General features: G+C 45.6%; 1 protein-coding gene across 1 annotated transcript; it reads left to right on the top strand.

The window, feature by feature from the left end:
- Positions 1–156,117: 156,117 nt before the first annotated feature.
- On the top strand, positions 156,118–835,242 carry LOC147747989 (guanylyl cyclase C-like). The gene is made up of 27 exons (XM_086957579.1): positions 156,118–156,461; positions 198,574–198,686; positions 207,166–207,233; positions 210,587–210,802; positions 297,332–297,453; positions 306,195–306,291; positions 361,518–361,635; positions 367,697–367,832; positions 443,153–443,238; positions 458,178–458,289; positions 471,529–471,610; positions 550,966–551,071; positions 559,281–559,343; positions 584,742–584,813; positions 632,011–632,115; positions 634,282–634,368; positions 654,426–654,558; positions 673,639–673,776; positions 688,516–688,604; positions 691,758–691,849; positions 703,542–703,688; positions 723,158–723,350; positions 779,050–779,224; positions 781,487–781,585; positions 801,891–801,985; positions 805,754–805,830; positions 834,714–835,242. Exons 1-27 carry the CDS (start codon positions 156,260–156,262, stop codon positions 834,886–834,888), a joined length of 3,198 nt encoding a protein of 1,065 aa, XP_086813705.1. The 5' UTR covers positions 156,118–156,259; the 3' UTR covers positions 834,889–835,242.
- Positions 835,243–960,897: the final 125,655 nt, after the last annotated feature.

Genomic DNA, 960,897 nt, shown 5'->3' with positions numbered 1-960,897 from the left:
ATTGGCAAATGCTTGCAATTACAAAAATACTAAAAGTAAAAATACATTTTATAGAACATTGAGCATCACATATAATTTTATTAAAACATTGTTGATGCTCCCTAGCAAGCTGGTGCACTTGGGCAGTGTAGTAGCGCGCACTAGTGTACGCACGTCACGTAAGCCACGTGACGTGCCGCGCAGGGCTACGCGGCTGCGTAGTGGGTTGGCGCGGAAGACCGTTAGGTCAGTTGAGGCGCGGCGCTCTTCAGAGGTAGACGTGTTTAAATAAAGACTGTTAACCCTACCTGATTGCAGTGTCATCATTGCTGGGTACAACACGACATTACAATGGCGACGAGGGTGGGATCCACTATCCCAACCCCGCAGTGAACCGACGACAACCAAGCAACCACCCTGGAGAGCGCGGCAGGGCCGAACAACTACAACCTCCTCCAGAGCCCAGAACAGGGGAACGAGGAAGACACGTGGAGCAGCTAGCCACGAGGTATCGTCCATCAATCAAGGAACGAGCTGGATACCTTGGTAAAGATCGAGGGGGCTGACACAGGTGGTCCCCAGAACCACGCGAACAAAGCAGAACGTGATAGTGCCCCGGGAAGCCCCAAAGGACAAACAAGCCATCAGCCCACGATCAAGAGTGAAAGAATGAGCATCCAAACTGGATACGCGATGGCGCCGGTGCAATTCCTGCCCAGGCCAGGAGAGCCGCTAATGAAGTGGGACGACTGGAGGGAGTACATCGACAACTTCATTGGCGTGCTAGAGGACGAGAGCGAAGAGAAGTTCAAACCATCAAGGAAAAAACGTATCCTGCTGTTGAACCTAGGCCCGGAAGGATTGAGAGTGTACAAAAGTCTGGTGCCGAAGCAAAGGGACGACACGGATGACGATGTATACGCCCAGGCAATCGAGGACCTGAATGAACATTTCAAACCGGCGGTGTGTGTATCGGTGGACAGGTTCAACTTTCAGCAAAGAAAACAGCGGCCAGGAGAGACGGTAGAGGAGTACGTGGCGGCGCTGAAACGGCTGGCAGCCGCATGCAAGTACAACAACTGGGAGGAGGAATTCATAAAGGACCAAGTGATAATGCACACCACGTGCGTTTCCGTGCAGGACAAGTGGGCCAGCGGAGAAACCACCCTGAAGGATGTAATGGTCATTGTCAAAAGAGCGGAGCTGGCGAGGAGATGTGCGGATGCAACTAAGAAGGAGACGGCAACCAGCACTATGGTGAACAAGATTGACGAAGACGCGACCCGTAAGGACCAATCGACTAAAAAGTCCGCGGAAAGGAATGGCGCCAAATGGAACAGCAATGGCGGGCCTTCAGGAAGGCACTTGGGCGCCAACCGGAAACCATGCTACAGGTGCGGTAACTGGACGCACGAGGCGCATGATAGGAAATGTCCGGCGTTCCGGGCCAAGTGCATGTACTGTGGTATAGTTGGACACTTCGAGAAGGTGTGCAGAAAGAAAGCCTCCAAGAACACGGTGAGACTCGTCGGCCAGGATAGTGACACGCAGGAAGACACACCGGAAGAGGAAGTAACCATGGTACTGGGCATATACGATCAGGTACTGGGAGCGGATGTACAAGTCATAAGTGTGGATGGAAAAAGGTCTATGAAGCCGGTGCTGGAGATGGCTATAGGAGGAGTCACGATCAGTGTAATAGCGGACACCGGTTCGCCGTATACCATCGTCCAGAGGGCTGTGTGGGAGGAGAAGTGTGCACCACGACTAGGCCCGGAACTGGAGAAGCTGGATATCCGCCCGGTCACGTACAACGGGGACCGCATACCCATGGTGGGGTTCCGACCACTGAAGTTCGAATTCCGAGGCCGATCGGCCCACTGCAAGCTCTACATAGCGGAAAAGGGACCATAGGTGCTGGGATGGCTGGACCAGGGTGACCTGGGCATCAAGTTGGATCCAGGGGGAGTGGAACAGATCTTATTAACGGAACATGAAGAGTGGCCTGACCAAGACAGGTGGAGGAAGACATTCCCCAAAGTGTTCGTAGGCACAGTGGGGAAGCTGGAGAAGTTCGCACATAGGATCATCTTGAAGGACAGGGCAGTACCGGTGGCCCACCGAGTCAGAAGCATCCCCATAGCAGTACGTGAGGCTGTGCGAGAGGAGCTCCAAGAGCTGGAGAGGAAGGGGATCATTCAACCCATCACATGTGCGGAATGGCTATCGCCATTGGTGGTGGTCAAGAAGCCCAACGGGAAGGTCCGGCTGTGCGTGGACCTCAGGGAGCTGTACAAGAATATAGTTGTGGAAAGATTCCCCCTGCCAAGGATAGAAGAGATGATGGCCAACACCCGAGGCATCAAATGGTATTCCACCATCGACCTGACTTCCGCCTACCACCAAATAGCCCTGCATCCAGAAAGCCGCCGGCTCACGTCCTTTATCACCCCGTTCGGGTGTTACCAGTTTCTCCGCATGCCATTTGGACTGGCGTCTGCAGAGGCAGTGTTCCAAAAACTGATGCACCAGCTATTCCATAAGAGCACCGACGGCCAGTACTTTCAAGACGACATCTTGATAATGGGCCGAGACAAGCTGGATCATGATGCAAAACTAAGGAACGTGCTGCGGATTTTGGAAGGAAAGGGTCTCACCGCGGAATGGTCAAAGTGCTGCATCGGAATGTCGTCAGTGACATATCTGGGACATGAAATAGGCGTGGATGGAGTGACCCCCAAGACGGAAAATGTCAAGGCGATCCGTGAACCACCTCCTCCAATCAGCAAGGAGGAAATAAGATCATTTCTCGGCATGGCCGAGTACTATGGAAAATTCGTGCAACATTTCGCCTCCAGAACCCATCACATGAGGCAACTCACGAAGGAAAACACTGAGTTCCGGTGGTCAGCAGAGACACAAAGTGAGTTCGATGACATCAAGAAAGCGATCACAGAAGCCATTCCCCTTCAAGGGTATGACCCCCAAGGCAGAACGGTCCTAACTACGGATGCCAGTGACAAGGGCTTGGGAGCAGTCCTGATGCAGGACAGAGGGCAAGGACAGATGGAAACTATAAGCTTTGCCTCGCGCACGCTGTCGGACACAGAGAAACGATACAGCGTAATAGAGAAAGAGATGCTGGCAGTAGTGTGGGCCACCGCAAGGTTCCGGCAATTTCTGTGGGGCATACGGTTCCTATTGAGAACAGACCATAAACCTCTGCTCAAGGTGCTGACGTCAATTGGGCACGCTGAAGCCACACCAAGAATATAAAAAATGTCATTGAAACTACTGGAGTTCCGGTACGACGTGGAACATGTACCCAGGAATAGGAATCGTGTAGCAGACTACCTAAGCAAAGCTGCTGCGATGGAATCCAGTGATGGAGATATGGCAGGATCAGAGGAATGGGTGGCACTCACAGAGGACCAAGAAAACTCTATCAGCCTCACAGAATGGAGAAAGGCATACGACGAGGACGCGGTGCTACGGGAAGTGAAGCAGTTTGTGACACAAGGCTGGCCTGAGAAGAGAGCGCTGGGGAAGGAACTCAGACCCTACTATGAAGTTAGAGAGGAACTATCGATAGGAGACAAAGGAACATTTGTGCACAGGGGGGAGAGAGTGATACCACCCGCCGACCTCATAGACCGGTTACTGGACACACTCCACGAGGGACACCTTGGGATCTGCAAATTGAGGCTGAGGACCAGGCAAAATTACTGGTGTCCGGGAATGGACTTGAAAGCAGAAAGACACGTCAGGAACTGCACCAGGTGTCAAGGAGCAGATAAAACCTTGAAACTTCTCCGACCTGAGATGGGGAAGTTTGAAATACCAAAGAACCTTTGGGAAGAACTGAGCGTGGACATACTGGGCCCGGTTCTGGACATACAAGGAGTGCAAAAGTACGTGTGTGTCATGGTGGACAGGTATTCGAAATGGCCTGAGATTATGATAAGAGAGACCATGGACACAGACGCAATTATCAAGTTCCTAGCAGACACATTTGTGAGAGAAGGCATCCCCAAGGTGGTACTTAGCGACAATGGGCCCCAGTTTAAATCTGAGAAGTGGAACAGATTCATGGAAAGGAATGGCATAGGTGCCAGGCACACGGCTATTTACCACCCAGCCGGCAACGGTTTGGTGGAACGCTTTAACAGAGTGGTGATGGGGTCAATCCAAGCTGCCATAGCCGATGACAAAGACTGGGAGGCGGAGATTTGGCACATGATCTGGGCGTACAGGATAACACCTACCAGTACAGGATACAGCCCGTTCCAAATACTCCGAGGCAGAGAACCCTTCACACAGGACAATCGAGTGTGGAAAGAAAAGACAATCACCAGTGAATGGTCGCCCGCGGTGGTGCGAGCCAATCTTGAGAAAGCCCAAGCAACTTACACTGAACACTATAATCACAGACGGAATGTACGAGACACTGGATTAGAGAAAGGAGAGTGGGTGCGAGTGAGGTTGGCTAATGTGCAGAGGAAGGGAGCGAGTAAATACAGCAAGCCTATGCAAGTGAGAGAAGTAAGAGGAAGAGCGGCCCTACTGAGTGATGGCAACGTCTGGTCACAAGACCGCATGGCAAGATGTAACAAGGTTTTGAACTGGAATCAGAGAACCACGGACTGGGAGGATGAAGGAACAGAGTTGGCAGAGCAGGTGGCTCCGGAAGGAGTGCTCGAGGAGGAAGGAGTAGACGCACAGGATCTAGAGACAAGAGAGCACGAGTTGGAGTGGATGGCCCGAGGAAGTAGGAGAGAAGGAGAAGCAGGCGAGGCCGCGCTGGAGTCAGAAGGATGTAACGAATGTGAGAACACCAGCACCCCGGTAAGACTGACCTGAAGTGGCCGGGTGGTGGTTAAACCAACAAGATACAAAGACTATGAGTTGAGCAGTGGACAATGAGGGACTATCTCCATGTTGGGTAAAAGGGGGAGATATGTAGTAGCGCGCACTAGTGTACGCACGTCACGTAAGCCACGTGACGTGCCGCGCCCGCGCAGGGCTACGCGGCTGCGTAGTGGGTTGGCGCGGAAGACCGTTAGGTCAGTTGAGGCGCGGCGCTCTTCAGAGGTAGACGTGTTTAAATAAAGACTGTTAACCCTACCTGATTGCAGTGTCATTATTGCTGGGTACAACACGACATTACAGGCAGGTGTACAAACTCTTTTTAGTTCTAATGCACATAACAGGAAAATAAGATTCTTAGGTGCTCAATGAAAATGTACTTTGTGTCACCAGATTACAGTAACATATAAAGCTTGATTTTTTTATGTAAAAAAGGTAAAGAAAAAAGCACTAGTAAAGTTGTAGCCCTCCAGTCCTGGTGCTGAAGTGTGCTTTTTAGGTCACTTCTGAGACAGTGCATGCACTGTCATTTGTGAAACACTTTATTTACATACAAGGGGCTTGCAGCCCCCCAGTTTCTTAGCACTGGTTGGCTTCATTTTCAGTCTTATTTGCTGTGCCCTGTTTGGTCAGAGCATGTGGGCTTCACTTTCTCTTCATGTTTTCCCCCATCGGTGAAGCGCAGACCAAGTACTGTTTCCTTTGTTTGGGAGTGTTCTTCACCTGCTTCTGCTTTCAGTCTCAGTCTATTTTTTCTTAAACCTGCAATACTCTGTAAGAGTGTATGTGTTTTTAGGTTGCATTGCTCCAGGTTTTAGTTCAGGCTGTTGCTTTCACTGGTTCGTTTGCTGTGTTCGGTCCCTTTCATTTTTCATCCTCTCCTCTTCTACTCTTTGGTGCAGCATAACACACTAGTAGGCCACAGGTTATGAGTGTCACATTTAACAATGATTTAAAACTACATTAATGGCTTCACGCCATTGATATTAAGTAATCACTTGTTTAGTCTGTAACAAAGTGCTTTTTGGTACTTGTTTCATGATTTATAGGATGTCTTGGACATGATTAAAATGTTTTATGAAAAAAACGGAGTATTTTAAATTGGTTTATGTTTGCACAATTACGTGTTGGATAGGAAATTTGAGAGTATATATAACATTATACTACATAGTTGTTTGCCCGCTGCTATTGTAGTTCATCCCGTAGCCAGTGTACATTGTAACACAGATTACCAAATCATTCCATACTATAAATTGACAGGCCACTTCATATCATGTTATAAAATGATAGACTATACTGCCCCATACATTGACAGACCATATCATACCATAGCATACTATACAATTACTGGCCATACCATACAATGATAGGCTATACCATACCATGCCAGCCCATACAATGACAGACCATACCATTCCATATAACGACAGGCCATATCACACCATACCATACCCTACCATACTATACCATACCATATCATACCATACAATGGCAGGCCATACCATACAATGGCAAGTTAAAACATACCATACTACACAACAACAGGCCGTCCCATACCATACTATAGAATGATAGGCCATACCATACCATGCCATACCATTCCATTATAAACCAAACCATATTTAGGAAAAACAGGCTTTTAGTTCTGCAGCATGTAAGGCTTGCTAAATTAATAGGTCCACAATTACCCCCTTGTATCGAAACAGGCTTTTTGCAGGGTTCCCCCACTTTTTACCCCATTTGGACTATTAGTTGCAGATTTTTCGACTTTGAGAGTGCATTGATGCCTGCTGTCCATAACTCAGTGCCAATGTTCTGACCAATTGCAAAAGTTATATTTAGTTGGTTACACCCAATTGGGTGATTTACTTATAAATCCCTACTATATGGTACCCAGGATACCAAGGGCATGTGAGGCAGAGTTTTCATTTAGGGCTCCAGCACTGTTTGTGCCACCCTGCCTATGAAAGAAAAAAATGGACCCCAGCCTGCCACTGCAGACTGAAAGGGCAGTGTGTGACACTGCCAGTTCCACGTTGCCATTACAGCTAATGGCAAAGCCACCACTTCCCTTAAGGATATATGTAAGTCTCCCCTAAGGAAGGCCTATGGAGACCTATGGCAGGGAGCTATATATTATTAAGTGAGATATATGACTTTTTATATGTCTTAGCAACAACAATTCTAAATTGTCATTTTGCCGTGGAAGGGTTAGGTGCCCCCTAGGCTGACACAGGGTTACCGGCTGGTACCCAAGTCCAGCTAACTTCTACATGTGGTCACCTAACCAAGCAAGTAAGGTATCGAATTAATTGTGACATTAAACCTGGCCTGCTGCCCAGGCCAGATTTAAAGTCACTATTAAAGTTAAGCAACTTTTTGGAAAGATGCCACTCCACACTCCAGTTAGTCCAGTGACCTCACAAAGGCACTGACACATAGACAGGTTTCTGACCACCTTGGGCGACATGTGAATGACTCCCAGGCCTGGGAACAAAGGCAGTTGCTGGGGAGAGAGGTATCACATTCTCCTCCAGGATGGCCACTCAAGGTGTTAGCCCAAAAGTCAGGCTTCAAAGGGGGAGCCGCCTTTGAAGGGATGCTGTGACAATTTCCCTGAGCAGGATGCCTTTTGTTCATGCAGAACACTTAGGAGACAGAGCAAAGAAAGGGGAAACCAGTGTCTAACTGGTTTTCTGGGGGCATGTAGCCCTGTGGTAGCCACACCTCTAGGGTGGGCTATCTGGCTTCCGATGATCGAGGAGGGTCGATTCCTCTTGAAGGGTGCAAGAATGGGTATACTCGGATAGCCAGGTGCCACACATCACAGAAACTTTGGGCCAGATGTAGGTGTCCATTTACCGACCGGTAACGGCCGACTTCGGCCGTTACCGACCGGTAAATGGTCATTTGAGATGTAGGGGCCCTTTTTTACCGATTCGGTAAATTTACCGAATCGGTAAAATACCGAATCAGTATTTTTACCGATTCGGTAATTTTGAAATGTAGGTGGGACTCTTCTGAGTCCCACAGGCCTTACCGAATCGGTATTTTACCACCCAATCCAATTGGGTGATAAAATACCGATTCCAGGTGTGCATGCACATGTGTGCATGCACACCTATGGCATGTGACAGACTGACATGCCCTTAGGGCATGTCTGTGTGCCACATGTCACACATGCCTTAAATCGGGGTGCCAGAGGGTGTCAAAGTGACACCCCCTGCACCCTTGCAAAAATCGGTATTTACCGAATCGGTAAATACCGATTCTTACAGAATCAGTAATTCAATTACCGATTCTTTCTACATCTCCCCCCCTCAATTTTACTGATTCATAAATACAGAATCGGTAAAATTCGGTATTTATGAATCGGTAAAATTAACTTATCTACATCTGGCCCCTAGTCACTTGAGAGGAGGGAACCCAGTAGCCCATTGGCTAGTGACTGTGTGGTCCCCTCAGGGCACTTTCCTGGAATAAGTAATGCACCTCTGGCCCCATGCCCCTCAGCTCACTATGGGGAAGAAGAAGGTACTGAAAAAGGACTGTTGCCTTTAGTTTGCACAAAGAGAGGCTGAACCGTCAAGAGGACTGCACCTGCTGAACCTTTGGGCTAGTGAGTTTGGGACTGTGGCGATTGACCGAGGGAAAAGTTGATTTCCCACCTTCTCCAACTGCAGTGACTCAGCGGATCAGTCCGCTAATCCCCTGGAACCAGCTCCAAGGACACAAGAGCTGAAAGTGCCAAAATCAACACAGTGGTAGCCACTGCAGTTGCCATGCCACTGCCAGTCGCCAGACATACTGACAGGCAAATCTGAGGCAAGCAAAAGTTCCACCTGTGTCTGCCAGATGGAGTGCTATCTGTGACAAAATGGTTCACATCCAAGGGATATTAGCCCCCACCAAGGATATTCGCGGTGACCGCTGTGTCTCAGGACCGAGTGACAAGTCACTGTTGGCCTTCTACTGTCGCAAAGAGGATGCCATGGGACCCAAGTGCCATGGCCAAAGTCACCTCAATCCACCTGTAGACCGAAGTATCAGCAGAACTTCACCCCTTCGACCAACACCAGCCAGAGCATCCTTTGCCGTCATCCTGCAGCATCGCAAAAACTCAATTGAAGTCTATTGCGGTCATGCTGTAAAGTTGAGAACTTGCTTCAAAAATGCTATGGTGGCCATGTAACTGTCCAAAGTATCCATACTAGACTCCTAGATGTCTGCCCTATTGAAATTGGTCACCTATCTTGGGTTGGAGTCGCCAAACTAACTGCTTAAAACTTTTCAAAAGTTTGCAAAGATTTGTTGACCAATGCTTGTTTGATGCTGCATTTAAAAGTATTTATTGCTTCAAAAATCTGTATCTCTGAAACCCTCTGGTCAATCAAGAATCCTAAAAGTTCATAACATTACGATCTATTTTTATAAACTATTGCTGGGTCTCTTTCTTGTTGTGTGGCATTTTAATTCCATTGTTTGGTGCTGTTAAATGCTTCACACTAAGTTCCTTTGTCACGCCTTACTGCTCACAGCCACAGCTACCCAGGGTGGAGCTAAGGTTAAGTAAATAATACAGACTGGACCCAAGATGGTATCCGTGAGTGTACTCCACGATAAGGCCCCACAGCCATATCATGTAGTACACCCAGACCCTCACTCCCCTCACTGGGAACCGAGCCCCACATTATAACTCTTGATTCTCTCAGGGTAGCTAAGCAGAGCAGTCCAAGCCCTACTTAGGAAAGATGGTGCGGGCTAGTAATCACCATTCACTGGCATGTACTAACACTCAGTAAATGACTGTCCAGTCCATGCTTTTTCTTTAGAAAAGTAAATTTCTTACACACACACACTACTTAATACTACGCAGTAACTTATAAATATACATAAGGCTGGTGGAAATACCTTTGATGACATGACATTATATTTGACCCCTAAAGGGTCATGACCCCATAAATCATAGTCATTCTTTCCCATACGATATAGCACATGACCATATAGGACGGTGTCACTTTAAAACAAGCTGGCCGCTTGACATTATCCACGTTACTGCGTTTACAGATCAAGTACCACATCGGGAAGCCTACCCCCAGCCGCCTCTGCGGGCTCCTTCTCTGCCGGTGTGAGAGCCATCAGCTTGGTTCTCCAATGCCTGCTACATGCGCCCAGGCTGTTTCCTGTGTGGTGGCCGCCTGATCATCGCATACGCGGTTAGTGGGGTGATCCCACCACTATTAGGGGAGCATAACAGAACTCCGCCTGCTTCTTGGCTTATTAGGGGCTAGGAGATGGGCTCCCAGGACCCTCGTCTCCACCTTGTTGGAGCGTAATGGCATTTCCCCTCCTTGTCTTTCGTCCGGGGCCCAGAAAGGGGCCTGAGCACCTTTCCTCTGTATGAAGAGGGAGGTGGCTAGATGGCACTCTCAATTTCTCTCTTGGTGGAGGCTCGGAGATAGGCACTCAGTGCATGACCGGCCCGGAAGTTCGGATACTGAGGCTTCAGGAGTTCTGGGGAGAGGCCCTGATGCTCGCCCCCTCCCAAGCTCATAAATTATAAATGCAGCTTGCCCGGAACCCAGAGCACTGGCCCACCCTAGGTGTTTCTGAAGAACGTCTAGCAGAGCTCCAAATGCTCTGCTTTCTTGGTTGGTGGTCAAGGGTTAAATCCTTTTCCCTGCAATATTTCATGCCGTGTTGGGCCGCCCGTTACGCACAATCTTGGGCTCATTGTGCGCCTGGTGGTGAGCCTGAGCCATTTGGAGCCTCGTCCATAGGCATCCTGGCCTCTAAGGTGGCACACTTTGCCGGAAGCCGATATCACTGGCTCTCTGTGCCAGCTTTTTCTTTTTTCTTGCCTTCTGGTGCTCTTCTTCTCTAGTTTGGATGCATAAGTCTAGTTCTTTCCCCAACTGGTCCTTAGAGGATCTAAAGGGATCTAAAGGGACCAGATTCTCTGGTCCTGGAGAGAGACCCACTGGTTCTGGGGTCAACTGTAAACAGTAGTCTTTAGTCCATTAGGGCATCAGGGAGCTTGTCCTTCCCGTTGTCCATGGTGCGTCTGCCATCCAGTTCCAGTGTCCAACACCAACAACAACTTCTCTCCCTGGCGAAGAGTTGTTAGATGGGTGTGGAATGTTCTAGAAGCCAGGCACCACTGGCCAGTCCCAGAGTGCCACATCACCTCTCAACCCTTGTCCCAACCTCCCTGCACAGCCTGCTGGGAGAATTCAAGATGGCGCCACCAAGTTGTCTCTGCTCACTTCTGCTCTGGAGGCCTCAGCTCGGCTTCTAGCTGACATCAGTGCTAGGTCCTTTCCCACTATAACATCACAGAGGTGCCCCCGGTGTCAGCTTCAGAGGTCTGGGCTTCTTTCTTGGTTCATTGGGCCAGGGCTGTCCCAAATCTGGTGCAGTGTGACAGCTAATTAACAGATACAGATTTTCTTCCCCACTTCTTCCCTTTCAAGAACTGAGTGAAGCACCGTTAATGGCTACTTTTGTGTGGGGAGGCCCTTGCTCCCTCTGTTGAGGAGAAATATAATTAACTTGGTCCAACAGGGTGACAAAAAGCCTGGGCTCTGATCCTGAGCTGCGCCAGATAAATATGAAAATTCTGGATAACCCATAATATGTACACATATCTGCTTGGGACATTCATAATCAATTTTAGTGCACGTTTACCCCAGTTTGATATTTTACTGGAATTTGTAGGCCGAAGAAAAGCAAAACTGCACTCTAAAGCAGTTCCTTTGTGTATGATAAAGTGTTACTGCAGACAAAACAATAAACCATACTGACTTTACCTACCTATGAGTGCCTCTCTATGTCAGGCTACAGGACTGTGAAGAAAGTGCAACCGTCACACATGTGTGTGTGCACAGGTGTTCACTTGTGACTCACCAAGAGCTTCTTATCCTTGCAGCTGTGGCCTTATTTTAAAAGGTGAATACTGATGGTGAACAAGAGCAATCCGTTTGTCATGTGATTACCATAGGTGAGACAGCTGTGGGGGTCACCCACACTAAAAAGTCCAAAACTAGGTGACCCAAAAGCAAAGATTCCGAGTGGATCAAATAGTCAAAATCCATTTTGTTACACCATACCATATTATTATACAACAATAGTCCATACCATACCATACCATACCATACCATACCATACCATACCATCAAATACAATGACAAACCATCCCATACTGTACCATACCATAATATATAATGACAGGCCATGCCATATCATACAATGACAGGCTATACCTCACCAAACAATGACAGGCCATACCATGATATACAATTACAGGCCATACCATACTATACAATGACATGCTATACCACGCTATACAATGACAGGCTAAACCATACTGTACCATACCATAATATATAATGACAGACCATACCATATCATACTATGACAGGCTATGCCATACCATACAATGACATATCATACCATGCCATGCAATGACAGACCATACCATATTTTACCATACCATAATATATAATGACAGACCATACAATAACAGGCAATACCATACAATGACAGTCCATTCCATGCTATAGAATGATTGGTCATACAATACTATACTAAAAAAGTGCTATGTTTTTGGTTTCTGTCATTCAGTGCTGTTGTACAACATGGCAAAACAAATAGGCGAGATCTATTGGCTTTATCAATTTGACAGCGCTTCTTAATAGTTGGCTGTGCACATGATCAGTCAAATCCCTTAGCTCCAAGAGCAAGAGAGCCAGTGGCTCAAGTGGGTTGGCTCATCACCCATGTTCTATGCAGTGGTGGGTGGAAGCAAAATATGAACAAAAGTTAAACAACCCAGTGGATAAAGAGTCCTGAGCAAATGTCTTTTTATCTATGTACATTTGCATGTATTTTTCTTGTTTATTAGATGGGGCTGGTAAGGCATTAAAACCTGTCTGTAGGCCAAGAATAAAAAGCCCAGTGAGTTGCTAAAAATGGGCAAGTTTTACGGAAAATGTGGGTCTAGGGGAGGATTTACGACAGCAAGCAAGATGGCCGCATAGCCTCCCGGCTCCGCCAACCCCCGATCTTCGCTCGAAGATCCTGTCGTATATCCTGATTTCTCACCCCATATCCGGGTGCATGAACTATTCTGCGGACTGATGGTGCAATCCCGAGAATTTTCCGACATGGTGGACAGGAGTTATGTCGAGGTTTAATTTGAGGCCTAGCCCAGTCTGGAAGCCGGGGTCTCCAGTGTTGGTCTAGCCGGGTCCGAGTTGAACAACAGCGGACTGAAGAGAGCGGCAGGGTCCGGTCCGTGGAACTTCCGACATCTTTCTGATTGCTTTGCTGCCGATCTGCTGCCTGGAACTGTATCGGAGGTGAGGTGACGAGTGACGCCCGAGGTGGTGTGTGTGGGGGTCCGAGATCCAGGGGCCTGGCGTACGTAGCGCCGGTGCCGTCGGATCGGAGACTTGGTGCGCACTAACGCTCATTGATGATCGGTCCCTCACGGCTCATTCCTGCTCCGCCTAATCTTACCCCGGGGAAGGCGCCTCTCCGTGGGGGTCAATATGCTTGATGCTATACGAAGCCCGGCGGAGCGGGGTCAGTGCGGCCCGTCATTGCGGTCAGTGATGGCGGCCCTTGAGGCACTTCAGGCGACTATGCAGACCCAGGCCTGGAATCTGATGTCGCTGAGAGAAGGGGTCCCAGTAAACAACCACAAAATTAAATACAATTAACAAAAATCAATTGACAACAGTTTGCTAACATTGTTTTTATTTTCAATGTAGCTCAGCCATAATATTCAGGCAATTGAAGTAACACTTATAATTTACTATAAAGTGCCCTGAAAAAGGGGGAAGGGATTAGTGCAGTGAGTGTAGGAAGGGTAAGTGACATAAAAAAACACAGAGCCAGAGGCTACAAACAGTCAAAGGAATTAAAACTAGTTCAAATTGGTGATGACCATAGGTTCCAAATTGTTATTTATAGTATAACATGCTTCATGTAAGTATTAGATATCGTTGTTCATGGGATGAAGCTGAGAAACACACAAAACAGTCGACGTTTCGACCCCTATTGTGACCGCAGGAAGAAGTTGATGCCTTGCAATGGGGTCTTCATCAGGACGAAAAGAAGGGGGCACAACCTATTTTATACAAAGGATATTTCATTAGGAACTGATCCAGAATTTAAAAATTAACCAAATAAGCACATCCACAGATAAAGCAACATGACATACCGTAGATGCTTGTTGTTGTTGGTAGAGAGCGATTTACTCCCACAAGGCAGAAACATGCAAGGACTAGATGTAAGGCATAAGTCTGGTCTCAAAACCACTGAAGAGCGTTGAACGGAACGCAGAACGTAGTTCTAGATAGGAACAGAGTGGCATGTACAACCGAATGTGATCTGATGTTACAAAGCGCGGCATGGCCAGGACAGGTTGGTAAGCTGAGGGTAAAGCCTTCTCAAAGCCAGACATACCTGGCTGGTCGAGTCGGTGTCTAGTTCTAAGCTGAGGGTAAAGCCTTCTCAAAGCCAGGCATACCTGGTTGGTCGAGTCGGTGTCTAGTTGTCCTGGCCATGCCGCGCTTTGTAACATCAGATCACATTCGGTTGTACATCCCACTCTGGGTTGTTTTGATACTACCGGCACTTATATAATCTCTTGACTTTATAATGAAGTCCCTTGTAGACCTGAATATCTCTGCTATTGGCACTTACAATGTTTTTATCAATCCAGTTTCCCTATCCATTCTATTACCTCTGCGTACCATTACATTTATGTCAACATTTTGTTCCTATCTAGAACTACGTTCTGCGTTCCGTTCAACGCTCTTCAGTGGTTTTGAGACCAGACTTATGCCTTACATCTAGTCCTTGCATGTTTCTGCCTTGTGGGAGTAAATCGCTCTCTACCAACAACAACAAGCATCTACGGTATGTCTTGTTGCTTTATCTGTGGATGTGCTTATTTGGTTAATTTTTAAATTCTGGATCAGTTCCTAATGAAATTTCCTTTGTATAAAATAGGTTGTGCCCCCTTCTTTTCGTCCTGATAAAGACCCCATTGCAAGGCATCAACTTCTTCCTGCGGTCACAATAGGGGTCGAAACGTCGACTGTTTTGTGTGTTTCTCAGCTTCATCCCATGAACAACGATATCTAATACTTACATGAAGCATGTTATACTATAAATAACAATTTGGAACCTATGGTCATCACCAATTTGAACTAGTTTTAATTCCTTTGACTGTTTGTAGCCTCTGGCTCTGTGTTTTTTTATGTCACTTACCCTTCCTACACTCACTGCACTAATCCCTTCCCCCTTTTTCAGGGCACTTTATAGTAAATTATAAGTGTTACTTCAATTGCCTGAATATTATGGCTGAGCTACATTGAAAATAAAAACAATGTTAGCAAACTGTTGTCAATTGATTTTGGTTAATTGTATTTAATTTTGTGGTTGTTTACTGGGACCCCTTCTCTCAGCAACATATGTACCCAGGTCCCAGTGACTTATTTGGGTGAACCCCCCTTTACCTAACTGGAATCTGATGTCGGCGGCGGACAGAATTAGAGGATTGGGACCGGACTCTGATTTGCTGCCCGAGACCCGGTGGCCAGTTACTTCCCCTGTTGCTACCCCATCGATGCAATTTGACCGGGTGCTCGTAGCTTTCCATGCTCCTGCGGAAGTGGAACGGTTTGAACATGTGGAGATCGGCGATACACCTACAACGTTGGACTCTTTGGAACTGCAATTGGCGGAACTTTTCGCTGCTTTTCCCGATTTGGAGACGCTCGCTCGTAATCCGTGTGGGACTGTGTCGACCCCCCTTCCTAACGGGTCCGTCAAGATGGCGGATGGGATAGTGCCTGGTCTTAGAGTCGCGAAGGGGCATCGTTGGACTCGAGCGTCTATTTTGGAACTTGCCATCCTTACTTCGACTTATAGACTATGGTTCGACAACTTCTGTTTGACCTTTGACAATCTTGCGGTGGGGCTCTCACTATCGGAGGGGATCAGCGAAATTGCTCGACGGGGCCAAGTTTGAGACTGTTGTTTGAGGTTTCACAATTTTGATTTTTTTGGTAACGGGAATGCTTTATTTGGTTAGCGGAGTCCGGGGCGGGATTTCTAGTTTCCTCTGCTGTACTGTTTCATTGTGGTCTGCTTGATTGTATTATCATGGCGGGGGATTCTTCGTTGAGACGGGGGGAGAGTCCGGGAGTGCGTTGGACGTAGCCCTCCTCCATTACTCCCTTTTTTGGGTAGGGGTTTAGTCCCTTCTTTCTTTCTCTTTTCTTTCTTTCCCTTTGTTCTTCTATATTTCGGGTTCATTTACGGGGCGTCAGGCACGCTGCTAGGGGGGTAGGCCGTAGTCATCTGCAGGGGTGCAGGGTGGGGGATTGGAGGGGGGGGGATTTTGTTTTTATTATTTGTTTCTATGGCCCTTTTTTTTTTCTTCTTCTCTTTCTTCGCCTTTTCTTTTGTTTCCTCTTTTTTCGGGTCAGCGTAGTGGGTCTATTCTTTTGTCAACTGTTGTCTTTTTATCTGTGCCTCTACTTTCACAGTACTTCAGTACCATCGGGCGGGCGCTCCACTGGCGCGAACATTAATTGTATGCTTGTTTATCCTGATTCGTATTCCTCAGCGCCATGGGTTTGAATAATATCGAATTAACTGTGAACCTCCTACTGTTTTGCTCGCCCTTTATGCACCTTTGTGATATTGTACGGCACCTGATCCTTCTATCTTTATATTATAAAATGGAACCTTTATTATCCTGTTATTCGTATAGTATGCCATGCTGCCAGTTTTAATTGTAGTCATACTGTGTTCGCCTCCTAGGGGGCCATGTCTGGTTCTAATTGCTTGGTTGAAATGATATTGATTAGCGGCCAGCCCTGGTGGTTGTAGGCCCATACTTGTAACTGGTTGAAGTATCAATAAAGGTTTTCCCAAAAAAAAAAAAAATGTGGGTCTACATGTGTGCTTGTTCCATTGGCTCTTCTTAACAGTTCAAGAGCTGCAAATCCAGACGTGTAATTGCCTTCGCTGCATGCACAGTCAGGCGTCACAACCATGGGAGCTCCTTCTGCTATAATCTCCCATATTGCATCTCCCACTCACATCCTTGAGGATGCTTTTTTAGTACTTGTGATTCTATGGCAGTCCAAGCAGGCTTCGGATTATGCTTCTCTTTCTTAACTGGAATAATAACAGCAGCCAATAAAACTTTAACTAGCATAACCTGGAAGGACTGCCCCTCCATAGTATGCACCAATCACATATCACCCACAGGTATAAATGTCTCTAACACAATACTGCTTCCTCTTTCTTTGCTGCTGCAGCAGCGAGTTAAGTGCATTACATGTATTCATATTGTTTATTGTAATTGCGATTATAATGATTTCAAGTATATATGCCTGTTAGACGAACACAATTGCACCACATTGTTTAAATTGGTGACAGTGTTGCAAGTATTGCGGGTGGCTCGAGTGGAGCAAGAGTAGGACAGACACGCTCTGCGCACTCGGTGAGTTGTCTGCTTTCTGTGGCCACGTTGATAGCGCATGCGTGAACAGCTGATTGGGCTTTTCATTCCCGATCAGCTGAACACGCATATGCCAGTAAGGCCAGCTCCATCCCCGGTCCCTGGTAAATGCCCGATGGGTTCGAAAGAGCTCTGTAGAGCCATGCCCTAGGGGTAAAGAAGGGATGGCTCCCTCCACGAATACATGAATAAGTAGCAAATAGCTAGTTTTGGTCAGCATTATAAACTTTGATAGACTTTGTAGAGGGCTTGGTGCCAGGTTTACTTGGTACTCAGGTTAGTTAGGGATTTAGGCTTTCACCCCTGGGTTTCTCCCCCTACCGAAACTCCTCCACACATCCAATAGCACAATGGCTTACTACGCTGTGGAGGTTGACCAGTGGGCAGAGTATGATGATTACACAGAGTTCGAGGAGGTGCCCTAGGAGCACCAGATGGAGCAGCAATTGGTGGAAGCCCTGGATACCCACGTCCCAGTGTCTGTGAACAGGTTGCTGATCAAGGCTGCTTTACAACCATTTATGAAGCCCCATAAAAACTATGGAAAACGCAAATTTAAGACATCCCTGGGTGAGTCATCACTACCCTCCTCAGTGAAGGTCCTTTCACAGGTGGGCCCAGTGTCATTAGAGACCATGGTTATGTTGGCTCCCTCCCTTCTGGAAACTCATCCCTTTTAACTCCAGGGGAGGCAGAGGAGTCTTCTTCTGCTGCTCCGGACACCTCTGATTCTTAGCAGGACACAGAAGAGCCTAAAAAGGTGACAAAAAGGAAGCGTAAAACGCATAATGTGAGCAGTGTCTCAACTAATAAAAACCTGCTATTTGACCCAAGAAATAATGTACACCAGAGGTCTACTGAATGGATGCCTTGTGTGGAAGTAGCACACTGTGTTCTGGAGAATCTAGTACAAAAGGATTTGAGCACGACATGCGTGCTACGTTGAGGTCAGAATGCCCCAGGCCATCATTACTGGGGAAGGGGGCGGAGACCCCTGAGTTGGATCCGAACATGGCCACGTTCAGGAAAACGTTTTCTAAAGACCCAATAAAGGAGCTTGACAGGGCATGGAGGGGGTGCCACGATAAGCTACTGGATATATCTGGCCCTCTCATGAAAATCCTCGATTCGGCCATGCAGGCCAAGGACTCCAACACCCCTTTAGCTGCATCAGAGATACTGGAATGGGCACAGAGGGCGCTCTGTTTCTTAGGTAATTCAAATTGCGCATTTTCAACTGAGAGAAGACGATCATTTATAATGAGGATCGATCCGCAACTTGCGGACATGGCCACGACCGAGGCTGGAACCCTGGCAAACGGGTTATTGTTCAGTGCCAAATTTGTAAAGGGGAAGTATGTGGCGACATTCTCTGCACCTGATAAGGCCCAAAGTAATATCAAGAAAGTCTTCCACACTGGCCTTTTTACCAAGGCAGGGCACTTCAGGGGTGGTGCTACGGGCCGTGGATTCAATCAGACCTCCAGAGGCTTTGACCAGAGAGGATGTGGGGGAGCCCAGGGGTCCAATCTCTAACCCACCAGAAACCGCGGTGGTAGAGGCAGATACAATAAAGGAGGCTATTGAGGACAGAGCAACAATGGAGACACCTCCTATTCAGGTAAACCTGATTCAGTGTGGGGATGTCAAGGTGGGAGGTCGGATTGCCTGGTTTATACACAAATGGGAGAGCCTGACATGCGACCCTTGGGTACTTCAGACTGTGCAGGGTTTTCAGATAAAATTTTATGCGACTCCACAATAGACACACAAACCTCACCCACTACATTTTTCCCATGTAGAAAGGTCTTTCATAGACAGCAAAGTGGCATTTCTGGTGCACATAGGGGCAATTGTAGAGACAGAGCCTCACAGACACAGTTTTATCAGCACTGTGTTCCTAGTTCCAAAAAAGGATCAGGGCTTCAGGTTGGTGCTAAACCTCAGGGAGATCAATTCTTGGGTAGAGTATCGCCACTTCAAGATGGAAGGCATACATTTACTTTGAGATCTACTCTTAGAAAAAGATTGGATGGTGCATCTCGATTTAAAAGACGCGTATCTAGCAGTTCCTATTTTCCCTCCACCTCGGAGGTTCCCACAATTCCAATGGAGAACTAAATGGTATGAATTCTGCGCCATGCCGCTCAAACTTTCGTCCGTTCCTTGGTGTTTCACCAAGCTCCTCAAACCAGTGGTTCATTTCTTGAGGGAAAGAGGGGTGACAACATCCATATCATGGCACAGAGTTTGAGTACAGTGCTTCGTCATCTAGCATGGACGACTCAACTCCTCCATGAGATGGGGTTCGTCATCAACTCAGAAAAATCCATACTGACTCTGGCACAATCAATGGAGTTTTTGGGGTTCCAAGTGAACTCGATAGTAGCACAGTTGCTACTCCCACTGAAGAAAAGAATACCGATCAAGAAAGAATTTAGGAGAGCACTTGCCCCTCAGACTATATCATTGAGGACATTAGCCAGGTTAGTAGGTCTTTTAGCTTCATCAAATCAAGCTATCTCCCCGGGTCCCCTTCATTAAAGGGCACTCCAGAGATTGAAAATTCTGCATTTACGCAAAGGTCTGGGTTACACAGAGCAGATTCTGTTAACCGCGGAAGCCAGGACAGAGATTTCTTGGTGGTTGGAACACATAGACGCATGGAATAGCAAAGCCAATTCGCCATATTCGTGTCAGTCCCGGAAGTAGTGATAGAATCGGATGGCAGCAAATGGGGCTGGAGAGCCCATTGCAGCTCCTTGGAGACGGGGTCAGATGGTCCGCGGAGGAATTGAAACTCCATATAAATTGTCTGGAACTGTTGGCGGGCTCATTTGCAGTCCGGACACTTTCCCCACAGAAGGCGAGTTGTTATATACTCCTGCGGATGGACAATGTGTCGGCAGTGAGATAGATCAACCATCTGGGTGGCACGAGATCCCATCTTCCAGTGGAAATGGCCAAGGATTTCTGGCACTACTGTCTCCTGCACCACATTTTGGTGACGGCGGAGTACATTCCATGCAGCTCCAATGTGGTGGCAGAGTGGAACTCACGTTTCCTTTGAGATTCCAGTGATTGGAAGCTGCATCCCAGAATATTCCAACAACTGACCGACAGGTGGGGTCCATGTTCGATAGACCTGTTTGCCTCCAGTCTTAATATGCAACTGCCTCAGTTTTACAGTTTGCGGGCGGATCCTCTAGTGATCCACTCAGACGCTATTCTTCAATCATGGACGACGGGTATGCTGTATGCGTTTCCTCAGTTCGTCGTGATCCAGAGAGTATTGGCGTAGATCCACAGGCAAAATGCGGAGGTGATGTTGATATCCCCCTGTTAAAGAGCACAAGCGTGGTTCCCAGCAGCACCGGCCTTGTTGTGTGCTCCTCAAATACGTCTGCTATCGTTCCCATCTGTTAGTAATTCAGGAGCAGTTGACCCTCATGGCATGGAAACTTATAGGAGACGTTGGCAAATGCCGGGAGTTTCAGAGGACGCAATGTTTTTCCTGTCTCAATCTTGGACTCCAGCAAGGCTACGCGATACGAGTAAGCTTGGCGTAAGTGGGTTGGTTGGTGTGCTGAACGACAGGGGGATCCCGTGGGATCCGGAATCCATATGATAGTTAATTTCTTGTCGGAGATGGCGAGTAAAGGTTTGCCTATCGGACACTTAACAATTTCCGCTCAGCAATTTCGACAGGTCATCCTAATGTGGATGGAAAACCGGTGGGAGAACATCAACATGTTTGTAAAGTGGTCAGAGGCATAAGATTGATGAACCCTCCAAGAACACATTACTCACAATTGTGGGATGTTGATATAGTTCTACATTTTCTCAGGAATTGGCTGGCAAATGAGGGTCTGTCGCGTAAACAGTTATCTGCTAAACTGACACTTTTGTTATAATTGATTTCACGTTCGGGGGTATCATTTACTATCTCGAAAAGAACTAAAAAAAATTCTAAATATTTTTCTTATCCTGTGTTTCCACATCATAGCAAACTGTGTGTTGTACAATGTTTAAAATGTTACGAACATTTTACTAGAGAATTTAGAAATGACGTTGCAGGACAGTTATTGATAGTCAGGTGGATCACTTGGATGTTAGGTCTGGCAGGTATTGATACTTTGGCTTTTGAAACCCAGTCTGTGAGAGGAGCTATGGCTTCTAAAGCCTTTTCTACAGTTTCCTGATTAGAGGACATTATGACTGCGGCAGATTGGTCTTCTGATTCTACTTTTAAGATGTTTTATCATAAGCCAATTGTGGATGTGGCATCCACGGTGGTGGATCAACTTTTAAACTAGCGTAATCCAAAGCCTCCGTGGACTACCATACAGTAAAAAAAATTCTAGCTGCCGGGTCAAGAATTTTAAATTCTATTAAGGTCACGGAGGCGAGTATTATCCCACCCTAGAAACGTTATTATAAAATATGAGATTTGGATTTTGGATTGTTCATATTGAAGACTGTGATTTCATGCAAAGTTATGTATAGTGAGGTTGGTTTCTTGCCGCCCGTAATCATGTTGGAAATACATTCAGTGAGTGGTGTGTTATGGCTTATATTCTCTTTTCAGGCTTGAGGAGTCAAGATGGAATCCTAATTGGATCAAGTGATGATGTTCCTTTGGTTAAAGTTAAGTTCTGGTTCAGGTCGATGAAGAAATCGGCGAGGTTCAAGGTTCAAGGGTCAAGTTTAAGGACTGTGTTTGGAGGTTTTCTCAAAGAAAGAGGAAGCAGTATTGTTAGAGACATTTATACCTGTGGGTGATATGTGATTGGTGCATACTACGGAGGGGCAGTCCTTTACGGGTTATGCTAGTTAAAGTTTTATTGGCTGCTGTTATTATGCCATGTAAAGAAAGAGAGTCATAATCCTCACCTCCGTGTCCTTAATCGAAATGAAAATTCTTGCTGCATCAGGTAGAATTTTTTTTTTATTCTATGGTCTTGATGCCCTGCAAACAGTGGACAAGGTCACAGTCATGCCACTGAGAATACATCACTTGTTCATTTATTCTATCCTTCAAAATCTTTGACAACACTGCCACCAAGTGGTAAAAAGGAATACTGTATAATTTAGGAGCCTACAAAACGTTTCATCAAAATGAGGTTCTTCCACCTCAGCTCATGGATATTTCAGAGTGACCTGTGAAATGGGAGCAGTTTAAAAGTGGCGGTCCCAAAAGCGTTTTTCCATGTTAAACCCCATAGGAAATTTTGGGAAGCGAGGCAGAAAAATACAAGTTAATCAAAAATACACTAAATTTGGCAGAACATTTGAACTTCAATCAGAAAAACGTGCTTTTTGTGATATGGTGTAAATCTGTTCCACCATTTTCGAAAAATTCACTTCTAAAGAGAGGCTTGCAATGAGCTTGAAAGGGTTATCCTATGTTTTTTTCTGGAAATTTCTAGGATTTTTAAATCGTAAAGTATGATCGCATTACCATACCTAACGATAATGTCATTTTAAAATGTAGCATTTGTTTCTTTTCAGTAAATATATATATATACATACAGCTAAAGTGAGCTGACCCATTGCCCAGTGGTGTATGCTGCAGTGGAAGGAAACAACACGGGAATTAGAGTTAAATAGTTCAGTCAAAGAGGGTGACTGAAAACCTCCTCATTAATGAGCTTTTGGAAAAACAAAAGCTCTTGTCTTGGCTAATGACAGACCTAAATGAGTAAAACCAATAGGTCTCGCCAATGTGAGAGCTATTGGATTTGCCAATATCTTTTAGCCATGTTGTACAGTCGAACAGCTGCTGTGCAGTATAGCTGAAAGAAACAAGCATTTACAATGCAATAGGTTTCGCAATGACATTATGTTGAGCTATCTATTGACATTGTAAATGGCAATGTCTTTAAAAAAATTTAAAGGCATTGTTATTTACAATACCAAAAGCAAAACCTATTGCATTGCATAGTGCGGTGTCCGTTAAGACGGCACCACGCTTATTAAAGTAAAAAAAAATGTGTGTGTTGGGGAGCAGAGCCCTGAGGTGACTCACTGGAGAGCGCCTTGAGTGCTGCGCCCAGCTCGGCAATGCCAATGCTGCCCTGCCAGGGGCTCCCCGCACTTTATCCGGGACATAAATAAAAGGCATTTAGAATACCAATAGTTTAAAATTGCATAAATGCGAGAAAAATCGCGTGGCACACTATCCTAAGCACACCTTTTTAGCTTACATGTTATTACGCCATGCCCTTAATTACATTAGCCATGGCCCTTTGAGAGACCCCCCAGTTAGTTATATCATCCCACTTAAACCCATTTTTCCATTTCAACGATCCTGAAACATAAAAGAATTATTGACAAGCAAGAAGAAAACTGAGACAGTCAAGCATAAAGGAATGCAGAATGTGCGAACTGTGTACATTGCAATGATGCAATCATTGGGAATCAATTCATACATCCCACTAAAGGGACGGACAGACAGACAGGCAGCCAGACACACACACACACACACCCACACCCACACACCCAATGTCCCCGTCAGAAGATTATGCCAAACTTTAAGGAACGAGGGTGCAAGTGAGTGTGAATTAGAGCACAGCCCTTCTTAATAGGGACCAGACCTGTGCCCGCCTCCTCCTGTCCCCCTCAACGCCCACCGGGTCTCCAGAGGGTCTGTTCTGCGACTTCTGTGTTCACTCACGTCCACTCAGAAACACTAGCTGGAGCCTGGTAAGGGTCAAAGGTCCTCACACTCAGCCTCCTTCCCCACAGATTTTTTTTTAAATTAAAAAAAGCCTCGTTTTATTTCAGAAAGTAACAAGAAATAATAAAATTTAAGCACGCTTGGGCAAAAGGCAGGGGGAAAAAATTGAATAGTAGACAGGAAATAAACAAATGTCCGGCAGCCACACTAGCACCATAGCACGTGCACTCACACCTACCGCACCCGTAGTGTGGGCGGCCACGAACAACCCAGCCGGTAGGGGAAAGGGGAAAGGGGAAAGGGGAAAGGGAACCTGTGAAAAGGCGAGAGGGAGAGAAACCAGGGATATCGAGGAGAGAGGGAAAGGGGGGAGAGAAGAAATAGGAGGAGAAGCGAGAGGGTTGTATGATGTTACAACGCAATATTTTAGATCGCGGTACATCACAACGCAGGTTTTACAATGCAAGTCGTTACCACAACTTGCGCTGTAGGGTGCTGGACTTAGGAATAGTTTAATTTACTATTCCAACACCAGCCTACGTACAGTAGGGAAGGTGTTGGAATAGTAAATCTATTATTCCTTAGTCTAGAGCGCCCTCCAGCGTAAGCCGTAGTAACGACTTGCGTTGTAAAAGACGCGTGGTAATGGCAGCGCTGTGTTTTGACCGCGTTGTCATGGATGTTTCCCAGCGAGGGAATGAGAAGGGGCACAAGGATGAGGGCAATCCGTAGGCAGGGCCGGCCTGGGAACCGAAACTGGCCCTGGCAAAGGGCTCGGCTGGCCCCTCTCCCCTCCCCAGCTGGGGGGGGGGGGGTTTGGGGATGCGACTGTGCTCTTTGCCAGGGCCGGTTTTCGGACGATTTTGTTATAGGGCCATTTTTACAGCTATGCTGCAAAAAACGGCCCTATAACAAAAACGGCCACCTGGGGCCCTAAACCGGCCCCCACCCATGCGGCCGACCGGGGGATTGCCCGGTGCCTGCAACGGCCAGTCCGGGCCTGTCCGTAGGAGAGGAAGGAGGGGAAGAGGAAACAGGAGAGAAATTAAGGAGGAGAGGAGGTCCAGGAAGAAGAGAAAGGGGAGGCAGGAAGTAGAGGAGGAGAAAGAAAATTAGGATTGATGGATAAGGGCCAGGGAGGGACATATTGAGAACCACAGGAGAGAGATGGGTAAAGGGAGAGTAAGTGAGAAGAAGGGGGTCGTAGGAATGAGAAAGGAACAAGCTGGAGAAGAATAAAGGGAGAAACGAGAAACGAAGAGAGGAAACGAGGTTTTAGAGACGGAGGAGGGCGCAAGAAAAGAGAAGATCTTGAGGGGGAGACATGTTTATAAGAAGAGTGTGGAGGGAGAGAGAGAGGGAAGGAGGAGCTGGAGAAGAGAGGGAAAACAAGACGAGATGCACAAAGTGTGGGATACACAACGAGAGGAGACCAAGAAAATTGGGTGGGAGAAAGAGGACAAACCAGATGATGGAGGGAGATAGCAGTGTAGAGGCAGAGGCAGGATGAGAGCAAGGTATGATTGAGTTAGAAGAGAAAGACAGTGCAGAGAGGGGAGAAATAGATGAATGAGGCAAGAGGACACGAGAGAGAAGAACAGAAGAACGTTTGAGAGAGGAGAATGTACGAGTGGAGAACCAAGAGGCAGGAGTCAGGCTATGGTCAGAGGGGTGGAATGACGCTGCAAGGGCAGCCCAGGGGGCGTGCCTCGGAGCGTGGACGGAGGAGGCCAGTGTCACAGTGAGCGGAGAAAGCTGTGGCATGTCTCCTTCTACACATTGACTCTTTTGAGGAAGCCTTACCACAGCCGGCAAATATGTGGTACCCTCGGCTCTCCAGCATGAGATAGATAAGGTTCGTTACAGGAGCCCTTGCGATAAGAAAAAAAAACAGATGAATCGCTCTCAAAGGAAAGTCATATGCAAACTCCCTCAAAACTACTGGAAAAACTACAGCAGAAGACACAAAAAGAAAAAATACAACGTTGAAATAGAAATCACTACAAAATAAAGGAACTATTTAAAAGGGAACACTCACAAATACATGGAAAAAAAAAAAAAAAAAACACGGGGAAATACTCAAAACTAAAATAAATACGTGGATGAAAACACTAAAACAATGTAAAGGTTTGAAACAATGAAAACCCATCAACCTATTGGAAACTGAAAAACAGAGAAGTGTTCTCGATACATAGACAGTCGCTTGTTTATATTTGCATCGCGCTTTCACTTTAAGTGAAACCGCAATGCAAAAATAAACACGCGGCTGAATGAAAACAGATGGCCCCCTAAAGATAAGAAATTGCTTTGCAACAGCCGCAAAGCAGGCGACCCTGTCCGGATGGGCCAGACGAAAAGGAGAGAGGGTGGCAACAAAAACGCGTCATTTCCAATGGGAAGCCACCGCTTAGCATAAACGGTGACGGCAGTCAGTGAAAATGAGGGGGGGGGGGCTTCGAGCTCCCTTCTGAAATCTCCCCTAAATCTCCTCTCTAACTATATTGCTTGCCGAGTGTTGAGCGCATGCGCTGCAAAGCTAGATGAGACCTAAAAATAAAGTGATAAGTGATATAACACAGCTAGTGCTGGGTGAGTCATAGTTCTTTGTTATAGCTCTATAATGCAGCACAGTGCCATTTTTAAATGACTTTCAGCTCTGCAACAGGGCTGAAAATTATGGGAAAAGCGCTATGACAGCAGGATTGGCGAGGGTAAAGAAGCATGAAAAGGTGGATAGTAGGGGGTGAAGCCCTTCGTGTCTTTATAGATGTCAGTAGCGTGCATCCTCACAGTGCCAAATGCCTGTTACGTTATGTGAACTGCAAACATAATCATTCCGGCAGAAAACACAAAAAAACGTTTGTTCCATTTATCTGTCACATTCCAATTAGAGGTGGCTGGTGGAACCTGAAAAGCTTGCACACATTGGCAGAGTTTCTGGGTGGCAGGCAACATGTCTGCAGTTGGGCCTCTTGATCTGGGATGCTTGCATCAGCCCGTTGAGTTTCCATGGGTGGGTGCACACAGCCCCTTTTCTGCCCAGCAACGTGAGTCTTGGAAGTTTTCTCCTATTAACAAAGTTTTTGTGGGTGGTTGAGCCCCTATGCAGCAGAGCCCCTTACATTTGGAAAGTTTTTACCCTTTGGCGGAGTTTCCAGAGGCAGTGCCCCAGTCCCTCTGAAGTCAGATCTCTTGGAAGTTTGGACCCACCATTGGAAGAGTTTCTGGAGCAGACCCCAACCCCTCCACAGCCAGGCAACTGAATTTGAGAAAATGTACACGTTGGTGGAGCTTCTGGGGGCAGGTGAGACCTTTCACATTAGGGGCCTTGAATCTACGAAACTTGCATCAATTAATAGAGATTCGAGGTGAGGCAAGCCCCTCTGAAGCTGGGACCCTTGAGTCTGAGAATCTTACACAAATTGGCAAGGTTTCAGGAGACAGGTGAGCCCTCCATGGCTTTGCTCCTTAAGGCCCTTAAGCTTGTACCTGTTGGAAGAGTTTCTGGCGGCGGGAGAACCTCTCTGCAGCCAAACCCCTTCAATCCAGGAGCTTGCACCGGTCTGAAGAGTTACCGTTTGCTGAGTGAGCCACTCTGCAACCCGCCCCCATGAGTCTGGGAAGCTTCCTCCTGTTGGCAGAGATTCCTGGGGCAGGTGGAGACTCACGCAGCAGGGTCCTTTAAGTTTGGAAAGCTTTCTCCCATCTGAAGAGTTTCTGGGGTGGGCCTCTTGTGCCCAAGAAGCTTGCAACATAGGAGGAGATTTCAGGGGGGGGGGGGGGGTGAGACCCTCGGCAGCCAGGCCCCTTGAGTCCTGGAAGGCTGCATCCCTCTGCAAAATTTCAAAGATGAACGCCCAACACCCCTCTGCAGTCAGCTCCCTTGGTTTTGTAAAGCTCACACCTATTGGCGGAATTTCTGTGGTTGGGCGACTCTTGCCGCCGGCCAGCAGCTGAGCCCATTGAGGCCAGGAAGCTTGCACCCATCTGCGGAGTTCCCGGGAGTTGGCGCCCACAACCCCTCTGCAGCTGAGCCCCTTGAGTCCAGTCAGCAGAGTTTCTAGGGGCAGACTAGCACCACCGCAGCCAGGCCCCTTGAGTCCAGTAAGCTTCCAGCCAAGGGCTGGGTTTCTGGGGGCAGTTGACCCCAGCCATTCTGCACCTGGGACCCTCGATTCTGGGGTCCTTGCAACTATCCACAGATTTTCTGTGGCCAGATGAGAACTTCCGCCAGCATTCCCCTTGAGACCTGGAAGTTTGCACCCATCAGCAAAGTTTCAAGGACAGGCGAGCCCCTCAAAGTTGGACCTCTTGAGTCCAAGAAACTTACCCCCATCGGCTGAGTTTCTGTAGTCAGCACCCTCAGCCCTTCTGCAGCTGGAGCCCTTGAGCCCAAGAAGCTGGTGACCATTGGTGGAGTCTCTGGGTGAGTTTAAGCTCCTCCACAGTTGGGACCCTTGAATCTGGGATGCTTTTCCCCATCGGCTAGGTTTCTGAAGGTGGGCAATCCTCTCACTAACTCGGACCCTTGAGTTGGCAATCTGGCACTCCTTGGAGGAGTCACCAGGGGTTAGTGTCCTCAGAGCCTCCGCTGCTGGGCCCTTTGAGTCCAGGACTCTTGCACCCATTAGTGGAGTGTCTGGTGGTGGGCACCCCCAGACCCTCTGCAACTTGGCTCCTTGAATTCTGGAAGTTTGCACCCAGTGGATTTACCAAAGGTGCACAAGCCCTTCTACGGCTAGGTCCTTGAATCCTGGAAGCTTGCAACTAACACCAATGTTTCCGGTGCGGTTAAGCCCCTCCACAGTCAAACCCTTGTGTCAGGGAAGCCTATACTCTCATCAGCTGAGTTTCTAGCATCCCTAGCTTCCCCACAGCTGGCTTTCTTGAGCCCAGAGGCTTGTATCTATCAGTGGAATGTCCACAGAGTTCATGAACCTCTACAGCAGGACCTCTTGAGTCCTGGCTTGTCGCACCCCTCTGTGGAGCTTTAGGGAGCAGGCAAACCCTTCCATAGCCAGGTATCTTGAATCTGGGATGGTTACACCCATTGGTAACGTATTTGGGGTGGGCGAACCGCTCTACAACCAAGTCCCTTGAATCCTCTTTGGAGAAGTTTTGTACATATCCGTTAAAAGGCACCAAAGTTATTAAGAAAAAAAAAATGCCTTTCCTATGGAACGTCTGAACGAACTATAACTATACTTGCACTATCACCGCCAGTGTAATATATACTTATACCATGAAAGAGAAAATAAATGTGGCCCAACAGCATTTTCACTTAGAGCAACTGTACTAATACAAACAGTCACATCAAAGCAAATACCTCAATCAACTAAAACTATTTTGCCAAATTTAAATTTATGAAGTAACTGGCAGATGCATCAAACAAAATAGCTCCCGGTAAAATAGTGATTTGGTAAAACAGGCCGTTACCGATCGCAAAACCTGAAAATCCAATGCATCAACCCCAATTCCTAAAAAAATAAAGAATCGAAAAATAACCCCTGCGGTAAATTACCGAATCACAAATTAGCCAATCAGTAATACCCAGAAAGAAATGAGCCCCTGGAAATACCGATTCGCTTTTAAAAAATCGCAACAAAATGCATCAAAAGTCGCAAATACCGAAAATGCCCAAAATCGCTATTTTGCATTAGCAAAATAAGGGGAATCTCAAACTGGAGGTAAAGTTGTTGGAAGGAAAAAAAATACAGGTGCAGACAATCAGAAACCCTTCAAATATGCCTCTGGAGACCCTGTATGAGTACCAAAATGGCTGCCCCCTACGTGCTTGCTAGGAGGAGGAGAATCAACACTCTTGCACAGTGCAGGAGGATGATCCAGGACAGTGTATTCAGGGTGCGCATCACATTGCTGGGCCAGACAAAGGAACTGATCTACGACAAGTGCATACTGAACCGGGCTATGATCATGCGCCTCATTGCTGACCTTGAACCACTACTGCAGCACCAGACCGGTAGGACCAACGCCATCCCAGCCCATGTCCAGGTCCTATGCAGCCTGCACCTGCTGGCGTCTGGAAGCTTCCAGGGGGTCATAGCAGAAGCTGGAGGCGTGTCGCAAAGCGCACTCTCACACTTCTTCCACAAATTCCTAGATGCCATGCCGACATTGATACATCACCACATCACCTTCCCCACAACCCCACAGCAGTTGAGCCGCACCAAACAGGAGTTCTACCAGGTGGCACAATTTCCCCATGTGATAGGATGCGTTGACTGCACGTATGTCCCCATCTGTCCCCCCTCAGCCAACCAATCCATCTTCCGCAACCGGAAGTCATATAATTCCATCAACGTGCAGGTCGTGTGCAATGCCAAGCACATCATAACGGACATTGTAGCCCAATTTCCAGGAAGCACACACAACACATACATATTCTGACACAGTGGCATCCACAGGCATCTGATCAATAGTGAATTTGGAGAGGGACACTTACTAGGTACATACTAATGCCTCATCATTAACTCCATCCTCACATATGTAATTGTATTCCTGCTGCTAACCCTTTGCCCCCCACCCTGCAGGTGACAGCGCCTACGCCTTGCAGGAATATCTCCTCTCTCCCTACCTCAACCCAGCAACACCTCAGGAGCAGCGCTACAACACAGCACACATCAGCACCAGGAATGTGGTAGAGCGAACCTTTGGCATCCTCAAGAGTTGCTTCAGGATACTACACAAGACAGGAGGTGCCTTGCAGTATGACCCAGTGATCTGCTGCCGGATAATAGCGGTCTGTGCCATGCTGCACAACATTGCCACAAGAAGGGGGATACCAATAGAGGTGGACGGAGAGGACGACTTACGTGCACAGCAAACCCCCCCCCCCCACAACACCAACAGGCACATGTGCCTAGCACAGCTGAAATCCAAAGGAGGTGGACATACATCACACAACATCACTTCTGAGACAGGTATGAGTGAGCCTTCACAACATGATCTTGTTTGCAAATGTTTAATGCATATGAGTACTTGTCAGGTGCATATAAATGAGACGCCAACATGATGCAGATTCAAAATAATAGGATGGGAAACATGTCAGTTGTCATCACAGGAGTATCTTGTAGTAGTAGAGGTGGCCCATGGTTACGTCACCATGGCCAGGGAGCCAATGGAATATGGCTATTTGCGCTTCCCACGTACCCCCAGCCTCCTGTCGCGTGACTCCTCCACATCACTGCGATGTGTGTCAGTGGCTGTGGAGCTGTGCGCACTGCGCCTCCTCTCGCTGGCCTCAGGCACAGAGACGCTGCTGGCGCTTGAAGCAGCCTCATTCCCCTCCTCCACTCCCAAACTGCTGGCACTAAAAGTCCCAGACTGCAGATGTTCCACTGCTGTGGTCACTCTTTCTAAGGACTTTTCCACATCTCCACAGTAATGGCCCAAGTTGACCTGCAGGGACACAGATCTGCGTGATAGTACAGCTGTGCTGTTGCACAGCTTAGTAATGGCCAAATGGAGGAATTGGAACGGAGCATGTTCTGCCAATGCCTCCTGCGCTCGCTCTGTTTCCCTGCTATGACAGCACGTGTGAGATCCTGCAGGCACAGTTTCATCTCTCTGTTACCCTCAGCAACGGCTGTGGTCATCTCACGCACAGCGTCAGTCATGGTGCCAATTTTGTTTGCCAATTTTGATATATTATTGTTTATGGCACCCATGTGTCTCTCCTGCAGGCGCTGGACCCGCAGCATCCGTGTCTCAACCACACCGTAGCCATGTGTTGGATCCTCAGATATCTCAGCATCTCTACCCAGGGGCCTGCCCCGCTGTCGGACTCAGACACGTGCTGGTGTTGGAGCTGGCAGAGTGACGACTGACTGCCATGGAACATTTGTGGCTGCTGGCCTCTGCTCCGTCTCCATCACCTGCAGGGAGGAAACATTTGCCCTGCGGCTTGGTGTTGTTGTCCGCGGTGGTGGTGGTGTTGGTGTTGTTGTCCGCGGTGGTGGTGGTGGGGGGGTTGTACGCGGTGATGGTGGTGGGGTTGTCCGCGGTGGTGGTGATGGTGGTGGTGGTGATGGTGTTGCTGGTGTCATGGGTTGAGGTCCCTGCGGAGTCTCAACATCGGTCACTACTGGGGTTTCAGAGATGATGAGGCGTCCGCTGTCATCTGAATCCAGGGGTGATGCATCTGTGTGTGAAACAGTGCATTGTTATTATTTTGTCAGGATGTATGTGTGTTGCATACTTTCATCTACAAAAAGGACATATTTGGACTGACAATTGGCCCTGTGCTTCTGGTCTCATTTCATTAACATCAGAGATCAGACATGCACACTTTCATGATATGACTACAACTCCCATGATGCAACACTCTGGTGAGGGTATATGCTTTCAGTACGGCTACATGTGCACTGTGTTAGGCCTTGGGGAATGGACGGGGGTAGACAACATGCTGCGTATCTGCACTGGCATGCATCTTACCTTGCCCTCCTTCTGCAGCGCCGGAAGTGTCCAATTGGGTGACCCCCACAACAGCTTCAGGCTCAATGGTTGCCTCAACGAGGTCCTCGAAGGCTGTGTTTGGTGTGACGTTGAATGTTCCCCCTCCTGTGCCAGCTGCATCCTTCACCCTTTATGCAATCGTCTCCTTTGCTCTTTTCCTGAGGTCATACCACCTCTTCTTCAGATCGTCTATGCTGCGGTGCGTGACTCCTACAGCATTTACCCTCTCCTTGATGCACAGCCAGATTTTGCGCTTCTCTGCCTCAGGCACCTTTAAGGACCAAACAGCCTGTCATGTTTGCTGCTCACCCCCTCGATGAGTAGTTAAAGTTCTTTTTCAGAAAACATTCGCTTCCTCTTCCTGGGCGTGTCCTTGTCCTGGGGTGCATCCTTCTGCATCCTGGATGGCTGTGCAATAGCTGGTTTGTGCTGTCACTGTCTCACTCCTCAGCTCCTGTGCTCTGCCTCCTCCTCCGAGCTCCTCAGGGCACTGAATGAAGCATGGGCTGTGTTACTTCCTGCTTGTGATGTCATCAACCTGCTTCTGATGTGACTTTTTTTTTTTGCGAATTCGCTAATACCGAAATGCTAATTCGGTATTTGCTATTCTTTGATTTGGAGTCTCGCAATCGTGGTTTCCGATTTATTTTGCGATGTTTTGCGATTCGGTGTTTACTACCGAATCTGTTGATGCATCGCGGTATGCGAGTCCTTATTTGCAATTCCTTATTTTTCGCAAATAAGGACTTGTTTTACCGAATTTTGATGCATATGCCCACAAGTTACCATTATCGTTGCCCTACAGCAATGACCCTACATATACATAGACCTGACACTAAAACCTAACCCCTATACTACCCCGTAACCGTTTTAAAATACATTTACTTACATTAAACAAGTAACCTTAATCTAAAAACAATGGCAACACTAATCCTAAAGTAAATTACATGAATTAAAATTATATATATAGATAAACTACAGTGAAAAGGTCAGACTCCAGATTATTACCACAGTACAAAACTGATGTGAGAAAAATACTTTTTACTACACAAATTACAAGTAACAACTACTTTACACATGGAAACTACTCTCCTTCTAGTCACGTGGTCTCTTCAAAGTATTTCCACCATACTGCACAAATGAAACCCCTTGCATCTGCTTTTGGTTACTGTAACTGTAATTGTATTTATATAGCGCTTACTACCCCTGACGAGGCGTCAACGCACTTTTCGGCGAGTAACTCGCTATTTCAGAACCCAAAAGGATTAGTGCTGGATTAGTATAGGGAAATATATGTTAATTTGAGCGGAGGACAATGTGGTTCAATATATTTTGTTAAAGCTAATGCACAAGAAAAAAATAAAAGTGGCAAAAGCAATATATTCAGAACATTATACTGTCTCTTACCATTGCTGAAGCTCTATAAAACATGAAGCTACAACATTTGAGGCATGAAAGATATACTTTCAACACTGTTAAGTTGGGCTCTTCATCATGGGTACTCTCACAGTTCCTACCTGACAGACCTATCTTGTTACAGCTGTATTCAAAGCAGATGGTGACTTTATATCCCAATAAATCATTGTGTGCACTGGGAACACATTGTGCTGTTAATCAGTTCCACCTCCCGTATTAATATGGAAAGATAGAGTGACTTACTGGTGGAAAGCAGCCCTTATCACAAGTCGATATGGGGGTATGAATACTGAGAGAAAAACAACCCTAGTGACGCTTCTAGATTGGACACCAGAAAAGAGCTCTTTTTTTTTACCTCTGCCTCGTCCTGTGTCAAGGTGCCTACTTCCAGGGCTAGACTGTGGACCAAAAAATAGGCCAGCCAAAAATGCTCTAATCACTCTCGCCCCTTTCGTCTCCTCGCACAACTTCTCTCTTTCCATCCATCTATTCTTTCTCTCTCTTCTCCCAATCTGATACATCTCTCTACCTTTCCCCTCCCTTCTTCTGTTTCTCTCTTGAAGCTCCCCAGATTCTGCTGCAGGGGCGTAGGAGACACTACATTTCAGGGGGGGACGGGGACAACCTTGTGGACTTTCCAGTGACCCTGTACAAATTGCCCATTGTGTGGGACCGTACGCCCGTTAAACGTATACAATCGTATAGTAATGAAGAGAAATATTGAGAAAGGCAGACATCTAGTCACAGTTTGTAAGTATGCCATATTGTTATTTACATGCACAATAAATACCAAATGGGAAAAAAATATGTATATGAATCTTGCATCTTCATGTACTAAGAAAACAAAGGTGGGACGAAAAAAGGAAGAATAAACTGAATACTCTTACCAACATTCCTACATCTCAAAATGCAATTGGACTAATTAGAAATTGTTTTTCTTGCTGCAGGAATCTGTAATAAAATTATGAACTTAATTTTGAAAAGCCAAATAATTTATTGCGCCTTTCAGTGCGAAGGACAAATTCTTTCGCTATTGTCTGTAGGTCAACTGAGTCCATCATCTCTTTATGTATGTGGCATATGGCAATATGATTCAGTCTTTTCTGAGACATAGTTGATCTTAACCAAGTTTTCAATCGGCGGAGACCGCTGAAAATTCTCTCAGCCTCACAAGAAGATACTGGTATGACTAAAAGACTCTGTAATACCTTTTCAACCTGTGAAAAGAAAGATCTCTCTCTTGGAAGCATTTGTTGGAGAATATCTGCCAGTTCTGGGACTGAGGAGTATTTGAACATACTTGATAACATAGTCAATTGAGCAGAAAGCAGCAATGGGTCAGTTTCTTTGTACTGAGCAAGGGAGTCAATGCCATTGCCAGTTAAAAGCACTTGTTCAAGTTTTTCATATGTTTGGATGCCTTCCTGGTCAAAAAGCTGAGTGAAATGAAGAGAAACAGTATCTAAAAGTTCAAAATACTGAGGGTGACAATAGTCCCTAACGGTCGCAGGATGAAAGGTTTCTGCTGCTCCATCATATATCCGTTTAGGGATTTGGCACAGTCGTGGCACTTCAATGGCATTAAGATGGTACTTAGCAGTCATGTGGTTATTGGCATTGAGCAGACTGTCAAATGACTTGTCACTACAGAGCTGTAGTACTGCACTTTTTGCTACATTAACAGCAGCTAGTAGCCCTGATATAGTTTGCTGGCGTCCTTGCAAGGCAATATTCAAACATTCCAGAAGCTGCAGTACTTGGGGAGCAATCTGAAGATCAGGGACAATTGTTCCTCTCTGAAACTGTGTGTGCATACCGCGAGCACGAGCAGACATATCACCACTGGACTTTGATGTTGATAATTGTTTTAGGGTTTCCAGAACAGGTTCATAATTATCCATTACTTTCTTTTACAGCTTTTACACAGACCGTCCAGGATGTTGGACACAGAGGCTTTATTTTTAACACATTTGCAGGGCCTTCTACACTGCTGGATGATGTCTGAAAATATTATACGACATGTCATAGATTGCACAAACAGATTACCAAGTTCTTGGACTTAAAGTAGTGCATCTTCTGTAGTGTTGTTCCTATATTCCCAATAGGCTCTGTGCATTGGAATAATATATTCTATAGATATGACGTAAGAATTAGGTCAGTAGGTCTCTATCGAATATACTAAACTTAATTGTGAGTGCCAGCTAGCTCAAAGGTCACTAGAAAGTTTCTCGAATTCACAAGAAGGGATTCGTTTCTGGCAACCGCATAAACATGACAACTTTGTTTCCCTAGGACTGGAATAACTATCTTCAGAGTCGTGGAAACAATAGATAAGAATTTTACTCAGTCAATCGTGCATGCTTCGTTTCTACAGAGTTGCAGAGAAATAGAGAGACGGGGCTTTAAATAAAAGGTTTATTGAACAGTCTTCTTTCTCATGCAAGAGAGGTGAACTGCTACAATCGTTAGACAGAATGCAAAGTATAATGCGTACAGTGAGAACAGTATTAGAAAATAATACTGTAATAGCATTGTATGGTTTCTAAGCCATATAAAAATACATACATAAATAACATAGACTAAAATACTCAACTGGGGCTTCTAAAATACGCCTTCTCCAATGTACCTAACCTAAGTCTAGCACGACGGAAGAAGTAAGTATGGTCTTTAGCATAGGTTTAGTTTTTGCCTAGAATCTACCAAAGATTTCTCTAGGTTCTAATCAGCTCCATACCTTAGAATGAAGGAGGTCTGGTATCTCTGTCTCGAGACTCGATTTCCCAACACCCCGCATGAGGAGTCAGAAACACTGGAGCTGGATTTCTCAGCAGAGGAGGTCAACTTCATGATCAGTGCGTCAGCTGGAGAGTCGGCTTCCTTCGGCACTTGCTGTAGCGAGCTGCGTCGGGCAAGTAGGTTGTCGAACTGCTCCAAACCACTGTGCTTTGCTAAAGCAAGTGAAGGTATATTTATACCTTGAAGGTGTTTAGGAATGCCATGTTTGACGTAAAGTCGGGCATATGAACTTCATGAATGAACCCCTAAGGAATAGATGTTCATTGTAAATCTAACAGTTCTTGGAGAAATCAATATTCAAGCAAGGGGAAGTTCCTAACGGCTTAAGCTGGTTTTCCAAAAAATCGTTATGACGTTTGGTGAATGGATGGAAGTAGCCATGCCTGTATTTGGGTTCCATGGGCTATGCCTAAATAAGGGCTTGATTTCTATGCCTATATAAGGGCAACATGAATTGTACCTATATTAGGGTATGAATCGGGAAAATCTATTCAGAATCTAAAATGCCGTACAACACCCACTCCACTTTCTTATGTATGACATTATTAAGTTCTAAACATGTTAAACATATCTAAATATGATGTGTTAAAACCCACCCAAAACAAATAAAAATGCAATGGTACTGGTTGTACACAAAAGCGCATTGGTGCTGTACGCATTCAAAGCAATGTTTCATTCTAAGCATAAAGTTGACATTTGTAAATGCTGTCTGAATGAATCACGAAAATACATTAATGAAATGGCTTGTAAATACAGAAGAAAAATGTGCTGAAACCGTTTCATGTCATATTACATATACCCGTTGGTATGAGGACAAGGTCAAATATTGTCTCTGGAAGTTTTCAAAGAATTCTAGTTCTCGATGAATAGTTCTAATTTAAGCAGATTACTTTGTGCCAAAAAATGAAAAATAAAAATTTGGAAAAATTAATAATCATAGAAAAAAGAGTTCCAAAGTTAGAACTTTGTTTCGAAAAAATGAAGGTCGTATTCAGTGTCTCTCAGAACACTGTGTGCCAAATCAAAAGTCAGTGTTATTGTTTGGAGAAAATATCAAATCTTCGAAGTCTGTAAAGAATTCGTCTACCATTGTAGGTGAAAGTTGGATTACCTTGTTAAGAAGATCAACCGCACATAGATGTGAAGCATAGCCGCCAGCATTGGTCGCATTAGCAATGTTCATAGTGGATGATACCTGTGTGCCTGTTTCCTCTCGTACCTCACCGTCAGCAATTTGCGTCTGTGAGATTTCAAAGAATGCCGTCATCAGAATTGGTAGCCGCTGGGGACAACACAGTGCATGGGCCGTTACTGGTTCAAGCAAAGTATCAACATCCATTGGCATGACTGGTGGGAGTGTGAGACATGTGTTTAACATGCATTCTTCTCCGCATAGCAAGCAGCGTAGAACAGGTAAGATGTAATCTTGCCAAATTGGTCTGAATGATAGAAACCATGTGGTATTTAATTCTCTTAAACGAGGTAGTCCCAAAATCTGGACGATGCACTCACGACACTTCATCGCCAGTAGAGTTGTCTCCATGGTGAACTGGGTGTCGCTTGTGGATTGACTTGCCATATCGCAGCAGTAGAAGCAAAAATAGTATCCCTGTAGCGAGTCCCAAAATGAGAGGCAATCTGCCAAACACAGTGCACGAAGCTTGGAAATATTCCTATGACTGCTTCAAAAGGTGCTAACAGTCCCGAAAACACTGTTTTAAATACATCTACAATACCACTCGTATCAGACTAAGCATGGGCGGAAAATCCGTTCCGCTCGCGGATTTTGCGGATTTTCGGTAAATTCGCAATCCGCGAGCTCTCGCGAATTTACAGAAAATCTGCAAATTCGCACGCAGCGGATTTTTTTGCTTGGTGATACAATATTGCGGCGTGCGGCGTTCCCTTACCATCATTCAGTGTTTGCCGAGTTGTTTTTCTCGATATTTTGCGAGTGCTGCGCCATTTTGGATCTTGCTGCGGGATCCCGCGATAGTTTGTCGATGCATCGCGAGAGTTCGCAATTGCGAACATGTAGATGCGGCGGGCAGCAACAATCTCGCACTCACGAAATTACAAAATTTGCAATTCTGCACAAGAAATCCACCAGGAAGCAGCATAAACCTTCTGAAAATGATGATTTTTATCAGAATAACTCCTCAGGTTGACATTTGCCTGCACTTTTTTGGATTCGAGGCCTTTTTGAGTTTCTTTGGATCACTTTTGGATTAGAAATCAACTTTCACAAGTAAGTTTGTTTGGGGCATTACAGTTGCTGTTCTGCAGAAAAATGAGTTTTGCAAAACTGAAAGCACTCAGCAGGTACAAAAGTTCACTCATCATTAGTAACCATTCCCTGTAGTGCTTCCTGAGGGGCCCCTCCAGAGTTCAGTTGCCTACGTACAGTTGCTGTTCTGCAGAAAAACGAGTTTTGCAAAACTGAGAGCACTCAGCAGGTGCAAAAGTTCAAACTCATCATTAGTAACCATTCCCTGTAGTGCTTCCTGAGGGGCCCCTCCAGAGTTCAGTTGCCTACTTGCAACTATTCTATGAACCTGCTCTGACCCTCACAGCAGGCTCATAGAATAGCTACAAGTAGGCCACAAAGGCACTGCAACAGAAAGCAAATTACAGATAAGGAAGCAGGTGCCAGACAGGAAGTTTAAATTCAGTGACACATTAATCAACCCCAAATTAATTCATGTCATTTGAAGCAGGGCAGGTGTGCTTGCTTTTCGCCCCCATAATCTACAGTGATGAATCAGAGGGTGGCAGTGATGTACCAGAGGATGGCATGGGTGAATCAGAGGGTGGCAGTGGTGAAACAGAGGGTGCTGTGAACCTGTGATGATGAACCAGACGTAGAAACCACAAAGTCGCGACCGTTGCGAGCCGACAAGTAAGTTCGCAATTGCAAACTGGTACAAAACCCTCGCGAACTGGCAGAAACCCTTGCGAACACACAAAACAAAAAATCAGCAAATTTGCGAGAGTTCGCGGATTTTGCGGATTGCGAGTTCGCAAATACGCAAATTTGCGAACGCCAGATTCGCATAATTCGCCCATGCTTATATCAGACATGTCAAAGATAGGACTTAAAATTTCTGAGAAATGTATAGGGCAATTTGTAGTTAAGAGGGCATGTATCTCTGCAGAAGTCCTTGCGACTTGCAGATCATAGGTTTCTTTGGCCGAGGTCAGTGGCACAGTTTTCTGTAAAAGAATGGCTTTCATTCTGCTTAAAGTATCAATTTGTATAGAAGAGATGTTCAGTGAAGGCCATAACGGTGACTCCCGGTCTGTCTTGGTTTTTGTAAACAATACTTGCATACAGCAAGGGACCCTGGCTGACATAGTCACTAGATAGGGTAAACCTGGCAACATGCCACAGCAGCTGTGATTGTTCAACATAATGTAACTTCCATTTGAAAATTGTCCAAAAAGTGGATCAATCACCGCAGCCGGAGAACCTTGCAGGTGGCAGGATAAGTTGTTAGAGGAAACATCGCAGGCCCCGTGTAAATTAATACCCTGACAAAGGAGAGAACTGCTTAGTGCGTTTTCACAATTTTTACCACTAAGAAACACCTCTCTTCCCTCACTCCAACATCTGTGTGTGTACGGTAATTCCCAGGATGTCTTGATGTATTATTTACACAACCTTTCCTATGTGTCTGCTGGTATATGTTTTAGGCAATATTGAAAATGGAAAATTGTAACAGGCAGAGTGATCATTCCATGTATAATCCATTCTGTGGCTGGTTTTTCAACTACAGTTAAAGGCAATCTTTCCAGTTTTTCAATGCTTAGCACTGTATAGTCCGCTCCCCTCTGTGCCAGTTTGATCTGTTTATCACTGAGATTGAATTCTGAAAACAGTGACATAGTATTGATTAAACGCCAAGGCACATAGCCTAAACAAAGGTTTTGTAACGTCCAGCCTAATAGCATGATAGAATGTAATTGCGACTGACCATGTTGCAACATGACCAAGTCCTGTTCCATGATGTCTATGGCAGAGGATACTACGCTGTCCAAAGAATATATCCTGGACGACAGAGTAGTTAACACATTGTCAACTACAGAGAGAGTTTTCTCTAAATGAATACGATCAATTTCTCGTATTCTTTCTGCAGTCTCTGCTTGCCCAATCTTCCATGTTTCATTATAAGCAGCATAGATATCGGCGTATATAAAACGTTTATGACGCAGTTTTCTTGGCCCTAGCAAGAATTCCCTAAGATCAGCGCCATCTTTAAGTAAATATAAGTGTTGTACTACATCCTTGAGTGTAGACCTATGTAACCATTCAAGGCATTTCCCTACACTGTATGTTGTTACTATTCCTGGATGCTGTCTCTGAACATATGTTGGATCTGGCCTAGTGAATGTGAACCCCCGTGTTTTATTCAGGAATCTATCTGGACAGTTGTTTGTGTCTGTGAGCCAGATTAACCCTGTTTTCTAATCTGGATCTGTTCTGTTGTGATGCAAAATAGTATGTACGTCGACCTCCCCCTCTGAAGTGTTATCACTAAAAGGTGTAGGTTTGGAAGGATTGTTTAGGTCTTTTATCTTGGCTAATCCAAGACAAAATGTCTGTTGGACAGTGTCAATCAAAAACATAATTTGCTCAGGGATGATGCAGGGTCAGACAGTTTTTGTCTCAATGTTGTCTTTCCAAAAGTCGAAACCTAGTGAAGACAGCTGAGCATAAAAGGCTGCAGAATAAATTTGCTTGTTATTTGTCAACATACTTTTCATTCCTGTCTTATTAACATTTTTAAAGTAAAATGATTCAGCATTGGATACATTGAAACCTGAAAAGTATGGAAATTTTCCCAAAAATGTTTTTGAGCTACCCTTTGGTGGCGTAGGACAATGTTCCCTTTGGTTAGACATTAATACATTTCTAGGGTTTGCAGATTTGTTCAAGAAATGATGACCATAGTGATTATAACAATACATTTGTTCATAATCTGATGAACCTTCTAAGTATTCATGATTTGTAAATACAGCAGACATTTCTAAGTCTGACATCATATTATTAACAGTCTCGAAGTCCCAATCATCAGAAAAGGTACTAGATGAAACAAAGTCATTCAAGGAAATCTTGGACTGGTGTGGAATCTTCAACAGCGCCGCAGGGCCAAAAATGTCATAGTCAGGTCTGTCGCAAGCTATACCACCATGTATAGGAACCGCTGTGATGTTCACTGATGACAAGTCTCTTTGTTCACAATGAGATAATTTGTGTGGCCTGAGTAGTAAGTTGATGTTCTTACTTGCTGTGTCCTTTTTAACATATCTTCCATTTATCAGCATTCCCAAAGTTATTACCAGAGTCAACCAAAGTAGAAGAAAAAGCACACCCAACACAATCCAAAGTTCAATCCATGGTGAAACCAGATAAGTCTTTTCCAGGTGATAAAAAAAGGTCTGTTGCTTGTTCTTTCAAAGTTCTTTTTACTGGCGTCATCTCAGGTTCGCTGGGATCCTCAGAAAACGTATCAAAGTTAATGAAATAACCAGAGGCAGTTCTGTCAATTGTTGGGATTGCATCAGGATTCGTTGAAATCGCAGGAACCACTTGATCACTTGATACATTTGTGTAGTCTGATGCTACTTCGTTGCAGACAGGTGTTTCTTGATGAACTGTTATTTGGGTTTCAAGAGGTACAAGTTCCATAGCTTTGTTGAATAGTCCTTCTTTTAGCACTGCAGATTCTTCAAAGGCGATGAGTCTCTCAGTTTGAACCTCTTGGATAGTAGCCAGAGCTGGGCGTCTGCTACATTGGCGAATCCACTTGGCCTACTGCTTATGATCGGCTACATGATGTGGTTTGACCAGGTCGATGGACACAAACCTGTTCTCCTTTTTACCAGCAAGGGACGGCAGTAATACTGTTCTTGATCCGTGGATTGCTAGGACAGGTACCAGTTTTCTGTAAGAAGGCCCAAATTCCTTCTTGTCCGCAATCTTTTCTCTGACTAGATCCCCAAGCTTAGGAATCCAGACAGCCCTTGCTGGGACAGTCGGTTTATCTTCAGTGGTGGTTGGCTTCAGGAACATGTTACTTTGTTTCGTTCTTATTTTATTTAAGTCCTGTAAAACAGCCAAACGGCCTTTGATATCAAAGTATCAAAGGGTTTCTGGTCTACCACTGAAGTCTGACAATTGAGATCCGATACTAACATTCTGGTCCCAAAAAGGACTTCATATGGAGTGATACTCGCTAGAGAACTTCTGCTGATTGTTAAGACTGAGTTTGACACTTATTAGATGTTTGACCCACCCGTCACCCGAGCCTAATACACTAGCTGTTATAGATTGCTTTATGTCCCGTTTTTTTCTCTCCACTACCGAATTTCCCTCAGGATGGAATGGACTAGAGTACCGCAATGCAACACCCAATTTGGCCATGGCCTCTTTGTCAGCTCGAGAGCTAAACGCAGGACCCTGGTCAGAATGTAGCGTGCCGACTGCGTATGTGCCGATAAAGACTCGCAAATTTTTTATAACAGTTCGAGCGTCAGCTGAGCGCTGAGGCCACATCCAAATGAATCTTGAACACCAATCCACTGCAACCATGATATATTTACAGTTACCATCCCTCTGTAAGGGACCGCAGTGATCCAGGTAAACGCAAGCTAATAGTTTATCTGAAATTAACAGGGGCGTCTCCACAGGACGTTTCACTGAAGAGACTATCATCTTTTGGCAGATTTCACATTCTAAAACATAGTTTCTGGTTTGTTTCCTCATGCGCGGCCACCAGTATCTCTGTTTTAATAATGACACTGTGACGGAAACACCTGCATGAGCAGAGGCGAGCCCTTCATGTGCTGCTAAGATTAGTCCTAATCTATGTTCCATGTTTGGAATTACCCTATCCCCCACTACAGGGATTCGAACATTGTTCGCATCAGTTATATACGTGTATTTGAGTGGAAAGCCTTTCGGTAATGTTATACCACTGTCTTTGCTTAAAGCATTGACAGTTAGCATCATTTTGCTGTCTATTTTCATTTTTGAATGAGCGATTGCAGCTACGGAAGCTGTTTGCACAGCTGCCTTTGCGGCTTCATCAGCCAAAGAATTCCCTGCAAAGTGAACACCATCACGTTGTTGACTCAGCGTATGTATCACGCAAGTGTTTTGTAGTCCTTGTCGTAACTGAACTACTTGTTCCCAAAGCAATTTATGCTTGATTGTGCCACCTTTTGCATCTATGTAACCGTTTTGAATCCAGTTCTGCAAGTATTCATTGTAAGATTGAACAAAATAATACAAATCGCACACTATGAGTGTGGGGAATTCGTGGTCCGTATTCTCAAGCGCCATCTTGAATCCTAGTAGTTCAGCTCGCTGAGCTGTACAATCTCCTAGAGATTGTGTTTTAGTGACCATTGGTCGGAATTTGCCATCGTGCCAACGACCTTTAACGATCGCACACGCTGCACTATAGGCATGTTTACCCTCGTAGCGTGTTGAGCTGATCCGTCAGTATAAATTATACATTCATACTGCTCTAGAGGCAGAATTTCAGTAAGCAGAGGACATTCTTGTTGGTATAATAGAAATTCTTGAGTTTTCAAATAAGGATCAAAAACGTATTCAACGTCTATTACAGCAAGAGAATTAACCCATTGTATCCATCTCAGCTTTGGCATTTGGAATGCTTGCTTTTGTCACTGCCTCTAAGGCAGGTACAGGTGTAATGACCTTAATGCGTTTACCCTGTGCGAGAGCTCTCTCATTTGCTACTGCAGTTTGAACCACTGTCAGAATTTTTTCTGTTGAAGTGAATTTCATTTCTGCTTGTGTGTACAAATGTGATTTGTAAGCTATTGGTATTTTTTCACCTTCGTTATAAGTTAAATACGTGAATCCGCATTGTCCTGGAATGATTCGGATCACTAAGTTGCTTATGTTTACGCATGTTTGCAAATGTTTTGCTGCTAACATGTCTGTTTGCAATGAATGCAAAATTTCTGTGTGCTTTTGTGTCCAATGAACTGTTTTGAAATCAGGTTTGATTAATTCGTAGAGAGGTTTAACCCTTTCTGCGTAATTTAGAATGTATGTTCTTCCGAAACTCAGGAAACTAGAATCGACTACCACCAGTATCTCTGTTTTAATAATGACACTGTGGCAGAAACACAAGTTTTTCAGCGTTTTTGGAGGTTGGAGCAGCGCATATTTCTCTAGAAAGTTGACTGCCAGGCTTTTGCCTTCACTTGAAAGTTCATATCCGAGAAAGAGGACGTTTAAATGGGAGTTCTAGATTTTTTTTAAATTGAATTTGTACCCTTCAGAGGCGAATTCCAATATAATTGTATTCACCCCATTCAAGTGCCTATCCAAGTCATCGTCTGTCAGATAGATGTCATCCACATATGATAATGCTTCATCATCATAAGTTTGTAGTAACTCTGCTACTCTCACTGAGAATAACCCAGGAATATTCTTGAATCCCTGTGGGAAACGACAGAAGTGAATCTGTGTCCCCATAATTGAGAAAGCGGTCAAGTATCTACTTTCTGGTGCAATGTTTTGACAGAAAAACAGTTAGAAATATCTAATGTGGTTTTATACTTTTACGCACAATGTTATTCATTAATGCTGTACTGTGTGCATTTTGTACTGCAAAAGTTTTGCAACAAGAGTTTAGATGCCTGTAATCCAATACTATATGTATTGTCTGGTTTGGGGACAGGAAACAAAGGATTGTTCATTGACGAGGTGCATGTTTCAATCACCCCTTGGTATACAAGTTGATCTAATCAGACCCTCCAGGATTTCGCGATTTCGCTGTTTGCCGCGAAATCTGCACTTTTGTAAAAATGCTGTGATTTTTACAAAAGTGCCCGCGAAATCAGCACTTTTGTAGAAATCACAGCATTTTTAGAAAAGCTAATCCATGCCGCTATATCCTGGGGGGTCTGCTTATTGGGTCTTTCCTGGGCCATGTGTTCCAGCAATAAACCCAGGCCTTTACAACGGTGCAGCAAAGAGATTGTCTGGTCTCACTTCCCTCTGCACACAGCCATCAGACAACAAGCAGAGGAGTAAAAACCAGGAAGGCAGACAAGCGCCATTGTTAGAGGTACTTACTTCAACAGTGTTAATGGAAACCTGTAAAACAAGCATGTCGTGTCCTGTTGTAGGATGCCTCGGAAACACCACGGAGATGAAGCTTATCCACAACTCCCCTACACCGGTTCACTCTACACCAAGGAATATATATACACTGGTGAACAGAGATGATGCCAATGCAGGGAAAGCAGGGAAACAAAACAAGGAAAGGCGGGGAGACACAGGAATCAGTAATCCAGGATGCGTAGAGAACTGGAAAACCCACTCTATGGTCTTCAGGATCTTCTCCTGTAAGTAAGAGGACTGATTAATAGAAACGTCGAAGTGACTATTCTTATGTGTATCTCATTAAACATCAATATGGGCTACCTGGACACTGTGAGTAATGCATCTACCTAGACGTGACTGGATTCTGTTATCTTCACAGAAGAAGTCGATAGTAAGATGCAGTAGAAAGAACACTCCTGTAGATAAGGAATAGATATTAGGTCTAAGTGCCTTCCCTAAATGTGACTGTATAGAATGAATAATGCATACAAATGTAACAATTACGTGGTGTGCCTTAAGAAGAATGTCTCCCTGTTTCTCCACTACAAGTCCGCTGGTCCTCTACTAATGATTCCCTAAAACACAATGGAGACGTTTTAGTTTCTCTATAGAACTTCCCGTGTTATTAGAAGCCCCCTTAAGGAATCAGGAGTACCTGTTTTGTGTCTATGACCAACATTCAAAAAGATGTCCTGGAGCGCTGAAACACTATATGCGTCACTCCTGACAATAACATAAATCACCCCTGCCGGTATAACTAACACGGATACCAACTCCGTTTACCGATGATCCAAAATAAACAGACTTTCCAGCGCAACCTGCCCTGGACGTAATCTTCTCCACAGATACTGCAAATCAAAAGCACCCCTATCACTTAGCTCTGAACTCGAAGGATGCAATCGGGAAGACGTCTTGAGCACAGCAAACGATCCCCGACGCGGTCCGGACGCCAACAACCCCGGAAGCAATGCACAAATCCCGCAACGAACGCAAAGCGTCGTAACAAAAACAAGGAAGGACTAAATAGTCTGCTCACGCATGCGCTAGTCCTTGCGCATGCGCTCATCTGTGATTAGCGGAGCTTTTGCCAACCATGTCTTTGCCAACCACGTCAGTACGGGTTCGGCAGGCATAACAGTACGCCCCTCCCAAAACACCCCCAACAGGTTTGGGTTTATTAGGATGGCGTCGATGAAACAAACGTATCAGTCTAGGGGCATGAACCTGACTTGCAGGCTCCCAACTGCGTTCTTCAATTCCATATCCTTTCCAATGTATTAGATATTGTAATCTACCCCTACTTCTCCGGGAGTCGACAATACTCTCCACTTCATATTCATCTTCAGAATCCACAACAACAGGTGGTGTACCCACTGGCAAACGTGTACCAGGTGTGACAGGCTTAAGGAGCGAGACATGGAATACGGGATGAATTCTCATGGACACAGGGAGATCAAGCTTCATGGCTACTGGATTAATGATTTTAGAGATTGCGAAAGGGCCAATGAATTTGGGTTGAAATTTACAAGCCCCTTTCAAGGCAATGTTTCTAGAAGACAGCCACACCTTATCACCCTCTGAATATACAGGTTCTGGTGTTCTATGTGCATCCGCCCCCTTCTTGTATTGAGTCTTGGCTTTATCTAAATTTTCCATAACAGCATTGTGTACCATTTGCAAATGTTGTACTAAGGCAGATACTGAGGGATGTTTGCATGTGATAGAAAGAGGGATAGGTAATACTCGAGGATGGAACCCATGTGAACCATAAAAAGGAGTGAACAAAGTGGAGAAGTGATGACTGTTGTTATATGCCAATTCCGCTAACCAGATGACTTCATCCCACTCTTTTGTAGACTGAAGACATTGACATCTAATCAGCTGTTCTAAACTCTGGTTCACTCTCTCCGTTTGTCCATCTGTTTGGGGGTGATGGCTGGATGACAAACGTACTTCCACTTGTAATAGCCCACATAATTGTCTCCAAAATCTTGAGACAAATTGGGTGCCCCTATCCGTGATCAAAACAAAAGGTATGCCATGCAACCGAACCACCTGCCTTAAAAATATTTGAGCTAGTTTCAATGAAGTAGGCAAACCAGTTAAGGGAATGAAATGGGCAGTTTTAGTGAAATGATCTACTACAACTAATACTGTAGTGTTCCCTGTACTTGTGCGAGGTAATTCGACTATAAAATCCATAGATACTGTATGCCATGGACCTGGAGGGGTCGGGATGGGATTTAACAATCCTACTGGTTTGATGTGAGAGGATTTACCTTGAGCACAGACATGACAGGTCTTCACAAAATCTTGGATATCTTGTGACATACTGGGCCACCAACAATAACGTTTCACCATTTCCACTGTTCTCTTGCATCCTGGATGACCCGCCAATCCCTGTGTATGACACCATTGTAAAATATTGTGTCTCAATGGCACAGTTGGTATATATAGACCACCCATCACATATCCTAAACCATATTTCCAAATGGTTTCTTGACTCTTCAGATACTCCAGAGCTAGGGGGGTTTGCTGTGCCTCCTGTATCTCCTTCAGAAACCTCTCTTCCGTGCTTACTACACCTATGATTTTCTTGGTATCTAGGATAGAAGGTGGATCCTCTCCTGAAGGTAACGGATCGAACCCTAACCTTGACAGGGCATCTGCTTTCCCATTCTTTCGCCCAGCTCGAAAGTGAATTTCAAAATCATACCCATTGAAAAACTGGGTCCATCGTAGTTGTCTCATAGAAAGGGCTTTGGTTGTCTTACGGTATTGGAGATTTCTATGGTCAGTGATGATAGTCACCGTGTATTTAGTTCCTAGGAGATAGGATCTCCATTCCTCTAGTACCTTCTTTATTGCCAGCAATTCTCTCTCCCCTATCGCATAATTCACTTCAGGTGGTGTTAGTTTGTGTGAATAGAACGCTACGGGATGTAATTCCCCTGTTTCAGGATGGACTCTTGACAACACCCCTCCCACAGCGACTTGTGAAGCATCCACCTCCACTACAAAGGGACTACACTGATCAGGATGTCTCAAAACAGGAGCGCTAGTGAAGGCTTTCTTTAGTTCCTTAAACGCAGTATCAGCTTCAACCGTCCAAACGAAAGGGATTCCCTTTTTTAGGAGCCTGGTAATGGGTGTCACTATGTCTGAAAAGCGGTTAATGAAGCGTCTATAGAAATTGGCAAAGCCAATGAACTGTTGCACTTCCTTAACCGAAGTAGGGGCGGTCCATTGCACTACGGCTCGCACCTTATGAGGATCCATTTCCAATCCCTGAGCAGAGATGATATATCCCAGAAAGGCCACCCGTGACCTATGGAAAAAACATTTATCCATCTTACAGAACAGGTTATTGTCCCTCAATCTTTGTAAAACGGATTGAACATGGTGAATATGTTCTTGTAATGTACCAGAATAAATCAGTAAATCATCAATGTAGGCTATAACGTATTGATCCAAAATGTCTCGCAAAATGTCATTAATGAAAAACTGGAATGCAGAGGGGGCATTGCAAAGGCCAAACGGCATGACTAAATATTCGAATAAACCGAATTTTGTGCAAAACGCCGTTTTCCATTCATCTCCATCCCTTACTCTTATGAGGTGGTAGGCCCCTCGTAGATCCAATTTCGTAAAGAATTTAGCCGTCTTCACCTGATCCAACAACGAGGCAATGAGAGGAAGCGGATAGCGATTGTTAATGGTGACTGAATTGAGGGAACGATAGTCAATACAACACCGCAGACCCCCTTCTCTCTTCGGTATGAAAAAAAGAGCTGACGATGCAGGGGATCGGGATACCCTTATGAAACCTAGTTCCAACATCTTATCGAGATATTCCCGCAAATATACATTCTCCTTCTCGGTTAAGGCGTACACTCTGCTAGTGGGAATACGTGCTCCTGCTTGCAAATCAATCCTGCAGTCTTATACCCGATGGGGGGGTAAACTAGTAGCCTCCTTGGCATCGAATATGGACAAAAAAGGAAGGTAAACCTCCGGTAAAGAAGTGTCTGGTTCGTCAACTGGTAATTCTGTACTGGAGATAGCGTTACAACTCTTAGTAGTCTCATCTGATTCATACGCTCGGGAGTGGTCTTCATCTCCTACCCCCGTTTCAGTGTGTAACTCAGAATGTTTGATATGTTCTTTACATAACTCGGAATCAAACTCAATAATACCCTTTTGCCAGTTTAACGCAGGGTTATGAGCTCTTAACCATGGTAAACCCAAAACTACAGGAAATTGTGGTGACAAAATCAAATCAAAGGACATGCTTTCTGTATGTACCCCAACTAATGTCACTAGGATGGGTTCAGAAGATTGCGTTATGGGCCCTGATTTGAGAGTGCTACCGTCAATGGTACACACCTCTTCTATGCTATCCTTTTGTGTTATAGGAATGTTATGTTGCTGAGCCCATCCTAGATCCATAAAATTACCGGAGGCTCCGGAGTCAATCATAATGGGTATTTGTTTTTGAGAATGTTGCCACTGCAATAAAGAAGGCACAAAGAAGTGACTCTGCATACGATTGTTTGAGGAGACTATAGATCCGGAATGACCCGATGCCTCAGTCTCTTTCGGCCTCGGGTCTTCTAGTTTTCCGACCTCCTACCTTGTTTTGGTTTAATAGGGCATTCACGGAGAAAGTGGCCTGCCTTACCACAGTATAGACATAATTTATGATCTCTTCTCCTTTGTCTTTCTGCTTCACTAATTGGACCCTTCACGCTCCCTATTTGCATTGGTTCTACTCCTTCTAATGCCTGTACCCCACTAGATTCAGGTTCTGTCTTTGTTTCTCTATAGAATGTCTTGCTATATTCATACTTCGTTTTATCCTTTCTACGTTCCCCTAATCTGGTGTCTAATTTCACCACTAAATCTATCAATTCCGGGCAAGTATCTGGGGGATCTACCACGTGTGCCAAAGCATCTTTTAACTCATCACGTAGCCCTTTATAAAATAAAGCACTACGTTTGTCCTGTGGCCAGCCAGCTTCTACTACTAGACGATTGAAAGTTGCTATATAAGCTGACAATTCTCTGTTCCCCTGTTTCAAGTGAAGCAACTCTGTATCCGCCGCATGGGTGAAAGTATGTTTGTCAAACAATTTTCGTAGGTCGCCCTTGAATCTGTCATAATCCAACAATAAAGGATCATCTCGTTCTATTAAGGGGATTGCCCAATTGGAAGCTGAGCCCCCCAAATATGAGATCATGAAAGCTACTTTGGATTGGTCAGTAGGGAAACAAGTAGGTTTACACATAAAGTGTAATTGACATTGACTGATGAAAGCTGCACAGCGTGCAGGATCGCCAGAAAAACGTTCTGGGGGAGCAAGAGGTAATGGGGGAGCGGGAGTAACCACTTGTATAACTTGTGCCTGTGTGCCAGAGGCTGCTCCGGCTCCGTCCCTGTCCATTCTATCCAGTCTAGTTGCCAATGCCTGGGTTTCTAACTGGAGGTTTCCCATCATGTTGGCTAAATCAGTGAGCGTCACTTCCATGGTGTTTGGGCGGCAATGTAGTTACAGGCTTTGCGTTCTGTCGTGTCCTGTTGTAGGATGCCTCGGAAACACCACGGAGATGAAGCTTATCCACAACTCCCCTACACCGGTTCACTCTACACCAAGGAATATATATACACTGGTGAACAGAGATGATGCCAATGCAGGGAAAGCAGGGAAACAAAACAAGGAAAGGCGGGGAGACACAGGAATCAGTAATCCAGGATGCGTAGAGAACTGGAAAACCCACTCTATGGTCTTCAGGATCTTCTCCTGTAAGTAAGAGGACTGATTAATAGAAACGTCGAAGTGACTATTCTTATGTGTATCTCATTAAACATCAATATGGGCTACCTGGACACTGTGAGTAATGCATCTACCTAGACGTGACTGGATTCTGTTATCTTCACAGAAGAAGTCGATAGTAAGATGCAGTAGAAAGAACACTCCTGTAGATAAGGAATAGATATTAGGTCTAAGTGCCTTCCCTAAATGTGACTGTATAGAATGAATAATGCATACAAATGTAACAATTACGTGGTGTGCCTTAAGAAGAATGTCTCCCTGTTTCTCCACTACAAGTCCGCTGGTCCTCTACTAATGATTCCCTAAAACACAATGGAGACGTTTTAGTTTCTCTATAGAACTTCCCGTGTTATTAGAAGCCCCCTTAAGGAATCAGGAGTACCTGTTTTGTGTCTATGACCAACATTCAAAAAGATGTCCTGGAGCGCTGAAACACTATATGCGTCACTCCTGACAATAACATAAATCACCCCTGCCGGTATAACTAACACGGATACCAACTCCGTTTACCGATGATCCAAAATAAACAGACTTTCCAGCGCAACCTGCCCTGGACGTAATCTTCTCCACAGATTTCCTCAAATCAAAAGCACCCCTATCACTTAGCTCTGAACTCGAAGGATGCAATCGGGAAGACGTCTTGAGCACAGCAAACGATCCCCGACGCGGTCCGGACGCCAACAACCCCGGAAGCAATGCACAAATCCCGCAACGAACGCAAAGCGTCGTAACAAAAACAAGGAAGGACTAAATAGTCTGCTCACGCATGCGCTAGTCCTTGCGCATGCGCTCATCTGTGATTAGCGGAGCTTTTGCCAACCATGTCTTTGCCAACCACGTCAGTACGGGTTCGGCAGGCATGACAGTACGCCCCTCCCAAAACACCCCCAACAGGTTTGGGTTTATTAGGATGTCGTCGATGAAACAAACGTATCAGTCTAGGGGCATGAACCTGACTTGCAGGCTCCCAACTGCGTTCTTCAATTCCATATCCTTTCCAATGTATTAGATATTGTAATCTACCCCTACTTCTCCGGGAGTCGACAATACTCTCCACTTCATATTCATCTTCAGAATCCACAACAACAGGTGGTGTACCCACTGGCAAACGTGTACCAGGTGTGACAGGCTTAAGGAGCGAGACATGGAATACGGGATGAATTCTCATGGACACAGGGAGATCAAGCTTCATGGCTACTGGATTAATGATTTTAGAGATTGCGAAAGGGCCAATGAATTTGGGTTGAAATTTACAAGCCCCTTTCAAGGCAATGTTTCTAGAAGACAGCCACACCTTATCACCCTCTGAATATACAGGTTCTGGTGTTCTATGTGCATCCGCCCCCTTCTTGTATTGAGTCTTGGCTTTATCTAAATTTTCCATAACAGCATTGTGTACCATTTGCAAATGTTGTACTAAGGCAGATACTGAGGGATGTTTGCATGTGATAGAAAGAGGGATAGGTAATACTCGAGGATGGAACCCATGTGAACCATAAAAAGGAGTGAACAAAGTGGAGAAGTGATGACTGTTGTTATATGCCAATTCCGCTAACCAGATGACTTCATCCCACTCTTTTGTAGACTGAAGACATTGACATCTAATCAGCTGTTCTAAACTCTGGTTCACTCTCTCCGTTTGTCCAGCTGTTTGGGGGTGATGGCTGGATGACAAACGTACTTCCACTTGTAATAGCCCACATAATTGTCTCCAAAATCTTGAGACAAATTGGGTGCCCCTATCCGTGATCAAAACAAAAGGTATGCCATGCAACCGAACCACCTGCCTTAAAAATATTTGAGCTAGTTTCAATGAAGTAGGCAAACCAGTTAAGGGAATGAAATGGGCAGTTTTAGTGAAATGATCTACTACAACTAATACTGTAGTGTTCCCTGTACTTGTGCGAGGTAATTCGACTATAAAATCCATAGATACTCTATGCCATGGACCTGGAGGGGTCGGGATGGGATTTAACAATCCTACTGGTTTGATGTGAGAGGATTTACCTTGAGCACAGACATGACAGGTCTTCACAAAATCTTGGATATCTTGTGACATACTGGGCCACCAACAATAACGTTTCACCATTTCCACTGTTCTCTTGCATCCTGGATGACCCGCCAATCCCTGTGTATGACACCATTGTAAAATATTGTGTCTCAATGGCACAGTTGGTATATATAGACCACCCATCACATATCCTAAACCATATTTCCAAATGGTTTCTTGACTCTTCAGATACTCCAGAGCTAGGGGGGTTTGCTGTGCCTCCTGTATCTCCTTCAGAAACCTCTCTTCCGTGCTTACTACACCTATGATTTTCTTGGTATCTAGGATAGAAGGTGGATCCTCTCCTGAAGGTAACGGATCGAACCCTAACCTTGACAGGGCATCTGCTTTCCCATTCTATCGCCCAGCTCGAAAGTGAATTTCAAAATCATACCCATTGAAAAACTGGGTCCATCGTAGTTGTCTCATAGAAAGGGCTTTGGTTGTCTTACGGTATTGGAGATTTCTATGGTCAGTGATGATAGTCACCGTGTATTTAGTTCCTAGGAGATAGGATCTCCATTCCTCTAGTACCTTCTTTATTGCCAGCAATTCTCTCTCCCCTATCGCATAATTCACTTCAGGTGGTGTTAGTTTGTGTGAATAGAACGCTACGGGATGTAATTCCCCTGTTTCAGGATGGACTCTTGACAACACCCCTCCCACAGCGACTTGTGAAGCATCCACCTCCACTACAAAGGGACTACACTGATCAGGATGTCTCAAAACAGGAGCGCTAGTGAAGGCTTTCTTTAGTTCCTTAAACGCAGTATCAGCTTCAACCGTCCAAACGAAAGGGATTCCCTTTTTTAGGAGCCTGGTAATGGGTGTCACTATGTCTGAAAAGCGGTTAATGAAGCGTCTATAGAAATTGGCAAAGCCAATGAACTGTTGCACTTCCTTAACCGAAGTAGGGGCGGTCCATTGCACTACGGCTCGCACCTTATGAGGATCCATTTCCAATCCCTGAGCAGAGATGATATATCCCAGAAAGGCCACCCGTGACCTATGGAAAAAACATTTATCCATCTTACAGAACAGGTTATTGTCCCTCAATCTTTGTAAAACGGATTGAACATGGTGAATATGTTCTTGTAATGTACCAGAATAAATCAGTAAATCATCAATGTAGGCTATAACGTATTGATCCAAAATGTCTCGCAAAATGTCATTAATGAAAAACTGGAATGCAGAGGGGGCATTGCAAAGGCCAAACGGCATGACTAAATATTCGAATAAACCGAATTTTGTGCAAAACGCCGTTTTCCATTCATCTCCATCCCTTACTCTTATGAGGTGGTAGGCCCCTCGTAGATCCAATTTCGTAAAGAATTTAGCCGTCTTCACCTGATCCAACAACGAGGCAATGAGAGGAAGCGGATAGCGATTGTTAATGGTGACTGAATTGAGGGAACGATAGTCAATACAACACCGCAGACCCCCTTCTCTCTTCGGTATGAAAAAAAGAGCTGACGATGCAGGGGATCGGGATACCCTTATGAAACCTAGTTCCAACATCTTATCGAGATATTCCCGCAAATATACATTCTCCTTCTCGGTTAAGGCGTACACTCTGCTAGTGGGAATACGTGCTCCTGCTTGCAAATCAATCCTGCAGTCTTATACCCGATGGGGGGGTAAACTAGTAGCCTCCTTGGCATCGAATATGGACAAAAAAGGAAGGTAAACCTCCGGTAAAGAAGTGTCTGGTTCGTCAACTGGTAATTCTGTACTGGAGATAGCGTTACAACTCTTAGTAGTCTCATCTGATTCATACGCTCGGGAGTGGTCTTCATCTCCTACCCCCGTTTCAGTGTGTAACTCAGAATGTTTGATATGTTCTTTACATAACTCGGAATCAAACTCAATAATACCCTTTTGCCAGTTTAACGCAGGGTTATGAGCTCTTAACCATGGTAAACCCAAAACTACAGGAAATTGTGGTGACAAAATCAAATCAAAGGACATGCTTTCTGTATGTACCCCAACTAATGTCACTAGGATGGGTTCAGAAGATTGCGTTATGGGCCCTGATTTGAGAGTGCTACCGTCAATGGTACACACCTCTTCTATGCTATCCTTTTGTGTTATAGGAATGTTATGTTGCTGAGCCCATCCTAGATCCATAAAATTACCAGAGGCTCCGGAGTCAATCATAATGGGTATTTGTTTTTGAGAATGTTGCCACTGCAATAAAGAAGGCACAAAGAAGTGACTCTGCATACGATTGTTTGAGGAGACTATAGATCCGGAATGACCCGATGCCTCAGTCTCTTTCGGCCTCGGGTCTTCTAGTTTTCCGACCTCCTACCTTGTTTTGGTTTAATAGGGCATTCACGGAGAAAGTGGCCTGCCTTACCACAGTATAGACATAATTTATGATCTCTTCTCCTTTGTCTTTCTGCTTCACTAATTGGACCCTTCACGCTCCCTATTTGCATTGGTTCTACTCCTTCTAATGCCTGTACCCCACTAGATTCAGGTTCTGTCTTTCTTTCTCTATAGAATGTCTTGCTATATTCATACTTCGTTTTATCCTTTCTACGTTCCCCTAATCTGGTGTCTAATTTCACCACTAAATCTATCAATTCCGGGCAAGTATCTGGGGGATCTACCACGTGTGCCAAAGCATCTTTTAACTCATCACGTAGCCCTTTATAAAATAAAGCACTACGTTTGTCCTGTGGCCAGCCAGCTTCTACTACTAGACGATTGAAAGTTGCTATATAAGCTGACAATTCTCTGTTCCCCTGTTTCAAGTGAAGCAACTCTGTATCCGCCGCATGGGTGAAAGTATGTTTGTCAAACAATTTTCGTAGGTCGCCCTTGAATCTGTCATAATCCAACAATAAAGGATCATCTCGTTCTATTAAGGGGATTGCCCAATTGGAAGCTGAGCCCCCCAAATATGAGATCATGAAAGCTACTTTGGATTGGTCAGTAGGGAAACAAGTAGGTTTACACATAAAGTGTAATTGACATTGACTGATGAAAGCTGCACAGCGTGCAGGATCGCCAGAAAAACGTTCTGGGGGAGCAAGAGGTAATGGGGGAGCGGGAGTAACCACTTGTATAACTTGTGCCTGTGTGCCAGAGGCTGCTCCGGCTCCGTCCCTGTCCATTCTATCCAGTCTAGTTGCCAATGCCTGGGTTTCTAACTGGAGGTTTCCCATCATGTTGGCTAAATCAGTGAGCGTCACTTCCATGGTGTTTGGGCGGCAATGTAGTTACAGGCTTTGCGTTCTGTCGTGTCCTGTTGTAGGATGCCTCGGAAACACCACGGAGATGAAGCTTATCCACAACTCCCCTACACCGGTTCACTCTACACCAAGGAATATATATACACTGGTGAACAGAGATGATGCCAATGCAGGGAAAGCAGGGAAACAAAACAAGGAAAGGCGGGGAGACACAGGAATCAGTAATCCAGGATGCGTAGAGAACTGGAAAACGCACTCTATGGTCTTCAGGATCTTCTCCTGTAAGTAAGAGGACTGATTAATAGAAACGTCGAAGTGACTATTCTTATGTGTATCTCATTAAACATCAATATGGGCTACCTGGACACTGTGAGTAATGCATCTACCTAGGCGTGACTGGATTCTGTTATCTTCACAGAAGAAGTCGATAGTAAGATGCAGTAGAAAGAACACTCCTGTAGATAAGGAATAGATATTAGGTCTAAGTGCCTTCCCTAAATGTGACTGTATAGAATGAATAATGCATACAAATGTAACAATTACGTGGTGTGCCTTAAGAAGAATGTCTCCCTGTTTCTCCACTACAAGTCCGCTGGTCCTCTACTAATGATTCCCTAAAACACAATGGAGACGTTTTAGTTTCTCTATAGAACTTCCCGTGTTATTAGAAGCCCCCTTAAGGAATCAGGAGTACCTGTTTTGTGTCTATGACCAACATTCAAAAAGATGTCCTGGAGCGCTGAAACACTATATGCGTCACTCCTGACAATAACATAAATCACCCCTGCCGGTATAACTAACACGGATACCAACTCCGTTTACCGATGATCCAAAATAAACAGACTTTCCAGCGCAACCTGCCCTGGACGTAATCTTCTCCACAGATACTGCAAATCAAAAGCACCCCTATCACTTAGCTCTGAACTCGAAGGATGCAATCGGGAAGACGTCTTGAGCACAGCAAACGATCCCCGACGCGGTCCGGACGCCAACAACCCCGGAAGCAATGCACAAATCCCGCAACGAACGCAAAGCGTCATAACAAAAACAAGGAAGGACTAAATAGTCTGCTCACGCATGCGCTAGTCCTTGCGCATGCGCTCATCTGTGATTAGCGGAGCTTTTGCCAACCATGTCTTTGCCAACCACGTCAGTACGGGTTCGGCAGGCATGACAAAGCGTCTCTTTTGTACAGCACGTCACAGCTCACTGCCCCGGGGGCCTGTGTGAGCTTGGAGCCATTTCCAAACTCGGGTTGTAAAATTATCAGGCCTGGGCCAAAGCCAGCGCGAACCATTTTTATAGGACTTCAAGAAAATTGAATCCTAAAATCTTGATTAATAGTGGCATTGCACAGCAGGGAACAGGAGGATAAAACAGGCCACAACTCCACACATTGAGAATGCTTCTCTTTAGAAGTTTGTTTGCTATTTTCCCACTTCTTTTTAATAGGAGTAGGATTGTTTTTAGTAAAGACCTTTTCAGGACTTTCTGACAGTTGGGGTTTAACTGGTTTCCCACACAAGCTGTCTCTGCCTAATTCTTCATAGGATTTTTCAATTATTCTGGCCAGTTCTTGTGGTTGCTCAGTTACATCAAATTCCCTTAACTTTTGGCGGATCACCACGGATGCTGCTTCACCTTTAATATTAGCTAATATTATTGTTGAGACCTGTTAGAAATCTTTCAGTAATTTCATACCTAGATTTAAAGCAGGCTCTGCCCGTATTCATTTTGAATTTGTTTCAGGACGTCTGGTATTACCGCCATAGACGGAACACCGTGTGTTTTAGTGTCAATAGCAGCAAAGTCTGAACCACAAGTGTCGCAGTCCTCCAGATGTGTTGCGATCCCCATTGGTAAACAGATTGTTAAAATTCTGTGTTTCTCACGTGGGGTAGTATTTGGAAATACTGCCTCGATTTGAGTAATTTTTTGAGATATCCAGAATGGAACTTGTAACCGTTTTGCGGGTAATTTACCAACGACCAAATGTAGAGTCTGTTGTGTAATTTTATTTGTGTTCCCCTGGTGGGGTGGGGGGATGCTGTGGAATCATTATTGCAGGTTGGACTGTAAGAATCCACATGACATATTGAACCAATTGTCTTTAGATTTTGACCAGCTCTTTGAGTTGAGCTCGTAGTTCCACATCTGTCATTTCATTACTTTCAGGATGCGGAGTATAGCTGGCTAAAACCGACCATGTTGCTCCTGGTCTACCTAGTGGACCAAGCCTGGTAATGTGATTTATATGTTTTAGGGTGCCTTTAAACCAGAGCGCATGCTCCTGGTATGTGAGTGGAATTTCAATACCCTCGAAAGAAATGTATTCCGTTGGTGGTTCATCTTCTTTGTAGAAGTGAAACATGTGTTCTTGGATCTGCTTCAGGGAAGACTATCCATTAATAGAATACCTCTGTCTGGTGATATTCATGTGCCTCTATCACAAAAACTGCCCTACCACCTCTTGACGTTAGGCCATTTTTCATTTCTCCATTTTTCATTTTTCATTTTCCATTTTTCCATTTTCCATTTTCCATTTTTCACTTTTTTTTATTGATGGCTCTCCTTAAATTTGAAGCAATGATTATAGCATCATTGTCGATTTCTTGTAAACCTGTTATGTTAAAAGCTACCGGATCTGCTGCAGCTCCACCGTTCTCGGTTTCGATATCCGTCATTTTGTTGATGAAAGTTTGCAGAGCAAGTTTCAAGGAAACAAATATAAGTGGCACAATATTTTGGAACACTGTATCCTTCAACGTTGAACAAACCAAAAAGCTAATACATAGGGTTTTCGTCCTACTCAGCTATGGCGGATATTATCCCTTTACCCACTCCAGACGTCTATTGGAGTATTACGGAAAAAGGAGTCCCTGAGAAAAGCCCGACTGAGTTTCTTTAGCATCTAGCCTTAAATTAGTGCCTTACCAAACGTTGGGCGCCATGTAGTGTAGTTCCTATATTCCCAATAGGCTCTGTGCATTGGAATAATATATTCTATAGATATGACGTAGGACTTAGGTCAGTAGGTCTCTTTCGAATATACTAAACTTAACTTTGAGTGCCAGGTAGCTCAGAGGTCACTAGAAACTTTCTCAAATTCACAAGAAGAGATTAGTTTCTGACACTCGCATAAACATGACAACTTTGTTTCCCTATGACTGGAATAATTATCTTCAGAGTCATGGAAACAATAGATAAGTATTTAACTCAGTCAATCGTGCATGCTTCGTTTCTACAGAGTTGCAGAGAAATAGCGAGACGGGCGTTTTCAATAAAAGGTTTATTGAACAGTCTTCTTTCTCATGCAAGAGAGGTGAACTGCTACAATAATTAGACAGAATGCAAAGTATAAACAGCGAGAATAGTATTATAAAATAATACTGTAATAGCATTGTATGGTTTCTAAGCCAGATAAAAATACATACTTAAATAAAATAAACTAAAATACTCAACTGGTGCTTCTAAAATACGCCTACCCCAATGTACCTAACCTAAGTCTAGTACGACGGAAGAAGTAAGTATGGTCTTTAGCATAGATTTAGTTTTTGCCAAGAATCTACCAAATGTTTCTCTAGGTTCTAATCAGCTCCATACCGTAGAATGAAGGAGGTCTGGTATCTCTGTCTCGGGACTCGATTTCCCAACACCCCGCAAAGGAAGTTAGAAACACTGGAGCTGGATTTCTCAGCAGAGGAGGGCAGCTTCCTGATCAGTGCATCAGCTGGAGAATCAGCTTCCTTCAGCACTTGCTGTTGTGAGCTGGGTCGGGCAAGTAGGTTGTCGAACTGCTCCGAACCACCGTGCTTTGCTATAGCAAGTGAAGGTATATTTATACCTTGAAGGTGTTTAGGAATGCCATGTTTGACGTAAAGTCGGGCATATGAACGTCAAGAATGAACCCCTAAGGATTAGATGTTCATTGTAATACTAACTGAGTTCTTGGAGAAATCAATATTCAAGCATGGGGAAGTCCCTAACGGCTTAAGCTGGGTTTCCAAGAAATCGTTGTGACGTTTGGTGAATGGATGGAAGTAGACATGCCTGTATTTGGGTTGCATGGGCTATGCCTAAATAAGGGCTTGATTTCTATGCCTATATAAGGATATAAGGGCAACGTGAATTGTACCTATATAAGGGCATGAATCGGGAAAATCCATTCGGAATCTAAAACGCCATACAACACTTCCATTATGGAACATTTATGTGCTGCAGCCTGCATCACCATATTTGTACAATGTGCTCCACAATGGACATAAAGAGCAAGTGGTTGTTCTTTGCGTATGAATGCTTGTGCACCATGGTATTTCCCTGCCATATTTGCTGCACCATCATATGTTTGTGCTCTCAACTTTGACAGAGAAAGACCATGACGGCATAAAACATCTTTGACAATCCTAGCAATCGCAGTACCAGTGGTATTATCAGCCTGAAACAGTCCAATAAAATTCTCATGAGAATACAGATCTTGGTCAATGTAACAAATACAAAAGCTTTTTTGTTCTTGACCAGATATACCCTGTGTGCCATCAACAATTACTGCATATGGATTGTCACCAATAATTTTTTTACGGATTTGATCAAAAATTGCATGGGACAATAACTGAAGAACTTCATTTTGTATGACTGGGCTGAGAAATTCTGCTTGATTTGCTGTAATCCACTGTTTCAAAGAAGGTACATCCTCTGCTTGTGCACTAAGAAATTGATGGAAATTCCCATCACTGTCATCATGACCTCGGAGTGCAAGTCCTTGTTTTGCCGGAAGAGCTATGGTATGAATGATTTTGATAAAACAGAGTCATGCTTCTTTCTGTTGTTGTTGGACTTGCTGTGATAACTGGTGATTGATTGATTGACCTCAGGGCCGGACTGGGACCCAAAACCGGCCCTGGCAAAGTGCTTGGCCGGCCCCCGGTAGGTTGGGGGTGCGGTCGAGCTGATTACCAGGATTGGTTTCTGCCGATTTCGTTACAGGGGCAGATATTGCAGCTATGCTGCAAAAAACGGCCCTGTAACCATGGCGGTCCACCGGGGAAATGCCCGGTGCCCGCTATGACCAGTCCAGCCCTGATTGACCTCCTCTATACTGTACTACTTGATTCACTGCATATGAATAACTGCTCTGGTGCTTTTTGAACCTTTCTATTGCCTTCTTCCAGTTGGTGTAACCAGTGCTGCAAAATGCCTCCTTTGTGTTCTTAGAAAGCTCAGTTAATCTCAGTGACATAGCCTTTGAACAGTGAAAGCATAGTACTCCTGCCACTCTACCGCTGTAATGCAGCCAGGGGAAATCCTGGAACCATCTTCCTTGAAAATACAGAATGCCCTTTTTCTTTATTTGTGATTGTGTTACAAAGATTTGAATTGGCAATGTGCTCTTGTGCGATTGGTTTGGTACCACTGTGCTTACAAGTGTTTCCTCTGTATCCTGAAGACTAGTTGTTGTTGCATAAGAACTGTTGCTTGATTCGTCTGAGGCAGTGACAACTCCACAAAATGTTCCTGGGACCGGGGTGCAATCACTTGATATTTTTAAATCTGTGGCCCCAACTCCATATTGAATTGCAGTCTGCAGTTCAGATATATCATCACCATGAATTGTGTTAATTTCTGAGTTGTCTGAATATAGGTTCACTTCACTTTGCTGTTTCTTTGCAAAGAATTTCCGAATGTCCATTCTAAGAAAAAAGGAACAAATAAGTTTGTAGCAGTTGCAATTTGGGAACATACAGAATATTAAACTGCAGTTTAAAAGTTGCAAACTGTCTTTTGTGTGCACTCTCTAATGTAATCAGCACAGGGAGTGTTAGGGGCACAACCTGCCTCCAGTATAAGGATCCTCTTCCAATGTAGTGCAACAGTGAGGGGAAATGATGCATGTGCAAAGTCTTCCCAGAAGGTCTATCCAGTTGTTTTATAACACTTTTAGGTTTCCACAGCAAGAACAGCATTCTAGTAAGCATCTTGCCTGACTAGAGTGTTTCAGCAATACATAAAACACTGCAGTATATATTTTATGGTGGCAAAGGAACCTACCTGAAAAATCTCTTTCAGCAGAAAATGACAGGCCATGTGACCAAGCAGGGTTTCAAAAGCGAAGTATTGTTGAACTTGTAGCAAAATAAATCTGTTTGGGAAAATAATAATGCATTGTAAGGCTTTTGATTTTGGTCTTAGTAATATAAGTACTGTACTACAGAATTGTTCAGAACATAGCATTGAAAGAGAAAATGCACAAATGATGTGATGGTGACAAAGGGACTGCATTATCACAATTTGAGAAAAAGTATCCAAACAGATTGGCCAAGAAATCATTTTTTTTTTTACGCTAGACAAGGCTATGGTACACTTACTCATTAGCAGTAGTAGTGGCAGCCGCAGCCTTCTTTTGCAATTTTCTTGATCCACTCACTGGCTGTAAGTTGCTGGTCGGACTAACTACTGGATTCAGATGGCTGATGGTGCTGCGTTTCTTTCTGCTCTGGGACTCTGGAGACTTACCACCAGGTAATGGTTCAGGTGAGCCGAAGCTCAGTCTGTGGACTTGGAAGAGGAGATGGCTACTCAAATGCGGTACTAGGATGGTCCTGCTCAGTTGCTAAATGGTGACATAAGTACATAGAAATGAAACTGATGGACTTGAGACAAAATCTTCATTAGCAGTACCCTGAGCCAACTACCATCAGGTGTAAAACTCCACATAGTTTTAAGAGCAATAGAGAATTGAGGAAAACAGAACTAGGAGAGAGTGTGAGTGTGTGTGAGATGCATGAAGGCTCAAACATGGTGCAGGGAGCCTCTTGCCTTTTTATTTTTGGCGAGTAGCCCGCTACTCCGGAAACCCATAAAGAATTTGTGTTGAATTAGTATAGTGAAATAGGAAAGTAATTTGAGTGGTAGATAGGTTAGTCAGTCATTTGGATTCAGAAGGATAGCGGAGGCATAGAAGAGGGAAAAAGGTTTGCATTTATATAGCGCTTGTTACCCCCATGGGGTGTTGAAGTGCTTTTTTGGCGAGAAGTATGCTACTCCGGAACCCATAAGTATTAGTGGTGAATTAGTATAGGGAAAGTAACTTGAGTGGTGGATATCTTTGAGAGAGCATTAGGAAGGGGCGATCGTCCAGTGATGACATTTTTATAAAACCTGGGAGAGGGCTATGGCCTAGAAATAGAATGGGGTATAGTCATGACTGTTCTAAAGTATGTGAAAGCAAAGAATACCACCCTGTGAGCAGCAAGATAACAGAAAACTATTGTTTTAGGATGATCCTCAAGTTCTTTCCTAGAATTGAGTTGAGGGCCAATGGAAAAGAGAAAGGGCATTATTTACTGTGGGGAAGAAAGAAGAACAATCTGTATATAAAAGTCTCTCTGCCTACCCAATTCATCACAAAGCTGAATAGTAGGATACTGGGAACAACTCTGTATGCAAAATTGAGGATCAGGTTTCTTATGTGTATTACGGGTAGAGAGGTCAAAATAAAACCCTTGGATAATGTTAAAGACAGTGGTGATGGGACCAGTGAATAGTAGGTATATTGTGTCACATGTTTGTCTGTCAGTGCAGATTATCCTGGGAGGAAACTGGATTACTGGGAAGGTGTTTTTTTTATTGAGGTACTCGTTGATTATACTATGCTTCCTTTGACCATGTATCCCATTTAGGGTCTCCATCTGCACAGCCCGAAATTGTTCGCTCTGAGAACATTGTAGTTGATATATACTAAAACTGTTTCCTTAAGTTCCTCAGCTGACTGACAAGGGGTCTCTGTCATCGTAGTACAAATGACTCTTGGGCAGATCTTGACATTTCTTAGTTTATAACGCTGCAATTAATCGCAATAAACATTTAAACAAATACCCACATTTCTTTCTGGCATTCATTTTGCTAGCAAAACAATTTCTTTCTGGGTGTAATATTTTACTATTGTGAATTCTGGCTCAATAACTGCTTCAACCCAAGAGGCCTGGTGCTGCTCTGGAAACTCCTGTATTATGCCCATCTTCAAAGTAATAAAAAAAAAGAATGAACATGCAACAAACAGAAAACCTACCTTATAAATGTTGAAGCAATGTGCAGGACAACTGTGCATTTCTCATGCTTTTGATCGCCATCATAGAAAATATCCCGGACAGCAGTGGAATCAGGGGTGACACATGACCCGGCCCTTGTGGGTATGCCCAAGTGGATCATTGCCTCACTACAAAAAAACTCTCTAATACTCGACCTCAGAACCTTACGTCCATCTGCTTGCGTGGAGTAAGGGGTGAGTCATTCGAACTTTGTTTTCTGAACATTTACCTATGGAAGATCAGAGCTACCGAGAAAGAAAGTTCGAATGTCCAATGAAATACAAAGTCTGTCCTGGCCTGCCTATTTTTAGGAGAGAGTGCTATAAATAATTTTCAGAGGTTACTAGAAGTTTATAGAGAGGCTGACCCCACTAAATTCTATAAAGTCAGTTTTTGTCCAGGGGGTGAATACATGCTGGTGATACCCCCCTCCAACCTCCAAATGAGCGTTTGTTAACAGAAATTGACTCAAATCTTCCTGTGTCAGGGGAACCATGTCTGGAGAACTGACTGAAAGGGATTCGGTCCTTCTTGTCGTATGCGCCTCTACGCGAACCCTTTGCTAATTCGCATGCACTGCAGTAAGTAACACACCCACGGTTTACCTGCATCACACCCCATCTGCGAACATTTTACTGGCTCCTGATTCAGAAGAGATGACAGTTCAAGCTGCTGACCTATTCCTACTAGGCTCTGCTCAACGAAGGACCACCATACATCAACAAATGCCAAACCTTCCATCAACCATCCAAACCCCTCTGATCAGCCTCCCTCTCCATCGCAGATACCCCATGTATCTGTCCAGCCTACAGCAGGGGACGCTCCTTCTCGCACCTGGCAGTCAAAGCCTGGAACAACATATCCTCTGCACCTCAGGACAGCACCATCACTCCAAAAATTCAGACTAGACCTAAAGACCTGGATGTTTGAGTAACCACCTCAATGCAGCTACAAAAAGCCCGAGTGCCTCGAGACCCTCACAGGTGATTAGCCTCGCTCTACAAATACTTGATTGATTGATTGATTGATTTACTAGTGTGCGCGAGTGTGGTTTCGACTGACCCCACCACCCTTTATTTATCCCTTTCAGACTGCGCCCGGCCCTCAGGGTGAATGGGGATACATTGTATAGTAGAGGCCAGGTGGTACTCTACAACCCTTTTAGCTTTTATTTAACCAAACTCAACTTTAGGATGCTTACACTGCGCATACATAATCCTGCTGTCTCTGTCTTGGTATGGGCTTGGAGCGTAGGCTATACCTCTGTCCCACTTTTTAACTTTCACCAGCTGGGTGGTTGGCAGTAGCAGATGACCTAGTTTGGATGCCAAGACATGGAGGGGTTGTTGCAGGCACGGGTCCTCCATCCATGGCTGTGGCCCTAGAACGACCAGGGCTACCCTGGGCACTCTGCTCGGAGGGGCTTGGCTCTGCCATTTCTTCCCACAGCGTGTGACCCACCTCATCAGGGTTATTACTCTGCCCCCCTACAGGGGAAGCCGTCCGCTTAAACCAGTAGATGCTCTTGCCCACCCTGGCTTGGCTACGCTGGACAGTGACCATAGTCCCTTGAATGTTCATTTTGACAGATCTCTTTCTCAAGAAATGATACGAAGGGTCGAGGCAAAAGAAATGCACCTATTAACATACGTGGCTTTGTTAGTATTGTGATGGTGCTTTGAAAACCAGGAAGTACAACCCTATTTACTCCCTATTGAGCAAACAGCCTAAAATACAATGAAACAATTTTTGGGAATCAGCACCCATCAAGAGAAGTGTTTCTCAACATACAAGTCCTTTCACATAAACTCAATTCAACGAAAAAGTGGTAAAATAAACAGGTCCCGGCTCCTCTGTTGATCGAGATGTATTCTTTATTGTTTGATCCAAATGTTAAAATCCAAAAACACAATTCATTTTCTTTAAGCCAACGCATTTCGTCTCTTAATCGAGACTTCTTCAGGGCTCAGAAAAGCAGAGTTAAATCAGTTTGGGAAAATTGTTCACAATTTAAGGACATCAATTAATATTTTTTTCAGGTCTGTAATCTTCGATTATATTAGTATAAAGCTGTAATATTCCGCTGTAGTTGTTTTAAGCGTAAAGGGCATGGTGGCCAGCACAAAAGAACAACATCCGCGGTCAAGTGGTTACCGTTTGTCTGTGATCACCAGTGGTGACAGTGGTTCCTCACTTGTGATTGTGCAAGAGTGGCATCCTCACACTTTCTCATCCACCCACGTGTCTATAGCAGGGAACCACACTTTGTCTCTCAGTGTCTCTTTGGTTTTCACCACCCATAATGGCCTTGATGAGCTGGATCAACAACCCTGGCCCAGAGACATTGGGGCCCCACAGTCTGTCGGCCCTTGAGTAACAGGCCTTCTTCCTGGTGCTCAACTCATCTCTGACTCTCCAGAGCTGACCCATTGTTGTTTGCTCAGAGGACGTCAATGATTTTGCTCTGTCAAGGAAGTTAGGCCATTGTTTTCTGAGGAGCACAGCCTTAGCTTTGGACAGGCTTGAGTCATTCAAAGTCATATCTTTGATTTCCTCAATCAATAGGGCCTGGGGACATGCCTTATGCATGACCATACTCACCAATTCTTCATACCACTCATCTTTCTCAGTCTTTTTTCAGACTCAGCTGTGCTTGCTCATGGCACGATCGATTGTCGCCGGGTTGTTCATTCTGAGGCAATACTTCACATTGAAGGAGCACGACAACAGCTCAATTTGGGGAGGCACATGTCAAGACGTACCTGCAAACAGCAGAACGAGTGGCTTGTGCTCTGTGATGACTCTGAACTGTTGTCCACATAAATGCAGATCAAAATGGCGGCATGGACCTCACATTCAATTTGGACATACCTAGTTTCAGTGTCTGAGAGCACTCTGCTTACCTAAGCAATGGGTACCTACAACATTTCTGTTTTCTCCTGTAGTAGGATCGCCCCTAGTTCTATGGTGCTTGCATTGACCACCAACTCTGTCCAGTGTCTAGGGTTGAAGTACTCCATGGTGGCGTCTGCCAGTAGTAATTCCTTTACCTGGTGAAATGCCAAGTCTGCACATGTGGCCCACTCCCAGGGAATATCAATCCTTGTTAGGTCCCTCAGCGGTTCAGGCAGAGTGACTAGGTTCAAGATGAATTGGCCACAGTATATCACCATACCTAGAAAGATCATCACCTCTGTGACATTCTGAGGGATCCACGCATTTCAAATTGTTTACACTTTCCTTGGGTCCACCCGCATACCCTCTCTTGCGAACTTGTACCCAAAGAATTCTATTGAGTTCTCATAAAACGAGCACTTCTACTGGTGAAATGTCAACCCACATCTACCAGCCGCTTGAAGGTGGCCCTGAGCTTCACATGGAGTTCTTCCAGCGTATTGCAGAAGATCAGGATATGATCATTGGTGTTTATTACCCCCCTCAGGCCAGAGAGGGTCTTATCAATGCAGAAGAGGATATGCTGAAGTTGAGCCTCTGATACCTCCAGAGGCCTATGTGGGTTAAACATGTGGTTATGTAGCAGCTGGCCAGCTCTAGCTCTAGCTGGTGGTTTCTGGCATTAAGGTCAAGCTTAGAGAACCATTGGGTGCCGTTCAGGTCTGCCAAAATGTCATCCACTGCTGGGATAATGTGTCACTCCTGTCAAATGGCTTTGTGTGAGAGCAGTATGTCTACCCAGAGTCGAATGGCTTCTGGCTAGTTGGGCTTCTTTGCAATTACCAGAGGGGAGACCCAGAGTGTGGGTCTAGTGAACTTTTCGATGAATCCCTTGCTGTTCCAAGTTCCACAGCTACTTGTCCACCAGCGGCCGCAGGTGGAAGGGGACCCTCCTGTGATGAAGTGCTGAAGGCCTTACAGCACTATCGATATGCAGCAGAACCTGCATGCCTTTCAGTCATTCAAGCCCTTTGAATAGCTGGGGAAATTCCTGCATGATGGTGGTGATCACATGCAACTAGTGGACCTGCCTCGGAAGGTACTAGTATCGCCTTCGATGACATGGAACTGGGCACGCATCGACTTTCCCTCACTCACCTCCATGAACTCCACCGCTCCTTTCAAGGGCAGTGGTTCTGTACCACCGTAAGTGTAGATTCTTGCTTTGGTGGTGGCCAGCTCGGGGTATGCTGTGATTTTGTCAAATTGCGAGGAGTCCATGGTTTTTGACAGATGTGCCAGTGTTTATCAATGCCTTCACCAGGGTAGTTTAGTCTGCCCTGTTCCCATGATGCACTGGGCCAGGGACAGACTGATTTGCATATAGCCAGGTTCTGAGCTGGGATGGGGCAGTGAGATAAATAACGGTGATGGATCAAGCCCTGATCTTTGGACTGGGTAAGAGTGGTCTGTTTAACTCAGACACTCTGTTCATCACCACCCCCTTTTTGTAAATCGTTTTTGGCCACTATAGGTGTGGCAGGGTATACTCAGACATGAGTCCCTTTCTCACTGCTCCATCAGGATTCAAGCAAGCCGGGCCGAAGAAGGCTGAAATGCCAGAAACCGGTCCCCGGTAGCTTGTCTCCTTTCTGGTGAAGAATTGGCTTGGTAGTTTAGTCTGCCCTGTTCCCATGATGCACTGGGCCAGGGACAGACTGATTTGCATATAGCCAGGTTCTGAGCTGGGATGGGGCAGTGAGATAAATAACGGTGATGGATCAAGCCCTGATCTTTGGACTGGGTAAGAGTGGTCTGTTTAACTCAGACACTCTGTTCATCACCACCCCCTTTTTGTAAATCGTTTTTGGCCACTATAGGTGTGGCAGGGTATACTCAGACATGAGTCCCTTTCTCACTGCTCCATCAGGATTCAAGCAAGCCGGGCCGAAGAAGGCTGAAATGCCAGAAACCGGTCCCCGGTAGCTTGTCTCCTTTCTGGTGAAGAATTGGCTTGGTAGTTTAGTCTGCCCTGTTCCCATGATGCACTGGGCCAGGGACAGACTGATTTGCATATAGCCAGGTTCTGAGCTGGGATGGGGCAGTGAGATAAATAACGGTGATGGATCAAGCCCTGATCTTTGGACTGGGTAAGAGTGGTCTGTTTAACTCAGACACTCTGTTCATCACCACCCCCTTTTTGTAAATCGTTTTTGGCCACTATAGGTGTGGCAGGGTATACTCAGACATGAGTCCCTTTCTCACTGCTCCATCAGGATTCAAGCAAGCCGGGCCGAAGAAGGCTGAAATGCCAGAAACCGGTCCCCGGTAGCTTGTCTCCTTTCTGGTGAAGAATTGGCTTGGTAGTTTAGTCTGCCCTGTTCCCATGATGCACTGGGCCAGGGACAGACTGATTTGCATATAGCCAGGTTCTGAGCTGGGATGGGGCAGTGAGATAAATAACGGTGATGGATCAAGCCCTGATCTTTGGACTGGGTAAGAGTGGTCTGTTTAACTCAGACACTCTGTTCATCACCACCCCCTTTTTGTAAATCATCCAAACTCCACAGTGCACAGGGGTGATGGCCATTTTCAGCTGCCCGTTTTTCCTGGGAACGAGATCATGCACATTTTGCTGTTGTCATCAGTATTCTCAGGATATGCATCTGTCATACTACCCTCCGAGAGGCCCTCCGTCACCCCCTCCTTGATCGACAGCTGCTGCTGCTCTGCATTGGTACTCCGTTCTTTTACCTATGCCATTGGCTATGGCACACCTTGACAGCATGGTTATTCTGCCCGCATCTGGAGCACTGATGACCTCCAGCATAGCAGACTTTCAAGTTCGGTGTGCAAGGCTGCAGTTGCCACACCTGTCTTCTGGCACTCTTAATGCATTTGGGGCGAGCTTGTTGTCTCTGAATGGCATTGACTTGTTCCTCCTTGACCTTCATAACATGAGCTGCCCCTGCTGGAGTCGCACCTCTCACAAGTGCTACCTCTATGTCGTTGGCCCGGCTGTTCGCTAGCTCATGTGATCTTGCCAAACCCAAGATATAATCCAGGGAGATCCCTGATGGCGGAGGATAAGATGCCTCATGACTGCCAATGTGCAGCCTTGTATCAGCTGGGCTTGTATTTCTTCAGGCTCGTTGATGTTGACTAACATGCTCATAAGTCATGAATAGAACACATCCCCTGACTCATCATCTGTTTGATGAGCCTACCGCTATTTAAACCGCTTGTAGTCTGGGTTGTGCTGTGGGTGAAAATGCCTGTCTAGTGCCACTTCTGCACAATCAAATTCAGTGTCACCATCCATGTTGGGCAGAGTCTCAAATAAGTCATACAGTTCTGCCTCACCAAAATGAAGCAACAGTGACCTCTTCATTGCCCCATCTGTTTCTTGGTGGCATGAAAGCAATATGTAATAATTCAACCTATGAGCACCATCTCATTGCCACCAAGGCCGGGTCCATCAATTCACTGAAGGGCGACACCGCTGTGACTGACGAATAGGCGCAGGGTGTGAGTGGCAGTATAGCCTTGTTGTATTTCTGGTCTGTCATTGTTACGGCAGTCCTTTAACAGCAGGCAAGCACTTTCTCTCGGGCCGCGGGATGGGGTGAGTGCCTTTCACCCTACCTCACACCCATTCCCAGAATGGACGTGTCTGGCTGCACTTGGCTCCCATGAGGCAGTCCTGCTCCCCACTTCCTTCTCATGCCGGTCTGGATGTTGGGACTCCAAGGGTGTGGTGTACCTACCAAATGGTAGATGGCACTCTCATGCACTCTCCCCTTTTTTATTAATTCTTTTCTTTGTTTTGCTCCTAGCCTAATCACCTGGTCCCAACCACATTGGCTGTAGGAGTGAAGCAGTATCATTTGCCCGTCAAGTGCAGGGGATTACACTCACTGTATAACCTGTGCTCACAATTTGGAGGCTTGGCACTGAGCAGTCAGGCTTACTACAGAGGAAATGTGTAAAGCAAAGGCACAGCAGCCACTCACGATAAATGCAATGAGAATCACAAAAGAGACTTCACAGAGGATGTATGTAAAAATGTTTATATTTAACACACATATTCAGTCATTATAACATGACCATTATATACCTTTGGGCATAAAACACATTCGGAAATATTACTAGCAGTACAAAGCCCACTCATATTGTTATGATATCAATATTATGCACACTGTGGACATTGCAGATTTACCCCTCCCCAATTGAGACAATGGGCACACTTATGCGGTGCACCATATCAAAATTAGGCACATACACAAAAATAGAACACTTTTTAACAGTACCACGAGCCCAAGCCAATTGAGAAAACCCAATGTAAAAAGGTATTGTGCTTTTGGCAATAAACAATGTATAATGCATTACTACCAACCGGTGTCATGAATCACAGTTGGTTCACACTCAATCACTCCCACCCACATCCGCTCACTCAGCACCACTATGCAGTGCAACAGGTATCAACCTGTATGTAAGGCACACTCTTACACACACATAGGTTCTCAGCACACTAACTCAGTCACTAGTACCCAGTAGATCAATGGTTCACCCTCAGCTGACTCCAGGGCCCAAACTTCCCTGCACCCTTTAGTTCACTCCAATTGTCCTATAGCCCCAGACGGAAGATAACCAATCCTGACTCCCGGACACTGGGCCACACATGGTGAAGTCACAGTTAGTCTGGGTCCTCGGGAAGCAGGTGAGAATATGTAACAGTTTTAATTAGGAGGTAGACGTAATCAAGGAAAGGTTAGCAGCTACTCAGGAAATTCACCCACAGGTCTCAAAACACTAAGGAGTCACACATTCTCTTAACCCACTTCCGACCTGTCTCAGAAGCTTCTCTTCAGCCCAGTCAATCGCTCTTGCTACTACCTGGTGCCAAGACATCTTCGGGAGGGGCAAGTGTAGAGAGGGCAGTTGGTCTGCCACAATTAGGGTCAACAAGGGAACAACCGATGAATGTGGAGCAACACAATAGAGCCTCTCGATAGGATATGGCGCCCCACTCGGTACATGATGATCCCGGTCATGCCCAGGCTATCTGGGCGCAGCCCCTGGTGAGCATTGTTATGAGTCGCACCAGGCACTTCAGATTTCAAACATGATGAGTTTAAAATTACACGTCTCCTGGGAAAGGAGGCACAAGGACCGGTGCAGGTTGAAATGGAGTGCACCAGGGAATTCGGGTCAGACACAGAAAAGAAATGCAATTCTGTATCTCCCAGGAAAGGATGCACCCTGTCTGGAATTAAGATGAGGCACTACTTCAGGTACACCTCCACTTCCGAGGGTCGTACCCTGTGAATCGGACACCAAACGCAATTAGCATGCAGTTGGTGTGTTGCACAAGAGAGATGTAGCATGATCGACAAAATGGGTCATGATGGGTCCCGCAACCGGGAATCTGCTCACCACGAACTAGACGCTTATGAGTCTCGGAGTCCCCACAGTACAGAAACCACACATCATAGATGCAGGCAAGATTTCTGGGCTCCATACTAGACTATCTGGGCCCCAGACACAAGTCTTAGTTCCACGCTTACACCACGCTACCAATTGAAATCAGTAGCTGAGGTGGGCATCTGGGAGGGCATCACTCTCCAAATGTCACAGGTAGATGGTGAAGGTCCCTTGTGGGAGATTTTTTGATGTGCCTGAGATCTCTGTGAGAACAGGAGGCCCGCAGTCGGGCCCTTGAAGAGCACACTTCAGAGCGCCACACTTCAGAAGGTCCTCGGGCCAGGCCAGCCTCTATTCAGACAGTTATACTCCATGTGCACAACAGAGTCCTCTGACAATGTGCACCACACAGTCCGGGCTCTCTGCTCCCATGTCCCCACAAGCATATCTCACCCTTTGCTGAAGGATGGCACCTGTAGTTATACTATCATGTGACTTTCAATTTCAGGGTGGTTTAGGGGTTTTTCCTTTGAACCACAGATGTCTCCCCTAAATTGTAAAATGGCCTGTCTGCCATGGGGCCGTGGAATGCAGACCCTAATCTTTAGTGGGGCCATGATCCGGTCCCTAGAGGCTAAATGTTGCAAACTCTATTTTCAATCTATCCATTTGGCCCTCAAATGGCAGAGGTAAGCTGTTCCCTGGGGATGCCCATAGTTTATGGCGGTTAATTGGAGAATGCACATATGTGCTCCCCCCGACCCCTGGTTTCATTGGAGCCAGACACCACGGTCCCGGTACTCCTGGCGCATAGAAATGCCCATACTGTATAAGTGGCATTTCTAAGCAAGTTATGTTATAACCCTCTTTACCAATGGAGCGGGTTTGGCACTGTGAACCCATTGATATGTAACATCATGAGGCTGCTCCACTGTAATACACTAATGCAGTCTGAAGTAATGTCAACCACTTCCTCATGTTACTCTATGGGAAGGGCAGGTCTCATAGATAGTGAAAACGTACATAGGTATTCTTCATTACCTAGGTGCACATATACTATTACCAGTAATGGCAGGAGGGACACATAGTCCCTGCCCCAGTGGTTCAAGTGTGCCTGCCAGAGTCAGCCTAGTAGACTGGACATGGATTTAACTAATATGTGTTTCTGTGCGTACGCACAAGCTTGCATTGGTAGGTGGCACATGCAATCATGGGCACCATAAGTGCGGATGCGTACTCACAGCGGCCTACAGTGGCATGCTGCCCATGAGTTTACTCAGGATAGACACCAGTGTGCAACCACCAGTTTCTTTGGCAGATCAGCCTTTGTTTCAGAACCTGGAATCAGCACCTGTTACCAACACAATAAGAATGGGGGTGTGGAGGGGGCGTGGCTAGCAGCCAACCATGGCGGCTGCTTGAGAGACTAGCTCCGTAGTCTAGGCGGCCTCTCCGTAAATCCGACAAAGTATCCGACTGTTTTGGGATCTCCAAAGGAGAGATCCGACGCGTAGGACCGGGCGGAACGGAAGGCGGCAACTCCTGTGGAAATCCGACGCCGGGTGCCAGAGCTCGGACTGCGCTCCCTTGAGGCCTGCGGCGGGGCTGAGAGCCGGGACATTTCCTTCTGGACCGGCCCGGCAGGAAGTGGCGCTGTCCCGGGGGAAGTTTGCCGGAAGTGCCCGTCCGGGGTCCGAGGAGCCAGCGGATCCCCTTGAAATCCGGTAGGACTATTCCGATGTCTCTGGGCGGTGGAGCGGAGCGCATGCAGGGAGCGGAGGTGTCGCACAGGTCATGGGAGCCGGACTGCGGGCATATAGGACCCTAAAGGGAAGCGCGATCTGAAGGCACCCGCCATCTTGGGGCTGACGCGAACCCCGAGGAACAACGGGGCCAAAGAGAGGGGGCGAGCAACACCTTCATCGTGAAAGTGCAGCAGACCTGGGACTGGATCGCCATCCTGCTGAGTGCCCCGGGAGTGCAGCCTACAGGAACGAGGGCCTCGGCGGTAGCAAGCTCCGATCGCCGTCCACACAGCTGAGTACTGCAAGGCACACTCTATGCACGCCGTAATTGCAGGCCACATCAGAAGCTTGGCGCTGCGGATTGCCGATGCGCGGAGGCCCCCACTGCTGATGTCACTGCACTGTCATTGACTGTGCCCTGCCACACAGCCGGTGCTTAAATAAGGCGCATAGTGCTTCACACGAAGCAGATACCATCGCAGAACCAGGAGCTCCGGAAGGTTATGCGAACTTTTTGGCGCAATAACCCCCTTCAGCAAGTGAAACTGCATGGGCGGTCCGCTCCCCCCCTAAAATGACACTCGCTGGGGACTGCCCTGGGTCACTTTAAATGATCCGCCAGCCCAGGAAGTTCACTTTAGCAGATACGGCCGACTCCGCTGCAACCCCATGGACGGATACCTGATGCGGTCGCTGTGGATGCTGAGTGACCTCCCTTAAAGAAAATGCACAAAGGACCTTCTAGCCGGATTGGATAGGTGCAGTACACCACGGTGACGATTGGTGTGACCTGGGCTGGACGCACAGAACGGACTTGGCCACTAGCCTGTGATCGCGGTGATATGTTGGGCACTCCTCACCCTCCAGACCGGCAGGATTGGCACTGGTTTGGCACTGCGGACCACGTTGGTACGAGACCGAACAGCGAGCGAAGAAGACCACAGCAGCCAGCGGAATGGCGGGCAGGGGCCCCAAGAAGGGTGCGACACAGACCCACATGGATAAATTCACGTATGAAAAGGATGCCTCCTCCCTGGCCGGAAGCAAGACGACAACTGGAAAATCCACAGACGGAAGCGGGGGGAAAAAGGCGACGCTTGACGATGTTATGCAGGCGCTGTCGCAAATGCAGGCAACATTAGGCACGATCTCTACCAAAATCACTTTGATCAGGGCGGACTTTCACAAAATGTCAGAAAAGGTCAGCTCCATGGAAGTGGTCACTAAATCTCTGGTGGAAGATGTGTCGGAGCTACAAACAGCTATGGAGCGGTTATCGACACTGAAGGAAAGGTTGGATGATCAGGAAGGGCGCTCGAGGCGGAATAACATCCGCATCATTGGAATACCAGAATCCGAAGGCACCAGAGCGACAGACCTGTATGTTGAAGACCTAATTAAACGAGAGCTCCAACCCAAAGGCCTGTCCACCTTCTTCTCTGTGGAACGAGCTTATCGTGTCCCGGGGGGTCGGCCTAAACCAGGGGGGGCCCCATGGCCTATCATAGCACGCCTATTCAACTTTCGAGACAGAGACGCAATCCTGCAGGCTGCGCGAGTATCCCCCCCTGTCAAGGTCCTGAATTCTACGCTGTCCTTCTTCCCGGACTACACGGCGGAGGTCGCGCGCAGAAGGAGGACGTTCACAGATGTGAAGAAAGAACTTAGGAGGAGGGAAATTCCATACTCGATGCTCTTCCCGGCCAGGCTGCGAATTGTGGCTGACAATAAAACCTGGTTCTTCGATACCCCGGAGATCGCCCAGGACTGGATGGAGGGCTGGCAACCGGCTGATTGACCCCGCAGATCGCACAGGACAAATGGGTCACAGGATACTGACCGACACCAACACTCTCAAGCATCGGGAGGAATGACGGAGAATGGGTCGCCGCCAAGAGGAGATGGACAGGCGGAGGACACGAGGAACAATGAACACCCGGTGTCTGTACAGTGATGTCATCCTATTAGACTGCCTGAAGAACCGCCAATGGACACTGGGCGGATGTCCTCCGAGGAGGGGGAGAGGGGCTGCCGACTCCGGGGTGTCCTCTACCCCAGCGAGCAAGTATATTGTGTGGGGAATGGGTTAAGCACTCTGCTAAGTTGGGAGGGCGGGCAGTTCAGGGTCCGTGTAGCAGGGGGGCAGGGAGGGGGGGTGTTGGGGGGGGGATGTTTTCAGTTTTTTTCACTGTTTGGCTCAGATAGGTGGGAGGTGGGGTGAAGCATCAGATAAACAAGCAGATACGCACCCATCACAGCGACAACGGCTCATGCTGATCACAGGTCCTTCGATACCCGAGGGCAATGACACAAAGAGACATGGCACAGAATTCACAGGTTGATGCTAGGGACAGAGGACCTAGAGCAGGGTCAGTACCACCACTGCTTCTGATGTCTTGGAATGTTAGAGGTCTGGGGGACAAGATTAAGCGGGGACTGGTTTTGCAAAGCATTCGGAGATTGGGCCCTGCTTTGGTCCTACTTCAAGAAACACACCTAGTGGGCACGGCTAGTCAGGCATTAGATAGGCGGGGCTACCATATGATAGCACATTCAGCCTTCACCTCGGGTTCGCGCGGAACGGGCATTCTAATGCGAAGGTCATCCAACTTCATACTACACACCACTAAAACAGACAATCAGGGCCGCTTCGCGGCAGTGCATGGACACTGGGAGGGTAGGCCGGTAAATATGGTGTCAGTGTACATCCCTCCAGCACTCCATACAATTGCCTTTCCAGAGCTAGGGAAATTCCTGCTTGAACTACCGGAGGGCGACCTTCTTATAGGAGGGGACTTTAATGCAGTGGTACACAACACACATGACAGGCTCCCGACGCGACAACGCCCACAGGCCCCTCCAAGCTACACGACTTTCTAGAGGCACAAGGGTTGGTGGATGTTTGGCGGCAGCTGCACCCGGGAGAACAGCAGTACACATACTACTCCGCGGTACACAATAGTCTGTCCCGTATTGACTATTTCTTCACCTTGGGGGGAGGCCTTCTTACCATAGACGACGTCCAAATTAAACCCAGAGGCATTTCTGACCATTCCCCGATTGTGCTGACGTTGTCCTGTTCGGAAAGGGCCCGTAAGAGGGTGTACCCGATCTTCCCGGGCTACTTGCTGATACCACACATCAGACGGGAATTAAAGAAAACGACCCAACACTTTTTGCCGAGAATGTAACCTCAGTAACATCACCAGTGATTGTGTGGGAAGCTTATAAAACAGTTTTGAGAGGGCAGGCCATTGCAACCATAACGGGGCACAAGCGGACGCAAAAAGAGGAACTAATAGAGCTAGAAACACAACTAAACAGGGCAATTCTGGCCCATATGGCCAACCCAACGGTAGACACACTACACTCACTGCAGCTTTCTCAGCGGCTCCACAATGACCACCTGAGACGTGGAGTGATCGGAAATATGGAGGAAACGGTGCATAGAGTGTACAACATAGGGGACAAAGCGAGCAAGCTCCTGGCATGGCTGGATAAAAAGAGGACAGGAGGCAGACACATTTTACAACTGCGGGGCTCCGATGGAGAACTGCACACACGTCCGTCCGAAATTGTAGAAGCCTTAGCAGATCACTACCATAGGGTTTACACGCCAGATGTCGAAATAACACCAGAGATGGCAACGGTGGCACTTCATACGGTGCCAACCCAAACCCTAACACGAGAGGACGCGGAAGAGCTAGACACCGACTTAATGCCGGAAGAGATACAATCGGCAATCGGTGCACTCCACTCGGGGAAGGCTCTGGGGCCCAATGGGATCCCCATTGAATGGTATAAGATAATGTCAGAGATGTTAAGTAAGCCACTGCTGGCAATGTATAACGATAGTCTAGAAAGAGGGATTCTGCCCCTCGACCAGAGAATGGCGACAATTGTGGCAATTCCGAAACCTGACAAACCACTTGTAGAATGTACATCATACCGCCCAATATCGCTCCTTAACGTAGAGGCAAAAATTTTAGCAAAGCTGTTAGCTAACAGACTGATGCCCCACCTCACTCATCTAATCCACCCGGATCAGTCCGGGTTCATGCCACACAGGAGCACGGCATTGAATCTTAGAAGGATACACGGAGTGTTAGCTCGAGCCCCTTTGTTAACTGAACCAGCAGCCATCCTATCATTAGACGCCAGGATGGCATTTGATATGGTGGAATGGCAATTAAGCATGGGCGGAAAATCCGTTACGCTCGCGGATTTTGCGGATTTTCGGGAAATCCGCAATCCGCGAGATTTGCGGATTTCCCGCAAAATCCGCAAATTCGCACGCAGCGGATTTTTTTGGCGGCGCGCGGCGTTGGTGATACAATTTTTGCGGCGCGCGGCGTTTATCATCGTTTGCCGAGTTGTTTTTTTCGATAGTTTGCGAGTGCTGCGCCATTTTGGATCTTGCTGTGTGATCCCGCGGGAATTGGCGAGCGCGATTACGTCATCGCGGCTTGCCAGCGATAGTTTGTCAACGCGAGTACGGCGAGATCACGTCTCGCGGTACTTCGCAATTGCGAGATTTGAGATGCGGCGAGCGAAAATATAAATTTGCAATTCTGCACAAGAAATCCACCAGCAAGCAGCATAAACCTTCTAGAAATGATGATTTTTATCTGAATAACTCCTTAGTTTGACATTTGCCTGCACTTTTTTAGCGAGGAGTCCATTTTGGGGAGGGGGGCAAGGGGGTGGGAGGAAGGAAGTGCCCCACAGTCTTCAACTTCCTGTTCCTGTTCAGCAGGCTCCTCCCAGTGCTTTGTCCATCTCCTGGTCACTTTTCATTTGGGTCTGGAGCTGGAAGGATTACTTTTTGTGGATGCTGCTGGATATTTGGATTTGAGGCCTTTTTGACTTTCTTTGGATCACTGTTGGATTAGAAATTTTACAAGTAAGTTTGTTTGGGGCAATACAGTTGCTGCAATTAAAATTTTGGAATTTTCGATTTTTGGGCTGTTTTGGGGCCTTTTGCCCAGGGGTACTCAGTGGTGGGTGGACTGAGTCTTTCTGTGGGGTGTCTTGAATTTAAACATCATGGAGGGGCTGGATGGCTTGGGATTGTGCTAATTTTTCAGTGATTTTCGTTTTTTTGGGCTGTACTTGTGGCCTTTTCACCAGGGGTAGTGAGTGTTGCATGGGCCTAGTCTTTCTGTGGGGTGTCTTGAATTTAAACATCATGGAGGGCATGGATGGAATGGGATTGTGCTGATTTTTCTGTGTTTTTCGATTTTTGACCTGTTGTTGGGGACTTGACCAGGGGTAGTGAGTGGTGCATGGGCCTAGTCTTTCTGTGGGCTGTCTTGAACTTTAACATCATGGAGGGCATGGATGGAATGGGATTGTGCTGATTTTGCAGTGTTTTTCGATTTTTGGGGGTGTTCATGGGGAGGGACATGCCATGTGGCTGGTGGCCATTTTGAGTGCAGCTACAGGCACTGGCCATGTGCTGGCAGGCAAGTGGCCATTTTGAATGCAGGCTTTGTTGTTAGGCCTCCAACCATTTTGCCTACTTTTCAACCTTTATTTATGCCCAGGGGTAGTGAGTCTTGCATGGGCCTAGTCTTTCTGTGGGTTGTCTTGAATTTAAACATCATGGAGGCCATGGATGGAATGGGATTGTGCTGATTTTGCAGTGTTTTTCGATTTTTGGGGGTGTTCATGGGGAAGGACATGCCATGTGGCTGGTGGCCATTTTGAGTGCAGCTACAGGCACTGGCCATGTGCTGGCAGGCAAGTGGCCATTTTGAATGCAGGCTTTGTTGTTAGGCCTCCAACCATTTTGCCTACTTTTCAACCTTTATTTATGCCCAGGGGTAGTGAGTCTTGCATGGGCCTAGTCTTTCTGTGGGTTGTCTTGAATTTAAACATCATGGAGGCCATGGATGGAATGGGATTGTGCTGATTTTGCAGTGTTTTTCGATTTTTGGGGGTGTTCATGGGGAGGGACATGCCATGTGGCTGGTGGCCATTTTGAGTGCAGCTACAGGCACTGGCCATGTGCTGGCAGGCAAGTGGCCATTTTGAATGCAGGCTTTGTTGTTAGGCCTCCAACCATTTTGCCTACTTTTCAACCTTTATTTATGCCCAGGGGTAGTGAGTCTTGCATGGGCCTAGTCTTTCTGTGGGTTGTCTTGAATTTAAACATCATGGAGGCCATGGATGGAATGGGATTGTGCTGATTTTTCTGTGTTTTTCGATTTTTGACCTGTTGTTGGGGCCTTGACCAGGGGTAGTGAGTGGTGCATGGGCCTAGTCTTTCTGTGGAGTGTCTTGAATTTAAACATCATATAGGGCATGGATGGAATGGGATTGTGCTGATTTTGCAGTGTTTTTCGATTTTTGGGGGTGTTCATGGGGACAGGCCATGTGGGTGGGGGCCATTTTGAGTGCTGGTACAGGCAGGCCCTGGCCATGTGCTAGGAGGCAAGTGGCCATTTTGAATGCAGGCTTTGTTGTTAGGCCTCCAACCATTTTGCCTACTTTTCAACCTTTATTTATGCCCAGGGGTAGTGAGTCTTGCATGGGCCTAGTCTTTCTGTGGGTTGTCTTGAATTTAAACATCATGGAGGGCATGGATGGAATGGGATTGTGCAGATTTTTCAGTGTTTTTCGATTTTTGGGGGTGTTCATGGGGAGGGACATGCCATGTGGCTGGTGGCCATTTTGAGTGCAGCTACAGGCACTGGCCATGTGCTGGCACTGGCAGGCAAGTGGCCATTTTGAATGCAGGCTTTGTTGTTAGGCCTCCAACCATTTTGCCTACTTTTCAACCTTTATTTATGCCCAGGGGTAGTGAGTCTTGCATGGGCCTAGTCTTTCTGTGGGTTATCTTGAATTTAAACATCATGGAGGCCATGGATGGAATGGGATTGTGCAGATTTTTCAGTGATTTTCGTTTTTTGGGCCTGTACTTGTGGCCTTTTCACCAGGGGTATTTGAGTCTAGCATGGGCCTAGTCTTTCTGTGGGCTGTCTTCAACTTAAACATCATGGAGGGCATGGATTGAATGGGATTGTGCTGATTTTTCTGTGTTTTTCGATTTTTGACCTGTTGTTGGGGCCTTGACCAGGGGTAGTGAGTGGTGCATGGGCCTAGTCTTTCTGTGGGGTGTCTTGAATTTAAACATCATGGAGGGCATGGATGGAATGGGATTGTGCTGATTTTGCAGTGTTTTTCGATTTTTGGGGGTGTTCGTGGGGACAGGCCATGTGGGTGGGGGCCATTTTGAGTGCTGGTACAGGCAGGCCCTGGCCATGTGCTAGGAGGCAAGTGGCCATTTTGAATGCAGGCTTTGTTGTTAGGCCTCCAACCATTTTGCCTACTTTTCAACCTTTATTTATGCCCAGGGGTACTAGTGAGTCTTGCATGGGCCTAGTCTTTCTGTGGGTTGTCTTGAATTTAAACATTATGGAGGGCATGGATGGATTGGGATTGTGCTGATTTTGCAGTGTTTTTCGATTTTTTTTGTGCTCTATAACTGAACTGATGTTCCTCTGTCTTCCATTTTTTTTAGGTGCACAAGACTCAAGAGAACCACCAGTGCCAGGAAGAAGTCCTGCAGCGGTGTGTGTGTACAGCATAACGTCACGCAACGTCACGTCTGGCCTCAGACAACTCTACAATTCGTGCAACTGCGGCCTGCTGTCTGACCTGCTCTGAAGAAGATGGCCCCGCCCCCAAAGAAAGTTCTCCGTAGCTCCTCTAGCAAGAAAGTTGCTAGTAAGGAGCAGAAGAAGCAAGTTACCAAGGAGGCTGGTGTGCCACCCGCCACGTTTTTTGGGAGCAAAAAAAAAAGTACGCCTGCAGCAGCAGGTTCTGCTGGGGACCAAGCTGGGAGCAGCACCCCTGCTCCATTGGGTTCAGTGCCTCCACCACCACGCCAACTTAAGTCAAAGCCCTTGAGTGCTTCAGAGGCAGTCAGTGTACTTCTCCAATCACCATCGACCAGTGATGTTGGCTCATCGCAAGAAAGTAGCAGCAATGTCCCTGAATCAACACAGGTTGTTGTAACTCATCTGACAAGTGTTGAACAACCACAGCCGCAACAACAACACCATGTGCAAGTACACGCCCAAGTACATGTGGAAGGAGAGGCAGCAAAAGGAGATGCGCAAGCAAAGGTGCATGGAGGTTCACAAGTGCCCACAATAGTTGTTCCTCCCGAAGTAGGGGCACATCAGGAAATCGACAATGAAGCCGAGGTATCATTGGAAGCCACTCCTCCTGATGATCATTCATTGTCTTCCACATCCCTAGCAAGGAAAAGATCAAGGGGGGTGTCTACATCTTCTTCAAGCCCACCTCGTTCTGATGCAAGTGATCCGTCTTGGGAACCACAACTGCGGTCTGACAGTGAGGCACACCATGATCTGACACCGGTACCTAAGCGTAAAAGGAAGGTCGTCCAAAAACTCAAACCTATGGAGTGTGATGAGGCTCAACAAGAAGTGACAGATACTGCTGGTGATGAAGCCTCTCACGATGACGACGAGCCAGTCATCACAAAGGTCACTGCAGCCCCACCGGGCATGCAGCAAAGAGACATTTTGACCCTATCCCGAGAAGCTGCTGAGCGTGATGATGATGTCGGCGAGGAGGCAATGGAAATGGAATCATTAGATTTGGAGTTAAGTAGTACACCAAAACCTACCGCTTCCATATTTCTTCGCAAGAAGGTACCCACCTCGTCCTCGACCTTAATTCGTGGTGGTGAAAGTGCAAAACGTACTGAAGTTCGGCAATCCACATCCTCCACTTCATCTGGCATTAGCAGCAGGACCACCACCACCAGTATCGCCGCCTCCTCCGGCCCCCGAAGACATTTCAAGTCTCCAGTTTGGGACTTCTTTAGTGTTTGCCCAAAAAAGGAAAACGTAGCCATTTGTAGCCTTTGTAAGCTTCGAGTTAGTCGTGGTAAGCTTGGTTCTAACTATGGTACCGGAGGCCAGAGAGGTCATCTTGAGAGAAGGCACGCTGTCCAATGGTTTCCGCACCTAGAGGCGGTCAAGAAAGCCGGAATTGCACGTAATGAAAACGTTGATTTTTCATCTGCTGATGACGAGGAGGTAGAAGAAGACGATTCAAACACTTCACTTACACCCAGTTCCCATGTCAGCAGCACACCCCATGGGAGCCACACTAAGAGTGTTGGAGAGAGTGAGACATCAATGCGGAAAAGTTCATCAGCGAGCGTAACTGGGTCGAAGAGATCATCATCATCCCGTAAATCATTGGTCCAGGGCAACATTAAAAAGATGTTGTTTACAGAAGCGCAATATGAACGCAACCACCCAATGACCCGTCTGTATAACACTAAGCTGGCTAAAATGCTAGCTCTGGACCTTCTCCCTTTTTCTTTTGTAGAAGGGGTTGGTTTTCTAGAATTAGTGACAGCGCTCTGCCCTAAATGGAAGGTTCCTAGCCGGTACTATTTTGCCCGAGTTGCGGTTCCAGCACTACATGAAGATGTTCTGAAGGTGATTGGGGCAGCTTTGCAGAAGAGTGCTGTTCACACTATACATCTGACAACAGACATGTGGACCAGTGGCGCAGGCGCTGATTACATGTGCATCACTGCACACTGGGTCTCTTTTTCAGGGGCTAAAGCAAAGCTAAACTCAGGTGTTGACACTAACATTGTTTTTAAAGGTGCTCGGAAACATGCAACACTAGCCATGTTTGGTTTGGAGAAACGTCACACAGCAGAAAACATTTTGGATGTCTTTAACACAAAGGTCCTTAACTGTCTGTCCCCACTAAAACGCAAGGTTGGTTATGTTTCCACGGACAATGGCGCCAATATAGTTAAGGCCATGAGGGACGGTTACTATTTCAGAGTGCCGTGTTTGGCGCACTGTATAAACCTGGTTGTCCAAAAATTCTTGGGTAATAAAGGCAGTGCAGCGTACGGTGTATTGGACACCTGCCGAAAAATGTGCAAGCATTTCAGCCATTCTTTTAAGGCCCGGAAGCAGCTGAGGAGCCTGCTATATCAACATCAAATGCCAGTGAAAGCACTCATCCAGGAGGTGGTAACACGTTGGAACTCAACCTTCTACATGCTTGAGCGTCTGTATGAGCAGTATACGGAACTCGATCAATATTTCCTTAAAGAGGGTGCAGAGGAGCTGAGGATGGGTGGGCCGCAATGGAACATAGTTGAAAGCCTGACACGCATGCTTCGTCCTTTTGAGTTCTTCACGCGTGCAGTCAGCAAGGAGGACTCTAATTTGGGAAAAGCTATCCCATTGTTGTACATGCTGGAGGACCAACTGAAGGAGGTGTGTTCTGTGTTTAGAAAAGATAAAAACCAAGACTCTTTGCTTCTGGCCGAGCAATTATTAGAGCTCCTACAAGGTGATGAACGTCTTAAAAAGATCCACTCAGAACAGCATTACATTTGTGCTACTATTCTGGATCCACGCTACAAAAAGGCGCTGGCAGGCCAAGCATTCTTTCCTTTTGATGATGAACATGTTCTAAAGTACAAACGTTGGCTAGCCTTGTCAGCCAAGAAGTTTGAAACAGAACGGCTGGAAATTGAAGGAAATGCAAGTACATCAGCAGGCCATCCCCAGTCAAAACAATCCACTTCTGCACCTGTGGCTGTGGCACAAGTGACCTCTCAGCCGTTAAAGACACCGGCAACCGGATCATCTGCACGAAAGACAACAGAAACATTGGAGGCTGAAGAGGATTGGCTAGCTCTGCGTGGGTTTGGTTCTCAAAAGGTCAGAGGCACAGCAAGAGCTAAGCAAAGTGGAGGAACCTTGGATGAGGACCTTGAGTCGATGGTGAAGGACTATCTGAATGACTCAACAGAGGTCTATGTTAATTCTGACCCATTGGCGTATTGGCATGGGAAAAAAGAATTGTGGACACAGCTCACCAACCTGGCTTTAAACTACTTGTCTTGCCCACTCGCAAGCGTGTCTTCTGAACGGGTTTTCAGTGCGGCTGGTGGGATTGTAACTCCCAAACGGAGCCGCCTCTCGCCCAAAAATGTGGAGAGGTTAACAATGATCAAGATGAATCAGCACCTCATACCACCAGATTTCAGAGTACGAGAGAGCGTGCCGGATGAAGAGGAGGTGGCCAGCAACATAGATGAGGGAATTTCTACTCTGTCAGGTGACACTGAGCTCTCCCTGCCTGAATTCGCAGAGTATGATGACGAAGCCTTATTCTTATTCCTGGACCGTGATACCGACTTCGAGCCCTGAAAATGAGACAACGAATCAATAACTTTCTTTTTCATCCTTATTCACTTTTATTCCTGTGTGTCTGTCTTTGTTTGTTGTGCACAGTTAATATAATTCAAACTTTAATCAGATAATCACAAAAACAAGCCCATCAGCAGAACTGTCTTCACTTGTTTGCTAATTTATTTGAAGGTGCCGCAGTCTGCATTCCTCAGGTTCACAAGTTCAGAAGAACATGCTCCTCTATCCTCCTCCTCCAGACTCCTATTTCCATCAAAGCAGAGGGCTGGTTTACGCCCAATGAAGAAAGACTCAGCACTTGTGGGGGTGTTGTTCTACCTCTTTGCAGGTGAGTTGACGGGTCTGGGGCCATTGCTGGGAAGCACTAAAAGTGGTTTGGACCAAATCCGAGGCGGAAGATTTTTTGTGTTTTTGATGACTTGCTTGCCTTTGAGGTGCTCTTAGGGGGGGTTCCGTCTGTTTGTGGGTGAGTTTCGTGGTCTGGGAGCATTGCTGGGACACTCTAATCTTGATTGCATTTGCTTTTCAGGAAATCCGTCGTGCCAACCCCGACTTATGGCCTAGCTACGCAGCGCGTTTGGACCGAAGGCCCAGAAATATTGCAAGTATGAGATTTTGCTTTTGGCCTGTTTGGGGGTGTTATGCTTCTTGGCGGGTGGGTTGACGGGTCTTGGGGCATTCCTGGGAAGGTCTAATACCGGGTAGAAGTGGTTGGGACAAAATCCAGGCCGATTTTTTTTTGTGGCTATTTCTGACATTTTGCTCTATGTAGCGTTTTCGGGGGTCCTGTTTGGGGGGCTTCCTGGTGTTTGTGGGTGAGTTTCGTGGTCTGGGAGCACTGCTGGGACACTCTAATCTTGATTGCATTTGCTTTTCAGGAAATCCGTCGTGGCAACCCCGACTTATGGCCTAGCTATGCAGTGCGTTTGGACCGAAGGCCCAGAAATATTGCAAGTATGAGATTTTGCTTTTGGCCTGTTTGGGGGTGTTATGCTTCTTGGCGGGTGGGTTGACGGGTCTTGGGGCATTCCTGGGAAGGTCTAATACCGGGTAGAAGTGGTTGGGACAAAATCCAGGCCGATATTTTTTTTTGCTATTTCTGACATTTTGCTCTATGTAGCGTTTTCGGGGGCCTGTTTGGGGGGCTTCCTGGTGTTTGTGGGTGAGTTTCGTGGTCTGGGAGCACTGCTGGGACACTCTAATCTTGATTGCATTTGCTTTTCAGGAAATCCGTCGTGCCAACCCCGACTTATGGCCTAGCTACGCAGTGCGTTTGGACCGAAGGCCCAGAAATATTGCAAGTATGAGATTTTGCTTTTGGCCTGTTTGGGGGTGTTATGCTTCTTGGCGGGTGGGTTGACGGGTCTTGGGGCATTCCTGGGAAGGTCTAATACCGGGTAGAAGTGGTTGGGACAAAATCCAGGCCGATTTTTTTTTTGGCTATTTCTGACATTTTGCTCTATGTAGCGTTTTCGGGGGCCTGTTTGGGGGGCTTCCTGGTGTTTGTGGGTGAGTTTCGTGGTCTGGGAGCACTGCTGGCTATATATACTTTACTTTGCAAGAGGTTTGAAGCAAATCCATGGTGGCAGAGGGGACTTAGGGCCTAGCTGCAGAGCGCGCGCGGAGTGATTTGGGAAATTTGTGAAAAATTGACTAAGTCCCCATTTTTGTACTTTTGCTCTTTGGCTGTTTGGGGGTCTTCTACTCGTTTTCTCCTGGGTTGACGGCTCTGGGGCCATTGCTGGGAAGCTCTAATACCGGATAAAAGTGTTTTGGACCAAATCCCAGGCGGAATTTTTTTTGTGTTTTTGATGACTTGCTTGCCTTTGAGGTGCTCATAGGGAAGGTTCCGTCTGTTTGTGGGTGAGTTTCGTGGTCTGGGAGCATTGCTGGGACACTCTAATCTTGATTGCATTTGCTTTTCAGGAAATCCGTCGTGCCAACCCCGACTTATGGCCTAGCTACGCAGCGCGTTTGGACCGAAGGCCCAGAAATATTGCAAGTATGAGATTTTGCTTTTGGCCTGTTTGGGGGTGTTATGCTTCTTGGCGGGTGGGTTGACGGGTCTTGGGGCATTCCTGGGAAGGTCTAATACCGGGTAGAAGTGGTTGGGACAAAATCCAGGCCGATTTTTTTTTTGGCTATTTCTGACATTTTGCTCTATGTAGCGTTTTCGGGGGCCTGTTTGGGGGGCTTCCTGGTGTTTGTGGGTGAGTTTCGTGGTCTGGGAGCACTGCTGGCTATATATACTTTACTTTGCAAGAGGTTTGAAGCAAATCCATGGTGGCAGAGGGGACTTAGGGCCTAGCTGCAGAGCGCGCGCGGAGTGATTTGGGAAATTTGTGAAAAATTGACTAAGTCCCCATTTTTGTACTTTTGCTCTTTGGCTGTTTGGGGGTCTTCTACTCGTTTTCTCCTGGGTTGACGGCTCTGGGGCCATTGCTGGGAAGCTCTAATACCGGATAAAAGTGTTTTGGACCAAATCCCAGGCGGAATTTTTTTTGTGTTTTTGATGACTTGCTTGCCTTTGAGGTGCTCTTAGGGGGGGTTCCGTCTGTTTGTGGGTGAGTTTCGTGGTCTGGGAGCATTGCTGGGACACTCTAATCTTGATTGCATTTGCTTTTCAGGAAATCCGTCGTGCCAACCCCGACTTATGGCCTAGCTACGCAGCGCGTTTGGACCGAAGGCCCAGAAATATTGCAAGTATGAGATTTTGCTTTTGGCCTGTTTGGGGGTGTTATGCTTCTTGGCGGGTGGGTTGACGGGTCTTGGGGCATTCCTGGGAAGGTCTCATACCGGCTAGAAGTGGTTGGGACAAAATCCAGGCCGATTTTTTTTGGGGCTATTTCTGACATTTTGCTCTATGTAGCGTTTTCGGGGGCCTGTTTGGGGGGCTTCCTGGTGTTTGTGGGTGAGTTTCGTGGTCTGGGAGCACTGCTGGGACACTCTAATCTTGATTGCATTTGCTTTTCAGGAAATCCGTCGTGCCAACCCCGACTTATGGCCTAGCTACGCAGCGCGTTTGGACCGAAGGCCCAGAAATATTGCAAGTATGAGATTTTGCTTTTGGCCTGTTTGGGGGTGTTACGCTTCTCGGCGGGTGGGTTGCCGGGTCTTGGGGCATTCCTGGGAAGGTCTAATACCGGGTAGAAGTGGTTGGGACAAAATCCGCGCGGAAAAGCCTTTAGTTTTGGCACTTTTTGTAACTTAGGGTTCGTTAGGGTTAGCCCTAGCAGCAGGATTGCATGTGTTTCGGGGTGTTCTAGATTTTTCCAACTGAGTTCTGGGGTCTTAGAGCACTCGTGAGAATGTGTAATTTTGGTTGCAAGTCATTTGAAGAAAATCCATGGTGGGAAAGGGGGGATTTGGCATAGTTAAAGAAAGCCTTTGCCACTATTCTTAACTTAGGGTTCGTTAGGGTTAGCAGTATTTCTATTGCATGTGTTTGAGTGGGGGGGATTTCGAGTCTTGGAGCGATGCTGGCTATGGCTACTTTTGCTTGGTTGCTTGCAAGTGGTTTGAATGCAATCCACGGTGGGTAATGGGTAATTAGGAAGGGGGTACTTCGGCCTACTTTTACTTTCAAAGTAAGTTTTGTCACCAGTTTTCTGCTAGGCCTCGTTTTTTGAGATTTGATTGGGGGTCTTCTACATTTTTGCGACTGGCTTTAGTAAGGGTCTGGGTGGGAGCACTGCTAGGAAGATCTAATTTTGTTCTAAAACACAGTTTACAGTACACCTAGCTTGAGGGGCAAGATCCGCTACATTAATTTGCCCATACTTATTTATCCTTCAAAAGGTGACTCAGAGTACGCACTTTCAAAAATATTGTACTGTCTACTAGGAAAATCAAATTGTGACTTTTTGCACTCCACAGCCTACATACCTTATATTTATTTATCAGTGGTGTTGTAATATTATATCACTTCCTGTTTTTCGTTGAATAATTACAGGCCGGGTTTCAGTCTCTGCAATGGGGAAAAAAGGATGGAGTCAGGCTTCACAGTAGCGAGCCACAATTCAGCATCAGGCAGGCAGTGGACAGGGTGTCTTCTGGTGACCAACATCGATGGACGAAGCGTCGGCTGCAATGGAGGAGTGCCGCTAATAGGAGGATTTTTTTTCTGCAGGCAACTTACTTACCACTTCCAACAGGACCACTACAACCACATAGATACAGTATCCCTTGCCTTTTTCTCTGACTGTGACTGCATTTCTTGGCTCTCTCTCGGCTTCTACATTGATCCCTTAACACATCACTTAGTCCACTCCACTATCACATCTGCACCACACATAGTCATTTGTAAGTGCTCCTACGTAATTCGCAAGTCGCAGCACGCCCCAGGCCGTAGAGGACTGGGATGGCCCCAATGATGAAGCATGTCACCAAGGGGCAACCCTGGTGAGTGAGGGGACACCTAGAAAAAAAGCAATTTCTCCTTTTCTATCTACTATACCTTCCAGACCAACCCCACTGAGTGTTGTTGTGAATGGATTTATAGTGACCAGCAAGGCTCTCGGGTATCTGGCTACAGAGACCTTATGTTGAATATCGTTATCAATAATTTACACATAGGCCCTTTACTGTTGCATTCTTTCTTCCACAGTTGTCGAATGTACTACTTACTTTTCACTGACATGCATGCAGTAGTGCATGCACTTTCAAAGATTGATGGATAGGTTTGTACCCAAAGAATTGTTTATGTTCAATTGTTTGTCTATGCTGTGCTTTTTTTTACAGGGTGTCTTCTGGTGACCAACATCGATGGACGAAGCGTCGGCTGCAATGGAGGAGTGCCGCTAATAGGAGGATTTTTTTTCTGCAGGCAACTTACTTACCACTTCCAACAGGACCACTACAACCACATAGATACAGTATCCCTTGCCTTTTTCTCTGACTGTGACTGCATTTCTTGGCTCTCTCTAGGCTTCTAAATTGATCCCTTAACACATCACTTAGTCCACTCCACTATCACATCTGCACCACACATAGTCATTTGTAAGTGCTCCTACGTAATTCGCAAGTCGCAGCACGCCCCAGGCCGTAGAGGACTGGGATGGCCCCAATGATGAAGCATGTCACCAAGGGGCAACCCTGGTGAGTGAGGGGACACCTAGAAAAAAAGCAATTTCTCCTTTTCTATCTACTATACCTTCCAGACCAACCCCACTGAGTGTTGTTGTGAATGGATTTATAGTGACCAGCAAGGCTCTCGGGTATCTGGCTACAGAGACCTTATGTTGAATATCGTTATCAATAATTTACACATAGGCCCTTTACTGTTGCATTCTTTCTTCCACAGTTGTCGAATGTACTACTTACTTTTCACTGACATGCATGCAGTAGTGCATGCACTTTCAAAGATTGATGGATAGGTTTGTACCCAAAGAATTGTTTATGTTCAATTGTTTGTCTATGCTGTGCTTTTTTTTACAGGGTGTCTTCTGGTGACCAACATCGATGGACGAAGCGTCGGCTGCAATGGAGGAGTGCCGCTAATAGGAGGATTTTTTTTCTGCAGGCAACTTACTTACCACTTCCAACAGGACCACTACAACCACATAGATACAGTATCCCTTGCCTTTTTCTCTGACTGTGACTGCATTTCTTGGCTCTCTCTAGGCTTCTAAATTGATCCCTTAACACATCACTTAGTCCACTCCACTATCACATCTGCACCACACATAGTCATTTGTAAGTGCTCCTACGTAATTCGCAAGTCGCAGCACGCCCCAGGCCGTAGAGGACTGGGATGGCCCCAATGATGAAGCATGTCACCAAGGGGCAACCCTGGTGAGTGAGGGGACACCTAGAAAAAAAGCAATTTCTCCTTTTCTATCTACTATACCTTCTGTCAGGTTACGCAGCCCCTAAGCGCCTACCGTACTATGAAACTACATTTCCCATGAGTAGGCGGGAGACTTGCAGGAAGTTTATCTGGGGAACAGACGCGCTTCCTGTTGCGCGTTATTCTGGTTTCTGTTCTGCACCGGCATGAGAGCGGACGCTCTGCATGCTTTTCTATCGTGTCTCCTGTGGACTATCACCTTCCCCCTCCCCCCCCCCCCCCCCCCCCCCCTGAGGCTCAGTGGGGAGCGCTTCCGTGTTCTGTCCTTGGCGGTAGACGGACTTCACGCGTCTTCAGGTAAAGCCGCTCTAAACTCTTCGGCCGCCCGTGCGGTCAGCTGATTACTGCCTGAACGGATTGTTAAGGGAGGTTCTGTGACTGTTTTCTAACAGAATTCTACCTTTGATGAATTCCTGTTTGGTTGAATTGTGTGTGGCGGAGCACAGTGGCGGTCTATACCACGTGTTAGCGTTCACATCGGGGATCGTTTTTGTACTATTAAAACGGAGCGCGGTAGTAAGGACAACTACGCGTCTCCGTTGTATAACTGTGTATTTCAAAGGACCTCCATAACTGGGCATGTAGTGAGGTAACTACAGGCTACCCCAGTTCTCTTTGTGTAGTGCACCGTGGGGTGTGTTGTTGGCAGAATTCAGTGGTGGTCGCAACTACGTTTTTCTGTTTGACCTTCACCAAAGATTCTCTACTGGGTCATTACTTAGAGAGCGCAGTGTTGTAGTTCTTGCTTCCTACACACTACCGTTTCCCTCTTCCTTTTTGTTGGACCATACATCTTTGCTTTGACTATTTGGAACCCCCTTTGTACATTGAGTCCTCTACCAAGTTTGTGGTATGTTGTGAGTAGTGGGTTTGATGTCTTAGTATAACGCGAGTGTGTTTGGTGCGACAGGAGTGTGTTCGTTAACTATATGTTTAGGTGTTTCTTAGGCCTTCCTCACAGATTGTGGCAGAAGGGCTATAGTATTTCCTATCCAAGGTCATGTTTTCTTGGTGCTCAGGTACTTGTCTACTTCCTTGGTTATTTAGTGAGACTATATGAGAGTACCCTTGTATGTTAGGACAGCACTTCACTGATGCCTGTCTTGTCTTCTGTTACAGGTATCCTTTCCCTGCTGACCCTACCTTTACCCATCCCACATTTTTTATTTTAGTTTGTTATTTTTCTCCCCCGCCTAATGGCTCGAACACCCTGTGTTTACACTTCTGGGTGTTGGTGACATTTGGAGGTGGAACCATATTTGCATCGACTGGATCACGGGGAGTAAACCTGACACCTTCCAGACCAACCCCATTGAGTGTTGTTGTGAATGGATTTATAGTGACCAGCAAGGCTCTCGGGTATCTGGCTACAGAGACCTTATGTTGAATATCGTTATCAATAATTCCACACAGGCCCTGTACTGTCGCATTCTTTCTTTCCACAGTTGTCGAATGTACTACTTACTTTTCACTGACATGCATGCAGTAGTGCATGCACTTTCAAAGATTGATGGATAGGTTTGTACCCAAAGATTTGTTTATGTTCACAATAGTTTGTCTATGCTGTGCTATTTTTTCTTGTCTCCCAAAACCTTTCCCAAAAACCCCCGTACCCATCCATTTTTCAAACCCTAACCCTCTTCCCCCGGGCTGTGTGGTTTTGATTGATGTGTGACTAAATTATTATTACAGCAATAAATCCACACACTTGCTGGGGAGGATAAGGTGATAGCAACAGGCTGGTGAAGAAATCCGAGGATATATTCTTACTCTGCTTCACAAAGAACCATTGCTAATGTGAAAGAACTTCAACCGAATTAGTAGTTATACTTTACCATTTGTTAGGCTACAATGTGGCACTGCTCTACTGTACTTCTGTCACCTGCTATATTCTCAGTTGTACCGTTGAATTGCTCAGGCGGACAAACCAGATTTCATTTTCTTTTTTTTCATAGGCATGCAACTGCCACTGTGTCACACCACTAGTACCACCGCTATGAGGAAATTTTATCCGACCAAGATTGCCAACCTTATTCGGTGTTTCCCGTGGAGCCAGCCCTGGGTCTAGCCCTACTTTCAAACACAAATTACAGGTAAGATAAGCGTTTGGTGGTTTGGGGGTATAATGGAGTATTAGTACGAGAGACGAGAGACTGAAGGTAGTACTACTAAAGTCCTAGGACTCTTGGATTCACTTCACTTAGTCTGTGAGAGGCACTTAGTGTTGAAAACATTTGGGCATTTACACTTAAAGGAAGAAAATGGAACTAAACTTTCAGGAAAACAGTCAACGTTAAACCCCCACCCACCAGGCAAGCAGTAAAAAACAGGTATGCTCAGATAAAGTTTGAAAAAGTATATTTATATCCCTAACAAAATAATCTCCCGCAAGACCCTCCCTAACCCCAACGATTGTCCTTCAAAAGTCCCCAAAAACCCAACTCCCAATTCCCACCCCCCAAAAGTCTCTAAAAAAGGGGCAAGGGACACTATGGGTGGATGCTGTTAACTTTTTGGGCCAGGGCATCATGCTCCTCGCGGAGCAAGGCGAGCTCCTGCTGAAGGCGGGACACCATCAGGGTAGTGCGGCGCAGGTGTGCCTTCACTGCCTTGCAGGTGCAATGCCTGTGAGAGGCAGCTGTTGGCCTTGCTGCTCGGCGGTGGCGTTTGCCTTTGGCAGCCCGGCTCAGTCTGGGTGGACCACTGTGCTGGGTGGCAGCCCGTGGGGCCACGGAGGCCGATGCAGATGACGTTGTTGTTGTTGTCGACTGCACACTTTCCTCGTCCTCCAGGGCCACCAGCCGCCAATATTCCGCAACAGTGGCCTCGATCCTCCGTTGCCGGGCCGCTCTAGCCAGCTCCTTCCTCCTTGTTCGTTTGGAAGGAGAACCTATATGAAGAAAGAAAGACATAGTCTGTAACCAATGCTCTTTAAGATTAACTCAATCATTCAGCAGAAATTTGTGTTGCAGTACAACTAGCAACTTGCAAGCGCATTACATAACTATTGAGGCCAGTATCTATCTAACCTCACACTTCTTCATCCTTGCTCTAACATTAGTGGGAGTTTAAGGAACAAATTCTACGAGCACTGTGGACTTCCATTGGAGTCGACTATGAAAGTACACCAGTCTTATTCTTCTTCTTATCTCTTGTTTTGGAAAATTGGTACGTTATTTTCTGCAAGCCGGCATAATGCCAGCGCAGTAAACTTGCACCCGAGAAAAAGAGACGCACGCCATGAGGAGTGACCTAGACTTGCGTTGCCGTTGCGTTACTGTACCCGTCCAGTACATGCAGGTGGTGAAGCTCTTACTTTTCTAGTACGGGTGGCACTGAGAATACTCTGTTACAACTCAAGGGCTACTGCTTAATTAATTTAACTTTCACCCTACAGTGGAAATGAGTACTAGAAATGGAAAATTGAAGAAGATAAATAATCTGATTATCTATCACTTCACATGGGATGTTTTTGCTTATATATGGGATGACTTTAGGTGCTTTGCTTTTTATTGAGTGACCAGTGATACATCCACACATGAATGACTGAGTACTACTAAACTTATTAAGAGAGGTAGGGAGTGGCCACCATAATAACCGGATCTATGCAGTGCTTGCAATACAAACTACTGCTACTATTTATGGTAGTATTTGGACAAAATTAAAAGTTCTTTTCCTTGCCTTTCCTACACTGGAACGGACGTGCGGGTGCAGTGTTACATGCTCTTCAAAGTTACACTTAGTTCATCCACTGACCGTCTACTCTCTCTAGATCATGGGTACTCACAAACTTTCTCTCAGGGGCTACATTTACAGTGTAGTTTGGGGCCGAGGGCCGCACTGGTGGGGGCGGAGTCAGAGGGGGTGGGGCTAAAGCAAAACGATAACTTGTGACCATGAGGTTGCACACAGGTCCCTGCAGCAGATGCCCTCATCCACTGAGCCACCAGACCCAGCATTTACATACATCTCTCTCCCTCCTGCTCTCCCTCCTGCCCTCCCTCCATCTCTCTCTCCCTCCTGCCCTCCCTCTCCCTCCCCCTCTGTCATCTCACTGTGTGTGTGTCTATCTGTGTCAGCCTTCAGCCCGAGTTGAGACCGCTTCCTCAACGCGCACACACAGACAACAACACCAAAGTACTTAACAGGTCTTTAAAAGACCATGAACATATTATTGAGGCTTTGTTTGTTGTAGCGCCCCTGCTTCTCCACCCTGACAATCACTGCTTGCCCGGCCCCACAGAGCAGAGGCTTTGTTCTATTTCACCTCTTTGTGGCCTTGCATCTCCACTCTGCTCTGTGGGGGCCGGGGGAGCAGTGATTGTCAGAGTGGAGATGCAGGGGCGCTAACAGGTGAAATACAAAAAAGCCTCTGCTCTGTGGGGGCCGGGGGAGCAGTGATTGTCTGCAAGGTCTGCGCACCGCCAAGGAAGGCTTGCCGGGCCACCACCGGCCCGCGGGCCATACTAGGAGTACCCCTGCTCTAGATACACATATGCTATCTAAGAGTCAGATAGTAGCATGATCCAGGTATATGGACACATACAGTTTCTGTGTCACCCACCCAGGCTGTTGACCTTCCACCCATCATTGCTTCATCATTCACCCAGCCATGCATCTCATATTCTTGCCTTCCCAGCTAGTCTTCAATCTCAATAAGTAAGGAATATATAAGAGCTTACCTCTGGCCGCCACCACCACCGTCTCAACTCTCACAGCCGCCGCCTCCTCCCCTGAAGAATCGCCCTCCGCCTCCGTGTCGAGCACCACCACCTCCACACTGGCCCCGCCACCAGATGTTCCACCTACAAAGTACATTTAAGAATGTTAGAATAAAGCACTCACTAGTCTTTGGTCTAGGAATGAAGACATGTGAAAACAATGTAATTTGTGACTGTCTACGTTAAAGTTAAAAAAAATGTCCCTTTTTCCAGGGAAGGTTGTCTTGCTGCACTTTTTGGCACAACTGATGAAGGCTGTTTTTTTAACACGCACCATTTTTCTCCACACAGACAGAAGATGGACTTCTAACAACAAGATCAAGTTGAAACCAGGTGAGAGCTCGGCTCGACCACAAGAAATGTCTTCAATTAATCGTCAGCACTAACCACTTTTCCATTATCAGTTAAACGTTTAGTTTTATTATGACTTCATTTTAATAAATGTGTTTACTTTTAATAAAGCTTTTAAACTTAAATACAATCTGTGTTTTTTGGTCCAGACTAGAGTGACTGAGCGAAAGGTTTTGCAATTTTTGCAAGCATGAGTCCAGATAGAACACTTCAAAAGACATTATGGACAATCCCAGAGGCCTGCACTAAGTTGATAGAGCTATTGCTGACTAGAATCATGGGAGTTTTGCCAACCGTGCAATCTTAGTTAGCTACACAGACAGACTAATAAGAATAATCTAGTAATACCACAGGGAGTCATAGTAGAGGCAGGATAAGAATTTAGATACAGTCTACAAGAAGAGCAAAGACAATTTTGAAAAAAGTCAAATGAGGAACGCTAGGAAAAATAGGTACTAGTCTAAAATGAAAACTTACTGGGGCCAGCAGAGGAGCCCTCGCCTGCCCGATCCTGGCCCTGTTGAACAGCATCCGCCGCCTGCTGCTCCTGTGTCCTCCTCTCGCCCCTGGGGGGAGCTGACGTACAACATGAAAGAAAGAACAGAAAACATGGATGATTGTTGCTTGTCAATGTCAACCAAATCAAACATTTCAAAAGAACAATAACAAAATATTTCCGCGAAATTATATTGATTATGGTTACTTTTCATTTATTTGCGGACCTGTGACTTCGAAAGTCACGTAACTCACTAAACAAAGTACTGAAACGTTCACCTAGGACTGGCAGGCAGCAGTCCGCAGGCAAGACGCAAAGTGACAGACAAACTCCATTGTGATTTCAGTCAGATCAGTGACAACACTAACAGTTGCCTGCTACATTACCAGTCATTTAAATAGTCAAACTATCAATCCACCGCCACTATTTTTCTTATTGTCAGGGGTACAAAGGAAGGGGCAGATTTAAGCCCTTGCGGCTCTTTTGCGCCGTTCTTGCGTGACTTTTGTGACGCAGCAGCTAAACAAAAAAGGGCGCCATGGTGCGGCGTATAATATTATAACAACGTGACGCATTTGGGAGATGCATCCCGTTATAAAGCCCTGCGCCATCAGGGGGCGTTCCGGCGCAAGGGAGGGCATTCCTGCGCTGGAACACATCCTAATAGTGGCTGAGGGAAATCTACAAAATATCAATCCGTCATCTTTAGGACAATGATGCGTCACACAAACCCTGCACCTGCTTGAAGCAGACGTACGGCTTGACCCCGCATTGGGGAGATAGGGTACCCCAGAGCATTGATGGAGCTGCGCCATTGTTGCGACGCAACTCCAGCAGTAAAGCTTCGGTGACGTTTTGGGCCCATGGTGCGCCGCATTGCAAATACGGCGCACCATGTTTGGTGGTGGTAGCGGGCCGCACAATTAATGGCACATCCCTGCTACTTTGCAGGGATGCGACGGTAATTGCAATTCTGCCCCTTAGGGGCATACTTACTTACGCGTTCTGGCGCATCTCCAGAGATGCGCCAGATCAAATGCGTCACGCAAAACTACCCTTGCGACACGGCAGATGTGCCTCATTTACAAAGCGGCGCGCCCTGGCGCAAGGGTAGGCACTTGCGTGACGCATCTCGTCACGTAAGAGCGGCGCATCGCTGGAGTCACGTCGCCAACGCAATGCAACTCCAGTAATGCTCAGGGCCACCCAATACTTAACATGCTGTGTCAGTCCTTTCGCCTGCTTCGAGCAGACATAAGGAATTGAATTGACGTAGCAGCGTCGCAGAAGTGCCTGCGTTAAATCTTGTACATTTCACGCAGGCAATTTTGCGAGGCGCACAGCCGCTGGACCGCCCACCCTGCGTACTAGGAACGCACCCATTGTGGTGCAGGCCCATGGCTTTATAACGTGACGCATCTCCCTAGATGCGTCATGCTGTAAATGACTCGCAGGGATGCGGCACGTTTACGCCGCTGTTGCGTCACGCAAGGCAACGTAAACGTGGCGCAAGGGGCTTGTAAATGTAATCTGCCCCCTAGTGTCTAGCATTACGCAGTTCTGTAAAGTACACTCATACATAATAGTTACTCAGGCCAATGAGACCACGAAATAGAAAACAAATAAGCATAGTAGCAACGCCACTGAGAAGGAGAGCAGTGCACCTGAAATGCACAGAAGATTTTGAAATATAATTTAACTACAATGTAATCGTCATCAGCGGCATTATTGGCTTGCTCCATGTAAAAAACAAATATTTGCAATACAACAACACAGAGCAGGAGAAAACATCATAGTAGTGAGTGATTAAATGGCTACTACTACTCACCAAGCCCGGGGATCTCCAAGCCGAGCTGGTCCAGCAGGTCGCGCTCGCGGTCCAGGAGGTCCGTCCAGCGATGGGTGACCTGGCTGTAGGTGCGCTGGACCCCGTAGAGGTGGGATATGGCCCAGCACACCTTCTCCCACCGCTTCCGGCGCTCCCGCATGTTGTAGCCGCCGGCCGCGATCCTGCCGCCTCCCGCGATGGTCCTGGGCAGGCGGCGCTGGACGAAGTAGACCAGCGCGCCCACTTCCTCCAGGCTGAATATCTCCCGTCGCGTCACCTGCTCCCCCCTCAATCTCCCGCATGCTGTCCTGCCACTGGGTCCAGCACTACTCCCCGCCGCCGCTGCGGCCCTCAAGTGCCTGGGCAGCTTCACGGCGCCTGGCTTGACCATGGTCTGGGCAGGTAAGGTAGGAAGAAGTAGAAAATTAAGAAAGAATAGGATAGGGAAGAAGAAAAGAAAAGAGTTTAAAAAAGTAGTTTAAAAGTAAAGAAAAATAGCAGAAAAGACAAAAATATACAGCTAGGAAAAGAGAGGGATAGATAAGAAGCAAAATCGTAAAAAAAAAACTGAAAACAAGCAAAGGATGGCAAAGATACCAAGAGGATTAAACACCATGCCCAGACACAGGAAATGAATGAAAAACAAGATGGCCGGCGCCCATTCACGAGCGCGAAAGTAAGTTCGCGCGAGATTTTCCTCGCGATCTCGTGCGAACCTCTAGATTTCCCGCGCGATCTCGTGCGAACCTCTACTCGCAATGCGCTTACTGCGCGAGATTATACATAGCGGGCGGAAACGGAAATACGTCACGCAAACAAAATGGCCGCGCCCGTACTCGACCTTGGGGTAAATTCGCGTGTTGCGCTGCAAGCGGCTCGCGAATACTTCAAAAAAACTCGCGAAACAACAAGCCGCAAAAAAATAAAATGCTCATTCGCACGAATTGGCGGCTTCCGCGGTCGGTTTCGCACGACGCCGCGCCCCGCGAATAGCGCGAAAAAAACTGAAAAACGATTTCAGCAAAAGCAAAAGCAATGAGCAGGTGCAAAAGATCAACCTCATGATTTGTAACGATTCTTTGTAGTGCTTCCTGAGGGGGCCCTCCAGAATTCGGTTGCCTGCTTGCAACTATTGTGTGACCCTGCTCTGACCTTAACTGTATGCCACAAAGGTCCTGATTTACAGCTAAAGGAGCAGACAAGCAGGTGCCAGGCTGGAACTTTAAATTCTTTCAGTGACACATTAATTAGCCCCTAATTCATTATTGTCAGTTGGGGCAGGGCAGGTGTTGTTAATAAACTAACCCCAAATTAATTCATGTCAGTTCAAGCAGGGCAGGTGGGCTTGCTTTTCCCCCCATCTTCTACAGTGATGATGAACCAGAGGGTGGCATTGATGTAACAGAGGGTGGCATGGGTCAAAGAGAGGGTGCCAGTGGTAAAACAGAGGGTGCTGGGAGGCTGTGATGATGAACCAGACGTAGAAACAACATAGTCGCGACCGTTGCGAGCCGACAAGTAAGTTCGCAATTGCGAACTAGTACCAAATCCTCGCGAACTGGCAGAAACAATTGCGAACACACAAAAAAAAAAATCCGCAAATTCGCGGATATTCGCGGATTTTGCGGATTGCGAGTTCGCAAATCCGCAAAATTTGCGAACGCGAGATCCGCAAAATTCGCCCATGCCTAATGGCAATATCTCTTTGCGGTTCTAGCGCACATGGGTTTCGGCCCCAAGTTTATTTCATGGATACGACTCCTATACGCTAGTCCGGTGGCCCATGTGGCAGCGAACGGGCATATCTCCCGTGAGATACCACTGGCTAGAGGGACAAGACAGGGGTGCCCACTCTCCCCTTTGCTATTCGCCTTGGTCCTGGAGCCACTGGCCGCCATGATACGGGCTTCCTCGCTCTTAAAGGGGATATGTTGGGGAAATAATTGGGAAGACAGAGTCTCCCTTTATGCTGACGACATGCTCATTTATTTGTCGGATCCCGAAAGGAGTGTACCGATACTCCTAACGCTATGTGATGAACATGGCCGAACATCCGGATACACCATTAACTGGTCGAAGTCCATCATCTACGACTTGAAAGATGCCTTACCGACTTTCCCCGCGGATTGCCCACTAAAGGTAGCGGACTCCTCCTTTAAATACCTGGGGATCTTTATCACCCGTGATGACCGGGCCTTCTACGAATTGAATCTAGTACCACTCTTAGATCGCCTGAAGGCTGATGTGAGACATTGGAAAGCACTCCCACTGACTATGCTAGGAAGGGCGGGTCTGTTCAAAATGATGGCGCTGCCGCGATTCCTCTATGTACTAGAAAACTCACCGGCTCTGGTGTCGCCTGACTACTTCCGGAAGGTGACGGCTGAAATAACTGGGTTGCTGTGGGGCAATCGTCCAGCTCGCATAGCAAACGTTAAGCTCATTCGGGGCTGGTACGATGGCGGGATAGCCCTGCCCGATGTGCAAATGTACTACTGGGCGGCACAACTTAAATTTATAAACCAGTGGCTCCATGCCCCACAGGACGACCCGGCTTATCTGGCGGATAGGGCGCAGCTGGGTACTCACAGTTTACTCGCCCCTCTATACCATAGAGGTGCTGCGGCAAAACTGATAGGTCCAACCAGGCACACAGTCGCGCTGTGGCATAGAGCACAAACTAGACTCAAGTGGGGGGGTGTTATTACCAAACTTACACCTCTATGGGACGCCAAGGCCCTGGGACAACTAAGGCATAGCAAAGGTTTCACAAGGTGGGATGATATAGGAATCTCCACTGTGGGAGACCTATGGACAAAGGAAGGGGTGATACCGTTTGAGCGCCTTCAACAGCAATACCACCTGGGCCCTAAGGAAACCTACTTCATTATGCTAGGGGACTTCAATGTCCACAGTGAAATAGCGACATGTCTTGAGGCACAGACACTCCTGACTGATCTGGCCACACTTGGCTTTAACCTAGTGAATCAGGGACCTACACACATAGCCGGTCACACACTTGATCTTGTACTATGCAATTCTACACATATAAAATGTCTCCCTCCCCACTATGTGGATTGGACTGACCACGCCATTATCGAATTTTATACTCGCTCCTACTTTAAGACAAAAGGCATTCGGCGGACTATGGCAGATGTCAGAAGACCCTGGAACAAACTAACTTCTGAGGGTTTTATGGGGAAATACCTAGAACCCATTTGGGCTGAATGTGGGGACAATGTTACCTCTGTTCTAACCAAATTCAATGAAGCAATAACTACTACAATTGATTGTGTTATTCCTTTGAGGACATATAAAACACGGCCTGCCCCTAAACAAGAAGTCTGGTTTACTGGCGATCTTAGACAGCTAAAACTCACTACGAGGAAGTTGGAGAAACGTTGGAGACTTACCCGGAAAGCAGAGGACAAAGAAAATCACAGGACCTCCCTAAAAAGTTACCACAAAGCTATTCGGGCTGCGCGGAAACCCCATATCGTAGCCCAATTATCAGCAGCTGGTAATAACTCCAAAGTTCTCCACCAAATTCTTCAAACATTCACTAAGCCTTCGGCCTGTGAAACAGATGGGATTGAGTCCCAGGAACTTTGTAATAATATTTCACAGTTCTTTGTCAGTAAAATTGAAGGCATCTATGCTAAGATCCTAGCCTCTAAAACCACTGTTAATAACACGGGCTCCAGCGATAGCATGCCTCAGCCTCTCCCTAGCTCTGCACATAATAAGATCAGTAAACTTGCGGAATTTCCACTGGTATCGATGGAGGAGATAACCATCTTAATCACTCAGACAAAGAGTGGGTGCCCTTCAGATATCATCCCAGCACGGGTCATGGCACTGGCACTTTTGAGTGATGAGCTGGGGGCTGGAATCCAGCAGGTCGTCAATCTTTCTCTGAGCACAGGGGTAGTTCCCCGAGACTGGAAGCATGCTTTGGTAAGACCTCTACGGAAAAACAGCTCCATTCTGTGGACAGATCTGACAAACCTGAGACCCATTTCCCTCCTCCCTTTTTTAGGGAAGCTTACTGAGAAGTCTGTAAACCGGCACTCATCTAAATACATCGAGAGTGCGGGGGGGCTCGATCCATCCCAATCGGGGTTCAGACCCAGGCACAGTACAGAGACCGCCTTGCTGTCCGTCGCTGACGATTTACGGATGCTACAGGATAAGGGTTTTTCCGTTATCCTGGTGCTCCTAGATTTGTCAGCGGCGTTTGACACTGTGTCACATGACATCATGACCTCCAGACTAATTGACATCGGTCTGGAAGGCAAGGCGTTGGCCTGGTTATGGAGTTTTTTCACCAACCGCACTCAGAGAGTCATACTGGGTCCTTATCGGTCAGAGGAGGTTGAGATCTCAAAGGGGGTGCCACAGGGCTCTTGCTTGAGCCCAACGCTCTTTAACATCTATGTGGCACCCCTAGCTAACATCATGAGATCTCATGGGTTCATCCCTGTATCATATGCAGATGATACCCCACTCCTCTTCCCATTCAAAATCATGACTCCTGAGGTGCGTAACTCCTTTGCACTGGAAATGAAAGAGGTGGCACATTGGATGGCAGCTAATTTCCTTCAGAGTAACGTCTCTAAGACCGAGGTTATGCTCTTTGGGGAAGCCAAACGATTATGGACTCCTGACTGGTGGCCTCATGATCTAGGCCCAGTCCCTGTACCCAGAGTGGTAGTGAAAGATCTAGGAGTAAAGTTGGATCAGGAGCTTGCCCTTAAACATCATGCCAATCAGGTTGTAAGCTCCTGTTTCCATGTCATTGGTCTTCTCCGACGGGTATTCCCCCTGTTACCTGATATCACAAGGAAAACACTGATTCAGTCGCTCGTGCTGAGCAGACTGGATTATTGCAATGGTTTGCTGCTGGCCGCTAATGAGGGGGTCATGGCCAGACTACAAGTTGTGCAAAATACAGCTGCTCGACTTGTTTTTAATGCTCCGGCCCGTACTCCCTCAATGCCACTATTAAATAAACTCCATTGGCTCACTGTAAAACAGAGGGTGCTGTTTAAAACTTGCTGCACCATCCATAAATGCCTTAATGGTAAAGGTCCTGACTACCTGACCAAAAAGTTCATTCCCTATACCCCCGTAAGGGCCTTGATATCTGGAGATCAACAACTGTTATGTGTCCCCAGGTTTTGGAAATCTAGACAAGGGGGAAGGGCTCTGTCAGTGGCTGGTACAAAACTCTGGAATGATCTCCCCTATGACATCAGAGTTTGTAGGGAACACTTTCCTTTTAGGAAAAAATTAAAAACCTTCTTGTTCAATTACTAACTCTGATAGAGCAACTGCTGTACATCAGACAGGGCTAGTGCTTTACAGATGATGCCAAAGGCGCGGAGATACTCCTTAGGGAGTCGAGTTCCTAGCGCGGTATAAATCTGTAAATAAATAAATAAATATGTACAGATAAGACATGCGCTAATGGCGGCCATAGAGGTGGGCACGGAGGTGCCAGAATCCTCTCCGCTGGAAGACCGCCTCCTAACTGACTACATGGAAGCTAGTGCCACTTCCCTGACTTACCGGAAGTTGATAAACAACTTACCGGACCCACTGTGTAAATTGCGAGAAAAATGGGAGGGCGAACTGGGGACAATGGATGACACAGATTGGAACGCAACGCTGGCGTCCCCCAAGGAAGTGGGGATTTCCTCACGATTCAGACTGGTGCAGTTTAAAATATTACACCGAGTTTACTTTACAAGGACCGCGCTACATAAAATGCATAGAGCGGACCACCCATATTGTCTCAGGAACTGCGGAGAGAAGGGTACACTGTTACACACACTTTGGGATTGCCCGGTTATTGCTGACTACTGGCGGCAGGTGTTGCGTACCATTTCCCAAACTCTGGAAGTCTCCCTCACACCCGATCCGCGCGAATGTCTGTTGAACATGTGGGGTCTGAATGATTTGACACGCCAGGGGCAACAATGGGCTACTGTGGGGATGATGGTGGCTAAACGGGATATAGCACAGAAGTGGGGGGCTATGGAAACACCGACTCTGGCTCAGTGGTGCAGGAATATGGAAATGCTTCTAGTGATTGAAAGAGCAGTGTATAAAATGAGAGATAATCCTCGCAAATGGAATAAGGTGTGGATGCCATGGAATAGTTACCGGGGGGATATATGTGAGCCCCTACCGGAGGACGACATTGATAGCTCAGAGGATGAAGAAGACATAGACTAAAGACAGCACGGCGTGGCTGATCAGACATACTGTGGTTAATGTGGGCTTGTTCTTTGAATCAACTCCCTCACCTGTAGGACTCTGGGACTTTTTAGACTTGGGTTGTGAGTATGAGCTATTCTGCCACTGTATTGGATAGGATAAGGGTGTGAGACAAAAAAAAGGTTGCTTGATACACCTATAAAGAGCCACAAGTTTTGTTCAAGGTTAAAAAAGGAAAAAATATATATATAAAAGAAAGACGCACACATTTTTTCAAGCATGTGAAATAGCCTTCCTGCAACAATGTTACTGAATGGTTATTGACCGGGACTGCCGGGTGGGAAAAATTGTTTACTTATTTTGATAAAGTATTGCATTAAATAGCAGCCGGCCTCAGGGTTGTAGGCAAAATCTGTGTATGTGTTGCAAACCCCAATAAACGTCTTTACCAAAAAAAAAAAAAAAAAAAAAAGAATGGGGGTGTGTACTTTTGTGCATATTTACGAAGTGAGTACACATTTCCATTTCCATTTTCATAAGGCTTTATTCGATAAAATCATACCATAAAAGCATCACATTTTATAAAACACATTTACATAGGGACAAGTTTTAATAGGCTATTTGCTCCAAAAGTTTTAAGCTTTAAAACAAGAAGGATAAGATCACAATTCAAAATTAAAATTTGACTATACTCTTTAAAAATGCAAATTAAACATTTTGTATTAGCCTTTTAGCTCTAATGGACCATGTCCACGATAAAAACTTAGAAACACCACAAACGTACAGTAGCCGTGTGTCTGACATTAAAATACGAAGTGCCTCATTTTGGTGCCTAGTGCCCATAGCCCGACATATAGGTTTAAGCCACCTTTGTCTTGGCTGCGCATATGCCGGGCAGACAAACAGGATATGGGCTACAGATTCTATTCTAGTTTAGCTGATGGGGCAAAAAGGTGTTGTTTGGGACGGGGGGTTCCAGTGAGCAGTTAGAGCGCACACTGGAAGTGCCCCTACCCTAAACCTAAAGTATAAGGCCCTATCATAAGATTTCCAAACAATGTAGAGGTATAGTTCCCGAGATGGCGCATCCTTATGCCTTAGGAACTCTTCCGTCAGTCTGCCAAGGTTTAGGTCAGTGCAAATTCTGGAAGTGGCCCATTTCCAGTAGAGGGTCTTAAGAGTTGCTTTCGGGGGAGAAGACCGGCTATCCCATGCTTCATTAAGGCCTAGCTTGCCAAGTAAAGATTTTACATCCTAAAGCCATTTTATTTTATGCCATCCCGCCATTGACATGACTTCTGCTAACCCCTTCGCATACTTAGCAAGTTCTCGTACTCGCCACAGCCTGGCCCATAAGAGCAGCGGCCAGAGTTTTGCCAGATCATTGATAGAATGGCATCCTAAATCAAGCAGCAAGGGTATCATTGGAATGCTCTGCAGGAGTGACATAATGTCCCTTAAGAACTTATTTTCAGACCTTGTCAGGTGGTCTATATTAGAGGTACCCCAAAGCTCTGCCCCATACAGGGCAGAGCTAACACCCTTCGCCTTATAGATGTCAATAACAGGGGCGATCGGTCTGGTCGAAGAGGAGTGCTGTTCTTTAAGGAGCGCCCCCGTAACCCTCTTATGATTTAGCAATATTTTGCAGAGATGTGGGGTCCACTGCATGGTGTCCGAAATGCGAATACCTAGGTAATCGAATACAGTGACCCTCTCCAGGGATACATGGTTTAGTACCGGGGGTCGCCCAAGTTTTTTCGGGGGGTTCAGCACCAAATACTTAGTCTTGTCTGTATTTATTACTAGGCAGCGATGGGTACAAAAAGCCTGAAAATGATCTAGGAGGCTTTGGAGGCCCACCGGGGTCTTAGATATTAAAAGCATGTCATCGGCGAATAAGAGGGTGGGGATTCGCTGCCCCACCAGGGATGGAGCATCTGATTGTTTTTCTAGCAAGTGCTCAACCACCCCATTCACATAAAGTGAAAAAAGGGTGGGAGCAAGTACACATCCCTGGCGGACCCCTCTCTCCACCGGGATCCTGTTGGTTTTCTGACCCTCGGTGCCCCACCTCACTTGTGCGAAGTTTCCTTCGTGAAGCCTCACTAGAATAGACAAGATGTTGGCAGGAATCCCCGTATCAGACAGCACACCCCAAAGGCGCCCTCTAGGCACAAAGTCAAAGGCAGTCTTTAAATCAATGAAGGCAAGATAAAGACTGCCTTTGCCTATGACGACCACTTTCCAGTAGATTAGCAATCATCTAAAGGCCTGCTCTATTGCCCCTGTGCCAGCCCTGAAACCTGCTTGATAGTTGGAGAGAATCTCATTGGCTTTTGCCCATTGTAAGATTTTCTCAAGTACCACCTTTCCCACAATCTTCTGGGTGGAATCTAATAAACTTATAGGGCGATAATTAGAGGGGTCGTCCCTCTGGCCCTTTTTAAAAATAGGGACGACCTCAGCCCCCTTCCACGATTCAAGAATAGCGGCACCTTTATCAATAGCATTAAGTAGAGTGTGAATAAGCTTCCCCCATTTCACCAGATTGGAACGAAGCAAATCCCCGGGGATGCCGTCCGGGCCTGCTGCCTTTTGGGGCACAATACAACTAATCGCATATTCAACCTCCTTGACTGTAACAGGAATAGAATGTTTTCTTCTGAAGATGTTTGGGGACTACATGGAGCGTAATCAATAGAAGCTCCTGGCTGACAAGAATACAATTTGGAGAAGTGGTCAAACCACGCCTGGCCAGTAATATTACAGGTAATAAGGTCACTATCAGGCCTGTTCCTTGCTCTTATGGTGCTCTAGAAGCAGCCTGCATCCCGCCCAGCACTGGCCTCTTTTAGTGTTTGCCAGTACAGGTCCCCCCACTCCTTTTTGGCATTTTACAGCCAAATTATACTCTTTCCTGGCATGCTGGATCAGGGGTTGCGACTTCACCTTGACGGCCTTAATTAAGGCAAACTTCTTTTGTCTGCATTTGGGTGTAAACCATCCCTGCTTGGCATTAGGCCTCAGGTGCCCTTTTACCCCGCCCCTCGTGTTTGTACCAGGAATAGATTTCCTATCGCCTTTGTGGTATCCTGAAATATTGACGTAGCTCTGGAAGGGTCCGAACATTCTAGAAGGGACACCTCTAACTTAATTTGCGAGGCTGCCAATAGTGCTTATATAGCTTGAACTTTCTCTTCAACAAGGGCAAATTTGCACCACTTAAGGCGCCTTCCACAGTTAGATGGAAGAATTTTTGAGGTGGACTTTACCTTACTTGGAAGTACTCGGCCATTTTGGCGTGGCCACAAGTGCTTTAAACTTAAAGACAGCAAGTTGTGGTCACTGTCTACAGTTGGTATTATTGCCATATCCTGGACAAATTGCCAAAGCGTTGTGTCAAGGAGGATATAATCAATCCTTGACGTATGGTTGGCCTTATTGTACCTGTGAGCTCCTAAGGGGTCTGAAGCAGTTCTACCATTTGTTGCTCTAAGACCGAACTCCAAAGTCAGAGCATTCAACTGGATCGCCCTTGGTGTTCATCTTTTTATTGGTTGGATCACTAACCTTGGTATACCTCTCCTTGAATCATCCTCAGTAAGATCTAGGATGTCCTCTGTCGCAAGAGGCTCAAACGTACAATTAAAGTCCCCCGCGACCAGTACCTGCGTACCATCGCAACAATCTCTAAGAGCTTTTTCTAGCAGTGCTACTGTGGGGGATAGGGAACTGCCTTTAGTGCCTCTGGCATATATATTAAATATATCAAGAGATCTCCCCCTGGCTGGGCCTCTTAATGAGATCCTAAGAATGTCTGGCGAGTTGCATTGCTTTTGTATAATTCTACAGCCCAGGGAAATGCTCACCCAAATAAGGAGCCCACCCGAAGCCGACCCCTCCCCGATGGTGGCAGGAATGCAGGTAGGAAATATGTAGTGTAACCAACCTTATGATTAGGTTCCAGGCTCCAGGTCTCCAGGAAGATATACATTGTATAGGACTCCACCAGGGTGTTCCAGTTTGGGAGATCTATCTTCGTGGCAATACCAGCTATATTCCAGCTAATAATCCTCCTCGTCGGCCTATCAGCCACCTCTAAATCCCGTGAGCAGTTAGGTCGTTCATTATGTAGTATCAGTTGTTCTCCTACAGGCTCAGTTGCCATGGGTAGTGGCGAGAGAACATGCAGTGGAAAGACATTGCCCTGTTTAACAGGTAGAGCTGCTAAGGGCATGGAAGTGCCTAATGGGGCAAAAAATATGTCCTTGCCGTTAAATGGGCCAAGTCTAGTCATGGGGTTATGATCTAGTTCCCCCACATTCATGCCACCACAATTAATTTCCTCAGTATGGGGTGCTAATTCAAGCCTATCACCCGGGTATATTATTTCTGATGGAATTAGGTTGGGGGGGGTGGGAGAGATCCTGAAGAATGTAGTTGGAGACCTGCACCCATAAGGCCTTCTGTTGTCATCTAGGACATGCAAGGAATACAAAAGCGAATAATCGCTGTGTCAATACCCAAAATTGGTTCCGTGATAGTCAGTACCTCTGCAAAAAGCAGGGTTTGGATAGAGATGGGAGTCGCTAATTAGCCCTCCCCAAAATTGTTTTTTATTGCCCTGTTCCTGATGCCAACTTAGTGGCTGTGAATAGAAGTATCCCAAGTCATGTGTGCTTATTCCACTATCACTATGCACGGTCTGCTGGTTGCAAATGAGCCTTGCCACTTGCGTGTCCCTAAAATTAACTAGGATGCCATCGCCTGGTATGTCCTTCCCACCCAGCTAACTTGTCTAACGAGGAGAATCTGACCATCAAGTTCCCTCAGGAGAGGCCTATTGTTGTTTAGCCAAAATGTCGTTCTATTTTTAAGTTCGGTATATGATTCCGTTTTACCCGGCATTAGTTGTATCTTATGTCTTTCTGCTGCTCAGGTAGAATGCATGTGATGTGGAATGTTGGATGAATGGAATGTTAGAGGTTTGTGAATGTTAGTTGGGTGAAGGCTGAGCAGCAGGACAGCTGCTCCTGATGGGGTTTTATCTGTTTTTATCTTATTAACATCATAACTTAAATAAAGTAACTTACTTAATCTACATGGAAGTACCGGCCTCTTTCTGAATACATCATTTGGCGATGTTTTGATGAAGAATCCACGTGTGCAACTTCAAGGTAACTGGTTACCTAACAGACTCCCACCAAAGCAACTACACAAGGCATGCAGGCTCGAGACAAATTAATACGAGGAGGATTAATTTCCGTACTATAAACTAGATCAGGCTTTGAAGGTAGGTCTTTACTCTGCCCCTCTACGTTGCTGTGGATATATTTCCCTTTCAGGTTCTGTGTGGTGCACTATCACAAGCCCTCTTATCCCCTTTGGTTGAAGATTGGACTGTTGGTTTACTAGCCTTATTTGAGATAGCAGCTGACACTGCGGCTTTACTCGTTATTGCAGCTTTCACTGGGAGATTAGTTCTACTCGGGGTCCCTAGGTCGCCTTGTTGGTTTGAAAATGTATATTTACCCATTTGTAAGGAACCTACCAATGGAGTTTAGCTTGATTAGAGCCTTTACAGAAAAAAAGTTATCGAGGGTCCCTTGTTCAAATCGATCTAGTCTTGTTGTTAAATCTTTTAGCCTTTCAATCACTGACAAGATAAGGACTTCATAATTTGCTCAATATGCGCAATGAGAGGGATTTCTTTCACAGCATTGGGAGGACACGCTACATTTGAGCTAGTATTGGTTGGCAGGGTGGTATTACCACTAGTTAGTCCGCTGCTTACTGGGACATTAAGGGATTTTTCCAAAAGAGTCTCTATTCTTTCCCAGAAGCATGCATCGGCTGATAAACCTGTGGCCTTAATTTTAGCAGGTACAGCAGGTACAGCATTATTTGCATTACTGTGAATGTTCTTGCCCTTTGTTGTACTGTGTTTAGCAAACACTTTCTTTTGTTTGTTCCCCTCTGCTAGCCCCTTACATCTTTTTACAGTTGGGCATTCCTTAGTGGCATATTTGGACTTGCGCCTAGCCAGCTGCCCTCTGGTTGTTACAATTGGGCTATCACTGTTTATACTTAACTGCAAGCCAGAAGCCGAGTTGGTGTTTTCTGGCGTTTTGCAGCACCCATTGTCGTTAGAAACCACTACCTGGGATGGAGAATCAGCAATGGCCTTGTTTAGAAAGATGGGAGGGGTCAGCGATAGTCTAACAGCAAAAGGGGGAGTCTCAGGAGATATATTACCCACCATTGGGCCCGGATCCTGGGATGTTGAGATATGGCCACCCCCTGGGAGATGTATGATAGGGTGAAGATACCTTCAAGGGATTTAGTTTATCTACCATTGAATGTTTAATTAATTTTGTGATAGGTAGAAAAGCTTGAGCAATTGATGTAGCAAGGGCTGTGTTGATTAATGTATTTTCCTTTCTGCGTCATTGTTTTTCATCTTGTACCCAACATTTTAACTTGATTTGACAAAAGATTAAATACTTTTCTTAAATATCCCCCGTCTTTCAATCCCCTTTTGCTCTCTTCTTTTTCTGATCACTCATAAGTGACAGTTTTGAATATATGTAAATCTCTGTTGTTGCATAACCAGCACCAGTGGGCTCAAATCACTAAGCCCACACGATTTCATTCCTTAAGTGATTCTAAAATTCTTGTTTTACTAAAATCCCTTGAAGGTATCTTCACCCTATCATACTTTTGCCCAAGCCCTCAAGGGTATACTTGGTTGCCCACTTTCAATTCTCACCCCCTGGGGGAGCAGCAAAGGACGGTGCCAATATCGAGTCCTGTGAATTAATGGAGAACGTCGATATATTGGCAAAGGGTAAGGGGGGAACAGTGCCCGCAGGGAGCGAGTGGCGGCGCTCTGTGCTTTCTATGGCATTAGCCACCACCCCAATGGTTTTCTGCAGCATATGGTCTATTGCTGTCAAGCTAGGAAGCTGGGGTTTCACAGCCTCTTTTTGCTTTGGAGCAGGGGCAGGAGCAGGCATCGTGGAATTACGCCTCACCATTCTTTACCACTATAGGTACCAGGGTAGAAAGTGGAGGCACAGATGCTATGCGATCAACAAATGCTTATATATGCCACATAAATTGAGCCACTGTGAAAAGCATTAGAGAATAACAATCACTGCGCAACACGCAAAAAATATTTTTAAAACTTTTTTACAGCTGGTGATAAGCATGCAAAGGCCCAAATCAAGAATGACAAATACCCAGAGAACGAATGCACAAAGCCAAGGGGGGTGGCCCAGCCCGGCCTCGCCCGGTCACTAACGGTCAAAAACGGTCCCGCCCTTGTCCCGGGTTTCTCCCGGCGCATTCCGCTAGCGTCCTCTCAATAGAGACAGCTATCATTTATCCACATAGAGTTTGGAATATTGATTATTTATATATTTTGTTTCAGATTGAAGATTCAAAACGAACACTTTTGTTCTGGGTGACAATTTAAAGGGCATTTACAGGCTTGTACAACGATATTACCAGGAGTGATTTATCCATCCATTTGTCTATATCAATCATATATAGAAAACACTTTTTGATCAGTGCATAGTGTTGGATCAGTATTGGTCTTTGTCAAACTTGATGTGAGTAGGTTGTCTTTTTGGAATCACGTAGCATGGGTTGTAGCACCAAATGAGTCATGTAAACTTTGTATGTAAATGTAAAACTATGTGTAATATATATGTAAATGTAATTTGTACTTGTAAAGTGCACTTATACCCCAACTGGGGTGTCCTGGCGCTGAAACGCATATCGCTGTGGAACCCTTCCTGGCTTTTCCCTGTGAAATGTCCACTCCTGGGCACCCCCAAGGTGAAGCCAGGCATCCCAGTACTGTTGGGGCTGTTGTGGAGATTAAGCAAGCTATTGCCCAGAGTTTCAGAGTGGGACCCATGATTAGAATAGGCACCGAGGCGAGAATTATCAGGTCCGAGGAAATTGAACCCAAGACCCGCCGAGGCGGGAATTGAGCCCTGGTCCCGGGCCAGACCTCTGCATCAGGGTCTGCCACTCTAACCATTGAGCCACACTTCTTCACCATTGAGCCACACTTGTTCACCATTGAGACACATTTCTTCACCATTGAGCCACACTTCTTCTCAATATATATATATTATATATATTTTTAAATTTTCAACCCTGATAAAGTCCTTACGGACGAAACGTGTTAGCTGGGCTGATTGACTTAAAACGTTAAAGAGAAATAAAAGAAGAATTTACAACATGAATACATGGCTACGTTGTAACATGATATTTCAATCTGATTTTAATTGAATTGATATTGATAGGAGGAGACAACATACATATTGTTTCTTGAATATCTTAAAGTTAAGATTGATATATTTTGGATACAAGCCCTTCTGTTTCAATTTGTTCATCAACAGATGTACATCAGGAAATAATTGTCATGAAAAATTATGTAGAAGATTTGAAAATGTAAAACAAATATTTGTTGGCATTTCAAAGTGTACATACAATTATATCAATTGAATGACATTTATTGAAAGTAATATCTCTAAAAAATATTCTACCTAAAACATTCAACAATTTTCACCTGGCCCTGATGACATTGCCAAAAGCTACCCAAAATGGGAAAAGGATAGATGATGGATGGAAGAAACAAGCATCCTGGGACTGGTTTTGGGGTATCTCCCCATATCAGCCAGGCGAGATTGAATCTAGTGCCGTAGCGAGCACAGGACATACCCTTCCCACTTAGGTCTTTAAATGCAAAAAGAACAGATGGACGGAATGCTGAACAAATCATTCACCCCCAATCACAGATCTATGTTAAATATATAATTTTTTTGCATGCCATGCCATTCCAGTCTAGACCCAGCCATATGAAAATCAGTCTTGACCCTGTTCCCCATGGGAACAGTCCAGTCGAACTGTCAGGCCAGGTCCTCCAGGGACCAGATACAAGCCTCCTGGGAAAGATTTCGGGGTATCACCCCTTTATCAGCCAAGCGAGCTTGAATCTGGCGTCATAGCGAGCATGGGACCCACGTCTAGGCATACCCTTCCCACTTAGGGCAACAAATGCAAAAAGAACAGATGATGGACAGATTGCTGATCAAATCAAACATTCACCTCAGTCACAGATCTGGGTTAAATCTGTCGTTTTTTTTATCAGCTTGTTATGGTCTCTATTTGCATAACCAAGACTGTTATTAAATGCCAAGCAAGATTATTTTAGTCAACCATATATAAAAGACATAGAGAACTGATCATGTACTGAATTACTTCAGTGTGCTCTCAAATAATAAATATTAATCTTAATATTAAAAATAATAACACATTTTATAAAGTGGGTAGCTACCTCAATGAGGTGTCCCAGTGCTACGTACAGGTGTCCACAGCTCCAGATGTAGTAATTAAGCTCCCCTAGCTCCCACCGTTAAAAAAACAAGTTTTGAGTTGTTTCCTAAAAACACACTCTGACTGAATTTGATGAATCTTCAGAGGCAGAGAGTTCCATAGTTTCCGTGCCAGATAGCCAAAGGAACGCCCACCTCACTGTCTTCTTGTAATGTTAGGAACAGCCACCAGCCTTTGCTCAGCTGATCTTAGATTTCTAGTTTGTATGTATGGTCTGATCAGAGATTGAAGGTAATGTGGTCCTTTTTTTGAAAATGCCTTGTGACAATAGCACAAGGCTTTAAAAGAGGACCTATGCCTAACCGGCAACCAGTGCACCTTCTTAAGTGCATCCCCCATCGACGCCTCCTAGGAAGGTTCAAAAGAAGATGAGCAGCAGCGTTCTGCACTGGAGTCTCTTGATCCGACCCTGTGTGGTCCACAGGCACAGCACACTACACTAATCAAGCTTTGACACAATCAGAGCCTGGATAAGAATCTTTCTTAGCATCTTAAAAATTCCAAAGCATTTACCCACCACTGCAGCGATTTGGCTGTCAAAAGACAGCTTATTGTCCAGCTAAATGCCCAGGTTCTTCACCTTAGCTTTAGGTTCAGGTAGCGGGTCCAGCGCCACAGGCCACCAAGCCATAGACCAGACGTTGGATAGCATGGCCAGAATCAGCGCTTCATTCTTTCCTTCACTGAGCTTAAGGCAGTTCCAGTCCATCCATCAAATTCTGCAAGGCAAAGACACATGGATGAGTCCATGTTGAAAGGGTTGTTTGACAGCGAGAGGATAAGTTGCCTGTCATCCCCATATGAGATGGTGGTAGCCATAGCATTCTTTGACCTCCGGAAGCGGTTGCATGTACATATTAAACAATGCAGGGCTCAAAGACATGCCATGCAGCACTTCTTGGATCACTGGAAACACTTTTGACTGGAACAACTTTTGCGCTACCTTAAATGTGCGCCCATGCAAAAAGGAGGTGACCCAGCTCAATGCTTTATGCCGCTGTCCACGTCCCCCCTTGGCTCAGGGTGGGGAGTCTCTGGTGGCTCGCTAGCTCCTACCCTGGGCGGGTGCACAGGCAGCGTCCAGGGGAGGGCACACGCTTGGGGGGGCGGCCAGGGTATTTAGGCCACTGCCGCCCCCAGATCGGCCTCTTTTTCTCCTGCTGTTGCTGACCTGCCTGACGCGCTGCCTGAACTAGGTGAGTCCATTGAAGCCCCCCTCGTGCCCTCTCCCCACCTTCTGGGGGTTGCAGCTGGGCTTAGCGTGGGCCACTGAGGCGGGTGGCAGGCAGGTCGCATACTACACTGAATATCCCCCCATCGCTCCCCGCCTGCCGCGCTGTGGTGCCGTCCTGCCGTTATTGTTCCGGTAAGTGCCACACTCTTGTCCCCCCCGCCCCGCCCCAGGGTTAAGCCCAGGTTGCACAGGGGCCTGTGGTCCGAGTACCACGGGGGGGAAGAGGTGGCCAGATTGCATAGTTTAGCGTGCGGGCAAGCGTGGCCTTGCGAGGGGGCAGGAGCGCAGTCGGGCGGTGGGATGGGGAAGGAGGGCTGCACAGGGGATCGGTCGGATGAAACCCCCTTTGGCTGAGCATTCAGCTCTTCGGTGCGGCAAACTTTAACTTCCTCTTGAGCCACACCTCTGCCCCCCGCCCCGGTTGTTCTAAGGCAGCATGCGGAGGCGGGGGCGCTAGGCCTCTGTTACGGAAGGCATTGGGGTTCCCTACCTGGTGGGGGAGCCCCGCAACAGTTGGGGCGCTTGGAGGTGGGTGGGCGCCCGTCCTCCTTTTCGTGCATCTGGGCTCCCTCTTTCAGGGGAGCCCCGCAACGACCGCAAGACCTGGAGGCAGGGTGGGCTCCCGTCCTCCGTTTCATGCATTGGGGCTCCCTCTCTTGGAGCCCCCGGTCCCCTCCCACACCAAAACGATTGCGGCACGAGGAGGCGGGAAAGGCTCCCGTCCTCTATGATAAAGCCATCGGGGCTCCCTCGCTTCATGGGAGCCCCGCAACGTTCAGGCCGCGTGGAGGCGGGGTGGGCTCCAGTCCTCCTTTTCGTGCGTCTGGGCTCCCTCTTTCAGGGGAGCCCCGCAACGATTGTGGCACCTGGAGGCGGGGTGGGCTCCCGTCCTCTGCTTCGCGCATCGGGGCTCCTGCTTTCAGGGGAGCCCCACGTCCCCCAACGATCGCGGCACGAGGAGGTGGGGTAGGCTCCCGTCCTCCATGACAAAGCCATTGTGGCTCCTTCGCTTCAGGGGAGCCCCTCAACGTTCAGGGCGCATGGAGGCGGGGTGGGCTCCCGTCCTCCATTAAGAATATCATTGGGGCTCCCTCTCGTTGAGGGGCGGCTTGCCAGGGGAACCCCTTGAACCGTCGGGGCACGCTGAGGCGGGGTGGGCTCCCGTCCTCCATGTTAGAGGCATCGGGGCTCCCTCTTGTCGGGGGAGCCCCGCAAACTGTCGGGGCGCGTGGAGGCGGGCTGGGCTCCCGTCCTCCATGTTAGAGACACCGGGGCTCCCTTTCGTCAGGGAGCCCCCGAAAACGGTCACGACACGTGGAGGCGGGGTGGGCTCCTGTCCTCCATTATGAGGGCATCGGGGCTTCCTCTCTTCTGGAGCCCCTCATTGCTCAGGTCATGCGGGGGCTGGGTGGGCTCCCATCCTCCATAATTTTAACCAGGGGGGTTGTGACTAGAGCCTGTACAGTGCACTGTGGGTGATTAGCTCCCCTCCTTTCTGTTAAACCGCCTCAGCCATGTTTTCAAAAGACGATACCGCGGTCGGGGCTGCGGCGCGCGGCCCTGCCGCAAGTGAGGCTGCCACAGATCTTTTTGTCTCGGGGATTGGATATATGTCTCCACGGACTGCAGCTAGCGACAACGGAGTAGGGTGCTGGATAAATATGTGAATTCGGGCGACCCAAATTTATCTTACCATAAGTAATTAAGGGACGATACATATTTTACAAATATAATAACGAGCAGCTGCTGTTAATACAATGTGCATTATTACTGAAGCTTAGTAATGTGTTTCTTACTCCTTGACTTAAGAGTTAATTAAAGGGTCCTTACTGCCGCCCCCCCTCCCCAGATCGACCTTCCTCGGGGCTAGTGGGCTGAGGGTAGCATAGTAGTAATGCTGTGTTTAAGGTGTTACACAAAAAGCCGTTCTTTAGTCTAATATTGAAGGAAGTGTAAGTCCAATAAAGTGTAAGTTAATGGCGCACAAGCACAGCGGCAGCCCACCTCAACAAGGGGAGGCAAGAGTCCGTTCACGCATATCATGGTAGGCACCGGTAGGTACCACTGTTGCCAGCTTCCCTGTAACAACACTAAGGATATGCTACAGTCACGAAAAACAGTTGGGGCCGCGGGTGTGCTAGTCGGGTCGAGCAGAATGGGGCGAGGGCTCTGCAGTTCAGCCAGGGCCAGCCTGGCCTGGGGTTGTTCACGCACTCATATACCTTTTCACCCGTAGGGACCCGCATAGGGCAAAAGCCACCACTCGAATGGACGGCCTCTGGACTCCTTTTTCGTTGTTCTCCCAAGTAACCTGCGTGGACGAATCACAGCAGGGCACGCCGCAGTATGGGCTTTAGGAGGAATTCATGGCCATAGCTAAGGCAAAGGGATTAGAGTGGGCGCAAGGATTCATTGAGGCGCGTAGACAAGAGGACTCGGGTGTGGCCCCTCGACCGGGGAGTAATGGAGGTCCACGCGGAATCGCAAGCCGACAGGCAAGGACATTTCAGCTGAGTCACCTCCTGCAAAAAAGAAGCAGGCCACTGCCTCGCGTACCCCCAAGCCAGTGGACGCACCAGTTGTGGTGCAGGACTCGGCCACAGGCCTGACTGACTTGGCTCAAATGGGTAAGGCGATGGACCAAATGTTGGGTCTTATGGCAGTCTTTCAAGAACGTTTGGATGCTATATCGGCACCACCACAGGTGCTGCAAGCTGCCCCCCCAGTGGCGGCATCGGTGCTGCAGGTGTGGGCAGGTCAGGTCACGGCCACAGACGTAGCAGGGAGTAGTCAGGGGGTTGAAGCTGGGGCAGCCACCGCGGCGGCAGCAGCTGGGAATATTGTAGCCTCCATGCCAGCCGCAGCATCCATGGTCGAGCAAAGTAGTCTGCCCCCCCAAACAATCAACATGGTGGTTCCCAGTGGCAATGCTCAAATCACGAGTGTAGGTAGCGGAGCACAGCAACCCTGCCCGCTCGGTACCACCCCTGGGTTAGGTGAAGGGCTTAATGGGGGCACCGGGGTGCCCCGCGAATGTTAGTTACACAGGCACCAATGGCGTCGGGCCGTTGTTCATTGGCATGGCAAGTACCGCTGGCAGCGAAGGAAGGGATATAGAGGCGCGAATATATAGATATCCTGACCCTGTTGATGCATGGGTCGGCAGGCGCAGATACAAGGAAGATGGGGGAAAGGAGTATGAGAAAAGGTTCGATACCAGCATTGGCCAGACAAAACAGAGAATTGGACGGCAGTGTTCAACATGTTAGTGGCAGTAGTGGTGCAAAAGTTCCCCGAGCAGAGCGAAGCCTTGATGCAATATGTGAGCACCATCCAGGAAGAAGCAAAGTTGTCTGGAGGGATGGGTTGGTTTTACTATGGTCACAATTTCCACAAAAGAATGGCCATATGCCCGGAGCTGGGGTGGGACCAGAAAGAGATACAGCTCTGGGTGCAACACATGTGCAGGTTTACTCAGGAAAAGAAAGAGTTGCCATACAGGGCACAGAGTGAGATGGAGAGCAGGAAAGGGGAGCAATTTAACAAGCGACCTTTCAAGCAGCCCTTTCGTGGGGGCCGAGGGAGAGGAAAGAGGGCTGGGCCTAAGCGATTCAATTCAGGTACATGCAGGCTTTTCAATGGGGCGGTTTGTACCTGGGGTAGAGCATTCGAATTCACGCATAACTGCAAGTGCGGCACCCAGCATTTAGCAGTCTCCTCTACATCCAGCCAAGGTGCGCCCCCTGCCGTCCAGGCTAGCAGATCAGACACCCCGCGCCAGGGAAGGCAGTGACACGAGCCTGACCACGACGTTGACGGACACGATGCCCTCCTTCCCAACAGCTATCTGTGAGCGGCCTTCTGAACATAGCAAGGGCCCCTCCCTCATTATCCTGCAGAACTTTCTTCCACTACTTAAGGTATCCCATGGACAGAGACAGGTTGCTCCTAGCAGAAGGGTTCCTCAGTGGATTCAGGATACCATACAAAGGTCCGCTGGGTTGCAGGAACGCTTTGAACCGAAAATCTGCTAGGGAACTGCCGGGGGTTGTCAGTGAGAAAATCAGAAAGGAGGTGGCACTGGGGAGGGTGGCGGGCCCATTCCCTACACCCCCACTTGAGCATTTCTTGGTGTCACCATTCGGAGTTGTGCCAAAGAAGCAACCAGGTGCTTTTTGCCTCATCCATCATCTGTCCGACCCCAAGGGTAAATCTGTGAACCATTGGCTGGAGGAAGGGGCGTGCTCGGTATCGTATTGTTCACTGGACATGGCCATTGATATCGTAAGAAGGGTAGGGAAGGGGGTGTGGCTGGCCAAGGCGGATATAGAATCAGCCTTTTGCCTCCAGCCGGTTCATCCCTCCAGCCAGAACCTGCTAGGTTTTAAATGGGGGGGTGAGTTCTTCTTTGACCGCTGTATGCCGGTGGGGATGCAGTCTCCTGTGCCTACTTCGAGGCGTTCAGTTAATTTCTACAATGGGCACTTTCTACTATCCATGGCATAACACAGGTGATGCATTACCTAGACGATTTTCTGTTCTTTGGACAGGCAGGATCACAGGAGTGTGCAGAGGGTTTGCGGGCTTTTGAGGCTATGGGGCACCTCGGGGTTCCCCTTGCTCCAGGTAAGACCGAGGGTCCAGCGTAGGTTCTGACCTTTTTTAAGCGTTGAGCTGGACACCGTCAAGGGTGAATCTAGGCTCCCTGCTGACAAGGTTCTGGATCTGCAGCGGGACATTCAGGTGCTGTAGGGCAAGGATAAAGCGACCTTGGGGACGATCCAGAGCCTTTTGGGCAAGTTGAACTTTGCAGCTAGAGTTATACCAGCAGGCAGGGTATTTTCACGCAGGTTAGCAAAAGCCACGGCGAACGTAGGTAAGAAGCATTATTTGGTACGACTTGGTCCCGGTTTGAAGGCCGACCTTGAAATGTGGGCGGACTTCTTGGTTGAGTTTAATGGGACTGTAATTTGGAGGGCCCCTTAGACGGGTAGTCAGGAACTCTGCCTTTTTTCTGATGCATCAGGTAGGGAAGGTTTTGGTGTTATCTCAGGAGAGGAGTGGTGTGCGATGAGGTGGCCGAATGCTTGGCGGAAAAGGAAGATAACCTCTAACATTACAGTGCTGGAGGTCTTCCCCATATGGCCTGAAGCATTGGGTAACAGAAAGGTGGTTTTCTGGTCAGACAATATGGCCGTGGTTCAAGCAATAAATGGGCTAACAGCCACATGTCCCCTGGTTTTGAGTTTACTGAGAGAATTGGTCAGGGTGGGTTTACGCAGCAACATTGAGTTTAGGGCGCGTCATATTGAAAGTGTGAAGAGTGTGGCAGCTGACGCACTCTCTCGCTTTCAGTGGCTCCGATTCTGAGAGGCCTGCACGCGAGCGAGGGTGGAGATGACACCATTCCCGGCCTCCCTATGGCGACTGCTACGGTGGGGGAGTGACTGAAGATGATGGGTGAGCGATCACTGGTCCCTGCAACAAGAAAGAAATATGAGTCACAATTGCGAACATTCAGGACAGTCATAGAGTCTGTGAAAGCAGAGGCGACGTCACTAGAAGAGCAGGTAGAGGTATTTGTGGTTTGGGCTAAGGACGCCGGCAAAAGTCATTCATGGGTGTCCAGCCACCTGGCTGCGCTGAAACACAACACCAGGCTCAATGGGGGACACAACCCCACTGGCTCATTCAAGGTCAGGGCAGCACTGAAGGGGAGGGCGAGGGATGAGGTTAGGATCCTGGAAGTCAGGGCGCTGATAGATTTCCCATCCTTGCAGGGCATGATAGAGGCGGTGCCACAGGTAACTAACTCCCCCTTGGAGGCCAGGCTTTTTACAACAGCATTCTGCCTGGGGTTTTTCGGGGCTCTCAGGGTGAGTGAGCTAGTTGCAAAATCCAAGACAGACACGGGGGGGCGGCTTTGACCATACAGGAGGTTAGTGCGTCTGACCTCTTGGTACTTCGCATTCAGAGATCAAAGACAGACCAGGTAGGGCGGGGCGCAACAATAATATTGCAACGTTTGGGGGACCCCAGATACTGCCCTGTCACCACGGTGAAGGAATACCTAAGAATAAGGCCGATGACCTGGGCCCTTCCTTATTCATGCAGATGGGGCGTCATTGACTAGGTTCCAGCTGGACCGCATCATGGCTGCCGCCTTGTCCCAGGCCGGTCTCGTAAGTGCAGGTAGAAAATTTTCAAGCCACTCCTTCAGAATCAGCGCAGCCACGGCTGCATTCAAGGCGGGTATGGGGCCCAAAGGTGTCAAGGGCGTGGGACGTTGGCAATCCAAGTGTTTTCAGCGCTACATCCGGCCCTAAATGTGCAAAGTTAATGAAGTTGAAATACGTTTTTTTATGAGTATTGTGTGTAATCATTGTATGCAGTGTTTTCAGACGAATTAAACAAGTGTGACAAGTTGGCGTTCCCACCCCCCTCTTATTTCATCAGATTGTCGGGTATGGATGCTGGGACACTCATATGTTGCCAGGTTGGCACAGTGGGCAACACACAAGAATTGGATCCAGGGGTTTGCACGGACGCAGTTTGTTTAGATGGGCGTCCCTGGGATGAGATGGAGCAGCGCGAGAAACACTCTAGAGCAAAGCCTGGCATTAGGGGAACCCCGCCCAATGTTTTTATTATCCATTTGGGTGGTAATGACTTGGTCTACAAGGGCAGGAGGGCCCTCATACAGACCATGCAAACTGATATTGGGGCTATCAGCAACAGACTGGCCTCATGCGAGATATGGTGGTCAGAGATTGTTCAACGTAGGGAGTGGCGGGGAGCCAGATCCATAGCTGCAGTTGAGCATTCACGAAAGGTATAAGGAATAAGGTAGCAACATCACAAAAATTATGTGATGATATTTCTCATTATTTTCAGGATAAAATTAAAAAGAATTGTTAACACTCTTCATCCTAATAATGAAGGCCTTGATGACTTAGAACTACCGGGGGAAGAAGATCCTCTTCAGCAAGCAGCCCTGGATGATTTCCCGGCTCTTACTGCTGATGTTTTTAACAGTTTGACGCACAGTGTCACATCGGGATCTCCCCTTGATCCCCTCCCCCCAAAAGTCTGGAAGACTTTTGGCAAAGAAACCCACCCGTGGCTGAGGCAGATTTGTAATCAATCACTGTTGGAGGGAACTGTCCCGGACTGCTGGAAACAGGCGGTGGTGACCCCGCTGATTAAGAAACCTACCCTCGATCCATCAGTCCCGGCCAGTTTCAGACCAATTTCTCTTTTGCCCTATCCGGTCAAAATCCTGGAGAAGGCAGTCAGTGGGACACTGTCGTGTTTTCTGGAAGAAAATCTATTACTTGACAAAGACCAATTTGGGTTTCGGCCGGGCCATGGGACTGAGAGGGCGCTTGTCACCATGATGGATAACCTGCGAATGCGTGGCAACAACAGGAATGTCACGGTTTTAGTGCTTCTCGATATGTCGGCAGCATTCGACACGGTAAACCATTCTATCCTAGTGGAGAGACTTAGGAGACTGGGGGTGAAGGGGCGAGCACTGCAATGGACAGCAGGTTGTGTCCTTAGCACCATTTTCCTCTAGTAAATCGCCGGTAATATATGGAGTGCCCCAGGGCTCTGCGATCAGCCCCATTTTGTTTAATATATATCTGCAGCCCTTGCTTCTTATTATTAAATCTTTTGGAGTTAGCCTAGTTAACTATGCTGATGATACTCAGTTGGCGTTCTCCTTATAAGGTGAACACGCAATCTCCCTGGATACCTTCCAGCAGTGCATGCAATGCACAGCTGGCTGGCTCAGGAGAAATTCCCTTCAGTTTAATAGCAGAAAGACCGAGGTGCTGTATTGCTCCTCCGCAAGGATACCTAAACCTCTACCTTGTGTAAAAATTGATACTTGTATAGCGCACTACTCACCCGCAAGGGTCTCAAGGCGCTTGTACGAATACCGCTGTGGAACCCATCCTGGCTTTCCCTGTGAGGCGTCCACTCCTGGGCACCCCCAAGGTGGAGGCCAGGCATCCTTAGTGTTGTGGGGGCCGTTGTGGAGATTAAGCAAGCTTTTGCCCAGAGTTGCAGAGTGGGACTCCATGATTGGAATAGGCACCAAGGCAAGAATTATCAGGTCCGTGGAATTTTGAGCCCAAGACCCGCCGAGGCGGGGAATTGAACCCTGGTCCCGGGCTAGATCTCTGCATCAGGGTCTGCCACTCTAATCACTGAGCCACACTTCTCCACTCTGTGAACTCAAACTCACTCCTGAGGAGGGACCTATAGTGCCGGGGCAAGAAGGTACGCAACCTGGGGGTTTGGATCGATGATAACCTCCATATGGAGTCTCATACAAATAAGACTGCTAATGTATGCTTTTCCTTGATACGGCAGCTGCGAAAAATACTACTTCTACTAGCAATGGACTCTCGCCCGGAGGTGGTAAGAAGCACAGTATTAAGCAGGCTGGATTATTGGAACTCTCTGTACTCGGGTGCCCCACGTTACATCATCCAGGGCTTGCAGAGAGTACAGTCTGCAGCGGCGAAAGTGGCACTCAATAGGTCACGCAGTTCATCTTCCACCTTCGCTCTTAGAGAGCTACATTGGCTGCCTATTAAGGAAAGAATACATTTTAAGTGCTTATGTCTGATTTTCAGAGCAGTGACCAAACTGGGACCTATCCCCATGCAGGACAAATTAAGGTGGTATCAACCCAAGCGGAATCTTCGCTCCTCGAGTGCCGGCCCTTTTGTCGGTCTCCAGGAATAAACGGGCCAGGGCTGGAGGGAGGGCATTCAATGTGGTGGGCGCCCGCATCTGGAATGCACTCCCCCTGAACCTAAGACAAGCAGACACCCTGACTGAATTCCATAAGAGCCTGAAAACTTGGGTCTTTCCAAAATCTTAGCCTTCCGCTGTGAGAAGTTGGCCCGATATGCAGCGTTCGCTATTCTAGCGACCGCTATGTATCGTTCCAAACGACCCTTATGGTGATTGGTTGTAAGTCAACCTATAGACCAGCTATCCTAGTAGCGTGGATACGAGCAGTCTAAGGCTAAAGACTCGAGAGGGCGTGTTAAGCCAGCTGTTTACCACACATGTACCCCTTGAACACCCAGTGAAAGGACACCACACAAGTGTTATGAAAATAAACAGGATATTTATTAAGATTCACAACAGCCCTGTACTCTTTATGAGGACAGGGTACTAAGCACAAACCAAATCTCTTAGGAAAATACTTCAAGTGCACAGTTAAAACAAGTGTCCGAGGACACGGAAAGTTCAGAAGTCTCGGGCGGACCCGATAAGGCAAGTCGGAAGCGAGGGACTCAGGACCCTAGAGTAAAGAGGCTATGCAGGCACCAAAATGCCGAGTTACCTAGCCACGAGGGCTGCGGCTGCACAAGTCTTACAGGCGTCGGGGTCTTCGCTGACGAGCCAGGAGCCGGAAGAAAAGGAGTTGCTGGCCGGCGACCAGTGATGAATAGTTCGTAGAGATCCAAGCCTGGATCAGAGATCGTTGATACCTGAAAGCAGAGGGGACCAAGTTCGTACTACTAGCCAGTAGTCAGAGGGTACCAGGAGGGCACCGGTTGGCCGTCACCTCGACTAGGTGAGTGGGCGACGCTAGGCTCTGCAGTCTCACGGACCAGGAGGCGTTGTCGGCGACCCGGTGGGAGGTGCGAGCTGTCCCACGAAGGATGATGCTGTCGGCGTCGCTGGGCCCAGGATTGGGGCAACAAGCCTTGGCAGATTTCAGGGCCACGTGGAGGGCCTAAAATGGCGTCTTGAGGGGACCAGGAGGGTCCGGGGTGCTTCTCTCAAAGATGGAAGCAAAGGCCAGTCTGGAGCAACCAGACCAGCAGCGTTGGTTGTCGGATGTCGTCACAGGAGTGTTGAGCAGCGAGCAGAAGGGCCCCACGCAGATCGTGGAGATGCTGGGAGACTGCACTTCGGTGCTGGAGCGGCTCAGGGTCGGGGCTTCTCGGACCCCCGAGCACTCACCAGGGAATTACTTCGATGGTCGTGCTGGTTAAGAAAGCGTGCAGGTTTTGATGATGGCCGGTCCCTCGAGGTCTCGTCGCACCCACAGATCACAGCTGAGCGTGGGTAGAGGTCAGAGGGGCCAGGGAAGCCGGTTCTCGTCGAGCTGGGCCGTCGGATTCCTTGAGGAAGGACTTGCAGCAAACCGCAGAGTTCTTAGATGGTGCCCGCGGATGCAGGGTGACTACTCCTTAGTCACAAGGGAGAAATCTTGAGAAGAGTCTCGAATGTCCTTTCGTAGAAAGTAGTTCTTGATTCAAAGATGATCTAATTTGGAAGGGTCCCCGCTCCGGCCTTTATTCTAACGAAAGGGGTGGGTACATGACTAGGTCCTGCCCTAAGGGTGGGACCAGGAAGGGGGGTAGTTACACCCCTCTCCCCTGCCGGACTTTCCCCAGGCCAGGGCTGGCGCCCCTGGAACTGGTTCTGACCGGCAGATGCGTAGTGAGCACCGGGGTGCCACTCCGCAGTCACCTTCTCGCAAAAGCCCTACCTACCCAGAATACACAAACCCTGTCTGGGACGGTGCGAACACCGCCCTTGACAGGAAACCCTTTGTCCAAGCGCTCCTCGCTGGAAGGACTCCCAGCAGCAGGAGGTCAGACTCGTGTCTGTGGTGGCAGCGTCCATTTTGTGGAGCTGAGGCTTTAGTTAACTTTAACCGGGGTTCACAGTTACGTACATGTCGTGTCCCTCTAGAAGGGCGGAATGCTAACCTCGTCGCCAGAATTGGTGAGGGGGTAGCATCTCGATTCGTATGACACCTTACTCGACATGTCTTGATAACGCGACACCGAAGTTACCGATGTGGTACGCGTTATCATGGAACAGCCATTGGGTCTTTGATCCGCAAGCTGCAACCGGGCTCGGCTCGGGCCAGAACCTAGTTCACACGAGCCCACGCACTCTGCCTTCAGGATTGTCAAGGCCTGCCATAGGAGTGACTGATAGGAACTCGGGTGTCCATTGTATGGTTAGATATAGAGCTACTATACCTATAGCAAAGGGTGATTACACGACTTCGCCCCAGCTGTCATGCAGCCAGTTGTGTCAAATTTAGGAGGCCAGCCAGGGGTGGCATAATACATGCTGCAGCCCCTGGCGGCCCTGGGTGCACCTATGCCCTGAGTTACAGGGTCTGATAAGGTGGCCCAGTACCAATTGGTAAATGCACCTAGGGTACATATCGTAATTTAGAAAGAGAACAGCCAGGCTGTGGGTCTGATTAGCAGGCCCACAGCCAGAGAAAGTCGTAAACCAGTGAAACAAAAGCAAAAAATCTGGGTGATCATAGGATTGCAGACCCTACTCTCCTACATGACCCCCCCCCCAAACGTCGGGACAATAAGCTAACCTTGACCAGGTGAGTCTTCTTGTTCTAAGTGGAAATATCTGGAGAGCCCATCGGCATTGCCATGATCAGTACCAGGTCTATGTTCCACTGTAAAGTCCATCCCCTGTAGGGAAATGGACCACCTAAGCAGTTTGGGGTTTTCACCCTTCATCTGATTTAGCCACAAGAGGGGCTTATGGTCGGTCTGAATCTTGAAGTGAGTGCCAAACAAGTATGGCCTCAGCTTCTTCAGGGCCCAAACCACAGCAAAGGCCTCCCTCTCAATGGCTGACCAATTCTTCTCTCTAGGGGTCAGCCTTCTGCTTATAAAAGCAATGGGCTGGTCTTGACCATCAAAATTCAGTTGAGAAAGAACAGCTCCCACACCCAACTCAGAAGCGTCTGTTTGGACAATGAATGGCTTGGAGTAGTCTGGACTCTTAAGGATAGGCGCCGTGCACATGGCCTGCTTTAGGTCATCGAATGCTTTTTGACAGCTCGCTGTCCACTGAACCTTTTTTGGCATTTTCTTACTTGTCAGTTCATTTAATGGTGTCACAATGGAACCATAGTTCCTGACAAACTTTCGGTAGTATCCAGTCAGGCCCAAGAAAGCTCGAACCTGAGTCTGGGTGGTTGGAGGAGCCCAGTCCCTGATTGACTGTATTTTGCTCTCCAGTGGCTGAACCTGGCCTCCACCTACAAGGTGGCCCAGGTATACAACCTGTGTCTGCCCTATCTGGCACTTGGTGGCCTTGATAGTGAGGCCTGCTGCTTGCAGAGCCTCTAACGCTTTCCGCAGGTGGACCAGGTGATCCTCCCAGGTGGAGCTAAAGACAGCAATATCATCTAGATACGCCGCACAGAAGTCATCCAGCCCAGTAAGGACTTGATTCACCAAACTTTGGAAGGTGGCAGGTGCATTTTTCAGACCAAAGGGCATCACCACAAACTGATAATGCCCACCAGGGGTAGAAAATGCGGTCTTAGGCTTGGCGTCCTCAGCTAACCTGATTTGCCAATACCCAGCTGTCAGGTCAAACGTACTTAGGTAGTTGGCCGAAGCCAATCTATCGATAAGCTCGTCTGCCCTCGGTATTGGGTGGGCGTCAGTCTTAGTGACTGCATTGAGACTCCTGTAGTCTACGCAGAACCTCATCTCTTTCTTACCGCCCGGGGTGTGAGGTTTCGGCACTAGAACTACGGGACTAGCCCAAGGGCTATCCGAGGGTTCAATGACTCCCAGCTCCAACATTTTCTGCACTTCACTCTTGATGCAGTCTCTAACGTGATCAGGCTGCCGGTAGATTTTACTCTTGACGGGCAAGCTGTCACCAGTGTCAACCTCATGGGTGCACCAATCGGTCTGACTGGGTGTTAGAGAGAACATATGTCTGAAAGACTGAAGAACTTGTTTACCGTCTTTCTGTTGATGTTCGGAGAGGCTGCCACAAAAGACAACACCATCTACCGATCCATCGTCAGGATTCTGAGGTAGCAGGTCGGGGAGAGGGTCACTCTCCTCCTCCTGTCCCTCATCTAGGGCCATGAGCAAACTCATGTCCTTCCTGTCGACATATGCCTTGAGCCTGTTGACATGAAGCACCCTGTGGGGGCTCCGGGGAGTTCCCAGATCGACCAGGTAGGTGACCTCTCCCTTTTTCTCCAGGATGGTGTAGGGCCCGGACCATTTGTCCTTGAGTGCTGCTGGGGCCACTGGCTCCAACACCCACACCTTCTGTCCGGGCTGGTAAACAGTCAAGACAGCCTTTTGGTCATGCCAAGCTTTTTGGAGTTCTTGGCTGGCCTTAAGGTTTTCGGATGCCTTCTCCATGTATTCAGCCATCCGCGAGCGGAGGCCAAGCACATAGTCCACTATGTTGGTTGCCGGCTTTTTGAGAGGTCTCTCCCATCCTTCCTTCACCAAACACAGGGGTCCTCTCACAGGATGCCCGTACAAAAGTTCAAAAGGGCTGTAGCCAACCCCCTTCTGTGGGACTTCTCTGTAAGCGAATAAAAGGCAGGGGATCAGGACGTCCCATCTACGCCGAAGCTTTTCAGGTAGTCCATGAATCATCCCTTTTAGGGTCCTGTTGAATCTCTCAACAAGCCCATTGCATTGTGGATGATAGGGTGTAGTGAACTTGTAGTTGACACCACATTCCTTCCACATAGCAGTTAAGTAGCTCGACATAAAGTTTGCACCTCTGTCGGAGACGACCTCCTTAGGGAAGCCCACTCTGGAGAACACTCCAACTAGGGCTCTTGCCACAACAGGTGCTGTAGTGGTCCTAAGGGGAATAGCTTCAGGATACCTGGTGGCATGATCCACTACCACCAGTATAAACTTGTGCCCTGACGCTGTTGGTGGTTCCATGGGACCGAAGATGTCAATCCCCACCCGTTCAAAGGGCACCCCCACCACAGGCATTGGTATAAGGGGGGCCTTTGTCGTGCCACCTGACTTACCACTGGCTTGGCAAGTGACACAGGAGCGGCAAAACTCCTTGGTATCTTCGTTCATATGAGGCCAGTGAAAGTGTGAGACAAGCCTGTCCCACGTCTTCGTCTGGCCTAAGTGACCTGCTAAGGGAATCTCGTGGGCCAAGGTAAGTAGGAAACCTCGCTGAGACAAGGGTACAACCAGCCTCCTGGTCATGCCAGGCTTGGGATCTCTTGACTCAGTGTACAGGAGTCCATTTTCCCAGTATACCTTGTGGGTACCTGTGGCGTTCCCAGCAGCCTCAGCAGCAGCCTGCTGTCTGAGGGGTTCAAGAGAAGGGCAGTCTAACTGGTCCTTCCCCAGGTCTTCCCTTGAGGGTCCCCCTGAACCCAAGAATTCAACTTGATCAAGTTCGAACTCTCTCGGCTCAGTTTCCCTCAACTCCTGTAGGTCAGCCTCCTCTGAGACTTGATCCACGACCTGGGGCAAGGGGGAAGGCGCAGCCTTAACCCTACCGCTCTTTTTCTTGGGAGGTGTCTGGTCCGTTATTCCAGGATCCAGCACCTGTTCAGTGGGGCATTTCCTGACCTGTGACCTGGTCACAGCGAACACATGTGCTGGCAAACCTAACATTTCCATGTGAGTCCGGTGCTCCACTTCTGACCATTGTGATGACTCCAAATCATTGCCCAACAAACAATCCACTGGGAGGTCTGAACTAACTACAACCTTCTTTTGGCCAGTTACCCCTCCCCAGGAGAAAGCTACAATCGCCATACTGTGATTGGTAGTGACATTGCTTGCATTGGTCACCAGGAATTCTGTACCTGGCATGATCTGTCCAGGGTCCACAAAGTTAGGTGTCACCATGGTGACACTGGCACAAGTGTCCCTATAGGCCTGAGCCATTTTTCCATTTATGAAAGGTGTCTGTCTGTATTTGCCCAAAGTATTGGGACTTACGTCAGGGGACATATCCACATCCCCTGTACTGACAAGGACAGCCTGAGTGAGTGTACCAACTAAGTTGTCACGCCCCTCAGAACCCAGGGTTAACCCTACTAAACCCTTGGGAGGTGCACTACCACTGCTGGCTGTACTAGGGGGCACAGGTGCCTTAGGGGCTGCAGTGGCAGGAGTCTGCCCTCCTCCTTTCTTGGTGCACTCACTAAACCAGTGAGATTTACTTTTGCAGTACTGGCACCATCTTTTGGATTGGCCTTCTTTCTTCTTTTGGGGAGCCTGACCCCCACCCTCTTTGGGTTGTTGGGGACCTGTCGAAGACTTCTGGTCATTTTGTTCCCCCTTAGAATCTTTACCCTTCTGGTCTGCTTTCTTCTGACCACCTTGATTCTGGCCCTGGTTCTGTTTAACTCTTGTACGAACCCACCTGTCTGCCTTCTTTCCCAATTCTTGGGGAGAGGTCAGATCCGAGTCGACAAGATGCTGATGCAACAACTGGTTCTGACAATTGTTTAAAATTTGTTCTCTCATCATCAAATTATACAATCCTTGGTAATCAGTAACCTTACTGCCCAGCAACCAGCCCTCAAAAGCCTTAGTGGCACAATCGACAAAGTCAGACCAATCTTGAGACTGCGTTTTCTGGGTATCCCTGAACAGCACCCTGTACTGCTCAGTGGTTAGGCCAAACCCTTCAACCAGTGTATTCCTCAAGACGTGGTAATTATTAGCATCCTCTACCCTTGTGGTGAGGAGCTTGTCTCTTCCTTTACCTTCAAAGGAGAGCCACAAGATAGCTGCCCACTGACTCTGGGGAACTCCTTGCACAGTGCAGGCCCTCTCCAAAGCAGTAATCCATTTGTGGATGTCGTCCCCTTGTTTAAAGGGGGGCACTATCTTACCAAGGTGTTTTGTATCAAAACTCCTTTCCCTATTACTAGGTACAATGCTGCCACCAGTGGGGACTACCCCACTTAACTGTTGCTCTCTAGCAAAGGCAAGCCTTTCTTTGGCCAGGGCAAGTTCTTCCCTTTCAATCCTTAGATTAGCTGCCCTTTCTTTAGCTTCGTACACTCTCCGCTGAGGGGACGTCATCCCTCTTTGAGAAGAGTTGTGAGAGCCATTGGTTTGAAGGGATCTGCCAGAGTCTCTTGACAGAGATCTGGCTCGTCCATTCCCAATGTTAAGCTGACCTGATAGTGGCCCCAGGGGTCCCCCAGTACCACTGTCATGTTTGCTTAAGTTGGACCTGCTTAGTCTACCGACTTCTACCTGTCCCTTATCTGCCTCATCCCCAGAGGGATCCTCATTCTCATCATCCTCTACATCTTCAGTCTCAGTTGAGAGGTGGATGAGGTCAGGATCGTCTCTGGTTCCCTCAAGGGGAGGCATGTCTCCTTCTGGATTAGAAGAGCTAAGAAGGGTCTCAGCTTTTCTGGCATCATAAGTCTCCAAGAGACCAATCAGAAAGGAAGTTGTGGGGTTAGACCCCTGCTTGATCTTCCTGGAGTGACACACCTGTCTTAACTCCTTGAAGCTCAGCACAGTATATCTTGAAGGGATGACCTGTGGAGGGTCAGCTGACACAAGGGGAGACTCAGAGTTTCCTCCTTTGTCCGACATATTGTTTCTAGTGTGGTGTAAGTGATGCACCTACCTACACTATGTGTTTACCTACTGATCCCTTGCTAAGAGTTGCAGCCAAGGTGTGCTAGGCCTTGAGGAGCTGCAACAGCTGGTTCAGTAGAACTCAGAGTATTCTAAGCTTAGTTATATGTACTAACAGTGCTTATGTGATCTTTCAACAAGATATTCTTAGGATACGTGTGGTAAAACAACAGCAAGCTCAAATCCCAACCGCTGCTCACCAATGTGAGAAGTTGGCCCGATATGCAGCGTTCGCTATTCTAGCGACCGCTATGTATCGTTCCAAACGACCCTTATGGTGATTGGTTGTAAGTCAACCTATAGACCAGCTATCCTAGTAGCGTGGATACGAGCAGTCTAAGGCTAAAGACTCGAGAGGGCGTGTTAAGCCAGCTGTTTACCACACATGTACCCCTTGAACACCCAGTGAAAGGACACCACACAAGTGTTATGAAAATAAACAGGATATTTATTAAGATTCACAACAGCCCTGTACTCTTTATGAGGACAGGGTACTAAGCACAAACCAAATCTCTTAGGAAAATACTTCAAGTGCACAGTTAAAACAAGTGTCCGAGGACACGGAAAGTTCAGAGGTCCCGTGCGGACCCGATAAGGCAAGTCGGAAGCGAGGGACTCAGGACCCTAGAGTAAAGAGGCTATGCAGGCACCGAAATGCCGAGTTACCTAGCCACGAGGGCTGCGGCTGCACAAGTCTTACAGGCGTCGGGGTCTTCGCTGACGAGCCAGGAGCCGGAAGAAAAGGAGTTGCTGGCCGGCGACCAGTGATGAATAGTTCGTAGAGATCCAAGCCTGGATCAGAGATCGTTGATACCTGAAAGCAGAGGGGACCAAGTTCGTACTACTAGCCAGTAGTCAGAGGGTACCAGGAGGGCACCGGTTGGCCGTCACCTCGACTAGGTGAGTGGGCGACGCTAGGCTCTGCAGTCTCATGGACCAGGAGGCGTTGTCGGCGACCCGGCTGGAGGTGCGAGCTGTCCCACGAAGGATGATGCTGTCGGCGTTGCTGGGCCCAGGATTGGGGCAACAAGCCTTGGCAGATTTCAGGGCCACGTGGAGGGCCTAAAATGGCGTCTTGAGGGGACCAGGAGGGTCCGGGGTGCTTCTCTCAAAGATGGAAGCAAAGGCCAGTCTGGAGCAACCAGACCAGCAGCGTTGGTTGTCGGATGTCGTCACAGGAGGGCACAAGCCAGCGGCTAGTGACCGGACAACGTGTTGAGCAGCGAGCAGAAGGGCCCCACGCAGATCGTGGAGATGCTGGGAGACTGCACTTCGGTGCTGGAGCGGCTCAGAGTCGGGGCTTCTCGGACCCCCGAGCACTCACCAGGGAATTACTTCGATGGTCGTGCTGGTTAAGAAAGCGTGCAGGTTTTGATGATGGCCGGTCCCTCGAGGTCTCGTCGCACCCACAGATCACAGCTGAGCTGATGACGTGGGTAGAGGTCAGAGGGGCCAGGGAAGCCGGTTCTCGTCGAGCTGGGCCGTCGGATTCCTTGAGGAAGGACTTGCAGCAAACCGCAGAGTTCTTAGATGGTGCCCGCGGATGCAGGGTGACTACTCCTTAGTCACAAGGGAGAAATCTTGAGAAGAGTCTCGAATGTCCTTTCGTAGAAAGTAGTTCTTGATTCAAAGATGATCTAATTTGGAAGGGTCCCCGCTCCGGCCTTTATTCTAACGAAAGGGGTGGGTACATGACTAGGTCCTGCCCTAAGGGTGGGACCAGGAAGGGGGGTAGTTACACCCCTCTCCCCTGCCGGACTTTCCCCAGGCCAGGGCTGGCGCCCCTGGAACTGGTTCTGACCGGCAGATGCGTAGTGAGCACCGGGGTGCCACTCCGCAGTCACCTTCTCGCAAAAGCCCTACCTACCCAGAATACACAAACCCTGTCTGGGACGGTGCGAACACCGCCCTTGACAGGAAACCCTTTGTCCAAGCGCTCCTCGCTGGAAGGACTCCCAGCAGCAGGAGGTCAGACTCGTGTCTGTGGTGGCAGCGTCCATTTTGTGGAGCTGAGGCTTTAGTTAACTTTAACCGGGGTTCACAGTTACGTACATGTCGTGTCCCTCTAGAAGGGCGGAATGCTAACCTCGTCGCCAGAATTGGTGAGGGGGTAGCATCTCGATTCGTATGACACCTTACTCGACATGTCTTGATAACGCGACACCGAAGTTACCGATGTGGTACGCATTATCATGGAACAGCCATTGGGTCTTTGATCCGCAAGCTGCAACCGGGCTCGGCTCGGGCCAGAACCTAGTTCACACGAGCCCACGCACTCTGCCTTCAGGATTGTCAAGGCCTGCCATAGGAGTGACTGATAGGAACTCGGTGTCCATTGTATGGTTAGATATAGAGCTACTATACCTATAGCAAAGGGTGATTACACGACTTCGCCCCAGCTGTCATGCAGCCAGTTGTGTCAAATTTAGGAGGCCAGCCAGGGGTGGCATAATACATGCTGCAGCCCCTGGCGGCCCTGGGTGCACCTATGCCCTGAGTTACAGGGTCTGATAAGGTGGCCCAGTACCAATTGGTAAATGCACCTAGGGTACATATCGTAATTTAGAAAGAGAACAGCCAGGCTGTGGGTCTGATTAGCAGGCCCACAGCCAGAGAAAGTCGTAAACCAGTGAAACAAAAGCAAAAAATCTGGGTGATCATAGGATTGCAGACCCTACTCTCCTACATCCGCCTTCAATATACTCGGCCTGACCTCTTTTCCATCAAGGTTCCCTTTTCAGTCAAAAGCGCCAGGATACCTGTAGGGGGACAGTCAGCGCTATAAAAGTACTAAATTCATTCATTCATTATGACAACTGATGAATGCTTGCTTAACATGCACCATTTTTCTCATTACAGAAAGAAGATTCCATTGCCCTTCTGCCAGACGATTCACCAAATACTAGTAAGTCATCACCAGCAGTACTTTAAGTACTTGAAGAAGGTGGGGGCTCCCGCACAGTTATTCCAATATTTTCATGTGTCTGTTAACTATTATTAAATTTGAGTCATAGTAATTTCATTCATGGGAATGTTGTTTAAACTTTAACGTCATCTTCATCCATCACCATTGCTCGCTCCGAATGCTACGCTATTAAATATAAAGAAATAATGTTTTCATTTCTTAATTGAAAATAAAACTTTAAAACTAACAAGCATTGTGTGGTTTTTGTTCACGAGTGAGTGAGCGTAAGGGTTTGAACTACTGCACTTGGCAGTCATGTTTCAGTGACTCAGATAGGCCGGGACTCGGTGGTAGTCTTCTTCTATTCTTCTGGGTCGTAAAATCATTGGTCAGACACACTAGATAGTCGGTCAGGGGATTGGGGGTTCAACTTCTGTTCGGACTGAGCTATGTCGAAAGTCGAACTGCACCTATCATCAACAATGTCCTATTTCTCTTGTCCATACTTCTTTGTGTGCAGAATAGTCCCTGAAACACTAGCAGTATGGGATGTGCTCCTCTCAAATCAAAAAAGCAACTGCTACCTTTTACTTGGTCTAAACAATGACATTTTGTTGTTGGAGATTGTCAAAGCACTTACATTAAGAAGACTGGAATAGAAAGCAAGGGCAACCCAGAGGACTGCACTCAGTGCCTAGAGCTATTGCTGTATCAGAGTTTTGTTTCACAACTTTTGCCGACTGGGCAAGCTTAGCTACTTACACAGATCGACTCATAATCGTAAATAGTAGTAACACAGAGAGTGATGGTAGAGGCAGGATAAGAATGTAGAAAGTAGTCAACATTAGAAGAAGATCAAAGACTATTTTGTAAAACATAGAATTATTAGGAAACAGTTTGTAAGGAATAGGAGCTGTAAAAGTTAGGAAAGTATAAGTATTAATATAACAATAGAACAACTTACTGGGGCCAGCAGAAGAGCCTGCATGGGACTGATCATGTCCACCTTCTTCCACCGGAGTCTCAGACGCCGCCGGCGCCATGCCCCTGGGAGATTCTGGTGAACATAAAATAAAGAAACACAATCTGGATGATTGTTTTTTAGGAAATATTTGATTTCTTTGAACACAATCTAAAATTATGTCGGGGAAACAAATTAACAACAATTGCATCTGATCTGGTCAACTAGGAGGATAGTAGTACAGTATTGCAGGATTCGCAGACCGTCTAATAGGAAAGTTATGTAATTCACTAACTACACCAACAACAAAAAGGTACTACTATGGCTGCCATCACTCAGCAGCACGAGACGTCCCGTGACAGACACAGTCCGTTATCATGATTGCAGACCACTAACAAATGTCCTATAACAAGTAATAAATAATATACTCAACGTATCAATCCACCACTGTCTCTTCAAAGTGGCAGCAGCAGGAGTACAAAGAAGGACTAGACTTGAGTCTACTGTCTCTACCATTACGCAGTGATGCTCTCAAATGAGTAAAAAGTTGCAAACAAGTAAGTATAGTAGCAACGCCAATAACCAGGCGAGCACCTGCAATGACAGAAGCTATTTAAAGATTAATTTACCTGCAATGTAATCGAATTAGCAGCATTCGTACTCTTCAGGAAAAAAATAGATTAGCAAAATAACAGAGAAAAAGAAAAAAAATGTAGTTATTAAATTGCTACTTGCCAGGGATCTCCAATCCTAGCAGGTCGAGCATGTCATGCTCCCGGTCCAGGATGTCAGTCCACCGGTGCGTTGCTTGCTTGTAGGTGCGCCGGACCTCAGACTCCTTCCACATGCCCCGGCACACCTTCTCCCACAGCTGGCGACGCACCCGGAGGCCGTAACGGGAAGCAATCCGCCCACCTGCTGCCATGGTCTTAGGGAGGTGGACTTGGACAAAAGCCATCAAGGCGGCCACCTCCACTGCAGAGAAGATCTCCCTGGCCTGGACTTGCTCCCCCCTCAAACGCCCGCAAGGGAGCCGAGTATGGGCTGATGGGCCCTTCTCCTTGCCCTTTTCAGCTCCCTTTGCCATGGTCCTGGGCACAAGAAAAAGGAAAGAAGAATAGGTGTGAAAAAAAATAAGAGAGAGAGCGAAAGAAATAAAGTAACAAAAAGTTTAAAAAAACACAAAATATAGATGTAGGAAATTGTAGAGATAGATAATAAGCAAAGAAAAGCAAAAAAAAGTTCAGAAAAACATAGGATTACAAAGATGTAAGATGGATAGAAAGGTCGCATGCCCAAAAACCATAGCAATGAATGAAAAACAAGATGGCCGCGCCCATAGAGGACCGCGTGGGTAAGTTTGCGCGATATTTTCCTCGTAAGCAAGCAAAAACACAGGCAAACTCGTAATAGCGGGCCGCACACAACGCGAGATTGGCAATAGTGCCCGGAACGGAAATACGCAATGCGCACAAGATGGCCACGCCCATGTACAACCGCATGGGTAACTTCGCGGTCGGTGCGCTGCAAGCGGCTTGCGAAGATGCAAAAAACCCTGCGAACAGGCAAAAAAAAAACAATCCGCTAATTTGCACGAATTCGCGGATTGCGAGTTCGATTTAGCGCAAATTCGCACCCCGCGAATCTCGCAAAATTGCAGAAAAACGAATTTTGCAAAACTGAAAGCACTTAGCAGGTGCAAAAGTTCAAGCTAATTTGTAACCATTCCCTGTAGTGCTTCCTGAGGGGCCCCTCCAAAGTTCAGTTGCCTACTTGCAACTATTCACTGACCCTGCTCTGACCCTCAAAGCAGGGTCAGAGGATAGTCACAAGTATGGCACAATGCTCCTGTAAAAAAAATTAAACTGCAACAGGAAGCACTTACAGCTAAGGAAGCAGGTCCCACATTTGAAGCTCAAATTCAGTGACACATTAACCAGCCCCAAATTAATTCATCTCTGTTGAGGCTGGGCAGGTGTGCTTTCCCCCCATAATCTACAGTGGTGAACCAGAGGGTGCTGTGATGAACCAGAGGGTTGCAGTGCTTAGCCAGAGGGTGGCAGTGATGAACCAGAGGGTGGCAGGGATGAACCAGAGGGTGGCAGGGATGAACCAGAGGGTGGCAGTGGTGAACCCGAGGGTGCTGTGATGAACCAGAGGATGGCAGTGATGAACCAGAGGGTGGCAGTGATGATCCTGAGGGTGTCAGTGGCGAACCAGAGGGTGGCAGTAATGAAGCAGAGGGTGGCAGTGATGAACCAGAGGGTGGCAGTGATGATCCAGAGGGTGGCAGTGGCAAACCAGAGGGTGGCAGTGATGAACCAGAAGGTGGCAGTGATGATCCAGAGGGTGGCAGTGGTGAACCAGAGTGTGGAAGTGATGAACCAGAGGGTGGCAGTGATGAACCAGAGGGTGGCAGTGGTAAACCAGAGGGTGATGAACCAGAGGATAGCAGTGATGAACCAGAGGGTGGCAGTCTTGAACCAGAGGGTGGCAGTGGTGAACCAGATGGTGCTGTGATGAACCAGAGGGTGGCAGTGGTGAACCAGAGGGTGGCAGTGATGAACCAGAGGCTGGCACTGGCAGTGGCAAACCAGAGGGCGGCATTGATGAACCAGAGGGTGGCAGTGGTGAACCAGAGGGTGGCAGTGGTGAACCAGAGGGTGCCAGTGATGAACCAGAGGGTGGCACTGGTGAACCAGAGGGTGCTGTGGTGAACCAGAGAGGGGACAGTGATGATCCAGAGGGTGGCAGTGGCAAACCAGAGGGTGGCAGTGATGAACCAGAAGGTGGCAGTGATGATCCAGAGGGTGGCAGTGGTGAACCAGAGTGTGGAAGTGATGAACCAGAGGGTGGCAGTGATGAACCAGAGGGTGGCAGTGGTAAACCAGAGGGTGATGAACCAGAGGATAGCAGTGATGAACCAGAGGGTGGCAGTCTTGAACCAGAGGGTGGCAGTGGTGAACCAGATGGTGCTGTGATGAACCAGAGGGTGGCAGTGGTGAACCAGAGGGTGGCAGTGATGAACCAGAGGCTGGCAGTGATGAACCAGAGGGTGGCAGTGGTGAACCAGAGGGTGGCAGTGATGAACCAGAGGGTGGCACTGGTAAACCAGAGAGTGCTGTGATGAACCAGAGGGTGGCAGTGGTGAACCAGAGGGTGGCAGTGATGAACCAGAGGCTGGCAGTGATGAACCAGAGGGTGGCAGTGGTGAACCAGAGGGTGGCAGTGATGAACCAGAGGGTGGCACTGGCAGTGGCAAACCAGAGGGCGGCATTGATGAACCAGAGGGTGGCAGTGGTGAACCAGATGGTGCTGTGATGAACCAGAGGGTGGCAGTGGTGAACCAGAGGGTGGCAGTGATGAACCAGAGGCTGGCAGTGATGAACCAGAGGGTGGCAGTGGTGAACCAGAGGGTGGCAGTGATGAACCAGAGGGTGGCACTGGTGAACCAGAGAGTGCTGTGATGAACCAAAGGGGGACAGTGATGATCCAGAGGGTGGCAGTGGCAAACTAGAGGGCGGCAGTGATGAACCAGAGGGTGGCAGTGATGATCCAGAGGGTGGCAGTGGCAAACCAGAGGGTGGCAGTAATGAACCAGAGGGTGGCAGGGATGAACCAGAGGGTGGTAGTGGTGAACCAGAGGGTGATGAACCAGAGGATATCAGTGATAAACCAGAGGGTGGCAGTCTTGAACCAGAGGGTGGCAGTGGTGAACTAGAGGGTGCTGTGATGAACCAGAGGGTGGCCGTGGTGAACCAGAGAGTGGTAGTGGTGAACCAGAGGGTGACAGTGGTGAACCAGAGAGTGACAGTGGTGAACCAGAAAGTGGCAGTGGTGAACCAGAGGGTGGCAGTTATGAACTGGAGGGTGGCCGCGATGAACCACAGGGTCGCAAACAGGCCGGACACGTAGAAACAACATGGTCGCGATCGTTGCAACCACACAAGTAAGTTTGCGTTCCCCAACTTGTAAAAAACCCTCGCGAACTGGCAAAACCCCTTGCGAACACGCAAAAAACAAATTCGCAAATTCGCACGAATTTGCGGATTTTGCGAATTGCGAGTTCGCTTTCGCGCAAATTCGCGTAACGCAAATTCGCAAATTTCACCCATACTTACCTGGGAGACAGCGAGATGGTTCCTAAGATCCAGGTGCCCCCGAATACCACCAAGTATGGGCAGTGGGTCACCATCAACGGCCAGAGAGGGAAGATCTGAGGGACACAGGTGCCAGCATGACTATGGTAAGGAGACAGCTGGTGTCCCCAGAGCAGGTGATTGCAAAGGTACTCCACCCAGCTGTGATGGCTGATGGCAGAATAGGTCACTATCCTGTGGCTGATGTTCCCTTTGAGTGGGGAGGGGTCGTAGGTCTCCTACGAGTTGCGATGAGCCCTGCCGTGCCAGTCGTTTGTCTGTTGGAGAATGACCTGGAGCACAATGCCTGGAAAGAGATGGAATTCTGGACCCACTCAGAAATGCTGGGTACACCTGATTGGACCTGTGCAAGCACACGGTCCACGACTGCCCGGAGGGGGAGTTTGCAAGGGCTGGAGCCTGGAACAATGGCACAGCCAGCTGCCAAAAAGGGGAAGACCTGCCTCGGCGTCCACACCCCGTGAGATGGATGGGGCACCTGAGGTGGTGGTCCCGGAGTCCACGGAGGGGGCTGTTGTCTCCCTGGAGGGCTTACCTATCCCTGCAGAATGGCATGTGGAGGGAGGACATACTAGGGAAGAGTTTTGTCAGGGGCAGAAGGTGTGCCCTACCCTTGAAGGACTGAGGCAACAGGCCGAAGCCAGGCAGCAGGTAACGTTGCAGGGAACTTTCATATCTACAGGGAGGATGGCCTTCTCTACAGCGAACCCAAGGCTCCGGTGCATGGTTCGTCACGGGCCTTGGTAGTTCCCCAACGTTACTGAGCCTTTCTCTTGGAGTTGGCTCATGAAATTCCTTTGGCGGGACACCTGGGACAGGACAAGACCTTTGCCCGGCTTGTCCCCCATTTCTATTGGCCTCAGATGAGGATTGCGTCCAACACTTTTTGTAGGACGTGTGTGTCCTGTCAAGCTAGTGGGAAAACAGGGGTTAAGCTGATGGCTCCCCTGGAACACCTACCCGTCATTAGCACCCCCTTTGAAAGGGTGGGCATCGACATTGTTGGGCCGTTAGATCCACCTACTTCAGCCGGTCACAGGTTTATCCTGGTTCTGGTGGATCATGCCACCCGGTACCCAGCAGCTATTCCTTTGAGGACCGTTACTGCACCTGCAGTGGCTCGGGCTTTGCTGGGGATTTTTACCCGAGTGGGTTTCCCCAAGGAAGTTGTGTCTGACAGAGGGGCCAACTTCATGTCAGCATATATGCGGGCTATGTGGAAGGAATGTGGAGTTACCTACCGGTTCTCCACCCCTTACCACCCCAGACCAATGGTCTGGTGGAAAGGTTTAACAAAACCTTGAAGGGCATGATCAGGAGTCTGCCTGAGAGCCTGCGGAGGAAATGGGACATCCTCCTACCCTGTTGGTTGTTCTCATACAGGGAAGTGCCACAGAAAGGAGTGGGCTTCAGCCCCTTTGAACTTCTGTATGGACACCCTGTCAGGGGACCTCTCAGCCTGGTGAAAAATGGATGGGAAAAGACTCCCAGGAGGCTTCCCCAGTATGTGGTGAGTTACATGCTGGCTTTCCGTAGCCAAATGGCTAAGTTGTGGAAGCAAGCTTCTGACAACCTGAAAGCCAGCCAGGCAGTCATGAAAGAGTGGTATGACCACAATGCTCGCCCGGTGGAGCTGGAGCCTGGACAGAAGGTGTGGGTCATGGAGCCTGGAGAGCTTAGTGCCCTCCAGGACCGCTGGACAGGCCCCTTTGAGGTTGTTGAAAAGAAGGGCAAGGTCAATTATCTAGTGGATCTTAAGACCCCCAGGCAGCCCCATCGGGTGCTCCATGTCAACCGCCTCAAGCCCCACCATGAGAGGCCCGGAGTCATCCTGATGATGGTGACTGATAGAGCAGAGGAAGAGGAAAGTGAGCCTCTCCCTGATCTTTTTGAGTCCCAAGAGAAGGATGGGTTGTTGGAGGGGGTAATCCTCTCACCATCCCTGACTCCCGAACAGCGGAGAGACTGCTGTCAAGTCCTGGAGCAGTATTCCTCGCTGTTCTCACTTATCCCGGGAAGAACCCACCTGTGTACCCATGATGTGGACACAGGGGACAGCCCACCTGTGAAGTCCAAGTCCTACCTGTTGTCAGATAAGGTGAAGGCCAGCATCCACAGTGAAGTCACTAAGATGCTGGAGCTGGGAGTAATTGAACCTTCAAGCAGCCCCTGGTCCAGTCCGGTGGTTCTGGTACCAAAAGCTGCCCCGCCGGGCACCACTCCAGAACTAAGGTTCTGTGTGGATTACAGGGGACTGAATTCTGTGACAAAGACTGATGCTCATCCCATCCCAAGGGCGGATGAGCTCATTGACCAGTTGAGAGCTGCCCAATACCTAAGTACCTTTGACCTCACATCAGGGTACGGGCAGATCTCCCTTACAGATGGAGCAAAGGAAAGGTCAGCCTTCTCCACTCCTGAGGGCCACTACCAGTTCTGTGTGATGCCCTTTGGGCTCAAGAACGCCCCTGCCACTTTTCAGCGGTTGGTGAATACAGTCCTCTCCGGTATGGAGGCCTTCTCTGCTGCCTAGCTTGATGACATCACTGTCTTCAGCAGCAGCTGGGAAGACCATTTGTGTCACCTTCAGGGTGTCCTACAAGCCCTAAAGCAGGCTGGCTTGATGATCAAGGCCAGCAAATGCCAGATCGGGCAGGGGTCGGTAGAGTCCCTAGGCCACTTGGTGGGCCGGGGTAAGGTGCAGCCCCTCCAGGCTAAGATTGAAACTATCATGGCCTGGGAACCTCCCAAGACTCAAACGGAGATCTGAGCTTTTCTGGGCCTCACAGGATACTACAGTCGCTTTGTCAAGGGATATGGCACAATTGTGGCCCCCTTGACTGAGCTTACATCCAAGAAACATCCTCGACAGGTAGTCTGGACTGAGGAGTGTCAACAAGCTTTTGACACTCTAAAAAACAAACTATGTGCGCGGCTCCTGTCCTAAGGGCCCCGGACTTCTCTAAGGAGTTTATTGTCCAAACTGATGCATCGGAGCATGGCATTGGGGCAGTGCTATCACAACTCAATGAGGAAGGTCTGGACCAACCTGTAGTTTTCCTATCTAGGAGACTGCTTCCCCGGGAACAGAGGTGGAGTGCGATTGAGCGGGAAGCTTTTGCGGAGGTATGGGCTTTGAAGAAGTTGCGACCATACCTGTTTGGCTCGCACTTCCTTGTTCAAACTGACCACAGGCCCCTTTGTTGGCTGATGCAAATGAGGGGCGAGAATCCCAAGTTGTTGAGATGGTCCATCTCCCTACAGGGAATGGACTTCAGGGTGGAACATCGGCCTGGATTGGACCACGCCAACGCAGACGGTCTCTCAAGGTACTTCCGCCTTAGTGATGAGAACTCCCAAGGGGTTGGGTAGCTCTCACCACTTTCAGCTGGGGGGGATGCGTGTAAGACCTGTCAGCCCTTTGGGTGGTCCCTCCTAATTTTTATCCCCTTTTTGCCGTCTCATTTATTTTGTCCACTACATTTTTTATTGTGTTGGCTTTAAAACTCTGGGCGCACCATCATTACTAATTAATGGTGAGGCGCAGGTGCTCCTCTAAAATGGAAGATTGGGGCTCTGTCCTAAAATGGTGGCCTGTCAGAAATTACCTCAGAGCCCTGGGCCATAAAGGGACATGAGAGGTTCTGGAACCTTCTGGTCCACTCTAGTCACTTGGGCCCAGGCTATATATAGAGGGAGTGCAGGGCGGCCATTTTAGAAGAAGAGAGTGGTCACCTAGGACTGGCTGGGGTACAGGCTGCTCAGTGTGTAGATTGGCCACTGCAAGGTTTGACCGCCTCTTGGGGCTGCTGCCTTTTTACAGTTGATGCTGCCACAACCTGCTGATCTGACCCCGCCCGTAACCAGCTCCTGGACCTACTGTTCCTCCGTACCTCCACAGGAGTGGAGGTTTCAGATTGACCCCAGGGTTCTTCCAGGTCAGATACCGAGGAAGACAGAAGATCCCTGAAAGGTGGTGAGTGCTGTCGCCTACAGCTGGAGGTGAAGCCTGAGTGAAGTAACCCCCCCCCAATAAGCCCTGCTGTTGCGGCCTGGAGCGTTAGTCTGACAGAACTGCTCTCAAATATCCCCCGTGAGCCCAGGGCCCTCCTAGCTGTAGGAGCGCATTAACTGATACCGCCGACAGCTGTGATTTTCCCCCTTTGGTGATGCCAGGCACACGTTAACTCACCGCTGCAGCCCGGGGATTACTCTTGTGTGCGAGGCAATAGGAGTTGGGTGCCGGCCTCCACTCCTGAAGCGAGTGCTGCTGGTGCAATCTGGTCAGCGCGGCGGACCGGGCTGAGAGGGGAAGCCAGGCCGTGTTGTGAGGAAGCTGACTGAGGATCGGGAGAGACGCTGGGCAGGGTCTTCTAGCGACCGAGGCCTCAGCCCAACGCGTCACTCTCCCGTGTCAGTGCTCCGCCTCCGGCTTCTGCCGATCGACGCCGTTAGTCCGTCCCCGGCATTGAGAGCCTGTTGGGGATTCCGAGTAAGGCGAGGTTGTGGCGGTGCCCTCCCCCCTTTTCTCCCTTTGTGCGGGCAGCGGCCTCCTTCCATCGGCAACAAACCTCAGGTGAGAAGTGGAGGGAAACACACCTGCTGGGACCGATGTGAGGAGAGTTCGGAAGCGACCTCAGTTTGCGGGCTAACAAGAGTGTTCTTCCCCACACGTCTGGAAGGCCTGACGAGGTGGAACCAGACTTGACGATCAGAAGCATAGAAAGCTACCAACAACTCTGGGAGGGAATTGAATGGGAGAGCCAGCCAACTAGGGGTGAAAAATAATAATTAAGATCTTTCCATTCCAATGGTGACTCTGCCAGGGCCTAAACCTGTGGTTAGACTGATCCTATTACTTCAGGTATCTGGATAATGTTCATTGTTGACTATTCATTTTCCTGCTGGATTGTAGTGCTAGCATTGGCCATTTAGTGTGCGCTCTCCAGCCCTTGTTAGGAACTGCAAATTCTACTGGCTCTCTCCCGGAGTGAATTTGTCTGAACTGCCTTCCCAGAATGGTACAAGAAAACGCTTTACTGAGATAATTCCAACCTCTGTTACTGTATGTTATTATGTCGAGCAAGAGGGTAATAAGTTGTGCCATTTCCTGGAACCTGCACGTATGCTAAGTGAATAGTTGGCCAAAAAGACTTGATGGTAAACATATGTAATTTACTACCGTGGGACTATTTATGAATTTATTTATTTATGTAATGGAAGATGCAAATAACCACCTAATGTTTAACCAATACCATTAGTCCCTCGCTTGGTTATAGTGTTCTACATACAGCACATTGACCTAATTACTGAATATTGCTTGATAATGCTCTGAACTAAGTGAAACAGATTTGTCTTTTCCTTATTTAAAGTTTATGCTGGGATTTTGCCTTGCTAATAACCTGATTGATGAAATGTGTAAACAATTTCAAATATAAGGATTACATGAAGATAAAGCTTTACTATTTTTCTAAAGACGGTGTGGTGTCATTTTTGGAGTGGAGGTATGCTGAGTTACTGAATTGAGTGTGACGCAAGTACAACACAGAAGCCTTGGAGTTAAGCCTTTTCCCCTTGTGCCAAGCTACCCTAGGTGGACCGGAGACACCGGGTCCAATATATTTACAAGAACAAACCTTGGAAATTTGATTAACCCAAGGTAACCAATATAAATTCTTCATCCGATTGATAAAACTCAGTAAATCTAAATTTGGAAGAGACATACAGTTTGATGTTTTGAAAATCTTTTTTTTTCTGAAGGCTATTGGTCTTCAGTGAAGATTGGTATATTTAGGTACGCATCCTACCAATAAAGAACCAGAAGATAGGTTGGACACAAACTTAGTACCTTTCTAACTTTATATTTGAGGTGTGTGAAAGTACTCAATGCTGTGTAGTATTAAAGTTAATAAACAGCACAATAATAAGCACACAAAATGAATATATTTAATAAATCAATGACAAACAGAAATGCTATCTTTTCATGTTTGTAGTGAAGTATGTTTCATGTCACAGAGCTTAGAACTAACTGTTGTGTCTATAGATACATAAGTAGGGGACCTGAATAACTATTCTGCATAAATCTGATGTTATTTACTTCATATGTTTTAGAAAAACCCTTTTCCTAAAAAAGAGATTAATTATATGTTTTTCACCATTCAGAAAATAACTGTCCTGAAGAAGGTGTTTTACCGAAACGCTGCGTCGACAACTACTGTTATGCTCAATCAAGAAAATGTATTTTTAACCGAAAGTTTTTATTGGTATTGTTTTTTATGAAATTGTACATGATAATGTGTTGTATTGAATAAACGATGATGTTTTAGCGACAATTTTTGTTTTTAAGTTTTCTCTTTATGCTTTTTTGGATATCAAGTTGTATATACTGTGGCACTAGTTTTCCCGTTCTAGCTCTGATTTATGTGACATTAATTTGTTCAAATTTTTTAGAATTGAGTTCTGTGATAGGGAAGTTTTTGTTTTATGAATCTATATCCATGCATTCCTAATTTCAGAATGGAATACTAAAGCAGATGGTGAGCTGAATGTACCTTGCTGTTAGACCACCCAAGGCTGCTGTATTGCCGGAAGAGTGTCCTCTGATCCTACGCGATGGGTGGGCCATAGTGCTGCTACCAGGTGATGTTGGGTAAATGCAACTATGAATACACTCACACTCACCCACGTTACCATTAAAAGATCCAGGAGTGTGTTGTGCTAGGGGAAAAAATCATTGATTTAAGCCATTGACCCCTCTCATTGTTGTGTCCTGGTTGACAGATTCTGGCAACTGGGGGCCCATGGAAGATTCTGGAACATTAGACAAAAAACTACCTTTGGTGACTGATGATGGGTTCAGCAAGCAGTGACAAAGAGGCAATGGCAGGTTAGCATTCTGTGGGTCCCACGAGAATTGCTAGACTGCACACCAATGTTGTGATTTATACCTTGTGTAGCCTCACATTCGTTAATTGGAGGCCTTGGGGTTGGTGTTTGTCGTGGTTGTAATGTCAAAGGGGTGTGTTGTGAGCCCAGTGTAGATGAGAGACATGTTCAGTCACCCACAGCATCATCTTTGACAGAGGCACTGTATTTTTATGTGAAGGAATAATATTGGGGTGTATTCACGAATAATAGTGTGCAAAGCAAGATGTGAAGTGACATTTAATTGGTCATGTGGAAATAGACTTAGCAGACTCTCTCTGAATGGCCAGTCCAACTGGCCCTGCACGCAGAGCAGGAGCAATGGATTTATGTGCATATGTATGGGTGTCTGACGTGTGCACTCTGTGGACATAGTGCATTGGATGTGATGCATTGCTATGTGTGGCACTGCATGCATCTTCCCCGACCTGAAGATGGTTGTTTCCGGAACAGGCAAGCCAAGCTGCTCGTGAGGAGGTGTGGTGGGAAATGTTCTGGTCCACGGGAGAGAGATGAAGAGGTAATCCAAGTCTTCTGCTGAGTCATACAGCCGCCACCTATATCTTGGCAAAGGGTGTCTTTCCCATGGCTCCTCTCTTGCTGCCATTTTGCCTTGATGTTCCACACAGTGCGTAACTGCGTACCTCCACCAAGGGGCGCAACTAGGCCCGAACTTCGGGGGGCAGGGGGGCTAAGACTCTGCCAGGGCAGGCACTAGCACTGGTCGCGCACGGTGCAACAGTCTTTTTTGGCGCCCCTCCCCTATTTCCTCCTTCTCCATGAATTCCCTCACTACCACTCGCCAACAATGAACCTCATCTCGCTATTGCCCCTCTTTGACAAACATTTCATTTTTTTTTATAGGTCTACTCGTAGTTTACCCACACTCAGTTCTGTGATCTGCATGGTACATGTTCTTTGTAGCAGGCACATTAACCCTCTGCGCTATGTGGGTGACAGGACTGCTCATGTGAGTGCACAGTGAGTGATGCGACAGTGAGAGGAGTGATTGCAGGGTGAGTGAGGTGAACATATGAATTTGGGTGCAGATGTAAGTGCAGATTGGGACAAATGAATGCATGGTTAGTGATGGGCTTGTTTGAGTGAGATTGAAGAGTGAGCAGTGAGGGGGACAGGTGAGTGAAGTGTCACATGAGTGCAGGGTGAGTAGTGTGCTCGTGTGACTGCAGGGTGAAGTACAGGGTGAACAGTGCAAGTGTATTGTGAGTGCAGAGTGATCACTGTGAGTGCAGAGGGAGCGGTGTGCTCATGTGACTGCAGGGTAAGTGGAGAGAGAACGGTGTGAGTTCATGCTGAGTAGCATAAGTGCTGTGTGGTCATTGTGAGTGCAGGGTGAATGGGGTGAGTGCATGGTGATCAGTGTGAGTACATTGTGATCGCTGTGAGTGCAGGATGAGTGTGAAAGTGAAGGGCAAGAATGAGGAGTGAGTTGTCTGAATGCAGGGTGCATTCCCTGACACTTGAAGTAACTCAGCATGTTATTGAGGGCTGGAGTAGGGTTTCGGATATAAGTTAAACTATTGCTATTATGGCATTATTCAGAGACAGGGCTGGACTAGCCGTAGCGGGCAAGGGCCTATTTTTAGTGGGCCGGAAGGGTGGCGCTTGTTTTGGACTGGTTGGGGCTGTTTTTGGTACAGGGATCCAGTTTTGCAGCAGTTCTGCAATATCGGTCCCTTGTACCAAAAGCAGGTGCAGTGTTTTCCACGTACACCCCTTTTTCACCCCAGGCCGCACCCCTCCTCCCCTGCTGCTGGTCTGACTCAATTACCAAGGCCGGTTTGTGTTCCAGTCTGGCCTTGTTCAGGGATTGAGGGTGGAGCAAATAAATATTGTGCTCATCCTGCAACAAACTTCCAGTCTTGTAATTAGGGTTGACAGCTCGTTATATTGATGTCCCAGACATTACAAAAATTAGCAGTCACCTAAAGCCTATTTTCAGCACTTATCTGTGCATACTTGGAACAGCAAATATAAATAGAACACATTTTTAATTGTGTTCTAGGGTTGCCTGAATGATCCACGACTGATAATTAAGGGGAACAATGACAGAAAAGTCATATTACAAGTGAATACATATGATTTTATTTATAACCCTATTTGGTGTCAAGACAAGGCCTTTGCAGGCTCTTCAAACAACAGATGGCTGGCAGTTTTATTTTAGCAACCCTACTTTCTATTTCTTTTCATGAAATGCATTCTCACACTACAGCAGTAAACGTAAAATCCAAATGTAAGGAATAGGCAGAATGGGGTCCCAAGGGGTACTGGAACCAGAAAAAAATCTAAGCCTCAGTAATCAGTTTACAAAGGTGTAGGAAAGTAGGATCTGCTTCTATGGTTACCCCCACTTTTTGCTCGATGTAATGCTGTTTATGACAAGCCTGACTGGGAGGGAAACAGCGTTTACAATGCTGTCAACGCCACGCAGGTAGATAACAATGAAGTCATTACAACGACTGCGTTGCTACTACGCGTGCCTTTACATCGCAAGACGTTTCAACAACTTGCACTAGGTGGCGTGCAACACCAGCAAATGTGTTGGATTTTAAATCCAACACCTTCCCTGCTGTTGCGCCACCTAGCGCAAGTTGTTGAAAGGACTTGCAATGTAATGCCACGTGTGGTAACAACGCGGTCATAATAACAACCCTGTTGTTACCTACTGCGTGGTAAAAGTACGGGTTGTAAAGTGCTACATTCGACTGGGATCCTGCTAATCAGGACCCCAGTCTCTGTGCTTTCTCCCCTAAATTGGTTTTGTAAGTCCTTAGGTACATCTCAGATTGGACACTGGTGCAACCTTATCAGTCCCTAGAATATGGTACTAAGGTACCCAGGGCATAGGTAGACCAGGGGTCCCCCAGGGGCTGCACATTTATTATGCCACCCCTGGGAAACCCCTCACTTTATAACTACAGGCCTGCCATTGCAGCCGGTGTAAGCTGGTGTTAGCACCACTTACAAAAGATATAGGTTTACCTATATCTAAGGTCACTGCCCTTAAAACCTATAAGTCACCCCTACAGCAGGCTTTACAATCCTGAAAGCAGGGTGCTCGGTTCTAAGTGTGAGGGTGATTCGGCATGAGCATGACACACCCTACAGCCCATGGAGTCCATTCTCCTGGGTTGTAAGTGAGACAGCCATAGGACATATAGAGGGGCACCACGTGATTACGCAATGACCATCTAAAAACTGGCTATAACGAACCCTGTCGTGTTTGGTATCATACCTCCAGACTGTAAATGGTGTGGGACGTATGAATCCATGCACCGTAAAGCTACTTTGGGAGGCCTTCGGAGCTCCTGGTACCAGTCTACTAGACCCGGACATCAAGCTAGGGCTGCTGCTGGTCAGAGACACGTTTTTGCCCTCCTGCTACTGAGCCAAGCTCGAGCAGGGGAAGGCAGAACAATAGGCATCCTGTCACAGGGAGGTGTGATCACCTCCCAGGCAGGGTTTAGTGTATTGGGGGAGGGCGGGGGAGCTTGCCAGCGCCACATAGTCTGCGTGCAGGGCACACTTGGTTACCTCCATGCACAGTCCAGACCAAACCAGTTCAGGTAGCCGTTGGCTCCTGCTCTGGTGCGAAACTGGACAAAGCACAGGGGAGTATCCTTCCCCTTGTCCAGCTCCTCCTTAGGGAGGAACCCCTGAATCATCCCAACCCTTTCCTACGGTACTTAAGGGCTTACCTGAGGTTGGGTCCCTAGATTTATTGTGGGACATGATTAATTTCAGACACCACTTCTTCTTCGACCATCTTGGCTCTCTGGACTTCACTCTGGGCATCAAGGCTGCAACCAGGAAGACTCCTGCTGCTCCTGATCTCCTCGCCCTGTTCTTCTGCTGCAACATCTGTGCCTGTGCACCATAGAGGAACCTTCCAAGGCCTGTGGGCATTCAAGACACCTGAAGGACTCTCCCTTGAAGTGAAGGAGTCACTTCCCTGCATCTGCAGGCACTGCAACTAAGCTGACCGGTCTGCTGATCCTGGGCTCCCACGGACCCTGAAAGGCGCAGCAACACAGGTGATGGTTCTTCACATCCCTTCGAGGCCTGCCCTGTCCGCTCACCAAGTTTGAGGTTTTGAGGCCAGTATCCCTCATCAGAACCACAGGAACCGAACCCCTGTGTACCTCGTTGACTTGCAGTTTCAAAGGCTTGTTGGCTTCCTTCCACCAAGATCTTCAGGCTCCAAGCAGCCTGAACCTCAAGCATCTCCAGTGACCAAGATATTTGTCTTCACCACAACACTTGTATTGTGGGCCTGCCTTTTTGGTGAGCTGCTCGAGGTCCTCTCACAACTCCAATGCCTCTGGCCTGTTGGTCCTCTTGAGGGTTTTATTCAAATTCTTAGGGCTCCCCTGATTGCTCTGGACCTGCCCTGACTCCCCTAGTCATGGTGAGTCACCTGGACCTTGCTGGTCCCGACTTTGTACCTTCTGCACTTTCCACATTGTTTGCAGTTGCGATGCCTTGTTGGTGCTCCCGACGGACACCGACCCCATAACTTTCGATATCCGAAGTGGGACAGCTTATGAATGGCTCCTGGTCTTCCACTGCATCGCCTGGTTCTCACAGCTGCAGCTCCAAGGTCACTATCAACTCTCCTGCAGAGCCCGACATTGGCTGGCATTCGTCTTCTGTGCATCCTGGTCACTTCCAAGTGGCATAGACTCTGTTCCCTCTGCTTTCAGGTACTTCTCGACTTGAATCCACCTTTGGGTTCCACTGGACACTTTCACCTTCTCCAGCAGTGGCATCTTCCTGAAGTCCTCCCTTGGGTTCAACTGTGGTTTCTGACACCACTTCACACCTATGCAACTGGCACCACTAGGGCAGGTATCCTGCTTCTTACAGTATCCACGAATGTGGTGGTTCTCCAGCCTTCTATCTTCCATTGGGTCTCTTCAGGGTCCACTGGGAAGGATCCTTCTTCTTTAAAATTGCAACAGCGACTTACCCATTGATTTGTATTAATCCTACAGTTGTTTTTCCACTCTGCACACATTCTCCGTGGGGCACCTGGTTACTTACCTTGGGTGGTTCCTTGGGTCCCGACAATTCTACGTCTTCTGGGTATAGTCGTGACTTGAGTCGTGTTTCGCATGTACTTTGCAGGGGCCCCCTCAAGTCTTGTGACACCATTGGTAGTTCAGCATAGTGATCAGTTATATATTTGACTACAATGCCTGTCTTTCTCAAGTGAAACTCCTCTTGAGGGGGGTGGTCTGCGTCATGCTGAAACTGCCAAGGCTCTCGCTCTAATGACACAGCAGGGGGGCGAGGGGGGCTGAGCATCCGCTGAGGGGTGGATACATACTGCTTCAGATTGTGCTCGAGGCCAGCCCTGGTGCGAGTAATTGTGATCAGGCGTGACTTGCTCACTATTAGCCTACACCTGGATTTATACCAGGCGGAGACCTGTCGAAAGGCCTACGTGTGTTTGGTGGAGATACACTTTAATAATGATGGATTCCTTGTAGAACCCTTCGCGTGGCAAGTCGAGATATACGTCTAATATTAGTTTCAAGGGCCTGGTGGAGGTGCACCTATTACTATTCGGAGGGATCCAAATTCCTTACACTCTTTTGAATGGTGTGCATTCCAAAGTCTAGGCATACAAATGCAAACTTGTTTTTTATGTCCATATTTTACGGCATTCTGTCAGGGTTACAATAGGACTCAATGTTACTTTTTTTTTACAAGACTGCTTGTATTTTACAAATCATTATTTTCACCTGAACTAAAACTATTTCGATCTTTTGCATTGAACCAAAACTCCAATTCCTGGCTTGCACTGCTTTGCTAAATGGAAGCCGCGGGCTGGTTGCAAGTGGTACCTGTCACCTGGTAACAGCATCAGTGACCACCTTACCTAATTGGTTAATTTCCGTTTTGTAATGAATGTTGACTTTTTCCGGAGCATATTGACGGAACAATTTACAAAAACAAACACCAGCTATCTGTGTTGCCCGTTACAAGCACCTCATAAAAACGCCTAGTTTACACGGCCCAACCACTTTGGGAGGGGCGGGCTGAGGTCCGCTGGAACCGCTTGGATCATATTTCAGGCCTTCTTCCCCAACCCAATGGATGACTTCATTGTCTGGACATTGAAATACAGGGTCTGATTCACAAAATCATTTGCACATCTAAAATTACGTTACATGCGTAAATGGCTGGATCTGTGACTGCCTGGCATTCTAAAAAACAAAAAAAACCAAAAAAAACTGCAGTTACTCTTGCATAATATTACCCTATATTTCCAGAATATTACTGGGAGTAAATCCCACACATGAAATGGAGAGTGAACAGCTCAAGGCATCGCTTCACCTGAACATTTGTGAACCCACACAAGCATATATGTTTGTGACCATGAACAAATTCTTCTAACTTTTTCCATCCTGAAAATGGTCAGAGATTTTCACCAGTCGTGAGGTAGATTAATCAATTTCACTCACCCCGAACCAGATCTTGAAAGTACTGGAATATTTCCTAAGAGCCACTTCAGAGACTAAGTTGGTTAAGCAAATTTAAGTGAAAACTGGCATTAAAATGCATGATTGGACCCCATTTTATATTGTTTTTCGGGGAAAGAACCTTCCCTCCTCCCCGAACTCCTCTGCAGGAAGGGGGGCTTGCTAACTTCACTTGTTTCAGGTCAGGTATTGCACCAGACTTTGTGCAGTGCCCAGGCAGGCAGAAGAGACTTCACTTGAACTTACCTATTTACTATCAGGCACATGCATCAAAGGAAAAACCCGGTCACAAACGGGCAGATTCTCAGAATCTGCCCCTTTGCGACCGGTATTTTTGCATTTGGGATGCATCATCCCGAACGCAAAAATTGCAATTTAAGGAATCTCTAAATTGCGATTCCTTAAATTGCGATTGCATTTAAGGAATACCAAATTGAGATTCCTTAAATGCAATGCATTAAAGTATAAAAAAAATGCGATTTCGCTAATAGGAGTAGCAAATTACCATGAAGTTGAACTACATGGTAATTTGCAAAAACTTTGAAAAATGCACTTTTGTGCATTTTTCAAAGTTTCATGTTGCGCACACATGCTCTTAGGGCATGTGTGTGTGCAACATATGTGCATAGATCAATTTCAGGGGGTGCAACAGGGTGTCATTTTGAAATTGCATGAGCAATTTGTGAGTACCTACTGGTACTCGCAAATTGCTCATGCAATCTCCAATTCATTCCTATGGGCCTGGAGGCTTTTTGAGAGGCCTTTGATTTCAATAAGACTTGCAGAAGACATGTTTGCATACTTTACAACGGAAATAATTGAGAAAGTTCATCTAAAAATGAGTCTAGTGGCCTAAGCCTGCCACACATGGAGTAGGTTAACTTGAGGTTAGCTTGAGTTTAACTGCCTTTATCCCCATTAGACTGACACTGTTGATTCGTTAACAAGCTAGTAATGATCTTATAAACAGTGGATGGCACAGACGACCATTTGTCTATAGGTTTGTTTTGTCTCAGTATGATAAACTGTATTTCCATATTATTATTTTTTTAAATAGATCACCGTCGACAGGAAGATGTGACTTGGGAATGTGCTGTGGCGGTGGTTACAGACCCCAGATTTGCTTGTAGGCTACACACCTAAGGTGTGCAGCCAACAGTACCCACAGCAACGTCTGAAAGTTCTCCTGGTTGTAGAGTCTGATTTGTGAAGGAAATATCTCGGCTGCTGGATCTACCTCACCGTTATAGCTCAAATACGCCAAATTTTATTTTTAATGAAGGCACCAGCAATTTCTGAACACCTGCTGGCAATTGATCTAGTTTTAACTTGTAAATGAAAGTGAATTGGAAATTTTGCGTTTTGGGGACGGGTGAATGTGAAGATGAGGCAATGGGTAGCGAGTGGTGGATGCATGGATGGGTTAATGCATGGGTGGATGAATGTTTGGATGAATGGATTAAGTGTATATATGACTGAGTAAATGAATATAAGGAGACATGTCTGCCGAGGCAGGAGATGTTACATTGAGTAAGATAACGTGAAAGTAGTCTCCAGATTAGCAAACTCCCACCCCGCCTTCTAAGGTCACAACCGCTGCTTCTGTAAACAATGTAATCAGGCAGAGTATAGTGTCAAAGCGGAATCTCATATTATGGCCCTAATCAGGAACAAACACAGGCTGTGCACCATAGCGACCTTTGGCCATTGGTAATGACTTAGGAACAGCAGAGGTGTGGGGGAAATGTGTTTCATTCACGCATAAGACCCCTTCACTTGTTGGGTCCTCCATGTCACTCCATCTCCATTGTCCTCTCCTGTTGGACTATTCCATCCTGCAGGAAAGGTGAAGAGGCTCTGAAATCGGAAGAGATGGGCCCTGGAGGACCACTCGCCGCCATCTGCCTCCCCCTCCTTCTCCTGGTGCCCACTGGGGAGAGCAAGTGCATGGGCAACTCAGTGACACTCAATGTGGTCCTCCTGGACGACAACGCGTCCGAGTGGACTTTGGCGAAGGTGAAGCCGGCCATCGAGCTGGGAGTTGAGAAGGTGAACGAATGGCTCAAGGAAAAAGGTACTGTGACCAACTTGTATTGGGGGAGTTGAGACGACAATAAATATACAGTGATTATCTAGCACTGAATTAGGAAAGGGAAAGGTCTGGCATGGTTTACTTATAATTAGGGCTCTCAGTTTTCCATTTTTACTCATTATTTTGCAGAGAAATAAAGACAAAAATTCACCTGCTTCTCTGTATTTTTGGATGAACGTGGAAAAAACGAAAGACAAGTCTTCTTTTCAGTTTTTTTCCATGCTGTTAAACATTACTGCTAGGCCAACGTCTGTGCCTACTTACAGAATGGAGAGTTAAAATAAAGACAGGGCTTCCTAATGAAGTTTTAAACAGTTGTAAACGAACATGTGTTTGTTCTAAAATGCTAATGTGTTAATATGACCATTTTGTATACGGGTAATCCATATTATATGTCTTTGTATAGCTCTAAAACCAACCCACCAGATGTCATAGTTAGAGTGTGCCTTTATCAGTTAAATACAAGGGGACATACAGCGCCATTATATTACAGAATGCAAAATAAATATGGAAAAAAAAGGAAAAGTAAAAAAAAATGGACATCATAAAACTGGAATCCTATTTATAACCGAACCCTGACCAACCTGAACTGGAGTAGAAGAGGAGAGGGCATCTTTGGGTCATGACCAAGCTGAACTGGGGAAGCTATAGTAAGAAGCATTTGCAATGCAATCGGTCTCGCCTTTGGGATCTTATATGAATTTAGATATGCAGCACAATAGCCTGGGTGCTGAAACATCGACTGTTCTTTAACATAGAGGGAAAGTAAGCACCAAACTGCGTGACACGCCAGGTATGGGAACACATGGAGAGAAATATTGCCTTTCAGCAGGAAATGGTAAAGTCCAAAGCTCTGTTTTTAATATAAAACCAGGGCCTTCGGTGGTCATATCGCTGGAAATACAAGATTTGAAAAAAATATTATTGTCCACGGGTGCTCGTGGAAGACAATTTCTATGGACTGGAATCTAGAGAATGCTAAAGTGATTCTGGTATTTATCGACCTCTGCTAGTCGCTTTCTATCAAGAAAGTTAAATAGAGGCAGTTGAACAGAAACAAGTCCCTAAGTGGAAGCAGACAAGTCCTAGAGCTGATCTCCAGAGCCCACAAAGAACATACACATATAAGTGTATGTTAAAGTATATAGTAAAGTATATACACTAAAGTATATACAAGAGGTCTGGAATGCTCGACCTAAAAAGGAGGTGTGGACCTGCATTAACAGTACATAACCATCATGTATTTGCACAAAGGGTAGCTGTGTTCTGAATAAAGGTACCATGGCCAGTCTGTACTGGGGCAAAGGCAGTCATGGATCAGTGATACCATCAACAGGACAAATTTGTATTGGGACAATGGACAATCGATATTATTTACAAACTCCTTTCTCTCCCTTTTGAAAAAGTTGTGAAGTTAGTCTAGCACAGTTCTGATGTAACATCCCCTCTATGGTGGGAATGGGCACACATCACCCCCGGAGGAGTGTAGAGAAGCCGCTTTCTCCACGGGGGGGAATGTATTTTCTGCACTAAGAGGGGAAAAAACGCAAAATGCGTGCCTCTGTACAGGGGATCCCATGGTCATCGCTGCTGTGGAAAACTCCACGGAGCAGGAATACGATTGTGCTGGGAATGTCACATGACATTCCTAGAAGTACGCCTGAAAAGCTGTGCCTAGCACAGCTTTCCAGATGTACTTCTGGGAATGTCTGTGAAGTCAAAAACATTCGGATATTATGTACGATTGGAACAGTACTGAAGTCTCTGCCCTTCATTTTCTGACGTTCTTTCTGAATCGGGTCCATACACTACCACAATAAAGCTTGGAAAAATCCAACTGCAAAAATAAAGACCATACAAAAGTACCTCATACAACTATCAACATATTAGAAATTACTACATTCAGCCAGGCTTACCTCCATCATGTTGGGTGATTTGCTTAAATCATAATTCATATTTGAACACAAGTGAACGATGGTGGATTGAGATATGTTTGCAGGTAAATATTATTGATATGTTCTTTGATACCCCATTTACAAGTTTGAGATTCCGGTCCTAGCTTTATCAGTTCTGGTAGGGAAGCAGAAATATTTAATATTGGGTTCCCAACTGCAGTTTACTTTCATCTATTGAATTTCGTTTTGCAAAATTTCAGCTGCAACAGCATTGAACCACATTACTGAATACGAACAACAATTACAATCGAGGTCGCCAGACAACAAATAACTGAACATACAGGCGGAATTCAATATGCATATTTTCGCACCCTGTCGTAGACAGGGCACAAGTCCTAAAAAAAGAAATGGGGGACTAACCAGGTTAGGCAGTATGCAAGTGAAATTATGACACGTGCCATCACAGAGCATGATGTCACGAAGCGTGACATTGCACGTAACATCACAGCAAATTACCTCACTGGAAGTGACATCACAAGAAGTGACATCAGATATTAAGACCTCACACATATGTTATCAGGTATATCATGAGTACATTTAAGCACATTATGAGATTTAACAAATGAGATTTGGCGTTGGGTTTGTGCCAAAAAAGTGGCACAATCTCGACTCAGACTCTGGGCATCAACTAATAATTTTTTTTTTCAAACTCTGCCACAAATAATTTAGCAACAAGGAGCGGCATGTCAGTAGATCTGTTATGCTTAATTGGCTGCAAAGTCAACATTTTAAAATATTTGATGGGGTTAAGGCATCTGCTGTGAAGGTGCCCAGTAAATCTCAGGGAATAGTAATAATGGCAAGATAACTCTGGTGGTTAATGCACTTGAAGGAGAGATCTGTGTTTTGTAAACTCCCAGATTTGAATCAAAGTAGTAGAGAAGGTAACAGGCACGGTGCTTCCATTGGGGCGTGGGGGCCTAGCCCCCCCCCCGCCCACAGCTCCCTCGGCTTCTTTGAACTTAAGTAAACTGATTCAGTTTACTTAAGTTCAAAGACGCAGAGGGAGAACTGACAATCATGTCAGTAGGCATGACGTTGGACCGCCCACCCCTTCAGAGTCTGAAGGGGTGGGCGGTCTGGTGTCACGTTGACTGACATGATTGTCAAACAGTGGGGGCAACAGGCAGCAGCACAACACAAGTGCGCATGAGTGGGGACGGAGGGCGAATTTTCACATCGTGCCCATTCATGCGCACTTGTTTTTTGAGTTGTTTGAGCACGCCCATTAGGAGCCCTTTGGGCTCCTAATGGGCGTGCTGCGGGCAAAGAATAGCCATGCCCTGGCGCTGTTAAACACACAATATGATGGACGGAATGTTGAACGATGGCAAAACATTCACCCCAGTCACAGATCTGGGTTAAATCTGTTTGTTATTATGCTCACCAAGCCACCCCAGTTCAGACATGGCCATATGCAAATCAGTCTTGACACTGTGCCTCATGGGAACAGTCCAGACCGAACTTCCAAGTCATGTCTTCCCTGGACAGGAATCAAGCATCCTAGGACCGGTTTCTAGCTATCAGCCGTCTTCAACCAGGATAGCTTGACTCCAGTGGCCTAGTGAGCACGGGACCCACGTCTGGGCATACCCTTCCCACATAGGGTGAACAGCACAACACAAAATATGATGGACGGAATGTTGCACAATGGCAAAACATTCACCCCCAGTCACAGATCTGGGTTTAATCCATCGTTATTTTGCTCACCAAGCCACCCCAGTTCAGACATGGCCATATGCAAATCAGTCTTTACCCTGTGCTTCATGGGAACAGTACAGACCGAACTGCCAAGTCATGTCTTCCCTGGACCGGAATCAAGCATCCTAGGACCGGTTTCTGGCTATCAGCCGTCTTCAGCCAGGATAGCTTGACTCCAGTGGCCTAGTGAGCATGGGACCCACGTCTGGGCATACCCTTCCCGCATAGGGTGAACAGCTAAACACACAATATGATGGACGGAATGTTGCACAATGGCAAAACATTCACCCCCAGTCACAGATCTGGGTTTAATCCATCGTTATTTTGCTCACCAAGCCACCCCAGTTCAGACATAGCATATGCAAATCAGTCTTGACCCTGTGCTTCATGGGAACAGTCCAGACCGAACTGCCAAGTCATGGCTTCCCTGGACCGGAATCAAGCATCCTAGGACCGGTTTCTGGCTATCAGCCGTCTTCAGCCAGGATAGCTTGACTCCAGTGGCCTAGTGAGCACGGGACCCACGTCTGGGCATACCCTTCCCACATAGGCAGCGCCAGGATTGGCTGAGAGGGGCTGTAGTGGCGCCAACGGACCCCGGGGCGTGGACCTGCTCAGGACCTCAGGTAGGATTTTTAAAATGTATTTTAATAACCCCCCTCCCCCCTGTGTGACGCGAGCCTCGACTGGAATTATCCATGTGAAACCCATACAATTTCAGGAGGAATAGTGCTCACTACCGGAAGACGAATTTGTGAATGCAATTCACATAAAAGGCAGGAGTAAGATACTAGTCTCAGAAAAAGCTTTGATAATCAGACTAGGACAGTCCATTACCTGTCTTTCTGAGCAGGAAAAAATGTGCTGTGAAAACCTTTGGATGCATAAGCTGTATAACTCACATAGGAAAGATAACATATTTTAATAAATGATCACTGAAGCAAGGTCAGTATTTATTTTGAAAAGTGAAACACAATTGGAAAAAATAGCGTTTAGTTTGATGTTTTTTATACGAATTTTGCAGGGGAAAGAAAAACGAGGGCTAGAGATGGACTGGTTTTTGAAATGATGAAATTAAATTTAAATAGATGTAAGTGATTTGGGAGGCGTTCTCCGGTACTCCAGAATGCAGAAGATGTGCACTTTATATTGCGTTGTTTTTTTCTGTGCAATTTTCCAAAGCTCTACAATTTGATCTGTCTTAGGAAACGGTGTTTTCAATTTAAGATGCTGGAAGGCTTTTGTGCTGCTTGTCAATTACGCCTCACATAGAATAAATTATATGTTTGTCAAAAAAAGAGGAAAAAAACCCATCCTCCGGCTGGCAGAAGGTTTCTTTGTGCCTGGAGAGTCTACCTATTCCTCTCAAAAGTGCGTTCACACAATACGCAGCTTCTTGTTGAAACGCCCATTGTAAGATACAATTAGGCATTACAGGACAAGCCCCCGATCGCCGCAAAGCCTAGTGCATCTTTGTTCAACTTTTTCCACCACAAAATGTTTTTTTTTTAAGCATCGTGCCACAGCGCAGTATTGAGTGCAAGTGAAGCTCATGGTCTTTTAGCGTCTTTTTTTATGTTTTCAAGCATACAGACCGCAGATTCGTTTTTTGGTAACCCATGCTTGGGAGCGATGTGCCTGTGTGAGTCCAGGGTGAGTGATGGCTGTGTGAGTGCAGGTTGAGCAGTGTGCCTGTGTGAGTCCAGGGTGAGTGATGTGTCTGTGTGAGTCCAGGGTGAGTGATGTGCCTGTTTGAGTCCAGGGTGAGCAATGTGCCTGTGTGAGTCCAGGGTGAGTGATGTCTGTGACAGTGCAGGGTCGGTGATGTCTGTGTGAGTCCAGGGTGAGCAATGTGCCTGTGTGAGTCCTGGGTGAGTGATGTCTGTGTGACTGCAGGTTGAGCAGTGTGATGTGTGAGTTCAGGGTGAGTGATGTGGATGGGTGAATGCTGGCTTAGTGATATGTCAGAGAAGGGTGAGTAATGGGTCTATGAGTGCAGGGTGTCTGTGCCTATGTCAATGCAGGGATATTGATGTATCTGTGCAAGTGCAAAGAGACTTGTCTGGCTACTTCCAGAGATGTGTTCGCCAAGCCACCTATTTTCTTTCTCAAATTTGCTTGAGAATGCAACATTTGTCAACTCTTTTTTTCAAAAATTTCTTGTTCTCTCGCCACAGTGCAGTATTTACGCCCACCACTTTCAAATGTCACCAGCCGCCCCTGGAAGGTAAATGTGTCTCCTGCAAAGCACATAATCTAACACGCAGATGACAGATTTTTATGTTATGTAGATAGTAAAGTGGGTTACTGCGTTTAACACAGAGATCCTTTTGTTACCTGCAGGTCATACATTGCAATCCTTCTAAAATACCACAGTGAGGTATGAAGGACATGTGACTCCTCCACCTTGTAACCCTCACCTTCTCATGTAACTCAGCTTGTACATTAATTTACACATGTACATGATTTATTGTCAATGTGTAATGTGTATCCTATATAAATAGCTCTGATACCCTGCATTTGTTTGCTTAACGCTATAAAAGAAATAAAATAGTGCTATTGAAATTGTAATTTGTGTAAATACTGAGACAGACCAACACACCCAACATTCTTATAGTGCATGCATCTCTTATCCACGGGGACTGAACAAAAGCAAAAGTTTGCCTCTCTTAATGTACCTGTGAAGAAATAACAAGCGGTGTGCCTTTGTTTCCCCTCCGTGACATTTACATTTAAGTGTGAGGTTCCAGGCAGCCTCAAGTCAGGATATTCAAACAAAAGGAGGCCTGATGACCCCTTAACTTCGGCACAGCTGGAGCTGAAAATATCCCCCTCCCTGCCTGCAAGTTGCTGCTGGGAATTGAAAGCAAAGTGCAGGCGCTGCTGAACGTGTCCCGGTGTCCGAAAATTACAGCGGGACACGTTCAGCATATTCCTGTGGGGCCCAACTTCTTGGCAGGAGGAACGGCGTCCACCTTCGGAAAAGAGTGGATGGACGCGGTGTACCTGCATGAATCCCCGACTTGTGCCCTGGTCCTAGCAGATACATTACTAACTTCCTTAGTTGTTACTGTGTCAGTAATAAAATTGCTTCCACGGGGTGATGATGTATAGACTGCATTTTTCACTGTTGCACCATTAGTACTTATCTAGTCAAATGAATATGCAATTGGAAGATTATTGCATTTTTATAAAGTTAGTATTTTTATATTCTCAAAATATCCAAAATCCACAAAGTATAGGCATGCCAAGATGTTCTTTCAGAGGTAGGTGCTAAAGTACTCCTCCGTGTGAGTGAACCCAGTCTGTCAATGGAACGGGCGGTGTGAGAAGTTGGCCTGATATATGATGCTCACTAGTTCTAGTGATCACCTTGTATCATGCCAAGCAACCCTTATGATAATTGGTTGTAAGTCAACCTTATAGACCAGTTAATCCTAGTGGTAACGTGGACAAAGCAGTCTTAGGCTAAACTCTGAAAGGCATGTGAAGCCAGCTGTATTACCATACACAACCCCCTTGAATATCACATGAAAGGACACCACACAGATATATATTGAAAATATATATATTTATTAACTACAAATATCCCCTGAACTCTTTATGAGCACAGAAGCACAGCGTTAAACAAAACACAGTTTAAAATACTCAAAAGTTGCACAATATGGATGAGCCCTAGGGGCCAACTAAACCATATACTAAGAAAGTGGTATAAGAGATACCAATCGAAAAGGAAACAGGCCTAGGGCCTTGGGAACGCTGGAGCTGATCGGGACTAGCAGTGACTAAGTCGGGAAAGGCCCGCGGGACTCGGGTGCAGTGTTTAAAGTGCACGCACTCACCAATGCAATGTCTATGGTGCGTAAAAGTTATAGAGTTAGTTAGTTAGGAACCTTCCGAGTGACCTAGAAAGCTGAAACTTGAGACACAGGCCCTAGAGGTGTGTACCAGTGTGGGGACACCGGCGTTGCTGAGTTACCTCACCCACAGGACGCGGGTGCATAGGGTTGAAGTAGTGTCGGGTTTCGTCACGCTGGTCGATGGTGCTTGGAGCTGAAGATGCTGCAGGCGGCTCGATGTGAAGAGTTCCGGTGGATCCAAGGGTGGATCTGAAGATGTGAAGACCTGAAAGCAGAGGGGACAATGTTCAAAGTCACTAGCCAGTGACTACCGTGGAACCAGATTGGAACCAGGCAATGTCGGGTGCAAACAGGCATTGAGGTGTAGCTTCTCTCTGCAGCCATGTAGACACCAGGGGTCGAGGACGTCCAGGAGTCGATCATGAGCTGTCCCACGCAGGCTTCTCGCTGTTGGCGGTGTCGGCAACTTGATTGGAGCAAACAGGCCTTGGCTAATGCAAGCCACGCAGGAATTGAAAAAGGCTTCTCACTCGGACCAGCAAGGTCAGAGCGGGTGCTCCTTTCTACAGGAGCGAGGACAAGTCTGGAGCAACCAGACCCGCAGTGCAGTTTGTCTGTTTCGTCGCCAAGATGGCCGCTGACCACGTGGCTAGTGGCCGGGATGGCGCGTCGAGTGGCACAATGCAAAAGGGCCCCACGCAGATCGTGGAGATGCTGGGGGGCTGATCTTCGGTGCAAAGGCTGCTCGGTGGTGGGGGTTCTCAGTCCCCAAAGCACGTCGAGGGTGCCTCTGATGCTGCGCAGTCAGCTTTTCGGGTGTCTTCCAAGAGGCCCGGTCCCACGTCTCTCGATACCTCCACAGGTCCCTTCTTTGCAGGGACTGTGGATCGGGCTGTGAGAAGTCTGGGAGTCTGGGTCTTGTCAGGCTCCGGGCTCGGACTCCGGCGGGAGGTGGCGGCAAAGCAGACGTCGAGTTGCTGGTTGGTACCTGTGTTCACAGGGTGGCCACTCCTAGGCCACAAGGGAGATGCTCTTCAGTCTTCTGGGCAGCAGAATGTCGAAGTCCAGTCGTCTTCTTAGTTTCAAGTTGATTCAGGATGATCTGAGGTGCTATGGCACTGCTGCCACTCTTATTCCCAATCTGATGGGTGGATCACCTACTAGGTCCCTCCTCTGGGTGGGACCAGGAAGGGGGGCGGTTACACCCCCTTTCCTTTGTCCAGCTCCTCGCCAGGCCTGGGTCTGGAAAGTCCCAGGACCGGTTTGGACTGGCTTATGCACGGGGACACCTTGTGTGCCCCGGGCATGTCTCAATGTATTCAGCCCTGTCCTACCCAATACACAAAATCCTGTCTGGGGTGGTGCTCGCACCTCCCAAGGCAGGAAACCCTTTGTCCAAGCCTCCCTCGCTGGAAGGACTCCCAGCAGCAGGAGGTCAGACTTGTGTCTGTGGTGGCAGCATCCATTTTGTGATGCTGAGGCTCTGGTTAACTTTAACCGGGGTTAAGGCTACGCACATGTCGTGTCCCTCTAGAAGGGTGGAATGCTATCCCCGTCGACAGAACTGTCGAGGGGATAGTATTCCAAATCGTATAACACCTTACTCGACATGTTTTGATAAAGCCAAACCAAAGTTAGCGAATAACCGCGAGGATTAAAATGCACTTAAGAGTATATGGTATGGCAATATCCCGGAACAGCTAAGGGAGTTGTTCCCGACAGCTGCAGACAGGCTTAGCTCATGCTAGAGCACCATCTCATATATTTCCACGCACTCTGCCTCCAGGATTGATGAGGCCTTCCATAGGAGTGGCTGATAGGAACACATGTGTCCAGTTTAAGATAGGTATAGGCATACTACACCTAAGCAAGAGGTGATTACACCAACTTGCCCCAGCTGAGCGATCAGCCAGTTGTGTCAAATATGGAGGCCAGGCCAGGGGTGGCACAATACATGCTGCAGCCCCTGGTAGGCCTTGGAAACACCTATGCCCTGGGTACCTAGGGTACACTGTTACAGAGGCCAATAAGGTGAACCAGTTCCAATTCGTAATGCACCTAAAGTGCATTGGTAGTAATTTAGAGAGAGAACAGCAGGCTGTGGGTCTGATTAGCAGGCCCACAGCCACATTAAGTCATAAACCAGTGAAGCAAAAAGCAAAAATTTGGGGTGACCATAGGATAGCAGACCCTACTCCCCTAACCCCCCCCCCCCCCAAATGCAGGGACATTAGACTAACCTTGACCAGTTGTGTCTTCATGTTCTAAGTGGAAGTACCTGGAGAGACCATCTGCATTGCCATGGTCAGTCCCTAGGCGGTGCTCCACTGTAAAGTCCATCCTCTGTAGGGAAATGGACCACCTGAGTAGTTTGGGGTTTTCACCCTTCATCTGATTAAGCCATAAGAGGGGCTTATGGTCGGTCTGAATCTTGAAGTGAGTGCCAAACAAGTAAGGTCTCAACTTCTTCAGGGTCCACACCACAGCAAAGGCCTCCCTCTCAATGGCTGACCAACGTTTCTCTCTGGGGGTCAGGCTTCTGCTAATAAAAGCAATGGGCTGGTCCTGGCCATCTACATTAAGCTGTGAAAGCACTGCTCCCACTCCCAACTCAGAAGCATCTGTTTGGACAATGAACTCTCTTGAGTAGTCAGGACTCTTCAGGATCGGTGCAGAGCACATGGCCTTCTTCAGGTCATCAAATGCCTTTTAACAGTTTACTGTCCACTGAACCTTTTTGGGCATCTTCTTGGATGTCAGATCATTAAGAGGGCTCACAATGAACCCATAGTTCTTAACAAACTTCCTGTAGTACCCAGTCAGGCCCAAGAAAGCTCTGACCTGAGTCTGGGTAGTTGGAGGGGACCCGTCCTTGATGGTCTGGATCTTACTCTCCAGTGGTTGAACTTGGCCTCCACCTACAAGGTGGCCCAGGTAAATAACCTTACTCTGCCCTATCTGGCACTGTGTTGCCTTGATAGTGAGGCCTGCCTTCTGCAGAGCCTCAAGCACTTCCTTCAGGTGGACCAGGTGATCCTCCCAGGTGGAGCTGAAGACAGCAATATCATCCAGATATGCTGCGCAAAAGTCATCCAACCCAGTAAGGACTTGATTCACCAACCTTTGGAAGGTGGCAGGTGCATTTTTCAAACCAAAGGGCATCACCACAAATTGATAATGCCCACTGGGGGTAGAAAATGCAGTTTTGGCTTTAGACTCCTCAGCTAACCTGATTTGCCAGTAGCCAGCTGTCAAGTCAAATGTGCTCAAATATTTGGCAGAAGCCAACTTGTCAATGAGCTCATCTGCGCTTGGAATAGGGTGTGCATCTGTCCTGGTGACAGCATTGAGTCCTCTGTAATTCACACAGAAACTCATCTCTCTCTTGCCATCTTTGGTGTGAGGTTTGGGGACCAGAACCACTGGGCTAGCCCAGGGGCTCTCTGAAGGCTCAATGACACCTAATTCCAGCATCTTGTGCACCTCAGTCTTTATACAGTCCCTGACGTGGTCAGGTTGCCTGTAAATCTTGCTCTTTACAGGAAGACTGTCACCAGTGTCCACCACATGGGTACACCAGTTAGTCTGACTGGGTGTCAAGGAGAACAAATGCCTGTATGCCTGCAAAACTTGTCTACAGTCATGTTGCTGATGTTCAGTGAGGCTGCCATCTAAGGCCACACCATCAACTGAGCCATCCTCAGGGTTCTGAGTGAGCAGGTCTGGGAGAGGGTCACTCTCTTCCTCCTGTCCCTCATCTGTAGCCATGAGCAAGCCCATGTCTTCCCTGTTGACATATGCCTTTAGTCTGTTGACATGGAGCACCCTGTGGGGGCTCCTGGGAGTTCCTAGGTCCACCAAGTAGGTAACCTCTCCCTTTTTCTCCAGAATTGTATGGGGTCCAGACCATTTGTCTTGGAGTGCTGCTGGGGCCACTGGCTCCAACACCCATACCTTCTGTCCTGGCTGATACTCAACCAAGACAGCCTTTTGGTCATGCCAAGCTTTCTGTAATTCTTGGCTAGCCTCAAGGTTTTTGGACGCCTTTTCCATATACTCAGCCATCCTGGAGCGGAGACCAAGTACATGGTCCCCTATGTCCTGTTTAGGCTTTTTGAGAGGTAACTCCCATCCTTCCTTCACTAGACATAGGGGTCCTCTTACAGGGTGCCCAAACAACAATTCAAAGGGGCTGAAGCCAGCCCCCTTTTGAGGGACCTCTCTGTAAGCAAACAAAAGGCAGGGTAGAAGGATGTCCCATCTCCGCCTGAGCTTTTCTGGTAATCCTTTGATCATACCCTTTAGGGTCTTGTTAAATCTTTCAACAAGCCCATTACACTGTGGATGGTAAGGAGTGGTGAACTTGTAGTTGACACCACATTCCTTCCACATAGCTGTCAAATATCCTGACATGAAGTTGGCATCTCTGTCAGATATTACCTCCTTAGGAAACCCCACTCTGGAGAAAACTCCAAGTAAGGCCCTGGCCACAACAGGAGCTGTTGTGGTCCTAAGTGGAATTGCCTCTGGGTACCTGGTGGCATGGTCCACCACCACCAGTATGAATCTGTGCCCAGATGCTGTAGGGGGATCCATTGGACCTACAATATCAATCCCCACTCTTTCAAAGGGAACCCCCACCACAGGTAGTGGTATCAGGGGGGCCTTTGTGGTGCTACCTGCTTTACCACTGGCTTGGCCTGTTACACAGGAGCGACAAAACTCCTTGGTGTCTTCAGACATGTGAGGCCAGTGAAAGTGAGGGACAAGCCTGTCCCAAGTCTTATTCTGGCCTAGGTGTCCTGCTAAAGGAATTTCATGGGCCAAGGTAAGTAGGAAGCCCCTAAAATGCAGAGGTATAACCAACCTACTGGTTGCACCAGGCTTGGGGTCTCTACCCTCTGAATAAAGGAGTCCATCGTCCCAATATACTTTATGGGCACCTTGAGCATTCCCAGCAGCCTCAGCAGCAACCTGCTGTCTGAGGGGTTCAAGAGAAGGACAGGTTAACTGAGCCTGCCCCAAGTCTGCCCTAGAAGGTCCCCCTGTCCCCATAAACTCAACCTGATCAGGTTCAAGTTCTTCAGAGACAGTTCCTTCAGGGGTCTCAAGACCAGCTTCCTGTGAAGGCTGATCCTCACTTGTAGGCAATTGGGAAGGCACAGCCTTTACCCTCCTGTTCTTCTTCTTGGAAGGTGCTTGGTCCATTGTCCAGGATCCAAGACCTGAGGTTCAGAGAGGCACTTTTTGGCCTGTGACCTGGTCACAGCAAGGACATGTGATCATAGCCCTAACATCTCTGCATAAGTCCTGTACTCAACTTCTGACCATAGAGAGCTCTCCAGGTCATTGCCCAACAAACATTCAACTGGGAGATCAGCACTAACCACAACTCTTTTTAGGCCAGTTACCCCTCCCCAGGAAAAGTTAACAATTGCCACTCTATGGGTAGTGGTGACATTGCCGGCATTGGTCACCGGGTAATTATCACCTGGCATGTATTGTCCAGGGTCCACAAAGTTAGGTGTCACCATAGTGACACTGGCACATGTGTCCCTGTATGCTTGAGCCACTTTGTCATTAATCAAAGGCGTCTGTCTGTATTTGCCCAGATTACTGGGACTGATGGTAGGGGCCAAATCTATGTCCCCCTCACAAATCAGAACAGCCTGTGTAAGGGTTCTGACTAGGTCAGAATCTCCTTCAGTTCCCAAGGTGATACCCACTACCCCCTTGGTTTGTGGACCAGCACTGCTAGCTGTACTAGTGGGAGCAGGTGCCTTAGGGGCTGCAGTGCTGGGGGCTCCACCCTTTTTACACTCACTTGTCCAGTGAGAGGTGTTTTTACAAGTACTACACCAGGGTTTTCTTTGACCTTCTTTCTTCTTCTTCTTAGAAGTTTGGGACCCACCCTCTGTATTAGTTTGGGGCCCAGTTGAAGACTTCTGGTCTTTAGTTTTCTGCTCCCCTCCCTTCTGGTCTGTTTTCTTCTGGTCACCACCCTGGTTCTGGTTCTGGTTCTGGTTCTTTTGCTTAACTCTGGTTCTAACCCATTTATCTGCCCTCTTTCCCAATTCTTGGGGTGAGGTCAAATCTGAGTCAACCAAATGTTGATGCAACTGCTGGTTCTGACAATTATTTAAAATTTGTTCTCTCATCAGCAAATTGTACAATCCTTCATAGTCTGTAACCTTGCTCCCCAGCAACCATCCCTCCAGAGCCTTAGTGGCACACTCAACAAATTCAGACCAGTCCTGAGTCTGTGTCTTCTGGGTGTCTCTGAACATTAACCTGTATTGTTCAGTGGTTAAGCCTAACCCATCAATCAGAGCACTCTTCAGGACCAGGTAGTTTCTAGAATCCCCATCACTAACTGTGAGGAGTCTGCCTCGGCCTCTACCTTCAACGGAGAGCAACAAGATTGCTGCCCACTGCTTCTGAGGGATCTGCTGTACTTTGCAGGCTCTCTCAAGTGCAGACATCCATTTGGTGGATATCATCCCCAGCTTTGTAGGGGGGCACAATCTTACTCAGGTTTCTGTTATCAAAAGACCTGTCTTTATCCTTGTGGATAATGCTGCCACCAGTGGGTTCTATTACACCACTCTCTCTAGGCTGTCTTGCTCTAGCAAGTTTCTCTTGGGTCAGGGCAACTTCTAATTCTTGTCTCTGGATCCTAAGTTCAGCCTCTCTCATTTTGGCCTCATGTTCCCTTCTCTGAGGGCTAGTCATCTCCCTTCTGGAGTGACCATGAGAACCTCTAGAAGCCTGGGAGGTATTGGAGTCACCTGAGTGATTCCTTCTCCTCCTATGCTCCTGGTAAAGTCTACCTGGGTGCCTGGGCAAAGTCATCCTTGCTCCAGTCCCAAATACACTTAAGTTAGCCTGGTTTAGCCTGCTGACTAGCACCTGACTATTTCTGCCATCATCAGAATCACTGCTCCCCCTGTCTCCTCTTCTTCTTCCTCCTCCTCATCTACCTGAGGAGCTCCAGTGACTTGGTCACCCTCATCTACTTGGACTATGGGGACATTGCATTGTCATCTTCAGTGGGAGAGCCTCCTTCAGCATTCCCTGTGGGGTCTGATTTAGAGGTCTTTAGAGTCTCAGACTGGTCTTAGAGCTCTCTAAGATGGTCTGTAGTAGGGGATGGCCCTGTCTTCAGACCTCTTAAGGCACAAAGCAGCCTTAGTTCCTTGAAGGAAAATATAGCAAATTTGGATGGTGCCCTTGGAGGGTCACTCTCAACAGGAGTAAGTCCACTGGACCCCTCTGCTCCAGACATTGTCCTAGTGTGGGTGGATATGTTGCAATCTACCTACACTGGTGTTTACCTACTAAACCTATCTAGTAGTTGTAGTCAGGGTGTGCCATTCCCTATCCTCTACAACAACTAAGTTCAGTAGAACTTAAGTATACTAGTCTTCTTTTATATGTACCTAGCAGGTACCTGTATGATCTTTCAAATGATAATCTCAAAGATTGTAATGGTAAAACAACAGCAAGCTCAGATCCCAATCCGCTGCTCACCAATGTGAGAAGTTGGCCTGATATATGATGCTCACTAGTTCTAGTGATCACCTTGTATCATGCCAAGCAACCCTTATGATGATTGGTTGTAAGTCAACCTTATAGACCAGTTATCCTAGTGGTAACGTGGACAAAGCAGTCTTAGGCTAAACTCTGAAAGGCATGTGAAGCCAGCTGTATTGCCATACACAACCCCCTTGAATACCACATGAAAGGACACCACACAGATATATATTGAAAATATATATATTTATTAACTACAAATATCCCCTGAACTCTTTATGAGCACAGAAGCACAAGCGTTAAACAAAACACAGTTTAAAATACACAAAAGTTGCACAATATGGATGAGCCCTAGGGGCCACCTAAACCATATACTAAGAAAGTGGTATAAGAGATACCAATCGAAAAGGAAACAGGCCTAGGGCCTTGGGAATCGCTGGAGCTGATCGGGGCTAGCAGTGACTAAGTCGGGAAAGGCCCGCGGGACTCGGGTGCAGTGTTTAAAGTGCACACACTCACCAATGCAATGTCTATGGTGCGTAAAAGTTGTAGAGTTAGTTAGTTAGGAACCTTCCGAGTGACTTAGAAAGCTGAAACTTGAGACCCAGGCCCTAGAGGTGTGTACCAGTGTGGGGACACCAGCGTTGCTGAGTTACCTCACCCACAGGACGCGGGTGCATAGGGTCGAAGTAGTGTCGGGTTTCGTCACGCTGGTCGATGGTGCTTGGAGCTGAAGATGCTGCAGGCGGCTCGATGTGAAGAGTTCCGGTGGATCCAAGGGTGGATCTGAAGATGTGAAGACCTGAAAGCAGAGGGGACAATGTTCAAAGTCACTAGCCAGTGACTACCGTGGAACCAGATTGGAACCAGGCGATGTCGGGTGCAAACAGGCGTTGAGGTGTAGCTTCTCTCTGCAGCCACATAGACACCAGGGGTCGAGGACATCCAGGAGTCAATCATGAGCTGTCTCACGCAGGCTTCTCGCTGTTGGTGGTGTCGGCAACTTGATTGGAGCAAACAGGCCTTGGCTAATGCAAGCCACGCAGGAATTGAAAAAGGCTTATCACTCGGACCAGCAAGGTCAGAGCGGGTTCTCCTTTCTACAGGAGGGTGGGCAAGTCTGGAGCAACCAGACCCGCAGTGCAGTTTGTCGGTTTCGTCGCCAAGATGGCCGCTGACCACGTGGCTAGTGGCCGGGATGGTGCGTCGAGTGGCACAATGCAAAAGGGCCCCACGCAGATCGTGGAGATGCTGGGGGGCTGATCTTCGGTGCAAGGGCTGGTTGGTGGTGGGGGTTCTCAGTTCCCAAAGCACAACATCAAGGGTGCCTCTGATGCTGCGCAGTCAGCTTTTCGGGTGTCTTCCAAGAGGTCCAGTCCCACGTCTCTCGGTGCCTCCACGGGTCCCTTCTTTGCAGGGACTGTGGATCGGGCTGTGAGAAGTCTGGGAGTCTGAGTCTTGTCAGGCTCTGGGCTCGGGCTCCGGCGGGAGGCGGTGGCAAAGCAGACATTGAGTTGCTGGTTGGTACCTGTGTTCACAGGGTGGCCACTCCTAGGCCACAAGGGAGATGCTCTTCAGTATTCTGTGCAGCAGAATGTCGAAGTCCAGTCGTCTTCTTAGTTTCAAGTTGATGCAGGATGATCTGAGGTGCAATGGCACTGCTCCCACTCTTATTCCCAATCTGAGGGGTGGATCACCTACTAGTTCCCTCCTCTGGGTGGGGCCAGGAAGGGGGGCGGTTACACTCCCTTTCCTTTGTCCAGCTCCTTGCCAGGCCTGGGTCTGGAAAGTCCCAGGACCGGTTTGGACTGGCTTATGCACGGGGACACCTTGTGTGCCCCGGGCATGGCTCAATCTATTCAGCCCTGTCCTACCCAATACACAAAATCCTGTCTGGGGTGGTGCTCGCACCTCCCAAGGCAGGAAACCCTTTGTCCAAGCCTCCCTCGCTGGAAGGACTCCCAGCAGCAGGAGGTCAGACTTGTGTCTGTGGTGGCAGCATCCATTTTGTGATGCTGAGGCTCTGGTTAACTTTAACCGGGGTTAAGGCTACGCACATTGCGTGTCCCTCTAGAAGGGTGGAATGCTATCCCCGTCGACAGAACTGTCGATGGGATAGTATTCCAAATCGTATGACACCTTACTCGACATGTTTTGATAAAGCCAAACCAAAGTTAGCAAATAACCGCAAGGATTATAATGCACTTAAGAGTATATGGTATGGAAATATCCCGGAACAGCTAAGGGAGTTGTTCCCGACAGCTGCAGACAGGCTTAGCTCATGCTAGAGCACCATCTCACATATTTCCACGCACTCTGCCTCCAGGATTGATGAGGCCTTCAATAGGAGTGGCTGATAGGAACACATGTGTCCAGTTTAGGTTAGGTATAGGCATACTACACCTAAGCAAGAGGTGATTACACCAACTTGCCCCAGCTGAGCGATCAGCCAGTTGTGTCAAATATGGAGGCCAGGCCAGGGGTGGCACAATACATGCTGCAGCCCCTGGTAGGCCTTGGAAACACCTATGCCCTGGGTACCTAGGGTACACTGTTACAGGGGCCAATAAGGTGAACCAGTTCCAATTCGTAATGCACCTAAAGTGCATTGGCAGTAATTTAGAGAGAGAACAGCAGGCTGTGGGTCTGATTATCAGGCCCACAGCCACATTAAGTCATAAACCAGTGAAGCAAAAAGCAAAAATTTGGGGTGACCATAGGATAGCAGACCCTACTCTCCTACAGGCGGCTCCTCTGTTGGAGCAGAGAAGCGTCGCCCCACTTAAAATCTCCACAAAGCCCCAGAGATGAAAAATCAAATGGTAGTTCATTAACATTTTATTTTTCATCCCCCACTCGGAGACGTGCGTTTGGACCGGGGTGGGGCCCCTGTTGATTGACAGTAGCAGGGAGGAGCGTGGGCTGTCTAATGTTCTGTTTAAAGTGTGCATGTCTTTTTGGCCAGCCTACTTGCCACAGCCAGCCACACATATGCACTTTAAACCAGTAAACATCACTTACAACGACTGCGTGACAAGGCAGTCAATTACCCCGCATGTTTTACTCCATGAAAACTTTTACATCGCAGGGCTTTACACCGCAGACCATTACAACTCATTCCCCATTACAACGCCCCAATGGTGTAAGAATACTAAATTGCATTATAATGGATAATGCGTTGTAATGAAATGAGTTGAAAAGCCCTGCATTTTAAAAGTTTTGCAGAGTAAAAAATGCGGGGTAATGGCACGTGTTGTAAACGTTTGCTGAGTAAAGAGACATATTCCTTCAAACCAGCTGTCTTTTGACAGCTGGGTTGAGAGTAATTGCAGGCCTCCAGAGCGCTGTGGAGCGCCGAGTGAGGCTGCTCCCTCCAATCAATCAATCAATCAATCAATCAAGAACATTTGTATAGCGCGCTACTCACCCGGAAGGGTCTCAAGGCGCTGGGGGAGAGGGGTCCGCTACTGCTCGAAAAGCCAGGTCTTGAGTAGCTTCCTGAAGGATAGGTGGTTCTGGGTTAGCCGAAGGTGGATGGGGAGCGAGTTCCATGTATTGGCTGCCAGGTGTGAGAAGGATCTTCCTCCGGCGGTGGCTCTGTGGATGCGTGGAACGGCGGCAAGGGCGAGGTTGGTCGACCGTAGCTGGCGGGTGGGTGTGTAGAAGGTCAGGCGGTTGTTTTTTAGGTACTTGGTGCCTTGGTCGTGGAGAGCCTTGTGTGCGTGGGTGAGTAGTCTGAACGTGATCCTCTTGCTGACGGGGAGCCTGTGCAGGTCTCTCAGGTGGCCGGAGATGTGGCTGTGTCAGGGGATCTCCAGGATGCGTCGTGCGGAGGCGTTCTGGATGCGCTGGAGTCTATTCTGAAGTTTGGCTGGGGTTCCGGCATAGATGGTGTTTCCATAGTCCAGTCAGCTAGTGACTAGTGCCTGGGTGACCGTCTTCCTGGTTTCGATGGGGATCCAAAATCTTTTGGAGCATGCGCAGGGTGTTGAAGCACGATGATGAGACGGCGTTGACTTGTCTGGTCATCGAGAGGGAGGAGTCCAGGATGAAGCCCAGGCTGCGTGCGTGGTCCGTTGGCTTGGGAGTGGTGCCCAGGGCAGGGGGCCACCAGGAGTCGTCCCAGGCGGAGGGCGATGACCCCAGGATGAGGACTTCCGTCTTGTCTGAATTCAGTTTCAGGCAGCTGTTCTTCATCCACTCGGCGACGTCTTTCATCCCTTCGTGTAGGCTGGTTCTGGCGGTGGCTGGGTCGTTGGTGAGGGAGAGGATCAGCTGGATGTCGTCGGCGTAGGAGACGATGTTGAGGTTGTGTTGGCGTGCGATGGCTGCAAGGGGGCTCATGTAGACGTTGAAGAGGGTGGGGCTGAGTGATGATCCCTGTGGTACGCCGCAGATGACTTCTGTGGCCTCGGATCTTCCGGCGAGGAACGAGATGATCCACTCCAGTGCCTTCTCTTGGATTCCGACGTTGCTGAGGTGTTGTACTAGCGTGCGGTGGCAGACAGTGTCGAACGCTGCGGAGAGGTCCAGGAGGATGAGGGCCGCTGTTTCCCCGTTGTCGAGCAGGGATCTGATGTCGTCGGTGGCTGCGATGAGGGCGGTCTCGGTGCTGTGGTTGGCTCGGAAGCTGGACTGCGAGTGCTCGAGGGATCCGTTCGTCTCGAGGAAGGTGGCAAGCTGTCTGTTGACGGTCTTCTCTGTGACTTTGGCAGGAAAAGGAAGGAGCGAGATGGGGCGGAAGTTCTTGAGGTCGGTGGGGTCCGCTGTTGGTTTTTTCAGGAGGGCGCTGAGTTTGGCGTGCTTCCAGCTTTCTGGGTAGGTGGCGGTGTTGAAGGAGGCGTTGATGATGTCCCGAAGATGGGGTGCGATGATGGAGTCGGCCTTATTGAAGACGTGGTGGGGGCAGGGGTCAGTTGGCGATCCGGAGTGTATGGTGTTCATCGTGCGGGTGGTGTCTTCGGTGCTGACCGGGGTCCAGGCGTAGAGGGTGGTGGTGGAGGGCGTTGGTTCGGTGGTTGGGTGCGTGGTTGGTGCGCCGAAGCTGTTGTGTATTACGGCGATCTTGCGGTGGAAGTACGAGGCGAGTGAGTCGCAGAGGTCTTGCGAGGGAGTGATGTCATTGTTTCCGGCGCTGGGGTTGGAGAGCTCTTTGACGATGCTGAAGAGTTCCTTGCTGTTGTGGGCGTTGTTGTCCAGCCGTTCTTTGAATGCTGTCTTCTTGGTGGTGCGGATCAGCTGGTGTTGTTTGCGGGTGGCGTGCTTGAGGGCAGTCATGTTGTCTGTGGTCTGGTCGTTGCGTCAGGCCTTCTCGAGGGTGCGGCAGTTCTTCTTGGAGTTCTTAAGTTCGTCGGTGAACCAAGAGGATTTCTTGCTGCCGTATCCGTTGGGAGGGGTCTTCAGTGGTGCGAGGTCGTCTGCACAGTTGGTGATCCACTGTGTGAGTTTGTTGGCTGCTATGTTGGGGTCTGTTGTGCTGGCGGGAGGGTTCTGGCTGAGGGAGGTGGTGAGCTGGTCGACGGTTATCTTGTTCCAGTTCCTGCGAGGAACCTGTTGCGGGTGGGGGTGGGTTGTGGTTCTTCTGAAGCTGAAGTGGACGCAGCTGTGGTCAGTCCAATGAAGTCCGGTAGAATGGCTGAAGGAGATGTACTTGCTGGAGGAGAAGACTGGGTCAAGCGTGTGGCCGGCGTAGTGGGTGGGGGTGTTCACCAGTTGCTTGAGTCCGAGGTTGGCGAGTGGCCTGACTCCAGGACACCCCCCACGCTGCACGGCTCACCTGCTGTAGCGCGTCCCTGCACTTGTAACCCTCGCTGCTGCACGTCATCGCCCCACTGCTGCCCACGGGATTTCCGCTGTGCCCTTGCTGCCTTGTGTGTCCTTGTCTCTTTTGTTTGCTTTTTGTCACTCCTTCTCCAGTGTACTAGATCCCCGGTTTGAGTGCCCCCACCCGCTCCCTGCCACCCTGATTCCCGCCGTTCCCGCCGCCGCCGATCCCTCGCAGCCCCACCCCCTTCTCCTCGCCAACCCCATTGGCCGCCCCGCTCCCGCCTGCCAGCTGCTCCTCCCTCCCACTTGGCCTCATATCGAGCCCGCGCGGCGTAGGCGAGTGTGACCTGACTCCAGGACACCCCCCACGCTGCACGGCTCACCTGCTGTAACGCGTCCCTGCACTTGTAACCCTCGCTGCTGCTCGTCATCTCCCCACAATCAGGGTGCTGTTCACACGTTGCATGTGAACAGCGCCAGGATTTGGCAAGAGAATTCCAGCATCCAGTTCCAATTTCTGGAAAGACGTCAGGAGCGAAGACGTTGCGTTTGGTATCCCCTCCCTGTAGATGCCAGCCCTCACTGGTCAATGGGCTTTGCCACAGTGAGAAAATCCTGTTGTCTAGATGCTTCAGTGAGAGAGTGGGCGGAGGGTGGGAGTACCTCACCTCAGTGCTTAATTTGAGCCAATGGGGGGCACCATTCCTTATTTTTGGGAATCAGCACTTATTTTTCTGCATTAGATTTACCAAGAACAAAAGAGGGAAATACACAAATGGGAAAGATGGAGAAAGATGAAAAAACTGCCTAAGGGAGACAGCAGGGACCTGCAAGAGTGAGCTGAAGGGGCAGAGAGTGTCTGTTGGTGGATTAAAGAAATCTGAGGTGGTTTTAGGTTTATGCAACCGTGGTATTCAGCGCGATCACATTTAATCGCGCCAGCCGCATGTTTCAACACATGTTTCAACGCATGTGTTAGGACCCAGCACTCTTTCCAATGTCATATCTACTATCATCAATTATTACCGCACTATTGTGATATATCCCTTGATGATACATCATCATAAAATAGTTCAGTGGATAAACAAGCCTGCTTCAGAACACAGTATAAAAGTTGTGGTCTACATTTTAAACCCAATAAGAGAGTTCATTGGGTTTATGTTTCTGTCGCCGTGATTTCGGTATAATTTACTGGTAGGAGGTTCAAATCCTGTCATAGTAGCTCAGTTGGTTATATGCCGGCTGCAATGTGCAGTATGTAATTTTGAAAACAAAACAGGTGATGGACCGAATGTGGATCAATGTCACACATTCATCCCAGTCCAAAGATCTGGGCCCAAATCCATCGTTTTTTTTCCACTCCACACCACCCTGGGTTAGACAATGGCGATATGCAAATCAGCTCTGACCCTGTGCCCCATGGGAACAGTCCAGTCCGAACTACAAAAGCCATGTCCTTCCCAGAACAGAATCAAGCATCCGAGGACCGGACCGGTTTCGAGGTAACACCTCTCATCAGCCCGGCTAGCTTGACTCCAGTGGTGTGGAGTGCCTGGGACCCACGTCTGAGCATCCCCAGCGCACTTATGGCGGTATTGCAAACAAAACAGGTGATGGACCGAATGTGGATCAATGTCACACATTCATCCCAGTCCAAAGATCTGGGCCCAAATCCATCGTTTTTTTGCACTCCACACCACCCTGGGTTAGACAATGGCGATATGCAAATCAGCTCTGACCCTGTGCCCCATGGGAACAGTCCAGTCCGAACTACAAAAGCCATGTCCTTCCCAGAACAGAATCAAGCATCCGAGGACCGGACCGGTTTCGAGGTAACACCTCTCATCAGCCCGGCTAGCTTGACTCCAGTGGTGTGGAGTGCCTGGGACCCACGTCTGAGCATCCCCAGCGCACTTATGGCGGTATTGCAAACAAAACAGGTGATGGACCGAATGTGGATCAATGTCACACATTCATCCCAGTCCAAAGATCTGGGCCCAAATCCATCGTTTTTTTGCACTCCACACCACCCTGGGTTAGACAATGGCGATATGCAAATCAGCTCTAACCCTGTGCCCCATGGGATCAGTCCAGTTCGAACTACAAAAGCCATGTCCTTCCCAGAACAGAATCAAGCATCCGAGGACCGGACCGGTTTCGAGGTAAACCCTCTCATCAGCCCGGCTAGCTTGACTCCAGTGGTGTGGAGTGCCTGGGACCCACGTCTGAGCATCCCCAGCGCACTTATGGCGGTATTGCAAACAAAACAGGTGATGGACCGAATGTGGATCAATGTCACACATTCATCCCAGTCCAAAGATCTGGGCCCAAATCCATCGTTTTTTTTGCACTCCACACCACCCTGGGTTAGACAATGGCGATATGCAAATCAGCTCTGACCCTGTGCCCCATGGGAACAGTCCAGTCCGAACTACAAAAGCCATGTCCTTCCCAGAACAGAATCAAGCATCCGAGGACCGGACCGGTTTCGAGGTAACACCTCTCATCAGCCCGGCTAGCTTGACTCCAGTGGTGTGGAGTGCCTGGGACCCACGTCTGAGCATCCCCAGCGCACTTATGGCGGTATTGCAAACAAAACAGGTGATGGACCGAATGTGGATCAATGTCACACATTCATCCCAGTCCAAAGATCTGGGCCCAAATCCATCGTTTTTTTGCACTCCACACCACCCTGGGTTAGACAATGGCGATATGCAAATCAGCTCTGACCCTGTGCCCCATGGGAACAGTCCAGTCCGAACTACAAAAGCCATGTCCTTCCCAGAACAGAATCAAGCATCCGAGGACCGGACCGGTTTCGAGGTAACACCTCTCATCAGCCCGGCTAGCTTGACTCCAGTGGTGTGGAGTGCCTGGGACCCACGTCTGAGCATCCCCAGCGCACTTATGGCGGTATTGCAAACAAAACAGGTGATGGACCGAATGTGGATCAATGTCACACATTCATCCCAGTCCAAAGATCTGGGCCCAAATCCATCGTTTTTTTGCACTCCACACCACCCTGTGTTAGACAATGGCGATATGCAAATCAGCTCTGACCCTGTGCCCCATGGGAACAGTCCAGTCCGAACTACAAAAGCCATGTCCTTCCCAGAACAGAATCAAGCATCCGAGGACCGGACCGGTTTCGAGGTAACACCTCTCATCAGCCCGGCTAGCTTGACTCCAGTGGTGTGGAGTGCCTGGGACCCACGTCTGAGCATCCCCAGCGCACTAATGGCGGTATTGCAAACAAAACAGGTGATGGACCGAATGTGGATCAATGTCACACATTCATCCCAGTCCAAAGATCTGGGCCCAAATCCATCGTTTTTTTGCACTCCACACCACCCTGGGTTAGACAATGGCGATATGCAAATCAGCTCTGACCCTGTGCCCCTTGGGAACAGTCCAGTCCGAACTACAAAAGCCATGTCCTTCCCAGAACAGAATCAAGCATCCGAGGACCGGACCGGTTTCGAGGTAACACCTCTCATCAGCCCGGCTAGCTTGACTCCAGTGGTGTGGAGTGCCTGGGACCCACGTCTGAGCATCCCCAGCGCACTTATGGCGGTATTGCAAACAAAACAGGTGATGGACCGAATGTGGATCAATGTCACACATTCATCCCAGTCCAAAGATCTGGGCCCAAATCCATCGTTTTTTTGCACTCCACACCACCCTGGGTTAGACAATGGCGATATGCAAATCAGCTCTGACCCTGTGCCCCATGGGAACAGTCCAGTCCGAACTACAAAAGCCATGTCCTTCCCAGAACAGAATCAAGCATCCGAGGACCGGACCGGTTTCGAGGTAACACCTCTCATCAGCCCGGCTAGCTTGACTCCAGTGGTGTGGAGTGCCTGGGACCCACGTCTGAGCATCCCCAGCGCACTTATGGCGGTATTGCAAACAAAACAGGTGATGGACCGAATGTGGATCAATGTCACACATTCATCCCAGTCCAAAGATCTGGGCCCAAATCCATCGTTTTTTTGCACTCCACACCACCCTGGGTTAGACAATGGCGATATGCAAATCAGCTCTGACCCTGTGCCCCATGGGAACAGTCCAGTCCGAACTACAAAAGCCATGTCCTTCCCAGAACAGAATCAAGCATCCGAGGACCGGACCGGTTTCGAGGTAACACCTCTCATCAGCCCGGCTAGCTTGACTCTAGTGATGTGGAGTGCCTGGGACCCACGTCTGAGCATCCCCAGCGCACTTATGGCGGTATTGCAAACAAAACAGGTGATGGACCGAATGTGGATCAATGTCACACATTCATCCCAGTCCAAAGATCTGGGCCCAAATCCATCGTTTTTTTGCACTCCACACCACCCTGGGTTAGACAATGGCGATATGCAAATCAGCTCTAACCCTGTGCCCCATGGGAACAGTCCAGTCCGAACTACAAAAGCCATGTCCTTCCCAGAACAGAATCAAGCATCCGAGGACCGGACCGGTTTCGAGGTAACACCTCTCATCAGCCCGGCTAGCTTGACTCCAGTGGTGTGGAGTGCCTGGGACCCACGTCTGAGCATCCCCAGCGCACTTATGGCGGTATTGCAAACAAAACAGGTGATGGACCGAATGTGGATCAATGTCACACATTCATCCCAGTCCAAAGATCTGGGCCCAAATCCATCGTTTTTTTTGCACTCCACACCACCCTGGGTTAGACAATGGCGATATGCAAATCAGCTCTGACCCTGTGCCCCATGGGAACAGTCCAGTCCGAACTACAAAAGCCATGTCCTTCCCAGAACAGAATCAAGCATCCGAGGACCGGACCGGTTTCGAGGTAACACCTCTCATCAGCCCGGCTAGCTTGACTCCAGTGGTGTGGAGTGCCTGGGACCCACGTCTGAGCATCCCCAGCGCACTTATGGTGGTATTGCAAACAAAACAGGTGATGGACCGAATGTGGATCAATGTCACACATTCATCCCAGTCCAAAGATCTGGGCCCAAATCCATCGTTTTTTTGCACTCCACACCACCCTGGGTTAGACAATGGCGATATGCAAATCAGCTCTGACCCTGTGCCCCATGGGAACAGTCCAGTCCGAACTACAAAAGCCATGTCCTTCCCAGAACAGAATCAAGCATCCGAGGACCGGACCGGTTTCGAGGTAACACCTCTCATCAGCCCGGCTAGCTTGACTCCAGTGGTGTGGAGTGCCTGGGACCCACGTCTGAGCATCCCCAGCGCACTTATGGCGGTATTGCAAACAAAACAGGTGATGGACCGAATGTGGATCAATGTCACACATTCATCCCAGTCCAAAGATCTGGGCCCAAATCCATCGTTTTTTTGCACTCCACACCACCCTGGGTTAGACAATGACGATATGCAAATCAGCTCTGACCCTGTGCCCCATGGGAACAGTCCAGTCCGAACTACAAAAGCCATGTCCTTCCCAGAACAGAATCAAGCATCCGAGGACCGGACCGGTTTCGAGGTAACACCTCTCATCAGCCCGGCTAGCTTGACTCCAGTGGTGTGGAGTGCCTGGGACCCACGTCTGAGCATCCCCAGCGCACTAATGGCGGTATTGCAAACAAAACAGGTGATGGACCGAATGTGGATCAATGTCACACATTCATCCCAGTCCAAAGATCTGGGCCCAAGTCCATCGTTTTTTTGCACTCCACACCACCCTGGGTTAGACAATGGCGATATGCAAATCAGCTCTGACCCTGTGCCCCTTGGGAACAGTCCAGTCCGAACTACAAAAGCCATGTCCTTCCCAGAACAGAATCAAGCATCCGAGGACCGGACCGGTTTCGAGGTAACACCTCTCATCAGCCCGGCTAGCTTGACTCCAGTGGTGTGGAGTGCCTGGGACCCACGTCTGAGCATCCCCAGCGCACTTATGGCGGTATTGCAAACAAAACAGGTGATGGACCGAATGTGGATCAATGTCACACATTCATCCCAGTCCAAAGATCTGGGCCCAAATCCATCGTTTTTTTGCACTCCACACCACCCTGGGTTAGACAATGGCGATATGCAAATCAGCTCTGACCCTGTGCCCCATGGGAACAGTCCAGTCCGAACTACAAAAGCCATGTCCTTCCCAGAACAGAATCAAGCATCCGAGGACCGGACCGGTTTCGAGGTAAACCCTCTCATCAGCCCGGCTAGCTTGACTCCAGTGGTGTGGAGTGCCTGGGACCCACGTCTGAGCATCCCCAGCGCACTTATGGCGGTATTGCAAACAAAACAGGTGATGGACCGAATGTGGATCAATGTCACACATTCATCCCAGTCCAAAGATCTGGGCCCAAATCCATCGTTTTTTTTGCACTCCACACCACCCTGGGTTAGACAATGGCGATATGCAAATCAGCTCTGACCCTGTGCCCCATGGGAACAGTCCAGTCCGAACTACAAAAGCCATGTCCTTCCCAGAACAGAATCAAGCATCCGAGGACCGGACCGGTTTCGAGGTAACACCTCTCATCAGCCCGGCTAGCTTGACTCCAGTGGTGTGGAGTGCCTGGGACCCACGTCTGAGCATCCCCAGCGCACTTATGGCGGTATTGCAAACAAAACAGGTGATGGACCGAATGTGGATCAATGTCACACATTCATCCCAGTCCAAAGATCTGGGCCCAAATCCATCGTTTTTTTGCACTCCACACCACCCTGGGTTAGACAATGGCGATATGCAAATCAGCTCTGACCCTGTGCCCCATGGGAACAGTCCAGTCCGAACTACAAAAGCCATGTCCTTCCCAGAACAGAATCAAGCATCCGAGGACCGGACCGGTTTCGAGGTAACACCTCTCATCAGCCCGGCTAGCTTGACTCCAGTGGTGTGGAGTGCCTGGGACCCACGTCTGAGCATCCCCAGCGCACTTATGGCGGTATTGCAAACAAAACAGGTGATGGACCGAATGTGGATCAATGTCACACATTCATCCCAGTCCAAAGATCTGGGCCCAAATCCATCGTTTTTTTGCACTCCACACCACCCTGTGTTAGACAATGGCGATATGCAAATCAGCTCTGACCCTGTGCCCCATGGGAACAGTCCAGTCCGAACTACAAAAGCCATGTCCTTCCCAGAACAGAATCAAGCATCCGAGGACCGGACCGGTTTCGAGGTAACACCTCTCATCAGCCCGGCTAGCTTGACTCCAGTGGTGTGGAGTGCCTGGGACCCACGTCTGAGCATCCCCAGCGCACTAATGGCGGTATTGCAAACAAAACAGGTGATGGACCGAATGTGGATCAATGTCACACATTCATCCCAGTCCAAAGATCTGGGCCCAAATCCATCGTTTTTTTGCACTCCACACCACCCTGGGTTAGACAATGGCGATATGCAAATCAGCTCTGACCCTGTGCCCCATGGGAACAGTCCAGTCCGAACTACAAAAGCCATGTCCTTCCCAGAACAGAATCAAGCATCCGAGGACCGGACCGGTTTCGAGGTAACACCTCTCATCAGCCCGGCTAGCTTGACTCCAGTGGTGTGGAGTGCCTGGGACCCACGTCTGAGCATCCCCAGCGCACTAATGGCGGTATTGCAAACAAAACAGGTGATGGACCGAATGTGGATCAATGTCACACATTCATCCCAGTCCAAAGATCTGGGCCCAAATCCATCGTTTTTTTGCACTCCACACCACCCTGGGTTAGACAATGGCGATATGCAAATCAGCTCTGACCCTGTGCCCCTTGGGAACAGTCCAGTCCGAACTACAAAAGCCATGTCCTTCCCAGAACAGAATCAAGCATCCGAGGACCGGACCGGTTTCGAGGTAACACCTCTCATCAGCCCGGCTAGCTTGACTCCAGTGGTGTGGAGTGCCTGGGACCCACGTCTGAGCATCCCCAGCGCACTTATGGCGGTATTGCAAACAAAACAGGTGATGGACCGAATGTGGATCAATGTCACACATTCATCCCAGTCCAAAGATCTGGGCCCAAATCCATCGTTTTTTTGCACTCCACACCACCCTGGGTTAGACAATGGCGATATGCAAATCAGCTCTGACCCTGTGCCCCATGGGAACAGTCCAGTCCGAACTACAAAAGCCATGTCCTTCCCAGAACAGAATCAAGCATCCGAGGACCGGACCGGTTTCGAGGTAACACCTCTCATCAGCCCGGCTAGCTTGACTCCAGTGGTGTGGAGTGCCTGGGACCCACGTCTGAGCATCCCCAGCGCACTTATGGCGGTATTGCAAACAAAACAGGTGATGGACCGAATGTGGATCAATGTCACACATTCATCCCAGTCCAAAGATCTGGGCCCAAATCCATCGTTTTTTTGCACTCCACACCACCCTGGGTTAGACAATGGCGATATGCAAATCAGCTCTGACCCTGTGCCCCATGGGAACAGTCCAGTCCGAACTACAAAAGCCATGTCCTTCCCAGAACAGAATCAAGCATCCGAGGACCGGACCGGTTTCGAGGTAACACCTCTCATCAGCCCGGCTAGCTTGACTCCAGTGATGTGGAGTGCCTGGGACCCACGTCTGAGCATCCCCAGCGCACTTATGGCGGTATTGCAAACAAAACAGGTGATGGACCGAATGTGGATCAATGTCACACATTCATCCCAGTCCAAAGATCTGGGCCCAAATCCATCGTTTTTTTGCACTCCACACCACCCTGGGTTAGACAATGGCGATATGCAAATCAGCTCTAACCCTGTGCCCCATGGGAACAGTCCAGTCCGAACTACAAAAGCCATGTCCTTCCCAGAACAGAATCAAGCATCCGAGGACCGGACCGGTTTCGAGGTAACACCTCTCATCAGCCCGGCTAGCTTGACTCCAGTGGTGTGGAGTGCCTGGGACCCACGTCTGAGCATCCCCATCGCACTTATGGCGGTATTGCAAACAAAACAGGTGATGGACCGAATGTGGATCAATGTCACACATTCATCCCAGTCCAAAGATCTGGGCCCAAATCCATCGTTTTTTTTGCACTCCACACCACCCTGGGTTAGACAATGGCGATATGCAAATCAGCTCTGACCCTGTGCCCCATGGGAACAGTCCAGTCCGAACTACAAAAGCCATGTCCTTCCCAGAACAGAATCAAGCATCCGAGGACCGGACCGGTTTCGAGGTAACACCTCTCATCAGCCCGGCTAGCTTGACTCCAGTGGTGTGGAGTGCCTGGGACCCACGTCTGAGCATCCCCAGCGCACTTATGGCGGTATTGCAAACAAAACAGGTGATGGACCGAATGTGGATCAATGTCACACATTCATCCCAGTCCAAAGATCTGGGCCCAAATCCATCGTTTTTTTGCACTCCACACCACCCTGGGTTAGACAATGGCGATATGCAAATCAGCTCTGACCCTGTGCCCCATGGGAACAGTCCAGTCCGAACTACAAAAGCCATGTCCTTCCCAGAACAGAATCAAGCATCCGAGGACCGGACCGGTTTCGAGGTAACACCTCTCATCAGCCCGGCTAGCTTGACTCCAGTGGTGTGGAGTGCCTGGGACCCACGTCTGAGCATCCCCAGCGCACTTATGGCGGTATTGCAAACAAAACAGGTGATGGACCGAATGTGGATCAATGTCACACATTCATCCCAGTCCAAAGATCTGGGCCCAAATCCATCGTTTTTTTGCACTCCACACCACCCTGGGTTAGACAATGGCGATATGCAAATCAGCTCTGACCCTGTGCCCCATGGGAACAGTCCAGTCCGAACTACAAAAGCCATGTCCTTCCCAGAACAGAATCAAGCATCCGAGGACCGGACCGGTTTCGAGGTAACACCTCTCATCAGCCCGGCTAGCTTGACTCCAGTGGTGTGGAGTGCCTGGGACCCACGTCTGAGCATCCCCAGCGCACTAATGGCGGTATTGCAAACAAAACAGGTGATGGACCGAATGTGGATCAATGTCACACATTCATCCCAGTCCAAAGATCTGGGCCCAAATCCATCGTTTTTTTGCACTCCACACCACCCTGGGTTAGACAATGGCGATATGCAAATCAGCTCTGACCCTGTGCCCCTTGGGAACAGTCCAGTCCGAACTACAAAAGCCATGTCCTTCCCAGAACAGAATCAAGCATCCGAGGACCGGACCGGTTTCGAGGTAACACCTCTCATCAGCCCGGCTAGCTTGACTCCAGTGGTGTGGAGTGCCTGGGACCCACGTCTGAGCATCCCCAGCGCACTTATGGCGGTATTGCAAACAAAACAGGTGATGGACCGAATGTGGATCAATGTCACACATTCATCCCAGTCCAAAGATCTGGGCCCAAATCCATCGTTTTTTTGCACTCCACACCACCCTGGGTTAGTCAATGGCGATATGCAAATCAGCTCTGACCCTGTGCCCCATGGGAACAGTCCAGTCCGAACTACAAAAGCCATGTCCTTCCCAGAACAGAATCAAGCATCCGAGGACCGGACCGGTTTCGAGGTAACACCTCTCATCAGCCCGGCTAGCTTGACTCCAGTGGTGTGGAGTGCCTGGGACCCACGTCTGAGCATCCCCAGCGCACTTATGGCGGTATTGCAAACAAAACAGGTGATGGACCGAATGTGGATCAATGTCACACATTCATCCCAGTCCAAAGATCTGGGCCCAAATCCATCGTTTTTTTGCACTCCACACCACCCTGGGTTAGACAATGGCGATATGCAAATCAGCTCTGACCCTGTGCCCCATGGGAACAGTCCAGTCCGAACTACAAAAGCCATGTCCTTCCCAGAACAGAATCAAGCATCCGAGGACCGGACCGGTTTCGAGGTAACACCTCTCATCAGCCCGGCTAGCTTGACTCCAGTGGTGTGGAGTGCCTGGGACCCACGTCTGAGCATCCCCAGCGCACTTATGGCGGTATTGCAAACAAAACAGGTGATGGACCGAATGTGGATCAATGTCACACATTCATCCCAGTCCAAAGATCTGGGCCCAAATCCATCGTTTTTTTGCACTCCACACCACCCTGGGTTAGACAATGGCGATATGCAAATCAGCTCTGACCCTGTGCCCCATGGGAACAGTCCAGTCCGAACTACAAAAGCCATGTCCTTCCCAGAACAGAATCAAGCATCCGAGGACCGGACCGGTTTCGAGGTAACACCTCTCATCAGCCCGGCTAGCTTGACTCCAGTGGTGTGGAGTGCCTGGGACCCACGTCTGAGCATCCCCAGCGCACTTATGGCGGTATTGCAAACAAAACAGGTGATGGACCGAATGTGGATCAATGTCACACATTCATCCCAGTCCAAAGATCTGGGCCCAAATCCATCGTTTTTTTGCACTCCACACCACCCTGGGTTAGACAATGGCGATATGCAAATCAGCTCTGACCCTGTGCCCCATGGGAACAGTCCAGTCCGAACTACAAAAGCCATGTCCTTCCCAGAACAGAATCAAGCATCCGAGGACCGGACCGGTTTCGAGGTAACACCTCTCATCAGCCCGGCTAGCTTGACTCCAGTGGTGTGGAGTGCCTGGGACCCACGTCTGAGCATCCCCAGCGCACTTATGGCGGTATTGCAAACAAAACAGGTGATGGACCGAATGTGGATCAATGTCACACATTCATCCCAGTCCAAAGATCTGGGCCCAAATCCATCGTTTTTTTGCACTCCACACCACCCTGGGTTAGACAATGGCGATATGCAAATCAGCTCTGACCCTGTGCCCCATGGGAACAGTCCAGTCCGAACTACAAAAGCCATGTCCTTCCCAGAACAGAATCAAGCATCCGAGGACCGGACCGGTTTCGAGGTAACACCTCTCATCAGCCCGGCTAGCTTGACTCCAGTGGTGTGGAGTGCCTGGGACCCACGTCTGAGCATCCCCAGCGCACTTATGGCGGTATTGCAAACAAAACAGGTGATGGACCGAATGTGGATCAATGTCACACATTCATCCCTGTCCAAAGATCTGGGCCCAAATCCATCGTTTTTTTTGCACTCCACACCACCCTGGGTTAGACAATGGCGATATGCAAATCAGCTCTGACCCTGTGCCCCATGGGAACAGTCCAGTCCGAACTACAAAAGCCATGTCCTTCCCAGAACAGAATCAAGCATCCGAGGACCGGACCGGTTTCGAGGTAACACCTCTCATCAGCCCGGCTAGCTTGACTCCAGTGGTGTGGAGTGCCTGGGACCCACGTCTGAGCATCCCCAGCGCACTTATGGCGGTATTGCAAACAAAACAGGTGATGGACCGAATGTGGATCAATGTCACACATTCATCCCAGTCCAAAGATCTGGGCCCAAATCCATCGTTTTTTTGCACTCCACACCACCCTGGGTTAGACAATGGCGATATGCAAATCAGCTCTGACCCTGTGCCCCATGGGAACAGTCCAGTCCGAACTACAAAAGCCATGTCCTTCCCAGAACAGAATCAAGCATCCGAGGACCGGACCGGTTTCGAGGTAACACCTCTCATCAGCCCGGCTAGCTTGACTCCAGTGGTGTGGAGTGCCTGGGACCCACGTCTGAGCATCCCCAGCGCACTTATGGCGGTATTGCAAACATAACAGGTGATGGACCGAATGTGGATCAATGTCACACATTCATCCCAGTCCAAAGATCTGGGCCCAAATCCATCGTTTTTTTGCACTCCACACCACCCTGGGTTAGACAATGGCGATATGCAAATCAGCTCTGACCCTGTGCCCCATGGGAACAGTCCAGTCCGAACTACAAAAGCCATGTCCTTCCCAGAACAGAATCAAGCATCCGAGGACCGGACCGGTTTCGAGGTAACACCTCTCATCAGCCCGGCTAGCTTGACTCCAGTGGTGTGGAGTGCCTGGGACCCACGTCTGAGCATCCCTAGCGCACTTATGGCGGTATTGCAAACAAAACAGGTGATGGACCGAATGTGGATCAATGTCACACATTCATCCCAGTCCAAATATCTGGGCCCAAATCCATCGTTTTTTTGCACTCCACACCACCCTGGGTTAGACAATGGCGATATGCAAATCAGCTCTGACCCTGTTTTGAAGGCACATATTTTTTAACATGGTAAGGTTATCTCAAATGTTCATTCTTTTGATGTCAATAAAATGGGTAGCATGACGCTGGGTATGAATTAACACCTATCAATAACTGACAAGCAATCAAATTGTGAAGTGTATTATGTTGATGATCAGTTCTCAATAGCATACCAGCTGCAGGAAAGACAAACTTGATGAGGTCTGCAGTACATTGACAATGTTGGGCCCGTTTGACCTTATCCCAATCTAGGGAGGCGGTGGGCAGGCTCTTACAGGCCCTCAATTCACATATGAGGTGGCTGGCAGTGTTAGCATTTAAATGCTGTTACAATGTCCCCTCAGACACCAGATCTGTTCCCTCACGCATACCCATTAATGTTAAAAGAATGAGAGGACAACATGGGAGAAGGCTTCTCTCTCTCAAAATGTGCTGTATATCAATACAATCCCTTACCCCCAAGGAGGCTACACTGCTTCCCTGAAGTCAGGCTAAGACCCCTTTTCCTCCAATCCCCCCTCTAGCCCCTAGCCTGAAGGGAAAGGGGTTATTCCATATAAATCTACTAAAACCCAAAGCAGCAACAAAGACAGTAACCACAACCCCAGCCCCAAGCCCTCCAGGGAAGAACAGACAAAACACAGGAACCAGCACCACACAACCCCAGGAAAACCCAACATGAAGGCGGAGGTGCAGAGGTCACAAAAATAACTCAGACTAGAAGACAAAAAGCGTCCCAAGAAGCCAGAAAAGCTGCAACACAATGGTGAACCAGAAATCCTCAAACTCCTTCTCAGGGGTCTTACCAATAAGTAGTCCATTCAAAAGCAGCAAAGAAATCAACAGAGAATCTGAAATATGAAAAGACATCTTTATTACAATTAATTGTGAGGCTACGTCGCCCAGTCACACCTAAAGCAACTGAATGAGGCAGCATGCTGAATGGTCTTAGCACAGACCTTTTATACCATTTATTATGCCCTAGGCACACATTTTCTCTTTGAAGTACATTATTGTTGGTCACTCCCAGGACGTGCACACAAAGCACTGTATGATGACAAACCCACTTTCAAGATAAGTCCAGGCCATAAACAATGTCCACATAATGCGTACATTCTCTAGCTGACAAGGCCGGATAAACCCAAAACAGTAAGATCACAGCCCATGTCATAAATAGCTCGTGGAGGCAGAAACAGGAACAGATGGAATAAAGATAGGCACGTTTGTGTAGTAAATCTTTACAATGTCCTGTGCTCTGATCTATAATCTTGATCAGCTAAAGGGCAGGAACTGTCTTGGCAAGGTTAGCCTCAAGCAACAGGGTCAGCTTTCCCCAGGTCATGCAGGAGTCAGCACAAACCCATGTTAAGGTTATGTCCTTAAATACTTGTTCTGCCACAGTGAGGGCCTACTGTAAGGGCAATCCACAAAATGGCTGCTATGCACAAGATGGAACCCGAGGGTTCAGAACAAAACCTTCAAATACACAGTGAATCCATTGGTGTAACATGACGAAAACACTTGCACTTGCTGAACTCACTGTTTACGGTCTGCTGTTACCAAATTCATAACAGAATCATGATATTTAAAACACAGGTTCAGAATTCAAGGAACCACAGACCATCCTTTTGCCCTTACATAGGCAATCACTCAGTCTATATCTGCAACTATGCCCAAAGTCCGTTATAAGCCTCTTTGGAAGGCTTCTATTGTCCATCAAATCCGCTTCCATTGTCTTCTTCCGCGTTGGGCCTCTTGATTCAGGCCTTTTCATGAGAAAAAGTACTGCTTAGTTGGAGTGCCCTCCTGGCAAACACCCACAGCTCACTGGAAAGTCTCAATGTCTCAAAACAATGCACCAGTGTCTCTTCTTTGTGGCAGACACTACAAATGATGTGCTCTTCATTGATCATGGGCACAAAACATCTCGTGCAGATCCAAGCACTACTGAGAAACAACCTCTCAAGATCAGCAGCACTTTCAGACTCCAACACTCATTATTTAGTGTCAGAGGACGCTCAAGCTGCTCTCTCATGGGCACCAGAATGTAGTGCCTTTCCGTCGGAGCAAAGGGAAAAGAGGTGTGTGTGTGGCCAAAACTCGGGCCAAGGGCTCAAGGGACTGTACGCTGTCAGAGGTTTCCAGCACATAACCGGTAGAAAGCTCAAACAAACAGAAGCTCTCATTCTGTGGCAAACAAGGAACCAGCTCCTTTTTTTTCCTGCAACGCCTTCCGATCAAGCAAACGCCTTGCTTGGGAGGTACCATTGACGGCACGCTGATGATCGCTGTCCAGCCTCGCGACTTTCTGGTTGCAGGAATTGTAGAGCCAAGAAGTCTGTCATTCATCTGTAGCGGTCACTGATGGGGAGTGGGCTTAGTCTCGATCACAGGTCTGCAGGGTATCACTCTTCCTTTGACTCTGGAAGATCCCGCAGAACCTAGTGATATAGGAAATGTAACACAATTGTTAGTTTCCTTCAAATCAAGCACAAAAAACAGTTCATGGGTTTTAACAAGGGGACTGCAAGCAGGTGGCCTGCAATCTGCAAGGGAGTGGGAATGGATGTCCTCACACAGTGGCATTGTCTAATGGGGTAAATAAATATTTTCCTCAATGATTAAGCCTAGGTGTTCCTAAATTCCTTATCTAGAACATCTCAAATAGAGAAATGACATAATACAGATTATCAAGGACATGAATAAAAGTCCCTTTAAAAAAATGTGCATCAAGTGCACTATGCAATACAAAGGCTAATGATCAAATGTGCAGACAAAAAGACAAGAACTAGAGAGTCCTGGTATTTGCATGATTAGAACACATTTGATCCCACCAAAAATTAAAGCAGCAGGAACAGAAGAGAACTGAAAAATTAAAATAGGCATTGAAAATTTGTCATGTTCAAAAGGTAAACTTAAGATATCTCCTATTGAGATGGAAAACTTGTCTTACTATAATATTGGGTCAGTTAACCAGTCTATCACTACCCCGACAGTCAGTCTGGAAAAAACATTGAAGTAGGCCTAAGGAAAATTCTTGAAAACCAGTCTGGTCATACAAAAGGGAATTATACATAACATGGGGGGTCCCTGATACATCACTGCAGTCTAGAAGTGTGAACATAAACAATACACCCATGATAATAAATGGGCTGACTTGTGAAAGGAGTATGGAAAAGGGAAATGGAACTAGGACACAACTAAAATCCCCAATAACTAAGCATGATGCGACATCGGTCAGGGGAGAAGCAACAAAAGAAAATCTATAGTAAGAACAAGAGTTTGCTTGGGTGCCTCAGGCATGTGACACAGCACCAAGAGTGCGGGGGATACACAAAAGACTAAAGTTACACAAATTTTAACTCTACCGCTGGCAACTACACCATATACGGTAATCCTAACTATTGTTCCTGTTCTCTCTTCAGGGAGAAAAAAAAGAAACCTGGTTTCCTTTCAAGGGACAAGGCCATATGCTATTTGGGAAACAGAACATGATTAAGTAATGCAATATAGAAATTAGGCCACCTTGAGTCACAGATCTATAATTCCATCCTTAGGTCCAATCAAGGATACATAAATGTAGGACTGCCTGTTCCTTTAAGGGAAGGGGCAGTAAGTGACTAACAGCAGGTGACACACTTTGATCCTGTATATCTTTTTAGTTTTCTTCAATATCATTATAGCCAAATTTAGGCATGCACTGGTAAAAGTGCTGCCTGTCTTCCTCACAGTATGAAAACCATATCTGTGAAATTTATCATTATACCAAATCCATCCAACTGTTGTGCAACGATACGGATCGTCATACGGGTCCCTTCACAACACAGGGGAACTTGTAATAGTAACAACATAAAACAAAACATACACAAAAAAAATGCACATGTCAAGACATCAGATATACTTGCTGTATATCAAGCACAAAAAAGCAGCACAGACAAAACAATAGCATATGTGAATAAGCGGTGACACACAGCACCATGGCATTTGTACTTTATGCACTGTAAACCTACAGCCCAAAACCCAATATTTGGGCCTGTCTAAATTTGTCAGGTCTAAAATCCTTACCCTCCTTTTGACAGTAGAGCACCAGGCAGTGGGAGTCTGCTGTCAAATATAACTTTGCTGTCTCTCTTCTTACATACAGGACCAGCTAAAATATTTCACGATAGGGCCAAATACACAAACGAAAACATGAACATTTCTTTCCAAAGAAATTACGCAAAAACACATCTCCTTTTAACTAACCAAACTCACGTGTCTTGTCAGCCTTAGAACAATCCTTGAATGATCTATAGGCAGAAGCAGAAAAATACACAACACAAAAAAAACACATTTTAACATACACAAAAATAATTTTTCATTATTTAACTGTTACTCTCTTGTCAGTTCACCTCGCAACATCAAGCCACCTTATTTTTACCGTTCTAAAAGAAATGGTTACACCGACACTCCATATTAATTTGCACTGTGAAAAATAATTCCTAATTGGCAAATCGTTTTCACTTAGGCCTGTAGCCTTCAAAACTTTTGGAAAAGGGCTGCATCTTATTTTCTATCTAAGACTTAATGCAACACTTTGTTTTCTGTCAAATAAACTAGCAAGTGGAGACACAAATGTATTAGTTCCGCAGAGCATTTAACACGATGTTTGGGACTTTCAAAGAAACCCCTTTTTATTTTCCCTATTAAATTAAGTTCTTTCATTTTATTGATGTTCTCACGGAAAATCCAGAAACCCCACCTTTAGAGGCTCGTTCAGCAAGGTCATTCTGCATTCCTCGGAGGCAAAGTCCTAATTAAAAGGTCACAAATGTCAACATGACAGCCTTCTCCATTGTTTACAGGGAAACTAAAAGATAACATCTCAGCAGCGCGACTCGAGCCAGACTCTGCAATTCTCTCAGCCCTCAGCTTCTGCCACACTGAAGCTGTCAAAGCCAGAAGGCCTAACTAATTCCTCCTAACCTGTAATAATTCACTCTATTTTGAAAAATAATTTCTCTTTTTTAGGCGCTAAAATTATCTCTATTCCCAGATTATTAAACTACATTTACTGTGAATAATTCACAAAACCTAATGACACACATACCAGTTTTTTAGAGTAAATGATTGTTGCAATCCTATGGTACACACTTCATCAGTCTTAAATGAACAAACTTTTCCGTAGGTCTAGCTGAAGCTAGAACCTTCAACCCTGATATTAAAACAAGCCTTTGTACTGGCACATTAACCCACTGAATCATAAGCAGGCACAACCTGCAAATATATATCAAAACCTAAATGTATACATTTACTGAAGCCTGAGACACTTTAAAAAGTACTCTAAATGAAAGCAAAATGCAGTTTAAACAGTGCTTTCACTCAAAATCGACTTTCATATTTTGGGCATTAAAAAATGAATATCCTACAATTTTCTTGCATAATATGCATTACTAGAATGTCTATTACATAACCCATGAGTCAGGCATTTGAAAATAATAACTTATACTTTATAAAAATGAGCTTGCTTGCGCCTATGCCAAGGGGAAATTATACACATGAATGCTTGTCATTTTAGTGATGCAACATAACTTAAATCAAATGTTAATGCTAGGAGGTCATAGTATGAGTGTTAAGCTTTATAAAAATAAAAAACGATTTTTGTAATTATTTTTCACAATTAATAATTTTTTTCTTCTAATAAAACCAATTATTCCTTTTTGTGATTGTTCTACATATAAGAGCCCGCTGCATCCCTTGCCTATCATTTAGATGCATTAACTCACAAGCCTAAGCGCATATGCCTTACTTAAAACGCGTCACATTCCTGCATCACATTTTTGCGCCACATTTATTTAAAAGGACGGTTATGCAAAATTCCACCCGTGTTTAACTGGAAAAGTGCTGGCTGAATGAACATTCCTATCAAATATACTGCAGCTGAAATGTTTGCCTGTGAACATCTAATACAGTGCATCTAAGGAAAATGCTGTAAATGTATTTATTTTTGCAAAAATAGATAATTTCGTTTTTTTTTTTTGGGGGGGGGGCCTTATTTATATCTATTGAATGTGTTTCCTAATTTTATCCTTTATGCGTTTAACGGCAGTTTTGTATATGGGCACAATTGCTCATTCTACAAACTAAAGAGCAACACATACCCATCTTAGCACATTACATGTTTCATTTCTGTATCTTTACTCAAGTTTCTACTCAACATTAACCAACCAACATTTTACTTAACAGACCGAAAACATCAAGAAAACCAACAAACACACATTGGGCCCACTCCATACACAAACAGAAAGGGGGTCAAACACTCAGGACACACAATACAGCGCACTTTAGCTAAATAGAGCTCATAAGTTGGAGTTCCAACCGGAGGCATCAGACATGAACCCTCCAATCGGGAATCCCTGTTGCAACTTAAACAAAACCTAATACCAAATTTGCTATGATTAGGCATCTGCGCTCACTAACCAAGCTTCAAACTTCAAGGGGCTATCTCTATCAATACACTCGCAAATGCACGAGACCCTCGGTTTTTGAATATTGCAATGTTCAAATAAACTAAGGACCAAATACTAAGAACCCATCAAACTAAGGACAACCAATAACTGAGGACTCAAAGAACCGAAGGACCAAAGAACTAAGGACTAAGGACTGGGAGCGACCCACTTATACTTCAACTAAAGCAGATGGAGAAAAGTCTCTTCATTACCTGCCTACACAAATTGCAATTCGCATATACAAACCCATACAAACCTATCAAAGCTATACCAAACAAATAGTTGTCCAAATTCTAACTGCCAAGTTCTAACTGCACTAACAGTCTCTTTTTTTAAAAAAAAACACTTACGCCAAAAAAAGTTCCTCAGTCAGGAGTGACATCTTTTGGAGAGTTTATGTCAGAAAAATCAAAAATATACTGGGCCGCAGAGACAAAGAAATCCTCAAACTCCTTCTCAGGGGTCTTACCAATAAGTAGTCCATTCAAAAGCAGCAAAGAAATCAACAGAGAATCTGAAATATGAAAAGACATCTTTATTACAATTAATTGTGAGGCTACGTCGCCCAGTCACACCTAAAGCAACTGAATGAGGCAGCCTGCTGAATGGTCTCAGCACAGACCTTTTATACCATTTATTATGCCCTAGGCACACATTTTCTCTTTGAAGTACATTATTGTTGGTCACTCCCAGGACGTGCACACAAAGCACTGTATGATGACAAACCCACTTTCAAGATAAGTCCAGGCCATAAACAATGTCCACATAATGCGTACATTCTCTAGCTGACAAGGCCGGATAAACCCAAAACAGTAAGATCACAGCCCATGTCATAAATAGCTCGTGGAGGCAGAAACAGGAACAGATGGAATAAAGATAGGTACATTTGTGTAGTAAATCTTTACAATGTCCTGTGCTCTGATCTATAATCTTGATCAGCTAAAGGGCAGGAACTAGCTTGGCAAGGTTAGCCTCGAGCAACAGGGTCAGCTTTCGCCAGGTCATGCGGGAGTCAGCACAAGCCCATGTTAAGGTTATGTCCTTAAATACTTGTTCTGCCACAGTGAGGGCCTACTGTAAGGGCAATCCACAAAATGGCTGCTATGCACAAGATGGAACCCGAGGGTTCAGAACAAAACCTTCAAATACACAGTGAATCCATTGGTGTAACATGACGAAAACACTCGCACTTGCTGAACTCACTGTTTATGGTCTGCTGTTACCAAATTCAAAACAGAATCAATATATTTAAAACACAGGTTCAGAATTCAAGGAACCACAACAATCAACAACTGAAACAAACTTCCAGCAGCATGGTGAACAGCTCCAACCAGGGCCTCAAATAGTAAGCAGGAATCCCTATCCAGAAATCCAGAAAAGGGAAACACAGGAGGCTGCCTCCCAGAGGTGGCAGGCAAAACAGAAGGTTTCTTTATTGAGGAGTCTCTTTGTAGGCACACTTTGAAGGAGATATCTTTAACCATTTTACGTTTAAGTAGGCAGAGGTGTACCGTCTCCGGATTGCTTACAATGATGGATGATGTATGATGTGTACAGTATTGCTGATGATTTAATTATTGGGCTGAGTATGGTCGCTCAGAGCAGGGCTGTGATGTACAACAACAGACTGAGGAGCTTGTATTCTTTCTATTCATTCACCTCTCCCATAGGGTAATAATCTCAGGCATCTAGACTGCATATATCATTGCATCCCAGTGGTAGTTTTCGCAACCCCATGAATTGATTCCTCTCTAGCCTGAAGACTGTTATCTGTAATCACTTCTGATGTCGTCTGCATGTTCATTTTCTCAACTCTGTCTTTTTAGGCCAGAATGTCACATTGAATGCAACCTACCATGGATTTGACACCTCGCTCTATGAGTTTAAGGGATGCGGCACTACAACCTGTGAAGGAATAGAGAAGCTGAAGCAGCTGCATGTAAGTGACCCTCTTAACCCAGGTAGCATTTAAATGAAAAGAGAAATCAGTGCCCTGAAGAAGCCGGAGGCATACGAATCAGTGAACAATGACAACGCGTGTCCAGTATGTGTGTGTGTGGGGGTTATTCCAGTACAATCCTATGTACATGCTGTAGCGGGAGCATTTCATTTCTTGTAAGAGTTACCATATTATTATGCTTGGTAGATAGACTAAATTGTTTGTTAATCGTGATAAGTTCACAGTAAGGTTGTTGGCTTGGCGAGTAGGCATTGCCAGTATGTTGTGTGTTGTGTTATGTTAAAGTTACTTGTTAAGTGCTGCGTATCACCCTAGGTAGGTTCGCTCGGCACCATTGCATCTCTACTGGTCCTAAGGTTGAAAAATTAAGATAGATACATGAATCAAGTGAAACTTAAAAAGACATATTTTAAGAGACTTTTTTAATTGGTTGAAATCTGTCATGCACTTAGATGTAGCGGAAGCTGATTCCAGTGCTGGGGGGCCATGTATGAGAATGACCGACCCCGTACCTGGTAGTGCGGATGCGCTGAGGGTGTAAAGGAAGTTTCCCGCTGGATTTGAGATTTTGAGTGGGGGCATACAACTGCAGATTACCCTGCAGATAGAGATACTCACTTCCATGCAGGGATGTGTGTATCAAAGTGCATTACCATAGTCCAGGCTGGTGACTATGAGAGCTCAGACTAGTGATTTCCTTGACTGGAGTGGTAGCCACTGGAAAGCTTTCATGAGAAGGTGTATTGTTCCAACTCAGGAACCTGATATGGCATTCATATTTTCTCTCATGGAAAGATTTTCATCCACCATGATTCCCAAGTTTCTCACTACTGATTTCAGGGTGGGAGCTGGACCCATATGCTGGGGCCACCAGTGCTCCGACCACACTGAGTGGGCCTTTCCAAAGAGCACAATCTCTGTTTTGCCCATATTTAGTTGAAGACAATTGAACTAAATCCAAGAGGTCACATTTTCTATACAGTCACAGATCTTATTTTGGTAGAGCCTTGATTAGGTCCTATTGTGATAACTAGTTGATTGGCATCTGGCACACATGGAGCTCTAGTGCGATACTAAATGGGCCTTCCCTCATTAGCATGGGGACACATTTTACCTCTGCGCCTGCACACCTAATACGGAGTGGTACCAAAGAAGTGTTGCACAGTCAGTGTGTGGCCCTTTCCCCCCAGGGGTGAAACTTGCAAGGGGGTCCCATGGCCCACCAGACATGCCCTTTGTACATGTATAGTCACTCACTGCAACCACCTGGAAGGGGATCGCCGACCCCCTTTCAAAAGCAGGCTAGGTTCGGCCTGCCCTTTGAAAGACGGGTTAGCCGCTTCATTGGATAGTCTACCTTTATATGCTTCCCAAGGGCAGGGGTGAGTTTGCGTCTGGCTTGAGAGTAGCACATCACGGCTCTAGGCATGTGCAAACTGTGCACCTGCACAGGGCCACCAAACCCCAGGGGCCACCACGCCAATACATATCCTTAATATATTAATCCTCTGAGGATGGATACATATTTGCGTGGTGGCCCCTGGCAGGGATTTGGCGGCCTCCGGCTCTGTTCCACTACTAAACACCCTGACCCCCTCCCCTCTTTACTGGCCTGCGCGCTCCGCACCGCCCGGACAACCTCTTCCGGGCCCCCTACCTACGCTCCTTGCCCAGGGCCACCATGAGCCTAGAGCCGGCCCTGAGCACATTGTGCATAAAGGACCACACTGACCACGGGATGTATGTCAGTACAACGCTATCATTTTGATTGCGGTACTTTACAACGAGGTTTTCACAACGCAAGTCGTTACAACGACTTGCGTTGGAGGGCGCTGGATTGTGGCATAATTTAATTTTGTATTCCAACTCCAGCCCACGTAACATTAGGGAAGGTGTTGGAATAGAAAATCAAACTATTCCTTAAGCAAGAGCGCCATCCAGCGCAAGTCGTAGTAATGACTTGCGTGGCTGCGTCGTAAAGGTCGCGCGGTGTAAACACCGCATTGTAAAGGATGTTTCCCCTGACCACGTCAGCCTCTGGTGTACCCATTTAAAGTTACACGTAGCATGCACAAACCAGAGAAGCATGACATATATATGGTCACTGATGTTCCTTGCAAAATATTAAGAAGGGATATCATCACAGTGTACACCCCATGAAGCCCCCTTTCAATGAGATGAAATGTGTAATATAGGCAGCAGTGTAGTGAACATTGGTGCAGCCCCCTGCAGAGTGTCTTGAAGGGCCCTAAAATCTCCCATATCTGACAGATTTTCATAGGCCTAAAGAATGGAGGGGGCACTGCCCCGCACGGGGCTCCATTATAACTCACCAGGGTGCCTTTTGATCCTGTATTCAGAAATACTGTCCACGCTTTGGTATTCAGACATGTTGGAATGTCTGAATAAATGGAAGCGGAAGAGGTTTTATCATTGACTATATATAATATTGTTTATTGTGCTCTTTGAAAAACATGAGTAACATTATGGGATAGTATTTGGGTCGTATAATGTTTTTGATGCCATGTCCGTGAAAATTATTTTGGCACAATGAAACGATAATTAGGGCTACTAAATAAGCGCACATACGCATATTCACAGTGCAAAGGTCAACTTATTAGCACAGTTCAGCGAAATTTGCATGAGAAAAATACTTCATTGCAACACTCATTGCATGTTACCTACTCTTGTCAAAGTCATGAAGCCTCTTCAACGGGATTTTACCTCACTAGATGAATTTATCTCCTTGCTTCCTGGTTTTAGTTAAATTCCTTATTTAAAAAAAATGAAATTCATTAGAAAAACATATCATAAATCGTGTATGCACATGCACAGAGGGTAACATGCTATTGATTACCATTGATGAGTGAGGAGAGTGGCAGCATGATTTGATTCACTCCAAGCCTCTCTTCTAGTGTCACGGCCTCTTCCAACAATCAAAAGGTTATAAATAGCATAGTGTGCATTTGCATATATGCAGTTTCTGGAGTTTTTCAGGATAACTAGCATCGCAGGAATAATACTTGGAGGGTTTGGTGTACCAAAGTTGACATTTGCGAGAGAGTTGCTTTTCAGAGAGGGAAATATGTTGATAACCTGGATTTGCGGACATTATACCATAAGGCAAACAACAAACCATTCTTCTTTTATAAATGTTCTCTTCATAAAATTGTAAGAAAGAAACCGTACTGCTGGAAAAATGCGGCGCTTATACCCAGTATAATCATATAGGCAGTACAATGACATACCCCTCCCCTCCACCATTTAGCCGGATGAAATATATTGCACGAGTGAGCTCCGTCATGTAGACAGGACTATGGTAGGCCCCCGGTAGTCTCTCCAGGGCAGGGCTTAAAGTGGGATGAAAAAACTGGGCGGCTCTCATGGGGGCGTGGCCAATGTAATTAAAGGCGTGGTTTAAAAACAAGCAGGATTATAATCTGTGTTTAGCGTAGTGTGCCGCCTGACTTGCATTTTGCTGTTTCTGTCATTGCATCCAGATATATGATACAACAAGTAACAGCATACCTACCACCAGTCGTTTAAATGGGCCGGTGCTCACCAGTACTGAGTACCGGCACTTCCGAATTTTCTGGCCGTCAGTACCGGCACTTCTCTTTAGCCAGGGAGAGTACCAGTACGCTAATAGATGGCAATGCAATCAATCAATCAATCAGTGACACTTATAAAGCGCGCTACATACCCGTAGGGTCTCAAGGCGCTGGGGGGGGGGGGGGGGGGTGCCGCTACTGCTCGAACAGCCAGGTCTTCAGCTTCTTCCTGAAGGAGAGGTGGTCTTGGGTCAGGCGCAGGTCGGACGGGAGGGAGTTCCAGGTCTTGGCGGCCAGGTAGGAGAAGGACCTTCCTCCTGTAGTCGCTCTTCGGATGCGGGGGACGGCGGCGAGGGCGTGGTTGGCTGATCGGAGGTGGCGTTTGGGAGCGTAGAAGTTGACTCGGCTGTTGAGGTAGCTCGGGCCTTGGTCGTGTAGGGCTTTGTGTGCGTGGGTGAGGAGGCGGAAGGTGATTCTCTTGTTGATGGGGAGCCAGTGAAGGTCTCTCAGGTGTCCGGAGATGTGGCTGGATCGTGGGATGTCGAGGATGAGTCTGGCTGAGGCGTTTTGGATCCGCTGGAGTCTCTTCTGGAGCATGGCGGTGGTCCCGGCGTAGAGGGCGTTGCCGTAGTCCAGTCGGCTGGTGACGAGGGCCTGGGTGACGGTCTTCCTGGTCTCTGTGGGGATCCACCAGAAGATCTTCCGTAGCATGCGTAGGATGTTGAAGCACGCCGAGGAGACGCTGTTGGCTTGCCTGGTCATGGAGAGGGAGGAGTCCAGGATGAAGCCCAGGTTTCGTGCATGGTCTGTCGGTTTGGGTGCGGTGCCCAGGGCGGGAGGCCACCAGGAGTCGTCCCAGGCGGAGGGTGAGGAGCCCAGGATGAGGACCTCCGTCTTGTCCGAGTTCAGTTTCAGGCGGCTGGTCGTCATCCACTCGGCTACCTCTTTCATCCCTTCGTGCAGGTTGGCTCTGGCGGCGGCGGGGTCGTTGGTCAGGGAGAGGATCAGCTGGGTGTCGTCGGCGTAGGAGATGATGCTGAGGTGGTGTTTGCGTACGATGGCCGCGAGGGGGCTCATGTAGACGTTGAAGAGGGTGGGGCTCAGGGATGATCCTTGGGGGACGCCGCAGATGACTTCGGAGGCCTCTGACTTGTACGGTGGTAGGCGGACTCGCTGTGTTCTTCCGTCGAGGAAGGAGATGATCCATTCCAGCGCCTTGTCCTGGATTCCGATGTTGCTGAGGCGCCGTATTAGGGTGCGGTGGCAGACCGTGTCGAATGCCGCGGAGAGGTCTAGGAGGATGAGGGCCGCTGTTTCTCCATTGTCCATCAGGGCTCGGATGTCATCGGTGGCGGCGATGAGGGCGGTCTCGGTGCTGTGTTTGGCTCGGAAGCCGGACTGTGAGGGGTCGAGGGATCCGTTCGTCTCGAGGAAGGCGGCCATCTGCTTGTTGACGGTCTTCTCGATGACTTTGGCTGGAAACGGGAGAAGCGAGATGGGGCGGTAATTCTTGAGGTCGGTGGGGTCCGCTGTTGGTTTCTTGAGTAGAGCGCTGAGTTCGGCGTGTTTCCAGCTTTCAGGGAAGATGGCGGTGTCGAAGGATGTGTTGATGATGTCTCGCAGGTGGGGTGCGATGACCGCGTCGGCCTTGTTGAAGACGTGGTGAGGGCAGGGGTCGGTTGGTGATCCGGAGTGGATGGAGTTCATCGTGCGGATGGTGTCTTCGGTGCTGATCGGGGTCCAGGCGTGGAGGGTGGTGGTGGGGGGGGGGTGGCTGGTCGGTCGTGGTGTGCGTTGGTTGGTTGTTGAAACTGCTGTGTATGTCCGTGATCTTGTTGTGGAAGTATGAGGCGAGGGAGTTGCAGAGGTCTTGCGATGGGGTGATGTCGTTGTTTCCTGCGCTGGGGTGCAGGCTCCGGCTAGGTATCTCTTCTACCACAGGCTTCTCTAGAGCTTGTAAACGCAGTAGCCTTTTGCAGAGTCCCTGCTGGAGATTCCAGCAGCGTCCATTTGAATGCCCTGAGACTGCAGGGGTCTGAGAGGACTTGCACTTGCGTCATGCTGTGATTAACAGTGCAGGGTCTAGACAGACCCTGCACCGTCGATCAGGGACACAACGACCATTCACTTCAGCTGTATAGCCTCCCCCCCCAGCTCCATCAGGTGTGTAAATGATGTCCTTGTGTTCACCATCCGACTGTGTTTGACAGTGGAGGGCCCATTTAGGTCCTATGCTGTTAATCACATTCACACTATTGTGTGCATTTGGGCAAACACAGGTATGGAGGCAGCACAATGACAGTGGCAATTTAGGAAGCCGTGAGAGGCAAGGAGTTTAAAATGGCTTTAATCCCACCTGAGACTTTGTGTGAGTATTTGTTTATGTCTGTGTGCTTGCCAACTTGCGGGTGCCTATTTTTGAATGTGAGAAAAGTGAGAGAAAGAGGAAGAGAATCAGGGCACTCTCAGGAAGTATTTTAAAGGGAATGTGTGGAATACTTTTGTGTACATGTCTGCTTGTGTGTGGTTGTGTGTGTGTGTGTGTGTGTGTGCACGCTTGAGAGTATATAGTATTGTGCCACACAACAACAAATAACAGTATGACATTAAGAAGCAGCAAATATTACAAAACACTGAACTGTTAACATATCCTGTTTGGCTTTCATTTTCTGTAATGAGCTAACCTGTTTTGTTTACATAAATGCATTTCTCATGTGTTTTGATATGTGCACCAACTGGTACATAAGTCATTATGTATCACCATATCTTACCCTCAGCCCTGCCCCTAGCCCCACCCACTTGTCACACCTCTAGCTCATATTAATGAGTACCTGCACTTATGTTTCCCATGTAAAGCACTGACTACAACAAGTCAGGGGTATAGGCTTTGTCAATGGTTGTTAGTTGCATAACATAAATAAGCAGCAACTATGGCTTGTATATAAGATTGAAAACGCTTCCACTGGTGATATCAACCCGACAATGTTGCTGCTCCTGAGTTTACAAAAAGAGAAGCGAAATCCAAAGAGAAAATGGCTCTCTTTAAAGGATTTCCCTTCCCCTACAATGCTCACCTGACAAGGTGTCATGACGTAACCTTCACTAGTGAGAAGTGAGCAGTGTGAGCATGCGCACATGATGTGCCTGCTGTCACTGAAGTCCGGAAAAAAACGGTCGGCCTGTGCCGGGGAACAAAACAGAGGCCGATGGGGACCTGTTTCAAAGCTCCCTTTAAAAAAACTGCTGGTGCTCAGCACCAGTGAGACCCGGGGTACTTAAAGCCCTGGTGTCATCGTTATCCATTCATACACTGAGCAACCATGCAGGGCCGTCTTTAGGGCAGCGCGACCAGTGCGGCTGCACTGGGCGCTGATCTGGAGGAGGATAGCGGCGCTGACCTCAGGGGGGCACTGTGTTTAGCATAACTTACATTTAAAAACACCTGCTGCAGAGTTCTTTGTTCGTCCAGCTTTCAGGCAGTAAAAAAGTAATTCAAGATAACTCTTGTGATTAATGTTCCTGCTAAAGAGAGAGATTTGACTATTGTCAAGTGCCTATATAATAGCTCAGAGGGTTCACATGCCTGCTGCAAAGAACATATCTATATTTTATGTGGATAGCCGAATGGGTTAGTAAAGCCAGCCTTTACCAGCAGTTTAAAATATATGAAATGTATATGAGAAAGGGGCTATGGAGAGATGAGGGACAATTTTGCCAGGTGGTAGTGAGGAAATCCAAAGAGGAGGTAATGGGAGTGTCCAAAAAGATTGTCGCACCGGGCGCCCCAGTTCTAAAGCTGGCCCTGCAACCATGCATCCCTAAGACTGCTTCAGAGAATGTGGATTCAAGTCTCAAAGAATTTTCAGTGCAGAGCAAAGTCAAGAGGTGTTGCAGCAGGGCTGTTCTGTGTAGGGCCATGAGGAGAAATTGATTCCAGATTTTCAACATAACCACTTACAATCTAAAAGAGGTCCTTCGATATGAATTGTAAAGCTTCCTGTTTTCCGTTTTTACTGATTTTTACAGATAAATACAGACAGAAAACAATATATTTCCTGCCTGTATTTATTTTTTAAAAACTGAAAAATACAGAAAATGATGCTACTTGTGAGTGACTCTCCTTGTTGTCCTTCATGAATTCCAGACCAACTGCTAAGCAGATAGACACCATGGGGATTTAAAACAGGATGAGATTCCCTTAAACATAAGTATATGTTAATATATGTATGTATATAATGCTACTTTACCTGTAGGAGTAGTGTTTAGTTATATTTGTCTGCTTGATTTGCTAAAACGCCGCAGGCATCAAAGAATGAGTGCATGATTATCAGTTAAATATATGTGGAAATATACCATTTTACTACTCCATTTATTCTCAAAACATAAAATAAATATGGATAAATACCAATATAATGGGCAAAAAATAAATATAAATACAGACAGAAATGTTAAAATGATAATTACCATGAAACCGAGAGACCAAATTGTAACGTAATGTATCTCATGTGGGTATCCTCAAAATCTAGTATAGCTCAGCCCTCCAGGGTATGCACTGGACACTCCTTGGGCACTAGAAGAGTATTACATTAGGGAGGTATTAAGTTATTGAGCTATGCTGTTTAGAGAATCCAGTGGAACAAAGATAAGATACAGAAAGCCTAGAGTCAGTAGCATGGCATCCAGAGACGTGCCTTCCCCAGCCACAGCCAAAAAATGCTCTTAATGAAACCCCAAATTGTGCTCTAAAAAGAGACTTTCTGTTACCTACCACTTTCTCTCTCCTTCCTGAAGTGTAGCAGAGGACAGTGCACCCTGGCTAGCACCTTAAACTAACAGTTAATCTTGTGAGTGCCTTGTGAGTAGCAAATGCAGCATCTTAGCAAAACTTGTGTTGTTTTCCCCCACAGAGTACAGGTCAGCTGGGTTGTGCAATCCTTGGCCCCACCTGCTCCTATGCAACCTACCAAATGGTCACGTAAGTACTGAGGTGTATTGTAAAGGATATGCTGTGTCCTGTGTGCAGGCAGTGCCGGAACAAACCCTGTGGCGGCCGTTAGGCAGTCGAAACTTTGCCCCTGCAAATTATCTCCTAATACGTTTTTAATCTTACCAACCAACAATATTATTACAGTATTATCTCTATTCTATAGAGACTTTAATGTAACGTTTTCGTTTCTTTCAGTTGATTCATTTTTTTATATCTTTTGGAAACAATTTAAGAAAGCTTGATTGTAATTTCTTTCATGATCAAATCAATATTATTTTGATCAGTTGTCGTGGGGCCCCTAAAAGGAGTGGTGCCCATTGGCCGATGCCTACTTTGCCTATTTGGTAATCCGGCACTGTGTGCAGCTGGCTCGTGCACAGGGCTGCAGACCATGCTCTGCTGCTAGATATCCCCCCATGTACAAGTGGCCATGTACAGCTGATTCAGAGCTTGGTTGCAAGCTGGTCTCTGTTCCCAGAGTGCAATGCACACTCTAGATGACTAATAGTTGGCAAGTGTTTTGAATGTTCCATCATCATGTTCTTTAATATGTGAAAAGGGCAATTTTATACAGCATCAGTGATGCCATTCCAAATGTCAGAATGTGATGTTAGATGTGATTTAATGCAAAAAGAACAATTGATGGACAAAATGCAGAACAATGTCATACATTCACCCCAGTACAGAGATCTGGGCCTAAATCCATCGTTTTTTTTGCTCACCATGCCATTCCAGTTTGACTGGAGTCAAGCTATCCTGGCTGATGAGGGCTGAAAGCCCAAAACTGGTCCTACGATGCGGTACAGTTCGAGCTGGACTGTTATCATTGTGCGCAGGGTCAAGACTGATTTGCATATGGCTGGGTCCAAACTGGAATGGCACGGAGAGCAAAAAAACGATGGATTTAGGCCCATATCTCTGTACTGAGGTGAATGTATGACATTGTTCTGCATTCTGTCCATCAATTGTTCTTTTTGTAGATGTGATTTCATTGACATCACTTGTGATGGCATATGTGATGTAATTTGTGAGATTATTAATATTACCTGTAGAGACACTGGTTGCAGCTCACGGCCTTTATCCGCCTGAAGCCAGTACTCATGCCCACTGTAACCATCTGGAATGGACAGTGGCAATGCTCTAGGATACTCAACATGGGCAGAGACGGCTGGCGACATTTCAAAGTGGTGAGACGTTACAGTTGTGGATGAGTTTTAAGTAGTGAGTCAGCAAATGAAGGCGCCCCACTGACATTAGGGTGGGTTTTGGGGGTGTTCCGCCTGAGAAAAGTTTTAAAAAAGAAGGGCAAATGGCACACTTTAAAGCTAATTTTAATACAAACATTTGTGAAAAGCAAGGTTTATAATGCAATTCTAAATGTGTCGTCTTGAAATATTTAAAACATTAAAGATTGCCCCGTATTGCACTGCATTACATATGTTCAACAGTTCCTACTTGCCTCGACAGGTCTATCTGGGTGAGCTCAGTTTGTTGAGGGTGTTTATGATGTGGCACTATTGAGAACTTTGGAGCTGAGCGCCTATCAGTGCCAGGGCTGGGCCAGGGGTCATGTGCTGAACTCGGCATCTGGGACAATATCACCTGCTGGGCCAGCAGGTCATGCTTTGTGATACTGGGCACAAGTCTTGGCCTTTGGATATGCCATGCACACAACATTGCTGGCAATTTTAGGATTTTTTTTCACGACTGCTTGGGCGATAGATGCCCTTGCAATATTCCCTGCCTCTCTGCCACAAATTCCACAGGAAGTGGAATGTGGTTATTCCAGCAGAAGGTGTGCAAAGGTCATAACCTTCAGTTATGACGTATTCATTGTACCCTTGCTGTCCGAACCAGACAGGCAAAGCTTGCAGCTGTGCCCAGTACACGCTGTGCCAAGTGGGCAATGTGCGTATGCCTAGCACTACTTGCCGTTTTTTTAAAACAACCCCTTTTTAATTTAAGATTTGCAAAGTAAGACTTTTTTGTTAAACTAAGTGTGAAATTGTATCGAGTGTGCACATCAGCTTGTGAATCAAGCTGAACTGAATTACACATACTTGGGGATGATGGAAGGATTCCGTTCAACTTGAAATCCTTTTATTCTTTGGTGTAAATATGTGCCATGAGACATTTACATTGAAATGTTAAAACCTTGAAGTTTAAATGGAGAACCAGCATACAACCTGACATTTGAATGGAAAGCAAATCTGGTTGGTTCAGATTATTTTTTTCCCTGTTGACCATTGTGGAGTTTACAGGCTTCAAAGTGGAATGGTTGGATAATTCCCCTGCCCTTTTAATTTAAGGTAGGAAAATAAATGTACTAAGAAACCAGACCAAAAATCTAGGTAAAAAGCTACTTAGATGTTCGACCATAGGGTCGTAACGTCAATGGCATCGTTTAATGTCCTCGTCAGCTATCCTAAAACAGAACATTAAGATAAAGGATACTTTGAACCTTGAATCTTGGGCATCAGACATGTTATGTTCTCAACTTTTTATGGTATGTATGTGTGTATATTGTGATTATTCCATTTTCACCATTTATCACTTTTTCAACGAGTCTTTTTTTTAAAATTTATTGTATGTTTTGAATATGTTATGGGCAGCTTATTGTGAAAAAAGCATAGAGTCAAAAAATATTATGCTAGATGTAGGATTTGATATATGACGCTGAATATGCCAACTTAGAAAGAGTCCTTTGTGTCATGTCTGGGGTATAATTTGTGTGTTTTTAAATTTGTTTTCACAGCAACTTGGTACCTGAGTTTTCTCATTTGTTGATAAGGGGAAAAGCGTCTATTTAAAAAAAACACCCCTCTCTTTTTTTTCTCTAAAGGGATCATTTCTTGACCCTTTGTCAGTGATGCAGAATGTTCAACATTCTTCACAAATTCTCAAAGAATTGTGCTACCCGACAGAACTCTTTGTAGTTTACAGTTTCAACTTGCAGCCCCATAACCACATACCCACTAGTGATTGACTTACATCCCTATGTAAATTAACATACCTTAAATCACGTCAAGATGGCTGAAAGGCTGTCCTTTTTTATTTTTAACCAGACACAAATAGCATTCTGCCACTGACTTAATGAAGCCTGCTGCTCCACAACCGTTCTTCCTGCCATTACTCAGTTGATTATTTAGCACCTTTTCAGATCTCTTGCCGGTCTCATCAAACCAATCTCCCACAGAAATGGCATCTATCATAAGACTGTAACCCTAGAAAGGGATCTGTATTCTAATTTTGTTGGGTGTGATGTCACTTTGTGTGATCACTTACTTGTTTGTATCAGTTCTAGCAGCAATTCTAACCTATTTTCTGATTATTGTTATTAGACTTGGTGCAAAGATAGGCGTGCCGTTGATCTCGGCGGGAAGCTTTGCGTTGTCCTGCGACTACTATGCCAACCTGACTCGAGTTCTGCCACCCGCCAGAAAGCTGATGTACTTCTTTTATGATCTCTGGCAGTACAATGGCCACCCGGTGAAGCCTTATAAATGGGAGTCCGTCTACATTTATAAGAAGCCCGAAAACACGGAGGACTGCATGTGGTGAGAACCTTAACAATGATGTTATTGGCCAGTGACTTTTGTCTCTTCATTTTGATTTCAGAAGATGATTGGAGTGGCGGGTGGTTGGAAAAATGGTATTCCCTTTTGCTTTGCTCCTATGACCTGCAGCCTTCTTAAAAACTCCCAGTAATCCCACTGGCATTTCTCCTGTGGATCCACTGTTTTTAGGCTTCAGGCCATCGTATGACCTGACCTGCAAACACTGCACCTCCAAACAGCGGCCTATTGTTTCTTCATGTCATGTCGCCTTAGCTTTGGACTCAAGAGCTCTGATCAGAAGCACCCATTGCGGGGCATGGCCTAGTGTCTTGGCTCATGCCAACCTTTTGTCCCTCTTTTTTTCTGAGCTGAGACCCTGCGGTGCTCGTACCTAAGATAGCTGTGTCTCCACAATGCAGCCACTCACCTTTTAGCTGGCACTAAACTCCCCATCTTTTATTATTTAACATGCTGTTTATGAATGTACATTCTAAGATTTTAATTAATCAACAATAAACTTACTTCTACTTCTAACTCCCCACACTCAACCGTTCTGGAAAATCCATTTGTGGGAGCATCAAGCTAGTTAAACCTAAGCAGGTAGTATCCGACCTGAGAGAAGCACTCTACACATCTCATAAACAGACCCATATTGGTTTATACCAACCACAGGCTCACATAACAAATACATTGCCTTGTGTACGAAACATAGTGGATGTGCATAGTGCATTGGTTCACAGAAGTTACATTGGTTTGCATGTACTATGCTGGTTTATAAACAATCCCATTAGTTTTTGGTATCAGGTTAATGCGTAAGTAAATCAAGGGTCCACATATCAGGCACATTGATTTCTGTGATAAGGCATAGGGTTTAAAGCATGAGCTTTAAACTCATCATTTTGGTTTATGTTCCCAGTATACTGGTTTATATCAACAACAAGCTGTTCTGGCCTTTACATGTATTGGTGTATGTAAACTAATACTGATCCTTATGTTTATTACAGTGATGTTTACACAATGTTTTGGTGTGTAGGCACACTATATTTGTTTGCCCTTATGATGAATTAATTCATGCACTGGGCATTTTGGTTTGCAAGCATGTCATTCTGCATACCATACTGTCGTGCATGTGTACCACAGTGGTCCACAAGTGTAACATATGGATATAAATCTATAATGTACTGGATTGCTCTCATAATATATTGTTTGTGCTGTAGCATTTCCGTGGCCCTTTCCGTTTCAGCAGATCTCTTTTTATCACTCTTGCTACCACTTATATTAATTGGTCCTCCGATGGATCTTGTTCTGTGCTGAAAGGGGTTGGATATTTGGAGGAGGGACAGTTACCCAATGAGGGCCAGGAATAGGATAACTGTAATCTCATTTCCAGAGTCATAAAATTTGATAAATCATCATGGATGTTTATTTGATTTTGGTAGCCCAAATCCAACACTTGCCCAATCAAGGAATGATGAGTTAGAACAGCAGAATCAGCGTAATAAAGTATAAAGTTCAAATGGGTGCTATTAAAGGCCACATATATTTATGGAATGCATTCGTAAAGGTTTAATGAATTATACCAAGCCTCTTGGTTTTTTAGGAATTTGATCAACGGGTCACGAGATAATCTTCCTCAGCCGAGGTAGATTCTGAGCACACACAGCGTATATGCTGATAAAGATAGATAGCCAGGCAAGTGCCTTTTGAAGGACCCTCAGGAAAGATCAGCAAAGTTCCAAGTAGCCAATCCAGTTCATCCAGACAGTGGTCTTGCTGAAATGACAAGAGTCACAACAGCATGACAGGAACTCTCCAGCCAAAAGGTTCAATCTGCATCAGAACACCGGTCTGCAACAACGAGTCCAAGACCCAACAGCAGAATTGGAATATGAATCAGAAACAGAAGCCCCCTCGTCCTCTCAAAATGAACAATTATACTTGATTAGTTTCTGCGGTTTATGAGTTTATGTTTTTTGCTTTTGTATTGAATATATATCACCTTATAAATAGTTCATGGTGGTTTGGGAATTTCCTCTGATGAAGGGTGACGCTGGGTAGATCGTTGTGCAGAAGTGTCCAAGAAAATAGTCACCGGAGACTATATACGTTCTCTTTTCAAAACTAGGGACATAGGGGAAACATAAGCACGATCTATTCGATGACTATAACATACACTTTACCACCAAGATTGGAAGGAGAGTTGTGTGGACTGTTTACAATATTTTGTTATTTGCTGGAAAGCAATTGCAAGCAAAGAGTCCACAATGTCCATGTTGTAAGAAAGGGATTGCCAATGATCAGCTAGTGTGCCTAGAAATATAGCTTCAGGGAGAAAGGGAAATGTGTATGGCAGATGATGTTAATCTGAGACCATACATTCAACCAAAATTGATGTGTGAAGAGACAAGAGAAAAGCATGTGAAATAAATCTGCGTGAGGGGATTTGCAAGACCAGCAATCTGAAGAGAGTGTGGATTGAAATTTATGTAAGGATAGTGGAGTAAACAAAAATCGATTGTATATAAAGAAAAGTGTTTGAGTCGTGCTAGCTGATATTGAAGTTTTGCGAAGTTTCAACCATAATTTATCCCAAAGCGTAGTAGGCCATGAGGAGTGGAATTCAGACTCTCATTGGAGTTCAGTGTTGGTTTTAGGTCTATGTTCAATGGGTGCATTGAGGAATTTATAAATGGATGAGGCACTAGATTGGGCACTTAAAATGTGAAGAATGTTACGTTGAGCTAATGAGGAGGATGGTGTAGAGGATATGAGAAGTAGAGAGTCAGTTATGCTTTTGATTAATAAATTAAGTTTGGTTGAGAAAGATTTTGGTAGTTGATAGAGTGACTATGCAACAGAGAAAGTAAGAAAAGAGTTGTTGGAATATAACTGATAGATCTAAGGTAGACCTCTGTCTCGCCAAGTCTTCCAAAAAATGGGTTTGTTATTTTAAGAAATGTATTGTGCCATATAGAAGAATTAAGAGAGCGATATTTTGATGAGAGATGTGAGAGCTTAAAAGAGTGAAATAACGTATAAGAAGTGTTATGTATAGGAGAGGATAGGAACTGCGATTTGTGGGTAAAAGTGAGGGATTCATCAATGGAGAAGGGAGATAAAAAGGAATGTTCTAGATCTTTCCATAACAAAGGAGGATTAGGGGTAGAGTCATGTTATGATTTAGAAAGCTGTTTAAGAAGGAAGTCATTATGGTAAAGTTCAAAATCAAGAAAATTAACTCTGCCTTGTGATTTAGGGCGCTTTAGTTTAGTTGGATGTTCTTCGGAAGAATGCAGACAGGGGGTCCCCTCAGGCACTAGTCCTCCTGGATTTGTCGGCCGCGTTTGACACGGTGGATCATGACATTCTTCTCCACCGTTTCTGACAGGCTGGCATCTAGGGTCCTACCCGTGAGTGGATCAAGTCCTTCCTCTCGGGCAGAGGGCAAACGGTCCATCTAGGCCCCTTCACAGCAACTCAGGTGTCTACGACATGTGGAGTCCTGCAGGGATCCTCCCTCTCACCTTTATTGTTTAACTTGTACCTCCGACCATTGATCCATTCACTGAGAAATTGGTTGACCACAGTGGTCCACAAGTGTAACATATGGATATAAATCTATAATGTACTGGATTGCTCTCATAATATATTGTTTGTGCTGTAGCATTTCCGTGGCCCTTTCCGTTTCAGCAGATCTCTTTTTATCACTCTTGCTACCACTTATATTAATTGGTCCTCCGATGGATCTTGTTCTGTGCTGAAAGGGGTTGGATATTTGGAGGAGGGACAGTTACCCAATGAGGGCCAGGAATAGGATAACTGTAATCTCATTTCCAGAGTCATAAAATTTGATAAATCATCATGGATGTTTATTTGATTTTGGTAGCCCAAATCCAACACTTGCCCAATCAAGGAATGATGAGTTAGAACAGCAGAATCAGCGTAATAAAGTATAAAGTTCAAATGGGTGCTATTAAAGGCCACATATATTTATGGAATGCATTCGTAAAGGTTTAATGAATTATACCAAGCCTCTTGGTTTTTTAGGAATTTGATCAACGGGTCACGAGATAATCTTCCTCAGCCGAGGTAGATTCTGAGCACACACAGCGTATATGCTGATAAAGATAGATAGCCAGGCAAGTGCCTTTTGAAGGACCCTCAGGAAAGATCAGCAAAGTTCCAAGTAGCCAATCCAGTTCATCCAGACAGTGGTCTTGCTGAAATGACAAGAGTCACAACAGCATGACAGGAACTCTCCAGCCAAAAGGTTCAATCTGCATCAGAACACCGGTCTGCAACAACGAGTCCAAGACCCAACAGCAGAATTGGAATATGAATCAGAAACAGAAGCCCCCTCGTCCTCTCAAAATGAACAATTATACTTGATTAGTTTCTGCGGTGACACCCCCTAGCATCCCCAAATTGTCAAAGCAATCAGTTCCATTGGTCAGTTCAAAATAAGATGAGGGCGATGTAGCAGAGAAGAAGATAAAAGAAGAATAGGTGGATTGACTACATAGATTCTTAGGCCATGTAAGCATAGGACACATTGAACAATCGGACATTTTAGAAAGAAAACGTTAGGGTTCAATAGTGCCACTTTCCCAAGCAGCTGTTATAGAATGTTACAAACATTGTTGCAAACACACTATTCAGTCCGAGACATGTCAAAGGAAACAGCTATCGTTTCGTTATGGGCTGTTATTTTTCGAAAAGTTCCCATACGCTTTAGAATATTCAGTCCATGACTTTACTGAAGGCCAGAAAAGCTACTGAAGATACTACTCTAGCTCCCCACTTTTCAGGCTGTCCTACTCATCCCCGGCCCTGATGAAGACCCGCCCCAGATGCAAATAAATCTGCACTACTTTATAGGGTCGAAACGTCGACGTTGGTAATGTCAATGCGTCCATATGGAGTCTCAACAAAAAGAAACAACTTTTGAGTCTGTTGTGACTAACTCAAAAGTGGACACACAAGAGTTTATGTTTTTTGCTTTTGTATTGAATATATATCACCTTTCTTATTATTATTGTACAGCACGGTCATCACCACTCACTACCAATCACTAAACCTTACACGATTTATGTGTATTTTTATGTCATTTTTTGTCATGGACAGCCATTGGATTTATTGATTAATACATTACATGGTATCTACATGGTATCTACAATAAGAGATATCATTGAACCCAAGATTGGAGTTGTGTGTCATTGTGTACTGTACATCCAATGTGCACAAAGAATTTACTTAGAAAACAAAGAAATTGCTTAATTCCCAACAGAACCACTGTTTTTGTTTAGCTTTATGACTCAGGTTCTGAGGGTCACTGGGTTACCCCATTATAACTAATGATAATCATTTTTTTTTTCTGAATCAGGGAAGTAAGATGGGAGGCCTAAAATGCATTATTAATTGCTATCAATCTGATCATAATTAATACATGTAAATATAGGGTACTCATATCATTTTAAAGGCGTCATCATTATACATATAGAAACATTCATATTAGTCCTTATGGTTTATGTGGATTTTCAACTAAAAAACATGTGAAAATGCATGTTAAAGAAGTTTTATGCTGACACATCTCGATATATTCATGTAGCACCCACTTTTCTTTTGTCATTTTCCGTGCACACGTTATAACATGAAATTACATTGTAATTAGTTTACAAATGTAAATCAAAATTAAGTCATAAAAACATTCTTTTAGTCTTATAAATTGCATATTCATTACAGGAACACCCAGTTAGTTAACAGTACATTCCATTAGCATGAGTCTTTTTCTCCTACGTTATTCTAACATACATAAGTGAATGAAAATACCATTGCCTGAGAAATAGTTACATCTATTTTAATGATATATCTCTAAACTATCTTTCCTCCTCCATACTTTTACGATGCAGTGACTAGATTGCATAATTATATCAGGTTTCATAACGTGGAACTTAACACACTTTTTGCCATGGTTTGTGTTAAAGTTGACATAATCATTTAATTTTGTCATTAGTAATTGTATGATAAAGTCTTTGCTCTATCAATTTCCCCTTTAATGGCGAATCAAAACATCACACCTACCTTTTTCTTATCTGATGTCACAATTATAATGCTGATGTTTTCTAAAATTTTAGTCTAGATTGTTCTAGATCCTTTATTTTGTCATAATATCCACATTGCCTTTCCTCTAATTATAACTCTATTTCTGATTTCTTTCTTTTCTCTCCTCTCGCTTGTTTCCTTGCTTTTATGTGTTTGTAAAATGTAATAAAGAGAATTAGAATTAGTATGCAAATAGAAATTATTAGTATTTGTGTTAAAATTTTTCCCACTAAGCTACCTCCTACATTGGAAAAACCTTTTCCCACAGAAGTTACACCTTTCCTAATTGATTCCCAAGCACCATCAGCTTTAGGTCCACTCAGATATTTTTCTAAATATGCAATGTTGGTTATATCCCCTGCACCTGCAAATCTTTACTTTTGTCAGGGATATATGTTCAATATTATTGAACTTTCAGCATCCGCCAGATCCTGCCTTCCTATGCAAGAAGAACGTCTAATGCAAGTCTATTTTCTAACACACTAGACCTGATAGCTAACATTTCAGTGTCTACGGTAAGAAATCCTCCAGCTGTATCAGTTGATAATCTATCAACTATATTGAAAAGCTTTTGAATTTCGTGTGTATTAAGAATCACCCCAACTGATGGAATTATTGCACCAAACATGTCCCCTATTACTTCAGCAGTGTTAGCACCTCGCTTTAAGCGTGTATGTTTAAATTCATTGGTTTCATCTGATAGAATCACATGATAAATTTTCAGAAATGTTATACCCATATAGCGGCATCTATACTAGTGTTTTGGTAACCTATAATAGGCCTCTTTCCCACAGATATAGTAGATTCCAGGAAATACAGGATCTAAACCTCCAAGGTACAAACCCCATCCTCCCACAATTTGGAAGGTTTGGTCACATTCACTAGAACCAACACATTTGTTAATAAATTCAGTTTTCCATCACAATATACAAAGCTTTCCTTTATGTTGACAATCTAGAGCCATTGCATCCTGTGTGTCACCCCTTTTAAGTTCAGTTTCTCTGTGTGCCCATGGTGGTATATTTGAATGACCTTCTGCCTTTTTCTTTATTTCTCCTTGTCTATCCTCAACTAGAATTAATACATTATTTTTTAGCATTATGCAAAAGGCAAGTTAGATTATGTTGATGGGCATAACTAGTGTCTACATTTTCAGTAGGTTGAAAAAATTCACCCATCATTTCAGCTGTCTGTGTATCAGGTACAATATTCATATTTTCCTAAAAGATAATTCAGAAAAAACTAAATCATAGTTTGAATAATAATATTGGAATTATCATTTGCAATAAAATAAACTAGTTATTACACTACAATAGATTCCATAGGTAACAGGGATATGATGGTATATTACCCCCTCTGATACGTAAAAGGGTAGCTGCATAAACACAAAACAATTTCGAGTATCCATGGTATCAACATACTCGTATAGCAGTTTAGTAAAAATATTTAAAGAAAAGACACTAAAAGATTGATCTACATCTAAAGATTTGTCAACTAATGTATTAAATTCAGCATCTTTGTTCTGTTCATCCAATGGTTCAGATACATATGTGAATTCAGTATTTTTCATTTAAATAGGATTAGGAAGGTTTAGCATAATAAGAAATACAACAGTAACAATGGAAACTTCAGCGAGTACGCATGCAATTATATGTGTTTGCGTTTTATTGTTACCAGGTTTGTGTTCTCGTCCTCTCCAGAACTAGACTTCATGACTCTTGTTTAAGTTTGTAGAAGATGTGAATTTTAGCGTATTGCAGCAAATATTTATATTATTGCGCTTTTAAGTGGTTCTTTTTTTCTTTTGTTATTACAGTTCACAGGTTTCACTGCTTTTTTAACCTTTGTCCTTTTTATGGCATTGATCAGTGTAATCTTGTCTCTTATGAATTTTGTAGACCTGAATAGTTTCTCTTTGCTTTGATATCTTCAGTGGATTACAACACCTCCTCAAGGTGGTTCATGTGAGGTTGTGTCTTTGAACCAAAAAGTGTGATATGCTTTCCCCCAGTTGTTGGTTGCTGCCAAATACGCCCATTAAGGGGCAGCATATTTCTTTTTTAAGTTTAAACATACATTTTATTTTGAGAAAAGATGCAACCAAATACAAATAATCAAATACATATCATAAGATAGTTAAAGAACAAGTGAAACTTAAAATATTGAATAGAAAAATAGTTCCATGTAGAGACCTTTGCTATAGTGAAGGAGGGAAAATCATGGGTAAGGGAAACAAACGCATTGCACCGAAATAAATGCAAATAAAGATTAAAAAGAATTATATACTATAAACGATGTCGGACAATAAGGGAAAAAATTGCTGTATATCGAAGTATAATAACAGTTAAAACAGAAGAGAAAATGTTAATATATAACTACAAATATCAATTAAAAATATATAATTATAAATAGTTCATGGTGGTTTGGGAATTTCCTCTGATGAAGGGTGACGCTGGGTAGATCGTTGTGCAGAAGTGTCCAAGAAAATAGTCACCGGAGACTATATACGTTCTCTTTTCAAAACTAGGGACATAGGGGAAACATAAGCACGATCTATTCGATGACTATAACATACACTTTACCACCAAGATTGGAAGGAGAGTTGTGTGGACTGTTTACAATATTTTGTTATTTGCTGGAAAGCAATTGCAAGCAAAGAGTCCACAATGTCCATGTTGTAAGAAAGGGATTGCCAATGATCAGCTAGTGTGCATAGAAATATAGCTTCAGGGAGAAAGGGAAACGTGTATGGCAGATGATGTTAATCTGAGACCATACATTCAACCAAAATTGATGTGTGAAGAGACAAGAGAAAAGCATGTGAAATATATCTGCGTGAGGGGATTTGCAAGACCAGCAATCTGAAGAGAGTGTGGTTTGAAATTTATGTAAGGATAGTGGAGTAAACAAAAATCGATTGTATATAAAGAAAAGTGTTTGAGTCGTGCTAGCTGATCTTGAAGTTTTGCGAAGTTTCAACCATAATTTATCCCAAAGCGTAGTAGGCCATGAGGAGTGGAATTCAGACTCTCATTGGAGTTCAGTGTTGGTTTTAGGTCTATGTTCAATGGGTGCATTGAGGAATTTATAAATGGATGAGGCACTAGATTGGGCACTTAAAATGTGAAGAATGTTACGTTGAGCTAATGAGGAGGATGGTGTAGAGGATATGAGAAGTAGAGAGTCAGTTATGCTTTTGATTAATAAATTAAGTTTGGTTGAGAAAGATTTTGGTAGTTGATAGAGTGACTATGCAACAGAGAAAGTAAGAAAAGAGTTGTTGGAATATAACTGATAGATCTAAGGTAGACCTCTGTCTCGCCAAGTCTTCCAAAAAATGGGTTTGTTATTTTAAGAAATGTATTGTGCCATATAGAAGAATTAAGAGAGCGATATTTTGATGAGAGATGTGAGAGCTTAAAAGAGTGAAATAACGTATAAGAAGTGTTATGTATAGGAGAGGATAGGAACTGCGATTTGTGGGTAAAAGTGAGGGATTCATCAATGGAGAAGGGAGATAAAAAGGAATGTTCTAGATCTTTCCATAACAAAGGAGGATTAGGGGTAGAGTCATGTTATGATTTAGAAAGCTGTTTAAGAAGGAAGTCATTATGGTAAAGTTCAAAATCAAGAAAATTAACTCTGCCTTGTGATTTAGGGCGCTTTAGTTTAGTTGGATGTTCTTCGGAAGAATGCAGACAGGGGGTCCCCTCAGGCACTAGTCCTCCTGGATTTGTCGGCCGCGTTTGACACGGTGGATCATGACATTCTTCTCCACCGTTTCTGACAGGCTGGCATCTAGGGTCCTACCCGTGAGTGGATCAAGTCCTTCCTCTCGGGCAGAGGGCAAACGGTCCATCTAGGCCCCTTCACAGCAACTCAGGTGTCTACGACATGTGGAGTCCCGCAGGGATCCTCCCTCTCACCTTTATTGTTTAACTTGTACCTCCGACCATTGATCCATTCACTGAGAAATTGGTTGACCACAGTGGTCCACAAGTGTAACATGTGGATATAAATCTATAATGTACTGGATTGCTCTCATAATATATTGTTTGTGCTGTAGCATTTCCGTGGCCCTTTCCGTTTCAGCAGATCTCTTTTTATCACTCTTGCTACCACTTATATTAATTGGTCCTCCGATGGATCTTGTTCTGTGCTGAAAGGGGTTGGATATTTGGAGGAGGGACAGTTACCCAATGAGGGCCAGGAATAGGATAACTGTAATCTCATTTCCAGAGTCATAAAATTTGATAAATCATCATGGATGTTTATTTGATTTTGGTAGCCCAAATCCAACACTTGCCCAATCAAGGAATGATGAGTTAGAACAGCAGAATCAGCGTAATAAAGTATAAAGTTCAAATGGGTGCTATTAAAGGCCACATATATTTATGGAATGCATTTGTAAAGGTTTAATGAATTATACCAAGCCTCTTGGTTTTTTAGGAATTTGATCAACGGGTCACGAGATAATCTTCCTCAGCCGAGGTAGATTCTGGGCACACACAGCGTATATGCTGATAAAGATAGATAGCCAGGCAAGTGCCTTTTGAAGGACCCTCAGGAAAGATCAGCAGAGTTCCAAGTAGCCAATCCAGTTCATCCAGACAGTGGTCTTGCTGAAATGACAAGAGTCACAACAGCATGACAGGAACTCTCCAGCCAAAAGGTTCAATCTGCATCAGAACACCGGTCTGCAACAACGAGTCCAAGACCCAACAGCAGAATTGGAATATGAATCAGAAACAGAAGCCCCCTCGTCCTCTCAAAATGAACAATTATACTTGATTAGTTTCTGCGGTGACACCCCCTAGCATCCCCAAATTGTCAAAGCAATCAGTTCCATTGGTCAGTTCAAAATAAGATGAGGGTGATGTAGCAGAGAAGAAGATAAAAGAAGAATAGGTGGATTGACTACATAGATTCTTAGGCCATGTAAGCATAGGACACATTGAACAATCGGACATTTTAGAAAGAAAACGTTAGGGTTCAATAGTGCCACTTTCCCAAGCAGCTGTTATAGAATGTTACAAACATTGTTGCAAACACACTATTCAGTCCGAGACATGTCAAAGGAAACAGCTATCGTTTCGTTATGGGCTGTTATTTTTCGAAAAGTTCCCATACGCTTTAGAATATTCAGTCCATGACTTTACTGAAGGCCAGAAAAGCTACTGAAGATACTACTCTAGCTCCCACTTTTCAGGCTGTCCTACTCATCCCCGGCCCTGATGAAGACCCGCCCCAGATGCAAATAAATCTGCACTACTTTATAGGGTCGAAACGTCGACGTTGGTAATGTCAATGCGTCCATATGGAGTCTCAAAGTAAATCCAGAGAAAACGGAACTCATACTGCCTGGCAACAGTGCGGCCTACTGGGGCCCACAGTTCTGGCCAATAGAGCATTGGTACATCTCCTAGCCCCTCTGGCTCAGTCAAGAGCCTGGGTGTTACCATTGACTCCGACCTCTCTCTTAAATCCCATGAAGGAGCTGTTATTCCGGCCAGTATGTTTCAGCTACGTAAAATTCGGAAAATCTCTCATCTGCTCTCGCATGATGCACTAGTGCAAGTTGTTATCTCCCTTCTTCTCTCCCATCTTGACTTTTCTAATTCCCTCTACATAGGCCTTCCCAAGTCCCAACTCCATCGCCTACAGATTGTGCAACACCAGGCAGCAAGGCTCATTTATAAAACCCCTAAATGGTAATCAGCAAGACCCTTATTGCACAAACTGCACTGGCTGCCAATTGAACAGAGGGCCGCTTTCAAGATTGGCTGTCTAATATACAAGGCCCTTCAGTACAGGTGTCCAGATTTTCTGAAGTCACTCATCGTCACGTACTGCCCGGTCCGCAACCTTCGCTCAGCCCATCTTCACCTTCTGGTCACCCCCGTGGTTAAACTTAAAAAGCTGGGAGGTTGCAGATTCAGTTACTTGACACCCAAATTGTGGAACTCCCTCCCCCTCGCAATTAAGACCTCTGACACCCTGTTGAGTTTCAGAAAGAGTCTGAAAACCTGGCTCTTCTCTAAGTCCAACTAGTCTTTCGGCCGCCACCCTACAATCATCATTTTAGCGCCAGGAAACTGACGGTGTCCGTGCGCTTTATAAGTTTAGCTTAACATTAACATTAACAGTTAAAGACATGCAGGGTTTTTTCTTGTTCCTTAAAAGGACTGATAGAATAGAAGTAATTATTTGGAAGAAGTATGCAGGAAGACTGAGAAGGATAGCCGAGATCATGTAAAATATGATGGGAGCGAGCATCATTTTAATGGTGTCAAGTCTGCCCCACCAGGACAAGTATAAAGGGTGCCGTTTAGAAGTAGAAGTAGATAAAGTAGATAGACGAGTCATATTTATGGGGAGTGTTTGTTTAATAGAGGGAGCAAACAGAAGACCTAGATATTTAATTTGGTGGAGGTTCCATGAAAAATTAGTAGAAATAAAATCTTGTTTAAAACAAAAGATATTCAGAGGTAGAATTTCACATTCATCATGGTTTCATTTGTAACCACTAAGTAAGGAGAAAGCATTAACTTTTACTAAGAAGGCTGGAATGGAGAGCTCTGGTTTAGATAAAAATAAAAGAATGTCATTAGCGTCGACATAAATTTTAACATGTAGCTTATCCTGTTGGAATCCATGTATTTTGGAGTTTTGTTTGATTTTAGCAAGGAACGGTTCTAGAGCTAAAATAAAAAGAAGAGGGAGAGGGGACAGCCTTTACGAACGGCCCTCTGTAACATAAAGGGATCAGAAAAGGAACCATTAGAAAAATGGTAGCTCTGATTGAGGTGTATATTAAAGAAGTATAAGAAATTCATTTGGGACAGAAACCGAACAAGGACAAAGTATGAAAAATAAAAGACCAATCCATACGGTCAAAAGCTTTCTCTTTCTCTATATCTAAAGAGATAGCTGCAAGAGAATGGGGATATTTGTTACCTTTATGTAATACATTAAAAGGTTCAGGTATTATCTGAGATATTTCGCCCTTTAATAAATCCAGATTGTTCTTTATTAAATGATAGACTGTAAAAAAAGGTTCTAATCGGCGAGCAAGGATTTTGTCAAATATTTTATAATCAGAATTGACCAATGATATCGGCCTGTAATTTTTACAAAGATGAATATCCTTTCCTTCTTTAGGGATTAAGCAAATGAGAGCATCATGAAAAGTACCAGAGGAAGCATTAGAAAAGATAAAGTTGGAAAACAATGTGAGGAGATTAAGAAGAAGTGGTTTGGAGAAGTGGGAGTAGAATTCCACAGGGAATCCATCTGGGCTGGGTGCTTTATCCGTGTTTAGAAGTTTTAGGGCCTGAGAAATATCTCTTACGGTGATGTCTTGTTCTACTGAGGAAAAGTCAACATCTGTGGTAAATTGTTTTTGTATGGACGGAAGATAATTTTGTATGTCTATAGAATTAGGAGAAGATTCAGGAGTATAGAGGGAGGTATAATAGTTTTTGAATTCATCTACAATCTCAGTATGCTTAGAGACTGGGATATAGGCAGAATTTAGTACATAATCAATGATAGAGTGGTCCTTTTTAATTTTGTGGTAGGAAGCAAGAAGCTTGCCCGCTTTATTTTGAGTGCCATAATAACGAGCACTACCTCTAAGAAGGTAGGCAGAAGCATTATCTGTAGATAATTTATTGTGTTTACATTTTTCTTTGACTAGATTATCAAGATCAGCTGCGGAATTCATTAATGTATAAAGCGATTCTAGTAATTTATTGGATTTGAGAAGTTCCTTAGCTTTATGGGAATTCTGATGTTTCTTATTGGCAATATAAGAAATAATAAAGTCTCTGGCTGAAGCTTTAAAAGAGTCCCAAATGATAGAAAAGGATGAAACAGATGATATATGATGTTAAAAAAATTCTGTAATGAAATCTTCAAAAGAAGAAGTAAAAGATTGATCAGCTAAGAAGAAAGTGTTAAAGCGCCATCTTTTTTTTAACGTTTATTTATAGTTTTTTCATTAACATAAACAATGGGCAATCAATAAGGCTTCTCGAATTCACAGTACATGGTTGATCAATCAATACATTTGGGCAATGAGTGACGGGTCTGCTGAATACATTTATATTCATGCTGTATGTTTGTCATTTATCGGTTGTCCAATCAAAAAATAACATGTATGTTAATAATGTACAGATATACAAGAGTCATTATGCATTATCAGAGGATTCAGGACCTATCCTGGTGTCACGATGTCCGGCCTTAGCATCCTCGATCAAACATGGTACATAAGCACAGCAGCCAACATTGTTACATTTCTCAATCTCCCCTCTGCCCCTTCGATGCCCCAGTGTCCAGGTGGCCCCCTCCCTCTGTATCGTCTGCATCCTTTTGCAATGTGTAGGATTGTAGTGGACCCCATATATCGGTTGGTCTAGATTTTACTGGTTGTGTTTCAGCCAATAAGCTATACTGGTCTTGACTATATATCATATCTTGCAACCACTCCTTGTATTTCGGGGCCAACAACAGTGCCATATCAATACATTTCCTGTGCGCTCTGGGTATGTGCGCCGTGTGCCCCAATAGAAAAAGCAGGGGGTCCTTAGCCAATTCCGTAGATATCATGCTCACTAGTGCCCCATGTACCTGTTCCCAATAAGCTTCCACCTGTGGGCAAAGCCAGGCTAGATGGAAAAAATCAGCCCCTGGTTGCTTACATCTCTCACAAAGGTCCGAATCTACCAGCTGAAATCGATATTTCCGAGCTGGGGTATAGTAAATGCGATGTAGGAATATATAGTGGATGATCTTGAATCTGCAGGTGGAGGTAATACGTCCTGTCAGTTCACAACGAAACTCCCAGGCCTCATCAGGGGTATCCTCCCCTTTGTCCCTTACCCAGTAACCGTGCGCCTTTCCACCAACTTCTAGTGTGTGTGCCCGAATGCTCCTGTATATATTAGATACCAGGTGCGTGCCGTCTGTGCTGTTAAGTAGTACGACCAAGGGAGGGACTACCTCCGGTTCAGTAGGATACTCAGACACAAGAGTTTTCATCCCTTCTCTGACCCGCACATAGTAAAAAACTTTGAGTGGAGTGGGGTCAGTGTCCCCAAAAAACTGCTCTTTAGTGCAGAACACTCCATTGAGAAACATGTCTCCCCATGTGATCGTCTGCAATTTCCTGCACATTAGCTGGAAGCCAGTTTCATGTAATACCGCCAGTTGTGGGTGATATGTCATAGGCATGCGTGGGTCATACAGCATAGGGAGCTGCAATCTACGCAGTATTCTATGCCATGCGTCTATCGTACAAGAAACTGTCGTAGGTGGCGTTTCCAGGACTCCAGCAGGCCCATGGACAATGCCAGTTAAAGGCAGCGGGTGTGCTATCCAGTCCTCTGCCGCTAGTTGTGGCATATACTTAGTAGGTCGGAGCCAGTGGTATAAAAAATGTGCCTGAGCACTTAGGTAATAGGCCTCAAAATCAGGGACATCAAATCCTCCTTTATCATAAGGCTGTGCTAGAATGCTCCATTTGAGTCTAGGTTGTCGTCCTCGCCACACCAGTCTGATAAGCTGTGATCTCAGTGAAAAACATGCCTGGGAAATAAGGAATGTTATGAAAAAAGTACAGGAAACGCAGGAGCACCACCATTTTGATCAGTGAGATGCGTCCCGCCATTGACAAGGGCAGTGCTATCCATCGCGTAATGGTCTCTTTCAATTTCATAACAGCCGTGCCATAGTTCATGCTCAGTTTTCCTATCTTTCGAGACCTGCACCCCCAGGTACTTTAAATATGTATCGCACCATGCTATCGGGAAGTCTAGCGGGAATTTGGTCACATCAGGCGTCAATGGTAGGAATTGGGATTTACTCCAATTTATATTCACCCCTGATATTCTACCAAACACCAGGAATTCACGTAGTAGCTCGTTAAACTTCGTTTGGGGATCCTTGAGGTAAAGTGTGACATCATCCGCGTACAGCGACACAGATATTTGCCTCTGAAAACAGCGGAAGGCACTATCCCTATGCAGCTGCCGTATCCTGCATGCCAATGGTTCTATTGCAATTGCAAATGGAAGAGGGGACAGTGGGCCTTCCTGTCTGGTGCCCCTCGTAAGCGATATCGCAGGAGACAGGTGTCCATTTATAAGTATCCGCGCAGTGGGCGCAGTGTACAATAGTTTAACCCAAGCCGTAAAAACAGGGGAATCCCATTCTTTGTAACACTGTGAAAAGGTAGCTCCATTCAACGGAGTCGAAAGCCTTCGAGGCATCCAAAAACATGGCAGCCAATGGAAAGTCCGGCGCCACGGTCTGGACAAGGGAGAACAGGGTTCTACGGTTATGACTCATAGCTCTTAATAGGACAAACCCCGATTGATCCAGGAGTACTACTTGAGTCATGAGCAGTGACAACCTGGTGGCTAAGACCTTGGCTAATATCTTAGCGTCACAGTTGATAAGTGACAGTGGGCGGTAGGAGTCACACAGTGAGGGATCCTTATCGGGCTTCAGGAGTGAAGTAATTACCACCTCACGCATGGTTCGAGGCAAGGTGCCTACTTCCAATGATTCCTCAAAGGCTTTCCGCAGTACCGGGGTCATGATATCGATATAGCAGTCATAGAATTCCGCCGGAATACCATCCAGACCCGGCGCTTTCCCATTTTTCAGGGACATAACCGCTACTCTTAGTTTGTCTAATTCCAGAGGGGCACTTTTCTGTGGACATCGCTCAACCAACATAGTGCCACATCACCCAGAAATGAGTTAAAGTCTATATCATTCGTGGCTTGGGAAGTATATAGCGCTTTAAAATGGTCAGTAAAGACCTCTCCAATTTGGGCAGTATCCCTCCGCATATCACCATTACAGTCCGCGATCTCTAGTATAGTGTTGGTCTCTCGGGCATTCCTTATAATGGTCGCCAGCGTCTTTCCAGGCCGTTCACCATTTTCATATTCCGTCAGTTTTAATCTGAATTCAGCTTGTGCTTCCTGACTGTCTCCCTGCTGCATCCTATGTTCTAACCCACTCAGCTCACCTTCCAGTCTAGTGATCGTACGTTGAATGTCTCGCAGTACTCCAAACCCTTTTGCTATACACCAGCCACGCACAGTGACCTTAAAGGCCTCCCATATATTCTCAACACTTTCAACAGAACCCTGATTTCGTGGAAAGAAGTCAGTAATGTCATCCCGCAGTTCTTCTCTAAAGACAGTGTCCAGTAGTGCCGTGGGTTGGAGCTGCCAGTGTGGTCTAGGGCAGTCTAGGCCCGGAAATTTCAAGGTAAGCGCTACAGGGCAGTGGTCAGAGTACGTGCGGGCCAGGTGTTTTGCAGATGTCATGGTGCCCGCCAGGCTATGTGTTAATAGACAATAATCCAAACGCGCCCAGGTCCCTGTATGAGATGTGAAGTGCGTGCCCTCTAGTGTATGGGGCTGTAGGTGTCTAAAACTGCCGACCAATAAACCCTCCGCCATTATGTCCTGCAGTACCTCTCATGCTTTAGGGTGATACTGTGCTATTGCATCCGCCCTATCCACTGCTGGCATCAATGCTACATTAAAATCCCCCCCCCCATCCCCCCAGATGATATGCGTAGATCCTATATCCAATATTTTACCCGACAACAATACAAAGAACTCCGGTGCATCAACATTTGGACCATAACAATTGACTATCAATCAATCAATCAGTGACACTTATAAAGCGCGCTACATACCCGTAGGGTCTCAAGGCGCTGGGGGGGGGGGGGGGGGGGGGGGGGTGCCGCTACTGCTCGAACAGCCAGGTCTTCAGCTTCTTCCTGAAGGAGAGGTGGTCTTGGGTCAGGCGCAGGTCGGTCGGGAGGGAGTTCCAGGTCTTGGCGGCCAGGTAGGAGAAGGACCTTCCTCCTGTAGTCGCTCTTCGGATGCGGGGGACGGCGGCGAGGGCGTGGTTGGCTGATCGGAGGTGGCGTTTGGGAGCGTAGAAGTTGACTCGGCTGTTGAGGTAGCTCGGGCCTTGGTTGTGTAGGGCTTTGTGTGCGTGGGTGAGGAGGCGGAAGGTGATTCTCTTGTTGACGGGGAGCCAGTGAAGGTCTCTCAGATGTCCGGAGATGTGGCTGGTTCGTGGGATGTCGAGGATGAGTCTGGCTGAGGCGTTTTGGATCCGCTGGAGTCTCTTCTGGAGCTTGGCGGTGGTACCGGCGTAGAGGGCGTTGCCGTAGTCCAGTCGGCTGGTGACGAGGGCCTGGGTGACGGTCTTCCTGATCTCTGTGGGGATCCACCAGAAGATCTTCCGTAGCATGCGTAGGATGTTGAAGCACGCCGAGGAGACGTTGTTGACTTGCCTGGTCATGGAGAGGGAGGAGTCCAGGATGAAGCCCAGGTTTCGTGCATGGTCTGTCGGTTTGGGTGCGGTGCCCAGGGCGGGAGGCCACCAGGAGTCGTCCCAGGCGGAGGGTGAGGAGCCCAGGATGAGGACCTCCGTCTTGTCCGAGTTCAGTTTCAGGCGGCTGGTCGTCATCCACTCGGCTATCTCTTTCATCCCTTCGTGCAGGTTGGCTCTGGCGGCGGCGGGGTCGTTGGTCAGGGAGAGGATCAGCTGGGTGTCGTCGGCGTAGGAGATTATGCTGAGGTTGTGTTTGCGTACGATGGCCGCGAGGGGGCTCATGTAGACGTTGAAGAGGGTGGGGCTCAGAGATGATCCTTGGGGGACGCCGCAGATGACTTCGGAGGCCTCTGACTTGTACGGTGGTAGGCGGACTCTCTGTGTTCTTCCGTCGAGGAAGGAGATGATCCATTCCAGCGCCTTGTCCTGGATTCCGATGTTGCTGAGGCGCCGTACTAGGGTGCGGTGGCAGACCGTGTCGAATGCCGCGGAGAGGTCTAGGAGGATGAGGGCCGCTGTTTCTCCATTGTACATCAGGGCTCGGATGTCATCGGTGGCGGCGATGAGGGCGGTCTCGGTGCTGTGTTTGGCTCGGAAGCCGGACTGTGAGGGGTCGAGGGATCCGTTCGTCTCGAGGAAGGCGGCCATCTGCTTGTTGACGGTCTTCTCGATGACTTTGGCTGGAAACGGGAGAAGCGAGATGGGGCGGTAATTCTTGAGGTCGGTGGGGTCCGCTGTTGGTTTCTTGAGTAGAGCGCTGAGTTCGGCGTGTTTCCAGCTCTCAGGGAAGATGGTGGTGTTGAAGGATGTGTTGATGATGTCTCGCAGGTGGGGTGCGATGACAGCGTCGGCCTTGTTGAAGACGTGGTGAGGGCAGGGGTCGGTCGGTGATCCGGAGTGGATGGAGTTCATCGTGCGGATGGTGTCTTCGGTGCTGATCGGGGTCCAGGCGTGGAGGGTGGTGGTGGGGGGTGGTTGTTCGGTCATGGTGTGCGTTGGTTGGTTGTTGAAGCTGCTGTGTATGTCCGTGATCTTGTTGTGGAAGTATGAAGCGAGGGAGTTGCAGAGGTCTTGCGATGGGGTGATGTCGTTGTTGCCTGCGCTGGGGTTGGAAAGCTCTTTCACGATGTTGAAGAGTTCCTTGCAGTTGTGTGCGTTGTTGTCCAACCGGTCCTTGAATGCTGTTTTCTTGGCGGCGCGGATCAGCTGGTGGTGTTTCCGGGTGGCAAGTTTGTAGGAGGTCCTGTTGTCCGGTGTCGGTTCCCTTTTCCAGACTTTCTCGAGGGCTCGGCAGTTCTTCTTGGAGCTCTTGAGTTCGTCGGTGAACCATGGGGCCTTCTTGCTGCCGGGTCTGCTAGGCGGGGTCCTCAGCGGGGCGAGTTCGTCCGCGCAGTTGCTGATCCACTTCGTGAGGTTGTCGGCGGCCTGGCTGGGGTTCGCTGAGCTGGCAGGAGGGTGCTGGCTCAGGGAGGTGGCGAGCTGGTCTGCTGTGATCTTGTTCCAGCTTCTGCGGGCGGCCTGTTGCTGGTGATGGTGGGTCGTCGTTCTCTTGAAGGTGAAGTGGACGCAACTGTGGTCCGTCCATTGAAGCTCTGTGGCGTGGCTGAAGTCGATGTCTGTGCTGGATGAGAAGACGGCGTCGAGTGTGTGTCCGGCGAGGTGGGTGGGGGTGGACACCAGTTGCTTGAGTCCCAGGTTGGCGAGGTTGTCGAGCAGGGTGCTGGTGTTGCGGTCATTGTTGTTCTCCAGATGGAAGTTGAGGTCTCCCAGGAGGATGTAGTCAGCGGAGGGGAGGGCATGCGGGCTGACGAAGTCGGCGATGTCCTCGCTGAATTGCGTGCGTGGTCCAGGGGGTCGGTAGATCAGGGTGCCTCTGAGGGTGGTGTTCGGGTTGGTGTGGATCTGGAAATGCAGGTGTTCGGCGCTGGTCAGGGTGTTGTCGGTGCTGGTCGTGAGACGGATGGTGTTCCTGTGGATGATGGCGATGCCTCCTCCCATCTGGTTGGCGTTTCGGTCCCTCCGGACGATCTTGTAGCCCTCTGGGATAGCGATGGCGATGTCGGGAGCTGAAGAGGCGTTCATCCAGGTCTCCGTGAGGAAGGCAACGTCAGGGGCTGTGGCGTCTAGGAGGTTCCAGAGTTCGATGGCGTGTCTGTGGACGGAGCGGGTGTTGAGCAGGATGCACTTGAGGTGGGTGCTGCTGGTGTTCGACTTGGCGGGTGCTGGTGCGGGGCTGGTCCGGATGCAGGAGAACTTGCAGGCGTGGCAGCTGAAAGGTCCGTGGGTACGTCTTGGAGTGGCTTGATGGCATTCTGGGAGTCGGCCGGTGTTGAGAGCGATGAGGGTGGCGGCTGAGTACGTCAGGCGGGTCGGTCGGGGTCTTCGTGGGCCAGGGGTCCTGGCGCTGGTCGCGATCCGGTCGCGGACGGGCGCAGACGGGCTTACCTTTGGCGCGCCTTCGGCGCACAATCGGCGCGCCCGCTGCGCGTGACCGCTGCGCGTTCGCACGGTCGCCATTTAAGGCGAAGTGCGCGGGTGGGCGGAGCAGCTGGGAGGCGGGAGCGGGGAGGGTTACAGAAGAGAAAAAAAGGGGCGGGGACAAGCGGCGGTGGCGGGAAGGGAGGGCGGAGGGCGGCGAGGTAGGCGGACAACAAGGAAGGAAAGCAGAACACAGGGAAAATGAAATTAAAACAAAACAGGCACAAATAAACGAAAAAACAAGGGCAAAATGAGAGTAAAACAAAGCAGGCACAAATTAACGTCAAAACAAAGGGCAAAAACAACCGCAGCGGCGGCAGCCGGCAAACGAGGCAGCAGCGAGGCAGAGGGCAGGCAAGGGGCACACGCAGCAGCTGGTGGCCGTGCGGCGCGGGGGTGTCCCACAAGTGGGTCACACTCACCTGCGTCGCACGGTCGCCATTTAAGGCCAAGTGCGCGGGTGGGCGGAGCAGCTGGGAGGCGGGAGCGGGGAGGGTTACAGAAGAGAAAAAAAGGGGCGGGGACAAGCGGCGGTGGCGGGAAGGGAGGGCGGAGGGCGGCGAGGTAGGCGGACAACAAGGAAGGAAAGCAGAACACGGGGAAAATGAAATTAAAACAAAACAGGCACAAATAAACGAAAAAACAAGGGCAAAATGAGAGTAAAACAAAGCAGGCACAAATTAACGTCAAAACAAAGGGCAAAAACAACCGCAGCGGCGGCAGCCGGCAACCGGCAAACGAGGCAGCAGCGAGGCAGAGGGCAGGCAAGGGGCACACGCAGCAGCTGGTGGCCGTGCGGCGCGGGGGTGTCCCACAAGTGGGTCACACTCACCTGCGTCGCACGGTCGCCATTTAAGGCCAAGTGCGCGGGTGGGCGGAGCAGCTGGGAGGCGGGAGTGGGGAGGGTTACAGAAGAGAAAAAAAGGGGCAGGGACAAGCGGCGGTGGCGGGAAGGGAGGGCGGAGGGCGGCGAGGTAGGCGGACAACAAGGAAGGAAAGCAGAACACGGGGAAAATGAAATTAAAACAAAACAGGCACAAATAAACGAAAAAACAAGGGCAAAATGAGAGTAAAACAAAGCAGGCACAAATTAACGAAAAAACAAGGGCAAAATGAGAGTAAAACAAAGCAGGCACAAATTAACGTCAAAACAAAGGGCAAAAACAACCGCAGCGGCGGCAGCCGGCAACCGGCAAACGAGGCAGCAGCGAGGCAGAGGGCAGGCAAGGGGCACACGCAGCAGCTGGTGGCCGTGCGGCGCGGGGGTGTCCCACAAGTGACCGTAGCCTCCCCCAGTCTTCCCCAGACTATCACATATCGTCCTGCAGCATCACTTATCTTACCCTGGAGAAGAAACGGGATGTTCCGTTTAATTAGTATTGCAACTCCTCGGGCGTACGAAGAGTAGGAGGCGAAGTATCTGCCCCCTGCCCACCGGCTTGCAAAGGAGGGAGTGGTCTGTGGGGAAATGTGCGTCTCCTGCAATAGCACCAGTTGTGCTCCATGTCTATCCAAGTAGGCCAGTACCTGCCTACATTTTCTTGGATTATTAAGGCCTCTGACATTCCATGATAATATCGTCAATAACTTGTTCTTATTCTCATCAGGCATAGATATTATCAAGTTTGCATACCCATATCAGCATTAGCATCAACCATGTAAATATCCCATCATCCCCACCCTTTTGTGCTGTCTCGTGATGTGCCTTTACTTTGCCAAGACCATAGTGGTCATTGTCCTTCTGTGTTCTCTTGCCAGCAGAATAAATTGAACCAATATTCCTCCCCATCCACCCTCCAACCGCAGACCCACCCCCATCCCACTGAAGTGCCCTCAACTCACCAGATCTGCATACCCACCCCCTCCCATCATTCCCAACAAAAACATTGTCCCCTGCCAAACTTTAGAACAGTAAATTGGGGAACACCCATAGGGGAACATCTTAGAGAGCTCACTCAACCGCCTCCCTCTCCCTCTGGCCTCCAGTCCTGTGCCAACCCTAGACTCGGAGCAGAGAGAGAAGCGGGTCCTGGAATACATTACCACCGGTGCAGCCTCAAACGTCCTTGGGCAGCCGACCACAGTTCATCGCCCAGCACGGTTCGCAACAATCTCTGAGTCCAGTCCATAAGTATCATTGTGGGTTAGTCCTTCAATGTGCAGCCAAGATTTAGTCCTCTTCTTCGATGTCATCCTCCTGCTCCCGGCGACCATCCTCATGATTCCTTCCTCCTCAGCTCGCTTTTTTCAGGCCTCGAAGGAAATCTTCAGCCTGATGTGGATTTGTGAAGAACTTCTGTTTCCCTTGGTGCGTTACACGAAGGCGGGCCGGATATAACAACTCATAGTCAACTTGCGCCGCCCGAAGTTTTTTCTTTACGTCCATAAATTTGCATCTCTCCTCCTGTACTAACGGGGTGAAGTCCGGGAAGATGGGAAAATGAGACTCCATTATAGTTCAGGTCCGGCTTGGACCGTGCCGCACGCAGAGCTACATCGCGGTCGCAATAGTTTAATAAACCGGCGATGATTGGTCGAGGAGGACAGCCAGGTTTGGGCTTGGGTCCAACCGATCGATGTGCACGCTCTAAGATCAGCTGCGTAGAGAATGCTTCTGCCCCAATGGACGCCACCAGCAATTTTTCGATGTAATCTTCCATGCGCCCAGTGTCTGTGGGCTCTGGAACACCCATAATGCGTATGTTGTTCCTGCAACTACGGGCTTCCAAATCCTTGTTCTTTGCTGCAATGACACGGAGCAGTTTATCCATCCTCGCCTGTTGTGCCGCATGACTAGCAGTTAGGTCATCTGAGTCTGATATTCACCTTTCCGCCTCCGCGATACTCTCCTCGTGTTGATCAACTTTGTGGACGATGGCGTCCACCCTTGAGGACATGCGATCCACCTTATCTACGACAGTTGCGAAACCCTGCCGCATCTCCATCAGCAGTTGTTTCATGTCCATGTCCGGAGAGGGATCGCTGGCACCCTGTATTTCCATCTAAGCATGCGCCTCAGCAGCAGAGCCCGGTTTCGGCCCCTTTTTAGCAGCCTCAAACGTGAGTTTGGGCTGCCGAGTATCCAGCTTCCCCATGGCCACGACGTCGAAGTGCTATCACCGTCCAGTGGGTTCCTGCACGGATGTGGCTGTGCAGCGTTATGGCAGTGATAGCGACGCAGGAGCACTTACAATGAGATTTCAGGCTTGGGCCCTCACAGTTGTCGCAATTCACGATACCCTACCCAGCTGCGGCGTGCGCGACCTCAGGTTCAGCAAGTCCCACAGCGCGCTTAAGGAAGCTATTGCACCACGTATTTGAAGGCCAGTGGGGGCAGCAGCTGGGTCTTTTGAACATGAGCCCGGGAGGGCAATAGCGTGCTTCGCTGTCTTAGGAACATCAACGCCAGTCCCACGGCATCAGACACCAGGCAATCTGCGAGGACACATAGCTGGTAGTACAGCCCGCGGGCTCACTAGAACCAAGATGGCGGCGTTAGGAGTAGCGAAATCTAGGGTCAGGGAGCAAGCAGCACTGGCATCAGGGATCGACTCACCCGTTGTCCGTGTCCCAGCAGGTCACGCCACCATTCACTCAGCACTGTCTCCGGTGCCCTCAGCCCGGACGTGCTCCGCAATGTCGATTTCACAGGTAGCTGACCCTCCACTTCGTAGCGGGTCTTATCGGCAGCGTCCCTCCACAGTGCCAATATATCAGGACAGTTCCATACCTTCACGGCAGGCTCGTGCAGTGGGGCATCGGTACCTTGATGTGCAGAGGCTATCATGTCAGTCCCCCCACCTTGCGATCTCCCCTGAGGTTGCGAATGCGCCCTTCCCACAAACCTGCCGCCGGGCGGAGCCGCTGTTTCACTATCGGCGCAATCTGTGTCTCCCTTGTGATCGTTGTCAGGGGTCCGTAGGCATGGCTACAGCCCCCACCTTGCAGCAGTACTCTGGGATGGTGTACTGCACCCTCCGCCGGCGTTATTTCAGAGTCCGCGTCCCGGGGAGCGCCGTAGGTCAGCACCTGCAAGTAGGGCTCCTCACCGCGGCCTGGGCGCCTTGTGGAGACCACGGTCGTTCCTGCCCAGAGTCTCCGCCCTGCCAGTCCGCTCTTCACAGGTCGCAGCTCCGGAGCGACAATTCCTCGGTGTAACCTCAGATTCCATCAGCGGATCAGTACAAAACTCACGTCGAGTTGAGGGGACTGGTCCCTGAGTCTTTCTGTGTGCCCAAATTTGAGCTGCGTGTTGGGAAATTAGGATAAATGCAGGATTTGGTTTCCAGGAGTCCGGAGCCTCACACAAGTGGGGCCATTACGGTCACGCGCCCACTAGCGCCCCCTAAAGCGCCATCTTTTACTAGAATTAGTGACAGGAAGTAGCCCTAGGTTTAATATTACAGGAGCGTGATCAGACATTAAAATGGATCCATTATCTGCATTTGAGATTGATTGTGTTAAAGCCTTTGAGACAAATAAATAATCTATGCGTGATTGTGAGAAATGAGTGGAAGAGAAGAAAGTATATTCACAAAGTTGCGGGTGACAGAGTCTACAGGAGTCAACAAGGGATCTATGAGAAATGAGATTGGTAAAATGTTGGTGCATCGGTGAAGAAACAAAAGTTGTTTTAGATGTACGGTCAATATAAGGGTTAACAATTAAATAACAGTCTCCACCGAAAATAACATAAGGGAGGAAATGTGTGGCCAAAAAGCATCGTCAGGTTTAGTAGGTGCGTAGGTGTTAAACAAAGTGTCAGGTACATCATTAATTTAGAGGTGAATAATTAAACATCGTCCATCAATATCAGCTTCTTGATAAATAAGAGAGAGTTTAAGTTTTTTATGAATAAGAATTACGGTACCATTTCTTATACTAGTGCCTGGGGAAGAAAAAACATGCCCTTCCCATTGTCTCTTTAGCTTAAGAACTTCTGTATCTATTAAATGAGATTCTTGTGGAAACACAATATCTGACTTCACATTAGATAAATGGGAGTTTACCCTTTGTCTTTTGATAGGAGTACCCAAACCTTTAATGTTCCAAGAGATTACACGTAAAGTCATTAATCAACTATATAAGTTAAAACTTTTACAACAATACAGCAAAAAGGAAATTCAGTAAACAATCCGTAATCACAACGAGCAAATAATACAAACCAGTTCTTGAATTGGAGTAGTTTAGAAGAAAAAAGAGTGATGATGAAGTAATGATAAGCGAAGAGAAGAAAAAAAGGGGGAAAAGGAAAAAAGAAAAGAAGATATTAAAGAAAGAAATATAGAAGAAAAATAGAAAACGAAGATCGAAACATACCAGGGACTCAAACATGGGTGGAGGGTATTGTTGCAACAGGGTGAGAAGACGAGCCAACACAAAATCCCGGGGGAGCTCACGAGGAAGGAATACTTCTAGACAACTTTAAACAATGGAGGATAGGAACAAAAGGGAGATGAAACCTGAGTGAAGAAACATGGGGAGAAAAAAGAGAAAAAAATGACTTCATGTGACATGAACATGAAAGATAAGAGTTAAATACATAATAAATGACCGTCCTGACGCTTTCAGAAGCGGTCGCTCCCCCACGCTCCCAGCCTTCAAATGGTATTGTTGGCTACGCTCTTGACTTATCTGCTGCTCTCATATCTGCAGGCGCCCATAGAGCATAGCGCTGTAACGCGATTAGCATTGGGGAATATCAGAAATATTTGTAGCGCTTGAAAGAGAGTTTATCACTGTACTTTGATTCGCGCTTTACCAGCCGTAGCGCTATTTGTGATGCTTGTTTGGAATTTATATTGCCTGTTTTTCTTTTCACTCGATCATTGTCGCGCTTTGAAAATCACATTGTCTGAGTCATTAATTTGGTCTCTGTGCCCCAGCCTATCTCTAGTTTCGTTTTCGCTGCCATTTTAGTTGTTGTTGTGCCTCGGAGCCCGTCCTCTGCAGCCCGCCCGCCTCCCAGCTGACCCTCCCTCGCCCCTCCCCCTCCACTATCCACTTATGACAGATGCTTTTGCGTGCAGCGTTCACGCGAAGCGGTAGCGCCCCTTGCGCGCCAAAGCTGCGCCAAAGGTAAGCCCGTCTACGCCTGGACCGCGCCCAGCGCCAGACCCCCTGGCCCCCGCAACCTGCACTCCTCCCACTTAACGTATGATGCCTCGACCCTCCTAGCCCTTAACCCCGAACGCACACCACAATGCTACAAAGCTGCCCCGGGACGGACCCACGGTCCCTTCGCCTGCCACTCCTGCAAATTTACCAGCATCAAGATCCATACCATATCCACTAACCCCAAACACAGCTCCGACTCTAACCACCTCAAGTGCATCTTGCTGAACACCCGCTCGGTCCACAGACACGCCATTGAACTCTGGGACCTACTCGACACTGCTTCACCCGTGGCCTTCCTTACAGAAACCTGGATGAACGCATCATCAACACCCGACATCGCCATAGCCAACCCGTACACTTACAAGATTACCCGAAAAGACCGCACCAATCAAACAGGAGGAGGCATCGCCATCGTCCATAAGAACACCATCAAAATCACGACCAGCTTCGACGATAACCTTGCTACCGCCGAACACCTCCACTTCCAGATCCACACCGACCCTAGGACCACACTCAGAGGCACCCTCATCTACAGGCCTCCGGGAACCCGTAAACAATTCAGTGAAGACATCACTGACTTCATCAGCCCACATGCCCTCGCCTCCGAGAACTACATTCTACTAGGAGACCTCAACTTCCACCTGGAAAAGAAAAACGACAGCAACACCACCACCCTTCTTGACAACCTGGCCAATCTCGGACTCAAACAACTTGTTGACACCCCCACCCATGTAGCCGGACATACGCTCGACCCAATCTTCACCTCCAGCGAACACATTTCCTTCGATCACACCACAGCTCTCCATTGGACGGACCACAGTTGTGTTCACTTCAGCAACAAAACCACCTCGACCCTCAACCCCCCACAACCTATTCCTCGAAGAAACTGGAACAAAATCACCACCGACCAACTCCTCACATCGCTCAACCAAAACCCACCCACCGTCTCATCGGACCCAAACCAAGCTGCCACCAAACTCAAACAATGGATCACTCACAGCGCTGACGAATTAGCACCCTTGAAAAACCATCACACCAAACAGGACAGCAAAAAGGCCCCCTGGTTCAACAAAGACCTAAAGAAATCCAAGAAGCTATGCCGTACTCTCGAGAAAACATGGAGAAAGAACCCAACCACCGACAACATGACCACCTTCAAGGCAGCCACCCGCAAACACCACCAACTGATTGGATCCACCAAGAAATCAGCATTCAAGAATCGACTCAACAACAACGCCCATAACAGCAAGGAACTATTCAACATCGTCAAAGAATTCACCAACCCCACCGCAGCCTCAAACGACATCACTCCCTCCCAAGACCTCTGCGATTCGTTATCCTCCTACTTCTACAACAAAATTGCCGACATACATAACAGCTTCGAGAACATTTCCAACGAACAATCCTCTCCACCCCCCTCCGAACCTAAACCGCCCTCTAACAACCTCAGCGCCTGGAACCCAATCACCACTGAAGACACCACCCGCCTAATGAACTCCATCCATTCTGGCTCGCCAACCGACCCCTGTCCCCACCACATCTTCAACAAAGCAGACTCCATCATCGCACCCCATCTCCATGATGTCTCAACTGCTCCTTCAACTCTGCTACCTTCCCAGAAAGCTGGAAACACGCCGAAGTCAGCGCCCTCCTGAAGAAACCCACAGCAGACCCCTCTGAACTTAAAAACTACCGCCCCATATCCCTCCTCCCATTCCCTGCCAAAGTCATTGAGAAAGCCGTCAATAGCCAGCTCGCCGCCTTCCTTGAATCCAACAACTCCCTCGATCCCTCACAGTCCCGAGACCGCCCTCATCGCAGCTACAGACGACATCCGAACACTACTGGACAACGGAGAAACATTGGCCCTCATTCTACTCGACCTCTCAGCCGCCTTCGACACAGTCTGTCACAGCACCCTCATACAACACCTCAGCAACATCGGCATACAAGGAAAAGCCTTGGACTGGATCATCTCGTTCCTAGCTGGGAGAACACAGAGAGTCCGACTTCCCCCATTCAAATCAGAGGCCACCGAAGTCATCCGCGGTGTACCACAAGGATCATGACTCAGTCCCACCCTCTTCAACGTTTACATGAGTCCACTCGCATCCATCGCGCGTCAACACAACCTTAAGATCATCTCCTACGCTGATGACACCCAGCTGATCCTTTCCCTCACCAAAGACCCTAACACCGCCAAAACCAATCTTCACGAAGGCATGAAAGAAGTAGCCGAATGGATGAAAAACAGCCGCCTAAAACTTAACTCAGAAAAAACGGAGGTGCTCATCCTAGGATCATCCTCCTCTGCCTGGGACGACTCATGGTGACCCTCGGCTCTGGGCACAGCACCCACACCCACAGACCACGCACGTAACCTTGGCTTCATCCTAGACTCCTCACTCTCGATGACCAGACAAGTCAACGCCGTCTCATCCTCCTGCTTCAACGTACTTCGTATGCTCAAAAAAATCTTCAGTTGGATCCCCTCCGAAACAAGAAAGACTGTCACCCACGCACTGGTCACGAGTCGACTAGACTACGGAAACACCTTGTACGCCGGAATCACAGCCAAATTACAGAAAAAACTCCAACGCATCCAAAACGCATCAGCGAGACTCATTTTGGACATCCCTCACCAAGATCACATTACCGGCCACCTGAAAGACCTCCACTGGCTTCCCGTTAACAAGACAATAACGTTCCGTCTCCTCACCCACGCACGCAAGGCCCTCTACAAACTAGGACCCGAATGCCTCAACACTCGACTGTCCTTCTACACACCCACCCGCCAACTAAGATCCTCCAATCAAGCCCTCGCCGCAGTTCCGCGTATCCAAAGATCCACCATGGGAGGTAGATCCTTCTCCTACTTGGCGGCCAAGACCTGGAACTCACTCCCCACTCACCTCCGCCTTACACAGAACCACATCTCCTTCAGAAAAGAACTTAGAACCTGGCTATTCGATAAATAATAAAGCCCCTTCCCAAGCGCCTTGAGACCCTCTGGGTGAGTAGTGCGCTATATAAATTCTTGAACTTGAACTTGAACTATAAATTTATAACAGAAAAGCGTAATGTAGCTCTCAAGAAGAAGATGATCCTGCAAAATCCATAAAGTCCTCTCTACAACTTTCAAGAAAACGTTAGAATAAAGCTGGGTCTTCATATGTCGATTTTTGTAACTTACTTTGAAGAGGCAAGGATGTATCAAACCGAATCTGGCATTCAAATCTCGTAGCGCTGGTAGCATAGCAAGAAAGCTTTTCCTTTTGTCTGCCGTTGCTTTGGCATAATCTTGTGAGAAAAATAGTTGTGAACCTTGTCAGGAAATGCGACATTTGAATGTAACTGCCTGTAAGACTTTTAACAAGTCTGTATATTCTAAAAAGTAGATAATCACACCTCTTGGTTTAAGTTGAGAAGAAGAGGCAGATGGAGAACAACCCAATCTGTGAGCTCTTTGTATATTCAAAGGGGGAGATTCAGGAATGGCAAGCAAATGTGGGAGAAAAGACTGAAAGAAGGCTAATGGGTTGGATAATTCCGTCCCCTCGGGTAAAGCATGAATACGTAGATTATTGCGTCTGCTGCGAATTTCGAGGTTTTCAACTTGTTTCTGAAGTTGTAAGATTTCAGCTTTCATTGAAGACATTTGACGTGAAGAGACTTGCAGAGATTCGACTTGACTTTCCATAGAAGAAATGTTATTCTGAAGTGAAAACCGGTTATCCTCCAAACTTTGCACACTGGTATTTGTTTCTTCCATGTAAGGTTTAAGAGCTCGCATTTCGTCTAGCAGAAGTTCTATTTAGGGAGGTGGAGGAGAAGTAGCAGGTGTTGGAGGGTCTTTCTTGACACGTTTAATGGAGGGAAGCGATGATAAAGCATTTGTTTTAGGTGGGTGTTTAGGATTGAGTAGAGATGAAGGAGTACCAGAGGTGGATATAGAAGGAGACATGGTGGACGAAGATTCAGCAGGGTGAAGAAGATTGGTTTGTGAGGAGTCTTCCATATCGTCTTGTAAGACAGAAAAGGGGTTAGAATTATACAGTATAGGAACTTTTGAATGTGAAACAGGTAAATTGAAAGAAAAACTGTCTCTTCCCCGTTTGATTCTCCCCATAGAAATGAGAGTAAAAAATGAAAACGAGGTATTGCAGAAAAGAATGTTGAGAATTCACAATGAAGGAAAATGCAGATATTCCAAAAAGACCACAGTATAAAGAGAAGCACATTTGGAAAAAAAAGTATTTTCTTTCACATGTAACAGTTCTTGGTGATCACCAGGTAAGAGGAGTGAGGTGGAATCAAACTTGGAATTGAGTGAACATCAATTTGCTGAGAAAAACCTCTTCCAGGATATTAAACAAAAAGTAATTTCATGAACAGAGGCATTTTCCTGAAGAGAAATTGCAGCATGAAGTAATCAGTAAGAAGGCCATAAAAAAATATAGATCAGTAATAGAGTCCGTTGTACATTGCAAGCCTATTTTAGAAGGCACGCAGGATTACTGTTGCAAAATTGAAAGGTGGCTTGCAATGTAATATGCATTCCTTGCAGAACGGTATACTTGTGAAGAGAAAAAACGCTATTCAATAGAAAAATGCTGGAGATAAAACAAAATGGCAGACACAGCCCATTTACGGAGCAAGCCGCATATCAACGTCGAGTTTTATAAGGAATGCAGGTATGCTGTGACAAATAAAGGGAGTTTGTCCCTACCAACTGTTGGACCCGGCCCTTTTGGCAGGTTCACCCCAAGACTTTTTGCTTTTTCCTAGCCTGTTTCTGTGACCTGGTGTTGGTGATTTTAGGCCTATGCACACTTTTTCACTGTGGTACAGTGTAAAGTGCGTGAGTTCTCTGTATATGTGTGGTGAGTGACCTGCCCTCCCATAGGAATGCATGGGGAATATGTGTGACCATGGTACTTCCTGATGTGTGGGGGAGTGCAGGGTCGAGTTTGGTATGTGCGAACTCATGAGATTGAATGCTGCGCAACAACCAATTACTATAAAATAATACTCGCTGCGTGAGGCCAACTCCTTGAGGTGCGCAAAATGGCGGTCGTGGTTTAGTCAGAAAGCGCGCCACAATTCCGAAGTGGATTCCTAGTGAATGCGGGCTTACTGCGATGTAGCAGTGGTGTCCTCAGAGGCAGCACATATTCCGCTGGCAGAATCTACATTCAAATCTGCCGCGAAGTCACTCGACGGACCGCTATCGGCTTCCTCGCACTCAGTCCGGAGCGTTGTCAACCAGCTGCCATCCTCACCGGCGCTCAAGCCACACCCCCTGGGGCAGCATATTTCTGATTTGGTATCTTGGTTCTTTTTGACCTTCTTACTGACGGTCATCATCATCAGTATCGCTCTGTTCAGATTAGCTTGAGAGTTCGATAACAGTTGGGGGTACTCTGCGTCAGGCAGTATTTGCCTCAGTCTATCAGTTCTTTTAGGCCAATTGTCTCCATTTATCACTCGTGTTTCCGCAGCACGGTTCTCATCAATTTGGTCTCCCCTTCCTCTCCATAGCCCTTGGGGGCATATGTACAAAGAGGTGGCGGAGTGAGGGGTTAGCCGTCTTGGCTTAACGTCTCACTCCGCCACTTCAGAAACGCAAGGCTGCACCCTATTTACAAGAATAGGATGTAGCCTTTTGTTTTCCCCTGCGATGGCACTAAGCTTAGCAGACTAGCGCCAACGCAGAAAGGTGTCTCTACCTGTACATAAACAATCTTTAAATGCCGTTGTGTCACTTCTATGTGTGCTGCTTAATGCAGCAGGCATGGAATTTACAAAATGTCTTTTTTTTTAAAGATTGTTTATGTGCAGGAAAGAACACCTTCCTGAACATAAACAATCCAAGGCGTTTTATTTTTCCATCTGTGCGGCACAAGGCAGCACACATTGAAAAAGCAAAAACAAGGAGAAATAAAGCATTTCTCCTCATTTCGCCAAGTTAAGACCAGGTGTACCCTGGTCTTAATTTTGGTGCTGCCTCCTATTTACACCTCCCTAGTAAATAGGGGGGCAGCGTCAAAATTAAGGTGTTCTGCGGTGGAACGCCCACCGCAACATCCACAGCCCACCCCTTTCATGCAAAGCATAGCATGAAAGGGCACCTTATTTACAAGGCAGCATTAAGCCACGCTAACTGATAAAAAATATCTAAATCAGGGGTCCAGCGTCCTGCATCTGATTCCGGAACTATTAAGTGAACAACTAGGGTTAGTTTTGAATGAGGTATTCAGTCGGGCATTTTTCTAGACAGCTGGAAAATAGCCTCAATCCTTCCTCTCTTAAAAAAATGAATACTGACCCTACTGGATCCCAGCTGTTATCGACCTACCTCCATACTTCCATTTCCAGGCTAGGTGCTGGAGAAAATACTAAATGCACAGCTTACTGTATTTATTACCACCAGGAACCTCCTAGATCCCTCCCAGTTTGCGTTCTGGGAGGGACATGGAAGTGAGACAGCTCTGGGCATGGCTGCAGAGCAGCCAAGGGCAATATTAGATATGGGGGGCAAGGCCGCTTTCATTTTTCTAGAGCTATCTGCGGCCTTGTACACAGTGAACCACAAAATATCAGCCAGAAGGCTATCTGAAATGGGGATCAGAGATAACGCCCTCACGCTATTGTCGTCTTTTCTAGCCAATAGGACCTTTTCAGTAGAATTTGGAGCCTTTTCTTCTGAGCCTTTTAAACTTCCTTGTGGTGTTCCACATGACTCTTCTTTAAGCCCCACACTCTTCAATATACATGGGGCCCTCTGGCTTCAATCATCAGGCAGTTTGGGTTCTCAGTGGTCCCTTATGCGGACGATACCCAGTTGGTGGTGTCAGTCTCAAACAACGTGGATGAGACAGCTGACCATTGCAACTGCTGCATGACACAGGTTAACCTGAGGATGCAGTCCAACTGCCTAAAATTGAACGGCGGAAAGACTGAAGTTCTGCTGCTGGGCTCTGATTCATCTTTTTGGTCACCCAGATGGCGGCCCGCCAGTCTGGGCGACTGCCCAGCCCCAGTGCCTAGGGTCAATAACTTCGGATTCATCTTTGACAATAAACTGACATTCAATAGTCAGATCAACACCCTCTCCTCAACCATTTGGTTCATCCAAATGGTTGATCCAATCATCCCACCCGATGCCCTAAAAACACTGGTTACAGCATTAGCCCTGCCCAGGCTGGATTACGGCAACGCCCTGTACATGGGAATCCAATCTCAGTATCTACAAAGGCTGCAGCGCCTTCAAAATGCGGAAGCTAGATTAGTATTGAATATCCCCAGGATCGAGCCAGTCTCCCATGGTTTAAGAGCCCTCCACTGGCTCCCAGTGGGCAAGAGGATTAAGTTTAAATCCAGATGCCTTGCTTTTAAAGCACTACATGGCACAGGGCCTCACTTTCTGAGGACTTACTTGAAAGGGTACGTGCCGTCTAGAAATCTAAGATCTGCACATGCTAAACTCCTGCAAACACCCAAGTTCAAGAAGGCACGCTGGGGCAGAAGAAGCTTCCTGCTAGGGACAGTCAAGACATAGAACCTACTCCTGATCACTATAAAGAGCAGCCCAACGCTTCTATCTTTTTGAAAGGCGCTGAAAACCTGGCGCTTTTCCAATTAACACGTTTTGTACACTACTCCAGCAACTACCCTGACCCGCCGGTCTTAGCGCCAAGATGCCCCTGGGCATTCGTGCCCTGTACAAATGCACTAATCAAATCAAATCAAATCAAATGCTGCCTTGTAAATAAGGCAAAGCCCCTATTGCCACAGGAACGTCGGAAAAAGTGACGTTACTGTGGCGATTGGAGCTTGTTCATGTGCCCCATGTTGCCTATAAGAGCTGACTCTCTTAGACCTTTGTTAGAATCATTACTTCAAGACCCAGTAGCTGGAGCACCCTCTACTATTAGGCTGACCTGAGTCGGGCATCTCACTGTAACCACTAGTACATCCGCTACAGGTACTGCATCTTCAAGGGGACATGGGCCACAGCGAGTGTGGGCAGCATGCACCCCATTAGAAAGACCACCACATTTAACAGCAGTTTGGGTTACCAGGATCACTTGATATGGCCCACGCCAATGAGGTTCCAAGCACGACTTGCGCACATGCTTCTTCACCAAGACCCAGTCACCAGGGCTGAGGTCATGGCACTACTCCTATTGAGGCGAAATTGCAGGCAGCTTCCCCAACCTGCTGAGACACAGAACATACCACATCAGCCAGTCCTTTGCAGTAATTGGTACCACATTATCAGTAATGTTCACCAACTGATTTGCAGGAACTGCAGGCTGTCTCATAGCCCTCACCATAATAATTTCATGCGGAGACAGTCCTGTTCGTCTGTCTGGGACACTTCTCAAACTCATCAACACCAGAAACAAAGAATCAGGCAATTTTAGAGATGTTGATGCACAAACTTTCACCAGTCTGGACTTTAGTGTTAGGTTAACCTGTTCAACCACTCCAGATGCTTCTGGTTAATAAGCACAATGTAGCTTTTGCTCAATTCATAATGCTGCACACATCTTCAAGACCTCATTATTACAATGAGTCCCTCTATCCAATTCCAAAGAAGTCGGAAACCCAAAACGTGGCCTGGTATGAGTTCTCAATGAAGTAGTGTTGCTACAGTTAAACTGTCACTTCGCCTAGTTGGGTATGCCTCTAGCTAATGAGAAAACAAACACACAATTACCAGAACATATTTTAAACCATTAGAAGGAGGCATCTCAATAAAATTGAGTTGCACCCTGTTAAATGGTCCTCCAGATCTTCCTACATGATCCATAGTAACCAGTGTTTTTTTCCTGCATTTTGTTGTTGAAACACCATACATCTTTGACACAACCTTTATGCAATTGCTCTAAATCGGGGATTATACCATGTTTGGGAAAAAAGACATATCATAGTATCGCACCCCATGATGATACCGAGCCATGGGTGATAGCAAACTATCTGGCAGTACTGGTCTTTCATCTGTGTATACCTAGACCTAATCTTCTTGTCTGAATGTTTACCCTGCTGTGATCCAACCCTGTCTTTCGGTGTCTGGAACGGCCTCTCATAAAACCTTTATTTCTCCCCTGTCTCTACAGTTGAGAACACCAGCTAACATTCTGTTACATCAGTTTTTTCTTTCAGGGGTTCTCCATTAAAAACATATGAATTTAGAGCACAATAGCAGGCAGTCTCATCCACATAGTGGTTGCCGACTGTAACATAATCATTTCCTTATTGATGGACTGGACTCTTGGCCACTGCTATTTTGGCAGGCAGTTATAAGGGGCAGCAGTAGATTTCTCACGCTCTCTCCATTTCAAATGGGTGATGCAGAAGAGGTTGTGAATCCATGCTGCGACCACAACTACCTGAATTCATGTATGACCCCTAAGCCATACTGACTGTCAGTAAAAACTGTAACTCTCAATTGTTTCGTAATTCTGCAAGCTCTTGTCAAGGCTACCAACTTTGCAACCTGTGCAGAAGACACTCCTTGCAACCAAGATGCTTACATCACTCCCACAACAGTACAGATGGCATATGCAGCTCTCAAATTTCCTCCAGCATCTTGCAAACATGATCCATCCACAAACAACACATAATCTGATTCAGGTAATGGAACATCCAGAATGTTCGGTCGAGGTTTTGTACATATTTCAGTCACTTCCAAACAATCATGATCCGCTTCATCAATCACAATTTGCTTTCCAGGCAATGGCATAAAAGTGGCAAGATTCAAACTTGTACATCGCTCCAGAGACACATTCTCAGCACCGAAAATCACCTGCTCATACTTAGTCAATCGAATACTAATGAGATGCTGCGCTGGAATATGAGTAAGCAATATCTCGATAGAGTGTGGCAGATGCACTTTCAACGGATGACCCATCACAATGCTTTCACACTGCTCCAGGCTCACACATGTTGCAGCAATAACATCCAGGCAAAGCAGCAGCTGCAGGAGCTAAGATAGCTGAAAAATAAGCAACAAGTCTGGGCGCAGTACCATGCATTTGAGTTATTACTGACAATGTGCAGCCTGCGTGCACACTGCAAATGAGAGTAAACTTTTGTTAAAGTTTGGAATTCCCAATGCTGGAGCTCAACAAAGACTCTCTCACAAATCGTAAAAAGAGTGCACGCTTTCATCATTCCATGGAACGGGATCTAACACATCTTTATGTATAAACCTTTGAAGGGGGTTGGCTTTCAACAAGAAGTTTATAATCCATTATCCACAACAACCAACCATTCCTAGGAACATGCAAACTTCCTTTTGAGTGCTTGGTGGATCCGTCTGCAAAATTGCAGTGTTCCAGTCCTATGACACTTTTCCGGCTCCTTTTTCAATTTGATGTCCCAAATAAAGGACTTTTCTCCTGAAATATTATAATTTAGCTGGAAATACCTCAGTAATGCGATTGTGTATGCAAGCCTCTTGAGTACCTGGCGCTACTAGTAGTTAATCAATATACTTTACCAACACTGAGTGATTTGGCATCACCAATGACTCCAGATTTTTCTACAAAATCTAATTGAAGATGGAAGGACTTTCAGTATACCCTTGTGGAACTCGGCACCATGCCAAGACACAATTTCCAAACCAGAAAGCAAATAAAAATTGGCTATCCAGATGTAAGGGAATGGGGAATAAGGCTTGACACAAATCAAAGACAGGAAACCATTCAGCTTCGCATGGGATCTGATGAAGTATCACAGCTGGATTTGACACAATCGGGTTACATGGAACAACGATCTGATTAATCCTGAAAAAATCCTGCACGATTCAATGCTTTCCATGTGGTTTCTGAATTCCCATAATTGGTGAATTACATGGACTCCCTGTAATCTCTTTCAAGATTCCTTGTTCAGTCATTCACTCAATTAATGGGGTAATACCTGCAATCATTTCTGGGCTCAGGTTATAAGGAGGAATTCAAGGAAATTCTGCATTTACTTTCACTGTATTGGAGCAACTACTTTGGTTAGTGCAGTATCTTTTCCCGTAAAAACCTATACCTCAGGTGACACAGTGTCTCCTAATTTTAATGGCAAATCATAATTTTTCAATAGTGGAAATAACCCTTCAGCTTTAGATTTTTGTTTAACTAATTTGAATACAACATCCTCATTGTTTGTATGAAACTCAATTCCTTTTGGAGTACAATAGATGGAACAATTTAGTTTACACAACAATTCTCAACCTAGTAGATTTACTGGACTTGAGTAACACCCTACGAACTAAGCGCCTTGAGACCCTCTGGGTGAGTAGTGCGCCATATAAATGCTTTGATTGATTGATTGATTGTGCAAATCTTCAAAAGAACTAATCTGTACTGAAACAGGTTCCGTCACAGAATTTGACATTAATCTGTTGGAAACACCTTCAACTTAGATTCTTTCTCCCGAGATGGGTAGGTTGGGAACCTTTGCTGTTCTTACAGTGGAACGGGTAGCACCAGTGTCAACAAGGAATGAAACAGGAGTTCCATTTGCTTTGCCATCCACATAGGGACCACTCTGGTCTGCCTCTATGGATGCGCCAAGCACGCATTCCTCCTCCTCTCTCAACCACCGTCAGTGGGACAGATCAGAATGGGTGTCAATCAATTAAGTAAGCTTTATTCGAAAACAAATGGGGCATCATAAAAGCTACATAAGATAACCATATCTGAATGAAAAAGACTTCAATAAAAAACAGGTCGCTAAAATAAAGAAGAAAACACATGAATAAAAATAAGCATGGACATCCCCTTATAAACAATAAAGTTTCTACAGTTGTTTTCTGTGTCTTATGTCAGCCAATACATATTGTGACAATACAGCACATGTTTACAGGACCAGAAGCGATTGCATATAAAGAAAAGCTGGGCGACATTGCACAAATCCAAGTTGTTTTAGCAGCGGCTTAATAAAGCATTTTCTCAACTCTGAGGTGTCATCAACCTGAACTGAATATTACAGAGTAACATTTGGATTTGAGTCAATTTGAACATTGATATGGAATCCTTTGTTTACATTATATTTTTGGACCTGATTATTCACGTGAGGCATTGGGAATTGTGGCACATTTAAGTTTACATTTTTCTGTCTTTATTTCTATTGCTTCTGCATCATATCATTCAATTGTGTCTGTACATTCCCACCCTGGGTACCTTCCATTCATCTAATTTAATGGATTAAAACAGCACTCACACTTCCAATGCCCAAACTTGTCACAAATGTGACACAGATTAGCTTTTTTCAACATTTCTATAGGTACACCTCTACCTTTACCTTGAGTTGGCACAATCTGTTGTTGTCCACCTGCTACTCCACACGTTCCCAAATTTGCCTGACCTATTCCTTGTATCACATTTGTGCAATCTACACCAACACCAATGTAACCTCTCTTTGCTGCCTTCATTTGAGCTAACATCAACTTCACCTTTAATCTCTTATGCTTCGAATATTGTTCATCTCCACAACATTTAGCATATTGGAGAATTTCAACTATCGGTTTGCTGTGCCAGCAAATCAAATGCTGTTGTATCATGGCACTTATTTCAGGTCTCAATCCATACATACACCAATGCACAAAATGTTCCATATCCTTTCCTGTCACATTTTGTATTTTGGTGTACTGTTTGAATGCTCATAAAAGTTGTTCATACTATACATGCACTTCAATTCCTGGGTTGTCGTGTCAATCTTTACCCAATCTATCTCTTAGGGAGAAATTCTCGCTTTCAAATATGTAATGGCGTGGTTATATTTCTTCATTACTTCAGTCGATGGTGCACCAGTTCAAGGCGCTCTAGCAGGTTGAATCTCTGGCCAATTGATAGCAATTTTGCATTCAGTCTATGAATCATACGGGACTACACTATCAAACAATGTGTTCAAATCCTTCAACAGAACCTTTGAAACTATAACAAACCTTTAAACTTGTTTGTACCATTCAACCGGTTTCTTTCTCAATTTCGGAAAATCATTTGTAAATTACATTATGCGTGGCCTTGTCCACAGAACCTGAACATAGCCTCCTCCAGGCCCTGTCTCATAGGCAGTATTTTAATCCCTGATTTGTCTTCTTCTTCCTCACACATTGGATACATTGTCACTACCATTTTATTTGCGTCCTTCATTTTAGGCCATCTACATTCCCATTTTTCCAACTCACCCCATCTACTAATAGTGACTAACAATTCCTTAATCTGTAATCATTTCCCTAAGGTTTCGTGTTTTCGAGGTCTTTATCACTGAAATCTAATCACTATGTTTTCTGTGGTGATTTTGAATTTTGTACGTCTACTCCATATTTGTGTGCTACTTCTGTTAATTTATCATGGGTATTTATTGCTCATAAGGCAATATCTTTGCATACAAATAATAATTTATCATCTTGATAGGAATAATTCTAGTTGGACAAGAAGTACCCAAAATCATTTCCTCCAATTTTCCAATAAGTTTAGCTACATCAAGTGATCTTTCACTTGGTTTCCTCTGAACAGTTGTTCCTTGCACATTTGTATCTGTATCAAATATTGATGGAGCTATTTCTCTAATCCAATCATCAAGTTCTTGTGGTGTAGGACCTATCAGTCTTTCTATGATGTCTCTTGGCGACCCTTCACTTGCTCCCTCTAAGCATGGTGTAGTAGGTATTTCAAAATCTTGGGTATCGAATGTAAGGTTTTCCCTGTCATAGCTTAAGCTCCTCTACTAGGAGTTTCTATATTTCTTTCTACTAAATCTGGAAATGGAATCAGTCTCATTTGATCAGTCAATGGATTTATATGAGCCAAATTTGCACTTGATCCTAATTCACTTAATCAATGGGAATTTTCAGAATGTGTAATCATTGTGGATGAATTCAATTGCTCCACGTTTGACCCATGAGGAATAGTATTTATTCCTCACATCCCAGTGGAGATAGTCAATGATTGTCCCTTTTGCCTTCTACTGCCTGATTGATAAAGTGGGACAACAGGTCCTATGGTTACTGGTACTGAGAGAGCATCAGGAGCATCAGGAGCATGAGACTATTGGATTCTGCTCCTCTGGGTGTCTCTGTTCCCGATAAAAAATAATTTTGTGGATTGAGATTCATGGGTATCATGGTGCATCTGGTACAATTCCAGTAAAGAAATCTGGCATGATCTGTGATTGATCCTCATTATATGGTGGGGGACGATTTAACAACAACTCACATGAAAATTCATCATTTATTTCATTCTCACTCTCATCCATTATTGCCAATGTTTGTGAGCTCTCAATATAATTTTTCTTTTCCTTGCATTTCTCTCCTTCACCTTTTCCTACAACCATTACTGGATACATCCATGTTCCTTCCGCTATATCTGTTCTACAAGCTCTCTGTTGTGCATCCCGTCTGGCTTCAACATACCGATTTAAGGTGTTCTTATATCTTCCTTGGTATTTTTGTTTCTCTTTCTGATGGGCAACATGTTCCCATTCTCCGAGAGCTTCAAATTGCATAGGTCTCAAGGGTTGTTTAATATTATACAACTCTCCTCAAATTTTCAATTTTTTTATATTAAATGATCTGCATTGTGGAAAAGCTAAATGTCCATCTTATTCAGCATACTTCATCTAATTGTCTACCCAAGTACATGTATGATATCCTCTCTCTTGTTTCATGTACAAAGCTGATGTACCTTCGGGTGGTATTGGTACCTCTGCCCTCGCGGGTACAGGCACATCTCCCTGTACTAATGTATTTATATTCTTTAAGACTTTCATTTTTTCCAATTAATGTTATCAATTGTCTTTTACAAACTGTTTTGCTCAACAATTTTAGAAAATACTGCCTTGTTTTCGTCTAACAACCAATATCAGCATGGCTCTCTATGACATTGTCAGCCTATAGCAGCATAGCTTCACACCAACCAACCAATTGCAGCGAAACACTATGTTGTCATTCAACTCCTTGCAGCGACGGCCCCTCCTTTACAATTCAGTTAGGATTTTTCCCTACAAACTGTTACCAAACCAAAAGTCAACACAATAGGTTTACAAGGCAACAGTATTCAGAAAAAGCTCTAAAAAACAATAATCTGCGCCTCTAAAAGAAATGTATAGATTTTTACTCACTCAAAGACATCACATATTCCAAGCGAAATCTCAACCAACATGACCTCACTAAATCCTTTCGATTATGCTCTGTGCACTGAGAAAAACCCCAGCGATTATAATTTCCACATTCACAAAACTTCCCTTCTCTGCAATGACGTCTCACATACAGCACATTCAAACCACAGCAGACAAACTTACTCAGCTTATGCAACACTGAGACCACCCTTAGGTGTATATCTGGGGATCTTAGGCCACTTCGGTCCTGATTACAGCCTCAATTTAGCAACAGAAAGAATTTTACTTAAGCATAAACACTAAAACATTGCAAACTAGATTCAAGCAATCTACGCTTTAATCAACAGCAACTCGCAAACCTTATTAATACTCATGCCATTTTTTCATTGTTTTCCTCGTTTTCTTTAAGACTGGCACTTGATCGTCTTTACTGAACCAGGGCTATGGGTGAATCTATAGTGACCTTAATATTCATCCCCCATATATCCTACCTTTGTCAGACAGTAAACCATCTGACATGCTACCAGAATAACTGCTCATAATTGCATGTGTTTGCCTCTATACTGACTTCAATGATATACACAGCAGCTCATGTATATACAGGATCACTCTTGTTTTGTGCGCATAATATATCCGTTTAAATAAACAAAATATTGTTCTGAAACACTAGATGTTCACTTATGTGCAAGATTAACTAGTTTGAGGAATAATCGGCTGGTTTGCTGGCATACCATACTCATTTTTTTTTTTCAAATATATCTTTTATTGAAATCACAGGATAAAAGACAATGTCATTAGTACATCATGGTTTCGATCACATCCTGAGGATGTCTGTCATAGTTGCAGGTGCATCACATTTCGTAATTGGACGATGTTACATGCAGTTCAACAATTGCGTGGAATGACCCTTCCCATCTGCCCAGTACAGTACTCGATTTTGCACAATAAAAAAATAAGTAAAAGTAACGAGTGAACATTGCGAAACAGGGGTGCAAACGTAGAAAAGAGAGAAGAAAGAAAAAAGAAAGGAATTTAGAGGACTGGGGGTCAGGGTATGAGCCTGGTCGTCAACTTTACTTGTATTGGGTGTGTGGCCGCGGGTTGGGGCCCGCACGCGCGCCGCACGGGCTCGGGTGTCTCGGAGCGTTGGTGATGGGTTCTCATCCAGCAACGGGGGGGGGGGTCCGGAGGGAGCCTGCGGCATGAGGTGCGGAGGGTGCATGAGGTGTCAGGCGGGCTCATCCCGCGTCAGTTGTAGCGTGTCTGCGCCAGTGGGTGCCATAGAGCTACCCGGAGGCTGGGTGGATGGGCTGCCGCCAGGAGGGGCAATGGCGCGGTGTGCAGTCGGCGATGCAGTAGGGTCCGCCTGGATGTCTTTGTGTAGGGAGCCCAGCATCGCGTCCCATAGGTCTGCGATCGGGAATTTCCGCAGACCCGCAGTTTCCTCATTGTGTAAAATGGTGCTTTCGGCTTTCGCCCAGTTATCCAGGGAGGCTCGCCAGTGCGTCGTCAGAGGGGGGGTGGACCGTTTCCAGTGTTTCGTAATCAACCGTTTAGCTGTTATGAGGCCCAGGTCCCAGAAACGTGAGGGGACTTTGTTATGTTTGGTTCTCTTGTATACACCCAGTATGCATGCCTCCCACGTGTGTGGTATTTTCAGATCTGTGCAGTTTTCTAGTGTTTGTATCAGTGCCTGCCAGTATGTCTGGAGGTGCGGACAACCCCAGATCATGTGCAGGATATCTGCACCCTCTAGGGTGCATCGTGGGCAACTAGCCGTAGCCCCCGGGAAATAAGAGTTGATCTTGTCCGGGGATAGGTATGCGCGGTGTAGAATGTAGAATTGAATAAGTTTAAATCGTGCATTACGTGGAACGTTCCTCGGGCCCGCTAGCACCATTTCCCACTCCTTCTCCGTCCATTCCCTGCCCCTGTCTGTCACCCACTTATCTCTCAACGACTGTAGGCTTTGGTGTGTGTGCGATAGCAACGCGTATGTCAACCAATGCACCACATGTGTGCCGTTCCCCATAACATGTAGGTGTTGTATTAGTTGTGTGTGGGTGGTTCTTCTGCTATTGATCCCCATTTTCACGTATAAAAGCAAGTCGTCGGCGTACAATGAAGCTATGTGTAGGCTGTCCGCTAGGGGGATACCCCAACGCGTGCCTCTGTTTCGCAATACCTCGGCTAGGGGTTCTATTCCTAGCGAGAACAGCAGGGGGGATAGTGGGCAGCCCTGTCTGGTACCACGTCTAATCCTGATGGGATCAGACATCAGTTTGCCTGTGCGGACACGCACCTCTGGTTGTTTATATAACAACCCAACCAATTCTATGAAGTCGTCACCTAAATCAAACTTGCGCAGCACTGCCAGTAGGTAGGGCCATTCGACCGAGTCCAACGCCTTTTCCAGGTCAAGAACCAGGCAGCCTGAACGTGGCCATTCCGGAACTGCGTAGGTCTGGACACGGAATAGCCTCCTTATGTTCTGGGAGGTGCATCTGGCGGGCACAAAGCCATTCTGGTCAGCGTGTACCAGAGCTGGCACAGAAGCTGCCAGACGTCTGGCTAAGGCCGACGCTAATATCTTATAATCCGTATTGAGCAGTGCCAGTGGCCTGTACGAATCTAGGAGCATGCCATCACGGTCTGGCTTGGGAAGAGACACCAGTGTCGCCTCGTTCATTGACCGAGGCAGCGCTGAGTCATCGAGCGCCGCCGAGTACACCCTGAGGAGTTCTGGGATGAGGATGTCAGAGTAGGTCTTATAATATTCCGCTGGCAGCCCATCCGGGCCAGGGGCTTTACCGTTGGAGAGTGCGAAGATGGCCTCCCGTAACTCATCAGCTGCCAAGGGGGCACCTAGGTCGTCGCGTTGGTCGTCAGTTATGGTGGGCAGTGTTACGTCCTCTAGGTAGGAATCGATGGTCTCCCGTGTGACTAGTAGGCGAGATTGATATAGGTCGTTGTAGTGCGTCACAAATGCTCCGTGTATTTGCGCCTGTGTGTGTACCACCTGGCCATTGGCCAGCCGGATTGCAGTCACTGGCGGCGAGCGCTCCTCGCGCTGTATTAGCCAAGTTAACAACTTGCCGGGCTTATCCCCCCTGTGGTGTGTGCGTGCTGAGTGGGCCGCATAATTAATGTGTTTCAATCGGTCGATCAATCTGTCGTGTTTCGCTCGCGCTTCCAGTAAGGCAGTGCTATCGTCATTGGTCGCAGATTGTTCTAGTCGGTGCAGGGTGGACTCTAGGTGTGTGAGGTCTAATTCCAGTTGGTGCCGGGAGCGGGCCTGTGTGCCCCGACAATATCCCCGGAGGACCACCTTGAACTCGTCCCATTCTACCTGGGGTGACGATGCAGTGCCAGTGTTTTCCTCGAAATATTGCGCTGTTTGAGCAGCTATTGAGTCCCGGAACTGACCGTCCAGTAGGACATCGAGTTGCAACCTCCATGTCGGAATCAGGGGCCGCGGCTGCTCCCAAAGCATGTCCATGACATGGGGATTATGATCAGAGTGTGCGCGGCCCATGTAACAAACGTCAGTTACGTGTGGTAGGAGTTCACTAGACACCATGAACCTGTCCAGTCTAACGTACAGTGCATGTGCACTCGAGTAGTACGAGTAGTGTCGAGTGTTTGGGTTGCGGGTGCGCCATGCATCGTGTATATCCCATTGGGTGGCCCATGTCCGGAGCGAGCACGCAGTGTGTTGAGCTGATGAGTTGGGGGGTGGAGGGTGTAAACGGTCCAGGGCAGTGTCTAATGTGCCATTGTAATCTCCTCCCAGGACCCAGGGGACGCCATGCCAGGGGGCCAGAGTGTCTGAAAGCTTTGCCAGGAAATCTGCCAACCCAGTGTTGGGTGCGTACACCGAGACCAGGACCAGCGGGTTGCCGTCGAGTTTGCCATGGACTGCAACATACCACCCCTCAGTGTCTATATGTGTCCCCAGTGTCGTCCAGGGCACGCCCGGTCGCACCCATAACAGTGTACCCCTGGCATAGGACGAGAAGCCCGTGGCGTGTAGCTGTCCTCGCCACCTGCGTCTTAGTGTAAGCACCTCCGCGCTGCTCAGGTGTGTCTCTTGGAGGAAAGCTATTTGGACGCGGTGGCGCTTCAAGTAAGAGTGAATTTGAAAGCGGCGTGCAGGTGTGTGAATGCCTCGCACGCTCCACGTGCACAATCTAACCGCAGACATTACATTGAAGAGCAAGCTCCCCCTTCCAGGCCCCTCCGACCATCCCCATGCAGGCCACATCCACCACCCGGCAGTCCCCACCCACCGGCTTGCTGAGGCAAATAATAGTTGACCACTGTAATACAAAAGGGGGAAGAGGGGGAAACTCGGCCAACAGAACATGTAGCCATTTAACAACTCGAACTATCAAAATGCCAAAAGGTCGGATGCAAAACGTGTTCCCGTCCATACTCTCTAGGAGAGCAACAAAGTTTTAAACCTTCTTCAGGGGGGTGGAATTGCTATGTGCACAGTGTCTCTCGGCAAAGAGTCTATAGTACTTTCGTGAGTGGGATCGCCTCAGTCCCGGGGGTGATATACCAGTCTGTACCGCCCGGCTAGGCAGGGGACCCCACTAGGTTACATGGCAATCGGCATACATTACGTGTCCGTCGTCTTCCCCGACCAGTGGAGCCATTCACGGACCGTGCAATGGTTAGTCGCCAGGTCTCGTGGTCGGTGCGAGTCACTCCAGCGAGCAAGGGCCGTCGTTAGTGTTACACACAGAGGTCCGCGGCAGCGTGGCTGGTGCCGGCTATACTAGCCAATGTAGTCCGAAGTTTGTGAAGTGACATCCGGTCTATTCCCCGACGTTTGTGAGTCCGACATTCCGTAAATGGCTTCGTCGTCGCTTGGGAGGTCGCGCACACTGCCGCTTGCAGTCTCGCTGCGTGTAGGGGATCCACTGAGCTCCATAACGAGGCGGAGGGCGTCCTGTTTCTCCTTCCTCGAGGCGTCCGCCGGGGGGAAGGTTTGCGGTGTGCCCGTGGCATCAGGCCGTGACTGCTGGCGAGGCTTGCGCCGTCTTCTGTTACCCCCAGGTTGGCGGCGGGGCATGGGTCCTGTACGGGTCTTGGGGACTGTGTCTACACCACTGTCCAACCAGGCCGTCCGTGGGTTCAGTGAAGAAGTGAGTGCGTTCTCCCGCCACCACCCATAGCTTCGCCGGGAACAACAGGGAATACTGCAGCCCCAGCTGTCTCAGGCGCTTTTTCACGTCCAGAAATGAATGGCGGTGACGTTGTACCTGTATCGTGTAGTCTGGGAAGAACATCACGGTCGCGTTGTCGATGCGGATCTCATGGAGTTTGCGTGTTTCTCTCAGAATCGTGTCCCTGTCCCGGTAGTTCAGGATGCGGATCAGCATGGGTCTGGGATTGGACCCCGTCGCCGACGGTTTGGTGGGGACTCTGTGCGCCCGTTCGATCACAAAGTGTGGGGACAACGATCCCTCCGGCAACAGGTCTCTCAGCCACTGTTCCTTGTGCCCCTCAGGGGTACGTCCTTCCCATTTCTCCGGGACCCCCACTAGGCGCACGTTGTTCCGCCGTGCCCTGCCTTCCGCATCCTCCGCCCTGTCCTCCAGAAATTCCACCCTGTTAAGCAGATCCTGTATCTGTTTATGGGACTGGTCCACCTGAGGCTTGAGCGTTTGTAGATCGCCTTCTAGGGTTGTGGTCCGCTCCGACAGTTTCTTATGATCCGCCCTCAAATGAGTTAAGTCCATGCCACGCTGTCTATCTTCGTGGCTAGGGACGTGCGGGTCAGTTGTATGGACTCCTCTAGTCTCTCCATGGCCGCCAACATGGTGTCCAGTTTTGCCGCCGTCTGGTCCGAGTCGGGGCCTTTCTCCGATTTGTCCATTTTGCCCTTTGAATTGGGGCCGCCTGCCCCCGCTCCGGTCCGAGTTCTGGGCCCAGTAGACATCAGTCGTAGTCCGCCACTTCAGCTCGGTCAGACAATGGGAGGAGGCCCGGGCCCGCCTCGCGCGGTCTGTTCCCAACCTGGTTGCGTCTCTTTGGTAGGCCTTGGTGGATTCTCAACTGGCCGGGGGAGGCCGCGGGGGCCTGTCGCTGAATCACTCCCAGCAGCGATCTCGCGCCTGGCCGTGTCCCAAGCAATCCACGAGTGCGCCAGCTGCGTGCAAAGGAGTCACGGGTAGGCCGCAGAGTAAGGCCTACAACACGTGGCGAAACCTCGGCCTGGCGTAGTTCTCGGGCCGGAGCCGGATGTAGCTTGGGCGGCTCCGGCGGGTCGCAGCTCTCGGTGCGGCGTGTGTGCGCCGATCGCCTTCAAAGTCGGCAGGGAGTCGGAGGATGGCGTCCCACCACTGCGCCGTCGTTTTTCGGCCGGTTTCGGATGTGTTTCACCGGATAATTACACCGGGAAGGGGAGCTCGGAGCGGAGCTCTACCCCGAGGCGTCCATTCACGTTGCGTGCTTAGCCACGCCCCCCCTGGCATACCATACTCATTTGCAAGCATAATGTACTGGTAGACATGCATACTTGTAAGGTTTCCATGCATAACAATTTATTTTGTAAGTACAATATTTTGTTGGCAAATAAAATCTAGACATTTCTGAGCTTCATCTACTGATTTATGTCTACAGTATGAACGCACGTTTCGTATGACTGCTGAATACCATTTGTTGTTTTGGCCCGTCATTCTGTTAATGAACAACCAACACCTTGTGTTGCATATGAATCATTCCTGTGTATGATACTTGCACCAGCCAGATTTTGAGGCCCGGAGTCACTAACAGGGGTAAAAACTGTTCTGAGTAAAATGGATGCTCATTTACATTATAGATACGTTTTGGCTTACCCATTTCAAATGTGATGTCCCAGATTTCAAAATTATTTTAAAGGTGTGCACTGTGTTCACGTTGTTTACAGGTACAATTGAAAGTGAGTAGATAGGTAGCACATTCAACATGTTTTATATAGAAACAAATTGCAAGACTCACAACTGTTTCTTCTTAGTTTCTTCAACTTTCTTAATTTTTTGTAGGATCTCTGCACTTCGAATATTCTCAAAACATGTGTAATGCTTAACTCTTGCATGTCTAGTGAACTTTCTGAAGGGGCTAGTGCAACACATATTTTAAATAAATGGCTGTCGATTAATGTTTTGAAAATAAGATATTTACATTTCACAAGTCTTTTTTAAGACTTATGGTGGTAATGACGCCTTTGTGGAACACTCACCATTTGAAAATCTAGATGCAAAAACGGTTAATATGATTTTCCACTTTTGACTCTCCATAGGATTTCTTTTGAATGCATTTAAAACCGGAGGGAACCCACATATACTTCTTATTCTAAGTGCATGTTATTTCAACATTGTATATTGCTAAAATTCATTTTAGAACAATAAATAACACTTTTTTCTAAAATGTTTCTAACCAAATGAATCCCTTTAAAATCAGATTTATCATACATTTGCATTAATTTCTCATGGTTTGATGCAAACCTGAACCATTGTGAAAAATGCTGGTTGAAGAAGACCCTGCCGTACATATGAAGCTGCCATTTGTTTTTTCTTTATGAGACTTAAAGTTGGATTCTAAATGAAATACATGGTATGTGGAGGAAGTGGGAGGTGCTCCATTGGGAGTGGAGGTCTCTTAGGTGTTTTAACAGCCCTTCTTAAAAGAGCAGCACAGTACCAACTCAAGGTAGGGCTGGTTTTAGCACTGTTGGCGCCGCTTGCGACAATCACTTTTGTCCCCCATGACCTCCTCCTCGGATTCCCTCATAACCACCTGACAGAAGTGCCCCTCATCTCTCCATAGCCACTCTCTCACATACATTTAATTTGTTTTAAAGCACTGGTAAAGGCTGACTTTACTAATTAGAATGTATATCTACCCAAACAAATCCTTTTCAGCAACATTAGAAATAGGTCATGAAAGACTGGCGGAATACAGAATAACGGCTCAACCTATTTTATGCAGTTTGCATGCAGCTCATTGATTACAGTTCGTAAAAGTCACTGAACTATATTAGGGTTGTATCTTATGAACTGCGGTGACAAAAGGATCGCTGTGGCAAAAGCAGTAATCCACTCAGCTACCCACATAAAATACAGAGGTGTGATTTGCAAGACAGGAGTTCTTTGCCGCAGGCATATTAACCCTCTGTGCTACTTTGTGGCAAGTGAAAACTGCCACTAGACAAAACTCTGATCTCTTTCTCTAGCAGGAACATTATCACAATAATTATCATGACATTTTAAAGCTGCCTGAAAACTGGTCACTCAAGTAACTCTGCAGCAGATATTTTTAAATCATAAATTATTGCTAAATACAGCGCCCTCCTGAGGCCAGTACCCACCCTCCCCAGGTCAGCGCCCAGTGCGGCCACCCCAGTCACACTGCCCTAAAGCCGGCCATGACCATGGTATTTGTACTTTAATCCCTCAACGAAAAGAACCTGACCTCAGTTCTAAGGACAAGGACGTCATATCCTGGTCTCAAGGTGAAGGGAAAACCTTAATACTCGCAACCAGGCTGCTTCCATGTTGCATGTGACAGCATGTGCTGTCAGCAGAAGCACTTCTGTGACCAACTCAAGGCACCCCAGGCATCAGATTTGTGACATAACTGGAAATCTGGAGATACCTATGAAAAAACTACCAGCTCTGGCAAAATAATACTGCTCACTGGCCAGAGTTCCACAGCAAAGGCATCAATGGAAAGGAGAGACTCTCCCCCTCTCAGTGGTGCATCTCCTGAAGGCTTTCCTGCTCATGGATTTTGAAAGGAGCAGGGTCCTTGAGCAAGATCAACCCGTTTGGCAAGTGAGATTATAAAAGTGAGAGTGGCCTTTTTGGCACAGGGACTGATCTCTGTTGCAGTCAAAATAAACCCTAGTGTTTCCCTGCATCTTCTGGGCTCATCAGAGGTAATCCCAATTGACTGGCCCCAACTACTGGCAAGAAAGCTTTGGGTGTGTTTTTTTTGTGGGGGGGGGGGAGTTTTATATAGCACAAACTTGACCCACAGGTATCAGAGCGCTTTACATGAGCACCAGTTGCATTACAGACGGACACGTTATTTTTTGTTAGGCACAAGTATATTGAGTAATATTTCCTCAAAATCACAAGGTGTTGAGCGTCCCTACCGAGACTCGGATCTGGTTCCCCAGCTTCGAGGTCGACTGATCTAGCAGTTAGGCCACATCCTCTCTCTGTTTTTTTCACACTCAGAGGGCAATTGCCCCCTATGCTAGGTAGATTTTTCACAAATGTAGTTATTTTCTGGAGTCCAGAGGCTTTTAATTTCCATGGGAAAATAACTGGAGGGAGCCCTTCTCAACTCAGTTCCCACACATGAGGAGAATCTTAAGGTAAAGTTTGCCCTAGGATATTAAGCTCCATACGCTAGAGGTGTCTAAGCTTCTGCCATTTCATATCTTCCTCTAGTCCAGTAAGCTCCTTCAACCCATTGGGCACCAATTTGGGTGCATCCAGGGGTAGTCAATGCCCACTGAACACATTACAATGAGTTAGAAATTGACAAAGTGCCCCCCTCTGACAACAAGATCAAGTCTTCTCTCAGAGCAAAACTTATCCCTGTGCTTACCCATCTCTCTGGGAGCCCAGTGAGACAGGGTTAGCACTCTGTCCTAACAGCTCCCCAATCAGACCCCCAAGGGAAGAAAACCCACTGGAGACCCTGGATTTATGAAATGCCTAATGGGTAAAAATTACCCGAAGATTTTTCCACTAATGTGGGACGAATTGGGAAGTTACTCCCCTGAATGGGCGACCAGGCGCAGGTCATGCCAACTGATCATTAGTGAAGAATGAAATGAGGGGAGTGCTTCTCCTGAGTAAAGCCGGTATACTCTATTACAGTAAAGCGTAGTCATTTCTATTGTTCGCGGGAGCAGATTGGAGGAACACTACTCCAGTGCATGCCTCCTACTTAGGAAGCCTGTGGTGGTGTAGTGAAAAAGATTTCTGATAGGGCTTTGTGGTCCAGTTACAATGTCCGCGCTTGTTTCACACTTGTACCAGTGACCTTAACTGGAGGATCAGGCCCCATTGCACAGAGCCTGACTCCACACAGCAGCAAACAGTGTTTTTCCTTCCCAGGAGAGGTAATTGTCCCTCCCAACATGGGAGCGGAAAAATCAATTAGGAGGTAGGTTATTTTAGCAACCTATCTGCCAAAGAAGATGACCCTGATTACAGAATCCCAGCACAGAAATGGAGGGAGTTGTACTGATGGAATGTGGAGACTCCTTCGGTGTCAGTGATGCTAGCAGAGATTGCGAGAGGAACACGATCCCTGTGTACATAACTCATTGGGCAGGGCACCAATGCCAAACTGGCAGGATTGCTCCACAGTGTTCTGCTGTAATCCCATGGCATGATTCATTTTGTGAGGGGCTTGTAAGAATAGGAGCAGACTGGGTGTTACCCACTCTGTCCCCTCTCTGATGTTAACCAAAATTGATTCCTAGTTTGGAGAGAGGGGTTCCCTGGCAACCCTTGTGGCTCTTTTGGCTTCTACATCCTTCTGCCTTTCAGCTCTCTTGTGTGATTAGATGGTAGTCTTCCCCTCACATCCTGCTCCATAGGGAAGCTGAGACCCGCTAGCGATAATGATTATCTGTTTTCAGTAACTGGAGAATTTAGATATACATTTGTTTGTTATCAGAATAACAAGGCAGCAGCATCAATGGGCTATGCAACAGCAAATTCCCACACATATGACAAATGCTACAAGCAATTTAATGTACAACAAAGATAAGTTATTGACATAGTCTCTCTACTTTACATTTTACTATTCAGCACGCTAGCCACACAGAAAATGATTCTCATAAAGATGTACTCAGATTGGGCGAGTAGGGAAGACAAGCTAAGTCAACAATCACACATGTACAACATACACCACCAAAGTTAACTCAAACATGTATTACAAGAATAAAAAAGGCCAGAAATATATCTCTAATCCTTCTGCCTAAAGTGGGAAGATCTTTCAGTCCATCTAAGACAAACCACCACACCGCAAGCAGCTCCATGGACCTTGCTACAGAGACAGAGATTAAGTAGTTCCTGGCTGCACTGGTGGTGGAATACATGTTGCCTCACCATCCGCCTCACACAAGCGTGCTGACGAACACACAGTAGCTTCTTTCCCCACAGTCACAGTCCCTCTTTGAAAGCTTCAGGTCTTACCTCCTCGGTAAGGCTGAACATCTCGGATCCGTAAAGATATGAATGTTTGACCCCTCTAGCCAGTATGTCTCTTTTCTTCGCTGCCAATTAGGTCACAGTTTCTCTCTGATGCATGATCCCCAACTCTGCTGGCAGAGTAATATGAGCAGCTCTCTTCCCGGAATGATTTTGGTAGACAAATTAGATTCTGATCAGTTTCACAGATCACACCTTTGTGCCCTACAGGACCGATGCTTTTAAAAATCTCTCTTTCTCAGGTATTGAACTTTGTGTTTAGATACTGCTGAGATTCCCGGAACCCTGATATATGCCTCTCATGAGTGATTCTAGAGTTGTTCAACTTTCTTTTAAAATGAGAAGATGGCAGCCATTGCGTTGTTTTCAAACTGTTGACTCTGTTGGGAAAGGGTCTTGTCTTAGTGCAACTTTATCTCCATTGCGGCCACTCTCTAGTCCAAGCCTCCAGCCTCCCTTTCAGTCTTGGGGATACAGCTTATGAGAGAATCTAATGTCCCCCCTATAAATGACACTCTGATCTGCAAAGCCCTTGTGTCCTAGATACTTCTCTCTCTCCCGGCCGTTCTCCATCATCTTTTTGAGAAGTTCCTGGAGGGGATGTTTTTTCAGTGAGAAAAAGTTCCTTGGTTTGTTCCTGTGCTTCAATCTCTGGCCCTGTGGCCGCATATTTACCCCCCAAACAGTACAGCCGCAGGCTTTTCTCACTGGGTCCTAAGGTGTCTACTTATCACAATGTGGGGCACAAAAGACAAGGGCCCGCCAGGTGTGCTCTCCTGCATCTCCCTTGGGGCACCAACTCCCTTCACCTTTTATGCCATAGTCCCTGCTGGTTCCTGGAAGACTCTCACGGTGCAGCTCCAACCCAAGTACTCCTCCACACACAAGACCTCACGTATAGAACACAGTGGGCTGCTGTGCTACTCCCTGCCCAGCTTGGGTCATCAGACCCTCCGCAGCAATCACCACTGTTTCCCAAGTGGGGGGAGGCTTTGGATTGTCCAGTGGCGGTTCGTGCATGAGTGCGTAGTGGGCGGAGCACACCCTGTCTCGGAGGACGGAGAAGGAGATTGGACGGGTCTGAGGCTGCAGCAGTGCAGCACAGCCGTGTACAAACACACGCTGCGCATGCGAGGCGGATGTAATCAATACCGCCCAAATCCCGCATGTGCAGTGTGTGTCTGTGAGGCTGGAGTGTGGGCAAGGCGGCGCTACTTACAGCAGCAGTTTTGCCAGGACTTTGGTCGAATATTCGGCTCGACAGACTTACAGCACTTCTTCCTTCGGTCTGTGCTGGGTTCCTGTTTCCCTCCTTCCTTCAACGAGATGCATCAGGGTCAGAGATGACACTTCTGGGAGAAACACCGTGCCCATCATCATCACGGTGACAAAGCTGAAAATGGTGAGTACTTTCTCTGTTAATTAATTAGAACAAAAATGGTTTTATTATGACAGTAAATGTATGAATTATTTTGTCGGATGCAAATCCATGAAAACAGCATTCCGCCCCTCTACTTTAAAAATTCACCGGCCGCCCCTGGGATTATCTAGGGTGGCATTTCGGCTGGGAGTCATTGCTAGCCCCTCTCCTGAGAGAAGCGAATCTCCTGCCTGTTTTACTCCCTCCAGGTCCAGAAAGGGCAGCAAACCTAGAGCTGCTTTGGATTGTCCAGGGTGGCATTCGGCTGGGAGCCATCGCTAGCCCCTCTCCCTAGAGAAGCCAATCTCCTGCCTGTTTTACTCTCTCTAGGTCCAGAAATGGCAGCAAACGTAGAGCTGCACCAGAGCACACAAGACTTGCAGCCTTTCTTGTAGCCCAGCAAGTCTTACCCCTCTGTATAACTGGAGAATTTGCAGGTCCACTACACCATGATCTTGTATCTGGCCCTCTTAGGACCCCAACCTGGCTATCCCATACATTACTTTGGCATAATGAGACCACATATATGGGTGGCTGTACCACGTTGGAGACAAGCATACAAAAACAGCATTTCTGAATTAAAAAATTTAGATTTACAGGATGTCATTTAAAATTTGAAAAGTGATATGGCCAAGATAGCTGGTTGCATAGGACGCAAGATTGTGTCCCTCCAGCATCGCCTTTTCCTAGCTTTACATCGTGCTCATTCCCAGTCGTCAAACGCAGGCTGGGGGTACCGGAGACTGGTGAAGAGTAACGGAGCGCCAGATTTCTGCCCTCTTGATGGCTCTGCCACCCTCGCTGGCCTGATCCACATTCTAGCAAGAGAGGAGCCCAGGCTGGCTGCGGACGTGCAGGGTCAGGACTTCCAGCGGAATCCGGAGTGGCTGAGGGGCGTATGCCTCCCGGGCACTGACGGCAGGAGGATCGCTGGGGACCTGATGTATTGTACCTGCCAGGTGAAAATACTTGAAGCAGGCGACCAGACACAAGGTGGTCGCTCTGGGCGGCAAATCCCTAGCCCCCGCCATTCTGTGTCATGGCAAAACCCGGCAGAGTAAACGGAGGAAAGGAGAGGTCCCACTCTTACGATATTAGAGTCTGGACTTGAGAGGTGGCCAGGTTGAGAAGCGCAGCACCTCGATTAAGGTGAATGGCACATCACAGAGTTGTGGGCACAGACGCTGAGCACAGCGGACCGACAAAGAAAAGAGGAGCGGCCATCCTAGCCTTGAGGCTGGTAGATAGAGATCACTGACCGCCTGGGCCGCTGGAGGTGAGGGGAGCATCGGATGGTTTGCGCACACGCTGCCCTTAGCTTGAGTCCAGCCAAGAAGTTGCTGCCTGACCTGACTCGGTTCTGGAGAGCATTAGCAGTGCAGTAAACCATCGTGGGGCAGTCGAACTACATATCGAATCGGCAAACGTGAATCAGGATGTGAGGCCTAACTGCTTGGCGCTAGACCATCTGGCAGACTCCTTTAGGCCTGAGGCCAACAGGCAGAGCGGGTGCCAGAGGGAGCAGACATGGCGTGGGGTAGACCGGAGAGTGCCCTTTACTAGACTGGCACACATAGGCTATCATACGCCCGGGGCGAAAGGGGGCGCTGCTGACAGCAGCCACAGCCAGAAGAAATAGGCCCTCCCTCGCAGCAGCCGGCCACGCTTGAAGCATTACCATACAGGGACAGGAGAACGGCCCAAAGCGTGCAGGCTGCTCCACATGGAGCGGGTAGGAAAACCAGCCCACAACTGCCCTGATACACGTGAACACTGACCGATTTAAGGCTTTAGCTGCGGCCTTTATACGACTCCAGTAGAGGGCTTTGGAGACCCCATTCCTGGCAGCGCGCCCCAGCGCATTAGGGCCCCACGACTAGGTGATCCCGGACCAGCACTGAAGGAAGCCTCTGGCCAGCAAAGCTGCCCATAATTTGGATCTCAGGCACAGCTGCAGCATCTGGTGAAGTCATAATATAAGAGCGCGCAAAAGTGGGACAGAAGTGTATGTCTCTTCCTGAAGACCCCTAGGATGAACCGCTGGGGTGACGATTGAGACGGCCTTAGGGCGATGCCAGGGTCTTATCACTGGCTAGTCAGTGAAGGAGCATCCACTGGACTGAGTCAGCACTATTGTGGTGGCCAGCGCAAAAAAAGTGATGCTCCTGAAACGGGGGGCCTCCAGCTCAATAAGCAGCCCACCTGTAGACGATAGACCGGCGGAGGCACTGGAGGGGGGCGACGGCCCAGCCACCCAGGCCTTCATGATGGAACTGTGCTCTGCAATCAAGGAAGACATCCAAGACTTAAAGGGCCAACTTTCCGCTGACCTAAAAGAGGTCAGGCGCGACAGATGAGGCGGGAGTGCGAGTGGCCACTCTGGAAGAGCATGAGACTAGCTGGGAGGAGGAACTCCACCAGAGGCAACGGATCTGATACGTCTGCAGGAACACCACCTAGATCTGCAGGCATACGCCAAAGATCTCGAGAATCATTCCTGGAGAAATAATGTACGGATCCGAGGTGTGCCTTGGCAGGTGGAAGGAGACGATCTGAGGTCTTACATCTTGGCCCTCTTTCCACATGTTCTGGGCGAAGAGGACACCAAACACATAAGAATGGACCGGGTCCATAGGGTGGGCCTGCCTAGAGGGGATAAAGCTCCACCGCCAGGTATCCTAGTTTATGTCCATGATTTGTAGCTCAAAGAACAGTTAATACGCAAAGCCCGGGAGTCTCAACCTGTCCAGTTTCGGGGTCATGCCCCTGCACTCTTCCAAAACCTAGCGCGTCTACTTTGGTCAAGAGGCGAGAATTTAGAGTAGTTACCTCCCACCTTTGAGAACAAGGGATTCCGTACTCATGGGGCCATCCCTGCCGCATCATCTTTAAGCACCAACGGAAACTGAGACAGATTTGCTCTCTCACCGAGGCGCTCAAAGTGCTGGGCCTGGAGAGCCCTGCGGCAGTGGAGCAGATGGAGGGACCTAGAGAGCGCGCTGCCCGGAGATCCTCACAATGGCAGTTGGTTGGTAAACCTGCATCCATACTAAAGCCAGACCCTGAGATGATGGCCAAAGAACAAAGGGAGGTGCTCACTTCCCTGTCCCAGCCCCTGGAGTGCCCGATCTCCCCCTGATTTAGATAATCAGTCTGCTTCGGAATGGGTGTCTTGGAGAGATGCTGGGGAGACATGTGAGGACGTTTCCTGACTTCTACTAGCAAAACGTTATCTTGCTGCAGTCCAGGTACTCCATCACACGACTTGTTGCCCGAGTCATGACTCCCTTGGATTTCCTCCACAGACAAACTTTTGTCTACTCTTGTTTTCAGTGGTTGGGTTACTAAAGGGTTTTTATTGTCTTTGAATGTTGTAGTTTTTCTTTTTTGAGGGTTCTGCACCAGTCAAAATTCAGCTGATTTATCCTCACAGGTCCACAGCCGCTCTCAGAGTACTAGACAGTAAGACTAGTGCGCTTCAGGCCATAGCATCCTCACACGTCCACTTTGGGGAAGACGCCTAAGATCGTAAGCCTTAATGTGCGGGGATTAAATAACCCTGTGAAGAGAACTGCCATACTTTCTTTGCTGGAAAATTCAGATGGGGATATTTGTCTTCTTCAGGAGACTCATCTCCTCTCTAGGGACACTGCACGCATGCGCTTCCCACAACAATTCTGGTCCTCAGGCCCGTCCAAGAAAAATGGGGTGGCGATCTTAATCAGAGCACACTTCCCTGGCAAAGTGATAGCTACTTCTGCAGAAATAAAGGGGCGATTGCTGGCGCTTCGGATACAATGAGGTGGTACATGCATCACACTGGCTTCTCTTTATGCACCCAACACTCAACAAGAGTCGGTTATCATCAAAGCTCTAACAGAGGTACTCACATCCCAAGACACAGCGATACTGATAGGAGGGGATTTTAACTTGGTGATGGATGCAGACTTAGATAGAACTGGACAATGGTCGACTCAGGCTGAGGCCTTCTCCTCCCGGGGATTAGACTGGCTGGCGGGCATTAAACAAAAATTAGACAAATATCTGCAAATTAATTATGGGGTCCGCGTCACTATCTGCAGTCTGGGAAGCTCTAAAAATGGTAATAAGCGGCAAATTTATCACAATCTCTGTGGCAGAGAACAAGGCCCGGAAAGAGCAGCAACTAGAACTACAAAAGCAGGTAGCGGAGATGGAGTTCATTCATAAAAGAACAGGGGCAACGAGGGTGTGGAGGGAGCTAGAGAAACATTGACTCATTTTGAAGCACCTGGATCTTCATAGGGCGAAGCATGCACTTCTCCGACTCCGCCATAAATTTTATCTCAGCAGCGACAAATGTGGCAAGCTCCTTGCCCAACGACTGAGGGCTAAAACACAGGCATCGATGATCCAGGCGATAAAAGAGCCGGACCGGGAGGCGATTAGTGCAGACGCGCAAACAGTGGAGGCCTTCATATCCTTTTACCACACTCTCTATACAGGGCAAGATCCGCAGGTACTAGACCCTCTCCTTTACTTAGAGAACTGTGCGATCTCTCCTCTGCCGAAACCTACAGCTGAACAGCTTGGCTCTATCATTCGCATCAAGGAGGTAATCTCAGCAATATCTTGATTAAAACTTGGTAAGCCACCGGTTAAGCGCCAACCCAGAAATTGAAGGCCTGAAATTCGAAGCAGATATTTACAAGGTCAGCCTATACGCTGACGATGTGATTCTCTCTCTCACCAATCCTCAAACCACCCTGCCTGCTCTTTTTGCGGAGTTAAACGAATTTGGAGAGGTATCCAGGTTTTAAGTCAATTTGGCCAGATCGCATATCCTAAACTTATCGATCCCTCACAGACGGCCCCATTCCAATGGACCCAGCAAGACAAATTGTACTTAGGCCTCAACAGTGTTCAAGGATGGAGAGTAGAAGGATGCAAGAGACTTGGATCTCTCTTTGACGCTGAAGGGCTGACTTTGTTCGACCAGCTACAACTTGATTATAGTCTCTTATAGACTGATGAGTTTGCATACTGCCAGGTGTATCATTGGGTTACAGCATCCTCTGACTATAGCATTGTGTCTTGACCTCTCACAACATTTGAGAAATTGCTAGCATGTAAAGAAGACGACCAACAGCTTATCTCCAAACTTTACTCTATGCTCACTCCAAAGCAATCAAGACACCGCACAAAGGCTCAAATTCGTTGGGAAACAGCATTGGGGAGGCCACTAACTCCAAATAATGGGATAACATACACTACTGCATGCACCACACAGCACACAACAATGCAGGGGCAGATAAAAGCAAATATGAACTATGTTGGAGGGGCTGTGGGATGCCAGGAACTTTAGTGGATCTGTTATGGCACTGCCTCAAACTGCAGCGATATTAGACGGAGGTCCTAGATAACATAGACGAGGCTTTTGGCACTTCTATACCCAGACCTCCGGAATATACCATTCTAGTGTTGTTGCATCCCCATACTTTTCCTCTACACTCTCTGAAAGGCAGACAATGCACTTGCCTTATTAGCAGAGAGACAAGTTACTCTAAGTCAGTGGGGAGCAGCCACTGTCCCAGAATTTAATGCATGGCTACATGAACTCTGGCAAATCCTCATTATGGAGCGATTGTCCCTAATAGTAGATCAGAAAGGTAAGGTTTATGCTGAACTATGGGCCCCTTTTCTACATCTCCTTTGCAAAGAACTAAGAGAGCTCATGTGCCCTAAATACCTACAAATTCTTAAACTACTGCCATAGGCACCTCCCAAAGCACCACTATAGCAGCTAACTGAGAACATCTTTCGCAATTCCTTGTGACTATGGGCTGGGAGGTTGAACGGGGAGGACAGACTGGTGCGGAAAGTGGGTGGGGGTGGGAGAGGGTGGGTTTTGGTTTGGGTGTGGTTTTCTTTTATTTGTATTTTTGATTGTAAACTTAAGGATTCATTGCCTACTACACATTTCCATGCCTACTCTACCGCTGCCGGCCCCAGGGTTGTAGACATACAGCTGTGTACCTAGACTAGAAGTACACTCTGCCCGCCTGTGGATGTAGGCAGGAACTGCGTTCTTTTGCTGTGACTCTGAAACCAATAAAAATTATTGGTTCCATTGATGAGACCCAGGGAAACATGGCATCACCACACCATTTAGAAGAGACCTGGGAGAATCTACGCATATGTGACTTGAGCGCATCACACAACTTCTCCTTGTCCTGCACACATCGAACATTGTGGAAACTCATTCATTACTCACATTTACACAGTGGTGAGCAACATAATTTATTGTCAGCTGCAAGATCAGGCACTCACATATACCCTCTGATAAAAACAGTGTCTCACATGTTAACCCAGATCTCTTGACTGGGGGTGTATGTTTTCATTTGTTCTGCATTCCGTCCATCAATTGTGTGTCTTTTGTTTTATTGCCCTAAGTGTGCCAGGTATGCCCAGACGTGGGTCCTGAGTTCACTGTGCCACTGGAATCAAGCTATCCTGGCTGAGGTGGGGTAAAACCCTGAAACCGGTCCTAGGATGCTTGTTTCCGGTCCAGGGAGGACCTAGCTTGGCAGTTCGGGCTGGACTGTTCCCAGGAGGCACAGGGTCAAAACTGATTTGCATATGGCCAGGTCTAAACTGGGGTGGCATGGTGAGCAAAAGAATGATGGATTTAACCCAGATCTCTTGGGTGGGAGTGAATTGTTTGATTTGTTCTGCATTCCGTCCATCAATTGTGTGTCTTTTGCTTTCTCGCCCTAAGTGCGCCAGGTATACCCAGACGTGGGTCCTGGGCTCACTGTGCCACTGGAATCAAGCTATCCTGGCTGAGGAGGGGTGAAACCCCGAAACCGGTCCTAGGATGCTTGTTTCCGGTCCAGGGAGGACCTGGCTTGGCAGTTCGGGCTGGACTGTTTCCAGGAGGCACAGGGTCAAAACTGATTTGCATATGGCCAGGTCTAAACTGGGGTGGCAGGGTGTGCAAAGGAATGATGGATTTAACCCAGATCTCTTGGGTGGGAGTGAATTGTTTGATTTGTTCTGCATTCCGTCCATCAATTGTGTGTCTTTTGCTTTCTTGCCCTAAGTGCGCCAGGTATGCCCAGATCTGGGTCCACGGCTCACTGTGCCACTGGAATCAAGCTATACCTGCTGAAGAGGGGTGAAACCCCCAAAACCGGTCCAAGGATGCTTGTTTCAGGTCCAGGGAGGACCTGGCTTGCAGTTCGGGCTGGACTGTTCCCATGAGGCACAGGGTCAAGACTGATTTGCATATGGCCAGGTTTAAACTGGGGTGGCATGGTGAGCAAAAGAATGATGGATCTAACCCAGATCTCTTAACTGGGGGGTGAGTCTTTTGATGTCTTCTGCATTCTGTCCATCAATTGTGTGTCTTTTGCTTTCTCGTCCTAAGTGTGCCTGGTATGCCCAGTTGTGGGTCCTGGGCTCACTGTGCCACTGGAATCAGGCAATCCTAGCTGAAGAGGGGTGAAATCCCGAAACCGGTCCTAGGATGCTTGTTTCCGGTCCAGGGAGGACCTGGCTTGGCAGTTCGGCTGAACTGTTCCCATGAGGCACAGGGTCAAGACTGATTTGCATATGGCCAGGTCTAAACTGGGGTGGCATGGTGAGCGAAAGAATGATGGATTTCGCCCAGATCTCTTGACTGGGGGTGAATGTTTTGATTTGTTCTGCATTCTGTTTATCAATTGTGTATCTTTCACATGTTTTGGTGGGCTTATCAGAAGGGACTGCAAAGGGCAAAGAAAATAATCATGTGAATCGAGTGTTGATACCTTTTTTTAAATATGGGATTGCAGAATCATAGGATTGCTGTTGTTGGCTGAATATTTCACGGTTTTATGGCACCAAAATTTGACAAAGAAGTTTGTTTTTTAGCCATACTTGTAGGGCATTCTGGGTATAAAAAATTGGGATCTGCAAAAGTCACATCCTCCTGAAATCCCTCTGGTCTCTATTTTTCTGAAGTGCCCATATTTAGTAGTGTTCTCTGACTGTCAGCAGACTGGGCTCAAATATGGCAGCTATCCCTTTCCCTCAGGATAATTGTGAGAATATTGGTTTTGAACTATTGTTTGACATTTTCAGTTTATTCAGATTAAATATAACTAGTGGGATCCATGAAAACTGGTGGGATCCACGATTATCCAGGATCTCTACTTTTCTGAAATGCAACGAGTTTTTTGATTTCTTTGACTGCCATTGAACTACAAGCCCATTCACCCATATGAATTATTAATACATTGTGTTTGCCATTGGCATTTGCAGAGCACCGTGGGTATGAAAATATGGTGAGATCTGCACAAGCCACACCTCTTCAGCATTTCTAAATTTCCAAAAGGCTTGAGATTGTGGGATTTCCAGGATTTCATCTGATCTGAGCCCAAATAATGCAGCTTACTCCCTTGTAAAGACTTTCACAAATTAACACCATTTACAAGACCAGCATCGAACATCGTCCCCACCCTAGTAAACTCTGCACTGTGATTTTTACACCAAAATATAAATCAAGGGGACACTTTGATAAAATCAATAGAGGGACATTGCGCCAAATGGTACATAAATGTCCTTATTTAAGTCACATAAAATCACCTGATATTTATTCATTTACTTCTACAAGAGTTCCAATCCCGGGTGGGGAAGAATCGACCATTACAACCTCGGCAATAATGTTGGTAGCTGAACAGGTGTGGGCAGAGAAGCAGGCATTTTTAAACTGGGGAATTGAAATCTCTTAAGAGGATGAAGAAGCTCACTCTTCAGTTTCTTCTGTCCGGTAGCCGTGGGGCTCACTCCATGGGTATAGGGCTGGGGGTGTCAAGGTTCTCAAAGCCAGAATAAAAGTCTAGTTGGAAATGTTCAGCCCCACCCAGCTACAATTCTCAAAGCCACTCGGCGACATGATCAAGTGTCCTTGAGGTCAACACAAATGGTCAAAGCATTGTGGCCCAGACCACACGTCAATCACAAACCATAGTAACGGAGTGGTTTTGGCTTCTAGGTGCCCTTCTACTTGCTTTACATAGGAACCCGAGGAAGTGATATAAACAAACATTTGGCTTCTATCCGATTAAAGTAGTCTCTTCCATTTTGTGTCTGGAATATATGGGGTCTCCTGGGGAAAATTGAGGACGAGGCTTTCTTAAATTTCATCAAAACTTTCCACGTGTTGATACTGCAATAAACGTGGGCCCAAGATGTCATAGATCTTCCAGCATACTTGTGTTTTAGCATCCATGGGTTAAAATAAAAATAAAGGGGCACTCTGCAGGAGGCCTGGCCTTAAATGTAGCAGCTGATCTTAACTCCAGAATAGAGAAGAGAATTATTGACCACCATAAACTGCAAGCAGTAAAGGTTTGAGATTATACCTTACCAAGTGCTTTCCGTTGCTGATTATAAATGTTTACATTTACCCTTTGCTGGGGAAAAAGAAAAAAAACATTGAAATCTTACTGGATTTTATTACCACCCAATGTACAGCAAATCTTTTTTCCTACATTTTTATGACTGGTGATCTTATAAAGAACCTGCTTCAGGTGATGTCCAGGGGCCAAATAGTGAAACCAATAGACCATATTTGGCATAGTCCAATGTTTCAACCTCATAAACAGAGTAAGGTCGCATGTGGGAGGCAATTCATAAGCAATTTGGAGCATTTGCGCTTGAGAATCTTGATTGGCCGGGTGGTCCTTGATATCCCAGCGCATGTAACTCATCACTCAGCAAACTCATAATCAGTCATAGCTTACACCCTAGTGTCACTCCATTTATTTCACAGGGTGGCTAATTATGAGTTAGAAAGCAGGCTGGAAAGCGACCATCAACCGCAGATGATTCAATTAAATCTAAAAGTCTCCTTGCACTAACAAGCTCCACCGGATATGGGTTATTTCTCAACGACCAACTATAAGAAGCTGAGGTGGCCCATACAGCCCATTGACAAAGTAGAACATTAAGCTAGACTGCAATGGAAAAAAATATAAGATGGTTATATTGTTTGTTTGTTTGTTTCGACTTTATTTCGGCTAACAGCCATAAAAGCAAGAAAAATAAAACATTTTACAAACAATTATCCACAACACTTTTTACAGCAATACCGACATAATCAGGATACGATAAGATGGAGAGAGACAAGTATACAATTTATCCATAACTAGCAGCCCATCCCGACCTTGTCCGGGAGCAATCAGGCTTCCCCGACCCCGCCTGCCCAGACATTGCCCAGCAGCCCAGGGCCCCCGGCCACTCCGTCCCCCGCCTGCCCCGACCCCGCCTGCCCCGACATTGTCCCCCGGATGTCACAAAGGCCCAGTGTTGAGGCGCTGTGCATAAATCTCCATTGCAGATGCTGTAAGTCCCCGTCCCCCGCCTGCCCCGACATTGTCCCCCGGAGCTTTTCCTCAGCCGATGTAAATTGTACCCTTCTGTTTTGTTGTAACTCCCCGTCCCCCGCCTGCCCGATCCCCGCCTGCCCGACATTGTCCCCCGGAACCTTACCTCAGCAGCCGCTCCTCAGTTCACCGCTCCTCCTTCTGTTTTGGTGTAAGTCCCCGTCACCCGCCTGCCCCGATCCCCGCCTGCCCGACATTGTCCCCCGGAACCTTACCTCAGCAGCCGCTCCTCAGTTCACCGCTCCTCCTTCTGTTTTGGTGTAAGTCCCCGTCCCCTGCCTGCCCCGACCCCCGCCTGCCCGACATTGTCCCCCGGAGCCTTACCTCAGCCGCCGCTTCTCAGTTCACCGCTCCTCGCCGCTGGTCACCGCTTCTCCCGCTGGTCCGCTGCTCCTCACCTCCTCCCCCGCGCCATGTCCGCCGCTCGTCACCGCTCCTCCCCCGCGCCATGTCCGCCGCTCCTCCTAGCGCTCCTGACGTCAGCACGCAGGTCGTGGCCGGTGCTACTTCAAGGGGACTACTTTTTTATAATGTAAATTTTTTAAATATAACATATTTTTTAACTTTATATAGCCTATGTCCATCTGCACACCCTGAGTATTACAACGATGTATCAGGTGTGTGGATTGGCGCTGTGGTTCCCGAGTTTACCCGCCTCAAAGCCTCAAAGTTATTCCTTTATAATAGTAGTATAGATTACAGTTTTACAATTATTTACAATTATTTACAATTACCGCCCTAAACCAACAATCTCATTACATAAATAGGACAGAATAATAATTTTAAAAGCCAGAGTATAAAACGTTTAAATACATTACTTAAAAGTATACAATATACAAAAATGTGCAAAATGGAGGAAACTAGAATCTGGTTAGATGCACTATAGCTTAAGACCAAGCTTCTTCCTAATCAGGTAGGGCCCGATTCACAGAATGAATTTAAGACTCAATCCTAAACTTACTACTATTTTGGTATTCACAGAATGCACTTACTACTTTTGGTATTCACAGAAGTTAGGATTTTGTCTTAAATTTGTCTTAAGACAGACTTAAGACAGACTTAAGACAAAATCCTAACTTCTGTGAATACCAAAAGTAGTAAGTTATTTCTGTGAATGCCAAAAGTAGTAAGTGCATTCTGTGAATACCAAAATAGTAGTAAGTTTAGGATTGATTCTTAAGTTCATTCTGTGAATCGGGCCCGTAGACATTAAATAGGAACCTACTTGTGCAAAACACTACCAGTTGTGAAGTGTTGGACTTAATTATACGTTCAGCTTCTTTGTAGGACCTTTGTAGGACCTGTGTGGTTATATAAAAAAACTGCATGGGACCCAGCAAAATATGAAGTAGACCTATCCTGGTGTAAAATCCTCTTTGCCGCCAAGCAAAATTATGCTCGAGAATTTTGGAGGTTGGTGAATCAATCAGTTGTTCTGAGGATGTCTCCTTCACCCTCAATTATCTCAGAAGCCTCCTGGTCAACTTATTTAGAGGAAATGTATGGGGCTGCTGACTCAAAATAGGGTCCTTCAAAAGCTGCTTCTTCAAAGATGCTGGGCAAACTATGGCCCTGATTCTGCTGGACCTGAGTGCCGCCTTTGACACTGTGGCTCATTACACCTTGCTGCAGTGTCTGAACAAGGGCGGCGTCTCACGCCTGGCCCTAAAATGGCTGCAATCCTTTCTGACAGAACATAGCTTTCAGGTCAGACAAGGTATGCACGACTCCAAGGACATCAAATTGGACCAGGGCGTGCCACAGGGCTCGGCCCTGAGTCCTACCCTGTTTAACCTATACGAAACCCCTTTGGCGGAGATAGCGGAAGGTTTTGGAATCAGGGTCGTCTCATATGCCTACGACACCCAGCTGGTGATCTCACTATCACAGGCACTGGACTTGGCTGCTTGTAATTTCAGGGCCTGCATGCAGGAGCTTGCCTCCTGGATGGCTAAGAACTGCCTGAAACTGAATGGTAACAAAACCGAGGTGCTTGTGGTAGGGTGTGCTCTGACGGTCTGGACGTCTGCTTGGTGGCCTCAGAGCCTGGGTCCCACACCCACACCTTGCACCCAGGTGAAGAACCTGGGTGTATGGTTGGATTCCAATCCCTTGCATGAAATTCATACTAGATGTGTAGTGGAGAAGTATTTTGGAACTCCTTAAAAGCCTGTGGAAAACTATGAATCTCCTCCCTATAGAGGCTAGGAAGACGCTGGTGCATGCCCTCATTACATCGCGTCTAGACTATGGCAATGTAGTCTATCTGTGCGCCACAGCTAAATGCTTTAGCAGACTCCAGGTGTTGCAGAATGCAGCCGCAAGGCTGTTGCTTATGCAACCTAGGAGGGATGCCTCCAAAAGAGCTTTGGATACTTTGCACTAGCTCCCAGTAAGGAAAAGAGTGATGTTTAAGACACTTTGTATATGCCATCACATTATCCAGGGCATGGGCCCGTCTTATTTGAAGAATCTTCTTACCTGTTACATGCCCGCAAGGTCCCTTAGATCGAGATGGACTGGCTTGCTGATGGTACCTAAGGTTAAGAAGGCCAGAATGGGAAGCAGATCCTTTCGGCTTCTGGCGGCTCAGAACTGGAATAAACTCCCTCTGAGCCTCCGGATGGAAACTTCTGAGTTGATGTTTAGGTAGACTCTTAAAACATATCTGTTTTTATGCTAATCACGTTGGTCGTGCTGGACGTGGGTTCCGGGCGTTGCCTCCTCCTCTCACCCTAGCGCGGGGACATGCCATCAGCGTAACCATGCGCTTTATAAATTCTTCTATTATTAGAAATTCCTTTATTAAAGTGGAGGGGAAAGTCTCATTCAAAGCGATCTCATTGGGCGAAGTGCAGAAAATAATCTCAAGGAGCCGCATAGATGGGGCCCGGGCCCTAATAGACTTCCACAGTCAATTTACAAGAAGAATCTGCAATTCTGAACAGAGAAACTGGTCACCTTATTTGAGTATATCCTCCACAATAAAGAAATTCCAAACAGCTGGCTGAGGTCAATATTGGCCCCCATTCATAAAGCTGGTTAATCCTCCTTACCTCCCAATTACAGGTTGATTGCTCTAATATATGGGAAAGCAAAGTATTTTGCAAAACGTCAGTTAACTGAATTAACAGACTGAGCTGACAGGGTTCATTAAGGGACTTAAAAGACCCACAGATGATGGCCGGAATGCAGAGCAAATCGAAAATTAACCCTCAGTTAATAGATCTGGGTTAAACCCATTGTTCTTTTACTCACTATGCCACCCCAGTTTAGACCCAGCCATATGCATCAGTCTTCCCTGAGCCTCATGGGAACAGTCTAGCCCAAAGTGCCAAGCCAGGTTCTCCCTGGACCAGAAACAAGCATCCTGTATTTGGCACAACTTCCAATATTCAGATGCTAGCCTTAATAATCTAACAGAGTAGGTACCGCATCCTTAAAGCTACATCTGTGTTACGTAGACTTTTGCTCAGCATTTGATGTGGGGCAAAGGGAACGTCTTATGGTTAAAGTTGTTGAACTGGGAAATTTCTCCTCTTCTAAGAGCTATTCGATTGCTGTACACAGATACTTGAACAAGATTCAGGTTGGGCTATGGTACAGCAGTTTCCAAAACAACTCCAACAAGTAATTGCCTAAAAAAGGCTGTGTACTATCCCCTTTTATTTAATTTATATCTGGTCGGGCTTTCTCCTGCCTTAAATAGTGTTAATACCCAGTCAACTAAAGTGGCTGGTTTTAATGTTTCACATATGTTGTATGCTGATGATGTTGTGCTGATTAGCTATACAAAGGTTGGGCTTCAGCGTTTAATTAATACAACTGCTCAGTATGCTGTGGATCATGTGTTAAGAGTCAAGTCAAGTCAATATTTGCGTTATTCAGTTAAAATTTAAAACCATCAAAGCGCAATACAAAATTTCATGGAATAAAAAGTACATTACATACAACTGTGGAATGTAAATAACACATTACAGATAAACATATATTGTAATTAATACAAAGACCATATTAATCACATAGCACCGTCACTTGGAGTTTGAATAAATAAATTTAAAAGTTTTGTCACCCATTGAGCATTCCTTATAAAATCCCATAGTTCATTGGTTAAATTATCACACCCATAAATTTCCTCTTCCAAAAGGTCACTATAAAAAACGAAGGTGGGGGTAGGGTACCACAATCTCTAAGCCTTATTTCTTCGTCTAATGGCCCCCGTGATGAAGCTAGCTACCCCAAAGCACACCAACGGGGACCCCAGGCATTGCAAGTACGCCAAAGCCGGCCTAACTTGCTCAAAGTTACGACCCTTTAACAATGGCAATATAAATTCCTTACGTAATAAAACGTAGAAATCGCTGAAAAAAATTATATGTAAAGTATTCTGCTCTGAAAAGTTATCACAGGGGCAGGGGCCCAAACCCCCCTCCTTGGAAAAACCTTTGGGAAAAGATATTAGCCATGGGAGCATGTTATACTTGAACCTTGTTAATACAAACAAATGATATGGCTTGTTTATATAGATCAAGTATGGCTGGATTTATCTTCCTATACTCAGCATTACAAATCTCCTGACTGAAGGTTTGACCAATTCCCCTTCTTCCCTCATTAACATTGCCCTGTTAAGAAACTGGGACGTTATGGCTTTAATGGCCACCTTACTTAGAGCCCTAGGATTTGTAAACAAATCAGGGTTTCCCTGAATGTCCCTTTGGATTTTTACATTTCATAGCCATGGAATATCGAGGGCTCTGTCTAGGGACATGCAATCATTAATTATCAGTTGATTTAGGTTAGGTGACTGCTGTGCCCAAATTCTTAGCCAACCTAATAATGGGGCCACAGCAATCTTATCTAAAATGTAGCCAACGTCAATGTCCTCATGAATATTAAAAGTAGCAGCAGATGCTGGGAACGACAGTAACTTTCATAAAAAAAAGGTTTTCTGCTACTTCAATTTCACTAGCATCTATGTAGCCCCATACCTCACTCCCATATAGCGCCATTGGGACACACTTTGCATTATATATTTTCATAAGGGCTATGAGTGGCTTTGAACCTATCCATTTTGCAAACCCTAACAGTGCCCCTGTCAACCTTAATAGGCTATTTTTTTTGAGGGTACGTTGCATGGCCCATGTCCTTCTGTCATCAAAAAGGATCCCTAAATATGGGAAGGTTGTCACTTTAACGAGCTCTAGTCCTTTGCAGAAAATATTTGCCTTTTTTGCCCGTCCCCCACCTATTGTCATAGAATGTGACTTCTTGAAATTGGTTATTAAATCAAGAGAGTCCATAAAATCAATAAAACAATCTAAAAGAGATTGCAGCCCTCTTGCTGTTCTAGCCACTAGAACCTCATCGTTTGCATACAGTAATGCTGGGATCTTTTTTAAACCTACTCTTGGGATGTCTCTGCAAGATGGTATTAATGCCTCTCCCAGGTTGTTTATGTAAAGCGTAAACAGTAAAGGTGCGAGGATACATCCTTGTCTTACTCCTCGCTTCACTGACCATGCTTCTGTTAAACTCCCATTTCCATTATAACGGACCGCTGCAGTGTTATTTTCATGGATATCAGACAGGAAGGATATTAGTGCAGGTTCCAGCCCTATACCAGAAAGAGAAGCCCATAGCTTTTGCCTATTTACAAGGTCGAAAGCAGTGGATAAATCCATGAAGGCTAAGTGGATGTCCCCCTGCTTTACGACCGTGTACTTTTTTAAGAGCAAATGCAAGTTAGGGCATTGGTCTGCTGTACTTTTCCCCTGTCTGAAGCCATACTGTAGGTCCGAAATGATGGAATTGTATCTGTAAGACGTGCTAAACAACTTTTCCCATTATCTTGGCAGCAGAGTCCAAGAGTGAGATGGGCCCATAACAGGCCGGATCTTCTCTTGAGCCCTTTTTATATATTGGGACAATAACTGCTTTACCCCAAGACGTTGGGAAACCAACCTTAGTGGCAGCATTAAAACAGAAGTTAAAATCTTTGCCCACACACTAGGATCAGCCCTATACAAATCTGCCGGGACCCCATCCGGACCTGGTGATTTCCCCTTAGCTGTGGACACAATTGCCTCCATAACTTCCTCCTCCAGGAAAATGATCTTTAGTACCTGGGTTAAATTCGTATGAGGGGTGGGTGACGAATGAGTACTCTCAGAGTATAGGCCGCTAAAGTGATCCACACACATTTCTGGGGAGATGAGGCAGTCCTTAGTTGTATTATCTGCCTCATCAAAAACTGGGCTATTGATCACTTTCCAAAAGTGAGTACTGCTTTTTAGGATACTAGCTTGGCTCAGTTCATCCCAAGCCATCTCCTTAAGCTTGATTTTCCTCAATTTAGTTGCATTTTTATTAGCCCTCCTAGCCTCAGTAATCCTAATGGTATCCCTTACAGGGTCTTTCAGCACCTCCAAAAGGGCATAATGGGCAGTAATGCACATTTGGTCAAACCAGTTTTTTAATTTCTTAGGCCTTGGTTTGCCCCGTCGAGTCAAGTTGACTGCTATCTGTTTTGTAATGCGGTCGAAGGCGCTTAAAATTTCTCTGGCTCAGAGACCGTGTTAGTACATAGGCTAAAATCATCAGGGTTACCATTATACAAGTTACCAAGGAAATCGGTCGGAGTGATTACCTCCCACCTCAGCCTTCCACCCTGACAATTAGTAACTATATTAGGATTTTAAATAAGGGTCAGAGGTATCTCACACTTAAGGGCCTTCATTTTAATGTCCATCATAAGGGGATTATGGTCACTCAGCCCATTTTGAGTGACTCCAAAAGAGCCAATGCAGTCCATCAAGGGACATGATACTAAAATGTAATCAATAATACTATCATTGCCTTAACCTATGTCGGTTGGGATCGGGATGAGATATCAGATTGTGCTGGTCAAAACAAGTAATGGGCGGCTAAAAGACTCTCTAGGTACGCCCTGCTCCTCGTGTGCTCAAAATGGGTAACCCCTTGCGGGGCGAAATCATACTCAATACTTTGCAAACAATTTAGGTGACAAACGTGCATGTTAAGATCTCCAAGAATTAAAAAATGGTAAGGCGTATCATTATTTGCTTCAAAGTCATCCAAAAATGAAGACAGCGCTTTTAAATGATCTAGTTCATCTGTCCTGGTGAAAGAAATATAAAAATGTACCACTAGTAAGGCTGGAAGATCATTTCCCACCATCTTAACAGCTAGGATGTTTTGGGAATTTGTCACAACCAACTCTAGTCTATACAATAGTTTGAGGCTAAATAATAACAAGAGACCACCCCTTCGATCTCCCCATTGTTGATGTTTCAGCAAACTTACTAAAGGAGAGATAACCATCCAAGTAATAAGGGTCTCTGGCCTCCCAGGTTTCCTGCAATGCAATGATATGACATGTTGACAGAAAAGCCTCCCAATTTGTGTCCCCTCTTTTTGACCGCAACCCAGCGTTATTCCATGAAAGGATCTCTACTTTATTCATGGTTGCGGGCTGCCCTGTTACATTCTTTTCCAAAGTCGTTATACTAACTCGATTTGGTTGAACAGATTGATGTGTGGACTCTATTTCACGGTCAACAATCATGGGCGGTGACCTCCCCTTTGTCATCTGTCTGATAACTGGTTGAAGCATTGTGGACTCAGCCCTATCCTGCATTCAGCCTTTTCGTCTAAATCAGAAAAAACCCTCAAATCTGTTTGAAACCAGAGTTGGTGAGTTAATCCCCCCTTGTAGTCTCACTTGGGGTTTATAAAAGTAGCCCAATGGGAGGACAGCGATACAAGTAGTAATAGAAGAATAATCTTGCGCTTCCAACATCGTTTGGGCAAAGTCACACCTACTAAAATTCACAATGACACAGTCACCCCTTATTTTTTTAGGTGAATTGCCGAGCCATGCCACTCTACGCACCCTCAATATATTATTTTAAAGAAAGGGTCTAAAGCCTTTGTGCCTGGTGAGACAGTCCACCGTTTTATTTTTTAACTGGGAGCATGTTTCAATTTGATCTGATCTCAGTGGGGGGACGCCAGCCATGACTACCACCAGAGGACTTGCAGCCGGTGGTAAATCAATAACATCTTGAGCAGGCTTCAACCTACTACTATGTGCTTGACTATCCTGCCCGCAAGCTTGCCCTGTTTTAGGCACATTTACCATCCAACGCAGGTTGTTCAAAACTTGCAAATGATCTGGCCCTGGGAGATGCGGGTGACATTGCTGGGCTGATTTTTGCTGCAATTGACCGGCTGACGGTGTCTGAGTACCAGGGATCATACTTCCGCCTTGCTCAACTGGTTTTGGGATGGCTTTCCTAGCATTCAAATAGTTACTGGCCGTATTGGTTCCCTGCTTGTCTAGGGTCTCACCTATCTCTAAGTTCCCTATAAAAGTGGTGGGTATGATTCCCCCCCCTGGCATTTGATTGGTTTATACTGTTTCTTTCTTCAATAACTTTGACCAAACTGGCAACCCTGTCCTCCATATCCTCCAACTTAGACCAAAAGGGGGCAAGGGTAGATGATATCAATGATTCCATGCGCACCCAAAAAGCCTGGATGCCCCCTGGGTCGCTTACATCGGGGGTAACAACCTCCTCACAGTCTTCCCCGAGTCAACCTTAATAAAACTAAAACCATGCTTGTATTAAGGGGGAAGATCTTCACCACCAACATTTTACATAGAAGGTACGGCTCTGGAATTTGTATCAGAGTATAAATACTTAAGGGTGAGTTTTTACTCCAGTGGCTCATTTAAGAATCAGAGTGCTGCAATTTTAAGAAGAATAACTCATTAGTGTTGCTTTTTCTTCTTTGCAGAACTCTTTAAAAGGCCTGTTCCTCCAACCACTCCTGCAAGTAGTGGCTGCTAAGCATACTTCTTCTCTGATGTATGGTGTTCAGATATTGGGAGGAAAAGCGGATACAATTATAGACAACGCAATGGCAGAAGCCTATCATCCCCTGTTTAATTTACTCCAGCAGGCTTCACCAGTCCAAATCTGCTTAGATTTTGGCCTTAGGAGGCCGTGCATAAGTAGTCTTGGAGTGTACCTGAAATTCCGCTATAAATCAAAAAATTATCCAAGATCTACGCTTAGCACAATTGTGTAGGAAGCAATACCTGACCCTTGAAATGCTGCAGCACATAAATATTTTACCTTGGCCCTAACCACCTTTAAGGTAGAGGAACTTTGGGCTTCATCCTTCTCAAACTGCATTTAATTGAGTTATAAATGGACCAGGAAAAAAGATTTCATCCTTAAAGGATAGAGATCTGTTGCTTCACTTGCAGCTTGGAGATTTGCAAATTTGTTTTAATTCACCCTCTTGGAGGAGATTGTCTAAAGAGACATCATGTTGTCTTTACATTTATTACACTGAAGGCATTCGTCATATTGTCTGTTGCTGCCCAGCCCTAATGGAAGAGCCTAAAAGCCTGTTGAGACTTTTTTCTTAGAAATAATTTACAAACATGTTGACAAGCATTCATAGCTTGTCTTCAAAAGGAGAATTTGATATTTTGTGCAAAATTGTTGAAATTCATGTCTAATGCTGAGTCCAAACTAGCAAAGTGGGAGCATTAATCGTTATTGTCAGTGGCACATGTAGCGCGCATGAGGCCTATTCATAAAAGAAAAGGGGGAGAATAGGTAAAAAAAAGAAAAAATCATGATATCAATTTGTCTTAAACAGTATGAATATAATAGTATTATTCTGAACAATGAACTTTACCGATATTTATGACTGATCATGATCAATCAGGTTGTTTTTCACTGTTGTCAAAAGAATCATTGCAATATAGAAATTGGGATTTTATTAAAGGTATGTTGCACTATGTTAGACTATTTTGCACAGATTAGTCATTCAGGGTTATAACATTGCCTACAGGTATATTTTAGATGTAATCATATTAAGTTAGTGTAACAAGGTCCATGCTCTGTTATACTTGAATATCAGAGCTTTCCTCACTAACTTCGAATTGGGAAAAGGATTTGAAGTACATTCATAGTTGGTGGTTTGCAGCTGTTAATCATTCTTACAGGGCATTTGACTTTTTTTAAACAATTTCTTATTTTAAGGCCAATAAAGTAAACCCTGAGGGGTTTAATTGATTGAAGACCGATTTTATAATGGTATTTTTGATGATGTTCTATTTGGTGATTATATTGTATTGGGTTATATTGAAAGTTTTAATTAACTTAACAATAACGCTTTACAATTTCTTCAATTCCACATTGACTACCAACACTTGAGGTACTGTCCCTTTCCATTTTCATATGGTAAGACCATACACTTATGTGAGATACTGATTTTATCAGTAGAGTCAACATGCGAAATGTTTTCAAATATGAAAGTATACATTGCCCATGCAGAATTCTCAATGCAAAGATGAACGTTTTTAATTTTGAAATGTGGTGTTGTATACCTGCACAGAGAAATGAATAGTTACTCTGTGAGAATTAATTAGGGCACGTGTTTAATTAATCTGGAGAGGTAAGCACAACGCTCATCCTCCACCAAAAATATCAAGCAGGAGAAGGTTGATTCAGACACACACAGAAATCACAGTATATGCATCCATTGGTAAAGAAATATATTAGAAACCCTTGACCAGATGGCCTCTTTGCAAATTTGTTGGCAAGTCATAGTGTAATGATGCTCTGCTCTTAGTTACAGCAGTGCATTTCCATTGGCTGGGTCTGTCTTGCTGTCCAGGGAGGTCCCAGATAGCAAAAGATGTCAAAGCCATTGATTTTTAGTTTTAGTGAAGAAGATTCCTGCTTTGGAATATTGTTTCAGTAAGACAAACAACAATGCCAATCAGGAAATCATTTGTGCCTTGAATGTATCCACAGCATTGGCAGGTAAGGATGTCTGAATATGGTGGGTGGTCCAATACCAGGGGAGTGAGCCAAGGCCGCCACAAACTTGTCGGGTCATGCTCTACATCTTTGATGATGTGGTTAGTGGTGGCTGATAATACTAAATCAGTATATTTATCGTGGAAATGGTATGCCTGGCATTGGATTTTTTAGGCAGGTGCTGACTCTGCGAGCAGAATTTCTGTCATTACAAGAATAGTGTGACAAACCTCATTACCACAGCCCTTTTTCCACCAGGTGAGACTCCTTCAGTGGAGGACTTATTGGAGATTTACAGTTACCATCCAACTCTAAATCATGATTTGGCTTCATATGCACAATACCGTCGCGTTCCATTTCTCTCTTTTTTTTAATGAAAGTTCACTTTGCATCAAAAAAAATGTGGAATATGAAAGCAAAACTTGGAAGCAGAGAAGTTAGAAAAGGTTGATTTTTAAAGTGATAGATGCGGTCAGGCGTTATTCGTTTTTGTAATGCCAATACCAAAACAATAAAATCTAGAATTAAGTGACTCTCAGAATGCAGGAAATATGTGGGTTGATTCAAACATGTTCAGAAAAACTGTTTAGGTGGGACAAAAAAAGGAAGACTCATTAACATATTGATTCAAGATGTTCATACGTTTACTGTCCCACTAAGGAATATTACTATGCCAGAAGTTGACATTTTTCAACAAAAGAAAAATATGTTTAAAACGATTTGTGTTGCACTGGCGCTTTCAAGCGAGTTCCCTGGCTCTACAAAATGAAGTGCGCTTTATTCAACAACAATTTGAGTCTCTAAGTCCCCTTAAATCAAAACACTTGATTTATTCTATTAAGAACACCCAAATACTGAAGTCGAAGATATTACATCCTCTGTAATAATAAGTCATTTTCCAAATATGAATACTTAGAGCTTGTGAGCTTCCTGATGCTGCTTATAAACATTTGTCATCTCCAGGATTCAATATAGCAGAACACAGTGGAAACATACCGCACACTCTTTCAAATAAAGTTAAAAAGGCGAACCAATTTGCAAGCTGCTAAAGCACACTTCCAATGTGTAACACTTCCAGCTTCCTGAAGCCTCGTGAACCGTCATGGTGTATGCCCTCCAAACCTTTGGAGGCAAACCATAGTATAGTACAAGCGAATCAAAGTGTCATGCCCAGGCTTGATTCTAAAGTCCATTAAAAACAAGGTGTTTCTGCTCAACAACCAGTGTGCTTGGCAAACAGAAGTATGTCCATATAACAAACTACAGACGTTTAAGATGCTTAAAAAATATTATATTGTTTTCTTCTATTGCATCTTTGCAAAACCCAGCTAGCCCAGAGCACGGTCACTAAACGTGTAGTAATTCTCTCCTTTGGCTGCATCCCCTCCAACATCTAGTTCTGACTGTAGGATACATATGGAGTAAGTTAGTCGAGATACAGTATCAACCATAAAGTAAATTGTGGTAGACTTCTTTAAATTATATACTGATCATACCCTGAACGATGTCTACAAGTAACGTTTCCTATCCTGCTTTAGTAACTTCTCTGCTCAGGTAGAGCTCCCACTTTACTTTGCAAGAGTAAGAATGTGTTGTCTGAGAATAAAATAGCCCTCTATAATGTTACCAACTTGTACCCTTAGGACCAGAGTAGGAAGAGAATAGTTAGCTTATATCCTATGGCTGCTAGTCTGATTTCAGGATTCATTACCCAGTGTCTTATTTGCCAGTAGTGTACCCTTTCATCTTCTGGTATGATACTTTCCTGAGGTCTTGAAGGACTAAGTCTCATGAAACATGATTGCAATGATTGTTTGTCCTCCCTTGAGCCACCTGCCTAAGGAATCGGCTATTATTTTTGCCTTAAAGTCTGGATCCAAGTGGATGGGTGTATGCTGGTAGGTAACAGTAGCTAGCCCATGTCGGTGGCAATAGATTCCCATGTTATCAAATTCATACCTTCTGGTGCACTAACAGTGGTGTAACAACACTTGAGGGCGTCCCCTGCAAAGTACATGAAGGGGGCCGCCTCCCTGGCTCAACACCATCCACGTTTGCTGAGAGGGCCCCCTTGAGCTCGCCCCCTCCCCGTACTGCGCGTCCTGCAGGGGCTTATGTTATGCCATAGTGTACTAAAATAAGTGTTCATGGATTGTCTATGTTTCAGAAACTCGTATGTACCGATGAATGCCTGTTCCCTATGTGTCCTAGAAAGGGCACTCAAACAGTATTTGAACTTGAGATGCCAGGGACTATAATTGAAAGTCCAGTAGTCCTTTCCCAGCCTCCGATTAAGGTCTTTGCAGTTCTTCAAGTGGGACTCTAAGGCAAACTCCCATCCAAACTAATGTTGTTATCGATTGCTATGGGACCTCTAAGAAATCTTGTCAACTGCAGTTGCAAGCACAAGGAATAAGAACAACACTCTTGTTCATCATTTTGGTGTCCCTCCTCCCAAACTAAGTAAAGAAAATTGGGGACCAACATCTCAGGTCATTTTGTATTTTTGTTAACGGGGTTGGATAGTTGGCTTCTATCTGGGTTGTTTAGATTCCTACATATTTAACCTGGTTTGTGGACCAGTGGAAATGTAGGGAAGCTTGTACATGAATCTCCTCTTTGCCAAGGGTTTATCTTGTTAGTTGGTAGGTCTTCAAGCTGCAAATTAACACATTAGTGTTGGTAGTGAAATTGTTGGCGAATCTAGCACAAGTAGGACATCATCTGCGAAGAAAGTGTTCTTGTGTTCTTTTCCTCCTAAGTATAAGCCTTGATATCTATGTTTTATTTCCTCATATGACAAATCGGGGGCTCTATGCTGAAAGCAAATACAAAGGGGGGACTGGGACAGCCATGCCTATTACCATACTGGAATGGAATAGTTGTGGAGGGGTGCCCTTTGAGAGTGATATGTGTAGTTGGCGAAGTATTGTTCACCCTCATAATTGTTGCATATTTTTCCTCCCTCCAAAGCCATTTGTAAAAAAAAAGCCAGTCTGCGATGTCAATTGCATTATCAGTGTCCACTATATTGTACAGCAAAACCATTGTGTTACATGTGAACCATTGTACTATTCATGCACAGCGGTAGGGTATGCGTGCAAAGCATAATGTTATGCATATGAACCAGTACATTATGAGGGCATACCAGCATAGTTGGGTCCTGCTCTGAACTACATGAGTCAAACTGGTGGTCAAAACTAATGTTCTGAGTGACGTCCTCCAGACTGGGCAAACCAATACTGAGCCCCTATTGTTGTTAAGTGAGACGTTCACCCATATCCTCTAAGTGTCCTGGGCCAAACCCTGCTCTGGTACCCCGGTGAATCACCAGATTGTGAGACGTCATCATCCTGCCCCCAAAGACCCCGCTTTTTTGACTCACCACCCTACTCTGAGAGCTTGATGGTGCAAGCTTTATCTAGTCGAACAAACGTGAACACCTTTCTGACTACTCCCCTGGAGAGGGAATCTAAGAGAGTGGAGACCCTTGAGAAAAAGTTACATTCTTCCATAAGTTTGGCTCTGGTTGGTTGATGCAAGGTGTTTTTTGGGCCACTATTTACTCGTTCTCTGGGATTCCATAGTTCAGGTTCTCCCAGGTGTTCTGCTCTGGACTGTTTATAAGAGAGCAGGGCCACAGCACGCTTTGTGGGCCTGTTTACTTCGCCATGTCTACTACTTCACCCCTTTCGACCTGTCTGTGGTTTTGGCAAGGGCCCATATGCACAACTACTAACTTCAGCAAGTTCCCCAGCCATTTTGTGACACAGACTGTGGCACCCATTGACAACGCGTTCAGGGACAGCGTGCAAGTCAGTCCACTTCCTTCACAAAAGCCTCGCCTTCCCCCACCTGTCAAACCACATTAGCGTGCCCTTTGTGGAGCACAGCCATTTGTGTGGAAACAGAATCCAGCAATTGTTTACTCAACTGGCAGGCCACAACATCAGGCAAGTGAGTCCTGCAGATTGTCCGGAAGGGTTACACTCCCTTCCTGACCCACTCTGCCACACTTTCTACCATCCTCGGAATAACTGACAAAGGTCTATCCATCCATCTTACAATAGGAAGTGCAAGCCCTTTGGGCCAAAGAGGATATTGAGAGGGTGTCTACACTTGAAGTGAGTCAGTAGCTGTTACTTCTGCTACTTCCTGTTGCCAAAGAAGGCAGAAGCTTTTGTCATTTTTTAGTCTTGCGCTCTCTGGACACTTCCTTCAGAAGGACAAGTTCAAGATGCTCACTCTGGCCCAGGCTTTGTCTTCCCACGACCCTGGAGACTGGATGGTAGCATTGGGCTGTCAGGATGCCTATTTTCACATCCCTGTCCTACAAACTTGCAGGTTCTATCTGCAGTTTATGGTAGGTCAGGAGCATTTTCAGTTCCCTGTGCTCCCTGTTGGTCTCACCGGTGTACCTGGCGGTGGTAGTAATACATCTTCTGAGGTTAGGTGTCCCAGTCTTTCACTACCTCAACAACTGGCTGGTGAAGCCGGTCTCCCCCCGGGCAACTGTCACCCACCTCCAGCCTACGGTGAACCTCCTGATGTCCTTGGGGTTCATTATCAATGTGTCAAAGTCACATCTAACTCCTGAAGTGGAAATCAGAGGGCTCTGGATCTTCGGCGCAGGCCGGGATCCACATTAAACAGTTGGAGCTGTGAGCCGTCAGCTTAGCTTTGAAAGCTTTCCTGCCCTCCATCTAGGCAAGGCTGGTGCAGTTGGTCACAGACTACGCTATGTGTCAGGTTGAGCTGCGTTGAAATGGCTCGACCATCAAGGAATTTTTCAGAGCCACCGTTATCAACACCTAGCTTATCACAAGTTACATTACAACCGGAGGGGGTGCAAGGTTTTCGTGCCCATGTGGAGAACCCTGGCTGGACCTCTTTGCCACCGCCGAGAACATCCACTATCTTGTTTCGTCAACGATGGGACTTAGGGCTCTTGTATGCCTTCAGCCCCAGGTTCTGAAGAAGATGAGGACCGACCAGGCCCAAGTCATCCTAGTAGCACTGGATGGGGCACTGAGAGTATGGTATCGCGCACTCCTGTGCATGAGCATCAGTCTTCTGATCAGGCTGCCCCTCTGGGAGCGCATGTTGTTACAGCAATGGGGCAGGGTACTGCACCCGGCCCTTCGCGATCTCCACCTTCATGCTTGGAGATTGGGCTGTACCAGCTGAACACCTTTGACCTTCCTCCAGAGGTGATCTTGGCAAACAGATGTCCCTCGACAAAAACTGTATGCACCTGTCGTTTACATAAATTTGTGGTTTGGTGTGGTGCACGACAGATAGACTGCCTCTAGGACAGGTTATCTCATTTTTTTATGTTGTTCTGTTCCACGCCCAGCAAGGCTTTGCTTTGGGCAGTTATGGGGTATCTTTCAGCTCTTCTGGCTTTATTATGGTGGCCAAACCAACCCTCATTATTTGAATCACCTATTGTGATGCGTTTTTGAAAAGACTCCAGAATTTGTTTCCTCCTTTTCCCTTTGTTATGCCACAGTGGGATCTTAACCTGATCCTCACATACTTGTTGTGCACTACCTTTGAGCCGCTCCACAACTTATCCTTTGTGACTTCTCACCCTCAAGTCATTGTTCCTTTGTGCCATAACAAAGGCACAGCGGAATTGTCATCTTAAGGATTTTCGGGGCCTTGATCAAGACCTATTTTTGGAGCCCCTGTTCAGAACAACTTTGAATTTTATTATAACTCAAGCCCACATCATACCAAAACGTATTGAATTATATGTTAAACATTTAGCAACTTTCAAAATCAGCTGAAATATACTGTGTATATCCTTCAGATGGCATTAGGCGGAGAGATTCAGAGGTAACGGTAGACAGAGAAGTAGAATATTTAGAGGTCAATTAATGAGAAAGTCCATCTTTTCAGGGGCCCCCTTGGAAGATGGGTGCCTTGGGCAATTGCCCACTTTGACCATGCCTTAAAATGTCTCTGCACAGTGGATGAGTGCGCTCCAAGCTCTTTATGTCAAGCCGGCATATACCACCTTCTTTCCAAACAAACTGGTTTTGCGTACTCTGGCATTATTTCTTCTAAAAGTAGTGACACCGTTCCATGTTGTTCAAACCTTCATCTTGCTTCTAACAAGGAAGAGGGACACCATTGCCTAGACCCTAGGACAGCTCTGTGCTTTTAGATCAATTGTACCAGAGAACACCAAGAGGACAATTCGCTTTTTGTGCGGTTCACAGGAGCGAAAAAGGCCAAATCTGTGCAGAAAATAATCATCTCACGCTGGATTTGGCACTGCATCAAGATCTGCAATGCAATGGCCAAGATGTAGCCCCCAGAATGGTTAAGTGCTCGCTCAAATAAAGTCAAGGCTGATACTACTGCGTCGGCATGCAAAATTCCTGTCTTGGACATATGTCAGATAGCTACACAGTCTTCCCCTCATACTTTCACGAAAAACTACTGCCTGATCAGCCAGGGTCACCAAGAGGGGCATTTCGCCCCCTTGGTTTTTCAGGACTTTATGGTTTGATCCAAATCACAAACCCATCTATAAATTGGTATTTTTTAGGTATCTGTTCATAGATGAGGAATCTGAGGTTAGAAGTCTTATATCAGAAAAACAAGTACCTTACCACTAGTAACGCTCTTTCTGGTAGACATTCTGTCTAACCGCAGATTCCCCCCCCCCCTCGCCCCCCCCCCCTCCACCCTCTCATCCTCCCAGTTCTGTGTACTGGACTCTGCCCTTTTAAAAAGATCCCAAGTTTAGGAATCTGATCACTGGTTGAAGAGAAGTGGATGCTGGGGCTAAGTGTCTCGGGTGTAGACTGCCTCAAAAGCAACTGATGTCAGCGTGTGGGAGTGGCGCCCTAATTGGCTCCACACGTCATTTCTGGTGCAGAACGGCGTCAGTGTGAAGACATATGGCACCACTTGACTGCACGCACAGGCACTGCTAAAACATTTCTGGATCGAGTCGGACACCTGGTGAAATATTCAAAAGGTGGTTAGATAGAGTCTCTACCAGAAAGAGGATACTGAAGGTAAGTAGATTTTTCTTCTTTCATGGCTGGCCACACCCCATTGTATCCCTGCTACAGCCCTGTTGTTTTCTTTAATACAACCCTATGGTTGTGTATATTGTTTGTGTATATTCCAGCCCTTCTCTTGCCCATATTGACGCCTTGCTGTTCCCTATATTGCAGCCGTACTGTTTCTTACATTGTAAACCTGCTATTTCCCATATTGCTGACCTTCTCATGATATGGATCCCTCTTATCTCCTCTATTAGAATCCTTCTGTTTCCTATACTGCCTTCCTGCTGTTGCCTGTACTCTAGCACTGCTGGTGCCTATTTTACAGCCATGTTGTTTCATATACAGCAGCCATGCTATTTTCTTTGTTTTAGCCATGCGCTTTTATGACAACCCTGTTTCATTTACTTGAGCCCTGCTGTTGCCTCTATTTTAGCCATGCTTCCACCATTACTACTGCCCTATTTTCTGCACACCAATACTACTGTTGCCTATTTTTCAGCCCTTCTCCTGCCGATATTGAAGCCTTGCTGTTACCTATATTGCAGCTTTTCTATGTCCTACTTTGCGACCCTGCTGTTTCCTGTATCATGGTTCTTCTGTTTTATATATGGATCTTGCTGGTTCTTATATTGAATTTCCTCTATTTCCTGTATTCTAGTCCTGTCATTGCCAGTATTGCATTCCTGCTGTGTGCCGCATGATGAACCTGCTGCTTCTTGCATTGTAATCCTGCAACTTTCAATAATAGGTTCCTGACGCTTCTTATATGGAGCCCTTTTGTTTCTTATATTCAGTCCTGCGGTTTCCTATAATACTATACTTCTGTTTGCCAAATTACAGCCCTTATGTTTCTTATATTACTATCCTGCTGTTTCTTATATTGCAATGGTCCAAGACCTCTATAGTTAGAAAAACTGAATTAATCAGTAATCAATCATTAATTATACAATTTTAGGAGCATGTACACATTAATCAGCTCTATCCAGTGTATGCATATATTCATAAAAAAACATAAAAAGGCAACAGCATCAACATGAGACCAAGAGCAATATTTTATTCCATTGTCTCTGGGTCAAACAAGCCACATATTTCCTGGCTATAAATCAATACAAAATATATGGGTTGACCCGAACGGAGCGTGCAACATAGCAAAGGGGTGCAGTAAGATGTGTGTAGTGATTAGAGAGAAAGAGGAATTCAAAGAGTAGTGACATAAAATATTGAAATTGGTTATACAAAACAGTAACGGATCCACATTCATCCGTCCTGCACAACCTGACCACTAAATTAATTACACAAACTTTCTCATGAGTTTCTCAAGACAAATGTATGTCATTAATATTTGCACATACATAAACAACAATGGTCCCAAGCAAGGAGACGATCAAAAAATAAATATAGACTCAATCAGTTCTATATTGCTAAAAACATGCCCAGCCGGGCAGAGGTCCTCAAGGTTTATATATAAATAAAAGTTAGAAAGACAAAATAACACCTTCAACAATTCACGTGCGTGGGGCACAAGCCTGTACCCAACCACGACAATACAACGACACAGACAACATACAGAAAGGGCTTGCAAGGCAAGATCAACAAACTCTGTAGGGTTCAAATTTAAACAGAGAAATTCATGTAGGTACCATTACATAGTTTTGTATAGTACATCATTATACAAGTATATGGTACTCAAAGAGTCGACGACGTTTCGGACCCCCTTGCTAAATGATGGGGTCCATCATCAGGACAAAACAATGGTTGCCTTAAGAGTATAAGCCTCTTTAGCCAAGGGACATAATAATTAGGAGCTCAATGTCGAGCTTAAGATGAACAATTTAACCAGGACCGGGAAATTGGATGAGTATCCGTCTGGTTTGGACCAGCGGTGAAATTCAGGGAATTAGTTCTGGGGTCCAAGGGCGGAACAGGGAGGTTGCCTCGTTTCCACTTGTACCTTATGGACCGGATAATACCGGTTGCGCCGAGTCGTGCTGGGGTTCTGGAACCAGGGGGTGGCCGGGTCAGTCGGCAGCACTGACCCGGCCACCCCCTGGTTCCAGGACCCCAGCGCGACTCGGCGCAACCGGTATTATCCGGTCCATAAGGTACAAGTGGAAACGAGGCAACCTCCCTGTTCCGCCCTTGGACCCCAGAACTAATTCCCTGAATTTCACCGCTGGTCCAAACCAGATGGATACTCATCCAATTTCCCGGTCCTGGTTAAATTGTTCATCTTAAGCTCGACATTGAGCTCCTAATTATGATGTCCCTTGGCTAAAGAGGCTTATACTCTTAAGGCAACCATTGTTTTGTCCTGATGATGGACCCCATCATTTAGCAAGGGGGTCCGAAACGTCGTCGACTCTTTGAGTACCATATACTTGTATAATGATGTACTATACAAAACTATGTAATGGTACCTACATGAATTTCTCTGTTTAAATTTGAACCCTACAGAGTTTGTTGATCTTGCCTTGCAAGCCCTTTCTGTATGTTGTCTGTGTCGTTGTATTGTCGTGGTTGGGTACAGGCTTGTGCCCCACGCACGTGAATTGTTGAAGGTGTTATTTTGTCTTTCTAACTTTTATTTATATATAAACCTTGAGGACCTCTGCCCGGCTGGGCATGTTTTTAGCAATATAGAACTGATTGAGTCTATATTTATATTTTGATCGTCTCCTTGCTTGGGACCATTGTTGTTTATGTATGATAAAGCTCCCTGAGGTCCCTCGCTGACACTAATTGGGGTCCCCTTGTTGTGTAAAATAGAGATTAATATTTGCACATCAGTATAGAAAGCAAGGTGGCCCAGGTTTTTTATATACAGAGCATCGACGTTTCGACTCGTCTTAGGTCCTTGCGGTCACTTAAGCCTGGGCCATGCGAGTCTTCATCAGGACAATAGAACCGGGGCAACCAGGGATTATAGATGACCCCTCAAAGGAGTAAAGGTGGTGATAATTCCCACGTAAAACGGATAGTTTCCAATCCTTGAGTTCTCATATAGGTGTGGGCATCAATGTCTTGTTGTTAGAAAGTATTTATCTGTTTTTTAGTCCAAATGTTAAGGAAAATCCTCTTCTTCATTTTATGTGGCCCATCCTAGTGGGTGTTCGTGAATCCAAATTCCAAACACCAAGCAGCGTATTCTTCTGCTTGCGGTTAGTCCACCATAATCCAGGAACAAATTACAGCCCTTATGTTTCTTATATTACTATCCTACTCCTTCTTATATTGCAGCCTCGCCGACCCTTGCTCCCAGTTCTTCTGTTTCATATAGTGCATCATATAGTGCTTCCTGCTGTTTTCCATATTATATCACTGCTTCTCTCCTCTACATCCTGATTCGTGTCCTTGTTGCTCCCTGAACAAAGCACTTGCTTTTTCCAGGTACATTAATTCCCTGGAGGCCGGACCTTCCTACTTTAGCCAGATGTTGACATTCAAGGAGATCCTGCGAACAGAGAAAGATTTCAAAAGAATACTTTCAGACCCAAAGCGTAAAAGCAACGGTAAGGCGCGTGTCTCGATGGACCCCATCTCTGGTAATATTTCACCTACATTTTAAGTTGTGAACAACTTCCATATGATAATGAAGTAATGCGTATCCACAGACATACTTTTACAAAGCTTGTTTTAAGGCTTTTGTCCCAAGGCTTTTATAACAAAAACAAATATGGCCAAGTTAGGTCTTGGGAATCGTTTTAACCTGGTGCAGTAGTGAAAAAAAGCCTCCGATTTTGAGAACGGTTCAGATGTAGAGCTGGTCATATATTCTAATGCCCATTGATTAAGGAGAATAGTTCCTCTGCAGCAGCAAATACATTTTTGACCCATTAGAAAATTGTGTAACAGGTTAACCCAAAGCAGATTGAATTGTGAGAGCCCAGCATTAGCTTCACACAGCAGGTATGTTTGTCTTGAGTTACCAATGTGACTTTCTAGGATTGGGAAAGAAAAGGGTTTGACCACTGGCCACTGATTGTCTAACCTTTTTACGCTGGTTTGTACAGGACGCCAGGCAACCTGTAATGAATAAAAACAACCCCTGACATGTTTCGTATTGCTTTAACCAGACATAAAGAAGTGCCCAGTATAATTCAAGACAATCCCTTTTCAGACTTAGAGTGCTGCATAAATTATGCAAAACAGGAAGCAAGGAACTATGGGTAGTTCCCAGGTTTAGACAGAGAAGAGCTCCTTTATATGGAGCACCCTAAAACACCAGTGACACTCTGAATCTGCTCACCTCAAAGGCCTGTTTTTTTAGCAGAATTTTTAAGCATAGCATTAGCCCCATGCCACCCACGCAGAGCTGGAATTTGTATTTGTATATATTACCCAGTGGCGGATGTCACTGTGCAGATAGCTAGGTCTGTGTTTCCATAGGAAATGCCGTTTTTGGTTTGCTAATAAGTGGTGCCTTTGGATGAATCTTCCCAAAACCTTCCAAAACAGTGCTCTTTTTTATCTAGTGTCTTCATGGAAAGTTTCGTGGTGATCCATCAAGTGTGAGCCAAGAAAAAGGGAGGGTCTCAAGGCCCAAAATCCCCATGAATTTTCCATAGATTTTTATTGAACAGCGATAGTGTAAAAACTGCAAAAATATTTCAGAAATTAGGGTAAAAAATAATAATATATCTGGACAGTTAGGTTTGAGGGCTCCCGCGAGAGTCCCTCGAACCCAGTTTTAAAAAATAAAGCATTTTGATTGGCCTAGGGGGGCTTTTTTTTGTTCTCTTAGGCCAACCTTCTCCCGCAGGAGTAAGGCTCCCACGGGGGCGAGCACTCTGATTGGCTGTCTGCAACATGAGAAAAATTGGCAGGCAGCCATTAAGCCATTACTGAACTTGTGGACTTATTTCCCTGTCCTGAGAGTATTAAAAAAAAAAGATAAAAGGGGCCTTGGTAGGGATGCACTGCCCCCTAGCCCTTGTGGTGGGGGCAACATAAAATGCAAAAAATTATTAAAGATATGATCCCATGGGAATCCCGTGGGATTGCATCATATATAAGAATTTCTTTTTAAAATCAGAGCTGGGGCACACCTTCTGCAACATAAGGGAGGGGGCCCCATCCCCTGGGAACAAAATGTAATAATTAGGGAGGGGAGTACATAGCCAATCATTTGCAAATCATTTCCAATCTTTATTTCGACCATTCGGCCATAAAAGATACACAGTACAGATAAAAATCACATGTGCCTCTGTCATAAACAGATAAAACATTGAATACATATGTTAAAAGGATCCTGTACAGACTTAAAGCATCTTAAAAAAGAGAAGAATTTCTAAGTACAACCCAACATCTTTAAGAAGCGATTACGCGTATACCAGACATTAGTGAAGAATTTTGAAAGTGCGAAAACAGTTGGGCCGGAGACATCAGATTTTAAAATCCTGTACATAGGTGCATATTCCCTGCCACCCATGTTCCTTATCAAAGGGAGGAGCCAGTATTTTCTGGCTGCCTTGTAGGCTGGGCAGAAGAAAACCACGTGCAAGTCGTTTTCCTCCTTATCAGCACAGACAGGACACTGCTTTGTGGAGGAAGCCGATGACCAGGAGCTTGTAAAAGACTGAAAGGGCAATGTGCCGTATCTCCATTGGAGGAACAGCTTTCTAGCAAGTATAGGGTAGATAGGATCCAATGCCTTCTCAAACCTATAAAGATCCTTGCTTTGCAAGAACACAGATGATAAGGACCCGTCTGGCTGGGTAGCTTGGGCCCTTGCCCATTTGTGTTCGTGGTACAAACTAGCCAGGGACCTCTTGGAGATGTTTGAAGCTACAATCGCCGGCTCAGTCCATAAATCAGGGAGCCCTAATTCCATACAGGTAACTTGAATGTTTTTGACCCAGGGAATACTGAGCGCCTTGGGGTGATTCAGTAATTCGACCAGTTCCGCCCTATAGTCTGCGAGATCATTGCTGCTCCATAGCCTACGCCAGAAGGCTATGGGTCTCAAGCTTGTCTCGTCAGCTAGTGGTCGTAACCCTAAATCAAGCCTCAAGGGGAGGAGAGGGGTACTAGGGGGGAGTGCGGCTATCTGTCTTATGAACTTATTTTCTGTTAGTGACAGGCTCCGGCAGGGCGTATGACCCCACAGTTCAGCCCCGTACATAATCGCTCCCCTAGCCTGGGCCTTATATATCTGGATTAATGCCCCCAATGGGAGGTATGACGAGCCGGTCATCATCCGGGAGATGCCCCCAGTAGTTTGTATAAGTTTGAGGTTTGCCCTACTCTGGTGGGGTCCCCAAGTCATGGTTTCGTTGAGGGTCACACCAAGATATTCGAAGGTGGCTACTCGCTCGAGCCGCACGGCTCCCAATTGCGGATTCGGGCGCAGTTTCTGACTCGGGTTCAAAACCATGAATTTGGTTTTTGCAGCATTGATTTCTAGCCCTCTATCAAGGCAGAAAGCCACGAAGGAATCAAGTATCCTTTGTATACCCATAGGGGTTTTAGATAGCAACAGGGTGTCGTCCGCAAACATAATTGCGGGCACCCTGCTGCCATTTAGTTTAGGGGCGTCAGTATAGTCAGTGGCATTGAGATGGGCGATTACCCCGTTGACAAAGAGGCAAAACAGGGTCGGCGCCAACACACAGCCCTGTCTTACCCCTCGGCCAACGGGGAATCTGTCGGTCAGTTCCCCCGACCTCCCACACCTCACGCGGGCGTAATTATTGTGGTGCAGCCTCTGTAAGATCGACAGGATATCCGGGGGGACACCCATCTCTGCCAGGACGCTCCAAAGTTTCCCCTTGGGCACCAAGTCGAAGGCAGCCCGTAAGTCCACAAAAATTGTGTACAAACTGCCGCCCTCGAACTTTGCTGTCCTCCAATAGATTAGATTCAATCTAAAAACCTGGTCCACTGTGGATACCCCCTTCCTAAATCCCGCCTGGTAGGGACTAAGGGCACCCACCTCCTCCATCCAATCCTGAAGCCGGTTCAACAAAACCCTACCGAACAGCTTCTGTGCTACGTCTATCAGACTAATCGGTCTGTAGTTTGCTGGGAGGAGGGGCGAGCCCTTTTTAAAGATGGGGACGACCTCTGCCCCCAGCCAAGTACTAGGGATTTCCATCCCACCGAGAACACTGTTGAAAAGGGCGGCAAGGTAAGGCGCCCAAACAGTGGGCTCCTGTTTAAACAAGTCCCCCGGTAAGCCGTCCAGTCCCGGCGCCTTCCCAGAAGCCAGACCTGAGATGGCAGTAGTGACCTCACCCAGTGTTATTGGCTCCCCTTGGCAGCCCGGCCGGCCCACCTCAATGGCAGCAGGGGATTCTCCCGGCTCAGAGCTGTATAAGGACTGGAAATGAGCCTGCCACACCCCAGGTGCTATGTTAGGCTCTAGTGCCGATTGTAAACTCCCTGACCCCCCATTCACTGTCCTCCAGAACAGGCGTTGATTTTGAATCGCTAGGGCCTTGGTGAGTTCTTCCCACTGGTTTTCCTCCCATTCTGCTTTAGCCTGGGCAACAAGTTTCTTGTAGGCTCGCCTGCTTTGTTTAAGTCGTTCCCCCCCTGTACCCTCCTTAATTACTCCAAGGAGTTCTGTTTTGGCCCGTCTACATGCTAGATTGTACCACAGTGTTTTGCCTTGGCACCTCTCCCTTGGCTTTCGTAAGCTACAAGTGAAATGGGGTGCCGCAGCTTTTATAAGGTCCTCGTGGGCCCTATACAATTTGGTCTGGGAGTCTCGATTGTTTACCTCGATGTCATAGCTCCCCACGATTTCCAAGATGGAAGTAATCTCAGCATAGAGCAAAGGGAGTTTATCCTTACTTGTAACCAGGTGCTCCCACCTGATTCTTCTCCTGCTGTTATCCAGGAGAAGCGCGGGGTTGTTCCCTTCCACGTTAGACACTGGAGCTTGGGGGCCTGGATGAACAAGGTCGAGCTCAAGGGCGTTGTGGTCGCTATCGGTCCTTTCCATCACCCTAAGATCCTGAATTGTCCGCCACTTCACTAGTTGGGCCAAGACATAGTCCAGGCGGGACTCTCTCCCCAGTCTATTGTAGGTAGTTTTACTGGGTATGTCGGATTTCATTCGCCCGTTACAGGCTCTGATTCCGAACCTTAGGGTGAGGGCTGTGATTTGTTGTGCTAGTGGGGTCCAGGCTTTCGGGGGTGGAGCTTCCACCGAGGGTACTGCCCACCTAGCCTCTTCTTCCGATGAAAACCCTTCCAGAAGGCCGGGGAGTGGCTCAAAGTGAGAATTAAAATCCCCACCCACCACATAGTATGAATCATTCGGCAGTTCAGATAAGAAGTTCGAAAGTTCATCAATGGTTGGTGATTCCTTTGCCATTCCCACCGGCCTGGAATAGATGTTAACCAGCACAAGTTTAGCTTTGTTTGGCCATAGTAGTGAAACCACAAGGATATCTTCGGAATTAAACGGCCACCGTGTGGCCACGCAGCCCAAATGAGATGCAACCCACGTCGTGAGCCCCCCTGACGGACGGCCTTTGCCTTCCCACCTTGCTGGGATGGAGAATGATATATAGCCTTGGTGCCCATAGTCCTCTCTGGCCCAGGTTTCCTGGAACATACATACGTCACCAGTCTCGATGTAATTTACCCAGTCCGGCTCAACCACTTTGTTGGCCAATCCCGCAATGTTCCAGCAAATTAGCCTCAAATGTTCAGGGGTGTCGGTTGCCGTGCCATAAGGGTTGGGGGAGATAGTTCCGGGCACCACTTCCGTCGGAAGGCCTGAGGCAAGGACAGCAGTGGGGGCAGATGGCTCAGAGAGTCTAAGCGAACCGTTGTCCACAGGCAAAAGGTCCTTGTCTATTCCCACAGCTGTGTGTACATTATCAGCGGATGGATGGGAAGGTCCACTGATGCCGTTATCCAGAGTCACTGGATCGTTCAATAGACCAGAGGTTATGCCAGTAGCCACGGTGGGTGGTTCAGAAAGTCCGCAGGAGCCGTTATCCCAGGTCACTGGCTTGTGAACAGAGAGTCAATCGACCCCGTCCAAGCCGTTCAAGCAATTGAAACGATTAAAATGAAAATAGGGTGTGTCCGGCAGTTGGAAGTGCGGGCGTTGTGCATAGTCCTTGTGTCTGCGTCTGCGTTCCACCCTTGTCCATTCATCATGTGGTGGAGCCTGGTGCATGCGAATAGGGGGGAAGAAGAAGGATACTGGGAGGGTCTGAATGGTGGAATTCAGTGATCTATTTACTCCTTCACAGATGTGCAGAACAGTGCCCGGGTCTTTAAAAGTTACCAGAATACAGCCCCCTATTATTGTTTTTCTGGTCTTTCCTAACCAAAGGATCCTTCTGACCATAATAATCTCATTGTTAAAATGGGATGGTAGGGGTCGGTTCCAATTTAGCCATTTAATGACCTTTTTCTTAAGGGATTGATAGTCTTCATTTTCCCCTGATCTTAGATGGGGGGCACCTGCTAGGACCACCGTTAGGCTATTGGCTTCTGGCGGGAGATCTGGCCTCCGTGGTCTTGGGGCTGGCCGGACCGGGGAGTGTGGGGGGGCTTTACCGTCTTCTTGGCATCTTTCATTGGTCTCCGCCTGAGAACTATAAGGGGCATGGTCTATTGGTTGTGAAGGTCCATTAGTTTGGTTGTAATACAGTGCCTGGAGTGGAATAGCCATAAGTGGCTGCAAAGGGGGGGCAGATGGCGCACTCTGGGGGGGGGCTTTGTTGGCAATTTTTGGGGCTCCTACTTTGGAAGGGTCCCCTACGGAAGGATGAGTTCCCACTAGTTTAGTTTGCTTACTGACTAAGGTATTCAGGGTAGTAAGAGATGTTTCTAATAAAGTGAGCCTAATCTCAACTTTTTTCAAGCTGTCACTAATGGGCTGCAAGAGGGAGCGGAATAGGAATTCGATACTCCCTATGGATGTGAGTGGGGGGGTTTTATTCGATGTATTAGCCTCTGGATCCTTGTTAGTAACAGCTATGGTGGGGCTTTGAGCCTTAGGAGGTGGAATGGTAGGCACGATCTCATTAACCTTCCCAGGTTGGAGTGGGTTAGTGTGTTTCTTGCCAAAATCAAGATGGGATAGTTTAGTTTTCCCCCGCCCCCCTATTGACTTCCTAGTGCGTTTACTAGGCGGAGGCCTATGCAACTCCACCACAACATTTGGTTTTGGCTTACTCTTCTTAGCTATTTGCATAGGGGGAGTTTGGGTGACCAGGTTAACGGGGGTAACGGGTAACACAGGAGGAGTTGGGTCTGCATACTTTCCAGGCACCCTCCCTGGGGTGCAGGGAATTTCCCGAAGTAAAAGGGGGAAGTCCTCAAAGGTCGGGGGATTTAAACTGTTAGGGGGCGTACCTTCCTCTTGGGAGATAGGGTAGGGGATAGATAATCTCTGTCAAGGGTCTGTTTTTCATGGATTCTATGGAGCACCTACGCTCCGCCCTACGTTTCTCTAGTGAGCTTTCTTTGCCCGCATCTCCCTTAGCAGATTTAAAATAATTGTCCAATGTCCCTGTACTGCTGGCCCTCTCCCTTGATGGAGTTTCACGTGGTGATGGCGAGGGCATTACCTTGATCGTATTGGAGACTGGGATTAAGGGATTGGGCCCGGCCCGGCCTCCTTCGGCCCCGGACGGCCACAGACGGTCCCGCCCTTGTCCCGGGCTTCTCCCGGCGCCCTCCCGCGCAGCGGGGATGTTACCTCCTCTTTGTAGCTTTACAAAGGACACCGAGGGGGCGGGGCCGGCAGGGAGAGGAGCCCAGCTGGAAAAGGGCGCGCGGGGACTCCTGATCCGTGGAGTCCTCCGCTCTACCCTCGCAGCCCTGCCGGTCAACAGGTGATGCCCCTTGAGGTTAGCAGCCGCTGTGAGACCGCAAAGCGGGACCCGCGAAGCGGGTCCGGCGAGGCGTGGCGGCTCACAGCAGGCTGGGTCAGAGGTGCGAAGTGATGAGCGCGGCGTCAGAACAAGGAATCCGCCGAAGGTGAGCTTGGCAGCCTCTTAAGTCTTGCGGTGGTGGGGGCGGGGCCGGCAGGGAGAGGAGCCCAGCTGGAAACGGGCGCGCGGGGACTCCTGGTCCGTGGGATCCTCCGCTCTACCCTCGCAGCCCTGCCGGTCAACAGGTGATGCCCCTTGAGGTTAGCAGCCGCTGTGAGACCACGAAGCGGGACCCGCGAAGCGGGTGCGGCGAGGCGTGGCGGCTCACAGCAGGCTGGGTCAGAGGTGCGAAGTGATGAGCACGGCGTCAAAACAAGGAATCATAGCCAATCAAGTCCCCATCCCTCAGGGCCTGACACTATTTTAAAGGGGAGGTGGACAAGTGGTCCCCTTCCACCTCCCCGAGCCTCACTGAGGACCCAGGCCTAGATAAAATTGAAGGGGAGTAGGGTACACATCCCCCTACCTGAGCATGTAAAGGCCTGGGGTTCCAATCCCCTGGTGCTGACATATACAGGTATAGGTGAGGGGGCACATAGCTTGTGGTTGGCTCTACTAGGGTGTCCAGGCAGAATAAGCTGCAGGCGCTAAAAATCAGCACAGGCAGCACAACGTGTCAACTTCCGCCCGCTCGTGGAACTCCGTAAAATCACACAGAGTTTTTATGTACCTCCATGGAATTCCATGGAGTAAAACTCCACCAGTTCCACCCAACCCTAATATTGATATGCTCACCCCTTCACTAAGCCAGTATTTTTATACCTTAGTGTTGCAAAAAGCCATGCATGACGTGGGGTTGGCTGCCTGCGGGAGTAGGCCAAGCTACCAACACTCTGCTGCGCATGGCCGTTGGCCATGCGTGGCAGAGAGTTGACTTTATGTACGGTAATAAAATTTGACTTTATGTAAAAAAATACCTGAAAATGTCAATGACGCCTTAACTCAGAAAAATACTGAAATTAACCAGTTATAGTTATCTCTAGTAAATATAACTCGTGCCCTAACCATGCCCAGGTAGTTCCCCGACATATTACATCACTCATGACATGGTCCATAACACTATTGATAACATTGCTGCAACATTTGCAATTACATCAATAATGACAAGATGTTTTTTTTTATATATATTTATAATGAGGGGCATTATAAAACAATGTAAGAATTCTTTAACGTAAACATTTATGAAAACGATGCAAAGACTAATAAAGCTTAATCTGCAAAGGAACTTTTGACTCTCTTTGATCATAATCCTAACCTTACATTGTGTCCTTATGCAGGGATCTCTTTTGCTTCACCCATTTTGTTTTAATCCCTAGCATGCTTGTTGTTTCTTGTTTCTACTGCAGTAATCATTTTGTGCGGGAAACCTGAGAACCTGCAGCGGCTTTTGAACATGGCAAAAATTTCCCCAGAAATCGTCATTATCCTCATTGATATATCAAAGTATGTTCTAGATGATTTTCATGTTTCCTTGTTTGAGTTTGTTGAAATTAACGAGTGCCAATTTACTGTTTGGTGTAGTGATAATTAGTTCCAGTTTTGTGGCAAAAATGCAGTACTCAATTCCCAAAAACGTAAGTTTATTTTAAATTTATAAGAAAGGCTTTGCTAACTGAAATCTCACCATGCTTTTCATTAACAGAGAACAATGTTACAGCTGGAAAAGATCCCTCTATATGTATATCAGCCATAGACGCAGATTGTATTGCTAATTAGATGCTGAAACATGACAAAGGGACCCATTATGAGTTGTACAGAGTGGCATTTCCGTTGGAGCAACCATCGCATCCAATTATGAATTTTATTGGGTGCAGCAGAGGATTCTGTAAAACCTGATGTGTTTCCCTGAATGTTTTCTCTCCGTTGAAAGCTGTGGAAAAGTGTAAGCCTGGGCGGAGTTCGCAGAGTTCCGCTACACGGAACTCCGCAAAGTGCAAAAAAAACTTCTGCTGCGCTGTGCAGAACTCCGCAAGCGGCAGAGTGCATTAGATAAATGCCGTTTGTAGCGATTTTCAGTGACAGGTGTTTGTCCGCACTGTGCTGTCATCGCGAATGGCACCGTGCACAGTGCAAGTGGGCGCTGCTTCCTTTCTGCAGCTTGAGTAGATTTATTACTCGAGCGTCAGCTTTCTCAATGCGAACGGATGGTTTCACAACGTGAGCGGTCAGGAGCATACACGACCACTTGCAATCAGATATCCGACCACCCGCGTTTAGAAATCTCACTGGGAGGTTAATTTTCCACGCTTGCGCTCCTCAACTTGATGTTGACAATCGCGAATAAGGACAAATCTAGCCAGGAGGTGAATTTTCCTTGCTCGACAACTTGACGTTGACGATCGCGAGCGATGAAAAAAACTCTCCTCCATAACGCGGAGTGCGGAAAACTCTGCAAACTCCGCGAGTGGAACAGAGTTCACCACCCAGGGTCAGAAAAGTGTAGGTGGAAAAGGGCCCTGAATCAAGAGCGACTTTCAATAATGGACCTGATAATTCAGGGTACAGAGGGTTATTGGTTGGTTAAACTGTTATTCACATTTTGCTGTCACCATTCAAAGAATGCAACATGGGACACTGAGTCAGCCTGCTTCAGTCAATCGCTCTCTTTATTTTTAGTGCCTGCATTTTGTTGGTGCATTTGTGCACATTCTCTAAAAAAAAGTCTACTTCATTCTCAGGGTTGGGCGGATATTATGATGGATACTGCTAGCCATAGATTACTCACCTTCTGAATACCCCTAGGCACCACATTGGATCCGGAGATGTTCCTGAGCAATTCCTTTGTGTTTCCTTAGGTGGCATTCTGCAGCTCCCTGTCGGGTCCATCCTGCCTTCTTGTGACGTTAGGGCCCCTACATAACTGCAACTTCCATGCACTGACCTCAGTTCCTTTCTTTCCATGCCTTATGATGATGATCCAGAGCTCGCTCCCCCAAATTCTGTTAGGCGTGAAAGACATTTATCTTCAGAATTTTCCAGTGTGGAAGAGATATGTCCCCCTTAAAATGATATTTTTTAAACCTTGTAAGGGTTGCTCACAAACCGATGTTGGTGATGGAGCCTCACAGGGTTTCTCTCTAGTCCATGGGCCCCTCAAATGATTCCATGTTATGCCTGAAGTGTGTGAAGACAAATCTGAATGCCATACAGGATCACAAAGTCATGTTAGACGTTGTAGAACACTGACAAAAAGTTAGGAATACCTTTCCCTTCTCAAAGTCGAGTACGCAGATGCATTCCTGATCCTGAGGCCGATCCAGTGACCGATCTTCTTAAAGGTCCAAGTCATCGGGTCAGTCAAAAAAGAAGGACACAAGGGGTCCAACCATAGTTCCCCTTCATCCTGCCACCCCCCCCCCCCAATTGAAGTGGCACAACGCCTCAGGTACCTCCAAGCTGAAAACCTAGTCTCTGCCTTCGAAACTTTGCAGGTCCATCCACGACACTGCAACCATTCAAAGAATTTAGAGATGCTATGTTGCAGCTCTTTTATACTCTACTGGATCTCTCTGGTGTATCTGTAGTTCCTAAAGGTCCAAGGGGGTCTCCAGTTAGGTTACCATGGGTGTATGCATCCCAGGCACTGACTGTGCCCTCGACCTTGCTTTGGGGGTCAGTGCCGACTTCGGGACCTGATTCAGGGCTAATTCAGTTCCAAGACTGATGCCAGAATCCTGTGTGTCGAATCTGGCATCAACAGCGCTGATGTGGGAGGGGGAGCTGATCGTTCTTTCACCCTCTGAAGTTAATCCACTGCAACCTTCACCGAAATCACAACCTTCACACACATTACCCTTCTCTGATTCAGAGACACTTCCGCTCCATTATGACCTGTCTGACTCTGATCATGGCAACAGTCATGTGTATGACGATTTACAATTATGTTCTGTATCTATAAGATGCCAGTGGGTTTGATACCTCACCTAACACTGGCCTACACTCCCCTACTCTAGGCCCAGCCACTGAACAGTCAGCCTTTTTGCGATAGTGATTAGAAGGGCAGCAGAGGTCCTTGACTTGCAGCTTCCAGCCACTGATGTCAAAACCAACACCATTGCAGAGGTACTACAACAAGGACATGAAACACAGTAGCTTCTACTGAAATGTAATGGAAACCTGACTGATATACTGCTGGGCACCTGGGGAAAGCCAGGATCTTGCCCACCTGTGAACCGCCAAATACTGAGGAGACACAGACCTGCTCCAGGAGGATCCTGCCTTTCTAAACCAACACTCACACCAGAAAGCCTTGTATTCCAGGAACCAATGAGCAGGCTGAACCCAAATGCATTTTCCATCCACCCAGCCAGATAGAGTAAAAAAAGAGGAAACTTTTTATCAATAAACCTGTGTGCGGGTCGGTTGCAGCATGTGGCTTCACATTGACGCCATCCTGCTCTGGAAATGACGTGTGGAGCCTACATAGGTGCCACTTCTGTGTGTTGACATCAGTTCCTTTTTACCTGTGCCAGCAAACTGGATCTGGTGCTCTCTCTCATTTCTCAGAGACACTTAAATCAACAATTGAGCCATGGTGTCCCAAATGGAATGGAAATAGCGTCCAAGGAGGCAGCTGGCATTTACTGAACTGAATGCCAGGCTGGTGGGAGAGAAAACTTGCTTCCCAAATGTCTCTACCCATTTGGACTTCCTACTAGGGAAATTAGTTGGAAAAGGATTGGGGTTAGATCTGCTCATGGATGCCTGCACCACTAAACTTGATGAAAATGATTGATTTAAGTGCTTTAAGCTCTTGGTGTCAACCTGCAGTACAACACCTTCTTCCCAGGTAACCTGGTATTGCGGACACCCGCATCTTTCTTGCCTAAAGATGTGACTAAGTACTACACCAGCGAGAACATCACCTTATTGGCATTCTATGCTGCATCTCACCCTTCTAAGGACAGACTCCATTGCTGGGACCCCTAGGGAGGGTTATGCTTTTACATACATTGTACCAAAGAACACCGGTTGACGACCAGCTCTTTGTGGGGTTGTCTGGAGTGACAAAAGGCATGGCAGTGCACAACAAAACCATCTCCTGCTAGATCATACTCTGCATTAAGAACTGCTACAAACTAGCTAAAAAGCAGCCTCTAGAAGGGCGGGGTGCACATTCTACCAGGGCAAAAGCTGCTACCACTGTGTAATACTTGTTCTAGCAATTTGCCAGGCAGCTATGTAGGCGTCCCTCCCTACATTCACAAAGCACTTTCATGTGGACAGTCATGTCCGCTGAGAGGGGCATTATGCCCGCTTGTTACTGCAAGACTTTCTGGTTTGAGTCCACACGAAGACCCACCTCCAAATAGGTACTGCTTTGTTTTCTATTCAAGGGGTGAGTAATCTTCATCTAAAAGTCTCTATCAGAACAAGTGACTTACCTTCGAGAATTCTATTTCTGGTCTAGCCGCTGATTCTACACTGACCCTTCCATCCTCCCCTTTCTGTGGATGGACTATATTCATTAATAGGATGCCAAGTCTAGGAATCTGCACATTGGTCACACCAATTTGCTTTAGGGGCTCCGCATCTGGGACAATCTCGAAAGCAACTGACGTCAGCGAGTTGGAGTCGCCTATGTAGGCTCTGCAGATCACTGACATATTATCAATGCATACAATATTAAAATACAAAAAAATGGAGAAATTTTTTTTGCCTTCCTATGCTTAATAATAAAACCTCCAACATTGTTAAAAATATTGATTTTTATTTATATTGAAAATATTGCCACCTTTAAATAAACATATTAGGCCTGATTTTGATGTCGAGCAGACTTGCATCTGCCCGACACTGTCTCGGTTCAAGGACCGACCAACCTCAGGTGAGCAGTCCTGAATGGCTAATTACAATGCGACCAAACACTGTTCGGTAGCATACTCCCATTTCTCCCATAAACCGGCCGTAACACAAGCTTCCATTGAGAAATCTGAGGTATTGTTCATCCCTGAACCCCATGGCAGGCACCTTAAAGTGCCTGCCACAAGGTGCATGGATCAACAGGGCCCCCAACCGGAGGCTGCACGCACATGGGCCCCCCCCAAACACGCTTTCTGACATGGTTTCCATGCCGGACAGACCAGCATGGAAGCCATGTCGGAACCCATGCATTGTAATCCCAAGGCGGAAAGGCCCTTACGAGCCGGCAACCTAAGCCCGTCGGAAGTCAGCTGGAATGACTGGCAGGTTTATTTTCTGACCACCAGCATTGTAATGCAGCTGTTGGAAAGTACGATTATGATGCAGTCCAGATCAGGGCTGCATCGTAATCGGCCCCAAAAATATAGAAATACAATAATATAGCCAAAATAATTACGTTATCATTAAAAAATACCTCTTTTTAGGTTAAACAATTAATAAAAACCAAACTTAAACAGTATATACATGTTTGAATACAAAATTATGACATCACCAAAATACTTACATTTCACCCCAATAAAAAATATAACTAAACTAATAACAATCTAACAAAAAAATTGCATTAACTAAAAACTTTTATAAAACAATCTAAATATTAATAAATATATAAATAAATAACATATTATTAAAAACTATCAACTACAGTGTACAAAAACCCAAAACTACACATTAGTGAAAACACTCCTAATAATACAACTAAACATTAAAAACACCCCACAAACTCTATAACTAACCCCTAGACCTCCCTCCTACACCACCCTAACCTCAAAAACCTGAACTTACCTTTAAAAAGGACTTACCTGTTCTGTAGATTAAAAATGACACAAACTACAAATAGAAGGTAGCGGTAAAAAAATGGCTGCTAAATGAAACTTTTACTACTCCCACTCCAAAGTAAACAATTTTGAAGAAAGCGTAGGACACTAAAGGGGTGACATTTACTATTTACTATTACCACTCCAATCTAAGCCAATTTGGGTAAGGCGTTGAACACAAAAGAGGTCACATTTATTAATTCCACTTAAAACTATGCCAATTTGGGAAGGTGCTGGACACTAAAGGGGTGACATTTACTATTCACACTCCAATCTAAACCAATTTAGGGAAGGTGCTGGACACTAAAGGGTGAAATTTACTATTTCCACTTCAATCTAAAACATGTTATGCAAGGTGCTACGCACTTAACATTTCGTATACACAATCAATGCTCCATACTCACACATCATTTTTGTTCTATAAAATAAACTAAAATGTACTTTAAAAAACACACACGGTAACCACAACTACAAACCTATATATTCACAATTGAACATTAAACTAAAATAAAATATCACTATTAATTAATGTATATAATAAAATATTTACTACCATTCCTACACTTTGAACCAGAACATTTAAAATAAAGTCATTATCCACAATTAACAATCAAAAAATTAGAAAAGCATATAAAACATTTTAAAATAACATGTTTTTTCATAAACTAATGAAAATGAATACATTTCAGAAAAAATACTCAAATAATAAATATGTTAGAAATCTGATTATTTAAGTTTTGTTATCAAATGTTTTCACTAATAACCCAATAACACATAAATACACAACAAAATACAAATTTCGACATCATATATAATACATATATCATATACTTGCATAATTTACTTGCGCAACATTTAATAAAAAGTTTCAAATAAATGTAAATATAAAAAAAAAGTGTATCAAAAAATATTTTTGCAACAGCATCATTTTCAATATAAAATTACCTTAAAATATTTGCATGTTAACAAAAAAACTTGTAAAATGAAATGTTTTATTTAAAAAATGTTTACATTATCATGCTTAATTAAATTGATTTTTTTAAATTTTTTTATTTTTTGTAATTTAAATATTTATTTTAATATTTACAACAAAATAATTATTTTTCAACTTTGACATAATATATATTTGAATTAATCATACAATATTATTTATACCAACTGTTAATGTAATGTGCATTTAAAAGTGTTACAGTTTTAATTTGCATATCATTTAGATAATACACATTAAAATATCCACATTTTTAAGATCTCCCAATTCTTATTCCATAAAAACCCAATATGCTGCTGCTGTAAAAATATATAAATCCATTGATTTAAGACATTAATACAACTAAAAAGAATAATGTAAACAATTTCATAATTAATGAATTATCTTACTAAAAATAGAAATAAAAAAATTAATAAACATACATAATATAAACACATTAAGAAACCCATACAAAATAACACAAATGATATTACATACAACAATATTTTCCAAATCAATATTTTTTGCAACCATTTTAAAAACAATTCATAAAACGACATTCTTACCTCGATATTCATGTCAAGAATATTTGGTATCCCAATATTCTTGACACAATATTTTTGTATCACAATATTTTTTATTATACATTTTGTCCAAACACCAGTCTCTGTCCATCATTTCCAGAGCAGAACAGCGTCAGCGTGGAGCATTTCCAGAGCAGAACAGTGTCAGCGTGGAGCTGCATGGTGCCATCTGCCCACACGCAGAAGTACTGCTGAAAATGTTCCAGATCCACTCTGTTACCTTTGGAATATTCAAAGGTGAGGAATTTGCAGCTAGATAGAGGGGCCAATTACGATGTCGGGCAGAATACCTCCTCCCGACAGTCAGATTCTCCTTGAGCGTGTCAGAGTCCTTCCGACCGACTCGGTCGGTTTACAATCAGCCCGACCAATTACAATGTTCACGGTCATAAGGTAAACTGCATAGACATTCCGCATCGGTTCCGAATGGCTCTTGGAGGATTCGTGTCCGTCAGACCCGCATCGTACACCCCAATGAACTGTGTTTCCGACTTTGGGATTGCGATGTCGTTTTCTAACAGCTTTTCTGCGTCGGTCTGTCCGACACGAAAGGCTGTCGGAAAGTGACTTTGGGGGCCCCTGACTGGGCCCCCTTCATTCTACGGCCTCCTGTTGGGGGCTGAAGAGATACCTAAGGGGCCCTCTGTAAAACCCTGCACTGTGTGGCAGGCACTGTGGGGTGCCTGTAACAGGGTGCAGGGTTTTCCACAAACACTTCATTTCCCCCATAGGAGCCTGGGTTATGGCCAGTTGTCGGGTGGAACAAAAGTTACCATAGGAAACAAAGGGAATCCGACCGAACAGTGTTTGATCGCATCATAATGGGGCAGGGGGAACTGCCAATCGCAAGTCAGTCAGTTCTGAATCCGAGTCGGTGTTGGGCGGAAAGTTTCCACCCTATATCATAATGAGAACCTTAGGGGCTCATTAGGATGACGGGCGGACTTAGTCCGCCTGCCATCCTATCGGTGATTGGGACTGCCCGCCATAAGGGCGGGGTCCCGTGGGGGTATTAGGATGCCCCCCCCCCACTGTGGCGGGCGCATCCAGCATTTTTAGCATTGTGGCGGGCGGTGCTCTCAGTGCTGCCCACCACAATGCTAAAAATTCACAAATGCATTTGCATGAACAAAGCGGCAGGCACCGCGCTGTGCCTGCCGCTTTGTTCATGCAAATGCAGGGGGGACCACAGGTACCCCCCGTGTGCACCCCCCACCTCTCCTTCACTCTGGGTGCCCACAGGGGGCCCCCAAAGTGAAGACCGCATGCCTTTCCGTGGTGGCGATGGGCATCTGTTGTGGCCCATCATAATATGGCTGGTGGTGTCTGATAGACACCGCCACCATAATAAACCTTTTCCGCCCCGGCCGCAAGGCGACCGGGGCGGAAAAGCGGCAGACGGTCTTTCCAACCGCCGCGGACCCCCCCAGCCATCCTAATGTGGCGGAGGGTCATTTCAGTGCTGATGGCGGGTGGATTGCCCCCGCCAGGCCGGCGGTGGCTACCGCCAGCCTGACGGGGGCAATCCGCTCGCCATCCTAATGGGCCCGTTAGTCTCTACTAGAAAGAGCATTACTGAAGGTAAGTAACTTCTCATCTTGAATTTGGACTGCTTTCTCCCTGAGATGCAGTGTCCCCTTTCTTAATACATGCCATGGCAAGTAACATACTTTTTTCGTATTCTCTGACATTAAGCATCAATACACAGTGGTTGAATTGTGAGAGGGCATTTTAGTTGAGTTACACCTAATTGTGTTCACTGCTCTCCCTAATAGTGCCCGGTAGCATTATAAGGTGCTCAGTAATAACCAGTCCTTGAAAATAACTTTATCACTTTATTGTTGGTTAGCTTTCAGGTGTAAATAGATATGTAACTTAAGCCTTTAGAGTTTTAGAGGCCATTATGCATGTGCTAAGGAGGCAACAATGGAATCATTGAAGCCTCAACCTTTAAAGAAAACAGTTTATATCAGAAAAAAACATCAAGTTACTTCAAGATAACAAAGTTCTTGTGGTTCAAATATTTCTAGGTAACTGCAATCATAATTTATGTAATGGAAGGACATTTAAGGTCAATGTAATTGAAAAGTAGGCCTAAAAAACCTTGTATATTCCCATTTGATATTTGTCATGAATCACAAAATATCGAAGGTCACAATATCTACCTACAAAAATATTTGCAGCAAAAATATCGAAGATAAGAATAGCGACATCCTATCTTAATTATGGCAAGTACAAAAGTATTAAAAAAAAATATCGGTCAAAAATATCATCAGAAATATTGTGTTTTAAGTTAAAACAATAATGTTAAATAAAGTAAATAATACATACAATTAAAATAAACATAGTTAAAAATATTTTAAAATGCTTAAAAATTATAAGTAATATATATAATTTAAAAATACATTAAACATATACATATAATATATAAGGGGTGTAGCCATGGGAGTCAGCTTCTCCCCCAGTGACGCTTGCCTACACATGGCCTGGTGGGAGGAGCTGGTTCTCATGAAGGAACATACGGAATTTATGAATAGGAATGTAAAGGTTTGATGGAGTTTCATCAATGACCTCTTTTTAACGTGGCAGGGCATTCAATTCAATTCAATTCAATTCAAAAGACCTTTATTCGAATTTAATAAAATTCATAAAAGTACATACAATAAAAACAGTCCCATTCTCTATACAAATCTATTTACAATAATCATAATCCTAAAAATTTATTACAGCTCTCATAAATCTAGTTTTTCAGGGGTTTTCCATCATTTTACGTACACGAATTCAGTCTCAAGAAAGTGCTAGTTCGAAAAGTTAATTCATCTGTATCCAAGGAAAGCAACATTAAGTAAGACTCCCCTAAAGAAAGGGGTCTACATTTTTTAAAATATGGAGTAAAAAACCAGTTAATATACTTTAAATAAAATTTACAGAAAAATAGAAAGTGCAAATCATTCTGAGAACTTATCCCATCACACGGGCATGGGCTATAATGTGCTGTGTGACAAAAGCCCAAGGGAAAGCCCAATAAAAATTTCACAGAGCCTGCTCTAAAGCGGAATAACAGTGATCTTTCCCAGTTGGTCATGGGGAAGGTAAGATAGGGTGGGAGCGATTGCCTACTCAGATCATTCCCCATGTATGTCACAACGGTAGGTTTAAGTGATTCCCTTCCATTCTTTCAGAGTTATAAAGTGCATATAGTGCTTGTTCGACCTCATTCTTATCTTTGGGCTCGATTTTGCATGGGTCGGAGAAAAGATCTCCCCTGCCCACGGCACACAATGTCTTTGAAACTCCCGCAAGCCAGGGGATAGCCAAGCCCTTTTCACATTTAAGACAGTCATTTATAATATCCTGTGTTAGGGTAGCAGAGCTATTCCTCCAGATTCTAAGCCAGAATAAAGCTGGCCTTGTCCTGATAAAATCGCATGTATAGGGGATGTTTAATTCCTTGTGACAAATAAACTCTGAGGATGAGATTGGGGCGCCAGGTAATTTTCTGCAAAATCGGTTTTCTTCTTGTTGAATGCTGGGACTTATCCCCAAACCCCAAACCTCTGCCCCATATGTGGCTACTGGTGTGCACTGTAACCTAAAACATTTTTAAATAGCTCTGGTGGCACCTATTTTCTTTGGGCGTGGCAAGCTCAAGACGGAATTGGTGGCTTTCGAGAACTTTCCCGTGGCGTGGGCCAAATGCCCACTCCACGAGCCGTTCGCAGCGAAAACCAACCCCAAATATGGAAATGTATTTACAGAATCTAATTTCTCTGTCCCTACATGTATGGTATTGAGCTTCCGTTTCCCTGGGCCACATGCCATAATAAAAGATTTTTTTAAATTCACACGCAGGTCTAAAGCCTCCATATATTGAACAAAAGTTTTAATAAGTTGGTGGAGAGCATTAGGTGTGCGGCCCATAAGGACCGCATCATCTGCGTATAAAAGAACGGGTAATGGTTGGCCCTGGATTATTGTCACATCTGGAGTCACCTGATTTAAAGATTTGGCTAAACCACCATTGATGTAAATGATAAAAGGCAGGGGTGCTAAAACGCACCCCTGTCTGACCCCCCTTCCTACTTTAATGGGTCCGGAAACTTCCCCGCCCATCCCAATCCTAACTTGTGCCTTAAGGTCAGTATGGAGGTAGGCCAAAAAGTTAACAAGAGCCTCATCTAGACCATAGTCCAAAAGAATGGACCAGAGTTTGGATCTGTTAACTAGATCGAAAGCGGATGAAAGATCCATAAATGCAAGGTAAATAGGGGACAATTGAGCGATGTTATACTTGTCGATGACCAACTTCAAATTCAGACATTGCTCCACCGTGCCCACCTTGCTCCTAAATCCCATCTGACAGTGGTCCAATAATTCACTGTCTTCCGTCCACTCCAACAACCTATTATAAAGGGGTCGCCCCAGGATTTTTAGGGTGTTGTCCAAGAGTGAAATTGGTCGGTAGTCGGCCGGATCTGACCTATCGCCCTTTTTAAAGATTGGGACTATCGTACTAGTGGACCAGGTATTGGGCATAGGCACTAAGGGTAAACTGTTAAAAACGTTAAGAAGGATCGGTGCCCACAAATCCGGACTGAACTTAATAACATCTATAGGGAGTCCATCAGGACCAGGAGCCTTGTTGCCAAAGCTCTGTCTGATGGCTACTTCAACCTCATGGAGACCAATCTGTAAACCCCACAGACGACCGGGGACAAAACTTGTTGTCTCTTTAATTGGTGTGCATATATTTGGGAGAAGTGGGCCTCCCAGACACTGCTGGTTATGCTACAGCTAATCAGAGTTAATTGTTTGCCCATGTCTCGCATTTTCCTGACGGCCATCCAGAAGGGGCCACTGCTCTTCTGGCTTGAACTTCCGACCAGTGACTCCCACTGCTCCGCCAGTAATGCAGCCTTCCGTTCGGCGATTACAAGTTTATAGTGTTTCCTGGCCACCTGAACCTCTACTGTGCATCTGGGTTTAGTGGTTAATGCCCTACGCAGTGCCCTGTTTGCTAGTGAGCAGGTGGGGTCAAACCACCTTGGATCTTTATCTTTCTTTGGCAGCAGAACTGATAAGCAAGTTTTTATAACAAAACATAATTTGCCAAAGTCCGCAATTATCCTAAGGCAATTCCCATTATAAGATTGACAGGAGTTAATCAGGTGGGAATGTTCCTTTTTCACAGTTTCTAATATGGCCCGCTATCAACTCCCCTCCATTTTAATCGCAAGCCATCTCCCGAGGGTGTGATATCTCTTGCACCATTTAAATTAGCATATACAGGGCTTGGCCCTAGATGTAGGGTAACTGTAAGAGGATTATGGTCTCCAAATGATGTTTCTAATACTGTATATTTTGTTATACAATCTAATCAGTGGGGGGACATAAAAATAAAATCAATGGTTGAGAGACAATCTCTGCCTCTAAATGTGGGGGCATAATGAACACTAGACATATTACCTGCTTCCAAGGCATTACTAAGAATGTGCTCAGTTAACAAGTTTTCTAGTTCAGTGCCCCTTCGTTCTGCTTGATCTAATTGAGTTTTTTTCCTTTAACTGATTGTTCTTTATAATTTTAGCATTGACTTTCCCCCCGATGAGAATCCCTCAGGCAGGGCATTCAGATAGAGGCTGAAACATTTATCGAGGAACTCATTAAGAACCATCTCAATTTACAATTTACTGCAACCATCAGTAAGACCACAGTGAGTTTCTTAGACGTTGAGGCATATGTAAATAAGGATAAGCTTGAGAACAAACTCCACAGAAAACCGACAGCGGGCAATGCTATATTGCACGCGAGCAGTGCACACCCAGGACATCTAATTCAAAGTATACCCTACGGTGAATTGTTGCGTTTTTTAAAACTGATCTGCTGCAATGAAAAAGATCTCAAAATTGCACAATCAGAATATTTAACAAGATTTAAAGAGAGAGGTTACAGTAAAAAAATGTTTGGACACTGCCCTCATAAAAAGTAATCTAACTTCTAGGGAGACTCTCCTCACCAAGCAGAAACCTGCAAGGGGAGAGACCACAAATGACTCTGGACACTTTAGATTTATTTTAAAATACAACCAACAGGAAGGAGCAGTAAAAATTATAATTAAAAGAAATTGGACCATAAAAGACCATATAATTGGCAATTCAGTACGCAAAAAAAACCAAATAACATACAGCAGGGGTACATCAATGAAAGATGTTCTAGTTAAGAATGACCCAAGTTGCACACTAACAAAGAGTACATGGCTAAGTCAGAGACTAGGGTTCCACAAGTGCAAAACTTGTAAAGCCTGCCAGCACGGAGTTACCACAACCAGTTACAGGACGCCATTTGGTGGGAAAGAGATAAATATTGACAAAGCGTTGAACTGTAAAACGGATCATGTAGTCGATGTACTGGAGTGCCCTTGCAACCTAAAATATATTGGAAGTACTTGAAATGCTATACATTTTAAATCTTGACACCAAACATCCAAAAGGTCTGAATGCCACAGAGGAGTTGCATGCAAGCTTACTCAGTTAGAAAACAAGAATTATTCAGGGCACTTTCAGGAAACTAGTGAAAACAGCAACTAATTTCTTCCATGAATAAATCCCGGTTCAAAGAGAGCACAAGACACTTTTTGACACAGTATTTGCACATAGGAGCACTTTATTAGAAACAGGGAGGTCCATTACACTCTATTATACTCTACAAAAAGACTGCCAATAATGCAATAAGGTATTTGTACCGAGATTGAGTATAATAAATAGAATTCCCAACTTGTGAGTATTGATCAGCTTCTCCAAGTTGCACACTAAGGTTTCCAAATTTAATACCAGGTAAACCCAATGAAAAATGGTACATGGCAATGTTTCCTTGATTTATGGTTTCAATGGCAATGAAACAGATGTTTTTAAGTGCAATTTTAGGTATTGGTACCGTAACTTCACAAAAAACAATTCAGTATGTGAATGTCTGATTTTAATTATTTATTTATTTATTATTATTTATATATTTAACAAATGGTATTATTTATATATTTATTTCATTATAAATTCATGCATAAGTCGCAACTGAAACTTTTACAAACTTGCAATTGCTCACAATGCATGCCATACAATTGGAAACCACTTGAGTGTTATCATTTCTATGTATATGATTTACCCTGTTGTTACATGCACTGGTCGCTTTAAGTAAATCACGCAGCAAAAAGTTGGAAAAAACAGTTTTTAAATAACTGGTCTAACTAAATGTACGTTATGTGATCAAGTCCCATGTGAGGGAAGAAACACGTCATGGCTACTGCGATCTGTGGGGAGCAGTAATAAAATAGCAAAGGAACAAATTCCTGTGGCCCGTGCTATTTCTTTCACGTAGAGGAGAAGAGGAAATGAGAAGGAGTGAAACTGGATAATATATAATATATATACTTATTTAGGGGGCATGGCTTGGCGCCCGGCAAGATGGCCGCATCCTAACACGGCTCTGCCAGCCGCCGATATAATCCTGCATTAATCCTACTCTCACTGGGCCCTCTGAAGAGCTAAAACAATGGTGCCCCTCATTTAAGCACAGCGCTACAGCCCGGAGCCGGTTGCAGACGAATTGCTGGTTCAGAAGGGGGCTAGGGGCGATCCCGAATGAATAGCGCCTGAGACCAGGGGGGCGGTGACACATCTACTTCGTCTTGGTCCTGCCTTGCTCGACATTCCCAAAATAGCATACTGGATCCGATTGCGGACCCGTAGCGTCCGGCTGGACGACTGATTGCCTGGGAGACCCGCGATTGCGGGGCGAGCTGTACCGAGGGGCGCGGCCTGCTTCGGTGGCCAGGGATCTTTGTGCCCTGCTCTGCCTTGTAAGCGACGCTTTGGAGAGGCTGCACCACGGAGGTACCTGCCCACATGGAGGCATAAGTCACGAGACAGGCAAGAGGCGCGGTGGGTGAGGGGTGAGCGATCTTGATGCAGCGCTGCTGATTGTGGTGTGTCGCGGCGGCCCGACCAGAGACAGAGGTGTAGGCCATGGAGCGTCGCCTGCCACGCTTCCCGCATTGAACCTAATGGGACAGACCACAAGTGCGTACATTACTGCTGGGAACACGGGAGCCTAATAACTGCACAGTGGCGCAACAGACTACACCTGGATATTCAAGATACTACCTTGCGGTGAGGTGCTGAAGTCAATAGCCGTGGGACTCTCCGGAACCTGACTGCACGAGTAAGGCTGCTGTGAGTTCTGTGAGGTGAGACTACTGTGCTGCTGGAATCTGTGCTGCGGACAGCTGCTAGAAGTGGTGCAATGTACAGCTGCAAAAGTTCTTGAATTGCTATTGGGCCAAGACCGTACCCAGATGCGCTAAGTGAACATTGATTTGATAAACTTTCAGGCTGTTTGTCGCTGAGTGCACACTGATACCACTGGTGCTGGTAGCGTGGTCTAGAGTAGGCCCAGTCTGATATCGACGCCCGCAGTTCCTCACATTGCACAGAGATTGTAGCGCTAGTTACGATAAGTTCTGCATAACACTAACTGTCCTGCACAAGGTGATTACGGTGAAGGAGTTGGTCTACTGAACGGCGTAAACACGAAGCGGCACGCTAGGACCTGACTGTTGGTTTTTACCATCATCTGCCACATTCCTGTGCAGAGAGGATCCGCAAAATTGCAGCAAATGTTGAAGCCCTAAGCGGTTGACCCGATGTTAGCACCAAAAGCCACACACATGTAACATCATGGACATGCTGGATAGAAATTAACCACGTCTTAAAGTTGAGCTCTGTAAGACACGCAAGTCTCAACAGACGGCGGCCTCTGGCTCACTTGGCATTGCTGCTGAATCTCCAACACCCCTAGAGAAAACCCTTGCCGTGCTTCAGAATAGTCTTCAGGCAATTAATGACAATATGGCGGCCTTCAATGGACGTATGGATAGCATTTCAGCTAAACTAGACAGACAGGGGGTCCGAATCGGGTAGGCAGAGCAACGCATCTCTAATATGGAAGACGGACTACAACAGGTTGCGACAAAAACATCTGATATGGAGAAGCTTCTGGCGGTCATCCAAGCCAAAAATGAAGACCTCGAAGCTCGCTCCAGGCGCAATAACATATGCATATTAGGTCTTCTAGAATCCACAAACGTGGGGCACCTGAAATGTAGTGAAGAAAACCTTTCCAGGATGTTTATTGTGGAGAGAGCGCATCGATCAGTGGCTGCGCGTCCACCACCGGGTGCCTCATCCAGGCCGATCATCACCCCACCTGCTTAGGGATAGAGACATGGTGCTCCCTATCTCCAGGCAAAAGGGTAATATTAACTATCAGGGCAACACGTTATCTTTCTACCCGTACTTCACAGCAACAGTACAAGCAGCTCGGAAGGAATTCCAACCAGCAAAAAAGATATTAACTGTCTAAAATATACCATATGTGATGCTCTATCCAGCTCGTTGGCGAATTGGCTCCGATGACAAAACTAAGATTTTTACCAATCCCAAGCAGGCCATGGACTTTGCTAAATCTCTTCGTCGGAAAAAAAAGACATCTCCTGATGCATCGGATGCCGAGGGATGATGGACTCTAGCAGTCTACAAGGGGGATCCTCTCCTTTGAAAGAACTGATAGTGACTGTGATGGCAGTACTATACTGCAAGTTTGAACTCAGAGACAATGCAACACTACACTCTCCATATGTGTTAATGACCTGCAGCAACACACTAATAAGGGCTGTGGCTCTAATATCCTTTTCAGAGTATTGTTGTTGTTGGTAAACGTAAATATTCTGTATATATAGGGGTGTGCTGAGATGAGCGCGGTCTAAAGTATTAGTTATGCAGCTGCAAGCTCAGGGAGTATACTCTCGCTAATCGGCAGCCACCTCCCTTGTCCACTAGGGAGTTGGACGTGCCGCGATGTCCCCTCACATGGGTGTGCCCCACTTTGCTCTATTTGTAGTTCTTTATTTGTTGGGTTGTTTTGTAAGTTATGGGTATGGCTTTGGCAGATTGAGGTTACTAAAGTGGGTGGGGTGGGGGTTTTCATTTGGCTCTTAGGGGAATTGTTAAATGTGGTTGTGTTAATACATGGAAAGGAGACTACTTTTCCTATGTAACGGTCCATGACTGTCAGTTGACCAATTATATGCTAGTGAAACTGTACGCAAAGGTTAATGAGTGAAGGTTACAGGTGTCTGACATGGAATGTTCACGGCTTTAATTCTCCCAGAAAAATCCGCCAGGTCTTAGCATATTTAGATCGCCAAGCCATTCAAGTTGCCTTTCTACAAGAGTCACATTTGACTAAGGATTCCGAAACTCGCATTACACTTAAGTGGGCTGGGTTTAAAGTAGCATCATCAAGTTCCTCTTACGCCAGGGGTTCTCATTTTGATCAAAAGAGGTATCCCATTTACACTAATCAACACCTATATAGATGATGGGGGATGCTGCGCCATGGTTCAGGGTAAGCTCTGTAACTCCTTGCTTAAGTTCATAAAGATATACGGGCCCATAGCAGATGAACCCAAAGTCTTTTTGCGAATGTGTGGGGTGTTGAGATATTGGCCGGAAACAGCAATTGTGTAGAGGGGTGATCTCAATACACATCTTGATCCAAATCTAGATAAATCAAATCCGCAGGGTATTCGTACACGTAAAGTAGCTCAGTGTGTTAATAATGTGAAGTTGGAATTTGGGCTGGTCGATGTCTGGAGACTCCGCAATAGGGCAGTGAGAGAAGGCGCACAAGCCACGCCTGTGCATAACAGCTGGTCTAGATTAGACTACTGTCTTATAAATGAGGGGGCATCTGAATGGGTTACGGATATCACCACACTTCCATGTACCCTTTCAGACCACAATCCGGTACGAATGGTTTTCAGTATTCCAAATACAGTGCACCAACCTTTCACGTTGTGTTTTAGGTCAGAGGCTTTGCTTGATCCCATTTATGCCGACATTATTCAAAAAGCTATAGTACAATATTTCGAGATAAATGTTGGCACAGTAGACAGTGCCGCCACCCTATGGGAAGCCTTAAAGGTGACAATTAGAGGGTTTGCATTAGTACCAAAGCTGGAATATTACGAGATATCAGAGGTCAACTCGCTAAGATACAAACCACGCTATCAGACCTGGAGAGGGACTATACAGTTAAATCGAGCCAAGTGACACTCTGTAGTATTTATTACCTGATTCTTGAATATGACATGCTAGCAGAGTCCAAGATCCGCTATCTATCACATAGATATGTGGCCAGAGCATATGGGGAGGACGGAAGACCGAGCTGAAATCTAGCTGCAAAACTCAAAGCTCGCTCCAAATGTCACCACATAGACAAAATAACTGACTCTCGGTTGGTAGAACACTACTCACCTCTTGAATTAGTGGAACAATTTCGTTACTACTATGCCGAAATGTACAAATCACAAACGACTGCGCCTGATTTAGACGTAGAAGAATATCTGGCCGACATTGCCTGCGCGTGGCTGGCGGATGGTCACTGTGACTATCTGAGCCAACCAAGAGATGACACAGAGATATAAGTGGCAATCCGTGATCTACCTAATAAAAAAGCGCCAGGCCCGGACGGCCACACGGCCGAATTTTATAAAGAATTCTCTGACTTAATCACACCACATATATTAGAAATGTACGCTGAGGCGCATGACTCAGGCATTCTACTGTCGTCCCTTTGCCAAGCGCTGGTAATTACCCTTCTAAAAAAGGATAAACCACCTGATAAATATGAATTATTTAGGCCCTTTTCACTGATCTATTCAGACGCCAAAATACTCGCAAAAATTCGAGCTACTAAACTCCAACCCCTGCTGTCCTCCCGGGTCCTTCCGGACCAATCTGGATTCATTCCAGAGAGGTCAACCTCCCACAATCTTAGAACCATTTTTGCAATGATGCACATGCTTGATCCGAACCTTCACACCGCAGGCGTAATGCTGGACGCGACTAAAGCATTCAACTCTATAGAGTGGGACTACATGTTCAAAATCCTCCAGATGATGGGGTTTCCATCGATTTATTTGGGCTGGGTGCATCTGCTCTATAATAGGCCCTCAGCCCGAGCCATAGTCGGGGGTTTGACATCAGAGCCCTTTCGATTGGGAGAGGTACCAGACAGGGCTGCCCCTTGTCGCCCCTGTTGTTTGCCCTGGGGCAGCCTCTAGCGTGTGTGATCCGACAGAGGCACAGAGAGAGACAGCACTTAATTTTTTATATCGCCCGGTGGGCATATCCTTGTATGCTGATGATATGGTTCTGTTTGTCAGGGAGCCAGATCGCTACCTGACACATGTGCTGCGAGAATATATTAGATTTGGATTGTTCTCTAGCCTAACTTTTAATTGGTACAAGTCAGTGATCAGACCATTGACAGTTATCACCCCCTGGAATTCCCTCTAGTATGGACCTCAGATCCTATTAAATGCCTAGGGATCTGGATCCACCGAGATCCGGTAGTTGTTCTACAAGAAAATTACAGACAAGCATGTGTCACACTTAATCAACAGATTGACAAATGGAGTACTTTACCACTTTATCTGGCCGATCGCATTACCATTATCAAATTGGTATTTTTCTGGGATTTTTGTATCTATTCTCCAATATCCCTAAAAAATTGACGCAACATTTTTTTACCACTATGCATACGGCATTACTCCAGCTAGTCTGGCCAGGCAAACAAGCTTGCGTGAGCTGGGAGACTCTCACACTTGACTATGCCAAAGGGGGATTTAGCGCACCAGACCCATATACTTATTACCTAAGTGCCCAGGCACAATATTCATATTATTGGTTTCATCCACATGCCTATACTCCACACGTAGCAGTGGAAGACGGTGACGCCCATCCGACTCCCCTGCCAGGTATTATCACCTATGCGTGGCGCGATACTCCAAAAAACGAAATCAACACACTGGACACAACGATTGCAGCATGGCAATCCATAGGCAAACTCAGCTCTAAACTTCACATATATGCCCCCGCATTACCTCTGGCACATCATGCTGCTTAATAGGTGACTCAAGAAGACGGCCTGGTGAGAGCATTAAGAGAGGTAGGCTTAGTCACAATGCATGATCTATACCCAGACGGCAAGTTCATCACCTCCAGTGATCTCCCACGCCGCTTTTCCAGTATACTATCCATAGATCACGCAATGCTGTTAAATCACTTTACACAATGTATTCAGATGAGCCACCTACGCTACAATCCTTGCAGTTAGTACTAACCACTCATACAAGGAGAAAACTAGTCACTAAACTATATAGGGCAATCCGTGCCGAAAAAAACATTGAGCCGGATAAGAGTCTTGCCCGTTGGAATGAAAAATTATCTCCCCCACTGTGGCTATCATAGTCGGAACATATTTGCAGTCTCACTAGTAAACTTACACCAAACTGCAATTTACGTATCATTCATTTTAAGTATTTCCATCAGGTATATCACACATCCCTCAGGTTATACAAATACGGTTTGTGTGAGTCCAGCAAATGTAAATGATGTAACCAAGTGACCGCTGATTTTTGGCAACCTGCAAGGGAGTGCAGGCTGTTGGCTAGATTCTGGGAGCAAGTAATACAGTGTATACACGAAATGTCCAGGACAGAGTTGCAGTGTACGCAGTTGGTGTGTTAACTGTGTTATGTTCCGCATGTTAAGGGAACCTTGGGTACATTTATACGCATGCCAAACACCAGGTAGCTGTCACGTGGGAGGGCAATTGTGCACCGAAGGTTACACACTGGATCAAAGACTTGGTATACTGTAAGGAAAGACTGGAACTATACACAGAGGAGCTTCCAACATCCTCAAAACCCAAAGATATATGGGAATCACTACATCAATTTCTTCACCAGCAAGCCCTAGTTGGCCCGTGGACGCAGATGATGAACACACTGCTTGACGTCAAGCTATCCCGGTAGCATTAACTGTAATGCCTGACTTGATATTTGTCATATATGAATCTGTGTATTGATCAACCACATGTTGTTTGTTTTGGATGGTATTTTGTCTGTTTTGAGATGCTATGTAAGGTAGCTATGCTGTCTCTATTTATGTCGGAAATACAATAAAAAGATATATACTTAATATGTTTTAATATTTATTTTAATAACTTATAAATTGTCTATTCTTTTTAGAAATTATAAATACATCTATACACATAAAACAATAATATAAATTAAAATTAAATATATGTAACACATTAAAAAAGTAAAATTATTTTTAATCTTTTTAAAATTAATTATACACTACATTAGCTAAAATAATACATAACATATTATATAGCTGAGGAAATAAAATTACTATTCCAATTCCAGTGACAGTAACGGTAGGTCAAGTATTGAATAGCGTAGGGGTCAAAATTACTATTCCCACTCCAGTGTGTGCAACAGTAGGGAAAGTGTTGGATAGCGTAGAATAAAAATTACTATTCCCACTCCAGTGAGTGCAACAGTAGGGAATGCGTTGGATAGCGGAGGGGTAAAAATTACTATTTCCACTCCAGGGAGTGCAACATTAGGGAAAGTGTTGGATAGCAGAGGGGTAAAAATTACTATTCCCACTCCAGTGTCCGCAACAGTAGGGAAAGTGTTGTATAGCGTAGGGGTTAAAATTACTATTCCCACTCCAGTGAGTGCAACAGTAGGGAAATGGATGGATAGCCGAGGGGCAAAAATTACGATTCCCACTCCAGTGAGTGCAACAGTAGGGAAAGTGTTGGATAGCAGAGGGGTAAAAAAATACTATTCCCACTCCAGTGAGTGCAACAGTAGGGAAAGTGTTGGATAGCGTAGAGGTTAAAATTACAATTCCCACTCCAGTGAGTGCAACAGTAGGGAAAGTGTTGGATAGCGGAGGGGTTAAAATTACTATTCCAACTCCAGTGAGTGTAACAGTGTGGAAAATGTAGGATAGCGTAGGGGTTAAATTAACATACTCATCAATTAAATATTTTTTGGAAAATAAATAACATATTAATAATTACTTAACAAAACAATTATTAATGAATACCTAATAAATTAAATTAATATTTACGTAAATAAGATCAAATTACTTCCCACCCTGTTTCCCTATAAACATATAACGCGCTACACATAATAAATGACAAAAAGAATTTAATAATGAATTAATTACAAAAATTATCAATTAATAATTAATAACTAATATATTAATTAACAATAACAATAAATACAAATTAATAATACATTAATTATAATTAATATAATTTAAAATTAACCAATAAAAATGTATCACCACTTAATAATAAATTAACAATACATTAATAATCAATGACACTAAATAAAAAGATAGTAATTAATTAATTGTTTGAATTACTTCCCACCCTATTCCCCTGTAAACCCACAACCCGCTCTGATACTAAAACACAAAATGTACTTTAAAAAAATGACTGTTTTGTAAACATTTAATACATATATTTAAAAATAATGAAAAAACATTTTTAAAAATTTTAAACATACATATACAATACATACTAAAATACATACAACTAAAAAAATTGATATTATTTACAACAATGTTTTTGCTAACGATATTATTTACTTCGATGTCACTTACTTTGATATTTAAAAAATCGATATTACTTACCTTGCAGTCGATATTCTGGTCAACGATATTCTTGACTTCGATATTCTGTCCATACGATATTAAAACTCGATATTAGTTGAGGTCGATATTAAAAATTCAATATTTTGACTGCACACCATGTGTCATTGCCACATGAGTAATGTCCATTAGGGTTGATTCACTACTACTCCTCCCCCTCAAAGCTAAGATGTTGTGCTCATGTGCGCCACACAGTGACACACGTGTTCAATCAAGGAAGCAAGGAGGGGGAGCTGCGACACGCAAACTGCTATCTGGGAGGCGCTTTGAATACCCTTGAACATCGGAGGCTTGCCGGTGTGTCTAGGGAGGAGCGATTGACTCAAGTTCCTCGATTTCCAAGGCTGTGTAAATGGACGCGCTATTACCGCTCATTCCGGTTTGACTTGCTCCGGCTCCTGTTGGTTTCCTGTTCACCGTCAGTGCCCCGGCTTGCTCAGGAGGGGGCGGGTGCGTGTGTGCGGCAGGGCAGCCTAGGAAAGAGCAGTGTACAAGTTGTCAGAAGGGTTGCCGGAGCTGAGCTGGGCAGGAACATGCCTCCTTGTACACCATTGTTCACCCGTGGATGACACACCTGAGTTGTGCCTGTGTCGCTGAGCTGCAGAGACAGTTGTTACACCACCCTATCACTGTGACATTGAACTAGCAACCAATCGTTGTTTTCTGTTTGGTTGGAGGTGGCTGCAGGACCGGGACTGGGACCAGACCAGGGAGATGAGGTAAGTGGCAATGCTGATAGAATAAGGGGCGATTACGATGTCGGACAGAAAGCCTCCTCCTGACAGTTATAATCTCGACCGTGTCGGCACCCTTCTGACCAACCTGGTTGGTTTACAATTCGCCCGACCGATTACGATGTTCACTTTCGGAAATGGAAACCATGTGGTCATTCCGAACCAGTTCTGACTGGCTCTTGGAGAATTTGTGTGGGTCGGAACCACATCGTAAACCCAAATGGACAGCGTTTCGGACCTTGCCATTACGATGCCCATTTCTAGCTTTCTGAGTTGGCCTGTCCAACATGGAAAGGCTGTCAGTAAGTGACTTTGGGGGCCCTTAGCACGCCCCCATTCATCCTGAGGCCTCTGGTTGGAGTCAGAGGGGGTACCTAAGGGACCCCCCTGTAAAACCCTGCACTGTGTGGCAGGCACCGTGGGGTGCCTGCAACAGTGTGCAGTGTTTTCCACACACTCCCCATTCCCCCATAGGAGCCTGTGCTACAGACAGTTGTCGGGCGGAACACAGGCTCCCATAGGAAACAATGGGAATCCGATCAAACACTGGGGCCTATTAGGATGGCGGACGGACGGTCCGTCCGCCACCCCAGAGGAGGAGGGACCATCCGCAGGGGCTTCGGCGGTCCCTCCGTGTTAATTAGGATGTGCCCGCCACCCTGGCGGTCACATCCTGTATTTTTAACATTGCGGCGTGTGCTGCTTGAAGTAGCACACACCGCAATGTTAAAAAAAACATATTTACCTTTGCGTGCACGAAGCTGCAGGCACCGCATAGTGCCTGCCGCTTGGTGCACGCAAAGGCAGGGGGGGTACCATAGGTACCCCCCATGTGCACCCCCTGCCCCCCTTCACCCCTGGGGGCCCGCAACGGGCTCCCAAAGAAAAGTCTGTATGCCTTTCCACAGCGGAAATGACGCCGTGGAACAGCATAGGACCGCTGACATCCTAATATGGCTGGCGGTGTCTGATAGACACCGCCAGCCATGTTAGAGCTTTTCCGCCGAGGTCGGAAGGCGACCGCGGCAGGAAAGCGGCGGACGCAAAAAAGATCCCCAAGCCATCCTAATCTGGCGGGGTTTTTTTTTCAGTCCGCAGCGGTTGATCCGCATCCTCCGGGCCGGCTGTGGCTTCCGCCGGCCCGGAGGATGCGGATTAACCGTAATCATAATCGGCCCCTCAGTTTGGTTGCATCGCAATCGGTCGGGTCGCTGAATCTGAGACAGTATTGGGCAGAAAGGTTCTGCACAACATCGTAATTGGCCCCTAAGTTGAGTTGTTGCAACTGAGCTGCAAGTGAGTTGGGTAGGCCCATTCTTGCTACCTGTTGCCTGATGCCACACATGCAGCATGTTTGTTGCTGATTTGCTGCTCTGGTTTGCTGCTTGCTGCTGCTATAGCATCACTACTGCTGAACTAATGTTAGCCATCTCCTGGAAAAGCCATTGATTAGTAATGGGAAGGTTATTGATCTATGGGGAAGTTACAGACCATCTGATAGATCTTCCCTATTTGGGGCTGGGACAGGGCACCACGTCAGCACCTCCTCAGTCTACCTCTGATCAGCAGGTCAGCAGGCGGGTTGCAGAACTGCTACTGCCTGGTGTCTTAGGTGATGTAGTACAAGTTAAACCCCAAAGAGAGTAGTGAGCCGCTGGCCCCTTCTGACCCTCCTGTAAAAATATTCCCTGAACATCGACTTGGCTGTTGTTGACACTGACATTGATATTGACAGTGACATTGACATTGATAAACCATTGGCAACTCAAACGATTGCTCACTGCCCATTGATCTGGCTCCCAGTTTCCCAAAAAATGGGAAAGAAAAAAGAGGTTAGCGGGTCAAGAAGTGGAACCCACTTGGATTTCTTAATAGCACGGGCAGTGAGCGTTGTCGTTAAGGAGATAGACCTGACAGAGAAACTATTATCCCTTGGTGTAGGGGAGGCACTCAGCCTTCCAGCTAAGAGAGGGGAACAGACACAGATGGCATCACCAGCAAAGGATTGCGCAGGTTATCCTTCACCACCTCTACCCATGTCTGACGTTGTAGACTATACACTCTCCTTGACCAAGGAAAGGGCACCGCACATGGAGGGGCCACAATCCTTGAGTAAAATGCGACAAAATCACCTAGTGAGACAGTGGTCTGGGCGAAGAGGAAGGCTAAACAAGGCCCAATAACAGGCAACGTAAAAGGCAGAGGACCACTGCTTGTCCATCTACTCGTGCCACCAAACCAACAGGCCCAATCTCCATAGAGGTTGAGAAAGCACTTGCTCCCATTGACAGTGGGGAAAAAGGGGAGGCGATACCAGGATGATACAGTGTCCAGGATCAAGTATGTACTATGATGAGAACCGTCATTGCTCCTCTACTGGATAGGCCTTGGAGGGAGCAGTAAGGGACTTGTCATATAAAATAGAGCCCCTTCTGGCACTCCCAGCTTTTAAGCATTTCTTTGATCAGGTGCTAGCCAATGAGGGGAGCAATGAAAACATCGCCATCAACCCAGTGTATCAGATATCTCAGCTGCCTCAGAACCCAGCGCTACCATCAGGTTCACATGTAAACCCATCCACGTTGGACAGATTGGACCAATCTGTATTCTCCTGTGTAAGCAGGGAAAATTTGGACCAAGACGATGCCAATAAAGGAGGCAGGGGTGGCAGAGGACGGGTCAACACATTCCCATCTTCGTATGTCCCTGCCTAAACGCAATCTACCACCAGATTTCTGCCCTTGTGTGGCAGTCCTGGTTGGACTTGCGACACTTTCCGGCCATAGAGAGGAGAGCCATAGCGAATTGAAGAACAGAGTGTTCCACTGGCTATCCCGGAACACTACATTTTCCATCACTGAGTATGATGACATCCTACTAGTAAGGAGAATTGGTTGGAATCGACATACCCCCAAAACTATGGATATACGATTATAAACTGCAGGCATACAGGCTTGGCATATTGGTTGATTAAAACTGGTTGTAGGCTAGTGAGACAGATGCTGTAATCAGCACTGTTCTACTTGGATTATTTTATAGACTGAATCCCCCAGTCAGCCTAGTAGAGTAAAGTCTGTGAGACAACAACATAATGCTTCAGGCGATTGCACCATATCAACTAGCAACAGATTTACACCATTATCTGGGCTGCACAATAATGACTGACTCTCCCCTAACACTGTGCTGAACACGGCAAGAGGTGCTGCTGTATGCCATGCTATATGCAAACGGTTCAATGGTTTATCATTTACAGGGATGACCCTTAGCAATCACAGTATTCAAACTATGCAAGTTACTTACCAGCACTCACCAGGAATATTAGATCATACTGTGCCCCCTGATTGCTCCCTTAATTCATTTGTATGTTGATTTACACAGGGTCCCCCCCGCCAATGAGGTTTCTATGCCAACAAGATTTTTGTCCTGAAACATAACTGGTTTAGCATCAAAATTAGTCATTCAAGAATGGTGTGATTTTATTGCACAATATGACATCTGTCTCTTTCAAGAGACTTGGTCCCTGCAGCCTTTCTATCACACAGGTTATGTGAATTTATTCAAGGCAGCCACATTCACAGGAGGGCCTTGAAGGGGTCTTACGACATGGATTAAAACCACCATCACAGGCTTGGTGAAGGAGGTTACAGTGAATTCCCCAGACATCACATGCTTTAGCTTAGCCACCCAACCGGATGTGACATATTACATATACAATGTATTCTGTAGACCTATCACAAATAGGACAGGCAGTCCAAATTAATGCCCTTACTTTAAATCAGGGGCTCAGTGCTCGTAATGGAAGGTCAGTCTCTGGTAAATCAGGTAATCACACTTTTAACCAGATGAATCATACGAGCTTAATTGATTACATAATGTTGGACATTAAGCTTTGCTAGTTTTTTGTGGATATGGTAGTAATACAATGATTGAACAGCAACCACAATGTCTGTTGCTTAGTGCACAACATAACTCCTCAGGGGAGCCCTTCAATAGAAGACTGAGGCCCAAATTACAAGAATTTGGCTGAACGGTGGCACAGCGGTTTGCACCGCCGTGCCACAGCTCCGCCAAAGATTGCCCTGCTCACCCTCCAGATTACGTCTTATTCGTAGTCTGGTGAGTGGGCGGGCGTCGTGGCAGTTCCCATTGCGGTGCCCTTTAAAAGACGGCAGTGCCTTTTAAAAAGGCATGGTAATGGGAACACCTAACAAGGTTCCTGCACCGCATTGACATGTTATATCCCCCTGTGTGCATCCACATATGTCTGAAGGGCCCCCTTTGTTTCCTCTCCACCAGGCTTTTCATGGCAGTGGAACGGTCATGAAAATCCTGGCAGAGAAAAAACTCATAGTATGCTTGGTGGGTCAGTGGCAGTCCCGCCAAGCATATTGCAGCAACTGACCAAAACTCCTATGCCAGGAAACAATGGTTCCCTGGCGGAACCAGCGGTCCTAGTGTGGTCAGACTGCTCGAGTCGTAATCGAGCGGTCGGACCACGGGTGCAACGGTGGCTGGATCTGCCACCGCCGCACCACCAGGCATCTAGCAGTCTGAGGACCGCCAGATCCGTAATCTGGCCCTGATAGTTACTACAATCAAAAAACAGGGGGAGGTAGAGGTTAAGGTTAGGTTCACCCTCCTTACTGATTGCAGTTCCACAACATCCGGAATTAGAAACCTAACCATAGGAAGAGCCGGGATTCCACTGAACATGTGTGAAAAACTCTCTTTCCAGAAAGAAAAATATTTTTTTTGAGTCCCCACACCCACCAGGGTTACCCCTAGGTGACATGCTTCATCATTGGGGTCCTCTCAATCTGCTGCGGATTGAGGCGTGCTGCGACTTGTGAACTACGTAGGAGCACTTAGGGGCCCATTACCAAGCAATAGCGATAATTATCGCTATTGCTTGGTTAGAGACAAAAATTTACCGCTGAGCTGCGGCGATTTTTACCGCAAATAAACCTTGGTATTACCAAGGTTTATCGCAAATGCAATAAAAATCGCCGCAATGCATGAATATCGCTGAAAAGTCAGCTATATTCATGCATTACCGAGCTAATGCTCTTGGCCATGTTATCCACCTCCCATTGGATAACATGGCTAAGAACTGCTCAGGGCAGGTGTTAGCTTTTGGAGATATTTGTGCTTAGCGCGAATATCTCCAAAAGTTGGTAATAGGCGATAGCAATGTTAGCGACTGTTTCCAGTCGCTAACATCTTGGCACGCCCACTTTGCATGTCATTAGTGATAAATATCACTGACATGCAAAGTGGGGCCCAAGATGGTCGCTATCTCCTACTAGCTGTCGTTAACTGGTGTTAGCGACAGCTAGGTAATAGGGAGATAATTTTATCTCCACTTTCTTGGCTTTTAAAGCCAAAAAAGCGGAGATAAACCCCCTTGATCATATGCCCCTTTGTTTTTAGAAAATATGTGTAATGCAGTAATGTGGATTGGGAAAAATAACTAGCTAGTGAGGTAATATTTTATTCCTGCTCCTAGTCGGTATGTTTTAAAATCAGGGGTTAATACTAGGTAAAGACCTAACTGTAATGAGTATGGCGTCCCTAGTACTGGGTCGAGATGTTCGAGCTTTCCTCTAAAGCTCTTCTTCAGGACCACAGAAGGGCCAGCCCTGTGCGTACCACTCCTAAAGAATCCTCTGAATAGGAAACAATGGGGTGCACACCTAATGTGTGTTCACCTGATACTTAATACATACGGTTGTACACTGACACGCTGTATTTTTGTTTAGGCAGAAATATGCCTCATGATCTGCAGGGGTAGAGGGGCTTGTAGTCACACTTTCGTCAGAGCACTCCTCTCAGAAAATGACTTGATGGCACCCCTGGAGGCCCCATCTAATAGTTACTAGCAACAGCCAATGCGTCAAGTGGAATGTAATAGAACATTCTCAGGAGACCTACAGGACGGTTGCAGTAGGTATGGAGGGTATGGTTCCACTGATTAGCACAGGGAGTTCTCCTGAGTCATTTGGGGAGGTAACAATGCATGTTGGGAATCTAAGTCTGCTCTGATCATTACGATCAGACAGAGTGATGGACTACTGATCCAGGCCGCCAGGCGGAGCTATAAGCTTGTGTTATTGAAGGCCAAAATAGAATAGGAGCAGGGAATTTGGGAGGTTCTCATAGACACTGCTAAAACAAAAGCCCAATGCTCCTTCTGGAACGTGGTAGTAACAGGAAGCAGGGATGGATGTAGCAAAATAGAATCATACATCGGAAGTTAAAGACTGGGTGGCACACTTCTCCAGGATATACACGCAGAAGGGAGATCGGCAAGACACCACAGGAAGTCAGTTGGGGGGTGGGTAAAACCACCAGTCACCCAGTGTACAAGGTGTAGTTAGTCCCAAGATTGTCCCCACAGGACCCACTACCCATGCACAAGAAGAGGAGTCCACGGACATTTAAGTGGAGGAAATAAATGTATTTTTTTTATTTTTAACTTTATTTACCTTTTTAACACATAATACCAAAAGAACCATGGTTGTTCACTGTGTTGACATTACAATCAAACCAAGTGCTGCGTATCGTAGAGTATCTTTACAAAATCTGGCACTTCCTGCATCATCAAGTAAAAGAATTACAGCTAGGGCAAAAGCATCGAAAATAAAATACATTCTCTATGGCCCCCTTCATCCTTGAGAGCACCCTCCACCAATGTGCAATGAGGAGGCACACCTACCCAAACCCAGAAAACACAGAGAAGGACATGCAGAGCGAAGAAACCAAGCACCACTGGACCTAGAATCGTACAGGGCAGCAGGTGTTGGCGGAGTATACAGCTGTCTATCAGACCTGGTTGGGAAGATGCCCTGCTCCAAATATCTTTGGGATGAGAGGAGATAGGTAGGGTACTGGAATAAACCTCACTGTTAACTGTGGTGTTTTCGTAAATAAGTTAAACTGAAACGAAGTGTAGTTCTCCAGTGTAGTTTAATCGCCTCATCCACCAACAGCCCAAGATCATAACTGACCTACAATACAGTAACATTCTTATTCTAAGAACTGTACAACATTCTTGTTCCATGAAGTGTCCCCGAGAAGGGAAGCAAGAATCTTAAAGGAAAAGGTGCATGTTAAAGAAACACAACATTACACATCTCCCTTCTTTACAACAACTTATGACACATAAATCTGAGTTAAAAGAAAATAAAAAGAATTAACATTGTCTACACGTAATCTTTCATATACATAGGAGCACTACGTAATCTCTGACTCCTCCCACGATTATTAGGTGAAAAGTTGGAACAGGACGGAGAAGGATTAATAGTACCAAGAAGATTAGAGTCAGAATCACAGACAGTATGAGCAATGTCTTTTGACTTAACAACCACAACTCGAATTTGGTTCCAAATCCTCCCATCCTGTGTTTTGATTGCATTACCAAAAACTTTAATGACAGGTCTGACATTAGTGTATTTTGACCAAGGCCTTCTCCCTACAGGTGCCTTTATTTTTACATGGTCACCTACCTTTACGTCATGAAACTTAACACATTTAACCTTGTCAAAGTATGTTTTTCTACAAGTTTGCTTTTCTATCTCTCTCTCTCTCCAAGCACCAACACGATTGTCAACAAACCCCTTTTTCAGATTCATCCATCCTGGACACCACATTGTATTTGGAACTCTACCCTTGAATAGTTCAAATGGAGATTTTCCAGTGGTCAAGTGAGGGGAGCAACGATATGCATCAATTCTTTCCTTTAGTGCCTCTTTCCAATTCAAACCGCTAGCTCTAGCTAACTGAATACATTCCTTTAACGTACGGTTGACCCTCTCAACAGCACCATTAGTTTCCGGATGGTATAAAGATGAACGTTTATGTACTATGCCACATTTGCTAAGGTAAGCATCAAACGTGGTAGAACAAAATTGCGGACCATTATCCGATAGAATGCTATTTGGAAAGCTCTCCCTCATAAATATATTAGATAAAAATTTGATAATAGAACTTGAGGTTATGTCATTGACAGCACATACCTCTATCCAACGTGAATATAAATCAATTAAAACAATCAGATAAGGTGTATCAGATACTCCCGTGAGGGGACCCAAAATGTCTATCGCTAATTCATCCCAAGGATGATTGGGTAGATCTCTACAAACCATTGGCATTTGTCTGACTTTTAGAATTTTGTCACTTGCACAACACTCAACGCAATCTCTGACCATACGTTCTATTTCTAAATCCATACCTGGCCACCAAAATTGAGTACGTATCATCTCCTTGGTTTTTACTATGCCCAAATGACCAGAGTGTGCATGTAATAATAACCTTTTCCTCAAAGAAGAAGGAGGCACAAGCCTTAAACCATGAGTTAACATGCCATCAGAAATGGACAACTCCTGGGAGACCAGAGACCATGGTTTGTCTAGACGTTTATTATCCTTTAATAAGGCTAATACTCTAATCAACTCTTCATCTTTTAACAATTCTTCTTTCCACTCATCTTTTCCTACTACTCCCTCTGTAACCTCACAAACATTGGGAAAGTCATCTTCTTCAATGTACTCCTCATCACAACATATATTATCACCTTTCACCAACCTTGAAAAACAATCTGCAGCCTTGTTTGACACACCAGGTAAGTATTGTACTTCAAAGTCAAACTCCTGTAAAGATATTATCCACCTTCTAATCCTAGAAGAGATAGAATCTAAACCCTTTTTACAAAAAACTTCTTTTAATGGTTTGTGATCAGATTTGACAATAAATTTAGTCCCCCAAACCAAATTCTTGAATTTCTTAAGTGCCCAAAATATAGCTAAAGATTCCTTTTCAATAACGGAATAGTTTAATTCCGGACCACGAAGACATCTGGATGCACAGGCAATTAGGGAATCATGACCATGTTTGTTTTGAACTAGAACTGCTCCTAATCCCTTATCACTTGCATCAGTGAATACATATGTAGGTAAGCCAGGGACAAATGCTTGTAAACATGGAGCCTTCTTTAATTCTTCTTTTATTCCCTCAAATTCTTTTTTACACTCATCCGACCAGTCAAACGTAACACTTTTAGCAGTGAGTCTCATATTTTTTGTCTTATCAGCAAAATGTAGAATGAACTTTCCATAAAATTCTACCATTCCGAGAAAAGATAACAATTCATCCCTACTAACTGGTTCAGCCATGTTATCGATAGAAGCAACTAAGTCTGATTTTGGAAAAACCCCTTCACTCTTAATGCAGTGACCAAGATAATTCACCTCCTCCAAACCAAAATTACATTTCTCCTTTTTGAGAGACAAACCAGAGTCAGACAACCTTCTTAACACATCACACATACGCTCATTGTGTTCTTTCATGTCGGACCCAAATATCAAAAGATCATCTTGATACCATTTTACTCCTTGGAGTCCATCAAGTATATGCGTCATGATTCTCTGAAATACAGAGGCCGCTGATATTAATCCAAAAGGCATTCTTTTGAATTTAAAAGTACCCATGGGTGTTGTAAAAGCAGTTAAATCTTGACAAGAGGTATCTAATTCTACCTGGTGGTAGGCAGATGCCAGATCTAGGGTAGTAAAGTACCTTGCACCCTCCAACGTACCTACAATCTCGTCTATATTTGGTAATGGAAATCTGTCTACCACCACCTCCTTATTTAAAGCTCTTAAGTCAATACATAAACGAATTTCTCCAGTTGGCTTCTTTGCTACTACAATCGGCGCCAACCATTCTGTTGCTTCTACTGGTTCAATTATGTTGTTTGCAATTAACTTTTCAATTTCTTTTTGAACTTTCCCTTGTTCAGCAAGTGGAATTCTTCTTACCTTTGCTACTATAGGAATCGCCTCTTTTTTAAGTTTTATGCAATGTTTGTAGCCTTTTAGACAACCTAACTCATCTTTAAATACAGATGGAAATTTTTCTGCAAACATATCAGACAGATTTTCTACCTCTAGTATTTGTACCTGAGGTGAGGCATTCGGATTAAGTGTGACCCCTAGATCACGTTGGTCTCTCCAGCTAATTAATGCATCCCCAAAATTTGTAACATAAATCTTCCCTGGAATGATTCTGCATCCCAATTCCATAGTGGCCATGAAATATCCCAAAATTTTTATCGGTTTACTGCCATAACCTAATGGTAAAATATCACTTTTGAATAACTTTACATCTTTACCAAAAGTTTTATGCAGTAAATCTTCATCAATCATAGTGATTTGAGAACATGAATCAAACTTGAACTCAATCATAGCATCATCCACTTTAACTAAATGTGTGGGATGCTCTAATGGACCACTACTAATCTGGAAAGTCACCGTTTTCACTTGTGGCTGAGACCATCTCTTAACAGTATTATCTCTTTTGTTACCCTATGTTCTACAACATTTTGAAAAATGACCCCTTCTCCCACAGTCATTGCAAATAGATTTCAAAGCAGGACAATTTGGAGCATTAGCTAAATGACCAGTGTTACCACATCTGAAACAAGAAAATTTGTTAGACATATTAAAATTTGAATTAAATCTATTCGTCCCATTGTCATTTTTTCCACTGTCCCCCTTATCTTCTTTTTTGACCTGACAAACAACTTCCTCAACCTTTGATTCAGTTTTCTTCTCTGGTTCAACCAACTTCTCTTTTTCTCCTTTTAATTCATCCACACATTTCGTCATGTGCTCTACTTGCTTTTCGATTACCAATACTTCTTCCAAAGGTGGTTCATCTTTCAGCCATAGTTCCTTACGAAAACTGTCATGAGCACATTTCAATACGAACTGATCTCTTATTCTTTCCTCCAACGTTTGACCAAACTTACATGAAGAAGCTAATTTTCTTAGAGCAGATACATAGTCTTCAACAGACTCATCCCTTTTTGGACCTCTTAGTCCAAAATGGTATCTTTCCATTATTGTGCTCAACCTTGGGAGGTAATGACGATCTAACTGTTCTATGGCTATTTCATACTCATTTAAGTTCCTCTGTTCCGCTGCTGTGAGTTCTGGTAGATGCTCTAGTACATCCTGACCTTCTCCTCCTAAGCAGTGCAATAATAATGAGTGTTTTCTTTCTGCACTTAAGTTTGTGCCACATACTCTTGCGTAATTTGCAAAAATGTTCTTCAATTTCTGCCATTTTACGTTTGGTTCACCAGGACTTATAAAAAAAAACGCAGGCTGGGTTACATTTTGCATTTTTATCTCTCTTTTTTTATGGAAGAAAAAAAAATAAACTAATATTTTGAATTACAATGCAGACTGTGTTCTTCTTCTATGTAAATTTTTTAATCTTTAAATTGGGTCTCCTTCAAAGATTCCTCTTTAACATGTGATTTTACTTGAATCAAATACCAGTCTTTTAATAGGTATTGTCATGTATCAATAACTTCTTTGCCTCACTTCTGCTTTATTTTCTCCTTTTTTTTTTTACAATAGGAATAAAGACCTAGTAGAACAGGGATATTGTTCTTTTTCGTGGGTTTCTATAAACAATGTTCTTTTCTTAGAATGTAATAGAGAACGTTTAAATAATGCTAGAGAACGTTTAAATAATGCTTTTCTCTGTTTCCTTAAGTAAAGCTTTATTCCTTTCTTTGAATTGTTGAAGAGAACGTTTAGACAATACACGTTCTTTTCCCAACTAAGCCTGTCAGTGAAACGCAGAGGACGCAGTTGAGTCAGAGCGTCCTACGCCACTGAAGCGCACGTATGCGCAATGCGTCACTGACCCGCAGGGAGGCTTTTGCTGAAACGCGCTGTGTATCCGATCGCGCACCTTCACGCGAGCAGCGCGAGCAAGTTTAAACTGTAGGGTTAACGCGAAGCGCGTTATTTTTCCTTTTATTTTTAAAGTCCCCTTATGACTAAATATCCTCCCGCTGTACTCCTCACCGGACCATCCAGTCGATAAACGTCTTCTTGAATCACTTAATCTGCCGCTGGGAAGACAACGCTTCCTTCTCATGTAAATCAGCCGCTGGGGAGGAAAATCGAATCAGGGAAGGCTGTGTGTTGAGGCATCGAGGTAGGATTGTCGCCAATATTAATGTGGTGTTTTCGTAAATAAGTTAAACTGAAACGAAGTGTAGTTCTCCAGTGTAGTTTAATCGCCTCATCCACCAACAGCCCAAGATCATAACTGACCTAGAATACAGTAACATTCTTATTCTAAGAACTGTACAACATTCTTGTTCCATGAAGTGTCCCCGAGAAGGGAAGCAAGAATCTTAAAGGAAAAGGTGCATGTTAAAGAAACACAACATTACATTAACATTACAATATGCCAGGCTGTTCAACCAACTCTGCAAAGTGAGAGCTGTCTTGCGACCCCAGTGGATCACTATTTCTCATTTGGCCAGTAGTAAACATAGGGCTGTGAATTTCCTAACTTTTGTGGGGAAGTTCACTACATATCCCAAAAGTGCCACCTCCAGTGTAGGAATAAGGGACAAAGCAGTCATGTCATTTACAATTTTGTGTACACTTTCCCAGAATGGTAGTATAGCGAGGCAGGTCCAGATGAGGTGTGCAAAATCAGCGTGTAGGGCGCTGCATTTGCTGCAGTTGTGTGGCCAAGTCGGGTTCAGTCTGTGAACTTTGGCCGGACTGATGTGCAGTCTGGGAAGAAACTTAAAAGTAGTTTATGCCTGCTGTTTAGTGAAATTTCTTTCGTGACTATGCAGCATTTTGCCCATTGTTCGTCAGTGATGCGGTGGGCCAGATCTCCCTCCCAGTCCCTGTGAATCTTGTCGCTGTTAACCGGTAGCATCCCGGAGCATGCCTTATAGAGTTTAGATGCAAGGTGTACCTCGCTCATGCTCTCCATGGTTAGTGAAAGAGGAGTGAATGAATCTGGTTCAATGAGAAACCCTGGAAGCGCTGCTCTGAGAGCTAAGCAGAGCCATTCCAACACAAACCTGTCCATGAACGTGGCTTTGTGAAAGCGGTCACCCTCCACAGTGGAAAAAATATGTCAGTCGGGATTCCGGTCTCCTAATTTCGTAACGACAAATTTGGTTAAAGAACGCTGCACCAGTCTCTCACCAGTTATGGGAAGCCAGCGGGGATTGGGAGGGGAAGAGTTGAGGAATACAGCTTCGAGGCATCATTAATTCGTCTTAGTTTGTCCCATGCCCAGCTGGTAGTTGAGACCGTCTGTATATCATTAGGGTCCCTAGGTATACCTTTCCGCAGGACAGTGGATAGCTGCTCAGGGAAAACGAAATCCGCTTCCGGGCGGAGGAAGGGTATCCTGGCATCGGGATGACACCATGCGAAGGCGTAGCTGCATTGAGCCACAAGATAACATAGATGGAGATTCGGCACTCCATAACCTCCCCTCTCATGAGGTAGGGTGAGAACCTGCCAGTGGACAGGCGCCTGTTTGCCCCCCCAGACCAATCATAGAAGGTGCGATTCAATCTTAGAAAAGAAACAATTAGGGAGGGTAATGGGAATATTGTTGAAAAGGTACAAAAGTTTGGGAAGGACGACCATCTTCATAATAGCGACTCTGCCAGCGATAGACAAAGGCAGTCGTAGCCAGCGCTCCACCTGGGCCTCAAGAGTCCCAACTGCCTGTCCATAGTTGAAGCGGAGGATCTGTTCTGTGTCTAAGTGGATGTGAATTCCTGGATATTTGACAGAATCAGAGTACCACTCAAGAGGGAACTCACATTCCCATTGGGTTGTGCTGGAAGTTAAGGGGGAAAAAAACGGACTTGCGCCAGTTGATGCCTAGGCCAGAGTTTTGCCCAAAACGGAGAATTTCTCTAATGAGCGGCTCTAAATTCACCGGGGGATCCCGGACATATAGGATGGTGTCGTCCGCGTAGAGCTAAACTAGAAGGGGGCCAGTGTTGAATTGCAGGCCTCTTCGCAGATGCCTCTCCTGAAAGTGAATCCAGGAGTCCATGGCAAGAATAAATAACAGAGGTGATAAGGGGCACCACTGGCGTGTACCGCGGGATAAGGAGAAATGTCAGGAGAGTGTGCCATTCAGGCGAAGCCTCGCCGCGGGACGGCTGTACAACGGTGCCGTGGTAGCTATGAGTCCCACCTGCATACCCATGCAGGGAATGATTGACATGAAAAAGGGACATTCCAAGGTATCAAAGGCCTTTTCAGTGTCCAAGAGAATTGCAGCGGCGGGGACCTCGGGGCTAATTCTATGAAGAACTGAGAACAGTGTCCTGAGATTCAAGGACGTAGAAAGAAGTTAGATTGAGCCGGTGAAATAATGAACTCCATCAATTGGGGTAAGCGATTGGCGACAATTTTAGTGAGAATTTTGTAATCCAAATTGAGAAGGGATTAGGGTCTATAGGCCCAGCATAATGATGGATCCTTGCCAGGCTTGGGTAGTAGTATGAAAACTGCTTCATAGAGCGTAGGGGGCAGGATCTGCCTTTCGAGGGCTTCCGCATACATTTCGATTAATTGCAGCACTAATTAATCTTTGTAAGCCTTGTAGAATTCCCCAGTGAAGCCATCTAGTCCGGGGGCAGAGGAGCAACAAATGTCATAAATGGCTCCAAGGACATCAGCCTCGGAGAGGGGATCGTCGCGACGCATTGTCCAGGTCCATGAGATTATGCTCTAATCCAACAAGTGTAGTATGAAGAACTTTAAGTACCCCGGAATATTTGGCAATGCAAACTCCCCTGATGTAGGCCTTAAACCCCTCCCACAGTACCGCCCAGGTGTCGACCGAGCCTATATTGATGGTAAAGTAATCCTCAATGGCCTCGTGCACCTCAGCGTTAAATAAGTCGTCATTGAGGGCGCGACTAGGGAAGCTTCATTGTCTCTCAAATCCGTCAGGCCGTGCAACCTGAAGAAGAATCTTAACCGGGGAGTGATCGGAGTACGTCCTCGGAAGTGTCACCAGAGAGTGGTACCAGCAGGAGACACCAGGGAAGAGCAGCCAGTAGTCAATTCTAGTCCAGGTGTTGTGCTGGTCTGCATAGTGCGCAAAGTGAGTGTGAGAAGGATTACAATGGCGCCAAATTTCGAGTAGGGAGAATTGGTCGCAAAGATCAAGCAAAGCATGGTGAGCACGAGGTTTAGTGCCATGGGATTTAGCAGTGATATCCAATTCGGGGTTAAGGATTACCCATCAGCAGTAAAATAGGATTTAACTTTGAAATCTGGGCTTGTAAAGCATGGAAAAAGTCTGGTGAATCGGTATTCGGGGCGTACACGCAGATGAAAGCAACACTATGACCCATTAGTGTCCCCATTACAATTGTGTATCTGCCTTCGCTGTCATCGACCACAGAGTGTAAACTGAAGGGGACCCTATTGTGAATGAGAATGACTGTGCCCCTGGCGTAGTTACTAAAGTTAGCAAAATATCTGTGAGCTCCCAAACCTGAAGAAAAGTGGACTGAGTCGGACTTTGGGAAATGCGTTTCTTGCAGGAATGCAACGCCTACATTATGCCGAAGCAGATAGTGAATATCCTGTAGTTTCATGCGATTATCATTGAGACCCCGGACATTTCAGGACAACAAGGATACGCTGGAGGGGCCCTCAACATTTCCCAGCTGAGTCATCTAGTAGAAGCGGCCTGTATGAGAATTGCAAGCAAAAACCGTTAAATGCAAACTGTGACAGTGAACAAGCTGAAAAGTAAACAACATTTGCTATGTAATGGCAGTCATCCCCCCACCCCACCTCACTGCAAAAAAGGCGAGGCAAAACCCAAACAGACAGTAATATGTAGTGTACCAATCGACATTACAGTGGAAAGAAAAAACCTTGAAGCAGTACATCTGTTGGACAATAAATAAATCCAAGGGATACACCATGAGGGGTGGCAACGCCACGACAGCCGATCAGCTAATTGAAACATATCAAACGTGATGTATAATGTCATTCCCCTATCATTCTGCAAAGACAGAGAGGAGCCATGTAGCAGAGTCAACCAGTTCCTGAACCAGAAAAGAGTTCCATGCTTGCATCAGAGCCAATGTGCGGAGGAGAGGGACTTCCACTGCCCTAAACAGCCGGTTTGTTATTTTGCTTATAAGTGTGGCAAAAGTGCTGCACATCGGAAGGATTCTCAAAAATGCGGGCACGGCCAGCAACGTCAACTCTTAATCTGGCAGGGTATAACATGCCGTATTTCAAACCAAAGTTTTTGAGGGTGATCTTAACTCCATTGTATTTGCGACGGGCCTCCTGCACCATAATGGTAAAGTCTGGGAAGAAAGTAAGCTTTGAGCCCTGCCATGTGTTGTGTCCTCGTTCCCTAGCGAGGTGTAATATAGTGTCACGATCTCAAAAGTTCATGATGCGTGCTATGATAGGGCGTGGAGGACAGCCTGGGTTGGGCCGGGACCCGAGGAACCGATGTGCGCGCTCCACCACAAATCCGGGGTTAAAGGACTCTTTACCAAACAAGTCAGAAAATAGAGTTTCAACAAAGAGGTCAAGGTGGCCTGTGGTGGTAGTCCACTGCACTCCCAGGATGTGCATGTTGTTGCGCCAGCTTCACGCTTCCAGGTCCTCGTTTTTAATTGCCACTTCCTTGAGGATGCACTCCACTCGTTCCAGTCTTTTAATGGACTGTGCAGTGCCATCTTCAATATCCGATACACGTGCCTCAGCAACATCCAGGCATCTGTCATGGACATGGATTTTTGCCCCCAAGGTGGCTAGATTCCTGTCAAGGTTATCAAACCTCCCCTCCAGTGCATTAAAACCCGCTCTCATCTATTGAAGCATGGAGGTTGAAGGTACAGAAGCATAACCAATTACATCTGGACCCGACCCGCCATCCGCCATGTTTGAGCTTTCTTCGGTAACCCTTTCCACTAGCTTCTCAAAGGGAAGGGTCTTCTGCTTGGGATCCCTGCGTCCCATGCCGTAGCCCAGCGATGCAAGCCAGGCCACAGAGGAGTGGGCCGAACAAGGGAAAGGGGAGGAGAGCAGGGCAGGACCTAGAACCGAAAGTGCTGAGAACGAGGGTCCAGCCACACCATTAGGTGGGTATTGGATCTCCTCTTATGGTATCAGGTGTGGAAAGTTGCTGGCGCCCGGAGAGCGGGCTCACCGTTCAGGCCTGCAGGATACTTCTATGGACGGACCGAGGGCAAGGCGCAGTGGTACGAAGCCGCTCCGCCGAGGCGTGTAGGGGACCGTCCCTGGTCTGCGCCGGGTGTAGATGCACGAGCCCTGTAGGCCAATGCGCCAGTCTGCCCGCCCTGAAGCAGCGTATAGGGAGGCACCAGTTGCATTACGCAGGAAAATCAAAACACCCCTCAGGTGCGGACAGGAGCCAGCAGTGTATGAAGTGCGGGGCACTGTAGATGAAATGTGGGCTTTGGCAGCAGCGTGATGGGTGGCATGTGCCGTGCTGGTATAGTGGGTGGACGTGCTGCGTCAGGAATCCTGCGGTTGCAGGAGACCGGATGGAAAGTTTAAGTGGCCGCCAGTCGTGTTGCAAAGGGCCGAACGGCAGCAGGGACACGCCGGGAGCCAACCGGGCGCAGGAGGCAATAGACCGCCCCTTGTCTCTCTCCGGCTCCCACTCCACAGCGATGGAATGGACGTCTCCTGGGCTCACCCGCGGGGCCTTAGGAACGGGGCAGGAGTGAGTGCAGTGCCCTAGGGGCAGCCAAAAGCGGCCACACCCCGCTCAGGCCGAAATGCGCACCAGGAAGGGGAGAGCGAGGCAGCAGCCCAAACCCGCACTCGGTGTACTCACCACCACCTATAGCCCCCGCAGCACTCAGGTGGTAGCCGCTGTACGTTGCTCCTACTCTGCTGTATTACACTCGTGAGTCGATGGCTCAGGCTGCCACCGCCTTGCGCCCCACTCAGTGTTCACCAGTCGGCAGTTTACCACCATGGAGACACCACTTCGTCATCTGATCTCCGCATGCAGAAAGACCTTGGCAACACTGCGTTGTCGATTCAGGGGAGATAACTGCCGTTATTGCGAGGGATGCAGCAGCGTAGTCGATTCGTTGGGGGAGCTTCAATGCGGCACGACCATCTTGGTTCCAGCTTGGCCACGCCTCCCAAATAAATTTGGTAATTAGGGAATAGTCCCCAACAAAGCTCCAGGGATCCCGGGCAATCTATTCCTGAGTGAGACCAAACTCTGGAGTGCCTATTTAGCAGTACTGGACTCAGCAGTTTTGAAGGGGGCATCAATGCCACATACTTGGGCTGGGGCCAAAATAATCCCCATCTTTAAAAAGGGCTCACATTATTTGCCGGTGAATTATCGTCCAATAAGTCTATTAGACAGTTCACAAAAGCTTTTTAGTAAAGTGGTCTCTAGACTACAGGATTGGCTAGCTGACAATGAGATTCTGACACCCCTCCAGGTGGGCTTTAGAGAGTCCACAAGTACAATTGATTAAGCGTCCTGTCTACAAATGTTGTACTGGAAAACAGTTACACTGGGCAGGGGACGACTTTATGTCGTGTTTGTAGACATGCTCTCTTGGTATAAAGATTAACGCTCTGGCAGGTCCTTTGTGAGAAGGGAGTGCCAAGCTACTTGTTAGATACCATAGTCAGGCTGGATTTCAACAACTTTGCGCAGGTGAGATACGGCAGCGCAGGAGAGCTAACCAATCCCCTCCCCTTAACTAGTGGAGTCAGGCAGGGGTGCGTGCTGGCACCCACGCTCTTTACACTCTTCATTAACGGCCTCGTTAAATTCCTGGACCAATATGAACACGACATGCCTAGATTAGCAAACATGAGGGTGCCCGCCCTAATGTTTGCTGATGATACCTTATTGATCTGCAAAACCAAAATGGGACTCGAGAAGCTTCTGGATCAGTTTGATTGTTTTTGCAGGATGAGGGGACAGGAGATAAGAGTGAGCAAAACTAAGGGGCATATTATCAAGGGGGTTTATCTCCGCTTTTTTGGCTTTAAAAGCCAAGAAAGCGGAGATAAAATTATCTCCCTATTACCAAGCTGTCGCTAACACCAGTTAGTGACAGCTAATAGGAGATAGCGACCATCTTGGGCCCCGCTTTGCATGTCAGTGATATTTATCACTAATGACATGCAAAGTGGGCGTGCCAAGATGTTAGCGACTGGAAACAGTCCCTAACATCGCTATCTCCTATTACCAACTTTTGGAGATATTCGCGCTAAGCGCGAATATCTCCAAAAGCTAACACCTGCCCTGAGCAGTTCTTAGCCATGTTATCCAATGGGAGGTGGATAACATGGCTAAGAGCATTAGCTCGGTAATGCATGAATATCGCTGACTTTTCAGCGATATTCATGCATTGCGGCCGTTTTTTATCGCATTTGCGATAAACCTTGCTAATAGCAAGGTTTATCTGCGATAAAAATCGCCGATGTGCGGCGATAATTTTTGTCTCTAAACAAGTTAGAGACAAAAATTATCGCTAGTTGTTGGTAATATGCCCCTAAGTACCTGGGACTACAACACATCTTACCAGAGAAGGGGCTCCATTAGAACGTGTGCGTACATTTGTGTATTTAGGCCTCACTCCTGCAGAACACCTGGGGTGGCAAGCTCACATTACACAGCGACAATTAAAAACAATGCAAGTAGTGGGAGATATTTTAAAGATGTCTTGCAGTTCACAGTATTGCCCTATCCTTCCAGATATTCATATGTATGAGTTGTGGGGGCATCATGGCACGACCTCATTGACACAATCTTGCACATCTATAATGTAAATGCACATTTTTTTATGTATGTTTTATTCCATGTCCTTTTAATGGCTTACACCCGAAATAAAGTTTCTACAGTAAGCAAACCAAATCACAAGCACATAATTAACAACACACATTCTGTAACTACTGTAAATGCTACAGCTTATCTGCACCTTTTTAGATTGCCATTCCCCTGTTGTTCAGACACCAGGATGGCTACAATACCAAGCGGTACAAAAGGGGGTGGTGATGGACGGAGCATCTGAACCAATCAAACACTCACACCCAGTCAACAGATCTGGGTTAAATCCATCACCGTTCTTTAGCCCACTCTGCCACCCCAGTTCAGACATGGCCATATGCAAATCAGTCTGACCCTGTGCCTCTCGGGAACAGTCCAGCCCGAACTGCCAAGCCATGCCTTCCCTGGACCGGCAACAAGCTTCCTAGGACCGGTTTCTGGCATTACAGCCGTCTTCAGCCAGGTTTGCTTGAATCCAGTGGCAAAGTGAGCAAGGGACTCACGTCTGAGCATACCCTGCCAACTTATGGCAAACAAAGCGGTACAAAAGGGGGTGTGATGGACGGAGCATCTAAACCAATCAAACACTCACACCCAGTCAACAGATCTGAGTTTAATCCATCACCGTTCTTTAGCCCACTCTGCCACCCCAGTTCAGACATGGCCATATGCAAATCAGTCTGACCCTGTGCCTCATGGGAACAGTCCAGCCCGAACTGCCAAGCCATGCCTTCCCTGGAACAGAAACAAGCTTCCTAGAACCGGTTTCTGGCATTACAGCCGTCTTCAGCCAGGTTTGCTTGAATCCAGTGGCAAAGTGAACAAGGGACTCACGTCTGAGCATACCCTGCCAACTTATGGCGAACAAAGCGGTACAAAAGGGGGTGGTGATGGACGGAGCATCTAAACCAATTAAACACTCACACCCAGTCAACAGATCTGGGTTTAATCCATCACCGTTCTTTAGCCCACTTTGCCACCCCAGTTCAGACATGCCCATATGCAAATCAGTCCCTGTGCCTCATGGGAACAGTCCAGCCCGAACTGCCAAGCCATGCCTTCCCTGGAACAGAAACAAGCTTCCTAGGACCGGTTTCTGGCATTACAGCCGTCTTCAGCCATCATCACCCCCTTTTGTACAATACCAAGGTCACAAAGTTTTTACCATTAAGCCCCGTGTCACCAAACCTACGTTATCTATAACTGTTTCCAACCACAGACTTATAGTTCACAGTCTCTTTCTTTATACACCCTTTCTTTTACAGTCCCACATCCATTGCAGGATCGCTGACCATCTTACCTTTTAAATGCACCATAGCAGTGCCCTTCATGTGGTATTGTTAACTTAAACGGACATTTTAACACACAATCAACATTTTTCATTATTTAACCAGTACATAGTATAGATTTCCATAGTCTGGAATCCTTGATTAGCCACATGTGAGCAACCAGTATTTGCCAGCTGTTGCTCTGAGCACATGCAAAAAGGGAATATCTTTGATCAATTTAAAATAGTTTTCAGTTGTAGTGAAATACTTTCTGATAGATACTTCTACCTGCATATTCTTTGCCTTTTGAGTATCCCAGGAACCATTCTGGATCTGGAAATTCTTCAAGTTATACCAGCTTCGGGAAACCCCAGCTTCTTATCAGAACACCCATCTACGGAGAGCCTCATGTTGCTGGCTTCTTGTGTCTCAAAGCTGACCCCAGGCTCCTTTACTTCTACACCACCTGACAGGGAATCAAAGAAAATGGAGCAGTTTACCAAAAAAATACTTTTGGCTGGAAATACCTTTGCGCCATGCTGCAAGGGTGTCTCTGTGAGTCTAGCATAGGTTTTGTACTGGAAGGGTGCCCTTCCAGTATAAAATACTATGCACAGATTCACTTTAACCATTTTCCCACTTTGTATGTGTGCTGTAAAGTGCAGCACATGTACAAAGTCGAAAAAGGAAGGAGAAATTAAAGCATTTCTCCTTCCTTGCGCCTACTTCAGAAGGGCACAGTTTTCTGATGCTAAAGTAAATTGGGTTTAGCATTAGAAACCTTGGGTGGTTGCATGGTAATGCCCATGCTCCACCCATGGTACGCCCCCTTGAGTCTAAGTAATGCATGCAGCTCTATGCAGTGCATTGCATTGCTCTCACGTTATTTCCAGGGCTAAACAACATTAGCGCTGGAGGTAATCAGACAAAATATCGAAAAAAAAATATCGGAAAGACAAAATATCGAAGTAAAAATATCGTAGGACAAAAATATAGGTATGCAAAAATATCGGATACAAAAATATCGAAATAGAAGAGTATGCAAAAATATCGACAAAAAAAATATCGAGTGTCAAAATATCGTAAAAAAAAAATATCGTGTAGTAATGGAAATAATCTATAGTATAGGAAAAATCAAAATAATGGTATGGGAAAGTTATAAAAAAGCTGATTTATAATAAATAAAACAATAATTAATAAAATATTTAAAAATACATATTTATGTTTAGGAGCGGGTTATTGGGTTTATAGGGGATAAGGGTGGGAAGTAATTTATTAATAATTAATTAATATATGTTAATAACAAATACTAAATTATACGTATTATTTAATTAATTATAATTAATTAGTTAATTAATTAAGATCATATAGTCTATATTATTAATTAATAATTAATTGATAATTAATAAATATTAATTATGAAATTAGAATTATATATTTTAAACATTATATGTAGATAATTGTTAATTTAGTATTTATACATTTAGTAAAATAAAAATTTAAAATAATTTTATTTCTGTTTTAGGAGCGGGTTATTGGGTTTATAGGGGATAAGGGTGGGAAGTAATTTATTAATAATTAATTAATATATGTTAATAACAAATACTAAATTATAAATATAAATTAATTAATTATAATTAATTAGTTAATTAATTAAGATCATATAGTGTATATTATTAATTAATAATTAATTGATAATTAATAAATATTAATTATGAAATTTGAATTATATATCTTAAACATTATATGTAGATAATTGATAATTTGGTATATATACATTTAGTAAAATAAAAGTTTGCAAAATTTTTTTTTTAGTTTTAGGAGCGGGTTATTGGGTTTATAGGGGATAAGGGTGGGAAGTAATTTATAAATAATTAAATAATATATGTTAATAACAAATACTAAATTATACATATTATTTAATTAATTATAATTAATTAGTTAATTAATTAAGATCATATAGTCTATATTATTAATTAATTATTAATTGATAATTAATAAATATTAATTATTAATTAACAAATATATATTTTAAACTATATATGTAGATATTTGTTTATTTTGTTTTACTACAAGTAGAAAAATACATTATTAATAAATAAATTTTTTAGGTTTAGGAGCGGGTTATTGGGTTTATAGGGGATAAGGGTGGGAAGTAATTTATTAATAATTAAAACAATAATTAATAAATGTACATATTTTTCCATACATTACACCTAATTGGTAATTAATTAATAATAATTAGTTCAGTAATTAATATTATATAGTCTAATTTATTATTTACTCAATTCGTTGAGAAAAATTAATTTGTATTGGTTAATTATTTTTTTATTTGTACTTAATTATCTTTTATTTAAGGGGTATTAGTTGGGTTTTGGGTCAGTTTTCAGTTTGTGGAGAAAGGGGTATTTGTTGGGTTCAGGGTCAGTTTTCAGTTTGTGGAGAAAGGGGTATTTGTTGGGTTTTGTTGGGTTCAGGGTCAGTTTTCAGTTTGTGGAGAAAGGGGTATTTGTTGGGTTCATGGTCAGTTTTCAGTTTGTGGAGAAAGGGGTATTTGTTGGGTTCAGGGTCAGTTTTCAGTTTGTGGAGAAAGGGGTATTTGTTGGGTTCAGGGTCAGTTTTCAGTTTGTTGAGAAAGGGGTATTTGTTGGGTTCAGGGTCAGTTTTCAGTTTGTGGAGAAAGGGGTATTTGTTGGGTTCAGGGTCAGTTTTCAGTTTCTGGAGAAAGGGGTATTTGTTGGGTTCAGGGTCAGTTTTCAGTTTGTGGAGAAAGGGGTATTTGTTGGGTTCAGGGTCAGTTTTCAGTTTGTTGAGAAAGGGGTATTTGTTGGGTTCAGGGTCAGTTTTCAGTTTGTGGAGAAAGGGGTATTTGTTGGGTTCAGGGTCAGTTTTCAGTTTGTGGAGAGAGGGGTATTTGTTGGGTTCAGGGTCAGTTTTCAGTTTGTGGAGAAAGGGGTATTTGTTGGGTTCAGGGTCAGTTTTCAGTTTGTGGAGAAAGGGGTATTTGTTGGGTTCAGGGTCAGTTTTCAGTTTGTGGAGAAAGGGGTATTTGTTGGGTTCAGGGTCAGTTTTCAGTTTGTGGGTACAGGGCTAATTTTAGGGTTCTGGGTCAGTTTTCAGTTTGTGGAGAAAGGGGTATTTGTTGGGTTCAGGGTCAGTTTTTAGTTTTTGGGTAAAGGGCTAATTTTAGGGTTCAGGGTCAGTTTTTAGTTTTTGGGTAAAGGGCTAATTTTAGGGTTCAGGGTCAGTATTAAGTTTTTGGGTAAAGGGCTAATTTTAGGGTTCAGGGTCAGTTTTTAGTTTTTGGGTAAAGGGCTAATTTTAGGGTTCAGGGTTAGTTTTAAGTTTTTGGGTAAAGGGCTAATTTTAGGGTTCAGGGTCAGTTTTTAGTTTTTAGGTTAAGGTCTATTTTTGGGGTTCAGGGTCAGTGTTCTGTTTTTAGGGTAAAGGAGTATTTGTAGAGTTCAGGGTTAATTTATTTATTTTGGTACCTAGTTCTACAGGATAAATATATATGTATTTGTCATTTAATCAATTACAGGATTTGTAACATATATAATATTACATCAAGTTTAATTTACTGTACACTACTGTTGGAATAATCTATTGAAATTAATTAGTGTATAGTACATATTAACATTTGCTGTAGAGTATAGTAGGAATATTAATATTTATGTTATTACTGTGCTACATGTATTGTAATTTAATGTACACTGGATTTTTTATATTCTTCATTACATTATTATAGTCCAACATATACTCATTTCTAATATGCAGATATTTATTTTTTATTACATTGATACCTTTTTAGTAAGATAATAAAATACAATATTCAGCATGATTTTATTAACTTTTATTTATTTACATTTTAACAAATAACATAAATGCATAATAATATCTTTTTATTGACATTTCTTTCGAAATAAACTTTTATAAGCACAATTAATAACAACTATACAGAACCATTATTATTTATCTTCATTTTCATATGACATTAACATTCTTTATTATCTCTTTCACATATTGTTTTGTCAGGAAAAAATTGCTAATAACAATAATATTTTTCTGTAAAGCTTTTCTCACCTTCATTTGTGAAGATAACATTTGTACAATATAAATAAACATTTAACATTTTTACAAAATAAATTTTTTCTTTTTGTGACAATGTACTTACAATTTTTAACATTGTTAACATAAACATCATTTTTTTCATCATATTACATTATTATATTAATGTACATTTTTATCATGATTTCTTTGTAGGAAAAAAAAATATATTTTTTTCTACATAACATAAATTAATACTTATTTTTTAACACATTTAGTTCTGTATAGATATTATATTTTACAAATGGGACTATTTTATTTACTTTTTGGTGCTTTCTTTTGTAACCGGGTTTGGTCGTTTTGGGTTATTTTGAAGAAGGGCTGATCGCGGTTGGGAGACACTTCACGTCGCTGCAGGTAAGCTTCATTTTATATATTATATGTGTATTAATATTATGGTTTGACACTAGTGAGCTTATATTTAGTGCTGTTGACTGTGAGGGAGCTATGTTTCAGATTTAGAAATAACATATTTACGTATGGTATATACACGTCGTGTTAGTTAGTTTACTAATTATTTATAGACTTCATTTAAGTATTTTAGGGTATATCGAACATTAACTCATCAATGTTAATATGTTACTCTGTCATTATTTGTTAAATATTGTGGGTGGGAATGTCTGTTTTCTATGTTTTTTTCCTAGGTGTTCGCAACATCGGAAGTTCCGTTTTTTTTCTAAAGGAAGTGTTAGTTTTTCTAATCCTACAGTGATTTACAAACACTTCTTTACAGTTTTTCGGGTTTTCCGGAGCGATTCTTAATTTTTTTCCACTTTTTCGGGTTTTTATGGTAGTTCGATGGCTAAGGACCGCGTGGAATTCCTAATTGTGGAACAGTTGTATTTTTACATTTTTTTTTGGGTTACTTTTGCTCTACCTGGATTACTTTGGTGGTAATGGACGTTCTTGGATAGACAACTAAATTGGTAAGTGTTTGCATTCTATTTTTTTTTGTGGGTGGGTAATGTCATATTTATTACGGAATTGATTTAAACTTATTATTTTGTTTTAATGTGTGCATATATTAAAATAATATCATTATATATTGCATACATTAAATACTTTAAAAGCTCACGTTACATTTTTTCACATACTTAGGTGCTACATTTGGTGTTTAATAACAGTTTCGGCTTTATTTACAGTAGTGTTTTGGCTATGATGTTTAGGTATTCTATGCCTTTCGTATTAGGGTACAGTTTAACCTGCTCTTCCAGGTACTTGTGCATTTGTTTATTTTGCTTGGATGTTTTAGGGACAATTTCGGTAACAGATTGGTCCATTCGGAATTCTTGATAGCTCTGTTCTTTTTGTAGGCATTTTATGAATTTTTCGAGACTAGGTTTGCTTCTGCCAGTTGATTGGACAAATGCATTGTGCCAACCTTCAACGGCATTGTTAGTTTTTGACTCCCCGTTAAGGGTACTATGGTACACATTCCACCAGGGAATAAGGAATTTTGGATTTCTCCTGTGCCCAGATCTGTGGAGTCTGCCTACCCAGGTGTCCTCGAAGTAATCAAGAAAAGGAGTTAATCTAGCCTCGTTTTGTTTATAAAATGGACTGTCTATGATAATATTGTAATGTTCACCTACATCTGTTGTAGGGACATAGGCAAGTGCTATAAGTTTTTTTATCTGAAAAGCAAATGAAGAATTTGTAGCATATTCGACACTTAGGGTAGTTTTTTGAAGGTGTCGCCATAAACACTGGTTGAAATGATAATAGCACCCTTGAATGGAGGTATGTGGGTGGATCTTTAGAATAGTGGAGAGCATTGCATGCTCAAAATCAAGAATGATTTTGTCCGGAGAGAAATCATTGGTTTTTTGTTTTATGACATTTAATAATTCCATATAAGTAGAATTGTTTTTGTTAGGCAATAGTGCATATAATAAAGGGATATTGCAGTTGTGATAGAGGCCATGTATGGTGTATAATTGGAAGAATGGTTTGGGACAGATGTTAAATGTCCCATCCATCATCCAATATTGGCTTTGCTGCAGTTTCACTAAATTCATACTGGTACCAAAAATGATTAGTCTATTTTCATTGCTTTCGTTGTCATAAATTATAAAGGGTTGTTTATTTAAAGTTATTATTTCGTTAGCACTAAAACTAATATCCTGATATGTTCTAGGACATGGTGTTGAAGAAGTTGTCGCTTTTTTGGTCCGTGCTATTGTTCTTTTTAATGATAGGATGTTTGGCATTTGGGTTGAGGCTGTTTTGGGAATTTTTGGAATGGCTTCTTTCAAAATTACATTAGTTTGCTTTTGGGATCCAGTACTAGCTTCTTTTATACTTTCCATGGCTGTTCTGACTTCTATTTCTGTAATATTAGGTGGATGATTATGTTCCCTAGTATATAGTACTGTAGCTTCTTTTGTTGTTGCTCTGCCGTAGCACTTGTTGGAATAATATTTGCAACATTTCCAATTCACTTTCATGCCATATTGTTTTTCCTGTGTGTACGTGTAACCCATGTAGCATAACAATAATTTTCCTTTTTGGCTGGTCACAAACTCGGCTCCTTCGGTCATTTTGTACTGTGTATATCTATAAAATATATATAATAGTTAATATCAATTTAAATGTGATCAATAATCTATGTTAGTGATAAGTAGGAATGTTTATACTTACGTGTTTTCCAATGTACAGCTAAACTTTGGACTTTCTTGTTTCTTTAGTTGAGGATAAATATTTTTGATGTTGTTGTAGCTGGTCAGAGAAATATGAAAGTAGTATATTATTTATTAATGTTTAGGTAAATTAGCAATTATAAAGCTCATTTTTACTACAAAGATGTGTCTTCATTATTCACATTGTGAAGATACTTACATAATTTTTGTTGTTGGTATTTGGCAGGTCTAATTCTTTCTTCAACTTCTGTAGAATACTTTGTAGTGTTATCTACAAAAAATAAGGAACATATGAGTTACTTTACTCACCATGTTGGTAGATTTTTTGAAACATGTGGTAAATATGTCATTTAATATACTTACTTAGTTATTAGTTTTACTGATGTTTAGAATGTGAAGTTCTGTATGTTGTCTGTATATCTATTCACTGTGTTTGCTCTGTAAATAAAGAATATGTCATAGAAAATTATTAAAACAGTTAGAAATGTTAGAATTGTTTTCACACATTTATAGCATTTGCATAATACTTACTTACTAAAATGTATTTTAGAAATACTACTGGGGTCCTTAGTTAATGAGGAGTGCAGTTTTCAGAAGTCGAATCTACAGAGAAAAAAATATATGTTGAGGAAAACTGTTATTTTGTAAGTTTTTAGATTTTTGACCACAAAATTACACAATGTAACTTAACTTACATAGTTATTCGATTCTGTGTTCCTATGCTTTCTTCACACTTAGTTTGAGAAGAAAATTCAGTTGTTGTAGTATCTAAAAAAATAATAATATGTTATTATTTTGGATGTTAAGTACTATGAATAGCAAAGAGCCACCGGGTATTTAGCATGAAAATCATTAGGAGTACTAAATATGCATGTTCTATTTCATGTACTTACTTATGATAAAGTATTTTAGATATAGTTCTGATGTTTTCAGTTCTGTAGTAAAGCAGATTTCAGTAGTATAATCTATATAGAAAAATAAATATGTGGGCGAAAAATGATTATTTCATTGTGTTTAGATTTATGTGGACATAATGAAACAATGTGCCATTCTTTAAATATATTTTGGCTTCAGTATTCCTATGCTTTGTTCACAGTTATTTAGAGTAAAATAATCTGTCCTCGTGGTCTCTTAAACAAATACTAGCAGATAATTTATTAGCATGTTAACTGCAATGAATAGCAAAGGGGTACTGGGTATTTAGCAGGTAATTAAGTATTACTAGCAAATGAAGCACTTTCTATTTTATGTACTTACTTAATATAAAGGATTATAGATGTAGTACTGTAGCCTTAGTTCTGTATTAGTGCAGTTTTCTGTAGCAGAATCTATAGAAAAATAAAAAGATGGTGTGCAAAAGTCATTATTTCTGGGTTTTTAGATTAATGTGCATAAAACGAAACAATGTCAAATTACTTACATAATTTTCTGATTCTGTATTCCTATCTTTTGTTCACAATTATTTGGAGTACAATTATCAGTAGTGGTAGTATCTAAAAAAAATAATTTTATATCATTATTTAGAATGTTAAGTAGTATGAATAGCAAAGGGCCACTGGGTATTTAGCAGGTAAGTAAATACAAATAGAAAATAATGTAGGATATATTTTATTTACTTACTTAGTAGATGTAATAGTAGGTTTTCACTCTCGTTCTTCTACTTGTTGTGCAGCAATTCTGATAGAGATGAATCTCCTTCTGTGACTTTTGGCAAGTAGTTTGTGCTTACGTTTTCATTGCTTATATAGGGGAGTGTCAGTAGTAATTACTTTACTATTGGTTCATTTAAAAAATTAGGCTTGTGATTGGTTAGTTAGTATATTTGAATTTCTGTTGACATTAATTAGTATTAGAATATAAAATCAAAGAATAATTAGAAAAGTATACACAGTACCATAGAATAATTTTATATGTGTAGGTGATATATTTATAAATGAATTAAAAAAATATTTGATTTTATGGTGTTTGTATAGTAGAAATAAAAGTGTTGTATGTTATTTTTGATGTGAAAACATATAAAGCGTTCCTTAATTATGTAAAGAAAAGGTTAACAAAAGTCGATATATTTTTAAATCCGATATTTATGTTCACGATATTTTTGATTTCGATATTTTTGTAAGTGTCATTACATTTTGCAGATTGCGATATTTTTGTTTTCCGATATAAATGTGGTCGATATCAAAGTAAACGATATTTTTGTATGTCGATATTAAAAAATCGATATTTGTGTAGATATATAGTTAAGTATAGGATCCCGATATTTTTGACATCGATAATTTTGTTCCGATATTTTTGTACTTCGATATTCTAGTTTTCGATATTTTGTCAGACATTCAGCGCTGGAAAGTAAATTGGAAAAAAAAAGGTTTTGAAATGATTTGCTTCTCTTTTGTTATGCAAATACAGCATCAAATCTTAGTAAATCTCTCCCTCAGAGTCATGAGTTTAACTGTGTTTTATTTGTCATTACATACTTTGTTGCTTAGTTGAAACAATGTTACATCAACAATGGATACTGATGATTCTTGAGAGAAACAATGTTGTCACTACCTGAATAAAAGTTGGTCTCTCAGTAATGCACCATGTATTACCATCATATGTGATGTCTATTTATTAGATGTTGTACTCACTCTTACCTCGAAAATAGTTGTTGGTGATCTCTGTGCATCGTGCTCCTCTCTCTGCTGCACATGTCCCGTCCTGCTACACCTGTAGTGATGGTAATTCGTCATCTGAGTCAGATTCGTCCTCAATGGTGATGTAGTGCAAGCCCTTCCTCATTGAGATATTTTGCAGAATGGCACATATGGCTTCTAACAGCACATCTGTACATAAGTGCTCTGGTGCTCTTGTGGAAGCAGTGGAACCTGGACTTTAGTATCCCAAAGGGCTCCCTATGATTGAATGTGTTGTCCTGTGCACCCTGTAGTACTGCCTTTCACTTCTTGTCCTTGGAATCAGGTATGGTGTGAGTATCCAGGGACGCCACGCATATGCACTGTTTCTTTAAGAGCATGAGAAGGAAAACCATTAGGTAACATTAAACAAACCGTTCTGGGCACTGTATTCATTGAGTCTGCAATTGTCTTACCTAGTAGAAAACCATCGCCAAATTCACCCTGTGGCAGTCGGTTTTGTATTTCACTGAGGTGGAACATGAAGGAGTCATGGGTGCTGCCTGGGAATCTGTCCACAAGGTCTCTCGTGATACAGGAGGCATTTACACTACCTGCACATTAAGTGAGTGTGAGATTTTCCTGTTTCGGTATATGAATTCAGTAGCTGAGGGGGGCCTAGGTCCCTGAACCAAAACTAATATCTACGAATGAGTAACACATCAAAAATGTAAGTGCTGAGCAGAGAACTGATATTTAGAAATGGCAAACATATCTTGCACAGTGTCTCATTTACATAATCTTAGGGCAACCCCGTAAGCCTAAACCTACATTAATTAGCCAGGTAGTAAGAATTTGTCATACAACTCCTACAAAATAGACTGAGAATAGAAAATGACCTTCAGTTTTTTATAAAAATTAATTACCAATTAATAAACATTAATTACCAATAAATATCTAATTATCAATACATATAAATAAAATTGATATTTAATTTACTATAATTAAATTATTTCCCACCCTATTCCCCTATAAACCCACAACCCGCTACGGAATTAAATTACGCAAAAATTGAATTACATAACATTCATTACTTTAAAAAAATTAAACATACATAACAAAATGAATACATAATATTAATACATATATTACCATACATACCACTAAAAATAAATCGATATTATGGAAATCGATATTTTAAATTTAATATTATGGAATTCGATATTTCATACCTCAAATTCGATATTCTGACCTATATTTTGGTAATTCGATATTCTGGGCTATCTATATTTTTGATTCGATATTTTGGGCAGTCTATATTTTGGAATCGATATTTAGGGTGTTCACAATTAGTTTTATTGAGTGCCAGTGAGGTTATTTCTGTACTTACCAGACTGGGTTTTTTGTATGTAGTTAATTATTGTTTTACATTTACTCTAGACTAAATGTGCTGTGATATCTTCCTTAGCTGAGATTATTTTACGATGATCCGCGTTAACAATTTTTAGCTGATAATGTTTTTACAATTTTGATTAATGTTAGGTACCTTTGGATTTTACTATGAACACTTAGATTTTCTGTATGAGTGTTTATTATGAAAATTAAATTGTGTATATGTTTTATGGAAAATTGCTTTCTGTAATAAACATGGATTGATTGATTGGTTGAGACCTATCAGTCATTTCCTTACCTTCTCCTGCGTTTTACTTTAACAGTGAGACCTACTTCAAGAATACAACCTCTTCCACATACATGCAGCACGTCCTGGTCTTGACGTTACCACCTAAATCCAATTATAACTCTCTCCTGGTTGGACCAGGGCAGAAAGAAATGGTAATATTTATCATCATGTAAGACTGGCTAAACTATGTGTATAAACGTCGAAAATTCCATAATGCCTATAACACCATGCTTTCCTTATTCCGGGCCCGCTGTAATATGAATATTCACGTGTAATAAGAAAATTATGTCACCTAGGTACTGTGATATTTTATTTCAGTTTAGTGATACATTATCACTGTATTTTCACTATACCTGCTGTCAGGGTCAGCACAGTGTCAAAAACGCCTTCCTCAGCAGAACTCTGCCACTTAAACAAGAAAAACAACTGCATATTGGATGTTTGTTTCATCCGAAGAGATTCCGCTCCTACTGTATTGGTTATCCATAAGTGACTGGAACCAGTTTAATGTATGGTGCCGGGTGTCTAAACGTTCACACAGACTAGTTCCATCCAACCTAGTGCTGCGCATGCATTGGCATGTACCGAAAAAATCCTGAGAAGTGTTCATTTGTACTTTGTTCTCTTTGTCTATTTGATGTCACTCAGAAACCCTCGGTAAAGAACATCCATGTTATTCACTGTTACCCATTTATGATCCTGTATGTTTTGCTTGACTCTCATAGAGAACCATAAGCATGAATGACTGGATTCTAAAATCAGTATTTTACTGCTATGATGTAGGAACTGTGGGTAAAAGAACTGTGTTAGCCACTGCAGCTGCGTCATTAAGGAATTCCAGGCTGCTGTGGCTGGGCTCTCCAAATGCCTGTCAGCACAGCTTATGGATGGGAACAAAGGAAAGGCACAGACAGTGGTGGGTGTGGGTTGTAAAAGGCCATGTATTTTTTTTATGTGAAACAAGGAGAATAGTCTGATATTCAACTTCCACATTACTCCTCTGTCCCTGCGAAGCTCTTGAAAGCAGGGGGAGATAATTTTGGGGGCCATACAAAACATACAATTATAGAAAGGCTTCACTCTCGTTTTCTATTTGATGTCACTCAGAACACCTTGGTGGGAATCTTTTATCTAATTCATTGTTACCCATGGATAATTCTATATGCTGGTCATGTGGGGCAATTTTACCAACCCTTAAGGGGCGAGGTGGTGTCCGTATGCTGCTTTCCCTCTGGCTTGGGTGTGTGAGACTCATGTTTTAATGTGTTTTACTGTGCTGCTATTCGCATTTTAAAATTTACTTTGCTGCTAAACTTGTTTTTAAAAAACCTCAAAACGAATGTTCACTCTCTCCACGCACCACGCATCACGGTGGAATCCCGGTGGGATACTCTAGGCCGCCATTTTGCTGAGGGAGCGCTCTAGTGGTTGTGAGCATTTTGACATAGACCTATGGCCAGCGCCATAAGGAGCGAGGTGGTGTCAGTATGCTGCTTTCCCTCTGGCTTAGGTGTGTGAGACTCATGTTTTAATGTGTTTACTGTGCTGCTATTCACATTTTAAAATTGACTTTGCTGCTAAACTAGTTTTAAAAAAATCTAAAAATGAACGTTCACTCTCTTCCATGCATCATGCAACCTGGGGAATCGTGGTGAGACAATCTAGGTCCCCATTTTGCTGAGTGCGCACTCTAGTTGTTGGGGGCATTTTGACATAAATTATGCATGCTGCGCGGACACGCTGCTGCCGTGCCTGAGGCACGCCTAAGGAAAGCCCATCTGCGCCAGTCCGCATCCCGGAAGCGGCCAGTAGCCAGCCATGCTGCCAGTTTTTCATTGGAGCAAACGAACCATCGCTTGACTTTCAGCCGTTCAGAAATTATGACTATTGGCTCTCACGTGAGTAAGTGTGGGCGACAATGGATGGTTCTGGACAATACTTTCAGCACATGCCAACAGTGTAACTTCTTCTTTAGGAAAGACTTGGGTACCAGCACTCCCACCAATCGCGTTTCTTCTGTTCCAGAGAACTCTCAGCACATACAAGCTGCCCTAATTAATGCCCGCACCACGGGGAAACATGCTCTGAACATCTTTGAGCTTTTGTCAGACAATCGGTTGGACGTATTCATATCAGAGATATGGTTCAACAAATTCTCTGCACCGGCTATTGCCTTGGCCATCCCAGTGGGGTATAAAATAGCAAGGGCAGACCGCAAAACAGGTAGTGGAGGAGGGGTTGCGGTAGTGTTCAGAGAAAACTGGGTTTTTACGCAGACAGAGACCCAAGACATTGACAAGGGGGAAGCCTTAGACTTCTCCCTCACCATATCTCCTTATTGTACGCTGGGAGGCACCCTGATTTATCACCCCCAGTCCCTCCGGTGCCTTTGTGGAGAAGTGTGGCTCAGGGGTTAGAGGCGGCATATCCGGAAGCTGAGATCGGCCCTGGACCAGGATTCAATTCCCCGCCTCGGCGGGTCTTGGGCTAAAAATTCCACGGACTCGATAATTCTCGCTCCGGTGCCTTCTCGACTCACGGGTTCACACTCTGCGACTCTGGGCAATAGCTTGCTTAATCTCCACAACGGCCCCTCGCGGCGGGATGCCTGGCTTTCACCTTGTGGATACACTGCCGGGGTTATCTCACAGGGGAATACCAGGACGGGTTCCCTAAGCAAGCGCCGGGAAACCCACTGCTGGTAGCTGTGCGCTATAAAAGCTCAAATACATTTACATTTACATTTTCTAAAGGCCTTAGTCAAAGCTAATTGTGCCAAGAGCTTTGCACTACGTGAATTTCTTACTTTTAGGGGATTTCAATATACATTTGGATTGTGCTGAGGCCACCGACACGAGGGAAAACCGTGACTCTTTGAATTTTGCTCAATTTACCCAACGGATCAGCTCCGCATCAAATAGGGGGGACATATTCTAGAATCTAGATGCAGGCTGCTCAACTTCCCTCTAGTTGCCCAAGAACGACTTCATGTTACCTGGTCCGACCATTTTTTAATCCAATTTTCAAGGACTATCCAGACACCTTATCCAACCATGAGGTCTCTTAAGGACAGACCTCCCCAACAAATTGAGCCAGGCACCTTTTGCAGAGTCCTGTCAGTCACCCGCCCTCCCGTTGCTATGGACTTGACTGACTCTGTGGGGGGTTTCAATAACTGGATCTCACGGCTGTGGAACACCTTTCCCTACTGCCGGTCAATAAAAGAGTAAGAAACACTCCGTCCAAACCATGGTTCTCTGACAAGCTTAAAGAGCTAAAGCAAGCATGTAAAAATTTGGAGCGCAGCTGGAGACAGGCATACTGCCCCGTGGCCAAAATAACACTAAGGAAATCCTAGAAAGATTATTATGCCGCTATTAAGAAGGCCAAAGGCAATTTTTATGCGGAGCGCATCCCTCAGTCGAAAGAGAACTCAAAATAAATCTTTTCCATTGTCCAGAGTTTCCTGAAGCCTTGCGCGGAACGAATTGCCTTTCCTGCTTCTAACTCTTGGTGTGAGAAGCTGTCCAGCTTCTTTATAGACAAGATCAAATCTATTCTGGACAGCTTTGGGTCAAGTATCCTAGTGCAGGAGGAACACCTCTTCCGGACTGTCCCGACCCCTGACCCAGCCCGCACTCTCCTGACAGTTTTTTCACCTATTCCCCTGTTGGATACACTGACCATTTTCAAATATTTCAAATCAGGTTCCCCAGCTGACGCATGCTTAGCTAGGCAGTTAGCAGCTGCGGCGGAGGTGGTTAACCTTGAAGTGAATAATATAAACAATTTATCGCTTCAGACCGCTATGGTTCCACCGGAGTGGAAACAGGCTAAACTGCTCCCCCTGCTAAAAATGCCCTCTTTAAACCCTGCTATACTAGCCAGTTACCGACCTATCTCACTTCTCCTGGCTGTGGCGAAGGTGTTTGAGAAGGCTGTCCACAACCGCATTTTGGGATGCAGGGCACACTAGGAAATTCATTTTATTAATTAAATTGTTTACTTACCTCCAATTATCCATATTCCGGTTTTTAGTACCCCCTCCCCTGCCCCACCTTTCTGCCCTACGGTGACTCCCTCCACGGGCCGTGGCTGTCCTCCTTACGTGGAAGGAAAAGGATCTGTCTCCGTATCTAGCTAAAAACTGCCTTGCAGCAGTCTTTAACTGGCTCGGAGGGGCTCAGCAAAAATGCAATGAGGACAAGTCTGATGGACTCCTCTACGGGTCCTTCCCGCCGCACTTCAGGGATGACCTTTGGCCAGCAGGTTACCCCATGCCTAATTCAAAGGGGAGCCCAGCGAAGAATCTAGAGGTCTGGTTCAGTGAGGACTTCAGATTCTATCCACGGATTAAATTACTGGTTGGAGTGTGCTTCGGCACACTGAAACTACTTAGGAAATTCCTGCCACTTTTGCCCAGACCAGCAAAGGAAATGGTGACTCGTGCCCTCATCTTGTCGTGCATTGATTATGCCCATGCGTTATATATTGGCCTTCCCGGTAATCAGCTGAAAAAGCTTCAGATCATTCAGAAAGCGGCAGCAAGAGCACTGTTGGGCATTTCTGGTAGGTCCAGTACAACACAACATCTCCAGGATTTGCACTGGCTCCCGGTGGGGCAGCGTGTTCTATTTAAGGCCCTCACCCTTGCCTATGCTGCCTTATACAAATCCGGGCCCCCCTTCCCTGGAGACCTTTTAACTTCTATGTGTCTCAAAGACACTTACGCTCTACATCGCAATGCCTCGTCGTTATCCCACGCTACCGCCTGGCTAGAACAGGGGGCAGCTTCCGCTCATTTAGGGCAGCCAAAGTCTGGAATGCGCTTCCATATGATCTGGGCAATACTCAAAACCTTAGGCTGTTTAAAAAGCAGCTTAAAACTTTGCTTTTTAATTAACATCCAGCCTCATCACATGCTCTTTTGTCTCCTTATAGTGGCTCACGCGCCGGGACACTCCTGAGTATCCGTGCGCGCTATAAATGAGGTATAACATAACATAACATAGTGGTACTTTTATGCATCTAGTGGCATACTTGACTTGTAGAGGCACCTTTGTAGCTCGCTTGGAAACAATTCCATGTATTCATCTTGAAGAGAGGCAAAGAATGCCTATAGTGGGGCCTAGAAACGTGTGTTGCTCAGATTAGCAACATTCCATTGCCTATTTGTGTAACTGATATGGTCTGGCCCCTGAATTGTCGGTAATTTCACAGGTCATTTTGTTCATGAGGTGTATGGCTTGCCTCTGGATTATATTATTAATCATTGCATTTTCAATATAATCACTTATGTGAGGAAAATGTTATGTCTCATCGAGAGACAGTACCTTTAGGCTGGTGGTGTAAATAAATTGCATTTGTGGAAAGAAATACCATCACTAATTATATATTTTTCTTCAATAACCATAAAGGCGGTAGTAGTGCGTTCATGTTGATGAGTGGGCATGTTATAATGATATTAAATTCAACACAAAAGTGTTGATGGTTTTATGGCACCTTTGACAGTGATTTCTATTGACCTGAGGATCATGAACATCTGAAGTAAGAAGAAAAATCCCACCCCCAAAAAAGAAATAAATAGGAAATGCCTGAAATAAGCATTGATTTGTATGTCCTTGTTTCTGTGCGTGGAACCATGAAAGTATTTGGATCATTTCAAAAGTTGATCCGTCCCAAATCAGATAGTAATGGAGTATAGGCCCGGAAATCATATTAGTAACCCCAATTGGTAAGCTGCATACAACACAATGTGTTTCCATTTTATACCTAAAAATCATTTCTCCCAAAAGATATTCCCTGGAGTAAATCAGGAGATACCAACTAGAGGGCAAGGGAAGGGGTGGCAAGGGTGAAAGGAATGGAAAGGAAATGCAAGCCTGCACAACACAAAAGGGTAACATCTATCTATAAGATCTTAATTAAAGAAAGTAATTATGACAGAACTAATCATTGAATGTGTCCAGATATTTAACCCCTCACCTTTAGAGAGAGCTCCCAGCTCACCTTTGCTTGTGATCCTTCCAGAAATATATCTTTGCTTTATTCTGATTGTTTACCTATTTCCTATTCACCCACTACATGTTCAGGGTTTAACTGCACTGGATGAGTAGCTAGTTTCTGGGTATAAAACACCATGCAACGTATTGTGGTGTAATTTTGATAAGTTACGCTCATGTTTGCTGCCTCACAGTTTTCCTTCTCTTGCAGCTCAAGAACCAGTATGTCTCAGGTTACTTGGAGGGTGTCCTGCTATTTGAACATGTCCTTCAGAGTCTTCTAGAAGACAAGATTTTGATTACGCCTGACGCCTTCCTCAATAAATTCCGTAACCTGTCAATCCCAGGTGAGATAAAACGATGACATGGTGGACATTGGTCACATCAAGGTTTATAAGGTTCTTCAGTGCTGACATGTTAAAAAAAGTAAACTTTCTTTATTTGGCAGGGTCATTGACAAAAATTCAAAGCAAAAACATTTAGACTGGCTTTGCAGTTTAAGGGTAGAACTGTGCCCAGCTGTGAATGATTTCAAGCCCCCAAACAGCTCTGCCTGTGCATATCCTGTCGGCCATGTCCCCTCCGCCAACGTGAGCCTCAGTTCACCAGCCCCGCCTACATGTCTCACACTTGGTCAAGGAGCATTCACCCCAGTGTGCCTTTACCTATATGTTCACTGCCTGTCCCCGTCATGCCGAGCACTAAGGAATGACATCGAGCCACACGTTGCCTGTAACTTAAATCCTGAGAGTTCTAGGAGTGTCATACAGATATGTTTGTTTTCAAAGTAACCAGAAGTAATAAATGTCCATAGGCACGTGCGGTTCTAATTGACCCAGGCTGTGTGCATGTGATATGTTGCAAGTTTGTCTCATGTGCTTGTTCTGCAGCACCCACATCTAAGGGTTAACTACCTAAACCTGAAAAGCGTTTTCTAATGTTTCCCTCTAAGATAATTTGAGTAGTAGGTGATACCATAAAAATGGGAAAAGACAGGCTATTCTAACTAACGTACATCACACTAGACACTGCAATATAGTCAGTTAATTTCACTATATGTAACATATTCTTGTATGGGTTTGCTATGAAACACCCCACACAAATTTACAAAGCTGCAAAGATGAGTAGCCGCCAGATTTCAATTAGTTTCGAAGATATGAGTTACCCTAAGATAATTTCCAACGCCCCCTACATCCTGAGTAGTTGACAAGTTCCCTGCAACTAAGGGTGAAAGATGTGAGATTTCTCTGCTACGTATGTATAATGTTTTTTGCTTGCACACACTTATACATAATGTTTCCAGCCCCTTTCCCTCAGGTTTGTTGAACAATGAGGTCCAGGAAACAAGGTGGCTTTGTGGTTCTGTGGTTCGTGATTCTGAACCCGTTCAATAAAGGTCGTCGGATATAGACGATTTTGGTGTCAGCGGACCACAGCTGACGAGTGTGGTATGTACGAGTGTTTTCGTCATAACCGATCAATGAGAGCACTATGTATTCAGGGATTCTGTTCGAACTCTTGGGTTCCATTTTGTGTACGACAGTCATTTTGTGTGGTTGCCCTCACATAGGCCGATGACTACGGCCGAACGAGTCTTTGGGACACGTACACCTTAGCTGACTTCTGAGTGACCTGAACGAACTGACTCCCTTGCCCGAGGCTGACCTCGTTGAGCCAGTTCCTTGTTAGGCAGCTGGTTAGATAGAGATCAAAGAGCAGGACATTGCTGAGTTTATGGTACATGCACACACCCTTCTATCTTGCTTGTCATCTGCTTCTGTTCCTTCCCTTATGGCTTAATTACTGATTTGGGTTGAGGTCTTTATGATGGGTCCGTCCGGCCTGTTCAAGCAGGAATGTTGGATTTTGCTTGGTCATTTCTGGTGGACTGGACAACAGAAAGTGGGATTGTCGTCATGCGATATGTTTGAAATGTCATCCTTTGATTGGTCAGTTTGTATGTAATCGATGCTAGCCAGGAATGTGATTTCTAGCATAAAAGATGATGCTCCGCTCTATGAATTTGTGCAGTCTCTAGCTAACCACCCGTGTTGTGCCGTGTAGTCCTGGTTGCAGCCAATAAATTTGGTCTTTGACGTCATCAAGAAGTGTCCCGTGTCTCTGTTTGCCAAGGCAGGGGAACTCAAAGACATCGGGCGTTTCCCTGGCGCCGCTGGGTTCTAAAACCCTGTTCTTCAGTTGGCGCCCATTGTGGGGCGACTTTAGCAGTACCGGTCCAAGCCTGAAGATCGTGAGGAGCTTCGTGTGAAAATTCTGGAGGAAGGCCTGCCACTTCATCGACCGCTGTATGTCGTCGTGGTCCGAAAGTCTTTGCTGCGAGGTTCCCCGCTTTCCGACCGCTACGAAGGACTGCTGCCCTGACTGTCGCCCTGTCTTGGAGCCATTAGATGATTTGTAGAGCGAGACGATAGACGGGTCTTCTGGTGACGCCATCGACATTTCAGTTATGTATGAGTGGAGCGTCTCCCAGTCCTTAGTTTTGTTTTGGTATCCCTTCGGGATTCTTTGATTCGGTACCTGTAGGCCCCAAAGCCGAGGGACTCGTGTATTCACGAGACTATCGTTTTTGATATTCCCTTGAAGTTTGAAGCTAGACTAGTGAGCGAAGATGCCTGGTCTTAGCAGACTTGGAAAGATATTTTGTTGTGGTTGTACTAGGGATTCCCGATTGGAGGACTCGTGTCCGGTTCCTCCGATTGGAACTCCGACCTATGAGCTCTATGTAAAACATGGAGTGGGCCCTATCGCGTATAATGAAGTATGGATCAAATATACCAGGAAAGATGGTGTCCTACAGTGGCCCCGTTATGGTTGCTTTGAAACAGAGATTTTAGACAATCTCGAAGTTAAACTGTTCAAGAAGAAAGCCCGTCCGGCAATGTTTGACTCTTTCCGCTTATGGCGAAAGGAAGCCAAACAGAAAGAAATTAAGTTAGCGAAGCGAAATAAGAGAGAACGAGGTATGTCAATGGTGCAAGCTGCTATACAGTTTAGGGATAACGAAGAAGAACAAGAAAGCGAACAGATGCTTAGGCAACGTAAATTGGCGGTAGAGAAATGCTATCCAGCTTTGCCGTCTCAACAGGAAGAAGAAAAGAAAGATCTTGAAAAAGATCCTTTAATGTCGCATTTATTGAGTTCGCCACCCCCTTATGTGCAGAGTGCTACAGCACCTCCGCCAGTTGTAGTTGTGCAACCTCCGGTTGTTTTGCCACCTGTGATTCCTCAACAGCCAGCTCCTTTTCCGTTGGCTCCTATTCCTTTGGAGCAGCCTTCTCAAGGGCCGCCAACTTTGTTACCTCCTTCATCTGCTACTCCTACGTCTGTATTGTTTACTCCTCCTGTTACTGTTCCTACTTTGGTTTCTTCTCATTCTGCTTTGTCTCCTGTTCTTTTGTCAACTTCTCCTTCTGTTCGACAGAGAATGACCGATACTGTTGCTGGTCTCTTTTCTCCTCTTTTTGGTTCATTGGGTATGTCTCCTGTTGCAGAGCGTAAGCAATTGCGTAGCCAATTGCCTGGTCCTGATGAACGGACAGTGTTGGATCACTTAGCGCGTAAATGGTTACGTATCCTTTGCACTATGATCTCGAGTGTGTTATGGATGTTTTCCGACAATGGGAAGCACCGAAACAGAGATATGTTTTCGATATGATGTGTTCATTCCTTTGTGAAGAATGGGAAAATGGTGATTTAGGACAAGCTCCGCCTGAGTTGTACCGTATACGGTCTGAGTTTGCGAAAGGGACTCTTGTGGGTCTTTGGGTTAAGAAAGCAGTTGCGACGTTGTTGTCATTTAGGAGTGAATCTCCTTCTCAGCGACTGTTTGAGCCTGATTCCTCAGTTAGGAGAAAGGCGCGACAATATCCGATGCGAGAGGTTCTCCCAGTTTGGAGACCTGGTGATGCAGCTGCTAATCCAGCTATACCGCCACACTTTCAGCGTGTCTGGGTACATGTTCCATGGAAGCGTGCTGAAGTTTTAGCCCTTAAGCAATCTTTGCCTGATCCACGTAAAAATCCTGCAGGTTACTATAAGGAATTATCTCAGACTGCAGATTCATGTATTAGGAATTTAGCCGATATAGACATGTTGTTTGGGAATGTTGTTCCACAGCCTATATGGGGATTGATGCATCATACGGATCATGCACAGGAATTGGGTGATACATGGAATAATCTTAGAGCCGCAGATAATAGACAAGTAGGTGGTGCTAAACCAGAGGAAGTGATTGCTGATCTCCCTGGTAGGATTATTGATTATATGAAGACTTTGATGCCTGCTGTGCGTGTTAATTGGGACAAGTTGTCTGCGTGCAAGCAGAAGAGAGACGAAAATGTGTCTGACTTTTTCACTAGATTCAAAGAGACGTTTATCGACCATAGTGGTCAGGACATGAGTACAGAAGGTGGTCAACGGTTGTTCTTTGACAAGTTTGTGCATAATTTGCTTCCAGAATTGTGTAATAAGTTGAAGGATTCTGAGAGTGCTTGGGCTGTTTCTACGTCAGCGCAGATTCTGGCTACTGCCCAGTACTACGAGAATAGAAACAAGGATGAGATAGAGAAAGCGGATAGGAAGACTAAGGAATTGAAGACTAAAGTTCTTCTACAGCAAGCTTATCCGCCCCGTAATAATCGGCGCGATTATCAGCAACCTCAGCAATATCAGAGAAACTCGCAAAGGTTCGAGTCTTCTCAACAGCGTTTTCCCGTAGGCCCTAATCAATGTGCGTATTGCAAAGAAGAGGGTCATTTCAAGAGTAGTTGTCCGGTTCTGTTACAGCGCACGAATAGTGCTTCTGGTGTGAGAGGTCGAGGTGTTCAGCAAGCTCCTAGAGATAGAGGACGTGGTGTGTTTCCTCAGAATGCACGTCCCTTGCCTCCACAGAATTCTATGAATAGCTTTGATCAGCAGAATGGTGCGTCTGGTAGGACGGCACAGTACTATGCGGATGGTTACTATGTCGAAGGTGAGAATATGGATGGTAATGATTGTTAGGACAGCCATAGACAAAGAGAGGGAGTTCTTTCAGTTCCAGTAGATCAGAGTGGACCTTATGTTGAAGTGATTGCATTAGGTGTGTCAGAGCCTTTTCTGTTGGATACTGGTGCTTCAAAGAGTTCTATTATGCACTCTAACTCCCTGGCGCACCTTTGTCTGGCTTAACGAATGTTTCAGTAGGTTTTTCTGGCGCCCCGGTTACGAATCCCATTTCTAGTCCGTTGTCTATTTCTGTTGGACCTTGTGAATTTGAAGCACCCCTCATTCTAACGACAGGTTGTGGTGAGAACTTGTTGGGATTGGACTTGTTAAAGAGATTGTATGCAACGCTACATTGTTCTCCTTCAGGAGTACATCTTACATTGGGTAAGAGAGTGATCTCTCCGATGTATTTATCTAAAGATCGACTTCCACCTGAATTGTCTTCTCTCCCTGATTCTCTTTGGGCTACTGGTCCGAATGTGGTAAATATTTTACCTAATCTATTTTTCCGTATAATTATCATTACAAGACAGCTCATAAAAATGAGAGGCAGAGTCCGTGGTATCTGAGTCATACGGGTTTAATGGGGATAAACCTCGAGGCTGGAGATCATGTTCCGTCACCACTAGGGTTCGGGAAGGGACAGTCAACGTTTTATTAACATTACACACTATATATAGTAAAGTAACATAATTGAATCCAATACAGTAGGCGTAACAGGTGAAAAAGAGAAGATAAGAACACATGTGCGTAACAAAGAAGGCGTGTAATAGGCGTACACGGAGGCGTGCACTGTACATGTCAGAGAAACGTCATAAGGATCGTCACATGTGGGTGGGTGCATAGAGAAAGTTGCAGAATCAGCAGAAAGTGCGGATGCGCGCGCAACTAGCATGACGTGACATAGATGTGTAACTGGGGAGAACTTTAACACTAGTAAAGGAGACAGAAGTCTGGGATGTCAGAACGACCTGGACCTATAATATATCTAGTGTCTTATGTTTGGAGGATGTATTATCTGGAGTAAAAGGTCTCTCGAGCAGGGGCTAATCTATACTGGATGCTTAGTGCGTGCATATGCGTCTACGTGTCTACGTGCAGGGGCCATGGGGCTACTATGGCAACGGGAACTGTAAATTACTTGCATGGAGACAGGAAGGCTTGCTCTGCAGCCGGGGAGATGTTTACCTAAATCACTAGACAGGAATGTATTTTCGAGGAGGCTGAGCAGATAACTTGAAGGCAAAATACGATTTTGGCAGGCAGGCCAGGTTGAGCCAGGCACCGCTTCGCTTGGCAGGAAGTAAGGCAGAGGTCAGGGATACGTGTCCATGCTGCAGCTTTCAGAGGCAGGAGGCAGAAAGGGCTTTGAGACAGAAATCAGGGCCTAGCTCGGCAGAGCCAGGAAAAACGTAAAAGTGTACCATGTAAAGACGTTGGCATGGTATGGTTAGGAACTGAATTATCGATCCATTCATGGTGGATCTGAAAGAGGACATGTTAACGTTGGACGCAAATGTATTTGCGTCTTCATATTCGGTCATGGAGGGAAATTACATGTACTTGAAGCACGTACATGGAGCCGTTGGGGTACACGATAGGGGACATACTTGACCATAAAAATTTCAATTACCTCACGAATGATGTGGGTCTCTTAGAGATTCCGCCATATGTTGTGACATTAAAAGCGAATGCTAGATTGCCTCGTATTCCGCAATATCGAATTTCCAGTGATGGTGAAAGAGCACTTCTGGCGATCATCTATGATCTGATTGAGAAAGGTGTGATTGAGGAAACAAGAGGTAATGTGTGCAATAGACCTGTTTTGCCTGTTGTGAAACTAACGGATTCTTCACAGCCTCCTATATATAGGTTTGTGAGGTGAATAAGATTGTAGTTCCGCAATTTCCTGTTGTACCTGATATCACCGCTTTACTGACTTTGATTCCGGCTACAGCCATGTGGTTTTTGGTGATTGACTTGAAGAATGCTTTCTTCAGCATCCCAATTGCCGTGGAGAGTAGGGATATCTTTGGCTTCTCTTTAGGAGGCCGAAGTTTCTGGTTTAAGCGCGCTCCCCAAGGCTATTGTGAAAGTCCATCGATCTATAGTCAGGCTTTGAAGACACAACTTGATTTGCTTGTTTTACCTGATGGTGCTGCTCTTATTCAGTACGTTGACGATCTGTTAGTTGCTGCCGACAATTAAGAGATTTGTAGAGAGGCTACTTTGTCGTTGTTACGTCATCTGTCTGATTTCCATCATAAGGTGTCTCTTTCGAAGTTGCAATATTGTCGACAAGAAGTAACCTACTTAGGTCACCTTTTATCGAAGGAGGGAAGGAAATTGACCCCAGAAAGAATTCAAGCGATTGCGAAAATGAGTGTGGCTACGACACAGAGAGAAGTGCATGCTTTCCTGGGTATTACGTCGTACTGTAGACAGTGGATCCCTAATTTTTCGTTGCTTGCGAAGCCTTTGATAGCTCTTACGGTTAAGGATACTCCTAATCCTATTCCTTGGACTGACGAATGTCAGAAGAGCTTTTCAGAATTGCGTGATGCGTTGTGTTCGGCCCCTGTGTTGTGTACTCCCGACTACAGTAAGCCTTTTACATTGTATGTCCACGAGAGAGAGGGATGTGCATTGTCAGTTTTGACTCAAGAGTTTGGCGATAAGCAGCGTCCATGTGCTTATTTTTCGTCGACTTTGGATCTAGTAGCTAGAGCGTTGCCGAGTTGTTTGAGAGCTACAGCAGCAGCGAATGTCTCGATTCGACAGTCTGCCGGCTTAGTGATGGACAATAAACTGATTGTGATGGTTCCACATGCAGTGGATACTTTGTTGAATCATACCATGACACAGCACTTAACTAGTGCTCGATTGTCGGGTTACGAATTGACACTGTTAGCTAGTCATGTGCATATAAAGAGTTGCAACACGTTGAATCCAGCTACGTTGTTGCCGATTTCAGTTGACTCAGATGTTACTGAACAGCATGATTGCTTCCTTAGGACAGAGGAAGAAACGAAAGGGAGGATAGACCTTAGGGATACTCCTCTTCCAGAGTGTGATGGTACCTTATGGGTTGATGGTTCGTGCTTCAAGCTTCCGAATGGTGATACGACTGCGGCATATGCTGTTACGACTTTGCATACGATTGTTGAAGCTGCACGTATCCCACATAATTCAGCGCAAGCAGCGGAGTTGATTGCATTAACAAGAGCGTGTGTGTTGGCGAAAGGAAAGCGAGTGACTGTGTATACCGATAGCCAGTATGCGTTTGGTGTGGCTCATAGTTTTGGACGTTTGTGGAAAGAGCGTGGGTTCCTGACTTCGCATGGAACTAAGATTCAGAATGGTCAGTTGGTGAATGAACTTCTTGAATCTCTTACTTTGCCGTTGCAAGTTGCGATTGTGAAATGCAGTGCGCATAAGAAAGTTACTGATGTTGGTCGTGGTAATGCGTTTTCAGATGAAGTCACGAAAGAAACTGCGAGAGATGTGATGAGTCGAATGTATGTTGCGGGTCCGGCAAGATGGGTTCCGGATCGGAGTATGTGTGAGGATACGATTGAGAGTGTGAAATCCATCCAAGCTGAAGCTACAGAGAAAGAGTTGAATGAATGGAGAGAAAGCAAGGGTAAATTGGATTCGAATGGTTGTTGGATTGAATTGTCAGAGCATCAGAGATGGTTGTTACCCGATGCGTATGTACTTCCAGTGGTTACGATGGCTCATGGAATGGCTCATATCAGCGTGAAACGGATTTGCAAGTTGTTAGCTCAAGTATGGCAGAATGCCGGTATTCCTAAGTGTGCAGAGAATCTGGTTAAGAATTGTATGGTGTGTTTGATGTACAATCCTTGTAAGGGAACTTCAACTCCAGCTGGTCATTTTGCTCCTCCAACGTATCCGTTTGAGGCTTTGCAACTAGACTTCATCCATGTGGAGAGGTGCAACAACCTGAAATATGTATTAGTGGTTGTTTGCTCTTTTTCTAGATGGGTGGAAGCCTACCCTTTGAAAGATAACACTGTCTTGTCCACTGCAAAAGCCCTTATTAAGGAATTTTTCCCTAGGTTTGGTTTGCCAAGAATGATCTGGAGTGACAATGGGAGTGAATTTGTGGGTCAAGTGATGAAGAGAGTATGTGATGGATTAGGTATTAAGCAGAAGTTCCACACTGCAAATCATCCCCAATCAGCTGGCCTAGTCGAGTGCTATAATAGCACTCTTAAGCTGAAATTAGCCAAGATTCAAGCGACCTCTGGTTTACAATGGCCAAATGCCTTGCCATTAGCCCTTCTGTCTACTAGAATGACTGTGTATTCACGAATGGGTCTGAGTCCGTATGAGGTAGTTTTTGGTCGCCTGACAAATATTTGGGGAGTGCCGCGGCCGGCAAAGTTTAGTGAGATAGAACATCCTGTATTGCTTGACTACCTGTACGAATTGATGGCTAAATTGCGTGTTTTGCATCAATAGGTTCATGATACACTGCCACAAGCTTCTGAAGATCCAGGACACGCCATCGAACCTGGTACATGGGTGCTGGTGAAGAATTTCCAGCGGACCAAGAACGAGCAGCCCCGCTGGAACGGCCCGTATTTAGTTCTGTTGTCCACCCGTTCCGCAGTACGAGTGCACTGTAAAAAGAACTGGATCCACGGCGTACATTGTAAGAAAGCCCCTTTGACTCTGCCGTACGACCGGTGGGTCCAGAAAGGACTTCCTGATTCTGAAACTGAGACCGTGCCTCGTTTTCTGCCTTTTAGCGATGCCCGTTTGATTGGAACGAACACTGAGCAGGAAAGTGATGATCTTCTTCAAGAAGCTGTGCCTCCGTTGAATCGTTTGAACACTGTTGAACCTGAGTTATTATTCCGTGAACAGACATTGCCTGGCAAAGAGCGTTATAATTTGCGATCGAGAGTCGATGGACAAATAAAGTGAAATTCTTTCTTTTTCTGATTTTTTTTTTTTTAACTTTTTCTGATTTTTAAGGTTAGCTCTCCTCCGAGGAACTATTTTGATTTTTGTTTTTCGAACCACCATCCAGGTTCAGTTGGCGGGTCGTGGTGTCAAGTCTTTGGAGTGCAAGCCGAAGACGTTAGGTAGACGGTTCTGGTTGGTGTGAGGGAGTTGCCCTGGACTGACAGACGCGTTCCTTAGCACAGAACACCCTACTGCCGCAAGCAGCAATTAGAGAGGATGGAGTTTTTCGAGATGGAGAAACCTGTTGAAAGAATAAGCTTTAAGAGCAAAATATGTAAATTAATGAGCAGAAAACGTTTTTTAATATTGTGTTTGCTTATGTTGTTTAGCTTAATTATGTTTTTAATTGGATATGTGACATTCTCTTTTCAAGTGACGTTCATGCCCACTACACAACCTATGCCTCCTCCTACTGTTTCTTCACATTCTTTTCACCCTCTGCCTGAACATGAAACTGTTAGAAGATTGGAATTTGCTAATAATTCCTTTGTTCAGCTCCTGCATCAACACCAGCTAGTAATGATCACGACAAATTGTTGGGTTTATGGCCTCATGCCCCATACTACCGATAAAGGTATTCCTTACCTGGTTTTGCCTTTTAGCTACAATGGTTCTATTTGGGCATATAGAACGATATTCATTTATGCTCATGGCGTCTATCCCCAACGTTCCGTGAAAGATAGTCCGAAGACTAGTGCTCTGGTCAAGGGTATAGTTGATATTATTAGAGGAATTAGTTCCTATGAGACTATCCCAAGAGATGAGAAACAAGCATACATTGGTTGGAACGTTACTGGATACGGAGTTAGTCTGAGTGTTAACCAGCGAGCGAAGAAATCACCTCCAATTTGGATAGTGCCCCATCAGGGTCATTATTGTCTGCAAGGTAATGGAAAGAATCGGAGAGCACAGTTAGGGAAGAGCGTCTGTGCTGAGACTTATGTATTTGCGTCTCAGACTTCCCCACCGTTCCTAGCAGCTAAGGGTACCTATTTCATCTGTTACGATAAAGCGTACACATGGTTGCCCCCTGACTTTTCGGGCACATGTTTTGTTTCGTTCCTGTTGCCTCCCACATTTACAGCTGTGGCAGATTACCAAAAGACGAGAGTTGCTAGAGGTGTCTTTAGTAAGGAAGATACCGCAGGACAAGAATTGGGAGATTTCTTTAAGGGTTTTCTGCCGTTCTGGGGACCTATGGCTAAGAGCAGGAACATTCGACATTTGACGAGAGTGGTTGAGTCCACCATAGTCGAAACTGCCGGTGCCCTCAGTAACTTGACTGCTGAGCTCCAGTCGGATCGCCTTATGACTCTTCAGAACAGAGTTGCGCTAGATGTCATACTTGCAGATAGAGGTGGGGTGTGTAAATTGATTCAATCGAGCTGCGGCGTTTTCATTCCAGACAACGCTCCGACAGTTTTCCAGGCCATTTCCAGACTACATAAGATCTCCGAGTCTGTACATATAGACGAGGGAGATTGGTCGTTGATGGGATGGTTTTGGGGATTAACAACCTAGGCAATCAGCAGTTTTAAATAGCTACTTGGTAAGGGATAATAAACAAATAACTACAGCTGGCTAAAAGACATCATATTTTATTCATTTAGTTAAAAACAGAAAACATTTCAATCATTTGACACAAAGTTAAAAATCATGCAGTTTTGTATTGCAGGTGAAAACAATTTAAAAAAGTTACAATGAACAATAAATGCATAAACTAAGTAAGATGAGTGGCGAAATTATTTGACTCTACGCGCGTTTCGGCGGCCAGCGCCTTCTTCCTGGAGTAGCCACGTAATATCTACAAATATAAAAACGTATATCAAACTCACATATTGATATATACATAGAAATCACAATCAGACATTTTATCCATTTGTCTTTTAGCAGCCATTTTATAGACAATATTACATTTAAGAATACAAGAGTCTGTTGAACATACAAATTTACATATTCCTCTAATGTTGTCATTTCCTTGTTGTTCTTTTTCGATAAAACAGAATGAGTGATTCAAGGTGCGATAGATGGGGGGGATTGCATATATGTCTATCGCGTTAGTTAAGAAAAAGGGGGAATTTTTAAGTTCATGAGCTTGATTTATAGTCAGAAGTGTTGAATATACCCAAGTGACATATATATATATTTTTTCTCAATTGGTATTTAATAAGAATTGGCGTTACTCGTTTTGATTAAATAAGGGTTATTCCATTTTGCAGTATTTATGCCGGCCATTGTCTTGTTGATAGGTACTTACTCCTAAATACAGTTCTCCTTTCAAGACACGATCAAAATGTAGTATAGTTGTCTGCTTCTTATTGATAATTCTTTATTATCTGGAGTCACCTAAGTTGTCAAAGAATAAACGGAGACAAAAGGTGCTATTCAATATTATTTTCCAATAGACCCGCTCTTTTTAGTGTTTAAGGTATTTCATTCCTAGTATTTTTACCTAGATAGGGTTGACAAAGGATATTAAGCATCCGCCACCGGAGCCCTTATTCTAGTTGCGAGGTTTGTGGATTTCCCAACTTCGCCTTTCACACAGTATCCTGGGATGCTGGTTTTCCCAGGATATATCTAAAAAGGGAAGATAAAGGGATGTTCCTTTTCAGAAGGTGACAGTGAATGGATTATTTCTAAGTATAAGACATCTGGGCTTCCAAATTTATGTTTCGTTTCACTCTTACCTATTCATAATAATACTGTTCTTAAAACCGATATGATCTTTAGTGTTAAAAGAGGTGGTCAGTTGGCAGGATTTTTATTATTTCTGGTAACTTCCTCCTTGCCTACAAGAAAAAGGTGCAATACGACGGTTAATTATCTAATTTTTATCCCGTGAGTCTGAGTATCTAATTATATTAATCAGCCATCTTACCTAAAAACAATGGATTCTTTTCTTTCTGTCGCTTCAGTAAATTTAACTTGGAAATACTGGATGAGGAAAATTAAAAGATCTCCCTGTCTGAAAGACAAATATAAAAACAAAAGGGTAGTATCTAGTGATGGGTCAGTTTAGGAAAGACTTGTCCTGGGCGTTTTGGGCGTTCTGTTCTATTCTATCAACTTACCTGAGGATAGTCAGCAGAGCTCGATACGTCCAGTGGCGGGATGATTCAAAACGGCAGCTTCAAGCGCGGGAAAATAATGAACCTATGTTTGTTTTAGGCTCCGGTATATATATTGGACTTGATTGGTTCTGACTGGCATCACCTGAGCTGTATTTTGTTTAAACGGTGGCGATATCTTTGCGGAGTTCGCGTAGTGTTGACGGAGTTTTCTATTCTCTTCATTGATAGGTTGGATATGTCTGCACGGTTTTCTATGCTGTCGCGCAATTGGTTTGGATGCAACCAATGGCTTCTTTACGTTTAGTGGAATCGTCTGTTTACTTTATTCTATATCTCGTTACTAATTGTAATTGCCGAATGTTGGACACGAATATATTTTTAGTTTGAATGATTTGTACCCTTTGACAGTTATCGTTCGCCAGAATTATATTTTAGAAATAATAGTATTTACCTCATTTTGGAAATTTGTACGCTAGTATTTTTCAAACGCGTACTGTTAAGGTTCTATATAACTGAGGGCATCTTATTATATTTTATAAGAGAACAATGATCTCGTTACTTATTTGACACTGAAGTTACACGACCATGATTCGACTTTCCTGAATGATTATTTACGTTTGTGCTGTCTTATATACAATCTCTTGGTCGGATGAAGACCTTATATTCAATTTTATCTAACTAGTTTATTAAAGGTATTAATTTATTGGGACATTTTAAATGAACTCCACTGGTTGGTGATGCGACGTTTGTTGGAAGAAACAGATATGATAATACCCATATATTTTCTCAGAGCGCTTTAGTTTATAATCTATAAGGGCAGGATTTCAAGGACCTTGTATTTCTATACCGGGAAAACGGGGATTATTTGAGAATTGACAGTTATTATTTCAGCTCATGCCTCTAAAATAGTAATTTACAGGGAAGCTATTTAGAGTTGATGTGACGACCTAAAACTAGTATTGTTTTATCTAGTTGGGGAATATGGTTCCATATAGGAATTATGGCTACAGGGGGGTTATTTAACAGTCACATTTGTGGTCATTACATTGGTCATTACAGAATCCTTAGTTTAGACATCTGGAGATATTGAGCAGTGGTTCGGTAATTATAGGTTGTTTATAAAGTTTTTCAACAGATAGCGTGCTCCCATGGTATTTCATTATTTAAACCTTGGCGAAAAGTGTTAAAAACAAAAATCCAGAAAACTTCTCTTTTCTTTCTGATAGTGGTACCTCCCTTGGAGTCTGCAGTGTGGATTTTCTCTAAGATCCTCCATTTAAAATCCTCAGCACTGTGTCCTTTCTCTAAAAAATGTTTTACCATAGGACATACAGTTTTTTTCGTTCTTATGGCTGAGCGATGCTCATTAAGGCGTGTCTGTATGTTACGTGACGTTTCGCCTATGTATCCTTGCTGGCAAGGACAAAGTATAAAGTAAATCACATTATTTGATTTACAATTATACATTTCTCTGGCTTTGGTTCTGTGTCCATTGTGTTCAAATTCCTCTCCTCTTAGGATACTATGGCATGAATTACAAGAGGAACAAGGAAATGTCCCTTTCAATGGGGTATTTGTTAAAATGGATCTCTGGCTCAAGGTTTCTTCGTTTGTACTGTTGAAGCGGGAATGTACGATAAATTCTTTAATGTTTTTATTTCTTTTGTGGGCAAAAAGAGGTTTAATTAATTTTTGGTCTGCCTGGCAATTGCTGTTTAAAATGTGCCAGTTTGAGTTAATTATTTGTTTTACTTTTTCATTTAGAGTGGAGTGCTTTGTTATGCATACTAACTGATCGTTAGATTTTGGGGGTTTTGTTCTCAGTAAACAATCGCGATCATAGTAGCGTGCTCGTTTATAGGAATCTCTTACCAGACGGTGGGGATATCCTCGAGCAATGAATTTGGTTCTCATTATTGCAGCCTGTTTGTCAAAGTCATTCAGATTGGTACAGTTTCGTCTGACTCTTAAAAACTGGGAAAAAGGAATACTATTTTTTTGAGTTCTGGGGTGGAAGCTTTGATAGTGCAGTAGTGTATTCCTTGCTGTTGGTTTTGTGTGGAGATCTACTTTTAGGGTTCCTGCATCATTAGTAATTTCTATGTCTAAAAATTCTACCATCTCGTTACTAACATGAGAGGTGAACCGCAAATTAGGATTTGCGCCATTAATCCACTGCAAGAATTCTGTCAACGTCTCCCTCCCATCGGTCCAGATAAAAAAGATGTCGTCGATGTATCTGGACCAATGGGAGATGGACTCAAAAAATGGGGCGATCTCATTGTAGATAAATTCTTTTTCGAAGGCTGCCATAAATATATTTGCTATTGACGGGGCCACGGAAGCCCCCATACTCACACCTTTGATTTGGCGGTATATATGGGTGCCAAATTCGAAAACATTTTCCGTTAGTACAATTTCTAAGCAGGCAAGCAAAAAATCTTTTGGACAGGGAATTTGATGTAGGTCAATGAACCAACTGGTGGTTTTCATAGCATCATTTAATGGGATATTGCTGTATAATGATTCAACGTCCATTGTGACTAGCAATTCATTATTGATATTAAACGGGATTCCTTCAATTTTTTGAATCATATTTCCTGTGTCTCGTATGTAGGAAGTTATTTTGGGAATAAAAGGACGCAGGTGATTGTCTACATATTTGGACAGTGGTTCCGTTGGTGTTCCAATCGTCGATACTATGGGTCGGTAAGGGGGATTATTTGAATTTTTGTGGATCTTGGGAAGACCATAGATGCAGGCAGTCTTCCACTGATGATGATTTAAGAAGTCAAATTCTTTTGTGTCAATTAATCCGTCTTCTAAGGCAGATTTGGTTAGGGAACCAATTCTTTTGCACAAAGGCATAATGGAGTAGGATCTTAAGGGGACATAAAAAGTAGGATCATCTAGCATTTTGAGCATATTACTTTCGTATTCTGAGGTATTGACAATCACTATACCTCCTCCTTTATCACAACTTTTAAAGATGAGGTCTTTGTTATTTGAAAGGGATATTAGGGCTTGGTGTTCATCTTTGTCTAAGTTGTAGGTCGGTTTAGGGATGAATCTTAATGCTTGATCTAGTTTTTTCAGGACAACTAATTCGAAGGTTGCTACCTCGGGTCCTAATTGTTCTAAATTGGGGTAAAAGGTTGATGGGAGACATAGGGGTTTTACAAGTTGACTTTCTTCCTCTAGAGTATTGTTTGACCCAAAGAACTTTTTCAAACGAATTTTACGGAAAAACGAAATTACATCACAATATAGTTCGAAAAGGTTAGCTGTGGAGTGAGGGACGTAAGATAATCCTTTAGACAACAAGTTGGCGCTACTTTTATCTAATTCAAATTTTGATAAATTGAAAATTGGGATCACATGCCCTGTTTCCAATATTGTCGACTTCTGGTCTCGCGAATGAATTGTGGCTCTTCTTGCTGCTGGTGGTGTTGAGGTTGGTAGTGCCCTCTTGACTGGCCCTGAAAGTGGACCCTCGGGCGTCCACGACCCCCCCCCCGCGATTCCCTAAAAAAGGCTGTCTACGGGTTCCTCTGCTGGGGGTTTGATTATAGATTAAGTCTGATTCATAATAGCCTTCATTTATTTCATTTTCTGAGTCAGAGGTTTCTGAGAAGGTGTTTACGCGTTGTTTTTGCGGCTGTTGGTCTCTAGTCTCAGTAGTATAGTGATTCTGCTGATAAAAGTCTCCTCTCAGATAAGGATAAGTGTTTTCGATGGTAGCAAACTTTTTATCTTTCAGTAACTTATCGTTCTTTCTTTTTTCTAAGTAGTTAGTAAAAGATTCTAATTCCTTATTACATTCTGCAATTTTCCTCATTGCTTCGTCTATATCACCTATTTTTTTGATTTTATTTTCCAGGTCTTCTACTTCTGATCTTACTTCTGCTGCTAATTCTTTCGCGGTCTCTACAATAAGCATCATCAGGTCCCTTGAACATCTACTGGCAATTCTGCTCCACTTATCTAAAAATGCCTTGTAGTGGACAAAGAGACCTGGGATGTTTCTCACCCTGAGACCCATGGGAATAATACCTAGCCGTAAATATGCCAGCATGAATTCTCCATGCGCTTCAATTCTTTTCAGTTTTTTCTTTAATTCTACTAGCTTTTTGGTGTCATCGTTATGCTGGCTAGGGTTCGTGGTTGAGTTGCCAAAGGGAGATGATGTTCCCACCAGAGTTTCAAACTCCTCATCTGTAAACCCGAAGGTTTTTTGGAGGGCCATATGGGTAAATGGGTGTGAGATTTATGACAGATGATGTCAATATAGGGCGATAGATAAGACTTCAGACTTTGACGGGGATGTCAAAATATAGAAAAGTACAAGGAAATGACAAACGAGGAATCAATATCTGTAATTTTTGATAACCAGTTGATAAACTATATATAGCCCTGCACAGTCAAGCTGTGGGATGAATTGTGTCTATTTAACAAGGACAGAAAACATTTCAATCATTTGACACAAAGTTAAAAATCATGCAGTTTTGTATTGCAGGTGAAAACAATTTAAAATGTCTGATTGTGATTTCTATGTATATATCAATATGTGAGTTTGATATACGTTTTTATATTTGTAGATATTACGTGGCTACTCCAGGAAGAAGGCGCTGGCCGCCGAAACGCGCGTAGAGTCAAATAATTTCGCCACTCATCTTACTTAGTTTATGCATTTATTGTTCATTGTAACTTTTTTAAATTGTTTTCACCTGCAATACAAAACTGCATGATTTTTAACTTTGTGTCAAATGATTGAAATGTTTTCTGTTTTTAACTAAATGAATAAAATATGATGTCTTTTAGCCAGCTGTAGTTATTTGTTTATTATCCCTTACCAAGTAGCTATTTAAAACTGCTGATTGCCTAGGTTGTTACTTCACACATATATTGTTTTCCCTGGCCTAGGAATCATACGATTCACACTCTCAGGGGGTCCTTGTTAAATAGACACAATGGTTTTGGGGATTGTTATCCACGTGGGGATGGAAGATTCTGATGGTCATTGGGATGATCTTAGCTATCCTTTTCCTGTTCTATCTTGCGTACAGTGTGCTCCTGCTATATGTGGCCTTTGTGCTACTTCGTGTGCGAGGAGACCTGTTCAGAGTGAGTTGCTAAGTACTAGGATGATGCTACAGCAACATCTTGATGATCTGATGAATATAGACCTGGATTCAGACTGACATGGGTTTGGGTTTGTTGCCTATGTAAGGGCAAAAGGAGGGTCTGTGGTTCTGTGGTTCCGTGATTCAGAACCCGTTCAATAAAGGTCGTCGGATATAGACGATTTTGGTGTCAGCGGACCGCAACTGACGAGTGTGGTATGTACGAGTGTTTTCATCATAACCGATCAATGAGAACACTATGTATTCAGGGATTCTGTTCGAACTCTTGGGTTCCATTTTGTGTACGACAGCCATTTTGTGTGGTTGCCCTCACATAGGCCGATGACTACGGCCGAACGAGTCTTTGGGACATGTACACCTTAGCTGACTTCTGAGAGGCCTGAACAAACTGACTCCCTTGCCCGAGGCTGACCTCGTTGAGCCAGTTCCTTGTTAGGCAGCTGGTTAGATAGAGATCAAAGAGCAGGACATTGCTGAGTTTATGGTACATGCACACACCATTCTATCTTGCTTGTCATCTACTTCTGTGCCTTCCTTTATGGCTTAATTACTGATTTGGGTTGAGCCCTTTATGATGGGTCCGTCCAGCCTGTTCAAGAAGGAATGTTGGATTTTGCTTGGTCATTTCTGGTGGGCTGGACAACAGAAAGTGGGATTGTCGTCATGCGATATGTTTGAAATGTCATCCTTTGATTGGTCAGTTTGTATGTAATCGATGCTAGCCAGGAATGTGATTTTTAGCATAAAAGACGATGCTCCTCTCTATGAATTGTACAGTCTCTAGCGAACCACCCGTGTTGTGCTTCGTAGACCTCTGTTCCTGGTTGCAGCCAATAAATTTGGTCTTTGACGTCATCAAGAAGTGTCCCGTGTCTCTGTTTGCCAAGGCAGGGGAACCCGAAGACATCAGGCGTTTTCCCTGGCACCGCTGGGTTCTAAAACCCGGTTCTTCAGCTCGTTCAACCCAGGGCCGGACTGGCCGTAGCGAGCATCTCTGTGTTTTCCCGGTAGGTTGGAGTCCTAAAGCCAATAAAAACAAATTCAGCAAAAAGGGGAGGAGGAAGGCAAAAGGTTTTGGGGGTGACCCTGCAGAAAAGGCCAGGTCAAAAAATCAACAACACAGAATAGGTAACATGGGGCCAGATGTACGACCATTCCATTTTGTGAGTCGCAAATTATGAAGTTTTGCGACTCGCAATTTGCGACTCGCAAAATGGGTTGTACAAAAGTGTCTTAGACACTGTTTGCGATGCTCTAATGGGCCTCAAGGGACCTGCCTCATTAATATTCATGCATGTCCCAATTTGCTAGCTGTTGGTAATGGGCTACAAACACTGGGATGGTGTCCTGTTGTGTTTACTTTTTCAATAAAGCAACTTTTTTTTTAATGTAGCCCGTTTTCATTAAAGGAAAACGGGATGCATTCAAAAAAATAAAACAAAACGTTTTCTTTTAATTTTTTAAGGGCAGGCAGAGGCCAACGGGACCACTGCCAGCTCTTAAAAAATGTTTTGCAACCATTCACAAAGGGAAAGGAGTCCCTTGGGGACCCCTTCCCGTTTGAGAGTGGCTTACCACCTACTTGAAGTAGGTGGTAAACTGAGAGGGCCAGATTTATGAGTTCTGGCGTGTGAGAAGTTGGCCTGGTATATAATGCTCACTAGTTCTAGTGATCACTTTGTACCATGCCAAGCAACCCTTATGATGATGGTTGTAATTCAACCTTGTAGACCAGTTATCCTAGTGGTAACGTGGACAAAGCAGTCTTAGGCTAAACTCTGAAAGGCATGTGAAGCCAGCTGTTATACCATACACAACCCCCTTGAATACCAAATGAAAGGGACACCACACAGATATATATCGAAAATATATATTGATTTATTAACTATTAAAATCCCCTGGACTCTTTATGAGCACAGAAGCACAAGCGTTAAATCACAAGACAGTTTAAAATACACAAAAGTTGCACAATATGGATGAGCCCTAGGGGCCACCTAAACCATATACTAAGAAAGTGGTATAAGAGATACCAAGAGGAAAGTGAAGAGGCCTAGGGCCTTGGGAATCGCTGGAGCTATTCGAGACTGGCAATGACTAAGTCGGGAAAGGCCCACGGGACTCGGGTGCAGTGTTCAAAGTGCACGCACTTTCCAATGCAAAGTCTATGGTGCTTAAAAAGTACAAAGTTAGTTTAAGGGCACTTCCGCTGAACCTAGAGGAACAAAACTTAAGACACAGACCCTAGAGGTGTGTACCAGTGTAGGGACACCGGCGTTGCAATGTTACCTCACCCACAGGAAGTGGGTGCACAGGGTCGAAGTGGCGTCGGTTTTGACACGCAGGTTCTTGGCGCTTGAAGCTGAAGTTGCTGCAGGCGATGTGAAGGAGAAGTGTCCGGTGGATCCAAGGGTGGATCTGAAGTGGTGAAGACCTGAAAGCAGAGGGGACAATGTTCAAAGTCACTGACCAGTGACCACCGTGGAACCAGATTGGAACCAGGCAAAGTCGGGTGCAAACAGGTGATGAGGTGTTGCTTCTCTCTGCAGCCACGTTGACACGAAGAGGTCAAGGACGTCCAGGAGTCGATCACGAGCTGTCCCTTGAAGGCTCTAGCTGATGGCGGTGTCGGCAACTCAATTGAAGCAAACAAGCCTTGGCTAATGCAAGCCACGGGGAAAGTGAAAAAGGCTTATTACTCGGACCAGCAAGGTCAAAGCGGGTACTCCTTTCTACAGGAGCGAGGGCAGGTCTGGAGCAACCAGACCCACAGTGTAAATCGTAGGTTTCGTCGCCAAGATGGCCGCTGACCACGTGACAAGCGGCCGGGATGGCGAGTCGAGTGGCACAAAGCAAAAGGGCCCCACGCAGATCGTGGAGATGCTGGAGGGCTGATCTTTGGTGCAAATGCTGCTCGGTTGTGGGGCTTCTCAAACCCCAAAGCACAGAGTCGAGGGTGCCTCGGGTGCTGCGCAGTCAGCGTCTCGGGGGTCTTTCAAGATGGCCGCTCCCACGTCTCTCGGTGCCTCCACGGGTCCCTTCTTTGCAGGGACTGTGGATCGGGCTGTGAGAAGTCTGGGAAACTGGGTATTGTCAGGCTCTGGGCTCGGGCTCCAGCGGGAGGCGGCGGCAAAGCAGACGTCGAGGTGCTGGGTGGTGCCTGTGTTCACAGGGTGGCCCTTCCTAAGCCACAAGGGAGATGCTCTTCAGTCTTCTATTCATCAGAAAGTCGAAGTCCAGTCGTCTTCTTAGTTTAAAGTTGATTTCAGGATGATCTGCTGTGCAATGGCACTGCTCCCTCTCTTATTCCCATCTGAGGGGTGGATCTCCTGCTAGGTCCCTCCCCTATGGGTGGGACCAGGAAGGGGGGTGGTTACACCCCCTCTCCTTTGTCCAGCTCCTCGCCAGGACTGGGGCTGGAAAGCCCCAGAACCGGTTTGGGCTGGCTTATGCACAGGGACACCTTGTGTGCCCCAGGCATGTCTCAATCTATTCAGCCCTGTCCTACCCAATACACAAAACCCTGTCTGGGGTGGTGCTCGCACCTCCCCAGGCAGGAAACCCTTTGTCCAGGCCCTCCTCGCTGGAAGGACTCCCAGCAGCAGGAGGTCAGAAATGTGTCTGTGGTGGCAGCATCCATTTTGTGATGCTGAGGCTCTGTTTAACTTTAACCAGGGTTAAGGCTACACACATGTCGTGTCCCTCTAGAAGGGTGGAATGCTATCCCCGTCGCCAGAACTGGCGAGGGGATAGTATTCCAATTCGTATGACACCTTACTCGACATGTTTTGATAAAGCCAAACCAAAGATAGCATTTAACCGCGAGGATTATAATGCACTTAAGAGTATATGGTATGGCAATATCCCGGAACAGCTTAGGGAGTGGTTCCCGACAGCTGCAGACAGGCTCAGCTCATGCTAGAGCACCATCTCACATATTTCCAAGCACTCTGCCTCCAGGATTGATGAGGCCTTCCATAGGAGTGGCTGATAGGAACATATGTGTCCAGTTTAGGGTTAGGCACAGACATACTGTACCTAAGTAAGAGGTGATTACACCAACTTACCCCAGCTGAGTGATCAGCCAGTTGTGTCAAATATGGAGGCCAGGCCAGGGGTGGCACAATACATGCTGCAGCCCCTGGCAGGCCTTGGCTACACCTATGCCCTGGGTACCTATGGTACACTGTTACAGGAGCCTATAAGGTGAACCAATTCCAATTGTGTTATGCACCTAAGGTACATGGAGTCCATTTTAAGGAGAGAGCAATCAGCCTGGGGCCCTGAATAGCAGGATCCCAGGCCAACTAAGTCAAAAACCAGCTAAACACCAGGCAAAAAGTTTGGGGGTAACCATAGTCAGATATCCACCTTCCTACATAACCCCCCCCCCCAAACGAAAGGAGATAAGGCTATCCTTGACCAGGTAAGCCTATATTGCCTAAGTGGCCATATAAGGAAGTACCAGCTCTGGCTTGGTAACCCCCTGTCTCATGGTCCACTAAGCAATCCCTCACCCTAAGGGTATCGGAGGGTCTCCACCATAGGGAATCTCTACCTGTGGTGTGTCTTTGCAAAGTCAAAGGCTGGTGTTGAGATGGAGTACTGAAGTGAGTTTCCTCTGTAGGGCTCAGCTTCCTCCAATCACTCTCCACCATGTGTGCCTTTCTTTCTCTGACTGAGTTGCACTGTGCTCTCAGGGTCAACCTCAAGCTACCTAAAGCTGGAGGCTGAGTCCCTCTGTTTGGCTTACGGGAGGGACAGTTCAGGTTTGGGCCCTTAGGGTCCCAGGTTTGGCTGTGCCCAACAATATCCATCTGGGGGAGGGCCCTAACTACTTTTAAGGGGGATCCCTCCGGAGTTTTTAAAGTTTGCACCTCACTAGGGCTACTAGTTTCGGTGCCCCTAATCTGTTGATGGGGGTGCTTTATTTGACAGGGGGCCCTTTGGGTCTCGCTGTCCTTCTTGTCCTCTGCAGCCCTGGGCTGAGTAAGGCAAGGTAGAGAGGGGCAGGTTACCTGCTCCAGACTGGGTCCCTCCTGAGAAGGGTCCACTGCCATCAGAGGCTCTGTCAGGCCAGGCCTAACAACCTCTGGGACAGTTCCTTCATCAGGGGTAAGATCAGTTCCCTGAGGAGGCTGATCCTTTCCTAAAGTCTGGTGGGAGGGAGATTTCTCTTCCTCCTCAATGCTCTCTGTTTGGGTGGAGTGATCCATCATTTCAGGCTTCACTACCCAGGTATCAGTTTGAGTTTGGGCTGTGGCCATCACAGCCCCACCAACCTTTTCAGGAGGAGACTCAGTTTTGGTATGGGCTGTTACTAGTACAGCCCTGCTACTCTTTCCAGGAGGGAAGTTATCTAAAGATGGGGCTGAGGTTTGCTCAGCCCTCCCAACCTTTTCAGGAAGGACATCTTGAATTGGGGCTGTAGCCATTACAGCCCCACTAACCTTTCCATGGAGATTTACCATTCTAGAATGGGTTTGCTGTTCAACCTCAGCCCAGGCTGAGATTTCCAAATCATTACCCAGTAGGCAATCTACAGGCAAGTTTGCTGACACTGCCACTCTCTTTGGGCCAGTGACACCTCCCCAGCTAAGATTGACTACTGCCATGGGATGATTGGTTTCTATGCCATCAATGTTTGTCACCTGATATCTGGCATCAGGTAAAAGTTGCCTTGAGGGGACTAGACATTCAGCCACCATGGTGATGCTAGCCCCTGTGTCTCTGAAGGCCTCAACTTTCAAACCATTGATGAGGGGCTCCTGTCTATACTTGCTCAAAGTGTTTGGGCAAGCTGTGAAATTGGCAAACCCCATGCCAGTCTCATAGACAAGAGTATCTGAGTTAGGGGACCTGGATAGGCCAGAGTCCACCTGTCCTCCAAAAGTAAACCCACCCAAATTCTTGGGGGTGCTCCCACCACCTGGGGGACCACTGCTAACAGTGACAGGAGGTGTTGGAGCCTTACCTGGAGGTATATTCTCCTTATTGCCATTCTTGGGACAACAGCTATCTGTTTTGTAATGCCCCACCTGTTTACAGGTATGACAATAAGGCTTTTTCTGGGATGTAGAAGTGTCTTGGGACCCACCCCCATTCTTGGAGTTTTGGGGCCCTGGGGAAGTCTTTTCCTTACTTTTATCCCCACCCTTCTCTTGAGGCTTGGTAGTCTCTTTCTTTTGGTCACCACCCTGGTTCTTAGGCCTGATCCTGGTTCTGACCCATTTGTCTGCCCTCCTACCCAATTCTTGTGGGGAGGTCAGATCAGAGTCAACCAGGTGCTGATGTAGAAGCTGATTTTGACAATTACTTAAGATTTGCTCTCTCATAATTAAATTATACAATCCTGTATAGTCAGTAACCTTACTTCCCAGCAACCAGCCCTCCAGAGCCTTAGTGGCACACTCAACAAATTCAGACCAGTCCTGAGTCTGTGTCTTCTGGGTGTCTCTGAACATTAACCTGTACTGTTCAGTGGTTAAGCCCAACCCATCAATCAGAGCACTCTTAAGGACCATGTAGTTTCTAGAATCCTCATCACTAACTGTGAGGAGTCTGTCTCTGCCTCTACCTTCAAAGGAGAGCCACAAGATTGCTGCCCACTGCTCCTGAGGGATCTGCTGTACCATGCAGGCTCTCTCAAGTGCAGTCATCCATTTGTGGATATCATCCCCAGCTTTGTAGGGGGGCACAATCTTACTCAGGTTTCTTGTATCAAAGGACCTGTCTTTATCCTTCTGGATATTGCTGCCACCAGTGGATCCTAATCCACTCTCTCTAGGCTGTCTTGCTCTAGCAAGTTTCTCTTGGGCCAGGGCAATCTCTAACTCTTGTCTCTGGACTCTCAATTCAGCCTCTCTAATTTGAGATTCTCTCAATTTGGCCTCATGTTCCCTTCTCTGAGGGCTAGTCATCCTCTTTCTGGAGTGACCATGAGAACCTCTAGAAGCATGGGAGTTGTCAGAGTCACCTGAGTGAGTCCTTCTCCTCCTAGGCTTCTGGTTAAGTCCACCTGGGGGTCTGAATGGGTTGTTACCTGATTCATTCCCAAGTAAGCTTAAGTTAGCCTGGTTCAGTCTACTGACCAGCACCTGACTATTTCTGTCATCATCTGACTCACTGCTTTCCACCTCCTCCTCTTCCTCTTCATCTACCTGAGGAGCTCCAGTGGTGGAGGCTTCCTCATCTACCAGGATGATAGGGGCAGGGGTGTCTACAGTGTCATCCTCTGAAGGATGGCCTCCTTCAGCATTCCCTGTGGGGTTTGCTTTAGAGGGCTTTAGAGTCTCAGACTGGTCTAAGAGCTCTCTTAGGTGGTCTGTAGTAGGGGAAGGCCCTGTCTTCAGACCCCTTAAGACACAAAGCTGTCTTAATTCCTTAAAGGAAAAAATAGCAAATTTGGATGGTGCCCTTGGAGGGTCACTCTCAACAGGAGTAAGTCCACTGGACCCCTCTGCTCCAGACATTGCTCTAGTGTGGGTGGATGTGTTGCAATCTACCTACACTGGTGTTTACCTACTAAACCTATCTAGTAGTTGTAGCTAGGGTGTGCTACTCCCTTTGCTCTACAACAACTAAGTTCAGTAGAACTTAAGTATACTAGTCTTGTTTTATATGTACCTAGCAGGTACCTGTGTGATCTTTCAAATGATAATCTCAAAGATTGTAATGGTAAAACAACAGCAAGCTCAGATCCCAATCCGCTGCTCACCAATGTGAGAAGTTGGCCTGGTATATAATGCTCACTAGTTCTAGTGATCACTTTGTACCATGCCAAGCAACCCTTATGATGATGGTTGTAATTCAACCTTGTAGACCAGTTATCCTAGTGGTAACGTGGACAAAGCAGTCTTAGGCTAAACTCTGAAAGGCATGTGAAGCCAGCTGTTATACCATACACAACCCCCTTGAATACCAAATGAAAGGGACACCACACAGATATATATCGAAAATATATATTGATTTATTAACTATTAAAATCCCCTGGACTCTTTATGAGCACAGAAGCACAAGCGTTAAATCACAAGACAGTTTAAAATACACAAAAGTTGCACAATATGGATGAGCCCTAGGGGCCACCTAAACCATATACTAAGAAAGTGGTATAAGAGATACCAAGAGGAAAGTGAAGAGGCCTAGGGCCTTGGGAATCGCTGGAGCTATTCGAGACTGGCAATGACTAAGTCGGGAAAGGCCCACGGGACTCGGGTGCAGTGTTCAAAGTGCACGCACTTTCCAATGCAAAGTCTATGGTGCTTAAAAAGTACAAAGTTAGTTTAAGGGCACTTCCGCTGAACCTAGAGGAACAAAACTTAAGACACAGACCCTAGAGGTGTGTACCAGTGTAGGGACACCGGCGTTGCAATGTTACCTCACCCACAGGAAGTGGGTGCACAGGGTCGAAGTGGCGTCGGTTTTGACACGCAGGTTCTTGGCGCTTGAAGCTGAAGTTGCTGCAGGCGATGTGAAGGAGAAGTGTCCGGTGGATCCAAGGGTGGATCTGAAGTGGTGAAGACCTGAAAGCAGAGGGGACAATGTTCAAAGTCACTGACCAGTGACCACCGTGGAACCAGATTGGAACCAGGCAAAGTCGGGTGCAAACAGGTGATGAGGTGTTGCTTCTCTCTGCAGCCACGTTGACATGAAGAGGTCAAGGACGTCCAGGAGTCGATCACGAGCTGTCCCTCGAAGGCTCTAGCTGATGGCGGTGTCGGCAACTCAATTGAAGCAAACAAGCCTTGGCTAATGCAAGCCACGGGGAAAGTGAAAAAGGCTTATTACTCGGACCAGCAAGGTCAGAGCGGGTACTCCTTTCTACAGGAGCGAGGGCAGGTCTGGAGCAACCAGACCCACAGTGTAAATCGTAGGTTTCGTCGCCAAGATGGCCGCTGACCACGTGACAAGCGGCCGGGATGGCGAGTCAAGTGGCACAAAGCAAAAGGGCCCCACGCAGATCGTGGAAATGCTGGAGGGCTGATCTTTGGTGCAAATGCTGCTCGGTTGTGGGGCTTCTCAAACCCCAAAGCACAGAGTCGAGGGTGCCTCGGGTGCTGCGCAGTCAGCGTCTCGGGGGTCTTTCAAGATGGCCGCTCCCACGTCTCTCGGTGCCTCCACGGGTCCCTTCTTTGCAGGGACTGTGGATCGAGCTGTGAGAAGTCTGGGAAACTGGGTATTGTCAGGCTCTGGGCTCGGGCTCCGGCGGGAGGCGGCGGCAAAGCAGACGTCGAGGTGCTGGGTGGTGCCTGTGTTCACAGGGTGGCCCTTCCTAAGCCACAAGGGAGATGCTCTTCAGTCTTCTATTCATCAGAAAGTCGAAGTCCAGTCGTCTTCTTAGTTTAAAGTTGATTTCAGGATGATCTGCTGTGCAATGGCACTGCTCCCTCTCTTATTCCCATCTGAGGGGTGGATCTCCTGCTAGGTCCCTCCCCTATGGGTGGGACCAGGAAGGGGGGTGGTTACACCCCCTTTCCTTTGTCCAGCTCCTCGCCAGGACTGGGGCTGGAAAGCCCCAGAACCGGTTTGGGCTGGCTTATGCACAGGGACACCTTGTGTGCCCCAGGCATGTCTCAATCTATTCAGCCCTGTCCTACCCAATACACAAAACCCTGTCTAGGGTGGTGCTCGCACCTCCCCAGGCAGGAAACCCTTTGTCCAGGCCCTCCTCGCTGGAAGGACTCCCAGCAGCAGGAGGTCAGAAATGTGTCTGTGGTGGCAGCATCCATTTTGTGATGCTGAGGCTCTGTTTAACTTTAACCAGGGTTAAGGCTACACACATGTCGTGTCCCTCTAGAAGGGTGGAATGCTATCCCCGTCGCCAGAACTGGCGAGGGGATAGTATTCCAATTCGTATGACACCTTACTCGACATGTTTTGATAAAGCCAAACCAAAGATAGCATTTAACCGCGAGGATTATAATGCACTTAAGAGTATATGGTATGGCAATATCCCGGAACAGCTTAGGGAGTGGTTCCCGACAGCTGCAGACAGGCTCAGCTCATGCTAGAGCACCATCTCACATATTTCCAAGCACTCTGCCTCCAGGATTGATGAGGCCTTCCATAGGAGTGGCTGATAGGAACATATGTGTCCAGTTTAGGGTTAGGCACAGACATACTGTACCTAAGTAAGAGGTGATTACACCAACTTACCCCAGCTGAGTGATCAGCCAGTTGTGTCAAATATGGAGGCCAGGCCAGGGGTGGCACAATACATGCTGCAGCCCCTGGCAGGCCTTGGCTACACCTATGCCCTGGGTACCTATGGTACACTGTTACAGGAGCCTATAAGGTGAACCAATTCCAATTGTGTTATGCACCTAAGGTACATGGAGTCCATTTTAAGGAGAGAGCAATCAGCCTGGGGCCCTGAATAGCAGGATCCCAGGCCAACTAAGTCAAAAACCAGCTAAACACCAGGCAAAAAGTTTGGGGGTAACCATAGTCAGATATCCACCTTCCTACATGGCGCATCTCTGCAAATCAGCAGGGATGCGCCAGAACGGATGCGTCACGCAATTCCCTCCTTGCGGCACCACAGATGCGTCGCATTTACAATGCGGCGCACCATGGTGCAAGGAAGGGCAGATGCGTGACGCATCTTGTGGTGTACGGGCGGCGCATTGCTGGAGTAGCGTCGCAAGTGCGACGCAACTCCTGCAATGTACAGAGGTCACCCATACATAACGTGGTGCGTCACTCCTTACGCCTGCTTCAAGCAGGCCTAAGGATTTGACGCAGCAGCCTCGTAAAACTGACTCAGTGAAATCTTGTATATTTCAATGCGTCAGTTTTACGGGGCTTTCCTACGAGGGAACGCCCACCCTGCGACAGAACGCCCACATGAAACCTGACGCAGGTTTCATGTGGCGCAGGGCTTTACAATGTGACGCATCTGCCTAGATGCGTCACGTTGTAAATAGGTCGCAGGGATGCGCCACGTTTCCGCGCCCTTGTGTCACGCAACAGCGGCGTAAACGTGGCGCAAGTCCGTCATAAATCTGCCCCAGAGTGTTTTGCGACGGGTTCCTCTTTGATGGTTGCTGGTTGGTTCAGGTCCTTGTGAGCAGCAGGGGTTTTCGAAAGTTCCTTGGAGCACCCAAGAGTCAGGATGTCTTGCATGAACATGTTGGCTTCTTGTGATAAGCGTGGCTCAAATCCACCCGAGTGACTTACCGCACTCACCTATAATTACCATATAGGAAGTCAGCCGGACAGTGGAGAAGAATAAACAAAAGTCTTTATTAGGCCAAACAACACTCATATGAGAGGGCCCTGTCCGACCTCACTCCTAGGAGTGCGAACGAGAGGACTGACTCTCTGCATCACAGCAATACATTATAATGCAATACAGTAACGAGGGGTACGCCCCTTGTGGAAAATCACCGAGCCTCAGACCAGTGTACAATGCTCTCATACAGCAGGCATCTGCACCTGCAAGGGATACATTATTATCTCTACTCAAGGCCATGGAGCTAGGCTTCGGCGTCTCTGGGCATGAGAACATTACTGATAAAGAGACTTGTTAGTTTCAGCCACAGCAAGCTGAGAAACGAAAACTGCTGTCTTAGTACATTTCTGTATTCCTGCGGGAGGGGCATATGAGCGAGCAGGGCCCGCAGGCACTGAGGGTTCACGCAAAATGGTGGCACACAGGCTAAGCTAAGAAACTAATATGATCACACATACATTTGAATATAGGCAATGAATGAGAATAGAAATTTAGCATAAGTGCATATACGAACTACATTAGTTAGTCATATGATGCTAACTCGCACATCATCATAGGGTAATTAGGGCATCGAAAAGTGAATTCTATCAGACCCTCCTTTTAGCATCATTGGCTAACTATAGCCTCATTTATTTGCAAAAGGTAGTGCCGACATCCATTCTAGGGGCAGGACTTTATATCTTTAGTCTAGAACATCTTCTGCAATAAACATTAACCAACTTGCATCAGCAGGAATTTCAGTAATCATGGAAGTGGTATATTGACCAGGTAACTTCTTTTTAGGACGCATATTTGCAGCACACATTGAACAACATGGAGGGAGGCAATATATGCAAAGGCAGCAAGTCAGAATCACACTCACCACTCCAACCAAACCCATCAATATTTTCCAACCCCAAGAAGAAAAGGCTCCCCAGAGCCACCCTTGTAGAGACCATGTCCCATTATCTTGGTGTAGTTCAGTCGCTAATCTATGCAATTTTTGTACTGCCAAGTTAACAGTCGGGGCGGAGTCAGGGATATAAACACAGCAAGACGTCCCGATGACGCGGCAGGCCCCGCCCCTATCAGCTAGTATGACGTCAAGGACCATCCTGTTCTGGATCGTGAATAATCTCATAGCCTGAATCTCAACAGATATGTTAGTCGTAATGTCAGCCTCAGTTAGAACCACCTTTTCCATCACCCTAGACAGTCGTCTAATAGCTCTACTGTTAAATATCGGGCCCCAGAAAGGTAGCAAACCCTTAGAGAAATCAGTCCATTGCTGATACGAGGTGTCCGTCTGGTCGACGTCATCTACCTGAAGTTCCCTCCTTTTACGCTGCTCTAGCGGCTGTTCCTGAGGACTGGGGAATCGACGATGAGTTTTGTGGTAATCAGAGGGAGCCACATACACAGGGGGAATCATATAGGCTAGATAGCAAACCCCACCCCAACCCTCAGGCAACCATAAGTATCCATTATCGCCACAGATGAAATATATACTTGGTGGGGCAATCAAAGAGGGGCTAAGAGGCAGGCGTATTGAAGCAGTCACATTACAAGAGCTATTACCAACTTTTATGGGACCCCTTCCCTCTATACAGAAAAATGGAGAAGGACCCACCACAGCCAGGGGTATCAGAGACTTGGAGCTGTCGTTACTCTTCGGGGGGTGTCTGTAGGACAAAGTGGCATTCAATTTCAGGAAACTATCCCTTAGTCTGTCAGTATCATTTGGTGTCAGGAATCGACCCAACCTTTTCTCGCATGTCTCTATGAAAGTCTGGTCAAAACGTCCATCAGTATATATTCGTCCAAGGGAAGATGGAGGCAGAGGGCGTACTCGCATTGTCATCGTCCACCCCCTATTCTGCAGTCGGGGAGTCAGAGAATCTGGCTGTTGGAAATACTTAACAAGACCTATAAGAGTGTACCATCCCACACAACTATTTACCGGAGTCAAGGGAAGAGCAAGGAATCTATCTTTCTTATAAGCAGCAGAAGGCAAAAGCCCACAAACCCAGCAATCCGTCATGTTGGTAGTGGCGTGTGCATGATGCAAAGTCTTAATAAACACATTATCCTGATAATTTTTTCGTAACATTCTCTCACCATAATCAACAGTAATCATATTGTGTTCAGGAACAGCAGTAGGTGTGGGTGCAAGTACATGAGCAGGGTAGGCCTTATCCAAGAAAAATAATATTCCAAGAGTCACTAGAAAGGCAATCAGAATGATAATTATAACCACTATCTTTCCCTTTCGGGGAAGGGCCAACCAGGGGGAATCAGGCTCAGGTCTCGGAGGAGCCGCAAAAGGCTGCTCCTCATCGGGAATGGGACGCCCAAAGGGATACATTTAGAATAATCTTTCAAAAATATCAAAAATCAAAAATAAAAATCACACTACTACTAAAAAAATAGTCCCAGACAATCCTCAACCGGCCAGAGGGGTTCTTCAACCCTTAAAAAAGGGATCTTCTCCCTGTGTCCTTCAAAGCCTCACAGGCAGGCTTTTACCGTCCATACCTGATTCCATCGATGTTGTTCAACAATTCAGAAACAAGGGGAGCACGTAATTCGGGCCCCGCACCACTCTATAGTCTCAGAGGACACAATCTTCGGCTAAACACCAGGGCTCTTATAAGTCCATCCCTACCACTAAATCTTCTTATTCAGGAAATCACTGTTAGTTGTTATTTCTTGTTCGGGGCCTCAAATTATAGCGAGTGCTCCCTGGCACTTCAGGATCCGTGAACAAAACAGGTGTATCTGCGGCAAACGCTGGACTTTCTGATGTCTCTTCACTAGTAGCAAGGGGAGTAGTAGAGCTCACTGAATTGTCTATTCCGCTACGCTCTTCTCCAATCAGTGAAGCATCCGAGAAAGGAGCATACCTTGGTATAGACTCGTGCTCTTGATCAGCGATGCCATCCTGGACCCATTTGTCATAGGGTAAAGGAAGCGGGACTCGCTTTACGTGTGAGGCGCGTGTCCACGCTTTCCTGCCGTCGATCCGAAGCGCCGTGCGCGTGGTGAGGAGCACCTGGCGCGGCTCTGACCACCTTGGCTCCAGACAAGACTTCCGCTGGTATCGTCGCACCACAACCCAGTCCCCTGGGTGGATGGCGTGTCCAGGCCCCTCCGGCAACGGCTTCAGAGTGTCTGCTACCTGCTGATGAATAGAACGAAGATCTTTAGTCAAAGCATACAGATAATCTGTCAACAGAGGGTATGGTATTTCAGAAAAACATTTAGGTCTGGGCACTCCCCAGATATTGGCCGGACGGCCGAATACCACCTCATGGGGGGAGACGCCCATCTTTGCATTTACAGTGACTCTCGTTGAAAGCAAAGCTAAGGGAAGTGCGTCTGGCCAACGGAGACCTGTACTCTCGCATATCTTGGCCATTTTTAGCTTGAGCGTGCCGTTAAACCGTTCCACCAGTCCTGCTGCCTGAGGATGCAAGGCTGAGTGGAACTTCTGCGAAATGTGCAAACCTTTGCATATTTGTTTCACTAATTCAGCATTAAAGGACGTACCATTATCACTCCAGATCACCCTAGGTAATCCGAAACGTGAAAAATACTCTTTTATCAACATTTTAGCAGTGGAAATGGCTGTACAATCCTTCGTAGCGTACGCCTCCACCCACCTACTAAAAGCACATACGACTACCAGGACGTACTTCAAGTTATTGACCCTTTCCATTTCAATGTAATCCATCTGGATCACCTCGAAAGGAAAAGAGGGGGGTGCGAAATTTCCAGTTGGGACGGGAGTACCTTTTCCAGGATTGTGTCTCAAACACACCATACACTGGCGAACCAAATTAGTGGCCATCTTAGAGATATTTTTATTACTCCACACCGGGTCTAGCAGTTTACAGATACCTTTGGCGCTCACATGAGCAGGCCCATGTGCCATCGTCACTACTGGAAGAACATACGCATTCGGTAACAACCATCGTCTCTTGTCTGTCGTGTCTGTCCAACATTCATCCGCATCCAGTCGTCCCTGCCCATCCTTCCATGCTCTCAATTCCTCGTCTGTCGCTTTTCCTTGTATGTTCTTGACACTCTGTACAGTGTCTGCAAACATATGAACATCTGGGACCCATCTAGCTGGCCCTGCCACAAACATCCGTGGTAATTTTTCTCTAGCAGTTTCCTTTGCTGTTTCATCAGCAAAAGCATTGCCTCTTCCCACATCATCCACTATTGTCTTGTGTGTGCTACATTTTATCACAGCCAGTCTTTTAGGTAGTGTCAGTGCCGTTAGCAGTCGTAATATCAGTGGACCATGTTGTATTCGTTGGCCATGGGAAGTCAAAAATCCCCGTTCTGCCCAAAGTCGCCCATAATTATGAGCCACGCCAAAGGCGTATTGGCTATCAGTGTAAATGTTCACATCTAGCCCCTCACTCAACTCACATGCTCTCAGTAAGGCAATAATCTCAGCAGCCTGGGCAGAATTGTAAGGTATTCTAGAAGTCTCCACCACCGTCTGTAATGTTGTTATCGCATATGCTGCTGTCGATGTACCGTCTGGTAGTTTAAAACAGGATCCATCGACATACAATTCCCCATCTGGTTCCTCCAAGGGCCTGTCTGTCAGATCCACCCTCCCCTTTGTCTCTTCTTCAGTCCTATACAGACAATCATGTATGTCATCGTCTTTTGTATCTGTGTCTGTAGGGATAGGTAACAAGGTGGCGGGGTTCAGTGTAGCACACCTTTTAATCGTTACATCGGGTGCAAAAAGAGTCATTTCGTAACCCGTCAGACGAGCACTTGTTAAATGCTGCGTCTGTGTTCTGTTCAGTAAAATGTCCACAGCATGCGGTACCATTACTGTGAGGTCTGATCCCAGCACGAGCCCTGCCGATTGTCTTATAGAGACCGCAGCAGCCGCCGTGGCTCTCAGACAGCTCGGCAGCGCTCTTGCCACATTATCGAGCATTGCAGAGAAGTACGCACACGGTCTCTGCTTCCCCCCAAAACACTTAGTTAAGACAGACAACGCGCAACCTTCCGCCTCGTGCACATAAAGAACAAAAGGCTTCTGGTAATCAGGTGTTCCAAGAACTGGCGCAGAACACAAAGACGTTTTTAGTGACTCAAACGCTTCTTGACATGCAGGGGTCCAGGGTAGGGGCTCGCGCACTTCTTTGGTAGTCAGATACAATAGGGGTTTTGTTAGTAACGCATAGTTAGGTATCCACTGACGACAATACGATGTTATGCCTAAGAACGCGCGCACCTCTCGCTGCGTGTTAGGGACCTGCATGTTAGTGATCGCCTTTATGCGCTCTGGCGTCAATCTCCTCCCCACTTTCGAAAGGAGGTGACCGAGATAGGTGACCTCCGTTCGACAGTATTGAAATTTTGGAAGGGACACTTTATGCCCCCTCGCAGCCAAATGGTGGAGTAATTTCACAGTAGCATCCCGACAACCCTGTTCGTCATCCGATGCTATTAGGATATCATCCACATACTGCAACATGACGTTGCCAGGTGGAAGTTCCAGCTCATCCAATTGTGCCTTCAGTGCTTGACTATAGATGCTCGGACTCTCAGTGTACCCCTGAGGAATTCTTTTAAAGCGGAAACTTCGGCCAGCCAATGAGAATCCGAAGAGGTATCTGCTCTCTTCATGTACTGGTATACTGAAGAAAGCATTTTTCAAATCTAGGACAGAGAAATATTTAGCCGAAGGGGGTATCATTGTCAATATTGTTGTAATGTCCGAGACCACCGGGTACTGTGGCTCCACTACCCTATTGACATGTCGCAAATCAATCACAAATCTATAAACATCAGGAGTATTATCAGTAGCTTCGGGTGACCGTCTTTTGAGGATAGGCAAAATAGGGCTGTTGCATATATTCGAATCAGTCTCTTCCACTACACCAGACCGTATTAAATCTTGTATTATTTGCAACAAGGCCTTCTCCCCCTCCCTAGGAATCCTGTACTGTGGAACTCGGGGCAATTTCGCTCCCACCTTCACTCTTATTGTTACTGGAGCAATGTCCATTTTACCTACATCCGTATCATTGACAGCCCACAGGCTGTCGGGTATACCTTGGAATTCAGGAGGTAATGGGTCGTCTTTCGAAAAACACTGGAATGGGCGAGCAACGTTCGGGCCCAGAGTAAGGTACACGCCATCTGGAGAACAATAGATGGTGGCGTGCAACCTTTTCAATAAATCCAGGCCCAACAAATTCTCCCCACAATTGGATGTCAATAGAAACGGTGAATCAACAGTAAAAGGGCCAATCGTCAACGTAAGAGGTTTAGAAATGGGGCTAATCACCGGAGTTCCTGCAAAACCCACGGAGATGTTATTCTTGCCAGACAGAGCCGCCCCTGGGACCCGAGAACGAGCCACTGAACTTTTCATTGCACCCGCATCCACTAGAAATTTCTGTTGGGACCCCATTAAGTCAGCTTCGACATAGGTCCCCTCTGATCAACTTCCATAAGTACCGGTCCCATGCTCTGTCCTACGCTGTCCTAGTTGTGGGAGAACCCTGTCAAATCATCCACTGAGTAATCATCGTTGTAGTATTGACCACCGCCCCTCTGCGACTGTTGTCTATCTGCCCTGTTGTCAAAGTAATTGCCCCCCGGTCTCCCGCCTCCTTCTGATCGCGCAGCCTGTCTCCCAAAATCACCACTACCTCGTCCTCTTCCTCGTCCAGGGCCGGCACCTGACTGGAGCAGTGGGCAATCTCGCCACCAATGCCCTTCCTGCTTACACTTGGCGCACTGATTCGGACCCAGCCTTTCCCTACTCTCACCTCTCCCAAAACCGCCCTGCCGACTCGGCGCTGCACCTCTCCCCCTTCCTCTAGCCACTTGCTGTAACAAAACTCTCGTCTTCAAATCCTTAGCCTTCTTTTCCTGCTTGTCCTTACTCTCATTTTCCCTGTGTTCATAATACTGTGCCATGCTGAGGATACCCGAAGGAGAGGACGTTGTCCATGTACTCTCCGACGCTTGCAATCTAGCGGATATTTCGGGCAATAAGTTCGTAACAAACCTATTAACAAAAAGCCGCAGTCCGCCATCTTGTGACACATCCTGTCCACTGTAGTCCATAAACGTCTCCTCAAACCTCGTAAAGAAATCGGAGACCGCTTCATCCTTTTTCTGCTTACAAGCCGTCAACTTGTCCCAATCTACCTTTTTCGGGGGGATGAGGGAGTGCATATACTTTATTATGCGCCCTGGTAAAGCTAATATTTCAGCCTTCGGCTTCTCTCCTGGCTTACGCTCCTTATCCCAATCCTGCAACTCCTGCCATGTACCTCCCAACTCCTCCGTATGATCTGCACCTTTCACTTGCCGCCACACATCAACCGGGACCAAAAGCCCGAAAAACAATTCAACATCGGCCAACGTCATCACAGTAGAAGACGCCGCTTCCGTAAGCTCTTTGTAATAGGCCGTCGGATTCTTTCTAGAATCCGGTAGCTGGGCCTTCAATGACAACACCTCACTTCTCTTCCATGGCGTATACACCCATTGCTCCTGAAAATGTGCATCAATTCTGTTCCTTGTAACAGCCTTCGTGACCGGGTCTAACAACTCGGGGACCTCGGGGTGAAAAATAGGGTGCACCTCGCACATTGGGTGGAGACCTGGGAAGTGGGGTGTACCAGCAGAGGGTAATTCATTCCTGTATTGCAATAGCGCACGCAAACTACTCATCACTTCTTTCACCCCTGTGTTCGTTCTATATGCTCCAGCCTGTATATCTCGTAAAACCGCCGGAGCCACACCTCCATATCCCTGCTCCCATAGCGGTATCAATACATTGGACATGTGCCACAAAGCGTGCTGCTGCATCAAGGGCTCAAAATCTTTCATGGTGGACCAAATATCTTCGAACGAATAGATATTATTCCTGGCCCACTGACATGCCTGATTAGCCACCATACTCTTTTCATCTAAACCAACCGTAGAACGCGTAAGCAACTTCCGTACCTGCGAGAGTAATCCGCTACCTGCGCCTCGACTCGGCGTTAGCATCTCCTGACTGGGGGTGGTACTAGCTGAAACAGTAGGGAGTGCTAAAGAAAATGGTGAGGGTGCAGGTGAAGTGGTCTGGAGTAGAGAAACGAGGGGTGTCGAGGGCGGGGATAGTTGGGGGGCACTTGCTGAAGGACCCGGAACGGCACTACTAGGGGCCGAAAGTGGCAAGGAGGGGTACAAGGGCTGTGGGGCATAAGGGGGAGGGGGTCGGGCATTCAAAATGTCCTCCATCTCATCTGGGTCGTCCTCTCGCACTACATAACTTTTATTATCTTTCAACCTACAAAGTCTATCTGCGCGCTCCATACGTAGCGCATTCTCATTCCCCACCTGTTCCCTCGCTTTCTGCGCCATAGTCTGGGTGGATTTTTTATAAGCCTCTTTCTCATCTCTCAACTTGCGCTTCCTGGCCTCTTTCTGCCACACTCGCAAAGAATCAAACATACTCTGACGGCTACGCCTAGCAAACAGTTTGTCTTGCAAATAATCCAACTTAGCTTCATCAAAAGAACCCGTCAAAGGCCATTGTAAATCCACATTATCAGCAGTGTACCGATGCCACAAAGTACCAAACAAAATCGGGACCAGTCCATGTTTGACATACATATCAAAACTCGGTGTCCCTTCAGGGGGTGCAGGTTGGCTCTCGGCCAGTCTAGTATCTGAGGGTCGACAACAGCATCCAAAACATCGTAACTTGCTAAAACACGGCATCTTTACTTTGATGTAAAAGTAGCACTTCTCCACAAACTACGTTACCTTGAATCACAAAACTCGAGCTCGTTCACACACACATCTAGACATACATCGGAAAAACCCACACATACACAAATACAATACCTCCAAACACGTGTTACCAAATGGGACAAGGCCCGTCGACCAAGTCCTGGGGAACCTGGACTCTACCGCAGACCGAACAGTACGCTAACTGTTCTGAGGACGGGGAACAGATCCGCCACCCGTGCGGCACTATGGATCACTGCGCGCTTTACCGCGGGAAACCCAGGTCTCACCTCCACTGAACCACCACACTAGGAGTTCAGGGTAAGTACCGGAGTCTACCCACAATGAGCCACGCCTTCACCACAGTACCATTCGGTCGGATCGCTACAAACAATTACCTCTAAATGCGTCCCCAACCCCGTCAAGTCTGTCAGAGCACCAACTCGTACTCTGAGTTCCCCGGAGCACACTAGCCCCAGGAGCACACCGGCTCCTCAAACCATCGGAGACACTCTAGTCTCCCGGAACACTCCCGTTCTTGCAACAATCACAGGTGGACCACTCACCTTTCGTAGGCGGCACCGACCTCTACCGTTCTCCACCTCCGGCTGCCAAGACCAACACGGTCAGCTTCAAGTTCCGCCTTCTGGACCCCGGCGTAAGATCCGAACCGGGACCTCTCCCGATCAGCAGGGTGGGGCAGCGCTGCGAGAACCAAGCTCGGCATCAGATGGGTACCCGGGCCCACCGTGCCGACCAGCGGGTCCCCGGTCTTCTGCTACCCACTTACGGGTGAGAAAGATCCTTATCGCGGGGTCCCTATTCGGGCGCCATCTGATAAGCGTGGCTCAAATCCACCCGAGTGACTTACCGCACTCACCTATAATTACCATATAGGAAGTCAGCCGGACAGTGGAGAAGAATAAACAAAAGTCTTTATTAGGCCAAACAACACTCATATGAGAGGGCCCTGTCCGACCTCACTCCTAGGAGTGCGAACGAGAGGACTGACTCTCTGCATCACAGCAATACATTATAATGCAATACAGTAACGAGGGGTACGCCCCTTGTGGAAAATCACCGAGCCTCAGACCAGTGTACAATGCTCTCATACAGCAGGCATCTGCACCTGCAAGGGATACATTATTATCTCTACTCAAGGCCATGGAGCTAGGCTTCGGCGTCTCTGGGCATGAGAACATTACTGATAAAGAGACTTGTTAGTTTCGGCCACAGCAAGCTGAGAAACGAAAACTGCTGTCTTAGTACATTTCTGTATTCCTGCGGGAGGGGCATATGAGCGAGCAGGGCCCGCAGGCACTGAGGGTTCACGCAAAATGGTGGCACACAGGCTAAGCTAAGAAACTAATATGATCACACATACATTTGAATATAGGCAATGAATGAGAATAGAAATTTAGCATAAGTGCATATACGAACTACATTAGTTAGTCATATGATGCTAACTCGCACATCATCATAGGGTAATTAGGGCATCGAAAAGTGAATTCTATCACTTGTAGGACCCTTTCATGGAGTTTTGAAGAGGTGCACCATTGGATGAAATGTGCCCTCACCTCATCTTCGTCATGGAGCGTTCACATGCTTGCCAGCTCCTTCAGACGGCTGTAAAACAAGTCGACAGGCCTCGCAGGGTTTTGCTGCACTTGCCGTAGAGGAAAACATTCATAATCGAGTTTGGCATAGGGCTCAAAGTACACCATGATGGCATTCTTTCAAGTGGTGTAATTGCGCGGGGGCCCAGCCTTGACAGCAGTTTTTGAGATCTTCTGGATTTCAGCACCACTCAGATGGAGAAGCATAGCATGTTTCCTTTCTGCAGCCATTTCCACTGCCTTAAAGCAATTCTCCGGGTGTTCCATCCAAGTTAACCAGTGGACGGCCTGCTAAGGTGGGGGCCCAGTGATCGTGAAATGCTTCAGGGCAGGAATGGGGGACATTGCGAGGTGATTGAGGCGCAGAGGCAGGTGAAGGAATGTTACCTTGTGACGCAGATTGCTGAAGCAGCGACAGGTGTGGCTCCATGGTACACTCTGGGCATGCACAATCTGCGGGGATGACATTGAGCAATAGTGGTGGGAGCCCCATCATGTGCACCTGTTGAGGTGAAGGGGGGGTGGGGGGTGGGCGGGGTTTGTTTTATGACTGAACGTCGTACTTATGATGGCGGCGTGGAGCCCAGATTGTGCCAGGGAGCCGCAATCGCCGGTTAGTGGAAGCGCAGCGGTAACAATTGGTGCTCAAACTGACGGTACGAGTTAGCATGGGCGTCCGCAGGAGGGGGGACAAGGAGGGGCGCTTGCCCCCCCCATGGAGTGACCCTCCTTGCCCCCCCTGCGGACGCCCACGAAACCGTCACTTCAAGACGGGGTTCTCACTCTCTTTCCGCTCCTTTCTTTTATTTGCTTCCCTGTGAAATGGATCCAAAAACGAAAGACACTTTGGCTGGACATGTCATATTTTTCTAACATTTTAATTCCAAAGTGCAGCATTGGGAATAAAAGGCTAAAAGCATGAAAAATAGATAAATAGCTAAATAAAGTAAGACAGAGTGGTAGCAAACTGGACAAACTGATTTTATTCACACTGAAACATAGTAGCGCCACTTTTACAGAGTTTGCCAGTGAAGTACAGAGTTTGCCAGTGAAGCGCTATTTTTGTTTTCTTGTCTTTGTTTTCCCTGGACTTGGAACTAGTGCACCAATCCTGGAGGTACTGCAATGTGTGGATTGGAAAACAAAATGTGTGCTGCGGCTCCGGGTCCAGGGATGTGGTCTTTTTACCATACTGCTTACGTTTAGTAAGGATGTAAGAAATGGCCATTGAAATGGGCCTTTCAGGGCCGTGTAGTCGTGTCCTTAACTTTTCAGGCAAAAGCACTCACTGATTTCTGAATAGTGAGTGTAAAAGCATTACGGTAACCATGTTGTTCCTGCTTACATTTCCCATGGTTTGCAAAATTTTGCATTCCCTATAAGTGTTTGCTTTTTCCAGGATGTTACTTTTTTTTTTGTAGGCCGCATATTGCTCTTGTCTAGTGCGTAATTTAAATTGATATAGCGGGCAATAATTGGGTTGTAGTTGAAGACAGTGGGAGTTTTTCTCAGTGGGGCAGTACGGTGTTCGGTGGGGGAGAGGATGTGGCACTATGGTCAGAGCTGCCGAATTTGGAACTGGGAACCAGGTTCAGCCTTAATAACCAGTCCACCAGCCACTCTCCTGCGAGAGCACAATCACATGCTAGACCTTAGAAGGCTCCGCAAGACCTTAGAAGTCCTGGGGGCATATTACCAACAATTAGCGATAATTATCGCTATGTTGGCTTAGCGGGAATATTTTTATCGCCGTGCTGCGGCGATTTTTATCGCTTAGGAGCCTTGCTATTATCAAGGTTTATCTCCTAAGCGATAAAAATCGGCCGAAATGCATGAATATCGCTGAAAAGTCAGCGATATTCATGCATTACCAAGCTAATGCTCTTAGCCATGTTATCCACCTCCCATTGGATAACATGGCTAAGAACTGCTCAGGGCAGGTGTTAGCTTCTGGAGATATTCGCGCTTAGCGCGAATATCTCCAAAAGTTGGTAATAGGAGATAGCGATGTTAGTGACTGTTTCCAGTCGCTAACATCTTGGCACGCCCACTTTGCATGTCATTAGTGATAAATATCACTGACATGCAAAGTGGGGCCCAAGATGGTCGCTATCTCCTACTAGCTGTCGCTAACTGGTGTTAGCGACAGCTAAGTAATAGGGAGATAATTTTATCTCCGCTTTCTTGGCTTTTAAAGCCAAAAAAGCAGAGATAAACCCCCTTGATAATATGCCCCCTGGTGTCTTTGCACCAGCAGGTGGACCCAAGCATGACAAGTGTAGGTTAACCTTCAAGGCTTGTCCACCACTATCTATACTGAAGTTCACCACCAGTCTTGCGGGCAGGCCTATAAAGCAGCACACCCTAGAACAACAGTCACTGAGGTCACAGGACCCTTGAGAAGGGCCAGCTCTAGGGCAGTGCAACCAGTGTGACTGCACCAGGTGCTGACTTTAGGTGGAGGCATCATGTTTGCAAATATATTATGGTTTTAAAAACGCTTGCTGCTCCTTTCTGGCCTCTAGCAATTTTCGACAACAATAAAAATGTCATGATGACTCTGGTGATTAATGTTCTTCCTAGAGAGAGATCAGAATTTTGTCTAGTGGAAGTTTTGACTCATGGAAAGGTAGCTCAGAGGGTTAATGTACCGGCTGCAAAGAACATGCGCCATGCAGATCACAAAGTGCACATAATGTAAATAGGTCAGTGGGCTACTGCTTTTGTCAGAGAGATCCTTTAGTTACTTGCAGTTTATAGGTAAAAATTCTAACTTAGAACAGTGAGCTATTAACTGTCATCTAAGAGTTGCATACAAACTGCAAGGGATAAATTAGAGCGTTATGTCCCCCCCCCTCCCCCCAGTCTTTGATTATCCTAATGTACCAAAAAGTGTTCTTTTGGACTGAAATCAATTCTGATTATTAAGGAGAACCCCCACCATGGTATTATGTTTTAAATTCCGGGTATTGTGTTTCTTCAGACCAATCACTATAAAACTATACGGGCTACTAGTATGGTTATCATGTGACTCCTACACCTTGTAGTCCTTAGTCTTATGTAACATTTTCTATACAGTGATTTACACACATATTGATTGTCTCTGTGTAATGTGTGTGATGTAAAGTGCTCTGACACTCTACAATGGTATGAGTGGCGCTGTAAATCAAATTAAATGCATCTGAGAGAGAGTGGTTATGGAAAATGGGGGGTACAGTTAAAGGGTGGTAGTGAGGGAATCCATGGCAGAGGTGGTCATTGGGGGGCACTAACAAACATTAATGCACAGGACACCACCAGTGCTGTGGCTGGCCCTACCCTTGAGGCCAGTCTGCCTCACCCATAGGTACCTCCATTGGCCTTGTTTCAGCAGTAGTAGCTGCAACTCACCAGGGATTGGCAATGCAGGATTTGCCCTCACACCAAACTAAGTTTGCAAACTTACAGTCACCCGGCTTCATTCACAAGCACTTTTAACATGTGCTGCCTGCTGTGGGGCCACTGGGAATAATTATGCAGCAAAGGATGACAACATTATGCCGTAGTGTTGACTAAATTAGGAATAAAAAAAATGCTGCAGCGTAATGCAGTATATTTTCAGATATTTTATTATTTTGACATGTTTACACATCCTAACAGTCTCCTGAAAGATTTTGCCTTATTTGTACCAGTGTAACATATAAAGGCAGCAGTGAGAAGGGTGACCAGTCAACCTTTACAATAAGCCATCCACTCTTCAGCAACACAAGTCACATTTTATATTAACTTTTGATATGTTTGAGCTACAAACAATTTATTAGTTCAAATGGTCAGATCATGCAGCAGATCTTGCATTATGAGGAAAATATGGCAGAGCCATAATTTTAGAGAAAATATTTGCAAAGTAGGATATTTTGCCATTCATGTTTGAACTGCTGTTGTGGAAAAAGGGAGTAGTGCTGATGACAGAAACTCCATGGCTCGCAGACAAATGGCTTGTCCTTCCACTTTTAAGCGTATTTGGTACATTCTGTGATTAGAAGCATATCCCACTTTGTGAATATATTTTAATGTCAATAACTCATTATAACCTTAAATAATCATGTGTATCCATTGGTTGATTAAACTGGGCAGTGAAATGCCAAACAAATACAAAAAATTGGGATGTTTGCGCATTCTGGCCACACCTCTGGCTCCACCCACAGATCCAATCCTTGGGTTATTCCCGCCCTTTGATTCTCCGCCCACTGTTCCCCTACTTTTTTTCCCCCACTTCGACCACTGTGTAAGAGTCAGCATCCCTTGACCTGTGATGTGCCGCCGCTGCGGGCACCGCATGTGCCACACATTTACGGTGCCAGGCTTCCGCATAAGGTAGCTGGCAATTATTGTATCCCTAAACCTGGGCACGTTGTCAGTTTGACATTGACTACACGTAGAGGGACTCTAAGTTTCTTTTCAAAAATATAGCTAACATTTGGACTTATACATTTTATTTTGTATAAATTAATTAATTGTGTGTAAAATTTAGCAATGCCCGGTGAATTCAAGTAAAGGGAGCACCCATTGGTGAATCACTAGCACGCGTGATTCCTGAATTATTTATTACTAACTTTGACGCTGTGCTTTAACTTTGGATAAAAGTTATCATGAATTCTAGCATCAAGAAGCCAATATTGGTAAATATGTGTGCCACAAATAATCCCTAACATACACTGTGCATACAATATATTTAATCTGGTGCTTTAATCATAGGCTGTTTTAAAGTATTCTGATAAAAATCGAATCGTTCTGAAGACAGCCTTGATTGGTGTTGGATCGAGGACCCGGAAGTCTGCACACCTAGCACACAGAGATAAAGCACCTTGTCAGAAAGTTTAGCGTTTTCCCTACAGGTGGTGTTTGTTGGCCTGTGGCACGGTCAGTCACATGTCCTGGATTCCTGGCATTTAATTGAGTCTATCCCAGATCTGCGCCCCAGTGTTTCTTGTGCCCCACCTGGCACGCATCATGTCGGGAGGATGGTGATGATGTTAACATTTTGCCCCCCTCCTTGGAAAAATGTCTGTGGACTCCCATGGTGAAGGCCCAGTCATCCAAGGCCCCTGGGACACAAAGACCCACACCTCTGAATCGGGTGCTCATGCATGGTTGAATGTGTAGAGGAATTCTACTTTTCTTGTAATGAAGTACTTGCCTTTTCATCAAAGAGAAGCCCTGAGCTGGCCTTTGACCTTGTAGTGCTGCCTAGGGGGATATTGATTCTTCTTGATCCTGAGTATACCACACTAACATCTCTAAAATGCCGTGTCTGCTTTTGCACACTACTACTCAGAGTCAAGTGTGGAAATGGTTATACTTGGCTCAGTTAGCAGAGCCATAGTAGCACTGGTCCTGGGAAAGCAGTAGTAAAAGGCTTCAACCCTCATGGTTATGGTCCAGAATCCCATGCCTGCCCCCAGGCCACCTGAGAGGAGTCTGGCAACCAAATAATAGATTTACTGCATTTGAAACATAATTTTCCACATCATTTGCAGTCTTAAAAAAAAATGAATTTTTAGCCAAAATGGATGAAAATAATACTGTTAGAGAATATACTGCATAGTTTGTGTTTTTTCATCTAATTTAGGTACATTTGCTGCAAATTTGATCCTCTATGCTACATGATCTCAGTCATCATGTTAGATTGTAAATCTCTGCAGACTGGTTTGGGAGCTGTCAATATGATGACAAAATACATATTACACAGGGAACCATGTAATATTTTCCAGATTCTATGGTGTGTGTGTGAATGTGAGTGTGTGTGTTTGAGTGTGTGTACATGCATGCGTGTGTGTGCTCTGAGTGGTGTGTGTGTTTGTACATAATTTCTCAGTGTTGGGACATTGTATTGTATTGTAATTGCATTTATATAGCGATTACTACCCCAGGCGAGGTGTCGAAGCGCTTTTTCGGCGAGAAGCACGCTACTCTGGAACCCATAAAGGATTAGTGTTAAATTAGTACAGTGAAATATGAAAGTAATTTGAGTGGTGGTTAGGTTGGTCAGTTATTTGGATTCAGAAGGATAGCGGAGGGATAGACGAGGGAAAAAAGGTTTGTATCTATATAGCTATTGTTACCCCTGATGTGGTGTTAAAGCGCTTTTTTCAGGAAGTAGCACGCTACTCTGGAACCCACAAAGGATTAGTGGTGAATTACTATAGTGAAATATGAAAGTAATTGTGGTGGATATTAGTCAGTTATTTGGATTGAGAAGGATCGCGGAGAGACAAAAGAGTGAAAAAGGTTTGCATTTATAAAGCACTTGTTACTCCTAATGAGATGTCGTAGCACTTTTTTGGCGAGTAGAACGCTACTCAGGAGCCCATAAAGGATTAGTGGTGAAGTAGTATAGTGAAATATGAAGGTAATTTGAGTGGTGTATATTAGTCAATCATTTGGATTGAGAGGGATAGAAGAGGGAAAAAGTTAGCATTTATATAGCTCTTGCTAACCCTGATGGGGTGTTGAAGAGCTTTTTTGGCGAGTAGCACGCTACTCCAGAAACCCATAAAGAATTAGTGGTGAATTAGTATAGTGAAATATGAAAGTAATTTGAGTATGACTCTATCTGGCCTTCTCCCGAAGAGGCGCTTTCCTGCTGTGAAGACCCTGTGTTGCACCGACTGCTCTCTGCCCACAAGAGGCCTATGACTCTCGTTTTGGAACTTTGCCCTAACTTCACTATCTCTAGTGGGTCCCTCCATTTGCACTGGGTCCCCCCTGTTCCAGGTTCAGGGTATAAAGAGACGTTTTCTGGGTGCATCTCCTGCCCCTTCGGTCAATTGTTGCACTCACTTTCCCAGACGTAGGCTTTTTAGCCTCTCACCAAGTTTGTAGCAGCGGCACATGGTTTGTCTCTCCCGCAGCAGTGGTGTCTCACCAGCAGCAGGAGGGAGAGTCCAGGCGGCATGCAGCAGTCCAGAAGCAATGAAGGGCCACGTTCATCCCTCTGGCTGTAGTGGGATTTACTAAGGGGCAGGCAGAAGCCTTCAGGTAGCACTCAGTAGTCCTCTCAGTGGCTGTGCGGCAGCCGGCCATACAGTGTGTTGCTTGAAGGGGCTCCCGGCAGCAGATCCCACTTTGCTCTTGCACTCCGCTGCTTACTTGCCTGACATCGCGGCTCAATATGCTACACCGGTGAGTACTTGGTGCGTTCTTCTTGAGCATGCCGGCCACGCGCCCCCAGATGACAGTTCCTTGGGGCAGCGGACGCCAGGAGCTACATTTGCATGCAGTGCCTTGAGTTAACAACCTCAAATTTTCACGGATCACTCAGTCTTCAGGGCTGGTAACGACATAACAGAACACATGACAATGCTGCAGTCACACAGTCCACTTAAGGAGCACACATGCCACCAGGAGGTGCTTATCACAGCTTCAGTTGAACCTTCCAATAAGCACACCACTTGAGAGGTCTGGCTGCTTCTAAAGGGATGTTCAACAAAGGTTGCCCTGCGTGATCCAACTGTACCATGATTCCATCAGTGTTCCTGTTTAGCGAGTTTCTTTCGGACGGACTCTACGCCAGGCTCAATGACAGCAGTCCTTTTCACAATCTGCTCCTCTTGTAGGGTTAGCACTTCCTTCCCTCGTTCACAGAATGCCTTGACACCCAGGACAGTCAGTAGTTTCTCCTTCAGATTTGACTTCAGACAATCTTCCCTCATATCTGGGGAGTTAGCAGTCAGTGCGACACCAAGCCTTGACTGTGTTGAAGTCCCTGATTTTTCCGTGGATGCGTTTTGAGCTCCCATTTTTATACCAGTTTTGCAGACAGAGGATGTGTTCCAAGTTGCTTCCTTGGAACCGGTTTGGTTCAATTGCCCTTTCATGTATCCTGCCCACCACGGAAGTACAAAGAGGAGAGAGCATGCTCCACCCAGCTACTTACAGCTCCTCCTCACAGACCGGGACATCTTAAGGATTTCGGGCGCTCTGGGCCAAAGTATTTTCAGGGCCCCTGTTCAGAATAGCTTTCAACTTATGATCCAATTTCAGCTTTTTCATACCCTCTTTGGCCAGGTCACTTGCAGTGCACAAGCACAATCGTCCAATATCTAAATGTGTGCACATCTAATATTCAGGAATAGTGGTGTGTGTTTTCATTATTATAACACAGCCGCAGGTCATTACAATTACTGCAAATATCTGTTACACCCTCCCATTTCTGCTATGTAAGGTCCCGTTTTGATCTAAACAAAAAGTTCTTTTATGGATGTTGCATGAAACAAACACAACCAGGCAGATTTACAGCAAAGTAACGCAGCGCGGTGCAGATAGTCATTTTGCTGCGCCATGCTGCATTAGTTTGGAAAGCACAGAGATGCAACATATTTACAAGAATATTATATTGTATTGTATTGTAATTGCATTTATATAGCGCTTACTACCTCTGACGAGGCGTCAAAGCGCTTTTTCAGCGAGTAGCACGCTACTCCGGGACCCATAGAGGATTAGTATTGAATTAGTATAGTGAAACATGGAAAGTACATTTTAAGTGGTGGATAGGGTGGTCAGTTATTTGGATTTGGAATGATAGCGGAAGGATAGAGGAGGACAAAGGTTTGTATTTATGTAGCACTTGTTGACACACGCTATTCAGGAAGCTTTCAAAGGATTAGTGGTGAATTAATATGGTGAAATATGAAGCAATTTCAGTGGTGGATATTAGTCAGTTACTTGGAGTGAGAAGCATAGCGGAGGGATAAAAGGGGAAGAAAGATTTGCATTCATATAGCACTTGTTAACTCTGATGGGTGTTGAAGCGCTTTTCTGGTGAGTAGCACGCCACTCCGGAACCCATAAAGGATTACTATTGAAAATGAGTATAGTAAAAAATATGAAGTAATTTGAGTAGTGCATATGTTATTCAGTTATTTGGGTAGTATATTAGTATAGTTTAATATGGAATTTGAGAAGTGAACATGTTAGTCTGTTAATTTTGATTGAAAAGGATAGTGGAGGGATAAAGGGTAGGGTAGGGTAGGTGGTGGCAGCTCCTACTCTGACCCGCTTTGCTTTGCAGAGGCATTATTTCTTTACCTATGCTTTAAATCTTTTTACACTGGTTTAATCATCGCTGAATTTGCATTTTTGCACTGAGGCGCCCACGCTGAATTTTCCCATTTTAATTTTATTATCCCCTCTTTATGACATCGCATACCTGATTGTTCCATCCCCGGATGCGGAGGTGTGCCTTCCCTGCCCCGTTCCACCGCAGCTTGCTGTGCCGATTGAGTGGAGGGCAGGCGGCCCTCTGAGGTGTAGTCCCGGACCCCGGCTGGACTAGTGGCAGCATTCTAGCTGGGGGTGGAAGGTGCACACATAAATTGCGTATGTCTCTCCGGATGCGCAGCAGACGTGCAGCAGACGCGTGCAGCGGGCTTGCCGCTGGCGGGCCGAAGGTAAGCCAAAGGTTAGCCTGTCTGTGCCCGTCCCCGCCCCAGGCGTACCTAGCACTGGCCATGCTGCCCGTTTTTCTCCCCATCCAGCGGTAGATCTAAAGAGGTACTCCCAGGAGGAGCGATTGACACTTAAAACCACCGACTGCAGAGGCGTCCAGCCTTGGGATGTCTCTGACTGCTCCCATAGAATCTGTCCTCTATGCAACTTCACCCACCCCCTCAAACCCCGGTCGCTCCCACTCCTATATCTAATAACAAACATACTATAACTGCAGCCTTAATAAATGCTCTCTCCATGGTGAAACATGCTGCTGACATTTTTGAGCTGCTGTCCGATGGCAGTCTTGATATCTTGTTCATCACACAGACGTGGTTAAACAACTCCTGCACCCCTGTGGTCGAACTTGCCATCCCGAGAGGCTTTAAAATCATTAGGGCTGACCGCGCAGCTGGGAGAGGAGGGGGGTCCGCTGTTGTATTTAGAGATACCTGGTCTTTCCACAGTGAGGCTTCCAGTAAACTGGGCGATGGGGAGGTTCTTCACTTCTCCTTCGTCCTCTCACCCCATTTCATGCTGGGTGGCATGCTGATTTACCGTCCCCCAGGCCCCTCTGGACCTTTCCTTAGGGCACTGGAAGACGTGATTGTGCCTCAGGTCTTGAGGTTCCCAAAGTTTCTTCTTTTGGGTGACCTCAACATTCATGTAGATATAGGTGAGTCGTTGGGCTTAATTAGTCTGCTGGAATCCCTAAACTTAGCCCAGCTGTCCCAGTGGGTAAGGCTGCCTACGCACTCGGAGCCATCTTTTAGACGTAGTCTGCTCCAATTTTGCCCTAACACTCTGACCCTGAAGATCTCACCTTGTCGGATCATATGTTGATCAAGTTCTCCTGGCCCCTAGGTAAACCATCTTGCGATATTTTGCCTAACATCATCATCATAAGATTAACCTTCCTGCTCTGACCAATGCCCTTCAGCAGGGTCGTCCAGTACTATGTATGTATGTATGTATAGGCATTTATATAGCGCACTACTTACCCGGAGGGTCCCAAGGCGCTTCGACCACTGCGAAACCCTTCCTGGCTTCCCTGAGAGATGGTCCCTTAATGGGTATCTCCAGGGTGAGACCAGGCATCCCCGGCGGTCTGGTGGGGCCGTTAGTGAAGATGAGGCAAGCTAATGCCCAGAGTTGCCGAGTGTGATCGCTGATCAGAGTGGGCACCGAGGCGAGAGAATTATCGAGTCTGCTGACCCTGGTCCAGAAACCTGCCGCGCCGGGATTCGAACCCTGGTCCCGGGCCGTCCTCTGCTCTCGGGTCTGCCGCCTCTAACCAGTGAGCCACACTACTTCACTGGGCTCGGAGCTTTCCGTTGCCGTGCAGCGGTTTAACACCTGGATCAGCTCGGGTGTGGGGGCTTCCGCAAAACAGGGCGTTAGCTCAAATAAGCGCTCTACTCCCTCTAAGCCCTGGTTTTCACATGCCCTGAAAAAACTGAAGCTGGATTGCAAAAAGCTGAAAGATGCTGGAGGCGCACCTACTGTCCTATGGCCAAGGGGGCTCTACGTGCGGCTCAGAGGGAATATTATGCTGCCATCAGGTCGGCTAAGAGCGAGTACTACGCAGGCAGGATTTCTAGGGACAATAATAACAGCAAGGAAATCTTCTCTATTGTTAAGAGTTTTCTTTCCCCTTGTGCTGAACAACCAATGGTTCCATCTTCCAAACAATGGTGTAAGGTTTTGTCCTCCTTTTTTACAGATAAAAAAGCTGGGATTCAGGACAGTCTGCGCACCATCTGTGTGGGTCAGAATAGTCAGGCCACGGTCTGCCTCTCATCTCCTCCCTCTTTTAGTCAAGTTTTAAGTGAACTCTCCCCTCCAACGGAGATATACACTCTAGCTGTCCTGAAATCTATGAAGTCTGGGTCCCCTACCGACCCGTGTCCCACCCGGGTTTTAGGAGGGGTGACGGAGGTGGTTTACTCCAAGGTTGTTGAGATCATTAGTCTCTCGTTTCAGACTGCTGTAGTGCCCGGCTGCTGGAAGCAGGCTAAACTTCTGCCGCTTCTTAAAAAATCAGAATTGAATTCAGCAGTCCTAGCCAACTATCGGCCCATCTCCTTGTTGTCCGTGTTGGCCAAAGTATGTGAGAAAAACGCATTTCGCCAGTTGGATGCTTTTGTTGAAGCCTCCCAAGCTCTCCACCCTGATCAATCTGGGTTCCGCGCTGCGTACAGCACCGAGTTAGCACTGGTTGAAATGTCTGAGGCCATCAAAGAGTGCCTGAACGCCGGCGGCAGAGCGGCTCTGATTATGTTAGACGTCTCTGCCGCTTTCGACACGGTACCCCATCAGTTGCTGCTCACCTGGCTGACATCCATTGGCATCACTGGCTCTGCCTTAGAATGGTTGATTTCATTTTTGGCCGACCGACGAGCAGGTGTGGATGCCTCCCTATTCTTCTTCGGCCAAGCTTATTTCCACCGAGCTGCCACAGGGGTCCACATTAAGCCCACTGCTGTTTAACATCTACCTGACTCCCCTGATCTTCTTGGCCGAAGAACTAGGTGCTAAAATAATTGCCTACACAGACGACACGCAGCTGCTGTTCACCTGGCTGGGTACAGATCTGGACACAACATCAGTCCGGACCTGTCTCTTCTCAGTCTTCAACTGGCTCGCTCTTGCCCAGCTTAAATGCAACAAAGGCACATTTGAAATACTACTCTACAGGCCGTTCCCCTCTAAATTTAGAGAATCTTTATGGCCGCCTGATGTACCACATCCTAGTTCTGTTTGCATACCAGCAAAAAACCTGGGGGTTTGGTTTGGGGAAAACCTAAAATTTGATGAGCGTATTAAAAAACTCACCTGTGGTTGCTATGGTACCCTTAAAGCTCTCCGGAGGTTCTTTCCCCTGCTTCCAAGGCCGGCCAAAGAAACAGTGGCAAGGGATCTTATTCTTTCCCGCCTCGATTATGCTAACGCCCTGTTCATTGGCATTCCGGTTTACCTAACCAACCGCCTTCAGATCATACAGAACGCGGCGGCCAGACTCCTCTTTATCATTTCACGGCACTCCAGCGTCCGACAGCATCTACGCAGCCTGCATTGGCTCCCTGTTGCGCAACGGGTTGTGTTTAAATCTCTTACTGTTGCCCAAAGAACCATCCACGGTCAGGGGCTGATGTACCTGAGGAAACGCTTTTCCTCTACGTTCCCTACGGTCAGCCAACCAACATCTGCTGGCGGTTCCGCGCTTCAAACGCACCCGTCTTGGTGGGCACTCCATTGCCGTGAAAGCGGCTGTCACTTGGAACTCCCTTCCCCCGATGCTTCGTGCCACTCAGAACTTCAATCTCTTCAAAAAATTACTTTAAACACACCTCTTTAAAATGTCACTCTATTCACTCTAGCTTTTCTGCTGCCTTTCCTGCATCATTACGCGCCATGATACTCCAGAGTAATTGAGGGCGCTACAAAACCACCAATAACATAAAAGAGTGAAGGTTTTTTTTTTATTAGGTCTTAGCAGTAGGGGGTGGCTTTTGAATGAGTAAAAAGGAGTTTTGGAGGGGAGGACTCTGAGGGAAGAGTTTAGAAAGGTTTGTTTTAGGGGATCGGTACAGTAAAAGAATTGTCAGATGACGTAAGGAGGGCTAGAGTAGGAGAGAGTCTAGAAAGGGTTATTTTGGCGATCATAGTAGTGGTAGGGGGTTTGGGATAAATGAGAGAGTGGATGTAGAGGATATATTGATAGATGTATAGGATGAGAGATAGGGTAGTGCATTGGAAGGAGTAGTTGAATAAGTTTGGGATGAGTCAGAAGGTTGGGCTAGAATATATAATGAGCAAAGTATAGGCTGAGAAATAGGGTAGTGCATTGGAAATGCTAAATTAGAAGAAAGGGAAACACTCCTGCTATTCACTGCCTGACATCGCCTGCAGTTCTAGCGCCTCGACGCCGGACTAGCGCTCTTTGCCTGCTTGGTATCGTTTTTGGGAATATATCATTGTAACTCACTTTATTGTAATAGCGCTGCATTGCCTGCTATTGTAATAGCGCTGCTATTGTAATAGCGCTGCATTGCCTGCCCTGTGTAAATTCGTTTCACTTTAAGCATATTTTATTTATATTGGGCTGCATTTAATTGGTTCTAGCTGTCCCCTTCTGTGTGTCCGTGCCCCAGTTTCACTTTCCCTCCCTCCATTTGTTGTGCTCGTGGCCCGTGTCTCCTCCCACCCTCCCTGCTGTCCCTCCCACGCACTGGCCGAGTCAGAGCGCTCCTCTCCTGGCTCTCTGTGACCAGCTGGACTTACTCCTCGACGGTCGCTCCCTCTCGCTCCCTGCCTCACCTCCCCGACCACCTGGAAACACTCCTGCTATTCACTGCCTGACATCGCCTGCAGTTCTAGCGCCTCGACGCCGGACTAGCGCTCTTTGCCTGCTTGGTATCGTTTTTGGGAATATATCATTGTAACTCACTTTATTGTAATAGCGCTGCATTGCCTGCCCTGTGTAAATTCGTTTCACTTTAAGCATATTTTATTTATATTGGGCTGCATTTAATTGGTTCTAGCTGTCCCCTTCTGTGTGTCCGTGCCCCAGTTTCACTTTCCCTCCCTCCATTTGTTGTGCTCGTGGCCCGTGTCTCCTCCCACCCTCCCTGCTGCCCCTCCCATGCTCCGCCCCCTCCACTATCCATTTAAGTCAGATGGTCCTTCGCGCAGCGTCCACGCGCTGCGGCCTCGCCGAAGGTGCGCCAAAGGTAAGCCCGTCTACGCCCGTCCGCGCCTGGACCGCGCCCAGTGCCAGACACCCTGCCTCCCGCATTGCCTACGATGCCGCCGCCCTCCTAGCCCTTAACCCCGGTCGCGCCCCCAAATGCGTTCAAGCCGCTCCCGGACACACCCATGGACCTTTCTCCTGCTACTCCTGCAAATTCAGCGGCACCGACAACATCTCCGCTCCAATCACACCACAGACTCTCGACCCCAACCACCTTCAATGCATCCTTCTCAACACCCGATCGGTTCACAGACACGCCATCGACCTATGGAATCTACTAGACACCATCTCTCCAGACATCGCCTTCCTAACAGAAACATGGATGAACGCCTCTTCCGCCCCAGACATCACCATTGCCATCCCAGAAGACTATAAGATCATACGTAAGGACCGTACCGGCCACACAGGAGGAGGAATCGCCATCGTCCATAAAAAATCAATCCGCATCTCAACCAGCTCAGACGCCAACCTCGCCAACTCTGAACACCTTCACTTCCAGATCCACATCGACCCCAATACCACACTTAGAGGCACCCTCCTCTACAGACCACCAGGACCACGCGCTAAATTCAGCGAGGACATCACGGACTTCATCACTCCACATGCGCTCCCCTCCAAAGACTACATCCTTCTGGGAGACCTCAACTTTCACATTGAAAAGAACAACGACCGCAACACCACCACCCTTTTGGACAACCTCGCCAACCTCGGACTTAAACAACTGGTCACCTCCCCCACCCACATCGCAGGTCACACACTCGACCCCATCTTCACCTCCAGCAACCATGTCTCATTCAGCCACACCACGGATCTCCTCTGGACTGACCACAGCTGCGTTCACTTCACCTACAACAAGCCGAAACACTCCAACCACCTCCAACCAACTCTGCAAAGAAACTGGAACAAAATCACCATCGACCAGATCTCCTCATCGCTCCTTCTAAACACCCCAGCCCATTCTTCGAACCCTGACCAAGCCACCGCCAACTTCACCCTATGGTTATCCAACACCGCCGACACCCTAGCACCACTGAAAAAACGCCAAAGCAAACCTCGCAGCAAGAAGGCCTCATGGTTCAACGATGATCTTAAGAAGTCTAAGAAACTCTGCCGCTCCCTTGAGAAGGCCTGGAAAAAAGACCCAACCACTAGCACCAAGAACACCTTCAAAAACGCCACCCGCACACACCACCAACTGATCCGAAAAGCCAAGAAAACAGCATTCAAGGACCGACTAGACAACAACGCCCACAACAGCAAGGAACTTTTCAACATCGTCAAGGAATTCACCAACCCCTCGGCCAACTCCAACGACATCACCCCCTCTCAAGCCCTCTGCGACTCCCTGGCTCTATTCTTCCACAACAAAATCGCAGACATCCACAACAGCTTCGACAACCAACCCGGAGACCAACCCACCCAACCATATGCTGGACACTCTCCCCCCTTGAACACCCTCAACGAATGGATTCCAATCTCCACTGAGGACACCATCCGCCTGATGAACTCCATCCACTCAGGATCCCCCACAGACCCATGTCCTCACCACATCTTCAACAAAGCTGACTCCGTCATAGCACCGCACCTCCGAGACGTCATCAACTGCTCCTTCAACTCCGCCACCTTCCCGGAGAGCTGGAAACACGCTGAACTCACCGCCCTTCTGAAAAAACCCACAGCGGATCCCAACGAACTCAAAAACTACCGCCCCATATCGCTCCTTCCTTTCCCGGCCAAAGTCATCGAGAAAGCTGTCAACAACCAACTCGCCGCTTTCCTCGAAGCCAACAATTCCCTCGACTCCTCACAATCTGGATTCCGAGCAAAACACAGCACGGAGACCGCCCTCATCGCAGCAACAGACGACATTCGAACTCTACTGGACAATGGAGACACAGTCGCCCTCATCCTCCTTGACCTCTCTGCAGCCTTCGACACAGTCTGCCACAGCACCCTTTTACAACGCCTCAGATACATCGGAATACAAGGAAAAGCATTGGAATGGATCACCTCGTTCCTCACCGGAAGAACCCAGAGAGTCCGCCTTCCACCATTCAAGTCCGAGGCCACTGAAGTCATCTGTGGTGTTCCACAAGGATCCTCACTCAGTCCCACCCTTTTCAACGTATACATGAGCCCCCTTGCGGCCATCGCTCACCAACACAATCTCAACATCATCTCATACGCAGATGACACTCAACTGATCCTTTCTCTCACCAATGACCCCAGCACCGCCAAAACCAACCTACACGAAGGAATGAAAGAAGTTGCCGAATGGATGAAACATAGCCGTCTGAAACTGAACTCAGATAAAACAGAAGTCCTCATCTTAGGCTCATCCCCCTCTGCCTGGGACGACTCTTGGTGGCCGGAAGCCCTTGGAAAAGCTCCCATCCCGACAGACCACGCACGGAACCTAGGCGTTATCCTGGACTCTTCACTCTCAATGAACAGACAAGTCAGTGCCGTATCCTCATCCTGCTTCAACATTCTTCGCATGCTCAAAAAAACATTTCGCTGGATCCCCACCGAAACAAGGAAAACAGTCACCCATGCCCTGGTCACGAGCCGACTGGACTACGGAAACACCCTCTACGCAGGCACTACCGCTAAACTCCAGAAGAAACTCCAACGAATCCAAAACGCCTCAGCCAGGATCATACTAGACATCCCGCGTAATGAACACATCTCTGGCCACCTGAAAGACCTCCACTGGCTGCCCATCGATAAGAGGATCACTTTCCGTCTGCTGACCCACGCACACAAATCACTCTACGACATTGGACCAGAATGCCTCAACTCTCGACTGTCCTTCTACACCCCCTCCCGCCAACTACGCTCTTCCAGCCAAGCCCTCGCCACTGTACCCCGCATCAACAAGACCACTATGGGAGGAAGATCCTTCTCATACCTTGCGGCTAAAACATGGAACTCACTCCCCACTTACCTTCGCCTTACCCAGAACCACCTAGCATTCAGAAAGCAACTTAAAACTTGGATATTTGACAAGTAATCCCCCTCCTTTCCCTAAGCGCCTTGAAACCCTCTGGGTATGTAGTGCGCTATACAAATTCTTTGACTTGACTTGACTTGACACAGATCCAAGTACATGGAAGGTACATAGATGCACAATGGAAGTATGTACATGTAGACCAAAAAAGATTTTTTTAAATTTATTATTATTATTATTATTATTTTTTCTCTCAACAACATAATTATTTTACATGTTTATACAAAGTAATACACAAAGATAGGTACATATTTATAGTGAAAACAAATGCTTGGGATATGCTGTAAATTTCTGTTTGCGTATGGTGCTTATGTGGGGAAGAGCCAAATCTTAAGTAGTTTTCAGAAGATAAGGTGGTTGTCTGTCGACCTTATGTTGGGGGGTGACAAATTCCATATTTTGGCTGCTTGAACAGAGAAGGGTGTGCCACCCATGGTTTTTTCTTGTATGGTGGGATTTTGAGGCGAGATGCTGCTTTAGAGCGGAGGTTCCTTTGTTGAATGTGTTTGGTGATTTTATTCCTGATAAAGAGTGGTCCCATTCCATGTATTGTTTTTTGGGTGATACAAAGCAGCTTGAACGTGGATCTTCTGGCAACTGGTAACCAATGCAGGGCTTTCAAGGCAGGGGAGATGTGGTCTTGCGGTTTGATATGCAAGAGTAGTCTGGCAGCCAAGTTCTGAATCTGTTGTTGTCTTTTCATGGTCGTTAAAGGTGATCCGTGGTAGAGGCTATTGGCCTAATCGAGTTTGGACAGAACAAGGGAGATGGTAGCTTGGACCTTGTGTGGAAATCCCAAATGAGAGAAAATTTGTTGCAGCGTTTTTATAGTAGCAAAGCTTGATCTTGCTGGTTTATCCACTTGGGCATTCATCGACAGCTTGGAGTCCATGGTCATTCCGAGGTTTCTTACTTCCTTCGATACTTTAGGCAGTAATCCCAGTTCATCAGGCCATGCAGCAAGCGGGTTGTAATGTTTCCAATCGCCACACGTGAGTAATTCAGTTTTTGAAGCATTCAATTTGAGATGGCTCCAGGTCATCCACTGATCCACGGCTCTGAGGCAGCTGAAAATTGGTGATTTTCCAATGTCTTTGGAGCATTCCAGTTGAAGAAGTATTTGTGTGTCATCTGCATAGTTATATCACGTGAAGTGAAATTTATTGATCAGTACTGGTAATGAATTCATGTAGATGCTGAAAAGCATGGGCGAGATAATAGAACCTTGAGGGACCCCTGCTTTTTTGGCGCACGGTTTGGATGAGTAAGGTGGGGTATGGATGGACATTAGTTCTGATTCGAAGGTAGGACGCAATCCAGTCTAAAGCAGTTCTCTCTATGCTGGCTTTATAGAGTCTTTGTTTAGAGTGTCATCATCAACCATGTCAAAGGCAGCTGAGAGGTCCAAGAGGAGTAGCGCAGCAACCCCGTTGCGGTCAACTGTATTCTTTAGGTCATCCCTGATGGCAAGGAGGGAAGATTTAGTGCCTCTTCCCGGACGGAATCCTGTTTGGAAGTCTGAAAGTGTGTCATTCTCTTCAATGAATTGTGACATCTGGGCGAATGCTGCTCATTCTATCAGTTTGACCAGGAATGGTCCATTTGTAATGGGTCTGTAGTTGTCAGGGTTCCGCGGGTCCAAGTTTGTTTTCTTCAGTAAAGGGCGTATGTATGACTGAGTTCTTCTGGAAATATTCCAGTAGTTAAGGAATTGTTGATGATTCTTCTTCTGGCAGCAGAGGTTGTTAAAAAAATTGTCTTGAAAGTTTGTGGCGGACAGGGGTCAGAAGGGCTGCCGGCAGGCCTGCTTGCTTTGACCAGGTCCATAAATGAATCTTGAGATCTGTGCTTCCCCTGCGCTGGCGCACAAACTGCAGCCATGCACTGGTGCAGGCACCCTTGCACCATGGTGCAAGGATGCCTGCGTCGTGGGGAGATTGTTTTTGTGCAGGAAGGTGTCCCTTCCTGCACAAAAACAATCACAAGAGTCTTTTTTCTCTTTCAATGCGTGCTGTAGAATGCAGCACGCATTGAAAGAGGACAAAACAAGGAGAAATTAAAACATTTCTCCTCATTGCACCTCGTTACGCCACCTCTCGGGTGGCGTAGCATTCACACGCATCTCCAGAGCTACGATTTCTCGTAAATCTGAAGATGTGCTTGTTCCATGGGTGTTGCGTGGGAACACCCACAGCAACACCAATGGAACTCCCCTTCCACACACAGCGCTGCGTGTGAAGGGGCCATATTAACGAGGAGAGGAAAAGTCACACAGGGTGGCTTTTCCTCTCCTTGTAAATATGGAGGAGCCCCCAGCGCCACTAGTACGTCACTAAATGTGATGTAGTGGTGGCGCAGGGGGCTTGTAAATCTGCCCCAACATTTCTCTGCAAAATGTCTGTAAAAAATCTCACGCATTACCCACGTTAAAAATAAATTAAAGTAAAACGGTATCTAAAACAATCTGTTTAAGAATCATTCAAGGTCATCCAGGCAAGACTCTCTGCTGAACAGATATGGCACTATCAGGGGGCACCTGAAAGGCTGGGGCCCTGGGCCAAAGCCTACTTTGCCCCATGCTTTAAAACGTTTCCGCTCACAGAGATGGGGAAGAGAAACAAGAATATGTCCCCTTCAAAGGAATCTTTTCACGACCAACCGATACTGCAGTCTTCACACTGTAGACCCATGCCATCTGCCCAATGGCAGCTACAGTCAGTCATTTACAGTCCAATTTATAAGGGAGGGTCTTGACACTTCTAAGGAAAGCCTTTCCTTGCCATAATAACTGGTGCTACTCCCTTCCATCTAAGAGTTGCCAGAAATATGCATATGGTATGTGGGGAGAGGAAACTCTCATCCAGCTTGTATTCTGGTCCAGACTGAGAGCTTCCAAAATAGATCCTGCAAGCCTGTATCGCTCATTCACTGGAAACTACTAACTACAGAAAAAAAACGCACATATACAATGTTGCATTCCAAATTCTGGGTTCATCATGAGCAGTGGACCTTCTTAGATGAACGAGACAGTAGGTGCACATTCATGTCTCACAGGTAAAAAGGCCTGTCACTATAACCCTTTTACACAGTATGCTGCCACCACAGCACTCCGCGGGTTAAACTGTTGCTCTCTGTCACTATGAGAGGGCACTTGGTGTACTCCTTCCAGTTCAGGAATAGTTATAGAGTCTATCATCAGACCGGGCCTATGTCAATGCAAACTGATGGCATGAGGGGGAACAGCGTTTACAACGCAACTTTTACCACGCACTACCTTTACCAGACAACTTTTGCTGGGGGGGCGCTGTAGGATAGGGAATGGTTTAATTTACTATCCAAAACCTTCCCGACTATCCACGGGGACTGGAGTTGGAATAGTAAATTAAATTATTCACTATCCAGCACCCCCCAACGCAAGTCGTTGTAACGACTTGCGTTGTAAAAGTTGCGTGTTAAAGGCATGCGTTGTAAAAGCATGCGTAGTAACGACATACATCCTGGCATGAGTGTGTAACATGGCCAAAAATGGAGAAAGAAAATAGAATCATGATAATGCAGTTCGGCCATGCAGGGCAGGTGACATGACTGTACATCATGCAGAGAACATTCCTGTCCCAATGGATGTAATCACATAAAACTATTGGCCTTTGCCACTGTCTGTTGTTTTCTCAACAATTTATTCATGAAAGATAAAGAAAACCTAAACAATCTTTTAATCGTTTTTTTTAGCTGCACTTTCAATAAAGAAAGCATCAGGAGAAATACCACTAGTATTAAATAGTGTGCCTCTGAAAAATGCCACCACTGTTTCTGTGCCAGTTAGCAACACATGCATGGATGTTTTGGTATTTCTAAAGTGCCACCCTAGCTGTCTATCAATAGAGCACTGTACAGAGGCAAGCCTTAGTGAGGGGGTAGGGGACAGAGCGAGTAGATAGAGCTCAGTAACGTTGTGAGAAGTCGGCCTATCTGAGATAGTATTCATTGAAGAGATGAATTTTCGCTTTCTTTTTGTTTTGTAGTAGGGTTGCTGCTTTTCTGATGTCAGAGGAGGTGTTATTTCATATCTGAGGGGTATAGGCTGAGAAGGCCTGTTTTCTTCTTCCTTCTGTGTTAGTCTCTAATCTGGCGATTTCGGAGATCCTCGTCTGGCATTAACCTCTAGTTAATGGTATTTTGTTAGGTAGGTAAACAAAAGTCCTATTGTAGAGGGCCTTGTATCCTTATACGTGATGCAGCTGATCTTGACCATGATCTGGGCTTGCAGGGAAAGCCAGTGTAGATCCTTCATTGCACAGGTGATCTGGTCAGATTTCTTCAGCCCTTGATGAGCTGTGCTGCAGTATGAAGGTGCCTTTCAGAAGAGCAAGGGTAGTCTCTGTGATGGCATTGAGCAGGACTTGCCTACTGTAGGCATGAGAGGACTAGGGCTTCAATGGCTCTTCTGAAGTCTTCTCCTGGGAGAAATGTTTTCACTATTTTCAGGAGAGAGAGTTGAAACCAGGCTATTTTAGTTTTCTTGGCAATGTGTTCTTGGAGTGAGAGGTTTGAGTTGAGGGTAAATCTTCGGTATTTGGCTTGTTCTGTCAGTTGGGGTCAGAAGCCCATTAGGTTTAACTCTGAGAGCCATGAATGTATCCGAGAATGTTTGGCATTATTAGCAAACAGGAGTATTTTGGCTTTTATGGGGTTTTGCATCTGGTAGTTTAGAGACATTCAGGATTGGATCATTCAAGGCAGGCTTTGAGTCTCTTTATGTCATTGGTTGAGACCTTTTTTAGATAGTGTTGGGTGTTCAGAAAATAAATTACTTTTATGATTTATGGTACCAGCTGTTTCCATAATATGTGAGAGAAAATAAAATTCATATAAAAGTACTGCTCACATACTCACTGATGTCGCGCTCTTAAGTAGCTACAAAGCTATTATGATTTCTTCTCATTTGCATCCCTTCCTCTACTGAGGGAATTACACTGGCTCCCATTTAAAAAGAGAGCTTTATTCAAGACATGCTGCTTGACATTTAAAGCAATTAAGGGAATAGGTCCTAAGTATTTACAAAATAATCTTTACAGATTGACATCGTGCTGCAATTTAAGATCTAACGGTAAGGCCCTTTTATCAATTCCACGTATCAAACGAACCCGCTTGGGAGGTAAAGCGTTCTCCTATGTGGGCCCTAAATACTGGAATTCCCTGCCAGAAGCCCTGCGTAGGCTTCCATCTTATCTTGCCTTTAGGAAACATCTGAAAGCATTCTTTTACTGATGCCCCTTCTTGTACATTTTTCGTCTTCAGTAATCTGTCTAGCTAGCGCGTAGATGCCCCTGGGTGATTCATGCGCTCTATAAAACACCAATAACATAACATGGAAGATGATTGGGAGTAATCACTGAAGATCAAATAAGCCATAGCAGTTCGGTGAGCCTGGAAGGCTTCATGCAGTAAGCATTTGTTCACAGCTTGTTACTCAAACTGGTGAATGCGCTAAAATTACTTGTCTTACAGAATCAGTCCGCATGCAGTAGATTATCCATATGCGCTCAGTGGCATGATGCCATTGTCCTCCTTTCCCCTCTGTCATATTCAATGCACTAGTATATAAAGTAACATAACATACCAGTTTTCACAATTCTTAAGTAGGTAATGCCCTATAACATCACATGTCAGGATATTAATGTAAAATATGATAGGGCTATGGGGTCTTATTGTGGAATACACTCACAAAAACTGTCTTGGGTCCAATCCGGCTCATTTGTATCACCTTTGCTCAATCCTGGGTAGCTGTGGCTTCAATCAGCAAAGCTTCGCAAAGGAACTTAGTGTAAAGCATTTAACACTACCAAACAACAGAATAAGAAAGTCACACAACAAGAGAGAGAGACAAAACAATTTGTACACATAGAGCATATTTTTATGAATTGTTAGAGTCCTAGATCATCAAAATCCAGCAAGGCTTTCCAGAGATACAGGTTTTTAAAGAATTAAATAACTTTTACTCCAATTTCAAACAAGCATTGGTCAACAAAAAAAATTGTAAACTTTTGAAACGTTTGAAAGAGTTAGTTTGGCAACTCTGACCCAGACTGGATGATAAAAATCCAAAGGGTGGAGGTCTAGGATGCCAGTACGGTTAATTTGAACAGTTACCTGGCCACCAGAGCCTTTTCCAGGCCAGTTTCAGCCTTTAGGAAACAACCACCATAGATGGCATTGGAGTGGTCCTAATGTTGCAATGTAGGAGGAAAAGATGCTCAGAGCTGCTCCTGGTAATCTGCGGTTGCGGGGATGAGTTGCGGTTGAGTCCTCGGTCCACGGGTGAGTTGAGATGACTTTTGCCATGGAACTCTGGGTCCCATGACGTCCTCTTTGGGAGTAGAAGGCCAGCTGCGGCTCACAGCGTTCACAGTGAAAATCCATGGTGGGGGCTAGTTTGCCTCTTGGTTGATGAATCAAGTTTCTGACAGCACTCCCGGGTCAAGCAGACTCAGGTGCAACTTTTGGCTGTCATGGATTGGTCACTTTGAGCGCCCGGCTGCAGGTAATGGCAAAACTTCTGCACTGGCTACCAACTTGCTAGTTTAGGCTTCTTCAGTTCTTGTCCCCCTGGAGCAGATTCCAGAAGACCAGCTGACATCATTGAAGTCACTGCTTCGATCTGGCACCAGGAATCAACTTTACCCTGGGCCAGGAGCCTCAGACACAGTCCAAACTTTATTAGCCCAAAGTGAAGCAGGTGCAGTCCTTCCGATGGTGCAGCCTCTCTCCGTGCAGCTTAAAGGCAGTTCGTCAGTCCTTCTTCAGTCCTCTCTCCAAAGCCAATGTGTACTAGGTGCCAGGAGTGCCCATTTTATCCCAGGAAAGTGCCAAGAGGGGACAACATGGTCACTAGCCAATGGGCGAGTAAATCTCCTCCTATTTGGTGAGAAAGTTCTGGTGATGTGTGGCATTTGGCAATCCCAGAGTGCAATATTCCTGCCCCTCCAAAGATGTTGGGAACTTCTCTCGATTGTGAGGAGCTTGGTACCCACCCCAGAGCTGTGGCTAACTACCTAAGGGTGACACACCCACAGGCAAACTGGTTTGGGGAATGGTTTTCCCTCTCAGTCCTCTCTGACCCGGTCTCCAACTTGTCTACATGAACAAAAAACAGCCTGCTCAGGAGTGTTATCTTCAGCAGCCCTTTGTAGCTTGCCTTTTGGGCTAACACCTCGAGTGGCCTTCTTGGAAGAGGAGGTCACACCTCACTCTGCAGGAACTGCCTTTGTTCCTAAGCTTGGGGTCGTTCACATTGGCAGTAAGCTGTCGTGTTGCTAGAGTCTCTGTGAGGCCAATGAACTAGCTGGGGCACAGAGTGGCAGCTTTCTAAAAGCTGCTGAACTATAATTATGATAGTAACTTCCACCTGGGTATCAGGTCAGCTTCACTGCCACCATTAATTTGATTACAGTAGCTAATCCCATACAGAGGTTAGCCATGCTGGGATACCAGCCAGTAACCTTATATTAGTCAATGGGTCTACTATCTTTCCTCAGCAGAACTTTAAGGGTTTTGCTGCTAAAACATGTATGACCCTGTATGTTTTGCTATATAATATACAGCTCCCTGCAATAGGGCTCGATAGGCCTTCCTTAGGGGAGACTTACATACATTATTAAGGGAGTGTTGGCTTTGCCATTAGGTTAAAGGCAATGTCGAACTGGCAGTGAAAACACTGCCCTTCCAAACTGCAGTGCCAAGCTGGTAGCCATTTTGTCCTTTGTTACACTCAGGGGGCACAAACAGTGCTGCAGTCCTGGGTGGACACTCTGCCATAAATGCCCTTGGTACACTGGTTACCCTATACTAGAAACTTATCAGTAAGCCAGCACTTTACAATTGGGGACATTCCATTCAACATACCTTTTGAAATGGGTCAGAACACTGGCACTGGGCTCTGATTAGCAGGCCTCAGCTCACTCTCTGAGTCCAAAACCAGCAGCTAGTAGTCCAAATGAGGGCAGAAAGTGGGAGGAACCCTGCAAAAAGCCTGTTTTTCTTACATCACCTATAACAATTCTTACACCACCTTCATCAATATTGTTCCATTGCCTCTCTCCATCTCTCCCAGTTTCACTCTCTTCTACTTCACATCATCCTCTTTCCTCTCTATCGTGTTGCATCTTATCTCTCCATCTAACAAATCATTAATCCCTGTCTATCCATAGACAGTATTTCCTTATCTATTTTATATCAATAACTATTTATATCAACTCTGTGTCACCTCTCTTTCTGTTCCTCATCTATCTTTCTTTCTTATGTCTTTCTACATACTTCACTATACCTCTTCTACATCACTCTTCTCATGTTACCTCTCTCGCCATCTCAATGTACCCACCCCATCTCCGTCTCAACCTTCTCTTCTTCACTTCTCTCTATATCCCATTTCTGTTTGTACTTTTAACCCCCTCTCTCTGCCTTCCTGTCTGCCTTACACCTCTCTTTACTTGACATGTCTATCTTTCTTTATTTCTCTCACTTCCTCGTGTCTTTCAGTCTTGCCTTTCTCTACATATCATTTCTCTGCATAGCCCACCTCTCTCTCAACATTTCTTTTTCCCTGTTGCTAGCTCTCTCTTCCTCACTCTATAACCTTACCTATCTCCCTGCTTCTATTTCGCTTCCTATCTCTGTATAATTATTTCTGGCTACCTCACATGTTCCCTTTACCTTATGCCTCGCCGTAACTTACCCTCTACCTTATGTCTCCCTCTACCTCACCTGCTTCATTACATCATGTGTCTTTACTTTCACATTGCCTCTTTTGCAACACTTTTCTTATTAATTTTCTGCTCATCTTCTGTCTCCCATCCTCTCCATTTCCTCTTACTGAGCAGAGTATGTGATCATAGCCTAACCAAAGACATGTACACATTGAAAAAGGATAGGAGGGACAAACAAGTGAAGAAAATAAAAGAGAATATTATCAGGTTTCACCCCAACATTTTGAATGGTCACCAAAGCAGGGAGAATACCAGTGATAGAGGCAGATTTACTTCGATTAGAACTATGCAGCAATTCAAGAAAATGTCAATTTCTTAGTGCATATGGCATATGTCTTATTTCAATATTATACACAAGTCCACTAAACATCCACAAGATCATCCCTCCTTGGTGGGGAGCTTTAACTTTTGGCTGATTTTGTGTGTTGCTGTTTCTGAAGGTTTAATGTATTGTATAACTTAATATTGTGAGGTATTCTGTGGAGTTAAATTTAATTAAAATAGGTAGCAAATTCAAACGTTGTTCTAAACTGGGAACCCCGAAATCTGTCTTGCCTGGGGCCCAATAATCTTTAAAATGGCACTGCTTTAGCCTCCTTGTATTTATACCAGTGCCACTTCTTGGCTTGCTTCCTTCTAAGTCCTTCCGGTCCGTGCCCATTTATGTGAAATAGTACAAGCAGTGGGCAGACCAGACAAACTGAGAGGCAAAGCAGAACCCGAGGCGAGCCCGAACCAATAGTTGTTCTCTGGCTCCAAGAGCCAGAGTATCTGCGTAGCCACAGGCCATTGCTCGTTTTACACATGTAACAGCTCAATCTAAAAAAAATTGATGTAAACAAAGAGCCCAAGAATAAAAAAGGATACCCGTTAGAAATTGGATTTCAGGTTGGCAGAGGTATGCACGCTGTACAAGAAGGAACCAAAATCTAAGTCAGGGTAAGTCAGATATGAACCCTTATAAATAAATAAATAAATAAATGAACCTGTGCTCAGCCACTGGTAGCTTGGCGCAGAGCAGTCAGGCTTGATATAAGAGGTAATGTGCATATGAGTATTTGTGCAACACTTCAAACAGTAAAACAATAGAAACACCACACAAAAAGATATCACACCTGGTTAGAAAAATGGAGCTTAACTTATTGAACAAAACAAGACCAAATTGACAAACATCCAATAAGTATAACCACGTTTTAAATTGTTAAAGAATAAACTGAAATGTAGTGCTTAAAAGTATGAAGCACCAACCCGGGCTATCTGGTCACAATAGACTGGGTAAAATCCAAACGTTCAGGGCTGACCATGATGGATTGTTGGTCGGATATAGTACCTTGGTTCGTGGGTGTGTCAACGTGGAGGACAAAATGCAAGGAGCAAAGGAGGGGATGCCTCGGCATTGATTCTCAGGATGCAGGTGATGCGTTCGCTCCGAGCCACACAAAGTCAGAGATGTGTCAGGAATGGAGGCGATATGCAGCGCTGTCGGCGATCCTCGCAGGAGCAGCGATGTGTCAACTTCGATGGAGATGGGCCGGTTCCAAGAGGCATCACGACTGTGATGCATGGATTTTGCAAATTGCAGCACTTTATACCCACTTCCAAGGGCCAAGGACTGGATTAGCCCTATTTGGCAGGGCAATACTCTCAGATGGCACAGTCCAGGTGCTGTAGGCAAATGGGTTGGAAGTCGTCTTTGATGTCCCTGAGACTTCAAACAGGAGGCAAGCCCTTGGAGTCACTCTGGCTCTGGGTTGGAGAAATGCAGGTTCAGTCCTACTCACTCCCAGGCAGGAGGGCAGCAGGCAGCATTTCAGCACAGCATGGCAGGGGTCCAGCAGAGAAGCCGTCCAGCAGAGTGGCAGTCCTTTCAGCAGCACAGCAGTCCTGCTTCCTGGCAGAGTATCCACAACTCCAGAAGTGTACTGATGGTGTCAGGGTTCCATGCCTTAGACCCAGTTGTGCCTTTGAAGTGGGGGAGACTTCAAAGAGAGGCCTTTGAAGTGGACATAATCCCCCCTTTCTTTCCTGGCTCCAGACTCACTACAGAGGGTATGCAGCCCTTTGTGTGCGGACAGGACACAGCCTATTCAGGTGTAAGCGATACAGTGCTCAGCTCTGCCCCCCCAATCAAGCTGGTCAATGGCTGATTAAGGCCATCAAGTCATAACTAAGTTCCCATTGCTGTGGCTGTCCGGAGGGAATGCCATCTATCTAAAAGTAATAAGGAAAAACTAGGGCCTATGCCCTAGACACAAGGTGCACTACTGTTGTTCACTCAAAGATTGTATACTAATAGTAAACTAGTTTAAACACTGTGCATAAAAAAATCAAAACATAAGCAACATTCCTGTCTGGTGCAGAGTGAGTCATATGTATGCCTCCAATGTGAATTCTAATCCATCCAGGCATGTTTATCATACCCATGCCATGGCATGGGTATGATAAACATGCACGAATGGGATTTACAACGTCTTAGTATTCACATTGGAGGCATACGTATGATTCACTCAGCACCAGGCACGGAGACGTTGGTTTCAGTGATTTCATTTTTGGATAAGGGACATGCTTGGTTATTATACCACCTATTCTTTCATTTTATCACTTTTCAACCTTTTCAGGTTCTTCCTGAATTCTTCTAAATAGGGCTGTCTCTTTTCTCTTAAATATATTCACAAATGTTGAATTCCAACACCTTGAATAATCGCCTCAAAAGATGTAATGGCCGTTATTCAAAAGCTATTCAACTTTCTAAAAGTGGCATTTGTAGAATTACAATTTAAAATCCAACTTCACCATCAGTTGTGATTTTAAATTATGATTCCAGAGACACCAAACTTGGGGGTTCAATCTCTTCTAAATATGAAATTACACTTATTAAATGTAGTAAGTGAATCCTAATGTTATCCTAAGGTAGAGATAGGCCTTGCAGTAGTGAAAAATGAATTTGAGTTATTCACTACCAGGAAATGTAAAACTTAAAAGTACTTGTCCTACTTCTTACACACACTGCACCCTGTCCTTGGGCTGTCCAGTGTCTACCTTAGGAGTGACTTGTGTGTATTAAAAAGGAAGGTTTGAGCCTGGCAAGAGGGTTAACTTGCCAAGTCGACATGGCAGTGGCAGGAGTGAGACATGTTTAAAAGGCTGCTTAAGTGGGTGGCACTATCATTGCTGCAGGCCCACTAGTAGCATTTAATCTACAGGCCCTGGGCACATGTAGTGCACTTTATTAGGGACTTATAAGTAAATTAAATATGGCAATTGTGGATAAGCCAGTGTTACCATGTTGTGAGCAGAGAGCACATGCACTTTAGCACTGGTAAGCAGTGGTAAAGTGCCCAGATTCCTAAAGTCCACAAAAACTAATTCAGCAAAAAGGGGAGGAGGAAGGCAAAGCGTCTGGGGGTAAGCCTGAAGAAAGGGATATTTCTAACAATACTACACATGTAATTTATTTCTCAACATGAGAAAATGATTTTTTTCAATTGATCTATATTTGTGCATCAAATATTATGACACTTCTTACACAAATAAACTTATTGATCTGTCTCATAATCAAAACTGCAGAAATTTGACATGTAACAGTTAGACCTGGCTAAGAGCCTGTATTTAAGTTAAGGTCTAGTGAAACACAGTGATTTGTATTGGAGCAAACAGTTTAGCATAGCGTGGAAGCTGGGATTACAGTGCATGTTTCCTGTGTGCCGGCCGTGGTGATTTAGCCACCAATCCAGTGTCCACATCTCCTTACACCTGGACTCGATTCCCCTGGTGTAGCACATAAATGCTCAATGCATAAAACACACCTGATGCACATAACTAGTTTTACACACACTTTAATATGACCAGCCACTAGCATTCATCCTGCATCCCTTCTCTCACATCCAAACACATTCTCACAAGTGCCCTTCACTTTATAATAGGGCGCAGCCTCATTTTATATCAGTACAGACGCTGCTTCCACCTCTGGGCTTTTCAAAATTCAGTATTGCTTTTTTAGACTTGTTCCACTTCCATTTAACTATTTAGACTGTAACTCCTGATAGCAATGATTTCAAGATGAATAATGAAGGTTGGAAATGGTGTCCGTGATAACATTGTGAGTGAGATGGTCACCTCACCTACACAGCACTAGCAACCACTCTCTGATCAGCCACCTTTCTTTCATATCATACCCTCCCAGGATCCTATAATTTCCTTGCTATCCTCCCCACGCTGAAAAATTCATGTCTTGTCTGTTACATGGTGTCTGCACATGAACAACTGTCAAGTGGCCATGAGTCACGTGTGGCGCATTCAGCCAGATCTGTCTTTGTAGTCAGTCAGTCAGTCAGTCAGTCAAATTAACTGTATTCGATTTGATAAAATCATACAAAGTACATTAAAACAGTATTATTTACAATTAAAAAAGAATTAAACAGTTTCATTTGTAAACAAGTTAATTTGGCAAAATGGGTGCATTAAAATATTTAAAAACACGTTCTGTCTTTGTAGTTTACAGCACTTTGCATATTGGGATTCTTATGTAACTTAAAAATGGGTTATAAGTCCCAGAATGCAAAGTAGTGTTGTCCTAAAGCCAAGACGGACTGAAGAAGGGTCACATGACAGGAATGCAAATTGCCCGACTCACTACATTGACAGAACACTCACTTCCCAGAAAGAAACACCTGAAATGCATCCATCTTCCAGCCACAACGTTTTAGCAGTTCATTCTTTAGTAGTTAATTGCAATACCTCGTTTATATAGCACTTTATACCCCCAATGAAGCCATAAAGTGCTCCCAGCCGCTTCGGATTCTTGGATTCTTTTCAGTATTCAGGATGTGCCTTAAGGTTTGACCGTATACAGGTGTTGGGTGAGTAAGTGGGGGGCTTCGTGACACCTCTTTCTTCCCAACTCCTCCTGTTTCCGGTCTGTTTGCCGTTTCCGGCTCAGCCCTCTCAAGCCTGACTGGATGCTTTCAAGAAAGAGGGTCACTCAGTTATTTTGCTATATAGAGCAATGAAATGTGGGAAATATGCAGACTACGCTGTAGGAGGGACGGAAGCATAATAACACCTAAGAGCACTAGTTGTTGCAGAGAAGATTCTTGCTCTCATTTTCTCTCTGTGCTGGATCCTATGAGAAACCCCTTGCTTTAAAGGGGGTAAAGGAAACTGGCATGGAGGCCGTTCCACGGAGTTGTAACTTTCATACTGCTTGAAATTGTGTGTGCTTACTTCCCACTTTTGCTGCAAAACATAGCATTGTTATTGATTGGTAAGAGTGAGAAAGAATTAAAACTAAATAAAGAAATATGAACGTTTGTTTAAATATTTGTCAGTTTCGCTCCTGAGTTGGCAATTCTTCATACAACTCCATGACCCCCTGCTGATGGCTTTAATGCACATAGGATACAAATAATAACATAGATATGTTACAGTTCTTCGAACCGCTGCACTTAATGCATTTTGTTATTCGCCTAAAAGGATAAAAATTGCCTCTTTTCATGCTTATCATTATCCCTTGTGTCAGTTTCTCAACTTTTGTGAAATTACAGCATTTAGGCTAAGGTAAGTGAAATCAGGTGCCGGGGATTACAGATTTCACTCAAATCAACTTTGTGTTCACTGACTCCATAGCCAGTGTATGTGTTTTTACATAAAACTGCGCCAGAGCTCCCAGTATTTGAATGAGAGGACAAATATATTGGCACATCGGGCTACCTCATCATTGGAAACAATCTATGTAGGTCATACAGCCCCTTAAGATCTACAGTAATAACCTTTTCAATCATACCTGATCATGACACGCAGCAGCAGACCTGTGGAGGTTTCCAGTTTAAGGTAAGGAGGCAGACTGCGACATTCCTGTTAGTGGAACGTACTGCAGACCGCCTTGGCACTTTCAAACAGATTTATTGACACTTTGCAAAGCTGCAGAGACATCAAATGTGATGCAAAGCAGACGAAAGTGTTGATTTGGGATTTACTTTCAAGCACAAAACTTTTTCTGCACGCGAAAGCTGTCTAAAGTTATGCAGAGTAGGGCTTGTATTACTTAGCATGACTTTGCGTCAAGGGAGCCTCCCATGAGCGGTATGTAAGTGTTCCCATCCTACCTACCATGGTATTTAACTCAAATCCCTGTCTATTAACAATTGTAGACAGGGCTTTGAACCAAAAAGGTACTCCTCCTTGAGGGAGGTGCAAAGTGGAAAAAGTTTTAAAGTATGTCTGAACATAGCATGTTGTACTGGAAGGGTACACTAGCAGTCCAAACACATGTACACACACACACATATGTACACCTTTGTATTATTGTTTGAAATGTGTGAGGAGCAGGGGAGCGCTATGAACCAAAACTTGCATCACCTTATTAGATATGCTGCTGTCCTGGTCTCTTACACAATGCAGCTACTTTGATTGATGCGCTCCAGTGTGTGAAATATTAGTAAGTCCCCCCATTATCTTTCTACATATCTGTGCCCTTTGCATCTGTGAGCTGTAGGTGCTCAACAGTACCCTTCCGATCTGCTTTTCTTGCTGGTTAATAACACTTTGGGGCACATATATTGAAGTATTGTGAGATTTGGCACACCAGCCAAGATCGCTGCACTTTGTTGCACTGGAGAGAAAACAGTGTAGAGCCATATTTACTAAATGTGGCCTGCTGCTCTCTTCTGCTGCTCACAAACTGGCAACCCAGAGCCAAGCACACTCCTTTGCAGCATGTGCAAAGCACCATTTGCACCATGAAAGGTGTGTGAGATGTTAAGCACAGTTTTTGTACCGGAAGGGTAGTCTTGGAGTACAAAAGACTGTGCTTAGACAATTTTTTAACATTCCACACATTGGATGTGTGTTGTACAGAGCAGCACACATGCAATGTGTGAAAAGACAAAATAAAGAAAATATAATTGTTTCATGCCTCTCTCAAGGAGGCATTATTTTGTTACACAAAGCCAGGTCTGGCAACCTTTACATCAAAAAACAGTGTTGGTAGTGTTGGAACACGTAACTACTACCCATAGCATGCCACTTTAATGCAATGTAGTTCAAACCAGTAACTAGCGTTTGGGCTACAAATATTGAAACATTCAAGCACAAAACATTTTTAACGTAAATCCCACATCATGACTTTGTGCAGCTTTATGTCACTTGGTGTGACTTTGCTGCAGTGCAAAGTCTTGATAAGTCTGTTTCTTTGTTTTATGACTTTGTTTGGGCCCCTTTAATTAAGGTCAAGCAGCATGAATTGTGATGCATTTTACTTCTGAAGTGTAATTAATTAATTTAAAAAGTTAGCCACTCAGTGCCAGATTTGCAAGCCTTTTGGGCTGGGTTTGTATCACAAAACAGAAGCAAACCTGTGCAAAATGTTTTTGGGTGGATTTACTGTCCGGCACAATACTTGTTTTGTGCTGAAACGTTGCCTGAAAGTAACACTAAGCAGTGCAGAGTAAGCATGGGCGCAAAATCCGTTCCGCTCGCGGATTTTCGGCAAATTCGCAATCCGCGAACTCCCGCGAATTTGCTGAAAATCCGCGAGCGGAACGTATCCGGGGGGCAAAAGTTCAAGCTTCAAGCTTGTAACTATTTTAGAATGGCGCCAGCAAGCTGCCAGCGCCATTCTAAAATAGTTACTAAGTTAGCTTCAACAGGAAGCACTAATAGAAGCAGGTGTTTGAGTTTAACTGAATTCGAGCACCTGCTTTATTTTATCTATTAGTGCTTCCTGGTGAAGCTAACTTAGTAACTATTTTAGAATGGCGCTGGCAGCTTGCCGGCACCATTCTAAAATAAAACAGGAGAGGGGCAGAGGGCAGAAGGGCACAAAGACGAGTGTTGCAGAGGGCAGAAGGGCACAAAAACGAGTGGGGCAGAGGGCAGAATGGCACAAAAACGAGTGGGGCAGAGGGCAGAAGGGCACAAAAACGCGTGGGGCAGAGGGCAGAATGGCACAAAAACGAGTGGGGCAGAGGGCAGAAGGGCACAACAACGAGCGGTCTCGCAAAAAACCCCCTGCGAACACGCAAAGCACCCCGCGAACACGCAGTGTCCCGCAAACACGCAAATTGCCCAGCGAACACGCTAAAAAAAATCCACAAATTCGCGAATTTTGCGGATCGCGAATTCGCAAATCCGCAAATTCGCGAATTCGCAAAATTCGCCCATGCTTACTGCAGAGCACTGTTATGCCCTACTCTGCATCAAGGTTGCGTTCCATGGGTGGGATATGGGCTTTCCCATGTAACCAGCCATGGTTTTTGGCACAAAACCCTAACTACAAAAATACTAGACAGGGTTTTACACCAAAAAATATTGACACTCTGGAACAGGTGATAAAAAAGGAGAAGTGTTTTTATTTCTCTAAACATTTCCCACTTTGCATGTGTGCTGCACTGTGCAGTGCACATCCGAAATGTGACAAGTTCTAAAGTTAGTCTAAGCATTGTATTTTGTACAGGGAGTGTACCTTTCCAGTGCAAAACTTATAGAAGACTCATGCAGACATGTATGCACTATGGTGCAAAGGTGTGTGTGTGTGCGTGTGTGTGGGGCACTTAGCAGAGTGATTGTCCGTCCGCCATCCTAATAGTCAGGTTGTGTCCGTTCCATGGATGCTATTTTCTTGTTGTGGATTTTCATTGCAGGTGGCTCAGTGGGTGGTCTGGTCTTTGAACTTTTTCAGTCGTCCAAGACTACCAGAATTGAATTCCTGGCAGTAGGCAAATGGTTGAGAAGGCATTGAAGAGAGGGCAACACTTCCAACTCCCTTTGTTACCGTTTTCTGAGCTCACAAATAATGGCTCCTTAGCCGAGGTATATCGCTCTCCGTGTTTCCGTTTCTCTGAGCTCCCCCCATGGGTGTCTCTGTGTTTCAAAGCCTAGTGTCCTTGTTTCATAGAACTTGTCATTGTTTCTTGTCTAGTAGACCTTGTTACCAATGGCTACTAGCATCAACGGGAGTGGGTGGACTTCTGTCCAAAAAAATAAAAATAAAAATCACAATAAATGAATACGCGTGCAAATATAAACTTAAAATATATTAAAAGAAACACTTACCTGACAACAGGACCTCCTGCTCCAGACCTTGTCGCGGTGCAGCCTGGCCCCCAGGAAACTTCTTCGATCAATTAGGGTGCTACTCTCACCAGCATGAAGGCAGCACCCTGATTGGAGGGAACAGCCTGTCTCGGCACACCACATCACTATGGAGGCCTACAGTTACTAACAGCTGGATTAGAGGTTTCAAAGTGCGCATGTCTGGCTGGCTGTTGCAAAGCGGCCGGCCAAAAAGAAAGTGCACACTTTGAAAAGTGCACATACAACCCACCCTCCTCCCAGTCCCTGCTGCTGTCATTCACCAGCAACACCGCTCCCGTCCTGACACTCGTTCAGGACGGGAGGATGTCAGCATGAAAAATAAAATGGTACTGATGAATTAGCATTTTATTTTTTATCTGGGGGCATTTAGGTGTAGCGACGCTCCTCCGGTCCAACGGAGGAGCCGCCCCTGCTTGTCACAGTTTCCTGTCTAGAAACTCTGTCTCCCTGCCACACAACACATTCTTCACGCCCCTCTTTCTTCCATACACACTCTTAAACATACAGCTTTATGCTTAAGCATACTACTATTCACAAGAATAACCATGCACACATACACACACATGTAGATACACAGATAGATTTACACACAGTCATTCTAAAAGCCATACACCCCATTCTAGCTGTATTGTATGCTTCTTATACAAATGCAGCTCAAGGTATTCTTTACATACCGCAAGAAGAAACGAGAGGTGGTCTGAGCAGCCAGTGCCATGTGTACACTAGGCGACGATATTCATCTTAATGCATTTGATTTCTAGGAGTCTGGGGACGCCTGATCTTGGACGACGTTGGCGATCGAGACACGAACTTCACCCTCTTGTACACCTCGACAGTCAATAATCAGGTACATCTATGCTCTATGTAGAAGACATGAACTTGCCTTGCTTGTCACTTGGGACACACTCCAGTCAGGTAGATGCATGCTCCTTGGGATGGAAGATACCTGAACATCACCCTCTTGTGCTAATTGTCCGACACCAGTCCAGGACAAGCGTGCATTTGGAAGCAGGTGTGGGGCATGACGTTCTCCTTTGTGTATTTTCACAGACATCACTGAAGCAAAAGCTTGCTTTTTGACTGGCAGGAGATGTGACCTCCGTCCTCTTTTGCCCGTTGACCGACACTTCTCAAGTACGTACATGCTGTGTGGGTGGCAGAAGAAGTGAACTTCACTCTCCTGTGCAACACAGCAGGCTCCAGTCAAGTACTTGTGTGTTCTTTGATCGGTAGAGACATGAACTTCTCTCTTGTGCATCTTAACCAATAGCAGTCAATTTAACGCATTCTGTTTAGGGGGGAGGAGAGATGAATTCACCTTCTTGTGCACACTCGACTGACACCTGTCAAGTACGTGTGTGCTGTCTGGGTGGGAGGAGGTGTGCGCTTCCCCTTCTTGCACACCTCTCTAGGCACTACTGAGATTCATATGTGCTCTGTGATAGAGAGGCGATATTAACGTCCCCCTCTCTTGCACTTCCATTGAAACAAGTCAACTACATGTATGCTTTCTGGATGAGATTAGATATGTGTTTGCATACTTCTACAGACTCTGTAGACATGCTGCTTGGCTGAGAGAATTTGCTGCGCTGCGTTGCTCAAACAATTAATAAAGCTGCCTTTTTGTGTTTTTGTATTTTTCACATTGAGCTCAACAATCTAACTAGCTCACTGAGGGCTCCCCTATTGAACAAACTGAAACTCCTTAGTGGTGCTCTGAGGTTGAGAGTGCACCCAAGGTGCGTCCTGTTGGGATGGGAAAGTCCCCGGCATGATAATGGATGCGCACCCCTGCCTTTAGTACCCTGGTAGTGGTAAAGGTCTATCGCCTTTATTAAGAGTTAAGTAGCATGAGTACGGAGGTGGTGGCACATCCATTTTGTAATAGTGATCAGTAGAGTGAACTGGCCTTTTTACCTGTGCTGATGGAGTGAGGCCTACCAGCCCACTCATGTAAGGTTCTGCTGCTTTGTACCTAACTTTCCCTTAGTCTACGTCATAGTAGTATAAAGCACTGTGCAGTGCATGAGTGGGTGCGTGTGAACTCTGTAATGTATGTGTGTGTGGTACAGTACATGGAAGACTGGAATATCCATATGGAAGGTGGAGGAGTCGTCCCAGACAGATCTGTGATTGCCTGCTTTCCTCAGAGCCGGGTAGGACTCACCCACTGGAGGAAGGGCTAGCCAGGCTCTCTTGTGCACTTCAAAAGTGTTCTTTGATTCTGAAAAGGTCACTGGTCAGTGGTGCCTGGACATATCTCAGGAATGAGATGGGCTAATAAGGGGATTATAAAGAGTAAGGCTCCGGCCTTTGTAACTTTTTGATAGCCATATATCAGTGGGGCTGACATCAAGGTGCGATCCTGTAGTCACTTCCATGGCCTTTGTTGTTGGGCTGTCAGGCTTAGAGTTGCTCCTGCTGTGTTAGATTGCTTCCAGAACAAGAAACAGAAAAGAGGAGTTGGCTCTTCAAAGTGGGCAAGTAACACACACAAACTTAAAAGGCTAAAACACTAAGGCCCTCATTATGATGTCGGTCGGACTGCAACCGGCAAAAAGATTCGCAGCAGTTGGAGGCAGCATGCGAAGGGACTGACCGACGAATTCTAGGGGCTCAGGGAGACCGTCCAACCATCAGTCGGAAAGAAATCTCCTACAATGGGGCGTTGCCTGCTCAGGCACTACCGTAGGGATTATGATTTCCCTTTTGGGCAGTCTTTCAATGGCAGTCCGACTGCCATTAATTAAAAGGCTGTTGGAAGCGGACTTTGGGGGCCCCTAGCAGGGCCCATCGCTCCACTGCCTCCACTTGGGGCCTAGGGGGCAACTGTGGTGACCACCCCCAAACATCTATGCCCGGCATGCCAGGCACCACATGGTGCCTGCCACATGGTGCATGGATGTTTGCAAACATCCATTTTGCTAATGTGGGTTGTGCTGCAGCCCTATTACGACCACAGCACAAGCCGCAATGGAAAAATTGATGTTTCTGACTGCCTCCTGAGAGGTCACATCCAAATTCATCAGATTGTACCGCCGACTACTAGTTGGTCGGTTTCCATTCTGACACGATGCCGGTCGGACGGTAATCAGGGCCTAAATCACATTTGTACCTGGAAGTGGATTATAAAAAGGGGAGCCTGAGTCTCCCTGAAATTGTCAGACTGTAGCTGTACATCAGCATGGAGAAGCTCAGCTCAACTTCTGCCTGTTATGACCAGGATTAGGGACCAAGGCCTTTTAGTCTCCATGCTGGTGAGGGGGCATCACCTGGGAGAATCAAGACTACTTGCCCTGGAATCGGGAGCACCATCATATGACAGCTTGCCGAGACCAGAGGACCCTGTGAGGGGGAGAGTGCCTGTAAAGAGGGAGATCTAGTGTGGATCCTATTGAATGGATCTATAAAGTGAAGTGTGAGATTCCAGTCCACGTCGGGACCCATTATACCGGAGAGACCATTGTCGTATGTGATGTTGATTCAATCAATCAAACAAAGTATTTGTAAAGTGCACTACATACCGGTGAGGGTCTCAAGGCGCTTGGGGGTGGGGAATGCTGCTACTGCTTAAAGAGCCAGGTCTTGAGGAGTCTTCTGAAGGTCAACAGGTCTTGAGTCAGCCGTAGGTGGATGGGGAGGGTGTTCCTGGTCTTGGCGGCAAGGTGGTAGAACGACCTACCCCCAGAGGTTGCTCTTTGGATGCTGGGGACTATGGCGAGGGCGAAGTCGGCGGAGCGGAGCAGGTGGGTGGGAATGTAGAAGCTGAGTCATCTGTTGAGGTACGCTGGTCCAGTGTTGTGGAGTGCCCTGTGTGTGTGGGTGAGGAGCTTGAAGGTTATCCTCTTGTTGACGGGGAGCCAGTGCAGGTCTCTCAGGTGGGGTGTGATGTGGCTGTGGCGAGGGAGGTGGAGGATCAGGCATGCGGAGTCGTTCTGGATGCTTTAAAGCTGTTTCAGGAGTTTGGCGGAGGCTCCTGTGTAGAGGGCGTTTCCGTAGTCCAGCCTGCTGCTGATGAGGGCCTGGGTGACCGTTCTTCTTGTTTCGGTGGGGATCCACTTGTAGATCCTGCGGAGCATGCGGAGGGTGTTGAAGCAGGAGGACGAGACGGCGTTGACCTGCTTAGTCATGGAGAGGGTGGAGTTGAGGATGACCCCTAGGTTGCTTGCGTGGTCTGTGGGTGTTGAAGCTGTTCCCAGTGTGGTCGGCCACCAGGAGTCATCCCAGGCAGAAGGGGTGGATCCGAGGATGAGGACCTCCGTCTTGTCCGAGTTCAGCTTCAGTCGGCTGTTTTTCATCCATTCGGCGGCGGCCTTCATTCCTTCGTGGAGGTTGGTTCTGGTGGTGTGGGTGTCCTTGGTGAGAGAGAGGATCAGCTGGGTGTCATCGACGTAAAATATGATGTTTAGGTCGTGAAGTCGAGCTAAGTGGGTGAGCGTGCCATGTAGATGTTGAACAGCGTTGGGCTGAGGGTACGCCACAGATGATCTTGGTGGCTTCGGAGTGGAACAGTTGGAGGCAGATGCTCTGTGTTCTGCCGGAGAGGAAGGAGATGTTCCAGTACAGGGCCATCTCTTGGATCCCGGCGTCGTGGAGGTGTGTGCGTAGTGTGCAGTGGCAGACCGTGTCGAAGGCGGCTGACAGGTCCGGGAGGATGAGGGCCGTGGTTTCTCCGTTGTCTAGCAGGGCCCTGATGTCATCAGTGGCGGCGATTAGGGCAGTTTTGGTGCTGTGGATGCTGCGGAACCCGGAATGGGACGGGTCCAGGATGCTGTTCTCCTCGAGGTAGCGGGTCAGTTGTTTGTTGACGGTCTTCTCGATGACCTTCACCGGAAACGGGAGCAGGGAGATGGTCCGGAAGTTCTTGAGGTCCTTGGGGTCCGCCTTGGGTTTCTTGAGTAAGGCATTGATCTCGGCGTGCTTCCAGCTCTCCAGGAAGGTTGCTGTCTCGAAGGAGATGTTGATGGCTTTCCGGAGATGGGGTGCGATGGCGGTGCCGGCTTTGTTGAAGATGTGGTGTGGACAAGGGTCCGTCGGAGATCCGGAGTGGATGGTGTTCATGGTCTTGATATTGTCGTCAATATTTGTGGTCGTCCAGGAGAGCAGGCGGTTGGTGCGGATAGTGGTCGTGGGAGCAGAGGTCTCAGTGGTTGTTGGGGCGGTCGTGGTGTTGAAGCTGTCATGGATGTCTGCGATCTTGCGATGGGAGAAGGTGGCCAGCGAGTCGCACAGGTCTTGTGAAGGTGGAATGTCGTTGGTGTTGGAGCTGGGGTTGGAGAGTACCTTCACGATGTTGAAGAGCTCTTTGCTGTTGTTGGTGCAGTCGTTGATCCACTGTCTGAGGTTGCGGGTGGTGGTGTCTGGGTCAGTGGGGTGGGCGGGTGGGCTCTGGGCGAGGGTGGTGGTTATCTGGTCTTCTGTGACTTTGTTCCAGCAGCGGCGAGGCATCTGTTGGGTGCGGTGGTGCGTGGTGGGTTTCAGGAAGGTGAAGTGGATGCAGCAATGGTCGGTCCAGTGGAGTTCGGTGGTGTGGTTGAAAGAGACGTGGGGGTTTGCGGAGAAGATGGGGTCAATCGTGTGGCCGGTGGAGTGGGTGGGTGTTGTGACAAGTTGTGTGTGTCCGAGGTTGGCGAGGTTGCCGATCAGGGTGGTGGAGTTGGTGTTGTTCTTGAGGTGGAAGTTCAGGTCTCTGAGGAGGATGTAGTCTGTGGAGGCGCGGGCGTGTGTGCTGACGAAGACAGCGATGGAGTCGCTGAACTGTGGTTGGAGTCCGGGGGGTCTGTAGACGAGGATTCTTCTGAGGGTGGTGTTGGGGTCATGTTGATCTGGAAGTGCAGGTGTTCGGAGGTGCTGAGGGTGTCATTGGTGTTGGTCGAGACTCTAAGAGTGTTCCTGTGGATGATGGCGATTCCTCCTCCTACTCCGTTGGTGCGGTCCCTTCGGGTGATAATGTAGCCTTCCGGGATGGCTATGGCGATGTGCCGAGGAGGGGTTCAGCCAGGTCTTCGCTAGGAAGGCGACGTCTGGGGTGGTTGAGTCGAGTAGGTCCCAGAGTTCGACGGCGTGTTTGCGGGCGGAGTGGGTGTTGAGAAGGATGCAACTGAGATAGTTGGGTTCTTTCCTGGTTGGAGGGTTGGCAGGCCGGATGCTGGTGAAGCTGCAGTTCTGTCAGGAGAAGGGTCCTTGGGTGCGTTTCGGGGTGGCCAGGCAGCAGGTGCGTGATCGAGTCCACCATAGAGGTGTGGGTACCTGTGAGCTACACACTCATGAGAAAACTTGTTTGGGTACTGTCTCTCCTCTCTGTTCCCACCACCAGCCTGCCTATCTAAACAAAGGGGCACCCCTACAGGAGTGTGATTGCCATTTGCCCACTAAAGGCGGCTTCGCCTTTGAAGCTCACCTTTTGGGCCCACATCCTGAATGGCTCATTTCAAGAGGGAGGTAATACCTCCCTCAGTAGCAGGCTACTATTTTTCCTGAGCCTGAGAGTTGTTCACACTACTCCTCAGGAGGGCAGGAGGCTGTCTAGTGCCCAGCGACCATGTGAGGCCACTGGAAAAACTGGGCTACTGAATGACAACTTTCTAAACGTTGCAGTTCCATAACAGTGACATTAAATTCAACTTGGACATTAAGCTGGGTTTAATGCTACAATTAATTTGATACCTCGTAGCACTGATTTTAGTAGTCACATTCAGGAGTTAGCCGGATTGAGTGATCATCCGATAACTCTGTGTCAGTCAATGGGGATATTAACTTTTCAACAGCAAAAATGACAATTTGGGTGTTTTTCTGTTAAGAGATGTAAAAAGTATATGTCTCACTTAATAATATAGAGCTCCCTGCCTCAGGGCTCCATATGCCTTCCTTAGGAAAGACATGCATATTATTAAGGGCTGTGGGGGCTTTGCCATTGGTTTAAATAGCAAAATCGAACTAGCAGTTTAAAACTGCTCTACCAGGGTGCGATGGCAGTCTGGGAGACATTCTGTACTTTGTCCCTCCCGGGGCACCTAGGGTAGCATAAGCAGTGATACATCCCCTGGGATACACTCGTCTTACCTGCACTGGGTACCGTTGCTACTATGTCCGAGGGACTTTGGAGTAAGTCAACTTATGCCTATTGGGTGTAGCCAATGTGACATCCACTTTGCAAGGGGTCAGAACACTGGCACTGAGGGCTGGCTAGCAGGCCTCAGTGCACTCTGAGTCAAAAAGACAGCAGCATCAGGCCACAACTTTGGGGGTCATCAAGCAAAAAGAGGCTGTTAGATTTGGGGGTCTCTAGTTGGCACAGGTACGTACTAGTGACAAATAAGGACCCTTGCCTCTAGTCAGGGTAAGGGGGGACACTCCTAAAATAACCCTTGCTCACCCCCTTGGTAGCTTGGCACAAGCAGACAGGCTTATCTCAGAGGCAGTGTGTAAAGCATTTGTGACCACATACAGTAACCCAGTGACAACACTACAGATGGGCACCACACAAGGTGTTATATCAAAAATAAGTATACTTTATATAGATTTACCACAAGACTGTAAACGACAAAAATACACAATACTGTTACTTAAAAATGGTAGTTTTAGCTTAGTTCAGTTCAGTTCTTAAGATGCGACACTTTGAGTCAATGTACCTTCCGATGCGTTGCGCTACCACAAGTAATGTTGCAGCGATGGAAATGCAGCAAAGTTCCGATGCAAAGAAATAAAGACGTGAAGATATTCCAGATGCGGCATGCTTCTCCGATGATGCAAGAAGTCTCGGTTCGATGCGTCAACTGCAGAGGCAACACCCTTGTTCAGCGATGCGACTGCAACAGCTTCAGCTGCGACACTCTTCTCTGACGTTAGCGAGAAGCTTCCGCACGATGCGACAACTACAGCAGCGACATCCTTGTTCAGAAATGCGATGGCAGTAGCCCAGACGGTGGAGCGGTTCTCCGGGAATGCAAGACGCTTTCCTCGATGCGGTGCAATGCGACAGCAGTAGCTCCCGTGTTCAGAGATGCGACGGCAGCCATAGCGACTGCGACACGCTTCTTCCTCATTGCGAGACATTTCTCTCAATGCAGTGCAATACGACAGCTACAGTGGCGACACCCTTGTTCAGAAATTGGGACTGCAGCAGCAGCGACGGCGACACGCTTCCTCTTTGTTGCGAGACGCTCCTCTCGATGCGGTGCAATACGACAGCTCTAGCGGCAACACCCTTGTTCAGAGATGCGACGGCAACAAGCTTCTTCCTCGTTGAGTCACGCTTCCAGCTCCTTGCAACACGCAGTCCCTCAGAAGGCCCAAAACAGCAGCAGGCACTTCCAAAGAACTCTGGGGAGCTTGGGGCGAAGTCTGTTTTTCCTGAGACTTCAGCAGGAGACAAGCTCTTTTCCAAGCCCTTGGAGATCCTTCACAAGTTGAAAATAAAGTACACAAAGTTCCTTTCTCCTTCCTTTTGGCAGTCAGGCAACCACTGCAGGCCAATCCCCTAAGCAGCACTTCAGCTTAGGAGTAGTCTCTCCTCCGTTTCTTCAGGTTCCTCTCCTCAGCAGAGGTTTCTTCTTGTAGTCCAAAAGTGATCTAAATTCTTGGGATCCGGGTCCCAATACTTATACCCCAAAATCCTTTGTCCTCTGAGGGCAGAAGGGCCTTTGCCAAGTCCAAATCAGTTCTGGAGCACTTTGTTGACATGATTCCTTCTCTTCTTTCACAGTGCAGGGCAGAGATATCAGACACACCACAGGGGGTGGAGCCAGCACTGTGGGGGGCAGGCACAGTCCTATTCAGGTCCCAGGTGCAACTCCACCCTCCCATCTAGATGCAGATCTCTCAATTCACCACTGGGCAGACTCATTCTGTCTCTGGGAATCCCCCAGCCCTGTCACTCAAACTCCGGACAAGGATACACGACCTAGCAGAGGCAGGCTTGGCTAGTTAGGCAAGAAAATAGCTACTTTCTAAAAGTGGTATTTTCAAACACGGAATGTTAAAACCAACTTTACTGAAATATGTATTTTATCATTCTGAGCTCAGGCATACTAAACTCGAATTTCTACCATGTTCCCTGAGTCAGTTAGGATTATAAAATGTAATAATCTAACTGCCCATTCTGGCCTATGGAGAACTGGTAGCCTTGCAATAGTGAAAAACGAAAATAGCTGTAGTTCACTATTAGGACATGCCACACAGACCAGGACATGTCTTACCTTATACTTACAATGCACCATGCCCTTGGGCCTACCATAGGGGTGTCTGATATGAAGAAAAGGGAAGGTTTAGGGACTGGCAAGTGGGTGCACTTGCCCAGTCAGCATGACAGTACCAGACTGCACACAGGCTCTGCAATGGCAGGCCTTAGGTGGCACAACCAGTGCTGCAAGCCCACTAGCAGCATTTGGTTCACACGCCCTGGGCACACTCAGTGCACTGTACTAGGGTCTAACAAGTAAACCAAACCAGCCAATTATGGAATCACTAATTCATACAGCAATTTACAATAGAGAGAGCATATGCACTTTAGCACTGATCAGCAGTGGTAAAGTGCCCAGAGTCATAAAACCAACAAAAACAGGTCAGACAAAATACAGGAGGAAGGCAAAAAGTTCAAGGATGACCCTGCAAAAAGGGCCAAGTCCAACAGAGGCATTTGCTTACATTCACTCATAACTGCGTAATACAAAATGAACTAATGATAGCACCTGATAGTTACAGCGATTCGAAGCATGATGCTCAAAACAGTGGACATGTTATCAAATAATCCAATTATACCTTATATTTGAAAATGATGGCCTTAATGATCTCACTGATCATTTATTAAGTCGAATACCTCCCATTGAGGTGATTGAAAGTTGCAATGATTCTAACATGAGAGTGGAAAAATGAGGACCTTAAAGTCAAACGAGGCTTTGACCGTTAACATATCAATGCTGGTGGAATTGAACATGCCAAACTCAGAGGTGAGAAGTGCTATGGCAAGAGATCTAAGTGATTCGCCTCATTTGAAAGATTCTATAATCTATAATCCTTTAATACTATTGCAAACTCATCGTATTTGGACCCCTGTTCCTTTGTCCCCTGTGATGGAACTTCCTAGTTGCCTAAATATTATATGGAGTTTGGATCAATGATAATTTAATGATTACAGTGTAACCCATCTGGCCACACAGGAAAGCTCAGAGTCAATAGATGGCATTAAGCATAGATTTATTACAAATTCAAAGCCAGACTGAAATACACAAGTCTCGGAAATATATTATAACAATACAGGATTACTACAGTCAGGCCAAAACGACTAATAAAGTTAAGCCTCAGCAACATGAAATCTACAAGAAATTTGGTGATCGCAATGCAAAATATTAAAAAGAAGATCTGATGATCCGTATACGATTTGCTGTCGTCTTGCCTGGTAGGCACTAGGATAATCTAAATCTCCTGGCCTTAGCCTGCTCTAAATGGTGCTGGATGGGGAAACTCTAATTAAATACATTAAAGGGAAAGGTGTCAGAATAGCAGAACCTATGTAAAAGTTCTCTAAAGGAAGAATATTGTATTACCTAAAGCCTCACAACAGAGATATCGCAAGAGGTCTGTACCTCTCAAAGTCTAAAAGAGATCTGAATAAAGCTGAAGTGTGACCATCAATTATACCCGCAAAGGTACCTTAAGAGAATCCCACTTCACTTTTCATTATTTTCCACCTTTAAACAGTAAAACTTGGCAACTACACTTGAAACTCCTTTCCTTTGGTCCACACATCAGAACACACTTGGATTCCTCCCGTCTCCTCATTCCGCATGGGCAGCAGTCTTCCCTTTGTTTGTTAAAGCTTCTCATCCTTGCCAAAAATACTCCTCCTGAACCTTTACTATGTCTTTCACACAATGTGCCTTCTCTATTAGGAAGATCCCATGACTGCACCTGCAGAGGAGAAAATAACACTGATTCCAAAGCAAACTTTCACGCTAAAAGTAAAACAGTAGAAAATCGAAATGCTTATGGCCTTTGGTCAGTGTGGCAAGCATCTCAATACATGTTTAAATGCATGATTACAGATACATATATGGTTACAGTATAGAAGTAGAGTACTATTCAAATGGATACATTTTCCGGTATAAATAAATGCAGAGCATTATTCAAATGAGTAAGCAAATACATAAGAATTAGCAATATTATTCAATCCACACAAATGCAGACATATATGAGAACTGCAATTCGATGTTAATGTAAAGAACATTTTAATATGCACACACATATATATCAAGATTACACAGTAAATGCATGTTCTAGATCTGTTCAAGTGCATTACATTACATTAATAATGTTACATCACACAAATTCATGAGACCATACATAAACATATATGTGGCCTAATAAAACAAAATGTTGGAGCCAAAATTACGCTGCTCCACTATTGTAGTGAAGGCAGGGCCCTGATTGCGCACATTGGTATGTTAGCATAGGCTTATCAGAAGCTTAAACGCCATTTTGCCTTTTTGCCGCTCTTGCACACGACACTACATGTAGATGTTGTTGTAAGTTTGACTGCGTGAATATCTTCACATGAGAACGGCTTGTTTTCAACATCCCTAGACTTACATTGCGACCTTAGTCTCTACAGTGAGTACTGAAGCCTCCTAGGTTATCAGAACAATATTAGCTGTTATACAGGCTGATTGGCTCACGCTTAGACACAACATGCACGCAGCTGCAGCTAACTGAAATTCTGGCGCCTTTTATATTGCACTGCATGCATGATTTTAGACACTTGGAGAAAATCCGTTTCCAGAGAGAGAGAGCTTTTGCAGATCCCGATGTGATTCACCTCTGCTTATCTTAGAGGTATGGGGTCCCCACTTCAAGCCTAGGAGACCTTCTATATTTTATAAAACATAGTTCCTAGCTAGGGAGTGCGGCATACAAGGTACTATAGGACCTGTTTCCACTATCAATATAATATGATTTTTCCTTTTGTGTTTTATGGATTTGTAACAATGCTGATCCTATTATTTTTAATCATATGGCTGCTTATGTTAGCAATAATACTGCATCTTAGAGCACGCCGTTAAAATAATCATTTTAACTTTATTGTGTCTCTTTTTACCCATGTTGTGGACTGGTAAGAGAATAACAAACGAAAGAGTGTTCTTGATTCCCACCAGTCCTGAGAGTAACCTAAGTCACATGTTATGGGTTGTCTAATCATTGGTTCCTTTGCTATATGACGAAGAGCTAATGTGACACTGATGCTAGTCAGTTAGGGGTTCTAGGTACTGAGGTGAGTTTTTTGGTCCACCACAATTCACTGAGGTCCTGGGTCTCTGTGCTCAGTTCTGTGTATGAGCAGAATCCCTGCAACACTATAGATACCTAATCATCCTTGAAAGACAATGCTACTAGTGGAGATTGATTTTTCTAATCCTTTTTGAATTATTTATCTATATTCCATTAATTCATTTCTCAAGGATATGCATCTTTTTCAAACTATTATCCTTAATGTTTATGACATAAAATATAGTTAAAGCCTTGGCCATTTGATCTTCACCACTGGATCCTGCCCTCAAAAAATCTACTCGCCCATGTGCTATGGCATGTCAGATTGGATCAGACTGAGCTATATTTAGGACCTACTCGCCCATTCTTGAGTTGACAAAGGGATTCTGTTCATTCAGAAAGTGAAGGAGCAATCAAGATGCCTTTAAATCTTGTGTTTATCTTGTTTCATTTGCTCTGTGTTCAGAGACAGAGGTCAAAAGTCAGTTTACAATTACTTTTCCTTCTCTGACTACAGAGTTCCAGGATTTTGTAAAACAAATTGTTTGACCTGCTGTATGAAGTGTGAAATGAAAGGCTGGAGGGTATCAGACTTTCACACATTTAGATGGATAACAAGTCAAATGTACAAACATATCAAAATACATTTCAGTAGTTGTGAAAGCTTATTTTTTGTAGTGTTTTTGTGATGATTGTTTTAATAGGATGAAAAACAAATCAGAAACCTTTACTTGGTGCAAATGATAAATATGTTTTCTGAAACCCAATATTGTTAATACACTATATAGTTATATCAGTAAAACTGCACGGTAGGGCAAAGGTTTTTGACCATTTCTAGGAAATCTTTTGTCTGTAAATGACAGTGTGCTACAACATAATGCTTTGGTGATATCTTTATTAAAAGTGATTGTTTAAACATAAACTGAGAAGCACTTCTGCCCCTGACCTGATGGCAATGATATCAGTAAAATTAAAGGAAAGTCAGGGATCATGTATATCTTAAATGTGGGCTGGATTCTTATTACACATGGAGCAAACACTTAGGCTATTTTAATCAAACAAAAGAGTTTTGTTTTGTACAGCCGAAATACTGAACTCGCATATTTGAAGGTGCACTAATGTGTGAGAATAAAGAAAAAAGGCGACTCTGTAAAATAAATATTTGCCAACAATCACACAATTTCAGACCAGTTTGTGGGTCAAGTACATTACAAGTAGGTTGCATAGGTTATTCACGTTACTCGACCTGCAGGTCAAGTAACATTTTTATGATTTTTAGAGGCATGATTAATGGTCAGCACAGGTAGCAGCTGCTGCTCCCATTGGTCATTCATCCCTGGCCTCTTTCCAGCGTCCACTGATCATGAATAAATATTAAGTTCTGCTGTTGTTCAGGACGTTTTAAAAGCTGTACAGCCATGAGAGTGAGCTCTTAATTCACTGTAATTAACCCAGAAATACCTCTTTTAAGCCACTCTGACACATTCATTATGTTTATGAAGACATACATGTATTCAACTCATAACAGTGAAATATAAAACAATCTTACAATATGAGTTAAAGGGAAGTGTTTTGCATATATTTACAAACAAAACCTTTACGTGAACATATTCCAGGAATAATCTTTCTTTTGAGCTGATTCTTTGAGTTAGTGTTGTCATTAGTGATTTTGTTAATATCTCCTCACCATGTGAAAAATTCACATAACTTTTGACATTGTCTCTATTTTTCTCGTTTGCTTTCCTCGGTTAACATTAACAAATCTGTCCTAAAAGACAGCTGTTCCCCTTATGCTTTTTTTACTCAGATTATAAATGTTTGTTCCAGACATAATTTGAGGAAATGAATACACTCCGAAGAATTAACAGCCTAGTTTAGGGTTTGAGAGACGATATACAGTCTGTCGTCCTGAAGAATACTGCCCTCCAAATTTAGAGATGACTGCAAGACAGCAGTCATCTCTTTAAATTAATAGGAACCACGGCCATTGCAGTTCCTTTCAATGTACTGAAGGTTTGGTGGACATAAATTTCAACAACTGGCAACCAAGCTTTAAAGGTTTTTTTTGTTTTTCAAAATAAACTCCCAAAGTCGGAGGTTTTTGAAAAAAGGAAAAAACTAATGCCCTCCCACCCAAAAATGGGAGGTTTGTTCTCTGGGTGAGGTAGGAAGGAGGAGGGGGTCGTTAAAGCTTTTTTCCTATACCTCACTGCCAGATTTTCCTAGTGCTGACAGACAGGGGTACAAAGTTGTTCACCATGCACTCTAAGCAGGGCGGGCAGTGCAATGTCCTTCCTCTGATAGCATCTACTCCATTTGACTGTTGTAGGAAGCATTCCATTGCCAGAGCCAACAGGGGCTCCTTCAACGCAATACTTTGCTGGGCAGGGTACTTTATCGCATTTGCAACAGAGTACCCTGTCTACCAACCTGTAATTCTGGCCCTAAGTATGATATTTGTCTACAAATAGCTACCTGTCCATCAACATAAATCCACTTGCATTACAAAGGAAAGCTGAAAAAGCTTTTCCTTTTCTTCCAAAATCACGTTGTGTAAGGCATTGGGGTCATGGTTCACATAATGACACCTCCTGTGATAGCATGAATCAAAGGTATCATGCCCATGGTGTGGTTACTTCAGTACTTCGAATCCTTTAAAAGCGCAGAAATATTCAGTACAAGTATGAATGATATAATATTATTTTTGCATTATTTTGCAATTTCTTTTCTTTACAAACAGGTTCACAATCTTAAAAATGCATCTATTTTTTACATGTGTATGCGATGTGTTAATAATCAGATTTTATTGTTGTGTAATATTGTATTTTTTGTGTGTATTTTTTTATTGTACTTAATCATTTGTATCAAACGAATTTGTCTTTTCAAATGTTTGATTGTTTTTATATTTTCTTATTAATCCAAAGATGCAAGTATTTTTTTTAATAGTAAATACAAATCAGAAAGTATATAATGAGTATGATAGCAGAGTCGCCATGATTCACCATAGCAGGAGGTTGAACAAAATAATCCATTGGGTCCCTCGCAATTGCACATTTTTATGACTCTGTAAACAGGCTTTGGGATTTATAAAGTAATGACCACTGTTCGTTCCTGTGATAACTTTAGGATAATTTCTCCTAGTTGTTTGACTTTATCTCGTAAGATGGTGGAGACTTCTTCTTTATCCCTCAGCCAGAGAGGATGTGCACCCTAAATACTGACATCAGAATGTCGATGGGACCCAATATTGAGGACAAAATATTGAAATTAAAATATCAATAGGTAAATAAGTCTAGATTTTCTATACCCAAACTCCACATAGGTATCTTAGTGATATAAATACCTTTAAGGTACGTAGATGTGAAGTTTGGGATAGTAAATCTATACTTCCCTATATGAACGTACCTTTGATATTTTGTCCCTCAGTATTCTTGTGCAATGACCATTTACTTTAGGTAAAACCCGAGTGAGTGAAGGTTGCTTGAGACAGAAGCACTAACTTTTTTGCTTGTTCACTCTCTTCAGTTCACCCCACTACTGCAGTTTGACACAAGCACCAATGAAACAACAGTATTAAACAGCCAGCCGTCTTTTATCTGGAATAACCATCAGCTACCCAGTGACATTCCTAATGGAGGTGAGTGATCCCAATGGTGACTATACCAATTTATTTATTTATTTGTATTTTCGGTTCTTGTATAGCGCTGGAATTCGATCGCCAAGGAGATATCTCTGCGCTTTGTTCTTTCCGAAAGCAGGACTAGACAGTGACGATATTCAATTTTATAAAGCCCCTGAAATAGAATTCAAAAGTTTGCGGAAGTATCTCTAATACTGATTGTGTTCTGTGGACCCGTTGGACCATGAAGAAAAATCTGGATGGGCCTTTATTTCTTCATCAGTAACCATCCAATGAGCCAGTGGAAACTGTCAAGTGAACCCCTGCTTCTTCAGAAGGTGTGCAGAGAAGACCACTGTAGGTCACATTAGGAACAACAAAGTGACCACTGTCTTTTTACTTGTCATTGGCTCATTCAGTAGCTGTTAAAATTTCACCCCTTGTTTCTTTAAATGTTGTTAGATGAAAATAGAATTATTCATTAAGCATGTGATGAGCCTGTTTCTGCAGGCGTGTCATCTGTCTTTAGGTGGATGTGTGACATGATTCTCAGTTTGCTCAGTTGGTCTAAAGCAGGTTTTTCAATGTTGATATATGAGGGATGGCTCTATCCCATATATTAATGACACTGAGTGACAGTGTAAATGGTTCCTATTTATAATATTTGTATGTACATTTGTCCTAAAGAGGATATCCTCAAATTCTGGCATGCCCCTTACCATAACAGTCCAGCTTGGATAGCCCTAGTCTACGGTGGTATGGGGACTCCTTTTAGTTTGCATAAAAAGATAATCCAGGACTGTCTCAATATGTTATTGTGATATGGACCAGGGTTTGTTTGCTTGCTATAGGGAGATCCCTTAATTGCATGATGTTAGCCATCGTATGCTTTCAACAGTTACTCTGAGATATAGCTGTATCTGAAAGTTTAATTCTAGAAGTAAAGTTCAACTCTCTGACCAGCAACTCTGAAAACAATATCACATTTCTTTCATATTTGCATTGATGTGCCACCTCGATGAAATGTGAACTCATTCATTGGTTCTTCAGCATCAACTGTAATATAATGTCCAGTATCAGCTGGTCATTGGGTGTATTCTTAACAACCTATGACACATCCCTTTGGCAGAGTTCTCTAATGTTCATGTAGAAATCAAATATTGAGCATTTGAAGGTTGATATATCTGTTTAAGTCCTATGGCATTAAGAGATATAAAGATGTTTTGGCATTATGCTAAAGGCCTGATTCAGCAGCAGTTTATCACTCAGTAGTGTCCTGTCTACCATCATTAATAACACAAGATGTTAGGTGCAATTTCGTGTGCAGACTTTGAGGGTCGAGCACCCATGAATTCTATCTGTATTGTTAGATATTTTTATGATGTGTATGTTTTGGATGTTTTAATTGTTTTTTATATCTCATTTCGTCTTATCTGTATGTATTGTATGACCTACAGTTGAAACAAGATACTGGTTGAACTACAAACCCTCCATACCTTGGTATACAAGTTATAATCTTACACAATGTTCTAACTAAAGTGAAAAGTGCCAAATTAGGCTTATCCAATGAGTAGTTGGTGAGCTACTGGTAGCTCTCCAGTTACCTGTAACTAGTTCTTCTGTGTGTAGTCCGCCATATTAAATTAGAAGGCTTTATATGGTTAACTTTATATAAGTATATCAAAATTGAGTGTATTCACAATACAAATGTGTGTATTTTCCGAACTCATTAATGATGTTTGGATAAAACTGGTAAATTTCCAAAATATAATAAAATCTGATATTTGAGTGATAAATCATGTGGCATTGATGAGACTTGTAACTAACTTAATTACTTTGGTGTCAGGGGCATTGCAGCCACAGCTATTAGGTATTACTTAAGTAGATGCATTCAAAATTAACAACACCTTTTTTTTACATTACAGCTGGCAACCGTGTCCAGTGCACAGAGATGATCAAATGATGTATTTGTGGCCAGAAATGCAAAATTGTCTGACTTGGGCACTATTAGAATACTTATAATGTTAGTAGCTCAGACTGATTTTCATTGAACATAAGTAGCTCTTGTTACTTAAAAGGTTAGAGACCACTGTGCCAAAGTATACATCGAGCAAAAACTGATCTCTTGTAATGGAGTGCATACACATAAATATCACTGATAAAAAAATGTTGTCTATATATCTTTCCTTATTCCAAGCTCTAGGAATAAAACCACAAAAGTCATATTTTGCTCAGCCCCAACTATGATCAATAGCTTTCTTTCAAACCATTAGGCTCCTATTATCAACTGAAAGAAGATATGACTCCAGCCTTTGATGCGGAGATTGGCACAATCCATTGGTAAATTATGTGTTGCATCAATTTTAATGCCATATGGGGTCAGTTAGAGGTGGGCAGATGTCATGTACGCAAACCTTATGGTTCCCTTACCCCATTTAGAGGTATGGAAACGTTTGACATTCCATCCATAGATCCACAGCCAGCTCTGTCATCAGAAGCCCATAACCTCACTGCCTGTCTGCCACTAGGTCACAATGACAATTGCCACACCCTATATATTGCTGGAAAACCATCAATGATTTACCCTGCCACGTCCACCTCGAAAGGCACAGCATACTCATGCAGAGAAAACACTCAGTGCCACCTGTGCCTAGGGAACAAATCGCCCTGCACACAAGGGTCATTGAGATTGGTTATCTCTGCTGCAAGAATTGGGGGTTTATTTCTAAAAAAGAAAAAATTCCAAACAGTTTTAAAAAAGAAAATAGCTGTGTGCTCTGCATTATCAGTGACAACATCCGCTGTATCGATGGATACAACTTTGACACAGAGATTCCCACCTGGCAGGCTGTCATCTGTCAGGAGTGGAGGTGGAAGCCTTCGCAGGCCTGCAGGCTCGTTGGCCACCCACCAGTCTGTAAATGGCACTATTAGGGTTTTCATTGGTCCAGTATTAGAGTCAACTATTGATTCGAGACTATTACAATTATGAAACGAGACTATTACAATTATGAAATAGTGAAGACGAAGTGAGTCTTTCTCCAAAAATTGTATAAATAGTTATGAATCAAGACCATTTAATTTCACATGTATGGCATGACCTCTGAAAGTTTTTTTAATATACCCAATATAAGTCAGCTTACCCTTTTACGGGGCATCGAACTATTAGCCCTCGATTTTGAGCAAGTAAACTTATGGCATAGAGTCTTTTGAAGCTCTGCTGTACGATTAATTCTTAGCTTTAGAGTGTATATGCCATACAACCCGCTAAATAAGAAAATGCCATAATTTAGGTTAAGAAATCTGCAATTCGCTGAGTTATTGCAACTTATTTGGTGAAAAGAATAGGGGCCTTATTTATTAAGGCCTTGCGTCAGTTTTGCGCCGCCGGTGCGTCACTTTTTGTGATGCACCAGCAGTGTAAAAAAAGCTCCCTGTTGCGCCTTATTTAAAAAGTGACGCATCTAGGTAGATGCGTCACTTTTTAAACCCCTGCGCCACATTATACCTGCGTCAGGTATAATGTATGCAGAGGGGGCGTTCCCCCGCAAAAAGCCTCGTAATAGTGACGCAGTGAAATCTATGAGATTTCACTGCGTCACTTTTAGGACGCTGTTGCGTCAAAATCTTGTGCCTGCCTCACAGCAGGCGTAAGACTGACGCAAGCCCTTTCACATGGTGCTTTCCCCATGTGAAAGGACGCATTGCTGGAGTTGCGTCACTTTTGTGACACACTCCAGCAATGCGTCACTTTTGCGCTTACAGATACGTCAGAAATACTGACGTATCTGTAACTCCTTGCGACATGATGCGTCATACATTAAATATGACGCATCAGGAATGTCGCAAGGAGTGCGCAGTGAAAAGTGACGCATCGCTGTTTTCACGCAGCGATGCGTCACTTTTCATAAATGAGGCCCTAGGATCTTATTAGATCCTTTCACGACTCACCACTATTTCGTGGCACTTTTTTCACACTTTGTTATATCTGGGTCTCTCTCGAATAATTTCATGAATTGCAGAATAATTGTAGAAAGAACCATCAAAGACAAATGAAATGTATTTTTAGACATATATTTAGAGGACATAGTGCATTGTGTACAAAGCTCCTTTAGGTTGTGAACCCTGCGATTTCCTACAGAACCGTTTTTTGCGACCACAAAAAGGCTTTTACTAAGTACCAAAGCCCATTTATGGGTCGGAAAACTTTTCCTGACTTGTAAAAGTGCTTCTCGACCTCTGTTTGCATCACAAGCAAGAGTGGAAATGAAAGAGGCGTTTCCTCTATATTTGTGATGCTGATAGGTATATCTACAAATGGTTAGTAACCGCAATTACAATTACAAACCATTGATGAGTTACCGGGCCCGACTTGGTACAAAAGTGGGTGGTGATGGATGGACCATCTGAACCAATCAAACACTCACCGCCAGTCAACAGATCTGGGTTGAATTCATCGCCATTCTTTAGCCCACTCTGCCACCCCAGTTCAGACATAGCCATATGCAAATCATTCTGACCCTGTGCCTCATGGAGTGGGAGCTGGTTCTCAAAGGGGGAGCTGTCCCTTCCGTGTGGAACAGATTCCCTCTTGAGAAGTTTGTGGACGGAGAGGCAAGATGGCCGCGGACCGATCCACTGAGTGAGAGGCTGCTTTTCCTCTCCCCTCTCTCGGAGTGAACAGAAGAGAAACGCAGATGCAGGCGAGAGTTTTTCAAGCACACAGATGTTGAGTAAGACTGGGAGTAAAGGAGACTCTGCTGTAACCTTCTTACAGCTGGGAAAATCGATATATAATCGAGTCGTTTTGGCAGAGCGGCTACTAAGGTTTATTGCCAGCTATCTCAGGAACGAGGTAGTAACTGAAGACATCAGGGAAGCGCCACTTCCAGTTCCAGTACTTCCAGAGCGCAGGAGCAAGCAGAGTATGCCCTCGCAGGTTACGACGAGAAAGCAAACCACCAGAAGTAAGAACCTGGATACAGATGCCGAGATGGACTCAGCTGCCAAGAAAAGAGAGCTGAGGAAGAAAGAAAAGGAGCGCGAGGCTGAGTTGAAAGCTGAGCAGAGAGCGGAGCGCCGGGCTATTGCAGCAGCTGCCAGTGCAGGTCGTGCGGAGAAAAAAGCACACAGAGCGGAGGCAGCTGAGAAAGTGACGGCGTCAAAGGAATCAACACCCAGAGCAGGAAGAGGTGCTCTGAGGCAGCCTACCTTGGTCGAATCCTTTGGCAGAGAGGCATCCACAGACAGAAACAGGACCCCAACCCCAGCTGATGCAGTGGTTAACAAGACGCCATTGCCATCACCACGAGACACGGCTCCTGGAGAGACAGAGAAGGAGGTGGCAGAGTCAGAACAAGTCGGGTCAGCGCAAGTGCCGAGGGAAGTCGGGTCCAGCGTTGATGATTACAGGGCAGAGGGCGTTACAGAGCCAGACACGGAGGCACTGTTAAGTGGCCCTGGGATCCAGATGGAAACCGAATTCGGTAAGGAACTGCCTGATTCTGTGAAGATAAGAGTGGAAGGGGAAAATGCAGGTCTGGAGGGGGGAGTCCCAGTAAAATCATTCGTGAACACAGTTCCAAATCACAGCAAGAATACAGGTTATTTAAATGGGGCTAAGGAGTCTGAGGGTAACATGACTGAGCATAATAACCAGAATAACAGTGGAGCAGGATCTGGCACTCCAGGAGAAAACGTTTCTATTAACATTCATATTAATGGTGCACCACTGTCAGTCAATTCCGCCACTACCTCAGGGCTCAATCAAATTACAGAAACTACAGCTGCAGCTGATTCAGAAGACACCCCCATCACCCCCAACAGCGTCACTCCTCAAGAAGACGAAGCAGATAAGGTACATGAGCAGAGGAGGCTTGAAGGGAGGGGTAAGGCTCCAGCATTGACAGAAGGGGCAGCAGACACATTACCGAGTTTGCTACCAGGGACCCCAGGAGACAACATCTTCTTCTCTCTGAATGAGGAAACTGTTGAACTAGGCAAGACAACGGAAGTACATAAAAAGAAGGGGGACGTACTCAGCTCTGAAATAACTGATTTAGATGGAAGCATAGAAGAGTCGGAGGTATCTTCCTCAGATCAGGGAACTGAGACGGACACTGAGTCAGAGGCAGGTCATACAGGTCATACAGGGTATACTCAGTCTTCCACTGATGATAGTGTCGAGAAGCAGACAGTTGTAAGAAGGAAGCAACAGAATATTAGGAAAACGCAAAGAAGATGCAGTACCAGACTTACTGAGAGACCGAACAATCTGTTATGGGACTACTCAGCTACCTCAAGGATGTACCAGGAGGAAGGGGGAGCTAAGTCTAGGCATAATAGACCCTCGGGTTCGGGTTCTCAATCCCATGGTCAAGGACAGGGCCCCACTATGGAGATGCTTTACGCCACTCTTAGGCAAATGCAGGAAGAGGTGAGGGCTGAAGCTAAAAGAGCAAAACGGACAAGCAAGAAGATCGAGGGGTCATTGTGTAAAGTAAATAAGTTATATGCGGAGATGGCAGGCAGAATGACAGAAGTGGAAGAGAGAACTGGCCAATTGGAGGATGAAGTCTCACAGTGGAAAGAGTTTAAGACGGCACAGGAGAAATTTAATGAGGATTTACAATGGAAGGCTGAGGATGCGGAAAATAGACAGAGGAGGAACAATATAAGATTTCTAGGGATTCCGGAGGGGGTAGAGGAGCAGAATCCCAGGGCCTACGTAGTCACACTGTTAAAAGAAGCATTTCCAGAGCTCATCACTTGGAATTGGGACATTGAGGTACAACGGGCGCACAGATTTCCACTGACAATTAAGAAGTCCTATGGTGCCAATCAGAGTGAGAGACCAAGAGCTATGTTGGTATACATAGGGAACTTCCTGGCAAGACAAGCCATTATGGATAGTGCAAGACCACAAGATCGCCGGGCCTTCAAAGGGAACACATTCTTCGCTCGCCCGGATTTTTGTCATGCCACAGTGGAGAGGAGGTGGAGGTTGCGACAATTGTTAGATCCATTCCAGAAAGCTGGGTGCGAGGCATACCTCCTGTACCCCGCAAGGCTGAAAGTAATAACAGAGGGCCACACGAGAATGTTTTTCTCAGAGATTAAAGCACAGAGTTTCCTGTCTGAGTTAAAGGAGAAAAGAAGAAGATAAACAATATCCAAAAGCGAAGAGAGGGAAGAGGGGGAAGGGGGAGGAGAGAAGGGGGGGGACAGGGCTGACGACCCTAGATGATATGGATTTACATGGCTTGTACTAGGCCTGAGTAGAATTGTATCGTACTGAATAGGTTTAGAATCCAAGAGGTGAAGGGTTAGATTATTCTGTATTTTTTTTCTTGTATAGACTCAGCAAGACTCAGCAAGAATCGGTTGTATGTGGGACATTGTTTTGGACCAAGCAATGAATTCTTACAGGTGAATAGGTGGAGCGCAGAGGGGGTTCGCTCTGTTCCTCCTTCTCTCTTTCCTTTTTCTTTTTTTTTTTTTTTCTTCTTTTCTTTTCTTTCTCCTTTTCTTTTTACAATCACATTTATTACTATAGGAAGAGAGGGGAGGGGCGGCTCCACTCAAGGGGATCGGGAACCAGTCATACATAGGTCAGGATTGACCTAGTTGCCTGTGGGCAGGGGAGGGGGGAGGGGAGGGGGAAGGGGAGCGCCAATAAGGGGGAGATAGCGATGAAAAAAGAAAAAGAAAAAGTATGTAACTCAGATGATACAATTAGCACAGCAAGCTCAAGTAGCACTGCAAGTTGGTGTAGCACAGGTAGAAGGAGTAGAAGAAGTAAACACATAACAAAAAAACAAAAAAAGTGGGAAGAGCCGAAACAAACAAAAGAGCATATCGACTATAACATTTGTAAAGAAAATACAATGGGATTACGAGGTCGTAAGGAAAGCTTACATAACCCTCCATGAGCGGGAGTATTAAAATTATTACTATGAACGTGTGCGGGCTGAATGACAGATTAAAAAGACAGCGTCTGGCACTGTTGTTAAAGAACACCGGGGCTGATTTTATATGCTTACAAGAGACACACGTAGAAGGGAATAGGGTATTCTTACTGGAACAACTGGGATTTAGGGTACTAGCACATTCAAAACAAGGGGCGAGAATTAGAGGAGTGGCTGTACTAACTAAACATACAGACATTAAAACAAGAAAGAGGTTCGAGGATGAGTGGGGGAGATGTGCCCTGATTGAGTGTTTTATAGGGGAGGAGTGGGTTACCATAGGCTCTGTTTATGGATCAACCGAGGATGACCCAGAGCTGTTCCACTTTTTGGATACTGAGTTGCCTTCTTGGGCGCCACGGGTGATCCTGGCAGGAGACTTTAATATTGACGGGGCCAAGGGGCTAGATATAGAAACAACAGGGCAATATAAGGGAAGAAAGAAAAGAGTCTGCAGGGCAATACAGAGTCTAGTAAGAAATAATGGAGTGTATGATGTATGGGGTGTCAAGAAACAGTCAGATCCTGGATATACATTTTATTCAGCACCTCACCACAAATGCGTTAGGTTAGATTATTTTTTTATAACCCGGGAACTGTTAAACAATGCAACAATTGAGAGATTACCACGCATATTGTCAGATCACAACCCTCTAAAATTAACAATTGATGGCGTAGGTTTTAAGAAGGTAGTGGGATCATGGACGTTCGAAAGGGGTTTGTTGAAAGACGATGATTATGTCACATACATGCACACATGGATTAAACAATTCTGGGATATTAATAGAGGGAGCACCAACGTTGGGAATGCTTGGGATACATTTAAGGCCTGTGTTAGAGGGGAGACGCTTAGCTATTCCATTGCTAAACAGAGGAGGGAAAAAATAGAAAGGGATCGGTTGAATAACGCTTTGATTCTGGCAGAAGCACGTCTTGAGTTAGCTACCATAGAACAGCGGGGACTCACTGAACGACTTCTAGAAGTAACAGCAGCTAGGGCAGCAGCTCTGGAAGAAGTGGCGATTAAGGCCGCTAGATTGTATGACACGCAGAGAGAGAGGAGCTATGAATTCAGTGAAAGAATAGGACGCACGCTAGCTGCACGAACAAGACAAAGAGTAGCTAAAAGTGAAATCAAGGAAATTAAAGACGAAACAGGTCAGATAATCACTGATGATAAGGGAATCGCTGAGGTATTTAGGGCATATTATAGCAGGTTATATAAGGAGGAGTTAGTCCGGGATAGGAGTGAAATAGAGCAGTATCTAGAGAACATCCCGGGTAAAGTACTTAGTGAAGAGGATAGAGAATATCTGGATAATGACATAAGTGATGAGGAGATAAACGATGCAATACTGGGCTTACCAAATGGGAAAGCAGCTGGACCCGATCTGATTCCAGGAGAATTTTATAAAATATTCTTACCCTCAATATTCAAAAGAATTAGCGAGAACTTTCAAAGGAATTCAGCAAGGGCAGGCAATCCCGGGCAGCTGGGCGGGAGCAGACATTGTAATTCTACTAAAAAAAGGGAAGGATCCGACAGAACCTGGATCATATCGACCCATCACATTAATCAATGCAGATACCAAAATATTCTCAAAGATACAGGCAGCTAGACTCGCCAGGGTAATTACTCAACTGGTGAGTGACAACCAACACGGGTTCATACCTCACAGAGATACCACAACACATGTTAGGAAAATGATAACACTGTTTGATATTCAGGAAGGGGATGGGAAACCAATGGCCACTTTGTTACTCGACGCTGAGAAAGCATTCGATAGGGTAGCATGGGAGTATTTATGGGTTGTTTTGAGAAGAGGGGGAGTGGGCGAAACATTTATCAAAGTAATACAATCACTCTACTCAAATCCAACAGCAAGTGTCAGGATAAATACAGGTCGCACGAAACCCTTTAATATTACCAGGGGCACAAGACAGGGGTGCCCCTGTTCACCTTTATTGTTTGCAATGTATATAGACCCTCTAATATACAAATTAGAACAAAATGCAAGAATTGAACCACTACTTTCTAAGAGGGGAGATATAAAGGTTCTTGCATATGCAGACGACATAGCGGTTATAACACCCAACCCAATGGATGCGATAAGGGAAATAGAATCAGAGGCAGAGCTGTTTGGGCGAATAGCGGGTTATGCATTGAACAAAAATAAGACACAAATTATTAAAAACGCACACACAGATTGCACAGATACACGGGTGGTTAATGAAGGTAAATACTTGGGTATTATTATCACAGCAGATTTAGGAAAGTTGGTGGAAATCAATATCACTCCTATTCTCATAAAAACGAAAAAAGACCTGGATAGGATACACAATCTGCATATGACAATTGTTGGGAGGGTTAACTATGTGAAAATGAACCTGCTCCCCAAAGTGCTATACTTGTTTAGAACAATTCCGCTGTTTTTTAATTTGATATGGTTTAAGAACTTAGAGAATATGGTAAATCGCTTCGTATGGGCACAAGGGGAGACAAGGAGGGCACTGAAATATATGTCACTACCTTATGATAAGGGAGGATGGTCTCTACCAGACCTCAGGATGTATTATTGGGCAGCGGCTCTGCAACAAATGACCTGTTTATTGGGAGGGATCGAAGGAGAGGAGGAATTACATACAGGGTCTTTAGAAGTGTATGGCTTAATTTTGGGAGATGAAGCTAATAATGCTTTTCTGAGATATACGGAGCCAAGCTACTTCAAGCGAACTAGGTTTAAGACACTGGAAGCCGCCAATAAGATCTGGAAGGCATTTAAGAAGAGTTTTGGTCTGGGTAGACTCCATGGATATACGAGACTAGTAGGGGACACAACACTACCCTCGGATATTTTCTCGGATGTAATCTTTAAAGAATGGGTTAGACAAGGAATTAGAAACATGGGAGACTTGATGGGGGAATTAGGGGTACGGCAATTTGCAGAGCTCCAACAGGAATTCGGGGTTAGTAATAGGTCTTTTTTCAAGTACTTACAGATAAGAAGTTTTTTAGGTAATAAACGTGGCGGTCAGGCGGGATTTAAGGAGAACTCAATACTACAGATGATGGAAGCAGAGCGGCCATGTACAATTAAACGGCTGTATGCAGCATTAATAGATCATAGAGGGGACGACTTAGGGAAGTATGAGACCAAATGGATGGAGGCACTAGGAATTTCTGAAGGGATATTTACAAAATCACTAACCTTGGGGCATGAGGTACTATGTCTGGCATCACTAAAAGCACAACATTACAAAACTTTGTTTAGACTTTACTATACCCCAGCTAGGATCGCTCAGTGGGGAGGAATACAGGGGGTGAGGTGCCCGCGATGCGATAGTTCAGAGGCAGACATAATCCACATGTTCGCAGGGTGCCCAATCCTCTCATCACTCATAAACAGTATTGAAATGTTCTGTGATAAATCATTGGCTTTCAAAGTGAAATTGACACCTGATGTAATAATGTTAGGCCTCGAGGCACCCAATATAGAACAACATAGTGCAGGTGGTTTCATATTTGTGGCAATGGCCGTACTACGTCTTTGCATAGCGTCTGTATGGAAAGATAAATTGGCTCCCTCCTTCCAGCAGTGGCTGGCTAAGCTATTGTATATGCACAACCTTGAGAGGGCTATTTATGCTAGAAAGGGGAAAAAAGGGAGGGCACTGGGGCTACAGCTGTGGAAGCCGATATCCGATTGGAAAGATAGGATGTTAAATGTATAAGGGGGTGACACAAGGTAGTAGGCCCTGAAGAAGCGAATGTCAAGTTTTTTTCTTCTTTCCCTCCTACTCCTCCTACTCGAGGCACCCAATATAGAACAACATAGTGCAGGTGGTTTCATATTTGTGGCAATGGCCGTACTACGTCTTTGCATAGCGTCTGTATGGAAAGATAAATTGGCTCCCTCCTTCCAGCAGTGGCTGGCTAAGCTATTGTATATGCACAACCTTGAGAGGGCTATTTATGCTAGAAAGGGGAAAAAAGGGAGGGCACTGGGGCTACAGCTGTGGAAGCCGATATCCGATTGGAAAGACAGGATGTTAAATGTATAAGGGGGTGACACAAGGTAGTAGGCCCTGAAGAAGCGAATGTCAAGTTTTTTTCTTCTTTCCCTCCTACTTTAAATACTTAAAGTTTTAGTTGGTAGTCTTAAATTAGGATTTCTTTGCTGATTCTGTTATTTTATATCGTATTTTGTAAGAAATGTTATTACTGCAATATGTATCATCTGTAAATAAGTAATGAGAAATGAAAAATTTGTTACGGCGCGGGGTGGGGGGGGGAAACTGTTGTAAAATGTCAATAAAAATTTAAAAAAAAAAAAAAAAAAAAGAGAAGTTTGTGGACAGTCTCAGTTGAGCAGGCAGCATTCCCCAGAGGACCAGTGCTACTAACCATTGGCATTCTTCTCTTGAAGTCTTCCCAAACAGAAACCTTTTTTTGTTTCTAAACTACCACCTGTACCTTTAAGAGACTAATGGTACTTAAAAAACTCCTTTAAGAATGCTACTGCAGGATTGAGATCTGCTGTCCCTTGCCTGCGTCCTTCCTCCATTGGGAGCCAATCAGAGGGCTGGCATCCTGCGACCTGCCTAATTGACCTTCAATAGGCAGGTGGGTTTGCAAGCCCCTGAATGTAGAATTTGCAATGTGACCTGTTGCTACACAGGCTGTATGCAGATTGCACATTAATGCTCCAACCAGTCTGTGTGCACATACTGGATCCTGGTTTGCAGGTGGGTGTTCGTCCTACATTAAGTCTTAAACGTGGTATTACTACTTAATTATACTACATGATCAACTTTTAATTGCGCATCTGCATAAAGTTGGATATAGCATATCATGTAAACTCCAGTGGAACTAAAACGGGTCTATATTCTTCATATTCTCTGCACTAGGTACTTGGATGCATATTTTTACATGTGAAAGAAGTGGAAACTACTTGTGGAAGAACTTGTGTAGTTAAGAATAGGTATTGTCCACTATAAACAATTTTAAAATACATTCTAGATAAATTATTTAACTGACGTAAAGTTTACGCAGTCTGAAATATACAGGAGGGGAAAATGCCATACATTTCCTCGTGGGACTGAACAAAGATTTCTATTTTTGTCCCCATTTGCATATTATTTGGATGAAAAATAAACATAAAAAAACCTTTAGCATGACGCAGGTTTTTATCATCTGTTTACGAGAAGTGAGATTAGGCCCTGCATCAGGTTCTTCTTTGTGTGTCACAGCATTATGACGTACCTCACGTTCGCCTTATATTCTTTTCAGGTCCTCACATTCTGACAATCGCCATTTTTTCCCTGACTATCACAGTGATGGTTGCCCTCGTTGTTGCTTTGATCCTACTCAGGTACGTTCAACATATTTTCGGTCTATTATTACAGTGTGTTTTGGGAGTAGATACGTAATGTGTGCTTTATTTGCCTGTCGTGTGGTGGTCAGTTAATCTGCGCTTTATCTTGCCATGACGAGATAGTGGCCCACAATCGGGAAATACCTCACAGGCCTGGATTTACCGTTTCTTATTTACGCACATGTTTTCCAGCTGTGAGACCCAGCTACCCAGGTGGAACTCAGCTCTTCTTCGACCACCCCCAGGGCCAGATTTATGAAAAAGTCACACAACGCAACAAGACAACTTGCTGCATTGTGTGACACGGTTAGAGCACGAACGTACCATTTCTACTAAAATATGATGCACCCAGGAGTGCTGCCTAGCGCCAAAGCAGGCCCCCTTGCGCCGTGATGCAATTGTGCCTGCGTTACAGGCAGGATTACTTTTGTGGAGGAAGCCACCTTTCTGCACAAAAATAATAATTTGAGGATTTTTTTTCTTTCTACTTTTTATGTGTGCTGCAGCACACGTTAAAAAAGGAAATAACGAGGAGAAATAAAGATATTTCTCCTCCTCACACCTCTGTTGGTAAAGTGTCACAAGTCTTTGTAAATTTGGAAATGTTGCCAAAATCTATGCTTGGATGCATGGGAACACTTGCTCATGGAATGACTTCCAAACGCAGGTTAACGCAAGGCAGCAATTTGCACTACCTTGGATTACTCTGGGTTTACCAAGCCATACAGAATCACACATGGTGGCTTTACGTGGCTTAGTAAACATCTCTTGCATCGCCTTGCTTGACACAAGGCCAATGCAGGGGCTTTGTAAATCTGACCCTCAGTATGTTAGGGCCGCGTGAAATCAAGGGACTTGGAATTGGGTGGAGTACTTTCTACCAAAAAAGACAGCACTCCACCCAACTGGTGATCACAAAAGAGATTTTGAAGACAAGGGCGAAGCTACCAGTGGTGCCGCAGGTGCAGTGGCACCAGGGCCTGGAGGCTTTTGGGGCCTACCCATCCCATTTTATGCTGCATTTTACTAGCCCTCCAGCAGTAATGGAGTCCATTTGCCTTTCTTGCACCCAGCCCACTGCAGTCTTCCTACTCCACTGTTTGAAGGGGCATCAGTCACTGCTCTGAGTCAGGTGTCTGATAGAATGTCGCTCCAGTGCAAACTGGTTTAAAGCCCCCGGGCTCCGTGGCGATGCTAAAGCAGGAAACCTACCAGAAAGAAGGTCTTTTATCCCAATAGTAGTTAAACAGAGCAAAATGAAGGAGCTTCAAATGTAATCCTGTCACTTCCGCACATAGGTTTCACAGTACATCGAAGGTTCTTTTATTGCACGTCATTCTTGTTGTGTACTCCGTGCACGAGTCAGCGCGAGTACATGCCCGGCGCGAGTATTTCCTCGCATTCTTCTACTTGCACTCGTGCCGACTCGTGCCAGTGTTGTTATTCAAGTACATGTCTCGAGTGATATTGTGGTTTGATTGTGCATCACTCGAGACCATGTACAGTTTGTTATTAACGCCTGCTGTGCCACAACTGTATTGTAAAGTCAGTTACTGCTGAACTCCTGGAGACTGAAGCTGTATGCAGGGAGTGCTTCTTTTGTACGAATAAACTTACTTTTCTCTTCAACTGCTGTGGATAATTACTCTACAATTTGGCGACGAGGGTCTGAGTATTGAACCCCTTCGGAGAAGCATTTCCTGTTTCATTTTATGCAGTTTTACGTATTTTTTCGATTTTCCGTTGGAACTAGTGAAAGTTAATAATTCACTTCACCCACCTGTTTACAAGTCACGTACTGCCATCCGAAGGAGGAATTAAGCGCTGCACAACCATCTGGAAAGAAGAATTCATTTCTTTTCTTTTCTTCACGTTGCAGTGCGATACTGATTTCTTCCTACAAGCCCCGGTTAAAGACGAAGCTATTTCTGCACCTGTGAGACGCAGAGACACCGCTCTTGATTGGTTACTCTGTTTTTAGGTGAAACCGAAGAGGTGACTTCGTTTCTTTTCCCCGGATCTGTTTTTTTTTACAGTTTAAATAAACGGGGAGATTTGGAAAAACCGAGTGGAAATCGGAAAGGCAGATTATGACACAAAATACAGGAAAAGACGGATATTATCTCCTTTGAACACAGGAAACGCCTAGATTCTTCAAAACTTTATTGAAAATCTTATTTTTCTTCGATTATCAAGTACTTTATTTTTTTTCTCTGGCCATTATCTCCAAGTACTTTATTCTAGTTATTTCCTTAAAGTGTAAATTAATTTGCTAATTCTTTTCATTATGTGTGCTCAAGGTTATACTCTTGCTCCTCCTCAAAGTTATTGGTCAGCTGGTAGTTCTCCTTGTATGCCTTGGATCGAATGGAAAGCTTATTTCTTAAACTATATTGAGACATTAGATGCCAATGGTAAAATGAAAGCACCAGAAAAGAAAGGGATTTTTTTACACTGCTTAGGACCTGAAGGATTAAAAGCCTTCAATCAACTTCCCGCTTCACAAGCTAGTGGTGACATAAATGTTTTTGATAAAGCAATTTATGATTTCGATAAATACTGTTCTCCTAAAGTATGCATAGGAATTTCTAGATTTAAGTTTTTCCAGAGAAAACAGTTAAGTGAAGAATCTGTAGATAATTTTGTTTCTTGTCTTAAAACTTTAGCACTTGATTGCAAATTTGGTAATTTACAAGAAGATCTCATCAGAGATCAAGTAGTTATGCATTCCAGTAATGAAACTATACAGGAAAGACTTTGGATAAATGGTGATGAAAACTTAGACTTTGTGGTAGCTAGTGTAAAAAAAGCTGAACTTTCTTGTAGGAGTGCTTTGCAAGTTAAAGGTAAAGAGACTTCTATTAGTAAAGATGTGGTTGCTAAAATTAATCATAAATATGATGGTAAAAATAAGGACTCTTTTAAAAAGAAACAAGTATTTTCTCATAAAGAAAATCTTGAAGATTCAAGAAGTAATCTAAAGTGTTTTAGATGTAACAGCAAGTCACATTTGGCAAATAACAAATCTTGCCCAGGTTTAAAACAGAAATGTTCCAATTGTGGCTTAAAGGGTCACTTTACATCTGCTTGCAGAAAAGGTAAAGTTAATCAAAAGGTAAAGTGTATTGAACTTAGTGAAAACAGTGATGATGAGGATTTCACTAGTGATTCTAATAACTGTTCTTTTGTTTTGAACATAAGAGATTCTGTAATTTTGAATGTGAATGACAACACCATTAAGAAGAAACCATTATGTGATATGGTTATTGGAGGGGTAAAAATCAACATGTACGCTGATTCAGGTTCACCCTACTCTATAGTGTGTGAATCCGTTTGGAAAAAATTATTTGTACCTAGACTAGGCAGTCATTTAGAGGACAGTGATATCAATCCCGAGGGATACTCAGGGGGAAGGATAGATATTTTAGGGTTCAGAACCTTAGTTTTCAGGTTTAAAAACAGAAAATGCATAGCAAAATTATATGTTTCAAAAAAGGGTCCGTCAGTGCTTAGCTGGTTTGACTTTGGCAAACTTGACATAGTTCTGGACCCGAATAGTCCTAATCCAGTGATGTTAATTGATGAGCAGAATGGCATTTCCTCATTAATGTTAAAAAAATTCCCTAATGTTTTTTCTAAAGGTATTGGGAAGTTAACTAACTTTAAACATGAGATTCGCTTAAAGGATAATGCTTGTCCTAAAATACACAAAGCCAGGAATATTCCTTTTGCTGTCAGAGAGGAAGTTAAAAGTGAACTAGATGGTTTGGTGGAAGGTGGCATAATAGATAGAATTGAATCATCTGAATGGGTTTCGCCCATAGTGGTTGCCAGACGGGCAAATGGCAAGGTGAGACTATGCATTGACCTTCGCCATCTTAACAACAATATTGTTGTAGACCAATTCCCTCTTCCTCGTATTTCTGAAATGTTGTCTGTTGTTGGGGGGTCAAATATTTTTTCAACTATCGACCTATCTGCTGCTTACCATCAGATAGAGTTGAATGAAAAGAGTAAAGACCTGACTGCATTTATTACACCTTTTGGGTGTTTCAGATTCAACAGGATGCCTTTTGGTTTGGCGTCTGCGGCAGCAATTTTTCAGAGAGTTATGCAAGACATTTTAAAAGATTGTAAAAATGCAATCTGTTTTCAAGATGACATTTTGGTATTCAATGATGACAAAGACAAACACATTGCTGCTTTAGAGGAAGTTTTGAATGCCCTTAATACACATGGCCTTACCATTAAGCATGAGAAATGTAAATTTGGTGTTCATTCTGTAAATTACTTAGGTCATGAGCTGTGTGCAGATGGTGTCAAACCAAAACCTTCACTTTTAGAAGCTATTAAGTCTGCTCCTCACCCTCAATCTAAAGATGATGTAAGATCCTTTTTAGGCTTAGTTGAATTCTACGCGAGATATGTGCCTGATTTCTCATGCAGAACATATAATATTAGGCAGTTGATCAAGAATAGAGTTGTCTTCGAGTGGACAAGTGAATGTGAGAAGGAATTTTGTGATGGGAAAGGTGCTATTTGTTCTGCTAGTGCACTTTCTTGTTTTGATCCTTCTCTGCAGAATATTCTGACTACTGATGCTAGCGCAAAAGGTTTAGGTGCTGTGTTTACCCAGAAAACCAAGGAGGGTAAAGAAGTAATTATTGCACATGCGTCCAGAGCTCTTACCCCTGCTGAGGAAAAGTACTCCACAATAGAAAGAGAAACATTAGCGTGCATTTGGGCTTTAGAACATTTTAGAGTATTTGTATGGGGAAAGGAATGTACTCTGAGGCGTGATCACAAACCGCTGGTACGTCTTCTCACCACAGAAGGCATGTTGAGAGCTTCAGCCCGCATTGCTCGCATGTCCATGCGTTTACAAGACTTTATTTATAATATACAATACTTACCTGGCAAAGAGAATGTTTCTGCTGATTTTTTATCTAGGATGCCCTTACCTATTCAGGAAGATTTACATAATGAATGGGACGATTTTCAGATCGCCATGATTCATGATGAGGGTCCTATTTCTATTGATCAAACTTTGTGGAGAGAGAAATTTGAAGTTGATGAAAATTTGAAGAGTGTTGCTAGTTACATTACTGGTACTTGGCCCGACAAGAAGTGTTTGAATTCTGAATTGAAAAGTTTCTGGGAAGTGAGGTCTGAACTCTCATGTTGTGAGAACATCATCAAAAGAGGTGAGCGTATTGTTCCACCCGTGGGTGTGAGGAAGGTTATTGTGTTACAGGGTCATGAAGGTCATAGTGGCATGGTTAGGACTAAGCAACAAGTTAAACATTTATTTTGGTGGCCAGGGATGGATATGTTTATTGAACGGTTAGTTAGGAATTGTGTAGTGTGTGCTAATTCAGATAAGTCTCTGGTTACCTTAAAACCCAATATGGGTGCGCATACCATTCCGGACAATCCTTGGGAAACCATTGCCATAGACATCATGGGTCCTATTGGTTATGAATCTAAGTATGTCATTGCAGCCATTGACATTTTTTCTAAATGGCCTATTATCAAAATTGTTCAGAAAATAGATACAGATTCGGTCCTTTGTTTTTTAGATAAAGTTTTTATTGAAGAAGGTCTTCCAGTAAGAATCATTTCAGACAATGGGGTGCAGTTCAATTCAAAGAAGGCGCATGATTATTTTTCAAGGCTTGGCATTGTCCATTCCACCACTTCCTTATATAATCCTAGTGGCAATGGAGTAATAGAAAGGTTCAATAGGGTTTTGAAGAGTGCTATACTGTTGAATGGTAATGATGACAAGAAATGGGAAATTGAGATTTTTAAAAAAGTATGGATGTACAGGACAACCAAGAATTCTATGACTGGATATTCTCCTTTTGAGGTGATGAGGGGAAGAATTCCTAGAACTAAGGTGAATCCTTCGTGGTTAGTCAAGTCTACTTCTACAAGCGTAGATCTGTGTATAGTTAAGGAAAACCTCATTCGCACTCATTGCTCTAACAAAAAGTACTTTGATGAGAAGTGTGGTTCAAAGAAGGATCCGAAAGTGGAAGTGGGTATGTTGGTGAAAGTTAAAAAACCATGGAAGGTAAAGAAGGGTGAAAGTTCATTTATGGGCCCTTTTGAAGTTTTAGAAGTATTAAAAAACTCTGTGAGAATGTCTAACAATAAAGTTTGGAACCTGAGCAGGATTGCTATTCTAAAAGCTGACAAGGATGTTTATTGTAAAGAACCTGTTCCTGAACATCCTGATCTTTCTTTTTTGGATGAGGATTCCAGTGAGGGTGTAGTTCGTGATAACTCAGATGCTTTGCCTTGTTGTTCAAGCACTGGTTATACCAATCAGAATTCTACATATACTGTACCTTCCTGCTCTAGTAATAATACCTCAAGTCAGGACGTGGCTGTTCTAAGCGATGTATCTTTATCCAAAAGAGTGTCTAAGAAACCCAAATGGTTGTCTGATTTTGTTGCTTATATGACAGGAAAAATGTAATTTTTTTTTTTTTTGTTGTTGTTTTTTTTTTTTTTTTTCTCTTTTATAAGGAGGGAAGGTGTGTTGTGTACTCCGTGCAGGAGTCAGCGCGAGTACATGCCCGGCGCGAGTATTTCCTCGCATTCTTCTACTTGCACTCGTGCCGACTCGTGCCAGTATTGTTATTCAAGTACATGTCTCGAGTGATATTGTGGTTTGATTGTGCATCACTCGAGACCATGTACAGTTTGTTATTAACGCCTGCTGTGCCACAACTGTATTGTAAAGTCAGTTACTGCTGAACTCCTGGAGACTGAAGCTGTATGCAGGGAGTGCTTCTTTTGTACGAATAAACTTACTTTTCTCTTCAACTGCTGTGGATAATTACTCTACAATTCTGAAAACCCATCTGAATTTTGCTATTCAATGAGTTGGCAAGCCAAGCCTTGTGGGCAGTGCTGCCACTGCCAGTTTGCCGGTACATTAGTGCCACTGTCTCAATCAAATAATCTTTTATTGCTATAAGTTAATAAAAACCGTCACAATAATGTTACATACGATCATTTGATAAAACGTAGAAGGTCTCACAGTTAACACCTTATTTACTGTTAAAAAATCTTAGTGACAATTTTGAAGCAGTGCAGGAACAAACTACGATGACAGAATTACATGCAGCAGGTTCTGTAGCAGTATTATATAATTATTTGTTCATATTAACAACTATGAATACTACCTGGATATAGTTAAAACTACATAGTGTGAGTCTAACACCTGTAGAGCAATTAGCAACTCAAATGTGATCTGTTAACCTCTGTACAGGATCTGCCACTGTGCAGAACTCAGTGTAGCGCTCTTTCTTTGGTCATTTTTGATCTGTTTGAACTAGAACCTTTTTTTGTGTAAAATCTGCAAATTATGCAGCATATGCTGAATTATGTGGCAAAATCAGCAAATCTGTGTTTATACAGAAAATACCACATTTGCAGAATTGTTTCATTTCAGTGGCATTTCTCTACATGCTGGAAAAACGTGCTCCATGATCAACGGGCCTTTAAATTTGCCAGAGAAGCATAAGAAGGGTGAATGCTCCTCCATTTACTATAGAGAGCAGTGAGATATTTAGAGCCCCTGAGTAACACATTTATGGCCAATTGTACAGCAATCTACAATTGAGGTTTTCTAATTGCATTTCTTACTGAATCGCAATTAGGAAATTCCAATTCTTGATGTAAGAAATCTTAACGTCTTTCAAATAGTGATTTGCAGTGGGTCGCAAATCGACCTCCCTCATGAATATTAATGAGGTAGGTCGCAGTTTGTGACCCAATATGAATGATAAACTACAAAACAGAGTACCTGGGTTCCCACTTTTTGAATTTCAGAAAACCTCTTATTTTCTTCAATTTGAATATTGTTTGAATAGGAAATCTCTTCTATTCTCAGAAACACATACAATACAATAACAATACCTTAAGAATTAATTATATCGTGATATGGTATTAGATAAATAGGCAAATATTTGACATGCTGCTTGTACTGATGAATTATATCAAGTAGCAGGTTCTGTTGAATTGAAAAGTAGGAGCAACTGATGTACATAAATGTGTTAATATTGTCAAATTGATTTCGTCGAAGAGTAATTGTATATGTGTGTATTTAAGGTATTGTTATTGTATTGTATGTGTTTCTGAGAATAGAAGAGATTTCCTATTAAAAAAATATTCAAATTGAAGAAAATAAGAGGTTGAATAATAAAACCTAACCACTAAAAGAATATAGTGTGGTTTTCTGAAATTCAAAAAGTGGGAACCCAGGTACTCTGTTTTGTAATTTGTATTCTAGGCCCTACCTGGTTCCTGTCAGTGGGCCTAACCCCTATGTTGTATAACCAATATGAATGATAGGCATCACAGGGATGGTGCCCTGCTGAGGTCAGCAGACCACCATGTCTGTGATTGCTTTTATATAAAGCAATCTTTTTGAATACGAACCATTTTCCTTAAAGGAAAACAGGATACGTTTACGAAAAGAAAAGTAAACTTTGGCGTTTCAGTTCATTACCATTCTCAAAGGGTAAGGGCTCGATTGGGACTCACTCCCATTTGCAAATGGGTTACCACCTCCTTGAAGGAGTCGGTAAAGTATTAATGTTTGCAACAGGAATTCGCTTGCAGAACTATAAAACAATCCCATTCAAGTTCAGTATTTGGAAGGGATGTCCCAAACAAGCTTCTTCCAAATATTGAATCATAATTTGAGCTTTGAACATATGTAAAAGCATTTTCTTGTTCAGAAACAGCCTGATCGAGCCATTTGCGACCACAAATATACTTTGTACATATGGCCCTTATACCATGTAAAAGAAAGCTGGTGCAGCAAATTAGGGTTCTTTTGCGTTGGAAGTACACGTAAGGTGCGTTCTCTCGATCATACCTAGCAGTATAAGGTAACCACCTTCCTGGTCTGCTAAAGTATTAATGTTTTTAAATTGTGCACTGCCACCTACTTGGAATGAGAAGTAAAAAAGCAATGCTCTCTCAAGTCCTGGTAATGGTAATGGCAGTATGCCTGTCAGGTGATAGGTGTCTCTTGTAGAAATACAACTTCTATGTCATGCTGATTCAGGTATGCTAGCATTTATCTACCTTTACTGGGGTCGCCCAGTCCCCTAACATTCCATGCTATCATTTTCAGAATTTTTCGTTGTATGTGGTGCTCTTTGTTAGATCCTATGTGGGCAATCATAGGAGAGTTTTCATACGCCTAGTACGCAGGCGTGACTGCTTTGGTATTCTCTGTACTGATCTTGGATTATAGCCTGCTGTGACGGTTGAACTCAGACCTACCTTCCCACATAGAGCCCCAACCTCACAGTGAAGTCCCCAATAGGTGCATCATATTTACTAAATAATTACAACAAAGTATTTACAGAGTGTGCTACATAGGCATGTAGTAAGAAGGGCCAGAGTTACAACTTATATTTGCACTGATGTCCCCCAGGCTAAAGCTGCAGGGACTTGTCTGTATGTCAAACAGGGAGCCGATGCACTTAATTTTGGAGACACTGGTCCATCATTCACACATCATACCTTACAGTTTGTAGTTGAAGCAGTTCATAAACCATCTACTTTTATCAGTATCTATGTTACTATGTGGTGTAATCAATATTAGTGCAGTGATAAACTTTAAACTGTTCTAAACTCATGATTCCACATCCCTATGGTTGTTTGCAGTATTTTCCTGCTCCAAAATTAGTGAAGTTTGTCCAGGCTTAGGATGTTTATTTAGGAATGAGTTGGCTTCCCTAGGGTCTGAAATAAATAAGTAAAACAAGTAAAACAGGTCAGTCTTTATTGTTGAATTAATAAAAATCCTTACAATTAGAAAAAGTATAATTTGCGAATATCCGCAATGCAATTTGCATTAAAAATCAAAGCAACGATTGATATCAAAGTTAAAAACAATAAAACTTAAACTCTGCGTCGGACCCCCCCACTGACTACGTAGAAACTGTGGAATGAGCATGGGGGATAATACTTAAAAGTAAGCCTCGGCAATGTTTTAAAGGATCATGCACAGATCTGCAGCTGCTTCCCAGTCTCTATCATAAATTTGAGACCCCTGCAAGTCAGAATTGGCGATGAACCTCCCAGCCAGGTTATAACCGCTTGGCGACATGTTCTTATGTTCAGTTTGATTAGGATATCCCGCAAAAGTTTTCTTCTAACCACCATGAGGGCCGGGCACACACAAAACAAATGGATTAAAGATTCGTTTTGGTAACCACAGAGTCTGCATTGTGGGCAAGCATCATGGGGTTTCCAAGAGGGTCTTAGATCCTTGGACTCGTGAAGGCCCATACGGAAATCAATGAGGATCTTTTTTAGATGTTGACTAAAATGTGTTGCCAAGTATGCCTGGGGTTGTTGACGTGAATAGGAAGAAATGACTGTCCAGGCATGACGTTGATGGGTCAATGTTTGTTTGTCTTCCAATAATGACTTTATTTTGGCATTTGAATTTGCAGTTTTGCAGAATGTAGCCTGATCAATTTTTTTACACCAAGCTTCGAGCAATCCAAGGTCTGAAAGGCAAGTCTGCAGATGGGTGGCCCAGGGCTGGGTGGAGTCAAAATTGATTTCCTGCCAGCAGAGGTGGCTTAATGAGCCTTGTACAGCAGCGCGGAGTTTGTGGCAGAATTTAACAAACCTTGACTTGGACCTAAAAATTTGATTTTGAAGGCCAAATTCTAATCGCACCTGGGCTGGTGAGGCGCATTTCGGTACTTTAAATACAACTTTATAGATTTTAGTTTGTAAGGTGTTTAGTAAACCGGCCTCCCCTCCAAGCCATGTAACGAGACCATACGATAATGTAGGTAAAATCTGAGCGGCCATTACTTTTAAAAGATGAGTATAGTTTGGACCACCCAGTTTTTGAAGGAGTCGCCTGTATCCGAAAATTAGCGTCTGGGATTTGGCTTTTAACACCACAGAATGCTCTTTTCTTGAGTTGTCGTTGGCTAGGTTGACCCCCAAATACCGGTAGTGTGGCTGTACCCCAATGGCTAGGTGGTTAAATGTCCAACTAAATTTAATGGGCTTTCGCTCTATAAGACGTATTACTTTTGTCTTTTCTCTATTTAATTCTAGATGTTCTTCATTCAAATAGAGATATAGGGCATTTATCAGCCCTTGCAGTCCAATTGGGGTTCCGCTTAAAAGCACAATGTCATCGGCAAACTGGATGATCGGCATTGGGGTGTTGCCAAGCTTCGGAGCATGACTTACGATTTGGCTGAGTTTTTTTCCTAGGTCGGCAAGATATAGGTTAAATAAACATGGGGCCAGGACACAGCCCTGTTTCAGTCCGTCCTCCGTTGGAATTTTGGACGTAAGGCTTGAACCATGCCCTTGTTTGACCCTTGCCCAGGTATCTGTGTAAAGGAGCATGACAGCGTGGAGGCCATTTTTTGGCAGCCCCCACTCGTTGAGTTTTTCCCAAAGCCTCCCCCTACTGACTCGGTCAAAAGCCGCTTTAATGTCAATGAAGCATCCATATAACCGTTTGTTGTTTGTTTTGGCTCTTTCCATCAAGAGGGCTAGGGCTGTGAGATTTGTTATAGTCCCTGTCCCTTTTCTGAAGCCTGTCTGGTAGCTTGGAATTAGGTTGTTGGTATTTACCCATTCCTGGATCTCCTCCAAAATGCAAGAGGCATATAATTTAGCTTCCACGTCGATTAAAGATATCAACCGATAATTCAGTGGAGATCTCCTGTCACCCTTCTTGAAAATTGGGTGGATGATGTTACTGTTCCACGATGGTGGGTGCTTCTTACTGGCGAAGACTTGATTAAACAAGGCAGAAAGATGGAGTGCCCAAAACTCAGCGTTATGTTTATAAACTGCGTTGGGGATGCCATTGGGCCCTGGAGCGCCTTCGGATTTAAGATGGCAAATGCACCTTTTAACTCTGTCGCAGGAAAACAATTCCGGCTCAATCCCCGGAGTGTTAAGTCTTTCTATGTCGGAATGAGTTGATAGGTTATCTGTCGGTCCTTTCAAGTAGCTTAATACTGTTGTTGTGATAGAGCGGTACTGATTTTCTGAGACTGAAGGTTCCCTTTTTCGATAGAGGTTTTTTACGTGTAATTCCCAGGTTTGTTTACTAATGCCTGGGTCCTGAGTTATTAAGTCCGCAGTGTTTAGTTTATTTACGATGCCCCAGAAGTCCCTTGAATTTCGCTTTTTGCTGGCTGTTAGCAGTTTTACCCACATCTCTTCCTTATAATCTTTCTTGGCTTTCCACAACATTTTGCGGTAGTTGTTTCTCATGCTCTTAACAAGAAGGTAGTTTGATGCGGAGGCCAGAGTGTTGTTCCTTAGTGCCATCCGTTGTACCTGGGCTATTTTTCTCTTTTCCTGCCTTAGTTTGGTATTAAACCAGGGTTCCCGTGGGACTAGTGGGCCTTGATACGGCGCAGTTGGAACCGAGTGTTTGAGAGACAATTTTTCTAACAGTTTTATCCAGATTGAAACCAAGTCTTCATTTTGATCATTTTCATATTGAGAAAGGAAATTGCTTGCTGTTTCATAGATGGCTTTCATTCCACTGCCCCTCCAACGCAATTTTCGTAAATTAAACTTCTCTGGCTGATCAGAGAGGACTGTCAACTGGGCAGACTCCAACACCCCTATGTTGATCCAAGTAATTTGTGGAAAGTGATCGCTTTCAGATCGTGTTGTGATTTCGTAGTCTGCTACTGAATCAAGCAGGCTGTTACTGATTAAAGTAAAGTCAATGGTTGACGCTGACTTGCCACTCAAATACGTTGGTGGTATTAAAATTGCACCTGTTGTTGCGGGTTTTAAAATTGTTAACCCCAGCGTTGACAGTTGCTTTAAGGTTGATGGATTAAGCTTTCCCCGAGATTTTTGCCTTGGGGTATGTGTAATTAGGTCTTCATGATTTAGATTAGTGTTGAAGTCGCCTGATAGTATCAACAAACTTTGAGAGTTTGATTTCTGAAGTGTTTTTATGAGAGTGATGAGGAGGGCCAGTTTCTCTTTTTTTTTGGTTTTATCAGGATGAATGTAAATATTTATTAATAGCAGTTGGAGTCGAGATTTTATGGAGATCTTGGTTACCTGAACCCAGTTTAATCCCACGTCATGTGATTCCGACTCCCAATTTAATCTCTGCGAGATATATGTGGATAGTCCTCCAATCGGATGACCAAACTTGGACTTTCTCTCAGCAAAGATATGGTGCTCGGTGAAGCCGGGAATGGCGGGGGGTATTAGGTTCCAAGTCTCTTGTAACAAAAGGATGTCGTATTTATGGAAGAAAAGCTGTGTCTCACTATCTTGGTCCATACTGCTGAACCCGTGAATATTCCAACTGCAGATGCCTATTTTAGACATATTAACCCTATCTTTAGGTGTGAATTTGCACCATATGCGTTGAGGTAGTTGTTCATGTTTTTTAGGAATACTTTTGGTTAAGGGTTAACGGGATCCAGGACCAGTCCTGTGTGGGGGACCCGCCGATTTGTGGATGCGTTAGATGTAAGTCGAGTCCACCCACTTCTTGGGCTACTGTGGCCGAACGGGCACCCTTGAGACATGAGATCTGCCTGCAGTTAGATGGCTCCTCTCTGTTTATATTCTGTATACTTTTCGTAAGCGGGAAAGGGTATCTCGGGCGCGTATGTTGCGCGATGGTTATGCCCCAATGTTCGAATGGGCCTTTATTTTCGAAGATCTTTACTGCTATCTCCTTGGAAGCCCAGGTGGTCACAGATACTTCGATATTTGGGTTATCAATTTTTGGACCGAACTCGACTGAGACTAGGTCTTGCGAAGATATTCCTCTCAACTCGGGAACAAGACCAAATAGTCTTAACAAATTTCCTCTGTTTAAGATATAGTGCAGGCCCTTTGACTCATATTCGGGAGTGAAAGTCAGGATGGGTTCTAATTCTGCGATTGGGGTAATTGACGGGCCTTGCGAGCATGGAACTATGTAGTCAGACTGATTTACAGAAACAATTTTTTTTGTTTTTTGAATCGCGTTTCCTGTGAGGCCCTTGTCAGTGATACCCCTTGCAGGAGAAGGGGCAGTTCGTAGCATATGGTTGTCGTTAAATTGAATAACGGGATTTGACCGAATTATACAGTTACGATTTTGCCCGGTTTTTGTTATTATAATCGGAGAGTTAATCCTTTGTAATTTATTGGTTTCAGTTTTGTATTGAATTGTTCCCGCTGGGGCTATTGGATTTTGTTTTATGCACTCTCGGTCGATCCCAGTTCTTATTATTTTTATGGGGGTCAGGTTGTGTTTTGCCTGAGCGAGAGTTTGATCACTGCTTTGATGCGTCATGCGCTGTGTTATGGGTCCGTTGGTACTCGTTGGTGGTGGCTCTAGTGAGTGATTTTTTTTTTGGGTGAATCATCCCCGAGAGTTATTAGATTTCCTTGTACAGGTTTCTGCCTGATTTTTGAGGAGGAGTGATGACTTTTCATCATTGATGTTGTTTCTAGTGCGGGAGTTGGGGCTGATTTTAAGTTTGTACATGCAATCATTGCATCGTGGGACTTGCTCAGCTCTTCAATTGATGTATGATCTGGGCCACCGGGCTGCGTCCCCTGTTTTGGTTTTTTGGTCGAAACTTTTTCCTGTGATGAGTTATGGCCTGCCAATAAATTAGTAGCGATGTTTGAGGAGATGTTTGCTGATCCTAATTCATTTGGCAAGACGGACACAGGTTTTGTGAGGAAGTTGTCAATGGTAATCCTTTGGTTGCTTTTTAATTTAGACCTAGCTTTCCTCGCTTTTTTTCTTTGCTTTTTCGTCTGGTTTTCAAGGGGCGCAAGGTCGAATTTTTCTGTGCCTATGATTGGAGATGCTTTGTGACGAACCATTGAATGGTGTGACAATGCGGGATCCCTGTCCCCTTCTGGGCTCTTGTGTGCTGTAGGGGGGGCGATTAAAATGCTTGATTTCCCCATGTTGTAGTTTTCTCCTGGTGAGTCCAGTAAAGACTTCTGATTATTACCTTTTTTGACTTCCCCCAAAATATCTTTCAAAATTGCAGGGAGCGATGCCAGTTTTTCAATGATGCTCCCGCAGCCACAACTAGACAAAGGACTAATAGAACTTTTGTTAGTTTGGGCCTGTTTTGAAAGGGGAGTAACCATGATTTTTTTGTTTGTCAGAAGAGTAATAATAGCGTCTGTTTTCGAGCTAAGTTGGGCAATATGCTCTGCGATGACGTTTATCAGATCAATCTGAACCTCCATCTTATCTGATTGAAAGTTGAGGGCCTTTATGGCCTGGTCTAAGGTACTAATCAAGGTGTTTCCCCAGAGAGCAGTTGGCACTTGACTACAATAGCTCTTTTTTTGCTCTTCCCATTGTGGGGTTGTGTTAGTTGAAGAGATTGATATGTGTGACAGTGTTGATTTTTTTTGTTGGCTGCTGTTATTTCCGGAGCTGTCGTCAATCAGAATTCTGTGGTTTGAGCTTGAAGCGACAATTTTTTGAGGCGTGGATGCCACTGGGCTCCGGTTTTGTTCCAGTACCATTTGGTCATAGTTTAAATCTAGATTCAGTTCTTGCAAGGACTGATTTGGAACTGGAAGCGATGACGCAGTATCCAAGTTAGGAGGATGGTAGCCAGACGGGGAGACAAGCTGGACTTCCAGTTTCGTGAACCTCTTAATTGAGTGCGCCGTTGGTTTACTAAGTCCAGGAGTAATTTGGGGATTGTTGTGGTCCCCCGTATTCGACTTGTTGTTAAAGACGTTAAAAAGCGCTTCCAGTGAATCCTGACCTGGAGATATTGGTGAGGGCAGGACAAGATTTTGCCCAGTCTTGATTGTTTTGAGTTTTTTTGGTGGGGAACTGGAATTGTGAATCATTGCCTGGACAAGTTCAGTTTTTTTAATAGCTCTGGGCAGTTGCTCAATTAGTGACGCTGATTGATGTTGAATAGAGGATTCTAAGGTTTGAATATGATCCATCAGTGATTTGCCACGGTTTGAGGTTCCTGGGTGACTATGAATTGTCGTCTTGTCTGGTTGGATGGGACTTGGTAAGTTCCTTGATTCCCTTGTTGATGACAACAGAGCTGAGACGGGGTCTTTTAAAAAGAAAAATCTATTAATCTTTGGTTGAGATCCTGGTAAATGGCCTGGGCTGGGTGGAGGCTGAGGGGGACTTACTGACTTCCTAGTCCCTTCACCGTCGCCATCACACCCCCTTTGCCGCAGAGCAACTAAAAGTGGGGTTGCTTGCGCTTGCTTTGGTGCGTCTGACTTCTTCGGCTTTTTGCTACGTGGTGCTTTGTATGAGGAAGCCTGACGTTTGGTACCTGAGCGCATTTTTGTCCTGCTCGGTACTTTAAGGTTACGGCTGGCGTAGAATCGGGGTGAAAGGAGCTGAATGTCTTCTGGTTTGAATGGTTGGAATGGGGGTGGACGGAGAATGGAAGTCCAGAGGAACGATTTTTTACATACGAGCGGAGCACTCAGGGGGTGCCTCCAGCCAGTCTGACCTAGTCAGAGTGGCCTAGGCTGCCCCCCCGGGCTCTTACTTAGCAGCTGCCTCTACCAGCAGCCGCGCTCGTGCTTGTTCCTGGGCCTGTACTTGGGCGGCCTCTCTCCCTCTCTCCCTGAACTTCTCGGAACGGTGGGTGGTGGGGGAGAGGCAGCAAGAATGAAAGGCAAATGAGCTTCAATCAGCAGCAATGACAAATGGCGGCTGGGTTGCACTGCTGTTTGCTCACTTTTCGCCTGCCCCCCCTGCAAGCGTTGGGGACCAAACTCCAGCACCAAACACTGCCCTCCCTGCACCTCGGGCCTCGGGCACACCGCTCCTCACCGGCTTCCGGGCACAGAGCAAGCAGGCAGACAGACAGGCGGATCCGTGCGTGGAGCTGTAAGGATGGGTCAAACAGAAGCTGGCCTTTTACTGCAGCCTCACGACCTCTCCGCCTCTGCCTCTCAGTTCCACAGCCTCCGAAGCAGTTGAGGCAGTGAGGACTAGGAGTCAAAGTTAGAAACCAGCTTGTTACTTGCCGCTTGCCGCCTCGATGCTGCCGCCGACGATGCCTCTGCTTCTAGCACAGCTTTCCATGAACTGTCGATCGCACTAACAGCACGCGATCACCACCTGCTGTCCGTAAAACAGGTAGGAGCTCTGCAAGTCCGTAAAACAGGTAGGAGCTCTGCAAGTCCGTAAAACAGGTAGGAACTCTCTGTCTTTCTAATTGAGAAGTAGAAGGAAGTGTTTTCCTTTGTTTTCTAATCCGGATTGTGCTAATTTGCAAAATTGGCCTGTCGTTCCTGCCACAGGAAATAGTGGTCCCCAAAAGGTGCCTGGCGGTTCTGGCCTCAGGACCGGCCGCACCTGACACCACCGGGCGGCTCCTGCCGCGAGAGAAGCACACTGCGGCTTCGGCCGCAGAGAGAACGGCCCAGCTGCACCCCGCCTTGCCTTGAGATGCTTGACAGCCCCCCGGCCGCGCTCGAGTTTAGCCTGCGGCTCCGGCTGCGAGAGGAGCACCCAGCAGGTCCGGACGATAGGAAACGCCCGCGGCTCCCACCGCCGCACCTCGGAGTGATATGCGGCCCCAGCCGCGCTCAAGGGTGCCCAGCGGCTCCGGCCGCTGAAGAGGACGCCGACGGGACCTTGTCGGGCCGAGCGGTAAAAAGCGGCTCCGACTGTGCCCAGGGCTCGTTGGCGGCTCCGGCCGCGGCGGTACTGCCCAGCGGCTCCGGCCTTGTGAGGGTGTGTTGCAGAGTGCGGCTCTCGCTCTCGCTCGCTCACTCTCGGCGTTCTGCTACTCGTCCTGCTCTAGCAGTAATCGTGTCAAGAAGTATAATAAGTTTTTGCTGTGCATGGAAAAATGTAGGTGGGCCATGTAAAGCATGGTATATCGGATTCTGCGTTCAGGAAGCTTTTTCTTTGGAGTGATGTTCTTTCTGGCTTCTTGGCAGTTTGAGTGAGGTCAGAATAGCATGAGATAGTCATCCCAGCATAATGAATGGCTTTATTCTTCCTGGTTAACTTTATGAATTTATCCCCTTAACAGTAATATAGGAGTTTTTCAATTATCGGACGTGGCAGGGAATCTGGCACAGGTCTGGAAGTCAATGATTAATGTGTCCTTTCAACCACCAGAATTTTTGATAACTGATCTGTGCAAAACATATCACACAGCAGTTTCTCAATATAATCTTCTATGCGCCCCACAGTTGATGTTTCAGTGATACCAGTTATTTGTAGATTGTTCCAATATGGGAAAGCCTCCAACTCTTCCTTTGTCAGTGTAATTTTTGCCATTTCGTTAACCATCTCTTTTTTATAGTCTTGGACTGCTATGTTAATTCAGCTTCAATGTCCAATATTCCCCGTTCCACAATTTTTATGCGAGTGAGTTGGTTGTCCAATCTCTCTCTCATTCATGTCATTCAATTAGCACATCAGATAGTCAATTTTGGCATCAATACTGATAAGGCTAATTTTCATGTCAAGGATGGCGATGTCACTCCAATTGATGTTAAAACTTTGCCTCCTGGAGGCTCCCCTGTGTCACTTTGTGATGTTTCCACTTCCAGCGTGTTTCTGTTGCTTTTGCCGGGATCAAAAGTAAGAGGAAGTGGAGCCCTAATTAACATCAAAAGAAGCATATGGGATGAGAGGGTGTTTCAGACACAGTTTCAGTGTGACTTCCAGTGATATATCCAGTATGATGCAATCATAATGACCTCTCAAGTATTGTAGCATATTATTCTTTTTCTATTAATAAAGCCTGTTTCTGTGTGGAGTCTTTAACTACTAGATGTTCTAATTTATGTAGACTACATTCAAGTTTAGGCAGTTTGCATTCTAGCACTTTCCTTGTTCCCATCAACTTCCTAATACAATGACCTTTGACAACAGTTTTGAAGCCCTTCTTACTACAGCTTTGAAGGCCTCCTACTACTTTCAGGAGACGAGACAGAGGCTTTTCCTTTATATTCAGTAAAGTAGTTCTCTATTGGGGCGTGGCCAAGCAGCATGGCCGACAGGACGTGAGCTCCTTCGGCTCCAGACCGGCCAGCCGCTTTAATCCTGAAATGATCCTAATTGCAGAGATTGGACAGGACCCGTGAGTTTGTCCGGGACCCTGCAGACGGGGCGAACGCCCGGTGGAGGATTCGGACGGCTCCGCGAGCTGGGACCGGCCATCATGGCGCTGGGCCTACGAGACTGCCGGCCGAAATCACGCGAGGCCTATGCCGGCATGAAGAAGGCTCTGTGCTGGCGGCCACCTCAGGCCCGGCGGACTGCGACTGGCGCCTTGCTTCTGCGAGGGAGGCGCCCACTGCCATCGGGGAAATCCCGAGATGGGCTAAACATCTGTCTCGCTTCCGGCCCCACGGGTGGAGATTGAACCGTGTGCAGAGCCGCAGGAAGCCTGGTGATAGCGGCGGAACCCCTTTTGCCTGGAGCGTGCCATTCGCTCCTCGACTATCCCGGTACTCCCGGAGGTGCGGCGAAGTGGTGGCAGCGCCCTGTTGAGTAGGGGGCTGACTAGCGGCCTGGAACCCGGGACCGCACCTACGCATGGCCTGGAATGCGGCCTGCTTTGACGTGGATGAGGTCCGCTGCCTGAGACTTTTCTACATTTGGCGGTCCGGATTGCGCGTCCCGCTGTGCCCGGAGGAGCACCCGCGGACATCTGGGGCCTGCCGTGAGGGGCTGATTCCCTGAATTGCCTCTGGCCCCCACGTGTGGGAGGCGGATCCCGCGGGGTGTCCAGGGGCCAGCGATTGGACATCGGCGGCCCGGTGCAGGTGGTCTTCCGTCAGCTGTCCACGCCACCTGCCTGAGGTGCGGTGAGGGGTGCATGGGAGTGGCGCCACCTCTAGAGGCAACCCGAACTACGGCCTGTGGTTCCGTGGTCCAAATTGGGTTCGATAGTTCCGAAACCTGATCTATGAAGATCGTCGGAAATGGACGATTTTGGTCTCTACATACCGCAAATGGTGAGTATAACGTGTCTGAGTGTTTTCGTATGAATCGATATAGGAGAACACTCTCCATTTGAGGATTTAGTTTGAACCCTCGGGTTCCATTTTGTATGTGGCAGCCATCTTGTATGGTTGCCCTAACATAGGCCCCATGATTGTGGCCGAACGAGTCCTTGACACGTACGCCTTAGTTGACTTCTGGTTGACCTGGCCGAACTGACTCCTCGCCTGGGGCGAATCCCGCTGAGCCAGTTCCTTGTTTAGCAGCTGGCCTGATAAAGATCAAAGAGCAGGACGTGCCTTGACTTTATGGCACACCATTCCCACTCCTCTATCTCCTTTCCATCTGTTTCTGCCTTTCCTTTACGCCTTTACGACATGTTCATCGATCTAGGTTGATGGTTTTATGATGGGTTTGTCCGGCCTGATCGAACCGGAAACTTAGCATATGTGCGATCGTTTTGGTGGGCTGGACAACGGAAAATGGGATTAACTTTGACTGTCGTGATTCGCCACTTTTTGAAATGCTACTTGTCCATTGGGTAGTTTTGTATGCACCAAATGTAAATTGTGATGTTGCCACAGGCGTAATTTTCGGCATAAAAGACCGAGTTTCGTTCATTGAGTTGGTGCAGTCTCTGTCGAACTACCCGTGTGTACTTCGTAGACCTCCGTCCCTGGTTGCAACCAATAAACTTTGGTCTTTGACGCCATCAAGAAGTATCCCGTGTCTCTGTTTGCCAAGACAGGGGAATCCGGCGTCTTTGGGTGTTGCCCTGACACCGCTGGGTTATTGTAGTAGTATCGGTTCCGAGAAAACCCAGTACCTCAATTGGCGCCCATCGTGGGGCGACTTCAGCGGTACCGGTCCAAGCCAGAGGTTCGTGAGGAGCTTCGTGAGAAAATTCCGGAGGTTGGCCAGCCACTTCAGCGACCCCTGTATGTCGACGTGGTTCCGAAGGTCTTTGCTGCGAGGTTTCCCGCGTCCCGACGGCTACGAAGGACTGCTGCCCTGACTGTCGCCCTGTTTTGGAGCCTTAGACGTTTGTAGAGCGAGATGATTGACGGGTCTTCTGGTGACGCCATCGACAACTCAGTTAAGTATAAAGGGAGCGTCTCCTAGTCCTTAGTTTGTTTTGTATCCTTTAGTGGATAGCTGTGATTTGGTACCTGCATGCCCCAAAGCCAAGGGATTCGTGTATTCACGAGCTTATCGATTTTAGATGACCCTTGTTGTTTGAAGCTAGACTAGTGAGCAAGGTGCCTGGTTTTAGCAGTCTTAGGAATTTGTTTAGTTGTGGTATGTTGAGGGATTCCCGGTTAGAGGATTCGTGTCCGGTTCCTCAGATCGGAACTCCTACATACGAGTTGTACGTGAAACATGGTGTAGGTCCTATTGGCTACAATGAGATTTGGGTAAAATATACGAAGGATGACGGTGTCCTACAGTGGCCCCGTTATGGTAGTTTTGCGTCAGAAGTCCTAGATAACCTTGAAGTGAGGTTGTTCAAGAAGAAAGCCCGCCCGGCAATGTTTGACTCTTTCCGCATATGGCGCAAAGAAGCCAAACAGAAAGAAATTAAGTTAGCAAAGAAGAATAGAAAGGGTATGTCAATGGTGCAAGCTGCCGTTGCATACAGAAATGATGAAGAAGAGAAAAATAGCGAGCAGATGTTTAGAGTGAGGAAGTTAGCGGTAGACAGATGCTACCCAGTCTTGCCGGCTAAAGAGCAGAAAGACGATAAGGAGCTTGTGAAAGATCCTTTGATGTCGCATTTGCTAACTTCACCTCCACCGTATGCGCTGAATGCTACAGCACCACCGCCACCAGCTGTGGCTGTGCAGTTGCCGGTTGCTTTGCCTCCTGTGATTCCTCCACAGCCAGCTTCTTCGTTGGCCGTTGTTCCTTTGGCGCAGCCTTCTCAAGGGTTGCCAACTTTGTCTTTACCTGCTACTACTGCCTCTATACCTGTTCCGACTATGGATCCTACCACTATTGCTTCGTCTCCTCTTGTCTTTCCGACTGTTCCTTCTCCTAGACAGCGGGTGACCGCTGCCTTTTCTAATTTCTTATCTCCTTTGTTGGGACAAATGGGTATGTCTCCTGTGAGTGAGCGTAGACAGTCGCGTAGCCAATTGCCTGATACAGATGAGCGAGTGGTTTTGGACCATATGGCACGTAGATGGGTGACGTATAGGTCCCAGTATGACCTAGCAGGTATTATGGATGTTTTCCGACAATGGGAAGCACCAAAGCAGCGTTATGTTTTTGAGCTTATGTGTGCGTTCCTCCATGAACAATGGATGGACGAGTTGGATAGAGTTCCTGTAGAATTGTCTCGATTGCGTTCAGAGTTTGCTAAAGGGACGATTGTGAGTCTACACGACATCGAGAAAGCGGTGTCGACGTTACTGTCGCTGCGAAGCGACGTCCCTACTGATCGGCTGTTTGAGCCAGATTCATCAGTTAGGAGACATGCGCGTCAATATCCGATGCAAGAGGTTCCTCCGATATGGAGACCTGCTGATGCCAATGTTGTTCCACCTGTTATTGCGCACTTTCAGCGAGTATGGGTTCATATTCCATGGAAGCGTGATGAAGTTCTGGCGCTTAAGCAGACTTTACCAGATCCACGAAAGACTCCTGCTGGATATTATAAAGAACTTACGCAAACTGTGAGTTTGTGCGTTATGAATTTGGCGGATATAGATATGTTGTTTGGGAATGTTGTTCCACAGTCCATCTGGAATGTTATTCGATATACAGATCATGACAATGAATTAGGAGGTTCGTGGGTGAATCTTGGTGCAGCAAATGATAGACAAGTTGGAGGTGCTAAGCCTGAAGATGTTATTGCTGAACTTCCTGGTAGAATTATCACTTTCATGAAGACTTTAATGCCTGAAGTCCGTGTTAATTGGGACAAGTTGTCAGCTTGTAAGCAGAAGAAAGACGAGTCTGTCTCAGACTTTTTCTCGCGTTTCGAGGAAACTTTTGTTGACCACAGCGGTCAAGATATGGCTACTGAAGGTGGCCAGAGATTATTTGTTGATAAATTCGTGCACAATCTTCTTCCTGAGTTGTGTACTAAGTTGAAGGATTCCGAGAGTGCTTGGCCTGTTTCTACTGCGGCGCAAATTCTTGCTACGGCTCAGTACTACAAGAATAGGTGTAAGGATGAGTTAGAGAGAGCGGATAAGAAGACTAAGGAATTGAAGACTAAGGTTCTTCTACAACAAGCTTATCCACCTCTTGTTAATAATCAGCGTGATTATCAGCAATCACCACAGTATTCGAGGAACTCGCAAAGGAACGAGACTCCTCAACAGCGTATTCAGTATGGGCCTAATCAGTGTGCATATTGTAGAGAAGAAGGCCATTACAAGAATAGTTGTCCGGTTTTATTGCAACGTACTATTAGTGCTCCTGGTGTTAGAGGTAGAGGTGCTCAACAAGCGCCTAGAGGTAGAGGTCGCTGACAAAACGCGCACCCTTTGCCTTCGCAGAATTCAATGAACAGTTTCTATCAACAGCAGAATTCGTCTGGTAGGTCTACACAGTACTACGTAGATGATTACTATGCTGAAGGTGACGAAGAGCAAGGTAATGATTGTTAGGACAGCCATGGACAAAGAGAGGGAGTTGTTTCAGTTCCGGTAGATCAGAGTGGACCTTACGGGGAAGTGATTGCATCAGGTGTGTCAGAGCCTTTTCTGCTAGACACTGGTGCTACGAAGAGTTCTATTATGCATTCCAAACTCCCTGGCGCACCTTTGTCTGGCTTTAATAATGTTTCTATAGGTTTTTCTGGCGCCCCCGTTATGAATCCGATTTCTGTTCCATTGCCTCTTTCTGTTGGTCCTCGTAGGTTTGAAGCCCCCCTTCTTTTGACCACAGGTTGTAATGAGAACTTGTTAGGCCTTGATCTGTTGAAGAGATTATATGCAACTCTGTAATGTTCTCCGTCAGGAGTACATCTTACTTTGGGTGAGAATGTGATTTCCCCGATATATGTTTCGAAAGATTGTCTTCCACCGGAATTGTCTTCGCTGCCAGATTCGTTATGGGCTACGGGTCCAAATGATGTGGGCCTGTTATACATTCTTCCATATGTTGTGACGTTGAAAGTGAATGCTCAGTTACCACGCATTCCGCAATATCGTATTTCAAGTGATGGTGAACAAGCACTTTTGGCGATCATTTATGACCTGATTGATAAGGGTGTTATCGAAGAGACTCAAGGTAATGTGTGTAATAGTCCGGTTCTGCCTGTTTTGAAGCGAACTGATTCTTCGCAGCCTCCTGTATATAGGTTTGTTATCGACCTTCGCGAAGTGAACAAAATTGTTGTTCCACAATTTCCTGTTGTACCCGACATTACTGCATTATTGACATTGATTCCAGCTTCTGCTACCTGGTTTTCGGTGATCGACTTGAAGAATGCTTTCTTCAGCATCCCGATTGCCATAGAGAGTAGAGATATCTTTGGATTCTCTTTAGGAGGACGAAGTTTCCGCTTTAAGCGCGCTCCTCAAGGCTATTGCGAGAGTCCATCTATCTATAGTCAAGCTTTGAAGACGCAACTTGACTTGCTAGCTCTTCCTTCCTTATCCAGTATGTTGACGATTTGTTGGTCGCTGCCGATACTGAAGACATATGTAAGGATGCCACTGTGTCCTTGTTGTCTCATTTGTCTGAATGCCATCATAAAGTTTCTCCCTCGAAATTGCAATTCTGTCACCAAGAAGTTACCTATTTAGGTCACCTCTTATCGAAGGAGGGAAGGAAACTGACCCCAGAAAGAATCCAAACTATTGCGAGAATGAGTGTCCCTACGACACAGAGAGAAGTACGTGCGTTTTGGGGTATTACGTCGTACTGCAGACAGTGGATTCCGAATTTTTCTCTTTTAGCGAAACCTTTGATAGCTCTTACGGTTAAGGATACTCCAAATCCGATTCCTTGGACTGAGGAATGCCAGAAGAGTTTTTCCGAACTACGAAACGCGTTGTGTTCGGCTCCTGTGTTGGGTACTCCCGACTACAGCAAGCCTTTCACATTGTATGTCCATGAGAGAGAGGGATGTGCATTATCGGTTTTGACTCAACAATTTGGCGGGAAGCAACGCCCATGTGCGTACTTTTCTTCAACTTTAGATCCTGTGGCTAGAGCGTTGCCAAGTTGCTTGAGAGCAACTGCAGCAGCGGCTGTTTCGATCCGACAATCTGCTGGTTTAGTTATGGACAATACGTTAGTGGTCATGGTTCCACATGCAGTGGATACCTTGTTGAATCGGACGAAGACACAGCACTTGACTAGTGCTCGATTGTCAGGGTATGAGCTTACGTTGTTAGCGAGCCATGTGCACATGAAGAGGTGCAATACCCTAAATCCGGCTACATTGTTGCCAATTTCGCTTGAGACAGACGATGATAGCGAAGAGCAACATGATTGTTTCTTGAGAACAGAAGAAGAGACGAAAGGGAGGATAGATCTGAGAGATACCCCTCTTCCTGATTGTAATGATGCTTTGTGGGTTGACGGCTCGTGTTTTAAATGACCAAATGGCGATACCACTGCAGCATATGCCGTGACGACTTTACATACATTTGTCGAAGCTGCACGTATCCCGTACAACTCCGCGCAAGCGGCGGAATTAATTGCACTTACGAGAGCATGTGTGTTGGCGAAAGGGAAACGAGTGAATGTGTATACTGATAGTCAGTATGCATTTGGAGTGGCTCATAGCTTTGGACGATTTTGGCGTGAACGTGGATTTTTGACATCGCATGGGACGAAGATCCAGCATGGGCAGCTGGTGAATGAACTTCTTGAATCTCTTACGTTACCTTTGCAAATAGCGATCGTAAAATGCAGTGCCCATAAGAAAATCACGGATGATGTTGGTTGTGGTAATGCGTTTGCGGATGAAGTTGCGAAAGAAACTGCTAGGAATGTGACGAGTCGAATGTATATTGTGGGACCTGCGAGATGGGTTCCAGAGAAGAGCATTTGCGAAGATACTATTGAGAGCGTGAAGATTATCCAGAGTGAGGCTACCGAGAAAGAGTTGGATGAATGGAGAGAGAGTAAGGGTAGGTTGGATTCGAATGGTTGTTGGACTGATTTGTCCGAACATCAAAGATGGTTGCTGCCAAACGCGTATGTACTTCCAGTTGTTACAATGGCGCATGGATTGGCACACATTAGTGTGAAAGGGATTTGCAAGTTGTTGGCTCCGGTTTGGCAGAATGTGGGAATACCTAGATGTGTAGAGAATTTGGTCAAGAATTGTATGGTGTGTTTGATGCATAATCCTGGCAAGGGAACTCCAACACCTGCTGGTCATTTTGCTCCTCCTACGTATCCGTTTGAGGCCTTGCAGCTAGATTTTATCCATATGGAAAGATGCAACAACTTGAAGTATGTGTTAGTGGTTGTTTGCTCTTTTTCTAGATGGGTAGAAGCTTACCCCCTTAAGGACAACACTGCTTTGTCCACTGCCAAAGCTTTGATAAAAGAATTCTTCCCTAGGTTTGGTTTGCCGAGTATCATTTGGAGTGATAATGGAAGTGAGTTTGTGGGTCACGTGATGAAGAGAGTGTGTGATGGTCTCGGAATTAGGCAGAAATTCCACGCTGCAAACCATCCCCAATCAGCTGGTTTAGTCGAGTGCTACAATGGCACTTTGAAGCTTAAATTGGCCAAAATTCAAGAGAGCACTGGTTTACAATGGCCAGATGCTTTGCCTTTAGCACTTTTGTCCACCCGAATGACTGTGCATTCGCCAATGGGTTTGAGTCCGTATGAGGTCGTGTTTGGTCTCCCGGCAAATATTTGGGGCGTACCAAGACCGACGAGGTTTAGTGACCTCGAATATCCTGTTTTGCTTGATTACTTGCGTGAATTGACAACTAAAATGAGTGTTTTACGCCAACAGGTATACAGCTCTCTCCCACAAGCTACAGAAGATCCAGGCCACGCCATAGAACCCGGCTCTTGGATTTTCATCAGGAACTTTCAGAGAACGAAGAACGAACAGCCCCGTTGGACTGGACCCTACCAAGTCCTTCTATTGACGAAATCTGCGGTGCGAGTACGTGGGAAACGTCACTGGATCCACGGCTCCTACACGAAGAAAGCACCCTTACCTTTGCCGTATGATAAGTGGGTTCAAGATGGTCTTGCAGATTCTGAGACCGAGACAGTCCCGAAATTTGTGACGTTCAGTGATGCTCGTTTGATTGGGACTAATTCAGAACAGGAAAGTGACTCTCTTTTGCAAGCATCAATACCTTCTGCAGATCGATTGGACACTACCGAGCCTCATCTTTTGTTTGTTGATCAAGAATTACCTGGAAGAAATAGATACAATTTGAGATCGAGAACAAAGGACAAATAAAGTTAATAAAGTTGATTTTTTTACTGTTTGCAGGTTAACTCTCCACCAAGGATCTACGTATTTTTGTTTTTCGGAACTGCCATCCGGTTCTTGCTGCTAGGGTCGCGGTTGCTACCAATCTTGGGAGTGTAAGCCTGAGACACTAGGTCTTGCGTTCTGTTGGTCCGAGGCAGTCTTCCTGGGTGCAGCAGAGGCACTCTCAAGCAGAATCAACCAACCACCGTGGGCAGCAACTTTAGTTTAGGATGGATGTCTTTGAGTTGGAGAGACCTGTGCAGACACTGACTTTTAGAAAACGCATTTGCAAAATAATGTCGAAGAAATGTTTTTTGATACCATGCATACTTTTACTACTGAGTTTCGTAATTTTCATAATTGGTTATGTAGCATTTGTTTTTAAAATGACGTTTAATCCCACTGTGCAATCTACACCTTCACCTACTGTTTCCTCTCATTCTTTCCACCCTTTGCCTGAATATGAGGTAGTCAGACGTAAGGAATTCGCTAATAATTCCTTCATACAGCTTTTGCACCAGCATCAGTTAGTGATCAATACAACGAACTGCTGGATTTGTGGTTTGATGCCTCATACCACCGATAAAGGAATTCCTTATTTGGTCCTGCCCTTTAGTTTGAATGGTTCGATTCGAGCTTATAGAACCATGTTCATATATGCCCACAGTGTTGACCCCTTACGTTCACCGAGAGATAATCCGAAGAATAGTCCTATAGCTAGAGGTATAGTCGACATGATTAAAGGGACTAATGCAGTAGAGACTATTCCGAAAGATGAGAGGCAACCATATAGTGGTTGGAATGTAACTGGATATGGAGTTAGTCTGAGTATTAACCAGCGAGCGAAAAGTCCCCTACCGATCTGGATAGTGCCCCATAAGGGCTACTATTGTCTGCAGGGCAATGGTAAGAATCCGAAGGCTCAGTTAGGGAAGAGTATTTGCGCTGAGACTTATGTGTTTCCGTCTCAGTCTTCCCCAGCGTTCTTAGCTGCTAAGGGTACGTACTTTGTTTGCTATGACAAAGCGTATACATGGTTGCTCGCCGACTTTTCGGGCACATGTTTTGTTTCCTTTCTGTTACCCCCCACTTTTACAGCTGCGGCAGATTATCACAAGATGAGAATTACTAGAGGTGTCTTTAGTCAAGAAGACACTGCAGAACAAGAATTGGGTGATTTCTTCAAGGGTTTTCTGCCGTTTTGGGGAGCTATGGCTAACAGTAGGAACATTCGTCAGCTTACGAGAGTGGTTGAGTCCACCATAGTTGAGACTGCCGGTGCCCTTGGTAATTTGACTGCTGAGCTCCAGTCGGATAGACTTATGACACTTCAGAATAGAGTTGCCCTAGATGTTATTCTGGCAGATCGAGGGGGAGTTTGTAGATTGATTCAATCGAGCTGCTGCGTTTTTATTCCTGACAATGCTCCGTCAGTCCTCCAGGCCATTTCCAAATTACATAAAATCTCCAATTCTGTCCATCTGGACAAAGGGGATTGGTCTTTGATGGGATGGTTATGGGGATTGATATCCAATTGGGGTTGGAAGATTCTGATGGTCATTGGTGTGGTTTTAGTGATTCTGTTCATGTTATGTCTCTGTGTACAGTGTGCTCCGGCTATTTGTGGCCTTTGTGCTACTTTGTGCGTACGGAAACCTGTTCGAGAGTAATGCATAGTAATAAGATGATGCTACAACAGCATATCGATGACTTGATGAATATAGATTCGGATTCAGATTAAAATGGGTCTGGGTTTATTGCCTATGATAGGGCAAAAGGAGGGTCTGTGGTTCCGTGGTCCAAATTGGGTTCGATAGTTCCGAAACCCGATTTATGAAGATCGTCGGAAATGGACGATTTTGGTCTCTACAGACCGCAAATGGTGAGTATAACGTGTCTGAGTGTTTTCGTATGAATCGATATAGGAGAACACTCTCCATTTGAGGATTTAGTTTGAACCCTCGGGTTCCATTTTGTATGTGGCAGCCATCTTGTATGGTTTCCCTAACATAGGCCCTATGATTGTGGCCGAACGAGTCCTTGACACGTACGCCTTAGTTGACTTCTGGTTGACCTGGCCGAACTGACTCCTCGCCTGGGGCGAATCCCGCTGAGCCAGTTCCTTGTTCAGCAGCTGGCCTGATAAAGATCAAAGAGCAGGACGTGCCTTGACTTTATGGCACACCATTCCCACTCCTCTATCTCCTTTCCATCTGTTTCTGCCTTTCCTTTACGACATGTTCATCGATCTAGGTTGATGGTTTTATGATGGGTTTGTCCGGCCTGATCGAACCGGAAACTTAGCATATGTGCGATCGTTTTGGTGGGCTGGACAACGGAAAATGGGATTAACTTTGACTGTCGTGATTCGCCACTTTTTGAAATGCTACTTGTCCATTGGTTAGTTTTGTATGCACCAAATGTAAATTGTGATGTTGCCAGAGGCGTAATTTTCGGCATAAAAGACCGAGTTTTGTTCATTGAGTTGGTGCAGTCTCTGTCGAACTACCCGTGTGTACTTCGTAGACCAATAAACTTTGGTCTTTGACGCCATCAAGAAGTATCCTGTGTCTCTGTTTGCCAAGACAGGGGAATCCGGGGTCTTTGGGTGTTGCCCTGACACCGCTGAGTTATTGTAGTAGTATAGGTTCCGAGAAAACCCAGTACCTCAGGCCAGACACCCGGGGCAGTCACTACGCAAGGCCGGGGAAGCGGCCTGCATAACAGGAGGTGAGCCGTGTGGTCTGGGCCCGGTGGCGGCACCTGTGGACTTGCTGGAAGCAGAAGTGGTGCCCGCTGCTGAATCCTCCTTTGCCCCGAGGCTCCGGGGACTGTGGCATGAGCCCGGGGACACGGTGAAGGTGTGCCTGAGGATTGGGGTCGGAGATACTAGCCGGGGAGATGGTGGCCCTGCAGAAACTGTTTTCTCCCTTATTCTATGCTCATCGTGACGAAGAGGAGTGAGTGCAGCAAACCGTGCTCGGGCCTGGGCTCTTCTCCCTGGGTTTCTCCTGCCGTGCCTCCTCTGACTTGCCGGTGGGGCAGGTACTTGTAAGGAGAGGACCTGGGACGCTGATCCTTGCAGACCCCAGAGTGACCCCAGCAAGCTAACACAATGGGTAAGGACAGGCTGCCCCGCGCCTCTCAACCCAATACCATAACACAATATACCACCCAACGCCTCCCCTCGCAGCGGATTATGCGTCAGACAGGGCTGGACGGGAGGGTGATGCGGCCGACGAACCCTCTCGGGCGGAGCTCCTGCAGGCGATACAGGGATCCCACACCGCCCTGGAGAAGCAGATAGAGACAGTCTCCATTGATGTAAACCTGCTGCGGGCGGACCTGAGGAAAGTAGCAGACAAAGTTTCCACTGCAGAGGGGGATACTGTCCAGCTACAGGGATAGGTCGCCTCCCTGAAGAAAACGGTCTTGCAGCTCACCCCCGCAACAGGGGAACTGGAGCGCAGAGCAGAGGAGGCGGAGGGGAGAGCTCACTGCAGTTACATTAGGGTCCTGGGTGTTCCAGAACGTTCGGAAGGGAGCAATGCGGAACGATTCTTGGAGACTTGGATACGCACGAAACTCTGCCCCACGGGGCTGTCGGAGGTCTTTGTGGTAGAGCGAGCCCATAGGGCGCTGGTCCCGCCGCCGCAACCGGGCGCTCCCCCGAGAGCCTTAATTGCTAAAACCCTGAACTATCGAGATCGAGACTATCCTGAAAGTGGCCAGAGAAACGGCAAATCTCACCTTTGACAACGCTAAGATCTCTATCTACCCGGACTATACCCACCAGGTGCAGGAGCAGAGGAAATCCTTCCTCGCTGTTTTGCAGAAACTCCGAGACCTTCACATGCAGTACATGTTATTTTACCCTGCCAAGCTCAAGGTTATATTCCAGGAAAAAAGGCACACTTCTTTGTTACCCCGGAGGAGGTATGGGAGTGGCTTGAGATACGCGGTGATGCCCTCCCGCTGGGTGCTCGTGGGGGAACCCGGAGTGCTTGGGGCTCCAGACCACCGAGAAGGAGAGGCAACAGACGCAGGAACCGATCAGTGGATGCCACCCAGGGAGAGAGACAGCGAATCATGGTGGGAGACGACAGCGCCCTCCGCATGGAGTCATCGGAGACGGATGAAACCTCCGTGCTTTCGGGAGTGTCGCCCCAGGACGGGGACTAGGTGCCGGAGACCCTGCAACCAACTACGGACAGTGTTCCTGAGACTGTCAGGGGCTCACTTCCATCCTCCCCGGTCCTGCATTGAGGATGATATCCTTTCATTATTTCTCTGCTCAACTGTTATGGTGGGGGGAGGCCTACAATTTAAGGGCTGGGGATTGCCTCCTTGGGGGGTTCTGGCTAGTTAAATCTTCGCACATAGATAGCGGGGGAGTTAACGAACGGGGAGCTGGGATGCTGGGATCCCAAGTAGGGGTTGGTTGATCACTACTGTACTTCTCTAGGGGATTGGGGCGCATACCCCTGGTCTGTTCAAGACAGCAATATACGCATTGAGGAGATGGCTTGAGTTGAGCGCAAGGCCTGGAGGGGTGGAGACTTAGTGGCTCCCCGGAAGCTTACTCTGTTGGCCCGAGACTCTGCATAATGACTTGGGGCGGCTGGCACATGTCGGGCGCTGGACCTGGGAGAAGGGGGTTCTCTTCTCCACTTGTTGAGTAGTTTGGCCGGTTGGGCCTTTGGGCTGACTGTGCATGTCCTGGCACCAGCATGGGAAGGGCATTTCTGCATGTTTTGTTGTTGTCAGTATATTTCTCATGGATCGTATACCCGCGTCCCTATAGCAGTCAGTGTCTTTCTGGAGTTCTCTACCACTCTCGTTGATGGGACAACTGGTCGTCGCCAAGATGGTGATGCTGCCTAGGATGTTATATGTTATCCACAACTCGCTGTGTCCGCTCTCACCATGAGTCTTCTGCACTCTCAATACGCTTCTCACGTCCCTGCTCTGGGCGGGCCGGTTCAGTAGGGTGGCTCTGCACACTGTTGTCCGCAGCTACGAGGAGGGGGGTCTTGAAGCCCCCCGCTTCGACCTATACTATTATGCGGCCCAATTGCAACATACCGCCTGTTGGTTTACAAACACTGGTAATTGGGAGACGTGCCTCCTCTCTGGTAGGGCAGATTCCCGAACGGCTAGTGTGTGGCAGCAGTTTGTGGAGAGAGTCTTGCGGAGGGCATCCTTTCACAGGAAGCTCCCGATTTGGATACTAGCCCCCTTCATCGATATGGGGCAATGCATGTCCTTTCGTTCCTGGAGGGAGGGAGGCTGCAAGGTTTTGGCTGACCTTTACCCTAATGAGTCTTTTCTTACTTATGAGTAGGCGGGAGAGGCATTTAGTCTTGGACGAGGACAATACCTACATTTTGGGGGCCTTCAGGAGGTGGCGAATGTCACCTGGCCCCAGTACCCAGACGCACCGCCACTGACCCACACCTTAGACATCCTCCTTTCCTGTGGCAAGGGGCGTAGGCTGATTTCGCTCCTTTATAAGGCCGTGAAAAGGGACTCGACCCCCCGGTGCCGCCATCCCGGGCAGCCTGGGAGGCAGATCTCGGCGCTCACTGGACCAGGGACAGTGGACGCGCTTAGGTACCCTCACCCGCAAGGTCTCCTGCAATGCAAGGTTTAAACTGACGCACTTCAATTTCCTACACCTCACATACCTAACCCCAGTATCATTGAAGCGCCTCTCCGAGGATAGGGGAGATAGTTGCCCTAGATCTCACGCTGAGAAAGCGGGCTCCCTGCACTTAGCCTGGGACTGCCCTTTGGTTAGGCAATTCTGGGTGGGGTGGTGGAGTGAATAGTCGCAGCCACGGGCCTTCGGTTAGCGCTCGAGCCCCTGCATTGTCTGCTTGCTCTGGTCCGGAAGCCCCAAAAAAAGAATATCTTGTACATATTCCTCCATTTAATGTTGGTGCTAGCCAGGCGCAGGATGGCAATAACTTGGATGGAGCAAAGGGCCCTGGAGGTATCCATTTGGCTCAGAGATGTAAGGGAGTGGTCATTGGCCGAGGAAACTCACATGCAACTCACTCGGAGGGATGAGAAGCTGCAGGATGATCTGGCGCGTAATGTGTGCATCGGGCCTGGCAGAAGAGGACCTCTCCTCATGCGACACGGCTGAAAGTGGGGGTGGTGGGTTGGATGCGCTTGTTGGGTCTGTGTCTGACGGGGAGCAGGGGCGTGGACCCCAGTGATATTCACCGCCTGTATCACCACCGTGCCTGGCTCCTTCTCCCTGTGCTATTATTGTGTGCTTTTGTATCCCTTCCCCATGAGTCCGTTCCCTTCCTGATGCAGCCTGTAGTCCTAAGTGCCGCTAATGAGGTCGTCGATCTGTGTACTTACACTGAAAGGATGCCAGTTATGTGTTATTGTTTTAATGTATAAACCGGAAAAATAAAGTTTAAAAAAGAAAAAAAAAGTAGTTCTCTGTTGTGGCTCTCAATGATTGCCTAAATTGATCATCTTCTAACATAATATTTTGCAGTTTCCAGGAGGATAGTTATATGCTGTTTGCCCCCATGTCATCACTAATATTAATGGGTTATGATCAGGCAGTGTCTGCCCTAGATAGTCATACTGTAGTAAAGAGGAGAGAAGTAAGCTGGTGCACAGTATACAATAATTTTCATGTAATAGAAACTAAAAGAGTGTTCCCAAGCCTTTGCGTGTAAACTTCTCTTGTTATCAGTGAGATCCAGGTTGATCAGTCATGTATTTAAGTATTTTGCTATCCATTCCTCTGAGGCATCAGGTAGTGGTTGTAGTGGTCTGAGTCTAGTTAAGCACACTATTGTAGTCACTATTTAGTATCAGCTGTATATGTGACCAATCATAGAATATGTCAGAAATTGCCTGGTAAGAATCTGGCTGTCTTGTATTAGGGCTGTATATACTGCTCTGGGCAACTTCTGTCCCATCGTATTAAAACATATCACCCCTCCTAATCAGTGTGAGTTCCAGTGGCAGTAAATGAGGTAACTGGCCTCTACTAAATCAGTGCTCTTCTTGCATATGTTGGATATCAATTGGCAAATGACTGACCCCTTCATCTACATTGCAGCCTTTCAATTTCTGCATTTTTTAAGGTGTATTTCTTTAATGAACACCACATATGTCTACGCCTACGTTTAATATAGGTGTGTATTTTAAACCACTTGGAGGGTGTTCCCACACCTCTAATATCCCACGTGAATACATTGTATTTTATTCATTGCTCTATCGGTTCATTTTAATGTTGTTTAGACTGGTATACCCATCAGGTATTTCATCAATTCACATTTTTGGCTTAGGGTATATAAAACACTCTTAGGTACCAATTCACTCCTTTCTGACAAAATTCAACAGTATTACTTTTATACCGAATGCTAAAATGAATCCTATCTCCCCTGACCCTAAACAGAGAGACAAAGGCCTCTCTCATCCTAACAACCAAACCATTACTAAGCAATTCTCTTACCCACAGATGAGGAAGGAATTGATGGCATGACCTCTTGTGACCAATTTATACCCTTCACCAACCATTCCACAAATCATCTATAGTTGTTGCATTACTAGGTGCTGCACTGGAGTACTTTGTGCACTCATGTTAAAGGATACATTCATCAGTCAATTATAGTATAGTAGTCTCCAGGTGGGAGCTCCAGGTGTAGATGGCAGCTCTATTTTCATTTTGTGCTTGTAGCTTCCCCAGGGGTCTGCCTTTTGCAGGACCTTATATCTATTTCTATAGTTCAACAGTCTGATCACCAGAGAGCGCGGGAGATATTCTGGCAGTGCTCACACAACCTGCACTATGTGTGCTCCTTCCAGCGTGAAGAAGGATGAAATTCCCTGTGGTGCCAATGTCGTTTTGAGACAAATTTGAAGGAATGAAAGCATGTTGTTTCGCTCCACTCATTCAGGTAATCTCACAAAGTTTGGATAATTCATCCTCTATTTGGTTGACTCGGTCGGATAACTTCCACTGGTCTTCTCATAGTAATGCCAGGTCTATGACTACAAAGTCAGCTTTGGCCTCCATTATTTCCCTACGCACTGGGAAAGCTTCCAAGATTTGACCAGCTTACCTTAGAGTGCAGTGCTTGGTTTATTAGTACTCGGCCTCTTAAGTGCCCTCCTCCCTTTCTAACAGGGTTTTATGCATTTGTGGTTTTGTCATTCTGACTGGGTTCTTGATGGTGTGGTTTGGGCCATTTCCCAGTTTTCAGCTGCCATTCCAGGACAGCTCCAGCAGTCCCAATCACCAATAAGTACACGATCTAAGCTCCTTTTCCAAGTAGACTGCCTGAAGGTTTCTTCAGAGGCCTCCTAGTGAGCATCCAACCTCCCCCAGTCATTGTTCCCCTTTTATTTAGGTTTGTATGCAGTAACTGTTTTCAGCAGGCTCCTGTTTTTAGTGCAATAGGCAATCAGTGGAGAAGGTTCAGCCTAACCACAGGGAGGGTGAGGGACCTGGAGCACTCCCATCACAGAACCTATAGAATTAATATCACCTTGCTATTGTATAATGCACCTCTTGGTAAAGTCTCCTACCATATGTAGAGTATTCACCTCAGACCTGGAGTGCGTCCCCTTTTATTTCAGTGATCCTTTCATTGTCTGTCAATGCAGTATGCTTCTGCTTTCAGTAGGGCTGCTCATCAATAGAGTTTACATTGTTCTTGAAGTGCTTCCAGTTGTAATGGGTCCATTGGTTACTTTGGCTGCAGCAACCTTTAACTTAGTCTTAGGTTCTGGCCCATCCAATCAATCCCATATTGCCTTGTTGCATTTCCACTCACCACTTCTTTCTTATTTACTAGCTCTCTCCAGTTTCTTGGGTTAAATGTCCCACTCCCTGCATCCAGGCCCAGGTTTACAAGCATCCTTCCATGATGCTGGAACAGAAAGGAGGGTCATGGTTCACACCTTTTCTAGGCCTGGTGCTTCTGTTTCTGTCTATGCTCCACCTCATGTGGTGCAGTCTGGGCCATCAGTCATACATTAATGGCAACAGGGGACCAAGGAACACAATCCCCACCTATCATATGTTCATGCTGCTCCCTGACTTTTCCATTGACCTTTTTCTGGCCGGCGGGATGGGTATTCACTGGGATCTTCTGGTTTCATGGTCTCGGTCTTCGCTCCGCACACATGTGGATGCTCAGGCTGGTCACTGTTCCCCAGGGCATCCACCAGACGGGTAAATGAGGTGGGACTCCACCATGTGTACTTTTTTGTTTGCTCCCCGACAGAGCCCTCTCACCACAGAGTTGTTTGTCTGAAGTCAGTTAGCTCTACTTAGTAGCAAAGGTAACAACAACCTGTCTACACCGTTCGCCTCACTGCTTGACATGGGATGATGCTACTCACCATGTCCATAGTGGCAGTTGAATGACAGTGTGCAATCTGCCATGTAGTAGAGCTAGCAAAGCTCTCAACTACTATGTGTTTCAGCCACCATCTTGGTAACCTCCCACTCACAGCCCAGGGCAGCAACGTTGTCTTTACCTGACTGGAGCTGCTGGTATTTGCTCACTCCCACAGGCTCCTAGAGGTTAAGTGAGTGATCAAGAGTTGTGCCATGGTGTTTTTAAAAGGCAATGCAGGCCAGTATGCTTGATATCATGTGGCTTCCATGGAACACAATGGTTATGCTTTCCGCCCCATTCTATGCAGACCTGCAGTCTTAGCAAGAAACACCTGGGTTTAACAATGTTTGAGGCATGCACACTCCTTCCTGTAGATATGCTAGTACTCTTACATACACCGATGGTTGAATCACATAGCATTCCTGCAGGAATCTCACCTCACTAAGGCAGAGGCTGTGTGGTTACAAAAGTGCTGGAGCTGTGAGGTATACTCTACTAACTATCCTGCATATGCCCGTAAGTTCCTGGTGTGGGTAAGGGCAGGGGTCCCCTTTGTTGCTGATACTGTAGCTATGGACCCAGAGGGGCCCTACGTCTTTGTAGAGAGTAGGCTAGAGGGTTGTCATATACTGTTTGGAGCCATATATACTCCTAACTCTAAGCAGACAGCTTTCCTGGATACCCTGTATTGGGTTCCAACACACTGGAGTGGACTCCCCTGGTTATAGGGTGGAGATTTCAATAGTGTCCTGAATGTTGATTTGGACCGTTCCTTTCCCATTCTTCCTTGTACAATCGCCACTTCAAATGCCCACACATTGTCTGGCTAAGTCAATGGAATCTATTAGATGTCTGGCGATTGCATAATCCCTTACAAGAGTATATTCATTCAACTTACATGCTCATGACCTCCAAGTTCTTATAGATCGCCTAGTTAGCGTGCAAGATTTAGTTCCCCAGGTTGCTCTCATTGACTACCTCGGCAGACGCCACTCAGATCATAACCCCCATCCCCTGTGTCTATGCTGGGACCACAGTCCTCCTCCTATTCCAGTGTGGCGCTTGTAGGTGGCAGCACTGCAAGATCCTCCCTTTCGAGCTTCCCTCAGCAGTAACATATCAGAATATTTTGACATGAATGTGAACACTGCCACCTGCTGATTGATCACGTGGGATGCCTTGAAAGTGGCGACCAGAGGACATTGCCTGGGTAGCGTCCTGAGTATTCACATCAGCATGATAGGGATGTCTATTAGGTGAAGTGAGCACTGCTAAGATATGAGAAGTAGTCACAATTTCTGCTGAGGGAATACCTTAACCAAGCACACCGTGAGCACACTGCGTTGCTGGAGAGACTTTGCCGCCTCAACAAAGCGGCCCACTTGGCGGCAGCACACTCTGAGGCGAATAACTCAGGAGTGCCACTTTCCTGGGTTGTCCGGCAACAACATCCCATACTGGCCATACACGCAGTCTGGGATTTTGAGACACGCATAGAGGTATATCCATGCTGCATTCAAGTGATATTACACTTTCCTATAAGCATTGGCGTCTTCTGCATCAGCGGAGGGCAGTGGGGGCGACTCGAGGGAGTGCTGCGGGTCGGTGAGGGGCAAAGTGGGGGTAGTAAACTGCGGCATACGGCGTTAAGTAAATAAATAAAACAAATTACATTGCGCGCACTGCATTGCTTTATTTATCGTTTTATTTATTTACTTAACTCTGTTCTGCCGTATGCCGGAGTTTACTACCCCCCACCCTGCCCCCACCCTGCCCTACCCCACCGCCCCACAGCACTCCCTCGAGGACCCGCCACTGGCAGAGGGAGTCCTTCTTAACTAGTGTGTCCTACCACTAGTGTTACCGGAAGAGAAGGAGGAGCTTAAGAGTGACCTCACACTCTTCGATAATAAGAAGGCTATATATGAGCTTGCCACAGGCCGGACGCACGGTCCTGACAAGCTACCACCTGAATTCTAGAAAGCTTACCCTTCCGTTCTTGACCCATGCTTCAAACCTCTATATGACAAGGCCATGTCTGTCTTCCACCCTTGCTTCGCGAAATGCTTCTTATATCAGTATCAAAACCTGGTAGAGATTCTACTGCACTAGAGTCCTATTGACCACTGGTGCTCCTCAATGTAGATTATAAAATACTCGCTAAAATTCTAGCAGATAATCTAGCCCCCTTGGTCCCACATCTGGTCCACCCCGATCAAAATGGGCTTGTGTCATCCAGAAATACTTCCCTCAACCTTCGCAGATTCTTCCACATACTGAAGTATTACCCTGCATCCGGCACCGGGCAGGTTGTCTGGTGCTAGACTTAGAAAAAGCTTTTGACTCCCTGGAGTGGGCATACCTTGTTCGAGGTGCTTCCTTCATGTGGCCTGGGTACCTGATTCATCCACTTAATTAAACGTCTTTATACTCACACTTCTGCTAGGCTAAAAATGGGCGGCCTCATTTCTGACATGGTTCCAGTCCACGGAAGCTCCTGCCAGGGATGTCCACAGTCCCCACTACTCTTTTCTTTAGCAATAGAACCATTAGCTCATGATCTCCATATGCAGGGACAGCATTGGGGTATACCATTAAGTGCTGGACACCACTCAGTGTCACTCCATGTGGACTGACACTCTTTATATTTGCGTGGGTCTAAGGCCTCAAGGTTAACTTGGCTAAATCTTGCCTCTTCCCATTTACCGCTACAGCGACTGATCCTGCTCTTTGAATACATTTTACCCTCTTATCATGGCAGCCCATCACATTCTGCTTCCTGGTCATAAGAGTTTATCACAGCCCTGCTGAACTCTTGGATGGCAATCTTACGCAGTCGGTGATCTCCCTGTGGGCTCAGATGATGTTTTGGCGGTTACTACCTCTCTCAGTGGTGGCCATATAGCTCTCACGAAAATGGTGACATTGCCGCACCGACTGAATTTTTTTCTAATCTTCCCCTTTGTGTCACTAAGCCCCTCTTCTGCTGGCTTGAATGATTAACAAGGGATTTTATTTCGCATGCTACACGTCGTAGGGTTGCTCTCAATAAACTTTATTATTAGACTGACCAGGGAGGCTTCGGTGTACCAAATTTTGGACACTACTATCTAGCCTCTCAGCTACAGTGGGTGGCCAGATGGCTATCAGGCTGCCAGCTGGCTGACAATGTGACCTCCTCTCCCACATGGGAATTAACAAGACTGCTACACCTTTTCCATCCATTTTCCATAACAGTATTGCCCCACTCTCCCTTCATACTGGTCACTTGCCGCTGCTTCCGGAGAAGTCTTTTCCTTACTTGATCGGTAACGCCATTTGTTCCGGCGCTCCCGTTTCTTTGAACATCCCGGGGTGGGTTGGTCCTTCCATGGCAAAGGTGGGCCCTGGGCATGACATGGGACTCCACAGTCTGGGAGATGTCTATCAGGATAGCATTCTCCTCTCACTGGAGATGCTGGGCTGCACCCAGGGAAATTTCTGCTATACAATTCCTTGATTCTGGCTATGGGAGCACACTGGGGTGCAGTAGAGCCGGAACACACAATGCACCTAACGATCCAATATTTGCATGTCATGGTGACGGACCGCTATCTAACTTCACTACGCCACCACTGGGACCGTGAGCTAGACTGCCCTGGCACAGGCAACGCGTGGCAGAACATCCTGGCATACCCTGCCTTGATGTCCCGCAATGCTCGCTTCAATTTAATACAATACTACGTGCTACACAGGGCCTACCTCACACCAGACAAAATCAACCTATACTTCCACCGCACAGATGCTGCATGCCCCACGCTGTCTCTTGCCAGACACTGATTTCTTGACTTGTATATGTTCTAGGCATGCCCCTCGCTCTCCCAATATTGACTGAGTGTCACAACCTACTAGTGAGATGCACAGGGAATCCCTCGTTATAGACATGGGAGGGGTGCCAGCTAGGTATGTTCCAGAGGACCAAAAAGAACAGAGCAACAGCACAGTTCATAGTCCTGGCCCTTCTACTTGCTAAGCGCTTGATCACTTTGTATGCTCTCTGGCTGGGCGCACTCCACGGATGTCTGGGCTCAAACCGAAAGTTCGGCCTCGCATCGGGAAGATATTAGGGGCCTGCATAAATATTCTGTCTCTGCCAGTTGGGACATTCTGCTGAGTGAGCCGCGGACTATCTTGAGGGATAATAATAACCTCCCCCCTTGAAGCATCGCCGCCCAATATCCAAATGCGATTATTAGTTTATCTTGAACGGCGCATTAATCTCTGAGTAAGAACGTCCCCCCTCTAGTCCATGCAAAATACTTTTCCATGCTCCTTTATGATATTGATTTTCCTCGCATAATGTGTGGACTAGTTCCTTAGTTTGGAATACTGAAGAATTTTGTCTTTTTATTACTTTAGTAACTGTGTACTCTTTTTGCTCAATCGCATTAGTATGCACATTCCTGTTAACCGCTGCTCTACACACCTGCACTATTTGACCTGCCAAAAATGGCTGTGCACTGAGCTACTGTCTGATATGTCTACTGGTTGCATACTAAGCTGTATGTGATTTAAAAAAATAAATTAATGCTCAGTAAAAGGATTTGAAAAACAAAGAAACACAAGGTTTTAACATTAGCTTCTTGAAATCTCAATTCAGTCGGCTTTAATAGCATTGGAGTGCCATCACTTAAAATAGTCCCTTCTAAAAGATGATATTTCTATCACTGATATTGTCTACCTAGTTCTATTTATTTAGAAAAGTATAGGACTTTTATTTAAATGGTGGTACAATAGTACGTGAGTTGGGGGCATATTAGCAAGGGCATTGTCGTCGCATCAGCGGCACTTTTTGCCGCATTAGTGGCAATTTTTTTATTACCCAATTACCAAGCTGTTGCTAACAGCAGTTAGCGACAGCTTCCAGGTGATAGCGACCGGTTTGGGGCCGGCTTTACATGTCAGCGATATTTATCCCTAATGACATGCAAAGTGGGCGTACCAAAACTGGTAGCGACTGAAAGCAGTCGCTAACACAGCAATCGCCTATTAGCAAAACCTGTGGTGTGATAAAAAAAAGCGTGCTAACCGCAATTAGCACCAGGATTATACACCTGGTAAAAACCTGACTTAGCCATATTAGTCAATGGGAGGTGGATTCTACAGCTAAATCCCCACCTGCCAATTAGCGAGATTTTCCTTAGCGATAGGATTTTTATAGCTGGAAATCTCACATTATAGATGGGATTCGCTGCTATCGCTGGATTTTTTATCGCTGTGGAGATAAACGTTGGTAATACTGCGTTATCTCCTCAATAATATCCAGCGATAGGAGGCGATTAAAAAAATCGTGCTAAGCGCAGTTTGCAATAACTATCGCAAGTTGTTGCTAATATCCCCCTTGGTGTCTAGGGCAGACAGACCTGGAGAGCACATTTGTTCAGCCTCACAGCCCTAACAGGCATCCCTGAAGGAAGTTAAATTCATCAGTAATGGTGACAACTCTGGCAGCACACGGATCTTTAATGAAATCACCATCAGGGTGCAGCAGATAAAGATTATAAATTGAAAGCTATGTAATCTACAACAAAGGTGAAAAGATGCTCAAAATCGGTGCAAGGAATTTTGATACTCTAGAGTGTAACATTTTGCAACAGCTTCAATTGACAAAGTATGCCATATTTGATGCGTTTAGTGATTAGGCAGTGCCCCTGGTGGTGTAGAAGGAAGCCATCTAGCCGTTGATTGTCATAGAACTAAATGAGTGTTACTGATTTGCAGATTCATCTGCTTGTCATCAGCACAGCAAAAGAAGCAGAGACTAAAAGATACAACAAGGTCTGCCAGTGATTGCATGTATACGTTAAATAATGATGGTTTAAAGCTCAAAGGTGTAAGGCAGACCAAAAACGAAATATGGCAACTTCTTGCTCTCTGCTCTGCAGAAATTACTTCAACCAACTCAGGACACCGAGCCCCACCTATAGCTGAACTGTGTTCCAAAAGGATAGAATACATTTCTTGCCCTCTGTACTGTAGAAAGGATTTGAGCTACCTCAGGGCATTGTCTCCCATCTCCTATTGCATTTAAGTGGAATATGGTGGAAAGAGAGTGTTGCATGTGGCAGAGAGTGCCAAGAAAATCAATACTCCATCTGATATCCCTTGGGATCTTGTTTGCGCTATATAAAACGTTATAAATAAATACATAAATAAATATGTATGAACACATTTTCCCATGGACACAGAATGGGTAAAACCCTTTGATACATATGGCCCTTAGTCCCCAATAATACGTTGTTGGTCATTAATTGTAGCCTCAATGATCTTGACTGGCATAGGAAGAAGAGAGATAGGGCTACAGTTGGTCTGAAATTTGGGCTCAATATTTAACTTTTGTTGCGGTGTGTTAACTATTGATCTTTTTGGGGTTGACAGCACATTCGAACAATAGCAAGATACATTTTGAACTTCTGTAACAATGAGAACAATTCTTTCAGGAATAAGTTGTAAGATATTAGGAGGGCAAGGATCCGGGGAGACCTGAAATATAGGTAAAAAGATTAGAATAAGTAAAATCGTCAACTAAGGTGGTAAATGAAGATAGTTGAAATATACAGAGAGATTCACAGAGCATGATTGAGCCCTGCTGTTCTGGAGGATAATTAGAAATAAATGGCCATAGATTTTCAATTTTGTTTAAAAGAAGTTGAAGTGATCTTCACAAAATTCGATAGAGGCTGGGAGTTAGCATTTGAGACATTTCAAGACCTATTCTAAAAGCTTGCTGATAGTACTGATTCTGTAAGGATGAGGTTTGAGTAAAGAAAAGACTTCCATGTAACTTTCTCTGGGAGCAGGATTGCATGAGGCGACATGTATGTTTTAGCCCTTAAAGGTCAAAAGTGAGTTCAGTAGCTGATAGAGATTTCCTAACACTGTGACTTTCCTGAAAGGGCACAATAGGATCCAAGGCTGATGTAATCAATAGGATCATGGAAGCTGGCTACTTTATAGGGTCCAGTGGTAGAAAGGGAGAAATAGATAAGCGTAAGAAAAGTAGGACATCATTTACAAGCCCATTGCACTGCACGTGCGTCACTTTTTTTTTTAGACACAGCGGTGGCGCAATGAGCTTGCCCATATGTACTAGGCCACGTAGAGTCACCCTGCATGACTTTTCATGACCTTGTAAATATGGGTCCCTTTAATGCATTACCCTGCGCAAAAGGTGCAATCCATGGGTTTTGCTGTAGGTGTTCCAAAGCAACATCCATGGAACCTGACACATTACCAGATTTACAACGTTTTGTAACTTATAACATCTCCTTAAAAATACGAATATCGTATATTTTAAAGGCACAAGTTTTCAGATGATATCTTGGCACATTTTAAAAACTGACCAAATTGTTGGATCTGACATACCAGCTGTTCCACTCCTAACTTTTAAAAAGGCCAGATCTGTACGTGATCACATGGTTTAGAGCCATTTGAACCCCGTAGAGAAGAAGAAAGGAACACTGAAAGATGTCAAGGGTTTCTTCTCGTGTGGGAAGTGTAAAGCCTGCACGGCTAGTAAAAGAACTTTGACATATGATGTGAAAGGCTGTAAAGGGGGTAAGAACATAAACAAATTCATGTCTTGCCACACAGACCATGCTGTTTACTGTTTAATGTGTCCTTGCCAATTGAAATATATTGGCAGCACAATTAATCCTGTAAACCTGAGGGTGCTAGAGCATATGCGGGCCATCGTGAACAGAGATTTCACCTATCCGGTGGCTTGACACTTTGCAATCAAACACGACAGCAACAGGGATCTTTTGAGATATTTTTGTTTGGACTGTGTCCTTGAAAGTCCGAGGGGTGGTAACAAATTACAGACACTCAGAAGACTAGAGTCTCGATATATAATCGATCTAGAGAGAAGGGCACAGGGAGATCTGAACATGGGAGAGGAAATGTCATCACATTTGGGACAATCCTAAAATACCATTATCTGGGAAATAGTGAATGTAAAGGTGCAATAATGAATGGTTGAGAGGATATTCAGCACCATGAGAATATGTTTGTTTTATATAAGGGTTTATTAAAATGTGAATTGAAAATGCACCTGTACATCTAAATCACGTTGGGTACTAGAAATGTCTGGGGCATGTCAAATATTACATGTTCACAATATTATCCCGAGATCTATGCGGCCATTTAGGCTGCAATTGCCGATACACGGCAAGATATCATCTGAAAACTGGTGCCTTTAAAATATACGATATTCGTATTTTTAAGGAGATGTTATACGTTTTATAACATCATTCTCTCAGGAAATCGATGCTCAGGTAATCAGTGCCAGTAAGACCTCATGATTGATGTAACATTAGATAGCGTACTTTCTGTGTTACATTCTTTGCCGATACATGGCGTGATGAATTGTTAGAATAATATGATTGAAACATATATTATGAAAATGTTTTTTAATGAAATGCACATTTAAAGATGGCACGCAAACTTGAATGTTTGTTGATGTCCTTTGTTTGTTTCAATGACCCTAGTGAACATACATAATGGTGCCGCGCAACGCTTTCGAATGTGAACACTGACGAAGGGATTCTTTCCGGAAACGCGTTTGTTCTTGAAATAAACCTTTGCTGAAAGCTGAAAACCCCATGAGTGCTGTATTTCTTCTGACCCGGCTGGGTATTGCAGAGGAATTGGAGCTGATATATATATATATATATATATATATATATATATATATATATATATATATATATATATATATATATATATATATATATATATATATATATATATATATATATATATATATATATATATATATATATATATTACCTACTGGCTATCGCCAGTAGGTATATATAGTTAGGATTTATTCCCTATGGGATTTTTGAAAATTCTATGTCTAATAACTTTGGCGTTTGTGGACGGAATCGGCTGAAATTTTCAGGAAAATGGCACATTTTGTTTCTGAGCAGCCCTTGAAAATTTGGGGGGGTTTCATCAAGGGGGGGCCGAGAAAAAAGGGGGGTCCCAAAACGCGTTTTTCCCATGTTAATTTCCATAGGGCGGTTGGACTCACTTTTAGCTCGAACGGCTGAATGGATTTGCACGAAACTTGGCAAAATTGTAGGGACTGTTAGCCCGATGTGCCTTTGCTAGGTCTCAATATATGTGCTCCAGTAGTTTTTGAGAAATTAACGTTCTAAACAAGATATATATCTGTAACAGCGCTCCAGGCTGCGCACCGGTTCGCTTACTTTTCGCGAAACGGAACTTTGCGTGCAGAAAGCTGATTGGCTCTCCGGTGTCTGTCAACATTCTACACAGTCCGGAGCGGCCGCCATCTTATCTCTCGGTAGGATCGAGAGAGAAGAAGAGGTGAAAAACGAAGGGGGAATTTAATGAAAGGGGGCAAGGTATACTCCTCTTGACCCCCTAGGAATGTTGTTGGGGTTATTAAAGGGTCCCGTGGGGAAAATTAAAAAAAAAATGATTTTTCACGGTAGAAGCGCTTCACGGGCCGCGAACTGGGCCGCAAACTGGTAGCGAAACGGGAATTCGCCATTTTGTGCTTCGTTAATTAAATTACTAGGTATAAGGGGGTGCGGGAGACGTATCCTAATCCCCTATGTTTCCTGAGGGTGGCTGAGGAGGCTCATATATGTTGATACATCTCTTCCAGCGGCTGTGCGTGAGCTTTTTTTTTTTTTGCTGCGTGACAGTCCGGAGCGGCCGCCATCTTATCTCTCGGTAGGATCGAGAGAGAGGAAGAGGTGAAAAACGAAGGGGGAATTTAATGAAAGGGGGCAAGGTATACCCCTCTTGACCCCCTAGGAATGTTGTTGGGGTTAATAAAGGGTCCCGTGGGGAAAATAAAAAATAAAATGATTTTTCACGGTAGAAGCGCTTCACGGGCCGCGAACTGGGCCGCAAACTGGTAGCGAAACGGGAATTCGCCATTTTGTGCTTCGTTAATTAAATTACTAGGTATAAGGGGGTGCGGGAGACGTATCCTAATCCCCTATGTTTCCTGAGGGTGGCTGAGGAGGCTCATATATGTTGATACATCTCTTCCAGCGGCTGCGCCATCTTGCCTTTTTTCCAATGCCACAATTTTGTCGTGCACGGCAGCCATTTTAGATGCCAGGCTGGTCCCAGGCTATCACCTACCCCTGCGGATGTAGTTTATGGCCCCAGCTGTAGAGAATCCAGACATGCCAACCCTCCCGATTCAGGCGTGAGACTACTGATTTTAGTGCTAGTCTCCCGCCTCCCGATTTCTGCAAGCAAAAACCCGGGGGCATATTACGAACAACTAGCGATAATTTTTGTCTCTAACTTGTTTAGAGACAAAAATTATCGCCGCACATCGGCGATTTTTATCGCAGATAAACCTTGCTATTATCGCAGAAAAGTCAGCGATATTCATGTATTATCGAGCAAATGCTCTTAGCCATGTTATCCACCTCCCATTGGATAACATGGCTAAGAACTGCTCAGGGCAGGTGTTAGCTTTTGGAGATATTCGCGCTTAGCGCGAATATCTCCAAAAGTTGGTAATAGGAGATAGCGATGTTAGGGACTGTTTCCAGTCGCTAACATCTTGGCACGCCCACTTTGCATGTCATTAGTGATAAGTATCACTGACATGCAAAGCGGGGCCCAAGATGGTCGCTATCTCCTTTTAGCTGTCACTAACTGGTGTTAGCGACAGCTTGGTAATAGGGAGATAATTTTATCTCCGCTTTCATGGCTTTTAAAGCCAAAAAAGCGGCGATAAACCCCCTTGATAATATGCCCCACGATTCCTCGGGGGTTTCAGCTGACAGGGCTTGGTATTGTGTTACGTGGTAATTTTTCCAGGAAACGTCAGAGGGTCGATGCAGGGGTTCTAGAAGAGGTGATAAACCATTTAAGCCTCATGAACAAGTGCATGGTCTTTTAAAGATTTGTGAAGTACTCGGGGCGGCGGTGTGTGTGTGCTCTCTTTCAGGAGCGGGCGGGGGGGCACTGCCAGCAACTTGCCAGGTCAGGTAGTGTTCAACACGTGCATCACACTTTCTCTGCCTGCTATTGCGCTCCATGCTTCGGAAAGGTAAGAAAAAGAACGTGCATTTGAGTTTGAAATGTCCGATCCTGCAGCAGCACACTTCCAAAGCCCACACATGACAATAACCCGATTCAAGGCCCCATTCACCCGTTTTAAAAAAAAATATATAACACTCCAACAAAGTAAGATCATAAAACTTTATTAACTTTTAAATATAATGAACGGAACAAAAACTGTAAAAACATTTAAACATTTTTCACCCAAAAAAGCAACAATGGTCAGAAGCTGTTTTTTGTGCGAATAGTCCCAAGGCAGCACAACGTGCTGAGTTCTGGACGGCACCCAGGTGATGTCGCCTGGGTGCCGCACTGGTTTTGGGATCTGTTGGACCTAGATTACCCAAGCCTACATATGGTAGCTTGGCACAGTAGTGGTCTACAGCTAACTCCAGGCGTTGGTTAAGTACTTACAAGTCTTACCCACAGTAACACAGTGATGAACCACTAAAATAAGGACACAACACCTTTGTTTGGAAAAATACCGTTACCTTTTATAAAAATAATGTGACTCTTTGAATTCAAATTGCACAAGTTATCACATCAGTTTCATTCAGACATAAACGTTACACTTTTGTTTTGGGAAAATACATGACGCTCTTCTGGCTGTGGAAAAATTACAGTGAAACAGATTCTTTTGGCAATGGATACGGTGATGAATGAATAACACTCTCCTGGAATTGGGAATATTCCAAGGGAATTACTCTATGTAATATCACTCTACATTAACAATCAATATCATCAACATTTTATGACTTGAACCAGCCCAAATCCCTGATTGTTTCCTTGACAAAGGGTTAAGAACTCTCTCCCCTCCTCTGTACCCTCACACAGAGCTAGGAGGGACACTTACAGTCACCTACAGGGCTATCACTGCCTATAGATAGTTCCCCAATGGGCTAGCACTGTCAGCGCTCTACTGGGAGTAGTTTATCTGTAAAATAACCTATAAAATGGGGGGAGGGGGGTTATAGGGTTACTATCCCCCCAGCTATTATGGCACAATTTCGAGTTTGATCAGCCTACACGTCAGGGCACCTTGTTGTACATAAGATCAGGTAGTTTGTTTTAACATAAGCCCTTAAGGCACAACACCTTCCTGTTTCTCCCCCCTCTCTCCTTACTGTTACCGTGGCAGATTCGCCACAGTTCTCTTTTCTTACTTGCCAACCGGCCCCAAAGGGCTTCGCCCAGCTCCCCTGATTGTCTCCTCAACTCGAGCTGGCGCTGGGGCGGTTGATGTCACACAGGAGGCTAATCGGGGGAGTCTCTCCCTTTCTGTTGCTTGGGGCGTTGTTCTTTGGTGCGCTGTGACCGGGACAAGGCGGGGCACTCACGGTGTGGAGCGCTGAGCAGGCTTCCCCGACGATCGTCTCCTCGGTGTCCGGACGTCTCCTGCGCGCTCCGGCTCGTCTGCGCAGCTGCGGGAAGGAAGTGCTCCGGCGGGAAGTCGGCTCGGGTCACCTGACGCGGACGCGTCTCTTCACGGCGGCTGCTCGTAGTTCAGTCACGCCTCCCAGAAGCCTCGCCTCTCCTGATCCGCCTCCTCACAGCCAAGGCTAGGACAGCGCGGGCGCGAGGGATTAGTATTCCCGCCCGGCGCTGCACTTTCGCCGCTTTGCCTGTCCAGTCTCTCCCCTCACCTGGCACCACGGGGATCACTTCTCTGAAGCGGCGACTCGCTCCTCCAGGCCGCCAAAGTTCTCTTGACACGCGCCTTCGTTATGGCGCGACCAATAACACTGGTCACAACGTGGGGCCCACAGCTCCTCCTGCAGACTGTAAGGTGAGCGATGGCAAGGGGGAAATCAACGATGATCCTCAATAGAAGTGTCTTGACAGCTTCCACAGGCGCAGAGTGGGAAGGGTCTCCCTTCACAGTCAGTTAGCTGTTTTTCTCCGCAATTAATGTATGGGGAGGGATTGGTCAGAGGCTAAAGGGGGAACAACCCTCTGAAGAAACTGTCAGCCTCAGAGACAAACTAGCTGCTCTCAGTGTGTCCACCTCCTCGCACCACTGCCTCACTCCTCCACTCTTGGGTCAGCACAAAATGGCTGCTGGTCACTGGCCTTATATAGGGTGGCCTGAGACCTGCAGAATCCTCTAGTGTATTCTAGAAAGTTCCCTAATGTTAACCTATGGACCTGTCCTCCAGTGGTGTCCGTTATGGCAGTTGGTGGGCACCATCTTAGGTCTCTGGAGATCCCTAGATTTTCAAGGGGGCTGACTAGGCCTCACAGGTTATGAGGGAAAAATGGCGTCATCGCCAAGGAGCACCTAGCCTCCTGACAGCATTAAAAAAACTCCTGATGGACATATGTAAAAATAAAAATAGTAATTCTGGGAGGCTAAGGGGGACAAAAATAAATCATGGTGGTTAGAGTCTTCCCAGAAACAGACAGGTCTAACACGCGTCCCCCCCAGCTGAAAGTGGGGAGAACTACCCAACCCCTTGGGAGTCCTCATCACTAAGGCGGAAGTACCTAGATAGACCGTCTGCGTTGGCATGGTCTGCCCCAGGTCTGTGTTCCACCCTAAAGTCCATTCCCTGTAGGGAGATGGACCACCTTAGCAACTTGGGATTCTCCCCCTTCATTTGCATCAGCCAACGAAGGGGGCGATGGTCAGTCTGAACTAGGAAGTGCGAACCAAACAGGTATGGTCGTAACTTCTTCAGAGCCCAAACCACCGCAAAGGCTTCTCTCTCAATTGTACTCCACCTCCTTTCCCTGGGGAGTAGTCTCCTGGACAGGAAGACCACGGGTTGATCCAAGCCCTCATCATTTAGCTGCGATAACACTGCCCCAATGCCATGTTCTGACGCATCTGTTTGGACAATGAATTCTCTAGCAAAATCAGGGGCCTTGAGAATGGGAGCGGAACACAATGCTTGTTTCAAGGTCAGGAAGGCTCGCTGGCAAGCCTCCGTCCAGACTACCCGTCGGGGTTGCTTCTTGGAAGTAAGCTCAGTGAGAGGGGCCACGATAGTGCCATACCCCTTCACGAAGCGACGGTAATATCCAGTGAGGCCCAGGAAGGCTCGGACCTCTGTTTGAGTCTTGGGGGGCTCCCAGGCGATGATAGCCTCAATCTTTGCCTGGAGGGGCTGCACCGTCCCTCTGCCCACCAAGTGACCTAGGTACACCACCGACCCCTGGCCGATCTGACACTTGCTGGCCTTGATTGTCAATCCAGCCTGTTGCAGGGCATGCAGAACAGCTTGCAGATGCTGCAAATGGTCCTCCCAGCTGCTACTGAAGACAGCAATGTCGTCCAGGTATGCAGCAGAAAAAGCTTCCATTCCAGAAAGGACCCTGTTCACCAGCCGCTGAAAAGTGGCAGGGGCATTCTTGAGCCCAAAGGGCATCACGCGAAATTGGTAGTGTCCCTCAGGTGTAGAGAAGGCTGACCTTTCCTTCGCCTCCTCTGTAAGGGAAATCTGCCAGTACCCTGAAGTTAGGTCAAAGGTACTTAAGTATTGAGCAGCTCCCAGCCGGTCAATCAGCTCATCCGCCCGTGGGATAGGATGGGCATCAGTTTTGGTTACTGAGTTCAAGCCTCGGTAGTCCACACAGAATCTCAATTCCGGTGTGGTGCCTGGTGGGGCAGCCTTTGGTACCAATACCACCGGGCTAGACCAAGGGCTTCCCGAAGGTTCAATCACTCCCAGCTCCAGCATCTTGGCGACTTCACTCTTGATGCTAGCCTTCACCTTGTCCGACAGCCGGTAGATCTTAGACTTCACAGGTGGGCTGTCTCCTGTGTCCACGTCATGGGTACACAGGTGGGTCCTACCCGGGACAAGGGAGAACAGAGAAGAAAATTGCTCCAGGATCTGGCGGCAATCACTCTGCTGTTCAGGAGTTAGGGATGGCGAGAGAATTACTCCCTCCACCGACCCATCCTTTTCTTGGGACGAGAGAAGATCAGGGAGAGGTTCGCTTTCTTCTTCCTCTGCTCCATCGGTTACCATCATCAAGACAACCGCGGGCCTCTCATGATGTGGCTTGAGGCGATTGGCATGCAGCACCCTGTGGGGCTGCCTCGGGGCCTTAAGGTCCACCAAGTAGGTGGACTTCCCCTTCTTTTCCAACACCTCAAAGGGGCCTGTCCAACGGTCCTGGAGGGCATTTAGCTCTCCAGGTTCCATCACCCACACCTTCTGTCCAGGCTCCAGTTCCACTGGGTGAGCGTTGTGGTCATACCACTCTTTCATCACTGCTTGGCTGGCCTCCAAGTTGTCTGAAGCTTGCTTCCCCAACTTAGCCATTTGGCTCCGGAAGGCCAGCATGTAGCTCACCACGTCCTGGGGAAGTTTTCTGGGAGTCCGTTCCCATCCATCCTTCACCAGGCTGAGAGGTCCCCGTACAGGGTGCCCGTACAAAAGTTCGAAGGGGCTGAAGCCCACTCCCTTTTGTGGCACTTCCCTGTAAGAAAACAAGAGACAGGGTAGGAGGATGTCCCATTTCCTCCGCAGGCTCTCAGGTAGACTCCTGATCATACCTTTCAAGGTTTTGTTAAACCTTTCCACAAGACCATTGGTTTGTGGGTGATAAGGAGTGGTAAACCGATAGGTAACCCCACACTCCTTCCACATAGCCCGCATGTACGCTGAAAGGAAGTTAGTCCCCCTGTCGGACACAACCTCCTTGGGGAAACCCACTCGGGTAAAGATCCCCATCAGGGCCCTTGCCACCACAGGTGCAGTGATGGTCCTCAGAGGTATGGCCTCTGGGTACCGTGTGGCATGATCCACCAAAACCAGTATGAACCGGTGGCCAGCTGAAGTTGGTGGATCTAATGGCCCAACAATGTCGATGCCCACCCTCTCAAAGGGGGTGCTAACGACAGGTAGTGGTTCCAGGGGAGCTTTAAGCTTCACTCCTGTTTTCCCACTAGCTTGGCAGGACACACACGTCCGACAGTATGTGTCAGACGCCACTTTCATTCGAGGCCAATAGAAGTGGGGGACAAGCCGGGCAAAGGTCTTGTCCTGTCCTAGATGTCCTGCCAATGGTATCTCATGAGCCAATTCCAGTAGAAAGGCTCTAAAGCATTGAGGGACCACCAAGGCTCTGGCTGAACCGTGGCCAGGTGCCTTGGGCTCACTGTAGAGGAGTCCATCCTCCCAGTAAATCCGGTAGCTCCCTTCAATGTTTCCTGCTGCCTGGGCGTTGGCCTGTTGCCGCAGCCCCTCGAGAGTAGGACACTCTTTCTGAGCTGCACAGAATTCTTCCCTGGAAGGACCTCCCTCCACATGCCATTCTGTAGGGATGGGTAGGTTCTCCAAGGAAGCAACATTCTCCCCTGTGGACTCCAGATCCACCTCCGCAGGTGGTCCAGCTGTCTCACGAGGCGGAGATGTCGAGGCAGGGTCCTCCGGCCTCTTGTCCTTCTCCTCTCTGGCAGCCGGCTGGGCCATTGTTCCAGGCTCCAGCGTAAGCAACTTTTCCCTTCGGGCAGTTGCTGACCTTGTGCTGACACAAGTCCAGTCAGGGGGTCCCAGCATCTCAGAGTGAGTCTGGTACTCCACCCTCCTCCAAGCATTGTGCTCCATATCATTCCCTAACAGGCAGTCAACAGGCACGGCAGGGCTTACGGCAACTCGAAGTGGACCTGCAACCCCTCCCCACTCAAAGGGAACCTCAGCCACAGGGTAGTGGCCCAATCTGCCGTCAGCCATTACGGCGGGATGGAGTACATCTGGGATGACCTGCTCTGGAGACACCAGCTGACTCCTTACCATAGTCATGCTGGCTCCTGTGTCTCTCAGAGCCTCCCCTCTACGGCCATTGATGGTGACCCACTGCTCATACTTAACAGTATTGGGGGGCAGCTGGGTCTTGGGAACCATCTCCTTATCTCCCAGGGACACTAAAGTGACACCCGCCCGCTCCCCTCCATTAACCAAAGGCATCTCCTCCCCGAGCACTACACTAGTGATTCCCGGGGCTTTTCCTCCAGTGGGAGGGGGTGGTCTTTTTGGGCATCTCACATCTCCTTTATAGTGTCCCACACCACCACACTCAAAACAATGAACAACCCTTGGCTGCTGGCTTTGGCCAGGGTTAGGGTTGCGAGGGGGGTTACTCTTGGGGATGAATCCTCTGCCCCTTCCTTGCGAAGTGTTTTGTGGCCCTTTTGAGAACTCCCTCTTAGTTTCCCCTCCCTCTTTCTTCTGGGGGGCGCCCTGTCCTGGCTTCTGGGAATTCCCTCCAGTCCCCTTAGTCGACACCCGGGTACTAACCCAGATGTCCGCCTCCTCAGCAAGCTTCCTGGGGCTGGTCAGCTTGCTGTCCACCAGATGCTGTCTTAGCTCGGGAAGACACTTCTCGAGTAGGTGTTCCTTAAGTATGAGGTCATATAGTCCCTCATAGTCCCCTACATCGCTGCCTCTTACCCAACCCTCCAGGGCCTTCCTGGAGTAGTCCAAGAAATCTACCCAGTTTTGCGTGCCCAGCTTGTAGCTGCCCCGAAACTTTTGTCTATATTTCTCAGGGGTCAACCCAAACTTCTTGAGCAGTGCTGATTTCATAGCCGGATAATAGGTCTGTTCACTCGTGTCAAGGGCCAACAAAGTATCCCTGCCAGTGGGGGGCATGTATTTGTATAACCCACCTCCCCAGTGGACTTCCAGAATCCCATGGGCCCTCAGCGAGACCTCGTAGGCGGCTAACCATTTAGCAATGTCGTCGCTGGGTACATAACAAGCCATAATGTCTTTTGGTAGGTACGGTCTAGGTTCTCGGGTGTTGGTTTGGTTATCGCTGCCACCATTCTCTGGTTTGGGGGTACGTAAGTTTAGGGCTTGCAAGTCCATCTCCTTGATGGTCCGCTCATGCTCCAACCTCTTTTCCTCCCTCACCATGTCCATCCTGGCTAGTTCTATTCTCATCCTCCTCTCCTCCCTCCTGTCTTCTAACTCGGCGTCAGTCAGGCCCCTCTCTGACACACTACTGCCCACTCTAGAAGGTGTTCTAGGACCTGTTACTAGGTTCTCCCCTCCCGCCTGGTACAGTGTTGTGGTCTCCAGGACAGTGTCCTTGTCACTCTCTTCAGGATCTACCTCCTCCCCGGAATGAGCCTCTACCCATGCCCGAATACTGGTCAGCAGCTCAACTTTCCTGGCGCCTTTCTTGAAAAACACCCCCTGCTGCTGACACCATTCCTTCAATTGAGGCACAGTATAATTGTCTAGCTCTTCCACATTTATCTCCATTCTTATTTGAAGTATAAAATGCTATACAGGAGAAATCCACAGAGTGACCTGAGGTCAACCTCCACCCACCGCCAGAAGTCAATTTAGAAAAACCAAAAATGCAAATTAGGAGGGCCGCAGGGAGAAAACTCCAGGTGGGGTCTCGTGGTTGGCACTGCGTTACTAATAAGTAAGTGTAAGTACAAATCCGCTATCCCACCGCTGAAACACCAATTATGTTGGACCTAGATTACCCAAGCCTACATATGGTAGCTTGGCACAGTAGTGGTCTACAGCTAACTCCAGGCGTTGGTTAAGTACTTACAAGTCTTACCCACAGTAACACAGTGATGAACCACTAAAATAAGGACACAACACCTTTGTTTGGAAAAATACCGTTACCTTTTATAAAAATAATGTGACTCTTTGAATTCAAATTGCACAAGTTATCACATCAGTTTCATTCAGACATAAACGTTACACTTTTGTTTTGGGAAAATACATGACGCTCTTCTGGCTGTGGAAAAATTACAGTGAAACAGATTCTTTTGGCAATCGATACGGTGATGAATGAATAACACTCTCCTGGAATTGGGAATATTCCAAGGGAATTACTCTATGTAATATCACTCTACATTAACAATCAATATCATCAACATTTTATGACTTGAACCAGCCCAAATCCCTGATTGTTTCCTTGACAAAGGGTTAAGAACTCTCTCCCCTCCTCTGTACCCTCACACAGAGCTAGGAGGGACACTTACAGTCACCTACAGGGCTATCACTGCCTATAGATAGTTCCCCAATGGGCTAGCACTGTCAGCGCTCTACTGGGAGTAGTTTATCTGTAAAATAACCTATAAAATGGGGGGAGGGGGGTTATAGGGTTACTATCCCCCCAGCTATTATGGCACAATTTCGAGTTTGATCAGCCTACACGTCAGGGCACCTTGTTGTACATAAGATCAGGTAGTTTGTTTTAACATAAGCCCTTAAGGCACAACACCTTCCTGTTTCTCCCCCCTCTCTCCTTACTGTTACCGTGGCAGATTCGCCACAGTTCTCTTTTCTTACTTGCCAACCGGCCCCAAAGGGCTTCGCCCAGCTCCCCTGATTGTCTCCTCAACTCGAGCTGGCGCTGGGGCGGTTGATGTCACACAGGAGGCTAATCGGGGGAGTCTCTCCCTTTCTGTTGCTTGGGGCGTTGTTCTTTGGTGCGCTGTGACCGGGACAAGGCGGGGCACTCACGGTGTGGAGCGCTGAGCAGGCTTCCCCGACGATCGTCTCCTCGGTGTCCGGACGTCTCCTGCGCGCTCCGGCTCGTCTGCGCAGCTGCGGGAAGGAAGTGCTCCGGCGGGAAGTCGGCTCGGGTCACCTGACGCGGACGCGTCTCTTCACGGCGGCTGCTCGTAGTTCAGTCACGCCTCCCAGAAGCCTCGCCTCTCCTGATCCGCCTCCTCACAGCCAAGGCTAGGACAGCGCGGGCGCGAGGGATTAGTATTCCCGCCCGGCGCTGCACTTTCGCCGCTTTGCCTGTCCAGTCTCTCCCCTCACCTGGCACCACGGGGATCACTTCTCTGAAGCGGCGACTCGCTCCTCCAGGCCGCCAAAGTTCTCTTGACACGCGCCTTCGTTATGGCGCGACCAATAACACTGGTCACAACGTGGGGCCCACAGCTCCTCCTGCAGACTGTAAGGTGAGCGATGGCAAGGGGGAAATCAACGATGATCCTCAATAGAAGTGTCTTGACAGCTTCCACAGGCGCAGAGTGGGAAGGGTCTCCCTTCACAGTCAGTTAGCTGTTTTTCTCCGCAATTAATGTATGGGGAGGGATTGGTCAGAGGCTAAAGGGGGAACAACCCTCTGAAGAAACTGTCAGCCTCAGAGACAAACTAGCTGCTCTCAGTGTGTCCACCTCCTCGCACCACTGCCTCACTCCTCCACTCTTGGGTCAGCACAAAATGGCTGCTGGTCACTGGCCTTATATAGGGTGGCCTGAGACCTGCAGAATCCTCTAGTGTATTCTAGAAAGTTCCCTAATGTTAACCTATGGACCTGTCCTCCAGTGGTGTCCGTTATGGCAGTTGGTGGGCACCATCTTAGGTCTCTGGAGATCCCTAGATTTTCAAGGGGGCTGACTAGGCCTCACAGGTTATGAGGGAAAAATGGCGTCATCGCCAAGGAGCACCTAGCCTCCTGACAGCATTAAAAAAACTCCTGATGGACATATGTAAAAATAAAAATAGTAATTCTGGGAGGCTAAGGGGGACAAAAATAAATCATGGTGGTTAGAGTCTTCCCAGAAACAGACAGGTCTAACAGGATCCTACAATGCTGCTCCGAAAATTGGCGTGGGGCGTCCCGGGTGGTGCGGGGGGAGGCCTCGTCAGTAGCGGTCTGTTGTGCGAATAGCCCCAAGGCAGCAGAACGCGCTGAGATGTTGATGGCACCCAGGTGATGTCCAGTAAACTGCCGCACTGGTTTTGGTATCCTACAATGCTGCTCCGAAAATTGGCGTGGGGCGGCCCGGGGGGGGGGGGGGGGGGGGGGCGTGGGGGTAGCGGCGTGAACGGGCCTCCCCAGGTGGCGGCCATCCAGCTGAGTTGCGCCCGCTCTTGCGGCTACAGCGTCTCGCTCACCATGTTGTTGAGTTGCTCCCACTCTTGCAGTGCAGCGATAGGCGGCTGCCACATGACTCTTAAAATGGCGGACGGCTCTTCGGTTTTGGGCCTGGTCCACTGAAATGGCCCTGGGACACCTTGGAACTCGGACGCTTGCCTGCTAGGGCTTGGGCTCCATTCTCGAAAAGCGTCCCCTCAGCCGTGAAGATTCTACAAAAGTCTTGGGGGCCCCCGACTCCCGCAGGCTTCCGGTGGGGAGCGGCTGCCATGATTGCTCGCGGAATGACCACGACGGAGCCACGAGATGGTGGTGCTCTCATGCTGACGCCAGCTTCAGTCTGAATGATCCAGAAACAAGGTGGGGCTTTCATCGTTTAGGAAAAAAAAATGTTCTAAACCAATGAAAAGTGTTATTTTTAGGTCATATGACCAAGCCTTCCATCTTTAGGAAACCAAAAGTAAAATGAACCAATGAAAAGTTTTATAAACAAGTCACATGACCTGTTATGTGGCATAGGGCTACAAAAAGCGTAGAAAATCCGTTGGCACGTGAGGCGGCGTCAGTAGCGGACCTATGTGCGAATAGGCCGAAGGCAGCACAACGCGTCGAGATCCGGATGGCACCGAGGTGGTGTCCAGCAAATTGCCGCACTGGTGTGGCCATCCTACAATGCTGCGCCGAAAGACGGCGTGTCCAGCTGAGTTGTGGTCACTCTTGCGGTACAGTGACTCGAACGCGCCGAGATCCGGATGGCACCGAGGTGGTGTCCAGCAAGTTGCCGCACTGGTGTGGCCATCCTACAATGCTGCGCCGAAAGACGGCGTGTCCAGCTGAGTTCCGGTCACCCTTGCGGTACAGTGAGTCGAACGCGCCGAGATCCGGATGGCACCGAGGTTGTGTCCAGCAAGTTGCCGCACTGGTGTGGCCATCCTACAATGCTGCGCCGAAAGTCGGCGTGGGGTGCCCCGTTGGCTTATGAGGTGATGTCAGTAGTGGACCGATGTGTGAATAGGTCGGAACCAGCACAAGGCGCCAAGATCCGAATGGCAAGTCCTGGATGTTGAGTGCCATAGTTGAGAGTTCTGAGCAGTGCTTGTAAGACTGTCTGAAGCTTATTTGCACCTGCTGCAGCTTCACTATTGCCCTGGTGTGGCCAAAGGTCGCACATGACATAGGCGGCCGGCTCCCGAGGTCCGGTGGAACTTTTTTCCTTTTCCTTTCTGCTTCTTTTCCTACAATCCGTTTCATCTGAAGACATGACCAGGTCCCTGAATGTGTGCAGGGGGACGCTATTGATTGAATGAAAATGGCGGCTTGACACAAAGCTGACTCAAGCGTTGCTGTTGATGCTATACAGACAAAAATTGGTTTTCAGTTTGTACATTCTTCAGGATTTTTTTTCCATCCAAGTCTGATTGAGAGTTTGTAGAAAAATGGCTTCAGATTTTCCACATACTACTCTTCAACATTCTTCCTAAATGTAACAATGTGAAACTCACTAGGAGAACGGCTGTTTCTGTTTCCTTTCAAAATGCTGCCAACAATATTTTCTGAATGGAAGACACCATCTTGTAGCATAAAGGGCCGAAAGGGGTTCTGGTCTGGCCGATGGTTGGTGGAGACATTTTGACTATATCTTGGACCTGCCCGGACTCGCCCAAAATGGCGCCGGTATAAATGGGACTCGTAACTCATTGTTGTGTACTAGTTGAACAACCTTGATATCATGAGATATGAATGCAGTTTTGATGCTCATGGCGGGCGGGGACTAGAATTGATTGAATATTTCGACATCCCTATTGATATTAAGTTCTGATGTGTTATTGATTACTGTACTATTGAAAGTTCGAATTAACGTCCCCCATGGTACTTGCACGCAAATGTATATCTAGATAACTTTTTTGTAAGTGGCCCTGTCGTATTTTAATTACAAAATGTACGTCCACCGATTCCGCAACTGTTAGACACCTTAGTTCTTGCAACCTAATGGCCCGCTCGTTACGTTCCTCTACAATGTAAATGTCTCCTCATCATATACGATTCCAGTTTGCTCCGTGGCCGGCCCACGTGGTTATAGGCCCGTATTTGTATACTGACATTTTCACAATAAAGGTTTTTAAAACAAAACATGGTAGTAGTATTTACATTGGTAAAGTTTTTACTTTTAGTCACTGTTTTCGAATCAGTAAAAGGCAAGTGAAATAAAGTAGTCCAATTACATGACGGATAAAAGGTATAATATGTAGGAACGCAGTAAAGATAAATGGTCAAGGGCAGTTGTGTTTTTCACTCCTGCAACATAAAGTGATCGATAAGAATCTGATATTCAGGCGTTTCAGCGACTAAGACAGCAGGCCGAGCCTCTTTTGCTCAACGGCTCCGTCATGGGACGAAGAAACGCCCTTTTTCTCGAAAAAGGAATATATTTTACTTGCAGGACAGTTGTAAATTTTCCGGGAAAGTACATTAGCCTGGAATATTATAACCTATATGTTTAAAAAAAATAATGTTCGAAAACAATAAAAAGCGTAATTTTTAGGTCATATGACCAAGCTTTTCATCATTAAAATAACAAAAGTAAAATGAACCAATGAAAAGTTTTATTAACAAGTCACATGACCTGTTATGCTTACGTTGCGCGCTGCGCGCCGCGCCCCGGATCACTTCCGGGTGCGCTAACGCGGCGTGTCATATAACGCATTACGCGACAACGTACGTCAAGAATATAGTCAAAATGTCTCCACCAACCAGCGTTCGGAACACAACCCCTTTCAGCAGTCCAAAAAGTTCTGTTAAATGACAACAGAGGGGACAGGCAACAAGAACCATCAGTCAAAGAGGGGAGGGCAAGTTCTTCTCTTCCGGGTCATGTTGGGGCGCTACCGGAACTGATCGAATTGGTAGTCTACAGTGTTTCTGGATGTTTCAGACTAAAGCTGGCGTCAGCATGAGAGCACTACCATCTCGTAGCTCCGTCGTGGCCATTCCACGAGCAGACATGGCAGCCGCTCCCCACCAGAAGCCTGCGGGAGTCGGGGGCCCCCAAGACTTTTGTAGAATCTTCACGGCTGAGGGGACGCTTTCGAGAATGGGACCCAAGCCCTATCAGGGAAGCGTCCGAGTTCCAAGGTGTCCCAGGGCCATTTTAGTGGACCAGGCCCAAAACCGAAGAGCCGGCCGCCATTTTGAGAGTACTGTGGCAGCCGCCTATCGCTGCACCGCAAGAGCGGGAGCAACTTAACTACATGGTGAGCGAGACGCTGTAGTAGCAAGAGCGGGCGGTAAACAGCTGAATGGCGGAAGATGCACAGTGTAGCAAAAGCGGGCGGAATGGCAACTAAAACGGTAAAGGGGCGCCCCACTACAGCGTGTCTTCAGGTGAAACGGATTGTGGGACAAAGTCCAGAATAGAAGAGTCATCAAAAGGCAAAAAGTTCCGCCGGACCCCGGGAGCCGGCCGCCTATGTCGGGGGCGATCTCAGGCTACACCAGTGCTATAAGACTTGGGGAGGGGGTCGGAGCCAAGCGTCTTCTCCGAGTCCGTGCCATCACACCGTCCCTCGGGGGCCTCCGTCAAGCGGTTTAGGGAGGTACCATATAACATTGTTTTCAAATGCAGTCAGGTCCACAAACGACCCTCACTTACTTTGAGAATAGTGAAGCTGCAGTAGGTGGAAATAAGCTTCAGACAGTCTTACAAGCACTGCTTTTGTAAACATTTTTTGTTTTTTTGGTATTTTTGCACAGTTTTATATATTTTTTTTGTTTTTGATGGAGGGGAAACAACAAAGCACAGGCATTGAAAAAGGCTCAAACTCAGAACTCTGAACTATGGCACCCAACATCCAGGACTTGCCATCCGGATCTTGGCGCCTTGTGCTGCTTTCGACCTATTCACACATCGGTCCACTACTGACATCATCTTATAAACCAACGTTATGTAAATAGTTATTTAATAAAATGTTTTACCCTGTTTCTTTGCTGGTGTGTTGTCTATATTTTTAATATTTGCATAGGGTTTGTCGTTATTTTGGGCGGGATGGGTGATGGAGCCGAGCTGTCTTGCAGCCCTCATGGTGTGGAGCTCAGTTCATCTCACTATTTTCGTATTTCTCATGAAGGGTTGTTTATAATATTTCTATTTTAGCGAGGTCAAAAAAAGATCCAATTAGTGGCGTACTGATTTTGCTCGATTACTTTTATTTTTTTACACGATTTTTCCCGATCTGCAAAGACTAAACAGAGTATTGCGACTGTGTGCTTGTTTGTAAATAGAGAATGAACCAAAGAGAATCAATTGTAAAACAGTAAATGCTTGGATAATAATCAATCAAATGGAGAGACAAGCAGGCAGGACGGATTACAACGGGGGTAAAGGCCTGCGTTAACTACTCTTCAGTATCTGCAAAGAGAGAGTACTACTAAGAGAAAAGAGGGGAGGGGGGCAGCGTTCAAAGCACAGCAGCGTGCATAAACACGAAAAAGTTTTTATCTATCACGTACTTGACATTTTAAAGCTTTTCATATTTGCTATTAAAAAACCATTGAAATTCACTGAAAAAACCATAGGTTATAGTCGATATATAGTTAGGAATTTGCATTTACAAAACCTTGAAAATTCAATGAAAAAACCATTGGTTTTAGGCCATATATAGTTAGGGATTTGCATTTACAAAACCTTATTTTACTCGCATAAAACCATTGAAATTCCATATATAGTTAGATGCGCTAACTATATATCGCGCACCCGCAATCCACTGCTGATGATGTCACATATTACATCATTCATGACATGGTCAGTGACATCACTGATGACATCACTGATGACATCTCAAATGACATCACTGATGACATCACTGATCACATCTCAAATGACATCACTGATGACATCTCATTTGACATTACTGATCACATCACTGATGACATTATTCATATGATAATTTGATGAACCTCTTCAGACTCTAATAAAACCTTAGATACAATCACTGTAAACAGACTCTCACAGACTGTCACTCATCCATGGAGTTACTCACACACCTAGTCAGTCATGCAAAGAATCAATCACACCTTCATTTCCTCAACTATACAGTTATACAAACTTTACTTATTCAAACATATACTAACACATATTTACTCTCTTATACAATCCCTGATACAAGTTCACAATGATCCATACAGCCACTCACACATTCACTGGCTCTTATGCACAGTTATTTATATATGTCAACTCTCACATGTACTGTGTTTTACATTTGTACTTACTTTGACATGTAGCACTGAGATATCCATTCACTCACCAATGCACTCATGCACACAGTCAACCGCCCATACAGCTGTTTCCACATGCACTTTTGAAACCATACATCTAGTGAATCAACTGCTCACACATCTGTGCACAGAGTCATACACCTCCCAGCCACCCACACACACACTCAGTCTCCCATACAAATACTTGGGCAACCAATCAATAACCCATATAGTTACTCATATAGCTACTTATCAACACATGCAACCGTTTACAGAACAACAGACATAATGATGCACAAATTAAGACAGTTTAGTCACTAACCCATGCACTCAGTGAGACACATTTAATCACTCACTCATACAGTCAGTCATGCACCTACTAAATCCTTCATCCAGACACTTATACATCCACTCATTCTTCAATATGTAAGACATATTTTAACTTTACAGAAACATACAGTCACTGGATGTTGTCATCAGTGATGTCATCAGTGATGTCATTTGAGATGTCATCAGTGATGTCATCAGTGATGTCACTGACCATGTCATGAATGATGTAATATGTGACATCATCAGCAGTGGATTGCGGGTGCGCGATATATAGTTAGCGCATCTAACTATATATGGAATTTCAATGGTTTTATGCGAGTAAAATAAGGTTTTGTAAATGCAAATCCCTAACTATATATGGCCTAAAACCAATGGTTTTTTCATTGAATTTTCAAGGTTTTGTAAATGCAAATTCCTAACTATATATCGACTATAACCTATGGTTTTTTCAGTGAATATATATATATATATATATATATATATATATATATATATATATATATATATATATATATATATATATATATATATATATATATACACATACATACATATGCGGCAGGGTCCTGAACCCAATTGTCCACGGACTCGATAATTCTCGCTTCGGTGCCCACTCTAAGCACGAGTTCACACTATGCAGCTCTGGGCAACAAGCTTGCTTAATCTCCACAACGGCCCCCCGCGGCCGGATGCCTGGCTTTCACCTTGGGGATGCCCAGCACGGGTGATCTCACAGGGAAAAAACCAGGACGGGTTCCCAAGGCAAGCGCCGAGATGAACAAGGGTAAAATCGAGCGCTATATAAGAACACACATAAATAAATAAATAAAAAATAAATATATATATTGGAGCATCTACGCTCCAACGCTGGGCAAGCTGGATTTCCTGACAAGCCCCCGACATTATCTTTCCTGCACTCCGGGGTTTTGCGTTCCAGGGGACTCGAGGGAACATCGCTTTGGAAGTCTTTTGCGGGACACCTGTGCAAGCGACAACGAACAGCCCTGAAACCCTTGCCAAGCATCTAATTCCCCCCGCATCACTCACCTTACAGAAGAACTGTATTCTGGGATCTGCAGTGCCTGCAGCGTCTTCGAGTCCAACAGGTGTGATTGACTGACTATCTGGGAGGCGGAGTCAGATGCAACCCAATCGGTGTGCGGCAGGACATTGTTCATAATCACCTTTCGCCCACACCCCGCTCATTGACTCTAGGCGCTGACGAAGGCTACCATGCCGAAATGCATCAGCCGAACATGAGTTGCAACTTCAATAAAGCGGTTCCTGAAATCCCCTACTTGGACTCTGCATCTTTCGTTGGGAAGGAGTTGTTTGCATTTTATGCGCGAATGCCAGTATCGCGCCACAGAGGCCTCCGCATCCAAGTTGGCCTGGGACTCACTGGCAACTGCTTTGGCACATTTGCTCTTCAGGACACTGAAATCACCAGGCTCACCATCGGAGGCTGGAAGCAATAGTAGCTGAGTTGGAGAATCTACGCTCCAACGCTGGGCAAGCTGGATTTCCTGACGAGCCCCCGACATTATCTTTCCTGCACTCCGGGGTTTTGCGGTCCAGGGGACTCGAGGGAACATCGCTTTGGAAGTCTTTTGCGGGACACCTGTGCAAGCGACAACGAACAGCCCTGAAACCCGTCCCAAGCATCTAATTCCCCCTGCATCACTCACCTTACAGAAGAAGAACTGCATTCTGGGATCTGCAGTGCCTGCAGCGTCCTCGCGTCCAAAAGGTGTGATTGACTGACTATCTGGGAGGCGGAGTCAGATGCAACCCAATCGGTGTGCGGCAGGACATTGTTCATAATCACCTTTCGCCCACACCCCACTCATTGACTCTAGGCGCTGACGATGGCTACCATGCCGAAATGCATCCGCCGAACATGAGTTGCAACTTCAATAAAGCGGTTCCTGAAATCCCCTACTTGGCCTCTGCTTCTTTCGTTGGGAAGGAGTTGTTTGCATTTTATGCGCGAATGCCAGTATCGCGCCACAGAGGCCTCCGCATCCAATTTGGCCTGGGACTCACAGGCAACTGCTTTGGCACATTTGCTCTTCAGGACACTGAAATCACCAGGCTCACCATCGGAGGCTGGAAGCAATAGTAGCGGAGTTGGAGCATCTACGCTCCAACGCTGGGCAAGCTGGATTTCCTGACGAGCCCCCGACATTATCTTTCCTGCACTCCGGGGTTTTGCGGTCCAGGGGACTCGAGGGAACATCGCTTTGGAAGTCTTTTGCGGGACACCTGTGCAAGCGACAACCAACAGCCCTGAAACCCGTGCCAAGCATCTAATTCCCCCCGCATCACTCACCTTACAGAAGAACTGCATTCTGGGATTTGCAGTGCCTGCAGCGTCCTCAAGTCCAACAGGTGTGATTGACTGACTATCTGGGAGGCGGAGTCAGATGCAACCCAATCGGTGTGCGGCAGGACATTGTTCATAATCACCTTTCGCCCACACCCCGCTCATTGGCTCTAGGCGCTGACGAAGGCTACCATGCCGAAATGCATCCGCCGAACATGAGTTGCAACTTCAATAAAGCGGTTCCTGAAATCCCCTACTTGGCCTCTGCTTCTTTCGTTGGGAAGGAGTTGTTTGCATTTTATGCGCGAATGCCAGTATTGCGCCACAGAGGCCTCCGCATCCAAGTTGGCCTGGGACTCACTGGCAACTGCTTTGGCACATTTGCTCTTCAGGACACTGAAATCACCAGGCTCACCATCGGAGGCTGGAAGCAATAGTAGCAGAGTTGGAGCATCTACGCTCCAACGCTGGGCAAGCTGGATTTCCTGACGAGCCCCCGACATTATCTTTCCTGCACTCCGGAGTTTTGCGGTCCAGTGGACTCGAGGGAACATTGGTTTGGAAGTCTTTTGCGGGACACCTGTGCAAGCGACAACGAACACCCCTGAAACCCGTGCCAAGCATCTAATTCCCCCCGCATCACTCACCTTACAGAAGAACTGCATTCTGGGATCTGCAGTGCCTGCAGCGTCCTCGAGTCCAACAGGTGTGATTGACTGACTATCTGGGAGGCGGAGTCAATTGCAACCTATCGGTGTGCGGCAGGACATTGTTCATAATCACCTTTCGCCCACACCCCGCTCATTGACTCTAGGCGCTGACGAAGGCTACCATGCCGAAATGCATCCGCCGAACATGAGTTGCAACTTCAATAAAGCGATTCCTGAAATCCCCTACTTGGCCTCGGCTTCTTTCGTTGGGAAGGAGTTGTTTGTATTTTATGCGCGAATGCCAGTATCGCGCCACAGAGGCCTCCGCATCCAAGTTTGCCTGGGACTCACTGGCAAATGCTTCGGCACATTTGCTCTTCAGGACACTGAAATCACCAGGCTCATCATCGGAGGCTGGAAGCAATAGTAGCGGAGTTGGAGCATCTACGCTCCAACGCTGGGCAAGCTGGATTTCCTGACGAGCCCCCGACATTATCTTTCCTGCACTCCAGGGTTTTGCGGTCCTGGGGACTCGAGGGAACATCGCTTTGGAAGTCTTTTGCGGGACACCTGTGCAAGCGACAACAAACAGCCCTGAAACCCGTGCCAAGCATCTAATTCCCCCCGCATCACTCACCTTACAGAAGAACTGCATTCTGGGATCTGCAGTGCCTGCAGCGTCTTCGAGTCCAACAGGTGTGATTGACTGACTATCTGGGAGGCGGAGTCAGATGCAACCCAATCGGTGTGCGGCAGGACATTGTTCATAATCACCTTTCGCCCACACCCCGCTCATTGACTCTAGGCGCTGACGAAGGCTACCATGCCGAAATGTATCAGCCGAACATGAGTTGCAACTTCAATAAAGCGGTTCCTGAAATCCCCTACTTGGACTCTGCATCTTTCGTTGGGAAGGAGTTGTTTGCATTTTATGCGCGAATGCCAGTATCGCGCCACAGAGGCCTCCGCATCCAAGTTGGCCTGGGACTCACTGGCAACTGCTTTGGCACATTTGCTCTTCAGGACACTGAAATCACCAGGCTCACCATCGGAGGCTGGAAGCAATAGTAGCTGAGTTGGAGAATCTACGCTCCAACGCTGGGCAAGCTGGATTTCCTGACGAGCCCCCGACATTATCTTTCCTGCACTCCGGGGTTTTGCGGTCCAGGGGACTCGAGGGAACATCGCTTTGGAAGTCTTTTGCGGGACACCTGTGCAAGTGACAACGAACAGCCCTGAAACCCGTGCCAAGCATCTAATTCCCCCCGCATCACTCACCTTACAGAAGAACTGCATTCTGGGATCTGCAGTGCCTGCAGCGTCTTCGAGTCCAACAGGTGTGATTGACTGACTATCTGGGAGGCGGAGTCAGATGCAACCCAATCGGTGTGCGGCAGGACATTGTTCATAATCACCTTTCGCCCACACCCCGCTCATTGACTCTAGGCGCTGACGAAGGCTACCATGCCGAAATGCATCAGCCGAACATGAGTTGCAACTTCAATAAAGCGGTTCCTGAAATCCCCTACTTGGACTCTGCATCTTTCGTTGGGAAGGAGTTGTTTGCATTTTATGCGCGAATGCCAGTATCGCGCCACAGAGGCCTCCGCATCCAAGTTGGCCTGGGACTCACTGGCAACTGCTTTGGCACATTTGCTCTTCAGGACACTGAAATCACCAGGCTCACCATCGGAGGCTGGAAGCAATAGTAGCTGAGTTGGAGAATCTACGCTCCAACGCTGGGCAAGCTGGTTTTCCTGACGAGCCCCCGACATTATCTTTCCTGCACTCCGGGGTTTTGCGGTCCAGGGGACTCGAGGGAACATCGCTTTGGAAGTCTTTTGCGGGACACCTGTGCAAGTGACAACGAACAGCCCTGAAACCCGTGCCAAGCATCTAATTCCCCCCGCATCACTCACCTTACAGAATAACTGCATTCTGGGATCTGCAGTGCCTGCAGCGTCCTCGAGTCCAACAGGTGTGATTGACTGACTATCTGGGAGGCGGAGTCAGATGCAACCTATCGGTGTGCGGCAGGACATTGTTCATAATCACCTTTCGCCCACACCCCGCTCATTGACTCTAGGCGCTGACGAAGGCTACCATGCCGAAATGCATCCGCCGAACATGAGTTGCAACTTCAATAAAGCGATTCCTGAAATCCCCTACTTGGCCTCGGCTTCTTTCGTTGGGAAGGAGTTGTTTGCATTTTATGCGCGAATGCCAGTATCGCGCCACAGAGGCCTCCGCATCCAAGTTGGCCTGGGACTCACTGGCAAATGCTTCGGCACATTTGCTCTTCAGGACACTGAAATCACCAGGCTCACCATGGGAGGCTGGAAGCAATAGTAGCGGAGTTGGAGCATCTACGCTCCAACGCTGGGCAAGCTGGATTTCCTGACGAGCCCCCGACATTATCTTTCCTGCGCTCCAGGGTTTTGCGGTCCTGGGGACTCGAGGGAACATCGCTTTGGAAGTCTTTTGCGGGACACCTGTGCAAGCGACAACGAACAGCCCTGAAACCCTTGCCAAGCATCTAATTCCCCCCGCATCACTCACCTTACAGAAGAACTGCATTCTGGGATCTGCAGTGCCTGCAGCGTCTTCGAGTCCAACAGGTGTGATTGACTGACTATCTGGGAGGCGGAGTCAGATGCAACCCAATCGGTGTGCGGCAGGACATTGTTCATAATCACCTTTCGCCCACACCCCGCTCATTGACTCTAGGCGCTGACGAAGGCTACCATGCCGAAATGCATCAGCCGAACATGAGTTGCAACTTCAATAAAGCGGTTCCTGAAATCCCCTACTTGGACTCTGCATCTTTCGTTGGGAAGGAGTTGTTTGCATTTTATGCGCGAATGCCAGTATCGCGCCACAGAGGCCTCCGCATCCAAGTTGGCCTGGGACTCACTGGCAACTGCTTTGGCACATTTGCTCTTCAGGACACTGAAATCACCAGGCTCACCATCGGAGGCTGGAAGCAATAGTAGCTGAGTTGGAGAATCTACGCTCCAACGCTGGGCAAGCTGGATTTCCTGACGAGCCCCCGACATTATCTTTCCTGCACTCCGGGGTTTTGCGGTCCAGGGGACTCGAGGGAACATCGCTTTGGAAGTCTTTTGCGGGACACCTGTGCAAGCGACAACGAACAGCCCTGAAACCCGTCCCAAGCATCTAATTCCCCCTGCATCACTCACCTTACAGAAGAAGAACTGCATTCTGGGATCTGCAGTGCCTGCAGTGTCCTCGCGTCCAAAAGGTGTGATTGACTGACTATCTGGGAGGCGGAGTCAGATGCAACCCAATCGGTGTGCGGCAGGACATTGTTCATAATCACCTTTCGCCCACACCCCACTCATTGACTCTAGGCGCTGACGATGGCTACCATGCCGAAATGCATCCGCCGAACATGAGTTGCAACTTCAATAAAGCGGTTCCTGAAATCCCCTACTTGGCCTCTGCTTCTTTCGTTGGGAAGGAGTTGTTTGCATTTTATGCGCGAATGCCAGTATCGCGCCACAGAGGCCTCCGCATCCAATTTGGCCTGGGACTCACAGGCAACTGCTTTGGCACATTTGCTCTTCAGGACACTGAAATCACCAGGCTCACCATCGGAGGCTGGAAGCAATAGTAGCGGAGTTGGAGCATCTACGCTCCAACGCTGGGCAAGCTGGATTTCCTGACGAGCCCCCGACATTATCTTTCCTGCACTCCGGGGTTTTGCGGTCCAGTGGACTCGAGGGAACATTGGTTTGGAAGTCTTTTGCGGGACACCTGTGCAAGCGACAACGAACACCCCTGAAACCCGTGCCAAGCATCTAATTCCCCCCGCATCACTCACCTTACAGAAGAACTGCATTCTGGGATCTGCAGTGCCTGCAGCGTCCTCGAGTCCAACAGGTGTGATTGACTGACTATCTGGGAGGCGGAGTCAATTGCAACCTATCGGTGTGCGGCAGGACATTGTTCATAATCACCTTTCGCCCACACCCCGCTCATTGACTCTAGGCGCTGACGAAGGCTACCATGCCGAAATGCATCCGCCGAACATGAGTTGCAACTTCAATAAAGCGATTCCTGAAATCCCCTACTTGGCCTCGGCTTCTTTCGTTGGGAAGGAGTTGTTTGTATTTTATGCGCGAATGCCAGTATCGCGCCACAGAGGCCTCCGCATCCAAGTTTGCCTGGGACTCACTGGCAAATGCTTCGGCACATTTGCTCTTCAGGACACTGAAATCACCAGGCTCATCATCGGAGGCTGGAAGCAATAGTAGCGGAGTTGGAGCATCTACGCTCCAACGCTGGGCAAGCTGGATTTCCTGACGAGCCCCCGACATTATCTTTCCTGCACTCCAGGGTTTTGCGGTCCTGGGGACTCGAGGGAACATCGCTTTGGAAGTCTTTTGCGGGACACCTGTGCAAGCGACAACAAACAGCCCTGAAACCCGTGCCAAGCATCTAATTCCCCCCGCATCACTCACCTTACAGAAGAACTGCATTCTGGGATCTGCAGTGCCTGCAGCGTCTTCGAGTCCAACAGGTGTGATTGACTGACTATCTGGGAGGCGGAGTCAGATGCAACCCAATCGGTGTGCGGCAGGACATTGTTCATAATCACCTTTCGCCCACACCCCGCTCATTGACTCTAGGCGCTGACGAAGGCTACCATGCCGAAATGTATCAGCCGAACATGAGTTGCAACTTCAATAAAGCGGTTCCTGAAATCCCCTACTTGGACTCTGCATCTTTCGTTGGGAAGGAGTTGTTTGCATTTTATGCGCGAATGCCAGTATCGCGCCACAGAGGCCTCCGCATCCAAGTTGGCCTGGGACTCACTGGCAACTGCTTTGGCACATTTGCTCTTCAGGACACTGAAATCACCAGGCTCACCATCGGAGGCTGGAAGCAATAGTAGCTGAGTTGGAGAATCTACGCTCCAACGCTGGGCAAGCTGGATTTCCTGACGAGCCCCCGACATTATCTTTCCTGCACTCCGGGGTTTTGCGGTCCAGGGGACTCGAGGGAACATCGCTTTGGAAGTCTTTTGCGGGACACCTGTGCAAGTGACAACGAACAGCCCTGAAACCCGTGCCAAGCATCTAATTCCCCCCGCATCACTCACCTTACAGAAGAACTGCATTCTGGGATCTGCAGTGCCTGCAGCGTCTTCGAGTCCAACAGGTGTGATTGACTGACTATCTGGGAGGCGGAGTCAGATGCAACCCAATCGGTGTGCGGCAGGACATTGTTCATAATCACCTTTCGCCCACACCCCGCTCATTGACTCTAGGCGCTGACGAAGGCTACCATGCCGAAATGCATCAGCCGAACATGAGTTGCAACTTCAATAAAGCGGTTCCTGAAATCCCCTACTTGGACTCTGCATCTTTCGTTGGGAAGGAGTTGTTTGCATTTTATGCGCGAATGCCAGTATCGCGCCACAGAGGCCTCCGCATCCAAGTTGGCCTGGGACTCACTGGCAACTGCTTTGGCACATTTGCTCTTCAGGACACTGAAATCACCAGGCTCACCATCGGAGGCTGGAAGCAATAGTAGCTGAGTTGGAGAATCTACGCTCCAACGCTGGGCAAGCTGGTTTTCCTGACGAGCCCCCGACATTATCTTTCCTGCACTCCGGGGTTTTGCGGTCCAGGGGACTCGAGGGAACATCGCTTTGGAAGTCTTTTGCGGGACACCTGTGCAAGTGACAACGAACAGCCCTGAAACCCGTGCCAAGCATCTAATTCCCCCCGCATCACTCACCTTACAGAATAACTGCATTCTGGGATCTGCAGTGCCTGCAGCGTCCTCGAGTCCAACAGGTGTGATTGACTGACTATCTGGGAGGCGGAGTCAGATGCAACCTATCGGTGTGCGGCAGGACATTGTTCATAATCACCTTTCGCCCACACCCCGCTCATTGACTCTAGGCGCTGACGAAGGCTACCATGCCGAAATGCATCCGCCGAACATGAGTTGCAACTTCAATAAAGCGATTCCTGAAATCCCCTACTTGGCCTCGGCTTCTTTCGTTGGGAAGGAGTTGTTTGCATTTTATGCGCGAATGCCAGTATCGCGCCACAGAGGCCTCCGCATCCAAGTTGGCCTGGGACTCACTGGCAAATGCTTCGGCACATTTGCTCTTCAGGACACTGAAATCACCAGGCTCACCATGGGAGGCTGGAAGCAATAGTAGCGGAGTTGGAGCATCTACGCTCCAACGCTGGGCAAGCTGGATTTCCTGACGAGCCCCCGACATTATCTTTCCTGCGCTCCAGGGTTTTGCGGTCCTGGGGACTCGAGGGAACATCGCTTTGGAAGTCTTTTGCGGGACACCTGTGCAAGCGACAACGAACAGCCCTGAAACCCGTGCCAAGCATCTAATTCCCCCCGCATCACTCACCTTACAGAAGAACTGCATTCTGGGATCTGCAGTGCCTGCAGCGTCTTCGAGTCCAACAGGTGTGATTGACTGACTATCTGGGAGGCGGAGTCAGATGCAACCCAATCGGTGTGCGGCAGGACATTGTTCATAATCACCTTTCGCCCACACCCCGCTCATTGACTCTAGGCGCTGACGAAGGCTACCATTCCGAAATGCATCAGCCGAACATGAGTTGCAACTTCAATAAAGCAGTTCCTGAAATCCCCTACTTGTACTCTGCATCTTTCGTTGGGAAGGAGTTGTTTGCATTTTATGCGCGAATGCCAGTATCGCGCCACAGAGGCCTCCGCATCCAAGTTGGCCTGGGACTCACTGGCAACTGCTTTGGCACATTTGCTCTTCAGGACACTGAAATCACCAGGCTCACCATCGGAGGCTGGAAGCAATAGTAGCTGAGTTGGAGAATCTACGCTCCAACGCTGGGCAAGCTGGATTTCCTGACGAGCCCCCGACATTATCTTTCCTGCACTCCGGGGTTTTGCGGTCCAGGGGACTCGAGGGAACATCGCTTTGGAAGTCTTTTGCGGGACACCTGTGCAAGTGACAATGAACAGCCCTAAAACCCGTGCCAAGCATCTAATTCCCCCGCATCACTCACCTTACAGAATAACTGCATTCTGGGATCTGCAGTGCCTGCAGCGTCCTCGAATCCAACAGGTGTGATTGACTGACTATCTGGGAGGCGGAGTCAGATGCAACCTATCGGTGTGCGGCAGGACATTGTTCATAATCACCTTTCGCCCACACCCCGCTCATTGACTCTAGGCGCTGACGAAGGCTACCATGCCAAAATGCATCCGCCGAACATGAGTTGCAACTTCAATAAAGCGATTCCTGAAATCCCCTACTTGGCCTCGGCTTCTTTCGTTGGGAAGGAGTTGTTTGCATTTTATGCGCGAATGCCAGTATCGCGCCACAGAGGCCTCCGCATCCAAGTTGGCCTGGGACTCACTGGCAAATGCTTCGGCACATTTGCTCTTCAGGACACTGAAATCACCAGGCTCACCATCGGAGGCTGGAAGCAATAGTAGCGGAGTTGGAGCATCTACGCTCCAACGCTGGGCAAGCTGGATTTCCTGACGAGCCCCCGACATTATCTTTCCTGCACTCCGGGGTTTTGCGGTCCTGGGGACTCGAGGGAACATCGCTTTGGAAGTCTTTTGCGGGACACCTGTGCAAGCGACAACGAACAGCCCTGAAACCCGTGCCAAGCATCTAATTCCCCCCGCATCACTCACCTTACAGAAGAACTGCATTCTGGGATCTGCAGTGCCTGCAGCGTCTTCGAGTCCAACAGGTGTGATTGACTGACTATCTGGGAGGCGGAGTCAGATGCAACCCAATCGGTGTGCGGCAGGACATTGTTCATAATCACCTTTCGCCCACACCCCGCTCATTGACTCTAGGCGCTGACGAAGGCTACCATGCCGAAATGCATCAGCCGAACATGAGTTGCAACTTCAATAAAGCGGTTCCTGAAATCCCCTACTTGGACTCTGCATCTTTCGTTGGGAAGGAGTTGTTTGCATTTTATGCGCGAATGCCAGTATCGCGCCACAGAGGCCTCCGCATCCAAGTTGGCCTGGGACTCACTGGCAACTGCTTTGGCACATTTGCTCTTCAGGACACTGAAATCACCAGGCTCACCATCGGAGGCTGGAAGCAATAGTAGCTGAGTTGGAGAATCTACGCTCCAACGCTGGGCAAGCTGGTTTTCCTGACGAGCCCCCGACATTATCTTTCCTGCACTCCGGGGTTTTGCGGTCCAGGGGACTCGAGGGAACATCGCTTTGGAAGTCTTTTGCGGGACACCTGTGCAAGTGACAACGAACAGCCCTGAAACCCGTGCCAAGCATCTAATTCCCCCCGCATCACTCACCTTACAGAATAACTGCATTCTGGGATCTGCAGTGCCTGCAGCGTCCTCGAGTCCAACAGGTGTGATTGACTGACTATCTGGGAGGCGGAGTCAGATGCAACCTATCGGTGTGCGGCAGGACATTGTTCATAATCACCTTTCGCCCACACCCCGCTCATTGACTCTAGGCGCTGACGAAGGCTACCATGCCGAAATGCATCCGCCGAACATGAGTTGCAACTTCAATAAAGCGATTCCTGAAATCCCCTACTTGGCCTCGGCTTCTTTCGTTGGGAAGGAGTTGTTTGCATTTTATGCGCGAATGCCAGTATCGCGCCACAGAGGCCTCCGCATCCAAGTTGGCCTGGGACTCACTGGCAAATGCTTCGGCACATTTGCTCTTCAGGACACTGAAATCACCAGGCTCACCATGGGAGGCTGGAAGCAATAGTAGCGGAGTTGGAGCATCTACGCTCCAACGCTGGGCAAGCTGGATTTCCTGACGAGCCCCCGACATTATCTTTCCTGCGCTCCAGGGTTTTGCGGTCCTGGGGACTCGAGGGAACATCGCTTTGGAAGTCTTTTGCGGGACACCTGTGCAAGCGACAACGAACAGCCCTGAAACCCGTGCCAAGCATCTAATTCCCCCCGCATCACTCACCTTACAGAAGAACTGCATTCTGGGATCTGCAGTGCCTGCAGCGTCTTCGAGTCCAACAGGTGTGATTGACTGACTATCTGGGAGGCGGAGTCAGATGCAACCCAATCGGTGTGCGGCAGGACATTGTTCATAATCACCTTTCGCCCACACCCCGCTCATTGACTCTAGGCGCTGACGAAGGCTACCATGCCGAAATGCATCAGCCGAACATGAGTTGCAACTTCAATAAAGCGGTTCCTGAAATCCCCTACTTGTACTCTGCATCTTTCGTTGGGAAGGAGTTGTTTGCATTTTATGCGCGAATGCCAGTATCGCGCCACAGAGGCCTCCGCATCCAAGTTGGCCTGGGACTCACTGGCAACTGCTTTGGCACATTTGCTCTTCAGGACACTGAAATCACCAGGCTCACCATCGGAGGCTGGAAGCAATAGTAGCTGAGTTGGAGAATCTACGCTCCAACGCTGGGCAAGCTGGATTTCCTGACGAGCCCCCGACATTATCTTTCCTGCACTCCGGGGTTTTGCGGTCCAGGGGACTCGAGGGAACATCGCTTTGGAAGTCTTTTGCGGGACACCTGTGCAAGTGACAATGAACAGCCCTAAAACCCGTGCCAAGCATCTAATTCCCCCGCATCACTCACCTTACAGAATAACTGCATTCTGGGATCTGCAGTGCCTGCAGCGTCCTCGAATCCAACAGGTGTGATTGACTGACTATCTGGGAGGCGGAGTCAGATGCAACCTATCGGTGTGCGGCAGGACATTGTTCATAATCACCTTTCGCCCACACCCCGCTCATTGACTCTAGGCGCTGACGAAGGCTACCATGCCGAAATGCATCCGCCGAACATGAGTTGCAACTTCAATAAAGCGATTCCTGAAATCCCCTACTTGGCCTCGGCTTCTTTCGTTGGGAAGGAGTTGTTTGCATTTTATGCGCGAATGCCAGTATCGCGCCACAGAGGCCTCCGCATCCAAGTTGGCCTGGGACTCACTGGCAAATGCTTCGGCACATTTGCTCTTCAGGACACTGAAATCACCAGGCTCACCATCGGAGGCTGGAAGCAATAGTAGCGGAGTTGGAGCATCTACGCTCCAACGCTGGGCAAGCTGGATTTCCTGACGAGCCCCCGACATTATCTTTCCTGCACTCCGGGGTTTTGCGGTCCTGGGGACTCGAGGGAACATCGCTTTGGAAGTCTTTTGCGGGACACCTGTGCAAGCGACAACGAACAGCCCTGAAACCCGTGCCAAGCATCTAATTCCCCCCGCATCACTCACCTTACAGAAGAACTGCATTCTGGGATCTGCAGTGCCTGCAGCGTCTTCGAGTCCAACAGGTGTGATTGACTGACTATCTGGGAGGCGGAGTCAGATGCAACCCAATCGGTGTGCGGCAGGACATTGTTCATAATCACCTTTCCCCCACACCCCGCTCATTGACTCTAGGCGCTGACGAAGGCTACCATGCCGAAATGCATCAGCCGAACATGAGTTGCAACTTCAATAAAGCGGTTCCTGAAATCCCCTACTTGGACTCTGCATCTTTCGTTGGGAAGGAGTTGTTTGCATTTTATGCGCGAATGCCAGTATCGCGCCACAGAGGCCTCCGCATCCAAGTTGGCCTGGGACTCACTGGCAACTGCTTTGGCACATTTGCTCTTCAGGACACTGAAATCACCAGGCTCACCATCGGAGGCTGGAAGCAATAGTAGCTGAGTTGGAGAATCTACGCTCCAACGCTGGGCAAGCTGGATTTCCTGACGAGCCCCCGACATTATCTTTCCTGCACTCCGGGGTTTTGCGGTCCAGGGGACTCGAGGGAACATCGCTTTGGAAGTCTTTTGCGGGACACCTGTGCAAGTGACAACGAACAGCCCTGAAACCCGTGCCAAGCATCTAATTACCCCCGCATCACTCACCTTACAGAAGAACTGCATTCTGGGATCTGCAGTGCCTGCAGCGTCCTCGAGTCCAACAGGTGTGATTGACTGACTATCTGGGAGGCGGAGTCAGATGCAACTCAATCGGTGTGCGGCAGGACATTGTTCATAATCACCTTTCGCCCACACCCCGCTCATTGACTCTAGGCGCTGACGAAGGCTACCATGCCGAAATGCATCCGCCGAACATGAGTTGCAACTTCAATAAAGCGGTTCCTGAAATCCCCTACTTGGCCTCTGCATCTTTCGTTGGGAAGGAGTTGTTTGTATATATATATATATATATATATATATATATATATATACACATGAATACATGAAGAATGAGAGTGAACTCTTTAAGGGCAAAGCACAATCTCTTCTTTATGGAAAATAGTTAAAGGTAGATTTGATGTTTTATGTATGTTGTTGTATATGCATAGGAACAGTACACTCAACCCCTGCACATAAACACTTAGTTGCACTGATCCAGTGCACCACACGCCATTGCTTTTCGTGATCATCAGCATATCATTGTCGAAAGTCCTAAAGAAACTGGTCAACAGGCAACTGGTCAGTTTTCTCGAAACTAATAACCTACTAGACATCACACAAACAGGTTTTAGGGCCAACAACAGCACGGAAACAACTCTCCTGGCCGTGCTTGACAACATCAGAATGTATGTGGACCAGGGGAAAACAGTTGCCCTAATCCTGTTGGACCTCTCGGCGGCATTCGACACCATCCCACACAATCTGCTCCTGGAGACCTTAGCATCTAGGGGCATTAGGGACAGAGCACTGGGATGGCTGCGGTCTTTCCTATCGGAAAGATCACAATCGGTGCACTTGGGCATGTTCTCATCCCCTCACCGGATCATCAAATACGGGGTCCTGCAGGGGGCCTCGCTAAGCCCTACTCTGTTCAACGTTTTCGTGTCTTCCCTGGCTGGAATTGGCAGAAAGTGGGGTGTTGAAATTTGTTCCTATGCCGATGACACCCAACTCACTGTAATCTTGGACGAGAAGAATAACCCCATGGACAGGCTTCTAAACTGTCTCTCTGATTTGGCTGAATGGATGCACAAGCACTACCTTAAGCTAAATGCAGACAAATCAGAGATACTGCTGATCGGAGGCCACACTCAACTGTGGAATGACACCTGGTGGCCAGAAGCCCTGGGTATCCCTCCTGCCCCGACACCAACAGCAAGGAATCTTGGAATAACTATTGACACCTCCCTCTCCATGAAAACTCATGTAGCCGCTATATGCGGTAAAGGCTTTGCAACTCTGAAAATGCTTAAAAGAGTCTTTCCATGGATTCCAATAGAGTGCAGAAGGATCCTAGTCCAGTCTCTCTTGATGAGTAGGCTGGACTATGGAAACTCCCTGTTCGTAGGCATGGCAGAGTACCTATTCACCAAGCTCCAAATGGTGCAGAACGCAGCGGCCAAGGCTATCTGTATGAAAAGAAAATTCGACTCGGCCACGAGCTGTCTGCGTGATCTACATTGGTTGCCAATGAAGCAAAGAGCAACTTTTAAAACGTTGTGTATCACTCATAGAGCACTGCACAAGACAGGCCCTCTCATCCTTAGAAACAGGATTCAGTTCTACACTCCCACCAGAAACCTCGGCTCACAATTCTCGGCGCAGGCAAGCATCCCCCGGGTAAAGAGAGCCAGGATGGGTGAGCGAGCCTTTTCCCACATCGCTGCAATGAAGTGGAATGAACTGCCTATAGCCCTCCGACTCACAGAATGCCACCTGGCATTTAGGAAACAACTAAAAACCTTCCTTTTCCCCCACTTTGACTAATCCACTCAACTATGCCCACTGCACCCGCACTTTAGCAATCTCAGCGCCGTGATATCCCTTTGGGATGATTGTTAGCGCTCTACAAGAAACCAAAATAAATAAAAATAAAATAAAATATCTGATGCACTAACATTATTTCTATAAACTAAAATGTTTTACATGGGTGTTTCAGGTGGTACCACTGAAACTTTCAAGCAGGTTTAATCTTTAGGTGATCTGGTGAGGTTTAGAGAACTCTAGAAGTATAGGTACATGGTTGCTGTCACTTTGTCTGATAAAATTGGTGTTGATTTCCATAGAGCTTGAAGAGAGTGGAACTGTTGACCTGTACTCCATCTTTTCTGTGACACTAATCATATTTTTTCTTTGGGAGGACAGGAAGTACCGCAAGGACAATGAGCAGCGTCTGAAGAAGTGGACCCACATCCCAAGCGATAAGATCCTTCCACTGGACACTCATGCGACCAGCCCAATCAGCCTGAAGGTAGGCAGTTGCAGAAGTGTAAGTAAGGTGGCCACTGACAAGACAATGCCAAAGAACTTCCAAACAGCATGTGTAAGGCAGTAACCTCAATCAAACATGGGAACCAATGATGTGCGCAACCAGCCATGGAAGTTGAACCCCAGTGAAAATCCAGAGGGGCAAACCTTTCGGGCTGGAGTACACTTTAGCCTGCATGAGTGACATAGTGTTGAGAAGGCAAAAGTGGTCCATTGAGTTGGAATCCTTGGCATCATGGAAGGAGCTAATGGGAGGACGTACAGAGTGAATGGAGATTTCTACATGTAGAATTCAAGAAACCACGTATCCTTGTGTAATACAATGGTGAACGCTCCGCCTCCCACAACCTCCAGGTGTTGCTTGATGGAAAAGAAATCAGACATAAGGTAAGGAGGAGGATCCAGCATCAATAAGATGCAACAGCAGTTGTACTCCTGGCAAAAGACAGAGCTTGGAGATGTCCACATAGCAACATAGAGATCAAGGTCAAATGAGTAGCACTCCCAAAGTCACTAGTCGTGAGCCATTCAAAACGTGGGGCCTATTTGGAAGGAGATCTATGATGTGCAACAGAAGTGAGGGGAAAAAGCTTCCTGACTCAACGGAAAGGGAAATGGAAAGCAGTGTACAGTGATGAGGGACAGATACGGTAGAGGGACTAGACGATACCACCATGTATGAGCCTCAAAACAAAGTTAACAGTTCTCACCCCGACAGGCCACCAACCTCACGCCAATTCCTGACCTGGAAAGGCCATGTGGCAGGAGGGAACCAGGAAGGAGCCCCCAGAAGGAACTTATAACTGGATAGACATTAGGTTCTGGTTGGCAAAGGTATGCACCCTGTCCAAACAGGAACCACAATCCTAGTCAGGGTAAGTCAGATACACACCATCAATTAATCTTTGCTCCCCCTCCAGTAGCTTGGCACAGAACAGTCAGGTTTAACTTAAGAGGCCATGTGTAAAGTATTTGTGCAACACTTCAAACAGTAGCACATTGACAACACTACAAAAAGATTTCACACCAGTTTTGAAAAATAGATTATGATTTTATAAATAAAACAAGACCAAAATGACACAAATCCAATATGTAGGAGTTAAGATATGAATTTTTACAGATTAAATGCAAAATTAGTGCTTAGAAGCCATAAGCACCTAAAGAGTTAATTGGTAGCGCTGGACTGGGACAAAGTCAAGGGTTCAGAGTAACAGTGATGGAACAAAAGTGCTGAACAAAAGTACTGTAATCCTGTTTGCAAACAACTAGATGTGGGGTGCAGGCAAGCGATGTGTCAATGTTGATTCCACAGTCGAGGAGATGCTTTGATTTTCTCCATGAAACAATGGTGATGCGCCGGTTCCAAAGATGAAGCACCGGTTCCGTGATGCATTTGATCTGTGGCCGCTACATCAGGTTACTCCATGCAGTTGAAGGGATGCGTTGATCATCCTTCTGCGGTGGCAGTGATACAGTGGTTTCATTTCAGAGGTTCTGATGGCGATGTGCTAGTTCCAGCACAATGCACCGGTCCTGTTCCCTCAGCAGCACAATGCTTTGAGTCTGCCCTGATATCAGAAAGATCTCATCAGTTTCACTGGAGCAAGCAATTGGGTCCTCATCCAATGAACCCGGCACAGGAGCTGAAGGGAAGACTTTGATGTCCCGGAGTCTTCTAAGAACAGGAGGCTAGTCAGCTAGCCCTTGGAGTCACTCTGGGTCAAGTGATGAAGGTCCAGTCAGAGAGAGCAGCAGGCAGCAGGGCAGCACAGCAAGGCAGCAGTCTTCCAGATCAGCAGTCCAGTAGAGTGGCAGTCCTTAGCGCAGCAGTTCTTAATCCTGGTAAGTTGGTTTTAGATCCTGAAGTGTACTGAGTTGGTAGGGTGAAAGGTCCAGAACGTATACCCAGTTGTGCCTTTAAAGTGGGGGTGACTTCAAAGAGGGGTTTGGAAGTGCACAGAGGCTGTCTCTCCCAGCTCACCAGATTCACTGCAGGGGGGATGCATCCCTTTGTGTTCGGACAAAACACTGTCCATTCGGGTGTACGTGAGGCAGTACTCAGCTCCACCCCCCATCAAGCCAGTTACTGGCCCATTAAATCCCATCAAGTCACACCTAAGCTCCCATTACGTGTGACTGTAAAAAAGGAATGCAGAAGACCCAGCTGTCACCCACCCCAGATGTGTATTGGAGACAGGTGGCAGGCACACAGGGCTAAGAGCAGAAAAATGCTAACTTTCTAAAAGTGCGATTTCATTGAATGTTATATACACATCTGTCTAAACACATATTTAAAAGGAAAAGGCACAAACTGATTCTGTTATTTTGTTGTTGTTCATGTAAATATACCTTTGTACCTATTGTAATATGTTGTGATTTATGTACAATACACTTCACTTCCTTTTCGTCTCACTTTCACACTAGATAACAGTTAGAAAACGAGACAGTATCGGTGAGGCCTGCACAAATAACAGGTCACATTTGTCCTTCACTGGAACCAAGCACCCTAGTGTAGCGCCTGACTCTGAGAGGGTATCGTTGCAGAGCAGTCTAAGGCTTACTCAAGGGAGGTGGTGTGGGCTAGTAATCGCCATTTACAGGTACGCAGAAATAACACTCAATAATTGATTGTCCAGCCTGTACTTTGCTTTATAAAAGCAAGAGTACATTTATCAAACACACACATTACTCAATACTATGCACCAGTTTACAGATATGCAATAGCTGTTGGAATTAGTTTGTGACATTGCATAACATTTCAACCCCTCTGAGGGGTGGGGTCTAGCACCACCACTTCTATGTATGCACATCATTTTGCCCCCTAATGCAGTTAGTTGAACATAACCTGGAGCGAGGGCCCTGTGCACTGGCACCATCCCAGTGGCGACCCCTCCCCGTCATCTCAACCAGCATTTAAAATAGGCACACCTGCCCTTGTGACACATAACCCTGGCTGAGCATCCAATAGCGACCGCGAAGTATACACCTCTACATCTTAGGGGCTAACAGTCTGGGTTCTTCTTCACCTAATGCAGCAGCAAAAATACATGTTTAGGCATCCCTATAAAATGAGGTACTTATTAGACTTGATAACATATAATGCATTGCAATTACAACCTCTAAAAGGCATCACAGATGAAATCACAGGATTAAATATATACAGCCAGACACCCTAGCAGGAATGTCTAGCAACATAACCCCATTTGGCTTATAACATCACCAGACACAGGTACTTCACATAACACATGTGACTTTCAGTCCCTCTAAAAGAAAGAATGTTAGTAAATACATTTCTAGTGCAATTACACCTCTTCGCCTCCAGGGGATGCACTTCTCCAGACATCCCCAAATCAGCTCTTCATCCCTTGGTGCACTTCTCAATATACCCCCAGCTGGAGAACAACATTTCCAGCCCAGGTGGTGATTAAATGCTGGCTGAGCCCTTGAGGGGTTATTCTTTTAGTCCCCAGAGACTTAGGGAGGGACTTTTCTTCTTTTTGCTGGGGGAGGCTGTGTTCTCCTGCAGCTCCCCCTGCACCTCTGCACTCACTTGGTGGTGACCCCGTCCTCCTAGGGCAACCACGAGTGGAAAACGATCTGCTTTTCCTTGCAGGCGGGTAAAGGCCAGCAAGGCTTTATGGGGCGAGTCTCTCCTGCCCGCGCATATCGTAGCAGCGGCTCCCCACTGTGCAGGGAGAGCTGCGCTGTGGGCCTCCGACCCCGTCTTTCCTGCGTTGGAAGGTCTGGTCCCACCCGGACCCCCAGGTCAGTGCTGCAGTTCGGGGAGCCCACCCCTGGCTGCTCTTGCCGTTTTGGGGTGGCAGGGTCCTGCCCCGGCCCTTGGCACCTCCTCCTCTTTTTCAGGAGCCCGGTCCCACCTGAGCTACCCGCAGTGCCCCATCGTTGGAGCGCCGCTCGGGGACCCCCGGTGGCTCCTGCCGGCTCCCTAACTAGCCTGCACCCTCGCGTGCTGCCATGGGAGCCGGCACCTCTCTTCTGGCCTGCCCGCGCCAGACACGTAGACCAGCGCTGGTCCGCTGGGTCTCGGGGGAGTGCAGCGGCACACCTCCCTCCTTCTTCATGCCAGGGCCCAGAGATGGGGTCCCGGACCCCTTCCAGTCGTCCCTGGGGGTGCGACGGTGCTCCCCCACCTCCGCTCCCCTTTGGGGGCCAGGGTGGGCTCCTGCCACCCCCACCTGCCCAACGTCATTGGAAGTGCGCCGGCACTCCCTAACTTCGGCGGGCCCCGGAATTGAGGTCCCGGACCCCTTGAGATTCTTCATGGGGATCGCGACGGCGCTCCTTGGCTTTTTTTCAACCCGGAGGGGGTTGTGCGACGGTGCGCCCTCCTCCACCGTCATTTTCACTGTGAGTGCGACGGCACACCCCGGCTTTGGCGGGGCCTGGAGTTGAGATCCCGGGCTCTCTTCCCATTCCCAGGGGGGCATGATGGCGCTCCCCTGCTTCCAGTTTCGGCGGGGGCCAGGGTGGGCTCCTGGCACCGCGCGGGGGCATTTTTCACAGGGAGCGCAATGGCGTTCCCCGACTTTTCTTCTGCTGAGGGCAGCCCCCAGGACCTGACCCACCTGGGGGCATTTTCTGGACCGGCGTCGGAGCCCCATGTGCTTCATCGTCGGTCGGCCAAAGGTCGCCTACCTTCTGGGGGGCTTATCTCAGCCCCCAGGGGACTGATCTTCCTGATTTTGTCTTGGTCTCCGGGAGGGTGAACTCAGCAGGGAACAGTCTTCACTGTCTCCCTGCGCGAGCCTTTTGCCTGGCTCTCCTCCCGGGCCACTTTTCTCCCTGCGCAGAGGCCCAGGCTTTTGCTTACTGGTCTTGGTCTTCACCTGTGGCGCCAGGCACGGTCCTAGGCCAATCTGGAGGTTCTTCCTTCCAGATGGCCATGGCGCCAGGCTCCAGCACCAGTCTTTCTCAGCAGACCACACCCCAGAGAGAGCGCCTCTTCCTGGGTAAGTTCTTTTAAAGGAATTGAGGAGGGGGCTGGCAGGAAGTCTCTGCCCTATCACACAGCGACACATCACTTCACTGCCCTGGCTCCCTCCTTCCTGCCCAGGCCTCTGGGTTTGTTCAAAATGGCGTCACCCAGGGTTCTCATGCCACATGGTCTCTGAGAGCCCCTTCCCCCTGGCTGTCTTCTCTCCAGAGCAGCCTGGTGCCTGGCACCATGTGTCAGCTACTGATGGATGAACCTGTAGCTTCACCCATCTTCTCTTCTTGGAGTGGAGGCCCTCGCCATTGGAATGCTTGTTGTGCAGGGCTGGGCCTCTGAGGCTACAGCTTGGAGAGGAAGGTCATTAATTCAGTCTGGCAGGGTCAGCTCCCAGACAGGCCCTGATTATGAGCTAACTCAGAGAAATAGGACATTTCTGGATGACCCAAAAGCAGTACAAATATGACTTTGAACTCTGCCGAATACTACTTCTCACATAAGTTACAGTGGATTTTAGTGCGTGTCTGGAATTTGTAGGCCCTAGGAAAGTGAAACTAGCCCATGTGCTCCCCATCCTCATAGGAAAATAATCGAGTGAAAAACAGTAAAGCACACTGACTTTCCCTGGCATGTTTCTTCCCACTGTATAAAGCCTATTCCATGTCACCACCCAAATCTGCATAAGTCTTGCCACACCACTCACTTTGTAGCTACTCTTGGGCTGCGCACGCCGTTACACTGGTGCACAAGCATGTACACCCGCGTATGCATGTAACCAGCCCGGTGCCCCTTGCTCTGGCTGCAGCGCAGTGGCCCACTCGCGCCAGCTGGACACCGGTAAAAATACACGTACAGTCCCCTGCGAAGCCCTACCATGTGTGCACCCGCATGCACACATGTGTCTGCATGTAACCAGCTGGGTGCCCCTTACTCCAGCTGCAGCGCAGCAGCCTAGTCAAGCCCGAGGACACCAGTAAAATCCACATGCAGTCTCTTTCATCATGAATTCACTGTGGGTGAGTCCCAACTTATGAAGCTCCCCCACAATAAAGGCCAACAATTATGTGCTCAAAAAGTGAAAAATCTGTGCTGCTCAGAGTGTCAGAACTACCTTCTAAAAATCACAATGTTTATATTTCCTGTTTCATATTGCTACATGATTTTTTTCATATAAAACACACTACAAAATATCACATTCAGTTTGTGTCTTTTCCTTTTAAATATGTGTTTAGACAGATGTGTATATAACGTTCAATGAAATCCCACTGTAGAAGGGGATAAACACATTTTGAAGAAATAAGTTTGTGGTGGCAGAACCACTGTTCGTTTCATGCAATATTCCTCAGGTTCTGCACGTTACTGGGTATCCCCATTGATGAATACAGACTTTCTAAAAGTGGCATTTTTAAAGTTGTAATAATAAATCTAACTCAGCCATTAAAAAGGATTTATTATTACAAGTCCATAGTCATCAAACTTGACAGATCAACACTCTTCCAATTGGGGATTAGGGGCCAGATGTAGGTAAATCACATTTACCGATTTTGAAATACCGAATATTACCGAATTTTACCGATTCGGTATTTCAAAATCGGTAAATGGGATGTAGGTACCAACATCTGGATTTTTTACCGATTCCTTAGAAATTCGTTATTTACCGATTCGGTAAATACCGAATCGGTATTTGCTATTGAATCCTTTGGGCCTTGAAGCCCATAGGATTCAATTCAAATACCGATTCGGTATTTACCGAATCTGTAAATACCGAATTTGTCAAGGGTGCAGGGGGTGTCACTTTGACACCCTCTAGCACCCCCAAAACGGGCATGTGTGCAATGTGGCACACAGACATGCCCTAAGGGCACGTCTGTCTGCCACATGGCACATGTGTACATGCACACATGTGCATGTACACAGGAATCAGTATTTTACCATGGATTTGTATTCCATGGTAAAATACCGATTCTGAAAGCCATGTGCCAATGGAAAATTGGCTACCCACATTTCAATCTTGCATTTTCGGTAAAATTACCGAATCCGTAAATTTACCGAATCAGTAAAATTACTGATTCGGTAAAATTACCGAAAATGCAACATTGAAGGGCCCCTACATGTCAATGGCCATTTACCGGTCGGTAACGGCCGAATTCGGCCGTTACCGATCGGTAAATGGCTATTTTCGGCCACCTACATCTGGCCCTAGATGTATTAGATGTAACAAGGAATCCCCGGTGTTAACCTATGAGAGGAGTAGGACTCACAGTAATGAAAAACAAATGTGGGCATATTTCACTACCAGGACATGCAAAACTTAAAAGTATTAATCTTGGGCGAAATATGCGGTGTGGCACTCCGCGGAATTCCACAGAGTTAAAAAAAACTCAGTGGTACTCCGTCCCACATACAATTTAAAAAAAGATTAAAAACCCACTTACCTGGTCTCTGGTGGTGTCTGGGGGCCGACCTCCACCTCGCTGTGATGTCTCTCCTCTTTGCCGCAACCTCATCTTTGTCGGTGCTACAAACCCCTACATTTTACGTCTTGCTTGGACTGCGCATGCGCAGTCCACGCAACATGTAAAATGTAGGGTGTTGCGACCGGCAATGATGAGGAGGACGGCGGCAAGGAGGAGAGACACAGCGGCGAGGTGGAGGACGGCCCGCAGACACCATCAGAGAGCAGGTAAGTGGTTTTTAAAATCTTTTTTTGGCAAAGGGGCTGAGGGACGTACTCCGCTCCGCCACTGACTCAGAGTTTTGCATCATCAAATCTGCAGTCCCAGTGAAGCACAGAGTTGGTAAAACTCTGCAAACTCCGCCGGCAGAGCGGAGTACACCGCCCAGGCTTAAAAAGTACATGCCCTACCTTTTAGTTACACACCATCCTGCCCTATTGTCTACCTAGGGCCTAACTTAAAGGTAACTTATAAAAGGGAGGTTTAAGACTTGGCAAGGGGTTCTAAATGCCAAGTCGACATGTCAGTGTAAACTACATTCACAGGCTCTGGGGTATACTACTAAGTAATTCTTCACAGCTATGGTGAATAACTATACGGTAGTAAAACCATCCTCTGAAATGTATCCTTTTTCTGATAGTTGTCTGGGATAAATGAAGTTATTTACAGCTATAAACTGCTTTGTAAATCAGATTATTTGAGATGAGCACTTGACAACACAGGCAGCAGCCATGGATGGAATTATGAGAATGGCAAATTATAATTTTTATTTTGTATTTCTTTAGATTGAAGAGGAAAAAAGAAGAGACTCGGCTCAGAGGCTCCGCCAGGCAAAATATGACAAAAAGGTAACACAATCAAAATTTCCCTGCTTGTAGGCCAATCTTGCAGTTATGGTTATGAAATAAAACTAAAAAGAAACTCAACTTCATAGATCGGAAAAATAACCATAACTAGATTGATAAACTAACCATACCTTGCACCTTCGTCACACACTGCGTATAACCTAATATCACATATTACATAACTTGTCACAAGGTAAATTATATCATTGTTGATGCCATGGATCACATTTACATTACATCATTGGTGACATCACTGATGACATAATTAATAACATCGTCCATGAGACAACTGGTGACATTAGTTTTGATTTTCCTAATCATGTGAATGACAAATGTAGGTGTTTATATTATATGTAATATGAGTAAAACGTATTTTTTTAAAGTATTGCTTCAGTTCGGCTGTGACAGTATACAGTAATGAAAAGATTTGTATTGGTTCAGACAATATCCATAGCAGCTGGGGACCACCATTACCGGCCCAAATTAGTGAGTAGGTGCACAACCTAAGCAGCCCAAGCTGGTAAAGGTGCTGCGGTCGAAGCAGAAATTACAATGATAATAAATCAGGAGGTACTCAAGAAATCTGAAACTGTTACACTTTGACATGTGTAGCTTGATTCTTTAAGTCCACTTTATTCAATGGATTTCTGTAAAAAGCAATACAACCGCAGCAAAGGTATTTCGTTCCAAGAACTTCTTCAGGGTTTCTAAGTAATATGATACAGACAATTTAAATATACAAAAGAACACATAAAATTACAACAGCACGAAATGTATTGTAAGTGAGAAACAAGTTGAGGTAAATTTTAGTCTCACAATAACACAAAAAAAGAAAAGAAGAATAGCCAAACAATTATAAGATAAATGATATTATATTGAAATATAAAAAGACAAAAGTCATAATGTCACAGCAGATCATAAAAAAGAGAACAGACAAAAAGCATTACATATATTAATACATTAATATATTAATACGTTTTGACCAAGAGAAACTACAAGTAAGTTTATAAATGTATCATCGTAAGGATGGAACTTTCCCATATGGTTATGACGCTTTTCGCAATGTGTACATTAGTAATGGTTTTCAAACGGGGCCTTTTATCTTTGCTTGTTGTAAACTTTATGGGATAAACTATGATTATTGCTTTGTTGGTTACTTCTTAGTATTGCCATAAGGCGTTTAAAACAAATGGAATTATGTTGAATATATTTACATGGTTCATTTTGTTGTTTGAAGTTGCATGTTTAAGCTGATGTTTCTGTATATATTTAATATATAGGGATTTTTATTAATCTTTTGCAAATTTGGTGAAACTATTTATGAATATTGCATTTTTGTGAGCTGTATACATGCATACTGATATTTAGAAACTCAGGTAATGTACACATACCATTACCCACCCTTTTTTTACTATCTCAACATGGCAGCAATGTCGACTTGGTTGGGTCATTGCTTGTGCTTGTGCTTGTGCTTTGGTAAATCGTACTAATTACAAATAACGTGTTTGTGCATTAACAATCATGTTTTTGTGGCCATACTGACCTTCATTTGTGTTCGCGACCCACACATTTTCCATATACTATTATTTTGATAGTATATTTTCATAGACTGGTACTAACATTTTAGAAACACAGATACTGCCCATAAATTATTAATCGAGACCTCTTGACCATTCCAGCATGGCATCCTTGCCCATTTGGGTGAGTTGTTGATTGAGTCTTTGTGAACTGTGTTATTTGTAAACAAGGTGCACATGCACGTACATCTGATGGTGTTTTTGGTGGCTCCCACTACCCATGAATTTGGCTCGCAACTTATAATATATTTCTATACGATTTTGTTTAAAGACATTTTTTTACTTCACCAACATGGCAGCTATGATTATTGTGGTATAACTTTACCTTGACCAGGCACATATTTATTTGCGTATTATATTCCTACTCAGTCGGAGTGGGGTTATATATAGGAGGACCTCAAAAGGGCATTGATATCTAAGACTTCACCAATATGGCGACCACGTTTGCTGTGGCCAGATGAACATGAGCAGATCAAGGAATCCACTAGTCTCCAAGTGAGCTTTTTTAATCACACTAACTCTTGCCAGAACACACTGTTTACCATTCTTTGGCTTCGGATTCTCTATGTGACATCTCTATGTGACTATATAACGTACCTAAAAATCAGTGAAGTTATGGCTCATAGAGAGTTTCCCTATAAAATTATGCTGAAACATGGATTTACATATTTTGGAATTGGTAGTACGATTTGGGTAAACAAGTGTGTTCTTTGTATATTGGGGTTGCTAATTTCTCCATTATCTCGCATATGGTGACGAGTGATGAGGGATACTTTGGATATTGAGTTTTGTGCTTGACATCTGTTGAGACACTGCCACTCCATTTCAGTTGATCTGAATTTATTGAATATGCTTATGTGCTTTATATAGAGTAATTATTACATTCTGTCAGATATATGATCACAGTTTTTACTGTTTGTCTCTTAGTTTTTGCCTTTTAACTTCTGATTAGGTGTCCACTTCTGCCATATTACATATAATCAGGTAATTATATCAGCACTTAGATGGAGAAATCTCATTTCGTATGCACACTTGCCCTTTGATGGGCTGGATTTATTGAAGATAACATATATATTAATGTTATGTGTCATAAGGAGAACTACTGCTACATATTACACTGCTTATGACCTAAGGCTTTTGGCAATACACAGTGGGGGTTGGGTTTTAGTAGAGGATAGGGCACAGGGTCGGGTCTTGAGGTCAGGCCATGTGGCCAACACCTGCTGTACACGGCCTAAGGATGTGTACAGGAAGGTTGAATGCTTGCGGAGGATTGGCCACTGCACCAATTTGAAATATGATTTTTTTTTAAATACACTGAAAAAAAGAAAAGTTAAATTGACATTACAGTTAGGTGTTTGAATGAGACAGAAGCAAATAGTAAAAAAAACAGCCACTAAAAATATGCCAATTATACGCCCCAGCATGCACTAATTATGTCCTCACAAATTATATCATTCGTGAACTTTTATATGACATGATTTATGATGCAACTCATTAGATTTAATGAACAATATTGTGCAAATTAGAAATGAGTACCACAGTCCCCATGGTAATGTGAGAGGTAATGAGCAGTGCATGATGGCGGCGCAAGTTATAGTTATTGACTAAACTATGACTGGCATATATTAGTGTTTTTTTCCTGTTAGTTCTTTTATCAGTTCAATATCGAATTGTAATGTCACTTTGGCCTTCGTTTCTCTCAGTGAATATATGTGTAAATTCACTGGAAAAAAAGGCTAAAGTGCAATTATAGTTAGGTACAAATGTCACTTACAGCATAACATTTTAAACTAAAAACATTGAAATTCACCAATTATAGTTAACTGAACTAATTGTAACATTCCCCAAGAAGTACTGTGTACAGTGTTGTTATCAGGGATGCCATTCGATATGTCATTAGTGATGTTATCAATGGTGCTATTGGACATATCATGAGTGATACAATATGTAGGGGTAGAAACAGTGCATGGCAATGACACAAGTTATAGTTAATTGATGAGGCGAGTTATAGTTACTTCAGTTAACTATAACTGGTGAATTTCAATGTTTTTAAAATGTTATGTTGTAACTGACATTTTGCTCAAACAATAACTGTCACCTTAACATCTGTTTTTCAGTGAATTTCTACATTCTTTAATATAAAGTCATCCCAATATATAAAAGGCAAGCCTTTTGGCTTTGTCAAGGAGTGTGCTGATATTTCTAAGAATTCCCAAAAGCTAGAGCTTTATCTCTTCAGCATAGGACTGCATGGGGCCCCTTGTGGTTGGTCTCATGGCTGTATTATGTGGCATGAAGAGTGTAAAAGAAAGATTTTGACACTATAACTTGTGCCCTAAAGTAACTATAGTTTTCGCCCTCGCCATGCACTGCTAAATTCCTCACATATTATATCACTCATGACAACATCTGACATGACATCATTGATGGCAACACAGTGAATGGCAGGTTATAGTTACTTCAGGGCAAGAGTTATAGTTACTTGAAATAACTACGACTGGTGAATGTCCTTGTTTTTGTTTAAAATGATATGTTCAAGTGACATTTTAACCTAACTATAATGTCCCTTTAACATTAGATTTTTTTCAGTGATTGTAGATAGATAGATAAATATTGATTTGCTTATACCTGTAGTACCTACCATTTTAGAACTGTGTGTAAAATTTAGCAGACATTAAGCGTTTGAGTTTGAGTTTAAAAATACTTTTAGAGCGCACGTATACCGGCGGTTTCTTGGCGCTATAGCTAACGGGGACTGAGGTTTAGAAGCAGGGAGGGTAGAGGAAGCGTTTATTCAAAGGACTTTGTGAATAAGTGGGTTTTAAGGCTTTTGCGGAATTGTGGATAGAGGGTGATGGAGCGAAGTTGAAGGGGAAGGGAATTCCAGAGGGTAGGGGCAAGGGTAGCAAATTTGGAACCTCCCCACTTCTTTCTCCGGAAACGTGGGATGGTGAGGAGGGACTGAGAAGACGAACGTAGGTCCCTGGTGGGGACATATGAGACGATCTCGGAGGAGATGAAGGCTGGTGCCAGGCCCGATCGGGCCAGGAAAGTGATGGATGCGAGCTTGAATTGAATTCTAGCTCGCACGGGGAGCCAATGAAGAGATTTCAGGAGTGGGGTAGAGTGGTGAAATTTAGGGAGGTTGAAAGCCAGGCGGGCCGCCTGGTTTTGTATCTGTTGTAGGCGTCGCAGACTGTATGCAGGGATACCGGCATACAGGGCGTTCCCATAATCCAGGCGGGACACCACCATGGCCAGAATGATAAGTTTGAGGGCAGAGAAAGTGAAGAAACGGGACACCTTGCGTATAGTACGCAGTGAAAGGAAAGAAGAAGATACCACAGAGCTAACCTGGGAGTGAAGAGTGAGTTGAGAATTAAGTTTTATGCCTAATGTTTTAACTGAGGAGGAGGGAACAGGAGAAGGGCCAAGAGAGGGGGGCCAAAAGAGAGGGGACCAGGGACTGGATGAACCACCCGTCAACACCAGCTCGGTTTTATCAGGGTTGAGTTTGAGGTGGTTGTGGTTCATCCAGTCTCTGATATGGAGCATGACAGTTTGAAAGTTAAGAACAGCAGAGGGAGAGGAAAGATCGAAGACCAGCTGGAGGTCGTCCGCATAATTAAATACGGCGACCTCCATCTGTTGAAGAGAAAAAATAAGAGGGGCAATATACAGATTGAACAAGAGGGGGGAAAGAGAGGAACCTTGGGGGACCCCGCACTGAACTTTCCGGAAATCCGCTGTGAAGTCACCCAGGCGGACAGCCTGGGTGCGGTCGCTCAGGAAGGAGGATAACCAGACCAGGGCAGTCCCCCCGATCCCCGCCGCCCTGATACGGGAAAGTAAGATGTTGTAATCCACCGTATCAAAGGCGGCTGAGAGGTCGAGGAGCACAAGGGCCTGGTGCTGATTGGTGTCCATACCCTCCCTGAGGGTGTCAAGAACCGACATGACAACGGACTCCGTAGAGTGTGCGGGGCGGAAACCAGCTTGGCGGGGGGCAAGGGCTCCATGTTTCTCCACAAAGGAGCTCAGAGCGCAGGTGACATGGCGCTCAAGCACCTTGGCCAGAAATGGCAGGAGGGAGATGGGACGGAAATTGGCAAGCACATTCAGGTCACTCTTAGGGCCTGATTTAGATCTCGGCAGACGGGTTACTCCGTCACAACGGTGACAGATATACCTTCCACCGAAATATAAATCCCATTATAACCTATGGGATTTATATTTCAGCGGATGGGATATCTGTCACTGTTGTGATGGAGTATTCCATCTGCTGAAATCTGAATCAGGTGTTTAGGGTCACGTTTGCAAAGGGAGTTTAAAAAAACAGATAATTTACTAATACATTTGATACCATCAGTGACGTATCTAAACATTTTGCTGCCGTCACTGCATTTTCCACCCGGCGACTGCATGAAGAGCAGTAGGCACTGGTGAGTCCCACGACAGTTGCCCCGCACAGCCGCAGGTAAGAATGTGGAGGATGGGGGCCGCAGCCCCCAAACTCATTCCGCCAGGGGCAGACCGTATCCCCCCACACCCCTTTGCAATGGCACTGGATCACGTTTCACAAATCAGCACGGAATTTGGCAAAGCTTTAGCACGTTTAGTTTTCTGTTGGCATGTCGAGATTTACATAGCTCAATCAAGGAGAGAACGTTTTTGAATGCTAATAATGTTTAGTGCCTTATAGCAGATCTGCATAACATTTGGCAGACCCTTATCAGGTGTAACTTACTGTTGATATATAGAGTTTCATGCAATCCATCAAGGGGGACAGAGTAAAATAGGGTGGGACAAAAAAACTTTCATTTGGTAGTAACTTTGACACTGGTTAATTAGTTGGCATGATATTTGACAGGCCATGAGCAAGTTAAGCCAGTGCAGGAGTCTCAGCTTTGAGGTAGATTTGACAAAGGGTCAACGTTTGAGGGTCATGCACAGCAAGGGTCAGCAGGTTAGCAAATTATCAGCAGGTGAACACTTTTTGCCTCCCTAGAACAGTGCTCCCTGTTAATGGATTTGCATGAAACTCTAAATACTAAAGGTAAGTTAAAGTGTTTGCCACATTTTGCACCGTTCTGTGATATGGCAATAAAGATATTAGCAAATATAAGAATTGTTCACTCTCCCCGCGCACCATTTAAATTTGACCCTTTGTAGCTCAGCAAGGCTTCCTTCACCTGGGTGAGGTCTGCTTTGACAATACTCTCAGGGTTAGAAAAGGGTAGGTCGGCCTCACATATCTGATCCAAGGAATTCATAAAGCATAATCCAATCTTAAACACCCTTTAAAAGCATCTTACTAAGGTCTAGCTCAGGTTTTAGCCAGACGGACAACCATAGAATGAGCTGTATAATGTCACACAAAAACTTTGCCCCAGCTCTTCATGGATGACAAATGTGGAAGTACTATTGGGGAGTGCAAGAAGGCTTCTCAAAAACATATTCTCAGCCCATTGTAAGCTGCTTATGTGGGCATAACCCACACATTACAACCGTAAAACACTATGGACACACATTTAGTTTTCTAAATCTTGAGCATTGCACCCACAGACTTATGCACTAACCTGGCAGCAAAGTCAGAAACTGAGGCAATGCTCTGGCAAAAACGAGCCTCCTTTCCCTAATCTATGGTGACCAAGTGGTGGAAGAATAATACAGAATGCAAAGATAGGGAAAGGTTCTGACTTTAGGAAGTGATCTACTCTTACATAAATGAGTTCTACATTTAGCTGTTTTGGATCCCATTGTCAGGTGTGAGATTTAATAGAATTGATATGCAAATCAAGTGTGTCCATGTAAATATTAAAACACGTTCAATAAAATTTGGAAGCCTTGAGCTGTTTTAGAAACTGAAACAGTGCAATCCACATATAAAAAGGCTGGTAGAGGCTGACCAGCTAACATAGGTATGTCACGACGCTGCCTTGTAAATAAGGCCACCTTTCACGCCACACTTAGCGTGAAAGGGGCGGGCAATGGGTGTTGTGGTGGGCTTTCCACCGCAACACCCAGTGATTTTGACACTGCTCCCTAATTACAAGGGCAGCATAAATAGGAGGCAGCACCAAAATTGGGACCAGAGAAAAACTGGTCTTAAACAGGTGTAACGAGGAGAAATTCTTGGATTTTGGTCTTAAGACAAAATCCTAACTTAAGGCAAAATCCTAACTTTACTACTACTAAATGCCTTCTGTGAATACCAAAAGTAGTAAGTTTAGGATTTTGTCTCAGATTAGTTCTGTGAATAGGCTCCCTTATATTTAATAAGAGAAGAGACCAATGCAGCAGAGAAGAAAATAAAATCAATCACAATGGAGGCGCCTCTCCCTGTAAACGTAGGCGTAATAGCCAGACTTCATATTACCATCATTCAGAGCAGACATATTATAATCAGTCATAATGGTGTTAAACAACTCACCCTGAGTTATGTTATGTTATTGGGATTTCTAGAGCGCGAACGGTTACTAAAGGGTGTCTGGCGCTAACTGCTTTCCTCTGGGCATTAAGATAGAGACACGGATTATAGGTTAAAAAGCCGGGTTTTCAATGACTTCCTAAAAGTTAACTAATCCGTGGAGTTTCTCGAGTAAAAGGGGTGATTTTTCCAGGCTCTTGCTGCACAAGCTATAAAGCTTCTTCCGCCCCATGAAGATTTTTTGTGGCAGGTACTGATACCAAGTTTTCTCCAGTTGAGCGCATTGTTCTTAAAGGTTGGTACCATTGCAGCCGCTGCTTAAGATATTCTGGGCCAGTGCCCTGCAGAGCCTTGTACACTGTACATAGGGTTTTAAAATGCACCCTTTTCTTCAAAGGCAGCCAGTGGAGTTTTTTATTTCATTAGAAATAGGCATACATTTGGGAGTATTAGAAAGCAATCTAGCAGCAGCATTTTGCAACAGTTGAAGCTTATTCATGGATCGTTCTTGCAAATTTAGGTAGAGCCCATTACAGAAGTCTAACCTAGACATGATAAGTGCAGTGACTACTTGTCCCCCTATTGTCTACCGGCAGGAAGTGTAGAATTTTCTTGATCATTCTCAAGGTATAAAAAATTATTGAGGCCACAGCATTGATATGATCACTAAAATTGATCTTATCATCAATAGTTACTTGCAGGTTCTTTACCTTCCTAATAGGTGTGGGGAGGGTGCCCAATGTATCTGGCCACCAATTTGGGGCCCAGAAATTAGGGTCATTTCCAAATAAAATGACCTCTGTCTTACTTGAGTTAAGTTTTGAACAGTTTTGCGCCATCCACCTCCCTACTGCCTCCATACAGTCATGATCTCTGACCAGGATGCAGAGCGATCTCAATTTGAGTATCGTCTGCGTAGGAGGTAAGGTTAAAACCTTAGGAACCACTTAGGGATGCCAAAGAAGAGACATAAATATTAAAAAGTGTTGGGCTGAGGGAGGACCCCTGTGGGACTCCGCAGGGCAAGGAAAAGGGTCTGGAACAAAATTCATCCAATGCCACAATTTGAGACCTATCCATTAGGAAGGATTTTATCAACTTCCAGGCCATACCCTGGATCCCGAATGTTGACAATCATTCCATCACTAAATCATGATGGACCGTGTCAAAGGCCGCTGACAAATCTAGCATAATCAGAGCGGCCTTACCTACCCTATCCAGAGCTTCTCTAATCTCTTCGGTGGATTTAATAAGAGCGGACTCTGTACTATGGCCCTCTCGAAATCCATATTAAGTTGGATCTAAGCCTTTTGTCTTATCTTAAAAGACGTGAGTTGTCCATTCATAGCTTTTTAACCAATTTAGCTGGTAAAGGAAGGCGGGATATTGGAGAGAAATTATTAGGGTCTTTAGGATCCAGGTTGGGTGTTTTCAGTAGGGGGAGAATTAAGGCGATCTTTCACCGTTTAGGGATATCCCCCACCACAAACATTAAGCTAAGTGCGCGGGCAACCGCATCCGAAGCCCGGTTGATTACAGATACTGGGTATAGATCATAGGGGGAGCCTGACCTAGCTGTTACCAAGAGCCTCTCTGTTTCAACAGTAGAAAGTAGCTCAAATTTATCAAAAACAGCGAGTGGGGTGGCCATGTTGGTACTTCTTTCCAAATATGCCCCATCCCCATCACTCTTGGGAGTAGAAAGGCTGAAAAAAGACCTTTTTTTGAAGAAACAAGGCAATATCCTCACATAGTTCCTGTGTTGATTCAACTGTTTCCGGACAAGGGGAAGCCAAGTCTGACACTATATTAAAAATTTCCTTGGCCGAATTCCGTGCAAAACTAATGCGATTTGGCATTTTAAAAGTGAGTGTCAGGTTCCCTTTGGATAGTCCATGTGGCCACACTTTCAAAAGGGGTGCATCATTTCTAGAATAGACTATATCATGGTGAGTGCTGCACATTGGGTTATCTGAGTGATCAGTTTCCATTGTGCTTAACTATGACAGGGAGGTTGATTGAAGCTTGAGCTGTTGTCAACGAGAATAGGCTTTCACAGCTGTCGATTAGTAATATTCGCAGGTGAGTTAGATGGGCCTATATTGTTAATAGAGTTGAGCCCCTGACTGGCATTTATAACGCCTTTCACAACGCTCTTATCCCCTACAATAATGTATTTCCAGTTGATATACCTATAGTGCAAATACACCACGGTTTGGTTGAATACATGAAAGGTTTTTTGACTAAGCCTCAAAAAATAGGTCTGACTTCAGGTGCTCCTGGGAGCTTATCTGTCACCCCTTGGTGTAATAATAAGGATCACTAGCTAAGAGAAGACGACTAGTGGCAGTCAAGGCCAAAAATGTGGTACAAATAATGCAATTTAGGGCAGAATACAAGAAGGATTTAAAACAGCGTCAAAGAGCTGGGATGACGACAATTGGGATGATCTTATTATTGCAGACAGAACTAAAGATCAGACCACCTTTTGGAGAATACTAGCACATGGGTGTAGAAAAGGCAGGACTAATGCAGATCCTTATCTGGTTCCAGGCACTTGGTGCAGATACTTTTCTGAATTATATTCTAGGTCCCCCGAGCCCTGCACATATCCAACTGAACCCCCTGAGGCCCCATCTCACCAACAGCTAGAACCAATCCTCCCCTTTAGTAAAGAAGAGACGAGGGCAGCCATAGATTCCATCAAATCAGGCAAGGCCCCGTCACCCGACAGAATACACAGGGACCTTTTCAAGCATGACTTAGAAATATTGGTACCATATGTCAACTTACTAAGCAAACAAGTGGTGTCAGGTGCACCTATTCCAGAATCATGGAAGGAGGGCGAAATTGTCCCCATCCACAAGAAGGGCAGCAAGGAAGACCCAGCCAATTATAGACCTATAAGCTTAATTGACATTCTCCAAAAAGTCTACACGAAGCAGATATTGAATAAATTAACCTACTGGATACCAAAGAATTATAGAGGTTTACAGATTTACAGCCTGATTCATCATAGACCCGTTTTGCGAGTCTATAATAGCGATTCATAAGGAATCGCTATTACAGACTCGCAAAACCGGATTCATGTAGGAATCGCAAAAAGATTTGCGATTCCTACACAATCCTTATTTGTGATTAGCAAATTGCTAATCGCAAATAAAGAATAACTCCCCATTCATTCCTATGGGCCAAAAGGCCCAAAGGAATGAATGGGGAGTATTCCTTATTTGCGATTAGAAATTAGCTAATCGCAAATAAGATAGCGATTTAAAGGGTGCCAGGGGTGTCCAAAGGACACCCTGTAGCACCCCTTAAATGCAAATTGAAACAGGTGTTGCGCACACACATGTCCAAAGGACATGTGTGTGTGCAACATGCAACTTAGAAAAATGCCTCGCGGTAAATAGTGGGCCGAAATTGCGAATTCGCAATTTTTTAATGGATGATGAATTGCATTTAAGGAATCTCAAATAGAGATTCCTTAAATGTAATTCCTCGCAAAATTGCGACATCGCTATTACCGATTTTTGCATTTGGGATGATGAATCCCAAATTCAAAAATAGAGCTCGCAAAGGGCCAGATTCTCAGAATCTGGCCCTTTGCGAGCCGATTTCGGCTTGATGAATCAGGCTGATAGAGCTCAGACAGCAGCCCTCTACGGGGTGGAACTATGAAGTGAGGAGAATTTGAACTCACTTGTCACAGGAGAAAACAAAATGATCCGGATGTTAACGTGTCTCCCCCAAAATACACCTTTCATCCCACTATTCCATGATACTGGTATTAAGAGACTGGAACATCTAGCCATATTAAGACCCTATTATACTGGGTAAGAATCTGGGTTACAGAAGAACTAAACCCCTAGAGGCAAGGATTTAATGAGCTACTGGAAATTTACGGTCCAGCTCTCCTTTCCTTGTTGCGCCATGTGCAAAACTGGTTCCATGAGCTGGGCCTGAGTACTTTCTGGACCTTCCCATAGTTCACTGACTGCATACTCTAAGAATGACTTAAAGCTCATCTAATGGGAATTTATAGTGGATAAGGTCCATCTTGATTATAGAATGGGTAGACTCACTACACAGTTTCTAAGCTTTAAAACAATGCCAAGTTTTGAACCTTATCTTGATTAAATCCATCCCCAATTAGGAAAAACCTTTTTCATGAAGTTTCGATTTGAAACTCTTCAAATTAACTCGATCATAGCCAAATGGTCGCCTGGTCAAATAGCAGGAAGATAAACCAAATGCTCTTTATGTGAGTTGGATGCCGAATAAAATATTGCATACATTTTATTTTTCTGCCTGCAAAATGATGCAGGAAATGGGTAAAACCAATGTGTCTGGGTCTGAGGATTAGAACATTTTCAGAGGCCCTAAGTATTTTGAAAACACAGTTCACGATCGATTGTATTTGTTGTCAGCAGATTTTTGCTTGCCATGAGTCATATGCGAAGGAAGAAAGGATTGAAATGTTTTAAAAAATGGAGTAAAATATGTTTTTATCTTCTAGTCGTCCTTTTTATACCGTACAATGATGAACTGCAAAAAATTGTAAATAATTGTGGGTAATTTTATCCAGTTCAATAGGCTAGTGCGTTTTTTATGGTAATTTTAACTGAAGCAAAATCTACTTTGATTGATGTCTTAAGCATTTTTACCTCATGCGCTATGTACTTTATGACTACCTACTGTTGATAGTGCCCCAGTATCCCTGAATCAGTGCACAAGGCTAGACATCACAGTTGTCATAGCGGACCCTCCTAGAGTTAATTTTCAGATTCTTTCTGAGGTTTTTGCCTTACTGGATTCTGTTTACCAGGGTGGTTCTCATATGTACGCTATCATAAACAAATGGAATATGCTCGTAACTATTTTTAAATTATTTGCTGCAAAAATGTATCGTGTATTTGTCTATATGGAATTCCCTTATTGTGGAGATGTCCCAGGATGCTCATTTTCCATCCCAGGGAGGACCTGGACTGTTCCCATGGAGGAGCAGGGTCAAGACTGATTTGCATATAGCTGGGTCCAAACTAGAATAGCATGGTGAGCAATAAAACTATGGATTTAGACTCAGACCTCCGTACTGGGGGTGAATGTTTGACATTGTGCAGCATTCCGTTCATCAATTGTTCTTCTTGCATCTCTCAAGATGACATCAACGTCTTTATAGTGTAGCAGACGGACCACTAGCAGTCTCAGCAGGGCACCATGGAGGTTCCTCCTCGTTGGAACCCGGTGCTCATGTTCTATAGTGAAGAAGGGCGAGCGGGTGGTAGTAGGAACCTTAACTGCAGAACCATGATTCTAAGGTGGCCACTGCATCCTGCCCACTGCATTTTCAGGAAGACCTACCCTCAGAGCAATGTCCAATAGCTCTATTATGAAGTCGGTGAGTGCCAGTGGCTAGAACCTCCTTGATGAGATTTTGAGCTGCTTGCTGTGGGATATTGTTATAGAGGGATGATATATCCATAGTGACTAATAGATTGCATGGGATTGAAAATATGATTCTCCATTTGCCTGATTACATTCCTAATGTCATGTAGGTAGAAGTAGGAGTTATGCACACAAAAACTTATTGAATACATCAATGTATTTCCCATTGTTGTTGATGCACTTTTTCACGCATTGCACTAGCACACTTTCACCAAACACAGAGCGCCTTTATAATGATATTGTGGATTGCACTAGTACTTTAACAAATGTCTGCTATAAAGTAATTATTTGTATTTTTTTAGAGAATCGCAATTTGCCTAGTGTAGTAACGGTAAGTTTCAATTCTATTAAGGACACGGAGGCGAGGATTATGCTTTTTTCTCTTCGCTGTTTATTAACATAACATCGCACAGCAGCCAGAAAAGCATCAAAACTTGAAAAATTTTAGTATTCCCAACACAGGAATATCAGAAAACATTGTAATAACATCGTTTAATAACTACAAATCCCATGAGATGAACATTAGGCAGTCCTTCTTTAGTGTCCATAAATCCCAATATAAGGCGTCCAACCAACAAACTCCTCCTCTTTCTTCGTGGCGAGTCAGGCCAAAGTCTCAAGCATCTCGTTTCGCACCATCATTCCCTGGCGGAAAAAAGAACAGCGTGAGCTAAGCCATACCCGCTAAGCATGAAGGCAAATCAACAAAGCAGAGCATCAAGCCAATCGACATGCAACCCAAGAAACAGTAATCATACTGCAAGTCGGAAAACGGATTACTTACTCCAGTACGGGCGGGATCTCCGCAGGAGGTATGGGTGGGATAATCCTCGCCTCCGTGTCCTTAATAGAATTGAAACTTACTGTTACTACACTAGGCAAATTTCGATTCTATGTCAGGACCGGAGGCTTCAGATTATGCTTGTTTAAAGCTTGTCCACCACCAAACTAGCAATATCCACCACTGGCTTAAAATAGAACCTTTTGAAGGTGGAATCCGAAGACCAGTCCGCAGCGCGCATGAGGTCTTCTAATCGTGCCCCAAGGGCAAAAGCTTTTGAGGCCATGGCCCCTCTTGCTGAGTGAGCTCCGAACTGCCTCGTATCAATACCAGCTTCCTGACACCGGGGCACTGGGCCCATGGCAGTGGAATGCTGTTACTTGAGGTTTTGGGGCACAATGATGTGGGGATTGTGGGGTGGAGAGCGCGGGGTTGATTTGCTTTGAGGTTCTATCGCACCGAGCCACGCCTTACTGGCCCCTAAGGTCACCGCAGTGGAGACTGCGGCCATTACTGCCTTTCTTTGAGAGGTGGTTGGGAGTGTTGGTTTGGATGGGGGTACTTCCAGTTGCGGGGGGGCCTGTCCTGGGGGGGTGGGAGTTGCGAGCAGTTGGGGTTGCTCGGGGGGTAGTTGTTGTTGGAGGGGTTTGGCTTCCTGTTTGGAGAGGGTGGGTGGGTTGGCCCGTGGTCGCGGGATACGTGAGGACATTGTTCTTTGTTGTATGGTCCGGATGTGTGGGAGGGGATGGCTAGCAATGGGGCATTGAAATGTGTGTCCTGGAATGTGAGGGGCATGCAATCCATGATGCGAAGGCATAAAGTTCAGGCGTACCTCAAGCGTAGAGGGGTTCATGTAGCGTTTCTACAAGAAACACATCTCAATAAGCAAGAAGGGGCTGCTCTGCAGAGACGCTGGAGGGGGCAGCTGTTTTACACGACATTTTCAGCCTTTGCAAGGGGGACACTGATCTGGATACGGGCGGGGGTCCCCTTCCAGGTGACAAAAACGTTGGTGGACCCGGAAGGCAGGTATGTGGCGGTGGAAGGGAGGCTGAGAGGCAGGGTGATATCTTTCTGTAATGTGTACGCCCCTAATGTAGATCTGCCCGCATTTTTGTCTACGATCTCGGGCAAACTGGCGGGTTATTTGGCGGGGCCTGTTCTCTTGGGGGGAGATTTTAACTCAGTCGCGGATGTGTTATTAGATAGATCCCATCCCCCACTGCGCGCGTCCCCAGTGCATAGAGTCGCCAAGCGTAGGTTGGAATGGCAGGAGAGCTGGGCCCTTACAGATGCATGGAGGACGTTGCACCCCACTACTAGGGACTACTCTTTTCACTCCCACCTGCATGATTTGCATGTAAGGCTAGACGTGTTTCTTTGTTCGTCATGCGTGCTCCCTGCGGTGGGTGGGGCGGAATACTTGGCCAGGACGATATCGGACCACAACCCCTTGTTGATCTCTCTGAACTGGATGGTAACGGCTAACTGCGTGCCAACATGGCGCCTGCAACCTGACACCCTGGATGATCTGTTGTTCAGGGAGGCTCTGGGAGACCGCATTGAGAGTTACTTTGAGGAGAACAGTGGCTCGGCCTCCACGAGGGCGGTAGAATGGGATGCGTTTAAGGTGGTGGTGCGGGGGCACTGTATTGGACACACGGCTGGGGCTCGCAAGACTTTGATAGACGATTTGGATAAGGCTGAAACACGGCTGAGGGAACTGGAGAAGAATCGCCCGAATCACCCAGAATTGCAGGAGGGGCTTAGTGGGGCGCGGGAGGGGCTGGCTGTAGAGTTGGACCGGCTACGCAGCTTTGACCATAAGGCATACTTGACGAGGGCGCATGCGGAGGGCGACAAGGCGGGGTCTATGCTAGCATGGCTCGCTAACCCAGTCAGGAGGGGCATGCCGATCATGCTGATTCAGGAGATAGGGGAGGAGCCCTGCCATACTCAACCCGGGATCTTGAATAAGTTCCGTACTTATTACGAGGGGCTCTATGAGAGTGGTGAAACAGGAGGGGCGGATGAGCTAGGAGAGTTCTTAGACGGCTTGCAACTGCCAAAGGTGGAGGACTCGGAGGCAGAAGAGATGGGTCGGCCCATCACACTCGGAGAGATAGGGTGTGCAGTAAAGCAAATGGCCAGGAACAAGACCCCGGGACTGGACGGGCTCCCGATCGAATTCTACAGCAAATATCTAGAGCGCCTTGCTCCTCGGCTGCGCGAGGTGTACAATGAGGCGCAAACGAAGGGTCGGCTTCCGAGTTCTATGAGTGAGGCCCTCATGATCCCGCTCTTAAAACCGGGCAGAGAGGGTGCGGCTTTGTCCTCGTACCGTCCGTTGTCCATGTTGACGACGGACTACAAGATCCTGAGTAAAATTCTTGCTAACAGACTGCTGGTGCATATGACGAGCCTTGTTCATAAGGACCAGTGTGGTTTTATTCCGACACGCAACACTACCCACAATATTCGTAGACTGACAAGACTGATGGGTGCGGACTGGCCGATTGCCGATTCCCCATTTGTCCTTTCCATTGACATAGAGAAGGCCTTTGACAGCCTCGAGTGGGGATACCTGTACGAGGTGATGCGACGCTTCGGACTGGGGGACGGATACATAAACTGGACCAAGGTCCTGTACACTGACGCGGTAGCAAGAGTTAGAGTGGGTACTCTGATCTCGAGGCAATACCCGGTCAGGCGTGGCACCAGACAGGGATGTTCCCTATCTCCGCTCTTGTTCGCCTTGGCGATGGAACCCTTCGCTGCGGAGGCTAGGCTAGGCCGCCACTATGCTGGTTTATCATTTAGGGGCAGGCCGCATTTCATTTCTTTGTACGCAGATGACCTGCTGATGTTTCTGGCCAATGCGGGCCCCGAGCTCGAAGGGGCGCGGCGGCTACTAGGGCGGTTTGGCCGGTTGTCGGGCCTGAGGGTCAACTGGCCTAAATCCTGCCTGTTCCCCCTGAGATCAGGAGAACCGTGCCCACTCACCGCGCAAGAACTTAGACGGGAGCCGCGATGTCTGCACTATCTGGGGGTCTATGTTTATCATACCCCGGCTGATTTGTTGGAAGGTAACATCACCCGCTGTATTAACGCCCTACGGGGGTCCATGGACTTTTGGTCGACTCTGCCGTTATCCCTGGCTGGTAGGATCTCCCTGCTCAAAATGGTGGCCCTACCCAGGCTTTTGTATTATTTTAGGACACTCCCGGTGTGGATCCCCAGCTCTATCTTTAAACGCCTGAGGTCCTTGGCCATAGCCTTCTTATGGGGCACGGGAAGGAGGCGCGTAGCGCTCGACACTCTGCTGCGCCCCAAGGATGAAGGAGGAATGGCGGTGCCGGATTTTGAAGGGTACTACCTGGCTGCGCAGCTGCAGATTTTTACCCAGGAGATAGCGAGAGTGTATAGAGGCCCTGAGGACGCCAGAGTAGAAGGCACCCCGCGGCATATTTTGGCATACATCGCACTACACCAGAAGCTCCGGGTGGGAGATCTGACGGTCGAGGAGCAGACGTTCCGGCTTTGCTGGGACCGGGCCCGTAAACGGGCGGGAGTCCGCCTTATGTATGCCCCTGAAATCCCGTTAGGGATGGTCACGGCCCTCCCACATGGGGGAGACTGGTCGCGCTTGCTAGGTTGGGAGGAGGCGGGGATACAAATGTTAGGTGATCTTTATGAAGATGGGGTGTTGCTGCCGTTCCAAGATTTGCAGGAGCGTTTCGACCTGCCGAGGGGCGACTACTTGTTGCATGCAGCGGTCACAGGCGCTATGCAAGCCCACTGGGGGGAAGGGTTGCAGGAGCCGGGCACCTCTATGGCCTGTCAATACGCGATGATGGCAGCGGGGACCTTTAAGGCGGTCACTTGCTTGTACTCTAGAATACAGCGGGAGGCCTTGCAGCCATTGACGGCCCTGAAGGCCAAGTGGGAGCTGGACCTTCAAGTGGAGATACCTGACACGACATGGGGCCAGCTGCTAAGGCGAACACGGAAGAGCTCGAGAAACGCCAGGTTTCAATTAATCCACTTTTATGTGATTCACAGGGCATACCTCACACCTGGGAAGATACAACAGTAATTTGGGGTGGACAACGCTGCTTGCCCCAGATGTAATACTGTAGGGGCGGACCTGGGTCACATGCTGTGGGATTGCCCTTCTCTAGGAGAATACTGGCAGGAAGTTGGGTGGGCCCTTAACAGCGCGACAGACAGGGATGTCCAGTACACTAAAGCGGTTAGCATCCTCCATTGGTTCCCTCACACGCCTAGGAACAAGACTACGAGCAAATTTATAGATTTGGGACTTATTCTGGCCAAGCGAGAGATCACGAGGAACTGGAAGTCGAGAGTGGGGCCCACATATAAAAGGTGGTATGGGGAATGCCTGAGGTGGGCTGCATGTGAAAGTACCCTGAGGTACCAGATGGCCTGGAGGATGAATGACGAGAAGGCTCTGGAGAGGGCTACTGCATGGGAAATTATGGTGCAGGCGCTCCGGGATATGGACGCTGAGGAGCTGGAGGACGGGAGTGAGCTAGATGGGGCAGGCCCTGTCACTACACAGGAGAGCACACCTTAGCGAAAGACGGTTCCTCCTACAACACACCAGACACTTTCACACTGATGCTCGACGCAGCGCGACCACGGGGGAGGGTGGGTAGGAAGCTGGAATTGGCGGGCTGTTGGGGAACCAAAATTGGGGGAGGGGTGAAAATCACAAAAGCAACCCAGCAATATTTGCCGACTGATACTGTCAGACACTGTAAGGTGATACGAGAAGCATTCATGGATACGGCCACCCGCACCAGAAGGAGGGTGGACCTCCCAGAGAAGGACGGACTAGATCATAATAATCTTGTACATGGTGTATTACATTGCTGATTATTTTGTCTGTACAATTATATTGGTGATGCAATAAAAATGATGTTAAAAAAAAAAAAAATCAATACCAGCTTCCTGCATCACCCAACGCACCCACCGGGCTATAGTGGGGGAAGAGATAGCCTTGTGCGGTTTACGCAGCGCAATCAGTAACTGCCGTTCGCCCGGAGGGCGAAGTTCCGTTGTAACATCCTCATAGGTTTTCAAACACTGTACCACACACAACTTAGGGGCATCTGCAAATGCCGGATAGGAAATAGACCTCGTAGCCGATTTCGTGCGTCGGCCCACGGTAAAGGTCACCCCATCCGGGGAGAACGCTCTCGCCGTGACATCCAGGGCACGCACATCAGACACCCTGCGACAAGACACTAAGCACAGGAGCATCGCCAGTTTAGCTGACAGTTCTTTTAAGGAAAGATACTTGTTAGGCTGCCAGGAAAGAAAAAGGTTCAACACCACGTTAACATCCCACAGGACGGAATACCGTGGCTCCGGCGGTAAAGCCAGACGCACTCCTCTAAGGAGTCGACATACCAGGGGATGCTCCCCAACCGCCACTCCATCTATCTGCACATGAGACGCTGATATGGCAGAACGTATCGTATTGATTGTCCGGTATGCTAAGCCGGAGGTAGAGAGTTCTGCAAGAAAATTCAGGATAGGAACGAGGCCTGCGACCATGGGATCCAAACCCCGTCGAAGACACCAACGAACCCACCTGGTCCAAGCCGATCTATACCTCTTGGCAGTGCTGCCTGCCCAGGCCTTGGACAAAAAATGCTGAGCTGAGTTCGAAAGGCCGGGAGCGACCAACGTCGCCTGAAAGCCTCCATGCCATGAGGCGGAGAGAACCCTGGAGGAGATGGTGAGGGACCCCGTCTGGATTGAGGAGAAGACGAGGAAGCCGGGGGAGTAGGATTGGAGAATCCCAGGAAAGTTCCAGAAGAACTGGAAACCACACTTGCGACCTCCACACGGGCGTCACCATCACCACGTCCGCCATCTGACGGCGAATCTGGGCCGCGGCCCGCACTATCATGGAGAAAGGCGGGAAGGCATACGGCCGTTCCTGACTACAGTCTTGGAGGAACGCATCCGTCGCTTCCGCCAAGGGGTCCGGTCTCCAGCTGAAGAACCTCGGTAGCTGGAAGTCCAGACGGGATGCAAACAGGTCTATGGAAAACGGTCCCCAGCATGCCGCCAGCCAGCGGAACACTTGAACATCCAGCTTCCACAGGCTGGAGTCCCGAAGGTACCTCGAGTGCCAATCCGCCACCTGATTGGCCCGACCCGGCAGGTATTCTGCCGTAACCGAGACTTGATGGGCGAGACAATAATCCCAAAAGTCTTTCGCCAGGTCCGCAAGGGCTCTTGATCGCGGACCCCCTAAGTGGTTCACATACCGAACCGCTGAGACATTGTCCATCCGCAGAAGGACGCATGACTTCACCGAGTCCCTCGTCCAGCAACGGACGGCGAACGAACCTGCTAGAAGTTCCAAGCAGTTGATGTGAAGTCGCTGTTCGTCGGACGACCAAGCGCCGCCTGTGGAGAAATCCCCGCAGGGGGCGCCCCAGCCAGACCTGCTGGCGTCCGACTCGATCACCAAGTCCGGAACGGACCCGAAAATCGCGCGGCCGTTCCACGCCTCCATGTGGGCGAGCCACCAAGACATTTCCTCTTTGACCCCCACCGACAGGGGGATCAAGCGGTCGTAGGATAGCCCTCTGCGCAATGGTGCGCTTTCAGTCGCTGAAGAGCCCGATAGTGAAGAGGGCCCGGGAATATCGCCTGAATGGACGATGAGAGAAGGCCTACTACTCTGGCCACCTGCCGGAGGGAGGTGTGCGATTTGGAGATAGTTTGCCGAAGCACATGCTTGATTTTGGCCATCTTTCTGGACGGCAAACTGAGAGTCGATTTCACCGAGTCCACCACAAAGCCCAGGAACATCATTTGCTGGGCGGGGGTGAAAACCGACTTCTCCCTGTTGACAATAAACCCCAGACCTTGTAACAGGGAGACCGTCTGAGACAGATGGGCGGCCAACTTGCTCGGGTCCTGGCCCAACAGCAAGATGTCGTCCAGATAGACGATAAGCCGAATCCCCTGACTCCGCAGGGTTTCGATGGCCGGGTGCAGAATTTTTGTAAAGCACCAAGGGGCCGAGGAAAGACCGAACGGAAGGGCCTTGAACTCGAACACCATATCTTTCCAGCAAAACTGAAGGCAACGACGATGCAGGGGGTAAATCGGAACCACCAGATACGCATCCTTGAGGTCCAGACGGACCATCCAGTCGTTCGGGAGCAAAACGTCCCTCAAAAGATGGATGCCCTCCATCTTGAAATGGTTGTACACCACCCAGCCATTGAACTCCCTGAGGTTGATGACTGGTCGTCTGCCCCCGTCCACCTTTTCCACAAGAAAAATATTGCTCAGGAAACCCCGGGAATGGCGCGTTGTCCGACAAATAGCCCCCTTGCGCAGCAGCGCCGAGACTTCTTCGTCGATCAAGAGCGCGTCCGATTGAGAAAACGTATGGGCCGAGGAGGCTCCGCCTGGCACGGCTGGTCGTAAAACTCTATGCGGAACACCCGCACGGTCTGAAGGAGCCATGCGTCCGTTGTAATAGCCTCCCACGCTTGGGGAAAACACGCCAACCTCCCCCCAATAACAACCTGATCCGCAGGGATAACACTCACCGTGTGAATTGTTGCCGCCGGAGTCGTTCCGGAAGTTTCCGCGTCCTCTGAAACGCTGACCTCTGGTGGGGTAGAAGTTGTTGCAATTCGCGGAGGAGTTGTAGCCTCCTCTGCCGGAGCCATGTCCTTTTCCGGGCTGTTGCTGACCACCACGGCCGGTCGTGAGGCCCCTACCACGACCAGCCCCCCGGGAAAAACGCTGGTGGAAGACCCGCTTGATGGTTGACTGGGCCTTATCCAGGGAGGTGAAGGTGGAAACAAACTTCCCCAGTTCTTTAATGAATGGCTCGCCAAAGAGCCCTCCTTGGGCAACAGCGCCAGCTTCCGACGAAGCCAAATCGCCCAACTTGGGATCCAATTTTATCAGCAGCGACCGACGCTGTTCGGTCGAAAGGGCACAGTTGGCATTCCCCAGGAAGATAACCGCCCGCTGCGCCCAGTTGGACAGTACTTCCGGGCAAATGGCGCTGCCCGACACCTTGGCTTCCTCGGCCATATCGAGAATCTTGGTGAGGGGGCCAATGGTGTCCAAGAGCTTGTCCTGGCAGGAGAGCCAGGAACGGTCGATCCCCTTCCGGGGGTCCTTGACGAACTTCGCCATGAAGGTGGCCATTTTCCCATCGAGTTCCGGCGTCATGGCCACCTTCCCATCCAGAGTCGGGCGAGGACATTCGCCCCTCAAACAGCTGCGCGCCTCCTTCTCCAAGGGCTTGCGGAGGCGGCCCGACACAAACTGCGCCGCCTTGTCACCAGGCGCCCAGGCGGCCGACCGCGGGTGCATGATTTCGTCCGGGTCCAGCATGCCCGAAGTGTCCTTGGGCAACTCCGTCGAATTGGACGCCGGTCGCCATGACCGCACGGAGTCCTCGTCGTCGTCGTCGTCGTCCGTATCCGCGGGGGAAGCCCCCCCCCGGGGAGGCCGGGACAACGTTCGCCGGTGTAGAAGGGGTCTGAGGCGGAGGCGCCTCGGGGGCCGACCCAGACGCTTTAGCCAGGAAAGCGTCGCGTAGGCGCTCGAAAGCGTCCTTGTCCACACCTTGCGAACCACTGGGACCCGCGTCCCCACGTGACTTTTTGGCCGCCGGAGGCTGGCCCGGGTCGTTGGCGGGGGAACCCCCTAGGGCCGGTGCCAACTTGGCACATTCCAAGACAATGCGGGCTGAAAGTCTGTCCTCCATAGGCCCAACGATTTCCTGCACACACCGGTAAATCGACTGGTCCACAGCCACATAGAACTCGTCGTCCTGGAGGTATTGGTGAGACTCCTCCTCCTCGACGTAGTACCCCTCAGCCATGGCGTCCACCACGCAGTAGATAAGAAAGTGGAATCTGAGGGTTCCGATGGCGTACACAGACGGCCACGTGTGGGCCAACCGAAGGTTGGCAAGGGTTGTAGGCCGGTGGAACCGGGCAATTAAAAGGCAGCACCAGCCTTTACAGCACGCCGACCCTCTCTCCAGAGACCGGGCCGCACCGCCTCCCAGCGCGCTCGAGCGGGGAACACCCCGGCGGAAGCTGATGCAGAAAAAGGTGCTGAAAATCGCCCGCAGGCGGCAACGTGGTTACAACCACTAATACAGACCCCACCGGGGCGTTCAAGCACGGGACAGTACAACCCAAGAGGGCGTCAGGGTTAGGCGGCAGCAGGGCACCTGCGATGTCGACTCCCCAGCGCGGCTCCAATCAGTGAGACGAAAGCTGCGCGCAGGCAGGCGAGACGCAACGGCGCCCTCTAGCGGTGAACTCAACACAGCGGAATACACGGGGACATCGCGTAAGGGGCGAAGGCGTCCCCGCGATGGAAGGGGCTCTGGAAGGGAAGAAAACGCCACAGGCCCCCCAAAGCAACAATCAATGCAAATAGAATAGAAGAAAACACAAAAAAAAACTCAACAAACACAAATGTGCAAGAGAGGGAGAATAGCACTTAACTGACTGCGATGCAGCGAAGAAAGAGGAGGAGTTCGTTGGTTGGACGCCTTATATTGGGATTTATGGACACTAAAGAAGGACTGCCTAATGTTCATCTCATGGGATTGTTGTAGTTATTAAACAATGTTATTACAATGTTTTCTGATATTCCTGTGTTGGGAATACTAAAATTTTTCAAGTTTTGATGCTTTTCTGGCTGCTGTGCGATGTTATGTTAATAAACAGCGAAGAGAGAAAAGCATAATCTGAAGCCTCCGGTCCTGACATAGAATCCGACAGAGCCAATGTATAACGTTTCATATGTTAGTTGTGGCTGCACCAAAGCGCCACACGAGTGAGACCATCTTGGTTGTTTTTCAGTGAAGAACTTTTTTTCTAATTTTTTTGTGGTATTGTTTTCCAGAAGTGGTGAACATCTAAGGGGTTTCAATAATTTCTCTTTTGGTTTTCTGTATGAGATGGTTAGGGTACCTAACCCATCTACAGCGGTCGTGAGATTACTTTATTTTATGAAGACCTGTGATAAATTCAGAGGCATGTGGAAAGCACCACTGTAATTCCTCATTTTCACCTAGCCTGGAAAACTCTGAACACCACGCCCAGAATGTCGGCATTTACCGGGTGCAGTATATACTTCAACCACATCTTGCCCACCTGTAATTGTGGCTTTTCACGCCAACCATATGTTCATGTCCTTTACCTCAACCCACACCATAAGCTGTCTGATCACTTTAGCTTCATCTCTCCTGCTGTTCCAAGAATACCCTCATTTTCTGCTCCTTTCATTGTTCATCTCTTCATATTCATTAGCCTTGCTCCCTCCCCGGCCCAATCTGACTTCCATAGCCTCATTTTTGAGGTATGTGGGCCAAATACATACATTTGGGGACAGCTCATCCTCCGCCAGGGTGACTTAGTAAATTACAAAGTAGCCCTGACAGAGGTGCCACCCGCCAAACTATGAAATGTCCGCTGAACCAGCGGACATTTAAAGCATTCACTGGAACCGCCATCACAGCATTTCCTGCCAATACATTACAACTTTGATGGGCGGCTCCATCAAAGTAAAAAAAAAATATTTAAAAAAAATAATCCCAGAGCGAGATATACATTTTGGGAAAAAAATAAAATAAAATGTCCTCTCCACAATGGGAGTTGCCACCCATGGCCAGGTGGGCGTTGAGCACTTTCACTGCCCTTACGGGCATTAAAAAATGGCTAAATATCCACCCATCTAACTTAGGCGATTAGACATACAGCCAAACTACAGACAGAGACTTATGCCATCAAGGAGTTTGACTACGGAGGCGAGGGAGTAGTCTCCGCCTTTGTCAAACTATGTTCCACCTGAATGTGAGTCCTAGCGGGTGGGAAACTCAGTCGCTTTTGCAATGGAGTTCCCTCTGTTAAAATATAAATCAAGCCCTGTATTTATTTCTTCAATGAACAGGAGGCCAAGGCATTCAAAAAAACAGCTGTATTCCTTGGGTTGGCGCTGACTCACACAAGGCCCGTACTTTGTGTTTGTAGCATGTAGTCATACATCTAATCACATGGCAATAGGGTGAATTAGCAGAGGATGCTGTTTTGACCTCAATGACTTTTCCAACTATGGATTTCTTCTAGATTGTTATTTTGAAGGAGCTCAAAAACGATGATGGAGACTTCACAGAGAGACAGACGATTGCCTTGAATAAGGTAAGAGAAAACCTAGCGTTGGAGATATTCCAGTACTGTGATCCCAAGTTCTAGTGCAATATCAGAATTCATACCTATGAATGTTACAAGCAAATGTTTCAGTTTAATGTGAAATACTAGGACCTCCTTGATTACCAGTGCGCACTAAATGCTGATGGGGTGGTAATAGCATTCACTAAACCCATATGAGTTACAAATGTCTGCGTTAATGCATAGTATTTGGATGCTGAAATCAGCAGATCAGTCCCGGTGAAAGTGTGGGTTAAAATGAGGCATTACATCAGGAGATGGGCATGTACTTACCAATAACCCAGTAAATCCTCATTCCGTAGTGGAACGTACAGTAACAACTTGACTTGTAGTGCTGAAATTCAGTAGCCACAATACTTAATTTGTAAGTAAACAAGTGCCATGGCCCAAAGATTTTGCTTAGGTTTTCATTCTACCTCATGCCTCTTTCTACCCCCACACCCAACATCTCCTGTCATGTTGGATCACTCTTTCTGGTTCCTTTTCATCCCTGTTTTTGATGATGATTTTGGATTGCATTTCTTTGGCTTTATAGAAATGATGCAGATCAAAACAAGAATCAACGTACAGTGCAGGTGTCGCAAGACTGAAACCTGTTTAATAGTTCATTGCTGATCAGAGACATAATCCAATGAAGCCATAATGAGTTAAAAAATTAAGTCAAAACCAGGCACCCTGGATATAAAGCAGAAAGCCTCTGATATCTTACATGCCTGGGCAACAGAGTAGCAGGTATCTTTGGCATAATGTGGAATGCTTTCACTTTCAAATTGTGCTTGAGACATTTGCAAAATGTGTAAATGTTGAACTACCCAAAATGTATGCAATTTCACAGTATGCCCTTTTACGTTGTTTTTTCGCTTTCTGAAGACTGCCTCTAGCAGAAAATGTTCCACCGAGAGATATTTTCTGTTCTACCCACTCAACGGCTGGTATCTGCAGTTTCTTTTCTGTGCAAGGTATGCCTTTGCTGGAAACCTTCTTGTAATATACAGGCAACCCATCTTCTTGCCATTCCTGTAATTATGCACACATATCCTTTTATAATCAAAAAGTCACCGTATTTCAGGGATATTTGGCTATTCTTTGTGGCAGATTCAACTCCCAGAAGTGTGCTGTAACTGACCACCTAGAACACAGATGACCATGGACCTAGAACCCAGATGACAATGGAATTATTCTGTTTTCGCTGTGATCAGATTCATCCAGCGACATTCACCCCTTAATGTAAGGCAAAGGAATGAGCACATTCTTATAGCTATGTTTAATACAGGAAGAAAGAGTCATAGAACAATTACTTGTTATTTATGTAGCATTCCCTACTACCGATTTGCTGTTTCATATTGCTGTAAGTTACAAGTGCTGCTATGGCAATGCATGCTGTGGACTATAAACGAAGGGGAAGAGAATGGGCTTAAGTCTAATTTCTGGTCATGAGGGACAATAGGACCTGGGAATGTGTGGCGAGGGGCACACAGGTTGATTAGGAGCAAATGGTATAGGTTCTGTATGGCCATGAAAGGCAGATTGAAACGCATCTTAATGTCTTACTATGGACTTTTCTACAAAGGTTTGAGAATGGCATGATTTAAACATGGCAGTGTAACTTCATTTGTCTACACCTTATTACAGTTTATTAGGGGATATCTCACAAATTAGTGCATCTAGGTGTATATATCCGCATCATTGTTCTAATACCCGCTACTAGGGCATTCTTAACTTGCATAGAATTATAAAATGTGCACATGAACTTACTTGTAACTTTGCAGCTCCTATATAGTTACACTAACTTTCCCCAACTTTACCCCCACCCTGTCCTCCCACCCAGGTGTGTCATAGTAGTCACCTATCTATCTAGCCGATTTAAAGGCATTTCACTCCTAATTTGTGAGTCTCTGGAATAAACTCAGTAGTCTTCTTCAGACCCACAGGAGGTTTGTCTAACAGGGGGTCATTGCTTCCGTTAAGTCTGCTACAGGAGAATCAGTCAACTTCATCATGGATCTCTCCCTCCTGGTCTCTCCCTCCCGGTCTCTCCCTCTCATGGTTTTGGGGTTCTTTAACAAGTCCAGCAACGCTGTCCATGCTCTTGCTGTCTCCAGCGACTTCTCACTTTCCGACAATCTAGCTATTTGCAATCGAACAGAACTTTTGGACTCAGCCCATTTAATGAACTCCTTTTTCCACCTATGCAAGCTAGGGCCATCCCTCGATTTCCAGTGACTCGTGATATCTCTTTTAGCCAAGCTAGCCCAAGGTCTTGGAACCTACTTGTTATTTTGTTCTTAGCAGAATGGGGAAACGAATGTAGAAGGCAGTAATCAGGAGTATTTACTATCACTTTTTCAGTCATTACCGCCATTATCGTGGTTACCTCCTCCTAGAAGTCCCTTATGCTCGGACAGCTCCAGAACATATGTAAGAATTCAGTCCCTATTTTATGGCAGCGCGGGCAAGCTGCTGTTTTTGTATTGAAATATTTATTAATCTTATCTGGCGTAAGGTAGGCCCTGTGCAGCACGTAAAAGTTTACCCATTGAAACCTTGCATTTCTGGTGCTTTTCCATGCTCTTTCCATCAGTGTCCCCAATCCTTGTCTGCTATGGGTTTGTCCAGATCTGCTTCCCACTCTCTAGGTACCTTGGTCAGGGGAGGGAGCGTTGTATATGTGAGTCGCCTATACATACATGTGACCGCCTTAAAGGTGCCCGCCGCAGAGACCATACACTGGCATCCCGTCGAGATCCCTGGCTCAGAGATTCCCTCCCTCCAATGTTTCCTCATGGCTGTCATAAGGGCTGTGTGTAATAGAAAGTCTTCTCCCGGTATATCATAGCATTTCCTGAGATCGTTAAATGGGATCAAAGGGCTCTCTTCCTAGAGGTCTCCCATTGTAGATATTCCCAGGTCTGCCCAAGCTCCTACTCTACGCCAGTCACCTCCGTGAGGAAGTGCTTCACACATAATCAACGGGATTTCCTGTGCATAGGGATGTGTAATCTTGGCTCATCTCAGGCTCTTTTTCCAACATTTAAGTGATGTCTTAAGGTCTGTAGAGAGCTCTTGGTCTCGGCAAGGAAGTCTCAGAATTATGCTCGACAAAAGTCGCAAGCTTGGGGTCTCTCCCCTCTGCTCTTCTGGCCCCCAAAGTTTGTCCACCACCCATTTCGTGAGCCATTGCAACTGTGCTGCTATGTAATAGTTTTCAAAATCAGGAGCTGCTAACCCTCCCTCTGCTCTCAGCCTCATAAGGGTATTGAGTGCTACCATCTACCGGGTACCCAAATGAATGTCGTCACCAACGATTTTGGTTGGTTGAACATTCACGTTGGGATCCAAACCGGCAGTACTGCATATTAATACAGTAGCCTTGGGAGCGTCAACATCTTTAGGAGGGCAACTCTACCCGCCACCGATAGAGGCAGGGTCCCCCAAAAGTCAAAGCCGTTCTTAACTCCAATTAGGGCCCTTCCTACATCCCCTTCCAATAAGTCACCGGGAGAGTGATAGATTTGGGTGTCTTGGTATGTCAAACAGTGGGATTCCCACCGCACTCCCTCCGTTTCTAGTGGGTCAGCCCTATCAGCTCTGACTGGAAAGAGAGAAGACTATGCCCAGTTCACTTTTAGGCCTGCTACTTGCCCCAGATCATGAAGAAGTTCTTTTGCCCCTCTGAGTGCTCCTCCCACATCTGCCAGGAATAACAGCAGGTCATCCACATATAGTGCAATATGATGAATCTGGCCGGCTTCCTCTAACCGCTGAAAATATTGATCCGTACAGGATCTGGCTGCCAGCGGCTCCATGGCCAAGGCAAGCATTACGGGCAACAGAGGGCATCCTTGTTGCATACCTCGCTCTATGCTACAACTCTCAGAGATCAGTCTACCCATCATGACCCAGGCAGTAGAATCTGCATATAACAGAGCCGTCCACTTAATGCAAGACCTAATCCAAATCTCTTCATCACCTCGAACAGGTAAGCGCATTCAAGGCTATCAAAGGGCTTTTCAATATCTACTGCAAAGATGGTCTCATCATCCTCATAGTTGGATCTCGCCTCTAAGATCCAAAGAAACCGCCTAATGTTTAACGTAGTGTTTCTGTTGGGAAAGAAGCCCGCCGGGTCCTGGTGTATTAATGTTGACATATGATCGAGAAGACGGGTCGCCAGTATTTTATAGTTTAGATTAAGCATAGACAATAGCCGGTAGGCTGCCATGTCCCATGCTGGTTTTCCTGGTTTCAATAATGGAATAATTACCACCTCTCTCATTGTACAGGGAAGGTGTCCCTCCTGCACCGCCTGGTTGTACAGTTCTACCAGTTTAGGAGCTAAGTAGTCAGCATAGGACAAGTAGAACTCCACCGGGAGTTCATCTGAACCTGGCATCTTTTTTCTGGCCAAATTCTTTATGGCTCCCCTCACCTCATTCAGCTCTATGTCACCCCCCAGATCCTTTGCTATTTCTTCTGACACAAGACAAACACCTATGCACACTCTAGTTATTAAACAGTAATGTCAGTGTAGACATATGGGACAATAGACACAAAGCTTATCGTAATCAAACAAGTCAAAAATAATTTGTGCTCTTGAAATTTTGTCGTTTTGGAAAGGTGTCTTTAATGTTCAACAGAACCAGCCGACACGTGTTTCGTTGCACAAGGGACAGTCTTCCCGCGACTCCTCAGGGCTCAGAAGAAAAGAAGTGACGTTGCGAGAGTCGCTCTGTCGGTGATACTTCCGACCCGACAGGGCCCAACACTGTTGATAGGTGGTGGTAGGTCGAGATTCTATTACTCTATGCCACTTAAATCTGAGGTGCAAGAGAAAGTAGGTAGATTTGGTAGTGGAGGACACTCCAGTAGCGCTGGATGGGTAATCAAGGATTCTTTATGAGTGTTCGCTAATACTGTCTCCACGGTGAAATGGGCAATGAAGGAACCAGTGGTGATCCTTCTGAAGAACGGCTTGCATGCTCAGACGGGTGCATCCTTCACCGGTTCTTTGTTCTGTGTGCCGAGTAGGGTCTTCTGACACCACTGGGAGTTCTACAGCATTTAAAAAGTCGGCTAAGTCTTCAAGTGTTGGGGACTGCTTGCTCTTACATAAATTCATATAGAATTCAAAGAATCCATTGTTAATGTCCTGCTGGCAGTAAAATGTTTCTTCTTCTCGTCCCTTTAGTTCTAGTATCACCGACCCCCTCGTCGCCGGATTGGCCAGCCAGGCCAGCAGGGCTCCAGATTTGTCCCTTTCACAATGGGCCCTAGTTATATAGTTTTTAGAGTCAAAACAGCAGAGCCGTTCACGTGTTCAGCCACCGCCTCTCTAGCTGCCTGTAGTTCCTCTTGTTTCTCTCTCCTTTCTGACCTTACCCTCTCCAATTCTTGAATTCTCTGCTCTGCTGTTATTGTGTCTTGTAGAAAGGTCCTGCGTGCCCTCACTGACTCATATACACCGCCCCCGAATAACCGACTTAAATGCATCCCACTCTATTAATTTAGATGACGCTGTGTTTGAATTTTCTGCTATATATTGTCTAATAGCAGTACCCACTGTTGTTCTGGAGACCTGATCCTCCAATGCTTCTGGTTTCAATCGCCAAGTCAGGATTTTAGGCCTCTCACAGGACCAAGTTATTCCCAGTAATACTGGGATATGATCTGATATTGTTCTAGAGAGGTATTCGCTCGTTTGTACACTTTCGTGAATGTCTGTAGAGCATAATATAGAATTCAGTCTAATATGGAGTTCGTGTAATGCAGAAAAGAAGGAATAGTCCCTGTCCCCAGGATGCTGCGCCCTCTAGGAGTCCACCAACCCCACTTTAGTTGCCAGTTAAGGTGCGCTTCCACTATTTTGTGTGCAGAAGCACCTGGGAGTGGCAGATGTGATCGGTCCAACCCAATATCAGTGACACAGTTAAAATCCCCTCCTAAAATTACCGGGACCGTCAGTACGGTGGCCAATGTTCTGGAGAGCTGGCCAGGAATCCGGGCTGCTCCCTATTAGGCATATGGAGGCTGCCCAGGGGGCTGTCTCTGCCATCCAGTTCACCAGAGACTAAGATGCACCCGCCATTCCGGTCAATCATTTGGCTCGTACATTGCAAGGACACCCCTGCTCTCACCCAAACCAGGACCCAAGTGCAAAACTGAATAATTAGGATAAAACACCTTTCCTCTCCATCTGCGCTGAAGTGCAGCTCCCTCCTTTGCTATAACGTGAGTTTCTTGGAGTAACGCAATCTGTACTCCCCTCCTTACTAGGTAAGCTTGTATCCTATGTTGTCTTGACAATGTATGCATCCCCCGTAAATTTCAAGAAATACATTTAAGATCTATGGGGGGGTACCATTGTATTAGTTGCAACATCTCGCCTGTGGTATCCCTATCTATGACACGCCTGGCACCAAGAAACAAACCCCCAGGTGGAACACTAAGAAAACCCTTACTCCGGCCTCCCCAGGAGAGGTGCAAACAAATGAGTTCCCATCCAAACTCGGAGTATTCTCCAAAACAATGTCCTCTTCTGGTGGTGGGGCTGTGTAGCTTACTCTCCAGACCTCAGAATTCCACCAAGCCATACCCGCAAAAATATTGCTAGTATGTTATCATCCCCGGAAATCAATGGCAATTTTAAAGATCCGGCCCCTAGGAGTTCTGACCCATCCCCCCATCCTGTTCGATCTCAGGCCCATCAGTAGTATCATTAATCATTCATTTCATCCATTCGATCTGTCCTATTCAAGCTATATCACCTGCTGTTTGAGGTGTGACCTTTGGTAAATCCTCATCCGAGTTTTCGTTAGAACTAGCAGCTAACGATCCATCTGACTTATCCTCATCTTGTCCAGTTTTGCTCGAAACAGGACTGGAGTCCCCTCTGATAAGTTCTGCCACCGCTTGCAGCGCCTTGCGCCACTCAGACCTGGCCTCTCTAGAGGATGGAGCACATGTCATAGTCTCACTGTGAGCTGTTACAGGTGTTCCGGTGAGGTAGCCCCTCCATTCTGGCCTCGATGAGTTTCCAGCCATTCCCATGTTTCCAGCGGTGTGTTAAATACTGCGTCCAGCTTGGCCTGGCACTCGCGATCGAGCCGCAAACAACATTGCGTAGGGAATCTGAAGTTGCCTCAGTTTCTTTTTAACAGCTAAGAATGAGGCCTTTGACGCTGTACGTCTCTCGTGAAGTCTGTAAAAATCATGATTTTACTGTTGTCTATCTGCAGCTCTTGTTTTTGACGAGCCTTAAATAGTACATGCAAAAACCACAGTTGATGGACAGAATGCAGAACAATGTCATACATTCACCCCAGTACAGAGATCTGGGCCTAAATCCATCGTTTTTTGCACTCCACACCACCCCAGTTCAGACATGGCCATATGCAAATCAGTCTGATCCTGTGCCTCATGGGAACAGTCCAGCCCGAACTGCCAAGCCATACCTTCCCTGGACCGGAAACAAGCTTCTGAGGACCGGTTTCTGGCATTCCAGCCGTCTTCAGCCCGGCTTGCTTGCATCCAGTGGTGTGGAGAGCATGGGACTCACGTCTGAGCATACCCATCACACTCAGGGTGACAAATGCAAAAACCACAGTTGATGGACAGAATGCAGAACAATGTCATACATTCACCCAAGTACAGAGATCTGGGCCTAAATCCATCGTTTTTTCGCACACCACACCACTAAGCATGGGCGAATTTTGCGAATCTACGTTTGCGAATTTTGCGAATTTACGAACTCGCGATCCGCAAAATCCGCGAATTCTCACGAATTTGCGGATTTTTTTTTGTGTTCGCAAGGATTTTTGCCAGTTCGCGAGGGTTTTGTACCAGTTCGCAATTGCGAACTTACATGTCGGCTCGCAACGGTCGCGATTATGTTGTTTCTACGTCTAGTTCATCATCACAGGTTCCCAGCACCCTATGTTTCAGCCCTGCCACCCTTTGTTTCACCCATGCCACCCTCTGGTACATCAATGCCACCCTCTGGTTCATCATCACTGTAGATTATGGGGGGAAAAAGCAAGCACCTGCCCTGCTTCAACTGACATGAATTAATTTGGGGTTGATTTATTAATGTGTCACTGTTTTAAAATTCCAGTCTGGCACCTGCTTCCTTATCTGTAATTTGCTTTCTGTTGCAGTGCAATTTTTTTTCCAGGACCTTTGTGGCCTACTTGTAGCTATTCTATGAGCCTGCTGTGAGGGTCAGAGCAGGGTCATACAATTGTTGCAACTAGCAACTGAACTGGGAATTTGCGGATTTTTTTTTTTGTGTTCGCAAGGATTTCTGCCAGTTCGCGAGGGTTTTGTACCAGTTCGCAATTGCGAACTTACATGTCGGCTCGCAGCGGTCGCGATTATGTTGTTTCTACGTCTGGTTCATCATCACAGGTTCCCAGCACCCTCTGTTTCACCCCTGCCACCCTCTGTTATACCCATGCCACCCTCTGGTACATCAATGCCACCCTCTGGTTCATCATCACTGTAGATTATGGGGGGAAAAAGCAAGCACACCTGCTCTGCTTCAACTGACATGAATTAATTTGGGGTTGATTTATTAATGTGTCACTGTTTTAAAATTCCAGTCTGGCACCTGCTTCCTTATCTGTAATTTGCTTTCTGTTGCAGTGCAATTTTTTTCTCCAGGACCTTTGTGGCCTATTTGTAGCTATTCTATGAGCCTGCTGTGAGGGTCAGAGCAGGGTCGTACAATTGTTGCAACTAGCAACTGAACTCTGGAGGGGCCCCAGTCAGGAAGCACTACAGGGAATGGTTACTAATGATGTGTTTGAACTTTTGCACCTGCTGAATGCTTTCACTTTTGCAAAACTCGTTTTTCTGCAGAACAGCATTACAGCAACTGTAATGCCCCAAACAAGCTTACTTGTGAAAGTTGATTTCTAATCCAAAAGTGATCCAAAGAAAGTCAAAAGGCCTCAAATCCAAAAAAGTGCAGGCAAATGTCAACCTGAGGAGTTATTCTGATAAAAATCATCATTTTCAGAAGGTCTATGCTGCTTGCTAGTGGATTTCGTGTGCAGAATTGCAATTTTTGTAATTTCGCGAGTGCGAGATTGTTGCTGCCCGCCGCACCTACATGTTCGCAATTGCGAACTTACACCGCATGCCGCAAAATTGTATCACCAAGAAAAAAAAATCTGCTGCGTGCGAATTTGCGGATTTTCGGTAAATTCACGAGCGTTCTCGGATTACGAATTTACCGAAAATCCGCAAAATCCGCTAGCGTAACGGATTTTCCGCCCATGCTTACACACCAACCCAGTTCAGACATGGCCATATGCAAATCAGTCTGACCCTGTGCCTCATGGGAACAGTCCAGCCCGAACTGCCAAGCCATGCCTTCCCTGGACCGGAAACAAGCTTCCGAGGACCGGTTTCTGGCATTCCAGCCGTCTTCAGCCCGGCTTGCTTGAATCCAGTGGTGTGGAGAGCATGGGACTCACGTCTGAGCATACCCATCCCACTCAGGGTGACAAATGCAAAAACCACAGTTGATGGACAGAATGCAGAACATTGTCATACATTCAGCCCAGTACAGAGATCTGGGCCTAAATCCATCGTTTTTTTGCACTCCACACCACCCCAGTTCAGACATGGCCATATGCAAATCAGTCTGACCCTGTGCCTCATGGGAACAGTCCTGCCCGAACTGCCAAGCCATGCCTTCCCTGGACCGGAAACAAGCTTCCGAGGACCGGTTTCTGGCATTCCAGCCATCTTCAGCCCGGCTTGCTTGAATCCAGTGGTGTGGAGAGCATGGGACTCACGTCTGAGCATACCCATCCCACTCGGCGTGACAAATGCAAAAACCACAGTTGATGGACATAATGCAGAACAATGTCATACATTCAGCCCAGTACAGAGATATGGGCCTAATCCATCGTTTTTTTGCACTCCACACCACCCCAGTTCAGACATGGCCATATGCAAATCAGTCTGACCCTGTGCCTCATGGGAACAGTCCAGCCCGAACTGCCAAGCCATGCCTTCCCTGGACCGGAAACAAGCTTCCGAGGACCGGTTTCTGGCCTTCCAGCCATCTTCAGCCCGGCTTGCTTGAATCCAGTGGTGTGGAGAGCATGGGACTCACGTCTGAGCATACCCATCCCACTCGGGGTGACAAATGCAAAAACTACAGTTGATGGACAGAATGCAGAACAATGTCATACATTCACCCCAGTACAGACATCTGGGCCTAAATCTATCGTTTTTTTGCACTCCACACCACCCCAGTTCAGACATGGCCATATGCAAATCAGTCTGACCCTGTGCCTAATGGGAACAGTCCAGCCCGAACTGCCAAGCCATGCCTTCCCTGGACCGGAAACAAGCTTCTGAGGACCGGTTTCTGGCATTCCAGCCGTCTTCAGCCCGGCTTGCTTGAATCCAGTGGTGTGGAGAGCATGGGACTCACGTCTGAGCATACCCATCCCACACGGGGTGACAAATGCAAAAACCACAGTTGATGGACAGAAGGCAGAACATTGTCATACATTCACCCCAGTACAGAGATCTAGGCCTAAATCCATAGTTTTTTTGCACTCCACACCACCCCAGTTCAGACATGGCCATATGCAAATCAGTCTGACCCTGTGCCTCATGGGAACAGTCCAGCCCGAACTGCCAAGCCATGCCTTCCCTGGACCGGAAACAAGCTTCCAAGGACCGGTTTCTGGCTTTCCAGCCGTCTTCAGCCCGGCTTGCTTGAATCCAGTGGTGTGGAGAGCATGGGACTCACGTCTGAGCATACCCATCCCATTCGGGGTGACAAATGCAAAAAACACAGTTGATGGACAGAATGCAGAACAATGTCATACATTCACCCCAGGTAAGAGATCTGAGCCTAAATCCATCTTTGTTTTGCACTCCACACCACCCCAGTTCAGCTATGGCCATATGCAAATCAGTCTGAGCCTGTGCCTCATGGGAACAGTCCAGCCCGAACTGCCAAGCCATGCCTTCCCTGGACCGGAAACAAGCTTCAGAGGACCGGTTTCTGGCATTCCAGCCGTCTTCAGCCCGGCTTGCTTGAATCCAGTGGTGTGGAGTGCATGGGACTCACGTCTGAGCATACCCATCCCACTCGGGGTGACAAATGCAAAAACCACAGTTGATGGACAGAATGCAGAACAATGTCATACATTCACCACAGGACAGAGATCTGGGCCTAAATCCATCGTTTTTTTGCACTCCACACCACCCAAGTTCTGACATGGCCATATGCAAATCAGTCTGACCCTGTGCCTCTTGGGAACAGTCCAGCCTGAACTGCCAAGCCATGCCTTCCCTGGACCGGAAACAAGCTTCCGAGGACCGGTTTCTGGCATTCCAGCCGTCTTCAGCCCGGCTTGCTTGAATCCAGTGGTGTTGAGTGCATGGGACTCACGTCTGAGCATACCCATCCCACTCGGGGTGACAAATGCAAAAACCACAGTTGATGGACAGAATGCAGAACAATGTCATACATTCACCCCAGTACAGACATCTGGGCCTAAATCCATCGTTTTTTTGCACTCCACACTACCCCAGTTCAGACATGGCCATATGCAAATCAGTCTGACCCTGTGCCTCATGGGAACAGTCCAGCCCGAACTGCCAAGCCATGCCTTCCCTGGACCGGAAACAAGCTTCCGAGGACCGGTTTCTGGCATTCCAGCCGTCTTCAGCCCGGATTCCTTGAATCCAGTGGTGTGGAGAGCATGGGACTCACGTCTGAGCATACCCATCCCACTCGGGGTGACAAATGCAAAAACCACAGTTGATGGACAGAATGCAGAACAATATCCATCCAGCAGAGCTCATGAGGTGATACCTGATGAGTAGTCCTCCTAACAAGGTGCTGCTTACATCTAGGGATGGACTTACTAGCTCGGCGGTTCAGATAGATTGAATTGATCAATTTTCAATAAGAAGGTTGAAAGCTAACTTCTGTATGACATGTTCAACTACATTGTGGCTTTTATTTCTAAACAGGAGACACCATCAATTCGGATGGCAATAACTTAATTTTTCCATCTCAAGATAATATCTAGTCTAATTAGTCAAGCTTAGAAACTAATGCATGTTGGGAACACTGGTTCATTGGTCCTGATGTCATAATGTTTACGTTTTGTGGCCACATTTAACTGCCCTAATACTTTATCTCCCTGGAGGAGCATTTCTTCCTGCAATCACCAAGCCTGTTGAATATTTGAGTGGGGGAGGGTGGGTGGTGAGAGGTACATTAGGGGGAAGGGTCTATTTACTGTGTTACTTTTTTGTATTATATATTTTTTAGTTGTTCTCATGACTTTAATGTTCTCATATTATTTATCGGCCCTAAGGTGGGATGTTCTACTTCAGAGAAAGCAATCACAAAATCATACACGTCTCACAAAAGATACGTAACAACACACCACTTTTCTGACTTGAAGCTTCTCCAGAACCATAGTGGGCCCTTACTCAAGCTCCATATTTACCCCAGTGGGGGCTCTCGCTCCCATGTGTAACAAAACAAGCTAGTGGCCCATGCTCCACAATGTTTCGTGGTTTATAGATGTGATACAAAATTTCTACCATTGAGAATGTTGTTTACAAACCGATACACTAATTTTGGGTGATGCATCAGCCACAGCAAAATATTTAACAAAATGTCATTGAATGTTAAAGGTCTCAACCACCCCATTAAGAGGAAGATCTTTAATTAAATAAAAAAACAGAAGCCGGCCATTAACCTCCTGCAAGAAACCAAAATCGACTCCACTCTAGCCAATTCCTTTAGAACTCACCAATTCTCGGGCATAGCCTGCTCTGCAGTGATAGGCAAAAAAGATGAGGTTCTAACTCTGGTCTCCAAGAATGCCAGGGTAGAACCAGTTTTGAATAACACTGACAAACAGGGGAGGTGGATTAACTCCAAACTATCAAAACACAACATAGAGTTCTATGTGGTTAACACATACACCCCACCAACGATGACCCCTCATTATGGGATGATTTATCCACACAAGTTAAGTTGATACCCGACTTGGCTACACTGATTCTTGTAGGTGACTTCAATCTACCTCTTGACCCCATAATTATTAGAAAATCACTATGTCCGTTCCTCCCTAATAAATCTCCTAAAGCACCTCAGAAATCTATGTAGAAAATTTAACATGTATGGGCATGGAGATTACAGAAACCTACAGAGAGGGACTACATGTTCTGTTCTTTCCCACACAACTCATACTCGTGCATCGACTACCTACTGATATCGGGAAACTCCAAAAGTAAGACTATCAGACGGAGACAGAACCAAGAGTGATCTCAGACCACTCATGTATAACTTCATCTATCACTGACCCAGCGACGTCCTTAAAGCAACCCCTCTGGAGATTTAATGATGAAATCCTTACAACCCCACAAAATAAACAACTTATCAAAGATTCAATAAAGAATTTTCATCTTGAGAACAAAGAAAATGAGACCTCCGATCTTATAAGATGGGCAGCTTTGAAGAAATAGTTCTCAGGAATGATATGAAAGATAAGATCTAAGATGAATAAAGACAATAACGGGTAACTCCTAGTGCTAGAAAAAGAAATCCTAAAACTAGAAAACAACACATCTCCAGCAGAGTACACCTCCTCTTAAAAAAAATAATGATAAAAAATACGATTAGAACAACATTTTTAGTACTATGAGGCCCATTAGGATGGTGGACGGAAACGGGTCCCGTCCGCCATGGTCGCGGCAAAAATACTCCCGACCGCACCGCGGATAATTCGCGGTAGCGATTAGGATATTACTGTCATCACACACCGACCGCGGCGGACGGATCACATCAAAGACCGCCGCAAGCGGAAGGTACCACAGAAACATCGCCTGCCACGGACGTATTGACCGCGGAAACAGGCCCAACAGCCGCCAGACCTGCAGAGGGTCCCCCGGCACGATTAGGATAACCCCGCCATCCCAACGGAACTCACCACCTTCCTCGACCGCCGCAGAAAAAAAGCACCGAAAAACTGAGCTTGACTGCGGAAGGACCAGACGAACATCACCCCTGCCGTCAAACCGATTACAAAATGGCGGACGGAAGTAAATATAAAACACATAAACAGGACACACACACACCTGAAACACCCACCCCCAACAACTACATGCCCCAATGACACCCCCCCCCCAACCACAAACAAGAGCACCCAAGTCACCACAACCACAGAACACCTGACTAGGCAACAACCATTGGGACACAACCACCACACAGAGTATAAAATGAATCCCTCCCATTACCACAATCCTTTGCATCACAGCACAGCTGGAAGAAAGAGGCAGAATAGCACAAACAGCAGACACACACAAACACACATACAACCTGCACACAAACACACCCACCACACAAACCTCCACAACACCATCCCTACATACCACACACTTGCATAAACCACCACACCCCACCAATACCTTGCACATCACACACCATGGCACCCAAGAAAAACCCCAAGTTCACAGAGAGTGAGTTGAAGGTCATGGTGGATGAAATCATCTGTGTCGAACCACATCTGTTCGGTACCCTAGTCTAGCAGACGACCTTGGCAACTAAAACCACCAAGTGGGACAGGATAGTGACCAGAGTCAATGCATCAGGGACCGTGCCACGCACCAAACACGAGATCCAGAGGCGGTAGCACGACCTCTAGGCAAGGGTGAAAGGCATCAGGGCTAAGAACCACCTGCGGGCACAACACACTGGCGGCGGCACTCCCCTGGAACCTATACCATTTTCCGAATGGGAGGAGAAGGTGCTGGGCATACTGCACCCTGAGAGCCTGGAAGGAATAGAAGAGGGACTAGAGGCTGGTAAGTACAAACCAATGACCACTATCACACTGTCATGGTCTGCCTTGCACAACTGCCAAGACACATCTCCCAGGCTCCAATCCATGCATGTGGACCACACAGTCACCCAAATGTGAAGTCCAGGGCTCAAATGCACCCACCATGATCAACTACAAATGTTGCCTCCTACGTTCCCAGGCTTGCATGTTGTCAAAGCAGCTAACACCACAACTCCCAACAGGCCCCCATGTCCACAGGGAGGGAGGTGGGGTGTGGGTGAGAGTCCAGCACTACAACTCTCAACAGGCCCCCATGTCCACAGGGAGGGTGGTGGTGGGGGGGTGGATGGGGGGCCAGCACTACAACTCCCAACAGGCCCCCATGTCCACAGGGAGGGTGGTGGTGGGTGGGTGAGAGTCCAGCACTACAACTTCCAAAAGGCCCCCATGTCCACAGTGAGGGTGGTGGTGGGGGGGCCGGCACTACAACTCCCAACAGGCCCCCATGTCCACAGGGAGGGTGGTGGTGGGGGGTGGGTGGGGGGTCCAGCCCTACAACTCCCAACAGGCCCCCATGTCCACAGGCAGGGTGGTGGTAGGTGGGTGAGAGTCCAGCACTACAACTCTCAACAGGCCCCCATGTCCACAGGGAGGGTGGTTTAGGCCAGCACTACAACTCCCAACAGGCCCCCATGCCACAGGGAGGGTGGTGGGGGGTGAGTGGGGGGGTCCAGCACCACAACTCCCAACAGGCCCCCATGTCCCATCACAGAGCAAGATGGAGTCCGCCCACCAATTGTTGACCAGTGCATCTTCCCCATCAAACTTACAGGTAGTTAGCCATCTTCACAGGGGCACCATCCAATAGCAGGACCGGAACACACAAAAACAAGTATTGTCTCCCCACCTCCACACCACCATAATGCCCAGTACTGTCTACCACAGCAACATGATGACACCAACAACCATGTCCTGATTCCCTAGAAATTTGTAATGTAAAAACAACAAACCTGTCATGTCCACAACATTGATTATTAAATTCTTGTCCCTCAGGTGATCGCAATTTGACAGGCGAAACCAGCAACTGCCAGCACCAGTCGCCCCCCTCACAGCCAGGACTCTCCGGTGAAGATTCCATGGACACCACGGGTGCAGGTGCAAGGCGAGGTCGGGAACAACACCCAGCCCATTCTGGGACCTAGACCCTGGATGCCATTGCCAGAGTGCAAGCCTCCTACGAGCGGTCGCAGGCACAGGCAGATCGGTCACACCAAGACTCGCTACAGACCTGCCAGCTGTTGTGGTCCATGGACACACGAATGGGACAAATTGTTGACCTCATGGGGCAGCAAACAGCTCTCTGGAGGGAGTGGTTATCCTGCGCCACACCACCTCCCCCTCCCCCAAGTGGCCAGCGGGACAGAGCACCAACACCACCTCCCCCTCCTCCACCTACGTGTCTTCCCATGGGCCTCATTATAGCGAATTTCACCTGGAGTAGTTGGATTCCGTAGGGGGCTTAGCAGCCACGGGCGGTTTGAGTACGCAGAGTCGCCTAGGTGGGGGGATGACAGACACATACATCATTACCAGGATTGTTGTGAACAGCATGGCACACATACAACACAGTAGTCATCACAGCACACTCACCTACAAGCCATGCACGTTCTTGACGCAGATTAGCCATCAGTTGGGGGACAATGCTGCTCTGCAGGATGTGGGAGTCATGTGCGGACCCGGGAAATCTGGCACACACATGGGAAATGATGTTGTCAGCCAGGCACACCACTTGCACATTGATAGAATGGTAGTGCTTCCGATTGTGATAGATGGGTTCACGATTGATTCTGGGGTGGAATTAGACCAATATGTGTGCCATCAATGGAACCCACTATGTGTGGAATGTGGCCCAGGGCATAGAAGTCACCTTTCACTGCAGCCAGCGCCACCGGATGTGGGAAATGGATGTAATCATCCTTGTAATGCATCATGGCTTGCAGCACATCCCGCAGTACCATGCTGAACATGGTTTGGGACATCCCCCCGGCATTACCAACTGTGTACTGGAAAGTGGCTGTCGGGAAGAAGTGAAGTGCCGCCATCACCTTTGCTGTGGGTTTAATTGTTCCTGGATATGGCCTGCGTGGCTGCAGATGAGGCTGCAGATGAGGTGCCAATTGGGCTACAAGGTCCACAATGTCGGTCGGTCAAGCCGGAATTTGCGGATAACCTCCTCTTCAACCATGTCCTCCAGCACAGTGTAATGTCTATGCACATTTGGAGCCCTCCTGTGTGGGAGTAGATGGGAGCAGATGTCAATAGACCAACACCGCACAGCTGTGCCACACTATCACATCTTGACCAACACAATACAAATAATACATGTTGCAGACACTGATTGAATGTGTGACGTGACAGAAATATAAGGCACTACAGCTAACTACACACACAGTGTTCACCCACAAACAACATCCTGTGTGCAAACATGTCCAATGGTACGTGCACACATGTTAAACGAACAGCCAACATCACATGACTGAGGGACCATGTGTGGACAAGCATCCCCACAGACACACATGGACGTGCACACACAACACGAACATGGAACACACCCTCCTTGTCTTCATGCACCCATGACCCCACCTACAATGCTGTGCATCCTCACATGACAGGCATGGACATACAACAGGCGACACACAGACGCATACACAGAATGTAGCTCACTCACTTCCTCTAGGGAGCTTTTTAAAATCGCTGATTCGCTATGCTCCCTTCAACTCCCTGATCCCGTAGTCAGCTCTCAAGATCTATGCGACGACATTGCAGACTTTTTTCATAACAAAATTCTCGATATTCACACTTCACTTGAAGTTCAACGTTATTCTCTGGACGAGAATATTCCTCCAGGCTTAAGCTCTCTTGAGTCTCTGGATACAGCCCCTTCTAGCTTCCTTACGGATTTTCCTCCTCTGTCTCTGGAAGGATTGAATCTTCTACTCGACAGGACGAAATCCTCTTCTCCATTGGACCCACTACCTCTTAAAAAGCTGAAAGAGTGTAGGAGCAGTCTTCTTCCCTCATTATTGGAGGTGATGAACAAGGCGATTGTCAAAGTGTCTTTTCCATCGGTATGGAAGAAGGCCATCGTGAAGCCGCTTCTTAAGAAACCTTCACTTGACCCTGGCCTCCTTAAAATTTTTAGGCCCATTTCCCTTCTTCCTGCACCTGCTAAAATACTAGAGGCACATTTGAATCTTCATTTATCTTCCTTTCTGGAGGCCTCTGAGTATCTTGACATTACCCAACATGGATTTCGAAAACATCATAGCACAGAATCTGCTCTCAACTTTGTAGTCGATAACATCAGACGCAAAGTTGACGCTGGTCAAACGACTGTTCTAGTGCTACTAGACCTCACGGCCGCATTCGATACCCTGTCTCCCGCCATCTTAACATCTCGGCTTAGGGAGGCAGGTGTTACTGGGTCAGCCCTGAGTCTCCTCAACTCCTTTCTCCTTGATAGGGAACAGAGAGTGATGCTTGGAAACCACCTCTCCCCAGCTAAGTCTTTGCAATGTGGGGTGCCACAGGGGTCGGCTTTAAGTCCGACCCTGTTCAACATCTACGTGGCCCCCCTTGCTAGGCTTGTAAGATCGCAGGGGATGGAGGTGGTATCATACGCCGATGACACCCAGATTATGGTGTCATTCACTCACTCCTCTGTCACTACATCTGCCTCCAGCTTCAGGTCATGTATGCAACATGTTGCAGACTGGATGGTCATCAATTCCCTGAAGCTGAATGGCGACAAGACAGAGGTGTTGGTCTTTGGGAAGGACCAAGATGTCTGGTCGAGTGAGTGGTGGCCTTCCTCTCTCGGCACCTGCCCCACTCCCTCTCAATCTGCCGGAAACCTCGGTGTGGTGTTTGATACTTCACTCTCGATGTCCCTTCAGGTGAATCGGACTGTTGCAACCTGTTGGGGCGTGATCAGGATACTCAATAGAATTCACAGCTATCTGTCTCTTCAAGCACGTAAGCAGACTGCAGTCGCCCTTGTTGGCTCCAGGTTAGACTATTGTAATTCTCTTTATATGGAGTCCAACAAGGGCCTCATACATCGGCTGCAAATCGTGCAGAATTCTGCTGCATGCTTCGTCTTGGACCTTCCCAAGACATCATCTGCCACGACTGCGAGGAGGGACCTTCATTGGCTGCCTGTCCAGCACAGAATCTATTTTAAAATTTTGTGCCTGACGTTCAGAGCTCTCGAGGATGGACCTAAAGGCGCTATCAGCTCCCTCCTTACCCGCTACCATCCTACAAGGTGCCTTCGCTCTGCGAGACTACTCCAGCTTGCTGTCCCTCGCTTCAGGCTCACCAGATGGGGAGCAGGGCCTTTTCCGTCGCTGCTCCCCAGCTCTGGAACACCGTGCCTAAGGAGATCAAAACTCTACCTTCTCTTGAACTGTTTAAAAAGGTCTTAAAAACTTTGTGCTTTTCAAGAGCCTATTCAGGTTGAACTGCTGAGTCTTTGTTATGAGCTGGTTTTGGAATTAGGCGCCTTGACGCCCATTGGGCTAAGTTTGCGCACGATAAGACTCTTTTCATTTCATTTCATTTCATTTCATGTATACCCCATCATTGCTACTTGCACACACAAACCACACACTCACGACTGCTTCAAAATGTGAGTACATGGCCTTAATGTACTGTGTAGATGTGTACAATTAGAAACGTGTGACCTCAAAACCAAGACGTCACCACATGGTCATGCACATATGACGCAACTTGGGCTCACATCAGTGGCCTTTGTTAACCACTGGCAAGGTCAATAGTATGACCACACATGCCACTAATGGACATAAATGAGACACGTGGACACAGGCCATTGCCATGACATAATGATTCTTGACGTATTCCGGACATGGCCTGACACACATGTACAACTATAAACATTACATGTGTGCGGAGACATGCAGTATGTGTACACACGGCATCTGGGTACACCTTCCGCCAACACAGAAGATGATCCTTGATACTGCAATTGTGGGTAACATTTGCTGCATGGTCAAGGGCCATCACGGTCACACCCCGCCAACCGCATGTGCGCACTACCGCGATGGTGCATCTTTTGAAAATCATCACTCACTGGCATTGCAATGGTGGAGCACGCATTCCGCGGGGGCGGGGCAGGCTAACACATACACTTGAATGTGCAAGTGGAAATGGCAGTTGGTATCCCCCTTTTCAGTCACATAGCAGCACCCGCAGCAGACCTCCGGCTGCGGGCGGTCACCCACTGCCGGGTGCGGGCGGTGGGTGACCGCCCTGTGTATTGCCGTTACCCTGGCATGGATGGCCATGGCCGATCACCCACCGCCGGCTGCAGGCAGTCGCCCACCGCCGGCTGCGGGCGGTGGGTGACCGCCCTGAGTATTGATGTTACCCTGGCATGGATGGCCATGGCCGGTCACCCACCGCCGGCTGCGGGCGGTCGCCCACCGCCGGCTGCGGGCGGTGGGTGACCGCCCTATGTATTGCTGTTACCCTGGCATGGATGGCCATAGCCGGTCACCCACCGCCGGCTGCGGGCGGTGGGTGACCGCCGGCAGCCGGCGGTGGGTGACCGGCCATGGCCATCCATGCCAGGGTAACATCAATACACAGGGCGGTCACCCACCGCCCGCAGCCGGCGGTGGGTGACCGGCCATGGCCATCCATGCCAGGGTAACATCAATACACAGGGCGGTCACCCACCGCCCGCACCCGACGGTGTGTGACCGGCCATGGCCATCAATGCCAGGGTAACATCAATACACAGGGCGGTCACTCACCGCCCGCAGCCGGCGGTGGGCGACCACCCGCACGCGGCGGTGGGTGACCGGCCATGGCCATCCATGCCAGGGTAACAGCAATACACAGGGCAGTCGCCCACCGCCCGCACCCAGCAGTGGGTGACCGGCCATGGCCGTCCATGCCAGGGTAACATCAATACACAGGGTGGTCACCCACCGCCCACAGCCGGCGGTGGGTGACCGTCCATGGCCATCCATGCCAGGGTAACATCAATACACACGGCGGCTACCCACCGCCCACAGCCGGCGGTGGGTGACCGACCATGGCCATCCATACCAGGGTATCATCAATACACAGGGCAGTCATCCACCGCCCACAGCCAGCGGTGAGCGACCGCCCGCACCCGGGGATAGGTGACCGGCCATGGCCATCCATGCCAGGGTAACAGCAATACACAGGGTGGTCACCCACCGCCCGCACCCGGCGATGGGTGACCGGCAATGGCCATCCATGCCAGGGTAACATCAATACACAGGGCGGTCATCCACCGCCCGCAGCCGGCGGTGGGTGACCGCCTGCACCCGGCGGTGGATGACCGACCACAGCCGGCAGTGGGCGACCGCCCGCAGCCAGCGGTGGGTGACCGCCCGCACCCAGCGGTCTGCGGTGGGTGCTGCTATGTGACTGAAAGGGGGATACCAACTGCCATTTCCACTTGCACATTCAAGTGTATGAGTTAGCCTGCCCCGCCCCCGCCGAATGTGTGCTCCGCATTGCAATGCCAGTGAGTGATGATTTTCAAAAGATGCACCACCGCGGTATCGCGCACATGCGGTTGGCGGAACGTGACCGTGATGGTCCTTGCACATGTAGCCAATGGAAACAGGTAACGCGGGACGCGTAAGCGATTTTAAAAATAGCGGAAGCCGTGCACCGCCACAGCAGGGCCAGTCATTGGCTCATTTTGAATGAGGCAGGCCGGGAAAGCCACTGATATGAGCTCAGGGCCCTATAAATGTGTGAATTTCAGCAGCACACATCCAGTGCTTCCAGCCACTGCTGCCTGCACCCATCACCTATACCTGCTGCTGCTGAGCAATCCACCAACTGCTGCCTGCGCCCATCACCTCTACCTGCTGCTGCTGAGCAATCCACCAACTGCTGCATGCACCCATCACCTCTACCTGCTGCTGCTGAGCAATCCACCAACTGCTGCTGCTGTGCCACAGTCCTGGACCTTGCCATGCCGAGAGTTCGAGAGATCCGGTCTCGTCCCTTCACCGCAGCGGAGCTGGAGGTCCTTGTGGACGGTGTGCTCCGCCACTATGAACGGCTCTACAGTGCCCCCGGACAGGTGGTAAGTGCAGTGGGGGACATGTTGGTGTGCATGAGGTGGTCACTGACTCCTGGCTTCTGCAATCTTGGCGGTGTGCTGTGTGACCTTCACATGTGTTGTACTGTGCATGGCTGCTGAAAGATACGTGTTGCTCCTATCTGTGTGAATAGCCAACTGTCCACTGACTTGCCCCCTCTTGTCTCCCGAGAGCAGAGGACGGCCCGGGACCAGGGTTCGATTCCCAGCGCGGCAGGTTTCTGGACCAGGGTCAGCGGACTCGATAATTCTCTCGCCTCGGTGCCCACTCTGATCAGTGATCACACTCGGCAACTCTGGGCATTAGCTTGCCTCATCTTCACTAACGGCCCCACCAGACCGCCGGGGATGCCTGGTCTCACCCTGGAGATACCCATTAAGGGACCATCTCTCAGGGAAGCCAGGAAGGGTTTCGCAGCGGTCGAAGCGCCTTGGGACCCTACGGGTAAGTAGTGCGCTATATAAATGCCTATACATACATACATACATCATGGTAGGTCAAGCTGCACCTTCGCAAGGCCGTGTGGAGGACCATAGCACGTGATGTACGGGCAGTGGGGGGGGTGCAATAGGTGACACACACACTGCCCCAAGCGGTGGGACGACATCTCCAGGCTCAGCAAGAATGTGGCAGAGATGACACTGGGGATGATTCCAAGATCAGGCCGGCTTGCACGATGTACCATCACCCCTCTAATGCTCCCTATCATAGCTGTGACACATCCTGACCTGTCCGCTCCGTTGAGAGGGGAGCACCAGCAAACTAGCGGTAAGCAGACTGAATGGGTTTGTGACTTGTGAGTGCATGCATGTATTGCTGCTCAGACACAGTAGTGACATTCGTGGTGTGTATGTTGTGCTGCAATTGCATGTTGGTGCCATTAGCGGAGTGAGCGTTACCATCCATGTCAGCCAGGTGGACATACCAGTTGCATTGTAGTGCAGGGTCCTAGGACATGCTGTTGAGGTCTGTGGTCCCATGGCATCACATGTGTGGTGGTCAGCATGCACTTGCCCTGTTTGTTTGATGTACATGTTTCACAGGCACCCCCGGTTCTATGACATGAGGATGTCTGGTAGGGGTGGTTCGTGTGCAGGATGGGTGCTACATGTTGGTCAGCAGTCAAGGAAGTTTTGATTTTGTAATTTGCAGTACGTGAGTGTGGCACTTAGGTATACCTCTTTTCACTCTCTTTCAGCTTTGGCCGAGGGCACTGACCCACGAACGACGGAGCTTAGTGGTGGAAATGCATCCGGATCAGAGATCACACACACGCAGAATGAGACTGAAGAGAGCAGCCCCGGAGAGGGGGACAGAGCTGTCCCTGAGGACTCACATGTGGAGACACCATCGTACAGCAGAATACAAAGCCCTTCAGGAGCTCCAATACAACACAGAGATCACAATCAAACCCGCCGATAAAGGCGGTGGTATAGTCATTCAGAATCCCAAAGACTATGAGCAAGTTTGCCAAGATCTCCTGAATGACATGAAAAACTATACCCCCCTTACGAAAGACCCTACGGCAGAGTTGAAAACAAAAATCACTCACCTAGTAAAGGAAGCAGAGGAAAATGGACAAATTTCCAAGAATGAAGCAGATTTCTTGAGTGCCAGTGATAGTGTAATCCCATACTTTTATACCCTGCCGAAAACGCACAAGAACAAATCCCCACCGCCAGGCAGACCCATCAGTTTTGTGACCACTTTCTGAAGCCAATCATCCAGAACACGCCCACCTATCCAAAGGACACCAAGAGCCTTTTACATCTCCTGCAAGAAACAACTTTTGAGGAAGGCACCGTGACACTTGTCACCCTAGATATAGAAAGCTTATATACCAGCATCCCCCAGGACGATACCATCAAAGTCCTGGGGACTGCCCTTGATTCTATTCCATGGAATTACCAAACACAGAAGGGCTTCATTCTAGACTGTGCCACAATGGCTTTAAAAGAGAATTTCTTTGAATACAAAGGCCAACTTTACCTACAAAGCACGGGGTCTTCAATGGGCAGCACCTTCGCCCCTAGTGTGGTGGGGTTGTATGTGTATGATTTCGAAGCTAAGTGCATCCTCCCGCCCAATGGGCCTTTCTTCTCCTCTATTTATATGTGGAGGAGATATATTGACAATGTGCTCCTAATCTGGAAAGGCAGTGAGGCCACTTTAAAAGACTTCTTGAGATGGATCAACACCGCAGATCTTAATCTAAGATTCACCCACACAATGAGCCAGACCAAAGTTGCTTTCTTAGACGTCATAATCACCATCAATGGCACGTCATTGACAACAAAAACTCATTACAAGTCTACCGCAAAGAACAATCTTCTTGAGTTCTCTAGTTTTCATCCACGACCATTAAAAGAAAACCTTCCATATGGCCAATACCTGAGAATCAGATGAAACTCTGCCGCTCCCTCGAAAAGGCCTGGAAAAAAGACCCAACCACTAGCACCAAGGACGCCTTCAAAAACGCCACCCGCACTCACCACCAACTAATCCGAAAGGCCAAGAAAACAGCATTCAAGGATCGACTTGACAACAACGCCCACAACAGCAAGGAACTTTTCAACATCGTCAAGGAATTTTCCAATCCCTCGGCCAACTCCAACGACATCACCTCCTCTCAAGCCCTCTGCGACTCCCTAGCCTCATTCTTCCACAACAAGATTGCAGACATCCACAACAGCTTCGACAACCAACCCGGAAACCAACCCACCCTACCATTTGCTGAACATTCTCCCCCCGTGAACACCCTTAACGACTGGAACCCAATCTCCACTGAGGACACAATCCGCCTGATGAATTCCATCCACTCAGGATCCCCCACAGACCCATGTCCTCACCACATCTTCAACAAAGCAGACTCCGTCATAGCACCGCACCTCCGAGACGTCATCAACAGCTCCCTCAACTCCGCCACCTTCCCGGAAGACTGGAAACACGCTGAACTCACCGCCCTTCTGAAAAAACCCACAGCGGACCCCACCGAACTCAAAAATTACCGCCCCATCTCGCTCCTTCCATTCCCGGCCAAAGTCATCGAGAAAGCTGTCAACAACCAGCTCGCCGCCTTCCTCGAAGCCAACAAATCCCTCGACTCCTCACAATCTGGCTTCCGAGCAAAACACAGCACTGAGACCGCCCTCATCGCAGCAACAGACGACATTCGAACTCTACTGGACAATGGAGACACAGTCGCCCTCATCCTCCTCGACCTCTCTGCAGCATTTGACACAGTCTGCCACAGCACCCTTTTACAACGCCTCAATAACATCGGAATCCAAGGAAAAGCACTTGAATGGATCACCTCGTTCCTCACCGGAAGAACTCAGAAAGTCCGCCTCTCACCATTCAAGTCCGAGGCCACTGAAGTCATCTGTGGCGTACCACAAGGATCCTCACTCAGCCCCACCCTCTTCAACGTATACATGAGCCCCCTCGCGGCCATCGCCCGCCAACACAACCTCAACATCATCTCTTACGCGGATGACACTCAACTAATCCTTTCTCTCACCAATGACCCCAGCACCGCCAAAACTAACCTACACGAAGGAATGAAAGAAGTTGCCGAATGGATGAAACACAGCCGTCTGAAACTGAACTCAGACAAAACAGAAGTCCTCATCTTAGGTACATCCCCCTCTGCATGGGACGACTCCTGGTGGCCGGAAGCCCTCGGAAAAGCACCCATCCCGACAGACCACGCACGGAACTTAGGCGTCATCCTGGATTCTTCACTCTCAATGAATAGACAAGTCAGCGCCGTATCCTCTTCCTGCTTCAACATTCTTCGCATGCTTAGAAAAACATTTAGCTGGATCCCCACCGAAACAAGGAAAACAGTCACCCATGCTCTGGTCACGAGCCGACTGGACTACGGAAACACCCTCTACGCAGGCACTACCGCTAAACTCCAGAAGAAACTCCAACGAATCCAAAACGCCTCAGCCAGGATCATATTAGACATCCCACGCAACGAACACATCTCTGGTCACCTTAAAGACCTCCACTGGCTACCCGTCAATAAGAGGATCACTTTCCGACTGCTAACCCACGCACACAAATCCCTCTACGACATCGGACCTGAATGCCTCAACTCACGACTGTCCTTCTACACCCCCTCCCGCCAACTACGTTCTTCCAGCCAAGCTCTCGCCACTGTACCTCGCATCAACAAGACCACCATGGGAGGCAGATCCTTCTCATACCTGGCTGCTAAAACATGGAACTCACTCCCCGCTTACCTTCGCCTTACCCAGAACCACCTAGCATTCAGAAAGCAACTTAAAACGTGGATATTTGACAAGTAATCCTCCTCCCCTTTCTAAGCGCCTTGGGACCCTCTGGGTATGTAGTGCGCTATACAAATTCTCTGACTTGACTTGACTTGACTAGTGATGTCAAAGACTTCAAAGAACAATCATCTGGTCTTACCCAGAAACTGCAAGCAAGAGGCTATCCTTCTAGTATCTTGAACAAAGGCTACAAACGAGCGCGCAACCAAACACGTGACGCCCTCCTGGAAAAAAATCCTAGGCAACCACAGGAAATTCCACTTACCTGTGTTCCGACCTATAGTAGCCTGTCAAACATCATGAAGAAATCCATCAATAAAAACTGGAATATCATTTCCAGCTCCAAAAAAAACTGGGAAAACCCACTCTTCTCTTTTAAAAAAGGACGAAGCCTGAAAGACGCTTTGGTCCACACCTGACCCAAGGAAACTCTTGTACCAGGAATACGCACCATCACCGACACTTGGGGCTTGCCCACAATTGTGGGGCACTTCCCTTGTTCTGACTGCAGTGTTTGTCATTTGACAACACAATCAAAGCAACTGGTCTTGGAAACAGGTAAAATTTGGACCCAAAGAGTACGTACCAACTGCAACTCCTCCAATGTCATCTACCTGATAGCGTGCCCCTGTGATCTGCGATACATCGGAATGACTAAACGAAAGATAAAACAGAGAATCTGTGAACACAGAAGCAACATAAGATGCCGAAGAATAACAACGAAAATGAGCGACCACTTCCTTCAGACTAACCATACCACCAATGATCTCAGGTGGACTGTAATCGAACAGATCAGTGGGGGTAAGAACATCACTCAAAGACTCTTTGAAAAAGAACAATTATGGGTTTACCGTCTGGGAACCCACAACCATGGCCTAAATGATGACATTCCATGGTCATCAATATTGAGATGATCCACCACTGAGTGACACTGAGTGGACTCGATTGTCCCGCATCTAATTAAATGACCATGATTCTGTGTACACTACGGCATATACCACAATCACCCAGATAGATCGATAGCTCCTTGAAAGTACAAAAATGTGGGAGCCGTTGAGGACCCTTGATCACCCTCTGCCTAAAAGAGAAACCACATTGTACTAAGTTCAAAATAGCAACATGGTATAGTCGGCTGTATTGAAAGAAATCAAAATGCGATCAGTTATCCTACTCATGTGTACCACTGTAATACCTTTTGACTATCTAGTCTATGTTACGTCCTTTATACCATTATTCACACTACCCTCACCATCATTTGGTAGTTTGCTTGTGAACCACTCTGATAGTCAGCCTCTCGGGGAATATCCTCTTATATTTATAAACTTTATTTTGCAATGATTGTCAGGCATTATGCTCATAATCTGACAACCTCGTGTGCATTAACCCCTGCTCTCCAAAACAGTGTGGTTGCCCAGCACTTATTCTCCGAATAACAATTAATTTTCAACTTCACCCTTCGCAATGAATGCCAAGCAATACGCCAAAAATATTACAACCTCCTATACATGAAGATCTACCGCCCTCCAAAGAGGGTGGTTGACCAGCAACTTTTCCGAGTGTTCACGGCAATTTTTGCAAGTGGTCCACGGCATTTTGTTATTGTTTAGGAGTTTCTCCAACAATAAAGATTTGAACTGTAGCAAACACTTAGAACACTTGCGGTCTAGTGTCTTGTGCTAAAACTCCACCTCTTGCGCAGAACGTCCTCTCCGATTGGACGAGGATGCGTCTCCTGACGTAACCACGCCCACCCCGGAACTGAGAGCCGATCGCACTTGCCTTCATATATTTCACCACCGGACCGAAAGACCATCTTCGGAATCCGGTTACTGAGGGCGAGTTGCAGGTTTCCAGAGGGTGCCTGGCGTCGAGGGCGTAAGTCTAGACGCCGCTTCTGCTACCATTACAAGCTAAGTACTGGTCATCTGGCCTAACTGCTATATGTTTTTTTATATCCCTAAGGGTGTGCCGAATTCGCCACGACCCCCCTCTCGAGATCCATGGTGTGATTCCCTCACACTACCCAAGTGAGGAATTTTTAACTGATGTTTTTCACAGGGTCACTAGCCATTTGGTCCATTGATATTATTACTCACAGACGCCACTGAGGCGGTTCGACCAGCATGCAATCAATGCTAAGTGCTATCTATATGTTCTTTTATGCACTTATGTACCCACCCCCGGCTTGAACACCACCCTCCTGATCTGGTCTGGTGTTAAAAGTATTGCTAAAACTACCGATTGGTAACTCCCCTCAACTAAAGCACTTTGTGACTAGAACAAACATATTCTCGAGCTAAGACCAATTACTAATTGTTTGTCCTGTCTCTTTTATGTATGTCTATGTCGCTTCCTTTGCAGGTGCACAATTTTTGAATGGTCTCTCAAATCGAGAGTACCAGAGAAGGATTTTTCCTTTACTTGCACTTTGGACATATTTTCACTTTCACGTCCCTAGGTAGGGTGGGCCTTAGCGCGCCCATACCGCCAGGGTTTAGTCTACTATGTTGGTCCTGATGAATGCCTGGTAAATTTACACCTCTTACGGCAGAAACATGTTGACCCACTTGTAAATCTTTCTGGAAATAGCCAAACAATCTATTTGGCTTGTTTCCCAACACATTGATTTTAATATGTCTAATTGATCAAACATTAAAAATTTCTTTTTGTGATACAACTTAGACATTTTTAAACCCCTTAATCATCACTATCACCTATCGCTCATCATTTCACAATATCCGCTCCGCAGTAAATCTGGCGTCGTAGCACACCGGGGAGGTACTCGGCCTCTCCCGGTGGGGCCCTATGATGAAGCATGTCACCAACCAGGTTGGTGAGTGAGGGCTTTTTATACAAACCTAATTTGTTATGTGTATCCCTATTTGTGTGCTTTAGTTGCCGTTTCTTAGAGTTCTTACACTCTTTTCTTGTTTAAGCCAGTATAATCGGGGACTAAGAGTGTATGTTTACCTTTTCCCTGCCTCTCTTTTTGTTGAACTGAGACACCATCGTCCTCATCTTCAGACAGTGTTGGTGAGTCAGCACTGTTGGTAGACACAGGGAGTGGGCAATCTTCACCTTCAGTCGGTACACAGCACACTGGGCCCACACTGCCACCAACTGCAACAAGTACTGCTCGTGCTCGCCAGAGTAGGGGGAGCAGAGTGGTCTTCGGTGCAGGCACCGCTGCCCCTGCCCCTGTGACACAAACTGCCCTTTGTGCTGAGGCAGTTGATCTGCTGCGACAGCTGTGTGTAGGGCAGACCAACATGATCAATGCATTCCAAGACCACGATAGGAAGTTGGGGCAGGTGGTAGCATTCATGGAGGGGATGCATGGCGATGTTACCGGTCTCCACAGAACAGTTCAGTCATTATCCAACACAGTGTCTGCAGCCATTAAACAGTCGCATGGACAAGGTTCTACTTCAGTTCCCCCATCCACACCACTTGATGTCTCAGGGGAGAGTGACATTTCTGACCAGGCCTCATTTTCTGGGTATTGCACTAGAAGCAGGCACAGGCAGCAAGGCAGGACACGGAGGCCACAGACACCACCCTCTAGGACAGGGAATATTTCACAGAACACGACATCATCTACCCTGGAGTTGACACACAGGATCCTCAAGGGGTGTTAGGGGACAGGGATTCACATGTAACACAGGCATCCCCCTCAAAAGGTACTCCCAAGGCAAGGGCACCTCCCAAGGACAGGGACACTCCCCAAGGACAAGGACACTACAAAGGCCAGGGCAACTCCCAAGGCCAGGGACACTCCCAAGGACAAGGACACTACAAAGGACAGGGCAACTCCCAAGGCCAGGGACACTCCCAAGGACAAGGACACCACAAAGGACAGGGCAGCTCCCAAGGCCAGGGACACTCCCAAGGACAAGGACACTACAAAGGACAGGGCACCTCCCAAGGCCAGGGACACTCCCAAGGACACTACAAAGGACAGGGCAACTCCCAAGGACAGGGACACTCCCAAGGACAAGGACACTACAAAGGACAGGGCAACTCCCAGGGACAGAGCACCGCCCAAGGATAAGGCACATTCCAAAGACAGGACACCTCCCAGGGCCAATGCTTCTCCCATTCACAGGACATCCACCAAGGACAGGCATACATCACCCCTGCGTCCCCTGAAGCTGGTGTTGTTGAAGGAACGTACACCACATGTGTCAGAGGTGGAGTCCCCCCATACCTCTACTCCGATCCACACCCCAATGAAGCAGAGGAAGGAGTACAAGCAGGGTCCAGCACGTCCCCAGAAAGCAGACCACCACCAGCACATGAACCACCTTTAATGGGTGATGTTTCAGATGAGCCCTCACCACTTACCAGTCCAGTCATGTCCAGGGTCCCCTTACATATCCCAAAGAAACGGAGACACACACTTGTGACACCTGACCACCCCAATATCGCTCCAGTACAGCTGTCCCCAGCTCCCAGAGCCACCCTGCCTCCTGGCCCATACAGCCCTGTGGCTCATCATTTCAGTGGTCCTAGTGGGTCGGATGCAGTTCACTCTCATGTGTCAGATAATGGCACTGTGTCTGTTGTTCGCTGTCATGCCTCATGTAGTAGCATTGTGTCAGTTGTGCCCTCTCCTGTTTCAGGTACTGCTACTGTGTGTGTCGGCCACTCTCCTGTCTCAGATGCTGGCATGGTAATTGTTGGTCACTGTACAGGGACATGTCCTGGCAGTGTGTCTGGGTCTATGGCTCATGGGCCAGTCAGTAGATCTGTGGCTGTGTCTCACACTCCTGTATCTGGTGCTGGCAGTGTGTCTGGGTCTATGGCTCATGTGTCAGTCACTAGATCTGTGGCTGTGTCTCACACTCCTGTATCTGGTGCTGGCAGTGTTTCTGGGTCTATGGCGCATGTGTCAGTCACTACATCTGTGGCTGTGTCTCACACTCCTGTTTCTGGTGCTCCCAGTGGGTCTGGGTCTATGGCTCATGTGTCAGTCACTAGAGCTGTGGCTGTGCCTCACACTCCTGTATCTGGTGCTGGCAGTGTGTCTGGGTCTATGGCTCATGTGTCAGTCACTGGTTCTGTGGCTGTTTCTCCCAATCCTGTATCAGATCCTGCCACTGTGTCCAAAGCTACTAGGTCAATCAGTCCACCTGATTCTGTGCTGTGAGGTGCAGTTACCATCACTCACATGTCATTGCACTTGGTGTCTGGATTGTCTATTGTGACCACGCTTGCATCATTAATGTCCATGGGACGGGGCGCATGACACACGTCCTTGTGCTGCCTCAGATGTAAATAAACAAAAGGAATCCACTCCCTTGAGTATAGGGCGTATCCTCCAAAATTGGGGAACACCCTTGTTGTTTTTGGTCCCCTCACACACCAACAGGCCCCTTGGTGTCATGCTTCATCATCGGGGTCATCGTACCCCTCTACGGGGTACGGCGTGCTGCGACCTACGGATACGCGGGAGCACTTCAGAAGACTATGTGTGGTGTGGATGGGTTATTTAAATGTGAGTGTATGGTGGGGTTTAGATCTAAGTGAGTGAAGTTTAAAAAGTACCTGGCTCGTGGGGTGACAAAAAATCTTTAATGGGCCCCCGGGCTGGTGCTATTAAAATAAAGTGTGGGAGGTTAATAACGCAAACAATGTGCATTACCTCCTCTCTGTGTGCGTCGACATGTTTCGGTGTAAAAACACCTTCTTCAGGACGGGGTACACAAATCCCCACCTTACTCACGTTTCTCTACCTTGTATCAGAAATTCTAATAAAAGTGAGAACTATAGTGCAGGTAAAACAATGTACCCAACAAAACGCCGCTTAATGGTCGACCTGTTAAGAGAAGAAGACAAAAAAATGTTTTGTGGTGGTCTACTTTTCAACAACCATAGGTAAAGTGACCAGTGGTTACAGGTGACAGAAGTTGCGGTAAAGGTATCATACTATAGGTGTCAATCGTGCCTATAGTGGGATTAAAAAAGGTGACAAACTGGACTCACTGACATATAACATAAAACACACATTTTTTGTAGATTTGGCGTATAGCGTTATTCAGAACATGACACCCTTAGTGGTCAAAGGATGTTAAGTATAATGTTTAGTGCCCCTGTAAAGAAAAAAGACACTACATGCCCTATACACTGATAACATACTGTTTTGTAGGGGTAGAAATGCCTCATGAGCCAACCAAACGTCCGGGTCCCTTCTGCTATTTAGCACCTGTCAAAAAAATGGAGTTCAGAGTCCCATTTTTACTTATATTAGAGTAGTGGAGATAGTGCTGCTCTCTGCCGTATGTGGTCACGATTTCAGCGAGGAAATTCCTCCCGACCGACCCCTCCGTGGCTCCGGTGATTATGCCACAGAGAGTCTAAGGTACGGGTATTTGTACCTTTTCCCGGGGCTGCGATCATTGTTAGATTGGATAATTACCGTTTCCTGCCTACCCTTGTAAGAGCTTCCTGCCGGTTCTGCTCACGACTCAATGCGTTAGTGTTGCGATGCCGCGCATGCGTGCTGCCCGTGGATCAACACGTTTGTGTTGCGAAGTCGCGCATGCGCTATGCTGGTCCTCACGTGTGCACCCAGTGCTTGGTAGCAATGATCCAGTCGTCGTTTACCATGTGCATACGTACGGTCGGACGCATGCGTATGCTTCTCTTTGGGCACCGTTCAGTGCGTGTTTGATGAGCCTCATATAGATCGTACTCAAGCTAGAGGGGATTTATGACGGAAACCGTTATTAATAATTGTTTACTCGAGCGAGCCATGATGGGTACTCTTGGGTCCTGTAGATGTTCCCTGAACCCAGGTAGGGAGTTAATAAAACCCAACATCGGATTAGTAGGTTATCCTATGATACCCGAAATGGTGTTTAGCGATTGATCAGATAGATAGGGTAGCATCTACCTAGACTGGGTTGTGATAAACTTCGCAGTATATATGTGCAAGCATTCAGCCATTTGCTCAAGGCATTAAAGTACACTCAGAACAATTGGGTAGAGTCCACCTAGACTCGGTTGTGGTGAACATCGCAGTGTATATCCGCAAGCATTTAGCCAGTTGCTCATGACATTAAAGTAGATTCAGTTGGTTTCCAAAAAGAGAAGAAGAAAAAGGGGGTGTTCAGATAGACAATCCCTATGATAATTGTCCCCAGGGGATGTCATCGCTCATGCCTTGGGTACTAGTCCCCAGGCGGAAAACCCACCTTTGCTCTTTTTCAAAGAGTCCTTGTTCTGATGGCAGCTGTTCTACTACTATCCACTTTATGTCGTTGACACAGTGTTGGATTTCCAAGAAATGGGTTGCCATCTTTGTCGTGATCTTTTTACAACGTATGTTGCTCTTGTGCTCACCAATTCGCACCTTCACTGGCCTTGTGGTCATGCCTATGTATTCCAATTTACACGGGCAGGTAATCATGTAAATAACATTTCTGCTATTACAATTAGTCAGTGTCCGTTGCTCCCACTTGGTTCCGTTGGCAAAGAGCAAATGTTTACTTTTCTGTGTGAGGTGGCCGCTTGCACAGTTTCCACATGGGTAATGGCCTCCCAGGCCATGTTGTGAGAGCTGTAGTTGTTGTTGTGGTTTTGGGCGCGTGTGGACCAACATGTCTTTGAGGTTTTTCCCTCGTTTGTGGGCAAACATTGGTTTCTCAATGCTCAGGGTCCCACTATTTAGAATGCGCCAATGTTTTTTCAGCAATTTGGACACTTCGTTGGTGTTGGAGCTGTAAGTAGTCACACATATAGGTCTGGTGGCTACCTGATCTGTTGGGATTTTGTTTTCTAACAAAGCTTCCCTGTTATTATTTCTGGCCCTTTTCATTGCGATATCAATAATCCTCTCTGGATACTGTCTTTTCTGCAATTTCTTTTTCAAGTCTTGTGCTTGGGCCTTGTAAACCTTGATCTGGGTACAGTTTCGCCTTAGTCGCAGAAATTGTCCGTAAGGTAAATTTGTCCGGAGATGACGTGGATGAAAGCTGTCATATCTGAGGAGGCAGTTCCTTGAGGTTGGTTTAAAGTGTGTGGTGGTGTGCAATTTGCCATCCTCAGAGGAAATATTTAGATCAAGGAACACCAGTGTCTTGTTAGAAACTGTGTGAGTGAATTTCAAAAAACGATTCTGCAAGTTCAGCCATTCCATGAACTGTATTACCGTTTGATGGTCACCCTGCCAGATTACGAGCACGTCGTCGATGTATCTCCTCCAGGTGACGATGTGTTGCTTGTATGGGTTGCTGGTGTGTAAAATCTTTGTGCTTTCCAAGTGGTGGACATATAGTCCTGCCAGACTCGGCGCGAATGTACTGCCAATACTGGTGCCGTGGCTCTGGAGGTTTAGGGTCCCATCGAACTCAAAAAAGTTTTTTGTTAGTGCCAGCGGGATGCACTCCATTATGACACTACGTGGGGTCTGGTACTTCCAGTTGGCACTGTACAACACCTCCTCAATTATAGTAATGGTTTCATCATGAGGGAGGCTTGTGTACAGGCTTTCCACATCCAAACTCAGCAATAGTTGGCTGTTTGGGTCAAAATTGAGGTTTTGTAACAGTTGCAGTACAGATTTGGTGTCCTTGAGGTAAGTATTCGTCCCTTGTACCAAGGGGCGCAGAAAAGCATCAGAGAATTTTGAGAGTGGTTCCAGGATGGAGCCTATGCCCGAGACAATGGGTCTACCGGGTGGATTTTCCAGACTCTTGTGTATTTTGGGAATACAGTAGAAGTATGGTATTCTTGGTGTTCTTTGGACTAGGAATTAAGCTTCCTTTTTGGAGAGCCAGTTGTGTGCCAGGGCTTCCTCTACCATGCCTCCGATGGTGATCCTGATGGATTCCGTTGGATCTACGGGTAAGATGGTGTAATTGCGTCGGTCTGACAGCAACCTCATGCACTCTTTTTTATAAGCTTCTGTTGTCTGTACCACCTTTGTCAGCGGGCTTAATGGTTATGTCACGATTGTTAGCCAGTTCGCGGATAGCCTCCTGTTCTCGGCGGCTGGTGTTGTGAAAGACTTGGTGATTCCCTCTGTCCATATCTTTTAGTTCGCCCATTACAGCATTTTCATAAGCCAGAACCTCAACTGGTAGAGTGTTGTCTGGTGGTGTAAAAGTCGATTTGGGTCTCAAGCCTGTGTCGGTTTCGGGGATCCTCTCTTTCCCTTTGAAAAAGACCTCTAGTTTGATTTTACGAATGAACTCCTGTACTTCTGTATGCAATCTGAATAGATCCAGTTTGTTGGTGGGGACAAAACCCAGTCCTTTGTTCAGGACCTCTTTTTGAGAGTCGGTTAGTTCCCAAGGGGTGATGTTTATCACTAAGTCCCCTTCTGGCTGGTTGATGGGTTGTCCAGTAGGGCCCCTGTCATGCTCCTTGTGTTCATACGTGGATCTGGTTGGATCGGGTCTTGCAACATCACTGTGTTTCCTTTTCTGTTTCGGCCGCGGCGCGGTCCAGGGCGTGATGCTAAAAAAGGCTGGTCCTGATAAAACCCGGTGTCAAACTCGTTTCCCCATTGTGGGTACATGGGACCTGGTGGTGGTGGACCATAGTTGTATGGTGGAAAAGGGCCCGGTCCCCCGTATTGGGAATAGTATGGCTGTGGTTGGTACTCTCTCCATCCTCTTTTTAATCTATATCTCCGACCCCTGGTAGATCTAATCAAGTCATTCGGCATATCAGTCATCAATTATGCCGATGACACCCAACTGATTTTCTCACTTGGGGGGACTGAGACAGTTTCGAGGGACACCTTTCACCGCTGCATGTCGGCGACAGCGGATTGGCTACGAGCTAACTCACTCCAATTTAATGGATCAAAAACGGAAGTACTCCACTGCTCCCTAGACCGCCTCCTCCGCGGGCTACCGGACAATTTTTGGCCTACTTCCATCCCGGGTTCGGTGGAAGCTGCAAAATCGGCTCGTAATTTAGGAGTTCAGTTTGAACCCAACTTACAGCTCGATGCCTCTGTAAACAGGACCGCAGCAACTTGCATGGGCTTGTTGCGTGCCCTATGGAAGATCCTACCAATACTTCCCTGGGATGCCAGAGCAGAGGTAGTGCTCCATTCTCAGTAGGTTAGACTACTGCAACGCACTACTTCTGGGAGCCCCTAAGACCCTGATCTTAAAGTTGCAGAGGATCCAAAATATGGCTGCTAAACTGGCTCTGTCTTTGCCACAATCGGCCTCATCATCTGCAGCATTAGCTGATCTGCATTGGTTGCCGGTCCAGCAGAGGATTGCCTTCAAGGCTTTATGCCTTGTATTTAGGGCCTTGCATGGACTAGGACCAATACCAATTCAAAACCTCTTCTCATGGTACCAAGCTGCTAGACCTTTGAGATCCTCTTCGGCGTTTCTGGTGAAAACTCCTAGGATTAATAGAGTGAGGATGGGCGGCCGTGCCTTTAGTTTCACGGCCGCCACACTATGGAACACCTTACCTTTGGCATTGTTTAGACAAGATCTGCCCTCTTTTAAAAGGGACCTTAAGACCCACCTGTTCCCAAGAGCAATGTAAAATACACCTCGCCTGACGGTTAGACATAGTCTCAGCGCCAGGATACCCTTTCGGGTGACAGCTGCGCTTAACAAGCATCAAATACAATACAATACAATTTGTCTTGGGTATTGTTGACCTCATTGTCTTGGTGTTCCGTTGTACCTGGAGTTACTGGTTGTACTTGACCCAGATGATCCTGTGTCGGAACCGTCGCTGTTAATGTCGCTGTTTATGTTCCGTGGGACGTAGTCATCCTTTGTGTATGGGTATGCAGTCTCTGGGGTAAAGCGATCCTTATCTTTGCCCAGTTTTTTAAATTTGCTCTGTTTGAGTGTGGCCTCGAAATCCGACATCTGTTGGTTCAGTTCGTCCGAGTTCGTCGAGTAAACAATTATTAATAACAGTTTCCGTCATAAATCCCCTCTAGCTTGAGTACGATCTATATGAGGGTCATCAAACACGCACTGAACGGTGCCCAAAGAGAAGCATACGCATGCGTCCGACCATACGTATGCTCATGGTAAACGACGACTGGATCATTGCTACCAAGCACTGGGTGCACACTTGAGGACCAGCATAGCGCATGCGCGACTTCGCAACACAAACGCGTTGATCCACAGGCAGCACGCATGCGCGGCATCGCAACACTAACGCATTGAGCCGCGAGCAGAACCGGCATGAAGCCCTTACAAGGGCAGGCAGGAAATGCTAATTATCCAATCTAACAATGATCGCAGCCCCGGGAAAAGGTACAAATACCCATACCTTGGACTCTCTGTGGCATAATCACCGGAGCCACGGAGGGGTCGGTCGGGAGGAATTTCCTTGCTGAAATCGTGAGTACATATGGCAGAGAGCAGCACTATCTCCACTACTCTAATATAAGTAAAAATGGGACTCTGAACTCCATTTTTTTGACAGGTGCTAAATAGCAGAAGGGACCCTGACGTTTGGTTGGCTCATGAGGCATTTCTACCCCTACAAAACAGTAAGTTATCAGTGTATATGGCATGTAGTGTCTTTTTTCTTTACAGGGGCACTAAACATTATACTTAACATCCTTTGAACACTAAGGGTGTCATGTTCTGAATAACGCTATACGCCAAATCTACAAAAAATGTGTGTTTTATGTTATATGCCAGTGAGTCCAGTTTGTCACCTTTTTTTAATCCCACTATAGGCACGATTGACACCTATAGTATGATACCTTAACCGCAACTTCTGTCACCTGTAACCACTGGTCACTTTACCTATGGTTTTTGAAAAGTAGACCACCACAAAAAACATTTTTGTCTTCTTCTCTTGACAGGTCGACCATTAAGCGGCGTTTTGTTAGGTACATTGTTTTACCTGCACTATAGTTCTCACTTTTATTAGAATTTCTGATACAAGGTAGAGAAACGTGAGTAAGGTGGGGATTTGTGTACGCCGTCCTGAAGAAGGTGTTTTTACACCGAAACATGTTGACGCACACAGAGAGGAGGTAATGCACATTGTTTGCGTTATTAACCTCCCACACTTTATTTTAATAGCACCAGCACGGGGGCCCATTAAAGATTTTTTTGTCACCCCACGAGCCTGGTACTTTTTAAACTTCACTCACTTAGATCTAAACCCCAACATACACTCACATTTAAAACCCCCGTCCACACCACACATAGTCTTCTCAAGTGCTCCCGCGTATCCGTAGGTCGCAGTACGCCGTACCCCGTAGAGGGGTACGATGACCCCGATGATGAAGCATGACACCAAGGGGCCTGTTGGTGTGTGAGGGGACCAAAAACAAGGGTGTCCCCCAATTTTGGAGGATACGCCCTATACTCAAGAAGTGGATTCCTTTTGTGTATTTACATTTGTCCAGGGAGAACGAATCCATTTCGATCTATTTCACTCTCTCCCCCCTTTGTTATTGATAAAGCTGCCTCAGATGTACCTGCTCTGTTCTGTGCCATGGCCTGTTGATGCACTTAGCCCCTCTCATGTGCTGCCTCAGATGTACCTGCTCTGTTCTTTGCCATGGACTGTTGATGCTCTGTGCCCCTCTCATGTGCTGGCTCAGATGTACCTGCTCTGTTCTGTGCCATGGACTGTTGATGCACTTAGCCCCTCTCATGTGCTGCCTCAGATGTACCTGCTCTGTTGTGAACACTGCCCTGTTGCTAATAGGATGCTGCATTGTGCCCTCTCATGTGCTGCATCAGATGGACCTGTTCTTTGCCATGGACTGTTGATGCTCTGTGCCCCTCTCATGTGCTGCATCAGATGTACCTGTTCTTTGCCATGGACTGTTGATGCACTTATCCCCTCTCATGTGCTGCCTCAGATGTACCTGCTCTGTTCTGTGCCATGGACTGTTGATGCTCTGTGCCCCTCTCATGTGCTGCCTCAGATGTACCTGCTCTGTTCTGTGCCATGGACTGTTGATGCACTTAGCCGCTCTCATGTGCTGCATCAGATGGACCTGTTCTGTGCCATGGCCTGTTGATGCTCTGTGCCCCTCTCATGTGCTGCCTCAGATGTACCTGCTCTGTTGTGAACACTGCCCTGTTGCTGTTAGGATGCTGCATTGTGCCCTCTCATGTGCTGCATCAGATGGACCTGTTCTCAGCCATGGACTGTTGATGCACTTATCCCCTCTCATGTGCTGCCTCAGATGTACCTGCTCTGTTGTGAACACTGCCCTGTTGCTGTTAGGATGCTGCATTGTGCCCTCTCATGTGCTGCATCAGATGTACCTGCTCTGTTCTGTGCCATGGACTGTTGATGCACTTAGCCCCTCTCATGTGCTGCCTCAGATGTACCTGCTCTGTTGTGAACACTGCCCTGTTGCTATTAGGATGCTGCATTGTGCCCTCTCATGTGCTGCATCAGATGGACCTGTTCTTTGCCATGGACTGTTGATGCTCTGTGCCCCTCTCATGTGCTGCATCAGATGTACCTGTTCTTTGCCATGGACTGTTGATGCTCTGTGCCCCTCTCATGTGCTGCATCAGATGTACCGGTTCTTTGCCATGGACTGTTGATGCACTTATCCCCTCTCATGTGCTGCCTCAGATGTACCTGCTCTGTTCTGTGCCATGGACTGTTGATGTACTTAGCCCCTCTCATGTGCTGCCTCAGATGTACCTGCTCTGTTCTGTACCATGTCCTGTTGATGCTTGTTGCCCCTCTCATGTGCTGCCTTAGATGTACCTGCTCTGTTCTGTACCATGGCATGTTGATGCTCGTTTCCTCTCTCATTTGCTGTATCAGATGTACCTGTTCTGTTCTATCCAGTGCCCATGCTCCAGGCTACTCTGGGAGTCAACCCCTATTATGTGCAATAAAGCAAGTTATTCCTGTGTAGTGGTTTCGCTGTGTCATTCCTGGTTGTCTCCTTGCATTGTTGATATATTGGTGCTATCGTAAATGCTGTGTCCCCAACATGCCCCTCCACCTCCCCACGTCACAGCCCCGGCAGGTACTCCCCTTCCGACAGCGATTGGTGTGTTTGCGTACCTGCGTCGTCGTCGGCGACGGTCCATGACTTGCTGGTGGTGGAGCACAAAGAGGAGCGGAAATGCGTGTAGAGCTGGGTCCATGTCGGCGATCTGCCTGTGGTGGGTATCTCTCTGCAATGTTTTGCCTCTCCGCGGGGGCGAATCCGCCGTGTTCAGGCTGGTGGTTTTTCCGCTGCGATTTGCTGTGTCTTTTCCGCCATCGTGATTACGTGGACGGTCGGAGACGTCATTCCATACGGCGGTGTCTCTGGATTGGTCAGGTCCGCCGCGGGGTCGGGTGTATTTACGCGGCAGTGCTTGTTCTTCCGCAGCGTACGGAAATTTGACAGTGCTTCCCATCCTAATATGGCGGACGGACTGGCCGCGGCTGGCGGACTGAAAAAAGGCATTTTCCGCCTACTCCAGGCCGGCGGTCGTCCTTCCGTCCGCCATCCTAACCGACCCCTATGGTAGGTATTTGGGTTAACAAACAAAAAAGTCTACGTCTATGCATAGCCAACAAAGCTGGTAAATCCCTGGAGTCTTACTTGAAATACAAACTTCAAAAACCCACTATCAGCGTGATCAAGGATGAGGGCAGGTCTGTGCATAGTAATCCAAATAAAATAGCAGACATATTCAAAGGTTTCGATCAAAAACTATATATTGAAAATACCACTTTAAATCATACTAAACGCAAATATTACCTAAATGAGACCACCTCACCACACTATCAGAGCAAGAAAAGAACTTCATAAATGGACCAATCACCAGACAGGAAACTGAAGAAACTATTAAGAAACTTAAAACTCGTAAAGCCCCAGACCCTGATAGATATAATGCTACCTTTTTAAAAACATTCTACACTTCCCCATCCCCTCCTCTCTTTAAACTCTTTAATCACTTCGCAATCACTGGCCAATTCTCAGGCACACCAGCTGAAGCCATCATAACAATTATACAGCTGAAGCCATCATACCCATCTCTCCAAAGAACTATAGACTGATCTCGTTTATAAATTTCAATTGTGTAAAATCTATGCCACGATACTATCTAACCATCTACAAAAACATATTGCTAAACTCATCTACCTCTCTCAGGTGGGTTTTTTAAAACACAGACACTCCAGTGATAACACTAGAATTTTATGCCACGCAATTGAAAAGGCAAAGCTAATAAACCCCCCCATAGTCCTGATCACACTGGGCGCAGAAAAAGCATTCCACAAGGTCGATTGGACATACCTAAAATCTGTATTAGAAAAATTAAACCTAGGAGACACGCTAATCCACATGATTATGGCCCTTTATCACGGACCAAGGGCAAAATTCAGAACTGTTGGAACTATCTACTCCACTTTTACATTTAAGACACGGCACCTGACAAGGCTGCCCTCTCTCCCCCTTCATTATTTCTATTAGCTATAGAACCTTTCCTACACCACCTGAGAAATGGCCAAGAAATGCCAGACAATACTTTGATAGTCTCCGAAAACGCATGCACAGCCATTCCAGCTATAATGAACTCATACAAAGTTTCTTGGAGATCTCAGGATCCATGCATAATGATAACATTGAAGTCAAACTACTTAACAACTTGAGCAACAAAGAAAAATCACGAAATCAGGCTTGCCTTGGCATCTGGGCAGCATTAGATATTTAGGATTAGAGTTTACCCACAATCTCATCACCATGTTAGAAATGAATGAAAATATCCTTCTGAAAAAAATTACCTCACCACCAGACAGTTGGTTGCAGAAATTCCTGTCCTAGTGGGGTAGAGTCAAAACAAAAAAATTATGATTACGCCGTAATTTACACTGTTACTTACCTATCTTATCAGTGTATGATTCCTATGACCTTGTCTGAAGATTTTTTTGAAAAAGATAGATAAAGCTTTTTACAACTTTCTATGGCTAGGAAAGAAACCTAGAATCTCTCTCATGAAACTCAAATTGGTTGGACGTGGAAAAAAGCCTGATAAATAATATCCCACTTCCAGCAATCTTAACAATGCACACCTCCCGACTTCCACACTCTAAGTACATCATTCAGAACACCAGCCAAGCTCTAATATGCATAGACATACGATCACATGTCAGAATATGCAACTCTAACATGGCTTTATTTGGTATTACCCCAAACTAAAAATAGATGATCAACTAACATTACAGCAAGACTGGCCAAAAAAGGGTAATAACATGATCAAAGACATCTACGAGGACAATTCTCCCAAACCCTTCTCTAATTTGCAAAAACAATTTGGTTTAGACAACATAAACTTATACAAGTTCTTGAAACTCAAAGTCCAAATCTCAAAACACCTCATGGGACTGATTAGTGCCTTGATGCCCCCCAGGGTGAGTCAACTGATTAAATCAGGGCACATGGTGTCTTGAATATCTAAATTGCTTCTCCCAAATCCCCATAAAGCACATACTAAGAACGAACGGAAATGGGAAACAGAACCTAACACCAGGATTATCAGCTTTGACTGGAAGTGCATACATATGACTCCCATTGCAAATAAGATCTCTCCAATGCTTTCCAAAGCAAAATATATGATTATTAGTAGAACATACTGGACCCCATCCGAACTGGACAAGCGTAACCTCAGTCAAAAACCTATGTATTGGAACAGCAAAACTCTTGTAGGAGATTTGGCTCACATATTATTCTACTGTCCTATCCTAAAACCCTTCTGGGACAAGATCTTTGCATAAAACACACTTTCCATATCGAACCCACAAGAGAATTTTCATACATACTCTTGGGCTACTTCGATCCTCAACTACGAAATGAAAATGACCAATACCTTTTAGACTTGAAGCTCACACTTGCCTGCAAAATAATTCTTAACAACTGGAAAAACTCTAAAGTGATTTCTTTCAAAATGTGGCAGGAATGGCTTGCCTTTCTTAGAGGCCCTGATAATAGAACACTCCAAGTCACACCTTGGCGTTCATCTCTCAGAACAAAGTGGGGCTCACTTGATGCTTCCTCCTTTAACTTCAAGTCTCCTTGAACAAGCCCTTCTTACACTTCCCTGGGACTTTCACACTATATCCCCCAACCACAGAGCTTTATAAACCACAGACTCAATACTAGAGCCCTTTAATGATTCTAATGGTTCTTACCAGGGCCGGCTTTAGCATCGGTGGCGGCCAGTGCAACAATCTTTGTGAAAAACAAGGTCATGGGGGCGTCAACCGATTCCCTAACTACCACCCTCCAATGGTACTCCACATCTCCCCTTAGCCCTTTCCTCAAATATACATACTTTATAGTGAACTCAGCCCAATGTAGAGTGTCAGAGCGCTTTACATCACTAACATATTATACAGAGACAATAGGTCATACAAGTTTGTAAATCAATGTATAGGAAATCTTACTTAAGACAATGAGGACTACAAGGCATATGAATCACATATCATCCATACTTGTATTATTTATATGTTAAGACTTCTTGGTTTGGAGAAACAGAGGGGATGGTTTAATAAGTTTTCACGCAGCACAGCCCTCAAGGTGCTGTGCTGTGTTGTGTGAAAAGGGGAGTGCACAACAGTACCATATCTACTAAAATATGGTGCTGTTGCTCTCACCTCTAGTGCCGACTTTCATAATGTACTATAGTGCAAAAGTGTGTCTATGTTGTCAAGCATAGGTTTTATACTGGAAGTGTACCCTTCCAGCACTAATTATCTGCTTTGACAAAGTTTAACACTTTACCACTTTTCAAGCGTGCTGCTCTGTACAGCACAAATACAAAGTTGGAAAGGTTTGGAAAAAGTAAGTATTTTCTCCAACCCCAACCTCGAGGATGTGAAATTGTTTATGACACAAAGTTAGTAGATAGAGATTTGAATCAGAATCCATTGATTGGGCCATAGGAATGTCCATGTAAAACCCCATGACATGCCTTCTTGATGCAAAGAAGCATTTAGTACTACTTATGTTACCATAGTGCTACTTTCCAACACAATTCAGGTTTTCCACTGGAAAGTAAACCCCATAACAACAATTTGAATCAGGTTTGCTTCCTCTCTGTAATGAACCCCAGGCACAAAGTGTTAGCAAACCTGTCCATTAAATACATGATTTGAAATGGAACACACTGATTGGGGTGTCATACTCATAAAATTGAATTAGTACCTAAAGGAGCCTTTTTTTATCAATTTTAGACTAGTGAACGATTGAGGGAAAAAGCAATAAGATTCTAAACCTATGCTATGCAATTTGCATGCAGCCCTTTGGTGCTAGTTTGTTGCGCAATGTGCTACAGTGGAAGTCTTGTAACTTATCACTCCAAATAACAAAACACTCTCAGCAAGTCAAGAGCAACTCTTCGACCTTGATATCAGTGCGATGGCACTTGTAGCAGAGGCCTAAAAACAGCACTGACCGTTTGAATTATAAAAGCCTACAATATTCAGGGTTCTGTGGGCCTCTCTGGCCCGTTGGCCCAGTGCCACTGAACCTGCTACAACAATGGAAGCTACACATTGTCACACAATTTACTCAAGTGCTAAAGCTGGGATAGAAGTGCGTAAAAATCAGTGTGGGGATTGATTTGCCGCCTTTCCCAGATTTTGAACTAATAAGGTGGGGAAAAACAGCTTCAGGAAATTTTCCTAAGGTTTGTGTCATAGGGACATTAAAATACTGGTCTGCCAGGTGCTATCCCTAAATGAACCAAAGAATCAAATATAATAATTATTACATCCATGAGCCATGCAGTCTGACATTTAATTCAAGAGTGGAGCTAGGCTCTACGTTGCTCTGCCACAATCAGGTCACTGATAGAAAAGGTTTTCTTTACCTACCGGCCTGCTCCCAATATGCAGCTGTCCCATCCACTAAAAACGCATGGCAGCTCGCCAACCGCTTTTGGAGCGCCCCTGAGATTTGACACCCGGTGCGGTGGCACTGGTCGCACTGCCCTAAAGCCGACACTGGTTCTTACTCAGGCCAGATAGCCACTCTAACACCCCTCTTTCTCCTTAACTTAGTACCGACAGTCTGCCGACAGTCTACTTTCATTTTCACCTGTGTATATGCCTCACAATATGATTTGTTGTTATAACGAATATTGCCACATTAGTAATTATATAGAATATCCCTGTACTATCTGCGTACTAATACAGTTGATGCTAGAACTGGCTTGAAAATGGCAGAATATAATACACCGCTTTATTCCTCCACAAACTGTATCCCCTTGCCTCTCATGATGGTCCAGGCAGGTTGACCGTCTCTCTCTCTCTCTACCTGTCATATGCTTGAGATGCAATGCTGTGTCACTCTGTGTTTAATACGGAGCTAATCAACATGGGTGCTATTTCTTTGCAGTTGAATAACCAGTTGAATAACCAAGTTATTATTGCTTATTTTTTAATTTACCTTGCTTGCTGACCTGTTATTGTTTGCCTAGTTAGTACATTTATGAATGTATCAATTTACACATATTTTCATCTTTATTTTTTAGGTTACATTTTTATCCAGCACAACACAACTAAGTCTAGGGTCAGTGTGCACAATAAGCACAGTTGTCCAAAAGGGATAGGGAGGTAGAACAGATGAGCAGAACAAAATGTATAGATACAAATATTGCATATACATTCGGCTGCAACCCTAATTGTATAGGCCGCTATGTGATACCGTTCCTACAGATATGGGACTGCGTATTGGACCAACACAAACTTCATAGTATAGTGATTTAGTCCATGTATACCATGCGTAAGTTTGGTTATCTCATAGTACCACATCCAACCCCTAAACTGACCAGGGTAACAGATGTTGTTGGCAACCTCAAACATGGCACTCTGATTCCCAAGGAATCCGTGGAAACGGAGCTAACCCTTTCATTTGGTCACTGGTGCATGCCCAAAGTAAACACCAAAAAGATACGACAATGCATTTTCAAACATTGATTGAAATGATTGTATTTTTGCATAAAAAGCATGAGCTGCGATTATTAGAAAGATGAGATATGTTACTGTGATCAACATTGTTAGGATGGTAAACAATATGAACAATTCAACCATGTTAATTGTTGCTAATCTTTGCTTTCTCCTATCTGTATCTAATATTGTACTAAAGACAGCATAGCATGTGCACCATTATGCCAGATCAATTGAGAAAGCCTAACCCCCATACCTTAGTCTTAGGTGTCAGGAAGCCAGTCGCAGTGTACTGGTTATCTTCCTTAGAAGAATGGAGATCGGAGTCCGTAGGGCTGCATGTCAGTCACAGTTTGCAGTGGTTCCATGATTATCCCAGCATGGAAATGACCCTCTCAAAAAGCTTTAGCACACAATTCTTTTATATAATAAGATGCTGCTCTTATCAACCTTGGCAAAGCAGCTCCTTTGGTTTTGTCTAGCTATAATGAAGTGTCTCCTAACAAGCATAGAAAGAAAGGAAAACAGTGGCACTGTGTTCTTCATGTACAACCCTAGAACTAACTGTACAGACCACAGGGCGTCAGTGCTTATCACAGACACGCATACAGCACATTCACACATTAGCAGAAAAGTATGGCATAGAGCACTAAGAGAAAGAGATGTTAACCCAAGGAGTTGAATCTAAAATGGACACTCCACATGTGCCATGCAACAGCTACTCCTGTGAAGGTTTCTTAGATACACTTGTTAGCCACACCCCTTGTAGAGTCTCCACCTTTTGTATCCCACTTAAAGCACTGCATGTGCCTCTTAATAGCCTCTCTTCATGAGGCAAGTCAACCTTGAGTTCAGGCCTGTAAAGTTTTCAAGTTGGTCTGCAATGTTTAGCTGCATTACAGTGCAGTCCCTTCTCTGAACAATTCCCCACTTGTTTACCATAAGGCTACAGAATTTCTGAGATTGATTTCTTGTGCTGTAGATTTTACAGATTGACTACTACAACCTGACCAAGTTCTATGGGACAGTGAAGATGGAGGCCAGGATATTCGGAGTGATTGAATACGGTGACAGGGGCTCCCTTCGGGTAAATATGTGTACTTCCTCACGTGTGTGTGTTTGTGTAATTGCGTGTGTGTGTGTCAGACATTCGCATGAGCAGCTGTACAGTATACAAATGACTCGGCATGGTTGCCTTCCCTGCCTGCAAATTGCAAAACCTGAGGATCTCTTGAGGAGCATGAGATTGTCAGGACATGGGTGCTTCACAGTAAGGACCAGATCTCTCATTCCTGTGTCTGGTACAATCTTGTGAGCTACTGTAGTATGTGTGAGTGAGTGGATGTGATAAATTTTCGCGGTTTAGTAATTTGTTGTACAGAACGTTTCTAATGACTAAACAACTACCACTTAAACAACGAATGCCTAACCCACGAAGGCTAAACCACTACCAAAGCCAAACCACTACATTCGGTACAACGAATTACTAAACCCAGAAAATGTATTATTTTTTATTTTACCAGAATCTACCACTACTTTAAAAAAATTGCATGTTTTAAAAAAAATGTAATTAAATTAAACAAGATGTTTAAATTAAACAATTTTATTTAAATAATCTTTAAATTATCAATCTAATAATCGTTTTTTACAAATACTGACGTACTTACAAAAATACAGCTCTCACAGAAAATATATATATATTTTTTTAAATGGATTGCAGTACCTATTTTTATTTGTAAAAATAATTCACTTAAATGAAACATAGAAAAAACGGCCATCCACCATTTTGAAACCATTTAAACTTTGACAACCATAGTTAACAGTCGCATCGAGGACTGATCTTAATCACATCACCGAAAAACAAACCAACACTGCTATCTACTGGCCATACACGCTAAATTAAAACAAACTAATATGTCTACATCGTAATTAAAATCAGGAAATATACAAATACATTTTTAAAATAATATTATACATTCCTAAATTATTAAATATAGCCAAATATCAACATCCAGTTCCAAAATATTTTATTATAATTGCACTTGCATTTAAGATTAATTATTTACATTTTGACACTTTCCTCTGATTTAGTAAGTCGTGGTCAGGTGGTTGTTGTTCGAGAACAACAGTAGTGGTAATAAGGTCGTGGTTCTGGTAAAGGTCGGGGTTAAGGATTCGTTGTTTAATACACTTGTTAAGGATTCGTTGTTCAGAATGCTTCCCTTGGCAGCTACCTTTTGAATTGATGAAAAATGTTTTGTTATGATTGTTCGTAGGCGTGAGGCATCTCTGAACCTAGCAGAATCAAAAACAGATTGTAGGAAAGTGGTGGTTGTGAGCAGCGGTGAGAAGTTGTGTGTTCTCCTAGGGCAGAGGTTTCCACACTTCAGTCACTGTGAATATTTTCTTCATGGCAAAGGCATGGAGATGGGTCACTCTGACCCATGAAAGTGTAGATAGGCGCTCCACATCCAGCCATGGTGCTAGTGTGGCAGCATGCAGTAACCAGGTTATACCTTAACTTCCAAGCTTCTCTGGGTAGCTGTCCTCTTCCAAAATATCTTTGTATCTCATGCAGCATTTTAGCTGAAGTCTAGTGATATCTTGGCCGTTTTGGTGCACGTTACATGCCAGGCAGCTCACCAATGACACAAGCCCTGTTACACCCCATCATAGCTGCATTGGGGTGCACACTTTTTACTGCACTACTTCTTAGCTCAATCACGCATTGAATATCTTAGATAGGCTGTAAATACAGTCAGGAGGACATAAATCTTTACCTGAGCAAGTAGATGTTGCCATCCATCTGAGGGGCATTGCCACAGCCAAGGATAATAAATCAGGAGCATAGGGCTACACCCGCCTTTACATGCCAGGGTAAGGACCATGCCCCGTTCCGTTCATAAACTTCCTGCAGCATCCTACACCTACTTCTCCAAGATGGGATCCCATGGCAAAATCAATGAACATATTTCTCTCCATGTCACATATAGAATGTTTATGACCTTCCATTTCACTCTTCCTTTGTGTTTTTGCTGCTTCTGGCACCTCTGTTGTGTCAACTCAAATCTGAAAAGGAACTAAGATGACTGCTATCTCCATTACACTGCCTAGTGGCAGGGAATGCACTTTGATCTTAAGACCTTATGATTACTTGATTGATGTGTCTGGAAAAAGAACCTGTGACCCAATAATTGTCAAACCCCAGAAGTTGTATCAAGGGCATATTTAATTATGTTTTCTTTCCTCTCAGGATGTCCTGAATGATAACATTTCGTATCCCGATGGCACCTTCATGGACTGGGAGTTTAAAATATCGGTCCTGTACGACATTGCCAAGGTTTGTACCAGGGAAAATGGATGGTATGGGTCCACATCATTTGCATTGATGGTGGTTTACCACTTATGAGATGTTGCCAAGACACAACAAATGTTAAATGGTTAGAATTATTGTCTATTCGAGCCTTTTAGAGAATTAGACTACATTTGGCTCTTTTTTTCGTATTTAAATGTATGACAGTATCTTATTAATTAATGCTCTGAACAGTAACGTTTTGCCCTTTTCAGGAATTTGCCTGGGGCTTGGCAAATCAACAAAGTCAACGTACACTGCCTGCACAGCAGACTTCCCTGCCCTTTCAAGGTCAGGCCATGCGCCCAAGAGCCAACAACCTGGCCTTCAGGGGAAGCTCTCATTTCAAGACTCCACCCCTCTGGCCACAACCGCCAAGCCTCCTTAGTGCGCCCTTACCAGTGTACAGCCATCCAGTAGGGGGCAGGATCAGCCACTCTTGCAGTGGCGGCAACACATTACATCTGACATATGGTTCCTGCAGAGTGTCCAACAGGACTATGCTGTGCCACTTCTTTGTCACACACTGCACCTGGCACCTGCGTCAGAGCATTTCTCGGAGGACCATCTGCCCGTTTTTAGTGCAGGCTCTTTTGGCCAATGGGGCCCTAGAAATGGCACCGGCTTTGGAGATGGGGACTGGATTCTATTCCCACTACTTTCTTATGCCGCAGAAGGATGGATGCCTCCATCCTATCCCAGATCTTCACCCTCAACGCCTTTCTGTGCAAGAACAACGTCAAAATGCTCAGGATGTCTCTGCCCTGGATCCTGGAGACTGGATGGTGGTGTTAGACATGCAGGATGCTTAATTTGACATCCCTATTCCTGCAGGCCCACTGATGCTACCTGCATTTCAAGGTGTGCCACAAGTACTTTCAGTGTTCCTTATTCCTTTTCAGCCTCATCAGTGCCCTCCTGGTATTCACAAAGGTGACGTAGTGGTCACTGCCCATCTTCGGAGTCCAGGAGTACTAGTCTTCCCTTAGCTAGACACTGGCTGTTGAAGGTGGGCTTGCCCCAGTTAGTAGAGAATCACCTCCAGATGACGGCAAACTTTTGGCATCATTGGGGTTCTAAATCAACCTGCTAAAATCACACCTGACTCCTTTTAAAAGGCTCCCCTTCATTGGAGCCATCCTGGATACAATGTGCTTTCGAGCCTATGATCTTGAAGTTTTAGTCCTTATCATTGGTTTCACTGACGATGGCTCTCAGGCTTCTTGTCCTTCTAGCCACTTGCATCCTGCTTGCTGACCATGGTAGATGGCGCATGCAAATTCTTCAGTGTGACTTGAAGTCTCAGTGGGCCCAGCACCAGGGGAACCTGTCAAATTCCATTCAGGTGTTGGAGGAGACTGCAAAAGAACAGCAGGGGTGGTTGCTGACCAGCAAATGGACCAGCGTTAGGGCCCACTCCTGCTTCCTCACATAGTCCATCCCCCTCTCAGCATTGCCGGTGGTAACAAATGCATTGCTACTGGGTTGGGGAGGTCATCTGAGAGAGGTGGAGATTAGAGGCCTCTGGACTCCAGCAGAGCCCTTCTCCCACATTAGTTGGCTGCAGTTAAGGGAGATTCGTTTGGTGTTGAAGGCTTTCCTGCCCTCCATCAAGGGACAACGGAGCAGATTCTCACGGACAACACCACTACCAAGTGGTACTGCAACAAGTAGGGCGGGGTGGGATCCTTGGTCCTGTGCCAAGAGACTCTACACCTTTGGAGCTTGCTGAATTCCCAGGGGGATTTCCCTCACCGTACACTGCTTGGCAAGATCTTTAAAGGGTAGGGATGACTAACTCAGCCAGCAGCTCCTAGCAGATCATGAATGGTAAATGCACCCGGAGGTGGCACAGGGCATCTTCTGATAATGAGCTGGCTCAATCTATTCACCACTGCCGAGAACATGCAATGTCAGCACTCTTGCTCTCTGAAGTTCCCAAGAAGGCTCTCTATCAGAAATGCATCCCATCGACAGTGGGGCACTGGAAGTCCTGTATGCCTTCCCTCTTCTACCTCTCATACCACAAGTTCTGAAGATCAGGAACAATTTAACCACTTTAGGAGGACCTCCTGTTGTAGCAGCAGGGCAGGGTCCTGCACCCGCGCCTGCAACACCTGCATCTTCTTGTGTGAAGGCTGTACAGAGACAGTTGATCCCCCTTTGATCTTCCTCCAGAGGTCATCAATGTCATTTTTGGAGCCAGGTGTCCATCAACAAAATCTGTTTATGAAGGGTGTGTGCTTTGGTGTGGTACATGCCAGTTGGACTTCTTACTGGCAAAACTGTTGGATGTGTTGTTTATTTGCTTTATTTTGGGCCCAGCAAAGTCTTGCTCTGGACACACTAAAGGTTACCTGTCGGTCCTTTCCGCCTTTTTTCACATTTGCCAGACCAACCGTCCTTGGTTAGATCACTGTTGTGATGCATTTCTTAAAAGGTGTACAGCATATGTTTCCACCTAAGCCCTTTGTGATGCCACAGTGAAACTTAAATCTGGTACTCATATTTCTGCAGCTAGAAGTGGTCATCAGAAGAACACATGTTTCTTACCTTCTGTAATACTCTTTCCGGTAGATACTCTTAAATGCAGATTCCTCATCGCTCTCCCACCTCTTCCATTCTGTGGTTTGCTCTCTTCCATCTAAAAAGATCCCAATTTAGGAATCTGCTCTCTAATTCATTCAATTTGTGAATAGACTCTTCAGCTGAGGACAGGGAAGAGTTCAAGAAAGAAACTGAAGTCAGCGTGCATGGATGGTGCATTATATCAAGCTTTGTTCATCACTTCCGGAGCGGAATGGGGTCAACACGGAGTCAAACGGCATGACGTTCTGGCATGCAGGAGCACTTCTTTTGAGATTTCTGGAGCCAGTCTGGCACCTGGGAAAACTCACAAGGTGAGGACTCTGCAGTTAGATAGAGTATCCACCAGGAAGAGCCTTATTGAAGGTAAGTAACTTGTTCATCCTACATTAATGGGCACAAGTGTGTTGTAAACTGCAGTGAGGAAATGATGATCCCTGAAGGACGCCCCATGTCTTTAAGATTCATGGATGGTGTGCGTTTATTCTGTTTTTTTAGTTCCAAACTATAAAAAGGGAATAAAGGCAGGAAACTCCTGCAATCCTGTACTCTTTATAAAAGTGTACGGTGGTCAAGGATGCTGTTTACAAGACTAGCAGTAGCTAGTTGCTCCTTGTCAGATTAGTTAAATAGCTCCAACTTTATATCCATCTATGTGTTCTCATCCCTCTGACAGGTCTGGTGATTAGTTTTTAAGATTCTATACGTACCTACAGTTGTATCACTTATTTTCTATTTTTTTGCTGTTTGTGAAAAGGTGAAAATACAGTAACTGCTGAAATGTAGTCAGTCAAACTGTATTACGTGGTGAATTAAAACCATTACAATATAACATATAAATCATAGAATGGTCTTTAATATGAGTGTACTAGAACTATGTTACGCGTGGGTTCATCAAAAAGCATGAAATTATAGAAATTATTAGTAGCACTATTAACAAGTTAGCAAACTTTTTTAAAGTTAAATAGATGTCTCCTCAAGAGTCTCTTTTCCTAGATTTTGGGAGACCGGGGGGCATATTTACAAGGAGTTAACACCCCCAGAACGTCCTTTTTCCTATGTTCTGGTGCCACTAAGTCCTTCGCCTTGTTTACAAGGCGGGTTTAAGCCACTTAACATGGCTTAACGCCGCCTTGTAAAAAATGCCTCTTTTCACGCAGCCATTATCGTAAAACGGGTGTGCAATGGGTGTTGCAGTGTGCATTCCGCCGCAACACCCATTGCTTTTTGATGCTGCCCAAATTTACAAGGTATGAGGCAATTTCTCCTTGTCTTTTGCTCTTTCCATGTGTGCTGCATTCTGCAGCACACATAGAAACAGCAAATCACCTGAAGGGACTGCGGTGAGTAGGCGGCTGCCTGACCTCACGCGCGGTCACACGGTGCTAATACTGATTGTAACGCTTGATTCTGAAAGCGCGACTTGAAACTGATTTTAATTTAAAATTTTAGGCGATTGAGGCTTTTAATTCTCCTACACCTACCTGGATTCATGTACTCTGACTGCTAACCGCCTCGGTCCCCGCAGCTCAGCTGTTTGAGAGGAGGGCGTGTTAGCAGCAGACTGACCCCGGGCTGCACTTCTTGGCAAAGGGGGCGGAGCCGCGTCTCCGCTTGGATATCTATTCAGGCTGCTGGGTCAGTGGGCGCTGGAGGAACTGCGGTGAGTATGTGGCTGCCTGACCTCACGCACGGCCACACGGTGCAAATCCGGATTGTAATGCTTGATTCTGAAAGCGCGACTTGAAACTGATTTTAATTTTAAGCAATTGAGGCTTTTAATTCTCTTACACCTACCTGGATTCATGTACTCTGACTGCTAACCTCCTCGGTCCCCGCAGCTCAGCTGTTTGAGAGGAGGGCGTGTTAGCAGCAGACTGACCCCGGGCTGCATTTCCTGGCAAAGGGGGAGGAGCCGCGTCTCCGCTTGGATATTTATTTAGGCTGATGGACCAGTGGACGTGCAGCGGACGCGCTCAGCGGGCGCACCGACGGCGCACCAAAGGTGCGCCAAAGGTAAGCCCGTCTGCGCAAGTCCACGCACGACCGGGCCCAGGGGCCAGACCCCCTGTTCAACGATTAGTGTACTCAGCCAAAGAGCTACACTCACTGGACTCAAAAACTTATTCCATCAGTAGGTCCACCTTCGGTAAGCTAAAGGAAGTAAATATACTACAAAATCGTGGTCATTGGCCCACCCAAAAATGCTCCGGAAATAAAACCAGCTCGGCTACCAAACGTCAGACTGAATTGAAACTGACAAGTCTGAACACACGGTCTTTACAAAAACACCACTTAGAAATCTTCACCCTCCTCCAGGATGAGGATATAGATATATTGGCACTTACGGAAACCTGGTTGGGAGATAGTTCAATACCAGATATCATTGCTTCCCTGCCAAATGATTATGATGCCATGTGGCACAATTGTAGTGACAACATTAGAGGGGGGGTGTGGCAATCTTGTTTAAAAAACAATTGATGGTCACGAAATTAATGGCAGAGACTGTGGACTCAGCAGACATACTCGGGGTAAAAATTACCTTTAATAATTCATGTCTTGCTCTTTTGACGGTATATCGTCCCCCCAAGGCAACCCCTCAGTTTAATGACTTGTTTACAACCATTATCTCTGATATCCGCACACGCTACCAGAGAGTACTAGTAGTGGGGGATTTTAACTTACACTGGGATAAAAAAAACAAATATACCGTAACTCTACAGCTGGAGACTCTTATGACCACATTAGGTTTCCAACAACTTGTAGAGGTGCCCACGCACAATAAAGGTCACACGCTAGATCTTATCTGGACTACCCACCCGGAGGTTACTCTTATAGACATTTTACCTTGTCTTTGGTCAGATCACTTCTTAATGAGTTGCTGCATCCCAATAGAAGGTTACCCGACCCACTCACCCCAAATATACAAAATGGTACGTCAATGGAATAAAATTGACCTAGCAACTCTGACAGACCTCCTCTTCACATATACACCTCCTGCCAACAAACAAGGGAATTTGGATCAAGAGTGTTTAAACTTCACAAAAAACCTATGTTGGGCCATTGATCAGGTAGCACCAGAGCGGAAACATAAGACCAAAGAAGCAGAAAAGGGGCCCCTTGGTTCAATTCCTCCTTGAGAGAACTTAAAAGAAAGCTTTGTTATACTGAAAGACTGTGGCGTAAAACCAATGATCTTGCAGATCGAGATAAATATAAGCCAAATATAAGCCATCGCTCAATTCTGTAAACAGAAAGAAACCTTCAGAATTCAGACAGAGCTCAGTAAAAAAAACAGGTAAAAACAGAGGTTCCAATAGATTGTAATACCTTTCAATCTTTCTTTCTGGAAAAAGTCAGGCTTATTCGTTAAGACATCAATATTACTTCCATTAGCTACCCTTTACTGCTGTGCCTTCAAAACCCCTCTCCAGATCACACCCTCTCCAGTTTCCCACAACTGGACATAGCTTCCCTTAGGCAGCTTATGAACCGAATTAAAACAGGCTCCCCATCGCATCCATGCCCTCCTAGAAACTTCCGAATGGCGCTCCCAGGCCTAGAGGGACACATCATCTCCTTACTCAACAACTCGCTAGATACTGGATATTTGCCATCCAGCTTTAAAGAGGCAGGAGTTAAGCCCCTAATAAAAAAAACTATAGGCAAATATAACTTAAAAAACTATAGGCCAATATCCCAGCTACCTTTTCTGGCCAAAATCCTAGAACAACATGTCCTGAAAACGCTCTCGTCATTCCTGGAGGCTCACCATCTTCTCCAGGGACGCCAAGCAGGGTTTCGAGCCCATCATAGCACCAAGTTGGTGATGCTCTCAGTGCTTGATGAGCTTAGAGTTATGGCTGACGGTAAAAAACCGTGTGTCCTGATATTATTAGATCTATCAGCGGCATTTGATACTGTCAGCCATACTCTCCTACTGGACAGATTGGCCACTTTAGGTATACAAGATCTAGCTCACCAATGGCTTGAATCCTTTCTCTCTCGCAGGATACAAAGGATTCAATTGGGGGATGCAACATCTGACTCGGGCTCACTTCACTGCGGAGTTCCCCAGGGATCTGCATTGTCACCACTCCTTTTCAATGTTTATTTGCAACCCCTAATTACAACTCTGGCAAATATGGGTTGCAAAATTTTTAACTACGCGGATGACACCCAGTTGTTGTTTAGCATTGACAACACGGCATCTGCGCAGATTCAAGTTCAAAACATTCTAAGCTATACCGTGAGTTGGATGACTGCCAACTCACTAAAAATCAACCCGGACAAAACAGAGGTCCTGGTTATCCCTGCAAAAGAATCACCCTGGAGTGATCCGTTCTGGCCCCAGGACCTAGGTCCTACCCCCAAAACAATGTTCAATTGTAAAAAGTGTTGGCATAAAAATTGATCATGAACTTTCAATGGCTAGCCAAGTCTCATCAGTGGTGGGCACTTCTACGGGACTAATTAGACAGCTACGGAAACTGGTCCCCCTTCTTTCTACTTCTACACTCCGTACGATAGTCTCAGCGATTATAATGTCAAGGCTGGACTATGGGAATGCCCTCTACCTGGGTCTGCCCCAGGCTTTGATAAGTAGACTGCAAGTGGTCTTAAATGATGCAGCTAGATTGATCTTCAGGTTGCCGAGACGGACCCATGCCTCACCACTGTTGCATAAATTACATTGGCTCCCCATAAAACAGAGAGTGAAATTCAAGAGCCTCTGTATAGCCCATAAAGCTATACACGGCCTAGCACCTGTCTATATAAAAGAAAGCCTTGAGGTTTATACTCCTGGACGCACATTAAGGTCTTCTGAGGCACAACTGTTGTCATGTCCTCGGTACAAACTGTCCTCTAAAGGTGGTAGATCTTTCTCAGTGCTGCTTCCCCAGCTCTGGAACAAACTACCTGAGCATCTCCGCAAAGAATCCAACTTGCTCCACTTTCGGAAATCGCTCAAAACTCTCTTGTTTAAAGAAGCATTAAGCACAGTTTAACCTCTGATGACCCGTGTGCCTCTAACTCACTCAGCTGCCGCTTTCTCTTCCCTGGGCCCAAGCGCTGAGAGACCTGTCGGTGACTTGGCGCTATATAAATCGAAATTAACATAAACATAAAAAATATTGTTTATGTGCAGAAAAGTGTCCTGTCCTGCAAATAAACAATAAGCGCTAGGCAGCTTCTTTAGCGTCAGCGCTAGGGAAACGCAGGGGTGCACCGTATTCTTGTTAATATGGCGCATGACTGCGTTTTGAAACTGATGGACCGCTGCGTTTCCAATTTTGGCGTATCAGCCTGCTCTGCCAGTTTCTAGTAAATATTCTAGTAAATATGCCCCATGGTTTATTACTAAAAAAGAGAAAGTAGGATAAACTTGGACACTGCTTTTTTCAAGATGAGCTGCTTTTTCAAAGTACAATACTGTTTCCAGAAAACTTTCCCCTCAGAGGACATTGTAAACTTTAGGGTTTTTCCTACAAGCTTCTGTCCTTGTATGTCTGTATAGAGACTTTATTCGGTTATATTTCACACCATAAAAGTGCACATATATACAATTGTAAAACAAAGATGTCCCACGCGTTTGCCACTAAGTTGGTAAGAAGTGGACTAATGGTGCCACGTTTTTTGTTGTTTAGCAATACCAATCACACAGATATAGGTGGAACAGGAAATCAAATTACTGGACATAGGCCAACCATTATGGACATTTATCAAACGGCAAATTATACCAATATAGCACACATAATACTTATATTCAGGTCAAAACTAGAAAAAGAAAGCCGGAAAATTGTTTTTGGAAAAATATATATCATTTGTGTATTTATTCAAATATTCACAGTTATCACAGTTGTAACAAATAGTTAAAAAAATATACGTGAAGTATATTATACATTTCATTAAAAGCATGTAAAAAATCACAAAGATAAACAAAACAATATGGGTTTAAAAATTCGAAAGAACAGGGGTCGACGCGGCGTTTCGGTTAAGGAGAAACAATAAACAACCTTCTTCAGGACCAAGTTCTGTATTTCATAATGGCTTCCAGATATATCCTGGAGTGCCGGGGCCGGTTGTAAAATCCGGACAGTAAATGTGTTATGTATTCGCAATGCTTTTGATGTAGCATGCGCAGTATTGATCTCTTGTATTTGTATTGGGAAGATTCACACTCTGGTAGTAGGAGCCACCGATATTGGTTTTCAAATATGCCAGATTTTAATGACTGGCAACTTAATACTATCACAAGCTTTTCAATTGGCTTGTGTTTTGATTTTGGCGTTCATAACATGGCGGGGGTTCTCCTGCCGCTGGGATTTTGAATTCGGCCTCCCTGCTCCTACTCCGTCAGCGTTTCCTGGGTTCTGTTGAGATCGTCACAGCTTTTCCCTTTTACGCCCCAGAGTTCATCTGGTGTTCTTAGTGCGATCTATGTAAAAGCACAGCACTCTCTTCAGGTCCAAGAGATGGAGTCTCTCCTTCTCCTTAGAAGGCTGAGACGGAGCAGAGAATGCTGGCAGGGTTATTGTTTGACCAAGTGGAATGGCATCACAACATTTGGCAAGAATAATGCTTGCGTTCACAAAGCCACTTTGCCTGGGAAAAAAGGTGGTGTACGTCGGGTTGACACGAAGAGCTTGAAGCTCACACATGTAGCAGGCCGAAGTAATGTCAATGAGGAACACCGTTTTGAGGGTGAGAAGATGCAAGGAGAAGCTGTGAAGCGGCTCAAAGGGAACTCACAAAAGGAACGTAAGGAGCAAATTAACATCCCATTGTGGTATGAGAAGGATGGAAACAGATATTGCAATGTTTTTAAAGAAACGTAACAACTGGAGACTTAAACAAAGAACTTTGATCCGGCAACCACAGAAAAGCCGAAAGAGCCAACAGGTACCCTTGAACAGTGCCCAAAGCAGAGCCTTGCTGGACAAGGGCCAAAACAAAACATTAGATAACTTGGCTTGGGGGGGTCTGCCCAGCGAGTGCTGCACCAAGGTACAAATTTGTCTCATCAACAGATGTATACAGTTTTTGTTAAGGGGCGCCTGGTCACCCACTGGAAGTTTGAAGTTTTCCAGCTGCTGCTCCAGTTGTGAAGGTAGGGTTTAGGGAGGTCTGGGTGCAGGGCGAGACATAATGAGTGCAATAACTACTGCTGTTATGAGCTCCACTGGTATAAGAGGAAAAGTCTTTTTCAAGATCTTGAGGATATAAAAACATAAACCTATAGTGCTATTCACCTGGGTATCAAATGTGAACGTATTGTCAAAAAATGACTCATAGGTTTTTAGCTGTAACAACTGGAGTAGGTAAGGGGCCACATGTCTCTGGTCACCACATCTCTTACCACACCGAATGCTGTGCCACAAGAAATGGGTCTCTGTCTTTTGGAATTCAATTTCAGGCAGTTCTTCTTCATCCAGATACTGATATCCATAATACAGAGTTTAAATTTCTCTGCCAGTGTTAGCATGTTGCCTGATATTGAGCCAATGATAGGGTTGTCATCTGCAAATAACAGGACCTGGAAAACGAATGACCACACCAGTTTTGCTAGTGGGGCCACATCACGATTAAACAGTGTGGGGCTGAGGCAAGAACCCTGCGCCACCCCACAGGGGAGCTGACAAGTTTCTGCCCTGAAGTCGCCACAGCTGAAGGTCTGGGTCCTATTGGTAAGAAAGGAAGCCAATAGAACCGGAGTGTATCCCTCGCCCCTGCCTGACGTAGTCTTTGCAGTAAGCGGAAGGGGGATACCATATCAAATGCTGCTGACAGATCTAGCATAACCAGGATGGCTTTGCCACCCTGGTCCACCTGGCAACGGATATAATCTGCTGCGGCAACCAGGGCCAGTTGGGTACTCTGAGCACTTCAGAAACCGTTCTGTGAAGGGTCTAGAAGGTCCTGGGTGGTGATAAATTCAGCTAATACCTGGTTAATGTACTCTACAATGTTTTTTGGCCAGTGCAGGCAGAAGCGAGATAGGGCACAGGGTTTTAGGTTTTCCGGATCCCCATTCAGCTCCTTTTGTAGGAGAATAACTAATGACTCTTTGTAGAGTTGAAGGAATACTCCTGTAATGATTATCTAGTAGTAGACCTTTTCCAAAAACGTAGCAATCAAATCTGGAACAAGTTGTAAAACTCTGGGGGAGACAGGGGTCCTCCAGTGAGCCTGATGTCAGGTGCATGAGCAGATTAGGTATTTGTATGCATGATGTGGGGGAACAGGTGGACATAGTTGTGAAGGAATCCCGAACAATGGGAGCCTCAGCATCACAAGGAAGAGGAAGCCTATCCTAAGTAAATGGGAATCCATACTTGTTGTCAGGCTTTAATACAAAATTTAAGTGGTGTAAATAGTCATTTTAACATAGGTTTATTAAACTTCATGATAACAAAGGACAGAATTCTTGTTGACTAGGTTTAGATTTGACATCTTCCATTATCTTTTAATTCGACCGAAGTCAGACATTTTTAATAAGGTTACAGCACCCTGTGGCTGCGACGGGAAGTCTCCTCAGGATATGCTGCATTTTATGTTTTTATGTAGGTTTTATGAATATACCCGCAAACGTTATCTTGTTGCCCTCTTAAGGAAACTTAATTTTAACCAAATCAGACCTGCCTTTTTTTACTTACAGCTTTTGTATAGTGATAGTGTTTTACAGGTTAAAGAATTTTTAAAATTAACTCTCAAATTAAGGAACTGCCTAGACCAATGATGTTGTACTTACTGTCTGCACTTTACCATGTATTTGGATCATCTTATTGACAATGGGCTACGTGTAATATAATTTTTGTATGTGACTACGAATTATTGTAATAGTATGAATAATGTTTTTAATTGCATTGTATATATGTAATAAAAAGTAAAAGGAGGCCCCCTTATCTGTCAAATTTGGGACAGGGGAGTTATATTGTAAAACAAAGATGTCCCACGCGTTTGCCACTAAGTTGGTAAGAAGTGGACTAATGGTGCCAGGTTTTTTGTTGTTTAGCAATACCAATCACACAGATATAGGTGGAACAAGAAATCAAATTACTGGACATAGGCCAACCATTATGGACATTTATCGAACGGCAAATTATACCAATATAGCACACATAATACTTAATTTCAGGTCAAAACTAGAAAAAGAAAGCCGGAAAATTGTTTTTGGAAAAATATATATCATTTGTGTATTTATTCAAATATTCACAGTTATCACAGTTGTAACAAATAGTTTAAAAAATATACGTGAAGTATATTATACATTTCATTAAAAGCATGTAAAAAATCACAAAGATAAACAAAACAATATGGGTTTAAAAATTCGAAAGAACAGGGGTCGACGCGGCGTTTCGGTTAAGGAGAAACAATAAACAACCTTCTTCAGGACCAAGTTCTGTATTTCATAATGGCTTCCAGATATATCCTGGAGTGCCGGGGGCCGGTTGTAAAATCCGGACAGAAAATGTGTTATGTATTCGCAATGCTTTTGATGTAGCATGCGCAGTATTGATCTCTTGTATTTGTATTGGGAAGATTCACACTCTGGTAGTAGGAGCCACCGATATTGGTTCTCAAATATGCCAGATTTTAATGACTGGCAACTTAATACTATCACGAGCTTTTCAATTGGCTTGTGTTTCGATTTTGGTGTTCATAACATGGCGGGGGTTCTCCTGCCGCTGGGATTTTGAATTCGGCCTCCCTGCTCCTACTCCGTCAGCGTTTCCTGGGTTCTGTTGAGATCGAAAGTAGAAGAGAAAGAGAACCATCTCCCGCTGGATTGTGCTCTGCATTTAGATCTGCTAAGCATTGGCCAAAAACAGCCTCCAGAAGGACTGCATGCTCATTCTACCTGGACCAAAGCTGCTATCACTACACTGGCATGAGGAGTCCTAGTCCTGAACATTTTCCAGGCTGCTATGTGGGCATCCCTCCATACGTTCACCAGGCAATATTATCTGGACAGTCAGGTTTGTCGAGAGGGGCATTTTGCTCACTCAGTCCTGCAGTATTTTCAGGTTTGATCCATCCACACAGTGTAGGTATTGCTTTAGTGAATATAAATTCAAAAGGTGAGGAATCTGGGGCTGGAAGTCTCTACCAGAAAAAAGTTACATACTTTTGGTAACACTTTATCTAGCTGCAGATTCCTCACTGACCCTCCCCATTCTGTGATTTGCTTTATCTATTAATAATATTGCAAATCTAGGAATCTGCACACTGGCCACACCAGTTTGCTTTTTGGGCTCTGCCCCAACAGTCTTGAATGCAAGTGACGTCAGTGCGTTGGAGGGACCCCAATCTAGGCTCTGCATGTCATTTCCGGAGCAGAACAGTGTCAGTGCGGAGCTGCGCTGCACCACCTGCCAGCACATAGAGGTACTGCAGAAAAGTCTGCAGATCCAGTCTGATGCCTTGTGGCTAGATAGAGTCTTTTACTAAAGGTAACCTGCTCGGTAGCCAACTCATAAGCAGCGAGTTAGCTTTTGCTTACCATAATTGCAAAATTATATTGTTTTAAAAATAAATTCAATAACTTCTTTCCATCTTTTATACTGTGATCTTTTGTACAACTGCTTCACTGTCCTAGTACTTGGGATCCAAGTTTTTTTTACTGCTGATTTTGATCAAGAAACTGCACCTACCCGATATTTTAGACCCAGACCCAGATTTACTATTCTGGTGAGCTGGCGCATGAGCAACGCAAAGCTGTGCATAGTGCTATTACTTCAAGGAAAGACAGTGGTGTTTAAGGTGAGATTTGTCCTCGAGGCACAGTCGCCCGTACAAACGTCAACGTGATGACAACTGGTAAAGGATAGGCTGAGTAAAAGTTGTAATTTAAGCATCTCTGCATCGCTAAGCGTGCTGCATGTTGGGGAGGATAAACATAAAAAGTGCATTACATGCATGTTAACCTACAACAATTCCAGAAAATGTGGCTTTTGTGCAACCTACTCGAAGAATTCTCTGAACTAAAGGATAGAGACAGGAGTCTCGCTCAGGCATTTATGGAGGAATAAAAATGAGCACAATTTAGCCCTGCACTGGATAATTTAAACAGAAAATGGAATTTTCTTTAAAGAAAAAGTCCTCTTCAGACTTCTGAGGTGACCAAGAGACTCACTGACCTGCCACGCAGGCAGAGTCCTCAGGTCTGTTACAGGTGCCTGCATCTGGGGTCAAAAAGTCATCTACATAAGTCTTTGAGCCACCTACAGCAAGGAAGCATCTTCTCGTAGATCAGGAACTGCTGGCAGAAAATGCAAGATTCTTATTGTCTCTGCCTTGATGTCTGTGAGAAGCTCCTCATCATTGGTCAAACACCAGGGGCCCAATTCACAGAACTAACTTAAGACAAAAACCTAAACTAACTACCATTTTGATATTCACAGAAGGCACTTACTCATTTTGGTATTCACAGAAGGCACTTACTCATCAATGAGTAAGTGACTTCTGTGAACACCAAAATGAGTAAGTTACTCAAAATGAGTAAGTTACTCATTTTGGTATACACAGAGGGCACGTCCTCATCAATGAGAAAGTGCCTTCTATGAATACCAAAATGAGTAAGTTACTCAAAATGAGTAAGTTACTCAAAATTAGTTACTCATTTTGGTATTTGCAGAAGGCACTTACTCATCAATGAGTAAGTGACTTCTGTGAATACCAAAATGAGTAAGTGCCTTCTGTGAATACCAAAATGAGTAAGTGCCTTCTGTGAATACCAAAATGGTAGTAAGTTTAGGATTTTGTCTTAAGTTAGTTCTGTGAATCGGGCCCCAGGTGGGTAACACGCGAATGTATGGCTTTACTACGCCAGCAAATACCACGCGGTAGGTTACAACACGGTCGTTAGAACCACTGCGTTGTTACCACGCATGGCTTTACATCGCAAGTCGTTTCTACGACTTGCGCTAGATGGTGCACTGGACTTAGGAATAGTATAAATTACTATTCCTACTCCGGTTAGCGCAACAGCAGGGAATGTGTTGGACTTAAATCCAACACATTCCCTGGTGTTGCACGCCACCTAGCGCAAGTCGTAGAAACGACTTGCGATGTAAAGCCACGCGTGGTAACATCACGGCTGTTGTAACAAACGCGTTGTTACCTACCTGCTTGGTATCAGCAGCGTTGTAAATGCTGTTTCCCGTAACACACATTTGCACAGGGATCACAATCAAGATTTTCACTGTAAGAACTGCACCCCTTCAACTTCAAGGTCGAACCTGCTGAAATTTACAGTTATTAATGCCTGATAAAAGCCTATATGTGCGGATTTTGGTGCACAAAACACAACCAAAATCCGAACGTGGTGCCCCATTATGGAGGGCACAACTTGTCATAGGGAATAATTACAGCACCTTTTACATTCAGACCCTTCAGGTATCGAATTTTAAAATGTGCTGTAACTATTGCATCCCCTGCGAGGCCACTGGTAATGAAGATCCAGTTTAGCTGTGCCATCGTCGACAGCAAATTCTGAAATGGGTACAGGGTTGTTTGTCATTGTTGGTTGTGGAAGATCAGTAAGGTATCGATCATCATCAGCTAAAAATGTAATATGTAGAGCAACATTCGGATTATGATGGCAGGATGGATTAGCGTATGCGACACCAGCCTTATCAGATAAATCTTAGCAGTAGTTACATACATAGGCACATCTTAACATATGTGTGTTTAGCATTATGATGCTCAACCTTTAATTCCTTCCATTCATGTCCCCATAGAGTTACTAAAATCATTGCAAACAGTGATGAAGGCATTTGCAGAATGCTATCATAAGCGGAAAAAAGAATAATTCCCAAAGCCATAGTGATCGCCTCACCGACTCCAGTCTTGCCGATTTCAGTTCATGGACCAAAGGTTTATCCATTAGTAATGCCTGCAGAAGAGCTGGATCATAGCCAAAGCGCGACCAACCAAAATAATCATGATAATGACCAAGGACTAAGTTATTGAGTAGATAATTCTAACATTTGTGATTCATGTGCTGATCAGTCCTGTCTTCATGCTTCTGAATGGGATCATTTCAAAGCATGTGATGATATATCCCCAAAGACAGTGTCTAAGGATTCACCTCCAGACATTATCATTGGGCGTTTCCATTATCAGGCTGAGAGAGCAGAAGATAAATATAATCTGCCAGTAACATCTGTGGAAAAAGCATATTTTCTTTACTATCATAAAGAAAAATCAAGACGATTAATACCTGTTTTATACGAATTGTGAGAATAGGGTTGTGCTAACATGAAGATTCCTACTTCTTCCCTTGTGAATGTATTGAGAATTAAAAAAAAAAAGCAAACCTGTGGAAATGACCCATGCTTCCTGTTGCTACTGCAGAATCTCGGCCGCCTGGACACCCGAGAACGGACAGTACCTAGTGTTGTCCCACCGTTCCCAGGTCTCAGGAAATTCCACATGACGCCCGCAGCTTGGGGCTTTGAGTTTCACTCACCTGAGTTTGCCTTCCCTCGGGGAAACAACCATTAGATGGCAGTCATTACAATGCACTACCTTTACAACGCAGCTGTTACAACACAGCGGCCTTTACATCGCATGCCATTACAGCGCATGCCATTACAACGCATGCCATTAGAAAGAATGCCATTACAACGCATGACATTACAACACATGTCACTACAACGTATACCATTACAACACCTGCTATTACAATGCATTATAAGGTAAGTAATGGGGATTTTTTAGTTTTAGGGTGGGTATGAGTTTTGGGGTACATGGGATAGTATTTTTACCCCTACACTATCCAACACTTACCCTACTGTTGCACTCACTGGAGTGGTAATACTAATTTTTATCTCTACACTATCCTACACTTACCCCACTGTTGCGCCAAAAGTATTTTGCATTGTAACAGTATGCATTGTAATGGTATGCATTGTAATAGTATGCATTGTAATGGTAGTTTCTAAAAATGCTTTGTAATGGCATTCTTTGTAAAATCATGCGTTGTAATGGTAGTTGCGATGTAAAAACTGCGTTGTAAAGGCATGCGTTGTAATTGTTTGCTTTATAACATATATTCTTCCCTCGCGCTTCTGGGCTCCTAGCTGAAGCTGCCTGTTTCCTTCTGCTCTATAATACTAATCGCCTGCCTGAAGGATTTACAGCTGCCTTTTAAATCTGCTCCGCAACAGGTCAGGTTCTGGTTTTCGTTCGTAATTCTTTCCCTGTTCGATCATGTCTGCTTTTTCCTTTATTCTTTTCCATTTTTCCCAATCCTTTCACTTGCCTGTTGTGTGATGTAATTTCCTTTCATGTTCTCCTGCTATATAAAAGTCTCACTCTGGTTGGATGGTGCATCACAAGAAAGCCTTGCTTCCTCGCTCTCTTCACTGTCTGATCCTGACTCCTCACTTCTGAAGAATCCCACTATTATATTCTGGAATCCTGGATTTCTTAAGCAGGGAGTTTTTTTTACACCTTTTGCTTTTTCCTTTTGAGACAATGGCAGCTTCTTGAGGGCACTTGCCTACCACATATTCCAGTGTGTGTTGACATTGTGCTTCCGGAAGCAGTTGGCCGTACATTGGACAGCGAAAGAGCCGGATTACAGGTAAGCATCCAGACCTAAACACTTGCCTGATAAATCAAATGAAGACAGTCAGTGGTATCGGCTGTGGAAGATCAAGAAATACTTTGACTCCCTATACAGGGACTTGTAGGGAGGGAAGGTCGGCGTTGGGACACTATGGGCAAGAGAGTCAGCACATTAGTCTCATCTTCAATCAAAATTGCCAATGCATCTTTAATAGCAACCAGGTATGACACCAAACGTAGCATCACATTGCACAATTTTTACAGAAATTGCCTGATGAGGATAGAAATCAAGGTTTGACAGACCCTAAGGAAGGAGAGTTAGCTTCCAATTCCCTGTTTAAACAATTGATTCACTGGTTGTAGGCTTTAAGCAATTTGATAATCCTGCTGAAGTAAGGCATAATAGTTGCGTAAAAAGTATATCCTTTAGACAGAGGGTGCACGTTAAAATTCTTTGCGAAGCATGTTGTTGACGCAATTCAATCAATTAAATCAGATACAGGTGTCACCAGATCTGTAGATACTCTTTATCATCATTTAAATTACTCTTCTTACAAGCGTATAACACAGCAGAGTGGGTATTACCGGCAAGGGGGTCGTTTTTGAACCTACATGCCACCAGGACAACGCTCAAGTCTTATTATAAACAGTTGCAAAGGCAGCAGATGGAATCAAACCAATCAAGGAAGAACAACTAACCAACCTCAAATCACAACTCCAGTAAAAGCAGGCCTGATTTTCCTTCATCTCCAGCGTCCACAGTTTTAATGGCAGTGGGTGTTGGGAAGTGAACATGTTGGCGATTCTACACTCTCTCGACAAATGGCAGGATTTGATATCAGACACGTGGTAGGAGGACATATTGGCAAAACTAATCTGTGAACCTATCAAGGTAGAGAAGGTGCAAGCCTCAAATACTTCTAAATAGGTATATCTTAAGGAAGGGGTTGTAGAAAAGGTTCCAAAGAGTCAACAAATCAAAGATTGTATTCAACATTCTTATTCATCTTGAATAGCAATAGAGAATAGAGACCAGTTCTAGATTTACAGAATCTCACCCAGTAGTTATTGGTGTAAACCATTCTCACACTATGCATTAATAGGATGTTGCCCTGTGCATAGTGAAAGAATATTAATTGTAGCCAATAGATCTGGAAGATGCATACTTGAGTATCACATAACAGATGCATCAATGAAAGTCTGGAAAGCTCACCTGGGCAATTTATATGCCAGTAGTCTTTGGTGCAAAGAACAACCTCTACCTTATGTAAATTTACAGGATCTAAGATCTGCCAGATTGTTGCACAAGGCATTCCTACCCTTCGAGAGGAACAAACAAGTGATTTTCAATACAGGCAATGTGAGTACAATGTTTTATATTAAAAACCGGAGGCCCAAGATCCGTACCTTTCTCCTAAAAAGCTCAACACTGTGTGGTTCTGCCCTATAAAATAGATTGTAGCCATCTCAGCAGAAGACATTCTAGAGACATATGGATTTTCAAGTTGACGGTTCAATATAGTGCCAGAGAGTATTAGGAGCCAACTTCTTTCATCTGTTCGCGGGTGACCAATACCTAGGAGTGCTGGTGGGTAACAGAAATCAGGCTCAACCAAGTCAGGTTTATCTTTTGCTAAGTCTCTGAAATTAAAGTAAAAAATCTTCAGTGGGACAAGGCAACCGGCTGTGGCTGAGAAGAGCTCCACAGGGTGGGATAGCCTTTGGACAATGACGCCATTGATTTTGGTCGGGAAAGCTCCAAGCAGGAGAAATTTGAATTTCGTGCCAAAGGAAGGTCTCTTGGTGGCTGGACACTGTCAACTCCTTCGCCCAGTAGAAATTTCTACATTCGGATTTAGGCACTGTTTTGTAGCTCAGATTCTTCTAGCAGGGCAAGGCTGTAGCTTGTAGCAGAACAGGGTTCCACATTGCCAGATACCTTCTATGTGAGGTACAGCTGAATCAGATTTGCTGCTGTAGAAAAGCTCAGAGCGGGAGCAACCAGATTCTTTAGCCCAGCAACAACACACTTTTGTTGGATCGGCTTGGCAGGTTGGCCTTATCCTCCAGAGGTATTTTGAGCTAAAAAGTGATTTAGTCCCAGATTTCAGGCGGTGTTAGGAGAAGTACCCTGTAACAAAGACAAGGGTCTCAGACCTCGGAGACAGATTGGGGGGGTCAATTCTCACTCCAGCAGACCAAGCAGCAGGGTCCAGAACCCTCCCCCAGTCTAAACTCTGTATGTATTACAATCCTTTTAATATGTTTATTGTATGTCACTTCGGCACCAGGGTACACCGTAGTACTTCACAGAGAAGGAGAAATACTTTTATGGCTATGCAGACATCCAAATTGCATGCACGGCTGTTCAATATCAAGAGAGTGGACATATAGATTAGCTTCTTTTTAGGATTGTAGTTGGGGTAAAGTTCCTTTGGAGTAGGAGGTGTTCAGGGCAGAAACAGGGGAAGATGTAAACTTTGAGTTCCTTCCTGAATTTTGTAGAGAGAGAGTGCAACTTAGGGTAGGAGCAAGGCTGATTTGCATAAGGCTGGCACCTGTTTGCAGTGGCACATTGAGAGAAAAAAGCGATGGACTAAAATGCATCCAAGTGTAATTTTCAAGAAGCTTAGATTAATTATTTGTCGGTACATCACTTTTTTGCATTTCCTGATTTTTTAAGAGGCTACTATATGTATATAAAATAATTGTACTTTGCAAATTCTTCCAAATGAGGGGTTGTATATTTGAGCATTTGTGTTCATTTTAGGAGGTAGTTTCTTTTCCTATACAAACTGTTCGAGGTTTGGTTCAACCCAATTGTCTCTATAGCACATAACGTACACTAACACAGTAACCTCATTCCCTTTCTTTTCTCACAGGGCATGTCCTACCTCCACTCCAGCAAAACCGAGGTCCATGGTCGTCTCAAGTCAACAAATTGCGTGGTGGACAGCCGCATGGTGGTAAAGATCACAGATTTTGGCTACAATACCATTCTGCCCTGGAGTAGAGGTACAGAAGCATATTGTTGCTTGTTTTACTCCCAACTGCAATGAGCCTCTTCTAGGGCTGGAAATCCGCAGTATTTGCTTGGGTGTTGGTCCAGGGAATTGTAGCCAACATTTGTCTTATTAAGGGGTGTTTAGTTCTAACCTGTTAAAGAATTGAGTTTCTGATTTAGAGCGGGCCCATGGTTCCAGGAGAGTTACTACCCCAGCATATTCCAAACTTTACCAGGTGTGGAAACACACCTGATAAAATCAGAGGTGATTTTGCAAAGATTTTCCTTGTGGTGAAAGCAGGAAAAAAACGTACACGACAACCCATGATGGCTGGTAACTGGAGTGGGGATACTAGTCAGAAACAGTAACTTTGAGCCTGGTATCTCCTCCTGTAGCTACCGTCTATCTTTGAGTCGGGCCAGAGCCGGAAGCCAGACAGAAATACTTATCTCCATCTACTTTTTTATATTTAACAGTTTTTTACAGCATAGTCTTATTTGATATCATTATTGTTTCAGTAGTACAGCAGGTACGTGTTAAAAATAAAAAGTTTCCAAAGTTGTCCTACACAGTCTTCACATTAAGGATAATTCAAGATGCTGAGAGATAATCACCTCATATCTCCCATTCTCTCTCAGGGGATCTCCATGGATAGTCATAGGCACTGAATAGTCCCGCCCACGTGTGGGTATCCCGGAGCACTTTCTATAATATGTCTTCTTAAGTGTAGATGTTCGCCTTTCTTCTTGAAGGCCTGGAGAGTCACTTAAGACATGAATATTGTGCAGCCTATTAGAAAGGCTACAATGGCCAATTTCTTCAGATTGCATTGAACAAAGGGTAGTATATATATATATATATATATACATATAAACCTCCAGCGAAAACCAACTCTCGTGCTGTGTGCCGATCTCATCCATCAGCGGGGTTGGTTCAGGGCAAAATGGGCGCAGGCCCCTTTATAAATGTAACAATTATTCAGGCAAGGCCGCGCTGGGGCAGGAAAGAAAGCCTGCACTCCAGGGGTAGTTTTTTAAACACAGTTTAATGCAAGCTTGCACTAGTGGCGGCTCATTAATAATGGGCAAAAGGGTTGCACCCCCTCCACTTTAATTAAGGGAGCAGCTGATAGTGCTTAAAGCTGCACGTTTAAGCAAAGAGAGCAATACTCTTAAGAAAAGACAGTACTGTTACGCTTTTTGCTTAAGGAGCAGCAGGATAATTTGTTTTGTTTAAGAAAATCATCCTATGCTTCTTAAGCAAAAAGCGTAACATTACTCTCTTTTCTCAAGGGTGTTTCGCTCTTTGCTTAAACCTGCAGCTTACACCAACAAACTGTCTTACCTGCGCATTTCAGGTTCCTTTCTTCACCATCCCTATATCAGGGAGATGTGTTAAGTTCGATTGGGACATAGGGAGGGCAAACAGCCAGCATAATAGAAGCTTCATGGTGATCCAGCGGTAATTTCACTGTAGTGTCTCAATGCAAAACCTCATCTACCTCTATTTTACCGCTGAAAAGGTGTTTGAGCCCTTAACACTGTGTATTACCCTCAGGAGACTTTACTGAACATGAAAAATCCAAATACAAAGAATATGTAAGCCGATTAAGAGAGTTGTGAGTATTTATAAAGGGTTTTATTTTCTAGTCAAAAGTTACGTTTCTCTGACCCTTTATTCATTAGTCAAATATCAGTCAGGTTACAGAATTTTGGAAACAGGAAAAATAGAATTAATACAGAACATATTATAATCTGCATATAAGGCATCACATGTAGAAAAGAAAATGTGGCGCAAAATGTCAGTAAAAACTCTTAAAGAGTTCCTGAGAAAAGAGTGAGTCTTGCATGGCTTATTAATAATTAATAAAGGGCAAAAATCTCCCATAAAGAGAAAGAAATGCATAAGACAAATAAATCCTTTAAAAAACTAGTTAATTAGTCAAAACATAAACTTAGAATTTTAGCATCTAAACCTGTTCTAGTCAGCTGCACTCTCTGCCCTGGTCTGATCAATCTGAGAGAGGCTGCTCCTGAAAATGCCCCTCCTTCACAGACCACAGAGGAATGTGATCTGCCTTGCCAAAAATATGAATTGCAAAGACTTCTCTGAAAAAATATGAACAAGAACCTCCACCTCTCTCTCTGTCTCTCCTCAGACGCAATCTCCTCCCAGGTTGCACCTGCGACATTTCTCATACTTAACCCATATGCTGTCTAGTCTAATCTGCTCCCTCTCAAAAGCTCACACGATTCCTAAAGCTAACACACCTCCAAAGAGGTCATTATTTATACTGTAATTCTTGGCAGACAACACAAAAAAATATTCAGATTCGGAAAACTCGCACTGTGATTGGTTACCATATATGACATGAGGGTCTCACCATTCTGTTCTCATTGGAAATTCCAAACCATACCGGTTTTAACAAAGGAAGCGTTAATGATTAATACAATTATATGTTTTAGCAACATTTACTAGGAAAAATGTTTCAGTCTATTTCCTCCTTCCTGACACATCGCACGCAGGAAGTACACATTCCACAAACACTGATACATTGGCAGGGTAACAAGAATGTACAGTTCATGGTGTCCTTGAACCAGTTCTTCACTCAAGGCACTTGGCAGTATGTAGCTGGTTCTGCGCATGCTCTTTCACTCAATACAATTCACAGCCTTGCTGGATTCACAGGCAGCCATTTTATCTTAGTCTCAAAAAACAAAACAAACACAAAAAATAGTATTAATTTATGAAATAAAACCCTTTTATGTTTTACCTCCCCCATACTAGTACCCTGTATAAATGATTACCTAGCAAAGCTATTAGTTTAAAGCAGCTTTTCTATTCATTTGTGCACAACATGCAAAAATGTGCAATGTACAACATAGCATAAAACATGCACTAGTGTAAATTTTCAAAGCGCACACAGTTAATACATACTCATAGCAACATGCTCTAATGTTTTACATAGCTTTTCATGCAAAAAAGCATTTTGCCCCGTGTAGGTGCATGGTTAATTAATACATATTATAAAAAGATGTGTTATGAACTGAATATACATGGTCTAAATACGCAACAAAGCCAAAGTCTCTTAAGACAAGAATAGGGAATGTAGATTACAAGGAAAAGAGCTGGGAAGAGAGACCACATTCCATGATTATCTTCAAAGCAAAAAAGGCCACTGAAATTATGAGTTTTCTCTACACTGCAAAAATACATGTTAATTCAGCACAAGCATTTCAGACTGACTGGGCCTCATTTCATGTCTTTCACTTTGCTTGCACCAAAAGTGCCCCTTTTAAAAGCATTCGACTAGGCCTCATTTCATATTTCATGTGCCATGTGTTTTCCCTTGCACCAAAATGTGCATGTTAATTTAAATGCAGTCTGTCTGAAGCACAAAAATAAAGCAATGCCTGACTCCAGATAAAATCTGAGCTACATCAATGAGCACAGGGCGTAACAGCTCAACGTAATTCTGATTATGTCAGACGTTTCCATCCAACACAAAAAAAACTCGACTCCCCTTCCTGATACCGTTCTTGAAGCTGATCACAGATAAGATTTGCATTTGTAGATGTGGCGGGTTTCACGGCTGCTCTTGGAGGAAATGTGCAGATAAAGAGTTATTTTGCTTTTTGAGAAAAATAATTATAGATTGATTTTAACTTGACTTAACTTGCAGTGAAACTTTCCATTCTTCAACTTAACCCCCAAAACTGTCATAAATGCATGAGTAACAACAGATTGAAAAACCTCTAGAGGCAGAGGTTGAAAACAGTGTCTGGCTTCTGCTTCCCACACAGGCTCTCACCCATCTCCCAAAATTAAAGATAGAGCATTAACTATTGATGTAAAATAGGTAGGAGAAAAAGCTGTTCATCAAGTGACTGAATTGCACATTGTAAAATCTGAAACACTGTTCTCAAACCTGGATTCTCCACTTTACCAAATTGTGTGACCTCAGGCAATTACTTTACTTTGTCATGCCTCCTTTTTACCTCTCTTGCCTTTACTTCACAATGTTGCTCCTTGTAGAAAAACAACTTACGCCACATTTAAGCTGCACATGACAAATTACCTGCCTGCGGTGGGGAGGAAGGGACATGAATATATTTTTTTAAACTGTCACTTCTAATAAATGCCCCTCAGTGTACTGATGTAATCTAAAATACTAAGGTGAAATGCTTCCCTTTGTTAAAGAAATACACATGCTTGAATTTTAAAGAGACTTTATCATATTGCTCATGATGTTTCTTGCACGATTTACATGCCAAACAGTGCATTGGCTGTGCACAGACTCTCAAGCCAAGCAAGAGCATTGGGTCATCTCAGCCTCTTCTTAATAGTACGGAAAAGTCAGTGATCTCATTTAATCATATTTGCAGCAATACAAAGTAAGTTTTGATCAAAGATGGTAGTGGCACCTGGATAATCTCCTGAAATCTAATACATAGAGAAAATGTGTTGAAAACACAGTGCCTTGTCTCCCTTTCTTTAAAGTTTTTTTAGAGATGGTGAACCACCAACAGTCCTAAGGAGTGTAGGGCTTTGCTGTCACATCATGAAAGTATTGTAAAAATTTCCTTAATGTCTGTTCAGAACGTTTGGATTTTAAACCAATTTGTGTGGAAATTGTGTTAGTAATGTGCCATTTGGATCCATTCAGCAGCATTTTGTAGGTTTTTTTGGGGGGGTGGGTGGATAGAACACTCGCCTCTCTAACTCTTCTAGAGGAACTTAGGTTTGCTTGCTTATCTCTCTCTGCTAAACACGAGGCAGGCATTCACACCCCACCACTTTCAAAGTTCACCAGCCACGACTGATATATACATATAAATTGAAAGTAAATTAACTGGATTTTTTTGACTACTTAAATCTTGTTCAAAAACCCTTTTTAAAGGAAGAAAGATGAAGAAAAGGAGGGCAGTGTAGCCCTATAGTCTGCCATTATGTATATGTGAAAAACAATGTCTGGACTTTAAGGGCCCAGAGACTACCAGTATCGCATCACAGGTGGCAGTTGCTTTAGTTCTTTTTTTCCCACTCCTGGTGACGGGATCTTGGAGTACTGAGCACAAACATTTTGCCCTTTTTTTCCTCAAAAATCTGACTAGGAAATTCTTTACAAGTGTTTCATTCAGTGGATTCAATCTGTTTTAGTGTTTATCTATCTTTTCCTGACAGAATTAATTTTTCATTGGTCAAATTAAATGTCTTCTTTATTTGATAAGAGTCCTGACAGTTGAAGAAAGACGGCCAAGTCAGACCCTCATGATGTCTGCATCATCTGGCTTTCTTAGAGCCATGTTCCTGACAGATGTCCACACTGCAGGAAGTTTTCCAGGCACACCCTGAGGGACATGAAGAAGATTTGCCTCCATGGTACAGAGGAGCGACTCAAGTAGCAGGCGCAATCAGAAGATGGGACATCCAGAGAGCATGGAGAGGGTTAGTCCTCTACCAGGGCTTTTGCACCTTCCTCTGAGGACTCCAGATGTGGGAGATCTAAATAGAGAAGCCTGCATCAAAAATTACATTGTTCCAGGTCGACATCGAGAGCATCGACGTTGAGGTAAGGTGCAATCCCTATACGTTTGCCATCGAGGGATGGGTTGATGTCGAAGAGGGGACGGCATTCAACATCGAAACATAGGAGGTCGACGTCAAAGGAGACAACGTCATCGAGGCGCAGGAGAGGTATGATGTCAAGGAGTTTGTCGACCTTGAGACAGAGGAGAAAATCAACATTGAGAAGTCGGTTGACTTCAAGACTATCCAGACTTGTGGAGATAGTCAGAAAATCAAGACCTAGACACCTACCATCCTCTCCTGACTTAGAATACTCCAGGGGATACTCTCCATTGTCCACCTATTCTGCTTCCAGATTCTCCTACTCCTCTGACTCTGCCTCCTCTTCCACCTGCTGCGCCAGCGCTACTTCCACAACCTCAACCAGTGGAAGCCCCTCTCCCGAGGCCTCTACCTTGTCTTTGATGATCACAATCCAGATCTTGTCATCGTTCCTGACATTGCAGGCATTGCCTCAGGCCCCGGCATTCCTTGTCACAACCATCCTTTCGACGCGCACATCGTCATAATGTGTCCTGGTCTAGAACACGGTCAAGACGTCATTCAACTTACTATTCTTAGTCTTCCTCCTCCCGCGCTGGCAGATATTCACCAACATTGCCTGACTCTCTCTAAACAATAGTCTCTCCAGTGGATGACATAAACACCTTTCAGGAGGTACTTGTAAGAAGAGCATCAAAATTGAACATTCCAATACCGGCTCTCAGTCCATTACATCAGTGATTTTTGAGACGCTTCACCACCGAACAGAATCCATACCACTCCTACCATTGATTCTGGGTCTATCGGAACCAGCCATGGAGCTGTTCTTTAACCGGCTTCAGCCAAATCTGCTCTTTTGATTCTACAAAAGAAATATAGACCTCATGAGTAGGACTGACTGTTTCTCCACTCAAATCCTCTGTTGATTCTGTGGTAATTCTTGCAGAAAATAAACTACATTTAAATACTTCTTCATCTACAGTGCCACCAGACAAAGAGAGTAATATGTTAGATAAAGTGGGGTGCAAGGTTTGTGGTACAGCTGCCACCACCAGGAAAGCAGGAGGTGCTCCGACCCTACTGGGCAGATATGACAGAGCCTTGTGGGACTCTTTAAAAAAAATTGCAGACAATCACCCCATAGTTTGATGAGAGGGCTTTCTCAAGGTGGTAAATGAGGGCATGATGGTCTCCAACCAAGTCTTTAATGCTGCCTCCAACTCGTCATTGGCAGACCATGAGTACTGTCATGGTATGGCCCTAAGAAGGCCCTCTTGACTTCGTCTTACTGCCCATAACAAGAATCCCAACAACACATTCTTAATCTTCCCTTCTCAGGATCCACGATATTTGGCAGTCATAACGTTGATGAGATGTCTTGGATGAAGTCTGAGATGGAGACCCTGAAGGAGGTAGGTCTTGAAAAACCAAAGAAATTTGAAAGACTTATCAACAACGTTTAGAGGGTTCAAACACCTCAATGGTACCAAAGTTACCAAACAATAGCAGCAACAAAGACCTTACCAACAACAGTAACTTTGCCGACCCAGAGGGAGAGCTATCAAGTAGCCTGCTGAAGGGGAAAAACTTACAGCAGGCTCTAAACAATGAATCTCTATTTCCCCCTCTTCCGTTACTCACTCTGGTAGGGGAAAGTATCTCTCATTTTCTGATAGAGTGGCAATCCATCACGAAACACGACTGGGGTTTAAATAGTGTAAGAATGGGTATTGCCTCAGATGTACCGGTCCTCCACCAACTAGCCCACCAAGACCATCCAATAAACTTCTACAGATGTTGTGCTCAGAAGTAAACATCCTTCTTCAGAAGCAAGTGGTGGAGGCTGTTTCCCTCAAAAAACGAGGCATGGGTATTTATTCCCATTATTTTCTGGTGAAGAAGAAAGGCCCCAAAACAAATTCAGACCCATTCTCGATCTAAAACTAACCAGCAAATGGATTAGAAGGGAAAGGTTTTTAATAATGGAACTGCATGAGATCTATCCCCAAACAAACCGGAGAGACTGGCTCTGTTCAATAGACCTCCAGGATGCATACTTTCATGTTCCAATAAACAAGAAGCACTGCAAATTCTTGAGGTTTTTCGCAGGTCACAATAATTTCCTGGATAAAGTGTTTCCATTCAGCCTCAATTAGCCCCCAGAGCTTTCTCAAACTGCCTCGCAGAGGTTGCTGCACATCTCAGAAAACTCAGAATATTCATCTCGCCCTATCTAGACAACTGGCTCATCAAGGTGTCAACCCCACAAGAAGCCCAGCTTTGTTATCAGTTCACAAGCAGTCTTCTCCTCTGACTATGACAGTCTCCGCATTACTTAGGGACCACTATCAATACTGTAAAAGAAAGAGTGTATCCATCAGAGAAAAGACTGTTATCAATCCATCTGAAGTGTCACTCTCTCATGAAAATCTCTCATCCCACAGTGAAAACAATATCATCTATTCTCTGCTTCACGTTTTAGTGTATTTTTCTGACTCCAAAGGCCTATCTCCACATGAGACCTCTGCAAGAATGCCTGAAGGATCAGTAGAATCAATACTTGGGCAATTGGGAGGACCTGATCACACTTAGTCCCTGAAATGTTGGTGCTTTTTAACAAAAACTCCTTCCAGGGATGCCATTTCATCAGGATCCAGGGAACATGGTTTCGAAGAGGGATGACCTATCACATCAATCTCCTCAAGCTACGTGTCGTTCACCTACCATTGAAGGCTTTTATCCGATCCTTCAAGACGCACTACCTGCTTGTTTAGACAGACAACAAGACAACCATGAACTACTTCAACAGGCAAGGCATCAAGATCCAGACAATTGTCTCGTGAAGCCCAGACAATTTGGATTTGGTTGATAGCAAGAGTCCTGCGGATCACTGCAACTCATCTCGCAGGTGTTTAAAATGTTCAAGCAGACTCCCTAAGAAAAGTCCTTCAGGAAAACCACAAATGGGTCCTTCACGACGGACTTGTGTAAAGCATGTTCAGCAAAATGGGCTCTCCCCACACAGATTTATTTTCTACAGAAGAAAATAAAAGTTCCCATCCTGCGCCTCGAGGTACTTCCAACCAGGGACTCTGGGGAATGCCCTATGGATTGACTGGTCTGGCAAATTTATCTAAGCCTTTCCTCCGATCTCCCTGATTCCATAATTTCTCTCAAGCCGTCTTACTCGGGTGGGCCAGAATGATCTTGGTTGCTACGGAGTGGCCCCAACAATGGAGGTTCACAGACCTTCTCCACATGTTGGAGCGTCCACACTTGAAGTTTCTGTGCAGACTGGATCTTCTCACGAAGTTCAGAGGCCAGATGGTTCCTCCGAGCCTCTCCTCTTTGAGTTTGGCAGCATGGCTTTTGAGATAGTGAAAAATTAATATTTGAGCCTTCCACAAGAATGCATGAACATTCTCAAGTAGGCTAAATGACCTTCAACGCATTCAGCATATTCATTTAAATGGAAGAGATTCTGTATATGGTGCTCTGACAAGAAGGTGAATCCAACAACCTGTCAAATAGATGTGATTCTTCCATATTCACTTCATCTGGCCAAATCAGGCTTACAATTCTCTTCCATAAAAGTTCATATGACGTCAATTACTGCCTATAAAAAATGCCCTTCACCAACCTCTTAAAAATTCCAGTTATAAAGGATTTTTTAGAGGGTTTGAAAAAGGTTTTCCCTCCCATACGGCATCCATCTCCTCCCTGGGAGCTGAATGTTCTTTCATACTTCATGAAGGCCCCTTCTGAACCCTTTCATAAAACCTCATAGCAACATCTCTCTTGGAAAGCTGCTTTCCTCACAGTGATCACATCAGCACACAGAGTTAGCGAAATTTAGATGTTACGTTCTTATGAACCATACACAGTTTTTCGTTCTAGTAAGGTGGTTATGAGGAATCATCCAAAATTCCTACCAAAAGGTATTTTGGATTTTCATGTTAATCATAACATTTCTTTGCCTATCTTCTTTCAGCACCCTTCTACACCAGCTGAAAGCACTCTCCATTCTCTATACATTAGGCAAGTCTTAAAGTTTATTCTGGGCAAAGCAAAAGAAATTTGAAAGTCAGCCCAATTATTTGTAAACTGTGTGCTAGTCCATACAGTTTTAGTCATGTCCAAACTGTCCATATCCCGATGGATAGTGTCTTGTATTCTGTTATGCTATAAGAAGAAAGAGAAATATACCAATCGCTGAAATCTGTAAAGCGGCTACATGGAGATCTGTTCACACTATTACCAAACACTACTGTTTGGATTCAGATGCTAGAACAGATCCTCGGGTAGAAGAGGTCCCCCTGAGAAATATATTTGCTTAACCTTGTCAAGTGATCATTTTCTTTGTCTTTTCCACCGCTGTATGGTGTCTTATGACAGATATAACAACACAGTTCTTAATAGAAAAAAAAGTTGATGAATATACGTTGCCAACCGATAGTTTCTTTAATTTATCCACTTCTGTGTCAGAAAAATGAGTTTTTTGTAATAAAACTGGTTGTCCTTCCAATGTAGCTGAACGAGCTGAATGAGACAAACTCTGCTTCCTAAGAGAATGTTTAGACCCTTTACATTCCACCTAACTGTTCTAAGATTCATCACATTTAAAGTTAATACTAAACAGTTGTCTCCATAAACACAGTTTAAAGAAATACCTGAGATAGAGAATAAGACAAAGTGGAGAAAGAGAAAAAAAGAACAGAAATAAGAAGAGAAGAGTGAGAGAATTACCCCCAACATGAAGACATAAAGTAAAAAGGTGACTGCAAAAGAAAATGATCCTTGTCACTAATGAAACCCAGAAAAGCTGAATTAATTAGAACATCCTGCAGGATACAAAGAAAGGGTAACACCTAAATGCAGATGTGCAGACTGTGACTCTGACTAATTGCAATAAGAAGTCATGGCAAAATATATTTAAAAAAATAAACATTAGAAATACGAAAAACAGTGACTCAATAATAAAGGTAATAGAACAGTTACAATGAAATGATGAAAAGTGAGTGGGTCTAGGAACATCAGGAAACTAACAGCATAAGGGAGTTCATATATGATGAAACCCGAACAACAAAACCTGAAGAGGACCATGAGATTTCCAATCTGAAAAACAAATGAAAACACAGGGTGAAAATGTAATATAATCACCTAGGCATAATCAGAGAAAAGAATACAGATGTCTGTATTAAAAATAACAAAACAACAAGAAAAAAACAGTCAATCATGTAATAAGTTTATATTCCAATTCCAGGTCTTCTGATCTATACTGTCGAATGAAATCTCTAGGATGATTGGGATCCTCGATTGTAATAGTCTAACCCTTGTAGGTAACTTTGTAAAGCAGGGATGGACAAGAATATACCTAGCCTTGATCTGCGGACGTAACTCAAGAAATTGTTTCCTTCGACCATCAGTCATATTTGAAACATCCTGTAAGAAGAAAACTATATTTCCTGACCATTGCAGTTCCAATTTTCCAGGCAGCTGAGAAGACATCCATCAATTCAGCAAGTTACAGGATAATGCTACCACTAGGTCTTTTATTAGGCAAAGAAAACTTTGGGACCACACAATGATCTTTTTGAATGCGAAGTGGACCATGACCTTTCATGTGTACAGTCAAGGTAATGGTCTTTTGGAAAATGGGAATCATATTCGAACCTTCTTATCATTCTGGAATACCATGCAGATGAAGACTTTCAATTTTCCAAATCTTCTGTCAACTTATTAAGCTGGTCAATCTCTTTAATCATATTTGACACATTTGGTATGGAGACTTCAGTGTCACTCACCCTTCGTTCGATAGCAAATATTCTCTTAAGAGTAGGCTTCTTTTCCTAAATTCTTTGCAGGGAATATATGGTTTCCACCATGAAAGGTTTTAATGTTCTGATCACTTTTATAAGACCTTGGAATGTAAGTGGAGGAGGAGATTTAGGAGGAAAGTCCTCATTACTTTTTGGCCTTTTAACTGAAGTGGAAGCAGTAGATTTTTTTGAGATTCCACCTAAAGAGTGTGAAGAGGCTAAGCAAATGAATGCTGTTTCGTTCCCACTCTCCATTTTGTCTGAAAGGGGAAATTTTACCATCTTCATTTGAATGAATATCGAGAAGGATGGATTTTGCACAGGTTTCCCTCCCTGTTCAGCCTATACATCCAAAACAAGACAGAGTAGAAGAAGGAACTTGTCGCCATATATGTCAGGATGACAGATTGAAATTATCTAAAAACTGAATCAAATACTAATAGCCTGGATTCAGCATGATGTAATGAAGTAAATAATGTGGCCTAGGAAGAGGCTAGACAAAGCAAATCATAAGTAGTTATCCCAAATGAATTGAAGCAGTTTATTTTCAAGCACAACCCTCACCCAGCTGGGCAGCGTCCTATCGGTATAACTTCTGAGTCATACAAAAGTAGAAACACAGTAAAGTATAGATCCGCTGAGGAAAATTTGCTCAGCTGAACAAAAAATTGAAATGGGATCTTTTTTCCAGCTGGGCTTAATCTGGAGAGAAGAAAGCTTCTTAACCGCTGAGTTGGTTGCTTTATTGTAAGCCGCCTGGGTAAGAGTTAGTTCCCAGAATGGCTCAACCTGCACTGTTTTTATAGCCAGTGTCATATATTCATGTCCTGAGTATTTCCCGAGTCTGATATTACACGCCACAAAACATTGCTTAATGTGACTCCCTGCGCTTTGTTTATTTTATAACAAGTTTTTAAGTAGGCACCCAGACTAGACAGGCTCTACCTCCATAATTCAAACTCTAACACTATTTGGGCTGGAGATTTGTGTTGTGGAATGCAGAACACCACCGGTAAGTACCAATTATTGCATTGTCAATTACTCTGTCTGCTCTCCCCAAGTGCTTCTGCTCCATACGCTACGGAGGGAGCAAGTTTGCATCTATAACTTGCACTAATGGTTGAGGAGACAGACCTTTTAATGTGTCCCTTAAAGAGCATAAGGCAGGTTTTAGGGTGTTGTTTTTTCTTGATATTGAGGGACTGTGCATTGTAAGAAAGCCTCTTGAATCGAATAATATCCCCAAATACTTGTACTCTGGCGCCGATTACAGTGCAGAACCTTCAATATGATACTTCGGTGACGGGCTTCTTCTTGTGCTGACTAGCATTGTTTTTGTTTTTTTAGGATTAACTGTAAATCTATGCTCAGAGGCATACTTTGCTGTGGCGTTTATAAGCCAACCTGCATATGACTTATCAGTAGTACATCATCAGCAAACAACATATGGGAAGCATTAAAGCCTGACTGTTGCCAATTTACTTTGCTGAGAATTGTTGTCAGTTCTGCTTGTTACAGATTAAAGAGAAAATGGGTAAGGAGTAAGGACACAGACTTGTTTCAAGCCATTGCTGGTATATATTTTCCTTGAATTTTCCTTGAATGCTCCTAGCCTGACTCATGTCCAAGTGCTGGTGTATAATGGTTGCATAGCTTTGAGGAGCATTGGAGAAATTCCCCAGTTCAGAAGTGTCCACCAGAGAATATTTCGCTTACCGCATCAAAGGCAGAGCGAAAATTCACAAAGCGAAGGAGCAAGTTCTGAGAGAGGGTTTTTACTTAGTCTATTAATACGTAAAGCATTTGGATATTCATGATTGTTCTGCAGCGTAGTTCCTATATTCCCAATAGGCTCTGCGCAATGGAATAACATAAACGATAGTTTAGACGTAGGACTGAAGTCGACTAGGTCTCTATTGAATATGTTGGACTTAATTGTGAATGCCAGCTAGCTCAGAGGTCACTAGAAACTTTCTCGAATACACAAGAAGGGATTAGTTTCTGACAACCATATAACATGACAACTTTGTTCCCCAAGAACAAGGAATATATCTCCAGAGTCGCGGAAACAATAGATGGCTATTTCACTCAGTCAATCGTGCATGCTTCCTTTCATCAGAAGTGCAGAGAAATAGAGAGACGGGCGTTTTCAATAAAAAGGTTATTTATTGAGCAGTCTTCTTTCTCATGCAAGAGAAGTATTTTGAAGTAAAGTGCGTACAGTAAAAAGAGTATTATGAAATAATACTGTAAAAGCATTTATATGGTTTCTAAGCCATAAGATACATAAAATAGATAAAATACATATAATGATAAATAATGACTAAAAGTACTCAACTGGTGCATCTAAAATACGCCTACCCCGGTGTACCTAACCTAAGTCTAGTACAAGGGAAGAAGTAAGTGAGGTGTAGCTTGAGTTAGTTTCTGCCAAGAATCTATCCAAGAATTCTCTAAGGGTCTAAATAGGTCCGTACCTTGGTTATAGAATGAAGGAGGTCTTGTATCTCTCTCTCAGGACTCGATCTCCCAGTAACCTGCAAGGGTAGCAGGGAAACACTGGAGCTGGATTTCTCAGCAGGAGAAAAGACAGCGTCTCTGTCAGTGCGTCAGCGGGAGGGTCGGTTTCCTTTCGGCACTAGCATACAGCAGGGCGTCGGGCAAGTAGTTAGTCGATCTGCTCCAAAACCACTGTGTGTTTGTTAGGGCAGATATGGGCATATTTATACCTGGCAGGTGCCGAGTTTGACCTAAGAGTGGACATAATAACGTCACTAAGAACTCGAAGTTCTTTACACGCTCCAGGAGTTCTGGGACAAATCAATACTGAAGCAGGGGGATTTCCCGTATTGCTGAAGACTGACTGTCTTCAAGAACTGGTTGTACTCTAGAGCTTAGTGGAAGTAGCCATGCCGTATTTAGACTACATTGGCTGTGCCTAAATATGGTTATGATTCTTTTGCCTATATAAGGATATGATAAGTTACACCTCTATAAGGGCATGAATCAGGAAAATTACACTAGAGCCTTAGATACGTTACAACAGTTCCTGTATTTTTGATAAACCCAGTTTGATTCCCTGGAACTAATGCATTTTCCTCTGCCCATTCTGTTAGGTCTGCCAGCAAACTTTTAGCAAAATATTTTGCTTCCCCATTTAGCAAAGCAATCAACCTGTAATTTGCTGGCAGTGTCCTTTTCCTGCTTTGTAAATCGGGGCTATTATTGACCCCCACCAACAGTCAGCTATGACCTGCAGGAGGAGGACGTGGTTGAAGAGAGGACATGGATGTTTTGCCCAATATTGAGGATTTTCTTTAACCCCTTCCATGCTGATGACAAAACGGTTCCGTCATCAGCTACGGGTGAGCTGTGCTGATGACGGGACCGTTCCGTCATGACTCCGCCCGCGCAAGGCGGAGTCAGCATGGGCGGGGAATTCGCGCTGCACGGAAGCGGTTAAAGATGTCCTGTGGGAGTCTGTTAGGATCAGGGGCTCCATCATGACACCCTATGGAGATTACTGTTGCTACACCAACAAGAGAGATAACTTTCTGCTGTCGTTTGACCTACTATTTGGGTACTTTTTGGCTTCGCTGGCACATTCATGCTGCCCTTAAACATATCTTGCAAATAGGCGACCCATGCTTTTGATATTTTAGAAGATGCAGGGGGAAGCCTAGGTCTTGCGGCACAGTCCACTAGCCTCCAGAATTATCTTGCTTCTTTTCTTCTCGAGGCTACTAACAATTTTGTGTCAGTACTATTCCATGTCCTTCTTGCCCGATTCCCATGTTGCTCTTTTATATAAGTTTCTCAGCTTAGTTAAGGTGGGCCTAAGTGCTTTTGCGCTTGACCTATTTCAAAGTAGCTCAAGTGCACAATTTAATTTCTTGTTTGCTACAGCAGGCTCAGCTAAAGGCCTCCTAGGACAGTCACTTAATTGTAAGTTTGGTCTTTTTGAGACGCAACCTTCATCGGCCAGGAGGAGCACCGAAATCTGTGACCATTGTTCTGACAGGTCTGTAGATTACTTAATTATCCTTTCCCATTGAGTCCTTGCTTTGGATTCGATACGAGTAATAGATCTTGTTGACCAATTTGGCCTTCTATAGTTAAGAGTGGTGACAGTTCCAAGATCATAATGCGCTTGGTAATGGAGCCTGCAGTGTAGGTCTACTGGATCCTTTGGGGTTGGTGTTAGGGACACTGAGGTATAATCTAAAATTGATTGAGTCGTTTGTAATATCGGAGGTGCTTCTAATGACAAAGTAGATGAGTTTTCTAGATTTGCTCCTTTGTTGCCTAGAAGCTGCTGCTGTTTTGCTAGGTGACTGTTCTAGGGGCCAGGGAGATTTTGCTGGGGGCGCCAGTGGTTTCTCTCTTCTTTACGTGGAGTTTTCAAGAGCTCCATTGCTGGTGGTGATTGTGTTAGCACAATATGCACCTCAGTGACAACCAAGCATCCCTTCCTTTCTTCAGGTTGCTTGGCTTGAGTTGGCGTGACTTTGGGACATATTGTGCTGGAACTACAGAGTGATGTCCCTTCTGAGGAATTAGCAGAAAGTACCTGCTTAGGTCCAGTCGCCTTTGTTTCCACTACTAAGTCAGCAGCTAGGCTGTTGTCTACTGCTGAATTCGGCAGTTTTTTTCTTGCTTCCATACTTTTTGTTTCCCATTTCTCCCATTGGACGAGCGTCTTTTTCTTCCTATTTGATGTTTTCCTTAGCCATGGATTGTCTTGGGTAACTGATGGTTGTGGTACGATTGTGGGAGTGGAGTGCAGCGGCAGGGAAGCGTGTACGTCTCTTGCAGCCTTATTGTGTGAGAATAGCACGTCTATTTTTCTGTTTTTTTAAGTTACATTTCTTCAAGGTACTTGACTGGTGGACATTCAGCTGGTGTGCCGGTATAGGAGAAAGTAAAAGACGTCATCATTGTTTTTAGGCGCGCAGGTACGCCTCTACTTGCGCCTCATGTTTATTTGCACCACCCTTATCTTCCTTGCTCTCATGATCTCCTGTCCTGGTGACCTTATTGTCACACCAGGTGCCTTTCTTTGCAGGGGGATTTTTGCTGGTTTTCTGACGTTTATTGGCATTTTCATCTACTGCAGACTGGTATTGCTTTAGCATTTGATTGTGTCATATCTCCAATATATATCCTCCAGCAGCAATTGAAGTTTATTACTCTCCTCCCTTGGGGGTCTCTGCAGGGATGAAAGAGCAAGAGTAGTCTGATTTTCAGGAACCAGTGCAGGGGAGCACACATCAGGGATTCAACCCTTGGAGCAGCACTATGCTCCTCCCACGCTCTTGGCTTTTCCATCGCACACAAGTTATTTTTACTCCCAACTCCGTGTGGACTCAGCTTCCAGCTCCCCGTTCTCAGCTTGACTGACTTTTCGATTATCCCTATAACCAAGGCACAAGTCCTAAAAAAAGAAGTGGGGGGACTAACGTAGTTCGGCAGTATGCAAGTGACATCACAGCACGTAACATCACCCGTGGCATCACAGAAATGGACACCACAGTCTTAAGCCCTCACATATATGTTTAACAGGTCTATCATGAGTACATTTGAGCACATTTTGAGTATACATGCAAACCCTCCTGATTTAGGCAGAAGATTCAAACTTTTGTAAGGTACACATAAAACAATGTTTCCTTTTGTCAGCGTAAAGCTTCCTTTAGCCTAGGATTGAACAAACTAACTCCACCACCAGCCTACCCAACCAGGCATAATATTCGAAATACAGCACTTTTCCATGTAGATGCAATTGTTTTAGCTGCCTGAGCTCTCCGGAGGTGAGACCACTCTCCTATGCGAAGAATTCTTACTCAGCCTTAGCCACTTGCACTCATTTTAGAAGATTGGACCTCATTTTTTATCAACAGACCATGACCCAAAGCAAGAGAGAAAGACAGAAAGGGAAGAACAGAGAGAGATAAAAAAGACAATGATGAAGGCAGAAAACGGGATGAAAAAACAACCTGCAAGCAATTTTAGGGTAGAGAAAGAAAAAGGTTATGGTGATCTTGGCATTCAGCAATAGGACCCTAAGAAAAACTTCAGAGCTCTACATTTATGTTTATATAAATTATACACTGCCCCCCAAAATGTCACCTCCACGTTTAGCAGCAGACATCTATCATGTTCTTATTGTTGGCATAACTATAGCTAAACCCCCTCACAGTTACTGACGCAACCTGACAGCTCAAAAAGTGGAAACAAGGAGAAAACTGAAGGTAAATCTGTTCTGCTCAATTGTTTGCAAAGACTGAACTTTAAAATCTCTCATGGGGTAAAGGCACCTACTGAAGAAATATGTATGTCCCCAGTAATCTAAGTGAATAATAATGGTAAGATAACTCTGGAGGTTAATTCACTTGCTGGAAAGATCTATGTTTTGTCTAGCCTCAGTCTCGACTGAAAGTAGCATGGAAGTTTAATGTGCCTTCTGCAAAGCACATCATGTAACATTTTAATGACAGATGGTATTTTATGTAGATAGGTAAGTGGATTACTCCTTTGACACAGAGATCCTTATGCTGTTTGCAGTTGCACTGTAATCTTTCAAATATAGCACAGTGAGCTATGAAAGATGACATGTGACTTCTACATCGTTTAACCCCCTCACTGTTTTATGTAACACATCATGTACATTGATGTACAAACATATGATTTATTGTATTTGCAATATGTACATGTGATGTAAAGCACTCTGACACCCTGTATTGGGACGAGTAGTGCTAGCCAAGAAGAAATAGTTAAATTATTTCAACGCCTCCTCATCGGAAGAAAGTGCTATATAATTCCTATTTGTTTTGTGTAAATACTGGGAAAGACCAACACATCTGGGATACTCCCAGTGCATGCATATCTCCAAAACAGGGACTGAACAAAGTAATAAGCTGACTCTGAAGTATGTGTGAAGAGCTAACAAGGTGTGCGCCCTTGTTTCCCCTCCACTGCTTTTGCGTCTATTTGTGAGGCTCCTGATTGCTCCCAGCCAGGAGACTCCAACAAAAAAAGAGGCCTGATGACCCCTTAAATTTGCTGCTTGAAAGAAAAGCAGGCTACTTGCAGGTGCTGCTGAATGTGTCCTGCTGTTTGAAAATTACACTGGGACGAGTTCAGCACATTTTTCAGAGGGGCTCAACCTCTTCACAGGGTGGACACAACTTGTGCCCTGCCTATAACCTCCCGTGCCTCACAACCTAGTGTGCTTCTCACTTCAGGCACAATGCATGCAGTGCAAGGGAGTCCTTGAATTACACCTCGTGGGAGGGGTGCAAGGCAACAGGGGGCATCAAGAGCCGGCAGGGTCTGACACGGCCAGGACAAACAGCCATTGCGAATAGCGTCCGGACCGTGGAAGCAGCAAAGCCTTTGACAATTGCAGCAGTGGGCCGAGCAACACAGCTTCCTACATCTGATCCAAGCAATCCGACCAACCAGTGGATCAGAGCACATTGTTTTCTCTGGAAAATTGGTTTGAGCAGGAAATGTTTCACAGTCAGCAGGCATTTTCTGCTCGAACTGCCCCTTTCTTGTAACTCTCATGACTTTTGAATGCAAGATGTGCCATCACATTACATTTTCACACAATTTAAGTTTGCATAATTTCTCCAGGAAGTGCAGCATACCTCGCATTAATTGTCAATATTCTTCCTCTCTCTCTCTATCTCTTTCGTCAGACTTGTGGATGGCTCCCGAGCATCTTCGTCAGGAAGGAGTGTCTCAGAAAGGCGACGTCTACAGCTATGCAATCATCGCTCAAGAGATCATCCAACGGAAGGAAACTTTCTACACTGAATGTTGGCAAGACCCAAAAGGTAACCAAAACCACTATCACACAGTCAGTGTCCAGCTATGTGAACATCAAGTCTATCAGCCCTTAGGATCCCCTGAGTGTGGCTCAAACCGCAAGGACCTTAATAAAAATATGCTCTCCTTATTATTACATGGTGAATCATCATGGACTTGGTTTGGTAACTCCAGCACTAAATTTGCATTTTGGAAATCGTTATATCCCAGGTTATTCATTTTGCTGCTGTGCAGGCACTGAATTACACAAGGTGATGTGGTCAGACGAAAGTCTAACTTTACAACTTCACAAAAGGCATTTACGATTTGAAAAGTTATAACTTTGTCTCAGTTAAACTTAAGTTTTGGTCTTAAGAGTAACTGAGAGCAAAACGTCTGGTCTCAGTTACACTTAAGACCAAAACTTAAGTTTAACTGAGACAAAAAGTCTAACTTTACGACACGTAAATGCCTTTTGTGAATACCAACAGTCTTAAAGTTAGACTTTCGTCGCATTTACCTTTGTGAATTGGGCCCTTAGTTTTTTGCTTTATTGCTGTGTGGGTGTAGCCTATCCTTGCATTATGCATTTGGATATACATTAGAGTGTGATGGTTTAGATAGTTACCACTGATTTATATTCTTCCCTGTGGGTCTGTGTAGTTCATCTAGTGGCTGTATGCATCCATTGTAGTCAGTTCATAATGATAAGCAACTACAGGGTTCAACAAACTCCTATGCTGTTCCTTCACCAGCACTAAAAAGAATGGCATACATGCGCAATTTACTATCTGAAATAAATTGGAAATTCCACCACCCCGCATTTTACCACAATCCGCAGTTTTTGTGCTGATCCTTACCCACACCCTATGTTATTTGGTTTCAGGGATTCCATTTAATCCTTTCTACATTCTGTGCTCAAGATGATAGATTTCTCATAGTCCTTTTGTTGTTGAGTGTGAGGAGGATCAATTGCTAAACAGTTTTCCTGACAGTCCCCACATGTAAGATATGTGCATTTCAGGTTTTTAGCCTTAAAATAAAAAGTATTTTGGGTTCCAAACAAAAATGTTAGTGGGAAAAAGGCGACCAGTGTGCTCTTCTTTTAGTTTAGTGATGTTTGTGATGTGCTGTGTTGTTGTTTGGCAGTGTTACACGGTCCCTGCAAATATAGCAGGACAGTGTATTAAACCAACACGAACTTCAGAATACAGGGACTCAGTCCACAAATACCACCAGTAAATGTTGGTGAGTTTTGGATTTATCACAGTACCACATCCATCCCCTAAAACAACCAGGGTGAAAGATGTTGTCAACTTCGAACATGACACTCTGATTCCCAAGGCCTCTGTGGAACCCTTTAATCTGTCACTCTTGCACACTCAAGGTAAACACGAGAAAGATACAACAATGCATTTTAAAACCTTTATTGAAATGATCATATTCTTGCAAAAAAAGACATGTTACTGTAATTAGAATTGTTAGAATGGGAACCAGGATAAACAAATGAACCATGATAATTGTTGCTAATGTTTGCCAATCTGTAGCTAAACTATATTAAAGACAGCTTAAATGATATTATTCTGTCACATCAATTGGGATAGTCCAAACTCCATACCTTGGTCTTAGGTGTCATGAAGCTGGTCGCAGTGCACAGGTTATCTTCCTTAGTCGGAAGGAGGTTGGAGTCAGCAGGGCTGCATCTCAGTCACAGTCTGCAGCATTTCTGTGAAAATTCCCAGCATGAAAATCCTCCTCACAAAGAGCCGTAGCACAGAAGCTGTTTATATAATAAAACACTGTTTATATAAACTGTAGCAAAGGCACAGGGGGGCTCATTTGGTTTTGTCTAGCTAAAATGAAGTGTCTCCTAATGCGCACAGAAAGAAAAGAAAATAGTGGTATTGCGTTCTTCATGTACAACCCTGGAGTTAACTGTACAGACTACAGCGCATCAGTGCCTATCACAAATTAACATACAATACATTCACGGTATAGCAGAAAAGTTAATTAGTAGAAAAGTGTGGCAAAGGGCACCACAAGACAGAGATGTCAACTTAAGGAGTTGAATTTGTAATGGAGAATAAATGTAAGCCATGTCACACCCTCTCCCTGGTTGTGATGGAGACTTATTAATAAAAGCTAGGCAATATAAATGCCTTTAGAGAGCATAATAGTATGTAATATAAAACCTTAATACTGCAAGCACACTAAAAGCCGTTAAAATATGCCAATAGAAACATTTCTGTAAACGAAAAAAAAAAAATTACAAGCAAAAGACAAAATAAAAAAGTTTCATATGAGCCTATCTGTACTCCATGACGGTAACCCAGAAAGGTCCACCATGTCCAAAAAGTCATTTGGTTCCTGGAAGGAACCTATATCCACAGACGACAGATCCACTTTAGCCTGAATTGCAAGTTCCAAAGAACACACTTTGTCAGTACCAGCCCCATCAGCAAAGGTGTGTAGCCTCAGACAAGGAGCTAGATGCCATAGATCCTGGAGCGGAAGCATTCATCCAATCTGGCACAGGCACCTCACAAGAAGCATTTTGCAGCAACTGTAGCAGCATACCACAGCACTGAAGATCCACCCTCATCAGATACAAACACAGATCCATGTCCATAGTTTGTGCCAATTGCGTAGCAAGCCATATGTCTAGTGCACACTAGAAAGAGCACCACAGGCAACCAACCACAGGCTGTACACTCTGAAACCATGTGGGCCGAAAAGACAAAGACCAGTTGTCATTTGGTTCCAGCAGCAGAGACAATCCAAAGTACTGCACCATGCATTCATGGCACACACAGACGTGTGGTAATTCAATCACAATTTGGACTTGTTGTTAAATATCCATTGCGGAGCAACAAAAATAGAACCAAAAGCAATTAACAGGAATAATACCAACGGAAGCACTTGAAAAGAGTGAATGTATAAAGATGGAATCACTCCAAGTACAGTCTGAAATTCAGAAACAAATCCAGAACCAATCATTTAAAAAAAGTGTACAACACTAGCGGTGTTCGAAGCATTAAAAATGTGATGCACAAGTTCCCCAAAATGTAACGGAAAATTAGTGTGTAACAACGATTGCACTTCAGTGGAAAACCTTGCAACTTTGAGATCAAATGCCTCTTGGGCAGAAGCTAGTACCACATCCTTTTGAGACAATAAGGTTTTGAGTTGGCTTAACCTATCAAAGTTAATATTAGAAATTGGAACTTTTGGCCACAAGACAAGTTCTCCAGTCATGTTTGTGAGAGGACAGAGTACATTCATACAACAACTCACAACCTTGGAAACTGTTACAGTGTAAGACACCTAGCTTCATTCCACAACAACCTTGGTCAGTCTGAATCAAGTAACTTACATTAGAAAGTAACAGGAAAACTGGCTTGATCATGAGAATGGGAACTCCCTTCTAATAACACTGCAAATTGGCCATGGATGCATTGCACACCCCATGCAGTGTTATATCTTTACAAAGTAATGAATGGCTCAAGAAAACTCTGTGTTCGTTCTCTCACCACTATTATGTTTGTAATTGAAAGGAAGAAACCAAATCTCATGCAGAAAGTTACCACCCACCCATCCGTTCGTATCTGCCCACTTGAAAGTGTTTCAGACAAGACAAGAAATGAAAGGTAGAAATTCACGAAGAAAAGAGACCATGCACTAACCATGTATCTGACGGAGTTTCAGCTACAGTGAAGAGCAGTTTCTCTAATTGTTCTATATTAAGCATTGTTTTAGTTGCGTCTTTCTATGCCATGACCTGTTCCATGCATGACAAGTTATATGGCAAGAACAATTTTCTTTCATTCACACATTTCCATGGCACGCAGTTTGATTTTAAAACCTGCAATATTCAATTCAATTGCAAACTTGATTTTAATTGACTGTGTCCATGTAAAAGAGCAGGCATGGTATTTCGTATAATATCAATTGCAGATGACACAATATTATTCAATGAATAAATGTGAGTAGACATTGTCGGCATGCCATTATCGACAACAGCTAATGCTTTTTCTAAATTTTCTTGATCAATTTGTCACAAGCTTTCAGCAGTTTCTTGTTGTGACATCTTCCAGAGTTCATTATATGTAGCATATATGAAATGTTTAGAATGAAGAGACCTAGGACCTAATAACAATTCTTGCAAATCCATGTTATCTGAAAGAAGGGATAACTGTTGCTCAACAGCACACAATATGGATTGTTCTGGCCATTGCTGGCATAACCACCTACACTATATGTAGTTACTACACCCTAGGGTTGTGTCTGGACATATCTGGGGTCTTGTCTGCTAGTTTTAAAACCCTTAGAGGAGTTTACGTGCATTGCAGCCATTAGTGTCAAGAGGCACACTAACAAATCATGTGAACCCTAAAGTGAAGAGTTACATGTACCATTCTGCACCATCTCATTAAGTTGTTGTTTTTTAATATTAATGTGTTGTTGCCACTTATCAAAACGTGGAATTTGAAGAATGCTAGGTGTTTAAATTCTTAGCATTAACTAGTCCAAGACACGTAGTCTGTTGTAATGTTTTGTTTAAAAATATAATATGCCTAGGGATCAAATAAGCCCCAAATAAGGCATCAATGGCCTAGGCCTGCCAGTATCTTGTACCTCAAATTGATATCAAATCAATATTGTTTTCCAATTATCATAACCTTGGATGGTCAATTTGTAAATGAAAGAATTTGAATACATTAATTTTGTCAGCATGTTTTTCTTTGCTTGAAAAGGGGTAACGTTAAAATAAATTGAAACCGGGTCTGGGGGATACGACTGGTAAAATAAAAAAACATTTTAAAAATACTGTTGGGGACACCATATGGGTGGTGTTAGGCAGTGATCCCACTATGTATAGTTAGAAACAACATGTGGTGCACCAGCTCTGTGTAAGTAGTGATGAGCATAATGATGATAGCAAAACATTTCACCATAGTTTGGAGAATTTAAATACAAATAAGTCATTTTCAAACACTATATAGGATTCTAAATCAGATAACATGTTGGATGCTGTCACAACGTCCCATTCATCAGATATTGAGCTGGGGATTATTATATCGTCCATGTCTATTTTTAAAATGTATGGAATTGTAAAATGTCTGAGGGACCAAAAATGTCAAATGGGAATGCATCCCAAACAATACCATTATGGACAGGAAATGCAGTAATGTTCACCAGGGATAAGTCTATTTGACCCTTATGTGAAGAAGAATTTGGGTACAAGTCCTTTAGTTTTGGGGAAGAACATTCTGGGAGATAGTGTCAATTTAGCAGTAGGAAAAATACTGTAACAAATCCAATCCAGATGAAGAGAAAAACCAAAATAAGTAAAATCTAACAGAAGTACCATGGAGGAACTGGAGGAACCAGGCAAGTTTGTTTAAACCAGAAGATTAGTGTGCGTGCACCATGCAAAGTAGACTATGAAGAATCTGAAGAAAAATCATCAATGTTGGCTAAGTAACCAGATGCAGTCTGAAAAAAAACAGCATTTCGTTGGGCAAAGGAGAGCACATTGGTAGCTCCAAAGGTGGTTGATAATATATAACTTCATTGTTAAGAGCCACAGTAGAAACAGGCACACATTCAGGTTCAGCATCAGAAGTCCCAAGCTGGGGAGTAGTTAAATTAGGACTGCTTAGCAGTAGTTCCAAAATTTTCTTGATCTGTGATTCCCTTGACCTATAGGCCGTTGGCTGCCGCTCCAACCTATATTACTTTTTTTTACGATGGTGGGGGGATGTAAGCCCAGCCTGGGGAGTACTTTAATTTTTCTCCCTAAGAATAATTGGGATGAAGCTGATGAAGGTATTACAATCATATAAGCAGGGTGTTTCGTATTACTAAGGCAGTGCCGCTAATAAAATATTCCTAATTACACTTCTTTTCCCATGCCTTTTTTAAGAGAACACTCTCCCTCTTTTGATCCTGCTTACAGTACAAGATAACATCCCTTTGCATGTAGGCCCCATTGCCAAAGTGTTTCTGCGCTTCAAGAATATTTGCATGCACTTTTATTTCTACCCACATCATACATGCCAACATATCTGCCTCAGCAGGGTGATTTGTGATTCTTTAAACCAAATACAGCTTTATTTTAGCTGCCTCCTCCCTAAAATTGCCTCCAATTCAATGCAAGCCAAATAAATTACTCTGATATTTTTTTTATAAATGTTCCTCTTGCTTACTTATAATTGCTGGTATTATACTGTATATGGTGTTTTACTTCCCTGTGCTCATGGAGAGAGCAGGCCTGTCTGGAAATATGCGTGTACTGGAAGAAATTTGTACTTTAGGTACCTATGGTTCTAGTACACATGTCAATACTTAATAACACTTAGGGCGCAATTCTGATTTGGTTTGGAAAGCATTCCTACTGAATCGGTCTTGGAAGGCTTTCCGGTCGACTTGGATCGGGGGAGTCCAACCGAGCGATTTGGATGCATCCGGATACGATTTGGTGGCTGTGTTCTGAACGAGAACACAGGCTCCTATTGAAGAAAGGGGTGGCTGGGGAAAACTTTGCACCATGTGGCAGGCACCCTATTGTGCCTGCCACAATGTGCATGGTTAGAAAGGGGGGACCCATAGGTACCCCCACAGGTCCAATTCGGAAGGCCCCGGGGAAAGGGGGCCTGCTATGGGCCTCCTAAGACAGATTCCGGTGGCAGCAGATTAGTTCCAGAGAAACTGAATCAGAACGGCTGTCCAAATTGGTCAACATACTCACTCAGAAACCGTGTCCATAGAGCTGTACGATTCGGCTTCGAAAGACATGACCTGTCAGAATGCCTTTTGGAACAGATTCGGACAGCCTTACCGGTTTCCAGACATCGTACTCTGTTGTTGGGAAGTGTGTACGATTCGGTCGGAAACAGGGGTTCCGGATCAGATTCAGCAAACACAAATCCGATTCGGAACCCTTCCAAACGACAAGGGAATCGACCCCTTAGTGTGCTTGAGAGACAGGACAACTTTACTTTCCTGATAACTTGCATTAGTATGAAATGCATTTGGAAAAAAAATAAAAGCATTAACAAGTCTAACAAAATTAATCAGGGGTCCTCCGCTTACTTAGGGAGTATGAAACGTGGGGATCCAGTGAAATATGGAGATGATCTCCTTCGATATGCCATCAATCAAGCACTACGTTTCCGGCTTTAGGCATGTCACTTACAAATCATCTACATCATGTGTTTAAGTCTAATTAGTTTAACTGAAGCCAACAAACCCTTCAGCATTAAATGCATTAAAGTGCTTCGTGCATGGCTCCCCAGGCTAGTTTTTACGGCGCACCAGGGAGCCACAGCACACAGATTGGGAACCACTGGCTTAGAGCATGAAGAGGGATCTCTTGCAGGGTAGAGAGAAGAGATTAGAACCTACCCAGATAACCTTGTGGCCTACTGTGCAAGTCTGGCCACATTTTGGAGCTTGATTAGATTCATGAAAACTTGTTGTTTCTGTTTACAACCAGCAAACAGTGGCAAAATCACAGTTTGAGTACCCTGAACAGCAAGCACAGGCACAGGGGCATGGTTGGATGGTACAAATACCCTTACTTCTGCAATTTTCTGCAGAACTAGAACCCCAACTTTAGGGTTCCAGCCAGAAGTCACTGGTTGCACCTTCACTTTGTCAGTGGCAGAATGTTTAGTATTCAAATTTGAGTGCTCATTTCTAAAGTCTTATAATTCCTGTAAGCCAGCGAAATGTTCATTTATGTCAAAGTGCACATGAGCTGCCGCTGTGCCAGTGTTATCAAGATCTGGAACATATATCTGGACCCCAAACAGGACCTCATAGGGGCTACAACCACAAAAATAACTTCTATCTAATCAGATTATTTAAATCTCCCTGGACTCCATACAGGTGAGGGATCCATCTACATCCTGACCCCAACACTCTAGCTGTGAGAGGCTGCTTTAAGTCATGGTTTGTCCGCTCCACTTTCAAATTTCCCTCAGTATGATAGGAAGAGGAATAATGCACAACAACACCCAGGGTGCTCATAGTATCCTGGTAATCTTAGAGGCAAAGGCTGGTCCCTGGTCTGGGTGGAATGCTGCTACTGCATATGAACCAATAAAGATTTGCAAATCTTTAAGAACAGTTTAAACATCAGCCGATCACTGTGGCCACCCCATAGAAACTGAAAACATAAATCAACATTCAATAAAATAAATGAAAAAACACCATTCAATTATCCAAATACACACAATTTAGTGGTTTATTATATACTAGAAGGGGTGTCTGCGATGGGTGGGCAATGATGGAACTTCTAACTTGCTGGAAAATGTTACAGCAAAGGCCATATTGTTTAGTCTGTTTATAAACACCCTGCCACCAGTAGCGCGTCTGAAACTGTAGCCGCCACACCAGCATGGGCAGACACTAGTCTCTTGGGTGCAGTAATTATTAGCTCTAACCTGCGGTCCTGGTTGGGTATCACTTGATCACCCATCCCAGGAATGCAAACAAATCAAATGTTTTGGGCACTCAAAGGACAGGAGTATTTGTTTGGGCAATGTTTTAGGTAGGGACATGCCATTAGCTGAAGCAGTAACCACAGCCTTTATGTTCTCATCTATTCTCGTATGTGAATGAATAATCACAGCCACTAAGACTGTCTTAACTGCCACTTCAGGTTCATCAGCTAGTGAATTCCCTACAATGTGTACACCAACACGTTGATGGCCCAATGTGTGAATAACATGAGCCCATGACAGAGCATTTTTAAGAGCTGCCACTTTTCCCCAAAGCAACGTATGTTTGAGTGTTTTACCTTTAGAATCTCTGAATCCATTCAAGCGCCAATAGTGTAAATTATCATTATAGCACTGGACGCAGTAATAGGAATCCAACACTTTAAGTATCAGGAATTCAGGGTCCGTATTCTGCAGTGCCAGAACCAAAGCTTTCAGTTCAGCCAGATGAGCAGTACAGTCACCCAAAGTTTCTGTACATGGTTTTTGTGCCTGAAAATCACCATCTTTCATTACTTCCTTCACGCAGCGCCTGCTACTGAGTATTTGAGTTTAGTACCAACCACTGGCTAATCTGAACGATCATTATAGATAACAAAGTCATACTGATCATTTGACATGGGGTATTTCTGGTCATACTGGAGAAATTCCTGTGCTCAGGTCAAAGACATAATCTACATCAGTAGCTATCAAGGAGGTGTCCCACTGGATCCATCGTGGATGTAAGGCTTTTGCTTTAGCAATGCTTGCTTTTGTGACAGCCTCTAAGGCTGGAATGGGAGAAACCACAATTATATGTTTCCCCTGAACCAATGAATTCTCCTTAAGGACATCTATTTGCACTGCAGTCAGAATTTTGTTAATGGATGCCAAACGTATTTCTGCATTAGAATATAAATGTGATTTACATGCAATCGGCACTGTCCCGTCTTCATTAAAGGTAACGTATGTATCGCCAGTAGAACCCGTATTGGTGTGGATGACTACATTAGTTTTGTTTACGTAAGTATGCAAGTGTTTGGATGCAGGCATGTGTGTTTGCAATGTTCTTAGAATAGTAGTATGCTCTGATGTCCAATATTTGTCTGAAAAATCGGTGAAAATGTAAGCGTACAACCGTTTAACCCTCTGTGCGTAATCTGGTATGTATATTCTACCAAAGTTGAGAAAGCCTAAAAGTGGTTGTAGCTAGTTTAATTTATTTGGTGGTGGGAGAAGAGCACACTTCTCTAAAAAGGGCAGGGCAAGGTGTCTGCCTTCATTTGATAATTCATATCCTACAAATAGGTAACTAGAAATGCATTTTAGATTTTTTTAAACATTTAATTTGTAGCCATGTTCAGCAGATCCCAAAATTATGTGATCTACTCTCATCAATTGTGTGTTTAAAAAACCATCTGTTAGGTAAATGTCAGCAACGTATGACAACGGGCAGTAAGCAGACCTGGACTGTTCTTATAGCCCTGTGGGTGCCTGCAAAATTTTCTTTGGACCCCTAAAGTCGTAAACGCCATCAAATTTCTGCTTTTAGGTGCTATATTTTGACAGAAAAAAACATTGGAAATATCCAATGTAGTTTTGGATTTCTTGCGCACAGTGTTCATAAAAGCTGTGTTATGTGAATTTTGTATTGCAAAAGTGCATGCGTGACGGTCTGAATGTCTATACTCTAAGACTAAACGGTAACAATGATCAGGTGTGGTTACAAAAAATAGAGGATTATTTATTGGAGGGATGCAAGGCTCAATTTTGTCATGATATTCAAATGGTGAATTTTCCCAATGGGTTGTCTAGTTTTATGCTTAATTGAATATTGTGTTTGCCCTTGCGAGCTGGACCTTGTTGGTATAATATGATAAGCCGAGTCCTTATCCCAGCCTGCTTGATTGTGATATAATGCAGGGGCTTGTGTTGACTGCTAGCGCCATTTTTAATTAATGGAATCCAAAGAAGGTAAGTACTTTAGTGGAGGGATCCTTTTAAAGGTTCAAGTTTGAACAACTTACAGGTGTAAATAGGTGCTTCCTATAAAGATCATTTTCACCACTGACGGCTCCATGTAGAGGCAAAAAGGAGCCTTGGGCATAAGCAAAAAAACCTACTCAGGAGACCTATTAAATAAGTACCTGATGTAAAACGTTGGTGGTGACACGTTATTTGGTTCCTGCAAATATAACAGGACTGTGTATTAGACCAACACGAACTTCAGAATATAGGGACTCAGTCCACAAATACCATCCGAGAGTAATGATGGGTTTTAGCTAGCTCACAGTACCACATCTAACCCCTAATACAACCAGGGTAACAGATGTTGTTGGCAACCTCTAACATGACACTCTGATTCCTAAGGTATCCATGGAAACTGAGCTAACCCCTTCGTTTGTCACTCTTGCGCACCAAAGGTAAGCACAAGAAAGATACAATGCATTTTCAAACATTTATTGATATGATCGTATTCTTTCATAAAAGCGTGATCTGTGATTATCAGAAATAGGAGCCATGTTACTGCAATCAGCATTGTTGGAATGGTAAACAGGATGAACAACTCAGCCATGTTAATTGTCGCTAATCTTTGTCTATTCCTAGCTGTCCCTACACTATACTAAAGAGAGCATAGCAATTGCATTATTCTGTCATATCAATTGGAATAGTACAACCCCCATACCTTGGTCTTAGGTGTCAGGAAGCTATTCGCAGTGCACAGGTGGATGGAGGTTGGAGTCAGCAGGCCTGCATCTCAGTCATGGTTTGCAGCGGTTCCATGATAATTCCCATCATGAAAATGCTCCTCTCAAAGAGCCTTAGCATGGAAGATGTTTATATAATAAAAAACTGTTTTTATCAGCAGCTCATTTGCTTCTGCCCTGCTAAAATGAAGTGTCTCCTAACGAGCACAAAAAGAAAGGAAAATAGTGACATTGTGCTCTTCATGTACAACCCTGGAACTAACTGTACAGACTACAGGGCAGCAATGCCTATCACAAATACACATACAGCACATTCATGCATTAGCGGAAAAGTGAAAAAGTAGAGAAGTGGGGCAAAGGGCACCATGAAAAAAAGATGCTCCCTGGTCAAACATTGCGCTGATGTTTATGACCTTTTTGAAATTGAATCTCCTGATACCTTGTTTTTAACTGAGACTTGGCTCTCTGAAGACTCAGTGGTGATCCCAGGGCTGGCACTCCCGGAGGGTTATGTTATTCATACCCTTAATAGAGACACGAGAAGCGGGGGTATTGCGGCTATTGTCAAAACCGGCTACTCCTGCACCTTCACTAAACAGCCCATTTTGGGCTGTGAATGTGCCTGTTTTAAAATTGCTTTTAACTCCAACTACACCATGTCTGGTTTAGTGGTATATCGTCCACTGGGCCCATCCAAGGCCTTGAGAGATCTTGTTGAAACCGTCTGTACTTTGGCGGTCAATACTTCTAACTTTACAGTCCTAGGAGACCTGAATCTTCATTTTGATAACTACCTAGATGTGGATGTGGGCAACCTGGTGGCGGATTTAGCTGCTTGTCAGCTTGATCAGAGTGTCTCTGGCCCCACACATTCGGCTGGTCATTTGTTGGTCCCTGTTTTTACTAATATTTCGTCCCTCACAGTCCAACCGTTGGTCCCTATGGCCTGGTCGGACCACTTTTTAGTCCCTTTGGCTATCCAGGGCATTGCTCCTGTGCGCAAATTAGTCAACCCTCCCTCTCCTAAACGCCCATAGCATAAATTAAACTGGGATCAATTCCAAGTCCATCTTTCAGCCTCCGTTCTGGTGTTGCCGACGGACCATGATAAGGCTTATTCAGCCTTTTCAGATTGGATCAATCAGCCATTGGATAAGTTGGATAAGTTGATCCCAGCTAAATGGTCCCCGAACCGTATGTCTAAATATAACCCGTGGTACAATGACGAATTAGCGGCGCTGCGAAAAATTTATAAATCATGTGAAAGGACTCGTTATCTAAAGATCGCTATCCGGATGCAGTAAAGATCTAAAATAAAGGAATCCATACTGAACGTGCTGCTTTTTATGCTAAAGAAATTAGTAACAGCACCAATCCCGCGAATAGTATTTTCTCTATTGTCTCAGGACTTTAAAATCAGAAGGGGGCTGTTGGCCCACTGATTACCTTAAATAAGCAGTGCGAGGAGCTTGCCTCGTTCTTCTCAACATTTATAAATGTTTTCCCACGGCCCACACGAGCTGCCCAGAGATAACCAATAATGGCACGATGGTCACCTTAGAGGTTTTCCTCAGATTCAGGAGGACCGTTTACTCGCCCTCTGTGCAAAAATTAAGTCAGGCTCACCGGCCGACCCACTGAAACCTGGCCAATTGAGGAAAATGTAACCCACTATCGCTCCTCTACTTGATCAAGTGATCAACAAATCGCTCCGCTCGGCTGCTGCGCCCACAGCATGGAAACACCCTCATTGGACTCTAAAAAACCTGAGAACTTCAGGCCAATTTCATTGCTCTCTTGGCCTGCTAAGATCACGGAGGCACATAGTAATTCCATCCTTTCAGATCACTTGACCATGAACAATACGCTAGATCCCTCGCAAAATAGCTTTCGTCCCGTAGTCTGCACTTCTGGCGGTGACAGAACAACTTTGGACAGCGTTGGACGCAGGACAGACATCGGCACTGATCCTTCTGGATCTCAGTGCCGCGTTCGATACTGTGTCCCATGCAATCCTGTTGCTCCGTTTGGAAGAGGCTGGTATTGGTGGCCTTGCATTGAAGTGGCTAGCGTAATTTCTTTCTGAGAGGACCTATCAGGTGATCGCGCCCGTTCTCCTCATCTACTTTTCCCATCAAGCACAGCTCTTCAATTTGTACATACAGCCTTTGGCTGCAGCTGCCAAGAGCAGAGGACTGACAGTGGTCTCCTACGCCGACGACACTCAGCTGGTGGTAGCCCTCTCGAGCAACTCTAGGCACGACGCCACTAAGTTTCAAGGTGATCTTGCGGTAGTTGCCGGATGGAAGACAGCTAACTGCCTCCAGCTGAATGCTAGCAAGTCGGAGGTGTTGCTGGTGGGAAGGGATCATGGGTTATGGAATGAGTATTGGTGGTCCATGAATCTAGCCCCCCCCCCTCCTAAACAGGTTGTAAAGAACCTGGGTGTTTGGATGGACTCCTCGCTCAGTTACCAGACTCAAACGAAGAAGGTGGCGGGCACCTGTTTTGGTATATTGCGCAGGCTAAAACCAATTTTAGTTTTCTTTGATGCCCCGACCAGACAGACCATCATTCAAGCCTTGATTACATCTAGGCTTGATTATGCGAACTCCCTGTACCTGGGGGCTAACAAGTTAGATATATACAGGCTACAGAGAGTACAGAACACCGCAGCAAGAGCTCTCTTGGGCCTGCACAGAGTTTGCCATGTGACCTGCACAATCCACCACCTTCACTGGTTGCCTGTGGCTCAACGGATCGAGTTCAAGGCTCTCTATATAACCTTTAAGATCTTGAAGCTCGCTTCCCCTAACATCTTGACCGATCTGCTCTCTTTTTATGTTCCCTCCCGTCAGCTTTGCTCCATGGGCCAAAATCTGCTGGTGGTCCCTCAGGTCAGGAGGACCCGAGCCGGAGGCCGCTCCTTCCGGTACAGAGCGGCTATTCTTTGGAACTCCCTGCCCCCCCCCCCCACCCCCCCTCCCATATTCCAGCAACTTTTTTTAATTTGGGAAAGCTATTAAAACCTTTCTCTTTCCTACTGTGTAGGTTTCTCTGGTTCCTCCCTGCGTTGTGGTTGCCTAATTGCTGTTAGCGCCAGGACGCCTCTTGGCTGGGGCAGCTGTTGCGCTCTATACATATTTTAAATAGAATGTCAACTTAAGGAGTTACATCTAATATGGAGAATACATACAAGCCATACCAAAGCAATGTCTGGGTCTATGATACCGCCAGTGCCCTTCCACCCCAAATTGATGTGAAACTATTGACTGATGTGACCAGAAATTGGTCAGTCAGGAACCCCACATCAACAAATTTAGGGATTTCATAAACTTTTATAAGGGCACGATTTCCTTTAAAGGTGTAGGAATTAAATAACTCTCAGCTATGCTAAGCCAATACCTCCATGTTAACACACCTGAAAGCTAAGCAGCTTTGTCTTGTAGTTTGTCGATTGGAGATGTATGCTTGCGATGCTCAAAATAACTGTCTAAATTGAGAAACTTTGATTGAGATGTATGTTAAAATATGGAACAAAACTAAAAAGTGTTATAATTTTCCAATATGTTAGAGAAACTGTGCAGAGTTCATGATGCCAAGGAGCTGATTCCTTTCCGCCCAGACCTGAAGATAGACTCGGTGCACGCAGAAGAGTTGGAGGTGAGGCACTGGGGCTACCTGATCAAGAGATGTGTTGAAATTTGTAGCTGTGGTAAAGTTTTTAAGAAAGTTTTAGGCCCAAATTACGTGTGGGGTGGGTGGTGTGTGGATTATAACACTCCCAGTGTGTACGGACAACACAGTATGAGGTATTTAGCAGATGCTGTAAATACCTCCTGTTCCCATTTCCTTCTTAGAAATGGGGCATAACATGGAATGTGGTGCTTACTTCATTAAATTCCACATATATTAGTGTTAGCTTGGTACTTTCCTCTAACTACGTTTTTGACACATTTGACCTCGAAAAGTTTACCGCAAAATCTGGAAAACTGATGTGTTCCACTGACGTGAGTTACCTTACACCTCGAAATTTACCAGCCCAATCATAATTAGTGTCTTGGTTCAAGTTAATGAGCTCTGTCTCCAAGAAATGTGGAAGAAACACGCAGTGACAACTGAAGGTACATGAAAAACCTTGTACTCATTGTTAGTTACATAGAAAATGACGCTGCATGTTAAAAGGAAGCGAGATGTGTATCAATCTATGGTGATTTGTGAGCTAAGTGCCAGTAAAACTAGCACCAGGTGCCGTCCTCAGCAGCCAAAACAAACAGTAAGATTTTTATGTGATTATGTTAAGTGAGTGACTCTCGGTTCTGTGATTAATTCATTATTAGACTACATCATATTACAGCGAAAAAAGTTATTTGTTCTACCCATTTGAAAATGTACCATAATAGACTCATGTTTAGCTTAGAAGTAGTCTTACTCAGGCACATTGAGTAATACATGTTTGCGAGCGAGAGCCCTGTTCCTACTGTGTCCGATTGGTCCTATGCCACGGAGCAGCCATTTTGGTTTGACTGTTGAGTTAAAGTAACCCATTTGATCTCCTTTAACAAGGCTGAGTATAGTGGCCTCAAAATTTGTTCAACACACCTCAATCAACAGAACATTTTAAAAAGTGCTAGATGGATCCTGAATGTACCTGGCATTAAATGGACATTCCTGGGGAAGAGCGATGAAATATTATGTTAGCCGGCACTGGCACTGAGGTGCCACATAAAGTGAATAGGTATCAGAGGGTGGATTGTTATTACTCTGCATGACAGCCTGCAGGTATTTATTTTATTAGATGGAATCACACAATTTATCCCTGTAGGCAAGGGTGTTGGTGTTGATTACCCTCCCTGCCAAGCCATGGGTATAGAAGATTTGCACTGTGTGAATCCTTGTCAGACTCATTTAGGAGAGATTTTATGTTGCCTTGCCATCTATATTTGTGTATACTTTTATAATTTTATGACTGCATGTCTGCTGATTACCTTGTGGAAAAGCTTAAGCTCAATACAGAAGGGGGCATATTTGCAATCCCCTTTTGCAACTGGAGCGTCACTTTTTGTGATGCGCCGGTGGCATAGCGGCATTACCCATATTTACAAGGTAGCGCTTAGCCACTAAGCTTGGCTTAATGCTGCCTTGTAAATATGCCCCTTTCCGTCGAAGTCCTTTGCGTCAAAGGGGCGTGCAATGGGTGTTGCAATGGGGGTTTCACTGCAACACCCATTGCTTTTTGACACTGCCCCAGATTTACAAGCGAATACTGGTATTAGGAAGGCGATACAGGGAAAAAATAGGAATTTCCCCTCATTTTGTGCTCTTTCTTGCAGCACACATAGAAAGAGCAACACGCCATTATTGATTGTTTATGTGAAGGAAGGTGTCCCTTCCTGTAAAGGAGCAATCGCCCCTGCAGTGTAGTCCCCCTAGCAACATGGCGGCAGGCACCTTTTTTGCGCCAGTGCCTGGGGGAAAAAAGGGGCCTGTTTATTATGAAAAGTTACGAAAAAGGCAGTAGGCCTAATTTATTTATTAATACCACATATATTATAGCGAATAGACCTTTGGGGTGAATTGATTTTGCACTGTGTTAAAGACTGAAGTCAGGTGTTTTGTTACCTGAAATCTCGCAGAAAGGGTTTTGATGGTGGTTACCCTTCTGACAATCTCGTTTTGTAATAAAAATAATAGTATAATATTGTAATTATATTAAATACATCCATATATAAATATGTATGCATTTAGGTACATAAAGGGTATTTGGGTCAGCCCTCTTCTGCCCTTGGTCTTTCTGAGTGTCATTTACACTTTGCTTCCATCCATGACAGATCACTGCATGGGGTAAAGGTGCAGTCCTCACCAGTCTTTGGTTATCTTGCCCCCTGAATGGAGATGTTTTCTGATCACATGTTCACATCCACCTAAAAATGAGTGCTCTTCAGTGTCCAGGCTGGTTGGTCAGTCCTTTAGTTTAGAATGTTCTATTTTTATAGTTTCCCTTCCCTTTTATTTCTTTGCTTCTCTTCTTTGTATTTTACATTTCATCAAACAGATTCTGCACTCCCCAGGCAGTGGAAACAAGAAATGATTAGGCCCTAATAAAAAGAGCACCTGTGGTATGGCAACCAGCTGATAACAGCTAGCAACTGCAGTGGTTGTGCCTGTAACACCTGCAGCAACAAGCACAAATGAGAAGAAACAGGCTTTGGCTTAATGCCCAATGGGGATATGACAGTAATGTTAGTAGCAGTTCTTACAACTAAGAGCTAAGTAATACACAAGTAAGTGCCCCTCTAGAAATTGATGCTTACAAGTATGTCAAGACAGCAGCGCAAGCAGGCTCTGGTTATACAATTGAGTTACACAGTCATTCAGCAGTGCATTAAATTCCTTTCTTTCACGGAGTCGGGGAGAGATAAACTAGGCCTTTGTAGAGTGCAGTGTCAAGCAAAGCGGCTGACGGGTGAGAACATTTGTTTCCACCCAGGAATGGTTGTTCATACAAACAGATATTCTTGGTCCGCTCTGAGGGCATAGAAGAAGGTGCAGCTAGGCTGGGCCAGAGATAGACAACTTAAGCTGTGATAACCGCACCCATGTTTCCTCTTACATTGTTACAGTCTATCACAGGACCTGTGATCTATTGAGCAAGACAGCTTTGACTAAACGAGATTCAGTGCCACTTGTCAGGAGTGCTCCCTCGGAATACTTTCTTGAGCCTTATTTTTACATGTTGTTTCATAGTCTTACAATGTGTTCATCTATCCCTGTCCCATTATTTATGTTCAATGACCCTTGGTTTTTTGTCCAAAGGTCTACCTACTGATAAGAAGCTGCTGGGAGGAGGACCCAGAGAAGAGACCGGACTTCAAGAAAATTGAGAATACCTTGGCCAAAATCTTCAGGTGAAAGAGACTGAATCTGAAGTAAAACAGCACTGAATTCTGTGAGAGGGGGGTTGAAGTGAGCAGGGTAATTCAGAAATAAGAAACATCCTGAAACACACAGGAGAGAATGTAGAACAACATTTCTCCATACTATATGTATTTTGAGCCATTCCACAACTCATAATCTTCTCAATTAACTTTGCCATACATGTCAATCATAACTATGAAAGGAGCCAAGGAAAGATCCTCAGTTTTTGGTAGATCTGTCACAGATGTACCAAAAATCTGAGGATCTAGCCTTTCTCCTTAATCCTTTCCTCATATTTAAGAACCAGGATGCTGCCTCTGCTGACACAAGTCAGCTGTGTTTCTGTAGAATACAGTTAGACATCTGATTCAGTGACACAGCTCAGTTGATACTAAAAGCTCTTGTGAAGGCAGGTCTTTCTTTGAAAAGTTGCTGTTGTGAAGTGAAAAGGTTTTGGTTGTAATGTTCCATTTAGACAGCTCTCCTTGTGAGAAGACTACTGTGTTGATGTTACCTCCTATAATTCGTTGACTGTTTGTTTGCCTTTGGCCCAGTACAGAGCTTTCCTGACTTTTTGAAAGTTTGCTCTATACAAAAAACACACACATATATACACAATGTCCATTTGTAGCAAGTCTGATGCAGTAGTATGGTTTCCTTTGCCACAGCTCCTTCTGTGCTGAAGCTATTATGGTGTTGTGCTTTCACATGACAACAGCTGTTTCCGAAAGCTACTTCTTCATGCAGATTCCTCATTTTATGAATATCCTCCCGGCATCTGACTAGTTCCAGATTATTTTCCCCAGGCAACACCTCTGCAGGGCCGCCAGGTGGCATCGTGTGGCTTCAGCAGCAACTCTGCCAGTCCAGAATGTGATGTGCTCTCCATGCCACTGGAGTCAAGCTATCCTGGCTATGAGGGCTGAAAGCTCGAAAGCGGTCCTAGGATACTTGTTTCCAGTCCAGGGAGGACCTCGCCTAGCAGTTCGGGCAGGACTGTTCCCATTGGGCGCATAGTCAAGACTGATTTGCATATGGCTGGGTCCAAACTGGAATGGCATGGTGAGCAAAAAAACGATGGATTTAGGCCCAGATCTCTGTACTGGGGTGAATGCATGACATTGCTATGCATTCTGTCCATCATTTGTTCTTTTTGAATTAGTCCAGAATGTGATGACATTTGAGTTTACAAGGTCCCAGGCGGTGCACTCCTGACAGTTCCTGTTTTTCTGGACTTCATCAACTTGGTCCAGAGCTCATCTTCCTACTTCACAGAATAAATCTCTCTGCTTCACGAGCATCTAGGTCAAATGTCTTCTCCCGTGATTTTATGGTTGAAAAGGCGGTTGCAGAAACTGCAAGAAGGACCCACACAACATGTGCTTGTTGTACCTTGGCTCTGAACATGAACCGGGGGACTATGACTCCTGTTTATTGATGCACCTATAAGCCTTCAGAGACAGGGAGCAAAGCTACTTTTGGCACAGGCTCAGACGGATACCCCAAAGCGTTCCCCTTCGCCTTCAGGTAACTCCCTCGATAGGAAATAGTTTCCTAAGGGCTCTTCCTACAAAAAAGAATCGACGTGCCAAAGGAAGAGGTCATTTCCTCTAAGAAACAGTTCCACTTCTGGGACCGTTCAGGGTCTTGATGTAATTTCCCAGTGCCAGGCTCTTCCTTGGAGTCAATTATAACAATGAAAAAAATTAAGCTGGAATTTCTGACTCAATCGACCAACCATGTGCAAGTCTTGGCCTTATGGCAGGCCATACTGGATGTTTTTATGATAACTCTGGAACCTTCTAAGGTGTTTTCCAAAGGTGAGGGCAATTATGCGGATTGGATGATTCTGGCAGCTCAGACACCAACTCCTCTCAACTCTGTGCCTCCATAGGCTCTGCACCTGGCACTGCTCCAGAAACAGCCTATGACTTCCAAGTCATCAATGAGATTGGCGCCGCCTATGGTGTTGATACCAGTACCAACCTCAAAGCCATTATCAATGCTTCCTTTGAAACTCTGATGTTCATGGATACTATCCGAACTGTGAAAGAACAACTTTAGGCCTATTTTGATGACAAATATTTTGCACAACATTTCCACAGGGACAAAAGAGTTTCCCACTTGAGGGAACTATTTGAGTCAGACTTTGAGGCTGTTGTCATGCCTAACAGATTAGGGCCATGCAGAAAACTGGCAACCTTTCTCCCAATGGAGCCTAAGTTACCCTGCACAGGAAGTGCCATTCACGTTTTGTCTGACTACACCACCACTACCTACTACATCACCATTTTAGGTATTTTGAGGCATGGACCTTGTAGTGTGAAGCAATTCGACTGCGGTAGTGGGCCCAGCTGCAAGATATTTTCCCACTTGTGGCGCACCTCACGGAACTCTTTGCCACCAAGTCCAACACGAAGTATTCTCCGCTTTGACCCATATCCTTTTCTCTGAATGTTTCCCTTAGGATACCTTCATGGGCCTATGCTACACATTCCCACCAATAAAGCTTCTGCCAAGAGTCCTACAGAAGGTACAGGGTTATTGAGAGCAGCTGACTGTATGATGGCGATATGGTACACCAAGCTGTTGGAATTCAGCACTCTCATAGCTTGGTCGGCTTTTGCATCAGAATGGTAATGCCTTTAAGTACAATCCTCATGGGGCAACTATTTCACATCTGGAGATTGAACAGTGTAAGCAAGAGTCCTGCTTGCCACCTTAAGTCATCTTGACTGCTACAACACATGCCACAAAATCCATTAATGAGAGTCATGGAAATTGATTTGACTAATGATCAAGTTGGAAATTCTAAACACATTTCAGTATCGTCTTTCCGAAATTCTGCGCTGTGCACTGTCTCTTGCCAAGCAGTCCTCTAAAAAGGTTATTTGGCTGTTCTATTTGCCCTAGTTGTCTTTAAGTGTTTTTCTGACCAGCCTCCCTAGTTTAACCCTTTCCATGTGTCGGATGCCATCCAACGTCAGGTTGGGCGTGTGCGAAGGATGGCCGGGGGCTGTCTGAGCCCCGCCCACTCATTATTTTGCTTGCAACGTGTTAAGTTACCACTAGATGCTCAATTTCCAAAACGTTTGCTTTATTTGTTTATTTGGGTTTCATTTGTGCTGTGATGGTCCCAGGGTGCAGCAACGGGCGGACAATTTACAGTTGATGAAAGGGCAGGAGGAATTGGTCTGGGGCAACCTGTTGAAGGACGTAAGTGAAGGGAGGATGGAAGGGCCGTGCTATGACTGGCCCCAGGAGAACTTAAGGATGTCACTGATTCAGTGGCTTCTAAGAAAGAGCCTGGGGCATTCCATCTGATTCCTGAGGTCATGAGGTGTGTAGCAGGGTGCACTATGTATTTGTGGACACAGCTGTTCAGTTGGTGAATACATTTGGCCTGGGCTGGTTGATGGCAAAATGTGATGTGAAATCAGTGTGTCGGTTGCCGCCAGTTCACCCTGAGGACTATGAGTTGTGCATGCAATTTGGGGGACGTTTTTTTGTGGACAAAGAGTTGCCTATGGAGTGTTCAATTTTATGTTCATTGATTAAGGCGTTCAATTGGTTTTTGCAGAAACTTTTCACACAAATGGCAGGAAGGAAGGTAATGACACACTATTTGGATGACATCTTTTTTTATTTTTTTTATTCTGTTTATTAAAGGAACAAACCTGCCAACAAGTACACTCCATACATTTGCATCTTTGCACAGTTCGTTTGATCTGTTTTCTTTTTCTTGTATTGTTTAACATCTTTTGCATACTAGACAAGAGCAGTTTACTAAGGCAAGGTTAAGTATAATTCAGTGTGTTACTGTAGACAGTCACTCCTGTTACTCCTACACACGGCTAACTAGCCGACAGTCAAAGTCCCCTGTATTGTACCCAGCCTCCCCATATTTTGTCACACTTCTTTGGCAAGCCTCTCCCCTGGAACACCACTTTCTCTGCATTGCTGGATGACGTTTTCATGGTTGGTGTCAAGAAAGTTTGTTGTTGTTTCCGGCTTTGATGCATGATGTGGGTGTTCCCTTGGAGCCCGAAAAGACAGTTGTGCCTGTGCAGGTGCTTACTTTTTTGGGCATTGAGTTGGATTCCCACAGGATGGAGATCAGATTGCCAGAACAGAAAAAGCAGCATTGTCTCGAACTCCTGGATAGGATCTTGGGCAAGGTTAAGGTGCAGGTGAAGAACATACAGATCCTGCTAGGTCATTTGAATTGTGTGTGCAGCACAGTAAGGGCAGACAGGATGTTCTGTAGGAGGTTGGGTTGGGCTCTGGCAGGGATGTCCCTCCCACACAATGTTGGAGTGAAGGAAGATTTGCGGCTATGGCATGTATTTCTGAGTGAATGCAATAGTACTCCCATGGTGAGATTGGGGAAGCAGGTGGAGTGGTCTGTTGAGCTGTTTTCAGAGGCAGCAGATGGCCACGGCTTCAGACTCTTTTGGCAGGGTCTGTGGTGTGAGGAGGAGTGGCGGGAGGCATGGAAGCGGGGGACAGAGCATTGACCTGGAGTTTCTCCCATTGGAGGTTGCAGTCTATCTTTGGGGGTGCCAATTTGCCAACAGAACGGTCATGTTCAGCGTGGAAACATGTCAGTGGTGAGCATTGTCAACCGCCAGTCAGCACAGGACCCGAAGATTTGGCAATTGTAGTTTTTTTTTGTGTTAGAGTGTTTGCGCGCAAATGACACAAAGCACAACATATTGTGGAAGTAAATAATGAAATTGCTGATGCTCTTTCTCGTTTACAGAGGACGAGATCCAGTGGGCATGCAACATGGGCAGATGAGAGGAAAACTGAGATCCCGGCATATTTGTGGTGGTGGGCAAGAACCGTGGTGCAACTAATCCTTGGCTTGTTGTCAGAGTCTACCCACAGGGCCTATGAGCTTACATGGGATGAGTTTGTGCAGACAGGGCAGTGCAAAATAGCAGCACGGATAGAAGGCAAGCCAGGTAGAATGATGTGGTATACTTCATTATGTCTCTGACTTACAAGGGTCTGTCGGCCATCACTATAGCATGTAAGTTGGCAGGAGTGGCATTCTTTGGGAAACTATTGTGGGGGTTTGAGCCGTCAGCGGAGGAAATGGGGATGTGTATCCTGGAGGATTGGTCAAGAAAGAAGGGCAGTGGGGAGAGGGTGCAGCGCCCCATCATGCTGGACATATTGAAGCAGGTGATTGGAATGTTGCCGCATTTTTGTAGGGATGATTGGAAGGCACTCCTGTTTGGCATGATTATGGTTTAGTTGTTTTTTGGGTGCATTTCGAGTAACAGAGGTAGTCGGCTCTAAGGTCCAGGTGGTGATTTGTTGGCAGGATGTCGGGACGCCTCATGGTGCAGTTCAAGTTTGGATACCAAAATCAAAAACTAGACTCGTCTGGTACGGGCAACTCTGCGACAAAGAGAACATGTCCGGATGCCCGGTTTGCCTTTGAGAATGGTGGGTGTTATTGTGCCGGCAAAGGGGAGGAATTGGGGAAGGTTTCCGGCATGCGAATGGTATATGTTTTCCAACATCGGAAGTTTTGGGGGTTTTGTAATTCGATTTTTATGATGTTCGGTCATGATGTATGAGGTATCAATTCCTAGTTCACATCTCAGGATAAGGAGCGATGAAGCTGATACCTCGCTTGTTTCAGTTAAAGTGGAAATAAGATGTATATATTCTCAATGTTGAACAGACAAGGAATTTTACATAATTTGTTCATTAACCACATGACTGCTAAGGCAATTCCCCTCTTGTGCTGGAAATTGTTATAGTTCATAATTCATGACGAGCTCAGCTCGTCATGAGCACACGACCAGTGTACTGCATGACGAGCTGAGCTCGTCATGAGCAGCGAAGGGGTTAAGTGATGGTCATTTGGGTTTATCACTGAAGAATGACACCATTCTCAGTTTTCTAGTGAATTTAAAGAGCTAACAGCACCAGCGGACCTTCAGTGCCGCACCTCGTGCCAGTTCCATTGTTTACAGATGCTGTGCAGCTGACCCCTACGCCAGCCGTTAAGTGGCGTTGCTGTGCTCCAGATCAAAAGGTTAAAATGATAAGTGGGGGTGCGCAGCTCAAAAAGTCCAGAAAACCAGGAATATTTGAAAAAATTAACTTCTTTATTTCATATTATTCGTCTTAAAAGCAGATTTAATTCAAATCATCAGCCAACGTGTTTCGCTCCCACAAAGGGAGCTTCCTCAGGGCAAAGAAGTATCAAATGGCACTGTTCAATTCCAGCTAATATCTATCCAATGTGTAAAAACTCGTAGTCCAGCAATGAACTAGTCGTCGTATTGGAGGCCTAAGTGTTCGTCACATCTGCTCCTGTTTCTGAATATCGAGTCCTATTTCCGACCAAGCATAAATGATCGATCCAATCGAGATCCAACGTACCAATCAGCTGGATTCAGATGTGCGTAAGCTGCTGTTTTTCAACTTAGGACGCTGCTAAATAGGTAGACCCATATCACATGGAAGTTGACAAAAGTGTCTGATCAGTGAAGCAACGGTACGAGCAGCTTAGTCTGGCCAATCTCTGTGCTACTAGTCCAATTCTTCCAGAGGACAAAGGCAAAACAATCAGTAATAAGATTAGGAATCAAGAGGAGCAGAAAAAAAACAATATCTATGTTCAGTTCATCAGACTATTGTCCAATACTTCCAGAGCACAATTGCAAAAGCAATCAGTAATTGGATTAGGAATCATGTGGAGCAGAAAAAAACAAATGTCTGTGTTCAATTCATCAGAGTATAGCTCCCACTCAGCAACTGTGAATCACCATGAGCCCTTGTATTGTATTGTGGCTCTGGCAGTGTGTAGGCCATCAATACAGATTTCCTTAAACTTCTGAAACATGCAGCATGCCGTTCTGCACAGAAGAACGGCATGCTGCACATTTCAGAAGTGACCAGTTATCTTTGCAAAGGGGCTTCCACTTTGCAGCAATACGGATAGACCTGGTTTTAGTAACTTTTTATCCATTCGAACTAGAAACAGATTTTGGGGGATTAAAATCTGCAAATTATACAGCAGATAATGGGTTTTATGGCACATGTGGCAAATCCATACTCATGTAGAAAAGGCCACGACCTCAAAATCGTATAATTTCGATGCCTGACCTTAGTACAAGAATGTACGCGTTCTGCTAAGCATAGGTTTTGTAATGGAATGGGATGCTTCCAGTACAAAAATATCCTTTAAGATGTTTTGGATGACATTCCTGTCTATGAATGTTATTAGCTAGGGATAAGCCTCAAAACCCATGGGTGGTTGCATAGAAACGTCCATGTGCTACCTATGGTAAGCCCCCTTGATGCAAAGTAGCACCATTTAGGGCATAGTGCTACTTTGCGTTACTGTGGGCAACTTTCCTACATAAATCATGATTTGCGTTGGAAAGTAAATCCAACCACAACACTGTGTGCTGGGTTTGTATCACTTTTGTAATGCTAACTCAGCACAAAGAGTCTAAACAGGTACTTGTCAATATTATGAGGACAAATTGTGTTCTTCCTGCAAGCTAAGGTTACCAAATGACCAATGCAGAGCAAATGTTGCAAAATCAGAAGGAAATGAAGATGCCAAGGAGAAGGGGCCATTGAAGCATGAAAGAAAAATGGTTTGTGCCTAACATTGAGCATGCCAAATGTCTGTAGACACGTTCAGTATTGTAACGAAGGTCTAAACTTGCTCCAACAGCTATCATTTAATTATGGTTCTTGAAGAGTACTAAATCATACCATTTACAAACACCTAAAATCTCAGGGGTGACTAAAAATGTAGATGTGCCAAATCATCTAACTGCACAATAGTGTTTTTATCAAAATGGGAGGTCAATTTTCACTCTCTCTGTAGCACCTCATATTTATCTGCAGTGATTTTCACGAAACATGTTTCAATCATGTCTTTGAACTTCATGCTCCACACCCAACATCTCCCATATAGGATACACTAAATCCAAAATCCTTATCAGCCATGCATTCCAAAGGGGTACCTAGAATCACAAGGCAAATCAGAATCTCTCACAGCTTTGGCCAGAGTATTAAGCACTATATAAATAAAAGAGAACGAAACAACCACATCAGTGTTCCTGTTCTATAGCCGTCACAAGTGGTGAGGTGTGGATTCAGGCCACTTAGGGGTAGCAAGGGGGGTGGCACCGGGCCTGACCAAGGCTGCCTGCCCCATTTCCTTTTCAGGATTCTAGAGGAGGTTAGACAAATGGGGCAGAGGAGGCAGCGATTTCCACTTGTGATGTTACCATGTGATTTTAGTCAGGGGCTTGGCAACTTTTACTGCAACCAGTGCACAGGCACCACATCCCAGACATGAGAGAGACCCAAGCTTCTCTGCACTGGCTGCAGTTTATTTAACATCTGAGACACAAAAGGTGATAGAAAAATGCTGGCAATAAGTCTAAACATGGGCAGTCACTCAAGTGGCATTTTAACCCAAACTTCTTTTGCCCATCATGCCACCTCAGTTGGACTAGCCATATGCAAATCAGTCTTAAACTTGCTCCGATAGGAGCAGTCCACTCTGAACTACCAGATACTCCATAAACCAGAACTCAAGGAACCCAAGACCGGTTTCACACGGATTGAGGCTCTTTGGTCTGTTGTAGCTTGGTTCCGGTAGCACAGTGAGAAAGGAGCTAACGTCGGGGCATACCCTGGCCACTTAGTGTATTACATCAAACACATGAAAGGTGATGGGAGGAATGCTTGCAGTAGGTCTAACCAATGGCAATCACTTGGGGCAGCATTTCAAACGACTGTTCTTTTGCCCACCATGGCAACTCGGTTTGGACTCAGTCATATACAAATCAGTCTTGGCCCTACTCCAATAGGAGCATTGTAGCCCGAACTGCCAGGCCAGGTCCTACCTGCACCAAAACACAAGCAACCCAAGAACAATTTTACAATTATTCTTTTGAAGTGTCTCCCTGGGTTTAGCTCTGTGTGGTCTCCCTCTGGGGTGTGTGGGGGTGTGTGGAAGAGTCATTATCACAGAGAGTGAAACCGGTCCCAGGTAGCCACTAGTAAAACCCAGAACAGAGGCTTTAGCAGAGCAGAGATAAAAGTTTAATTCAGTGGGTTTGTGAAGGAGCTTGTCATGAGGTAGGAAAAAAGACAAGGAGACAGTGTGGAAGTTGATGAATATGGCGAAAAGGCAGCAGAAATGAAGAAAAACAAAAGGGTGCAATGAGATATAGGTGGATACAATATGATTGGGAGGAGGAGGACAGCTATGAAGGATAGAGATTAAGGAGGGTACGAATGGAGGGGTGGGGCTGGGATATGTAGTAGTGAGAATAAAGGAAGAGGAGAGACAGGGTAAGAAAATGAACAAGGAAATATGAAAGGCAGTTTGAAAAGAAAGATCTGAGAGCAGAAAAAAAGGGCAAGGATGAGAACGGGATATGGAAAGTAAGAAAAGGTAATCTAGAGGAAAGGAGAAAAGTAGAAAGGACATAAATAATAGAGACATGGGGAGGAAAGATGATTTGGTAGTGTGAGGGAGAAGGCAGATATGTGTGTAGAGTGAAAAGGAAACATATATGGAGAGGAAGAGCTATGGAAGTGAGATAGAAAGCAAGAAATTGAGAGGAAAAGAAAGAGAGGGGAGTGAAACATAGAAATGAGAGAAAAAAGGGAGGGAAAGAAAGGGCAATAAAATAACCAAAAAGGAGATAGGTAGACCAAGGCAAGGAGGTCAGAGCAAAGGAGAGGAATAAGATGAGAGATGTATAGTTAAGGTATAGATGTGACAGAGTAAGAGTGAAATGAGAGAGACCAGGGAGAATAGATAGACTTTGTGGGAGAGAGGAAAGTAAGACGTAGATTGAAGAGAGGAGATGGAATAAAGGAAAAGTGGAGCAGAGCGGAAATAAAGAAAAAAAAGTGGGAGTGTAAGGAAGAGCAAGGAAAAAAAAAACTATTAATAGGGAGGAAGGCGATAAGGACAAGCTAGGAGATCAAGGGGAAGTGGACAGAGGTAAGAAAAGGGTCAAGGAGGAGATAAGAGTGGCATGGAGATCGCAAATAGAGAGGAATTATAGGTAGAATGATTAGGAAACATGATGCAGAGCCACCCATGCCCGGGGTGCAGTAGCCCTCTTCGTCCCAGTAATGGCATCCTTTAATATCAACCCAGAGATGTGTGTGTTTGGGGGTGTCTTTTTTGTACTGGTTTGCATTAGGGCCCATTGCACCCTTACTATGCCACTGATTTCGGTAGCTTGCACACCGCACATGCTTGCATATTAAGCTGTAGTTTATCTTCAGTGTGCACAGCCTTAGTTGCAGTGCATGAAGCACCTTTAATCCCGCACATAGGTAAAAAAATTAGAGGGAACATTGTTCATAAGTGTCTGTTTAGACAGTACATCAGGGACGTAAGTCACAAGATTTAGTTATCACATTTCTGAGTTGAATTTCACACATTAATGAGATAAGAATAGAACTGGGTACCAAATAGGAATTCCATTTGAGTAGATCAGGTTCATACATTGGTCTTGATGAATTGCCTTTGATCAGGGTAGGACATAGAAAGCATGAGACATTTAGACCAGTATGTGAGTTATCCAGGAAGCATTATATTCTTAGGATTGTCTCTAGTTTTTCAGCTTTTAACAATGGCCCCATTAATAAATTATTCTATATGGGGTCTTTTGTCAATTTTAATCACTATATCAAAAACCAAGCTACCTCTCACTTAGATACCCTCCCCACAAACACTTCTGGAGGTCTGGTTATTCTAGACTTGAAAGCAAAATAAAAGATCTCCAGCAAAGAGACCTCTCAAAGGGTCGTTGGGCATTGCAGCGACAGCCCAACAAGGAGCTGCCGATGATAAGGCATGCCACTTCTTGATGGGTGAGGGCTCGGCTTCAAGAAGAAGACGTCTCTGATAACCTCAACAGGTCCAGGCATCTAAAGTGATAAGACTGGAACTTTCACCAGGGAACTGCACTCAAGGGACCTCATTCACAAAGGTAAACGTAAACTTCTTTGTAAGTTTATGATTCTATACTATTACAAAGGTATTTTATTATTAGTATCGTTGTGACAGCAGAGTCTCCGCACACACAAAGAGAGGACTGCCATATCTTTTTAAGTAAAAATTTAAAAAGATACTACTAGTAAAATACCTTTGTGAATAGCAAACAATCGTTAACAAAAAAGTGTATGTTTACCTTTGTGAATCAGGCCCCAAAAGTTTGATACACATTTACATGGAGGGAACCTGCTGGACCGGAATTCCTCTCTGTCTCTCATATTGTTTAACACATGCACAAGTTCACAACCACAACTAGGGGTGTGTAGGTTAGTATATCTGGGAGTGATAGGTTTACCGCTTGTATGCCAAATGCTTCCTCTGAGGTACAATTATCTTGGCTAAACCATGCTGCTGGACTGCTGAGCTGTGCATACATCATTGCTGTGCCTTAGAATATCTTCATCAGTTTGGCCTTTCATAACATTTAATCAACCACATGTTTGCAACTCAGTTATTCATGCATCTTCATAGAGTCTGCCAACAAGGCATCCTCCATTGTGTTTTACATCACCTTTTACAGATGACTGTCAGTGACCTATCAATGAGCGCTGCTTTCCTTTGTGGTTTTTACACCCAGGCCATGGTTTTATATGTCCCTCTCTACACAGTCAGACCAATGAGAGCTACATGGACACCCTGATAAGACGACTGCAGCTCTACTCCAGGAACCTGGAGCACCTGGTGGAGGAGCGGACAGAGCTGTTCAAGGCGGAGAGGGACCGCGCCGACCGCCTGAACTTCATGCTGCTGCCGGGGTATGTGGAAAAGAGCCACCTCGTATTGTCTCACCTATCAATACATGTCAGTGCGCTTTTTGGGTAAAATCACATCAAAAGATTCTATATGAGGCATACATTGAAATAGTGTAGCAAGACACTTGCCACATAAGTTGTAAGGTACGATGCTGCCAGCAAGTGTATTGCTTTTTTATCGGCATAAAGAAATCCAAGAATGCGTCAATATTGTAAGTCTGGGAGTAGGTGGACTTCTGTAGGAGGTTCTGAATTTGTTTAGATCACATGGCTTTTCAGTTACTCAGTTTATCTCAGTACCATGTGGTCTCTCTCAGAACAGAGCTCCTCTGTCAGGCACCTAGGGCTTCTGTAGTCCGAGCACAGACCCTAATCGTATATCACTCTAACACCTACTATTTGTATATCATTAAGTTCCTCTAAGCCACTAAAATACATTATTAAGAACATTCAACTCTCTGGGGTCACCCAGTTCTGTATGAGCAGAAGGTATTTTCAAAGATCTGCTATTGCAGGCACCCTTGGAAATTGCTTACATTTCTCTTTAACTATTGGTATGGTCCCTTACTCGCTGAAAACAAAACAACTTTGATTTTGTATCAGACCCTACTCCTTTAACAAACTGCAGCTCAGTACCTACTTTACTATACCCAACTGGGATTCTGGAGACAATTGTTGTTAACCGACTACAGCCATTTATAGGATGGCATGCATTTCTTGACGAAGTCCTGATGGACCTTTCCTGCCTCATGCATGGAATCCATGATCAGAAAAATCCTGGGGGTTTTACGGTCCTGGTGTCTCACTGTTTGTCGTTCTCCAACGACTAGTGCTCGTGCTGGGCTGGGTCATATTTTTCTATCCAGAAGAACACATGTATTTATCCAGCAATCCTATCAATTAGCCCCTTATTCCATGGCCCGTGTCCTATTTTGTGACAAAAAGCAATTGCCTCTGACACCATGAATTATACACTTGATTTTTCCCAATGTCCTATTTTATTGACATTGTCAGCAATTTAAATATTTTGCGTTTTCTTCAAAAAAGTTTTTCGATATTGCACAATTGGGTGTTAGCACATTTGTTTAGGTCATCTCCTATGATAGAACACATTCAACATATAACAAAAATTAAATAGATTCATTATGACATTTCATTACACAACATTTAAACAATACTCAACATATCACAATAATAAAGAAAACTCTGATCTTAGTGTTGTTGCTCCTAAAGCACACAAAAAGTATTTCAAATTTGTTGCTTTGCCAAGTTAGCTGAAGAAAGATCAGTCCTACTTTATCTCAATAGATTAACTGTCTTTGAGGTATAATTATTATCCACAAAGAAACAATAAATGTAGTCCTGTATGAGGTCGGAGAAGTCTTTTAAGCTTTTTTTGGCCGTGGTGTGAGATGCATCTCTCACTATATGTCCTATTAGTGTGTTAGGTCATAAGGCATCTGGTTCTCCTGGCCTGGATGGTAAGCCTACGCGTTTCGACCTTCTGTAAGATGACTGGAAATAATTTTGCAAAGGTCTTCATCAGGGCTCATAGTTGTGTTTTGTAGGACATCATGCTACACCTGTGGGGTTGTAAGGGGCATGTTTTAGTTGTGGGGTCAGGAGTCTTATATACAATTGTTTGAAAGATGGAATTAAAAGGACCGGGAGGGTCACGTACCCTTATGGTAGAACGATGGTTTCTCTTGTTCTCTTTTCTTTGTGTCTTTACATTACTTCGATCACTGCGCCCAGCGTCGTGGGTTTTTTTTCTTTCTGGGAGTGGCCCACGTTTAGAAGTCTTTACCAGGGTTAATCTGGAATGTGCTGGAGAGTGGAGACGAGGAGGGACAGGGTGATTATTTTTCTTTTAGGGCGCCGTGTTATTTAGAAAATCGGGTCGATATCGCATTGTTGGCAGAATGTTCATATTGGGCTGGTTTGTTGGCCCAGTCATATGGGTCGCTACATAGTTACTCAATCGTTATATATGGTGTGGCAAGTACTGGAGGGTTCCCCCCAAGCGTTGTGCTAGGTAGATTTTACATTACTGTATCGTGGACATGTCGTACCTTGTAGTTTTTTTCTTCCTGCCGCGTGTTGTTATTATCTCCGGCGGTTTTGCGATGGCGTTTCTTTGTTTCGCGGCGTTCCTCCGGTGCCGGGTTCGTCAGTTTCCTGGATGGGACAGAAGTTCCGATCATTGGCTGTTTTTAGACTTGTCTTTACCTATCTGCGTTTTGATTGGTCGCACTTCACTTTGGTGTAGAAGAAGCTTGCCTATAGGTTGTGGAGCGCGTTGCCATGGTGCAAGACGCTCTCCGCTGTCCCAAGGTTGTTATGGCTTTGATTCTTTTTCCTTAGCGATCCCGTGTCCTATCTTGCGCCTCATTCAATTTTTGTTCAATGTACATTTGATCACACATATGACGCACATTTTCTCCTTTGTGATCAAATATTATAATTACGTTTATGAAACTTGGCTCCACTTTAACATTAGTCCTTCTTTTAGAGAATGATGCATAAAGATGAGACCTACTAGTCATTGATGAGTAAATGAGCTTTAAATATTAAGAATGTAAACCCATCGTAAACAGAGATAACGATGGTAGGAGCACCAAAAACCCTGTGAACTATTGTTACCTAGGCCATGACAACTGGGGGCTAGATCTACGAAGCAATTAACCAGTCGCAAACAACATTTTGCCATGTACGGAAGGTAAAATATGACTCAGTAACTTGTTACTAAATCCCATTTTGCTTTTGCCATTCGGTATTAGGAAGGGGTGTGTTTAGGGCATCACTTCCTAATACCGAATAGCACTGGTATGTATGAATGTTTTGCGACCGGGAATGCTGTCCCAAAACATTTGCAGTTACCATCAACTTCAAGTTGGTGGTAACCAATTGGCAAACGGGAAAGGGTCCCCAAGGGACCAAAATTATTTAAGAGCAAGCAGTGGTCCTATGGACCACTGCCTACTCATAAAAAATGGAAATGTAGCTTTTAATTTTTAGTTTTGAAACGCATTCCCGTATTCCTTTAAGGAAAACGGGCTGCATTGCGAAAAAAAAATATTGCTTTATTTAAAAAGCAATTACAGACATGGTGTTCTGCTGACCCTAGCAGGCCACTATCCCTGTGACTGTAGCCATTTACAATGGGTCGCCAATTGCGACCTGCTTAATGAATATTGATGAGGCAGATCCATTTGTGACCCACTGCGAATGGCTAACAGTGTCATACACACTTTGTACACCGCAGTTTGCGATTTCCTAATAGCGAATTGCTAAAATTCACTATTAGGAAATCACAAACACGCTATTTTGTACATCTGGCCCTAGGAGTCTCTACCACTCCATTCATTGCGGTTAAAAACTTGGGTAATCTGGGTAATATCATGGATGCACAACTGACCATAGAACCCCACATTTTCAGTGGAATTAAAGTCAGGTTCTTCATCGTCAGTTAGTAAAAAAGATATTTAGCTTTGTAATCTTTTCCCTTCAAGACCAAGAAACTATTAGTGCTGCCAGGAACTGGCTATCCCAACAGCGCTTTACTGTTTTACTAAGCCATCAAACCTCAGCACCGCAGAACTCATTTACAAACCTTCTTGGCTATCAAAAAGCATACGCAGTGCGAAAAACAGGCTTTGCGACTGCAAAAATGTTTTAACTGCACAAAAACCCTTTCACAAGTCAGGACTATTTTCCCAAACTCTTAAAAGGGTTTTGCAACCAATTCCGAATCACAAATAGAAAAGGGAAGAAGAAAGGGACATGAAAGAGGCATTTCCTCCGATCTGGAATTATAATGGAATGTATCACTATTTTGCTGCCATAAATGCGGTTGCAAACCATTGAGAAATTACCAACAACATAAAGGTGGGACTGATATGCAAAGGGAAGCTGCCACCAGGGGCATCTTCACCTTTGGGAATTTTGTTGAGAAGCCTCGGTGGGAGCAGGCACTGATCCAGGGGACAAATGCCTAGGCCCTACGATGTGTTCCAAAATTAGAATTTTTTTTTAAAGCAGCAGCTTTTCTTTATTATGGATACAAGTTGCTTAAAAAAAAAAGTTTCCTGTTTAGGAGACCAAAAGCGAGTAGGATGATCTCCTTTCCCTTGCAGACCACCATCCCTGCATTTGCTGCCTTTTACGGGGTAGCAACTTGCGATCTTACTAATCAATATTCATTATGCAGGTTGTTTTTTGAACCCCTGTGAATTTGCTCTCTGTAATGCTCACGGCCAGTTCATAGGTACATTCTCATATGCAGAGTGGTGGGTGTGCAACTTGCACATCCTTGGTTTCTGAAAAGGAATACTACAACAGGCCCTAAATGCTTTAATACATCTCAAATGTAATGACTGTATCCCCTCAGTCTTGTAGTCACTTTTGTTCCAGGTCCCAAAAAAGGTTTAAAATTGCATCATATTTTTTTGTAAAGTCCACTCTGCAATGCATGAACTAGATGAGCAAGTTTAATTACCTTGAGTAAGTCTTTCCGGTGGATAATTTAACTGCAGATTTTTCACCTTGGAATATCCCCAGGTGCTAGACTGGGGCCGAATAATTTTCTAGCAGTGGTCCCATGTGTTGAAGGTGGCATCGTGCTCCTCTGCACAAACTACAACTGCCCTGAAAGTGATGGAATGGAGTCGCGTATATGCACCACCCCCGCATGCTGATATCAGTTTCTGATTTCCTTTCCTTGCCCTGCTCTGACATACGGAGCCTGAACAATTGTTGGTAACAGTGCGGTGAGCACAAGCTTGGGACCTTTTTAGATATTAAAAAGAGACCCCTCTGCTGAACAGGGAGGTGGGAGAGCAGCAACTAATCTGCGGTTAGATAGAGTATCCACCAGAAGGAGCGTTAAAAAGGTAAGTAACTTGTACGTCAGATGGATACTTCTAACCACAGGTTCCTCCCCTTGGAATAGCTATCAAAGCATTACTTACAAAGTTGGAGGACCTGTGTAGTGGACTCAAACTAAAAAATCTTGCAGAACTAAGAGGGTGAAGAGTCTTTCCCATTGGACTTGCTTGTCAAAGCAGTAGTGTTTTTTTAATGTATGCAACGACATCCACGTTTCAGCTTGGCAGATATCTAGGACAGACACTCTTGCACCAACACAGTGATAGTGGCCTTGGCTCTGGTGGAAGGGACTCTCAAACATTCCAGGGCATGCTTCTATGCCAGTGCATAGCAGATCGTGATGCAGAGAACTATCCACCTTAACAGGGTCTTTTTCTGCACAACCTTCACTACTGTGGGCCACAGAAAACCCCCAGAAAAGCTGACTGCTAATTTCACATTGGTACGATCATTGTTAAAATTTAAATCCCTTTTTGGGTCCCACCAATGGAGCCTCTCCTTTCTTTCAAAGGGGGGGGGGGGGCAAAGAATGCTGGTAGAGTTATCTATCGGCCAACATGTAAGGTATTCACAATTTTTGTAAGAACGCCTGAGTCCGCAGCACCAGTTCGTCTGGAAAGAAGGTGTTGTAGTGCAGTTGCACCGAAAGTTTCTGCAAATCACTCATGTGACAGACTGATATAAACGCAATGAGGAAGACAGTCTTCAAAGTTAGAAGACCCAATGAGCAGTTTTGAATAGGCTCAAAGGGCATACACATAAGGAATGTTAAGACTAGGTTAAGGTTGCACCGGGGCTTAACAAATGGCTTTGAAGGAAAGTGTCAAACGTTTAATAAACCTCCTTACAGAAGGTTATTTTTACAAGGACAGTTGGTCTGACAAATGTGAATATACCAAAAGGGCTGGCAAGAACCTTTCACAGTGCCCACTGCAAGGCCTCGCTGGGCTAAAGACAACTGGGCTCCAGTCTGGTAATTTCCAAATTAAAGGACTTACATGGAGGGGGCCAGTGTTTTCTATTCTGCCTGCTCAGCTCGAAAACCTAAAGAGAAACACCCTGTCTTGGTTGTTTTAGGTACGATATCCTACCGTATGGACACAGAAAATAGAATACTTTAGAAGTCTATAGACCTGTAGACTCCCAAAATCAAATAGAAACTAGAGCAGGGCAGTGTTAAGTAGACAAGTAGACAAGTAGACAGAATGAATAAAATCAGATAATAACACCAAGTGAGAAAATATATCAGAATATAAACAATAAAATTTATTACCTCCCGAACGGGTTACAATCTAAAGGAATGATTAAAAACCACTATAGGCCACCCAAAGGTGGACAGTTCATAAAAACAATCATGTACAAGCAAGTGAACACAGTCGACGCAGCGTTTCGGTGCTTAAAATAATCTTCACACCTTCCTCAGGACGTTCACAACAATTTGATATCTGTTCAAAATATAGGATGAATATGTCAATTCTTTTCATCCGGCAGACTAATTTATTGTCTTCAGCGGAATTATTCTCGCTCAGGCTTCTGTAAGGATGCACGTATGTTCTAGGTGCACGGAGGGGCCACCGAGGAATAATATCAACACCTGATATTTATTCAGGCTATCACTGATAATTGTACGACTCTTGTGGATTCTGTCTACTTGTCTACTTGTCTACTTAACACTGCCCTGCTCTAGTTTCTATTTGATTTTGGGAGTCTACAGGTCTATAGACTTCTAAAGTATTCTATTTTCTGTGTCCATACGGTAGGATATCGTACCTAAAACAACCAAGACAGGGTGTTTCTCTTTGAGTTCTCAAGTTCCCCCACCTTGTCATATGTAACAGGGGTACCTCCAATTTTTTGTAACTTACAGCTCGAAAACCTACCACTTCTATAGTTCAAGTTCCCTGATGTCTATCCCTCATTTAGATGCCTCTAAAGGCATACCATTTTACTCTCTATTTCTGTAGATTCATTGCTATTGTTTCTGTTGGATACTTTGTATCTGTTAGCACTTAGGGGTCATGGCAGAAGTGACAGCTACACTTCACAAGAAATCTGTATGTAGCATGACAATCAGACGGACCCCCCACAGAATCCAGAAAGATGGTGACCCATGCACTCATCACCAGCAGACTTGACTACAGCAACGCACTGCATGCTGGTGTCACCCAGAAATAGATCAGGAAACTACAGAATGTCCAAAACGCCTCAGGAAGACTGGTCTGTGACAAACCCCGCCGCAGCCACATAACACAACACCTCCGATGACACCACTGGCTCCCTATCAACAATAGAATCACCTTCAAACTCCCCACACATGCATGTAAAGCTCTCCACGACGCAGGATCAGAATATTTGAACCACCGCCTCGCATTCCACATACCGGCCAGACAACCTTGCTCTGCCCAACTTGCCCTGGCTTCTGTCCCACGGATCCACCAGACCTGAATCAGTGGAAGATCCTCCTCCGTCCTCACCGCCAAGACCTGGAACACCCTGCCCCTCCACCTCAGGCAATCCCTGTCATTGACCCAATTCAGGAACCTGGCTCTTCAACTGAACCTCCATATCCAGACGGATCCGCAGCAATCCCCCATCCCCCCACCTCCCCCCAGCGCCTTGAGACCCTCAAGGGAGAGTAGCCACACTATATAAACTCCATATTACAGGAGTGTCCATTTACACTCAAATATACCTTAAAACACCATCAGTTACTGAAGTATCTATGATGTGCTTATGCTTAAACACACTCCAAAAAAGAATAGCAGAAAACGTCTTACTTGATGCTGACAAGTAGGAGTTCTTCTTATTTTCCCGGGACAGAAGTGCAAGCTGGATCTCACTCTTCTGGAGTCTGTCGCCTACTCTCAGAAAAAACAGCCAATATGTTTCTCCCCTGATTCTTCCTTGTCATTGATTCCACACATCAGTAACAATTCTAAAGCTCTGAGTTACCGCCTCCAGTCTTGCAAAAAAGCAAAACTCTCTTAAGAGCAACTATAGATGGCAGTGCATTCCTTGGTAATCTCCAAGCTGAATTTTGGCATTCTGTCCTTGCGGAGGCACTAGAATCTTTTCTGGCCTGACTCAAATCCAACTTTAATTCTGTAGGCAGATGATTACCTCTTCTAAAACAATTCAAACGATTTTCCTCCATTTTGAGACTACTCCATTGGCTATCATTAAATTCTAGGATTACCTTCCTTCTCTGCTGCATTGCCTATGAACCAATTATCTCACTAACCATCTCTACCTCGCTACTCTTCAATCCATCTTCAGTGTCTGAAGAAAACTTCAAAGCAGGAAGGCTTTAAACAGTGAAGAATGCATGTTCAGAAACTCCTCCACTCCTCCACTCAGAATTGCTCTTTCGCATGTGCTGCAACTACTACTTGCAACTTACTTCCACTCAGGATTGGAAGTGAACCCATTAATGACATAAAAAAACCAGCTATTTCGCCGTCTCCTCTTTATGTGCCCTCAATGTAGTATGGACCCTTATGTTTGGTGAGGTCTGGTTCAATAATGTCCTCAAAAGAAGTGACATTGCATAACAACTGTACTTTTTAAAGCAATCCTTATTGAAAAATCACAGCTGCAGCATGTTAATTAGTAATTGAGAACAGCCAGATTGGTTAAATCTCAAGGTTTCACTAGCTGTGCACACCACTTGGGAGAAACAACATGGGGATACGAATTGCTTCACAAGCTTCCTCCAGTCGACATCCTATGTTACCCTTCATGCGGTTCGTGGCTCCCAATACATCCTACATGTTCGTGGTAAGAATGGTTTAGACTGCAGTGCAGTATTTAGTTGGGGTTTTTGTAAATGGGTGAACATGTCATGTCAGAGCGCTTATTGAAGCTGCGGGTAACACTAGTAATCTTCTTGTCCTATTTGCCATTTAATATTAATAATTACCCATTGGTAGAGTTTTAGATCTAATCGTTCGGGACATTTACCATGGTGACACCTGAAACACCCTATTTTGCGTTCTTAGTTTCACCCTATGGCAGAATTTTAGACCTCTGTTTATCTCAACAGTACCTGTTCAAGGTTGTTTTATCTAATTGAATATTTGTCCCAACCTGTGTAATGTTGTTATAACCTGTGGTATATCAGCCCGTATCCTCGATATATCCTGTGTTATTCCCTTCCTGTCTTATAAAAGCCTTTTCTCTAAAGCTCTTTATACCTCAGCCTTTGTAAGGACAGTTGAATGCTGTGTATGCTACATTGCACTCAGTCTCAGTTGCACTTCAACCTAAGAGCAATTCGAACTTATTGAATACTTATCTAAGGGTGGTTACAATATATTATCTGATAGAGACATCTAGCTGCAGATTCCTTACCTTAGAATTATCTCCAGGCAGTACTGCTGCCTGCTGGTAGGTGTCATCATTTGGTCATCCACGCTAGAAGTGACGCATGTGGTACCTATATTGGTGCCCCTCCAGCACGCTGATGTCAGTTCTTTTTTTTCAGTGCCAATCAGTGCAGATCCGGCGAAAGCTACCCCCAGTAATTTTATAAATGACCTTTTTTGACATTTTGTCGAGGTTTTTTAAGATGTTTCTATTGGTGTGTTTGGGATGTCCACTAGGAAAACTAGCTCCAAGCCATGTGGTGTCTGTCACAGACAGATGTCAGTGATGGATCCGAATCTTGTTTGCCTCTAGTGCTTTGAGCACGACCATAATGCGAAGATCTGCGTAAACTGCTGCACCATGCACCCCAAGGCCTTGAAGAAGTGGTCCATCAAGCTCCTTGGTGCTCCATGTGCTACACCACAATGTTCTCTATCCCAGTTGAGAGGAAGGTCCCGGGATCGGTCGCAGAGCTGTCCATCTTCATTGCAGTCGAAGTCATCCTGGCCTTCGGGTAAGTCCCACAAGAAGAAAAAGAGTAAGAAGTCAAAGAGGTCATCAACTTCACCTTGTCTGTCGAAGTCATCTGACGAGACAAGGGAGCGTCATTCAAGGCTTGACTCCGCATTTGCGCCTGGGTGGCGCTGTGCCTCCCCTAGTTTCCAGTAGCCGGAGCAACCCCCCCCCGCCTAACTCCACAAATTTTATGAAGCCAGGCACCTCATATGTAGGCAATGCATCCTGCAGACGCACCTTGGGCCTCGCGGGTTCGTAGGGGCCCCCATTGTTTGCCTGCAGGCAGGTCTGCCCCAGTCTGGCCCCTTGGATTCACGGATGGATCCAGACCAGCTCTAGTCATACCACCTCGACCTTCATGGACGTAGGTACCTATGCCAATGCTCCCGGCAGCACAGTTGCCCTCCAGTTGCACCATCCCCAATCTCATCCGTGACTCCGACACAGAACCAAAGGGACATCACCCGATGCTGACTCTGGAGCCAACTGGAGCGTTGCCCTCCGCCCCAGACCTTGACCTCTTTTCCTACATGCTAGGATGTGGAGAAGATTGGGAGGGGCCACTAGAGCCTGAGAAATATCAGTCCCTATATCCCAACATGGACTGGTGTGAGATACTGACCTGGTCTCTCCACCTAACCGTGGCTATAGAGGAGGGACCTTCTTTTGCTATGGTGCTGAGAAGGGCGGTCAAGGACCTTGACCATAGCCTGCCCTCTAATGTCTTGACAGAGGTGCTTCAGCCGGGAGTGACCCCCTGAGAACTGCTTCTCCTATTTAGTGAAGCACTTACGGACGTCCTGCTTGGGACCTGGCCAAGCCCTGCAGAGGGGTTCCTGTGAACAGTACAATTGCCCGCCACCATTGCCCAACCCCTGGGGACCCCAATTTCCTCATAACAACATAACTTGTACAGTTTGGTAGTCCAAGCATCCACTTCGTGTGTAAACTCTGGCGCATTCCTTATCACCCCACCGGATAGGGAATGCAAGAGGCTGGACACCTTAGGCAAGAAGATGTCTTATTCCACCAGCCTTGCACTGTATTCCGTGAACGCCATGTGTCTTTTGGACCGTTACTCCCATGCACTGTAGGATTTGGTTGCTCAGGTGCTACCCATGGTCCCGGGTGTGACCCCAGCCATACTCTCCCAAGCTATGTCAGACGGGAGAGATGCAGCCAAGTTCTCACTCAGATGTGGGCTGGACAAGACCAATTCACTAGGCAGAGCCGTTTCTTGTCGGTGAACTTACAGTACCAAGCCTTGCTTTCAGGGGATGTCCAAGCCTCGCTTATGGACATGCCCTTTGATGGACACCGTCTATTCAGAGACAAAGCGGACTCAACGCTGTAGCGCTTCAAGGATAGCTAGCTATGCCAGGTCTTCGAGCCTATCCATGCACCCCTCCCCAGTCCGCCCTTCATCCTTTCGTGGACACGGAAGTGTATTCCAGATGAATCTTTTCCTACCCAACCACCACGGCATACTAGTTTCCCAGCCTCTACATGGACAATGGCGCAACACTCCTAGACCCTGTGGTTCAGGCAGACAGAGGTCTGGTCAGCTGCAGCCTCCAAACCTTTTCAGTGTGCCCTCCAGACATCATGGGCAATGAGTGGCAGGAAGAATACACCATCACCTGTACCACTGGAAGTCGATAACATCATACCGATGGGCTCTCCAGATTTTCTGAAGGGGCTCCCCACTGCTCTTCGTAAACACCCCTCCACTCATGCCACCCATTTGTGACAGGCTGTCGAAGGTCTATCTATTCTTACTCCGCCAGGAAGTGGCGGTTCTCTTGGCCAAGGGAGCCATAGTGGGGATGCCTATGCCAGAAGTAGGTTGTGATTTTTCCACTACTTTTTTGTGGGCAATATAAAGGGAGGCCTTTGTCATATCCTAGACCTGCCCACTCTCAATTTCTGCCTCAAAAAGGATTAATTCAAAATGCTCATGCTCGCTCAAGTCGTCTCTGCCCTGGACCCGGGAGACTGGATTGTAGTGTTGCACTTGCAGGACGCATATTTCCCTATCCCTATCCTGTCTGCCCACAGACTTCACCTGCAGTTCACAGTGCACCATGAGCACTTTCATTTCGCCGTGCTCCCTTTCGGCCTTACCAGCACCCCACGGGTGTTCACCAAGGTGATGGCTGTGGTTGCAGCTCATCTGCGGTAATCAGAGGTACCAGTCTTTCCCTATCTCAACAAATGGCTGTTGAATGCAACCTCACCCAGGCAGTCTTCTCTCACCTCCAGACTACAGCAGACCTCCTGCACTCACTGGAGTTCACTATCAACTTGCCGAAGTCATGTTATAGTTGCAGAAGTATTTTAGAATTGTACAATTTCACTGTTGGTCCACAGTGTAGATTGGACTTAACTGATAATTATGGTGGGTAGAGTTCATCGCACAAACAGTATTAAACTAATGTCCTGGAATGTAGGTGGGCTTAATGATACTTATAAATGTAAACAGGTATTGCATTATTTACAGCGCCACCAGATAGATATAGCATTTCTTCAGGAGATGCATTTACCACCTCAAGTGCCCCCCAGCTTTGCAGCCATTTGGGGATCAAATCGATATTTTGCAGACCTTAGTGCATACGGAAGAGGAGAGGCAATTTTAGTTCATAGGCAACAGCCATTTAGGGCAGTAGGGATATACGTTGATCAGGCAGGTAGATACCTGTTGGTGAAAGGGTGGCTAAAGCGGAATACTATATTACTGGATAATGTCTATGCCCCTAATGTGGGTGATCCACATTTTTTCGCTGAACTTCACTCTCACATGGATAGGATAGGAGGGGAACAAGTATGCTTGGGTGGCGACTTAAACATCTTATTAGACACACACCGAGACAGTACAGCCACAACTCCAAATGAGAAACCCAAGGCCAGGCGTGCATTAATCACTTTGAGGGAGGCATATCTGTTAACAGATGCATGGCAACACTTCTATTTAGAGAAAGCAGCATACACGTATTATTCAGCCGCTCACAATATATGTACTCTCCTGGACTATTGGCTTTTTACTCCCAGCGTAGTTATGTGGCTGCATGAGATAACTCACCTACCACATACTTTGTTAGATCATGCAGCAGTGGTTGCTAGCCTGAAGGTCCCTGAGGCTGGAGAGAGGACGAGACAATGGCGATTCCCGGAGATGGCCATCTGAGACCAAGTTTTTGAGGCCGAACTAACCTTGGTGATAGAAGAGTACTTTAAGCTAAATATAGAATCGGTGACAACTAAGGCCATGCTATGGGAAGCATACATACATACGAGGGGTTTGCATTTCCAAAGGCGCACGGATACTTAGGGATTTAAGATGAACACTGGCACAGATAGAGGCCCAGCTTGCGGCGATCAACACCATACAGGCGAAGCCTTGGACCACTGTGGATCTGAGACACCGGGCTGCAATACTAACTAAGTTTCAGGAAGCGGCAGAACAAGAATCCCATATCTTGTGGAAATATGCTGTTGTGAGGCGATACGGGGAGGGCGAACGCCCGGGGCGCATGCTAGACTCATACCGCCTAGCACAGGGCAAACATACATCTCAGGCTTGCTTGGCGATGATGGCGAGCTCATCTCTGACTGCACAGGCATCAAAGAGAGGGTATTAGCATAATATAAAGACCTAAACACCACTAAAGTCTCTCCAGATAGAACGGCCAGCAACTGTTATTTGGATGAAGTTGCACTGGTCTGGCTGGAAGATACACAAAGGGAGTTTTTAGCTGAACCCTTCACAGTGGATGATGTTGTCCAAGCAATAGAGGCCATGGATGGCTCAAAGGCACCCGGCCTTGATGGCTTCACGGGCAGTTTTTATGAGGCATTTAAGAAAACACTAGCCCCATACTTAATTGATGTTTATCAGGAAGCCATAGACTCTGGTGAACATCCACCAACACTGCCTGAAGCAGTTGTCACGCTTCTCCCCAAATCAGGCAAAGACCTGCAGTTCATATAGGTCGCTGTCATTGTTAAATTTTGATGATAAAATCTTGGCCAAAATGTTAGCTACCAGATTAGCTCTGATAGCCGATCAAATGATATCTCTAGCACAGGCAGGTTTTATCCTGCATTGATCAACTGCATTAAATTTGCGTAGACTTTTTGCTACCTATCACAGGATCTCCCCCACACTCCCAGCAGCGGCAGTCCTACTGGACGCGGAAAAGGCTTTCGATTTGCTGAAATGGCTCTTCCTTCGTGCAACACTTATCAGGTTGGGGCTTCCGCCACGTTCATATCGGTGGTGTCCCTTTTAAACACATGACCGGTTGCATGTGTGAGACTGAATGGTTCACTAACTAACTCATTCACATTATCGAGGGGAACCCGTCAAGGTTGCCTGCTCTCACTGCTGTTATTTGTAATAGCCATGGACCCACTTGTTCGCCATCTCCAAGTTAACCACTCCCATAGAGGCATACAGTTTAAGACGGGCCCTCTTTTAATAACACTATTTGCAGACAACATTATTCTCTATGTGAGGCAGCCAGACGAAAACCTAGGGCCCATGCTTCAAGAGATCACACGGTACATCACCCCATCGGGTCTTCATATTAATTGGTCCAAGTCGGAAGTCTTCCCACTGACCCCGGCCCACTGTGAACAAAACATAGAATTTCCTTTGACACTGCTCATCAAAGACAGCGGTGAGGAACATCTGATGTCCAGACTGTACAGAGCTGCCATTGCAATGCTCCCAACTAAGGATTAGAAGACGAGACGGGCATGGGAGCAGGACTTGGGATAACCCCTCACTGACAACCAGTGGTGATATTGTTGCAAACAAACATGTAAAGTCTCCTTTAATAATGAGCATAAAATACTGCATTATAAGTTCTTACATAGGGCTTACTTCACCCCTGCTAAAGTGCACCAAATGGACCACGCATGCCCACACACTTGCCCCAGATGCAAAAGCCCGATGGCAGTCTTTGCACACATGACATGGACATGTAACAAGGTGGCCCAATTTTGGGCAAGGGTGTTCAATGAACTATCTTGCATGATAGACATGAACATTTCTCCTTCACCCCTGCAATCATTACTAGGATTCCTTCAAGACATTCCTAAGTCCTCTTGGCGCTTCAGTTCACTAGCGTTATTGCTGGCAAAACACAAAGTAGCATTGAAATAGGGGAGTAAACGCCCGCCAACATTACAGGGATGGAAGTTCAGTATGTCCTATTGCAATACCAATAGTGAACTTTATGCAAAATTGCAACCCCCACTATCCAGACCACTAGATATATGGTAACCCTTTGGTACACACTTACTGGCACAAACAACAGTGGGCTCACAGAGGGAGCAAACCTCTCAGGAAGATAAACCTCAGGATGATATGTAGCTTTCCCATCATGTGTGAATAATGATTAAGTACGTACCAAAGTGCCTTGTATACTAATAATTGAACCAGGACAGATGATGTTAAAATATGTGTTACCTATCTAGTGCCGTATGGACCTTCTCTGTATTACTGTATATTTATGAAAATGATAAATTAAGCTTTAAAAAACAAACTTGCCGAAGTCACGTCCGACTCCCACTTAGATAATCCCTTTCATCTGAGCTGTTCTGAACACGGTGCAGGTTTGGGCCTATCCTCCCAAATGGTGAGTCCAGGATATTCAGGCTACGATACAGATGTTTCAGCCTCTATCCTGGGTTTTGGTGAGACTGACTCTGAGGCTGCTAGGACTCAGGGCCTCCTACTTGTGACACATGCCCACTGGTATATGCGAACTCTGCAGTAGGACCTGAAGTTCCAGTGGGCACGGCATCAGGGAAATCTTTCTAATGTGGTCCAGATCTCGGAGTGAACTGAAAAAGATATGCAGTGATGGTTAACGAACCGTGACTGAGTTAGTGACAGACCGCTCTCCTTTCCCCCAACAAGATCTGACAGTGGTGACAGATGTGTCACTCCTGGGATGGGGCACCATCTGGGAGAGGTGGAGATCAGAGGCCTCTGGTTTCCGGCAGAATCCGGACTCCACATCAACTGACTGGAGCTCCGGGTGATCTGGCTATCATTGAAAGCCTTTGTACCCTCCATTAAGGGAAGGTCAGAGCAGGTATTCAAGGACAACACCACGCCATGTGGTACTGCAACAAACAGGGCGGGGTGGGGCTGTGGACCCTTTGTCACAGTGCCCTGTGCCTCTGGGTATGGCTGGCACATCAGGCATATCCCAGGTGGTTCAACACCTGGCGGACTGTCTGAACGCCAGGCGGACAAACTCAGCAAAGATGCCTAGCGGATTACGAATGGTGTATCTATCCAGAGGTGGTGCAAAGTTTATTTCAGCAGTGGGGAGAACTTTGTCTAGCTCTGTTTGCCACCACCAAGAACACACAATGTCAGCACTTCTGCGTGCTGGAATCTAAGACGGCTTTCGCTCGTAGATGCTTTTCATCATGAGTGGAGAAAATACCACTTCTGCCCGGAGTTCTCAAGAAGATCAGGAACGACCAGGCCCGTTATACTTTTGGCTCTGGACTGGGCTCAGAGAGTTTGGTATTCCGAGCTGTTAAGCATGGCCATCGGTCCTACGATCAGACTACCTCTTCAGGAGGATCTTCTGAGCGGTGACAGCTGACAGCTTTTGACCTTCCCACCCCACCCCAAAGTCTACACTGTTATTTCGGTAGCCAGGCATCCTTCAACCAAGATGGTATACTCCTGCCGCTGGGGCAAGTTTGTGGCAAGGTGTGCAGAAAAGCATTTTGATCCCCTTTCTGCTACCCTTTTTCAGATACTTCTGTTTATTTTTTCTCTTACCTAGCAGGGCTCTGCTTTGGGTGCCTTAAAGGGCCATCTTTCTGCCATCTCAGCCTTTCTGCGGTTGCCAGATCAGCTATCCTTCTTCAAATTCCCTTTTGTAAACAGTTTTTTGAAAGGTCTCCAACATATGTTTCCACCTTCACCCTTTATCATGGCTGATTGGGACCTCCTTTCGTAGTTACATTTCTGATGTGCGCTCCCTTTTAAATGCTACATAACTGTCCTCTCAGGCTCCTTACCATTAATACTGCCTTCCTACTGGTGATAACATCAGCCAGGAAGGTCAGTGAGCTCCAGGCTTTGCCATCTAACCCTCCATACCTAACCATCTTTCCAGACAAGCTGGTTCTTCACGTCAGAGTTACCTTTATGCTGAAAGTTGTCACTCCCTTTCATTTAGGTCAGGCCATTACCCTGCCTACCTTTAATACTCTGCCAAATTTCTGTAAGGAAGAGGAGTAACTCCATTGACTGGACCCACAAAGAACGTTGTCATTCTACCTTGATAGCAGTAAAGAGTTCCAGGTGGACGGCAAACTCTTCATGGGATATGTCGGAGCCAAGAAGGGGAAGGCTGTGCAGAAATGGACCATCTTCCGATGGATTGTGCTCTGCATTAAAATCTGCTACGCATTGGCCAAATGGCAACCCCCTGAGGGTGTGCGTACTCATTCCACCGGAGCTAAGGCCGCAACAACTACATAGGCATGCAGAGTTCTAGTCCTGGACATCTGCAAGGTAGCAACATGAGCTTGCTGCACACATTCACAAAGCACTGCTGCCGGGACAGTCGAGTCCATTGGAATGTGCACTTTGTCCATTCGGGACTGCAAGACTTTCTAGTGTGAATTCATTCCACAGACCCACCTCCGGGGGGGTATTGCTTAGGTATCTATTCTAAGGTAAGGAATTTGCAGCTAGAAGTCTCTGTCATTTGAACAAGGTTCTTACCTTTGGTAACGCCTTATCAGGTAGGCTCTAGCTAGCCGAAGATTCCTTTCTCAACCACCCATCATCCCTGCACTGTGAACGGATCTCTAAGGACACAGTATTTCCCCTTTTAGGGCCCTGGTGGTCCCAGTGGTCAGTGTTCTTCGTGGCTCCGCGCTCCTAGCATAGAAAGTCGCAAAAAGGAACTTATGTCAGTGTGCTGGGGTGGTGTACATCACTTCTGTCGCGGATGAGGCCACGTGGAATTGAAGTACGCCACCCACCGGTGCTCAGAGGTACCTCTCCCGACAAAATCCCAGATCCATATCTCATACCTGGGGATCATCTAAGGTAAGGAATCTGTGGCCAGATAGAATCTGTGGCTAGATAAGGCGTTACCAAATGTATCTAACTTGTTCATCTGTTACCCCTCATGCTATCAAATAACTGCATAAAGCTGCATTGTATGTTGCACCTAATTCCATCTAACATTATGTATTGCATCTCACCCCTTCTAAGGATAGTTAATATGCATTATATATTGCAACTCACACAACATACTGTACTTTATACTGCCCATCTAAGTGAGCATAAACTGCAGTGTACATTGCACTTCACCACCAATTAAGGATGTTTAAGCTCCTGCTTTCAGTACACTCAGACAATCTAATGGCAGTTAATTTGAAATGTATATTGGCCTTCGCTCCATCTAAGGGCTATTATTTTGATTTGTTATTGAACGTTTCACTGCGTAAGGGTGATTGAAATGCATTGAATATTGCACCTCATGCTATCTAATGGTGGCTGAGCTTCTTTGTGTATTGTACCTCACTCTATCTAAGGACTGCTGAACAGTCTCATATATATATTGACACTTACTCTTTCTAAGGTTTGTTAAGATAGCATCGATTATTGCATATAACACCATCTAAAGGTGGTATTTCCACATTGTATACAGCACTGTATCTTGTCTAAAATAGGAAATGCTTATGGTGCATTGTTCTGCATTCTATCTTAGGTGGGATAAACTACATAGTATATTTATTTATTTATACACCTTATCTCATCTAAGGATGCATCTCAATCAAGCAAATTGTAGTTAAGCTCCTTTGTGTATCACATCTCACTCTATGTGAGCGGTGCTACACTGCATTGTGAAGTACAACTAAACTTACCTAGGGCTGCTAGACTTCTCTGTAGATGACACCTAACTTCGCATCAGGGTTGGATCAAAAAAGTTTAGAATACATTTGACCTTTTTCTAGGGCTTCATAAACTGCATTGTACATGCACTCCACATTATCTCCGTGTGAATAAACTGAATTGTTTATTGCACCCCACATAATATAGTGGAGTTAATCAATTGCATTGTATATTGTGCCCACATTAGCCGGGACTATAAGCTATTTCATTTAGTACACAGTATTTAGGAGATAGTGAACTGTATGCTATATTGCACCTCTCTTTTTCTAGGGGATAATAAATTGCATTAGATTTCACTCCTCAAATTAACTAGGGATTAAAAGGCTGTTAGATATATATATGTGACATATTTAATCTTAATTGTATATTGCTTCTCACCTTATCTAGTGGTGTGTCAGCACCACTATATTTCACACCTCGTCTATCCTGTAGGTTAATATAGCTCATTCTGTATTGTACACGAGTTTACCTATATGTTAAGAGACTGCATTGTAAATTGCACTTCACTTTGTCCAGAGGTTTGTAAACTCCATTGTTCATTCCGCCTTACTATATATGTAGGTTGACAAGTTGCATTGTTTCTTACGCCCCACCTCACCTCACCTAGAGGTAATTAACCTGCATTTTATATTGCCACCTACATTTAAGTATAAGCTGCAATGTATATCGCCCATCATTTCTGCTAGAGGTTAATATTAAATATTGCATATATCTCTTCACCTTATCTGATGTGCGTTTCTGTGTTTACGTTTTGAAGGCCAGTGGTGAAGTCCCTGAAGGAGACAGGGCGAGTTGAACCCGAGCTGTTTGAGGAAGTTACCATTTACTTCAGCGACATTGTGGGCTTCACCACAATCTGCAAGTACAGCATGCCCATGGAGGTGGTGGACATGCTCAACAGCATCTACAAGAACTTTGATTATATTCTTGACCACCATGACGTCTACAAGGTATTGGCACCTTCCACTGCATTGTTCAATGAGAGGGTATTTGCAACATAGGATCTCAGGCATGTAGAGCTCAATGTGTGGGTATTAACCATCTGACCTATTGAAAGTAGAATTGTGTATGTCCAATCAACACCTAAGTAGAATGCATCTATTCCAGTCAACAAATCTGGCCTAGGGTGCAGCTGACAGCATGTACGTTTGGAATGCAAAGGTTTCGGCAATAGCTGTGTTGTTAATATTAAAGACAGGCCATTCATGGAATCAATGACAACTAAAGAAACAGCGAGAAGGGTAGTAGCAGCATCTAGAGGAAGGAGCTGAGAAAGGTTGATGAAATAGCTTCCCTTATGTTTTTTACACAGTACTATTAATAGTTCTCCTTGAGCACGAGTCATGCTTGGGAGGAAGAACTGCTGAAAGGTTCAAATAGAACATCTGCAAGAAAATTGTTTGTACGCTGAACTAAGGGGTATTGTATCAAGCACTGAAGAACATTGTAAAACAAAGTAAGAACACATAAACTTAGCATTGAACACTGATGAAACTGCTACTGTCGCTGCTGCTCCTACTGCTCTACTGGCACTACTACTGAGGACTGCATTTCTACCATATCTTTTCCTGTGAGATCTCAAGCCCCTCCAAGTAATTTGGGGAAATACAGCCAAACAATCAGCAGGATAATTTGCCCCTTAATACATCTCTTCTAACCACATCAGTATGACATAGTCTATACCATGTGCCACTGAATTTAACATAATCTGCTTTGAACACATACTATCATTCTTCTCACGCAAACTTGACATCCAAGCAAGCATGTGTGTACCACAGAAAGATTCAAACCAGCCTCAGACACGTGAATGTGCAGCATCTGTGACACTCATGTCCTTTTTTTTTTATTTAGACATCATTCAGAAGAAAAATAGCACATCATACTGATACCAAAAAATAAGCGATGCCCATATTTACATTTACAACCTATACCCTACGCTCGGCTCCTCCCACCCCCACCACCCCCCGGATCCTAAAGAAACAAAATTCAATAAAATTAAGTAGCATATACTTTGCTTAGCCTTTGAGTTTAGATTTACATTGCCACGGGGCTAAGTACCTTGCTTATCTAATCGGAGCTCAATAAGTCTTCATCTGCCTTGATACATCTAGTTATAGTCTCCCAGATTCCAAAGCCTCTGATCCTTGCTCTATTTCCTCTTCTTTTATATACCGCAGTCTCCCACCTATATATTGATAATAGTTTCCCTAACCATCCGTGTACTGAGGGAGGATCCTGATCAAGCCAGGCACTAGCCAGGCAGAGCCTGAACACCGCCATTGCTATAAATACCAGACTCCGATTCAGTTCATCCATTTACTGATTGCTGATACCCAATAGTATAACCTGGGGTGGTAAGCTCAACCAAATGTCCCAGCATAATATTGAGGCTTTGCCCAATTTCAGCTATCAGTTGGGAAAGCCTTGGGCATGTGGCAAACATATGAACGCTATCAGCGGCTAACATTCCCCACTGCGAGCAGTGAATCCCTGAGGTCCCACCCCATCTATAATTCCGAGCTGGAGTGATATAAATGTTACACCAGGTCTTAAAACATTGCACTTGAATGCTGGCTGAAATAAAAGCTGTCTGGCTCAGCTCAAGGGAATCTTCACACTCTCCCAGCTAGTAACATTTCTTGCCACCTGTTCATATGTTAGAGAAGATCATCCCCCATCTCCTTATTTATTATTTTATATATTGTGGACATTGATGGTCGTGCCCCCAAACCAAATCTAGTAAAGGAATTTTACTGCAACAAGTCACTTTTTTGAACAAAAAATCCCTGAGCTGCAGATATTTAAAAAAGTGGTTGTTACCTATCCCAAATGTTTGCTTTAATTATATAAAATGAGAGGCTTTCCTTGTCTAACATTAAATCCCCCAAGTGCAGTACCCCTTTATCGATCCATATTTTAAAGTAACCGTCCTGGAATATGTCTGGGAGTAACCTATTGTTGACTAGAGGAGAATATCTATGGATTCTGCCAATCTTCCATTTTTCTTTTAACTGCTGTCCAAACCTTAAACGCAACCAGTAAGACCTTAAATTCAACCCTCTTGAAATAGGCAAAATCAATATGACGCATGAGACATTCCTTGGCTTCTACCACATAAATGAGCTCATAGATAGATACTTCTCTTATCTCTCCATAGTCTGTTTTTAACAGGTCGGCCATTTGTTTCAAAGCTGCTGTCTAATAATAAACTAGAAAATTAGGGACTGACCACACCCCCGTCTCTAGGTAAAGTCATATATTTTAAAGCTTTGCGAGGACGCTGTCCAGCCCACAGAAAGCACAAAATCAGTTGGTTTAGATTTAAATACCAAGATTTACTTATTTCAACTGGGACAGCTCTTGAACAATACAGGATTTTTTGAAGGAATAGCATTTTAATTACATTGCTCCTACCAACCAATGTGAGATGTAGATTATTTATTCTATTAGAATCCATCTTCGTTTTCTGCATTAGGGGCTTCAGATTGATATCAACAATTTCTTCCACATTTGCACTAATCTCTACCCCTAAATACCTAGCACTCCGAACTATTCGAGGATCCTCTAGATTGATTTTATCATTCATAACAATTTGAGTGTTATTCTCATTAAGATGGTAACCTGAGAGCTTGCCGAATTGATTAGTCAGATTATTTAACTCCAAGAGGGCATCTCGAGGAGTAGGCCTGATTATAGCTAAGTCATCTGCATAAGGTAAGATTTTGGTTTCCCCTTCTCTGGCACAGATGGCTTGAAACCTTTGGCTCTCCACAATTTTCTTAATTAAGGAATCAATATAAATGGCAAACAGTAAAGCAGAGCAGGGGTACCCTTGTCTCATACCCCGTGTGATCCTAATTATATCAGAGGAGACACCCATCAAAGCTAAACTTTTATTAGCCTTGATAAACCCCATTCCTAAGCCACTTTTTGCCATAGTTGCCCACAAGAAGGGCCAGGAGACCCTATCAAATGCCTTTTCTGCATCTAGCAGTATCAAACCCATAGGGTCTCCTGTCACCTTAGTATAATCAAAAAGGGCAATAGTCTGGCGAATATATTCTATAGTCTCCCTTCCAGGGACAAATCCGTGCTGGTAAGGAGAAATTAACTTCTTGATCACCAATGCCAGTCTATTTGCAAGAATTTTTTGCATATATTTTCGTGTCACTATTAATCAACGTTATAGATCTGTATGACCCAAGTTCATGTACAGGTTTACCTGTTTTCAAAAATACCACGATGTTAGCTGAATTCCAGGTTTCAGGCGGTACCTCAGCAGCTTGGACTCTACAGTAAATCTCAAACATCATAGCCATTAGTTGAGCCCTGATTTTTTAATAAAATTCCCCTGGTATGAAGTCAGTCCCAACTGCTATACCGGATGGCAATGACTCAATCACCACTCTCACTTCCTCGAGTTTGATTGGTGGCTCTAACATATCTTTCTCCCTAGGTAGAGCTGTTCCAGTTTTATATCGTTCAGATATTCCTCAATCTCATTCTTTACCCCCCGAATATCCTCTGTATATAATTTTTGATAACATTTTTGAAATGCTGATAAAATAGCATCTGGGTCGTTAACCGGGCCAGTGTCAAGATCTATCATTTCTGTGATACAGGTTTGGACCTCTTTTTCTCTGGACCGGACTGCAAGCATATGACCCACCCTTTCATTGCTCTCATAGAGCTTACTCCGCCAGACCAAATATCTACCAGCTGATTTCTTAAATTAAATTTCGGTGATTGCGGAGCTAGCAATTAAGATCCTTGTTTGAGCGATCCCTGGGTCACCACCTTCAGAGAGAACCTTTATCAGATAGGCTTCAGCCGTTTCTAGTACCTCATACAATGTATTTAGTTTATTCCTCTCCTTCTTTTGTATCTCCCAACCATATTTAGAAGTATCTCCCCTAAAACCCGCCTTTAGGGTGTCCCAGACAATTTGTATATTAGTACTACCCAAATTTTCATCTATGAACCTAGCGATCCACCTCTTCATAGGTTGTATATAGCCACAATCACTTAACAAAGCCATATTGAATGTCCAGCGAGGTACTTGTGTTTTTTTCCGAATAATAATTTCGAGAACCAGAGGGTTGTGATCTGACATGACTCTGGGATATTTAGTTATTTTACTACCATGTGCCAGATCCTGTGATACAAAAAAATAGTCTAATCTGACATGAGTATTGTGAGGGGCGGAGAAATACGTATATCCCGGATCATTCCTATCTTGTTTTGCCCAGATATCTGATAACCCATGCAAAACTCTTAATTGAAGTAAAGATTTATATACTTTAGGCTTCCGCCCTTGATATATGAAACCGAACAGCACATATTTATATTAAAGTCCCTGCACATGATGAAAGGAAGATGCCACCCCACTAATTCGATATTCAGTTAATCGAACAGTGTTGGGTCATCTAACACTGGTCCGTAGACTGAGCAGAGTGTAAACAAACTATAGTCTACCGAGCATTGTGTAGTTACCAATCTTCCCATAGTACACCGTGAAAAACTAGCCAGGCCCCTCCGGGCGAGTTTTGCCACCCCTTTAGTCTTTACATCCGCATAGTCCAAGACATCAATTGATACCCTTCGAATTCCATGACCTTCCTTCTAGAAGCTTCAATACGTGTCTCTTGAGGGCAAATAATATCCTGAATAATTCTGTGTCTTTTAACAAGTTCATTTAGCCCACATATATTGATAAATATTGAAAGAGGCAATTTTGAGTTTCTCCATTAAATGTTTAATGCAATCCTGACACCCTGTGGTATGTCCCTAACTGATCTAACAAAAAAAAAAGAAAAAAAGAAACCATGCAGCCTTTCCTTTGATTTCTTTTGGATCCCTCCCCTCTCCCCCCCTCCCCCCTCCACCTCGACCTCCACCCTCTCCATAACGCAAAAAAGGTCCACAGACCCTTGCGATGCCTCCTGTGCTCACCAGTTGCTCCCCTACCCCTACTAGAAATATAGAGAATACCAGGAGAACCTCACAAAACGACAAAAAGTGTACTCAAGAGAAAAAGAAACAGAAAACCTCTAGCAGGCTTAATCCTGGGATATAAATGTTCCTTGGCCTGAATCTCAGATGTGAATACTCTGGAATTCCCTTTGTAAATAATCTTAAATCGGGCCAGGTTAATTAAAAACACTTCACAGCCAAGTTGCCGGAAAGGATCAATCAGCTGGCGAAGCCTCCATCTTCTTTCCACTGTTGTATGACAAAAATCTGGTCGTATAAAAAAAGAGTGTCCCTCAGCTGATCTCTTGGCTTCTGGACGGGCTTTCTCGAACATTGCCTGCCGTAAGAGAAAGTTTCCGGAAAAAAGTAGGATAGCTCTAGGTTTTCCATTTGACCTTGTCCTGTTCTTTTTCAGCATCAGTGGAAACCAATGTACCCTCTGCACCTCGGTGTCCCAGTCCCACTGCGCCAACTCAGGAAAGGCACCTTTGAGAAGTCTAAGCAAAAAACCCCGAATGTCATTGCCTTCGGCATTTTCCTCTATGCCAAGAAGTCTTAAGTTGTTCTTGTGCTGCCTGTTTTCGAAGTCCTCTAGCTTCCAGAGTGCATCACCCACTCTGGCGTCATTTGCTTTAATTTTTCTCTCAGCGCCCTCTACTTTGGTCTCTAATCCCACCACACGCTCCTCAAGTGCAGTAGTCCAACCTAAGATTTCGGAACAAAATGTTGTCACTTTACCGATCGCCCGTTAGAGTTTTTCATTCGCTAGCTGTGCCCTCTTATGGTCTTGACAGGCCTCTGCCTGCATCTGTTTAAGAGTAGAGAATATCAATTCTCTACTCTTCTGAGTATTCAGTTTAGAAGGGGAGGTGCTACTATCCTCCCCCGTGGCTTCGGGTTCAGTATCCTCTAGTTCGCTCACATTAGTATGCTCAGATTCGTCCATCAGGGAAAAAAATCTGTCTCCATCAGGAGTTCCTACATTGAGGCTTACAGGGTTTGTAGGCGCGATTTCAGTATCATCATTACGGTCCTCGTTACCCAGCATTGTTTTTGTTAATTACTTCTGAAACGAGAGAGTTTAACACCCCTTTCTCCCGTGATGCTTTAAGGGGTGTTTTAACCTTATCTGAGGGTAAGTATCTCTATGCCTAGACCGCCTACCAAGACCTTGCTGGTCGTCTTGTTTCTTGTTGAGGATTTTGCCTGCATACCGCAATTCCCCCGTCAAGAGAAGATCCCAGGCACCATCTGTTGTTTGGGCCTCGTTGCCGGGTCTACAGGACGCTGATCACCACTAGGCGTCCTACCGTCATTTTCCACCCCAGCCTGGGAGAGCGTGGTAGCAGCATCTCCGCCTTTCAGTTCAGCCGTCTTCCTAGCTGGCAAGACCACCTTCGCTCCTGCCACGGCGCCGTCATTTACGAGTTGTTTTGTCTTCGAGGGGCATCTCGGATTCGCCTAATCCACCTGGTATTCTTCAGGTAGTGAGGAGGATCGACAGAGCCCTTGCACGCCAGAGGTAGGTGCTGCACTTGATTCGTTGTACGCCTATGCGGAAAGCTTCTGCTGTCCGTGTTAGCAGTTCAGCGATCCTTAAGCTGTGCTCATCCGAAGGCATTAGATATCCCATCCAAGTATTTATGGTGAAACCTCCAGTTTCAAATGCTTAGCTTTGTGACTTTCTTCTGTAACCAGGTTGCTGCATAGCCGGGGAGGAACTCTCACAGGGGTCAAGCTGCCGCCATCTTGCCTCTCAACGCTCGAGACACTCATGTCTAAAGTGAATTCACTAGGGCTTGATATTTCTGGACCCTCACATTCATGAAAGCATATTGTTGATAGCGTGTGTAGATACACATGCTTAGTATACTCTTGCCATCTAGTGCTGTGCTCTGACATTTGCAATTTTGTTGTTGAAGAAATCTCGAGTCACGAGATGTGGTGTGACTCCTCCTCTTCGCGTACATTGTGCACGCACACTGATCTCATGTTAGATTGTTTTTTTCCGCCTCTGATTTGGACATGCATCGAGTTGACTCGGAGTTTGTTATGTCGTGAACATGTTTTTGTCTATCCTGTTCAGTTACCTTTTGATCCCACTGCGTCAGATTTGACCTAGCTCCGGTACCTTTCTCTTCCCGATGTGAAAATACGTTCGGCAGCACTAAAGACCATATTTGACATCCCGCTGTGTTGAAACCTCACACCCCTCATTCTCCAGTTTTTCCTCACAATAGAATACTGCAATGGTGATGGAACGGACACCCTTTCAGAATTGCCCATGCTGCCTGTGAGAAGTTGGCCTGGTATATGATGTCCACTATTCTAGTGGGCACCGTGCACCAGTCCAAACGACCATTATTGATGGTAGGTTATAAAGTCAACCTTATAGAAAGCTATCCTAGTGGTAGCTGTGGGGAGCAACCTTCAGGCTAAGACTTGGAGACTAGTTAAGCAAGTTGTTTTACCAATTATAATCTCTTGAATGATCAAATGAAAGGACACCACACAGGGTATATAAAAAAATATATATGTATTTATTCTAAACACAACCCCTCTGCACTCTTTATGAGGTCAGAGGTAAAAGTACAATACAAGGAACTTAATTAGCATACGATAAGTTGCACAGTATACGTTATGCCCTAGGGGCCTCACAAACCATATACTAAAATAGTGGTATAAGAACCATGTGAGAGTTAGAAAGTAGGCCTAGGGCCTGTGGAATCGCTGGAGCTGCCTAGAACCACCAAAGGTTAGGATGTAGGAGGCCCACGGGAGACGGCTTCAGTGTCTAAACACAGCCGCAGGTTACCATTGACTTTCTATGGAGAACAAACAAGTTACAATTTTAAAGATTAACGGCACTTCTAGGTGAACTACGATGGAAACCTTTTAGACTAGGACACTATGAGAGTCAAGACCCATGGGAGCACTGAAGTACTTGTGCTACCTCACCCAGGGAAGCCTGGGTACATAGGTGTCTTTTGATGCCAGGTTTCGTCGTCGATTCCAATGGAGAGCTGCGAAGAAGTGCTGCAGGCGACCAGAGGAAAAGTGTCCGGGTAGATCCAAGGGTGGATCAGAGATGTGAAGAACCTGAAAGCAGAAGGGACAGAGTCTGGGTCACTAACCAGTGACCAGGATGATGTCGGGTGATTTCAGGTGAGAAGATGAAGCTTGTCTCTTCAGCCACGAGGTCCAGGAGGTGTCGACGGAGACCAGGAGCTGGATTCAAGCTATCCCACAAAGGATCTAGTTGACTGCGGTGTCGGTATCCAGATTGGACCCAACAAGCTTTGGCAAACGCAATCCACGCAAGATGTCGAGATTGGCTTTGGTGCAGACCAGCAAGGTCTGAGGAACTTCTCTTTTGGGGAGAAGTTGGAGCAAGCCTGGAGCAACCAGAAAAGCAAAGTAAATCAAGCATTGGTCTTCGTGGGGGCACACTAGCCAACGGACTAGGAACCACGAAGACACGTTGAGCTGAAATGCACAAAGTGGGCCCACGGGACACTCGTGGAGTGTGGGCCTCTGTGCTTTGGTGCAAAAGTGCTCGGGCTGGGGCTTCAAGCACCCCAATGCACAACTTCGGGATACCTCAGGAAGTAGGGGCAGCTTGCAAAATGCAGGATGTCCAGGAGTTCCGGACCCACATCTCTCGTGTCCGCCACAGTTCTCAGATTTGCTGGGAGCGCAGGTCAGCGTCAGAGATGTCTGGAAGTCCATGTCCTGTGTCGCAGATTCTTCGGGATCCCGTGGGAGCCTCGAAAATGCAGACCGGCAAAGATGCAGTTGGTGCCTGTTTGAACAGGATGGTCACTCCTTGACCACAAGGGAGATTTCTTCCGTCTTCCAGTCGATACGGAATGTCGAAGGTCCAGGATATATGTTGCAGAGTTTCATCCAGGGTAATACAAAGTCCTAGGGACTGGGGGGCAGATTTATGTTAACTGGCGCATCCCCAGGGATGCGCCAGTTAATGTGCGCCACAGCGCGCCACAGCTCCGCCACCCATGGTACGCCGCATTTACAATGCGGCGCACCATGGTGCAAGGCAGGGAAGATGCGTGACGCATCTTTCGGCGTACGGGCGGCGCATTGCTGGAGTCATGTCGCTAGTGCGACATGACTCCTGCAATGCACAGGGGCCACCCCTACGTTGCATGGTGCATCACCCTTACGCTTGCTTCAAGCAGGCGTAAGGAATTGACGTAGAAAGTGACTACGTGGAATCTTGTAGATTTCACTGAGTCACTTTCTAGGGGCGTTCCTGCGACTGAACGCCCCCCCCTGCACCGGAACGCCTACATGAAACCTGACGCAGGTTTCATGTGGCGCAGGGCCTTACACCGTGACGCATCTCCATAGATGCGTCAGGTTGTAAATGCCTCGTAGGGATGCGCCACGTTTACGCCGCCTTGTGTGACGCAACAGCGGCGTAAACATGGCGCAAGGGCCTCATAAATCTGCCCCTTGGTTTCTATACTTATAGTAAGTTCAAGGGTTGGACTAACTCTAAGGTCCCTCCTATGGGTGGACCTGGGGAGGGGGTGGTTACACCCCTTCCCCTTTGTCCAGTTTCACGCCAGAGCTGGGGCTGAGCGCCCCAGCAACCGGTTTAAACTGGGAAATGCATAGAGCACCTTGTGTGCCCAAGGCAGTGTCTGGAAAGCATTCACTGAATGCAACCCTCCCTGCCCAAATACACTAAAGCCTGTCTGGGGAGGTGCTAGTGATGGAGCGGTAATTTCTTCTGGTAGTTTCTCAATGCAAAACCCTCATGCTACCTCTAATTTACCGCTCAAAAGGTGTTGGGCCCTTCACACCATGTATTACCTTCAGGAGACTTTAAATAAAGATGAACAGTCAAAAATGCAATTATTCTTTTAAGCCAATAAAGAGAGTTGTTGAGTATTTAAAGGGTTTTATTTTCTAGTCAAAAGTTAATTTTCTCTGACCCTTTATTCATTAGTAAAATATCAATCAGGTTACAGAATTTGGAAAACAGGAAAAATAGCATTAATACAGAACATATTACAGTCTGCATATAAGCATTACATATAGGAATGTGGCGCAAAATGTAATTCAAAATTCTTAAAGAGTTTCTAAGAAAAATATAGTCTTGCAAGGCTAATCAAAAATCAAATAGTTTGCAAAAATCTCCCATTAAGAGAAATAAATGCATAAGTCAAAAAAAAATATTTTCAGACCTAATTAATTAGTCAAAGCATAACTTAAAGTTTAGCATCTAATTCTATTTAATCAGCTGCACTCTCTGTCTGTCTGTGTCTAAAGAGCAAGCAGGGAGTGAGATAGCCCCTCCTTCACCAGACCTCAAAGGAATGTGGCCTGAAGTGCCAAGATATGACGTGGAAGCAAGAAACCTCCCCCTGACTCTCCTCGGACGCACCTCCCCTTCAGCAATCTCCCGGGACGTTCTCGTACCTAACCCATAGGCTGTCTGGCCTAATCTGTTCCTTCTCTTCAAGAGCTCACACACCCCCTAATGAGCCTAGAAGCCAGCTGAGCTGAAAAAGCCATCCCCTCCTCCGGAGAGGTAGTATTTATACACAAAATGTTTCAACTTTCAGGAAAACCTGTACGTTGATTGGTCAATCATGATGGCATGAGTTTGCACTTTCCTGACGCATTAAAAAAAACAGTTTTAACAAAAGAAGCATACATGAATAATACATTTATAAACATTTGCAACATTTACTAGGGAAAATGTGTCTATAGTGTCCTTCCTTCCTGTCAAAGCGCCGTCAGATGGATACTTTTAACTAACACTGGTACATTGGCACAATCACAAGAATGTACAGTTCAAGGTGTTCTTCACTTCTTGTCATGAGGAAAGCTGCCAAGGTCTGCGCATGCTCCCTTCTCATTCAAAGCAAGCCATAGCTTTTGATGGTTTCACAGGCAGCCATTTAATGGTAGGCCCCAAAAATAAAATAAACACAAAGATAATGTTAATTTCATGTAAATCAGCACATTATGTTTCCAAACTCCATACTAATACTCATTATAGATGTTTTCCTAGCCAAGCTACTAGTGTAAAGCAGCTTTTCTATTATTTATGACAAAATGCAAAATAAATGTGCAATGTGCAACAAAGAAAAAGAGGTGTTATTAACTGAAAATATTTATTAAAATATGCAACAAGTCAAAGTCTCTTTAGACAGAAATAGTGAATGTAGATTGCATGGGATGAGCTGGGAAGAGAGAAACATATTCTATTAATCTTCAAAGCTAAAAAGGCCACTTTTCTCTACATTGCAAAAACACATGTTAATTCAGAAAAAGCATGTCAGACTGAATTGGCCTCACTTTCATATTTTTCATGTGCCATGGTTTTAACTTGCACCAAAAGGTGCGTGGCAATTTAAATGCAGTCTGTCTGAAGCACAAAAAATAAAACAATGCCTGACTGCAGATGAAATCTGCTCCATCACTAGCACCTCCCTGGGCAGGAAACCTATGGTCCAGGCCTCTCCTGTCGGAGTTCCGTCCAGCAGCAGGAGATCAGACTTGTGGGGGTATTATTCCAAAGTGTTTGACACCTTACATGACATGTTGTGGTAAAGCCAAACCAAAGTTAGCATTAACCGCGAGGATTATAATGCACTTAAGAGTATATGGTATGGCTACATCATAGAACAGCTATAAGGAGATGGTTCTGAAAGCTGCAGAGGGGCTCAGCTCATGCTAGGGCACCCTCTCACACAAAACCAAGCACTCTGCTTCCAGGATTGTCAAGGCCTTCCATAGGAGTGACGTATAGGTTACAATGTGTCTATATATAAGGTAGATATAGATATACTATATCAAAGTAAGGGGTGATTACACCACCTTACCCAGGCTGTAAGTACAGACCTGTGGTGTCAGTTTGAATGTATTGTGCCAGGGGTGGCACAATACATGCTGCAGCCCCCGGTAGGCCTAAGGTGCACCTTTGCCCTGGGTACCTAAGGTACCATATACAGGGGCTCACAAGGGTGACCCAGTAACCAATCCGGTATGCACCTAAAGTACATGGTATCAATTTAGAGTGAGAACAGCTAGGCTGTGGGCCTGATTAGCAGGGCCACAGCCATACTAAAGTCGAAAAACCAATGAATCACAGCAAAAAGTGGGGGTAACCATAGGAAGCAGACCCTACTGTCCTACACTGCCTCATGACGTATCCCTAGGCAGACCATCACAAGGTCTCCTGACCACAACAATGCCTCTTGTCTGTCGTGACTTGTCTTCCGAACCAAAAAGATACTCCGATATAGAAGGGACTGGCGCTAGGCTACATCAAAGGGCTGCATGCAAACTTCAAAACCACTACCAGAGACCCCTCTTTGTTTTTCTTATTATTTTACTCCTTCACTATTTCAAGTTTGCCAAATATGTTCCCGTTAGTATTAATACATTCTAGCAAAACCAACCACTATGTCACATACCAAAGCCCACGCTGTGTTACCGCAACCAAGCATTCTGAAACACACAATGACATACAATAGGGACGCCATTTGACTCTCACACCTTGTAGCCTGTATTGCCCCGTGCAGCGTTTTCCAAATTTAAGATCCACATTCTTGCATGATTCACAGTCTCTGCACATGTATAAAGAAAATCCAAATGTGAGAGGGTGGGCACAGCGAGGTGAGGGGGCACCGCTGGAAGGTGTCAGCCTGAGACCTCTGAAAGCCAGAGATCCCATTCTTCTTGTATAGAAATGAAGGTTTCAGGGAGACGGATCTTTCCCACAAATATGTCTCCTGAGTTTCTTTCCTTTTGAGTGGGAATTGTAATTGTGTATTGTACAAGCGGGGTGAGTGCATGGGGGTGTGGGCACTAAGAGACTCACATTCACAGAGACACTGGCAGACCCTCCTGTGCACTCTCCTTGACACACACAGACAGACAGGAACTTGAAGAGACGCGCACTGGCAGGCATGCTCACATACAGACATGTAGGCTTTCATGCTGCACATGCAGACCCAAGATAGCTTTCCTTCTCAGCTCCACTGATGTAGGGGCGCACCTGAAAACAAAAGGCAGCCAGAGAGAGCGTCTGCCTGCCTATCAGTCCGCCATCACTGAATGCATAGGCAGCAGCACCGTAAATAGGAGGTGCCAGTTTTTGTCGTTGTACACTTTCTTGACAGGCGAGACTGAGAGAGAAAGACCACTGTATGTTAGTGCCTATATCAGCAACCCTCCCCGAAGCATAGTAAGGTACTTAGTACACACTGCAATAAATATTCACGCCTCTCAAATTTGTTGGAAACAGTTTGCTGCACGTTTATTTCAAACATGAAGTATGCCAACGTGGTGGGTTAACTTACGGGCGATCCAAGGGCAGGCACCAAGGAGTAACCTGAGCTGCCCAACCCCCTGATGAGTCAATCGGCACCGTGGTCAAACCAATCAGGGCTACTATTTATCTGGGGATTTTCCCCCTTAAATACTGTGGACCACCAATGACTTTACTCACGCCTTTTTAGGTGCTGAGCGATGCAAAGGCAAGCTCCCGGTTGTTAAGGATTACAACCGCCAGAAGGACTAGCGGGGCACTGACGTTTCTATCTAGGTTCCTGCCGTAAAGACTCCTGGGGTTTGGCGTAAAGCACCCCTGCTGTGCTCATTGAAAGGGTACCCCTTAGTACCAATCAGCCTCCGGATCGCCCTATGACTCCGCCTGCAACACAAAGTAACATATTAACATGTTCAGTACATTGGTCCTCTATCCCACCGGCACGCTGGGTATTCGGTAGGGAGGGTGATGAATCCTTTGTTCTGTTGTTGCTGCCAGGAGCCCCGTAGGGCATTGCATCAGTGTGCCAGGAGCCCCGCTGGGCATTGAAGTTAACGAGGGGAGCTGCTTCCTAAGAGGACGGGACTGCGAGGGCCAGCAGGCTGTGCGTGTTCCAGCCAGCACACCTGCCGCCTCTTCCCGTGTCTCCGCCCCCTGCCTGACTGCTGAAAACTCCTCGCGGCCCCCGCTCCGCGGGAGCCGCTCGTGGAGGAGCCCTTGGATCCTTTGTTCTGTTGTTGCTGCCAGGAGCCCCGTAGGGCATTGCATCAGTGTGCCAGGAGCCCCGCTGGGCATTGAAGTTAACGAGGGGAGCTGCTTCCTAAGAGGACGGGACTGCGAGGGCCAGCAGGCTGTGCGTGTTCCAGCCAGCACACCTGCCGCCTCTTCCCGTGTCTCCGCCCCCTGCCTGACTGCTGAAAACTCCTCGCGGCCCCCGCTCCGCGGGAGCCGCTCGTGGAGGAGCCCTTGGATCCTTTGTTCTGTTGTTGCTGCCAGGAGCCCCGTAGGGCATTGCATCAGTGTGCCAGGAGCCCCGCTGGGCATTGAAGTTAACGAAGGGAGCTGCTTCCTAAGAGGACGGGACTGCGAGGGCCAGCAGGCTGTGCGTGTTCCAGCCAGCACACCTGCCGCCTCTTCCCGTGTCTCCGCCCCTGCCTGACTGCTGAAAACTCCTCGCGGCCCCCGCTCCGCGGGAGCCGCTCGTGGAGGAGCCCTTGGATCCTTTGTTCTGTTGTTGCTGCCAGGAGCCCCGTAGGGCATTGCATCAGTGTGCCAGGAGCCCCGCTGGGCATTGAAGTTAACGAGGGGAGCTGCTTCCTAAGAGGACGGGACTGCGAGGGCCAGCAGGCTGTGCGTGTTCCAGCCAGCACACCTGCCGCCTCTTCCCGTGTCTCCGCCCCCTGCCTGACTGCTGAAAACTCCTCGCGGCCCCCGCTCCGCGGGAGCCGCTCGTGGAGGAGCCCTTGGATCCTTTGTTCTGTTGTTGCTGCCAGGAGCCCCGTAGGGCATTGCATCAGTGTGCCAGGAGCCCCGCTGGGCATTGAAGTTAACGAGGGGAGCTGCTTCCTAAGAGGACGGGACTGCGAGGGCCAGCAGGCTGTGCGTGTTCCAGCCAGCACACCTGCCGCCTCTTCCCGTGACTCGCCCCCTCTATCCTCAGTCGGCTTAAGACCTGAAGACAATACGCGTCAGCGGGACGCTTGTGCGGGACATCACCCGGGACAAAGCCCGGACTAAGGGAGGACCCTCTTAGGCCCTCATAGGCCAGATTAGGCCGGGCCGGGCATACTCTCCTGTTCATTTGTTTTTCGGTACTGGTTTCTACTTAGCCCTTGTTGTCCAAGACATTCCATTTACCTATCATGCCTTCACCAGCTCTGGACAAATCTATAGTGAAGCTGGGGGGGTCCAAGATTAGAACCCTGGATACATATTTTCCACGCTCTTTGGCGGAGGAAGAGGGAGATTTGGATACTGCCCTTGCAGAACGCAGGGTTGAGCGCCGACGCTCTATTGAAAATCTGAAACGTAGACCCCTGGTAGATACTCTAGACGGTGGCTCATCGCTGATTGTTAGTGAGGAATCTCTTTCACAGGAAGGAGTCCCTCTTTTGTTGAGGGAATGTACTGTTAGTCCCAATCAGGCACCGATGCCTACCCCTTCCCCTAGCCTCTGTTGTACGGCTATTGATCTTATATCCCAACCTACCCTTATTTCTAAATCAAGGAAAGCTAAGCCCAAATTAGTTACAGTGGCCGAGCTGCACGGCCCTCCCCCTAATAAGCGTAGAAGGAAGTCGAGGGCAGGTAAGGGTAAATCCAAACTTTCCCATTCCGATTTTGGAAAACCTACTAAGTCTGTTCCTGTTCCCGGTAAGTCTAATGAAGTTACGGGTACTGCTCCTCTCCTTATAAATAGCCTGCCTACTTTATTGCCCCCAGTTGTCCCCCAGGGGAACCTAGAATTCTTAGTCAGATCTCTGCTGCAGCCTATCAGCGAGAGTATTAAGAGAGTGGAGATCAGACTAACTATTCTTGAGGCTACATTAAGTAGTTTGAATTCGCAGGTCAATACCCTTGGAAGACCCCCTGAGACTATGTCCCCTCCCACCCTCCCACCCTACCCCCCACCTCACAACCTCCTCCAGCTATTTCAGGACCAACTGTGGTGACCTCTGCCACCCCTATTTTGCAACCCCTCATGGCCAAACCAGTTCCTCCATGCCATAGTAAAACTATCATTCCCCCACTACTACCAGCAGGTATTACTCCCCCTGTTATAAATCCCAATGGGGCTGTAAATGGTGACGGTATTCCACCCCCTTTACCAGAGAAACCTGCCCCTAGAGTTCGGAGACCCGACCTTCCCCCCGAAGCTAAAGATCTTATGGTAGTTATGGCCGGGGATCCTCCCCTGGAGATGGGGGAAGGTGAGAATTTTTTCTCACTAAAAAATCAAGTAATTAAATGGTTGAACTGGAATAGACCTCTTCCTGCATATTTTAATAATGAAATTGTGATGGTAAGGAGGGTACCCTGGCTGGGTAAGACCAGGAAGTCAATAGTAGGGGACTGTATTTTGGTGAGCTTTAGAGACCCAAGGACTGTTCATTACATCTGCTCGGGGTCGAATAGATCATCTGAATCCACCATCCGGACCCTGCCTGTATCTTTTTTCTTCCCCCCTGTACAAATGCATCGTGATCAAGCTCAGGACAAATGGACAAGGGTTGATCGGAGGGGTAGATTTTGTGGGTATCCAGCCCAACCTGTTTTTCAACCACCTCTGACACCCTTTCATAATTATAATCGTTTTAATTGTCTGAGTGGCCTTAATGGTGTTGATTGACTGCCCACTGCTGTAGACCCCACTATTTCTTCTGATAAAGAGCCTACGGTAATGCCCGACAGTAGCCCTATTTCTATTCAAGATCTTGCAATGTCCCAAACTGCCCCGATTATCCCCGTGGCTTATCCAGTATTATTGGACCCTCTTCCTGTCAATAATGCTTTAACTACCACGGTACCAGTGCCTATTCAACCCCCCACTTGTTCCCCTGGGCTGAAGTTTGTTACCTGGAATGTTGCAGGGTGGAGCAGGCAATCGGCCTCTCTGGGGTGGAATGAGATCCTCTCGGACTTTAATATTTTATGCTTACAAGAGACCTGGGCAACTGATGATATTGAACTCGATGGGTTTGTGTCTTATAACAACCAGGCAATAAGGACAGGTATGGGTAGGGCTAAAGGGGGGTTAGTGATTTTTACATCAGTCAAACTTCCACTATGTTTGATTTCCTACCTCCCTGTGGGACACCACTCCCAAATTTTAATACTAGAACATCCTAAGGGCCATGTTTTAGTGGTGGTCAACCAATATAACAATCTGTTTAATGCCTCAGATACCTCGGTGGCAGAGGAGCTGGGTCCTATTTTGAGGAACTTACGAAACGATGTCAGTAAACCAATTGACATCATTTGGGCTGGGGATTTTAACCTCCGTACTTGCCCATATTCATTTACTAGAATTTGTGGATTTGATGGAGACAACGGGGAAAACAGAGCGCATTTTGTACATACTCCCCATGGTGACTCCTTTAATTCCCTCGTGCTGAACCTGGATCTTATGATCCACTACCCGGCCCTAGATGCGGATGGTAAGCCTGTTCCAACTTTTGTAGGACCCAGCTCGTCTTCTGCCATTGATCACTTACTGGTTTCTACGCATTTTACTCCTCATTGTACGGTTCCCGTCGTTACTGATCTTGGAGGTAGTGATCACCAAGCAATCACCATGCTTATTTCTGCATGGGGGCCTAGTGCTAAGAATGAATATTTGGTATTAGAAGATGTTACCCCATGTAGACAGAATGGTTTCCGTATAAAGTGGAATCTGGATAACTCCGAAAAATTGCAAGCTAGAATTATTAAAGAGGGGTTCGCTGAAATTTATAGTTGCCTTAATCCCGAGGCCCCTAACGGGTGCATTATAACTAATTTCGTGGCACTCGGTGATGCTGTAAAAAGGTGCCTTATCATTACTAAAGCCCGAATTAGGAACCAAAACGTGGGCTGGTTTGATAGCCTATGTACTCAATCCCTGCGGGAACTCAAGTTGGCCTTAACAAAACTCCCAAGAGATAGGGAGGCCGTCAAATTACTTAGGCTTACCTATAAAAGTAATCTTGTACGTAGGAAGCAGGAACTCAGGGAACTTGCCTGGGATGCCCTGAACCAAGCATCGGTACTACGGGACCGTAGGCTGTTTTGGTCTACGGTTAATAGCCCTTTCCTTGCCAATGAAGAGTTTCCCAAACTGTCAGCGCAGGTTAGCGAAGCCAATTGGGTCTCCCATTTTTCTGGTATTTTTAACCCACCCGGGGGAGACTCTGACGGTCCTACTATCCCGATGTCTGACACTAGGATACCTTTGGATATTACCCTATCAGAGGTGGTTATCTCCCTAAGTCAGAGCAAAGGTGGAAAGGCACCGGGACCCGATGGGGTACCGGTAGATCTGTACAAATCTAACCCCAGTCTTTGGTGCCCACTCCTGACCCAGGTGTTTAATGCATCAGTCCTGGAGAACACCCCTCCTACTTGGAGTGAATCCCTAATTCTACCTATTTACAAGAAGGGAGATAGAGGCGAGGCAAAGAACTATCGCCCTATCTCCCTTCTTGATTCCTCCTTGAAGATTATGAGTAGGGTTCTCCTTATAAGGCTTGAGGAGTGGGTTGAAGAAAATAATATCATGGCTGAATCCCAATTTGGTTTTCGCAAAGGCTTAGGGACTACGGAGCAGTGCCTTAACCTTGACCTCCTTATAGGGAAATATACGAGAGCGAAACAAGGGTCCCTATTTCTCTGTTTTGCCGATCTCTCGAGCGCCTTTGACCTTGTGGACCATGAACTCTTGTGGTGCACTTTACTGGCCATGGGCGCCCCCCCGGCAATCATTCACTTTCTGGCTCGTCTCTATAATAAGCTGTCGGCCCAGATACGTTTTGGTCCGTCGGGTGAATGTACTGAGAAAATCAGGGTTAAGTCAGGCACAAGGCAGGGCTGTGTACTGGCCCCCCTGCTATTTTCCCTCTTTATCAATTCCATTGAATCTGAACTCAAAAAGGTCCAGGCTGATTCCCCTCAAGTCGGTGGACTTCCCGTACCAGTTCTGCTTTATGCCGACGATACGGTGCTTCTCTCGCGTACTCCAAAAGGGCTACAGAAACTTATGAATACTTTTTATGATTTTATTAATGCGAGGAAATTGAAAATAAATAACACCAAGACCTTTATTATGGCCTGTGGTAAACGGATGAAGTCTGTTATGCCGTTCCATTTTAACAATCATAATATTGAGGTAGTGGATAGGTTCTGCTACCTCGGTGTTACCTTTAACAACAAGGGGACATGGTCCCAGGAGATCTCAAATGTTAATGGTAGAATGGCCAAAAGCTCATCTGGCATTTTTCGATTCGCTGCAAAGCTAGGAAGCCGTTGTATACCTGATATGGTAGACATTTACAGGCATAGATGTGCGTCTATTGCTCTGTACGGCTCTGGTATTTGGGGCTATAGTCAGCATAGGACACTGCAATATACCGAGAATGGGTTCCTTAGAAGATTGCTTTGCCTACCTCCCTCGGCACCTACTGTACTGTGCCATAGCGAAGTCTGTTTAAATTATCTGACTGATCTTATGGGATTAAGACCCCTCATGGTATGGAGGTCAATATGGGCTAAAGAAGACACTACTTTTTCTAGGAAGATTATCACCGATTGTTTGAAGTTGGACAAAGTCCTTAAGATTCCCTGGCTAAGCTATGTCTCTTCTACTTATGGCAAGGTATTTAATTTTAACATCATTAAGGATCCCTATTGTGCCGTTACTGTATCGAAAAAGGAACTTAAAGATGTTTTCATCCAAACTAAGTCTGATATGCGTAGGGTAAAGTGTACTACCATGTCTACCTATGTATTTTATCACACCACTAAACCTGAAGGAAAGGGCATGCCTATGTACTTAAAATTCATAACCAAGCAGTCCCATCAGTTTGTTCTGACACGACTCAGACTTGGTATAGTACATAATTTAGTTGCCTTCCCTGAGATGAAACTTCCTAGCCATTCCCCCTGCCCTTGTGATGGTCAGACTAGGCAAAGTACTCGGCACTTCATGCTTATTTGTCCACTCTATATGCATCTTCGCCGTCTCTATCTCAGACCTATGTTTTTAAGATTATCAGTGTATACTATTACCCAAGCCATGGAATTATTATTTGCACTTGACTCTGCAGACACCTGTTTTTTTACTGCTACTTTTTTACTCAAAGCCATTTCTCATAGGAAAAGTCTGGTGTTTTAAATCTTCCGAAATTTTTCATTTCTGAGCTATTGTTTTATTATAATGTTTGTATTGTGTTTTATTGTACGCTTTTGTGATTGTTTTTAATAGTCGAATAAAGCTTGAAATTGATTGGGTGACAGCGTGTCCAGCGGGGGAACTAAGAGGATGGCCAGTGGGTGGGGGCAGGTATAAGTACCTGACCCCCGCCCCTTCTGCTCCGGAAATGACCCGGCAAACGCGCCGGGCGTGGGGGATCCCCATGGGGGTCCCATTAATTGGAGCACAGTGGATGTGCCAGAATGCGGCACTAAGAGGTGGCCGCACTCTTAAAAGTGCACACTCCATGCTCCACAGGCAGTCGCATAGTGCCGATTTCTGCAACCCTCCCGAAGCATAGTAAGGTACTTAGTACACACTGCAATAAATAATCACGCCATACAGATTTGTTGGAAAACAGTTTGCTGCAGGTTTATTATATACATGAAGTATGCTAATGTGGTGGGTTAAGTTACGGGCGATCCAAGGGTAGAAAGTGATGAGTAACCTGAGCTGCCCACCCGCTTGATGAGCTAAACTGCACGTGTCCAGCGGGAGAACCAAGTGGACGGTCAGTAGGTGAGGGCAGGTATAAGTCCTGACTCCCGTCCCTTGCGTGCTCAAAATGACCTGGCGAAGGTGACGGATGTGGGGACTCCCGTGGGGGGTTCTAGTAGGTGGAGCGCAGTGGATGTGCCGGAATGTGCCACAAAAGTGACCACCCCCTTAAAAGGGCACACTGCATGCGCCCCGGATAGCCGCATTAGTTAAACTTCTCTAGGCTGTCATTTGACTAGAGCCAAGAGCGTTTTTGACCAAACTTTTGATTTCCATGTCAATTTATTATCGACCAAAAGGTGTGGGTAGAGGCATTCTCTATCTACATCCAGTTTGGCTGCCTGAAGAGCCATTCATTCGCATGCTTGCCAAGTTGTAATTGTAATTGTATTTATATAGCACTTACTACCCTTGCTTGACAAGGCATCAAAGCGCTTTTTGGCAAGTAGCACACTACTCTGGAACCCAAAAAGGATTAGTGGTGCATTAGCATAGTGAAAAAGTTGTCCTCAGGTTAACCACTAATCTGTTTCTTGCTCACTACTGCAGACGGTTTAACCTAAGTTGTAGCCCTACTGGAGTAAGTTGACCTTTTAGCATATCAGCGGCATGAGGCAGATCTAGAATGTGTTCACTTCTAACTTGGGAGTAAAAATTCTCCTCTTCTTCAATGACAAACTGCAGGCTTTGTGAGTGCAAAACTGGCAGTCACAATGTACCAAATAGACATCGTAGCCTGCAAATGGGTTTGCAAATCTCAGTGAACCCATTGAGGCGCCTAGCAAGTCTCAAGGAAGTTGAGGCATGAAAGGTTTGACCCCTTTCTTTGTGAATCTCAAGGTAGTGTATCAATTGTTTGGGATGCCAGCATGCCAAAGCGAGCGGAGCTTCTTGGAAGGAACACTGCTTTATTGATATACGAGGTAGAACTTCAGTGAATCACACCAAGTGGGCTTTTTGTGCTAAAATGGATGAGTATTTCCGCCGGAGTGCAAAATAGCCTCACTTTGCATTAACCTGAAGAGGGTACATCAAGCCCTCAGTACTTTACGAAGATGTGTAGAAGTTATATTAGGATGTGTAGAATAAGAATACATTAAATATATGCATACAAGAGAAAAGTTGGTATTTTTTGGAAAGGCATTCACACAACTCTAGTTATATGTCCAAAATATGAAAAGGAAGATAAAAAGCCTAAATCCAGTCATAAAAATTAATACTTGCTTGCAAAAGTATTTACAGCCACTACAGATTAGTAATTTAAGCTTAAATGAACTACGCCCGAGTCACAAAAAGAAATAGAAACGCAAATTGCATGCATAAGCGTGAAATGATTATGCAACCATTGCTCAGAGAAGCCTCCTCTTGCTTGATAAACATGACATTCTTATATTCAGGAGTGGGGTCAGGGGTAGATAGTTCTCTTGTTCACTCATAGGTGGGGCCGCGAAAATTATGCTGCAGTGTGGGGCCAAATTATACGATAGGGTTGGCTAAACTTTGCAGCAAGAAAAGCCACATTATGCGGTGTAAGGTGGTACAGTCTGTGAAAGTCTTGATTTGTTGTTTAAGTATTTTTACACACATTAATGTGTGGGTAAAAAATCCACCTCATTAGTGTGAGTATAACTAAGAGGAAGTGAAACGTGACAAAGTTAACCCTTGAGTCTGCCACTGTGTGGCTCCAAACGTGGCACTTTTTAAAAATGTAGTTTGGATATGTTTGAGCCAGAAACAAATAGTTTTTCTTGAAAATCTGCACATATTGTAGCAGATGGGAACTTATGTAGTGTGGTAGATACGTAATTAAGCAGAAAACTCCACGTCCATTATTTCGCATAATTAATTGCTCAGGGAAAATCTCCAAAGCAGATCTGATGAGTGACTGAATGAAATAACTTAGTCCTGCTTGTCTGAAGTATTCCTTTATTGACCATATTTAAATTGGATGTTGCTTGTTGGCAAACTTTAGCAAACGTACTCTTTGTTTTTTTCTTAGAAGAGGAACGAAGCCATAATTTCCCCTCCTCCATTGCAAAGGAGGACTTCCCTAATTCAAGAAGTGTTCCTCTTTTAGGGAACAATGCACTGCATGTATTTCTATTTGTAGAGGTATGATACTTACTTGGTTTGATTCACCAGGAAGTGAAAGGGCTGAAGTGTGCATGTGTATTTTTGATGGCTGCTCTCCCGGCTGTGGTTGTAGAGTGCTACAAATGTAGGACAAGTTTTCTAGCTCCCCATATAGGGGTAGGAAGCGCTATATAAATGTTAAAATTAAATCTCTCAGTCTTTGTAGCGCGTCTTCATATCAGTTTGATGTGTCTAGAAACAAGACAAGGGAGTGCTCAAGTGCTCCATGTGCATACGAGCTCTTTGAAGCACGTGCACAGGTCTCTTGTTTCTGGAAGCACAAGTCTTGGCGCGCTTTCAAAGGCCATCCACGGTGGCTGCCATTCTCTCTCACTCCACTAACACGTTAGATAAAATCATTAATTATTGCATATCAAACCTAGTTGTTGTGTTAAAGATGTAGTTTAATATCCACTTTCCTACTTTCATAACCAAAGTAATTAGATGTTTCGAGAAATGTATACTATAGTGTTTGATGGACAGTGTGAACATTGTTACTGGTGCTCTCACTTTCAAAGCAACATTTGCAACTCTTGCATAAAGAAAAAGAAAGCTTTACAAGCAGCGAGTTATTGTATTCGCAACCTCTTTAAAAAGTGTATGTTGATGTGCATTTTCTGTATCTTGATGCTGCGGGTCTCCATGGGATTGTGACACTTTTCTTCGTTACAAAACTAAGGCCACTTAAAAGTGCCATTAATATGATACATGCATGCAAAAAACTCACACACACGTGGACGTTTAGAACCGTGTTGTCTCCCCTCGGCCACAGAGAAGGTTCGAGATCGTTGCCTCTCTTCCGCCCATGGGAGCAACTAGACTCAAGCTTCGAGTGGGGGCGGGGAACGGGGGCTAACACACGGATTAGTGGAGACAGAGACATCATAAGAGCCAAATGAAAATTACTTGTGGGGGGCTTCCTTTGCTTCTCCGATGTGGTGAGTAAAACACAGAGTCAGTCTTTGAGACTACATGTGACAAATAGCGCATTTTAAAGCGCACAAGGTCAGTAATATCCTCGGCATAACATGATTTTGGGTCCCTCAAGGAATTTTAGCACAGTGAATCACAAATGTCCTATTTTAATTCACATTAGGCCAGTAAACCTGGTGCAATGTGAAACAGCAAATTCTATTTTACATCACAATCTCAGGCAAGGCGCACTCTCCAAATACTCTGGGCTAGTTGTGTCAGCCTAACTAGTCTGAAAAAATCTTTTACAAGATATTTCACCATCCTTCCACCAAAGAAAGGTTTTGAAAATTGGAAGCAAATAATGCAGTTTAAGCACAATCATTTAGTTACTGCTCTGTTCATGCTTCATTTACCTGCACACAATACTTTTATGTTATTTTCTGAATATGATGTTACTATAGTACACAGCCTTGTAGCTGTTTGGGGGAAGCTGTCACATATCCTAGCTCTATGGCACAAAGAATGTTGAATATATGTTATTTGGTACTTTGTGACAACTCCCACAAAATATTTTTGAATTTGAAATGCTTGGGTAGTCATTTAGCAAGAAACACACCCCATGTTTGATAAGATTTGCTCTATTAACATACATGAAGGATAGAAACTGAACACACAAGCTTGATTATAGATGATACCCCTACATCACAGATGGGTGTCAATTGCGATTCTCCTATTAACATGACCAGAGAATCTGGATTTCATTAAAGACACGGAGGCTAACATTATACATTATGCATTAATCCTTTAATGCAACTCACAAACAGCTGCTTACATCATAAAGATAAGAATAAGAATGTGATGACAACATAGCAACAATAAAAGGCATGAGCAAGAGCAGAGCTGCCTCTTTTAAATGTAATGAAGCAAGGAGAAAGTCAGCAAAATTGAGGTTTAACTTGAACCAGAAAGCGATGAAGAAGGTGAAAACCAAGGAAGGAAGAGAAGGCAAATCCATGAAGATCCGTTAGGTCGAATTATCTGAAAATAAAAGTGAAAAATTAAAAGGTTGAAGAACCTTGCAAAGAACAAAGCAAATTGTAAACTTGAACATGAAAAATAACAATATCATATTAAAAGCAAATAGATAACATCATATGAAATCAAGGCAAAAGAATGGATTCTCCGTCCAAGGGAGGGACGGGAGGGATAATGTTAGCCTCTGTGTCTTTTTTTAATGAAATCCAGATTCTCTGGTCATGTTAATAGGAGAATCGCAATTTCATTACAAGACAAGGAGGCTACATTATGCATGTTGGTAGCCTTGATTAACGACGTAGGACATATGTTCAATAGGTTTACAATAATGATGAGCAAAAGTAGAGGCATTGGACGAATCAGCAGCATTAAGGATAGCATCCAACTTACCTACCACCAGACCAGAAGGACTTGCTAGCCATAGCACCTCTGAGAGAATGATCTTGAAATTTGGAAAGGTGAATACCAGCAAAGTTCATAGCCAATTTAACCCATCTGGCAATAGAACAGGATGAGATAGGTTTAAAAGGTTTGACAAAAGAAATGAGAAGTTGATTGGCATCAGGAAGATGAAGGTCTTTCATTCTGGAATCGTATTCTTTCATACAATCAACAACACAACGTGTTTTCCAATAGTCAAAACGAGAATAAAATATAGAGTCAGACATGGTTTTAGTTCTCCTAAGGATTTCAAACTTAACACCAAACATGTCACAGCATCTATTAGAGATCTCTAGAGCTTTCACATCGGAAACTCTATGACAAGAAACTAAGCATTTGGATTACCAAGTATAAGAGATGCTGACCTTGTTTTCCATTTGGCACTCATCGCACTGCACTCAGTATCCCTTGTCTAAGTGAAAGGATCGGAAAATAAACAGAGCTTTAAAAATCGTATGTGTTTATTACATTCCAGACGCTCTACCTAGCCACTGGGCAGCAAATAAGTAGCTGCTGTGGAGCTAAGCATGGGTAAAGGGTTCAACCTTTTATGCCACTACAGCTATTGCGGCCATTTTAGTGAATAAGTGCCATGGCAGCTCAGGGCTGACATTCAAACCTGCAAAGTACCCTTGAACGCAAATGGGAGCAGTTTATTAAATACCAACAACATTCGTGAAAATGATTTGCAACAGTGCTCCAAGAATGAGAATGTATTTACTGATAACAATGTTTGCAGATTACTACTGAATTCTTGTGTGAAGCAAAAGACGTATGAAATAAGACTTCTTGGGGTGGAAGCTTAGTAGCAGTATGATGAAGTAATCCCAGAAAGAACTTTGGATGCATGAGTCTGTCGTCTAATAAGAATGATGGGGCTAAATTAGGAAAATTGTGCAACATTTTGGAGTAATCATAGTTTGAGAAAAAGACTGGACTGCTAACAAACTAGTCCCTGCTTTGTTGCGGCAGGCAGGAAATTAGACACGATCGTTAGACCCTGTAAACCAAATCCCAACCTCATTTGAGTTAACATATTGGCTCATCAGAGCAGTAAGCAATTACTACAGAGACAGAAAATACCTTCGCAAAGTATTATCCATTTTAAGCACTGCCCCTCCTGCTAACATAGCCTTTTGCCCTATAAGCTATTGCAGAAGACAAGACAATCATGGTGGCCTCTGTCCTCAACAAAGTCATTTCTCCCTTCGACATTCCTGCCTGCTGTCTCATCAGCTAAATGTAACTATTATAGCGAGGATCATGAGAGGTCTGCCTTGAGGCCCTATGTAGAAGGTGGGCAGCTCCTGCTTCCAAGGGGTTTTTTCCTGGTCTAGTATCTCCTGCTCTCAAAATACTTGGTCTGATGTTCCTCTTTCAAATCAGGTTTCATAGTCAACAGGGTATTCTAAACAAAGCTTCACCGATACACACAGACTAGAACTTTACCCTCAAAACTGGCATCCCAGCCCTCATTCATTTCCTTTAGGAAGTTACACACCTTCTCTGTCCACAAAGAAACATTTTAAAACTCACTCCCTACAGAGATAAGTAACACCCAAAATCACCTCAGATTCTGGAATGCACAGAGACCTGGCTGTTCCGTAAAGGGTGACACCCCTACTGCAAAGCAGTCCCAAATCCTAACAACCTCACAAAGTTGAGTCAGTCACCTACTTACTTGTGGTAGGTATTTGCATCTCTCATTCCTCTTGGCTCCATTCCAAGCTTAAGTGTATCTAACAATATTGCATACATATATCTTTTCCCAAAAACACATTGAAAATTATGCTTATTAGGCCTGCACAATTTTGTACTGTGAACTACAAAAAATTCTACTTAGGCCCTGATTACAAATGCCTTTGTGGAAAGTGTGATACAAGGGTGGTGTCTCTATGAGAGCTTTGGGGCATTTCCCCCCTATATTTATGCCCCCCATCCCCTAGTTGTGCCCCTCATCCCCTGTATAAAAGCAATAAAGCAAACACTTTGTTTTCCTGCTGCTGCAGTCAGCTTTTCAGCCGTAGGCCAGTTTCTTTACGTTTCTTACTGAATCCTCAGTGAGGGAGGTGGGCAGGGCGGGGCTTCAACATGCCACGCACAGTAAACAACATCCTCAAAGGCAGACATTCACTCACTCAAGTGTGCATGGCAGGCTGGCTGCAGAAGGCAGCCGTTCCAACCCGACATGCGCACATGAGGCCTTTCTCACCTGCTCAATTAGTTTGCCGGGGGACATGCAGCTGCAGCTCCTGTCTCCAAATGAGCGCTAACTTCGCCTGCTCACACCAATCCTGGCACTGCTCTCAGCAAGAGAGCAGTGCCAGGATTGGCTCAAGAGCTGTGTTAGTAAGCCTCTCTGAGTCTCTGGTGCATATCGTGGGAGTGGGAGGGTTCCTGTCAGGCTCACGGAGTTCGTGACCAATCACTGTATGGCTTTATTATGAAGCCATGCAGTGATTGGTCCTCACTCCTGTTGCCGTGCTCAAATTTGCTTGGAAACGCATAATTTGTCCACTCTTTTTTTTTCAAAATCTGCCCAAAACCCCTCTTATGACCGGCTGGCATACACTAAGCTTGCTCATTACAGAACACTCATCCTGAACTTTTACGCCTCTCCACTTTCAAATATCACCAGCCGCACTGATCATTACTATTACATTTGTGTATTCTGCTTCTATTTCCGGGTTACCCTTTATTCTTTAAGATATATTTAATATATATAGGATGTTCTTAAAAGTATTGTGCAAAACCCAACCTGGGCTTGGCATTCAGGCTGTGTTGTATTGCACTGTACCCAGAGTAAAGCTATGGCTGCTTGCTGTCACCTATATAAAGGAACAAAGATGCTTAGATGAGGTCTGCTTTCTATTGAGAGCTTAGTTTTTTAGACACTGGTTACCAGGGACCCTCAGCTTCTCCGTTTAAGTGAGTTAAGTGGCCCCAGTGACAGCATGCATCAGAGAATCCGGCAGGATGGAAAAGAAGAACATGTTTCCTTTAGAACAAAGAAAGCTTGCCTCTAAAACGAGCCGGATGCTAACACTCCCATGGTGCTGAGCCTGCAAACCTGAGTTACACTTTTGGTGCAGTCATGCAGGGCTTTCAAATTAAGATTGGTCACTTGCCCGTGGCATGATCTTAAGCTAAAGGACCTTTGAATGCCTTTCTCTTGAGCTTCAATTGAAACACCGTTCACCACTCCATATCATTTACAGCCCGCCTCGTAGTGGCCCTTCGTTCATAGAAGATCTCACTGACTTCATCAGCGACCAATACACACAAAGTGACAATCAGACCTTCGTGGGTGACTTCAATCTCCACTGGGGCGTACCGCAAGACTCCTCTGCAAACTCTTTGGCCACCTTCCTCTCTACAAACAATCTTATCCAACACTGCATTGAACCAACCCACTCTAAGAGCGCAATCCTGGACCTTGTTATTTCTAAAGCAGGCATGCTTTCTACCACTACCCCAATCCATGTAGCTTGGTCTCACCACCACCTCATCCCATTATCTCTTCAACTTTCACACTCTATAACTCTTGGCCAACCCAAGAGGGCCATCTCCTGGTTCTGTGATGCCAAAAGTATTGATGTCGGTCCCCTCTGTGAATCAGCTTTGCTATCACTTCCAAGGCTAGACCCGAACATAGCTGTTGATGATCTCACCTCCCAATGCCTCACAGTTCTTGCAGCTGAAATTAATAACGTCGCTCCACTCAAAAGCAAAAGGATAAGGCCCACTCCCTCAGCACCTTGGTTCAACAAATCCCTTTATGAGGAAAGGAAGCAGCTAAGATTCCTGGAGAAGCAATGGAGGCAAGTGCCCTCCACAGACAATTTAGCCATGCTTCGCACAGCAAGATCCAAGTACCACAAGCATATCTTCCTTGAGAAAGTGGCTCACTTCAAAACCCTCCTTGAGTCCGCCAAAAATAGACCCAAAAAACTATTCGATCTCATCAAGATTCCGAGCTGCTCTCCCCCATCCTCCGAGGTGGAGGATTCTACTAAGAGAGCAGCGGATTTCGCTATTTTCTTCGATGAAAAAGTGAAATCACTTGTGGATCAGGTCGCTCATCCTACACCTCCAGAGGAGCGCAAATCCTTAGCCATTTGGCAGAGCTTTGACCCCATATCTGAAGATGCCCTTCTCAAGTGCATACACGAAACAAAGCCCTCCAACCATTCTCTTGACCCTATCCCCTGTGCCATTGCCTTTGACTTCTATACCCATTCCCTTTCCTATTGGACCACTCTGATCAACCTCTCACTCTGGCAAGGCTCCCTTCCTGTCTCCTTCAAAACTGGGCAGGTCACCCCTCTGCTTAAAAAGCCCACTGCTGATGCGAAGGACCTCAACAACTTCCGCCCCATCACTAACCTTCCCTTTCTTGCGAAGATCACAGAAAGATGTGTGGCAAAACAACTCTCTCGTCATATCAAGGACAATGATCTTCTTGACAATTGTCAGTCCGGCTTCATCCAAAACTGCAGCACTGAAACAGCCCTACTGCAAGTGGTTGATGACGCGCTGAGGATACTCGATTCGGGGGGGTCCTGTCTTCTAATTCTCCTTGACCTTTCTGCAGCCTTTGACACTGTCAATCACAACACCCTCCTCAATATCCTTCAACAGAGAATGGGCATGGAGGGCACTGTGCTTAAATGGTTTGCATCCTTCCTCTCTGACAGATCCCAAATGATCAAAATAGCGAACAGTCTTTCTTCTCCTGTGGCGGTAGGTCAGGGTGTTCCTCAAGGCTCTATACTTGCACCCACATTGTTCAATCTCTACTTAGAACCACTGGGAAACCTCCTAAGCAAATCCGGGATTCACTATCATCTCTATGCAGACGACACTCAACTCTACCTTAAGGTTGCCTCCACTCATGATCTCTCCATCCTAAGCTCTACTCTGGACTCCATCCAAAACTGGATGTCAACTCATCAACTGATTCTGAATCCCTCCAAAACTGAATTCCTCCTCTTATCCTCCTCACTCTCTCCTCCCCCGGTTCAATCATGGATGGATCAGATGAATCTACTAAACAATAAACCCATCATTGTCGACAGCGCAAAATCCCTTGGTGTTATTCTAGACAAAAAACTCAATCTAACTTCCCACATCAATTCTATTGCAAAATCTGCTTGTTACCAACTGCGCCTTCTTTGGGGAATCCAACGCTTCTTCCCGGAGCAGGACCTTATAACCCTGGTGCAATCGCTGGTCCTCTCCAGACTAGACTACTGCAATTCTCTTCTTACTGGCCTCCCCAAATGTCACCTGTCCCCACTTAAGTCTGTTTTTCATTCAGCAGCTCGCTTCATTTATGGGGCCAAAAGAAGCGATCACATCACACCGATGTTATCCACCCTCCGCTGCCTTCCCTTCGAGGCTAGAGCTATCTACAAGACCGCTTGTATCACCCACAAAGCCTTGCACTCCTCCTCTCCTCGCTACCTGGTGAATAAACTGAAACTCTCTGGAGGCTCTAGACCTTCACGCAATGCGGAGAATCTACTGCTTGAACCTCCCACTTTCAAGAAGGAGAGAACAATGGCCCAATCCTTTTCAGGCAACGCAGTGAGAATCTGGAACTCCTTTCCGCCTCAGCTCCGGACCACCGCTTCCTCCCAGGCTTTCAAAAGGGACCTCAAAGTTCTCCTCCTCCAGAGACACCTCCAAAAGTAATTCACGTCCTCTTGTTATTTGGAGGAAGACTTCCCACTACTAATAAATTCTACTTTCCATGACCATGGAAGTGCCTTCCCAGTGTATTCCTGGGGTTGGAGTGTCTGCCTTTTTGCAGTATTTTCCATGTACTTGTGTTTGGTGCCCTTTTGTAACATGCACACACGACTTTGCCCTTGTAACACACAGTTTGCTACCTCTCACATGTTTTTACCTTTGATACTTGCACAAGTGCCACCTTTGCCTACGTAACGCTTGTTCTTGTGCCTGAGTGTCTAGCACTTATTGCAGTATTATACCTCAAATTATACTTTGTTTTCTCTTGTAACTGCACACTTGTCACTTTTTCCTCTTGTGCACTTTTTACTACCTCATGTATTTTTGGTTGCTCACAATTTTTACTACCTCATGTATTTTGTTTGCTCACAATTTTCACTATTACCTTTACTACCTCATGTATTTTTGGTTGCTCACAATTGTCACTATTACCTTATGTAACGTAATGTATGCTTTTGTAATCTGTTCTTTTGTAATGTTTCTCATTATGTTTCTTTTCTGTTCCTTTTGTGAAGCGCTCTGACACCTTCGGGTAAAGTCCGCGCTATATAAAAATGCATAAACAAATAAATAAATAAAATAAAATGAGACACAGGTTCAAGAGGAGTCAACTGCTCAACTGAGATGTCCTCGGACAGCTGTAAATTGTGCCTTAGAATGTGCATTACATAAATAAATATTAAAAGAATTTGCATGAGACTATACAACTGTTGGACAGATTAACTCCATTATTGGGGGAGACCGCAAACCAGCATCAGCACACAGCACTTTTGCCTGCGTCCCTGGGTGTCGTCGCACATAGCACTTTCTTCACGATCCCTGGAGGGGCTTGAAATTGACGGTGGCGGTCCCGCTGCCCGGGAGACCGCAAACCAGCATCAGCATACAGCAATTTTGCCTGCATCCTGGGTGTCGGCCCACATAGCACTTTCTTCAAGGTCCATGAACGAGCTTGTAATTGATGGCGGCGGCCCTGAAGCGCGGGGAACGCAGGGTGTGCCCGGGCAAAGCCCAGGCCAAGGGCAGGCCCGTCTGAGCCGGTCAGAGGCAGGAATTCAGAGGCTGGGCTGGGCAACCCCCCTGTGATTGTATGCATCAAGGCGGACACAAAGGTAGTCTCCAGCTACTTAATAAGGTACTGATTTGAATTTGTGTTTCGTGAGGGCCCGTCTGTAATCTAGCAACAACTTGCCGACAAAATGAGCAAACGCAAGGCCACAGGTCTATTGGTGGGAGGGGGGTTGTGGGGACCCTGAATGCCTTTCTGACCAGAGCAGAGTCTGTTTTGACCCATCAGATTCAGCTCACAGAAAGAAGACTCTCACTTGATACCTTGGCAGCACAAAAATGGTCATCAATGGGAGGTCTTGTCATGGCTAAATCCCCCAGGGGTGGGCAGCAAACTGTGGATCACTCATGTCCTGCCACCCCTGGTTCCAGTAATAATGCGGAAATAGTTAATCTCCCAGTTTAACCACCAGCGGTTACAGTTGTACAGATTAATTCCACTAATTCGGCCCAAAACATTGCAGGGGACGATGAGCCTGACTTTTTGCCCATACTGGTAGAAGAGACACCGACTCCTCCTACTCCTTCCACGGCACACAATGCAATTACATCTGGCTCGTGTCGTGGTGAGGTCATTACACAATCCAAAAGGGCCACCAGGCAAAGCATGACAATTATACCGAAGTCTCCGGCGGCAGGCAGTGGAGAGCCGCCTGCGAACGAAGGGAGGAGCCACACAAAAACAAAAGGAAAAAGCTACATTTAAGTACCAATCATTTAGGTTTCCTAACACACCCGTCCCAGAATCTAACAAAGGATTGGCTGCAAATCAAATTTCCAGTAGTGGCAAGGACACCAGTTTGGAACTTGGGGATCAATGGAAAAGACTGGATACTTTGATGACTGTACTCCTGGGGCCACTTGTATGTAAATTAGGGTCAATTGAAGAAAAACTGTTGTTACTCGTGAACTCTAGTAGCGTACTAGCTAACCAAGGGGCATGTAGGTGTGCACGTGTCGCTCAGGGAGAACCTGAAGTCCCTAAAGTTCCAGCCCCATTACCTGTAAATATGAATGAGGGGAGGACAAATGGGGATAACCAGCACATAACAGAGAAAGATGTTATGGTAATAGAATCCCATTTGCACACCCCGAAGTAACTAGACCCAATGCAAGTACTGTCTCTAGGGGGCCAAGGGAACTGAGTACAGGGACCCCAGGCAATCCCCTAACACAGCAAGTAGGCACTGCAAGGTTAGAAAGGGGAGACAACATGAACCAACAACTAAAACAACTCAAAAAAATGTCTTTCCTAACCGCACAGAGCAACATAGGCCTCCCAGTTTTAGACCTACCCCCAGCCTCATGCCTGTATACAGTTCTTGTAACTGGTGTCCCAGCACACATAAGCCAAAAAGAGGACCCCACGACACAATTGATTAATAAGGTGGTGCAGTGGATGTGCAGGAACGCGGGGTTTAATATTAGTGATCACAGACATATCATGATGGCGAGGAGGGTGTCCTGGATCGGTAGAACTAGGAAAGCTTTCTCGGGGGACTTCATGATTGTGACCCTTAGATACCCTAATCTTGTGCACAAGATCCTTTCCCAAAGTAAGGGGCTCTATCCAGCTGAGGGGGATTCAAGTATTAAATTGCTCCCGCTGTGTTTCTTCTACAGACTTTTGCCAAATTCGAACCAATGTTATGGATATGTGGTTTAACAAGAGGGGGCAATCGGGTGGGACATTCCAGCACTGACAAATAACTTCTTTGCCCCATTAAGAGACCTAAATGATATTGATTGACTAGGTCCACTTGGGGAAGATGACAGAACGTGTGACACTCCCACAACCATCATGGACCCATGGGGGAGGGGAGAAGAGACCTACCCGGGGATACCCAAAGGCCAAACTTCCTGTGATTTTCAGGTTGTAAATGCCCACGCAGGCAATGGCTCAAACAAGAAAGTCTATAGGACCCATAGTCCCCAGGTAACTGTTAGTGTAGAAAGGCCAAACGGGAGTGATATTAAAATAGTATCCTGGAACATAGCAGGTCGATCCACTAAATTTGAGAATGAACAATGGTTACTTTATATATGGGGATTTCAGATAATTTGTTTACAAGAAACGTGGGAACCAGTAAACAATAATTTTTTCCTAGAGGGATATAAAACCTTCTCTTGTCTGGCGCCAAAGGCATCCTCAGGGAGAGCCAGGGGTGGGTTGGTCATATATGTAGATCTCGCACTACAGGGAAGATGGACAGATTTGGCCTGGGGCTCAGAAATTGTGGAGGGGCTCACATTTTTTAGTAAGGGTTACAGGTTACTTTTTATAAACGTTTACAATGCAGCATCACATGGACAGGATTCTGCTATCCTGCTCGAATTGGACACTAGACTTACCAAGACACAGGTGAGAGAGCTGATGGTGCCCCAACTGGTTTTAGCAGGTGATTTTTTTACTGCCATTTGTGCCCAAACCTGAGAGCAGCTTGTGGGGATTGGTCGTCCTGTATGCTTGAGGACGGTCCACACATGGAACACACAAAGGAGGGAAGGGAACTATGTGACCTACTAAACACGTATGCGCTAACACACACTATGGATCTGACTGATGCTAAACAGGATATAACGGTTTATCCCACATTTAAAGGTAGGGGATGTGCCTCATTCATTGATTATATTTTTGTCTCTGCAGAACTCAGAAACTGTGTGTCTGGGTTCAGTATTGGCTACAGTGTCTTTAGTGATCACTATCCTCCTGCCTTATCCCTTGTTGATGCACATCACCGTCAGGAACCCCTTGGAGCGGGGGGTGGGCTGGCTAGGGCCACGGACCAAGGCAGGAGGTTGCGATGAACACAGGCCAATGGCGAGGCCTTTATAGATCTCTGTCAAAAGAAGGTGAACAGGTAATTTTAAGGTGTTTAGACCTAGAAGTTGAAGGAGCAGAATTAGTTGAGGCTTTTAAGGGCGTTGCCCACATATTTGATAGTTTGCTGAGAGCCCCAACTCATATGGTCAAAACGGCTAACCCGAGATGGTTTGACCCAAATTGCTCTCATGCCCTGAGAGATTTGAAAGATGCCTTAAAGATCTCCCCAAGAGATAGGGACCGGCTGATCCTTTGCCCGAAAAAAATACAGGTTCGCTATCAAGGGACGTAAAGCTCAATTACAACAGCTATGACAGAGGCGATGGCATTAAAGGATTCTACTGCCTTCTGGAGAGTCATAAATAATCCCTGTTTTCAAGATGCTAATAAACCTGGGCTAGTCAATAACATTCTGCCGGAGCAATGGCATGTGCATTTTCAAGGGCTTTATAATGACCATTTAAGCAAGGAGCAGTTGCAGGAGTGTGGCGGGGAGTGGAGAACACCCCCATTAAGATTCTCACTGGGTGAAGTTAAAACAGGATTTGAAGTTTTAACCAGGAATAAGGCCCCTTCCCCAGATAGGATCCCACCCAACCTTTTTATAAGCAAAGTGGATCTTTGGGCGCCTATCCTGACCAGGGTCATAAATGCAGCAGTGGACACAGTAAGGCCAGCCTCCTGGTCCACAGCCACGATTGTCCCCATCTTTAAACAAGCATTGGCATAGCCAATAGTTCTCGCCTTTGGGACCTTATAAGTGTTTAGCCATGCAACAGTTGATGTTGCTGCACCAAGGATATTGTGCTGGATAACTAAACACTTATAAGGTTCCAAAGGCGAGACCTATTGGCAATGCCAATGCTTGTTCTTCCTTATCACATATGAGAGGATTTCTCAAATAAGTGAGTTCAAGGTGTGCGCTGCACAAAACAACCTGATATTTTAAGGTGAAATATGTTAAAGAAATACATTTTTTGATTTAAGAGCCTATCATATTTTTACTGTGATATCTGTTGCATGACTTAGATGCCAACAATTTTCAGAGCTTGGCTCGTGCACGGTTTCTTGAAGCCCAGCAAGACCCTTGGTTCGGCTCTTCCGGCTAATTTGTTTGGTCGCCCCACTAAACCGGTGCTTAAAGGCGTCTCAATTTGACATATACCGTGTTTCAAATGTAATTTATAACAGTGTTGTGGCCACTAGGTGGCGATCTCGGACAATCAACTCACCTTCACCAAAGATTTCAGGAACAACTCTGGTTTGTGCCCGGATAATGTGGTAAATCCAACTATAAGGTATAGTGTTGTGGCTTTTGGGTACGTGGATTACTATAGGGAGTGTATTTTTTCTACCGCTGTCACAATGTTTTTTTAAATTTTTTTAAATTATTTTATTTTTCAGTTTACACAACATAAACAAGAACACCCAACTGGCATCATTTCAGTGTATGTAAACATATCGATGACCTCATTATCGGTACTTAGGACTACAGGCAGCATCAGGGGGGGAAAAGACTCATGGGGAAGGAACACAATAGTAGACAATTAAAACATCGTGAGGAAGGAACTAAGCACAGCACTTCTGCAGGTGGCAAATATCTCTAGGGGCCACCCCCTCGCTCCCTCTCAGACCCAGACCCAACTGGCGTATGCAACCAACTGCCCCCACTGTCAGACGCGTCATGTGAGGAAAGCTCCTATTCTGCTTTCAGCCAGTAAGTCGTCCTGCAGCTTTTCATCCCTCCGAGTTAGTTGCATGTGAGTTTCCTCAGCCAGGGACCACTCCCGTACATCTCTGAGCCAAATGGGCACCTCCGGAGCCCTCTGCCCCATCCAAGTAATCCCCACCCTGCGTCTGGCCAGCACCAACATTATTTGTAGAGTTTATACGAAAGTTTCTTTTTCTTGGGTTTGGGGACTAATGCAAGCAGAAAATGCAGGGGGTCGATCATCACCGAAGGCCTGTAGCTGTGACTATGCGCTCCACTACCCCCACCCAGAAACGCCTGACCGGTGGACAGTCCAAGCCCTCTTTCTCTGGATTAATCTAGGCCACCCGTCTCCTCTATCCCCAGAGATACGCCTCGGGGAACTGGGGTTAAGTAGGTGCGGTGTAAAAAATTAAAGTGTGTCAGTTTAAACCGTGCATTGCACAAGACCTTGAGCGTGAGGGAGCCTATGCGCTTCCACTGCCCCTGTTCCAGTGCAGTGCCAAGATCCGCCTCCCAGGCCACCCGGGACGGTGGCACCGGGGGGGGGGTGGAATCCTGTTTCATGGCATTATACAGGAGAGAAATCAATTTACGCCCCTTGCCACAGGAAAGGAGGATGTCTAAGGTGTGAGTGAGTGATGGAGCATCCGGGTACTGGGGCCAGGTAACCTTCACCACATCTTGGAGTCCCCAGAAATGTAAGTATTGTCCCCTCCCAAGGCCAAGGCCTCCTCTGCTTGCTCATAAGTTAAGAAGGACTCATTGGGGTAAAGGTCAGCCAGAACCTCGTAACCACCCTCCCTCCAGGAGTGAAAGGACTTGTACTTCGCCATGTCGATGAAGGGGGTCAGTATCCATATCGGGAGCTCCCTTTGAAAGGGTGCCCTCGGTAAGACCCTCTCAATAAACTGCTGCCCTATGCCGGCTGTGTGACGCACAACATAAGGAAGAGACGTGTCCGCCCCTCTACCCTGCATTATGGCGACCGCAGCACCTGGATGTCCGCCCTACCAGAAAGGAGGCACGTCTCCCAGTTGTCCGTGTCTGTAAACCAACGGGCTGCATGTTGTAACTGTGTCGCATAGTAATATAAGTCGAAGCGTGGCGCTTCCAGGGCCCCCTCCACGTAGCTGCAGATAACAGTGTGGAGAGCTACCCTACTGCGCCGTCCGCTCACAGCAGGGTCGTGAGCAGCATATTGAGAGTGCGGAAAACTCGTGGTGGGAGCGGACACAGTGAGTTCTGGAGGACATATAAAGTTCTAGGAAGCATTACCATCTTGGCGCCAGCCAGTGTCCCATCAATGAGAGTGGCAAAGAATTCTAAAAAGACACCGACTGCTGTAAGGACGCGAGTATACAATCCACATTCCGGGCTAGCACCTGCGTGTCCGTCAGAGCCACCTGTATTCCAAGATAACAGAACCCCTCTCGTTCCCATCGCATCCCGAGGTCTGGTAAGTCCCCCAAGGGCACCGAGTCCAGCCCCGCCAGTGGGACGATCAAAGACGTACTGCGGTTAAGTAGTAACCAAGACGCCTTTCCAAACCGTTGCAGCAGTATCGGCAGTGCATCCCTGGGAGTAGTCAAATAGAACAAGGTATCGTCTGCATATAGGGAAATGACGTTGCACGTATCCCCCACCGTGATACCCATTGTTCCATATCCATCCGGACTCGGACAGCAAAGTGCTCTATGGCCATGGCGAACAGGAGCGGCAGGAGGGGACACCCCTGGCGTGTACCCCGTCCCAGCCGCCATTACTTGGACCGTGTGCCCCAAGTTTCACCCTGGCACGAGGGGCCATACACAGGATGCGGATCCAAGGACAGAAGTTGGGGCCCAGCACCACAGCGCGGAGGACCTCGAGTAGATACCCCCAATCAACTGTGTCGAGCGCTTTGGCGAGGTCGATAGACACCAACACCATTTGCTCCTTCCGACCAAGCACCTCATGTATAATGTGATTCAACCGCCGCAGGTTCATAGCCGTATTGCGCCCCGGAATGAAACCGCACTGGTCTTCATGGACCAAGTGAGACATATATGGCGCCAAGCGCGAGGCCAGTAACTTGGATAAGATCTTTACGTCCGTGTTGATCATAGCGATTGGACGATACGATGAAGGTTCATGAGCCTCCCCGCCGGTTTCAGGATCATACATATTTACCCCAGCGTCATGCTCGGCGGGAGAGTCCCGCTCTCAAATGCCTCAAGATACACCTGCAATAGGAGTCGGGAAAGTGTACCCTCGAATGTCTGGTAAAAGTCAGGAGGGAATCCGTCGCTTCCCGGGGACTAGGCCTGCGGTAGGCGCTGCAGTGCGGTACCCACCTCACCCAATGTCAGAGCTTCATCTTTGTCCTTTTGCGCTGATTTGGGAATAGACTGCAGGGTCAACTCATGAAGGTAAGGGAGATAAGAGGCCTCAGAAACGGTGGGGTCTGTGGCGTACACCCGCTGGAGTTGAGATTGAAGGATTCGTAGCAGTCCCACTTCAGAGTGGACCACGCCCCCTCAGGCCCCTGCAGGGCCACAATTCTTGACCGGATTTATCACCCTCCCTGTGAAGGCGCTGTCTATATTATGTGAGGGTATACTTATCGAGCCTCTCTAGGATATTGTGGATACGTGTATGAGTGTCCTGTTCCCCTTCTCGCCTCATAGCATCAGGAGTCTCAAAGGTCTGCAGACCCAAGAGGCTGCTCTACGCGTCCTGTAGCTCTTGTTGGAGCTGCCTCCGAACCCGGTAGGTTAGGCCCATGCACGCCCCCCTCACCACCGCCTTTAAGGCGTCCCATTTCGTGGCCAATGTGAGCTCCCTCCCCCCAGTTAAGGATAGTCCACAATGTTACCTTCCGATCTCCCTCATTGACGTGTCAGCGAAGGTATTAGAGGGGGTAGTCTTAAGCCGGCTTACTGATTGGGCTGAGGATCAGCGAGTTATAACTGACGTCCAATTTGGTTTTAGGCCTGGGAAATCTACCACCGACCAATGCCTTAATTTATACCTTCTCTTGGCCAAACACACAGTAGTCAGTCCAGGGACGATGTATCTGGCATTTATGGACTTGACTGCAGCCTTTGACATAGTCAATCGAGGGAAATTATGGGCAATCATGTGTGGGCTTGGTGTGGACCCGGGGCTTATTAACATCTTAAAATCCTTGCATCTAAATATCACTGCTGCGGTTAGATACAGTCAGGAGGGAAAAACAACAGAACCCTTCCCGTGCTCTATAGGGGTCAGACACAGCTGTATACTAGCTCCTTTCTTGTTTACGTTATATATAAACGGTCTCGACCGGGCACTGAGCACTTTACAGGTAGACACCCCTAGGATAGGCACCGGTGGGATCCCCGTTCTGCTTTACGCAGACACAGTACTCCTTGCCTGCACCCCTAAAGCCCTGCAAATTTTAATACATTGTTTGTGTCAATTATGAAGAATCTGGACCTGAGCCCTAATCTGGCAAAATCCTATGCCATGGAAGTGGGCAAAAAACAGGCAACGCCCATTATTACACAAGTGGACCTCACCGCTTGGGATACAGTCCTTTTCATATCTGGGGATTTTATTCTATGGTCGATTAAATTTTAAATATTTATTAGAAGAGAAATGCTGAGTCATGACCACATGTACCGGGTCAGTAATGAACTTTGCACAAAGGCTAGGACGGTGGTCTCCAGAGCAGATCCTGAAACTATATAGCTCGATGTGCTGTGCTAAAGTACTATATGGAAGCGAGGTGTGGGGATTCATTGAGGCCATCCAACTAAAAATTGAAGAGAACAAGTATTTTCGGCATCTGTTAAAAGTCCCCCAGAGCACACCATCCCATACTGTCCATGAAGAATTGGGTGCCCACTACATTACTGATAGGATGGCAGTCAAACCTCTAGTTTGCTAGGTAAAGACCTGGACAAATGATGAGGCAGCTTTAAGCAGGCAGGTTATAGAAGACAATGGTTGTATGATAGAGGCACGCAAGAAACCAACCACGCATGCCTCTACCACGCAACCTGAACCACGAACGCGGCTTTACCACACATTCCTTTACACGCATGCCTTTACCAGGCAATTTCATGGTAAAGGCATGAATGGTAAGGGTGTATGTATCGCTAAGTTTGCCACTACTCTGGCACCTCTTCCCCTGACATAAGCCCTAAATTACAACCCCCTACCTGCTCCCCCTGCCCTCAGCCCTAAATTATAAACCCCCTACCTTCCCCACCTTAAATTAAAAACCCCTTACTTTCCCCTCCACCCTGATCCTTAGAAACGCCCCATTCATTAAATACTCCCCCAAACCTAGCCCTTAAAGCTACCCAAACCCCCTCCTCCTGCCATGAGCCCTAAAAATGTACCCCCTCCTTAAAAGTTACCTGACTCCTTCCCTTTCTCGAGCCCTAAAAGCTTGTCACCAACCCACCCCCCACCCCCCCCGCCCCCCCCACCCCCACCACCACCACCACCCGAAAGCGACACCCAGACCCGGCCCCAGCCCCACTTACCTGTCCGTGTCCTCTTCCCATTCCGATGCTCCTGTTCCTGTTTCGAGTCCCCGTCAATCCCAAACACTAGAGCGCATTTTCTTTAACCACGCACATGGGTGGTTTAGGCAAATGTGGTGTTCGGGCAAGCATGGTACGCTTGCGAGCTTCCGGAACGCATGGCTCTGGCCATGTAATTCTGGTTGTTTCCCCTGCCAACACCTGCAAACTCTGTATCCTAGCCAACTACACCCAAACACCTGTTTCTAGGTCCAAGTGCCCATCCATTAGCGAATCAGGAGGCAAAATATCCCACACCTGCAAACAGCACGAGCTCCGAACTAACAAATACACGTTGTAGGGGTATAATTTTTCAGCAAACACCACAAACCAGATTGCTCCATGAAGCATTATTAAAAGATACTTATAATGCCCAAATTAATGGTCTTCTTCTTATTGATCTGAGTCAACCGACCAGGATTCATGCCTCTTACTTTCATCCCACATACGGTGAGAGATCTTTTAGAAGCGAGGAATGAATGATTACACCAAGGAACTAAGTGGGCTTTTGAACAAAAGCACACAATACTACATAACATTAGATGCAGGCACTTGAAAAAATGCAGCGTTGAAAATAAATATAAGGTGCCTAGATGCACCGAGGGAACGCAAAAGGTAGCCCCCCACCACCGTGCCCCTCCATCCAGCGTACTCACCTTTGGTAATGTGCTCTGAAGGGGGCCAAAACTCTAGGACCTGTTTGATCCGGTATGTTGGATGCTGGTGCGTGGAGGAGAGAAAAAAAGGCTGAACTCTCGCCTCTCTACGTTTTAAAGGCTCTCATCACAGTTGCCCCTCGATGCCATCACAACCCTCCTTTTGTGGCAAAACCAACAAAGGACTCCCCACCTTGGCTCCTGCCCATGAAGTGACTAATGGTGCCCCTCTACTATTTGCAGGGAGTGCCTGGCCAAGAATGGAGTAATCAGGTTCTCCATTGGCGAAGTCCGAGGCTTCTGACCGCAGCTGTCTTCTCTCAGACTGCAAACTCAGCACTTTCAAGGCTTTAATATCCGATACTGTGTAATTTCAACATTTAATCACACAAATACAAGTAAGGTTGGGATACTTCAGACTATGTTTAAAAGTGCTGTCCTAGGCTTGGGGCACAATAGGTTAGGGCTCTCGGTGTTTAAATGATGTGTACCCTCAGAATTACAGGTTGAAGTTGTGTGCACCGAGTGTGGAGCACTGTATATAGCATTGTTTCGTTTTACAGCTTATATTCTCCGATTGCTTACTAACTCAGAAAGCCTTCTCTCACTATAATCTTAAATCTTGCATGAAAAATTGACCTTGACTAACTCCCGCTTGATTCCTCTCCTTTCTTTCTTCAGAGTGACCCTCTACCTACCTTTCATACTCTGTATACCTATGTATTTCTGAGGCTAGCCTCCTTTCAGTCTATTGCCTGGCTGTCTCAATCTTTACTGAAAATTCTGCAATTGGCTGATACTTCATTTAATAGATCACAACCTCTCCTCTTTAAAACCCTATCCCAGTAACCTAACATTACCTAATCTCCGCCAGCCTATCTCACCAACCATTCATCTGAAACTATACAGCCCTCACTAATGACTACACCTAACTGATATTATTATATTACAAAGTAACTAGAGAAAATTCATACAATTTTTTCTTGAGAGGATTCGATTAATCACAATAACCAACAATAACAACTAGATTAGCCACTAACCTTGGGTTCCGGAGTAGTGTGCCATTCGCCATAAAGTGCTTCAGCGCCCCGTCAGGGGTAGTAAGCGATAAATAAATCAAATTACAATTACAGTTGTGTCAACAGAGGACAATACTAACAAGTTCCACCTGCAAATCATTGGGTATTTACATGATGTTTTACACACAGACAAAAACATCAATGAACACACTAACATAGAGCCCACATATGTCCACTTATACATACACAGCAACATGCAGATGTGCATTCACATGCAGATCAACACATATACAACAATGAGCATCCCCAACTTTATTACATGCTTTATATGCATCCAAAGGCAATCCCGGTCTTCACCCCTCCTGCTGTTGCCCCTCTGTGATCATCTGTGCCCTCAACCCCAGCCACTGCCCTACATGCTTCTGCCTTGCTGCACCACACAACACCAAGTAATCCTTCTTCTGCTGTTCATGCATGTTTTCATGCAATTACTCACACCCAAGACTCCCTGCAACCTCACAAACTGCACCCAACAGCCAACTCACACACTCACGGAATCCAGTAACCTCCTACACATGCATGCATGCTCCTCAACATCTTCTCACTAAATAAACACACCACAGAGAGCTGGGACATGCTGCACGGACATACGTTTCCCCATGGAAACCTGGCTGAACCATTCACCAACACCTGTCATCACCTTAACCATCCCCCAGCTACAAGATCACCAGAGAAGACAGACTACCCAAGCTCGGAGGAGTAATCGTCATCATCCACACGAACACTATAAGCTGTATAAACTCCATGGACACTTCATCCACCAATGTGAAACACTTATTGTTAAAGCTCCATGTCACAGCTAAGTTCAATCTAAGGAGAAATCTCATTTACAAACCACCGGGACTGTGCACCAACTTCAGCAACAACATCAGGGACTTCGTAGCACCACTTGCCCTCGACGCTGGCAATTACATCCTACTCAGAGACTTAAATATCCCTCTGGAAGACCACGCTGACCCAAACTCAAAAGCACTCATCAAGGACTTTCGAAGATTAGTCCTCACTCAACGGGTAAAGGGACATACCCACATCACCCTACACCTTTTGGACCCTATTTTCACCACTCTTAACAACATCGATGTTGACAAGCCCACACCACTCCTGGACAGAACATGCCCTAGTCAAGTTCAGCATCCCCATCCTGGTCCAAGACACACACACCTCCAGCAGACCAGCCCACCAACACTGGAACAGCATCACTGACAAGGACTGCAACAATCCTCCCAATATCCTAACCAAACACAGCATCAGTCTCCCCAAAGCAAGAATTTAAACAATTGGATCACCTCCTGTGTTCACTTCCCTGCCCCCCTCAAACACAAAAATACAAGACCTAGACCCAGCCCAGTAGGTACATAGAGGTACTCAAACTGATAAAAAGCCACTTCAAACAACAGAAGTGCAAATGGAGAATGTGCCAGGACAATACAGATGGGAGCAAGTTCAAATCTGCCCTGGGATGCTTCCACAAAATGATCCGGACCTTCAGTCGCACCGCTCTGGTGGATCACATCAATGACAGCACCAACAGAAGCAAAGAAATCTTCCCCACTGTGAATATTTTCACCTTACCAGCGACCTCCTCCAACTTGACCACCCTCTTGCAGAATTTCTGCAACAATCTCTTTAAATTCTTCGACAAAAAAATCACGGCCATGTACAGCAACTTGAATCCACAACTGAATGTGATAGACCTCTCCAAATGCCTCCTGATCGTATCCAAAGAACCAAAGCTACCCACACTGGTTAGAGGCGGCAGACCCGAGAGCAGAGAACGGCCCGGGACCAGGGTTCGATTCCCGGCGCGGCAGGTTTCTGGACCAGGGTCAGCGGACTCGATAATTCTCTCCCCTCGGTGCCCACTCTGATCAGCGATCACACTCGGCAACTCTGGGCATTAGCTTGCCTCATCTTCACTAACGGCCCCACCAGACCGCCGGGGATGCCTGGTCTCACCCTGGAGATACCCATTAAGGGACCATCTCTCAGGGAAGCCAGGAAGGGTTTCGCAGCGGTCGAAGCGCCTTGGGACCCTACGGGTAAGTAGTGCGCTATATAAATGCCTATACATTTACATATACATTACATGAAGTCTATCCACTCAGGGCCCCATGTGAACCCTGCCACCACCATGCCTACTCCAGAGGACTGCAACCCATCTGCAAAATGTTCACACCCATTCTGAATGTCTTCCCCTCTTCTGTGACCTTCCCAGACACTTTGAAACACTGAACTGTCCTCCCACTGCTGAAGAAACCCTCTGCAGACCCTTAAGTGCTTTCTAACTGCTGACCGGCCACCCTGCTATCATTTCCATCCAAGATCTTAGGGGAATTCATCAACAGACACCTCACCGAATACCTCAACAACCACCAACTCCTCTACACTACTCAGTCTGGTTTCAGAAGCAAAGCACAGCACGGAAACTGCCATCATCACCACCACATATGGCATTCGCAAGACTGGGGACAGAAGAGACATGGCAGCCCTCACTCTCCTTGACCTCTCTGCAACATTTGACATTGTCTCCTATCCCATCCTCATCCAGACCCAACATAACATCAGAACCAAAGGACACGCACTCTGATGGATCTGCTCCACCTTTACTAGAAAGAACTAGTCAGTCAACCTGGGAATGTACACATCGGATGTGCTCGACCTAATCTTCTGAGTTCCGCAAAGATTCTCCATGAGTGTGACCCTTTTCAACGCATACATGAACCTTCTAACCAGCATCATCTGCTCTCATGACAGGTCCTCTCCTCTGCCAAAGACACACAACTCATTCTCTCCCTCAAGGACAAGATGCCCGGTACCTAGATCAATATCTGCCTGAATGAAATCGCCCACCGTTTGAAGACCAACTGCCTAAAGCTGAACACCGACAAGACCAAAAGTGTGATCTTCGGGAAGAGCACTTCACTATAGGACTCCACCTGGTGGCCAACATAGCTAGGACCAACACCCACCCCAAACTTGACACCAAGAAACTCGAGATCAACAGCAAACTCAACATGACCACCCAACTCAAAGTCCTCGACACTTCATGCCTTAATACCCTGAAGATGCTGAGGAAGATTTTCAAATGGCTCCCAATCAGCACCCTAAAACCATCATGCACGCCCTGGTCACAAGCAATCTGGACTACGGGAATATCCTTGATGCCAGGATCAACCAAAAACCTACTAGAAAAATATATAAACCATTCAAAACTCCAAAGCTAGATTCACTCTCAACCGTCCACACCGCACTCACATCACACCATACCTGAAGGAACTCCACTGGCTTCGCATACACGAGCAAGCACCATTCAAACTGAAGTTTCTTTGTATTGTGCATTTAAGTTCCACATGAACAATACAGTCTCTCAAAACCCTGTGGTTACATATCAGCTCGTACATGTACGTTGTCTAGCTGTTGCCCTCAATCCTTCCCATGTGTCTGGAGTCCCGGAGATTGTCTCACCACCCCACCAAGAATCAGGTCAACCCCAGTGACAATCATGGAATATTGTGCTGCTCTCTCCAAGATCCCCAGATTTTGAGATATTTTTTAGGGTAGCCTCTAGTTTTATATACTGCCTCCTAAGCTAATGAGCTATAATTCATCCCTCACAGCCATTTCACCTTCGGAGGTTCCTCCTTAGACTTCCAATGACCAGCAATATCCAGTTTTACCACCATGCACCCGATTCGAATAAAATCTTTTGTCCCTTGGACCTGTCCCACCAGGGGAACACTCTAAAAGTTCCAGTTTAGTGTCCCACTCAATTGGAAATGTGATCACTGTTTCTAGCAATCGAAATATCTAGTCCCAATAGGTCTGTATTTTCTGGCATTCCCACACCATATGCATTAGTGTACCCCTGGGATCGCCGCATCTGAAACATTCGGGGCCACACACAAGTCCCATTGTCTACAACCTCGCCAGAGTGAAATATATCCTATGGAAAGACTTGAACTGTATCAAAGGTATGTGTGCAGAATTCCAAGTTTCCAGGTCACCATTTCAGCCTCCGTCCACTTCTCCTCTTCCAGGGGACCCAAGTTGGATTCCCATTGTTCCCTTAGCCTGACCAGCCGGTCTGGGGTGTTGCAGCCCAAGCACCTGTATAAACATGGATTTGGAAAGCCAATTTCTCGCCGTAAGAGGTTTCTCTGTGGTGAGCACCTTGTGCCACATTCCCTGCATGGTATCGGAGAACTCATCCTCAGTAAGAGACTTTTATAGGTCTGCACTAGCCTCCGGGGAAAGCTGTGGCAACATTAGATCTACAGCAATGGGGTTGTGCTGCTCAGATTGGCCCTGTGGGGTCGATCGGTACAGATGCTCGTAGTAATGCGCAAAGGCATCAGCTATTTTCAATGTTACATGAGACCCCGCTCTGGACTGTGTATGGATCTGGGGAACAAACCTGTCAGAGAAGTGGGTTCCAGCCTGTGGAGCTATCTCCCAGTCTTGTCCCCAAATTTGTATCCTCAAATTTGTAATGTCTAGACTGCATGTTCATTACAGCTGCTTTAGCTTCCCCATCAACCACTGCATAAGGGCCTCCTGTGCTTTCTCAAGGCGACGAGGTAGTTTTCCTACCTTCCCCGGGCATAAAGTCTTTTAAACTACTCCAGGTTTCTTTCCAATACCCGGGTTTCCTGCTCTCGTTCTCCCTTCTGCCAGCTAGAAAAGCGATTATCTTCCCCTAGAGAACTGCTTCCATGGCTTCCCACAGTGTCACTGGGGATATGTCAGGGGTAGAATTAGCCAAAAAAAAAAGTCCAGTTCATGTTTTACATAATCGTGGAACTCACTGTCTTTCAACCATCCTGCTGGCAGAGCCCAGATGAAGTCCGACCTACTTTGTGCAGCCCCAGCTCCATCTCAATGGGCAAATGGTCAGACAACACCCTCAGATAAATCCTGCCTCCAGTCACCCTGAGTATATCTGAGGAGGGGAGGAAGAGAGGGCCCAGTGGCAAGTGTGACTTGTGAAAGTAAGAATACTGTGTGTGTTCCCGGGTCATTGGGTTACGGATCCTCTGGACATCGCATAAACACAGGAAATCAACCCAGGATGCCAGAGAATATTGTCTACTCCCACTTGCCCCATCCTGTGTGTCCTAGTGTGGGTGTAAGACATCATTAAAAATCACCCATCACGATTAGCCCCCTGTCCAGGGTTATCCCGAGAACCCTAGTTAGCTTTGTCATAGTGACCAGCCGTAGGGTGGGGGTCACATACAGACAAGCGATCGTCCATGACCTTCTGCCCATGCAGGCTTTGATTAGGCTGTATCACCCCAGCCTATCCTGACAAACTCCGTAACGGAAGGTTCTGTGTTGAAAGATAGCCAACCCCTCTCAGCCCCTGGCGAATCCCGCATAGTACACCTGGTTGAAGCCCCAACGGGCCTAAAAGGAACACCTGTTGCCCAGCAAGTGGGTATCCTGGAGCAGGAGGACAGCCAGAGCCAGTCTATGGGCATACCTTAGGATACATGACTTTGTAACCATGTCCAGCAAACCGTTTACATTCCTGGGGCAGAACCCTACAATAGGTGTCACCCTCTGAAAGAGTCATGGTGGGCGGTGTGTAAGACGCACCTGCATGGCAGGGGCCACATACCAACCACTGTGCTTTTGTGCAACCAGATCGACATAACTGAACCCCAAATAACCCCCACTACCTCTTACCAAATACTTCAAGCCCAGAAGCATCTGTTCCCCGTAGAACAAACATACCCAAGAAAAACAATAACATTACTTAAAACAAAACTAGGGGGGGGCAGTCAGATGTAGCTGGGGTGCACCATCCCCGCAGTGGATTCACCTCGCAGGAGTCATGGACCCCCATTCGACCACCCTAGAATCAAGCAACAAGAAGCAGGCTGTGCGGGATTCCCCTGGGCAGCGTCAGGTCCCCCCTGGCAGTTGCTCCTGGATGGGCAGTATTCAGCAGGACGTCAGGGCTGGTGCTGATCTAGATTAAAGTGCGGCCACCATCATGGGCTTCGAAGTTACTCCCCTCTCACCCACACTTCCAAGGCAAAACATAACATTGTCCCAAATTACAACAACAATCACATTGCTTTCAGAAACCTTTCAGACACCTCAGATTATCCAAACTCCTACTTGCACACATCGCACGCATATGGAAAACAAGATCCTGCAGTCGAGCCTTCTCCTACATCGCTCCTAAAGCATGGAACAACCTGCCGCTACACATATGAGCTTCCTCCTCACTTCTTGAATTCCGCAAGAAGCTGAAGACCTGACTTTTCGAGTAGTCCCACAAGGCCCTAGCCTCGGCTAGAGACTCACCTGCTCAGCACCAGGATACACTTCAGGGTGATAGTGCGATCTCCAAATCTGCAGAACATAACATCTGCAACACAGTATTGCATCCAATACATCAACTTAATTACCACATCGCAAGTTACACAGGTGAATTTAAGAATAGTAATGATATGCTTATTTTGTAATCTGGTGCTAGGCAATCCAGTGGATGCAATATTAATATAGGTCGATATTAGTGGCCCAGATATAGTAAAATACAGCTGTGGCCATCCCTGCACACATAGACCAAACACACAGATTCCCAGGCATGTGGGTACACAAGAACACAGACTAACAGAGGCTCAAACAAACAGTCGCAAACAACATAGATGCAGTCAGAAAGCATACAAGCAGGCTTATGTAGAAGGCTAAGATTACAGACTGGCGGACAAGGGGGCGGCCCAACAGATGACTAGCTTCATGTATGCTTAGGAGGTCATTTAGAGGTGTGCATTAATGGGACAATAGACACAAAATGTACGGCTGTCTTCTCTCATCACTACTCACATCCCTCACCTCATTTAAACTGTAGGGATATTGTCCTTCCTCATTGCATATCCAGTACCGCCACTGCCATCGAAAAACTATTGTACAGTGTCGTCACTGGTGGGGATGGCATGAAAGGGACTTCCCAAATTGACAGCAAGCTTCTCTGCAGAGGAAATCACGTTCAAGGAGGAGAAAGTAGTCGAGTTTTAATGCCCATTCAGTCCGTGGCCACTCACAGGAAACAAATCTGCCGTGTAGTGGAAGACTTCTGTCTCCATTTCCAGCTAATCTTGCCCCCTTCAGAATGATCACCTGTAACTAACTTTACAGTGTAAACAGAATATCCATTACATCAATGGCTTCTTAAGTTGTACATATGCAGCAGTGAAAGTCAGTACCAGCATAGGACTAATATATGCCAATTTCTGAATCCATGTATCCAGGTGAGTTTTCCTTTGTAGGTTTTGCCTGCTGTACAGTGTAGGGTGTCTATTGGTGAAAAGATCCGTTGTGCACTTATAAAGGGCTTGCCATTGTTGGGCTTTACTGTCACTCGTTTGTTTGTTTTTAGGTTTTGCCTGGCGTTCACTGCGCAAGCAGTGTCGCACTGGCGAAATTTTATGTTTTTCAGTAAGGGGCTTTCACCCGCCTCTCTTTTCCATTGGCTAGCTCCATAAATGGAGGCTAGCCATTGGAAGAGAGGTCTGTCAGTAATTCTCGGAGCAGATTCGTGGGCGTTCCGGTGATTTTTTCTCGCTCCGGCCCTTTGTTTACGTCATGCGGTGGTCGGCCATTCTGGGTGTTGTCTTATTTATTTTTTTTTGTCACTATGTTTGCGCCGCCATTTTTTCATGGAGCTGGGGCGGGTGGGTTATATACAAGATGCTTGTTTCGCTCTTGCTCATTACCCCTGCATCCCTCTCCATGATTTTCTCTTCTTCCACAAACACATACATGGGCAGACATGGGGGACTTTGGGGGTCACCTTTGGTCTGTTCTACTGTGATAATTAACCCTTTGCATCCTGGGGGCGGCGGGTCAGCACACTTCAGCCACGAAGGCTCTCTTGCGCTGACTGCAGTTTGTCCAACCACATGTGCACATCGGCCTACTCAGAAGTTACTTCATTCTCTGGGCTGGGGGGCAACACGTTATTTGCAAATGCTTTTTACTGTCTGTTCTTTATTCTTTTTACTTGTAACCATCCTTCTGGCCCTCCCTGAAACCGGAAGTCAGGCATCTTCTGACGGGACGGGGCAGGGCCTGCAATCCGGCAGGAAGTCCCGCCCGCCGCCGGCCCGAGGAAGAGGAAGTGTGGCCTGTTGCGGGGCTCCCGTGTGCTGAGGGAGCCCCGGAAAAAGAAGAGGAGCATGGCGGCTGGTCGTCGGGGCTCCCATGTGCTGGAGGGAGCCCCGGGAACGAAGGCAGCCTGGAACTTCGCCGGCTGCAGAGTCTGCGGCGTGAGCTGTGCTGGCGGGCTCCCATGCGTAGAGGAGAGCCGCGCGATGGCAGGAGAGAAAGCATTGCAGGTGAGCGGGGAGGACGGGAACCTACCCCGCCTCCCCCAGCATGGAGGTGAAGCCCCGGACCCCAGGAGGGGGGCCCGGGTGACGGAGAAGAGACCGGAGTCCTGCTGCTGAGTCCCGGTAAGTGGTCTTGTGCCTTGAGAGGCTGGTTCCCATTGCTCTTGTGAGTATGTGCCCTTGCATCCGTAGCTGCACGCGTGCACCCCACACAAAGGAAGCACGTGGCATGCTGCAGGTTTCATCCATCTCATGCCCTCTGTAGCCTGTCACCTAGCCTCGGACGTGGTTCTACCACCAAGTGGAAGGACAGCTGGGGGAAGGGTGGAAGCAACAGGGGTAAAGCTGTGGCGTCTGTGGATGGAGGGCATGCCACCGATGGGCAGAGTGCCTAGGGTCAGGAGCGCATGTCCGCAGTCCATGTAGGCATGTTCTAAACATGGGCCTGCTGCTGGAGTCTGCGCTTTCATGTGCAGGTGCAGTGTGCATATATGTCTGCTGTCAGGTCATGCCACCGAGGTCAAAAGTGGCATGCCTATATCCCTGGCGCTGAGGGCCTCGTCCAGTCACATAAATTTACAGTAAGTCAACCTTACTTGAAAGCAGGGCTGGGGAGGACAGTCCTCCGGAACATATTGAAAACTAGGCTCCACGCACTGCCAATTCTGGACTTCAGGACCCTTTGGAAACACAGTGTGTCTGGGAACAAGGGATGTCGCCTGTGTCAGTACCGTACAGAATCAGCAGGGCACATTATTTGCTGCTGCCCTGTGTTGCTGGGTCAAAGGCGACTATATCTAAGGTCTCTGTTATTTCAAAACCAGGTGAGAACGCGCAAAGAGGCTCTAAAGCTCACCTGTACCATCACGAAGCCCACGGCCCTCGAACGACTTGGCAAGTTCCAGCAGAAGAAAAAAGTCCATAACTCACAAGGCGAAGCTCACTAAGGACTATGGGAACTTCAAGTGGAGGGGCATCGAACTGTTTACCACATGCTTAGCTACGTATGATGCACCTCTGGCTGGCCTGCATGAAGGACAGATTACCTGAAGGGCCTGCACATGGTCGAGAATTTCCACCAAGCTCCTCACAATACTTTTGGCAAAGCCCCTTCTCACCAAATCAGTCCAACACCTCACAGGGCGTGCGCTGGCGCACACCTGCGTGTGTGTGGCTCTGTGTGTGTGGCTGACTCTGTGTGTGTGTGTGTGTGTGTGTGTGTGTGTGTGTGTGTGGCTCTGTGTGTGTGTGTGGATGCGTGTGTGTGTGTGTGTGGCCGTGTGTGTGTGGCCCTGTGTGTGTGTGGCTGTGTGTGTGTGTGTGGCTCTGTGTGTGTGTGTGGCTCTGTGTGTGTGTGTGTGGCTCTGTGTGTATGTGGGTGTGCCTCTGTATGTGGGTGTGGCTCTGTGTGTGTGTGGCTGTGTGTGTGTTTTTGAAACATAAATAAAATGCGATATTTACAATGTCAATAGCACAAACTCGCGTAAATACGTGAGATCTGCGAGAGATTAAGCTATTGGCATTGTAAATGACAATGCCATTTATTTATCTGTTTTAAAAACCAAAACATAAATACATTTTTTGTCATTTGCAATGACAAAAGCTCAAACTTTTGCAAAGGCGAAACCGTTGCATTGTAAAAACTTGTTTTATTCCTTAGCTTGGGTGGGCTTTCCTTCCTCTTCTTGCATTTGTCTCTCTTTTGGCGCAGGGACACATGATTTGTGTACTTCCACTGCTTGCTATTCAACACTCTATTGGCTGTGTGTTTCCGACCTGCCCCTTGCCTATTGCTTTTGCCTTCATGTACTTCACCCTATTCTTTCTTTCCTAGGTCTATCTCCCCGCCCACTCCGTTACTCCCTTGTTTGTTGCGTCTCTTTCCCTCCCTGGCCCTCACTGTTGCCTCATCCCGCATGCGCCCTCCTTCCCTCTCACCAGTTGCTTCTTCTCCTCACAACTGCTCTCCATGTTGCTCCTCCCCAACCTGGCTGCCTGTGTTGCTCTGCCTGCCTGCGCCCATCCCACCCACCCTTGAAATAAATGCGTTTGCACTTCTTTTTTCCTTTTTTGTGAACCCAACTTGGGGGTGGGGGTGGTGCTTGCATCGTTTTGTACGTGCATGTTCCTACAGAATGGCGCGATTGCGGCTTCATAATGCTTTTATTTTCTTTAGCCATGGCGCACAGCATGGGGGATGCTGTACAGCATGGCTAAAAACCATTGGCAAAGCCATCTAGTTCCAAGGGCGAGGCCTATTAGCTCTGCCAATACCTGTTTCAAATCATTGTGTTTAATGTGATAGGTGTGCGGGCTTTGTATTGTTCACACATTTATTTATCCCTGGAGCATGCCAAGAGATGTGGCAGGCACAGATGTCAGTGAATCATCCTTCTGAGAGATGCTACCGACCCTGTGCTTAGCAATCCTCCTGTTCATCTCTGGCAGTCCTGGCTGCTGCTGGAGAAGATACCAAACAAGGGCAAAGTGGACATGTCCCTCGCTTGCATTGCAGATCCTATTCTTTCCATACAGGAGCAAGGATGTACAGTTTACTAATACTAATACAAATATTTTAATAATACATAAAAAACGTACCTGTCTGCCGGCCGGGTACAGCGTTTTCTCGACTCCTGCTCTCCTGCCTCTGGCAGGAACAGGAAGCAGGCAGCCTCCCTCCCCTCCCCTAAACCAATCACAATGCTGCTATGACAGTGTTGTGATTGGTGGGAATGCCGCCCAGCCAGGGGCTTACGCGAAGACCATGTTCTCCATGAAGGGCAGCCTGCATGGAGAAAGGGCAGAGTGTGCATGACTGGTTTGACGAAACATTTATTGCATCCTCAGGAGTGGGCACACCACTCCTCCCCTGCTCGCAGAGCAGCCCCGCCCACCTGTCCGCAACTAAACATAAAATGGTAATAACGGGAAGTTATACCATTTTATGTTTCTGCTTCTCGCACTGCGAGAAAGCAGTGGGGCGACGCTCCTCCACCCTAATGGAGGAGCCGCCCCTGTTTTCGTTCATGCAACTAACTTGAAGGTGGCAATGTAAATTTAAGCATTGACATATACAGGTCCTTGATGTGGGTGTTGGGGGCAAGAGCCTGTGAACATCAACAAGCCCATGTCACCATTCCTTTATGATGTGTGTAAGATTCAATGCATAAGAGTGGGCATGCAACTGTGGCTTTGTTATGTATGAGGTAGAAGGCTGAAAATGCGAGTGCAGCTCTCGCAATTAGGGTCGGATTAGGACAGAAAATAGGTCTGGGCTCCAAAAAAAAAGTGTCCCACTTCAGGGAATTAAATAGCTAAAAAGGCCCTGTAGTCAACCCTCTCATCCTGCATGGCTGTAGGCTGTAAGCAGTGGGGGAATGGGTGCAGGGTCAAGCCGGAGGCCAGGCCCTGTGGGCAACCAATGGCCGCACATGGCCAAAATCTGTGCTCAGCGGGCTGAGGCTTGGTGAATAATGTCAAAAACTCCAGATATTTACTAAAAAAAAGGGTAAAGTGACATTATTATCATGAATTATAATATGAGTTTACCTTACGTAAAAAAAAAAATTGAAAGTCATAGAAATAAAAACAAAAGTTAAAGTGACGGTATAGTGATAAAATGTTAACTTACATTTGAAAAACCTAAGAAACTCACTGAAAAAAACAAAGGTTAAAGTGCTGTTATAGTTATGTGTTGAGATAGCACAAAAACTAACATTAAGAAAACAAAAAAAGCTAATATTCACCGGGTAAAGTTTACTGAGCTGACTATAACTTCCACCCCTGACATGAACTACTTATGACCTCACATATTACGTCACTCATTACATGTTAAATGACAGCATCTATAACCTTACCTTATTCCTCCTCTTGATCCTCTCCCTACCCTGTCTCCTCCTGACTTTGATTCCTTCTCTTTTTTTCAACTTTGATATTAAAAAAAGATTCAGTCACCGGGATTCCCCGTGGGATATCCATTTAAAAAAGAAATTTAATACAGGACAACTGCATTTTTTTTGTAAATTACTATTCATTTTTTATTACTCTAAATGGGTTTTGTTCAATTAAGTTCTCGGAAATGGGTTTGGAGTACTTTGTTTATCTGTGAATTTGCATACTTAAAACTTCACACTAACCATGACACTGTACATAACTAAGCAAATACGACTGAAAACCCACAGCACACTGTTAAGCTTTTAAGAAGGTGCTGCCTACTGTTTGTTGCTACTTTCCTTTTACTTCCTTTCTGAAGAGGAAAAGCAAAGGTATTTTTACGGAATAGCCATGATTTTTCATGTCCTTATGATAACTTCTGTCTAGAAGGATAGACTCAGTTGGGAGAGATTGTTTCAAAGTAGTGTGTTGCGTTAAACCCTTTGTTCTAGACTGTCTGCTTTGTGTCGTCAGGTGGAGACCATTGGAGATGCCTACATGGTGGCCAGTGGACTACCAAATAGGAACGGCAACCGGCACGCAGTGGATATCTGCCGCATGGCACTGGACATCCTCAGCTTTATGGGAACCTTCCAGCTCCAGCACCTGCCAGGTCTGCCGGTGTGGATACGCATCGGGATTCACTCTGGTAAGAGGGGTGACAACGGGAGTCCTACAATGTTTAACAGATATTTGAATTCGCGCATTTTCAGCTGACATTCAACCGCAATAGGTGGTAGGTACGGTGCCTTGGAAATTTATGTTGAGCTGTTCATTGAATTTGAACTTATAGTCAAAGTCTTTGGGGACTAAGTACAGTCTTTAGAATATGAATTCTTTTGTGAAAAAACATACTATTCTGTTATACTTATAACATTGTTTGTTATGTGTATGCACATTACACTAAGGTACAAGTATACTTACTAAGATGTGTGTGTCACCAAGGCTGAAAATGCCACAGCATTAAAGTGTACAATACTAAGGGTATTTTTGGGGATACATTCTAGCTCCCTCTCCCTTAAACACTGTTTGATGTTTTGTTTTCTTGCTCATTATTTTATTTTATTCTTTTGAGCAAACTTGATGGGTGTTTTTTAACTTATTTCTCAATTTTAACGTTGTTTTTGGTACTTCTGTTCACAAACTACAATTACACGCATATGTTCAGGGGAAGACGTTGCTATTTATGCCAATCTACTAAGAGTGAGCTAAGGATTCCTCAGATAAACCAGTGTTTACTTCTAGGTGCTAGACTGTTTTAGCTAATATAACACAGTTCATGTCTGAACTCTTTCCCATATCTTCACAATCAGACGTCCTACAGTAGTAAACTTTGAACAACAAATATTTATCATGAAGAAAGAAACTAAACAAATAGGGAATAGATGTACACACATGACCATATATGGTAGTAAGTAAAAATGTTAGTTGGCCCTCTATCATTGGTGCAAATCCTAGGTATTGACATGCGCACTCAAGAGCTTGAAATTCTACTCCCCATCTGGTTTGGTCTGATGAGGATTTTGCACTTCATCATACACATTTTTCATTCCATTAGCAGCCAGATGAGAGATAAGAGAAATAGGTTTCACCTTAGCAGGTGCAGGGGTGGCATGATGTGTGAGTAACCTAAACAAATATGTTTTTTTCCTGACTGCTGTTCCCAAGCATTTGGGTCTGCGTGATCTGCTTGCATACTAAATCATGGCTTACCGCTTCTGTTCAATTTTCAAGGTTTAGAAGCTTTCCTCATCATGCCTCGGAGCAAGGCCCTTAACACAGACTCCTAAACTGGTGTGGAATGTCAGCTAACTTTGAACTGACTTCCTACTGACAAATATACTGGTGTTTAAAACTTGGTATCGGTACCCTGAAGCCTTAAACTGTCTTCTTTGGTTGATCAAATAATCCCTTTGAACTCTTGAGCCTCAAAGAGTAGCTTGGGTCAGCAGCAATAGGTGGTAATATGTTTGGAATCCTGATGCAGTATTCACACACTGTGAATAAACACTCCATTTTACAGAATGAGAAAGCTGTTATTTACGGTATGAAAAGGAAGGGGAGTTAAAATAAGACATTCCGAAACATCTAGGATGGCCCCAGCTTTTTCTGGGGCTGAGGGACGATCTTAAGTGAAATGGCCAACTTGGATGAGTAATGGGATGAAACAGGTGACACCCCAAGTAGGGTACGGCTTGTATTAACTAGAACAGGGCGCGCCCTGCTCACTTGATTCAAATAGTTTTTTTCCAGGCACTAATTCCAGGTATATCTCCAGGGTGGTAAAGATACGTATATGGATTCACCTGACTTGTTCAGATACCTACATGTCTCCGAAGGGCAGTTCCCAAGATTTGGTATGTGTAGGGCTTTTTCAATCCACCAGGATGAAAGCAAGGTGAAAGGGAGACCATATCTTATGCTGCAGTCACGATGCTCCCACAGAGAACACCATTCCCAAAGCATTCTGCAGGCATGTCACACAATGTGTGCTCACCGCGTCCCCAAGTGTCCCCAAGCTATGGAGGAGAGGGATCTTCATTGAGTGAGTTGGTAGGCCCCTTCTCCCAACGGTACTGTTAAAAATATATGTGCATCTACTTAAGGATCAGCTACTACCAACCGGATGCTATTGCCTGGTGAGGGTACGGCATGGATGATCCTCAGTAAAAACAGGCTAGGACTCTGGTAATGGATCATAAAAAAAAACACTTCTGGTGAAAAATTGTGTGATAGCAGGCGGCCTACATGGTGCTCTGATCACCATATAAAAATGAGTTCATTTAGTCCTTACTGATCCTTGGTCAGGTCACCTTGCAGGCTCTGTGTACACCTTTATAACTGAAAGTCATTTTGGAGCTTTCTCCTCTTTGGATGTCTTAACAAACTACGATTCTCTTTTTCTCCTCAGGACCTTGTGCTGCTGGCGTAGTCGGGATTAAGATGCCCCGTTACTGTTTATTTGGTGATACTGTAAACACCGCCTCGCGGATGGAATCGACCGGCATGCGTAAGAATATAGCTTTCTCTTTAACAGGCCACTAGGCCTGCACGGTGATGGAGTATCTGACAATGACTGAATTTAAGGCAGAGAAGCATCTGCCGAGAAAGGGAAGGCAGTGTCAACACAGAAAGGAAGGGGTAGAGCGACTACAAACTCAACATCAACATGGATTTGTGGTGTAGCGGCCCCTTTATTTTATTTATTGACATCCATACTTTCAATAAAACCGTCAAATTATTTATGAGAGTAGTTGGTATAGGTCAATGGCTAGGCAAAAGGAAACCCAGATCTGTGACTGGAGGTGAATGTTTGATTGGTTTAGCATTACGTCCATCATCTTCTCTTTTTGCAATCATGTTTCAGATAGCACCCATTGAGTCCCGCCTTAATATTCCTATAAGCCCCATTTGAGCAGCACCATAATGTTTCATAAAGGAGTCTGATATTTCTGTAGTCACCCACTGAGCAGGAGGCACCTGATGGTAAGCATGGGCGAATTTTGCGAATCTCGCGTTCGCGAATTTTGCGGATTTGCGAACTCGCAATCCGCAAAATCCGCGAATTCTCGCGAATTTGCGGATTTTTTTTTGTGTGTTTGCGCGGGTTTCTGCCAGTTCGCGAGGGTTTTGTACACTTTCGCAAATTGCGAACTTACCTGTCGGGTCGCAAGTTTCGCGAACTTGTTGTTTCTACGTGTCCAGCCTGTTTGGAACACTCTTCTTCATCACTGCCACTCTCTGTCACCACTGCCACTCTCTGACTACTCATGCCACCCTCTGGCCCACCCATGCCACCCTCTGTTTCATCACAGCACCCTCTGGTTGTCCAGTCAGTGTACATTATTGTGGCAACGCAAGCACACCTTCCCTGCCTCAAGTGACCTGAATTAATTTGGGGCTGATTAATGTGTCACAGAATATTTTTTTAGCTGGCACCTGCTTCCTTAGTGCTTCCTGATTAGTGATCTTTCGCACTTGCTAAGTGCTTTCATTGTTGCAAAATTAGTTACAACACCTGCCCTGCCGCAACTGACAATAATGAATTAGGGGCTGATTAATGGATTTGAACTTCCAGCCTGGCTCCTGCTTGTCTCCCTTAGCTGTAATTCAGGACCTTTGCGGCATATGTGTAACTATTCTGAGGTTCAGAGCAGGGTCACATAATAGTTGCAACTGGCAACTGAACTCTGGAGGGGCCCCTCAGGAAGCACTACAGGAAATGGCTACTAATGATGAGCCTGAACTTTTGAACCTGGTAAGTAGTTTCAGTTTTGCTAAGATCGTATTTCTGCAATTTTGCACTTATTCGCGGGGCGCGAAGTTGTACTGGGAAGCCGCGAACTCACGCGAACAGTGCGAGCAGTGCGAGCAAAATCCGCTGCTCGCGGATTTGCGGATTTTGCGGGAGATTCGCGAATCTCGCGGATTGCGAATTTACCGAAAATCCGCAAAATCCGCGAGCGAAACGGATTTTCCGCCCATGCTTACCTGATGGTAGCAGAAGCACAGTCCACACCACCCTACTGAAAATGGCATATCCTCAACTGGCCTGTGGTGGATGGAATCAATGGTTTGCAGAAACCTGGAATGGCCTACTTCAGAAGATTGGGAACCTCAGGTGGTGTGAGAAATGTATCCCCTTAAACTGCCTTACATTCCACCAGGTTAAGGAGTAATTCCTACACCTTGGCCTTAGTGTCGACTAAAGTAAATAAATATTGATCCGTTCTTGCTACTAAAGTAGGCAGTGGTATCTGTCTCTTTAAAGGAGCATATGATAAAGGTTTACTTCACTGTATGCATGTGTGAATGCATGTCCATGGTATTTTATAGAGTGAACTTCAGTCCATCCTATAGAAATGCCCTGAAAGAGACATTACCATACGAATGGGGGACCTCAATGCCAAGATTGGAAGCAAGAACACAAAGAAGCCATGGCCTGGCAACATGAATGAGAGTGGTCAAGGGCTTGCGGATCTCTGTACCCTGAACAGTCTGCTGATAGGCAGTAGTGTATTCCCACACAAAAGAATGTGCAAGGCAATGTGGGTGTCCCCAGACCATTCAACAGAGACATCAGATCAGCATGTCTGCATTGCAACGAAGTTCCAGAGGTACCTGCAGGATGCAAGAGTGATAAGAGGAGCAGGGCTGGCATCAGACAATCACCTTGTAGTTGTCAGGCTAAAGCTAAAACTGACGAAATAATGGATGGAACTGGCAAATCAATGCCAGCGATGTTACACCACCTTCCTCAAAGATGCATAAAAATGGGAGTGAATACTCAGTCACCTACAGTAATCAGGTTCAAGTCCTGCAAGAACTAGAGGACAAAAGAGATCCAGTAGAAAGTCAGAGGGAGAATATCAAAGTAACAGTGACATCAACCTGCCAGGAAGTACTGGGTCCCAAGAAACACCAGCATAAAGAATGGATCTCCACCAAAACTCTCCACCAAATCCTAGAGATAAACAAAAAGAAAGCTGCAGTCAACACCAGCTGAACAATAGCATAAAAAGCGAAAGCTCATGGCGAATACACAAAAACAAACAAGGAAGCAAAGAAAAGCTTAAGAGCAGAGAAGAGAAGATTCATCGATGGTCTTGCAACAGAAGCACAGGAAGAAGAAAACCATGGAAAATTGAAAGAACTCTAAGACATAACAAGAAAAGCTCGCTGGCAGATATAGGAAGCCAGAATGACCTGTTAAAGACAAAGCTGGGAAGACAATCATGGGTAACGAAGGCCAACAAAGAACATAGGTGGAGCACTTTGAAGAACTGCTGAACCAGCCTGTGCCACAGTTTTCACCAGACATACAGCTAGCTGACAAGGACTTGTCAATAACCTGCAGCAGACCAACCAAGGAAGAAACACGGCAAGCCATCAAACATCTGAGAAATGGGAAGACAGCAGGAACTGACAATATTCCAGCAGAGGACCTGAAGGCAGAAACTGAAATATATGTAGGCATGTTCTACTCTATGTTTGGAAGGATCTGGCATGATGAAAATGTGCCATCAGACTGGGTAACCCCACAAACTAACGAGGGATAACTCTTCTACCAATCCCAAGCAAAGTATTTAACAGAGTCATCCTGAACAGATTGAAGGAATAAGTTGAAGTTCAGTTGTGAGGCCAGCAAGCTGGATTCCAGAAAACTTGTCACATGACCGGTGGGGACATTGTCGTCTTCTCTAAGTTAGTATTTGCATGCTGCAGACTGCCTGCTGCTTTGTGCACGTTACTACACAAGTTTATTTTGCAAATGTCTCTTTCGCCATTTTCACATGAGAACGTACCACTGTGTTCTCACACTGCAGGTTCCTGAGATTTAGTCTGAACATTGTGAGCAAGGTCGATCAGCAATGGCTCTTCTTATTCTGTTCTGTTCAGGCCGCCCTAGCACCTAGTCAAAACATATGGATGCAGCTGTTGTTTGGGAATACGTACTTTGGAGAGGGACCTTTCCAGGGAAAAGAGCAAGACGGCGCCTATGATGTAGATCTGCAGTCTATAGACTGAGGTATGGGGTCTGCAGATGATGCCCAGAGATCTTCTAATATATAGTCATTCTGCTTCCATAAAAGGGGAGGGAGAATAGACTACACTGTCTTCTCATAATGACAGCTCCTTTCAGGATTTACAGACTACTTGCTATGCTGACCGTATTTGTGTTATGCATTTTCCTGCTTATTGAATGAATTAATGAAATCATTTATATAGCGCAGCTTTCACTCCAAGGAGCATCATAGAGCTGAAAACGGGTGAAATGAGGCATGGAGGAGAGTAGTCTAAAACAGGAAAACGTCAGATAAGAGATAATACCAGGTTATCTGGGGCTGCGAAAATCCAGGTTTTCAACAGTTTCTTGAACATGGGACTGCATAAGTCTCAAATGGGTGGGCATGCAATTCCAAGCTTTTGTTCCAAGGACAGCCATTGAATTTCCCCCTCTGGACGTCAGGTGAAAGCGGGGAAGTGCTAGGAAGTTTTCAGATGAGGATCTCAGAGGACGTTGGGTTACATAAGGTTTAATTCAAGTTCCGAGGTATTTGGGTATAGTTAACCTGACCATTCTAAAGGTGATTACTATGATCTTAAAGAGGATACTTTTGTGTATTGGCAGCCAATAGAGGGTTTGGATTGCCTCTGAGGACCCCCTTGTCAGTTTCAGTACCAGTCGGGCCGCTGCGTTTTGGACTATCTGTTGCTTTGTCAGAGTTATTTTCTTTGCTCCTGCATAAAGACTGTTACAGTAGTCCAGGCGAGACAAGATTAAGGCCACTGCGACTGTCTTAAGAACAGTAGCTGGAAAAGATCAAAACATTTTTTTAGATTTTTTATCATGTGCAAGCAGGTGCCGGCCACCGAGAGCACTTGCTGGATGAAGAACTAAGAGTCAAATCTAATCCCCAGGTTCTTTACAGTATCTACTGTGTTTGGAGGAGGTGATGCGTCAGTTGGCCACCACAGTTTGGGCATGAATATGTTAAATTTCCCAAGCAGCATGATCTGCGTTTTTTGGCGTTGCACTTGAGGTGCTTAGATTTCATCCATTCAAAGACAGTGGAGAGGCTTATTGTGACATGTTTACTGCATGTTTACTGCATATTAAAGCACGTTTTTAAAATAAATATTTTATACTTGTTTGTTTCTCTGTCAGATCTTATTGTAGACAAGTACAAGAGTGTTAGCTAAAGCGTGTGTCTTGCAACCGCTATTCCTGAGAGAGTCGGGAGTGCAGTAGCAGTCGGTGGTGGGAGTCCTGCTGGGTGGTGACGTGCCAAATACAGATAAGTAAACATATAAATAAATAAAACGAATTTCGTTGCGTGCACTGCATTGCATTTGGCGATGCAGTGCGTGCAACAAAATTCATTTTATTTATTTATATATTTACTTACCTGTATTTGGCCGTCTTCCGTAGTTTACTACCCCCCACCCTGCATCTCCCCCGCCCCACATCACAACCCGGCAGCACTCCCACCACCGACCGCTACTGTGGGAGAGCTGTGTTCTGGGGTGTTTAATCACTTGTTTCTCTGTGCGTGAGTAGGAGAGCAAGTGAGACACTATAGCTAGTCTGTCCTGGACTCATGAGTACTAAGGTGGTAGGATGACTCAGTCCCAATACACTAAGGTCCCATAATCCTACGTATAGTTCTGTGTTTGTGCACAATCCCTGCAACAAGATAGATCCTGCACAAATACTGGGGGAAAGTTTCAGACATATTAACAGCAGCAACCAATCCCAGACCAGGGTGTGCACTATCTGCTTGGCATTACAAAACGTTATGCACGTCGCAAGAATTTCAACACATTCCTAGACCCAGCACTGGTCCTAGCCAAGCACGCACTCTCTATGGCCTGGAAATCCCCAGCAGGCCCCTCCACCAAGGTTTGATTGGTGGCCCTCCCTCGGGCCCTGGGGGCCGAACATGAGACACTGGCATCCCAAGCTCCATGGTCTATGTCTAAGGCACAAGCCGTGGATTGGCAACATTATTTAACTACCATAGAATCCAGTCTTAGCAAAACACATGCTAACCCATAGCATACCAGTGGCACCAACACCACAGCCTGTGGATACATCTTGGACACTCCGCACACACTCAGGTTCGTTCTTGAGGGAGGCGCTAAGCTATGTATGCGCGCATGCAGCACTCGGACTCAGCTGGCTCACACCCTAGACCAGGTCCAGTTGCACCTAGTTATTGAGCGGTACCTAAACTGGGTAACCCGCCCCCCCTCCGTCTCCTCCATCATTGAAGTTAATATCGGAGCAAATGTCTCACAGATTGCATTATTAATAAGCTGTACATCTAGAGGTATCACATGTATAGTAATAATAGGACAGGCACACTAGTTATGTTGTAATATGTTTTTTTATATTATGATTTGATACAGCTCTGATACGCAAATATGTTGACAAATCCTGTGATGAATCAATGATGTTTTTATTCGACTGTTGCATCAGGTATGATCATACACCCCCCCCACCAAGTGGGCATAAAAATACAAATTTAAATGTACAAAAACATGTATACAATTGTGACTAATATACTGCTGTAAGTTGGTTTGAAAAAAAAAAATTTAATAAATATTATTATAAAAGATAGCTCCTGCACAGACCACATTGAAACACTGCAAATGAAGATATAAGCCTCGGCAAGACGACAAAAATACAAGCGTGGGCAAGAAAATCTAGTACCGGAATGATGTAATAGCTTCTAAATGGAGAAACATATACAATGATAGATATAGTGATATTATCAAATTATTTATTCAACATATTGTTTGGGATAGAATTTATTTTTTAAATATAAACAATTTTATAAAAAACATTACATATGTGCTGAAATGTTTAAAAAGATTTTGACAGTTGTCACAAGTTTGCAGTGAATACATGGTTGATACATCAATCCAATCTAAATATTATTTAGTTCTTTTTCTTATCAATGAAGTCACATCATTTGATTGGACAACATTATTCTGTGTATAATGCACACTAAAGAGGACTGACTATAATCAAACAATTGGCGGTATATTGATACACTAATGCAGCGCCTTCATCAGAGTTCCATCACAGTATAAACTGTAGATTGATGGTTCCACTAAAACAGAAAACTAGGATGATAATGAAGAAAGGATTTTCACAGGATGGAACCTAATCCTTAAATTATGACTTGCTAGTTCTAATGAATACTAGCTGTGATCGTACAATATTTTATATTTAGAAAAATGCTTTCTATACATAACAATGTTGAATAAATAATTTGATAATATCAGTATATGCATCTCCGCATATGTTTCTCCATTTAGAAGCTATTACATCATTCCGGTACTAGATTTTCTTGCCCACGCTTGTATTTTTTTCGCCTTGAAGAGGCTTTTTTCTTCAATTGAAGTCTTCCTTGTTATTGGCAAGTCTATCTTGTTTACAGGGGTCCTGTTACTTTCAAAACACATTGCAACACTGCACATCATCATTGAGTATTCAATGGAATGGAACTCCCTCCTTTATGCCAACTTCATTGACTATGAGAAGACATTCAACAGCGTGGACAGAGAGGCCCTTTGGAAACTCCTTCATCACGATGGTATGAAGATAGTCCATGGACGACAACTCACAGAAGCCTTCCAAGTGAGGGCCGGAGTCTGCCAGGGTTGTTTTCTCTTACCTTTTCTCTTCCACTGGCTATAGACTGGTTCATGAAAACTTACACAGCAAGGAGAAGAAATGGGATCCAGGGGTACCTTGGACTCAGCTCGATGACCTGGCCCTACTCTCCCCTTTCTATCTCCAGATGCAAGAGAAGAAAAACAATGTGGCAGGAATGTCAGCACAGCTTCGCCTCAACATCCACAGAGGAAAAACCAAGATCTTAAAGGTTAACACAGCTAGCACAACTGCAGTCACTCTTGCAGGCAATCCACTGGCCGTCACCTTTCTGGGTAGTGTCATAGACAAGCAGGCCGGCACAGACGCCAATGTCAAGGAAAGAATCAGCAAAGCACAGACTGCCTTCATTCAGCTAAAGAAGTTCTGGAGTTCGAAGGACCTAACGATGCAAACCAAGATCATGTAACAAACAACAGGAGCGTAACCCATCAACCGTGTTGGGATTGGGGTCAGAAGTAATATAAACAACAGATATCACAACTGATATCATTCAGAGGCAAATATTAAGGATATGCAAGCAACATTATCCACAAGGAAAAACAAGGAGCATCTATGTAGTTATAGTATGTGCTCTTGGCATCATTTATAGGAACAATTTAAGGTAAATTGGTAAGGAAACAAGGTGGATAATATAGTTAAAACAGCACTGTAGTACACAAATGAAAGTAATTGGATTAACCCAAGTGGCACAAGGTGCTCGTGGTTTGTGAGTGAAAACCAAGGTAGCAGCTCTGGTGACAGTGTGAGCAGCGTGAACGGCGCAACGTTACTAGTGTAGAGATATATACAGTGAGTAGTTATCACAGTGTGGTTCTGATAGATTGAGCAGGTCCGATTATATCACAATTCTATTTCATTGTCCATGAACCACTTTGTGAAGAAGCGCCTATGATTGCGCTGGTGTGTCGACAGCGTTTCGATCCATACAACTCAGGATCATCTTCAGGACAAGGATGGGTTGAAGACAGTGCTGCGCAAGAGGGGTAGAAGAGGGTGAGAATGAGGATGGTGGGCAACCGGTAGGGGCGTGATGATGAATCGGAGCAGACCGCGGGGATAGGGGGCGTAAAACTCAGTTGTAGCTGGGGGCAAGTGAGGGAGGGAATGGCTACTCTATGGATTGGAATGGAGCAGAAAAAGGCTCTTGGGCAGCTGCGGTTGGTAGGCGGAAGGTGGGATGGGGGGGTGAGGAGGGGATGTGAATAAGCAATAAGCAAGTCGGTTAGTGTGGGGAGTCGCTGGTACGGCGGTTGGGTGGTGACATACAACCGATTGTTTTGGCAGGCAAGGTGAGGCGGGTTGCAGGGGTATCGTGAGGCGAGGCGGAGGTAGAGTGCGAAAGTCGGGTAGGGCTGTGAGTGGAGCGACTGGGAGGCGTGGAGGAATGAGTCGCCGTGGGAGCAGACGCGTGGAATGGCGGATCGCAAGTTAAAGCAACCAAATTCAAGGGGACTATGGGCAGTGACGGTCCGGGGAGAGAGAGGGACATGTGGAACATAGTGTGTGGCTGGATGGGGCAGGAGAAAGCGCGGGGGTAGTAGGACAAGGTCTTACCGGTGGTAACAATGGTCCGCTGTGGAGTCCAATGGCAGAGGAGGTTCGCTGTGGACCAGCCGGTGAGTATCTCAAAGGCCGATCCTGCTGCGGGAAAGCGGGGAAAGGCCAATGAGACAGGGGGTGACAACCATGGGTCGGGGACAAGCGGAGGAAGCTCCGTGTGAACTTACCCGTTGTGGCAGGCCGGTAGAGGATGATCGCGGTCCGGCACTTGGAGGAAGTCGATCCCGAAGTGATCGATCTCAGGGGAGTAAATCTGTAGGGAGAGGCGTCGTAAGGAACTGGGCATAGATGGTCGAGATTAGGTTACATCAACGGCGGGAGCCAGGAACCTACCTCTCCTCTGCGTGTAATCGGCTGAATGCTCGATTGCGGCTGGCGTTTCCTAGGAGACGCGTATTGGGCGAAGAGCTAAAAGGCTGAAGTCGGTTTGGTCGTGGGTGGGGGAGCCAATCGAGGTCGCGCTGGGATTGGGCAGCGAAGGAGAAGTGGGCGGTGTGGAGGGTAAAGTGGGCGGTGTGGAGGTGGTGGGGCGGCGGAGTGCAGCTATGGTAACAAACGAGGCCACGTTGGACACGGGCAGCCCAGAGGAACCGGGAGGGGATAGCGAGGCATCGCGCAGGTAGACCTCTAATAGAAGGAGGGAGGTCCGGTCTGAGACCAACGAAGGGAGAGCACAATTACATGAACATCCCAATGTTGGTAAGGATTGACAAAGTGAAAATCACAAGCACAGGTAGTTTCAAACATTGGAAGTAATATATAGCAGCGGATAGAGCTCATGTGTAAGCAACCATCTGGTTCGGTAGTCAGGTGTGGAGGAGGTACAATGTCACTGCATGGAAAAACAAATTAATAGACCTGCAGACAATTGACACGCGGTTTTGGACATGTTACATGAGATATGGCAGCATTGGTCATATATACAAATGACAGCAATTAGACCTTAGAGACTGAACATGAGACAGTAAATTGGTAGAACAATTCGAGAGTTTAGGGCAACAGAAAGAGAGAGAGCGAGCATGAACAAACAATTAGACATATGTACAAATGGCAACAATTAATTGTTAGAAACTAGGAGAAAACTAATAGTTGGGTAGAGTAGTTCTAGAACAGGGTAACAGGAGGAGAGAGAGGATAGTAATAGGACATACGAGAAGTCTGAGGAGGTGAAGGGGAAAAGAAGGAAGGAAGGAGACGGGAGGAGGGAGAGAGGCGGGATCCATAGTTAAACTCGGGTCAGGGTTCCTGGGAAAAGCCATGAAGTGGCGTAGAGAGCAGGGCAGAAGTGGACTTAGATGGAGATGGTGTTGATCCATTCATCAATAGTGTTAAGTCCATGGTTGACTGAGTCACAGAATGTCATCCATTTACACTCACATCTGTTGAGAAGGGATCTGATATCACCGCCTCTTGGGGGGAGGGAGATCTGTTCGATCACCTACCACGTGATGTCCATGTCGACATGATTTTTCTCTAAGAAATGTGTGACCAGGGGTGCCGTAAGGACTTTACTGTTGATCCGGCTTTTATGATGGATGATTCTGTTTTTGATGGTTTGGGTAGTCTGCCCGATGTACAACAACGCGCAGGGGCAGCGAATAGCATAAATCACGCTGGTAGACCTGCAGTTGGTGTGACTCTTTAGTGTGTAAGTTCTGTCCTTGTAGGTGAATGTTTTGGTATTGTGCGTAAGTTCACACACAGAGCAATTTTGACACTTGAAATGTTCCACTACCGGAGAAAGACCCCAGGCCGCAGTGATGGTGTGTTTGTCTTTAGTTTTTTCGGGCCAGGTGATAGCATGCACTAGATGGTGGCTATGTTATCTCCGCGTTGGTAGGAGAACAGGGGTTCCTCTTTGAATGGTTCTCATGGTCGCATGATGGACCAATTCCTCCTGATAATCTTAGCCACCTGGTTGCTGTTGGGGCTGAATTTGGATTCAAATGGTATTCTCTTTAATGATTGCTTGGTCTGAGGGGTAAGTAGGTGGTCTCTGTGACAGTACCAAGCTCTTTTACGGGCTCTGGATACTAGTCTATTGGGGTATCCTCTTGCACACAGTTTTTTTGCCAACACTTCAGCTTCTCGAAAGTAGACTTTACGCCATTTACAATTTCTCCGGATTCGAAGAAATTGGCTATATGGCAGGCCATCCCTCAGTGCTCGTGGGTGGTAGCTGGTATACTGAAGGAGGTGTTCCTTTAGGTAGGTTTGCGAATGAGACAGGTTCCCAACTTTCCATCTTCAGCGTGGGTAACCACGTCTAGAAAGTGTAAGTCATTCATTCGACAATCGCACGTGAAGCGTAGGTGTTCCTGGGAGTGGTTGAGCCAATCCATAAAGGACGTGAGAGCGTCTTCTGTCCCATTCCAGATCAGAAGGATCTCATCTATATAGCGCCGCCACAAGTTGATGTTGTTGAAGAAGGGGTGGTTTATGTGCAGGATGAGTCTTTTCTGTAGGTGGTGCACAAAGAGGATGGCGAAATTTGGGGCAAAACATGCGTCCATAGACACTCCTTTAATCTGTAGGTAGAAAGTTTCACGGTAAAGGAAATAGTTGTTTTGTAGAGCAATCTTAAGAGGTCCATGATGAAGTCCGTGGGTATTTTAATGGGCATGGGTCTTTGTAGGAGGAGTGATTTGATAACTAGAAGTCCCTCATCGAAGGGGATATTAGTATAAAGGGACTCGATATCCAACCCAGCCATGAAGTCCATTTCGATGTCATAGGGTTTGTCTTCTATGGTGTTGACGAGGTCCGTCATGTCGCGGATGAATGTGTCCGTGATGGGCACAAATTCCTTTAGTATGGCATCCAGGTATTTGCCAATGGGCTCTAGGATAGAGCCACACCCTGAGACGATGGGGTGTCCGGATGGGTTGGTAAGGTCCTTGTGGATCTTTGGGAGGACATACTGTACGGGCTTGCGGGGGTGTGGGTTGTTGAGATATAGAAATTCTTTATGCGTGATAATGTCTCTTGATTCTGCTTCCTGTGTGATGGTAAGTATTTTCTGTCTGATGTCTTGGAGGGGGTCCTTGTGGAGGGCACGGTAGTGTTCTCCGTTGTTCAGTTGGCGTTTAATTTCCTCATCATATTTGTCTGCTTTCATCACCACAATTCCACCACCCTTGTCCGCAGGCTTTATAATGATGTCTATGTTGTTTTTGAGTCCGAGTAGCGCCTGTTTCTTGGAAAGGGGGATGTTGTAGGGTATATATTGGTAGTGTGATTGTAGTTCAGCGATATCACGAAAAACTAGGCGTTCAAATGCCAAAATTTCAGGAGGCATTGCAGAAGAAGGGGGGTTGAAGGAGGATAGCGGATGGAATCTCAGGATAGGATGGTTGGTTCTTCAGAATCGGGTTCATTAGAGAAAAATTGTCTCAGTCTTATTCTCCTGAAGAACTTCAGTACACTAGATTGTAATTCCAAATGGTTGGTCCGTTCGGTGGGTACAAAGCTCAGACCCCTGGCAAGAATATTAGTTTCATCAGTAGTCAGGGTATGATCCGATAGGTTGAAAATTGGTATTAAATCCGGATGAGTCATGTCCGGAGTGGGTTTCACGGTTGCTGTAGGGTTATGCATATTACCAATTACTGTTGGGGTCCCCATTGGTAGAAGTGATTGCGAGTCTGCCTCTCGCCTGCAAATTGGGGCTGGTATTGGCGGGTTCTGGTTGGCCGTGTCCGCGGCCCGTCCTAAAAAAACCTTGCTGAAGCAATGGTGGTGGTCTGGATGCTGGTCTAGTGGAGCTGGAACCTTCACCCGGATCAGATTCTTCTGCTGATGTATTCGAGGAATCCGAGAAGGTGATCCTTTGATTATTTCTGAATCTGCCCCAGCTCTTTGGTCTAGGTGGGACGTATGACGTGTTGTAAAAGTCCTCGTTGAGATATGGATATGTTTGTTCAACCTTGTAAAATTTAATGTCCTTTTGGATTTCAGTTTGCTTTTTTATTCAACTCAAATGTACCAAAGGTGGTGATTGTGGCATTGACTTTGTCCAGGAGGTTTTTTTGCATCCGGGAAGGTGGAGTCATAAAGAATGAGTTGTTCCAATTCTTCAATTTCTTTGAGTTCCCGTTTGTTGTGCTCGATGGCTGTATCGATGCCCAGCACCATTAGTTTCATCAGTAGTCAGGCTTTTTAACACCAAAACATAATAAAATCAGCTCTTCTGTATGGAGCAAAAACTTGGAGGACGTTAGTGACCAGCACCAACAAAGTACAGACCTTCATAAAGATCTGTCTGAGTAATATCCTCCAGATTTGCTGCCCAAATACCATCAGCACCAACAACCTATGGCAGCAGACTTTCCAACTCCCTGCTCATGAAGAAATCATGAAAAGATGCTCCAGCTAGATAAGTCACACGCTCTGTAAGCCTGCATCAAACACCACAAAGCAAGCCCTGACCTGAAACCCTCAAGGGAAAAGAAAAAGAGGAAGGCCAAGAAATAACTGGTGCAGAGTCCTGGAGGCTGACTGCAAAGAAATGGGTTACACCTGGAGTCATATTGAAAGAAAAGCACAGTACAGCTATGGCTGGAGAATCGTTGTTGATGGCCTATACCCAGGAGGGATAGTAGGCATAAGTAGCGTGAACGTAGCCAAAAGGTAGCAGAGCACTGTACATGTTCAAAGGGAAGCTTAAAGTTAACCATTAATGCAAGAGTTGGGCTGATTTCCTGATGGGCAAGGTGGCTGCAGAATTTCTGTTGATCATTGAGCAAAGGAAAGTCCCAATTAAAATGGAGACCCTGCAACAGATTACTCCTCTGATGTCAGAGGGAGCTAACATGGTGACTTTTCATCTCATGGATGGTTATGTTAATGTTCGATTAGCAGAATGCCATCAGACATTTCTACTGGGTCAACAGTATTGATTCTGGGACTTGTCCTTTTGGACTCTGATCTGCCTCACACATGTTCACAAAGGTGTTAGCACTCACTGTGTCTAATCTTCATCAACCAATTTAGCCCCTGTTGCCCTATTTGGACAATTAGCTGCTGCATGTTCTTCTATGGAGGAGGCCGTGAGTGGTATGAACATCCTACGATCTTCTTTAGCTCAGCACAGCTTTCTCCTCACCCTATCGAAGAGTCAGCTGGTGTCTTCCCAGGACAGACATTTCATTGTGGGTGACTTCCAAACTGACATGGAGATGGTATTCCTTCCTGCACCTCAAGCAGAGAGACTGAGACTAGTCTGACGACTCAGGTTTGCCTGTGGTTACAAGTGGCTGGTCAGAAGGCTGCACGTGCTTTTACCATCCCTTGGGCCCACTAGTGTCCCCCTCTTTTGGAGCTTCACTGATAGCTGGATCCCATTTCCTTGGATGGGGGCAGCATCAGAGAGCATCTCAACTCAGGCGCATTGGACCTGTTCTTTTAGATTGCTGTCATTTTCTGGTCTACCTAAGTGGCCTCCAAGTACTGCTAATGATGGACAGGGTTGTGACTAAAGCTTATATCAACCCGCCAATGGGGGGAGTGCCCTGCAATGATGGTCTTGCGTGAAACTTCATCATTGGTCTTTGACAACTTCCCATATTAGGGTTCTGGATAACATCATGATGGACACACTGAGCAGGTTCCTCACATCATCCCAAAATTAAGCACTATCCAGCCATGTTCAAGGTAATCTATTACAGCTTTGTGAGGCCTTCTGTGAACCTATTTGCATCTCTGTAGAATGTAGATCTTTTTAGATTTTGTAACAGCTTTCCTGCTCTCAAGGCTTCAGACTGGATGATCTGATCACATCTTGGACAAATTGCTTTCTTTATGCCTTTCAACCTTTCCCCAGATTCGTTAATTGCTGTTATGGATTGAGGAGGAAGCAGTGATATCAATTTATTTGTCCTCTCTTGGGCTCTTCAATCATAATTTCCTCTCTTTCAGTCCGTGGCTCTGTATGCTCTCGCCTTGAGATGGGGCGCTTCTGCCTCTTGATTTGGAGATTGAGAAGGTTAGGGTTACAAAGCCGAGGGTTCCTAAAGCACCTTGCTACGACCATAAAGGTTCTTTTCAGCTTTGACATTCAGCTAATTCTCTTTCTTCAGTAGTTATTTCCCTTCTATCCTGCAATTGCTTTGGGAGGAGATTGATAGGACTCTTTTTGTGTCCACTGTTTGGGCTTAATGGGCAACAGTTGAGACATTTCTTGAAGCCTGGGGCAGTCCTGAGGGGGATGAACTTCTTTCTGTTCCCCTTGGTAAGGATGAACTTCTTTCTTCTCATCTACAGTTTCTAATGATTTTTCATTGTGTTCCGGCCATGCAGTACTTCATATGGTAAAATCCAATCAATGAAAAATGGCTATGTAGGAAACCTATGTTTTTTTTCCCCCGGAGTTTTATATAGCGTAAACTTGACCCAAAGGTATCCGGTATCACAGCGCTTTACGTGAGCACCAGTTGCATTACATAAGGACCTATCTGTTTCTGAAATGTGCACAAGATACTACTGTGTATAAGAATAATAGTTCTCAGAGGATCTCCATTGATAATCATAAGCAATGAACAGTCCTACCACATGCAGGTAACCTGGAGCACTTCCGTACAATATATATTCTTCAATGTAGATGTTAGCCTTTCTTCAGTAAGTTCCAGGATAAGAACATAATTTAGTAAAACGTTTTGCAGCCTATAAATTACGCTATATTGGCGAATTGCTTTAATTTGTATTTAAAAAGGGTAATAAATGATTAAAAAACAGGAAAATGATCAGGAGATTTGTAATTTGTCCTTATAAATATCATTCACAAACCTTTTTTAAAGTAAAATGGGGAAGAAGGAAGAAGGCAACGTAAACCTATAGGCTGCAACTCTGCAGATAATAAAAGTGACTCTGTGCCTTTCAGGGCTCACAGCCCACCAATATTCCATCATACACAGTAGTTGGCAGTTACCTCACGATCTTGGAGCACTAAGCTCACCCTTTTTTGGCTTATGTCTTCAAAAGTGTCACTAAGGACATTTTGTCAACACCTTCACATGACGGTTTTCAACATTTCCAGGGTTTGTCTGCCATTTTCTGAAAGAAATTTATTTTTTCTAGTCAAATAAAGTGCCATCTTTATTTGACAAAAGTCCTGCCTGTGGCAGAAAGATGGCCAAATCAAATCCTCATGATGTGGGTTTTATGTGCCTTCCTGACAGTCACATCCCTGATAGATGTCAGCATTGCAAGACCTTTTCCATGTTAACTCTGAGGGACAGAGAGAAGATTTGCCTTAATGGAGCTGAAGAGAGACACAGACAGCTGTAGGCTCAGTTTGACTGTGGGATGTCATGTGAGCGGGGAGAGAGTTAATCCACTACCAGGGCTCTGCATCTTTCTCAGGGGACTCCAGGAGAGGGAGATCCAATAAGAGAAGAAATCCTCAAAATCAATGTAGTTCCAGGTCGATTACATTGATGTGGAGACAGAGTACGGTGCCTAGTTGCTCACCCTTGAGAGCAAGGTTGACATTGAGAAGGAAACGAAATTGAGTGTTAAGACACCAGAGGTCTACGTCAATAGATTCCACAACGTCGAAAAATCTTTCGATTTCAAGACATATAGGGAAATCAACATCGAGAAGCCTGTTGAGGGTGAGGCATACCAGACCTGCAGAATGGTCAGGAGATCGAGATCAAGAAGGTTGCCATCAACTTCTGACTCAGAATATTCCAGGACATACTCCCCATCTCGAAGGTCCCTATTCCATACTTTCCGCAGCCTTCTCCACCACCTCCGCCAGCCCCTTCAGTGCTTGTACCACCTACTTTACCTCCACCTCTTCCTCAGACAGACAGGACCTTTAGGAGCTCCTTCACCGGGAAGGCCTCCAGCTTCCCTTCAGCGATCAAGGTCACCTGAGTCCAGATTTCTCATAGATTGCAACCAAGAGTGACTTCCACATAGCGTTGTCATTGTTTTTGGCACTCCTCATTGAGACGGTCCTCTAGGTGCAAACGAAAATATCATCCTAGGTCCAGATCTAGAACTAGGTTACGATCCGGATGGAGGTCATTTCATTCCACCTCTTCTTCTAACAATGGAATATACTCACCATAACTGACTGATTCTCCCCAGCCAAGGGTCTCACCAGTTGATAAAATCAGGAGGTGCTTGTAGGAGGAGCTACACAATTGAATATTTCATTCTCTGGTCCATCAACGGCTACATCAGTTATATTTGAGATTTTTCACCAATGTGCAGCATCAAGACCCCTTCTACCTTTAATTCCTGTTTACTTAGGACCAGCCATGGAACCTTTTCCTTACGCCAGCTGCAGCCAAAGCAGCTCTGTCTAGGCTTCAGAAAAAATATAAACCTCCGGAGAAGGACCGGTTATTCCTGCGGTCAGATCCTTCTCATGATTCAATTGTTATCTTGGCTGCAAAGAAAATTAATTTTACTACGCTTTCATCCACGGTTCCACCATAGAAAATAAGCAGGAAACAGGATTAAATAGGATGCAAGGTATGTGGCACAGCTGCCGCAACCATGAAAGCAGCGAGTGCATCTGCCCGCTAGGCAGGTATGACAGATCCCTATGGGACTCCCTGCAGCATTTTGTAGAAGTCCTCCCAAGAGACCGCAAGGAGGACTTAATTGAAATCATGAAGAAAGGCATGATGGTCTCTAACCAAGTGATTGGCGCTGCTGTTGATTCATCTTTGCTGGCAACCCATGGCTACTGTCACGTTTTGGCACTCAGATGACATAGCCTCATCTCACGGTGCTCAAGCAAGAATCTCAACAGAGAATACTCAACCTTCCTTCCTCTCTGTTTGGGAGGCATTAAGGTGATGAAATGGCTTGTATGAAGACCGAAATGGAGACCTTGAAGACAGTTGGTCTGGAGAAATGTAAGGTGCCTTGAAAGCAGCCTTACAAGCTTTATGAAAAGTGTTTCTATGCACAGAGGGTTCAGACCCCTCAGTGGTTTAAAGAACACCACCAACAGAAGCAGCAAAGATCTTTCCAGCAGCACCAAAGCTGTCAATCGAAGGGAATAGATGAGCACCAATCGGTCCAAGCAGAAACGCCTTCTACAGGCTCCAAACAATGAGCCTCTTCTTTCCGTCTTATTTTACCCACTCTGGTAGGGGGAAGTATTTCACAATATAAAGCAGCAAGAACGGTTGTGGCCTAAAGTAGCCTGCACACTATTTGTCCAAATACTTAAACAGTGCTCACTCTTCGGGTTAACCATTACAAAACCCGGAGTTAACAAAGTGGACAACTGCAAGGATAGGGAAGCACAGTAACCTGTAGTATTAGCATCTGACTTCAAAGAGTCCTACATATCTAAGACATGTATCTTGCACACATATTAGACATATCTTCTGCACATGAGACAGCATAACAATTCTGTTCTCATAAAAATGAATGCTGTTCACGTCCTTATTCTTTTTATTCATATATCTTCATATTTTTGTACAAAAGACATGATACATCAAAGGCAAAGCCTACGCGTTTCGTTCCAGTCTCACAGGACTGCTTCAGGAGAAAAGTTCAAGCTTCAATAGTCCAGGCCCCCAAACTAAAGAAGCGTCAATCGCTCCAGAGTTCATCTAATTTGAGTGCCTAATGCAATGCGATCCGTGACACTGCTCTGTAAGGGCAGCCACTTTGCATTCCCACAGTACATTCATAGCATATTAGATCCAACTCACTACACCAGTTCAGGAATGACATCAAAACCTGGCTCTTCGGATGACCCGAGCACTCAACAGAGCCGCCCCCCTACCACCCACTCCAGCGTCTTGAGACCCTCGCTGGTGAGTAGCTGCGCTTTACCAACCCTGATTGATTGAATGATAAGCTGCTGGATTCGAGCTACCATTGTGCTGGCTTATTCCCTGGCAGAGATGGCTCTTCCTGAGTATACTGAGGGTAGAACTAGTAGGGTTTCGCTTGCTTTGTGGGTGCACGTAAAGGGTGATCCTTTACCTTAGATTTGTTGTGCAGCTACTTGGACATGTTCTCATAGCTTTGTGTACCATTGCGTCAAGGAATAGTGCTGAAAGATTAGCTTTTGTTATGGAAATGTTGAGTTTCATCCTGTCTTCTGCATGCATGTCACTAATAAATTTGCTGGGTGGTGCAGTATTTCTGGCTTTTCTGCATTATCTATTGGGGCCTAAATGATGGAATGTGGCTTTTGTATTTCTCATGAGAAATGACAAGGGCAGTGGACTTACGGGGAATATCTTGATTACTTACTGGTAATCTTCATTGCTCTTACTCCTATTTGTCCTTGTCAGTCATTATGATCAACCCGCTGTCACTTGACTGTCCTGCTGTTTGGGTGTCTTGGACGTGTCACAAGGAATACTGGGATGCTAGCTAGGTTATAACACCAGTGATGGTATCATACTTCAGTTTTTTCTTTTTGTCCTGAGGTGGGTTCACCCCATGAGTAATAACTGTGACACGTTGGACTAAGACTGATAATATTTCTGATAAGTCATCAAGACATTATCTAATGAAGAACTTATACCTTGCCTCATCCTTTAGATGTTTTCACTTTGTCGTGGTTATCCACCCAGTGCGCTTTTTGGCAATGTAACTTATATATGTGTTTTTGAAGTTGTATCTATTTTGCATTTGCTTTGGACATAGTTTACCCATTTTGTTGATATCCTTTTCTGTTGCGACACTTCATGTGGTGTCACTTCCTGTGATGTTATTTGTGTCAAAGATAACATAACATTACTGGTTAATAATTAATTATACTACTTAAAGCTTGCCAATGCTACCAGTTGTTTTCAAACAAGGTTGGGGGCCGTGGTAGCCTCTGCATCCACTGCACTTCACACGCCATCAGACTCTTGTGCTGCAGCATCAGGGCTTGCTTGAACACTAAGCTCCACTCCTGCATCAGGCATGCCAGGGGCCCTATACTCTGAATACAGGTGCCTCAGGAGTGGTCCATCTTCACCAGAAAATCTTGGAGGGGAGAGGCGTGGGGAGAGAGAATACCAAAAGGCAGATCGCTGTCATCTCCATGCTTGCCCCTACATCATCCCACCATTGTAGCCCTAGCCATCAGAGATTTCACATCAAAGTGGTTCAACTAGTCGCTATACCCCAACCAGTCCATTGATGTCACAGGACCTCCTTGGTCTTATCATGGGGTCTCTCACTGCTTCCCCAGCCTTCCTCGCCTTTGCAGTGCTACTGCAGTAAACTATTTCCCTCATGGCTCCTTCTAGTTTAGCAGTTTTATCACTGTTTTGCCCCGGAGTAGGGAACCAGTGGGAGCCCGGGGCACACTCAGTCCCATCACTTTGTGTGAGTGTGTTGACAAAATTTGGGTAAAAAAAAAGTTAATCGCAGAAGACCAAGATTAAAGTGTCTTATCACTCCAGACACATGGCTCATCTCCTCTGGCTCTTCTGCCCAACCTTGATGTTTTCGCCAATCTTTCTTTGTCTGAGTGCAAAAGGACTATTTGTGTAGCACAGCCTGAGTGGGCAATGGGTAATGGGTGACTGAAAAGACAACAGAACATCAACCTGTTTTAAGTGTGTGCCACTCTTTCTTTCATTCTCAGCTCTACGAATCCATGTCAGCAAGTCAGCCATTGACATATTGCAGAGGACAGAATGCCAGTTTCAGTATGAGTTGAGAGGAGAGACCTACCTGAAGGTAACACAGAGCAGAGACTTCTCTACACATATCATTTCTAATAGGTAGAGCACAAATGAGAGGGGTGAGAATTTCCTGTGGTAGGTACAAAATAAATAGGAGATATGTACTCACAAGCTATGTGCACAAGGAGTGGGAGACTTACCTACCCTCAAGTTGCACCCCACAGACACGGTAGAAACATTCACAGGTAGCACATCTGAGAGAAGGTAGATCTACTGATAGGTAAAAAACATCATAGGCAATATGCCTACATACCGGTGTAAAACCTTAGAGAGGTTCTTTCTTTAAATATTTTTTTTCGGCCAAAGGCCATAAAAGATTACATAATAATACAATTGTTCATAAAATAATCTAAAATGCATCCAGCCATATATTACATGATTTCAGTTAAAAGAGTCAGAAGTTCCCAATAAAATAATTTCGATCAATGTATGGCAGTATAAACTGGTCACCATAACATTCCATTGATACCACCCCAAAAAAGGTTCATTAAAATTCTGGTAATACTTTAAAAGGAATAAGTATCTGGCTATTTATACAATCCAGAGTGGGTTCCGCGGTCATAGATATCTTATCTTTAGCGCGTCACAGGTTTAACCCCACTGTCTTCCTTATTAATCCGACTATAAACAGATATCTAGATAGAGCAAATATAACAAGTGGTAAGGTGCTAGTTATCAATACCCTAAGTGCCTCTTGGGGATTTCTGCATCCCATTGAATTACATAATGGTGGGATCCATTTCCTCCTTGCCCTATCGAATGCCGGACAGAAGAACAGTATATGTGCTATGTTTTCTGTATTATCTATAAACCCTAAAGTGTGTATAGTGCATAAAGTGCAAGAACGGTCTTCCTTGCCCCCCCAGTTTGCAGTATGGCTCTTGATCTGTAATTTTTATATCCTAGCTTTAGGTATAAGGTTCTTGCTAAGTGCACAGTACGTGGTCAAGAAAATCATTGCAATTTGGGGTTGGCTTGATAGAAGGTTTTGTCTATCTACAGGCAAACCAACTAAGAATAAATATACCTCACCACTGGTAGTACACCATAAGGATGGTTGAATCATGACAACTAATACAACTGTCAGAGGAGGTACTGCCTTATAGGTAATACACCAGGGAGAAGGGAGGATGACCTATCATTAACACAGCCAAGCACAGAAAGCCCAACCTACAGGTAATAATAAGCGATAATGCCTACGAGGGATTTCATTTACTGATCTTAATCTGATTTGATTCAACTCGTAATTTAGGTTTTGCACTCCAATTGGTAACTCAGCCTTGAATGAATCTAAACATCAATGAAATTATTCATATCATGAATATTCAACTAGAAACTTTAAGAAACACAGGTATATCTTTTTTTCAAAAATACACAATTTTAATGTGAACAAAAATGTATAGGGTACATTCAGAAACAATAAAACATCATGATGTAGGAAGCATGAAAGAACCTACAAATCATGAGTGTACACATCTATTCCAAATGAATATGTCAAGGGAAAATGATTCTAAAACAATAGATACATTTCTCAGAAGCAATAAATGCTAAGGAAATAGACATAACAGTCGACGTTTCGGTCTGTTGTGGCAGAATCATCCATCAGACCATCTTCAGGACATATAGGTAAATGTTAAAAGGAGTCCCCTGTATGAACATAATGTATAAAATAACTTGAATGGTCTGTTATGACCAACATTTCTTTAAGAAGAAAGAAAAGATAGCCTGTGTAAAATAAAAGGTAATAGCAGTAACTAAGTTCTACCAAAAGTGCACAGTTTAACCTTAACCCAAAGATGTAATAAGACTATTCAAGTAATGTTATACATTATATTTATACAGGGGACTCCTTTTAACATTTACCTATATTTCCTGAAGATGGTCTGACGGATGAGGAATTGTTATGAAATCCCTTGTAGGCATTATCACTTGTTATTAGTTTCTTCGCCCAAGCCTCCAAGGGTATATTGGGTTTCCCACTGGCTTGTTATCAACCTACAGGTGGCACACCTGAGATAAGAGAATGCAACCTACAGATAACATACCTGAGAGAACGGAGAGCGCAAGTAATACACAACAATTAAACACCATACAATAATTCTTTACTGCCATGATTACACATACGAAGACTGTCAGTGTTTAGTTGTTTACAGCTATTTTTTATATATCCTTGAAACGTCCTTTAACCTTTTGGAGAGAAGGGAGACACACCTGAAAAGTAAGTCCTCTACACCTAGCCTACAAAACTAAAGGAAGGCTGGTTCATCAAAGAAAGGTGATATCTACTGCTCATGATATACCTACATAAGGAAAGACCAGCCCATGGACAACACACTTGAAAGAGGGGAAAGCTACCTTCATACTACCTATATATAACACACCACAATAAGCAAAACAGCATCTTGAAGTCAGCACTTTTAGCGAAGAGATACCTAGCTACTGGTCATAGCACACTTGAGGGAGAAGATACCTACCTGCAGGCCAAACACAGGGAAAACCTCCATATGGCAACATACCTAAAGGCAGCACATTTTAGATAAAGAAAACCTACCTCAGGGTACTAAGTTTGAAACATGTGATGCCTACAAGTAGGGAATATACTTTAAGTAGCAATACAACCTACAGCAACACACTAGAGAGAGTAGGCATCTACCTGTAGGGAAGACAACTGAAAGATGGAAGAATGTACCTACAGATAAGAAACCTGGGAGAAGAAAGACTTACCACAAGGCAGCCTACTCAAGTGAGGCGAGGCCTACCTAAAGTTACACTGTTGAAAGAAAAAAAACAATGTGAAGAAATCCCACCGAGACTGAACTGTCTAATTTTCCATAAGCACACACTGAATAGAAGATCCTTACAGACAGAAAACAAGCCTGCGAGAAATAATGATCTATCAACAGCTATCATGCCTGCGTGTGAGCATAGCTAAATACAAATATCACACGTGATACAGGACATAACCATATACGGGCCACACTGCTTGACAGTGGGTTTCTTCCTAAAGGTAGCGCATATAAGAGAGAGGGGAGACCTGTCTACAAGTAACACATTGGAGGGATAAGAGACCTACTTTCAGGATACAAACAGTAGAAGCCCTACAAAAAGGAAATTTGCCTAAGAAATGTGAGGATGATCTATAAATGACAGCCTTGGTAATTTGAACTGCCTACAAGTAGATTTCCTAGAGAAGGTTATCCTATCTGCAGAAACAGCCATCGAAAATTTAGAGAAATATACTAAAGATGATGTCATTCAGGAAAAGGTTATGCACATAACTAAAAGAGAGAGTTGCAGAAGGGAAAGGGAAAACTTAACTACAAGCTCCACTTTATTTAAGCGAGACCTTCCTACAGATAATATGCTAGGGACATAATGACCGGTTAGGAGTACAAATCTTGCTGGATAAGGGCATACCTTAAGATTACAAACATGGGAAAGGCCATCCGTACACACAATGCACAAATAGAAGACATCGACTGAAATATAGCACTTTAATGGTAGAGTACTGTATCCCAATTGGCTACTCAATCAGACATCTCTGTTTTTATTTACTTTCCCTGTTGTGTTATGAGATTAGTGTGCAATTCAAAGCGTCGGGACACTCTTTCGAGTAGCCGCACGCTATATAAAACCCCTGTATAACATAACATAACATAACATAACATCTTAACCGAAGAAAATAATACAGTGGGTTTGTAGTGATTTTTATTAAGTTTTATTACACTGCCAGTGCTTACTGTCTAAAATACTTTGGTTTCAGGGGAAAGGATTGGAGACCACATATTGGCTCACAGGCGAGAAGGACAACGAGTACCATCTGCCGACACCACCCTCTGCGTAAGTAGAGCTATGAAACTGTTTGGGAGAGTGGGAAAAGAGGCACTACTTAATTTGTAAATTAAGTGTCTCCAAGCTGAAATCATCTGCCGGTAATGGCATGCCGGGAATGGCATATACCAAGGCAACTTTGTGTTGGTTCCACCTCATGTCTCTTTCTTCCATCTACATACACTTGCAGCCCATTTATATCATACTTAAAGGTTCTTTTTTGACCTTGCTTTCTCACTTTTTCAGAGTTTTTCTCTCTTTTGGGTCAAGGTTTGATGAGGAAAAGTAAGTGCCAGTTCCCAAAAAAGTGCGGCAGTGGAATGCGCCGGCAACCATTAGCTCAAGATAAGGATTTCAAAGGGGTCCTTAGTAATGCACAGTGTTCAGAAGCAGTGTTTTAGGAGGACCAGAAGAAAGGGACAATTTCCATCTGAATGAATGTTCTTCATGATCACAAGAAGATTGAGTTCCGCAACTGACATCTCCTTATGGAGGATGAGGCCAAGAAGATCAGGGCTGGGGACGGACTGGAGATCACATCAACCATGATAGAGTCAGTTGGGAAATATTTAGCCTTCCCACTTTTACGGATTTATTTGTGTTCTCGGTTTCGATCGTATCGCCTCGATAGAAGTGGTTTCTAGTCTGATGAGAGAAAAGCAGTGTGGTACGCACAATGTTGTATCGTGCAAGGGCCCTGTGACCCATGGCATTTGACCTCGATCTCTTACGTATATCCCTTTATTTTTTCTTTTTTTTTTTTAGAGTTTTATATAGCGCGAACTAGACCCGAACCGAATCAGGTATCAGAGCGCTTTACGTAGCACCAGTTATGTTACATGAGGACACACATTCATTTTTTGTTTGGCACGGGGAGATTAAGTGATTTGCCCAGAATTACAGGATTTTTTTGTTTAGCGTTGTTACCGAGACTCGAACCCAGGCCTTTTATTCCACTGGGCATTTCCACGGTTGCCGTCAGCCCTTGAAGGCTTGTTTAAAGCCAAGAGCTGCTCCTGGTGCCTCTGTTTCTGTCCCCCAGAGCCGGACTGGCCGTAGGGGTGGCGTTTGTGCCCAAATGGCACTAAAGGGGCGCCCTTTTAGGTGGACCACTGCGGGGGTCACGGGCAGCCGCATTTTCCTGGTTGGCTGAAAGAGTGGGGGGCACATTTTGCAGCAGTGGATGCTGGTTTTGTTACTGAGGGGGAGGGGTGCGGTGCTGCAATATCGGCCCCCAGTAACAAAAGCAGCAGTGCTTCATTCTTGCACATCCACCCCACCCCACCCCCTGCTGGGCCAAAATAATTGCCAGGACTGCATTCGGTTCCCAGTCCGGCCCTGCCGTCCCACAGCTCTCGGAGGTTAACTGCAGCTGGAACTGGGAGGCTTCAGGAGAAACAGAAAGAAAGGGACATAGGCAGGAGGTAGGTAGAGAGAAAGCCATCAGAGAGGGAGCAGAGAGTGGATAGATGGAAAGAGAGAAAGAGCACGAGGAAACGAAGGGTGCGGGCTGGTTTGAGCATTTTTGCCAAGGCTAGTTTCGATTCCATAGTTGGGCCGAAGTTTTGTTGTTCTTTATTATTAGCAGTTACAACACCTCACAAATGCTTTTAAGTATATTATTGCATTTATTTTAGTTAGTGGCCAACACACCTCGGCAGGCAAAACCACAGATATCCAAGTACGCAGAATACCCGAAAGGCCGGTAGTGTTTTGGTGGAACAAGCCACATGTGTTCTATGTTATGAGATAAAACAAGCCCAACCCTTTTATTTATTATTTCTTTACGGCATTTTCTGTAGCACTGCACATATCTGCCGAGCAAACAAGAACGCACTAGGAAAAACTCATGTACTAGTCTTAGTGGGTGATGCCCTCGCTGCTGGGATCTGCAATTTGAAGATCATAAGTTCGAATCACAGCAGTTGGAATTAACCCTTTCTTTGTCCCAGTAAATTGTCATTGTGGCAGGTAATTGTGATACCTTATTTATGTGCTAGTAAACAGAAAAGCTGCAGTAACACACACCACATAAGATACGTTATTATATTGTCATACCAACTGTACTATATAGTGCCATACATTAAACCGCAACATACAAAAGGTGATGGAAGGCTGCTTCCAATAAGTCTAACCACTGGCAATAGCTCCGAGTAGCACTCCAGCTTATAGTTCTTATGCTCACCATGCCACCTCAGTTTGGGCCCAGCCATACGCAAATCAGTCTTGACTCTACTCCTCATGGGAACAGTCCAGCCAAAACTTACAGGCCAGGTCCTCCCTAAACTGGAAAACAAGCATTCCAGGACCACTTTCACCCTAGTATAGGCTGATCATCTGTGTACAACTTGGTTACAGTGGCAAAGTGAGCAAGAGACCCACGTCTGGGCCTACCCATGCCACTTAGGACGATACATGAAACACACAAAGGTGATGGGAGTCTGCTTGCAATAAGTCTAACCACTGGTCGTAGCACGTGGTATCACTCCAACCCATTGTTCTTTTGCTCACCATGCCACCTCAGTTTAGATCCAACCATATGCAAATCAGTCTTGACCCTGCTCCTCATAGGAACAGTCCAGCCCGAACTGCCAAGCTAGGTCCTCTTTTAACTCTAACACAAGCAACCAAGGACCTTTGCCCTACTTAAGAGCTCATCAGGTGGGTACAGCTTGGTCTCAGTGACACAGTGAGCTTGGAATTCGTGTCTGGGTGTATTCATGCCACTTAGGGCGGTACATTAAACACACAAAAGGTGATGGGAGGCTGCTTGTAATAAACCTAACCACCCGAGGTAGCACTCCAACCCATTGTTCTTTAACTTACTGTGTCACTGGAACCAAGCTGTACCCGGGTGATGAGCCCAAAACCAGGGTGAAACCAGTCCTGGGTGGCTTGTCTTTTTATATACATCTTTTTGAAAATATTTTTATATTACTTGACACTGTACATATACAAGTTTCAGGACACTTCCTCTGTTTCTTGTTCTTGTGCTGCTTTCTCTATTTATTCTGCTTTCAAATGCATTTTTGTACATTGTTTATCTCTGCCTGCACCTTTTGAATTACTCGTACAACTAAAATAAAATAAAATTTTATGTTGGTTGGATTATGTCGTTATAATGTATATATGTAAATGTAGTAGTGCTTATAGAGCACGTATCACCCCCGAAGGGGTCTCAAGGCGCTGTACACATACCGCTGTGGAACCCTTCCTGGCCTTTCCCTGTGAAGTGCCGACTCCTGGGCACCCCCAAGGTGAAGCCAGGCATCCTAGCGCTGTTGGGGCTGTTACGGAGATTAAGCAAGCTATTGCCCAGAGTTGCAGAGTGGGACCCATGATTAGAATAGGCACCGAGGCGAGAATGATCTGTTCTGGGGAAATTGAGCCCAAGACCCGCCAAGGCGGGAATTGAACCCTGGTCCGGGCCAGACCTCTGCATCAGGGTCTGCCGCTCTAATCATTGAGCAACACTTCTCCACATTAACAACACATTTATACCTTTATAATGCTTGCTGCTGCACACCTATTTTCCTTGTCTTACAACCATTCATCCTCTTTATGCCTCATAACTTTGCGTTGATTTTAAGCTTGGCTTCTTGTTTAAGTTACTTAACCCCCTTCTGAAATACTCCGTGCCACTCCGCTACTCCACTCTGTGCCACTCCATTCTACTTCACGCCACTCTGTGTTACTGTATGCCATTCTCTTCTACAACACCCGACTCTACTCTACTCTGTGCCACTCCACTCTACCCTGTGCAACTCTACTCTAAGCCACTCCACTCTGTGCTGCTCTACTCCATGCCATTCCACAAAATGCCACTCTATGCCACTCCATGCCACTGTACTCTGCCCCACTCTATTCTGCGCCATTCCACTCTACCCTACTCCATGCCACTCGACTCTATACCACTGCGCGCTACTTTTTGCTACTTTAACTACGCCATTCCACTCCTGTACTATATGCCACTCCTCTCTACACACCTCTAAACCACTCTTCGCCTCTCCGCTCCAGACCATGCTGTGCCATTCCACTCTGCTCTACTCTGTGCCACTCCAGTCTACTGCACTTTTCTCAGCTTTACGCCACTCTCCTCTGCTCCACGCCACTCCTTTCTACCCTACACCACTTTACACCAATATACACCAATCTGCTCCACATCACCCTACTGTGCACCATACAATGCCACTTCACATCACTTCACTCTAGCCTACGCTGCTCCACGCCACTCTAATCTACACCACTGTACTCTATGACACTCTGCTGTACACCACTCCACTCTGCCCCACTGGACGCTACGCCGGGTCACTCCACTCTATGCCATACCACTTCACTCCACGCCACTCTAACCTATGCCACTCCACTTTATTCCATGCCACTCCACTCTACGCCACTCCATGCAACACCCCCCCAATCTGTCATATGCCACTCCACTCCCCTTTTTGACACTCAGCTGTGCACCACTCCACTCTACGCTGCGCCACTCCACTCTACTCTGCGAGACTCCACTCTATTCTGCGCCACTCGACGTCACTCCACACCATGCCAATCCACTCAACTCAACTCTACTTTATGCAGCGCTATTCTATGCCACTCTGTTCCACTCCACTCTACCCAACTTCACGCCACTCTACTCTGCGCCACTTCATGCCACTCTACACCACTGCATTCTACTCTGCCTCTCTCCAGTCTACTTTACTGCACTATACACTACTCTATGCCATTCCACTCCACCCTGTGCCACTCTGCTCTACTTTCTTCTACTCCACTCTCCTCTACGCCACTCTACTCTGCACTACACCACTACATTTTAGCCATACTAATCAGCAGCCACGTTGTTGTACAACATGGCTAAATTACATTGGCAAAGCCGATTGCTCTTGCATAGGTGAGACCTATTGGCTTTGCCAATGTTTGCTACCTTGCGATGGATTGAGCTACATAAACTCTGATCATCAATTGAAAATATAGTCCTAGGTAACTATCCTTTCTCCAGTTCAGCCAGTTAAGCAAAGATCTAAAGGAACTCACCTAATATGTCAATATAAATCAGTATTGATTGAAGTAATAAGTATGTACCTCCTATGTACCAGCTGCACCTCTTAAAGGAAATTAAGAACTCTGTTCCACCAGAAATCTTTAGATCTACAGTGTAATCCTTTGTGCTCTCCCATATAGAAAGCAGCAAAGTCATTTTAGCAGGGCTACCCACATCCACAATCACCCCGCTGTTGGCGACGCCACATGCTGCAGCACAGTTTGTGGCAAATGTAAGCAATCCCATAATATATCCAGAAACCTGAAGAAACTGCCACTTGAAGTTTGCATCAATAACAAGATTGACTGCAAATGCACAAAGTGATACACTCGGGTTTCTAGGCTATCTGCAAGAAAAAATACATACCACAGGGTGACTTACACTAACAAGAGGACAAATGAAACAGATGGGAAAGCCCAAAAAGAAGCAGACCCAGACCAAAAAAACTTCTTCTCTTGCTTGGCTCATAGACCATAGAAACAGACACCTGAATCCTTAAGTACAAATCTAAATCTCCTAACATTGCTTAAAAATCTAGAAGCCCACATTGTCAGGCTCTTTCTACTATAGTTCTATCTTCTTTATAGCTAGGCCAAGTTACAATAATTGTCATAGGTAGTCAAACAAATTGTTACTGTTAATAAATATTGTAGATATTGAAATGTGTTTATAAAAATCACTTTGTTACCCCTCTGGCTAGGACCGCATTGCCTAAGTAGCATCAATAAATACCTAGTTAATAATTTTATGGAAGTTTAGAAGCATGACTAGGCGCTAGGTGGCGCACAAGCAATATGGCTGCACGGATGTGAGGCTCTTGCAGCTCGGCACCAACAATCCTGAAATTTATCCTGTTCCTGGACGGCTGAATTAACTTTAAAAGCGAGCACAAGAAGCCTGGCGACCAGAGCACTGGCGGTGAAAATTTGGGACTACTAGTGCGTTGCGGACCGATACTGCGGCAAGACCTCAGGTAACGCCGCTGGGGAGACCTGAGCGACCTGGAGCTCCTGCTGGGCTCGGACTGCTAATTGAGTCCCGGGGTGCCCACGTGGTGGCTGAGTCACGTACTGGCGGTGGCTGAAATCCACGTCGCGGAACTGCACCGGGGGTGAGCGAACTGTGACCCACACGCAGGGTGTGACTAGCCCTACTTTCCTCCGCCCAAGTTAGGGGACAGCGACCTTGACACTAGAAAGCACGGGCGAGTCTGTGTGATTAAGGATTGGGAGGCAAATGGCATTGCCGAGCAGAGAGTGAGACACGCTGGGTGATTGCTGAGCGCACGCAGCGAAGAATAATCACTTGCAGGCAATTGAGGCACCAGAGGGCATCCCCCGACCCCACTAATCTGTCCCCCGAGAGGAGAGCGTGGTGCTGCGTGGACTCATCGCATCGCAGAGGAGATTTTAGAACACGAGGAGCTTGGAGGGAGATTCGCAGTGCGGGTGGACTCCCGGCTGCGCTGTCCTTGACCCGGCTTGCATCCGCCCTCTCAATCGGCCAGAGTGCACTGCTTTGGGCTGCCCGCAATGAGACAGCAGAATAGAGCCCTGTGAATCTGACCACTGATGGAGTGAGGTGACACGGTGTGCCACTGAACTGTAGGAGCGACAGACACTAGAAAATCACGTTTATGTAGCTTGGACGTACTGTGCTGGACCCTTATGGACTCAGTGGTGGGAGAATGCACTGCCTGAAGAGTTTTCCCTGTTGCCAGGTGAGGCCTGCTAGGCGGGGGGACTGAAGCCGGAGAGGTAGCGGATAACGAATATTGACATTTGGAGTGAGTGAGCCTGGTGTGGAGGTGCAGGGGGAGGCAGTGTGATGGATCAGCGATACGGACCGGAACAAATGGAAACTGATCATGCCCACGTTTAGACATCGACCTCCCCCTTCTGCACTCACTCACGCCACACCGACTAATAACCTGAATACAATATGGGCAAGACAGACAACAGATATATCAATAGGAAGAATGGACACTTGTAGCTTCATAACCTTTGGTTATACTTGAAACACCCTCATAAACGCCTTGATTTTGAATGCGGTGTATATCTGTTGTCCGCCCCTTATCAGCGTTATGGCATAGTCATCGGGTGTTCAATAACGTGCTATATGCCAGCCTCATCTTGAAGCAACCTCCGGTCTGGGTAGCAGTGCCAAAAAAATTGAAATTAGAATTAAAAGACTCTCCCAGATGGAGGGTGCAAACAAAAAGAGGAAATGAAAGTGGGGTTTTTCTTTCTAAAAAACAGTAGTTCTCCATACAAAAATCTTTAATATAAATGGAGAGGTAGTGTTGTTAAAAAGGAATTGCGATATTGTGGTCAATCGGGTAACTGGATTACCTTATATCTTTTACAAAACGGTCGACATGTTTCTGCTCCTTTGGCCCAGCCGAGTCTATAGAGCATTCGTCAGGACATACAAAACATATAAGTACTCACACCATTTGTGTAGTTTTCAAAAGTGTCAGAATTCTTAACACTTGTTTGTAATGGATTTCTGGAGAGGGAGACAAATTTACAAACATCCATATTTTGCATGTATACATTATCTCATATAGCACATTCACAATCTTCTAATTCTAGAATGGTGAATACACAAATATCTGTACTCTTATTTTGTTAACAGGAACTGAATACAATGGGAATTCTGGAGGTTGGAGTGGGTCAAAGTTTGAACATTAATAGCAATATGGAGCAGCAAGTCAATATAATGTATGCTTTAAGAAATAGAAAAATGCTGTACAGCGTGTTGACATTATCATGGTCACAATTAGTACTTGACCTCAGTCCTATTGTTAAGCATGACGCAGAAGGAGTTATAAAAAGTGGCACTATCGTGCTTATTTCTGCTTTGGCACCGCCAAACGTTTTGCATAAAAATGCGCAGTTGGTAACGGGTCACGGAAGTAATGGCATTTGTGTGACTCCGGAAGGCTTGTTGTTATTTTAAGCTCCATGTTCGGTTTTGGAGTGTATTCTGGGAAACAGTAGTACAGAGATAGGCATTTTTAGAGCGCTCGGTATTCAATTAGAAAATAAAATCTTTACCTTCGAAAAATGTATGTTCGAAGTCCTCGGGGTGTATGGGTTCCAATTATACCAGAGCTAAATAAAGTATAATGGAATGGTATTGGGAATTAGTTAAAGGTAGGGCAGTGTAATCTTTTAAAAGGAAAAGCGTTCGATAAACGCCAGATTCGGCCGCCATTATTACCCGCGTTTGTGGAGATTTCCATCTGCTAGTGCTGACTCTGCCCCCGGAAGTATGACAAGCCCTGCCTGATCCCATCCTAAATATAGTGTAATAAAGGAAGGACTATAGGCGGGTAGAAGCTATCCAAAGACAGTTCAAGACCGCTATGTGTCCCTCAATCTTAGTGAGAAAAACTTACAGAACATCTCTGATTCTTTAGTATTTAGAAAACAGTGTTTTCTGTATATCGGGACATAGTAGGAAAAGAATGTAAAATTTGGGGATTGTGAACATATTTGAACATATTTGAAAACAATGGTTATTGCACACAGGAATTTTAATACACATGTTTTTGGGGGATCAAAGTCCCGAAGAGAGAGTTATCATATTAGGGGAGCATTGTATATACCTTAGGGGTATATCAATTGTAATAGTTTAGATAATTGTCTAGCACGAAGTGGTTCCCTGTGTTGAAAAAAATTATATTAATGCCATGGAAATGCACAAAATTACTCTGAGGTGCGTGTGTATCACGTGAACTGATGCCATGGTACATTATCATTCAAACCAACAAGGTGTGTCTGGAGGTGGTTTACCCACCTCTGTTCCTTTTCAAAAAGGATTTTTTAAGCATTCCTGGTTTTATCTGTTAGCATCTCAAGCACTGTCCATCTAAGATCTTCACAATCATGGCCTGCTTCTACAAAATGGGAGCAAAGTTTGGTGGTATTTTTCTTCATTCTTATATTGCTCTTATGCTCTCCAATTCGCAACTTGATTTTCCGGCAGGTCATTCCCACATATTGCCGCTGGCACGGACAATTCACCAAATAAACCACGTGAGTGGAATTACAATTTGTGTGTTGTCGCTGTGTCCACAGGAGCGTTTCACTGAGTTGTAGGGTCTTAGTTGTTTTTGTAAGTTTACATACCACACACGTTCCACAAGGATAGTGTGTCCTGTGATTGGTAATAAGTTCAGGTCTCTAATTTGTGGAATGATTTTATTCTTTTTGGGACGGGTATGTACCAACACATCTTTCAGGTTTTTCGTTCGCTTGTTTGCGAACCTAGGTTTAGGCCAGTTGTGTTGTCCCGAGGTAATGATTCTCCAATTCTTTCTAATCAACTTTTGAACCGCATATGTTGCTGGACAATAGGTTGTAACACATGTAACCAGGTCTTTAATGGGTTCTTTTTCAATAGTTTGAACACAGACAACAGGCAGCCCCAGCTGACATTCGAGTCTAAGAAAATAGGCCGATCTCAACAGGAGGATATTGGTGAGACCAGTGAGGAGCTCACACGGAGAGCGGCTCCCCAAATAGGAGAAGACATGAAAACCCTAATGCAGGAAGTACGACGGAGCCTCAACACCGTCATGGAGAAGATGGATGCCATGACCAATCGTATGGACGCCATTGTTCACAAGTTGGAGGGACACAAGGAGTGCATTAAGGAAACCGAAAGGTGGATGTCAGAGGTAGAGGACAGTACCTCTAATATGCAGACCCAGGTGGGGTGGATGGACAAGGTGCTCAAGATCATAGCAGCGAAAAATGAAGATCTTGAAGCACGAAGCCGCAGAAACAACATACATGTGCTTGGCATCCCGGAGACTACCAACACGGGCAAAATGGAAGAATACATTGAAAAGCTGTTAATTGACACGATCGTAGCTGCATCCCTCTCCTCCCAATTCATAGTGGAAAGGGCGCATCGAACCTTCGGACCCAGACCACTGCAGGGTGGCATGCCGCGCCCCATTATTGTGCACCTTCTAAATGACTGGGACCGGGATGAAGCACTCAAGATGGCCGGGAAAAACGGCAACTGGTGTATGACGGAAACAAGTTTACGATATATCCGGACTTTATAAATGCAGTGCAAGAACAATGGCACAAATTCAATGCTGTAAAGCTAAATCTCAGATAGAATACGCTCTTCTGTATCCAGCGAGGCTTAGAGTCACACATCAGGGCAAACAATCCTTCTTTATAAACCTGCAGCAAGTGGAAGACTCCCTAAAGAGACTAAAGTGACAAAACACCTCCTCCACAATAGACACTTCTCCTACTAAAGATTCAATGGGAAACAATTGACTTTTTAAATCGACACGAAGATGCAGGCTCCAACGTACTAGGAATGGGCACACCATGGCCATACCAGGCATACTGAACAAACTACAATGGCAGAACTTGATCACCCGGTTACTTTTTTTTTCTCCAGATCATTGATATCCATGGACTAACTAAATTCCTGAACCGAGCACCCCCGCCCCTGAGAAGCATGAATTATCCATCCTACTGCCACTCAGAGGGTGGGGAAGGACTGTGCTTGCCCCTAGAAGTTATGCCCCCGAGGGCATACCCCCTTTGCTACAAGTTGCAGACTAGTCTGCGTTTGGTTACTGACGTTAATGGGGTGTTGGGAGGAGGGAAGGAAAGTGATTGCTGGCATGTTTGGGATGCTTCAGTGGGTGGAGGGGATCGGTCCTGTTTAATGGGGTTACCTTAATGTATGAGGCAAGATGGGACAGACAAGCAGCAGTAGTACAATTCAGTATTGATCCTACAACGCAGGCCTTGGAACCAAAAATAATAATCTCCTTAATACCCAGATGGCAAACTTAACACATCCCCAAAAGCTCACTGTTCTCACCTGGAATGTTAGGGGCCTAGGTGACCCACGAAAGAGGAGAAGGGTGTTGTCATACTTAGTTAAGCATCAGACACAAGTGGCGATGCTTCAAGAAACTCATCTTAATCCCCTTCATAACAAACATTCGCATCCAACACCCCATTTGTGGTGGGCGGCACAGTGTAAGATCCGCAAGGACGCTATTGCCTTGTTTTAGGCAGGCTGTGCCTAGAATCGGTCACCATAGTGTGCTGTTATGGCCCTAACACCGACGCCCCAGAATTTTTTACCACTTTGTGGGGGACGATCATGGAAATAGGCACCACACATAATATGGGGGGGAGATTTTAATGTGGCTCTAAAGCCAGCAGTGGACAGATCCAACCCTATATCACATCACTACACAAGGGCACAAAGGGTGTTGCCTGACATAGTGATGGAAGGGGAACTGATAGATGCATGGTGACACTTACACCCCCACACAATGAAAGGCACGCACTTCACAGCACAATCAGCTTCCTGGACAAGCCTGGACTATTGCTTCTTATCCCGTGGCCTTGCGTTGGCGATCCAATCAACCACGCAGCTAGCCTGCATGTTCTCCGACCATTCTCCCATAAAGATGGCGATCTCCCCCTGAGGAGGAGACTTTCCACGGCGTAACTGGAGGCTATCACCACTCACACTGTTAGACGCGGTGTTCCGGGAGGAATTAGGACAGGAAATTACAGACTTTATGGAAAGGAACCAAGGTTCGGTTGAGAGTGTCGAAACTGTATGGGAAGCATTCAAAGTTGCAGTTAGGGGAATCTGCATCGCTAAGGTCAGTGGAGTCTTGAAGGACATTCAACACATATTACAGAAGACAGAGAGGGAGCTAAAAGACATAGAGAACAGGCTCTCTAGGGTAGGAGATGGCAAACTGCAGAGTGAACTACGTGACAAACTCTCAGAGTACGCTGATACTGCGGACCGGGGGGTGAAGTTCAGGGGGAAATACTGGGTGGCACAACGCTATGGTGAGGGAGACAGACTGGGTAGGGTGTTGGCGGAGATCATACGCAAATCTCGATTCTCCAATTATGTCCTGTAAGTTGAAGTCCCTGGGGAGGTATTACATAGGGACATGGAGGCTATTCTAAACGTGTTCAAAACCCACTGCTCAGTGTCACCTCAAACAAACGGGATACACTTGATCTGGGCACTTATCTTGCTGATGTCGCACTGGGATGGTTGGGGGATACACAGAGGGAGTTCCTGAGTGCCCCTTTTGAATTGGATGAAATCAGGGAGTCCATCATGCAAACAAGGTCCGGAAAATCCCCCGGCCTTGATGGACTTCCCATTGAGATCTACAAAATGTACATTGACACACTCGCCCCCATTCTTATGGAAGTATATGCAGAATCACTGGAGCAAGGTAATCTTCCTCCCTCCATGAGAGAAGCACTTATTATCTCCCTACTTAAGCCCGGGAAACCGCCCGCCGACTGTTACTCCTATAGACCCTTGTCACTAATTAATTGCGACGTCAAAATCCTTGCTACGGTTATAGCTAACCGACTAAGTCTACTCATGTAGAAGCTAGCTTTCCCAGATCAATCGGGATTTATCTCTGGATGCTCAACTTCCCATAATTTGCAACGCTATTCTCCATACTACATAATATGGATCCCGATCTGCCCATGGCTGTGGTCTTTTTAGACGCCACCAAGGCGTTCGATCGAATGGTGCTACTTATTAGAAGTATTGAGACACATGGAATTCCCTCCAATGTTACACTCGTGGATCCGCCTCCTGTTTACCGTCCCAACTGCTAGAGTCATGATTAATGGTCACCTTTCCCCGGCGTTCCCCTTGAATAGGGGCACTAGGCAGGGGTGCCCGTTCAGCCCCCTTTTATTCGCCCTTGCAATTGAGCCCCTGGCGGCTTTACTCCGGCAACACCATCAAGACAAGACGTTACGCTGCAACCTGTGCAAAACACTCATATCTCTCTACGCCGATTATGTCACCCTACATCAGAGATCCTCAAGAGAACCTAAACCCACTTCTGAGAGAATTCATAGTGTTTGGGAAACTCTCTGGGGTTCATATTAACTGGGGCAAATCAGTGGTTTTCCCTCTCACCTATGCTGCCACAGAGTTTCCCATGGACTTCCCACTGGAGTGGGTTGACTCAGATACGAGATATCTAGGGATCCGTATTACTAGGGTTCGGTAGGAACTAATGCGACTTCATTATGGCAGGGCTCTCGATCGCATCGCTGGCTGCGTTACCAGATGGATCTCGTTACCACTTTCTATGGCGGGTCGCGTCTCCTTCATAGAAATGGTTGTTCTTCCACAGCTTCTCCATCTGTTTCTTGGCATTTTATACCACCCAGGGTGACATTTCTTTAAAGCGCTGCAGATAGAAATTATCAGATTCACGTGGGGGGGGCAAACAACCGAGACTGCAATGGAATGCACTCACGAGGCCTCACAGTGGGGGGGGCTTTGACGTCCCTCATTTCGAATTATATCACACTTGTGCACAGGCACACTATGCTTACTTTTGGTTTCACTCACCAGCATACATGCCGCAGGTGGCGGCAGAACATTGGCTTGCGGACCCAGTCCCTCTGGAGGGGATGATATATTCCACTCCACAGCCCAGGGAAAAACTGCTTACAACACTCACTGGCACGGTAGAGGCCTGGCACCCCATAATCACCTCCCGAGGAGAAACATCACTCTACTCCCCCTAGAATACCACCCTCAATTGCCACTGCTACAAGAGACAAGCTTCCTTCATCTACTAGCAAGAACACACATTGTAACCTGGGGTGACCTTTACTTAAATTGGATATTCAAGTTGCAGGAAAAAATATTCATTGACACTCTGTTAACCTCCAAGTCCTCGGGATCAGCCGGCTGATGTAACAAGGCCACCTCCTGATCTATCCAAACCCAGAAAGCTATTATAGCCTGGGCCCAGGAAGGATCAAGCGAGGGCAGAAGAACAAAATAATAAACAGGGAGGAAAGGATGGGAACAGCAGGGAGGGAGAACTGTAATGACAAGAAAAGAGAAAATGGTGATCGTCTCAATTCTTGATATATACTACACAACAATGCTCATATAATCACATAACCCTATACCTGTAAATTAACTAAAAGAAGGCCCTGTAGATACTTCTCTGTCCCCTCTATATGGTCCGAGAATTGTGTTTGCATCATATATAACACCACCTGTAATACACAAATATATGAGGGCTTAGATTGGAGGGTCTGACTCCCTGACAAGTATGTAGGAGGATTACTATGTACCTACCAAACTACTCTGATGGAGTCAATAAGGGTCTGTGTACTAGTTGAAGTAGCCAACTTCTAAATAATAGAAAAAATGCGAAGATGTATAGAACGGGTTACGTCACCCAAAGTAATATAAAGGCTACAGTACCTGATTAGTAGGCTCAAGTCTGTATATTCATGAACGCTGTGCTCCCTGCATGAGCCGGTGCAAGAAGGCTCTGCCAACAGGGACACCGGATGTGACAGCTTAAGGAACGTAGCGCACCCTGCACGAGCCGGTGCAAGAAGGCTCAGCCAACAGGGGTGCACTTAGAAAGAATACAAACTAAGCGTTCCCCGCATGAGCCGGTGCAAGAAGGCTCTGCCAACGGGGACGCCAAGAAAACAAATAAATGACGACACTTTAGCGCACCCTGCATGAGCCGAGGAAAGAAGGCTCTGCCAACAGGGGCGCGGTCAGATACAATCACAGGAGAAAACTTGTTGAATCACAAGGCGAGATGGAACTGTACACAGTACAAACGAGTGAGGCACCGCCTCAATCGCACAAGCCTTACGAGGAAAATCCGCCTCTGACACAAACCTCTAGGCTGAAAGAAAACCACTGGCAGGACGAAATCCGCAACGAAATCAGGAACTCCAAGACACGAAACACACCTCTCCCGGTCCGGAACCAAAATATCCGACGTCCCACGTTGTCGACTTCTTCCTTTATCCTCCGCCCACGACGCCAAGGATTCTGGGATTTGTAGGTTTTTCGTGATAGTTCTGAAACGGGCGCTCTTTCAGGATGCGATTAAGCGTTTGACAGTACATCCCCCCTCACCGAGAGCGCCCCAAAGGGCCAGGACGCATAGGGTAACGTCAATGAAACTCCGACACCAGTCGCGGAGCATGCACCCCGGACGCCGGCTCCCAAGAATTCTCCTCAGGGCCATACCCCTTCCAAGACACCAAGTAACAGAGGCCCCTACCCCTTCATTTGGAATCCAGGATACCATCCACCTCGTATTCTGGACCTTCCGGAGCAGCAACCGGAGGAGGCGGCTGATGCCTTTGAGACGAAGAGGGTTTCAACAGTGACACATGGAACACCGGATGTGTCCGCAAATGCCTTGGCAAACCGAGTCTCATGGCCACAGATTGACACGCCGCACAATGGGAAAGGGGCCGATGTATTTAGGATTGAAAACACTGTACTTTCGAAATCTGATGTTCCGTGTGGACAACCATACCAGATCCCCCACTTGGTACAGCGGGCCTTTTCTTCTGTGTTTATCCGCAGCTCCCTTGTAAGCCACCTTAGAAGCTTGGAGACTAGCTTGGGCTTTTATCAACGTGTCTTTGATGTGAGATACCCTCTCAGCTGCCTCAGGCACTGTCTGTTCCCCATGAGGATGAAGAAAAGGAATGAAGCATGGATGACGCCCATATGTGCAATAAAAGGGGGAGACCCTAGTGGCACTATGAGTGGAGTTATTATAGGCCACTTCTGCGAGCCACAAATATTGCACCCAATTGTCTTTACCATGATCCACATAGCATCTTAGGAACTGCTTCAGCGTTTGATTGAGACGCTCAGTCTGCCCGTCAGTTTGGGGATGAAAGCTGGTGGATAGGGCTGTCTCAATGTGTAAACATGAACACCATGCCTTCCAGAAACGTGCTGTGAATTGAGAACCCCTGTCCGAGACTATAACAGATGGTAGCCCATGCAACCGGACAACATTTTCCATCAATAAGCATGCCAATTTACCAGCAGAAGGTACTTGAGGACAAGCTATGAAGTGGCCCATCTTGGTCAAATAGTCTATTACCACCAACACCGCAGTGCACCCTTGATCCCTTGGAAGACCCACCACGAAGTCCAACGAAATGCGTTCCCAAGGAACAGAAGGAGTGGGCAACGGTTGTAGAAGCCCAGCCGGGCGTCTATGATCCGTCTTCGATGTTTCACACACCTCACATTGTGAAACCCATCCTTTAATGTCAGTTCTCAAGGAGGGCCACCAACACTTCCTTAGGAGCTGATCGATGGTCTTGTCCACCCCCATGTGACCCACACTAGGCGACTCATGGCACCATCTGTACACTTGTTTACGGAGAGGCAGCGTGGGTACCAATAACCGCGCATTCTTTACTGGATATCCATCCTTTATCAGCCATTCAGGATGCCTGCGTATCCACTCCTTCCAGTATGCAGTCTTAATACCCATACTGATTCCCTGTAGGAATGCGTCTGGTTGGATAACACATATCCTGTTTGCTGGGTCAATGATGGCCTTTTCCTCTAACCTTTCTGATGTTTTCTGCGATGATTGTCTTGTTAATGCATCAGCCTTTCTATTCTCCACCCCGGGACGGAATGTGATAGCAAAATGAAAACCTGAAAAGAACAACATCCACCGGAGTTGTCTCGGTGTGAGGAGCCTAGCTGATGTCATATACTGCAAATTTCTGTGATCAGTATAGACAGTCACCATGTGTTTTGCTCCCATCAAAAAGTGCCTCCATTCGGTAAATGCCGTCTTTATCGCCAACAATTCCTTTTCGGCGATGCAATAATTGGATTCGGCCCCATTCAATTTCTTAGACATATATGCAACAGGATGCATCTGCCCTGTTGAGTCATGTCTTTGCGAGAGAATGGCCCCTATGGCAACATCGGAGGCATCTGCCTCTACGATGTAGGGTTTCTCCGGGTCTGGATGCGCCAATACAGGTGCCGACACAAACGCTGCCTTCAACGTTTGAAAAGCCTCATCAGCTGCCTGCGTCCAGTTGAAGGTCTGATTCTTCCTTAACAGATGCGTAATAGGAGCCACCACCCTTGAAAACTGTTTGATGAAGCGTCTATAAAAGTTGGCGAAGCCAAGAAAACACTGAATGTCCCTGATGTTTTGAGGCACAGGCCACTCCTTGACAGCTCTGATTTTTCGCTCTACCATCTCTTGTCCATGGGGACTGAGCATTACCCCCAGAAATTCGACGGTGGTGACATGAAAGTCGCATTTGCTCAGTTTACAGTAGAGACTATGCTGTTGTAATCGTCTGAGAACCTCTTTGACATGCTGAATATGTAACTCCACCGACTCTGAATATATCAAAATATCATCTATATAGACGACTACGTAACGGTCCAGTATCTCTCGTAGCACATCGTTCAAGAAATACTGGTACGCCGCCGGGGCGTTGCATACTCCAAATGGCATGACCAAATATTCGTAAAGACCGTATCTGGTTTTAAAGGCTGTCTTCCACTCATCCCCCTTCCTCATTCTCACCAGATGATAGGCGCCTTTTAAATCCAACTTGGTGTAAATGATGGCGGTCTTTACTTGTTCCAATAATACATGGATGAGAGGAAGGGGGTAACGGTTCTTTACTGTGACTGCATTCAAAGCTCTAAAGTCAACACATGCCCTCAATTCTCCATTAGCCTTAGGTATGAAGAAAAGAGGGGAGGCAGCAGGTGATTTAGAAGGCCGAATGAACCCCAATCTAAGCAGTTTATCCAGATACTCTCGTAAGTGAACGTTCTCTGGCTCAGTCAGCGCATACAACCGTCCACTAGGTACAACTGCTCCAGGGACTAAATCTATTTGACAATCGAATTGTCGATGAGGAGGGAGTACTTCAGCTTGCATCTCATCAAAGACCCCGGAAAAGGCCTGATAGACCTCTGGCAAACTTACTTCTTTTTCGGCTGCTGTAGTTATATGCACACTGTTAGCCAGAGAGAAGAATGGTCTTGGATTGTATTCAAAGCAATGTTCCTTACAATACAGGGAATTCATAGTTACAACACCTTCTTCCCAATTGATATCAGGGTTGTGCAGCCTCAACCATGGTATTCCTATAATCAAGCCATAATGAGGTGCCTGTATGATACTAAACCTCACCCTTTCTTGGTGACTTCCGAATAACATGTCTGTTTCTTCGGTTTGGTAACTAATGGGGCCTACATCCAGTTTTCGTCCATCAACTGCATATACCTCTTCAGGGACGGACCTAGAAACAATGGGTATACCTAATTTTCTAGCCTCTGTTATGTCCATAAATAACCCTGTGGCCCCTGAATCAACCATGGCCTGTCTCTCGACCCATTCAGACTGCACAAACAACCTGATCTGTATGAACAAATGGTTCCTTCCCACAACATCTGTCAAAAGTGAAGGGATGACCGATCGACTCCAAGGAACCCTTCCATTACCCTCAGAGCCCTCTAGTTTTCCGTCGGTTTATCCACCACTGCAGATGCCCCCTTATTGAAGCTGAATCTAGACATCTTAGGCTTAACAGGGCATTCTCGAACGAAGTGCCCCTTTTTGCCACAATATAGGCATAGCCCATTCTTTCTTCTCTGTTCTTTCTCTGTCAGGGTTAACGCTGCTCTCACTGCCCCTATATCCATTGGTTCGACACCTGTACCAGGAGAGCTATCAGTGGGTTTAGACGAAACATAAGAAGGTATTGTTCGACTCTTTTCTTTCTGATCACCCTTTCTAGCCCTCATCCTATGATCTAAACGCATTGCCAGATTTTTTTAATCCTCACACGTAGCCGGTTGTGGGTCAATTTGGGCTATGACGTCCTTCATTTCTTCACTTAAACCCTGGTGAAACAAAGATGCCTGTTTGGCTTCCGGCCACTTGGTTTCTGTGACTAGCCTCCTGAATGAGTTCAAGTAAGTTAACAGGTCTTGATTACCCTGTTTCAAAAGCAACAACTCTCTATCTGTAGTATATGTGTCTGCTCTTCTGTCGAACACCTTTACAAACTCATCCCTAAAGGCCTCCCAATCATGTATGATGGGGTCGTTTCTTTGAATTAAAGGCACTGCCCATTGTGCAGCATCACCGGCCAAGTACGAGACTAGAAATGCCACCTTGGCCTGGTTGGTGGGGAAAGATCTGGGTTTGCAGGAAAAATGCAAAGTGACTTGGGTTAGGAACACTTGTATGGAACCTGCATCCCCCTTGAATCGCTCGGGGTTAGCTAAAGGGATGATAGCCGGCATCTCCACCACCACTGCATTGGTCGGAGGTGTTCCCGCAGTACCTGCACTAAAAGGGTTTCTCTGTATGTTATCAAGCCTATTACGTAACTCTGCTGTCTCTTGTTTAGAAGAATGGAGTTCCTCCTGTACTAACACCAATGCTGCTAATACATCATCCAATGAGGCCATTATTACCAACAACCCACTGATCGGGAGGACGTGTAAACTTGGGTCGGATATTCTGTTAACCTCCAAGAACTCGGGATCAGCCGGCTGATGTAACAAGGCCACCTCCTGATCTATCCGAACCCAGAAAGCTATTATAGCCTGGGCCCAGGAAGGATCAAGCAAGGGCAGAAGAACAAAATAATAAACAGGGAGGAAAGGATGGGAACAGCAGGGAGGGAGAACTGTAATGACAAGAAAAGAGAAAATGGTGATCGTCTCAATTCTTGATATATACTACACAATAATGCTCATATAATCACATAACCCTATACCTGTAAATTAACTAAAAGAAGGCCCTGTAGATACTGTTCTGTCCCCTCTATATGGTCCGAGAATTGTGTTTGCATCATATATAACACCACCTGTAATACACAAATATATGAGGGCTTAGATTGGAGGGTCTGACTCCCTGACAAGTATGTAGGAGGATTACTATGTACCTACCAAACTACTCTGATGGAGTCAATAAGGGTCTGTGTACTAGTTGAAGTAGCCAACTTCCAAATAATAGAAAAAATGCGAAGATGTATAGAACGGGTTACGTCACCCAAAGTAATATAAAGGCTACAGTACCTGATTAGTAGGCTCAAGTCTGTATATTCATGAACGCGGTGCTCCCTGCATGAGCCGGTGCAAGAAGGCTCTGCCAACAGGGACACCGGATGTGACAGCTTAAGGAACGTAGTGCACCCTGCACGAGCCGGTGCAAGAATGCTCAGCCAACAGGGGTGCACTTAGAAAGAATACAAACTAGGCGTTCCCCGCATGAGCCGGTGCAAGAAGGCTCTGCCAACGGGGACGCCAAGAAAACAAATAAATGACGACACTTTAGCGCACCCTGCATGAGCCGAGGAAAGAAGGCTCTGCCAACAGGGGCGCGGTCAGATACGATCACAGGAGAAAACTTGTTGAATCACAAGGCGAGACGGAACTGTACTAAGTATGGGCGGAAAATCCGTTTCGCTCGCGGATTTTGCGGATTTTCGGTAAATTCGCAATCCGCGAGATTCGTGAATCTCCAGCAAAATCCGCAAATCCGCGAGCAGCGGATTTTATGGCTTGCTCGCACTGTTCGCGTGAGTTCGCGGCTTCCCAGTACAACTTCGCGCCCCGCGAATAAGCGCTAAATTGCAGAAATACGATCTTAGCAAAACTGAAACTACTTACCAGGTTCAAAAGTTCAGGCTCATCATTAGTAGCCATTTCCTGTAGTGCTTCCTGAGGGGCTCCTCCAGAGTTCAGTTGCCTACTTGCAACTATTATGTGACCCTGCTCTGAACCTCAGAATAGTTACACATATGCCACAAAGGTCCTGAATTACAGCTAAGGGAGACAAGCAGGAGCCAGGCTGGAAGTTCAAATCCATTAATCAGCCCCTAATTCATTATTGTCAGTTGGGGCAGGGCAGGTGTTGTAACTAATTTTGCAACAATGAAAGCACTTAGCAAGTGCAAAAGATCACTAATCAGGAAGCACTAAGGAAGCAGGTGCCAGCTAAAAAAATATTCTGTGACACATTAATCAGCCCCAAATTAATTCAGGTCACTTGAGGCAGGGAAGGTGTGCTTTGCTTTGCCACAATAATGTACACTGACTGGACAACCAGAGGGTGCTGTGATGAAACAGAGGGTGGCATGGGTGGGCCAGAGAGTGGCATGAGTAGTCAGAGAGTGGCAGTGGTGACAGAGAGTGGCAGTGATGAAGAAGAGTGTCCCAAACAGGCTGGACACGTAGAAACAACAAGTTCGCAAAACTTGCGACCCGACAGGTAAGTTCGCGTTTGCGAAATTGTACAAAACCCTTGCGAACTGGCAGAAACCCGCGCGAACACAAAAAATTTTTTGCGGATTGCGAGTTCGCAAATCCGCAAAATTCGCGAACGCGAGATTCGCAAAATTCGCCCATGCTTAAACTGTACACAGTACAAAAGAGTGAGGCACCGCCTCAATCGCACAAGCCTTACGAGGAAACTCCGCCTCTGACACAAACCTCTAGGCTGAAAGAAAACCACTGGCAGGACGAAATCCGCAACGTAATCAGGAACTCCAAGACACGAAACACACCTCTCCCGGTCCGGAACCAAAATATCCGACATCCCACGTTGTCGACTTCCTCCTTTTATCCTCCGCCCACGACTCCAAGGATTCTGGGATTTGTAGGTTTTTCGTGATAGTTCTGAAACGGGCGCTCTTTCAGGATGCGATTAAGCGTTTGACACACTCAACCCTCTCCACTAGACTTATTCCTTTACCTGCAGCTTCGGCGGGGAGTAAGACACATCTTTCCAACATTCCCTCAATGAAGCCCCCACACTAGCCCTGCTGAATCTGATCCTACAAGCCACTTCACCGGAGCACGTGGTCTCCAGACTCTACCACACCACATAAACACAGTGGGAAGTGGCCCCATGTTCCTCCTGTGTACACTGGAACAAAGAACTCGGTGAGGAGCTCACAGATGAGCAATGGGAGTACTGCTGCTCGCAAACGGAGCAGGTCTCGGCGAGTAGCAGAATCTGTATAGCGCTCTTTAAATTTCTGCATCGACTAGATTATACCCCTGTGAAAATGCATACGTTTGGACTGCGAGATACGGATCACTGTGGCAGATGTAGATGCCCGAGAACCGATTTCCTACACCTGACCTGGGAATTCCCTGCGGTGAATGCATATTGGGGGCAGGTCTTCGATGTCCTAGCACAGATGACAGCTATTCCCTTACAACCCACTCCACTGATGGCACTCCTTGGGTACATTGCAATGGTGGCAAAGTCCCAACGTCGCTTTCTGTCAATAGAATTGTTGATGGACAAACGCTGCATCACCTGAAGATGGGGTAGGGGCAGAGCGCCGAAGTTCAAGAAGTGGCTCTCTGATCTCACATATTGTCAAGAGAAACACTGCAATTATGCCGAGCAGCTTCCTGTGGCATCTCGGCCCAGGGACATTTTGTGTTCCCTGACAACCTACCTTGCCGCCCTGCCCTCGGCAACCTCAGATGCTGATGGAAAAGAACGTGTAGCTTAGGCCTTTAAGGACCTCTTACGCATACACTGCGCTCTGCCGAATTTTGAAACAATGCCTCAACGGTGCTCTCCTCCTGTGTATTCTTGATTGTATCAGGACTGTGATGGGACTAATGGGACATGCTACGTTCCAGGTTGGGCGTGTCTAGCCCCCCTCTTCTTCACCAGAGACTGTTGGCAACGGGGATGTTCCAAGTAATGGGTTCACTATGTGATGCCTCTGAATGTAATGATTAATGCCTGATGAATACTGCTGATATGTATAAATATGATTGCTCCTCATGTAATATTCACAAGTCTTTGAAATATTTAAAAAAGAAAGTAAAAAAAAAAGTTTAAAAGCATGAGCATTAGTACCCCAGGAAATGATAGAGAGAGAAATTGTTTTGTAGACATAATTCACGACTTTTTATCCAGAATCACTTATTTTCATTTGATATACAAATGATGGATCATTTAGCAATTATATGTAGCATATACCAACAGTTAATTGTCTAAATGCCTCTTTCATTACAATAATAAATATGCATTATCCACCTGTATGGAGGCCTATGTGGAACTACTCACCGATAACCTCATTAAAATTCACTAATATGCTGAGGATGGACAACACTTGAAATTCTCCACCACTCTAAACAACCTACTCCTCTGACACCTTCTGCACCTCATCTCAAACTACATGCTTATCACCTGCCTGAGGCTCAACCTCCACTAAGACAGAATTCGTGTGGTTTGCTAAGAGCAACAAATCAACAACTAACCCAACCCTGGGTGAATGCGATGGACGTGGGCAGATTCATACCCCAAATGTCACCGAATGCCAAGCCATTTGGTTTGAGCCTGAATACCAAACTCACCTTAAAGGAACATAATGACAAAAAAGTAACGATGGACTGGTATCATAGCGTTTTACTAAAGTGAAACCATTCCTGTTAGAAAGTGACATCAAACAGCTGTTGAAACTCTTGTACTTTTGCTTTTAAATGGTGGTTGATAGCTCCCTACTCCACTACCTCCCAAAGTCTGCACTGGTCCCCTCCTAAGGGCATCTGGCATGTCCCAGCACACCTCATCCACAGCCTAAAGACGCATGACCACATCACCTTGTACTAATGAAACCCCACTGATTCGCCTTGTCTGCCCACCACCTTCAAAGCCAGCTGCATCATTTAGAAAGACCTCACAACCACCACCCAGCATATTGGCCAACATGCTTACTATCTGTAGTGGCTATTAGCACACCCGCAGACAGAGCACCATCAGGCTGGGAGCAAAGAAGTGCAAAAATAGAAAGAACAATAACATAGGCCATTGTCATCATATATTCACCAATGATATGGAACAACATCCCACTGCCACTCAGAATTGCCGAACTCAGCTTCAATTTAGCAAAGATTTGAAGGCACAGTGCTTTGATTAATACTATATTATGATGCAGTAATAGTCCACTTCCGCACGTGAAACCCAGCTACTTCTCCAATGTTAACTCTTTCTTTGCCTTTGACTCTTTAAAGCTCTCTGCCACGTTTTGGCTGTACAAATGGCACATAAATACATGCACAGACTTGTATCAGCTTGCTTTGCAGTTAAGTCTGCATTTTCTGAAATTGTTTCAAATCATTATATTGGTTTACAATTAGATTGGAGGAAGTGACCTGTCATTTTTGTTTGTCTTTGGGTGTTTTCATGGATTTTTCAAAACAGATTTCTTGAAAAAATCCAAGTTGCATAGTGCGTAAGGGTAAGTGGGTGCATAGTGCTATTGCTTTTGCCACCATTGTTGTGAATGAGACATAAAAACAGATCTTTGATGGTAACAGAGCAAAACACCAGTGTTTTTGGGGAACTAAAGTATGACACCACAATTTTGGTGTAGGGGGAGAATAGTATTGAGGATTTGTCAGGCATGACAAGGTGATTTTTAGGTCTCGCCTCCGCAGCGCACATGCGCTGCAGAGGAAAGAGACCTTTAGCCATCGGTAGAGCTTTCCAGTAAAAAACGTGCACGTGTTGCATTGCTTCCAATGGCAACGCGTGCACGTCTGGCTATTCACTTGTGGGAGCGAGCAGCTGGGGCCAAATATTATCAATTATCGGGCGCCAGCCCCTCGCTCCCGTGAGGGAATCGCGCCAGCCCCCTCCTCTCTCCCTTCCCCCCTGCTCCCATCGAAGGCGGCGCGCGCTTGTAAGTGTTTAGATTATTAAACGGTATTGTGTATATGCCGTAGCTCCTCAAGCTGTTGATTTATTTTTGGAGGAGCAATTTCAAAGAAAATATAGCAGCACAGTGGCTACTCCAGCCCGAGGGTCCGTTGCCACATGCTCTGAGGTAAATCCCCTCGCTCGGCATCTGAAGGAAAAATGTAATGCTTGTGGAGTCACTGGCAAAAGCAAACACACCTCTCTGCACCTTTTTAATTAAACGTTTTAGGACCAGCCAGTTAGTAATGGGACCCCTTTCCCCTCTACGATGATGGACCCCTTCCGTTCCTTGCAGGGCCACGCTCCACAGGGAATTGTTGTCTTCCCCTAATAATGAAGCAATTATCACAGTTTGCAACCCTTTCCCGGCCGCGGTGAGCGCTTTCCCTCCACCTTCACTCTCCCGCGCTCTCTCTTGAAGCTTCCCTGCAACAACCAGCAGCATTTCCCATAGTCAAGCAGCAACTAACAGCATCCTCGTCTAGCCATGCAAAAAGAAAAACGCCACTAACCTACTAAACATGCTTTATTTAAACACAGAGCACGTCCTTCACTTTTACTTTCCAGGCCGCGGTGAGCGCTTCCCTTCCACCTTCATTCTCCCGCCCTCCGTCTTGAAGCTTCCTGCAACAACCAGCATAATTTCCCACAGTCACGCAGCGAGTGCCTCAGGTGCTCACAACCAATCAAGCAGTTCAACACATATTCGATTGGGCAGTAGTAAAGTGCGGTGATCTTGCATTCATCGGAAGAACTCTTATTACAGGTTGGCTAATGGAGTTCTTCTTTATTTCCCGTAGGTTTTAGAACATCGAAGATTGTGGTGCGAGTTTCGATTGGATGAAGCTACGTTTATTGATTGTTTCATTGGCTGTGGGGGTTTTCTGGGAAGTGGCTTAGAAATTGTACCTGCTGGACGTAGGAGCTTCTGTATGAATAGAGAAGGCAGGCATCTTATTGTGGAAGGAGTGCTTTTTGAGCCTACATCATAATGAGTGGGAGCCCTTGTCTAAAGCAGCTAAAAGGACACCCCAAGCAGTTTGAACAGGAACGATGGTGGTGACTAGGGCCTTCAGAGCTGGTTCTTTTGGTCACCCTGGGTTCCGCCCCGTATTAGCTTCTGTGGCACCTTCTGCCTTCTAATAGTCATCCGACTCCTGCGGCGAAAACACATTTCCTCCCACGGCACTTCCCTGACTAAACCGCACCCTTCTTGTTGTTCTTGCTGTTCTTGCATTTCCACTCATTGCAAAAAGGGGTGCTGGACGACTGCCTACACTCGAGCGTTTCCCTGAGCCAAAACAATAGTCCTAAATTATAATTCTCGTGACATCACTGGACAAAGGGCACAGGGACTGGTGTCACTCCTCTCAGTTTTCCTATTTAAAACGCCATGCCCAGTCACGTAGCATGAGTGGGTATGTTTACATATGTTTTCCTCCAGCGTTTAAACTGTTGGGTCTTAGCACCGAGACCATTTAAACAAAACTTCAGTGGGTTAAAGCACTTACTGCTTACTTCAAGGTTCACAGAATGCCATTGTCATCTACGCTATTGAGCTTTACGGGGACACAGAGTACCAGATTCAATTGAATTGGGTGGATTTTTATCAGGAAGCCTCCCTATTCTTGTTACTTACACCATATAAACTATGGTGAAACATACAAACTATCACAAAATAGTGCGGCCCGCCTACTCTATAACCTCCCTCGCTGGCAGTCAGCGAGGAATGCCCTAAGGGAGCTTCACTGGCTCCCTATAGTGGCAAGAGTACAATTTAAGGCTATGTGTATCCTACACAAAGCCTTTCATCGCACAGGTCCCGCCATTCTGCATCCCTTGGCTACTCCCTACGTCCCGTCCCGTTCCCTCCGTTCCTGCACCCTCCGGCTGGCCACTTCTGCCAGGGTCAGGAAAGCTCGATGGGGAGGCCGCTCTTTTTCCCATACTGCGGCCAAACTCTGGAACACCCTCCCTCTATCCCTTCGAGGCAACAGTAACCACCTGTCCTTCAGGAAAGCCTTGAAAACACACTTGTATGTCAAATTCTGCTGACCTGCCCTGAGCCTGCGTTAAGCAAATTCAGTCACAAGCGCTACGAGGCCTCCAGGTAGTTTAGCGCTATACAAGTGCAATTTTCATTCATTCATTTCATTCATTCATTCATTCATTTTCATTCTTTCATTCATTCAGAACATAGCTCAGTCCTCTTCCTTAACTTTGACTCACTGCTCCCTGACCTGGTTTTAAACAAAGCTCAAGTTTCACTGACAAAGATAACACCAAAAATTCACCGACCAAATAGAATAACCCTAAATCTGAGCATTCTCACTTCCCTTTGGAATGTTAACTAGCCTCCATCTTTTGGTGTCAGATATGAGCGGCCAATTAATACTCAGGTAACCTAGCAAGAATTTCTTTTACAATGAAAAGTGACTGTGTTCTCAGAAATGTTCATATGACTTTAGAGGGGCAACAGTTATCAGATGACACAATGCTAATTGGACAATGTTTACCAGGTCTAAACTTTCACCCACACGCATAGTGCTGCTGCCCGTTTTGTTGTTGTCATCAGTGACCTGGCTATCATTCATGCCATCAAAAGTATGTGACATAGAATTTTAAATTTACACTTCTCCTGGTTATTATACTGTCTCTTTAAATTCCCTTATACTCTTTGTGGACTTTTTGAAGAGATTTAATGTCTGAGCTTCTAAGATATAAGTGGCACAAAGTAAACATGCAGCTATCATTTTGAGGTGTATAGCCATTCCCTGCTTGGTCGACCTGTTTGAGAAGACGAGAGAAAATTGTTGTGTGGCTTGAGTTTGTGGGTCAGAATTGGAAACATCTGCTCTAGCGTGTAAGATTAACATTAAGAAATGTGACCAAATTGTGAAGAAATAACAAGTGATTTACTACCATCCCATGCCAGTGCTGGCATCCCATGTCTGTACTGGCATCCCTCAGCAGCACCAGTTCCCATAATCCTATTGCAGGGTACATTATCTGTCCGGTACTAAAAGAAGTCCTTCCCTTGAGAGCCAAAACAGAACAAAGGCAGTTTAAGGAGCTACAATGATACCAGTTCTCTGCACAACGGTATATCTTTGCAGACTATCTAAATGAGGTCTGAAAGTAAACTTGGGTAAATAATGCTTCGAGACTATGGAGTGTGGGAACTCAAGCGATCAGTGGAAATTGGAATCTTTAATACTCCGACATGGGATAAGGAGAGGCAGTGGGACACTTTGCCCTAAAATGCATTGTATACAGTGGCAGTACCTGCAAAATTTTGCGGTGTATTAGGCAAATCTTTTTAAGCATTTCTTTTTTAAACGTTGTAGGCACGAAAGGGCTTTTATTTTTAAGGTGCTTCGGCATGGAGATGTATACAGGGCCATAATGTTAGCACCTCCAAGGAAGGACCACATGTAACACTTTTCATATAAGTTTTCAACATAATACACATCAGCCACAATACTCTACAACATAGCCAACATAGTCAAAACTTCAAGATAAACACAATAGGTCCCAAAAGCGAGACCTATTGGCTATGCCAATGCTTGTTTTGTTGGGGGCAGCATAACAATTGAAGGTTTGAGAAGGTGGGTACGATCAGAGTAAAAGATAAGGCATGACACGAGAAATGATGAAAAAAGCATGACACAAGACATTTAATGGCAGAATTAGCACATTGTATTAGTAAGAAAGAAACCTAAAATATGCCCAGTGAGTATGTTGCACATTACCCTAGAGTTACAAAAATATATGAAGGATATCTTCCTTAAAAGATTTGTATATCCATATGGTTATGCAATAAACCTACAGAACAGAGCAGGAGATGCTTAATCTCAAATACTGTTCCTTAGATAGAGAAGAAAAAAAGCCCTCATTTAATACAAATGTTTGTTCATTGAGCATTGGTCTATATTACCAAAGTCATGTCACCTTTTCAATGGACAGGCCTGTATTCAGAGTATGCATAAAGAGACTTGGCAGTTGAGTCAGGAGGGATGTGAAGGTACAGCCAGCAACCATTTTTAGAATATTTGAATTGTTTTTCCATTAAAGTTTGGCAGCCTAAGGCAGGGTCCTTGTCTATCAGGCAAAGTACAATATTGCCTCGTCTGGCAGCAGAGAATATGTCATTAGTGATAGAATCGGACCATTTAAGAACTCATCTTAGATGCTGAGGAGGGTTATGAAGCAGCACTGTGCAATGGAAGATAACCCATTGTTTGGTCTCTTTTACAGAGAAAATCAACAGAGACTTCAGACTGAATTTGAAGAGAAGATTGCTGAGTCATTGGAGAAGCGGGAAAAGGAATTCATAAATATTCAAGAGCCTGTCCAGGGATTGAGCTTTAAAGTGGGAACACTGCCATATCTTCAACTGGCCACAACAGAAAATGTTAGTACATACATGTGAGAGTAGCTGGTTAGCAAGCACAGCTGCAATGTAGGCCTCCATTGGAGGTGAAAGTCAATCAAAGGCAGCCATCAATGTACAGAATATGTGGATCTGCTCACTGTAAATTGAGATCAATATATTGTATATGGAGCACCATAATTCCAACAAGAAGATTGATATGAGCATATATTCACATTGTCAAAATATTTACATCCGCATTGTCAAAACCAATACTGCTGTATGATATCGACAAGGCTCTAGTACTCAAATTGCTAGAGTTAGAATAGTATGTTTCTTAGGTTATGATCTATACCAACTGGTTACTGGTTATGTCATTTGAAAGGTTTTATCGATATAAAAGTGTTTCAGTATCAATCTTGTCAATGCCATGGTAGTCAACCTCTGATTCAAATTGTGCTAAAATGTAATATGCTTTAAACCGGTACAAGCAAACACAACTATTGTGGCCATATATTATCTTGGCATTTCACACTTAGGGTCTGATTACGTTCCTGGCGGATGAGATACTCTGTCACAAACTTAAAGAATATCCCATCTGCCGTATTACAAATTCCATAGGATATAATGGAACTTGTAATACGGCAAACAGGATATCAGTCATGTTTGTGATGGAGTATTGCATCTGCCAAAATCATAATCAGGCTCTTAGTATCCTAACAGAATCCAATTAGTCTCCTGCCATTCCTAACCCAAGGAATACGTCCCGAGACCCAAGGGCGTCCTTATCTGGGATGTACAAGCATTACCTCAAAAATATTTCCACCTCAACATCACTTTGCCAACAAGTGCATTTGTTGTAAACACCCCCTTCTCACACTTTACTCAAAAATAGTTGACCACATACACAGCAAATCGGCATCCCAGCAACCATTACACTCAAATTCTCCTACGTTTGTGTTGAACACGCCAGCATTAACGGAGAAAATGAAGCAGTATTTTGCTTAAACTTACTCTAGAAGATAAATACGCTTCTCCACAAATGAGCTCTGCACCGTCAACATACATAAACCTGTCCAGATTGAACTACAGAAACAAGCTACTGAGGGAGCCCTGCAAAAATAGACATGCATCTGTCAAAGCAGTTTAGCACGTGTGCCAACCTCTATTGGCTCATTTCTGAAAGCAGTCTGTCTAATCCACAAACACCACAATATCCTGAGCTATCTGAAAGAATAATGAAAAATGTCCTAGCATTCGTAAAGGAAAAGTTTCAATTCTATTAAGGACACTGAGGCAAGGATTATGCTCAGCTTTCTATCCTTTATTTATCTCTTGCAGACTTCAACATGTAAATAAAAAAAACTACCTTTCCAAGCAGACTTTGGGAAAGGAACCAAAAAGCTTTGAACCAATCTCAATGTCTCTAGTCCATTAGAGCGAGCCATTCCTCTTGACACTTCCTTTTTTGTTCCTGTGACATGAGGCATTCTCTGTAATTTTCTCATTCTCCTTTAGTGATGTCGGAACCTGAAATAAAAAACACTTACTGAGATCGACATCCCAAAACATGAAAAAAACCAATTAACACGCAGGAAAGATATCACAATATATATATTCCTCTACATTATCATTGGAAAAGATAATCAAGCATAGAAACATAGGTAAACCTCCAGCCTCAAACAACTGATACCTTACGATGAAAACATTTCTTAAGAACTGAAGGAATCGTGATTTGATTACATTTAGAGATGGGTGGGCAGTATGCCCAGAAACGATGGTTGGAAATAATCCTCGACTCTGAGTCATTAACAGAATTGAATGCTAGGAATTTTTTCATTCTATGTCAGTTCCGGAGGCGGGGGTTATTCTCCTTCAAAACTTGTCAACCACGAATGACGCCATATGTAAATGTAAATGTACATGTATTTATATAGCGCAAACCACCCACATCGCAGGCATCTAAGCGCTTGCTTAGGGAACCCGTCCTGGTATTCCCCTGTGAGATAACCCCGGTAGGCTATCCACAAGGTGAAAGCCAGGCATCCCGCCGCGAGGGGCCGTTGTGGAGATTAAGCAAGCTATTGCCCAGAGTCGCAGAGTGTGAACCCGTGAGTCGAGTAGGCACCGGAGCGAGAATTATCGAGTCCGTGGAATTATTGAGCCCAAGCCCCGTCGAGGCGGGAATTGAACCCTGGTCCAGGGCCGATCTCAGCTTCCGGGTCTGCCGCCTCTAACCCCTGAGCCACACTTCTCCACTATATCCAAGACCCGCTTAAAGTAAAACCATTTAAACATTGAATCCAAAGACCAATCAGCTGCATTAAGAATATCAACTAAAAGGGCAGCCAAAGTGAGCTCCAAAATGTGACACATCAATGCCAGTTTCTTGGATGATCCATTGAATCCATCTTGCAAATGTTTGAGAAGACACCGCTCTGAAAGGTTTTTGAGAGATATCGACAATTGTCTCTCACCTGGAGGCCGAAACTCCTCTGTCATATTCTCATAGGCTTTCAGACATCTTACCGCACACAACTTAGGTGACCCATCAAACAATGGATAGGAAATCACCCAAGAATTGTCTTTTGTCCTATGGGAAATATGAGACATCACACCTTCCAGGGTGATGTCTCTACCTGCCACATTAAGAGACCATACATTTGAGACTCTGCGGCAGGATATCAAGCATAACAGCATAGCCAACTTACCAGAGATCTGCTATGAAACAGAAGATCATTTAGTGGCCAGAATTGAAAGAGGCATAAGACTTAGTTAACATCCCTTAAAATAGAAAACTTTGGTTCTGGAGGTAAGGAGAGGCAGATGCTCCTCATCAGTTTAGATACTAAAGGATGCTCACCTACCTGATAAACCGGAATCGGGATATGACCTGCCGAATTAGCCAAGCTAAGTAAGTTTACCATCCTATAGGCCAGGTCTTGCGAAGCCAAGGATGCCAGAAAATTGAAGATCTGGACAATGTCCGGACCACAGTTGATCACAACGTTTTTGTACGTACCAACAAACAAACCCATCTCGACCATGCTAACATATATCGTTTGTTGGTACTGTCGGCCCATACTGCAGACAACATCCTTTCAGCTTCTCCTGAAAGTCCAGGGATTCTATCTTTCCCTGTATTCTTCCATGCCATGAATGGTAATCGCCCTTGAAGGACTAATGGGTGAGGATTCCCTACAGAATACTAAGAAAGTTTCAGAAGAACTGGAAACTAGACTTGCGACCTCCAATACAGTGTGATGAGGACTACCCATGCCTATTGACACCTCATCCGAGTTGACAAGCTCATTATCATTGCAAAGCAAGGGGAGAGGGGGAGGCATACTCCCGCTACCCCAACTAGTCCTGTAAGAAGATGTCCTTCGCTAGAGGATCCGACTTCCAACTGAATTAACAATCCATCTGGTGTTCCAGGCGTGATGCAAAAAGATCCACTGTGAATTGTCCCTACTGATTGTCGATCTGCTTGAAAACTTGCAGATCCAGCTGCCACAGGCTTAAAACAGACCACTCTCTCAAGCACCCATCTGCTACTTCGTTCGACACTCCTATGAGATACTCCGTCATGACCAATATGTTGTTGGAGAGGCAAAACATACAGAACTCCTTGGCCAAGTCCACCAGAAGTTTTGATCAGGGACCTCCCAGGTTATTGATATCTCAGACCTCCGACATACTAGCATTGGACGGCAAAGGAACCTGCCATTAATTCCTGTCAATTAATGTGAAGCTGCTGCTCTGCCATGGACCACTTTGCTCCTGTGACGGAGTCCTCATACCATGGCTCCCCATCCGGATTTATTGGCAACTGACTCGATAACAATATCTGAATTGGAACTAGAAATGGCTCTCCCATTCCATATTTCCACGCGGGCTAGCCACCAATGCATCTCTTCCTGGACTTCCTGCTTCAGAGGAATCTGCTCTGAATATTGAAGCCTGTTGCATAGGTGAAATGCCCGAGTCTATGAAGTGCCCTGTAATGTGATGCCAGGAGGATCACTTGTAGGGAAGACGATAGGAGTCCTACTACCCAAGCCACCTGGTGCAGGCACGCTGGTAGATGGAACAGGGTGCTTTTCCACTCTCACGCAATTTTTGCCGTCTTCAGCGAGGCTAGATTGGGAGTTCTGTCTGTGGAATTGATGACGAAACCCAAGTCATGTGTTTGGATGGGGTCAAAAGGGATTTTAGATTGTTTATGACAAATTCCAAGCTTTCCAGCAGATGGATGGTCATCTGCAGTTTATCCTGCAGTCTGACCAGACACTGGTTCATAAGGAGAAGGTCACCCAAATAGATAATCAGTCGAAAGCCCTGGGCCTGGAGGGATTCCTTCGCTGGTTTGAGCACCTCGATGAAGCACCACAGTGCCCACGAAAGGTAGAGTTTGGAACACGAATAGTTGACGGAACTACAGCAATTGCATAAATCTGCAATGGGGTGCGAAGATGAGAATGGTCATATTCATGTCCTTGAGGTCGAGGCGAACCATCCAGTCTTCAGGTTGAAGCTGGTTGCGTAGCAGAAGGATGTCTTCCATCTGGAAATGGTGGTAAAGAAGCCACTTATTGAACTCCCTGAGGTTGATCACAGGGCGCTGACCTCCATCCCGTTTCTCCACCAAGAAGACCTTGGGTGGAGAGAAGATGGAGCAATAGTGCCTTTGTGTTACAACTCGATCACCTCCTGCTTCACCAAGAAGCAGTGGGCATCAGGCATTACTAGCGGATGTGGGCAGCAGCAATGCACTGGGGAACCATAGAACTGGATGTGGAACCCCTGAACTGACTGTAGGACCCATGAGTCCGAGGTCAACCCTCACCAGTTGTGGAGGAAAAAAGCCAACCAAATTCCCACCTTTTGTCAGGAAGAAGGTCAAACACTAACCTGACTGGTTTCCATGGAAGTCTGGGGGTGTGTGAATAAAATTCCCAACAAAAATAGTCACACTTTGCGAGAGAGGGACTCCAGCGAGACACTGATACCTGAAGCTTTGCCCTCTCTGCCAGATCAAGGACCTACTGATGCCCTTTTTAAGGTTGCGATTGTAAATAGCCCAAAGGTGCCAATCGAGGATCAATGTCTGGCATGAGAGCCACCTTGTCACTAGGGAGGGGTGCGGGCATTCTTTATTGGGATCGAAGGACGTTGTCAAGTGGAATCCGGCAGGACATTGGGGTGCAGGAGCACAATCATGACATACACAGTTGTATTCAGCACAACATTGGTCATCTTGCCCAGAACCTTCCACTTCTTCTGCAGTTTCACCTATCTTGTGCATTTCGGAGGGTCATCACATTTTACATTGAAACACTGCGGTTCACAGATGTACTGAGGGCAGCAGTATTCTTCCTCATTGGAAAACGATCTCAAGGTATATCCAGCGGTACACTGCGGAGGGGAGCAATCCTGATGACACTCACACTTGTATTCGGGGCTGCATTTTTCCTTCCCTGAGCCTCTGTTCCAGTGCTCGATTACAGTTTCACCAATCCTCTTACACTGCAGAGGGCTGCACTTAGCACCTTTTCGTGGTCTGAGGCAGCAGCAAGGGTGAGCTCTGGCTTGGCACATGAAGCTTGCAGCGAGCGGCTGTGTGCGATGCAGCCCCCGGCACCTGGCCCCGTGCTGACACAATTGTTCCTGAGCTGAAAGTGGCTGGAGGCACACGGCAAAGCCGGACTGATGCACTTCCAGGGCTGCTGAGCAGGGGCCTCTGCTCCCTTCGAGGCATTTTCTCCGCATTCTTGTCAGGACCTCTGGGAAGCCCCGTCCCTTTCAGACTGGGTGCCGTGACTTCCTGCTGGAGTAAAAGGCTCCTTATCTTCTTTATGGGGCCATCTGTTTCACCCCATAAAGAAGATAAGAAAGCTTTCACTGCAGCAGTAAGTCAGTCTGAAAAGGACGGGGCTTACAGAAAAAGAAGAACGTCACTAGGACCTCTTCTCCAATCGCTGGCCACCGTTTAGGAAGCCAGCCAATGGAGAAGAGGGGCAGGGGTTAACCTCGCTAGTGAAGTTCACTCTAAAACATAAAATCTCGTGAGCTCGACTGCGCATGTGCGCAGTACGTCACATGAGACCTAAAAACTAATGAAGGTGTCACTACAGCAATGGATCCATGCTATCCAGCAATGCAATAGAAATGCTGCTGAAAAACAAAAACAGCTAAAGCAATTGCATAACCAAAGAAACTGGCCCACCAGCTGTAAATACAAGAAAAACAGAGGAAATACACCAACAGCTAATGATCGGGGCAGAAATCCCTGAGACAAGAAAGCAGTGTACTGGCAAACTTAACTATTAGAGAAACCGGTCAGTGGCTACCAACAAGGGAGAGAAATACTAAAAAGCCATCAATAAGATCTAAGGTACCCGAGTCAGGAAAACAGGCGAAAATTTATTATAAACGGGAACCAAGGCGAACTTGGTGCCCCTCATTCTATACATACCTTCTCTGCATCCGGAAATGGTGTCAGATGTATAAACGTCACGTTATAAAAATCCAGGCACCAGACCCTCTGCTCGCCTAGCAGCATCAGGAAAAACTGCGTTTGGACAGACCTCAAGAGGGAAGCCATGCCGTATAAGCAAGATCCAACTAGGACGGGTACACCATTGTAAATTAGAGGGGTACAACATTTACACTGAGTCAACGACACAGCTGAGAATAAAGAATAGAGATACACTCATCGATCATAAATAGGACACCACTGTATCCTACCCTACCCAGAAATAAAGTCCATACTACCTATATGAAACGCATAGGGTAGAAGACACTAAAGCAACACAGGGAGAGGTGCTTTAAAGAGAAAAGCAGCACAAAAACAAAACAGACACCTGCCACTGCAGAAAATGTATCAAATGGTCCTGAAGAAGGTGGATGCCGTTCCTGCGCATTTTCAGTAAAACAGGTGCTGATGTTTTCTGACCATCCATTGTTGGTGACCTACAAAAGTATAACAAACTTGTGCCATTTTCTCTTTTAGTAGGACTTATGCTGGGCAACACAATTTGAGAAGGGCTAATCGAACTTCTGGAATGTTTTTTGATGATGGGGTCATTGTTATACGTAGTTGTGCTTACATATGTATGAAATGCATGTAATATGATAAAGTATTTTTGCATTTGTCATTTATGATTCGTTATAATATTTTTTATCACAGTATCATTCTGAATATCGAGAGATAATTAATTTGTACTCTATGGTAATTATTTGATCTTGCGTGCATTGAAGCGTTCTGTTGTTTCTATAATGTCCGTTGGTACTTTTTTAACATTATTCTCAGTAAATAGGACTGTATTACAGTTGTTACCCATCATGTATTTAACATGTTTCTTTGGCCACTTAGCTTGAATTATTCTTTTGTTCAAACAGTGAAATGTTTATTTACACCAGTGAAATGCTGGACCATTCTGTTTGGGTGTCGATAAAATATTTAAAAGACACTTTTTAGAAAACACATCATTTGATTTGTTAAAAAACACATTCACCCTGTAAAAATTTGAGATTATTAAAATTGTTCTCTGCAGTGTGTAACTAACAATGGGTACTGAATTAAATTAGGATGTTCAGGTCTTCCTTACTTTTAATTAACACAATGTTGATTAAACAATGGACAGTGGTGAAGAGTCGTTTGGGGTTGTCATTACGATAATAAAGTTACATTTCATAGGCCCCTACTCAGGGAGCATTAAACAATTTCCTCTGGGAAGGTAAAACTCTGAGGGCCACGTGGGGACAGGCAAATTCAGGTCCTTGCCAGAGAGGGCTTGGTGCCCCGGATATGATTTGCTATTTCCAAGCTTCTCGTTTGTGCTTTATAGAGGAACTGAGTTGTTAGAGGACCAAGAAGCTTTGGTGGTGTGTGGGCCATGCTGCCCTGGCTTGCACCAAGGTTGGAAAAGGAATCTTTAATTCACTGATGACAAGAGTATCTATGGCACTAAGGGATAAGGTCACTGCATATCGTAGACTCAACTCTTTGCCTTTACTCTGATTGGGTCTAACCCAAACTCTAGCCCAGACATTCTCGACAAGGCTTTTTTCCCAGTGAAAAGAAAAACGTTGCTCAACAATTGGTGGCATGTTTATAAAAGGGGTCATTGAAGCTCTTTGAGCAAGTCAAAGCAGCACTTTCATTTCATTGAGACTGAACGTGGTTACTGTAATATTGTGGGTGCCCTAGGCCCACATCGCTAACAATGAAGCACACACAGGACACGGTAGTGGGGAGGTTAAACTGGCGCAGAGCACGTGCGCTCAGCCCTTTTTATTTAGCAGGGTCATCTGACTGATAATGCCTGTGGTGGGTGGGTGTTCAGTGTGTGACAAACATGCTGAACACTAGAACGTATCTCTGCGATACTACAGTTCCAATTGAAGTGCCGTCTGGCACTAAGACTCCAACTGGTCATCAGGAAAGAAGCAACTAGACCTCTGCCAAACTTGGGAACATGGATTCAGAGCAAGGACTGAGAATCATACCTCATGTGCATTAGTGCATCTAGATCTGGTTGTTTGTGTACATGAGGATTTTTTTTCTGTGGACAGGTAATGCAGATACGTTGATATGTGCGTGCATTGGTGTCTGTGCATTGCTTTGTCAGTAAATGTGTTTGTGTGTATGTGTAATCTTTCTCACTGTTGTATCTGTGAGAACGCACCATGAAAAAACACAAATATGCTGGCTTTACAATGCTGGTTTTAAAATATTCTTGTCACTTAAAACATGCAATTCCATTTGTAAGGTTTCTTTTGCAGTTAACAAATCTCTTAAAAGGTCATCTTCAAAGTGCAAGGAAAATATAATGTGTTAGCATCCCCTAGAAATAGCACCATTTGAATGGACTTAGTAGCACATTATGTGAAGGGAGTGGCACATGTACACACCAACCTAGCCATTTTAACTGTTGCTTATCTTTTTTTGTTGTGTGGGTGACAGTTGTATCTATGACATCAAGGGTGGCCCATACAGTATAGATGTATACAATAAATACAGCATCACAACTGAAAAATGTGGAAATTGGCAGGACCCAACATATTAGAGATACAAACCCCATGAACTCACTTTTAATATGCCCGAAAGCTAATCTAAATAAGCATCCTGGATCAAGATCATGCCCTTTTAAAAGGTTTCCATCTAACTATAGGTCAACAGTCTGCATGTCAACCTAAACAGATTAACTTGCTAAATACACAGTTTCAACAGCAGCAGCACATGTGCCACCAACCCAGCCAGTTAAGTTACTCGTGCATACCTTTTTTTTCATAAACTCTTTTTATTCAAGTTTACTTGGCAATACATGCATAAACAGAAAGGACCCCCACTTTTTTATTGTTTAGCCCCTCCTCCCCCACAACAAGCCAGGGATAGCAGCGGCACATCAAGTCATAATAAGCGAGAATTCAGTCCACAGAGTCCTTCACACCTCTCAGATTCCTCCTCCTGCCCTGAGTAGGTGTTGGAAAATTTGCCATGGCTTCCGATCCCTACTGCAGTACAGAGAAGCCTCTATTGCATTGTGGAAGCTAGATCTACTACACTAGGGAGAGGTTGCCTACTCCATGTCCTCCATCAGGCTTTGCCAGGGGCCCCATATCTTGATGAATTTGCCCAGGCATGCTCTTGCCCTATAGACCTGCCGCTCAGCCATCAAACACCAGTCAATGCTGGACTCCCACCTGGAGACTGTTGATATGCTAGTCACCACCATAGCTGAACAATGCCTCACTGAGCGACCATTGAGGCAATATTACAAAACATTAGTGTGTATCTGTCCAATGTCTTCTCTCCCCATATTCCCATGAGAACCACCGTAGGGTTAAGCTCTAGTAGCTGTTCAAGGGCTTGTGATATATTATTTCGTACTCCCACCAAAATGGACGCAACTCAGGGCAGCCCACAGCATGTGTCTCAAAGTATCCTGTTGTGTGCACCTCCTCAAGCATAGATCTGTTGCAGCCTTGACTAGGGCGAATAATTGTGTCCTCTTGTAGTATTCTCTGTACAGTACTTTAAGCTGGATGAGTCTGAACCCTGCCCTGATTGCCACTTCATGTGGGTATCTACAGGCATCACCACAGTCATCATCTTCGATGACCCCCCTCAGATCTCCCTCCCACTTGTCCTCATTGTGCCCTTCGGAGGAGTTGTTGGCCAGCAGTGTTGTATATATTAGCGAGATAGCATGGCGGTGGAATGAAGCCCCTAGTACTCTATATTCTAGAGGGCTTTCATCAGGCACATCCTCTAGTGTGTTAGTACAGTTTAGCATGATGTGTTTGACTTGCAGATACCACCCACAAGAGCTCATACTGTGCCTGCAGATCTGCAAATGACATTATGCCTGGCTCTGTCCAAATGTCCCCCAATTTGGAGATCCCCAGCAGGTCCCACTTTCTACCCCCTCTATCGTCTGTAGTGGGGCCAAGACCGCTGTCTCCCACACGGACGTTTCTAGCATGATTTTGCCTCCCCAACTGATCTTATTAGTGGTTTTCCTCCATGTCCTGATCACCATCGCCATTGGTATTGAGTCCAGTTCCCCCCTCCTGTACAGCTGTCCCAAGTCCCCCTGTGGGTCTATTGACCATTGGTCCACCATCAGTGTGGGCTTGCATTGCTGTGTGAATGACCAGTCATTTATTACTAGCAATGGGGTCACCCAGTAGTAGAGATGCATGCACGGTAGGTAGTGTAATGCCTCCGTCAAAGCGCATCCATTTAAGTGTTGACAGCTCTATCCATGGGGCACCTCCATTCCACAGGAGGAGCCTGGTGGTGGAATAGGTCAGTGCGAAAAAGCGCCCCGGTACAGGGAAGAGCTAGTTTTGAAATGCGTATAGGAATTTCATGAGATATATAATTTTATACAGGGCAGCACACCCAACCGGGAAATTGGTAGCCTACGCCAGTAGCCCACGACCCACTTATACTTGCCCACATTATTTTCAAAGAAGAGCTGTTGGTCCCTGGTAACGTACATTCACAGGTACCGGAATGCCCTTTCCTCAATAGGTATTGAGGACCTCCATCCCCCCCCCCCCAATAACTCTCCCCTGCGACCGCCATCTCGGCAGGGGGCATTGTGCATACTTTGATTGATTGCTCAATGTAACTTGCTTGTTGTTGGACCTGTGATATGTAGAAGCACAAATATGGTACATATGGAACCACAGGTAATATAAAGCTGAGGTGACTCATCTGACCTTGGACAGCAGACCACTGCTACGACACACAGACCACCAGTCATTGGCCCTCAACAGCAGAGCTGTGCCTCGAGGGATAATCTAACTTGATTGCTATCTCAGTCCTCACACAATAAATCATTCTGCAGGTTATACAAATCTGTGTTAACTCCAGTCATACACTGCAGGTACCTCCCAGGTCTCACAAATACCACAAGTTAAGACTCCACATACCACAATCAACCATGAAGAAGAACTAGATGAGTCACTGACCCACCCCTGAGTAAGCAGCTGTTGGAATTGGCCCTCTCTGCAGGGTCTTCCCCAGACTTTTTGCTTTTGCCCTACTCTTTCTTGCTGAATTCGATTTTGTTGACCTTAGGAGTCTGTGCACTTCACCACTGCTAACCAGTGCTAAAGTGCTTGTGCTCTCTCCTTTAAAATGTGGTATAATTGCCTTACACCTGTTTGGCATCTTGAATTTACTTGTAAATCCCTTCTAGTGTGGTATATCATATGCCCAGGGCATGTACATTAAATGCTACCAGTGGGCCTGCAGCACTGATTGTGCCACCCACTTAAGTAGCCCTCTTGAAGGACTGGGTTATTTAAGACCCAGCGGTGCCAGGGGACAACACCTGAAACCTTCGTGGGTAACCTGCTCCGGCGTACGAATGACAGAGACACGGGACACTTCCTTCGGCGTCAAAGATTCGAGGTTTATTTACTGCAGGGAACACAGAAGTCACAGGAAGTACAACGAGTGTAAGTTCGAGGAGACTGCTTCAAATTGCTACTGTGGATCGCTCCTTTTATACAGATTTCTCCCATAGGGTTACATGGTACACAAAGGTTTACAACTCGGTTCCCATAATTATCCCCAAGAGGGGTCACTTTGGTCACTTTGATACATTCAAGGTCCGGGGCATAAGTACAGAAACATTTGGTGGTTCCCAACTGTAAAAACCCATCTTCCCACCATTAGTACATTCCAATCAACAGTAAAACAGATCGAAGAAGGAACAAGGACAGGTGCAGAGGAAGGCAGAAACAGTGGGGAGATCGGAAAGGGTGTAAAAGGGTGGTATCGGGAAACACGAGCTACAGGCATCAAAGAGACGTGCCTAATGAGATGCACGGCTGAGACAATAGTCCGGCACGGCAAGATGAGCCTCGAGCGGGGCCATCTGCCTTACAGTATCATCCCCCTCGTCATAAAGACAATTTCAAAGAACATGTGTCTTCCGCGGATGTCTTGGGAATCCCAGGGTCGCGAAGCGGACAACGTCCGTTCGCTGGCTACTTGAGGGCAAGAAACAAAATGGATGCCGTATCTAAGATGGAACCCGTGGGTACAGATGAAAAACCCACGTAACAAACGAACGGTTTAGGTTAGCACAGCGAAACTGCGCACACCCACTAAACTCGTCATTTGCGGTTCATAGATACCAGACTCGACCATATTCGTGCGAGTCGAAAACATCACTTACAATTGTCACGGAACCTCAGACGCTCCTTTTGCCCTCATGTAGGCAAGCACTAGTCGGAATCATACTCGATATTCATCAGACCATCTAGATGTTGCTGCAACATAGCTCTGTCCAACCGAGTCCCCTTGGTAACAGGTGGCTGTCTTATACACGTTGTAGCACAGAGGCCACATAAGGCAGGACCACACTGTACACAAAGGCAACACGTGAACAGGAATGCCACAACAACTCCGATAATCATCAGAATCTTCCAACCCCAAGTCGACATCAGGCCCCAAAACCACCCAAGTAGCGTCCAATCCCCTACATCCACGTGTATGGATTCAGAGATCTTATGCAACTTTGAGATGGCTTGATAGACGGTCGGAGCGTTATCTGGAATGAAAATACAGCAGCTCGAATGGATCACCTTACATACCCCACCTCGATCTGCTAAGATCACGTCTAAAACCATACGGTTTTGTAACGTCATAAGCCTATCCGCCTGAAGTTCTGTGGTGATATTACCAAGGGCACTGGCAGTAATATTAGCTGTCGATTCCACCACTCGAGTCAACTGCCTCAGGTTCCTACTATTAACCATAAGCCCCCAAAACGGGAGGAAACCCTTGAAAAAGTCTCCTGCCTCTTGACCAGCAGTGTCCTCTTCGCTAATTACGCCTCTCACAACTCTAGTTTTGTGATAGTCTGCATCTACAGTGAACGTCGGAGGCAACAGGTTTGCGATAAAACATGAGCCCACAAAGTCGGAGGGCAACCATGCATACGCACGATCATGGCAGACAAAGTATGTACCCTTGGCAGCCAGAAACACAGGGGACGAGACCATCGGCAGAATGTAATTCTCGGTGCAAGCACTCTCTCCAAGTCGAGCTTTTGATCTTCGGCCACGACCCATTAGACAAAAATTACCAATGTGGGGTACGACCCATATCGGAGGCGAGCTTTTAAGCTGTTTTTCACTCGTGAGCGCACTATACTCAACCTTACTCAGGACCCTATAGGCTTGTACCTCTTCCTCTGGGATGAGCGACGGCTCATAGATATCTCTATCTAAATCTTCTATCGCTATAGACAAAGGCTTATGATACGAGCCAGGGCCAAAGTAGGGAGAACGTGGCTCTCGACTGGGGTAAGAATCTAGTGCGCTTCGAAACATTGTTTGGAATGCTCGAGCTGAACCCTGGGAACTATACGGTAAGACCAGATATGGAATTCCCTTATCCGTGGTATGTGGCATCAGCCCACACACCCAACAATTAGTAGTATTAACCACTAACTGGTGCTGGTGAAGGAGCTGAATAAAGGAATTATTTCGGAATTCTGCACGTCTAGCCTGCTCGTGTTCGGGTAGGATATGGAAAGAATGAGGGGATGCAGTGGAGGCAAGTTTAGGGTCAGAAGTAGGAGTAGGTATGGCAGAAGGTAAGAAGTACGACATCATGTAATACACCCCACCCGCCAATAGTGCAGAAACAGTCAAAAGCAATACGAACATTTGAAACATAAAACATTTGGTACGAATAAGTTGTTGCAGTTTGAATCTTTGCGCCTGAGCTTCTTCCAAGTCCATCAGCTTTGAAAACGCCATCCCCTATGACCATCCGCAACGTTTCTTGACGCACTTCGTTCTGTGTAGCAGTAGTCAATCCCTAGGAGTTCCCAGGAACCGACGGTCTTTAACCTAGCGTCAAGACCTACTAACCAGAAGGAAGTACACGCGCGGCCCTACGGCCTTTATTCACAATGTATATGCAAAAATGTCTCTCAGCTGTGGAAGGAAAAATACATATGGAACGAAACTCAACATATACAAAAATAATTACAATGATACGGGTGTTCAGACTGATCGTGGAAAACGGGAAATGCAATTGTCAAGGGACAAAACGAAATCTTTTTATTTGTCCTTAGTGCTGGATCGCAAAAAGTATCGAGTTTTCCCAGGACGTGTATGTTCATCAAACAAAGGATCCGATGAGGGAACAGAGTCCTGTTGATCAGTCGAATGTTCCGGTCTTGAGTCTTTTGGTAGCAAATGTTCAACAATGTCTTTCTGCTGCACTGAGGATTCTCCGACAGGTTGTGCGTCACTAAAAGGTACAAAAGCTGGCAATCCTTCGGATTCAGCTGAAGCAATGCCCCTCCTCACCCACGAGTCTGCCGGTAAGGGTATAGGAACTTTCTTCGTATGGGTGGCATGCACCCAATTTTTTCGGCCTTCTAAACGGACGGCAGTTCTCGTGGCAAGGAGGACCTGGTAGGGTCCAGTGAAGCGAGGTTCCAAATTCTTCTTACGGGCAAAGTTGCGCGTTACCACCCAGTCTCCGGGCTGGAGCTGGTGGCCTGGACCCTCCGTCTGCGTCGGCAATGCTTCGTAAACCTGTTGGTGAATTAACCTCAGTTTAGCAGTCAGATCATGAAGATAGTCAATCAACATTGGATACTCAAGACTAGAGAACACACCCGGTCTAGGGACCCCCCAGACATTCGCAGGACGACTGAACACTATTTCATAGGGGCTAAGCCCTACTCGGGAGTGTACGGTTGCCCTAGTTGACAGTAAAGCTAAGGGTAAAGCGTCAGGCCACGAAAGACCAGTCGTAGCCTGAATCTTCGCTAGCTTTAGTTTAAGGGTACCGTTATACCCTTCAACCAAACCAGCTGACTGGGGATGATTGGCGCTGTGGAATTTTTGATTAATTCCAAGGCCCTTACACACACTCTTCATCACACTCCCCACAAACTCACTTCCGTTATCAGACCATACAATCCGAGGCATTCCATACCGAGGAAAGTATTCCTTCAGTAGGATTTTCGCAGTCGACAGGGCAGTATTGTCTTTGAGAGGGTAGGCTTCAATCCATCGGGAGAACGCGCAAACCACAACTAAAACATATTTCAGGTTGTTGCATCGCTCCATATGGATGAAGTCTAATTGAATCACCTCAAAAGGACATGAAGGGGGAGCAAAATGGCCAGGAGGTGTTGAGGTTCCCTTACCAGGATTGTACAACATACATACCATACAATTCTTAACCAACCGTTCAGCACATTTCGTAATACCATCATTTTTTCCACACAGGAGACAACAACTTACAAATACCTTTCACACTAATATGTGCTAACCCATGCGCCATTGTCACAACAGCTAGCACATACGCATCCGGGAACATCCATCTCTTATGCTCCGACAAGTCGACCCAACAGCCATTCGCATCCAACTTTCCCGTACTTTCTTTCCACTTCATCTTTTCAGTCTCGGTGGCCTCATCTTGAATCGCTTTCACACTCTCGATGGTGTCCTCACACATACTAGTCTCTGTAGGCCACCTAACCGAACTCGTCACATACATTCTAGTGCTAAGGTTCCGGGCAGTCTCCTTAGCAATCTCATCCGCAAATGCATTACCACGACCAACATCATCCGTCACCTTACGATGTGCACTACATTTAACAATCGCTACCTGCTTAGGCAACGTAAGTGCATCCAAAAGATCATTCACGAGCTGTCCATGCTGAATCTTCGTACCATGCGACGTCATAAAACCTCTCTCTCTCCACAACCGTCCAAAGCTATGGGCGACGCCAAATGCATATTGGCTGTCGGTAAACACATTCACACGTTTCCCTTTCGCTAACACACACGCTCTAGTGAGAGCAATCAGTTCTGCAGCCTGGGCAGAGTTCTGATTCAATCTTGCAGCTTCCACAACAGTATTCAAAGTTACAACAGCATACGCAGTAGTCACATCACCATTCGGCAATTTAAAACATGAACCATCCACATACAAAGTCCCATCGGGATCTTCCAAAGGGGTGTTTTTAAGGTCCACTCGACCTTTTGTTTCCTCCTCAGTCCTCAAATAGCAGTCATGGGCTGCTATTTCATCTGACTCTGTGCTAATTGGTAACAAAGTCGCCGGGTTCAGAACGTTACATCGTTTTATCTGAATATGACTTGCCAACAACGTCAACTCGTACCCTGACAACCTCGCACTCGTCAAGTGCTGAGTTTTCGTACGATTCAAAAGAGTGTCGACCGCATGCGGAACCATCACCGTAAGCATATTATCCATGACCAATCCTGCTGATTGTCGGATGGACACCGCAGCTGCCGCTGTTGCTCTCAAGCAACTCGGCAATGCTCTAGCTACCGGGTCCAAGGTCGAGGAAAAATATGCACATGGACGTTGCTTACCACCAAAAGGTTGCGTTAAGACACTCAAAGCACAACCTTCCCTCTCGTGAACATATAATGTAAACGGCTTGCTATAGTCAGGAGTTCCTAACACAGGAGCCGAACACAATGAGTCACGCAATTCAGAAAAACTCTTCTGACATTCTTCCGTCCATGGTAAAGGAGTTGAAACCTCCTTGCACGTAAGAGCCACCAATGGTTTCGCTAACAATGAAAAATTCGGAATCCACTGTCTGCAGTATGACGTGATACCTAAAAAGGCACGCACATCTCTTTGGGTTGTTGGCACGGATATGCGCGCAATGGCCGCAATTCTTTCTGGGGTCAACCTTCTTCCCTCCTTTGACAATAAGTGACCTAGGTAGGTTACTTCTTGACAACAATATTGAAGTTTGGAAGGTGACACCTTATGATGTAAGTCACAGAGATGTTGCAACAACGATATAGTGGCAATTTTGCAAATGTCCTGAGTATCTGCAGCCACCAATAAGTCATCGACATATTGGATTAAGGCCGCACCAGCCGGCAATGAAAACGCATCCAGTTGACCCTTCAAGGCTTGACTGTAAATCGATGGACTCTCACAGTAGCCCTGAGGAGCACGTTTAAACCGGAAGCTACGACCACCAAGAGAGAAACCGAAGAGGTCTCTGCTTTCTTCGGCAATCGGAATGCTAAAGAAAGCATTCTTCAAATCGATCACCGAAAACCAAGATGCAGAAGCTGGAATCAGAGTCAGTAGCGCCGTGATGTCAGGCACAACGGGGAACTGAGGAATCACAATTTTATTTACCTCCCGTAAATCAATAACAAAACGATAAACAGGCGGTTTCGAAGGATCAGTACGTTTTAGAATGGGCAGTACAGGGCTGTTGCACACGTTTCCCCGCGTTTCTTCAATAACATCTTTCTCGATCAGATCATAGATGATCGCTAACAGTGCTCGTTCACCATCAAGAGAGATCCGATATTGGGGAATACGTGGCAATCGTACATTAGATTTCAGCTGAACAACATAAGGGGAGATGTCAAGCAGGCCCACATCATTGGGACCTGTGGCCCACAAAGTTGCAGGAAGAGAACTCAATTCCGGTGGAAACTTATCGAGAGACAAGTACATAGGAGAGACAACCCTCTCACCTAACGTAAGCTTTACACCCGCAGGAGAACAATACAAAGTTGCATACAAACGTTTTAGCAAATCCAGGCCCAAAAGATTTTCACCACAACCAGTAGTTAAAATCAACGGAGCTTGAAGCTCACGAGGCCCAATTGTAAGGGGCAAAGGGCGCGAAACTGGATTGCTAAAAGGGGCGCCAGAGAATCCAACGGAAACATTTGTTAAGCCAGACAAAGGTGCGCCAGGGAGTTTCGAATGCATTATGGAACTTTTCGCTGCACCAGTGTCCAACAGAAAAGGCTCAACGACGCCCGATGTAGCAACTGCGACGTAAGGCCCTCTCTGATCAACCGGAACTGATACCACTCCCTCTCCTTGTCTATGGCTGTCCTAGTAATTACTGTCGTCAGTTCCCTGATCGACGTAATAATCATCTACATTGTACTGCGCAGATCGTCCTTGCGATGATCCACGTTGATCAAAACAATTGTTAGAATTTGACGAATTATCTGAACGATCATTTTGAGCGCCGCGGCCCCTACCGCGTGATGTCTGTTGAGAACCACCACGACCTCCTCTAGATGTGTTATCACTATTACGCTCATTTAGAACAGGACAATTGAATTTTAAGTGACCCTCTTGTCTACAATAGGCACACTGATTGTACCCTAACGATGATCTCTGCGAAGAGGAGTCATTTCGCGATTGCGACCTATTAGATTGCGGCTGCGATCGATTACGTTGTTGCGAATCATTCTGATTCGAACGCGGAGGATATGCCTGCTGCAACAACACTTTGGTTTTAAGTTCTTTCGTCTTTTTATCAGCGCGGTCGTTCTCTTCTTTTTCTCTGTTTTCGTAATACTGTGCCGTAGCCAATATTTGAGCAGATGTAGAGACGGCCCACGCACTCTCAGAATTTTTTAATTTATTGCTCAAGTCGGGCAATAAGTTAGAGACAAATTTATCCACAAACAACCGTTGACCACCCTCAGTGCCCATATCCTGACCACTATGGTCAATGAATGCCTCCTCAAATCTCGTAAAGAAATCGGAGACACTCTCGTCTTTCTTCTGTCTGCAAGCTGACAACTTGTCCCAGTTCACCCTCATAGCTGGCATAAGCGTTTTCATTAAGGTAATGATTCTCTGAGGGAGAGCGGTAATGAGCTGTTCAGGCTTAGCCCCACCAGTTTGTAGTGCGTCTGCCGCAACAAGAGCAGCCCAATCTCCACCTAATTCGTTTGCATGATTTTCCTGACGAATCTTAGCCCATACCGGTTGCGGTACAACATTGCCAAACAACATATCGATATCGGCAAGATTCATTATCGTAGCATCTACAAGCTGCGACAATTCCTTGTAATACCCTGCAGGATTTTTGCGAGGGTCAGGCAAAGATTGCTTTACCTGCAACACTTCCGATCGTTTCCATGGGAGATGTATCCATACTCTCTGGAAATGTGGCAGGACGGCAGCAGCATCACCTGGCATCCACACTGGTGGAACTTCACGCATAGGAAACTGACCAGACGAATCCAACTGTCTCTCAACATCCTCAACGAACAATGCTTGGGGTATTGGAGAGGGACGGAGAGATAACAATTGCTCGACAGCACGCCGAACATTAGTATCCACTATCATTCCGCTCGAGAACTGAAGCTGTAGATTAGTCAAAGTAGTTAATACATCTTCCGATGCATCTGCCGATATTTGGTCACGCAAAACTTTACACATTTCTTCGAAGACATATCTTTGTGTCGGTATATTGAATTGACAAAACGTGTCAAGCACAGTACGTGGGGGATTTCTAAAAGGGTGCGTCATCCACCCCATCGCCATATTATACAACGCAGCACGTTCCCTATTACCGGGAAGTTGACTACGTCTTTGAGGACCGTCCGAACCAGCGGACTCAAGAATAGGTCCAAGAGAATTAAAGAAGCTAGCAGCAACAGAAGGAGTACGGCGTCGAGTAGTTGGAGAAATATATGATAGAGTAGAAACAAGAGAAGGAGTAGGAACAGAAGAAGCAGTAGGAGTAAGTAGAACCGGAGCAGTAGCGGGAGCAGGAGTATGTGGAAGCACAAGCGAAAGAGCAGTAGGAACAGCAATAGATAAGGGAGCAGGAACAGCCGGAAGAACAGGTAGAGGAGCAGGTACAGGAGCAGGGACAGGGGGAACCACAGGAGCTGCGGTACCCTGTGCGTACGGAGGTGGTGATTTCATAAGATAGGACATTAAAGGATCCTCAACTAATTCTTCCTTTTTATCCGACTCCGTTGGCAAAGCGGGATAACATTTATCTATAGACATACGCTGAAGCCTATCAAAAACTTCCTTTTCCTTATCCTCCTTATCACGCTGAAACTGCTCTGCTTTCTTTACAATAGTAGCAACACCATCTCTCTGATTACTTTTAGTCTGTCTGATCTCTTTCTGTCGGGCTTCTTTACGCCACAACCGAACGGCATCAAACATGGCCGGCCTTGACTTTTTCTTAAACAATTTTGCCTCGAGGTTATCTAAGATCGTGGTCTCAAAACTACCATGAGGTGGCCAACTAAGGGCACCATCCTTTTTAGTGTAACGAATCCAGTATTCATTAAAAGTAATCGGGCCTAGCCCGTGCTTACTGTACAGCTCATAAGTGGGAGTTCCAACCGGAGGTATCGGACAAGAGTCCTCCAGTCGGGAATCCGTACCACAACGTCTGAAACAACTAAACAAAGTACTACGACCAGGCATCTTGCACACTAGCCGAGTTTCACAAACTTCAAGGGTTACGGGATTTACCAAGTCCCAGCAAAGTGCGAAAAACCCTCCGTTTTTGGCGACTGCAGACGTCAAATAACACAACAAAGAACCAAGTACTAAGAACCACAAGTGCAATGGAACCATGCAACAACTAAGCAACCACAACCAAGGACTCTGGGAGCGACCCACAAATACTTAACTCAAAGATCGATGGCGTCGCCAGGAAGGCCCGTCAATCGTCTCGCTATACCAAGGTCTACGCCAGGCGCCAAAACAGGTCTACAGTCAGGGCAGCAGTCCGTCGCAGCCGTCAGGAGGCGGGAATCTTCGCGAGAAAAGTCGTCGGGCCACTTGTTTCGACAACAGGATCGATGAAGCGGAGTGCACCTTCCCTCGGAGATTTCACACGAAGTTCCTCACGACCGTCGGGCTTGGACCGGTACCACTGATGCAGCCCCACGTGGGGCGCCAACTGAAGGACTGGGTTATTTAAGACCCAGCGGTGCCAGGGGACAACACCTGAAACCTTCGTGGGTAACCTGCTCCGGCGTACGAATGACAGAGACACGGGACACTTCCTTCGGCGTCAAAGATTCGAGGTTTATTTACTGCAGGGAACACAGAAGTCACAGGAAGTACAACGAGTGTAAGTTCGAGGAGACTGCTTCAAATTGCTACTGTGGATCGCTCCTTTTATACAGATTTCTCCCATAGGGTTACATGGTACACAAAGGTTTACAACTCGGTTCCCATAATTATCCCCAAGAGGGGTCACTTTGGTCACTTTGATACATTCAAGGTCCGGGGCATAAGTACAGAAACATTTGGTGGTTCCCAACTGTAAAAACCCATCTTCCCACTATTAGTACATTCCAATCAACAGTAAAACAGATCGAAGAAGGAACAAGGACAGGTGCAGAGGAAGGCAGAAACAGTGGGGAGATCGGAAAGGGTGTAAAAGGGTGGTATCGGGAAACACGAGCTACAGGCATCAAAGAGACGTGCCTAATGAGATGCACGGCTGAGACAATAGTCCGGCACGGCAAGATGAGCCTCGAGCGGGACCATCTGCCTTACAGTATCATCCCCCTCGTCATAAAGACAATTTCAAAGAACATGTGTCTTCCGCGAATGTCTTGGGAATCCCCGGGTCGCGAAGCGGACAACGTCCGTTCGCTGGCTACTTGAGGGCAAGAAACAAAATGGATGCCGTATTTAAGATGGAACCCGTGGGTACAGATGAAAAACCCACGTAACAAACGAACGGTTTAGGTTAGCACAGCGAAACTGCGCACACCCACTAAACTCGTCATTTGCGGTTCATAGATACCAGACTCGACCATATTCGTGCGAGTCGAAAACATCACTTACAATTGTCACGGAACCTCACTCTAAAACATATCCCTGGCCTGCTATTGAAATCTGAATGCTGTGTTACACTGCAATGTCGACTTGGCATTTAAACCTCCTTGCCAAGCCTTGAACTCCCCTTTTATTCCATATAGGCCACCACTAAGATAGGCCCTAGGTAGCCCATTGGACAAGGTGCTGTGTAATTAAAAGGTTGGACATGCACTTTTAAGTTGTACATCTCTTGGTGGTGAAAAACGCCAAAATTAGTTTTTCACTTCTGTGAGGAATGTCCCTCCCGTTAAATAACATTGGGGATTCCTTATTACCTTTAAGAAGCTGTAACTCTTAATTGAGAGGAGGAAGATATGTCATGTTTGGTACTTATGGAATTGTAAGAAGTCATAAGAATTTGTTGAGCGCACATATCACCCAGGGGTCTTAGACTGCTGGCAAAAACAATAAAAGGCGAGGGAGCAGACTGATCGTAATAGAACGGGGGTCAAAAGAGACATGTTTTTAGCCTCCTGTGGAACAGTTTGTGGTCCGTAAGCATGCGAAGCTGTAAAGGGAGTTTATTCCAGAAAGCAGGAGCCAAATAAGAAAATGATCTGCCGCCATTCATTATTTAATGGTAAAGTCGGATTTTTCATTACAACTTTGAAAATGCCACTTTTAGAAAATGGCATTTTCCTTCCCCTAGCCCTTTGTGCCTGCAGCCTGTCTTGGGTCACATGACTGGTTGTAACTGACAATTAGACTATGTGAATTCCTCCAAGACAGTCACACAGCAGAAGGATTAGGTGTCCTGTCTCCTCACAATAGGCCTAACGACCATGTATTGTCACTGTAGCCAGCTTGGAGCCAGGGTAGTGGAGTCAGGAAATTCCAAAATCTTCAAAGAGCCTTTCCAGAACCTCCTCCCAACTTCCAGGAGTAGGGCACCAGGGTATGAAAATAGGAAATTCAGACCCACTGGACTTGTTGCAGGACTCTCACAGGACTGCCTTCTGCTGTGCACTCTGCAAGACTGCTGCTGTACCTGGAAGGACTGCTTTGCTGCCTGGAGCCTGCCTTAAACCCCCAGAGGTCAGCCATGCTGTTGAGTCCTACATCCACACCTGCACCCAAGGCTACCAGAAGTGACTCCAAGGGTTGGTTTGCTGGACTCCTGTTCAGAGCCACAAGGACGTAACAGGCTCCCACCATCTTGAACCCGGACCCAGTCTGAGTGAGTATTGAACCCCCAAGTGGTCTCCATCCACTCCTGGACCCTTGGTTGTGGCATTCAGGTGTCCAGATGGTAAATTTCCAAAACTGAGGACTTGGACAAAATTTGCTCAAACAAGTGCTCTGAGACCCAGGGGAAGACCGGGGCCAAACTGCTCACCTATCTATCTGCTACATTCTTCCCCGATGCAGCAAATCCATTTCAGGAGGTCTTTCCCAAAGGGGTATCCAACCTTATGGAGCTACCTTCATGCTACAGCTGTCTGCCTTGTCCTGCCGGAGATTTTCAACTTCCAGTTCAGCAACTAAGTCCAAAGGTAAAACGACGGCTTCACTCCCCGGCCATCCAACAACGACACTCCCTTCTCGGACACTCCTGCAGCCTTGCCCAGCTGAACTTCTACCTTCTCAGGCATTTTTCTTTGAGTAAGTGTAAAGGTAAGGGCTGACCGGGCCCACTCCACTTCTTGCATCTGAAATGCTCTCCTTCTCGGTCTGCCTTAACTTTTGACTTTGACCTGGTCTATGCATCTTGTTCAATGAGTTATACTGTTAGGGTTGTATGATTTTGACCATGACACACTGGGTCAAACTGTAATGTGGTAAGTTATATTGTGAGGGATTAAATTATTCTTGGATATGCGATGTTTTGTAACAGACTGTTGAGTCAATGCTGTGAGAAATAGTTTTTTTCGGGGGTGGGTGCTGATGTGAATGTTTAGGAGAGTGGTGCTGCCAAGGTGTGTGATGGCCTCCCTGGGACACGGCCTGTCAGATTCTCTCTGATGACAATGTCTGGCAGGCTTTTTTATTGCCAGGATATGGCAGACTCTCTGATGCCAGGATTTCTCAGTCTCTCTCTCTCTAGAGTCAGAGTCTTTCTGATGGCAGACTGACAATTCAGTCACTGAATGGCTTTTCAGAGGGCTGATATGAAATGAAATAACACATCCAACAGAGAAATGGCTGTGGTTGGTGGACTCAAAGCCTTCTCTATGTGTTATTCATTTGTTTTAGTTTCCTAGTTCAAAAACTCTGGGAGACAGCTAAAGCTAAGGCCCAGACCTTAAAAAAACCTCAGATCTCCTGCTTTTCCACGTAGCTGTTACACAAATTCAAGGACACCACATGTTGTATCATTGCCAGAGCTACACCATGCCAGTACTAAGCACTATTGTTAAACAGACAAAAAATTCCAAATTCAGTGCATCATAGAAAAATCCACACTAAAAAGAATGAGTGTTCAGGATTACATTGTCAACAAATTTCCTGCACCTTAGTGCATAAAGCCTTCAGTACTGTCTCCCCAAGCCTCTATCACTACAATTCTCGGTTTAATATTGTAGTCTAACCCTCAAGGAGAGAGAGGGCTAGTAATGAGAACATGAATATACATGAAACTTCACTTGTGCAGTAAGATCATCTGTCATGCCAAGCGGGAACTTCTGTGACCAACCCGTCTCACATCTCCTTGCTCACACTGCCGTATGTTTTCCTTTTCACACTCCTTAAACTCTCTGCATGACGCACTGCCCTTGTTGTGTGGAGTTCTTGGTAATCCTCCATTGTGGACAGCATGAATGTGGCAGCAGAGTTCCCCATTTATGTAACTTGCAAACGACCAAAAGTAGCTAATGAACTTCTAAATTGTACTTCCCATGATGTTTTAACCTGATTGGTCCAGGACTTTAAAGGTCATGTGTCTGACCTTGTGAAGTTACTCACCATGGTTTCTGGAAGCCGAAGTCCACATCCTTACCCTTACTGTGGTAGTGTGGGCTGGTTTCTCTGGTTTTCTGCACAGAACTGGAGTTTGGGACTCTGTGGGGTTTTACCTTTTCCGAGATAGTGGCTCAAGGAGGCAGCATTGATGCCTGCCCAATTGTATATGATGCTAGCTTGAGGACAGATTGCGTTTGGTTCAAGACCGGACGCATACATTTAATAGGCAGAAAGATGGGCCGCTTTTTGCCCGGCAACCATAGGTCTTGCTAGATGACTTACTGGACACCCCAGTGTTCGAGAAGCCATTGCTTTTCCTACCCCTTCCATGTATCTCCTGTGTAGGTATCTAGTGCTTGTTTCTACTGTAAGCATCTGTATGCTTTCTTCTGGGAAGCAAGGGGCTTGGCTGATGGGATCCATCATTGGTGTGTATGTGACATCACAACTCTAACTAATGGTAGTAGAGGACTTAAGCAAGAAAAGTTGACAGTTGATGAGTCATGTGAGGAAACATGTATTCCCAGAATGGGGAGACTTGTATATGCCGCTTCTCACCTAATGGAAATAAAAGAAATACTTATATCACATCCTAAATTCTTGTTTTAGGATTTCAGTTCCTAACCATTCATTATATGAGGATATTAGTTTTAAATGTAAATGGTGTATGATTTGAACAATAGTGACAAGAAGTAAAACTGATATAACAGAGTAGCTTAACAAAACAATCACAGTCTATTCTGCAGTACTGCATAAGCCATCAGTGTGTTGTGACACAGTCCCTGTAACTTCCAAGGAGTGGGCCTCTTACAAGATTAGGACAGGCAATTTAGCTTGGGAGTATGCTCACTGCTTAAAAAGGGGATTGAGGTGCAGTTATTTTTTTTAAGGCTGACATGCAGAGCACCATGGTAGGGCTTCCCAATTCAAAATGTGAACTTAAATGTGGTCACTCATGATAATTGACACTTCAGTGCTGTCATGTGAGCTTATCCAAAATCTGAATGCAACTTCTAACAAGCATTTGCAATATAATAGCTCTCACATTTACACAAGTTTGAGCTATTGGTATTGTAAATGCTAATGCCTTTTATTTATGTTTTAAAACCAAAACATAAATAAAAGGCATTACTTCCTCGATGCACAGCCCCGCCTTCCAATGCACTGCCCGCAGACCCTTCTACCCCCATTGATGCTTTTTAAACTGCATTACAGGGCAGTCACCAGCCACGAAGGTAGCGTGTCATAGCTGGTGGTGCCTGGAGGGAGGGAGAAAACGCAGAACCATACTTTGGTTAATATCCTAACAGTGTGGGATAGCTTAAGAGGTTCATGTGCTTACTGCCAAGGTATCCATGCAGCCTGCAGTTTTCAGGTTGCGATGCTAGCCATTAGCAAGTCACCCTTACTAGACAAAGTAAGTAATGCCTGCTGAGCTGAGGAGGGGTACCAGGAGCTTTACAACACCAATGACTGCTGGGTGCGAGGACGTGGGAGCATCTGTGTGTGAGCAGGAGACAGGCGGGACTTTATATAGGAGAATAAAGGCGAAAGGCTGCTTGGAAGCAACCACGCCGTAACCCAAAATAAATAACTATTAAATGCGAATGGACGCTTCAAAGCGGACCACTCTGTAAATTAAATAAATAAATATGCGCGGCCTCTATGGGTGAAGCAACTGCGCTGTAAATTAAATAAACACATTAATAGTATAAAAGTAGGCCGTGATGTCATGTGTAGAATAGGGGAAGAGCATTAAAGAAAATAGTGCTCACCAACGTATAAAGCAGACCGTGTAACACCACCAGTAAAAGGTCCAGTCGTTATGGGAGGTAGCAAATGCAGACAAGGCGGTACCAAGGAGGGACTAACAAGCCGATTTACGAATCAGAAGCCAGCATTTAAGAAGGGCAATGACACAAGCAAATGACAAATATGGGCAGAGAGTGGGCAGGGCTTCCAGTGCATATTCTAATACAGCATGCCTCGCAGAGAAAGCAGCACATGAGCACTGCCCCTAAGCTCGACCTAAAAAGGCAATGGCTGAAGGAGGGCAAAATATTGTCCATTTTTAGGATGATGTCCTGTGGATTGAGTAAAATGTGAATTACACTTACAACAAGTTGTGTTTGACAGGAGGTGACGTAGAATCCTTTCCATGTATTATTTAGAATGTATGCATTCTTTTTTATGTATAATAAGGGCTCTGGGCTCTAACCCAAGTCTACAAATATGGAGTGGGTACTACACTAGAGGGAAATGTGAATACTGACTACACTGAACTGATTTAGTGTTTCGCACGCCAGAAGCTACACACATTTCATTTCAACAGTGGGAGGAGCACATCTAAGTTCAGTTTAGAAAGTATACATTTGGTCAGGTTCTTTCTTGCCAGAACCTCAAACTCAACTCTTCAAGTTAGGCAAATGATTTTAACAGCAGCAGAGAATGCCCTTGTTCAGTTCAATTGTGCTAACCCTTTATTTGAAGATAGCAGCTACTGAACACATTATGTACCGCAAAAGGAGTAGGCCTTTTTCAGAAAGTGGGAATAAGATACCTGTTACTCTGCTTAGATTATATATTTATTTTTTGTGCTGGAAGGACTATCACTGTCAGATATTTCAAACAACAAACTCTGCGTTGAAAGAATCGAATGAGTGTTGTAGCTCAGTTATCAATAGTGTGCAGGGTTTATGTGTAAAAGGATTGTTAAATTGAACAGCACCAATGTTTCACCTCATACATGCTACTCTAGCGGCAGAACAGATAGACGAGCACCAGAGACCATGCTAGGAGACAGAAGTATCATCTCCTTTTAGCCTGGAATATTCACCAACAAGGCGAATAATCATAGGTAGCTGGTCAAGGTGTTTAATATTGACGAGTTTTCAGAATTAAACTTCACTTTTTTTTTAAAGTTGGTGAGTTTTGAGAAATTTGGAGCCTACAAACTTTTTAAAAACGGGCCATTTCAGCTGCCTTTTTTAATACATTTTATTGGCATTTATTAGCAGCATCAAAAGGCTCAGATACTGAGATAATAGTGAAACAATAGAATTGCAATAGCAGTCATATGGTTCAGCACATACATTATGGAAAATATCATAGAATATATTTGGAAAGGAGGAATAATTTTGACATGGATACAAGGCTTATGTCACTACAATGGGAAAGATTTCCAACTATCTTCCCATATAACATTCAGTCAAGGAGAATATGTCTATCCTCCTTAACCACTCCAACATCCAGTGCTGTGGTGGATTTCTATTATCCAGTATTATGGGTATCTTTCATAGATTCACATGCCTGAATCATTCCCCGTCGTCGGGGTGGGAGTCCCCGGTATATAAAAATAGTAATGTCATAAAGACATATATACACTAATAGGCCGGAGGCCTCACATTAGTAACCTATCTGAGTCCTTTTGTAAAAAAGGACCAAACTTTGGCCAGGAGCCAATCAGCTACTACCACCCTCTAGAACCTTCATGGAAGGAGCCCTAGTCCCTCAGATTTTCTACCGCACGTCGTGCTAAGGGAGTCTCCATTGAGCTCTGCTCAGGTTTCTGGTATTTCTGGATTTTTTCCAATTTTTTCTCTTCATATTTACTCTTGTAAAGGAGGGCTAGAATGTACTATGTCTACCAATCCTAAAAAAGGGCTCTTTAGACCTTGTGCCTCGTGTTGTAAGCTGAGACTGCATGTAGATGACTAACATGAAGACTGCCTCTACTGTCTCTATCCTGACCATTCTGCCAAGGATTGTAAGGTCTGCCGCACTTTCTCTGTCAAGACTCTAAAAGACAGAGAGGGACGCCTGCTTTTGTGGCTTCAGAGACTGGAGGACAAGGATCAAACATTCTCTTCATGTGAGAGCGAGTGTTCCTTCAGGAGCTCACACTCCTCTTCTAAAAGGCCGAGACAGACATCTCCAGGTCCGTCTAATATGCCACCTCAAAAGAAGACGCCAAAGTCTTCAGAGGGCCGTCCAAAAACCATGGCAGTTAAGACTCCTCTTCAGGAAGCCACCTTCAAGAAGCCTGTGCGTCGACAGTAACCATCTCTACGTCGACAGCATCGGCCTTCACCACCTTGACGACATCTACTTCAACATCGTCGTCGTCGGGTAGGTCTATAACATCTATTATTCCTGTCAAAAGAACGTAAAAATGCCTCCGTCGACGACAGCTCCTTCTTCGACGAAGTCGAAACCATCGGCGTCGACGAAAGTCCCATCGACGTCGACGACCACCTCGTCGACGATGTCATCGACGACAAAGCCATCAACGAAGCCATCGACGTCGACACCAGCGTCGACGAAGCCGTCGACGACGAGATCGTCTACGAAGACGTCGACTCCAACACTGCCGTCGACGAAGAAACCACAGTCGGCGACGCTACCGTCGACGACATCGTCGTCGGTGAAGACGACAGAGAAGTCTGCAGTGGCCGTCAGCATCCCACCGTCGACGACCACCCCGTCGACGGAAGGCTCTCCCAAGCTGAAGTATACCTATACACACTTCAGGATGTCAACGCGTACGCTGACACCAGAGGCTACGTCTCCTAGCAGAGTCCAGCCACTGCCACCGGTCCATTTACTGGAGACTGAGGACTCTGATGATGGCGCCATGTTCTCCACTGCAACAAGCCCATCACAGCTAAATGTCAAGGTCCATGAGAGTTCGGATTACGAAGATATGGGTCAGGCAGAAGTCCCATACCAGGAGGAATATCAATCGCCTCCTCCTTCACAACCTATGGTGTGCCTCCCGGCCTCAATTGTCACGGACCTCCAATTCCTTATAGCGGACTACAAACAGCGGTTTCCGCCTATTCCGCCACCTCCAGTAGTGCCACCACAAGCCGTGACACCAGCTCCTCCTCCTCGCCCTAGACCACCTCCGCTGGTCATTACTCCAGATCCTGTATCTTTGCCTCCACAACAATCTTCGGATGAAGTGGAAGCAGTGGAAGAAGACGAGGAGGGTCAACATGAAGAGGGAGAAATACAGGATGATGAGTGGAATGACTACATCATTTCACATCCAGCATCCCCAGACCAGGCACAGGCGGATTCACCTCCAGAAGACATCGGGGGGTTTCATAATGTTATAGAGCGAGCAGCAGCAAGGTTCAAAATAGAGATGACCACGCAACCTTAGGACTGCTTCTTATATGACTTTAAGGAGCCATTCAAGAAGACGGTCCGGTCAATCCCTATTATTGACCGCATCTGGGACAAGGGGGTAAAGATAATGCAAAATCCCTTATCTCTACTTCCAGTGCCGACCAGGCTTGATAAGAAGTATATGGCCCTGGACACGGCTCCGGCATTCCTTACAGGCCATACTAAACCGGACTCCGTGATTACACAGGCGGCGCAGCGGAAATCCAACAACCCAGCTGCTGCACTGACTGCGCCTCCGGACAAGGAAGGCCGTAAACTGGATAACATCGGGAAGAGGTTCTCGTCGATGTCGGCCATTAACGTCAGGGCGGCAAACTCGCTTGCGCTCTTGGGACGCAACAATCGCCAGATGTGGGCAGATGTTGCCCCATACCTAGGCACACGGCCAGAGGAGCAGAAAGAAGAGGTAAAGGAGATCCTCCTTGAGGGAGAGCCGTCCGCCTCGGAGATTATTGATGTGGCGATGGATATCGCCTCTACAGGATTTCGCCAGCTGCCGGGGGCAGCTGTCCTTAGGCTCCAAGGCTGGCTGAAAGCTTCTTCTTTCCGGCCGGAAGTCCAAGCCAAGGTACGTCCAGTACCTTCGCTTGGACTTCCAGCCGGAAAGAAGTTCGACGGAGAGCTTCTCTTTGGGAAGCATATTGATGAGATGCTGCAGGGTATAAAGAAAGATACCGAGACCGCAAAAGCCCTGGGTACCCTCCAGTACAAGAATACTTCCTTTCGGGGCTCCAGAGGTAGAGGCCAGCAGACAAGAGGTGGATATCAGGGGTACAAATCATCCTATGGCTCGTCCCAGCAATACAAGCCTCAATACCAACAGAGGCAGCAACAAGGCCAGTCTTCTTACAATAAGTCCTCCTTTCGAGGAAGAGGAGGAAAGAAAGATTCCGCCAGAAGGCAATGACTTCTTTCTCCAACAGGCCTCCACTTCTTCTCCATGTTACGTAGTTGGAGGCAAAATTTCCAACTTCCTCCACAATTGGTAAAAAATAACTACGGATCGTTGGGTTCTCCAACTGGTTCGGTTCGGGCATACTCTGGAGTTTGTGGACACTCCTCCTTCGAAACCCCCATGTCCCATGCAACACAAGAATCTTCATCTTCTTCAAGCGGAACTCTCACTAATGCTTCAGAAAAGAACCGTAGAAAGAGTTCCCAGAGGTCAGAGGGGAAAAGGATTCTATTCACGATTCTTCGTGCTACGAAAAAAGGAGAAGAAATGGAGACCTATACTGGATCTAAGGAACCTCAACACATACCTCAAAAAACAATCGTTCCGTATGGTATCCATTCAAGAGGTGTTACAGCTACTTGATTCCAGGGATTTCATGGTGTCCTTAGACCTCCAGGACGCCTATTTTCACATACTCATCCACAAACGTCACCGCCAATTCCTAAGGTTTACTGTGGCGGGCAGACATTACCAGTTCAGAGTGTTGCCATTCGGCCTGAAATCGGCGCCACACGTTTTTACAAAATGCCTATCTCCAGTGGCAGCTTACCTTAGCCAGCACCATCACCAGGTATTCCCCTACCTGGACGACTGGCTCATCAAGTCTCCCACTCTAGAAAGCCTGAACAGGTCTTCCAACACCTGTCTTCAGCTCTTCGAGAGTCTAGGACTTACACTCAACCAGCAAAAGTCAGTACTGCAGCCCTCTCAACGCCTCACTTTCCTGGGAGCAATTCTAGACACACATCAGGAGAAGGCCTTTCCATCACAGGAGCGTCAGGCCAAACTGAGGTCGCTGGCAGCACACATTCAGCTCAAAAAGACCATCAAGGTGCGACTTTTCAAGTCACTCCTAGGAATGATGTCCTCCAATATCCTCCTAATACCACACTGCCGCCTCCGTATGCGTCCCTTACAGGAGGCGTTATCATCTCAGTGGATCCAAAGAACGGGATCCTTCGACAATCTTCTCAGGATCCCTCCGTTCATGGTGAAGGCCCTGCACTGGTGGCTTCAAACAAAAAACCTGAACCAGAGCCTTCCATTCCTGCTTCCAATCTCCCCACATGTGATAACAACAGATGCATCATTGGAAGGATGGGGTGCGTTCCTGCAGGAACTTCAGATACACGGTCAGTGGTCGCCAGCCGAAAAACTGCTCCACATCAACCTGTTAGAGTTGAGGGCAGTATACCTGGCTCTTCGAGCTTTCCTGCCCAGAATCAGGAACTCCCCAGTGCTTGTGAGGACGGACAACACCACCACAATGCACTACTTAAACAAGCAAGGGGGAACTCTATCCATGACGTTGTCTCAAGAATCGCAGCGAATTTGGAAGTGGCTACTCCAACACAACATTTAGCTGAGAGCGGAGTACGTCCCAGGAGCAGACAACACCCTGGCGAACTCGCTAAGCAGGCAACGCTACATTTGCCATGAGTGGAAGCTCGACCAACATGCTCTCGACGCAGTATTCTCCCGATGGGGCAGACCTCACCGGGATCTATTTGCGACGGAGATCAACGCAAAATGCCAACATTATGCAAGCTGGCTTCCCCAGAAAGGATCTCTAGGGGATGCATTTTCGATCGCATTGTGCGACGTATTTGCTTACGCTTTTCCTCCATTTTCACTGATCCCCAGGGTCCTTCGGAAACTGAAAGCAGAGCATTGCACACTGATCCTGGTCGCCCCAGCATGGCCACGCCAACACTGGTTTACAGAACTCCACCTTCTATCGCTGGAGCCTCCGATTCCTTTCAGGCCTTACCTTCATCTCCTCACTATGAACCAGGGGCAAGTCCAGCATCCAGATCTGACATCTCTCAGATTATCGGCTTGGCTCCTGAGTTCAGAGAATTCCAGGACTTAGATATCCCTCAGGACTGCAGGGTCGTCTTAGCCCGGGCCCGGGCTGACAGTACCAATAAGACATATTATCTTAAGTGGAAGAGATTCTGTTTATGGTGTAAAGCTAACAAACTGCACCCGTTCTCATCATCTCGGGCACAACTGCTGCCCTACCTGCTTCACCTGGCCAACTCGGGATTGGCTCATGCCTCAATCAAAGTCCACCTGGCAGCCATATCTCGGTTCAGACGCTCTTCATCTGGTGTTTCCCTATGGTCCAATAGACTGGTCAAGCATTTTCTGAAAGGCTTATTCAGGACTTATCCTCCAGTGAGACCTTTACCACCTACATGGCAGCTCAATATTGTCCTGGCGCAGTTGATGAAACACCCCTGTGAGCCGATGCATAAAGCGGATCTCAAATACTTGTCATGGAAAACAGCTCTCTTGCTGGCTCTCACGTCAATAAGGAGGGTGAGTGAGTTGCAGGCTTTCTGTATTCAGGATCCGTTCCTTCAGTTTTAACAGGACAGAGTCATTCTACGGACTAACCCCAAATTCATACCAAAGGTTCCGTCTGCTTTTCATCTAAACCAGGGGTCTCCAACCTTTTCTGTAGTGAGAGCTACTTCTGATCAGCGAAAACCATCGTGAGCTACTAAAGGCCAACGAGCTAGCGCATTTTACAAGAGACCCCCCTCGACACCCTTGCAATGCAACCAAGCACAGAAGCCATAGTCGTCACAGTACTGCCTGCTAACCTGCTGAAAAGTACTTTTCTCTATTCACTCTGACACATCCTGGGTTAGAACCTTTCAAATAGTTATCCAAATATGACACTGGAATGCGAAACCTCTCACACAAGAGCTCTCAGCCTGGCTAGGAATGTGGTATCATACAATCAGTACAGGCAGCACCATGGACAACTGACCACTCCTTGACCACTAAAAGGCAACGATGGGGGCGTGGCCAAGATGGCGGAGTGAGCAGACGTGCTCTGTCGAAGCTCCCGCCGCCGGCCGCTATTTTCAGCAATTACACAGCACCTATCCCGACCCGAGCACTTCCCTGGCGGGTCTGAGGCCGGCGTTGCAGCGGGAGTGTCCGGGACAGTGGCGCTGCCGATTCCAGGCGTGGGGCCCCGGCTGAACCGGCCCGGAGACTTGGCGGCCCTGATGGCCTAAAGAGAGCGGTGCCTGCATCGAGGCCGCAGGGGGCGGAGCCCGAACGCCGGCTCGAGCGCTCCTGAGCTCGGCGGCTGCAACGGCGGCAAGCCCGGCCCGCGCTACTGAACGCGAGGCCCCCGTGGTCCCTTGCCGGGGGCTTCTGCGGGCTTGCTGCTCCACCCTGCCACCCAACGGAGCGCCCTAGCGGCTGTGGTCACCCGCGGAGCCGATTTGGGGAACGGGCGGAGGAGACCGACGGAAAGAGGTGAGGAGCGGAGGTGGACGCCCCCCCCCCAGCCCAGCGGTCCTACCCTACAGCGCGGGAGCACCGGGGGGGGCAGAGGAGTCCGGCCGGACCCCCCCACGAGCGGGACCACTGGCGGAGCGACGAGGCAGGTGACAGGGGCAGCCTAGGTCGCAACTCGCCTGCGCTGGACCTGACCGTGTGGCCCTCCGCTGGCACCGGTCCCCGCTGGCGGCACTGCGCCCATCCGTTGCTGGGACTGCAAGTTGGAACACCCGGTGGGGGAGGTGGCGGCCTGTCAGCTGGAGGAACACCGAGGAGACCCGTGGGGACCCGCGCACGTGGCGTGCGCCTGCGGAGACCTTCTGCCCTGTCCGCGCCGACGGCGCTGCCTCCGAGGCCACCAACGCTGACAGCCACACACCCAGCGAACGCAGCCCGCATCGGGGTGGGCGAGGCCCTTTTTTGGGACGTGGCCTCTGTGGACTTGCCGCCCTCTCTCACCCCCTGGACAGTGCAACACCGAGCGCTGCGGGCGCCATCTTGGGCGGCTGCCCGCCCTGCCAGGTCCTCGCTCCCTCCCTCATCGCTCGTCCCGGCGACCCTGCCCCCATCACGCGGCCCCCACCGAGCGCTGCTGAGGCTTCGGGGGGCAGTGCCAACGCATCAGTCAGCGGGGAGGCAGCAGGCTTGGAGAGACTGCGGGGCACAGCTCTATGGTCCGGGCCCGGTGGGTCCTCTCGCCCTGACGGCCTCGCTGGCGGTCGCCTGGGTCCCCTAAGGGCGATCCCCCACGCTGGGCCTAGCACCCGCCACAACACAGCACCTACACGCCACGCAGGAAGCACCGGTCATCCCGAGCCCGGAGGGCCGCCACCGAGGTCGAGGGGCCTACCCACGGCTGGCAGAGGAGGAGATCGACGGGCGCGGCTGGGGACCCTGGGGGGGCATGTCTGGTGGGAGAACCAAGAAAGACCGCACCATAAAGGATCTCTTCACCCCCACCACCATGGGGAAGCGGAATGGACACACGGTGCCCAACCCCCGGGGGGACACAGAAAAGAAGACAGTGGCCACGCCGCCCCCCGGAGGATCGGACCCCGAGGGCCCGGTCACACGGTCTTTCCTGGAGTCCCTGTTCACCAGTTTGCGGGAAGATATCCATGCCCTAAAGAAGGAGCTCCAGGACGAGATCAAGGAGGTCCGCCGCGATACCGATGCCATAGGGGAGAGAGTGGCAGAACTGGAGACGAAAAGCGACGCACGTGACAACGAAATAGAGGCCCTGCGGCAGGAACTGGCCCGCATACATGACCAACAGGTGGATCTCCAGACGCACGCCGAGGACTTGGAGAACCGCTCCCGGCGGCATAACATCAGGATCAGAGGAGTAAAACTGTCCCCGGACACGGAATACCTCTTTCAGTTTACGCGGGGCCTCTTCAACCACATCCTGGGCCGGCAGGCGGACGCCCCCTTGCGACTGGACAGGGCCCACCGGACGGGCCCGCCGAGGGCCGGCGCTGCTCACCCGGCGGACATCCTGGTGTGTGTGCAGGACTACAGAACGAAGGAGGAGATCCTGAGCAAGGCACGCCAGTTGGAGAAGATCACCTTTGGCGACCACTCCCCGACGTTGTACCAGGATTTAGCCGCGCTTACACTGGAGAAACGGCGCACCTTTCGGCCAGTGACAGCGGAACTGAGAAAACGCAACATCTCCTACAGCTGGGGGCACCCTTTCCGTCTGGTGTTCCGGCTTGGCAATGTACTTCACCAGCCGCGTTCCCTCAGTGACGCTTGCCGCGTACTGGGCCTAGACGAGCCGGTGGTCGACGACGGATCACTGGGAGAAGGGGCCTCCAATGAGGCGACCCCAGGATGCTGGCAACAGCAACGGCGCAGACGCAAGCCGAGACGCCCCGCAGCTACTGAGATAGAGGAGGGACAGCGGGCTGCGGTGGAGACCGTGGCGCAGGGCCTGGCGCAAGCGAACAATGGCTGACCGCTGGGAGAGAGACACTCTAGTTCCACAGGTCATGGTTGGGTCGGGCTAATCTAGTCCGGCGGCGGGGGCGAAGGCAGAGTGCTTTTTGGCCTTCCCGGATGGAGACTCTGACTCTTCACCTACAGCGGAGTGCTAGGGGAGAGCCGACCTGCTCGCACTGTCGCCACTGCTTCCATTCTGCGGACTTACTTTACCACGGGTCCAGTGGCCTTGTGACTGGATCTGGGACAATGTTGGACCTAATTTCTATACCAGTTGGGGGGGAGAGTTGGGGGGGGTTGCAGGAAAGGGGAGCTGGGCGGGTAGGGGTTGCACCTAGGGGAGGGGGGACCCGGGGGGAGGGGGTTGCTCCAGTTGAGCTGGGGATGGGGGGGGCAGTTGGGGATGGGGGGGAGTTGCGGGGATGAGGGGGAGGGGCGGGGGGGCTCTCCTTGTCCAGGGGATTCTGATACCACGGACGGAGTCGGTAGGACTCCCAGCGCAGCGTCTCCTACGGCCCGCAGCTACCACCTCCGGGTGGGGATTGGCATCTTCCTTATTACCCCAGACATGACACGTCATCTAACAGTGCTCTCGCTTAATGTGCGGGGTCTTAACAGTCCAAACAAGCGCAAGGCGATTCTCTCCTGTCTCGAGCGTTCCAAGGCAGATATCTGCCTACTCCAGGAAACACACCTTGTTCGCAGCGACCAACACAGACTCAAATCACGCGCCTTTCCCTGGCAGTTCTTCTCCTCATCCCTGAAGAAAGCGGCAGGGGTGGCGATTCTAGTGGCTAAGTCCTTCGAGGGGAGGGTCCTCCAGAAAGAAGCTGAAATTAGAGGGCGTCTTCTGCTTTATAGCTTCCAGATTGCAGGCCATATCTTGCTGGTGGGTTCAGTCTATGGCCCTAACGAGGGGCAGGAAAGGTTCTTACATACGGCACTAGAGACCGCCACATCCACCACACACACTCACTTACTACTGGGTGGAGACCTTAACATTGTATTTCACAACACGGCGGACCGCTCAGGCCAGAGATCCGGGCAGGTGGGGGCACTCACAGCGGCGGGTCACGCACATGTGGCAGACTTGGGCCTCATAGATTTATGGCGACACACACACCCCCAGACAGCGGCCTACACGTATTACTCGGCGGCGCACAAGACGTATGCGAGGCTGGATTATTTCCTGTGCTCCTCTCAACTGGCGCTACAGGTCGAAGAGGTGGAGATACTGCCAGCCGCGCTGTCGGATCACTCCCCAGTGGTAACGACACTTCGCGTGGGAGCCATGCCAGCTCCGCAACGACACTGGAGGCTGCGAGACGGCCTCTTGCAGCTGCCCGACACCCAAACCCGCCTCGCAGCCGCGATTGACCACTTTTTGGAACACAACGCCAATGATGACACCACAAAGGCCACTCAGTGGGCAGCCCTCAAGGCGGTCCTCCGCGGGGAACTTATCTCCATAGCCGCCGCCAACAACAGGGAAAGGGCGCTAAAGCGTGCCGAGCTTACCCAACGGGTGGCGGAACTGGAACAGATGCACCAACGCACGGGGGCGGCAAGGGCATGGCGCCAATTATGCGCCGAGCGGAAAATGTTGGCAGCGTTGGATCAAGACGTGGCGGAATACGCCGCTATGCGCCTCAAGCACGCCTATTACACCGGAGGCGACCGCTGCGGGAAGCTTCTGGCGAGCAGACTACGGGCGCAAACCCAACGGCAACAGGTGCGCTCTCTCCTGTCGGCGGATGGCAGCCAGATTACGGAGGACGCGGCGATTGCGGCAACCTTCGGCAACTTTTATGCGGCGCTATACGACACGGACCACCTAGACCCACTTGCCGGCCCGACCTACCTGCAGGGCGCGGAGCTCCCCACTCTCAACCAGGCCCAAGCGGACTTTCTGGAACGGCCCATTGGCCTGGAGGAAGTCATCTCTGCCATTGCCCGCCTCAAAGTGGGGAAATCCCCGGGACCCGACGGCTATACCGCGGCCTTCTACAAGACCTTTTGCCAGCAGCTTGCCCCCCTCTTGCGCGACCTGTTTAACGCCTTTGACACGCCTGGTGCCATCCACCCGGACCTGCTAGAGGCGTCCATCTCTGTCATTCCCAAACCGGGCCGTGACCCGGCGGCATGTGGCTCATACAGGCCCATCTCGCTGCTGAATGTAGACTTGAAGCTCTACACCGGCATACTAGCGGGCCGCATTGCACCATATATGCAGCAGCTGATAGACCCTGACCAGGCGGGCTTTATCCCCCAACGGCAGACCAGCGACAACACCAGGCGGGTGCTGCACCTCATTGAGGCCGGGTCGCGCACTAAACCGGGCTGCATGCTCCTCACCATCGATGCGGAGAAAGCATTCAACAGGGTGCACTGGCCCTATCTCGACCAGGTTCTCCGCCACTTCGGATTTGGGGAGAAACTCCGCCATCGCATCTTCAATTGCTACCGCCGGCCGAACGCCACAGTCATGGTGAACGGTCATACCTCCCCGAGATTCGACATTGGCAGAGGCACGCGCCAGGGCTGCCCTCTATCGCCGCTCCTATTCGCACTATATATGGAGCCGATGGCTCAGAGGGTGCGGCAGCATGCGCTCATATCTGGTATCAAATTTGGTGCCGACACGCACAAGATCAGCCTGTATGCGGATGACGTTTTGCTGTCCCTCACTGACCCGATGCAATCCCTGCGTGCTCTCTTTGTGGAGCTTCACACCTTTGCCCTGGCCTCGGGTTTTAAGATCAATGAAACGAAATCCGAAGCCCTGAACATCTCCCTGAGCCCGGACGTGGTGGCCGAGATTAAGGCCGAATTCAAAATACAATGGTCAGATGCAGCCGTCCCGTACCTGGGCGTTCGCCTGGCTCCCACTGTCCGGGGTACGGCGCGAGTCAATTACGAAACACTCACAATCAAACTCCGGGAGCAGCTCCGACGTTGGAAGCCGCTTACATTGTTGTGGCTGGGCAGAATTGCCGCAGTCAAAATGACACTACTACCGCAGATCTTGTATCTGTTCCAGACGCTCCCCCTAAATCCCCCGGCGGGTTGGCTTCAGCAAACCCAATCGGAACTGTCGCGATTCATTTGGAACGGCCGGCGGCCGAGGTTTAAGCACACCCTCGCAACTCTGCCCCCGGCGAATGGAGGGGTCGGTGTGCCCGACCTCACCCTGTACTTCCAGGCAGCGCAGCTGCGCACCTTCGCGGAATGGTTTCAATTGGAGTCCGGCAAGCACTGGCTCTTCCAGGACCAGGCAGTGGCCGGTCGTACCCTTCAAGGCGTGCCTTTCCTGCCACGCCGGCACCGGCCCCCTAACCTGTACGCCTCTGAAATCACAAGCACCGCCCTGAGAGTGTGGGATAGAGTGGCAGTGGCCAGGGGTCTGACCACCTTTCCCTCGCCCATGACCCCTATTTTTGAGAATCCGGATTTCACGCCGGGTTTAGACGTCGGAGCGTTTACGACGTGGCGGACGACGCCCTGTAGAGCGTTGGGACACATGTTCGACCTCAAGGGGGTCCTCCCGTTCCAGCAGGTCAAGGCGGACTACGGTGTGGCCGAATCGGAACGCCTACAGTACCTGCAGGTGCGGCACTGGGTGCTCCACCCCTCGATCCAGCCCGGGGCCCAACGACACCTCACGCCCTACGAAAGGTGGCTGCTAACACGCACCTCGGACAAGAAATTGATTTCAGACCTTTATCAACAGCTACTCCTCACTCAGGTACACACGTATAACGCGGGTCAGGCCAGGTGGGAAAGGGATCTAGGGAGGCAGCTTACTAGGAAAGAATGGGAGGGAGTGTACCACAGGGCCAGACACTCGGCACACCACACCGGGCTCACCGAGACACTAACTAAAGTAGCCACATACTGGTACCACACCCCTGAGAGGTTGCACCGCTGGGATGCCCGAGTGAGCGACAGATGCTGGAGGGGGTGCGGGGAACTAGGGACACTGGAGCACTTGCTGTGGAGCTGTGAGGCGCTTCGCCCCTATTGGGCCCCTATCCTGGACTCATAGACGCACATCTAGATACACAACTGCCGCGCTTCCCAGCATACATTATTCTAGGCCTCCCGAACGCCCTCATGTATCCTCTGAAGTCCTGGCGGGGACGACTGATCGCACTTGCGCTGGGGGCGGCGGTCCAAAACATTGTGGCCCACTGGAGAGCAGTTCAGGCTCCGCAACAATTGGGGTGGCTCCACCGGCTCTGGGCGATACTGGGAATGGAGAAACTGTCACTGGCGGCGGCGGGGAGGGGAGCGGACTTTGCGGAGCTCTGGCGACCGTTCCTCGCCCTACTTACCGGGGAATTTCGTGAGGTGAGCTGCCCCCGCTACCTGCGTCTGCTACGCCTGGCGGAAACACCTATCCCAGAACCCAAGACACGCGCCCACAAGCGTACAGGCCCAGAGCGCGCAGCACCACTTGACCGTTAATGGACGACAATAAGCCGACGGCTTATCCCAGAAATTGGACAAGGAGAGGGGAGGGTAGGGGTGGGACGGGTAGGGGGGTTGTTTCCAGTTCTTTGTTCCTCTTAGATTGCACTAGTTCTACATAGCTTGCACCGCTGTAGCACCTCTTATGACGCGGCCGGCCCAGTTGGGTTGTAGGCGGCTTGCTGTGTTAACTGACAATGCGCCCGCTGGCCTTGTGATGGGCGTCGGTGGGGTCGCTGGCTTAGGCCTCCCCGGTGTGGTGACGGCCCCTATACATGTTTCGGAGGTGCATATTGTTTGCCTATGCTCAATAAAAGATTTAATACATAAAAGGCAACGATGTCACACCCATCTGTAATTAGAATATAAACACCTAATAGAACATAAACCCAGCAGCGCTCCAGCTGTCTCTAGGTACCAGCATTCACACCACAAGAAGCTGCCTCGAATCCATGAATAATTGTCTCCTAAAATATGTAAATGTACATTTCTGTTGCTCGATTGTTAAAATGCACACCAGTTATTGACAGCAGTCTTTATTATGAGTGTAAGAATCACGGGGTAGGAGACATCAAGCAGGGAAAATTACCCTTTCAGGCCAGGCAGACTGCTCGTTTTTTTTTTCCTTGCTGCCACTCCATCTGCCACTACTCGCAAACTTACAAACTAAGAAATCACAACTTTTTGTGGCCAGGACTTACCCATTGATCAGCTGCTCCTCACTCAAATCAGAGACGTGGTGCTGGACTTGAAAAGGTAGGCTACTTACACGCTACCAAACTTTCCGGCCCCTTCTAGCACACGTTGTGCAGGTTAAAAGTGTGGTGCCAGACTGCAAAAGGGCGAGGCAGGTGGTGCAGAGATCACGCAGATGACGAACTATGTCGTACTCTTAAGGCCGGCCCAGCTATTTATTGCTTCCTGACTATTGTACTGTTCCCGGTTTCTTTGTACTGTTCGAATTCAATAACTGCTGCCTGCCTGCAGAGGTTGAAAGGAGCACTTTGGGTGCTCTGTGGGCGAGGTCGGGTGCGGTGGAAGATTGTATAGTGCTGAAACGCCTTTCCAGGCTCTACATTACCGCAGAGTTCAACCCTCCACCGGGAGTAGCTGCTCCATTTTGGTGAGCTACGGAGGCGCGGGTGGTTGAGAGCTGCCCCGCATCAGTGATGTCCACAGTGCGATGAGGAGCATGGGGGTGCGGGCCAGCGCCGATCACCGCTCGCCAAGGCCTCAGTGACTTGAAAAGGTAGGCTACTTACACGCTACCAAACATTCCGGCCCCTTCTAGCACACGTTGTGCAGGTTAAAAGCGTGGTGCCAGACTGCAAAATGGAGCGGCAGGTGGCGCAGAGATCACGCAGATGACGAACTACGTCGTACTCTTAGGCCCGGCCCAGCTAACTTCAATTCAGCCTATCGGAGCAGCTGATTTTGGTGAGGGCGGGCAGCGGCTATTAAAAAAAAGCCGAAAACTGTAAAATGACCAAAAGGGGTTACAAAACTAGGATGCTGGAGCGAGCTACTCACCGGACCTCGGAGAGCTACCGGTAGCTCGCGATCGACCGGTTGGAGATGCCTGATCTAAACAAACCTATTGTCCTGAGATCTTTCTTCCCTAATCCATCTTCAACAGCGGAGAGATCTCTACATTCCTTAGATCTGAAAAGATGTCTGAAATTCTACCTTCATAGAACAGAACAATTTCGCAAGTCCAACCAATTATTTATTGCCTTCAGCAGGCCCAGGAAGGGCCTACCATTGACAAAGCAGAGCATTTCAAGAGGGATCTCTGCGGCCATCACCTTCTGCCACCAACAGGCGGGACATCCTCTGCCCGCCAAAGTTCGGGCTCATTCCACTAGAGCGGCTTCCACCTCCAAGGCGATCTTTTCTGGGGTGCCCATTGTCGACATTTGCAGAGCGGCTACATTGAAGACACCACATACGTTCACCAAGCACTACTGCTTGGATTCGGAACTTATGAAGGATGCAGCAGTGGGACAGGCGGTGCTCCATTATCTATTTCATTAGAGGTGAGCCTTCTTCCTTTCATCCCACCTTTCCTATTTCCTAATTGCACTTTTCTTATCCTGCTACTGTTTGCAGTTTATTCTGTTGCACTATTGATAAGTCATTACCAAGTGTCTTACATGCTATATTATGCGAAATGTGCTGCCTACTACTTGCTACTCTGATTCAGGCTTGTGAATCTATGAAAGATACCCATATTACTGGATAAGAAATGCGTTACTTACCTGTAACTGCTGGTAAACGCCGTAGGAGTGACCCCTCGGTCAATTGATGACCTGAAGAAGAGGGGGTATGACCTCAGGGGGCGTGCCAAGGAGCGCATAGCAGAGAGGCTGGGGGAGCAACATGCCACGGGAGGAGGAGACCCTAGAGTTGCCGCCAACACACCACTTGAAGACCTGGTTGAGGACACCATCAACCCTCCAGCCTGCGTGGGGGTCACTCGGCTGGACACCTCCCGACCCACACACCAATCACAAGGTAAGAGCCATGCAACTGCGACCCCGTCCCCTAAGAATGCCCATGCCCCACAAGCTAGCCATTTGACAACCCCAGTAATGCAGTCCCTGCACATCAGAAACGCACTATTGCATTGTCGGACCTGTAGTATGACAATAGTTCCCTGATAGCCACACACAGCCAGAACTGTCAAGCGAAACATATCCCAAAGCCAGTCAGGGAATGCAAGCCTGCATGCATGTTGCAACATCCCATGTGCAGATTCATTTCAATAATCATGCACCCATTTACATCACAGGTGCTGCAGAAGCAGAGACAACAGGCAGCAAGGCACTCTACATCGAGGAGACCCCAGAGGAGACGGAGGGAGAGAGCCATCCTGCCCCACAACCTGGACCGTCACACACACCTGCACCAGTACCACCACCTCCACATGTGGACAGGACCACCTCTGCAGCCTCAGGAGAAGTGCAAACACCCCATGCGTCAAGCATGGCAGTGGAACAGGCCCCACCACCACCCAGGTGGCAGACATGCCGCACAGCCACTGTGCGGTCGCAGGCAAGCGGCCGGTTGAGTCAGCAGCACAACGGAGGCACACGAGCAGAGAGGGAGCAACAGGCCCAAGATCCAGGGCTAGGGATCGAACGCCGGATGCTAGCTGTGCACCGGAAGCAGGCACAGCACATGGCAGCCATGCAGCTGCAGCTGTACAAGACTGCATGCAATGTGAATCAGCTCACCGAAAGTGTGCAGGAGTTGGCTGCTGCAGTTGAGGAGAACAGCCAACTGATGGTGTTGCAGCAGGACATCACCCGCCGCTGCCACCTGCTAACTCGGCTATCAGCATATACCAGGTCAAATCACCTGATCGGAAATGCAACATCCCAACTGTCATGCCGCTCCCTGGCAATGTAAATTCAAATGGTGCAATGCAGTCAGGATGTTGCAAGGGCCCTGGAGCAGGTCACCACCGCTATCCAGAACCAACAGGTGTGTGGCAATGCCCATGCAAGGGGGGTGATGATGCCAGTGAGGGCACACCCAGCCTGAGCAGCCTGTCTGTACCGGTGGCACCAGAACGGCACCGCAGTACCAGGCCCAGTGCAGCATCACGGCCGGACACTGTCGACGTGGATTCGGAGAGGCGACAGGGTGCATCCGGCAGGAGGCACCAGTGAATGACTGAACATTAGCAGCAGTGCCATGCAGCACCATAGTATAGGTCCAGATGTAACATCACCACCAGCCGACTTCGTGTCGTTAGGCAGCCCACTCGGAAGTACACCGAGGGGATCCAGGCGCATTTTAACCACGTGGCCTTGGCTCATCAAATCACTACCCCGCCCCAGCTACACGGTATCACAGTGTATACCAAGCCCCCCAGGGATTGGTCGGATGTAACATCACCACCACTACCACTAAGCGGACCCAGTGTGTAACATAACACCCACATTATTTCACAGATTCGTGAAGCACTACTGCCTGGAATCATCCCCGGGATTGTATTACTGATTCAAACAGGTACGTTGAGACCCAGACAGTTCTGGCACCATAACGATAACATTGGGTTATCATATCATTAGTTCTTAGTTCTCTATTACAATTTATTTATAGAGACAAGACAGCATCACTGCAATAGGTGCCGAGTCGGCTGACCAGCACTTATCTGAGACATCTAAGAGGAACCACATACCTCAGAAGGTGAGCATACTAAGGATTCCCACTACACCTTCAGGCTAACACTGACCCACACCTGACACATGTTCATTGTATTCATAGGCTGTCCCACACCCATCCAGTCCTGATAAAGACCCGTCCTTGATGCGCACGAATAGGCGCATCGCCCTCCAGGGTCGAAACGTCGACGTACTATATTTGAAATTCAACTGTATAAAATCTACTAGGACCAAGAACTAATTGATTGACTTATTTGACTATTGTGCACACACTTGATACTGTTTAATAATTGTTTCATCACGTATTTATGTATGTACATTTTAATGTATATCAATCCTGCACAAATCTTCGTATTGTATATTGTATGTGTTAAATTGCCATTTGGGCAGCAAAACTAATGTTTGAAAACAATTCAAAAAGCAAGAAAGTATATGACTAAAACTTTACTTTCGTTACTTCATTGTGGCCAGTGTTGTGTGTATTGGTTTTAGGTATAAGTACCACTGTATATGTACCCCTACAGGGACATAATGAAAAAGTAATATAATTGGAATACTACATCACTTGGTATTTCTGTCCGACAGAACCATTATTGATTGTTTAGCTGATATACCAAGCACGCCTGCTGTGCATTCAAGAGGCTGTATGATGCAATACAGCAGTTATGTTGTTTGTGAAATTCAAATAAGTTCTAGATCTTGTTCAAAATATAGAATGAGAATTTATTTTGAACTCAAATATTACTCATGTCATTATTTCAAGTGGCATGCATGAGTGCAGTGTTGTGTGAGGGGTATGGGTGCACTAGAAATAGTTCTGTGTAATTTTGTTGCGGCGCCTGTGTCCCTCTGCAGGATTCTCCCCGCGTGCATTATGCACATGTGCAGGTGGCCGGTTGTTCCCCTCCGACTCACTACTAGAGATCTCCACAGGTATCCTCCGCTTGGTAGCAATATTGTGGAGTATGGCACACATGGCCACGATGCGGCAGCAGACCTCCGGCTGGTATTTGAGGGCCCCACCAGTCTTGTGTAGGATGCGGAATCGGCTCTTTAACATCCCAAATGTCCACTCAATGACATTTCTTGTGTGAATGTGCGCAACATTGTAACGCCGTTCCTGTGGTTTTGCAGGGTTGAGGTATGGAGTGAGGAGGTACTCTCGGAGGCCGTAGGCGCTGTCACCTGAAGGATGGGAGCAGAGGGTCAGTGCCTGTTTTGCGCAGCTACATGGTCTTGACATACTGTATGTGGACATGTGTACTTACCTAGGAGATGTCCTTCGCCGAAGTCACCCCTGGCCAAGTGGGTGTGTATGCCGCTGTGCCTGAAGATGAACAAATCATGCGTGCTCCCCGGGTATTGGGCCACTAGGTTGGTGATGAATGTCTTTGCATTGCAGACCATCTGGATGTTTAGTGAGTGGTAGGACTTCCGGTTCCGGTACATGTATTCTGTCTCAGCGGGTGGGCAGATGTGGATGTGGGTACAGTCAATGCAGCAAATTACATGGGGGAATTGCGCGGTGTTATAGAAGTCAAGCTTTGTTTGGTTTAAGTCCTGTTCGGTGGTTGGGAAGGTTTTGTAGTGGTGTATCAGGCTCAGCATGGCATCCAGGAAACTCCATAGGCAGCGTGACAGTGTGCTCTGGGAGATCCCCCCTGCATATGCAACTATCCCCTGGAGGGCAGGAGGTTCAGGCAGCACAGGACCTGGACATGGGTGGGCACGGCATTGGCCCTCCTTGGTGGGTGCTGCATCAGGGGGTCAAAGTCTCGGATGAGCTTCGTTATCATTGCCCCATTCAGCCTGTATTTGGAGTAGATCTCCTCTTCAGTCTGGCCCAGGAGTGTTATCCGCAGCCGGAAGATGCGCTCCTGGATCCTGCGTTGGTTCCGGGCTGCAGCCTGGAGCCTCAGCCGCCTGCCACGATGTATAGACCTGGCATTGTGAATGTCTTCATGCTCCTACTGTGTCTCCTTAAGTGTGTTTGTTTTGCCCCACCCCTGTTTCTTGTTAGAATTTTTTTTTTCCAATTGAACTTCATGGTTATCACCTGGTTTGACTTCTCCTTAAATTGCGACTCGCATTTAGCGATTATGGGCTTTTTTGCAATTTACGATGTTTGATGAATTGAATTTGCGATTTATTTGCGAATTCGCAAATTAATTCGCAGAATAAGTGGAAAATCGCTGTTACAGATTCGCTAAGGGGGTTCCACATTGATTCTGCAAATTTATGTTTGCGAATTCGCAATTTACTGTTTTTTTGCTTGATGAATTGCGGAAGGCGTAATTGCGATCGCAATAGCTGTTTCGCAGCTATTACGATCGCAATTTAGGTTGATGAATCTATGCCTAAATCTCTAAAATAGAAAGGGAAAATAAATGTAAGTTCAATGTGTCTCCAAACCGTGGGGGTAACATCCGAGAACAAAGCAAATGAGGTACAGATTTATTTGAGTATTAGGGCTAAATGTAGCTTATATACTCAGTGAAATTAACCCCACAGTTAGATTTGGGCCTTTTGAGTTTGTGTAAAGAAATGGTGGTGTTTTACAATTTCATATACATTTCCTTAGAGTGGAATCAATGGATTTAAAATATGTTTGAGGAATCTCAATGGGCAGTATCGATAACTGAAAATGAATAATTGTTAGCATTAACATCCTAATAGTGCTTAATCTGACCCACCAGGAAACAAATAAGGGTGGCCATCTTGTACTGAGGGAATGGGGGTTCTGTTTGATCTCCTCAAAATTAAGGGCATTAGTCTTATTCATTGAAGGAAAGTATTTACACCTAAACATTTAATAAATGTGGGGTTCCAGAATGAAGCAGTTTGATACATCATAGAATATTTTAATCAAATCCACGCCAATGCAATACTTTCATTAAAAAACTTCAGTGGTCTCGGTCAAAGTCTTTTTCAGCATCTAGGGTAATTGCAGCAATCTGTAATAAACTACACAATCCAGAATGTATAACGTTAAGGAAGATTCTAGAATTAATTGTGATGACTCTATGTCAAGAGGGCACTGACCTGTACTGTCATGACCAACCATAAAATGTCCAAGGGCAGGAAATACTCCTGTTAGAGAAGGAACTATCCTTGTTGGAGACTAATGCTGTGAGTGTTGTTGCGCTACTCTCAGGGAATGAGTAGCGAGAATCCTAAGGTGTCCGCCGCTTAACTGAAGTCCCAGATGTGGTCTAGTTGTAGCAGCATTGAGAGCCTCATCCTCTGTTAATGTGCGCACATTGCACTGTGCTCATCACTTGTAGTTCTTGAGGCGGCAGGTAGTGCCTTTGGCTGTACATACTCTGTGAGGAGAAAATTCAGTATTCAGAGTAGCGACTTCAGAGCATGAGCAGTAGACATCAAGAACGTGTTCCTGGTATTATGAGTGAACAGAGTCTGAAGTACAAACTTCATAAATATGGAAAAGGCATTTCTTGTGTGAGAGACTAGAGCCTCTTTTGACAAAGTGAAAGCAGTATTCATTTGTACTACTTTGAACATAAGCATGACAGTTCTAACCACCGAAATAAGAGAGAGTGAATATAAATATTTCAAATCAGAGAAAGAAAAAGGCACTTGACAAATATTTAGAAAGGATTATGTTTTAAGGCGTTAATACTGATAGAAAGAAAACTAGCAGAACAGTGTGCAAAGAACTTTAAGAAACGTTACAACTAGCTACTATATATTTATATATATATACTAGCAGCCTGCCCCAGCGTTGCCTGGGGTCAATGAGGCTTCAGGGCCAACCGCCCGCCCAGGCCCCCGCCCGCCCCGACATTGTCCGAGGATGCCCATGCACGGACACAGACCAGGCCCCCCTCCCGCCCCGACTCCCTCCCGCCCGACTCACTCCCGCCCCCCTCCCACCCTGACTCACTCCCGCCCCGACTCACTCCCGCTCATGTCGTCTGTCTGCCTCACTTCACCGCCCCTGGGACGCCTCCCCCTGCATCACACAGTGTTTAGGAAAAGCTCGAAAACTTTCCCTTTCCTTACCTGTGCCGCAGCTCCTCACTGCACCGCCGCTCCTCCTTCGCGTCATCACGCACGTCGCGTCGCGGTCATCACGCACGTCGCGTCGCGGCCAGCGCTAGGTCCCGGCCGGCGCTACTTTCAGGGGACTACTTTGTTTTCAAACTTAATTTTTTTATTTACTTTTTTTTTTTAATTTATATAGCCTATGTCCATCTACACACCCTGACATTTTCATAGATGTATCGGGTGTGTAGATTGGCGCTGTGGTTCCCGAGTTTACCTGGCCAAAAGGTGCAAGTTCTCTCTTTATAATAGTAGTATAGATATATATATATATATATATATATATCAAAGTTGTGAGCTAGAGCTTACCGTGCCTTTTCCCAGCCACTCCATGGCGGCAGTCCGTGATGAGGCAGGCAGCCTCAATCAAATACACCACAGCCGTCACTCGCTTCAACAGGACAGCAATCACCGACACGAAATCCGTTTATTTCACTCGGGTCTTATAGCAAGTAGCACTCAATGCGTTTCAGGAACACTCCCTTGTTCACGAGTGCCTGTTTACGCGTTGCTTTCTTTTTTATAACCACGTGATAACAATGTTACAAAGTGAAGGAAGACTATCGCTGAAATTAATTCAAAATGTATACATATAATGTACATCTTAGTAACATTTCTAGCACGTTATTTATAAATCGCGCAATTACATTTCCAAATACTACTTTTCAAAGCAATAATTCATGCCACAGCTCAATTTACGCCATTTGAATTAAAGGCACAGTGTCATACATTGTACTTCCTCTCAAGGCAACGTTTGTGCTAGAGTATCATAATAAACGTTTCATTCCCAAGTGGGTAATTCAATTTCTCCTTCAAAATTAAAAAGCTACAGTTTCACTCCCTAGTGGGAAATAAAACATAGATACATGAGATATTATGGAGTTTTCCAACGTATTCTGCACTTAAAACGCCCCACTGGGCTGGAGCATATATTTAACATGGCAGTCATATATTCTAGCTAGAAATGTTTTCTTCTTCAGCTCGGTCAAATCACATCTAGAAACAAAAAGTAAAAAAATATGTGTCACCGCAAAGAAAAACTACTACGTACATCAATAAAACACAACACTTAAAATCACAATAAGCTCGCGGCTAAAAGACTATTGCTCACATTGTGTGGATAAGCATTATTACAGGGTTTTAAATGAAACAGTCTCTAATGTATATCATCCCAGGTGTACAGCTAGTTCCTCATCAAGATTATGGCCTAATTGGGTCATTGTCTTGTACTGGATGATGAGTTTAGACTCTAGTCTACGAAGTTCTTTGAGCCTATCGCCGCCTCTCACATCAGCTTTAACAAAGTCCAGTACCACAAAGCTCAATAAATTGGTGTTTTGTTCATGGTGGCTTTGGAAATGACGCGCCATAGGGTAAGCTTTGTCCATATTTTTTATTGCACGTAAATGCTCAAAAATACGAATTTTGGTCTTGTGGATGGTGCTTCCAATGTAGGCTAATCCACATGGACAGAATAACGCGTACACCGCGTACTCTGTGTTGCATGATGTGTGCTTCCTGATCACAAAAGGTCTACATACTGAGGACAATGTACATTATTTTCTGTTTCTGCTGTTTTTACAAGCTTTGCAGCTCCGGCATGTGAAAAAGCCTTGGATACCAGGGATCCCGGGTTTAGTTATTTCAATTGCTCTGCATAACGTGTCTCTCAGTGATCTTGCTCTTTTAAACGTGATCTGTGGATTAGATCCTATGCAACCTGCAAGATCTTTGTCTGTTCCTAATACTGGCCAGTATTTGTTCAAGCATTTCCATACTGCTTTCATTTGTTTGCTATGTGTGGTTATGAATCTAAGATTTTGACTGGTTCCTTCTTTATTCCTGCTCTCTGTTTCTAGTGATTTGTCAACCAACTGCGAGTCTCTCGGTCGTTTGGATACTTCCGTAAGGGCCTTTCTATTAGATTTTTAAGTATACCCTCTTTGTAAAAACCGTTAAGTCATCACTTCAGATTCACACACAAATTTCTCTGCTGTACTACAGTTACGCTTGGCTCTTAACAGTTCACCTAATGGGATACTTTGGATGAGTGCGTTGGGATGGCAGCTTTCGGCGTGGAGAAGACTATTTCCAGACGTACTTTTCCTAAAGAGACTGCTTTCTATTTTTTTGTTTTCAATAAATAGTCTAAGGTCAAGGAATTCAAGTGAGGTTTTTGACCATTGCGAAGTAAGATGAAGATTAAAGCTATTGATGTTGAGCAGGGTTACAAATTCTTTAGCCTCTTTTTCATTCCCTTCCCATATGCAAAAGATGTTGTCGATATATCTGACGTACATCGGGATCTTTTCTCTGAATGCATCAAGCTTGCTCACTACTTCCTCCTCCCAGTACTTCATATAGAGACCCGCAAACGATGGCACAAAACAGGTCCCCATCGAAGTACTGAGGATATGATGATATATTTTATTGTCAAATAGGAAGTAGTTCTGTTTAAGACAGGTGTCAATCATCTCAAGCAGCATATCTGTGTGGGCAAGGTAAGATGCAGATCTATCGCTCAAGAAGTGTCTGCACGCTTTAACTCCTTTGTCGTGTGGTATACAAGTGTATAAGCTAGACACCTCCATAGTGAGTAATGAATATTCTGGTTTCCACTCAATTCTTTCTAATTTCCGGAGTAAATCCCTGGTGTCCTTAACATAAGATGGAAGTTGTTGGACTGGACTCTGAAGGAAAAAAATCAACATATCTAGAAACATTTTCTAGAAAAGTGCCTCTTGATGACACTATCGGTCTCCCTGGTGGATTGAGGTGCTCTTTATGGATCTTGGGCAATAGGTATAAAGCCGAAAGTTTCGGGAATTTACAGTCAAGAAATATGTATTCATTATCCTGAATTAATCCCTGCTTCTTCCTTTCATACAATGTTGTTTGAAATTGTCTGATGGCATGCTCATACTCCATCCTATTACTTCTATCATATTTGTCAGCTTCAGCTAACTGTCTCAGGCCTTCATTCACATAGTCAGTATTCGACATGACGACCACATTCGCGCCCTTGTCGGATTTTTTAATCACAATTGAATATATATATATAGACTTTCGTGGGATGTATGGTACTGCCTATATATTGTAAACCGCATGGACATACCAAGTAGTATACGGTATAAGCAGTGTTGCAATTCATAAATGTACCTATTTTCTTGGGTGTACTCAGGCCCGGTACATCATACGCGGATATCTACTGTGACGGGTGGATACGTCATGGGGCATTCTGAACTGGTTTCATTTGAAATAATTGAGGCATAAGCACATGTATTGCCCATCCAGGGCACATTTGTAAAACATGCAATAGTGTATTCAATACCAACATCTCAAGTATTTGGGGCTCATAGCTCAAATGAGCGTGATGAGAGTTGATAATTATCAATTGACCATAATGTTTTATATTAAAACCGTATATCCTGGTATAAAAGGATGTAGATGTGTGTTTTCTACAGGCATTGATATACAGTGTCTAGAGAAGAGACTAAGTCAAACCTAGGACAATTATGTAACCAAACAATGAATGTAATGTATGTGGTGCCCATTCAGGGCGTAATCAAATAGAATGGTCCTTAAATTACAATTTGAGCATGAGCTCAATACTATGTTTTGCATGTTATAAAATGGCCGAAATATAACTGTGTTGGTGTATGCCCATCATTTGTGTTTATGAAATGCATTTAATGACGCCGTCTGGGAGCGCCTGCTGTCATTGAGAAAGGTGACAGCCGAAACGCGTCCATGTGTACTATCAACCGAATAAAATCTGGGTGAACTGCTCCCGAGAGTGCTGGTGTTATTTGATGTGCAGCGATTTTACCTATATATATATCTGAGTAACGTTGTTGCAGTGATTTAATAAACATGCTTGGACAAGCAGCAGAGCCGTGGTGTGTTTTCTCCTCAGAGGACTGAGCACATTTGGTGGATTTATAGAAGCCCCTACCCTGCAGTGAGCTCACCATGACAAAGAGGCTCGGGAGACAGCAACCAGCTGATTTGGGATATATATATATTACCTGCTGGCGGTCGCCAGTAGGTAGTTATAGTTAGGAACTAGTTACCATAGGAAAATCGCAACATTCTATTCCCAATAACTTTGACACCGATTGACAAGTCCTCGCGAAAGTTTCAAAAGTAATTCTTTGTTGGTATCAGCTCCTATGTTGAAAGTTTGGGGGTGATTCGTCAAGGGGGGGCCAAGAAAAAAGGGAGGTCCCAAAACGTGTTTTTTCCATGTTAATTTCCATAGGAATCTTTAGACAAGGCTACAGGTCGAACAAGTGAACTGAATTACCCCACATTTGGCAGGGAGGAGGGTCTTGGTCTAGAAAGCACGCTGAGAAATATCGAAATTTACAGATATCGATATTTGGGAATTCTGCCATCTGATTGGCTGAAGCGTTACGGGCACGAGCTTGCTGCATATTGACTATGAGCAGTTGCAACTAGGAAGTGTTGGCCACCATTTTGTGATTCAGTTGAAGGTTTAAGGGGAAAAAAGGGTGAAAAAAGTGGGAAATAGGAGGGAAGGAGCACTGTAACCTCTGTGGGGTGTTTAGAGTGTGCTATAGCGAAGTATTCACCCCACCGGTGTGAAAGTGGTGGGTTACGGAAATTAAGTGAGGTATTGCCTAGAGTCTGTTGCTGGTAAGGTGAGGTGGTGCGGGACTCAGGGATTAAAGCGTGAGCACAAACTGTGTGTCTTAAGCTGTGAAGTCATGGGCCATGTCCGCTTCGCTATACTTGTGGAAGTAGTGTCAGTATGTGTTTATACCTACTAGGACGAACTACTGACCCGTGCTGGTATGAAAGTCCTGGGTATGGAAAATATGTGATGTCAGTCTAGTCTCATGGAACTACGAAGTGCTGGCTGCCTTTTTGTGATTCCGTTGTAGCGTGTTAGGGGAAAAAAGGTTGAAAAAAGTAGGAAAGAGGAGGGTAGGAGCACTGAAACTTCTGTGGGGTGTTTAGGGTGTGCTATACAGGGGGTGCAAAGTGAACTACTCATACCTATCGGTCTGAAAGTGCTAGGCTACGAAAATTAAGTGAGGTGTTGCCTTTTTGTATGGAAAATTCTAAATTAATCAAGGGAGATAAGTTTTGGAAAGTCGTTGAAGGAATGAAGTATTCCGATTTGTTCTTTACATGTATTTATGTGTGGAGCGACAGAGAAATGGTGCCATTCCTGGTTCCATTCTTGATGAAATCGGTGCTTTATATGTACTATGTGACAAAGAAAGAATTGTAGGCGTGTGTGACATTTGAAATCTGGATAACAACTACAAAGGTGAGTTAGAAATGAACAAGATGTGTTATGTGTTCTGTAGTAGTGATTAAGTATTTGAGGTAATGTTTTTAATTTTGAAAGTATTTTTTATTTCAAAGTAATATAGTGTTAGTAAAGTGTGGTGTTTGATATTGGTTATAAAATATGCATAACATTTGAGCTGTTGTTAAATAAGTACTTTATATATGTTTAGGAATTTTTTACAAAGAAGAAGTGTTTTTTGTCATCTTTATAGGAATGTATGGTTTTGAAAATGAGGTATAGTGTTAATTTGGGTTTGTAATGTATTCAGGGAATAGAAGGGGTTGGGGAGTGCTTCTTTAGAAGAGATGTTTTATAAATGTGTGAGAGATAAAAAAGAAATGAAAATGTGCGGTATATTTTCTGTATGACTTTGTTGATATTAAAGAACTACATGTGATTTTAAGTGATACTATTTGTTAGTCTGTGTCGCTGTGCTACATATATGTAGGTGTCGATGTGGTCTGGGTTTTACCGATGCTGAGCTTCACTATCCCTTTTGAGACACTCGTCAATTTATTCATTCTATTTGATATCTTTAATATAGATACAGTTTAGGGACGGTATATCAAAAGTTTGGGAATTAGAACTTTGTTTACTCTCCCCATCCCCTACTATAAACTCTACAGTGTTTAAACGACTTTCGTAACATATATATGTCTAGCTAGTAAAGGTGGGCCCATTTATAAACCGTGCTATGGGATGGTTTATGTTTTAAAACAACAAAAGAGGAGACTACCGGTCAAACCGTATAGAGACAGAAAACCTGGATAGAAAATCATAGGGACTAGGAGCAATACAAATTCAGCCTCACCATATTGAGATGAATCCTATCCGCCCACCACACTGGCGGAGCATCGTCATCTGGGAATGGTCATATGAATCCAGTGCAGTCCACCCCTAAGTAGGGGGAACTCAACTGCACTTAATTCAAAAACTGATGGTCAGCCCAAGCGAAGTATGTTCTCAATCAGTGGTGCTGATAAATTGCAGTGCAAAAGAAAAATATGAGGATTAAAAATGACTACTGGGACACACTGATTTTTTTTAATGAAGGTTATCCTAGTGTCAAGATTAAAAACATGAGCTGATAGTTTGAATAAAGAACTATCTTATAGCAATAGGACAGAGGTCGACATGTTTCTGTAAGGATCCAGGTGTCGTTTCTACAGGAGTGTCCCGGAACTGAAGACAGACCCAACCCCTCCTTCTTACACCTAATGCGTCTATCAAACTCTAGACCACAATGGTGATTTGGAGGGAGAGGAGGGAACAAAACAAGGAAAGGAAGAGGGAGGAAATGCCTTGGATGTGGTGTTTCTCCAATCTGGCTTGTAGGACACAGGTACTGAAAGGAAGGATAAGGTCAATACACACTAAGAGAGAGAGACAACACAAATCCAACTAATCTTTGATAAGTTTACCTAAGGTTGTCTTGCAAGTCCCCAGAACACAGGTTAATAAATTTCCTCACAGAATTCTCCACGAGATGGGTCCGGGAACTATAATTATTCTAAGTAGCCTAAATGGGTAAAGAAAAGAGATGTAGGTATGTGTGGACTATTCAAGCCTATACTGTATGATACCAAAAGCCTAAATAAAGGTCTCACCCTATCCAGCTATCTGCAATAGACGTAGGTCTGTGGAGTCCTGGATTCTCTTAATTTAATAGGTGTGGTCTAAAACATATACCACACTTTGAACTCTCAAAGGTAATATAACTGGGAAGATGTAATATAAAAGTTGCGCAAAGCACCTTTACCCCAACTTCACCTGTGTGACAGGTGTCTGGAGCCAAGACGTCAAGGATATCCAAGGCGGGCAAATTAAATAAGGGAATAAGCAAAATGTATTGCGGACTTCAACTACCACAATGCCCCTTATGAATCTGACGGAACCGCACTACTCAAGTCCGGCCGGCAGGCGAAACAGCAAGTCGGCCGGCGGGCGGAACCCAGAAGCAACAGTCCGGCCAGCCCACGGAACTGTGGAGAAGACAGCCGGCACAAAGCCCAAACAAAAGGGGGTGAGTTCCGTTGCAGCCCAGAGGGCAAAAGCGGTACGCTGCTTTGGTGATTCAAATCAACTGTCAAAGATGCGACCCCAGAAAAAACTAGGAGCCGACAGGGGGGGGTACTCCGGGAAGCTAATAAAAACGGATTCACAGGGAGCACCGGAACGCAGGAAAGGCGGTGAGGACAGAAAGAGGGTGACGCGGCGATGCGGAAGTGACGCGACGAAGAGTCGTGCACTAGAACGCGAAGCCCCGCACTCAGGGGAAGTCAGGCTTTTAATGTTGCCTGACCTCCTCGCACATGTGCGATGCGAAGCGGCCATCTTTGCTATGAAACGGAAATTGGCAAGCATGACAGTACACCCCCCCACAGTCCTCCCCACTGGCTTGGGCTTGTTGGGGTGCTGCCTATGGAACAGTCTCACCAGTCGAGGTGCGTTTACTTGACTAGCCGGTTCTCAAGTGCGTTTCTCAATCCCATACCCTTTCGAACGAATGAGGTACTGTAGTCGATGCCTGACTCTTCTAGAGTCTATAATAGCTTCGACTTCGTATTCTGGATCATCATTGAGTAGTACAGGAGGAGGGGACACAGGCAGTCTTGTACCTGGCTCTACTGGTTATAGAAGGGAGACATGGAATACAGGATGTATCTTGAGAGAGGCAGGGAGGTCGAGTTTGATAGCTACTGGATTCACGACCTTGAGAATCTTATAGGGGCCTATGTACCTAGGTTTGAATTTACAGGCTTCCTTTAAACTCATGTTTTTGGATGATAAGGCTTCCTTTAAACTCATGTTTTTTAACAATAACCAAACTTCATCTCCCTGTGTGTAAGGTGGCTCCTGACATCTGTGGAGATCAGCGCCCTTCTTATATCTTGTTTTAGCCTGCTCTAGATTGTCTTGTGTGATCTTGTGTATCCTTTCTATTTCCTGCATCAAGTCGGCTGCAGCAGGTGTAGTGCAAGAAGAAGAAGAGGGACAAGGTAGAGTTCTGGGATGGTATCCATGGGAACAAAAGAAAGGAGTGAAGTCAGTGGAAGAGTGTTGACTGTTATTGTAAGACATCTCTGCTAGCCAAACCAATTCGTCCCACTCAGTAAGAGATTGTAGTGCCTGACTTCTGATGTATTGCTCAAAACATTGGTTAACCTTTTCAGTTTGCCCATCTGTTTGTGGGTGGTGACTGGAGGATAGTCTCACATCAATCGATAATTGAGCACACAGGCCTTTCCAAAACTTAGACACAAATTGGGCACCCCTATCTGAGATCAAAATTGAAGGGAGACCATGAAGTCGGACCACTTGCTGTAGAAACACAGATGCCAGTGATTTAGCAGTGGGAAGTCCTGTCAAAGGGATAAAATGGGCCATCTTGGTGAATGTATCTACCACTACTAATAAGGTGTTATGTCCCTTGATTGTGCGAGGCAATTCCACTATAAAATCTAGGGAAACCATATGCCAAGGACCTGGAGGTGTGGATAGTGGTTGTAAGAACCCTATAGGGTTCTGATGTGAGGCCTTACTATGGGCGCAAATATGACATGTCTGTATGAAATGTTTGTTATCTTTCCCCATCCCTGGCCACCAAAAATGTCTCCTTAGGGTTTCTATTGTCTTTATGTATCCTGGATGCCCTGCTAACGGGTGGGAATGGCACCATTCCAAAGCCTGGAGTTGTGATTCCGTAGACGGAAGAACTAGACCACCCTGAACATAGATACAATCTTCCACAGTAGTTGCTTCCTGGGACTGTATGATCTGTTTCATCTCGACCGACTTTTGCTCGGTCTTTACTCTGGCTAAGAACTCTTCTTCAGAGTAGACCCCTCCAATGAATCGGTCTTGGGCGGCAATAATGTGAGGCGGGTCTGTCCTCTATTCGATGGGGTCATAGCCTAAGTGAGATAAGGCGTCTGCTTTACCATTCTTCTTTCCTGCCCTGTACATAATAGTGAAGTCGTATTCACTAAAAAACTGGGTCCACTGTAATTGTCTCATAGAGAGGGCTCTGGCGGATTGGAGATTACGGTGATCTGTTAGAACTGTCACCATATGGTTAGCTCCCAACAAATATTGCCTCTACTCCTCAAATACTTTCTTTATTGCCAGGAGTTCCTTGTCTCCTATGCTATAGTTAATTTCAGCAGGAGTAAGTTTGCGCGAATAAAATGCCACTGGATGGAAAACGCCTGTGTCTGGATCTGCTTGGGAGAGGACTTCCCCTATTGACACTAGGGAAGCGTCTGCCTCAACCAAAAATGGGTATGCAGGATTGGGATGCCGTAGGATAGGAGCTTGAGTGAAGGCTGATTTGAATGTGTCATATGCTGTATTAGCTTCTGCTGTCCATTGGAAGGACACCCCTTTCTTCAGTAATGTAGTAATGGGTGCCACTAAGCTAGAAAAACCGTTAATGAATCTGCGATAAAAATTGGCGAAGCCCAGAAAACTCTGGGTTTCTTTGATGTTCCGTGGAGCAGGCCATTGGTGAATAGCCTCCACCTTTTGAGGATCCATACTTAAACCATGGGGGATACAATGTATCCCAAAAAGGCCAGTTCCTGTACATGGAATAAACATTTGTCCAATTTACAGTACAGATTTTTGTCTTTCAAGCGTCCTAGAACCTTTTTTACATGGCACTCATGTTCTTGCACTGAGGAGGAAAAAATGAGTAGATCATCAATACATGCTATTATGCATTCGTCTAGCAATTCCTTTAATACCTCGTTAATAAAGAACTGAAAAGCCGCAGGGGCATTGCAAAGCCCAAAGGGCATCACAAGGTATTCATATAATCGGAATTTAGTGCAGAAGGCTGTCTTCCATTCCTCCCCCTCCTTGACACGCACAAGATGGTACGCCCCACGTAAGTCCAATTTTGAAAATATGGTGGCATTCTTTACTCTGTCAAGGAGGGAGGAAATCAAAGGAAGAGGATACCGATTCTTTATGGTGATGCCATTTAATGCTCTATAATCGATACAAAACCTCCGGCCCCCTTCTCTCTTCGGGATAAAAAAAAAAGAGACGAAGAGGCTGGGGACCGAGAGGGACGTATAAATCCTATCTTGAGCAAGTTATCCAAATAGTCTCTTAAATACAAATTTTCCTTTTCAGTAAGTGAATACACCCTACTACAAGGAATCCTTGCACCAGCTTGTAAATCAATACGACAATCATGGGGTCGATGTGGGGGAAGACTTGTGGCCTGTTCCGCATCGAATATAATCTAGTACTCTTGGTATGCTGGGGGTAGAGTATGGTCTTCAACAGGAATTGGAGTTTCAGCAGGCTCCATAGTGTGCAAGGCACATACAAGATGTTTACCACAAACCTCTTGCCTAAACTCCAGTGTTGAATGCACCCAATCTATTAGGGGGTTATGTGTACGAAGCCAGGAACAGGAAATTGAGGAGATTGAATAAGATCAAACTCTAAGTATTCTCTATGTCCTTGAGTCAAATCCAATTGCAGAGTCACGGTATGGTGAGTTATAGGCCCTGATTTTAACACGCTACCATCTATGGTGGTGACCTTCTCCCAAACTTCTTTTGGCCTATGATCGATATTGTGTCTTTGAGCCCAGTCTTTGTCCATGAAATTCCCTGTGGCCCCTGAGTCTACCATTATATGAACATCCAATTCTTTGTTCTCCCAGGTTAAATGAGCAGATAAAGAAAAATGACCGAGATGATCCATCCTGGTTACTATAGCTGAGACAATCATACCTGAATTACCCGAGGTCCCAGCCTCTCAGGGCCTCAGGCTCTCTAGTTTTTTGATCTCTTTAGCTGCGTGGGTTTAGTAGGGCAATTCCTTAAAAAATGTCCTGACTTACCGCAGTAGAGACACAACTTATTGTCTCTTCTACGTTGCCTCTCTTCTGGACTCAAAGGACCTCTTATCGTACCTATTTGCATGGGTTCTACGTCTTCTACAGTCTTTTCAGTCTCCACTCTTTTTTCTCTAAAGACATAGCCCCTGGTGTCAGATCTTCCTCTTTCCCTTTTTTGTTCTTGAATTCTATGGGCTAACTTAACCACTAAATGTATGTGTTCTGGACAGTTTTCTGGTGGATCTACCACCTGTGCTAATGCGTCTTTGAGGTAATCTCGTAAACCCTTGTAGAACAGGGCACTACGTTTTTCTTTTGACCAACCTGCCTCTGCCACTAATCTATGAAAGATGGTAAGATATGTGGAGAGGTCCTTAGTTCCCTGCGTCAAAGATAACAATTCTGTGTCTGCCGAATGCGTAAATGTGTGTTTATCAAATAACTTCCTTCATTCACGTCTAAAGGCCATACAGTCCTGTAATAAAGGATCATTCCTCTCAATCAGGGGTATTGACCAATTAGCCGCTGGCCCTCCCAAATATGAAATAACAAAAGCGACTTTAGCTTGGTCAGTAGGGAAACAACTAGCCTTACACATAAAATATAGCTGGCACTGACTAATGAAAGCGGCGAACCTAGCTGTGTCGCCTAGACAACGTTCAGGTGGGGCTTAAGGAATAGATTAGGGTGTTGACACATGTATGACTGGAGAAGAAGTACTGGGACCAGCTCTTCCTAGATCAGGGTCCGTTCTTCTATCTCTTTGTAATGCATCTACTCTAGTTGTCAAAGCTTGGGTTTCCAACTGAAGATTCCCAATCATATTGGCTAAATCAGCCAACGTTACTTGGTTCAGCTCCATGACACTCGGGCAGAAAAACAGCGTGGGCTTCGCGTTCTGTAAGGATCCAGGTGTCGTTTCTGCAGGAGTGTCCCGGAACTGAAGACAGACCCAACCCCTCCCTCCTACACCTAATGCGTCTATCAAACTCTAGACCACAATGGTGATATGGAGGGAACAAAACAAGGAAAGGAAGAGGGAGGAAATTCCTTGGATGTGGTGTTTCTCCAATCTGGCTTGTAGGACACAGGTACTGAAAGGAAGGATAAGGTCAATACACAACAAGAGAGAGAGACAACACAAATCCAACTAATCTTTGATACGTTTACCTAAGGTTGTCTTGCAAGTCCCCAGAACATAGGTTAATAAATCTCCTCACAGAATTCTCCACAAGATGGGTCCGGAAACTATAATTATTCTAAGTAGCCTAAATGGGTAAAGAAAAGAGATATAAGTATGTGTGGACTATTCAAGGCTATTCTGTATGATACTAAAAGCCTAAATAAAGGTCTCACCCTATCCAGCTATCTGCAAGAGGCGTAGGTCTGTGGAACCCTGGATTCTCTCAATTTAACAGGTGTGTTCTGAAACATATACCACACTATGAGCTCTCACTGTAATTTAACTGGGAAGAGGTAATATAAAAGTTGCGCAAAGCGCCTTTACCCGTTCTTCAAGTTGGTACCGCTGTGATGGGTGTCTGGAGCCAAGACGTCAAGGATATCCAATGCGGGCAAATTAAATAAGGGAATAAGCAAAATGTATTGCGGACTTCAACTACCACAATGCCCCTTATGAATCTGACGGAACCGCACTACTCAAGTCCGGCCGGCAGGCGAAACAGCAAGTCCGGTTGGCGGGTGGAACCCAGAAGCAACAGTCCGGCCAGCCCACGGAACTGTGGAGAAGACAGCCGGCACAAAGCCCAAACAAAAGGGGGTGAGTCTCCGTTGCAGCCCAGAGGGCAAAAGCGGTCACGCTGCTCTGGAGATTCAAATCAACTGCCAAGGACGCGACTCCAGAAAAAACTAAGAGCCAACAGGGGGGGTACTCCGGGAAGCTAATGAACATGGAATCACAGGGAGCACCGGAACGCAGGAAAGGCGGCGAGGACAGAAAGAGGGTGACATGGCGATGTGGAAGTGACACGACGAAGAGTCGTGCACTAGAACGCGAAGCACCGCACTCAGGGGAATTCAGGCTTTTAATGTTGCCTGACCTCCTCGCACATGCGCGATGCAAAGCGGCCATCTTTGCTATGAAACGGAAAGTGGCAAGCGTGACAGTTTCAGCCTTATAGGTGACAATAACCTGGCTTTCGTCAGGACCAAGAATGATATACGCTACTGCTAAAGTGCTACAAAAATAGTGTGAATAACAAAAACATTAATTAAGAAACTTTAAATATCGTAGTTACGATACACCCTACCAGGACCTGATTAGCACGGATGTGCAAAGGTTTCCATTTTACTGGAGGAGCAGTTTCTTTCCTACAACAACAAATTATATAAAATATTTAGTATTATACTCTTGTGCACTTTAATCATCCAAATCTCTGTCTCATTGTGTTACTATTGTGCAAAAATCACAGCAGTGGTAAATGCCCATTTAGTGGCCAAGCATATAGTATGCTAAAAAGCTGTATTATGTTAATTCTAAAAGTACTCACCCATCTTTATGTGGGAGTACGCCTCACCTCACCCGGCAACTGCTCGGTAACTGAGGCCCGCTCTATAAAAGGGTAGAAGAGAACACGTAGGAATGAAATCCTTATGTGCCCACCTCTCTAATATATTATAAAAACCTTGATGTTGACACAGCTGAAAACAGACCATGGAACCCTGATGCACGCCCAATTTTGATGTTTGAAAAAGACTCAGTTAAAAACAAAATCAATCAATGTAAAAGACCAAAGACCTTCCTATACACAAACCAAAATGTAAACAAACATAAACAGAGCCTATTGAATTTCCTCAAATATAAGGTGCCCATTCTTATAAAAAAAAGAATATTTTTGAGTGTATAGTTAAATCAGAATAATGCAATCCTCACTACTCAGCTATGGAAACCTATAAGGTATGTGAAAGTATAAAAGATAGCAAACAAACATACTCAAAGGACTTAAGGACTCACCTGTCCGTCGGTACCCCGTGCATGGACCAAGCCGGGGAGGTACTCGATCAGCAGGCAGAGTTTCCTTAAATAGTCCCTCTGATTAGATAACGAGCGTCACCCGGCTCACTTACGTGTAAACGCGCACAGGAAGTACTACCTCTCACTATTGCGCATGCTAAAAGCGTTTAGCGCTACGGTGGAATAGTGGGAGTTGAGTAGATAAAGCAAGTCTGTCCCATCTCCACTCAAGACAGCGTACAGCGAAACCGGGCCTGCGCATACAGGGGAACCCTGCTCCACACTGCTGCGCATGCTAGGTTCAAGGACGCCGTGCCGGCATGATAACAGACACCGCTCACTAACTGCCATTGAGTTAACGGAGGAGACTACTGTGACATATTCGCCCCTGACTGCTCATTTGCAAATTTGACACACATTAGACACGATTATTGAGTGTTTAACGTTGTATACACATACGCACACCAGCCAGACAAGCACTGATTGTGAACCCGAACGACCATCTGTGAATAACGAAGAATTATTCATCAGTGCAACAGCATGCATAAAAGATGGCAATTCAGTGGCGCATGTGTAAACAGTTGCCTTACCTCACCTAATGTACTCGAAACAAAGGGATTTTTGTTTTAATAAGCTTTGCTCATGAGCGTTCTGGCAGACAGTTGTTGAAATTAAGTTCCTGTATTGCTATAGTGTGTCTATCAGGTTTGGTGTGGCTCTTTCTTAGATTTTGTAATGTTAAGGAAGGATGGGGAAGAGGGTGGTGCAGTTGCAGTGTGCCCATTTATGATTTGCTTTATGGTATGGTATATGTTTTTCTGCCAAATTCCCATGTTTTAATACTTTTTGGTAATGAGTGTTCCAGCAGACAGGTACATAAATTAAATGGGGGTTGGGAGCACACTGCCTCACAGTCCCAGCACAGTTCGCCCCTTTGCATCCTGGTAAATACAATACACAGTTCAATCTTATTTCAAAATTAGCTGGAGTTTTTAACCAAAGTTGGTGCTGACATTGCTGTATATCTCTAGACACGTGTTTCTGGGTTGAGCCCTTCATCAGTAGAGAGCAGCAGTTCTAGAGAGCAAAGAAAAATCATCTGGGGTTGCTGGAACTGCTGCCAAGTTCCTCTCAGGTCACAGTACTACTCATAGGCACGCAGGTGCATCTCCAAAGCTCGCCAGCTTGCTGGCTCAAGAGAGCCTTTTAAACAGAATAGGGGTTGGGATCACACTGCCTCACAGTCCCAGCACAGTTCGCCCCTTTGCATCCTGGTAAATGCAATACACAGTTCAAACTTATTTCAAAATTAGCTGAAGTTTTTAACCAAAGTTGGTGCAGACATTGCTGTATATCTCTAGACACGTGTTTCTGGGTTGAGCCCTTCATCAGTAGAGAGCAGTAGTTCTAGAGAGCAAAGAAAAATCATCTGGGGTTGCTGGAACTGCTGCCAAGTTCCTCTCGGGTCACGGTACTACTCACAGGCAAACAGGTGCATCTCCAAAGCTCGTCAGCTTGCTGGCTCAAGAGAGCCTTTTAAACAGAATAGGGGTTGGGATCACACTGCCTCACAGTCCCAGCACAGTTCGCCCCTTTGCATCCTGGTAAATGCAGTATCGTCATCATGGAGAACTCAAGTGTATGTTACAGAACGTAGGTCCACCAACATGGTTTGTCACACTTAGCTGTGCAAAGTATGCATGGGGAGATTTGCTTGAGTTTCTAAGAGAAGGAAATTCCAATATAAAAAAAGCTGAAATAAAGACTCCTGGTGCACTGTGTTCATTGGATCCTGTAAATGTGTGCAGATATTTTAATCATAAGTTTCAAGCTATGATGTCTTTTATCTGTAATAAAAAGAATCCACCTCTTGGAGAAGTTACTGATTTCTTTTGGAGAAAGGAGTATCAAGCAAGAGGTGCACCTTATATACCTATGCTACTATGGATCAAGGATGCACCTAAATTTGGAAATTATTCTGATGAAACAGTATTGTCTTTCATCGAACAGTATGTGATGTGAGATTCCAAGAGAAGGAGGAGATAGAAGCTTGAGACAGCAAGTTTAAAGTTTGCAAAGTAATCGTTGTGGAAAGTTTTGCAGAAGAAAATGCAAGTATAAAGGAACATTTTACACCAAATGTCGGTTTGGTTTTCTCCGTCCAGTCATTTCTAAAGGAAGAGTAAATTCTTTTTTTTCTTCTGTAAGGCACACAATAACTCTGAAATCTCCAAAGAATACCTACAACTTAAAAAGAACAGAAGTGTCAAAGTATATCAATGACTGCAATCCAGTCATTTAAAAAATGTGGAATGCGAACATTGACATCCAGTATGTTACAGATAACTCAATTTCTGTTGCATGCTATGTTACATCGTACATAGCAAAATCTGAAAAAACAGAGATGAAACAAATGTGGGAAGAAATTGCACAAGAGAATAGCCTTAGCAAAAAATTGTACAGCTTTAGTTTGAAAATGCTTTGCCACCAAGCAATTGGATTGTATGAATGTTCAGACTACTTGTGCTCTTCAAGTGTATGTCAGGTTAGTAACCAAGTTTCCACGGGAGCGAAGAAGGATCCCTACACCTCCAGGACACAGGAGCAAGAATGCGAATAGATACACACTCCTGTCCACTGTCTCCTAAAAGTATGAAGGAATTACCCTAGGAGTGTCCACCACTCTCCTCATACGAGGGGGTATGCAGGGTACAGCAGGAGTCGTAGATGGATGTCCAGGCTAGAAAACAAAATAAGCAATACACATAATATATCCTTACTTCACTAACCTGTATGCAGGAGACAGTGACATGCGTGATTCTGCAGGTGTGCTTACCCCAACTGTAGATTAGGCAGGCTTTATCGAAGAGTTCAAAAAAGGTAGGCTGAATACTCAGTATCGGGGTAGGATGAGTAGAACTCTCGAGGGACATTCACACCAGACAAACGAAAACAAAATATGGGGGATGTGAGGAGCACTGGCCGGCTGTTGTGGGCGGAAACAGCGGAGCAGCACACACACACGCGAGGAGAGACACCCGGCCCTCAAAGGAGACAAGGGCGGAGCGCTCACTCTCACAGGAGGGATAAGACAACAAAATAACTCGCCAGGTATTCTCACTCATACAACAGTAGCAAGGAAAAAGAACCGAGCGAACTAACGCCTGCTAAATGCGTGAGAAAAGTAAGGGCAGACGCAATAAATCTCTCGCGTAAGAAATCAAGAAACGTCGAAGCTCGGCAAAGATACGCTCACACAGTAAACGACCATCCAGCTGAGGCAGGGTCAGGGAATGAAGGCAACAAAGCGGGAAAGGGTCCACGGAGTCTCGGCGAAATCCAAAGAACGCCACGGAGACCTCGAGTCAGGAACCAGGAAGTGAAGAGGGGGCGTGGTACCGGAACAGTAAGCCAAGCAAAGGCTACGTTCTGCTGTGCCCCTTTTCTCAGTTAAGGGAGCGTCTAAAAATTAACTAGCTGTTTGGTTTTAGGAACCTGGGAAAAAAACCACAGCTCAGTAATCTCGCATGTCAAGCTGATTAATTCCTAACAGTACCCCTCCTCAAAGGTCTCTTCAGAGGACCAGGCTTAGTAGGATGAAGTCTGTGGAATTGTTGAATCAATCTCGCTGCATGTATGTTTTCTGCAGGTTCCCATGACCTATCCTCTGGGGGGTATCCTACCCAATCGATGAGGTACTGGAGTTTGCCTCTAGTTTTCCCTGAATCTAGAATCTTTCTCACTTCGTATTCCTCTTCTCCATCAATTTGTATCGGTGGAGGAGGGATTTCAGGAACAATTGACGGAATATATTTCTTTACCAAGGAGCTGTGGAAAACAGGATGTATTTTCATGCAAGGGGGAAGTTGCAACTTCAGGGTAACAGGGGATATGACTTTTTCAATGGGGAAGGGACCTATGAACCTGGGCTGGAGTTTTTTCGATCCTTCCATCTTTAGGTTTCTGGTGGACAACCACACTTTCTCTCCTATTGTGTTCATGGGTTCCGGCCTCCGGTGTTTATCAGCTTGTTTTTTCATCGCTTCTTTAGCCTTACTTAACTCTGTCTTTGCTGTTTCCCATACTAGCTTGATTTGGGCATGGTGTTCATCAAGGGAAGGTACAGAGGAGTCCTTGGGAGGGATAGTAATAGGGATCATCCTAGGGTGTTGTGCCTGCACAAAGAAAAAAGGGGAGGCATGTGTAGCGGAATGGATAGAATTATTGTAGGGGAATTCGGCCAAAGGTAAGGCTTGGACCCAGGTGGATGGAAGGGAAGTCAATAAACACCGCAAAAATTGTTCTAGGGTTTGATTGGTCCTTTCTGTTTGCCCATCAGTTTGGGGTGATAAGCAGTGGATAATCGATGGTCTATCCCCAGCATAGAACACAACCCCCTCCAGAACTTTGAGACGAACTGTGGACCTCGGTCTGAGATTATGACCGTGGGTAACCCATGTAACTTGACAATGTCTCTCAGAAAAACAGATGCTAGCTCTTTGGAGGAAGGCACTTGCTTCAGAGGTATGAAATGTCCCATTTTGGACAGTAAATCAACAACCACATAGATCGAGGTAAAACCTTGACAGGAGGGCAAATCCGTCATAAAATCCATGCTAATCGTGTGCCAGGGATGAGGAGGAATGGCTATGTTTTTTAAGAGCCCTGTGGGAGCACAATGCGACGCCTTGTGGCGAGCGCACGTGGCACAAGCTTGTATATATGCTGTTACATCTTTGAACATGGATTCCCACCAGAACCACCTGTTACATAAATCAAGGGTTTTTCTAATGCCTGGATGACCAGCCAAGGTGCTACTATGACACCATTCTATGATTGTCAGTCTCAACTCTGAAGCAGGGACAAACAACTTGTTGTCATGATAGAATAATCCTTCTCTAATGGTGTGTAGTGGATCCTTCAACCAGTCTTCCTGTGAAAAATCTAAGAGAAGATGTTTGATTTGTTCAAGAAGGTCCTGCTCTTTTTCCCCCACACCCAGTATTTTGTTTTCAGGTATTATAGGACGGGGTTGTTCTTGTTCCACATATTGGTCATGACCCAGCCTTGACAAGGCATCAGCTTTTCCTTGCTGTGTCCCTGGGCGATAGGTGATTATAAAGTCATATTCACTAAAGAATAATAACCACCGCATTTGCCTGGGAGTGAGAGCTCTAGCTGATTTAAAAAACTGAAGATTCTTGTGGTCCGAATATATGGTGACAAATATGTGGGGATCCTAGTAAATGATGCCTCCACTCCTGGAAGGACAATTTAATCGCTAACAATTCTCTCTCACCTATAGTGTAATTTCTCTCTGCTGGTATTAGGGTCTTGGAGAAATACTCTATAGGGTGCATGTGTCCTGTCTCAGGGTCTCTCTGTGAAAGTATGCCTCCCACCGCGTATTGAGAAGCATCCGCCTCTACAAAAAAAGGTTGAGTATTATCGGCGTGATGAAGTATAGGTGCAGAAGTGAACTGGATTTTTAAGTCACAAAAGGCTCTTTCTGCTTCATTCGACCATTGAAAGGGTACTCCTTTTTTCAGGAGTCTGGTTATTGGTGCTATAGTATCAGAGAAGTGATCAATAAACCGCAGATAAAAATTAGCGAATCCTAGGAACGATTGTATTTCCTTCACAGAAGTAGGACTTTTCCAGTTCACCAAGGCCTCAATCTTCTTGGGATCCATCTGCAGGCCATTAGGTTTGATAGTAAAGCCCAAGAAATCTACTTCAGTAGTGTGAAACATACTCTTGTCCAATTTGGCGAACAACTGATTTTCTTTTAACTTGGTAAGGATCTTTCATACATGTTCCACGTGGTCTTTCTCATTCTGCGAGAATATAAGGATATCGTCTATATAGACGATCACAAAGATGTCGATATATTCACATAAGATGTCGTTGATAAAGTACTGGAACGCAGCTGGTGCGTTGCACAGACCGAATGGCATTACACAATACTCATAGAGCCCATAGTTGGTGCGGAATGCGGTCTTCCATTTATTGCCCTGTTTAACACGTATTAAATGGTAAGCACCTCTGAGATCTATCTTAGTAAAGATTTTTGCTCCTTTTATCTGTTCCAAAAGGACTGGAATCAGAGGCAGAGGGTACTTGTTTTTTATTGTAATCTTATTCAAGGCTCTATAATCGAGGCATGCCCTGAGTCCGCCTTCCCTTTTATCTATAAAAAACAAAGGAGAAGACACGGGGGAAGTAGAATGTCGGATAAAACCTTTCGATAGCATGTCATCCAGATAGTTTTTTAGATAGTCATTTTCTGCGGGTGTTAAAGCATACATTCGACTACAGGGCAAATCTGCGCTGGGAATTAAGTCAATTCTGCAGTCGTAACTCCTGTGCTGAGGTAATTTAGTTGCTTCTTGTTCATTGAACACCTCTTCAAAGTCTGCATATTGTTCAGGTACTTTCATATCTAGTCCTGTTTGGACAGCGCAGTATAAGGGGAGTTCAGGTTCTCGGGCTTCTAAATAACACTGGGCTTTACAATACGGGACATCAAGGTAACTGTTCTTTTAATCCAGTCTATAACGGGATTGTGTACTTGTAACCAAGGTACTCCTAAAATAACACCAAAATTAGGAGCGTCTATAAGATCAAAAACAAGACTTTCTGAATGCCCATTATTAAACACAATAATCACAGGCGGAGTTTGATAACTGATCATCCCTGAAGACAACTCGGACCCATCTACTGCCCATATGTATTTGGGCTGGGGTTTTGCAACAAAAGACAGTCCCAACTGTTAAGCAAGTTTAATATCAAAGAAGTTTCCAGTTGCTCCTGAATCAAGGAGGACAGACATAGAGAATTGCTTTTTTCTGCTGTAAGTGAGTGTAATTGGTAAGGTGAAATGTTTGACTACGTGTATTTTGTTGGTAGAGATCTGATGAGGAATGTAGCTTGAGGAAGTGACCTCTCTATTCCTCAAGCTTGCTAGTTTTCCGAACTAGAAAGACTGCAGGCTGATAGTCTGGGTGTTTTAGGACAGACTGGACAGTCTTTAGCATAGTGGCCACCCTTTCCACAGTACAAGCACAAGTTTAATTTTCGCCGCTTGTCTTTTTCCTCTGTGGATAAAGGACCGCGTATGCCCCCGATTTGCATGGGTTCAGGGACATCTTTTTGTACTGGTTTCTCAATCTTAGGTAAAATAAACCTAGGCACAATATTCCGCGTTCTTTCCCCTTTCCTTTCATGCAAGCGATGATCCAATTTGACCACTAGATCAAAAAAGAGGCACAATCTTCTGGGGGGTTCACTATTTGAGAGAGTAAGTCTTTTAAATCATCTCCCAACCCACGATAAAACAATGAGGTTCGCTTGTCATCTGGCCAATGTGTTTCCGCCACCAAACGATTGAAATTGGTAATGTACGATAAAAGATCTTTGGAGCCTTGCTTTAGATTGAGCAGTTCTGTATCACTTGCTTGCATGTATGAATGTTTGGCAAAGAGGCTTCTCATCTTTTCCTTAAAGAGATCTAAATCATATAGCGCTGGATCATTGTTCTGGACTAAGGGAACTGCCCATTCGGCCGCATTCCCTGAAAGATAGGAAATTATGAAAGCAACCTTGGCTGAGTCATCAGGAAAGGATGCAGTCGTACACAAAAAGTGGAGTTGGCATTGGTTCATAAATACATTGTATTTGTTGCTATCCCCGGTAAATCGTTCAGGCATGTCTAGGGGAACAGGAGTAGGGGTATTTACCGTGACTTGAACAGGTGAGCTGAGGGAATCGCCGCTGGCCCCTTGGTCTGTTTCAGGGGGAGGTAAAATGAACCTAGCGGGTTGTATGTAGTTTTTTCTGGTCTTGGGTATGGTGCCTGTGTCTCGCTCGCCTGTTCTTAACTGATGTACTTCAGCTAAGAGTCTTTGATTCTCGACCCCTAATCTACCCACTTCTCACTGAAGGGCTACTAAGGCTGCAGTAATTTCTTCTATTGAATGAGCCTGGAGGTCTAGAGGACTTAACGAGGGGTCAGGCTCCATCTTCGCTCAGGGGAATAATTTTCGTGGGCTTGGCTTTCTGTCAGGTTAGTAACCAAGTTTCCACGGGAGAGAAGAAGGATCCCTACACCTCCAGGACACAGGCGGCAAGAATGCGAATAGATACACACTCCTGTGTACTGTCTCTTAAAAGTATGAGGGAATTACCCTAGGAGTGTCCACCACTCTCCTCATACGAGGGGGTACGCAGGGTACAGCAGGAGTCGTAGATGGATGTCCAGGCTAGAAAACAAAATAAGCAATACACATAATATATCCTTACTTCACTAACCTGTATGCAGGAGACATTGACATGCGTGATTCTGCAGGTGTGCTTACCCCAACTGTAGATTAGGCAGGCTTTATCGAAGAGTTCAAAAAAGGTAGGCTGAATACTCAGTATCGGGGTAGGATGAGTAGAGCTCTCGAGGGACATTCACACCAGACAAACAAAAACAAAATATGGGGGATGTGAGGAGCACCGGCCGGCTGTTGTGGGCGGAAACAGAGGAGCAGCACACACACACACGAGGAGAGACACCCGGACCTCAAAGGAGACAAGGGCGGAGCGCTCACTCTCACAGGAGGGATAAGACAACAAAATAACTCGCCAGGTATTCTCAATCATACAACAGTAGCAAGGAAAAAGAACCGAGCGAACTAACGCCCGCTAAATGCATGAGAAAAGTAAGGGCAGACGCGATAAATCTCTCGCGTAAGAAATCAAGAAACGCCGAAGCTCGGCAAAGATACGCTCACACAGTAAACGACCATCCATCTGAGGCAGGGTCAGGGAATGAAGGCAACAAAGCGGGAAAGGGTCCACGGAGTCTCTGCGAAATCCAAAGACGCCACGGAGACCTCGAGTCAGGAACCAGGAAGTGAAGAGGGGGCGTGGTACCGGAACAGTAAGCCAAGCAAAGGCTACGTTCTGCCGTGCCCCTTTTCTCAGTTAAGGGAGCGTCTAAAAATTAACTAGCTGTTTGGTTTTGGGGACCTGGGAAAAAAACCACAGCTCAGTAATCTCGCATGTCAAGGTGATTAATTCCTAACAGTGTATATTCAAAGTCACGAGGAATCATTTGGGTGAGTTTAGGTCTTGCCTGCAAACGAAATAGAGTGTTGAAATCATTGGAAGAAATTGAACAATTAGCAGCAAATGAGCCAGACAGTACAGACATTCTTAGAAATAAGATGTTGGACACATACTATTCGAAAAGGAGTCAACATCTGGAACAGCTATGTCTGTATGAAGTACTTCAGCATTACAGCTTCAAAAGAAATGTTAAACAGAATTTGAAAGAAGGAAAGTTTGCAGTAGTTGGATGTCATGGTTGTTTAGTAAAACATGCAAAGGGTAATCTTATAAACAACAAGAAACTTAGTTGTGAAACTCCAGATAAAAGAGAATTTTACTATTTAGCACTTGTGCAACTGTTTAAACCGTAGCATAGTGAAATTGAATTACTTGGAGAGTTTGACTGCTACGAAGATTATTTTAATGCTTATAAAGAAAGCATTGGATGCCCAATTTTCCCTACATATTTAAAAATGTTGAATGATGAAGTTGAACAGGATAAGACTATTATAGCTGAAATAGCTCATGAAAGTTCTCAAGATAGTCAAAGTAGTGGTCCATGTAGTCAAAATCCTCTTGGACAACCAATGCTGGAAAATGAAGCAGTGATTGCAATGCATGAAGTCAAAATTGCAATGCAACTAGCACACGAGGAAAATATTACATTGGAAAATTTAGAAGAACAATTACATGTTGAACAGAAAGAAATATATGTGCAAGTGAGAGAACGGATAGAACATGGTTTGTTACATGAAAAAAAAATGCCTATGTTCATCATTTAAACCTCTTCTGATGTACATCAGTGGTCAAGCTGGGACAGGAAAACGTTGTTTAATTAAAGTTTTGACCAGTTATCTTAAAAAAACTACTGGTTCACATTTATGTTGTGTGGTAACAGCTCCAACTGGATTAGCTGCACACAATGTTAAAGGAGTTACTTTACATAGATTATTGATGTTACCAGTGGAGCATGACAATAAATTAGAATATCAGAAGTCGTCTGGAGAAGCTTCTTATGAAGTGTTAAGAGTGCTTAAGAAAATGAAACTTTTAATTATTGATAAGGTGAGCATGGTCTCAAACTTAATGCTTGCTTTTGTACACCTAAGAATGCAACAGGTATTAAAAACATATTACGACGTTCTCTTTGTGGGAAAACATTTAATTGTATTTGGAGATCTGCTATAACTAACCCCTGTAAAAGGAGAACCAAGGTTTAAAACTCTTCTACATGAAGGCTCTAAGAAATTTTTGGGAAGAATTGGAAATGTGAACCTGTGGTTACATTTTGAATATAAAGAACTCACTCAGAATATGCGACAAGCAAGGGATGAATATTATGCAAATATTCTACAAGATGTAAGAATTGGTGTTCTAAGCAAACATGGTAATCAATCTTTTCAAAGTCGTCTACTAAAGAACTTGTTTAGAAATGAAAACTCACCAGCAGAAGTAATGTACAAGAAAATGAAAGAAAAAAAGTCTATCGTTTGCTTAATGCCTACAGTGGAAGAGTGTTATACATGTAATAGAGAGCTTATGAAATTGGAAAATCAAGAAATAGTTCACATTGAAGCTATTGATAAAATCGAGCATCAAGGAATAACAATTGTTCTTTCAGAAAAACTACAGACTAAATTGGATTCTTTGGAAAAGTCCGTATCAAAAACTGCTGGCTTAGAAAAAAAATTAGATGCATGTTTAAACTGTTTTTTAAGCATAATCTAAATGTAGAAGAAGGTTTAGTGAATGGAGCAATGGGGAAAATTGTTGATTTTGTGAAATATCAAAATAGAAATGGAATTGAATGTTTGAAAGTTAAATTTGATCAGATTGCAGACAGATTCAACGTTCTGCTGCACGCTTTTTGCTTGTAAAAGACTTGTATGTTTGTAGAAAACAGTTTCCCTTCTGTTTAGCATATGCAATAACTATTCACAAATCACAAGGTTTAAGTGTAGATAATGCTTTTGTAAATGTTGGAAGAACTGTGTTTGAAGAGGGAATGGTATATGTTGCATTATCTCGAGTTAGAACGTTGTTCTGGTCTGTATTTAATTGATTTTGATGAGAACAAGGTTAGTGCTGATGTTATTTGTGTAAGAGAATATAATCGTTTGAGAAGGCTTTATGCTCCCGATTTTGGTGAATATCCTATTTATGAGAAACGTGTTGTGTGTTCAAAATGTAAATATGTTGAAGAGTTAACTATGGTTGAAAACCAGAAAGATAGTCGACAGAAAAGAAAAGATGTAAAGAAGCAGAAAATACAAACAAGTGATGATGTTGTTGGATACCAATTAGAAAATGCTTCTGGTGTCAACTGCTTTGGTAATGTTATTCTAAATGTTATATTTTATCTTGAAGATATTTGTGGTGAAATTATGGAAAGTCAGGAAAAAACTTTCTGTTCTGCACTTTACACTTTATTTCAAGAATTGAGAACTAATAGAAGTAAGATCCATTCTGCTTCTGGTATCCGCCAACTGTTGATTTTGTGTACTGGATCTTTACCGTTCAGTGCTAACATACAGCACGATGCACAAGAAGTTCTGATGGTTATGCTTGGAGTACTAGAAGATGAAGGAATTCAGATTGAGAGTTTATTTGGACTCAGTTACAAATGGGAACATAAATGTGAAGAGTGTTTATTATCTTCAAGAACTATAGTTGACAGAGAACGATTTTTATATTTAACAATACCTGACTGCAAATCTGTACCATTTTCCAAATTAGTAAAAGAATAGGATCATGAGATGATATGTTCTCATTGTAAATCAAGAATCCTATCTATATTATGCCTACAAAGATATGGAAAATATTTGATTACAATGCTGCAGCGCTGTCGACTAAATGGAAGAAAAGTGGAAACCAAAATTAAACATTTTGATGCTAGTCAAGTATCTATTTCTGGAAGAACTTTTGCAACAGTTGCTATTGTTTTCCATGCTGGAAGTACTACTACAAGTTGACATTATACAGTTTATTTAAAGTGTAATAATGGTTGGAGTCACTGTAACGATACACACTTGGAAATGAAACCGAGATTGCCTTATGAATTACCTAACTCATACTTAATTTTTCTGAAACAAAGATTTTAGATACACCATTCGGCTTCAATGGGAAGGTGTATAGATCTTTAAGGAATTCATACTGGATGGTTTGAAAGCAAGACTTTTGATACCTTATCTGGTGTAGTGTAAAAATGTGCAGCAAAACTACGTAAGATCTTTAAGGAATTCATACCGGATGCTTTGAAAGCGAAATTTCTGATACATTATCTGGTGTATTGGGAAAATGTGCAGAGAAACTACGTAAGATATTTAAGGAATTCATACTGGATGCTTTCAAAGTGAAATTTTTGATAGATTATCTGGTGTATTGGGAAAATGTGCAGAGAAACTAGGAAGTAAAGGTAAGATTTAACATTTGAAGTAGTATTGGATGTAGTATTTGTGTTGATTTTGTATTATATTTGTGAGAATTAGGGTTTTTGGTTTTTTTTAACAATCTAGTTGATTGTTTTTTGTTTCCCTGCTGTTTATGATGAACCTACACTGACATCACTGTGAATAGCGAAGTTAAGTAGTAGCTGATGACAGCAAAAAAAGGGAGAAAAATTGTTATCTGAATGTTAAATTGTTTTGTATTATTTAAAAACTCATTGTAATTTGTGAAATGTATTACGTTACATAGCACTTTTGCAGTTTATTTTATGTAGTTGAAAAGTTAGAAAAAACAGTACTAATGACAAATACACAATAGTAGTTCGATATTTAAAAAAACCTTTGGATTTATTGAAAAAACCATAGGTTTCAGGGACATTATACTTAAAAATTAGCATTTGAAAACCTTTGAAATTCACTGAAAAAACCATAGGTTTTACAGACGTTATAGTTAGGAATTAGCATTTAAAAAAATCTTAGAAATTCACTGAAAAAACCATAGGTTTCAGGGACGTTATAGTTAGTTGGACATTTGACTTATATAAAACCAGAGAAATTCACCTGTTATAGTTAGTTGAGCTAACTATAACTCGCACGCCCACAATGCACTGCGGATGATGTCACATATTGTTTCACTCATGACATGGTCAGTGACATCACTGTTGACATCACTGATGACATCTCAAATTATATCACTGATGACATCACTCATGACATTATCCATGTGACAATCTGATGTACATACTGATTCTCTAATATAAACTTTGAAACACCCATTCTAAAATGCTGACTACTATTTTTGAAACCATACACAGAAGAATGCCATATACTACATAGCACTCACTATTTCCTAAGTCTACACACACATCCAGTCACTTATACATGTAGTTACTCATCAATACAGGACTATAATATGCACTTATACATCTATACATGCAGTCACACTCTGCCACTCATCCATAGAGTTACTCACACACCTAGTCAGTAATGCAGAGAATCAATCACATACCCATTTAATCATGTATACAGTTATACACACCAACTTCGTTATTTTTAGACATACTACATCACGTATTTATACAGATACTAACACATATTTACTGTCTTATACAATCACTGATAGAAGCAGACACTTGTTTATATACCCACTCTTCAAATAACTTAGTCTCACGCATACTAATTTATATACTCCAACACTCACATATAGTCAGACCCTCCAGGATTTCACACTTTCGCGGTTTGCCGGGAAATCGGCACTTTTGTAAAAATGCTGCGATTTTTATAAAAGTGCCCGCGAAATAAGCACTTTTGTAAAAATGCCATGATTTTTACTAAAGTGCCTGCGAAATCGGCACTTATGTAAAAATTCCACGATTTTTACAAAAGTGCCAAATCCCTTAGTATTGTTCATTTTCCTATGTAGTTTCATTGCATATACCTTTTGGTAGCATTGGCAATCCTTCATCACTACTCACTCCTTCAAGATCTAAGCTAAAATAGTTACAGGCCCCTTTTTCATGGTTCTAGGATATCTTAGTGCTTGTTAATAACCTCGGTGCCCTTATGGTTAGGTCACAGCTATAGAAATAAAATACAAATCTGCCAAGTAGGTGAAATCATCTTTATTCAACCATGTTAATGTTGTACTGTACTGCAGAAGTTATACAGTGCTTCTTACTGCTGACAAGGCAAGAAAGCTTCCCAAATTCCATCTTATTCCTTTGCACCCCTTTGGAGTTGCTCGATGTAGTTTGCCACACATGGGAGATGTTGTGTGAAGGGTGTGAGGTTCGAAGATATTCTTTAAACAGGGTGAGGTGTACATTGCTGTGCACATGCATGGGTGGTGTGGAGTATGGTATAACAGACCTATTTGTGTGTACCACCTTTTTATATAGTTGGTCATCTGCATTATGGGATTATGTGTATGTGTGTGGGGGGCTTACCTATTGTGCTAGTGCTCTCTGGGACACAAAGTGATTGTCAATTCTTATTTTGCAGGAATTGAACTACATAGCTTGGCTGCTAGTGGGTAACTTTTTTGAAGGGAGGAGTCATCAAAAGGGGATGCCAATCTAGATCAAACAGGGATAGATACGTTAATGCTTGCTAGTGCAATGGTGGCCTAGTTCTATTCAGACCCTCCAGCGGAATACTCTGCTAAAAAAGTTTCCTTTGATTTAAGACTGAAACTGAATGATTATGAGTAAAAGAAAGTGCCGCAAAAACGACGCTATATTTCCATATTTGTGCCGCTAAATTTCCATATTTGTGGCACTAAATTTGTAAGTCCATGCCGCTATATCCTGGGGGGAATAGTGGCTTAAAACATATGTAGTTAGTCACAGATATACCACTGAGACATTTATTCACTCACCAACACACCCATAGACACACTAACTCACCCATACAGCCCTTCCCAGATGCACTTTTTAATCCATACAACCACTGAATCACCCTCTCAGACATCTATGCACAGACGCATACACCTACCCACCCACACAGACACTCAGGGCCCATACAGATACTCAGACAACAAATCAATAACCTATATAGACACTCATGTAGCTATTCACAAACCCATGCAGTTGCTTACACACCAATGGAGAGACTAATACAGACTTTCACACGGTTTAGTCACTAACCAATGCATTCAGTAAGACATGTTCAATCACTCACTTATTCAGTCAGTCAGGCACCTAGGAAATAATTCTTTAGGCACTTGTAAATGCATTCATTCTTTAATACACCTTGGTGTACATATATATATATATATATATATATATATATATATATATATATATATATATATATATATATATTTATATGTCCAAAAGGTCGTCGTATTTCACTCTGCCTTCCACGCAGAACAACGAAGAGAGCGAGACCACAAGGTAAGTGCAGTTTCTCAGTGCAATTTATTTTGTGCCAAAGTTACAGCCTGCAATTCCGCCATGACGCGTTTCACCTCGAGAGAGGCTTGTTCACATAGCCACCGAGTACTATCTACCTCTAATTAGAGAACCATTATTGATCCAGGGGAGACTATTTAGTCTGACACCCTATTACCCATGCAGTACCTGAATCACATCTCCCGATAGGCAATATAATATCGCAGCCTGGGAGAGCACGGCATTACAAATTGCTATGCAATATTCTTAATACTGATTTAACGTTCCATACATGAATCCATGAGGGATAGCAAAGACAACTAAGGGAGCGCCCAAGTTATCTAACTATCATTGATAATATGCCAAATGCAATAGGGGATATAATTGGGCGGATAACAGTCTCGAACCCCGGTCAGGGCATACTCTCCGAACTACATTTCCCAATGGATATAGCGAATCGGTAGTCCGGAGTCGCGCGGCTTTACTGGCAGCCATAGACTTCATCCCCCGACAGACCATGCGATTCATGTAGTCCACATTTACGTAGCTGGGGAACACGGCGAGCAAATAGTCACAATGTAACCTTCATGTCCAGCCTGATTGTTAGACAATGTATCACAAGCAATCATAAACACATTGTAACTCAATTGAGGAAATGTATATATGTACACAGTATCATTTTATAGTAATGTGTCTAATTACAACATTGCAGTATTTTCTTTGTTTTCATGGGTTATGACATGAAAGAAGGACTTTTATATGTGGGAAATGCAAAATGGTGGCCACTTGAAAAAGGCTTAAGCCGAAACACGTCATCCTTGTTCTACGAGTGCACAATAAAGGATTTGTGCAAAGACCTCCTGGTGTGTCATCTCTATGTCCTTCTAACTAGTGGGATCCGGAATCTGTGGATATATATATATATATATATATATATATCTCAACATGGAACTAATTTGAGAGCAAGAAAAGAAGTCTCAATTATAAATATATTTTGGTGAAGAAAAGTATAGACTGCTTTATTAAAACAACAATTAAAATAATCTTAAACTGTGGCTATATATCCAAGGCACCTTCGGTTCTAGAATCTAGACATGTGATTAGGGAATTCTATTGGCGAACAAAACAAAAATTGTCTCAATATTTATATTAAATAGAGAGAAGACAACTCAGATCACCACAGGTAACAGAAGAATTAATATTAGAGATGGTAATATAATGCAGAAGTGTAGAATGTATGATTATGAAAGCAATAGCCAGCAGAGTAAGACTTCATTCTCTACTCTATTGGTGCGGATTATGGTCCACCCCAGAACTGGCAGACTTTACAACAGCTCTTAGAGATGTTATTGCAGCAGACTGTTCCAAAAAGATAGGGTGGTTACAAAAAGTTAAAAAAACCCTTACTAGACATTAGTATGAAGGAGTTATGGGATAGCCCTTCGGGAACTCCTATTCCTCTTGTTTCTATTTTAAAAGAGCAGTTCTAGCAAACAAACATTGCAGCTGAGATGTGTAGTGCTGAGCTCATCTCTGATGGGAAGGTTTTGGGAATTTAAATCCAGTTGTTTCTTGGAGCAGTATTGAGACGCTATATCTGTCCCCCTTGATAGGAAATTATATTTCCAATTCAGGGTGGGAACCCTCCCAATCAAATCTTTCACTAAGAACTGGAATAGTGATAGGGACGATAAAGGTCCTCATTGTCCATCTAGGGAGGAAACGCACTCTCATGTGTTGTTTGTCCTAATAGCCCCCTGAAGGAAATTACTTTCACCCACATGCAGATTGCTGTGGACCAGAAGAAGCAGTGAAGCACTGAGAATCTTAATGACAGACTTTAACCTTTCAATTGCATGTTCCACAGCCAGATTCCTGAGATGGATGTGGGCCAATAGACAGCGAATTAATAATAAGTGAATGTTATAAGATTATATTAATATTTAAATATTTTAAGCACATTTTTAAAAAATGGATTCGTTTTATGTGTTGTAATGTTTAATATATGATGTAATATTTTAGTTTTTTATATTTAGCCATTACACCTTGCCGAGAGAAATGTGATGTTTATGTTTATGAGTGGCAAGTTGCCTAAGTTTTATTGAAATTATATTGGCTTTTCTTTTCTCCTACTTCTGTTTATGTGGCTTTTATTTTGCTTTTATGACATTTTTTGTAGAAATAAAGCCAATTCAATGGGACTGGAAACACTTACCAATCAAAAGGAGGCTAGTGACAAATGTATGAGGAGACGGGAAATGTGAAAGACGCATTGACATGATGAGGACAGCTTATCCACTTCAGCCGACATGACAGGATGAAAACTGTAGTGAAGAAGAGAAGAACAAAAAGTCAATGAAGAGACAAATGACCGGGTGTGGAGAATTTTAGTACATAGCAAAATATCTATCAAGCATCTCCTCAATGATGAGGGAGAAATTGTAAGTTGAGCTGGAGCCTCATGGTCAGTAGTCTTGTCTTTGAAAGTAATTGCATAAACAAGGATGTAAGAGACCAATTCTGGAGTTTATTGTTCTCAAGGCTGGACACATCTCAAGAAACTCTATATGGTGAGCGGCTGTGACCTTTACCACTTGTTGAGTAAAAAAAGACCTTTAAACCCAGCCAGAACATCTGTTTCTTCTCTTTTGCCACTGAGAGTATCATCATATGGTCAGTATAATGCAAGAACACAGCAATGATACCTCTAGGTTTTGCAGACTGAGCCGATGTGGGTGCTCAATGGCCAAGTCGATGTGCTCTTTGTATGTTTAAAGGAGTAGTGTTCGAGATACCAACCAATTTTGGAATAGTAGATACAATTAATGATATCAGAACCATTTTCTCCTTTAGGAATTTCATATATGCATAGATTGTTACACCCGTTTCAATTCTCCAACTCGGTTTGCTTTTTGAGAAGAGCGATGTCCTTAGTCATGTAGTCTACCTTTGGGGATGGCATCTTTTGCATCACTGATGTATGGTTGAACTTCCGCTACCCCGAACCCAAACTACACCATTTCTTTTCAATTTATTGCAGGCTAAGATTGTTTTCTACTCCAAAAAGCTTTAACTTCTGGACATCCTCATTAAGGTCCTCCAGGATGAACATAGGTTTTACATATTGGGTCCTTATTCGGATGTTTATTGCATCCAACTAAACTATCTGTACGAGGGTGGGCGGCTGAAGCAGGAGAGGTAAAAGGTGTAAAGATGGAGGTTTTTAAGGTATCCATCACGGGTGAGGTAGACTCTGACATAACAGAAATAATAACAACACATTGCCATAAAGATGATAAAGAGCCTGCTCAGGAAAGTAACTGGATTTTTGCTCTTGATTTATCATGTGTCAGAAGCATGTAGAAGAAAGATATTCTGCCCTAAAATAAGCAAATGAAATAAAAACAAAAAAGTTAATGACTAAGGGGCATAATTGGGCGAAGGTAACTTAAGTATAGTATGTGTGCAGGCATAGATTAGTTGTAATGAGAAAACATTTATTGTCCAATAAAAACAAGCAGAATGAAGTTATCATGCCTCAAAATGGGATAATTCAATTTGAAAAAAGTTCTTTAAGAAGAGGCACCATTAGTCATAGGCAGAATTCAAATAAAATCCTTAAGCATGAGTGGCTCAATTGTAAACAGACATCTGGTGGCATTTCATGCACAACATGCGTTTCTAAGACAAATGCAGCCAAGGTGGCAGCTGCAATGGCAGGATGTGAGGTGCGGCTAAAAAACAAAATAAAAAATTGTTAAAAGTCACAAATGTGCCTGCAACAATACACTGGGCTACACCCTCTGATATCTGCCACCCATGTTCCCCTTTCCGCTTCATTTGCTTCAGGAAGGCAGCAGAAATCATCAGTTATGCATCAGGGGAATGGGAGCTTCAGAGATCATTAACCATCTTGTAGGAGGTCAAGCCACGCCCCTCTCCTGACACTCCTAACTACCTTCAGAAGGTCTATGAACAAAGAGATTGAGGCAATACACTACTGCACCTAACAAACCAAATGAGTAGGCCAAATTATTACTCTATAAGTGGTGCATTGGACCATGAGTACATCCCCTCTCTGCTTTCAAAGCAGCATTTTTCACTGGTGGTCCAGTACCCATAATCTTATTAGCACTATGCCCAGGCATTGAGAGTACGGCATAAAATCATCAGTGATATATACGATGCAGTGATTTAAGTTGTGTATCATACTCTTGGAAATGCTCTAAGTATAAATCATTGATGATTATGTGCCTGACTCTCAATAACTGGACATACTGCTAATAAGATTGTGAGTGCTGGACCACCCGTGGCAAATCTTCTGGAGGTGCTCAGGTTAGTAGTAGACCTTGTGAAAATAAAAACTAGGGGTGGGGTTTTTCGTGAGGACGAGAAGAATGGTACTCAGACTAATGCGCGTGGTGTCTTATATGGATCTAAGTAAATACACTGCTGCCAGGTGGGGAAATTTACCAGATAACCCCCGGATTCCTGTGAGTCGAAAGATCCACCATGGAAAATGAGCACAGTCCTGGGCACACGTGGTGAGGATATTTCAAAGTTAGTACAAGTCTTTTCAAGTATTGACAATGCGGAGGTCGCCACCAGTGTAAGTTTTGAAAAAGTTATTTATCACAGGGCAACAACTGTATTAAACCAAACAACCAGCCGACACGTGTTTCGTCACAAGAGTGATCCTGTGACTCTTCAGGGCTGTTCCGTGTTTGGAAACAAAAGAAGAGCGGGCCCCATGTGACCGGTGATAATTTCAACCCGGTCTGGGATGTGCGGTGCTGTGGTACTAGTCCGTGGAAAGTGCTGGAATGTCTTGCGTCAGGTAGCATATGCGGGTGGATCGTGGGGGCCCATGACTAGTATGAAGTCGTGGGCTGGGGCAAAGGTAAGATGGGCCGAGGCGGGAACGCCGTGACGGCAGGTGGTTGCGAGGCACCCAAGGCTATGTGTGTGTGAGTTCAGTGTCAGAGCAGGAGGCGGGGTAGGACACCGGGTGTTGGCAGTAAAGGAAGGCCAAGGAGATAAAACTATGGCGATCCACGAGGAGTAAGCATAGAGAAGGCGGGTGCGCATGTATTCATCGGACTAGAGAAGTCGAGGGACACTGGAATCGTGTGGTAGACTTTGGAGAGGTCAGATTTACCACTCCAATCCAAGCTGCAGTAGGGAAAGTAGTGGACTTTGGAGAAGTCAGATTTATTATTCCCACTCCAATTTAAGCAAATCTAGGGAAAGTGCTGTGCACTGAAGGGGTCAGATTAACTAGTCCCAGTCCAATTTAAACAATAGTAGGGAAAGTGTAGGACTTTGGAGTGGTCAGATTTACTGTTTACTTTGGAGTGGTCAGATTTACTGTTTCAACTCCAAATTCTTTGAAATGAAACATTTAAATATAGACTAAAAATGTTAAATGTATATTTAAAAGAATATATTTATTAATTATCAAACAAATACAACTAAATGTAAAAATGTCAGTTGTAGGTTAGAAGCACAAAAAAGTGAAATACAAAAAACAATTAAAAAGTGTTTTTTAAAGTGAAACTTCCTCCCTGCTGCCCTGAAAAATGAGAGACAAACAATAAAAAATAATTATAAAATGTAAATGTATTAATATTAAACTAATTATTAAATAACATAATTACAATGAAATCAATTAATCAACATTCAGTTAACACAATTGCAATCATTACATAGACAGATTAGCTAATTAACAATTAGAAATAAATGAATAATTGAAATAATTAATCACATTAAATTAATCGATTTACATAATGTATTATTCAATTACGAAATACATTATATAAAAATGTATACAAAACAAAATACCATAATTTACATTTTAAAAACATCCCAGATTAATCCTCTATAATCCCACAACCTGCTACTAAATTAACAATTTCTAATGAAATAAAAAATTATTTTAATATAAAATATTAGAAATTATACTAAAACAAATTAAAAACAAATATTGTTGTAAAACTGTAGGGAAATGCTTATTTTTTAATAGTCACTCCCGCCCCCAAATTTTTGGACTGATGCTAATGGTATTATAGACAGTGAAGCGCAATGGCCTCAGCTGACCAGGCCCCACTGCACGTGCTCTGATCCCTTCAAGTGTATGTGCAATTTTAATCTTTTTTTAATTGAAATTTTGCGATAGTACAGAAAACAGCCGTGAGGCCACATAGTTAACAACATTCTTTACAGAGGGAGTATCGACAATATGGTGTGCAAGCATCGACATTACATGTCACTCAGGTAGGAAGAGTTTAATGTCCAAAGTTGCTCTGTGTAATTCAACAGTCGAAGACACACACAATTTACCACGTGAGACATTCCATTTAGCCCATTTATGGTTAATTTTTTTAGGGAAGACTCTATGCTTGAAAACATCTTTTTCAGTAATCATCGCAGTGTCCATATCATTGGCCCATTTTTTAAATCTCGGTAGATCCCTGGTCCCCCACATTTGAGAGATATTACTTTTGGCGAGAGCGAACCTCAACGATACCCATATGCGCTCCGTGTGAGTCAAATCAGTGGCTTCCCACACACTTAGCAAACACAATCTCGGGGAGTGGGTGTTGTTTTTCTCGCGTACCTAGCAAGTGTGGTGACGACCCGCACCCAGTATGGCTGAAGGGCTGAACACTGCCAAAAGGTAGAAAGTACCCTCAGCTGCGCATCCTCTAAGACATCCGGGATCCGTACGACGCCCCATCTTGACCATTGTTTGTGCTGCTAAGTAAACTCTGTGGAGGGTCTTGAGTTGGATCAGGCGTAATCGGATTGGAATTGCAACCTCTTTGGGAGAGACAAGGGCTTCTTGCCAATCATCGTCCTCTAGGTACCCAAGGTCCAACTCCCACAGCTACCGGAGGCGCACCAACGGGTCAGGTTTATTGTTCATTAATTTGCAATACGTGAGGGAAATGGCTTTGCATGGCAAGGAGTCTGTTAGGAGACGGACCTCCAGTGGGGATGACTTGGGCAGAGCCTCAACGTTGGTCACAACAGAGAACAGGGCATTGCGGATTTGTAAGTAACAAAACGTTTCCGACTCCGCCGGCAGATTTTCAGCTCGCAATTTCAATTGGCAGATTTAACTTACCTATGAGTCTCTAGTATGTGGTACAAGGTGTACCCAGGGCTAGAAAGTTAAATGTCACTAGAGGACTTCAGCACTTAGTTGTACCATCACTGCAGTGATAAAGAGAAAACATACCTCAAGGTCTGCCACTGCAGCCTAGTTTGTCAATATTTAACTGTGAATCCAACATGGCGAAATAAACCCCGTTTGGCCGAGTCCAAACCTTCCTTTTCATCATTTATGAGCCATCCCTAGGGAGGGTCCTTGTAGCCCATGAGGGAGGGTCTGAAATATTAAAAAGAAGGACATGCTTCTTTTATGTTTTACATGTCCTAACAGTGAAAACTCGCAATTGTCGTTTTCACTGTAGCACGGCTGATGGTCCCACTGGCTAACATGAGGTTACAGTAGCCCCACCACTAACTGCTACCTTCCATTTGGGACAACTAAATATATTACTTCAAGGCATCAAATTAACTGTTACAGTAAACCCTACTTACGGTTGTGAAACTAACCTTTAGTATTAAGGTGATTTTAGAAAACCATGACTTTCCAGACCCAAATATTTAGTAGCCATTTCTCATTAGCTGCAGCACTTGTAACCTGAGACATCCTGCTACTCTCCTGCCAGGAGGTGTGAAGTGTTTCCAGTAAAAGGTATAAAATGATTGTTAGTAGGAGGAGGTATAACCTCCTCCTGACAGATTGGCCAGAGGGCTGTAGCCACAGATGGCCCAGCTTCAAAGGAACAGCAGCCTGTGATAGGCACATGAGTGTCACACTGTAGCTTGCCGTGTCCTTTGTGCAGGTGGACAGGTCAGCATCTCTCCTAAAGAGGGAAAAGCCATTTCAGCAAAACCGATTTTCCAGGGCATGTTGCTCATTATACTGGACACACCTTAGGGGAGTGACAAAAGCTCTCATCCAGGGAAGAAGGTTCCCAACATTTTGGATTAGGGCAGCTAGGGGTACTCTGGGACTTTTTAGTGCCAACACCACGAGAAGTGATATACGAGTAGGTATGGTTGCCCTGTGGGAGCCTTGCACCCTTGGTTAGGGAGTCCTCCCCACCCACAAACTCAAACTTGGCATACAAGTGGCACCCTGGTCTCCATCCTCAGAACACTACTGCCCTTGGAATGAACAGAAGAAGGACTGCACCTGATGAACCTGTGGACCTCAGAAGGAAAGGTTGCACCAAGAAAGACTGTTGTGAGGTTAATATGCCCTGTTCACAAACACTTTGTTTTTACATGTTGACATTTAAAGTTAACATCTTTTTAAAATAATGAATTTTAGCACACATTTACTTGTTCCCCCATATGAGATAGTGTACTCAGGAAAGGTCTATTTATAGATACATTTCTTCATACGCACATTACCATACTATAGAACATTCTGTCCAAGGACTGGATACACTGCACAAACTATCCTTGTTTGTTGTTGTTAATTCAACAAGAGCTCTGGGTGGGTAGAATGAACAGTCAGACAAGAGCTCAGACACAGAACCAACGGGTCATGTTTTATTATATCAACTGTACCGGGCTATAAGATGACACACACACACAGGTAAATGGGGAGTTAGTTCACCTTAATGTATCTGGCAGAATCACATCCATCCTGTGCTCCCTAGCATAGGCAGTGCTAGTTAGGTGTACAATTCTATGCATTCATATGATAATGCAATAATTATGATGGTTGAATTATTCATCTTCTTCACCATTCTTGTAATGCTGGTTAGCATGCTTTGTTTTCTTCTACTTATCATTACTGCACACTTATTCTACACAAGAATCAAACTGCTTCAATCAATACTTTGAGTTGCTAATTTGTGTATTTCTTGTGTCTGCCTTAGGGCATGCCTGAGTTAACAATGAAAGGGTAGATCTGTTTCCATGATTAACTATTCCCACTCCAATCTAAGCAACAGTAGAGAAAGTGTAGGACTTTGGAGTGGTCAGATTTACTATTCCCACTCCTAATTTTTTTAATAAAACATTTAAATATAGACCAATGTTTTTTTTAAATAGGTAAAAGAATGAATTTATTAACTATTAGACAAATACATTTAAATGTAAAAATATCAATTTTATATTACAAGCAGATCAGGTTCGTCATGTTCTGAGGTTGCAGACACTATCAGGTACCTTGTAAGGTTTAGGGGTGCAGAAGGTGCACGGTGAGCTAGCCAGAAACTAGGTCAACATATTTTGATAGTATGAGCGGACACAGTACCCTCATAGTTTTGATGCGTATGTTGCCCAAATGCAAAGTCTTAATTAACTAGTAGGAACCGTACGACAAGCCTGCACCTGCTGAACTAAGAAAGTTCTTCTGCTCTTGAAACTTTTGCGAGAGACCCCAAGGGTTGCACCCACTTGTGCGAAGAACCAGTGAGTAGACTCCAAGAGCTACTTGTTAAGCTTCAGAGATGTGGGGGGCGCCAGAGGGCCCACGGCAATATGACAGCACATTAGTGCAGCTCCGCCGGCCGTGTTCTAAATATCTGACAAATATCCACATCGGACACGAGAAACCACATAAAAAGTACTGCTGCGGGTGTGTGAAACCTAGAGGCATCGTGGGAGCAGCCACCAGTTACTGCTGCCCAAAGAATAGCGGCAAAGTAAAGGCGAGGCCCAACAGCGGAGATAGGGGCATGTTCCAGAACGAAAGTGACGGAGAGAGCCAAAGGCTGACTGCCCAAAAGATGGTGGACGGCACTGGGTGCACCCTACTCGAAAGCAGGGCAACACCGCAGCTCTGAGGAAGAGGGATGTGAGCCGACCAGTGCAAAGGTGAGCTGCGACGCATACCGAGGCTGGGAAATGGAAGTGTGCAAGAGCCCTACAGCAGTGAGCCCGCACTCTGAGGTGTGGTGGGTGGAGTTGGCGGGCAGCGCCAAGTAAACTGAGCCCAGGGAGGCAAAATAAAAAGAAGGCCCACCGTGGTGTGCTGGCACCGGGCATAGTGGCAATCAGCAACAAGCAGAGAAGAGAATACGGCAGATCGGAAGAAATGACACCACAGTGGTTACGTAAAAGAAAGAAGACAGTTGTAGTGTTCGTGTGCTCACCAAGAGAGCTGTGGGGGCCGTAAAAGCAACATTTTGCTCGGGGCATTGAAGTGCAAAACACTCCAATGATACGGTGTTGCGGTTTGCCACGGGGTGCTCAGAGTGTAAAGTAAGTTGATCCAGTAGAGTGCGCTACAACAGAGGTCTGGTCGTGGGAGGCAGGTGCCCGATATAGGAAAGGCGTGTTTGAGGTCAGGCAGTAGATGAAAGTAGAAGAACTACTGCGAGACAATCAAACGCCAAGAGGTACCTGGGTGATTGCTCACTGTACTATTGCTATATGAAGTGGCTCCTGGTAAATTGAAGACAGCAGCGAACCAAGGCCCTGAGGTGGTGCCGGCAGCACAATAAGTTAGTGGAAGGTGCATGGTACAAAGGGGGCAATTACGCTGAGAGTAAATGACGGGATAATTGACTACATGTACACGTTAAATATATGATATTAAAGGGGGGGAAAGGCAGGGGCCCTGGGCGTCTATGTTACAGGAGGCGTCTGGCGAAATTAAATACCTGGGTGTCTTTCTCACCGACGTCTCGGGTGTGGCCTGGGCACGAAATGTGGCGCCCGTATGGGACCGAGTGTGATCCGACATGAAAATCTGGTCCAGGATGCCCCTGAATATTTACGGCCGCTCGGCGATATTCAAGATGGTGGCCCTCCCGCGCCTCCTTTATCAGCTGCAAAACTACCTGTATCCCATTGCGCCGCAGTGGTTCCGCCAAGTGAACTCGGCACTGAGTCAGTTTCTCTGGGCCGGAGGAGTGGCGAGAGTGGCTCTTCACACCTGCTTTCTTTCCAATTATTGTGGGGGTCTGGCCACCTCGGAAATTTTGTCATACTACCAAGCGTCCCAACTGCTGGTACTAAATGAATGGTGGTATGGAGACCGCAATGACCCGGCCTATGCCCTTGAGTGGTACCTGATGGACCCAGACACTTTGCATACCATTCTATATTCGGCAACGATCAGGAAGAGGCTCCCCGTGGTCACCCAAGTGATCTTCCGGGTGTGGCGTGGAGCCCTGCGCCGCATGGGGTGGTGGAATAGGCTAACGAGAGAGACTCCGTTGTGGCAGAACGGGCGACTACCGGCTCTGGCGTCCCTACGGGGCTTTCGGGGCTGGGACGCAATCGGCATCTCCACGCTGGGGCACGTCATGAAAGGCACAACCCTTAAGTCGTTCCAGGCTTTGAGTGAGGAATATGCTATGCCCAAGGCCCAATTTTTCAAGTACCTGCAGCTGCGACATGCCCTATCCCCCTCCCTGATAGGTCTGGAGTCATTGCCTGAGTTTAGTCCCATAGAGGCTAAGGTGTTTATGGGTGAATTGGAAGGAAAGAAAATCTCTAACATATATCTGACCCTGGTCACGCACTGCTCCTCTTCCCTTGACAAGCTGCGCTCTGTGTGGGAGGAGGATGTTGGAGCTTTTGAGGAGGAGGACTGGAGGGTGGCCCTGGAGGCCCCGAGGGGTGCGGCGATTGCCATGAGATTACGATTCATTCAATTTAAATACTTGCACAGGGCCTACTATACTAGTGACTGACTGTGGAAGGCTGGTTTGATTGCCTCCCCTGAGTGTTTGAGGTGCGAACGGGCGGTGGGTACATTTCTCCACACAGAATGGTCGTGCGAGAAGCTGTTGAGGTTTTGGATGGGTGTCTGGGATTGCTTGTCTGAGGTGTTGGGCTGGGACCTCCCCCGATCGCCGCAGCTAGGCCTGCTACATATCATGGAACAAGTTGGGGGCAACATTTACAAACGTCACCTGTTAGTCCTGGGTCTCGTAGTGGCCAAACGTGATATAGCCCGGGCCTGGAAGGACCCCAGGGCCCCCTTGTTGGAAGTGTGGAGGAGGGGTTTGGACTATTGTATGGGGCTGGAGCGTCCAGTGTTTGAGGCCAGGGGCTGCCCCCGGAAGCACTTTAAGATATGGAAGCGATGGGCGGACTATAGAGGGCTGTGGCTGGAGCCTCCCGAGCCGCAGGACGTTGGAGTAGAACATTTACTAGTGGGCCGTGGGTGAAAAGGAGCACACACTGTTAGCGAAACGATAACCTATGCCATTGGACTATGTGGACACTGTGTGGGGGTGCGGGGGGGGACCCGGGAGGGGGAGTAAGGGGATGGGAGTTGTGTTTTTTTTTTTCTATTACCAAATGCTGATCAGACAGAATGTATGAGATGACTCATTATTTGCTCACTGGTCCTTTGGTGTGTTGAGGGACAGAGTCCTGTATGTAACTCGTCCGCAAAATAACAATAAAATTTGTTCTGAAAAAAATATATATATATGATATTAAGACACCTGAGTCACAAATAAGCCATATTAGCCCCCGAGAGCAACAAGCTGAAACTGGTGTACTACTCGAGCAGACAACTGTGGGAAACTTAGCCGAAAGACACACAGCATAGATCTGACCTGAGCAGGGAAAGTGGTAGTAGGAAAAGGCACTGCAAGGAAGTGACGCAAAGACTAAGAATGGAACTCTTTGCCCACCTCCCTTCGCAGTGAACCTAATCTCCTAAAATTCCGGAAGGATTTGAAAACCCACCTGTTCATCTAATCCTTTCTTTTCTTTTAGTATGACGGTACTTAGCGCTACGAGGCCTCTGGGTTGTTTGCGCTCTACAAAACCCGATTAATAATAATAATAATAAGAAGAAATGGGCAAAGCGGATAAAACTCAATTGCGCCTAAACTTTCATAAAAGGAGTAGTACTAAATAATCGACTGAAGTGGGGATGGAAGGGGCGCAAAATGAGGAGACACAAGGGAGCAACGCCATGGAGGCCACATTACTCGCAAAGCAGAACAGTCTGTAATCGATCAATGGGAAAATAGACTCTCTGAATCTACGCATTGACAACATGGCGGCAAAAATGGATAAGCAGGCCGTACGTATAACCGAAGCAGAAGAGAGAATATCCAAAACGGAAGATGAACTCCAAACAGTTTGCACAAAAAAATCTGAATATGGAACGTGTTCTGGCGGTTATTCAGGCAAAGAATGAAGATTTAGAGGCATGCTCTCGCCGAAATATTCAACACGTAATTGGTGAGCCGGAATCCACAAACATGGGGAAAATGGAGGACTACATAGAAGGAATGCTAAATACATTGTTTGGAAGCGACAACCTGTCAACTTTGCTGGTAGTGGAGCAGGCACACCGAGAGCTCATGGCTCGACCCCCGCCAGGGTCACCACCCTGTGCTATAATAGCAACTGTTAAATTACAGAGACAGAGACACAGTGCTGAGATTGGCGTGGGAGAAAGATGAGCTACACTACCAGAATGATCACATCTCATTTTAGCCTGATTTTACAATAGCTGTGCAGTCTGCCCGTTGAGAATTTTTGCCTGCTAAGATCCAACTGCACAAAGCAAAAATACCATATGCTATGTTATATCCAGCGAGATAGAGAATAGAACATGATGGAAAACCACTTATATTTGCAACGCCAAAAGCAGCGAAGGACTATGTGAAACACTTAGCGGGCAATCAGCAATCCCGAAGCACTTCGGATGTTTAAGCTGAGAAAGATTGAGAGTCAACTTGCTTAGACGCCAAGGTGAAGTGAAAACACTGAGTGAGTTGTAAAAGATTTTCAAAGCCTAGTCTCTGGAAGGGACATTAACCGACGGACAATGTATATATGAAATGCATACAAGACTACGGATGTCAGGTAACAAAGTCATTTGGTAGAACCTGGCCCCCCTCCGTCCATCTAGAGGGAGTCTGGGCCTGTGGCGAACCCCCACGAGGGAGCACCAGAGAAGCGTTTCAGCACACAGTGCTGCAGTTGTATGCACATGTTATTACAAGATGTGTTTTTTTTGTTGTGTATGACTGATACATGGGGGATGTCTTTGGCTCGTTGGGAATGCTGAAGTGGGAGGGGGCGGTGGGGTTGTATGCGCAAGTAGCAACTACCCTTACGGTATCACATGTTTTTTATATGGTGAAATAACATAGGCAAAAGGATGGGAAACCATTGGTAGCATACTGGGGGATATAATAAATCTTTTAACATGGAATATACGCGGGCTGAATAACCCGCATATGGTTAGAATGGTACTACAATTCCTAGACAGACATCATATCCACGTAGCTCTTTTGCAAGAGACACATTTGTCTTTACAGCAGGAAAGGAAGGTGGGTTCCTGCTGGCCAACATCTCGGCTAGCTTCCTCATACTCTACTTATTCACGGCGTGTATTACTCTAAGTTAGGCGAGAGACCCCATTTATGCCCATTGAAAGCCATACTGACGAACAAGGCAGAATGTTGTTGGTGCAAGGGAAATTGGCAGGGAAAGACATAACCATAGTGAACACATATGCACCCAATGTGAATGACCCAGGATTTTTTGAAGAGGTATGGCAACAGTTGCACAAACTAGCACAAGCACATGCTATATGGGGAGGAGACCTAAACACGTACCTCGACCCCACAATAGACAGGTCAGCTGATACTAATTGGCAGGGCAAACAAGCAGCTAAGATACTTAGGGGTGGGATGAATAACTATGGACTAGTAGATGCATGGAGACTGAGGCACATTTGTATCGTCAGTACAGAGTACCTGCTCCAGATTGGACTATTGGCTGGTAACTTCGAAAGTGTGCCAATGGATGGCGGATGTGCGTCACCTCCCCAGGACACTATCAGAAAATGCACCTGTCTTGCTGGTACTGATGGTTCCCGGGATGGTTCCCAGGCCTTTTATGTGGCAGTTCCCTCCAGCGACCCTATTGGGCGCCGTAGCCAAAGAAGAAATGTGTGGAGCAAGTGATGAATACTATGCAATAAATGAGGAAACAGTTGACAGCTGTGCCTCTCTGTGGGAGGCCTTTAAAGCAACACTAAGGGGGAAGTGTATAAGCTTCCAAGCTGGAGCTTCAAGAAGTATACAAACACAACTAGATAACACGGAGAAGACCCTACTCTCCCTATAAAGGGAATATGAACAGCAACCCGCGGAGGCCAAGTTGGCATCATTTAAAGAGCACTTGTCAAATTTTGAGCGCTGGTGGCGCAGGAACTGAAATTCCTTTCCAAGCGGCATGTAGCCCAGGCATATGGGGAGGAAGGAAGGCCGGGGCATACCCTCACACAGAAATTAAAGCTGCAGAAAGATGGGGAGTCAATCAGTCAGACAGCAGATGAAGAAGGAAATGGGCATTGCGTGAATTCCGAAATATTGCAGTCATTCAAAAACATTCATGCACATTTATATGCCGCCAAAGATACGGGTACAGTGGCAGACTTGTGCCTTTATTTTGAAGACGTGGCTATTGCCAGGTCTGAGAGGTTGCCAGAAACCAGTCCTCGGAAGCTTGTTTCCGGTCCAGGGAAGACATGGCTTGGCAGTTCGGGCTGGACTGCTCCCATGAGGCACAGGGTCAGACTGATTTGCATATAGCCATGTCTGAACTGGGGTGGCAGAGTGGGCTAAAGAACGGTGATGGATTAAACCCAGATCTTTTGACTGGGTGTGAGTGTTTGAATGATTCAGATGCTCCGTCCATCACCACCCCCTTTTGTACCACTTTTGGTGGCCATAAGTGTGGCAGGGTATGCTCAGATGTGAGTCCTTGATCACTTTGCCACTGGATTCAAGCAAGCCGGCCTGAAGACGGCTGGATTGCCAGAAACCGGTCCTCGGAAGCTAGTTTCCGGTCCTGGGAAGACATGGCTTGGCAGTTCGGGCTGAACTGTTCCCATGAGGCACAGGGTCAGACTGATTTGCATATAGCCATGTCTGAACTGGGGTGGCAGAGTGGGCTAAAGAACGGTGATGGATTAAACCCAGATCTTTTGACTGGGTGTGAGTGTTTGATTGATTCAGATGCTCCGTCCATCACCACCCCCTTTTGTACCAGGTCTGAGAGAATACCTGGCGCAGCCCATAACAGTTGAAGATGTCAAAGCCGCAATACAGGCCCTGCCCAACGGTAAGGCACCGGGAGTCGACGGGCTAACGGGGGAGTCTTACAAGGAATACGTTGAATTTCTCGCCCCACGTCTGCACGCTATGAGGAGGGATATGATGAAGGCATATTGCCATCGCCGCTCAGGGAGGCACTCATTACCCTGCTCAAACCCGACAAGTCGTCAGAAAAGTGAGTCATATCGCCCATTGTCTTTGATTAATATAGATGCTAAAATACTAGCCAAGGTGATTGCAACACGTTTACAGCCATTGCTCCCAAAGATGGTGCTACCAGATCAGTCAGGATTGATAATGGCTGGATCCACTACACATAACCTGCATACACTCTTTGCGTTATTCCACTATCTTGAACCAAATATGCAGGCGGTTGCAGTGTTATTGGATGCAACTAAAGCATTTGATTCGATAGCATGGTCATCTGACACCTAAACTGTGGAATGACCTCCCGAACAAATCCGGGACTGTCCGAATCTGTCCCAATTTTAAAAAATGCACAAAACCTGGCTCTTTTAAGTCGCTCCTCACAGACTGCTTGTCTTTCCCAGGAGCCGAGAGATCCCCTTGGGGATGATAGGTGAGCGCTACAAATGACCTAAATAAATAAAATATATGTTCACGGTGCTCGACCGTATGGGAGTACCTGAATCTTTTCTCAAATGGATCAGAATACTATATGAAGCTCCAGCAGCAAGGGTAAGAGTTAATGGTCACACGTCGGACTCTTTTAGAATTTACAGGGGTACTAGGCAGGGATGCCCGCAGTCCCCATTGTTATTTACACTTGCAATAGAGCAGCTAGATTGCAAAATAAGGCCGAAACATGCAGTGGTGGCACAAAACTTTCAACTACGTCCATTGATAATATCATTATATGCAAGCGATATGACCCTATATATTAGAGATGCAGAGAGGCATTTAGGAGCTATAATTTGCAAATATATACATATTTAGTAGTATGTATTTAGAATTCAAAGCTTTATTCGAGGTATATACTCATAAAAGCAAAAACATACATTTAAAATACATCACATTAAAAAAAATTCTTATTTATACATACTTTTAAAACATTTATACATGCATAAGCAATAAAAAAACTTTGGTGTACATTTACACAGAAATCACTTGATACCCTAGTTATATTACATTAATAGAAATTGCCCTCCGTCTAATGGACCATGCCCACCCCAGATACTTTGCTGTTCCTAGAACAATAGGCATATCAGTGGCGGTGCAAATAATTCGTAGCGCCTCAACACCGCTGGATGTCCCTAGATTTCTACAAACGGGAGCTAGCCAAACTCTTCTCGGGGTGGCATAAGCTTTACACAAAAATAAAAAGTGACCTATACTTTCCTCGGTTGCACCACAAACCGGGCAGCACGAGGTAGTTGCACTCCTCCACCTACCCGTCAGTGATCTCAAAGGGAGGGCACCTGATCTTAACTGGAAGAAAAGCTTCCTATCCCCTGGGTTAGTAATACTGTCCCAGTATAGTTCCAATATAGGACACAGCTTGATTTCTAAGAAGCGCCCCGCCATTGTCTCTGATCTCGTTCTACTCCAGAGTCTGCCATCTATCCAATCCCAATATAAACTTTTAATTATGTTTTTACTTGGAAAGGGTTCCCCAGATGGATTATCCCATAGATTGGAGAGGCCGAGTTCACCTAGAGTAGTCCTAAGATTTTTTAACCATACTATTTTATGAAAGGTGTCAGCTTTCATATATACAATTTGACTCCCATTCTGGGCTAAGTATAAACTGGACAAAGTTGGTGATATTGCCTCTCTTAGCAGGGATGACACCATGTGCTGTAGACTTTCCTCTGGAATGGGCGACGGACACAGTCAAGTATCTTGGGATATGGTTGCGCAGGGATCTGGAGGTACTGTTCCGCGAAAACTTTGGCAAGGCTATGTCTAGACTGGAGGACCAGGTGATACGTTGGTCCTCACTCCCACTGTCCGTAGCGGATAGGATAGCGGTTATTAAAATGATAATCTAGCTGCAATTCTTATATCTCTTTACAAACGTACCGGTGGTACTAACAGAGGTTTTTTTCAAACAATTGAGAACACATGTAAGAACATTGACATGGGCAGGCAATACACCAAGAATTGAGTGGGAGGTATTGGCTCCATCATATGAAGATGGAGGCTTTGGTGCACCAGACTTAAAACTATATTATTTATGTGCGCAGGCACAAATTTCACATTTTTGGTACATGCCACATGATTTTATACCGCATATAGCAATTGAACATGATACAGTAGTGCCATTACCACTCACAGCTGTACTTACAAATAAGCATATCCCCCTCCCCGCACGGAAATTAACACAGTATATACAACGTGGAAAGCATGGAAGGCAATCGCTAAAAGAGTAGGACAGGACCCAATGTATGCCCCGGAAATGCCGCTCTTGCACCACTCGGACATATCAGTAACGTCGGAAGAGAAATCAATTAAGATGTTACAAGAGGCTGGGTTGACAAAATGGGTGATTTATATATAAATGGAACGTTTTTGTCATTATCAGATATAGGGACACAATCTACGAAAACAACACTTTTCATGTTCTTGTATTATAGACTGAGACCAGCGCCACGAGCATACTGTCCATGTTGCATACTGTCCATGTTTAAAGTTGCTGATATCTCCGTGCGCTCCTTAATATGAAACCAAAATTTATCGATAGTTCGTATAACGCAAACCTTGGCGCATGTTTCCCAGATGAACCTCCCACATTTAAGTCTCTCTAAACACTGTTAGTTAGCACCACAATAAAACATATGCCCCCAGATGAATCAAAGTTATGTTTTGCGAGTTTTTAATAGCGAATTTTAAGGATTCGCTATTAAAGACTCGCAAAACGGGATGCATGTAGGAATCGCAATGTTATTTGCGATTTCTATTGATTCCTTATTTGTGATTCGCTAATTGCTAATCGCAAATAAGGAATGGCTTTCCTATTCATTCCTATGGGCCTAAAGGCCCATTGGAATGAATGGGGAGTCATTCCTTATTTGCGATTAGCAATTATCGAATCGCAAATGTGCCGCAATTTCAAGAGTGCCAGGGTGTCCAAATGACACCCTGTTGCACCCCTGAAAGGGTAATGTTCACTGGCGTTGCGCACACACATGTCCCAAGGACATGTGTGTGTGTAATATACAACTTAGAAAAATGCACTAAAGTGCATATTTCTAAGTTTTTGCTATTTACCACAGTTTGAATTTGCGGTAAATAGCGACCCCAGATTGCGAATTCGCAATCTTGGAATGGTTCATGCATTGCATTTGAGAACTCACAATTTTTTGCGAATTCTTAAATTGCCAGTGCATGAACCCTTGATGCATCTCAAATGCCATTTTTGCTGGAGCAAACGGCCGAATTTTGCGATTCGCACCGTTTGCGCTCGCAAAAATGCTTGATGCATCTACCTGATGGTGACTAAGCTATACAATTCGGTACAAACTGAAAGTAGGCCGAGTGGGGGGAAGTCGATAGAGAATTGGAATAAAACATTGTATAAGAAAATGGAAAAGATGTTGTTCACAATTGAGAATGTTAACATCAAATTGTAATCTGAGAATAATCCAGTTTAAATATTTGCATCAAATGTATTAGACGCCACAACAATTTTATAAATATGGACTAAGGAGCAGCGCAAATTGTACTCGGTGTAATATGGAGGGACCTATTTTTTTCATCTAGCCTCGAGTTGTCCGAGTATAAATGACTTCTGGATACAGGTTCAGGGTGCACTAACTGTAATGATCAATGCGAGAGTGGAGTGCCTTCTTGGCCTGTTAGATGATTTCCAGTCACATGCAAAAAAGCTGTTACTGGTATGCCTAGTAGTTGCGAAACGTGGAGAGGCATTGCATTAGGGGAGGAAGGTGAGAGCCACAAAAGCAGCATGGCTTAAGGATGTGGAGTATTGCAAGGTGCAATTAGAAATATATGTGGAGGAACAACCAATGGCATCGAGACCAAAATACTACTGCGGGCCACTGATAAAGTATTTGCATTCAAATGTGGGAAATGGAGGATAGGCGGACTTTGTGGATATATAAATGTTAGTAAAAATGATTACGGTAGGAACTGTCAATGCATTGTATGTAATATGCCCATACGAAGTGGATACATCAAGTGAACAGACAATCGAATGAGCTAGAACCTTGAATGAATCAGCTGTATGATGCAATATGTAATGCTGTGTCAGGTAAATTGTAATTGACGAGTTATGTGTTAGACTGTAAGCTGTAAGTTGCAAAAACCCAATAAATAATTAAAAAAAAGCTTCAGGGATAGAAAAGCTAAAGAAGCCCTGTGCCCAGCTGAACAGTTGCCAATGAACTTGTCCTGGACTGTGCTGGTGTAGCCCGTGAGATGAAGTCCTAGGCTCCAAAAGGTGCCCCACAGGTCGTGGACTCTAGACTGGTGCAACAGTATACTCTTTCTCCCCACAGATCTACAACTTGTAAACCTAAAGCAAAGGAGAATGTTTTTTAGCACAGACTCTGAGGCTTATATTCGGAAGCTGCTTGCCAGTTTGTAGTTACCCTCGTACACCATTTAGAACCAAGTCTTTCACTGAACCGCTTTACTTCACCCATCTGCTGACGTCGAACCCAACACAGTACGCAAGTTGCAGAGGCCCCTACCATCTCTAAGTTTTTTCTAAGTGTGTAGGTATATTTTTGACCAGGTCGAACTCTGTGTCTTCATCAAACCCATGCTCCAATCATGGTCGGTCTGAAACTTTGACTTTGTCCTGAACCCTAGTGTTTGAGGCTTAGACTACTGATAAGAGTGGAAAGGAGTGATTTAGAAAACGTTTTGGAGTGAATTGCAGTGATTTGTGATAAACTCGCAAAATTCACAACTATGGTTCCCTTCACAGATTTTTGTCATTTTAAAGATAGGTTTTCAATACTCTTTTTTTGTATGTATAATAGATTAAAGAAACCTTTGGGTACATAAAAAAAACACTTTTTATAAATTGGAATGGGGGTTTTATTGTACTGTGCCCCTTACTTATTAACTGTTTTAGTACTCATAAATGCTTCACCCTAGTTTTCCTGTGAGTTAACCCTTACTGCTCTGTGCCACAGCAAGGACTAAGCTAAGGTTTAATTTAAAGAAACCTAACCTAACAAATAATCCACCTGTCTCACAAAAACGAATAACTTATTATACTAAAATACCTTATATTTACCAAACCATTAAAAAAAATATTTTCTACAACTGTGTTAGGCAAAATGATATTATATACATCTATATTTAAAAAAACAATATTAAATACCTAAAAAACAATGATCTTACTATCTGTATTCTGTCTGACAATATTTTTGATATCACAATATTTTGACATGATATTCACAATCCTTTTTACACAGTATTTTGTCAGAATTCCAGTTTTGGAGTACATAAAATAAAAGGGGTGGGGAAACAATTTTAAATAGGTCCGTTCTACCATGAATTGCAATCTGAAGTGAGTTCCAGTTCACATATGTCCTTGCATAGAGTATTCAGTTAAAGCTCCAAATTAAGTTCATTGCATTGTGTGGGCCTAGGCAGCTATTTATTCCGAAATACTTGAGATTGTTAATAGCCACTTGGCCAATATTCTCAGGTAGCAGCTAGTGTATTACCTTATATTGGGGAGACCACAGATTTGTCCCACTTAAATACCAACCCTGAGGTCTTCTCAAACATATTAACAACTCCCTGATTCTTTGGTTCTTCCAACATGGGCTTCTAGCAAATAAAGGCAGGTCGTCGGCATGGAGGAAATGCAATAATCCACCTCATACCCAATATTGGCCTTAGTCAAATTCATCTAGACATATCTTAGTAGCTTAATGGCAAGAACAAAAAACAGCAGCTGCTAAAAGGTGGCATCACTGCTGTATATGATGCTCAGTATGGAAAGAAAGAGACACCTCTAGCCATCGAATGTTTATAGAGGAGCTGGCGATATGAAAGGAAGCGAGGGTCTAAATTAATTTTGTGAAGCATCTTTGAGACGTACCTTCAGTACAGGGAATCTAAACCTTTTTCGAAGTCAATCAAAATAAAAGTTGCTGGATCAGAAATGTGCTCCTGTGTGATCACAAGGTGTAGTGTGTGCAGCTTGTGTCTAAACACACTGAGAGGCATAAAGCCATTTTGATCAGTGTGTAACAAGGCATTAATCACTTTAACAAGACATTTGGCTAGGTTTTTTGACTTGTCCTCTATATTTGTGTAGGGGGTATGCCTGCAGTTCGGGTTGGATTGCTCTTATTGGAGCAGGGTTGTGGGATCTGCTTCTTATGGTTACCCCCACTTTTTGCTGAATGAAATGCTGTTTTTGACTAGTCTGACTGGGATCCCGCTAATCAGGATCCCAGTCTATCTGCTTTCTCCCTAAACTGTTATGCATGTACTTAGGTACATCCCATATTGGATACTAGAGTACGCTTGTCAGTCCCTAGTATATGGTACACATGTACCCAGGGCATAGGTACCCCAGAGGTCTCCCAAGGGCTGCAGCATGTATTATGTGCCCCATGAGAGACCATTCAAAATGGAACTACCGGCTGCCATTGCAGCCTGTTTAAGTGGGTGCATGCATTGCTTACTTAAGATATAGGTTTACTATATCTAAGGGTCACTGCACTTAAAAACTATAAGTCACCCTTATAGCAGACCTTTACAATCCTGAGGGCAGGATGCTTGGTTCTAAGTGAGAGGGTGCCCTGCATGAGCAGGACACCCCTGTAGCCTACGGAGTCCATTCTCCCGGGTTGTCAGTGAAGCAGCCATATACTAAAATAGAGGGGCATTACGCGTACGCGTAATGAACATCTCGTAAACGGCTTCAACCAACCCTATTGTGTTTGGTGTCAAACATGTTGAAATCATACCCCCACACCAGTAACCGGTGTGGGAGGTATGATTCCACCCACCTGGAAGGCCTTTGTGGGGCCCTCAGTGTTCCTTGTACCAGCCTTCTAGCTACGAACAGCACAAAACTGTTTCTGCCGACCAGAGACACATTTCTGCCCTCCTGCTGCTGAAAAAACTCGAGCAGGCAGAACAATTGGCATCCTGTCACAGGCAGGTGTGACCAACTCCCAGACAGGATTTAGAGTATTAGGGCTGGGTGGATGCACTTGCCAGCACCTGAAAACCTGCCGGAGGAGCACATTTTGTATTCCTGTGCCTAGGCCAGTCAAACCAGTCCTGGGAGCCGTGGGCTCCCGCTCTGGCGCGAAACTGGACAAAGGACGTGGGAGTAACCTCCCCCTGTCCAACCCTCCCTTGGGAGGGTCCCCTGAATCTTTCCTACCCTCTTCTGTGGGTACTTAAGGGCTTACCTGGTTGCAGGACCTTAGATTCGTCGAGGACAAAATTCAGAATAGAAACCACTGCACTTCGACTATCTGGGCACTCTGGACTTCGCTGCACTTCGTTTAGGCCTGGCTTCATCTCCCTTCCAGTCTGTTGCATCGTCTGTGCCTGTGTAGGCTCCAGGAACCTTCCAAGGCCTGTGAAGCATCAAGGACAACCAAAATTATCTCTCTCGGAGTGAAGGAGTCTATTTACTGTCATTTCTTTGCTAAAGTATTGTGTGCTTTATGTCTATCTCCATGTAGGAGATACTGTAACCTACTAGTTAGTGTTATATAATATATATTTTTTATAACTACTGTGTGGTTCTCTTTTCATTCAACCTATACTATAAGATTGCATTCTGGTAAAACAGACTGCTTTACACTCCTTCAAGACTAAGCCTGAAGGCTGCTCTCCGCAGCTACCACTTAGATAGCTTTCTAAGGTTGTCTGAGACCTCTTAAATCACCATAAGGGTTGTCTGGATTGGTGCAAGGTGCCTATTCGCATTAGTGGAGATCATATACCAGCCTGCCTCTCACAAGGGTCAACATTGATTTGCAAATGGCAGTATCCAAACTGAGGTGGCATGGTAAGCAATATAAAGATGAACTGGGATGCAGCCTGAGTATTTACCGGTGACTGAGATTATTTCAAGCATTCTATTAATCTCTTTTTTGTATTTTTTAGTGTGTCATCCAAAGTGAAGTGGGTATGCCCAGACATGGGTCCTGTGCACACTGTGTCACTGGAAGCAAGTTATACCTGGCTGATGAACCCTAACCAGGGTGAAACCAGCCCTGGGCTTCTTTTTTTTTTTTTTTTTTTTTTTATTTTATCCTTATTTTGCGATTGTATAGATAAGGAGGTTTCTGGAGAACTGATGATCTTTGCCTTCACGACCCCATCGCTTTCCGGGAATGTTTATCTGGGGAGTGTCCCTTTCTTTGAATTGATACATCAATTTCCTCCACTTACCCTTTATCGATTCCAACAATACCATTGGTTAGTGGGATGTGAGCTAGCCGGTTTGGCTACTCGGCAAAAATCATTTTTGCCTGGTATTATTGATTATCGCGTTAATCATTGGACTTTATTATTCATGGCCTGTTGAGAAGTTTTTAATTACTTTGGAAGTATCGCTCCCAAATTTCCCAGAAATCCGTTCTCTTTGTATATCCCATGTTTCTATCTAAGTTATTAATTTTCATGGCGTAGTTTAACCAGTTTGTATGACTTGGGATAGTCGAATTAACCCAGTTAATGCAAATTTCTCTCCGAGCTAATAGTATTAATACAAAAAGTAAACTTTCCTGTTTTTTATTTAATTTGTCTCTGTCAGCACCTGTGTTGTTATAAATCCCAAAGAATATTAGAGTGGTACTTACAGTTATGTTGGTTCCTAGTATCAAGTTCACTGTCTTACCAATCTTCTCCCAATAGTTTGTTATTGCGGGGCATTTTTCAAACATATGTATGTCGTCTGCTCTCTCTTCTCCGCACTTTGGGCATAGCTTGACATTGACTCCTTTAAATTTAGACAATTTCTTTGGGGTCCAATAGGCACGGTGTACTGTATACAGGTGGTTCCTTCTTAATGGTGCTGACTTTACACAGGACCAGCATTTTCCCATTGAGTCTTGCCATACCAGTTGTAGATCTATCTCCTGAGCAGGTATGTCTTTCCTCCATAGTTTTTCCGAGATTATAAAGTCTTCTTCTTTTGATTCAATAAGTGCCCAATACCACTTTGATACTTCTTTTATTATTGCTGTAGCTCTTGTCATTTCATTTTCAAGTGTCTCGTTTCCCGTGTTTTTCTCTTGTATTGATTTTGCCCAATTTGATAGCTGGTAATATTTGAATTTTGATATCTTACCATTTGTAAGATCATATATCGAATCCCATGAGATTATTTCATTTTCTTTTAGTAATTGTCCCCATAGTTCAATTCCTGCTATTTTAAGTGGCACTGTTAGGGAGTCTTTTAGACATTCTGGCAACCCTGGAGAGTCCCATATTGGTGCTTTTGTGCTATAATACGGTATGTTTACGGTACTTCTTATTTGGAACCAGAGTCTAGCAGCGTGGCATAGTATCTTCAGTTTTATTTTTTTGAAAAATTTCGGATGTCCGAATTTAAACAGGAAATGGTCTGCTTTCTCAGTCATACTTTGCAAAAAACTTGGGTATTCTTGATGTTTCCTCAGTAATGATCTAAAATTCTTGAATTGAAAGGATCTATAATATTCAAATAAATCTGGGCTGGCTATTCCTCCTTGAACTTTCTTTCTTCTGAGTTTACTCCAAGCTATTCTCGTTCCTTTGGAGGCCCAGATAAAGCTTGCAATTTCACCTTGAATCTTCTTCATGATATCTTTTTTAAAGTTCAATGGTATGGTGTTGAAGAGGTAAGTGAATTTTGGGATGATAGACATTTTTATTATGTTAGATCTTCCTAGAAAAGTTAATGGTAATCCTGACCATGATTTAAAGAGTCTTCTCATTTCTTTAGCGATTATTGTTAAGTTTAGTTGTGGGGCTTTCTCTACTTCTTTTACCAGAGTGATTCCCAGATATTTTAATTTGTCCCTACTATACGGTGTGATTGGAGTACAATTCCAGCTCATTGTTTCCGTTTTTTCTTTATTTGTTAAGTAACCCGAAACTTTGCCAAAGTCACTCATTATTCCTTCTGTTACTTGATAGGTCTCTTCAAAATTTGTTGTAAACACCATTAGGTCATCGGCATATAATGCAACTTTCTTTATCCAATTTTGATGATTAAAAGCGGAGATCTGTGGGTGCTCTCTAATCAACGTGGCCAATGGTTCGATGTAGAGATTAAAGAGTAGCGGCGACAGTGGGCAGCCTTGTCTTGTACCACGCTGTATGTTTATGTTATTGGTTAAGTTGCCGTTTACTAGTATTTTGGCTCTTGGATTTTTATAAATTTCTTTTATCGAATGAGCGATACTTTCCCCCAGGTCATATTTCCCTATTGCTTCATTTAGAAAGGACCAGTTTACCCTATCGAACGCTTTTGCGGCGTCGTAGGTAATTATCGTGAGGGGAAGTTTTTTAGAGGTGGCATTGTCAATTGCTGCAAACAATTCATGAGTAATTTCATGAATTTGTCTCCCTTTTACGAAACCTTTTTGATCCAAGTTAATCAGTCCGGGCATAATCTTTGCTAAACGTTTTGCTATGACTTGTGTAAAAATTTTATAATCGCAGTTTAGTAACGATATAGGTCTGTAAGACTCACATGTTTTTGGATTTTTCCCGGGTTTTAAAATGATACTAATTGTCGCGTCATTCCAAGTATCTGGGATTTTTTCATGGTCTATATATATGCTGTTCATTAAGTCTGTTAGTTTATTGATTAGGTGTTCTTTTAATGTTATATAAAATTCGTTTGGAAGGGCATCAGGACCAGCGGCTTTTCCTCTTTTTAGGTTGTTTATCACTTCTCTGACTTCTTCAGGTTTGATCTTTTGATTTAGTTCTGTTTTTTCTTCGTCTGTTAGTTTTTGGAGGGGGATGGCTTCTAGGTATTTACCAATATGATCTTTGGTAGGATCTATATCTTCTTTATACATTCCAGCAAAAAATTTCGAGAATTCCTGCCTTATTATATTATCTTCAAAGGTTTCTATTGATGTTTCTGCTATCTGAATGCATGGTATATTATTTCTAGATTGTTCACTTTTTGTTTTCCAGGCCAATAATTTCCCGCAACCTTCCCCATATTCATAATGTGCTAGTTTACTATTTTCCCATTTTTCTCTCACAGTATTTTCTAGGTAAATTGCTAGATTTTCTTTTAATTTTTGGTGTTTTTTCTCTAACTCTTCCTTTTCTCCTGGAGAGGCTACATTTTCTAATTGTAGTTCTGCATTCTTAATGTCTACTTCCATTTTGTTTATTTCTAATTTCTTAACTTTGGCTTTATATGCTCCTAAACTAAGTAGTTTGCCCCTTATCACGGCTTTATAAGCATCCCAAGTTGTTTGTTTTGAGGTGCCTATTGCGTTCTCTTCGAAGTAATATGATGAGACATTTTCTAGTTTACTAATATATTGTTGATTAGTCAGTAAGGATCTATCTACTGTCCATCTAAAGGGAGTTGTGTCTTTAGGTAGGAGTAGAGTTAACTTTACTGCTGAATGATCGGATAAGTGTGCCGGAAGGTGTTCAATGTTGCTAACTATATTTTGTAGAGATCTATTTAGGAGAAAAAAATCTATCCTTGATTTATGTCCTAGCTTTTTATTGTGAAAGGTGAAAGGGTAAGTTTTATCTCCTTTTTGTGCCCACATGTCTTCCAAGTCCAAATCTTTTTTATATATACTTAACCAATCCCTCATCTTGGGAAGGTTTAACTGTTTGTTTGGAGGTAGTCTGTCTTTTTTTGGGTCTAATATTATATTGTAATCTCCTCCCATGATTATGGGGTTCGATGTCGATAGAAGTTCTGAATATAAATTTTGGAGAGGTGTAGGGTCGTCTAGATTTGGACCATAGTATCCTACTATGTTGAAAATGTTTCCTCCTATTCTAGTTTTCGCCATGGCCCATCTCCCTTTATTGTCTACTATTTTGCTTATGATTTTTGCCTTTAAAGATTTTTTAAAAATTATCGCTACACCTTTCACATTACAATCTTGGGTAGTGTATACACAGTTCTCTATCCAGTTTGATTTTTTTTATTATTTGTTCCCATTCAGCACTAACAAGATGAGTCTCTTGTAAAATGATAATCTCACTCTCTATTTCCTTTATATACTCCATTAATTTCCTCCTTCTCTTGTGAGTTCTTAACCCATTGACATTCCATGAAAGGACACTTACTATTTTCTCTTTTGTCATTTCTCTTTAAAGAGTTTATAGCGTTATAGCGATAGTCGTGTTAAGGCGTTTTTGTGTGTATTTTGTTTTTCCATCTTGACTCCAGTTTTTGATTTTTGAGGAATATTTTTTCGAATTTTTTTCCCTAGTTTGCTCCCCACCCGTGTGTTTACATTGTAGTGTTTCTGTACAACTCGTTTGCCCTGGGCTTCTTGTGTTCCGGTTCAGAAGGACCTGGCCTGGCTATTCAGGCTGGACTGTTCCTGCAGGAGCCAGGTCAAGACTGATTTGCATATGGGCAAGGCCAAACTGAGGTGGCATGCTGTGCAAAATAAAAATGGATAGGGATGAGGCCCGAGTAATTACCAGTGGCTGCAATTAATTCAAGCATTCCATTTATCTCTTTTTTGTATACTCCAGAGGAGATCATGGCTCTGCTGAATATGTTTAACACTGTACTCAGAAATATTGAATGAATCTGTCCCAGGTGTTGGTCGAGTATCCTGACCTGGCACCGAGTCAGATGGAGTCACAGGAGCAGGGACTTCCATATGTTCCTCCAATCGTAATCCAATACCATGTAAGGTGAAGCCATCGGTTATGGGGACTTGCTTCTCGACCAGTGATGATGAGATTCATGTCGTCTTTTAATGTGTTTTTCTAGAAGATTTGGAAGAAGGTGGCGACTCTGGGGACTGCAACATTGGGCGACTTACAGCATCCACCTTGTTCCTCACGCACTCTGGTCATAAAGAATAAGAAGCCAATATGTTTGAGTTCTTTGCAGTGCATCTTCTGGCACCGAGTCAGATGGAGTCACAGGAGCAGGGACCTCCATATGTTCCTTCAATTGTGATCCAATGCCATGTATGGTGAAGCCATCGGTCATGGGGACTTGCTTCTCAACCTGTGATGATGAGATTCATGTAGTCTTTTAGTGTGTTCTCCTAGAAGATTTGGAAGAAGGTGGAGACTCTGGGGACTTTAACATTGGGCGACTTACAGCATCCACCTTGTTCCTCACGCACTCTGGCCATAAAGAATGGGAAGCCAATATATGCTTTACAGTGCATCTTCTGGCACAATGCAAAGGTACCAATGTCATGTTCAGATCCTAGCACCAAAGACAAATGTCAGACTCCAGTCACACAAATCAAATCAGAAGTGTGCTTAACAAAATAATCCAGGTTGGAGTTGTGATACTGCGATGAACAATAGGTAAATGCCTTATCCTGAAGGTTACTCGCTTACCTCAGAGCAACAGTGCAGCTAGATAAAGGACAAGACTGACGTGGGTTGGCTCCTTCCCAACCACACTCGCTGGACAAGTATAAATGGTGTATTACACCATGTGATAGAGATATCTTGCCGCAAATTCCTTATCTTTGAATTTCCCAGGCTTCAAACTGGATCCGGAAGATTTTTCTTCGAGCAATATCCCTGCGCGCCGGTAGGTGGCGTTGGTCAGCTTGACATGACGTCATCTGCACCACAGTGACATCTGCGTCACCCATATAAACATCACCTTGGGATGTTGATGTCCGTTACTTTTCAAGACTTTCTATGCTGGAAGCGTGGAGCCATGAAGTGCACTGACATTGGTCTTAAAATGTCCCAATTGTCTATATGAAGTTTACATTTTAACACCATGAATAAATATAGATTGTTCGTTTTTTTTTATTATTTATTGATGAACTTCACATTTTTTTCTTTTTTGCTTGTGATGGTATTAATGCATTAAACGGATGCATTTAGGCGGTTTCTAAAACATCAAGAGGAAATAATGTAAGCAAAAACATAAAAGTAAGTCAACATTTGTTTACTGGTCTATGTGTAAATATTTTAGCAATTGTTTAACATATGTCATTTTTTATCATTGATGCATGCCCACTATTGTAATGATCTTTATTAATCAAACAATAAAGTATTCTTCTACCACTATTGGTGTATTTTGAACAATTTGGGTCCTGACATGATAAACCTGTCTGTAGTGAGGGGAGGATGGGCGGGTCGGTAAGGAATCTGCAACTAGATCATGTCTCTACAAAATAAGGCGCTCCTGAAGGTAAGTAATTTGTCCATCTCATAGAGACATCTAGCCGCAGATTCCTTACCTTCGAATAGATACCCAAGCAATGCCATCCCCGGAGGAGGGACTGCAGACAAGTTTAGGCCAGGAAATCCTGCAGGACAAAGCAGTCAAAAAAGCTGTCCTTGCAGACTTGACTGTCTAGACAGTAGTGCTTGGTCAATGTGTGCAGGGATGCCCAAGCTGCTGCCTGACAAATGTCAAGGAATGGAACTCCACGTTGCAACACCGAGGTAGCAGCTTTAGCTGTGGTAGAATGACCCCTTAAGCCTTCAAGCGTCTGCTTTTTGGCCAGAGCATAGTAAATTTTGATGCAGAGGACAACCCATCACAAGATAGTTCTCTTCTGTAAAGCAAGACCTTCCTTCATGCCAACATACCACACGAAGAGTTGATCATCCACCTGAAACTCTTTAGTGCCGTCAAGGTAGAATGACCACGCTTTTTTTGGGTCCAGATGGTGGAGTCGCTCCTCTTCTTTCGAGGGGTGCGGAGGAGCTGAGAAAGTGGGCAAGGTGACAGATTGCCCCACATAGAATGGTGTGACCACTTTCGGGAGGATAGAGGCCCTAGCGCAAAGCACCACTTTGTCAAGAAATACTGTCATGTAAGGAGGCCTGGATGACAAAGCCTGCAATTCGCTCATCCTCCTGGCAGATGTGATTGCCACTAAAAAGGCTGTTTTGATGGTAAGCAGCTGAAGTGGGCAGTTGTGCAGAGGTTCAAATGGAGCACACATAAGGAAGGTAAGAACCAAATTTAGGTCCCACCGAGGAAAAATGAAAGGGGAAGGTGGGAACATTTGTACAAGGCGTTTGAGGGATCTATTTGCAATAGGAGATTAAAACAATGAGGGTTGTTCTGGCAACCTCAAGAAAGAAGACAGGGCGGAAAGGTACCCTTTGAGCACGCCTATTGCAGAGCTCTGCTGGGCAAGGGTCGAAATAAAAAGCTAAACATGAGTAAGGGAAGCAGAAAGAGGATCAATAGACCTTTATGTACAATATTTTACAACTTCTTCCACCAGCAGAAGTACATGGTCTTGGTGGTGGGCCGCCTGGTCGCCAAAATAACATTCCAAATTACGGGAGGAAGGTTGAATGCTATCAACTGCAGCTGCTCAATCTCCACACAACAAGGTGTAGAGTTGACAGGTTTGGGTGGAGAACCCTCCACTGTTGTTGCGAAAGAGGATTTTCCCGAAGGGGCAGCCTGATCAGACGATCGATGCTCAATTGGAGAAGATTGGGATTCCAGACTTTCTGTGCCCAGTACGGAGCCATATAAAGGACTTGGACCAGGTCACTTCTGATTTTTTTTAACACTCTAAATAGGAGTGATAAGGGCAGAAAGGCATATCGGACGCCTGAGCTCCATTTGAGTTGAGAAGCGTCTCAGAGCGAGAGCTGCTTTGGAAACAGCAGCGTGAGAAACTGTTGACATTGCACGTTCTCTGCAGAAGCGAACAGATCTAACAAAGACACTCCCCATTGTTGAAAGAGACCTTGCGCCACCTCCAATTGGAGAAGCCATTTGTGATCCTCTAGGCGTTGACAGGTGAATTTGTCCGCCCTGGCGTTCACAGAACCTATCAGGTGTTGAACCACCAGGGATATGCCCTGCTATTCCAGCCATGTCCAGAGACACAGGGCCTCTTTGCCCACCCTGTTTGTTGCAGTACCACATGGCGGTGGTGTTGTCAATTAACACTTGAACCCACTTTCCCTTGATTGAAGGAAGAAAGGCTTTCAATGCCAAATGAAATGCTCGGAGCTCCAGCAAGTTTAATGTGGAGTCCTGATTCTGCAGGATACCAGAGTTCTCTGATCTCCACCTCTGCCAGATAGCCGCCCCGTCCCAGGTTTGGCATATCTGTCATTTCCGCGCGATCTGGTTGGAGAAGGGAGAGGGGTCTGCCTCTGACCCAATCACAATTGATTAGCCACCACTGCAGGTCCTGTGCAGTTGCCTCTGAGATCTGGACCATGTCAGAGAGATTCCCCTGATGCTGTGCCCACTGGAACTTTAAGTCCCACTACAGAGCTCTCATATGCCATCTGGCATGTGTCACTAGCAGAAAGCAGTAGGCCTTGAGGCCCAGCAGCCTCAGTCATTCTCACTGAAATCCAGGATAGAGGCTGAAATACCTGTATCATAGATCCAATGAAAGCGAGCATCTGAAAGATCAGGTGTGACTTCGGCATGTTGACAGTGAACCCCATTGAATGCAAAAGGTTTGCTGTAGTCTGGAGGTGGGAGACGCCGGCCTGGGGAGAGCCCGCCTTCAACAGCCAGTTGTCAAGATAGGGGAAGACTGGCACCCCTGATCTGCACAGAGGAGCTGCGACGACAACATCACCTTGTTGAACACCCGAGGAGCGCAGGTAAGGCCAAAGGGGAGCACGGTGAATTAAAAAAGCTCATGGCTTAAAGAAAACTGCTGGTAGCGCCGATGAGGAGGCAGGATCCGAATGTGAAAATAGGCATCCTGCAAGTCCAACGGTAACATTCAGTCTTCTTTTTGAGGAAGTAGTTGAGGGCTCACAGATGTAGGATAGGACAAAGGCTTTTGTCCTTTTAGGGATCAAAAAGTAGTGGAAATAACAACCACAGCCTACTTCTTTCTTCGCAACCCTCTCCATGGCTCATTTGGCCAAGACAGTCATGACTTCCTTCTAAAACAAAATGAGGTGATCCTCCGTCAGCCAGTCATAAGTTGGAGGCATGGAGGGAGAGATAGTTTCGAAGGGGAGGGAGTAGCCCCTTCGGACTATCTCGCAGACCCACCTGTCCGAAGTGATGATCTGCCATTGGTCGAGGTGATGGCTAATCCTGCCCCAACCGGCCACCCGTAATCTGCAAGGACTGGACTAAGAAGGTTTGGAGGCTGAGGCTGTAGAGAGTGTGGGGGATTTGTAGCCATAAATGGGGTGAAAGGCAGACGGATGACATGTGGCCACTGAGAAGCCCAAGACTTGGCCATAGTCTGTGAGCCTTTAAGTGCTCCAGCGCCATATTGGTCTGGTCTCCAAAGAGACGGGTGCCATCAAAGGGCATGTCTATGAAAGAGGCCTTGATAGCCCCTGAAAAGCCAGAAGTTCTTAACTAGGAGTGGCGTTGAATAGCCACGTTGATAAAATCACTCTGCCCAGTGAGTCGGTTGTGTCGAGACCACAAGAATGGTGAATTTGGTGCATCTCTCCCATTGATACTGCCTGGGAGAGGATGGCCCGGGCATCCTCCTGGACCTGGGACAGCCCTTGCACAACCGTTTCCCACAGCAAGTGGAAGTGACGGCCCAATAGCCACGCGGTATTCACCAACCGCAATGCAAAACTTGCGGAAGAAAAACATTTCTTACCCCAAATGTCCAGCTTCTTGGATTCCCTGTCCAGGGGTGCGGAAGGGAACGCACTGTGGTAGGTAGAGGCTTGGACCACCAAGTTCTTGGTGATAGGGTGACTGGTAAGGATATTTGGGTCGCCAGGAGCAGCGTGCGATTATCCTAGAGGAGCCCCAGTGCTAGGCTTGGACCAGGTTTCCTGTAGGATTTTAGTTAAGGCCTCAATGAAGGGTTCCGCTGAGGGGGTCAGATTAACTATTCCCAGTCCAATTTAAACAATAGTAGGGAAAGTGTAGGACTTTGGAGTGGTCAGATTTACTGTTTACTTTGGAGTGGTCAGATTTACTGTTTCAACTCCAAATTCTTTGAAATGAAACATTTAAATATAGACTAAAATTTTTAAATGTATATTTAAAAGAATATATTTATTAATTATCAAGCAAATACAACTAAATGTAAAAATGTCAGTTGTATGTTAGAAGCACAAAAAAGTGAAATACAAAAAACAATTAAAAAGTGTTTTTTAAAGTGAAACTTCCTCCCTGCTGCCCTGAAAAATGAGAGACAAACAATAAAACATAAATATAAAATGTAAATGTATTAATATTAAACTAATTATTAAATAACATAATTACAATGAAATCAATTAATCAACATTCAGTTAACACAATTGCAATCATTACATAAACTGATTAGCTAATTAACTATTAAAAACAAATGAATAATTGAAATAATTAATCACATTAAAGTAATCGATTTACATAATTATTATTCAATTACAAAATACATTATATAAAAATTAATAATAAACAAAATACCATAATTTACATTTTAAAAACATCCTAGATTAATCCTCTACAATCCCAACAACCTGCTACTAAATTAACAATTTCTAATTAAATAAAAAATTAATTTAATATAAAATCTTAGAAATTATACTAAAACAAATTAAAAACAAATATTGTTATAAAACCGTAGGGAAATGCTCATTTTTTAATATTCACTTCCGCCCCCAAATTTTTGGACTGATGCTAATGGTATTATAGACACTGAAGCGCAATGGCCTCAGCTGACCAGGCCCCACTGCATGTGCTCTGATCCCTCCAAGTGTATGTGCAATTTTAATCTTTTTAATCTTTTTTTTTATTGAAACTTTGCGATAGTACAGAAAACAGCTGTGAGGCCACATAGTTAACAACATTCTTTACAGAGGGAGTATCGACTATATGGTGTGCAAGCATCGACATTACATGTCACTCGGGTAGGGAGAGTTTAATGTCTAAAGTTGCTCCGTGTAATTCAACAGTCGAAGACACACACAATTTACCACGTGAGACATTCCATTTAGGCCATTTATGGTTAATTTTTTTAGGGAAGACTCTATGCTTGAAAACATCTTTTTCAGTAATCATCGCAGTGTCCATATCATTTTTGAAATCTCAGTAGATCCCTGGTCCCCCACATTTGAGCGATATTACTTTTGGCGGGAGCGAACCCCAACGATACCCATATGCGCTCCGTGTGAGTCAAATCAGTGGCTTCCCACACACTTAGCACACACAATCTCGGGGAGTGGGTGTTGTTTTTCTCACGTACCTAGCAAGTGTGGTGACGACCTGCACCCAGTATGGCTGAAGGGCTGAACACTGCCAAAAGGTAGAAAGTACCCTCAGCTGCGCATCCTCTAAGACATCTGGGATCCGTACGACGCCCCATCTTGACCAGTGTTTGTGATGCTAAGTAAACTCTGTGGAGGGTCTTGAGTTGGATCAGGCATAATCTGATTGGAATTGCAACCTCTTTGGGAGAGACAAGGGCTTCTTGCCAATCATCGTCCTCTAGGTACCCAAGGTCCAACTCCCACAGCTGCCGGAGGCGCACCAACGGGTCCGGTTTATTGTTCATTAATTTGCAATACGTGAGGGAAATGGCTTTGCTTGGCAAGGGGTCTGTTAGGAGACGGACCTCCAGTGGGGATGACTTGGGCAGAGCCTCAACGTTGGTCACAACAGAGAACAGGGCATTGCGGATTTGTGAGTAACAAAACGTTTCCGACTCCGCCAGCGGATTTTCAGCTCGCAATTTCAATTGGCAGATTTAACTTACCTATGAGTCTCTAGTATGTGGTACAAAGTGTACCCAGGGCTAGACCAAAGCTCTCATCCAGGGAAGAAGGTTCCCAACATTTTGGATTTGGGCATCTGGGGGTACTCTGGGACTTTTTTGTGCCAACACCACGAGAAGTGATATACGAGTAGGTATGGTTGCCCCGTGGGAGCCTTGCACCCTTGGTTAGGGAGTCCTCCCCACCCACAAACTCAAACTTGGCATACAAGTGGCACCCTGGTCTCCATCCTCAGAACACTACTGCCCTTGGAATGAACAGAAGAAGGACTGCACCTGATGAACCTGTGGACCTCAGAAGGAAAGGTTGCACCAAGAAAGACTGTTGTGAGGTTAATATGCCCTGTTCACAAACACTTTGTTTTTACATGTTTACATTTAAAGTTGACATCTTTTTAAATAATTAATTTTAGCACACATTTACTTGTTCCCCCATATGAGATAGCGTACTCAGGAAAGGTCTACTTATAGATACATTTCTTCATAGGCACATTACCATACTGTAGAACATTCTGTCCAAGGACTGGATACACTGCACAAACTATCCTTGTTTGTTGTTGTTAATTCAACAAGAGCTCTGGGTGGGTAGAATGAACAGTCAGACAAGAGCTCAGACACAGAACCAACGGGTCATGTTTTATTATATCAACTGTACCAAGCTACAAGATGACACACACACACAGGTAAATGGGGAGTTAGTTCACCTTAATGTATCTGGCAGAATCACATCCATCCTGTGCTCCCTAGCATAGGCAGTGCTAGTTAGGAGTACAATTATATGCATTCATATGATTAAGGCAATAATTATGATGGTTGATTTATTCATCTTCTTCACCATTCTTGTAATGCTGGTTACCATGCTTTGTTTTCTTCTAATCATTACTGCTCACTTATTCCACACAAGAATCCAACTGCTTCAATCAATACTTTGAGTTGCTAATTTGTGTATTTCTTGTGTCTGTCTTTGGGCATGCCTGAGTTAACAATGAAAGGGTACCTAGAGGCATCGTGGGAGCAGCCACCAGTTACTGCTGCCCAAAGAATAGCGGCAAAGTAAAGGCGAGGCCCAACAGTGGAGATAGGGGCGTGTTCCAGAACGAAAGTGACGGAGAGAGCCAAAGGCTGACTGCCCAAAAGACGGTGGACAGCACTGGGTGCACCCTACTCGAAAGCAGGGCAACACCGCAGCTTTGAGGAAGAGGGATGTGAGCCGACCAGTGCAAGGTGAGCTGTGACGCATACCGAGGCTGGGAAATGGAAGTGCGCAAGAGGCCTACAGCAGTGAGCCCGCATTCTGAGGTGTGGTGGGTGGAGTTGGAGGGCAGCGCCAAGTAAACTGAGCACAGGGAGGCAAAATAAAAAGAAGGCCTACCGTGGTGTGCTGGCACTGGGCATAGTGGCAATCAGCAACAAGCAGAGAAGAGAATACGGCAGATCGGAAGAAATGACACCACAGTGGTTACGTAAAAGAGAGAAGAGAGTTGTAGTGTGCGTGTGCTCGCCAAGAGAGCTGAGGGGGCCGTAAAAGCAAAATTTTGCTCGGGCCATTCAAGTGCAAAACACACCAATGATACGGTGCTGCGCTTTGCCACGGGGTGCTCAGAGTGTAAAGTAAGTTGATCCAGTGGAGTGCGCTACAACAGAGGCCTGTCGTGGGTGGCAGATGTGTTTGAGGTCAGGCAGTAGATGAAAGTAGAAGAACTACTGCGAGACAATCAAACGCCAAGAGGTATCTGGGTGATTGCACACTGTACTATTGCTATATAAGTGGCCCCTGTTAAATTGAAGACAGCAGTGAACCAAGGCCCTGAGGTGGTGCAGGCAGCACGATAAGTAATCATAGTGGAAGGTGCAAGGTACAAAGGGGGCAATTACGCTGAGAGGAAATGACGGGATAATTGACTGCATGTACACGTTAAATATATGATATTAAGACACCTGAGTCACAAATAAGCCATAATAGCCCCCGAGAGCAACAAGCTGAGACTGGTGTACTACTGGAGCAGACAACTGTGGGAAACTTAGCCGAAAGACACACAGCATAGATCTGACCTGAGCAGGGAAAGTGGTAGTAGGAAGAGGCACTGCAAGGAAGTGACGCAAAGACTAAGAAATGGGCAAAGCGAATAAAACTCAATTCCGCCTAAACTTTCATAAAAAGAGTAGTACTAAATAAATCGACGGAAGTGGGGATGGAAGGGGGGCAAAATGAGGAGACACATGGGAGCAACGCCCTGGAGGGCACATTACTCGCAAAGCAGAACAGTCTGTAATCGATCAATGGGAAAAATAGACTCTCTGAATCTACTCATTGACAACATGGCGGCAAAAATGGATAAGCAGGCTGTACCTATAACCGGTGCAGAAGAGAGAATATCCAAAACGGAAGATGGACTCCAAACGGTGGCACAAAAAATCTGAATATGAAACGTGTCCTGGCGGTTATTCAGGCAAAGAATGAAGATTTAGAGGCGTGCTCTCGCCGAAATATTCAACACGTAATTGGTAAGCCGGAATCCACAAACATGGGGAAATGGAGGACTACATAGAAGGAATGCTAAAGACACTGTTTGGAAGCGACAACCTGTCAACTTTGTTGGTAGTGGAGCGGGCATGCCGAGAGCTCATGGCTCGACCCCCGCCAGGGTCACCACCCCGTGCCATAATAGCAACTGTTAAATTACCGAGATAGAGACACAGTGCTGAGATTGGCCCGGGCGAAAGATAAACTACACTACCAGAATAATCAAATCTCATTTTAGCCTGATTTTACAATAGCTGTGCAGTCTGCCCGTCGAGAATTTTTGCCTGCTAAGATCCAACTGCAGAAAGCAAAAATACCATATGCTATGTTATATCCAGCGAGATAGAGAATAGAACATGATGGAAAACCACTTATATTTGCAACGCCAAAAGCAGCGAAGGACTATGTGAAACACTTAGTGAGCAATCATCAATCCCGAAGCAGTTTGGATGTTGAAGCTGAGGAAGATTGAGAGTTAACTTGCTTAGACGCCAAGGTAAAGTGAAAACACTGAGTGAGTTGTAAAAGATTTTCAAAGCCTAGTCTCTGGAAGGGATATTAACCGACGGACATGCATACAAGACTACGGATGTCAGGTAACAACGTCATTTGGTAGAACATGGCCCCCCTGCGTCCATCTGGAGGGAGTCTGGGCCTGTGGCGAACCCCCACGAGGGAGCACCAGAGAAGAGTTTCAGCACACAGTGCTGCAGTTGTATGCAAATGTTATTACAAGATGTGTTTTTTTGTTGTGTATGACTGATACATGGGGGATGTCTTTGGCTCGTTGGGAATGCTGAAGTGGGAGGGGGCGGTGGGGTTGTATGCGCAAGTAGCAACTACCCTTTACGGTATCACATGTTTTTTATATGGTGAAATAACATAGGCAAAAGGATGGGAAACCATTGGTAGCATACTGGGGGATATAATAAATCTTTTAACATGGAATATACGCGGGCTGAATAACCCGCATAAGGTTAGAATGGTACTACAATTCCTAGACAGACATCATATCCACGTACCTCTTTTGCAAGAGACACATTTGTCTATACAGCAGGAAAGGAAGGTGGGTTCCTGCTGACCAACATCTCGGCTAGCTTCCTCATACTCTACTTATTCACGGCGTGTATTACTCTAAGTTAGGCGAGGGACCCCATTTATGCCCATTGAAAGCCATACTGACGAATAAGGCAGAATGTTGTTGGTGCAAGGGAAATTGGCAGTGAAAGACATAACCATAGTGAACACATATGCACCCAATGTGAATGACCCAGGATTTTTTAAAGAGGTATGGCAACAGTTGCACAAACTAGCACAAGCACATGCTATATGGGGAGGAGACCTAAACACGTACCTCGACCCCACAATAGACAGGTCAGCGGACACTAATTGGCAGGGCAAACAAGCAGCTAAGATACTTAGGGGTGGGATGAATGACTATGGACTAGTAGATACATGGAGACTGAGGCATCTCCTGGGGCGGGAGGGCACATTTGTATCGTCAGTACACCGTACCTGCTCCAGATTGGACTATTGGCTGGTAACTTCGGAAGTGTGCCAGTGGATGGCGGATGTGCGTCACCTCCCCAGGACACTATCAGAAAATGCACCTGCCTTGCTGGTACTGATGGTTTCCGGGATGGTTCCCAGGCCTTTTATGTGGCAGTTCCCCCAAGCGACCCTATTGGGCGCCGTAGCCAAAGAAGAAATGTGTGGAGCAATTGATGAATACTATGCAATAAATGAGGAAACAGTTGACAGCTGTGGCTCTCTGTGGGAGGCCTTTAAAGCAACACTAAGGGGGAAGTGTATAAACTTCCAAGCTGGAGTTTGAAGAAGTATACAAAAACAACTAGATAACACGGTGAAGACCCTACTCTCCCTATAAAGGGAATATGAACAGCAACCCGCGGAGGTCAAGTTGGCATCAATTAAAGAACACTTGCCAAATTTTGAGCGCTGGCGGCGCAGGAACTGAAATTCCTTTCCAAGCGGCATGTAGCCCGGGCATATGGGGAGGGAGGAAGGCCGGGGCATATCCTCACACAGAAATTAAAGCTGCAGAAAGATGGGGAGTCAATCAGTCAGATAGTAGACGAAGAAGGAAATGGACATTGCGTGAATTCCGAAATATTGCAGTCATTCAAAAACATTTATGCACATTTATAAGATACGGGTACAGTGGCAGACTTGTGCCTTTAATACAGGCCCTGCCCAACGGTAAGCGCCGGGAGTCGACGGGCTAACGGGGGAGTTTTAAAAGGAGTACGCTGAATTTCTCGCCCCACGTCTGCACGCTGTCTATGAGGAGGCATATGATGGAGGCATATTGCCATCGTCGCTCAGGGAGGCACTCATTATTACCCTGCTCAAACCCGACAAGCCGTCAGAAAAGTGAGGGTCATATCGCCCATTGTCTTTGATTATTATAGATGCTAAAATACTAGCCAAGGTGATTGCAACACGTTTACAGCCATTGCTCCCAAAGATGGTGCTACCGGATCAGTCAGGATTTATAATGGCTGGATCCACTACACATAACCTGCATAAACTCTTTGTGTTATTCCACTATCTTGAACCAAAAATGCAGGCGGTTGCAGTGTTATTGGATGCAACTAAAGCATTTGATTCGATAGCATGGTCATCTGACACCTAAACTGTGGAATGACCTCCCGAACAAATCCGGGACTGTCCGAATCTGTCCCAATTTAAAAAATGCACAAAACCTGGCTCTTTTAAGCCGCTCCTCACAGACTGCTTGTCTCTGCCAGGCGGCAAGAGATCCCCTTGGGGATGATTCGTGCGCGCTACAAATGACCTAAATAAATAAAATATATGTTCACTGTGCTCGCCCGAATGGGAGTACCTGAATCTTTTCTCAAATGGATCAGAATACTATATGAAGCTCCAGCAGCAAGGGTAAGAGTTAATGGTAAGCATGGGTGAATTTTGCGAATCTCGCGTTCGTGAATTTTGCGGATTTGCGAACTCGCAATCCGCAAAATCCGCGAATTCTCGCGAATTTGCGGATTTTTTTTTTGTGTGTTTGCGCGGGTTTCTGCCAGTTTGCGAGGGTTTTGTACAATGTCGCAAATTGCGAACTTACCTGTCGGGTCGCAAGTTTCGCGAACTTGTTGTTTCTACGTGTCCAGCCTGTTTGGGACACTCTTCTTCATCACTGCCACTCTCTGTCACCACTGCCACTCTCTGACTACTCATGCCACCCTCTGGCCCACCCATACCACCCTCTGTTTCATCACAGCACCCTCTGGTTGTCCAGTCAGTGTACATTATTGTGGCAACGCAAGCACACCTTCCCTGCCTCAAGTGACCTGAATTAATTTGGGGCTGATTAATGTGTCACAGAATATTTTTTTAGCTGGCACCTGCTTCCTTAGTGCTTCCTGATTAGTGAACTTTTGCACTTGCTAAGTGCTTTCATTGTTGCAAAATTAGTTACAACACCTGCCCTGCCCCAACTGACAATAATGAATTAGGGGCTGATTAATGGATTTGAACTGCCAGCCTGGCTCCTGCTTGTCTCCCTTAGCTGTAATTCAGGACCTTTGTGGCATATGTGTAACTATTCTGAGGTTCAGAGCAGGGTCACATAATAGTTGCAACTGGCAACTGAACTCTGGAGGGGCCCCTCAGCAAGCACTACAGGAAATGGCTACTAATGATGAGCCTGAACTTTTGAACCTGGTAAGTAGTTACTTTCAGTTTGCTAAAATCGTATTTCTGCAATTTTGCACTTATTCGCGGGGCGCGAACTCACGCGAACAGTGCGAGCAGTGCGAGCAAAATCCGCTGCTTGCGGATTTGCGGATTTTGCGGGAGATTCGCGAATCTCGCGGATTGCGAATTTCCCGAAAATCCGCAAAATCCGCGAGCGAAACGGATTTTCCGCCCATGCTTAGTTAATGGTCACATCTCAGACTCTTTTAGAATTTACAGGGGTACTAGGCAGGGATGCCCGCTGTCCCCATTGTTATTTACACTTGCAATGGAGCAGCTAGATTGCAAAATAAGGCAGAAACATGCAGTGGTGGCACAAAACTTTCAACTACGCCCGTTGATAATATCATTATATGCAAGCGATATGACCCTATATATTAGAGATGCAGAGAGGCATTTAGTAGCTATAACTTGCAAATATATACAATTTGACTACCATTCTGGGCTAAGTATAAACTGGGCAACGTTGGTGATATTGCCTCTCTTAGCAGGGATGACACCAAGTGCAGTAGACTTTCCACTGGAATGGGCGACGGACACAGTCAAGTATCTTGGGATATGGTTGCACAGGGATCTGGAGGTACTGTTCCGCGAAAACTTTGGCAAGGCTATGTCTAGACTGGAGGACCAGGTGATAGGTTGGTCCTCACTCCCACTGGCCATAGCCGATAGGATAGCGGTTATTAAAATGATAATCTAGCTGCAATTCTTATATCTCTTTACAAACGTACCGGTGGTACTAACAGAGGTTTTTTTCAAACATTGAGAACACATGTAATATCATTGACATGGGCAGGCAAAACACCAAGAATTGGCTGGGAGGTATTGGCTCCATCATATGAAGATGGAGGCTTTGGTGCACCAGACTTAAAACTATATTATTTGTGTGCGCAGGCACAATTTGCACATTTTTGGTACATGCCACATGATTTTATACCACATATAGTAATTGAACATGATACAGTAGTGCCATTACCACTCACAGCTGTACTTACAAATAAGCAAACCCCCCTCCCCGCACGGAAATTAACACAGTATATACAACGTGGAAAGCATGGAAGGCAATCGCTAAAAGAGTAGGACAGGACCCAATGTATGCCCCGGAAATGCCGCTCTTGCACCACCCGGACATATCAGTAACGTCGGAAGAGAAATCAATTAAGATGTTACAAGAGGCTGGGTTGACAAAAATGGGTGATTTATATATAAATGGAACGTTTTTGTCATTATCAGATATAGGGACACAATCTACGAAAACAACACTTTTCATGTTCTTGTATTATAGACTGAGACCAGCGACACAAGCATACTGTCCATGTTACATACTGTCCATGTTTCCCAGATGAACCTCCCACATTTCAGTCTCTCTAAACACTGTTAGCTAGCACCACAATAAAACATATGCCCCCAGATGCATCAAAGTTATGTTTTGCAAGTCTTTAATAGCGAATTTTAAGGATTCGCTATTAAAGACTCGCAAACCGGGATACATGTAGGAATCGCAATGTTATTTGCGATTCCTACTGATTCCTTATTTGCGATTCGCTAATTGCTAATCGCAAATAAGGAATGGCTTTCCCATTCATTCCTTTGGGCCTAAAGGCCCATAGGAATGAATGGGGAGTCATTCCTTATTTGCGATTAGCAATTAGCGAATCGCAAATGTGCCGCAATTTCAAGAGTGCCAGGCTGTCCGAAGGACACCATGTTGCACCCCTGAAATGGTAATGTTCACTGGTGTTGCGCACACACATGTCCCAAGGACATGTGTGTGTGTAATATACAACTTAGAAAAATGCACTAAAGTGCATATTTCTACGTTTTTGCGCTTTACCACGTAGTTTGAATTCGCGGTAAATAGCGACCCCATATTGCAATTCGCAATCTTGGAATGGTTCATGCATTGCATTTAAAGGAATCGCAAATTGCGATTCCTTAAATGCAATCGCAATTTGAGAACTCACAATTATTTGCGAATTCTTAAATTGCGAGTGCATGAACCCTTGATGCACCTCAAATGTCATTTTTGCGGGCGCAAACGGCCGAATTTTGCGATTCGCACCGTTTGCGCCCGCAAAAATGCTTGATGCATCTACCTGATGGTGACTAAGCTATACAATTCGGTACAAGCTGAAAGTAGGCCGAGTGGGGGGAAGTAGATAGAGAATTGGGATAAAACAAAAATGGAAGAGGTGGAATGGAAAAGATGTCGTTCACAATTGAGAATGTTAACATCAAATTGTAATCTGAGAATAATCCAGTTTAAATATTTGCTTCAAATGTGTTATACGCCACAACAATTTTATAAATATGGACTAAGGAGCAGCGCAAATTGTACTCGGTGTAATATGGAGGGACCTATTTTTTCATCTAGCCTGGAGTTGCCCGAGTATAAATGACTTCTGGATACAGGTTACGGGTGCACTAACTGTGATGATCAATGCGAGAGTGGAGTGTACTCCGGAAGAGTGCCTTCTTGGCCTGTTAGATGATTTCCAGTCACATGCAAAAAAGCTGTTACTGGTATGCCTAGTAGTTGCGAAACGTGGGAGGCATTGCATTAGGGGAGGAAGGTGAGACCCACCGAAGCAGCATGGCTTAAGGATGTGGAGTATTGCAAGGCGCAATTAGAAATATATGTGGAGGAACAACCAATGGAATCGAGACCAAAAGACTACTGGGGGCCACTGATAAAGTATTTGCATTCAAATGTGGGAAATGGAGGATAGGCTGACTTTGTGGATATATAAATGTTAATAAAAATGATTACGGTAGGAACTGTCAATGCATTGTATGTAATATGCCCATACGAAGTGGATACATCAAGTGAACAGACAATCGAATGAGCTAGAACCTTGAATGAATCAGCTGTATGATGCAATATGTAATGCTGTGTCAGGTAAATTGTAATTGACGAGTTATGTGTTAGACTGTAAGCTGTAAGTTGCAAAAACCCAATAAATAATTAAAAAAAAGCTTCAGGGATAGAAAAGCTAAAGAAGCCCTGTGCCCAGCTGAACAGTTGCCAATGAACTTGTCCTGGACTGTGCTGGTGTAGCCCGTGAGATGAAGTCCTAGGCTCCAAAAGGTGCCCCACAGGTCGTGGACTCTAGACTGGTGCAACAGTATACTCTTTCTCCCCACAGATCTACAACTTGTAAGCCTAAAGCAAAGGAGAATGTTTTTTAGCACAGACTCTGAGGCTTATATTCGGAAGCTGCTTGCCAGTTTGTAGGTACCCTCGTACACCATTTAGAACCAAGTCTTTCACTGAACCGCTTTACTTCACCCATCTGCTGACGTCGAACCCAACACAGTACGCAAGTTGCAGAGGCCCCTACCATCTCTAAGTTTTTTCTAAGTGTGTAGGTATATTTTTGACCAGGTCGAACTCTGTGTCTTCATCAAACCCATGCTCCAATCATGGTCGGTCTGAAACTTTGACTTTGTCCTGAACCCTAGTGTTTGAGGCTTAGACTACTGATAAGAGTGGAAAGGAGTGATTTAGAAAACGTTTTGGAGTGAATTGCAGTGATTTGTGATAAACTCGCAAAATTCACAACTATGGTTCCCTTCACAGATTTTTGTCATTTTAAAGATAGGTTTTCAATACTCTTTTTTTGTATGTATAATAGATTAAAGAAACCTTTGGGTACATAAAAAAACCACTTTTTATAAATTGGAATGGGGGTTTTATTGTACTGTGCCCCTTACTTATTAACTGTTTTAGTACTCATAAATGCTTCACCCTAGTTTTCCTGTGAGTTAACCCTTACTGCTCTGTGCCACAGCAAGGACTAAGCTAAGGTTTAATTTAAAGAAACCTAACCTAACAAATAATCCACCTGTCTCACAAAAACGAATAACTTATTATACTAAAATACCTTATATTTACCAAACCATTAAAAAAAATATTTTCTACAACTGTGTTAGGCAAAATGATATTATATACATCTATATTTAAAAAACAATATTAAATACCTAAAAAACAATGATCTTACTATCCGTATTCTGTCTGACAATATTTTTGATATCACAATATTTTGACATGATATTCACAATCCTTTTTACACAGTATTTTGTCAGAATTCCAGTTTTGGAGTACATAAAATAAAAGGGGTGGGGAAACAATTTTAAATAGGTCCGTTCTACCATGAATTGCAATCTGAAGTGAGTTCCAGTTCACATATGTCCTTGCATAGAGTATTCAGTTAAAGCTCCAAATTAAGTTCATTGCATTGTGTGGGCCTAGGCAGCTATTTATTCCGAAATACTTGAGATTGTTGATAGCCACTTGGCCAATATTTTCAGGTAGCAGCTAGTGTATTACCTTATATTGGGGAGACCACAGATTTGTCCCACTTAAATACCAACCCTGAGGTCTTCTCAAACATATTAACAACTCCCTGATTCTTTGGTTCTTCCAACATGGGCTTCTAGCAAATAAAGGCAGGTCGTCGGCATGGAGGAAATGCAATAATCCACCTCATACCCAATATTGGCCTTAGTCAAATTCATCTAGACATATCTTAGTAGCTTAATGGCAAGAACAAAAAACAGCAGCTGCTAAAAGGTGGCATCACTGCTGTATATGATGCTCAGTATGGAAAGAAAGAGACACCTCTAGCCATCGAATGTTTATAGAGGAGCTGGCGATATGAAAGGAAGCGAGGGTCTAAATTAATTTTGTGAAGCATCTTTGAGACGTACCTTCAGTACAGGGAATCTAAACCTTTTTCGAAGTCAATCAAAATAAAAGTTGCTGGATCAGAAATGTGCTCCTGTGTGATCACAAGGTGTAGTGTGTGCAGCTTGTGTCTAAACACACTGAGAGGCATAAAGCCATTTTGATCAGTGTGTAACAAGGCATTAATCACTTTAACAAGACATTTGGCTAGGACTTTTGACTTGTCCTCTATATTTGTGTAGGGGGTATGCCTGGCAGTTCGGGTTGGATTGCTCCTATTGGAGCAGGGTTGTGGGATCTGCTTCTTATGGTTACCCCCACTTTTTGCTGAATGAAATGCTGTTTTTGACTAGTCTGACTGGGATCCCGCTAATCAGGATCCCAGTCTATCTGCTTTCTCCCTAAACTG

The sequence above is a fragment of the Lissotriton vulgaris genome, chromosome 1_1 (genome assembly GCF_964263255.1).
Source record: "Lissotriton vulgaris chromosome 1_1, aLisVul1.2, whole genome shotgun sequence".
Taxonomy (NCBI): domain Eukaryota; kingdom Metazoa; phylum Chordata; class Amphibia; order Caudata; family Salamandridae; genus Lissotriton; species Lissotriton vulgaris.
The sequence above is the reverse complement of the archived record's forward strand: the minus strand, read 5'-3'. Positions and strand labels throughout refer to the sequence as shown.

What these genes read in the sequence shown, in the direction of transcription:
- LOC147747989 (XM_086957579.1), top strand. Translation starts at nt 156,260, where the DNA reads ATGGGCCCTGGAGGACCACTCGCCGCCATCTGCCTCCCCCTCCTTCTC. An exon ending in AACTTCATGCTGCTGCCGGG is followed by an intron (nt 703,689 to 723,157) that starts GTATGTGGAAAA and finishes TACGTTTTGAAG; the next exon opens with GCCAGTGGTGAAGTCCCTGA. An exon ending in ACGCATCGGGATTCACTCTG is followed by an intron (nt 779,225 to 781,486) that starts GTAAGAGGGGTG and finishes TTTTCTCCTCAG; the next exon opens with GACCTTGTGCTGCTGGCGTA.